General features: G+C 33.6%; 9 protein-coding genes and 2 long non-coding RNA genes across 16 annotated transcripts; 5 read left to right on the top strand and 6 right to left on the bottom strand.

Moving 5' to 3' along the window:
- Positions 1–30,011: 30,011 nt before the first annotated feature.
- Positions 30,012–45,172, bottom strand: LOC118194277 (uncharacterized). The gene is made up of 2 exons (XM_035365501.2): positions 44,783–45,172; positions 30,012–37,195 (listed from the first exon to the last, which is right to left on the bottom strand). Exons 1-2 carry the CDS (start codon positions 45,126–45,128, stop codon positions 36,279–36,281), a joined length of 1,263 nt encoding a protein of 420 aa, XP_035221392.1. The 5' UTR covers positions 45,129–45,172; the 3' UTR covers positions 30,012–36,278.
- An 8,291-nt stretch (positions 45,173–53,463) lies between these two features.
- Positions 53,464–124,337, bottom strand: TAF1B (TATA box-binding protein-associated factor RNA polymerase I subunit B). 2 transcript variants are annotated; one of them, XM_035365518.2, is made up of 14 exons: positions 124,300–124,337; positions 112,816–112,930; positions 109,896–110,090; positions 96,993–97,105; positions 93,190–93,301; positions 81,671–81,811; positions 76,979–77,121; positions 76,764–76,860; positions 70,992–71,124; positions 70,677–70,860; positions 66,107–66,150; positions 63,839–63,926; positions 56,206–56,291; positions 53,464–54,022 (listed from the first exon to the last, which is right to left on the bottom strand). In XM_035365518.2, the coding sequence occupies exons 2-14, from the start codon at positions 112,897–112,899 to the stop codon at positions 53,496–53,498; spliced, it is 1,947 nt and encodes a 648-aa protein (XP_035221409.1). In that variant the 5' UTR covers positions 112,900–112,930; positions 124,300–124,337; the 3' UTR covers positions 53,464–53,495. The 2 variants fall into 2 exon arrangements, with proteins under 2 accessions (XP_035221409.1, XP_035221406.1); XM_035365515.2 differs by lacking the exon at positions 124,300–124,337 and adding an exon at positions 124,104–124,253.
- Positions 124,338–124,504: 167 nt separating this feature from the next.
- CSN6 (COP9 signalosome subunit 6) lies at positions 124,505–192,144 on the top strand. Its single transcript, XM_085826821.1, has 10 exons — positions 124,505–124,624; positions 150,303–150,469; positions 158,184–158,315; positions 165,374–165,462; positions 165,580–165,642; positions 168,474–168,521; positions 170,923–171,037; positions 185,923–186,116; positions 191,760–191,828; positions 191,975–192,144. The coding sequence occupies exons 2-10, from the start codon at positions 150,319–150,321 to the stop codon at positions 192,044–192,046; spliced, it is 933 nt and encodes a 310-aa protein (XP_085682947.1). The 5' UTR covers positions 124,505–124,624; positions 150,303–150,318; the 3' UTR covers positions 192,047–192,144.
- Positions 192,145–288,215: 96,071 nt separating this feature from the next.
- brp (ELKS/RAB6-interacting/CAST family member bruchpilot) lies at positions 288,216–691,448 on the top strand. Its single transcript, XM_085826816.1, has 14 exons — positions 288,216–289,883; positions 520,513–520,734; positions 557,585–557,834; positions 570,609–570,758; positions 574,569–574,665; positions 583,673–583,806; positions 603,296–603,463; positions 621,906–622,073; positions 623,234–626,665; positions 628,296–628,469; positions 634,464–634,663; positions 642,896–643,028; positions 647,222–647,784; positions 676,892–691,448. The coding sequence occupies exons 1-13, from the start codon at positions 289,393–289,395 to the stop codon at positions 647,258–647,260; spliced, it is 5,658 nt and encodes a 1,885-aa protein (XP_085682942.1). The 5' UTR covers positions 288,216–289,392; the 3' UTR covers positions 647,261–647,784; positions 676,892–691,448.
- Positions 691,449–704,391: 12,943 nt separating this feature from the next.
- Positions 704,392–778,581, bottom strand: LOC118197159 (uncharacterized). 4 transcript variants are annotated; one of them, XM_085826804.1, is made up of 7 exons: positions 760,268–760,613; positions 741,991–742,052; positions 735,047–735,145; positions 729,128–729,166; positions 710,458–710,496; positions 708,378–708,488; positions 704,392–704,544 (listed from the first exon to the last, which is right to left on the bottom strand). In XM_085826804.1, the coding sequence occupies exons 1-6, from the start codon at positions 760,392–760,394 to the stop codon at positions 708,414–708,416; spliced, it is 441 nt and encodes a 146-aa protein (XP_085682930.1). In that variant the 5' UTR covers positions 760,395–760,613; the 3' UTR covers positions 704,392–704,544; positions 708,378–708,413. The 4 variants fall into 4 exon arrangements, with proteins under 4 accessions (XP_085682930.1, XP_035224552.1, XP_035224554.1 ...); XM_035368661.2 differs by lacking the exons at positions 704,392–704,544; positions 760,268–760,613 and adding an exon at positions 778,446–778,581 and having other exon boundaries at positions 708,167–708,488; XM_035368663.2 differs by lacking the exons at positions 704,392–704,544; positions 760,268–760,613 and adding an exon at positions 778,446–778,576 and having other exon boundaries at positions 708,167–708,488; positions 741,991–742,049.
- A 118,110-nt stretch (positions 778,582–896,691) lies between these two features.
- On the bottom strand, positions 896,692–948,476 carry LOC118197157 (histone-lysine N-methyltransferase SETMAR). 2 transcript variants are annotated; one of them, XM_085826781.1, is made up of 2 exons: positions 948,169–948,476; positions 896,692–897,513 (listed from the first exon to the last, which is right to left on the bottom strand). In XM_085826781.1, the coding sequence occupies exons 1-2, from the start codon at positions 948,265–948,267 to the stop codon at positions 896,755–896,757; spliced, it is 858 nt and encodes a 285-aa protein (XP_085682907.1). In that variant the 5' UTR covers positions 948,268–948,476; the 3' UTR covers positions 896,692–896,754. The 2 variants fall into 2 exon arrangements, 1 of the variants encoding a protein (XP_085682907.1); XR_015043991.1 differs by lacking the exon at positions 948,169–948,476 and adding an exon at positions 947,644–947,982 and having other exon boundaries at positions 897,376–897,513.
- A 5,448-nt stretch (positions 948,477–953,924) lies between these two features.
- Positions 953,925–959,993, top strand: LOC146999520 (uncharacterized). Its single transcript, XR_015043976.1, has 4 exons — positions 953,925–954,055; positions 955,137–955,246; positions 957,399–957,441; positions 959,565–959,993. It is a non-coding gene; the product is annotated as an uncharacterized LOC146999520 (long non-coding RNA).
- A 2,801-nt stretch (positions 959,994–962,794) lies between these two features.
- Positions 962,795–973,547, top strand: LOC118197562 (dnaJ homolog subfamily B member 9-like). The gene is given in 4 exon segments (XM_035369088.2): positions 962,795–962,816; positions 962,819–962,968; positions 970,272–970,655; positions 973,204–973,547. Coding segments are annotated over 4 exon segments (615 nt in total). The 5' UTR covers positions 962,795–962,809; the 3' UTR covers positions 973,278–973,547.
- Positions 973,548–975,093: 1,546 nt separating this feature from the next.
- On the bottom strand, positions 975,094–1,057,013 carry LOC118197563 (retinitis pigmentosa 9 protein-like). The gene is made up of 5 exons (XM_085826794.1): positions 1,056,820–1,057,013; positions 1,025,085–1,025,245; positions 984,199–984,290; positions 981,653–981,714; positions 975,094–975,389 (listed from the first exon to the last, which is right to left on the bottom strand). The coding sequence occupies exons 1-5, from the start codon at positions 1,056,912–1,056,914 to the stop codon at positions 975,233–975,235; spliced, it is 567 nt and encodes a 188-aa protein (XP_085682920.1). The 5' UTR covers positions 1,056,915–1,057,013; the 3' UTR covers positions 975,094–975,232.
- Positions 1,057,014–1,057,376: 363 nt separating this feature from the next.
- Mettl3 (methyltransferase like 3) lies at positions 1,057,377–1,064,067 on the top strand. The gene is made up of 2 exons (XM_035353895.2): positions 1,057,377–1,057,506; positions 1,062,310–1,064,067. The coding sequence occupies exon 2, from the start codon at positions 1,062,311–1,062,313 to the stop codon at positions 1,063,964–1,063,966; it is 1,656 nt and encodes a 551-aa protein (XP_035209786.1). The 5' UTR covers positions 1,057,377–1,057,506; position 1,062,310; the 3' UTR covers positions 1,063,967–1,064,067.
- Positions 1,064,068–1,144,510: 80,443 nt separating this feature from the next.
- On the bottom strand, positions 1,144,511–1,150,364 carry LOC146999519 (uncharacterized). Its single transcript, XR_015043972.1, has 3 exons — positions 1,150,287–1,150,364; positions 1,147,653–1,147,742; positions 1,144,511–1,144,648 (listed from the first exon to the last, which is right to left on the bottom strand). It is a non-coding gene; the product is annotated as an uncharacterized LOC146999519 (long non-coding RNA).
- Positions 1,150,365–1,153,433: the final 3,069 nt, after the last annotated feature.

The following is a 1,153,433-nucleotide window of genomic DNA, read 5'->3' as shown; positions in this document are numbered from 1 at the left end:
CTCATGCGGGTTCTGAAGCATTGACAGTCTTACTCTAAATGCCAGCTGCTGCGTCTCGATTGCTGTACCCCCTGATGGCTGCCATGTTAATTTTTAACTTTTATTTTGTAAACTGGTCAACAGAAAGTTTCCTTTTCAGAGAGACATGTACTAAGCTGAATAATTTTTAAACACATTGGACATAATGGCATGGGACACATGGATATCGATTATATGTGCATATGAATATCCGCATTTGCATTTCCAGAGTGCTTTTATTATAATTTTTAAACGTGAAAATAGTTAAATTCAACTTTTTTCATAGTACTTCTTTCCAGCGCTTCTTAAAATTATGAAACAGAACTCAAGATCTTTGCCTATCGTTAAACTATTTTAGTTGTCCATAATATATGCTACATTTAGCTGTTGTGATTTAAGACGAAGAACAAAAGTATGCCTCAACAAAAGTAAATATCTCCAGTTTGCTTATTTTTAATATTTTACATTATTCATGATTTGAAAAAAATTAAACCTTGACCTTAAATTCAAATAAAATATCTCTTTGAAAGCAAACCTTTTTAAGAAGGAAGAAGATTGCATTTTCGTAAATAACAAAAGGCTCAAGATTTTGCTCAGGGTATGTAATAGTGCATTTTTTCTGAGATGTGATAAAAGTAGAGCAATATAAAGTATTAAATTATTACATATACTTCTGATGACACATCGTTCTATTGCAAATGTTCTCAGGAAAGTCCTTTGAGAAATAAGAAAGTAATTTTATTGTCAAATTTCGGTCTAATTCTAGCCATTTTTATATTTTTTTTCTCAAACGGACTACAACTAATTATTTGATTTTTTTCCTAAGGAGCGTCAAGTACGCATTTAATGAAAGAGAGGGGAAATTTATTCCGTTCACTAGTTTTATTTTTCAACAAAGACTATGTAATTAAAATAAAATAGTTTAATTTTTAAAAAATTTTTAAAATATATATCTTCAATAAAATGTAAAAAAATAAATTATACTTTGTTTATCCTCACATGAAACATACTTTTAGTTCAAGTAAAGTAAACCCATGGAATTAATTTTAAATTGCTTAAAAATTACTTACTTCCATGCCTTAAAAATATATAATCTGAGTTTTATTGTACCATAAATAAATTAACTTTTATTTCTAATTTAAGCAAAACAAAAAGAATAACTCGTTTTCTTTCAAGTGAAATTGTTTTTATACATGGAAAAAAGCCACTTTTGATGATTAAGGAATGATTCATAAAATAAATAAACTACAGTAAGCCTGTATACAGCATGTAAATCCTTTCCCACCAGTGTTCATACGTTGCACATTTGCCGATCACTGGAGTCTAATCTAATACATCGCATTCATTCTAAAAATAAATAAATAAATAAAATAAAATAAAAAACTTGCATGTGCATTATTATACATTACCTTTTATAGTATAATGTAAACAAAACAATTAAAAGCAGGTATTCAAATTCAAGCAAGCTTTACTTTTTTCGGCCTAACAAGAACGAAATATACAGATCTTTAGAGTTACGGATTCAGAAATCCAAATATTTGGAACTCTGTTACATTTCAAAATAAAAATGAAATATAATTTTTGTGATATAAAACAGTATTTCTTGGTTTTATATATCAAGATATAAAGGCAATGTATGAATTTATATTTATTAGCAACAACATAATATTAATAATAAAATTATATTAAAATTTAATACTATATATCTCGCGTACTGTAAACCGAGCATCGTTTTAAAATTCTTCAAATGTCAATTACTCCTAATTGCTGAGGGTCACGGTTGCAGACTTAAACCCTGATAAGCAACCATTTAAAAGAGTAAATAATAATAAAAATCCCGGGAAGTGAAGCTCGTGATGATGTTACCTTGGCTGGTCATGTGACTTCTTTCTCTACAGCCAAGGTGATATCCCCCTCCCCTTCCTTCGTATATTAAGAGACTGACTGCTTCTTACGAATATTAAAGAAAGAAGTAAAACTCGTCTACGTTCTTTCATATCACGTGCAATAAGTTTCTTGATCAACTTGAGCCTTTTGATGGCGTCAGATAAATGTCGTGATTTATAATAAATAACTTATCTCCTATAATTTTTGGAATATTCTGGATAAATACATCATTAACGATTCTTCCATAAAACCTTGACTGCGAAGATGCTCGATACTTACGACTGATAGATAACAATTTTCACAAATCGTTCATTAGAATTCACTAAGTCATTACTATGAATTTTTAGTCCAAAGGGGCAATTTACCCAGAAGAGCTATTAATTTGGTTTTGGCATTTTGCGTTGATTTGTAATAAACGTTGATTCACTTTTCAAATCGTTGCCACCAAATACTATCGCCGTGTATTATATTTAAAGAAATTTAATAATGAAGAATCTGCATAAATGTATGTATGTTTCTCGCATTGTTATAAAACAACGGTACCTACAGCCATCAAATTTTGAATAACGTACGTTTTCACCCGAATAAGGGCATCTGGAAGCCCAAAATTTGGAATTTGTTTTATTATGTATTTTATATTTTCTGAAACTTTAATGAATTTTTGATTAAGAAACTCAACGATTTCAAAGCGAGCAGTGGCAACACTACGAAAAAAAAATTATCTTCAGCGTGGAAAGACTGTGTATCAGAGATTCTAAAGATAAGCTCATTTTAAAATTATTTTGCGATATTGCTGTTGAACTGAATTGTATGGTTTAAGTGCGAAAAGCATGATATTTAATAAATGAAGGTAACACACAAAATCGTTAAAAAAATGCCCCTTTCGGCGTAATAAAATCTGAAAGTTTAAAAATTTCTTTTCCAGAACTTTATGAAAAATTTAAGAAACTTCCTTGATGGACAAATATGAATTTTTGCCTGCATATATCGGGCTTTTAGTTATACTTGTGAGATTATAAAAAATTAACAAAGCCTAACATGGATATATGATCATTTTAAAATCATAATTAAAAACTGCATTATTATGCGAAATCGTTCCCATTTCGAAACGCGGTATACTTTATAGTTAAGGGTACTGTTCTCTTATCAGGATCGGATCCAGAAATTTGTGTATGTATGCATGTATTTACGGGTATATGTATTCATGAACGCATATATGTAATCACGAATGTATGCGTGTATACACATACTATATGCACATGCATACATAACAAGTGCATACATTTCTGAATCCGGTCCTGATGACAGAACAGTACCAAGCTAAGTTGCATATTGTTGCGTTCTACGGGTTTGTGGATTTCAGTGATTGACGACAAAACTTGATAAAGAATCAAAACAACAATTTATTCACCAGCATTTCACACGAAAGTTCCAAAGACGCGTTGCAGTTGTCAAAAAACTACGATAAACACGCCGAAACAATCAGTAACATAGTCTTCAGGCTATAACGGTAAAGACAGCTTCACGCTAAGCACCAAAGTACAGCTCCCAACTCCGTCGATCGCTGTCAAGCTAATCTCAAAGCACTACTACTTAACCCAACACACTTAACACTCTTCAAGCTAAAACTCACGATACACTCTGCTACTCCGCGTACAGGCATGGTATTTATAACTTTTGACTTGCCTTCGAGAACATTCTAGGAAAGACCAGTATGAATTCGTTCTAGTATGTTCTCGCTCCTTCTACGGCATATCGCCGATTTAGTGGCCAAATGGGCGATTTCGCGCCAAATCTGGCAACCCTGCCTTGCGATTTTATGGCAATCTAAACCCGCTTTGCGGGAAAGCTATCTTACCACATCTGGGCGTTTCATAACAGTATGTAATTATCAGCTTAGATCAGCGTTGCCTTCCCTAAGTTTAATCTTGATTCACTAAGTTAATCCATTCTTGCTTGTTACATTCTTACACGGCTTCAATAATCAATCCATTAGACATGAATTCCTTTCATCACCATAAGACTTCCATCTCTTCCAATTGTATACCAATATTTACGGACACCCATCAGATTGGCAGGTACAGGAAACCACCTATTTTCTTTAAAAAAGATTATTTTAATTTAAAAACACTTACAATCTTAACACTAGAACTACCGATAACCTTCAATTTGACGAATTTATAGTTGTTTTTATCAGTGTAAGAAAACTTACAGCAGTTTTAGTGTTAACAGACTTACCAGAGCTTGTACCAGAGCAATATTTGCTGATACTAACTATTCTCTGTAGCAATTCAGTACATCTTCTTGAATGACTCATAACGGCTAAAGAAGAGTGTTTCGTCAAAATAAAGTAAACCTTCTTTCCTCTAATTCTGTAACGATATTGCTAAAATACTCATAGTAATCTTATATTTTCTTCTCAATCGTCTCTTCTCGCACTATCTGAAACTTTTTCTAAAGCAACTGACACATTGATTGGAACTCTACGACTGTAGATCGTTCTTTAGCCTTGACCTAACGCATTATGTTTATGCTTTAGGCACGTACGAGTGACAGATAATCACACGTGATATATCCCTTGCTCTTGCGAACCGCGGTGCGCGGGATTTGGAGCTATCGAAAGATATTTCCGTTGAATTATAATTTTTATTCAGTATGTATGTTCTAACTATGAGAAGATGATGTTCGTTTGTATATTATCTTCTCACAGTTAGAGAATACTCTCGTCATGATCTTCTCATAGTCATGAGTAAGTATGTTGCAACTATGAGAACGACTTTTACATTTGTCACTAGTAGTTTATTACTATTAACTATGAAACGAGCTTAGCTGTCATTTTGACGGATATTTGGGGAGATGGATATCCATCATACGGTACTTTGAAATTAAAGGACTGAAGAGAAAATAAATCTGGATATGTACTCGTTTCATTACATCGATTATTATCAGCATGAAGTAGGAAACTATTAAAATAATAGCTTTTGTAAATTTTGCTCATGAAATCCAAAATCCGCTAAAATGACCAGTGGCGTAAATCTAGCGTTAAGTAGAGCAAGATAGCAATGAATCATCTCTTTGTAATATTCGCTGATGCTAACTATCAAGTCTCCCAAGTCATAGCAATGAATCTTATTTTTAAGTCTCGAATAAATTCAAGACGTAATGATCCAATTATTAGTCAAAAGTCTAATGGTGTTTTGTTGCGCAATTTCGTGTAAACTTCTTGATCTTTTGTTCTGATTACAGTTAAAAAACATTATAGAAAGAGGAACTAGCACTTCTATTCACAAGTTCAGACATGTATGTGTTTGCTCAATGAATCGTGATTACGTTGAGTATTTTACAGAAATGGAGCAGAAAAATTGCTGTTTATATTTGAATGTTTATCATATTAACGAGAGGAAAGTTCAGGTAAATGAATTCCAAAACTAAGCTCTTTGAGATATGTTAGATTTTATTTCAAATGTTGATGGACTGCTAACAAAACATCTTGTACATTTTCCATTAAACTGCACGATTACCCAATTTTTAATTCAAATTATGAAGTTTAATGTCAACAAAATCTATATTTCAAGAAAAGTTCTAGCATGCAATGACAACAAGAAAAAACAGATTCAATGATGGTAAGCGTAAACACGTCTCTTCCTCTCTACATTTTCTGTATCCATTTCTTAGTTAAACAATTAAACCTTTCAAAATGCCACAAAAAACTAAAAATATAAATACATTATGCTGCTTTATATTAATAAATTAATTTGCATCACTAAGTCTCTGTTACTGCAACATATCTGCATTAAAATACGTTCAGTAATATCTAAAGTTTTAAATGCTTTAGTTTTACAGTGAAATTGAAAACATTGACAGGAGGCTGTCTGTTCCAAACGACCGCTTGGGTTTAATGTAAATTATCACACATTCAACACATTTCAGAAGAACAACTCTTTAAAATATTTTTTCTAAAATTTTTTTCATTAATTTTTACTTTTTTTAATTTTTACTTTTTTTTTATTAACGATAAAAAAAGAGCCAATCACCACGGATCTTTTGGAGGTTATTATGTAAAAGAGAAACTAGTTCTCCAATATATGTGATAGTTGATGACGAATGATACCTTGCTGATAATTGATTGGTTATTGAAAACGAACAAACAACAGCTTTTTTGCGGAAGAAGAAAGAAAATCATCCGTCTTTCTTTCAATGGTAAAGCAGGTAGAAAAACTGTCTAAAGCAGCTGTTTGCAGCAGAGATAAATGGGTATGTGATACCAACCAGCTTTACTGTTTCGTTTGTAATTCGAAGTTCGACAAATTTTTATGAATGGCAATCAAGGCGATATCAAGCGTTCACTTATGCATCAAGCTGCAGCAAATTTGAACGATATATGCCGGACCCATGACTTTGCGATAAACCTTGATTTTTTTATTGTACAACTATCGCTTGCAAGAAATACAAAGTTGGAACCCTCGTACATCTTCGTCTGGAAACTCCTCGCGCAGCACAGCAGTGAATTTATCATTCTTACTCACGGCGGTCAAATCTTTCGTAAACCATAGCAACATATCCGGACATGACAAACATATCTGAACTCAATGCCCGCAAAATATTTTGTAAATTATTTTGTACATTCTTCTTCTAAATACTTCCATCGTTATTTGCAAAAATATTTTCCTGTGTGATCAATGCTGAGGTGTACCTAAACCTGATGTTAATGTAATGGATGAATTTGAAGCTCCTTTATTTATTTGAAAAACTCTCTGTGAGGGTGAATTTTTTTTTTTTTTTTTTTTTTTTTTTTCTCATAGTAGAATTTTGCTTATTCTGTGTGCAATTTATTTGCGCGCTCTTTCTTTTCTTCTTTCTTTATCCGAACAGATGCTCGCTGTCTTCTCAGTTTAAAAATTTTTTTCATTTACTCGTTTTAAAATTTTAGTAATTTCAGTAAAACAAAATTCACAAACTGTACAACCATTCACGACCACATTCAACAAGCAACTGAGCCGGAGTCGAGAACCGGAGGAACCAGCGAGAGCGAGGGCATGCACGGTGAATGGCCGTCATCAAAACTCCCGTGATTTTCGCTAAATTTGTCACTCAACGTTGGCTGAATCATAAAATGTCAAAATTGTTTTTGTATTTTATAGCCTACATTTTCGTCTATGAAATGAAATATAAGCCAACTCTCTATCTTTTGCAGTTGCGGAGATTTAAGCGATTCAGCAACCCTCAAACACATCATAATTTTTTCTTTCCGCAGACCACTATATAGGAACGTAACTCTGTGTTAAAAGTACGTATTTAATTGCATTAACCAATTATTTAGATAATATTAATTTGCCTTTAGAAGTGAAGTGATAGAATATCTGCATTTCTAAATTAGAAATCCTATTTATTAATATTTGTTTTAAAAGATTATTGAATAGATATTTTCGTTAAAAATAGTTTTTTTTTTTGTTTTTACGCTAAAATATTAACATATAAAAGTAAATAGTAATGTTAACTAATGCATCAATAATTTTTTATATCAGTATCTGAAATCTTAAAAAATTTGCTGCTCAGCCCTTTTAGCTCAGTTTTTTATCCATTTTTGAACTTGATTTGAGCTCATTTGTTTTTAAAATACCGAATCTTCCAAAATCTTACAGCGGCATCAGCTAAATCCAGTTTATTACGTTGCTATGTTATTTTCATGCAAGTCTGCAGAACTTCCATGGTAAGTACAGGGCAGAAAACTATTAAAAATAAATGGCTAATTTTTCAAACCAATTAAAAATTGTATTTTAACCTAGAATTTTTTCCCTGGCCATCTAGAATCAATTAGTGATGGCTTAAATGCATTTTTGCCTGGAAATTTCTGTCACTTAGATGCCCATAAGCATAAAGAACACGTACACACAACAAGAAAGATAATTTTTCTCCTAAAGGGAAGACGTGTAAGACCCATCTCTATTCTTCCACATAAACTAAATTAGATCCTACAATGAACCTGGTGAACTCTCGTACAGACGTGAATTAAATACCAGCACAGAAGAAGGGTGCAAAATAACCCTTTATTAAATCAAACTAAATTAACAGAAAGGCATGGACTTCGTGCGTTACAAAAATACCGTTCACTTGCGGCGGTAACTAAACGTAGACTATAATACAAATCAAATCTGAAAAATAAAGAGTGCAAGAACGCATTTCAATTTACGCCTAACAGGTGGACTCACAGAAATCTAACCGGCGTGATACTAAACTGATAAGGGCAAGAGGCTTACTAGCGTGACCGCGAAATAACAACGAAACGTGTGCTAAGCTAGCGAAACACGTTCTGAATAAACTGAGATAATCACACGTTTAAATAGCACTTCACTTAACTCTAAATTTACATCCTGGCGAGAGAATGTAAGGGAAAGTTGAGAAGTTGAGAACAGGAAAACTTAAAATAAATTTGTTATGCAAAATAAGGAAAACCCTACAGACGGATTTATGTCTGATCGTCGCTTGAAATCGATACACTTCTATTTAAAATTTTACCAATCTAAGGCTGCTTATAGCCTAATTTTAAATATTTTCTGGTGTTTTTTAACTAGTTCTAGTTTTAAATATTTCTAGTGTTTAAGATAACTAGTTTAAATTCAGGTATGCTATTATCACTTCCTACCCAGATGCTTCACCTTGATAATTTTGATAAAACATTTTGCAAGATTTTATCCTTAGAGTATTTTATGCTTGTTAATGTCGTGACTTCGACCTTATTGACAGAAGCTTCAGTTCCTTCATAGCTCCTCATTTAATGCAATTCTTAAATCTATTCAATGCCGTTTTGACTTATTTTTTATGGATAAAATTTTGAAGCCACAACGAGTAAACAAATAGATTGGTCCGTATTGTGCATCCTCTATAATTTTCATCGTTGGGGGAAGGCTTCTCCTTTAGCTCATTCCCTCTCTTCGAGTATTGTGAAATGCGAAAACGGTTTGCTATACAACAGGCTAAAATTATTTAATTTTCAAATATCTGGTTTTATCCAAGAAATTGTGCTTGCAGACAAAATTCTCGGCTTCATGTATATTCAATAATCTCATACTTAACGACATGCTGCACAACTGTCGAGAATCGAAAGTTTTTTTGAACATCTTCCTTTACTCTATATTTCAACTTTTGAAAAATTCATCTAGCAGTTAGAATCACAAGAATGCATATGAGGAATGTAATTAATCTCTCTTGTGAACTTATAATTTCTGTAGCTTTAAATAAATAAACATAATGTTCGGTTTAAAGATTGCACACAGAGAATTATTTTGTAGGGGAGTTACACCCTTAATAACTATTTAACTATTAAGGCAAAACATTAGCCAAATTAAGATCAAATAAAACTGTCCACTACTGATGGGTTACAAACCGAAATGCTCACACAAACTAAAACGACTGATTTATCGGTTATACAATATCACAAGATAAGATTATTTGGTTTGTTTGGTTCATTTTTTATGGCAAAGCACTCGAGAACTAGCTACCTAATTATGCCTTTATGGAGGACTTTCTAAGGGAAACTTGTTCGTATAAATAGAGAAAACCAAGAAAACGCCCATGCAGTCAGCCCGTTTACCGGGATTCGAACCCCAGACCGAACTACCACTGTTCAGCGACTTTATCACTCCGCCGCTTGGAGTGATCAAGTTGATATCGATTGACTAGATGAGTATCGATTGAATCAACCATCCAGTTTACTTTTAAAATTAAATCAGACAATTTATTTATCCTTGATATTCTAGTTAATCGTGATGAATTTGATTTCAACACTACTTTTACCATAAATTATTTTCTGTCTGTCTCCTAAAGTTAAATTATACCACCATGCTAATTAAAGAAGGCTTCCTTTTAATCTTGTCTATATCTCACTTTCAAAATTTATTCTTCAGAATCGGTTGCTATTGACAGGAAATTTTCTTCCGCACTTATTGATAACGCCTTCAAAAAATTGTCGTCTCGCCAGCAAAAAAGAAATTCCGTTATTAGAATAAATTGTATTTCATTCTTCAGAAGTTCTACTTTCAGGTCATCTTCTCACCTGTCTGTTAAAGGTTGCTTCTCGATGCTTTAAGAGCCTCCATTCTCTCATTTTAATTCTTGGAGAATTCATAACACTTCTTGTCAGCGATTTTTGTTACACATCGGTCAGAAAAATGTTTTATGAACTTGAACCTTATGTTCTATGAACTTGAACTTTATGTTCGAAAAAGAGAAACAAACAAATTGAAGATAATTAATCGCAGTTGCGCAGTAGACTTTTAAAAGTTAAGGATTTATTCATAAAGTCTTTAAAAACAGTTATATTCATAAAGCTACTTTAGTTAATGAAATGGATTTCCGGAAAAAAATTATGATGAATGAGTTTCTCAAAACATTTATAGTAATAAACATGCATAACGTGCACCACATATTCTCGCCACAATACTTCAATGTTACATATTAAAAGGCTTGGTTTATTTGATTGAGGCAGAGCACTCAAGGGTTAACTGCCTAAGAGGAAGGTTCCCTTCGTTGAGAACTTTCTAAGGAAAACTGGCTCGTATACACTCTACATATGGGGAAAACGACGAAAACACTCATGCAGCTAGCCCGTTCGTTGAGTTTCAAACCCTAGCCTAACTACCAGTGTTCAGTGACTTAACCGCTCGGCTACTGATGAACCTTATATACTGAAAGAAACATGTTATTTAGGCGAATTGGATATAACTGCAAATACGGATTTATGCTTATGGTTTTAAAACTTCAGAATGATAATGTATAAGTTCCGATCCCTTGGAAAAGAAAAAGGAAAATACATATCAGTTGTGTCTCTCCCCCCAGAGGTTGATTCAGAGAACTCTGTGAAGCTACTGGCTAAGATCTGTACCGAGGAAGTCTCGGCCTGGGGGTATAAAATCATTGAGCTTGGCGGTTTCCCGTAACTTGTGGTAGTTCGCAGGTAAAACCGTCCTCGTTTATTCGGGTGGCTCACAGGGTGAAAAGGTGGTGTAAGCCCCGTGTTATACCCGGTACAATGGCTTCGGGCATCCTGTGTAGTATTGGCAGTTAGAACCTCTAACAGCTAGTCTGATTTCCATGGGTGCATGTTCCCCACCACTATGAAACCTGAGAACCGAGACTGGTGACCCAGTGGGCCCAGGAGGTAAAACATAGGTTATCGAGAAACCTTAAAGTCGGAGACCGGAGTAGTAGCAGAATTAGCGTACATTTACCCTCTTGGGGAACTATGGCTGGCAACCCAACCCCTTGCCTAATATGGGGTAGTCTCAGCTAAGGCCAGTTCATGTAGTGTCTTAAGGGCCTTTCCACTGGGGTTTATCTGAGCTAACGGAGTCAGTTCCATGTCGACTAGCTCCGCTGTGCCTGCAGTTCAGATTTTTCAACTTGCTGCCCTATGGGAAAAAACTGGTTTTGGGGATGAGTCGGCTACGTCAGTTGTGTTTGTTAGCTCAGATAAACCCCAGTAGAAACGACCCTTTAGAGACGGAGATCGTGTTCTGACATTAATTAATACAATTTTTGTAAATATACATGACTTTGTAAATGTTTGTATTATCAAGTGAATATTTAAATATTTGTTTAAAAAATGTTTAAACAGTCAAATTTTCCAAACATATTCTTAATCTCTACTTGCTTATCAATGATTCTTTTTTCGGCCGTTGGTGTAGTAACGTTTTTTTTAGAGCTTGTTCTTTACTTGTTAGATAAAACTGCTGGAAACTAGAGGTAAAGTATCTATACTACGTTTTGTTAGTATTAAATATATTATATTGATTATTTCTCTTTTCTATGCTCTTTTATCTGCTTTCGGGTTAATAGTAATTTTGACGTAACTGTGGACATCATATCCAGTACTATCCCGATCAGTCAAAAGGAGAGCGTTTCGGAGTAAAAATTTCGGATTCGAAAAGTAAACAGCTATTAGTTAGAATTCTAATCCAATTTGTTTATACAGCATTTCGAGCGAAGATCCCAAATATGATGATGTTTCACTAAAATAAATAAATAAATAAAAATAAACATGATTATTTCAGTTTCAATTGTATTTGGATTCAGGACCGACCCAGAGCTGGTGCAGTCTGTGGTCCCTCCCCGATTGGCAGATTTTCGGAGTGGCAAAATTCTGGTAGGTACCAAGTAGAGGAGAGAAAACGGTTACACCGAGTTTAGTAAAATGCTTTGTGCCGGACCTACTTGGATTACTAGTTTTTATCTCGTATCGGCACTAGTACCGCACTGCAGAATCTTAAAATTTTTTAGGCTCTTAAAATTAAAAATAAATAAATAAATAAAATGTAATTTTGATTTTTCTTAATTGTTGGAAAGAGCTTAAGTGTTTAATTTTCAGTGTTTATCCATGCTAATGTTCAGGGATTACCTATGCTTGAAGTAATCGTACTTTGTCCTGTATTGCTTAGATTTTAAAAGGATCTGCAAAACTCGCAAAACGTTTGAACTGTTGCTCATTGCTTTTTTCAAATTATTTTGAGAATAAGATTATCAAGTTTCGCGAATAACTTTAATTACACCGTATCATTTACTGAAACTCACTTATCTACTCTTAATAAATATAGAGCATCTTTGAAAATGATATTCTCAAATTTGTTTTTAATTGAGCGCAAGTTTAAAAATTTTCTTTAATTAAAAACTTTTAATATTAAGTTGAACACCTTTTTCATTCAGATTTTTAGATGAAGGATTCGAAAACTTGGACAAGTTCTTAAGATTTGGTTTTGAGAAAATTTTTGCACCATTTCATCCCTAATAAATACATATTAATTACACAGTTTTAATTTTCAAATTTTTTTAGTTACAAACTTTTGATTAGCGGCTGATACGAGGGCAATTAAAAGCACATTAAAGAGGAATAAGAGTATATTTAACAGAAAATAAATACATCATATTATATTTAACAGAAAAATTCTACTAACGATTTTTAACCTTTATTTTTAATTTAATAATATTATTTTAATTTAATAATAATTTGTTAATTTAATAATAACCTGTTTAATTATAACCTGTATTTAACAGTTTAAATTAAAGAATAAGTTCCTTTCATTACGTAAAGTTCGGAGGGGAAAAAACACTGCAAAAGATCATGTTGTAAATTACTGTATATAACATAAAAATAATTCTCACTAGAAACGAAGAAACGCAATTACAATTTTTCTGTGAATAATATTTACAGTTTTACGCATTTTCTTTTCTTTTTTCCATTTTTACTTCATAGTTTTGTTTTATGTTGATAATTTGTGGCAGTATTTTTCCATCGTTCCTCAATAAACAAATTTAGCTTTTTTTATAATCCCACTTATTCTGAAGTTGACTCAATTCGGTACTATTCCGTTTTCAGGACCGTAAAAAATCGCCTAACTATTGTTGATGCCAATGCTGCCAAAAATAAATCCGGCAACCCTAACGCAAGAAAGGAAGTATAAAAGTAAATAACTAAGATTATTGTTTTAATTTAGATGAAAGGTTAATTTCATGTAATACTTTTTTATTATTATAATTTATATAAAAAAAGTTAAACATAACTGAATGGAAGCATAAGAGTAAATAACAGTTTCAGATCATTATTATAATTTATATAAAGAAAAGGCTAAACATAATGGAATTGATCCCTGCATCGCTTTTTCGCTAACGAGTTATCGCTAAAGCAAATTTCATCTCGTTGGTTGTTCAAACATAATTTTCTATAATGAATGATGCCTTTTCTTTGAAAAATTTCTATTGCAGACTTTTCGTCCTGGACAGTTTCCAAATTAAATCCATAGGATATCAAAAAAAGGATTTTAAATCAAAAAAAAAAAAAAAAAAAAAAAAAAGGATTTAAAAATTCAACTAGTATTTCAGTGGCGTCTTAAGAAATATAGAACTTTCTAAACTTACGCAATTTGAAATCAGCTCGTACGCTAGATTTGGCGCGCTGTTAAATGGGTTCGTTTGCTAAATTTGGCTCTTTTGCGCATACAATTTCGCTGCAATTTTTTTTACGGTCCTCAAAACGGAATAGTACCCTAAATTCTAATTAATTGTATTCATTATTAAGATTCCATTTTGAAATAATGTTCTGTAATTAACTCTGAGTTTTCGAGATCGCTTCGCTTAAAGCACTACTTTCATTTCAAAGTCAAATGAGGAAAGGGAAAAGAAAATAATCAAAGAATATTAAAACTTGATTTGATTTATGAGCTATCTTTTTTTATTATTTCAGCCTTGAATATTGATCCTAAAGTAGGATTTCTTTTACTAATGCTTTCGCTTTTAAGGAAAACTGCTGTAATTATAAGTCTGTTTCGTGATTTTTACTAACTGCTTTCTCAGCACGCTCAAGTCATTAATATCTGTTGATGAGTAAATGAAGGTATTTATCTGTAAACAAAATAATCAAGTATGAAGGTTACTTACCATTTCAATGTTTGCAAAATGACCGTGGCATGTTAAAAATTATCAGAAATACTTAAATACGAGGTGTGCATAATTTCGTCTACCTACGTTACAAAATTTAATAGAGAAAAATGTATCTGCTATTTTATCATCTAGAGCAGTGTTTTCCAACGTGGGAACCATGCCTCACAGGTGGGCAGTTCGATTGTTACGTGCGAGGGGGCTATTCAAAAATGGACTCGTTCAGAATTTAAGGGAACAAAGGCCGTTCGATTTTCCAAATTTTCTTCAAGAAGTCGAATTTTTTTTTAAGTTTCATTTTTTATTCCCAAAAGTAAAGAATAATATAAGTGATGTATACGTAAAAATGTTTTGAAATTGCGGTGCATTTTAAATATTTTATAAAGAATTTTCGTTGTAGACATGGATACTTGAATGCTTAGAAATTTCTTTCTTAAACCTATCATTCAAGTTTCTTTCATAAGAATTTCAATTTTTGAATATTAACAATTATGTGTGTGCTAGGGAAAGAAAAAAAAAGTTGAGATACACTGATCTAGAATATGCCATGTCTCGTGAGAAATATTCATATAAGTACTATTGTAGGCAAATCAAGCAATTTATAAGCGGTCTGCTCTTGAATGTTAATCCGCTATTTTATCATCCAGAATGGATTATCTATTGAGAGATATTCAAATGGTTGGTATATATATCAGCGGTTCTCAACCGTTTGACTAACACGTACCATCTAAAAAAAATTGAAAAACTTTAGTACCATCACTACACTTTACAATGATCATTTTTCAATTTCTCAATAAAAATATAAAATATATATATATATGTACTACACTGCCATTTGCTCAACCTATTGGTTATTTGTATTAAATATGGATACATAAAAATTATTAGATTAAAAATTGGTTACCAATTTAATTATCAAAATTTAAATTATAATACTTAATTCTAAAATTTAAAGTTAAATTTGGGCCTGTTTCAGAGTGATCAATTTCCTTATGTCTGGTACTATTTCACTTAGTTTTAACCGTAAATTAGGACACACATTCAATTTTGTTCTTTATTTATTTTTCAAATGTAACGTGGAAGAAAATCCTTGTTTACATAAATATGCTGTGCAAAAAGGCAATAAAAATTTAATAACTTCCTTTAAAATACCTTTAAATTCTTTTTTTCGGTTCAGCCAAAAATTAACAGGTGTGTTATTTTTGAAAATTTCCGTTAGAGTTCGATCACAGGAAATTATCAATTTTTATTTTTCTTCACGAGATTTTTTAATTTAGTAATTAAAAATACTTTGTTTCTTGTGTACAACCGATCATTCTCTTGCGTACCACCTGTTGAGAATCGCTGGTTTATATGATTATGAAAAATCTCGAAGGCTATCTGCTTAAGTGGTGAGATGCCTTCGTGGAAAACCTCCTCTTATACACGTTACACATGGGAAAAACCACGAAAACACCCACATACCAGCCCCGTTTGCGGAATTCGAACCTCGGACCGAACTACCAGTGTTCAGCGACTTTACCGCTCGGCCGCTGGTGTGCCCGAAAAATATTCAAATACCTGCTATTGTGAAATAAAATAAGTTGATAAGAAGGCTACTGCTGAATATTAATCTGCTATTTTATCACTCAGATTAAATCCTGTCTGTTGAAATATATTCAAATAACTGCTACTTTTGTTAACTCAGATAGTTTAATAAACTTTACTGCTGAATGAAAAATGCTAAATGCTTCCATTAAAAATTTTTAAGGGCGTATATGTAACCTCTTATTCCAAAAGAAAGAATAAATAAAATTCAGAGGCATCAAGAAAACGTAATATTATCATTTAAAATAAAATTAAACAATATTCCAAGAACATTCTATTGTAACATATTTACTAATAAAAGAAGCATTTAATACTGATAAGCTGAAATTCTACATAAGCTTAAGACGTGCTTATGTACGTATGTGCTCAGCAGAGCTGTAGCTAGGATTTTTAGAACCCGGGAAAAACTGAAGATTTCGGTCTCCTCCTGTTTTCCAAGAGTGGAAAACATTTCATTTTAAAAATTCGTTGCATCAGTTTTGTACCCCATTGGATGCTGCGCCCAGGAACAAATATCCCTACTTGCCCCCCTAGCTTCGCCCCTGTCTTTCAGTCCTAGGCAGTCAGTTGTATAAAATAATGATAGTCCCACAGAAGGATAATTCTACAGATATTAATGGCTATTCTATAGAAAACTAAAATGTAATTTCGTAAATTAATGTAATAATTTAATAGTTCTTTTAATAAAGTGAAAATGAAATAAATTTCTTAAAATAAATTATTTGTAGCATATAAATATCTTATTAAATTTTTTTTTTCAAAGCACATATTTATGTACTTGTCAAATGGTACATAGCAATGACTGAAAAGAACAGCATTATAAGCATTGCATTAAAAATTTTAAAGAACTGTATTTATATTAATCGCACCTATTGTTTTTGGTAAATCTATAAAATCAGATGTATTAACTTCTAGATTTAATATTCTATGCTACAATTAACCAGAGTCGATGGCAAATTTCAAACTTCTCTATATGTCCATGAGAATATAGCACAGGATAATAAGATATTTTATGTGAAATTTCTTTCAAAAATTTACAACTAAAAACAGAACGAAATTCTCCATAATTTTAAAGCTTTTATATGGATTTCAGCGCTGATGTCCAAATGGGAAATTTAATGCTTAAAATTTGGAACATTCTTGAATCTATCTGAAGTATAAATGCATAATAATACGGATAGACCGATAAAAGTGGATTTGCTTCTGCAGTCTCATGACTGGATGAAAGGCGTTTTATAAAAATTGATATTCCAAAGTCTACTAAACGGGAAAGAGTAGTCTATGCAACTAAACACTATTACATAGAAAAATTACAATTTAATTTTAAGATACGCTATATTAAATTCTATGATCTATAGCAGCGGTTCTCAACCTTTTGACTAACGCGTACCATCTAACCAAAAACTGAAAACATTTAGTACCACCACTACAAAGTACTACTGCCACTAGCATACTTGAACAAAGCTCAGATCGCATAAATTCACGAGTGTTAAGAGAAAACACTCAATCAGGATGTTGGGGTTTCAATTTTTGAATTTAATAGTTAAAAATACTTTGCTTCTTTGAGTACCACCTATTTTTCTCTTGCGTACCACCGATTGAGAACCCTTGTATTCAAAAGAAAGATAACTTGGAAAATTTAGAAATGGTAAACTTTGTCTTGTTTAAACGTATCTAATAAAAATAGGAAATTCTGAAAAATAACGTGGGGAAAATACACCGAGGAAATATATGGAACTTCGAACCTCTTTTGTATGGAAGATATACCTCGTAAAACATCGAAATTATAAACCCGCTGAAAGTCTTATTTGATTATCGATCATCATTTCTACATTTTCCGCTTATTTTTTAATCCGAAAAATTAGATTATGTAAAAGTAAGCGGAGAATCCGACTGAGTCATGGTAAGTTAGGGACAATGCTATTTAATGACTTTTCAGGGGGTAAACTAATCTGATTCACACATTGGCTGCAGAATGTTTAATTTATGTCAAGAACGCTTTTAGGAGAAAGATTTGAGAAGATTATTGAATTTTGTTAAATTCTGAATGAAAGATAGAGTCTAATAATTATAAACAACATCTTGAAAATTTCAGCTCAAATAGATCAGCGTTTCTCGAATCATTTATTATGGAGGACTGCTTGTAATTATTTTTTCAGATTACAAGCAGTGGCCGATTTTCGTTCGTACACCACTATACAGACTATTCAAGTTTCAGCCAGAATTCGAATTATGAATCTTCTTATTACCAGGTGGTACTAATCACTTATACCAAAAAAGCACGCTCAGGGAATATGATAATTCTTTACACACTATTTTAATCAATATACACATTTAAATATATTACACACGACCTACATAACTATACTGCATTACAAATTTAACTATCCAGCAGTTATTTATTTTGAGAAAACAATTAGTTTTTTCGTTGTGGATGTCTTTTTCTTCCACGTATTAGCCTATGTCTGTTTTATGCATCTTCTTTTATCTCAAAGGATCTTTCTGTTTTTCATTCATTCATTTTGAATTAATTGAGTAAAGGGATAACCGAGTTTGAGATAAGTATTAGATCCTGTTTAGTTGTTCAACTCAGAAAATAAACCAGACTTCACAATGCAATATTATGATCACTCGACTTAAACGATTTGATACATAGAAAGGTTTCAAAATTTCATTTGCTGCAGCATACTTTGCATATTTAAAACAGTTCATGTGATTCAGAAACATTTTAACAAATTATTAAAGATAGTTCTGCAATATGATATTATAATTTTAAAAAAAAAATTTCGTTTAAAAAAGGAGGAGTGGAACCCGTAAACGAAGTCCCGTTAGCCTTAAAACATAGTTGTTGCATTCTGATTTGCTAATACTTATTATTATTTCATTTAAAATCTTGTTTCAAAACTTAGTTACTTCGTTGTTTGGAACTATACTTAGTTTATGAATAACATCCAATTAATAAATTTAAACTATTTTTAAATTTCAATTTACCTTATCAGATGATGTAGTAAAGTTCACTTAATTTTTAAAGAGCCTCTATGACAACTAAATTAAATGCGTAACAAGCGAAAACTAAAATTTCTGAAATCTAATAACGGAAAAGTAAAGTGCATAAACTTGAACTTACCTTGAAATTTTACATAAGAAACAGTAAAGAAATGGGTAAAACAGACGCAAAGAAAGATATATTGTTTCTCATTTGTTTATCCGTACCTGCGACGGCCTACAATACGCGTTAACACAGACAGTAATTAACCTTTGAAAATGAATAAGCAAACTAACAAAACTAATACGTTTAAAGTGTCGTTTCCCTTGTTAGGCTCTCGACTAAATCCAGTTTGCCTTTAACAACTTATCTGTTGAAATATACAGGGTGTTAGAAAATTCTGTTTCCTTAAATGGAGCATTTCCATCTGAATAAGACGCCATTTTTTTTCGAGGTAAACGTTAACTAAAAACTAAGAGCGTCTTCGAATTTCAGATATTTTGTATTACTAATTTTTCAAAAGTAATTAATTTTCTAAGCTACCAATTTAAAGAGATATATTGTTGAATTCCCACCCCAATTATTAAAGAATACCTGATAGATGTATTTAGCATTTTATTCCCTTTATTTTCATTTTTACAATTAAAGTTTTTTTAGGGGTATTGAAATTAAGGAAGACCAAGAAAGGAAGTCAAAGAAATATGGTCAACTATGAATTTAAAAACAAATGCCGTTTTGTTCGAAATAAAGCCGTTAAAGAAAGGGGTCCGCTGTATTGTGCAATACTGAAGAATAGATTTTATGGCTTACTGTCATCCGATTTCGTTGTTATAAAATAAACACCTAAAACACTTACAATCAAGTCGTTCCATTATTATGAATAAGACTGAATTGTTTATAATATAATTCCACATTTCTTTAAGATTATGGCGGTGAAAACGTGCTTTAGCCCCAAAGTCGCCAGTAAAATCTCAGAATATATTGCATAAACAAAGTTGCGAAGGAGGAGCTCAGTGATGTCCATAAATGGGTGGGACTAAGTTTGTGACGTCACAATGTATTCTCTACAGATATAGAAATATGTATAATAAATTGTTGATATATGAAATTAAATCATATGTGTTAAATCTATAATATAAAGGCTCAATAACTTTCAAGTCTTACCCCTTTGATGATTTTCTTGATGCTGGATTATATTCCGGATAGTAGCTAGAAAAAACTAATGTCTTCTTTTGTGAATCATTCATAACATAAAATTACCCATACACATGACTTTGCTTTTTCTTAGTTTTATATTGACATAATATTATTTACATTTTTAGTTTAAGAGGATAATCCTATTTAAACAACAATATCCGATTACAGCCAATTCAAAAACTATCAAAAATGAAGTCCTAAAAGAAATGTTAGTTCTACGGCTTTCGTCTGGTTTCTCTCTGTTGCCAAAGCGCTCGAATCAATAATTAATTTCCTCTTCTTTTTCTTTTACCAGAGTAGTTGCCAACAAATTTAAATTCATATTATCGAACATTTTAATTTTATCATTTTTACAAATTACTTCTAAAAATGTTCCTTGTTGCTACGTAACGACACAATCCCTTAGGTACTAGTAAGTAGACAATCTTCATTATTTTCTAAAAATTTTAAGCTAAAATAAAAAAATAAAAATATTTTTTATTGCATATCAACATCATACACAGCTTTCATATCACTGTTTCTTAAATTCTTAAATCACGTCATATTCTCTGTAGTCATACTAGAATTCTACACATTCTACAAATAAAAAATATTTAATTTCTCACTATGAAAGAAAATAAACACTACAAATTTGGAACACTAAGCAATGCTTCAAACGCACACACATATTATCAATGAACTCATATTATCAAGTACAATTGCGATAGCAAATATTACGTATTAAAATAACAAAGTAAAAGTTATTTATAGGGTCAAAGTTGGTTTTGCTACTATTGAGTAGATCGTCGGATTATCGATATTTTTCGGAAAGCATCAACATATCAAAACCAAACAATTAAACAACCAAACAACAATATCAACATATCAAAACCAAACAATTAAAAATACAATTTAAATACAAAAAAAGTGTCTGAAGTATAACTTGCAATTAAAACAACAATACAAATTTAAAATATACAAACGATACATTAAACATTGCATATAAATTACGTTACATTACTGCTCGGCATAGCATATAGCCTCGCTTTGCCCATGTGCACAACTATCTGTATTCGCTCAAAAAACGTCAAAGAATTGCAAAAACTTGGTGTCCATGTACACATCGATCTATTTTCACTCAAAAAAAAAAAAAAATCAGAGAATTGCACAAATTCGGCGATGCGCACTGCCTTGGTTTCGTTCATCTGCACCTCGATCTATTTTTACTTAGAAAACGTTAGAGAACTACACAAAATCGGCATCACGCACAACCTCGGCAATCCGTGCTTTATTGGCTTTTCCTACACGCATATCGATCTATTTTCACTTAAAAAAATCAGAGAATTGCACGAACTCGGCATGGCGCACAATTTCGGCATTGCACACTGCATTGGCTTTGCCCATGTACACATCGATCTATTTTCACTTCAAAAAATATCAGAGAATTGTACAAACTGGGCATCGCACACAGCCTCGGTATTGCGCACTGCATTGGCTTTTCCCATGTGCACATTGATCTATTTTCACTTCAAAAAATCAGAGAATTGCACAAACTCGGCATAGCTCGCTACCTCGGCATTGCGCACTGCATCGGCTTTGCCCATGTACATATCAATTTATTTTCACTTAAAAAGACATCAGAGAATTGCACAAACTCTGCATTGGCTTTGCCCATATTCACATCGATCTATTTTCACTTAAAAAAAAATTTGAGAATTGCACAACCTCAGCTTTTCCCATCTTCTAGGATTGAGCCAAAAAGATAACAAAATAAGCAAATAAATAAGAAGCAGCTTTAAAACGAAGCATACAAGACATTTTTTTTTTTCATTTACACTTTTCAGGAAAAATGTAAAGTCTGAGGGGTTTTATATATGTATATGTATATAAATATATATATTGAATTTATCTCAGGAAGGAAACCCTTTTGTACCACACACCCCTAATCTTTAAGAAAATTTACTAACGTTTTATCCGCCTTTTTCGTAATATATGCAGAAAAATGGCAAAAATCCTCAGAGGAAAAAAAAAAAAAAAAAAAAAAAAACACTCGATTAAGAACCACCACATAGAACATTCAAACCGCAATTGAATTAACTGCTCAAATTAACAAGTAAAAATTTCAAAAAAAAATTCTTTCATATTTTACATTACACACAAAGGGACTTTTTTTAATGTTTTGTGTGTTACCTTTATTTATCAAATATCATGTTCTTCGCACTTAAACCATAAAATTCTGTTCAACAGTAATATCGCAAAATAATTTTAAATTCAGCATATCTTTAGAATTTCCGATACACAGTTTCGCGCTCTGGGGATAAAAAGTTTTTTTTTTTTTTTTCCCGTACTGTATTGCCATTGCTCGCTTTGAAATCTTTGAGTTTGTTAATCAAAAATTTGTTAAAGTTTTACAAAATGTGAAACAGATAATAAAACAAATTCCAAATTCGGGCTTCTAGATGCCCATATTCACGGGAGGATTACGTTACTCTAAATTTGATAACTTTTTTTTTTTTTTCTTTCCCAATGGCAAATTGTGAATAGTTACAGTGTAGTCCATTAATCTATACAAGATAACCACTATACCGTCTAGTATAGTGGTTAGGGAAGGTTTGATGGCTCTAGTTACCCTTATTTTATCACAGTGACAGAAACATACAAACGTTTATGCAGATTCTTCATTATTTAGTTTCTTTAAATATAATACAGGGCGATACTATTTGGTGGCAACAATTTGAAAAGTGAAACAACGCTTGTAGTGAATCAACATAAAATGCCAAAACGAAATTAACAGTCCTTCTGTGCAAATTGCCCCTTTGGACTAAAAACATAAAATAACAATACTTAATTTATATCCAATAGAAGTTGAAGAAACTTCCACATTGTCTCTGTTTTTAGAAAACTATACAACGATATACACTTTATCACAATGCGAGAAACATTTATGCAGATTTTTCAATATGTTATTTTTTTAAATATAATACAGGGCGATAACATTTAGTGACAACAGAATAACAGCACAGCTTCAAAATATCGGGTTGACCATGCGTGCGCGTTTATTGCTCATTCCAAAAAAAAAAACGCTCAGCAGGGGGCTAAACATAATTTCACCCACTATTTGGCCTCACCAGAGGCAGTGGTGGTGGTGGTGTATTTAATTACGGCAAAGCACACTAGGGCTATCTGCCAAAGGGGAGGGATGCCTTTCGTGGAGGACTTTCTAAGGGAAACTGGCTCCTATACACGTTACACATGGGGAAAACCACGAAAACACCCATGCAGCCAGCCCGTTCGCGGGATTCGAACCTCAGACCGAACTACCAGTGTTCAGCGACTTTACCGCTCGGCCGCTGGTGGGCTCTCACCAGAGGCAGAGATAATGATTAAGACCAATGAGTACTGATAGTTTGACGTTGGTTCGAACCCAACCGAACGGTCTCTCTTGCATGGGTGCTTTTCTAGGTTTTCCCATGTGTAAAGCGAATAACAGCCATTTCCCTTAGAGAGGCCTCCACGAAGACATTCTCCCTCCTAGGCAGATAGCCCTGTTGTGCTTAGACTTGTGCTCCAAAAAACTAATCTTCAAATTTATGAAAAAGTAATTTTTTAAGGAGAAGACTTATCTGAATTTTATGACAAAAAGGAGAAATTATAATTTCTAAATATCTATAGATATTTTAATTTAAAACTTCTATGATGTTATTTTCACTGTTATCTATTTATTAATCTCATTGATAACATTCAATAATGCAGAAAACTACTATTTTAATAACATACACCTTTATAAGATATAAAAATTCACGACCACATAAATAAAATGCAAGAACATTATATGATGTTGTCACCGGGGGCTACGACGCAAAGAAATAATTGAGAATGATGTAAGGTTAGTTACATCTTTGAATCTCATGTATTAAGTGATTAAAGCAAAATGCATATAAATTATGTATTTAAATGAGGGATGGAACTTTTTAAGGAAAGCTGGCTCATATTTACATTACATTTTGGAAAATCCCCCAAGCAGCCAACCGTTTTGTTGGGATGGTCTTAGGCAAAATTCTCAGTCTTCATGAGTTGCAGAGGGAATATTCGCTGCATCACTGGAATTGGTATTTTATTGATTTACTCAATTTTATCGCTAGTTTGCGGCCTTCGGTTAAATATTAATGTGCGTACAGTTCCATGTTTCCAGCAGTAATCTTCAAAAGCCTCTGGCATGTAAAAGATTCCTCTTCAGTTTATTTATTATAAATTGTACCGGAGCATTAATATCATTAGAAAATTAATCGAGGTGTTTTAACAGATCAACTACTGCATGAACACAAATGCATAAACTATTTGTGTTTAACAATGTTTAATAAATTGTTTGTTGTACTTTGAAGAATTTGCTAGTGCGTCTATAAAATTTATATTAATTATTTCAAATGGTCATTTGCTGGGTAGTAAGGATTAAATTTTTCTCTAGGTTATTTTTATAACGTATTTTATTTATTAAACTATATTGAAAAGAAATTTAAACGAATTTCTAATGATGACCTCTGAAACATATCATACGAAACAAAATTAATATTACAAGGAGCAAATTTTATTGTTCCGTGTATGTGTATTACTTCTATGAGTTGAAATTATTTTGTATATCTTAAGTGAGAACGAAACAATTAATTTTAATAGATACATTAATTTAAATAAATCACACCTGTCGTGTAAGCTACATTACGTTGTGTATTTAATGTTGTAAATATGTTATGTCGTTATGCAATGACTATATTCTATTCTATGTCACGTCGAAATGCTATGCCATGTCATGTCTATGCTGAGCTATGTTATTTCGCCATGCAATGTCCACCTGTCGTGTAGGTAATGCAACGCTAGGTATTTTATGTTGTAAACATGTTATACTCTAGATGGAGCGGGTCCCGGACTATACCAACGCCACCTAGACTACACTACACTACACTACCTACTTGTAGTCTAGGTGGCGTTGACTATACCCGATTAGTCTTTGAAAGGCGTCCGGGTGTCCAACCCTGCTGTCAACTGTCGTTCCGAAAAAAAAAAAAAGAAGAAAAAGAAAAAAACACTGTTCTATAAATCTTTAATATTTTTTATATAAAAATAACAGACTTTTTTTTGCTAATGAACACTTCAATTTCAGTATGACGCCAGTTTAATTCTGGCTTGATTAGAATAACGTCTAAGGTCACGGGAAAATGTCCGTTTATATTTTTTTGTGAGTACTATGATTTACTTAAAAAATGAGTCATTTCATTCAAGCAAATCAACGCGCAGTTTGTGAAATCTTTCCAACCTTGTGCCCTAAAACGACGCATGTTATAAAAGTATCGATCTGTCCAAATATGCAATTATAATCCCGTGACACTGAAACATTTTAAGGGAAAAAAAAAAAAAAAAAAAAAAAAAAACGGAAGCATGGAAGGTATGTCAAGGTTAGAATTAGGGCGGAAAGTGTCAACTAAGACTGTCGTTTTCTTTTTGAATGCATAATGTATTTTGTGCAACTTAACAGTATTGTATGCGACTTAACAGTAAACAGTAACATACATGAAATCCGCGCTTAATGCAATTAATTAATCCATCAATAAAGTGAAACCTCATAAAGCGAAAAGAGTATGCAATGGATATGATTTATAATATATCCTCAGAATATATTTGATGTTATATAAGCTAAATTTTATCTTGTATCTAGATATAAATAGAGAGATATAAATGTATGCAGACAGAAAAATTAAATTTGTTTTAGAAAATGTAATTTTTTTTCAGTCTACTTTACAGATTTTCTTTACTATTACATTCTTCATGCTCTGATACTCTTAAGATTCTTGCCGTTGGAAATCCTAACATACACAGGCTCACTAGCGGCCAGCACGTAAGATTACTGAACACAGGCTTGTTTGCCGTGGATACAGTCTTCTGCAGCTAAATCGACTGAGTGCGTGGGAGTTTCGTCGGTTTTCCGGTGTGCATGGTGAATACAGTATGTCAACCTGCTTTAGAAGTTCTCCACTAAAAGCATTTTCTCTAAGTCAATTAAACCTGGAAAAATTTTCTAGTAGCAATGAATCTAAACTTACATAATCTAAGCCACAACAATCGAGCAGTTCTCATATTTAAAATTTTACTAGTATTTTATGAGTCCTAAAAAGTCTGTATGACTTGACTAGTTACGATTCGCATAGTTTATAAGAAATCAATCATTGATCCATACTACCACAATCATAAATCAGGAAGTCCTTTTAATTTTCCTTTATTACCGCGAGGCACTAATCAGCGGCTAAAAAATCGCAACTAACTATTAAGTTATTGATGTCAACTGAAAACTTTTCGAGGCCACAGTACGAATGTATCGAAAGAAGGACTTACTGTTGACTGTGAGATCTGTTTAATCTTGTTATTCCATTTATGACCCAGAAATACTTCTTCATTAGGGAAGAAGATAAATTGTGAACTGTTCTGTCAAAACAAATTTACATATCTAGATGCCATTAATGTCCAGAAAATGTCGTATTTCTTATCGAGTTATTTATCAGGTTCGGAAGCAATACCTTCTGAAGAAATAATTTATACGCTAATTCATTTAAATTTATAGAAAATGAATGAATAAATTAGTGCTTCAGAAATCCTTTTCCGCGATCCTATACTTCGAGTCCTCTTTCTTTCTCTTCACTGCCTCCTCTTCATTTCATTAGTACTAATTCCTCCCCTTTCCAAATCGTTTCAATTGGTATGCCGTGACACAGGATATATTTGTGACATTTTGTTATAATTTTCATCCTAGTCATTTTCCGTTTTTACCGCATCCTATTTATTACTGTTTACTTCAACGATTATAAGATTTTGAACTCACTCGTCATTATAACTTACTTCTGCTGCTTGGAATGCACTGTCGTTAAATCCACAGTATTCTGAGCTTGCGGATACCTTCATTCACCCAAGTTATCTTAAAATTTACAGATACAGAACATTGTAAATCTTCATATTGAATAGTTTCTCGATGAAGTGGCGATAGGTATTGTATGAAATTGTGTATTTCCAACCTAGCCTGCTTCAGATGTCTAATAGACTATTGGCAAGATAGCCAAACAGACGACTGATAAATAGCCTCGGAGCAATAGGTAATTGGCGTTCAAAAGCCGAATCGACAGTCATGAATGGTGACATTTTATAAGTATAGCATACGCTGGTGTCCAAAATTAAAGTTACAAACACATTTCTTGCAATAATTCAATATAGCTATCTCTAGTATTTTAAAAACGGATGTCATGTCTAATTTTAGAAACAATGTTCGCATTCACAGATATAGAGAAAAATCTATTCTATAAAACATTTCTAAAGAAACGCAGATGTAGATTGATCAGTGTTCTCGTGGTTTCTTTGGAATTTGGGCTCTTCTCAGCAATTTGAAAGGGATAAAAGAATTTTTTAAACTTAATTTTTTAAACTTCTATTGTTCTTTTAAACTATTAAACTTGAATAGTTGCCCAAAGTAACCTGATTTTCCAGATGTTAGAATACCTAAGTCAGCTCAGCTTCTACTGCAGTTAGATATATTCTCTCTTCGCCGTGACTTCGAAGCCAACTCAGCTTCTCAAGACCAAATGTACTTTCCCACTCGTGTGAAGCTACGATACTTTTAAAATGCATCACTTCTTTTATTTATTTCATAAAACTCCCCCATAGAGATAAATTCAGGAACAGTGCTGCCATATCGTGCGATTTTTCTGATATTTCTATTTCTGACAAATCGGTGTTACTAAAATTTATATCTATGGGATTCTGCGAATTTTCTACTAGTCCATCACTTCCTTTTTGCTACTTTTAAAATATTTTAATACCTAGCAAATTGCGTATGTGTTAAAATAATGTATCTATGAAAATTAATCTGTAATATAAAGTAAGAATTTATTTAAGCTAAATAAATGTTATTAACTGGAGATTGTAGAGCAAGTGCAGTCAATTTCAGGAGTAATCTCAGAAGTTCAAGTGTTTGATTACTTTGCTTAATATGTTGGAGATATGTATATAGGCTTGCAATTTATTTCAGATTATATCTCTTGTGCTAAATAAAGCGAGAATTTTGATCAAGCTGAAAAATTTCAGCACCACCTTCCAAAATGCTTTGCTTAAAGCACCCATATTTGAAAGCAGACTAGATGGAATGAAAACAGACAAACCCTGACTACAAGCTGTATGAATGTAAATTCAGGGTGCATAAAAATCATTCTTTAAATTGTAAGCAAAATTCTCAATAAATATGGCATTGCAAATGCATTTAAAAACGTGACAGAATAAATCAATTGGAATTTAAATTTTGTGTATTTGTTGTTAACCGTGTATCCATATACGGACTGTTTAACATTTGAAAGAGATTTTAAGTTTACAATGCATAACATTTATAAAAAAAAGTCATTTTATCTGAAACACTATAATTAACTATAATGAATAAATGATCATATTGTCTAACATTGGATGTTTCATGTTGCAAGCATCTATGCTCACATGTACGTTATTATAATAGAAAAGAAAATATTGCATTTGAAGATTCGTTATAGAGACTTAAAAATTAACTTTTCTTCAGGAGGAAAAACATCTTTTTCCCACATCACATACTGTAATGCAAATAATGGTATTTTACGTTTTTTTCTTTGTTTCTCCTGTTTTATTATCGAAGATGATACTGTTAAAAAATAGTGCACTTAAACTTGAGTAAGGGCATGGCATTGTATCGCCATGAGAAATTTTGGCTAAAAGGCAATTTGACATACGTCGAGAGCAACTCAATAGGATTATGCTGAGTAATATAAAACAAAATTCTGTTGCAAAAAGAGGAGAAGTAACGTCATCAGGATTCTTTGTTTTTTAGCCCAAAGTGACGTTAGCCCAGATGGACATATTAGTCTCGAAACGACATTTTGCATCGAATCACTATAAATTATTTGCTGGCACCAAATATTATTGGCCTGTATGATATTTAAAAAAATTAAATAATGAAGAATATGCATTAAGGCATGTTTCCCGCATTGTGAAAAAACAACGATACCTACAGCCATCAAATTTTGAATAGCATAGTCGTCAACTCAAACATAGGTACTTGGGAGCCCAAATCTTGAATTTCGAATTTGTTTTATTATTTATTTCATATATTTTAAACTTTAACGAATTTTTGATTAAGAAACTCGATTATTTCAAAGCGAGCAGTAGCAACACACTGTACAGAATAAAATATTTTATCCCCAGCGCGCCAGAGAGTCTACTGGAAATTCTAAAGATATACCGCTTTTAAATATTTTTAGTCCAAATGGTCTCGAAATACTGCAAGCGAAGAAACGAAGTTAAAACGTTTTACACCCCGCTGCTACAAGAACAAAATTTGCTTTTAAAAAAATTATTTGTATATGGATTACACAGAAAATTATCTGTTTAAGAGAAGAGGAGATTTCATGGAGGACTTCTAAGCAAAACTGGGTAATAATCATATTACATATAGAAAAAACCCCAAAAATACCTATACACCAGATCGTTTGCCAGACTTCGAACCTGGGTCGATCTACCATGTTGGATAGATCAGAAATCCAACAATTTTAGCCAGTCGACTACTAGCGAGTTATTTTAGTTTAGATTATTTTAATACAGAAACAACTATGAGGGCTATCTGCCAAAGAGAAGGAACGTAATGGCGGACTTTTTAAGGACAACTGGCTCGTTCACATTAAACATGGGAAAAACCAAACATGCAGCCAGTCCGCTCTCACGGGTTTAAACCCGCATAAAACTGCCAGTATGCAGTGGCCTTAACCACTCGGCCACAGTAGGGATGGTGTTTTTTTTTTTAGAAAAGAGCTTCTTTAGATCAAATGGTGATTTATGGAATAAACTAAGTACAGTATAAATAATAAGTACAGTACAAAAATAATAAGTACAGTACAGAAAAGAGCTTCTTTAGATCAAATGGTGATTTATGGAATAAACTAAGTACAGTATAAATAATAAGTACAGTACAAAAATAAATAATAAGTACAGTACAGAAAAGAGCTTCTTTAGATCAAATGGTGATTTATGGAATAAACTAAGTACAGTATAAATAATAAGTACAGTACAAAAATAAATAATAAGTACAGTACAGAAAAGAGCTTCTTTAGATCAAATGGTGATTTATGGAATAAACTAAGTACAGTATAAATAATAAGTACAGTACAAAAATAAATAATAAGTACAGTACAGAAAAGAGCTTCTTTAGATCAAATGGTGATTTATGGAATAAACTAAGTACAGTATATTGCTTTCCTGTGAATAATTATAAGATAAATGCATGCCATATGATCTGAAGAGAAATCATTGAAATCTTTCACGTTTTCCACGTTATGTGCTGATGAGTTTTTGAAATAAGAAAGGTTATGAATGCTATATATAATGACTAAATAATTGTTTATTATAGACCAATTTAAGTTTAGACACTCATACAAATCATTTTAATATATTATCAAAATAAATATTTTTCTTCACTGTTTTGTTATTACTGCATTATTTAAATCAATTAAAATTAATTAAGAGCACTTTAATTTTAAACGGCCTCCAAAGAACACGAGTGATCCATATAACTACTGGAGGCCACATGCTATTGCAATATTACTATGTTTATTGCTATGCAATATTCATAAGTAAGACTATATCAGCTGAGAAACGAAATGTATAGAGTCAACACGATTGCTCTTCTTTTTCAAAAGTGTCCAACAGACTAAGAAATTTGCTGCCCAGAAACAGGTTCTAGGAAACTAGTTACAGTAATATCGTTAATAATACTTTGCAGACATGCCAAGTGTTAATAATGATTAAAGCAAACGCCAAGCACCTATATTAAACCATCTACCAATACGTTAGTTGAAAATAAAAGTGATTACAACAATAGCTTTTTTCTTTTAGTGAATTTTTATTCTGATTATTTACGATAGGAGAAAGAATTCAGACCTGATATATTTTGCGCTGCTGCCATCTATTATCGAAAAACAGCATTAAAATTACAGAACTACTAGATTTTTACGAAAACTTCGGAGCGGAATGGCGCAGAATTATTCGGTATAAGTTAAATTTTATTTTTACTAATTTATTTCTATTATTGCAGAATTAGAGGAAAATTTAGTGATCATGAGGGGGAGAATTATTATATAATTTATTTAGCATACTGGTAATCGAACCAACTACTAAACTTTGCACTTTTTCATTGACGCGTCAGTGTCGAAGCTAGGCTTTATCAACGATTCCTAAACTCTACTGCCCAGCGACTCCCTAAATTTTACAAATTTTACTGTTCCTACATTCTGCGCCTGGTGCGGCTGCACCTGTTGTCCTCGCTTTGGCGTCGGCCCTGGTAATTTGTACTGCACAGTCATAAATCCAATCCTCAGAATACCAATAATGAAATACTTAAATTTTTATCTATTTGTAATGGTTTCTGTATCAGAAAACTGAAAAAAATCAGAAGTACATCAGAATGTCTAGTTAAAATAAATACTTTTTCGACGAAAATAATTTTAAACGTAATTTTTTCTCAAATAGTAATTCAAATAAATGAGTTACCGCCTTAAAACGTTTTAATTTTTATTATCTGCTTCAATTAAGTAGAAAAACTAGCGGTAGGTTTTAAAAGAAGTTTAATGGGTAACAAGCTAAGTGGTAAATTTAAGTAACCCATGTTTTTAGTATAACGGTTTTGAAGGAAAAGAATCAGAGATAAAATGATAGTATTCTCTTTTTTCAGCTCATCGTTCGTTAAACGAGGTATTAAAATTGCTAGAAATTAATAGCAAAATTTTAAGGAAGAATTTAAACTGCATTTAAACTTATCAGATTCAGTAATTAAAATTTTAATCAATTTATGTTTGTTGCTGTACCATTAATTGAAATTATTTAATTGAGAAGATGATTCTTAATTGGCAGTCTTAATTCTCAAAGTTTCTAGCGCTTTAATTAGTGGCTCCTATAATTTGACTTACTTCCTGTTTCTAAATGGTCAGGTATTTGCTTGCAAAGTTCACGGATGTATGAAAATTTTGAATTTACTTTTAAATGTTTTTTCATAGGAATGTTATCCTTCCCAGAAGCAATAGGATTATACAGAGTGCTTAGGAAGTCCCATACTCGAACATTTAAGTACTACATGGATTTATTTTACAGGCAGCAATATCGAATGGATCTCCAAGCCAGGCGCCTAACTTTCTTAATGAAGAAATGCAAGGCCTGTAGACTGGGAGTAGTTCTATATCTCCATACCAAGGAAAAGGCTGCCATGAAGCCTGGACTTTTCAACACCACACAACACATTGCGAGGAATAGTTAAATTACGCATCTCTCGTCGCCGGTGCAGGACAGATGAATTGTGTGAAAGCGTAGAGGAAACCTTTCGAGAGATAACCTCTCAGATGACCCGCAACATCTCGAAGAAACCGTAGACATACATATGTGGGCACAATACACAGCAGAGAGGTAATAGATTCATAATTCGTACACTTAAGTATTCAACCATAAGTATACACTAAATAAACTAAATTACACTGATATTGCTCTTTCTGATATTCAAACTTAGAAGTATGGAGGCACTGTCTTTCACTCAGCAGTCTTAAAATCCGTTCTGTAAAAAGTAGGGACACGTGCTTTTCTTGGCGGAAAACAAAAAATGGTATATCAACTTTTGTGCAACAACCTGCATACATACTTTCCCCAGCATTTTCAAAATCTCACATTGCGTTGTGCTTATCTCATAGTCATATTATGTTCTTACTGCATATTTGTAACTTAAATTTCTTTTAAGTTTCTACGAATGTGAAAATACGAGGAAAGCCATGAAAATATCGAAACAGTCAGTCCGTTCGTTAGCATTTAATCCCAGGGCCAACAATCAGTTATTCAGCAATCGTACAGCTCGGCCACTCATGAGCTGCTTAACTGCGGAAGGAGACGAGAGAATTTGTTTAATTGGATGTGGTTTGGTTGGCTATGGGCAAAGCACACTACAGCTATCTACCTAAGACGAAGGATGCCTTCGTGGAAGACTTTCTAATGGAAACTGGCTCGTATACAAACATTACACATGGGGGAAAACCACGAAAACGCGCATGTAGCCAGTCCGTTCGCCTGGAATCGAACCCAGGTTGGAACTACCGTAGTGTTCAGCGATTTTATCGTTCGGCCGCTGATAGGCCTTTAATAAGATATAAGAAATTAGACAAAGGCTATGTGTCTAAGGGAAGAAATGATCTCATAAAGACCTTTTTAACAGAAAGTGGTTTGTATTCGCATTACACACAAGTAAAACACTCAGGCAACCAAACGCTCGCCGAGAATCCAACTGGGAGAGAATAACGAGTTCAGCAGTCTTATCTCGTCTACTACAAAGATCAACATTTCAAGTTTGTTTATTGCGGTTAAAGTTTGTTTATTAAGCTTTTAAAAAGCAATCTGCCTTAGGAGGCTGGCTTTCTTAGCAAGCCTACGGCAAATTTATTTGAATTAAACACGGGATAAGCCACTTTTCGTATGCGTTCAGCTTGTTCAATCTCCGGGATTAAATCCCGGGAGTAAGTGTAGTCATGTGGTAATCTTATTCACTCCGCCACTGTGAGCAGTTATGCTTCAAAGGACAAAAATATGTCACAGACTTGCTACTAGTTCTATTAATCTACACAGGCGAGTACTTAATTTTTATGCAACACATTACTTAAATAGCAACACCTTAAAATTGGGAATGTTCAGAAAAGGAAACCTACGCATTAAATAATTGAAAACCATTTGGTTTCGGTTAATTTTGATTATGGCAAAACCCTCGAGGGCTATCTAGCTGGAGAGATGCCTTCTAAGGGAAACTGGCTTTTAAACACACTTCACATGGGGAAAAACGCCCATGCAAGCCAGCTCTTCCGTGAGGATTCGAGTCCCGCGTCGAACTACCAGTGGTCGGCCGCTAATGGGCTATAAACAGTATAGACAATTTGCGCTTTCAACATTTATAGAATTACAGCAAACAGCTATTTGAAAGACGACTATTAAATGGTTTAGTACTAAAATAATAGCCACTAAAATTTCCACCAATTTAATAAGACACTTCTAAATGATAAAATGCATGCAAGTGTATAATATAATGAATATGCATAAAAATATACTTAATTCTCTTAGCGCGTAATGTCCAAATGTAACCAGAGTGACTTTAAAGTTTGTATTATGAAAGTGTGCAGCCGAGGCACCTGATGAATGTTTCCGCGAAGTGTTCAAAACAGCTCAAGTAAGAAGCATTTAATTTTGTTTCCAAAGAAAGTAATATTCATATTTTAATTAGCTTTGATTAAAAATGGTTACTCTGAACCATTTTTCTCAAAACAAAATGCGCGCTTTAAGGGTACGTGCAAGAGTACGTTTCGGTTACGTATTTAATTCCAGAATTACACCGATAATGTGTACAGTGATTCTTTCTACGCAACTTGAATAATCGTGATGGAGGATTACCTAGAAGTAGATGATTATAGCGGAGCATTCGAGGACTATTCATTTTAACAGATACATCTTCGCTGTTTTCTAAAGAACATAGGCTTCTATTCTCTCACTACGTGTGGGAAAATCAGATTATCCTATTACTAGCTAACACTGGTTGAAATCAGACTGCACTAGTGAGGATGAAATCTGGTTTTCCACAAACATCCAACAAAGGTACAATTATTAAAAAGTCGAATATGCCGCCGGAATGCCTTTTACCATACAGCACTTAAATTGAAAAATGTAAGTAAAGTCCTAAACGGTAATGAATTTTGTTGAAATTTCTAGCACTGCATGCGGAAAACTGCACATTGCTCTTTTAAAATGCTTAACCAAATTTCTTCATCTCCTTTTGATTTAGCCCGTCCTTCTCTAGCAGTGTCTAAATCTTTTCGAAAGATTTGACTTAATGAAAAGTATTGATCAGTGGATTAGCAGACATATAATATTTAACTTAATAACTTGAATATAATAAAACTATAAACGGCAAAATGACCAATTAAATACTATTTTTCAATAAAATCAAAGCTATAATAATATTGCAAATATTTTAATTTAATAAGGGTCTACGGTGAAATGTATTAAGCAAAGCAGACAGTCCAAATAATGAGCACCTGACTCTTCGATGTGTAAAGCATTTCTGTGCATCTATTAAAAAATATTGGGCAAAGAAATTTCGATAACCCCTTTCTTTCTGCCTCCCCCCTCTCTCTACAAGAAAACATACCGGATGACAATCTGAATTTTTTCTTTCGATGTTTCAGTACATGAATTTAGAATAGATATAAAATTTGAACATAGCCGACGGGCTATGATTTCTTCCCTTTAGCAGCTACGCAGTTAATGAAAAAGTACATGTTCTGTAAGCTGTATCTGGTACGTTTTCTTGTACAGCTTACAGAATTTGCTGTGGTAGGAACCAGAACAAGGCTAACATTTGAGGCGGTGCTTCTTTGTCAAATTAATAATTGTGCTTGGTCATCAGAAGTAGCAGAGTTAATCTTTCAATCTGTAATGTGAAAATTTCAAATGTCGTCAAAGGGTTATACGGACTCCACTTTAACAAGAATCAAACTTAGAAGTTAGAACTGTCTTAACAGTTTAGTGGGTTTCACAGAATGGCACTGGAAACGTGCTGTTGCTAAAAAAATTATTCCCATGAAAATGTAAGCCGGGATAACAGGTACCGTTAAATATTATGCGCATTTATAAACCACACATCAGATACAATTATTAAGGGACTAGTCTTATAATAAGTAAACTAAATAAACTTGTTGGTTTGGCAAATTTAATTTTCATTTTATAAAGAAACAAATTAAGCACTGATTATCACTGTCTTATTCAGAGGTGCGCTTCTTCAAAAGTATTTTTAGAGAAAGCATTAAAAATTGGCTTACATAAAATTGATAAAAGTAACTTTTATTACACATTATACTTTTTGAATGCTAAAATATCTGAAACGGCATTAGCTGCATTTGCTCTCTAACGAAAATATAACGCCAATAAAGAGCATAAACATTGAGAATCAGTTATCAGTATAAAATATAATTCTGAATTATTTTCAGATTTAAAAACTATGCTAAAAACTTTGGCTTTGTTCAAACTCCGTGCAAAAATTATGTCCACTGGATTATATTAGAAATATTTACGATTTTTATACTTAAATTTCAATGCAAGTTTTTGAACACCTGATTTTGCAACAAATTCGAGATCCGTGGCAGTGGCTGCTCTGTGCGCATGTGTCTTGAGCAAGAAACCAGAAAAAGCAAATGCCAGGTGGTGGACATTCTGGAACCACTAATGTTTCGGAGATGTTTTCAGCGAGAGTTGGACGTATTGTCATAACATTAACTTCTTTAGTAAATAAGTCTTCTGTTGCATTCTTTTCTTTTTGCATTTTTTGAGAATTTCTTGTGGCAGACTCCGAGAAAGGTTCAAGTTCATCGAGATATTCCAAGTTATTTTCCGCGACTTTAATATCTCCGGAAGAGATCAGTTTTTCCTCTGACAAATTACGATTAGATTGAAGAACACGTTCTCCAGGAATAAATACTTCGTCTATTAAAGGATTGTAATTTTCTTCCATCATTGCATGATTAGTGGACAATTCATCCGTAAAATTCGATATGTGCATTAGTGCATTAGCACTTTTGTTTATCTCAATTTGTGTTATATATTCAGAGCCAGTATCTGAAACCTCTTCTAGGAAGCTTTCATTTTCCATATCTTGTGTTATCACCTTATCATCTTCGTTACTTCCCGAGACTGTCAATTCAAGAACTAGATTCTCAGCAGATGAAAAATTGCTTGTAACACTAGGTGCAGGCGGATTTGAAAATAATGGATTAATATCAAGCGAAGTATTATGGATTTCCGAAACAAGAACTGGAAGAGTTTCTGACTTTATAGCACTTTCAGATACATCTAAATCGAATGCCGCTTCAGTAGAATTTTCATTAATGTTCAGGCTCAGATTTCCAGTGTCAGAGTCTTTCAATAACCTTTCTGATAAACTGAAAGAAATAGATGTAAAATTTGATAAATGTTCACCAGCAAGATTGGAGAAACCATTCATATCTGAAAAAAAAAAAAAAAAAAAAAAAAAAAAAAAAAAAAAATACAGTTTAGAAACTGGCAATAAATGTGAAGCAACAAATTAGCTTACAAATGGAAAAAGCAAGAAACTAAAACGCTATTTTCGCTTAGATAATAATTTCCCAGATTAATAATTATTTAGAGAACACAAAAGTATGCTACGGCTATCTGCTTAAGGGTGGATTCTTTGGCAGAGAACATTTCAAGGATACTAAATTGGTTCGTATTCGCGTTACACAGAGGAAAACCACGAAAACCTCCTTGGGTTGATCTATCAAATTTTCCTCGTTCGGCCGTTGGTGGCTCTTACAAGCTTTTATTTCGTTTATTTGCGATGTTTCATTATGTCTGAATATTGTCATCGATATTTATCCTACTTCCTGGGAAGCTATCGATTTCAAATTACACACTGTTTGTTGATGACAATGCAATGTGGTGAAGTTTTTTTTTAAATTCAATTCACGCATATCTTCGTTTAGGATATACGCTAAAAAAATATCAGAATTTTACTGTTTGCACCATCAGATACAGCAGAAACAAATCTTTAAAAGGAAACTTATTTCTTAATTGAAATTTAATTCCTAAACTTTTGGCAAGTTTTCGAAAATTGCTCAATTTGTTTTACTATTTGATGTCCATTATTTTAAAATTTCATAGGATATAAAATTTTGATTTTTTACGTATTATAAAACAAATACTTCGCCTTCTTTTCAAACAGTTATAAATATTAATTGAGTGATTGTAAAGTAATTACGAGATTCGTTAGATTAAGAGTCATTATAGGCTTTTATTCAATGAACCATTATTTAAAATGGCTATGATAATGAACTCAAAACAGAAAAAAATTACCATACAGTTTTATGGGAAAGGAGTAACAATTCATTTTACAAAATTCATCTGCAATTTTGCATCACGAAACAATCATGTGGCGCACTTGATAACAATGCACAAATAATTACTTAAGAATTTATTCCAGAATTGATTTCTTATTATCGAGTGTGCCCATGCTTTATTATCCGCGGTATGAAATCGTAGATGGATTTTGTGAAAAAAAATTGTTTAATTTCCTTTTCCTATAAAGCTGTATATGTTTTTTATTTGAGCTCGTTAATTATCATATCTATTTTAAATAAAAGCGTATTGTATAAACAACTTTTTAAAATTTTATTAGAATTTATCCAATTCATACGTAATTAACTTTTTAATCATGGCATTTAAATTATTTATTTTTAAAAGTTTTCATAGTAATTTTTTTAGTCACTAAATGAAGGATTCACAATTTTATATAATATTTTTCAACAGGAAAATATATTTATTGTATTAGTGTACATTTTTGTTAAATTTCTTGTTGTAAAATATTAGAAATGCGTATAAAATCAAAGTTATAGAAGCTCAATTTCAAAATACGAATATATATGTTTGGCACAAATAAATTCATTTGTAGGCTCATCAACAGTAGAGCGGTAAAGTCGCTGAATGCTAGTAGTTCGTTCCGGATCGAAATCCTGGGTTGCTGTGTGCAAGGTTTCGTGGATTCGCTTATGTATAACTTGATTATAAACCCGTTTTCCTTAGAAAATACTCTCCGAATACATCTTTGCTCTCAAGCAAATAGCCCTCGAGTGCTTTGTGGTAGTCTAAATAATTCTGTCTTTGGTGAAAGTGTTTTTTGCCAAAAATTAACATAAAAAATAAACAGATTTCCTTATAATGGTTAAGTTTTATTACTAACAGAACTATAACAAATATAACAAAATGAAATGTACAAAAAATTAATACAATTTCAAATATTTCAAACTTAAAAATCACTAGCCCCCAAAAACGTTTTAAAGTGATTCTGCGCAGAAAAACAATTGTTTTGCTTTAAGGTATAATAATGAAGGCCTTGCTTGTTTAATAATGATAGAAATTAACTGTAACAAAGCGTGTAAAGCTATCTTCCCAAAAGGTGTTATAATGTTATCGTAATTGAGTTTTCTAAGTCAAACTGGCTCGTATTTATGCTGCATACGCTCTAACAAACTAGTCGGAAGAACAGATTCCAACCCAACTGAGACTACTAGTGTTGGAGCGATGTTATCCACTCTGCCACTGATATTCATTAAGACAATGTTAAAACCTTAGTTTATTTTAATACACTAATCTAAATTTATCAATATACTTTTTATTTCAACAACCAGTTTGTTCAGCTGTAAAGCATGCAGTTTTATTTGTACGAATACTTACCTTCATACTCTCCCTAACATACAAAATGCCGTATTAAGAAGGAATACTTAAAAAGCAGACCAAGCATAGACAGCCAAACAGCTGCAGAACAAATTATTTAAGCTACACACACTAACAATTCCCAGTGGTCTGTATTACGCGGTGATCAGTTAGTGGGACGCTCGAATTTGAACGATACATTCATAAATAAGTTTTCATTCTGAAAATAATTTGCGTTGATGAAAACTTTTGTTAAATGTTACGCGTTTTTTCAAATTGCAAAATATGCTATCTTAAAACTTTCGCATGTTAATGAAAAAAAACTTAATAGTAACTGTAGAATTTTGAAATGATCTTTTCATTATTCTAGATAGCAATGGCACTGCTTTCTCATTTTTAATATTTAAGTTCACACATTTTGTTTTGAAAAAAGATCTGAAAATCATTCGAAAAGCCAAAATTTGCTATGAACTCTTTGCATAATAAAATCCTCAGACTAATGACCATCATTTTAAAAATAACCATTAATTACAAGGGAAAAGTAAACAAAAAGTTAATCGATTTTTTTCACGATGCCTTACTAAACTGGATATAAACAATTTCAGATACTTACAAATGAAAAATGTTTGAGAAACTTAGTATTATCTTCTGAAAAATTTTAAACTGGCTAGAGAAAACTGAAAGGTAAATTAACCTTAAAAAAGAGTAGAGTTTTCTTTAAATTTTCTATGAGGAGGTATACAAAAGTATTATATGAAATTCTGAACCATGCGTTCAAGCATCTATTTGCTTTACTCCTTGAAAGTTTGTATCAAGAATTAAAATGTAGATTCAAATTGTTTTTTCCCCTTCAGTAAGCCGGACAAGACCATCATAGTTATAAGATAAGACATTAGAACCTGGTAATTTTTTCATATAATCTTAATCATTCCAATGAAAAACACTATCCATTTTTTATATAACTGACCCACCAGTGACCGGGTAGTAAAGTTAAATAACACTGGTAGTTCAGTCTAGGGTTCGAATCCCGGCAAACGGGCTAGCTGCATGGACGGTTTTGTGGTTTTCCACATGTGTAACGCGTATACGAGAGCCAGTTTCTTTTAGAAACGTATCAAATTTTCATGTGAGCACCGAGAGGTGAGAGTTAGCCTTAAAATAATTCGTAGTTAGAATTAACCTTGCAGTTGTTACGATGTCTTGTAATTCGATTTTGAGATTACAGATTATTTCATGCAATATTATGTAGACAAACATAGTTATCGATATCTTTAAATAAATTATTATAAAATTATATTTTCGATGCTTTTAAACCTATTTTTATTTAAACCTATTTTATTTAATTTTAATTTTTGGTCTCAGTATCGCCAATTTTTAAAATTCTTAGTGTGAAAAACACGGAATCCCTAAATGACTGTCTTAAAATTATTTATGGCCCACCAGCGGCCGAGCGCTAGAGTCGCTGAGCACTGGTAGTTCGGTCCGAGGTTCGAATCCCGCGAACGGCTGGCTGCATGGGCGTTTTCGCGGTTTTCCCCTTGTGTAACGTACATACGAGCCAGTTTCCCTTAGAATGTCCTCCACGAAGGCATCCCTCCCCTTAGGTAGATAGCCCTCGAGGCTTTGCCATAACGACACACACATAAAATTATTTATACCCAGGTTACGGGCCCAACAACGGACAGATGGCAAAGTCGGTGAACACTGGTAGCTCGTCCAAGGTTCGAATCCCATGAACGTGCTGGCTGCATGGGCACTTTCGTGGTTTTTCCCATGTGTAACGTGTATACAAACCAGTTTCCTTAGAAAGTCCTCCACGAAGGCATTCCTTCCCTTAGGCAAATAGCAATTGAGTGCTTTGTCATAATCAGATAAACTAAACCAATCATATATAATAATTTCGTAATACAGGTGTTAAACCGTTAATAAAACTTATCTAGTATTTTAGCCCTTCAAGATCATTATTTTAAAGTTTGATGCTCGTATCAGCCGGTAATTTGAGAAAAAAATTGCAGTTTACTTGCGCTTAGTCCATAAGTGCAGATAACCATAGGATGTTAAACAAATCTAATTCACTGAAACATAAATTATATTTTCCATTTACAAATTTTAGGCCATTTGCCAGAAGAGCAGCAAAGGCAAACTATTATAAAATAGCAACATAACATTTTCATATTTGAAAGTGAAGCACAAAAAATTTCGAGGCATTCTTTTCCAAGTTTGAAGACTAAGTTTATTTACAATATTTATTGAAGTAGATTTTATTTGTAACATAGTTAAGAGCATGAGTTTACGAAACTATTCATATGTCAGAGTAAGACAAAAATTCCATATTCACTTTCTCTCTAGACATTCTCTTTTTTCATGTCATAAATGCTAGAAAAGTGTTGCTTTTTTGACCTTAGGAATTTAAAAAGTTTTAACAGTTCTTTAAGAAATTGATACTTTTATTGCATTGTTAATTTTAGTATTTTATAATTTCGCATTGTTGATTTTCGGCAAATAAAAACTGTCGTCAAACAGCGAGATTTAGCTCCAATAATGCATACGCGTAACATTAACACGCTTACAAGATAATGCGCTTTGATAACTCATAAGTTTACACGCTTTGGTTTTAAGCAACTGTCAGTATGCGAAATTAGTTTTTGTCAAAGTAAAAATGAAAATTTCTCTTGCATTTTAAAAAATGAAAATTTGGGATCTACCTTATACGGAACAACATACAGGCATAAGTAAGCGGGACACCATAATTTCAATATATATTTTACAGTGCAACACCGGCTTAATACTGTGCAACACCGGCTTAATATTGAATAAGTACACCCCAAAGGCGATCTGAGGATCTCCCACCACTCTTTCCCTACCACAACCACACGAAAGGGTTTTCGGTTAGCCATGTATTTTGAGTGCTCCCTTGCCACACAGACAATGTCCGCTTACAAAAATCCACGCCTTCTCCGAGATTCGAACCCAGACCCACCGGTACGGCAATCAGTGTCGGTAACCACTATAGCAAGATATTTTCGAAGTTACCAGTTTGGTTATACTGGGGTACATGCTCGAGGCATTAAAGACTCTGGAACTTGGAAAAATGGCACAGTAAAAGCACCACTGAAAACCGTAACACTTAGATTCCTATTTAAGTAAATATGTGTGGTGATGAGTTCACAAGTGAAGTGACCGTTTTGTTAATATTTTAAATCCCATTCAGATTTATAGCCGTCTGAACGATTTGCGTTACTTTTAGTAAAGTTTTACATGAAAGGAATACATGTGGCATAATATTATAGTGAAAATATGACAACACAGGTAAAATTACATTTGTCAGATGATCTCAAAGTTTGAGTTCATATTTATTAAGCATTTTATATGCTGTATCCGTAACTACCATCTGTTACCGAATTGAATGCAGATTAAACGAGGATTGAGATTACCTAATGATATAAAAATTCCACCAGAAAGGCCCGCCAGCGGCACAGCGGTAAAATCACTGAACACTGGTAGCTCCGTCCGAAGTTGGCGAGCACGAGCTGGCTTCATGAGCATTTTTATGCCTTTTCTCATGTATGAGGTGTATACGAGCCAGTTACTCGTAGAAAGTCCTCCACGAAAGCATCCTCACCTTAGGCAAATAGCCCTCGAATATTACCAAAATTATACCTTTCACCAGAATGGTTGGCGCAAGTTCACCCTTATTGGCGCCAGCTTTCATGGTCGACCGCAAAATACGGATTTATACGCATAATATGCTATTACATTTATTTAATTAAAGAAATAAAATAATGTAATCCTAAGTAAAATATCAATTAGTACATGTGGCGTAATATATAATGAAAATGTGACAACACAATTTTGCTCAAAAAACTAATTTGGTTGATCTTTAAATTATGGTAACTTAACGATTTTTTGGCGAAAATTTGGCGACCAACTTTTCTACAGCAACCCTCTATTTTTTTTTTTCCCGCCGCCATTTTGTCTTCACGAAGTAAAGACATGTTTCTTTTTATCTACTGAACACTTCTTCCAACAATCTACTAGCCGAATTACACTTATGCTAGAAATTTTATCTAACAAAACTGCTTAATCATGACAAATATTCACTGCAAAATTGGGAAAAGTGCACAATACCATACTCCTTACGCATTTTTCAAAATAACACATACACATAAACCATGTACACGTCGACTTATTTTTACTTAAAAAAACATCCCAGAATTACACAGAAATGGCATTGCGCACACTCTTCACTATATCCATGTACACTGCTTTTTTCTCATAAATTAGAAAAATTTCACGAAAATGCATGACAATTTTCTGAATCTTTAAACCCGTTAAAAAGAACATATATGAAATTACCTAATAACGAAAAAGTATATACCCTTTCCAAATATGAACATTTCCACGTATAAAATAAAATATCCAAAAACTTTTACCTCTAAATTATCTATTATATTATAAACGTCACCAACGAATTCATACCGCAAACATTACAAATACTTAGTGTCAAATATTTAAATTATTTCCATGCACGTTTACTTCAACTAAAACGTATACCAAATTCCTACAAACATAAAATTCACAAAATAACTATCATTTAATTAAAATATAATTAAATTCAAAAACACTACTTAAAATATAAATAAGCACATACATTAAATTAATAAAAAATAGCTTACAATCCTAGTTACTTTAAACTAAATCATTGCTAATAACAGTTTTCCTAATAATACCAAATTACTTTACTTCCACCTTACATTTAGAACAATGCATAAAAATAATATCCTCAAATAATTAAAAATACTAATTTACCTAATCTTCAGAATCTTCAGTACGTGGCACGCACACTTCCACTATTTCACACAACACACAATGAAGCTTAATACAAAATAATATAGTACTACAGTTTCCCAAATTTCCCCCTTTTCCGATTAAAGAACCGTAATTCGTCCATTAATATCACATGACATATCCCATGATCTCTCATTTCCCTCACACAAAATAATGCGTAATCGAAACTGAGTACTGCTCACATTATTACCAAAGTCCCAGGTAACCTTTATCGCCTCCAAAATGTCGCCAAACTACCAGTTACCATATTATAAAAATCAGCCATTTTTATTTCTGAAGCATGAAATAATGAGCATAATGAAAAAAATAATTTACATTTCACATCTCTTTTAGACTATTGCAAAAGGGCTTAAAACGCTTTATATTCTCTCCTTTCATGCAGTTTTCAGAGTTTTCTGTATAAATTGCATTAATTATAATAAATGAAAAATAATTGGAACATTACTTCGCAATGCGCAAGCCTTTAAAAAAAAAAAAAAATGACTGGAGGTATGAAACAATTCTTAAACGACTTACCAGAGATTAAGATTGCCGTCTTTAGAACTTTTTCTTCCCCTTCAATAAACACGTCTTCAGAAATATTATTCAAACCCGTTGATAACACTTCTGTGTTGTCATTCTCTTCTACAGCGTCGGTCTTGAAATCTTCATCAAGAAGTTTAGCTAAATTTGACAGCAGAATGTTTTCATTCGCATCAGGATTACTAACTGTCTGTTTTTCACAATCTAAATTTTGGAACTTATCTTGAGGAACATTTTTTTTAGGACATCTGAATTCTCGCAACACAATGGCTTCGATGATATATAAACTATAAAAGTAAATGAAAACTAACGCGCTCACATTCATTCTGCATGCCAGCATGTTCTCTCGATGGATGATGTACAACAGTAGCTGGAAGGTCCACTGAGGAAATCTCCAGTTACATTTCACGCTATAAGATAGGGGTACTAAATCGATGTAAAACTGATAAATAATCGATAATATTAATTTAAAATTTAAATCACATTATGAAAGACAAATACAGGTGGCTTTAAATTGGTAAGTACATTTTCAGTAATTTATTACGCAAAAAAGGAAGATATAAATCAGTTACAGCCATACCGAGAGTAATGCAAACTACAAAAGTATTTTGTAGTACTCGTATTTTTATGTAAATTACAAAAGTATTTGTAATGTAAACTACAAAAATATTTTACTTCACACTCCTCCAGCATATTCTGGATATGCTGGAGGAACAAACACATGTTTTCTAAATTGTTTCTATGACCTTTTGTTTCAAATCTGCATGACTTCTTTTCTCGTAGGACTGCATCAAAATTATTCTCACTATTATTCCTCTTTATCTAATATTTTTATCTTCTCGTATTTTCTATACTTGCAGGGTGAAGTCCGGTTATGAGGTTATTGAGTTAAGGTAAAGCACATGAAATCTATCTGCTTAAGAGAAAGGATGCCTTCGAGGAGGACTTTCAAAAGGAAATTGACTCATGTTAACATTACACAGATGGAAAAGCATGAAACTCCCACATAGCCAACCCTTTCATCAGGATTTGAAGATTGATTCATTTTTTGAATAATAAAAATATTGAAATATTCACTTCACAACCAGTATAATAAGTAATTTTCTTTTAAAGATTTCGTGATAATATTCCTGTGATAAAATATGTACTATTTCCTGCTTACATTATCTTCAAAATGATTCTATATTTTCTGTATGAGCTTTCAAGGCAGGCCCAACATACACCAACAGCATTGATTCGTATATGAATATATATTTGGAAATGCCAACTAGAGGTTCTAGAAATAAACGAATAGGAAAAATTAAAAGAGCACAAAAAAAAAAAAAAAAAAAAAAAAAAAAAAAAAAAAGATTTTGCACTATTTTTATTAACCATATGTTTACAACAAGAGAATAAGGTTAGGGGACCCAATCGCCAAATCCTGGTGGTGAAGCATCATCATACATTACCTAGTAGCTCGGGCGCCACTGTAGAGTCATTTGATTATTTTGAAGCAGAATACATGAAAACTGAGCAGTGCTTTCGCCGGGATTCAAACATAGACCTCTAGAATACGGGCCGAATGCGCTACCGTTACACCACGAAGGTATGCTAGAAGGAGGGAGAAAATACCTTATACTCCAACTTTTAAAAGGCGACTGGGGATTAAGGGACCCAATCGCCAAATCCTCGTGGTAAAGAATCATCATCCACCACCTCGGACGCCACCACTGTAGAGATATTAGTTTTTTTTTTTTTTTTTTTTTTTAAAGCAGAAAAAGTGAAAATGAGCAATGCTCTCGTCCTGACTCGAACCTGGACCTCTCGAAATACGCGCCGAGTGTGCTACCGTTACACCATGAAGGCAAGCAGAAAGGATAAAGAAAAGTTAATTTTTTCCATAATCTTCAGAACGAAGAAACGGCAATATTTAATGATTTATCACTTGCGTTCTGCTCACAGAAAAGTTCTTACGTTTTTGCGACATTAACACATCCGTACATAGGACGGCCTAACTAGTAATTTAGCTTTAAAAAAATGTTCCAAAAATTCTCGGCTTGTAGACGGAAATATACGGCATATTTTACTAAAATAATAAGAGTATAAATTGAATGTAATTTAGACAAAACAAATTAGTGCCAAAAATAATGTATGCCAAAATAATTAGTATTTACTATTTTATCAAAAAAAAAAAAAAAGAAAAGAAAAAGAAAAAAGAAATATTAAAGAGATTGTAGAGTGATTAGGTTTTTGACTCTAACCTGGACCTCTCGAATACGCGCCGAGTGTGCTACCGTTATACCATGAAGGCATACTGGTAGGAGGGTGAAAATACCTTAATAATACTGCCCCTTTTAAAGGGCGACTGAGGATTAGAGGACCCAGTCGTCAAATCCTGGTGATGACGATCTACCATCTTTTAGTTCGGGGGCCACTGTAGAGTCATTAGGTTTTTTTGAAGCAGGAGGCATGAAAAATGAGCAATGCCCTCGCCGGGACTCGAAGCTGGGCGTCGCGCCGCGTGTGCTACCGTTACATAATGAAGGCATGCTGGAAGGAGGGACAAAATCCCTTATAAAATTAAAAATCAGTTTTTAAAAGTGTTCTAGTTTTTACGGCATTAATATTTGTTTTCAAATATCATTTAATATTTTCAACATGGATTCAGAAAGATTTTTTATTTCTAGACATACTTCGTTGCATTTACCTGGTAATAGTGATTCCAACTATTCTTTTGGAAAAGATATCTTGTTTCTTAATTTTACATTCCAATTATTGTAAAATTTGTTTGACAAGTATTATATTTAAACATGGAAAAAATGTTTGGATTATGTTAAAATTTGTTACAATTAAAATTAGAATAAAATCATACATTCATAACAATGTGCTTAAGAGCATCATATTGGAAGAATATGAAATTATATTATAAATTTTTATGCTGATATTTCTAAATTTCATATTAAGATATGAATATATCTCTAAAGATTCACATTACTTTAAGTTTTCCATGGACCACATACATCCCTAAATTATAATTCCTATTTCAACATATTCAACTATTGAAGCAAAATTTTACTTTTCAAACTTTTTGTTAGGGCTTTATGATTTTATCCCAATTATAAATAATATTCCTCATAGATTATGAAAAAACATCTAATTTAACATTTTTGGAAAGGGGGGGGGAAGGACTAATGTAGAATTTTATCTCTTGTAACTCAGGTCTCATATTCAGTAGTCTAAATTGTTATTCTAAATGTCTCTGAATTATCATAATACTCCACATGATACATAAAATTTTGCTACAAGTTTCAAAGCACTAAGTGTTTAATGATTTTGGAATTTACAACTATAATTAATTGTAATTCCAAAAAGTAACTTCTAAACCATCTTTAATTCTGAATTCTGTATCAAAAATTGCTGCATCAAAAAATTGTTTAAATTAACCATTTTAGCAATTTTTCTAACAGACATTTTTTTTCCCTTGGTCGATAACCAAAAACTACATTAAGAATTTCTATATTAGGTAATATTTTTTAAGCAGCCATGATAACAAAATACTGAAAGAACCCAAATTCTAACTTTGTCAAAGAATTTAAGAACCAGAAGTAACATTTTCATGCAAAATATATGTATAACAAACTGGGTTTGCTTGCCTTTTTTATGCTTTTAATTCTGCATGCTGAAATAAGTAAATATACTATACTTTTGAAAAGTAAAATAATGGTAGATATTTCAGATCTGTTTTACTGAAATTATTCTGAGCTTTTACTAATATTGCACTAGTGTTGCATTTCAAACTGTTTCTTTTATTAATCAAAGAAAATTAAGTTACCTTGAATACTGCTATATTGAAAAAATGCTAAGTATTTAGAATTTTTTCAAAATGAAACAATTAGTACTAATAAATTAGTACAATATTCAAAAATGGAGGTAGAAGATAGAGAGTTTTAAATGGAACTCCAGTATAGAATTTTAAAGGGAATGAAAGCCCATATGTGAAATTCTTGTTGAGGATCTTGCAATTTCTAAAACTGGCTTTGATAATATGCCATATTATTATTAAGAAGTGAATACTTATATTTTTGCAATGTCATGAGGTAATGAAATCAAATTTCACCAGCACTTCTATAGTTTTTTAATAAATTTCATTATCTCTTTTTTCATATAGTTTATTGTTCTTATTTCCGAAAGCCACATTTTTTAATGGCTTGCAAATAAATATTCTAGTTTCTAAGTACAGTTGCTGTTCTCTGTTAATTGTGCAATTGTTATCAAGTAGAATGTTTCTAACTTTTACCATATATTTCTTACAATTTTACATATGCTTTACATTAATTTTATGCTGAGGCAGATGCTGTTCTCCAACCTGAAAACACCTGCATTTACTTTACACAAGGCATTTGAAACAAATGAAAATATATTATTGGATAATTAAAACACAATAACACGCTGAACAAATACTAATTCAGAAGTCAAACAACAAAAATCAGCGTTATATTTTCAAATTTTCACAGGACTAGTTTCGATGGTTTAACAGAAACATCATTCTCAGCTGCAAAAGCGCAAATGAATGAGATAGGATATAATGATTAGATAAGATAAGAAAGCCTGTACAGGAGATAAGCCACTGGCACCATCTGTTGGTGAAACCAGAACTAAAACATAATTTCTTTAAAGGCTGAAGGCAAAGATGGATTGGAATTAGGGTCGTTAACTAGAACAGAAAGATTTTTTTTTTTTTTTTTTTTAATGTGAAATGCCTCTAGAAAATCCAAACTCAGAAGACTTCTGTTGCCCATCATTGTTGGTCCGAAAATCACACTTTCAATTTTTCTGCTGCCAAATTTATTCAAAAAACATCTTCCATTGGTGCACTGGAGTTTCTAGAGGCATTTCACATTCAAAAAAATCTTTCTGTTCTAGTAAACGACCCTAATTTCAATCCATCGTTGCCTTCAGCCTTTAAAGAAATTATGTTTTAGTTCTTGTCTCATCATTATATCCTATCTCATTCATTTGCACTTTTGCAGCTGAGGATGATGCTTTGGTTAAACCATCGAAACTAGTCCTGTGAAAATTTGAAAATATAGCACTGATTTCTGTTGTATGACTTCTGAATTAATATTACTGGATGCTTAATCATAATAGTAACTAAGTGCTTCAATGTAAATGTTGGTAAGGCAATGCAATTTTACAGTTACGATTTTAATGTGGATTTTAGATATAATTTCTACATATAATAAAACAAAGAGTCTGTCTGTGTGTGTGTGTGTCTTTCGTTCGCGCTGCGCATAATCTAATAGATCCACGGCTACGAAATTTGGTACATAGGTGCATCTACACAAGAGCCAGTGCACCTCGAAGCGTATTTTTTTTTTTTTTCGAAATTCGAATTCGAATTTTTTTAATTTTATGTTTTGTGATGAAATTGCATCATTTTGAGACATAATGGGCTATAGGAAAGCGAGATTTTACTCTACACACTCCATTTTTACATCGTCATGAAACGTAGGCACTTAGCTATTTTATGAACTTAAAATTAATTTCGTGTTTCAATAAATCGATTCAATATGAATTTATTTAACAAAGAGAGCTTAACACCTTTTCAGGGGGATATTTTCTAAAAATGTTTATTTTTAAAAATGTACAGTTTATTTTTCTTTGATTTTTGGACATGTTAAACTTTTATCCTTGCGACTGCTTTTACAAAAAGAATTTTGGAAAAATAATAATATTTTGTATTTTTAAAGAATTTTTTAAATGAAGCTTCCGAGTATACTTCTTACATCTCACATCTTTAAAAATGTGATTTTGGCAACAGTCTTATTGTTGTTGATAGATTTTTGATGAAAACGCATCATTTTGAATAGTTTCATTCTTTTAGAAATATGGGTTTGGCAACAATTTTTCATCGTATTTCTTATGTCACTCTTTTTAAGAGATTGGCATATTTCATTGTCATTTTTTTATATTGATTTTTTTTTGATAAAGTTGTTCTGCAGAGTGAAATTCTGAGAGGCATTTTATGTTTTTTGAGTTGCTTTCATGTTATTTTTTGCTTATTTCACTGTTTGTAAGATATTGAAAAGCTTTGCATGATTTTTTTTTCTTCAACGGAAAATTGGTTAATTTTTTAATTAGGATAATTAATATTTGTATTAATAGATATAGCTTATTTCATTGTAATTTTTTTCTCTTGAAAATATAAGATAAAATATAATTAATTATACTTTGCTTTTCAGAAGTTTTTGTTTTTTGTATTCTTTTATGTTATTTATTGCTCATTTCACTGTTTTTAAGATATCGAAAAGTTTTGAGTGATTTTTTAAGGAAGCAAAGTTCTTAACAACCTTTATACCATTTGAGTTTTTAAGATTTTGCAAAGGGAAGTTGGTTAATTTATTTATTAGAATAATTAATATTTGTATTAAGGGATATTGCTTATTTCATTGTAATTTTGTTATACGTAATAGCTTTTTTTATGAAGTTGTTCTGCAGATTAAAATTCTACGCAGTTTTTAAATTTAACGTTTGGTGTTTCCTTCAGCCATTTTTCCTGTATATTTAAAAGCCAGACGAAGGCTGGCAGCGAAGCTGCTAGTTACATTATAAAACAATTGTTGAAGAATACAGTAATGTTTATGAAATATGTGCCATGTTATTTGTTTTATAACAGTGTTGCTCTGGATGCTGGAATGATGAAACCAAGACTACAGGTTCCACTCTGAAATAAGACTTGAAGATTTATATGTGCCCTCCCTCCCTTTCTAGCCAGTGTAACTTTAATCTACCTCTGATGATGTACTTCTAGGACTTGGTCATTAATGAGGAATGTTTGAGAAGTAAGTGATTGGTCATACGACAAAAAATATTACTCTAACATTGAATTACATTTTAGCTTTAGCCCTTAGAAGGTACTTTTGACTGTATGTGTGCATGCATGCGAAAAGTAGTAAAACCAGCCCTGCTATAGTTACATATTCTAGCCATTTTCTACCTTGGCCTAAAGGGGAAAATTATTTTAAATTATTATTGGGCTGCAAGAAACCTACTTCCTATTCTTCTTTAATTATGAAAATATATTTTTGATTTTTATTTTTATTTTATATATTTTGTACCATTATGTGCTTTTGCATATTATTCTTTGAGCCTAAGGACACTCACTGTCCACTAAGAACATTACATAGAAACATATGAAATTAAAATTATACTACCTTAATGTTCCTGAAAAATGCAACACCATGAAGGAATTGTCGGAAATTTATTATTCCACCTATTACTGATATTGATGCAAACAAATGGTCAAATTTACAAGACAAAAATCAAAATGAATATCAGAAATCAGTACTTTGTGTGTCTGCCACACTAAGCGATGAGAGCCTGTACATGCTGTGCCATTCCATATGGCTTCGACTTGATGCTAAAGTTCAGTTTTAGTCTGAGCCCCACCAACTGTATGAGCGAGTCGCCAACCAATGAAATCTCAAACATGCTCAATGGGCAAATTTGGGGAATACGCAAGCCATGGAAGAAGCAAAACATGCCATGCCCTAAAGAAGGCTTGTGCAATCTGAAAAACATGTGCACATGCATTATCCTGCGGAAATACAGTGCCCAGAATGTGTTGAAGAATGGGGAGGACCTCTCGCTTCACAACTTTCCTTATATAACAATTATTGTTGAGGTTGCCTGCAATCTGCACTAGTTGGGATGCACAATTATACCCAGTAGTCCCCCACACCATGATTACCAGGCGTTTGTGCAGTATGACAGTGAATAACTCACTGTGGAAGCAGATGTTCCTTTCTGTAATGTCTGATGCATACTCTTCCATCACTGTACTTCAGATTGTAGCAAGATTCATTAAAGAAAACAACTTGTTGCTGCAGAGAATGCCGCATACTGTGTCGCCATGCCCACTGAAATTGGAGGTGTCTATGATTTAGCAACTTGGAGTGATTAGCAACTTGTCTGTGATTTAGGAACTGAAGTTGGAAGTGTCTGTGATTTTTAGAAATCCTGCATAGAGGAACCCCTGCATGAAGTTCATGCTACATCAGAAGGTGACAAATTGTGGAGCTAGACAACACAATGTTGTGTTAACACATGAGAGGACGCTGTAGGATCCACCACAGGCATGCAGATGAGGTGTCTGCTATCCCATGCCGTTGTGCTACTGCATTGCTCACTGCAAGAATTTCAATTCGTTTGGTTCTCCTCTGTCCATTTATTTCAAACATATACCTTGGGCATGGTATTATGTTGTGTGCGGGCTGCGACTAATCAATACAAAAGTCGACCCTTTTGCATACTGATAATGCAGGCTCGTTTGAACTCCGTTAGTTGTTGGTATGGCTTTTTATGCTGTCAATGAAGCATGCTGACCACTAATTAGACATTCACCACAGACAGAAGATGATAAACAGGTTTTAACACAACTTTACAATCTTTTATATACATGGAACAAGTGGTTGGTTCTCATTCCATGCAGGTGCAATCACTTTGTAATTCTAATAATTTGCATGTCTTACCTCAAATCATATTATTTCCTGTACATTTGGTTCAATTTGCATAATTCCTTCATGGTACTGCAATTTTCAGAAGCATTAGTGTATATACTAACAGCACTTTGAATTGTTTTACAAACAACAACAACAACAACAACAACTTAAAAAAAAAAAAAAAAAAAAAACCACTTTTAGATAAGAAAATATTAATTTATTATATTTTATTTCATATACAATTTTTTTTCTATATGCATGATTTCACAGTACAGCTGAGCAATATTTGCCTGGATATAATTGCTTAAAAAAATTAAAAGCCACTTGAAAGAACTGGGCAGTTTATCCAACCACTCTGATTTTGATGACATTAATAATCTGTGAGTGAATTTTTTAATCCAATATTTTGAAGAAGTCCTGATAATATTGTTCGCAGTTGGTGCCGAATGGTCCAAAATGAAGATTTTTACTGATTTATAAAGTGTCGACAGTAATAAGCGAAGCAATTCATTTTCTTCAGCATCATCCCGAGATGGTTTAGGTAAAATCAAATGAGACGAAAAATCTTCTTTCAAAATACTGAAATCAATTTCTCTTGTTTCATTAAATGCATAAAAGGTTTTCCATTCTTCCATAAAGCTCCTAACTTGAGATTTTAGTGGGAAGGATGTTGGCTCATAGATACTTCTCTGTTGAATATTTACAATATCAGACAGCACATCTTTAAATCCACTGCCTGAATTTAATTGATACACTACAACAGAAAAAAAAAAAAAGGAATAAACAATTTTATAAATGCAAAATAAACATCTGAAATAATATAAAAAGCAGAAAAATCTTTAAAATTACCATTCACATTTTACTATTACATGCAACTCAAATTATTCTGTTCTGTCAATTCATTTCACACAATGTGAACAATGTAAAAAATAAGTGTTAGAAACATAAGAAACAAAATATTTAATTTCCTGATCTTCAGTTTTAGAATTTAGTTTCCATACATAAATACAGACATTTCTTTCCTCCTGAATATTTGGGGGGGGGGGCATTACTCTAAAATGAAAAACTAAAAGCTGATTTAAAAGGCCAGAGAGCACTAAGGTTGAACTGGATGGTTTTCATTTGCTAAATCCTTTGTTAAAACAATCAGTTTAAAATGTTTCACACATATAAAAATATCCCACAGGGCAAAGGAGAAGCATGCAAAGAAGCAGAAAATTAGGCAAAGGCATAGCAGAAAAGTGAGGTTGACCAATGATAACTGATGCTGCAAATCTGTTTTTAATCAGTATGGTTAGAGGCATTATGGTTAGAGGATCTGCTGCCACATCATTGGGCCCAACTTCAAACCCTGCAAAAAATGTGGGTGTTTGCAGTTGGGTAATGAAAAGACTAACCAGTAAATATGGCCACATGATGAATGCTGAACAAACAAGTGCCTTGCACTAGCTAAGAAAAATTTAGTGAGGGTAGACCTACTCTATGTTTGAACATGTCTTTTTAATTTTACAGATAGACATATTTTCTTATTCAGCCACAAAGTTTCACTGTCCAAGTCCTGTAACTGCTGTGTCAAGATTTCCCACTAAATTGTCAATTGAAATTTTTTCACTCTCAGCAACCTCTCTGTTACTTTCCTCACTATCGTTAGTGGTATTTTCTGGAATTAGGACCATACTGCATCTGTTAGTTGACTGATTGGGCACTGTCATCACAAAGGAAAACTTCTATTATATAATTTTCATTTCTTCACATTTCTTCCCAAATTCCATTAACTAGAAAATTTACTTTTTTTTTGGTGATAGCCAAAAATCTTTGAATTCCTAGTTATCATTATAAAGCTTATCTAACATCCACTATACAACACTGACAATTTATTATGAGACTGGTGACTTGAGACAAGTTATTCTGCTAAATTTTGTCTTGCTTCTATTATTCATTGAGAAAGGTTAAGCTTGAATTATGTTAGTTTTGTTATTTATTATATTTATGTCTATTGATCATAAGTATAGCTTATCTGAGTGCTAAATAAATAAATTTCCACACATATTTAAGGCCTTTATCTGGGCAAGAGATCAGCTATTTTTAATTCAAACAGTGCTCAATTTAATTTTCAGTTTATGAATAACGTTAAAAAAATCAATTTTTTGCATATGGTAAACATTTAGAATACTTAAATGCATACAACACAGCATACACATATTTAAATATAAAAGATGGTAAAATTAAATTTAAAAAATGGAATACTAATTGAAGCTAAATTATCATACATGTGGTACAATATGATAATTTTGAGTGTTAAAAAAATTTAATGTATAAACATTGCATCATGTATATAACGAAAATAAATAGTCTTTAAGTTTTATCATGTAATTTCTATGAACATAACAGTAAACAACTCGTAAATTCAGAGAAATATTTATTCACTTTTTTTAAGGTGATAACTAAAGGGAAATGCAGCGGAAAGAAAAACATACCAATGTAAAAATAAAACTGGGAGGAGGGGAGGCGGGTTCGGCAATCACTTAAACAGGCATAGATTTTAAATAAAAGTCTATAAATTTTGAGGAAATCTGTTCCTTTTAAAAAGAAATCTATTCTTAGAATAAAAATTGAGGGTTGTTATATAATTAATTAAAATTTTACATTTAATTTTGATTTCTTCAATTTAAGTAGTTTTTTCTTATTTTAGCTGATTCTACCTGGAAAATATTTAAGTGTGTTAAATAACATTTAATAATGCAGTCATAAAATATTAACAGCCACAGTATGTATAAAAAGAAAAATGAGTTTTTCTTTTTATACATACTGTGTTAATATTTTATGACTGGTTGTATGGTGTATTAATTTTACAGGGCTTAAAATCACTAAAATAATTTTTCTCATTATATTGCTTATTGATAATAAAATTATGAAAAATATAAGACATTTACTAACCAGTTTTATTATCATCAAGAACACACAATGGCTCAATTGGATAATTAGCCAAAATTCTTTCAACACTTAGAGTATCAATACGATGGCTGAAAATATAAATAAAGAATTCAGTTATGAACCGTATAATCAAATAACTATCATTTATTTAAAAATAGAAAAAGGGTACATATGTAAGTCGATATTATTTTGAGAGCTAAATAAGCTAACTATTACAATTGAAGCAAATTCATTACAGCAAAAAGGAGCAAATTCTTTTCAGAAATGATATTTTGAACTTTTTTTCCTATTTACAAATGGTATAAAATATCAAGTTCAGAACATATATACTTTTACACTCACAGTGCACCACAGATTTTGTTTCTAAGGTTTATTTTCCTTTATTATTTAAAACCACCTAAAATTAGCCCAATATAGTTTTATTTATAATTTAGAAAGTTATTATAAACATAAAACCTTTTCTTATTTTGTGAATCTATCTAAACACACATCAAAACTTCAAGTTGAAAATTCTATAGAAGGTTCCCTTTTGTTTGTTACTTATATATCTACACAGATATATGAAGAAACAATTAATTAATTTTCCTATATTTTATAAATAAAAATTAAAGAAAAGAAAAACTGTACTTTAAAAAAATTAGTTTTTGAAAAAGATGTTTGAATTATATAATGAATCTTAAATGCTAAAAGGAAAGAAAAACATACAAAAATTATGCAGTTAGAGAATGAAACAATATTAAATTATATTAATCCAAAAAAAAAAATCTGGACACCATGACTTCCTTATATTAAATATTTAATTACATGCATTTTTTGCTGCATTTCATTTAAACTTATTTACTCGAATTTCATTAGATACATTTCTTATTCAATTAAATTCAGTTCTCACTTTGTGACAACGTAAAAATACATAAAATCTCAAAACATCTTCATTAAAAGTTGAAAAATTTAGAAAAATATAAAGCACCAAATACAATTAAAACAATTAAAAAATAATTTTTGCAATTAAAATTATAGTTCCCCCACAAAAACAAGCAATTTGACCAGAAGGCAAGAAAGCAAATTTTTTGGTGCACAAAACTGAAAGTTTACTTTTGGTCCTACTCAGCAAAAAGACACTGAAGGTGCAGATACTGATTTAATTCACTATTCAGCTGAGTTTCAAATGTAAACCAATATAGCTGCTATGGTAAAAAAATGAGGCTTAGCCACACTTAAACAACTTTTAAATTGTTGATAATTCTGCAAATCAACTAAAGGTATAAAAACCTTAACCGGGAAATAAGGACAACATAATTCAATCATTTTAAAAGCAAAAAATGCACAATTTACCAACATATAAGAATAAAAAAAACTGAGCTAATGGAGTTGAGTAACAGAGTGGGTATATATTTATATATATAACGAGTGTCCATAATTAAACTGACAGTGCTTACAGTGTTCTGTAGCGCGATCTATTTGCGAGAATGATGCCACATTTTGTAGGAAGATTAAACAAGACGGGGGACAAAGGATTCTGCGAAAAAACAAATTAGTTCCAAAAATCACGCTAGAGGAATATTTGTCGCTGTGTAATAGAAAATAGAGTGTTAATAAATGCAAATCAGTACGGAAATTAGCTTTTATTTTGCATTCAAATGAGGTTCAATGTAGCTGCCATTGTTGTGGACCACATATTGCATTCTGTGCACAATATACACAACAGCAGAAAGTAACATGTCTGCAGGAATCTCTTGTACAGTCCGTGATATGTTATCTTTCAACGCAGCCAGGTCCTGGACCACTCCTTGATAGACTTTGGACTTAAGGTAACCCCATAGCCAAGAAGTTGCATGGGGTAAGATCAGGCGACCGAGGTGGCCATGCAGTTGGAAAGTAGCGGGTAATGACTCTTTCTGTTGTGAATTTCTGTCGTAGCATCTGTTGCATCCGTACAACAGATGCTACGACACAGCAATGTGTGGAGGGGCTCCATCTCTCATGAAAATGATTTCCCCCAGGCATTGTCTTAGCTGAAGTGCCGGAATGACAAAGCTGTTCAACATGTGGCGATATTTCTCTCTGGTAACAGAACAGGTTTCTGGTCCTGTTGGGGTAATTTTCTCATAGAAGAATGGACCTACGATAAATTCCGCTGTGAACCCACACCAAACAGTTACCTTTGGTGAATTTAAGGGAATTGCTGTGACTGCATGTGGTGATTTGTCATCCCAAATTTAGCAGTTCTGGGTATTCACAGTTCCATTCAGGTAAAAGTGGGCCTCATCTCCCCATAAGATTTTCTACAGCCAAGCATCATCCACCTCCATTCTGGCATTAAAGGTGAGAGCAAAAGTCAATCGCTTATCATGGTCGGGGTACAGTAACTCCTGTGCACGGCTGATCTTGTACGGATAGAAGTTGATAATCTTTCGTAAGATTTTCCATACCGTACTGTAAGGCATATCCATATTCCGAGCAACTCCACGAGCGCTAGAGATGGCAGCAATATTGTCTGGTCCTCTGTTGACAATCGCTGTGGCAACTGCTTCGATTGTATCCTGTGGTACAGGTTTTCGTCCTCTGCCTGACTGAACCTTCAGAGAACCTGTTTTCTCAAACGTTGCAACCATTGCTTTTAGCCCATTAACTGACACAGGACCGTTACCTTTACGCATGTTTTTGTGCATTCTAAAAGCACGAAGAGCGGCTGATGCGGTGCACTGGTTGAGGTAAAAGAATTTGACCAGTAACTCACGCTCGACTAAAGAAGGACACATTGCACATAAACTTTCAATCCGATTGATTCGAAATGTAACACATTGCCTTTTAAAACCCAAGCAGCTGGCACTGTGCAAATGGATGTAACGTGAAATTTGAATAAAGAACTTCTTCTGCTCAGCGTACGTGATATTACAGATCATGAGACTTTATTGGTGTTTATGTAGATTTTACGCTTTTTTAAAAGTGTTCCCATATTGCACTTGAACTAAATCAGAAAATGTGCATAATAAAAGGTAATTTTATTCTGTATTAATTTGCATTTGTTAACACTCTATTTTCTATTACACAGCGCCAAATATTCTCCTAGCGGTGACTTTTGGAACTAATTGATTTTTCGCGGAATTCTTCGTCCCCCGTCTTGTTTAATCTTCCTACAAAATGTTCGCATTCTCGTAATAGATCACGCTACAGAACACTGTGAGCACTGTCAGTTTAATTATGGCCACCCGGAATAATAAAACTGTTTCATTAAATGTAAAAAAAAAAAATGCATCATTATTGTGATAAAACTGTATTATTAGATGAAATAAGATGACTTGGTGAGAGTTGCAATGGACTGGCTTGGAGAGTACTGCGACTTAACTTGAAGGACTTTGTTGCGTAGTTAGCAAAATGACATTTGAAGAACACACATAACGGTTAATTCCACACGTAATTTTATTTCTTCAATAATGCATATTATCACTGCGGGTACGCTATGCACCTCACAATTTTGCTCATCTTACATCTTAAGCAATGCACAAATTTAGGAACGGAGACTTTGCAGAGCTAGGGGCACAACGGAAACAGTGCAAGAGACGAGCAAAGAGAAGAAGAAGGAGATGCGACATAATTAAGCATTTTATATACCGAATTCAACTTCAGATCATGTCACACTTTAATGTACAGGATTTTGGGTTCAGATTTCATCGCCAAGTGCACATCAGAACTGCAGGCAGTAAAATTTATTGCTGTTTTTTGTAGAATGAAACAGAAGTTAAAGGGCTATTAAATTTTTACTTGAGAGCTAGATTTTATATTTTACATCTACATATACTTTTGGTGCGGCCGATTGCAACCAAAAAGGCAGGTGAACAATTACATGGTATAGCTGTCCTATATACGAAATTTCAACATTCTGAGGCTATTCATTTTTTAATTATCTGAGATACATAACTGTACACACATCATGAAAAAAATCTCTTCTGAATTAATTTTAAATCTTATTTTGCAAGACGTTTTGGGAAAAAGTGACCTTTATTCTGTTCTTATGCACAGATGTCACACAAAAATATCATTAAATTGCATTCAATAGCTGTCAAAATGGGTATTTTTGTTGAAAGATGACGCCCGAAAATTTTTGCAATTGCAATACTTCCTTTTTATTTCGTACAAGAAAGTAAAAAGAGAAAAGAAAAGGATAAAAGACTTCTATTAGTGAAGATATCCCTGATATTTATTTATAAAGGAAGAGGAAATTTTAAAGATATAATATTTAAACTAAAAAATGATAAACTAACATGAATGCTGACAAGAAGCATTATACATTGTAGATGAATTCTTGTAAATTAAATTACAAAATAATATATACTTATTTAGTGAATTACTATTTTAATTCACTTTAATCACAAAATGACAGCAGTAAAAGTTTTTTACTTTCTTGTATGAAATAAAGGAAGTATTGCAATAGCAAAAAATTTCAAGTACCAAATTTCAATGGAAATATTCATTTTGAACATTTCCGAATCCTTTCAGATGATTTTCTGCATGACATCTGTATGTACAAACAGAATAAAAGACTCTTTTCTCAAAACATATGCATCTATCTTGATGAACTCAAGAACGATCACCCGTAGAAATGTTGAAATTTTGCAAATAGGACCACTATAACATCTATTTGTGCACCTCCCTTTTTTACTGCAATTGGCAGTACAAAACGTACATATATATAAATATCCACCTCCTCCCCATCTTAAAAGTCCTTATCTGGTTTCTGTTTTCACAATCGGTCGTTGTAGTCATATACTTTCAATCACAGATGTGTTCTAACTGTCGAAAATATTTATGTTTTGGCAATGTCAAATAAAATAATAATAATAATTTTCAATAAATTTATCCAACTTTCCATGTGTTCTGCTGGTTTCTATACTTATAATTTCTGAAAATAACATTTTATGAAGTTTTACCCTGCACAAGACAAAAACTGACAGGGATATGTAATTTCAAATTTAGCAATTTTTGATGTGATTTTCCACCTGTATTGATGGATTACTTAAGTTAAAATAATTTGAGGAAATAAGTTTGAATGAGGTGTAGCAAAAAGTGTGTGTAATTTAATAGGCTGTACAAGGAAGTTGTGATATCCAGATCACTTTTGTTATTTATGATTCCATACTAAGAAACAAATAAAACATAATTTTAATCTCGACAATTTTCGCTTCAGTAACACACAAAACTTAATTTTCCTTTATAAGTCCGATGGAAAAAATAGCAAGCAAACAAGAATATCAGAAATGGAGAAAAATGTTTTCCTTGAATTAGTTAACAAAATCGTATAAAAATAACTAAGAAGCTAAATTGATCAAAATTATTCACTTGAAATTTTTTAAAACTATACACAAATATTTCTAAAATCAGCTACACATGTTTCCAAGTGCAAATTTTAACATCAGAAAAACATAAATTTGAAAAATTGATTTCAACTTTACATTTATAGGAAACAAATCCCTTAAGAAAAGTTTTTGCCCTTCTTTATAACAAAAGTAAAAATGTTTCAAGTCATGTACTTTTCATATTTATCCCCTGAGCATTTTGTACTTCTTCCCAGTTATTTATTTATTTATTTATTATTATTATTATTTTGAAAAACAATCTTTGATAGGATAGAAAGCACCTTTCAAATTGGAATTTTTTTTCTAGATAACCTAGGTAAAATTTTAGACTTTGTTCACTTTCACTAAAATATATTATGCAACCAAAATTCAGCAACTTGGAAGATTACCTTTTTTGATTCATTTCTTTAGTGAGAATCAACCATTCAACAAGAATGTGAAAGTTAGCATCAGACCTTTAATATTTTGCTACATAGTCCTCTGTTAAGAAGTTTACAGAAAAGTCACAGTATAACAGGCAAAAATTTTAATTTGGTTATGAGAGGTCATTAGAGAACCATCTGTAGACTGGTTTGGTTTAGTTATTAGACTATGACAAAGCACAGGGAGGGATGCCTTCATGGAAGACTCCATAATGAGAACTGGCTAATACAGTCAAAAGTCGTTAATTCGGACACCCATAATCCAGATATCAAAGCTACAAACTTTCTGCGTATGCGCCGCATTGACGCACTTTTACGGCTGCAAATACGCGCGTGCGCAAAATACATTTACGAATGCGCGTTTAATGTATAACGGACGGTATAAGCTAAGCTAAAATTATCTAATTCAGTTATGGTTGCAGATTGCGTAGTTCCTTAATCTTTGAATTGGATTCGGCATATTATTTTTTGCAGACTGTTAGAGCAACTTTCGATTATGTCAAATAGAACTTCTGATATATATTTACTAATATGTAAAGGATCTACAAAGCGAAAGTATGTTTCGAAGTCCATTAAACTAAAAGTTGAATTGCTGCAAAAAAATGGATAAAGGCATATCCTTTGTTTATCTAAACTTTAACGTTTGTTTATCTTTAATGCCACGGCGTGCAATGAATTAGAAGTTGATCTGTCAGCACTATCCTTATCTTCAGGGCAGATGTTTTTATTTTATTTGGCTTATAACTCCTTACTAAATGTAGTATTTCATCTCGATGGACACCATCTTTGATATGATTTAAATCAAATTCCTCGTCATTATAATTCGCTTCCGATAGCGAAGAAAGTGACAGAGGTTATTGAAAACGAAAAAATTTCATTTGACAAATTAGTCGGTATTCTCGACACAGCAATTATAGGACTTGAACAGCGAAACTTTGTAACTGAACAAAAAATTATGTCTGTTTATAGAATTAAAGAGAATGTATTATCACATAAAAAATGAAGCAACTTAAACAACTTACACTGAAAGAAATGTTTAATAAAGTAAACAAATAAATATTATGCCTTTTTTTTTGTAAATTTTGATACCCTTTAGATTATAATTGTTCTTTATTTCATAAATTACGGTTTCATTTTTTAATTTTATAATTTCTGCATGCCATCTTACCAGATTTAAACTGATGATCTATAATCCGGAATCGCCGAAGTCGAGTCCGGATTAATGACTTTTGACTGTATTCAAGTTACACATAAGGAAAATCATGAAAACCATCATGTATCTAGCTCATTCACATGAGTCTGAAGCCAGGATGAAATACCAGTATTCAGCAATATTTAACCACTCGGCCAATGATGAGGCCCTCTCTGAAGAAGACATATATGAATTGATACTACTTGGGACAGGACAGATTATGTTGCAGAGCAAACACATTTAAAGCATCTTTCGACAATTCGGCATGATGTAGCATTTTAAATAAAAGGTGTTTGAGAAAGGAAACTCAGAGTTTCTTTGATTGGAAATAGGTCTATTTTATGACACAAATATTTGATTTATCAAATTTCTCAACCTCTGACATCCTGTTCTCTCCTAACAAGATAATTCCACAGTTAAAATGCTTTCAGACAATTCAGTTTTAACTAACAGTAACTAGTCTATGACAGATACCAAAAGAGGAATTCTCTTAATGTTCACAGGAAGGGTTCTTAAGTTGACTAAGGAATGATTTTTAAGATTTGAAACAGTAATTATTGCGAAGGATTTTTTTTTTAAATCACAGACGTATACTTATGTATGCTTAAGAATTTAGTAGTTGATCTGTAGCAATCCTTAAAATAAAAGATAATGAAACAATAACTTACAAGTTAGGAAACAATTCGCTTGGCATAAATAAATATTCTTTGAGTTGAGTGTGCAGCTTCCATTCACTCCATATAAAGAGTTTCACATCTACAAAATTTAAATTATTGATCACATTTATATATATTCTTATTAAAGACAATTTTATACATTTATACTATGTACATTTTTTATGAACATACAACAACAAAAATATTTCAAAGCAGCACCTAACTTATTTGGCTGAATATTATAAGACAATATTTTTTCCACCCTAAATAAGTAATACTGAAAATCACACCTGTCTTATATGTACAACTTAAATGACCATTTTACATGTCAGAATAACTTGTATTTGGGCAAACACAGGACCTATTTTCATCATTTGAAAAATTCTCATTCAAATTAAATTAAAGGAATACTTACTTGAAGTGGAAATAAATATAATACTTCTAATTTACCTTATTAAATAACATAGAAAAATAATTGAAATTTTTCAATTAATTTTAATTTATAAATTTAGTACTCTATTTTGAAGTTTTTTACATTAAGTGTTTTTCAGCATAAATTAAATGTGGAAATGAATGCTTAATTTGTTATTAAAATTGTTGTAAATGACTTGGATAATGCAAAATTATTTAAAAGTACGATTGATTAAAAATAATAAAACTAGCAATAATTTAAAGCACACTTTTCACTTTTTTCCACACAAACTATAAGTGATCATTTTTGCTTTTTTAAGCCCAGAGAACTAAAATTTACCCCTGAATAAATTTTTCCTCTTTCTTTTTAATATTTAGTAACATAAAATCAATGATTTAATAATGCTTTCACTTACAGATTTATAACTGTAAAATATTTAGCACACAACTGATTAGATAGCTGACTGATAGCAAAACAGTGCTTTTGTAAGACAATTTGTAGACTAAAAAGGCACAAACTAGAAAAACAATTACCATTAATTTATCTGTGTGTGTGGGGAAATCTGAACAAGTTCGGATTTTAATGATACCCAAATGGGCTCTTTTACAGTTTAATATAACCTATCAGTAGAGATTATCAAAAGAATTAGAAGGCCCAGGAGGAATAGCAAAACATTTTATAGGATATTTTATTAATATTCATTTAGACTAACATGGGAATGCTATATATCTTCTGCATATTTAAAATGTGAAAAAATATGAAATGTAATTCCAAAAAAATATTTAATGTTTTAATTAGATATATCATGAATTAAAAGCATTTTTATTTAAAAAGAAATTCCTAAGAACTACATTTATTGCTTTTATACAGTTTAGTTGCTAATTAATAACAAGCTAATTAATAAATAAAGTTGCTAATCAATAAATATGAAAGAATATCATTTAACAGTTTTCTGAATGGCAACAAACATGAATGAAAAGTGAAGCAACGCATTAAGGTGACATAATGCTTCAAAACTAATAACTCTTTTGGGCTTAAAAAAATATTTTTTACTAAATAATGCATAAAATTTGAGGCAAGTAAAAGTAATATGATGTTATGCAGGAGACAAGGATATAAGGAAGAGGATTATTCATTATATCCATCAAATTACTATATTTATGATTTTCTCTACATGAAAGACCTACACGTATCAGAAGTTTGTCTTTAAATTTGGCTCACATGAAAGGACTGAAATATGTATGCTCCCTCCAAGTAACAAGAGCCTTATAAAACTGTCTTATATTCATGTGCTTTACTGCAATTAAAATTATAAATTTTTTGTTGAATCAACAAAACAAATGATGAATGATATTTTTACTTTTTACATAAAAAATTCTCACTGCATTCTAGCACAGAGAATCAACCAAACATATCCTTCATTTTAATTAAAGAATAGTGAAATGCATTTCAGACAGTCAGTCTATTATGAAAGCAACCCATAAATTCCTTAACCTGACAATTATCTAAGAACATTTCATAGGACACTATTTTTATTATTTATTATTATTAATTATAATTGAATTGTTTCACATTTTGTATACATGAACATTTACTTTCAGTTTTATATACATGAACAAACATTTTAAATTTTAAATAAAATAAAACTGATGAAAGATTTAAAACAATAATAGAAAACACTAAGAATCTTAAGATAATATACCTAATTTTAAATTCAATGCAAATTTACAATGAGAGTAAGAAATTCAGTAAATTAATTCACACATTAAAAATAGTCATGCAAGTGTAGTAATATTTGTAAGAAGTTTAACCAATTTTTAGGGTAAAATAAACAACAACAACAACAACAAAATTCAATAAAAATATACCTTTTTGAAGAATGTTAATTTTTTTCATAATTTCACAATGCTCACTGAAAAAAATACAGAAGCAAAACAATAATTAGTTTTTGAAACATTAAATCTGTAAATAAATTTCCTGTAAAGACTTTATAGGACTGTTAAAATATATACATTGGATATTTACAAATATCTAACCACTCTAAAAATGGCACCAGCTATAGTTTGTTCAGTTGCTGGCTCAAATCCTCCACTTATGTTCTTTGTGTGTGTGTGCATATTTTAAATACACTTGAAAAAGAAATGACCTTATCTTTAAATAGTAGGAAATCTTCAGACCCTAATAATGCAGCACAAGCAGCTTTCAGAATTTTTGATTCAGTATTTGATATATTTCCAATTCAGAATTCTGCTTCAACATTTCCTGTAACTAAGGCTATGAGCATTTTTGTGTGGGCTTTACTCTATGAAGACAGCCATTCATCATAAATTTCAGGTGTTCCAATTATGCATTTGTGCAAATGGAGGACGCATAATGGATATTGTTCTCAAGCGACATACTGAAGTGCGAATACTATAAATACATTACAATGTATAAAAGCATTTAGTATAATTTATATCATGTTTCAGGGATTATTGTTATATGAAGGTAAGTTTTTTGCTTCAAATTTTACACTTAAATTGAAAATTGTTTAGTTTTGTTTAAAGTTGTTTAATTAAATTTGGCTTATTGTATACATATTTATTCTTATTTCTGGGCTCATTTGAGAATTCTGCCTGATAATTCATTAAACCTGTAATATTAAATGGAACATCTTTTCTTTTTAGCCCAAAGGGGTGTTAGACCCAAAGGGCTATTAGTTTTAAAACAGCATTTTGTGTCGTTTCACTTTCTGCGGTGGTTCACTTTTCAAAGTATTGCCACCAAATATTATCGCCATACATTCTATTTAAAGAAACTAATTAATAAAGAATCTGTGTGAATGCATGAATGTTTCTCACACTGTGAAAAAACACTGGTACCTAGAGCCATCAAATTTTGAATAATGCAGTCTTCCAATTGAGCATGGGTACTTAGAAGCCCTTATTTGGAATTAATTTTATTATTTACTTCAAATTTTGTAAAACTTTAACGAATTTTTGATTACCAAACACAATGATTTTAAAGCAAGCTAGGCAACACTGTACAGAAAAAAAATTATCTCCAGTATGTAAGACCGTGTATCGGAAAATCTAAAAATATGCTGTTTTTAAATATCTTGTGATATTTCTGTTGAATTCAATTTTATGTCATTTAAGTGCAAAGAACAGGATATTTAATAAATTAAAATAACACACAGAATGTTAAAATAATGCCCCTTTAGGCATAATATAAAATCTGAAAACTTTCAGAATTTTTTTAAAAGAAATTTGAAGCGTAACTAAAGATGAAACAGAGTAATTTTTAAAGGACTTAATTCAACCCATATTTCAATTGTGATCGTGCTCTGAAAAATAAAAAAATTATTTCCAAATGATAAAACTTAACAGGTATGTGCTGTAAATATAAAGGTAAAAATACGAAAAAATAGGCAACTTTTGAATACACATAATTCTAACTTACATTCATAAACACATTTTTTTTTTTTTTTAATTTTATGTTCAGCAGCATACTTTATACGAAAACTCAAGATAACCCCTGTTCAAGCATCATATGGCATGTGGTCAGGTAAATATCCATTTATGTGACATGGATCTTTAATTGATCTTCTACATGGGCTGCCAAATTACAGGTTCTCAGATGTTTCACTTGATTAGAACCTTTAATTTATCTTTCAAATAACAATTATGCATTCTTTAACAAACTCATATTGTTTTTATGATTTAATATGCAACTTAAAAATTTTTAAAAAAATTAAAAGCTTTCAGGTTTTATATTACATCCAAAGGGATGTTTTTTTCATTTACACATACATACACATTTTGAGAGTATTTAGGCTAAAAATATATAAAAGCTGCCTATCTTTAGAATTTCCAACAGACAGTCTCCTGGGGTGGAGATAAAAATTTATTTGTATGAATAATGTTCAATAAAAATGACAGCAGTAAATAGTAAAATTCAGATATAATTTTGAACGCCATTGCCAAATAATACCTACTGACAATCAAAAAAACTTGTTTCATTAATTCTGCCGTAGAAAATATATTTCAATACCTAAAGGCGGCAACAGTCTGTTGGCAGTGCATTGATATGTAGATAAGTATCTTCTCATTTTTATAACAAAATTTCATTAGTTAAAAAATTAATTAATTTTTATGAAATTTAAAAGTTCATATTAATTTTACAATAATTTCACAAATACAAATATTTATGTAATCATTTATTTTACACTGCTGGCCACCGTAACTGCAACACCCTGAAGGAAGCATGCAAATAACATGAAATTTACAACATGCATTAGCGGAGGTGAGATATGAAAATGATAAGAATTTAAGCGCAGACGCACATCACGCGCGCCTGTGGCGCCATTTCAAAGCTCTATTTAAGGCTTGGAGTTTTTGACGTTTTTAAGTTCGGCAATTGTTTTTCTTGTTTTTTTTTTTAAATAACGATCAATTATGCCTCATAGTAAACAGCAATCATTGTTTGATCAAGTATCCGAGTTTGAAAGAGGAAGGATAGTGGCCTACTGAGAGTGTGGATTATCTTTCAGGAAAATTGGTAGTTGTGTTAGATGAAATCAAACAACTGTAATGCAGATATGTGACCGATGGATGCAGGAGGTGATGCACCGACGTGTTAGATCACATCCACCTCAGTGCACCACTTCACCTGATGACAGGAATATTGTGCGCATGGCAGTGACGGATCATTCAGTCACATCACGAACCACAGCACAGCACAGCACATTCAGTCTGTAACGCATCATCCAATGTCTGCGCGTACTATTCGACGTCATTTACAGCAGACTGGTCTGCCCGCAAGACATCCATTGCTTCATCTAACCTTGATGCAGAACCACAGATGTCTCCGCCGTCAATGATGTGAAGAAAGAAGGATGTGGACAGCAGAATGGAATGAAATTGTCTCTATTGATAAGTCATGCTTCTGTCTGCAACACCACAATGGTCGGATTCGAGTCTGGAGACACCGTGGAGATGCTGAAGAGCTGCGTTATGCACCGCCACTCTGGTCCTGCACCGGATATTATGGTGCAGGACCGGATATTATGATATATTGGATATCACTCTCACACTCCTCTAATATGCATTGCCGGTACTTTAAACAGTGAGCGCTACATCTCGGAGGTGTTGGAGCCAGTTGTCCTTCCTTACCTTCAGGGCTTGCCCACAGCCTTATTTCAACAGAATAATGCGCGACCACATGTGGCACGCATTGTCCAAGGGTTCTTTGTCAATTGCCAGATTAAATTGCTTCATTGGCCATATCTTTTGCCTATAGAAAACATGCGGTCCATGGTTGCTGAACGATTGACCCAGATTACATCCCAAGCACCCACACCAGATCAGCTTTGGCAACGTGTGGAAGCTGCTTGGTCTGCTGTACCCCAAGAACACATCCAAAGTCTCTGAATCAATGCCGAGGCATGTGACAGCAGTGATCTCCAACAATGGCGGCTACTCTGCTACTGATTCTGGAAGGAACCATACTTCACAGAAGTCTATAAATTTAATCATTTGATACTTGATCAACATGTTATCTACTAAATAAATTTTGTTGTGATATCTCTTGTCTTTCTTGGTTTTGCAATTTGAGTGGCCAGCAGTGTATAATATAATAAGCTTTTCTGCATTTTCATTATATTTTCATAAATATCAGTTTTATACAATTATTTGTTTTATAAAGTAACAAGCATATCTGAACTTTTCATTAATCTTCATAAATATTAGTTGTTCCAAATTAAAAAGTTCAATATACTACCTAGAAGAATTACAAAATAATTTGTATTAGTTCTTTAAGTGGTGTATGGTGTATTGAGAATACGGCAAAGCACACTAGGGCTATCTGCCTAAGGGGAGGGATGCCTTCGTGGAGGACTTTCTAAAGGGAACTGGCTCATATACACGTTACACATGGGGAAAACCACGAAAACGTCCATGCAGCCAGCCTGCTCGCGGGATTCGAACCTTGGACCGAACTACCAGTGTTCAGCGATTTTACCGCTCGGCCGCTGGTGGGCAATATTAGTTCTTTAAAAACAAAATTTAATATTTTAACAGCCAAAAATAAATAAATAAATAAATAAATAAAATACATAGCATTTAAAATATTTATATAAAGATTAACAATCATGACACAATGAATAAAATGTTACATTATATTCAAATTTTTATATCTTGAGGCTTTTTATTGTATTTACACATTGATTACAAAACTGAAGTAATTACCTGTTTTTTCAGGTAATGGCAAAATATTTACAATTAAACATTGTTTGGTTTTGAATGGCTATTTTATTTTCTTTAAAATATAATATACAAAAAGCTGTAATTAAAAATTTGAAACTGGAATGTAGAGAGCTAATTTAAGATTACTTTATTCAAATATGCAAAATTAAACAAGTTAAAACAAAGTAATAATAAAATAAATATGAAAACTTACATCTCAAATTCTCCATCTAAAACAAAAAGCATCTTTAATGCGACTATGATAAAAGTTAGTGCTTTAACTTCATATAATGGAATTGGAATATAAGATGATTTTGTGCGCTTTTTTAATTCATACCACTCACTTTCTTGTTTTTCAGTTTTATGAACTAAAACTTTGACAACTGAGACCAGATCATCTGAAAGTTACAATAATTATGCACACATTAGTCATTAATTCATGTTTAATAAATTTTATGTTCCCACCTTAGTTATATGAGTTAAAAACAACTGACTGTTCTTATCCAAGACATTATTTTTCTAAACTTACCTGGCAAATTAAGATCCTTGATGAAACGAGAAATTACAGGTAACAATGGTCGATGCTTAAATCTTGGAAGATCGAGAAATTCAATCAATTTAGCACACCACAGTGAAATTTTATGCATATCTGGTACAGTATTCTAAGGAGGAAAAAAATTAATGCATGTGGCAGTAAGCACAATTAAATCATATAAAAAAATTAACATTTTTTAAAAGCACTAAAATCTATATTTCATAGATTGATATTGTTTTTAACCCTCTAAGCGTTACGGGTTTAGCCCTGAAATTTCAAATTTCCTCAAAATGTCATGAATAAGTGATATTTTCTTGATTTTAATTAAAAAATGACTCTTTCATTTTGTACCTTGATTCCTTTTCTTCCAATATACATCCAAACTGAAATCAGATACATTAAAAGCTAGCAGAAATTTTCATGTATAATGAATGTGGAAGGCAACGTACTGTATGGAATTTTTCGGCCATAACGCTGAGAGGGTTAACATGTTTTTAAGCAGAAGCAGGAAAACACAACAATGTAAGTACACAGAGTACATTCTTAATGCAGTAAAATTAAATAACTGAATGCTTCCAGTTTTAGTGTAATTCATTCCATTTATTTATAATTAGGCATACAGTCAGCTCGTGATTAACTGAGCCCTCTCTAAAAACAGTTAAGGCTGCTTATTGCAGAGCGATGAAATATTACTATCACAAACAATAAAACAAAACAAGTCTATAGAAAATTCAAAAAAGGAAAAGAAAAGTGTATAGGATAACAGCAGTGATAGCAGATGAATACATGAACAGCACAGAATAAAAACAAAAAGTTCTGATTTCTTATTGCAGTTTGAACTTGATCACACAGTTCAAGTTCTCATGTAAATATTTTTCTTTAATAGTATCTTTCAGTTAGTTTTTTTTATGCATAATAATATATAGTCTTTCATTATTTGCAGTGTGTTCCTCCAGTTTAAATACTGTTTAATGTACATAACCAAATGAACTCATTCTTCAAATTAAACTGCTTGAAAATACAGGTAAATTAAAATAATATTTTTATGTTAATTATAATATGGCTTATTACACTTCTTGTGCACTTTTATATGCTTCCAGAGTAATCATGATTTTATGCTGACCAGGTAGATTGTACCCGTTATTGTCATGGCTGATTGGGAGTTGAAAAACTTCATAATTTATAAATGTTTTCTAATAGTAGAACCTAAAATTATGAACATTTCACATCCTAAACAAGTTATTTAAATCAGTGGTCTCAAACTGCATGCGGGTGAAATGCATGATCTGAAAACTGCTGTCAGAAGAGATTTTTATTTATTTATTTATTTTCTAACAAAATGGAAAAAAAAAATATTAACAAAATTTAAAATTATTAACATAAATTTTAGATTTCACTTGCTAAATATTTATTAAAACATGCATAAACAATAATAACAATATTGCAAATGGGGGAAACAAATTTATATTTATTTTCTATGTGAAGTCTAATGATTGGTACCTGCAAGATTTTTTCCCAGTTAAACTTTGTGATTCAAATATTCTAATTACTAAATATTAAATTCTTAGACTGCTATTTTTTCAAATAATACAAACAAGTTTAATTAATAAACTTAACTAAAACTTTAACTTAAACTATAACTAAATTATGAAAACTTCATAAGTTTTCAGAGGTAATTTAATAAGTAGGACGAAACTTGGACATGTCCCCATAGTTTCTTTCTTTTATTGATTAAATTTTTGTTTGATAAATAAATAACAATACACATGCATATACATAAATAATTACAAACTTATTACAAACACTTGATGGTGTTTCGATTCTGATAAAATTTGTAGCCTTGGACAGAAATTACTAGAAATTATTTTCTATCTTATCTAAGGATTATAGGTGCTTTTTGGTCAATTGGGTTCTTTCATTATTAATTTTCAACTGTGAACAGAAAACTATTCTAAACCACAAAGAAAGGCATTCACATATAAAAGTATTCCCAAGTAAAGTGATTACTTAGTGAAAAAATTCCCTAACTGTCAAGTAAAGCTTCTTTCTGGAAACCCATATATTTTCTGAAAGCTTAGATCACAATTAGAAAAACTGTGAAGTCTTATTAGCAGAGAGATAAGCGTTTAGGAGCTATAGAACCCACAAAGTATCATTGAAGTATGTACAGATGGACATATTTCCATAATGATGTCTCTATATCTTGTATGTTCATGCATTGTCTGCTTTCGAAGTACCTGATGGTAAAGTCCTACAAAAGGAACTGGTACTTGAAGGATTTACGGGAAAGCTCCAGCTTCTGGATATTCATTTTTGCAGACACTACAGATCTTTTGTTTGTTACATAATGAACACAATCATGATAGAAACACAGGGGCACATTTGGCATTGCAATAGTTTTCTGGCCCTGCAGTCCTTTTCATTATATGAATTCAGCACTGCTCATTTTAAGAACTTGATTAAGCATGTTTTTTATATGAACAGATACTTGGACGATGAACCTGAAATGTGGATTGTGCCAATGGATTACTGCTCAGTTTCACTAACAAATGATGAGTGTGCAAAATGTGAGGCTATCCCTTTTGTAAAATGTGCCCATTGTGAACTGTTTTTCTGCCTGTCTTACTGTTTATTTGATGAATTGCACATTGATTGTCTCTTGTAATAGATTTTGTTTTAAGTCAATAAAAAGTCACATTTTCAACATCCCAGTGTATATTGTTTCTTTCCAATGAGTGGCTTCTTCCTTTATATTGAGATCCCCACCTTCTTACTATATTATTAGTTCATATAAATGTAAGAAAAAGAATATGTAAAAGATTAAATTAGCAGCGTAAATTAATTTTCCTTCTCTATTTTAAAAATAGTAACCTCTTTCTGCACTGCGTCATTTCAAGACTATTCTATGTCATATGATTCTTACGTAATTATGATGATGTAAATGGAAGCAAAACTCAACCAGCCAATAGTAATTTTACAGCAATATTAACTGTCCAATCAGAATGCTTTGAGAATGAAAACTAACTCAGTTTGACTTCAGATTTCATCCTGAATATTACGCACTTGCTTTCCACGCTTTGGCCTAGCTACACTGCTGTCTGTCTGCTACTTGTGTGTAACCACAACATGTTGCTAAAAATAAAACTGAAGATTTAATCTGCTTTCGCCTCTAAGTTCCTTATCATTATGGATCAACACTACTAAGCCATCAAAATTCCTCCTCCTGCTCTTCAATTACTTCTAACTTTGTTTTTATTACATAAATATATGAAACAAGCATTTTAGCGACTTTTGAAATCATGTTTCCAACACTTTTCTGATACTTTGTGGGCCCTACAGCTCCTAAACATGTGTCCTCTGCCCCTAACACTTCACAGTGTTTCTACTTATGACATAAGCTTTCAGAAAATATAAGGGTTTCCAGGAAACCCATATCAAAGGAGAGAAGGTTTACTCATGAGTGTATTTATTTTATGACACGTACGAATAATGTTTAATCAAATCTGTATTATTAAATCTTTGAGCAAGATTTATAACACACTATACATTAATTAGGTGCATTTATAGATTTTCTGCAGCATTATTCATTCTCGTTTTTAATAGAAATGAAAATAAGATAAACTCCTACTTCAAATTAACTGCAATTTTGAAATCTTTGCAGCAATGTATTTATAACAAATAAATAATTGAAATGCCTTTGTGGTCCACATAAAATTGCTTTGGGGGCCACCGGTTTGAGACCACTTATCTAAATAAAAAATGCCCAAGATGGCAAACAGAGTTATGAATACTTAAGCTAGCAACAAATGATTTTCAAAGCAGTTTTGAGACAACAGAAATAGCATTCAAAAATTTCCTGATACACCATTTTAATATTTTCCATTCTTAACTCTCATTATTACAGCCTGGAAGCAAATGATTTAAAAGAGCATGAATTCAGGCTTGAGAAAATTATAGCCAGATTATATTGAAGGCAGAGACTATGAGGGTTTTGGCACTTTTTTTCCCTCCTGTAATTTAAGGTATTATGTCTCTAAGCCTGAGATTGGAAGTTGCTCGTGAAGTAGTTACTACGCGGAGTTAGAACTAGAGTAGTTACAAGAATAAGTGGAGTAGTTACTACTATGAATTATGAACATCTGGGAGTTCACTATGAATGTCACTATGAACTACTTCACATCCATATGAACATGAATTACTATGAATATTTATAGCAGTTACTAGAGGATCATAAAAAACGAATTTAATAGGAAAGATCTGTGATAACTTCTGAAAGAGCAACAAAAGATAATTCTGAAGGAAATTCTTTCAGAGGAAGGAAGGAAAGATGATTCTAGTTCTGCAAATTATGGGCAAAATCAGGTAAGTTTTCATGCAACAATATCCCCTTAATAAAACAGTGGTAGGCTACAACACAAGCATTTTCAGTGATAATAACCATTGCACATTTTATTAGCATTTAAGATGTAAAAAGCAACAAATTATATGAGACAAATTTTTAAGGAAACTGAGGCCAGTGAATCTCAGCTTCAGTCATGTGACACTAAGAAAATAAAGAAAAATGAAAAATGGCCCAGGAAGACAATTATCTGATATTTCTATTGGAAGGAAACTTGCCACTTGTTAATCTGCTCATGTTCTGCTACTGCACTTTCTTTCATTTACAATAAAAGCATTGTTTTGTCATAGATATAAAAAGAATTATTCCATTGACCATGACTGTAAATATCTCCATCTTCTCGTCAAAACTATTACATTCGACATGACATGGCATGAAAAATGTAATTTGAAATGATAGTGAATGAATGTCATAATTATGTTATGAATATTTGAATATAAAAAATAGAGTATACTGTAAGAAATAGAGCATATTGTACTGGTTCAGAATCAAAGTGTATTTTTTAATCTGAATACTTGTTTCTCTTATCCTTTTGTACAAGAAAAGGTGAAAGCTACTATTTTTAAGAATTAGAGAAATATATTTATAGAATTCTTATTATTCTTCTGTTATTTATAAATTATTATTATGAATGTTTTATTGAAATTTTGAAAGGCCAGCTTACTTAAGGGTGTTTATTATAAGGTCTTTTCAAGGAAGTTCTCAAACACCCTTTAACTACTGACACAACAACATATCAGTTTAGGAGGATATGCACAATTTTTATATGAAAGGTTATTTTTAGAGAATTATGGAGCCTTTAGTTTGCATAAAATAAAGAATCAAAGTGAAATATAACTAAGAATGAAATCATAATTTCAGTAACATATTTATGATGTTAACAGCAAATTATAAAATGAAAATTATAATGTAGCTTATTTTTGAGATTTATTACTGTTTTTGTCAACAAATAAAAGAATTTTTCTACAGGCTTCAGCAACTGTTATACATCAATATTTAAATCATTACATATATAGAGTGATTAGTAAAAAAATTCTAGATATTTTAGATCTCGCTATGAAAACTGATTGTAGCACTAGCATGTATTTGTTTTTAATTGCAAAATTCATTTAAATTTAATCACTGTTAAATTTCTTCTATAAAAAATCAATAGGAAAAACAATTAATATTATGATGCTTTTCATGAAAATTAAGTGATCCTTACGGGTTAATGACTGAAACTGATGTCATACTTTCATACACTTAATATTTCATATGCTTAATTATTTGTAATTATTCTTTTGAATTAATCATAATAGTTCTTTCTGCTAGGCCCAAAAGCAAAAAATGAGTCCATTCAAATTTTCAGTAACAATGAAAATACATACTTTTCTAAAATAAGCTTTGTCTACATTTTGCAGTTTCATTGAAGGAGGTAGACAGGTAAATGCCTTTCTGAAAGGTATTCTATCTTCTTTAACAAATCTATGAGGCAAACAGAAAATGTTTTAAAACATGATAAAATACATTATGTATAAATGTCACACAAAATCATAACTGTGAAACACTTTTTTTTAATTGGAAAGAAGCAATAAATTGTTACCTTAGCAAATCTGACAGTAGTAACTGATCTCCTGTATAAAGAAGGCCTAAATAACAAAAACACAGTGTCTTTGAAAGTGTCATATGATGAACACAATTTTCTCGAACATGGAGAGCTGCCGATTTCAGTGAGCCAAATCTCCTCTAAATATCAAAATTCTGTGCATTAAAAATCAATGAACTATAATTTATGATAAATTATCAGTTCCCAGGAATTGACTTATAATATACTAAACACATCATGAAAATTATAACAGTATATTTCACAAAGTGCTTTCTAAATGAACTTTCTAAAGCATTATTTTCTCAGCATTTATATATGTATAAAAATTATGCCAAATTCATAATTAATCTTTTGATATTCATATTGAACATTTTGAATGTATTCCCTTAAAAATTACAAAATAAGGAAATCTAACTACTATTAAATTTCTTCACATTTATATGGAGTTCCAATGAACCTTCATAATAAAAAAATACAATTTTTTTGCTGATGAAGACATTATTTATGCACTTTTAACATCTATTTCCCCCCCTCTCAAATTCCTTCAGAATGATATTTTGCTTAAATAAATATTTGTTCTATTTTCAAAATTAGTTGTATATTAACTTTTACTGTATTATGACAGTTGTCTCAAAACACACATTGTTTAATTAATAAAATATCTTTTACCTACAGCTCAAACTAAACTGCAGAACAAAAAAAAAAAAAAAAAAAAAAAAAAAAAAGAAGCTTAAGAAGGATAATACAATATCATTCAGATTTATAAATAGCTGTGATTAGATATTTATGTCATTTTGAAAGAATAAAACGATTTTTAAAAGAAATTAAAGTGTTTCAGTAATTTAAAAATTGTAGTGCATTTTATAATTAATAGGATTATTAAAGGATAAATACATATAAATAATTTTTATTCTTGCAATATATTTAGGAAAATAAGCTGCTAAGAGACATATATTTTAATCTGTGTGATGTAATGAACATTCTTTTTTCAAATAGAAAACCAAGGTTTTTTCTTCTGATTATAGGCATTTTTTAACTAACATTCAGATTACACTTGTTAACTGATTTTGATAGGATTGAATTAAAAAAAAGAAACAAGACATGAAAAATAACATACTAATTTGAAAAACACATTTTTTCTATATGTAACAAGTGAGATGGGACCCTTTATGGTGAAGATGTAATTCAACATATGATTCAATATAAAAATTATTTAAAATATTCTGTCAATTAAACAAGATTTTTAATTAACAAAGTTTAGTTTTCCTATACAACTGATGTGAGAACCAGTATAAGGAGATAAAAGCAATTCTTAAATTCTATTATATTAAAATCTGTGTGCCTCTGTTTGGTGTTTGTTTGTAACATTATCTTCTTGGGAATGGCTGGGTCCAGGGCTTAGCGGAGCACAACGAAGGATTCGTCGCGTCCGTGGCTCACCGTATTGACCATTGGCGTGTTTGTGCGACTTTAATTAGCCAAGATATTAATTTAAAACTAATTTTGCCCCTACTTTCCCTATATTTGTACTTTCTTTCTCAGGTTTTCCTTATGTTAGGGATTTGGCTGTGTGCCAAATTCTTTTCTCTCGAATATCTTGGGAACGGCGCGGAGTTGGAATTTGAAACGCATGTCCCCGGATTCTAAAAAATTCTATGAATCCATCGATATCTGTCTCATCTTCGCACGACAATAATCGGCGGAGATATTAATTAAAAACTGCGAAAGCATCTATTTCCGTGCTCATTCTTCCGAGAGGCAACAGTCTCGGTAATTGCTGATAATAAAAATACTATTTCCAAAGCAACCGGGGGTGAACAGCTGACTTCTACTCCAGCCTTGTGTTGGCGAAAGGTCACATGTCAATTTCTTTTTTTTTTTTTTTCAAATATCTATGGAACAGCGCTGAGTTGGAATTCGAGACAGGTATTCCCGGATTCCAAAAAATTCTCGGAATCTATTGATACCATTCTCATCTTCGTACGACTTTAATCAGCTGAGATATTAATTAGAAACTGTGAAAATGCCAATTTTTGCTCTCATTTTTTCGATTGCAACAGTTTCTTGAATAAAGCATGCGATTGCATGTTACCACACCGTATTTTGGAAATATTTCGTTAATGTAGGCATTTTAAATAAACAGCTGCTTTTTGCAATTTTTTTAATTTCAGGTTAGGATAATTGCCACGTAATTCTTACGTCCACTTAATTTACATACCCTTTTTGAATTTAAATGATATTGTAAATTAGTTCGCAGCAATAATAATAATTTTTATTTTCTTTTTAGAATTAAAATTTAATTGAATATTAGCTTTATACAAAGAAAGAATATTTGTGAAACTCAAATTTCATTCCTTGCAGCAATGGCGCAAGAGAATTTACTTAAACTTAACTATATTCTTGTGAAACAATTTTGTTGTAATTTTAAGCGGATTCTGTTGAAGTTTTAAAAAAGGAATTTTAATAACGAATCTACTGTTGCAATAATAAACCCGAAAATGTTCGTGATTATATTTCATACAACGGCCCATTAGCGGCTGAGCGGTAAAGTCGCTGAACACTGGTATATCAGTCCAACTGCCCGAATCCCGGCAAGCGGGCTGACTGCATGGGTGATTTTGTCATTTTCCACATTTCTACCGTTTATGATGTATCCTGTGGATGCATACGTGAATAAAGCGGGCACAGAACACTGGTAGTTCGGTCCAAATTTCGAATCCAGGCGTACGGGCTGGCTCCATGGGTGTTTTCGTGATTTTCCGCATGTGTATTGTGTAAGCAGTAATTTCAGGATGCATGGTCACGTGCCAATTTCTTTTTTTTCCCAAATATCTATGGAACAGCGCTGAGTTGGAATTCGAGACAGGTATCCCCGGATTCCAAAAATTTCTCGGAATTCATTGATACCATTCTCATCTTCGTACGACTTTAATCAGCTGAGATATTAATTAAAAACTGAAAACGCTAATTTTCGCACTCATTTTTCCGATTGCAACAGTTTCTTGAATCGCCGGAGATAAAAATCAAGGTTATATTCTGAAGTTAAATAAAGCACGCAATTGCATGTTACCTCACTGTATTTTGAAAATATGTTGTTAATGTAGGTATTTTAAATAAACAGCTGCTTTTTGCATTTTTTTTTTTATTTCAGGTTAGGATATGTTATTGCCACATTAATTCTTTTATTGATACTGAGTAAAAGTTGTTATATTACATTAAATTTAGATGTTCTTGAAGTTGTACAACTTTAATTAGCTGAGATATTAATTAAATAAACCTGAAAGTGCCATTTTTTAAATATGCTATTATTTTTTGGAATAATAAATTAATTTTTTCCAATAATATATTTTTTCATGGTTTTAGATACGTCCACTTAATTTACATATCCTTTTTGAATTTAAATGATATTGTAAATTAGTTGGCAGCAATAATAATAATTATTACTTTTTTACAAATAAAATTTCTTAAATAAAATTTAATTGAATATTAGCTTTATACAAATAAAGAATATTTGTTAAACTAAAATGTCACTCCTTCCAGCAATGACACAAGAGAATTATTTAAATTTAATTTAACTATATTCTTGTGAAACAATTTTGTTTAATTTTGTGCGGATTCTGTTGTAGTTTAAAAAAAGGAATTTAATAACGAATCTACTGTTGGAATAATAAACCCGAAACTGTTCGAGATTATTTGGTACAATGGCCCATTATCGGCTGAGCGGTAAAGTCGCTGAACACTGGTAGTTTGGTCCAACTTTCGAATCCCGGCAAACGTTCTCATGGGTGTTTTCATGATTTTCCGCATGTGTAACGTGTATGCAGTATCTTTTGGGCGAATTTTATTTGAAACGAATCAAAATTTTGAAATGTAAAAGGAAAATTCAAATAAGTTTAATGAAAAAAAGAGATACTAATAAATATATATAACATATTCAATTAACATGGAGGAGCTAAAATGTTCAGTGCTTATTTTTTAAAAATTACTCATGCTATTTTTACAAAACTTGGCACTTTGGCATAATTTGAGTCATAAAATTGAAATATGTAAAAAGAAAAAATTTCTAAGATATTTCAGAAAAAGCCCAATTTTGTGTTGAAAACCTATGCTATACATAAATCTAATATATATCCTAAGTCCTAAACAATGCTATACATAAATCTAATATATATCCTAAGTCGCACTTTCGGGACATGGAAAACACAAGTTAAATTTCGACAACTGGTCCAGTAGAACGGGAGATATAGAACTATGCCCCCCTTTTTTTTGTATGTGTGCAATGTGTACATCAGCATAGCATGTTGCTAATATATTTGTCTTTTCTGGTGTTCCCAATGGTCCTTATTTCCAATGGTTCTAAAAATAGTATCCCCATGGTTGCAAGTTACAGAAATAGCACACAGTTTTAAACTGTTCAAATTTACTGTGCATATATTATTATTTATTAAATGAAAACTATTGCTGGTTTGAAAAGTGTACCATAAGACTTTTGAGCAGAAATTAGATTTCAAAAATGAAACTTATTTACTAGATGCAAGCTGAATTTTAGGGGCCAAAGAGCCATACCTGTAAAAGCAGTTAAAAATAAAAATTGAGAATAAAGTAAATATTTGCCAAGAATCATATTTTTCAAATCAATGATTAACATGTATTATTATCAGAAATAGCAAAACATAAAAACAAACTCACATGGAACTTTCGTGCAGGAGAAGAATAAATGTGTCTTGCTTTCTGACGATTTGATGAGGAATTATAACTAGATGCATCAGATACATCTGTGTTGCATGTCACCTCTGAAGACAAACTGGCAACATCATCAGAACTTTCAGGCTAAAAATCATGTGTCAGTTTAAAAAAATATACACACAAATTAATCAAAAAATTAAAATGTATATATTTAAATAAGCTTAAAGTCAAAATCTTAAAACTTTACAGGAAGGGTAATTATCACAGCATTGATATAATTTTCTTTCCAAATGAAGCACACTATTCAAAAAAAAATTTAAGAAATTTCATACATATGTTACAGTCAAGAATAAAAGAGTCTTTACAAATTATATTATTCATTATAATATAAAATAACCCCAATATGTATACAATATAATATATTATGACAAAAAAAAAAAAGGATTTTATCATAAAAATTACACTTTAAAATTTTAATACACAGATCTTAAAAAGGAAGTTAAGTAAATTGATATTTTCTGGTCAATGAAATACCACTTGGCACAAAATGAAAATGATGTCGCAAAATCTAATTAAAGATAAGAATAGCAACAGTCTCTCTCTCTATATATATACACATACAACGTTGAAAAAAAATGTTTATTTTATTAAACAAAAATAAGTTTTTTCAAAAACAGTAATGGTTCCATTCAACAACCGAACCATTGGTAGATTTTCTGGCGCCTGAAAGTTTATGATGCATGACACCTACTATGAATTCAAAGCATTTTATTCCAAAATACAATAAAATTGAAAAAATAATATTTTGCTAATAATTTACTCATGTTATATAATAAAAATATGAACCAGAACAAAGCTATAAAATCAATTGGGATAGTACTGAATACTAGTCATGCTGTGATAAATACATGCTTGAAATTTACAACACAAATTTAAATATAAAGTTAGGTAATATTTCAATATACAGTAAAAAGTCCGTAATCCGGACATCCATTATCCGGACCTCAAAGCCACAAACTTATGCATGCGGGTTTGATGCGCGCATCCGCTACGCATGTGTGTAAAGCCAGCGTTTACACATGCGCGCTTCCGATAGTGAAGAAAGTGACAGAGAGGTTATTGAAAATGAAAAAAATTCGATTGACAAGTTACTCAGTATTCTCGACACAGCAATTACAGGATTTGAACAGTGGAACTTTGTAACTGAACAAGAAATTATGCCTGTTTATAGAAGAGAGAATTAAAGAGAAAGTATTAGCATAAAAAACGAAGCAACTTAAACAAGTTACATTGAAAGAAATGTTTAATAAAGTAAACAAATAAATATTAACCTTTTTTTTTTGTGTAAATTTTGATACCTTTTAAATCATAATTGCTCTTTATTTCATAAATTACGGTTTCATATTTTTAATTGCATAATTTCTGCATGCCATCTTATTAGATTTAAATTGATGATCTATAATCTGGAAAAACTCCTAATCCGGAATTGCCGAAATCCCAACGAGTCCGGATTACGGACTTTGTACTGTATGAAATATGTTAAAATACATTCAACTACTTCAAAACTTGCATAACAAAAACCAGTTTCTCTTAATTACTGGTTCAAACTAGTGCCTTTTATGATTAAAAATCCAGAGAAATTATTAAAATAATTCACACAAAAACTGTCAAACTATAGGCATTTTATTAAAATGCAATACGCTGACCAAAACGGCATAATGATTTTTGCTGCTTGGTGCAAGCTTTGCAAATTCTAAATTCTGTTTTTTCAAATTATACATTCTGTTACCCAATTTCTCTCTAAATTCTAAAAGTTTTGTCCCCTAAATTCTGCTGCCTGATGTGAATGCAATGGTTATGTTGCTCATTCACCAGCCCTTATGCTGACAGAGCACCATTACAATCAGAACACAGAACTTCATTCTCGGCTTTTAAAATGCTAAACTCTCTAAAATGTGTAACCCAGTCACTCCTTCTAATGTGAGTTAAAAGTTTAAAATGATTCTAATATCAGTTAAGGCAATGCTATAAAAATATGACAGTTATAAAGCCTACAGAACTGATAGGTGTCTGGATTTCACCCTTTTACTGAAACAGTGATTAAGAGACAACTGTTCATGTCTCAACACTCAAGTAAAGGTTCAAAACAGTAGACCTACAGACTCCTTACAGAAGATGTACTGAAGGCTCCAGAAAAAGCCTCACAGCCTGATGGTGAAACACAGCTAGTTTTAGTAAAACTGAAGACCATGCCAATCCATAAACAACTAAGCCATAGTCCATTTTAGAACAGATGAGTGCTCTGCAGAAGCAAAGCAATGAACCATTATCCGTAGGAGGTGTTTAGCAGGATTATAAATACAGTAAACTCTCGCTACAACGATACCCGATACAACAATAACTCCCTCTACTACAAGAATGTTTTGTGGTCCCGGTGATTTTGCATATAAACTAATGTTAATCTCCCCTCAATACTGCTATATTCTCTAGAACAATAAACCTCTGTAAAACGATTTTTTCAATCTAAATTTCAGTATTATTTTCTCCCTTTATAATAATATTTTGATTTTTAAATGCTTTTTTTTCCATTTTCTTTGTTATTTTTTCCGTCCATTAAGACTCATTGTGGATATTCAACTTATCCCTGAATAAATAGCTATTGTTCAGATTTCAAAACAGATGAAGACCACCCTTTTGGGAATTGGAGTGGGTGAGGGGGGTGAAGTGTAAATGTATGCCTAGTCTCATTTCCCAGTAAGCTTTGGAATTCTGATAAGGTTTAAGGACATCTAGACCTGTCTGGTCACCTTGTCACAGAACAAGTGCCCTTTGTTAGAGGAACAGGGGGAGATGGAGGCGGGGTGTTGTTAAGTGACGTACTGAAAAGTGAGTTCAAAGGTTGTTTTATAGTCTTTAACGATTTTGAGTTTACGCGAAACATTTGGTTTAAACTTTTCTTTCTTTCACGCGATATTGTTCCCTAAGATGGCAGGGCGAAAGCAACTATCTTTTCGAGATAAACTGAACGTTATCAATGATATTGATGAGGGAATGAAGCAGATTGATGCGGCTAAGAAACATGGATTATCGCAATCTACAGTTGCAACGTTCCTAAAGAAGAGAAAGCAAATCGAGGATACTGTAACTTCAAATGAAATTAACCCAGAGCGAAAATGACTGAAAGTTGCGACAAATGAAAACATTGATGCTGCTGTTTTAAAATGGTTTCAAGAGATGAGATCAACAAATGTCTCAATAAATGGACCTTTATTATGTGCAAAAGCAAGGAAATTTGCAGCAATGCTAGGGAACGAAACTTTCAAAGCTAGCAATGGTTGGTTAATGTGTTTTCGAGATCGTCATGGAATAACTTTCCAAGAAGTTCACGGAGAGAAAAAGTCAGCCCCGATAAACGACGCAAATGAATGGCGGCAAAACAAGATGAAAGAAATCTTAGAAAAGTATGCTCCAGAAGACATTTATAATGCAGATGAAGCTGGGCTGTTTTTCCAACTCCTACCCGATCGAACATTGGCATTCAAGGGTGAAAAGTGTTATAGAGGGAAGAAATCAAAGCAGAGACTGACTGTTTTTCTGTGTACAAATAGCACAGGAATGCATAGAATACAACCTCTCGTCATTGGTAAATCATTGAAGCCAAGGATCGGACAAATCTCGGACCGAACATCAAAATTAATTATCTCTGCAATATATCGCAAACATTATTGAGCAATAAGTGCGCTGTAATTCTTCCCTACATGATATTATGCAATCGAATTCAACAGCTGCCGGTATAGGGAGAATAAAGAACTAAATAAAGGAAACGAAAGAGACTTACCAATCTGGGGTGTTTTTCATTCTAATTTTCAACAGACTGCATTAAATTTCCAGAATAGAATCATTCTTCTCTTGGGTTGGTAGACCGCAGAACTTTTAGTCCTATTCAATCCAGATTGGAAAATGACAAACAAACAAACAAACAAACAAAAAAAAAAAAAAAAAAAAAAAAGTCCATTGCTTGTTTTGCAGTGAACTGTAACAGTTTTAATATTCAAGATTTTGCAGAGAAAGGGGAGAATTTTTCAACCTTCCTACTGTATAATGTATTGGCCAAAAAAATTAAATTATTTTGACTATTTGATTACTTTCCCTTTATTTAAGCCATTCCGAATATTATTAATTAGAAAGCTAATCTGTGTTAAAACACAACCATTTTTGGAAGTTTACTATACTTCAGCAATTACTGCAACTATGTTGTTATAAACATTCATACATATGCTCATAATATAAGCATAACGATCATAATAAACATGGCCACCTGTCTGTACTCTCCGCGCACACCAAAGGTTATGTTAATACAGAGAAAGGGGGAAAAGCTATTTCCAAGAGTATGATTCTCCATCTGACATTCCATATTAGGAAGAAAAGTTTATTTAGTTTCGGCTTTGGTACAGGAAAAAATTGTGCGTTCATTTAAAAAAAAAAGCACTGAAAGCAAAAAAATAAGCACTAAAAAAAAAAAAAAAAAAAAAAGGGTCTTTAAAGAAAAAGTAAGCACCTATAAGGGCCTTTATATTTTATTTTCAAATATAAGGACTTATAAGCACTTATAAGGACCGCTATGAACCCTTATTAACCACTCTGGATAAACCAAACATTTATGCTGAATATTTTAACAGATCACCTGTTAGAAAATTTGAGATAGGACAACAAATATTGTAACTTATTCCATATTTTAACAATAAAATATATCAAGATTGATCGGACCTGATGAGATAGTATAACACACTTCACTGCATTCCTATAAAGTTATGTTACCTGAAGGGAAAATTCTAAATGTACATATAAATAAAATTCAAAAGTACACTGCTAGAGTTCAAGCAGTGGATATAGTATTTGAAAATGAAAATGAATTCAGAGAAATTCATCCATTTCCATCTAGTAAGGCACATTCAAATGACAAAATTAAAGGAACAGCATACATTTGATTAGATCACCTAAAGCAGGGGGCCAGCTTTTCTATATACACTGCTGGAAAATTAAAGGCCAACACCAATAAGGAGGTGTACCAGATACACAAAATCTGGGATGCATGGCTGCATTTCTGAAATATGGCACATATTCAGATTTTACACTAAACAGATAACTGCAGTTAGTATTATGACAGTTAGAATATATTTAATGTTTGGCAATGCTACTTTTTTCATATTTTGTAAAACTTACAAATTTTTTAATGACAAACCCTATGATTTGAAAGGGATCTGTGGCAAAACTTTTTGAAAAAAAAAAAAAAAAGCAGACTTTTAATTTCAGTGTGAGAGACAGTTGCCACTTGGAAGAATGAGGGCAAAAATAGCATTTTCAGAGTTTTTAATTAATATCTCAGCTGATTAAAGTCATACGAAGATGAGAATGGTTGAAACGGCTTCCCATGAATTTTTTAAATCCGGAGGTAACTCTTGAAATTCAACTCGCCACCGCTCTGGAGGAGATGATGCCACAAACAAACAGACAGACACATGCACACAGATTTTTATAATAGATGGTTCTTAATTAGTTTTTCATTCTGTCTTTCATTCTTAGTTTCTTACTCCTCCAGAGAGGCCAAAGAAAATTTAAGTCTTATACTAAGATGAAAAATTTAGGCAGATGCTCCATACAGTCATCTAGCTCTAACTGATTAAAATAATTAAGTATGGAGAAAATTATGCGAATATTTAAAAAATTTTCTGAACCTATCGCTGAAAAACTAGGGGGAAAATAAGTGAAGAAATATGGCATTCGTTTTTCTTGTAAATGAATTATATGGATTGTGGAGTTTGTCAGCTGATAAAAAAAAAAAAAAAAAAAAAAAAAAAAGCATTTCTGTAAAAATATGGAGTTTTTCCCATGGCCGACTCTATCATGGCTTTAAGCGAAACCAGTTTCAGAAGGTCACGTGATCAAAATAGTCGATCTTTTTCTCTTCACTATAATCGCAAAGTCTAACTTGTCAAAAATAGTAGTTTACTCTTAAAATAACTATAAGTAGGTCACATGACTCCATTAAATTTTTCATAGTGTAATATTTTCACAGGCGGTAAAATGCATATCTTCAATAATTTTTAAAACAATTATACTTTGTTTATGTAACTAAAAATATCATTGAGAATCACCACATACTAACTTTATTTCTGCAATTTTAATAAAAATGGAATCCATTTATGTAATCTAAATCAAATTTGTTCCCAAAATAATATAAAATCCACAAAACGGGAATAATTCAATAGATTTATGGATGTAAATTTTATATAGGTTTTTGTTACTACTAGAATAAATATTACGGGCAGAATATTTTGTAAAAATCCATGCTGCTACTATCGTATCAGCTACATAAATTTTTAGAAGGCAAATATCCATAGTCATCTCTCATTATTTCATTCACTAATAAAACACGGAAATGAATTAAAAATTTCTTAAATGCTAGAAAATTTGTGTACAAAAATAAACTTACATGCATGTTATCCTATAAATAAATCTTTCAAGAAAATTTTGAAAAATTAAATGCTAATTACATTCATAAAAAAGGACAGCCTTCTATTTGTGCCAGCTCCAATTTCATGTTGTACCACTTTTTCCAAACCACTTAAGAGGTAAGTGATTAGGCTCGTTTTTTTTTTTTTTTTTTTTTTTTAAGTGGTGCCCCAAATTACAGGCCTATTCCACTATCAAAAATGTATTCATAAAACTTGAATGTACCATATACACGCATCCTACACATTACATAATTTATGCAGAAGCATACATAAAAAAAATCTGATGTGTACACCACATGACTTTCTTGTACACATACTTGCCAACCTATGACACTCAAAAATCAGGAGATTTTTTTAAGAAATCAGGAGATTTTTCACAATGTTAAAAAGACTTTTTAAATGATAAAAATATAGTTTTTAATAATGAATTAACTTTAAATAGTAACTAATTCTTAAATCCAAGCAACACAAAAATACCTTACACAGAAAAAACATTTTTATTACTTGCACCGTTTAAAGAAAAAAAAAAAAAAAAAAAAAAAGACACTTTAATCAGTTTTCGTACAAATGTTATAAACAGTGGCAGATTTTGCTTTCTTTAAGAAAGTACTTCATAATTTTGTTCACAGCAATTGCCAGGTAGGCCTGCTTTCGCTAATAAAAGTTTTTCTAATGCTGCTGCTATGCAGCTGTTGGAATTGTTTCAATTTTCCCTTCCTTTTAGAACTTTCAAGATAATAATAAATATCAACAATGTGTTCATCCACATTTATTGGTAAAGAAGCTGCCCCTTTTACAGCTGCTAAATTTAAGAGGTGACAGGTGCACCTCATAATCTCCAAATCTGAATTTTCCTTTCTCAAGATGCCTGCAACATCAGTCTTCAAGCCTACGAATACTGGTGCATTATCGACACCAAGTTCTAAGAAATTATCCAGAGGGCCTGCATTTTCTTTTAAAGTTTTAATAATTAGCTATGCTATATTAAAGCCTGTCAAATGTCCTTCTAAAGTGGGAACAGAAAGTAAACTACACTCAATTTCTGAAGACTCTGGATTAAAAAAAGAACAACAATTGGATACAGTTTTGAATCGGTATTATTGCTTCCATCCGTAGAGAGGCAGAAAGGAGCTGTTTTAATGCAATCAATAACTGAAGATTTATTTTCAAACGCATTTCTTTAACAATTGCACCTGTTTTGATTCTTGCACTTGAGTATTTCTTAGAGATTTCACTATTGGGAAACATTTTTCTAAATAAAGCTGCAGCGTGAACCGATGCATTCAGTGGCAGGTTGTGCTTCAGTAAAAAGGCAGGTTGTGCTTCAGTAAAAAGGCAGAGAACAAACATTCTGAATTAATTACTTTTTGGTTTTTAAAAACAACTCATGTTATCCTTGTGTTTTTGTGTACGCACATGTTTGAGAACATCCGCCCTTCCACCATGTGAAATCGAAAAATCGCAACGGCAGGCGGTACACATCGCAAATTTATTACATTTCCTTGAGGAAATAATGGAAGGAAAGTCAACTGTGTACGATTTTTCAAATGTACACGAGTATTTCACCTTTCTCGCAGACGTAACAAAAGATGACAATTTCTAAAACTATTTCCCTAAGGCGTGTACTCACACAACTCGGCAAAATGAACGAAATAACTAAAGAACATCCAAATAACAACTTGATTTGTCCTCATTGGCTAATATAAGCCAGCTGACACGCAGTGGAGCTCAATGCCCATTGGAGAACTGGACAATGACATTTCTGGATACGTATAATGCTCTGACTCACAAAGCAGAACTTATCTGATTCGCAAGGTTTTGTTTTAGATATAATGTAGAGAAAATTCAATTGCTTTCAGACGTCCAAAAGCACTTTTTTTTTATTCATATAACAAAGTATTAAGCCAAGTTGCATAAAAATCGTGAGAAATTTTAAGAATAAGAAAAAGTCGGGAGAAATATATTGTAAATCGGGTTGGCGGGAGAGCAGTCGAAAATCGGGAGAGTTGGCAACTCTGCTTGTACGGAATATTAAATTATATGCATTTTTCTTGCATTTCATTTAAACTTATTGGATTGAATTAAATCTACTTCGTTGACAGCACATAAACCACAATAGAATAAATGCACTCTTTAAAACTCACTATATTTGTTTACCATAGCGACACTCTGCCGCTAGGTTCACTTAATATTTCGTTCATATTATAACTCAGAATGCACAAAATTTATATCATTTAAAGAATTATCTTATCATAACCACATGTTCTATTCAAATACTATAATAAAGCTAGAATGATGTATAAAAGAAATTAAGCAAACAAACAAACAAACAAACAAAAAAAAAAAAAAAAAAAACAGCTTTCCACAGACGATTTAGTATTTCTCATTCAATTAATTCAGTTCTCACTTAATTCAATTAATTCAGTTCGCGACAAGGCAAAAATACATAAAAACTCAAAATATCTGTATTAAAAATTACAAAGTAAATCTTAAACACTTATTTTGTCGAAAAAATTCCAGAAAGGATAGAACAACATAATTCAATCATTTCTAAAGCAAAAAAACATACAATTTACAAACATATAATAGTAAAGAAACTGAGATCACTGTGCTGAGTGACAGAGTGGATATATATGTTTCCTTTGCTCTTATTATGACATATATATATAAATATATTTATATACAATTGGTGCGGCCAATTGCAACCAAAATACGAGGTGCACATCTACATGTTATAGCAGTCCTATACACAAAATTTCAACATTCTTAGGCTACTCGTTTTTTAGTTATGCGAGATACGTACGTACATACGTTCGCACAGATGACATGAAAATTTCTCTTTTAAAGCAGTTTTATAATTTTTTTGGAGGAAAAGAGTCTTTTATTCTGTCGTTATGTACAGATGTCGCACAAAAACATTGTAAAATTGCATTCGATAGTGGTCAAAATGGATATTTTCGTTGAAATATGCTGCCTGAAACTTTTCGTGATTACAATACTTCCTTTTTACTTCATACAAGGAAGTAATAAACAGTTGTGACTTATTAACTGAAATTAATTGGTAAAAATTTTAACTTTTTTATATGAACATTTTATATTAATTTTGTCATTTTTATATTTTGTATAGTTATTTAACATTATTTTACAAGTTATCAAACAGATATTTTCTAACCGGGTTTAAAAAGTCATTCCACAAGTGCAAGAATCTGTTAAATTAAAGTTAATTTGACCTAACTGTATGCAAGATAACTTATAAAAAATACCCAATTGCTTTCCTGATATAAGAAATGTATCTTCCATGATTTCAGAATTTCACCAAATAAGAAATGTACAATTGAAGGTGTTAGTAAAGCATCTTCAGATGGTAAAGTTAATTTCCCCCTATCTAATTCTTTAAGAAAACCAAAAATATCATCTGCTATATCTACTGAATGAACACTTTGCAACCAGTCCTGGCAAATACTGCATTTTACCACCCTTAATTCTTTCATGGAAGCATAACCTGAAATATAAACTAGCACTGGTAAAATATCAGAAGGAACATTTTCTATAGAAAAATCATTAATTAGTAAATTTGAATAATCATCAATATTCATAAAGGTAAAGATAGAATCCTTATCATAATCTGGTAAAAAAGATGTTAAAAGGACATTGTATTTGAAATTATAATATTGCTTTTAAAACGAAGCTTTTTCTCACTTTCTAATAATTATCAGCGATTCATCAAAATGCTTTATACAAATTACGGGTTTTTTAAATTTACTTAAATCTCACGGAATTTTCCTTAACCATTCAGCTTTTCTTTTAGGTGATTTAGGTAAAGAGTAAGTAGTGACATTCTCATTTTTGTCATAATTGGATTTGCAACCAAATACACTGCAGTGTCGAGGCATTCTGTTTTCAAATATGTTATTAGAAAGACATAATCGAAATAAAGAATTCCTAATGTAGTATACCAAACAAATATTCCAATTAATACTATGCAAAATGTTCAAACTAGAGTAAATGTATTCGATGCTAAAACAAAACACTTAGATAGGCTTGAGAACAGCTACAATTTTCCCCAAACAAATCTAAAAATTAAAATAATATAAACCGAAATATAGATAAAACTATTATTTACCATTGCATAAAGCTATTTAAAATCACTTAGAATAGCAAAATAATCCACTTTACATAACACTATTAGCATAATATATATCCAAAAAATTCCCGACCACGGGTTCAAAATCACACACTACCACAAAAACACATCGACCATCTGGATCACGTGATTTTTGTGCTTCAAGGTCATTATAGAGTTGGCTGTGGTTTTTCCAAACAATAACAGAATACAAAAATGCCCATTCTGTAAAGTCATAGTTTTTAAATAGTAAATTTTATGGAAATACAATATCAAAAACTGCAAACAAAATGTTAGAATGCAGGTTGGAAATCACCTCAAACATAACTGTACCTCATCTACAACTGAAAAATTAATTGCCAGTGATTTCACAAAAGCTCTGCACTAGGGGTCCCCAATCTTTTTGTCCCTAAGAGCATATTCTAGAATATCTATTGGACAGCAGGCACCATTTACTTTTTTAAAGTAAATTTATACTGTGATAGAGTTAATAATACATGCATAAAGAAAGAGATCAGTCGCATTCTGCTTTGTGCTGGTATCTGTGTTGGATGCAATTTCTATTTCATTAAAAATGACAAAACTATCACATAGAATTTTATTAAAAGCTAAAATATTTTTATTGTGATCGCAAAGCAATGCACATATGTTAAACGATCAGCAAGTGCCATAGTGCCCACGGGCATAGGGGTTGGGGATTCCTGCTCTACACAGTCATCAATGAATTGATGACGTTTTGAATGCAGGTAATCAAAAAGTACACAATTTTAAGCTGGCATCGCATTAACTTAAAAGTATGAATAAATTTTATATTCACTTTCACTATTACATTTGTTTAAAACAAAACAACTTGAGTAATATCCATATTAGGAATCATTTAATACCTCACTTCCAGCATTCTTCTTTACTTCAGTAAGCTTCTTTCTGATTCGTTTACCTTTATAATATTTCTTCTTCTTTGTTGCAATTTTATCACCATGTAATAATTTAAAATCTCTGTAACGACACAAACATTTGAAATGAAGTGAATATTTTTAAAAAAATGAAACACATAATATGACTCTTCAGATTAATTTTACAGAGAAAAGCATTTTAATTTTTAGTAATTTCTTATGTTTTACCATATAATAACTGATCTACATATATTCTTGATCAGCATGCTATTTTACATTTATGCTGCATTTTCAAATTACCCTTTATAAGCAGGTATTTTTATCAGTGACCTTCCCAAAATTGTAAATTTTTTTTTAAAAGGGTGTAAGTGCAAATGCATGCTAATTCTTGCTACATTAGTATGCCTTTGCACTATACTGAAATTATTAACGCTTCATATCTCTGAAACAAAATACCCCACAAATTTAACAAAATATACAATTTCAAACACAGAAGAATAAAACTAATACCAACTGGTCTTGAAAATTATGAGACCAAGAATTCACCTGTTGCATGAAAGTAATAATACCTATTGTAAAATTAATATAACTACTTATACACAATTCTGCAGAATCCACCACAAGTTAATCTGCAGATACATAAATAAGTTTTTTAATGTAACCAAACAAAATCTCAAGTTTCAGAAAATTCAGCATAGCAAATTTAATGCCAGTTTTCTGTTTATATGCATATGGAAATCCACAATTGACAAAAATGTGTTATTAGCACATAGCATATTTTGATTACAGTAAATTAATTTTATTACGGAAATTATTTGGCACTTTCTCCTCCTGTGCGAGGTTTTTCATGATAAAAAATGTTTCTGAATTTCAGTATTTTTTTTGTTTTGTTTTAGACAAATACCTTCTTCCCCTTTGCTATTCCTTTATCTTCTAATATTAATTTTAAATCTATACGCTTATTTAATTTAAAAAAAAGTTATGGGTCAAGAATTTGTGTACAGCCTTTCCGCATATCATATTCAAACTAGCATACACATCATAACTGGTTTGTTTACATTCCACGCATTGAGCAAGCACATCTACATCATAGTAAATAAGGATAAAATCTTTAAAAAAAAAAACCGCTTATAAAATCTTCTTTAGCACTACAAACATAAAACATGGTAAACAAAAAGAAGCTAAAAGAAAAAGAGTTTTTTTTTTATAAATCCGAAATTTCAATGCTAGCACTATTTTTAGTAATATTAATAGAACTGCACACACAAAGATTGCAACTCCTAGAATTAATACAGGACTTCAATTTAGGGAAATCACTGCTGTTGGCATTTTCATAAACATTGTACAGGTGGTCCTCAACTTTTATATGCTACACATTCACACAGTTTTAAAAATTCAGTTTTTTTAAATTTTTGTTGATACTACAAATCTGACAGTGCAGTCACTTCCACGTATGTTGATAAGAATGGTGAATCTCTAGAGTTCTCGGATTCAAAACCCAACCTCTACTATTCTGTATTAGTCTGTGAAAAGACATCAGCACTTAATGTTAATGGGCATATTAATGATGCATAGCCGTATGAAATTTAAAATGTTATGATTTCTCTAAGCACTTTCTCTAAGCCTCCAGAAAAAAGGAAAGACAAGCTGTCAAATGGTTACTGCATTAATATTTACTCACTTTTTATTTCATACTTTCAGCTAAGCAATATTGCAAAGATAAAAAATTTATAATTTAAAGCATTATTAATCTAAAACAACGCTTCATGACACCCAAAATCTCTGCAGAATTTATACTAGGAAATCAATGTCATAATCCTTTCTCCTAATACTACCTTATACAGCTGTGGATCAAACAGTGACAGCTATGTTTAAATGGAATTTATGAGCATAAATAATGAATCAGGCCATAAAGACAAACTGGCAGGGAAAGAGGGTCTATATTAAGCAATTTTTGGAAGACTGTAATCTATGGAACACAATAAATAATACTGAAAACTCATGAGCTGAAATAAAAAAAAAAAAATCAACAATAAAAGATTCTTAGAATCAATCATGTCCTCAAATGATGAGTAATTTTTTTTACGACTAAAACTATAACAGATGAAATAGTTAGCCTAATGATGAACTAAACCTAGGCATCAACAACGAAGACATTAATGCGCTGACTGAATCTCATTCAGTACTTCTGCCAAATGAAAGCTTAACTGAGCAACAAGTATTAAGTAAAATACACTATAAAAGTGAAGAAGAAATAGCTGATGTGTGATATTAAGCTAAGTCTTAAAATGTTTATAGAGAAAGCACCTAGGGCCACTTGTATTTATTTTTCTTTTGTTTAAGAGTATAATTATTACCTTGAAAGAAATTTCATTTTTGATATACAGTATTTTATATAAAGTTTTGTCCACTTTTATGAAAACAGCTCTTTACTTGAACCAAATTTCATGTCTCTACTGTTTACTGGCATAATTTTCTTTGTATATAATTTTATTTAAATAATATAAGTTTTATATTCTATAAATATTGATAAAATATTTCTTAAGAATAATAACAAGGTATAAAAGTATTTTAGTTATCCATGTGTAAACAATACAGATTTAGTGTAAAGGTTAGGAAGTGGAAAATGTGTTAAAACTCAGTCCTATAATCCACAAAATATACAGATCTTCATATCCCTTCTCTTGACATTTTAGGATTATTGGAATTCTATTGTACTTAAGGAATTATATAATGCTGGCTGCCAAAGCATCCACAGATTCTGAAAGATAATATTTTTTCAATGCCAACATACCATGAATAGAAAATTTTCAAAACAGTGACAGCCTACACATGAAGAAGAATGGCAAACCATGTAAGATATAGACTGATACAGATAAAGCAGCATTAAAATAAAATGTATACTAAATAAAACAGTTGGTGCCAAATGTAAATGTTTTGCACGAAATCTCATTAGTAACTTTACAGACACAGATAGTTTTACTAAAAGAATAGTTGCTTTATTAAGTCTTAAATAAATGCAAAAAATCAAGATAAAAATTCATAAGTATGAATGCGTATAAGTATTTTAATCAATAGTCATACAGTGTTTTGTTCTCAACTGCTGCTGAGTGAATTCTGTCAGCGTGAAATAAATAAAGCAGTAGTAAATAAACCAAAAAGTTTTCAGAAAAGTGATATGCAAAACTTTAAACAGGTTTCTGATTTTTAAACTTCTCTTCTCATGACATGATCTTTCATTAAAGCACTATTTCAATGTTTCGGCAGTAGCAAAATACAGTTACATTTTAGGGTTTTCTAAATGAAGTTTTAAATTATGGTAAAAAAAACTTTGTCTTGGATGAATTTAATCGTGACCATATCTTATTTGGCAATTGCCTAATCAAGTAATCCCTATAGCTTTTCTTCCTTTTCCTTTTTAAGCACTTTAATAAAAAAGGCAACTGAAAATCTTGGAAAGAAAATTATCAGATTGTTGTTCCTACCAGCTAATTTATGATAACTCATTGGCTACACATGGGGTGAAATAAAAAGATTATTACACTTAATGATTTGGTCCACAATTTTTGACTGGCATTCCATTACCCATAAAGTACTACAGCATCTTGTCTGCATTCAATCTATATATAAACTTCAGTATCATGAATATTATTAGGGTAAACTTCTCACTTTCTGCATTTCATAATTCATGAACTGTTACTCATTACACAAAAAAGTATGCTAAAAACATGCTTATGAACATTTTAAATAAGGAATTACCCATTACACAGAAAAGTATTAAAATAAAAAGGTACCTTTTTGTGGGAAAAACATCTAAATGAAATACTTTATTAGAAGTGCTATCAGAATTCCAGAAAGCCATCTCACATTTCTGAAGAAATCTTGACCACATATAAAGAACGACATCCTATAATAAAATTATTTAATAAACTAAATAAAATGAAAAATTTAATAAGAATAAATTTTTAAAAGTGGCAATACTTTTCAGCTTTGTTTTTGCTTTGTATAAATAATCACTAATTATACATAAAAGTATTTATGTGTACCTACTTCCATACTGATTTTTGTACATTATTTTAAACATGAAGAGGCAAATTTAAAAAGTCTAGATTGCTATTATAATACTTGAACATTTAAGTAATCATTTAGATAAATAATAAATTTGATTGTAGAGTCAAAATGCTTAACAACATAATATACTTTTTTTTATCTTTCTTTTTTGAATAATGAAAAATATGACAAGATGTGAAAGTGATTTCAGCCTATTTAAAGAAGGGGGGAATTAGATGATTAAACTAAATGGAAATTTCTTTAAAAAGTAGAATAAAATATTACAATTTCATTGTTCTTCAAAAATCTGAATATAGATATATGAAAATAAAAATTAGTTAACCCTTTTTTTTCTTTTTTTTTTTTTCTGAACATAAAAAAAGGTACACCAAAATTAAATGTCCAGCTTTATTTTAAAAGGAGGGTTGGGTGAGATTTCTTTACTTAGCATTATCATCCCTCCCACACAATCCTACTACTTTTTTGACAACATTACTGTTTAAAAATGTTCTGAACTTTTGTACTTTTATCACTTTTTAAAATAAATGAAACATTTTATTCCAAACAGGACCAAAGGATGAAATACAGATATATCTACATGAAGAAAATTTTGTGAGTCTATTCCCTAAATTTCCACATAAGTACTGCATAAATAATTTTAAATTTCTTATTTTAACTCCTACTAATGACCAATGGCTACAAGAACTGAATGCTAGTGGTTTGACCTAAGTGCTGATCGCAGAACATATTGATAGCAAAAAAGTTTCATGATTTTCTAACATGTGAAAGTATGTACAAGTTTTCTTTAAAAGTCTTCTGTGAAGAAATTTCTCTATAATAGAGAGTTTTTTAAGTTTTACTGGAATAAATCATTTATGCCTATTTGGTTTTTACATAATCTTGATTAAATAATTTTTTTCACAAATTATTTTATCCTCAAACAGTTTTGGGTATAAAACAGCTATGTAATTGCATCATATATTGATGATGCAGATATATATTCGAAAAGTACTCCCATTTAAGAGGCTTTTTCAGAAAAATTTAACCTAAACTTAATGCTAATGAAGACTTTTTCAGTCACAACAGCTCAAAAAAGCCCTTTTTAAAGAATAAAACTATCTTTTCCAATTGTGATTCTCATTCTCACATCCAGACTAAATGAAACCTGTCTGAATCTATTTGCTTTTCTTCTAATAAACTTCTACAGGTCTTTCTAAGGTTCTTATTCTTGTTTCTAAGGTAACTTGTATGTTGTCCAGCAAGTAATCCATCCATTTATGCATAGCATTTGCAACAGTTTAGCACTATGCAAGTGCTCATTTTACCACCAGCAGTTAGACATGCAGTTGAGAATCAGTTTTTAGCCTACCATTCCTTTTCACAGTTACCTACAGTTTCAACTATTCATTTTTTTAATACAAACTATATATAACTTCTCAAAACCCATTACTGACTTGCTGCAGTTTATACCAAAGGTATCACAAATAAACTTAATAAAAAGCAACATTACTTATTTTATTGTTTACTTGCTGAATTTAGAAGCATTTTACAGTCATGTATAGCCATGTTTCCATTTGGGTATATCTATTTCTAGATTAGACATGTTCTAACTTTGATGAATTTATCTGGTTGTAATGAAAGATTTCTGCCAAAAAACATTTTTAATAAAGTTAGGGGGGAAAACATGAAATCAGTAACTTTAGCGCAGGTAGTAGTCACCACCCAAATCTATGATTTTATGCCAACATTTTGGTAGTTTTTTAAACCCTTCAGCCCAGAAACTTAGTGGCCATGAGTAGAAAAACAGACCAACCTCATTTGGATGTCCTGTGCAGAATCAAAGATAGCATAAGCAAGATGTAGCTGCAGCTGTGAAAAAATGTAGAAGTCTGAAGGTATAATGCCGGGGCTATATGGTGGGCATGGCAAAAGATCTCATTCAAGTCCGTGCAGAGTCCAGACAGTGAATGCAGACACATGTGGTCTTGCATTATCTTGATGGAGCATTACCTTATCCTGACAGAGTGCTATAACTCAGTTTGACATTTTCCATTGATAACAGTGTCAACACAGACAAGCATCTCACCATACTGTCAAAGATTTTATGTTTTTCTAGATACTCTTTGTGGATAATACCACGGCAATCAAACCATATATCTTTTTGTTAGTCAAATCATGCTTTGCGATGCTGCCAATGAGCTCACCAAATGCAGACCAACCCCCTTCATGGCCTGTGTTGTTGAAGTAAATCCGCTTTTCATCACAAGTGACGATCCAGTCCAGAACTTTTACCTTCTGATATTTGAGCGGATTAGTCCACGCCTGAACATGTTTGTCCTTAGCTGCTTGAGTCAGCTAATGCGGCACCCAGTGATTGAACTTGTACGTCAAGTTTATGCGATGCATAGTGCAACTAATAGACGACATTAACGTTTAACTCCTTAGCAAGTTCTTGAGTGGTTGTATACTTATCTTCTTCCATAAGTTTTAACAGGCGGGCTTCATCAACATCAGTAAGCTGGCCATAGCGCTTTGCTTCTATCATAGTCTTTGTTTTTGAACTTTTGGTAACAACTTTCACACTGTCGTTATTACATACATAGTACATACAACATTAGTACCTAAAAGCTGTACACATGATTCTGTAGTAGACTTTTTGCAACAGAACTGGAAGTAAATGATGGTTCTAATCTAGTACATGATAATTCCATTTCAGATACCTTTCACAACACAGTGTTCTAAAGTAAGTCTTTCTTTCAAATGCCAAAAAAAAAAAAATCGTTTGACAAAATGCAATTAAACACGACAACATGAACTGTTTGCATAGATGCTATTTGCGGTGGTGGAAACTTCATTAAAATCTGATACATATACTGCACATTCATAAATCTAATCTATAAGCACATCATTTAGTAAGAATTGAGTAATTATTTCGTTTTAATCTATTTATTTGAAAACATACCAGATAGCTTCATAGTTTTAAAAAATACAGAGAAATGGAATTTTAAAATTCCCTATCATAGCAATCTTAATCACTAACAAGAATTTGCACATTTCAGCATTGGCAAGACAGACAGACAGTTACTGATACACACAAGCATTTTACTCAAAGCCTACAGTACACAGTTTATTTAATATGCATGTATGGAATAAATTTAATTAAATTTATACTTATTATTTTAATTAATATAATTTTATAAGCAATTTATTAAAAATGTACAAAAGTGTATTTAAAATTTATATTAAACAGGCACTTTCTGGCAACCATAGTTCAGTAATTGTTGCTAATAATGCAGCTAACACATCATCACAGCTGATACAATTTTTCTCTTGTTGGAAGATTGAAACTAGTAAGCATATAAGTATTTAGCAATGAAAAAGCAGAAAATTTTCACTAGCTGTAAAAACATACATCAAGAGCATATGTGAAAAACAAACTACATTTACTAAGTTGTTTTCACAAGTGAAATTAATGAAAAGCATAGTTTGCTATAAATTACATGTTTAATTTATATGAGGCATCAAGTACACTGATTGCCTACAACTATTTTGATGTATGACCCCTCATTTTGCATAAAATACTTCTGTGGCCCATTAGTAAACAGTAGATGCTATTCCAAACATCAGCATAGCAAAAGTTACACAAAACACATAATTTTCTTTAATAATGATTTTATTTACGCAAACATAGTCATATAATAACAATAGTAAATATTTAAAAATTTCTTTTATGAAAACATTTAAATATGTCTTTAATGAAATATTTTAAAAAAACAATACAAGAATTCATTGTGAGTGTGCATTTAATTCAACGTATTCACTTGCAAAGAGCTCATATTTCTGTTGAAAGTCACGACTGAGTCTAATCAAAATTGATATTTTATTTTAATGGCTATTAATTTTGATAAACCGGCTTTATGTAATTTGATGCAAATTGAATCAACATATTGATCGGCTTCATTAAATGAACTTGCCAATCTATGTTCCTTTTCTTTGAAAAACATTTCTCAAATTGAAGGTATGTTGCAGTAATTTGCCACGTGACAGCCAACTGACTGAATTAAACTGAATTGAAGGTATGTTGCAGTAATTTGCCACGTATGTAATAATAATGTCTCATGCATAGAACTCGTCTCATTATAGAGTATTGAAAACAGATAACTGTTTAGGATTGTACTTTTAATGTAATTAATTGCAGCAATAATATCATGAAAGTGCAAGTTGACAAAAAAAAGCTGAAGAATGTGCGGACACAAAATTACACAAAAAATAAATGACCTAAAAAAAGCACATTTTAATAACATATCAATCTTTTAATATAAAAAGTATTAAACATATACACATAATTAAACTAAAATAATACTTGTACTTACTATTTTGCTATTAATTTTATCTTCCACTTGTTAAAAAAAAAAAAAAAAAAAAAAAAAAAAAAACAGTAAATCACCAAAAGACTGTAATGAAATAACCTTCTTTAAGATGCTCTTTATGTAACTTAATTTAACAGTTGATACATGAATACTGTACACAACATTACAACACACTAATATACATATTTATGTTATATATTATCAGGTTCAATGTTCCTTCTAACCTTCTTCGGGAACATACAAGGACCTGACTAGGAACAGAGAGCTTACTAAAGCTAGGTTCACTAATTGTAGTAAGTAGACAGGATACAGACGAAGGGTATACAAAACCCTTTATTTTTCTCTATATACAATAACTTCCATACTTCGGAATACAATGACCCGCCACTCGGGGTCTAACGTAAAATTAAAAAAAATAAAACTAAACTCTAATTTAACTTTAGAATAATACACGTGGAAGATTGGCCTTATAATAACAGGAATCGTATGTAGCACAGAGACTGTGAACACTACAATACGTTTAATTTATCAAGAGGATTAAAACCTCTGGCCTGGAAGGCAAATAGCAACTGCGTAACTTCTAAGGTAAGCGGCCTGCTTCGAACTCACTGCTTCCTCTCTCTCTTGCTTGGCAAAAAGCCACAACTTAAGTACTTGGCGTTCGCCAGACAAACTTTGCATAAAATCCTTCACGCTTATAATTCTGGCCGGAAGTAGAAAATAAGAAGTGATAGTAAAGATTTAAAATAAAATAAACGTTAGTAAAACTTAAGATCCTTACATACTTCCCGCCAGAGTTAATTAGTTTGAAACTGAGGTCTAAAACGACCTTGTTGAAAACTTTTAGCTCTAGAATCTAACGCGAGGCCAACCTTTTACAAACACAACTTAGCTAGAAACTAGAAATTTAAAAGAAAGAAATTTGTTACAATAGCAGCTCCCAAGATATACAACAATCTTTTTTTTTCATCTGTACTGCATCTAACCAGGAGCTTTTATTCAATTCTGGTTCCTTCCAGAGATCTGGAAGGAAAACTAGTTTAATGAAATGTTACACAATGACCTGGCAAGTAACATATAGAATTATACTGCTCTTAACATTCTTATTTCATTCATGACTATTTTAATTATCTCTCCCCGTGCTCTCTGACATGTGTTGTAAAAGAACACCAAACACGAATGTGTTTCTGTCTACGTGTGCCACACTTCCTCCTACAATCAAAACACTAACGTGTTAAAATTCAACATAACGAGACCTCTTAACACACCCTACTTTCAACTCTAAACCCTGAGGTACTATTCTAAAAGTGGCTAACTCTAAAGTGTAGCGTCAGAGAGCCTAACTACATCATTCAACCTTTACCACATATTCGCCATGATTTAATCTTTACAGTCACACAAATAACAAATTTTTAACATTACTTTCACTTTTACCATATCACGGTATTTCTTAACATTTAAAATAACAGTTCACATGTATATAAGAACATATCAACATGCCGTTAATTTTACACATTTGAAAACATACATTAGTAGTACATTGTTAACTTCTATTCTTTTCAAACCAAGTGCCAATTCTTTCTACATTGAAATAATACTACATTTCAAAAAGTCTTTCAGACTAAAACTTCTTTCTTGCTAGAATGTTTTAAATAAAATTTATACAATAACTTTTTACAATATTTAAGTCTTTACACAACGCTATTATACATCAACTTTAGTTTTACGCACGAGTAATTTAAAAACATAATACGAAAATCGGTCACATTTCATTTCTCGCCCTTTTTGCTATAAAGGTAGACCTCGCATGAGGTAAAACTTCTTCAAATCTGCCACTTGCAGTAAGAATGAAAGATTAACTTAAGTTTGCAAAGTAACATAAAATTTTACTTATCTTTGTAATATTCGGACATCCTTTTCTGGGCCCAGTCTTTAAAGGTACTGCAGATAGTAGCTTGGTTTATCCTCCTTCTTGTACGGGCTCGCCCTTCAGTGCTTTCCTCTGGAAGCTTCCTTTTTTCACCAGTACGGCCACCCTTGAATACTTTCCTTTTCTCCTCTGCTTGTGGTCTTTGCCATTTGATGGCAGCTGGTCTTGGCGGAACCGGGAAACTTCTGTCGTGATCCTGCTTGGACCTCGTTGTTGGCTGTTCAAATTTTTCTTGTACTTTTTCCTCCGCCGCTGATGGCCCTTCCACAGTTCGGCGACTTTTGCTGCGGAGAGTTCTGTCGGATGAGTAGATCTTCCGTTTTTAAGCTTTGCATAAAATCCTTTGCATAAAAATAGTTGCCGTCATTTCTCCTGGTCCTCTTCACATACGTCGTCCTTCTCCCTTCTTCATTCTGGGGGTGTTCGTGAACTCTGTTTTCTGGACGGTGGAACGGCTTCTTTTTCTTGTTACCTTTCATTTTTCTGCGGGGCAATTTTCTTTTCACTTGCTTCTGTCTCTCATTGGCTTGCCCTTGTACTTGTCGTTTTTTCACCTCTGGAACTTGTACCTGCGGTGTCTGCCGTGCCGGATCCTGCAAAAGATCTGAAAAGATTTGCATTTTATTACGATCGAAGTAGGGCTTGATTTGATCAATGTTTGCGGAACAGGTTTCACCATTTCTGGCTTTTAACACTACAACAGCGTGAGTTATTTTTTCTATAACATATGGTCCTTCAAATCGTGGAAAAAATTTGGCAGTTTTATCTTCTGGCGCTGAAGAAAGTGAATGCTTAATTTTTAAAACTTCATCCCCTACTTTATAAGTTACTCCCCGTCCTTTCAAATCATAATATAATTTCTGTTTTCTTTGTGCTACTTCCGTATTCTTTTTTGCTTCTTTTATTAGTTTTTCTATATCACCCATTTTAAATTCTGGGGCTCTTTGTTGCACATAAAATAGTTTATCTAACGGTGTTATAATCTTTCTGCCTAGAAATAACTCAGCAGGAGTTTTGCCCGTTGTATCATGTTTTGCGGTCCTAAGGGCGAAAGCAAATTCATTGACATAGTTATCCCAGCTTTTATGAAAATTTTTAACATAACTACGGATAATTTTCACTATATTTCTGTTGACCCGTTCCGCTATATTTGATTGCGGCCGATACGGGACCATTTTTAAATGACGTATGCCCAGTTTTTGGCACATGTCTTCAAATATATTACTTACAAATTGAGGACCATTATCCGATATAACTTTTAGGGGCGCCCCGTATTTTAAAATATATTTATTTAAAATAGAATCGGTAACCAATTTCGCGGAGGCTCGTTTTAAGGGAACAATTTCGGTCCATTTACTAAAATGATCAACCATAACAAGGAGATAGCGACTTTTATTTAACTGACTTTTTGGGAAAGGGCCCAATAAATCGATGCCAATTATTTCATTTGGAAATTCGGATTTAATACTATTTAGAAACCCGGCCGGGCGGAAATTAATATAATTAACGGCTTGACATGTTGGGCAGGACTGGACATACGCCCTTGTTAACTTTTCCAGTTCAGGAAAGTAGACTGCCTCGCGTACGCGTTGGATAGTTTTTCGAATACCAGCATGAGAAGCTAAAGGGCTGTCATGGAGCTCATGCAGGATATTTAATCTAAGACTAGCTGGGATAACAGGTCGAAATTCATTGTTGGAATTCGTAGCTTTTGTGTAGAATAATAGACCATCTATTAGTTCGTAATGGGCCGCCCTATTTCTTATCGCCACAATATCTTGGTGGCTAAAATTTTCAGGATCCTTCAAATACTCATAAATACTTCCAAACTCAGGATCTTTACCCAGTTCTGTTATTACAGTGTCTCGGGAATTTATTGTACATGCTGTAAGCATTGCAACTTTTACGGTATTACCCTGTTCGCCTAATTTAATTCGTGATAGGGCATCTGCTACGATATTTTCCTTTCCGGGGGTATGCTTGATTACCAGATTATATTCTAATATCCTGAGTGCCCATCTTATTAACCTTGGGGATAAGTTTTTCCCTGAGTACAATCTAGTTACCGCCGCATGATCAGAGTATACTGTTATCGGCGCCTTTCCAAAATAGACACGGAACTTTTGCACTGCTAACAGAACTGCAAGTGCCTCTCTCTCGGTCGCGGAATAGTTTCTTTGTGTTTGATTTAAAGTTCGGCTAAAAAATGCCACGGGCTGCTGATTTTGCGAAAGTACTGCTCCTACCGCATAATCCGAAGCATCCGCTGAAATTTCTAAATTTTCATCCTTTTCAGGAAATTTTAACACAGGGGCTTGCGTTAATGCTTGTTTTAATTTTTCGAAAGCACTATTGGCTTCGGCCGTCCACGAGAATCTCGCCTTTTTCCTTTTTAATTTTAACAATGGCTCAGCGATAGCCGCAAAATCTTTTATAAAGGACCTATAATATGAACAAAGTCCTAGAAAAGAAGAGAGCTTCTTTGCCGTGTTTGCAGTCGGATACTTTTGTACAGCGATTATTTTTGATTCATCTGTCTCGATCCCTTTTTGAGATATTTTGTAACCTAAATATTTTAATTCAGGGGCTGCAAATTTGCACTTTTCGACATTAACTTTTAGACCGGCCTCATTTAATAAAGAAAACACCTGTCTTAAATCCTGTACATGTTGGTCGAGATTATCACTAGTAATAATGATATCGTCTAAATAGATAAATGTGGACTTTCCAAGAAGAGGTCTTAACACAATGTCCATCCATCGCTGAAATGTTGCTGGGGCCCCTGAAAGGCCAAACGGCATACGCAAAAATGCGTAAGTGCCAGACTTGGTTATAAAAGCAGTCTTAGGCACGTCCTCAGGCCTAACCCCTATTTGAAAATAACCAGTCGTTAAGTCTAAAGTCGTCATAAATTTGGTTGATTTTATGTTCCTTAAAATTTCTTCTATGATCGGCAACGGATATACCGGATATTTCGTTATGGAATTTAATTTACGGTAATTTTTCCTTTCCGTGCTTTCCTTCTTTTTCCCCTGGCCTTGAGACTTTTTTCCTGGGTTGCTATTGAACTGTCGACATTCGCCGGCTGTTTTTGAATGCTCGGGTTTCCTTGCCCACTGATTCGCTTTTTCTCCATAGCCATGTGCTTGAGTTTGCTGTAGTCTTGGCGTACCAAATTGGTTTCGCTGTTGATATTGGCGTCTTCTTTCGACGTCTGCCGTTCTTCTACTTTCAAACTGGATTGCTAGCTCAAATAACTTTTCCAGTGTAGTCGGATTTCTTAATTCAATAAAGTCTTGCACTTGGGGCAGTAACCTCGGCAAAATCACTTGAATTATTTCAGGATCCGGACGGTTTCCATACAAGAGCTTGAAAACGTTTCTTAAAATAAAGCTCGAGAGGTTTTCGATTCTTTGTTGATATATATTAAAAAGTTCCGTTTCTAATTTCACACGATCCCTTACAACAGGGAAGGCTTTTAGTAGGGCAGTCTTGAAATTTTCGTAAGTATAGGTGGGACTTCCTGCTTGACCCAAGAGACTTTTGCCGATACATTTGAACCAGTTAAGCGCTTGGCCCCTTAAAGCGCTGGTAGCTAAGGTAACTTTTTGAAACTCGTGCACGGGGTAGAGCATGAAGTGGTCATCCAATTTTTCCAAAAAACTGGTTACCGGTGAGTTTTCGTTAAACGTTGCTTCTGGTTTCATCGAAGCGCGCATGGTCTGGACGATGTAACCGAATCCTTCCAGGGCGACAGCTGGCATTTCTGGATTCTGAGCCGTTTCTGCAGGCAGCACAGGTTCTTCTTGAAACTCGGCCATGGTTATTCTTCTTCGTTGGGCGCCACTATCAGGTTCAATGTTCCTTCTAACCTTCTTCGGGAACATACAAGGACCTGACTAGGAACAGAGAGCTTACTAAAGCTATGTTCACTAATTGTAGTAAGTAGACAGGATACAGACGAAGGGTATACAAAACCCTTTATTTTTCTCTATATACAATAACTTCCGTACTTCGAAATACACTGACCCGCCACTCGGGGTCTAACGTAAAAGTAAAAAAAATAAAACTAAACTCTAATTTAACTTTAGAATAATACACGTGGAAGATTGGCCTTATAATAACAGGAAGCGTATGTAGCACAGAGACTGTGAACACTACAATACGTTTAATTTATCAAGAGGATTAAAACCTCTGGCCTGGAAGGCAAATAGCAACTGCGTAACTTCTAAGGTAAGCGGCCTGCTTCGAACTCACTGCTTCCTCTCTCTCTTGCTTGGCAAAAAGCCACAACTTAAGTACTTGGCGTTCGCCAGACAAACTTTGCATAAAATCCTTCACGCTTATAATTCTGGCCGGAAGTAGAAAATAAGAAGTGATAGTAAAGATTTAAAATAAAATAAACGTTAGTAAAACTTAAGATCCTTACAATATTACTGCCCATTTTCAGGCAATAACAAGTTTTAGAGATTAAAATATATATAACTGTTACTATAGCTTTCAATTATCCTTCACTTTTAGTTCAATAAACAGTACTTTATATAACACCAGAAAAAGTAGTCATGTGAGATAACATAGTTACAAAATAACATATAGTTAAAGGAGAAATATAAAAAATAACTATTTTGTCTCAGTCTCACTCGATCCTGATTAAACATTTTTAGGGAAAAAGCTTTTTCTTTTTTGCTACTTTTGTAGCCAACTTTTCTAATTTCTGTTTGCGATATAGTCTCAATTTCTTTTCGGCAGCTTTTATACAATCCATTGATACTTTTTTATTTTCTTCTTTATTTTCTGCAATGTTTAATTGCTTTTTTTTAGATTCTCGCTCCTCTTTTTTTATCTCTAGCTCTTCTTTGTACAGTTTATGAGCATTCCTTAAATTTTTATATAGAGTTTTGTGTACTGGAAAATGCAAGTGGTCATCCCTTTTAAAAAATTCCAGAGCTGACTTATTGCAACTCAAAAATGTGTATTTTACTGTTTGTATAGCAGACAATGTGTCTATACTCGTGCGGCCACACTCCTTGTCTAACACACTGCTCATAGCACTAAAAGCACTCTCAACTTGTGGCCCATGGAAACGGAACCACCGGAGAGCCCCCAACTCTGTAGGAAAAGATAAAGGTTCTGGGAGGCAGGAAAGAAGAGGATGCTCAATGATGGACCGGAAGACCAACACCAACAAAAGCTTAGGATCTGGAAAATAGAGGCTATACCAGCTGGGAACAGTTCATCAAAAAACAGACGGACAAACTTCAAAGATTAGAAAGATAAGTTCAAATTTATTTTCATCTTTGTAGTTTTATTTTATATCTAGAAAAACTAGTTGCTAAAAGTTTTACTTCAAGTGAGGTTACAAAATGGCTTGTAAGTAAAATTGTAATTTTCTGTGTTAATGTAATCATGAAATGCGAATGCAATTTTAGTCTAAGAGACTGATATCAGGAAATGCGAACACAGATGTTAAGAAATTCAAAGCAACTCATAAATCTCGATGAAAAATGCAATCTGAATTCTATTGTAAAAACTTATTCAATGTATTTTATTTTGTTGTGAAAAATATTTTCAAATATATGTTTTGTTTAAAAAGACTTGCCTAGTTATAAGAATTTAATTATACTGCATAAATGAATTGTGATTGCAAACCTTCAAATGAGAAAACTAAGTTAAAAGTAAATTTAGTTGTGTGCAGGAGTAAGTTAGGCTCTCCAGCCAATGCTTAAAGTTAAATCCCATTCTGCCAGTTTACTACAAACCAGAGCTTTTCCTGTGCTTTTAAATATTCTGTGAACCGTTAGGCTAATCTACTACACCTTGAAATTACTATTTGTTGTGTATTTCTGTTAAGTCAGAAGTGCTTGGCTTAGTGTAAACTAAGTTGGGTCATTTGTTCATTTTATATTTGAATAAAAGGGTTTTATACACCCTTCATATGATTTCTGTGTTGTTTCACAAGGCTAGAAGATAATTCTTTAATAGTCCTTTCAAAAGTCTATGTTCTCAGAGAGACATAGACTTTACACTGTTTAATTTAAATTTCCTGGAAAATGTTAAAAAACAACCAGAATTCTCTTGCCTTATATTTTTATTGCCAAATAAATTTCTTTGAATTTAGTGATCCCCCCCCCAAAAAAAAATTGCTCGCAAAAACAATCACAGTTTGCACACCACTGGCCTGATAGTAATATACTATTATAGTAAGCTTCAAAAATACAAACCTAACAGCAACACTGAAATTTTTAATTCAAACTGGAGTGGCAGAACTATATTTTTGCTTACTTATCGAAGCTGATTCATATTACTATTCATATTTTACAAATATAAGCAAGAAATATCATTATTACCTTTAGTTTTGCAGAAGCACCAAGTCTGATTAAGGCTGAAACCTGTTTGTAAAGTATAATATTATATGCCTCCGGAGTCAACCAAGAAGAATACAATTTTGGTTTGTGTTTAGCATGTTCCTTTGTAGCTTTTTGCGAACTAACAAGATTCCGATTAATTAAAACTTCATCATTTCCAGTTTGTTCTTCTGTTTGCTGAAACATACAAATTATTTTAATCAATTAGAAATTAAAATACTTTAACATATTGATGTGATAAAAATAAAATATATTTTATTAGCATATATATTAGGTATATTTAAAACACATTTCCAAGTTTTTATGTGAAATCATTCTCACAATCACCAATAATACACTCTTGTCAGAATTCTTATTCCTCAACTAAACAGTCTAGCTATCCCTTCATTATAACTTTCTTTTGTACATTTTATTTATTTTTCTTATTGAATAAACAAACTCTACAACAATTTGTCATTTCTGTATCTAATCTAACAAGAAAAAAGAATTGATGTAAACATAAATGTCTATACTAAGTGAAGAATGCCTTTTCTTACACCTTATCTTTTCTGAAAGAATGTAAGATCATTCAATTCCTAATAAAGAAACAGTTATCAAAAGATTAACTCATTCTTTAAGAGCACTTAGTTGGCTTCAAGATACATCTTAATCTTCCCAGAAACACTAGGCACTGCTTTTCCAAAACAGCTAAGCAAGTGATCACATAATAACACTGCAGGGTTTATATAAAAGAAAATCCTACAATCATAATATCATTTCTTCCTACTGCTTAAAAAAGCTTAGAATTTACAATCCTTTTTCTTGTAAACTACAACAATGAGAAAAAGAGGGGAGAAGAACGCTAAAACTGAAACTAAATTAGCACTAAAACTGGAATAATATAAATTTTACATAAATACATAAATAAATGAAAAAAAAAAAAAAAACTAAAAATTGCTAATTAAAAAAAAAACTTTTACATATTTATTTTATTTATTTATTTATTGGAATATAAAAATTAAAATTCAAGTTCAGAAAAATTCAGTACTTAAACTTTTAATAATTACTGAAGTAGAAAACAACTTTCTAGAATATTAAGCAGTTAATAACATTAGTTAAATACACCGCATACTGGATATTCCTCACACTTCGACGAAAACTATCCACGTCTGTTTTCAGAAAAAAATCAAAATTAAAAAATAGCTATAAAATAAGATCTAGGATTAAAAAATCAGATGATAAAATACAGTTATTTTAAGAATATCTGCAATTAAAACAAAAGTATACAAATCATGCTCAAAACTAACTTAGTGGCTTGAAATGTCTGGGAATACAAGCTATCTTATATCTAGTTTAAAAGAGTTAAAAGAAAATGTTTTTGGTTCTGCCAGCTGTTATCAGACTGATAAATTATTCTAGAACTACCAAGCACATACATTAAAAAATCTATCTATATAAAGCTATATAAATTTCAAGGTGCTTTACTTTTTTCAAACATTTGCATTTAGAGACTAAATGGGTAAATTCTGAATTTTAACAAAACACTAAGCTAAAAGAAAATTCTTTAAAATAAATATACAGAATTATTTACACCATGTAACTATGATACATACTCAAATTATTTCGGCTAAGATAACATATACGGCTACAGGATACATGGGGTCACCAAATGTGGCGATATTTTGTGCTGGATGGTTTAGTTGAGATTTTGTTTGTATGGCAACCCTTTTTACATGGAAACTTTTGTGAGGAATATGGCTGTATTTTGTTGTGGTGGTTGTTTGGTTACATGTGTAATAATGGCATATAAGTTCCATTAAAGAAGTTGTGGAGAGATATCAGCCACATATTTTAGAGTATTCAAGCTAGATTTAGTTCGAGAAAATATGTTGTTGGAGTTATTAATGAAGCATTTCCTCATGGTTGTCATCATGCTGACAGAAGTGTATTTTTGCGGGATAGGATTTTTAAAGCCGAACTTGACATGTGAGAAGTGCAGGTCTGATATGAAGATTCAGAAAAAAAAAAAAAAAAAAATGTGTTTCTGACAAATTTGTGTGGATTTGCAGAAAATTTGCTGAGGGTAAAGAATTTGGTTCTCAACAAAGTTTGAGGTTTGGGTCCTGATTTTCCGGTGTTTCTTTATTTATTTTTTAATTTTGGTTTCGTTTCTGTTTGAAATTAATATTTTGATTTTTGGGAACTATTTTGAATGGTAAGTAAATTTACTTTTCTATTGTATTAATTTTGCAGACAGTTATTTTAATTGTTGCATTGCTTTAATTTTGTGCTGCTTTTTTTTTAAATTTTTTTTCTTTTGAAATTGTTTGGATTCTATTGTTGTTATTGTAGTTTAAATTTGTCATGAAACATTTTTGACAAAAAACTTCACGCTTTTACTAATTTAAATTTTTTGTTTTTATTTCGGACTTTTAGTGTAAATCATATGCGAAAACATGGTTTTTGCATGTGCGAAAACTGCACGTTTGCAGACATTTTATGTTCGAAATGTAAACAAAAAATTTAGATAAGTTTTTCCCCAGCCCGTTTAATATATGACAGTAGTTCCAATATTTTTTCCAATAAAGAGAGAGGAAGAACAGATTATCCTATGAAATCCACATTTTTTTTAATCTCAAATATTTTATATTTGCATTAGATTACCCCTGAAAAAACTAAATTCATTTTAAATTTCATATACAGCAAAGCACGAATTTTAGATTAATTATGATATAAAACTATTTAGAATTTTGAAAACTAACAAAGGTAATTTAGTATTATTTTCCAATCATAAATAATAGAACCAATGTCAGGTTAAATATTAACTAATTTTACTAATTCACACTTTCAAGTTTCTCTTATGCATTTTACGGTTAAGCCATTCAAATCTTTATACAAATACTCATGAAAAACACCATTTTACCTTATTTGCTTCACCACACTCATTACAATAATAAGCTCCAGCATCTATGAAAAAATCAGAACCACCACATATTTGACATTTCATTGTGTCCAGAAATGATATAAAGAATTCAAACCTGTTTAAGAATAAAAAAATTAACACTTTTAAACATATCACACAAAAACTACTTTCACATACATTAATGAATACATAATTATTGTCATGAATTTGTTGAACTAATAGGACAATAAGAGGAGCAAGCAAGTATTTTAGCAGCACATAACTAGATATCGAGTTAGAAATACTTATACAGTCAAAAGTCGTTAATTCGGACACCCATAATCTGGAATGATCTATAATCCGGACCTCAAAGCTAAAAACCTTCTGCGCATGCGCATAGGCGTTTACGCATGCGCATAAGACCTTTACAACTGCACATATGGGTGTGCACAAGCGCAGGATACGTTTTCGTGTGCGCGTTTAATGTATAACGGACTAAAAAAAGCTAAAATTATCTAATTATCTATTTCAGTTAATGTTGATGATTGCGTTGTTCCTTTATCTTCGAATTGGATCCGGCTTATTATTTTTTGCAGACTGTAAGAGCAATTTTATAAAAGTAAGCTTGAACTTTCGATTATGTCAAATAGAATTTCCGATGCTGGAGCTCACAAAGGATCTACTAAATGAAAGTATGTTTCGATGTCCATCAAACAAAAAGTGGAATTGCTGCAAAAAATGGATAATAAAGCATATCCTTTGTTTATCTAACCGTTCCGAAATCTGTTCATCGATTTCACGCTGCTCTGCAGGGAGGGGGGGGGGCATCGCGGCGCGCAATGAACTGAAAGTTGATCTGTCAACACTATCGTTATCTTCAGGGCAGATGTTTTTATTTTATTCGGCTTATAATTCCTTACTAAATGTAGTATTTCATCTCGATGTACTACTTCTTTGATATGATTTAAATCAAATTCCTCGTCATTATAAATATCACAAATACAAATCAAATAGTTTTCTGGTTGCAATTTTCTAATTTCAGCTATGCGAAATGTATGCTTTACGCATGCGTGCATTGAAAGAAATGTTTAATACAGTAAACAAATAAATATTAAGCTTTTTTTTTTTTTGTAAATTTTGATACCCTTTAAATCATAATTGCTCATTATTTTATAAATTATGGTTTCATATTTTTAATTTTATAATTTCTGCATGCCATCTTACCAGATTTAAACTGATGATCTATAATCCGGAAAAATCGATAATCCGGAATCGCCGAAGTCCCGACGAGTCCAGATTAAAGACTTTTGACTGTATATAATAAAATACAATATATATGTATATATACAGTACAAAGTCCGTAATCCAAGACTCATCGGCAATTCCGAATTAGGGGTTTTTCCAGATTATAGATCATCAATTTAAATCTGGTAAGATGGCATAAAATATGAAACCATAATTTATGAAATAAAGAGCAATTATGATCTAAAGGGTATGAAATTTTACAAAAAAGAAGCTTAATATTTATTTGTTTACTTTACATTTCTTTCAACGTGTACATGTGCAAAGCATACATTACGCGCACGTGCATGCGTAAAGTTTGTGGCTTTGAGGTTTGGATTATAGATTATTCAAGATAATGGACGTCTGGATTACAGACTTTGTACTGCATGTGGTATCCGTAAGTGCAACACAGCCACCAGAGGCCCTCACCGGTGCGCCAGTAGCAAGAGCGAGGTGAAAGAGGAGGATTACATATAGACACACAGTCGTCTATCCCACGCAAAGGTGGTAAGACGTAGGTCTACATGTGAAGGTGTTAAATATAGAGCTGTATGTTTCCACGAGGAGGTGGTAACTTGACTGCATATACGGCAGCTAGTGCGAGTAGGCGCTAAGCCACTATTTAAATTCTAAAAGTGATAAAGAACATTGTTTATATCTAACAAGCATGAGAAGGCGCAACAGCACTCGTATTTAATTCAATTTATACCTTTTCTGTTATTTTCATTAAATGTCGTTTGTGGTGTGGAAAATGTTGGAATTGTTTATTGACCCTAGCAAAGCAACTTCAACTCCCCTACCATACACACACCCACACATATACAGTCAAAAGTCGTTAATCCGGACTCGTCGGGACTTCGGCGATTCCGGATTATCGATTTTTCCGGATTATAGATAATCAGTTTAAATCTGGTAAGATGGCATGCAGAAATTACAAAATTAAAAATATGAAACCGTAATTTATGAAATAAAGAACAATTATGATCTAAAGGATATCAAAATTTACAAAAAGAAAAAGCTCAATATTTATTTGTTTACTTTATTAAACATTTCTTTCAATGTAAGTTGTTTAAGTTGCTTCATTTCATGTGATAATACTTTCTATTTAATTCTATTAAACAGACATAATTTCTTGTTTAGTTACAAAGTTCCGCTGTTCAAGTCCTATAATTGCTGTGTCGAGAATACCGACTAATTTGTCAATCGAAATGTTTTCGTTTTCAATAACCTCTCTGTCACTTTCTTCACTATCGGAAGTGAATTATAATGATGAGGAACTTGATTTAAATCATATCAAAGATGGTGTACATCCAGATGAAATACTACATTCAGTAAGGTTTTATAAGCCAAATAAAATAAAAACATCTGCCCTGAAGATAAGGATAGTGCTCACAGATCAACTTCCAATTCATTGCGCACCGCCACGTTTCTGCCCCCCACCCCTGCCGCAGAGCAGCGTGAAATTGATAAACAGATTTCGGATTTCAAAACATACTTTCGCTTTGTAGATCTTTTACACATTAGTAAATATATATCGGAAATTCTATTTGACATAATCGAAAGTTCAAGCTTACTTTTATAAAATTGCTCTAACAAAAAATAATAAGCCGGATCCAATTTAAAGATTAAGGAACAACGTAATCTGCAACATTAACTGAATTAGATAATTTTAGCTTAGTTTATACCGTCCGTTATACATTAAACGCGCATGCGTAAACGTATTATGCACTTGCGCACACCCAAATTTGCAGCCGTAAAGGTCTTACGCACAGGCGTAAACGCCTATGCGACGCATGCGCAGAAAGTTTGTAGCTTTGAAGTCCGGCTTATAGATCATTCCGGATTATGGGTGTCCGAATTAACGACTTTTGACTGTATATATATATATAAGAGTGTGTGTTACCTGGCATGCATTGTAGTGCTACTTAAGGGAAATAAAGTGTTTGCGTTTTAATTCTGTTCATTGAAATGCTTTTGGATACACAATATTTTTTTCCCACCTGGTGTAGGCAATTTCACTTTTCTAACTCTATAGCAACATTTCTGGTGCTTCATTCTTAAATTTGAGGGCTTTGCAATACATTATAATTTATCCATCTTTCCAACACCCACACCTGGCTGAAGACCGTAATCATAATTAGCATCGTAATGGAATGCATCAAGATTTAAATCAGTGCCCAGTGTCCGTCTAAATCGAACAGTGTGTACTAGAATATTTTCAAATTTTGCTTCCCGTTGCTCGTTTGTTTCATATGTATAGGCTTCAGCAGCATGCACTTCAACATTTTCCAGTCTTGCTTACCATTGCCAGTTTGTTTCTGAAGCTCATGATGCCCCTTTTATGATGCCCGACTATTATAAATTCATTTTCAAAAGCAAACAAAATGTGTGCGATGCAATTGCACGCATGTTATTGCATGAAAAATTAAATATTTTACACTTTGCTGAATGATAACACACTTTGAAATATCTTAATTTCGGCAGTACAGCCCATTTCTCTTAAATAGCTGAGTTTTTTTTATTAAATTAGAAAAAAATTAATATAACTGTGTTTTCCCTAGTCAAAACACTACTTTTTTATATTGCAGAGTATTCTGATTAAATTTGAAACATATATACATTATGCTTTGCAGAGTGGATATGCAAAGCTTTCAGATCGCTGAGTTTCTAATCAGAAGTTTGCTAAATTCATATAAAATATACAGGGTGTATCAGTACAGCCATGAAAAGAAATCTATACTAGTCTACTAAATCTGCCTAAATTCTTCCCTGCTATGCTCATGATTATGAACTTTAGTAAATGGAAAACCTACCTAAAATGCACCATTTTTCAAAACTACATTAAATTTCAAAATCAACTTTTTAAACAAGTCAGAGGATTTCCAAAGAGTGCACATTTCAGTACTTCCATCTGTAATCTCTTTTCATTTATCAAAGAATTTACCTTCCAAAAAAATTTACAACAGCAAGAATTAAATTACTACAAGCACACAAGCACACTTACCGATATATACATGATCTTATTACATTTAATAAGATTGAATACTTATTACATTTAATAGATTTATCCAGAATGCCTTACACTTAATAAAACTAATCATTCGCAAAATAACATCAACTATCTTGATCTTCAAATAATTAACTACAAAAACATTTTACTGTTTGACAAAACAAGAAACTTCAATTTCAATACTAACAAATTAATAAACTGGACTTCCAACATCTCCAAAAAAGTTATTAGTAATACTATCTTAAATCAAATACAACCTATTAAAAATATTTGCACAGATACGATAGATCTACAATGCGAAGTTTTGCTCCTTATTAAAATTCTTAAAAATAATCTAATACCTAATCAATTTATTAACCATCGTCTTAAAAGGGCAGGTGTTAAATACTCACTCTAAATCATTTAACTGATAGGCAGAGCTTAATTTTTAAGATTAGAAGTGCCGGAGCCCTATGGAAGACCGTCAGCAAACAGGAACAAGAGTAAATAAATAAATAAAATGACTATTAAGCTCATTAATAATTAAAAAGCTAATTATTATCAAATTAATTAATAGTTATTCAATTAATGTTATAAACTGTTATTTAATTGATAAATATTATATAATTAATTAATTATAATTTAATTGCTAATTATTAGATAATTAGTTATTATTTATTGAAATAATTAAAGATTGAATTAATTAAATAATTAAAATTAAATAAAATGTAAAGAAATAAATTAAAATTTAATAAGCGATTTTTAATATAATTTTATTGTTAAAATAAAATTTTCGAGATAAAATTTCTTCTGAAATTGTTATTTAGTTACATAAAAAATGTGCCGCAAGCCTTCTTATTCAAGGCTCCGGTGCGTTCCGGCTAGAATTATGATTTATTACAAAAACTAAGAAGCACCGGAGCCGAAATCCGGTGGGCTCCGGCCCAATTTAAGCTCTGATTATAGGAGGGGGTTCTCTTATCATCACAAAAATTAAATATACTTAAAGTATAGCTGATGAAAATTCCAGGGTGAAACAGAATGAGGGTATGAATGGGTAGGAACAAAAAAATGAGGGGAATCTTGGTGAGAAAGAACTTTCTATTTGACCGCAGCTCTCTGCTGATATAATTATAGCCATCAAGCAGATGTGTGTCAGGGGTAAAATGAGTCCTGAATCTGAATCCTAAGGATGAATGTAAAGGATTGCTGTAAAATTGCTGGTTACGCTTCCACCCCCAATTTGTGGATACCATCCGAAAGACGATGTATAGGATATGCTTGAGCAGTTTATCTGAGTAAACACTCTTATTGTACTCACTGTCACTTAAGGCACATTTAAGAACACAAATTTTCCCTCCTGCGAGGGTAACTAACTGCAAGCATCGATAACAATACACTTGATAAGATGACACTGGTGAGAAATTTACGCATTCCTAAACAAACTCTCCCAAATTTATTGCCCTTCTTAAAAGGAAAGGTTTCTGCATGTGAGTGAGGGGACTTTATTTGAACATCTCATGTTCTCATGAGTTCGTATTTCTAAAGGTCTGCATATTGTTAAACTAAAATGTTAGGAATTCTAAATTTTTTCCCCTTTAAAATGTGGTTCAGTTTTATAAAAAGAAGTACCGGAGCTCCTCTTATTTAGCGCTTCGGCTAGAATTGTAATTTATCTTAAAAATTGAGAAGTACCGGAGCCGGGCTCCGACGCAATTTAAGCACTGTTGATAGGGATATGATAATTTGTTCCTAAACCTGAGAAGGTGGTATAAGTTGGATGACTATCAGTTGGAGGATTTGTACATAGAGTAATTACAAAATTGCATATAACGTTAAAAAAAAAAAAAAAAAATGTTTTTAGACTTTTCTTATACTGTTAATAAAAAAATGAGCCTATTTCATACTCTATAGTCTGTCAAATAGCTCTTCGACAGTGAAAATTACTGGCAAAAGTATAGTTGAGGGTACCCCTTGGTGAAACTTGGCGACTTTTGGCGGTACATGGAAACCGATTTTGTGCAATTATTTGACTCGTTATTTTGGCTTGCGAAGGGGCGATTTTTGCTCCAAAACTCACCGCTACACAAAGCCAACATAACAAGACAAACAATTGCACAAACTCGATATCCATGTACACGTCGACTTATTTTCACTTTAAAAAAAATCCCTGAATTGCACAAAAATGGCCTTGCATACTTCTTTGACTTTATCCATGTACATGTCGACCTATTTTCACTTAAAAAAATATCCCCAAATTGCACAAAGATGGCACTATGCACTCTTTTAACTTTATCCATGTACACGTACACCTATTTTCACTTAAAAAAAAATCCCAGAATTGCACAAACTTGCATAGCACACTCCCTTTACTTTGTCCATGTACACATCAATATATTTTCACTTAAAAAGTCAAAGGAACACCAAATTCTACAAAACAAAAAATATATAATCTCACTAAAATACATTTTAAACCAAACAATAAAATAACATAAAAAAGGAAAAACATGTTATACTTTTAAGCACTACCGAAAGCAAATATTCACTTACCGTGATTTTCGAGCTCGCTTCGTACACCTAGAGCCACGTAAAAATCAAAATATCAATCATATTCAAATGACTTTTTTCAAACCAGGTACTCTTTTTGATCGAACGCTTCACATAGTGACCATCTGAACCTTTCTTCCTACAAACCCATTCAAATCCATCTAAACGCTTTTTACATTCGACTAGACGCATATCCTTCCTACATACAGGACACTTATAATGGCTACTAAGTAAACCTTCATTTACACACCAGTCAATTAAAGCTCTTTTCCCTTTCGCTCCAAATCGTACAGAAACTTCAAATTAAACTTACTACATTCGCCATTCTACCGTGTAAAGAATCAAACCAACACACACCACAAAAACGCTTACAAAACATCCCATGATTCAAAATTTCCCAGAATCATTCACCCGAATACGTCACAATAGTGTTTTCATAACATTCAACTACTCAGGCTACCATAAATGAAACAACAACTTGGCGATAAATCAAACAACTTCGCCATAATACAAGGGGTACCTTAAAGTCTACTCTACCCAAATTACTTTTTTCTTTTGCTCCTCATTCCGACATGACAATGAGTCAGAAATTAATTAATTCCTATTCATTAGTTAGTATATTAAAAAATTTTAACAGACGTTTTCACTCACATAAGAACTCCACAATAAACCTCCGTCAAACATTTTTAGTCCCTCCCATGTACCAAGAATAGCTTCTCAAAAGTTTCACCGCCTGTAATATTTCAAAGTATCCCCACTGACGATAACGAAATTTCGGACACACCCCCCTTATGAGTAAGACACAGATGAAAACACTTTACCAACATCCCACTAGAATGTAAGTTAATTAATGCATTTTCTGGCCTTTTAAATTTTCATATACATTTCACATTTTACATTTCATTATTTCTTATTATATATATTTCAATTTTTTAACTTTTATTTCATTTGTTTCTCATGTTTATTTCAATTACTTTGAGTTCTATTTCATAATTACAGTTAAGATTACTGCTGTTTATAACGTTTATTTATATAAAAATAGTCTTAAATTAACATGAATAAAAGTGAAGGTGTCGGGGGACATTTACTCAAGTATCTTGTAAATTTTACTACATAAATTGGTTTTTCACTCAAAATTTCTAAAGAATCTTATATTAGGGAAAATGCTTCTTTCAGAATGAGTTCTTCGATACTCTACTTTGGCTATAAATTCCATCGCTTCATGAAACTAAAATTTTGGCCTAACTTAATTTGCCAGTTTGGCATAATGATTCTTACATGAGTAAAAGATGAAACACCTTCATTTATTAATTATTGTTCATTGAACGAGAGTTGGTTTGTTCCCCTTGAAAAGTCAACTAATTTCCGATCAATAGCGATTACTTGTTTTTTTATTTTTTATTTCTTTTCCAAAGTTTGAAATTTTGTTATTCACGACTTAAATTCAAGTTCCCTTAAAACGTTTTTTTCATGATTACATTCAAGTTCCTTTAAAACACAATTTTCGGAATTAAACTTCCTACATATGGGTTCCCTCTTTTTGATACATTCTACTAAATTTATATTAGAAGATAATATAATCAATATTTCTTTAGTAAATAAATTAGTATGCTTTCATTTTAATACCCTTACATATATATATTAATAATAAATAAAAAGTAAGAAATTTAGAACCAAATTTGCAAAGACATGTAAGAAATGAAATTCAATGCCAGTAAAATTCAAAACTGCACAGAAATAATATTAGGATAATTTTGTTTTAAATTTTTTAAAAAGTTATGATACTGTAATATCAAGGAAGCAGCTATAAGTGCTTTTACTATAAAATAGTTCAGCAAAACCTGGGGTTTACATATTTATTATATATACACAGAGACAGATAATAACCTCAGAAGCATCTCTTGAAAAAAAAAAAATTCACAATCCGAGAAAGTAAAAAAAAAATTAACAAACATTTTTCACTTAATTCAAATTAATATGATTAAGGGTGATAAAAAAATGCTTGTTGTTATAACTTTTCGTATGCTTTATCTTGGTATTTGATTATAACCCAAAGCAATAACTACATTTATTTTAAAATTTATTAAACTACTAAGCATGAATTTTACACTAATTATGACATAAAATAGCTAAAGATTTTGAAGATTTTAACAAACATAAGTCGTTCAGTACCATATTCTGATGAATAATGGAAGGTAAATGGTGATAAACACTTATAGGTAGATAAGGATGACAGCAATTACATATTTTATATTTAATTCACTAGAAATTATAATTTTTTGTATTTCAGTACTTTCATCTGGAAAGATCTTAACTTTAACAAAGACATATCAAAGTCAAAATTATAAAAATTTTAAGGATAAGCTGATTTGAAATAAAGACAACAATAACAAAAAATGTTCTCTTCCATGATTTAAATAAAAAAAAAAAAAAAAAAAAAAAAAAAAAAGAGGCAGAAGCAAATTACACCCAATTATGAATCCCTTCTTTCAGTATAAGTATGCTATTGGCATATATTGCTGACAACTGTTTTAACCCCTTCTTGGTTGGCGTCGCATCTCACCTGTTTAGGTTTTTGTGCCACCGTAAGGTCAGTGTTGCATGCCATGTGATGCAGTGAAAAATTCCAACGTTGAAACTGAATTCATCACTTTAAATTCTGCAATTATTTACATATTTCCAAATATTGCTCAGAGACAACGTGACTAGTCCTAATTTTGGTTAGAGTTGACTTTAAGGTACCCCTTGTATTATCACGAAATTGTTGTTTCATTTATGGTAACATGAGTACTTGAATGTTATGGAAACCCTATTATGACATAATCGTTTGCATTATCTCAGAAAATTTTGAATCATGGGATGTTTTGTAAGGGCTTTTGTGGCGTGTGTTGTTAGGAAGTACATTGCTTGTTTCTTTATTTAGACGGTAGAATGTCTGAATGTAGTAAGACTAATTTGAAGTTTCTGTACAATTTGGAATGAAAGGGGAAAAGTGCATTAATTGAATGTCGCATAAATAAAGGTTTACTTAGTAACCATTTTCTGGACAGTCCGGAACTACGTATGATATTTTTTACTCTTATTTTTGCGAATTTATGTGACGACGCCAATATACGGATTCGAGTTCAGATAATTTTAGGAAGTTTTTTGATGCTGTTAAGGAATTTTGTGTGCCACAGACTGAAGACGAAGGAATTTCTAAATAAGGTAAGTGCATATTTGCTTTGTGTAGTGCTTATATGCATAACGGGTTTTTCTTTATATATTTTTTGGTTTGCCTCTACTGTAGAATTGGGTGCTCCTTTGACTTTGCAGTGAAAGTGAAAATACATCGACGTGTACATGGACAAACTCAAGTTTGTGCCCAATGCCATTTTTGTGGAATTCTGGGATTTTTTTTAAAGTGAAAACAGGTCGATGTGTACATGGATAAAGGGAGTGCGCAATGTCATTTTTGTGCAATTCTGGGATATTTTTTTAAGTGAAAATAGGTCGATGTGTACATGTATACCGAGTTTGTGCAATTCTTGTCTTGTTATTTTGGCTTTGCGTAGACCAAAAATTGCCGCTATGCAAGCCAAAATAACAAGTCAAAGAATTGCACAAACTCTGATTCCATGTGCCGCAAAAAATACTTTAATCGTCTTAAATATACTTATAAAAATTGCCTTAAATATACTTTTGCCCTAGTTTCTTCCCAATTTTCGCAGTGAGATTTCCCGCCCTGAATATCTGCATGACATGTGTTAGAATTTCAACTTAAAAAAAAAAAAAAAAATTCAAGAAACTTTTGAAATTCATAGCCAATTTTTTTTGATAAAGTAAGTAAAAAAATTTTTTCTTTGGATTAAATATATGATTTTGGTTTTGTGATAAATTTGGTTTTTATGCTCTGATGTCCAAGGCAGGTTGTAAAGCTGTTTTAACAGTAAGGTTGGAAAGCCATTTTCTAAAGCATTTTTTATGTAATTTTAATCATTATTTTTATGTAGATATTTATATTAAACAAATCAAAACAATAGAGTTAATAAATATGTATAGTATCACATTGTATTTTTTAAATTTTAAACCTTGGTGCATTTCATGGCAAACTGGTGATCGGCGAACGGGATATCACATATTTGACCACCCATAGATCCATCAAAAACTGCTTACTGTCAAAAATATTTTGCATTTTCGAATTAAGGATAGAACACATATTAATTTTCAGCAATTAAAAAAAATGCTTTTTGAAGGTCAGAAATTCGAAAAAGTATTCGAACAAGAAGGGGTTAACACAACATTATAGCAAGAGATACTGCTTATTGGTTAACATGTACCTACTTTTTCAACTTATAAGACACAAAAAATTCTCATATAAAATTGTTAGTTTCGCACCGTTTCTTCTAGTCATTTAATTTAATAATTCAAGTCATTTAATTATTTTTAAAATCAGTAATTAAAATTAATGCATTTGTTAAATATTATCTTAGAACTAATACTAGTTTACCTAGTTTCTAAAACTAAGGCAGTATCACCGATTATAGATAATAAAAGAATTGATTAAGTAACAAATTCTTTTAAACTAAAAATAATTCGCTTTCAAAAAACTTAATACGCATAAAATTTTTCTTCAAATGGGAAACATGATCAAAACTCCATTGGAAATAAACATTTTAAATAAAAATACAGCTCGGCAAACTTACAGTCACATGTAGTAGATAAATATGTTTTGATTAACTGTGAAAATATTTCTGTTGCCACAAATGAAGGACAAATAGTCCTTCATTTTTTTAACCTAAATAATTTGGAATTTATGGTTTACGGAGATGTGTTTTAAAACTTAAATTCATAAATATTTTATTTTTGGTAAACTTTACTAGCTAATCTCCTTTAATTTTTTTATTCTTGTTTGCCTATTAGTGATGTAAAATGGTATAGCTTCACAAAAATAGTGCCGCTGTCTGACCGTAATTGTGGGCCATAAGCCATCTGAGTTTGAAGTTTGAGAGAGTGGGTTTTATTCTACCAGTGAGTTATTATTATTTTGCATTCTATAATTATCGTTTAGAAGGATCATAGTATTTGTAATTATATTTTTATTTTGTTAGTTTTTAAGAAACAGGAAATCATGTAACATTTTTATTTACTTGCTCTCATATGCACATCAGAATCTCCCGTATAAGAAAATTTGAAAATGGAATTTAAGAAAAGAACTAGCTGATCTTCATCCAGCTGAAATCCTACATTTTTTACACATAGTTTATAGTTTTACTATACAGTTTCTAGTTTCTTACCTAACTGTAATTTTTTTTTTTTTTTTTTTTTTTTTGGTGCAAAATTTTGGTTTTAATGTGTTTTCTAAGTTTCCGGTTTTGATTTTGCACAGCATGCCTGCATTTTAGTGTGTTCCGGAGAAACTATTATGTATAATATTATGTATTTTTTTAAATGATATAATTATTATGATTCTTGATTTATGTCACTGTAACAGATTAGGGGTAAAAATCAACATTTTTATTGTAAATTTGTTCATTAATTAAATGTATGTTTAATAGCTTTGTTGACAAATGAATATGAATTCATGTTATTCTATTTTTTTTGTAAGATAAGCCTCTTTTAATTGAATCATAAAGATATGTGCTTAGTACCTATATGTTTGAAATAATAAATTAGCCCCCATGTTTAATATTATTTAGATATTTTTTAATACATAACTTATTTGAACTGTGTGTCCTTTCATAAATTTCCATATTCATTGCAAATTGATTTTCATTCCAATGATTATGCATTCTCTCAAAAGAATTTAATTTTTTTTTATTAAAACTAATTTTTGTGCTAGATATTGTAATTTTAAAATGCCATATTTCACCTATCTATCTATAAAGTATACAAACATATATTTGATAGGTACATAAGTTTCACGGTACTCTTCGGCTCAGGCAAACTCGATGAGTTTATCGCACAGGACCCGGATTCAGAAATATATGTATTGATGGATTGGTGTGTTCATATATAGATGAATTGATGTGTTCATATATACATGTTTATGTGTACATGCATATGTATGTGTGTGCACTTGCAACACGTTTTTACATTTCTAAATCCAATCCCAAGAACAGAAGATTACTAAAAATCATTGTTATTTTTAGATTTTTTTTTAATTTGGAATTTTCAAAAGGAATGCCTTTCATATAAATAGCATCAATTATGATGAATTTTTCACCAAATCAGACAGTTTTGGATAAATGTTTGTAAATGTTTTACTATGTTAGCAAAAAATTGGATATTTTGGGGGCCTTGTTAGATTGAATAATTATTTTTAATAATACCATAGATGTGTAATCAGGATAGCTATTAGTTATGCTCTATGAATAAATGTATTATTTTTTTATCACAGTTTTTTTTTTTTTTTTTTTTTTTTTTTTTTTTTTTTTTTTGATGCAGTAGTCATTGTATAATTTTATGTAGTACATTAAGCATTTGGTCATACAAATCTGCAATATTTACATTTATTGACTAGAAGAATTATGAAAGTGTTGTGCTACTAAATACTTGTGTAGTTAATCAAGTCTATTGAGCATTACGTACTTTTACCCTTGAGGTTATGAGTTTTTCATAGCATGCTGTCTTCTTTTTAGTTATGTTAATATTTAAAAAAAATAGTTTTATATATATTGAAAGGTTATTTCTAATTTTTAGCGTATTTAATTTGAAGGATATAATTTAATTTTTTTAACAGGGCATTCATGAAATTTGTTAATGAACAGGGAAAAAACAAATGAATTTTATCTTCAGATAAATTATCACATTAAAAATTCATATCGCCTAATATTAAATTCTTTTTAATTGATAAAGAAATAATTTACAGTATTTAAATCCTCAAATTCATAGTGAAATATACGAGGATAATTGTGGTCTGAATATACCCGAAATTCTAGATTTTACAGTTTTGAAAATAATCTCTCACTCGTGACTGTGGCTACAAGTAATGATAAACACAATACAAATAAATTGCGTACTTCTGAATAAGTACTTGACATGTCATAATATTTTACCACTGCTAATTTAACTAAATCATTAATGGATTTCTGATCTGAAAGTATTTATAAATCACAGCAGTTAACTTCCAGGGCATTAGTAAAGTCTCCTTTATGTGTTTTCTATATTTTAAAAATATTATTAATAATTTTCACATTTGTTTATGATGACAGATTTTTAGGTCCAAAAAAGGAAATCATTGCAATTTTTGTCATTCCAGTCATTCTATATGTTAACTGAGTATTTAAGATAGCGACAGCAGCATATAAAAAACATTTATTTTAAAATATATTTTGGAATTTTTAAACCTGTTATCCTCACATTGAACCATAAAAAAAAGTTTTTTTTTGTCTCTTTTCTTTCTTTTTCTTTTTTTTTTTCCTTTTCTTTTTTTTTTTTTTTTTTTTTTAATTTTTAAATTTAGTTCCTCTGCTCCATTTATTTGCAATAAACTCAGCTGCTTTTATAATATATTCAGACTTGTTTCTGATATTTTGCATACTGATAGAAACATCTTTTAGATATTGATAAGATTGATTTTTCTTTGTAATACTTGAGACGCTGCATTAGTAAAAGATAAAACGTTTTTCATAAAAATTGTTAAGAATAAAAATTTAAAAGACTCCATTTGTTTTTAACCTATTTGCAATGTTTTATCTTTGTGCTTTCTTTGACGTTAATATAACTTATTTAATGTTTTTAAGATGTCAAAGTATCTTAGTTTAATTGCTGTCAAAAATGATAATCGTCCAGCCCACCTTGTAGGATTTAGAATTTTGAGAGTAGTATCAGAGTCTCCCGAAGAAAGTAAACTCTATCTTTTTAAACTTTCTCCGAAATGCACCTAAATGTTTTGAAGAATTTCGAAATATTTACGTAGCTGTCTTGCATCTTGGATGCATCTTGCACATACCTGCCTCAAGAAATTTAGGCTATTGTTCTCACAATAGACGAGCAACAGCCTGGCCTCAGTTATTACTAATAACTTGAAAGATGTCCTCTAGAGGGGAATCAAAATGAAAGCATACACCCTTTTTGTTTTCCTTCAGTTGAAATTTGGGTGTCTGTAACACTGAATTTAGCTGTTTCATCTGCTTCCAAGGTCCCCCTATTTGCGTTGTATATTAGGGGGCCCTTAGAAACTTAAAAGAAAAAATATTTTATTATGTGTGTGTTCATAGATAATAGAATCCGTGTTTTAAGTTTAAGCATGTAAATGTAGTTCAGTAGGACACTTAAGGGCCTCCTAAACCTTTGGACCCCAATGCAATGGCATTCCTTGCATACCTTTACTTACGCCACTGGTGATAGTTGCAGATTTTAGTTAAATGTGGTAAATGTTGACAAGGAAAACTAATAAAAAAATTTCCATATTTAAAAATAGATTGTGTTAATGACACTTATAGGCCAAAAGATTACATTTAGAGCTATTTGAATTACAAATAATTTGTTATTCACATATACACAATACCGGCACCAGAGCTTGTATGGCTGCACTGAGCAGAAGAATTTAGGGAAGACAAAATTTTTGAAATTTAGAGAGGTACCGACTAACAAAATTAAGAGATGATAAAATTTTTAGAATTTAAGGAAATAACTGGGACAAAATTAAAGGGCGGCAAAAATTTAGAACGTAGAGAGGCGCTTGATGGCAGAATTTAGGACCCGAAGAGACGGCATCAGGCGGCAAAATGTCTAGCGACGGCCCTCAGTAAGCTTAAGTATGTGTGAGAATTCATTTATTCAGGACTCGGATAAGCATGTGCATGTAGAAGAATTAGGCGTAAGTATGATAAATAACTAAATTAATACAATTCAGGCTTAATTGTGTCAGTGCGCGGTAGAAGCATGACAAAATTTAACGGAACATTTTGTCTTTTGTTGCCAGTCACATGCTACATAGCCAAAAATGTATAGCAGACGTTGCTAAGCTAGGCTAAAATTATACTTTACTGATTCCAAAGAATCTAGCAGATTGTGCTGTTCTCAGGGCTGTGGAGTCGGTAGGAAAAATGTCAGACTCCTGGAATTTTAGACTCTGACTCCGACTCCCTCATATATATATATATATGTAAACATATATACATGGATTACAGCTTATTTTTTAATATAGAAGAAGAAATAGATGCTACAGGGGAAAAATTGATGGCACAGCGAATTATTTATATTAATTAGCATTTATTATGAAATGGAAAAACTGGCATTAGTTATTTCTAAGAAAAAGTATAACTTCAGCAAGGCCTTCTTTGTTGGAGGGCCATAGATCCGATTTGATAAACTTCAGAGCTGAGAAGAGTCTTTCCACACTAACTTGAGTAGGAGGAAGAGCTGTTACTGTTAGGGCTACTTCTTTTAACTTTTCATAATAGATTTTTAATAAGTTCTAAAAGAAGTGTCTGCAAACGCAATCATATTTCTCTAGTTCTTCAAAGGCTGTCTAGAAATCTTGTTTGTATTTTTTCATTTTTATATCTAAAGGCTCTTGGTCTTTATTTTCATTCGCTTTGCCTTAGCCTTTTCAATATTATCCAAAAACATTTCTTAAAATCTAATTCATCTTTGGACAGGATGATAGAGACTCAGTTGTAATGTTTGCAGTTTGACTGTCCTGATTCGAATTCTCCAATTGTTCTGAGAATAATTTCATTCTTAATGAAAGTTGACACATGGCTCTCTTTGCCTTTTTAATTTGTTCATCATCCAAGAAAATTCAGTGGTTCGGATCTACATATATTGACCCAGCAAGATCTCATTGTCTAGCAAACTAGTTTCTCTTTTCTTCATTGAAGAAATGATTCGTTTTGCAATAAACCCTCCATTTCAGAAAGAGGAAACATCACATTCTTCCATTCTCGCCTTCTGTCAAATCTTCAGATTGCAACTTTTTTGTTTCTATGTACGGTGTAGAAAGAAGAGTTTCTAATTCTGCAAGTTTATTGAACAGTCTATCTATTAGTGAAACATCAGGGTTATCTACATCTTCTAAAAACTTTCTTAATTCTAACAACCTCTTTATCATCAAATATGTACTCCCTTATTGCATTGCCTGATCAATAATTGCTCCTTTTCCTGCTCAATTCCTAAGAATGGCATCAATTTTGGGAGTTCTTGCTTCTTTTGCTACTTACCTAAATTTACCAGGGAGTTTTGTAACTAAATGAATCAGTTTAATCACTAATGACAAATATGACTTCTATCCTTCTTCCTTATATTTAATTATTAATATGACAATAAAATAGAAACTAACTATTTATTAATGTATATAGTTCATAAATTAAAATAATAACTCAGCTTGTTATTAATTATTTTTTTTTTCAATTCATTTCAAATTCAAACTGTCCAACAAAAACTGGAGTCGGTGTCAACCTGTTTTTAGCGACTCCAGTTCCGACTCCTTTTACAACAAAATCTGCTCGACTCCACAGTCCTGGTTGTTCCTTAACTTTCTGATTTGATCCAGCTTATGCAGGATGTTAGAATTACAGCAGTTGTTTAAAAACTAAGGTCTGAACTTTCGATTATGTTGAAAAGAGTTTCTAATTCTGGAACTCCAACAGGATCTACAAAGCGGAAGCATGTTTCGATGTCCATTAAACAAAAAATGAAATTGTTGCAAAAAATGGATATAGGTAAATCCTGCCAAAATTATGTGAGGAGTATGGCACTGGAAAGTCCACTGTATATGACCAAACAGAAAAAGGAACATTATGAATTTTTTGTGGATTCCGACACTCTACTCTCAATGAATGTCAGAAAAAATATCACTATGCTAAACGTGATGATCATGACAATGTGACAACTGAATGTTCAGACAGAGATGCAGTGTGAGCATGCCATTGACGGGTCCAATGCTAATGGCCCTAGCCAAAATATTTCACGAAGAAATGTACTTAAAAACTGAGTGCTCAATAGCTGCACTATAATACAATTAAAAATTTCAGATGAAAAACCTTCAGCTGATGCTGAAGCTGCTGAACTATTTGCAGATGAATTCATTGAACTTATTAGTAGTGAAACTTTATCTCCAGTACAAATTTACAACGCTGATGAAACTAGTCTTTTCTGGCAATATGTACCATGAAATACCTTGGCAACATCTACAGAAAATGTTCCAACTGGTGTCAAAGATTCCAAAGCTAGACTAACAATTTTAAGATGCCCAAATGCTGCAGGGACACACAATTATTTATTAATGTATAAACTTTTCGAAATGGGAAAAACACACAACCTCGAGCATTTAAAGGGGTAAAGATTTTCAGTTATATATCCTGCATATAAAAGAGCATGGATGACACAAGCATCAATGTATGACTGGTTTGAAAATCATGTCATACCCGAAGCTCGGCAAAATTTGAATTCAGTTGGTTAACCTGATGATGCAAAAATTGTCCTGATTGTAGATAACTGTTTGGCTCATATTTCACTTGAAAGATTTAATGAAAGATAATGTACCCGTATTATTCTTTCCTCCAAACTGTATGTCCATCCTTTCAGCTTATGGCTATTGGAATAGTGTGCACGCTGATATGCAAATATAAAGTATCATTTTAAAAATCAATGTTAAATTTCTTGAATAATGGCACAACTATTCAAGATTTAAAAAAATATTTTAGCATAAAATCTGCTATTGGAGCATCGCAAGATTGCGGGAGGATATGCCACCAAATGCTTGGCATAATTTCTGGCCAGCTACCATATTTCTTTGTGAGGATGATAGCCGCGAATATAAAGGCTTTTGGATATTGCAAAACCACAGGTGAAATTTTCCAATTAATGGATTTTGTAAAGAAATGTGGAGAAGCGATAGTAAATGAAGATGATATAACAGATTTTTCATTGCTATGACAATGCTCCAATCATCAATCAATTAATGGACTGCAAAATCTGTAGTATGGTTCTAGATCCAGGAAATACCACTCCCGATAGTCAAGAAAGTGACAGAGAGGTTATTGAAAATGAAAAAATTTCGATTGACAAGTTACTCGGTATTCTCGACACAGCAATTACAGGACTTGAACAGTGCAACTTAGTAACTGAACAAGAAATTATGTCTGTCAATAATGAAAATGAAAATGAAGCAACTTAAAGAATTTACATTCAAAGAAATGTTTAATAAAGTAAACAAATTAAATATTAAGCTTTTTTTTTTTTTTTTTTTTTTTTGTAAATTTTGATATCCTTTAGATTAGGGATGCACAACCTATGGTTCGTGAGCAGTCAACTTGTGGCCCACTGAGACCTTTTCAAACCTTTATTGCGATTTGGCACATCGGGTGTCTTTAGAAGGGGTTGCGAGCAAAAAAAAAATTTACCACTTCCCCCTTCATTATTCATTCTACTCTGTCCCCTGGAAGTAAAATTTGGCGCTGAGCCAAGTTCCCGGTGTCAAACAAACGGAAATTGCTCCTAGCCTGTAAGACCAACACCTGTAGAAGATTGAGAAAGAGTCTGTGGTATGACGTAGCACGAGTGTGTTTGCACGCATACGCTAGTAAAGTGTAAGAGAAAAATATTTTCTCGGGTACAAAATGGTGCATTCATTTGCTTGGCTTCGTGACTATACATTGTTTTATCACATGTGTGTTTATCTTTCATTTTGAGACCATAAAAAAAAGATTCATGTTTCGATTTTTTTTTCTTCGTTTAAATATTATTTTGAAAGTGGAATCAATGTAGAAATTTTGCAATTTTTTTTCCATGTGGTTTTGATAGTTGCCATGATGAATGGATGCAAAGCGAAAAGAAAGTTAGTGGACGCTAACAGAAAATTTTCGGAGGCCTGGACTTCGAAATACTTTTTTGTGGTGCAAAATAATAGAATTACATGCTTAATATAAAATTTTACGATTATAGTTTGCAAGGAGTATAACATTAAGTAACACTACGACATGAAACACTCAACATTTTCAGAGATGATCTAAATCGTAAAATCGAATCTCTTTCCCGTTCTCGTTTGTCAAAGGAATCTATTTAAAAAGGTATCTTCACAGTTAGATAACTGTGTTGAAGTTAGTTTGGGAATTGAAGCCTTAATTGCTAAAAGTGGCCGCCCATTTACTGATGGTGATTTTGCAAAAGAATGTATATTGTTGTCTTCCGAGAAAGTATGCCCTGAAGTTACGTAAAAATTTTAAAATGCGAGTCTCAGCAGAATGACAATTCAAAGAAGAATTGAAAATTTATCTGATGATGTTACTGAACTAGTACAGAATGCTGCCACCAAATTTAAGTACGTTTCTCTAGCAGCTGATGAGTCAACAGATATTACTTTAACTATTCAGCTTCTTTTATTTGTCAGAGGAATTTCTGAAAATTTTGAGGTAACTTAAGAACTTGTTTTAATGAGTTCAGTGAAGGGGCAAGCAACTGGAACTGATATTTTATCCTCAGTTTTCAATTTGTGTTCTGCACATAATTTTGATATTAACAAAGTTGATAGTATCACTACTGATGGAGCTCCAGCCATGACTGGAATTCAGAATGGCATGGTGATTCTACTGAGAAACCATTTGGATGATAGATGAAAAGATTTGCTAGGGTATCATTGTATCGTACACCAAGAACAGCTATGTGTGAAAGAACTATGATTTTACTGTCTAATGAAAGTAGTGAGCGATACAATCAATTTTATTTGCTCACATGGTTTAAACCACAGGCAATTTAAGGAAATTCTAGAACACACAGATGCACCACATAGTGATCTCGTATATTACTCTGAAGTACAATGGTTGAGCTGTGAAGAGGCTTTGAAAAGGTCTGCTAAATTTGATCGATGAAATTATACCATTCCTTGAAGGAAATGGCAAACAAACTAGGATGTTAAAGGAACCATCTTTCAAGTGGGACTTAGCACTTTTAGTTGATGTGACAGCTCATCTGAATGACCTAAACAAATGTGTTGGGGAAAAAACAATTCATTAATCACCTGGCCAATGCAGTATCTGCTTTCAAATTAAAACTTCAGCTGTACTCAAAGCAGCTGGGCTATCAAAATTTTGTCAGTTTTCCTTACCTGAAGAAACTCAAAGAAAATTTTCCTGATAAACAACAGGATTATTCAGATCAAATAAAGAGGCTGCTTATTTCTTTTGAAAAGCGATTTGCAGACTTAAGAGATGCACAAGATTAAATTTAAACTGTTCGGGGATCCATTTTCTGTTGTAATTGAAGAAGCTCCAGAAGATGTTCAAATAGAACTTATCGATTTACAAACGTATGACTTATGCAAATCCAGATTCCATGATTTAGATATTCTAGACTTTTATAGAACTTTACCTGCCGAATTTCTGTGCTTAAAAAATAATGCAAGCAGATGTGCTACCATGTTTGGTAGTACTTATATATGTGAACAAACTTTTTCTCTTATGAATCTAAATAAGTCAAAATTAAGAAATAAATTGACAGATCAACACTTGCAATCTGTCTTAAGAATATCAACAACTAACTTTCAACCAAATATATAAAAAATTATTGATAAAATTCATTCTCATCCATCACACTAATGTATTTAACTATAGCAGACTTGTACACACGTTTATTAAAATATTTGTATACAAGTATTAAATTATCATGCACAAGCATAAACTGTATTTTTTTTCAAACTGAACTGGGTGTTTTGGCCCCAGTAGCACATGCAAGGAAAAAGGGAAACCTCATCCCTCTTTGCTTGCATACGTACATAATTGTCTCCAAATCAATTTAAATTTGATATGGCAGAATATGTCTGGATTGCAAATTAAACAACTTATTGCATTGATTCCCCCCTACAAATGTTTTCCATATGCTATTGGTCGTCAACAACCAAGTCATTTCTGTTAGTGGCCCTTCTGCTAAAAAGATTATGCATCCCTAAAAAATAGTAAATGCTTTATTTTTCATAAATCATAATTTTCTATTTTTAATTTTATAATTTCTGCATGCCATCTTACTAGATTTGTACTGATGATCTAATATTCGGAAAAATCCCAAATCCGGAATCATCAAAGTCCTGATGAGTCTGGATATCGGACTTTGTACTTCTATTCTGGACGTCCATTATCTGGAATGATCTATAATCCGCACCTCAAAGCCACAAACTTACGCATGCGTGTTTGATGCGTGCATCCGCTACGCATGCGTCTAAAGCCAGTAAAGCTTTTACCCATGCACGCTTCCGATATTGAAGAAAGTAACAGAGAACGTTATTGAAAATGAAAAAATTTTGATTGACAAGTTATTCGGTATTCACGACACAGCAATTACAATACTTTAACAGTGGAACTTTGTAACTAAACAAGAAATTATGTCTGCTTATAGAATTAAGGAGAAAGTATTAGCACAAAACACGAAGCAACTTAAACAACTTACATTGATAGAAATGTTTACTAAAGTAAACAAATAAATATTAAGCTTTTTTTTTTTTGCAAATTTTGATACCCTTTAAATCATAATTGCTCTTTATTTCATAAATTACGGTTTCATATTTTTAATTGCATAATTTCTGCATGCCATCTTACCAGATTTAAATTGATGATCTATAATCCAGAAAAAACCATAATCTGCAATCAACAAAATCCCGACGAGTCCAAATTACGGACTTTGTACTGTATAATGTATTTGAAATCTCATGTACTGTGTCATCTGATGGACAGGTAATCTTAAAGATTAGTGTCTGTAATTTTTACTATGCAGAGGCTTTAAAAATCATTAGGAATTCCAGACAGGCTAATCCATTAAAAAAAGAGTTAAAATGTATTTTTGAAAGAGGCATATATAGAATGTGTTAATTGTATGGAGGGGGGAACTTTTATAAAAAGCGCTTGTTTTCATCAGATTTAGTGGTATGTTCTACATCGTAAAGCAACTGATTTCAGTGCTTTGATAAAATTAGCAGATGATTTCCAAATGCTGTTTCAGAAGATGAAAGCATTTCTGTACCAAGAAGTCAGAAAATCACTTGTCTTATATAGGGAGAAGAAAACTTTCAGTTATTAGCAATGAAAAATTGGTTATCGAGACCAGAATCAGAAATGTATGTGTGTGTGTGTGTGTATACACAAATATATATACATACATAGGTGCATAGATACACACATACATTTTTAAATCCGGTCCCGTATATATTTGAATCCAGTATATGTTTAAATAGGGTCGCAGTGACTTCCGAATATATCATTTCAGTGTGTTTTGATAAGTTTATATGTTTATCATTTTTTAAGTTATGATATTCCTTGGTAATGTAATTTATTAATTTTTTCTTTAAATTAGAATAGCTTTAAAAACATCCTATTATTACATCTGCTTGTTAATATATGCTGAGGAGCCAAAACATTATGATCACCTACTCAATAATGCATTGTGATACTTTTGGCCTGCAAAGCAGCTGCAACTTGCCTAGGTGTGGATGCCACAAATTCTTGGTAGATAATTGGAGACAGGCCATACAAATGTCTAAGCAGCGGTCTTGCAAAATCTAGATATTCCTACATGGTGGTGTTTGAGCTGTGAGCTGCTTGTCCATGACATCTGAAATGTGCTTTATTGTATGAAGATCTGTTGAGTTAGTGTGGCCAGGACATTAATTAGAATTCATATACTCCCTGACTGCTCCAACACATTTCAAGCTTGTGACATAGGACGTTGTCCTGCTAGAAGTTTCTAGTTTGAATTCTAGTTTCATTTCTAGTTGAGAAAACAGACCCATGTAAGGGTGCAAATGATCCACAGTTAGATAGTCCTCAGCTTTTATGGTCTCTTCTACAACAATTAAGGGTCCCAGAGCCACCCATGAGAATGTCCCCCAAAGCGTAATGCCACAAACAGCAGCCTGTGTATGGAAGGTGAGTAATCATTTGCCTGGAAAACAGCATACCATCAAATTGATGAATGAGAAATCGTGATTTATCCGACCAGGCAAATGGCACTTATCCATGGTTCAGTCTCGATGTTCCTGGGCTCATTGTAGGTGTAGTTGCCAATGAAGCTTGGTCAACAGAGGCACATGAGTAGGACATCTCTGGTGCAGTCCCATATCCAACAGTGTCTGCTGAGCTGTGTGTTCTGAAATATTTGCACTTGGACTTGCATTTTATTGGGCTGTCAGCTGAGCCACTGTCTGGCACTGATTTTGCTACACCAAATAGGACAGTCTTTGATGTCCAAACACCTAGTTGTCTACTGCTGATTTCACTGTCATTTATCTACTTTGCATAAATACTAACAATGGCAGATCATGAATATCCTACTAGTCGTGCAGTTTTGGAAATATTCGTTGCAAGTTTTGGGGCCATTACAATCTGCCCTCTGTCTAATTCACTTAGATCAGCAGCAGTTAATACCATTCTCACTTAATCACATGTCCTCCACGTCATCCAGATGAGTTCATTGAAAAATGTGGTGTTGGTCATAATGTTTTGGCTCATCAGTGTATAAATGTGTATGTGTGTGCTTGTACACTGCACACACACACACAAAATGAAACAGTTCTATATCTTCCGTTCTACTGGGCCGATTGACGAAATTCAAATTGCGTTTTTCATGTCTCGAAAGCACGACTTAGAATATATAGAATCATTCTAACATAGGTATTTTGACACAAAATCAGACTTTTTCTGAAATGACATACCATTTTTTCCATATTTCAATTCTGTGGCTCAAACTATGCCAGACTACCAAGTTTTAAAAATCGCACGAGTAGTTTTTATTAGCTCTCAAAATTTTAGCTCCTCAATGTTAATTGAATTTGGTATATATTTATTAATATCTCATTTTTTATTTAACCTTTTTGATTCATTCTTTCACATTTCGAAATTTAGGTTCATTCCAAATAAAATTCACCCATTTTTTATAATTTATTTTTAAAATTTGTATTTTAAAATAATTTTTATACATTTTTCGAAAAAAGCTTTTGAATTATAACCTATAAAATTTTTTATTATCATCTTAAAGTAGGTGTATTTCTAAGCATACCTGCAAAAAATTAGACTTTTTTATTCCAAATTTTCTAAGGTATACAGGAATTGACATATTTGCGCGGTTTGAAATTTGGCATCTTTTTTTGAGCGATAATAACGCCAAATGTGGTTTATGAGTTTTGTTAAGTTGAATTGCCTCAGCTATTTTTTAACCTTAAATTTCAAATAAATTTTTATGAAGAATTAATTATATGATATTTTTTCTCTCAATGATGCATAATAAATATTTATTAATACTATATGAAAGCTACTTTTTAAAATTATAGATGATATTATTCAAATTTTTAATATTTATTTAAAATTTCTTTCTTTCTTCTTTTCTTTTTAAATGTTTGTAAGAGTAAATTTTTACCTTCGCTGTGTTATCGCCTGCTACTTTACTTTATCTGCATTTAAATTGAATTACCTAAAACTGAGAACATTCGTTTGATGTTTATTTTCACAATCTTTTTAAACAACCAGAAAGTTGACAGTTTGGGTCATGTCCCAGATTTGAAAAATATATATATAAATTTTTACATTAATCATCTTAGAAAGAATGTTTTAAGTAGTAATTTTCTCTCATGTTGTAGATTATATAAAAAACATGTTCTTTAATATAGAAGTTTTTAGGCTTAAAAAATTTAAATAATATGATTAAGATTTTTTGCACCCGATATAAGAATTCGGTCACTCGGTGGTACAGGAAAAGCGCTGCTGAAGTCGTTTATTTCTTCCTCATTTAACAAAAATCTTTTAATTAAAATATTTATCCTTTGGACTTTGCTTTAAACTTTATTTATAGTTAAAATGTCTAGAAAATGAAAAGCTATCTTCAACTGAAAAGCATTTGATGCAACGGATATTTTTAAAAATTGACAAGAATACAAAATTTATGGAAGTGTAACAATCGAAAAGTCTTAATTTTCTTGTGTCAGCACTGAAAACATAAGTAGAAGTAAAGAAGGAAATTGGGGGGAAGCAAAAATTTAAAGGGGAATATTCTCTTTGAACATCCAACTTCATTAGGTGTTCAAAGAGAAAACACTTAGACATGCACACCAGCAAATAGCAGCAATTGAGTTAGTAACTAACGGAAAAGGCAAAAACCATATCGTTGCAGTTTAAGTTGAAGAGCGACTGGTTTTTAGACTATATGGTTGTATAAATTTAAATTACGTCATAGAACATCATATCATATCATAAGCGGAATATCCCATGATTTCTATGTCGAATTATTTGACGATTCAGGAATTTATCCAGTAACTTTAAAAGGTATTACTCACGCCTTCTTAGCGTGCCTTTGTGGTGTGGTGGTCTGCACGCTCGGCGCATGTTCAAGAGGTCTGTAGTTCAATTCCTGGCTATGCAGTTGCTCATTTTTCAAATTTCTTGCTTCCAAAAAATCCCAATGTTTGTAAAATGAATATAGATATCATCTAAAGGATATCACCTAAATAACCTTCTTGATGAAACCAGTCTTTCCTTTCATCTCATGCAATCAAAATCTTAGCCTTTAAAGACTGATAAAGACTCTGACCAAATACTGATGAAATGGAATGACTTGGATTATTAAGTTACGGCAAAGCAGGGCTATCTGCCTTAAAGGAAGGATGCCTTCATGAAGAACTTTCTAAGGGATACCAGCTGGCATACACGTTACACATGAGAAAAAACACGAAAATGCCCATGCAACCAGCCTGTTTGCCAGGATTCGAACCCCGGAGCAAACTACCAGTGTTCAGTGACTTAACCGCTCGGCCGTTTGTGAGCCATTTTAAAATGGAAGGTGATAAATTTATTTAAAATTAATGTCAGAAATACCAATATGTTTAAAAAAGTTGAATGCTTTTTAATATACTTACACAAAGCCTAAAAAAAGAAGAGCAAGCCATTAGCCACTAGCTGTCTTGGGTGGAATGACTGCTATGCAATGTAATGCAGTAAGGGAATGCAATGAAACTAGGTAGATGACATGAAGGATTTCTTTGGCTCAAATCAATTAAAAGCGTTTTGAATCAGTATCTTCATGTTTTAGGGCTGAATTCTGGCTTCAAAAATTACAAATTAGCGATCTGTAAGAAAACGATTTTGAGATTGTACGCACTTGTGATCTCATATTTTCTAATTGCTAATTTATGGTTTTCACGAACAAATTTCTCCCTTACACAGATGGCGCACTCGACTTTAACGTCTTTAAATGCTAATTTGCTTACTTCAAAGTTTCTTAAGGGTATACTTCATATTAAGCCCATGTAACAAAAGGTTAAGTTAGATTTCGACCCATATTTCGTTTAACAATGTTGCAGCGCCATTTCCCTCCTGGTGGTGAGGTTTCGAACTTACTTTTTTTCACGGAAAATAAATTCCCATGACCTTCTTTACACGGTTACCAAGTTTGATAACAGTTGATCCAGTAGTTTTCCTTTTATGACCATTTCAAAGTGGACTTTTAATTATAACCACCCTGTATATTATTAAATCTTAATTTGAAGCTATATGTATACCATGCGTAAGATTTTCGCTTTTATGGAAAAAATAAGTAATCGAAGCAAATATACTTAGGATTATGGACCAAAACTGGAAAAAGTCCCCTCCTCCAAAAGTAAAATATTTAAGCTTCGACCTTGAATTTATTGGATTATCGAAATATTCAATTTAATTTATCTTCTAAGTCCTAGTTCCGACAACAATTCCGTCAAAAATTTCGAATTACTGAAGCTGAAGTAAAAGGTTTAGTATATATTTACTGTATGTTAATAAAGTAATCAGAGTCTAATAAAAATAGATCATAGAATTTACGCTAATGCAACTCTTTGTCTGAATGCACAACATATAGTGGAAGAGAAGGTTTGTAGATATCTGTTTTTGACATGCCTCTAAAATTAGATGTCATACTTCTTTTATCTCTTCAGTGTCAAAAAACTTTCCTTTGAAAGGCAACTTTAGTTTTGGGGAAAGAAAAAAATCACAAGAAGACAAATTTGAAGAACGTGCAGGACGATTCAGTACACAATCAGTTTTTCGATTGGTTATTGAATAATGAAAAGATGCATTGTCATGCAATACAAAACATTTGGAATACGTTTTGTGACTGAATAACGCAAGATTAAAAGTCATCTGCTTAATTCACAGTCATTTACAAGTCAATACTCGGGCAATTGCAGAATCGTTTTGATACCTGAGCTTTGTAAGACAAACCTAATATTACTGGATTTAAACACTTCTTTAATCTTCCGAGAACATTCCTTCTTTAGCTCATATTCCAAGAATATTCAGTGAATACAATTATTGCAAAAGAAATTGAATATTCATTTGCACTACGGCTTGGTAGTTTACTAACGAGTTAAATTGTGTTTTTTGTGTCTAAGAATACAATAATATTTTAAATATTTACAAATAAAATACTAAATTGGAGATTTAATTGGAGCCTCACCAGTTGCCTAGCATTTGAAGATTGTTAAGTACTAATTGTTTGTTTCGAAGTTTAACCAGGCTGCATGGTTGGTTTTCGTAGTTTTCTAGGTTCTCTATACAAAGGTCCTCTTTCAAAGCATCTTAACCAAATCTCCCATGTTCTTTTTATGTTCAAATTACCAACTAACCTAGTTTAACGCGATTTCCAACTGAAGTTACTAGCAAAACCCGAATACTCATTAAAAATCATGTAGCTTGCCAATCGGGAGTAACGTGAAGGATACAGCGCCAATAATTGAATTGCTGTTACGGTACGCTGTTTCTAAACTTGGATTGTCATTCCTTAATTAAATATAATATATTTGTAACTTCTGTTAGAGCTGATGGTAAGAATTGAAGTGCAAATAAATAATATCTTGTGCAATCTTGATTAATATAAAATTAGAAATATTTGCACAGAAAAATATTTTCATTCAGACAGAAAGTTATTTGAAATATTTGCAATTACTTTATAAGAAGGATTTATTAATAACCGTAATAACTACTTATTATATTAGATTATGAATAGAATTCAGTTCTTGACAATTACATTCTAAATTAGAATTTTAAGGATATAATGAAAATACGCTATGCGGAAAAATACATTTTAGGATAAAAAATGAGTCGATTTTTTTATGTTTAAAAACTTTTTAAATTCTTAAATTCATTAAATTTTCCTCTTTGGTAATTGAATCCAGAATGTTGGGTGTCGTTTATATAATTATTCTTACTTGTCCACAGAACCTGCTGACATATCTAGCCATTACGTAGCTGCAGATCATTTCTACATAACCATTGAACTTCCATTAATTCGGTCTCTAGAGGGTTGTATGTTTATATCATAATTTGACTTTTATAAAAATGATTATTCTAAATTTTATGTTTCTATAAAAATATGGATGATAGTATCAGCCGCTCTTTCAGCCACTATTTTATTTATATAAAATAAGCAACAGCTTATTTTATATAAATAAAAGTTGTAAATAGGCAGTGAATGTCATAAAATATATCCGTAAAATTCAAATAAACATCAAACGAAATTTCTCAGTTTTAGACAATTCGATTTTAACGAAGTAAAGTAGCAGACGATAAAATGCCGAAGATAAAAATTTACTCTTACAGGTAGTTTTTTTTTTTTAAAAGGAAAAAAGAAAGAAATTTTTTTTTAAAAAGTTAACAATTTGAATAATATCTATAATTTAAAAAATAATAATTTTTCACATAGTATTAATAAACATTTATTACGCATCATTGAAAGAAAAATTTTATTTGAAATTTAAGGTTAAAAATAGCTGTGGCAATTCACTGTAACAAAAATCCATAAACCACATTTGGCATTATTATCGCTCAAAAAAAAAAAAAAGATGCCAAATTTCAAAATGTGAAAAGATGTAAATTCGTGTATATCTTAGAAAATTTGGAATAAAAAAGTCTAATTTTTTGCAGGTATGCTTAGAAATACACATACTTTAAGATGATGGTAAAAATTTTATAGGTCATGATTTTTTTTTAAAATAGAAATTTAAAAAATAAAACACAAAAAATGGGTAATTTTATTTGGAATGAACGTAAATTTCGAAATGTGAAAGGAAAAATCAAAAAAGTTTAATAAAAAAAGATATATAATTAAATATTTGCCAAATTCAATTAACATTGAGGAGCTAAAATTTTGAGAGCTAATATTTTAAAAACTATTTGTACGATTTTTACAAAACTTGGCATTCTGGCATAATTTGAGTCGTAGAATCGAAATACGGGAAAAAAATTGTTATTTCAGAAAAAGTCCGATTTTGTGTCAAAATATCTATGTTAAAATGGTTCTATATATAAATCTAATATATATCCTAAGTCGTGCTTTCGAGACATGAAAAACGCAATTTGAATTTTGTCAAACGACCCAGTAGAATCGAAGATATTGAACTGTCCCTCTTTTTTTTTTTTTTTTTCTTTTTGAGCAGTGTACATATTGATCCATATTCACTTAAAAAGTCAAATAGCAGCCAACAAAAAATATATAATTTCAATAAACTACATTTTAAATCAAACAATGAAATAACATAAAGGAAATTCTTCTTCGCTACACGAAGGAAATATCCACTTACCTTTTTTATGAATTTCCGAGTCTTCAGTCAAACAAAATTCCTTAGCAGCATCCAAAAATTTACTAAATTATCTGGTACTATTTGGTTTTGAGGGCCGTAAAAAAATCGCCAAACTATTGTTGATGCCAGTGCTGCCAAAAATAATTGCGGCAACCCTAACTCAAGAAAGGAAGTATAATAGTAAATAACTAAGATTGATGTTTTAATTTAGATGAAAGGTTTATTTCATATAATACTTTTTTATTATTACAATTTATATAAAAAAGGCTAAACATGACTGAATGGATGCATAAGTGTAAATAACTATTTCAGATCATTATTATAATTGATATGAAAATTGCTAATCATAATTGAATGCATCGCAATTTCGCTACCGAGTTATCACTAAAGCATATTTTCATCTCGTTGGTTGTTCAAACATAATTTTCTAAAAGGAATCATGCCTTTTCTTTGAAAAAATTCTTGGTAAAGTGCAGAATCGCCCACTTATTTGTTTGCCGCTTTTTACAAGGGTAAAAACAATTGGATTTTTGTCAGTTTTCTTTTTCTTTGATGTGTACATAGGTCTGCAAGGCGAGCTTAAGTCAAGGGTGTGCGCAGTGCCATTTTTGTGCAATTCTGGGATTTTTTTTTTTTTTTTGAAGTGAAAAAAGGTTGATGTGTACTTGGATACCGAGTATGTGCAATTCTTAAAAACGAGTCAGGCCAGGGGGGATTCTGCACTTTACCCAAAATTCTATTGCAAACTTTTCGTCATGGGCGATTTCCAAATTGTTAAATCCATAGGATATCAAAAAAGGATTTAAAATCAAAAAAGGATTTTAAAATTAAACTAGTATTTCAATGGCGTCTTAAGAAATATAAAACTATATAAACTTACGCAATCTGAAATCAGCGCATACGCTAGATTTGGCACAATGTTAAATGGGCATGTTTGCTACATTTGGCGCTTTTGCACATACATTTTCGCTGCAGTTTTTTTATGGTCTCCAAAGCGGAATAGTACCAATTATCTAAACTGGAATGCATATACTATAGTTGCCACATAAATTCACCAAAATAGAGTAAAAAATATCCTCCATAGTGCCGGTATCGTCCGACATTCAACTATACGCATTTCCTTCCTACGAACAGACACTACTTGTCATGTTTACAAAGTAAAGTTTCATTTACATACCAATCAATTAATGCTTTTTTCCCTTTTGTTTTAAGTCATACATAAACTTCAAATTAATCTTACCACTTTCAGCTATTTTACCGTGTAAAACCACAAAATAACAACGTACTTCTTATCCAAAATCCGATACACACAAGACTTTCCAAATCTTTTCTCGAGATTCAAATTAACTGCAGTCACGCAACTAATTATGTCATAATAGGGTTTCCATAACATTCAACTACTCAGGCTGCCATAAATGAAACAACAGCTTAGTTATAATCCAATCTACTCTGGGCACCCTTAAATCTACTCTAACCTTAGTTAGTTTAGCCTTTCAAATTTCTATATATATATAAGCGGTTAAAGTGTGTGTCGTTTATTGTTGCCACTCAGAAAAATGAGCACTGAAATTAACATTTACGTAGTTTTTAATTAATATCTCGGCCGATTAAAGTCGTATGAAGATGAGAACGGAATCGATAGATTCGGAGAATTTTTTGAATCCGAGGATACGCGTCTCGAATTTCAATTCGCCGCCGTTCCATAGATATTCGAGAAAAAAGAATTTGGCATGTAGCCAAATCCCTTTAAGAGGGAAATCCCAAGAAAGAAAGTGGAGAATATAGGGAAAACATAGGGCAAAATTAGTTTTTAATTTATATCTCGGCTAATTAAAATCCTATGAAGACGCAAATGATCAAGATGGCATGCCACGAACCTGCAGAATCCAATGGTGTGCTTCGCTAAGCCCGGGATTCAGCCATTTCGAAGAAGATAGTGTTACTTCACCCCATACATATATGCGGCTTAAGTGTCTGTTTGTCTCCGATAGTTTATTGGCTGCTTGCGTAACTGTACTAGCCAATGGGGGGAAGTTTCCATGGCACAGGGTTGCCGTTTCAACTGAGACATAGACAATTTCCTGTAAAACTTGCCTTTGCTATGACCGTCCATGGCCAAATGCTTAAGTGTGTTAGCATTTTTTTACCTGAGCCTGCATTTGAACACGGTCAACTTTATATTGCCTGTTCAAGAGTTCGTGAAAAAATTGACGTAAAATTAAAAATAATGGATGGTCCTCTGCAAGGCGAGCTTAAAAATGATGGCAAGATCTACACAAGAAATGTTGTGTACAAAGAGATCTTTGACATGTGAATTAACATTTAATTATTTAAATAACCATTGTTGATTGAGCTAGTGGTGGCTCTTAAGAAATGTACCACCAGTGATTTCCTTCATTGCGCTCTACTTTAAGCAATTAAGCAAGTAGAAGGGGTAAATCCTGTGGGGCAGTAAGCAAAGGGGCGTTCTCGCCGCCTGCCCTGGGTAATTCAGTTTAAATTAGCAGACACCTTTGCATAAATCATTTTAATTACAATGAATAATATCTAGAACAGCAGTCATTTCGTATGACTGCCGGGCATTCTAGTTATGTATATTCATCTTGCACCATGTGCTGTGTTTTTTCAATGGCTGAGTCAGTAAAGCCAATAAATATTGGTAATTTAACACAAGTTTAGATTTTACTTAGTTGTATAACAAACTTTTCCTTAAAAAAGTCAGTATCCTTTAAAAAGTTCTATATTTCATCTAGGCAGATAACCCTCATATATTTTGCCATAATCAATTAACCCTCTAACCGCCAAGGCCCCATATATATGTATATATATATATACAGTCTAGAATATTTTTTGTGATATCTGTAAGAATGTATATATATGTGCATATTAAAATATGTTAAAGAAATTAAGGCAATATATTAAAAGTCCTCAAATCCAGGTATAAAATATCAGAATTTTTACATTAAAATCAAGAAAATAATTTTTTCTCATAGTAATTTTGGGAAATTTGCACTTTCTTAGTGAAAACACTGGCTGGTCAGAGGGTTAACATAAATTTAGCTTAGCAAAATGTTTGTGTTTGAATTCAGAAGCCTTTGCTTACTTAAAAAATTTCTAACTATATTGTGTTTCTCTTGAAGCCATTGGTTTCTCCATATGAGAAAAGCATCACAATCATAACAACAGTAAAAACCATATCATACTGTGGCACAGTCCTACATAGGCTAGTGGTATTAAAAGTTAATAACATATTTCAATAATTGCATTCTCTAGAGAAACTAATTAAATGCTATATCCAGTTCTGCTGCATAGTCAGCTGCATGGTTATACACTGAATACTTAACTCCATAATAATTAGTAAGAGAATTAGATTTGATGAAAAGGTATTTCATTAGCCTCAACTTTTGCAGCTTCAAATCAGCTGAGGAAACAGATTTTCTTAACTCTGGAAAACAAGGCAGGGATATTTGAACCTGTGGTTATCTGTTATGTTGAACTTGCCAAAAGGATTTTTAAATGTATATTATGAACCTAGAGCTGAGTGCAGATCATAAACACTCAGGTAACAGCCCCCAGTTTGTGCAGGGTTGCCACGCTACCTGGAAAACCGGAAAAAGTCAGGGAATTCGGAAATTGACCAAAAAAGTCAGGGAATTTAAGTGTTTTAGTCAAAATCTGGAAAAGTCAGGGAATTTTATACAACGATCCCGCCAAAAAAGGCGAGTTTTGCGCCGACGTCGGAAGAGATCACTTTTTTGGCGAATTGTGTATCACGTGAGTGTCATTTGGGCAGCTGGCATAGAGCCAATTTTCGCAGCTCCAATTTGATTGTCTTTTTAGAAAGGCAAAGCAAGTTTCCCGCAACTTTTGGTTTCCAGTAACTTCGAGAATCGCATGTGCAGTGCATGAACTAAAGAAAGTACCTGTTCTCGTATAAAACAAAAAATGGGTTTAATCCTAGTATACGGTACCATGAAGGTTAGAATTAAAAAATGTGTTGTAAAGAAGGAAAACCTCTCTGCAACAGACGTGGCTCGGTTCCATCATAGCGGGAAACAGCTGTGCATGTACAATGTATCTGTCGCCAAAGCTCGAAACCGGTGTCGAAGTTCGAAGGTCACATTATCAAGATTTCCTAAAATGAATATCGTTTAAAATGTCTTTAAACTCTAAAGGAAAAGAAAATATTTTTTGGCGCAAGTAAATTAATTCATGGATTACTTATTTTGAGGAGGGGGGAAATATCTACGAAAATCCGTTTTTAAAATTATTGCGAAAAATCCAAGAAAAAACGTTCTTTGATAAAACGTTTCTTCTTGGATTTTTCGCAATAATTTAAAAACGGATTTTCGTAGTTTTCTTTTTTGTCAAAGAAAGTTTCTTCTTAATACGTGTTTCTCAATTTCCTGTACGCATCGCGGAGATGGAAATTCTGGCCGTTCCGTCGTCAAATCCCTTGGCAAATTTTCCCTCCGCTTTTTACATAGACTTTCTTTCGTCAGAATAATCTCCATGTATGGTACAGTGGGATTTGGCGACATGATGATGAGCAGTAAACGGGTCATTGGCGACAATTTTCAAAATCATGCGAAGGCCGTATCATATACTAGGATTTTACCGCAAAAAAAAAATTTTTTTTTTTCTTTTTAATAAATACCTTGTCATTTTGCAGTAAAATAAAAAAATAGTAATCATTCATTTAGGATAACCATGTAATATAACTATATTCGCTAAAATATTGTTGATTATTCTAATTAAATTTTTAAGTAATTATCTTTATTTTTATGTTATTCATATCATGTAATGTTGCTTCTTTCCTCTAAATTTATGTATCATTAGTAAATAATATTTCCAAATTTCAGGAAATTTTCTCTGGCATAATCCTGAAATTAATTCTAGCAGTATGATGACATCACGAAATTTAATGCACATATTTTTTCCTTATGTATGCTGCGAAATAAATATGAAATACCTCAATTTAGTAAAAAAATATCATTAAATAGATTTCTTTCTTTCGTTTAGCTGCAGAATGTCTGCAAAAAAAGCCTTATTTTATTCCAGATTGGGCAGATTCTAATCTCAATCTTCAGTGGAGAAAATAACTCCTATTATAATTATATTTGTGTTTTCAAGTGTTAAGGTGTCTTTTAAGAATACACCTCACACAAATTAAATTTACCTAAAATCTAACCTAACTTTTAGCATTGCGTTGTGATTTATAAGAACTGGATTAGCCTCGTGTTGAACTGGGGATGATCATGAGTAATAATTAGATAAAACGTACAGTTGTTATCCAATGTATATATCTTAAATTTTATTAAGTTTTTTAAGCGGAAAAGTAAACAAAATTATCAAAGTGTACCAAGAATAATTAAGAATAAATGTCCTCTGGGATTTATTGAATAATTAAGTGAATTTGCTACACAGTACAAGTTAATACCATAATTAATTTACCTCTTAGCACAGCCAACGTACATTACGCGGATAGACTGAAATTTTCTCGAAACATACCTGGAAAAGTCGGGGAATTTCATTCTCCTGTTTGAGTGGCAACCCTGTTGTGCCATCTAGTGGGGAGAGAGGATTTCATTTTTCCCCTTCTAGTTTTTGTATTCTTTCCTTTTTCTGATTCCTGTTTTCATCCAGTAAATGTATAATAAAATCATCAAGTTAGAAGAAGAAAATATTTAATCTGATGATGTTTCTGCATAAAAAAGAAAATGGCCAATCACTGTAGAAAGATGAAAGCAAGATTTTAAAAAAAGTATCGGAAAATTTATTTTGTATATACAGTGGAGTACTGTTTATACATTTCTCGTTTATACCTCATTTTATCTTGGTCCCGATTCAGTCCTATTTATTTTAAGAGCAAACTATTTCTTTCATACATTGCATAACTTTAGTTATAAGTCACTTTTGCTCAACTTGTTGTAGTAGATATACATTTTTAGTCATTATTATTCAAGTATTTTCCCCAGAAATGGATAGAAGAAAACAAAGGGCATGAGACATCATAGTCGGGTGAAACCCAGTTCATGAATAGTAGAGGAGATACTTGGAAGAAAAAATGATATGGTTTTTTCCTTTTGAACGGGACACAGTGTTAAGTAAATTAAATGGAGCAGAAATAATAAATACAAAATGTCATGAAAGTAAAAGGCACTCTAGTTAAAAGATAAAATTCAAATCTTAAAAAGAATTTGATGAGAATACTGGTTTGACAAAATTTGAGTTTGCAGAGAAACTGTATATTCCTGCAATAATGCTAAAAATAGTTATTTATGGGGAAAAAAAAAAAAAAAAGTTGAAGGAAGAGCAAAAACTGCTTCAGAGAAATTATGTATTCAAGATGGTATGTTTCCTAAGGGTAGAGGCCATTTTGCTAAAATGATGTATATGATTAATTTGGAAGAAAAGCTTATTTTATTGTGCGAGAGAAAGGAAATGCTAAGAATACTATTAGAGAAAGATGTAAAACTAAAATAAGAATTTTTAGGAAAAGATAGTAAATTTAAAGAAATGTCAGTATACTGGGGTAAAGCACTGTGACACATTTTCAATATCCTAAATTTTTGCAAACATAAATAGTGCAATTTAGAACTATGCATTATGTGGTTGCATGTCATTATAAATAACTATATTAATTAAATGTTCAGTCAAGTATAATAATGTATTTTTAGAAGCTTTGTTATAATACTCAACACCCCTCCCCTTACTTGATCTTTTTATTTCTTGTTTTGATTAATTTGAATATATATATTTCGTACATCTGTATGTTTTTGCATGTGAATAAAATTTTTGAGTTAATGTACTTTATTTAAATACCATTTCATCAGCTTTGGTTAGACTGTAGAGACATTAGGTTATTTGGAAGCAGGAGACTTGAAAAATGAGCAGTGCCTTCGCTGGGACTCGGACCTCTCTAATAAGTGCCAAGTGTGCTTACACCACGAAGGCATGATAAGCAGGTGGGAAGGTCATTTATTTAATTTGTTCAGGGAAAACAAAAGCTGAATTTCAGGGGGAACTTTGATAAATTATTGCATGTTTGTAAATAGAGTTTGAGCTCCTGTTGGATAGAAAAAGATAATTCTAAAATGTATGTTAACTATAGGTGAAGTTGTATATTTAGAAATTAAATGTAATTGTTATTCTTTTTTTTTATAATTGAATCCTTAGCACCAAAATAACTGCAATGTCGATGGAAATTGATGAAGCACCCAGAAATGTTTTGGCTGCATCTGGAACCACTGGTAGTGTTTCTGTGTCCTTGCATCCCCTAGTTATAATGAATGTATCTGAACACTGGACTCGTGTGAGAGCCCAAGAAGGAACAGCCCAACAAGGTTAGTAAATTAGTATTCATAAGCTGTTGTATGAAAATATTCACTTTTTTATTTTAAATAAACACATTTTTAAAAACAAAAAATTAGTGCTTTAGAATGGGAGGTGAGATTTTGAGGATTATTGGGGAATGATTAAAAAGTTGCTGTACCTTACATATTTGAAAAGAATAATTTATATTATTTTTTAATCAATAGTTTGCCATGGCTTTCACAAAATGAAGTATGTGAAAATGATAATCTTCTGTAATATGACCATCCATGATCAATTGGAAGGGCTTTAGAGAAGTTAAAATCAATACTAGTATTTATTTATGTTCTTAAAAATATTGATCACTTTCATTAGTGATCACATTAGGGAAATGATTGTCATGATGGGATTTATTGGATTTTGAACATAAAGATTAATGAATTTTAATATTTTTTGAAAAGTATATGAACATTTTTTAAGAGCAGAATCAAAATTACCATGCCATAATTAGAGTGTTTTTTAATCTTGTTGATAGCATAATAATTAAATAGTTAATTTTAAAAATTATCTCAAAAAAAGCACAACATCAACAAAAATTACATCATAGTTCATGACGTTAATCATTTTGAAATTGTATTAGTATTCCACTTTGTAATGATGAGTATAATGTTTCGTGTTTACACAGATGAGAACATATAGAACTGGTCTTCCTTTTATAATTATTTTTTGTATCTTTTGAAATATATCACCCCAAAAAACATGGTAGAAAACCTGTCAAGACTGTAGGGTTATGATACAGTAAAAAGTCTTTAATCTGGACTTGTCAGGACTTCGGCAATTCCTGATTAGGGGTTTTTCTGGGTTATAGATCATTAATTTAAATCTGGTAAGATTGCATGCAGAAATTATAAAATTAAAAATATGAAACTGTAATTTATGAAATAAAGAGCAATTATGATCTAAAAGATATCAAAATTTACAAAAAAAAGTTTAATATTTATTTGTTTACTTTATTAAACATTTCTTTCAATGTAAGTTGTTTAAGTTGCTTCATATTTTGTGCTAATACTTTCTCTTTAATTCTATAACCAGACATAATTTCTTGTTCAGTTCCACTGTTCAAATCCTGTAATTGCTCTGTCGAGAATACCGATTAACATGTCAATCGAAATTTTTTCGTTTTCAAGTCACTTTCTTCACTATCGGAATCAGTACATCGAAACATGCTTTCGCTTTGTAGATCCTTTGGCAGCTCCAGAATCGGAAATTCTTTTTGACGTAATTGAAAGTTCAAGCTTACTTTTTATAAAATTGCTCTAACAGTCTGCAAAAAATAATAACCCGGATCCAATTAGAAGATTAAGGAACAACACAATCTGCAACTTTAACTGAATTAAATAATTACATAATTTTAGCCTAGCTTATACCGTCCATTATACATTAAACGCATGTGCAGAAAGTTTGTAGCTTTGAGGTCCGGATTAATGACTTTGTACTGTACTGATAGCTAATCGGTGTAGTGCCATAAAACAGCTTCAGAATTTGCTTGTGCATGCTTCAGAATGATCTCTCATATAAGATTTAACTTTTTGTACCTAGATTAAACTTTGAAAAACTGTATGACTATATTGTGCTTAAGTCTTTTATGTGTTATAAAAAATGCTTTCATAAAGATAAACTATGATGTAACACTAAAAGTTTATTTTGCTTTTAATTGTCATAAGAAAATTTTAAACATATTACTGCCTGCCATCAGTAGTTAATTGTGTGGCTAAGACAGTTGTGAGAACTGGTGAAAGGTCGATTTTCCTTCCTTCCATAGTTCTTCTCTTCTCAGGACTTAGAAAAGTGTTAATGCCTACAAATTTAAGGAACTTGTTTAGTTCTGTAGGCTATTGACAGCTTGCCACTGGCTTTCATTATTTTGGTAATTAAATATTTTTAATAGTATATTGTCTTTTTTATATCGTCCTTTTATGTGGATACTATTTACACATTTTTATGATAGTATTGATGTTAAAACAGTAAAATCTAAAGACTTTGAAAAGAATTATTGAGTGTAGTCATCTCATGCAATGATATCGAAGCTGACAATTTCTGATTGTCAGTTCAGTAAGACTGATTGGTTGGTTCCTTCACTGTGAGAAAGAACACAGGGGCTGTTTCCCTTAGGACAAAGGTGGTGAATTATTGCTCCTTTAAAATATGAATTAGCCAGCCCTTGCTTTTAATAATCTCTTCAAATAAAGTATTGTTCCACTAATCAAGCTTGGCATGAGCTGTAAACTAATCATTTTGAACATAAATATTTTTTTTTATTTTATTTTAAAGCTTGCACATATAAAGAAGTTTTTCAATGAAAGCCATTTTTCTTTTTTTGAAAAGAATTCTTCTTTTTTCGTAGGTCTAAAAATATTGTGGAATTGTTAGTTATCATTTTAAACTATAAAATAAATATCATTTACAGTTAAAATATAAATAGTCCATTGCATCATTACCAAAATGAAAAATTAATAGTGAAACTTTTGCCTGACTAACAAAAAATTACCTCATCTAATTCTTCCAAACTACTTTTCCTTTCTATGAACAGTACATGCAGTTCACTTAATTCACCTGTATCTTTCTTTGCTAAACTGTCCTCTTAATCCATGCAATGGAAATTTCTACCTGACTTTGTATGCATAAAATAGTACAAAATCAGCCGCTTAAGCGTACATCTTTTGTTACAATGTATATTCTCATATAGTAAATGTATGACTATGTAGCAGTCAGTTTAAGCTGCAAACACTACATATGAAACATGGACTTCTAATGCAGATTATAGTTCTATCCTTTCTAGCAGCTTTGATTTAGAAATTAAAGAAGGAAATATAAATATTGTTGAAATAAAAAGACATCAGAAAAGGGAACTTAGTGATAGAACACCCTGCAAATTGCCAATAACCCAATTCTACTCTCTCTCTGTCTCGAAGGAAAGTAATAAAATAATCAATAACCTCTGTTCTGAAGAATGGGAAATTGTCATGAGGCTCAAATCGGCTCGAGCATCATCATGCAGCTTTGGTCTCAAAAAAAGCTTTGACTGATTAAACTCACTAAATGAAAAATATGAAATTAAATGCATAGAATGCCATTTTAAGTTGTTATTCTTTAAAAAAAATAATCAAGTACTAATGGGAAGGATCTCCCTCCATCATGTTCTGGCAGACAGGAGCTCCGCAAAAGGTTCAGTACCCTGACTGCAGGATGCACTAAAAAAATGCTCTTGTCTAAAAGTATTTGCCTATCCTTGTTGTAAAGTATTTTTTCTTACTTATCCCATGGTAGTTTCACCCTCCATACCTTCATAGTGTAATTAGAAAGCTCATCTGGTTAGCAATCAGAAGGTTTGGAGTTTTAATCCTGGCAATTGCATTGCAGATTTCTTTGGTTTTCTTTCTTTGAAGAAATTCTGTGTAGTAGCATCCAAATGTTAAAAAAAAAAAAAAAAAAAAAAAAAAAAAAAAAAAAGATGGATCATAATTGATCACCACTAGGATTTGGCCATTGGCTGTCCTTCCTAGATGCCCTTTAAGAGGGGGGAATAGTATGTAACATGCCTTCATGGTGTAAATTGAAAGCACATTCGGCTAGCAATCAGAATGTCCAGAGTTTGAATCCTGACAAGGGCATTATATGTTTATGTCTCATTCTTCAAAATAAAAACTTAATGACTTTGCAGGCTGATTGCCCCATGTATCCATGCTTTCAAAATTTGACATCCGCTAGAGGACTAACTTTTGTGGATTATTCATTGAGCATAAAAGTTGGTAGGGATCCTGCTAAAAGTGGCCATGAGTTTGACAAAGAATTAATGACGGAATCTGAATCTGCAGGAATTAATGACTCTATTTAATAAACAATCAGTTTTTGATCTACTTTGTTTTTGTGTTTCATCATTTGTTTCTGCTATTTCATAGGGCCCTTCGATTTTACAGGAAGCTTATGAGTACAAACTTCCTACAGGTAAATTGTTCTAATCTATTACTGTTTTGCTAGCTGTATTCACCTGACCATCACCATAATCCTCAACGAAGTCTTCCCCACAGACAACGTGGAGGAAGATACGCCAGCACAGAAATGTTCGCATGAATACCAACATCCCACCAACTCCACATGATATACCATTTAGTGACAAGGAAGTCAAGCAAATTTTTCGACACCTACCCCTGAAAAAGACCTCGGTCCGGATGGCCTGGACTATAGCATCATCAAAGTTGCCTACAAAGCACGCCGCTCCTTCTTCGACAAATTCTTTAACCAACTATTTGACAACCAAATATTCCCGCAGGCATTCAAGAAAGAACAAGTTGTCCTATTCCTCAAAAAGAACAAAAGCCCGCAAGATCCATGCTCTATTCGCCTGATATGCCTTTTGCCAACCCTGGGCAAAATTTACGAGAAATTAATTGTTAACAGACTAAAATATCATCTCCAAAGCAACAATCATCTCAGCCCCAGGCAGTATGGCTTTCTCACTGGTCTGTCCACTATGCATGCCCTCTGCAAAATTCGTGAAACAATTCAACACAATAGCACCACAGGTTTCCATACAGCTTTCCTATCCATTGACCTCCAGAGTGCATTTGACACACTCCGGTGGCCAGCGATAAGACAGGCCCTCCGAGACGCAAAGTGTCCATCCAACCTCTTCAGTGTTTTTAGTAGTTATCTAGAGAATCGTAGTCTTCTCATAGCCACCAACAATGACACTACCTTCAAAGTGCAAGAAAGGGGATGTCCCCCAAGGCTCTTGTGCTAGACCGATTCTCTGGAATTTAACATTCAACCCTCTACTGGATGCAAACTGGCCACGACATACAAGTGTCATCGCCTACGCAGACGACGCAGCTCCTCTTGTCAAAGGTCACACTTGTGCGGAGCTCGAGAAAAACGGCACCGAAGTCTGCTCCCTCCTTGCCAATATCTGCAGCAACTTAAAGCTTATAGTCTCTACGGCAAAGTCATCAGCAATAATAATACCCAAACCTGGCACAAATCCAACGCGCTGCCCCTGCATCAAACTACAAGGAGCCAACATAAAAATTGTCCAAAAGCTAAAATACCTAGGTGTAATCTGTGATAAAAAACTAACCTGGATCCCTCACATCCGAGAACTAAAGAACAAAACATCAGCTATAGCCAGAAAGGCACGTGCCTTCCAAGGTAGAAACTGGGGTCAGAATCATCATATTCAGAAGATCCTCTAACATGCGGTAGCTGAAAAAATAGTCTTGTATGGTGCTGCCGTATTTGCCCAACCGATGGGAGGATGAAAGATCAAACATCTTACATCTCTTCACCGACCATTCGTCCTGAATCTGTGTAAAGCGTACCGCACTACGGCCACCAGCTCAACGACAGTCCTTTCAGGGCTCATTCCACTCCACATACGGGCAGAACAAGAGGCAGTCTACACCACCCTCATATACCTCCGCAAAGATGCAACATTTGGCAACATAACATACAGCCCTCTGCAATTTCAAAGCCCAGGTAACACTTTTCACACTCATCCCACACGTAAAGGCACAGGAATAAGCATTTACATCTCATGGATACAGCCACTGTCAATGACGCGAGTTTCAAGGGATACGCAAATATACACCAACGGCTCTAAGCAGGAAGACGGAGTAGGCAGCGCCTTTGCACACTATGACAAAGGGAGAATCATCCATGTATGGAAAGGACACCTTGACTTAAACAACAGTGTGTTTCAGGCGGAGGTTCAGGCAATTATAACGGCAGTAGATTACATTTTCAATAATAATATAGAACGGGCGAAAATTTTCACAGACAGTATGTCAACACTTCTAGCACTAGATAATCACAACCACACCTTGCCCTCGATCATCAAATTATAACAACTTTTACAGCGCAACCCGCAGAAACATCGCTCCTTAACATGGATCAAGGCACATGCAGAAAATGAGGGGAATGAAGCAGCTGATAGCCTGATCAGCCACTGATCCACTGATTCAGAAGCTGAAAAAATCACAATCCCAGCCCCTCCTTCCTACCTCAAAGGGCTATTATGGGGTCAAGGCCTAAATCTTTGGCAGGAAGACTGGACATACTGCACAACTGGAAGACGTACATACAGCTACCTCCCGAAAGTCGGCACTGAATGCAACATTGCAATAGCTCCTCTTACGGCTTATATTATGGGACATGGCCCATTCCCGACCTAATTCAATAGACATGGCATAACAACTACAGACATATGCACCTGCGGAGGGAAAGGCGTCCCAGACCACTGTGTTTTTGAATGCCATCTGACAGCAGGAAATCACCTCCCACTTCCCATCAACAATAGAGAAGCTTATCACCGCTTCCTTATAAAGCACAAACCGGCAGTAAATACAATCTGCAAAGTTGTTAACAAGCTCAAGAGAATGGGCCAAGATTTGTGCTCTCCTCATTAACCAAAACTCTCAAGGCATGATACACTAACTAAGTCAGCATGCAGTTCCACATTCTCAGACACATAAATCTACCCCTAAAACTTACATTAGTCCCTATTACAGACACTTATCAAATAACTAACAGTCAAATGTATTTAACATTTCCTCTTCTGTATATGCATAATACTTATTTTTTTTTAACCTGTAAGCTTGTATTTTAATCCTATTATTTTGTAACTGTATTTTTGTATCTGTATATTTAATTTGTATTTTTATTTGAATTTTATTATGAATATGCAAAATTACCATAGCAAATTGACATAACAAATGTCAAAACGGAAAAACGAATGCAATCTGCCCTTGTATGGCCATGTAAATGCTCTTGTTAACATCCTAAAAGCTCTTAAGGCGGCCTCTTGAGGCTTCAGGGAGTTGTTCCTGGTTAGTGGAGGGCGCGGGACACATGCCTGTTTACCTCTGTTAGACATCAGGCATCCCTGTCCTCCATTACCAACCAACCTGACCATCACCTGTCCATTAATACACACATTTTTAATGGTAGGATCCCATAACTTTGAAAATAATTCAGTGCTTGCTGTCTTGTAGGAAGCAAGCCCCAAATTGTAATTTTTTTTTTTTTTTTTTTTTTTCTGAAAGGGAAGGGAAAAATACAATAATAAAACACTTAATTTAAATCCTGATTCATAAAAACAAAAGTTGATTTATTGAGAATCAATTGAATTACATCAGTTGAACATGCAAATATTGTGAGAGTACTGTTACACCATACTTATCCATAATTGGTGCTAAATCACACTGCTTGTTGAAAGTTTTATGGTTGAGAGAGCATTACATAAGTACCATTATATGTTTCTGTTAGTAGCCACTTTTTGTTTTGTTAAAATCTTTTTCATTCAAATACCAAAAAATTTATAAATGTTGTATATTGGGACATTAAAAATAGGTGAAGAGAAAAATATAACTGATCTCTATAAAATAAAAGATAAAAAAAAATATCTTCAATAACCTAGATAAAAATTCCTATTACTTTCTTTTTAAATCTTTTTGATTCCCAAATTTGCATATATATTCTTCTAATTATAAAGGATGCAAAAAAGCATATCTGATACATACTAAATATCTAGATTTTTGTTGCATTTAAAAAAAAATAAAGAAGAAATGTATTAATTTATTTTGTTTTCTGTACATTTTGTGTAACATTGAAATGCGTAAATGCATATAAATACATAATTTTCATATAATGGTGAGTTGATTTCAATTATATTATTTCCCCCCCCCCTTATAGTGGTTGGAGCTTTAATTGGAAAACAGAAAGGACGGAATATAGAAATTATGAACTCTTTTGAATTGATGTTTGATAGAATTGAAGGACACATTGTAATTGACAAAGATTATTATACTTCCAAGGAACAGCAATGTAATAACTTTCTCTATTTCTTATTATTTGATTTTAAAATGTTTTCTGTATGATAAATTAATTCATATGTTGTTTTTACCTAGTTCCTTTATTTATTTAATTGTAATTTTTGCCTGTTTCTGAAATGAAACTCATGATATTAAAGATTATTTCTTTTATTTCCACTGTTTTCTTTAATCATTTGCCAGAAAACCTCTCTCATCTATAATACTGAGTGCATGTATCCATGTAATGAAACCTCATACTATTTTTATGATTATTTGTTGAGCCGTATGTTGAAGTATTCTATTGTGTTTGCATTTCATAATTACACATATTTCAGTGATTTCTAAATTGTGCACCATGGCACCCCCAGCATGGGACTTAATTGGGCACCATAGCATCCAGAGGCACCATTATTAAATTATTGCAGGATATTGATTTTACTGAAATGAACTTTTAGCCTTTATGTTTTTTTCAATTAATCTGTCAATCTGTTAATGGGCTGATAGGAATGCAGCTTATTTACACTGTAAAAAGGCCCTAATTGTTTTGCTCTTTTAGAGGAGAGAGAAGGCTGTTTCACAGCCTTGATGTTGAACTCGAGTATTAGTATTATAAAATGAATTCTGGAAAGATATACAGTCAAAAGTCTTTAATCCGAACTTGGCGGGACTTCGCGATTCCGGATTATAGATCATCAATTTAAATCTGATAAGATGGCATGCAGAAATTATAAAATTAAAAATATGAAACCATAATTTATGAAATAAAGAGCAATTATGATCTAAAGGGTATCAAAATTAACAAAAAAAAAAAGCTTAATGTTTATTTGTTTACTTTATTAAACATTTCTTTCAACGCGCGCATGTGTAAAGCATACATTACGCATAGTCCAAATGAGAAAATTGCAACCAAAAAACTATTTGATGTGTATTTGTGATATTTATAATGATGAGGAAATTGATTTAACTTATATCGGAGTAAATCGATATGAAACACTACATTTAGTGAGGAATTATAAGCCGAATAAAATAAAAACATCTGCCCTGAAGATGAGGATAGTGCTGACAGATCAACTTCCAGTTCATTGCGCTTCGCGATATCCCCCCCCCTTCTGCAGAGCAGCGTGAAATTGATAAACAGATTTCATAATGGTTAGAGAAACAAATCATCTCTCTGTCACTTTCTTCATGTCTTTATCCATTTTTTGTTTAATGGACATCAAAACATGCTTCCGCTTTGCAGATCCTTTGGTAGCTCCAGCATCAGAAATTCTATTTGACATAATCGAAAGTTCAAGCTTACTTTTATAAAATTGCTCTTACAGTCTGCAAAAAATAATAAGCCGGATCCAATTCGAAGATTAAGGAACAACGCAATCTGCAACATTAACTGAAATATATATTTTAGCTTAGCTTATACCAGCCGTTATACATTAAACGCGCATGTGTAAACGTATTTTGCGCATGCGTAAATGCCTATGTGCAGAAAGTTTGTAGCTTTGAGGTCCGGATTATAGATCATTCCAGATTATGGGTGTCTGGATTAACAACTTTTGACTGTATTTGCTTTCCTAAAGATCGGGCAAAGTCTTTGTTGAAAGACGTTGTAGGTGTGAAAGTAAAAATGATACACTACAAAGTTGATGTGGAATAATAAAACAGGCTTACATCTAACTAACTGCTGTCAGTTTATTTAGTCATATGGTTATCACAATTGTACTCATTTAATTCTTTTTACACTCCCAGTTTTGTTTTTAAGCTAACCTATATAATTGTACCATCTGTAAATCTAATGTTCTAAATTTAGACATCACGTAAAAACCACACTATCCTGAGTTTTTCATGGAAAAATTTCTACACCTAGGGCATTTGTGGAGAAATTGGTGTATGCCTAGGTGCCATAAATAAAAGTTTTGAAAATGTTATTTTGACCTTTTATCTATGATAGTATTAATTTATAAGTCATTTTTTTATGTTTCTAAGTAAGTTTGAAATTTCAGTACAATTAACATAATTTGTTCATAAAAAAGTCATTTTTAGTTTAGCAGAGATTTTGAATAAAACTGTGAATTTCAAAAATTTCCCAAAATATTGTTGCCAATTTTTTTTATTTTTTTTTCCCCTGAAGTAGAACCTGTGTTGACCACTATCAAAACAATAGAATTTTATTGAAAATCTCCTACAAAGTTGCTATTTTGCCTGATTTTGCAGTTATGTGTTCAGTCAGCTGGTGTTCAACTTGTATGTTGCACTTATGTGTAATTTTGCATCTCTTTCAATTTGTCTAATGATTATATGAATTAAATAAGAAATACCAATGCTGGTGAATATTTGCAGTTAAGGAGAGAAAGAAAAGAAATATATATAGAGAGGGAATGTTTACACATTTTTGTAACAATCTTGATTTTCTCCATTAATTTAAATATTAATTCTAAAATACAAATGTGACTGGCATCAAGTTGGAATAAGGTTTAATTATCATCTGCAGCATTAAAAATATTCTTTTCTTTAAAATGTCGCTGAAAAAGAAACAATGGATCTAAGGCTATATTTTTGTGCTGTCCGAAGAAAAATACTCTTATTCAATTATTAAAAAAAAGTTGTGAAAAGCATGGTTTTCAAAACGTAAAATAAGTGACCTACTCAATATGAAAGGAAAGAAACATCAACGTTAACATCTGGCTGGAAAAAGTGCAAAAAATGCATACCCAACAAAGGTATGTACATTTGTTATTAAATCTAAAGCCGCATTTCACGTTTTAAAGGAAAATCCAGCCTCCCAAAGAGTTATTACAAAATCTTTAAATATCTCTGTAGGAACTGTGAACAAAATTATGAAATCTGATTTAAAGCTAATAAAAACAAAACAAAAAATTTTTTTCATCTCCAAACACTGAAACATGTTTCTCAGCATAAGACTATGTGCAGATTGCTGTATGAAAATTATTTGGCTGGTGAAAAATGGAAATGTATAGTTACAGTTGATGAGGCTTGGATATATTTACCTGATTTCAATAGAAAAAGTTTGATTTACCACCAAAAAAGAGGAGAAAATTACTTAATATGTTCGTTCGGAGAAAACGAGGGAAGTTTTTCTAAAGGTTTTATGATTATTACTGGATTCTCTCATAATGGAAAACTTAACCCTTTGAGGGGCACATTGAAAGTCTTCCAGCTTTTAATGAAATTAATTGATAACTACTACCTTTGAGCTTCGTAAATGTGAAATGTATCAATAAAAAAATTGTTGCACACCTTGGAAAGGTAGGTGGTGTTGGTTTAGGAGTGAAACCACTGCCCATGTAGAGCATGAAATCTGCAAACTTTTTAGCATTGATTTTTACAGCAAAATAATACATATAAGTATAATTAGTTATAGTTCTTTTGTTAAATATTAATAAAAATATAATTTCTGAAAATTAACTCAATAATTTAAAAATATAGTACATATAATATATTTATTCTGATCTTATTTCAGGTGGAAATTTCATATGATGTTATTCTAAATGTATAAATATACTAAGTAAAGGTTAAAAATGTCAAATTATTAATGTTCTATCTTTGTATTTTCAACAAAACTAATATATAGAAGTTATCTATATATGTTACTACTCACATATTCACACAGCTTTACAAATTATGAAACTTATGAAAGCATGTGATGCTTTTCTGATAATTACATAATGGTAAGACACACCTATCGACAGAAATAAAAAGACACACCTATCGACAGAAAAAATAGGCTAAAAGAATGAAAAGTCCCTGCTCAATCTTTTACTTATTTTTCTATTCTGATAGAAAAGCGCAATACCTTCTCACCAAGCTTATAGCACACTCTCCGCTGATGCCTAACAGACAGATTACATTACACCCTAGAAATCAAAAAATAGACAGGAAAGTTTTAGGTCTAAGATCATATTACACATCACATTACACCCTAGCAATCAAGAAATCCACAGGAATGTTTTAGCCCTAATATCACATTACACTTTAGCAAACAGAAAATACATAGGATGTTTTAGCTCTAAGAGAGCGATAGTTTCATTTTACCTCTCAGAGGGCAGTGGTTTTGATAGAAAACCACATGCTGAACTGAAAATGCAAAATTTATTGCTGTTTTCTCTCAAGATTAGTGTTTTTACAAATAAAATAGTATGTAATTAAAAAATAAATAAGTTAGGCAACTAGATGCATTTTTTATGACGTTAGCAAGAAAAATTGAAATTTTTTATCTTCTTCAACATAATCAAGACAGAAAAAAGGCTCTGTTTTGTTCTGCCATGTGTTGGTTCTTTTGAGTGTTAAAAGCATATTAATACAGTAAAATCACTGCACAACTGAGAAAAACATTTCTTAACAGGTGGTTTCAAGCATTGACGCTGCACCGCAAATGGTTAAAATAAGGAAAGTAGGAAAAAAAAAAAAATTGTCAAAATTAATACAGATTACTATCAGAAATATATTTTAATATCTATTTCTAAAAACGAAATTCCATGTCTTTGTCCAAACAATCTTCGTTATGTTAAGTTCCAGGATAAGGCTCCAAGCCATAACTCTAAATCTACTGTTCTATTTTTTTTTAAAAAAATGAGAAATGAAACTGGAATTGAAGCTATTTCGTTTAAATGCTTCCCACCTGAAGTCCTCTGATTTGTCTCGTAGGGATTACTGTGCATTTGGACTTTTAAAACTAGCTCTTTATAAGCAGCATCCCAAAACATTGGATGAACTCTGGAAAACTGTGAATAAGGAGTGGAATAAAATCAACCTTGATGTTTTAAGAAAAGGCCTTTTATCTTGGAAATCAGGATGTAATATACTTCAACAAAAGGGCTATCAGACTGAACATATGAGAAAATAAAGTTCTAAGGTTTGTTTATATATAAATTTTTGCAAAATTGATACAAAAGTGTGTGAACACCCTCTGTATATCATCATACTTTAAGTGCTAATATATTTTGCAAATACTTGATCAATAAGAACTTGAAGCTTGTTGAATTTGTTACTTTCCATAGCAGCTAACAATTGTAAGCAGGTCTCAACTAATAGCTTTGTCCAATATTGTAATCAAAGCCTGATAATTTCATTTTATTATTTATTTTTTCCTGTCTCCCTTTATCAGTTGGAGCAGAATGTGTTATGCGCTACTGTTATTCCAGCAATAGTAAATATCGTATCTATCAGAAAACATTAGTTTAGCATCTGCTTTAAGAATTTTTTTTTCCAGCTGAAAATAAAGATGCAAGCGGTTGTATGTTATACCAAGCTAATCATAAATATTTCTAGTTATTACTGTAAACTGCTAGGTTCACTGCCTAGCAAATAATTGTGTAAATTTCTTTATAATCTGGTGAGTAGAAATTCAATCTTTATGTTAAGTGCAATTACAGTGTACATGAATAATTATGTTTCTTGTTTACTTTTTGTAATGCAAATGAGATTTATTTTTAATTTATCCCTCTAAGTGGCATATGATTTGATCTCAAAACTCCAAAATTAATTAAAAAGCCACGAAAAAGAGTTTTTTTTGGTGGAGTAGCATGATTCTGCAAAATACATTGATTTCATCAAAACTGACAAATGTTTTGAAATTGTCTGAGCAGTTGATATTCAGTAACAGATAATTATTTCTTTATTCTAAAATGTCTACAGAAATTTATTCATTTTTTAATTTTGCAAAGAAGGGTATTCGTGTAGTCAACTTTTCTTTTACTTTCTGTAATGTCTCAAAATATTATGTTTTCATATTAATATTATGTTGCCTCAAAATAAGTCAGTTATAAATATAAATCCGAAACAAAAGAGCATGCTGTTGCCAATTGATGATTCATAGCCATTTTATATACATTCTGTGTTTTAAAAGTGTGTTGCCCATCATCAAAAAAGTTATTTGGTCTTTATTTACTACCATACTGCAGAAAATATTATAACTTAAATATGATAAATGAAGCAAATGTGTGTATAATATCCTGTAATATCAACTACAAAATTTCTAACTGCAACATTGTTTTTGTATTAGAAACTGTATTATTCCGGATTTCCCCCTCCCCCCCAAAAAAAAATCAAATGATATTGTAGTAACATATAGATTGCAATAATCTCTGTATAAATTTCCTTTTTTATTTTGTTTGAATAGTAACATGTATTTGTTATGTTTTAATATTTTTATATTGTACCATTTTATGTTTAAGGAGGAAAAAAGTGTAGAAACAAATATTTAACTTTCGGAATGTTTTTTTTTTTTTTTTTTTTTTTTTTTTAAGTATTAATGTTAGTAGTAAAAATTTATTTTTATGAGCTGGGAACAGTAAGTATTTTGATTTAAAAAAAGGAGTAAAATATTTGAATGATTTTCATTATATTTCTTAATTTTTTAAAAATGGTTAATAGTAAATCTTCCTTGAAACCTTAAATTGTAATCTGTTCAATACATAAAGTTTTTAAAATTTTTATTACTAATTAATAAATTAATTTTTTCTATAACATCATGTAAGAACTATCTATTACTTGCATCATAAAATCCAAAATAAATCTTCAGACTCTACTATGTTACTGCACTGAAATTTATCATCATTTTCAATTTTAATATTGTTCTCTTTATCCACATGTTTAAAAAAAAACTAATTTTACAATAATTTCATCAAAAATATTATTCATATTATTTTATACACCTAGGTAACTGAGCAAAAGTTAAAAATATAAAGTTTTTTGTCTCGTACAAAAGAAATGTCACATAGGGGATAGTGTCCACAAAGGATGCATTAAGCTGCACTTTAGAGGGAATATGCATTGCTTTATATTGTATTTGAAGCATATTAGCTATATGACTAGTAAATTGGCTGTATTTTTGTATTTTTCCTCTCCTTATTTGCTAACTTGAGTTGATTGTATTTTTCCTTTCCTAATTTGCTAACTTGAATTGAAGATAAGTTTTTGTGTTGTTAAAGTTAGTAAAATCTGTTATTTGGAATTATACACAATTTGAACCTTTAAATGAATATTAAATTAATAGCATGTTACCTTGCTTTTGTTTATTTAATCGTTTGTATATTTATTTTTCTTTTCTCCCTTCAGTCAAGCAAGTTTTTAGTGAATTGGACTTCCTTGGTTGGTATACTACTGGTGATAATGTAAATGAATCTGATATCAAAATTCACAAACAGGTTAGATTGACTACTTGTTTTTTATTTAATTATATTATTGGATTATCTTTATACATATGTATTTTTTTTAATTATATGTCTTTTTTTTTTTTTTTTTTTTTTGTTGTTGTTGTATAGATTTGTGAAATAAATGAAAGCCCATTATTCTTAAAACTTAATCCAGTTGGAAGGCATACGGAAGTATGTTATTTTGAATTTTTTTAAATAAATTTAGGTCATTGTTACATGTACTTTATTTGATCTTTTTGGCAGTTTTAAATGTGGGGAAAGAAGGATGCTTTTCTGTTATTGGCACAGATTCAGAAATGTAGGTGTTGTGTGTATATATACACACATAGATATATATGTGCATTTCCTGAATCTGGTCCTGATAACAGTACCAAAAAATGTTCAGAAGCTTGTAGTACAACTTGCCAAATACCCAGATACATTGTATTGTGACTGCCAAATATGTTATATTTTTATTACCATATAATTAATTGGATGTGTATAAATTTTTGTATATGATGTTCTTTCTGTGCAAACTTAAAAATTCAATTTTCCATTTTTATTTCTCATTCAGCATCATCTCTAAAATCTTAATTATAGCTCATAGTTATCTAATTATTTGTGATATTTTCTGAAAGCTTTGTTTGTTGATAATTTTTATAAAACATTATCTTTATGACTAAGTATAGTTAGTGCAATCATCTTAGAAAAAAAAAATATTATAAACATCTATTTGCCATTGGATAGAAAATCTTTAGCTAGTTTGTTAGCTATAATTGAACTGAAAATAATATAATAGTTTAATATAATCTCAAAAAATGTCTTAAGTCTTACATTTGTTGATAATTTCTATGAAAATTTATGTTTGTTACCAAGCAAAGTTAGCATTTTATCTTAGCCATATTAAAGAAAAACAAACAAATAGCCACTCAATCAGCCATAATCAGCAAATCAGTGATTCGCCATCTAATCCATCTTAAAAAGGGAAAAAAATATTTATTATAAGCATGTGCTTCCCTACTAAATTGAAAATATTTAGGGATTTGCTAGACATCATAAAAAATTTGTGTTCATACTTAACTCTTAGAATGTGTTTAGATATCACAGCATAGTCATGATTTATGGCTATGTTTTTGGATATTTTCTGTAATACTGTAGAAATGCTTTATGAGAAAGAGAGAAAAATTAATATTCATAGTGAAATCCTTGTATTAGATTCAGTTCTGAAATGGTTCCACATATAAATTTCATTTTAATTAGAATGTTATTTATTATTGTATTGAATATTTTCTGCACTTCTACTATTTTGTCTTATTTTATCAGAAAATGCAAATTACGTAAGTTTAAATAATTATAATATAGAGAGGAAAGAGAGCTTTAGCAGCATGGCTATTCTGATCATACTGCCAGAGTGCTATGCTGATTGTTAGTGAGTTCTTTGCAGTTGTGAGAATATTTGTTGGCAATAGAAAACACGTTCTTAATTTTTAATTTCTGATTTGTAAATATATGAACTACGATTATATTTGCAGGTTGCAAGGAGTAGATCATATATTGTTATTGTTACTTTATATAATTATTGTTACTTCATTTTGTAACTTCAACCCAAAATATCTATAATTATTTTAGTTGCTTTTATACATTTCTTATCAGTTTTTGTTATAGGGTTCTAAGTTAAGACTAGACAAAAGTTCATTTGTCAATCTAGTAAGGTCTCTGTTTAAGCATAATTAGAGTCTAAAATGTTTCCTTGAATGTTGTATTAGATGTATCAGGTAAATATGAAAAAAAAAAAAAAAAAAAAAAAAAAAGTAATTTCACTGGTAATTTCTAATCAGTGAGAAATTAATAAAATAGACCTTCAAAAATAAAAATTGCTGTGTGGTTTTTGGTGCTGTCAAGAGTAATACATAGTAGAAAATGTAAATGCCAAAGCGCATACTTGATGTTAGTGAAACATAAGTTTTAATTGTATTTTCCTTTAGCTTACCAGAATTAATGAACAGGATGGTCAGCCCATGACATCAGAAAACACATAAGATAGATAACAAGTGATTAACTTGATTGGTACTGCATTTTGGCAGATCCTTGTCTGCAGTTCCAAGCGATACTTCATACCAATGAGGTTTGTGACACTCTGCTAGATTCCTATTCCTAATCTAGTTTTTGACAGCTATATTTCATGCATCAGATCCCACACTGTGCTGGAGAGAATGATGGCTACTACCCACATCAGTAACCAGGATGGCACACATACCAGAGAAGCACATCATAACGATACAGTCTTCACACATTTCTTGGCTTCTACCCTAAGATTATATACTTTATCCTTTTCAGCACAGCTCGGATGCTAGGGGGGTGCAAATTTTCCTTGAAAATATTACATTCATGTAGCTAATTGCAACATCTACTTTATAGCAACATGAGATACAATTAAAGTCTGGTAGAATGTCTTTTGTTGCTAATGTCATGTCCGAGCTATAGACAGCTTATTTATTGATCAGAGTTGTGCCTGTCGTTGGTCATTTCCATACCATTGATAATACTGATCTTGTTCATATAAACAGGAAATAAATTTTGTTCAGCCAGTTTTGATTGAGAAGAGAGAGCAATATAATCTGAGGGTTTCATATATTTCTTCTCCTACCTAAGCCTGTTGGAAAGACTCTCTAATCAGCAAATTCAGCAATCTCTAATCAACAAGTCCTGTTCAATGCACTAGTGGCCAACTTTTCTTACCTACTACCTAGAGCCATCAAATTTTGAATAATGTAATACTCCTGTGAATATGGCAAGATTGCCATGCTACCTGGAAAACCGGAAAAAGTCAGAGAATTCAAAAATTGACCAGAAAAGTCAGGGAATTTTATGAGCATGTTATTGTTTTTAACATAGAAATTAAAAATAAGATTTAAAGTTTTTATTAAATTAAAGTTGAAAATTTATGTTGTGTATATGCACATATGTATGTTAATTATATGTGCAAGGTATTTTTCATCTAATTTTCTGTTTTGCCATTTCAGCTTCCAGTCTTGATGTATGAATCTGTAATTGATTTAGTTAGTGGCGAGGTAAGTTTTGCTTAATAAGAATTTTTAGTTTTATGGAGTATAGAGTTTCTAGTTTTATGTTTTTCTAGTTGTTTTCAAATTGACCGCTAAAATATAATTATCTCTCTAGTTGTAAATAAAAGCTAGAAATAACTGTTGTGTATTATATTCAATAAATGCCTCAGCATAAATTTCTTTAATTTTGGACTTGACCAATTCATTAATTAAATACGCTATCCAGTTTTATTATTCTTGTTAGGCAAACATTGATTAAATAACATAATTGCAGTTGTTAAAAGGTTGTATCACCCAGATGCTTTTATATATAGTTTATATGCTTTAACCTTTTTGTTCTCACTATATCATGTAATAATCATCAGTTTCACTTCAGACATCTGCTATATCAAATGTTATATGAGACTGAACTGTCAATGACAGACTGCTATATTATATTCGGTTTCCCAAAATGAATATTTTGCATGAAGTTTTAAACGCTGAGAAGCGGCATTAGAATGCTATGAAGGTTAATTAAATGGAATATATTTAATATTAACCCTGATGTTATGAATATTATATATTGTTTTATTCCAGAAATGTAAAATATGCGAAGTCTGTCTGTGTCTGGAGCAATGTTTAGAAATCGACTACACAGAAAAAATGCTTTCATTTTTATGCATAAATGTTCTTCTAGTGCATGATACATATCAAGTTTTGAACATTTAAATTTTCTGCTCTGTTAATGTACAGAAATAATTTTAATATATTTATATACCAGTGGCCTAATAGTCAAAAGCACTGAATACTGATAGCTAAGTCTGGATTAGAAAAATAGGAATGTCTAATAGCAGCAATGTCTAATATTAATAGACGCCAATTTCCCTTTGAAGTCCTTCCCAGAAATTATGCTTCCCTTAAGCAGTTAACTCTTGCATTTTTCACCATATTTAACCCCTTAAGGACCAGCATTGGGAGAACAAAGCGCAGTCATGGGACCGGACCCGCTGAAATGGATTGTCGCCACCGGCCTGTCCATTTTCAGCAGTTAAGCCTAATTTTACAAAAAAAAAAAAAAAAAAAAAAAAAATCGTATAAAACATTCATTTTGATGTTATGACTTCAATTTTTTAAGTTGCGTATTTAATGTACTTGTTTTTAATGTGTATTAATATAAAGAATGTCACATTAATAGAAATAAATTAAACAGGAGAAATTTAAAAAAAAAACTAAACTAAACAAGAATTACCTGTAGATAATTAAATTCCAATTTAAAAATTCTGCTGTGTGTGAAATAATTCAAAACAGGATCGACACGCAGTCCTACATTGCATATTTTGCACTCAAAATACGTTGTTTGCTTTCGCTTTTCCTTGATTTTAGCGCACACAACGCATCTTCTCCTACTCTTACTACTTTTTTTGGAAACTGTCTTCCAATTAGACAGGAAGGTGGAGTATCCGGTGATTTTGGACAAATTTTTAAGTTTTTAAGTATGAAACTGAATATAACGGAATATGAACAGAATGAAACTGAATATAACCCCCAACACATGTCCCAAAACTTCTTCAAAAGGCACTCAGAAATATTTCATCCTCAAACCCTGTGTGATATCAGGTTTATATAACAAAACTTCCTGTTTTTCAAAATTGAAAACAGAGTCCACAATGACCAGAAAGTGATCAAGGAAAGACCCCCACTGGTAGGATATTCATTACTGATCGCGTCAATCTATACATTATATGTACAGGGCATTATATATAATGACCTATTAAATCGAGTAAGGAAAACAAAAATGCTGGCTCTTTCCTGAGAAATGTGAGCAAGACGCATTACGCGTCAAGAAAGCTAATAGTCTCTCCCCGTCTGTAACAATGTTGTAATGTTAGTTTTTACTTAACCAAGGAAGCTTATGTTGAGTTTCAAAATAAATAGGAAAAAAAAAAAAAAAGTCCTAACGAAATAAACAGAAACGCCTGTGCCCCTTTAATTCACAGGTGCACTTATATAGAGCCGTGATTTGTAGTTTGTTTATTTCAATAAATCTCTCAAAACCGGAAGCACAAAACAGAAACTAATGCCAATACATGGTGAAACTTCCTTTTTCTCATAACAAGAGTTAAAAGCTGAAAAGAAGAATTTTATGTAGTCTTAATATAAAAATCATTATTTGGGTAAGTGCTTTTATAGAGGAGGGAAATAGCAGTAACTGGAAAAATGAAATAAAATTTTGTTGAAAAATATATATTAAAAACTTCTGTGAATTATTTTGGAATATATTTTTATGTAGCTTCTTGTGCTTTCTAAAGAATTAAAAAATTTTCTTGTGTATGCATTTAGAGTTTACTTTATTCCATTTTTATTGTAAAGATTTTAAATTTGTGTTAAAGTATGTCATGTAATTTTTTTTTTTTCATCTTTTTTTAAGGCCACAATGTTGTTTGTTGAATTGTCATATACACTTGCTACTGAAGAAGCTGAAAGAATTGGGTTAGATCATATGGCAAGAATGTCAGCAAATGAAGCTGGGGAAAGTTCTTTAGGTAAAACAATAATTGCTTGCTTGGAAGGATGTCTGTTTTTTATAAGATTTAACTGGGCATTAACTTGCACTGACTCAGATGAAAGGAGTGCTTGAATGGTTTGAAAGGGAAAGTATTGTGAAGTGTCGTTAGTGAAATGTAAAATGAGAGGTGTATAGGTAAGGCAGTTTTAATTTCATAACTTTATCAAGTCTTTGATGAATCAAATACATAGGTCCTAAAAATCAAAGCTTAAAATGCTGGATACTAATAAATGATGATCAGCATATTAAGAAGTTGCTTTTGACAGAACCATTTGCGTCTGAGTAGGAGTCAGACCCAAACTTATATGAATAGGCATGCTAAAAAAGAAAAGAAAAAAAACTTATATTCGTACAATCATAAGCTGGAAAATAGTCACTTGAAATAGGCTTGTACAGGTTTCTTGTGGAACTGTCATATCACTAAAAAAAGGGGGAGGATAGTGATAACACAGGATAAAAATTTTATTAAAGGAATTTATTGATTAAAATTCATTCAAGGAAATTAAATTCCATAAGCATAATTGCTAGGAATATGTCTAAAATTGGAAAATTTATTTGGCAAATCTACATTATAAAAGCTAATACAGTACAAAGTCTGTAATCCGGATGTACATTATCCGGAATGATTTATAATGTGGACCTCAAAGCCACAAACCTTTTTTTTTTTTTTTTTTTTTTTGGTATGCTTTATGCATGCATGTTTAATGTATAACGGACGGTATAAGCTAGGTTAAAATTATCTTTACTGATTCTAAGGTCTTTCAGTTAATGTTGCAGATTGTGCTGTTCCTTAATCTTCTAATTGGATCCGGCTTATTATTTTTTGCAGACTGTTAGAACAATTTTATAAAAATTAAGCTTGAACTTTCGATTGTGTCAAAAAGAGTTTCCAATTCTGGAGCTTCCAAAGGATCTACAAAGCAAAAGCATATTTCGATGTCCATCAGACAAAAAGTGGAATTGCTGCAAAAAAAGGATAAAGGCATATCCGTCTCAAAATTATGGGAGGAGTATGACATTGGAAAGTCAACTGTATAATGACATTAGCAAAAAGAAAAAGGAACTCTTTGAATTTTTTGTGGATTCCAACACCCTACTTGCAATGAATAACAGAAAAAGGGTTCGTTATGCTAAAAGTGATGATTGAATAGGTCAGACAGCATCTCAGCGAGGGCGTGCCATTGACGGGTCCAATGCAAATGGCTCAAGCCGAAATATTTCATGAAGAAATGAACTTAAACACTGAGTGCACATATTCGACAGGTTGGTTAACCAAATTTAAAAATCACCATGGTATAAGACAATTAAAAATTTCAGGTGAAAAAGCTTAAGCTGATACTGAAGCTGCTGAACAATTTGCAGATGAATTCATTGAACTCATTACTAGTGAACAATTATTTCCAGAACAAATTTACAACGCTGATGAAACTGGTCTTTTCTGACAATATGTACCATGAAATACTTTGGCAGCCTCTATAGAAAAGGCTCCAACTGGTGTCAAAGATTTCAAAGCGAGTAACAATTTTAGCATGCGCAAATGCTGCAGGATTGCAGAAATGCTATCGGAAAACATGCACAACCTCGATCATTTAAAGGATTAACGATTATCCCTGTTATATATCGTGCAAATAAAAGTGCATGGATGACACAAACGTTGATGAATGATTGGTTTGAAAATCATTAAATACCCGAGGCTCGGCGACATTTGAATCCAGTTGGTTGACCTGATGACTCAAAAATAGTCCTTATTGTTGACAACTTTTCAACGCATACTTCACTTAAAGTTTTAGTGAAAGATAATGTATCTGTATTATTCTTCCCTACAAATTGTACGTCTATCATTCAGCCCATGGATATGGGAATAGTGCATGCATTGAAATGTAAATATAAAGTAGCATTTTTAAAATCTATGTTAAATTTCTTGAATAATGGCAAGACTATTCAAAACTTTTTTGAAATTTTTTAGCATAAAATCTGCTGTGTGGAGCATCGCAAGATCGTGGGAGGATGTGTCTCCAGATACGTTAAAAAATGCTTGGCATAATTTATGGCCAACTACCATATTTCATGGTGAGGACGATGTAGATGATAGCCGTGAATTTGAAGGTTTTCCGACATCGCAAACTAAAGGTGAAATTTTCAAGTTATTGGATTTTGTAAAGAAATGTGGAGAAGCGGTAATAAATGAAGATGATATAACAGAAGTTTTTCATTGCGACGACAATGCCCCAATCATCAATCAATTAACGGACGGCGAAATCTGTAGTATGATTCTAAATCCAGAAAATACTGCTTCCGATAGTCAAGAAAGTGACAGAGAGGTTATTGAAAATGAAAAAATTTCGATTGACAAGTTAGTCGATATTCTCGACACAGCAATTACAGGACTTGAGCAGTGGAACTGAACAAGAAATTATGTCTGTTTATAGAATTAAAGAGAAAGTATTAGCACAAAAAACGAAGCAACTTAAACAACTTATATTGAAAGAAATGTTTAATAAAGTAAACAAATGAATATTAAACTTTTTTTTGTGTAAATTTTGATACCTTTTAGATCATAATTGCTCTTTATTTCTTAAATTAAGGTTTCAAATTTTTGATTGTATAATCTCTGCATGCCATCTTACCAGATTTAAATCGATGATCTATAATCCGGAAAAACCCCTAATCTGGAATCGCCAAAGTCCCAACGAGTCTGGATTACAGACTTTGTACTGCATATGTTATTCAATCTTAATAATGCACTTTATATTACATATAGAACCATTTGTTTGTGACAATATTTCTAAATATTAGGCAAGGCATAAAGTGATGTTGCTGTTATGTGACTGGACCACAGGTTTCCATGTTCAAGGTTGGTGGCATGAGGGCCTTGTGAACGTCAATTTAACTCTATTTAAATTGCATTTTAGAATAAAAGATCAGAATATCCTTTTGATCCAATCAAAATTTGACATGTGTGATGTAAATAAAAGATAAATTAATCATTATAATTGAAAATGTAAATCATATTATATATTATTTCATCTCTCTCATTAATTAATAAGACACTTAGCTCCCTTTAATAACAGTGTGTGCAGACATGATGCTGCTGCTTTGCATGCCGTGCACCTGCAACTGCTGCTTCAGATTACTTCAATCAAGGTAATGCATTAGATAATGAAAAATGTTTCAAATACTTTAAGTTGCCAAATGAGGATATCAATAAGTGGGGGCATTCCTGAAAAATGTAAGCTGAGTATGATCAGGCATTGTGTTGCTTGAAAATATTCCTTGGACGCACCATGAATGGCAAAGTAATAGGTTGTAAGATCCACCAGTCATATATCTGTACTTCTTACATCAATATTAGAGCATTCTGACTTTTGTATCAGATGGCTGCCCATATTATTAAAATGGGAAATACTGTAGCAAGCCTCTTCACAGGATACTATCAAAGGAAATTAGTCAGATCTGTATGAAAAACAATTATAACAATAATGTCTTCCAAGTTAAAATCAAGTTTCATCGATGAAGATGATGTGGTGCATTTCTTTGCCTGTCCATGACTTGTAGCTTTAATATTTTGGTGTTCTCTCAGAGACTCCTTTTGGAGGCATTCCATTTCATCTAAGATGTCTGAATGTATCACAGAGTCACCCTGAGATATAATTTATAATAATTTACTTTGGACAATAAATAAGTATTCCTAGCTAGCCTCTGATATCTCTTAAAAAAATCTCCTTATGTACATTTCTTACCATTCTTCTATCACCCAAACTTTAATCATTTATATATCTGCTGCAGAGTAATTTACTCTCATGTCCATAAATTAAGGATAATGCAAAATCAGACAAAGGAAGAGTTAGAAGCAAAACAAATTTGACTTATTTGTAAAGGTTATTTATTAAACAAAAGGTAAAGAGCAAAAAAAGATGCTATATGTTTGATATTATTAAAAAAATTAGCAATTTTTTCTCCCTGGAGCAAATTACAAATATATATATATATATAGAAAAAAACAATATTACATGGTTGGTATGATTTTTAATACATTGTATGTCTCACAGACGATGCAACACAGTCCATACAACGCCTAGGCATGCTGAGTATCAAATTATTGATCTGATCTTGGGGGATATTACACCACTCAAAAAGCAATGTTTTCCGAAGTTCCGGTAGACATGTAGGAGGAGGTTGACAGGCTGCGACTCATTGGCCAAGCATGTCCCACACATGCTCTACTGGATTCAAGTACGGTAAGAATGCTGGCCAGTCCATACGGGTGATATCCTCTGATTGAAGGCATTCGCTTACGATGTTTGCACGGTGAGGACGGGTGTTATCATCCATAAACACAAATTGTACGCCCATGGCGTCCCGAAACAAACGTACATGTTGTTCCAGAATGACGTCCCGATAGATTTGTCTTATCATGGTTCCAATTTGAATATGCAGGTCAGTTCTGAAACCCAGAATAATTCCACCCCAAACGAGCTTTCCTGCACCACCGTAATGGTGTCGTTTAGTGATGTTTTCTTGGTGGTAACGGGTACCTGGAGCTCTCCATATGAAAGTCCGGTGAGAATCAGACTGTAAGCTAAACCTGGACTCGTCAGAAAACATCACACGAGCCCACTGTTGCGGTGTCTACAATGCATGCTCTCTACTCCAGGCTAACCGCAGGCGACAGTGAGTTGCAGTAAGTGGAATGCATCTGACAGGTCTACGGGCATGTAGACCAATCTGCCCTAAGCGTCCGTGTACAGTCTGCCTTGAAATTGTCGTACCAGTGGCTGAAGAGAGCTGACGAGACAGGTCTGAGGCTGTGCTCCGCCTGTTTCTTTTGTCAGTAACTGCCAAATACCAGTCCTCATTCAGCGTTGTTACTCCGGGGCGACCTGTGCTGTAACGTGTACTCGCATTACCATCATCTTGGAATCGTTGCCAAAGCCTGGAGATGACACTCTGGGCAATTCCAAGTTCGTCTGATACTTCTAGTTGGGTACGCCCACATTCCAGACGGCCGATAATTCCACCACGTAAAAAATCATCCAAATGCGTTCTTTGTGTCATAACTATTCGGTTATTGCACTGAAATGCTTATAAAGTGCCTGCGAACAATTTTACTTCTTTGCCTGTATTCCTCATATATCACTCTCTTACACTCTCGTCATTGTGACAACCATCGGTGTCATCTGGTTACTTCCTAAAATTTGCATATGATTCTTGAAGATGTGTGTAGTGATTTTACAGGTGATATACAGTCAAAAGTCTTTAATCCGGACTCGTCGGGACTTCGGCTATTCCGGATTATCGATTTTTCCGGATTATAGATCATCAGTTTAAATCTGGTAAGATGGCATGCAGAAATTATAAAATTAAAAATATGAAATCGTAATTTATAAAATAATGAGCAATTATGATCTAAAGGGTATCAAAATTTACAAAAAAAGAAACTTAATATTTATTTGTTTACTTTATTAAACATTTCTTTCAACGCGCGCATGCGTACCTTACGCATAGCCGAAATTAGAAAATTGCAACCAGAATACTATTTGATTTGTATTCGTGATATTTATAATGACGAGCAATTTGATTTAAATCATATCAAAGACGGAGTACATCGAGATTAAATACTTACTACATTTAGTAAGGAATTATAAGCCGAATAAAATAAAAACACCTGCCCTGAAGATAACGATAGTGGTGACAGATGAACTTCCAGTTCATTGCGCGCCGCGACGTCCTTCCCCCGCGCAGAGCAGCATGAAATTGATAAACAGATTTCGGAACGGTTAGATAAACAAAGGATATACCTTTATCCATTTTTTGTAGCAATTCGTTTTTTGTTTGATGGACATTGAATCATACTTTCGTTTTCTAGATCCTTTGGGAGCTCCAGCATCGGAAATTCTATTTGACATAATCGAAAGTTCAAGCTTACTTTTATAAAAATTGCTCTTACAGTCTGCAAAAAATAATAAGCCGGATCCAATTCGAAGATTAAGGAACAACGCAACCATCAACATTAACCGAAATAGGTAATTAGATAAATTTAGCTTATACCGTCCGTTATAAATTAAACGCGCACACGAAAACGTATTCTGCGCTTGCGCAGACGCATATGCACCGTCGTAACTGTCTTGCGCGCACGCGTAAAATGCCTATGAGCATGCGTCAACGCGGCGCATGCGCAGAAAGATTTTAGCTTTGAGTTCCGGATTATGGGTGTCCGAATTAACGACTTTTGACTGTATTTATTTTAGAGTTCGATTTCCACGTGACTCCGAATTATCCTTAATTTATGGACATGAGTGTATATGCTGAATTCCATTCTGATGAGGCAATGCCTTTTTTCAGTGTTATTACTAAAACAAGGACTAAATTTAAGTCCAATATTAGTAATGACACATTAAAAAAAGTTTATTAACAAAAACAGGCCTGATTGGCAATTGCTGTAAGTAAAATTGTGAAGCTTCTTTCTTCTTAGTGTAAGTAAAATCTGCCACTATTATTTGCATAAGCACAAAACGGATTAAAATATGATTTTTCTATTAAAAGGTGCAAATAATAAAAATATTATTTTACACATAAATATTTTTGTATTATTTGCATTTCAAATTAGTATATGAACTTTCAGATATTAATTAGTTGCTACTTAAAGTTAATTCATTATTAAAAGAATATTCTTTAATATATAATTCTTTCTATATATTTTTATAATTTAAAAAAATCGTTTTGTTGAAAAAAAATTCTGATTTTTGAGTGTCATAAGATGGGTGGCAGCTCATATGTTATTTAAGCATTTAAAAGTTTCTTTTTTCTGTCATATTATGATAAAAAAATAAGCATATTTTTGATAAACATTTTTATGAAGAAATTCATTATATAAACCCAAATCAGCAGTCAGAACTATTACAAGTGTTGAATTTATTGATTTATACTTTTCATTGTAAAAAGCACATTTTTCCTTAAAATTGCCTTTTTTCGAACAAGTAAGCAAACTGGAAAGAACACTTTACAAAAATAGATGTCAGAATTTAAAACGTTTTATTGTTATTACGTATCTGTTCAATTCCAAAGAAGAATTATTAATATCAAGTTCACAAAAGTTCCGAATTTGCGTTAGATTACCTATACTTTCCGTTTCTTCATCACTAGAGAAGTCAGGCAACAAACCATATTTACTTCCAGAATCATTTGGTAAAATTTCAGATTCAATATCTGAGTCAATATCAGAGTTATCTTCAGTTATAAGCTGCTCATTATCATTCATTTCTCATTTTATTTTAGCTCCAAATTTAAAAGAAATGATATTCGCAGTAGCCGGAGCACCGAGCTAGTGAAAAGAAATTTCGTGCCTTTAGTTGCGTAAAAGAATTCAGTAAAACCTAACCTTGAAACCAGTTGTTTCGCAATTCTAATTTTACTAGATTATTAGCGCCATCTGTTAGAAACATTACGCACTAAACAAGCAAAAAATTTGGGAAAAATCATATTAGACTAGGAAAAAATGTTGCCCGGTTGCCTCTCGGGAAAATCATAAAAGTGACATTTCCAAGTACTCGAACAGTGTTCGGGCAAAACTGAGAAGTGGTTAAATGATGGTTCACAAAACAAATTTCAAAAATTAAATATGCAGATATGATGTAACTTACAAGTTAAATTACATTGTGTTTTTATGAGTTAAAGGAAACAATGCAACTAAAAGAAAACAAGTTCTTGTTGGCAAAAAAGCATTTGATCTGATAATGCTAAATAGTCCCAAAACCCTAACAGATGTAAAGTGAATTATCACCTGAAACAATGGCAAAGTCGTGAAAAGGTTAAAATAACCTTTTTTATTTAAACAGAATTTTAGAGCACAAATGTACTCTCTTGTGCTGCAATAAAAGTCACAATTCATGATGATGTAACTAAATGGAACAGTCAAATTTAAATCAAACAACTAAACAGTAGTTAAGGCCTAGATAATTAAATACTGTTAGAAACTGGCTCACTTCTCTGCTGTTGGCAGAGGTAGAATTGAAGCCAAAAAATTACAACTGTCAGAATTGACAGGAAACTAACACGTAGTATACACACAAAGCCAAAAACACACTCTGCCTTAGAATGCAGAAATTTCAGTTTAAATGCTGGTGCATTCCAGTGCAATGCACCCGGAATGCAGTTGCATTCCAGTGAGGAATATGGGTAGGAGGAATTGTAGTAAAGGCTGAAATTATAAATAACTCGTTAATTAAAGTCTTTGCATGTTGATTATAAAATAATTAAGTGCATTTTATTGTAAATTAATCCACTCGTCTGCTCCCCCCCCTTTTTTAGGCAAATAAATCAGTAGCATTTTCAATGAATTTAGGTATGTAGTTTATCGCGCTTTTTCCATTCAAAAGCATGGCTAGAGCCCTTAGTCTGGCCCCGATCATAGTTCTTTTTTGAAATGCCTTAACTCGTTTAGAGTTGGGAAGCATCTCTCAGCTTCAGCAGTGGTCACTGAAAAGTAACAATAATTAGCAACAGTTTGTTGGTCACCAAAAACATAGTCAATGAGTTGTTTTCTGTAATAAATTGTAGAAGACTAATGGCACCAGTCATATTTCTGAAATCTGATCTTCTGTAAATTTCCTAGTTCAGTTTTCAGACGATCCTTCAATAATGGAATAAACATCAGTTGTTTGGTCAAGAATCTGAGTTGGAAACGTTTTCTCATACTCCTATTTAGAATTTTGCAGCTTCGAGTAGAGAAACAGTAGAGAAGTGAGAAATACAATGAAATGTCTTTTTTACTTGTTTTGTGATAACATCACATATATCTTTAGCTACTACAGTTTTGTGATAACATCACATATATCTTTAGCTACTACAGTTTTGTGATAACATCACATATATCTTTAGCTGCTACAGTTCTGATTACATGAATATTTTCTCTCTCCCTTTCTTTCTCTAATGACTGCTAAAGAATGTTTATTTGCTTTCTAAGTAGTGCTGCATCAGTTAGTGTTTTCTGAAGATGGCTGTATAACATGCATGGACATGTGGCATAAAGTGGCAAAACACTGTAAGCCAAAACACATTCCGAGTATTCTAATATATGGCAAATAACTACTGCTCGACTTATTGCTACAGCTTGTTTAGATATCGACTGTATTTTCCATGCATTCAATCAACTGTTCCCTATATTCATACACTCTGTTGATGGTTTGACTCTCTATCTAGTAGCTAAACCATGAAGTATGCTTTCCCTAACAGTTTCATCTAAAATAGCAATTATCTGTGGGGAGTTGTTGAAAAACTTAATAATATTATTCAGGTTGGATAAAAACACTCTGACTGATTGCTTGCCCAGAAATCAAATTGAGCTGATGTGCATAACAATGCACAATCTGTGTATTCTTGTAGGTACATTTAATAAAAGCTTGAACACCACTGTGGTAATTACTCATCATGCTCGTCATGCACCTTCATAGCTCTGTGATATTAATTTTTTGAGTTTGTCTACACTTGTTCCAAACTTCCATGGATATATTCAGCTATAAATTTTGCATCATGTCCAGGTGGATTTGTGAATTCTGATAATCTCTCAACTGGCTGCCTTTTATTTAAAACATCGAAAAACAACAACCAGTATGAATGACCGATCAGTAGTTTCATCTGCTATTGCTGAAACAAAATTTGCTCTTATTTTTATCTGGTTCTGACAAATAATGAACATGTAGTGTAATAAATCGTTTTGAATTTCTTTTGATGCTGCTTTAAAAACATGGTACTAGTGAGATGGTTTTCAAAGGATGAATCAATTTCTGATGAGACGTTGATAAAATATCTGAAAACTCCTAGATTTAATGAATCCTTACTTTCATCATGTTCTCATACTGCAAGCTGAAATGCACTGCAGAACAGAATAAAATCAATAATATTTGAATTTTTTTTTATTTCAAGCTTTTAAAGGCACACCACTCGAAAGCTGCACTCTTTCTGCACTTCTACAAACTTTTTATAATGGCAGAAATGCATGCTTCTTTATCGCCACATACATAACATTTCTTGAGTTTTAACGTGCTACATTGCCATTTTCATATGAATTCTTTTTGTTGTATTTCACGTTCCAACGGTTGTTATAAATATTGATATCTATTTTTTGTTGTAAGCTTAATTTTAAAATGTACACTTGTGTAATTTATCAGCAGGGGACCTAATTGCAGAAAATACATTTTGCTGATTCCGAATTGTAGATTGTCGAGTTAATAGAATTACATGTAGAAATGAATATAAAAGCTGTTTATGAAATAATGAAGCATTTATAATTTCAAAGGAACCAAAATTTTAAAAATAAATAAATGAAGTTAAAAAACTCAATGTTATATATATATATTGTTTTGTTTCACTAAAAAAATTGTCCAGTATAAATTATTTAACCCTTTGCGACACGCATATTTAAAATATATTTTAATCTTTAAAAAAATGCCTTAGAATAAGTGAGATGGACTTACTTAAGTGCCTTTAAGGCTTGAAAAAAATTCTGCGCTTTTATTTTTTACGGTGGAAGGTGGGATACCGTTTGTCCCACCATGCAACTAGCACATGTCTTATAGCATATTGGTGTATAGCAGGAAAAAAAATCATATGTGGAATGAATAAACAAAATAAAGCATGCATTCTAAAATATTCATAATAAACACACTAAAATGCATTTTGTACTTTTTGCATATATGCATGACTTGTAAAATTTTGCATATGCACATTTTGCATATAGTATATATTTAATATTTTTAAATTTTAGGAACAAAAGAAAATATTTTCTTGAATATTATTTTAAGATTAAAATTTGATACTCGTACATATGATACTAAATAAAATATTAAAATTGGCACTTGATTCAAAAACATTTATATATGATTAAAATTGAAAAAAAAATCATTTTTCATGAAACTTTGAAAAACATGTTGTTTCATTCTTTTGTAAGCATAGAGGCACTTCACATGTTTCACAGATCCAAAATGTTCGTCGTTCTTATTTCGATATGCTGCAATATGCACATCTTCTCCTGCTCGTTCTCTTTGGCGTTTTACTTACATTTTTTAGTCTTTTTTCTGGTTGTACGAATGGGATTTTAGTTTTTATTTGAACTGGGGATTTCAGTTTTCTTTTCAGCTCTTTCTTGCCTGCAAGTGCCATTAGACCTTCTATAACTGAGGGAAGAAAATCTTTCATTGTTTTTACATCATGATCAGGTTCGTGAACAAACTTGACTAAATGTGTTTACTATACTCGCGTCTAAAAAGTAAAAAAAAAAAATCATGTGCCACCATTTCTTGCTTTTGCTGTCTATTTCATATAGTCTGTCAGTTGATCAAACAAACTTGACTAAATGTGTTTACTATACTTGCATCTAAAAAGTAAAAAAAAATCATGTGCCACCATTTCTTGCTTTTGCGGTCTATTTCATATAGTCTGTCAGTTGATCAATCAGTCGACATATCCCATATTCTTATTGTATGGAATAATGCTGTTTGGGCACAGTACTTTTTTTTTTTTTTTTGTCTTTCCATCTCGCTCTTTTCTATTAATTTCTTTCATTTCAGTTGCCTTTTCCAAGCAAGACAGGATAGAAACGGATCTTTTATCCTTCCATTTTATGCAATAAATTGAATCATCGCTAACTGAAAAGTCTATATATTCTCTTGACATAAATTTGTCTTTTAAAATTTGGGTAGATACTTCCAATCCATATTTACAGTGCCACATGCATAGATGGGTCTGTGTCTTTAAAAAGCGAAACAAATTATAACTACTTCCCTTTCTTCTTCAGCAATAACTTCAACCTCAGTTATTCTCTCCTGGATTTCAATTTCATCTAAATCAGAACTGACATCTGAAGCATTTGAGTCGCAATCGGATGGCAATTCAGCAAAAAGATCCAAAGCTTCCTGAGTTGTTAATTTTTTTGTAGACTTAGCACATCAGAGCATACAACGGATGTAAAAGCGCGCACAATCACGAAAAAAGTAGATGCGAAAAAGAAAAGAAAAAATAATCGTGAGTGCTGCCATCTATTGAGCGGAAATTCAAGTGTGTGGTGGGACAAATTTTAACCCACTTATTTCAACTGCAAAATTAATGTTATAAAATATTGAATCCAATTAAGATTTTTGAAAATAAAATACCTTTGAATATTAAAAAGAATCATACATATCATAAATTGTATACCAAAATTTTTAAAATATGGAAAAATGCGAGATACATGGATATCACTCTTGTGATCCTATTTTGAATATTTTTTGCTTATAAACTTAAGCCCTGGTATAGTAGTAACATATACTGAGAAAAATAATAACTAAAATAGATTATTTTTAAAAGATTAGAAAATTTCTAACGGAAATTGCTAAGTGAGAAAATAAATATTAATTAGGTGGGACATATATTGACCCACCATGCCGCAAAGGGTTAAACAGTTTCATTTTATGCTTTGTGAAGACAGAAATTGTTTAGTTACAAAATTTCGTTGTTTAATTAATTTAATAACTGCCATTTTGAAAATCATATTAAGTAATCAGTTGAAATATTTTCATTCTCAATAACCTGTTTGTCACTTCCTTCACATTTTATGGTGATATTTTCCAGATTTAAAACCATACTGTATGTTTTGCCATCTGTCACCTGATTCTTCATAGCATTCTTCCCACTACAGCAGTGAAAGGAAACCAGAATGTGTAACGTTCCACTCTGAACAAACTTTGGTCATTGTATTATGTGCAGGGCTACATAAGATAATAAAATGTTACCTCCTTCCACGTACATACACCAATGAAAAGCCAAAAATGAAAATTTGATTTGTTGTTAACTAGTGAGGAGTTTAAATAAAAAATCATTCAAGTCAGCATTTATGATATTTTATGCAGGATGATTTAATATTATCCCAGATGATGACTTTTTTTTAAAGGGGGGGGGACTCAGCTAATTGAAACAAAAATTGAGTTTTGGTGCACTAGCTTTTATGGAGTCTTACATTATCCATTTCTGCATTGTGTGATGAAAAGGAAAGATTTTTTTTTAAATGTTGTATGGGAAGCTCGAATAACAGATCATTCTGGTTTTGGGATGTTGAAATTTTGGATTTTGTACTGTAGTTTGCCCTCGGAATCACTGAAGAGAACAACTGCTTTGACTTTACCTTTTAAAACATTAACCACAAAATTTACATCAGAGCAAGAGAGGGGGTGAACACTGGTAAATTAGCTTATTGACAGGTTTTTGGGTAAATGCCTAATTAAAATGTAAAATATGTCAGTAATGTTGCTTCAGTTATAAGTCATCATTCTTTTTCTTTTATAAAAAATCATCAAACTCTGCCAAGGTGGTTATGCTAATACACTTGCATTGGTATTTAGATGTGGTAGCACGTAACATATTGATAATCATGGTATTAGTATAGATTTATTGATTCACTTTTATAATTTGGGCCTACCAGTGGTCGAGCAGTACAGTTGCTGAACACTGGTAGTTCGGTCCGAGATTCGAACCCCGTGACGGGCAGGCTGCATGGGCGTTTTCGTGGTTTTCCCCATGTGTAACGTGTATACGAGCCAATTTTCCTTAGAGAGTCCTCCGTGAAGGCATTCCTCCCATTAGGCAGTTAGCCCTCAAGGCTTTGCCATAGTCACACACACACGCACTTTTATAATTCATGTAATTCCAAATGATAATATCGGCTCAGAGAACAGGGATGGCTAAAAAATTTGGCATTTCAAATAAATGACAAGATAATGAGGATTGTTCCCATGACCAAGAGAAACAGACAATGAATGTGTTTTCAGTACTTCAATTTATGAAAAGTGTTTCTTGTAAATTCTATGTGCAGCAAGTGATTTGTTAAATAAAAACAAATAGTTAGAACAAGGTGCCCGGAAATTTAAATATACATGTGATAAAAACAAAGAAGTGAATTACCAGCAGGAATTTTGATGGCGTAGAAGTGTTTATCCATAATAGGAAATTGGAGGCAAAGGCAGATTAAATCGTCATCTTTTATTTCAGCAAACATGTTGCGGCAACAATCAAATTGGCACATTAATTGTGCCTATTCCAAAAAGCTTACATTTTTGATAGATGTGCAGTAAAAAAGAAGGAGCAGACAGGCTGCAGTCCAGCTAAGCCAAAGCGTAGGAAGCAAGTATCTTATGTTCAGGGTGAAATTTTAATTCAGACTGAGTTAGCTTGGGAATATTACTGAATTAATATTGGCTGCTTCAGTTTTAGCTCTATTTACATCACCAGAATTATATAAGAGTCCTATGACATAGTTTAGTTTCAAAATGACGCAGTCCAAATAGATTTTTAGAATTGAGAAGGGAAATTTATGTTGCTAATTTAATCTTTTATATAATATCCTTCTGTATTTCAGTAATTATTTTTATATATATATATGTGTGTGTGTGTGATTTGCAGGGGGGTGGGAATTATAATGTGTCAAGCAGGTATCAGTGACACTGACCTCACTAAATGCAGCAAAATCTGAGCAACTCATGAAATTTAAATACTGCTGGTCTTCTTTATATGAAATTTGAACACTGCAGTCAGGCAGAAAAGATTTAATACAGGCATATCTTGCTAAGACAGCAGCATTAATTTTGTAAAAAAATTAATGAAAACCTGTGCTGTTTGTATTCTGCATTATAGATCATTTTAATGAATGAATAAGATTGTTTCACTTTTGTTCTAAATTGCATTATTCTTTTCATTTTTATGGTTTCTTTTTATGTTTTCCCATGGTTTTTATACAAATTGATAAATAAATTTGTGTATCTTGTTTTAAGTATTTCCTACCAATGTAATTTTGTATAGTTTCTTACATTTAAATGCATTTATGCATTTTTTTTATAGTTGCAGAGCAGTTGCAAGCTCAACATAGTGCCATTAAAATGCTTCATAGTCGAGTTCGTCTAATATTAGATTATATTCGAGCTGTAAAAGAAGGAAAGGTTCCTGCAAACCATGAAATTTTGAGAGAAGCATATAGTTTATGTCACAGATTACCTGTTATTTCTACAGATTTTTTCAAAGAAGAGTACTTTAATGTAAGTTGTTATATTTAATTGTATCTTCTGCTGTATTTCAGTAATTAAGTCATTCCTTGCTAGGTACAGAAATGTTTGAAGAAGTTATGTAAAACTTTTTGCAGTTATATCGTTTTAAATTTAATTTAAGTTTTGCTTAAAAAGTTTCATTTAATTGTACATATTTTTTTAAAATCATAACTGCAGCATTTTCATAACTTTCATAAAATGTAGTAAGAAAATATTAGTTCTTAAAATAGAAGGAAACCTAACCCCCCCCCCCAATTTTCTTATTTTCCCAAAGAAAAACAATTCTGGCTACGAAATTGGAGATACTTTTTATTTAGCAATTTGATACGTGATATAATTTTGCAAAATTTGTCATGTTCATCAAGTTTTGTAATATTGGTAGTCCATTTTAATATGGTTTTCATAGAACGTGAATCCCATGTATCTCTTTTTAAAGAGTATTATTTGCTGAGTAACTTTTTGCTTGATTAGTGAAATAAAAATATTTTTCAAATTAAGGCATAAACCTGTAACATTGTTGTGGGTTTTAGTCACAGATTCATGAATTAATTTTTCTGTTTATTGAAATTTTTCACATTTATGGGAATAGTATCATATTCAGGATTATCCTCTCATTTAAATTTCAAGCAAGCTTTCATAGTTTGCCTCATTAGATTTTTGTCTTATTTTGCATTCCTCCTCATAAATTTCGTCATATTCATTTATGTGAAATTCAATGTAAGCTTTTTATCATTTGGTATGTTATTAATTGATGCAGTAACTGATCAGTCAGTCCTCTTTTCTTTTTGACTTGACAAATTCTGCTGGAAGAAGCAGAACAAAAGATTAAACTTCACCTTTAAAAAAAAAAAAAAAATCAGGCAAGAACATTTGTAGTTAAATACTTTTCCTTGAATTATTTCAGTTGCAACTACTTTTTAATGTCATGAACGTTAAAACCTCCACTAAAATAGTAAAAACATATTTATCTGTATCATACAATATATATATACATACATACATGTAAGAAAATAATCTATCAGTACACTAATTATATATTATTTAATAGTACAGATAATACATAAATAAATGTTATTTCTTCTATTAAATAATGAAGAATTTTTATGTATGTATGTTTATATGTTTCTCACATTGTTACTAAACACCGGCATATAAAGCCATTAAATTTTGAATATACTTAATCTTTCCAGACATGTGCACAATGAAGCTCATATTGTGAATTTTTTTTTTTTAGCAAAACCTTTCACAATTAATAAATAAACTTAGTTATTTAAAAGGAATGTGCTGTCATTGCCTGATATAAAATCCTTTATCTTCTATGCACCAGCATGTTTCAATAAAGCATTAGATATTTAACTTTCAAATTTAATCTGTGTGTTATGGAGTAACAAATCAGGCAATTTAAAAACAATAAATACATATCTTAAGAATATTTTTTCTACTTTTTAACCTGATTGATTTAAATAAAAATGCTTTTAAATCATGAGGTTCTATTTAGAAATAATGAATATTTTTATGAAATTCCACAACCTGGACTCATTAACTACTTAAATATTTCATTTTCCTGCCATTTTGTAACCAGAAATAAGCATATTTTTAATAAAAAATTTTGTATCTTAATCATTTCGTAAATTCAAAGCAGTCGAAACTGTTACAACTATTGCATTTATTAATTTAAGATAATTTTTAGTTACAGTGAAAGTAAGGCATTTTTTACTTAAAGTTGGCTTTTTCTGGCGAAACTGGAAGAAACACTTTACAGGAGATAAATGTGAAAAAAGTGGATTCACTGTGAAAGGAAATCGTGCCAGTGGTGGAAGAGGATTACTAGTATCCATTTCGCAAAAGTTCTAAACCTAAATTAGATCATATGAACTTTCTGTTTCCTCATCATCACTAGAGAATTTAGATATAAAGAACTTTCAGGACTACCAGAATGTTTTATAGAAAATTCAAATTCACTACCTGATCTAATATAAGAATTATATTTTGTTATGAGGGATGTTTACTGTCATCCATCATTCTTTTATTTCATGGCAAAAATTGGGAAAAAATACTATTCACAAAGCCTAATACACTGAACACATGCAAGTAAACTTGTTGAATTTCTCCACCTAATGAAAAGTGGTAAAACCTATCTTTGAATATATAATATGATTGTAAAACCATATAACTGGTTTTATAATCCAATCTCTCCTGGACTACTAGAGGCATCTATTAGAAACACTTCAAAGTGAAAAAACCAGGAAGGTCAGTGGATTGGTGTAGGAAAATCATTGCCCGAGTGGTGTACGGACAAAACAGTTAATACTATTTTAGGTGGCTGACCATGCCATCTAAAATAGGTACAAAAAGTTATTAGTTTTTTAAATAAAATAAATGTTCTTATTTCATAGTATTGATTTAAGCTACATTTATAATTCATACATCCAGCTCAGTGTACTGTTTAGCAATATAGTTGTACAAGAAAAATATATGTGAATGTAATGCAAGAAATTATGTGCTTGCTTTTTATTTTCATAGTACTTTATAGTCAAATCTAAGAATGCAGTAGATTCCATTATCCTTTAAAAGCAAAGAAAATTGAATTATGTTTGAATAAGATATGGCACAATGATCAAAAGCAATAAGGCAGCTACCATTTCTTCCAGTAAACTAGCACATTCTAGATTTTTCGCAACTCCTGGTTTTTAATTTGTCTAAATTTAGATTATCTCTTTGGAATAAGTTTTGATTTTTAATTATAAAATAATAATAATCTTCATGAGACATATTCTTAGTAAAAAGAAAGACCAACACTAGCCCTGTGTCACTTCTTAATGACTTTGAGTGTAATTCTACTGATTAATTTCTTTCTATCCAAATTTTTTATCTATTACAAAAACTTGTAAAGGGTTCTAACCCTCATCTACTGCATGTTTCAGTAGTATAAATTGATGCTAAACTATTTTATACTAATATAGTGAATTTTAATGTAATATATTTTACATCTATTTAAATGTATGACTTTGTAACATTACTAGTCACTTGTGCAGACAACTGCACATCTTAAATCGGCATATTTGTTAATTAAATTTGAAAGAAAACTATATTACATTTTGCTGAGTGGCAGCATATTTCTTTTAAATCCTTGAGCTTTCTGTGAAATATCATAACCAAGTGGCTCACATTGCCGAATTTATTAATAAAAATTGCTTTAATTTCATATAGAATATGAAGTAACTGGGAAAAAAAAAATTTATTAAAAGTTTTGGCTTCAAAGTACATGCATTCAGATGGTGGATTACGTGTGTTCAATATTTAATGTCTCTAGGTGATGCAGTTTTCCCATAATGCCAAGGAACATACTTTTATAGATACCGGTTCTTCATTATTTAATAATAAAGAAGATGAGACTAGTTTTTCAGTTTGATAGCTGGTAGCTGTGCAGTCATAGAAGACATAGTGAAGTATATATATCCCATAGTAATTACAAAAAAGCTATCATTCAGATGTAAGAGTATAAATTTTATAACATAAGCAATAATTTGTGTAACATCTGTGTTAAAAACTAAGTAAAATATCAAATTTTAGAATTCAGAGTTTACACATTCAAACACTACTAAATTAAAAAAGATAGCTTCAGAGGTTTTTTTTTTTTTAACTATGTATAATTATGTTAGATATCAAACACAGTTTTGTTGAATAATAGGTTGAAATACCTATGGCTAAATTTTATGTCAGTATAAGTTTTATAAAGTATATATTAATTTCATATTGGAAATATAAGTCTAATAGTGGAAAATTTTTGTTGTTTTGTGTATCAATAATTTATTTGAAAAGCTATCAATAATTGCTTAGATGCATTTCTTTTCTTTCCCCCTTTTCTTTTTAGTCTGCGTGCTTTTTGAGAGCCTAACTGTGTATTTATTTTTCATGCTTTAAAAAAAAAAGGTGTTTTTAGTACTGCAAGTTCAAATGCATCCATTATTTTGCTGATAAGCATGGTACATGAATTTGAATGAAATAAGATGGTATGTTCTGATTGGACTTTGTTTATTGAGTATGCAATGATCCTAGTGATTTCTGACCAGTTGTAAATGCAGTTATTTTTCCTACCTTTGGTGAAGTATTTTGAATTTGGGATGCTTAATACTAGATGCACAGTCAGAATACTTGATGTTATGTTAATGATACATTGTTATGTTTCTATGTTATTAAAGATTAGTACTGAAATTCCAACTATTAATATTGTTAGAATTTCCAATTATTTTATTTTGCTTTATAAAAAAATTTTTTTCTTCATTGTTGCATTTAACTATTTTAGAAATTTTAATTTTTTAATCCTGCTTTTAAAAGTTTTACCGTATCATAGCTTCCAACTCTCCCAATTTTACCAAAAGACTCCTGGTTTTTCATCACATTTCTTAGTTTTTAATTTTTAGCCTTTTCACTGCTACCAAAGCTTCTTCGTCTTTTCACCCATCAAACTACGAAATAAAATTGAATGGCCAATATGACCACATGAGACATTAAGTGAAAAAGAGTACAAAAATGGGTTTTTTATATTGGAATCTGCATACATAAAAGTTGAAATGAAGCAAAGAAATTTATTTATTTTTGGCTGCATTCGTCTGTACATGCTCCAGAGTGTTAAATTTGCAGTTAGTTTTTAAACTAGTTAATTTTATTATTTAGCATTAGCTATTAATTTATTTTCATTATATTTGAAAGTTCTTTGATAAATAACAACTTTTCTTCCATCCTGAATATTTTGTCAGCATAAAACTTTAAGAATATTACAAAACAAAGTAAAATTAATAAAAAAAAACATAAAATTTAGAATATTTAATTAAATATTATCTTTTTTATATCAGCATCACATTATAAATATTTTAGTAATCTAAATCATGCATCATAAAGTGAGCTGAAATCAGTATGACATTTTCTTGAAATCGTTCTGTTGCGCTGTGTAAAAAATCTTTTTTTTTTTTTTTTTTTTTTTTTTTTTCAGATTTTAAAGTTGGCAGCTATGCCATATTTTATGTACTTTCAGTGTGTAAATGTCCCAAACTTCAAATTAAGGAACTTATGTAGTTTGGACAAAAGTTTTTGCTAACTGTGGTTGATGATTGTAATGATGGATCAGAATACATAATTCAAGCAGTCAGCTATTCCTAATGTGTTCAAATCCTTGTGATGATTTACTGATTAATTATAGCAAGCATATATTAGCTATCCAACCTTTATAATATATTTTGCATTAATAACTGATTAATGACCCAAATTATGTATTTCTTTTTAAATCAGATTTGCCAGTTTAGTGTCTTTGCAAGCCTTGTTGTCACATGACAAAATAATTCCTTGATTTATCATATTTTGAAAGTTGAGAGCTATACATACACATGTCAGGTTGAAATCTTTTGAAATCAAAGTTTAAAATAAGCAAATTTAATCCAAAATAAAATATGTTGAGTTCTCATTGATCAGTACTGTGATATATTAAATTTAATGTCTTCATCTCACATAAAACATAAACGTAATATTAATTCTTCCCCCCCTCCACAGAAATATTTTTTGCATTTAATGGAGACATTGTTATGTTATAATTAATATTGCTGTTATTAATTGCTGAAAATTTGTCTTTTCATTCAGCAATGTAATGATGTTGGACTTATGACTTACCTTGGAACTCTCACTAAAGGCTGTAATACAATAAATCAGGTAATTGCTTTTTTTGTTATTAATTTCTTCACTGCCTTTTTTCCTTCCAAATTTTATATGTATATATTATCCTTTTTCCAATAATTTTTATCATGTAGTAAAGGATTTTTTTTTTTTTTTTTTTTTTTTTACTTTTTCTATTTTAGTTTGTAAACAAGTTCAACATTCTGTATGATAGACAAGGAATGGGAAGACGAATGAAAGGATTTTTCTTCTAGTAGCATTTTAACAATTCTAACTTTATCATGTACAACTGTAAATTCATTTTCATATAAAGATTTTTTGTTTGTAAATAAATTTATTCTGGTTAAACTACTGCACTAGCTATTTTTAATTTTATTTTTAAAAAAGATAACTATCATTGCGGTGTTTACCTTATTTTTAGCTGTTATGTAAGAAAATTGGTCCATTTCAATGTTTTTATATGCATTATAAAGAAACTGCTATGATTTTTAACTCAGTTGAACCACAACAAATAAATTACTTTTAGGTGATATTCTCCGCAATTCTAAATTCATTCTAAATTTCCAATAGCTTGGCACACTGTAATCTCAGTTATCATCATGGTTAAAAAAAATTGGTATTTATCGTAGTTCTCCCCCTCCTTTAGTAATAATTTTTTGGCAACAAAATACAGCCACTGAAATTTGCTTAAGCTTTTTCTCATCTTTAGGTTTTTTTGGGGGGAGGGGGGTTAAAAAATTAAAAAAGGAACATCATCAGCAACAGTCGTTTGCACTTTTCTGTGATCTTTTAGTATATCAATGTCAGTTGCTCTTTTTTTCTTTACTCTACTTTTTTCTTGAGCATTTAATTAATACAATACAAAATCTGAAACCCAGACTGGTCGGGACTTCGGTGATTCCGGATTTGGGATTTTTCTGGATAATAGATCATCAACTTAAATATGGCACATGCAGAAATTATACAATTAAAAATATGAAATCATAATTTATGTAGAATTTGACTTAATTCACAGCATGAGAGCATGAAGTAATATTTAAATGGTTTATTTAATAGAAAGAAATAAAAGTAAATAAGAAAAAGTAAATAAAGATGAAGTTAAAGGTATGCAGGATTAACATAAATGATGTAGTCCTTTTACACCTAAAGGCATAACATCAAAAGCACAATCTAAGTTCATAAACTCTTGAAAGCGCGTGAGCCGTCTGCTCACGTCTGCCCTCCGCTCTCGACCAGGTCTCAGCGCTGTCTGGGATGATTCTTACTGCGCTGAGTGATGCTATATTGATGATGTCATAACGGGCAATTCTAATTCAGCATTGGACGTTATGATTTCCCACAGCTTCGGCCAGCCTGAAGAGGCATCGTCCTCGATGTCTGTTGAATGGACATCACCATAATGTACCTGCAAAGAGAATAAAAAAAAAAAGAAAGAAAGAAAGAAAAAGAGAGTATCAGGTCCTTAGGTTTTGGGCTGATACAAGCATTAAATCAATTTGACCATGGCTTCATATGGTCAGACGCAGTAGATGTCAAATTCGGTCCTTCATGGTATCCTACTTTTTCGACTTCATATCTGTCATTTATTTGATCGAACAGCTATGATTTTATACGGTCCATGAAACTTAGGTTGTAGTTTCAAACCAGTCCCATATTGAGTTCTCTGAATGGCTACCAAGTCGCCAATCTTGTATAGTTTTGGTTTCTTACGTTTCTTGTTGAATTGCTTTCGATTCTCTTCTTGAATCTTCAAAATGTTGTTTTTAGCATCTTCTCTCATTTCATCACGTTCTTGTATCAATTGTTTTAGATATTCTTCATTCAATATCTCACTAATTCTCAAATCTTCTTTGTTCTTCATTTTCGTGCCTATGAGAAGCTCAAACGGTGAATATTTCGTACTTCTCGTAGTCGTACTGTTGATGATTCTCTGAACATCTGGAACATACTTAAACCATTTCGTTGAATCTTCATGTGATAATTTTCACAAAATAGGAATCAAATTTCTATGGATTCGCTCAATTAGTCCGTTACCTCTTGGAATACCGGTAGTAATTTTGACATGTTCTATACCTTCTTCAGTACAATACGCTGAAAATTCTTTCGATGTAAAGGCACTACCTCGATCTGAAATGATTCTGGCTGGATTTCCAAATACAGTCTGTTGTTGCTTCAATTTTGAAATAACTTCTTGCGTAGTTGGTGATTTCACTGGATAGAACCAAGTAAATTTCGTAAAAGCATCTACAACAGTTAGAATGTGTTGGTATCTCTTGTTCGTCGATGGAAGAGGTCCAATAAAGTCGATATGATACGTACTCAAGGGAACGTTTTCTTTCAGTACAGGATGAAGAAATCCTTCTGCTTTTCCTTGCTTCTTGTTGTACAGTATACATTCTATACAGTTAGCAATTACTTTTTCAACTTTACATTTCAGTCTGGGAATATAGAATTCTTGCTCTACGGCATTCACAGTTTTATCTATAGCAAAGTGACCTTTTTTATGTACCTTCTGTATGATTTCGTTCTGTAAGGATTCTGGCACTACTAGAAGATCTTTACCATTTTCAAATTTGTACAAAATATCATTTCTCACGAAGAATCCATTTTCTTCTCCCTTCTCAACTATATTCTTGATTAACTTCACATGTTCATCTTCATTCTGTTGTTGTACTAACCGAATCTTCTCAGTTACATCGGATGTGTATGATGTTAAAATTAGAGCATTTCTACTTAGAGCATCAGCATGTTTCATTTGGCTTCCTGAATGATGTACAATTTCGTAATCGAATTTTTCAATAAACATTGCCCATCTTGCAATTTTAGGAGTTAAATCTTTCTTATCTAAAGTTTTCTGAAAAGCACTACAATGAGTTACAATTTTGAATTTAGTCCCTAACAAATAGTTTCGAAATTTCTTCAGAGCTTCTATTACTGCAAGGGCTTCTAATTCGTAACTACAGAGTTTCTCTTGCTGCGGTGAAGTCTTCTTACTTATATACTGGATTGGGTGATAATTACCATCATCAGACAATTGGAGTAATACCGCACCAAAGCCTTGACTACTAGCATCAGTATGGAGTTCTAATGGATATCCTTGCCTAAATATGTGTAGAACAGGTGCCTGAGAGAGAATTTCTTTTAATCTGCAAAACGCTTCCTGTTGTTCGGAATCGAACTTAAAACCAATACCTTTTCTAAGTAAGTCACTAAGAGGTTTAGCTATTTTAGCATACTGAGGAATGAATTTACGAAAATATCCCGTTAGTCCTAAAAAGCTTTGTAGTTGTTTACAGTTACGCGGTTGTGGAAAGTTTCGAACAGCAACAGTTTTGGAAGGTGATGGTCGAATAGTTCCGTTTTCAATTACATGTCCCAAAAATTCAATTTTACGTTTTAAGAATTGGCACTTTTTGAAATTTATTTGTAATCCATACTCCGAAGCAGTTCTGAATACTCTTTCTAATTTGTCTAAACATTCAACTTCATCATTAGTCAGTATGACTATATCATCCATATAAATAATTAATACACCTTCATTTAACAAGTCACGAATAATTGAATAAATATATCTTTGAAAAACATTTGGACTAATACATAAACCAAAAGAAGCTTTAAGAAATTCGTAAATACCATTATGTGTTAGAAAAGCGGTATATTTGGTGCAATTTTCATCTATGTCTACATGGAAAAAGCCATTTTTCAAATCTAGTGTCGTGAAAATTTTTGACTGTTCTAAGCGATCAAGTACGTCCGGAATAAAAGGCAGTGGAAATTTGTCTTTAATAATCTTCTTATTCAATTTCCGATAGTCCATGCATAAACGTTTCGAATTATCACGCTTGTTACACAAAACAATACGCGCCGAATAATTAGAATTGCTAGGCTTTATTATGCCCTCTTTTAACCATTCCTTAATTTGATCGTCAACAACTTTTTGTTCCGCAAAAGACATGTATCTTCTATTTTGACAGACAGGAATATCATCGCATAAATTTATTTGCATCTTGAAGTCAGATTGTCTATTTTTCCAAGGCTGGTACGAATTAATTAAATTACACAGTCTTTCTTTATGTTCTGCATTTGAAATATGCGATAAATCAATTTCGTTGACAGAAATAGCATTCACCAGATGTGAAAGGTAATTAAACGTTGAGCTACTTCCGCTTTCGGGGCTTTTGTTTACATTAACAGAGACATCAGACGACTGAGAAAGATCATAAACATTCTTCAATGAGACAGCAATATTCAAATTTCCCATAACGCAACGAACATTAGAATTTCGAGATGACTCAGCAGTTATCAAGTTTACATTACTTTTATTCCGATGTGAAATTATTTGAAGGCCATTCTCGGTAAAAGAGAAGTTAAACTGATTCAATACATCTAAACCTAATACAATTTGATTACATAACGACTTAACAACATAAATTTTCGTACGAAGTAAAAAACCATCAATTGAAATGAAAAAGCTGATGGGGTACGTTTGCTTTGATTCAATTCCGTTTAATGTGATATCGCTACAATTTAAATTAGGAGAACCAATCTGCTTGTGTAACTCTACGCTGCATATCGTTACATCTGAACCAGTGTCAACTAAACTATCAACTAAATGATATTTCTACAGTCTTCATAATTCTATCCTTGTCACAAATTCGTTGTAATAAAGCTGCTTGTTTCTCGGGGGTCTGATCTGGACAGTCGGTTGAATAATGCCCATACTTTTTACATTTTATACATTTTACACCCTTTGATTTGTTTACACAATGTTTTGAATAATGCCCAAATTCCTGGCAATTAAAACATTTGACCTTATTAATTAACGTTAGATTGATTTTGGTGTGATGACGAAAGCTTACTTTTATCTTTAACTTGAGTGTCTACTTTCGGTTTCGGATTTTTAAACTTATCATTGTCCGATCTCATTTTATCATAAATTTTAAGCCTTTGTTTAAATTCAGCTATTGTTTCACAACCATTCAGTATAGTTTTCCTAACCACAGAATCGGGAATACCATCAATAACATATTTAATTAATGAAGCATCTTCAATGTTACCTCGCGAACACATTTCTTTCATTTTCAAAAAATACTCATCTAAAGATTCATTAGGCATTAATTTACGTTGTTTACATAACATTTCATGCAACTCAGCAGAATTAAAAGCTTTACCATATTCAGATTTCAAAAGCTTTTTTAACTTACACCAATCATTAACTTTAGGTTCACTCTGAATAAATAGTTTCGCTTTACCTTTTAATGATCTTTTAGCAAAAACTAATTTATGCAAATCACTTAATTTCAAAGAATTTATAACATCTTCAAATTCATCAATCCATTTATCAACATTTTCATATGCATTACCAGAAAAAGGATTAACAATACTTTCAATATCCGAAAAACTAAGATGAGGTTTAAAATGATCTTGAATTGGAAGCTGCATACTGTTATTTACTTGAGACTCGTTAAAACCAGGATTGTCTCTTTGATTATCATCAAGCATTACTTCAGAAATTTTATTAATAGTTTCATCTTCAATATCACTAGTTTCTTCATGCAAAATATTTTCAAATAATACAGATAAATCACATAGGTAAGAGACAATTCGGGTTACGACTTCCGTTTTTGAACCTTCTGAATTTATGCACAATACATTGCAAACTTTAATTAACTCATTCAGAGTAAAACTATTCTGCACTGTATCTATTTTCTTATTAAATTCTTCAGAATCTGGTTTAAATATAAAGCCAGAAAATTCACGTAATCTTTTCCATTTATTTCGGTCTCCATCAGTATTAAAAATAAGCTTATGCAAACTTTTGATTTCAGAACTTTTACTGTTCTTTAAAGCTGCTTCCAATTCTGGAATTTCTACTAATTTCATATTGGAAAGAAAGTTTTGTACTCACCTGACAGATGATCGTCGTCAATTGGGTAATCCACACTTTATACGAGTAATCCAATAAATCGGTAGTTCAATGCGCAGTTCAGAACACAGTTCATAATGTCACTCACACATTTTCCAAGTTCTAGCCACACGGTTGGTCGCCATATTTTTTGGAGAATTTGACTTAATTCACAGCATGAGAGCACGAAGTAATATTTAAATGGTTTATTTAATAGAAAGAAATAAAAGTAAATAAAGATGAAGTTAACGGTATGCAGGATTAACATAATGATGTTAACGGTATGCAGGATTAACATAATAATGAACACCTAAAGGCATAACATCAAAAGCACAATCTAAGTTCATAAACTCTTGAAAGCGTGTGAGCCGTCTGCTCACATCTGCCCTCCGCTCTCGACCAGGTCTCAGCGCTGTCTGGGATGATTCTTACTGCGCTGGGTGATGCTATACTGATGATGTCATAACGGGCAATTCTAATTCAGCATTGGACGTTATGATTTCCCACATTTATGATATCAAAGATATCAACATTTTTTAAAAAAAGAGCTTAATATTTATTTGTTTACTTTATTAAACAGTTCTTTCAATGTAAGTTGTTTAAGATGCTTCCATCATTGCGGATAATGGGCAACCGAATTTCGGACTGTAGTAACAAGCAAGTGTAAATTTCAAAATTTGCTACTGCCAGATTCAAAGCTATAGATAAACAATTAAGTGTTACCAAAGTATCACTGGTAATATTTTGTCACCAAAATATTATTTCCAAGAAAAAGTGAGCCTGTTTCTTTTTTCTGATAAATACCCAATATCTCAAGCTTTTGGCTTAAAATACGATCATGTAACAATTGCAAGTGTGCAGTAGATTGAAAAATGTAGGTGCAATTTAAGTTTCTCTCAAATTTAAAAAAAAATAAATTGTTAACATTTCTGAAGCATTTGAGGAAAGATTTAATACCTTGTCTTTCATTGTATTAAATAGATAATTTTAATAAAAGTGCACAGTTTAAAACAGCTGCCATTTCCTCAAAATACAATTAAGTAATAAATAAAATGACCAAACAGTATCATTACTGCAATATATTTCCAGATACTTTTATGGTTTTTACTTCCAGGTGCTTTTAGTAAACTCTCTTCAGCAACGATTTTGCACAGAAAAAGTAAGGTCTGTTTTCTATGTATTTGTATACGCGTTTTCTTCAAAATAAATAGAAAAACAAAACAAAAAATGTCTGTGCCCCTTTAATTCACAGGTGCACTTATAAAGAGCTGTGATTCCCAGTTTGTTTATTTCAATAAATCTATCAAAAACAGAAACTAATGCCGGTACGTGAAGGTCAAATGCCGCATGAATCAGCCCATGTGAAAACAGTTACGACTTAGCTCCATCTACTGGCTTTAAAAAATTCAAATAAATTGTTCTGTTTTAATGTTATGTATACATGACACTGGGCTGGTAAAAGCTGAATCGTTGTGTCGCGTATATGGCATGCTAAGCTGGTAGAAGTGGAATTGTTGCATCACGTATATGGCATGCTGGGCTGGTAGAAGTGGAATTGTTGCGTCGCGTATACGTGACACTGGTCCTGAACGGGTTAATCGAGAAGCTCCATTATTGAAATATTGTGTGTAAGGATACCTTACACATTTAATCAGTTTGCTCATTATAAATCACTGTTTGGAATATTCTTGATATATTTTAATTTATAATGTTCAGCTTTCAGTTTAAAAAAGTAATATTCAAATTATCTAAGGTAACAGAAAATAAATATTCCTGACATTTACAAAACATTTTAAGCAGAGTGCTCAATGTTCCATATTTTAAATTAAAATACTGAAATATATTTGAAAAATGGAGCATTCTATATATTTATTATGTAGAAAACTTTGAAATTCACTGAATTTCTTTATTCAAGCATAAACAAAGATTGTGTTGAATGCTGTAAATACAAGGTTTTTAACAGTCACTGCAGAGAAATAAAATCTTTTTTTTTTTTTTTTTTTTTTTTTTTTTTTAATGGGTGTATATAAACAAAAATATCTTGCGTTTCATTGTACCTTGACCAGACAATTATAATTACTTCAACACTCCAAATACTATTTAAATGGTTTATTTAATAGAAAGAAATAAAAGTAAATAAAGATGAAGTTAACGGTATGCAGGATTAACATAATGATGTAGTCCTTTTACCTTGGCCAAACAGGCAAGGCCAATGTTTTAACTGTCTTTCTATTAGTTGTTTGACAAAACTGTTCATAAATATTAATCTTGTTGTTGAGATGCTATTTTTATTTGTCTGATATAATATGTTTAGAAATGACAGTGTTCTAATTCCTTTTTGCAATTACTATAGCCTACATCCTAAAATTTGCATAATTTCGAAACATTTCATATAACTGAGGACAAGTAGCCATAATGTTAACACCAAACAATTTTGTAAACTTAAAAACAATGAAACTGAGAGTAAGCAGTGGACAGAAAGTATAAAATGAGAGACATAATCCCCATCATTTGTTCCTCCATATGTTAAATAAACTGAACATAGTTGAGCCTTGCAGTAAATACCGAATGTTCAAACTTTGGGATAAAATGGAACTAGAAGCTGTTATAAGATATAACAGTAGAAATTCTCAAAAGAAATAATGGAACATACAGTTAGGGATATCATGAATTTGGTAAATTTCCTAAGGTGTCAGTAGCCATTAAATCTGCCTTGTCTTCTGATATCAATGGTTTAAAAGTATGAAATGTTAATCGTAATTGCAAAATTCATGCAGCAAAAAGCAGTTGAACTCGTTAGAAGAGAAAAATATGTTACACAAAAGAAATAAATAAATTCAGTTCCAAAGATAAGCCAATGGTTAAAAAATTAAACTCGTTATCTTAACACATTTGTTCTTAATTTGTTGCAAGTTCATAACTGATGGATCTAATTATTTACTGCATTGCATAAAAGCAGGCAACTTTCATTTTCCTCTGCCCCAATATTTTATAATGTTGCATGTCAGTGATTGCTCACGTAGATCTCTGCATAGATATCCCAGCAGCTAGATGAAAGTTACATTCTTTATGGTATAAAAACTGAAGGGTGCCGGGCACCTGTTCAATCTTGGCAAACAATGAATACCTTTCAAAAGATTGCCAACACCTTTATTCATGCTGACAACTGCTGATTTAGATCTTCACATTGGCAACCTGATGAATGCTCTGTTTTTCATAGCTGCAATTTATCCCCATTTTACTAGGACATGCCTGGTTTTTAATTTGTACTCTTTACTAAGGAAAATGTTTTCCAACAATTAATGAAACTTAAATTAGGCAAATTCCGTTCTCCTATCTCTAGTGATTTTCGTAAAAATTTTTATTTAATTTTAATTGTAATTTTTTAGCCCAGAAGGGCTATTAATTTTGTTTTGGCATTTTGCATTGATTCACTTTTCAAACTGTTGCCACTAACTATTACAGCCCTGTATTATATTCAAGGAAATTAAATAATGAAGAATCTACATAAATGTATGTATGTTTCTTGCATTGTGATAAAACAATGGTACCTAGAGCCATCAAATTTTGAAAAACGTAATCCTCCAGTGAATATGGGCTCTGGATGCTCTAATTCGGAATTTGTTTTATTTTCTATTTCATATTTTGCAAAACTTTTAACGACTTTTTTGGTTAATAAACTCAATGATTTCAAAGCAAAAAACGGCAACACTGTATGGGGAAAACAACATTTTATCTCCAACTCGCTGTGTATTGGAAATTCCAAAAATATGCTCATTTAAAAATTATTTTGAATTATTGCTGTTGAACTGAATTTTATGGCTTAAGTGTGGAGAACATGATATTTAATAAATAAAGGTAACACACAAAGTGTTGATAAAACGCTCCTTTGGGCATAATGTAAAATCTAAAAGCTTTCAGAATTTTTCTTAGCCTTTATTTCTTATTATATTTACTTGATATTTGTTTTATAACATTTCTTTTGATCTGTGTGATTTTAATATAGTGCAGACATTTGTAGATTTTTATATGAAGATTCAAGCAATGTATGATCAGTTAATATTTGAGTCGGCACATGCATCAGCTTTGCTAGGGTTACTAGAAGTGAGTTGCAAAACATATTTTTCAAAATGTGTGATCAATTAATAATATTATGCTCATATTGCACAAGGGCAGGCTGGCTCCTGTCACATCAGACGCTACAGATATTGAGCGAAGCCGATTATGGCAATTCACACGTTGATATTTGCATGATAGTAACATAGAACCAGATGTTCCATCATGGGTTCTTGCTGATAAAGCAGTTTTTTCAAGGGATGGTGTCCTGAACTCGCATATATTAGCACATAACAGTCTAAAAGTGCACATGCTTGCACAAACCAACAGCACTTCATTGGTATTATTGGTGACTTTTTAATTTGTCCTTGTATACTACCTAAATGGGCATACTTATTGCAATTTTTTTAGAAGAGATGTTACCAAATTTGCCTCACAAGGATGACTCTTAAAAAAGTTATATGTAGAATAAAAATTTCAACATATCTTTCAGAACCTTTTTATACTGAGAAGGGATTAAGATGGGGAGACTCACTATCTTGCCTGTTGTTTAACATAGCTCTAGGAAAGGCTATAAAAGACTCTGGAATAAACACACGTAGAATCCTCTTGCACAGAACCATTCAACTACTGGCTTTTGCCGATGATATCGATATCATTGGGCAGGCAAAACGAACTGTGGTCGAGCCACTTGTCTCGCTTGAAAATGCAGCAAGAATGATGGGCCTAATCATTAATGAAGACAAAACTAAATTTATGATTGGATCAAATAAAACTGTTGATTTATCTCCCTTGAAGATAAACAGTTATACCTTTGAAACTGTAAAACAATTTAAGTATCTGGGCACACTGATCACAAGTTGCAACGATATAAAAATTGAAATAAAAAATAGAATATTTATGGCTAATAGATATTACTTAAAACACAACTTAAATTCAAACTAATCAATATAAGAACTAAATTAAATTTATATAAAACTTTAATAAGGCCTGTTGCCCTTTATGGAAGTGAATGCTGGATACTTAACAGAGCAGAGGAAGATCTGATATCAAAATCATAAGAAAGATCTTTGGACCAGTAAAACAAAATGGCATGTGAGAGGATTCTCTATAATCATGAACTACAAGGTGTGACACACACACACACACACACACAAAAAAAAAAAAAAAAAAAAAAAAAAAAAAAAAACGAGACTAAGTGTGTAGCTTGGAAAGCAGAGTGGAGTTGGCAAGAACTGTTTTGGTGATGTCATGCCACATACCTCCTCTATTCATGCGGCCAGTTTCGACTTAACTGACCACGCCAATGAAATGGGGGAGTATTGCGTCATTGAGTGAACAGATGCAACTGCATTGTGCTTTCAGGGGGAAGGAACAGTGTGGAAGATATTATGGTTGAATGGTTTCCCAGTGGTCAGACTGTTAATCAGTACTATTACATTGAGGTATTAAAAAGACTTCGTGAAAAAAAAGGCCACAGTTATGAAGTGGTGATGAATGGCTGTTGCACCAGGACAATGCACCCACTCACACGGCCCTATCTGTCAAGCAGTTTCTGACCAGCAAAAACATTACTTTGAGGGGGCATCCTCCTTATTCACCTGATTTGGCTCCATGTGACTTTTTTTTTATTTCCTAAAGTTAAATCTTATTTAGAGGGAACGCATAGCACTGAATGCTGAAGGGAACTACTTTGAAAGTGATAATTTCACAGAGAACCGATTCTGTAAACACAAGGATTTATTCGACCAGTCTCGTTTTTTTTTTTTTTTTTTTTTTTTTTTTTTCTGTGTGTGTGTGTGTGTGTCACATCTTGTATACAGGAAATAGGGTGAAACTGATATTGTGAGAATCGTAAAGGCATCTTGTATCAGATGGTTGGGCTGGGCCATGTGTTTAGATATGATAATTCATTTCCAACCAAACAAATAACCTTTTCGAGAATTGAGGGAGTAAAACAAAAAGGAAGCCCACCCACTATATGGATAGATGATGTCAAGGAAGACTAGAGGTTAATTGGAGTTAACTGATAGAGGGTTATTGTGCCGAATGGGGTCATGTGGAGGAAGCTTGGAGAGACAGCCTTGGCCTGCATCAGGCTGTGGAGCTTATGAAGAGTTTACTAAATATGACGTATGTCTATTCCAGCAGCTTCACACCATTACATCTGGTTTCAGCATGATGGAGCACTTGCACATTTCAACATATCAGCGTGCGAAGCTACTTCAATTGAATCTACCTCATTGCTGGACTGGTAGAGGCGTACCAGTCGCATGCCCACTGTGATCCCCTGACCTCATCTCCATGGATTTCTTTTTGCGGAGATTCATGATGTCCCTAGTATCTAAAACACCCATAAAATTTGACATTGACCTGGTCATGGAAGTGGCAGCACATGTTCCTGAATCCATGCATCGATGTTGTGAAGCATCGGTGCCGTGGATGAAAAGAATTTTGAACTTTTTCTGTAACCATGATTATTACCTTCATCTGCATCGTAGTTTTTTTTTTTTTTTTTTTTAATAGTCATGTTAATGCTGCTATAGATTTCCTTTCTTTGCGTGTCGATCACTTTGCCGTAGCACCACCTGATTTGATTTAAGCGTACAACTTCATAGTCACAGGCCATTAGGACACCTTAATTACACTAGTTAATTCTACACATTCACCTGATTTGATTTTCGCACACAACTTACTATATAATACTATTTTATCATAGTCACAGACCAGTACATAAAGTTTGTAAACTTTTAGGACACCTTGTAGTTAATTCTACCCTTTCTGCATAGGTGTTATTTGCTTTATAATGTGTTTGACTCCTCATTTGAAGGAGCAAAGGCATTTTAATTTATTGAACATTAATATACGAAAAGATAACTAAAATTAAATTAAAGGAAAACGTTTTCTTATTTCCCAAAACATTTATGCGAGCCTTTTTTAGTTCTTAGTCTGTTAGCGGTTCGGATCGATAATGTGCTTAAATGTTTTATTTATTTCACTAAAATTTAACTTTTATTCTTCAGTTTTTTAAAAAGGATTTGTTACTTAAGTGTGTAAAGTTTAGATATATTCTTGGCAATCATAAACTGTAACTAAAGCCGTGCCTACATATTTTTGCACCTGAGGCAAAGTAGTAAATCTGCTCCCCTGTATACAATGCAAGATTATTTATTTATTTACCTATTTGTGGGAGAGGGAGAATAAATAAGCAATACTAAATGATGGTTGAAAACATAACATTATACAGACATGCCCAATATATAAAGATATATATATATATATATACTATATACATACAATATATATATATATATACTATATGTGTAATATTTTGGCAGTCAGGCACATGAGTGAAGCTTGGCAATCTAGTCACTTCTAAATTCCGGACATCAATGTGGCTGAGTGTAAGGCGGCATCCAATGACGGCACAGAAGGATTTAAATTTGTAGCTCCATATCTTTATTCAATTCAAATGGCAAATCATTATTCTTTTAGATTAAATTCTCCAAAATTACATATTCAGTAGTGATTTACTAAATAAGTAACTTTAAATTTACTGCGTCATACTATTCGAACAAAGGGAGACCAATGGGAAGAGCGGCAGCAAATATCTGTTCGCAGCAGCAGAAAACAGTCTCTGACGCAAAATGGTGCGAATTCTTCATTTTCAGCAGCGGTTACGTAATGTGCTCGAATGTTCTCGAAAATACTGGTCTAGGGGGAAGATCCTGAAATTGCGGAAAGTTAATTAGAGGTTGCCTGTTCACGTAGAGCACAGCCATCGTATTTTTTATATTTTACATCTCCCCCCCCCCTCAAAACGAGAGGTCGGACGAGCAAAGCATTAGTACATTAGTGAAGCAAGAAAAATTTTAGAGGAAAGACATGAAGAAAAATATCCAGGACAGGCTTTAACTATGCCCTATCATAACTCATGATCTTTCTGATATAATTAGAAAATGCTTAATTATATACTTTTCACAATGGAACTTATGATTTATAAATAAAAATATAATTTATAAATAAACAAGCAATTTAAAATTATAAGATAATAATATGTGTAATAGTACTAAATAGTAAATTAGAATCATGAAAGTCCTCAATTTACCTCAAAATGTCCATCGAAAAGTGAGCTTTTTGTTTTAAAGTCCTTGCACAAAAATAGTTGAAGCTGAATGAAAATACTTGTTCAAATCTCTTGATGCCAATAAGTCCACAAGATAAAAATAAGTCCACAAATGGCATGCGCTTTTTCAATGAATACGGTTCCATAGTAAGCTTTGAATAGATGTTTAAAATTTTTGTGGGGAACATCTTTTCATATAAAACTTAGAAGATATATAATTTATGCATAATGTATTACTTGCATTCATTCTTTTCATCGTAGGTAAACAACAAGAGAGTTAAACAACAACACATTGACATATTTTAAAGAAATATAATAATTCAATAGAAAATATTATGATAAAGTACCTTAAGAAAACAATTCAACATAAATGTCTAATAATATAATGCAATATTTGATAAGAGAATAAAACCTTGAATAAATCTTTGGCATGTCCTCTACAACAAATGAGCGTGACTAATTTGCTGATGTTTTGGGGGGGGTGCTTAAATATAAAATATCAAAAAACATCCGTTGCCTAATAAAAGATAACTGGTTTTTGGCATGGCATTGTACATTTTATCAAAGTGTTTTGTAAAAATACAAAATCCTACTAAATTAAAAATCTAAGACAAATAATTTGTGTGATCAAGTTATTGTAATATTCATTTTGTTGTAGCTCTCACACACAGCGAAGATAAGTCTGGCAACAGTTGCAGGAAAAAAACTTGGCAGTGCTGGAATGGCAACAGCGGATGATATTCTATAGATGTTTAATTTTGATTTTGAGTCGATGTTTTTTTGCGTCTTTTGCGATACTATTGCGTTACAAAATTTTGAGCTTTGGGTAAATGAAATGGAATCCGCTGCCCCGCTGTGGATATTAGTAAAATATATTTAGAAAAATTAGCTGCGTTGAAAGAATGAAACCCTTGTGTTTGAATTTGCGGTATTTTACCTCCTGAAGTTGCATCGAGTTCAGAAATTATGCCAGGCTTATTCACGCTGGTGTAGATAAGTTCAAATTTTTGTTATTGTGTTTATAGTGTATAACTTGCAAATATATGAATATAATTCTATAAAATAAACATTTAAAATTCTGGAATGTTGTTTAAAATTTTAGATGTAGAGTATTCACATTGCTATGTCGGAGCCAGTGGCAGTCAGGTGTAAAGTAAAATTGTTTTTGCTCCGCGACATAAAAAAATGGCGAGCCAGCCAGGATTGGGATCCTGATTCGAATGTGTTGGGATTATTATATTAATATACTAGTTGAGAAAGTATTGTGTTTGCTATATTATATTATTGTAGAAGTATATATTAATTTAAATGTTATTTGGAAACGTAATGCATTTTATCGTCTGCAATGTTGAATTTCGTATTTTGTATTCGAATTAGTTTCAATTTTCAATCGAAATGCTATGCGTTAAATCGTCTGCAGTGTAAACGTAGAAAAAGTTATGCGTTAAGTCTTCTGCTGTGATATTCAAAATAATTTTGTTTTGCTGTATTATGAAGGTTATGACATATTGTTATTCGTTTTTATTATATTGAGTTATATTTTTGGAATTGCTGAGTAAAGACGTTTTTGAGGATTTGTCTGATTGATGATAACATTACATATTTTGAGTTTTAAGTGGGTCTGCATTTAAAGATAAAATGGATGTTGATATGTTGAAGAAAAAGGGTACAACGGCACGCAGTGCCTTTACTAGGACGGCTAAGATTCTAAAAACCGAACTTTGTAAAGTCGTTCAAGTGGATAGAGATGTATTGAAAGACAAAATTTTGAAGTTGCATATGATAATTGCTGAGTTGAGATCTTGCGATTCAGAAATACTAGATTCAATGATTAAGGTAAAAGCCGCTGAAGATGATCTGGAAACAGAGGTCATAGGCTGAGAAGAATATTCAGATGAGTTTATCACGCTTAATCGTCGGGTGAAAGAGAATATAGATAATGCGGTTGATCGTAGTGTCAATACGAGTTCTAACACGGATAGTAGCATAAGTGCTTCTAATGAAAAACGGTACAAGTTGCCGAAAATTCATATTAAAACATTCAATGGACAATTATTAAGTTACCTTACCTTTTGGGGTCAATTTAAAAAGATCCATGAGGATAAGGAGCTTAATGACGTTGACAAATTCCGTTATTTAGCTCAATCAATGTTACTCGGAACTCGGGCTAGTGAGTTGATAGATAGTTATCCTTTAACGGCTGAAAATTACCCGAAAGCCATTTCTGCGTTTGAGGAGCGTTTTGGAAACAAGGAAATTTTAACTGAGATATATGTGAGGGAATTGTTAAAATTAATTATCCAAAATGTACGCTCACAAGGGAAGGATCGGTTGCCGCTAGTATTACTGTTTGACAAAATTAAATCCCATCTCAGATCTCTAGAGTCTTTAGGCTTAGCCCTGGATACTAATGTTTTCTGGTTATATCTTATGGTCGAGTCTTGTCTGTGCTGAGATGCTTCGAGTATGGCATAGAAGCGTTTTGTTCAGTAAAGAAGGATCACATCTCACAAATCTCCTGGAATTTTTGCGTAAAGAGGTCGAAGGAGAACAGAGAGTTAAACTAGCCAGGTCTGGATTTGAAATTTCTTCTACTTCGTGCAATGAACATTTTAAAGATATAAAAGTTAAGACCAAAAAACCAATCACTAGCGCAGCAAGTCTAGTTGCTGTCAAAGAACAAAAATGTGTTTTTTTGCGGAAAATCTCACGAAAGCAAAGAATGTTTTACAGCTCGATCGATGAGCTTAAAGAAAAGATTAGACAAATTAAGAGAATTAAAATGCTGCCTTCGCTGTCTTAAACCAGGGCATTTTGCCAAGTGTCCACAGTTTATTCAATGCTATTTGTGTAGGCGATCTCATTCTATAATTTTATGCCCGGAGATATCAGAAAACAATGCTGACAATAAGGAAAAACGAAACGAGTCAGTAATGGTACGAAGTACAATGTCCTCTCCCTTATGTATGAATGAAGTCACTCTTATGAAGTTAATGGTTGAAATAGTTGTAGGCACTGTAAAGAAGGTGGTCAGGTGCCTGTTGGATTGTGGATCCCAACGATCTTACGTTTTACAATCCACAGTTGAAGCCTTAAATCTAAAAAGCACTTCCTCTGAGACTTTAACTCACGCGTTATTTGGCGGAACAAGGACCGAGTCAAAAATTCACAAGAGATATTCTATAGGTCTAAGCCCGGTTGGGAAAAACAAAGTGTACCAATTTAGTTTTCTGGATCAAAATACCATTTGTGGAGGCATACCACGCATACCTAAAGCACCGTTATTGAAAGAATTAAAAAGAAACAGAATTTGGATTTCAGATGTCGGTGAAAGTCACCCGGAAATAGAAATCCTCATAGGGAGTGATATTTATGGGCAAATACTTACTGGTGAAGTAATTCAGCTTGAGGGTGGTTTGACAGTCATAAATACTAAACTGGGATGGACGCTGTGCGGGGAATCGAAAAGAACGATTATCCAAAGTTTTGAGGGTACCCCATCTATGTTAATAAATAATCTTCTTATTCAAGACATGGAACCTTCCTTTATGTGGAAGTTAGAAACTATCGGTATTGCAGATGATGCGCAATGCATTTCAGGGTCACAGAAGATGAAGCAGCGAAAGAGCAGTTTCTTAGGGGCCTTCGCAGAACCGGAGATGGTAGATATTGCGTGAGTTTACCTTGGGCTCTAAAATTCCCTCCTGATATTTCCTCTAACTGGCATATTGCAGAAAAGAGGCTCTTTGCTACTACGAGAAAGTTAAATAAATTTGATAAGTATAGTACAGTATTTAACGAATGGCTAGCGGAAGATGTCGTAGAAATTGTCCCAAAATTAGTAAAGAATGATGGAGGGCATTATTTAGCACACCATCCAGTAATAAAAGTTAGCCTCACTACCAAGATTAGGCCTGTATTCGATGCGTCGAGCAAAGTCGTTGGTTCGCTTTCGCTAAATGATTGCTTGATAAAAGATCCAAACTTTGTAGAAGAAATCTCAACCATTCTAATGCGGTTTAGGGAAAAGGCAGTTGGTGTAACATCCGATATTAGGCGAGCCTTTTTACAGATTGAGGTAGAGCGTGAAAATTACTTAAAGTTTTTGTGGTGGGTAAATAATGGAATTGAAGTGTTTCATCACAAATGGGTTGTTTTGGGGTTACCTAGTAGCCCCTATTTATTGGCAGCTGTGATTTCATTTCATTTGTCCCACGTTTCACCTGAATTCAAAGCTGTTGCGAATAAACTTGCCAAATCATTTTATGTTGACAATTATGTCACGTCAGTCGATGATAACGAAGAGCTAAAGGTTTTTATGAGCCAGTCGATTACTATTATGGCAGAAGCCAAAATGGATTTTCGAATGTGGACTTTTAATCAATATGATGATCAAGAGCTAGCAGCTGAAGATAGTGATCCAGTCTCCGCAGTTCTAGGCTTGCAGTGGGACCGACGAGATGACAGCCTTACAATATCCGTCCAAAGAGAAATCGTTAAAAGAGACTTATCAAAAAGGAAATTATTGTCTCTAATCCATGCTGTTTTTGACTCGCTAGGTTTCTTTGTGCCCGTCATATTACCTGCGAAATTAATTCTTCAAGAGGCTTGGGCAACAAAATCGAACTGGGATAAGCCATTACCAGATGAACTTCAAACAAGATTTGAGAGATGGTACGAAAGGTTGCCTAGTCGTTCCCGCCTTAAAGTTATGCAACGAGGTACCCATGCAACGAGGTATCGTTGCATGGGTCATGGAATTAAGGATTTAAGGATTCATGGACTCTACACTTCTTTTGCGATGCCAGTCAAGCCGCTTATGCAACTGTCATTTACTTACGAAGTAAGGAAAAAGACAAAGTTTTCGTGAAATTCGTTATAGCAAAATCACGCGTATCGCCCTTAAAGGAAGTAACTATTCCGCGTTTGGAGTTTCTAGCCTGTTCTGGGTGAACGCTTGGCAAGGTATACTGTTGAAACCCTGTGCTTAGTCGATGTCCCGATATATTACTGGACAGACGCTACTGTGGCTCTTAACTGGATACAACGAGAGGAAATCTGGGGAGTATTTGTGAATAATAGAGTAAAGGAGATTTGGAAACTCTCGAAGGAGGAATGTTGGAGACATATGCCTGGAAATTGAATCCGGCAGATGTGGCATCTCGTGGCTGTACGCCTGAACATTTCCGACAATGCAGTTGGTGGGAGGGCCCCGAATTTCTGAAAAGCTCTCCGAAAGAATGGCCAGACTTTGAGTTTACTCCAGACGAAAATTCTGCTACAGCAGAAATTAAGAAGGGAGTAATTGTTAATTTGAGTATAAAATTAGAAGATTCTGAGTGGTAAAACGTTTTTCGAGTTTTTCTAAAATAGTTCGAGTATTCTGCTGTGTTCTACGCTTTACTAATAAACTCCTAAAGAAGCCCTCGTATTCTTCGGATACCTTAACAGTAGAAAAAAAAACTAACGCCGAAACATTTTTGTGGAGTTTAGAGCAAAGGAAGCACTTTCAAGAGAAAGGAGATTCCGTCCATGGATTGTTGGTAGTGAGAGACAACGACAGAGTTCTCAGAGTTAAAACTAAAATCATTGAACGTGATGATGAATTCTGCTTCCTTTATCCCCTGTTGCTTCCGTCCAAACATTATTTAACTAAATACCTCATAAAAGAGTATCATGAAAAGAACTGTCATGCGGGAGTGCAGATATTAGCTGCTAAATAAGAGAGCGATACTGGATCATTTCGTCGAAACGTAATATAAGATCTTGCGTAAGTCGATGTGTAGTATGTAGGAGATTTACCGCTAAGGCTTTATCTACCCGTCCGATCCAGTTATTCCTTGACAGAATAAGAGATTCGGCAGTCTTTGAAACAACTGGAGTCGATCTTTGTGGACCTTTACTTCTGAGACCAAAGAGTGAAGCTTGGATCGTCTTGTTCACCTGCGCCGTATACCGGGCAATTCATCTGGAGCCTATCACCTCTCTGAGTACCGAAACGTTTCTACAGGCTCTGAGACGTTTCATTGCCAGACGAGGCCGTCCTGCGACAGTGTATTCAGATAACGGAACCAATTTTACCGGAGCAGACAATGCTCTGAGATGCCTGGATTGGAAAAAAATCACAGAAAACGAGTGTTTTCCACTAAAATGGAAATTCACCCCCCCTACGGCTGCTTGGTGGGGGGATGGTGGGAGCGCCTAGTTCGTTCCACCAAGACTCTTCTCGTGCGAATTCTATGGAGATCGGTGAATTTCGAGGAGTTACTGACCGTCCTGTGTGATGTTGAATCCACATTAAACAACCGTCCTTTAACGTACATCTATGATGATTCAGAAGAGCTCGTACCTCTGACACCTTCCCTGTTTTTGCAAGACATAAAACAAGTGGGGGTACCAGATCTGGATTACATTGATTCCAAGAAACTGAATGTGCGTGTAAATTACTGCAATACGTTGAGACAAGTACTGAGAAATCGCTTCCGTAAGGAATATCTGGCTCAGCTGGTGCAGAAGGCAAGCGCTTCATGTCAAAACCTAAAGGTGGGGGTCGTAGTCCTCATAGAGCTAGACAATAATAAACGTCTAATGTGGCCAAAGGACAAAATTGTAAAAATATTCAGTAGTAGAGATGGGGCTACCAGAGTGGTACAGGTAAAAACAGGCAGTGGATATTTGGTAAGACCAATCAAAAAACTGTATCCACTAGAAGTTTCAACTACCAGTGATCCTGTGCTAACTCTGGCAACTGAAAACAGATCTAGATACGGTAGTCTCTTAAAACCAAGGAACATGCTCTTAGACATAATGTACAATATAGGCGTTTTGGACTTATATCCTCTTTTCTTTAGCAATGACTTTAATTAAAAGTTTATTCTTTATTGATCTCATTTTAGAATCATCTGTCATATATATTGTATGTTAACCGAGTTTCTTTTATGTGTTTTCTAAACTAATACATAGTACTGTTTTGTTTTATTCGTAATGTTAGAAAATTTTGTGCAATGTCTGATTTTGAGAAAATCAGGGTGGGAGGATGTTGTACCTCTCACATACAGCGAGGATAAGTCTGGCAACAGCCGCAGGAAAAAAACTTGACAGTGCTGGAATGGCAACAGCGGATGATATTCTATAGATTTTTAATTTTGATTTTGAGTCGATGTTTTTTGCGTCTTTTGCGATACTATTGCGTTACAAAATTTGAGTTTTGGGTGAATGAAATGGAATCCGCTGCCCGGCTTCGGATATTAGTAAAATATATTTAGAAAATTAGCTGCGTTGAAAAGGATGAAACTCTTGTGTTTGAATTTGCGGTATTTTACCTTCTGAAGTTGCGTCGAGTTCAGAAATTATGCCAGGCTTATTCACGCTGGTGCAGATAAGTTCAAATTTTTGTTATTGTGTTTATAGTGTATAGCTTGCAAATATATGAATATAATTCTATAAAATAAACATTTAAAATTCTGGAATGGTGTTTAAAATTTTAGATGTAGAGTATTCACATTGCTATGTCGGAGCCAGTGACAGTGAGGTGTAAAGTAAAATCGTTTTTGCTCCGCGAAATTTCTTCTTGTCTCACAAGGGATGCTATTAAATGCGCACTTTGGCGTTCTTCTCTGGAGAATTCTCTTATTAAATTTTTCTTGGATGTCTTGAATTTTATCCAGACTCATGAAGTTTCCTGACTTCCTCCTGATTTTCACAGAAGACTGTTATGCCTCCCCGTTGAATTTCAGTGATTTTCTTTAATTTCAATTCCGAGTCAGAAGAGTTTCTCTAACTCTTTTTGACATTTTGGAGGCGTATCTAGACAAAAATTTTCTCAATTACATTTTTTGTGATCAGGGGCTTGTTCTTCTTCTTTGTATTTTGGACACTAACGCACTTTTTAAAGATGGAATTGATGTAATCTTTATTTTCTTCTATTGAAGGGCGATCCGTACTACTATCATTGCATTGGCATGGAGTTGCAGATTGCAGTTCTTTTGGCATAATGGTTCAGCCGTAATATTAGGACCGTTATCTGGGGGGGGGATGCTTCTAGAACGTCAACTGAGTATACAGATTTTGCTTTAGAAAATCACTGAAATATCGATTACGTAGTAGAAGATGCCGGGAACCTTTGAAGAATTACAAAATTCTCTTGATAATCCAAGCATATTTTTTATTATTTCTTGATTATTTTATGGCATACTTCATCACAATGGAGACAATCTGCAGCTCATAATTTTATAATATATTACATTTTAACAATCAACAGAAGTAGTCAAACAAGAGAAGTCCTTTAGTTAGCAAACGTAGGCAACAAAAGAGGACTCGTAGTTAGTTGCAACACTATTTTTATAAGCTTAGAAATTTTTTGTTTTAGTCCTGGATAGCGAATGGGCAAAAGCAATGCAGATACTGCAGGATTCCTAGAAGGCGTTATGCTTTAATTAAAAATTATTAATTTAAACCTCTATTGTCAATTTTTTTAATTAAGTTTTCATTCAATTTTCGTCATATTTTCTATATCTTATTAAATATGTGATGTTGTAGATTTGCGGAAGAGGAAATCAATTCACTCCTTAGTCATAGTCCGGAAAAACTGCCACGTACATGACTCGAGGGTAGATCCCAACTGGCTTGATCGTTAAAACATGCCATTTTTATTTTGAACAGCGAAAATTTTCAGAAATGCATTTTTGATTAAATTAGTATCACACTAGAGATGCTAAAAGTGCCCCACAATTTCCATATACGCAGTTTACATTTTAGACAATAGAAAACGAAGCTTACAGCAAAGAGACGTAACTTTCCTACGCAGAGCAAGCAGGCAAAAATGTGATGCATACTAACTGCAGTCGTATCTATAGCTCGGAAATGTTTTGTTTTAATCCTGAACAGCGACTGGTCTAAAAATTTTGCAGCGCAAAGAAATTACTGGAAAAAGTGACGCAATATGCTGCAGAGTGACCAAAACGGTGCAAAGAATATTCTTGAAGCAGAGATGTTTTCAATTAAAATTTATGAATTTAAAGATCTATTGCCAGTTGGTTCAAATTAAGTTTAATTTTAAATTTTACACACACACATATATATTGGGGGGGGGTTCAAACCTGTTATCTTACAGCTAAATGTGTAGAAACCTCGTGAGCAGGTAAGCGAATATTCGCTTTAGTTCAGAAATAAATACGTAAAATTGAAGTAGGGTTAATTACCCTTTATTTCTCAAAATAAGATTTGAATACTCGGCTCCTTTTTGAGAGCGTACACCAAAGCCTCCACTTGGGAAATCAAAGAAATAAAACTTAACTAATGCTTAGCTAAAAAGATATAGCCGAAGCTATCAAAATTTTAAGTAGTTGGTCCCTAAATATCAAATAGACTGGCGAAGCTATCAAGAGCCTGAAATGCGGCCGAGCGTAATAATAGCTTAGAAAGTGTGTAGCCAAAAGGCAAACGCGCGCTAGTCAGAATCTCTGGCTGTCTAACGAATTCAATGGAAGTTCGACTTAAATACCGCTCTTACTCATTTGCATGAACCGCGATTCTAAAAACACGTTCTGGTAGGAAATTGAGGGCTTAAGAAGGATAGAAAAGTAGCTTTAGCTCAAGATAACTGTTAAAAACTTAGGATAAAGCTTACAATATATATATATATATGTGTGTGTGTAAGATAAAAAATATGAAAGCAAACTTCTGATTTTAATTGGCTATAACCTATTTTATTTTTATTTAATTTGGGGACTTCCTCTCGCTATCTTAAAAATAGCGCTATAAGTCTAAACTGCGTCATTCAAATTAATCATGCGATCCTACGTAGCTCTTAATGCGGATACCCCTTGTCCAGTCACTAAATAATTGTAAACTAAAACGTTTTTAACTGGAACTGAAACTTTTTGACTCCCTCCCTTCTTCCTCTGAATTGCTGCGACACTTTCGCTTAAGCTTTCCTCTTGGCAAGACGCTTTGCGGCTACTTTCTTTGTTCACTGTTTATGTGCTGATCTAACAAAAATGTAGGGCGCATAAAACGCCCGTCCGTATGTGAACTAAATATTGCGAATCCAGAATTGCTTTCCCTATTAATAAAATTATCTTGAATCCGGCCATATCTGTCTTGCTAAGTTTGTTCCCTAGGCATTTCTTACATTACCACCAAGTACCAAATTATTCATATCATGACATATATATATATGGAATTGATAATAATAATACATATATTTGATAATATTAATACATATATTTGATATATTAATATATATATTTGATAATACTAATACATATATTTATGTGTATTATTATTGTCATTTAAATTATACTTAAAAATCTGGCTAATGTTCGCAAGCAACTGATGTACATTCGTTTTTTACTTACGCAGCTTAAAAATATTTTCCTTTACTCGTCCTGTTACATTCCCATATGAAGAGCTTTTAGATGTGTTTTCAGAAATGTCCGATGATATAACGTGTATCAGTCGCTGACGGTAGACTTTTCTAGTAATTGCTGTAGGCGGAGTTTTATATCAGTCTGAATTTCCTTCTTTAACCTGCTTCTTATCACGTAATAAACGCATCAGTCATTCTAGTTCATTAGAAACTGTACTTTTATGTCTGGCTACATATAAGCTGTCTTTAATATTAAAGTGATAATTACAGATTATTTCTGCACTCTTATTATTATTATTCCTCTAAGATTGGAAAGACGTAGCATGTAGTAATGTTTTTTAAAACATGCAAAAAGGGTTAAGAGTGTTGAATAACGGAATTTTGCTAACAAAACTAATAATTAAAGGAAATGTAAAAGACTATGGAGTTAGCCAATAAATTGTTCATCAGATTAGAAACTATCACTTTAACATAACTTGAATGAAATGCGAAATTTGTGCAGAATTCTTTGGATTTGCGTGATTAATTTCATGAATCATAATAAATAACTCAACAATTAATTCTGCGAGAGTAAGCCTGAACGTCTTTCAGCACGCATCGTAAATTTAATGATCTGCGATTCCGTTGAGATAAGTCCGTAATCGCCTTTGAAAATAAATAGCTGGTCACGCTCACTCCAACGACTAGTTGCGTATCATTATCGAACGTTTCGTAAATCTTGCGTACTTACAGCGATGAAGTATCAGGAGTTATCCTCAAGCTTAATAGTTGTGACTATAAGATGTTAACCTGTTAAACAGTTCGCTATATTTTCTTTAACCTCCTTCAAATAACCTCCCTCGTATTGCATATTAAAACTATTTTGACTTCATTATAAGACGACAAAGAAATGTTTTACCCCCCCCACTGAAAAAAAAGAAGGAAGTGAAGTAGGCGCATGCGCATACATATGCTCTTTATATATTGAAGGTATTATGCAAGAAAGACAATTAAGTAATCTGAATAGCACACCATGAGCTAAATCCGAAATCTTTCTCCTTTCACATGACTTAAATTAGTGTAACACTGTTCAGATTGAACGGTTTTAAAAATATTCATTTGAATTTAGTTCCAAGAGGACCTTTTACTCTTCAAAGAAATTAATTTGTAATAAAGGATGGCACACATTATCAAATTTTTTGAAGCAGTTTATTTCCAGAGCTGCATAATTCGCGTCTCAGAATACTTAAAATAAAAAATATATTAACATAACTAAATTAAATTTCCTCTATTTAAATCTGTACACTCATTTATCGGAGTAGGAAACAAAAATCAGCGATGCATTCCCCGGAATTCGAATCCCGGACCTCCTGATTGTTAACTGGACGTGCTTTTAACACTACCAGGGCATGCGGTATGAAAAGAGAAAATTTCTTACATCCTTCCCCATTTAAATGGTGATTGGTGAGAAAGGAACACTACGAAGGCACGAGAAATAGGAGGAAAAAATTCTTTACAAAACTGCAAAATCCACACATTTATTCCTGTATATAATCAAAAATTTGTTCTAATATTTTTGCTTAAACTGCATTTTGTATAATCAATTAAAACTGATGGTGAATAAAAACAATTAAATTAATTAAATCTGATAATGAATAAAACAATTAAAGTGTCTAACAATAAAAAATAAAGTGCCTACCATATGTTTTGAAGGACTGCATAACACCTATTTCAGTCGGAGTAAAAGGGCGGGAAGTGGCAACGATTAAAATCTAGTTAATTAGCTTGTATTCGAGGTACGATTTTTGTCCAACCTTTGTCCTAAGTCAGCGGAACATTTTTGGTTCATGAAGACTAGTTCATATATGTGCATATGTACTTGGGCCGTTCAGTAATGATTTTTACTAAGACGAGTAAAGTGAGAAGACATACTTTAATGTCGGTATACATACATTAGTATTCCAGATAAACCCATTGAACTCCAAGCAACGTTCCTATTTCCAAAGAAGTGTTCAGATGACTCTAACAAACCATTTTTTTAGGGATATGTCGGGTCGACTCATGGACAGATTGTTGCAGGTTATCTTTGCTGCTGAATCTTGAGCTATCTATGCAGGTTCTTTTTCATTTTATCAAAAAGTACAGAATCGGATTCAACAATTCCTCTCATATTATCAGGTTCAATGCTCCGCCTTACTTTCTTTGAGAACATGCAAGGACCTGACTCGGAGCAGGGAGCTTTCTAAAGCTATGTTCAATAACTGTGGGAAGTAGACAAGATACACAGGAAGGCTATACAAAACCCTTTATTTTTCACTCTTTACAATAATTTCCGTAATTCGGAATACAGAGACCCACTACTTGTGGTCTGAACGTAAGAATATAAAAATATTTAACTAAACTCTAACTTAAATTTGGAATAATCAACAAGGGCCTACGTGTAAGATTGGCCGGATATTAACAGGAAGCCGTATGTAGTACAGAGAACTGTTAACACTACAGTACGTTTAAAATTATCAAGAGGATTAAACCTCTGGCCTGGAAGGCAACCAGCAACCGAGTAAAACTTCTAAGGCAAGCGGCCTGCTTCGACTAACTCCTTCCTCTCTCTCGCTTGGCAAAAAGCCACAACTTAAGTACTTGGCGTTCGCCAGACAAATTTTGCATAAATAAGTTAACGCTTTTAATTCTGGCCGGAAGTAGAAAATAAGAAGTGATAGTAAAGATTTAAAATAAAATAAACGTTAGTAAAACTTAAGATCCTTACATACTTCCCGCCAGAGTTAATTAGTTTGAAACTGAGGTCTAAAACGACCTTGTTGAAAACTTTTAGCTCTAGAATCTAACGCGAGGCCAATCTTTCACAAACATTTCTCACTAGAAACTAGAAATTTAAAAAAAAAAATTGTTTTTACAATAGCAGCTCTATGGACAACCAATTTTTCATCTGTACTGCATCTAAACAGGAGCTTTTATTCAAATCTGGTTCCTTCCAGAGATCTGGAAGGAAAAATAGTTTAATGAAATGTTACACAATGAAATGGCAAGTAACATAAATATTTACGTTTCTCTTAACATTCTTATTTCATTCATGACTTTAAATTATCTCTCCCCGTGCTCTCTGACATGTGTTGTAAAAGAACACCAAACACGAATATGTTTATGTATCCGTGTTCAACACTGCCTCCTACAATCAAAACACTAACGTGTTAAAATTCAACATAACAAGACCTCGTAACACACCCTATCTTCAACTTTAAACCCTGAGGTACTATTCTGAAAGTGGCTAACTCTGAAGTGTAGCGTCAGAGAGCCTAACTACATTCATTCAACCTTTAACACATATTCACCATAAGTTGGTCTTTTTCAGTCACACGAATAAGTTTTAAAATTTTTTTTGCATTACTTTCACTTTTACCATATCATAGTATTTCTTAACATTTAAAATAACAGTTCACATTGTATATAAGAACATATTAACATGCCGTTAATTTTACGCATTTTAAAACATACATTAGTAGTACATTGTTAACTTCTATTCTTTTCCAAGCAAGTGCCAATTCTTCTACATTGAAATACTACATTTCAAAAAGTCTTTCAGACTAAAACTTCTTTCTTGCCAGAATGTTTTAAATAAAATTTATACAATAACTTTTACAATATTTAAGTATTTACACATTCCTATTATATATCAACTTTACTCGAGAGTAATTGAAAAACATAATACCAAAATCGGTAACAACTCATTTCTTGCCTTTTTGGTGATAAAGGTAGACCTCACATGAGGTAAAACGTCTTGAAATATGCCACTTGCAGTAAGAATGAAAGATTAACTTAAGTTTGCAAAGTAACATAAAATTTTACTTGTCTTTGTGATATTCGGACATTCTTTTCTGAGCCCAGTCCTGGAAGGTAGCGAAGATTCTCGTTTGATTTATCCTCCTTCTTGTACGGGCTCGCCCTTCAGTGCCTTCCTCTAGAAGCTTTCTTTTTCCTCCAGTTCGGTCACCCTTGAATACCTTCTTTTTCGCCTCTGCCTGTGGTCTTGGCCGTTTGATGGCAGCTGGTCTTTGCGGAACCGGGACACTTCTTTCGCGTTCCTACTTGGACCTCGTTGCTGGCCGGTCAAATTTTCCTTGTACCTTTTCCTCCGCCGCTGGTGGCCCTTCCGCAGTTCGGCGACATTTGCTGCGGAGAGTCCTGTCCGATGAGTAGATCTTCCGTTTGGGAGCCGGGTTATAGTTGCCGTTATTTCTCCTGGCTTTCTTTGCATTCGTCGTACTTCTCCCTTCTTCATTCTGGGAGTGTTCGTGAGCTCTCTTTTCTGGACGGTGGAACGGCTTCTTTTTCTTGTTACCTTCAATTTTCCAACGGGGAAACTTTCTTTTCAATTGCCCCTGCCTCCTAATGGCTTGTCCTTGTGCTTGACGTTGTTCCACCTCTGGAGCTTGTGCCTGCCGTGTCTGCCGTGCCGGATCCTGCAAAAGATCTGTAAATATTTGCATTTTATTACGGTCATAGTATGGTTTGATTTGATCAATGTTTGCGGAGCATGTTTCACCATTCCTGGCTTTTAACACCACTACAGCGTGAGTTATTTTTTCTATCACATATGGTCCTTCAAATCGTGGAAAAAATTTGGCAGTTTTATCTTCTGGTGCTGAAAAAAGTGAATGCTTAATTTTTAACACTTCATCCCCTACTTTATAAGTTACTCCCCGTCGTTTCATATCATAATAAAGCTTCTGCTTTCTCTGTGCTACTTCAGTATTCTTTTTTGCTTCTTTAATTAATTTTTCTATATCACCCATTTTAAATTCTGGGGCTCTTCGTTGCACATAAAATAATTTATCTAACGGCGTTATAATCTTTCTGCCTAAAAATAACTCAGCAGGAGTTTTGCTAGTTGTATCATGTTTTGCGGTCCTAAGGGCGAAAGCAAATTCATTGACATAGTTATCCCAGCTTTTATGAAAATTTTTAACATAACTACGGATAATTTTCACTATATTTCTATTGACCCGTTCCGCTATATTTGATTGCGGCCGATACGGGACCATTTTTAAATGACGTATGCCCAGTTTTTGGCACATGTCTTCAAATACATTACTTACAAATTGAGGAACATTATCCGATATAACTTTTAGGGGCGCCCGTATTTTAAAATATATTTATTTAAAATAGAATCAGTAACTAATTTCGCGGAGGCTCGTTTTAAGGGAACAATTTGGGTCCACTTACTAAAATGATCAACCATAACAAGGAGATAGCGACTTTTATTTAACTGACTTTTTGGGAAAGGGCCCAATAAATCGATGCCAATTATTTCATTTGGAAATTCCGATTTAATGCTATTTAGAAACCCGGCCGGGCGGAAATTAATATAATTAACTGCTTGACATGTTGGGCAGGACTGGACATACGCCCTGGTTAACTTTTGCAGTTCAGGAAAATAGACTGCCTCGCGTACGCGTTGTATAGTTTTTCGAATACCAGCATGAGAAGCTAAAGGGCTGTCATGCAACTCCTGCAGGATATTTAATCTAAGACTATCTGGGATAACAGGTCGAAATTCGTTGTTGGAATTTGTAGTTTTTGTATAAAATAATAGACCATCTATTAGTTCGTAATGGGCCGCCCTATTTCTTATCGCCACAATATCTTGGTGGCTAAAATTTTCAGGATCCTTTAAATACTCATAAATGCTTCCAAACTCAGGATCCTTACCCAGTTCGGTTATTACAGTTTCTCGGGAATTTATTGTACATGCTGTGAGCATTGCCACCTTTACAGTATTACCTTCTTCATCTATTTTAATTCTGGATAGGGCATCTGCTACGATATTTTCCTTTCCGGGGGTATGCTTGATTACCAGATTATATTCTAATATCCTGAGTGCCCATCTTATTAACCTTGGGGATAAGTTTTTCCCTGAGTACAATCTAGTTACCGCCGCATGATCAGTGTACACTGTTATTGGCGCCTTTCCAAAATAGACTCGGAACTTTTGCACTGCTAACAGAACTGCAAGTGCCTCTCTCTCGGTCGCGGAATGGTTTCTTTGTGTTTGATTTAAAGTTCGGCTAAAAAATGCCACGGGCTGCTGATTTTGCGAAAGTACCGCTCCTACCGCATAATCCGAAGCATCCGCTGAAATTTCTAAATTCTCATCCTTTTCAGGAAATTTCAACACAGGGGCTTGCGTTAATGCTTGTTTTAATTTTTCGAAAGCACTATTGGCTTCGGCCGTCCACGAGAATCTTGCCTTTTTCCTTCTTAATTTTAACAATGGTTCAGCAATAGCTGCAAAATCTTTTATAAAGGACCTATAATATGAACAAAGTCCTAGAAAAGAAGAGAGCTTCTTCGCCGTGTTTGGAGTCGGATACTTTTGTACAGCGATTATTTTTGATTCGTCTGTCTCGATTCCTTTATGAGATATTTTTAACCTAAATATTTTAATTCAGGGGCTGCAAATTTGCACTTTTCGACATTAACTTTTAGACCGGCCTCATTTAATAAAGAAAACACCTGTCTTAAATCCTGTACATGTTGGTCGAGATTATCACTAGTAATAATGATATCGTCTAAATAGATAAATGTGGACTTTCCAAGAACAGGCCTTAACACAATGTCCATACATCGCTGAAATGTTGCCGGTGCCCCTGAAAGGCCAAACGGCATACGCAGGAATGCATAAGTGCCAGACTTGGTTATAAAAGCAGTCTTAGGCACGTCCTCAGGCCTAATCCCTATTTGAAAATAACCAGTCGTTAAGTCTAAAGTCGTCATATATTTGGACGACGTTATGTTCCTTAGAATTTCTTCAATAATAGGTAACGGATATACCGGATATTTAGTTATGGAGTTTAATTTACGGTAGTCAATCGCGAATCACCACCTTTTTGGATGTGTCAATGGATAGTCATTATTTTTCTTACATAAAACCACCGGGCTAGCATAACTACTTGAGATGGGCGTTATGATCTTTTTACGTAGCATATCGGTGATATGACATTCTATAATTTTTTCCTTATTCTTATCATACCGGTATGCTTTGTGGCGAACTGGCATTGAATCTCCGGTGTCAATACTATGGTTAGTAACCTGAGTAAATCCTGGAATATCACTAAATAACGAAGCAAATTCACTTACCACTTGTCGGATTCTTCGTTGCTCTTCATTAGGCAGGTGGTCAAGATTTAACCTTCGCGGTTCAACCTTTTCTACACGCACTGGTTTCATTGTCAGCTTAAGGGACGCTTCATTAAAATCCAGTGTAGCTTGTGCGCCTGAAAGAAAGTCTATTCCTAAGATCAAATGTGCTTGCAGATTCTTTACTATAAAAAACATCACCTTTACTTGTTCGTCCTTGATACGGATACACAAAGGTACTTTACCTACGCACTTACATTTTTCTCCTTGCGCCGCTAATACTGTCGTATTATCCGCATTATATATGCGGTATTTGCGAAAATACTTTCTAACAAAATCTTCTGCCACACAGGAACACTGCGCGCCTGTATCCAGGAGTGCGGTGGCTGGGATATTATTCACCAACACTTCAATCTTCGGAAGAGTCAAATTTTTCATCATTACTGTATTTAACTTGAAGGAAGAGGGGTTTTCTTGGCCTTCGGATTTCCGCACCCTCCCCTCAGCAGAAATCCGTTTTAGTTTAAATCATTTTTCATTTCCATGCTTTCCTTCTTTTTCCACTGGCCTTGAGACTTTTTTCCTGGATTGCTATTGAACTGCCGACGTTCGCCTGCTGTTTTTGAATGCTCGGGTTTCCTTGCCCACTGATTCGCTTTGCTTCCGTAGCCGTGTGCTTGACTTTGCTGTGGTCTTGGCGCACCAAATTGGTTTCGTTGTTGATATTGGCGTCTTCTTTCAATGTCCGCCGTTCTTCTACTTTCAAACTGGATTGCTAGCTCAAATAACTTTTCCAGTGTAGTCGGATTTCTTAATTCAATAAAGTCTTACACTTGGGGAAGTAACCTCGGGAAAATCACTTGAATTATCTCAGGATCCGGACGGTTTCCATACAAGAGTTTGAAGACGTGAATTTTTCTTAAAATAAAGCTTGAGAGATTTTCGATTCTTTGCTGATATATGCTGAAAAGTTCCGTTTCTAATTTCGCACGATCCCTTACGACAGAGGGGCTTTTACTAGGGCAGTCTTGAAATTTTCGTAAGTATAGGTGGGACTTCCTGCTTGACCCAAGAGACTTCTGCCTATACATTTGAACCAGTTAAGCGCTTGGCCACTCAAAGCGCTGGTAGCTAAGGTAACTTTTTGAAACTCGTGCACGGGGTAGAGCATGAAGTGGTCATCCAATTTTTCCAAAAAACTGGTTACCGGTGAGTTTCCATTAAATGTTGCTTCTGGTTTCATCGAAGCGCGCATGGTCTGGACGATGTAACCAAATCCTTCCAGGGCGGCAGCTGGCATTTCTGGATTCTGAGCCGCTTCTGCAGGCAGCACAGGTTCTTCTTGAAACTCGGCCATGGTTATTCTTCTTCCTTGGGCGCCACTATCAGGTTCAATGTTCCGCCTTACTTTCTTTGGGAACATGCAAGGACCTGACTCGGAACAGGGAGCTTACTAAAGCTATGTTCAATAACTGTGGGAAGTAGACAAGATACACAGGAAGGGTATACAAAACCCTTTATTTTTCACTCTTTACAATAATTTCCGTACTTCGGAATACAGAGACCCACTACTTGTGGTCTGAACGTAAGAATATAAAAATATTTAACTAAACTCTAACTTAAATTTGGAATAATCAACAAGGGCCTACGTGTAAGATTGGCCGGATATTAACAGGAAGCCGTATGTAGTACAGAGAACTGTTAACACTACAATACGTTTAAAATTATTAAGAGGATTAGACCTCTGGCCTGGAAGGCAACCAGCAACCGAGTAAAACTTCTAAGGCAAGCGGCCTGCTTCGACTAACTCCTTCCTGTCTCTCGCTTGGCAAAAAGCCACAACTTAAGTACTTGGCGTTCGCCAGACAAATTTTGCATAAATAAGTTAACGCTTTTAATTCTGGCCGGAAGTAGAAAATAAGAAGTGATAGTAAAGATTTAAAATAAAATAAACGTTAGTAAAACTTAAGATCCTTACAATATTATCGCACGTTGTTCTGCAGCTCAAAGAGCCTATGGAACACCGACTGAGCACAAATTTTACAAATTTTCAAATCTTCATGCAGTATCAGGAGTAGAGTTCCTCTGCTCATACCCGTTTCACGTTGTACCTCATCAAAGATACTGTTTTAATTTGTTAGTATCAAACTCGACATCTGTTGTATTGCGGCTGATGAACGTCTTACTACTGATCTATCATAGCTCATTCCTTGCACTACATTTTCATTTCCCATGTTGAAGTTCCTAATCCAATAAAGTACGGAGCTTCGTAAAAGAGTTTTCTTAACACTAACAATCAGTAGTCACCCGTTAACTCCTGCTACCGGCTATTTTTCTTCAACAGAAACTATGCAATCCAAGTTTAACTATGTTCATCATGCTCCTTTGCACTACGTACGCACTTGTCCACGGTCTCCTACACCGTTGTTTACGTTATGACTCTTTACTGTTTTCGTTCTGAGACTAGGTGAGTTATCTGATGGCGAAATGTTGAACGAGCTTTACCAATTGAACGAGCTCTACCAAGTTCTTCCATCAGTACGACGTTCTGTTGTTTTTTATACTGGAATAGTAGCCAGGGCTTGATTTCTAAAATTAGAAATACCAGAGACTTGCGAAGAACAAAGGTAAAAAATAAAATATAAATTAATTAATTAATAAAACATAAATAATGACAAATAAAATTGCTTTAAATAAAAATTAATAAAAAGATTGATAATAAGTAATTAAAATTAAATCTAAATAAGTAAACAAAAATATTAATAAATTAAGTTATAAATGTTCTGATAATATTGCGAATCAGTTTTACAACAAAATATTAGAGTTCATTTTATTTGAATTATAGTTTCGCTCATCAGCTGGAATTATAGTTTAACTCATCAGGCTTCGGCTTAATTTAATGGTCTATATACTATGCAGAATAATGTAATAGTTTAAAGTATGGAAGGAAATAAATCATTTTTTTAAAAGCACAGAAAGGAAAATCGAATGTGATTAAAGCTTCATTCACGAGAATAGGTTAGGTTTTTGGAATATGACAAAGCATGCGAGGGCTATTTACTTAAGAGGAAGAATGCCTTTCTGTAGGACTCTGTAAGAGAAATTAACTTATGTTCACACTACACGTATGATAAACTACGAAACTGCAACAACACAGCTAGCCTGTTTGCCTGGAATCGAATCCGGGTCGAACTCCCAGTTGTCAGCGATCTTTACCAATCGACACTGGTGTAACCTGAGGAGAATAGGAAGAATAATAGAAGATATATTAAAGTATGGAGAAAAATTGTAAATTAATAAAATGAAAATAAAGAAATCTGTTGGAAAAACATAAATACGAAAGCAAATAGAAGAAAGTTAAATACTCTCTGACCTCAGAGCGTGTTCTGATTAAGTGGTCGTACATCGAGATAGCAGTTATTTTCTTACGTTTCTTGCTCCGAAAAACCTGGTGTACATATAACTTAATCATGCAAATTTACATATTTTTGTCTAAAAATGAGCAGATATTAGTAAACAATATTTTCATGAGATCAGTTGCAATATAATAAAGAGTGTTATATTTTTGTATACGGTATCTTTGATCTCCTAAAAAAGCACTTTTCTTTCATTGTTGCTCCCTAAGTATGGAGGAAAGGAAAACTTGAAATTTTCATCGGTAATTAACATTGATAAATGATAAGTCATGAAATTTGCTCTGTAATATAACTAAGAATTTTGCACGTATTGATGCGAAATTTCCTGTGATTAATAATCACATGCGCATAATGATCATTTTACCGGCTGGAAGTTTTCTTCAAAAGGACCATAAGATTTTACATTTAAAGAACTCCTTTTTCAACAGTGTTAAAACTATTTTCATAATATTAAGTAAGTTAACTTCAAAAACATTTAATCGAAAGTTCTAGGACAAAGATTTGTGGAAATGAATACTATACAAATCTGTTTACGCAAAATGCTAAGCAATGTGTGAGAATACAGATATAACTAATTAATTTAACTCGTTTTAGTTACGTTCAGCTTTGCGTAACTGCATCTTATATAAAATATTTTGGTTTGTTAACCCTTTCAATAAATGAAGATATTTAAAACTATTTTGCTTTCGATTTGTGAAATAGTAATTTGAAAGGCTGAAATTAATCAGAAATTATTTCCACTGTTGAATTAATATTTGCAATAATTTGCGTTTGAAATCATCAGCACTCATTCATGACGAATGCTGAAATATAAATAAGCATTTTTAAAGAAGTCCCCATCTCTTATTAAGTCACGTTCAAAAAATCGATCAGAAATATTACCCAGTGACGTTTAAGAGGATCTTTGCTTGATCGCTAAGTTCTTCGTTTCCTAGCAAAAGATTAAAGGAAAATACGACCTGTAAATTGAACAATAACAATAACTCAGAAAAATTCAACACATTATGAAATTGTTATTGTTATTTCAATTGACGGCTTTTATCTCCCTTTAATCTTCTTTTTACGTTTTTGGCTTCAACAAATACTCAAGGGTAAAAGATTGAATTACTTTAGTGCATATGAAACCACAAACATGTTAATTAAATTTTTTCTTTAAGTAATTTGAATACTGCGAGAAGTTTTAATGTTTCAATTTATTTGCAGCTTGGAAGTATTAATTAATAATACTTGCAGGGCATAATCACCGCCTAGTTTTCCGGGCTTTTAAGGGACTTTAGAAGCATTATTTGCTGTATCATAATCCTATTTCTTTTTCTAAAAACATAAGTAGATACTGGATGCCTCTGAGAGAATATTTGCGTCTATGGGCTCTGATTAGATTAGTCATGCTTTTATTTCTTATTATGTCTGTAGTTATTGTATTTTAGTGAGTACGAGCTGAAGTCCCCGGCGTTGTCCGGGCTTTTCGCAGAATTAAGAAGATTCATTTAGGGGAGGGGTGGCCAAATACTTTTAACTGCGAGCCAAAAAATGATTTTCGTGCATCATGTGGGCCTTGTCGTCGTAAGGTGCTATGATGCTTGATACGTGGCAATCTTTTGCAATGCCCTTATGGTTTCCCAGGACGCGATTAAATTACAACCCTTCCTAGCAGTTATTAAAAAAAATACATTTTAAAAAAGCAGTTTATGCACTTAATTTCAATTAGCCCCAGACGGTGAACACGGGGTTACGATGGTCCCACATGAAAGTCAACCAATGAGATACAAAATGGTCACCTAAATTTCAAGGAATGTGATGATTCAAAGAATTAATTACTTTATTGCTCTTCTTTAAGAAGGAAAAGGATTGATTCGGCTATTGAGAATTTGCAGTTTCTCTAAATGTGCCAAGCACGAAATCTAATCTTATTGATCAACAAATAATTAACATACAAACTATTTAATTTTTTAAAAAAATTTAAGAATGAAATGTTCTTTCCTTAAGATATCTTTTCTTATCAGTCTTTCCATTGTAACAGTATTCATATTTCATTGTTTAATTTCTAATTAAAGCAACTAGAAAAAATATAACTATATTCTGCAGTAAATGCACATTATTTTGAGCACATTTACTGTTCTCAGCTTAGATTGACCACTAGTATAGTCATGGGTTTACATGCGCAATAGGTACTGTAGCAAAAGATGCTTTCGTATACTACTGATTTAGGGTAGTTTGCCTAAAATATCGGATAGGAAAAAGATGAAAATGTCGTTGCATAGGATTTCATAGCCGGTTGGATTATTATAGAACCAAATTCAGCCCATCGGCGGGCTTTAACACACCCTTACTTAGGAGGATGAGGGAGGTTTTTGGAAATCTTAAGTAGCCAGTGATTTTCCACTTACTTTTGTTTAAAGTGAATTCCCCAAATTTTACGTAGCTGGAATAAAACGCTACATTTTGTTTAGATGGAAAACAAATATTGTTTTTATTGCACCTTTTATCTCTACGCTTAACGGTATACAATTTCTTTCGTTTGTCCACAGCGTAAACAAACAATTTGGAGTGGCAGTTCCTGAGCTAGCCACATTCGGCCATGTGAAACACACAGCGTTTCCAAGTTAATAACTGTCACTCGAAGTGATTGCCTGGTGCATTGTTGATACAGCGAACACAAGCCGGATGGAAAATAGCAGTCGCTTGGAAAGTACATAGTAAATCACTGGTTTATCAACGGAACGCGAGAAATGAATGCTTCTTCACCTGTGCTATTCACCGTGATGATGGTGGCTTCTATTACGTTCAGCAGTAGATTCTTCACGGTGAGCCTTGTTCCGGTACACAGTTTTGGCGATTCGATGTTACCTAAGAGTATGATAGGAGATCCTTTTATTAAAATGAGCTTGTAGGCGGTATTTCGGGGGACTCAAGAGCATTTAAAAATTCTGTCATGTAATGCGCAGCTTGGTCATTATCCATCACTGAATCAATGGGCTAAAGATGAGCGATTTGCAGGGAAGCATTTCTGAAAAGGCTTGTTTACATATTTAACGCTGTCATCTTTGGGCTCTAAAATGATACCTTCTCACAACTATCGATGCGAGTTGTAATTTTTCCTATATCCGGAAACACTTTAGGTATTAGTTAGTCGAGTGACTTTCTCATACTGCAGAAATTTGAGGGGAACAAAGTTTCATTTCTCTTCATAAGTATACTCTCATATTCGTCTTGAGATGCATTTTGTACATCTGCCTGCATAAGGTAGATGACTTAAAGCATACTCTAAAACCATCCCTGGCCTAAAGCAGGGAATCACAGCAGGATTTGCCAAAATTTTCCTGTCAAGATAACAACAGTACTACCAATGAGCTGCTGATTTTTGAGTATATCTTGCAAGCTGTAATCAAGCGCTTCTAATGCCCTTCTAATGCCTTCTTTGTGGGCTATAGTGCATTTATCACAAACTGTACGTTTGCACTGCTTGAGCATTTCTGCATGACCGGAGCCTTAACTTATGTTGTAAATTGGCATTTCTGAGACCTTCAGATTCAGCGATAATTTTAAAGTTGAATGGGCTTTTCGATCGTCAACCAACAAAGTCGATGCAATTCTGTATAGTCAGTGAAATGTCCCTTCTCTGGCAAATCTCAGCCAGCAAAATATTTAACAAAAGTGTTTTTCTAGTTCCTCCGAGAGCGTCAAGGAAACAAAGATCACAATTTCTAGCCTGAATTATACTTAAAACAGTGTCACAGTTTTGTCTCTGATCTGTGATCAATCGGGGTCTATTATTTCCAACACATGTTTCAAGAGCATTAATGTCGTAGTCCCTTTACCTCCATATATCCCTTTCTAGGACATCTTGGCCATTTCGAAATTTGATAAGTGTTTGTTTGTGGTCCCGCTAACCCAAGTTACAAAAGATATTTAATGGTGATATATTTATAATAATGATATGATGATAATTTTATAGTTAGATAATGATACATTTATCTTCAAGAAGTATAAGCGTTTGGTTAAAAATTTTACTATAGCCCGAGTTAAGAACTGGGATTTAAATGTTCTTTAAATTTATTCGAAAGGCTTTGTAGATTTGAGCACACGTCATGATTATAATGGCAAAAGATTCCTGAGTTGATTTGGAAGACAAATGCTAGATGCCTCTCCCAATGTTGACCATTTTCAAACAATCCGTGTTTCTGTCATGCTTCTCCATAGTTTTTACACAGTTGTTCCTCGGAGGGTTTTTAGATCATTAAATGACATTATCTACCCACAAAGTGGAGCAACGTTTTCAGATAGTAGCACTCTGCACTGGGTGGAATGAACAATGACGTCAGCTTCGAGTACGTTGATATGATCCAGAATTTGTGTTCTCTGGTTCATCCTGCAAAAGACTGTTCGTGACAGGCTCTGTGTGTAGTATTTTGGTATTTAGAATTAGATTAAGGTCTTGGCAAATGGATACTGTAAGTACAACTGAAAAAATTCTGCTATGTTTTTCTTGGAAAGTTGTATTTTTTTTTTTTCTTTTTTATAATTGTATTGGGAAGGAGTTCGACTCTTTCTTGAGCATTGTCTTCCGAAAAGTATACTTTATACGTTTTCTAAGAAAACGCATAGTTGGCAACGGTTGGTTATCGTTAGTGGAGAGGAAAGTTTAAGAGGGGCCGAGTAGTCTCATTACAGCTACTACATCTCATCAATTGGTACCGAGTCCCTTCATCTTCGCATTGTGATCGGCTATTCAGAAAACGACCGTGCCTCTGTCTTTTGATAACTATTTTCAAATATACTTAATGGATTTAAACGGTATTCGATAATGCGTAACAGTACTCGTCTCTGAAGCACTCATGAAAAGTTTTTGAAAGGAGACAGCAACAAAGCACAAGCCATCAGTTATCAGTTTCGATGCCTTTATTTTAGTTATTAATTTTAACTGTAACACTTGCTGTGAAACCTCCATTTTCAGGTGTATGCCTTCTGTATTACGGATAACCTGTGCATCATCTAGGAACTACCGTGGACCGTTCTTAGTGCGTTTGCCATCTTTCATTCAAAGGCGCCTCCGGTTTAAAAATCCGTATACGGCCTCATGAATCTTGGTCTTTAACACTGCTTATAATAGCAAAAGACCTTTTTGAAGATCAACAACTCTGCAGAAATCTATTTCAGTTGGTCAGAACTTTTTCTTAAAGCGTACCAATACGCGTGCATGTGAAAGACCTTGCTGTCGTTCATCATTTTATGTCAGCTACTTTCATACGAATACACCCAACAACGGATCTCTCCAAATATGTAGCTTTTTTAATAATATCAATAAATTTGATACATGTTTGCTCTTGCGGTTAATCTGCGAGGATCAATCGATGGCTGACCTTCCATAAGCTCAACTGTAATCTCTAGCCATTTATGGTTTCACGTAAAGGTTTCAGAAAGATCCAGACGGTCATTGTTGCGGACATAGGACATACGTCTTTAGTATTTATGTGCCTGGGGTGCCTCGGGCTGTCCGTGATCGCAATTGCTAATGTGATCCTTCCTCCTATATCAGCAACATCCCTCTTATCGACCACAGCCTGAAGTAAGTGAACAATATCATCTACATATAGTTTTTAAACTTTATTATAAATTCGGCAATTCACCGCGAGTTCAAAATACCTGGATTTCAAGTGTACATAGCTAAGCTAGCTAGGGATTTCTTTGACAATATTCACGCAGTTCAGAACCCCTCAATACCTATTCTGTATTATGACTACAGAAGCAATGTAAACAGAAAAAGATCCTTAGTGGTGCTTAGGCATCTTCCCTAGCTCTTAGCCAACTTTTATATATTTTTACTGTATGTCGTATGTGTCTATTTAAAAAAAATATTACTTAATTAATATTAATAATAACTTTCCTCTTATTGTCTATGTAATAAATTAGTTTATGTAAATTGTACTTTTTGCATTTCCACTATCTGCTTGTTTGTATGCATATTGATTGCATGAAAGAGTTGTTGACGATAAAAGACATTTCTTTGTATGCGCACTTACCCTTCCTCGGAGGTCGCCTTGAGGCGGCAAGACAGGTATAGCTAAAGGACGCGATCGGCCAAAATTTCTCTTCGTTTGTGTATCCCACATTGCTACAAACTTTCATGTGTCACCCTTAGGAACTTGATTTGATAATGCTGTACCTTTAGAATTACGAACTTTCTCATTATTAGACAGACATGCGTTCGAAAATCGGCCTTCAAGATTATATAGGGATCTGTAGGTACTGTAGCGCGGGAACCCGAACTCCAAACGACTGTTTTGACTGAGCCGAAGTAAATGAATAAAATTATCAACATGCAGTTTTTCCTGATTTTAGCCTTGAATAAAGAAATCACTAACTTTCGATTTTCCCATGATCCACGATATATTAATGAAACAGCCGGCGATATAGCAAGATACGGTTTGATAACCCTTTTCTCAGCATGATGCGGGTGCTCAACCTTCCAAAAGATCCGAGATACTACAGAGCGTTCTATAGAGGACGAGTTTCTGGAATCTTCAGAAATTTTTTATTTCGTCTTTAATAATTATGTCACGGTAATCGTATTGTTCCTAAGCAACAACTACTGTGACTACATCCTTAATGGTAGGAGCGGTAAAACGCCGTTCATTTTCACCGGCTAGCTTCTGTCTGCCGATATGATTATTTTATACTCGTGTGTAGGCACCCTTTCTAATGATGCTTTAAAATTTTTGTGAATGTTTTTGCGTCTCTGTATATTTAAAATTATGTCTTCTCACACGCCATTTGTATTAGCACATCGTTGGTCAACCGCTAAAGTTTCATCGCTCATGAAGTAAACCTGTAGGAATTTTGGAGTTTCATTGGAAGGTGGAAGAAGTGATCTAGCTTTGTGGTAAATTTGCTCCTGTACATTCAATGTATGCATGAAATCACCTTCTTGCTCTACAAAAAATGTGCCAAATGATGTCATCTGAAAACTTGAATTGTATGCCTTTATATTGTTTAGAAAACTCTTTGAATCTGCTGTGCTACCAGAGAAGCTAGCAGTGGTTCTGAAGGCTCATTAAGTGGCAACAGCTTCACTTTTCTATTGGAGAAACATATTCCTGGTTCCAACATATTCAATATATTTTTCACCTGTGCCTGTACTCCCATTTTCAGAAATTTCAGAAAATCCATTTTTTCCCATTTTCAGAAAACACGAACCCTTCCCTAAATCTGATGAAATTTAGTTTTTACGCAGCTCCTAATGCAAAGAATTTGATCTCTCTTTCATTGGATAAAAATGTTTTTAAATCTCGCAGTCCTACAATCCCTTCTAAGAGTCAGTTTTGCATGTTATATAGGCATTTTTCTAATAGGTGTAGAGTAGTGATAAATAATATTTAATTTTTATTAGAAGATGTTACGACAACAAAGCTATCGCAGTCTAAAAGTCTGTTTTATTTGATGCATTTATTTATTGGAACTATAGATGTACGACCAGTCGTTCTGAAGATATTTAATTGAGCATTCTTTTAAATATCTTGTTTATCGGTTATGTTTCTTTTGCGGATATGAAATGAATGTGAATGTAATGATATTTCAAATTTTTGGTTACTAATATTTTGCCTATGCTAAAAATCTACCGATTGATAGTTCATATTGCAGTTTCTTGAAGAATATCTACTCTAAAACGTTTACCACATCTATAAATTTCACAAACATTTCAAAGCATTCTTTAAACTCTTGATCAAAACATTTTGAGAAACAGGTCATGATAATGATAATTGGTCAAATTTTCAGTTGTCAACACTTTTTCACTAGCCAGTATTTTAATCATAAAAGTTTCTTATAAGATATTTCTGATAAATATGAACTTTGAAAACTTAGTCGGAACTGTAATTATACAAAAACTTGGAAGCATTTCTCGAAATCTCTAACAGAAGACTTCGAGAAAGGAGCCCGGATATAATAAATAATAAACAATTTTTTTATATACTTCATCGATTGCAATCGTAAAAGCATTACTTTCCATAATTTATGGATAATCACACATATGAAAAAACAGTATCTGTCATTTACTATCCGACGATCGTGACATTTAAAGGAAACTATTAGAATTTACCAAAATAAGTTAGTCTACGCATGGTGCTTTTCCCACTCGCAAGTAAGAAAATCTTTCGCCCACTTTATTTTTTGTCAGCTGCCTGCTCAAAGCGTTTTTTAAGGAACAGTCAGGGAAAATTAGCAAACAATACAATAATAATAATTAATATTTTGCGCACTATCTTCTTATATTCTTATCCAAAGTTTTTTTATATTCGCTGTAATGTTCGAAGCCTTTCTCGAAAGCTCTCACAGAGACTTCTTTAACTTCGAGAAAGCATCCCTGAATATAATAAATAAGAAACAATTTTTTATATACTTCATAGATTGTAATCGTAAAAGCATTACATTCCCTAATTTATGGATAATCACACTTACGAAAAATAGGTATCTATCATTTACTATCCGATGGTCGAGACATTTAAACAAAGCTATTACAAACTTGTAAAAATAAATAAACCTACGCATGGGCTCTTCCCACTCGCAAGTAGAAAATCTCTCGCCCACTTTATGTCTTGTCAGCTGCCTGCTCAAAGCTTTTCTTAAGGAACAGTCTTAGAGAAAATTAGAAAATAATATAAAAATAATAATTAATAATATGCGCACTATCTCTTTATATTTTAAGCGAGAGTCTTTGATAATCACTGTTTGCACTTAAACACTTTTTCATTTGGATTTCATTTCATTTATCTGAATTCCTTTCAGCAGTTATAAACATTGTAGAATCTTTCAGTTTCCTTTTATCGCCTCTTTTAGTATTTTTTTCTTTATCTCCTTTAATCCTCTTTTAATGTGCTCTCTCTTTTATTCAACCTCCCAATTCAGCTATAGTTCACTTGAAAGTACAATTAATTCAAATATGTGAGAGATACCCAAAGTGCTCAAATTATGGAAAGTGTTCCGCAGAGTCATCTTTAAAATTACATACCAAGGAAAAAGAAAGAAATTTAAACTAAGAAAATAGAAACTGAAAATTATTTACATCTCATTTGTAAATTGTTGTATTACAAGTAATTATCGCCTTTCCCCATGCGTCCTCGTGATGTTAGTGTATACGTACGTCCAGCTAGGAACTGGCTGATATTTGGTTTGAATTCTGGAGAGGACACAATTGATTATTTATGTTTCCTACTTACAGAAACATAGTAATCTTGGCAGTGGCCACCAAATTAAAAGTATGGAAAAACATATTTCATTACCACTTGGATTTGGTCGATTGGCTCTCGTGTCCCTACGCAGCTGCCTTCTAAGTCGGAAAACACATATGTAAGGAATTATCGCATTCTATCGTGCATGCTGTAAGCGGTTAACATGTTTAGATGACAAATGGAAGATCAGAGGCTCGAATCCCGGTGCGGGCATAGCTGGTTTTTCTTCTTTCCGGCTACAAAAAAAACCTAATTAATTATCTCCACAATATAAATACTGGGTACACAAAAAAGAATGGTTCAATTTTGAAAGTTAATAACAAACCTATTTCTCACTTTATACAGACACAGCCGCTGCATATGTCAAGGTTTCTCCTCTATTGCCAGCGCTTTGCTTTTCATGCTAATGCGCAGAGAGTTTCCAGTAGTTGATATCGCTTAAGAGAAGTTTTTGTGTGCGTTTGCTTTGAATTTGTGATTACAGTATTAAGTGGACATCAGACACGATTTAAAAAAGACGTAAGAATGTAGTTGTCTAAAAGTAAGCTCTTTCTTATCCTACTAGAAAAGTTTTCCTTTTTCTTTCCTGAAACAACTGTGAAGACTGATGGTAACAAGAAATTTCTTGCCATACAGAAGTCTTGTTAGTACTTTCAAATGTTGTCAGTTGCGGAGATAATATACTACAAATTATCAAATTTTGCTCCATTTTTGCAAGAGTTTGTGAATTCGTAATAGCGCTAGATCGGGCATATGGCAGATGGATATAACGACCTTCTTCCTTGGTCAACCTGTTTGCCAGATTTTACCCTATAGAATCCTTACTTTGCGAATTTGTTAAAGATAGTTTTTTCAATATAAAGTTCTTTCAAATCTTTTAATAATTAAAACGTCTATTAATTAATTCAAGAGCTTTCTCTAATTAATTTTGTAAAGATATATCTAATGTTGACTGTTTCTTTTCTTCCAATAAACTACTAATAATAACAATCAAACTGTTTTGGAACATCTTAAAAAGTTCTCTAGAAACGTTTTCTTGAATTTTTACGTATGGGTGAATACTTTTAAATCAATTTTATAGTCATTCCGAGTTTAATTTCAAAGATTCAACATCTTCAAAATTTTGTAGTTCTTCATTTTCATTTTCACTTTCAAATAAGTTTTTATTATCTTATTAAAATATTTCTTCCACAGATAAAATTTTACATGATATAATGCATTTTACTCACATTTATCACACCAGGAAAAGTTGAGATGAAATTAATTTCATTTTGCAGTGTTTTCAACTCATTTTCTTCATTGTCAAAGATCGAAAATTCTGCGTTATTGAAGCAGTTTGCAATGGCGTTATGTGTAATCAATTCTCATACTCTCATTATTGCTTTCATTACATTAAACTTCATTACATTATCTTCGCAAGTTGCTACTTTTTTGCAAAAGCTTGTCATTTTTGAAAACGCTTCTTAAACAAACTGATAATTCCTTGATTCATCAATTGTAACATAGAAATAAAGTTTTAAGGGTTACTCTTGTAACTAAAGCTAAACTGAAGATCCTACTGGTGAGGTAGCGAGTTATTACTATATCTTAAATGCTCATTAGGTACTAAAGAAGGTTCAAAATAATCTTTATATTTTAGGCTAAATTGAGCATAAAGGTGCAACTTGCGCTACAGGTAAAACCACCAATGAGGGCAATTTAAATTAAGCAGTAACAGATAATTACACTCAAACGCTGATAATGTAGTAACTAAGACTACGCACGCAACAGGATAAGTTCGCTCAAATTATTATCCGGCGCGTAATTTAATTTACGGCTAGCCAGAATGCTTAAGCCGGAATATCACTGTTAAGCAGAGCTGGCGAAAATTGTTAACAACAGACGTGATTGCCAGAAACTCTCTTTAAAAATTCAGAACCGTCAGCTTAAACACACCCAACGCTAATTAGCATTCTGATGAGGAATACGGAAAGGGGAAGTTATAGTAAAAATCAAAATCATAATTAACTGGTTAATTACTAGAGGATACTTTATATGCTCTTCGGTAGTAAAATTATTTTTACGTTTTGAAAAGATCAACAGCTTCCGAATCCGCAGAAAGTAAAATCATTCCACGCATCTTTACTCTTATTGAAATCAATCGCTTTTGTTTTGAAGTTACCAGGTCAGTGCATCTTTATAAAAAATTTTCAAACTCTTTCTGATGATTGTAATATTCATCCCCTTTAGCCATTTTCTTTGGAAGACTACATCCACAGAAGATCAGAATCGTCTGGAATCATCGAATGGTTCTTTTAGAGATGGTTCACAGTGCATCTTTAAAATTTCAGGACTAATCATTTTATCAAAATCCAATATTTCTGCTAAACGATCACTGGCATCTTTAATTATTATAACACCTTGACTTTCCTAAAATATCGTCTGTATAAGGAAAATATTTTCTGTCAATTAATTGTTTACATTGATCTATTTACTTGTAGAATAAACCTGCCGTTATGGATTTGAAAGTACTGCAATAATGTTTTATCATAAAATGGAGAAAAACAGCAATTTTTTCAAATTAATTATAATTCTAGCTGAAATTTGTTATTTTGCTTATGATCTTGAGATAAACGGCAATCGCCTGCTTGGCCTGAAGAAGATTTACGCCGGAGACTTCATTTTCAGAAATATCAAGTAAAGACTATGTTATTGAGCCTTTTTGATTGAGAAAGGTAGTTCAAGATATTTATTTTGGAGGTTCAGTTTATAAAGGACAAATTTCTGAAGAAATTTCAGTATGCTAGGCCTGAAAAAGCTCAAGAGAATAACTATTTTCTGAGATAAGACAATAGTCTATCACACAATTCCGTAGTTGTCAAGCAATTTATAACAAACAAAGGTATAGCAATTTCAAGCCTTCCCCCGTTATTCACCAGAACTGTCATTTATTTCTTCCCCTAAAGTGAAATCTTACCTTTAAAGTCATTATTTTAGTAATACTTAATAGATTCAGAAAACATTATTCCAAAATACCATTTCTATGAAGAAATCGAGAAGGGACGTGCTAAGCGGTACTAAACGTTAACTGCAAAACGATATATGGAGTTTAAAATGATGGTATGAGCCTCCCATCTTTAAATGAGAATGGAACCTTATCTGATTAGTTTAATAAATATTTTAATGAAATATTTCCTTCTCTGCAACTTCAAGCTTAGGATCTTATTGCCAGAGATAGCCAAGAGTTCCCTCCCCCCTCCCAGATGCTTAACAGGTGTTTAGTACAGAAGCTGTTCGCACATTTTTTATACGTCTTTGCTTTGCTATAAAAAATAGCCTGCTTACAAAAAAGTTATTTAACTGCAGCTATATTTTTGAAAGAATAAATTATCGTCTGCTATTTGATGGCGCTTTTAAAGAAATAATGGACGGAAGACTATGTTTGTGCTCTTTCGGAAGAAAATTATTCTTATGTAGTTATTAAAAAATGCTATGACACCATGAGTTTTCGGTATCTAAAACAATGATAGATACTATTGCCAGTGAGAAAGGAGAAAAAGTCAAAGTTTGGCTTCAAGGAGAAAAATTGATCAAAATATATATCCAAAGAACGTCGCAAAGGTGAGAATTTTAATGTTAAAAAGAAAATCTTCGAACTCAAAGGACAGTTGCAAAATCATTAAAATGCTCAGTGTCATCTGTAAATAAAACGATTAATGCTGATTTGAATCTTAAAACGGCTAGAAAGCGAAATTTGTATCGTCTTTCTCGACGACATATTGCCGAAAGCAGAACGCGCTACAGAATTCTCTACGAGAAAAATCGGACAAAAATGGAAAAATGTTGTCAGAATCTTGGGTATATTTAAATGGTCGCAATAAAAAAAGATTCCTTTACTATCATCAAAGAAAAGAAAACAAATCATAGAACATGTTTCAAAGAATCTAAAGAAAATTTGTATGATTGTTGCCGATTTTTCATATAACGGCAAATTTAAAATAAAGAGAGTATAGGAAAGTTTGAAGATCGACTCCACGTATTATCAGAAACATATATGATACCCAGTTTTTAAATTTGAAATACCTTCTCTTTGCCCACAGTTCCGTCAATCATTAGATTTGCATCAAGACAAACAAGCAGTAGCACATCAAAATTCACTGTTCATTTCCTGGAGAAATTGGAAAAAGAAATAGGTATTAAGCCCATACGCTTCACTTCTACCCCTACTAAAACGCCTGATGTATCATCCACGGATTTTTGCGCTTTTGGACTTTTAAAAAGAGTATTGTCCAGATGTCGACCTACAGCCCTCCTCTCAGACTGCGAAAAGTTGTTCAATAGGAATGTGATAAAATACATCTTCCGCTACTAAATAAAGCCTTCTTGGCTTGGAGTTTACAGTGTAGTGATGAATAAGGATTATGAAGTGGAGCATTTAAAACACAAAAATTTTAGGTAAAATATTTTTGTAAATAAAATGAAAATCGTCTAAAAATGTGCGAACAACCTCCGTAATTGTTGAAAAATTTTCGTTTATTGTAGAGAAATTTAAAATTATAAGCACAGGAAGATATTATTAATAAAGATTAATTTCTATTTTATATATGTTTAGGATTAAATTTATTTGCGATTAAAAAAAAGTGCGCGGGTTTTTCCCTGAACAATCCGAAAATTGAGCAAGCATGATGTTTCAACACATGACGAAGCACTAATTTAGTACTATGCTATAATGATGCACATTTCTGTTCTGTATTACATTATTCTTTGCTTGCACTATAAAGATTCATATAAGAACTACTTGATTCGCATGAAATATTAGTAAGGTTAATTTTAATTAATTCGCTATTTTCATGTTCAGTCTATCTTGTACTTTTGTTTCTTCCATCAGTTCGTCCAGAAATGTAAATTGAGTGGATTTCAAATATCGGTCGAAAGCGCAAATTAAGCAGACAGAGTTCAGCATCTCAACCAGCGGAACTGGGGTCTGCTTAATTCACCCATATGTGATTATGGTTAAGTTCCAGAACTTACCCGTATGGTTAAGTTCGGTGAGTTTTCTGGCTTTTGCCAGGATTAATGCTTAACTTTCTCAAACAAACAGAAGAACGTTGCTTGGTATTCAAGTTTAACTTATATTTTCGGAAACTGCCAGGGGCAGTAATTAGACTGTTAAGTTTTGCTTTATATCTATCCGTCGCAGCACAAATTAACTTTTAATTTCACCTTCCTTTTATTGAATTTATGGACTTAAGGCGAGTCGTCTGTTATCTAGGAATTGTAAATGGCCAGGGTGACTTCTTATAATACTTTCTTCCTAATTTTAGTTAGTAATCTTTTAAAAGTTTCAGTGCTTTGCAAGCTTAGTATCAGACCTAATATCTTTTTTCTCCGAAAAATATTTCAGTTAACGAAAGAGAGATAAGTTTATGAACTTCTTGAATGCAGCAGAAGATGATTTTTAACAAATTAACTGTTTTAACTTTTAATTATGCTAATCTTTAAGGCCCATTTTTCCCTTAATATTTATTTTCACATATCTTAATGAATAAAATAAAAATAAAAATTTTTGTAGAGAATCAACTATATCAAAGATAGTAAGGACACCGAAAAAGTCAATAATTTGATCGTTTTGAAATAACTTATTTGAACTAAAACTTGTTGCAGGAAAATAAATGTTTTCTGATTTAGAAATATTAATTAAAGTTGTTTCGCGTCTCCTTTATTCGTCAGTAACAACTAGAAAAATACTTGTAACAACTATAATTAATAAGAATAAAATAAGAAATCATTTAGGAACTTCCTAAAGAAGTAATCCTTTTGACAAAAAATTGAAGCTTTCATTAGCGAGAAATTTTATTATTCTTTAAAAATATATTAATTCAAGACAATCTGCTAAAAAATAATGATTAAATATTTCTTATATATTTATTATGTGTAACGATATATGCAATTAGCCTAATGAGTGAAATATCTAATGCAAATTGCATATGAAATAGCTAATATGTCTACATAGAAAAAATGGAAAACTTTAAGCAACTATATGTAATTTTCATAGATAGATGACTGTAAAGGAGTTAATCATGATGTTTTTCTTCTTATAGTTGTCTAACATATTTTAATTTACGGCCTTTAGGTTGAGTTTATTTTTGAAAGTAAGGAGTAAAATTGTCAAATACCGTAAAGCGTATGAAAAAACCTGAGAAAAGAGTAGCAAATATAAATTTACTACTCTTTTCTCAGGTTTGGTACCTCATTCTTGTATAAGTTAGTAAGAGGTGTTTTTTGCTGGATGAGTTACCTTGTAAACGACTGATCAATGTGACTAAGTGCAACTCTACATTTCTTACCAGTTTGTAATAAAGTTATATTTCTTACAATACAAGAATTTTCTTTTCTCTGCATCTCAATGTTCTCAATAAGTTAATAATTCTAATAGCAGAAGCATAATAAAATGAGACTTTTGAAAACATTTGACATATTTTGTTAATTTTTTAAATTTCATATACGTAGAAATATTAATAGTTGAGATTCTCTTGTATCAGAATGATTCAACAGTTTTATACTTTGTACAATATCCCTTATGAGTATCTTTCATTCTTGAGAAAAATAGCTGTTTTTCGTTTATGCTAATAAATACTCAAAAAGGTGCTCTCTTCCTGTCAATGCCAAAAACGTAGGGATTCTGGAAATAAGCACGATTAAAAAAGTGAGTTGTGGTCACAAATGGCAAATGAAATAAAAATGAATATTTAAGCTGCCAAGATTGCTATTCTTTATGGATCAATATTTGTGCAAATAATTTTTTCTCTTTTTTTCCTATAACATATGCGGCCAATTCAAAATTTCCACATTATTACACACGCATATCTTCTTTTCTTTCTTTATATATATAAGCGGATAAAGTGTGTGTCGACGATACTTTATTGTTGCCAGTCGGAAAAATGAGCACGGAAATTAACGTTTCCGCAGTTTTTAATTAATATCTCAACCGACTAAAGTTGTACGAAAATGAGAACGGTATCGATGGATTCGGAGAATATTTTGGAACCGAAGATACGCACCTCGAATTTCAACTCGGCGCCGTTCCGTAGATATTCGAGAAAAAAGGATTTGGCACGTAGTCAAATTCCTCTAATAGAGAAAACCCAAGAAAGAAAGTGAAAAACGTAGGGAAAACGTAGGGAAAAATTAGTTTTTAATTAATATCTCGGCTAATTAAAGTCCTAAGAAGACGCGAATGGTCGAAATGGCGTGCCCTGGACCAGCGGAATCCAACGGTGTGCTTCGCTAAGCCTGGGAGCCAGCCGTTTCGGAGGAGATGATGATACTTCACCCTATATATATCCTGCTTATGTGTCTGTTTATCGCCGATAGTTTATTGGTTGCTTGCGTAACTGTACTAGCCAATGGGATGAAGTTGCAACGGCACAGGGTTGCCGTTTCAATTGAGATGTAGACAATTTCCTGTAAAACTTGCTTTTGCTATGACCATCAATAAGTCTCAGGGTCAAACGCTTAAGCGCGTTGGCATTTTTTTTACCTGAGCCTGCATTTGGACACGGTCAACTTTATGTTGCTTGTTCAAGAGTTCGTGAAAGAACGGACGTAAAATTAAAAATATTGGATGGTCCTCTGCAAGGCGACCTTAAAAATGATGGCAAGATCTACACAAGAAATGTTGTGTACAAAGAGATCTTTGACATGTGAATTATCATTTCATTATTTAAATCCTTTTTATTGATTGAGCTAGCGGTGGACTCTTAAGAAATGTACCGCCAGTGGTTTCCTTCATTGTACTCTACTTTAAACAATTAAGCATGTAGAAGGGGGAAACCCCGTGGGGCAGTAATCACAGGGGCGTCCTCGCCGCTTGCCCTGGGTAATTCAGTTTGAATTAGCAGAGACCTTTGCACAAATCATTTTAATTACAATTTATAATATCTAGAACAGCGGTCATTTCGTATGACCGCAGGGTTTTCTAGTTATATATACAAGCGGCTAACGTGTGTGTCGCCGATAGTTTATTGTTGCCACTCGGAAAAATGAGCGCGGAAATTAAAGTTTCAGCAGTTTTTAATTAATATCTCGGCCGATTAAAGTCGTACGAAGATGAGAAATCTATCGTCGGATTCGGAGAATTTTTTGGAGTCCGAAGATACACGTCTCGAATTTTATCTCGGCGCCGTTCCGTAGATATTCGAGAAAAAAGATTCTGGCACATAGCCAAATCCCTGTAATAGGGAAAATCCAAGAAAGAAAGTGGAAAATGTAGGGAAAACGTAAGAGAAAATTACTTTTAATTAATATCTCGACTATTTAAAGTCCCAAGAAGACGCGAATGGTAAAAATGGCGTGCCACGGACCTGCGGAATCCAACGGTGTGCTTCGCTGAGCCCGAGAGCCAGCCATTTCGGAGGAGATGATGTTACTTCACCCCATATATATATGCGGCTTAAGTGTCTGTTTGTAGCCGATAGTTTATTGGTTGCTTGCGTAACTGTACTAGCCAATGGGGTGAAGTTGCCTCGGCACATGGTTGCCATTTCAATTGAGACGTAGAAAATCTCCTGTAAAACTTGCCTTTGCTATGACCATCCATAAGTCTCAGGGCCAAACGCTTAAGCGTGTTGGCATTTTTTTTTTACCTGACTCTGCATTTGGACACAGTCAACTTTATGTTTTCTGCTCAAGAGTTCGTGAAAAAAAATCTAAACTAAACGTAAACTAACGTAAAATGAAAAATAATTTCTGTTCCTCTGCAAGGCGAGCTTAGAAATGATGGAAAGATCTACACAAGAAATGCTGTGTACAAAGAGATCTTTGACATGTGAACTAAAATTTTATTATTTAAATCACCTTTATTTATTCAGTTAGCAGTGTCTCTTAAGAAACGTACCGCCAGTGGTTTCCTTCATTGTACTCTACTTTAAACAATTAAGCAAGTAGAAGGGGGAAACCTCGTGGGGCAATATGCAAAGTGGCTTCTTGGCCGCCTATCCTGGGTTTGCATACAACAATTACATACCCAGGGTTTACATACAATAATTAATACAGTTTAAATTAGCAGACACCTTTGCACAAATCATTTTAATTACAATTTGTAATATCTAGAAAAGCGGTCATTTTGTATGACCGCCGGGTTTTCTAGTATATATATATACACTCTTTTGAGACTGGCTGTAATCTTAATTATCATAAAGGTACTTTTTTTAAAAGAGTTTTAAATCTCAAACGGTCCAGAGGAACGAAATATGTATTCGGAACTCATTAATCGCCTAGTTTAGTTTCAAACACTCTCACCTTGATAAATTCTATTTGAAGCTATAAACAAGAGAGATTACTATTGTGTCTTTCATATTTTTTCACCTTTTTTGCAATGCTTCATGTGTACTTTATACTATTACTTTGATGACCTTTCATTTGAATTGCAATTTCACCTTTAGGTTTTTAGTTATGATTAGTTTCCAGTACAATAAGGCTTATTACATTTACTACACCTTTTCCTTAGATAGGATAATCAAGATTCCCTTTTTCCTTACCTCGAACATTATATATATATGTGCTTTCAGAAGTGGCCGTTAATTTCAACCAGGGCCGGGACGAGGGTGAGGCAGGTGAGGCACTTGCCTCAGAAGAGGGGCCAAATTAGCTATTCGATCAAAAATTCAGAAATTTATTTTTAAAACTTATAATTTTTAACTTTTAATTTCGGAATACATTAGTGAATATTTAAATAATTTTGTGTTATAAACAATCTAGCTAAAAAAATTAAAATAAAACTAATAGCATTAATTTATTATCAAAAAGACATGAGATTTCTCAGTAGTGTATATAATATTTTCTAACATTAAAATTTGTTTTTGAAAGTAGCTTTAAGGAACTAATTACATGTTGTGTAATGAATTGTATACGCCAATATTTTATAAACTGTGGGTCGTGACTCTCAAGGGGGTCGTGTGACCTGCAGCAGGGGGTCGCCAAAAATTTTAGCAGTTTTGATATTTCTTTAACTTATTATAATAATTTTACAATTACCAAATATTTTTACACAATGTATCTGAAAATAGATAAAGATAATACAGAAAAAAGAAAAAACAAAAACGTTTCGACGCATTCTTTTTATAATATAAACGTTCCTTTTCCTTGCTTTGCACGTGAGGCTGTCATTTCGTCTGTTATTTATTTAAAATTTTCACAATGTTCTATGTCTTAAAATTAGAAATCAAAATTAATGACCTAAAACTGCAATAGTATATTACAGTACAAGTGAAAAAATTGACAGTTTCATTCACGCATGTGTCGGATTTGCGCAATACTTATGGGGTCCCACAAAATTTTGGTAAGTATTATGGGGTCCTGGGGTTCGCGGAATAATCTCAGTGATAAAAAGGGGTAGCGGGTCGCGACTGAAAAAAGTTTAAAAATCCCTGGCATAGACTAAACTTTCATAGAAAATATTATGCTGTCGACATTAGTTGTTTTTTGCTGTCTCTCATTAATTTGACTTCAGCTATTTACTTAAGCTAGTCATAACAAACTTGCCAAAGTTGACTAACTGAACATAGATGGCGACATAACTGCTGAGTTTTGAAATTTCATAAACGCATTCTGGAATAGCATCCGAAGAATAAACAAGGGTGACTGAAAATGAAATGTACCATATTTTCAGTTATTTCAATTTTTTTTGAGTCCAAAGGGATTTGAAGCCCGAAGGACTATTACTTTCGTTTTGGCATTTTGGTAGGACTCCTATAAATGTCGGTTCTCTTTTCAAACTGTTGCCACAAAAAGCTAGAGTCCTGTATTATATTTGAAGAAATTAAATAATGAAAAATCTGCATAAATGTATGTATATTTCTCGCATTGTGATAAAACAATGGTACATAGAGCCATCGAATTTTGAATGACGTAATCCTCCTACGAATATGGGCCTGTGGAAGACCAAATTTGAAATTTGGAATTTGTTTTATTATCGATTTCATATTTTGTAAAACTTTAACGAATTTTTGATTAAAAACCTCAATGATTTAAAAGCGAACAATGGCAACACTCTACGGGGAAAAAAAAAACTTTTTTATCTGCAGCGTTCGGAACTGTGTATCCGAAATTCTAAAGATATGCTCATTTTAAAATTATTTTGCGACATTGCTACTGAACTGAATTTTATGGTTTGAGTGCAAAGAACATGATGTTTAATAAAAAAAAAAGGTAACGCACAAAACGTTAACAAAAAGCCCTTTTTTGACTTAATCTGAAACCTTGTAGGGTTTATATTTATTTTAACTAACATTTATTTTAAGCTATCTTTCCTGTCAAGCCTTTACTTTCCCCTAGAATTGCCAATGCCAGAGTATGTAAATTGTAGTAGAACGCGCAGTATATTCAAATTTTAGCAGAAGTAAGTTGAGTTTAAATAGAAGGGAAACGAGATTGTATGTGTGCTTCTTGAATCGTGAACGTGAAGGTTGCTAGGTAGAAATTTAAGAACTGCGCGATTCGGCCTGTGTGCCTATCTCGGCAGTTCGTTGAATCTTTCAACTTCTTAATCAGTAAGCTTGCTGAATCTCAGCTGCATTTTAGAACGCGGTTAAGTTAGTTACGATTTTAGAGCCTCGTAGGTAGTGATCTAGTTGCTTATTCAGCCTATCATTAATTTTTAGTTTCACATTTCTGTTTTGTTAAACCGCCGGGTCGGCGTAGTTTGTGAGCGTCAAGTGAACGCAGCTGTTATTTCTAAAGTGGAATAAAAGGGGATTTAAACCCTCCCTACGTGTTTGTGCAACTTTACAGTTCATAGCCGTCACTACCACAGTTGCTCACAAGTTGGGGCCACGCAACACTATAACCTTTCAGATTTTTTTATAATTTATTGCTGAATTCTTTTCGCTTATTTATTAGTTTAAATTCTTTCAGACGAGCTTTCTTTTTAAATTTTCATATACTTCAGCATTATTACTTACATATAAAAGAACCAATGATTATAAAATCTTTCTTTCTTCTGTTCTACCAGGGTAATTCGTCAACATCTGAAGCTCTTGTATGTTTCATTCCTCTTGCGCGGGAACTGTGAGGATTGTTTCATTTAAAATTATTTCTGAAGCAGATGCTGAAGGATTAAATAAATTGGTTCATTCTTTGTAAAGATATAAGGTAAGATAAATGCTTTTTAATAATTCTATTGCTTATATTGAAGCAATAAAATAAATTTTTCAGTTTTAGAGAACTTAAAACGGTTTAAAATTTTGAGTACTTTGTAAAAGATTTAAGACAAACTGTTTAGGTTAATTCTAGTGTAATTAATTGATTTTGAAGTAACAAATATCTTTTAAAAATTTAGTTTAGTTCCGTTGACTAACGGAATGGATATAAAATATATCTAAAAGATATGCTTCTTTCTAAAAGAATGCAAGAAATACTGTTTGCTGTGAATAAAAATTAATGATAAACCACCTATCATAATCGCGAAATTTAACACATAGAAGTTAAATACACATAGTTCATTGATTAGGCGCAATAAAAGTAAAGATAAAATATGAAGTATTATTAAATCTTGTTAATTTTAAAATTATACTTTAATTGTCGAGATATCATGAGATTGTTAGGATATTTAAAGTAGATGGAATATAAAATTCTGCTCAAATGCTTTAGATGCGATGCTTTCGTGGAGGATCTTCTGGTAGAATGATATTCAAGGTACAGAAGACTAAACGCAGTCAGTCAGATCACTGCAATAAACTATTTGAACAAATTGCCTATATTACCCCTCTGCCACTTCTGGATCTGGATGCGAACATTAATGGAAAGACCACAGATGTAGAAATTATTACTTCGCAGTTGTTAAGAAGACTTTCCGCGATCAAAAATATCTCTTTCCGTGCTTAAAATGAAAGTCGCAATTTTACTTTACATGCCGAAGAGGATTATTTGTGGAACTGCGTTAAAGGTTTAAAAAAAGTGAAATGAAAGAACTGTAAAATTCATTACACATAAGAGAATTTCAACCAGCGACGGAAAATGTTTGTATAATTTTAGAAATGCGAAATCGTTTCAGTATAATAACCATACTCAGGTTTCATTAATATTGCAATGTAGAGGGGATTAGTAATTTAAATTAAGAATTGTAATGGATTTTGATGCAGTAATAACATAACTGTGGTAAAACAACATTTCAAACTTTATATAACGAAACCATTTGTCGTATTAAAGTATGTGATATTTTTCGTTTCGTAACAACCCGAACATCACAATTTTCTACAGAGTAACACTGCCTAGTAAACACTGTTAAATTCTTATCTCTTAAGACTATATATATTATTGTTTTGAAAGTAAATATTGTGAATAATTTTTAAAGTATGTTAATCAGTTGCTCACCGTTTACTGAGACCATTAACCCTAAAGGCCAATTTTACTGCGGTTGAAAAGAACTGATTATCAAAGTATGTTTTTCTCACTGAAAATATCAAGTTGGCAAATATAACTAACTTTATGGAGAAAATTGTTTGGCGCATCTTCTCTTATAACGGAAAAGATTCAAAATCTGCGAGGAAGGAAAATGGAACGCTATAATTAGCTAAATAAAGCGTTTATAAATGTGTTTCAAAAGAGAATCTTATTCACAGTCAAACAGAAATATCAAGAGCTACGTCGAAAGAAGTTTATGGCTTGATAATATTTTTTAAATATTTTATAAATAATATTTGTTTTATATTTTTCCAATTTTAACATTACGTAAATTTCATTTAACAATAAATTTTTATTAACTTTCTTATGACAAAAAGTAAAATTCACATAATTTCTTAATCAAAATCACTCAAAACTCGAATTTTTCACAGATAGCATCAAAAAAAAAAAAAAAAAAAAAAAAAAAAGATAAAAACAGTAGTGGTGTTGAATACAAAAGAAGGAAAAAATTAAGAAATTACATTCATCAAAGCTGCACTTTACAGTTACAAGGCTGACTGGCGAAATGCGGAAATTCAAATGAAATAAGTAATTCATCAAAAACAAAATAATAACAGATATCTCAGAGGAAAATATGGTTGAAGCTGGAGAATACATAAACTTTGATTCAAATAAAATCAAACAAGTAATTGAAATTTCTGAAAACGATGCAGATATTCAAATGAAATAAGTAATTCATCAAAAAAAATAATAATAAAGATATCTCAGAAGAAAATGTGGTTGAAGTTGGAGAATATATCAACTTTGATTCAAATAAAAGCAAACAAGTAATTGAAATTTCTGGAAACGAGAAGAATAAAGTAAACATTAAGCTGATTAACTTCAATGATCCTCCATCATGGCTAACAATTTCAGACAAAGTAAAATTTTTCTTAATAGAACATGGACCAGATCAAGGACAAGATGCTGATTTCCATTGGAAAAATTTAAACCGAATTTCCGATCGCGAAAATTCTGTTTATCTTCAATGGAATATGTTCAATGGAATCTTATCTTCAATGCTTATCTTCAATGGAAATACTTTAAAAAAAAATTTAAAAAATTTGGTTTCATAGATCATTCCCTGCATAAAGCAGTAGAATCAGAAAAAGAAAAGTTGCGACATATCTTACGTGTTATATTAGACATCATGTTGCTTTGTGCAAAACACAATTTATCTCTTAGAGGTGCGCATGAAATTATTGAGAGTTCAAGTACAGGAATATTCCTAAATTTAATTGAATTAATAAGTTATAATGATAGAAATATTGCCTATCATATAGATAATCACAGAAAGGGACCCGTTTCTTATCTGTGTAATTAAGTACAAGATGAATTTATATTCGACGAATATAAATTCCGAAAAAAAAAAGAATCATATTTTTCTTTGATATTTTGATTGTACACCAGATGTTTCGCATCATGAGCAACTGTGTCAGATTATTAGATACGTATACATAAAAGACGAATCCATATTTATTGAAGATAGCTTTATAGATTTTATAGAAACAAAAGAGAAAACTGGTAGTGGTGTAACAAGTAAAAATATTGATAAGTTAGAAAAGGATGGTTTCGACATTCAAAATGTTCGAGGATAAGGTTATGATAACGGGCCCAATACGGCTGAATTGTGCAAAGGCGTACAATCCATTATTTGTCAAAGAAATGATCAAGCTGCATATGTTACTTGTTCGGCTCATAGTTTAAATTTAGTATGCAAAAATGCCGCCTCAAAAAATTCAAGTATGTTAATACTTTTTGGCACTGTACAGAAGATTTATATATATATATATATATTGTATCTTCAACGAGTAGATGGGATACACGTATGTCCGTTTGGAAAACAACACTAAAGGGTCATACGGATACACGATGGTCATCAAGAGCAAATGCTGTTAAAGAATTATATCTACAAATAACAGAAGTATATAAATTATTGAAAGATATGGCATTAAATCACAAATCTTTGCATTGGACTGAAAATAGCAGCATTTGGAAGAAAATCAATTTTAAATGTTTAAATCAATTTTTATGTTTGTTATCTGCGTGAAATTTAATACTGCAAGAAATAGAAAAAGAAAATAAAGCCTTGCAATCAAAAGCTATAACTGTCTACAAAGCCGCACGCTGAAGAGAGGGACTATGTCTTTCATTTTAGAGGAAATGAGAGAAATGTTTCTCATTGCATTTTTGAAAATGTAAAACTTTAGCATCAAAATTTGAAGAGAAACAAAAAAAGTCGAATTTTGAGGAGTCAATTGATATAAATCGTATTTTTCAGAAAAATATATTGTTATAGAAATTAAAGAGTTGTTCGACGTTTTAATCTCACAATTGAAATGACGATAAGAAAAGTTAAATGAAATCTCTTCTCATTTTCATTTTCTAATTTTTGAACAAAATTTTCATTTTCTAATTCTCATTTTCATTTTTTAATTTCATTCTCATTTTCATTTTCTAATTAATGTCATCAGATTTAAGTAATTTAAAGGCAGCAGCTTATAACTTAGTACTTAAATATCCGAATGATATCAAAGCTGAAGAAATTCAGTCAGAAATATCTACTTTTAAAAACCACATTATTTCAATGATTCCGGACACAAAAGCAGCTACATGCTTAGAACTTTTAAAAATAATTCACGATTATAATTTAGTTCAGTCCTATCCGAATTTGGAAGCAGTGTTAAAAATTTTTTAACGTTGCCAGTTACTGTAGCTAGTGGCGAAATAAGCTTTAGCAAAGTTAAAATAATAATGAACTATATGACATCTTCACTAAGACAAGAAAAAATTTTTAAGCATGGCCATTCTCTCTATAGAACATAAGTAATCAAATAGATTTTGAAAAAAATATTGATTCTGCTTCTTGAAAAGCAAGAAAAATTAAATTATAAATATGCTTGAAAATTTATGCCATAAAATTTTGATCAAATGTTTTATTTATACTACTTAATATTATTTGCCATTTTTCAAAGAGCATATTTTTAATGTTTTCCATTTCAAAATTGTTAATCATTATATTTTTTTCACTTTGTGGAATTAAATATTACTGTGAGACGTATTGTATTTTTACTTGAAATATTTACTTTTAATGTGGGTAAAGTATATATAAGTATAGTTAATTTGTTCTATATGTAGGATTATATGTATATATATATATATATATGCAATAATGCATATATATATGTGTGTATATATTGCGCGTGTTTGTATAATGTTATGTTTTCAAACATCATTTAGTATTTTCAAACATCATTTAGTATTAGTAAATTTATTTATTCTCCCCTCACCGCCACAAATAGGTAAATAAATAATCTTGCATTCTATACACCGGGCGCACATTTACCGCTTTGTTTCAGGTGAAAAAATATGTAGGCACGGATCGGATTTCAACACATAATTTTATTTCATAACAGAGCAAGCCTTCATCCGCATAAATCAATTCACACATCATCATTTTACAGATGCGCTATGCACCCCATAGTTTTTTAACCTTACGCAGATTTTCGAAACAATAGATAATAGCTAGCAGGGGCTAAGTGATACGACAGCAGCAAGGAGAAATAGGAAAAGGCAACTGCGTATTACTAGCAGCAATATTTAAAAATTATGTTTAAATTCTGTGCCTGCGGTTGGTTACGAGCTGCCGCAATGCAAAAGTGTTATATAAGGAAGCATGAAACGTACAGCTGCAAATCCAAAAAAATGTAAAATGATCATAAACTATTTAGGACAGAGAGGGAAGGTAAACAAATTAAAATGAGGAATTGCGGAACTATTGCTAATTTAAAGTATATAATTTTCTTTCATATTCTATATCTGATATATTTACAAGTATTACACACACATATAATATATATATTACACCCACACAAACACACACACCATGATATATATATATATATATATATATATATATTAAACACACACACACACATATATATATATATATTGAAAAAGAAAATGTAAATCGAACTGGTAATTATACATAAGACCTATCTGGTCTCAAAAACGTTTGCGCATAATGCTGCAAAAAGATTTGAAAGAATAGTAGTTGGTAGGAACATTGCAGCAACCTTGCTAAAAAGTTACCAGGAGCTGTAGCTCCACGAAATGTTGTAACATAGTACTACATAAACAATAAGAAACTTGTCTGGTAAAACTGGGAAAACTGTATAAGCGCGATAAAACTGCCAAATTTTAGTGCTGGAAGACTTGCTAATGCACGAAAAAAGTTAATTAATCTGACCGTTGTATAATGTGAAAAGTTAACTCACATGAAAAATAGATGGACGGAATATATATATATATATATTAAACACACACACACATTATATATATATATGTGTGTGTGTAAAGGTGCAAAAAGCGCTCCATTCTAAACTATTTATTTTAGTACAATGGTACTTCTTTATTTTTCTAATGTATTTGAAAAGGTACAGAATCAAGCAGCATACCTGCAGGCTAGAAAAGCTGAGAAGTAAAGCATTTATTATTTTTCGAATGTTAGGGTAAGAGTGGTTCAGTTTGGTTTGACTTACTTGAGAATTAAAGATTCATTGGATAAATTTTAACATTATCATTAGTTTAAGTATTAATTATTATTGGTAAATACCTGCGTTATTAGCGTTTTAGATGAATAAGGTTGAGATGATCAGTTTTGAAAGGATGCTATTTAGAGAAATGTTTGTATAACCATATTGCTATTTTAAGATAGAAAGGGGAAATAACGAAATCTAAAAGGAAGTTTAAAGAGTTGTTGCAATGTAAATGAAAGATTTTGCTTTTCGCTTTTTAAACTGCATATAAAGCTTCAGTCGAAGCTATCCATAAATTCTGTTATATCCGATATTCACATATTTTGAGTTTCGCTGCACTTATCTCATATAATATTAAGCGTATAAAAATTGAATGAGATCCGAAAGTTTATTCATTATGTCTGGGAGTTTATTACAAATTGATTTCTCAAAGCAGTTTTAATTACATCTTTTACAAAGTGGCATTACAGACGGATTTTTGAATATTCGCATTAATAAAATAATGTTAATATTATAAAAACTTGATGTCTCTTAAAATATTATAAAAAAAACTCTCAGAAATATCATGCATCATGTTGCTTTATCCTCCTTCCCCTTTTTTTAAAGCAGCTGATAGTGTAACTTTGTAACTTTTCCAATTAAGCAAAATTAGTAACATATTCCATATTATATCATAGTCTTGTATTTTAGAAACTAGTAATAAGATTTGGATCTTATACTATAAAGCTGAAAAAAATTTAAAGCCAAATCTAAATTTTTCTCCATCTTTACTTTTTATCATCTTTTTCTCCATCTTTCTCTTTTATGTGCACAATTCTTTACAACCGTAAAGAGAACTCAAGTGAAGAAAAGAAGTTTAAGTAACATAGGAAAAATTAGCCCTTATTTAAAAATTCACAGGAAAGATTATCACAATTTGATTTAGAAGTTAATGCACTATAAGAATGCATACTCTGTTATTTTTATCATTAATGTAACATAGAGTTTTGTAATATAACAAAACAGAGAATACTCTTGCAAGCTTCGTCAAAATCTCCTTAATAATTACGCTAAATAAACAGGACCAAACTGACAAATTATTGAAAGAAATAAGTGCTGGTACAATAAATTAAACGCAGAGAATATCCCAAATCCCTAAAATTACTCGCAAAGCAAAGCCTAAAGCATTAATCAACAAGTATAACCCAAAGCATCAGTAATATATTAAGAATAAATTTGCATAATTAAAGAACAATATGAAAAATATTCCACTATTTCGCTTGATTTCATTAGAAAATACTTTATTCATTATAACTGGTTTATTGCTTGAATATTTATAAGGCAATATTATTTTATCTGACAACATGAGTGACATAAAACTAAAAGCGTAGACATGTCTGGTACGGTTGAAATTAAAAATTCCTTTTTCTAAAATTTAGCAAAATATATTTTTTGCAAATGCTTCTGTTGATATTAATTCACAGCTTACATGAGATTCTGTCACTTCTCGTTCTTGTCAGAAGTGTTAAAAATAGAATTTTAAATTTCCATACAAGTTACAGGAAAAAAAACGTAAATGCAGAATTCTCTAAGAAAGTAAATGGTTTCAAACTATAGCAGCACATAAAACCTCCACCCGTTTAAGGAAACTAGCAAACTTTTGCAGTCTGTCGGCTGCAGATATTGGTAGCACTCATTTTAGTTCCTACACATAATGTACAAAATTTAAATCTGGAATTTTATGAATTTAATTCCATCTCTATAGCATTTCTTTTTCTTTAAAAGAAGAAGGAATTTTAAGTTTTCTGCTATATTAAGTGCAAGAAAACGTTAACTAATACGCAGTAAAACTTTTCACAGTTCTTTCAATTCTAAGAAATGTCGAAAATGAACGAACTTGGAATCATTTCTCAAAAACGATTAACCCATTAAAAAATCACCCTTTAATTTTAAAAATGATAATGAACAGACTTTTTATGAGAAAAAATAAAAAGCTTAGAAAGGTTATAAACGATATATATTTTATGTGGGAACTGTAACTTTACCGACTAAGATTATTTTAATGCGCCACCTATGAGCCGCGGCTAGACGACAGATGAACGATATTGAGGATATGCGTATGAAAATGTTTTGACGATTATTCTATGTTTTCTTTTCTTTTCATTCTAATGTATATAAATAAATCCTGGTTTAACAGTAACTTGTAGTGGTGATTATAGTGATGCTTATTTATCATGTCTTCTCTACATAATTTGGTGTTGGAAGTAATTTTCAGTTTAAACATTAAGTACAACAGTACTTAATGTTCAGTACAGTTCAGTTTAACATTAGGTACGTACAAGGTGAAAACGAAAGGATTTCATTTGGAAGTATAAATGCTTAATAAATTGAAGTAAATAATGAGCATTAAAGACTATCGATTCTTACGTATATGTAAAATTTTACTACGCAATCTATTAATATTAAATTAGTATCTTAGTAAAAGTACATATCTATGGATATCTATAGTGTAAAGGTTATTTATGCACTATAGATATGTATCTGATACATATTTATAGAGTAAAAGTTGATATCTTTAAAGTAATTAATAAGGTTATGGAATTAGAAGCAATAACCAAAAATGAATATATTCTTATTTATTAACAAAACCGCTTCTTTAATAAACTTAGATCTTGTTAAAAATTCTTTTACCTCTACAGAAATAATTAAAATATCCAGCTATTTTTGCCTTTATTTGGAAGCTTAACTATTCACGGCGTTAAGAACTAGTTGCATCATTGCATTCTGGTAATCAATGTATTCTTTTAATAAATACTAGAGTTGTAAAAATGAAAAAATATATAATGATTTTAATAAATCAAGCTAGTAAAGTTTCATAAAAATATTTAATATTTTAAATTAAATATCTCATAAAATAAATGAAATGAAATCAATAATTTTAAAATGTTAAAACAGTTACTTTTAATGACTTTGATTGAGATTTTAAAGTTAAACATGTTACTCTTTGCCCTATTTAAAAGTTAAACATGTTACTTAAGTCAAAACACTTGTGCAAGGAAGACAAAAATGTTTTATTTCGAGCAGTGACAACATATAGCTTTTATTACTGTGTTTATTATTAACAAATTTATTAAATTCGCAAAAAAGTATGAAATAAATGAAAAAAATTAAATTGAATATTCGGGTTTCGAAATTCATATGCCCGGATGAAGAACTAAATGTGTTCAAAACATGGTGTCTTTCGGTGCCGCCTTTTATCCGCAATGCGATGAGCATAGATACGTACGTTCATTTATCCATCCATCCATTCATACAGATTCTCCAGTATTTAATAATAGAGATAGACCAGTTTTTCCCACCATTCTCGAAGAGGACTCTTCCTTTGAAAATTCAAGAATAAACTCAGATCAGGCTAAACCACAATTCCTCTAATTTAGGTCCAGTTGATCTGTGACGCTTTTCCAAGAAGATAAATATTTCTATGCATATAAATATTCCTGTGAAAATCTACATGGACTTAAATTTCATCAGAAGAACAATTTAGGAACAATTAAATATCTAAGGACGCTTTTCTTTAATCTTATAAACATATAATGTCCCTCACTACTTTGGGTATGATAAAATGTCGAGGAACCTAGTGAACTAAGTAGTGATTTATCTCCGAATTTAAGTAGGCAAGTAGGCAGCGCAGACTCGAGATGGGTTAAAATACCCTTTTATTCACTCAATGAAAATAATAACAATGGTCCCTTCTCAGGCTTAAAGGAAAGCCTCCACTCGGGTTTTTAAATCAGGTTAAGAAAATAAGAAACTAATCTAATACTTAGCCGAACTAAAATAGACTTAGCCGAAGCTAGGCACAACTATCTAACGTAGTTGGCCCTTAATTTAAAGAAGCTGGCGATTATCAACAGGCACGTACAATACGGCCGAATGTAATACATTCAAGAATGAAATAAACAAAAGGCAAACACGAGCCACTAAGGACCCCTAAACACTCTCTTTTTCGAAACATGAACTAAGTAAACATTCTTTTTCGAAGTAAGTAGAACTTCCTTTAAATACTACTTCTAACTCATTTGCATTCAACGTGATTCTAAAAACTCATTCTGGTAGAAAGTTGGTAAGTAGGAAACAAGAATTGAAAGGAAAGGGGTTCAGAATTAAAATAACTATTATAAAATTAAAATACACCTTACAAACAATGGATCCATCTACCTGAAGAGATGCATTAACACTAACAGCAGTTATTTTGAACAATAATGGATAAATAAGCTTTCAGAAGGAACATGAATTAACTGGATATCTAAATTGTCGTTTTGAAATTAGATGGAATTTTGTATCTCCCATGGATATACTATGATATATGTAATGTAATCTCATTTTGATTAATGTTGGAAATAAAATAACTCTCGAAATAATGCAGATGAAGTTTTGGGGTATCTAAGATCTTGCATGATTTAAAATGCTTTAGACGTTCGATTATCCATGATTATTAATACTTGGATAAGTAAAGATAAACCGAAAATGCGTGGATACTATTAGTCTTCGCGAAGCAGAAAACAGAAAAAATCGAATATATCCTAGAATACTTGCTTATACAGAAATGCTTTCTTCAGAATAATTCTTTAGGTGTTAAGTTTAGGTTAGGTTAGGTTATTTAATTCCGGAAAAGCCTCTAGGGCTATCTGCCTAAAGGGAGGGGTGCCTTCGTGGAGGACTTTCTAAGGGAAACTGGCTCTTATACACGTTACACATGGGGAAAACCACGAAAACACCCATGCAGCCAGCCCGTTCGCGGGATTCGAACCTCGGACTGGACTAAAAGTGTTCAGTGACTTTACCGCTCAGCCGCTGGTGGGCCTTTAGGTATTAAGAAAAAGCTGCATAGGATTATGTTCGCAAATATGAATGATATTGTATATCCTGTGTTGTTACACTACTGAACTCAATTCCTTGTATCAGCAAGGTGAATTAGAGCATCAAAAGGAAAGTCATTGCGCGCATGCATGCATGTTTGTGCATATTATAGCTCCTTTTTTGCAGAGAAGGTGGAGATGATTATTTCAAAAAACACTGATGTCATTCTACGTTAACAGTGTGATGTTGAGTAATCGCATGATATAAAATCACACCTAGGAAACATGCTAGAGTTCAACAATATTTTGAGATTATCAGGTTAGTGTAAAAACCTTAGTATTTTTTGGCTTTAGAGATATTAGGTGTTACTTTTCATTAAACAATATTTTCATCTGTGATCAAGCACTGAATTAAATTACTTGAATATAGCAAAGCATACAAGATCTATCTGCTTAGTGGCAGGAATGACTTCGTGAAGGAATCACCGAGGAAAACTGCCTCGTTTTCACTTCACTCCATATAAACTCATTTGTAACTAGCCCAATGCTCTGGTTGCTCCAGGATTGAAATCTCTACGAATGGGCTGGCTGCATGGACGTTTCCGTGTTTTTTTCCGCGTGTACCGTATATATATACGAGCCAGTTTGCCTTAGAAAGTCCTTCACGAAGTCAACTTTCCCCTTAGGCAGAGAGCCCTTGAGTGCTTTGCCATAATCAAATAAACCAAACCAACCATTCACCTGGATTTTAACCTGAGTCGAACTACTAGTTCTCAGTGGATGGCTTTAGGTTTAGCGTGTAATGACAACTCCCCCACCCCCCCAAAAAATTGAGAACATACTGGCAAAGTCTTTCGGCTATGTTGTAGAGACATTAGGATCTTTCGAGGCCGGAGAGATGAAAAATTAGTAACGCCTTCGCCGGAAATCGAAGTACGGACATCTAGAATACAGGCCCAGCGTGCAGAACCACTGCACCACGAAGGCACGCTAAGAAGGCTGGAGATACCTTTTAATATATTATAATATTCTAAATGAGAGGGGATTACACTGAATGCACGTAAAACTATGTTTTATAAATTAATATTATGTATTGCATATCAACATATCGCCGCTATTTTATGTCTAACAATTGAAAGTTAATTCTATTCAATAGATATAAGGGAAGTACAATATGAAAAACTCAAATTTTTCCTTTAAAGGTTTAAATCTTTGAAAACTCGAAATGCTTTCAGTGTAAGTAGGTATAATATGGGGGTTCTGCGCCACAGGGCGCTGGGGCGCTCGGAGAGGGGGATCTACCGAGGAGCCCGTGTGGGTTGGTACGTCATCAACCACATGGCTCAAGCAGGGACGCGCTGCATCCTGTTCGTGACGTCATCACGCATTGTCACCGTCTTGCTATTGCTACGTTAGCCACATGTTTCATCCTGTTTGTGTTGTAATTCGGTTTCATGCCCGTGCTTATCTATTAACCCACCGGGCGGCTCGCATTCAAATCTATTTACGTCTCGAAAACTGCAGTAAAAATTAACCATGTTTACAATTTTTTTTTCATTTAGTGTGAACCAAAATTGTCCTGAAAACGGCCTTTGTTAGATTTTTTTCCCCCCTTCTTGTAGGGCGATCAACAAGTCGTTTCACTTAAGTGATGGTTTCCTACTGTCCTTTGATTACCGCCTAGAGGCCACTAAGCAGATGGGCTGCTTTTGCCCTTACGGAGGAAGGAACACGTTTTGTGTCCATGCTTTGGTTAGACGAAAAAAGATATTTTTTTCTGGAAATCCAAAACAGAAAAGGAAGTTTTGTATTGCCTTGTTACTAATTTTGTGCATATTTCTAATCTTAATTGCTTATGAGAGCCGTGCCAAGATAATTTTTCACCTGAGGCAGAAAGGTCAATGCGCGTCCATATAAATATAAAAATAGCTACACTTGTATTAAGCAAAAGTAATTGTATTAAATCAAAATGTCATAACTCTTATAGCATAATTATACCATAATTCTTAAAGTATTTTTTAATCGTAGTTTTATAAATTCAGAGAAATAATGTAGCCAATTATTTATAATTTTCAAATGAAAACGTTAAAAAATTCGTTTTTGAAATAAGAAGTAACACTGAAATGCATATTGCATTAATTTCCAGGTTTTCTTGCAATTTTTTGGTTTGTTTTATTGATTTAAGTTTGACGAAGCCTATTTCCTCTAATAATTAAAGTAATTTTCGAATTCGTATATCCAATTTGGTGCCTCTTCTAGTGATTCACTTTGTTGCTTTTTAAGTATAAATGTTATTAATTTTTATTGCGTCTCGGTATTTTAATGTACGTTTGTAAAATGTTAATTTGTTTTTATATGCATATTTCAGTAATGTAATCTTACGACTAGTAAGACAGTGTAGTTTAACTAATTTTCTGCTTTTGATTCATGTTATCGAGCTTTAACGCTAAGAAAAAATTTATAAGAGGCTTAAAATACCTAATTCCTATTGAAAGCTACATGTAATTGATAATTAAATTACTATTAAAATAACAAACACATGCTCAGTGTCAGTCATTTCGACATAATTCATTTTACCACAAATTTATTTCGTTTATCTTGTTTCATATTTATAAAAGGGGAGTTTACCTTTATCGCATTTATTGGTTGATAGAAGTTATGAAATATTGAATATGTTGAAACAAATTTCAGTCATAATAACCTTATTAAAAATTTTCTACATATAGACAAGATGTCACAGATACCTCTCAGTTTCCGAACTAAATTACATGGTACTGAAATTCGGTGCATTTTCATATGATTATTTTTGACAGAAAGAGTTGCCTTACGTAAATCACAAAAGAACATTGTTTTAATTCTTAATTAAATATAGCACTTGTATTAAATTGCTAAAATTCATTGTTAGGAAAATCTCGCTCTAACAAATTAGATACTTTTACCTTTCAAAGTGGAATTTTTGTGGTTTTCTCTGTGGATAATGTGGGCGCGAGTAAGTTTTTCTTAGAATGTCCTCCACGGAGGCATTCCTCCCTTTAGGCAGATAGCTCTCGCGTGCTTTGAAGGAAAAATAAAGCAAACCAAAACAAAAGCTTCAAAATTGGTGTTTAACATTTTTTTGGGTTCAAATACGCAAATTACTTAGAGATCTCAATTCACGTTATCAAATGTTATTATTTAAATAAATAAAAGCAAGCTGAGGATTTCCATTTAAATTGTTTGTTTTAAAATAAAAAATAAGAACAGTAAGTTTTGAATAAATCTTGTCAACATCAAGCAGGGACAGGAACATGCCAATGTAAAATTTAATATTAGGCCAAAAAGAAACGCTTTGACGTAGATTTTGTATAAAACTTAATCAAATTCGCAGGTAGTCAGAGACAGGCCTTTCTTCAGTAGAGAGAAAAAAATGTTTCTGAAGTATTTGTGTATTTATTACATAAATGTTTTAATGCTTCCATAGCACTGCTAATCGATAAAATTTATTTGATGAAAAGTAGGAAGTTTGCTTTTCAAATTCCGATTTTTCAACTTTTTCAGTGACATATGTGGCATCGAAAAACACGTCTGGCCAGGAGGCAGATTAATGGCTGAAAAATTCTTAGAATTTAAAGAGGCATCGAACAAGAAAATTTAGGGATGGCAAAATTCTAAGAATTTGGCACTTGACAACGGCAAAAGTTTTAGAATGTAGAGAGCTACAGAATTTAGGCAGGGCAAAATATTTTAAATTTATAGAACATCGGTCAGTAGAATTAAGATCCCACAGCGATTGCACTGAGAAACAAATCGACCTGCTCCTCGATTATGCGGATGGGCACAGATTAACTTCTGAAAGCTCAGCGAAGCAAGAGCTATACATAATGCAGTTATTTACGATTTCTGCTATAATAAACTGAAATTTAATATAATAATTTAACACTATATATCAGTTTACGAAAACATGATGATACTTTTGAGAAATTTTCTTTAATTCCCCAGTACACTAAAAAAAAAAGAAAAAAAAAAAAAAAAAAAGTACAATAGATTATATAATGGTATTACTAACAAAATGATGTCGATGACGCATTTAATTTTAATCTTTTTATTAATCTAAATAAATATGTCATTGAGTTTTCCATAACTTATAGTTTTGCAAATTAAAAATGTTCAATAATATAATATGTGATTATGGTATTATTGGTATGGTGCTATTCAAGGCAAAGCACACGAGGGTTATCTGCCTAAATGGAGAGATGCTTTCGTGGAGGACTTTCTAAGGGAAACTGGCTCTTATACACGTTACACATGGGCAAAAACCACGAAAACGACCATGCAGCCAGCCCGTTCGCGGGATTCGAACCTCGGACCGAACTACCAGTGTTCAGCGTCTTTACCGCTCGGCCGCTGATGGGTAATATATGATTATGAAAGCTGTGTAAAAGAAGAAAAATTCTTGCACATTCGTCAGGCAGCATACGATGGGCACCTGCTTGAGGAAAAGGATGCGTTTGTAGATGAGTTTTTCAGGGAAACTGGTTTGATATATTCAACCTAAAATTCACCAAAATACCAAGCAACGAACGCATTCGCCGGAATTCAAACTTAGGCAAAACTACCAGTGTTCAGTTGCAAAAGAGAGTTAACAACATAAACAGGCAACATGTCTGAAATTAGTATTTATTACATCCATCAGTGATATGATTTTCTGATATAATTTAATGGAATATCACTGTAAAAAATGGGAATCTTTTTTTTTTTTTTTCCTTTCGTAAGGAGATTTTTTTCCGCTTTGTTTTCAACATTTGGTTGAAATGCAAATTAGCTAAATATTTACAAATGCAGAATTTTGGATAGTTATTGATGATTTCGAGATTCAGTTTCTGAAATCCATTTCATGTGTCATTTCCTTAAAAAGGTGATACTGAAACCAACTTTCGAGGAGTAAAATGATTACTAGAAAAGAGTTTCCGATTTCTTTTATTCTTTTATTCCCATTATAAATTTGTTCCGTAGTTCTTAGAACATTCTTCTATCCGTAAGTGATGATTTGCTTTCCGAGAAAATTTTCTGAAAGGAATAAATTACTTAGTCTTCAAACCATGGGAAAATCTTGCCATCGCCGGTACTTAATTCCCTTCATTTACTGAGATAACCTGCTTTGTTATAAGTATGGTACTTGTTTTCTGATTTTTACTGAATTTGCATGCTCAAAGCTATCTAAATAAAGAAACGCTATTGTGAATATCAGGGTATGAGTACATATATGAAAGTGTTATATATTTTTCAGAATTCCCCTATGAGCTGTTTATTCTTAGGGCAGAAAGAGGAAAAAGCTTGCATACATCGCCATTCCCGGAAACTAGACAGTACCGAAAACATTACTAGACAGTCCGGTTTACCAGACAATAGAGTTTATCTGATTCTTAGTTGTAAAAGCTGACAGTTATAAATTGTTATGTTCATGGCGACCTTCAGAAGGCATGGAATTACTTCAAAAGTTCCGCTGCTATAAATTTTCAGATTGCAATTTTGTTCCTTTAAAGTTTCGAAAATACCTATTTTTTAAGTATTTTTCGGTACTTATATTAATATTGATACAAATAATATAGAAAGCACCAAACGTAGCTATGATGTATTTCAATTTGTCCTTAGTATTTTCTCACATATAGTATTAACACTTTGTCTACACGTTTCTAATGTTTCACCATAGTAAGCCTTCTCTTTCCGAATGTATTCAGTTCCTTTTCGCTTTCGTTTTCTGCTTCTTCTTTTTTTAAAATTTTATTTATTTATTTATTTAATGTTACCATATCCTGAGTTTTACTCTAGCTATTAACTAGAGTAGCTACTAGGTAGCATTCATTATAGTACATTCATTATATTCATATAGCTACTAGCTAGCATTCATTATAGTACAAAAACTAATATAGCTTGTCAATATCAACACATTTTTATCTTCAATAAAATCCACTAATTCGATTGATGCTGTAAAAATTACAATTTAATACTTTAGCCAATTATTGTGAATATAGTGATTTAAATTCGATTTTAGGCAACATATGCATTCTTTCAGAAAACGCGATATATTGAGCACCGCTGTTACAAGTAAATGCTGTACATTCAACCGTTTCATAATATGTAAATGTAGCATAACTTCTTTTCGAGTGCTTGCACTGAGAGTCTCCTTCAAGTAAACTTTAATGGAACTTTATTTCATGAAAATTTAGAAGTATTATAAAAGCCTCAGAATTATTTCCATTGCAAACATTTATGAATTATGCAGAAAAATATATAAGAAAAACATCAATGAGAAACTATTATCGAATATACATTTCATGACAGTAGTAAAACATTTTTTCAGTACCGACGGTATTAAAAAGCTCAATATTGTAATAAGCTAAATAAAATAAAACGGCATTAAAAGTTTAATATTGTGATAAGTAAAAGTATACTAATCTATAACACTCATTTGATATTTTTGCCATTAGAACTATAATGTAATTCTAACCGTTAAAGTAACATTGTATTTGTATTAACTAAAATTATAATTGTAATTTCAATTAAATTTATCAGTACTTGTTGTTTCCTGCACCTTGAGGAGACGCATTATTATTATTTTCTTTCTATTGTATAAAATACTGTCCTCAGAAAAAAATGTCTCTAGACATGATTCTGCTCCAAAATTAATGGATGAGGTGAACAGAAATAATCTTGGAACAGCCTTTGGGCAAGTGCTGCGAGTATGCGAAATGTGACTGTAATTAAACTTCGACCATCCTGGAGACTACACTTTCTTAGAATATTGATATTCGACAAATTATAAAACCTTCCATTTATCTTTAAAGTTTAAGCTATCTGTTATTGACTGAGAAAAGCTGGTAATTCATTGTAGTTAAAACTACAACTAATGCAGTTATAATCGTAATTGTGCCGCCCAGATGGTATAGTGTTTAGGGAAGCCTGACTGCGATACCGAAGGGCCTGGGTTCGAATCCCGGAGAAGGCATGGCTTTAACTGTTCGTCCTTTCATAGGAGGCGATGGTGGCCCACATATTAGATGCCTCCATAATAAAGTGACTGCAACTTCTGGCCTTGTATAGACTAATGGACTGTGTTGCACTGTAACTGTTCACAATCTGCCATTGGGGAAAAATAATAATAATTGTAATACAATGATTGTTCGAATTACAATATAACTTCAAAAGCAATTAGATTTTTCGCTCAGCAGAGTAATAAGTCGTCTTTTGAATACTACTAGTTCAAATCGGATGCCCATTTTGGCAAACAATCTAAATGTTTAGATAGCTCCGTGGATTTCCTTATGTGTAACATGAATGCAAATAATTTTATTTTAGAAAGTTCTCTATGAGTACATCATTCTTTTTAAACGTTTCGTTGCATTCAATTAAATAAAGATCTTTTTCGGCTTTTATTAACGGGTGATGTGAACATGAGCCAGTTTCCCTTAGAAAGTCCTCCACAGTAGCATCTTTGCAGTCTTTACCGTAATCCAAATAATATGACAATCACAGGTGCATAAGAAAATTGTACTTTTATTTGTTCTTACGTGAAACAATGATGGAAAATAGTTCATGCAAGTACTTTCACTTGTAACTGAATAATGCATTTTAACTATTTATGGAAAATGTGTGTTATGTTGAATAAAAGACCAATTCGTAAATTTTTTTTTTCCAATGGCAGGTAGTAGCCGTTTATAGACATTGATCACTACTAAGGCCGGTCATGTTATTAAGGAGGGAACTAATACATGGACCACCGTTGCCACCTATGAAGAGGACGAAGAAATTACATTCATGCCCTATCCGGGATTCGAACCCAGGCTCTTCGGTACGGCAACCAGAGTCACGAACCGCTTTACTGTCTGGGCGGTAATTCATAATAAATGGATTTAGTAAAATTTCTAATACACACAGCAATTAAGCATACTGATTGCTGATCAGAATCCTTTTTTACCAGCTAAAGCAATAGGTTGGATAAAATTATGAGGCTTAGTTTAGTCCTTGATGATCTCCTTTCTGAAAAGAGGCCCACCAGCGGCCGAGCGGTAAAGTCGCTGAACACTGGTAGTTCGGTCCGAGGTTCGAATCTCGCGAACGGGTTGGCTGCATGGGTGTTTTCTTTGTTTTCCCCATGTGTAACGTGTATACGAGCCAGTTTCCCTTAGAAAGTCCTCCACGAATGCATCCCTCCTCATAGGCAGATAGCCCTAGTGTGCTTTGCCATAATTAAATAAGCCAAACCAAACCTTTCTGAAAAGAAAAGGATAAATGTAATTTTTATGATTTATTTCTTGTGTAATGTAAACAAGACAAGCGTCCCGTAACAAATCCTTTGCGAAAACATCCCTTTGCACTGGCATAAACTCTTTGCTTGCTTTCCCTTAATCTTGTAGTTTAAGTCCACATGTATATCGAAGATCATAAACATACATATTTGCTTACTAACGTTATGTGCATTTCGGTCTATATAAAATATTTCCTTTAAATGAACTCCTATTTATGCTGGTACCACAAACTACAATATATGTAAGATGATTCAGAAGACATGACAGAAAATATTAATATTTTTCTTATAGGTGATTATCCCGTTGTATTATTTAAAAACTCATTATCCAAAATGCAGAAACATTTCGAATATAATATTATTGACTGTAATTTTCAAAAATTATCACGATTTCCTTAGCCTATGTCACTGAAATTATAAGGGGCAGTTGTTTTTCTGATTAAATAGTTACAATCATCTGCTGCGCAATTTTAATTAAGAGGTCATTACAATTGCATTGTAATTTTTATTAGATTATATAATTACAGTTATACTGTTTATTCAATTAGATTTCACAATTAAAATGCAATTATAATTAAAATGCATATGAGTAAATTGTATATGTAATTAAAAATTGTTACATTGTAATTACAAGATAATTGCATAATATTATTCCAATTACTATGTGTTTTCAATTGCATTCTGCAATTACATTTGCAATTAAGATCATGATTTTTTGGGCTACGTAACTGCTTTTATCAGAAACAATTGCTATCCTAATTACATTATTATAATTACTTACTGGAGTTACAATGACAGTCTAATTGTAATTAGATTATATGATTGCAGTTGCATTGAATATGAAATTGGATTTCACAAATATAGAGTAATTGTAATTTAAATGAAATTACGTAAATTGTAATTGTAATTAAAAAACAGCTACTTTTTAACTATAACTGCTTAGTAATTGGATAATTTTATTACAATTGCATACTACACTTAGAATTACAATTATGATCATAATTTCACTATGTTAAGTAATTCTAATTATCAGAAACAATTACTTTCCTAATTACGTAGTTATAATTACCTACTGCAATTGCAGTTAAAATTACGATGTAATTAGCTAATATTACCGTAGTTGTGATTAGATGCAATAAAATTTTTAATTGTAATTAGATTATATAATTATAATGTTTGTGATTATCATTGCATTGTAATTGTAAGACTTAAGAATTAAAATGCAATTACATACATTATTGTTGCATTTAAAAAGTACTTACTTTCTAATTGTAATTGCGAAGCTAATTACAATTGCAATATAATTGAAATCACATATTTCAAAATATTGTTGCAGTTTTTTGCAATTTTAATTTTAATTCCAATTACATTTTGCCAAACTGCATCTAAAATTTGGAGAATAATTAGGCTGGAAAATGAAAATTCTCTTTACATTTATATATAAACATTTAAGTTTACTATAGCTGGTATAAGCACAGAACAGCTGGAACAGCTGGAAGTTTTGAACGAGCTATTTATTTCGAACTGTTATTCAAAACCTAACGATAAAACCCATTTGCCTCTAGCAAATAGATAGTTTCCTCTCCTCAATTACCTCCCGCAGAGAAAAATTATCACCTGTCAGTTTACATTAAGAGCAGTGAGGGGAGGGCATTCTGAGACAAGCCGTATATATGCTGCTTTGGCGTTTCGTGCCAAAATTTAGGTTTATGTATATATGCTGCCTTGCCGCCATGAGGACCAAAACATTTGGACGCATATATGCTGCCTTGCCGCTATGAGAGCCATTATTTTCGAACGCATATATACGGCCTTGCCGCCTGGAGGGTAACGAAAATCCGCCACGTGATTGCAACATGATAGAGTTTCTAGTGCATTCTTTTTAGTTCAGCAACGACTGCTAGAGGGCAGTAGTCTTACCCATAGGGCTTTCTGATTGGTTCTCGCGGCTCCTGACGAAGTTATTAACCATTATTTTTAATTGATTATACTATTTGACTTAATATAGTAGTATTTAATGAAAAAGGTTCATGTATTTATATGTAAATTTCATGTATTTGTCCATTTATGGCATGGGAAACGTGGACGATAACACAAAGCCGTACTTTTTTTAATCCTATTATTCGATTATTATTTGATCGTATCTATCCTCTTTGTTCATCTGACTGTGCAGTGGAAACCAGCATGAGGCTGATAGATTGCACATAACCATTCTGTTCCAACTTGCTCACACCTTTGTACATCCTCGATAATGAATGAATTCCTAACTTTAAATTTATTTTGTTTCTATTTTGGGTTAAGATATTTTAAATTTCTCATTTCTTCATCTTACAAACATAATTTACGCAATTTTCTTTTCTTCTCGCCGTTAAATTAAATGTACTAATTTTCACACCATATTTTTTATATATAAACATAAGATTTTCTTTTTTTCCACATTTTGTGAGTTTTAAATTCTTTTCCTCTACGTTTAACTTGCAAAAGTAATAGATTTTATAAAAGTAATACGTTTTCAAAATTTTAATTTTTTTTTCTTTCTCTTTTTATTTAACAAAAGGTTTTTTTTTTTTTTTTTCCTTCAGTATAATCTTTCCTTTCCATGTTTTTACATTTTTTACTTTATTTGTTTTACGAAAGCTGTACTTATTTTCATACGATTTTTTCTTTCCATTTTACGAACTTGGTCTTTTTTCCTATATTTTACTTCAAGAAGTAATTTTTAAATTTTCTTTTATATAAAAGTATATATATATTTTTTTATTCTTTGAAGAATTTTCTTCTCTCGTTTCTTTTTTCTTTCTTTTATTTTCCTCTTAAGTTTTTCTTAATGTTTGAAATACTAATTGATGTTACACCCCCATTTCTTGAAGCGTAAAGTTACATATATATTTTTCTGTCTATGAAATTTAAGCTGGAACTTACACGCATATAATTTCCCCTCTAGAGGCTTTCATGGATAATATTTTCTGTACATTTAAACCAGTAAGTACGATGTTGCTTCCATATAGCTTACTTAGCATATTATATTTCTTATTAGTTTTTTTACGCTACTAATACTAAAGATATACAAAACTTTCTCTCCTAATGTATTATACTATACTACTAACACTTAAAGGGTGATACTTCGAACTTTCTCTTTTAACGTATTATACTAACTTTTTGAAACACTATACAAAAACGTCGCGGATTCTTTTTTACACATCTCATTTTTGTTCAAAGGATTCATGAATTGTGTCAAACAAATGTAAATTTTTAACTTTCTATTTTACATTTAGACATTTTGCCTTACATTTAACCTTTATCATGTTTTTAAAACATATCCCTGTTAATATTTCTGATTCTTTTTTTCCTAAAAATAAATAGTCTTATACGGATTTTTTAAAGATCTACTGACTTTGAATTAAACCTTCTAATTCAGAAAAAATAAATTTTCACAACATAAAATCTACTTGAACTAATATATGGACATCTCTAGCCAGTTTAGTTCAAATACATACGAAACAATATGAAATTTCTTATTATTGTCTATTTAATACGTACCAACAGCATTTCATTTCCTATTATTTTACATTACAGACATGAATATATTCAGAAAACTCCTTTTACTTGAGCAGGAGGTTTCAGATATATTACTAACACAGATTGACTCTTTGAAATATTTTACAAAAAACATCTTGGATTTTCTTGTACACATTGTATTTAAATCACCGAACATACGTTAAATTTTGATTTGTATCATGGGAAAACTTCACCCGGATTCTTAATGTGATCCCACCATTTACCGCAGACCTTCATAAACACTGCTATATTTGAACTTAACACAGATATTATTTTTTAACAAGCTACCGAATTTTTAACTACAGAGAAGAATATCCACATTGTAATGTAATATTCTAAATTCACTATAGAGCCATATTTGTGTAAAACATCTAAAAAGAAAGGATGTCTGGACATGGAATTCACGTTAAGTCACGGAAGTGAAACTTTGTCATCTTTTTCCCAACTTAGAATATAAAAATTTCTCAGCTAGGAATATATATATATATATAGCAAGGTAGCAGCAATGTTCCTACCTACTACTATTCTTTCAAATCTTTTTGCAGCATTATGCGCAAAAGGTTTTGAGACCAGATAGGTCTTACGTCTAATTACCAGTTAGCTTTACATTTTATTTTTCAATTATATATATATATATATATATATATTCGATCATTATTTTTACAAGTGTCAAAGCTTCTTAATATATTCCTTCTAACTTAAGATATGCGTTTCATATTGACAAACACTGAACTCTTACAGCTTTTTGAGAATTATTTATGTTATGATACATGGCAAATAAAATCCTACATAACAGGGAATATTGACATGAATTTCCAAATACTAATACAACGTAACTTCAATATATTCAATTTAACTGAAGATACGCATTTCAAACTGACATTACTTTACTTAGAGTTTTTACAGCTCTTTGAGTACATCTGATATTTAATTTTTCACAGATGTGAGAAACATTTTTGCATAAGTATCATACAAAACATATAATATTGATATGAACTCCATATCATGGTCCAACGTTGGTAACTTAAATGAACCTTTAATACATTTTAGTATGAATTAATTTTAAAAAGAAAAATTCAAATGCAAGTATTCAAACAGAAATGCTTCACAAATTTACATATTAAGCAAACATTCAAGAGAATACTATATATCTAGAACTATTATTTACACTAGTTCGTAATGTAATTTATGAGAACAGCCAGGAGAGGTATGCAATATCCATGAAAGAACTTCCTACCAAGCCAAAGAGCGATAGTGAAATATAACATATAAGAAGGGAAAAAAAATGTCTGAGTATGGAAATCATGAACAAGAAATGAATATTTTTTCTGAAAATGTGCCGAATGGTATAAGTCAGGAGTAAGAACCTTAACCAGTTTCAGGAATAGGGCCTGAAATATAATGAAGTATTTTTAATTTTGTTTTTTGTCTATAATGCATTTATTTATACTAAAAAATTCTGTTTGAAGACTATATTCTACACTTAGAAGGAATTAATAAAACAGAATGATTTCGTTTTCTGAAGATTCAGGTTCAGAAATATTACAACTCAAAAGAAAAAAGGTTAGAGCGAGAATGAAGTATACCGTAACCAATATTTTTTTTTTCTTCCTAAAAAAATTAAAGTGAAACTTTTTCCACCAAAAAAAAAAAAAAAAAAAAAAAAAAAAAAACAATTTAAATGAATTTTTTTCGACTTTTCAAAATCAAAGTAGAGATTTTTTCCCTAAAAAAATTAAAGTGAAATTTTTTCGACCTAAAAAAATCCAAATGAATTTTTTTTGTCTTTATAAAAACGAAGTGTAAATTTTTTCGACCTAAGAAAATCCAAATGAATTTTTTTTTGACTTTATAAAAACAAAGTGTAAATTTTTCCCCTTACATTTTAAAATTAACATGAGTTTTCCCATAGACAAAATAAAAGTGGAGATTTTTCTCACCAAAAAAATTAAAGTGAAATTTTTTCGAACTAAAAATATCTAAATGAATTTTTTTCGACTTTATAAAAACAAAGTGTAAATTTTTCCCCGTACATTTTAAAATTAACATGAGTTTTTCCATAGACAAAATAAAAGTGGAGATTTTTCGTCTTAAATTATTAAAGAGAAAATTTTTCCAATATATTTTTCTGCTTTTCATGCCATTACATTTCCAATGAAATTTGATTCATAGCCAGATAGTTAAATGTTTGTTATTTTTTTTCACATCCGAATGCATTTCGTGTCTCACATATGCTTATTACAACCAAGTTAGAAGTTAAGTGAATTCTTCGTGAAATACTGTACATTTCATTACGGAAAGTATCTTCATTTTGAATCCTCTAATGTTTCTTTTTTCCTGCGTTCCAAGTAAATTTTCTGCATAAAGTTTTCAGTTTCGATGGAAGTTATTTTCGGATGACTATGATGTTATCGTGTTTCCATAAACCTTTTGAAAACTTTGAGTATTACTTTGAGTATTTGAGTAATGTTACGGCCACTGCAAATCATTGAATTTTCAAATATTTTCTTATTTATCTTTTACATTGCCATGTAAAGATCTGGGAATAAATTTTCATTACAGAGATATATTGTTTAATAACGTTTGGAAGATTTTACTTCAATAGCACTACCACGCTGAATCAGAAAATTAAGAAAAGAAATGGAATTTTTTTATCTTAGCATACTATGAAAATAGAGACTGTTAACCCAGCTCATAAAGAATATTTCCTTGAAGTTACCAAGAATCACTGACTTGCATTATCATAGATTTTTCTCATGAAGTCTATTTCTTTCTTAAAAGAAGTTTATATACTAATTTCATTAGAAACATGTCTAAGAAAATATCTGATATTCATGAGAAACATCAGCACCTTGATTTAAATTACTAGGAAACTAAGAATCATTGTTTTGTAAATGTGTTTCTCGTTGACTCAAAAGTTTCTTCTTTATCATATTCTAAATGAACAAGTAACCGTACATAAGTAGTATATCGTATTGATGAACCAGCGTTATATTTTAACTTATTGTATTACATATTAAAAGACTAAAGAGAAGAAAGTCATGTTTTTCCCTAAATGCTCAATTTCCAAGTAGAATTTTATTATCCGACACATGTGTTTATTGCACTTTTTGATAAAATCTCAAAGGCTGAAATGAGTGTTTCATTACCAAATTTGTACTTTCCGACTTCATTCTACTGAAACGGAAACATTCATAAGTTTTTGCGAAGAAATATTTGTACGTGTTGTACTTTTTGATTAATTTTCATACCACTTGATTATCTTTGAAAATTTGCTTCCCAGTTCAGTGCTAATACTATATTGCTAATTTTCGCTTTTTCAGTGCCTTTCTTATGTGACATAAACTCAGTTTTACAACCTTTTCTTACTTAACACCTTGCATTGCATTGCTGAACCGGGGCCATGCTTTCATTTTTATTACATATCATGCGAATATTATAAAAAAAGGCACATTTTTTCCTTTACTAATTTTGAAGATTCTGGATATATCCTACTTAAACGTTCATAACTGGTTAGCAAAATAGTTTATACATGTACTCCGTTGTACTCTTGTTTAATTTTAAATTGGTTAATTTCATCTATAACACTTAATTTCTAATGAAGTATAGAAATGATTATTAACTATCTGCTTTTAGCAAAGAATTTCGTAGATACATGTGTTCAATACAGAAAAATTTTCTAACTCATCAGTATTATTACCAAAATGGAATGCAAAATTTCCCTAAAAATGTATACATTTATTTCTTTAAAAACACGTACAGAATACCCACATTTAATATTTATTAGATTTATTAATTTATTAGAGTATTTTTCTATATCAGAACGAAAAGTTTTAAATAATGTCATGTTCCATAAAATTTATGAATTTGTGATGTCGTTGGCTTTTTGCAAACTCTTTAAGAGACTGTGCTCTCAGTACTCTTTTAAACACTTCGAAACTGTTTTCTCTTTACTATTGGAAATTATTTTATCTTTGCTATTGACATATGCCAATGAATTATCGATACTTTTTCTCTTGGTTTATCTTCAGCTTATGAATAATTTAAATACTTAAAAATATATTTGTAGATCATTTATGTTGACACTTGTGGTAGATTTTCTGGATGTGTTTTTAGAAAATGTATTTTTTCCCGTGAATGAAACTAATCTTTTCGTAAAATTTTATTATTCAGAGTATTACTCAATTATGACAGAATGTCGGATTTGTTCCCAGTATTCAACATTCATATGAACTTCACATAAATCTCTCACATAACTTTATAATTTTTCCTATCAATAATAAGAAGACGAATGGAATAAATGCATATTATGCAGACATAAGGTAAAAATCTGGATATAAAAGAAATTCTTCAGATCTAGGCAGTTCAGTAGAATGTGCAAATAATCATCCTATTCGAAGCTTATTTTTTGGAATTACACAGCATAAAAATGTAAATTTACTGAAAAGAGATGTAATGAAGATAAAGTACTCTGCAAAAATCTGGGCGATAATTATACAAAACTAGTTATACGGAAGATTTCCATAAAGTGGTTCGAGCGAAAGAAACACGCCAGCAGTCTCCTAAAACTTTAAGTGAGCACCTGATCTTTGCTCTTACAAAAGTTAAGTAGAATTGAAGATTCTACGTAAGAGCGAAGATCAAAGGCCCACTTAGAGTTTCAGGAGACTGCTGGCATGTTTTCTTCGCTGGAACTACTCTTACATATAACTAGATTTGTATAATTACCGTCCAGATTTTTGCAGAGTATTTGATCTTCATTACATCTCTTTTCAGTAAATTTACATTTTTATGCTGTGTAATTCCAAAAAATAAGCTTCGAATAGGATGAATATTTGCGCATTCTACTGAACTGCCTAGATCTGAAGAATTTCTTTTACGTCCAGATTTTTACCTTATGTCTGCATAATCTGCATTTATTCCATTCGTCTTCTTATTATTGATAGGAAAAATTATAAAGTTATGTGAGAGATTTATGTGAAGTTCATATGAATGTTGAATACTGGGAACAAATCCGACATTCTGTCATAATTGAGTAATACTCTGAATAATAAAATTTTACGAAAAGATTAGTTTCATTCACGGGAAAAAATACATTTTCTAAAAACACATCCAGAAAATCTATCACAAGTGTCAACATAAATGATCTACAAATATATTTTTAAATATTTAAATTATTCATAAGCTGAAGATAAACCAAGAGAAAAAGTATCGATAATTCATTGGCATATGTCAATAGCAAAGATAAAATAATTTCCAATAGTAAAGAGAAAACAGTTTCGAAGTGTTTAAAAGAGTACCGAGAGCACAGTCTCTTAAAGAGTTTGCAAAAAGCCAACGACATCACAAATTCATAAATTTTATGGAACATGACATTATTTAAAACTTTTCGTTCTGATATAGAAAAATACTCATTAAATTATTAAATGTGGGTATTCTGTACGTGCTTTTAAAGAAATAAATGTATACATTTTTAGGGAAATTTTGCATTCTATTTTGGTAATAATACTGATAAGTTAGAAAATTTTTCTGTATTGAACACATGTATCTACGAAATTCTTTGCAAAAAGCAGATAGTTAATAATCATTTCTATACTTCATTAGAAATTAAGTGTTATAGATGAAATTAACCAAGAGATGTTATAGATGAAAGTAACCAATTTAAAATTAAACAAGAGTACAACGGAGTACATGTATAAACTATTTTGCTAACCAGTTATGAACGATTAAGTAGGATATATCCAGAATCTTCAAAATTAGTAAAGGAAAAAATGTGCCTTTTTTATAATATTCGCGTGATATGTAATAAAAATGAAAGCATGGCCCCGGTTCAGCAATGCAGTGCAAGGTGATAAGTAAGAAAAGGTTGCAAAACTGAGTTTATGTCACATACAAAAGGCACTGAAAAAGCGAAAATTAGCAATATAGTATTAGCACTGAACTAGGATGCAAATTTTCAAAGATAATCAAGTGGTATGAAAATTAATCAAAAAGTACAAACACGTACAAATATTTCTTCGCAAAAACTTATGAATGTTTCCGTTTCAGTAGAATGAAGTCGGAAAGTACAAATTTGGTAATGAAACACTCATTTCAGCCTTTGAGATTTTATCAAAAAGTGCAATAAACACATGTGTGTGATAATAAAATTCTACTTGGAAAATGAGCATTTAGGGAAAAACATGACTTTCTTCTCTTTAGTATTTTAATATGTAATACAATAAGTTAAAATATAACGCTGGTTCATCAATACAATATACTACTTATATACGGTTAGTTGTTCATTTAGAATATGATAAAGAAGAAACTTTTGAGTCAACGAGAAACATATTTACAAAACAATGATTCTTAGTTTTCTAGTAATTTAAATCAAGGTGCTGATGTTTCTCATGAATGTCAGATATTTTCTTAGACATGTTTCTAATAAAATTAGTATATAAACTTCTTTTAAGAAAGAAATATACTTCATGAGAAAAATCTATGATAGTGCAAGTCAGTGATTCTTGGTAACTTCAAGAAAATATTCTTTATGAGCTGGGTTAACAGTCTCTATTTTCATAGTATGCTAAGATAAAAAAATTCCATTTCTTTTCTTAATTTTCTGATTCAGCATGGTAGTGCTATTGAAGTAAAATCTTCCAAACGTTATTAAACAATATATCTCTGTAATGAAAATTTATTCCCAGATCTTTACATGGCAATGTAAAAGATAAATAAGAAAATATTTGAAAATTCCATGATTTGCAGTGGCCGTAACATTAAAAATTGGTAATACTCAAAGTTTTCAAAAGGTTTATGGAAACACGATAACATCATAGTCATCCGCAAATAACTTCCATCGAAACTGAAAACTTTATGCAGAAAATTTACTTGGAATGCAAGAAAAAAGAAACATTAGAGGATTCAAAATAAAGATACTTTCCGTAATGAAATGTACAGTATTTCACGAAGAATTCACTTAACTTGGTTGTAATGAGCATATGTGAGACACGAAATGCATTCGGATGTGAAAAAAAATAACAAACATTTAACTATCTGGCAATGAATCAAATTTCATTGGAAATCTAATGGCATGAAAAGCAGAAAAATATATTGGAAAAATTTTCTCTTTAAGAATTTAAGACTAAAAATCTCCACTTTTATTTTGTCTATGGGAAAACTCATGTTAATTTTAAAATGTAAGAGGAAAAATTTACACTTTGTTTTTATAAAGTCGAAAAAAATTCATTTGGATTTTCTTAGGTCGAAAAATTTCACTTTAATTTTTTTAGGGAGAAAATCTCCACTTTCATTTTGTCTATGGGAAAACCCATGTTAAATTCAAAATGTAAGGGGAAAAATTTACACTTTGATTTTGAAAAGTCAAAAAAAATTCATTTAGATTGTTTTTTTTTTGGTGGAAAAAGTTTCACTTTAATTTTTTTAGGAAGAAAAAAAAATATTGGTTACGGTATACTTCATTCTCGCTCTAACCTTTTTTCTTTTGAGTTGTAATATTTCTGAACCTGAATCTTCAGAAAACGAAATCATTCTGTTTTATTAATTCCTTTTAAGTGTAGAATATAGTCTTCAAACAGAATATTTTAGTATAAATAAATGCATTATAGACAAAAAATAAGATTAAAAATACTTCATTATTTTTCAGGCCCTATTCCTGAAACTGGTTAAGGTTCTTACTCCTGACTTATACCATTCGGCACATTTTCAGAAAAAATATTCATTTCCTGTTCATGTTTTCCATACTCAGACATTTTTTTCCCTTTTTATATGTTATATATCACTAACGCTCTTTGGCTTGGTAGGAAGTTTTTTCATGGATATTGCATACCTCTCCTGGCTGTTCTCATAAATTACATTACGAACTAGTGTAAATAATAGCTCTAGATATATAGTATTCTCTTGAATGTTTGCTTAATATGTAAATTTGTGAAGCATTTCTGTTTGAATACTTGCATTTGAATTTTTCTTTTTAAAATTAATTCATACAAAAATGTATTAAAGGTTCATTTAAGTTACCAACGTTGGACCATGATATGGAGTTCATGTCAATATTATATGTTTTGTATGATACTTATGCAAAAATGTTTCTCACATCTGTGAAAAATTAAATATCAGATGTCTCAAAGAGCTGTAAAAACTCTAAGTAAAGTAATGTCAGTTTGAAATGCGTATCTTCAGTTAAATTGAATATATTGAAGTTACGTTGTATTATTATTTGGAAATTCATGTCAATATTCCCTGTTATGTAGGATTTTATTTGCTATGTATCATAACTTAAATCATTCTCAAAAAGCTATAAGAGTTCAGTGTTTGTCAATATGAAACGCATATCTTAAGTTAGAAGGAATATATTAAGAAGCTTTGACACTTGTAAAAATAATGATCGAAAATATATATATATATATAATTGAAAAATAAAATGTAAAGCTAACTGGTAATTAGACGTAAGACCTATCTGATCTCAAAAACTTTTGCGCATAATGCTGCAAAAAGATTTGAAAGAATAGTAGTAGGTAGGAACATTGCAGCAACCTTGCTATATATATATATATATTCCTAGCTGAGAAATTTTTATATTCTAAGTTGGGAAAAAGATGACAAAGTTTCACTTCCGTGACTTAACGTGAATTCCATGTCCAGACATCCTTTCTTTTTAGATGTTTTACACAAATATGGCTCTATAGTGAATTTAGAATATTACATTACAATGTGGATATTCTTCTCTGTAGTTAAAAATTCGGTAGCTTGTTAAAAAATAATATCTGTGTTAAGTTCAAATATAGCAGTGTTTATGAAGGTCTGCGGTAAATGGTGGGATCACATTAAGAATCCGGGTGAAGTTTTCCCATGATACAAATCAAAATTTAACGTATGTTCGGTGATTTAAATACAATGTGTACAAGAAAATCCAAGATGTTTTTTGTAAAATATTTCAAAGAGTCAATCTGTGTTAGTAATATATCTGAAACCTCCTGCTCAAGTAAAAGGAGTTTTCTGAATATATTCATGTCTGTAATGTAAAATAATAGGAAATGAAATGCTGTTGGTACGTATTAAATAGACAATAATAAGAAATTTCATATTGTTTCGTATGTATTTGAACTAAACTGGCTAGAGATGTCCATATATTAGTTCAAGTAGATTTTATGTTGTGAAAATTTATTTTTTCTGAATTAGAAGGTTTAATTCAAAGTCAGTAGATCTTTAAAAAATCCGTATAAGACTATTTATTTTTAGGAAAAAAAGAATCAGAAATATTAACAGGGATATGTTTTAAAAACATGATAAAGGTTAAATGTAAGGCAAAATGTCTAAATGTAAAATAGAAAGTTAAAAATTTACATTTGTTTGACACAATTCATGAATCCTTTGAACAAAAATGAGATGTGTAAAAAAGAATCCGCGACGTTTTTGTATAGTGTTTCAAAAAGTTAGTATAATACGTTAAAAGAGAAAGTTCGAAGTATCACCCTTTAAGTGTTAGTAGTATAGTATAATACATTAGGAGAGAAAGTTTTGTATATCTTTAGTATTAGTAGCGTAAAAAAACTAATAAGAAATATAATATGCTAAGTAAGCTATATGGAAGCAACATCGTACTTACTGGTTTAAATGTACAGAAAATATTATCCATGAAAGCCTCTAGAGGGGAAATTATATGCGTGTAAGTTCCAGCTTAAATTTCATAGACAGAAAAATATATATGTAACTTTACGCTTCAAGAAATGGGGGTGTAACATCAATTAGTATTTCAAACATTAAGAAAAACTTAAGAGGAAAATAAAAGAAAGAAAAAAGAAACGAGAGAAGAAAATTCTTCAAAGAATAAAAAAATATATATATACTTTTATATAAAAGAAAATTTAAAAATTACTTCTTGAAGTAAAATATAGGAAAAAGGACCAAGTTCGTAAAATGGAAAGAAAAAATCGTATGAAAATAAGTACAGCTTTTGTAAAACAAATAAAGTAAAAAATGTAAAAACATGGAAAGGAAAGATTATACTGAAGGAAAAAAAAAAAAAAAACCTTTTGTTAAATAAAAAGAGAAAGAAAAAAAAAAATTAAAATTTTGAAAACGTATTACTTTTATAAAATCTATTACTTTTGCAAGTTAAACGTAGAGGAAAAGAATTTAAAACTCACAAAATGTGGAAAAAAAGAAAATCTTATGTTTATATATAAAAAATATGGTGTGAAAATTAGTACATTTAATTTAACGGCGAGAAGAAAAGAAAATTGCGTAAATTATGTTTGTAAGATGAAGAAATGAGAAATTTAAAATATCTTAACCCAAAATAGAAACAAAATAAATTTAAAGTTAGGAATTCATTCATTATCGAGGATGTACAAAGGTGTGAGCAAGTTGGAACAGAATGGTTATGTGCAATCTATCAGCCTCATGCTGGTTTCCACTGCACAGTCAGATGAACAAAGAGGATAGATACGATCAAATAATAATCGAATAATAGGATTAAAAAAAGTACGGCTTTGTTTTATCGTCCACGTTTCCCATGCCATAAATGGACAAATACATGAAATTTACATATAAATACATGAACCTTTTTCATTAAATACTACTATATTAAGTCAAATAGTATAATCAATTAAAAATAATGGTTAATAACTTCGTCAGGAGCCACGAGAACCAATCAGAAAGCCCTAATGGTAAGACTACTGCCCTCTAGCGGTCGTTGCTGAACTAAAAAGAATGCACAAGAAACTTCTATCATGTTGCAATCACGTGGCGGATTTTCGTTAATAGATAAGCGCGGACATGAAACCGGATTACAACACAAACAGGATGAAACATGTGGCTAACGTAGCAATAGCAAGACGGTGACAATGCGTGATGACGTCACGAACAGCATGAAACATGTGTCTAACGTAGCAATAGCAAGACGGTGACAATGCGTGATGACGTCACGAACAGGATGCAGGGCGTCCCTGCTTGAGCCATGTGTTTAATGACGTACCAACCCACACGGGCTACTCGGTAGATCCCCCTCTCCGAGCGCCCCAGCGCCCTGTGGCGCAGAACCCCCATATTATACCTACTAGTGTATACTTTTCATAAGGAATCGCTCTTGGATTTCTGCTTAATATAAAGCAATTTTTTTTTTAAAAATGCTCTTAGTTTTTTACTTCCTTGTATGAAGTAAAAAGGAAGTATTGTAATCGCGAAAAGTTTCAGGCAGCATATTTCCAGGAAAATATCCATTTTGACCGCTATCGAATGCAATTTAAGGATGTTTTTGCGTGATATCTGTACGTAAGGACAGAATAAAATACTCTTTTCCTTCAAATAAATTATAAAACTGCTTTAAAATTAATTCTGAAGAGAATTTTTCGTGGCGTCTGTACGAACGTACAGTACGTACGTGCGTACGTACGTATCTCGCATAACTCAAAAACGAGTAGCCTCAGAACGTTGAAATTTTGTATATAGGACTGCTATAACATGTAGATGTGCACCTCGTATTTTGGTTGCAATCGGCCGCACCAAACGTATATAAATATATTTATATATATATCCACTCTGTTACCCGGCTCAGTGATCTCAGTATATTTACTCTTATATGTCTGTAAATTGTACATTTTTTGCTTGAAAAATGATTGTATTATGTTGTTTTTATCTTCCGGTTAAGGTTTTTATGCCTTTAGTAAATCTGCATGCAATATTTTTAGAATTATCAACAATTTTAAAGTTGTCTAAGTGCCGCTAAGCCTTTTTTTATGGCGGCCATTGATGTTTACATTTGAAACAGGAGACTATTGGATTTGTTGCCAATCTAGAGAAACTTAGCTTCGTAACAACAAAGATAACGCATTCATTTATTATTGCCAATTAAATCATGCTTAATTCCTTCTGGAATTTTTTCGAGGAAATAAGTGTTTAAGATTTACTTCGTAATTTTTAATATAGATATTTTGAGTTTTTATGTATTTTTGCCTTCTCGCGAAGTGAGAACTGAATTAATTAAATGAGAAATACTCAATCGTATGTGAAAAACTGTTTCTTTTTTTGTTTTGTTTGCTTAATTTCTTTTATACATCCTTCTAGCTTTAGTATTTGAATAGAACATGTCGCAACGATTAGATTATTCTATTCTTTAAATGATATAAATTTTATGCATTATGAGTTATAATACGAATGAAATATATAAGTTAACTGTTATATAATTATTAATACTGTAAAATGAATCTAGCGCCAGAGTATCGCTATGGTAAACAGATACTAGAGTGTGAATTTTAAAGAATGCATTTGTTCTATTGTGGTTTATGCGCTATTGGCGAAGTAGATATAATTCAATCCGATAAGTTTAAATGAAATGCAAGAAAAAATGCGTATAATTTAATATTCCGTACAAAGAAGTCATGTGGTGTACACATCAGATTTTTTTTACTTATGTCTCACAAATATACGCTAATAACATGCGTAGACAAATTTCTCCTTTTGCCTCAAAGTTATTTTCAGCTGCTTGCAATTTTCTCTTTAAATGATTACTTTCTCGAAGGAAATATCTGAATTTTCATCCATCATAAAAGCTGATAAATTGATTCAAATTCGATAAAAAGAGATAAAGGCTGCTGAAATCTTTGTCTTAATGTTTGCCGCTCAGTTGGCGTAATGGTAGGTAAGACAGCCGCCACAGCCTAGGCTGGAAGTGTTTGGTTTCGTGATTTTTCCATGTGTAACGTGAATGGGAGCCATTTTCATTTACAAAATCCTCCACGATCTTTTTCTTTAGCAGATGTTCTTTGTGTGCTTTGTCGTAATCTATTAACCTGAACTGATTCAGATAAGGCATGTATATTAGTGTGTTTTCAATGTGAGTGTGTGTGTTTGTGTGATTATGGCAATGCCTCGAGGGCTATCTGCCTAAGGGGAGGGATGCCTTCGTGGAGGACTTTCTAAGGGAAACTGGCTCTTATACACGCTACACATGGGGTAAAACCAGTTTCCAGTGTGAGAACACTTAAAATATTGTGAAGCCAAAAGACACTGTAGGATCTGTTCCCCGAGGTGCTCTTCGTAAAAAGTGGGACGGAGGATAAAATTCGGTTGTAAAATTCGATCTCGGTAATCAGATAGGTAAATGAGTGAAAGGTCTGACCATTCCCGAAAAATGTATTAAGTTCCTTTCAACTGTCAACAACAACGACAACTTCATCTTAAGATTACTTGCTATATATTCGTATAAAACCTTAAACCTCTTTCCGTAAAAGAAGACAATCTATGCCTGAGTGGCCTGCATAAAAGATTAATACAAACTGGAAACGAATAGTTCAATATCACTATTTTCATCAAATAAAACACGAGTGGGATATTTTTTGCTTTCTCTTTCACCATTTTTACTTTTTCACGTTAATGTTGAGCATTATTTTTTCCTTTGGTTACTTTGAAAACTAGAAATATTGTTACTTGCCATCTGCTACTGTAACTTCGAAAATATTTGAAACTGTCAAATTTTGAAATGGTTGTAGTGATATTTTCTGAATTATGATTGATGATCCTATCAGTGCAGTATTTTATGTTTATGGCTTAAGGATATTAGAGAATTGTTTTATTTTCTTTTCTTCAGGTAACGTATAATTTTAATGCAATATACCTCTTTTATTTATTTATTCATTATAAAATGAAACAGAATTTAATATTTTAGGAAGATATTATTTATCACAAAAAGGAAACAGTAGAGTTATTTTTACCTTCAGCTAACATATATATATAAAATACATGGTTACAATTATTATATTATAGAGGAATTGCCTTGATTTTATTCCAGTTTAATAATAAATTTAGATGCTTTAAGTTTATTCTACATCAATTCTGCAGCTAATAGCGCAGGACGGGTTTAAAAAAATTTTTAATTCTAATTTTTAGTCTATTTATATATATATATATATATATACAGAGCGATTCGCTACCAGACCGACAAACTTGCAGGTAAAGGTTCACCTAAAACAAAAACTGCAAGTACAATACAATATTCGCAGATTCCGCAACTTATCGAATACTGTATCACGTACATAAAATATGTGGTACAGAATCGGTAAGTTGTCATTACATGATAAAACATGAGTAATGAAAATTTATTACCATAACAAAACAAGAATTACAGATTTGTCATATTCGCCTCAGCTCAAATATATGAACCATCGTAAAGGGACAATGATTGTTGCAGATGTCAAAAGAATTTATGATAGCAATTTTTTTGAGATAAACAGCTGTTAGAAGATAACAGTTTCAGACACTAGTTCTTTAATGATAAATAATTCAGATAACTAATTTCTTTTATAATAGATAATTTTCTTTTGATAAATAGTAATTTTAGGTAGCTAACTACAATGTTAAAAATAATTTTTTTTTCTTTGGTTATTTGCTAATAAATACTTTAACATTTTGTATTGAGTTGTATTTTTTGAAAATAACTGGTTCTTTTAGTTTCATTTTATTCTTTTGGTGTAGCTACTACTTTGAATTTGAGATAATTTATTTGCATAGGTGCAGGAGAAACTGAACTTCGATAATTAGAAAATTCAACTTTTTAATTTCTGTAAAATTCCGGAAGCAGTGTACTAAAAGGGTGAAGTTACCCTCCGTCTTCAGAACAAAAATAGCCTCACTTATAATTTTATATAGTAGTGTATGACAATAAATATCTATGCTTGTTAATCAAACAAAAATGTTTAAGAAACGTTTGAATAACTTTAGTTAACTACATAAATTTCATATTCCTGAAAAGAATTTCGTTTCAAAGAAACAAATTTTCTTTTCTTGTGTCTGTTAGCTAGTACTTCATATTTTCATCTACGAAATATTTGGCTTGCCACTGCAGTTGCGGTTCTAAAAGAACTGAAGTCTCTGTGTTGCTGAAGAAGGAGCTGTTGGCATCACAATCATATCTGAGCAGCAAGGCTTTTTCACCTCTAATTTGGCACCGAAGAATTAAGAATTATCTTTCCGTTAAGTTTTTCGGAACAAAATTCAACATCTTCAAGAATGCATTGTTCTCGATTTCGAATTTTCAGCTCTCATTGCAGATCGCATGCCATCTAGAAAAGTCAGCTGTTTTTGGAAAGTGTGATGAATGATAATTATTTTACACTTTCGCCGTAACTTCGTGTATTTCACTATTGACTGTATTACTATACAATGCGCGTTCATTGAAATAGGTTGTTTTAAACAACCTGAAGGAGAAAATTTCATTTTCTACAAAATTTCTGTTACTGATTAGCATTTGGAATGCTAAAATACCTAAGTCATCGGTATTCAGGTTCGTGATTTTCGTTCTTGTTTCAGGTTTGTTGTTGTGCTTTCGTTGTTGTTTCATCATTGTCTCAGGTTCGTGTATGTATTGAGCGCGATTAGGACACAATGCTTTTGTGGTTCTCCTTGTGTCACGTAAATGCGAATTAGCTTGTAAGTTTAAACCTAATTAACTGTTAAGCTACTGCTTGTTAAACGTTCTTGTGCTTTCGATGAATTCTCGTTTTCTCACTTAACTAGAAGTTTAAACTCCAAGAACATAGAAAAGAGGCAAAACTTAACTAACAGTTTAATGGAAGCTACGATTTTTATTGCAACTCAAATTTAGAAAACTTAGTTACCTCTACTTGCAGAGTTATAGAAATACAAATATTTAAATACTTACAGTACCGAAGGAAACGTTCAATACTTTAAATTGACCCGACTTCAACTAGCGAAACTTCTAACCCTGCGTTTTAACAAACACTCATCAAAACCATATCAACATACAAGTGGACGATTCGGGAAATAAAGAACTTACTAGAGAAATATAGTAGTTCTCTCTCTGAACGACAAATCTTCTAGATGTTTAAATAAATACTGGCTGCCTTATCATTGCGCTAGAGCTCGAATTCCGTAAAAGGGTAGAAGTTTGTAAGTTTGCATACTTTTGCAATTTGTGCTGCAAGGAAGCACTTAAACTACTGGCGAGCCGAAAGTTGTCTTGACTGGTTTGGTGTCAGGGCAAGAGTGGGAGACCATCGGATTCGTCCTTTGGAGTGTGCTCCATTAAAACTGGAACGGAATTATATAGTTAGTGCAATGGGATTATAAGAACTCTTGTAAGATCAGGAAGGAAATTCTGGTGTTTAGTTCACATCCACTTGTACCTGTATACGACAACGTATCAATACAGAATTCTTTCTTGGCAAAGATTTTCCAACAAAGAAAAGTATCACAGCTTTTAACTACTGCCTTACCTACCAGATTTGGTACTTGCAAGCTACTTCTCTTCACTCAAAAACTTTGTAAAACGCAAATTCTGAGAGAATGTTAACAGAAATTTTTCGCCATATTCACCTGTTTTTTTTTTTTCTTTTTTCCCGACAATATCTTACTGATTTGCTGATTATACTTAATTAAATAACCTAAAATATTAAATTATTACATAAAATTTGAAGGCTGAATAGTTCGAAATTTTCTAGATTCAGAAATTTAGAATTAAAATAAAAGGAAGAAGAGAAACGAAAGCAAATTTTGAGAGTTTGCTCATTTTTATTTATTTATGGATAGATGGAATTTTAAAGATGCAAGCATAAACACTTTCAATGTAACTTTATAAAAGCGTGTTTCTGGTAATTTTTCAAATAAGCTATTATATTGAATTGTTCATCAGTTTTTTCCTACATAATTAACATTTTCAATTTAAAATTGAAATTAAGGACTAGCTATGCATTTTATATTAAAAGCATACTGCAGTCATATTTATCAGTTTTTATGCTTTGAAATTCATTTGAAATTTCTCAAATAAGAGAGCGTTAGAATGTATGTGTTAATTTTAAAATTAAAGAGCATTTCTCTTTTTCCCAAAGGAAATCTCACTTTCCTTAAATTTTTAGAAAATAAATCTTTGTAAACGATAACTTATATAATTTTGATTGAAAAATATGAAATAAAAATTTTACTTTTAAAATTATGTTTAGAAGCTGATCACGAAATGGAATTCAGTTTCAAAATCTGCAATGAATATTTCGCAAATAATAGAAAATTTTGCTCAAATTATTTAAGTTCTATTTGCATGAAAGTTTCATATTATTTGAAAATAAGGTTAGAAAATTATGAATGGAATTTTTGAATCTGATTTTGATTCGACTAAAGTTAAATTTTTCATTCCTTTGGGTTTAAAAAACTCATTTTCATGATTCAGAAATTCACCTTTTGCTATTCTGGAGGAGTGCTTTTTGGAAACAAAAGTTGTAAACTTTTGGATGAAAATAGAAAGCGAAGAAGTAAATATGGAACGTGCATCATCAAATTTCTATTTCATGAAGTTTACTGTCCGTCGTAATTTTACGGATTTTATGTCCCGTTTTGCTATGCGCATGTTCTTGGAGCCTCTTAACAAAAAAATAACTACATGTCTCTGACGTCAGAGTTTTCCCGCCTTCGAAAATCGTACTCCGCCGGCACCGTCGATCACAGCGTTCGATCGGTCGATTCGGAGCATTTTAGCACACTAACACGCACGGGAAAGAAGGGGGCCTACATCTCAACTTTTCCGAAATTCGTCTTTTTCATCCCCATTTCAAAACAATTGTTAATCTTTTAATTCCCCCTTTTCATAAATTCTTTTGCAGATTCTGGGAGGAAGAGGGCCTTCAACGACCGGATTATCGCAGTTCAATTTGGGAACCTACGCGCTCCAAAATTACGCAACGATACAAAATCGATGGTCCGCGCCTGCGCGGTGCCTGTCCGCCGCACCTACTTTCCCAGCGATGGTAGTACCCCTTACTATAGAGTTCGAATTTCATTAAAGTGTCCTAGAGCCAGTGTGACATGGGTAGTTCGATGGGAGTGAGCGCTGAACTCAAGCGGCCGAAAAAATGCAGTGTATAATAATTTCCTCTATGAAGTTGTGCTTTTCAGCATCTGAAGTTTAGACGGTAGAAGTGCCATGGGAAACAGTCAAGAATTGTGCACAGCGTTATGCTCACTGGTGTGGCTTGAATGCTTTAGTGAAAATCATACTCATTGATCGAATCGTACGCTCATTTTTGAGCAATTAGTGACCGTAAATTGTGATTGTGCAGCTAGCTACCTGGAAAGAAATTCAGTTTACTTAAGCAAACATAGATGTCTTTCCTTTTAATTTTTTGATTTTCACCTTCCATCCGCTAATCGTGTGATGTGATTTGCATGTTTATATATGTCGTAATAACTAGAAATAGAATCAAGTAAAATTCATTGAAATCCTAGAAAAATAAATAATTTTTAACACTAGATACGGCATGTGCTAAAAAAGTATCGTCTAATTTATTAGTATTATTTATTATTTATTCAGTTTTAGAATCATTCTGTAGATAAACCGTGACGTGACGTGATTGCATGTTGAATGTTAAGATATTATGACTTGTAGCAGGTGCTATTTTAAGTTCAATTTTATGTATTAGGAATTTGCAGGAGCGTTGTACAAAAATAAAATGAGAACTAGCTTGGCTAAAACGATAGCATTCAGTATAGACTGCTCAGAAAATTCAAAATTATTGATTCCAATAATTCAGGAGAAAGAGAGTTAGCGTTTGCACAAATTATCTTCAAATTTCCACTACACCCATTCCAGTAATATACTGAACAGAGGCAGTTTAATGATGGTTTTAAATATAAAATGGACATAAAGGGAGCTTGCTTAATCTTCAGGATAGATGCAAGCATCGTACGGACGGTATAATTTCACTGATTATCTCCAGACTTTCTTCCAGTGATGTCTACTAGGGATTTGTATGGTACAGGAGTGACTGGCGGGCAACCGATTCCTCGCTCGGCCAAACCGTCGCGCCGTTTAGATATGCCCGGTGGTTATGGCATGTCTCAGAGTAGTCCACCGGTGACAACAAAGATCTACCCATCTGCTTCCATATCTCAACCTCCGTCTGCCCGAGCCAGCCCTGTATCGGGCCGCCCCTCCACATCACCCCAGTCCCGGAAGGGGAGGCACTTCGGAATCAGCAGGTCGAGCAACAGCAGTCCCCTGACCCTGCCGACCCTGGGCGATCCCGGGGGCAACTTGCCACATTCGTGCAGTATCGGAGGTTTCGGGGGTGAAGATTACTTCGTCATTGGTGAGGATCCAATGATGGACGGAAGGGGTATGGTGCACAGAAGTCGTTCAGCGACTCGCACACCTCTCCGAGGAACTTACCAGATACTTGACAGAGATCCGGAAAGAGATATAGTAGGCATGGGAAGGGACAGGTAAGTGTCAGATCTTTGAGAAATTAAATTGGCATTTGAGAACTGCTTGCAATGAGACTGTAATGCTTTTTATGTAAATTCATACAGAATTGGGTTTAAAAATAAATTCAAGTAATTATCTCTAATATTATTACTCATGCATTTATTCGTATTTCAATGCAATATCAAGATATGATTTGTTGCAATCTAAATGCTTGTCAGTTCTAGCAAATTGGATCTTGTAAAAATGGGAGTACAAAATGAAAGTTCCAGCGGGCGCTAGAAAAGTTGTGCAATCGGAGTCATTTGAAGCAATTCTATGAGATATCCTTATGAAGAAATATCCTTCAGATATCCTTATGAAGAAAGATATAAGTGATGGATTTGCTATAACTTAATTTGAATTACTTTTAAATGTAATTTGAAAGCAACTGCTATAACAATTTCTTTGGTTTCTTTCTTTTTTTTTTTTTTTTTTTATCTGGCACAAAATGATTAATAGAATACTAAATTTGAGAATACATTTGAAGATGCTCAGAATGTAAAGAACAATTTTAAATGCTTCTGCTTTCTAGCAGTTTGTCAGATGCAAAATTGCAAAAGTGGATTTAAGAGGATTGCAGTAAAATGAAAGCTAGTGAGTGAAATTACAATTTTGTACATATTAAATTCTACAAACTTCGGACATGTATGTTCGGAGATTGATTTAAGTGACAGATGCACTAGAATCTTAAATAAATGCAACAATAATGAAAATTTATATTTTAAATGATTCGATGATTGTTGATATATTTTGCATTTGGTAATCAAAGTAGTGTAATTGGGATTAGCAGATCTGTTTACTCTGGTGCCTATAAGATATAAAGGTTTTATAGACAAAAACATAATGTAAAAGACACAGTTGCTTCCAAATTAAAAGTTTTTATTGAAAATGATTTGCCTAGGAAACTGCCAATAAACTACAAAATCGATTGTTTTTGCTCAGATTTAATCAATTTGAAATAATTAAAAGTGTAATTCTGTACCCACCAGTAAAAAGATTATCGGAAATCAATATTTTGTTTGCTTAATTTAATGTAAAAAAAAAAAAAAATCAGCGGTTTTCTTTTTTCATGCAATTTTTTAATATTAAAATTAATTTAAAAACGAATGTTTTAAGACGTGAAATTTTACAAAAGCATGAAAAGTGCATTCTGAAATATTCTAGAAGTGTAAGACGTCCTTTTAAAGAGGTATAAATGTTGTCATATGTAGTATTTGTATAAAATTGCTAATAAGGTTTATCAAGTGTTCCTAATATCGAAGAGCTGGTACAAGAATTTGGTTTTGAAGCAATATCTTCAGTACTAGGGATTGCTAATTTATTAATTTTTCCAATTATTAAATTTGGTAAAATTGTCAACTGAAATCGGTTAATGAGTAATTTACCCGCATGTTTTCTTTCAAAAATATTTATTGAAAATCTAAGAGACATAAAAAGTAGAAGTTTTATTCAAAACATGTCAGACATTTAATAAAATTGTGTAACAATAAAATAAGTTCTGAACATAAAACATAAAATGATGTAACATAAACAACTGAAAACAAGTTGGGATATGTTAATAAGTTATCAATATTTTATATATACATATATGGATATTTGTGTTGGTGAGGAATATTAACAAACTTAAATAATCATCTGCAATAAATGGCAATACTATTTATTTTTAAAGAATTCTTCCTATAAATTGCCAACGGCAAATGTTAGAATTCTAAAGATGTAACGGTCAGTTGTGTTTACATTCTTTTGTGCGTTGGAACAAAGTAAGTTATTTGTGTAAATTTAAGCGTCTATTTGTTCTACTGAAATATATCTTTATCATTAGTTTAAGTAAAATTCAAACATAGTTTAAGCCCTTACCAAGAAACCATTGAAAAAAATCTTCACTGGCATATATAATTCATTATTTTTTATTTATCACTTCTTTTCCTTCATTATAGGTACGCAAAAAGCATAATTTGTTTAAACTATTATCTACAAACTAGAAATCTAATTTTTGTATAAAGTAAAGAGCAGATATTTTATCTAAATTATCATATATAAAGATGGTTGTACTAATTAAAATTTTCAACTATATTCTTAATTGTCAAAGATATTATTTATACTATTAATGTTCCTTGTGAACAGTCAGCGGAAACACACAAAGGTAATCTTAACGTCTTACTTGGCAAAAAGTAAGTTTCAAGAGAAAGAAATGTAAATTAACTTTTGAATGTTGTGTTCCCTCAGAAATCACAGAAAGGTTGTAATCATCAGACGGTATTAGACATTATATTTCATTTCATTAAATATATTCAGAGCTTTAATTTCCATCTATTGAAAACGCTCTCTTTTATAGTTTTTATTACGTGGAGGTTTTCATTAGGAAAACTATAGGATCTTTTCTAATACAAGATGATATGCGCTAAACAATTTGCTCTAGAAAAAATATATGCACAATTTTGATATTACCAACAACAACAAAACATATTTTTATCGTCTGCTCTTTGTGACAGCGGTAGAGGTTTTCTAAACATAAGAAATCTATTTCTTAGGTTAGTTATTTTAGTTAACAAAGCACTAGATAAAGTATCATATTTTAAAAACTTTTTATTAACGATATTTTCTTTGTAGACAAGAACACTGCTTAAGAAATACGAATAACACAATTTACTGGTAGCGCATTTACCTGTTTGGAGAAAGTTATTTTATGGTATATTGTACTAGAATAGAAAAGATCCGAATTATTTTACTGCATTTTATAAAAAATAATGCAATTGATAACATTGGTTTATACCCATATTTTCAAAATTATTTTTCGAATTAAGAGAAAAGGAAGAAAATATCCAAGCATTGGTAAATACTCGATATTTGTATGTTCAGTTTTTAAACTTTTTTATGGAAACAATATTATGTTTGAGGAGAAATATTCGCTATACAATATTTTGATGACTCAAAAGTTAAAGCACCGTTTTAAAAGGCTTTTGCAAGATTTTGTTAAAAATTTATTAAATTCGAGCATTTCAGATGAAATGTACTTCAGCATTGAAATTTTCTCTCTTTCTCTTTTTTTAAAATTTCGAATAAATAATTATAAATATCTGCATTATAATTTTTGCTGTATTTTCTCTGGAAAATTTATAAAATGCATTATAAAAATTACGTTCCTCATTACTTTCTATGGACTAAGTTTCATTGAAGATCGAAGGATAAAAAATGTGAAGTTCGGTAATATTGTTATGCTGCTTATGTAAATTGTGTTGGGCAAAAGTATTTTAGTTCATACGAAAGGAAACAAAATTACTTTCTTTGGTTGGAAATTCGGTTTTTTGTTAACTAAGATTTATTTCGAATTTCTTTCCCCCAAATTAACTAGTAATTATTAGAGTTAAATTATTTGTTAGAGTTCATTAAATAAATCTTATTTAATAAGCCCTCCTATCATTTTGTACCCGTCACAAAAAGAACATACATATACCCCTCGTTATAATTATTATATCCATTTACGTATACTTTCATTTTACGAAAATCTGTCCACTTTACATTTCCTTTTGTTATAAATGCATAGTATGTCATATCTTATTCACAAACTTTAGCAATTGTTTTCTCATTGAACAGAGACCACGTGTAACGTGTGCTAAAGTACGATCATTCTGTTCCAAGTTTCCCGCATATAAGTGAGATGCGAATCATTTTACATGCTGTGTGTTTGAAGCTTTGAATTCTCTATTTTGATCGAAATACATTTTTACTGTATAATTTTTAGAAGTTTAGTAGCAATTTGGAAAAGTTTTGTGATAATGTGACCGCGATTATATATTTTTCTATAGAAACACATATTAGGCTGCAAGTAAATAAACTAGATTTCGGGTTTACACTGGGTATTTAATTAAAATCTGGAATTCATACATATATGATTCAAATCGTAATAACAAAATATAACGTGTTATTCTTCATTTGCAATGCAATTTTGAAACGTTTATGGTTTCCTTTATATAATATTTAAGTGTTATAATTAAGTATATTTCTTTATATATTATTTAAATATTAAACATTTAATATTAAGATTGAATCGCATAAAATATCTTGAACTTATAGTATGAGATATTTATTTATTGTAATAGAATTCAAAAGCTTTACAATATAACCATGTGTATCGCAAATATTATTATCTATATCTCTTAGCATTATAACTTGTTTTAGTAAGAAATCTAGCAGTTTGCTATAGTGTATATTCACATATTTCATACACTATCTTAAAATCTTTCACCTAAAAGAAAAATGATATTGAAATAGCAATCTTGATGTCTACGGCATATATTGCTTGGGATAATTTTGAATGCCATATTAAGAAGTAAATCATCATATTAATTAAAATTAATGCTATTATTATAAGCAGCAAATATTATAGGATTGAATTTTTTATCTCATTAGAATTTAAAACTGTTAATTAATTAAAAAAATTTTGAAAAGTTTAAAAATGCTTTAAATTTGTATTATTTTTTAAAATAATATCTGCTGTGATATACTAGGCTGCCTTAATGAAGATAAGAACCCATTCTCTTTGAGATACACTTTTGTATCCAATTTAAAATCATTTTGTATCCCATTTGCAAATAACCAATTATTGTTTAGGCAAGGAAGAAGTTCTGCTTGTTCTTATATTTGGAATGATCATTATTTGCTCATTATGCCTCCTTATTAGGTAGGAATCGGAAGAAAGGATACCATTTAAGGGTATCATTCCTTTGCCACGTTAATAGTAGTACAACAGCTAATTTAGGATATAATATAGTAATGCATCGAAAACGAGAGCTATTGGCTCCAATTTTTCTCTTCTCTTTTTTTCGTTTGAGCAATATAAATGGGACATAAAATAATTTTGCCTTGGCTCAAATTTATTTTTTGTGACGTTATCGAGCTATTTTAAATGGAATTGGCGGTGATATGACAAATTTAATGAAATTCATGGCCATTCAAGACCTGATCAAAGTGTCATCTGCATGTTTTTGACTTGAGTTTTGTTCCTTTAAAAATACAGTTTGAAAAAGTAAAGTAAAAATTAAAAGTTAAGTAAAACTGTATTATTTAAAAAGTATAAAATAAAGACTTATCATTCATCACTTATAGTTAGTATAAAGAGCATTGTTCTTTTATCTACTTTTTTTTTTATTCTGCATTAAGAGAGAATTTATTTTAGTCTGCATTAAGAGAGAATGAGATAATGCAGATTTCATTTGTAAGACTTAAGCATTGATGTGAAAAATAGAATTTAATTAAATTTGTATTGATAAAAGGAACAATGAAGGGTATTGTTGAACAAAATAACAGTCAGTGATATAATAAATTGCATCTATATGGGTTGGGAAAAATAAGAAACATAAGAAATGAAATTTATAACCTTGTAAGATTCTGTACTGTGTACTTTAAAGTTACAGTTGAGTGTGAAGAATCTTAAGAACTTAGATGGTATTTCTCCCGCCTTCCTAGCGTGCCTTCGTCGTGTAGTGGTTCTGCACACTGGGCCGGTCTTCCAGAGGTCCGTGGTTCGATTCCCGTTGAAGGCGTTTGCTAATTTTTCATCTCTCCGGTTTCCGAAAAATACCTAATGTCTCTACAGTAGCACACAAACTAAAAAAGGGTGTTGGATGAGGATTCTCCTCACCCAGGATTTGGTGGTTGGATCCCCCCCAAAACCCCAGTCGCCTTTTAAGGGGACTCATACACCTTAAAACCCATAAGATCTTCGAATAGGTGACTGTTGCAAGAATTGGGATAAATTATTTATTTTAAAAGCAATTACTTCCAACTTTTTACAGCTGACTACATAATGTAGCTGCTTTCGGAAATAGTCATCAGAAAGTTTGTGTTGCCACAAATATTTTTATAATTTAATCTGCTTTGTGACACCATTTTTCGTCATGTTTCCACCTTGCACGCACAGTTTAAAACATTCTGTTGCATAATTTAATTCCATATTTAATATATAGCTTTTATAACATTTGGAAACTACTGTGACCCTAAAATTCTGAAAATTTCATGTTAAATTTGTATTTTATTTTTAATTGAGTTTATAAAATGTATTTTATTAAAAAATTTTTTAATGTTTTCGTGCATAAAATTTTTCAATATTAAAATATTCATCAGATTTTTGGTTCAATTAGAAAATAGTGTCCATATAAAGAATTCTATTAAATTTAAAGTATGTACTATTAGCCATTTTTAAAACATCATGCGCGCAAGGTGGAAACATGGCGAAATATTTTGTCACAAAGAGGATTAAATTACAAAAATATTTGTGGCAACACAAAATTTCAGGTTACTAGTTTCCAAAGCAGCTATATTATGCAGTCAGCTGTAAAAGGTTGAAAGTAATTGCTTTTAAAATAAATAAAACATCCCAATTCTTGCAACAGTCACATATTCGAAAATCATGAGGGGTTTAAGGTGTATGAGCCCCCTTAAAAGGGGGAGTATATAAGGTATTTCTCCAGCCTTCCAAGAGTGTCTTCGTGGTGTAGTAGTTCTGCACACTGGGCCGGTATTGCAGAGGTCCGTGGTTTGATTCCCGGCGAAGGCGTTTGCTAATTTTTCATCGCTCCAGCTTCCAAAAAATACCTAATGTCTCTACAAACTGTTAAGTGATTAAGTGAATAATCGCTTGAGTTCGTGAGACAGTAACCAAAACTTGAAAATGGTTAAAGACCCTTTAATATTCATATAAGGTTTAACAGAACTCCGTATTGGAGTTGTACAATAAAGCCGACATTCGAGCTTGAACTTTAGAGACTAAGAGCTAAACTAAACTAATCTTAACTAAAAAGATATAGTCGAAGCTATCAAACTTCTAACGGAGTTGGCCCCTTAACGCTAATAAACTGCGAAGATATCAAGGGCCTAAAGTACGGCCGAGCGTAATAATAGCTTAAGAGAGAGTAGCTTAAAAAGGCGGACGTGTGCTAGCCAGAATCTGTAGTTCTCTCTGACTAAGAAAGTAGCACTTATCGGTTAAATACCGCTTTTCCTCATTTGCATTCAAACATGATTATAAAACTACGTTCTGAGCGGAAGTTGTAATTTGAAATTCAGAAATGATAGGACAGGAAGTTTAACTGGGCACAAAAGGTAACATAAGATTAAGAGCATGAATATTAGTGTATTGTTAAATGCTTGTGATGATTTCCTTTTGTTTGAAGATGTAATGTTGATAAGAAATTCTATGATCTGGTGGTAGCTAGATGTCGGGGACAGTTTCTCAGATAATGTTTGGGAGTTCCTGTGCTACCGCAGATGCATTGTGATGTATAGACACTCGATTCGATATGTTTTAATGAATTGAGTTTTTCAATCAATAATTTACAGTATTCATTCATGACGATTATTTCCTTTTCTGAATCGAGTAGCTACTATCCTATAGTCTACGGATTCGAAAGTTTCGCTTGATCCTGAAACTCAAATATAGCGCCTTTTAAGAATTGCTATTAATTACTATCTAAAAAATTTGATGATCTAAATTTTTTACAAATCGATTATATGCACCGATAGTTTAAGAGTCGAAAGGTAAGAAATTTATAATTTGAGCACTAGCATGAACCTGAGATGTGCTCATAGAAAGCAATCTACAAGCGCAGAAAACAGAATACGTATTTGTATGGAATGAAATCGATTGCCCAAATGCAAACAAATTTTCTTCCATGTTTTCATAAGTCATAAAATGATCTGACTCTTTTCTTTCTTTTTCCCATATGCTTCTAATAGTTCAAATATTTATTCAGGTACTGATAGACCAGAAAAGTGACTTACATATTTTCAAGGTTGGAGATCTTAATAGAGTAATGGTATTGAATTTCTTTGATGTAATATTATCTGTTTATTTTAGAGGTCAATCATATTTACTGAAAATATCATAGCCACAGACATTTTTTATGGTAAATCGTAGCTATGGCACTGAAGCACAATTTCTCGACTTTATTTTCATGAAGCTTAGAAGATATTTTAAGATTTTGGATTTTGTGAACATCATTATCTCTTCTAATATTGAATAAATTTTCGAATTTCAATATTTTTTGCTTATCATTTTTTTAAATTTAAATTTCTTATATTTAGATTCTTGATTATTGAATTGTTTTTATATTTAAATAACTTTTATACTACCTTCCATTAGAATTGATAGTTATCTTACTATTCGTTAGATAGTAACATTAGTAGTCATATTCCAAACTCCAAACAGGACGAGTGGATTACCCCAAGTTTTGCTGAACTTATGGAATACGAGAAATGGCATTTCTCAAATTATATAAAGTCAACCATCATAGCCTGTCAGCGCCGACTAACAATATTGATGCCAAACAGTCGTTTTTCAAAAACGTGTTATTTAATGAAAACAAACCTATGTATTCATAGTTTATAATGCATAAAAATGCCCCACAATTAAATGATAATTTTGATCTAAAAGAACGGTGTTAAACTGTTTTCAGAAATTATTTGGTTTATAAATGTAAATTTTAATTTAAAAAATGCAAACGGGTTAGCTTCATAGGCATTTTACTGAATTTTTCTGCGTGTATTATGTATACGAACCAGTTTGCTTTAAAAGGTAAACCAAGAAGACATCCATCCTCCTCTGTGTACTCAAAGACGAGCTCAGAAAGTACCCAGTGCAAGCCAAATAGTTAACTATCATTACAATGGTGATAGCAGGCAGTGTATTAAAAAACATCATCTCAAGCAGAAATATGAAAATTCTTGGGAAATTAAAACGTGGGCCGAATTCACTGTGGATTATAATTTTTTCCCCTTGAGTTATATTAAACTTTCATTTTTCGCGTGCTATCACTATAGTATATTTATATTTCTAGGAAGCATGTCGTACGACAGAAGTTACTCTACAAATGCATGTGCGTCTTTCGCTTATCCGACAAGATATGAACAACTGCATTAAAAAAGTGAAAATCGTCAAAATTCACCTCCAGTCTTTTTAAGTTGCAGTTGCATTTTGATTGCATAAAAACGTACGTACCATATGAAAACTTGAGGTATTTAATTACTAAGAATGCTTGATGCCTCAGCGAAAAGCGTGCGACAATCAATTAGTATGTAACATTAAATACATTTTGGCTTAAAAAAATCGAGCATATTAAAATTTAACAAATTGTGAAAATTTCAAAATGGATATAAATGTTATGTTGTTTCACTGAACAACACCCGTATCCTAGTGAAAATAATATATCACTTAAAATGTCAGTTGCAGTTAATGCTATTAGCTTTAAAAATAATTTCTATGGTACAGGAAGGAGAAATTTTTTTCCCTTAGTAAAACAAGTTTTTAAGACTGAGCAATACTTCTCGCGCATTCTTACGGAAAACTTGTTGAAATGTTCAAAGAGACCTAATCAGGAATAAAATACTGCAGTCACCAACATAGGGTATGAGGAAACTGGCATCGGAACCTTTCTCGAAATCAGATTACTAAGTGGACAGTTTTCATTTTTTTTTATTCACGAACATTGCTTTAGATGCTTCAACATCCTTCCTATAAGGTTTGGTTTGGTTTGGTTTATGTAAGTATGGCAAAGCACGCTAGAGCTATCTGCCTAAGGGGAGGGATGCCTTCGTGGAGGACTTTCTAATCTTTTCCATAAGACTGCACAAAATAATGCTCAATTATAAAAAATTCGTTCTGCTAAGAGGAAAAAAAATCATTTCTATATTGCGCCAAGTAAATGGTTTCTAAAGATAACAGGGTAAACGCCATTTAAATTTTGAGCGATACAATTACTTTTAAGAGTATAAGAGCAAACTGAAACAATTTGTTATTGATATCCATTATGTAAATTTCAAACTTTTTAAAAGTTTGATGTGCGCAACGTTTTGATTAATAATTTCATAAATAACCTAACATTCTACACTGCTGGACGAGTTCTTGTGCCGTCTTAAATATCAAAACCTTGTAAACTGTGAACCTTATATCCAAAAACACACACACTAAGTAAATACAAAAAGTAAATAAATAAAAGTACACAATTAAAATTTTACTTGACTGCTGCCCAAAGTAGAACTAAACTAACTAATAAAAACTAAGAATTACACCTAAACTAATAAAAATTTACTTCCGCTTCATTCAAAATTGTATCGTTTTCAAATACTGAAGACAGTTTTTAGCCGTTTTTTTAGCATGAAAAGTCGTTTTCGAGCTATTGCAATTAATGTGTTTTAAAGTGAATGTATTAATAGTATTATTTTCTATTCCAAATTGCGAATTTAAATTTGAAATTTACTTTAATATATGAAATATGTAATGTTGCTGTAATAATATAATTTCTACAGTAAGTTAACTTTATTTATTTACTTTGCTGAAAAAGATTTTTTTTTTTTTTTTAATACTCGGTCAACATATTTTATCTCTTCCGTCTAAGTAAACATGATCATAGGAAACAAGCATTTCTAAGAACAAGTTCCATGTTATGGTGAATAATTACTTTTGTTTTGTACGAAAAATTTTTCATGAAATGAATATTATATAATGATACAGGGTTTAGTGGAAATGAAGCACAACTGGCGGAATTCTAATTTAAATGAACATAAATGATACAATTTTAAAGGAATGATTGAACTTGAAAGACATTTTTATTGTAAAATTATTAACGGAAAGAAAAGCTATTCATTGTGTATCAGAGAATTAAATATTGAGCTAGTTAATGTAATAGATCAATTAAATGATTACTATGAAAAAGAACCACCACGCTAGTCTCTGTTTCTTTGTATCGCTTTCAGATGAATGTATGAGCTAGACAACATGCTTTATTCGTTTCATTTATTCTTTTACACCAAGTTGGTGCAAAGCTGTAGTCGGAAGAGTGCACTACAAAAAAGTGCACTCTTCTGTACATCTTTAAATAGTTGGTAATAGATTGATATAACTCTCCTTTTTAAAAGGAATCAAACTGAGCAGGTGTACAAGCAACAACAATGTTGCTCGTATTATCGTTTTAGTAAAAATATAGGCAATGTTTTAATCTTTATTAGGACATCTGCAACGAAAGTTCTGATTGGTAATTTCTTTACCCTCCTAAAAATTAGTTAGGAAAAAAAACTGACTCTTAATATTCAAAATTACCACTCACAAAAAAATAGGCAAAAACGTATGACTTGCATCACTTTTACCCGATAAAAGGAAGAGGTGGATAGCGTTAATTTAAGGTAATATAAAAATTGAAACCACTTTTACCCGCTAAAACGGACTGATGAAAAATGTAAATTTAGGTATTATATAAAAACGGATTTTATTAAAACTTAAACCACTTTTACGCAATAAAACAGAAGAGGTGAAATGTGCTAATTTAACATTGTTGTAAATAATGAATTTCGTTAAAAGTTAAATAATTGTTACCTGATAAGAAGAAAAGGTGAAAAAAGGTTAATGTTGTGTCATATAAAAATAGTCCTTCTCATTTGGCTATTTCATTGCAACGAAACCATGGCTTTAGCAACAAAGTGTTTAAGATGCATTTGCTTAAGTAATCTGTTTGAAATGTGTGAATGTATATAAAAATAGTCAAAAGTAATTGGAAAACCATTACGAAAGAATTCGAGGTAGAAAAACTATGCATCAAATAACGTTGTGATAGAAAAAAATTTCGAACAAGAGTATGTTCAAAAAGTTGGAAATGTCTTTATGTTATCGTTCTTAAGAAAGAACTTGAGAACTTTATCGGAAGAAATCTATATTTCAGTTAACACCTTTGGCATCAGCCAACTAGCTTTTATTCACATCTTTAGCTGTTAAATAAATAGGCTTCCTAGATTAAATATGAAGGTAAAAGACATTTATGCCTGGGTGGATATGCTAACACAATCGATAAGCTTACATGAAAAGGGTATGACGTATGATGACGTAAGCAGTTTCATCTTTCCGCCTGTTTTCCTACGCTTGAAAAGAGCATTGAATTAATATATTCCTTCTCTCCTTTTGCAGCAAAGCCTATTTAGAAATGTTGTCTGTCCCTCACTTGCGTGTCCGTTCAAATATTCAAAAACTATTCTATCTTTAGCAAAACTTCTGTATACATTGTTTCGGTATACTGCGAATAAATTCAAGTTGTTGCAAAGAAAGGAAATCACGCAATATCTGCGTCAATACGATGTGCATCGATGCAGCTGATAATTAGAGTAAAGCAGATGAAAACTTAATGAAAGAAGTGGAAAAAAATTAATAATAAATGGAGAGATTTATGCTAGCAATAAACCTAGAATTCTTTTGTTAGACATATTTATATTTTGCGCTGTTGTTACTAAAATATGTAGGATTCATCTGTTAGACGTTAGTTATAGTTTGACACTGTTATTATTAAAATATTTATGTAATATTGATAATATTATACAGGTTTGTAAACATCTTCTCAATAACTACACCGTATGAATAGAAAGAATAGAACACTTTTATTAAAATAAATAATAGCTTATACAGCGAGGTAAACATAAATGAATAACCCTAAGAGAAAGACAGAGGTAAAGCAAACTGTCTGAGGTGTATCGCAGATCACCATAATCACTCAGAGAACGAAGTTTAGAACAGAAATCACAGCATAAGACCTGAATTCGGTCGCGGGACTCTGAACTAAATAATTGAACTGACTGACTGAATATATAGCTGCTCTAGCGCAACCCATACATATATAAGAGCTGCTTAAATTCTGAAAGCTTTGAGGAAAATCTCTTCCAGCGGTTCGAAAATGAGCTTTTCGAAACTTTCCAGAATGTTTCCAAACAAAAATCTCCATATGTTGCCAAAGCCAGTTAGAAGAATTTCTGTTCATACAGGTTCTAACTCGGATATCTTTACAATTTTAGAAAGATTAATTCAGAATTACAATGCAGAATACGAAATAATGAGGACAGACTCTGTAAAACAAAAATATATATTAACATTATTGCAAAGAATGCATCAAAAATAAATAAAAGATACATAACTGTACAAAAATACGTAGACCAAAATGTAATCAAATAAAAAAGATATTTGTATAAATTTTACAGCGTTTCTATCATATGGCTAATTTTTTAAAAAATTTCTGCGAATCTAATGCTTAAAACAAAACAACCTCTTAAAATTTAGAAGGAGCAAATATTAGATTAGTATCATTCAGATGTGAAAACCATTGCTATTGCAAATTATACTATTTTAGTTCTAAATGGTGTAATCTTGGGTCTATCTAAAAAAAAAAAGAAAAAGAAACGAAAAATAATGCAAGCTGTTTGCACAATAAAACTAATTGTAACATCAGTAAAATCCCTTCCGAGTCTTAATGAATTCGGAAGCTGTAAAAATAAAAAAGCTTTAAAAGAATGAAATAAAACTCTCTCGTCATTCGTGATTTACAAGTAAATAAACTAAAACTTCTTTACCGTTAGTTTTATATAAGATAAAAAGTTTTTAAGACACTTGTTTGAAGGTAATTCATCCGGTTTTTTTTTCCTCCCCAGGGAAACGATTTTGATTCTTCACCCCTTTCTAAGTGATCGATCCTTGTATGTCAGGCAGGGCGATGTTTATTTTGAAAACACGTTAATCAAAGCCGGTGTCCCCCAGAGAAGTATCCTTGGGCCTATTTTCTATCTTATATATATTATATATATTAAGGACTTCCCTATGATTGAAAATACAAACTGTATCACCGCCTGCTACGCGAATGATACCGCCATTCTTTCTAGTTCACTTAATCCACGGCATGCCATGATCAGAATACAAAACCACATACACGAGATAGAGGAATGGTGTCGCAAATGGAGGACGTCCATTAATGCCACAAAATAATCCAGATTATTACTGATAGGACGGCACAGAAGATAAAACATTGATGCAGATCTGATTCTCTTTAATGAAACAGTACCTAAAGTCAGAGAGGCTACTAGAGTTCGTTTTAACGGCTCGCTTACATGGGGCCCTCACATTTCCATGACCATCGAGAAAGCCATAGGAGTCTCTAGGAAGCTCCGAAACTTTCTTGACTCCTCCTCACCACTGGATCTTGCTCGCAAGAAGCACATTTACACATCAATATTAAGATCCATCCTTACATATGCCTCCCTGCATGGTGCTCTGTTCCCACCTCCGTATTAAGTAAATTGCAGGTTTTCCAAAACAACTACTTACGAAAAATCACAGGAGCCCCCTGATTCGTTTGCAATGAACAGCTACACAGGGACCTTAAACTCCAAAGTCTGGCGTTATCTATACATATAATAAAAGAAAGAGTCTGTCTGTGTGTATGTGTCTTTCGTTTACGCTGCGCGTAAGCTAATAGACCTACGGCTACGAAATTTGGTACATAGGTGCATCTAGACAAGAGCCAGTGCACCTCGAAGTGTTTTTTCGAAATTCGAATTAGAATTTTTTTTATTTTATGTTTTGTGACGAAATCGCATCATTTTGAGACATAATGGGCTACAGAAAAGCGAGATTTTACTCTACACACTCCATTTTCAGATCGTTATGAAATGTAGGCACTTAGCTATTTTACGAACTTAAAATAAATTTCGTGTTTCAATAAATCGATTAAATACGAATTTATTTAACAAAGGCAGCTTAACACCTTTTCAACGGGATTTTTTCTATAAAAGTTTATTTTTAAAAATATATAGTTTATTTTTCTTTGATTTTTGGACACGTTAAACTTTCATCCTTGCGACTGCTTTTACAAAAAGAATTTTGGAAAAATGATAATATTTTGTATTTTCAAAGAATTTTTTAAATAAAGCTTCCGAGTACACTTCTCACATCTTTAAAAATGTGATTTTGGCAACAATTTTCCTGTCTTATTGTTGTTGATAGATTTTTGATGAAATCGCCTCATTTCGAATAGTTTCATTCTTTTAGAAATATGGTTTTGGCAACAATTTTTCATCGTATTTCTTATGTCACTGTTTTTAAGAGATTGACATATTTCATTGTCATTTTTGTATATATATATAATACATATTTATTTATTTATTTATTTTTGTTATTTATTTATTTATTATTTTTTTTTGATAAAGTTGTTCTGCAGAGTAAAATTCTTCGCAGAATTTTATGTTTTTTTGAGTCGCTTTCATGTTTTTTTTTTTTTCCTTATTTCACTATTTGTAAGGTATTGAAAAGTTTTGCGAGATTTTTTTTTTCTTGAACGGAAAGTTGGTTAATTTTTTATTAGGATAGTTAGTATTTGTATTAAGGAATATAGTTTATTTCATTGTAATTTTTTTCTCTTGAAAATATAAGATAAAGTATCATTAATTATACTTTGCTTTTCAGGATTATTATTTTTTAAAATTCTTTTATGTTATTTATTGCTCATTTCACTGTTTTTAAGATACTGAAAATTTTGAGTAATTTTTTTTAGGAAACAAAGTTCTTAACCTCCTTTATACCATTTGAGTTCTTAAGATGTTGCAAAGGGAAGTTGGTTAATTTATTTATTAGGATAAATAATATTTGTATTAAGGGATATTGTTTTTTTCATTGTAATTTTGTTATACGTAATAACTTTTTTTTATGAATTTGTTCTGCAGACTAAAATTCTACGCAGTTTTTAAATTTAACTTTTGGTGTTCCGGTACATTTAAAAGCCAGACGAAGGCTGGCAGAGAAGCTGCTAGTTCATCAATAAATTAAACAATAATTTTTTCAACAAAGCCATTACCAACGCGGAAGTAAATTATTGAGACAATTTTAAGTACGAGCTCCTAGAAATTGATGTCAATTTAAGGCCCTGTGCAACCCACATTTATAGGAATCCCCCATAAATAATCTTAACTTCTTCCAGCCAATTTCAAAGTATCAAAGTAGGACATTTTCATTTAAACTGGCCTGAGCCACTTCTACACAATCTTCCTGAAATTCCTTGTCAAGGTATTCCTGCGAAGCACTCTATGTTATGTCTCCCCTAACCGGGGTTATTTGAAGTGCCTGTAATAGCGGGATATAATTTCTGCTGAAACAGGCATATCAAAAGTATCAAAGTAATTCATCAGAAATAGCTGAAACCATCGGTCATATCACCATTCAAAACTTTGCACATTGTGCAGTATAAAGGATAGACCGATATTACACACCCGAGACTTGGGGACGGACACATACCGACAATAAAGCCTTACCTAGGTGTCGAACCTACCTTTGGCTTTGGGTCACCAGTTAGCCTCCTCTAACCATTGCACCGTCCTGGGAGACATGATATCATTATCAATGTCTGAAAACCATAACCGTGTATTTTGTAAATATTGCTCATAACTTTGTTAATGTTAATCTTGCAAATTTATAATGGAATCATTTATGATCAAATCTAACGAAATCAATACCTAACACAGTAGAAAATTTGATCTGAACTTTGTTTGACACGTCCTCCACATAACGGCGATATGCAACTGAGTGAATGACTAAAATATCACGTTTTCAGATACCATCTTAAAATTTATTCTAAACTGTTTCTAAACAAGCACAGCTGAATAAGCAAAGTTAATCAATTTTGCCTTGAAATATGCTTTAAGTTACGCATTTTTAGTCAACAATGAATTGGAAATTAAAAAAAGCTGTTTTAATTGAAATCTTTAGAACTATTAAAACTCGTTTGGTCAATACGACATCCATTAAATATCGCTTATATTTTCTACAAAATTTCTTTTTATGTTAACTTTTCACTGTAATAAATTATCTGTGATTTTAATTCTTAGGGAATTTATAACATATCTATGCATATTGTCAGAGACATACAGTTTTGATATATATAAGTCCAAACTAAAAGATAATTAAAATTTAGCTTAAAAAACCATGAATCCTATGCTCAAAAAGGAGAAATAAAAATTATTCGACTTCCAATCGTAGTTGGGCACTTAAGCACCAATTTTGACTGTGGTTGTGGAGCGAAAATTGTATAGAAGGCTTGTTTAGTTGGTGAAATTCTGTACTTCAGTTCCTCGGAAGCCTTTCATATTCAGAGAAAATTGTCTTCATTAGTTTATGACAGGTACACAACGGAGCAAGGCTGGCACCTGTGCAGTCCCCCAAGGTCATGCTAGATATCGTCGAGCCTTGCTAACTGTGAAGTTCCGTCCAATTCTTTGGAGAACAGCATCACGAGGAGGTCCAAGGGTCTATTACTCTTCTTTCCCTATATTAATCACTCAAGAAGACTTTCGACTTGCTGTGTATTTGGAAAACCTTCATGCCGCATAGACACTATACACTTTACAAACATCCATGACTTATCCGGGATTCTAGTCCAGGCCTATCGGTACAGCAATCAGCGTCACTAACCACTATACCGACTGGGCGGTTGAAGTTTATGTTATTAATTCCAATTTATTTCTCACTGATACTTTCAAAATTCTAATAGCTTAGAATATAATGTTTAATTACAATTTCTTTCGAAAGATGGCACCGCGATGTTTTTGCATTGCTTTGCCCATTGATTTCTGCATAAAACGGTTATCGCTTCTCGCTCCTTTACAAAGTTTTTTTGCTGTTAAAGAAATGAAACGTAAGTCTGATTGCCCTCGAGATCAATGTAGCTTATTTAACAAATATCTACTATCTACAGATTCGAAATATTTGACTCTGAATAGTTTCTTACATTTTATGAAAAAAAATAAAAAACATTTTATCGTCTTTAAAAGTAATTTTACCTATCCTTAAATTAAGCACTAAATTAATTTTGCTTTAAGATTTTCCACTTTGCTTTTGTTGAGTGAATTTATAGTATTCTGCTTTGATTTCTTTCTAAACAGCAACATAACTGAGAAGAAATAAAAAATTCTTGATTAAGTCGTCTTTATGTCGTTTGTTTCCTATTTAGTATCATTTTCAGAAGTTTCAAGTTCAGAAGACCCTATTTTCTCGCTTTTTGTGCTTGGTGTAAATACAGAAGACTCGATCGTTAAATGTCTGAGAGAAATCAATTTTTTTTATTATCTATAATAAATAAGGTATTCTTTCCAAGCTCTAGCAATTCTTCATTTATATTTCTACTAAACTAGTATCACCTTTGTATGTGTTTCCGAATGATGTCTTGTGTTTTCGTGCTTTTCCCCATGTGTAAAGTGTATACGAGCCAGTTTCCCTTAGAAAGTCCTCCACAAAGGCATCCCTCCCCTTAGGCAGATAGCCCTAGTGTGCTTTGCCATAATTAAATACATCACCATACACCACCGAATGCTGTCTTATAATACGAAAAAAAACTTTTTTTCTTATTGTAACAGATATATTCAAATTCCAAAACACAACGAATTTTATCACTGCTTCTTGCATTTAATCGACGAGACATTTTTATATTAATTCAGAAGTCAAACAACAAAAATCAGCGTTATATTTTCAAAATTTTCACAGGACTAGTTTCGATGGTTTTACCGAACTACCATCCTCAGCTGCAAAACCACAAATGAACAAGATGGGAAATAATGATTAGATAAGATAAGAAAGCCTGGACAAGAATAAGCAAGTGGCGCCATCTGTTGGTGAAACCAGAACTAAAACATAATTTCTTTAAAGGCTGAAGGCAACGATGGATTGGAATTAGGATCGTTAACTAGAACAGAAAGATTTTTTTTGAATGTGAAATGCCTCTAGAAAATCCAGTTCTCCAATGGAAGATGTTTTTTGAATAATTTTTGCAGCAGAAAAATTGAAAGTGTGATTTTCGGACCAACAATGTTGAGCAACAGAAGACTTCTGTGTTTCCCTTTTTCTAACATATGCCTCATGTTCCTTGACGCGAAATTTTAAGGCTCTCCTAGTTTGGCCAATGCTAATTTTAAAATTATTTTGCGATAATGCTGTTGAATTGAATTTTATGATTTAAGTGCAATGAACATGATATTTAATAAATAAAGGTAACACACAAAACGTGAAAAAAAAACACCCCGTTGGGCGTAATATCAAATCTCAAAGCTTTCAGATTTTTCATTATTATTATTTTTTTATGGCGTACACTAGCCATTTTCAAGCTTTCGGCACTACTAAAGCCGGAAGCTGTGGTCATTTTACAATATTACGGAGGCACCTAATAGGCAGCCGCCATTACCTTCTATGAAGGGACAGACAATTTACATCCATGCCTCTTCCGAAATTTGAATCCCGGCCCTTTGGTACCGCAGTAGGCTCCTCTAACCACTGTATCGTCTGGGCGGCTCTTTCTGAGACTAGTTCTTGCTAAATCCAGTGAAGACGAAAGTTAGACAGGCCAAACAGCAGCTGAGCAATAAAATCGCTATACACTGGTAGTACGACTTGGACTAGGCTAACGGCCTGGCTGCATAGGTGTTTTCGTTCTGTCCCCCAATGTGCAGCATAGAATGAGCCAGTTTTCCTAAAAAAGAACTCTGTAAGCAAACCTTTCCCCTAGCAGATGGCCCTCGCGTGCTTTACCGTAATGAAACAAACGAAGTTAGATAAAGAATTGCCCCTGTAGGTAAGTTTGTTTTTTATGTACCCTGTAGGTAAGTTTGTTTTTTAGCTGTAGCGTAAGCCGATCAAGTGTTCAGCTATGAATTAGAACTTTAGTTAATAAATATTTGAAACTTAGCCACTGGGCAGAACAGGTTCTGTGTTACTTTTAGTATGACAAAACATCGTTTGAGTGTATGCTATAATATCAGTTTTTAGTGCAAGCCATCATAAGAGGCTAAAAAATTTTTATGTGGATTTTACTTTATCGCTTTGTATATGTTTACAGTGAAATACATAAAGTTGTTATGGGTGATAACTCGCTAATAGGTTAAGATAGCTCTACCTGTTAGCCTTTAATTTGTGTGTTCATTTAAGATTCACAACACAGAATTATAATATACGAATTATTCTGTTCTTTAAAAGAAAATATCGTTATATTATTATTGGCTATCTCATGTACGAGAGATACAGGCAGCCTTATGAGGCAGCCTAATCATAGTTTGTTAAAGAAAGTGTGCATATATCACATCAGCACTAATGATGACTAGTTGACTTTATAATTGCACCTTGGTGCTGACTGAGACCGTGTTCAATACAGTATCAACTGGATAGCTGACATACTTTTCGAGATATTTCTAAGTTCAGCCAACAGAAAGGATCTACAGATTTGATACTAATGATATGTAAGTACGCAACTGCCTGAAGGGTAAGATGCCTTTGAGGAGGACCTTTTAACGGAAACTGCCTCATATTCACATTACACATTAGGAAAAACATGGAAACTGTCTTGCAATCTTTAGAATTTGAATCCGGGTCGAACTCCCACTGCTCAGTTCTCTTACGGTCAGCAGCTGGTAAGGTCCGAAGGGTTTGGAAGACAACCCAGGCAGCATTATTCTTTATTATTATTATTATTATTTATTTTTGTTTTAATGGCGGGCCGAGCACTAGCCATTTTTAGGCTTTCGCCACTACTAAGGCCAGAAGTGCTAGTCATTTTATTATAAAGGCACCTAACAGGAGGCCACCGTTACCTCCTATGAGGGGGACAGACAATTTACTTCCATGCCCTTTCCGGGATTCGAACCCAGACCCTTTGGTATCGCAGTCTGCTCCCCTAAACATTATAACGTCTAGGTTGCAGCGGCAGTATTGTAAAAATAATACGCTTGGTTAATCTACAGCCCGATTAATCTGACCGTGGTTAATCGAGAGTGACCGTATTATGAAACGAAATTTTACTTTCGTAAATAATTTTACACGTTTATTAAGTTTTTAGCAATACTTTATGACATAAAAATATGTCTTTTTTTAAATAATTTTTTATTTTAAGTTCCTTTTCTAAATTAAACTCTCTAAAGTTTCATTTTTATAAAAAGTATGTTCGTTTTATGCTAATTCACCATTAGTTTGCTTCTAATAATCAGAAAAGAAGGATAAGCTTATTCTTTCTTGTTTTGCTGCATTTTTTCGCTGTACAAATTCCTTACATTTCTAATATGAGTAAAAAAGGGATGTTTCATCGTCATAGTTCCTTATATTAATCCTATTTCCTTTTATGAAAAAGGTATTAAACTTATTTAACGATAGCTTATTACATAAGTATCTCTTTCCTAATATGTTTTGATTGTAAAAGAAGAGTTTAGCTTTATTCTAACATTCTGCTGATTAAACAAATTCTTATCCTTACGTCTAAGTCTCTTTTTCCTTAAAGACGAAACGACTTTTGCTTTATTATTTTCTTAATTATGTAATTTAAATAAAACTATTTTTTCCTTCGTCACTCTTATTACATTTCTATCCCTGCTATTTTCTATACAAAAGAAGTAATCAATTTCTTTAATACCCATTCCTCATTCTAAACTCTAATTCTCTTCTTAATTTATTACCTTTTACACTTTTCTTTAAATTTCATCCTTCCGTAACGGAACAGCTTTATTCTTGTCTCATTATTTACAGCAGAAATTTTTACATTATTTAAAATTTTTTCAAGAGTGGAGGGGTTTGAGTGATGGAGCTTTACTCTCTTAAAATTCTGTTAGGCGATACAAAGTATTTGGAAAAGCTTACCTTTAATTAAAACGAGATTGTGTAAACAAATTTTTGCAAGACGCTTTTGTAGTTATGCTTTGGGCTATGTCTTTTTAATGTGCCTGCTTCCATTTGATTTCAATATATCTACTTTTCATCTTTGGCAAAGTAATTTGCTTCTTGATTCTATTTATTGAAAGCCTTGAATGTAAAAGTGTTCGCATTTTGAGTGTGCTAATGAACCTAAAGATCTAACTACAAACCTAATTTATTTAAGTGCATTAAATTTATTGTTATGTTAACTATAACATAAAAGCATTACGTATTATGTATAATAATTCATTTTATAGTACAGCCTATTCATATATATCGGGATACATTGGATTATTTCTATGAACTCTATTCACTGTTCTTTTCATGCCATAATCAACATTAAATCTCTTTCCAAGAAAGTCGCATTTTAGTTTAAAAAATAGCTAATAATTACTTGAAGCTAAATTTGAGCTGTCAAACTGCGTAAACCTATATTTCTATATAGTATTGACACGTTTCTAGTTTTAAACTTTTTTAGACAGATTCAGCCTTGCTGTTGTCTCGTTAACTTTTAACCTTCTATCATTCTAAATTACATTCTGCACACACGCAATATTTTTACCTCCTTGTATGAAGTAAAGGAAGTATTGTAATCACGAAGAATTCCGGGTACCATATTTGAACAAAAATATTCATTTTGACCACTATCGAATGCAATTTAACGATGTATTTGCGTGACATTTGTACGTAAGGGCAGAATAAAGAACTCTTTTTTTCGGAAACGAATTATAAAACTGAATTAATTGGATTCAGAACAGATTTTTTTGATGACATCTTTTGTACGTACATACGTACGTATGTATGTACTTCGCATAACTCAAAAATGAGAAGTCTCAGGAAGTTGAAATTTTGTATATAAGACTGCTATAACATGTAGCTCTGCACCTTCTATTTTGGTTGAAATCGGCCTCACCAAAAGTATATAAATATATATATATAAAGTAAGAAATTAAGAACCAAGTTTTCACAAAGACCAAAAACTGAAATTCATAAGTAATAAATTTTAAATAATCCTATAAATGCAAAAAAGAATTTAATAAATGTTTAAACCAAAAAACTTCAAACAATCAATACGCCAATTCAAAAAATCAATAAAATTTGAAGGAAAAAGAACATAATAAAAAGGAATTCAATCAACTTCAATACCACTTCGTCAGGAGGAGCAACATTTAAATCAATTAAAATCTCTCCTCCGCAAAAGTCCTTGCTTTTCTGTATTCAGAATTAGCCGATGAACCATTTAAACGTATTTTAATTATAATAATTGACCCGAAAGTTCTGGGGCCCTCCCCAAAACAAGGGAATAACAAATTAAATTCCAATTAAAATCTCGTAACTTAAATAAAGAGAACTCCATTCAAAGAATTGAAAACGTAAGTGAAATAATAAAATAGTACTTTAGTGAAAAATTCAAATCAAAATTTACCTTTAAACAAAGAGAACATTATCCAAAGAATTGAAAACGTAAGAGAAATTAAACAACTTTAGTAAAAAGACTTATTCTGAAAGGAATTGAAATCAATAAGTCTGTACTGATAAATTTTCAGCAGCTTAATTCAAATAGGCATGATTATATTATGTTTTCTAGAAAAATTGTTTTGTAATTATAAATATATATGTATATACCCACTCTGTCATCCGACTCAGTGATCTCAGTTTGTTTATTCTTGTATGTTGGTAAATTGTGCATTTTTTGCTTTATGTTATTCTTATCTTCCGGTTAAAGTTTCTATGCCTTTATTTAATCTGCAAGCAATAGTTGTAGATTATCACCAATTTAAAAGTTGTTTAAGTGCGACTAAGCCTAATTTGTTTCACCATAGCAACAATGTTTGTTTACGTTCAAAACTTAACAGGATAGCGAATTAAGTCTTTCTGCACCTTCAGTGTCTTTTTGCCAAGTGGTACCAAAAGGAAACTTTTAGTTTTGTGCACTGAAAAATCTGTCTTCTTTCTTGCCTGCTGGTCGAATTACTTGTTTCTGCGTAGAAACTGTAATTTTAACTATATTTTTTAAAAATATTTTTACTGTATTTAGTGTTTTATGTTTTTCTATATCTTTCACTTTTTAATGAAGATATTTTGAGGTTTTATGTATTTTTGCTTTACCGCGAAGTGAGAACTGAGTTCATTGAATGAGAAATATATCTCTAATGAAATTCGAAGAAATAAGTTTAAATGAAATGCAGGAAAAAATGCGTATAATTTAATATTCCGTACAAGGAAGTTATGTGCTGTACACATCAGATATTTATATATCAGTGCTACCAATGATCGACATTCTCTATGCTCATAGTGGAATACATCTACTAAATATATTAAGTAATGCTGTAGCACACATTATGGGGTTGAAAACATTATTTACGTAATTTTATTTCGGTAACTATTGATCTTTGTCACTTTCATTTGCAAAGTTTCTTTAAATAATATGCAAAGTTTTATAAAAACAGGATCGAGACTGTCAATGGCAAAAGCTTTCTAAAATTTATGTGCGAAAATCTCGAAAAAATTCAATAAAAGGTTTATCCTGTCTAAAAGTATGCGTGCTATATCTTGACTTAATTCAAGACTTTTCAGACAGTCATTACAGTGCTTCCTTTACTTCGCTTATACTTTCCATAATGTAAGAAATAAAAATAATTCTGGTAATTAATAATTTCGTATTGAGTATTATTTCGGAAATTCTGCTTGTAATTATGTGAACAATATTCCTCAATAGATGATGTATAGCTAGCTACCTTCTTTATTTTTGGTGATGAAGTTTATTAAATGTTATTCCGAAAAATATGCATGTAAATATGTGAATATTATTTGTTAATTAATATACAGCTACATTTTTACTTCCTTATGCGAAGTAAAGGAAGCACTGTAATCGCGAAAAATTTCGGGTATCGTATTTAAACGAAAATATTCACTTCAACTGCTCTCGAAACAATTTGAACAATGTTTTTCCGTGGCATCTGTATTTACGGACTTACTCTATGTATATTTATTTGTCATGTATTTCAGATGTGTGTGCTTAAACTGCATGTATTATTCACCATTAAGATGCCAATTCGTATGTCTACCAAGTATCGATTGTACACTTAAGACGCCGCTGTTTGGCCACGTGAACAAACTCGTTTTAATATCTCAATAAACTCCCGGGGCGGGCCTCTTGCGGCTCCAGGGAGTTGTTGCCTCTAGGTAGGGAAGGGCGTGGGACACATGCCTGTTTACCTCTGTTAACATCAGGCGTCCCCGTCCTCCGTCACCTGTCACCTGTATTTACGGATAGAACAAAGAACTGTTTTTGCCATAAAGGGTTGTTAAAATGGATTCAGAAAAGATTTTTTTCTTGACGTTTCTAAATACGAATGTCTCTATGTCGCATGACCAAAGAATGAGTAGCCGTAGAACAGCTATAACATGTCGTTTTGCATCTCCCTTTTTTCTTGCAATCGCCTGCACCAATCGTATATATATATTCCCATTCTGTTACCTTATAAGATATTCCTCCCGCCTTCTTAGCATGCTTTTGTAGTGCAGTGGTCAGCACGCTCTACGCTTATTCAAGTGGTCCGTGGTTCGAGTCCCGACGAGAGTATTGCTCATTTTTCATCTTTCCTGCTTTGAAATAACAATGGCGCCCGAAATAAAAAAAAAAAGTGGTGGATAATGATTCTCCACCACTAGGATTTGGCGACTGGTTTCCCTAATATTCAATCGCCCTAAAAGGAAGAGTATATAAGGTATTTCTTCCGCCTTAGTGTCTTCCACTTAGGTGTAGCGGTCAGCACGCTCGACGCGTATTCGAGAGGTCCATGTTTCGAGTCCCGGCTAGGGCATTGCTCATTTTTCATCTCTCCTGCTTCCAAAAAATACCTAATGTCTCTACGGTGGCGCCCGAACTTAAAAGGTGATGAATGACGATTCTTCAACATCACAATTTGGCAACTGGGTCTCCTAAATCTTCAGTCGCCCTTTAAAAGTGGGTTCTTAGCATACCTTCGTAGTGTAGTGGTCAACACGCTCGACGCGTATTCGAGAGGTCCGTGATTCGAGTCCCGGCGAGGGTATTGCTCATTTTTCACATCTCCTGCTTCGAAATAACCTAATGTCTCAACAACCTGACTCAGTGAGCTCAGTTTTTTATTCTTATATGTTGGTAAATTGCGCAATTTTTAAGTTATTGAATTAGGTGTTTTTTATGTTCCGGTTAACGTTTTTATGCCTTTAGTTAATGTGCATGTAATAGATGTAGAAGTATCAACAATTTAAAAGTTTAAATGTCGAGTTAAACCTAACGAACCGCCATTTGTTTACATTTGAAATTCAATGGAATGGTGAATTAATCGGTTTCTGCACCTTCAGTGTCTTTTTTCCGAGTGGGTCGAAACATTAACTTTCAGTTTTCTGCACCGAAAATTAAAGTTTTATCCTGAAAATTTTGCTTTCTTGTCCTGGCCAAATTGCTTGTTTTTGCGTAGAAATTCTTAATTTTAATTGTTAAAACAATTTTTTAACTGCTTCAATTGTATTTAGTGTTTTATGTTTCTCTGTATTTTACTTTTTTTAATGAAGTAATTTTTTGAGTTAATTAATTTTTTGAGTTTTTATGTATTTTTGCTTTGCCGCGAAGTGAGAACTGAATTCATTGAATGAGAAATATATGTCTAACGAAATTCGAGGAAATATGCTTAAATGAAATGCAGAAAAAATTTTGTGTAATTTAATAGGCCATACAAGGAAGTCATGTGGTGTCCACATCAGAATTGTTTTATTGGTGGAAAAGTTTACAGAATGTTAATCCACGAATTCTGTATTATTCGTCAATAGATATATAGCTGCTTCTTTACCTTTGGCTTCAAGGTTTTGAGGGTTATTCCGAGAAATTCACTTGTAAATATGCAATAGTATTCATCAATAAATGTATAGCTACTTCCTTTATTTTAGGTAGAATTATTGAATGGTATTCCCCGAATGTTGCATGTAAATAAGTAATTTTGTTAAGTAATTTGAACATAAGGAATGCTTTACTAATTACAATTTGGACCACGTAAAATAACGGATAATTAGTACTTTTATAGCAGAATAAGCATTTTTAAACATAAATTAATCCACAGTTTTCATAAAATTGTGCATCTGGATTGAAAAATATCTAGCTGGAAATATTTGACTAAAAAACAAATGTGCAACAATTTTGTTTTCGAACATACTGTATCAATATGTTTATTTATCTATCTCTCTAGGAATAAATAGATACAAAAATAAATATTAAGAAGCTTTTTACGTTGATCTCTATTTTCTATTTTTAAAGAACCATTAGTTGCTTGAGTTGAAGATTAATTAATTTAAATTCAAAGAAACTTTCCAGTAGTTAAATACTATTAATTTCAAATAAGAATTGCTTCATTAATGTTTTGCTCTTTATAATAAACTAGAAATTTCTGTTCAGTTACAAAGCATCGGCATAGCAGAATCTCTGATGTGTAAATAAGCAAAATTCTCGAAATTTATTTCAATCTGGCTTCAAATAGAAAAGAAAGAATAGCTGGAGAAAAGTTCTTTTTCGCTATGGGCGCACCTTTCTATAATCTACAAGGTTTAACAAGTTGAAACATTTTATGCTCTGGCAACTCACCTGAAGTGTCCGGGGCTTTTAGCAGCAAGATGTTTAAGAACTTCCTGTTCCAAAAGCATTTCCCCACCGGCTTGTTTGGCATAATGCCAAATGTCAATATGAGGAGAAAGCCGAGTAAAAAAAATACCCAATGTATTCCAATAAGTCATTTGGGAAAGTACGCTTTTAATGATTTGCATTTTTGACACGCCATCTTTATTAGACTGAACAGTTTAATATCATACGGGGTAAGAAAGACATCTTAAAGGCAGATCAGACAGCATTCGTATTTTGACATTTTTTTCTTTGATATGCATATTTAATCGATGGTTACGAATAGAATTAAGTCGATGAAATACATCTCTCTTTTCTAAAGGGGAAAAATACAAATAATTTGGAGCTATATTCGAAATATTTTATTTACATATACAATTAGTTAAAATTACCTAAAACACATTTTTCTACCAATGAGAGTTTGTAATAGTAAGGTACTTTCATGAGGCTAATCTGGAATTTAATAAATGGCTAAATTAAGATTTTTTTAAAAATTAGTTTCTTTTTAAGGCGTTATTGTATTCTTTTGGAATTAACAGCGGGTATGAAAATGAACACAGTTAGAACTATATCATCATAACGAACAAAATGGCACATTCTGGCTAACTTCAGCTCTATAACTGTTAGGTAATGGCTTGCTTATTTCCAATGAATAAATAATGATTGGATTTATTTTTCACCTTATGATTATGCAATGAAATGTGCAAAGGATAACCTGGTTCTTCGTTTAATTCATTAGAGCAAACATTCAAGGGCTATCTAAAGTGTGAGTTGATAAAAGAAACTGTCAAATGTGCTTGCTTGTTTAACTGCATACAGCAGACAACACGAGGGCTATCTAAAGCATAAGGTGATTAAAAAGACTGCTTGTGAAATGTTATCAATTGTATAAGTGAATAAAACTAAGCACACGGGGACTATATAATGTAAAAAGTGATAAGAGAGACTGCTTGTCAAAGGTTTTTGTTTGTTTAACTGAATAAACCAAAGTACTTGAGGGCTATCTAATATGTAAGGTGATAAGAGAGATTGCTTGCCGAAGGTGCGTATTTGTGTAATTGAATAAATAAAACCCACGTGGGCTATCTAAAATGTAAGGTAATAAGAGAAACTGCTTTTTGAAGGTAATTGTTTGTTTAATTGAATAACACAAAGCACATGGGGACTATCTGAAATGTGAAATGACTGTCCAAAGTTATGAAATGATGATTGTACATGAAATCGTGAAATAAAGTTGGCAGATTTTTTATAAAGATTGAACTCTTAAAAAAAATCTGTTTCATTTGTAGAAGTCGTTTACTTTTTGGATAATTCTCGAAGGTAGGATTTTGAAAATGACTGATATCGATAGCGGTTAGAAAAGCAAGTTCTATCAATGTTTCGCTTCCGGTATAAATTTATGTTCTTTAACGCAAAATTTAAGAATGATTTTTATTTGGATTGAAGAAATCATTTTCAGGGCACTGACACTCAAATAATCTTATTCTAGATTCAAGAAACAGAAAATAATTACATCTGTTACTATGATTCGTGCCACAGCCCCAAACAGATACTATTAATGACCATCGCGACATTTTAAAGAGTCTATTAGGTTTTCAGGAACGAAAAACGTGACATCAAATGTTGCAAGTATGCAAACCACGCATCTTCCGCTTGCTAAGTGAATGTATTAACCATTAATACACATAGTACAAGAGGACGTACTGGGAAATGCGGTAATTCTTTATTAGGTATAACTAGCAGCTATACTGCCAGCCCTCGTCCGGCTTTTAAATGTACCGAAAAATGCCTGAAGAGAACATTAAACGTTAAATTTAAAAACTGCGCAGGATTTTACTCCGCAGAACAGCTTCATTAAAAAAAAAAAAAAAGAAAAGAAAAATATAATTACATATAGCAAAATTTCTATGAAATAAGTAATATCCTTTCATACAAGTATTAATTATCCTAATAAATAAATTAACCAACTTCCTGTTACCTTCTCTCAACAAACGTCCAGTATCCAAGGGAACATTAAATTTAAAAACTGCACAGAATTATCGACCTCCTTTTTCCAAGTGGCAAAAGTGCTGATTTTCAACAATCATCACTGTTGATTGTTGAAATGCAGTTGTATGAAACACTATGCAATTAAATGAGAACTGTTGCCAAAACCACATTTCTAAAAGAATGAAACTATCCAAAATGATGCGATAAAATCGAAAAGATAAAATTAAAAAAAAAAAAAAAATCTTATTCGAATTTTGAAAAATTCGCTTCGAGGTGCACTTGCTATTGTCTAGATGCACCTATATACCAAATTTCGTAGCCCTGGGTCTATTAGCTTACGCGCAGCACGAACGAAAGACACTCGGACTCTTTCTGTTATTATATTGTTACGAATTTGGTATTTAAAAAGCTAACGTTAGTTCAATTATAAATTAAATGGTTTTATTTCTCGCGCAGTGCAGCGCGTGACGAATATTAAAAGAAAGCTAAACCGGAAAATTGAAAATACAAGAGCGCGTGCATTAAATAAATAAATATCTCTTTTTGATTTCGAGAAAGTACTGGAAAATTCTAGCGCGTGATTTTAAAATCTCATAAAAGGAGGAAAACATCTCAGTTCGTAGTAGTTGCTTAGTTTGTTGTTGTTTAGAAAACTGCTCTTGTTGATTGTAGTGAATTCGCGGATTAGCGTTCTTTAGCTGTTTTGAATTACGTTCTATTGGACATTTGAGTAGTTAAAAGATAACTACTGTGAGATATTGTAATACTGCATGATAATTTGAGAAAATTTAAGCATTTTTGTTGTGATAATAATAAATTTTTGTTCATTTTTCATCGGACTTGTGCATTCATTTCATAACGAACCCGTACGCACGCAACAATTTTTGGTGTCAGGAGTGGGGTTTGAATGCCAATAACAAGAGCGATGGAAGAGCGATTAAGGCAGTTAATATCAGCCTTTGCCTCATTTAAAGAAGAAATTAAAGAGGAAATGAAATTGGGCCAGGAATCCGTTAAGGACGAAATGAAAGCCGTTCAAGCTGGTCAAGAAAAGATTGAAGCATGTCAAGAAGAAATGAAAAGAGAAATTACCTGCATAATAGAAAATAAATTTGAAGCTATGGAAGGCAGAATTCACACAGTTGAAAATAAAGTTGGACAAATTGAAGAAAAAGTTTCTTTCGTAAAAGATAAAATTGAAGAAAGAGTTTCTTCGGTGAAAGAAGAAATAGAAAAAAGAGTTTCTTCTGTAAAAGAACATATAGAAGGGAGAGTTTCGGCTGTGGAGGAACGAATTGAAGGAACAGTTTGTGCCGTCCAACACCAAATCGAACAACAAATTGATGAGAGAGTTTCTGCAGTTGCCAAAGAAATGGAAACTTTAAAGAAATTCGTAGCGACGGCAGGGAACAAGAGTGATGATTTTAAATTCTTACCGATGCCTGTTCGTCCATCTCTGAAGCTATCCACATATGATGGGAAGACATCCTGGCAAGTGTACAAGACCCAGTTTTCTATCGTTGCGGATGCGAATGGATGGGATTCCCAAGCTAAGGCCCGTCATCTCGCCGCTTCTTTAAGAGCCGACGCAGCGGATATCCTTCAGACTCTTCCCGAAAGCAAAAGGTTAGATTTCGAAGCTCTGTCCGGCGCCTTGGAGCTGCGCTTTGGGGAGAAGTGTTTAAAAGACTACAGCAGGCTCCAATTAAAATCTCGTCAACAGAAGCCTACCGAAACACTTCAGGAGCTCGCCACGGATGTTGAAAGGCTGTCCCATCTCGCCTTTTCGGAATGTCCGAAAGAAACAAGGGAAATCCTGTCCTTGCAATACTTTATCGACGGCATCCGGGATACTGAAATACAGAAAGCTCTACGAATGGCGGATGTAAAAGATTTAAAAAACGCTCTAGTGTACGCCATGAAATTCGAGGCAGCCCAGCAAGCCACTCGTGGAGACCGCCACCCAGTCAGAGCTGCTCAAGTCCAGGAGCCAGGGGATGAAGTCACCGCTCGTCTAGACGATTTAACTAGACAACTGAACGTCTTGAGACGGAATATTGGTGAGAAGAAACCGACCGTTAAAAGCTGGAACTGCGGTGCTGAAGGACACATACGACGAAACTGCGGAATACCCCAGGGTACGGATGTTAAGACCGCTGCTAACAAGCAGCAGAGAAACTAATTAGTGGCCATCTCGCGGGACGGAGGTTGCCAGATAATGAAAAGCCCCAGTTTAAAGCGCTTCAGATTTCGGCAGTGAGAGGCGGCAGTAATGGACTTTTCATAATAGGACATATTAATGGAGTTCCCTGCAATATGACGATAGACATAGGAGCCAACGTTACCATCATCCGAAAAGATTTGGCTCAACAACTGGAAAGCAAACTTATCTGGACGCCACCCTGCGTTACCCTACAGGCTGTGTCCGGTGAGAAGATCGACATCAATGGAAAAGTAAATGTTAACATCACGTTTGGAAGTGCCACTTACCATCACACAGCATATGTAGCAGAGATCACTGATTCTTGCATACTCGGATTGGACTTTCTAAGGAAATACAATTTTTCCTTGGACTTTAAAAATAACGAATTGCATTCTGCGTCTGAGGACATAACGTTATTTGGAATTAATAATGAAGAAGTTAAATCTGTCCACAGAATCATAGCACAAGACAATATCACAGTACCGGCAAGAACAGAAATTTTACTCCCTGGATCTATAGCCGAAAACAGAGATTTCCGCTACGGCATCATAGAATATCCCAATAACTGTAATAGCTCGAAAGGAGTACTAGTAGCCTCAACACTCGTCGACCTATCGAGAATGGTTATCCCGGTGAGAGTTTCCAATGTAACTGAGAAGGCGAAAGTTATTAAGAAAGGCGACGTGGTTGCAGCATGTACTCCAGTAACCAGCGTTGAAAGAAAGAGCAATATCCCAGAATCCGTGTCCTCATCAGAGAGCATTACATCGGAGTTATTGCAGAATGCGCAATTGAACGATGAAGAGAAGAATGCTGCCGATCGCGTCATTAAAGATCTTCAAGTTGTTTTCTCCCGCTCGTCTTCTGACGTGGGTCGAACTAGTTTGACACAACATAGAATAGATACCGGCGATAATCCCCCGATCAAGCAACATCCAAGACGTCTACCGTTTGCTAAACAGGAAGAGGTGCGAACACTGTTAAAAGATATGGAAGAAGGCGATGTCATCGAGCCTTCAGCGGGTCCATGGGCATCTCCCATCGTTCTCGTCAGAAAGAAAGACGGCTCAACAAGATTTTGCGTTGACTATAGACGGTTGAATAAGGTTACGAAGAAAGACAGTTACCCTCTTCCTAGAATTGATGACATCCTAGACACTCTTTCTGGAAGCAAGTGGTTCTCAACACTTGATTTAAAGAGTGGGTATTGGCAGGTAGAAATCCATCCTGATCTATCCGAGAAAAGACGGTATTTACTACGGGACAAGGACTTTGGCATTTCAAAGTGATGCCGTTTGGACTGTGTAATGCGCCGGCAACATTCGAACGTCTTATGGAGACTGTTTTGAAAGGCCTTTCCTACGAAGCCTGCCTGATATACCTGGACGACATCATCATCGTCGGAAAGAGTTTTGAAGAACATTTAAAAAATCTTAGGAAGGTGCTTCAGAAATTGAAAGAAGCCAATCTGAAGCTGAGTCCCGCTAAATGCAAATTGTTCCGAAAGGAAGTGACTTACCTGGGACATGTCATCTCCGCAGAAGGTGTACGCACGGATCCTGAAAAGGTATCAGCGGTTAAATCTTGGAAACGTCCCGAAAATGTCCATCAGCTGAGAAGCTTCCTAGGGCTTTGCACTTACTATAGGAGATTCGTGAAGGACTTTTCTTCCATCGCAAGACCCCTTCACAAGCTGACAGAGAGCAAGCAAACGTTCTTGGGGACAAAAGAATGCGAGGATGCATTTAACAACTTATAGGAAGCTTTAACATCTGCTCCAATCCTGACCTATCCTCAGCTCGACAGACCATTTATTCTCGACACGGACGCGAGCAATGAAAGTGTCGGTTCGGTTTTGTCCCAAGAAATAGACGGCCAAGAACCTGTAGTAGCGTACTGGAGCAAATGCCTGTCTAAACCGGAGAGGAATTACTGTGTCACCAGGAAAGAGTTGCTCGCCATAGTCAAAGCTGTAGAACATTTCCATCATTATCTATACGGCAGGAAATTCCTCCTCCGCACGGACCATGCCTCATTGGCCTGGCTTTTAAATTTCAAGAATCCTGAGGGTCAAATAGCCAGGTGGATACAGAGACTCCAAGAATATGACATTACTATCCGTCATCGTAAGGGATCATCACACGGGAACGCCGACGCTCTGTCTAGACGACCTTGCCCAGAAAGCTGCCGATATTGTTCCAGGGTGGAAGCGAAATACGAGCTGCTGACTCGGGTTGCAAGACAAATTACAACATCATCATCGGCTGATCGAGACCCGTGGAGTGATGATGAAGTCAGGAAAGACCAGTTGGAAGACCGCGACATTAAACCCATAATTGATTTAATGGAGTCATCAAACAGAAAACCTACTTGGCAGGACATTTCTATCTGTAGTCCTACCACAAAACAATACTGGGCACTCTGGGATTCACTTCACATTCGAAACGGCGTCTTATACCGGAAATTCGAATCGGATGATGGGAAAACGTTCCGATGGCAACTTATACTTCCAAGATCCCGGATTCCTGATGTCCTTAAAGAACTACATAACAGCCATACAGGAGGTCACTTTGGAATTATGAAGACCTTACAGAGAGTTCGTGAGCGCTTTTACTGGAATAATGCAAAGGATGACGTGCAAAAGTGGTGCCGGTCTTGCGATGCCTGTGCAGATCGTAAAGGACCGAGAAAACACAGCCGAGGCAAGCTGCAACGTTACAACGTAGGGGCGCCTTTTGAACGTATCGCCTTTGACATCCTGGGACCTCTGCCGCGAACAACTGCTGATGGCAACAAATACATACTCGTTGCCATTGATTACTTCACCAAGTGGCTTGAAGCTTATCTTATTACTGATCAAGATGCTGTCACAGTAGCTGAGGTAATGATACAGCACTGGATTTCCAGGTTCGGAGTGCCTCTTCAGTTACATTCCGATCAGGGAAGGAATTTTGCCTCGGCAGTAATCAAAGAACTATGCAAACTACTCGGCATTGACAAAACTCAAACTATGCCATTGCATCCCCAGTCGGAAGGCATGGTAGAGAGGTTCAATCGAACCATCCTTCATAACCTCTCATTAGTGGTTTCCAGAAACCAACAGGACTGGGTCAAGAAATTACCACTCTTTTTACTGGCTTACCGCAGTGCTGTCCATGAGACTACCGGCTATTCTCCATCACAGATGCTCTTCGGTCGTGACCTTCGTCTGCCTTATGATCTATTGTTTGGCCGCCCTCCGGATGCTTCTTCATCGTCTGAGGAATATATTCAAGATGTCCAGGCTCGGTTTGAAGTGATGCACAACTTTGCACGAGAGCGAGTCAACTTGGCGACGGAGAAGATGAAGACCCGATACGACATAAGAGCTACTGAACATCAATTCCACGAAGGAGACAAGGTGTGGTTGCGGAATCCGACTCGACGGAAAGGACTTTGTCCGAAATTACAGTCACCTTGGAATGGTCCGTTCACGGTCCTAAACAGACTGAATGACGTCGTGGTTCGGATCCGTAAGTCTTCGAACTCTAAACCTAAAGTCGTTCATTACGACAGGTTAGCTCATTACTATGGCCATAGTGCATAATGTAAATAATTGTAAATAGTATAAGACCATGGTCCTTTTGGTTCTTAAATGTGTATTTGATTTGATTTGTATTTAGTATTTGATATGCATTTAGCATTTGATTTGTTTAAGTTAGTTATTGCATTTATCGTTCATGTTGTTTGATATTGTAATGTAATGTTTATGCCTCAGTTGCATTTATGCCACAGTTGTAAGTTTAGCTTCCTGTCCAGAGATTGTACTGCCCGGGACGTGCAGTCCTTGGGAAGGGGGCAGTGTTACGAATTTGGTATTTAAAAAGCTAATGTTAGTTCAATTATAAATTAAATGGTTTTATTTCTCGCGCAGTGCAGCGCGTGACGAATATTAAAAGAAAGCTAAGCCGGAATGAAAATACAAGAGCGCGTGCATTAAATAAATAAATATCTCTTTTTGATTTCGAGAAAGTACTGGAAAATTCTAGCGCGTGATTTTAAAATCTTATAAAAGGAGAAAAACATTTCAGTTCGTAGTAGTTGCTTAGTTTGTTGTTGTTTAGAAAACTGCTCTTGTTGATTGTAGTGAATTCGCGGATTAGCGTTCTTTAGCTGTTTTGAATTACGTTCTATTGAACATTTGAGTAGTGAAAAGATAACTACTGTGAGATATTGTAATACTGCATGATAATTTGAGAAAATTTAAGCATTTTTGTTGCGATAATAATACATTTTTGTTCAGTTTTCATCGGACTTGTGCATTCATTTCATAAAGAACCCGTACGCACAATATGTAGAGATGTAGTGCATTTGTTAAAACATATAACAAACGAAGAGTCTTTAAATGTTTATAGGGCAATTTACACATTTTTAATTAGGAAAGAAAGTTTTTCTGTCTTTTAATAGTTGAGCGTCTCCGTTTGTAGAACTATCAGGATTTTCGAAACTGGATACGTGAGAAATCAACTATGCCCTTACAGGGATTCGAACTCTGGATTTCTGATTTGCTAACCGAATATATCACCAATTATACCACAAAAACACGCAAAAAGAAAGGCGAAAATTCCTGATGAGTTGTCTATGTTACTTTACTGGTCGGCATTCTGGATAAGTATGTACAGTAAAACAAGACAAGAATTATTGATAAGAAATACATTCCTTACGAATTCAGGATTTATTCAAAGACCTGGCACATTTTGATTATTCCTTTCTTTCGCCATTCTTTATATTGTTGCTAGAAATAAATTGAGTAAAATTGGAATTAAAATTGAGCGTCTAGTGAATCTAGACCGTTCAAGACGATGTAAGAAATGTTTAGCGCTGTTTGTTTAGTAAACAACAACAACAAATATATACATATATAAATAAATTGGAAAATAAAATACGGCTAGAAAGAATTCGAACGTGAATCGCTAAGTAAAATTTACAATAACTCACAAATTTATCAGGTTTCTTATAAATGTGGAAGATTTTAAGGAATCATTGTAAATGTAAGGTTCATTGTAAATATAAATATTTTAAATATGAAAATATTTTGAAAAACTTTAAGAGGCTAAAATTAAAGAATGTTCGAGAGGAGTAAAAGATTGACGATGCAAAGTTTTTTTTATTTCCGACATTAATTCAGTTACAAATATATATTCCTAATTCCAGATATTCAAAGATTAACTTTCTTAGTGCAAGATGCAGACAGAATCTTGGTTCACGTTTCAATTCATAGTGTTTACTTTCGATTAATGTGTTCAGGAACTGAAATGAAAACCTGTCCATTAAAATATATTGTGTCACGTTTGTGAATATAATGAATGGAAGATGAGCTAATTTTCCAATTATTATGCTCTTTCCGTATCATCAGAATGCTAAAATTGTTGTGAATGTCTAAAGAGCGAAAAATCAAATTGTTTAGAAATGTGATTAAATTATTAATAGAATTGATTATATTAATAGATTTAAATCTCACATTATTCTTTCACAACAGAATTACAAAATCATTGTATAACGAAAGACATTCATTGATGACTGAAAATAAAATTCTTGTTTTTATTATTTGATTCACGCTGCATATTCTGTCACTATTAAGCCTAACTTGTTAAAGTCAGATGTACTGGGGCAGGCTAAGAAGTTTTTAAATGAAGCATGATTTCTTATCTCTTTGAAGGATGAAGAAGGCCTAAGAGTTATAAACTTTTTACTGGTGTTTATATAATCAGCATTTGGGCGTGTGTAATTCTATGAATATTTAAAATTAACCAAAACAGCAAACTTATTTTGGCATATATTCTTAATAAAACTTTATCGACTACCAGGCAATAAGACACAGGTCCCTCTGCTTCAAGAGTAAAAAAAAATCTCGCAGTGATGGAAGTATCAACATTCATTTTACATTAACATGTGTTTCTTCCAGTTTGATCTCGAAAATTAACTTGCGTAATAATTTATGGTGTTATGAACGATCTACTGATCCTGAAATGAAATTTAAAATAATGAAACCTACAAATAAATTCGGAGTAAGTAATAAATGATTTCATATGTAAGAAAAATTTAAAAACAAATCAGCTTCATAATCTTCATTTAAATAAAATATAAAGAATGGGAAAATGAAATTATATTCCTTTTAGCCTCTTAAAGTCAGAAAATACGTATTTGGCATACAGTAAAATAGCAGCCCGATTATCTGAAATTTGCTGTAAAATTAAAGCACTCTGTGAGCTTCTTAAACCCACACCTACCAGCGGCTGAGTGGTGAAGTGGCTGAACACTGGTAGTTCGATCCAGGGTTCGAGTCTTGGCGAACGGGCTGGCTGTATGGTCTTTATAAGGGCTTTCCTCCATGTGTAACTTATATACGAGCCGGGTTCTCTTAGAGCGTCCTCCACGAAGACATCTCTTTCCTTAGGCAGATAGCTGCCGTATGCTTTGCTGTTATCAACTAAACCAAACCTTAACAAACTCACTCGTAGCATGTAAAATTAGACGAAATTCGTCTTTAGATTGGGAGTAAGTTTACAATACATCTTTATACAAGTTTAAAAGGTTCTTCTTTTTCTGCAAGCAGAAAAAAAAAAAAAAAAAAAAAAAAAAAAAAAAAAAAAAAAAAACGTTTAGATCTTTTGAGCAGAAGTTTAGATATACAAGGCAAAATGTTTAAATATTTTGTGCAAAATTGTATTGGAAATAAAACTACTAATTTGAGAAATTTTGAAAAATAAGAAAAGCCTAATAAAAAGTCTTAATTCATTTGCTTCTGTTTTTTTCAAAAAACGGCAGTACAGTCGTTACTTCCTTTTATTTACTTATTTATTTTTATTGATATATTTTAGTGTTGTATTTCTGTCTAAATTGCTAAAAACGCGTAAAGTTTACTCCTTGAAGAAAATGGAACCATGCCAGATTTACTCGAAATACATTTTTCTATCAAACTAAAGTCAGGAGTACAATTTTGTTCATTCTAAATTTCAAAGTGATTTTTTTCCTTTCATACATCGAATAGTACATATCAAAGAACTGTAAATTTTTCTAATCTAAAATTTTAATTTAAAGAAAGTAAAGTGATAGGTATTAGTCTCAATTATGCCTTCAGCATTAAGATGCATACCAAATTAAATCAAAGAAAATAATTTACCCATCAATTATCATGATTTTTTTCAGATTATCTTAGGTATTTGGAAAAAAGATGGATTTGATTAAAGCAGACTCAACATCTCAAAGCATCTTATGAGACTTGTAGATGCTTGTGAAAATTAGAGTATTATTGGAATTCATTTTTTATTTCTTGCTTATTTTCTTTTTTGTACCGAAATTTTTCATAAAATTTAAGATATGTCGCGTATAAATGGAAGTTTATGAATAATTGTTTCTTAATTATGAAATGTAAAAGGTGCGAATGCATTACTGTCAAGTTTTATTCTTATTGTTATTCAAAATAAAAGAAAATAAATTACGAAAAGATGATTAGAAAGAAAGACATAATATATTAGAATAAATTATTCGAAACTATAGGTGGATAATAAGAGATAGAAATTCTTCTGTGTTTCATCTTAAAAATATAGTATAAAAATCTTCATCAATTTCAAATTAATTTTTTTGCAGGTTATTGAAAGAAAATAATTAAACAACATTATTAGTTGAAGGTTTGCGCTGAAGTATTAATTCAAAATATAAAACATCAAATCTTGGATATTGAAATTAGTTTTGAAAAGATCTGAATTTGAATTAAAAAGGAAATTTTAATGTATTTAGTGGAAAACTGGAATTTTAATTGAGTTTGGAAGATAAGAAAACTCATCAGTTCTTTTCGCACTAAACTAAATTTTGAATTAAATAAATGAAACAAACTAGTTTCAAAAATGTTAAATAATTAAAATAAACAAAAATTATTAAAATGTTACTTAAAATAATTAAATTAATTTACAATAATAAATTCAACTGTAATTTTTCTTCAGTTTGTTATTAATTAGTTTATATAAACTAATTTAATAATTTAAATACATCAGTTTTTTAATTAATTTTTTAATCATTAGTGATTGATGAATTTTAAGTAAGTAAATTTTACCATAACGAATGATATCACATTACAGAGATCATCGAACTGGCTTTTGTTTTAGACCATATCTTATAAAAGTGAGCATCTGCGATAAAACTTTGCAAGCTAAAACTGCGTAAAATAAAATTCTAAAAATAATTTATTATAGTTTTCCAAATTTCTTATTGAATTTGTTTATTCTGTTTTTATCCTAAAATAGTTACATGCTTATAATAAATCTCTCTTAACTGCGCCATTTCAAAATGAATCCTTGCCACATGATTCTTATGTAACATTAATGACGCGAGCACTTCCACAACTCTTCAGCTAATAATAATGTTAAAATTTGTAAATTAAAACCTAAATTAACGAATAGTAATAAAAAATTAGAATTTTAACCAAAAATATTATTATTTGTAGCAGAGCATTCACATTTTTTCTGCGCTTCTCTGTCATACCAGCTTGCTTTCACCACTTTTCTTCTGCTTCATGTTATACAGACGTGAAAAAAGTGCAAATTTAGTTAGTTATTGAAGAACACAGTTCCGATCTGTTTATACGAAGCTTGTTTTAGGAAGAATAAAAAAGTGTTAAACCGGGCCACAGTTGCTGCTGCATCTTTATGCACAACTCTGTTGTCGTGCATCAACGTTATCATCAATAGTATTTTTGCATTTCATCTATATCTTACAAAATATTAACGAAATGAAACATCAGGGCACTATAATCTACAACAAAAACAGTGGGTTAAAATTTTTTAATGAGATCAGAATATCTCTTATAAATTAAGGTTGTATTTAATAATACTGTATCAAATGTCTGGTTTTAAAATAGAGACGGAAGAAAAGTGAGTTTGAAAAGAGAATTGTGTAATATTTCTTAGTAATGAATTAAGAGATAATATTTCATACAATTAAATTACAAAAACTATTTCTTTATAAAGGAATAAATAATCAGCAATATGGGAAGCCGATTACGGATCTCTGATATTCATCTTGAATCAGCCGATTCATGGAATTTCTGATTTTTTCATTGTGTAGGATATATGGAAGATACTGATTGCTCGCGTTAAGCTTCTGCGCAAGGGCGAAAAAAACCTGATCCATTTGCAGAAAAAAAAAGGTAGTCTGTTTTGCAGAGAAATGTTGGCATATTTCATGTTCAAGATCTTGTACTTTCTCGTTTATTAAATACAATGTGGCAAACAAGCAACCAAAGAGCACACACACACATATATATATATATACACATACACACACACAAAAAGAAAATAAAAATGTCTTTAGTAAATATTTGAAAGAAAAAAACATGTCAGTTGAAAAAAGGGAGGATGGATCTTTCTTCCCTAAAATGGGGATCGAGAACTTTCCTGGCACGCTTTTAACAAGAAATTTGCAATCAATCGGTGGACAGTAACTTAAACAGGTGGACAGTAAACTTAAAAATCCTCTATACAGGCATCCTTTCTGTTAAGCACATGAGTCCTTGCCTAAGCATATTTACCAACCATTCAAACTAACCATGCTCCAATCCTTTTAAATAATCATCTGAAAGTTTGACTAATTTTATTTATCTTTGCATAATCAGACATGTTCACGCTTTTTGCTTTCTTGAAAGCAAAGAAATTGTGTGCTGTGATTTCGTCTCTTTAATATGGTCTATTTATCATTTTACAACTTTTAATATGGTCTATTTATCATTTGGCACAGTCTGGCAAATACTTAAACAGCATTGCATTAGTAAATGAGAAAATCCTGCACCCATCTTACATTGCAGTGCTATATATATGTATACATCTTGAATTTATTTTAAGACTGAGGATTGTTTTTGTAAATTATGTATAGAAATATATATATACTGTGAAATATTATTTAAGATGATAATTATTTCAATGCTAAAAAATATCGCCTGCTCTTTCAGTGTTATAAAACTTCAAATAAAAATGTGAACTCATCATCAGTACTATTTTTCATTCTTTATTAGACAGTGGGAGACTATAAAAAGAGGTTTCGAAGCTAATTACAAATGACTTATGTTTTATACTGTATTTCTCCAGAAATATAAAATATTTCCCGTAACATATTTGATTTCTGGAAATGCCTTATTAACTTGTGCTAAATTTCTGGTCTATCATTAAATTTAGAAAAATGGATTTAGAAATTTTCCAATTAAAAAAATTCTATGAATCTGCATTTAAAAAAATCCTATACTTCCGAATTCCTTTGCTACTCCGAATCACAACAGACTGCAATGAAAAGTGAAACGACGTAAAATGGGTTTTCGAGACTAAAAGCCCTTTTGGGATAACATATAAATGAACGCAGGTTGTTCTTCATATTCACAATTGAAATTCAGTTCAAAGATTTTAAATTTATCAGATTAAGTAATCATTGAAAGCAGTTAAGTTTCGAGCCAAAACTCTTCGCTAGGTATTCTTAAACGCCAGAGTTAATTTACTCACGACGTCTTGGCTATTCAGTGGTATGCACTTTTTGATTAGGCTAACATACATAGTGCGCGTACAACATTTTATAAACAAGTTTGTAGAAAATCTTAGGTTGAAGAAAACAACATTATTAATTCTTAGCCTTCAATACACACTTGAATCCCGATATTTTAATACAAGGTATCCACAAATTTCATTGCATCTTGTCTTTGTGCATTTGAACGTCCGCTGTAGCCTTATAAAGTAACATTAAATTAGTAGGAAATTGGACAAAACCAAAACGTTCGTTTCTTACATCCGGGAGTTCGTTATAAGCTGAGCTCGCTTTAGCGGGTTTTGACTGTATAGTCATTATAAGTTGACACGCTCATACAATTGCTGTACAACTTTTGAAAAATTCATCTTCTATTTAAGCCCTTTTCACGGTTTTATAAGTCTTTTCACTGTTCTGATATTTGAGGTGAAACTCAACTTAGGTTCGGGTTTGATCGAGAGAAAGACAACATTGTTTTCCATGCGCTAAGGGAAGTAGTCTGCAGACCCAAACTAATAGGAGGAGAGGTTTGGTTTGTTTGGTTTTTTTTATTATGACAAAGCATTCGAGGGAGATTTGCCTAAGGGAGGAAAAATCACGAAAACTCCCATGCAACCAGACCATTCGTCGGAATTCGCACTCCGGAGCGAAGTAGCAGAAAAGACCGAAACCTTTGCAGTTGGGGTGCTGGTGGGCAAGGTCGGAAGGGAAGAGAACTGCAGCATATTTCTTTGGTAGAAACTGCTTGACGACAACGGAATTCTGTGAAGACTCATTTACGAGTTTTACAACGAAACCTGATATTTCATTAAAAATTTTGAAACCTAAAGCTCTGAATTATCTTTAAAAACTCTCCATTCCGTCTGTATAAAATATGGAGGGCATTGTATGCTTTTCAGGATTCTTGTGAATTATCCCTTTCCAATCCAAAATATGTCTTCAGCATGATATTCATTCGAGATTTTTAAAAATGGAGTTTTTGTGATTGTGGTGTACCTTCTCCAAGCAGATGATGAACTTTTTCTCCAAACAAAACTAGATTTTTATCTCCAGTCGCAAGTTGTTTAAAGAAATCAGGATGATTGTATGCTATTTGAGTCAAGTCATGACAGGCAGAAAACTGATCTTTTTTTCTCCTTTTTTCTCCTTTTCTCGAAATTGCAAAGCGCGAACAGTCCTGAGTTCAACATCAGTTTTTTCGTGTCCTTTACGAAATATCCGTACTGGCTAACAAAACCAGAGAATTTTAATGCTTGAACCTCGTATGCTTTACACAGCATTTCGTATGTATCCACTGCTGTTTTTTCCACTTTACAGCAAGACATTCTTTCTATTAGTTGCTGAGCTTCCGAATCCGTAACAGCATACCCTTAAGAAATTGATTAACTGCTTAAAAATTCTGTCAGTAAAATGAAAACAGAATACAACTTAGGAAAACCAAGTTAAAATGTCGGAGTAATGCATTATCGTTTGTGACATTTTATGGAACTTATTAAAAACTCTGTTATTTGCTCTGAATTCTGCAGACGCAATATATACACAAAGGGGAATGATAATTAGGTATTTAGAGACATGGCATCCACACTTCATTAGGAATCTATCATAAAAGTTGTGACGTTTTGCCTGTACCACTGGATTTTTAAAATATGATAAATTCCTCTTCAGTGGCATGCATCTTGGGACAGAATAATGCATTATATCCTTCCACCGGGATTTGTAGCATTTCTCACTTTTAGTGGCCAGGGAGCAATTATTATATTCTTATCTCTGGTTTGGAATTTATTGCATTTCTTTAAAACACAGATATCAGAAACTCCTTAACATTTTGCATGTCTTCGTGTACAAAGTGAAGGTTTATGCCATTGCTATGTATGAATACGTATTTTAAAAAGCATAAAATGTTTGGGAATTTAAGCGTTTGAAAGAAACAAATGCTTGTTACAATTTATGACCGAAACATTCGATGCAAATTCGTACAGTGAGGAATTTTAATATCGTTTTCGTCTTTTTTATAAGAAAACGTCTTGTTTCATCTTTCGAAGTTTATAATGTATTTAAAAATTAAGCAAAAATGCAGCCTGAGCTTGGCCCAGATTTTGAAGAAATGTAATGATTTCAATAAAATTAATAGGATAAAAGTTTGAAAATTAAAAAAAAAAATTTGAATAAAAATTTGCGGTTTATTCAAAATCTGCTCCTATTTCAATGTTGCTTTTCCCATACTTACATTCCTTAAAAATGGGCTCTCTATCATTTAATAGATTCTCATGTATTTCTGTATTTTATACTTTTTCACATTGTCGTTATTTTTTTTAATTAGATTATTTTATCCTTGACTAAATTATCCGAGAATTAATCTAACTAAACTATCTTTGAATTTTCCATTTATACCTTCATTTTCTTTCCATTGCCATTGCAAAGTTTTTTGAGAAACATGAACTATACAAATTTAGGCATCTGTTTTGGTGCGTTCGAAAAATGATGAGAGCGTGTTTCTTTTCATTAAGAGAGTAACTGTAATACATAGATTACGTTACGCGTAGCACATTTTTTCTAGTATTAATGTTTTTGGTTTGATTCATTTGACTAGGCAAAGTGTTCAAGAGCTATTTGCCTAAGGGAAGGGATGCCTTCATGGAGGAATAATTTTGAAGGTAAACTAGTCGTATTCATTTTGGTACTTGTGTATAGCTGATACTGGTCATGCATCACTAAAAATATTCCTCTATGACTAATTTATTTGAATGCTCGACAGTTCCAAAAGCCAGGTTCTTCTGACAATTTTTATAACTACTACTTCAATGTCTACTTCAGAACAATTAGAGCAAGCTGTTATTTACGTGACGTCATTTATTAATAATCCTTTTTCCGTGGAAAGTTCTCAAAAGAACGTTTGTTTGGCTCGGTTTAATTTTTTGCCACATTTTGCGTCGTGCATTTATTAGATTTGCCAAAACAATGAAGCAATCCATTATTTCCACGTTAATAGCATTTTGTCAAAGAATGCTATTGTTCCAATTCTCATGCATTCAAATTATGCATGATGGAAGATATATGATGGAAATGTAATTTCAACAGCAGATAAAAAAGTGTTAGAATAAAAATTGGGAATGGGTTTATGAAAAGTCACCTTCTTATTTAGCATAGTTTGCTGCGGAAAATAACAGTCCGATATGATTTTGAACGCGAATGCCCAACAAAAGAACCTGTTTCATGGATTTATAGATATCGAAAATACTTTCTTCATCAAAAGACGGTAATTGATTATTGGCGGTGTGTCGGGGAGCTCCGCCTAATACAGAAGTACTTTCTTTTTTTATCCTAATGTTCCGGTTCGATCTTTCTATCTACTTCGAGAAGTGTTAAAATCCCTTTCTCGACATGGCATTAGAGATAATCATTACAGCTTTATTCTTCGCGTTAGGAAACTGAAAAAAAAAAAACTATTGTACACGAAATCACTATTTTCACTTAAGAATATAAATGAAAATAACATTTCTTAAGGTGAGTTGAAATCACATAACAATCCCAAGATAAGTAACTGAACAAAAACTGGGAACAAAAACTAAATGCTTCTTTTTACAAGATACGAATGTTAAAAGGGGAATTTAAACATACATTTTACGTATGAGATATAGGTTGCATCGCCGAATGCAAATTAGCAACCAAAATTACCATAAAACGCAATCCCGCAATCACAGCACAACCGCCTTAAAAAGGTTCATGCCAGACTTATGAGTCAATTCACAACTAGCAACAGTTCCGTATAATCCGAGATAGCCAAAGCAGAAACCATGAGCCGAAGACACTATTTGCTCGATGAAATGCGTTGTAGGGCTATCGCGACGTTTCAATCTGGTGCAAGACAATCTGCTGTTGCGAGAGAGCTGAGTGTGCACCGTAGTAATATCAATAGTCTGTGGAATCGTTGCCAAAGGCTCAAAACATCCACTAGAACACGTGGGTCTGGATGTCATGGATTATCCCAATGGCAGACGATCGCTTCATGTTGCTATGTTCAAGACAACGTATCAGGTTCAATGTTTCTTCTAACCTTCTTCGGAAACATACAATGACCTGACTAGGAACAGAGAGCTTACTAAAGCTATGTTCACTAATTGTAGTAAGTAGACAGGATACAGACGAAGGGTATACAAGACCCTTTATTTTTCTTTATATACAATGACTTCCGTACTTCGGAATACAATGACCCTCACTCGGGGTCTAACGTAAAAGGTATAAAAATAAAACTAAACTCTAATTTAACTTTAGAATAAGATTGGCCTTATAATAACAGGAAGCGTGTGTAGCACAGAGACTGTGAACACTACAATACGTTTAATTTATCAAGAGGATTAAAACCTCTGGCCTGGAAGGCAAATAGCAACTGCGTAACTTCTAAGGTAAGCGGCCTGCTTCGAACTCACTGCTTCCTCTCTCCTGCTTGGCAAAAAGGCCACACTTAAATACTTGGCGTTCGCCAGACAACTTTGCATAAAATCCTTCACGCTTATAATTCTGGCCGGAAGTAGAAAATAAGAAGTGATAGTAAAGATTTAAAATAAAATAAACGTTAGTAAAACTTAAGATCCTTACATACTTCCCGCCAGAGTTAATTTGTTTGAAACTGAGGTCTAAAACGACCTTGTTGAAAACTTTTAGCTCTAAAAACTAACGCGAGGCCAACCTTTTACAATCATAACTTAGCTAGAAACTAGAAAATTTAAAAGAAAGAAATTTGTTACAATAGTAGCTCCCGGGATATACAATAATCTTTTTTTTTTTTTTCATCTGTACTGCATCTAAACAGGAGCTTTATTCAATTCTGGTTCCTTCCAGAGATCTGGAAGGAAAACTAGTTTAATGAAATGTTACAGAATGACATTGCAATTAACATATAGAATATACTTCTCTTAACATTCTTATTTCATTCATGACTATTTTAATTATCTCTCCCCGTGCTCTCTGACATGTGTTGTAAAAGAACACCAAACACGTATGTGTTTCTGTCTACGTGTGCCACACTTCCTCCTACAATCAAAACACTAACGTGTTAAAATTCAACATACGAGACCTCTTAACACACCCTACTTTCAACTCTAAACCCTGAGGTACTATTCTGAAAGTGGCTAACTCTGAAGTGTAGCGTCAGAGAGCCTAACTACATCATTCAACCTTTAACACATATTCACCATGATTTAATCTTTACAGTCACACGAATAACAAATTTTTAACATTACTTTCACTTTTACCATATCACGGTATTTCTTAACATTCAAAATAACAGTTCACATGTATACAAGAACATATCAACATGCCGTTAATTTTACACATTTGAAAACATACATTAGTAGTACATTGTTAACTTCTATTCTTTTCAAAGCAAGTGCCAATTCTTTCTACATTGAAATAATACTACATTTCAAAAAGTCTTTCAGACTAAAAACTTCTAGACTTCTTGCTAGAATGTTTTAAATAAAATTTATACAATAACTTTTTACAATATTTAAGTCTTTACACAACGCTATTATACATCAACTTTAGTTTTACGCGCGAGTAATTGAAAAACATAATAAGAAAATCGGTCACAACTCATTTCTCGCCCTTTTGGCGATAAAGGTAGACCTCGCATGAGGTAAAACTTCTTGAAATCTGCCACTTGCAGTAAGAATGAAAGATTAACTTAAGTTTGTAAAGTAACATAAAATTTTACTTATCTTTGTAATATTCAGACATCCTTTTCTGGGCCCAGTCTTTAAAGGTATAGCTGATAGTAGCTTGGTTGATCCTCCTTCTTGTACGGGCTCGCCCTTCAGTGCTTTCCTCTGGAAGCTTCCGTTTTTCACCAGTACGGCCACCCTTGAACACCTTCCTTTTGTGCTCTGCTTGTGGTCTTGGCCATTTGAAGGCAGCTGGTCTTGGTGGAACTGGGAAACTTCTGTCGTGATCCTGCTTCGACCTCGTTGTTGGCCGTTCAAATTTTTCTTGTACTTTTTCCTCCGCCGCTGATGGCCCTTCCGCAGTTCGGCGACTTTTGCTGCGGAGAGTTCTGTCGGATGAGTCAATCTTCCGTTTCACAGCCGGGTTATAGTTGCCGTCCTTTCTACATACGTCGTCCTTCTCCCTTCTTCATTCTGGGGGTGTTCGTGCACTCTGTTTTCTGGACGGTGGAACGGCTTCTTTTTCTTTTTACCTTCAGTTTTTCCGCGGGGCAATTTTCTTTTCACTTGCTTCTGTCTCTCATTGGCTTGCCCTTGTACTTGTCGTTTTCCCACCTCTGGAACTTGTACCTGCGGTGTCTGCCGTACCGGATCCTGCAAAAGATCTGAAAAGATTTTCATTTTATTACGATCGAAGTAGGGTTTAATTTGATCAATATTTGCGGAACAGGTTTCACCATTTCTTGCCTTTAACACTACAACAGCGTGAGTTATTTTTTCTATAACATATGGTCCTTCAAAGCGTGGAAAAAATTTGGCAGTTTTATCTTCTGGTGCTGAAGAAAGTGAATGCTTGATTTTTAAAACTTCATCCCCTACTTTATAAGTTACTCCCCGTCGTTTCAGATCATAGTATAACTTCTGTTTTCTTTGTGCTACTTCCGTATTCTTTTTTGCTTCTTTTATTAGTTTTTCTATATCACCCATTTTAAATTCTGGGGCTCTTTGTTGCACATAAAATAGTTTATCTAACGGTGTTATAACCTTTCTGCCTAGAAATAACTCAGCAGGAGTTTTGCCCGTTGTATCATGTTTTGCGGTCCTAAGGGCGAAAGCAAATTCATTGACATAGTTATCCCAGCTTTTATGAAAATTTTTAACATAACTACGGATAATTTTCACTATATTTCTGTTGACCCGTTCCGCTATATTTGATTGCGGCCGATACGGGACCATTTTTAAATGACGTATGCCCAGTTTTTGGCACATGTCTTCAAATATATTACTTACAAATTGAGGACCATTATCCGATATAACTTTTAGGGGCGCCCCGTATTTTAAAATATATTTATTTAAAATAGAATCAGTAACTAATTTCGCGTAGGCTCGTTTTAAGGGAACAATTTCGGTCCATTTACTAAAATGATCAACCATAACAAGGAGATAGCGACTTTTGTTTAACTGACTTTTTGGGAAAGGGCCCAATAAATCGATGCCGATTATTTCATTTGGAAATTCGGATTTAATACTATTTAGAAACCCGGCCGGGCGGAAATTAATATAATTAACGGCTTGACATGTTGGGCAGGACTGGACATACGCCCTTGTTAACTTTTGCAGTTCAGGAAAGTAGACTGCCTCGCGTACGCGTTGGATAGTTTTTCGAATACCAGCATGAGAAGCTAAAGGGCTGTCATGGAGCTCTTGCAGGATATTTAATCTAAGACTAGCTGGGATAACAGGTCGAAATTCGTTGTTGGAATTCTTAGTTTTTGTGTAGAATAATAGACCATCTATTAGTTCGTAATGGGCCGCCCTATTTCTTATCGCCACAATATCTTGGTGGCTAAAATTTTCAGGATCCTTCAAATACTCATAAATACTTCCAAACTCAGGATCCTTACCCAGTTCGGTTATTACAGTTTCTCGGGAATTTATTGTACACGCTGTCAGCATTGCAACTTTTACGGTATTACCCTGTTCGTCTAATTTAATTCGAGATAGGGCATCTGCTACGATATTTTCCTTTTCGGGGGTATGCTTGATTACCAGATTATATTCTTGCAGCTTGAGTGCCCATCTTATTAACCTTGGGGATAAATTTTTCCCTGAGTACAATCTAGTTACCGCCGCATGATCAGAATATACTGTTATCGGCGCCTTTCCAAAATAGACTCGGAACTTTTGCACTGCTAACAGAACTGCAAGTGCCTCTCTCTCGGTCGCGGAATAGTTTCTTTGTGTTTGATTTAAAGTTCGGCTAAAAATGCCACGGGCTGCTGATTTTGCGAAAGTACCGCTCCTACCGCATAATCCGAAGCATCCGCTGAAATTTCTAAATTTTCATCCTTTTCAGGAAATTTCAACACAGGGGCTTGCGTTAATGCTTGTTTTAATTTTTCGAAAGCACTATTGGCTTCAGCCGTCCACGAGAATCTTGCCTTTTTCCTTTTTAATTTTAACAATGGCTCAGCGATAGCCGCAAAATCTTTTATAAAGGACCTATAATATGAACAAAGTCCTAGAAAAGAAGAGAGCTTCTTTGCCGTGTTTGGAGTCGGATACTTTTGTACAGCGATTATTTTTGATTCATCTGTCTCTATCCCTTTTTGCGATATTTTGTAACCTAAATATTTTAATTCAGGGGCTGGAAATTTGCACTTTTCGACATTAACTTTTAGACCGGCCTCATTTAATAAAGAAAACACCTGTCTTAAATCCTGTATATGTTGGTCGAGATTATCACTAGTAATAATGATATCGTCTAAATAGATAAATGTGGACTTTCCAAGAACAGGTCTTAACACAATGTCCATGCATCGCTGAAATGTTGCTGGGGCGCCTGAAAGGCCAAATGGCATACGCAAAAATGCATAAGTGCCAGACTTGGTTATAAAAGCAGTCTTAGGCACGTCCTCAGGACTGACCCCTATTTGAAAATAACCATTCGTTAAGTCTAAAGTCGTCATAAATTTGGTTGATTTTATGTTCCTTAAAATTTCTTCTATGATCGGTAACGGATATACCGGATATTTCGTTATGGAATTTAATTTACGGTAATCAATAGCGAATCTCCACCTTTTTGGATGCTCCAAAGGATAATCATTATTTTTCTTACATAAAACCACCGGACTAGCATAACTACTTGAGATAGGCGTTATGATCTTTTTACGTAGCATATCGGTAATATGCCATTCTATAATTTTTTCCTTATTCTTATCATACCGGTATGGTTTTTGACGAACCGGCAATGCATCTCCGGTGTCAATACTATGGTTAGTAACCTGAGTAAATCCTGGAATATCACTAAATAAGGAAGCAAATTCACTTACCACTTGTCGGATTCTATCTTGCTCGTCATTAGGCAGGTGGTCAAGATTTAACCTTGGCGGTTCAACCTTTTCTACACGCACTGGTTTCATCGTCAGCTTAAGGGACGCTGCATTAAAATCCAGTGTAGCTTGTGCGTCTGAAAGAAAGTCTATTCCTAGGATTAAATTTGCTTGCAAATTCTTTACTATAAAAAACATCACCTTTACTTGTTCGTCCTTGATACGGATGTACAAAGGTACTTTACCTACGCACTTACATTGTTCTCCTTGCGCCGCTAATACTGTTGTATTATCCGCATTATATATGCGGTATTTGCGAAAATACTTTCTAAAAAAGACTTCTGCCACACAGGAACACTGCGCGCCGGTATCCAGGAGTGCGGTGGCCGGGATATTATTTACCAAGACTTCAATCTTCAGAAGAGTTAAATTTTTCACCATTACTGTATTTAACTTGTAGGAAGAGGGGTTTTCGTGGCCTTCGGATTTCCGCACCCTCTCGTCAGCAGAAATCCGTTTTAGTTTAAATTATTTTTCCTTTCGGTGCTTTCCTTCTTTCTCCACTGGCCTTGAGACTTTTTTCCTGGGTTGCTATTGAACTGTCGACGTTCGCCGGCTGTTTTTGAATGGTCGGGTTTCCTTGCCCACTGATTCGCTTTATCTCCGTAGCCATGTGCTTGAGTTTGCTGTAGTCTTGGCGTACCAAATTGGTTTCGCTGTTGATATTGGCGTCTTCTTTCGACGTCCGCCGTTCTTCTACTTTCAAACTGCATTGCTAGCTCAAATAACGTTTCCAGTGTAGTCGGATTTCGTAATTCAATAAAGTCTTGCACTTGGGGTAGTAACCTCGGCAAAATCACTTGAATTATTTCAGGATCCGGACGGTTTCCATACAAGAGCTTGAAAACGTGAATTTTTCTTAAAATAAAGCTCGAGAGGTTTTCCAGTCTTTCTTGATATATACTGAAAAGTTCTGTTTCTAATTTCGCACGATCCCTTACAACAGGGAAGGCTTTTAGTAGGGCAGTCTTGAAATTTTCGTAAGTATAGGTGGGACTTCCTGCTTGACCCAAGAGACTTCTGCCGATACATTTGAACCAGTTAAGCGCTTGGCCCCTCAAAGCGCTGGTAGCTAAGGTAACTTTTTGAAACTCGTGCACGGGGTAGAGCATGAAGTGGTCATCCAATTTTTCCAAAAAACTGGTTACCTGTGAGTTTCCATTAAACGTTGCTTCTGGTTTCATCGAAGCGCGCATGGTCTGGACGATGTACCCAAATCCTTCCAGAGCGGCAGCTGGCATTTCTGGATTCTGAGCCGTTTCTGCAGGCAGCACAGGTTCTTCTTGAAATTCGGCCATGGTTATTCTTCGTCGGGCGCCACTATCAGGTTCAATGTTTCTTCTAACCTTCTTCGGAAACATACAATGACCTGACTAGGAACAGAGAGCTTACTAAAGCTATGTTCACTAATTGTAGTAAGTAGACAGGATACAGACGAAGGGTATACAAGACCCTTTATTTTTCTTTATATACAATGACTTCCGTACTTCGGAATACAATGACCCTCCACTCGGGGTCTAACGTAAAAGGTATAAAAATAAAACTAAACTCTAATTTAACTTTAGAATAAGATTGGCCTTATAATAACAGGAAGCGTGTGTAGCACAGAGACTGTGAACACTACAATACGTTTAATTTATCAAGAGGATTAAAACCTCTGGCCTGGAAGGCAAATAGCAACTGCGTAACTTCTAAGGTAAGCGGCCTGCTTCGAACTCACTGCTTCCTCTCTCCTGCTTGGCAAAAAGGCCACACTTAAATACTTGGCGTTCGCCAGACAACTTTGCATAAAATCCTTCACGCTTATAATTCTGGCCGGAAGTAGAAAATAAGAAGTGATAGTAAAGATTTAAAATAAAATAAACGTTAGTAAAACTTAAGATCCTTACAAACGTAGGTCACTAACAGCACGACAGCTCGCATCTCATCTCTCTGCAGGACTGCCCACATCCCACCAAACTAGATCGCGTCAACTGCGTGAAAGTGAACTGTACGCCCGACAACCTGTGATTTGTGTTTCCATAGCATGTCAAAGAGCGGTTGAATTGTAGCACATGAGCATCGCATTTGGGTACCACAGCAGCGGGACCACGTAGTATTTACATACATAAGGGCAATCATATGGCAAGAACCAGGGACACGCTGTCGGGCGTCAAACATCGTCGAAAGAGACACCATTACTGAGGAGAAAGCTTACTTGTATGGGCTGGGATAGCAACGAACGGCCGAACCGACCTCTATGTGATTCCTGGTGGTTCCGCAACAGAAGTCCGATATTGCGACGATATTCTACACCCTCTTATGCGTCCTTTTATTACTGCAATGGGTACCGAGGAAATATTTATGCTCGATAACGTCCGCCCGCATAGAGCTCGAGTGGTACGGAGTTATATCGAGAGTGAAACCATTCCACACCTGTCGTGGTCTGCTAGATCACCGGACCCGAATCCCATAGAGTATGTGTGGGACATGTTGGGACGACGGATGGTAGGTTTCAGTGCGCCGCTAGGTACTCTTCCCAACCTGAGACAAGTATTACAACAGGAATGGGTGCTACGGCCACAGCAAGTGATTAACGATACCATTACCACCTTGCCCCAGCTTTGTCAAGCATTCATTTCAGTTTGAGGGTATCATACCGTTATTAGCGTGATATATCCTTTGCACACCGTTATTAGCGTGATATATCCGTTGCACACCGTTATTAGCGTGATATATCCGAAACACCAGATGAGTCGCACATTCTTCCGACTCATCTGGTGTTTCGCAATGTGATGGTCATAATACATGTGTTTTTGTATGGTTTAGTTTATTGAAATTATGGCAAATCACACTAGGGCTATCTGCCTAAGGGGAGGGATGCCTTCTTGCAGGGCTTCCTAAAGAAAACTGGCTGTTATACACGTTACACATGGGGGAAACCACAAAAACGCCCATGCAGTCACATATATATGGTTTTTGTTTTATCCCATTTGCGGGATTTAAACCTCAGATCAAACTACCACTGTTCAGCGACTTAACCGCTCGACTGCTGGTGGGCCGTATTTTTGCATGTCTTTGCATTATTGTTTACTGTATGATCTAGTAAATGGCACACCAACCTCTTGGATCAATTTCAATCATATCCTTTGCGTAGTTTTTGTTTTTGTAACAAATTAATTATTTATTTGTTACAAAATATTTGCATATAATATCCGTTATATTTCTTTTATGCAAGGATTTGTTAATGTAAAAACAAAGAATTATTATATAAAATTTCTTAAAATTTTCTTTTTATGCTATTAAAAGTTCTTTGCTATACACAGGTTTTCTTTTTTGTTTACTTAATTGAAACTTTATTTGTATTGAAATTCTTTTGTTAAAATTTCATTTATGTAAAGCTCGAGATTGCAATGTAAAGTTACTTTGTAGCTTTCCTTTATGCAAAATTTCGTTATATAAAATTCTTTTGTGCAAGTTATGGATTTCTTATAATATCACACATTGTTTAAAAGTGCAGAATCGTTAGACTATTGACGTTCTTGTGAATATATGATATAGTTTTTTGTTTAATTCGGTGCACATATTTTCTCTCCTCTACTTCAGAGGGAGTACATAATCTTCTCTATTTCGTATTAAATTGTTTGGTTTTTATTGCATAATTGATATATTGAGCATTCTGTTGTCACTACATCTGCTTATGACAATTATTTTATGCTGTAAAGAATTATGATTCTCTATTATGCATGCTTTGAGATTGTAAGTGGTTTGCATATTCAGCTAATAGTTGAAAGATTCGTGGTCCAAATCCTAGGGAGGACGTTTTTTATTTTTATTTTTCAAATTCATCAATGTTTTTTACAGTGGCTAAAATAAAAAAATCACAATTTATCACAGTCAAGATTGAGACGATTGGGTCTCATGCCTCTCTCCAATTATCCTTTAAGTGAGGGAAGATCTAAGGTATCATCGCATTTTTCCTTACATGCTCTCGGGAATGTAAGTAACTACACGTTCAGCTGGCAATTCAGAGAGAAGTAGTTCGAACTCTGGCGAAAGCATCGTTGATTTTTCACATTACTCACCTCGAAAAGAGTTAAATGGTGTGCATAATGCCATTAACAGTCAACTTTGAGATCTTTCATACGCCTATGTCCTCTTTGTCAGACGTTTATGCGAATCGTAGCTACGCGAAAAAATAGTAAATATACGAGGATTTCCTAACTGAAATTTATATTGAATCATGGAGGGATTAGTTATTGCTGAAGAAAGCCTCATTACAGTTGGGAACGTGTTCCGATTTTGCTAGTCTGTCGTGATTCTGACAACTTTCCGCGGGCAGGATCAGCAGCTTTGATTATTAGCAGCATTTATTATAAAACTTTACTATATTTCGCCAGTATTAATAATTTTTTCACGTACGCCAGATTAAGCCAAGATTCACATTTCGGAACCTAAACTGTTTCCAGAAATTTTTCCAAGAGTCTACCTATTGATCAGACTTTTCTAAAACTAACTTTTGATCTTAGGATCAAAATAAAATTTAAGGAAGAATTTATTTCTGGAACAATCAATGGCTGAAGTATTTTTAAAAATGGAGCTAAACCAACAAGACTTCTGTGAAGAGCCAACTCTTCAGCTTCTAGCTACAAATAGATTTTGAGAGCTGTCTATATGAACTGGTATCGATTTTGTTTCTTCTTCGATCCACCGTTTCAGCAGCAATTCAGGAAGAGGTCATACAAAATCGATGCACTCCTTAAAGTACAGTTAAGAGATAATTTATTTTCCTGAAAGATCATAAATAATAAATATTATGACCTTCTTTTTAACTAATAAATGCTGCGTCCGCCTTAATGTTTATTTATCTTAAAACAATCCATGAAGGTCAAAGACAATTTCATTAGGCTTTAGTTTCATTATGTTTCAAAACTTAAAAGAATTTTCAAAAATCTTTTAAAACCAACTTACACTTCAGATTTATCCGTTCTGTATATTAGACGAAATGTTTGTCAGATTCACGAATAAGCTTAAGGCCGAAATATAAAAGACAAAAAAGATAAGAGAGGAAAACAGTTAGACCGAAAATATCAAAATATGAAATGGCCCAACAGCGGCCGAGCGGTAAAGTCGCTGAACACTGGTAGTTCGGTCCGAGGTTCGAATCCCGCGAACGGGCTGGCTGCATGGGCGTTTTCGTGGTTTTCCCCATGTGTAACGTGTATACGAGCCAGTTTCCCTTAGAAAGTCCTCCACGAAGGCATCCCTCCTCTTAGGCAGATAGCCCTCGAGGCTTTGCCATAATCACACACACACACACACAAAATATGAAATGTTAGATATGCCATAAATTTCTCGTGAGGTGTAGAACTGATAAGAATGAAATGAATAATATTAAAAATAATACTTACATTGACATATACTTAAGTAAATTATGCAAAATAATAATTTGCTTTTACATATTTTCATCTAACAGATTCCCATTTTATCATATAGGCTTTATCTGAAGATTTTATACAATTTAACTAGAAGTGCAAAATTATTCCTTACTAATAAGGAAGTTAACCACGTATAAAGATTACGAAAAAAAAGTTTCATTTAGGGAAATTTTAAAAAACCGTAAGAAAAAAGTATTTTAAATTTAACTTCATCTTTAAGCAATTAAATATAAATTATCTCTTCATATTTTTAAGTAACTAATGATTAACATTTTTATTTGTTTTTCTTAATTTATGAAAAAACTTGCAAAGTAAAAAATTAATTAAACAACATACATTTTAATTAATGAATGATGGCGTATCACAATCTGATCTTTTTTCATAAATCATCTTTTTCTTCCTGTAAAAGTTTAAATAAAGATTGATGACATTTTATCAGCTAGTCTTCTTTGCTTATCTAAATTAAAATCTGAAAAAAAAGTAATTAAACCGGATTACCATGCTAGTTATACCAAACCGCATTATACATTACGAAGTAACAAAAATATAATTACTTACTGGTTTAATGAATTCCCTTCAGATGTTTTTCGATTTAACAGAGGTTTCCAAAAACGTATTGCAATATATTTCAATTTTTTTTTTAAAGTATGGGAATTTGTAATTAAGTACTTTGACAGCTATGCTGAACCATTTAAACAAAGAAGAAATAAAAGAGCAAATGTTTGTTAAGGTCAACTGGTTTCAACATGGTGATCACGATCATAAACCCTAAAATGCTTGGGTTATCTGGACTGACACATTTATTATTCTGAATGGATGAATGTACTTGAGAAAAGCAATTTTTAATGATCAAACTTTCATTTTTAATTCATTAACAACAGACGTCATTCGGTTACAACTTTTTAAACTCTAGCATTAACAAAACCATAAGAATCACCGCATAATCTAATCCCGTTGTAACAAATTTTAAGGGACCGGAAGTTTAGTTAGCTTCATGCTGTAGTTCTCCGTATAAAGAAATTAAAATATCTGATTCGATATCCGATCTGATAAGAAATAAATATATCTTCTCTCAAAATAATGGAAAAAATTGTTTGATTAATCTATTAAGGCTGATCAGCATTATTACATCTTCCCCCAAAATTGAATAACATTAATTAAAAATAATATTGAGGGTTAGTTAGAGTTATTATAAGTGCAGTTTTAAACACGGAAGGTATCCTCAGTGCACAGTGAAAAGAATTGTATAAAGGTATGTATGAAGTTTCGACCTTCTAGAAAATATGATAAGTAATGATAATTTCATCATTAATCTGTCCTATAAAATGTTTAAGGAGAATGCATTCATTTATCCAAATTTCTATAAAATGCAATAACTTTTATAAAGGAATTCCTATTCAAAGTATGCAACCTCTGTTTTTCCCATTCAGATTCAGACAGCATGATTCTTTTGGACTTAGCTTATATTTTTGATTTATAAGTAAGCTTTTTTTAAGATTAAAAAGAGTTATTGCGCATAAATTGAATTTTCTGTACTAAATAAATCACCGTAAATGATACTGCAATGTTTTTTAACTAAAGAACACATAGATTCACTTCTCTAACATTTGGAAAACAGATGGTTATGGAACAGCTGGCTGACTGGGTTCAGTAAACGGTACCATTAACTCTGAAGCTGACTATCATGTGTTTGATCGCGAGTTTGTGACAGCGTAGGGTAATGAGGACGAAATAGCCAAATTCATCATTCAACAAAAGTACATGTCAATTGACCTCTAATCTAATTGAATTAGCACTACATATTAAATGAAATTTACTTTTAAATTACCGTACCTTTCTTAATCGAGAAAAAAAAAATATTACTGAAATTTGGGAATTAGCTTATATACGAGTTGAAAATGGATTATAAAAAATTCATCTCTAAAATGATATTCTTGGTTAAATAATGAAAAACGAAATTATTTTTATTTTATTTAATACTAATATATATTAATAAAATATCTTAATATAGCATCCGACTCAAAATTTCTGGAAATTATACAAAGTTTTTGCTTGAGAAAAGTTTGGGTGAATGATATCGCCCTTCATTTAATCACTAACATCATTGTTTTCAGGCTTTTAAATAATATTTTCTGGAGCTCCCCCATAAAATTGCTCAATAAAAGTGATACCTGTTAATTTAAAACAGAGTTTCTTAAACTGTGGGTCGCTACGCCAGTTGGGGTCGCAGGACCTGCAGCAGGGGTCGCCAAAAATTTTAGCAATTTTGTTTTTTCTTTTAACTTTTTATAATAATTTTACAATTACGAAATGTTTTTTCATAATGTATCTGAAAATAAAGATAAGAGAATACAGACAAAAAAGAAATGAAAACGTTTCGGCGCACTTTCTAAAAATAAAAACGCTCATTTTATTTGCTTTGCACGTGACGCTGAGTTCGTCAAAGGCCCTGCATATGCAAGATTCGAGTGTTTTGGTAACACATGCGCGCTGGGCCGTCTTTGACTTCAGCTGTCGCGTTCAGGCGTCTCGCCAGTCAGTGTCAGACAGTTAGCCGTTCTACGCAGATTGTTTTCACACGTTTGAGCGCCCCTTCGTTCTATATACGGTGCTAATCTCCCGATAAAGCAAGCACTTAGTCGCTTTTGCCATTGTTGTTTCATTTGTTTCATCAGCAAGTACATAACTTACTTTTATTAGTTATTAACAATAATTATTATCAAATACTTTTACGAATCATGAATAAGTGGTTGAATTTAGGTAAACGAGATAAAAAGAAACTGAAAACAATGAAAAGTCATTTCCGGTACCTAGCACGAGCGTAGTTAAAATACCAAGAAAACGAGAATATGGTCGCTCAGACGGTATAGTGGTTAGGGAAGCGTATGATGCGGTATCGAGGGCCCCAGGTTCGAATTCCGGAGAAGATATGGATGTTTGTAACTGTATAGTGCGGCGTGGCGGCAGTCTAACATATGCGTTAAGCCGAAAGTCCTCTCGTATGGTTGCTGGAAGGGGAGAGAGGTGGGTATATATATAATTTTGGTGGGGCCGATTGCAAGCAGAATTGGAGTTGCACCACTACATGTTATAGCAGACCTATAAACGAAATTTGAATGTTTTGAGGCTACTCCTTTTTCAGTTATGCGAAATACATATATACGTACATACAGACATACATACAGACGGCACGAAAAATATCTTTTTTGAATCCATTTTAAATCGGTTTTGTAATTTGTTTAGAAGAAAAAAAAAAGAGTTCTTTATTTCGTCCTTATGTACTGATGTCACGCAAAAAAGTCGTTAAATTGCATTCGACATCGGTAAAAATGGCTTTGATGGCACGGTAAAAATGGCTTTTTTGTTGAAATATGATACCCGGAATTTTTCGTGATTGCAATACTTCCTTTACTTCGCACAAGGAAGTAAAAAGGCTTATACAGTTGCAGAAAATCTAAATTTTCTGGCCACTATTAAGATGTCCAAAATAGTTCATGGCAAAAAGCACGCGTGTAAAATTCCATTATCCAACGATGCTGTTTCAAAGAGAATTTCGGAAAATAAAGTTTAACATCAGCAGCAATTAAGGAGGCTCAAAATGAATCCTAAGTTTGAAATCCAGCTGGATGAATCAACTGATTCTACTAGCTTGGCTCAATTATTAGTGTATGTCATATATATTTTTGAAGGATGTAGTCATGAGAAATTTTTGTTTAGTCTCTCTTTGGATAAATATGCAAGAGGAGAGGACATTTTTGTAAAAGTTAATGAATTTTTCGGTGAAGAAAGTTTTCAATGAAACATTTGTGTACAGATGTGCTAAACCGATGGTGGATGACAAAACTGTATTTCTACTCAAAGTTAAGGAAAGTGGCAACAAACATACAACATTTATTCATTGCATGATACATCGAGAGGCCCTGGTGGTTAAAAAAATATCAACGGAGTTAGATGTGCTTCGAGATGGTGTTCATGTGGTCAACTTTATTAAAAGTCATGCTCTGAACACTCGTTTGTTTTCAAATCTTTGTAAAGACATGGGTTCTGAATACAAAAGCTTATTATTACACGCAGAGGTAAGCTGGCTTTCAAAAGATCACAATTTAAAACGTTTATTAAATTTGAAAGATGAAGTTCTTTTAACCGAATAGAAATGTGATTTTGCGAATTTATTCCATAATAAGTTGTGGATACAAAAGCTATGTTATTTGAGTGACATGCTTGGAAAACTAAATGAACTAAATTTATCTCTTCACAGAAAAAGTTTGAACATATTCATATTCAAATCAAAATTTGATGCTTATCAATTATCAAATGGAGAACAAGGTAGAAAAGGGTTCGTTAGAAATGTTTGTTGCAACAAGTAAATTTTTAAACGAAAATGATGAAACAGATCATTAAAAAGATGAGTTCTTAAAAGGGATAAATGAACATTTTGGGTGTCTTGAGAAAAATTTGAGCAATATTTCCTCTCAACATTTTAGTGCCGAAGAACTAATATGGATTGTGAAACCATTCGGAATTAATCCGGAAAATATTACTCATTTGCCATTGAAAACACAAGAATTTGCCGAGTTATGAAATGGTTCGGGGTTTAAAACTGATTTTAATACGCTGTTCTTTGATTAGGAATCGCAAAGAATTTCCAACGATTTCTGAAACTGCCATAAACTTTCTTTTATTTTTTTCTATGACATTTGTCTGAGAGGACATTTTCGTCTTTAACCACCATAAAATCAAAGTGTCGATCTAATGTAAAAAATACTGAAGAATTGCTTCGTCCTGGGGTATCGACTATTCTGCCAAGATTTGATAATATAATTAATTGACACTTAATCCTCGCATATGTGTTGTCTGAAGTAAGTTGGTTTTTTTAGCAGTGACTTTCCAAGTGGCTACACTTAATGGACAGGTAGTTAATGTTTGAATTTATCCAAGTAACTGAACACATTTTTATTACTGTATTGTATTTTTAAGTTTGTTAATTATTTAAGATTTTCACGTTGGTCTATGTCTTAAAATTAAAAATTAAAATTAATGACCTAAAACTAGCATATTACAGTACAAGTGAAGAAGCTGACAGTTTTATTCACGCGTGTGTAGGATTTGTGCAATGCTTATTGGGTCCCACAAAATTTCGTAAATACTATGAGGTCCCCACACGAAAACGTTTAAGAAACCATGGTTTAAAATTAGCAGAGTGCTCAGTCCGTACTTGTCCGGGCATTTTTGAATATGCAGCAAAAATAAAGAATCTTATTTACATTTACTTTCAGCTCGTGTGATAAGTCTTACCGAGTCAAACTATCAGTCATTCTCCCTTTTGAGGTTATACGTATAAATAGCTGGGTTTACAGGGCAAAAATTTCAAATTTTTTAATTTTGGCTGAAATGCAAAATGAAGTTATCCGTCATTTTATACTAGAATTAGCTTATGTTTACAAGTAATAAAGTAACTTATACAAAGCTTACTCCAAGATTAAGAAGAACATAGCTCACAAGCCTCTGAAATCTCTACTAAATAAGCCACTGTAGTTGATCTAAGATCTGAAAAGTAATACGGTTTTGATCCTGTAACATAAGGGGATGTTATGCTTGTATGGAGCAGCTGGTTTAATGGCTTCTACCGACTGTACCCACAATGATAGATGTGAATGCCACACGTTGGATTAAAGGTCCATGGCAAATCAAATTAACGGGGACGAACTAGCGGCTTCTTAATTTCCACTAGCTGCAGGTGTGATGGGTTATTATTACTAATAAATGAAAATTATGGATGTAATGCAGTTTGAAAAATTAAGGCACCTGACTCAGTGAAATTTCGTAATGACCCCACCTCCTTTAACTGAATTAAACATTTGAAAATACCTTTGGGCGATGAATTAACAATTCACCAATCATTTCTGTGAATGCTGGAGGAAAAGGTAGTTGCTTAGCTGTTTGATCCAATAGTTCGGTCAAATTATACTTGATTAAATAAGTATTGCTCAGTGTACATTGCCACGTAGATGCACAAAACAATTGAAAACTTTATTATAGTACTGAGAGTGCTTTACATTTCATTGAAAGTTTAAAGTTTTGTTTATTTATTGGGTTGATAAGTTTCTGTATTACTTTTGTTGACATATGATTTTCTTCTTGTTCATGGCGATGTATACAGAATTCTATGTGTTATAATGTTGTTAATGAGAAAATATTTTTCTACTCTTTTACTTCCCGAAAGTATCTAAGTTTCAACACATCACTAATTTAAAACTTAATACACTGTTCATCAACAAAGTTTTCAGACAAGACTTTTATTAAATTTCAGCAAACCCGCCAAATGATAATAGACAGCTTTGATTACTGCAATATCTCAATTTGCTTTCTATAAAATATCATATTCTATGCAGTTAATTGTGTGCTTTGCCCACTGTGAACAATCGTAATTTTTTCCAAACAAATTGATTGAAGATGAAATTTATTGCTTGGCGTATGGTTCTGAAGCAAAATGGTAATCATTTGCAAAGGTCAGAGAAGATTCATTGTGTCCACAGTAACTTCAATTTCAGAAATCTCAAGTAAACACAATATTAGCGACTCTTTTGATTGGAAAGGGATAATGCGCAAGAAATTTTATTCCTGAGGGATGGACAACAAACCACGTGTTCTGTAAAGATATAAGCCTGTTAAAAATGTCCCTTACATATCACTAAAAAATTGTACAGTGATTTGGCCAACAGGTATCCGTAGAAAAATCCTATACAGGTGCCCGTCGGCCAGATCCCCATAAAAACAATAGAAAAAACCCGTAAACCCATAAGGGTACCCGAGGTTAATCCCCATAAAATTCAGTTAATTTTTTACTAATGTAAGAAAATAACATTTAAATATTAGTGGAACTTGCTGAAATAGTGCCACTTACAAAAGTCCTGATTAGAAAAAGCTTTGGCTTCAAGAGTCTCGTAAATCCTTTCAGTTACTTTTGCAAAATCCGATAAAGATTACTATACATAAATTAATTAAGTTTACAGTGAAACTTTCCTAATACGATTAACCATAATTCGATATGATGCCAATTTTTCGTCACTTTACCGAACTATCAAGGATTTCATGTGTTGTTATTGAGTTACGTTTCTGACAGATGTGTCATTGTCAGAGATAGTCACCTTAAGGATATAACCACTATATGAGATTTCACTTTAAGTAATTTTTTTCTGAATAAAGTATTAGTATTTCTATGTTACACGTCCAAGTTTATAACTTTCAGTATTACATAAACGCTATAAATATTCACAACTGTATTTCAAAACAGATTTATGAAATAACCATTATAAATTTTATTCATCAAACTTTAATAATGACGAAAATTAAAATACGCCAACAAGTGATTGATTATATATGTTTTAATAAACAGCACAATATATTTAATCTAGCAATGTGACTCAAGTCTCATATTGGTACAGAAAAATGGGTAAAAAAGAAAAGCATTACAAACTGTGTAATTAAAAGTCTTACTATATTTAAATGCCTTTATGGTCATCTAAATTTTCACAAAACATTTTAGGATGAATAAAAAAGATTCCTTAGTTTAATATTCTATCTTGTATAAATCATTCAATAAGTAACGCACATGTTAATATTTCATTGTTTACTTCATTAAAAAATAAAATTTATCTTTTTCTCAGACAAACATAATTAGCACATTTTTAACAGCCATAAAACAATATTCTTTCTATACAATTACATCACACTAGGATCATTCGAAAAATTCAATACAGAACCATGTAGGAATTTTCTGATTTTAATTAAAGATGCTGAAATTTATTAATACATGATAACTAAATGATAAAACACCTGTAGAGACATTAGGTATTTTAGAAGTAGGAGAGATGAAAAATGAGTAATGCCCTCCCCGGTACTCGAACCACGGACCTCTCGAATACGCTGCGAGAGTGCTGACCATTACTATACGAGGGCATTCTAAGAAGGCGGGAGAAATACCTTATATACTCCCTCTTTTAAAGGGCAACTGAGGTTTCAGGAGACTCAGTCGCCAAATCCTGGTGGTGAAACATCATCATTAACCACCTTTTAGTTCGGGTGCCCTTGTAGAGACATTACGTATTTTGAAAGTCGGAGAGATGAAAAATGAGCTATGCCCTCGCAGGGATTCGAACCACGGACCTCTTGAATACGCGTCTAGCGTACTGACCACTACACTACGAAGGCATGCTAAGAATACGGGAGAAATACTTTTACACCTACATCAAGAAAGTTTTCAAAAGAATTTCTGAAGTCTTTCTAAACTATAATTGGAAATCAAGTTTTCAAAACCACAGCTTGAATAACGTAGTAAAGATATATTTTCGCATCTACCCTAAGCTCATTGATTCAAATTATCAGTCTGAAAGTATCCTTTCTCAGTCTCTATTGGTTTCTTCTTACCCGAGAAACTCCATTTCAGAACTATTCAATTGTCAGCAAAACATATTAATTATTGTTTACCAGAATATTCCCGAAGTATCGAAGTTCATTCAAATATTAGAATCTCTCATACGTGCATGGCTATATTAACATTTTCGTGCAAATTATTTAAATTATTTCGCATTCACATTTAACGACGGCTATTTGATTTGCTTTATCAACAAACAGTTATTTCTTTTCTTAAACACGGAATTTGTTTCCTTTTATTAACCTCTTGAACATACTAAAAGTATTATTTATTCCATTCTTGTAGATATCATCCATCAAGACCATAACGTAGACTTCTAATAACAAAGCTTGTAAGTACCGCGCAATGTTGTGTACTGGCAACTTCTATTTCTGAAAAAAAGGGAAGTAAATTTGTTCGCACTTTTGCACTAGCGCGCGAAACAAGGTTTCGCTTTCAGAAAAATTTCCATTTCGGTGATAAAATTGAAATTGTCATATTAGTTAACAGTCTGAAAAAAAAAAAAAAAAAAAAAAAAAAAAAAGAGTTCAAAAAGGAATGAAAGAAAAGATGGTGTCAATCCACCGCGATAAAAAACAGCAAGAACTGTTATAGAAAGTATTTATTCCGAATTCTTTTGGTTTGTCTATTTTTATGAATTGTGTCTTGAGCCCCCGTCTGCCTACCTCATCTGAAAATAACCAGTATTTCTGAGAACGTAAGCAAATATAAATATTGAGCATTAGCTTATTAAGACGACCACATCCACAAGTGACCAAAAGCGTCTGGAGTCATAGGCGGTCGTCTTAGAAAGTATTCACTATTCATGCAGCCAACTTCATCGTTGCAATCGGCTTTCTAAGATGACTACATTTAACGCAGACTCGTATTTGTGAGAATATAAACACTGGTCTTGAATATAAATCTCTCTGAGTCGATCATTCTCAAAGACCAAAATCGTAGACAATTCTGATTTTCTGTGAAAGTGGTCACCTTAGAGATGTGGTATTCAATATCCCTGTTTGTTTGTGTGCTGTTAGAAACGTTGATACTATATATATATACATACATGTTTATACATAAGAAATATTTTGTGATATTATATATATATATTTTCCGATGACGGGTCCTCAGCCGACAGCTAAGGCCAGAAGTGGTGGTCACTTTATTATGGAGGCTCCTAACAGGAGTGGCCAACTTTGCCTCCTATGAAAAGACAGACAGTTACAAACATCCCTTCTTCGGGATACGAGCCCGGGGCCTTTAGTATAGCAGTCGGCTCTCCTAACCACTATACCGTCTGAGCGGCATATGTAAAGAGAATTCAGCGCATTAGGCGTGCTTTCGTAAGGACAGCAAACTAACTGATACTGCTGGATGCCAATATACAATTAATTTCTTGTCAAGTAGGTTCTACCAAAGAATAGTCTCATAATTCTCAACCATTCCCCTTAATTACCAGATTAGATCCCTGAAGACTACTTTATCTTCCCTGAAAAAGAGTCTCATCTCCAGGATCATTATTTTAACGGAACTGAAGAGATTCATGAAACTGTAACCAAAGACTTAACAGTATTAAAAAATAGTTCTATAATGTAATCAAACAACTACATGAACGAGCCAAACGTTGGTTAGAAAAGAGGTTTTTTTTTCTGAAATAAGAATTTTTTTCAGCTTTCAATTTTGTGTGAACTTAACTCTTTAACTATGTAGATGCCATTGGGTATATTTCTAAAGTTTTTTCTTTTGTAGAAGAATAATCTGAATTATACTTACAGCAGTAGAGTGCCGCATATCCAGTCTTCGATGTTTCCAGTTTTCCGGTTTATCCGCCATACCATGAAACACAGAGTTTACTAGCCGCTATTCTTATTATTCTAGTATTTACATTACATTGGTATTTACCTTACATTTTACCACTTCTTTTTGCGAATATTTTGTCTTATTCAATTTTACGCAGAGTAGTTTATGCAGTATTGGACCTAATTTTATTTTTTAATGAAATAATTTTTCTAATTTAGGTACGAAAAAGATAATAAAATTAAGTAGCGGTTTCAGAGTGCAAGTACATCTATGTCTTATTCCACTAAATTTATAACATATTATAATTATTAAATTTATAACATATTAACAAATTTATAATTATTTTTAATACAGATGAGTTAGGATAAATTGTTTATTATTTATTTTATTCATTTATTAGTGCAAAGGGCGTTAACCCAGAAGGGCTATTAATTTCGTTTTGGCATTTTGTACCGATTCACTTTCTGCGCTGATTCACTTTTAAAACTGTTTTCATAAAATATTACAGCCCTGCATTATATTTAAAGAAATTAAATAATGAAGAATCTGTGTAAATGTATATTTCTCGCATTGTGATAAAACAACGGTACCTAGAGCCATCAAACTTTGAATAACATAATCCTCCACCAAATATGGGCATCTATAGAATCCCGAATTTGGAATTGTTTTATTATCTATTTTATAGTTCGTCAGACATTAAAGAATTATTGATTTAACAAACTCAACGAGTTCAAAGCCAGGAATGGCAACACTGTACCAAGAAAAAAAAAAAAAAACTTTTATCTCCAGCGTGGCGAGACGGTGTATAAGAAATTCTAAAGATATGCCCATTTTAAAATTATTTTATACTATTGCTGTTAAATTGAATTTTATGGTTTAAGTGCGAAGAACATGATATTTAATAAATAAAGGTAACACACAAAAAACGTTAAAAAACGCTTCTTTGGGCGTAATGTAAAATCTGAAAGCTTTTGGATTTTTTTATTATTATTATTTTAGAGTTGTTGAAACTACATGGTAAAAAATTTAAAACTCCTTTCGCTTCTCACCACCAATTCATTTCCTGGTTTTCTAAACGGATTCTTTTTAAACGCTTTTCTTACGTTTCCAAAGAAAAGTGATATGTACTACTTAATAGCCTGTGATGAAAAATAAATTGTGGATAAATTCTGTGAATGTATTACTTAATTTTTTTATTAAATTCTATAACCGAAAGCAACAAATAAATTTAAAATGATAAAGAATTTCATTGTATAATTTAATTTTTTTATGTTTGTTTCATTTTTATTTGCCTTTTCTTTTGACTCGACTCTAATAGTTATTACTTAAATGTTTTAAAAGACTTCAATTGAGTAACTAATTTAGCGAATTAAAAATCTGAGACAAGTAGAAATTCTTCTCTGCGATATAATTCAATCAGAATGTATTTTTTAAATATCTCATTCAAATGTATAAATGGAACTTATTCAATTAAAATTAGTAATTGCAAAAAAGAGACTGTATTAAGATAACAACGAAAAAAAATTCATGATAAAAATGAATTAATTCGTTTTTTTATTTTGTAATAAATTACTTTCAATTAATTAAGTTATGAACGTTTTTACTGAAAAACGTAATTCAAGAAGTGTCAAGGAATTCATAGAAACACTGAAAGAAATTTCCTTATCTGTTTTAATTATTCAATTTCATCTATACATAAACGTTTAACATTTTATCTTGTAAGAGACCTATCTAAAATTAATTCATTAAATATAAAATCTGAATAGACTCGGTTTGTGATGTTGAGAAAATATTTGTTTTTGAAAAGTTTTGAATCCCGATCCTTATGTAAAGTTTCCTTTTAAATGTAATTTTAATAATAATATTAGGAATTAGGAAAAAAGAATAAAAAATAAAATCCGAAAGCTTTCAGATTTTATATTACGCCCAAAGAGACTTTTTTACGTTTTGCTTGTTACCTTTATTTATTAAAAATCATGTTTTTCTCACTTAAACCACATAAAATTCAATTCAACACCTGAATCACGATATTTAAAAACAGCATATGCTTAAAATTTCCGACAGACAGTTCCGCGCGCTGGAAGTAAAAATGTTTTCTCCGTACAAGGGATGCTCGGTTTGAAATCGTTGAGTTTGTTAATACAAAATTCGTTAAAATTTTACAAAATATGAAATAGATAAAACAAATTCGAAATTCAAAATTCGAGTTTCCACGTGCCCGTGTTCGGGTGGAGGGTAAGTTATTCAAAATTTGATGGCTCTAGGTACCGTCGTTTTTTCAGAATGCTAGAAACATGCATGCATTCATCAGATTCTTCATTCTTTAAATACAATATAGGGCTTTAAAATTTTAAACTATATTTACAGGCTTTTATTTATTGTTTGGTAGCTGCTGGGCCGTTGGCTAGCCTTGTTTGTGGAAAGACGGGACCCCTTCCTTTAGCCTATAGAGACACTCGTGTTCAGGTGGGCTGAAGGGAGCCTCCAATTCTTACAGTTCTTACGCGGCGACAATATCTGGTGACAACAATTTGAAACGTGATTAGCCATTTATAATGAAACTCATAGAATGCTGTTTTGACTCTAATAGCCCTTCTGTGCTACCGCCCCTTTGGACTACTGATCGTAAGTATTGATCGCGCAATCTTAAACATTTTGTCCAAGTCGTAATTGTCGTATTTAGTCATAAGTGTTAATTTCGTATACATATTATATCGTATGCAATATTACAGATTTCCGTTTCCAGTTCAGACAGAGATATCTAGTATTAAATATTGCCACATTTTCAATGCTTTATTTTTATTATTATAAGAAAGATTATGTGAAACGTTCATTGCTGTATAGTTGTAGATGATTGAGATTTTAATCAGAACTGTGCTGAGGATATGTTTTAAATATTTGCTTCAGTTAAAAATTGGAAAAAAAGGGAGCTTTTGGAAAAAGGGAATTTAAATAAAATAAATATGAATATGAAAATTATCAAAAAATAATTAGGAGGCACAGTTTAGAGATTTACTTCAGGTAACGCGTTCTGAAAGTTTCTTATTTTTATCATGATACGTGATTTGGAATTCAAAGCAATAAAAAAACAGAACATAACACAGTGCGTCTACGAAGTTTTAACAGCAATCTGTTTTACAGCTTCAAGTAAACATTGACTAACAGCATTTATTATTATGCCATCTAAACTTATTTCTCCTAAAATATATCTGCTTACAAAAAGAACTTTTAAGGAGTTAATGATGCAGTTATGCAGTTTCAAACAGCTTCTTTATATAGTTTACTTGCAGTTAATTCATAGAGTTACAATGACTATCTGCTTTCATGTATTCGAAAGCTGAGCAAAGAATTTCAGTGAAATGTTTTGTAAACCTGGAAAATCAGCAACATTTCCTAAGCAAATTGTGACTGGTTTTAGTGATGAAATTTGATGCTTTGCTTATGCTCATTATCTATTTGAATTGGCTCACCACAGACATAAAAACTTTTGGGTTCAGAAATCAGGAAGTAAGACCACATTGGTCATCTTTTTTGAATGGAAAAGGATAATTACTAGAGAATTTGTTTCTGAGTGAGAGAAGATGAATTTCGTGTTTCATAAAGATGTAGTGAACAGAATTATGAAGAGCATTTAGCTCGTTATGTCTGATAAAGTGAAGTCGAAGAATTAGTTTCTGTTTTCTGGGCTGTCAATGTGGTTTCATTCTGGTCAAGCAGTTTTTAACACAGAAAAGTGTCATAACTCTCAGCAGTACCCATTATTCGCCAAGTGTGGCAGACTACTTTCCCGCTGAAGTGAAATCTCACTTCAGAAGTCAGTATTTCATTATTTATGGATATGGGTATGGAGAAGTGTGGTGGTCACCCATTCTTTAACTATTGGCAATGTGGGTGTTGTCCAGCCACACTATTTATCCACATTATTACACCCCACAGGACTTACAGGAGACCCTGCCAGGCGTTGTTTGCAATGCTTTGTATTTTACCACACCGCGGGCAGTGCCTTTCTTTTTCCCTTAAATATACATTGATATTTTCACAGTTGGTGCCTTTCGCACTTACACGCTATGGAGGACAGCTCCAAATCTGCTTACATACAATGTTTTAAGTAATAGCTTTGTCATATTATTGTAGGCTGTGTTGCATAGCTCAGTGCTTCTTGTGGACAGGAAGTTCATTATAATTATGATTTTTTTTCCTGAGATGGTTTTTCTTGGTAGCGTATCTAATAAAAGGAGTCACTTCACTTTCTGAATTCGGGGGTTTTGATGATGTTCAGCTGTGAGGGGGCATTTGAATAAATAAGGTTCGGGACTGCCTCTTCCTCCACATGCACACTGATCTGATGCAGCTAAGTTCCTTGCATAAAAGTATGTGGGAAAAAGGCCATGCCCTGATAAGAACCACGTTATTTCTCCTTGTTATTAAACTGGGTGCTGTGCCTACGTCTTGGGAACAACTGATAAGTCTTTCTTCCTTGTTCGGCGTTCTCCCACCAGTTCTACCATTCATCTTTAGATTTGTTGCTTTAAGGTGCGAGCCAGGCCATGGTGCTGATAAATTTTGTGCATTTTAACTCATAGCTGCTTCTCTGGCTAGGATTTCAGCACCCTCGTTTCCTTTTTTCCCTGCATGTGCCTTCAGCTAAGTGACAAAGATGTGTTGATTTTATGATGCTGAAGTTCTTTCTGTAATCTCCTACATTAATTTTGATCGGTTGTGCGGGTTTGCGATGGCATGCATCGCTGAAAAACTGTAAAGATATGTGCTGTTTTTAGGGAGTTTGTGATGCTGTATTTTATTGTTTGAAGGAGCGCTACTGATTCCGCTTGGAATATACTATTTTGTTGATCTAGGTGGAACTTCTGTTCTGTTTTCGAATTAAGACCTAGATAGATTTTGATTGCGCTGACTTTACCTTCTTCTAAGCCGGAACCGTCTGTATAGAGTTAGGGGAATTTCGTTTCGCTTACTTCTTTTTTCATGCTTAATGTTACAGTATTTTTCTTTCCTGGGTGGTGCTCATATGGGTGTGCCGGTGTCTCGTAATACTCTGCTAAATGTTCTAATGATTTGTAATGGTTCTCCTTTCGTAGTCGTAGTGCTGTTGTTAAGAAGGAAGGGTCGCTGGAATGTATGCAGCTTTTTTTGCTTTCTTTTTGTCATTGGTTCTGCCCATATGGCTGCCCCGTACAGGGCAATCTTCTCGATTACTGTATGGTATGAAGTTTTGGATTGGTCTGCTCATTCCCCATCCTATTCCGTTCATTCCGTGCTATTTTGGAGGTCTTGCTTTTAACATTATCAAGATGGTCTATAAAGTTAACTTTTTTATCAATGATGACACGCAGGTATTTTAGGAAGTTAAAATTTTTTATTTTAATTCCTTCTATTTCGAATCTTAGAAATCTTGCTATCTTTTGTGAGGGTTTGTGGATAATTAAGGCACGTGATTTTTCTTGAGAAATGATTAGTTTTTGTTGTTTACAAAGAGAGTTAAAAATTTCTAATGTGCTGTTTACATTTCTTTGTAATTCATCTCTGGAGCTACCACTCACAGCAGAAGCTATATCGTCCGCAAAAGCGGTGCATTTTGAGTGTTTGGGGCCATTTGTGTTTTATGACTTTGTCAAACGTCAGGTTCCAAAAACCTGACTCCTGACTTGCACTTTTTCAACTGTACGGTTGTTACTTATAATGACGCTGCATCTGTTGGTGAAGTAATCTTGAAAACTTTTGGAAGGACAGTTCATATCTTTAAGTGTGCCTAGAACCTCCGGCCACCAGAGGGAATCAAAGGCTTTTTGGAGGTCTAAACACAGTATAGCCGAATGCAGATTCTTTACTTTATTTCCTTTTACCTGCTCTAGAACATCTTTGATTGCAGGTATAGTGCTCATATTCGGGAAGAATCCGAACTGGTACGGGCTTGTTGCGTTGGACTTCCTTATGTGATGCTCTAGGCGGTTCGATAGGGCTCTCTCAAGTACTTTCCTTATTGCAGAAAGAAGGTTTATTGGTCGGTAAGAACCTCGGTTTGATGCATTCGGTCCATTTTTATTAAAAAGAACTATATGGCTGATTTTGAAACTTGTTGGAAAGAGGCCTGTTTCTAGACATTTATTCATTAGGTTGGGAAGTAGATAGGGAAAGTTTTTGTGCAGGATCTTGATGAGTTGGTACTTAATCCCGGCCGGCCCAGGTGCTTTTTTGTTTGGAAGAATCTTAATTATTTTTGAAATTTCAAAGGAAGAGAATGGAATTTCGTCACTTGTTTCTGGGGGGTTAGCTGTTGTTACTTCTGATACTCTGGAGCGCTGAGTCTTCGTTTGGGGAATCATCAAGGAATACAACATTCATTATTTTCTTGATGCTTTGGGTTGTTGCATCTTCCTGTGAATTGTTTTCGTTGTTGGAGTTTGAGATAACAATTTGACACGGATGAAAGACATTGTTGGTACATATTTTGTACACTGGTCCGTACAAGTTTTTGTTGTTAGTTAAATATTTTCTCCAGCACTTAATCTTTGTATTAAAAATCGCTGTTTTGTGCATAGCTCTTTATTTTGCATACAAGTCGTGAGCTCTCTTCCTTTCTTCCTCAGTTCTCGCCTTTTTCATCTTCCTTTTTAACGCCCTAGTTTTGTTTCTCTCACACGTGAGTGCGCTGGTCCACCAATTGACACGTTTGATGTCACTTGAGCATTTCATCTTGAACGAGCTTTCACAGGGCTTTTGAATTGTGTTTTGCAGTTTTGTAACGGTTGTAAGACTTTCACTGTGTAAATCTCAGTTACTGTAGAAAGTGACGAGTCTTAAGAACTAGATAGCGAATAATCGCTTAAGTTCGGGTGACAAGAAACAACAAGATAGAAGGGTAACTAACCCTTTGTTATTCCAATAAGATTTAACAAAACTCCGCCTGGGAGTGTACAAAAAAAGCCGAAACTTGGGTTTGAACTTAAGAAACTGATAATTAAGCTAAAACTAAGATTAACTAAAGAAATATAGCCGAAGCTATCAAGATTCAAATCGAGTTGGCCCCTTAACTTATTTGACTACGAAAGGGCCAGAGTACGGCGGAGCGTAATAAGAGCTTTGAGAGAGAGAGAGAGTTGCCAAAAAGGCAGACGCGCGTAAATCAGAAACTCTGATTCTCTCTCTCTCAGTAAGTTGCTTCGTGGTTTAAATATCGCTCCTCCTCATTAAATATTCAGCAAGATTCCAAAACTACGTTCTGGCCGGAAGTAGTAAGTTGAAGTTAAGAATTTGACAGGAAGGGAACATTAACTTAAAATTTAACTGTTAATAAAATTAACATAATACTTACACGGTGTTATCTAGATGCGCTTTGTTTTCTGAGCAATTTATTTCATTGTCGGATTTTTGGATAGCACGTGTAATCGACTAGATGAATTTTCGTGCTCTCGATTGGGTCATTTGGAATTTTTTGCTAGTCTTCGTGTCGAATTGAGAGGAGGTTTCGTATTAAATCAGTCTATGTCTGAGATATCCTCTTCGACATGGACTGTCCAATTCTGGATACAATGAGCTATCGGTTGGTTTGTGAGCGTTAAATTCGGCCTTCCAGATCCATTGATAGTATGGAATTTTGGTTCAGATGGATTATTATTAATCACTGTGAGGTTCTCACTGTTAATTAAATCTTCTACCTCTTCACCTCTTGCATTCATGCGTGGGCAACCCCATATGGGATTATGCACATTAAAATCTCCCCCAATCACATGAGGAGATTTTGGAAATCTTTGTATGATGTTTGTGAGGATGTTCAAGTTATTTGTTATTTCTTCAGATGGAGAGGAATAGAATGATGTAAATAGTATTTATTCATTTTCTAAATTGAGGGCTATTGTTACAATGTCCCTGGATGAGATGAATAAATTATTGCTGGAGACCAGTTTTTTTTGACAGATTATTGCTGCTCTTACCGAGGTTTGATCTTTGTCTTGGTGCTGAAGGATATTCCAGCTAATTGGCAGTGCTACTACTCTCCCTTTTACGCAATACAGTTCTTGGATCAGGAAGGAAACTTTCTAATTTAGAATTCGTTGCTTGCGCTCTTTGGAGGTTTATTTGGACAATTAGGATGAGCTCTTGTTGTTTATTGAACTTCTATACTATTGATTGGTTTTTGATGGCTTGGGTTGCTTTAAAATTACTCATATTTTGTTCTTGCTTTAATTTTGATTAACTCTTTCAGATGACTGGAAGCTGGCTTGGGAGTATGCTGGGTGGTCGATTTCGAAGCGGGTCTTGTTTATACTGTTGTTTAATTCATAGTTGATGCAGGATGGGAATTATGCTTTACACTCTCTGGTGGGATACTTTGCGCTACAAAAAGCACAGTAATTGTTAGTAGGGCAATGTTTTTGCTGGTGTGAAAAGTCTCGGCAAATGAAGCATCTGCGGATTCCAGTGAATTCTTTGATTGTACGGGAGCTCCAACTTATGAGGAAGGATTTTGTTTGAATACATTTGTGAAATGCATTTGTAGTGCTGACAGGACTTGTATGTCTTTTAACTTGCTTCGGAAACATAACGTATCCTAAATAAGAACAGAGAACTTACTAAAGCTACGTTCCAGATTGTGTGGAATAGACGAGACAAGCAGGAAGAGTATACCGAATCCTTTATTCTCTATTACTTTACAGATGCTCCCGTACTTCGAGAAACAGAGACCAACCACTTGTGGTCTGAACGTAAAAATATAAAACTACTAACTATAACTAAAAGATAACTTTGAATTAGTATACAAATGCCTAACACTAAGACTGGCCTTTTTAAAAGGGTACGTATGTAGTACGCCAAACTACTGAAACTACAATACATTTTCAAATATCAAGAGAACTAGACCTCTGGCCTTAAAGGCAAGCAGAAAGTGATTGAAATCTCGTAAGAGTGCAGTGGCAAGCGGCTCGCTTTCTCTCTCTCTCTCTCTCTCTAACTCTTGGCAAAAAGCCACAACCTAAATACTTGGGCGTTAGCAAGCACAAATTTGCATAAACAAGTTAAAACATTTAATTCTGGCCGGAAGTGGAAAAATAAGAAAGATAGAAAAGTTTTAAAATAAAATAAACGTGAGTAAAACTTAGGATCCTTACAGTGCATTCGAAAACCCACCTAACACAATTAAGGGTTCTATCACTATTTCGGAATTTGGAGGTTATGTCTTCTGGATCCAGTTTTAGGATGGAGCTGATTTCTTGGGTGATCCTGGATTCCGAAATATGTTCCGGGATTTTGCAATGATAATCTTCTGGGGCCTCAACGACGGGCGTTTTACATCAATATTGCTAATTACTGGTTCAGATGCTTGCAGTGTTCGTGAAAGTTCGTTAATGTCTTGTTCTGACTCGCAGGTCACTGCTATTCCTCCTTTTTTGTAAAATGTTTTTGATTTTCGATGAAATTTTGTGAATGGGTAGGATCTTTACCAAATTTTCAGAAAGTGGTCTCTCAAGATTTTTCTTGGGGAAAATAAGGAGAGTCGGTGCGTCTTCTTTCTTTTTTAGAGCCTGTACATAGGTGATCAGGTTTGCTGGTGGGCATTTGGTATTCTTGTAGCAGCGATTCGCATCTCGTCTTTTTTGGTGTACTTCCGCGGAAAAATTGCACTGATGGTTTGATGGATTTGTATGGCTGGAATCTTTTTGTTGTTGGGAAGTAGTGTTTCTTTTTAGTACCTGCTTAACAGGGTGCTGCTGAGAATCTGATATATTTTGCGATAAGTACTGTATTGAAAACCTAAGTATCGGATAAATTACTTCTCTGAGGTTCTCTTAGAGCCTCGGGGATGATATACCGGTGTCCTCTTCTTGTGTTAGTTCTAGTGTTAATTAGTCCAATAAATTTTGAGTGCAATGAATGGAAGTCAGCAGGTTGAAGGTCTTGAAAGTTTGGAACAGATTCTTCAATGACTGTGATATTGTCCTGTGATGAAAGACACTTATCAAAGACTCCTGAAGGGAGTTACATTTTAAGAGATTAAGTGTTGTAGGCGTCTGGGAAAGGTCATCCATTGTTGACTCGTGAGAAATTTCTTACTGATGCCATTCTGGAGATTATGCAATAATTGGGGGAAAGAATTCTGAAAACAGGCAGTTATTGGCCAAGGGGCTGGATACATTTGAAGTTATTAAAGAAGATCGTGACGTCAGGTTTTTGTTGCCTTTTTGGGGGTTGCGGAAAAAGGTTTTCTATTTTAGCTAAAATTGGACTGCATTGAGTCATTGTGAATAGTAAATAATGACAACTTAGTAAAATTCTGTCAGCAACTACAAGCAAGTTATGTGCTCTCGCTGTATGTTGTTACTTATTTTGATTCACTAGAGGCACTGAGTTGATCGCACAGGGAACTTTTGTTAGCATGCACTAGACTTTAAGCTGTAGTCTTTGTTCAGAATACCGAGATCTGTTGCAGTTTAGGAGAACAGCTAGCACACTGGATAATTAATTGAATAAAAATCTAAAAATAAATCATTAGTAGAATACCTTAAGGTACTGTGACTTAATTATACTGAAAGAAAAACTTAATTAGCATTCGCAGATACAATCAAAATAATTGGGATATGCATAACATAGTAATCAGTGAAACAAATAACATAACAGAACTACCAGTGTGTAGCCTGATATTACGAGTGCACAGTATGCTGTATTAAGATGCTAAATTAATTAGGAAAAAATCTTGCAGTTGAACTAACGGATGCACAGAATAATGTTAAACATACTGATATGAAATACACATAGGGATCTAGCTTACATGTAAGCACGATACGTAGACTGTGATGCACATCAATGACTTTATGGCTAAATGGTAAAATAAAAATGCAACTGAAATACAGTAATAATGCTGCTGAATTAGAAGTTCAACTGAAGTAAATTATCCTTCTAATAGTTAATAATAATACTGAATATTAAACATACAACTGTTAATTAATAATGCAATTGCTAATAATTAATAATTTAACTGATAATGAAGAGTATAATTGCAGGAAAAAAAAAAAGGTTGAGAACCATTATCAGAATAAAATTACAAAGTTGATATTGGAAGATTAATAGGTGAACAATTAACTTAATTAATTAATCAATTATTGGAAATTTACTGTAGCTGGTGCCATTATATTAGCTTGTGTTATTAAAGTTCCAGATTTGTAATTGAGAGTACGTTAAAAAAATTTAGTGAATTATGGAATAATCCTACCTTGCATTATTTCATTCGTGCTTCTTCTGTGAGCTTGAGATTTAAATAGTAATCCAATTCGCGTGCACTTAGTAATATTGAAATACTTAATTAATACACTTGCACTTCTTTAAACATTTAATTGTTATTCCCACAGATATTCACTTAGCAGGAACACACTTATACTGTTGAAGTTAATCGTACGTGACTTGCTGAAGTTCAAAAAATCCTGCTTAAAGCTCAGGAAAAATGAAAAGAAGAAAAAAAAAACCTAACTTGTAAGTTAATGGGCCTATTTTCTTGAAATTTTGAGATTGATGTTCCTGAGTTTCTGCTAATTAATAAGGTCTTTGTTGCTAAGCTTTACTTGAAGAACTTGTGAAGATCTTAGCCTTTAATGGAATTCCCAGTGCTTATTGTTCACCTCCCTTTCCGCAAGTCCTTTTATTGTAAACGACTCGTCGTGGTAGTAAAATGCGCTTGACCGAAAGGGGGGAATTAATCCACGTCCCTGCGCTCGCCTACCGCTAAAAGTAATTTATGGGCGATAACTCAACTTCTAATTATTGGAATCGCTCAAAAAATGCATCAAAATGCTCCTTGTGAATTTGCGCTTCCAATGGTATAAAACAAGAGGTCAAGAAAGTATGGCTCTGCTAAATGGTTGAAAGCTTGGAGAACAATGGAAGGAAGCGAAGCACAATACTGAAGTTCTAATTATTGGAATCGCTCAAAAAATGCATCAAAATGCTCCTTGTGAATTTGCGCTTCCAATGGTATAAAACAAGAGGTCAAGAAAGTATGGCTCTGCTAAATGGTTGAAAGCTTGGAGAACAATGGAAGGAAGCGAAGCACAATACTGAAGTTATTAAAAAGTCAATAACATTTTCCACCTTGAATGTAGCGGCACAAATCATATATCAGAACGTGTACAAATGTGTGCTTTATTCGATTGTATCACTTTCGATGATGTGAAAATGAAATTTACGTATTTACACGGCGAAAGCACGGAGCGCTGCAGACTCGTGCTACTCCGGTCGAATCTTCCCTCCAACGGCATTTCATTATTTAACAGCACCAAAGAGATTCAGACCAAAGTATAACCAGAAATCTTAGGAGGTTCTGGGACTAGGGGCGATGTGGTTGGTTTAACAGACGCTGCCAAATGCATAAAGGTGCCAGCACCTTTCTTTAAGTTGGCCTCTTTCATTAAGACACAAAGATGCAGTTCCATTTATGAAGCCCCTCCGAAGCTAGCAGCCTCATCAAGGTTGCCTCATCTAGGTTCCTAAGTCTTAATCTTGGCGAAGTTGAGTCTTCCATTAAAATCTTGTTTCTTTATATAATTTTATGAAATCATCTGGGCGGCGGAATATGAAAATTCCTTGCCTTAATACACTAGAGTAAGAAATTAGATCCGACAATTATGAATGTGAAACAAAGCGACATGGTTAAGACGTTGAGTTTAACACGTTTACCATTAGTTTATAATAATTTTTTTATGATTTTCAGTTTTTTTGCTGCATGAATTCTACAGTTATGATTAATATTTCATCTTTTTAAGACATCAGCCTCAGGTAACAAAGCAGCATCACAGGCTAGGAAATTTAACAATTCACGATAGCACAAAGTACTATTGTGTCTGGGACCCAAAAATCTCGAAACAAAATCACTATTTTATATTTTTCGTGTAAACCACGCTTCATATTCTTTAGAATCAAACAAGACAAAGTGCATGTATATACAGCAATTACAACAACTGGGAGTATGGTCGTTGGACTATTATTTAAGGAAATAAAGTGGACTATTATCTTTTTTAACATTCTCGACGTACATGACATGAATCATCTGAAATATCGAATATTATGTTTATTATTTCAGTTTCTTTTATCCACCTTACGTAACGTGTAAACATCCGTATGTAGCATGCAATATTTTATGACTCAGCTACTAAACGCGAAATGTCACTTAGGAAATAGCAACAAGCATTGCGAAAAAGTAACATCTCTACTAGAGTTGTTTTATTTGCAAATAGAAGTCATTCAACATATATGGTAGGCGACAACCAGCGGAAAGTGTGGGATCAAGAAAAAAAATGAAGATTTGTTGAAGTAAAGGATTTAAGTGCTAAAAGCAATAAAAATGAATTACCTACTCTGAGATAAAATGGGAATATTTCGGCGCAAGAGATAGTGGTTCAAGTGGCGATGCAAAATGTTTTGCTCAAAAGAATTTCACTAAAAGCAATATACTTCATTGAAATTTTGAATAAATATAAATATAAATAAAAATATATATTTATTAAGTAGAATTAAACTGTCGTGCTTTGATAAAATACTTTTTTTGTTTACAATGATTTCCCAACAGTCAAATTTTAGTTTTATATTTTCCTGTTCAATGAAGAGGAAAACATTTATTAGTTTTAATACATTCCTAAAATGTTTGTTTAGAATTAAATTGTTGTACTTTCGAAAAATATGGTTTTGTATTTGTGACAATAATGTAAGCTTCCTCAAGTTAAATTTTAGTTTTACATTACCTTGTTCAAATGAAAAAAATACATTTATTAGCTCTACATTCTCTCTAAAATGTCCGTTTAGAATTAAATTACTATATTTTCATAAAATAGTTGTCCGTTTGCTCACGTTAATTCCCTTAATGTTAATTCTTAGCTTTACATTTTCCTCGTCTTAATTTTCTCAAAGATAGTTTATCTTCATCATTTATAAATCTTAATTATGTGAGAATAAATATAAATACTGTAGCTTATGCTTTAAACTTTAGATTAACTCCAGCTGTGCTAGTTGCTATAGTAATTACTCTTTAGCTGCGTAGAGACAGCAAAAGTGTATTTTTCTACCGAGGTACACCAAGATTTAGTAAATTATATAGATTATTCTAATTAACAAGTCTTATTCTTATGTTAGATCTTTTCTATACTTCTTTTTTCTATCATCTTCACCAGAACTGCAAATTAAATTAGTTTAAATAACAAGCGAGAATGTTAAGGAAGAGATTGTCAACTTAGTCCAAAAGCACTTTATTTTAGCTTCTGTTGGATTGTTGATGAGAGATTACACTTTAGTTACGTTATATTGCACATTAACATAGAAACCAGCTTCTCATCCTTTAAATTCACATTTCTTTTGAATTACTGTTGTATTTTCAGGCAATAAGAAGCGGGTATTTTTTTAAAACATTTTAGAGTTTGTAATTTCAAAACTGAATAGGAATAAATATTGCAATGTGTTTATCCGTTCTTGTAACCACCTTGTGCTGTTAGATTTTAAGTTAAGGAGAATCCGTCTCTCGGTTGAGCATAGTTAGCCAAAGATTAGATTAAATGCAACTAGAAAGTAAACTTAAGACACAAACACACGCCGAATAAGTACTAATTCACAAGTCAAACAACAAAAATCAGCGTTAATTTTCAAAATTTTCACAGGACTAGTTTCGATGGTTTTACCGAACCACCATCCTCAGCTGCAAAACACGTTAATCGTTTCACTAAACTACGCCTGAAACGGCACAAATTCCTGAATCATCTTGACTTTTTACTTAAATGTAAATGTAAAAAATTGATCCCCAATTTTATTCAAATTAAATCTAATCAAAAACCTTCCAGTCGCGTTTCAAGAATTTTGTTAAATTGCAAGCTTGCCTTACTTCGGTCCATCATAAGGGATACACGCCAACAGTTGTCCAAAATTGAACATGAACTCTATAAGCTTCATCCGGAACTCTCTAATTCATATCCAAAATTCACTGCCCTTGAACAAAAGTCTTGTTCTAGAACGAAGAATGCAGTTAACCGTCATAAAAACACCCTTGCAGTTAAATTCGAAAAACTTCTTTTACAGTCTTCCAGTTCAAGTAGTTCAAAAAATCTTCCCATTGTAAACATCAAGCCAATATTTAATATTTCTAATATTAGTCTTTCAGGAGAACAAGAGAGAATTCTAAAATATAATTTTAACTTCTCACAAATCTGTAAACCCTCGATTCCAAAGATTTTGGCTCCTATTTAAAAAGCTTTCAAGTTCAGTAAATTTCAGATTCACAGAAAGAAATGATTAGGCATCTTATCGCTCAAAATGTGAAATTCAATAATAAACCTTTGAAACCAAATCTAACTGCCAGAGAAAGAGCTACAATGCGCGAAATTCATTCTAACCTGGATATCATCATTTCAGAGGCCGACAAAGGTGGCCAGATAGTCGTCATGGATAAGAACACTTACATCGATGGTGTCACTATTAAACGAAGGACCATATAATCTGATCCCTAAAGATCCTTCACCTTCGGACTTGTCAAAAATAAAAACTGCGATCAAATCTTCAAAAATCATTTCAAGCAACTTAAAACATTCGCTTATCCCATCTGTTGCGAATTGTGCTAGATTATATGCTCTTCCCAAAATTCATAAAAGTGGTATTCCTTTTCGCCCTATTGTATCAAATTTAGGTACTGCTTCGTATCCCTTAGCTAAATATTTAGTTTCTAGATTTTCAACTCTATTAGACAATAACATTTACACCATAAAAAAATTCAATAGAGTTTGTAAAAAAGGTTAAAAACATTTCTCCTAGAAATTTACTCATGGTTTCTTTTGATTTAAAATCATTATTCACCCATGTTCCAGTGGAGGGTGCATTAAGATGTCTAGAAACCAGACTTCGCGAATTTCATTTCTCTTGTATCGAAATTGATGAAGTAATTTCTCTTACTCAACTCTGTTTGAAACAAACACATTTTGTTTTCCAAAATAAATATTACAAGCAAACTGAAGGATTAGCCATGGGAAGCCCCCTCAGTTCCATCCTAGCTGATTTCTACATGCATTATTATGAATCAAAATTGTTTGAAACTTTAAACTTCCCGGCATGGTTCCGCTACGTAGACGATACGTTTACCCTGTTTGAAAGTAATAAAGATGATTTAAATAAAGTTCTTTCAACAATGAATTCTACTGATCCTGCTATTCAGTTCCCTTTTGAACTTGAGACTTGCAATTCTCTTCCGTTTCTCGACATTCTGGTCACACGTAACACATCCAGCTTCAGTACTACGGTTTACCGTAAACCTTCATTGGTTTGCCTTCCACCACACTTTAAATCATGTCATCCGACTAAACAAAAGTTAGCTTCATTTTATTCCTATGTTTTCCGTGCTCTTCAAGTTTGCTCCTACAAACTAGCCCTTGATGAAGAACTAAATTATTTAAAAGCAATAGCTATTGACAGGGGCTTTTGCACATATTTTGCAGAAATTTAACTTTCGGGTTGTTTATTCTCCTATCAATAAAATTCCGAGTTCCATACTCAAGGACCCCATTCCGGATATGAATTCTTGGGGTATTTATAGGATTCCTTGCCAGTGTGGTTTAATTTACACTAGCCAAAATTTCGCGTCAAGGAACATGAGGCATATGTTAGACAAAAGGAAACACAGAAGTCTTCTCTTGCTCAACATTGTTGGTCCGAAAATCACACTTTCAATTTTTCTGCTGCCAAAATTATTCAAAAAACATCTTCCATTGGAGAACTGGATTTTCTAGAGGCATTTCACGTTCAAAAAAATCTTTCTGTTCTTGTTAAGGATCCTAATTCCAATCCATCTTTGCCTTTGGCCTTTAAAGAAATTATGTTTTAGTTCTGGTTTCACCAACAGATGGCTCCACTTGCTTATTCTTGTCCAGGCTTTCTTATCTTATCTAATCATTATTTCCTATCTTGTTCATTTGCGGTTTTGCAGCTGAGGATGGTGGTTCGGTAAAACCATCGAAACTAGTCCTGTGAAAATTTTGAAAATTAACGCTGATTTTTGTTGTTTGACTTGTGAATTAGAAAGTCAACTTATTCAGTGAAGCTGAAATTAGTAACTCTACAGTTAGATTTACTAGTTAGATTGCCACCTATTTAGATATTTAAGTATTAAAAAATGTCATTTGTTTTCAGCATGACGGTGTTCAGTGTTTTGTTTTCCGAATTATGTTAAGTTGCGCAACAAGTTTACACAGTAAATGAATAAAGCAGTTAATTATTTATTTATGAAATCCAACCCTAGATGGCTAAAACTTACGCGTTGTATATGCTAAGCTGCAGAAATTCGTTGCTTTGAATTAAATGTTTGGCAGTATTGAACTGAAATATGAAAGTTTTAAAATATGGCTGTTCTGTTATTTGCTAATGGCACTAATCTCCTGAAGAGATGTTATGAGATATGCTAAGCCTTCATTTTATATTTTTTAATTCTTTTGTTTATTTAATTATCTTAAAATTTATAACATGGAGTTATTTATTGCTTTCTGACTTTTCATTTTTAATTGGAAATATTAAGTTCTTCTGAAAATATTATTAATTATTTTTTTTTCTTTTCTGATAGTTTTCTTGATAAACATAACTCTGCATTCAGAGCGTTATTTGTTTCATGGATTCGTTGGTCTGAACTTATTTTCATTATTAGTTCTTTTAGCATATGTCACTATACATTTGTAAAAGACTCTCACTTACAATATTAAAACTGTTCTCTCAAAATGCAGATTAATGCAGAACTTATGAAACTTCCTAGTTGAAAATACATGTCTCGGATTAATGCTAGATTTTAATACGCTATATGCAACAATAAAACGTTAAGTTTTTCTTCTCGTTAAAAAGACGAAAATGTGCTTTTGATATTAAAATACTCTTTCATATTAAGAAAAGAGACTTTCTGAATTGTTGGTTTTAAAGGAGCAGTCTGAAAATTTGAAATTTATTCTCTTTCGAAACGACGTCTCAAAAGGTTTGCTATATAAAAACAAGAAAATTCCAGAAAATATCCAGCTCACAGACTGCTTCTGTAATATTTAACTTACTTTTTAATTTGCTAAAAGAAATTTAAAAAAAAAATGTTTTTAGAGAATTTACTTAGACTCCTAAATCTCTTTTGCAAATACGTCTCAAGTGTTTTAATGTACTTTCTGAGAAAAGCTTTTCGGAATATATTTAAAAAATTACTGGAAGTATATTTGTAAAACTATTTATGCACTGCAATGCTTAAAAAATACTTATCTTTATGTTTCATTTACGTAGTATTCTCCAAACACAAAAAAAGAACACTTTGACTTAATTCCAAATCTGCGAACTATGTAAGATAAGATCTAAATATTCCAGGGCATTTTTAAAGATATTATGCATTTCTTAAGAGGCAAAACTCCAAATCTGTGAAATTCAGATATCTGGATATCGATGCAAATAATGGGTTAACAGGAAAAATAGTCATAATCCTAAGGGCTGAGAGAAAAGGCGAAAGTAACCATTCTCGCAATACAGTGCGTAGCATAATGGGAACATGGAAACTCTGTGCATAGGCATTATGTATTTCGAACAGGAAGCATGAAGCCTGTTATGATATCCTCGCCAAGATTAAAACGACAGACCTCTCAACTGTTAGCTAGAGGAGGTTATAGCACAAAGATACGCGGTAAGGGAGCAGAAAATTCTTTATAACAGTAAACACACACACACACAAAAAAAAAAAAAAAAAAAAAAAAAAAAAAAAAAAAAAAAAGAACAACGGAAATTTGTTTTAATTACAGGCATTTACAAGAGTTGCTCAACGACCGCCAAAACCCATGAATTTTGACAAATGTATTACAGCAACGACCAACTGTAATACATTCGTCAAAACAACAACTGAGTGTCCTGTGCATCCTACTAGAACTTTACAATAAATCAAAGTAAATTTGCTTTCAGCAAGTCCTGCCTGATTTACCGTAGGTTGTTCCAGTTAATGTCTTTACGCAAGTGTGGGTGTAGAATGACACCCTTTGAAAACCTTGTTGCTAGAATTAGCATCATTGCTGTAGAAGTACATGTCATGGCGGGTGTCTTCCAAAGTTATCGTCAATCAATCCATAATTTCATTGCGATGCTTATACTGCAGTTGATATCATTATTTCTGGTAAATATATGGGATTAAAACTATCCTTCGCTTTGGCATTTCCGAAACTTCAACGTGCGTCTGCGGAGCAGAAGACTCCCCAGACCACTACGTCTATCAATGCCCTCTCACCGACGACACTCACCTATGTCCGTGTTTCAGTAATGTGGGCATTCATAGGCGCTTTATTATACAAAATCATCTGACTGTGGATAATGTCAGACTATCATAACGATTGCAGCCCTGGGACAGGACATCTGCCATGTCATATAAGACTTTCTTTCGCTAAGCTGCCCCGCCATTAACCAACAAAACAGTATATTTTCTGCAATGCAGAGCTGCAGCGATTGCGTGTGCAATCTGAACACTTAGCGCAACATAGTATGATCATTCGTATAATAATGTACGGCGAATCACGAACTTAAACGTAGTTATTGCATTCCTGTTTGTGCCTAAACTCTCGAACGATGCTCCCACGAGCTCCAGGGAGTTGTTGCTTCCAGACAGAGGAGCACGTGGGACGTATATCTACTTACCTTTGTTTTAGATCAGGCGTCGCCGCCTTCCACACGTGTCTTCTAAATTTACTTTTATACTATACTACCTTTTCATCGCATTACTTACTTAATATTGTACTACTTTTTCATTGCACTATTTATTTATTTTATTACGTATTTACTATTTACGTACCTTTATATTGAATGACTTATTTATTGTATAACTTATAGAGATATTAGGTCATTTTGAAGTAGGAGATGTGAAAAATGTCCAATGTCCTCGCCAGGATTCTAACCTGGACCTCTCGAATACGCGCCGAGTGTGCTAACCGTTACACCACAAAGGCATGCTGGAAGGAGAGAGAAAATTTACCTTTTATGTTCTTTGTTTTATAGTCTGGCATTGCAATATGTTTTCTGCACTCTCGTGTTCCCAATCTGTAGCCATTGTACAAACATATAGTCCCCGTGAAGTCATACTTCTCATCTAAATCCTTAAATTCTTCAATAAGCGCTGGATGGTAAAGGACGAGGAGCATACACCTGCTTACTTCTGGTAGATGCCAGGTGCCGCCTTTCTTCATCACCTGCCACCTGTGATTAAAGCGTTGCTTCTTTTCCATGTGCTTCGTACTTGCAGTGTTTCGGCGGTCACATTCCACCAGGCACTGTATTATAAAATTAGATACTTTCGCCGTTTTCTGTTATTCCATGAAGTTCTGATGATCGTTCGCGTTACAGTCTGTATGGGGTTGTTATAATCTGTATTTCGTAGAATTCGTCTTATTAACTACGCCACATATGCAGGAAGAAATTGCCAAAGAAAGATAACCAGGAAGAAACTGAAATAAGTTCGAGCCCTTTCAATGTAAACCGTTATAAATATCGCAAAGAAAAAAATCAGATATAGGAAAATATTACCCTTAACATGTGAGGAATATCACCAAAATCGCTTGCAGAGCAAGAGTGGATGTTAGAGCAGTTATCACTGAGCTCAGTAGTGTTGGAGGACTCTGATTGAATAATATATTGGCTAATTTACAATTCTAATGTATCTGGCATATATAGAATTGCACAAATACTTCTGGAAGCTCAGCAAAAAACTTGCTCTTACAGCTCTGAAAATGCGTTTCGCAGAAGCTTCCGGAATGGTTACGAAAACCAGAATATAGCCAAGTTCTTGAGAAATCGCCATGTATCGTTAATATCTATTAAGAGAGCTTCAATTTCTATCTCAGATCGTATCTGAGCTATCTATACAATTTAAATGCCGGTCAATTCAGACTTAGAGGATCCATAATAAGGTACACGAAATAAATACTGAAAATACAATAAGATGTTACAAATTATATATGTACAGCGAGAGAGAGAAAGAGGGATAAATCTGTATTCATCATATCATTTTAACGACGATGATTCAGTAACATATATAGGATTTATTATTTTATTTTTAATGATAATTTTTAATTAAATAAGAATATGACTATTTTGCACTGTTTAATAATACGCTGAGTTTTAATGACAGATGTGTTTCGCTTACATCCTGTTCGCAAAAGCAAAATAATATTATGCATCCCGATATCAGGAACTATAATTACCCAAATAACTATATATTCATCATCTGCTAAATAAAATTAGTGTTATTTTAAACTTATTTTTGAGATTTCTTGATTTCATTGATTGATTTAAATAGTATGAAAATATAACCTAATACAACCGTGTTCAGTATTTAGATGAAAGTTTACGACGTGCAGCTTAAAAGGTAATTTTCAAAAGCTATATAGACTTTAAATATAGGAAATTTTCCCGATCTGCATGTATTGATATTTTACTCTTTGAATCATATTGGCCGTATTGCTTAGTCATTACAACTCTGAGGACTAGGTCTCTTTTTCTTCAAATAGATATAACAAAAACGCAAAAGCCTTATGTAATCTTATGTATATCTTTAGCCTCAATGTAAACAAAAGTGTAATTATTTTTTATCATAGTTTAGTTTTATCCAACAGAAAAACAGCAAATGAAGTTATATATAATTTTTTCTTGTCTTTCTTCGACCAAAAACAAAAAATGTTTTCCTTTAATTTTTTTCGGAAAAAATGAATTCTTCCTTTTATTTCGCTTTTGAAAACAAGAAATGTTTTTTGAATTTTAGTATTTCAAAGTAAAATACAGATAAACATAAAAAGGAAAGACCCTTTTCCTTTACAGTGAATACATATTTGGTCTACAGAAAAAGAATATAGAATTATCTGAAATTTTGGAATAAACTGAACGGGCTGCTTTCCCAGTTAAGTCAGCGTGTGTGGAGATATACTAATCTTCCACTGAGGTTACACTGATGGCTTTTATCAGTGTAACCTCAGTGGCGATTATTAGTGATATTTGGTCATTATTGGTGGCCAGCTTCCTCTTTCTATAACGAAACAAACTATCATTTTATATATGTCGCAAATAAGTATTTTGCCTAAAGTTCCAAACCATGCTATCATCTGAATATTAAATCTACTCCATCAAATAAAACCGTAGTCTTGTATTTAAAAGAAGGTAACAGTAAAGTAATAAAGATGAAAAGGATTTATCTTCCATTAATATTTTGAGAATTTGTCTTTGGTCAGTTTGATGATAACGAAGATAATTATTATTATTAATTTATTTATAATAATTATTATTAATTTCCGATAATTACTTATATTTGTTTAAAGACACATATTGGATTTACAGAAGTTCACGATAAAATTCATAGATAATAAAAGTTAAATCTAAAGTTATATTCTAAAGCTATATTCTAAAGTAATCTAAAGTTATTCTAAAGTTAAATGAAACAATGTTATTAAATCAATATTAAATCTTCGAAAATCTATGCAATGTTTGGTATATTCATATAGCTATTGTATTATTTCCTATTAATCATCTTTAGTATGTCTCTGGTTACATTTTATGAATATCCTCAGTGTTATTAAAATAATGATCGTTGAGGTAAGACATCACTTTAGGGAAGAGATAATATATGCAGGTTTGCAAATATGATAAATATTTTGCAAGAAATGAAGTGTATACGGGCGTATTGTTGTGCAGCAGAAACCAGTTATCCTACTGAATATTTTCAAGTCTAATGCGTTGAATTCTGTTTCGCTGTCTGTGCAATTCCGTCTGTACAGAAACCAGTTTTTGCTTCAGGAATTAATTCTTTGTGATTATTTCTCTCGAAATCAAAAAAGGTCACCAATATAGTGTTTTCTCGAGATTTTTGAAACCGAGGTTTTTCTAAGTCCTCATCAAACTTCTGCAACCCAAGAAAATGATTGCCATTTTATATTAGTAATCATAAACAAAGCATAAATTTCCATCTCCAATCACAATTTATTCAAACAAACTGACGATTAACATATGTAATTTAGATTTAAAAATGACAAGTAAAAATTTAATCTTTTTTTTCTGTTCTGTAATTAATTCTTGAAGGTCAAAACGAGGGAAAAAACTTGAGGTCCACGACAGTTTGGTGAATTAGTAGTGTAATTTTTTTTCTTCCTCTTTACCTTGTGCTTTCGTGATGTTAAAGGAAAGCATGCCCAGATAGCAGTCGAAAGTTCTGGAGTTCGATTCCCAAGGAAGGTGCCACACAATTTTCACGTTTCCTACTTCCACAAAACTAATGTCTCTACAGTGACGTCTGAAATAAAATGTGCTGGACGATAATACGTCACCACCAGGGTTTGGCGTTTGGGTCCTGACCTTCCGATTCGCCTTTTAATTGAGCGAGAATATAAGGTTTTCTTCCCTCTCTCTATCCACGTGCCTTCATGGTTATTGGAAAGCATAATTTGGCTAGCCATTGGAAGGTCCGGAGTTCATGTTCTTTCTAGGTCATTGCACATCTTTTATGTCTCCGGTTTCAATAAACCTAATGACTCTACAGTATCTTTTTTGGTGATCATACGCTTTCATTCCAAGAGATAGTCAACGAATTTTCAACATAAATTATCAAAAGTTTTCGATATGTTCAGCTTTAGATATTGCGAAGAACGACAAATCCTAGATTCGTCAATAACGTCTTTGCATCCGTCGCGAAACCATCTATACCATTAAAAACACTGGATCGTGTTTGTGCTTTATCCCTGAAACATTTCAAAGCATCATTTAAGTATCGTTTCAAATGCCTCCGTTATTGTTTTTTCCGTTTACAGCAGAACTTCATTATTATTCTTTGCTCAGCTTTCGAATCTATCATAGCTGATAGTCATTGGAAAGATAACGATTAACAACGTAAAAAATTCCATTTGTAAGTAAAGGATATTATAAGAAAAGAAAACTGAGATGTCAAATTAATAAATGCTGTTAATCATTGTTTGATAGGTTTGTTGAAATTCGTTAAATTACGTATTTGACTTAACATTTTGTAGACGTACTGGGCATTTCGATTTAACAACTATAAATAATAATGAAAATATAACCACAGTAATGCCTTAATCTATTTTCTGACAACCACTTCGAATTTCTCGAAAAAGTTATTGTCTAATAATCACTTAGCAATTCTTGGGTGGGAACGTTAATGTGACCTATAATCACGTACCTTTCTCAAATATTTATTCCCTTCCATGATGACCCGAATTGTTTCATTCCTGAGGAAACCTGGAACGTGAGATTCCTTCGTCCAAGTTCCCGTGCATAAGTTTTGTTATGCATTGACCTGTCACCGACCTCGCCTTTTTGAGTACAAAGTCGGAGGCGAATAATTCTCATAGAAATTTTCCTAGGTTGTCAACATCATACCCGTAAACAATCAAAGAAAGTTGTCCCGACACGTCCAGAAAATCTTAAACAAAATTAAAGAACGCAGCTCCAAAGAGTAAGAGTTTAGAGAGTTAGTGAATTTGTTTGATTTTATGGGAAGAAAGAAACCTTTCTTGTGTTTTTAGTTCTGTCAAGTGCAATGTTTTGTTCGCGCTGCCAAAAGATTTTTATCGGCAGTTTGCGTTACACAGGAACAGCCCTGCACCAAAAAAAAAAGTATCTCCATGAGAATTTAACGTCTAAGTAACAGATAGGAACTTTGTGCATCATCTGTTGTTTCGTTTTATATATTTTTCTTCTTTTTCGATGGTAATATTATATTGTAAATTATTTGCATATTGCCCAGAATTAGAATCTGCAATAAATTAAACACGCTATCTTCTTGCTTGTGTCAACTCGCTGCACCATCAATATAGTAAGATATGCAAATTTTAATGGGATCAAACATAAAAGATAACTTTATTTGCAATGTAATGCAATTTTGAATTGAATTAAAAATGCGATTTTACCATAGATTTAAAACAATGCAATTTTATCACCATATTTTAAAATTGTTATTTTTGTCGTATAATTTCATTCTTCTTTTGGATCATTCTGTAATGTATTGTCTGTCTGAATTCTGTAATTTGCTTTCTGTAAATGTGTTAATTGATTCTTTTTTCTACAGGTACTTTTATATCTAGATCTAGATCATTGAATAGCTATTTCAACTCAAATAACTTAAGTCTTCAATAAAGAGATATCTGTTTTTTCAGATGGTCTGAACAAATATTTCATTTTCAAATGGCTTAGAAAATGCTCTTCAACGCAGCTAAATGGATTGTATCGCAAAGACTACGAAGTTAAAATTAAATTAGTGGACCCCCGGCTGAAACTTCGTTTAATACTTGTCAGTCGAAAGGCATTGTAATGAATTAACTTCATTAACCAAATGCATGTCCATAATGTGAAACTATAAATGCACTACATCCAATGCAATAAAATGGATTGAAAATGTTGAACATAAAAAACTTGCAAGAATAAGTAAAAATATTTCCTTCACTCTCTGAAGACATTGAAAATAGTAACTAAATGTGCAAAATTGTGTTATAAATTCTTTTCTTCATAAAAGAACTCAGTAATCTTTAATGAATTTCCTGCCATGGTTCTATAAACTAAAGTATTTATTGAACTCTCACAGCAGTTTTAAGGGAGTATTTTTGTCTCTGCATTAAACTCAGTTACATTTCAGCGATTTATTCTGCATTCCTAAGAAAACTTGATAATTCTACTTAAAGCATAAGAACTCACATATCTATATCACAGAAATATATAACAGTTTACCTTAAAAGTTTTAGTTATACCTATATGTAATACCCTAAAACGTTTAGTTGTATTTTTCACAAATAGGAACGTATTTATCAAATTTAGTATTTTATTTTCGATTTATTATTGCATAACTTATCAGGACTTGTATTCCTCTTTACTTGCTTTGGAAACATGAACTGTCCTGACTCGGAACAGGGAGCTTACTCAAGCTATGTTCAATAAATTGTGACGTAGACAATACACACAGGAAGGGTATACGAAACCCTTTATTTTTCTATCTGTACAGAGATTTCCGGAACTTCGGAATACAGAGACCAACCACTTTTGGTCTGAACGTAAGAATATAAAACTACTAACTAAAACTCTAACTAAAACTAACTTTGGATTAATATACAAGTGCCTAACTTTAAGATTGGCCGTTATTTAACAAAATCCGTATGTAGTACAGAGAGCTGCTAAAACAACGATACGTTTGAAATTATCAAGAGGACTAAACCTCTGGCCTTGAAGGCAACCAGCAACCGAGTAAAACTACTATGGCAAGCGGCCTGCTTCTAATAACTCCATCCTCTCTCTTGCTTGGCAAAAAGCCACAACTTAAGTACTTGGCGTTAGCAAGACAAATTTGCATAAATAAGTTAAAGCTTTTAATTCTGGCCGGAAGTAGAAAATAAGAAGTGATAGTAAAGATTTAATATAAAATAAACGTTAGTAAACTTAGGATCCTTACATACTTCTCGCCAGAGTTTATTAGTTTGAAACTGAGGTCTAAAGCGACCTTGTTGAAAACTTTTAGTTCTAGAATCTAACGCGAGGCTAATCTTTTACAAACATTTCTCACTAGAAACTAGAAATTAAAAAGTCGTTTTTACATTATCAACTCCATGGACAAGTAATTTTCATCTGTACTGCATCTATAAACAGGAGTTTATTAGTTGAAATCTGGTTCCATCCAGAGATCTGGAAGGAAAACTAGTTTAATGAAATGTTACACAATCAAATGGCATGTAACATGAATATTTATATTTCTCTTTTAAAATTCTTATTTCATTCATGACGTTATTTAATTATCTCCCCGTGCTCTCTGACATGTGTTGTAAAGAAAAACACCAAACACGAGCGTGTCTATGTACAAGTGTTCAACACTACCGCCTGCAATCAAAACACTAACGTGTTAAAATTCAACATAACAACACACCTTATATTCATCTCTAAACCCTGAGGCACTATTCTGAAAAGTGGCTAACTCTGAAGTGTAGCGTCAGAGAGCCCAACTACATTCATTCAACTGTTATAGTGAAATCGTTATGGCACCAATAAGGTTTCCTAAAGGTCTGGTACCTAAAGGTTTCCTACTCTGTTGACATAACACTTAAGATTTTTTTTTTAACAGTAATATACTAACATCCATAAGCCCTGTACATTTGCGTTGTGTTTTCGGATTAACCCTGAAATCAATTTGAGAATGAGACGGGTGAAAATCATTGAGCACACACACAAAACGAAATAAATAAACATTGACTGATCTAGAAAAGTGAGCCTATTTATTAAAATTTTTAAGAGTTACTTAGTCCAGTAATTTGTAAGCAACTAATATTCAATCAGTACTGTTAACATATTGATTTTTACACAGTGCAGAATTAACTTAGTAAGCAAATCATATTCAAGCTGAACTGTAAAATATTGCTTTCTACAAAATGCATACCTCTACAGAGTAATATTACTTCTATCTTAGACTCAATAATATCACACTATTATTCCTATTACATTCAGATAAATATGATTAGATAAAACTTTGGATAAATTAACAATACCCTCCCCGGGGAGAAAAAAAAAGAATAATTAACAAGTTATACATTCCAAAAAAAAAAAAAAAAACATTTCACACAGAGTAATCAATACCAATGTAATTCTGGTTATTGCACATAGTAACTTTCTATTTTCAAAAGAACGATTTAACCGGGTAATATGTTAATTAAATCAGCTATTACATCCTACAAGCAATTTAATTCAGAATAATCAATACCAATGTAATTCAGGTTATTGCACCTAGTAACTTTCTATTTTCAAAAGAATGATTTAACCGGGTAATATGTTAATTAAATCAGGCTATTACATCCTACAAGCAATTTAATCCCTAAGAGGAGCAAAGAAGCTCAACTAATGACACCTTTACCAATCAACCTTCACCAAGGAAGAAATTCACAAGTTCAATTAAATAATTTAATGAAGAATAAATTTCCTTAACCAATCTGACTAATTTACATTCACAGTTTCAATTAACTAATTTAAATAATGATATATTTCCTTGGCCAATCTAATAATTTACTTTATGGACAACAAAATGATTTCATTAGAATTAGGTTAGTTTACTCAACTACAAAATTTTTAATTCAACTAATTAAGTTATTTCAATCACTATTAACTATTTTAGTTGTAAGAATTACTTATTAGAAATGTCTAGTAAACTTTACTATAAGAATTGCCTATTATAATTTTTTTTCTTTTTTTTTTTTTTAAATATCCGACCAACAAATAAAAGAAAACAAATAAAAGGAACTTATCTTATGAAATACAAGCTGCAGATGAACAGGAGGAGGAGAAATGCCCTCATATTTAAAAATTATCAAGATGCCAAGGAGGACGGCTGCTGAGCGTAGTAGAAAATGAGAAGAGTTCGTGGGTGGATAGTTTTCAAAAAAGTCCGGCCATTTCCATTGATTTAAGAAGCATTACGGAGGTTCTCTTTGATGTCCAATCCAATATTGAAGTTAGCATTTTTGTCGTGGGACACCGGAGCTAGCGATGCAGAAGACTCTTGATGGCGGCAATTAATTCTTAAAGATTTGGATTATCGATGTAGATGATACTCTATTCATGGAGGAGAGACTGAAATTTCTTCTTAACGGCACTAGAACTAGGCATCACTCTTCTTCGCATTTTCCTATTTTAATTATCTTTGAGTAACTTACATATTAAGGCACGGCAATGAGGAGCCTATAATTTAGTCGAGATCATAATTCGTGCAACTAAGTCCCTCGTTCAAAACTCCAGGGCAAGAGGCCCGTAGATCCAAAGGCGGAAAAATGCATTTTCCGAGATGAAATTCTGCTGCCAACGAGACAGCGTCAGATGGTAAGTAGAAAGTGCAAAAAAGTGTAAAAAGTGAGCTCGTCCCCTAAAACAACCCGTTAAAAGGGAGAGCGCCGGACTGCCAAGTTGGCGCAACCCATTTTTCGCCGAAAGTTGAAATAGTTGCAACCACAGCATACCCTCATGTTATCAAACTCGCCAAAACCACTACCTGCGACCGGGGGAGATTAGGAATTTCAACAACCTTGCAAGGGTCCCAACGAAAGAACGCTGAAAACTCGCAAAAAGTGACTTTTCAACCGGAAAGAAGGCATTTCATCCCCCTTTAACTAAATCACAAGCGAAACGAAGAAAAATCTACTCATTAAAGCTCATAACTGAAATGCAATTAAAGTTAGAAAAATGAAAGTTATGCCAAATTAAAGAGCTAATTTTTCTGCAACTAATGATATTAAATACTAAGAAATCAAATTAATTTTTGACATGAAAAACTGAGTTTATTACGTAGAAACAAAAATACTTATCCATTGTTTGCGTGTACAAGATTGAAGACGCAGTTCGCGTAAACTCGGAAAGCCAAAATATATTACACTAGAATTAATAGGCCCAAAAAGAATATAACCAAACTTGTGTAGCTCAAATTTTGAATAATTACAACTTAAAATTTTGATTTTTATGAATCACTTAATGAAATTAAATTCGCTACACAACACAACCTTTAACACATATTCACAATAATTTGCTCTTTTTACAGTCACACCAATAAGTTAAAATTTTTTGGCATTACTCTAATATTTTCACTTTTAACATATCACAGTATTTCTTAACTTTTAAGATAACAGTTCACATTGTATATAAGGACATATTAACATGCCGTTAATTGTACGCATTTTAAAACGTACATTAGTAGTACATTGTTAACTTCTATTCTTTTCCAAGCAAGTGCCAATTCTTCTACATTGAAATACTACATTTCAAAAGTCTTTCAGACTAAAACTTCTTTCTTGCTAGAATCTTTTAAATAAAATTTTATACAATAATTTTTACAATTTTCTTAAGGTACATTTCTCAAAGATTATCAATGCTTTTACAGTATTGAAGTATTTACACATTCCTATTATACATTAATTTTAGTTTTACTCGCGAGTAATTGAAAAACAATACCAAAATAGGTAACAACTCATTTCTCGCCTTTTTGGCGATAAAGGTAGGCCTCACATGAGGTAAAACGTCTTGAATTCTGCCACTTGCAGTAAGAATGAAAAATTAACTTAAGGTTTCAAAGTAACATAAAGTTTTACTTATCTTTGTGATATTCAGACATCCTTTTTTCTGCCCAGTCCTGGAAAGTGGCGAAGACTACAGTCTGGTTGATCTTCCGTCTTGTGCGGGTTCGCCCTTCGGTTCCTTCCTCCATGAGCTTTCTTTTTCTTCCAGTTCGGTCACCCTTGAAGACCTTCTTTTTAGCATCTGCTTGTGGTCTCGGCCGTTTGATGGCAGCTGATCTTGGCGGAAACGGGACAACTCTCTCTAGTTGTTGCCTGGATCTCGTTGCTGGCTGTTCAAATTTTTCTTGCTTCTTTGCATCTGCAGCTGGTCTTCCTTCATCAATTCGTCGACATTTGCTGCGTAGACTCCTATCCGATGGGTAGATCTTCCGTTTTGGAGCCGTGTTATAGTTGCTGCCATTTCTCCTGGCTCTCTTTGCATTAGTCGTACTTCTCCCTTCTTCATTCTGGGGGTGGTCGTGCCCTCTCTTTTCTGGTCGGTGGAACGGCTTCTTTTTCTTGTTACCTTCAGTTTTCCAACGGGGGAACTTTCTTTTCAATTGCTCCTGTCTACTAATGGCTTGGCCTTGTGATTGTCGTTGTTCCACCTCTGGAGCTTGTGCCTGCCGTGCCGGATCCTGCAAAAGATCTTGAAATATTGGCCTTTTATTACGATTATAAAATGGTTTTATCTGGTCAACGTTTGCGGTGCAGGTTTCACCATTCCTGGCTTTTAACACCACTACAGCCTGAGTTACTTTTTCTATGACATATGGTCCTTCAAATCGTGGATAAAATTTGGCAGTTTTATCTTCTGGTGCTGAAGAAAGTGAATGCTTAATTTTTAACACTTCATCCCCTACTTTATAAGTTACTCCCCGTCGTTTCATATCATAATAGAGCTTCTGTTTTCGTTGTGCTACTTCAGTGTTCTTTTTTGTTTCTTTAATTAATTTTTCTATATCGCCCATTTTAAATTCTGGGGCTCTTTGTTGAACATAAAATAATTTATCTAACGGCTTTATAATCTTTCTGCCTAAAAATAACTCAGCAGGAGTTTTGCCCGTCGTATCATGTTTTGTGGTCCTAAGGGCGAAAGCTAATTCATTGACATAGTTATCCCAGCTTTTATGAAAATTTTTAACATAACTACGGATAATTTTCACTATATTTCTATTGACCCGTTCCGCTATATTTGATTGCGGCCGATACGGGACCATTTTTAACCCGGGAGCACACGCGGCGGGTATGTCATACCCATGTGCATTTTTCTTTTTGTATATTTTTCGCCCATTATTTCATAAAAGGACGAAACTTGGTGTAGCTGTGTTCAAGGTCACATACGTAAAGGGGGGAAATTCCTGAGGTGGCAAGTGCAACGGTTTTTTAGGACCAGCATTGTTCATGCATGTCATACCCGCGCGTGTACTCGTGTTTCTCAGTGAGTCACTTCGCATTTCTCGTTTTCAAGCTTTTAGTATAAGTTTTTCTTGAGCTGTAAGCATGGCGTCGTATATTCCTTACGATGAAGAGATGAAAAGATTGATAAATCTCCTTGAAACAGTTTCTTCTGATGAGGATTCATTTAGTGAAGAAGAGGAAGATGTTGATGACAAAGAATATAATTAGTAATCATGATTCATCCATATAGAGTAGTGATTCAGATACAGAAACAGAAAATGAAATTCTGGAATGTAGCAATGAGTTTTATGTTGGAAAAAATTGAGTAAAACGGAACAAAAATAAATTCCGGAATAATGCTAGAATTGGCGCCAAAAATATTATAACTAAACTCCCTGGAAATACAAAGTATTCTAAAGACGTCTCAACACCTTTAGAGTCCTTGTTATTGCTTATAAAGATGTATGTTAAAACATGTAGTTGATAATACAAATATTTATATTGATTCAATACGAGAAAATTTCACTCGTGAACGGGATGAGTACTTTTCTCAAAGCCTTAGGAATGCAGCTAATAGAAAATGTTCATTGACCACCGATGAACATGTTAACAATGAACTGTCCCCGAAAAACCTAAAATGACTTACAAGAGGTGTACAGAGTGCCCCAAGAAAAAAGATAGAAAGACTAGATTCATTTGTGAAAATTGTAGCAAAAGTATATGTATGGAACGTATGACCTCATTTTGTAAACAATGTTCAAAAAATTGTAAGTAAATAATTTTTCCTGTCCTTATTGTTTCCTATTTGGTCTAAAATGAAGTATTAACTTGGTTTTACATTTAATTTCTTTTAAAAAAACGATTAATTTTTTTTTAAAAATTTTTAATTACAATTTTTTTATTCGGGTATGACATACCCGGCGCGTGTTCTCGTGTTCGTCGGATCGGTGCGTGTGCTCGCGGGTTAAATGACGTATGCCCAGTTTTTGGCACATGTCTTCAAATATATTACTTACAAATTGAGGACCATTATCCGATATAACTTTTAGGGGCGTCCCGTATTTTAAAATATATTTATTTAAAATAGAATCAGTAACTAATTTCGCGGAGGCTCGTTTTAAGGGAACAATTTCGGTCCACTTACTAAAATGATCAACCATAACAAGGAGATACCGACTTTTATTTAACTGACTTTTTGGGAAAGGGCCCAATAAATCGATGCCGATTATTTCATTTGGAAATTCCGATTTAATGCTATTTAGAAACCCGGCCGGGCGGAAATTAATATAATTAACTGCTTGACATGTTGGGCAGGACTGGACATACGCCCTTGTTAACTTTTGCAGCTCAGGAAAATAAACTGCTTCGCGTACGCGTTGGATGGTTTTTCGAATACCAGCATGAAAAGCTAAAGGGGAGTCGTGTAACTCTTGCAGTATATTTAATCTAAGACTAGCTGGGATAACAGGTCGAAATTCGTTGTTGGAATTCGTTGTTTTTGTATAAAATAATAGACCATCTATTAGTTCGTAATGGGCCGCCCTATTTCTTATCGCCACAGTACCTTGGTGGCTAAAATTTTCAGGATCCTTTAAATAATCATAAATATTTTTAAATTCAGGATCCTTACCCAGTTCGGTTATTACAGTTTCTCGGGAATGTATCGTACATGCTGTGAGCATTGCCACCTTTACAGTATTACCTTCTTCATCTATTTTTATTCTAGATAGGGCATCTGCTACGATATTTTCCTTTCCAGGGTTGTGCTTAATTACCAGATTATACTTTTGTAACTTGAGTGCCCATCTTATTAACCTTGGAGATAAGTTTTTCCCTGAGTACAATCTAGTTACCGCCGCATGATCAGAATACACTGTTATTGGCTCCCTTCCAAAATAGACTCGGAACTTTTGCACTGCTAACAGAACTTCAAGTGCCTCTCTCTCAGTCGCGGAATAATTTCTTTGTGTTTGATTTAGAGTTCGACTAAAAAATGCCACGGGCTGCTGATTTTGCGAAAGTACAGCTCCTACCGCATAATCCGAAGCATCCGCTGAAATTTCTAAATTCTCATCGTTTTCAAAAAATTTCAAAACAGGGGCTTGCGTTAATGCTTGCTTTAATTTTTCGAAAGCACTATTGGCTTCGGCCGTCCACGAGAATCTTGCCTTTTCGTCTCGATTCCTTTCTGAGATATTTTGTAACCTAAGTATTTTAATTCAGGGGCTGCAAATTTGCACTTTTCGACATTAACTTTTAGACAGGCCTCATTTATTAATGAAAACATCTGTCTTAAATCCTGTACATGTTGGTCCAGATTATCACTAGTAATAATGATATCGTCTAAATAGATAAATGTGGTCTTTCCTAGAACAGACCTTAGCACAATGTCCATACATCGCTGAAATGTTGCCGGTGCCCCTGAATGGCCAAACGGCATACGCAAGAATGCATAAGTGCCAGACTTGGTTATAAAAGCAGTCTTAGGCACATCTTCTGGTTTAACACCTATTTGAAAATAACCAGTCGTTAAGTCTAACGTAGTCATATATTTCGTAGAAGTTATGTTCCTTAAAATTTCTTCAATAATAGGTAACGGATATACAGGATATTTAGTCATGGAGTTTAATTTACGATAGTCAATTGCAAAACGCCACCTTTTCGGATGTGTTACTGGATAGTCATTATTTTTCTTACATAACACAACCGGACTAGCATAACTACTTGAGAAGGGCGTTATGATCTTTTTACGTAACATATCTCGAATGCGCCACTCTATAATTTTTTCTTTATTCTTATCATATCGATACGGTTTGTAGCGAACTGGCAGTGAATCTCCTGTGTGGATACTATGGTTAGTAACTTGAGTAAATCCGGGAATATCACTAAATAACGAAGCAAATTCACTTACCACTTGTCGAATTTTTTTTGCTCTCCCTTAGGCAGGTGGTTGAGGTTTAATGTGGGTGGTTCTCTTTTTTCTTCCCGAACTGGTTGCATGGTCAGCTTAAGGGACGCTTGGTTGAAATCCAGCGTTGCTTCTGCCTCTGAAAGAAAATCTATCCCTAAAATGACATGTGCTTGTAAATTTTTTACGATAAAAAATATGATCTTTACTTGCTCGTCCTTAATGCGAATATATAATGGTATTTTACCTATGCATTTGCATCTTTCTCCCTGCGCAGCTAACACTGTCGTATTATCCGAATTATATATTCGGTATCTACGGAAATACTTCCTAAAAAAGTCTTCTGCCACACAGGAACACTGCGCGCCTGTATCCAGGAGTGCGGTGGCTGGGATGTTGTTCACCAAAACTTAAATCTTTGGAAGAGTCAAATTTTTCACAATAACTGTATTTAACTTGAAAGAAGAGGGATTTTCTTGGCCTTCGGTTTTCCGCACCCTCCCGTCAGCAGAAATCCGTTTTAGTTTAAATTTTCTTTCTTCCTTTCCATGCCTTCCTTCTTTTTCCGCTGGCCTTCAGACTTCTTTTCTGGCTTACTATTGAACTGTCGACGTTCGTCGGTTGTTTTTGGATACTCAGGTTTCCTTGCCCACTGATTCGATTTGCTTCCGTAGCCGTGTTCTTGCCTTTGCTGTGGTCTTGGCGCACCAAATTGGTTTCGTTGCTCATACTGGCGTCTTCTTTCAATGTCCGCCGTTGTTCTACTTTTAAACTGGATTGCTAGCTCAAATAACTTTTCCAGTGTAGTCGGATTCCTTAGTTCAATAAAGTCTTGTACTTGGGGAAGTAACCTCGGCAAAATCACTTGAATTATCTCAGGATCCGGACGGTTTCCATACAAGAGTTTGAAGACGTGAATTTTTCTTAAAATAAAGGTGGAAAGATTTTCGATTCGTTGCTGATATATGCTGAAAAGTTCCGTTTCTAATTTTGCACGTTCTCTTACGACAGGGAAGGCTTTTACTAAGGCAGTCTTGAAATTTTCGTAAGTATATGTGGGACTTCTCGCTTGACCCAAAAGGCTTCTGCCTATACATTTGAACCAATTAAGCGCTTGAACCCTCAAAGCGCTGGTAGCTAAGGTGACTTTCTGGAATTCATGGACTGGATACAGAATGAAATGGTCTTGAATGTTGCTTCTGATTTCATCGATGCGCGCATGGTCTGGACGATGTACCCAAATCCTTCCAGGGTGGCAGCTGGCATTTTTGGATTCTGAGCCGCTTCTGCAGGCACCACAGGTTCTTCTTGAAACTCGGCCATGGTTATTCTTCTTCGTCGGGCGCCACTATCAGGACTTTTATTTCTCTTTACTTGCTTTGGAAACATGAACTGACCTGACTCGGAACAGGGAGCTTACTCAAGTTATGTTCAATAAATTGTGAAGTAGACAATACACACAGGAAGGGTATACGAAACCCTTTATTTTTCTATCTTTACAGAGATTTCCGGAACTTTCCGGAATACAGAGACCAACCACTTGTGGTCTGAACGTAAGAATATAAAACTACTAACTAAAACTCTAACTAAAACTAACTTTGAATTAATATAGAAGTGCCTAACTTTAAGATTGTCCGTTATTTAACAAAATCCGTATGTAGTACAGAGAGCTGCTAAAACTACGATACGTTTGAAATTATCAAGAGGACTAAACGTCTGGCCTTGAAGGCAACCAGCAACCGAGTAAAACTACTATGGCAAGCGGCCTGCTTCTAATAACTCCTTCCTTTCTCTTGCTTGGCAAAAAGCCACAACTTAAGTACTTGGCGTTAGAAGACAAATTTGCATAAATAAGTTAAAGCTTTTAATTCTGGCCGGAAGTAGAAAATAAGAATTGATAGTAAAGATTTAAAATAAAATAAACGTTAGTAAAACTTAGGATCCTTACAAACTGAGATATTAAATTCCATCTATAGCTTATGACCATTTTGCGTTTTGATTTTATAAGTGAAACATTAAAGTTACTAATATGCATAGTTAAGAATATTTTTAGAAAATTTATTAAAATGTTTATTTTTTTTAATTTCATGTAACATTTCATTTATTATTTAGTGTGCGTATCTTATTTATGCCCCTTGATACAATATCCCTTCATTAATTAATAACTGCAAGCAGATAAACATTGAGCCAGTCTTGATTGTTTTTTAAAAAATTTTATATGCAAGCCTAGAAAGCATTTTAAATCCAAATAAAAATCGAAACTGCTGGGTAAATACTCAATTACTATATTAAAAAACATTTTGCAGTCAATGTACAGTGCAAATTATAAAGTGAAAAGATATGTGAGCTGGATGTAAGCGTTCTTGAATGAGACTATAGAATAAAAGTAGTTTTTAAATATAAAATTAACTCTCTCAAAGCGACCACCTCCCTTAAACAACCATGTTTAAAAGTAAAAGGTTTTTCTAAAAGTATAATAAAATTCGATGCTGAACACAACCTTGAAACATGATAAAAGTTTCTGAAATCATAGTAGATTATTTTAGAGAGAATTCATTGAATTTTTCCTTATGTATCACTAAAATCATCGTGGTTACGTATGGATCATTAAAAAAATATACAATATACACAAATTTAATCCTAACTGAAATCGGCAAGTAAGCTCAAATACATTCTTATACTTCGTTATACCTGTCGAAATATTTACTTGAATATATCCTTATTTTTTACACAAAGACTATGTATTCATGCTCAAAATGTAAACAGAAACAGATATATTGCTTAGGAATAAACTTAAGCGTGTAAACATAGTTTTTTAAATATTTGAACAACTGCGTTCGTTTAACAGAAGGTAAAGGTACATCTTCTTCAGCTCTAAAAATTGCTATTTTTGTTGAAGTGGATTTACTTTTTATTAAACGGCGATAGGGTTTTTGCTGAAGTGAAAACAGAATATTTTTTAAATTTACTCATATATATATATATATAAGACTAAATTTAAGGTTCTAAATTTAGTCGAATATGAATGTTAAATATATATATTTTGCGTATTGGTAACTTGGGGAAACTATGTCTCTGCCAAATACAGGTGAAAAAACTCACTATGGGACTTCAGAAAAAGCGGAGAATTTAATGTGCGGTATTTGAATTTTAAATTCAGATGCATTTTATTCAATTAAAAAGTCGTTTTAAAATAAATATTCAAAATTTTCTCAAACTGATTGATTTTACACTACTATAGAGTTATCTGAGTAAAATTATTTGAGTTCGCGTTTTTGTAACAAAATAATTGCCAACCGTTTAGTTTGGATTTAATATTTAATTTATGACTGATTATGATTCAATATAAAGGGGAAGAAGATTCAAACATGTAAGAAGTGTCGAGTAATTTTTTTTGAAAGAGTAAACTCATTCTTTTATTTTGTTCTTTTTTATTTATGCCTAAAATTTAAGGACTGGATTATGGAACTATTATTGAGCTATACTATGTCATAAAAATACAAAAGATTTTACACCGATGTGCGTTATATTTATTACTTAGAGACAGAAAACATGTTTAATCAATTACAATAATGCAACTAATGTTCATATAAGTTATCAATTTGATATGTTATAAGCTAAACGTGTTTTAAATCGTGTTAAATAGATACATCATTAGAAATAAAACAAAGATTTAAATAATTAAGACACAATAACACGCCGAAAATTCAGAAGTCAAACAACAAAAATCAGCGTTATATTTACAAAATTTTCACTGGACTAGCTCTTGTTTATTTGCGGTTTTGCAGCTGAGGATGGTGGTTCGGTAAAACCATCGAAACTAGTCCTGTGAAAATTTTGTAAATATAACGCTGATTTTTGTTGTTTGACTTCTGAATTAAAGATTTAAATATTAGATAAGCGCGTTTTTCTTTTAAATCGCTAGTTAAACAGTTAAAGTTAATTGCATTTGAAAGATGAATTAAATCTATTATCACTTGTCAAATGGTAACACTTTTAATGCATTATCGCTTCCCTCTGTAATTTCTGTTATACTATAAGTGGATAGCACGTCCAGCTAGCGCATGAAACATCCGTGGTTCGAATACCGGCAAGGCACAGTTGATTCTTCATAATCCTTGGTTTTAAAAATTGCAGTTTGCCTCTGTAGTAGCCCTCGAACTAAATGTGGTGAAGGTTAATTTGTCAGCACTTGGATTTGATCCACTCATTCTTATGCTTTTCTCCGTTTGCCTTTAAGTGGGGAAGAATGTGAGGAATTAGAAGATCCATTTTTCGAATTCTGGTGAGGCCATGGTTTAATTTTCAATTTCCCCTTTTTAAATAGCCTAATAAACTACACACTCACTACTACTGGCGGGGCCGCTTAAAGACAAATGAAAGGTACGATGTTTCTTGCAATGATAGGATTTGCTTAAAAGCGTAACATAACATAGTGATAAGTAATATAACATAATGTAATGTAACTTTGTAGAGCCATTAGGTTATTTGTAAAGTAGGAGTGATGAAAAATGAGCAATGCCGTCGCCGGAAAGCGAACCACGGACCACTGGAATACGCGCCCAGCTTGCTGACCACTACACTACGAAGGCATGCTAAGAAGGCGGGAGAAATACCTTATATACTCCCGCTTTTAAAGGGCGACTTGGGTTTAGGGGACGAAATCGCCAAATCCTGGGTGTGGATAATCATCATCCACCACCCTTTTAGTTCGGGCGCCACTGTAACGTCATTAGGTTATTTTTAAAGAAGGTGAAAGAAAAATGAGCAATTCTGTCGCCGGGAATTCAACCACGGGCATCTGGAATACGCACCCAGCGTGCTGACCACTACACTACTAAGGCCTGCTAAGAAGGCGGGAGAAATACCTTATAACTTAACGGTCCAAAACTTCTGAACAGACTTCATTACGTTTGAAACTATCGTCATAAAATAATTATAAAACGAAGTGCAAAGCAAATAATAGTAAACAGATAAAAAAATCTGAATTTCTTTTATAAAATGCATAATAATTCAGATTTTTTAAAACACGTATGTGCAATAAAATAAAACTAAAAAGCGTATGTGCAATAAAATAAAAAGAAGAACAATATGTATATTTGTAACGAGTATTTATTGTACATTTGTAACGCTCTTAAAATAATTAATTACTTTTTCTAACCAGTTGATAATGGTGCAGAAAGTAATAGCAATAAAAGAATTTAATTTTCCCGTCACATTCCATTTATATAGCCTCATAAAACGTTTGTCGTTAAACGGCCAAGCATTTCATGGTTATCTGTCTGAGGGTTAGAACTACCTTTGTGAAAGACTTTCGGAGAGAAATTGATTTGTATTAACGTTACACATGAGAAAAAGTATGAAATATATTTTGTTGCTAGTCCGTTTGCTATAATTTTCACTATGTTCGAAATACCAATGTTAAGCAATTTTGTGACATAACCGCTGATGAGCACAAATTAAAAAGTGAAAAAAATTAAAAACATTAAATTATTAAGCAAACATATTGTTGCGTGCGTACGGGTTCGTTATGAAATGAATGCACAAGTCCGATGAAAAATGAACAAAAATTTATTATTATCACAACAAAAATGCTTAAATTTTCTCAAATTATCATGCAGTATTACAATATCTCACAGTAGTTATCTTTTAACTACTCAAATGTCCAATAGAACGTAATTCAAAACAGCTAAGGAACGCTAATCCGCGAATTCGCTACAATCAACAACAGTAGTTTTCTAAACAACAACAAACTAAGCAACTGCTACAAACTGAGATGTTTTCCTCCTTTTATAAGATTTTAAAATCACGCGCTAGAATTTTCCAGCACTTTCTCGAAATCAAAAAGAGATATTTATTTATTTAACGCACGCGCTCTTGTATTTTTAATTTTTCCGGCTTAGCTTTCTTTTAATATTCGTCACGCGCTGCACTGCGCGAGAAATAAAACCATTTAATTTATAATTGAACTAACATTAGCTTTTTAAATACCAAATTCGTAACACTGCCCCCTTCCCAAGGACTGCACGTCCCGGGCAGTACAATCCCTGGACAGGAAGCTAAACTTACAACTGTGGCATAAATGCAACTGAGGCATAAACATTACATTACAATATCAAACAATATAAACAATAAATGCAATAACTAACTTAAACAAATCAAATGCTATCAAATACTAAATACAAAACAAATACTAAATACAAATCAAATACTAAATACAAATCAAATACTAAATACAAATCAAATCAAATACACATTTATAAACAAAAAGGACCATGGTCTGATACTATTTACAATTATTTACATTACGTACTATGGCCATAGTAATGAGCTAACCTGTCGTAATGAACGACTTTAGGTTTAGAGTTCGGAAGACTTACGAATCCGAACCACGACGTCATTCAGTCTTTTTAGGACTGTATACGGGCCATCCCAAGGTGACTGTAATTTCGGACAAAGTCCTTTCCGTCGAGTCGGATTCCACAACCACACCTTGTCTCCTTCGTGGAACTGATGTTCAGTAGCTCTTGTGTCGTAGCGGGTCTTCATCTTCTCCGTCGCCAAGTTGACTCGCTCTCGTGCAAAGTTGTGCATTACTTCAAACCGGGCCTGGAGATCTTGAATATATTCCTCAGACGTTGAAGGAGCATCCGGAGGGCGGCCAAACAATAGATCACAAGGCAGACGAAGGTCACGACCGAAGAGCATCTGTGATGGAGAATAGCCGGTAGTCTCGTGGACAGCACTGCGGTAAGCCAGTAAAAAGAGTGGTAATTTCTTGTCCCAGTCCTGTTGGTTTCTGGAAACCACTAATGAGAGGTTATTAAGGATGGTTCGATTGTACCTCTCTACCATGCCGTCCGACTGGGGATGCAATGGCGTCGTTTGAGTTTTGTCAATGCCGAGTAGTTTGCATAGTTCTTTGATTACTGCCGAGGCAAAATTCCTTCCCTGATCGGAATGTAACTGAAGAGGCACTCCGAACCTGGAAATCCAGTGCTGTATCATTACCTCAGTTACTGTGACAGCCTCTTGATCAGGAATAGGATAAGCTTCAGGCCACTTGGTGAAGTAATCAATGACAACGAGTATGTATTTGTTGCCATCAGCAGTTCGTGGCAGAGGTCCCAGGATGTCAAAGGCGATACGTTCAAAAGGCGCCCCTACGTTGTAACGTTGCAGCTTGCCTCGGCTGCGTCTCCTCGGTCCTATCCGACCTGCACAGGCATCGCAAGACCGGCACCACTTTTGCACGTCATCCTTTGCATTATTCCAGTAAAAGCGCTCACGAACTCTCTGCAAGGTCTTCATTATTCCAAAGTGACCTCCAGTAGGGGTGCTATGTAACTCTTTAAGGACATCAGGAATGCGGGATCTTGGAAGTATAAGTTGCCATCGGAACGTCTTCCCATCATCCGATTCGAATTTCCGGTATAAGACGCCGTTTCGAATGTGAAGTGAATCCCAGAGTGCCCAATATTGTTTGGTTGTAGGACTACAGATAGAAATGTCCTGCCAGGTAGGTTTTCTGTTTGATGACTCCATTAAATCAATTATGGGTTTAATGTCGCGGTCTTCCAGCTGGTCTTTCCTGACTTCATCATCACTCCACGGTTCTCGATCAGCCGATGTTGATGCTGTAATTTGTCTTGCGACCGGAGTCAGCAGGTCGTATTTCGCTTCCACCCTGGAACAATATCGGCAGCTTTCTTGGCAAGGTCTTCTAGACAGGGCGTCGGCGTTTCCGTGTGATGATCCCTTACGATGACGGATAGTGATGTCATATTCTTGGAGTCTCTGTATCCACCTGGCTATTTGACCCTCAGGATTCTTGAAATTTAAAAGCCATGTCAATGATGCATGATCGGTGCGGAGCAGGAATTTTCTGCCGTATAGATAGTGATGGAACTGTTCTACAGCTTTGACTATGGCGAGCAACTCTTTCCTGGTGACACAATAATTCCTCTCCGGTTTAGACAGGCACTTGCTCCAGTATGCCACTACACGTTCTTGGCCTTCTATTTCTTGGGACAAAACAGCACCAACACTTTCATTACTCGCGTCGGTGTCGAGAATAAATGGTCGGTCAAGCTGAGGATACGTCAGGATTGGAGCAGATGTTAAAGCCTCCTTTAAGTTGTTAAATGCATCCTCGCATTCTTTTGTCCACAAGAACTTCTGGTTGCTCTCTGTCAGCTTGTGTAGGGGTCTTGCAATGGAAGAAAAGTCCTTCACGAATTTCCTATAGTAGGTGCAAAGCCCTAGGAAGCTTCTCAGCTGATGGACATTTTCGGGACGTTTCCAGGATTTAACGGCTGATACCTTTTCAGGATCCGTGCGCACACCTTCTGCAGAGATGACATGTCCCAGGTAAGTCACTTCCTTTCGGAACAATTTGCATTTAGCGGGACTCAGCTTCAGACTGGCTTCTTTCAGTTTCTGAAGCACCTTCCTAAGATTTTCTAAATGTTCTTCAAAACTCTTTCCGACGATGATGATGTCGTCCAGGTGTATGAGGCAGGCTTCGTAGGAAAGGCCTTTCAAAACAGTTTCCATAAGACGTTCGAATGTTGCCGGCGCATTACACAGTCCAAACGGCATCACCTTGAATTGCCAAAGTCCTTGTCCCGTAGTAAATGCCGTCTTTTCTCGGTCTTCAGGCTGTATTTCTACCTGCCAATACCCACTCTTTAAATCAAGTGTTGAGAACCACTTGCTTCCAGAAAGAGTGTCTAGAATGTCGTCAATTCTAGGAAGAGGGTAACTGTCTTTCTTCGTAACCTCATTCAACCGGCGATAGTCGACGCAAAATCTTGTTGAGCCGTCTTTCTTTCTAACTAGGACGATGGGAGATGCCCATGGACCCGCTGAAGGCTCGATGACATCGCCTTCTTCCATATCTTTTAACAGTGTTCGCACCTCTTCCTGTTTAGCAAACGGTAGACGTCTTGGATGTTGCTTGATCGGGGGATTATCGCCGGTATCTATTCTATGTTGTGTCAAACTAGTTCGACCCACGTCAGAAGACGAGCGGGAGAAAACAACTTGAAGATCTTTAATGACGCGATCGGCAGCATTCTTCTCTTCATCGTTCAATTGCGCATTCTGCAATAACTCCGATGTAATGCTCTCTGATGAGGACACGGATTCTGGGATATTGCTCTTTCTTTCAACGCTGGTTACTGGAGTACATGCTGCAACCACGTCGCCTTTCTTAATAACTTTCGCCTTCTCAGTTACATTGGAAACTCTCACCGGGATAACCATTCTCGATAGGTCGACGAGTGTTGAGGCTACTAGTACTCCTTTCGAGCTATTACAGTTATTGGGATATTCTATGATGCCGTAGCGGAAATCTCTGTTTTCGGCTATAGATCCAGGGAGTAAAATTTCTGTTCTTGCCGGTACTGTGATATTGTCTTGTGCTATGATTCTGTGGACAGATTTAACTTCTTCATTATTAATTCCAAATAACGTTATGTCCTCAGACGCAGAATGCAATTCGTTATTTTTAAAGTCCAAGGAAAAATTGTATTTCCTTAGAAAGTCCAATCCGAGTATGCAAGAATCAGTGATCTCTGCTACATATGCTGTGTGATGGTAAGTGGCACTTCCAAACGTGATGTTAACATTTACTTTTCCATTGATGTCGATCTTCTCACCGGACACAGCCTGTAGGGTAACGCAGGGTGGCGTCCAGATAAGTTTGCTTTCCAGTTGTTGAGCCAAATCTTTTCGGATGATGGTAACGTTGGCTCCTATGTCTATCGTCATATTGCAGGGAACTCCATTAATATGTCCTATTATGAAAAGTCCATTACTGCCGCCTCTCACTGCCGAAATCTGAAGCGCTTTAAACTGGGGCTTTTCATTATCTGGCAACCTCCGTCCCGCGAGATGGCCACTAATTAGTTTCTCTGCTGCTTGTTAGCAGCGGTCTTAACATCCGTACCCTGGGGTATTCCGCAGTTTCGTCGTATGTGTCCTTCAGCACCGCAGTTCCAGCTTTTAACGGTCGGTTTCTTCTCACCAATATTCCGTCTCAAGACGTTCAGTTGTCTAGTTAAATCGTCTAGACGAGCGGTGACTTCATCCCCTGGCTCCTGGACTTGAGCAGCTCTGACTGGGTGGCGGTCTCCACGAGTGGCTTGCTGGGCTGCCTCGAATTTCATGGCGTACACTAGAGCGTTTTTTAAATCTTTTACATCCGCCATTCGTAGAGCTTTCTGTATTTCAGTATCCCGGATGCCGTCGATAAAGTATTGCAAGGACAGGATTTCCCTTGTTTCTTTCGGACATTCCGAAAAGGCGAGATGGGACAGCCTTTCAACATCCGTGGCGAGCTCCTGAAGTGTTTCGGTAGGCTTCTGTTGACGAGATTTTAATTGGAGCCTGCTGTAGTCTTTTAAACACTTCTCCCCAAAGCGCAGCTCCAAGGCGCCGGACAGAGCTTCGAAATCTAACCTTTTGCTTTCGGGAAGAGTCTGAAGGATATCCGCTGCGTCGGCTCTTAAAGAAGCGGCGAGATGACGGGCCTTAGCTTGGGAATCCCATCCATTCGCATCCGCAACGATAGAAAACTGGGTCTTGTACACTTGCCAGGATGTCTTCCCATCATATGTGGATAGCTTCAGAGATGGACGAACAGGCATCGGTAAGAATTTAAAATCATCACTCTTGTTCCCTGCCGTCGCTACGAATTTCTTTAAAGTTTCCATTTCTTTGGCAACTGCAGAAACTCTCTCATCAATTTGTTGTTCGATTTGGTGTTGGACGGCACAAACTGTTCCTTCAATTCGTTCCTCCACAGCCGAAACTCTCCCTTCTATATGTTCTTTTACAGAAGAAACTCTTTTTTCTATTTCTTCTTTCACCGAAGAAACTCTTTCTTCAATTTTATCTTTTACGAAAGAAACTTTTTCTTCAATTTGTCCAACTTTATTTTCAACTGTGTGAATTCTGCCTTCCATAGCTTCAAATTTATTTTCTATTATGCAGGTAATTTCTCTTTTCATTTCTTCTTGACATGCTTCAATCTTTTCTTGACCAGCTTGAACGGCTTTCATTTCGTCCTTAACGGATTCCTGGCCCAATTTCATTTCCTCTTTAATTTCTTCTTTAAATGAGGCAAAGGCTGATATTAACTGCCTTAATCGCTCTTCCATCGCTCTTGTTATTGGCATTCAAACCCCACTCCTGACACCAAAAATTGTTGCGTGCGTACGGGTTCGTTATGAAATGAATGCACAAGTCCGATGAAAAATGAACAAAAATTTATTATTATCACAACAAAAATGCTTAAATTTTCTCAAATTATCATGCAGTATTACAATATCTCACAGTAGTTATCTTTTAACTACTCAAATGTCCAATAGAACGTAATTCAAAACAGCTAAAGAACGCTAATCCGCGAATTCACTACAATCAACAAGAGCAGTTTTCTAAACAACAACAAACTAAGCAACTACTACGAACTGAGATGTTTTCCTCCTTTTATGAGATTTTAAAATCACGCGCTAGAATTTTCCAGTACTTTCTCGAAATCAAAAAGAGATATTTATTTATTTAATGCACGCGCTCTTGTATTTTCAATTTTCCGGTTTAGCTTTCTTTTAATATTCGTCAGAAGACGAGCGGGAGAAAACAACTTGAAGATCTTTAACGACGCGATCGGCAGCATTCTTCTCTTCATCGTTTAATTGCGCATTCTGAAGTAACTCTGATGTAATGCTTTCTGAAGACACGGATTCTTGGATGTTACTCTTTCTTTCAACGGTGGTTACTGGAGTACATGTTGCAACCACTTCACCTTTCTTTATAACTCTCGCCTTCTTAGTTACATTGGCGACTCTCACCGGGATAACCGTTCTGGATAGGTCGACGAGTGTTGAAGCTACTAGTACTCCTTTTGGGCTATTACAGTTATTGGGATATTCTATGATGCCGTAGCGGAAATTTCTGTTTTCGGCTATGGATCCAGGAAGTAAAATTTCTGTTCTTGCCGGTATTGTGATATTGTCTTGTGCTATGATTTTATGGACAGATTTAACTTCATCATTGACTCCAAATAACGCTATGTCCTCAGATGTAGAATGCAATTTGTTATTTTTAAAGTCCAAGGAAAAATTGTATTTCCTTAGAAAGTCCACTCCGAGTATGCAAGAATCAGTGATCTCTGCTACATATGCCGTGTGATGGTAAGCGGCACTTCCAAACGTGATGTTAGCATTTACTTTTCCATCGATGTTGATCTTCTCACAGGACACAGTCTGTAGGGTAACGCAGGGCGGCGTCCAGATAAGTTTGCTTCCCAGTTGTTGAGCCAAATCTTTTCGGATGATGGTAACGTTGGCTCCTGTATCTATCGTCATATTGCAGGGAACTCCATCAATACGTCCTATTATGAAAAGTCCATTACTGCCGCCTCTCACTGCAGAAATCTGAAGCGCTTTAAACTGGGGCTTTTCATGATCTGGCAACCTCCGCCCCGCGAGATGGCCACTAATTAATTTCCCTGCTGTTTGTTAGGAGCGGTCTTAGCATCCGTGCCCTGGGGTGTTCTGCAGTTTCGTCGTATGTGTCCTTCAGCACCGCAGTTCCAGCACTTTACGGTCGGTTTCTTGTCACCAATATTCTGTCTCAAGGCGTTCAGTTGTCTAGTTAAATCGTCTAGACGAGCAGTGACTTGATCCCCTGGCTCCTGGACTTGAGCAGCTCTGACTGGATGGCGGTCTCGACGGGTGGCTTGCTGGGCTGCCTCAAATTTCATGGCATACACTAAAGCGCTTTTCAGATCTTTAACATCCGCCATTCGCAGTGCTTTCTGTATTTCAGGGTCCCGGATGCCATCGATGAAATATTGCAGGGACAGGATTTCCCTTGTTTCTGTCGGGCACTCCGAAAAGGCGTGATGTGACAGCCTTTCAACATCCGTGGCGAGCTCCTGAAGCGTTTCGGTGAGCTTCTGTTGACGAGATTTTAATTGGAGCCTGCTGTTGTCTTTTAAACATTTCTCGCCGAAGCGCAGCTCCAAAGCGCGGGATAGAGCTTCGAAATCTAGCCTTTGATTTTCGGGAAGCGTCTGCAGGATATCCGCTGCGTCTGCTCTCAGAGAAGCGGCGAGATGACAGGCCTTAGCGTGGGAATCCCATCCATTCGCATCCGCAACGATAGAAAATTGTGTCCTATACACCTGCCAGGAGGTCTTCCCATCATATGTAGATAGTTTCAGAACGGAACGAGCAGGCATCGATAAAAATTTGAAACCTTCAGAATTGTTTCCTACCGTCGCTATGCACTTCTTTAGGCTGTCAACTTCTTTGGCGACGGCAGCAGAAACCCTATCATCAATTTGTTGTTCGACGGCAGAAACTCTTTCTTCAATTTGTTGTTGGAAGGCCGAAACTCTTCCTTCGACTCGTTGCTCCACAGCCGACACTCTATCTTCTATTTCATCTTTGACAGAAGAAACCTTTTCTTCAATTTGCCCGACTTTATTTTCGATAGCTCCTATTCTGTCTTCCATAGCCTCAAATTTACTTTCTATTACGCAGGTTATTTCTCTTTTCATTTCGACTTGACCTGCTTCAATCTTTTCTTGTATAGCTTTGATGTCTTCTTTAGAAGTTACTTGACCAGCTTCCAACTTTTCGTGAACGGCTTCCATTTCCTTTTTAACGGATCTCATCTCTCCTTTAACGGAATCTTGGCCCAATTTCATATCTTCCTTAACGGATTCCTGGCCCAATTTCATTTCTTCCTTAACGGATTCCTGGCCCAATTTCATTTCTTCCTTAACGGAGTTGACGGCCCCTTCCATCTTTTCTTGGAAAGCAGCAAATGCAGTCATCATTTGCCTGAATTGTTCTTTCATCGCTCTTGTTATTGGCATTCAAATCCCACTTCTGACACCAAAATTGTTGCGTGCGTACGGGTTCGTTATGAAATGAATTCACAAGTCCGATGAAAAATGAACAAAAATTTATTATTATCACAACAAAAATGCTTAAATTTTCTCAAATTATCATGCAGTATTACAATATCTCACAGTAGTTATCTTTTAACTACTCAAATGTCCAATAGAACGTAATTCAAAACAGCTAAGGAACGCTAATCCGCGAATTCGCTACAATCAACAACAGTAGTTTTCTAAACAACAACAAACTAAGCAACTGCTACAAACTGAGATGTTTCCCTCCTTTTATAAGATTTTAAAATCACGCGCTAGAATTTTCCAGCACTTTCTCGAAATCAAAAAGAGATATTTATTTATTTAACGCACGCGCTCTTGTATTTTTAATTTTTCCGGCTTAGCTTTCTTTTAATATTCGTCACGCGCTGCACTGCGCGAGAAATAAAACCATTTAATTTATAATTGAACTAACATTAGCTTTTTAAATACCAAATTCGTAACAATATTACTTCTTGTTTTAGATATAACTAGTATTTTCAATTATCAGCTCATATTGTTGCTCAAAATTAATTCATCAAAGCTCAGTCTTTTTTTCCCCCAAAATTTCTTTTTTTTAAATCTTAAAATATATAAAAATAAAATTATCAAAATTTAAAGACTTATATTACCATCAAGCAAAATTAAAAGTACAATATATTTAGAAAGAGAAGCTTGGAATCTGTATGTTACTATAAAACTTGATCATGTCCTAGATTCAAACAATCGGCCAGTTATGGGATGGCAATGTATTTAATGCTACCGCTAAATTGAGAAAGTCCTTAATGTGTACATTACCTAGCTAATCTGCAGATTAACTGACTTGTTCCATTAATGTGCGGAATCGAGCGTTTTCCGCATTTTACCTAGGTAATGTGCACAGTAACGGCTTCTGTATTGTCAAAGTTCAGAAGTTTGTTTCTTTCATTTCCTTTCCCACTCTCTCCATTTTGCACATTACCTACTAGGCACTCGCTAATCTGCACATTACTAGGCGCTCGTTAAACTGAAAGTAAGTTCAGCTGGAACAACAGCAACGTTTCTGTACATTTATTAAATTAACATAATGCTACTTATTTATTTTTCAATATCTAAAAATTCAAGTTAATACAATCAAAAAATCAACAAATTAGTTGATAGAATCATTCATCAATCAATTAAAAAACTATAATACAAAGAAATAAACGGTTTAAAGTATTATTACAGTTAACTGAATTTGCAAAATATATGATAAAATTATGCTCACTTATTAGACGCAGTCTAAAAATTGGTGATACTTTGAATTAAATAGCAACTGGATTTTATAATGGGTATACTTATTTGTGGTACATTTAGATTTGCAGTAACATTTTCTGAAACCCTGTCCGATGAACAATTTAAAAGCGCAAGTGGCGGCTGTTTTAAGCGTACAAGAAACGTTGCTGTTGTTCCAGCAAAGATCTTATTTTCACTTTAACAAGTACCTAGTAAGTAATGTGCAAATTATCTACGTAATTTTCAGATTACTTAGGTAATTTGAGGAATGAAACAATTTTCGCATTTTAACGGATCACTCTAGTTAATTCTGCAGATTAGCTAGATAATCTGAAAAATAACTGATTTCTGCACTTTAGCGGTAACATATACAGTGATACTTTACGACAACACATTGTTAAGAAGTGCAATAAACCAATTACAAAATGTTAATTCATTTATTAAACTCATTATTGCTGTTTGAAGTGGGTAGGCATATGCAACTTAACGGATTAATTGGAAAAAGCGATTATCAGTCAGATATTTAGCCGTCTCATCACTGAGAAAGTTGTTCATGGTGCATCACAGGAGAACACCAAATTACATCTCTGAGAAGTGGGACATTCTGTCCCAAATTTGATGGTAAACATCTCGAGATATGGATCTGAGAGCGTTCTTCCCCTCTTTCTCTACCATCAAACTTCTCTAGAGGACTTTCGAATATTTTCATGCTGCACAGACACTATATGCTTATAGATTTCCAAGTCTTTTCCGGGATTCGAACCTAGGTTTCACGATACGGCGGCTAGAATTACATACTATTACACCGATTAGGGCGGACAGGCATCATGGTATAGAACAAAATATTTTGTATATTAGTAAGAAGCCCAAGAAAATTTACTTTTCAAATGATAAACTTAAATTCTAAAGAGCACTGCGATTTTATATCTGAGATAAATGAAAAATCGTATCCATCATTTATTGGAAACTACTTATTTATTGAGATAGTAGATGTAAAAATAATAAAGAACATATTTTTTTCGGATGCCTTATATGAAATACATTTTTAACTAAATCGAAAGGAAAATAATTAGATTTTCTTTTAAATAACCTTAAATTTTTTATATTCCCATATACTTATAAAATCATTTCTATTCAATATAAGAATCATTTCTATTCAATATATTCAATATAAGAAATTCTAAATGTGACGTTTACCCTCTAAAACTAACTTAGTGCAGCACACCTGCCTAAAATGTACTGAAATCAAAGATGAAAGAAATAAAAATAAATAGAAAAAAATGATGCAGTTAAAACATGAACATGATGAAAAACGGATTTTGTATTCGTCTGTTAACTCTTTAGGACTACACAGTCACGGAACCAGACACATCGATTTGGACTGAAAACAATTTATTTCTCTTAGGAAATGGATTTCACTTTCTATTTGAGATAGATCCAAATGCAGCCAGGCGATCTCTATCGATTTTTTTATTCACCATGTTGAACAAATGTTATAAAACTGATAAGGGAAAGGAATATAATGTAATTTATATACATCGAATTCTTTTCTTATTTATTGTGAAGTCTTTTCTATTTCTTTTAAGGCAAAGAATACCAATTTCAAAAGCAAAATTAAATATTCATGCTGTTTTACAAATACGTTTCATTTAAAAAAAAATAATAAATTTCGCCACGGTATATTTCAAAAAGTGTTTGCGTATCTCAGATTTGAGTTGCCTTTATAATTCAAACGTAGGATTACAAAATTCACAACATAATACACGAAATAAATATTTACAAATGCAAAAAATGATCATTAATCAGATTTAGTAAAAATGGCGCCCCGGAATCGTGTGCATTAAATAAATCTATATATAAATAAAACAATACATAGCACATAAATTTCAATGAACTCAAAGCACAATCAAACAAATGGAAATTTTTACCTACATTTTGAACAATAATTTGGAAAGAATATTTTTTAATTTATGATATTTATTACTTTCTTTACTGCAGTTTAAATAACATAGAAAAATGGCCAAAATGGTTTAGCTCAAGGATGGGCAAACTCCGGCCCCGAGGATAGAATTTTAATTTGCCAGACCGAGGCAAATTAAAAGAAATATATATTTATATATTATAATTATATCCATCTCTTTTTCTACTTTGTTTAATAGTTCTTTTTTTCTTCCTTTTTTTCAAAGTACTAATTACAGATTTGAATCGGTAAAGTGTTAAAAGCGGAAGTTCTATGTTAGTTCTAACTGTAGATTGTCACCAACAAGTGTTATCGTTTTCTTTTGAAGCAGACATATGGGAATCCAATATAGGTGAATTAGACCTCACATGGGGCAGACTGCGCATTTTAAGCTCCAGCCAGCGGCTTTTTCTTTTTGCGCGAGTTCTAATATTATTGATAGTGTGTGGAAAGATTGCGGACATATAGCATCATTGTGAATAGAGGTGAAATTATTAAACGTATTGCGTGGCTAGTGCTTGTTTGGGTCGTAAAGTTGATTCGGATAGCCATGCTTTTAATGATGAATGGACTTGGAAATATATTTTTCCAGTTGTGAAAGATAAACCAGTGTGTCTCATTTGCAATGAAGCTGTAGCAGTCTTCAAAGAAAAAAAACATTTCCCGTTATTTCACATCTAAGCATAAGAATTCCAATTACAAAGCAATGTCCGAATATGAAAGAAACCAAAATGCAGAAAGTCTTTGTAAAAAGTTATCAGGCTGACAAAATTGTTTCAAGAAGGTAAACAGTATCCAAGAAGCAGCTACACATGTAAGTTACATTGTAACATACAGTATTGCTAAAAATAAATAAATCTCTCAGTGATGGGGAGTTCGTTAAACAATGCTCCAGGTTTGTGATGTTTTATGTCCAGACAAGAAAAGTAATTTTGAGACTATAAGCTTATCTCGAAAAACGGTGATTTCTAGAATCGAAGACATCGATAAATTTCACATCACAATTAGAGTCAAAGATTGGCCAATTTGAATTTTGCTCCATAGCTATGGATGAAAGCACTGATATAAATGATACTATTCAATTAGTATTATTTATAAGAGGCGTTGATGAGAACTTTGAAATTACCGAGGAACTGGCGTGCATGCGTTCTTTAAAGGGAACTATACGAAATGTGATATTTTTCGTGAATTCCAAGAAAGTCTTTTAACTTTGAAAGTGCCTATGACAAATATACGACCAATGGAGCACAAAATATGACAGGAAAAAAATCTGGATTTCTTGGACTCTTTAATGAAAACTATCCCGGGAACAGTGTTGTTTTTCTACATTGTGTTATACGTCAAGATGCTCTCTATAAATCTGCATTGAATAGGAAACCCGTGCTTGATGTAGTCGTGAAGCTTGTAAATACTATTCGATTTCGTGGGCTTACTCACAGGCAATTTCGAGATTTTCTTCAGTCTGTGCAATCTGAATAATTTAATGTACTGTATTACACGAAAGTAAGGTGTCTTAATGCAGGATGTGTTTTCGATCGAGTTTGGCAGCTGAAGGGCGACATTGTGTCGTTTATTCATGAGAAACAGTATTCTGCGGAGTGCGAAATGTTAGAAGATACAGAATGGCTTTCGAACTTTGCACTTTTCACAAATCTTCTTTGTCACATCAGCAACTTGAATGTCAAGATGCAAGGGTAAAATCAATTTATCAACGATATCTGGGCTCATCTCAAAGCTTTTAAACTAAAATTTAATTTGTTTGTCAACTAGCTAAGAACGACTTGTCTTGTTTCCCGAGGTTGAATTAAAGGAAGAGAAGCTTAAGAATTATGAAGATGGCTTGAAAAAACTGCATTTTGAGTTCGAACGCAGATTTCAAGATTTCAGTGCCATTCAGCAGAATTGGATATTTTTACCATTCCTTTCAACTTAAATTGTGAAGCAGTGCGATCAGATATGCAGGTTGAATTAATAGAGTTGCAATGTAACAATCATCTCAAGCAGTTGTTTCTAAATATGCTAAAGTTAGAGTTTTACCAATCATTATCGCAAGCAAGTTTCCCAAATTTAATATCTCACATCCAGGAAATCAGTGCTATGTATGCTTCCTCTTATATATATGAACAAGTGTTTTCAACTATGAACCTTAGAAATAATTATTTTAGAAGTAGACTGACAGATGAGCACATTTAGCGTCGTTCCTTAGAATCAGTACATCTCACTTCGAACCTCAATATAAGGAACTTTTAAAAATGAAATCGCGATTTCATTCATCTCATTAACATATTTAAATTGCAATACTTGTATATTGTTTTTAAAATTTTAGAAAAATTTATCTTGGCCGCCAGACTTTTTTTTCCCGATTTTGGCCCGCGACAGAAAAAGTTTGCCCATCCCTGGTTTAGCTATATGAATAAAAGAACGGTAACTAAATTAGCAATGATGTAGTAGTGATGTAAAGATTGAATCAATTTCTTAGGTTCTTCCCTCCCTTCATTCTGAATGTTGATTAAAAGCTTATCAGAAACCCTTCTTTCTAGTTATATTCTTTTCCATATGGCGTCTGCTTTTCATTCAGCTACCAGATGCCAAAACCCATAAAACATTTTCCATCAATTATTTTTTGACAGCGCGATAAATTTGTTATCTTACTTGAACACTTTTAGCAATAACGGTTGCTTAATTTTTTTACGCAAAGTAGTCATTCACTTTATAACTAACTAAGGAACTGGATACATATTTTAAAAATTTCTCATTGAATGGAAACTGTGTAAGCAAATTTGCTATTTTAATTTGAGATCAATAGCATATTATTCTAGCAAATCATTCTGTGATTATGGTGTAGAGAAATTAGTTTATTTTGAGGCCAGAGAGATGAAAAATTAGCAAAGCCTTCGCCGGGAATTGACCACGGACCTCTGAAATACTGGCTCAGTGTGCTGACCACTAAACTACGAAGGCATGGTAGGAAGGCGAGAGAAATACCTCACAATGGATGATTTAGAATTTGAATTTCTAGACTTTTCGTATTTGGGAAATTAATTCTTGAATTAAAAAAGTAACGGGCACACAAATATTCTTTAATTGCAAAAAGAATTTGTCTATTATAAACATTATATATTATTGCGAAATTCGCAGCTACGGTGAGATAGCTTCCCCGCAAAGCGGTATTAGGGTTGTCAGAAAGAGACAGGAAAAGCAGGCTTACCAGATTTGGCGTGAAATCGCCCATTTGGCGATATTTGGCGACAAAATTGACGATGTGCCATAAACGGAGCGAGAACATTCTAGAACGCATTCTTAGCGGATATGATAAAAATAGCTTTATAATAAGAAATTCATAGCAAAGTTACATCAATAATTTATAATAAGGAACTCATAACATCAATAACGTTTTATCAGTTACATCAATAATACTTTCCAATGTGTTTTTTGTACCATAAATCTTCATATTAAATTAAATAATATGATTTAATTCCGTATAGTTTTCCTTATTAGAAACTTTTGCCAGCAATTAATTATAAATTGAAAAACAAAATATCTTATGAATTTCTTTTAAGAGTTTACTTACCAGTTTACTACGTTCGGTATTTCTTATTCTACTATAACTTTCGTATTTTAGCAAAATTCCTCTTCTTTAGCATAGTTAATAGCATATTATAAAAGCTTGAATGGCGTATAAAAATATTTGGCATGTTATAAAGTAAGTGTATGAATTAAAGGTTAATATGGAGATAAGTTCAAACTTCTTGTGTCTCCAAAATCTTATAGTAGTTATGTTTGAGTAATACCAGCTACAACTCAACTTTGTTTAAGTTTTATGTTTTGAAAATAAGCTCCATCGTCTTTGTAAGAATAACTGCTTCTAAATTTTTTTAAATATCTGCAATTAAAGTGTTTTTTCGTATTAAATCCATAGTTATTTTCGAATCCTTTAAAATACTGGCGTCCGTGGCACAGAACTATGGATAATTTAAAACGGGAAAGAACACAATTACGGCGATATTTCACAACTTCTTTGAAAGAACTGGACACTGTTCTAAAAGATGAAGCAGTAAGTAAGAATGATTTGATATCTGTATTTAATATATTTGGCTAAATCGCAGAATAGGCTGCATCAGTCGATGCTGTGCTTAGTTCTCTTATACTTGGACACGCCTTTTTATGACGTAATATTGGTTACGCCTTTTCTTAAAAACAAGTTATAACTATGCTATAGTTTCGTATTTAAAGAAAATTTAAATTATATTTTAACTGAGTTGAAATGGTAGGTTTATAATGTTCTGCGCGAGATTTTTTTAAATTATAAATCTACTTTTGTGTGTTGTGTGGTAGTGTTAGCATTTAACGCAACGAATTATCTCTCACAAATGTATTATTAAGATACCAAACGATTGAAAACGATCATTAGCAAACGATTGAAAATATTGAATGCATGAATTAAAAATTATAACCGTGACTTCTGAAAATACAGAAAAGATTTCTTTTGCTTAAAGAATGTCTTGATTATTGATGAAGTGGGTCAAAATCGGTGCTTACTGCAGAATGGATGAGTATCTGAATCTGGTTTATTTTTTATCAGTTGGAGCGAAGAGGTAAAATGAGCGTTATTGAGTGGTGTATGGAGAAAAGTTGGATTGCAATATCGTATAAGTGCCCAATTTGTGGAACAAATCTGCAACTAGTAGAGCGAAAAAACCGTATAGGCGGTTTTGAGTGGATGTGTAGAGTTACTGGAGGCGAATGTAGGCATCGAATTTCAAGGTCTGTTCGAAAGAACTCCTGGTTTGTGAAGAGTAAATTCGATAACTCAAATCAATGGAGTTGGTTACGCGAGAGTTTCTGCAATTCTCTGATTTCTTTTTAAGTGAAAGCAGATTTCTGAGTTTATGAGCAATGGATAAATTATTCAATGCCTGTTTTTTTAAGTAAAAATAGATCGATGTGCACATGGGCAAAGTCAATGTGGTGCGCAATGCCGAGGTGGTCATAATAGTCATAATACAGGGAAGACCCAATCCTCCTAGACACACTGGACCATATGACCATAAAGGGTCGACCCCCCTCAAGACCACAAAAGGAAAGAAGAGAGAAAAAGAAGCTAATTAACTAAAAAAAAACTGGGGGTTAATGCCGAGGTGGTGCGCGATGCCGAGTTTTTGCAATTCTGGGATTTTTTTTAAGTGAAAATAGATCGAAGTGCACATGGGCAAAGTCAATGTGGTGCGCAATGCCGAGTTTGAGCAATTCTCTGATTTTTCTTTAAGTGAAAATAGATAGATGAGCACATGGACACCGAGTTTGTGGAATTCTTTGATGTTTTTAGAGCGAATACTGATCGTTGTGTAAAAGGGAAAACAAGGTTGTGTATGATGCCGAGCAGTAATGTAACTTTATTTATGTGCAATGTTTAACATAGCGTTTGTGTATTTTAAATTTGTATTGTTGTTTTAATTGTGAATTATATTTAAGACATCATTTTTAATTTAAATTGTATTTTTAATTTGTTGGTTTTGATATGTTTATAACGCTTTCCGACTTACGATATATATCGATACCCCGACGATCTACTCAACAGTAGAAAAACTGTAAACTTTAAACCTTTAAGTAACGTTTACCTCATATTTTAATATGTAGTGTTTGGTATCGTAATTGCACTTGATAATATGAGTTCATTGATAATATGTGTGTGCGTGCGTATGTGAAGTATTGCTTAGTGTTCCAAGTTTTTGTAGTATTTATTGTATTATATTATTTTCTTTCATTTTGAGAAATTAGATTTTTTTATTTATTAATTCGTAGAATTCTAGTAGTCCTACACAGAATATGGCGTGATTTAAGAATTTAGAAACTGATATGAAAGCTGTGTAATGATGTTCATATGCAATAAAAATATTCTTTTTTTTTATTAATGTAAAGTTTAAAATTTTTAGAAAATAATAAAAATTGTCTAATTATTGGTATGTCAGAAATTATGTCGTTACGTAGCAAGAAGGTAATTTGTAAAAATGATAAAATTGTAATGTTCCACAATATGAATTTAAGTTAAAAAAAATTATATGTATAAATGCTTTAATAAAAAACTTTGAAAATATTGAAGCTCTACAAGTATTAGGGACTGCGACGTTGTTTATCGTTTTAATAATTGGTAGAATTCGCTCACTGTATCATGGTAATTTTAAATATGAACAATTTATTATACTTACGCAACGCCTAAGCTTAAATGTTAAAAATTGTAAATTGAAAGTAAAGAATTTGATATTTTTTTACAATAATAAACAATTTATTATTGTTATTTTTAAGAGAAAATAGAAAGTACGCGTAGTGTAAATACGAGACTACATTGTGACGTCATAAGCTTAGTCCCACCCATTTATGGACGCCACACAGCTCCAGCTTCTGAACTTTGTTGATGCAGCCTATTCTGCGCTTTTACCATATATTTAATGATAAAGCTGACGGATTATTTCAGTTAGATGAAAAAGTTAAAGTAAAATGGCTAGAAATGGAAAATTTTAATGAAGATAAATTTTCTAATGATATGGATTTAACGGAAAGCTATCGAAATCAGTGGGTTGCTATGAAAACGAAAGTTGATTTAATGTTATCAACCACTGAAAGAAAGGGTGATATTTCCAGAGTAGTAAATGAAACTAAGCGAAATTTCCGTTTTCCTAAGTTAGAATTGAAGCGTTTGGATGGTAATATTAAAAACTGGCTAGGATTCTGGGGACAATTTAAAAAGATTCATGATGATGATGATTCATGATCATTGATGCAGATGACAAATTTCAGTATCGGTGAAAATGTGCTTTAGCTCCCTTCTTGGCGATTTTTTGAAAATCGCCAGTAAAATCTCAGAATACGTTGCATAAACAAAGTTGCGAAGGCGGAGCTATGTGACGTTCATAAATGGGTGGGACTAAGATTGTGACGTCACAATGTATTCTCTATAGATGTAGAAATAAGTATACTAAATTTTTTGTATTTCAAACTACTATAATACGGTAAGTGAATTGTAACATTTATTAAAACTGTAAACAACATCGCAGTCTCTCATACAGGGTGAATATTTTTAAGCTTTAGTATTTATAGAAATAAAAACAGATTTTTTTAAATTTTAATTTCATATTGCGGAACATTTTAACTTTATCATCTTTACAAAATTACCTTATTGCTACGTAACGACGCCATCTCTTACATACTAGTAAGTAAACAATCTTCATTATTTTCTAAAACTTTTTAAGCTTTACATTAATAAAAAAAAGAAAAATATTTATTATTGAATATCAACATCATACACAGCTTTCATTTTCTTGTTTCTTAAATTCCTAAACCTCGTTCTATACTCTCGTATTAGAATTCTACACATTAATAAATTTAAAAAATCTAATTTCTCACAATGAAAGAAAATAAGAAAATATTAAAAATAAGCAATTTTAAAAAGAAAAAAATATTTTCACTTACCCTTTTCAGGAAAATAAAAAGACTTTTTGAGGTGAATTTTTTTTTAAATTTATGTCGGAGGAAAACCTCCCTAAACCCCGTCTTTAAGAAAATTTATTCCGTTTTATCGGCCGTTTCCGGCGGATAAATCTTTATGATTGCCGCTAAAAAGGCACAATAATGTTCATCACTTAGTGAGTGGTTGTGCCATTTTCGCCGCATATATTCCGCTAAATATGAATCAAATTCCCCATCTACGTGGTTTGTATTTCGTCGTAAATGACGTTTGAGTCCAGACCAAGTACCCTCTATGGAATTAGTGTGTGCACCCGACTCGGGATCACGGAAGTACAGACTGTGGTTGACAGTCAGATGGCCATAAACTAAATTTTTTAGTCCACCATATGCCTTCCAGCAGTCTGAAACCACGGTTGATCCCGGCAACACCCATTCAACTATCACTCTCTCCAAACTCTCCTTTGATCTATTCTCAACCTCTCTAAATAAACATCTGTTCGTTCCTCTTTCTATAACACCAATTACCCAATGACCATCCACAGCTTTCCTGTTCCATACTTCATTTTCCCGAATTTGCTCTCATCCACTTCAACTATCACTCCTTCACCACCAATTGGAACACTATCATTTATCACAGTCGTCATACACACTTCTCTGCAAAACATAAACCAATCAACAACAGCATGTTCATGCACTTTCACTTTTATGAATCACAGATTCATTTCCCATTTTCAAAAACCAACACCTCTTAATTCTCAAAATATCACATATACTCAAATGGCTATGACTAAACCATTAACCTTTCCTTATACTCCTACAAACAACATGCGCATTCACTTTTCCTTGCTTTCTACATCGCCATTCAAATCCATCTATACTTTCCTTTCTCTCACAAAAACGCATATTTTCACCACATTTCGAACAAACAAAAAAAGTAGCAATCAAACCAACTTTCATACACCATTCAATGACGGCACGTTTCCCTTGCACTTCCAATAAAGTAATAAATTTACATGTACATTCACTCAACTCTCTCAGCATCACAGATAAATCCATAGCGACTGTTTATTTAACGAAATATATGCAGAAAAATGGCAAAAACACACAGGTAAAACCACTCGATTGATAACTACCACATAAGAACATTCAAACGGCAACTGAATTAACTGCTCAAATTACGAAGTAAAAATTCCAAAAGAAATCGTCTGCTTGGAAATTCTTTTTAACTGCAAGTACAGTGTCTCACAAAAGTGATGGGACACTTGTGCTTTACAAAAGGAAACTAACAAAATTAATTAAAAAAACATGTAAAAATTTTTTGTGGGTGTGATTCATACTTAAATTTAGTAACAATTTTGACATAACATACATTTTCTCAAAATATTAAAATAATAATTTAATAAAAATACAATTGTTTAGAACGGAGCAAAAAATGGCTCACATAAGTGATGGGACACCATTAGATACTACTACGTACTACAATAAAAATATTTTTTGGGGTTTTTATTTTTACTCAAAAGCAATTAGCAATAATTTATAAAATCATCTGCAGTCTTTCTCTCCAGTTTGTTTTGGAATTTTTGTGTTTTTTAGCTCTGTGCAGCCATGAATGCTAAACGAAAAGAAACTTTGCCTGAAATTCGAAAATTAGTTATTAATTTGCATATTGAATGTGGAAAATCTATTAGAGAAACTGCTGAAACAGTTAACATGAGTCATTCAACAGTTTTCAATATCATTAAACGATATAAAAAGAATCATATGATTCAGGATAAAAGAAGACCTGGCCGACCATCAAAGCTATCCGATGGAATAAAGCGAATTATTGTTCAAAATATTAAAAAAAATCCAAGAATGAGTGCTCCTAAAGTTGCTGCTGATTTACAAGCATTATATGGAGTAATTGTTAATGCTGAGACTATTAGAAGAGTAATTCGATCTGCTGGATATCACGGTAGAGTAGCCAGGAAAAAATTCTTCGTAAGTGAAAAGAATAGAAAACTCAGACTGGCTTTCGCAAAATCCAACATAAATAAGAACTCTGATTACTGGAATGAAGTTATAGTTGCTGATGAGAGTAAATTTAATATACTTGGTTCTGACGGTAGAATCTTGGTGTAGAGAAAACCCAGGAAAGAATTTCGCAAACAGAACTTGGTGCCAACAGTAAAACATGATGGAGGAGGAGTTATGGTATGGGGTGTATGTCGTCCACTAGAGTTGGTAATCTTGTTTTTATTGACAGTATAATGCATCAGTACAAGTATATTGACATTTTAAATCAAAATTTGAAATCATCAGTACGAAAATTGACCCTTAATAACGATTTTAAGTTCTACCAGGACAATGACCCCAAGCACACTGCTTTGAACGTTAGACTCTGGCTGCTGTATAACTGTCCTGAAATAATAAAAACACCACCACAATCTCCAGACTTAAATCCCATAGAGAATATTTGGCAAGAATTGGAATCAAGAATTCGCAAACACATCATTTCTTCAAAACAACAATTAAAATCATTGCTTCAAGAAGAGTGGGGTAAAATCACTCCAGAAATCACAAAAAAATTAGTCGAATCCATTCCAAGAAGATTAAATCACGTTTTAAAAGTAAAAGGAAATCCAGCAAAATATTAAAACATTTTAAGAAGTAAAATTTTTGGATAAATATTTGATGGAAAAGTAAGTGTCCCATCACTTATGTGAACCATTTTTTGCTCCGTACTAAACAATTGTATTTTTATTAAATTACTATTTTAATATTTTGAGAAAATGTATGTTATGTAATAATTGTTACTAAATTTAAGTATGAAATACACCCACAAAAAATTTTTACATGTTTTTTTAATTTACTTTACTACAGTTTCCTTTCGTAAAGCACAAGTGTCCCATCACTTTTGTGAGACACTGTATATTTTTGAAAGCATAAATTATCGTCTGCTACTTGACAATTTGTCTTCGGACATTTGTGCTCTCTCCGAAGAAATTTATTTGTATATAGTTATTAAAAAACGCTGTGAAAGCCATGGCTTTTCGATATCTAAAGCTACGATAGGTAATATTGTCAACGATAGGGAATCTAAAAAAAGGCAACAAATATAATGAAATTAAAAAACAAAATAAAATCTGAAATTTAATATTTTACATTACACCCCAAAAGTGCGTTTTTAACACTTTGCGCGTTACCTTTATTAATTAAATATCATGTTCTACTCACTTAAACCGTAAAATTCAGTTCAACAGCAATATCACAAAATAATTTTAAAATAAGCATATCTTTAGATTTTCCGATACACAGTCTCGCGCGCTGGAGATATAAATGTATTTTTCTGTAGAGCATTATCATTGCTTGCTTTGAAATTCCTCAGTATGCTAATAAAAAATTCGTTAAAGTTTTACAAAATATGAAAACGATAATAAAACCAATTCCAAATTTCAAATTTGGTCTTCCAGATAGATGCCCATCTTCGCAGGAGGATTACTCTATTCAAAATTTGATGTTTCTAGGTACCGCTGTTTTATCAAAATGCGGGAAACATGCATACATTTATGAATATTTTTAATCGTTTAATTCTTTAAATACAATACAGGGCGATAATATTTGTTGGCCACAATTTGAAAAGTGAAACAACGCTTATAGTGAATCATCGCAAAATACCGAAACGAAATTAATAGTCTTTCCGGGCAAATTTCCCCTTTGGACTAATAATTTAAAACTCAATTTAGGTAAGTTTAAAACACAAAATACCATTAGTTTCGCTTAAAAGCTACGTGTAATTCACAACAAATGCGAGAGGTTTAAACTCGTAGAAATTTACAACATTTTCATTCAAACATGGAAGTTTATTTCTCGCAAAATGCATGATTCATGCAAAGGATTCATTTGTTAAAGTTTATCTGCGTGCATACATATTTTCTTAAAGAGATATCAGTCACTATGCATACCAGAAACAGGGTGTAGAAAAGCCTGCTATACAATTTGAAGTCAATTAAACAAGATTAAAAAAATCAGAGAATTAAACAAACTTGGCATTGCGCACTGCCTTGGTTTTGTCCATGTGCAAGTCGATCTATTTTTACTTAGAAAACATTAGAGAATTGCACAAACTCGGCATTGCGCGTTACATTGGCTTTTTCCATGTACACATCGATCTATTTTCACTCAAAAAAACATCCCAGAATTGCACAAACTCGGCATCGCGCACAACCTCGCCATTGCGCACCACATTGGTTTTGCCCATGTGCACATCGATCTATTTTCACTTAAAAACGTCCCAGAATTGCACAAACTCGGCATTGCGTAACACATTGGCTTTGCCCATATGCACATCGATATATTTTCACTTAAAAAAACATCCCAGAATTGCACAAACTCGGCATCGCGCACAACCGCGGCACTGCGCACCACTTTGGCTTTGCCCATGTGCACATCGATCTACTTTCACTTAACAAAACATCCCAGAATTGCACAAACTCGGCATTGCGCACCACATTGGCTTTGCCCATGTGCACATCGATCTATTTTCACTTAAAAAAATCCCAGAATTGCACAAACTCGGCATCGCGCTCAACGTCGGCATTGCGCACTGCATTGGGTTTGCACATGTACATATAGATCTATTTTCATTAAAAAAAATCAGAGAATTGCACAACGTCAGCTTTTCCAATCTTTTAGGATTGAGCCAAAAAGAAATACAAAATATTAAAAATAAGGAACTTTAAAACGAACCATACAAGAAAAATATTTTCACTTACCCTTTTCAAGAAAAATGTAAAGCCTTTTTGAGGGGTTTTATATATGAATTTATCTCAGGGGGAAACCCTTTTGTATCCTCCCTCATCTTTAAATAAATTTACTAACGTTTTATACGCCGTTTCCGTAATATACGCAGAAAAAAGGCTAAAACCCACAGGGGGAAAAACACTCGATAAAAAAAAGAACCACCACATAAGAACATTCAAACCGCAACAGAATTAACAAGTAAAAAAAATTAAAAAAAAACGAAAGCTTTTAAATTTTACATTTCGCCCAAAGGGGCGTTTTTTTAACGTTTTGTGTGTTACCTTCCTTTATCAAATATAATGTTCTTTACACTTAAACCATAAAATTAAGTTCAACAGCAATATCGCAAAATAATTTTAAAATGAGCATATCTTTAGAATTTCCGATACACAGTTTTGCACTCTGCACGTAATACACAGTTTTGCAATCTGCACGTAAAAATGTTTTTTTTTTATTTTTTTTTTCCCGTAATGTGTTGCCGTTGCTCGCTTTGAAATCTTTGAGTTTGCTAATCAAAAATTCGTTCAAGTTTTACAAAATATCAATCAGATAATAAAAAAATTCCAAGTTTGGGCTTCCAGATGCCTATATTAGGTTAAACGTATGTTATTCAAAATTTTATGGTTCTAGGTACCGTTGTTTTAGCAAAATGCGAGAAACATTTATGCAGATTTTTCAATATTTAATTTATTTAAATATAACACAGGGCGATAACATTTAGTGGCAACAGAATAACAACACAGTTTCAAAACATCGAGTTAGCCATGTTGGCGCGTTTATTGCCCATTGATAAACAATCGCCAAGCAGTGTGCTAAACCGCATTTTAATCTCAGTATCTTTTATAAGCAACTGAAGAAGGTTCATCGGCCAGAGATTTAGTTGCAAGTTTTTCACCATTTGGCGAAAACTATTATAATGCTACTGAACAGCTGAAATCTCGTTTTGCTAAAGGTGAACTATTAATTCAAATTTATGTTCGTGAACTTTTAAATCTAGTTTTAACGCAAGCGAAAAGTGGCGAAATTTTTATTTTCGGATTCTTTATGATAAATTGGAGACTCAGCTGCGAGCATTAGAGACTTTAGGGGTAATGTCTGAAAAATATGAAGCAATGTTATATCCTTTAGTAGAACATGCTCTGCCAGATGTTCTTATCAAGGAGTGGGAACGCACACATAACCGTGTAGAAAATAAAGACAAGATGAACATGTTAGGAAATTTATTAGAATTTCTTCGTTTCGAAGTCGAAAGTGAAGAGCGGTTACAACTTGCTCGATCAGGGTTTGCGAATGATCAATTTAAAAAATTGAAAACGAAAGAAAAAATTCCCACTGCAGCTTGTATTTTATCTAATGAAAAGCAAAGAGTTGAGAAAAATGGGAAACATTGCATATTTTGTAATAAGTCGTTTCATAATATCTCAGAATGTTTTAAAGCTGCCGAGATGTCATTGGAGGCGAAAAGGGAAACATTGAAGAAAAGGGGAGCTTGTTTCGTCTGTTTGAAACCAGAACACAATTCTAAGATCTGCAAAGCTTATTTAAAGTGTATTATATGCAAGAAAAAACACCATAGCATTATGTGCCCAAATATAAATCAATCAAAACAAGACAAACAATCTGAATCGGATGCACAGGTTCTTTTGTCACCAAAAAATTCTCCAACGTTATTGTTAACTGCATTGGTGAAAATCATCAGTGGTGACAAGTCCGGAATCGTTCATGGATTATTTGATACTGGTGCTCAGAGATCTTTCATACGAAAAGATATTGCGGAGAAATTAGGATTGAAACCTGTAGATCAAGAAATGGTGAGTCATGAACTTTTGGGGGGGGCAGTGAAACTAAACAAGATTCCCATAATGTCTACAATATTACATTACAAAGCTTGTGTTCAAATTTCAAGTACACTATTTCAGTTTTGGACGAAAAGAAGATATGTGGTGCGATTCCACGTGTAGAGGATCCTGATATTTATCCAATTTTGAAAAAGAAAAATATACGCTTAAGTGATACAGGAGAATATGTGCCTGAAATAGGTTTATTAATAGGAACTGATTATCTTGGCACATTATTGACTGGGAGAATTGAGCCCACTGATAAGAATTTGGTAATTATTAAAACAAATTGTGGATGGACGCTTCAAGGTAAACAAAGAAACTACTCAAAATCTATGGAGAGTATTGTATATGCTAATAATTTAGATTTGACGGAATTAATGAGCCTAGATGTGATCGGTATAAGATGTCCTGCAGATGTAAAGTCAAGGCAGGTAACCGATGAAGAAACGGTAGATTTTTTTCCGTAAAACTATTAAAAGAAACGAAGACAAAAGATATGAAGTATGTTTGCCATGGAAATGTGGACGTCCAGAATTAGAAACGAATAAAGAATTAGCCACTAAACTGTTAATGTCAACTACCAAAAATCTCATACGATCTGGACATTTAAGAGAATACGATGATGTGTTTAATGAGTGGGTTCGTGATGGAATTATTGAAATTGTAGATAAAGACGAGAAAAGGGACACTATTTACCACATCATCCTGTGATAAAAACTGGTGTAACTACAACAAAAATTCGTCCGGCTTTTGATGCGTCGACGAAAGATTCCAAAGGAAATTTCTTGAATTGTTTACAAAAAGGGCGAAATTTATTGGAATTGGTACCCAAATTGATAATGCAGTTTCGGAAAAACACAATTGGCGTAACATCAGACATCAAAAAATCATTATTACAGAAGTTACTCTAGCTTACCCTCTAGAGAACGCTCCGGATGAAAGGAAGCAAACAGCTTGTCGACTCAAAGAGTCTTTTTATGTGGACAACTGTATTACAGAAGTTTTTATTACGGCTTTAAGAAGATCTTTTGCTCGAAGAGGTAGAGTAAATATAATCTACACTGACAACGGTACAAACTTCATTGGTTCTAGCAATGCTGTAGGAAATTTAGATTGGGAGAAAATCGTGTCGTTTTCCACAATCAAGAAAATCAAATGGAATTTTAACCCTCCAACAGCCGCCTGGTGGGGAGGATAGTGGAAGCGCATGGTTAGAATGTTGAAAGAGATGCTAAGAAGAATTTTGGGCAGAAAAAGTCTTGACTATGAAGAGTTGAAAACTATATGTGACTGCGAAGCTACAATAAACTCTAGGCCACTTACATATATTGAAGACAATTCTGAAAGTGTGAAGCCATTAACTCCCGTTTGTTTCTTAGAAAGTATTCCTAGCAGTGAAACAACTGATTTAGACGAAATCGACAGTAAAAGTCTAAATATAAGATTGCATTTTGTACAAAAATTAAGGCAGGATTTAAGAATGAGATTTCGGAATGTGTATTTAGCAATGTTGATTCATCAAGGTAAGAGCCGGAAAGAATCTTTAAGAGTTGGAGAGGTCGTTCTTTTAGAAACTGATGGCAAGCGTATCAACTGGCCGTTAGGAATCGTCACTGAAGTCTTTTCTGGAGCAGATGTGCACTCAAGAGTAGCCAGAGTGAGAAAAGCTGATGAAGAGAAGTTGAGACCATTCCAAAGACTTTATCCGTTAGAAATCAACATTTCGGAAAAGTTACCATTCATTACCCAAGATGCTCGAAGGAATGAAAGTGTCTCTCCGAATATGCCTCTACGCTCTGCAGCTAATAATTCAGATTCCAGTGAAGATGATGATTCATCACCCAAAGTCCCAGATTTTGTTATTAGAGCTGGTCGACGTGTTAAAATTCCCAATAGACTTGATTTATAACTTTTGTTGCAATTTGTAGGTATCCTACAAATTGCAAGGTGGGAGGTTGTTTGAGTAATACCAGCTACAACTCAACATTGTTTAAGTTTTATGTTTTGAAAATAAGCTCTATCGTTTTTGTAAGAATAACTGCTTCTAAAGTTTTGTATATATCTGCAATTAAAGTGTTTTTTCATATTAAATCCATTCTTTCGAATCCTTTAAAAAGTTAGTTTCTGAAAATCAGGCACAATAGAATGTATAAAAGAAACTGCAAACTCCTTTCAAATAATACGAAATTTTCTAATGAAAAATTCTTTGCGATAATGATTGGTAAAAGCTATTGAACTTTATTGTTAAGTTTCAAAACATTGTACCTCTTATTTTAACATTCGCTATAGGTGAAGCTGTCTTATGCCAGATGTTTATTATTAAATATGTATTTTATTTTTGTTTTGTTTTTTGTGGCAATAGAAGTGAAACAAAACGATGGACGAACTTAGCATTCAGTGAAATTGTAAGCATGTAAAAATTCTACTAGTGCATATAGAAGCCTAAATCTTACATCTTTTGTGTCCTTATTTATCATGTCAGAAGTCTGGTGTTTTCAAGTAAATAAAGTGTATAGAAATTCAAGGCAAACTATTTAATAATTATTAATTATTGAACTTAGCATCATACATTTATATTTCAGTATTCTGAATCTAAAATAATCTAAATGACGCAATAAAGTGTTGCGAGAAAATATAAAAAGCATGTGAAATAATATTAAATTCTGTGTATATGTTAAATAAATATTTGAGAAGATCTTACGTGCCACGTACTGCTTAAAGCATTATTATGTGCAAACTTCAGTAATTTAATTCGAACTAAAAATTCTATTAACTGAAAATATTAGCTTCTCTAGATAATGTTATGCCAATGATATTAATGCTGTAAATATATACCTTAATTATTCCACTGTAGGTATAATACAAACTCGATTTATTTACAGCTTATGTCATTACAGAATTTGCGTTTAGTTACATTCTTCTCACTTTAATAAAATTGATTGTGAAATTGTTTTGACGGCCGAAAGATGAATGCTGTTGAGAAGATATATTTACAGGCAATGCCCTCTTGGAAGCGTTACCTATTTGTTCTCAGTTTGACGGTAACATTAATATGAAGTTGAATCATTGCTACACAAAGCAACCGAAGATGTTGTCATTACGATAATAAATTACTAGAGTTGTAAAATTAGTTTAAGACATAAATTTAAACTGGATAGAACTTATAAATGTCAGAACTACATTTAAGTTATTCATGCTTTGATGAATCTAAATATGAGGTATACGAGCTTACATAAGTAATACCGGAGCGGCGTAGAAAGGGCACTATACAAGATTGATACTGTATTCTGTAGACACGAATAAAGGATCGACATCAGCTAAGGATATACACTAATTTGGTAAACATAGAATAAAAATAAATTTTGATACCTGTAATGAATAACAGGATTATTTTCCTAACTGCACAAAATTCTCATAGGTATAGAATCTACATTGCATCGGATTGACACTGGTATAGCAATGTCACACAGCAGGACCGACTCCTGTATGCAGTCTGCATTTTAATAGTAAATGCGCTTATACTGTGTTTTCATGTGAAAAATATTTTTTTTCTTTTTCATTTAATCGTCAACTTTATTGCAGCTATCTACTAAATAAACATGTGTTTAATGCTTGCCTTCTTTCTCTTCGGGCAAAGAGCAAATAAATTTGACCTATGTAATCTCATTATATCTTCCGTTCCGAAGATAGCGTAACATACTAACATGCTAACATGTTTTGTAACCCTTTGCGGCACCTAAGGATTTGAAGGTTACTATAGGTTACTCTGAACCTTCTTTATTTATAGCAGATGGCAGCTCAACACAAACCAGTCCATATATTTTAGCCATGTTTAGTTTTTTAAGACCCTCATTTTTCAAATAAATCTTCCATTATTTTTTTTTTTTTTTTTTTTTTTTTTTTAGGGTATAAAAGAATTGTGTGAAAGGAAATTTCTATGTTATTTTTTAGCTGTTTCTATGTTATTTTTTCCATGTCATTTTTTGATAATATCCTTATTCTATATTAGTTTTAAATTTTTACCTTGAAATCTTGCCTAAAATCGAACGGCGAACCGAGGTGTTTCCAGACTGAGCTCTCTGCAAGTCTAGGTCACTGAGAGGCAGCTGTATCTTTGTTTCTCTGCAGCTCATTGGTCAGATCATTAACATAGAAAGGTGGGTCCACATCTTTGTTTCATTTCCTGTTTTTATCTTTCTTCTTTTAATTTTTTCGGGGGGGGGAGGGGAGGTTTGGTTATCAACTAAAAAATTGTTGGGGTGATTTTCTGAAGGTCAGCGATAAGTTTATCAGTTAATTGTTTGGTTTTTCCCGAGAGCAGGTCTCTTTTTGTCTTTCGCTTTGATTCAAAGAAGTTTTCGTAGCGCTACGTTTAATAGTTTTGAGTTGTGGATATTTATATTTTTATTTTATAGTTTATAATTTCAAATTGTAGATATAATATTAGTTTATTTTTTCGGATTTTTAATTATTTCCCAAACGGATCGGAGAGAGCTGACCAGTTCTAAAGCACTGAAAGTGCTACACGAATTGCTTTCAGATAGTGAATCTGATACAGATCGCAGCACATGCGCAAAACATGTAATATTGGGTTGTGCTTTTTTAAAGGTGGTGTCCTTTTCTTCGAAAAGTACCACGATGAAAAAAAAATATACTAGAGTGTAAGTATGAAATGTAAATATCATATACCCAAATTACTTTTTTTCCATTCATAAGCATGTAATCATCATATAACGAAAAATGAGCTTTTTAGAGGGGTGTAGAGTAGCAGATCTCCCTGTGGCACGCCCTGGGTAATGCTAAATCTGCTATGGTATTCAGAATCTAGTGTTTTTTTAATCGTAGGCAAAATCTCTTACAATTTTACGCGCTTTCCAGCAATGCTTGTTTCAGCACTCTTTCCGAAGCTCTATTCAGTCAGTGTGCCCGCTTCGGGCACACCCACAGAATTTAAACGATAAGTGCTATCTTTACAAAATTTTACTTGTGTACTCCTTCAGGCCTAATTAAACTGCCTAACTTTTTTTATCGAAATTCCAACTTTAAAAGGTAGCGTGCCGGAAACGGTTTGTAAGCGACGTTGTAAGAAATTATTGCATTCCGGGGTGCGTGTTTCTTCTGGTTTAAGTGGTTAGCATAGGAAGATCCGTTTTTCGAATTCTGGAGAGAACAAAACTGAATTTTTACGCTTCCTGGTTTTGAAAGGTTTCACTTTACAGTGAAGCTAAATAAATTTAGACGAACAGATTTTGTGATTTTCTTCAAACGCCTTACTAGTACGAAGAGAATAAATATAAGGGAATATCGTATTCTTTTTAGTCTGCTAACGTCGTATAAGAAGTTACCACATTCTGTTCGAAAATAAAAGATCTGTGGTTTACATTCCGGCAAGGATTTATCGTGTACCTTTGTTTGCAAAAGAATAACTCTCTCCAGAGAGGCATCCAAAGTAAACTGGTTGACTTGACTTGACTATGGAGAGGTACAGCAGACCACGGATTTGGTCTGCTGTGCCTCTCCAGAATCATCTTTTAAAGGGGAAAGAATGTAGAAAATTATCTTATTTTCCCATGCTTGCTTTCATAATGTAAGTAGTTAGCCCATTCACCTGGCCAAGTGGAAGAATCTTAATTAGAATTTCCCAGAGACATTGTTAATTTATGGCATTTCAAGCTCCGAAAAATCTAATAATCTCTAAAGTGGCGCCGGAACTAAAATATGACCGATGATAATTTGTTATCACTTGCATGTAGTTGAGTGAGTCATGTGCCTTTCTTAACTGCCCTCTAGGTTATTGAGAATCTGAGGAATTATCATTTTTAGTATAAGATTGTGGAATCCCTTAGAGGTATAAGTAATTAAGATACAATAACACGCTGAATAAATTAATATTAGTTTAGAAGTAAAACAACAAAAATCAGTTTTAGTTCTGGTTTCATCAACAGAAAATGCTATTAGCATATCTCTTGTTCAGGCTTTCTTGTCTTATCTTATCATTATATCTTATCTCGTTCATTTGCGCTTTTGCAGTTGAGGATGATGGTTCGATAAAACCATCGAAACTAGTCCTGTGAAAATATGAAAATATAACGCTGATTTCTGTTGTTTAATTCTAAATTAATTGGTATAAGTAAGTTAGGACATCCAACTAGCTTTGAAAATCTGTATCTCAAATCTGGGCAAAAGTAAATTTGATATCTCGCATTTCTTTGCTTCTTAAAAACCAGTATATCTTTAAAGTGGTATTACCTTTCAATGAGCTTTACAGAGGTTATATTATGAATGCAGAATATACAAGTATTATAGCGTCACTGCCTAATGATTCAATATTTTTGTTATGGCAAAGTAAATTATTAGGTTTTCGCGAAGATTCGATTTTGCGGTGACATTCAAACGTACGCTTGGTCAAAGATAATGTTGATGTTATTACACATTTCTACGATCTGAAGGGCATTCCCACGTTTAATAAGTCGAATCTGATTTTGTGGTTTGCGGTCAGATTACAATCAAAAAGACTTTTGTTGGTGCAGCTACTATATTTCTGTCACTATCTCAGTAGGATAATTAAGTCTCAATGTAATTAGATTACATGCCCGGAATAGTAATATTATCAAACACATTTGGGTATGTAAAAATTTAGGTATGTGATTTGATACTAAAATAATAGCAGTATCTAATAAAAGGATTTCTTCTAGATATTAATTTTTTATTTCTCACTGATGCTAATTCTTCACAGTTTCTCAAGAAATTGTCTCGTTAACTATGCAAAATTTGAACACTAATCAAATATATGTAAATTCACGATTCTTGTTTAGCTATCTATTTTTATTTTTTTATGCTTAAATAAAATTCCTGTAATCAAATATCAGCGTTTTACTAAATGTAACGCATTATACTAATTTTTTATAGAAATCAAAAAAGAACCTAAAAGTATTATAAGCAGAAAGCATTTGATGTCTGAATACATGAATGCCCACTTGTAAGAATTTACCTTTTTTTAAGATAATCTTTAAATTTCTCGAAGATAACCTAAACATAAAATTAAATTTAAATTAAAAATGGGTAAGTGAAGAAATAAAATTATCAAAAACAAAGAGAAAAAATATCCAGATTTTCTAATCACTACAATATATCTTTATTAGGAATTAATAAATCTTAATTTGACTTATTTAATCTTAATTTTACTTTTATTTAACATTATGGTAAGATTTGGATTTAGTGCAATATTTTGATTTAATTTAAAATAATCATCATAAATTATCGATAAAGTTTTTGAGTTAATCTTGCATTTCTTAAAAATTTTTTTGTATATTTTAATGTTTCAAGCAACATCTAAATTTCGCTTTATATGCTTCATGAAATATCTTGAAGTCAAAGAAAGTGTTACTGAGGCCAATTTAGTGACATCTAATTTCTTAACCGCTCGTAGGTGCTTAAAAACATCACTAAATTTAGTTGGGAAATAGTATTGTATTTTATTCTAGGATACGTTGCAATGATCTGAAACTCCTCATGTCAGATTCAACATGAATTTGGGGAAAAAACTTGAACATGTAGGAAAAAATCGAATGAGGTAAATTCTATAACATAATAAATAATTTTCTGTAAATTCTGCTGAAGTTAGTCTTTCGGAAGGTTCTTCTGAATTCCAAGTATTGTTGTATTATGAAAGGTGGAAAAGAATAACAAGCCAAGCAAAATTGACTCTGAAAAAAATTCACAGCATTCCTTGCTAGTGTATTTTGATATACTGTATAATCCAGACGAGGTATATAATTTCGCATCAAGGATTATGAACCTTGTATTCGAATGACAAAAACTAATAATTCATTTATTGCTTAAGACTTCTGGGTGGCAAATCATAAATTCTGTTTCATTCCTACCAAAATCAACTAAAACGTTTTTTAAGTGGGTGAACTGAATTTCGTGAAGCATTTCTTTTCTTTATTTTCCTTTCACGTTCATTACAGAGGTGCTATGATTAACTATTAGCATATTTACGACAATTTGTTAATTCTCTTCTTTTGTTTGTGCAATAGGTCTTCCATTTCACACACTTTCATTTACGTGTCACTGAAGAAGGCAAGCTGTATGTAAACTGCCGAAGCAAAATTTACGCCGTTATTGTCTGCGTGAATAGCGTAAGAGTAAATAAGGGAGAAAAAAACTGAATATTAATTTAAAGATCTAGAATTGGCTCTGTGGTAAAAGTGTTGGTTGTGCATTAGCACTGAAGGCGTAATGAGTACGTTTCCTCAAGCACAGTTTTCATTAAAGAAACATAAGTCAAAAAGTTAACTATGAAATCTTTATTTAATAAAAAAGGATAATTTTAACTTGAGCATAAAAAAGTAATAATCTTCTCAGACATTAAAACACTGAAGCATTGAAAAGAATAACTTACATAGCATCTTAATCAGTCCTAAATATCAGACTTACCTATTTTAGGCAATAAGAAAAAAAGAAACAGGAACATACTTCATACATAGTACCTGAAAGAGAAGAAAGTACTAACTGCATTAGACCTTTGGCCAGGTACAAGAAGCTAAGGTGAGAATCGAATATACTGCATTGTTCACGAACTTTACTTTCTCTCGCCAATATATATCTTGGCGCACGTTCGTTCCCTATGCCTTTCGAGTTTCATTATGCAAAATACCTACATTTATGCTAACATTGCCCCTGTTTTGCTAATGAAACTCATATCAATTGCAATTAATTTCTGCAAAACTGAAATTTATTTCTAGGAATTGGTTTAGTCATAATATCAGCAACCATTTGCTCTGTCGAAAGATAAGCAAGTTTTACTATTCCTTTGTTATTCAAGTCGCGTATATGATGAACTTTTGTATCAATATGTTTTGTGCGCGAACTGAATTTTTCAGATTCTACAAGTCTTATAGTAGACTGATTATCTTCAAATACCTTTGTCGGTAGAGTTTGGGGTAGATTGAAATCTTCTGTTAATTTTAATAGCCATAATAGTTCTTGCGTAGCTTGCGATAGTGCAACATATTCAGCTTCTGCTGAGGATAAAGAAACACAAGTTTGTTTTCTTGAAAACCACGAAATACAGTTTTTTCTAATAAAATAACACTTCCTGATGTAGATTCTCTATCTTCAATATCTTGTCCCCAATCAGCATCTGAATAAACTGTAATATTAGGTTCTTCACTCGACGAAATTTGTAAGGATAGATTCTTTGTCGTGTTTAAGTATCTAATGGTTCTTTTAACAGCATTCCAGTCCTTTTGACGTGGATTATTACACCTTCTGCTGAGTATGTGAGTTGAAGATGTGATATCTGGTCTTGTGATAGACGATATATACAAAAGACTTCCAATAGCTTGGCGAAATTTATCATTTGAAGTTAGGAGATTTTCTTCCTTGTTTAGGTTATAATTGTTTGTTTCCATTGGTGTGCTAGCGGGTTTCGCTTCTTCAAGTTGAAATTGCTTGACAAGTTGATTTATTTTGATTTTCTGTGATAATAGATAACTTCCATCTTCCTTGCGATTTATTTACCGTGCCTAGGAAATATTTAGCTTCACCAAGATGCGTCATTTGGTAACGTTTTTTTAAATCATTAATTGTTTGAAGAATTAGTCCTTCTTCTGTAGAACTTATTAGGATGTCATCAACATACACTATTAAATTAATTATTTTATCACGAACCACTTTTGTGAAAAGACACGGATCTGCTTTGCTTTGACTGAACCCAAGATTCTTCAATGTATTTTCAATTTCTGCATTCCAGCACCCAGCTGCTTGTTTGAGACCATAAATCGACTTTTGTAATTTACAAACTTTATGTCTTTCTTTCGGAACCACGAATCCTTCTGGTGTTTCCATATATATTTCTTCATTTAAGTTGCCATACAAAAAAGCTGTTTTAACATCTAGTTGATGTACCTTGGCATTATTATACGCTGCTCATGCTAAGAAAACTCGTATTGTAGTGTGTTTCACTACTGGTGAAAATGTTTCATCATAATCACTGCCGTATTTTTGAGTAAATCCTTTGACTACTAAGCGTGCTTTGTATTTTATATTTTTACCAGTTTCATCATATTTTGTCTTAAACACCCATTTGCTGCCTACTGCATGTTTTCCTGGTGGTAATTCTGTAAGTGTATAGGTTTCATTTTCTTTTAGAGAATGTATTTCTTCTTGCATAGCCTTGATCAAAGCTTCGTGTTCACGTTTTGGTAAGTTTAGAATTTCTTCAAAGCTTTCTGAACCTTTATTTTTAGGTAAGATTGATTCTTCCTCTTCTGTTTTATAAGAGAATCTCTCCGGTTGGACCCCTTTGGTTGATCTGCTAGAAACCCTTCTTTCTACATTTTCTTCACATTTAATTAACTCTTCAGAACTTTTTGAATCGTCTGTAAAATCATCGCCAAGAGATGTTTCTTCATTATTTCTTCATCTTCTTGAGAGTTACTGAAGTGAATTAATTCTAAATCTTCAGCATTATTTTCTGCATGCTTATCAGATAAAGACGCGTTTTCTGAAAATTTAACAGTTCTGCTTACTATTATTTTCCTTCCACCTACATAAAATCCTGTATCCCTTACTTCGTAAATCGTATACTCCGAATGTTCCTTCTTCGGCTCTATTCTCGAATTTACGCCGTTTTTGTTTGTTTACATAATAAAATGCTTTTCAGCCAAATACTCGTAAGTGACTTAAGTTTGGTTTTCTACCATTCCACAAATCATATGGTGTTCTATCTGTGGCTTTAGTTGGTAACCTATTTTGAAGATATGCAGCAGTAGCTGCTGCTTCAGCCCAGAATCCTTTCGGTAATTTAGATTTTATTAGCATAGCTTTTGTCATTTCTATTAAAGAGCGATTTTTCCTTTCTGAGACGCCGTTCTGTGCCGGACAAGAAGGAACTGAAGTTTGATGAAAAATCCCAAGTTTCTTTAAATAATTTTCAGTAGTTTTGTTACAGTATTCTGAACCGTTGTCGGACCTGAGAACCTTTATTTTCTTTCTAAGTTTATTTGTTGTCGATGCAACATACTTTATAAGTTTGTCGAATACTTCATCTTTTGAAGTAATAAAATAAATTTGAGTATAACGCGAATAGTCATCAATGAAAGTTACGAAATATCTTTTCCCTCCTAAGCTGTTGACTTCAATTGGCCCACACACATCTGTGTGCACTAAATCCAGTGGAATTTTAGATCTAAAACTAGTTTTGAGATAAGGTTTTTCAGTTAGTTTCGCTTTTACACAAGTAGAACATTCCACACTATGAGTGCATTTGCCAAGTTTAATGCCGTCTGCCAAATCATTTTTCTCAAGTGTTTTTATGGTATCTATATTTCTGTGGCCTAATCGTTGATGCCCTTTTAGTATACAGTTCGTATTAGAACATAAAACATCATTAGCTAAGTATGCTTTCTCGTCAGTTGAGTTTACCGTCAATTTATATAAACCTTGCTGAGCGTTGCCGTCGGCTACGAGTATATTGTTACGCTTTATGTAACACTTATTACTATCAAATGTAACAATGCAACCTTTATTCGTAACAGATTGAACAGAAAGTAAATTACTATCTAAACTTGGTACATGCAATACATTTTCTAATTTTATTTATGTAACCTGACCCTTTAAGTTTTGAACTTTAAAATAGCCTTTACCAATACCATAAGAATTTAATTTAGCACCATTGGCTACAGTTATTATTTGTTTATTAGAGTCATTTAACTGAGAGAAAAAAATCTTATCACTCGTCATATGAGGCTCCTGAGTCGATAACCCATTCCTGCGTTTGCGTGTTTTCATGTTCATTTTCCACTTTTAGAACTTGATTAAACTGAATCTGGGAATTTTCAGTTTCAACACTTTTAAGATATTTATTTTCTTTAAGTTTTGTTATGTTTTCTACAGTTTGCGTATTTTCTATTTGGCATGCATTACCTTTATAATTTTGAGAATAATTTCTTACTTTACGATTATTTACATCTGTTTTCGGGGAAGTTTTAGCGTTGCGTTTTAAATGAAAACAGTCATTTATCGTATGGTTATTTCTCTTACAATAATTACAATATTGTGTAACATATTTTGATTTATTTTCGCTTTTACTTTTTAAAGCAACTGAATCGTAGTTTTGAACTTTCTTAGTTTCCACACGTCTACAATACTCATCTATTAGTTTGTTTTTAACATATTCTAGCGACAATTCAGCTTCCGATTTACTTTCTATTGCAGTTATTAAGGAGTTGTATGAATTTGATAAAGAACATAGTAATATTGCTATTAAGTTATTTTCTTTAATTTCTTCACCTATACTACGCAGCTTTTCAGCCACTTCTAGTACTCCTTTGATATGTTCCTGCATTTTAGAACTTTCATTATATCTAATGGAATATAGTTTTCTAAGAAGAAATAACTTGTTTGTTAAATTTACATGTTCATGGACACATTTTAACTTCTACCAAACTTCTTTTGCAGATTTACTATGAAAAACATGGATAAATTGCGAATCCGAAATGTTTAAGCATATTAAAGCTTTAGCTTTACGATCATTCTTTAACCAAATATCAGTAACAGTTTCCGGTTTTTCTTCGAATACAACATCATCTAAACCTTCTTTTATTAGAAGTTGTTCTATTTTAAATTTCCACACTGAATAATTTTCATCTGTTAATTTTTCTATACAAATTGATTCTTTTAGAATAGACATAATTATTCGTTACAATTATTCTTATATACTTTGTAACTAGTGTTTTAAACAATGAGTTTTAACACTTTATGGCCCTGGAATCTTACAACATTACAAAATTTCAATTTTAGATAGAAGCATTTTCACAAAGCAAATACCCTAATCAGTCTCATAATCTTTTGTTGGTTGTGCATTAGCACTGAGGGCGTAATGAGTACGTTTCCTCAAGCACAGTTTTTATTAAAGAAACATAAGTCAAAAAGTTAACTATGAAATCTTCATTTAATAAAATAGGATAATTTTGCTTAACTTGAGCATAACAAAGAGTAATAATCTTCTCAGACATTAAAACACTGAAGTATTGAAAAGGATAAATTACATAGAATCTTCATCAGTCCTAAATATCAGGCTTACCTATTTTAGGCAATAAGAAAAAGGAAACAGGAACGTACTTCGACATAGTACCTGAAAGAGAAGAAAGTACTAACTGCATTAGACCTTTGGCCAGGTACAAGAAGCTAAGGTGAGAATCGAATATACTGCATTGTTCACGAACTTTACTTTCTCTCGCCAATATATATCTTGGCGCACTGCTTAATTATACTGCACGTTCGTTTCGTATGCCTTTCGAGTTTCATTATGCAAAATACCTAAATTTATGCTAACAAAAAGAAAGAACAATATAAATGGACAATGTCACTCCCTAGTAAGTAAAGCAACTACGTCTTTGTATGATTAAAATTACTTTATGGCTAAACAAAATCAAGTTGAATCAAAAAAGTGTTTCTAGAGTTTTATGGAAGAAATTATACTGTGGAATTACGAAAAGCAAAATATTGCCCTGACGTTAAAGATCTAATTTTTGCTAAACATTATCTAAATTTCTTAACTTTTACCATTTATTAAATGAGAAGTTTCCGCAAATTTTTCATTAAACTGTAGTGAGAAATATTACAGTATTTCTTTTATAGAACATACTTGCAGCTTAATATAATCCATTTAGAAAAAGATATTATATCCTGTTACTGAACTTAAAAATATATCAATATTTTTCTAAGAATGCATTGTCTTTACATAGAAAATTTTCAAATATAAACATTATTATCCATTTTCAGTAACAATATACATTTTTGCATGTTTTTACATAAATAATTTACAACTGTTTGGTATATAAAAATATAGGAGAAATTACTATTAAAATTTACGCAGTTTTACCGATGACAGGTAACTATGAAACAGGCTGTTTGTATTGTAAACTTTGAATGCAATACGATACTTAAAAAGGACGTTTTCTGATATTTTAGTTTCAAACCTCTGGCGCAAAACAGTCTTGCCATCACATTTCATTCAGAGCTTAATAATGATAAGAAAGGATTCCAGATATGCACTGTAAATTGGAAAACTGCTTTTGACATGCCGTGGTCTGTTTTTATCTGATTCATGACAAAGCACCTAGGCGGCGGCTTTTAGCTGTCTGACGCTGAAAGGCTAAGCATAGTTAAAATTTTATTTGCCGTTTTTATTTGTGCCTGAATAAGGACGTTAGAAAGCGCATAATGAAAATATGGCGTACCATAGTTATTGCTTTGCATTATGTAAACTCGTTTAATAAATAAGATGGCATAAGATAGTGGACACATTAAAATTGCTTTCAGTCATCCTATGTTTTGCATCGTATGTCTTTCAGTCATGGTATTTCCATGAAATATTTCATGCTATTGCAAACTTTCAATAACATGCAGCATCTTGACAGGTGGCAAATTCCTTCTGTTCCTTCTCAAAGTCTATCATATTCCTCCTATTCCTTCCCAAAGCTACCATTGAGATTAAAATTAATATAATTAAACAAAATTGCCTGTTTCGGGAGAACGAAAAGCAAGAAAACTTTCGTCAAACTGAAGCCGTGGGGAAAAAGCATTATTAGATTTTACAGAATATTATCTTGTTGTTGTTACGCTTTAAATTTTAACATCGTTGAGCTTATTTTATTGTCCAAGAAGTTTTTAAACCTTTTACCACTTTTTTCTTATTTTTTACGATTTTTATTTTTTTCCTGTCTGGTGTGGTTGGATTACGTACTCAGGATGATATCACGAGGTAAACAGGTCACGTGAGTTGGGCTCTTTTTTTTTTCTCTGTGATTTTTCTGTTTCTCCAAATTCTTCTCTGATATTTAAAATATGTGAAACTTTAATGATTTGTTTTCAATTCTAAATTCTAGGTTTTAAGCATATAAAATTATAAATAAAAACAATGTTTTAAACTTTAAATATTTTAGTTTCTTACGTCTTTCTTAAAAATTTAGATATTGGCCCATTGTTTTCTCTGTCATTAGTGATTGATATCTTCTAAAAAAGGCTCAACTTAGAAATTAATGCTATAACCAGAATGTCGTAAATCTAAGTGTCGTTAGCTTCTTAAATATTTTACTCTTCTTTATTAAAACTAGAATTGCACTGAAAGTATTGCTAAAATATTAAAAAACTATATTAGAAACTTATATTAGAAAACTTTATTGCTAAAATGCATTCATATTTTATTATTCATATTATGAAAAGAAAGAATTGCCCATCCGTATAAGACAAAACCAGAAGACAATATATTCGCAGAACTCTTATCCCGTTCTGATCCTAGTATACGGTATACACGGGATTTGGCGACAGGTGACGTATCATAAAATGGGTAAACTCACATGCATAATAACACATAATAGGTTGAGTCCATGCAAATAAAACATATTCAAGGTTAAAGTATATCTTTTATTTATTAATAATATTAAATAGAAAAGGGAAATTTATAAAACTATTTCATGAAACATTTTATGTCATTCGCATCAGTAACATCTATTCCAATGAAAAGACTTAGAGATGTACGTACCTTCATAAGAGACTTTGTCCTGGGTTTCTATATTCGTAGACCAGGGCCTGAACGTTCCTCAAAAACTAGATAATTTAGGCTGATAGCTGAATCGCCACGCACTAAAAACCTTCAGTCTAAAAGAATTGAGACATGCATAATCATAAGCTACATATGATAGAAATTTTCTGCTCTACACATAGATTGTTAAAAAGGGATTTAACTTGAATGTTACTTTATTATTTTAGCTTCCTTTACTTTGAGTAATTTAATCTAACATGATAATTTTTGTTTATCTAAAGGTAATTTATATTTTATATATCTGAAGTATTTCACTTTTAAGCTTACAAAACACAATAAATATGTAATGATAAGAACAAACAAGAGAAACGGGAACTGTAAAATGACATTCGTAAAAGCATTAATACGTAGTTTCAAATGCAACCCGTGCTGTATGAAATATTTAAACAAGAAAATTAGTTACGCTTGTTTGTTTGGAAAAGGCCTCAACAGGAAAGAAAAGGATGGGTAAATTGAAACAAAGAACTGCTCATTTTTTTCCCAACTGCATAATGAGAAAAAGCATTTGCTCAGTTTGCCCTTCAATTAAACATCTCTTAGTTTAGTCTCGTTATTTTTGTAATTAGTTAAAATTTGAAAATGCAAACTACAACAGTAGGTTACTCAAATTAAGGAAGCATTCGATAATCATGCTTATGTAAACATGTTTATTCAACAAAATATTTTCTATATTTGGGAAGATCATTCATCGTGTTAAACAGAAACTGTTTAATATTGTTTTTAAAGAAATCATTTACACTAAACTTCAATTATCTAGATCTCTGATTATCAAAATCGTTTTATGTTATTTCTAAATCAAGTAAAATTAAGTTTAGTTTGTTTAAACATGTAAAAGAAATGAAGTACAGTACAATATGCTGCTGACATCTACTCCATCCTATAATGTTCTGTAAAGTATGACTCTATAAAAATGTTTATAAAAACAATTGCATACTCCTTGTAGATTTATTAAATAACACGAAGAATATAAAGTAATTTCTTCCTTCTTTTCGCATGCCATCGCCTTATAAGTGGAAGCACGCTTGACGCGTATTTGGAAAGTTCGAAGTTCGAATCCGGGCGAAAGCAACTGCACATTTCTTCAGTTCCTGACTTCGAAAAAAATTTTAAGTGACTGTGCAAGGAGACTCTTTAAAGCGTTAATTTCTTTCAGTTTGGTGATTTGGTTTGCATAATTAAATCGGTTATTTGTAAATTAAACACATAAGTCTCTAGCTGGTGATAAGTTAACGACGAAAAACATCATAGAAAGTTTTCTGAGTATTCGGCATTGCTGTTTTTCACAGCCCATTTAAAAAGTATGATTTTATATTCGCTGTCATAATTATATCCTGTTACTGGGAAATTAGTTTTAAGCATAAGCATTCATCTCATAAGAATATTTAACTGCAGTTTTCAAAACTTTCAATTTCTATATTTTTTAAAAGTCCTTCTAGATTATACTAATGCAGAAGTTATCTATGGAATTGGAATTGACCCCTTCGGATTGATGAAATTTTAAAGGAGGTCAAGGGTTCGATTAGGGGTCGAAAATTGAATATGCACCTGCAGTTATTTGATATGATCAATGACTTATTTTTTAATAAAACTGATAATTAATTGTTTTTCAATATAAAGCTATATTACGTAAGAAGGAAGAAATTACATAAAATAAATATAATTGAAAAAAAAAATTAGTGTACACATTAAAGTTATATACTGAAATTATTTTAATGTTATTTTAGTGTATTTTAAATATATAAGTTTTAAGCAATTTAAAGTAAAGCCATTTTAAAGCAATTTTTATTTAGCAAACGCAATATAAAAATTTAAAACAGAAGAACACAGAAAAATATAATAAATAAACCTACGAAATCTGCAAACCTAGAATGAAGCAGACTAAATGCGTTTGAACGAGATGTTTTAAGAATTAAATTAAGCAGTTTTATGTCAAACATTATACAAATTTTATCCATACATGAAGCGCAGGTATCACATAATTTAAAATCAAACTTTTGTTTAAATAGAATCTGTGATTTTATTTCTGTAAACATGTTTACATTTGTAAATAGAATTACAATAATACAAAAACTAATAAAACGTAAATCCAATAAACCATTTTTGCTACTTTTGTTCATATTCTTAATTTAATTATTATATATAAATTATTTCAGTGCAGTCATTTGCGTTATGATTATTATAGTCTCTTATTCAATTTGCGTATTCCTTTTAGTCCACGAAAGAGGAAGTTACTTTAGAACTTTTTCACGAACATTAAATTCATTCTCCCCGTAAAAGATGTAAGTATATATAATTATTATTTACAAAATTTACCAAGGTGCTATAATTATTACCAAAGTGCACTTCTTCTGCACTGTGCAGCAATGGCATACATTCGTTTAAGTGTGCGCTTGGGCTATCATGCGGTTTTTTTCTCCACCGTCCAAGCCCTAACTGAAACATTACCTGCGGCAATTAATTGCCAGTGGGAGGTACTAACATTTTCAATTGATATTCAGTAAATAAATATGGCTTAGCGAAAAATTCAATATATATCTGTTGTAAATGATGACAGTAGTCTTTTTAATCTTACTCCAAATACTTAAATTACTGTAATACAGTAATTTAAGCTGCTTAAGTTTACTATATATACATGCAATTTTCTGTTAGGACACTAAGAAATAATGTCATCTTTTTCCATTGTAAACAAATACCAGCCTATTTGATTTTGAAAAGAGGATTAAATTTAGTTAATTTTGTTAATTGTTTTAGTTCTGCAGCTTCGACATAAAGCTAAATTCTTTAGTAAATTTATACTGTTATATTTACTTAGTGTTCTGCCACCAACAGATAATTAATGAATGACGGTTACCTCACAGGCTAGAAGCTAGAATAATACTTAGGTACTGTATTTAATTCAGTTTCTTAGATGGATGTGCTAACCTCTTACAAGCAGACGAGCAGAGCAGGATTGGGGCACCGGGTGGTCGGACGAACGCCCGAGGGGCCGGTTCTCCAGCGGACCATGAAGGCCGGTGCTTCGGGAGGGCCTTAACAGCAACATGTGCTAGGAGGCATATCTATACTGTATGTTTGAACAATGGTTTCGTTAACTAGACTATCTATATACTGATTAAAATTGTAATGAACTTTATATTACGTTTTTAAAATTATATATATTGAGACAACTGGTGCGTAACGGAATGGTACGGAATATATGTGCAAAACTCATAACAATATTGTCGGCAAAACAAGATGGGGTCTTTTTTAAAAAAAATTCGATAATTCTGAGGTATGTTTGAAATTATGTCAGGCTTTACACGAAATTGGAAATTCCAATGATTTCAGTGCGAATATGTACTATAAAGTACGTACTTATATGAATGATTTCCTTAAGTAGGAAACTAATATTTTAACTGCATCTTTGTTTCAAAAGATATTCAGGCTAACCTTATCTATTGCAAAATATCTTCAAAGCACTGGCTTAAATTTTGTCAAGCATACCTAATGGTTAAAGACTCTATTTCGTCTCTGAGAGAAATTTCAAGAAGTTTTAATAGGGCTGTAGAACAAAAATAATTTTGTAAGTCAAATAAATGTAATGTCAAATAAATAATTCAATGAAAAAGATATCCCAATTCAGATTGAAACAGAAACACCGATTTTGAAAGAATGAACGGATAAAACTTTTCGTAAGAAAAGCACTGAAGAACTTGACGTGGCTCCCATCTCTTATGAAAACAAATTCAAAATGTAACGCTCTATGAATCTCTCTTTATTATCAATGTCATAAAGTCAAGATTCGCACATCACAATGAACTGCACAGTTATTTCGAATATTTCCATCCGGAAAACTTCTCTACGTTACAGACAAAATTATCGTCTGTAGTTCTTCAAAACGTGCGTGATAAATTACAAACTTTTTATCCGGAAGTTGAAATATAAGTTCTAAAAGCGAACTCTTAGACTTCGCGAGGATATGGTTTATCCTTGGAACTGCCAAATAATAAAGAATATGATGAAGACATAACTACAGTTAATGTTGACAGCAATGAAGACGAGAATATAATTCACATGGGAAATTAACATGCAGAAGCTGTATTTTCTATTGCTTGCAATTTGTATGCGTATGCTTACTCCTATCTAGAGAAAAACGTATAGATATTTATTAACTCCATCCATCTCTTAAGTTGCATACCAGTGTTTTCGAAGCTGAAATTTATTTTGAACAGATCAAGGAATTTGTTATCTCAAGAACATATGGAGACATTTATTTTGATAAATTCTGTGCAACATATTCTAGTATCAGTTGCAAATGACGACATTTTATTTGACATAGCAAATAACAGGAATGTCTTGCGCGATTAGCTCTTGAAGTAGTTATTTTAAAATATATTTAATTACGTTTCTTTGTCTTATTGGAACCTTTATTATTTTGTTCCTTTCTCGTCCTACTTGAAGGTGAGTTGGAGGCCGGTCTCGTCGAATTGCCCGGGTCATTTGTACGGTCCTCTCTAGTCCTGCATGATAACAATATTACGATCACGCAATAGAGAAGCCAGAATTCTATACAAAATAGGACAACTTTAGGTGGAATTCCAAAAATAGTAAGGACTAATTCTTCAAGTCAAAGAAGTAAATTTAATTCCTCTAAATTCACCCTTTATGTTAGAATTACTCGCTAAATCGCATTTATGCTAATTAGTTTAAATACAGGGAAGGTTAGTTTAAGCTAATTCATTTAAACTGCGTGTGAAAGTCTATGAAAATCTTTCGAGTGAAAATATATTAGGAATTCTAATATTTTCTGAAAAGGAACAGAATGAAAATATAAGTGCAAAATATTATAGTAAGCGACGTTTCTTCAGTAAAAATAAATAGGAGATGCAGGTAAAGTAACATTGAAATGACTCATATACTTTGAGAAAGGTGACGTATTGTGAAAACAAAACATGAGATGCTTCAACTTATTTGATTTATTTTCATGTTTTGGGTAAGATTTGACTAAAAAGTCAGAAGAAGTAAAAATAATTAATCAGCTTGTTAGTTAACTGAAATTTTAAGAACTCTGGTTTTATTTTAAGAAATAAACTGCGTATAATGATTTAAAAAGTGGCCATTTCCAATTTCGGTGAAAATGCATAAGGAAAGAAAAAAATTGCGGAAAAACCTGACGGAATATGTATCAAGCATACTTCAAAATGCGTAGTAAAATGATACATCCAATTCATATGCTAATATTTTAACAGCAAAAAGATGGGTTATACATCCATAATTCATGAAGTGATGTAGCTCTTTAAAGGCCACCAGCAGCATAAACAGAAATCATGTCTGATGTCCATCTCCAAATATCCCGGCAGCAGACGCTGCTGCGGTCTTTGGACACGATTAACAACGCCCCATGATCGGAAAGATGATTCAATTCTGGCATGGTGCCAATCTCGCTGTCTCGCAGACGGTCGTTTTTAGATGCAGTTGGCTCCTGATGATTTTTAGGTTCTTCATAATTTTTTATTCTTAACGAGCTAACCAGAAACCTCCATTCTAATGGACGGGAGCCAATAAGATTCTTCTACACTAAAGAAACAATTAGCAGTTTTTGAACTTTTGATAGATGATAATTAATAACGGATAAATACTTAGAAGAAATTTCTTTTACCGTAGACTCTGAATAAATTTACTAATTAGCCAAAAGTCCATTGTCATAATGTGTGCGATTATCTGTAAAAAGTGTCTGAGAAGTGAAGTGTTTCACGCTACTACGATGATGTTGCATCAAACTGAGGAAGTAAATTCTCTAAAAAACCAAAATTATGCTATGCATACTATTAGATCAAAAACCACTTGGCAATTTCATAGAAAAATTATACTTACGAGGACTGTATAATGTGTTGTTCGGTTTGCTAACATAAACTAAGCTCAATGTTAGAAGGCTAGAATTTTCCGTAAGTATGACAAAGTCAGAAGAAGGGTGTGAAAAAACCTTTAATAACTCAAATTTAAAGTTCAGAGATGGCACCAACTCATGCTTACAAAAGCCAAGATTTTTAACTCAACTCAAAAGGTAATGACTAACTTAAAATTAAATGAAAATCAAGTTTAGCCCAAAGGCTTCATAGGCTAACTATGGCGCATGCTGGCTCTGACTCGAAAGTCGGCATAAACAAGCTTAATGGCAACGAAAAGCTCAACGGCACAGAAATCTAATAGCTAGTGAAGCAAGATAGCAACATGGTCTTTAGGCAGGCAGAACACGCGCTGAATTCACCTTCCAAAAACCTTCTCTTAAATATTAACTTCTTTCTATCACATTTGATATAGATATTTACATTTTGGCAAGAAAGTGTGAGCTGAAAGCAAAAGAGATAGAAAAGTTATTTCAACATAAAATAACTCTTCAGTAAAATTAGAAAAATCCTCACAACTGTTTTATTGCATAAACTCTTGTTCCTCACAAATATCTATTTAATAATGCAGAGAGGATCTCCATATATTTATGGGCTTACATTCAGATGATCAACATTCTGAGCAGCGATACTGTATAGCGTCAACCTAGTATATAATCGACATCGAAATATAATAGCCAGTGCATAGAATCGTACATGCTGTTAAACATCGGCATAGAATTGACACGGCACAGGGTGGACGCTAGGATACAGTCGATAGAATAAGAAAGATTTTGTCAAGAAATTTTTATAATTCATCTAATTCCGCCTACAGTCGTGACAGGCATAATATAGAGATTTAAAAGGGGGAGGCACTGGCATTGCGTTGACATGGCATAGAACCAATCGAAGCATTAGATAATACCGTAGATAAGGTTTATAATAATTAGAAAATGCTGATAACTAATAGCATACAATTTAATTAAACTATTGCTTTTAGGGTCGACAGTGACGTAGGATTGATATCAACATAAAACTGAAACCAGTTTTCAGACTTAGGGACGGTCGTGGTACATTTAGCTTTTAGCTCTGAGAAGCGTTTACCAACGATTATCATATTTTGGCCTAAGACGGTGGGTGGCATTAAATTATTTAAATGAGAAGTACTATTTTGGATTCGCCCCGATGTGGCTAAAAAGAAGTAGTTGACTTCTTTGAGAAGTAGCGTTGTTGTTGTGACTTATCTCACGTGTCTGAGAGTAACATCAGGACAAGCCTCCTAAATTCATCATGGAAAGAAGTGCAAAATTGTGCCTATCGTTGGCAAGAGCCTTGCGCATACAGGTGACAGTTCGACTTTGTTCAGTAAGGCTTCCAATTTTGATAGACAGTATCGCGGGCAAAAAGGATCTGAGGATCTCTCCTACCACCAAGCTCTCGAGAAGACTTTAGGGTCGCCACGTAATTAGAGTGTCCCCATGCCGAACAGACTCTATACATTTATAAACATCCGTGCCTTAGAGATTCAAACCCGGGTCTTTCGGTGCGGTTGTCAGCATCGCTAACCACAATCGTGGTTGGACGACTGACTTTTAGCGTTGAGAAGCTTTTACTAACGATCATGCGAATTTTCCGTAAGACGGTGGCTTTAAGTTATTTAAACGAGAAGTACTGTTTCAGCACTAGCGCCGATGTGGCGACAAAGAAGTCATCACGTTCTGTCATCTAGCGACAGAGGCTTGCATTCGGTATGTGAATTTCTTGTATGGTCGGGGTAGAACTTTCCAATCTTCTGATCTACAGCCTCGATCCGTACCTTTTCGCTTTTCCTGCGTATGCGACTTGCAGAGGCAAATGAAGTTAATTCTTTAAACTGATGAATTAATTCTGCAATTAATATTTGCGAGACATGAATATATAAATTCTATATAATTTTCGGTCGCGGGATTAATCTTGGCTGCTGGAGAAGTTTTCTGTTCCTTTCAAAAGCGCCGTCAGGATATCTGTTGAAGATTTAGCTTTTCTCATTTCTTTTAATATAGGAATAACGTCACACTGATCCGTAGGACAAATTAATTTGTTTTCTGTTTCTTCATTTCCTTCATCTTTCGCATAGAATAGAATTTTGGAGGTCATCGCTGTATTTTATTTTAGGTTCATTTCCTTCTGATTGATTATTTTGGCTTCTTACAAGGCTAGGAAAATTATCTTCAGCGAGTTCAGTATTTTTAGTATTCTTAGAATTTTGGATGTTATTTTGATACTTCTTTATGGATTATTCAGGATATCCTCGATATCTGCTAAACGAGTAAGCCACTGCAAAATATACAAGTTGGTGCTTCATCTTTAGAGATAGTGCATTCTCTACTTCTGTGATTTTTATAGCATTTGACACATATGGTAAGATTAAAGCACAAATGCTGCGTGTGTCCAAAGCGCTGGCATTCATTATATTGTTAATTTGGAAAATTGCAAGTTCATCTTCATTTTTATTAAGTTCCAAAAATAAATTGTTAGTTTTTCTATTTTATCTTCTATTTTCTTTGTGAATTATTCTGATAACAGGGAATTTACATTTCGGGAGGTCTTCTAATATTTCAGTTTCATGGACGGTGCGGCATAGGTTTTTCAAAACTGGTTTTACGATTTTTTTTATTTTGCTTCTGGAAGGTGTGAAGTATTGTCTGTAATGTTGAGGAATTCCTGTTTTTTTAAAAAAATCATATGAATTAGAGACTTAAATAAAAAGTTATTGTTCATTTCAGCTTCGAATTCTTCTTTACAAACATTAAATAATGCTTTCCTTAGATTATCCCCCTTTCGGTAATAACAATGGGAGGGCATTTTTTCTTAGTATTTATAATAAATACTAAGAAATATACTTCTTCATAATTTTCTATGTTAATTTGCTCTTCGTTTAATGGTGTAAATCTGTTTTACTGCGCTGTTGCAAAATTAATTACAAGCGTCGCAGGTTTTGCAAGGATGTTTTGAAACTTGCCAGAAGTTTTTTCTGCTTCAAGGTCTTGGTCCATTGTTTCTGTAATAATTTCAGTTTTATTTAAATATTTTGCGGTAAGGTCATTTTTTAATTTTTCTACCTGGGTAGGATTAAGTTACTATGTTCCTCAAGATTTGTGATTTGATGGGCCAGCAGTTCTACATAACTTGCGTTATGAGTTTATGCTAGGAGCTTCCGTAGCCTATTATACGTACTGCTGGAGCTGCTCTTGGTAGATTTACGGTAGGAAATTCTGCTATCTGCTTTCCTCCGTTTTTGTTTTTTTAAATATTTCTGGGCATTGTAGAGATAACCTTTTTCTTATTTCATCTTTTAATATTCATAGCACTCGAAGAATATGATTTTACAAAACTTTCAATTTAAAATTTACTGGTATTTTGTGGAGCGACAATGTATTAATCGTCATCAGATTCATCCAGAAGTTTTAAAGTCATTCAGCCCTCTAAACAGAGCCATCGTAGCGTTAAAACTATCACGAAATAGTCCTAAATGACACCAACCGAAAGAGGAAAAATACACTGACCTTCATGTACGGTGCCCCAGCTCAAAGTTGACCGGTTTTTAGATGCTGTGTTAATTTTATTTTGAAAAAGAGGATGTCGATCCTATTCAGTGTCAACCTTGAACTGCATTCCCTTTTCAGATATTTTTTTAACAGCAGGACAATTGCTGGACAGCCTTCGTCGGAAATAATCTCATTACCAAAAATTTGTCCAGACGGCACCACTGGGAATAAGCTTATGCCTCTCCCGCGATGCGTGTATTCATAGATGTATGAGATGTATCATAGATGATACTTAGATCTATGTCAAACTTAGACACGCATCTAAGTTTTCATTATCCTTTCAGGTTTCAAACCCATTATTCTTATTTTTGACTTGGCCCTTTGCTAACTAACATATCATCTAGGACGGCTTATTTTACGGTACTGTGCACATTCATTTAGTACATCTGGTAACAAAATTTTTGTAATACTATATCGTAATTCTCCCCCTTGGGAATAGACATCTATCGGCGTTACCGGTCCGAGTAAAGGCGTGCTGAGAAGGTAGTGCACAATAGCAACTTGGAAAATTCGGTTTGTTTAACACTTTCGAGGCAAATACTTAAAAATTCAATTGATTGCACAAATGTTAAAGTCATGTGATTTTACAAAAATCACACAAAATTTGGAAACAATGATCTGTCGATATTTTTTACGAGTTGGTTCAAGTCAGAAGTACTAGTTCAGATTTCTATTCTAAGGGACTGAAACTTACAAATCGTTAGTCTATTAATCTAACCCGTGTCAAGTACTCCATATCCAGTATTTCAAAGCATCATGTTCTTCAACGTTGCTTGGCATAGTAGGAAATATGTGCATTTTTTACAGGTTTGTTACTGCAAATGCTTACAGAAAGATTTAATTGTCAGTATTTTATTTCAGTATTGCATGATGAACATTAATTAATAGTTTGATGCAGGGCAAGTGAAATATATCTAAAAATGTTTATCCGTTTCAGGCAGAGGCCACATACTGCTTCAAAAGACATTTAATATATCACTGTTACAAGAGTAGGATCGAAGCATAACAAACCTTAAAAAAGAATCAGTGAGCCTAGGGAGTTTGGGAAAGCATGCTGTACAAGAACCAAAAGAAACTTATGAGCTGAATACTCTAAAAATTAATTCTAAATTCCGCATGGTTCTGAATCAGCGATCATCGATGGCAATCCGATGTACTTATTTCTACACCATAAGAGCACATTACCATTAATATCTTACATCTCCCCTCCCACATATAAAGTTTAAATTAGGGTAGGTAACACTATAGTCAATTCTACAAAGTTAGCTAGATGCAGAATTATAGTCTATAATTTAGTCTAGATGCCAGATGAAGTGGGCAAGAGAAGTTTAAAAGCAGAAAATCTATAGAATAAATTGTATACTTCTACTGAAGTTTAAAATAAAATCTTGAAATAAGCGGTTCGATACACTTAACGAGTTTAATTCCTAAACGGTTTTCCTAATTTAATTTCTGTCCTACCCTTTCTGCCACTGCACCACAAACTGAATTTTTGCATAAGATGCAGTGATCATTTTGACTCTTTATATGCTAACCGTTGCACCAAAACACGGGGAACGTCAACTCTGTACTACACTTACTTTGTTAAATTTCAGTTGCACTTAACAAACGTAGTTTTAAATAAAGCTTTTATAATTAAATCTCAAAGAACCGTAGTGATACAGGAGACGACATCCACGATTAACTCAAAATAACAGGTAACTAGATGGCAACTAAAAAAAAATCTCATGTGTACACCACATGACTTCCTTGTACGGAATATTAAATTATATGCATTTTTTCTGGCATTTCATTTAAACTTATTGGATTGAATTAAATCTACTTCGCCGACAGCGCATAAACCACAATAGAATAAATGCATTCTTTAAAATTCACTCTAGTATTTGTTTACCATAGCGACACTCTGGCGCTAGATTCACTTAACAGTATTATATTTCGTTCATATTATAACTCATAATGCACAAAATTTATATCATTTAAAGAATAGAATTATCTAATCGATGCCACATGTTCTATTCAAATACTATAATAAAGCTAGAACGATGTATAAAAGAAATTAAGCAAACAAAACAAAAAAAGAAACAGTTTTTCACAGACGATTGAGTATTTCTCATTCAATTAATTCAGTTCTCACTTCGCGAGAAGGCAAAATACATAAAAACTCAAAATATCTATATTAAAAATTACGAAGTAAATCTTAAACACTTATTTCCTCGAAAAAATTACAGAAAGTGTTAAGCATGATTTAATTGGCAATAATAAATGAAGGCGTTATCTTTGTTGTTGCGAAGCTACATTTCTCTAGATTGGCAATAAATCCACTAGTCTGCTATTTCAAATGTAAACAAACAATGGCCGCCATCAAGAAAAGGATTAGGCTTAGCGGCACTTAAACAACTTTAAAATTGTTGATAATTCTAAAAATATTGCATAGAGATTTACAAAAGGCATAAAAACCTTAACCAGAAGATAAAAACAACATAATTCAATCATTTTTAAAGCAAAAAATGTACAATTTACAAACATATATGAGTAAAGAAACTGAGATCACTGAGCCGGGTAACAGATTGGATATATATATAAATATATTTATATACGTTTGGTGCGGCCGATTGCAACCGAAATACGAGGTGCACATCTACATGTTATAGCAGTGCTATATACAAAATTTCAACGTTCTGTGGCTACTCGTTTTTGAGTTATGCGAGATACGTACGTACGCACGTACGTACTGTACGTTCGTACAGACGCCACGAAAAATTCTCTTCAGAATTCATTTTAAAGCAGTTTTATAATTTTTTCGGAGGAAAATAGTCTTTTATTCTGTCCTTACGTACATATATCACGCAAAAAACATCGTTAAATTTCATTCGATAGCGGTCAAAATGGATATTTTTGTTGAAATATACTGCCTGAAACTTTTCGCGATTTCAATACTTCCTTTTTACTTCATACAAGGAAGTAAAAAGATGAAAGCGAAGTAATCCGTGTTATAATTAATAGAAAAATAATGCTAAAATTTAGCACTATTTTCAGTTAGTTTAAACTGGAAAGTTGGTTTCCAGTAACTAGTTGGTAAACTTTTACTGTTAGTTACGTGAATTAAATCAGTTCTCAAATAATAATAAAAGGAACACATTGTAAATAACAGAGAGAAAAATTCGTTCTGAATGGCACTATAGAACAATATGTACAGGAGAACTTAAACAGTGGCATAATGTTAGAAGTCGCATAAAAAATTTCGATTAGAATTTGTTTCTACCAACTTCATCTGGCAAACAATACCTACAGTCACTGCGGTTATCCTAAGAAGTTTTCATTTTCTTTCTACATTTTCTATTGACAATCTTATTTTATGCTTTCGTTTATAACCTAGCTTTCTCAGATGTTCTACAATTAACTGAGACCGGTAAATGTTTGTAGACAGGTTGCGGTTAATCCAACCTCGGTATGTGTTTTGCCTCTTTTTTTTTTTTTTTTTTTTTTGTTTTTTTGTTCTTAGGCTTCTAGACGTTTGGTAAAATGCTGAGAAAAGAAGTCGCTGGAAGCAGAGAAATGTTAACCAGAATATAGTTTATTAATTAATTTTAACTTCACATAGTCATTTTTACTTGTTAGTCTATACAGCTCGGTTTTCTCTCTAAAGTTGGCGATTCTAGTAAAATAATTTTGTTAAGACTATATATTTTTTGGACGTCATTTTTCTTAATTGTATTAATCACAGTTTGTGTGAGAATAGGTTATTTTTACTTTTAAAGCATCAAATGAAGACAAAATGCTGTTGTTTTTTATTTAATCTCATATTTTTAATTTATTAAAAGTCACTCAAATCGTTCTTTAACTGCCATGAATACTTATTTTCATGTTAAAAGTCTGCTTCGGTTAAAGTCATTTTATTTCTTTCATTTGAGCAGCAGCTGCGAAAGAGCTTTAAAAAATTCTTAACCTTCGCTCAAGCATAAAAAATCAGTTTCTGGTCTTGGTTGTAAACTTTTTTAATTCAAAGCCACTTGTTGTGAGGAATTTGAAAGAGGCGTGAGATAAAAATTCTGAAACCAACGTAATTAATATCCCGAAACTTTCGAGTTTAAAAAACTGATATGTCGACCAGCAGTGAAAAAGAACTTAGGATGTGTTTTTCAACTGAAATATTAAACATCTTGTATGCAAGCTTTCCGAGTTTTTTTTTTTTTTGTTGTTGTTTTCTGTTCGCGGCATTCGTGTCCTGTCAAAACAGAAAGAACTGCTCTTTGAGGGAGGTATATATCTTGAAAGCATTACGCACAAGCGATCCTGTAAGTTCGAGTTACAGCTTCGTCTTAAATTCAGTGTTTCAATAATTAAATTGCTTTTTTTACGAAATAAATGAATATATCTCTACATGGCATTAATTACGTTGAATTACTATCAGAGCAAATATTCTTTCCTGCAGTTTGCCTTTGCTAGAGCAGATCATTTGTAATATCATATTTTATTTTATATACCTTTAATTTCTGGGAAAAGATTTTAAATTATTAGCTATATTTCTGTTTCTCTGCCTTCCTTCTGATTGATTAAACTTCAAGTAATTTGATATTGGGAACAAGATTTTAGTTCTTCAAGTAATTTGATATTGGGAACAAGATTTTAGTTCTTCAAGTAAAATATTTCGCAAAGTAACTAGTTCTTCGGTTTTGATCAATGTGGTTTTTGTGAAAGATTGCCGTTTGAAAGTACACAAAAGCACTCATTGGATGTGTAAGTACTGGAACGTTAAACACAACGCAGTGCAAAGTACATCTAAAAAGCGAAGATCTCACGGAGATCTCAACACTTTGAAGTCAGCTCTGAGCTAACAACTGAGAACTGATGCTCTCTCTGGGTTTATATAGTTTTCCCTCGGCCACCGAAAAATCTGTAGTACCATCCATTTCTCTAAAATACTGGAAGCCATATACGGACAAAGTTATATATAAGGACCGGATACGGTTACTGCTATTCAATTTTAGTACCATTTAGAACCAGTCCAAAATGTCGCTAAATTGGTCGAAGCCGCATTTTATCAAATATTCTTGTTAAAGAACAATAATGTATTTATCTAAGATAAAAAATAGAATAATCAGCAGCGCCTTCGGGAAAATCTAACTCCTACCTTCCGATGCTAGCCAGACGTGCTTGCAATAACATCATGACGGCGCGGGTGGAAATCCCTTTTCCTTGCACTGTTGATTCGGTGTTTCATCAATAATTTAAATACGACATCTCATATTTGTATCTCTTTTAGACTTAAAATTGCATGACAAAATCATGGTTATATAAAGGTCTTAAGATTGGTTATATAAAGGTCTTAAGATATTCCAAATGCAGCGTGAAACAGTACAAATATAGCAGGAAATTTCTAATATGAATATGTATTTAAAAATTTCCCTTCAGTTTTCAACGTCATATTATAAGGTATTTTCTCCCTCCTTCCAGCATGCCTTCGTGGTGTAACGGTAGCACACTCGGCGCATATTCTAGAGGTCCAGGTTCGAGTCCCAGCCAGGGCTTTCCACATCTTTCACGTCTCCTGCTTCAAAGCAACCTAATGTCTCTACAATATTTCCTAAAATCAGTATTTTCTATAAAAAAATCTGAAATCTAACCTGAGAAATACGTTGGTGTTTCTTAATACTTTTTGATTTGTATACTGATTTTTCCGCCACACTAAGTCTTGATAAACATTGAAACATCTAAGTAAAGTTGCTAATGAATAGCTGAATTTTTACATGATAATAAGTTCTCACCATTATTCCCTTTCGGCTAGCGTATTATGACCAATGTAATATATGCAGTAAGACTCTGCTTAAGCCAGTTTCATTATTTGGAAACGGTTTTACCGAATATATCCCTTAACTGAAACAGAGGCGGAAAATTATATTTAATTAGGGAGTCCAAAGTTTTAACTGAGAATGTATTTATAATTTGGTAGTAAAGGTTATACTTATCTTCTCAATACTTTATTATTTAAGATACATACATATGTTTAAGCATGTAAGCAATTTCAGTGTAACGTAGGGGCAAGAGGAATAAATATGAAATCTATACCCAGAAAGTGGCTTTCCACGGTGCATCTATAAAGGGTTACAAGTGAATTCATAAAGCATCGAGATATCATAAAACACGTTCAGGTTACATAGCTATTTACATGTATTTCTTATTCTACCCGGCTCTTAAGACTTTTATACAGCTACTGAATTCTTTGTGAAAGTCTTCTGAGAACACCTTTTCATCCTGCCTTTGCAGTTTTCTAGATTTCTTAAATGTTCTCAAAATTACGGTGAAACATTTCTTTAGATAACTAAAAGTAGGTAATCTTAAGAGCAATCTTTAAAATGATAGTTTTTTAAAGAACACAAAGTATGTAGCTTTCAGAGTATTCTTTAAGATGAAATATTCTCTTAAAAAAGAAAGTATTTCAATGTTTACAAACCTGACAAGAGAGCAAATTTTAAGATGACATTTTTTTTTGGAGAAAAGAAAGTAGCTCGAGGATTGAAAAGCTGGCAACTAAAGGGGATGATTAAGGTACAGCTACAATTTTGTTTGCTATAAGCAGCTTGACAACAGTTTCACTTCATGAAGGAAGCGACATTCTTGCTTCTTGTTGTTAACTCATTAAATCCAGAGCAGTATCATGAAATTAAACAAAGAATTTCAAACAAACTTCTTTATAAAATCCGAATAAGTTTTAATGGAAGTATTAAAAGTTATAGGCATTACTTATTATTTAGCATTTTCACTGGGATTAGTTGAAAACAATTATTTCTAAAATTCTACTCTGTCCAAAAGTTAAAAAATAAAATAAAAACAGCCGATTGAAGTAAGTACTTATTAGAATTCTTTAAACTTTCACAAATCCAAGAGTATAAATCCAAGACTTTAACGTGAACAAATGCTAAGAAATTGACTTAATGAATAATTAGTCATGATGGTAAGCAATCGAAATAATTCTTCGGCGGAGGTCTGTCGGTAATGAATGAGATGCTCTGTGCGGGGAACTCATCCTAACAACGTTGGTTTATGTAATTTATAAGACCATCGATGGTGATAAGAAGTATCTCTGAATGTTCACGGAGCAGGTATATTCTTGGGCAGTTTCTGAGAAGAATCATGGGGAGAACTTAAACGTCTTCCAAACATATTCCGTATATATTGGATGATTTCGATTATCATATTTTACAAAGCAATGTTTCCGATTTTATGTAGTGATTAGCAACGCGAACATTACGAACCCGGGCTTTGTCGTCCATAAGAAAGGCATCAAGACCCATGGTTCCAAGAAATGGGCGAAGATCTTGAGCAAGGATGTGATATCCATATCACTCTGTATACTGCAACGGAAGATGTGGAAATCAATGCGGCAGCTGACCGTAATTTTTAATTAAACCATGCACGCGCTTCATGGATGTTGCTGGTGTAACAGCTAGTTTCAGACATTTTTCAAACCAGTGAACGCCAGAAATCAGTCTGTAGAGCAAACCATGACACATTTTCTTAAATTGCACCTTACCTTATAAGGTATTTCTCCCACTCCCCTAGCGTGCTTTCGTGGTTTAACGGTAGCACGCTGAGCCGGTATTCCAGAGGTCCGTGGCTCGATTCCCGGTGAAGGCATTTGCTAATTTTCATCACTTCTGCTTCCAATTAACTTAATGGCTCTACAAGTGGCGCCCGAACTAAAAGGGTTGTAGATGATGGTTCTCCGCACCCAGGATTTGGCGACTAGGTCCCTTAAAACCCTAGTCGCTCTTTAAAAAAGGGAGTATATAAGGTGTTTCTCCCACTTCCCTAGCGTGCTTTCGTAGTGTAACGGTAGCACGCTGGGCCGGTATTCCATAGGTCCGTGGTTCGATTCACGGCGAAGGTGTTTGCTAATTTTTCATCACTCCTGCTTCCAATTAACCTAATGACTCTGCAACCTCACTGTTGTAGAGGGAACCGCTGGATAATTTTTAGAGGTTCTTTTTATATGAGAATTTTAGCGGGATGCAAACTGCTAGTCGTCTTGCATACAACTGAAATGTATACAGTCATCTTTAAACAATTTACAATGATATACCATTTCTTGCCGAAGTTGCAAGATGGGAAGCAACCTGATGTGATGCGAACAAAGTGGCCTTCTTCTAAAGGGTCCTGCTTGCAAACGGCGTGAAAAGTGATTGTGAAAAATGAAAATAGGGAGGAGAAGCAATTATCCTGAGCAGTTTGGATTTATGGATTCAGATGCCTCTTTACTGATTATCGTGACGCAGCTAATGAGCGTTTTCTATATTTGGTTGACATACAAGTAAGGACGTCTTTTTAGGGCATACGACTGCATGCGGCGCATTCCTATAAATTTGAAGTGGTGTAAAAGGAATTATTATTTTTTAACTCAGTTCTGTAATATAACCATTACTAACTACTTAAAATATTCAGCTTTGCATTGAATTTTTAATTTTATTTATAATCAGAAATTTAAAACAAAACGAATCGTGCGTTTTCATTTATTCTCTAATTCTGCCTTTGCCGCGCTATCGAAATACCAGCATCAACGAAACACTAACACTACCAACATCAATAACGAAGTAATGTGTTTCATGCGGAAAAGAGAAAATCTTATCCCTCCTTTTCTGCCGCAAAGTCGTAATAAGTTAGCCAAATTTTCCCCATCCGTATCGCCTCCAAGGTGGAAGAAGAGAGTTTTCCTTGCTCAACATTTCAACTAAAGCAATTTACTATTATGTTTTAGGCATTATTATTACGAAAAAATGAATTTTGTGCTTCGAAGTTTCCATTTAAATTTATTTAGTTTTGTTTAAAGTTGACTTATTTTAAAGATGTTTATTTCTTATTTCAAAATTCCGCATGATATTGCATTAAGCCTGTATTATTAAGAAGTATTGTTTTTCAGAAATTTGAAACATAACTAAAAAGGAAAGAGAAAAGCTTTAAATTTAACCGATATTCCGATTTTGATTGAAATCTAAAAAATAAAAATTACTTAAAAGTGATAAAGTTTAACGAGCATATGCAATAAATAAGAAGGTAAAAACACGAGACATGCTCAATCTACATAAATGCAAGAAAATTCCCGTGTAAGTCTTGGTTATTTGTGCATTCTTACGCATTCTCGTAAGCGCAATATCACATCAGCTCTAGTAAATTACTCTATGCAACGTTTACAGTGATAAGGTATCTAAATGACTAATCGTATCGCCTATTTCCGACAAATATTGAGAAGTAAGGTCTCCGGCCATTTGGGGAAAAAAAGAAAGAAATGGAAAAATATCTACCTTTGTTCCTTTTATCATGTCTTGTTATTATAAACTTACTTAACTTTGATTTTTTCAATGATATCACTTAATGTTAATTTATTATTAATTTACTCCTTTTTATTTGATTTTTTATGATATTTTAATTCATTATTTGCTTAATTGTTATTAACTTAATTTATTCCTATTTTTATCTTTTTTATATTTTGTTTAATTGTTCAATATTTATTACTTTAGCTATATTTTTATTTATTTTTGTTCCCGTTTTTGACAACATTCTATAGAGTTCCAGCGCTTCTAATTTTAGAAATTAATTCTTGGCTGTAGTATTAGAACACCCTATCGAGAATTCTAAAGATATACTTTTTTAAAAATTATATGATTGTTAAACCATTCAATTATGAATCCGAAACATCATATGTCCAGAGGATATGACGGTCAATGCGATATTTTTAAATCAAAACGTGAGATCGGACGTGTATTCGAGTACGTGTTATTTATATTCTGTATTTACAGTAATTGCATTATTATCTTACGATGGAGCGGGATACCATTATAATTTTGTATTTATTCTCTTGCAATTGTTACATTCAGACGCAGAATTAATACCTGTTATTTCAGCGAGGCTTAAAATCACGTACTGTGCACATTAAGCTACAAAAAGGCTGCTCACTATAATACACACTACCATTTCTATCCAATCACAGGGTGCTGAACGTGATAGGAAAACCAGAGCTGGATCGATTTTACTGGGTTGCAAGACCGGAGAATCGAGTTTCATCTATTTCTTTTTTTTTTTTAATAGGACAAGACAGAGCACTTTCAAAGCTATGAGTTTAAAAGAAAATGTATTCCAACAAAAAAATTAACTTTGCATGAAATTGTTGTCCATCTTTTAAAAAAGAAAGTCCAAATTTATTGGCATGATCCTAAAATACAAAAACGGCACAAAATTTAAGAGTTCTTATAATCTTTTCTGCAAATAAGAAAACGTAACTCTATGATCATTACAAAACTTCAGTACGTTCATATTTTATGCACTTTTCGTTTCTTCAATAAATTAGTTTTTCATTAAATGCAGTTTTCAAATTGTGCTTTAACTAAAAACTTTAATATTGCACAAAAGTTTTAAGTAAAAGCTTTTTTTCGTTTTTTCTTCTTCTCCTTTGTATTCTTATTTAAAAATTTTCAAAACCTTTCAGGATCTGGATTCGAGAAAATTTGCACTCTTAGATTTTCTTGAATCCTGAGCAAAAGACATGTCGTTTTCCCGTGGAGAAGAAATAGCTAAGACGCTACAACGATTCCTTAGTCAGCTTACAGAAAGCTGTGCTTAGCGCCATTAGCTAAATGGAAAGTGATGAATTATTATTGAATTAAAAGTCTGAAATGTGGGTGACATATTTAACTACTGACAGAAAATGATTTTCTACTATGATAAGCATATTATACTATGTGTACTAAAAATTAGTAAACATTCATCTAAATTAATTGAAGAACTCTTAACAATACCTGTCGTCTTATTCTTTGCATTATTTAAATCACCGATAATTAGAAACCCGTAAATAAATTATGTACAAATAAATTCAATTGCGCAACAGCCCTTAGTGAGGCCTAACCTACAATGCCCTGATATCCGCTTTTTTGACTGTAGGCCCGCAGTGCACTAGCATATACGATGGACAAATGATCAGCTTGTCGCAGGCCCCCGCCCTCCGGTGTTTATTCCCTAAGTGAACTTGGTACTCATTTTATCAACCCACTCAAGGGATGAAAGGCTGAGTCAACCTTGCCCAACCCGGGGATTGAACCCTGGATCTGTGGTGGTGCTGCTCGACGGGCTAGCCATTTCACCATTGGACCTGAAATAAATTATCAGCAAGATTAATTTTAAGTAGCTCTGAAAGATAAACGAATCCGGACAATTCCATTTGCGGATGATTAGAGTCCATATAACTATAGTTCTTTTTTAATGTGCATGTATAAAAATATTAAAAAAAATATAAAATAAAATCTTATATACAATTTTAAAATCAGTTCGATTACATACTGCTTTTTTTACATAAAACTTTGCCGTCAGAGTAATCATCATATCCTAACTATTCTAATATTTCGAACTTTTATGCATAGTTTTGATAATGATACTGGTTAGAAAACTTTAAGTAAACGTTTTCTAGAATGGCAAAAGGAGGTTTCTTCTTCAGTTATTTTCTTTTACTGCTTTGATCCCGCCTGAATTTTATATTTTACTTCAGAGGGGAGAAAGCAGCTATTAGAATGTGTCGATGCTGTTGGATTTCAGTGTCCCATTTCAGAAAGTCTCCCGGACTTGAAATACCATCACCTAAATCCTTGGCGACGATAACTGCGTTGTTTGCAAAATTCTTCCCGAAAACTCCATGATAGACTAGTTACTTAGTGACAGATTTTATGACAAAATTTCAAACAGGTTTCACAGAAATGTAATCTTCCATTATCAGGCTGGGTTACTTTCCCTGTTCGTTATCGATCTAAAAATGTATGTGCATTTAAATGAAAATAATTTTGTGTCCCCGAGAATTTATTCTAAACAGCTATACTTTGAAATAAATTACGTTTTATGCATTGTTAAAAATTTTGCAAATATCATTTAATCATGGAGAATCACATCATAACCTTTCATTTAAATCAAAATTAAATGGATAGAAATGATTGAAAATTTCTGGATGCTTACTTTATCCCATTAGCATTTTCATTTAAAGAAACGTAAAACAATAAACTGCACTTTCATCGTGATTCGAGACGTGAATCTTCGAGTTTCCAACTAGATGTGCTACTCTATTATACCACGAAAACACAAACGGAGGAATGTGGTAATTTCTTACATTCTCTTTCACTCAGAAGTGACTGTGAAGAGGTACCAGTTGACCAAATGCAAGTTCCACAATTTAGTTGTTCACCACTGTATGGACCAGGGATGGCCAAGCCACTGTACGCGTGCCACAGTGTGGCACCGCAGTGTTTTAACAGTGGCACGGGAAAACTTATTTAATTTAAAGATTTGAAAAAATAATAACATCGTCTATATCAACTCCGTCGATAGATACACATGTAAAAACAATAGAAAAAATATAACAATTCTATTTCTTTGCAAGGTGTTAATTGTTACCCAGCTGAAATCCAAATCGATAATATTGACCTACAGCAGCATATTACACTAAAACGTAAATATAGCGAAATTATTTCAACTGCAAGTGATCCAAATTATATTGTATTTTAGAAATGTGTACCAACAAACAATTTTCCAAATCTACACGATTTGGCTGTAAGATATTGTTGTTAGGTTTGGGTCAATATATGTTTGTGAACAAATGTTTTCTATTATAAACATATTAAAATTAAAGTATCGTTCAAGATTAACTGATATGCACCTAAAACATCTAATTTTGTTAGCATCTTCAAGAACTAATCCTAGTATTAAATTTGGTAAAAAAACTACACATTCGAAAACCACATTAATTAAGTACTGACTGTTTAATAGTTATTTAGAACTTAAGTTTCAAATTATTCATTTTTATTTTTCTCATAACCTAACTGATTGAACCTTTAAAAAATTTTATTAACAACAAAATCCTAGTTTGTACGTTTGTTTTATCTATCATATCATTTTTAATATCCTCTACTCAGACTTATACAAAACTCATAATCAGTCTATAAATAACGTTTTTTCACCTTTTTATATTTTTAATATGTTGGAAAAGTCGAAAGTGTCACGCGTAATTTTTTAGATAGTGACACTCTTACCAAAAAGGATGGCCACCCCTGTCATAGACTATAATGATTTTAAATTCAGAAAACGCGAAAATTCCACTAGGTTGTCGAGGAAATTCTAAGCACAAAATTTTCCAGTTGCTAGTAGACTGTGCGCTAACCACTTCATGACAACAGCATTACAGGTAAATGTGATAATTCTTGATACATAAGCTCATGTTAAATAAGCCTTCATTATATCCATATTTGACATAAAATTGAAAGCTTTTCTTTCCTAATGATCCTAAAATGAAAATCTCCTTCTCAAACTCCAACTTGAAAAGATTTACACCATGGTGTTTACAACAGAACTTTCAAGAAATTTGAGTTTCCAACCCAATATATAGAATACATTAACTTACTGACTGAAATTTCTAGCAATTTATTAAGTAACAAAATTTTTATACTGTTTGATGGGCTTATTGTAATAATAAACTAGGTCGGGTATCTGCCATCTAAAATAATTTGCAAATCGCAGCTTCCATTCACGATACTTATTGGAATTAATTTACATATCGATGCTATTCTACATATACATTTGCAGTTCTGTATATGTGAGCAACGAATATCAATTGAGCTTAGATACATAAGAGAAACTTTTATATAAAATAAGGAATAATAGTTTAAGGACTAAAAAAAATGCAAAATTTTTGTTTTCTTTTTGAAAGTTCTTTTAAAGTCTTTTGAAACTTATTAAAAATAATTTTGTAATAAAGTTATTCCAAAGAACTTTATATAAAAATACATGATTATGGAGGAAGGGGAATATATGGTTTCAGATACGCATGTAATTTTGAAATTCTCTTAAACTTTTTATTTAAACATTTACTTTAGAATTCGTATCTATTAGAAATATGGAAATTAAGAATATTTACAACTGCTTTTATTGGAATATATGATAGCCTTGTTTGGAGACATCTTAAAAGAAAGTAAATAAAATTTCTAACTTTTTGATTCAATAGTATGAAGTGTATTTTCATGTTTAATAAAGAGGAAAATAAATGACTATATTAGTCAGTGTCACAATTCTTTTACACAGGATGAATCTGAACAATGGGACAAAATTTTATAGGGTTATAGGCCGCAGCCATACAAGCAATAGTCGTCATACAAAGTCTGGGTGGAACGCAAACGGCGAGCTTCTAGATGTCATTGTAAATGGTATGAAAAGGGTCGGCCCTCGCACACAACGGATTTTTCGACCGTAGATTGCCGAGTCGATAGCTGATCATACGAACCACAAAACTTCCAGGGCGATGTATTAGTCAAGGTGGTCAAATAGCTTGGCCACCAAGATCACCAGATATCTCGTATTTCGACGTTTTCCTGTGGGGCTATATGAAAAGACTAATCTACGAATGCCCGTTGAAACGAATATGGAGTTAGTCGTCAGGTTTGCCGTAGTTTACGCAGATACTTGGGAAATGCCTAGAATCTTACAATAGCGCGCCATTCTCTATCGCATGAGTGTGAAGCCTACATTACAGCTAGAAGAAGGCCTTTTGAGCAATTTCTTTGAACATTTAGATCAATTACATTCCTGTTAATAAAATGTTTTCTGAATTATCTCCTCTCATTCTTGTATTAATTCGTTAAATGTTTCAGTAAAAAACTGCCCTTTAATTTCTCACCAGAAGTCCGTGGTTCGATTCCCGGCGAAGGCGATTGCGAATTTTTCAACTTTCCTGCTTCCCCCCTCCCGAAAAAAAATTCTAATGTCTCTACAGCATAACGTTTACTTAGTTCACGCATGATACAATTTTATCAGTTCGCAGAACACGTTTCCATTTGTTACTGAACTGTAGTTCGCTGTACTCTTTCGAAATATTAGTGTTTCACTACTTTTGTTTTTATAAATATGATTGTGCTTCAAAAATAATTGATGTAGCTAAGAAGTCATTCTGCTATGTGGTTGTGCATTGCAATTAGTAGCTATATTAATGAAATGCATTTTGGAGTCCAGTCTAGCACTTAACACCGCACTATTATTTTGAAATACTACAAGAGTAATATTTATGATGGAACGAAGTACTCTTACAAATTTCTTTCACAGAGTGAACAAGTCCCCTTCCTCCAAAATTGTTATATTTTTAATAAACACCCTCTACGTTATTTAATATTTTAGATACATATTTCTTATATATATATGTGTATATATTTCGTTCATTTGTTTTAGATTTATCATAAATAAGATGAAATGAATTTTTACAATCCTGTTAATTAACTTTATATTTTGTAGTAAATGTATATAATTCGGTAAATCCTAATTATTTTATAAAGAGTTCATCACGTTTCGTCAAATCAGAAAATGTCAGGGAATAAAAAATTTAATTACAGTGAGAATTCTGATTTGTCCTTTTAAGTAAAACTACAAAAGATAATGTATTCCTGGCTACAGCATTTCTACCTAAGATTACTAGGCAAGTGAAAGCAAACTTCTCAAAAATACTTTTCAAAATAAATTTGCATGTTTATGAATACTGGGAAGACATTTTCCGGTTTACAGATAAACTGAATTCTGATTCTCTGTTTAATATCAGTTTATTACTATCATTGATGACATTTTTTGACAAGCAGGAAACAAAGCAGGTGCACAAAGGTGATGCTTGGGAATCTTTCTCTATATTTCCTTTGAGTAACTGCCTCGTTTTAGCCGTAGTCTCCTAGATAAAATACAAGTCGACAAGCTCCGCGTGCGTGTTGCAGGGCATATCACTCCAAAACGCACGAGGAAAGTACGCTTTTACGTACCGTTAAAAAACAACTTGTATCGTCTCAACCAAATGTTTCAACACGTAGTTCTATCTTAAAATACTCTTATTTCGGAGTTCTATCTTGAAATATCGTAGTTCTATCTTAAAATACTTTTATTATTTATTTATACTTCCTCTACCTGCTTTTATATTATTGCAAGGTATTTTTAATCACCTTATACTATACCGTTTATTAAGTATGTATTTACAATAACTGCAAATGTGAAACTGGGATATTTTAACCAACTACAATGTTGAGTTTGCAAACCAAATCTTTAAATAACCAGGAGAGTTAAAATGAACTATGAGTTAGTTATTCTTGATCTACCGTACACATCATAATTTTCGTATTCTTTCCACGCTTCTTTCTGCTGCTGAAATACCATCCTGCCGCTTCTCTTTTCTATCATTTGTTCAACACCTGAAATCTGTCTATATAATTATTCAACAGCTCGCAGAGCTTCCACCGTTTTATAGTTTTATATTATTAAATATACTTAAATTATCTCTTTGCAAGTTCAAATGTTCAAATTCAAGAAAACGTAGCGATCATCTATTTCAGCTACGGTAAATATTCAAAATAATTATTCATTATATATACATACGATATGAATAATTTTTTATGTTCTTATTTGTTTTTATTCTATTTTTTATTGGAGAGTATTAAACAATTTTAATTATTAATAAAAAATATGCAAATCAAAATTATAATTGAAATCAGTAATAGCTCCAATAGCCCTTTAATTCTTCATTTTAAGTTAGATATTTTCGCCTGTCTGTTCTAAAAATAATAATTGCTTATTATATTTTTTTCTGAACGGAGTCATTTCTAGATTAATCCATAAAGTATGGCTTTTGTACAACACTGGTGATATAAATGGAACTAAAGCTGAAACATCCAATAATAATTTTACAGCATTATTATTAATTAATTATCCATTCAAATTGTGTTGAAACTGAAACTAACCCACTCTGCATTAAAATTTCGACCTGGATACAACACACTTTGCTTCTGCGCTTTGTCATAGATCGCTGTTTGCTTCTCTCTTCTTATTGCAACCATATCAAAATTGTAAATTTTACGTTCTGGAAAGTGCACAATTAGTTTGCCAATTGTGGCCACAAATAACAGTAAAAATAAAATTAATATTTAAGATCTACTACGACTTTCAGTTTTATTCTTCATTATGAATCTTCTGTGTGTGCTTCAATATCTATGTATGCAATAAACATTCCCAAATCATTCATATATGTATATATATGCGTCTGTGTGTGTAACTGAGACTTTATATTAACCAATAAAGTTAAGACTAATAACCCAGACTAATTTATTCTGAATCTAAACTAAAACCAGACTAAATCTAAACTTTCATCTTGAATAAGACGCTTTCTTGTTTTCATTTTCTGGTCTGTCAACAAGTCTCCATTTATCTTTCTCTATTAATTGTATTGTCATAACGATGTAAAAAGCACAGATCTGACCAAGAATGGGTTCACAGATTGCGCTCATTACGTTGTGTAATTGAAGATAAAAATATATTTCTCAATTGAAGAAATAAAATGCGTTCAATCGGCTACGATTTCTTTATATTTCATGCCATCAACTTGTAAATCGTCCTCATCACATAGATATAGATGGATAGATATCGGTATAAATAATAAAACGAGGTATTTCATATGTCCTAGTATCTTTTCAAGGAGCTGGTGCTATGAGGTAGTGTAATGGGACAGGCAACGCTTCTGACAATGTGACCAATAACAAAGTTTAAAAATTAATTGAACAATTACTTACAGTTTAAATAACAGGAAGTAACTAAATTTTTTCATTAATGTAAACAAATCCATGTTTGGCTTGAAAAATATAGTTTAGCTGGAACCAAAAATGCAAGCAAAATGATCGATCTTCCAGCACGTGGCGTAAGTACGACCATAAATGCCAGACAAATTAATATAGTTTAATTAATAAAATATATCCGAATGAAAAACAAGTGAATTATATTAATTAAGTTCAGTCAACAAAAAAAGCAGAAATTTTTTAAATCCTGAGTATAATTCCAGAATCATTATGTTATATCGATGCAGAAACATCGAAAATGTGCAATGTACTCGCAGGGATTCGAACACCGGACCTCCCCAATACACGTTTAGCATGTTTCTAGTTACACCATAAAGGCATACAGAAAGAAGGGTATAAAATACTTTATATAACAACCAATTCAAATCAGACTGGTAAAATTTTGGAAACTGTAAAATGATTTTGGAACTAATACATATTTAGGTAACCACTGAAATAAACAATAAAAAATATTAAACAAATCGTAGTTCAAATATAGGTAAGTAATTTTGAATAAACTGTTTCGAAAATGACCATGTTGACATGCGGGATTAAAGTTTTAACATTTACTATATATAATGTATTTCTAACGTTTATGTTTCTGTATTTCTTAATATTTCCTCCTGTAGCAGTCATTTTTGCATAAAAATAATAAAATCAAAAAATAATAAAATTATATTTGTAGTTGAGAAAAGGTTAGTGGTTGTTAGGGTGGTTTCTGATTAGGTTGGATATCATCTAACTACATGAATACATGGTGACATTCATCAGCGGTATCTCTTCTATTTTCTTGGAAATGATATTCCAACGGACCACATGCACCATGTCAATTGCTTCCGACCGGAACGTTATAGTGAGAAAGAATTGGGGCGTTACGCAACAGTTTCTCAAAGCCAGTTTGGCTTGTTGCCCAGAAAACAGGACTCGATTTCTTGCAGAGAACTTCATTATTCTTTTTTCCATTGTTTGGCTAAACTATTTTGTTTCATTTTGTTACGCTGTTATATTTATTTTTTTTTATTTGAAAACATACAATCTTCCTGTGCACCACTGATGTACAACACTGCTCTGCAGATGCTTCTGATGGCTTGCAGAAGTAAGTTAACTAAAAGATTAAAAGTTACATGCATAAATAAAACGAACAAAAGCAAAGAACAGCAGTCTGAAATTCACGAAAACAGATGAGTTCACTGGCCAAGGCACTCCGAACATTATCAAATCGTTCTGCAAACATAATCTTGTATTTATTTAAACATTGCAAAATGATCACATTTCTTCAGAATAAACTCCCCGTCAATGCAAGGCATAAATACTTCACTTTCACCTGAGACACCAAATAATACATTTGATAATTTCCTTTATAGCTATATTTATATCATTATATAAAATGTTAATTTTAAATATTGGTAAATTTATATGAGCAATCGATGCTAATTAAAAAACAGGAAGATGTTAAACAACTTTATGATTTAAGTAGCAAGTGATAATGAAATTTATTAAATTAAGTAATCCACTAGGTTACTGCAATCATTATGTTGTATAGAATGTTGTTATTGTTGTTTCTCGGAGCAGTAAAAGTGGAAATCCTCTGTTTCCTCACCGAGATTCGAACCATGTGTCTTCCACTTGCCAAGCGGATGTGCTAACTACTTACTCTGTAAGAGCAAAAGCGGGAGAATGTTTTAATTCTTTAGAGTTTCATTCAGTAAGAGACTGAAGTGAGAACGTTAGGAATGCATTTTATTCTCAGCCAGTTAATGAGAGACTTAAGGAACAATTTTGTTTTTCCTAAAGAAAACATTTTGACCTGAAGAAGAGGGATCTACTCCTAATCGTTTTTGAAATCCACAGTTTTATTCAAACTTCACATGGATTTAAGGGGATATTTTGTATAATTTTGCAGTGCTACGATTTTCACAGTATTAAACTTCTACCTAATATAAAAGCAATCTTGTCTTTTCTAATATCCTACGCTTATGTTCATTCTTACAACATACACCTGTTCTCTTGAAAAATACTTGTTTTTTAAGATACTCAATATTAATGCTGTTTAAATTCTGGAAAAGAAAACTATATCATCTCGATTTTAGATTGAAATGCTTTGTACCAAGTGCTGAATACAGGAGACAGGACACCACTGGGGGAGCAGCTGTGACACCATGAAAACGTTTAGCTCACTCATTACGACCATGTTTATTTAAAATTTTTTAATATTACAATAAAAATTTTATTTTGATGTATACATAATTTTGACATATACTTGACATACATTGATAGAATTTCATATAAATATTAACAGAAATTTTGATGATACGTACATAGAATATAGAACGCATCATGTAGAATACAATGAACAATTAAATACAAAATTTTGGTTATATGAATACAAAAACTTCAAATACTGAATAAGGCTGAATACAAAAATTTGAACCTAGATTGAAATGCTTTATACTAAGTACTGAATAGAAAAATTTTAAATAAAATATTTTCGAAATATTTTCCCTCACCGAGAAAGAAGAGCACTGAAATTTTGTGAAGAGGAAGAAGTAAATTTGCTCTAATGCTCTAATTTTCTAATGCTCTAATTTTCTAATTTCTTTTTTTCATCCCGTGGATCAAATTAACGAGTCGAAATTTTGTGAAAAGAAGAAAGAAAAGAGAAGGTGGAAGTAAGAATTTTATGTTATAGCATGAGGATTACAAAAGTCTTTCTTTGAAGCTTGTCTGATTGCGTACGTCTACATTTTAAATTTACTCCGATAGCATAATCTAATTTCACTTCTTCATGCATGTCATTAAATTAACCAGTCCAAAGTTTGTGAAAAGAAGAGAGAATTTTGTGTTAAAGCATGAGGCTTACAAAATTTGTTTTTGAGTCTGGTCTGATTGCATACGTCTGCTATTTTAATTTACTCTGATAGCACAATCTAATTTCGCTTCTTCATTTCATGCATTAAATTAAGTAGTCAAAATTTTGTGAAACGAAGAAAGAAGAGAGAAAGCGGAAGGAAAAAATTTGTATTATAGGCATGTGGCTCACAAAATTCTTTCTTTGAATCTGGTCATTATCTCTCCTTATTTCTTTTACTCTTTCTCCTGCTAATACAGTTTACGTACTTCTTTAAATAATGCAAAGTTATTAAACAGCGAAATTTCATTAATTTATCCCTATAAAGCCATTTCTCAAAAGAGTTTTAGTTTTGGCGCTGTAATAATTATGAAGAAATTTCCTTTGAAAGACATTAAATATTTTCAGACAGTTTTATGTTTGAAAATTATGAATTTATTTTCAGCGTATTTATAAATATTTGAACATTACTATGAACTATTACTATAGCACGAATCTCAGTATTAATTCATTAAGAGGAACTATAATTAGGTATTAATTTAATAGCTATTTTTGAAAGCGATAGGAAACCGAGCACTTTCCCTAGAAATACGACAGATTGTTAAAAAGAACTGAAACATTGTTAAAACTTTAACAGAAAAAATACATTACTTAAAGTATCTTTACAGAGTATTAAGTTTAAGAGACTATATACTTTCGTATACTTAAGAAAGACTCTTTTATACTTATAATACTCTTTTATACTTATAATACTCTTTTATACTTATAATACTCTTTTATACTTAAGAAATAAGTATAAGACTTATTTCTTAAGGGAGTATTAAATAAGATAGATTAGGTTAACTTAAAAGTTATCTGCCATATGAACGAGAGAAATTTTTACGATAAATATTCACCTTAGTCTCATACGGCCAACCTTTGTCAGTCATAGAGAAACAAATCCGGGACCTGACGTAATGAATAAAAACGGGCATACATTTCAGGCTCCTGTTTTCAGAGATGCCAACAAATCATTCTGTAATATTTAAAAAAAAACATAAAATTTTAAATAATTTATTTCAAATCTAGGATTTTTAAAAATGCAAAAATAGAAGTAGTAACGAAATTTAAAATTTCAATTTATTTTTTCATGTGTTTCTTCAAAGATCAGGCACAAGACAAATGTTTTGCACTCGAACTGAACTGGCATTTAATATCATTTGATGAGACAATGATCTGTAAATTAACGTTAACTGATGCAGCGAATCTTTGTTATTGGGAGTCTACCACATTTGAAGCACAGACCTTTATAAGAAATTTTTTTCTGTTGTTAAACAGCAGTACATAATTTTACATACAGAGAGTTAGTCAATGGTAAAAATTATCATTTTTGTATGTCTTCCTATTTCTACCAAACATATATAATACTAAATACTAAAATAATTTTTAAAGCAGCCAGAAGCATGTCAATTCTGAAATGTATTACGAATATAATGTGTAGAATTAGGTAACTCACGTTATCACGCCATCAGTGACATTTTTATCCAAACAAAGCATCTAGATATCTTTGATATTGTCATCTAGATATTATCTTTCATCTATTTATGAACGCAACAATGAAGTATATGTGTAGAATACGTATGAACGTTCGTTAGTTGAATATGAGATAGGTGCCTGTAAAAAATAATTTAAGTTGACAAACAGCAACATTAAGCTGTGTAGAAGTTAATATAAAATATTCAGCGAAATTAAAAATCAGTATTTTTTATTATTTAAATCTGTAATAATTATAAAAATACAAGTCATATAAAATTATACTCTAAGAGAGCAGCCGACAACATGGAGAAATCCTAGAAAGATTTAAATAACTTAATTAAAAGATACGGTGTTCGTTTACTGAGTTAGTACGATTGGCTTTTGATACATTTGAATAGATCGAAAATCAGTTCAACCTACATCGTATTTTATGTGGAAGAGAAACCAAAATAGATACCCCGCACATAAAAAGTGAAGGATATTTCAGAGAACAAAATAAGAAAGACGCGATCTTGCATTATGCGACTAAACGATTGCTGGCTCTTTGTTTTTCTGTAAATATTATTTCTTTAAACGTTCTTTTGTATGTTTTTGTGTAGTGTGTATTTTCAAATTTTCTAGGAAATGAATGCAGGCCTATTGCGATCCATAGTTAAAGACTGATTTACAAGATCGTGGCAAAATCTCTCATGAAGGACTCTTGTCCTCTCATTCTTTTTAGTATTTTCATTATTTAACCTAAGAAGTTACTATTTTTCACCGATTTTGTTACAAACCTTAACTGAATTACGTATCAAGATGAGATCAAAGTAATTCAGATAAATTATTAATAAATTTAATTATCAAATGTATAATCACATCTATGCTAATTAAAAGATCTTCAAATTCATATAATCACATAGCCGATGTGACTGCCACATTAAAAGTTCACATAATATCGTGAATTCTGAGGAGGCGATCGCCAGTAATTCTGTGATAGTTGCAAAATAGACGAAATCAATACCCAATGCTTGTGCGAGAGAGCGATCCGAAATCTGATCTTTGAAGAAAGTCGCACACAAAATAATAATAAAATATGAAGTTTGAAATGCTGTTTCTATTTCTAAATTTATACTTTCAGCCTACAGCTGGAAAATATTAAAAATTTCCTTATTTAAGAAATTGTATAAGAGTATGGAGGTCTACATAAGAGTAGAGCCCCAAGGCACATTCCCTTTTATTCTTCTGTAAATCAGCTGCTGTACACAGTCGGATAATTGCATTGACTTCTATGTAGGCTTAATACATATTTACTCTGAAATAGCTGAGGAAATCTTATTTTGTCATTCATCGCATTTTATTTTAACGAATATTTTACAGAAAGAAGAATAAAATATTTTAAATTTCGTAGTATAAAATTAGAAACACACCTTTTTCGAAATACTGGGCAATGAAATTATTTTAATGTACGTAAACAAGATCAATGTTTCCAGTTTAAATAAACAATCACACAGGTTCCTATTCTTCAGGAGCAAAGGTTTTACTTCCTTGTACGAAGTAAAAAGGAAGTATTGTAATCGCGAAAAGTTTCATGCAGCATATTTCAACGAAAATATACATTTTGACCGCTTTTGAATGCAATTTAACGATATATTTGCGTGATATCTGTACGTAAGGACAGAATAAAAGACTCTTTTCCTCCCACAAAATTACAAAACTGCTTTAAAATGAATTTCTGAAGAGAATGTTTTGTGGCGTCTGTACGAACGTATGTACATACGTATCTCGCATAACTCAAAAACGAGTAGCATCAGAACGTTGAAAGTTTTCATATAGGACTATTATAACATGTAGATGTGCACCTCGTATTTTGGTTGCAATCGGCCGCGCCAAACGTTTATAAATATATTTATATATATATATCCACTCTGTTACCCGGCTCAGTGATCTCAGTTTCTTTACTCTTATATGTTTGTCAATTGTACATTTTTGCTTTAAAAGGGATTTAATTATGTTGTTCTTATTTTCAGGTTAAGGTTTTTATGCCTTTAATAAATCTGTAAGCAATATTTTTAGAATTATCAACAATTTTAAAGTTGTTTAAGTGCCGCTAAGCCTAATAATGTTTTTGATGGCGGCCATTGATTGTTTACATTTGAAACAGCAGAGTAGTGGATTTGTTGCCAATCTAGAGAAACGTAGCTTCGCAACAACAAAGATAACGCCTTTATTTATTATTGCGAATTAAATCATGCTTAATCCTTTCTGTAATTTTTTCGAGGAAATAAGTGTTTAAGATTTACTTCGTAATTTTTAATACAGATATTTTGAGTTTTTATGTATTTTTGTCTTGTCGCGAAGTGAGAACTGAATTAATTGAATGATAAATACTAAATCGTCTGTTAAAAACTGTTTCTTTTTTGTTTTGTTAGCTTAATTTCTTTTATACATCGTTCTAGCTTTATTATAATATTTGAATTGAACATGTGGCACCGATTAGATAATTCTTTAAATCATATAAATTTTGTGCATTCTGAGTTATAATATGAACGAAATATAATACTGTTAAGTGAACCTAGCACCAGAGTGTGGCTATGGTAAAAAAAATAGAGTGAATTTTAAAGAATGCATTTATTTTATTGTGTTTTATGCGCTGTCGGCGAAGTAGGTTTAATTCAATCCAATAAGTTTAAACGAAATGCAAGAGAAAATGCGTATAATTTAATACGCCGTACAAGGAAATCATGTGGTGTACACATCAGATTTTTTTTTCTTTTTTTTGGGGGGGGGGGTCCTTCAGGAGAAGAACTGTGCCTGATCGCGTTCGAAATCAATAGGCCAAACAAATTTGCTTTTTTGCTTAGCTTTAAATTTTAAACTGATGTGTTTCTCATCTATTTGAATGAAATTATTTTTAATTTACATATACTGGTATTTAATACGGCATTTTATTCTTATTTTTCCCTTTTTTATTTTGATTGGCAGATGTCTAAACGCACAATCATGATCTTATTTTTGCTTTCTTATTTTTACTGGCCCGCAACTAAACACATAATCTTAGTCCTATTTATGCGCTACTTACTTTAATTGATTCATAACTAAATGCATATTCTTGATTTTATTTCTATTGGATCAATTCTTACCGACCTGTAACAAAATACGTAAGCTTATTCTTATTCTTACTGGCCCATAACTAAATACATAACTTTACTTGTTCATACTTTATAATAACTACATCTTATTTTTACTTTTAAGCATATAATCTATAAGATTTTATTTCTTATTTAAATGTTATTTTGACCCTATTAGACCGAGAAGATGTAAGTAAGCCACCTTAAATGTAATACCATTTTCCATTCTAGTTGTAATGTACCCTGTAAATCTAATTTTAAATCTTTAACTCTCTATTTAGACTGACAAGCAAGTTGTCGCTTATCCAGCGGAAAGTACTGCTAAGTACTATGAAGATTTTAAATAACCTTTTATTAAAACTTAAACTTAACAAAAGCACAACTTGTGCGTATAAAACAAACTCTGCCACGTCCAAAATGTATGGGCAACTTAGGGTTACACAAAATTGGCTTAACTAAGCGATGGCTCAAAGCTTTTAATGGAGCGATTTAACTTCAGCTAGCAGAATGAACTGGTGTCGAATACTATCTTAGCAGACCTGGGTAAGAGGAAGTTTAGCTGCGAGCATCGTTACCAGAATCTCTATATCTAATACGTAACTCTCATACTTTGGTTTATGCCTGTGTCAGCAAGAAATTCATCTCGTTATTACATACACTTAAAATAATTCCGATTTGGGAAGACCTTGTGTACTTTACATCGCAAGACAGACCTTTTATGAGAGATTACCGGTAAGAAGAGACAAGCTGGGCCAGTCCAGTGTGTAATAATTATGTGCATCGGGAAACACACGTAACAAATATATTGTTTAGTAATAGTGATGACTTTTATTGTAAAATTAATAAGAAAATGTAGCTATTTTTTGTCCGATCATCCCTGACTATCCAACAGAAATAAAGTATTGTATTTTAGTCGTAAAAGCGAGAGCGCAATTGAGGGGAGGGGAAAAATCTTGCGATTGCTTGAGAATGGTTGTAAACTGTGAATTAAATTAAAATTCGTCGCGCTGATGCCAAAATTTTAAATACGCAATCCCAACAGCTTTGAAAATGGCGAGAAAAAATATATGGCACCACAGTGCTGCTTCATTCTGCAAACCTGTCTCTCATATTTTTCGAATAGAAGCTGGAATTCAATTGGTACTTACCTTTAGCTCGTCTGATAATTCTAGATAAGCTAGACGACCAATTGTTCGTACTTTTGGTGAGATATATAGCTGGATTAATAGGACAGTTTTATATTTGATTTATACGCGGGGCTTAGCTAAAATAAAGGGCTAATCTTTAGAATATGGTAACAGGTAGTTTGGCGACATTTTGGTAAGGCGATAAAGGTTACTAGCTAGGACTTTGGCAATAATATGAGAAGTACACAGTTGAATCACAGATTATTTTGTCTCAGAGAAATGAGAGATCATGAGACATGTAATGTGACATTTTCCGAAGAATTCCCATCATGATTTTAGCTAATAAGCACTTGGAAACAATTTCGCTGCTAAAGTGCAGGATCGCCCACTTATTTGTTTGGCGCTTTTTACAAGAGTAAGAAGAATGGGATTTTTGTCAATTTTCTTTGACTTTTTAAGTGAAAATAGGTCGATATGTACATAGATAAAGTCAAGAGTGTGCGCAATGCCATTTTTGAGCAATTCTGAGATTTTTTTTTTAAGTGAAAATAGGTCGACGTGTACATGGATACCGTGTATGTTCAATTCTTAAAAACGCGGGAAGCAGTTTGCGATTTTGCACATTCTCCCAATTTCGCACCTAATCTTCGTCATGATTAAGCATTTTTGTTCCATAAAAGTTCTAGTATAAGCGTAATTCGGCTAGCAGATTGTTAGGAAATATGTTGAGTAAAAAAAAAAAAAAAAAAAAAAAAAAAAAAAAAAAAAAAAAAAAAAAAAAACATGCCTTTACTTCGTGAAAACAAAATGGCGTCCAAAACAAAACTAGCAGGTTGCTGTAGCAGGGTTGGTCACCAAGTTTTCGCCAAAAAATCGCCAAGGTACCATAATGTAAAGATTCACCAAATAAAGTTTCTTTCTCTGCTTATATACGAATTAGCTTAGATTCGGAAACATACGGTCGTCTATTTATTTTATGTCAGTTTTCCATAGTTTCAAAATCAAACTGTTATTCACCTGAGTAAACAGCTCGATCTTTAGATCTGAATCAAATCATCTAAGTGTAGATTCTGTAATGAGACCAGCCAAAAGTTGAGTGATTTAAGCTGGTAAAAACACGGTTATGCTTGTTGGCTTTCATGTCTATTCAATAATTAGCTTTCGAGTTGTGAATATTTGGTTTGGTTTGTTTTATTTGATTACGGCAAAGCTTCGAGGGCTACCCGCCTAAGGTGAGGGATACTTTTCTGGAGGACTTTTTAAGAGAAAATGGCTCGTATACACGTTTACACATAGGGAAAACTACGAAAACGCCCATACAGCCAGCCCGTTCATGGTATTCGAACCTGAGACCGAAGGTTGGTTTGGTTTATGTGATTACTGCAATGCCCCGAGGGAAGGGGTGCCTTTTGGAGGATTTTCTTAGGGAAAATGTCTCGTGTTACGTTACACATGGGGGAAAAACACGAAAACGGCATGCAGCTGAAACACGAAAACGGTCTGAAGCTCGAATTCGAACTTCAGACCGAACTACCAACGTTCAGCGACTTTACCAATAGGCCGCTGGTGGACCTACGAGTTGTGAAGGAAAACTATCACTAACAGATACGAAGTTTGAAACATGCAGAGTATGTTACTATGTCATCAAACCGAAACACAAACACTTCGCGAAAGTTTAATTAATACATAAATACACGAATTTGACTATATTTATATATTTAGATTTTATTTATTTTAATATTTACTTTTTTCCCTAATGTCAATTACTGGTAAACTACTGCCAACGATAATATGTTACAAACATTAAACTGAAATCTGCACCAAATCACTCATTCCTATTGCTCCAGAAATATCAATACAGATTTTAAAGATTTCAGTTTTCAAAGAACTATACAGAAATTCACAAAAGAATATTCCAACGTATTCCTTTGAATTTCATGAAAAAAACATTTTCCGTTCCCCGTTTACTTTCCAAAAAATTAATCATTCTCCTTCGTCAATTTTTCAGTTCCAAGTACTTTACGAGCACGAACTGGAACAGAAAATGCAAATACGTTGACATTTAAATCCGTTCTTTAAACTAAAATGAAGACAGATTTATTTCTGAATGTGTCGTTCTGCAATAATAGAGCTTCTATAATTTTAAATCATTGCAGTAACTCAACGAATAATATTTGAAGAGATTCACTCAAACTGAAATCAAAATTTAAAACAAGATAGGAATTTGATATATTTTTCTGTTTCTTTTCCCTATATTTTGTATGCATAGATTATTTCACCGAATAATTGAATCTTTAAAATTAGGCAAAAACCAACCTTAGATTGGAGGATATTTTTCAATATAACTCGATTTCGATGGCAATCAGACAGGCCCATCTTTTTCAGGAGCAAAAGTAATTTTTGAAAAAGTGGGAGGAAAGACAACTGTTTTATACTAAATAAATGGACAAAGCAAAGCGGAATAAAACGTTGCACCATCTCTTGAGAAAAAATAAAACCAGCGGAAATTAAAGTATTAATATTTTGAAAGCGCTGAGAACATTACAATTAATGACATTATCTACAAAGTAATTTTTTTAACATCAACGTATCAAGTTAATACAATTCGTCAATAAAAATGCTTCTCCTTTAGCTTTGAATCAAAAGTTTAATCTTCGGTTCATTCTCTTTCTTCTTGTCCCCCTCCCTTTCGTGAAAGATAAAGACTTTTAAGCTGCATGTTGAAGATTATCAGGCAGTGCACTGCTCTGAAAAGCACTGATGTGTATACTCTTCTTACTCTTACTGTACACTGAAGTACATCTGATGTCTACTCTCCTTGAATCTGTTACTTTAAAACAGAAACTTCAAGGTCATTTTATACTGACTTGCCTCTTAAATATGGGAACGACAGCTGCAGCAAATGATTCGAGTCGCTTCTTTTTATTCCTTTACTTTGTTTACATTTTGCCTGTTTCGCTTCATGAAAAGCGCGTGAATGAAGGCTGACTTGAGCTACAGTCTCAAATGAAGTGGAGAAAATAAGTGCTGTCCGAGGAGGATGGCGACACGTATTAGGATCGCAAACGGTAGGGGACAGCCTTGAAGTGCTTAATTTAAAGAAAAAGGCTATATTTGTTTAGCTGGATGCACAGCTGCGCAATGCATATGCTAAAGAGATTGAGACAAACCTAATGTACGGCTTATGCAACATGATTATTTATACTTGTTGCTAGATCTACTATATTACTTCAATACCCTATCGTCCGATATCTTTTACAAAACTTTTGAGTATTGCTTATATGCTGTTTGTGGGACAATTTACACATGTTCACGTTAATTTCATTAAAAATAATCTCCTTCCCCTCCCAGCTGATTTCAGATCGTGCATTTGGCCTCTATGTAATTTGAGTTTAAGACTGCAGCTTTAAAAGCGTGCTTACATGGGTAACAAGGAAACTTATGGCCACATGCAGCTTGAGTATTCCGCCGCTGTAGTTTCATACTTTCGAGTATTCCTACTGATCACTATTACTTCAGAGATTAAAAAGTGTTACATACTGAGCCGCTGATGCACTCCTTCAGTTTGTTATAAACCTTTAGATTATCACTGCTGTTGAATATAGATACTCTTTTTATGAATATAGCTATTCTGCTGTAGTTTAAATATAGCTCTTCTTTATGTATTCTTGAAATATACTTTCACACTATCATACTTATGTGCCCTTATACTATTTTTAATACCCCATATACCGTTTTTATAAGTAAGCCGTTGATGCGTTTGAACTGTATTTAACTCACTGTTTGCGTTTTACATCTAAATAATGAAACGTTTCGTACCTAAATTGGGTTTTAAAAGAGCTGCCTTACCCAACTTCCTAGCCTAAGAACTATCGAAAATTTTGTATGCAGTTTTCAATTTCCACTTGTCAATAGAGAATTTTCCTCAACAGACGAAATCATTTGCTTTCAAAATCGCATTTTTACCACATTGTCTGAGTAAAAATAAATTTTTAATGACATTTTTCAATAAAGTTATTATTAGCTAACCGACTGTAATAGATTGGAATTTGAAATTAACGGTCAATTGCACTCCCCCCAAAACACTTGAGAAGAATGCCTAATTTCCTTACATTCTCCAAACTATAATCATGATTGAATTCAACCCTCTCAGTCGCCCGATTCTATGTTGATGACAAATCATAGTCCACCAGTTTTCAGCTCAAGTATGGAATGCGGGAATGTGGTGAATCTGGAAACAAGATTTCAATAAAGATTTACTGTGATTCAGAATTGAATTGGTGGTACTATCAAATGGATGAGTAAGGGATTACCGTATCCCTTCTTACGTGGCATCGTGATGTAAATGTTTAGCACATCTGGCTGGAAATTTCAAGATCCATGGTCCGAACCTCTGTGAAAATGCATATTTTATTTTTCATATGAATTGCTTCTCAAAATTTATTGTCTTTATTGTGTAACCCGAATTAAAAATGTGGTAGAGGATAACACATCACCATTTAAATCTGGTCAACTGGGTCTCGCTTCTTTTCTCAATCGCCTTTAAGCGGAAAAGAATGCAAGGAACTATCATTTCCTTTCTACGTCTTCACGTAGTTTAAATGATTAACCTATCTAGCCAGCAACTAGGAAATCTGTGGTTTGAATCCCGGCGAAGGCAAAACTGATTATTCATATTTCCAGCTTCAAAAACTCTTACAGTCTCTTCCGACGGACATCCGTTGCAGCAGAAAAAAATATGTGACGAAGACATGTGTCTTTTCATTTTCTCAGTCTAAAAATGTCATTAGAAAAAGACTGATTGCTAAAGTAGAAGAGTCCGGGTCTTGTTATGGATTATGTAAACCATTTTATTTCGGATGCCGCATGAGAAAACAAAATAAGTATGAAGTATCTTAGAAAAGTTGGCCATGCATTTGCCTGAATTTAAAATCTCGAATTTCCAAATCATCAGAAAGTTTACATTGATCGACACTTCTAAAGTTTACGGAAAGCATGCCTTTAGTTTGTTTTGATGTTATACATAAAATGGCGATAAAAGAAAATGTCTGAATATAATTATTTAAATTATGGCAAAGTACATGAGAGCTATTTGCCTAAATAAAGAGAGGCATTCGTGGAGGATTTTTTAAGAAAACATGTTCAATTCACGTTACACGTGGGGAACTATAAAAACTTCTATTCAGTCAATTTCTTCACCGGTATTTCGAAGAGGATTGAATTACTAGTGCTTAGTTGTTTTTCCGTTCGATAATGCTGGCTGGGGTAAATATTTATGTAGAAATAAATGCGGAAAGGAAAAAAAACAAATTGAATCTAAAAATTTCAGATTACAGTGTAATACTCAAAGGGAATTTTAGTATTAAATATTCGGTATAATTATTACTTTTTATAAAGTAAAAAAAATGAAATTAAAATTCCAAAATAAAATCGAAAGTTTTCTACTGAGGTACCTGATATATGACATACGTAATTAAATTACTATAACGATGATGTTTGTAATAGATCGTTTGGGTTGTTGTAAATTAAATGAACTTTAAGCTACATCAATTAGATGCATTATTTAAAACAAAATAATCATTTATATTATCTCAGAAGTCCTTTTGTTATTCTTAATCGCACAGTTAGGTAAGTAATTTAGATACAATAACGATAAACACAAACTTATATGCCACGTCGATTGTAATACTCTGGAAGTCGGCTATTTGCCAAACCGCGTGGAAAACAAATGAAGATTATAATAGCAGCATTTACCAGGTCTTTTGGATGATATACTGTGATTATGGTTATTGTGTGTTGGATGATTATTATTATGTGTCACATAACGTAACTGCCTAGAAATTTTGAAAGAATTCAGCTACAGACGTTTCTAATGCTAAAAATAAAACAAGAAAGCACTGCGCAGAAAATAGTTCCTTGAGTATTAAAGAACAGTAAGTACTAATATAAAAAACAAATGTGCATGGGCTATTGCGTGAAGCAGAGCCCATAAAAGAGGCCTCTGCGGTAAATAGTGTAAAAATGGCGTCTTAAATAAGTAGATAGGGCATGATATATAACGTAAAGAGATTGGATACGAGATCCAGGCGATTAGCGTTGTGGTCATGAAGGAATCCTTGCTTTATCGATCCAAACGATTTAAGCTATGCTTTCGGCTCTTTCAGGCGTTCGATATCTGTATTCTCCAATATTGAAAATCGTGGATGGAATCTCTCATTTTCCCTGCACAAACTGAGTTTATGAACTCTCGTTTAAGATTAGTGCGAATAAAAATAATCATAGAATACAGCCTAAATTTATGAACTCTTAATTTATTTTCTTGCTCAGTTTGAATCTACAGTTTATAAATTCCAGTACACTTAAATAATTTTCGTGATTTCAAATTGCATTTCATAATTAATGCAGAAATTTTTTAAACTAGAAAATTAGGACATAAATAAGAATTTTATGTTCGCAAACTTTTGGAACAAAAGTATTATAAGAACCTCAAAATAACTTTAATGTCGAAAATATATTTTCATATAAATATATGTTTCAATAATAAATTTTGCTAACTAAAGTACAAACTTTTTTTAATCTGAAAAAGGCGAATTTTAAAATAATTACTTTATACAGAAAGAGAAGATGGAAAAATAAATATTGGCTCATAATAAAAACCTGCTTATTTGAAAATTAAGAAAAATTCAAATCTAAGCTAATATTTGTTTCAAAAGAAATATTCAATGTATTTAGAGAGAAAATGACGCACCTCTTTCTTCAGTTCTTCTTCAAAATGCAAAATTATTCTGCTTTGCTTAAATAGATGAAACGTAAAGAAATAAAACTATATTCATCACTTAGTTAAAAGGAATCATAAACAAAGGCACGAGGAAAAAATAATAAACAAAGAAAACGGCTTCTGGTAAATGTTAACACAGGCAAATACATAATGAAAGGAAACTAAAAAGTTAATACCGTACGTTTTTAAGAAAAAGAAAAAGGGTAAAGAATTTCAAGTAAACTATTTCTGTACCATTATTTGGGGAAGACGTAGAACTAAAATCACCAATAAGATTGGGAAAAAAGCCTGTGGGAAGTATTAACTAAAAGGGAAATATACAGGTATCACTACGCTTTGAAGGAAACAAAAAGAGAAATGAATCACAAGTAAGTCTGTCTTCGTAAACTTAAGATCATCAAACAAATTAGGAATTAAAAAGCTCGTGACAAATCCATGCACATAATTAAAGGAAAATATACATTTAACAAGTGCAACAAAAATGAATAAAAAAAAGCTGTTTAATAAGTAGGAAATAAAGATTGAACTAAGACTATCAGCGAAATTTCAAAAAGCGAAATGATGAATAATAAGAGAGTCATATATATTATAAAAAGAAAATAAACAACTAATGCTATGCTGAAGAAGAAAATAGAAATGAATCCGAACTAAGATGTCTAGTACCATTATGGGAGCAGGCAGAATTGAAATCATCAACCAAATTCGAAACCAGAAAACTTCTAATACAGTCAAATACACAGCGTCATCGCATTGCTATAATCCTCCTTAATGACTGATTTGAAAATTCATATTCAAATATTGCTTAGAACTTCAATATCTGAGCTTTAAAATTCTCCAAATTCTCGAATACGATGAAGTTCTCACAGCAATGCATCCAAATGCAGAGATTTTATTCCTTCCACCCAACACCAGTTTCTTACTAAAACCAATGAATCAAGGAATCTTAAAAAACATTCAAAGCCTATTATGTCAAACAAACCGTCCAGCTCACGAATGGTAAAAGCCTTAAACACTATTTATTAGTTCTGTCTGTAGTTTGAGTCTTGGAAAACGGGCTGGCTGCATTTGCGTTTTCTTAGTTTTCTTCATGTATATCGTGGATACAAGCCTTTAAAAAGTCCTCCATAAGGCATCTATCCTTTCCATGTAGTGCCTAATAGCGCATCACGTAATAAATTAAAGATTATATCAGGCGTATATATAACTCTTCAAGTAAAGCGCTATTTATAGAAAAGCATAACATACTAATAGCATTTTGGAAGCAATTCGCTATAGGACACTGCACAGAAATGATTAAATTCGCATGAGAACGAGTGAATTCATCAACAGTGAATGTTTGTTGACATTAGCTCTGGCAATAAACTGTAAACCATCAATTGAAAATGAAGCCAAGGAAAAGGTACAGATTGTAAAAACAATATACGATGTAGGAGTTTTCATATACGAAGAAGGATAAATCAAAGAATTAATCAAGAATGACGATTGTGAAATGACAAATGAAGAATCGGATGATTTTATAACATCAATCAACGGTGAAAGCAGTGATATTGAAGACTGTAAAGAGTATTTAGCGTAGAGGAAGTTAAACGAATGTTAAAGAAAGGAACAGGAACTGACTGATTTACTGACGCAGATTGAACCAGATAAAGGAGAAGACACTGTGAAGGATATCCAAAAAACTTTTGCACATCTTTCCGCGAAAGTTTAATGAGTTGGATCAAATCACCAGCTATAAAAAGAAAACTAACTGTATCATGTACATACTTATTAAGCAATAGCAGGAATTTTTATAATTAATATTTGTTTCAATTTTCCCTTTTAATTACACTAATATTTAGGTCAGGGACAGGGAAAAGTGGACAGAGCACCAGAACTTCGTCAGTGACTTTTACAGGTGTTGCTCCGCCGCACTACTGTACCCCACTGGGCGTTTGGTTGGCCCGCATCGGATGCTTACCTACCAAGACATTTATATAGTAAATTTACATTAATACTAGACTTACGTATTGAATATACAATTACAAAGACACAGTATGCAATTATTAAAAAGAAATTGACCTATTAACAAAAGTTGGATTATGGCAGATTAATATAACATAATTACTTCGAACATACATCATACAAACTTTCATTGTATATCGAACTTTGTACATTGTACTTTATACAAACAATATATTTACATTAGTATATCTAATTACATCGAATTACAAAAAACATCTTTTTAAGGAATTAATTGGGGAAGATTTTTTGGGCATCTCATTATACTTAGTTGTATTCCTAAGGCGAATTAACTTATTAATATATTTCCTTTCATTTTTTAACTTGTTACACACAACTGCATCAGCACTGAAGTCTTACATTATTATTTTTGTAAATTAATGTATCATAAACACAGAAAATATACATTAGAAAATCACATAATACTTACATTTACACTAATATATCTAATAGAGTCGTATATTATTTTTTAATTAATGATTTAATTATTACAAGATTTTTTTTCCACTCATCTCCTAATACAGTCCAAATTCTTAATGTAATTATTTTGTGAAAACTATTCATACTATATTTAGCCTGTTTCAGAAATATGTAATATTTCTGAAATCTTGCATTATTTTTGCAAGTTATGGAATAAGAGGTATTTATATAGATGTGATAACATCTTGACATATGTCTTCTCTTTTATATGAGAAAAGTTTCTTCATAATCAAAGAAACCTTTTGTTGTAATTGAGGAATCGTTAGCATGCATTTAATGTATTCAGGCGTAACTTGTGACCTTCCTTTGCAGTGTAGCTCTTTTGTGAGCTAGCACTTGAAAATATAGTGCTCTGGGTCTCCCTTTTCCACACATACGCACTTGTCTCAATCGCTCAAATTTCGTGCAAAGTAGTACGTGGGGAAAGGACCAGTCCAGATAAGAAGATATTGATGAAGAAGTTATAAGAGATTGGATCATATGTGGGTTTCTTGTAGAAGTTAAAAAGCCTTCTACCTACTTCTGCATTTTCCCATTCAGCTTGCCATTTCTTTAATGTAATTTTTTTCAACATATGTTTCGCATACGATTTAGGGAATGGGACATTGATTGGAGGTAGAGATGGGTCTTGAGCTGCATTCTTAGCAAGCGCATCTGCCCTTTCATTTTGGGCTTGTCCAGCATGCGCTTTTACCCACTATATTTTTATAGACGTTCTGTTGTGCTGTGATATTAAATCGTAGATATCTTGTACTATTGATGATTTGTTTCTTGCATCATCGACAGCTTTAATTGCCGCTTGGCTATCACTGTAGATGGTAAAATATGTTAGATGCTTTTGATGAGACCATAGAATAGCGTGTTTTATGGCTGAAAGCTCAGCTTGGAAAACGCTTGTTGTTGTTTCTTAGGTGTCCTTTCCATTCTGCTGTTTCTTGTTCTGAGAGGAGTGCAAAGAACGCTCATCCTACTTCTTCCTTTAACTTTGACCTATCTGTGTAGACGCCTGGAAATGAAGGTACACTGAGGGTGTCTTCTATTGTAGATATTCTGAGTTTTGCGTGTACTGCAGGGTGTCTTAGGTAAGGATTTCGTGGCTGTTCAAAATCAAGGGGGCACAGGTTTTGATCTTCTAACTCTATGTATTCCTTGAGGTGGAATAACGTGGTCTACATCTTCTTTTGCTTTCAGATGGAGGGGTGGGATTCCTGTTAATACACAGAGAGCTGACGTTGAGGTAGTTCTGTATGTTTTTGCTATTTGTAAGAGGAAGGGGCGTTGGATCGAAGCTAAGAGTCTTTTCTTTTTCACTGTCATAGGGTGAGCCCATGGTCATGCCCCGTATAGGATTATTTTTTCGATCACGGTATTATAAAGAAGGTTTTGCATCCTCGACTTGAGGCCCCACGTTGTGCCTTGCATCCTTGCGAGGGCTCTAGAAATAGTTTGGGCCTTCTTCCGAATGTCCATGAGTAATATTTAGGTCAATATTAATTATACATCCTTCTTTAATCTAAACTATACATAACTCTTTCTCACTTCCTTGTACAAAGTAAAGAAAGCATTGTAATCGCGAAAAATTTCTTGTATCATATTTCAAAGGAAATATAGACACTTGGAAGTTTTTTTTTCGGGGGTAGGTTCACGTCTGCACTTGCTGACACGAAGGCATGAAACAAAAGATTCTTTTTTCCAAAACGGATTGTAAAATGGACACAAAAGTGATTTTTTTCGTGACGCTGTAGAGAAATTATGTTATTTGGAAGCAAGAAACATGAAAAATGAGCAATGCCCTCGCCGGTACTCGAACCACGGACCTCTTGAATACGCGTCGAGCGTACTGACCACTACACCACGAAGGCATACTAAAAAGGCGGGAGAAATACCTTACATACTCTCCCTTTTAAAAGGCGACTGGGGATTAGGGGAACCCAATCGCAAAATCCTGGTGGTGAAGAATCATCATCCACCCTTTTAGTTAAAGCGCCACTTTAGAATCATTTAGATTTTTTTCGATGTCAGAAACTGAAGAAATGAGCAACGGAACTCTCGAATACGCGTCGAACATGCTGACCACTACACCACAAAGGCATGCTAAGAAGGCGGGAGAAATGCCTTATAACGCCTCTGCGTACATAAGTACGTTCGTATGTATGTATTTATCTCGCATAACTCAAAAATGATTAGCCGTAGAATGTTGAAATTTTGTATCTACGATTGCTATAACATCTACATGCGCACCTTCCTTTATTATTGTACTTGACAATATCAAAGGTATGTTTATATATATATATAATATTTTAGAAAGTTTTTGAAACAAAATGATCAAAATGAAAAATTTTGATCAAAATGAAAAAACATCGATCAAAATGAAAAATTATTTCTGCTCAAAATGCTGCAGAAAAATTAATTAATTATAGACTAAAAAATAATTAACTGATCTAACTGTTCATAGGCATAAAAGAAATTAAATTTTAAATTAGTGCTATATTGAAATCTAATTTTGAAAACAATATAAGTATATTAAAATATATAAGCAATGGAAAAGGAATATGATTAAAATACAATTCAACGTTATCAAGAGGAGGTAGATTAGACCTCAGCTGAACTCTGTTTCCTAAGAAAACTACTGTGTTTCTGTTCATCCAAAATTAGCTGATGAACCATATAAAACTATTTAATTATTATAGTTCATTCGAAAATTTCGAATACCTCCTTATAACTTTATTACTTTATTATTTTATTTACTAACTTTATTTTACAGTATTTTAGTTTTGCATTCTTTCATATGAAAGGAAAGCAGATGTACGGGCACTTGAAATTTTCGGGTGAACTATAATAATTACATAATCTTAAATGGTTCATCACCTAATTTTGGATGAACAGAAACTCGGTGGTTTTCCTAGGAAATGAAGTTCAAGTGATGTCTGATCTATCTCCTTTTGATAATTTTGAATTAGATTTTAATTACATTCATTTCCCTTTTTAATATCTTTTAATGTTTATATTGTTTTCAAAATTTCTTCTAATTTAAAAACACTTAATTTTAAAATTTATTTTTCATTTACAAAAACTGACATTTTTATTAAAATAGTCCAAAATAGCACTAGTTTTTAAACTTCTTTCTTTCATGTCTGTTTCTTTCATGTCTTTCATGTTTCATGTTTCATGTTTAATTTAGAATTTCCTTTAATTCAGAATTTCCTTTATTTTCGCAATCGTTGGTCGTAGTCATATACTTCCAATTACAAAAGAGTTTTAAATGACGAAAACATTCATGTTTTGACAACGTCAAATCTGAATATATATATATATATATATGTGTGTGTAAGATATAACAAAATATGATAGCTGTTTCAAAAAAATAATTGACGACCTCAAATTTGGTGATCTGCCCCTAAATTCATCTCTTCTCACAGGTTCCAGAGTTTTCTATCTTACGTAAACGTTTCTATGATACTCTCCCCTTTTCCGCATAACCTCTCCTGCCGGCAAGATGCTTTTTATGTATGCTGCTGCCGCTTACTTGCTTAAAACGACGTCGTACTTCAAAATGCAACTTACTGTACTCAAGTATAATTAGGAAACATCTTGTCTGGGAAAGGATGATTTGATATGCGTAAAAAAAATAAAGATTGTGATTTTTCAAGATACGTTGTGCTAAATTGCGTCATCATACTTTCTACTCTGCCACACCACAGTCTTCTCGGTCATCTACGCTGTATCTAAGCTGTTAGAAGTTCCACTGTTTTCATTTACACATTTGGAATCATTACGTATATATATATTTTACGACAAATACTGAAATCTAACTTTTAATGCCGTCTGCCGGTTCCTGTACTTATATATGATAAAGTTTTATACTGATTGTGAAAAAAAATAAAATTACAAGAAGTTTTACTCCCGGAGAACAAAAATTAACCGGGAATTTAATTTAAAATTTTCAATTTTTGATGTCATTTTCTACCTGTCATGAGGAATCGGTTAATTAAGTTAGAATAATTCGAGAATATAAGTTTAAATGAAGTACTGCAAAAAATGTGTATAATTTATTAGAGCCGTAGAAGGAAGCGATGTGCTGTCTACATCAGATTCCACATCAGAATTTTTTTCCGCAGAACGTTAACTTCGAGGAACGTGATATTGCCGTCCGGGCAATGTATTAATGACGTAATCCCCGCTGTCGGCAAGGGTTTACTGTAATATGTTTCAATACTATTATGGAGGGAAAGAAACTAAAATTAAATTAATAAGCGAACTGTGTTAAAGATATAATAAATGTTAGCAGAGTGTAATACATTATAAAAAGAAAATAAATTATTGCCATTTATTGGAAAAAACGAAAAATAGAAACAAACAATAAATAAGCTGTATCATTACGGGGAAAGAAGGTGGAACTAAAATCATCAACAAAACTGAGAAAAAAATTATGATAAATGCTAATACAGTTAAATAGGTAATAAATATAAAATATACAGTTGTGAAGGAAAGACAGCGTTAAAATCATCACAGCCATACAGAAAATAGTTTTTTGGTAATACTGTGAAATACATTATAAAAACGAAAATAAGAAGTTAATGCTACATGTTGAAGAAAAGAAAAAGAGAACTGATTCACAAGCTGTTTGAATACCCTTACGTGAGGAATAGATAAAAGGCGAAACTAAAATCTTTAACCCAATTCCGTTAACTTGCATGAGTATGCAAAACTACAATGAAATCTATTATTTCGCAAATTAATAGTATTTATTACATATTTTCGCTGGGGAAAAATTAAAATCACGATCATACTCACAAAGCTGGTTAATACATGATTTTGAGTTTTGTTTCTGAAATATAATTTTGGTATTCTTCAAATAATGCGAAATTTGAAAACTGCTCGTATTGATAGTTGTACAATGCACCACAATGGCAAGACATGTTACAACATCAAGAATCAGGTCTTTAATCATGACAACATAAGGACCTTATTTAAGATAAATGTAGCTAATAAACCACTCTATGCTTAGAGCTTCACAAAGAGGGAGTAATTTATCAGTAGTCGTTTTGGAGTGTAGGGGATATAAATAAGCCACAATTCCCTTTTTACTTCCTCTCCGTCTTTTCTTACATACAAAAACTGGAATGTGATTTACAAAGTGCAGACTCAAGGAATCAGTAGCTGAATCTACTGATGGGTTAGATAGTAAGCAAGTTATATATTATACTTTTTAATTATCGTTCACCTTTACTGCGTGTTTTTATTTATCACTATATTATCATAGTGACACATGATGTTCTCCCATTATTTAGATTAATAGTGAGACAAAAAAATGGGGCTCATCACTAAGACCGTCAATTGCCAACGAACGGGTTGGCTGCAAGGACGCTATAGCTTAGCGGTTTTATTCTTTTTAAGTATGAAAACAAGCCAGTTTTCTTTTCGAAATTCTCCATTATACATCCTTTCACGAATACAAATTACCTTACCGTGCTTTATCATAATTTTCATTACCTAAATCAGAACTAAAAATACAGCTTCATGTTTGATCGCATCACATGATATTTCGGGAATGTATGATAATGCCACTGGAAAGTCAAGTTTCCAAACTGAAAAATAATACACAATTCACCAGTCAAACTCACTTTGGTTTTTCAAATTACTTTCATTTTGAACGTTTCCTTACCAATGTTTTTTCATCAGTGTTAATGGGAATCACTTCAAGCAGTTTTCTTTCCTCGATAGTTTCATGTCGCAAACAGTCGTTTTCTCCTGTTTCCCACAGTCTAGGTAACGACGCTGCGTTAAAATCATGTCTGTCCAGTCTTTCGTCCTTGCTGTCATTCTAGTATGCAATAACCCATCCTGCAAATGTAATTGAGATTTATGTCCAGCGCCATTTTGGATAATTTTATAATCTCCGACACTCGAATCTTATTTGAAATGAAGAAATGAAGCTTCAGTGTACCATTCACTATTTCCCTTCATAATAATCATTTTATAATCTCCGACACTCGAATCTTATTTGAAATGAAGAAATGAAGCTTCAGTATACCATTCACTATTTCCCTTCATAACGCTTCATAACGCAGTAACACACTTTTACTTCAAGCGTGTAACCAATATTTTGACTCACCCTATACTTGCAAAAATTGCATAGATGAGTGAAACTGACAAAACGCTTGATATTATTCAACTCATTAATTCCATCAACAGAGTAGTAGTAATATGCTCGTAAGTGGATAAGGAAGTCTTTAATTGACTCCTATTCAAAATAGAGTTATTCAGTGCAGGCTCGTATTGCAGCCCAGACGTCAGACTACAATACAAAAAAAACTGATTTTATACAATCTGAAATAGGAGTCATGGTCTTGTCACCACTAGAATTATGTGCGTAAGAAAAATTCTATATGGAGATTACCGAAGTTAAGATTTCGCTCTACAAGACTTCACCATAACCCAGCCAACTTTCATCCATAATGTAAGAAGAGCTTAGAGCTATTGAAAAGCGAAATTTTTCCATTAATAAAGCGAGTAGAATAGGGATCAGAATTGAAGACAGAATTTACGATTGAATGCCCCAACTGTTTTATACTTGAATAGAGCCTCGTAATGCCCAAGAGTGCCTGTGCATCTGTGTTTCCCATGATAAGATAGCTTAAATTTAACTTTGGTGTATCCCCTGAAATCAAGCAGATTGGTTTCTTTGATTCAGATTTGTTATCAAAACTATGACCTGGTTAAAAAAATTAACTGAAATTTTCAACTTGATGAGGTTTAGAACTATGATGGACTTAGAATGCTTAAAATAAAATTTAAAAGGATGGTTATTTACCTATTCACAAATGAAACATTATTTTCATGATTTTTGAAATGTCAAAACCCTGAAGTGTACAAAAGAATTTTTTCTGTATGCCCCATAAATTGACCTGACAATACCTTACTGTTTTTTAAAGTTAAAGTTATTTTTTGTGATATTCCATACTGAATTTAAAATGTATCTTTTCATTTCTACTTTGCGCTTCAATGTGCTTTTACTTTCTTTCCTTTATTTCTTTACGCATATAAGTAATGACTGTAAAAGAAGTTGGAAAACTGTAGTCTAATCACGTTAATTTGCTCAAATATAAGATAGTATCTTTATTTAAAATATACCATTAATATCATGCATTCCTGCATTCCCGTGGTATACCTTTCAAATTACCCCTGAATAGTTTAATAACCATTATGCTAACATTGAACGTTTTAGCATAATTGTTCCCAAATTGATTAAATCGCTGTTCAACGGCCGTACCTCGGCCGACGAGCGAACTGCAAGATAGTTTCTGCGCTTTTTCTGATATAAAAAGTAAATACCTAATTATAAATTTCTGATATAAAAAGTCCTCCCCGAAGGCATTCTCCTTAGAAAATAACCATCGTCTTCTTTCATGTATTTAAATAACTTAATCTGACGTATCTTAACATAATTATTTATTACGTTATCGCTTAATTTTTATTTTAAAACCAAATATATTACAGTTGTATTTCTAATTTTCTTGCAAAATATCTATCTCTTCGAATACGCTTTTCTTTTCTTTGTTAAACACCTTCAGACATGCAAGTCGTCTTACATGTGAGACTACCTGATTTTGGAAATAATATAATAATAAATAAAGAATCTTGGCCAGATATAATTATTATGTATATAAATACATGTATAAATTTCACTATATTTTGTTTATACATTCTACCCCTATTTATGTACTTCTTTTCTTGAATGCACCTGTGCATATAAATTTTCCAGAAGTGCCGCCCAGACGGTATAGGTATTAGGGAAGCCTGACTGCGATACCAAAGGGCCCGGGTTCGAATCCCGGAAAAGATAGGAAAGTAATTGTATGTCCCTTCATAGGATGCAAAGGTGGCTCACCTATTGGATGCCTCTATAATAAAGAGACCACCACATATGGCCTTAGGAGTGGCCGATGCCGGCAAAGGCAAGTGCTCGCCACTGAAAAAAAAAATTCGGGAAGTTGTTAAAAAACATCATCTTATAGAAACATTAGGATTTTTTATGCTGGAGACATGAAAAATGAGCAATGCCCTTGCCGAGACTCGAACCTCGGACCACTCTAATACGCGCTGAGTGTGCTGACCATTACACCACAAAAGGCATGCTAAGATGGCGGAAGAAATACCATATAATCTTCCCAATTGTACAAGCCAGTGTGAATCTGAGGTTTCAATAATATCAGATCTTATTTTCTAAACATACGCACCTCATATGAATATGATATCGTTTTTATTCCATCACATGTTTTACACAATTTCCGGTGTTATAGTAACTTATTTAGCTTAATAGCAACGGAATATATTATAATGTCTATTATTATTAAAATTTAAAATTAATATCCGAATGAAATGGTGGAATTTTCAGTAGGCAGCAGAATTTTCTACTTTTAATTCGAAACATAATGCCGTGGATTGCAGTGCTAATTTCAATAACAGCGCGACTCAATTATATTTGTAAAAACACCTTTTTCTGCAAGGCCATTTGTACAATTAGTTGATTGATTTTTGTATTGGTTTTTATTAATACATTATCGCGTCAAAAAGCTTTGTTTATAATTGAATTCACTTAGTCATTCGGCAGCGCAGTGTAAGATCTTTTCGTATGTGTCATACATGCTTCGATATGAAACATGAAAGACCAGGGCAAGAAATAGGAACCACTTAAAACTTATTAAGTACGTGTAAGGCATTTGAAGAAATGGACGCGACGTTAAGATTATTTCCCTTTCGTTCTCTATTCGCTATGGTGGGCTATGACTCGAAATATTATTTTTTGTTAACCGCAATATAAAGTTATAAAACGAACACGGATATGAACGATGATATTATAATAGAAATTAGATTATATTTCATTGCTATGAATTTCTGAGTACTGTGCACCAGACTTCTGCGATGAATATTGTACCATAATATATATCAGGGCCTTCGTCATAAACTTTGTCATCAAATTCTCATCAGAACTTAATGCAGGATCGAAAAACTTCATTCTTCAGATCTAGTGCTTTCAGAAAAGTAATTTTACTACGTTTGTATATTAGCCGCTCAGATGGTAGAGTGGTTAGAGAAGCCTACTACGGTATCGAGGGGTCCAGGTTCGATTTCTGAGGAAGTCATTGTTGTAATTGTCCGTCTCTCCATAAAAGGGAACGGTGACAACCTATTAGGTACACTGCTCAAAAAAAAAAAAGAAAAAAAAAAAAGGGGGGGAACAGTGCTATATCTTCGAGGCGATTCACGAAATTCAAATTGCGTTCTTCATGTCTCGAAAGCGCGACGTAGGATATATATTAGATTTATATATAGCACTATTCTAACATAGGTATTTTGACACAAAATCGGACTTTTTCTGAAAAAATATACCAATTTTTTTACATATTTCGATTCTACGACTGAAATTATGCCAGAATACCAAGTTTTGTAAAAAATCGTACGAGTAGTTTTCGAAATATTAGCTCTCAAAATTTTAGCTCCTCAATGTTAATTGAATTTGGCAAATATTTATTTATATCTCTTTTTTTATTAAACATTTTTGATTTTTTCTCTCACATTTCGAAATTTAGGTTCATTCCAAATAAAATTAACCCATTTTTTGTGTTTTATTTTTTAAATTTCTATTTTTAAATAATTTTTATAAATTTTTCGAAAAACATTTTGTATTATAACCTATAAAATTTTTACCATCATCTTAAAGTAAGTGTATTTTTAAGCATATCTGCAAAAAATTAGACTTTTTATTCAAAATTTTCTAAGATATACACAAATTTACATATTTTTCGCGTTTTGAAATTTGGCATCTTTTTTTTGAGCGATAATAACGCCAAATGTGGTCTATGGATTTTTGTTACACTGTATTGCCACAGCTATTTTTAACCTTAAATTTCAAGTAAAATTTTACGGAGAATTAATTATATGAGATTTTTTCCCTCAATGATGCGTAATAAATATTTATTAATACTATATGAAAAGCTATTTAAAAAAATATAGATGATATTATTCAAATTTTTAACTATTTTTCTAAATTTCTCTCTTTCTTCCTTATTTAAAAAAAAAAAATAAGAGTAAATTTTTACCTTCGGCGTTTTATCGTCTGCTACTTTACTTCGTTTAAATCGAATTGTCTAAAACTGAGAATATTCGTTTGATGTTTATTTGAATTTTATGACATTAACTGCACAATTTATTTCTAAACAAACTGATGCTTTTGAAGTGGCTGAACGAGCGGCTGGTACTATCATCCATATTTTTAAAGCACAGTATGGTTTTATAGAAACATAAGATTTAGAATAATCATTTTTATAAAAGTCAAATTATGATATAAATATACAACCCTCTAGAGACTGAATTAATGGAAGTTCAATGGTTATGTAGAAATGATCGCTGGATAAGTCAGCTGATTCCGTGGACAAGTAAGAATAATTATATAAACGACACCCAACATTCTGAATTCAATTAACAACGAGGATACGATGTTTATTAAATGAATTCAAGAAGTTTTAAAACATAAAAAATGAACTCATTTTTTATCCTAAAATGTATTTTTGTGCATAGCGTATTTTCATTATTCTAATTTAAAATTCTAATAATTCTTAAAATTCTAATTTAGAATGTAATTGTCAAGAACGGATTCCTAATCATCAGTAATATAATAAGTAATTATTACGGTTATTAATAAATCTTTCTTATAAAGTAATTGCAAATATTTCAAAAAACATTCTGTCTGAATGCAAATATTTTAAATTTATAATTATCAAGATTGCACACGATATTATTTATTTGCACTTCAATTCTTAACGTCAGTTCTAGTAGAAGTTACAAATCAATTATATTTAATTAAGGATTGGATTGGATTGGATTATTTAATCATGGCAAAGCACACGAGAGCTATCTGCCTAAAGGGAGGGATGCCTTCGTGAAGGACTTTCTAAGGTAAACTGGCTCGTATACACGTTACACATCGGGAAAACCACGAAAATACCCATGCAACCAGCCCGTTCGCTGGATTCGAACCCCGGACCGAACTACCAGTGATCAGCGTCTTTACCGCTCGGCCGTTTGTGGGTCTTTATGAAATGGAAGGCGATAACTTTATTTAAAATGATTGTCAGAAATACCAAAATATTTCGAAAAGTTGGATACTTTTTAATATACTTTCAGAATGCTTAAAGAAAAAGAGAAGAAAAATAAATTTTTTCGTAAAATTTAGTATTTGTATTTTTTTAAATTTAAAACTTTTCAATGTTATGATATTTGATTCTTGCGATTTCAAAAATAAAATATTTGACTAAAATATGAATTTTAAGAAATCAAATGTAGGATAAAATTGTGTAAAGCAATGGGCACAATGATAAAACTGTTTAAAGCAGTTTATGCAAGTCATCCTAAGTTAAAATGTCGGTTATACATCTCTCTTATTTATATATATCTTTTCTGAACGGAACATTGAAAGGCGTGTAAAACTGTGCTTTACTGTATTTTCTCTTTTAATATAGTATGCAGTTTTCAAACTCATCGTAGTCTGGGTTACAAAGTATTCTTCCGAAAGAAACGCAATTCAAATAAATAAAATCAAATTCTGGAAAATTGATATTAATAAATATAGTTAAAATGCTCATTTCGAAGGAATAAATAAAAAATTTTAAAGCAATTATCTGAAGAGACAATGCAACACAAACAATTAAAATAAAAGTATAAAAATTTAAAAATTACCTAAAATAATAACTATGACGAAAAATATATATAAAGAAAACTATTTGAAAAAAAAAATAAACGCTGCACCTTTATTTACGCAGTTCGAATAGGTAAATAGAAAATTTTAAAACAGTTATTCGAAATAAAAAAAACGTGCAACTTAAACAATTAAAATGAAATTCGAAAAAGAAAAAATTACTTAAAATAATAAGTTATAATTAAAAATATAATATAAAGAATATTATTTGGAAAAAAGGAACGATGGTGACTTTTTTTCCTCTCACGGGAAAGGAAACTAGGTTGCCGTATATTAAGAAGTTCGCCAAGTGAAGTATTCTTGACGCAAACTGACAAAAAAGTGCCAACATAAATTTGTGAATTTCTCCGTAAATTTCGCTCCAAACTTTTCAAAATTTTATATTAGGCGTAATTTGAGTCGTAGAATCGAAATATGTAAAAAAATTGGTATGTTATTTGAGAAAAAATCCGATTTTGTGTCAAAATACCTATGTTAAAATAGTTCTATATATAAATCTAATATATACCCTAAGTCGCGCTTTCGAGACATGAAGAACGCAATTTGAATTTTGTCAATCGGCCCAGTAGATCGGGAGATATAGGACTGTCCCACTTTTTTTTTTTTTTTTTTTTTGAGCAGTGTACCTATCTGCTATATCATATGTTTTTTAATCAGATTCAGATTCTGATTAGATTTATTAGAAGTTAAATCCAGGAGGAATGAACGTTTTTCTAGAAACTAGTTAACCCCTTTAAAAAAGACCATTTAGTGTCCTCTTTTTAATATATTAATTTAGGCTTGATGAAATAATATATTACGGATTGGACAGTACAGAAATGATGAATGTTTTTAGAACTCGATAATTACTTTTCTATATTTATTAGAAGCAAAGGTCAAAGAAGTTTTACCTTTGCTTCTATTAAATATAGAAAAGTAATTATTAGGGACTCATATATAAGGCGGTTAAAGGATAACACAAAATGTTAGATAATAATGAGTGCAAAATAAAGATTAATTAATTTTAAACGCATCATTCAGAAATTAAGGATATTAGCTTCAGCCGTCGTCAAAACCATGCTAAAGATACAAATAATTATCAGATTCCCTATGCGTGCTTTTTTCGTGTAAGTAGCAGTGCGTTCATCTAGCAATTGGGATAGCCGAATCTCGTAGAGCGTGATGTTAATTTTTTGTGTTCCAAAAAACCAAAGCGTTACAGCAGTGCCTAAGCTAAAATGTGTTGGACGATAATTCTTCGCCATATGAATTCGATCGACTGAATCTCGTGTTTCTCGCCGGTATCTTTTCAATAGGTACGGAATGTAACGAATTATTGGAATCTCCTACGCGTATTGTCATGGTATAATTAGTGACCATCCAGATACCAAGTGGAAAATCCGTGGTATCTTGACAAGAATAGAGTTAATTTTTCCTGTATCTTACTCTGAAAACTCTTAATATCTCTAATCAGAAATTGAAAAGTCTGGGTTGACGTTAAAATCTACTTTTCTCATTTTCACTTTGATTAATTTCCAAAGTCATATTAGTGAATTAAGCAAAAGCTGAAGGTAGATACTTAAACGAAGATATGTAAATACAGAAAAGATGTCAAGGATTACGCCTTTATGACAGATTACTGGAGAATTATTTTTTTACATTTTTATTTTATCAATTGATAGTGAATTATTTGAATTTGAATGACATAAATATTTCTCATATAAAAAATTATCAGTTAATTTGATGGTTATGGATTATATAGCTTCTTACATGAGAGTAAAGAGATAAGGACTTTATTTAAGAATTTTTCTATATTGTAAATCATCCTGACTTAAGACAAAAGGCTTGATATTACTTTTAATAGGAAGCAAATCAATTTTGTCCAAACCAAGTAAATTTATGTAGATCCTTCTTAAAAATTAAAATTTTGTAGGCCTGTCTTTCTTCCTTTGTAAGTTATTACAAAAGGAGTCTAATAATTAAATATAGATATATATTACGAATACTTATTTATTATAACTTATACACTCTTAAACAAAAAAAAGCAAATTGGACACAAATTGATATGCATGCAGGTTTCGACGGTAAATGCAAAATTTTACATTCTGGCTGTCAATGAATGAATGGTTGTCACTACAGCGCATCTGATCTGCGCAACTGGCAGGATATTTAAAAGGAGAAATTACGATTCCAGGTTATCCCTATTTTAGATATTACTTTTACTGTTTTATCAGTAACTTTGTTAATTGCTCATATATTGCAATGCACTCATTTATTGTTCACGTTGTGGATGTCTTTTGTAATCACCTATCCATAACTCTGTAAATATGTAACTGAACTTGTTCTTCTCACAATGCACCCTTCTTCCATCACTGCACTATCGTCTCGTCCAGCATTTGTTTGCACTGCCCCCAGCACTCGTCTTGAGCACAATATGTATATATGTGTGTTATGTTGATCAAGTTATTTCCGTCAGCGGGAATACCTAGCCGATATGCTAACTACCCAGTGGACCGCCTGCCTCGCTGTCGGTGGAAAGAAAGAACGTAACTATGCCTCGAAAACAGGTGCGCGAACGATATGCGCAGATGTCAGAATTTGAGGGAGGTCGTGTAGTCAAAGAAGCCGGTTGGTCTTATCCGAGAATAGCTGAACATTTGAGCAGGAGCGATGCCACTATTAGACGATGTTGGCAGGAATGGGTGAACCATGGCCGCACACAGTCAAGAAGGAAGCGGTAGGCCTAGAGAAACGACAGAACGTGAAGACCGAGCAATCCTCAGAGCGGCACTCACAGTCGCAGATGCATCATTATCTTCGATTGTACGTGCAACTAGTGCTTCAGTGACCGCAAGGACCATTCATAGACGGCTCACAGAAAGGGGGGCTGAGGGCACCGACTACCATTGACCTCCTGTACAACGTCAAGCCCGTTTGCAGTGGTGTCGAGATCATTCGCACTGGAATGTCACTGACTGGAGTAGAATAGTCTTCAATGATGAGTCTCGCTTTGAACTGAGCCCCGATGACCAGCAAAAGCGAGTCTGGGGACGCCCCGGACAGCGGTGCGATACCAGCTTGACTGTCTTCCGGGAGACAGGCCGACAACCAGGAGTGATGGTCTGGGGTGTCATTTCATTTCATAGTATGCCCCCTTTAGTTGTCATCCATCGCAACCTTCCAGCAAAGCAGTACGTTGACGAAGTTCTAAGGCCCGTTGTGTTGCCCTTCATGTTACGCAACCCTGGGCTTACATTTCAGCAAGATAATGCCCGCCCCCTGCACAAGTTTCTACTACTTGCTTTGTACTTGCCGAACATTACCTTGTCCAGCAAGGTCAGTACAAAAGGGCTCAGTACAAAAGGGCAATTGCAGCCGCAAAACTTGCCAGCTGGAGGGAGTTCTGTACTAAGAATGTAGAAGCCTATGGTGCTCTCCACAAGATAGCTTCGAACAAAGTTTACGGACCACCGGAGCTAAGAGCCTTTGCAGGGCAGCAGCAGGCTGGACACATAACAGAAATCACGCTCAGGACAATTCTTGACGCCGTACTTCCGGAAGAGGATATTACAGATCCGTCCGACCACCAGGCTTATACGCTGCACACATCTGTCCCAGATGATATACCATTTACGGAGAAGGAAGTCTCCGCAACGATCAAAATTCTCCCGAAAAGTAAAGCCCCTGGTCCGGACTCAATAGACTATCCAATCTTGAGAGCAATACATAAAGCAAGATCCCGCTTTCTCACGCGTTATTTTAACAAACTGCTAGCACTGCAAAGCTTTCCGGAACCTTACAAAACGGGGCAGATTGTGCTCTTTAAGAAAGAAGGGAAGGATCCAAACAGCCCATCCTCGTTTAGGCCGATTTGTCTTCTCCCGGTAATAGGGAAACTCTATGAGAAGCTCCTAGTCCAGCGGCTTAAATTTCATATGACGCAGAGTGGGGCAATCTCTGACGCACAATATGGATTCAGAGAGCTACGCTCAACGATTGCTGCCCTATCAAAGATAAGAGACTATATCAGCCACTTGCATGAAAGGAAACAGCATGCAGCGGTCCTAAGTCTGGACCTGCAAAGCGCATTTGACTCTCTGTGGTGGCCCTCAATTTTAGAGGCACTGCACCAGGCAAGGATCCCTAATAACCTCTTGCAGGTTTTCAAGCAATACCTGTCCAATAGAAAGTTCATAGTAACACACACTGGCGGTGTCATAACCAGAAGCCAGACAAAAGGCTGTCCACAGGGATCGTGCGCGGGTCCAGACTTGTGGAATGCAACTTTCGATTCCATCCTACGATACGAATGGCCGTCCCATACCCAGATAGTAGCCTTTGCGGATGACGCGACCTTTGTGGTGGGCGGCAAGAGTAGAGATGAACTGCAGCAAAACTGCAATGATGTAATTGATACCTTCTCTCGGCTATGTCAAGAGAAAAAGCTAATAATTTCTGAGGCAAAATCGAAATATATAATTTATCATAAGCCAGGCCAAACTTTAATAAGAAACCCAACCATCCAGCTTAATGGGAAGACCATCAAAAGGGTCAGAGAACTAAAACTCCTGGGTATTATATTGGATGAAAAGTTCACCTGGCTGCCTCACCTTAAAGCCCAAAGAGAAAAGGCTCGCCGAATCGCAAACAATCTGCAAAAATGCAAGGCCCGCACTGGGGCCTTCGGCCCAATATCTACAAGATACTTTACTCCACTGTCGCGGAGAGGGTCCTAACCTACGGAGCAGCCATCTGGGCAGCCCCGATGACAGTCAGAAAGGCAAAATTGCTAAGTAGTGCACAGCGACCATTTGTCCTGGCCATAACGAAGACCTACAGGACAACGTCGACTGCGGCCGCTTCGGTATTAGCAGGGCTTATGCCGCTCCCAATCAAAGCGCAGCAAGAAGCCTCAATTGCAAAGGTGACGCAACTCCAACAGCCATGCACATATGGGGATACATGCTATCTGCCAGAAGTCTACGAAACACGCAGGTCCAAACTAAGCACACATCCGTCGGAATATGGACTGGGCATAAGGACTTTCCACTCACCAGCGTTAACCCCGCGCTTAGACGGACCAGGGGCCGTGCTTTATACAGACGGGTCAAAAATTGATAACGCTGTAGGCAGTGCCTATATAGCCTATATAAATGGAAACATAGCAAAGGAATGGAAGAGCCGTCTGGGAGCACAGAACTCAGTGTTCCAAGCGGAAGTAGTTGCCCTCACAAAGGCAGTGAAATGGGCAATTGACACACGGCAGACTCGAGCTACGATATTTACTGACAGCCTGTCAAGCATTTATGCTATCAACAACCCTCTCCAGCGCTCCGCACTAATCTCGCACCTGCAAGAAGTCCTCCGTCTACAAGAAAAGTCAATGAGAATCCAAATTTCCTGGGTGAAGGCGCACCCCGGAATCCAGGGAAATGAAGCAGCAGACGCTCTTGCCAAGAAGGCTGCCCAAAATGAGGAAACGGAGCAGATTCAGGTGCCCCTGCCCCGGTCATGCCTAAAGAGGCAAATAGAGGAGTCCGCCATTGGAAACTGGCAGAATGAATGGGACCAAATCCCACAAGGCCGCAGAGCATATGAGTTCCTGCCCAAGGTAGAGGTGGACCGGCTCATCTCATCGCCCTACCTCACGCGATATATAACAGGCCACGGCCCCTTTCCGACGTACTTTGCAGAAAGGGGTCTAGCAACAACTGATATGTGTGTTTGTGGCAACGTGGGCTCACCAGACCATTATGTCACGGAGTGCCCCTTAACAGCAGAATAGCACATAAAATTCCCAACTACCAATGTTCTGCCTTTCAAACGCCTTCTCATAAAACATCGAGGCACGCGGCAAAAGCTTAAATGCATAATGGCCAAACTAGAGAAAATGGGCATAGACCTCTGCAGGCCGGAATATGGCACCTGCAATAAACATAAAAGCATCTTACAACTGTGAAGACTCAAGATGGTTGCAGGGCCAGGGTAATACCCGAGTAGTCATAGAAAGCCGTCCGGGTGCCCTATCCTGCTGTCACCTGTCCAGCAAGGTCGCCGGATCTCTCTCCTATTGAGCACGTTTTGAGCATTATGGGCAGGGCCCTACAACCATCTCGGGATGCTGACGATCAAACGCGCCCGTTGGACAGAATTTGGCACGATATCCCTCAGGAGGATATCCGCAACATCTATCAATCGATGCCAAGCCGAATAACTGCTTGCATAAGGGCTAGAGGTGGGCTAACGAGTTGTGAAGCTCTATCACTTCAATTAGATCATTCAATTTTTCTCAAACTGTAATAATTTGTTTTTCTGTACATATACGTCACTTCTACCGATTTTCGTCCCATTCGGATAACTCATTCTTGGTGCGTCGTTTTTCTTTTCCTAAGAGTGTATAATATGCCTAATTCTCTAAAATAAATTTGAATCAGAAACACTATTAATTTTCAGTCAAAGACGTGTAAAATTCCAAATGCGATGATAAATTAATTCCGTTTGCTCAGCAGGTAATCCAAACAGTTCTAGAATAATTTATGGCGCAATTTCAGTTACTTATTTTTCGATAAAAGAGAATCGTTAGCAAAATATCTATAGTTTTTAATCTTTTTAACACCACAAGCATTAAAGTATAAAAACCAAAATTCATTTTGTAGCACTAATGATTATGAATGTATTCTGAATATTAATGAGAATTCTAGAAATTTTTCTTTCGCGAAGTACTTTTTCCTGGACATTTGTCAAACTAACACAAATAAAATTAAGGGCTCTGTTAAGAAATTTTTGGAGGAAGCGGACAAAAGTTATTGTTTGAGACGTAAATTTAATCCAACGTAATTACAGTGTTATAAATCATTAAAGTTTCTGTAGTCGAAATATCAGTAAAAGCGGATAGGGAAGGGAGTTGAAATTTAATGTTTAATAACGGAACAGTTTAATTTGTAAGAAATTATGCCATTCCCTTGCACATTCTGTTGTGACATATTTGGTTAGCATGCTTTATCCTGTAACTGAAAGATCCAGGGTTCTAATCCCGAGAAATGCGTGACTGATTTTTTTACCTTCAATATTCTCTGCTCCGATAAGAAACCTATCCGTTTCTGAAAATTTAAAATGGGGAGTTGTCAATCAAAGATTTTGAATATAGTTTTCGATGGACGAGCATTAGAAGTAAATGTAAAAAGTTGCTCACAAGGTTCATGAATCATTCTAAAATTCGTAATTGATAAATTACTTAACGGATATCAAATTTTATTATACCTTTGTGAATAACCGTTAGAAGTTATTCACAGACGCTCAATGCGTTTACCATTAATGATATATCAGGCATTTACACACCTCTGGAAATATATATGCATCGAGTGACATATTGAAAAGCTGTATGATGCCATAGTTGAATGAAAGCTGGGAGGAAATCTCTTTATCTAAATCAGAATTTTCCACAGATCATTTCCGAAAGCATATCAGTCAAAATTTGCCATAATTGCTTTTAGGAAGCAGAAAAAAAGAAGAAGAAGGTTTAATACGCCAAACTTTATACATCCTCATATTTTATCTCCTGCGACATGGTTATCATAGGAGTTTGTCAGCGGTAATCTTTAAGCCTCTGTGTCCTGCTAAGTTCCACATTCATCGCAATCATATCACCGATGTGCATGAACTCAATACTATATTGGCACATTTGTGAGACGAAGCCTATTATTACATTGATTTATTTGATTATGGCAAAGCACTCGAGGGCTATCTGCCTAACGAGAAGGCTGCCTTGGAGAACTTTCTAAGGGAAATCACGTATACATGCTACACACGAGGAACACCACGAAAACGCCCATGCAGCCAGCTCGTTCATCGGGATTCGAATCCCGGAACTATAAGTGTTCAGCGACTTTACTGCTCGGCACGGAAACGTCTACATGTCAGCAAAAGCAAATACACCCATGTCCATAAATTAAGGATAATTCGGAGTCACGCGGAAATCGAACTCTAAAATAAATATATCACCTGTAAAATCACCACACACATCTTCAAGAATCATATGCAAATTTCAGGAAGTAACCAGATGACACCGAGGCAGATGACACAGATGACTCGTCACAATGACGAGAGTGTAAGAGAGTGATATTATAAGGCATACAGGCAAAGAAGTAAAATTGTTCGTAGGCGCTTTATAAGCATTTCAGTGCAATAACCGAATAGTTATGACACAAAGGAGGCATTTGGATGATTTTTTACGTGGTAGAATTATCGGCCGTCTGGAATGTGGGCGTACTCAACTGGAAGTATCAGACGAATTTGGAATTGCCCAGAGTGTCATCTCCAGGCTTTGACAACGATTCCACGATGATGGCAATGTGAGTAGACGTTACAGCACAGGTCGCCCCAGAGTTACAACGCCGAATGAGGACCGGTATTTGGCAGTTACTGCCAAAAGAAACAGGCGGAGCACAATCTCAGACCTGTCTCGTCAGCTCTCTTCAGCCACTGGTACGACAATTTCAAGGCAGACCGTGTACAGACGCTTAGGGCAGATTGGTCTACATGTTCGTAGACCTGTCAGATTTGTTCCACTTACTGCAACTCACTGTCGCCTGCGGTTAGCCTGGAGTAGAGAGCATGTATTGTGGATACCGCAATTGTGGGCTTGTGTGATGTTTTCCGACGAGTCCAGGTTTATCTTGCAGTCTGATTCTCGCCGGACTTTCATATGGAGAGCTCCAGGTAGCCGTTACCACCAAGAAAACCTCATTGAACGACAACGTTACGGTGGTGCAGGAGTGCTCCTTTAGGGTGGAATTATTCTGGGTTCCAGAACTGACCTGTATGTTCGAATTGGAACCATGACAAGCCAAATCTATCGGGACGTCATTCTGGGACAACATGTACGTTTGTTTCGGGACGCCATGGGCTCACAATTTGTGTTTATGGATGACAACGCCCGTCCTCACCGTGCAAACATCGTAAGCAAATGCCTTCAATCGGAGGATATCACCCGTATGGACTGGCCAGCATTCTCACCGGACTTGAATCCAGTAGAGAACGTGTGGGACATGCTTGGGCCGACGAGCTGCAGCTCGTCAACCTCCTCCTAAATGTCTACCGGAACTTCGGAGAGCATTGCTTTTTGAGTGGTGTAATATACCCCAAGATCAGATCGATAATTTGATACTCAGCATGCCTAGGCGTTGTACGGACTGTATAGCATCGTCTGGGAGACATACAATGTATTAACAATCATACCAACCATGTAAATTTGGTTTTTTGTAAATAGGTTATTTTTGTAATTTGCTGCAGGGAGAAAAAATCGCTAATTTTTTTAATAATATCAAACATATAGCATCTTCTTTTGCTCTTTACCTTTTGTTTAATAAATAAGCTTTACAGATAAGTCAAATTTGTTTTGCTTCTAACTCTTTCTTTGCCTGATTTTGCATTATCCTTAATTTATGGACATGAGTGTAAAATACTCAATGAGCGCATGGTGAAAATATATATTTAAGAGTGCTCATACACCTTAAATCCCTTATGATCTTCAAATATGTGACTGTTGCAAGAATTAGGATATTTTGTTTATTTTAAAAGCAATTACTTCCAACTTTTTATAGCTGACTACATAATATAGCTGCTTTGGAAACTAGTAACCAGAAGGTTTTTGTTGCCACAAATATTTATGCAATTTAATCCGCTTTGTGACAAAACTTTTAGTCATGTTTCCACCTTGCGCGCATGATACGTATTTTAAAAATGACTAACGGTACTTACTTGAAATTTGATGGAATTCTTCATATGCGCACTATTTTCTAGCTAAACCCAAAATCTGATGAATATTTTAATATTAAAAATTATTTTGCAAGAAAACATTACAGATTTTTTTAATAAATGTTTTTTAATAAATATATTTAACTCAAATCCAAATAAATAACAGTTTAACACGAAATTCTTAGAATTTTTGGTTCATAGTAATTTCCAAATGCTGTAAAATCTATATATTAAATACGGAATTAAATTATTCAATAGAATGTTTTCAACTGTGCGCACAAGGTGGAAACATGACGAAAGCTTTGTCTCAAAGTGGATTAAATTATAAAAATATTTGTGACAACACAATCTTTCTGATTACTATTTCAGAAAGCAGTTATATTATGTAGTCAGCTGTAAAACGTTTGAAGTAATTTCTCTTAAAATAAATAAGTTATCTCAATTCATCCAGCAGTCACATATTCGAAGATCTTATGGGTTTTAAGGTGTATGAGTCCCCTTAAAACAATGATGAGTTTATTTCTCAGAATACTGAAATCTGATAATGATTTTATATTTTACCTGCTATACATTCTTAAATGTGTCACGCAGTTTGAATAATCCTGAATTATTCTTTCAGTTTTTCAAGAATTAAAACTTAAAATTATCTTGAGAGAAGGAGGTGTATAAAACTTACTTTTCCTGTGATGGAATGACGTAGACAGCCTTTGAATTAAATTCTTCCAGTTCATACCACACTGGTGATTATAAGAAGTATCTTATGTATGTTTAGTGCACTGTGTCAATTATGTCTTAAATGAAAGTTTATATTCGTTGAGCTACAAAATACTGTTATGAATTTTGTATATATGTAAATAATTTTTATGAAATTATATATAAATTGTAGTATCTTTTGTATATTGTAACTTAAAAGGCCTTGAGATGCTAAGAATCGCTGGAAAAATATGAATACAGGGGTAAGTCTATGTAATCTTGAGGTAAATGGCTATCTCCCCAGATTGGCGATTTTACAGATTCGCGAGTTAATGCAAAACAGGCGATAATTTAGCGACTAATTTGCTTCGAAATATTTTGTGAGAAATCCTAAGAACTCGCTAAGCTGGGCTACCATTTGGTGGCATTTTGATCAGTTTCTTATAATTGTAACTGTAGATGCCTTCCAGAAATTTCCAGGTACTAAACCTCCTGGAAATTTCCCTGGCGGACGTGGGAAAACTATATAAGTCTAAGAAGAGTATCAATTTTCAGTATAGCTCAGAGTATTGATAGTTCGAATATTGAGATATCATCATGCGAGCTTACGTATTTGAGGTTTCTTGCTTTGTCTTGAGTTCAACGTTCTTAATAGTTTTATAAAGCATTTTCTCCTTCCTTTCAGCATGCCTTCATAACGTTCTTAATAGTTTATAAAGCATTTTGTCCCTCCTTTCAGCAAGCCTTCATGGTATAACGGTAGCACACTCGGAGCGTATTCAAGAGGTCCGGGTTCGAGTCCCGACGAGAGCATTGTTCATTTTCCACGTTTTCTGCTTTCAAAATCTCCTAATGACTCTACGGCGGAGCTCGAACAGGGATACATGGCGCGTACTCGAGAGGTCAAGGTTCGAGTTCCAGCGAGGGCATTGCTCATTTCTCGTGTATTCTTGCTTGAAAATAATCTAATGAGTGTACCATTTGAAGTAGTAAATACTGATTATGCTTGATCATATTGAGAACAGGTATATGAATACTTATTTGTAAAAATTTTCAGAATTGTAAATATTTTTTTTCGAGAAATAAATTTCATGAAGACTTCATTGCTTTTGTGTGCATTTAATTCATTACGAGCGCGTATGCACAATTTTCGTGTCAGGATTCGGGTTGAATGCCGCTGGTGAGAGCGATGGAAGAGCAATTAAGACAGATGGGGACAGCCTTTGCCTCAATCCCAGAAATGATGAAAAATGCCATCAAGTCTGTTAAACAAGAGAGGAAATCGGGCCAAGAAAATATGGAAGGGGCCATCAAGTCAGTTCAAGAAAAGATGGATGTAGGCCGAAAGAAGTTTGAAGTAGGTCAAGAGGAAATGAAAAACTAAATTACTGCCATAATATAATATAAAGTCGAGCCTGTGGAAGGAAGATTATACAGGGTTGGAACAGTTGAAGAAATTAAAAGAAAGAGTTTCTACCTTCGAACAACAAACCGAAGAAAGGACTTATGCTCTAGAACAACAAATCAAACAAAGAGTTTCTAATATCAAACAGTAAATCTATTGCAAAGTTTCTGTTATCCCCGAGAAAGTTACCAGCCTGCTCTGCAATCGCCAAGAAAGTTAACAGCCTGAAACAACCCATAGTGACAGCTAGAAACAATTCTGAGGCTTTAAATTCCTACCTAGGTCTTCTTGACTCTGTAAATCTATCTACGTATTACAGAAAGACCTTCTGGCAAATATACAAGCCTCAGTTCTCTATAGTGGCAAACGCAAAAGGATAAGATTTCGAAACTAAGACTCTCCATCTCGCCACTTCTGTGACAGCAGACGCAGCGGATATCCTTCAGACTGGCCAGAAGTGTTAAAAAGACTATTGCAAGCTTCATTTAAAATCTGAAGACACAGTCCCACGGAAACACTCCAGGAACTTGACCCGGACGCTGAAAGGCTGTCTCATCTCGCCGTTTCTATCTGCCCAGCAGAAACAAAGGAAATCCTATCCCTATAGTGCTTTGTCGATGGCATCTGTGATCCTGAGACACAGGAAGCCATGTTAATGGCGAATGTCAAGGGTCTAAAAAGCACTTATCTCACGCCATGAAGTTCGAGGCAGTTCAGCATGTAACCTGTAGAAACCGTCACCCAATCAAAGCTTCTCATGTCCAGGAGGCAGTGAATCAAGTGACTGCTCGTTTAAACGATTTAAAGATAGTACTAAAAGTTTTATTTTCCATCATTTAACTAGAATCTTCCATAATATTTCTCTTTGTTCTTGTGCCTGAACATAGTCCTTTTTCATCATTTGCACTACCGCAGCTGAGGAAAAGGTTCTATTTTTAACTTCTGAAATTATAACTCTGAAACTTTACTCATGTGTTTCTGTTCTTGGTGCTTTAATAATAAAGAAACTGATAGTTTTAGTACTAAAATAATTAAAAATTTCACACAAAATCATTCTACTCAATTTGTAATGTTTAAAATAAAGAATTCACGTATTTTAACAAAGCCATTAAAGAACTTTCAACAGCCATTAAAGAAATAATCAACCATTGAAGAATTTTCATATGCATGGACTTTTATTGATATGAAGACTGAAATTTTAAATTGGCATAAATATGATTTTAATAATAACAGAATTCATAATCTTATACTTAATCGCTCTCAATTTGTGTAAATCTCAAAATCGTGATAAGGCAAAGTATATGTGTATTATATGCTGTAATTAATAAAACTTGGTTATTTGAAAAATTTAGATACTATTTTCGTAATTTACAGAATATGTCAAAATATGCAAGTTAAAGCAAGAACAACAACAAAAAGAGAGATTTTCATTCTTTATATTATTCTCCACAGAACTTTTGTATTGGCTTCTTCATTGTTACTGATGAGGGTAAAACTAATAAGTTTTACTTCAGCACTGCATATAGGCATTTGCATACTTAATTTTGAAATGCATTCTTAAAGTTCAGAATTATTGGATATTCAAGAATATGAATGAGTAAAACTCGTTTTTATTCAGAAAATAATGAAAAAATATTCTCTCGGCTTTTGTGGCAGCTGAGAGAGATGTTTTTTCTTCCGCACTATAAATAGCGCTGTTCCTCTTCGTTAAGATAGCGAAAAGTGCTTTAGCTTTTTCTCTTTAAATTGGAGACTGGAAAATGAGATTATTTGTGTGCGCTGTGTGTTTACTGGCGTATTGTTATACTATATTTTTAAAGTGGAAAAGGAAAATAATAAAATTTACAATCCTGTATGTATTTGTATAATGTCCGCAACACAGAATTATTGTCCGCTTATTGACTTTCTATGAGGAATATAAAGAAAAAATTGTCGACTTCTGTTGTTGTTAACCAGCACAAGTATTATGTTTTGCAGTTTCTAAATTTAGTGTGCTCTTTATTGTGCTCTAAATTTAGTGTGCTCTTTATTGTGCTCTAAATTTAGTGTGCTCTTTATTGTGCTCTAAATTTAGTGTGCTCTTTATTGTGCTCTAAATTTAGTGTGCTGCTGAGGTGTTTAGACAAATTTCTCTAAACGCATCAGCAGCACAAGAATGTTTCTTGAATTCGTTTAGAAGAACATGTGGAGATACTTAATCTTTCAAAGTTTTAGTACTCCATACTTCAAACTTCGAAGAGAAAAACCTGTTTAGTCCAAATTAAAGCGATTCATATTAGTATTGGATACGTAATATAATTAGTTACAACCAGGCGTATTAAATACTATTAGCATCGTCAGTGACATCTAGGAAAAAATAGCATATACTTATTCATCAATCTAACATCTTCAAAATTATTTTTAGGCGTTTAGCTTTATTCGCTTTCTTTTGGAAGTTTTTCTTTAAACTTGTGTTTTCCTTAAATGCCATTAATAATATTTTCTTGAAAATAATATTCAAATTCCATTACAAGTATTATTACTTGTTAGACTTAACTTACTAGTGAGAAACACTTCTTCAAAATTTTGAATTCTGGTAACAACAGAAATTTATTTGAACTTACAAGTAATTTGCCCAATTTACCCAAAACTTTCATAAACAAAATTTGAAAACAACATATGTTAAACTGCGTTTTAACTGAATTAAATTTTATAAATTACTTTAATCAAAATCATTATTACTAATATTAGTTTTATTTAAATATAAACTGAATTTACTAATATTTTAAAATTAAGAAATTTTGATTTTTAACTCAAATTGTGGCATTTTAGAATGGGTTCTGACATGCTATTTTGTGTACAACTGCTCTAACCACCATAACGTCAGAGACGTCTGTCTCTTTCAGCGGACTGATTAAATATTGCTGTTACCATATTGAATCCATTATAAGGCGTAATATTTACAACACTGAATCTTTGTGGAAAGGAGATCTGAAATTAGAGCAAAACGTGAACTGTAGATCCGGAAGCTCAATTAACCGACTAATGGGAGAAGACGATGGTTACGAAATCCTTTAATTATTTCTTTCGTGGTTTACTGAAACTAAACCGAGATGCAGGTAGTCAGACAGCTTTCTAATAAGTACGCTTTGCCGTGAATCAAGTAACAAAATCTACTCCGATTAGTTATGAGATTCTTATATTTTTCTAATATGAGTAATAGTTGGAAAGTATTTAACAATCTATTTATTTCGCTGAAAATAAAAAAAAAATATTTTAAAATTTATTGTTTTATTGAATGTTACTGTCGGTTAAATGTTAAAAAATAGAGGGGAAATATTTGGTACGGTTTAGTTTGATAAATACATCATTATTTACATTGAATATTTCGATATTTCTATTGATTCATGTACTCCACAAGAAAAGGCAAATTAAGTTAGTTTAAACAGCAGGCAAGAATCTAAATTTAAGAGATAGAGCTGGCAACTACTGTATTCAAAATTGTTTTTAGCTGTTTCCTTTTAGAGTTGTGTTATGAACTGGTTTGTTTGTCTTTGGTCGAAGTTATGTAAAAAAACACTTCGGTGTAGGGCACCTAATCGTTAAGCTTTAAATTTAAATTTTGACTTCTAAGTAATATGAATCATTGTTGTGTGTCCAGTCTTCAAGAAGCGGAAAACGCTATTTAAAATTGTTTAGCTCAAAGCGGCGATTAGCGTCAAAACACGATTTTGCGTTGTTTCACTTGTAATTCGAGTCTGTTACCATTCGGAAAAATGCAAGTTATTTTTTCATATTTAATGTCTGTTATTAACTATGAAACTAAACTATTGAAAAGCAATAGATGCAGTTAAGACTATTAATCTTTGACTTTTTAATCTGATTGATATAAATAAAAATGATTTAATCCGTGATATATCCAATTAAAAACATATAAAATACTTTTGTAGAGTTACATTATATATTTTTTTACTTACATAATGTATATTAACAGTCTGTTAGTCTAAATGCATATTCATCTAACATCCCATAAAATTATAAAATGTTTCGATACTCGACCTGGGCGATTTATGTCGATAATCGATAACCTCTATTTGAAAATCATTTTAAACTTCATAACTTCATAGCCCTTTTGAGTAACCGTTAAAATCTAAAGCTTTTTTTTTTCTGTGTCACGTACTGTCAAGTAATTTTAGCAGCTTCAAAATTTGATTGATGTAAAATATTTTTCCATGTATTCAGTTATATTTAATTCAATACATTATATAATGTACTAGTTTTTAAACCGCGTAAAACTTAAACTGGGAATTGAAAGATTTTTAATTAACTTGTCATCATTTAAGAAGTAGCATTTAAGTAGTAATTAAGAAGTGTAAATAAATTTTGTGGTTACATTGTCATATAGTACTTACAGTAAACGTCCAATAACCAGGCATTCAGTGATTCGGCACATTCGTTAATCCAGCACAACTTTTACCGACATTTCTGCTATATTAACGGCCGTTATTAACATTTCAGTCGACAGTTTTCGATAAGGCCCTGCAGTTACTTCAGATCTTTTTGCCATTTTCAGTAAGTCTTTTATTTTAAATTTCCTGTCTAGATATCGGTTACTCTTTTTATTTCTTTACAATACTTTGAAAGTTTAATAAAATATTGATAACGAATGATATGAAACCATGCCACCTTAAGAATTTGTCAAACGTTCGACCAGTTAACCGGACTAAATTAGCTGTTAAAATAATTAAAATAATTTTAATAACTTGGCCTTACCTGCAGCTCTAAGCTTTTTATGGCATCTGAAATTATATTGGAAATCGTTACTATATCATTCACCTATCTTTTTAATAATCTGTAAAGCAGTAGATAAATCGTTCATTTGAAAATAAATACATTCATAGTTCAATTGAAAAAAAAAAAAGACTTTAAATAACAGTAATGATGATTTCAAAGCGAGAAGTTATTAAGTTTATTTAAGTAGAGTTAAATTGTAAATAAATTATTATTAGGATTTAAGAGTTAATGTTTATAACTTAAATTTAAATATTAATAAGTTTTACTTAGTTAATATAATTTAAGAGTTAATTATAACATTTTTTTAAATTTAAGTTTCGCCCTCATTGTAGAGTCATGAGGTTTTTTTTAGCCCAAAGGGCGTTAGCCCAGAAGAGCTATTAATTTCGTTTTGGCATTTTGCGTTGGTTCACGATAAATGTCGGTTCACTTTTCAGACTGTTGCCACCAAATATTACAGCCCTCTATTATATTTAAAGAAATTAAATAATGAAGAAGCTACATAAGTATGTTTCTCGCATTGTGATAAAACAACAGTGCCTAAAGGCATCAAATTTTGAATAACATACTTTTCCACCCGAATATGAGCAACTGGAAGGCTATTTTATAAAACTTTAACGAATTTTTGATTAACAAACTCAACGATTTCAACGCGAGCAATGGCAACAAAGGAAAACAAAGCATTTTTATCTCCAACGTGCTAGACTGTGTATCGGAAATTCTAAAGATATGCTCATTTTAAAATTATTTTGCGATATTGCTGTTGGACTGAATATTATGGTTTAAGTGCAAAGAACATGATATTTAATAAATAAAGGTAACACACAAAACGTTAAAAAACGCTCATTTTGGGCGGTATGTAAATCTGAAAGCATTCAGTTTTTTTTTTTTTCTTTCTTTTTAAAGCAGGATACGGGAAAAATGAGCAGTGCTCTCGCCGGGACTCGAACCATGGATCTCTCGAATACGCGATGAACGTTACGTGCTACCGTTACGCCTCGAAGGCATGCAGAAAGGGGGGAGAAAATACATTATATACTTCCCCTTTTAAAGGGCGACTGGGGATTAGGGGACCCAATCGCCAAATCCTGTGATGACGAATTATCGTGCTCAACCTTTTTTAGTTCGGGTTCCACTATCGTGCCCCACCTTTTTTAGTTCGGGCTCCACTGCAGAGCCCAAACGTAAAAAAAGTAGGACACCATTTTTTCGGGGGGGGGGAAGCGGCAGGTGGGAAAAATGAACAGTGCTCTTGCTGGGACTCGAAGCCTGGACTTTTCCAATACGCACTCGGTGTGCTACTGTATCACCTGGAAGGCATGCTAAAAGAAGGGAGAAAGTAACTTATAAAATATGTTTACATAATTATTATGTGCATAACAAAACTGAATAACTTATTCAATAACACGTTAAAAGATTAGCTGATTGTACGATTTTAGCACGATAAATATTCAACTACGCTCAAGTTCCATTCGTGTCAGATTATCAGACGTTTGTTATATAGTTCACTCACCCATGATGGGGCCTTTGCTAGAAGTGTGGCATGGAAATCCGATTCTCATCTTAAGGGAGAAAAATTTTTCTGAAATTCCCCCTCCCATGTAAACTCTAAGGTTCTTTCTCTATTATTCACAATAAGCGTTTTATTTTTTTCGGCTTGTTGCTTTTGTGTTATGTAGTATTTAAAAATAAGATCTTACCAAATAGGAAAAAATCGATGCATTTCGGAAAACTGACCCCTTAGTTTGCAAACTGATCGAAATTTGTTACTCATACACATCATCATTGCGGGGATTATTAAAGTGGATAGATGATACTTAGTGTTTTGAGATTTAAAGGTAAAGACGGGACGTTGATTGGTTCAGCAGTCTACGAAGCTTTCGCTAAATCAAACCAAATAAAGTCTAGCATTGATACTATTATGAATAAGTAATTTAACATAGGCTATATAAAATATAGGGAATCAATTCTGCGTATTCGTATTGTAAGGATCCTAAGTTTTACTAACGTTTATTTTATTTTAAAACTGTACTATCACTTCTTATTTTCTACTTCCGGCCAGAATTAAATGCTTTAACTTGTTTATGCAAATTGTCTTGCTAACGCCAAGTACTTTAAGTTGTGGCTTTTTGCCAAGAAAGAGAGAAGGAGTTTCAGGAAGCACGCCGCTTGCCACTATAGTTTTATGAGTTTTCACTCTGTTGCTGGTTGCTTTTGAGGCCATAGGTTTAGCCCGCTTGTTATTTGCAAACGTATTGTAGTTTAAGCAGCTCGGCGTACTACATATGTACCTTTCTTTAAATAAAGGCCAATCTTAGTTCTAGGCATTTGTATATTAATTCAAAGTTAGTTTTCAGTTAGAGTTTTAGTTAGTAGTTTTTATATTCTTACGTTCAGACCACAAGTGGTTGGTCTTTGTATTCCGAAGCTCAGAAGACCCTGTAAAGTATTGAAAATAAAGGGTTTCGTATACCCTTCCTGCTTGTGTTGTCTACTTCACACCTTCCTGAACATAGCTTGAGTAAGCTCCCTGTTCCTATTCAGGACCATTCATGTTTCCAAAGCAACTCAAGAGAAATACAAGTTCTGACAATATAATAAAATCATATTTATTTATTATTTCATTAAATAGAACTCGCCCGCTTGCAATTTATTTACTAATGATTTATTTTAAAATTGATCGAGCAAACTTTCATAGAAATTCAATTGTAAGACTTTTCTTTAGTATTTTAGTTTCTTTGATATTTTACTTTTCTTTTATATTTTAGTTCTTCATGCAAAATCCTTAAATATATTTGCGAAAGCTTCAGTTCGTAGTTCCTATGCAATATTCAGATTCTTTTACCTTTAGAGCAGGAAACAACAACCGAAAACGTTATTCCTTATGAGAAAAATAAACTAATTTATATTCCCATGCAGCAAGATAAGACAAAAAAAATAAATAAAAATAATAAGTGAATATAAAAACTTCCATGCTCTAGTATACGTTGGAGGTATGGAGAACTTCTCTGTAGTGATCTTAAATATTTTTCTTCTTATTCTGTAGCAAAAAGCATTCTGGGACTCCTTTCAGCTTTCGTCAGTAAATTTCTCCTTTGCTTAGTACTCCGTACTTTTCGGAACAATTTCTTTTCAAAATGCGCACTATCATTTTTTATTATTTTTATTCATCGCGAGAGAAGTGCGCATTTCTATAGATCTATTCATCTATCTCTTCTGCCAAAAATCTCCACAGGAAAATGAACTAGCTCTCCTAAGAATTATAATTCTATTTTAAGTATTGTAATTTTTTTCTTCGATGAATAATAATATTGCACTAGCTGCTAGCGTTAGAGAAGATGCTTTTAGTTAGTAATCGTATTAGATAAATAATTCTTAGAACAATATCGTTGATCGCCACATGCTCGTAACGATTTTCTGAGTAACTACGCAACATAAATAGGAAGAAATTGACTCTTTATTAAAATAGATAGCAGCTGATACGGCAACGTAAATAACTGTAAATAGCCACACGGACAAAATTAATTACTCTTAACTCGCGAGGAATATCGTAGATCACCAAAATTACTCAGCTGTGAGTGCGGTGGTGTGACATAGGTAGTAGTGTAGTCCTTAACGTAGAAATTGTAAAGTTTAATTGAAAGAAAGGGAATGGGATTGGAACAGGTTTTCTTTTTTGCCACCAATAGGTACGGAGAGTAAATTGCTTCATTAATCCGACTGCTCTGCAGAAAACTTCAGAAGCTTCTAAAAAGTTCAAATTGAGCCAAAAAGTATTGAGTTCAAATTGAGCCAAAAAGTATTGAGTTCAAATTGAGCCAAAAGTATTGAAGTTGATTGTAATAAATATTGTTCAAATTGAGCAATATTTATTACAATCAACTTCATCCTTTTTTCTATTAAACCGCATAAATTCATTTTCCTCAAATAAACTGACTGCTTGCTAAAATGCAACCGTTGTGTATAGGGCTTTGAAAATACTTTTACAGAAATACTTTTAAAGCATTGGCAAGTTGGCGAGACCTTGCCAAATGCTGCCAGTTTGACGACAAAAAGTTTTGTTAAGACGCAGCAGGTTTTTCTTTTCATATTTCTGGTTTGAAGTAAACTATAAAATTTCGAACGCCCAGTCGATTCAGAATAATAAAATTTACTGCATAATACATGAAATAAACAGTTACTAACATATTAAGAAGCTACAAATTAAATTAAAAATATGCTATAAAATTATTATGTAAAAGTGTACTAATTAGTATATTACTAAAATAAAAATAATACGTTACAATATAAAAATATGTAAAAATCAAATTTAAATCAAACAAACCCAAATATATACATAAATTTATAACATAATTCTGAAATCTGTCTTTTTTAATTGAAATAAAGCTTACTTTATCTTAATCTTATGAAGTATTCAGAAAAAAACTTATGTTGTATGTGCGAGGGCGACAAGTTGTATAATGTACTGGAACAAATATAAGAAATCTTATGAAGATGTTATAACAAAGAAAAGCAAGACTTCATGTAAAAATAAAGCACCATTAAAATAATTTTGATTAAAATTTAAAAATAAAGTATCATTTAAAAATAATTTTGATATGTTAAATACATTTCACTGGTGTGAAGCAAGAAATATAACTAATTACTTTGTGGCTTTTCAGACCTGTTACACTAAATACATCAGTCTAGTTTTTCACTTTCAGCACCACACTCAGACCATGATTCAACCTACAAAAGAAGATTTGTAAAAAACAGACCAGCTTTTAAGAAAGGCTTAATCCGTTTTTGTCAGCTTAATCGTCTCACGTGAGCTATAAGAATGAATACTGCAAGGAATTATCAATTTTCAGAGCTTGTGCTTTCTGTTTCCAGTTTTTAAAATATTAGCCTAAATTATGTAATCTTTAAGAGCCTACCAGCGGCCGAGCGGTAAAGTCGCTGAATACTGGTAATTCAGTCCAGGATTTGAATCCCAGGAAACGGAGGGTTCTCCTCATGTGTAGTGTACATACGAGCCAGTTTTTCTTAGAAAGTCCTCTACAGAGGCATCCCTCCCATTTAGTCTGAAATACTTAAATAAACAGAACCAAACATGTACGCTTTAAGGAAAAGAAAACCATTATTAAGTCATATACATATTATTTTCACATAAATGCTTTCATCGATTGAACGTTACGACTTTTAGCTGAAGTAACTGTTGCAGCTGAAAATGACAACAGTGTGCAAATGCTGAAAACATTTCTCTTAAAGTAAAATCTATGCCATTATGGCTTGCGTTCACTCAGTTTTACTTAATGTGTCATCGCTGATTCGTGTGTAAGCTTTGTTTAATAGATTACAGGACTTTGCTTTTTTTATTTATGATTATCATTGATGGCATTAATTATAGGCCGTTGGGTACTCACATAATAAATCGCAGATTATCAAAACATTGACTACATTAATTGTTACAACCACTTATTATGCTGGACATTATATGTCCTTACAATGAGCACACATATACATGCAGTATTAAGTCGATATGAGAAAATGTTCGTAGATGGTATTATACTCAAAAATACTACATATGTACTGTGCCTTTCTCGCAGGAAATGATACAAGTTTTCTTTTTCAAGAATCGTTTAGCGAAGAACAGCGAATTTCTTGATGTTTAAAATAAATTATTATTGTTGTATCTGAATACATGACGCTTCTTTCTGAATTTTATTACTCTCTGAATCTTTGAAGTTTGAGAATTAGTTTACAATCAGTAGCAAAAATCATTTATATTTCTGCTACTGACTGTAAACTAAATATATATGATTCTACGATATTATATTGAATATCTGGGCAATAAAAATGAGAGCTACTAAGAAATATATTAATAGAGTCATTAGTAAATTTTATATAGATCAAGAAATTCAAAATGATTTTTAACAAGCAACGCAAGCTTCACAATATTTTTTACTAAGAAGAAATGTTTATTTTATATTTTATAGCAAGAGAACATGCTTTACAAAAGTTTTTAACAAGAGAAAATGCTTCACAATTTATTAACAAGAGAAAATTATTACAGTTTTAACTCTTCAAATTAAGATTGTAATGAAATCCTAATATCGTATTGCAGTACGTGAAGTAGTATTTCTTAGTAAAATAATAAAACTTCCGATGATAATAATGTTTCAGACTATGTTTCTTAAGCTTATTTATTAACTGAAAACTAAAACTAAGATAATTTTTTCTTGGCCGTTAAATTAAATATAACTCATCTTTATGTTGTAAGGATTATGTTAATTTTATTAACAGTTAAGTGTTAAGTTAAAGTTCCTTTCCTGTCAAATTCTTAACTTCAACTTACTACTTCCGAACAGAACGTAGTTTTGGAATCTTGCTGAATATTTAATGAGGAGCGGTATTTAAACCACGAAGCAACTTACTGAGAGAGAGAGAATCAGAGTTTCTGATTTACGCGCGTCTGCTTTTTTGGCCACTCTCTCTCTCAAAGCTGTTATTACGCTCGGCCGTAACCAGGCCCTTGCTAAGCTTCGTAGTCAAAAAAGTTAAGAGGCCAACTCAATTTGAACCTTGATAGCTTCGGCTATACTTCTTTAATTAATCTTAGTTTTAGTTTAATTCTTAGTCTTTTAAGTTCAAGTCCAAGTGCGGGGTTTGCTTGTACACTCCCAGGCGGAGTTTTGTTAAATCTTATTGGAATAATAAAGGGTTAGTTACCCTTCTATCTTGTTGTTTCTTGTCACCGAACTCAAGCGATTATTCGCTTATCAGTTCTTAGATTCTTCACTTCCAACATTAAATTAGAATTCCGAAGTGAGGAACTCTACATTGTGATAAAAAAGAAGCTAGAATACGTTTATTTAAAAGCTGCATTACTGAAAAGCTGACTGGAAATTTAAATAACGTGAATTCTGGATAAAGAATGACTTAGGCAAGAATATAGACTCGACATATTTTCAAAATTTTAAATAATATGGCAGTTAGCCTAGTTGCAAGATAAACGTAAAACACTTAAAAAAGGAAATCTTGGTATAGTAGTAATGATTTGACTGCGTACGGATTGTCAAAATGATGAAAGTATGGAAAACTGAAAGCACAGTTTCAAACACCAAATATGTTCATTGAAATATTGATTCTATTAAACGATTTCGTCATCTTTGAGTTGTTAATATTTTAGTCATTACATATCTTTAATGATTGTCTAATTTAAAACTGTTTCAAATTCATTAACCATTCATTTTCCTTTTGGTGCATAATCAATGTACGTTATAGAAGTCATCTTTAAATATGAAACAACCATTATTATGATCCTTTACATGCTATTAAGTTAATTTTAATGCATTAAACTGCTTTCTGATTAAGCGTAAATCTTTAATTTTTGCAATTAAGCTCTTTTTAATGCATTTAATTGTGAAGGAATGCGTATATTTCAATCATACTCTTCCAATTATTAATAATTACTTTCCTCACTGAAACAGACACAGTATTCCTTTTGGAAGAATGTTTTAGCAAAGTTCTTGTTGTTTAAAATAAGTATTCTATATTGTAATATTTTATGATTTATTAATGTTCTTTTTGAATATTGAGTTCCTTTCTGAAATTTATTACCGTTATTCGATCTGAATTTTTTAAGTCAGACTTAGTTTGCAAACAGTAGAAAACTCATTTGTATCAGATATACTCTTGAGAGGTAATTCTGCTCCACATCTAAAATTAGATTGATGTATAAAATTAAAAGAACCACCATGTAAATAGGATTAGCAAAACAGTATGTGAAACATTGACTGAAATTGCTTTGAACGAAAGGGGAAATAGCCGAAGAAAAGAAAAGGCAGAGCTTCAGATAAATTCAGGGCCGTAGTTCAGCTTCTAATTCATGAGTGCAGAAGAAAATTATTCAGCTTTTAAGTCATCATTTCACTCTTCATATCTCCATTGTATTTCTTCGTCTCTTTCACCTTTCCATATTGCATTAGGTACTTCATAATGATAACTGTGATACAAATCTGTGGCAAAATATATGGTGTACTTGTTTTCGTAATATCTTTGTTGTGTAGATCTACATAAAAATGTGGTTGCTTTTGGTATAAATTTTATTAAACAGTTCTGTGATATAAAAATTGTTGAACCTGCCTTTAAAAACTTTAATCATTTTATCACTGAAGTTAGAATTGTGTCTTGTTATATTCATGAATAGCTGCAATCACGTGTTCATCCGTACAAAGGATATAACACTAATCGAAAATTAAGACGTTAACTGAAGTTTAAAGTTTAAATTAGACCCATACTAAGTCCAGAAGCAATATGTTAGGTTACGTGATGAATCCATCATATTGTATCGTACATTGATGGTGCCAGTGTAATACAGAAAAAAAGCTGGCAACGTCTGCTTGTCTTGGTTTAATAAATTTTCATACGCGAACTCAAAGGAAAGGCAGACTAATAACATGAGAAATCGTAAGGTAAGGTAATTCTACTTCATTCTTCAACTGTACGTAATATCTTCCATGAAGTGTATCACATATAATTATTATTATATAAAGATTGCTTGAAGATGAGTCCTATTCTCATCTCCGAAGATGATGACTTGTGCTAGTTTCCTAGCATCTTGACCTAAGACTGAGATAGATATAAAACGCCTAGTTGCTGGGGAATGGGGTGATTTAATCTTTGATAGCTTATAGAGATACATCGCAATTACTTGTGTAACCTGTTTTAATGATAAACAAGATAACAGAAAATAAATAATTTTTTGAAACTGTTGAGAAGACAGCTTTGTAGGGTTTCGTCAAAAATATTCATAACGAGTAGTGTCACACCATATTCAACCAAGACTTTCATTATTATTAACCACTGGATACTGTTTAATATGGTCACTGTTTTCTTGACCACCCAGGCTTTTAAACCTTAGGTTTTATTATTATTGGTTATCACATTATGTCAGAGAAAATCAGAACGAGTACCTAAGCGTGTATGCACAGCAGCCCATTTCCAAATAATTAGGAAATTAGCTGGAAATATAACCAGAATAGAAATAAACTGATACTGGTAAATGGGAAAAAAACCGCACTTGCACATGAATCTCTTTGCACCAGTACTCACTTAAATGCCTCAGTCGCATTCTTCATTAATTCTTATTTCATAAGTACACCTGCATAAAATTTGGGAAAGTATTCAGAAAAGATCATTGCGAAATAAATCTTATAGTTAAGCAACTTTAAATGAAGCGTACTCTAACATTGAATGTAAAGACGAGTATCACTTTAGCAGCTAAACATATTATTCTTTATCTTCAAACCTATTTTTTCCACAAATTATATATTTGAAAACTCCTCCATGCCATGTCGGTACGACAGTTCTTTTGTCACAGAATTCATGTATTGGTGTCTGTCTAAGCTATAACTGTTGCGCGCAGGCACTTGTGAGATTATAGCCTGATGGTATGTTTCAGGTCATTGGAAAGAGTGGACATTGCTGCTTCCAGGCATACAGGAAGGACAAGGGACCGAGCTTTAGAGACGTCTTCCTTTTATGGTCTTCGTAATCGGGATGATGTTCCTATGCCGGACCCTTACAGAGGCTCAGCCAGAGAGACTATCCTCGATGGCTTGCCGGACACTTACAGAGGACTTTCTCATCTTACAAGGGGAACGAACCATATGATGGATAACAGGCACGTTTATTAGCCTTCTGTAAATGTTTTTATTTTGGGAGTCATAGCTGCTCTGAGATGAAATATTATTAAATAGTTTTTATTAGTTTTTTGCTCATCGAATGTAATCTGCATTTAACTATAATAATAGTTTGATTTATTAATGAAGTTTTGTAATTAATTTACTAAATTTACTAACGGAGTTATTACATTTTTAGATGAAATAACAAATTAAGGGCTTAAATTAATGAATTTAATCATTCTAGAAAGAAGCGCAAATTAAAACTTATTTTATAAGAAAAGAGAAAGAATACGAGTATGAGATCAAGCAGATTGTCTGCCATTCTGCTTCTATAGAACATTTCTACTCTTTTGAGAAAGAGGCTTTCATGTCGTCTCCATTGAAAAAAGCAGCCTAAAGTTACAATTGCCTTGATTTTTAAACACGTAATTACTTCAAATTTTCTATATTTTCCCCAAAAAATATTAACATATTAACTCGTAAACCCCTCTCATTTGATTAAAGTTTAATACTCTTTAGAATGCATATATTGAATTAAAACGTAATCTCTTTAGACTGAAATATTTTAAATGCTCAATAAAAATTTTGTTTGTTTTCAACAAATTAAAAATAATGTCTGCGAGAATATAAAGGTATTATTTTCAATGATTTTAAATAGGTATCCCTTATTTAAAATCAATTTAACTATTAAGGAATGTAGAACATTTTTAAATATAAAACTCTCCAGTTTATTGCGCAAGATTTAAAATTAATTTCTGAAATTGCCTTTTAGTTTTTTCTTGGATTAAAAAAATATCTTCTCAAATTTAAAATCTGATGTAAGGATAGGGTAAATAAACAAATGAAAATGCTTGTGGTTTTCTTCGGCACTGCTGAAAAGGCTGCTTCTCTATTAAAATTTCAGTAAATTTTGTTTAATGTTGAAGAGTTTAAAGCATGCAAATTCAGCAGCTAAGTGAAGGCTTTGATTAATTTCTTGAAGAACAGGATTAATTTCTTGGTTCCACGCTATCAATATTTTACATTCACGGTTCTATCACCTTAATTTAATTACCAGTTCATTGCCATGGCAGACATTTCTTTCTTTTGATTCGTGGTTTATGCTTTCTTAAGAAGTTTTCTCTTACCAAAATTCGTGACAGATGTCCATTAAAAGCAACAATAAAAATTTTATAATCATTATTTCTTTCATTTCATTTAGTTTCGTAATAATGTGAATTCCTTGTAGGCTCAACTTTGATTTTTGTTTTTTACATTTGCTAATAAATTCCCACTTGTTTTTCTATTCCTGCACTGCTATCCTTTAAAATTTATATAATTCTTGTCTGTCTGTATATCAAATAGAGGTTTTAAACTTTAGGCTTAACTACATGAAATGTGCGCCAGAAAAGTGAAATTAATAGCTTTTCTCTTGCTAATTACTGTTGATCTCGAAATCTTTTTCCAAATTTCCTGTTCTCCAAGAAATTAATCAAAGCCTTCTCTTAGCTGTTGAATTTGCATGCTTCAAATTCTTCATTAAACAAAATCCACTGAAATTATTTTATTCAAATATAAATCCCTATTATTATACTTACGAATCTTGCATCTTGAATTCTTTTTTCTATTACCCCTGGAAATTATAATCTGAGTGCAGTTAGTGAAACACAGATAAAGGAGGAATAATCCATATCCTAACTAACAGAATATTAACTTGCCTGCTAGTTAGAATTAATTTTTAGTTTCAAGCAGCTCAGTCTGGAGAATAAGTTTATTTGTTTATGTAAACTAAACTGTTCGAAACATAAATAGCGCATTGTAAGTAATGCAAGAATAAATATATTTACAACTGAAAAAAAATTAGTTTTAAATGATATCAAAGAACATTTGCTACAAAACTTGATTACTACACTCATGTCCATAAATTAAGGATAATTCGGAGTCTCGCGGAAATCGAACTCTAAAATAAATATATCACCTGTAAAATCACTACACACATCTCCAAGAATCATATGCAAATTTCAGGAAGTAACCAAATGACACCGATGGTACGTCACAATGACGACAGTGTAAGAGAGTGATTTATAAGGAATACAGGCAAAGAAGTAAAATTCTTCGCAGGCGCTTTATAAGCATTTCAGTGCAATAATCGAATAGTTATGACACAAAGGACGCATTTAAATGATTTTTTACGTGGTAGAATTATCGGCCGTCTGGAATGTGGGCGTTCTCAACTGGAAGTATCAGACGAACTTGGGATTGCCCAGAGTGTCATCTCCAGGCTTTGGCAACGATTCCAAGATGATGGTAATGTGAGTAGACGTTACAGTATAGGTTGCCCCAGAGTTACAACGCCGAATGAGGACCGGTATTTGGCAGTTACTGCCAAGAGAAACAGGCAGAGCACAGCCTCAGACCTGTCTCGTCAGCTCTCTTCAGCCACTGGTAAGACAATTTCAAGACAGGGCAGATTGGTCTATATGCTCGTAGACCTATCAGATGCGTTCCACTTACTGAAACTCATTGTCGCCTGCGGTTAGCCTGGAGTAGACAGCATGCATTGTGGACACTGCAACAGTGGGCTTGTGTGATGTTTTCCGAAGAGTCTAGGTTTAGCTTGCAGTCTGATTCTCGCCGGACTTTCATATGGAGAGCTCCAGGTAGCCGTTACCACCAAAAAAACATCATTGAGCGACACTGTTACGGTGGTGCAGGAGTGCTCGTTTGGGGTGGAATTATTCTGGGTTCCAGAGCTGACTTGCATGTTCAAATTGGAACCATGACAAGCCAAATCTGTCGGGACGTTATTCTGGAACAACATGTACGTTTGGTTCGGGGCGCCATGGGCGCACAATTTGTGTTTAGGGATTACAACGCCCGTCCTCACCGTGCAAACATCGTAAGCGAATGCCTTCAATCGGAGGATGTCACCCGTATGGAATGGCCAGCATTCTCGCCGGTCTTGAATCCAGTAGAGCACGTGTGGGACATGCTTGGCTGACGAGTTGCAGCCCGTCAACCTCCTCCTACATGTGTACCGGAACTTCGGAGAGCATTGCTTTTTGAGTGGTGTAATATCCCCCAAGATCAGATCGATAATTTGATACTGAGCATGCCTAGGCGTTGTACGGACTGTATGGCATCGTCTGGGAGACATACAGTGTATTAACAATCATACCAACCATGTAATATTGTTTTTTTTTTTTTTTGTAAATAGGTTTTTTTTTTCTTTTTTTTTTTTCTTTTTTTTCTTTTTTGTTATTTGTAATTTTTTTTTTTTTTAATTTGTCCAGGGAGTAAAAATCGCTAATTTTTTTAATAATATCAAACATATAGCATCTTTTTTTGCTCTTCACCTTTTGTTTAATAAATAAGCTTTACAAATATGTCAAATTTGTTTTGTTTTTAACTCTTTCTTTGCCTGATTTTGCATTATCCTTAATTTATGGACATGAGTGTATTATCGGTTTCAATCTCTCGTAAAAGTGTCGATCAGAAAATCTGATTTTAGGTAGAATCCATCTAGCAAACATACTATGCTATCACTGTTGTTATGCCGTGACTTTTCTCGTATTTTTTGCATTTTCTATAGAACCTTATAAGGTTCCTAACTAGAATTTACAGCTAAGCGTGTGGAACCTTGAGAACTGGTAAGCGAATAATCGCTTTAGCTCAGAGAACAAAAACTGCAGTAATAAGCAATAAAGGGTAATTAACCCTTTATTGCAATAAAGGGTAATTAACCCTTTAATAAGCAATAAAGGGTAATTAACCCTTTATTGCTTATTTTGAGCAATAAAGGGTTAATTACCCTTTATTGCTCAAAATAAAGTTTACAGATGGTCCTTTCTCAGGACATACAGAACAGCCTCCACTTGGGCTTTAACTCAAGAATACTAAGAACTAAAACTTAACTAATGTTTAACTAAAATGATATAGCTGAAGCTATCAATATTCTACAGAAGTTGTCTCCTTAAACGCTAACTAAACGGCGAAGCTATGAAAAGCCTGAAATACGGCCGAAAGTAGTAATAGCTTAGAGAGAGTGTAGCCAAAAGGCAAACGCGCTCTAGTCAGAATCTCTGGCTCTCTAACGAAGTGGTACTTCGACTTTAAGTACTGCTCTTCCTTCATTTGCATTTAACCGCGTTTCTGAAAATGCATTCTGGTAGGAAATTGTGAGCCGAAATTAGGAGCGACAAGAAAGTGGCTTTAACTAAAAATAGCTGTTAAAACGTAGGATAAACTTTGCATCCTTTTATGTTATACTGCTTGTATGTAATAGTTAATTTTTAACTGTTACACAATAAACATGTGACAATCGTATGGAGCTATTTCTACTTATCAACTATTTTAGGTTATATTTTCAGCCCTCATCTGTTACTTAAAAACTAATAGGTTATCACTGCTAGCTTAACTAAATGGTCAAATCACACAGATACAAATATTTAACTTATGTTTACTGTACCTTACGTTTCTCAGAGATAAAGTAAAATACTTGTATTTCAAAACAAAATTATCAGTCACCTTGTGAAGCAAAATGTCCTTAATGGTCGTTCACGTTACAAAGCGAGGCTACAAGCTTTGGACAGACAATTAAAGACAGCTCAAATTACGAAGCAAGCTAACTACTAGTTAACCAAGCTAACTACTAGTTAACCAAGCTAACTTACCAAACCAAGCGAAATTGCCTTGATATTCTACTTCTTATCAAGCAATGCCTTTCACTAGGAGGCAAGCAAGATGGGCATCAAACAAATGGTGATTTAAATCCTCATACCTTACGAGCTATTTTCCTAATCTTATAGCAAGCTGTTTATCACTCAAGTCAACGTTAGTCTCTGGAACGAACGAGACAGCGATGAAATTAGGCATATAGGAATGATTAAAATAAATTGTAACTAGTTCTTGAAACTCAAGTATAGTGCTACAAATAAACCTAACTTCTTTTCAGACAAGGCCCAACTAATCCACAATCCGCTTAATCAAAAGCTGACTCTACTTAAAAACTTGGATTTTGTGTTTGTAGAACTCTTCTGTTTACAATGTCGAAATAACTTTTATAAAATTTTCTACTTCATTTTGTGAAACCTTTCAGTTGGAAGTACATATCCAAAATTAACATTTAAGAAAATACAGTCTGTATCCAGTCTTATATGTCAATGGTGTAGTTGCTTACCTTGCATACCTGATGCATGCATTCATTACGCCCAACATGAAGAGTGGAATGCCTACATTTTGCATTACTGTAATTATTAATGAACAAGAGACAGAGAGACTTTAAATTACAGTGAATTTAAATTGTGAATCTCTTGCGGTATATTTTGCTTTGATTTCAGATCCCGTTACCGAATTTCTCTATTGCCATTGTTTCTGAGTAACTGTCATTTCTTTCAGAGTAAATCTTTATTTTTTACATAGAAGTATCAGTCATTTATTCATCGTTGAAGATTATTAATTTCTTAGCAAAATCAAGAGCGAATTCCAAGAACTAATTTTAAACGACCTCATTAATTTAAGTGCTTTATACTTTTTTCGTTCACTAATGGTAAAGTTCACTAACGGTTACTTTAGTTCTCTGCCGTTCCTTTATATATGAAGTTCGTTGCCGCATTATGAGAGAACGCCATGTATAAGACTCAATTTATATAGATTCAAATTCAGGATTGCTCACTAGTTCTTTGACTGGAGGACCAATAAGAAGTGCATTATTTAGTTTTCACTTCGCTAATTTTTTAGGGAAAGAGTATTCAATGCATTTTTGGGGGAAACTCTAGTGGCTAAGAAATTATAATATCTATAGTTAATTTCTGCTTTCGGACAAGAACTTCTCAATATAATATTTTACTCTCTCCCTACCATTCAGCGTACACAAAAGAGACATAATGAAAGTATTATTTCCAAATGATCACAGTAACTTTACTCATATACTACAGAGACTAAGTCACAAGTCAAACAACAAAAATCTGCGTTAATTTTCAAAATTTTCACAGGACTCAGCTGTTTTGCAGCTGAGGATGGTGGTTCGGTAAATTCTTGTCCAGGCTTTCTTATCTTATCTAATCATTATTTCCTATCTTGTTCATTTGCGGTTTTGTAGCTGAGGATGGTGGTTCGGTAAAACCATCGAAACTAGTCCTGTGAAAATTTTGAAAATTAACGCTGATTTTTTTTTTTTGTTTGCTTGACTTGCGAATTAGTACTTATTCGGCATGTGTTTGTGTCTTAATTATAGAAGCTCCAAACAGGCTTATTTTTTGTAAGTGGTGTGGCCGCCATTTTGTGATTGCATGGGTTTCGGTAAGTACTTTTTTGCAATTTTGAAGTTCTGTTTATTTTTCGTATATTTGGATATTTTGCTTTGCTTTTCTGATTTCATGTACTTTAGTTACAAACGTTTTGTTTCTTATTCATTACAGTGAGGGATTTTTCTGCTGTTTTGTGTGTGCTTTATTATTGCTCAGTTAATTTAGTTTCATTTTCTGCATTCTTTATAAAGCCTTCATCCGTTAATCGTTTCACTAAATTACGCCTGAAACGGCAAAAATTCCTGAATCATCTTGACTTTTTACTTAAATGTAAATGTAAAAAATTGATCCCCAATTTTATTCAAATCAAATCTAATCAAAAACCTTCGAGTCGCGTTTCAAGCATTCTGTTAAATTGCAAGCTTGCCTTACTTCGGTCCGTCATAAGGGATACACGTCAACAATTGTCCAAAATTGAACGTGAACTCTATAAGCTTCATCTGGAACTCGCTAAATCATATCCAAAATTCACTGCCCTTGAACAAAAGTCTTGGTGTAGAACGGAGAATGCAGTTAACCGTCATAAAAACACCCTTGCAGTTAAATTCGAAAAACGTCTTTTACAATCTTCCAGTTCAAGTAGTTCAAAAAATCTTCCCATTGTAAACATCAAGCCAATAGTTAATATTTCTAATGTTAGTCTTTCAGAAGAACAAGAGAGAGTTCTAAAATATAATTTTAACTTCTCACAAACCTGTAAACCCTCGATTTCAAAGGTTTTGGCTCCTATCGAAAAAGCTTTCAAGTTCAGTAAAGTTTCAGATTCACAGAAAGAAATGATTAGGCATCTTATCGCTCATAATGTGAAGTTCAATAATAAACCTTTGAAACCAAATCTAACTGCCAGAGAAAGAGCTACAATGCGCGAAATTCATTCTAACCCGGATAATATCATTTCAAAGGCCGACAAAGGTGGCCAGATAGTCGTCATGGATAAGAACACTTACATCGATGGTGTCACTAAACTCTTAAAGGAAGGACCATATAATCCGATCCCTAAAGATCCTTCACCTTCGGACTTGTCAAAAATAAAAACTGCGATCAAATCTTCACAAATCATTTCAAGCAACTTAAAACATTCGCTTAACCCAACTGCTGCGAATTGTGCCAGATTATATGCTCTTCCCAAAATTCATAAAAGTGGTATTCCTTTTCGCCCTATTGTATCAAATTTAGGTACTGCCTCGTATCCCTTAGCTAAATATTTAGTTTCTAGATTTTCAACTCCATTAGACAATAACATTTACACCATAAAAAATTCAACAGAGTTTGTAAAAAAGGTTAAAAACATTATTTCTCCTAGAAGTTTACTCATGGTTTCTTTTGATGTAAAATCATTATTCACTAATGTTCCAGTGGAGGGTGAATTAAGATGTCTAGAAACCAGACTCCGCGAATTTCATTTCTCTTGTATCGAAATTGATGAGCTAATTTCTCTCACTCAACTCTGTTTGTAACAAACATATTTTGTTTCCCAAAATAAATATTACAAGCAAACTGAGGGATTAGCCATGGGAAGCCCCCTCAGTCCCATCCTGGCTGATATTTGCATGCATTATTATGAATCAAAATTGTTTGAAACTTACAAATTGTTCCTGGCATGGTTCCGCTACGTAGACGATACGTTTACCCTGTTTGAAGGTAATAAAGATGATTTAAATAAAGTTCTTTCAACAATGAATTCTATTGATCCTGCTATTCAGTTCACTTTTGAACTTTGGACTTGCAATTCTCTTCCGTTTCTCGACATTCTAGTCACACGTAACACATCCAACTTCAGTACTACGGTTTAACTTAAGCCTTCATCGGTTTGCCTTCCACCCCACTTTAAATCATGTCATCCGACTAAACAAAAGTTAGCTTCATTTTATTCCTATGTTTTCCGTGCTCTTCAAGTTTGCTCCTCCATACTAGTCCTTGATGAAGAACTAAATTATTTAAAAGCAATAGCTATTGACAGGGGTTTTTCACCCAACATTATTAATCAAGCAGTTAAAAAATTCTCATCTCAACACACTAAAAGGCACATTCTTGTTTTAGGAGATTATAAAAATTCTACTGTCATTTCCTTCTTTCCATCAATTAGCTATAAAGCTGCACATATTTTGCAGAAATTTAACTTCCGGGTTGTTTATTCTCCCATCAATAAAATTCAGAGTTCCATACTCAAGGACCACATTCCGAATATGAATTCTTGGGGTATTTATAGGATTCCTTACCAGTGTGGTTTAATTTACATTGGCCAAACTAAGAGAGCCTTAAAATTTCGCGTCAAGGAACATGAGGCATATGTTAGAAAAAAGGAAACACAGAAGTCTTCTGTTGCTCAACATTGTTGGTCCGAAAATCACACTTTCAATTTTTCTGCTGCCAAAATTATTCAAAAAACATCTTGCATTGGAGAACTGGATTTTCTAGAGGCATTTCACATTCAAAAAAATCTTTCTGTTCTTGTTAACGATCCTAATTCCAATCGATCTTTGCTTTTGGCCTTTAAAGAATTTATGTTTTAGTACTGGTTTCACCAACAGATGGCCCCACTTGCTTATTCTTGTCCAGGCTTTCTTATCTTATCTAATCATTATTTCCTATCTTGTTCATTTGCGGTTTTGCAGCTGAGGATTGTATGTGGTTCGGTAAAAACCATCGAAACTAGTCCTGTGAAAATTTTGAAAATTAACGCTGATTTTTGTTGTTTGACTTGTGAATTAGTACTTATTCGGCGTGTGTTTGTGTCTTAATTACTAGAGAGATCGTTTCATGCTTTCAGAACATTAGCTTACATAAGTGTAATAAGTGACACTTAACGAATAATTATTTCTGTTATGAGGTACGAAAATGTTCTTGCTTATTTCGAAAAAAAAACTTTGAAGAGTCCCTATTTTTCAAAAGGATGATATTTCCAAACTTCAAATAATAAATGTAGATCACTGCAGTACATAAAGAGTGATTACTTCGGACTTTTGCAAGGACTGGGCCTCGTGATCTATCCATTTTGAGTCTCCAGAATCGTCTTTAATTTTTCGTAATCCTATTTTTATTTTATGAAGAAGGAAAAACCGAGAAAATGGGCGTTGCAGATTTCTGAATAATGTTGTACGTTGGGCTTTAATTTGTCTTAATTGGCAATATAAAAAATCAAATGTTTTGTAAATTTTTAAAAATTAATTTCTGCTGCTGGTATTGAAAATATGTATCAGTCTGTGCGATTTTTTAAAACATTCCATATTTTAATGAAAATATCTCAGTCTATTTTCTTGAAGTATTGACTTCGCAAACAAGATCATTTAGGCCAGACTGACTGGAGACAGTATGTATCGGGATTGAGAAAAACAGATAAACTGACATTTGGCCTAGAAAAACAGAATCAATAGTGAGCCCTGTTCCGAAAAGAACGACTCGGATGGAGCAGTTCTGACTTTATGACTGAAAACGTCTTTAATGAAGTGCACAAGAAAAACATTTTCTGTTAAAAATCTCTTGTTAAAATATTTGAGTGTGTGTGTGTGTGTGTGATTATGGCAAAGCCTCGAGGGCTATCTGCCTAAGGGGAGGGGTGCCTTCGTGGAGGACTTTCTAAGGGAAACTGACTCGTATACACGTTACACATGGGGAAAACCACGAAAACGCCCATGCAGCCAGCCCGTTCGCGGGATTCGAACCTCAGACCGAACTACCAGTGTTCAGCGACATTACCGCTCGGCCGCTGGTGGGCCTAAAATATTTGAGAAAAACAACTCTGCGAAGTTTAATAGCAAATAATAAATTATTGTTTACTTGAGCTAAATTTAACGTTGGAATTTTTCAGTTATTTGCCGTTAAAGCATTATTGAGCAATGCAGTTTGCAAAGTTTTTTTTTTTAATTATGCTTAAGTTGCATAAGCTAAAATTATTAGACTGAATATACTCGGAAATATTTTTATAACGAAATAATTTTATTTAAAATCTAAATGAAAGCTTTTAAATTTTTATTTTAAACTGTATTAAAATACACAAGAGGTACAAAAAAAGTTGAAACTTTTCTTTAAATTTTTTTTTAAGTGCCTACACTACAAATTTAAGAAAATGAGTCATCTCAAAATCGAAATTAATCATTTCTGTCCTATACATATTTTTGAACGTTTTTAAGGCATCTTTTAAACAACAACAGCCTTTAAAGTTATAAAATTAATCCCTGGAAATGTTGAACACGATTTAATTTTATCGTGCATAAACAAAATATCAATGATATGTTGATGCTATTAGTTTAGAGGCTTAACTTAGTCATATTAGTCATTTATTAGTTTAGAGTCATATTAAATTATACACTTTTGATTATTAACCCTTCACTTTAAACCATTTTGCGCGATAATGAATTTAAAATGAAAGGCAAACTATTATTGACGCTTAAAAAACAGAAAAATGAAATCGAAGCCTAAGAGTTTATGGACTTGCGTATTGTCAAACATAATGCTTTTATTTTCTCTCTCAAAAACCCAATTATTAGGATAAGAGTACTTATTCTATTATAAACCATAATTTAATATCTTATATCCCACTCATGATATGGGAGAATGGTTTGTATCAGAATATTTTTGCATAAATTTGAAATAGCGTTATGGCAATTCATTGTAACTTTCTGATACATTTCTTCAAGAAACATTATGAATCAGGATTATATAATTATGTACGATAAAGAAGGAACTTAGATGAGGAACACTGGTTGACAGATTTGGATTTTAAGGACTAGGCTTAGCTTCTTAAAGCCTCTGCAACTCTGAAACACGCAAAAAGATAATAATTACGTTGACAATATTTTGATTTCCCGTTGTAAAAATTAATAAGTTTCATAGAACAAAAGAGAATTTTGACATTGTGGTAATACGCAATTCCTTAATTGTGCAGCCTAAAACCATCTGAGGGTCACAGGTAAGATTACATGTAGCTTAAAACCAATTTTTCAAGCTTGGAAATTTCAATCTAATATTTACCTTCACAAAACATCGTAACCCATTAAACTTCTTTTATTCGACTGTATGAAATCATGCAAGAGAATCCAAGATATGGTCAAATATATCGGTATTTTGTTAAAAAGGAAAGATTTCAAAGGTGAGGAACTGATGTTGTTTGAATAAGATAATGTCCAACTCAATGGCTTTGTGAGCTGTTTGTATCTTCTTTTAATGTACTCATTTCATGAAACTATTTTGGTCATGGTAAGTGATGCTGAGTGAGAAAGAAAAACAATTTGCCCTAATATTTCATTTTTATAAACAGAACAGTATTTGACTACTGCTCAGTCATACAGCAAATAGTATACTACTACTGTTATAAAACTGCTGTTAAAACCATTCTTACCAGTTTGTCTACTTAATGCTGTTGCAGACATACGTCTGAAGAAATATGATGAGTCGTTTGCTTTTTTCAAAACTATTACCATCGCTACTTTAAGTAGAGCGTTTTTTTTTTTTTTTTTTTTTGGTAAGTACGTATTATTGCCTTGAACAATTTATAAGCTGTATACCTAGAGAAATTAAAAATAAGTAACATGTTTATTTAGTCAAACAGCTAATTTAGTTAAACAATTGTACAACATAAATAGTCGGTAACGTATCGTCGACAAGCAACAAAACTGAAGGATGTTTTTTAAAGATTACAGATTTCTAAGAATAACTTCTTTCAAGCAGAGCAGCTAGTAATTTGCTGTTAACTAAGCCCTTAAAAATCACTTACCAGCTCGCGCGGCATACATAAATTCTACTGCTTTCGACAAATTACTAACTGGTGCTAAGCTTCTCCGAGACAACAAGCGGATTTCACTTCGTTAAAGCATATTTAGCTTTAAATTCTCTTTCTCGTAAATCAAAAACTAATCTTAGAACTTAAACATTGATATCAAAGCCTGAAGCAGAAAAAAGCCCTTTTAATCTGTTTGTCATAACATTAAATACTTTCATCGGCGAATATTTGGGTAAAAGTCATTTTGTAATTGTTAGTTATATAATAAAGAATATCTCTTTCATTAATTAGTATTCATATAAAACTAACTGCATAACATTAACTCAAAGTTCTTCAGACCGTAGTAGACTGACAGTCGAGTTATAGCTCCATTTAATGTAAATATAACAATGTTTTGTTATGGTTTTTAAATAATATTTTTGTTTAGCTTGAATTTAAACAAAAGGTGCCCCTTGTGAGGACAAACAAAACTCCGCAAACTGTAGATAGTAAATTTGCAAATTTTAAATTTTAAATTATAACGTATCTGAATCGGACACCACAAAACTTTCATCCACTAAGCTGGTTTAAAACTTTTATGGCACATTTTAATGCTAGCAGGAAAATGGCTCAAGCCGGCATATTAACCAACAGAGTTGGGTAGAAGTAAATAAGGTGCAAACACCGCTGCCAAAAGATATATATCTAAAAACCTTCAAAACTCTTAATACTCTATAAGGTATTTTAATTAAGCAGATATTATGACTTAAATCTTTACTATAACTTCTCCTTTCCGTATTCCTCACCAGAATGCAAATTAGGTTTGAGTGCATTAGTGTAAAGGTGTTTGAATTTTCAGATTATAGCTTCTGGAAGCCGCGTCTTATTGTTGTTATTTAATTTTGCCAGCTCTGCATAAATTTATATTTCGGTTTTAGCACATTCCGATGCTTTCAAATACGCTCCGGTAATTATGGGAAGCCAGCGTAAGTAAGTTATTTTATGTGTAGTCTTAGACTACGTTATCCACATTTGAATCATATAACTTTTGTTAATTTAAATATGCACAAGTAGTTGAAGTAGCACAAGTTGTGCCTGTTTGGTTCAATTTAACATTAAATAAAAAAAAAAAAATATTTTTACTCTTTTCATAACATGCAGACAGTCTAGTAGGGTCTGCAGGAGCTCTTTACAAGCTACCAATTGGATGTAAAACCCTGCAATTCTTCAATCTAATTTTTTGGTAAGGGCTAACAGAAAGGAGAATTTATAGTAAAGGTTTAAATCATTAAAATTGGTTAATTAACATAAAATACCTTACACTTGCCCTACCAGAAATTAAACAGTTCGAAAGACAAAGGTCTGAATGAACTTTAATAAGAATTTAAATTCTTAAATTTAAAAACTTGAGACGATATTTTACAAAATTATGAGTTATTTATAATACCAATTTATATTTACGCATTTCTTAAAATAGCATTTTCCACACAAGCCATTTTCTTCAGACTCCCTCCCACCTCCTTTCAGATTCCTAAAGGAAAAAGTACTTTAGTAGTGATATACTTCGAATTAGACACTCTGTAACCGTGTACGTACACGAATAACCTTTTATAATTAAGGTTCATAAGCACATTTTACAGTTCGCTTTCTATTCTTTTAAACTCTCTTTTTCGTTTTGCTCTTCAGTTTTATGCTGGGTGAACAAAGTTTAATTATTAAGAACAGAGGATGTTTACACGATTTTAGAATGATTTCCGAACCGTTTAATTAATGTTTCAAATGATAGTCTTTTTTCTGGACTCATAATGTTTGCAGCGTGATTTCCGTGATAGATCTTCTACTACTTTCCAGAGTCCATCAATCGTAGTAGTTTTGCGCTTAAAACAAATTCTTTTCAAAACACAAGAGGCACAATAGCTCATAGGCGAAACATCAGGGGAATTCTCAGGAATGCGTTGAAACGGTTGGAAATGCAGTATAAGTTTTATTTTTTCGAGGAATGTAGTGGTACTTTTCGAAGTGCGACTTGTTGTTTTGTTTTGATGAAGTTTCACTCTGCGAAAGTCATTGGGATAAAGAAATGGAATTTCTTCTGTAAATATCGGAAGTAAAATTTTCTTTTGGTAGTACGCTGAGTTAAATTTTAACATTTTCCCCACTGTAAGGGAATCCTGCGACAATCATAAACTCCTTGCTGAAACTTTCTTTGCATTGACGGAACCACGTCTGTGCATTTTTTTAATAAATTGGGTTCCTTTTTGTTGCAGCCATTTAGCTAAACCCACACTTTCTCAAGAATCACAATATATTTCCATTTCTCTCCTGCTAACTAATTTCCATACAGTGTTCTACAAACTGTTTTGTGTTGAACCACATTCCTCGGAAAAAGTTGATGAACATTATATTTTTAGTCTTCTTAAGTTGTAAATCTTTGATTTATTGTTTTATTTATTGTTCCTACATATGTATTTAAAGTATTTTCAATTTATTTATGCGTCAGCGGATTTTCTCTTTCTGTCAATGATTTAGCGTAAAAGGCATTAGAAACCAGTACGTACTTTTTTCTACCCCCTCCCCAACAGCGGGCTGTAGCCACTTATAATCGTTGATCTATTCGTTTAGAGTTTTTTTCCACGTAGAAGTAATGATTAATGGTTTTTTCCCTTTCCGATTAATAGTGTGGCTTATGTTGCCTTTAAGAATCTTCAAGCATTTCACAATATTTTGAATTATGAATTCGGCATATTTCTCTTTGGAAAGCTCAAAAACATATCCTTTAATCTATAGCTTATTTACATGCGATATTTTAAAAGAAGAATTAATTTAAAAATGGCAGATGATATTCCTCATTTCAAACAGTAAGCTGCTACTAGAAAGGTTTTATTCAAAAATATTTCTTTTCTTTTAATTCTTTATCGATATCTTTCTAAAAATGTGTAAATACCCTCTGTATTTTAGCCGAAAAACTTTTAATGACTAAACATTATCTTCCTGTTCAACTATTACTATTGAGTTGTAGTAACGTTTACTACAACTCAATAGTTATAGTTATTACTTCGCAAAGTAATTTCATTCTTTTTTAAGGGGGGAGAAATTTCTTATACTATATAAATATTTATTGAATAATTTATATATAATTTGAAATGTTTATTGAATATTTATACATTTCTTATAATATATAGATATTTATTGCTTTTCATGCTGTTTAATGTGAATATTATAAGATGCTGTGAGTTTTTTAATAACCTTTTTATTTATTTGGATTAAAACAAAAGGCATCACTTGTGACATCATCTGAAGCTCCAAATAGGCAGATTTTGTTGAAATGTGTGAAGTTAGGATAATATATTCTAAAATTTTCATCGTCACTGTTTTCTACCTTTTTCCAGTTTTGAATACTGTATCATCCTTTTGAAATAACTTGTTCGTAAGTCAGCAGTTACATTTGCACAATCCTGCAATTGCTGTATAATGTTCTCTGCTTTTTCTGAGTGTACTCACCTGACCTTCAGTATCCCTTGGATACATAAAAAAGACCTATTATATTGGTAACAGTCCACTGTGGAATTTTATTTTCTAGAACTGAAATAATTTGTTATCTCTGAAATTCCTTCCATGTATTTATGGTGCATAATTTTCAGTATCTCTAATAGCGCTAAAATTTTAAACTTCACTCTTTGCTGTTGTTGATGAAGTACTAAAGTTTTCAGGATTTCCTAACCGAAAGCGTGTACGCTGGTTTATAGTTTACACCTGTAATTCGGAAAGCATTTCGGTTTCGTAGTTCAACCCCTCTATTTAGCTGTGTATGCGATAAAATGAAAACTATAAGCTAGCACCCAATGAAAGTTCAGGACGTTAATGCGGAATACGACCTAAACCGAAACATGCTTAAATTATGGCTCATTGTGTTAAATACGTTCTAGTTTATTATGTATGTCTATACTTTTTAAAATTTTTAGTGTTAAAAGTGTTTTTTCGTTATTTCATAATAATGCAAGATTAATACAAAGAACTTTCAAAATTTCTAATGGATTCTGTTAAATCAGGGGTTCCCAACATTTTTATCCTTCCACTATTTTATAATATCTGTTGAACGGCAGGCACCTCTTACTTTTTCAAGGTAAATTTATAGTTGAATGGAGATAATAAATACATGCACATAAAAGAAGAGATCGGTCACAATTTACTTTGTACTGGTATCTGTGTTGGACGCAATTTTTATTTCATTAAAAATGAGAAGACTTTCACATAGAAATTTATTGAAAACTAAAACAATTTTATTGCGATCGCACAGCAACGGGCACACATTAAATATGTCATGGTGCCCGTGAGCATACGGTTGGGAACCCCTGTATTAGATGATGAAATCATTTTTTAGTTGTAATTTTCCAAACTGATGTTTGCTTGATAATACAAAAACACCTAATGAATCATTTTCGTAAATTTAGTGGGAATATTGATTCAAAAATCTTTTCCTTATTTCGTGACTATTAATGTATTAAACACATATACTTGGACAAATGTAATTTGGATCATTGCAATGGCATGAGAAATGCTATTAATCCCAAATCAGTCAAAACCGGATTGGTTCATACACTTGCAATGTTATACTTGGCCTAGAATTACTGTTTTATTCCTATAACTCTTATAACAGACATATAGAGAATCACCGTTATGTTTGAGATTACACGACAATATCTTAGGAAAGTTATTTTATTTAAATAGAATTTTGAACATACTTTGGGCTTTGGATAACCACAGCTCGTAGTAAAAGTAGTAGTAAGTAGTATAAATAGTAATAAATAAGAACAGTCACATTAACACTGAGCCGTAGTCTAAACAATTAAATACTGAGCTATAAGCTGGCTCAAGTTATAAGCTGACCGACGCGTCACTTTAAAGTATGAGGGACAAGAGTACGCAAAGCCGAGATAGATTAAGATTGCTAGTAAATATAATTAATTGAAGCGAAAAATTATCATTTGTAGACAAAGTCCCGAAAGGATTTATGCACTCTTTTACACGTAAACGAAATTATAAAATTTCATAAAGCTACATTTTTCCATATTAATTTTTATTTATTCAGAAGTTAGAATAGTGTACAAGCATTTTCTCGTCAGATAAACATTTAAGGATAGAAGACAAATCGGTCTACTAAATCATTGGGGGTACTAAAAATCTTACCTTATTCTTAATCTTACTGCATAATTCGGTTAGAGGACTACATATGTGGTTTTAAAGGAAGATGAGAGCATTCAGGGAATATATTAACAGCTAACGTTGATGTATAACACAAATTTGTACATTTTTGACAGAAGATGCAAATTTTCTCACTTTTAACCTTAAAACTTTATAACGTTATCTTAAACATGCAGCTACAGTGTTGCTTTGTCATTTTCCCTTAATATTATTATAAGTAGTAAGAAGCTAGCATAAATAATGAAATTGTATTCTAAGGGGGAAAGCTTTGTTGTTAAACACTGGGGATCTCTTAGTAACGTAAAGGCAGCACAGCTTATCTGAACCAAAAATAAGAAGTATTTGCATGATATTTACTAAAATGTACTCTTCAGCCGAAAGTGGAATTTCTTAACAAGTAATAGATGCAAGTAAAAACACGAAAGTGCCAGGAGATATGTCAATAATATATTTTATATGTCGAATTAACTTGCTGATATTCAAAATGGAAAAAATAAAAGAAATGGATGTCTAGAAGAAATGGTATATGTTTGCATACGTACATAATGCATAAAAGTAAAGTACTCTTTTATAATCTAGAAGACCAATAACAATAATAATAATCTGTTGGGTTGATGCAATAGTTCGCGACGTTCTATTTTAGGTGTTATCTATATTTTAGCCATCATAGGAAAATGACCCACAATTGGTGCGTAATACCGTGCCAGTTTGCACTTTCTTAAGGGGACTCATACACCTTAAACTCCTCATGATCTTCGAATATGTGACTGTTGCGAGAATTGGGATATTTTACTTATTTTAAAAGCAATTACTTCCAACTTTTTACAGCTGACTACATGATATAGCTGCTTTGGAAACTAGTAACCAGAAATTTTGTGTTGCCAAAAATATTTTTGTAATTTAATCCTCTTTGTGACAAAATATTTCGCCATGTTTCCACATTGCGCGCATGATATTTTAAAAATGGCTAATAGTACATACTTGAAATTGGATGGAATTCTTTATATGGGCACAATTTTCGAACTAAACCAACAATCTGATAAATATTTTAATATTGAAAAATTTTATGAACGAAAACATTACAAATTTTGTTAATAAAATACATTTTATAAACTGAACTCAAAATAAAATAAAAATTGAACATGAAATTTTTAGAATTTTAGGTTCACAGTAGTTTCCAAATGTTATAAAAGCTATATATTAAATATGGAATTAAATTATGAAACAGAATGTTTAAAACTGTGCGCGCAAGTTGGAAACATGACGAAAAATGTTGTCACAAAGCGGATTAAATTATAAAAATATTTGTGGCATAACAAACTTTCTAATTACTATTTCAGAAAGCAGCTATATTATGTATTTAGCTGTAAAAAGTTGGTAGTAATTGCTTTTAAAATAAATAAGTTATTCCAATTCTAGCAACACTCACATATTCGAACATTTTATGGGTTTTAAGGTGTATGAGTCCCCTTAACATCAGGAAACTTAGCATATTTAAAATTAGCGTATATTGTTCTTATGCATGAACAGTTGACAGTAAGAATATTGTAATGAGGTAATTTAACTCCTTGTTGCTGAAATATCTTTTGATGCATTAATTTAAACATTTATAAACCAAATTTCAATGTTACCCTTTTCAGTGTGGGCTTTTATTTAAGAGGATATAACGTTGCGCGCCTCCAACTTGCACGCAACCAAGAGGTGACTGTGAAAACTTGTATAAAAGATAGAGCCTTGTGAAGGGGTTAAGTCCCTTTTTATTCAACGTAATAAAATTACAATTGCATGCTCTTGACGCTCACAGACTGTGCCAACTTGGCAGTCAAATAAAAATAATAACCTGAAAAGAAAGTAAAGACAAGATTCTAACTACGAGGCTCTCTAAAATAACTAACTCACCGCGTTTTACAATACCGCTGCTAATTCAGCAGACTTGAAGCTCACTGGAACGATTAACACTACTTCCCGCCAAGCACATAGGCCGAAACGCGGGGTCCTTCAAATTCTCGCTATCTACCTCCGCGCTCGCTAAGTAAGAATATCACACCGAACTCGTTTCCTTCTATTTAAATCATAATACTTCCGCTGATAATTTGAATCCTTGCGCGTTCTACTAAAATTTACATATTCTGGCATTGGCAGTTCCAGGGGAAAGTAAGGCTTGACAGGAAAGATAGTTTAAACTTAAAATAAATGTTAGTTAAAATAAATATAAACCCTACATTTGCCGCTGCCAGAATTTGGAAAACTTGGAAGCAGGTCCTACAAACGACCTGTTGTAAGTTTATCTAATTCTGAACTAACTGGCGAGAACCTCGTTTACACAAAAAAATCTTATGTAACAATTATATACTAAAATTCTGTTGCTCGTTATAACTTTCTTCTTACAGCAACTTTTCCTGGACTTCATCAATCAATCTTGGTCTTTCCTTCCAGCATCTGGAAGGAATAAGTATCAGTATCTTTCTACATACATTATAATTTACACTTTCTTGACACAATAAATTTTTGTTTTTAAACGATTCGTTTTTCTTAGTTATTGCTTACTTCACATTCATTCAATTTTTCAAGCATTAATTTAACTTTACCCTGGCTCTCCACCGTGTGTGGTGTCAAACGGGAATATTCGTGTTTTAGTCTTACAACACTTCCCCTAACCACCATGATTTGTTAGAATTCAACAACCAAATAGACACACCTTACTCGACATTCTACAACTCAATGAGCTACTTTAATATTCTTAAAAATTCAAATGTAGGTGGAGAACCCTACAAAACACATTCATTCTAACTTCCCCCTCATTCATCTTTAAACATGCAGGCTTTCGCTCTAAAGCATGACTTTACAGTTTAATACTTAAATTTTGACTTCATTGCTTTTAAGCATTCACTTTTAGCATCTACAATTTTATGCTTCTAGACTAAATTCTACTTTTACATAACCTTCAAGGATTTACGTACATTTACAAAATTTTAATACATATGCTTTTTACAATTTACCATAAAATGAATAAGAGAAAATAAATTTTTACTTTACTCATTCTTCGCCAAGCTGGCGGCACTGAAACTAAAATTCTTATTAATACAAGAATACGAAGTTATTTTTATCTTCGGCCAAATTTTGGCTTTAACATAACAGAATTAGTCTTTCGACCAACAGAAAATGCTTGTTTTTAGCTTTTACACTTAAAGAAAATAATACTTTTGCCTTAGCTAAATAAAGTAAAACAAAACTCAGTCTCAACCGAGACATATTGACTTTCGTCAAAACATAGAACTTCGTACTTATGCATAACATTTCGGAACAAAAGAGAGAAAAAAAAATTTATAGAAGGTTTTAACTTATCTTTGAGTTTTCGATGCTTGAAACTCCGTCATCCGTTTTTGGCAAAATTGATCCCAAGTTAGAGATTTCATGGATGTCAATCTTCTCCTTATTGATCTCCGAGTGTCGTCCACGTTGCTTTTTCTTTTGCGTCCTCTACATGCTGGCCTCTTGACGGAGTAATCGTCTGGTTGTTGGCCTTTCCGTTTCTGCCTGGGACGGCTGGTCTTGACGTCCTCCAGTCTGGAGTCCTTCTTGAATTTCTTCTGTTCCTCGTATTTTTGTGCCTCCTGCTGGCGTTTCAGTTTCCGGAACGGCGGCCTTGCTGGCACCTGACTCTGTGGCCGTGTGCGCGTTCTCCTTGATGTGTAATTTCTCCTGCTATCCTTTGTAGGTGGTGTTTTTCTCTTTACCACGGTTTCTTTACCCGGTGCATCTGTATTTTTGTTTTTCTTAAACGCTGGAGTTTGAAAATTATTTTTTCTTTTTGATACCGACGTCCGGGTTGTAGAAGTGCTAGGTCTCTCTTCAGTTCTCTGTTTCTTGGGTGGTGGAATAGTTGTTGTAGACTCTGGACCTTCTATTTCGTTTAGACTTGAGTCCTGCAAGAAACTTTTAAGGATTTCAAAATCATTTGGATTATAGTATTTTTTCACCTGGTCGGGACTTGCTTTACAGATTTCCCCTCTCTCGTTCTTAAGATATAAGACTACTTCTTTGATTTCCTGAATTACATAGGGGCCTTCAAACTTTGGAGCTAGCTTTGCCATAAAATTGTCTGGGCCACTTGATAAAGAAAATTTCCGCTTCAATACTTTATCCCCAACTTTAAAATCTGCTTCACGGCGTTTTCTATCGTAATATAGTTTCTGCCTATTTCTTGCCGTATCCGAGGTTTTAAGCGCCTGATCAATCAACTTTTGCACATCTTTTTGTTTAAACTCTTGCTCTCTTTGTTGCACAAAGAATAATTTATCTAAAGGCGTAATTAATTTTCGGCCTAAGAATAATTCTGCTGGAGTTTTTCCCGTAGTATCATGATGTGCCGTTCTTAAAGCATAAGCTAATTCATTTATGTAGCCATCCCAGCGCTTGTGATGTGTGCTCACGTAACTGCGAATTATTTTTACTATGTTTTTATTAACTCTTTCTGCTATGTTAGCCTGTGGTCTATACGGAACCATTTTGATATGGCGTATGCCAAGTCCATTGCATATGTTTTCAAATATTTGACTAATGAATTGTTTTCCGTTATCGCTAATAACTTTTATCGGTGCACCGTATTTTAAAATGTATCTGTGTAAGAATGCATCTGCGACTGTTTTGGCTGACGCGCGTTTAAGTGGAACAATTTCTATCCATTTTGAAAAATGATCTACTATTACTAAAAGAAAACGATTTTTATTTAACTCGCTCTGGGGGAAGGGACCAAGGAGATCTATGCCTAAAATTTCATTCGGAAATGTAGCGCGAATGCTATTTAAGTACCCGGCCGGGCTGTAATTAATATCATTTATTAACTGACATTGATTGCAGGACCTGACATACGCCGTTACTATTTTGTATAATTGCGGGAAATATACCGCCTCGCGTACCCTTTTTATAGTCTTTCTGACCCCTAGGTGGCCCGCTGTTTTTTCTTCGTGCAACTCCTTCAAAATGCTTAATCGAAGCGAGGCTGGGATGACTGGCTTATACTCAAGATTTTCGTTTGGTGTTTTCGTATAGAATAATAAATTATCTATTATTTCATAGTTTTTTGCTCTATTTCTTATCGCATCGATATCTGTATGCTCAAAGCTTTCGGGGTCTTTCAAATAAGCATAGATATTTCCAAATTCAGGATCAGCTTTCAGTTCAGTAATAACCGTATCTAGTGAATCTAAAATTTTTGAAGTCAACACAGCGCATTTAAGTTCATTTCCTTCATCGTCCAGTTTTATACGAGAAAGTGCGTCAGCTACATTGTTTTCCTTACCCGGTTTATATTTTATTGTGATATTATATTCTTGGAGTTTTAAAGCCCATCTTATTAACCTGGGCGTTAGGTTTTTCCCGAGTAAAGTCTACCAACAGCCGCATGATCCGAAAAGACTGTTACTGGCGATTTGCCGAAATAAACTCGAAATTTGTGTACAGCCATTAATACGGCTAATGTTTCTCTTTCTGTAGCTGTATAATTCCTTTGTGTCTGATTCAATGTTTTACTAAAAAATGCCAGCGGATGGTTATTTTGCATAAGAACCGCACCCACCGCATAGTCTGACGCATCTGCTGCAATTTCCAGGTTTTCGTCCCCCTCAGGGAATTTTAAAACAGGGGCATTAATAAGCGCTTCTTTTAATCTTTCAAAAGCTGTGTTAGCTTCCGCTGTCCACGTAAACTTACTCTTTTTTCTTTTGATTACTAAGAGTGGTTCAACAATATTAGCGAAATCTGTTATGAAAGATCGATAGTAAGAACATAATCCAAGGAAAGAAGAAAGTTTCTTGGCGGTGTTGGGCGGTGGGAAATTCTTAATAGCTTTTATTTTTTAATCTTGCGTTTCTATACCCTTTTGCGAAATTTTATAACCGAGATATTTAAGTTCTTTAGTTGCGAACTTGCATTTTGAGGCGTTAATTGTAAGACCGGCCTCTTTTAATAATTTAAAAACTTGTTCGAGGTCATTAATGTGTTGTTCCAACGTACTACTCGTTATAATTATATCATCTAGATAAATTAAAGTTGATTTTCCTAGGACAGGCTTTAGAACAATGTCCATAGCTCTCTGGAATGTTGATGGGGCCCCACACAACCCAAAGGGCATGCGTAAAAATGCATAAGTGCCCGATTTTGTTATAAACGCGGTTTTATGTATATCTTCGGGTCTCATAGCTATTTGATAGTAGCCAGACGTTAAGTCCAAAGTAGACATATATCTTGTCGATTTGATCTGTCTAATGATCTCGTCTATAACCGGCAAAGGGTAAACTGGAAATTTAGTAATACTATTTAGTTTTCTGTAATCGATAGCAAACCTCCAAGCCCTTTTATCCGAAGGAGGAAACTCGTTCTTTTTCCTACATAGTACGACTGGACTCGCGTACTCACTATTTATGGGCGTTATTATTTTATTCTTTAACATCTCCTGAATATGTTCTTCGATGATTAGGTCTTTTTGTTTAACATAACGATACGGTTTAGTCCTACAAGGTTTTTCGGCATTTAATTGAATCTTGTGAGTTACTATCTGGCAGTTTCCTGGTTTTTCTGAAAACAAATGAGAAAAATTACTCACCACTTGCTGTATTGCTTTACTTTCATGGTCATTCAGATGGCTAAGGTCCACTTCAGGTGTCTCCACAGGTTCCACCACCCTCTGGTCCATCTCCAACACCACGGAACTATCTTGAAAATTTAATTTGGCCCTCGCGGCCCTTAAAAAGTCCATACCTAAAATAAGAGAGTGTTGTAGGTCTTTCACCACAAAAATTAATACTTTGAGATTTTCCTCTTTTACCTGTAAGTTTAATGATAATTTCCCGATGCAGTGACATGTTTTTCCTTGCGCCGCTATAATTTCCGTATTTCTGGTTTTAAATAGTCGTATCCTATAAAAATTCTTTTTGAAGAACTTTTCACTCATAAAATTTCCTTCTGCTCCTGTATCGATGAGGGCTTCTACTGGTACATCGCCAACCAGGACTTGTATAATTGGTAGCTGTGAGGTTTTTACGATGACCGTGTTTAAATGTCTATTTGAGGGTTTTTTTTAAACTTCCGGGGTCTGGACCCTCCCTTTCACAGGCCCCTCTAGTCGTTTAAAGCTTTCCTTTCAATCTGTGTCTTCTGGGTACGCGGATGTTTATTTTCAAATTTTCTTTTTGGGCCTTGACCTTCGAGTTTCGATGCGTTAGCTTGATAGTTCTTTCCCCCATACGAGCGATTTCCATTTCTGGTTTCCTCCTTCCTTCGGGTACTTTGAGAATATGTTTCCCCTCTCGCTCTTTCCGCTATTCTGCGATTTTGAAACTTCACCGCCAATTCGAAAAGTTCCTGCAATGTGCTTGGGTTTCTAATTTCAAAGTAGTCTTGGACAGTGGGTAACAATCTTGGTAATATTGTTTCAATTATCTCCGCATCGGGTTTTTTTCCATACAGCATATCCGTTAGCTTGATTTTTCGTAAAATAAAGTCCGTCAATTGTGCTGTATCCCGTTGATAGAAACTATATAGTTCGGCTTCCAGCCGTGCGCGATCTTTCACTATGGGGAAGGCCTTTACTAACGATTTTTTGAAATTTTCAAATGTATACGTCGGGCTTCCAAATTCCCCTAATAGAAATTTGCCTATGTTCTTCCACCATAGCGCGGCCTGTCCTCTTAGTGCTGATGTGGCGATGGCAACTTTTTGTCTTTCAGGCACCGGGTAGAGCTGAAAGTGGTTTTCTAGACCTTCGAGAAATACCGACACCGAATTTTTTCCGTCGAAATAGACGTTTGGCTTGATTGACGCTCTCAAAGTCTGGACCAGGTATCCAAATCCTTCTAACTGACTTGTCATTTCTTGGTGTTGTCCATCGGCATCCATCCAGTTTTCGGCCATTTCAGTTCGATAAGTGTTCGGGCGCCAATATAACGTTGCGCGCCTCCAACCTGCACGCAACCAAGAGGTGACTGTGAAAACTTGTATAAAAGATAGAGCCTTGTGAAGGGGTTAAGTCCCTTTTTATTCAACGTAATAAAATTACAATTGCGTGCTCTTGACGCTCACAGACTGTGCCAACTTGGCAGTCAAATAAAAATAATAACCTGAAAAGAAAGTAAGGACAAGATTCTAACTACGAGGCTCTCTAAAATAACTAACTCACCGCGTTTTACAATACCGCTGCTAATTCAGCAGACTTGAAGCTCACTGGAACGATTAACACTACTTCCCGCCAAGCACATAGGCCGAAACGCGGGGTCCTTCAAATTCTCGCTATCTACCTCCGCGCTCGCTAAGTAAGAATATCACACCGAACTTGTTTCCTTCTATTTAAATCATAATACTTCCGCTGATAATTTGAATCCTTGCGCGTTCTACTAAAATTTACATATTCTGGCATTGGCAGTTCCAGGGGAAAGTAAGGCTTGACAGGAAAGATAGTTTAAACTTAAAATAAATGTTAGTTAAAATAAATATAAACCCTACAAGGAAAACGTAGAAGCAATATTCTGGTTGTAAGGCTCTTTGTAATCAACTCATTATGTTTTATATTAATTCTGTCCTCGGCTTCTATTGATTATAGCGATCCATGAGGTTGCTGTGATATGAATTTCCACAAAAAAGTTTAAGGATTTAAAATCATATAGTATGAAACAATCAATTAGATTATTATTATTTTCCTAATAGATTATTAATATTTGTGGATAAGTATTTATATATCAGCTGTATTTAAGTATGTATGTGAGTATTATCCTGCATTTTCTTTTTAGCAAATCTTGTGTGTCCCATCCTTGCTATTCAGTTTTCTTTTATTTCAATCCAGTAATAATGTATTGTTCAGCTTTTATGTATATTTTAGTAGGACAAATTTGATTATAGACTATAGTAACACGGCTTTTCCAATTTAATTATTATTGTTGTCTGTGTATATTAAAACTGCATAAGCACTTATGTTCTAACTGAACTGGTCTTTCATAACTCATGAAAATACATGCATCCTCGTCTCCGCTCACAGCAGAGTTGTAATTTTGTTAAAAGATATGTCCCTGGTCTCAATTCATTTAAATTCATTAATAACTCGGTTGAATGGCTCAACACTGAATAGATTTATCATCTTTGTATTTTTGTTAAGAAAGAGACCCAGGGAGGGTGACAAACTTAATGCAGCTGAAGTTAATAAATAGTTCCTACAATGGTGTTTAATATCCGATATGCTAACTCAACTCAGTGGATGGCTGCTCCATTATCAGTTAAAATATGCCAAGGTATGAACGACTGGTAAAGACTATTAATCAAAATACGATGATATTCATATTTACTAACTGCATGAATAGTAAACTTCTAATAAACATGAATGGAAAACAAAATATTAAATTTAAGAGCTTCACTTATCAAATGTTGTTTGAAAGAAGCAAAACTCTCTGGGCACCTTCCAAGCAAACAAACATCTGATCTCCTGAACCCTGGAAGGTCCAGTTGGCCTTTCTCAAGTAGCACCTAAAGTATATAAATAGTGAAGGTCCAGAGCTCTTTCTGTTGATGAAAGCAAACTTAATTTGCTTTCATCGGATCACATGAAAAGTGTATACTGTCCAGAAAAAAAGTGAACGAAATAATTCATAGATTTTATCTCCATTGTAAACCAAAGTAAGAAATGAAATGATATAGAAATGTTTTTCAGCCGAGGCGTCAAATCTTTTCTTATAAATGAAACAATGGATAGATTTATGTGGGAGAGTAATTCGAAAATAAACTGATATCGTTTTCTCAAAACGAATATGCCCAAAATGCTTTCATGAATAAAATAATGACATAAGCACTACTCAAAAACTATGAAGGAGTATTTGGTACGGAAACAAAATTGGAAGTTTTACAGCAGCCAAGTTCAGACTTAAGTTTAGTGGTGAAATTTAGCCTAAATAAGAGAAAAGCTTCAAAGCAGAAGTTTAGGGCATCTGAAAGAGTGAGAAGCCATTCCATTAAACAAAGTTCCAAGTTACCTGAATTGATGCCTAGATGCAATGCTATTAGAGCAAGAGGATATCGAGCCTGTTACTGAAAAATTTTTTGCATTCATCTCTTATATCTTTTAAATATGCTTTCATTGTGTGAGAAGGTACTCAGCACGAATGATATTTTATTTTTATTTTATTTACTGAATTTTCGCTCTCGTTTAAAGCTTATGTTCAGATTACTTCTGTAATTTTACATTTTTATATGTTTGCTACATTTGATTTGGCAGTCTAAAACATTTAATGAAACAGCGTGTGGCTCTTATAATAAACGATTTTTTTCATCGAGAGATTTTCCAGCACTTGCATTATACGCTAGATGAAAAAGATGGATCATATCTAGTTCAATGAAAGGCTTTCTGGATTCCTGTTAGTATTTCCTACGCTCAATACTCGCCATGATCTCATGACCAAGGTTATTTATGAAACGATCAGTGAAGAGCAGAGGGACTCATGAGAAGCAAAGGCTGTAACGAACGCAACGTTTATCGTATTACTTTGCTACGATCTTGAAACTCATGATGTGTTCTTTATCTGCTTTTAAGATTCTTGCTGAACTGTTTTGTTTCATATAGGTGTTTGAATAGAACATCTAGAAAAGATAAGAATAGTCTCCATTTTAGCATATTTAGCTGAGAAATAAAAAACACTTTTATGATTTAGAGTATTTACAGTGGCGACGCCCAAACTGGTTAATGGTTAGTCACTTTAACTGCCATAGCGGCCCGAGTTCGAATCCGAAGGAAGATATGGAAGTTTATCAACGTATATTTTTTGTGCGGCAAGTGAGCATGCGAAATACACGGCGACCAAAATCCTCTGGAGAGGCTGAGGGTAGAGGGAAGAGAGTGTGAAACCTTCAGACCGACCTCCGGGGTGTTTTCTCACGGAATTACATTTAGGGTGGAAGCTTAGCAGTTTCCAAGGCCGATTGCCTAACATGCCTACATGATGCACAGTTGCCAGCCTTGCTTCAGCTTTTTGCCTGAACCTATAGTCTTATATTATTAACTATGCACCTTCTTCCCAAATTTGTGGCTCCTCCGTTCCAATCACCAATGTTAAACACAGATGACTGATATTGTTTTTCTTAAGAATTGCTACTCTCAGTATCGGACTTCTGTCTTAGCGCCTGCATCACGTGATTAACTCACGTAAGTCATCTACAAGATATTCTGCATCAACACTGAAGAGGGTTTTTTACATGGTAGTGTGATGGAACTATACCCGCGACACCGATGGTGAAATTTTGGTGACCCACCCTACTTCTGCCTGTACCTTAGGAACGGTGCAAAGGATTTTCGAGTCCTCTTTCCCTACCCCCAAACTTCTCAAACAGAACTTCTAGCTCGCCGCGTATTTTAAGTGCACCTGTGCCGCAAAGTTACTATACGCTTAAAACATTTAAGACTTCTCGGGACTTTGAATGCAGTCCCAAAGATACGCCCACCTTCACAGATAACCATAATGCCAAGCGAGAAGACTTAAATATACTTATTAGTTGTGAAAATTATTCTTATGTTTTATTAAATGTTAAACTCTGTCATATACTTCTTGGCTCATAACATAGTATTCTCTCAAGGCGGAAAATTCATACAAATGTATTGGCGAACAGCATAGTCACCGTGTGTAACGGAACCTTGTTTCCAGCTATGTTCAGTTCTCCCTTGACGTTGATTTTCCTTTTGAAGTTTTGTTGTTTAGCTTTTTCTCTTCTTTTCAGCTTTTCATATTGATGGTAATGTCAGCAAGGTTGTTGTTATCTTTACTTCATTCTTTTTTCTGCGATCGTGCTGGACATTCTTTTGTTTCTTATTATGTTCGGAAATCGTTTCATATGTATTACATAGGAGAAGCATCGACTTTATCTTAATGAATGTTGGTTATTGATGATACTGGTCGGTTTTATCAGTGTGTCAGTTCATGGAACGTAATTGCTACTGAGAGGGTGAATAACAGGTACTCTTTGTTGTCAAACCATTAGGCACTGTGTAGCGGTCAATTGCTGTTTTCAGGTAGGTATGCTTTTATACCAGATATTTATTACAAATATTGCTTAAATAAAGATCATATTTGGTATATGTTGGCAAATTTAAATTAAGTGTTGACTCTTCAATACAGCTACATGATATATTTCGTTAAAACAATGCAATAGACGTTCCGTAATCAGGATTTCTTTTTAGTCACACGTTTTTAGATTTTACTAAAGCTAATCTTATTCTAAGTACAAGACTTAAATATTTGTGTACCATCTGTTTGCAGAAAAGTATTCTGATTAGTAAAGCAGTTTTTTATTTTATTTTTCTTATTTTAAACAGCTGCTTCCAGCTATGAATTTGGGATAAGACACTACTTGTCGGTTTCACCGCCGACCAAAGCTCCAAGAAAAGAATGTTGCAGGTTTAAGCGCCATCTCAAAAAAAATAAGAAAGGGCTTTTAAAAAGTGCAATTTTAATACGATTGAGAAAGAGGGGAGAAACTCACTTTAATTTATTTCCTAAAATACAAATTTCTACTCAGATTTTTCAGGTGTCTAAAAATTAAAAACCGGCAACAGCAGCTTATGCTGTCAGGAATGTGATTTTTGAAGCAGTAAACAGCTGCCGACACGAAGTCTTTTCTTTGTCCGTTCAAAAAAAAAAAAAAAAAAAAAAAAAAGGAAAATTCGCTGGAAAGCTAAAATATCTCTTTCTTGGAAGACTGCAATAGCTTTACTTTCCCTTAATGGTGAACCAAAAAATGCTTATTCCTTTTGAATCTGAAGGGGGAGAAGGGAAATATTCTACAATTCTTATTGGGTGGATTTGGGTTTGCTATATCGTTTGACGATGAACGCCGAGAATCTAGGCGATGAATCGTTGATCATCACTAAAACCGACAAGTACCGATAAGATATAAAACTTAATTTCGAGTTCTAGAATGAAAATTACTACATTAAAAAAAAGAATTTTTTCTAAGTTACAGTTTACGTATTATCTTCAAACATTATTTTGAGAAATATTTCAGCGATAATATGCATTAATAAGAAAAACAGATATCTGCGAATACACAATTGAAAGTTCACTGAAATTTATTTATCTGAAATTAAGTTAAGTGCATTTAAACTGTAAGTTTAATTTAGTTGTTTTTTAAACCTGAAATGGGTTACAACTTGAAAGATACTTAGTTGTGTAAAAATTCCGAAACATAATGCATTAGTATTAAAATAGTTATATACCCTCTATTTATGCAGTTTAAGTTTAATGTAATATAACCAGATTTATACCATATCACATTTACTAGCTTTTGAAACATTATATTATTTACCCAGCGCCATAGCAACAGACATACTCATATATTATGTGAATCAGATTACGAACCTAGTTTTATACTGCACGCTACGTTTCGTACTGAAGTTTTTGGACATAGCGATAACAGCTTCTAAATACCTCATCTTAGTTGAGAAAATTCATATTTTTTATTTCATTATAAAAACGTAAATATTACCCATAAATAGAACTACTAATATCTATGTATTTAAGTATATAAAATAAATTGTTTAAAATTCATATTTTTGCTACAAATGCTATGTACGCTAAATACATTATTTAAAAATCATGTACTTTATAGCATTTTTATTTCCTTGCATGTGTGAGAAAAGTGAGAAAACAGTTATTCACTGTTACCTGGGTTTCACGAAAAACGTTTGTTCTTCCAACTTCTTTTACTGAGATAATATTTTAACTTTTGTCACAGAAATTTGTACAATTTTCGAAAATTATAGAAAAACTATAGTAACTTTTGAAATGAAAGTCACTTTTTATTATGTTTAATTTTTTCTTTTATTTCCTTACCTAAAATATTGTTTTACATTAAAACGATATATATTGCATTTATTTTAATATATTTCAGTTACTGAATTATTTGGATTATAAAAAAGTATTCGACGACTCTCTGCCTACGAGGAAAGATACCTCCGTGACGGACTTTTGTAAATAAAATAGAAACTGGTTCTTATTCACTTTACACATCAGTAAAAACTCGGAAACATCCATACAGGGTGCTCATTTTCCGGGATTTCAGACTAGGACGAATTTAAGAGGATTTAGCTATTCTAACTTGTGATTGATAAATTTGGAGGTTCGTTAAAACATTATCAGCATTAATAAATAATAATAAAATACCACATTGTCACTTCATATATTGTATTGTTAATACAATAACGCAAAAATCTACTCTCCAAAATTTTGCTTTCTCTCTAATGGATAGGACATCGCAGTTTTTCTCAAATTTGAAAGCACTTGTAGCAACCGCGAAGGTAAGAAGACGACTATAAGACGACTTTTGAATGACAGAGGTGCGCAACTAATGGTGGAGGTCCGGAGTTCAAATCTGGCGAAGGGCAATTGCAGATTTCTCCTATTTCCTAACATTAGAAAAACCTCACGCAACATGAATGTCTAAATTGCTTTAAGCGAAAGACTCAAACTCTTTCTTTACAGATTATATGAGCTCACATACATTCATTTTTGTAGACTTAATTTATCCGAAATACCATAGTTAGAAAAATGATGGTTGACATCCTGTTCATTCTCACCATTCCTATGGTATTTTAATATTATTTTTATATCACTGTTAAGAAGAAAAGGCATTGTTCTTTTATCCATTATGAGATACCTCCTCGTTAAGTATTTGTCGACAACTGCCAAAACCACTAGTCATCTAATCACGGAGAACTGTGCTCATAGTGCATCAGAAAAAGATAGACCAATATTACATACAAATACACTATTATAAACATCCGTATCATCTGCAGGTTTCAAAGTTAATGGTAGCCGGTTCGGCTACCTTTTATACTAAACCGTGCGGAAAAAATAAATTGTGAAAATGACACGTAAGTAAAACTAATTTAATTGTTTTGTCTCTAATTCTCGTCAACTCAGCCAGATCATGTTTAAGAATCTACTGTCTTTGCGATATGGGGGCATTTAAAATGACGCCGAGTAAAATGCTTCCTGTAGGGATTTTTTGAAGGAAACCTTGAATCCCTGTTTATTCTCCATCAGATAGATTTTTGACTAAACGTTTCCACTCATATCAAAAGACAATATGATTTAGATGGTTTTTTTTTTTTTTTATTGTGAACTGCATTCCACTCATGGAGTAGTATAGTTTCATTCGAAGAAGGTATAATCATAAGTAAATATGATATGTAAAACTGCGCAGAAGTTAGATCTTTATTGCATGTTAAAAGTGCACAAAATCTGATCTCAGATTAGTTTCATATTAAGGAGATATTCTCTATGTGTTCGATAGAATCAGGAATTTGGTACTTCAGAAAAGAGGTCTAGTCTGATGTTTTCGAAACGCACAAGCGTTTGTTCTTAAAACGAATGGCAGCCTAAGTTTGGAATTTTTCCAATTTTAAATATTGTACTGGTGTATAACATTTAACACTAGAACTATTAGTTTTTACAGTTATTATTATTTTAACTAACATTTATTACTTACTAGCCGAACGCGGCCAGCCTTCGTCTTGCTTTTAAACGTACCAGGAAAATGGCTAAAGGAAACATCAAACATTAAACTTAAAAACTGCACAGAATTTAACTCTGCAGAACAACTTTACAAAAAAAATGAATAAATAAATAAATACAAAAAGTGATAAAAAGACAAATTTCAATAAAAATGTATTACATATAAAAAATTGTATGAAATAAGCAATATCCCTTAATACAAATATTAATTATCCTAATAAATAAATTAACCAACTCCGCGTTGCCTTTTATCGACAAACGTTCAGTATCTAACATAAATATTAGTATATAACAAAAATATATTGAATTTAAAAACTGAACAGAATAATCGCTTTCATTTTTCCAAGCGGCAACAGTGCTGATATGAGCAACGATGGCAACAGTGATATATCAGCAACAATGGCTGCGTGCCATTGTTGATTATATAATGAGGGTTAATTATCAATTTGATGCTATTTCATCGAAAAACATAAAATTAAAAAATTAAAAAACTCATTCGAAGTTTGAAAAAAATCGCTTCGAGGTGCACTGGCTCTTGTCTAGATGCACCTATGTAACAAAATTTCGTAGTCCTGGGTCTATTAGTTTACGCGCAAGCTCGAACGAAAGACACACACACACTCTTCCTTTTATATATATAGATAGAAGATAGATTATTCTCATATATCTGTCATTTATTGAACATTTAAGAGGAAGGGATGTGTTTAGGAAATTTCATTTGGCAATAGGATAGCTAATTTTGGTAATACAAGGGTAGCATGCTCATCTGCAGGGAAGACTGAGTTCGAGATCCAGTTGAAGAAGCTCACATTATAATATATCTGGCCTCTTGAAATGAAAATTCAGCGGTTATTACAAATAAATATATTATTTTATCTTTATTTTTAGCAGAAAATGTACTATAGATTAATTGGTATAATAATGAAATTACTGTATTCTGTATTACATCATATTCTCCAGACAGTCTGGGTTTTCAAAAGATAAACCTAAGCAAATAAAATATATATAAGCAAATAAAAATTAAAATTAAAAATATTTCTTCTCCAATATTTGAACTCATGGATTTCTGATTTGTTAGCTAAATGTATTATACGAAGAAAGCACTCAAGTAGGAATGCGATAATTCTTTACATTCTCTCCTACTTTCAAGGCCGATTGAAAAGAGATACGAGACCCACTCGACTAAATTCAAGTGGTGAAAAACTATCTCCAAACATATTTCAGTTCATTTGCTGTTATTGAAACCTAATGGAATTTTTGAAACAGGAAACGTGAGGAATCAATTGTAGGCTTAGCCGAAATTCTAACTACGGATCTATCAGCTGTTAGTTAAAGGCATTAATCACTTGCATGTTTTAACATGCACAGGAGAATAAGATTTCTTACAATTTAAGTTTGGAGAGAATTAATTTCGATAAGCGATAAGCGACGGAGGACGTGGGTACTGTCCCTTTACCATTTGGGTTAATCAGTACAGCACTACGTCCACCTTTATCTTACATTTCGTATTACATTATATATTACGATACATGATTTAAACATTGCATTATATACTACATATCAAATTAATGCTTTTCCCTAACATTACATTAACTTCACATCAACTTATTACATTAAAATTCTTATCTAATAAACCCTATATTGGTACATTATAAAAGGGTTATTTCGCACAGGATTTGCATTAGACACAGGATACGCATTATATTATGATTATACACTGGGTACGCATTACATTATATACGGAGAAATTAATGATACATAGGAACATTATACGCAATAGGGGGTTATAAGCACGATACGGGTTAAATTATTCACAGGAAATTAGTTATACACAAGTATTGCATTATACAGGATAAATTATACACATGATAGGCTTTATACACTGGATGCATATTGAATTGTCATCTGGACCATGCCAATTGTACCCGTTACTCGATACACTGCCTACATCGTTATGCATAATACTATTATAAAGTTTGCATTCACATTATTTCAGTTGGGCTTTGCATTGTGTGTCATGTTGCTTATTAATCAGTGCATACTACATTACATATTACATTACATATTATGATACATATGACACTATTACGACTACATTACATATTACATTATATATTATGATACATATAACACTATTACGACTACATTACATATTACATTATATGTTATAATACATATAACACTATTACGACTACATTACATATCACATTATATATTATGATACATATGACACTATTACGATTACATTACATATTGCATTATTTATTGTGATACATATGACACTATTACGATTGCATTACATATTACATTATATATTATGATACATATGACACTATTACGATTACATTACATATTACGATACTTGGCTTCCGTATTAGATAATGTACTACATATCAAATTAACAAGATAGTTTATCAGTACCTACTACACTACATATTATATATTGCGATACATGGTTTACACACCACATTACATTCTACACATCAGATTGACAAGACGAAATAACGCCTTACCTTAACATTACATTAACTTCCCAATACTTATTACATTTATTTTCTTTCCTAATATACCGTATACTAGTAACAGATACATTATCATCAGATTGTAATTATGTTGTTTTTCATTGGCTTCGCATTAAATTATACACAGGGAAATTAGTGATACATAGGAAAAGCATTATGCACAGAAGGGGGTATATACATGATGCGTGTTATGTTATACGCAAGGAAATTTGTTATGCACAGGTGAAACATTATGCAGGATAAATTATACTGACTAACTTATACGAATGTGCATATTACATTACTGCTTATAATTAAACTGGTAAGTTTTACAATGTTATTCTGTACCGAAGTTCTTTACACTTATAATACATTGCTTAATCATTACATTAATATATTTACCATGTACAAAAACATATAATGGACTACATTGGCATTTATAATACACATAGATTACTTTTGCATTTACAGTTAGCAAATTATTGCAGGATTTTGCATCTGCGCATTTCTCCATTATTTTCATTTCGCACTTTAGAATGGGTCTCGTTATATGCATGTGTTGTATTAGTACACGTAGTACATGAACTGTCCTGCATTGCGTAATTTGCCAGTATTGACACATTGCTGTTCTGTTGAAGGCAGTTATACGCGCTGCAAAGTGCTTAGTTATATGCGCGATAACTGACCTCAGTGCGTAATGTTCATTACTGACTCAGTTCATTTGCAATATTTACAGTTTTAGTTTGTGAGCTGCTCGTAGCACATCATGCCGATAGTTATATATACATGGATTTTGTATGACATGGTTTTTAATTTACACGATACGTGGCACATGGTAAATGACGTTGCACACTCCACCTTGCATCTGCATATCATATCTTAGCACGTTTGCTTTAGATTAGACGTCTAACTCTAGACTCTAGTAAGTCTGTGCCCAAGTTCATGAGTTTATCAACTATCTTCGATGCAGGAAACAAGCAAAATCAGCAATATTCTCACCATGATTCGAGCTCCAGCCTTCCCGATTGCTATCCAGAATTACTACAGGAAGGCACGCGGTAAAGAAGGAGAAAATTCGTTACTTTCTCTCCGACTTCAAGGGCTAATGTGAAGGAGAGGATTAGGTCGCCGAATTCGGGTGGTAGCGAATTATCAACAACCACATTTTAGTTCGGGTTCCACTACAGAGCTATTTAGAATTTTTTTGAAACAGAGGAACATGAAATAAGAATTATAACGCTCAGTGAGATTCGAACTCCAGACCTTCTGATTGCTATCCGGGTATGCTTTCAATTACATTAGAATGGCACATAGTCAGGAGGCAGAAAATTCTTTGCAGCTTCGCCATTTTCAGTATAATGGTTTAATAGTTATATTGCATATATTGACTACATGAATTATGTTCTGATTATTCCTTGCAACGTTAATTTAATGACGTAGACACAGACAAATATGAAAAAATATGCGTTTTGTTTAATTTTATGTATTTTTATTGATTTCTACTATCATTAACGCTTTTTCTTAATTTCTTTTAATTCAATCCCTTAGTCTTCTTGCTCTTTATGCAATAATATGTTTATGAACTAATAAAGTAATGAGATTCTATGTTATTAAAATAGACTTAACTACGGAGGCAACCGAGATAACTTCTTGGCGGAACTGCAGGCTAGGCTGAACGAGCTTCAAAACCAATACGGGAATGTGAAGCGAGAGCTGGACGTGACAGCGACGAAGTTGGGTTCTAGTATGCATAGCATCAAGACATTCTGGAGCCCAGAGCTGAAGAAAGAACGTGCCTTGAGGAAGGAGGAAGCAGCGAAGCATGCTCTTATCAATGACCAACTTAAGATGCTCAGATCAGAAAATCAGGTATTTAAATTTCTTGTGTCACCAATCATATCGAAAAATTAAAACATTTCTTGTTACTAAACATTATAACTAGATCTGCTAGTTCCTATTTTACGCATAGTTGTGGGAAATGTAATCGAAATTACAAGATTATTGATTTCGAATTGATTTATAATTTTAATTTAGTTACACAACTGCAATGTAATTACTTTGTGCAACTCCAACGCAACTGCAATTGCTGAGTAACTCTAGTTAAACTATTAATAACAGCATACATGTATGTAGTTGCATTGTAATCACAATTACAGTATAACTACATTTCTGAAATTATAATTAAATAATTGGGTTAGTTGCAGTGAGTGTAACAGCAGACTAGTAGACAGCGAGATCAGCAAGAGCGTAAAAAACCTTAATAAATCTTCTTGGGCGACCGTTAAAACGTGAAATCTTTCAGATAATAATTATTATTATTTTGAAAAGGGATTTTTTATGTGAGAAGTAACAATGTATAAGGTGGTTACAAAATTCCAAAAGAGTTTCAGCAATGAATGATCCAAAACGAGCATGCGTACTTGTATTACGCATCAAATTACAGAGTAATTCAAGCTTCGTTTTGGTATAACTGTTAAATTGTAAAGCATTTTAATAGGATTTCGTTTAGCGTAATATAAAATATTCTTGTCAGTGTTTCAACCTGTCACCCCATTAACACTCGAATTCAGTTTCCAGCAACGGATCAAAATAAAAACTTCTATCAGTAATCAAATGATATTTTAGGCGAAGCAAATTCAGATGTTTTAGTAATCAACTATCATTTGAAGATTTACAGGAATTTGTTAAAAAAATTCATCCTAAAAATATAGACTTTTTTTACCACTGGACGTTAATTTTTTATAGAGTCAAGCGAAAGCCATAAAAGACCCTTTTCATGGTCTAATAATACTCTTAAGCTGTTAAAATGTTGACTGTTTTGTATTTTAAATCTTGTTTCGAAATATTAAACGTGCTTCACAGACCCTTAAAGTTGCATCACCTGAAGAAATGCCGCTTTCTATTATTACCACTTTTAAACTAATAGAGAAAAGAAATTCGAAAAAAAATTTCTTTTTCTTGAGCTAAGTTTTTTTGTTCTTCGTCAAGTCTACCTAATTCTCTTGTTATGATGAAATTGCATGCAGCTAACCCATTTGTGCATTTAATATTTTTTTCATCATAAAATAGCTTGAAGTTAAAAAATTATCTCTTATTTTGAATGACATAATACTGCTGCATTTTAATGCATTTTTTTCGAGCAGCTATGAATACTGTAATGATACGATTGGGAAAAAATAAGTAATTTAACTTCTATTACTCGCATATTATCTAATGGAATAAAATCCATTTTATAGGGGTTTGAAGAGCTTTGAGAGCTTTAATTAAGCCTTTTTAATGCTTTCTTACTTAAGATTACTTCCGATTTGTTTCGAGTTCGGTAAGTATAAAATGCATTTGAAGAGTTTGATGAAGATTTCAATAATTTCGTACTTCAACTTTCTTTCCTCAAATTCTCAATAGCAGTAAATTTAAATAAATTTTATTAGGAAATTTATTTAAGAATTATCTGTTTTTTATCGCTGTAACCACTTTGTCATACACAGTATGTACACTGTTTGAGTTTCGCTGTGCACTGTAACTGCATTATATTTTACCTTTGCAGGCAGTTAAGTTCCTTCAAATCTCGTTTTTTTGTTCTTGTTTTATCTAGATCATTTTTGATTTTGTTTAATTTAAAGTGATTTTAATCAGTCGCGTAATCATTTCAGTAAATAGTGAGTTTAAAACCAATTTCTACGGTTTGGCACAAATTTTAACTTTCTTTGATGGTCTTTCTCCCCCACCACGTTCTTTCATTACCTTGCTGACATTTTTTCTCTCAAAATATTCTGCAATTCATATCTTTAGCATTAGCTTAAAAAATTAATTTTAAATTATGTTATATTAATAACATAAAACTATTTGTTCCGCCCTTACGAGTTGTTAGAGATCTGTATAACGACAGAAGAAGAAGAAACATTGTTATTTATATCAGAAGAAGAAGAAACATTGTTATTTATATCAGAAGAAGAAGAAACATTGTTATTTATATCAGAAGAAGAAAGAGATATTTTCTGGCTAAAGTGCAGAATCGCCCACTTGTTTGTTTGGCGCTTTTTACAAGAGTAAGAAGAATTGTATTTTTGTCAATTTTTTTTTACTTTTAAAGTGAAAAATAGGTCGATGTGTGCATGGATCAAGGGAGTGTGCAATGCCATTTTTGTGCAATTCTGGGATGCTTTTTAAGTGAAAATAGGTCTACATGTGCATGGATACCGAATATGTGCAATTCTTAAAAACGCGCGAAGCAGTGGGCGATTTTGCACTTTCCCCTATTTTCTTAAAATAAATCACAGCTAGTATAACAAAGCAAATAAGAATTACAAAAAACTCAGCTGAAACAGCAGAGAAAAGCCCAATTCTCTTTAACGCGCAAAGAAATATCGTTATATCAGAAAATCATTCACAAAGAAAAGTCTAGGAGAGTTATTACTGAGCATAAACTCAATGCAGACGTGTGAACTAACTATCGGTTCTTAATCAGTCATACTGATAGAACTGTCCAGGTACTTCAGGCAGCTTCGAAAAACATCTCTTCTAGGACCTTGTAATTGCGTTTTAAGAAACTTCCAGAATGTCGTTAAGATGAAGAGAAATCACCAAATGTCACGAAAACTTCTGAGGAGAGATTCTAAACAGACTTCATTTCTAACTGAGCCATCTTTTTAATTCAAACACTGAATTAGTACACGAAATAAAAACTTACAAATGTAAGTGGCCACAAATTCGATTAAACAAAAATACGCAGACAAATTATGGCTTAAAATGTAACAAATAAATAAGTGATTGCATAAAAACAATACAGAATACTATAAAGATACGTAAAAATATAAATACAGTCAAATAAACACATATTTACCTAAATTTACAATAGAATTATGGTGAAAGCGATATGGAGCACGCCTTGCACCCACGTTACCGCCAATAAATACGGCAACTCTAAGCAGAAGTTTTTGTAGAAGCGCAGAATGAATAGAGACCGTCTGTCGAGTTGGTGCGTGTTTGATATCTTGGTGTATGGTGTATGGTGTACTGAGAATACGGCAAAGCACACGAGGGCTATCTGCCTAAGGAGAGGGATGCCTTTGTGGAGGACTTTCTAAGGGAAACTGGCTCGTATACACGTTACACATGGGGAACGCCCAGGCAGCACGTTTGCGGGATTCGAACCTCGGATCGAAATACCAGTGTTCAGCGATTTTACCGCTTGGCCGCTAGTGGGCCCGTTTGAAATCTTGAAATTTAGAATAGTTTTTACTGTGTATTATGTCTTATTAAAGAGCTTCAGAAAGGCAGTGAGAGATTTAATGTGATGTTCTCAACTATCAACAGAACCATTTCACAGTATTGAGTTATTAAATTATATACTGGAATGTTAGATTATATACCAGAGTATTAGGTTATTGATCATTATCCGGATCTAGAAGAGACACGTAAATGATTCACTGAGAAAGTTCTCCAAACAATGATTCTTATCGCGAAATTAGTTCAGATGTTTCTAGCCAAGCAAGAAAATTTTATGAAAAAGTAGATCTGCTACCTCTACCATTTTAATTTTTTACAGCCAATCCTTCTGGTATTTTTACTCCTGCTATTTATTTTACCAAGGAATTTCGTCTTTATGATACATTTATTGATGATTATTTGTTTAGTATTATCATTGTGAAAACAGAAAGCGATTCTGAACAAAACATTTTGGTTTGAGGTTATTCAAGAAGTAGGAAAGAACCAAACTGATGAACAATGAACTCAGAACCCAAGAGCTCTATACCAAGATTAAGTGATACCGAGCAAATCGGATCACTGTACATCCCCGTAGTACGAGGCATTTTTACACCAATCCCTGTATTTATTACCCCTCTTAGCATATTCTTGAAATCCCCAAAACCAAATCCCAGTAAGGAAATTGTATTTTATCATTTTATATACCTAGTTATAATTAGGTATCTTATTTTATTTAACATGTAATTTAATTCTTTAAGCTACTACTTCCAGATTTATGTAAAATTTATCTGACGAATTATCTGTATTATGTGAATAATAGGCATGTTCAGTAACCCAAGTAATACTTATCAAGTTATGTAATCAAGAACCAAAATAAGTATTTAATCAGTTATGCAACCGTAGCTTGTGAAATGAGCATAACTGTATATATTTTCAACCTAAGCAATAGTTTGAATGTTACATCACAAAGCTTGATTAATGCTTCTGCAAGATTTACCCCTTAATGCCAATGGAGGCTCTTCTGTAAATCGCAGTGTACTCTGAGTAATAATCAAATATAATAGTCTTCCGTCCCATAAAAATAATGGACGTGCGGAACGCGTCCCGATAAATCACCAGTTTAAACAGCTAATACCTCAAGATCTCAATTTTCACTCAACAGGCGCTCGCGAGAACCCTGGAAGTGTCTTTCTTCTAGAGTCTAGACCCGTGTTTCCCAACGTGGGGACCACGCCCCGCAAGGAGGCAATGCGACTGTTAAGGGGGACAATTCGAAAATGAACTCATGCAGAGTTTAAGGGGACAAAAGACTTTTTAAATATGTTTCACGAAGTCAACATTTTTCGAAATTTCAATTTTTATTCCTCAAAAAAAAAAAAAGAAAAAAAAAAAAAGAAAAAAAGAAAAATGTAAGTGATGTATACGTTAAAGAGTTTTTAAATTGCGGTGCATTTTAAATATTGTATAAAGAATTCTCGCTGTAGACATGGACATTTAAATGCTTTCCAGACGTTTCTCGCACATTACAGCCAACAAATTTACTTTATTTTTTACTCTAGGAATGGCAACCGGTATATTATTCTTTCCTTGAATGGCAACAGTAGCTGCTTTCAGCTTTGTTTATATTGATCTTATATTTATTTCTTTCAGCCCTTAGTGAAATGAGGGGTGCAAGCAAGAAAAACCGTTCGTCAGTATTCGGAGGCATATTTAAAATTTGGTTTCATACCCGGTCCATAAACGGTCAACTTTTGTCCTTTTATGCCAATAATGCCTGACCAACAAATCAATGAAACTAGGTCGCTTGAGGCACATTTGCAGGCGAAATATAATGCTGATATTAATTCAGATTTCAATTATTTTCACACCTTAAGGAAAATTTTTGAAAAAAGAGTAATATTAAAGTGTCTATTTACTGCTCATAATGTAACTGTTAATCGTGCTCTTGAGGCTATTTATCAAATTTCATTACTCATCGCTTAATCTGGGAAGAGCCGTACTATAGGGGAGAATTTAATCAAGCCATCAATATCAGCATTTAAAACTGTTCTAGAAAAAGATGACAAAGACGTTAAAGCTATGCCACTAAATAACAATACTGTTTGCAGAAGAAAGATTAAATGAGGATATTGAAATACAACTTGTTGAAAAGTTGAAAACAAGAAAAGTTTCGGTGCAAATGGATGAACCAACTTTGAGAGACAGTGAAGCCGTACTTGTAACTTGTGTAAGATACATTCATAAAGGGGATTTTGCCGAATAAATGTTCTTCTGTAAATCATTAGAAAGCACCACTACCTCGAAAGATATTTATAGTAAGCTAAAAAAATATAATACATCTTGTACTGCTAATATGATAGTTAGTACTGCTAATATGATGGTGCTCCTAATATGATAGTTGAAAAATAAATTAAAGCACGCAATAAGAAAAGGGTTCCTTAAAATTGATAAAAGATGAGAATCCAGAAAGGCTTCTTGTGCATTGTGTTATTCGTAGAGAAAACCTGGTAGCTAAAAACAATTCGCCTGTTCTAAATGAAGTACTAAATTTAGTTATAAAGTGTATCAATGCTATTAAAGCTAGGGCCAAATGTGAACGTCTTTTCAAGTTATTTTATGAAGAACAAAATGAAGACTATATGAGACTTGTACTTCACACTGGAGTAAGAAGGCTGTCGAAAGGGAACTGCTTGGAAAGTTTTATGGAACTATTTGATACTCTTAGTTATTTTTTAAGCGACAAACCTGAAATGAAAAATCCGTTAACGGATGATAACAAGGCACTTGTGAGTTATTTAGCTGATATCTTTGAAAATTAAATATATTAAATAAACAACTTCAAGGAGCAAATAAATCTTATGATGCAAAAGGAAGATATTGGGTTTCATTATCCTTGTTGAATTATGTCAGGTATATACTATTTACCACAAAAAGTTTGAAAAGTCTCGCTGGCTTCACAAATGTGACGCGACTACCGCTATACTTGTTATTGTCGATCATCTGAAAATTTTATCGGCTGATTTAAAAGATTTTGTAACTTAAAACAAATTGATTTTCCAACTTAGATTATGCAGCCAATGCTAGTGGATTTGGCTGGCATTTCAAATATGCAGTAAAAAGAAGAACTCGCAGAAATGCAAAATGATGAGTCAATTAAAACTTTATTTAATATAAAAGGAGCGATGACATAGCTTTGTGAGGAAGCCAGAATCAGATATCCAAATGCAACAAAATTTGCAAGAGAACTATTGTTACCGTTTCCATCTTCATATTTTACTGAATGCGGATTTAGTGCCATAAATGATTTCCTACTAAAAAAAAAAAAAAAAAAAAAAAAAAAAAAACGGTTGAATATAATGAAACCGGGAGACTTGAGACTCAAGTTATCTAAATTGGAATCTGACATTAAAAATTACTAATAATTAAAATAAAAAAACTTTCACTAAAATGAGTTTCTTCTTCTTTTGAAAGTTCACTTACTGTGTTTGCTCATAAAATTTCGTAGTCATTTCTTCTTAAAAGCTATCATTCAAGTTTCTTTGGTGAAAATTTCAGTTTTAAATATTAAAAATTATGTATATGCTAGGGGGAGCTTAAAAGTTTTAGAGAGGATTATGTGGGGCATAGCACAAAAAAGGTTGGGAAACACTGGTCTAGACAATTCTTGTGATGGCACAATATCTGTAAACTTTTATAAAGTTCTGGTGGCCCCCGCATTTTAACCTGTCACCTATACTTTTGGTATGATTGTGGTTGTGATTGGCGGGCGTCTAAAGATAGGGTTGCGAGCGGAAATCGGATTTTTTTTTAAAAATAACATACCTTTTTTTTTTTTCATATTTCGATTCTACGACTCAAATTATGCCAAAGTGCCAAGTTTTGTAAAAATCGCACGAGTAGTTTTTAAAAAATTAGCACTCAAAATTTTAGCTCCTCCATGTTAATTGAATTTGGTATATATTTGTTAATATCTGTTTTTTTATTACACGTACTTTATTCCTTCTTTCTCAGTTCTAAATTTAGGTTCATTTCAAATAAAATTCACCCATTTTTTATGATTTATTTTTAAAATTTGTATTTTTAAATAATTCTTTTAAATTTTTCAAAACGAATTTTAAATTATAACCTATAAATGTTTACCATCATCTTAAAGTAGATGTATTTCTAAGCATAGCTCCAAAAACTTATGACCTTTTTCTGCTCTTGTACAATGAAAATAAGGAAAGGAAAAAAGGTTGCGATAAATTAAGAAGTTCGCGAAGCGAATTATTCTTGGCGCAAACTGAAAAAATACGCCAAGATAAATTTTAAAATTTCTCTATAAATTTATCATCAAAAATTATAAAATTTAATATCTAGGCATAATTTGAGTCGTAGAATCGAATTATGGAAAAACATTGGTATGTTATTTCAGAAAATAACAGACTTTGTACCGAAATACCTATCTTAGATTAATGCTATATATAAATCTTACATATATTCTAAGTCGGACTTTCGAGACATGGAAAACTCAAGTTTAATCTCGACAATCGGTCCAATAGAACAGGAGACATAGAACTGTTTTTTTTTTTTTCAAGGAAGGGCATAGTATTATAGTATACAGCTTTAGATGCGTTACTTATTATCATTTTATCTGACTTTAAATATGTCTCGGAAAATGTAAACGTTTAAAAATTCTGTATTTTTACTCATCAGCTGCAAAACAGTCTCAACCCAAACAAAACTGACACATAGTAATGTTACGTAGATTTTAAACCTTGCTTTTCTTGTCTTGTTTTATAAAAAGATATTTTTAATGTATGGGAGAGTGAAACATGAAGGAGAAGAAAGAAGAGTCTACTACCATCCTTCCTCGTCTAGAGTGTTTTTGTTGTCAAATAACAATTCACTTCTAAAAAGTAAATAAATGAATAACAGAGTCGATGGAAAATCGATGCGTAAATACAGGCCTTCACTGTCAATGATTTTGAAACAAAGTTTTGTCATCTTACGACGTAGAGTGCTTGCAAGGTGAATCTGAAGGTCAAGACGAATTGGTGGTTTTTAAGCCTTTTACTTATCATTCAAGTCTTTTGTTTAAAATATCAGAAAATAGGATTACCTGTTCAACAAATAATTCTGGAAAGAATTTCTTTTGTGAATTTTATAATGCAATATGGACAGAATTTTCAGTGGATAAAAACAGCTTTGAATTTATATAAATTTAAAAATCTTGTCATTCATTTGTACCGGTAATTCTAAACGGTTTTTCAAGTAAAAATGACTACATTTATTTATTGTTTATACATATTTCCACTATGTTTCTGAGATATAAAGTGTATAAAATTATGTCATGTATTTTATTACAGTAGAATATTAAATATATCTCTGATACGTTGGAAACATAATATGAAGATGCTCACTATTTGCACTCAAGCGTTGCATACAGTAGTGGATCAAAACGTCTTCTTTTGAGGGCTTCATGATCATATAGCTTCGCCGTGTTTAGAAGAAATTAAAGCAATTATCCCGTTGATGAGCACGTCGAAACTGCTTGTGACGCTATATTTCCAAGGATTTTCCTTGAAAAGCGTCCAACGTTTGCTTTAAGGCTTCGACGATAGAGAACCAGAATAATCCATCAATACGATATACTCTTCATAGAGGTTGTCAAGATTTTTTCCTTAATAACATATTGCGAATAAAGATAAACATCCACCAGTTGAAGTTCTACCGCATTTCCCCGTCACACACACACAAAAAAAAAAAAAAAAAAAAAAAAAAAAAAAAAAAAAAAACTGGAATATCGTTGCGTTTTGAGCTTATTTGTTAATTAACGAAGCTGCCAATGGATAGAATTTCCCAGGAAATGTCGCATATTTTTTTCATTTATTTATGAATTAAATATTATTAAATGAATGCATAGTAAACTCACTGAATATGGAAAGTGAGTTTAATGCATATTTTGTTCAATGTTCCACCATTTTGCTTCACTATGTCAAGAAAGAACTGCTATCATTTTCAAGCATTTGAACCCTTAATGGGCGACATCGGTTTTTTTTTTCAGCACAGAGCTAGTGGCTTCAAGTCTACACAAATGGTCTATTTGCAAGAATCCCATCTTGTACCAAATTGTGAACGGAAAATTCTTCGTATCGCCCACAAACTCCTTTTCTCAAACACTATTACAACTTTTTCTTTCTGTTTAACACTTAACCGGAATTTATCAGCCATCTTGCAAACTGCTATTTCGGGAAAGTGAAGTTCGGCGAATATTGGTGAAATTCTGGTGTTCTGTCCAATTCTACTTATACTTGTACCTGCGCAAAACACTTGAATTTTAAACTTTCAATACAACGTGGCGTTTTTAAAATTAAATATATAGGATTCAAATTTTTATTGGGTTCCTGGAATTCATGACATTTCATGAGCCACCTGTTTATACAACATGCTCCACACAAATATATGATTGCATCAAATACTTACCATTCTCATTGCTGGATCGCATCTTAGATATCAATGTCGACTCATTCCCGCTACTTCAGCACGGTCAAACGGCAATGTTTTGACCATCATTTAAAGTGTTGCCTTGTAAATAAATACTAAAATTCGCCATATAGAACAACTGACTAATTAAATCTGGTATATCATATAGAAACAGTTTCATTGATTTGTTATAAAAATAATATACTAACAAAAATTTATTCTTAAATTTTTCTGAGCTGCCCAACCGGGATAGTAGTTAGCGACACTGACTGCCGTACCGAAAGGGCCGGTTTGGAATCCTGGAGAAAGTCTTCTGGAGAGGCTGGTGGTATGGGAAGAGGGTAGAACACCCTCGGACCCGTGCCCTGGGGTTTTTTTCCATCAAACGTTGGGAGGCAGAACTGAGGAAAGTCGTACTGTTTACCTATATGATGCTCGAGGCTCTTGCCAAGGACAGGCGCAGTCTTGCAGTACTTCCCATGAAAATTCCATGGCCTTGTTCTGATGTTGCAGTTAGACAAGTGAGATAAATAACAACAAATTTTTCTTAAACTTTCTAAAACGTTACTAAGAAAATAACAAAAAAGGGTAAATATTACGGTGATCTCTCCATTAATCTGCATTGACTTAAAAATAATATTAGCAAAATTTTATTAGAAATTTTGTTAGAATTTTGTAGAATGATTAAAGCTGAAGCAAGCATTTATTCAGTACACTGTAATTGTTCTGGCCGTTTCTTAGAAACTAAGTTAATGAATGATCTTCATACGAATAATTTTCTGTACCATAATGAGAGCTTTCATAGGCATGAACAGTGTTTTCTGAAAGTTGCAAAAGGTCATGGTCATATATAAGACTACTGAAACAAACGGACTCCTGATCATTTGTTTAAAGGTGTTTCTGTGGCTTCCCATACCTATTATCAAAACTTGCCATTAAGAAACTACAATTATTTAATTTAAGACTTTAAATTATTTTTTCAGTATATTTTGTTATTTAATATTATTTATTTACTATGATTATTATTTTTTTATTGTTTGGTATGATTCAAATTACTTGTTCAGGTTTTAGTTTCAGATCAGAACACTGACTTAGCCGCCAACAAAGTCTAAATTAATGAAGTCAAGCACTAGCATCAAAAATATATTTTTTGGAGAAATTGTACAAAAGTGATAATTCATACATAATAGCTTTACATCACAATAAATGTGGAGTTCTTAAAAGATAGTATGGCCTCTCATATTCTCTAACTTTTCTCTAATTTATTTCGAGTTTATCTTGCGTGTCAGGCTGTTTATCTATACCACCAACCCTCTTAACTAAAAACGGGGAAACAACCTCTTTCAAACTCACTCATATAAGCTGCACTGTCTTCCGTGGGGCTTCGAGGGATTTAATTTTCTAACGCAAGTAGAACTGCCATGAACCTATTTAAGCAGACCAATTGCGCACACAAAAGGCCGAGCAATGTAATCATTCATTTAATTTTAGTTAAAATATGTAAAATTATAGTATCTTATGCATAATGTAACATAAATTGCCTCAAGAGACGAAGCTCTGCGGAAAAAAATAAGATTACAGAGGCAAGTGTATTTAACACTGGTGAATGACTATCTCGCTAAATTGGCGACATATTGCCAACCTGGGGATGGCTTTGACGACTAATTTTTGTCGCCAAATTTGGCAAGAAATCTTTAAAAATTGCCAGATTTGGCAAACATATGGCGTTATTTGGTCTGGTTCAGGGATAATTATAATTGAATAACTGTAATTGATTCCTATGTGTATCTTTAGCAGTATATGCCTTCTAGTACTTTTGAGTAATGGAAGGTATTAGATATTTCCTGGCGGCCGGTAAAACTATGTAAGGCCGGAGAGAACATCAGTGCTCAGTGTTTAGTTCAGAGCTGACTTCGGAGTACTGAGAGATCTTCATGCTAGCTTCGCTGTTTAGATGCGCTTTGCATTGCGTTGTGTAAATGGTTTTAGTAGTTTGAAGCGGTAACAACTGATTCTAATGAGAAGAGCTGTTGGAGTACTTTTGGGAAAGCTCCAGAACTGCAAATTCCTTTTGGGAAAATTAATTTTATCAAGTTATCATTGATTCCAGTACATTCACTCCATTACGAACCCGTACACACGCAACAATATATTTTATAGTGTAAATATACATTCATTTTCAGTGCGCCTTGTACCTTTTCTGTGAATGCATTAGTTGTGATACTTATTATCACTTATACCTGCGTAAAAGTTCTTACATTTCATACTTGTTATACACTCTTGCATGTTAAACGATTTTTCTAGGTTAGCAAATTCTTTGCAACTCGTCGGACATGTATTGCTTTCAGCTTATGAATAAAATTCGGTCCTGAAAAAATAAAATATAAAGATATTACTATGCTTCAGAAACTAACGGATGAGAAGGACTCTCATAACTGACAGATGAGAGAAAAATAAGACATTCAGATTATCCTTCCCGTGCAGCTCTTGTGCATGTCTGATTCTGAGTGCGTTATCATACTGCAAACCATAAGATCTTTAATTTATTTTTCAAATTTAGTCAATGTGTTTCTGATTGAAAATCTGGGAGAATTAAACGCTATAAACAGCCTTCTTGATAATTTAAATAATTATTAATTTTTTAATAACGGGCCTAACTGGTTGTGATTAAATTATAAGTATATTATATTAAAGCTAATTGCTAATTTTTATGAAAATTTCCAATTTTGTTTTTTCTTAAGGTAGTAGATTTTCACAGAGTATCAAAAGATTCCCCAACTTAAATTAATATAGCCTTGTCAATTTCTGAATTTATTATACCTTGCATCATTATTGTATTATTTATTTGTAACAATAAAGGCCTTTATATAAAAACATACAAAATATAAAAGAAATAAAAATATTATACACTAAACGTAGCTATTATATAACTGAAAATTAACTAATGTCTTGAAAATTAATTGTTCCGTTTAGAAACAAGCTGCCTTAATTCAGCAATTGGAAGAAGAACTGAGGATGGCCCATCTAAGGAATCCTGACGCTGACATACAGCATCTAGAAGCTTTGTACGCAGAAAAAGAACATATGACGAAAGAGATTTACCTTCTCAGGGAAACCATTAAGGTAGGGCGATGGCTTCATGTTGTAAAAAATGGGAAACTTTAATAGTAGACAGTTTAAGAGCTTTTTAGTACCTAGCTAATGAATAGACTCTAAAAGACATGTTGCGTCCCTTGATTTTACTTAGCTTTCAAACATCATGTTCCGTGCTTTAGTTCCCTGCCTTCTACCTCAGTTTACTTTTACCTATATGTTCTGTAAGTCAGAAAACTTTTATAAACACTAATGAAAAATGTTTGTCCCTTTTGAAGACGGATTCAATTGCTGATCGAATTTTTTATCCAGAAATCATTTTCATGTTTGTGATTTCTTGTAAATACTAAATAATAGTCATCTATTAAACTTGAAACAATTAATTTCGATTTTACCGTCTACTTTGCGTGTAAAGTCCCTAGTGCAGCCACCACAGCCCGACTGGATTTATCTCTTTATAAAAAATATTATAAGGCCAAACTTACGAAGTATATACGTATTAGATAAGTATATACGTATAATAAATATATTACTTCAGGAGCCGTAAGTTCTCTGCTGGCAAAATTAACCTTTCTTGTTTTGACAATATTTTTAGGGCGATGTTTCTTCCTGTTTGTGCTGTTCAGCTTGTAAAAGGGCGAGTATTATATGCATCTCAGTTTAATATCCGAGAAGAATTATATATAGATTATCTTAAACTTTCTCTTTTGTTTTAATTTGGCAATCTGTAAAAGAATTCTCTAAATTTCACAAGTTTCTTTCAACCAGCAGTGTTTCGCTTTCTAACTGTTAACTCGACACAAATGTAGAACAAAAATTTAGCAGATTAACACAATTTCTGGGTGCACCTTTTTCTTTAAAAACAGCAGTAGTACGATAAATTAAAAAAAAATACTCGTACTGGACTATTCGATATTACCAGTATATATACGAGTACTTTAAGAACATACTGGTATATATATTTGTGTATACAATACCAGTATATTTACGAGTATGTTTTTAAAGTACTCGTGTATATATATATGCATATACCAGTAAACCTCTGATTCTTAAAAGAATCGAATAATGCTTTAAATTAAAATGGCCAACCAACGTACCTGTGCTTTTCCCAGTGTTCAACCATTGTTTAAAATTCTCAATAATGTGACTCGAATTGTTTTTAAGATGTTAATATTGATGGTAACTCGACCAGCGCACTGAGAGAACTAAATTTGTTTGACTGCTCAGTGTTGACGCATACTCGTCGACTCGTCGAGCACACATAAATAACTTACATTTTTTGACTGCTCATTCAGATTGTTTTTGATCACTCTAACTTTCGAAAACATTACTAAGGTTAGATTTAAATTATTTAGGTTTAAATGTAAACAATTATCAGCAAAAAAAAAAAAAAAGTGCGTCCAAGCCACACACATTTTTTTTTTTTCTTCTCTCTTCTTCCTTCCTTGCTATTTCTTTTTCTTGGCCTCTATTAATCATAATAACCAAGATGCTGATGTCACTGCTAGCGCTGAAAATAATAACGGAAGGAACCAAAAATAATAATTAAAGAAGGTAACTTATGCCTTATAGCTCCTTTTATAACATCTGACCTGTTTTCGAAAATAAAAGTCTTAAAACTTAGGATTTCATGTTACATTGTTTTAAGAATCGTTGCCGCCCTCAACATGAAAACAAAGAATAATTAAATTAAATATTTTGATATTTTCCATTGCTTCAAGTACTGAGTTAGTATTTTTATGTATTAATTGTTATATAAACTTTGTGAATAAACATACCAGAAGAGCAAAAAATTTACCAAAAATTTGGAAAATTTGGAAATTTGGAACATGTAGTAACAATTTGTAAATTGATGAAGATATTCGGAGAATTTGCTTCTGATAACTTCATAAATTTACATCCCAAATATAAATAGTATAGTGAACATAAAAAAAAGTATGGCAACACTTGAAACTCTGTAAATGTGAAGATTGATCAGCTGAGTGCGTTCACGGCATATACATTTTTCCCCTTCGCCTTTTCTAATATAAGATATAAGCCAATATCAAATAAAAATTAAATACTTACAGTAATGATTCATTAAAAGTGCGCCTTCTGCTGCTACGATTAATATAAGTAATATAAGGAATGTGATAAATTCACGACCTTATGAACAGCAAATACGAATAAAAGAAATTTTTACCTGGCAGCTAATCAAAAACAAAAAACTCTTAATAACTCAAATATAATGAGCAGAGAACGAAAACCGTGAATGTTGATATTATTTTATAGTTGTCATCCAAGAGTAGCCTTAGACATATTCAAAAATTAAAACCTGCGTCTGCTCCTAAACCAGGATGAAATTGTTTAATAATCACTGTTAAAATAAGAATTAAGTTAATTCGGAAAAACATCTTAATTGCATCCAAAATTCGAACTGCTTGAAAACGATCATCAAGAGATGTATATATTTATATAGTAACTTTTATGAAGTATAATAATGTTCTTTGCTCCCTTTTACGCTGATTCCTTCATTAATATGAAACCTCTCTACCTGGACACTAAGACTGCAAATAAAAAAATTTGCAAGGATACGTATTAATATTTTCATTAAAATAGAAAGAGGTTTGGGAAATAAATGGAATTCTATAGAATCTTACCATGTAAGCTTATTCTACATGTAATGCTTTATATGTATTTATTATTTATTGTAATATTCTATAATCTATATTAAGTTTATACTTGAAAATTAGATTACTTATTATGACAGTTATCTGAAAATTATGAGTCGGAAAACTTATCTAAAAATAAAAATTATTTTTTTCATGTGTTTCGAAATCACTAATTAAGGAATGCTCATTACGCTTTAATTAATTAAAAACGTAAAACTTATATGTCGTTAAGCCTAAATTTACGAAAATACTCTTAAAAATGATTTTAATAAGATAAGAAGCTAGCTACAAATTAATTTATGAACGCATTTTTTTAAAATAGAACTACTCGTGACAAAAATCAATAAGTTACTGCCTAAATTTGTTTCAGAATTCTTGAATTTAAATCCTCAGGACTGTAAAGAATAAAAGAGGGAAATGTGTAAAATCTAATGTACCCTGGCCGAGATTGAAACCATTCACTAACTTATTAAACACTTATACTTTGGCAGCACGCTTAACGAAAGCATTAAGTCTTTATATTCTATCTCACTTAAAACATTCGGAAAAGGCACGAGATCCAATCCACCAAATCCAAATAGTAACGAATTTATCAACCACTTCGTTTTACTTGAGGCATTATTACAGAGATTATGAGGCTTTTGGAGGTAATAACATAAAAATTCAACTTTGCCCTCGCATAAATTTAAGCCACAAATCTTCTATTTGCGAGCTGGATATGCTGACCACTTGCATCCCGAGATCACGCACGGGGATAATAATTCCTTATAAATGTTCTTTTCGAATACATAATAAAATTAAAAGCACGAAGTTTTTTCTAACTAATTAAAGCGTAATATTTCACTAATCAAAATTTTTACTACGCGGGGTTCATACAAAAATTTGGAATTTTCTTTTAAACTTTTTATTTAAAAAACCTTGTTTGATACGCTTGTACAGTTACTTAGTGTAGACGACATTTGTTAATTAGTGAATATTAGTTTATACGTATCCTTGTATACTCCATGATGTATTTGCATGAAACGTTTTATAAAAATGAGAGGTGATTGATGGTTCCCATTTTTTTAATGTGAACTACTATTTTGTCTTTTATTATTGAAGCTGTGTTGCCAAATTCTTATGCAGAAACTAAAATGTGATATAATTCTCTCTCTGTGATGCTATGTATAGTTGTGATAATCCTTTTAAGGAACTAGAAATGCGAATCGAGACGCAGAAGCAAACGTTGGCAGCCCGAGAGGAAAGCATCAAAAAGTTAATGGAAATGCTGCAAACGAAAGGAATGGGTAAGTATAAAATCTGATACTTGTAAATTAAGACTATATTCAGGTTGCAGTGTACTTGCATTACAGTTTGCAGTTTCAGACATTGTCCTGCAAAGATGAGAGTAATTTATCATAAGTTAGATACGATTTTACCCAACACTATATATCGCTTTTATTAAAGGTAACTATATAATCAGGGGGCTAATTAAAAGATGTAAATTTTGTATTTTTTACAAAATTGATTATGTTCGTTCAGTAATGCCACAGCATGTTTCTTTTCCTTATTTAATGAATTCATGTAATTTGTAGTATGAGTCTACAACGAATAGTTGCGAAAATAAAGTTCGCGTAATGACTTTTATGAACAGGCTGTATATTTTAATCCAGTTATTTATATCAAATCAGTATCTGTGATCATGTTTAGTGCTGCATGATGGAATGGGATAGAATTATACATTTTGTTATTAATTCATCATCATTCTTTTCACGCCAGGTTAGCTCATAAGCAGTCAGTCTTATAGTTTATCCCCTGGAGTGTAATGCTGTTTCCGCACTTTGTCTCTAAGCCCATACCATTCAGCTTTGCTCATCTCATCTTCCGATTTCCTTTTAGTTGCTGTCAGCCTTATGGCTACGCGTCCTAATATCCTTTCTCTTGAGGACACATGTCTGTGTTGGTCTGGACTGGTATTCTTAATATATGTTCTTTTTTCCCGTATATATTTGGTGTTAGATATGGTCTTTATGTCCAAGCAATCTTTAATATTGTACGGAGAAATATCTTATAGAAATAATTCTCATTTTGTTTTTAAATTTGCTTCAGCTTCTAAGCTTTTGATTCATATAACAAAACCGAGTTTATAATTAAGTTTAAAATTAACAAATTCATTTTCAAGATAATATTTAATGGATTATAATATTTAAAGCACACGGTTCTTCATATAACATTCTGGTAGAAGCTTGAATCCTGTCAATTCTTTGGTGCTTTATTTACATTAGGTCCACTTAATTTTGGAAGGTTTCTGAACGAGGCCTAATTTTTAAAAATTTTGTAAAATTTGGAGTGAAATTTACGGAGAAATTCACAAATTTATGTTGGAAATTTTTTTTTCAGTTTGCGCCAAGAATAGTTCACTTGGCGAACTTCTTAATATATGGCAACCTAGTTTCCTTTCCCGTGAGAGGAAAAAAAGTCACCATCGTTCCTTTTTTCCAAATAATATTCTTTATATTATATTTTTAATTATAACTTATTATTTTAAGTATTTTTTTCTTTTTCGAATTTATTTTAATTGTTCAAGTTGCATGTTTTTTTTTTTTTTTTTTTTTTTTTTTTTTTTTCGAATAACTGTTTTAAAAATTACTATTTACCTATTCGAACTGCGTAAATAAAGGTGCAGCGTTTATTTTTTCAAATAGTTTTCTTTACATATATTTTTTGTCATAGTTATTATTTTAGGTAATTTTTAAATTTTTATACTTTTATTTTAATTGTTTATGTTGCATTGTCTCTTCAGATAATTGTTTTAAAATTTTCTATTTATTCCTTTGAACTGAGCATTTTTAATATAAATTTTTCAAACTTTGATTTAATTTATTTGAATTGCGTTTCATTCGGAAGAATACTTTGTAACCCAGACAACGATGCATTTGAAAACTGCATATATTAAAAGAGAAAATACAGTAAAGCACAGTTAACACGTCTTTCAATGTTCCGTTCAGAAAAGAGCCCACCAGCGGCCGAGCGGTAAAGTCGCTGAACACTGGTAGTTCGGTCCGAGGTTCGAATCCCGCGAACGGGCTGGCTGCATGGGCGTTTTCGTGGTTTTCCCCATGTGTAACGTGTATACGAGCCAGTTTCCCTTAGAAAGTCCTCCACGAAAGGCATCCCTCCCTTTAGGCAGATAGCCCTCGAGGCTTTGCCATAATCACACACACACAAAAAAATTCCCGTTCAGAAAAGATATATATAAATAAGAGAGATGTATAACCGACATTTTAACTTAGGATGACTTGCATAAACTGCTTTAAACAGTTTTATCATTGTGCCCATTGCTTTACACAATTTTATCCTACATTTGGTTTCTTAAAATGTTATTCATATTTTAGTCAAATATTTTATTTCTGAAATCGCAAGAATCAAATATCATAAGATTAAAAGGTTTTAAATTTTAAAAAAATACTAATACTAAATTCGCAAAAATTTATTTTTTCTTCTCTTTTTCTTCAGGCATTCTACTTTACTCTTGGTCTTTTTCTTTAGGCATTCTACAAGTATATTAAAAAGCATCCAACGTTTCGAAATATCTTGATATTTCTAACAATAATTTTGAATAAAGTTATCGCCTTTCATTTCATAAAGGCCCATAAACGGCCGAGCGGTAAAGTCGCTGAACACTGGTAATTCACTCCAGGGTTCGAATCCCGGTAAATGGGCTGGTTGCATGGGCGTTTCCGTGGTTTTCCCCATGTGTAACGTGTATACGAGCCAGTTTACCTTAGAAAGTCCTTCACGAAGGCATCCCTCCCTTTAGGCAGATAGCTCTCGTGTGCTTTGCCATGATTAAATAATCCAATCCAATCCAATCCTTAATTAAATATAATTGATTTGTAACTTCTACAAGAGCTGACGGTAAGAATTGAAGTGTAAATAAATAATGTCGTGTGCAATCTTGATTAATATAAAATTAAAAATATTTGCATAGAAAAATATTTTCATTCAGACAGAAAGTTTTTTTAAAATATTTGCAATTACTTTATAAGAAGGATTTATTAATAACCGTAATAATTACTTATATTACTGATGATTAGGATTCAGTTCTTAACAATTACATTCTAAATTAGAATTTTAAGGATATAATGAAAATACGCTACGCACAAAAATACATTTTAGGATAAAAAATTAGTTGATATTTTATGTTTTAAAACTTCTTAAATTCATTTAATAAACATCGTATCCTCGTTGTTAATTGAATCCGGAATGTTGGGTGACGTTTATATAATTATTCTTACTTGTCCACAGAACATGCTGACTTATCTAGCCATTAAGTAGCTGCAGATCATTTCTATATAACCATTGAACGTCCATTAATTCAGTCTCTAGAGGGTTGTATGTTTATATCATAATTTGACTTTTATAAAAATGATTATTCTAAATCTTATGTTTCTATAAAAATATACTGTGCTTTAAAAATGTGGATGAAAATATCAGCCGCTCTTTCAGCCACTTCAAAAGCAACAGTTTGTTTAGAAATAAATTATGCAGTTAATGTCATAAAATTCAAATAAATATCAAACGAAAATTCTCAGTTTTAGACAATTCGATTTAAACGAAGTAAAGTAGCAGACGATAAAACGCCGAAGGTAAATATTTACTCTTACAAAAATTTACTCTTATTTTTTTTTAAAGGAAGATAGAGAGAAATTAAAAAAAAAAAAAAAAGTTAAAAATTTGAATAATATCATCTGTATTTTTTTTAAATAGCTTCTCATATAGTATTTATAAATATTTATTACGCATCATTGAGGGAAAAAATCTCATATAATTAATTCTCCGTAAAATTTTACTTGAAATTTAAGGTTAAAAATAGCTGTGGCAAGTTCACTGTAACAAAAATCCATAGACCACATTTGGCGTTATTATCGCTCAAAAAAAAAAAAAAAAAAGATGCCAAATTTCAAAACTCGAAAATATGTAAATTCGTGTATATCTTAGAAAATTTTGAATAAAAAAGTCTAATTTTTTGCAGGTATTTTATGCTTAGAAATACATCTACTTTAAGATGATGGTAAAAATTTGATAGGTTATAATTCAAAATTTTTTTCGAAAAATTTATAAAAATTATTTAAAAATAGAAATTTAAAAAATAAAACACAAAAAAGGGTGAATTTTATTTGGAATGAACCTAAATTTCGAAATGTGAGAGAAAAAATCAAAAAAGTTTAATCTAAAAAGAGATATTAATAAATATTTGCCAAATTCAATTAACATTGAGGAGCTAAAATTTTGAGAGCTAATATTTTAAAAACTACTCGTACGATTTTTTACAAAACTTAGTATTTTGGGATAATTTGAGTCATAGAATCGAAATATGGAAAACAAATGGTGTTATTTCAGAAAAAGTCCGATTTTGTGTCAAAATACCTATGTTAGAATAGTGCTATATATAAATCTAATATATATCCTAAGTCGCGCTTTCGAGACATGAAAAACGAGGTTTGAATTTTGTCAATCGGCCCAGTAGAACGGGAGATACAGCACTGTCCCCCCTTTTTTTTTTTTGAGCAGTGTACAATCTCTTCTGTCGATGCCATGTAATTTTGAACGAATTCTCTGAATTTATATTTAATTATCTCTAGCCATTTAAGTTATATTTATTATGTCTGAAGAAAATCAAGAAAAAGAGGCACGGTTATTTGTAACTGTTTAGTACGAAATATGAAAAATTACGTAGCAGACTTCTAGAAAGCTTAGAATTTAATTTCACTGGAGAATAATAAAATTCTAACTCCATTTGATTTAGATAACATTTAACGTATATGGGAAAATTCCGCTTTAAAGCGGATATTCTGTGAATAAAAGGAATTTATGCTGTCAAGCGCTTTGTTCTTCCTTTTTTTAAGCACATACATTTCCTTGATTTCAGAAAAGATTCGACTGTATTTTATTGTTTTAATAGCTCTCTGTGGTTCTTTTTGCTCTACTTTCACATAACAACTTTTATCTCGTTGTTTCCGCAATAATGTTTTATCGTCTGCAATCTAATTTATAGAATTTCCGTTCCATTTCATTTTCATTTTTTGTTCTTTAGCAAACTGCGAATGGAGTGAACATTTCTCTGTGACTACGTGCAAATAGTTATTCAGAACAGGCTTGGATTAAATGAAAATTTTTGTTTTTAATTACTGTACAGACATGCAATCAGTTTTGTGTTTCTATAAAACCGTTTTATTGGCTTTCGAATATTTGAAACAAATGTTTTTGTATGAAACATATTATTTCTCAAAGAATACGTTCTTTATAATAACGATATTTTAATTACTCACATTGAACGTTTTAGATTTGATCAAGCTATTATGATTATGATTATATTTTAATATTAAAAAATGCGTAAACCTATTTCTATAAAACCGTTTTATTGGCCTTCGAATATTTGAAACAAATGTTTTTGTATGAAACATATTATTTCTCAAAGAATACGTTCTTTATAATAACGATATTTTAATTACTCACATTGAACGTTTTAGATTTGATCAAGCTATTATGATTATGATTATATTTTAATATTAAAAAATGCGTAAACCTATAAAGTATTATATACTAGAAGCTTCACTGCCAGCCTTCGTCTGGCTTTTAAATGTACCGGAAAAATGGCTGAAGGGAAAACCAAGCGTTAAATTTAAAAGCTGCGTAGAATTTTACTCTGCATAACAACTTCATAAAATATAGTTATTACGTATAACAAAATTACAATGAAATAAGCAATATCCCTTAATACAAATATTAATTATCCTAACAAATAAATTAACCAACTTCCCTTTGCAAAATCTTAAGAACTCAAATGGTATAAAAGAGTTTAAGAACTTTGTTTCCTAAAAAAATCACTCAAAACTTTTAAATATCTTAAAAACAGTGAAATGAGCAATAAATAACATAAAAGAATGCAAAAAACAAAAAATTCTGAAAATCAAAGTATAATTAATGATGTTTTATCTTATATTTTCAAGAGAAGAAAATTACAATGAAATAAGCTATATTCCTTAATACAAATATTAATTATCCTAATAAAAAAATTAGCCAACTTTCTGTTGAAGAAAAAAAAAAGTCATGCAAAACTTTTCAATATCTTACAAACAGTGAAATAAGCAAAAAATAACATGAAAGCAACTCAAAAAAGATAAAATTCAGCGCAGAATTTTACTCTACAGAACAAGTTTATTAAAAAAATCAATAAAAATGTATTATGTATACATATAAATGACAGTGAAATATGCCAATCTCTTAAAAACAGTGACATAAGAAATACGAGGAAAACTTGTTGACAAACCCATATTTATAAAAGAATGAAACTATTCAAAATGATGCGATTTCATCAAAAATCTATCAACAACAAGACAGGATAATTGTTGCCAAAATCACATTTCTAAAGATGTGAGAAGTGTACTCAGAAGCTTCATTTAAAAATTTTTTTAAAAATACAAAATATTATCATTTTTCCAAAATTCTTTTTGTAAAAGCAGTCGCAAGGATCAAAGTTTAACATGTCCAAAAATCAAAGAAAAATAAACTGTACCTTTTAAAAAATAAACTTTTTTAGAAAAAATACCGTTTAAAAGGTGTTAAGCTGCCTTTGTTAAATAAATTCGTATTTAATCGATTTATTGAAACACTAAATTTATTTTAAGTTCGTAAAATAGCTAAGTGCCTACGTTTCATGACGATGTGAAAATGGAGTGTGTAGAGTAAAATCTCGCTTTCCGATAGCCCACTATGTCTCAAAATTTCGTCACAAAACATAAGATAAAAAAAAAAAATTCGAATTCGAATTTCGAAAAAATCGGTTCGAGGTGCACTGGCTCTTGTCTAGATGCACCTCTGTACCAAATTTCGTAGCCGTGGGTCTATTAGCAGCGCTAACGAAAGACACACACACACACACACACACAAGACAGACTCTTTCTTTTATTATATGTAGAGACTATCATAAATCCAAAGCAGAGGAATTAAGGAGTATGTCTTGGGCTGTCTTAATTAATATTAATTAGTATTACGTAATTGGTAATTATTATCTTGGATTGTATTAACTTTCCCATCTTTTCCATTACTGAACACTTCCTTTGTATTTCAACTGTCAAAAACAAAAATGAACATTTGCATCAGTTAAAGAGGAAGTAACAAATATTAATTACATAATTGTATTTCTTCATGAATGTGTAGGAATATGGTTTATCTGAATATAAATAGCTAAGCAGCTTTATTTAACATTAATTTTATCTTAACAGAACTGCTTTCAGTTCTACTAAATTCATCCAAAACACTTTTTCAGTCGGTGAATTGGATTTACTTCATGCTTTCCATACTTCATGCTTTCTGTAAAAGTCAATGATATGAATTTTAATCCGTATTCTCCACCTATTTATAAATCCAACAACTTTTAATCGAATTAATTTTCTATATTTAGATGGAGTCATCTTATTTGTTTTATTTCAGTATTTTTCTATTTTCCTTCATTAACGAAGGCGTTATTATTTAGTACTAATAAGTTCTCAGAAACTCATTTGTGTTTCTGTTTGTGGTACTTTTCTTTAATTTAATTGCAGCTGAAGAAGTTAGTAATGTGCATTCGCTGAACTGATTCTTCTAAAATAAAATGGACGATAAAGAACGTTGTTTCGTCTATTTCGTCAGTGTTAGCTAGCAGGTAATTCCTTTCCTTAGTCTCTTTTAGTCTGTTTGAGTCTAACAACTTATTACAAATAACAGAAGACAATTGAAAACCTCTTATGCATTCCTTCGCTCCAAAAGAGGCATATAAATACAAAACAGTGGCTAAGCAGCGACTAAAAATCATATTTTATAACTCAAGACAAGAGTGCTTATCGCCTTCAGTATAGCTCACCAACTTTTGCGGTCTTCTGTCCATCTTTTCCGAAGTATATTTCTCATTGTATCATGAAGTTGTGATACTTTTCACTTCCTATCATTCATCTTCAAATCAATTTGATTTTACTTCTTACTTTCTGTAGTCCTATGTTGCTATTCAAGTTTGTCTCCTGTCATTCCACTCAGTTTTGCTTTCATTTCTCCGACCACTAACTGCCGTGCGATAAAGTGGCTGAACACTGGTACTTCGATTTGAGTTCGATTTCGGGCAAACTGACTGCAAGGGCGTTTTCATAGTTTTCTCACGTGTTAAGCTTGTCCAAGCCAATTTCCTTTAAAACGTCCTTCACAAAAGCCTCGCTCCTCTTAGGTAAATAGCCCTAGAGTGCTTTGCCATTACCAAATAATAATATTCCTTGATAATGCACCTCATCACTATGGGTGCGCTATGCACCCCACAATTTTATACAGCCTTCATTTCTTAAAGAATGGACGAAAATTGGGAAAGTAAACTCTGTGTGGCTAAACAACAAAGCTATACAGCAAAATGAAGCTGAAGAAAGAAGAGAGGAGGCGTTGCGACGCAATTAGCTTTTATATCGAATTCCATTTCAGATCACATGACAGATTACGGTCCAGATGTTGAGTTCAAATTTCATAGATAAGTGCGCAACACAGATTAGATGACGGATCTTTTTAGTTTAGTTAGAACAATTATTTCTCTGTTATTTTTAGAATGAAGACAGGAGTTAAAGAGCTATTATTAGTTTTTTATTTGAAAGATAGAAGTTTTATATTTTATATTGATATATGGATAATCTAAAATAGAATAATAAAAGTTATATTGTTTAGTGAAGTTAAAAACAATAATTGGGTCTAAAAAAGGTTTTTTTAAAAAAAAAAAGGTTTTTTGGACTCAATTATTGCTTTTTATTATTCTATTTTAGATTATGCATGTATCAGAATAATTCATATTAATGCAATAACTCATGTTTTGAAGCAAGGAATCTAATTTCCAGCAGTAAACTTTATTTTAAGGTGCCATTTCAGGGCAAAATTCGTTTTCATTTTTAGATAAAATGTAATTGGAAACGCAAAGTACTACATTAAAGCTACTTTTTTATTTAAAAGTTCAGTTTTAATTAGATCAAGTATTACATTTAACTGGAAACACATTTTACATTAAAATAGATAACACACAATTTCCATTATTCGTTCCCACCTCTAAAATATATGCAGGAATTCAATGTGTATTCCTAAAAAAATTATGAAACTAATAATCTCATATCTAATAATAAATATATTTAGTTTACGCGATTAAATTTCAGTGAAGTTCAAATTTCACTCTTAATTTTATAGTAAATCACACTGGCTGTATTTTTGCTTAAATTCTTAACCAACTGAATAACTGTTTTTGTATCACAGGTAACAAGATGATAGAAGAAGAACGAAAAGAAATAGAAAGACTTAAAACGAAGTTATTCGAAAGCGAAGCCAGAGCAAAACATTTAGAAAATATATTAGAAGCTAAGGATAAAGATCTTGGGCGTTTAAGAGAAGTAAGTTATTCTGTTTCAAACTTAATGTCTCTTCTAAATACGCGTCGAATTTCTTTCTTTGTATCTGATATCATTATGTATAACATATCTTTATAAAGAATGGAATATTGCATTAAAATAAGCTGAAATTTACATCTTATGATATAGTTCATGTTATCAATAGCCTTATATTTTAAGGTATTTAAAAGGGAAGGGCATTCGAATCCGTGAACTGTATAAATTTTAAAAAGGACTCCAGGTTCAAAATCCTTGCATTTTCGAAAACTTAATATTTTTTCGACTTTGTTTAAACATTTTAAAACGAACTTTTAAAAAATTAATCTTTTACTCAAAATTTTGTAATGAATAGTTTTTGAAATTGCTATAAATGCTCTTAAAAAAACGAATACAATTTTTGCAATATTCCTTACACTTTGGTTCTTTTAGGTACTCGTAAACGCAACAGTGCAAATTTGCTTTCACGAACTATTAAAAAGAAAATTTTTTTAAATATTTTTTCTGCTGGTGTTTCTGCTGTTATAATTTAAAAAAGAAAATTGTGAAGAATTGGGCTATTATTCAAATATTTTTAAAGCATGTTCATAAAATGTATCACAAGATTAAACTTTTAATTATGTATTTCATTTATTAAATTCTGTTTGTATCTTAAAAGATACAAATTACTAATTAAAAGTAAGTGTAATATTTTTTAAACTTTATTCTTCAATAAACGCCCATTTCAAATTTTGCTCTAGTTAAATTTCTAACTTGTTCTTAATATCAAATAAAGATTTCTTTTCCTTATTCTTATATGAAAGATTCAAGAAATTCAAGAATCTTCTAGCATTCGGAGTCGGATTCGAGAAATTTTATTACAAGTCATTTTACATTTCAAATTTCAATATTCTTGAATTGAGACGTTATGTATCCTGCATTGTAAAAAAGGGAAATTTTATGTGTAGTGATTTACCTTATAAGAAATTATTATTGTGTAAAAATATTTAATTTTTAGTAAAGTGGCTTGAACATTATTTAAATACAGGGTGTTTCATAGATCATGGGACAGATCTGGAGGGGTGGTGGAGCGTACTAAAACATGCACTTTTTTGTATAGGAATGTAGGGTCTAAAGTGACGGGTTAAGGCAGAAACGCAAAAAAACGACACGAGAGGAAAATGTGTTTATGTTCAAAATCAACGCAAAGGGCTTCTTTGCAGCAATACAGTATTCACAATAAATGTTCAAAAAAGGGAACATTAACAGTAATAAGAACTACAGCTGTGATTGGCTGGCAATGCAGTGGTAGAGGGCGGTAGTTGGCCGGACAAACCACGATCCAATGCATCAGAGGATCATTCGCAACTCAGATGTCGAGCGTGATGGGTGAGTTTACGCACAGGGAAGGCTGACATGCATCTCGTGTATGATGCTGCTAATGGGAATGGCAGAGCAGCGCTACGGTTGTTCCTGGAACGGTTTCCGAACAGGCGTATGCCGAAGCACACAATGTTCGAGAGGTTGCATCGGTCTCTGTGTGAAAACGGGTCATTTGAAACCACCTCTGACACTAGGAGTGGAAGAAACAATGCACGACAACCTCGCATTGAAGAATCTATCTTGAACATTGTGCATGAATCACTGACCTCAGACAAGTACAAGAGCTATTGCACGTCGTCTGCAGCTGAGTCAGTCCACCTTTTGGAAGTATTTCACCTTTGGAGTATTTCATGAAAATGGTTTGCTCCCATACGATTTGCAGAGAGTTCAAGCCTTGCAAGAGACAGATTACCTTCTTCGAGTTCATTTCTGTCATTAGTTCTTGCAGCTGTGTGCGGCGCAGGCAGATTTCCCATCGGATGTGATATTCACGGACGAGGCAACTTTCTCACAGGACGGCATCTTCAATAGCCACAACATTCACATGTGGGCAACTCATAATCCACACGGCACACGTCCACATGCATTCCAAACCCGCTTCTTCGTGAATGTGTGGGCGGGTATTGTTAACGACTACCCCATAGGCTCATACCTCTTACCTGCACGTACAACTGGCTTATGTTATCATATTTTTCTGCAAGAGGTGCTACCGGAATTGCTGCAGGATGTTCCGGCTGTCGTTCGTGATCGCATGTGTTTCCAGCATGATGGTGCACCAGGCCATAACCACGTGCGGGTCCGCAATTACTTGGATGGGACATTTTCGGGCCGATGGATTGGCCGTGGTGGACCCGTTCGATGGCTACCCCGTTCGCCAGATTTATCCAGCTTGGATTTTTTTATGGAGGCCATCTGAAGAGCATCATTTACGAGACTCCAGTTGACTCAATGGAGGACCTCGTTGCACGACTATCCATTGCGGCTGCAAGCTTGCGCGAAATGCCTGTCGTTTTCCAAATGTTCGTCAGTCCCTTGTGCGACGTTACCAAGCATGTATTAGTGCTGGTGGTCGCAATTTTTGAATATTTATTGTGAATACTGTATTGCTACAAAGAAGCACTATATATTGATTTTGTACATAAACACGTTTTCCTTTCGAGTCGTTTTTTTGCGTTCCTGCCTTAACCCGTCACTTTAGACCCTACATTCCTATAAAAAAATGCATGTTTTAGTACGCTCCACCACCCCTCCAAGTTTGTCCCATGATCTATGAAACACCCTGATTATATTATACAGCTATGTTTCCTAAATGTGTATTTTATAAAAGAAAGTGTTTATTTCAAAATTTTATGTAAGCTTAAATGTTATAAATATGAATAATTGGTGTTTAAGTTGTTCAGGAAATTATATTTAATCGATGTTATACAGTGTGATGATGATCGATGTGAAATAAGGCCTGTGAAATTTGATTTTGACATAAACCTATAAGTACAGAATTATAACTTTACATGAAAATCGAATGAATATGAAATGGTAATCAATGGCTGTGACCATAATGTAAAAACATTTGTTTACCTCTTTGTTACGAACGACTGAACGATTAAAAATCGAATAAACCGCAGTAAATTAATTGACTATGTAAGATAAAAAATAAAATTTAGCATAGCCAAACATCAGATTTATTTCACTATAAATTTGTTTCAAAATGTAACCCTTTATTTATTAGAATATTTGATGGATATTTACACATAAACAATATATACAAAATATCTGGAGGAAGATTTTTGAATTTATTTAATGTGATAATACAAATGCGGAAAAAAAATGGTAAAAATTATTTTGTTGAATATCATTTTAAATAAGGATATTATAGTTGAATTCCTATCAAAAAGTTTAGGTTAAAGATGTATTGAAATTTAAGTTATTTAGTTGTAATTCCTGCCTATTCGTAAAGCATAATTGTCTAACATTCTCTGACGATTTCATCCTGTCGCTCAAAACCATATCCGCTGTTTTAAAATTATAAGCCAAAGCATTGCTGCCCAAACTCTTGATGTCAGGCCATTGACAAACTCACGGCAAAGAATGAGAAAGACTGGAGGAGTTTAAATAGCTAGCAAATGTACAGTTTATATATACTATATATGCGTTTTGGCAGTGCGTAAGAATGCAGGTTATTTCGTTTTGCTAGTTGTCCATCTGCTTACCGATCTGATTTTTGATGAGTGATTTCCTGCATTTGTGACGCTGAGATTTAGAAGTTATTAATAAATGAAGCCAGATTATTTAGGCACCAAAGCTATTTGTTAAGATACACATATTGGAGTTCTAAAACCCCATAAACAAAGGTAGATAAATTTTGTTAAAATTAATTATATCTATAAAATATGGTTTATGTTCTATCTGAGTTCATGAAAATTAGAATTCTAGGTAAGCATGCATCAGGCTACAATTCGTTAGAAGCAAAGGGATATTATTGCAGTTAAAAGGCAGTTAGGTTAAACCTTACATGCTCAAGCCCATTTTGCTCCACAAATGAACACACGGTATTCATACATTAGACCACTAAGTGCACTTAAGTCATACTATTCTTAATGAGGATCACAGAACAAGATATTTTCCCCAAATGTTTCAATATTCTCTAAATCACTACTCTCTATACTCTGAGCCTTAACAAACCTCTAACGGCAAATTTTACTTTAGCTATAAACTCTTTAACCTATAGAAAAAATACGTAGCGTATATTTCCAAACTAATCTGTGTGTAAATCGAGGCGTAATAGTTTGTTTGCAAAACTTCGTCCAAACTTGAACCAAAATTCAAATCCATACATAAACCGAATTTAAAACTGTCTAATAAATCCAAACATATGTGTCGTCCAAAGGGCTAATTTATTGTGTAATCTATCTAGACCTATCCGATAAGCTGATTCTAAATGCCAATTCACCATCGGTTTCCATTCGAAATATAAAACATTGAAAGAAAGGGGACTTTTGGTCTGAATAGCTTCTCTTTCTCAGTTGTTCCAGAATTTTGGTAATAGCGGTTTGGTAATCGTCAACACTTTTGGTAGCAGCGTGATGAATTTTACTTTGGTTCTCAGTTGCCCCAATCTCAAGCAATCACAGGATTCCCCCCCCCCTTCAGTTACGCTTTCGCATTTGCGAGTAAAGTACGATTCTTCTTTTCTGATACGGGAAGGATACCCACGAAAACAACGTCATTATCTTTGAGACAAATGATATCGATGGTAATGAAGAAATGGAGGATGATAACATTTGAATTCGTATTATAAGGCCAATCAAAAACTTCAGCAGTAAGCACTTTGCGAAAAATCCCTTCGCTTATACTATATGGAAATATACGGTAATTGAAAAATGTATAATCTTCGAATTTGCTCAAATTTTTTTTTAATGAAGTGCCTTTTGCTTTCGGGTTTCATCACCTCTTTCAATATACTTGGTGTAAGATTGCTTAAGGACTTAATCTTTCCCTGAGCAACGAATTCTCTGAAAATGATATGCAAACACTATCCAGAAAACTATACCCAGAGGTTTATAAAAAATTTTAAGTCAAGTGGCGTATTTTCAATTTAAGAGACAACCGCAATCTATGAATCTAAATACAGTTTTGGCCACTGTGCTGTTGCTTATTTTAAAAGCCGTTTATCTGAGTAAAAGTTTTGAATGCCTGACGTTGGTCAGGCTTGGTAAGTATAAAAAATTAGTAATGAATTTTCGTTAGATACAGACATTGTTGTAGCTTGGCGTAGAATTTGTTGAAAGTTTAAGTTAACCAGTATATTTTAAATTTACAGTGACAGTGAGTTGCCATAAATCTACCATTTGAACTGATTGTTCTGTGTTATTTCAGTTACGGTCCTGCAAGTTGTCAGTAATAAAGTTTTACGTTAATATTTACTTTCTTAGTTGTATCCTGTCACCATTAAGAAAAGCAAAAATTCGGCAAGAAATTGAGCTAACTTCTAACTTTGGTTAGCCGTCAGACGCAAGCATATGTTCATTATTTCAATTTAAGTAATTAGATACTTTTAGAGGATACAGAGTAAATTATTATATACATTAACACTGTTAGGAGTATTATTACTCAAGTAGGTCTGCAGTTTGTATGAGAGCATGCACAATAATGTACAGTATAACCCAAACTTTCAGGCAAAGTACATATCTGTTCTAGCTAAATTATTCAGAAGTAAAACAAAGTGTGATGAAAAGTGTTTATAGTTCCGATATTCTCTTTTGCCTCACTTTCCACCTGGTCTTACGCTTCATCAACCCTTTCTTCTCTTCATAATTATTATGCCCAAAATTCTAGGATTTCGTAAACAACAGCTAATTTTAACCAGATACAGGGAACGTTTGATAAGTTAAAAAACATGAAGGGAATAGTGAAAATTTTGAAAAGTGAAATCAAGAATTAAACTTCAAAAAAAAATGTTAGAGCTAATTTTTAATTCTAAATTCCGAGGTACTGTACCAGGTGACAAGGCACCCGGACGGCTTTCTATGACTACTCGGGTATTACCCTGGCCCTGCAACCATCTTGAGTCTTCACAGTTGTAAGATGCTTTTATGTTTATTGCAGGTGCCCTATTCCGGCCTGCAGAGGTCTATGCCCATTTTTTCTAGTTTGGCCATTATGCATTTAAGCTTTTGCCGCGTGCCTCGATGTTTTATGAGAAGGCGTTTGAAAGGTAGAACATTGGTAGTTGGGAATTTTATGTGCCATTCTGCTGTTAAGGGGCACTCAGTGACATAATGGTCTGGTGAGCCCACGTTGCCACAAACACACAAATCAGTTGTTGCTAGACCCCTTTCTGCAAAGTACGTCGGAAAGGGGCCGTGAACTGTTATATATCGCGTGAGGTAGGGCGATGAGATGAGCCGGTCCACCTCTACCTTGGGCAGGAACTCATATGCTCTGCGGCCTTGCGGGATTTGGTCCCATTCATTCTGCCAGTTTCCAATGGCGGACTCCTCTATTTGCCTCTTTAGGCATGACCGGGGCAGGGGCACCTGAATCTGCTCCGTTTCCTCATTTTGGGCAGCCTTCTTGGCAAGAGCGTCTGCTGCTTCATTTCCCTGGATTCCGGCGTGCGCCTTCACCCAGGAAATTTGGATTCTCATTGACTTTTCTTGTAGACGGAGGACTTCTTGCAGGTGCGAGATTAGTGCGGAGCGCTGGAGAGGGTTGTTGATAGCATAAATGCTTGACAGGCTGTCAGTAAATATCGTAGCTCGACTCTGCCGTGTGTCAATTGCCCATTTCACTGCCTTTGTGAGGGCAACTACTTCCGCTTGGTACACTGAGTTCTGTGCTCCCAGACGGCCCTTCCATTCCTTTGCTATGTTTCCTTTTATATAGGCTATATAGGCACTGCCTACAGCGTTATCAATTTTTGACCCGTCTGTATAAAGCACGGCCCCTGGTCCGTCTAAGCGCGGGGTTAACGCTGGTGAGTGGAAAGTCCTTATGCCCAGTCCATATTCCGACGGATGTGTGCTTAGTTTGGACCTGCGTGTTTCGTAGACTTCTGGCAGATAGCATGTATCCCCATATGTGCATGGCTGTTGGAGTTGCGTCACGTTTGCAATTGAGGCTTCTTGCTGCGCTTTGATTGGGAGCGGCATAAGCCCTGCTAATACCGAAGCGGCCGCAGTCGACGTTGTCCTGTAGGTCTTCGTTATGGCCAGGACAAATGGTCGCTGTGCACTACTTAGCAATTTTGCCTTTCTGACTGTCATCGGGGCGGCCCAGATGGCTGCTCCGTAGGTTAGGACCCTCTCCGCGACAGTGGAGTAAAGTATCTTGTAGATATTGGGCCGAAGGCCCCAGTGCGGGCCTTGCATTTTTTGCAGATTGTTTGCGATTCGGCGAGCCTTTTCTCTTTGGGCTTTAAGGTGAGGCAGCCAGGTGAACTTTTCATCCAATATAATACCCAGGAGTTTTAGTTCTCTGACCCTTTTGATGGTCTTCCCATTAAGCTGGATGGTTGGGTTTCTTATTAAAGTTTGGCCTGGCTTATGATAAATTATATATTTCGATTTTGCCTCAGAAATTATTAGCTTTTTCTCCTGACATAGCCGAGAGAAGGTATCAATTACATCATTGCAGTTTTGCTGCAGTTCATCTCTACTCTTGCCGCCCACCACAAAGGTCGCGTCATCCGCAAAGGCTACTATCTGGGTATGGGACGGCCATTCGTATCGTAGGATGGAATCGAAAGTTGCATTCCACAAATCTGGACCCGCGCACGATCCCTGTGGACAGCCTTTTGTCTGGCTTCTGGTTATGACACCGCCAGTGTGTGTTACTATGAATTTTCTATTGGACAGGTATTGCTTGAAAACCTGCAAGAGGTTATCAGGGATCCTTGCCTGGTGCAGAGCCTCTAAAATTGAGGGCTACCACAGAGAGTCAAATGCGCGATGCAGGTCCAGACTTAGGACCGCTGCATGCTGTTTCCTTTCATGCAAGTGGCTGATATAGTCTCTTATCTTTGATAGGGCAGCAATCGTTGAGCGTAGCTCTCTGAATCCATATTGTGCGTCAGAGATTGCCCCACTCTGCGTCATATGAAATTTAAGCCGCTGGACTAAGAGCTTCTCATAGAGTTTCCCTATTACCGGGAGAAGACAAATCGGCCTAAACGAGGATGGGCTGTTTGGATCCTTCCCTTCTTTCTTAAAGAGCACAATCTGCCCCGTTTTGTAAGGTTCCGGAAAGCTTTGCAGTGCTAGCAGTTTGTTAAAATAACGCGTGAGAAAGCCGGATCTTGCTTTATGTATTGCTCTCAAGATTGGATAGTCTATTGAGTCCGGACCAGGGGCTTTACTTTTCGGGAGAATTTTGATCGTTGCGGAGACTTCCTTCTCCGTAAATGGTATATCATCTGGGACAGATGTGTGCAGCGTATAAGCCTGGTGGTCGGACGGATCTGTAATATCCTCTTCCGGAAGTACGGTGTCAAGAATTGTCCTGAGCGTGATTTCTGTTATGTGTCCAGCCTGCTGCCCTGCAAAGGCTCTTAGCTCCGGTGGTCTGTAAACTTTGTTCGAAGCTATCTTGTGGAGAGCACCATAGACTTCTACATTCTTAGTACAGAACTCCCTCCAGCTGGCAAGTTTTGCGGCTGCAATTGCCCTTTTGTACTGAGCTTGCTCTTTATTATAAAGAACACTAAGGGCTTGCCTCCTGTCTGGGTCTCTTTCGCTCTTCATCTTACGCCTAAGTGGCCTGGTGCGACTGCGCTGTGCACGGAGCTCTTTCGTCCACCAGTTTGCCACTCTTAAAACTTTTGGTGATTTCAGGCCTAGGGTGGCATCACAGATAGATTGAATATCTCGTATCATACTGGTGGTTAAGTCGTCAGCATCCTTTATGTTCTGACATTTCATAAGTGCCTCGTCCACCTGCTCTAGTACTGGTCCTAGCCTGCTTACAAGTTGTTTTAATTTTCTGCCATTGGTTCTATAACGCTTGTTCATAAACTGCGCATGTGGCTGACCTATCTGGAACGTTATATAGCGATGGTCCGAGTTTGAGGGAGTGTCACTTACGGTCCAGTGCTGTATTTTCTGAGCCAGACGCGCTGTTGACAGAGTGATGTCGGGCCATCCTTTTCCCATTTGGGTCTCGAAGGTCGGCAGACTGTCCGGCACGTTATGAAGAATGAGTCCGTTGCATGCAATGAAGTCCACAACTTCTCTACCTCTTGGGTCTGTGGTCGGATATCCGAAGTCCTCCGCATAAGAGTTAAAATCTCCTGCCAATACATGGTGTGCAGGCGGGTAGGACGTAAGGATATTCTGCAAGGCATCTAATGTGGGAGAAACGTCTACTGTAGGTGGAATGTAAACATTCGTGACCAGGACACTCAGTCCCATAGCCTCGACTGCAATTGTGACCATGTCTCTTGACTTTGCTAGCACAACTGGCAACCATCTGCTGTGGCAACAAACTACTGCCGCTCTTGTTCCCTCACTTCCTGAATCCTGGATGACGGTCCATTGGAGGGGAAATTCTGCTGCTTGCCCTGCATAAAGAAAAGGTTCTTGAATTAAAAGGAAGTCCGCCTCTTCCTCCATAGCATATTGCACTAGCTGTGCAGTAGCCGCGCGCGCTCTTTGGAGGTTGATTTGGACAAATTGAGCACATTGCTTTCCTCTGTTCTTGAATTCACTTCCATTACTTTTGTAAATTAATTGACTTTTAAGGTAAAATTACTAACTGTGAAAATACTTGACTTGCTTCCTAGAGAGTTGCGCTTGTTATTAAGTGAACTGGCTGTTGTAGTAGGTAGACGATGCCTTGCTTGCTGGGCTATTAAATTAGTTGTCCTCGCCGTAGTCAGTACGTGCTTTAATCTTCTGGATGTGCGCATGGAATGTTGGGCAGTTTGCTGCGTACGCTGCATGGTGTGTATCCACTTTAACCTTTGAATCTCTGTTTGCTATGATGCAGTTAATGCATACAGGCAGTCCGCCTTACATTCGTTAATGTCATGACAGCCTCCGCAGTAAGCGCAGTAAGGCCTGTGGCAGCAGTCTTTCGACGTATGTTCCAGGTCCTGACAGCGGAAACAGCGCTTGGCTCCTGTAAACTCGTAGATACTATGTTCCCTCCATCCTTGGAGCAATCTTCGTTTGGACATGAGGACATGAAAGGCACCAGGGGTACATTCAATCACCCACTTTGTGGCTCTATTCCTTCTGTCCGGGCGCTTGAAGAGGACTCTACACTCTTCATTCCCAAGATTGCAAGACTTTTGTAGCATTTCTTGTACTTCCACCTCCGAGGTGCCGTACGGTACATTGTCGATTGTGCATTTCGGTGTTCTCTTCCGTGGCGTGCGTACTGTATCCTTTAGGTTATCGTGCTGAGCTAGGAACTGACTTATCTTCTGTACTTCATCCTTGTTGTTGCATCGCACCGCCACACCTCCACTAAGTTCCACCGCCACACCTCCACCAAGTTCGTAATGCCCCGAAGGTTGACACACAGATCTTCAATTTGGACATGCTTTTCTAGTACCCCGCGTATATCCGCACTCTTTTCATCACGTTTAGGGAGGATCAGCAGTGTCGGCATGTTCGTGACTTTCCTTTTCCATCTCCGCTTTACCGCTTGCGCGTACGTAGGTTGGCCATCTTTGCCCTCTATAACCGGGTGCTCATCCTGCTGTATAGTATCTTTGCTTGCATGGAGCTGCTTCACCTGTCTTTTTGCATTTTGCTGAATCGAGTGAGCAAGTTCACAACAAAGAACCGTCGACGTGTTTACTCCTATGTCTGCTAGGGTTGGACTCTCTGCAAGGTGTGGGCCTCTCAAGGCTAGCGTTTCCAGAGCGTCCAGAGCACATAGCAGTCGCTCACGAAGATCTTGAGGTAGGAGGAATTTGCTCCTTCTATGAGTGCTGACTGTCTTTCTTATAAATTCGTAGAGCAGGTGAACTTTGCCTTGATGGTCTTGGTCACTGTCGAGTATCTCTTGCGGATCGAAATCCGACCTTTGCATCTGAGGCTCTCCTTCCGACTGTGCAGATGAGTTACGTGTCATTCTTGAATCACCGATACACGTTGAGCACTTTTCACTTAATAACACATTTATATCACTTTCACGTTAACACTTGTGTCACCTTAATCACTTTAAATCAGTGTTGATGGAATTCACCACGTAATATCACTTTCACGTAAACACTTTGGATCACTTTTAAATACGTTAAAACACTTTAAATCACACTATAAATCACCGTTGACAGAACGTAAAATTTTAAATCACTTTTCGCGTAAATCACTTAACACTTGAAAACAGTTTCACCATACAATATCAACACTTAATAACACTTTAAATCACTTTTCACCTGTGCCACGTACATAACTTTCACGTTAATTTGACACAATAACACACTTTTCCACTTTAAGAACACCACATAAATGCCTTGTATATTATTAGAAAGTTCTGGAATTATTGCTGGGTTGGATGTAACAGGTACATTTTAATACATAAATATTGAGTGCTATAATCAATAGTGACCAGCAAGTAAATTGAAGACACGTTAACACTTTGGATCACTTTTAATCACGTTAAATTACACTACAAATCACCGTTGACGGAATGTAAACACTTTAAATCACTTTTTGCGTAAATCACTTAACACTTGAAAATACGTACACCATGCAATATCGAAACTTAATAACACTTTCACGTTAACACTTTAAATCACTTTTTGCATAAATCACTTAACACTTGAAAATACGTACACCGTGCAATATCGAAACTTAATAACACTTTCACGTTAACACTTTAAATCACTTTTCACCTGTGCCACGTACATAACTTTCACTTTAATTTGACACAAAAATATACTTCCACTTTAAGAACACCACATAAATGTCATGTATATTATTAGGAGATACTGGTAATATTGCTGGGTTGAATGTAACAGGTACATTTTAATACATAAATTTCAGTGCTATAATCTATAGTGACGAGCACGCAAATTGCAGACACGTTAACACTTTGGATCACTTTTAATCACGTTAAATCACTTTAAATCACACTATAAATCACCATAAACACCTTAAATCACTTTTCGCGTAAATCACTTAACACTTGAAAACACTTTCACCATGCAATATCAACACTTGATAACACTTTCACGTTAACACTTTAAATCACTTTTCATCTGTACCACGTACATAACTTGAGGTACTGTACCAAAGGACCCAGTTTCGAATCCCGGAGAAGGAATGGATGTTTGTAAATGTATAATGTCTGTGCAGAATAGGGCACTCTAAATATGCGGCGAGCCAAAAGTACTCTCGAGAGCTTGGTGGTAGGATAAGAGGGATAGGAGACCCTTGGACCCGTCCCTCTCCGGCTGCTCTCCTTCAGAATTAGGATCTTAACAGAGCTAAATTGTTAAGATACAATAACATGCCGAATAAATACTAATTCAGAAGTCAAACAACAAAAATCAGCGTTAATTTACAAAATTTTCACAGGACTAGTTTCGATGGTTTTACCGAACCATCATCTTCAGCTGCAAAACCGCAAATGAACAAGATAGGAAATAATGAACATTATCTAATTTAATCTAACTTATCTAAACATTATTTCCTATCTTGTTCATTTGCGGTTTTGCAGCTGAAGATGATGGTTCGGTAAAACCATCGAAACTAGTCCTGTGAAAATTTTGTAAATTAACGCTGATTTTTGTTGTTTGACTTCTGAATTAGAGCTAAATTGTATTGTCACCTGTATGGTGCTAAAGGCTTGTGCCAACGACAGGCGCAGTCTTGCACTCCTTCCCACGATGATTTTCGTGGGTTTGTTCTAATGTTGCTGTCAGGGTTGTGAGATAAGTCACAACAACACAAATCAATCTCTCAGGCGTTTACAGAAACATCCATCAATTATTTCAGTTACTGAGAAATGCGGAGTTTCGTAGGTATTTGTATGCGAAAAGAAACTAAGATAATAAGATTATAAGGCTAAACACCAAAGTTTTTCTTGCTTTGAATGTTACCAAGCTGTTGTTAGTTAAAAGTTAAAAAGCTGGAAGTTTCATTAATGTAATTTTCTGGACTGCCGGAAGAATTATCGTCTCGTTTTGCTTATCAGTACCTAGTACGCTGAGAAAATACGACAAAGTAACAAAATTGAAAGGATTTACAGCTGGAGGTTACAGAACTTTAAAAAAATGCAAAATTAACTTCTACTTCTTTCTTCTGAACAAAAAACAATGATTCAGACTTTTAGAAATCAAAAAGTTAAATTGAAAGACTAACAGCCTGATTCTGTGATTTTCGCACAAACCTTTTATTTCAATCAAATTCATTCACCAGTTCGTACACCTATTAAAATGAACTTTACAAAGTGCTTTTTAATAAAATTTTTACATTTTGGAATTACTTGAAGCAGCAGAAAAAAAAAAAAAAAAAAAAAAACAGGAAAAAATTAATGTATGTGACTTCATCAAAGTAATGCAAAACGATCTAATTCTTAAACTATAACTACCTCGAATAGTTAGTTTACATTCGGTGCATCTACTGTATTGTTTTGTTTCACACTTTCAAGCATTCTGTTATATTAAATTGGAGAAGCATTGCATTATTTATCAATAACAGTGTAAAGCTTATTTTAATTAACGTGTTACTTCTTATGTTAATGTCTTTCCTTCACTTCAACAGTTTCGTCTACTTCATCAGAATATGTAAATGAAATAATTTATAAAGAAGAGAATATGAATCTAAGTTTAACAGTAAGTTGTAGGCAATCTCAGCCAGGCTTGGTGAAACTCCTCTGTTATTGTCATGTTTTAGTGCTACTGCTATAAGTTTGTGAGAGTCTGAATGAATTCAAGTTAGAAGTCTTCCAATAGCAAAGCCAGGTTATTAGGCTTTGAGTTTAAACTTCGATTTGCAAACACTTTGAATCTTTTGTACCAATCCAACCGTGAGCAACGGAAATTAATTTTGTTAATTGTTTTAGTTATTTAACTTCTAGTTGAAGTTTAAGTCCTTTTAGTTGTTTTAAGTTGCTGCAGTTACTTAGTGCTCTAATATTACTAAAAGGTAAAAAGAGGTTTAGAATTTATCCGGCAGTCTAAAAGATTAGATTACTGTTTAAATGTTCAGTCTTTAACCTTACTTTTACTGCTGGTACCCTTACTGCTAGTAAGCTCAAATAACTTTATAACCTGATAACAGTTTAAAATGAGTTCCGTTTCCACCATTATTAAGAATTTTTTGAAGTCTTGAGAAACACTGTATATCCAATAATGTTTCAGGATTCTCCCACAGTAATCGCAGTTAAAACAATTTCTGTATTGAAATTAGTATCTCTACTTGTTAAAAAACTGAGTTTCTGTGGCTATCAAAAAGCCATTATACCATTCAAACGTAATTTAAATATGCGTTTAATATTTCGAGTTGATGTAAACGTAACCATTGTTTCATTAATTAGATTAAAATCAGACTTACTGGCCTGTGATACAACAGTCAGATAATTATCCGTCTTGTTAGAGTAACAGGATTTTAGAAACAGTAATTAAAACGTGACATCCAATTAACTGTTGTGTGAGTAGGCATAGTTAGTTACCTATACTTTAAACTACTGACGCTAAACTATATATAATCAGCTAACTAAACGTTCGGATGCAGTTTTAATTATTTCATAAAATTCTGAAACAAAACGATTAGATTAAATTATTCGCTAAAGCGCAACTCCCTTTATAGGTTAATTTATCATTTGTTAGATAAAATTTTCCTTTTATGGATTTATGCGTTTTTTGTTATTAGTCTAAATTACCAGGCTGCGAAATAATAATTCTAGATTTAACATAGAATGTATATTATATGTAATAAAATTCAAATAAATAAATATATTTTAGATAATTTTGATTCACATTAGGTTATTTATTTCGAATATTAAATAATTTGAATTTTTCGTTAAAAACCGGGCGGTACCTGAATATGAACGTCCATGCAGATGAAAATAAATTCTAGCTTCCCAGAAAAGATGCTAATGGCAACAATTTCATTACTATATAGACCATCAGTCACTATGCACGCTGCATTTATACCAGATGATCCAAAAGAAACAAAAAATTAAAAATTCCATGCTTCGAAAAGTATAGAAGAAGCTCAGTGGCACGTCAGAACAGCTATCACAGAAATGCATCGAAAGATATGTGATTTTTTTTTCATAATGAAAGATATTATTACCAGATCATTTACATTATCCACCGACAGGTGATGCTTTAATTGTGTCAAACGTTCGTACAGTTGCGCGGCACAGTTTATTACGTAGTTAGGGTTATAAGTATTTTTCAGAATGGTTGTCAAGACATGGCACTACGCTCTCCACAGCTTCTAAGAGGATTCAACTGTAATTCCTGTAACATGACAGCGAAAAACTTCCTTCAGTATGGCCAATAACGTCAGCTATATCTGTGACAACAAATAGACTTATAAGGTATTTCTCTCGCCTTCTTAACATGCCTTTGTGGTGTAATGATCATCATGCTCGGCGCGTATCGAGACACTCGATACGGCCAGCGTAGTGCGAGGTTTGAGTTCCGGCGAGAGCATTGCTCATTTTTCATCTCTCCTGCTTTCACAAAATATCCAACGTCTCTACAGTGGCGCCCAAGCTACAAAAAAGGTGGATGATGATTCTCTGCCAGCAGGATTTGGCGACTGGCTCCGCTTATTCCCAGTCGCCCTTTAAAAGGGGGAGTATATAAGGTATTTCTCCCGCCTTCTTAGCATGACTTCGTGGTGTAGTGGTCAGCAGATTCGGCGCGTATTCGAGACGTCAGTGGTTCGAGTCCTGGCGAGGGCATTGCTAATTTTTTTAGGTCACCTGCTTCGAAATAACCTAATGTATCTGCAGACTTACAACCAAAACTCAAAGTCTAGAGACCCGAGTAAGACATTCTAGCGGGAAAGAGAGGTATACACTTATTAACATGTGGGGTTTCACCCTTTTATCTAACAACTAAATGTGTAAGAACCTCGTTAAAAGTTAAGCGAATAATAGCTTTAGTTGAGAAACGAAACCTCAAAAAGAGTTAATTACTCTTTCCTCATAAAAAATAAGAATTAAAACAGTTGGCTCCTTTCTCAAAGCGTACAGCAAAACTTCCACTTGGGCCTTGAACTCAAGGTATTCAGGAATAAAACTTAACTAATGCTTAACTAAAAAGATATAGCCGGAGCTATCAAAGTTTTAAGCAGTTGGCCCTCTAAATATCGAATAAGCTAGGGAGGCTATTAAGGGCCTAAAATACGGCCGAGTGTAGTAACAGCTTAGAGAGAGAGGTACCAAAAGGCGAACGCGCGCTAGCCAGAAAATCTGAGGCTGTCTCTCTAAGTCAGTGGAACTTCGACTTAAATACCACTCATTTGCATTAAACGCGATTCTAAAAACACATTCTGGTAGGAAATTGTAAGCTGAAATTAGGAAGGACAGGAAAGTAGCTGTTATTAAAATTAACTGTTAAAAGCTTAGGACAAACCTTACAAAGCCTCAGTTGTGATAGAAATAGTTCAAAATGTACTGTTACGGACTTCCTCAAAAAAACGAGGCCTATACTGATTGACACAGTGAACTCACAAAATGATGTCAGCTTTGCATAGAAGTTTCTATAATCGAATCTGGGCTCACTGTCACTCAAATGAGGCAGTTGTGTGCATTAACACTTCCTTTAAATAAACATGAGCCCCGTCAATCAGCAGGACATTTGACAGCCGGGAAAAACCCAGTTTGCAAATTTCTGGGGTCGGTCGAATCTGGTTGTTTTCAGTTCCATTTCGTATTCGTTTACTATGCATAGTCTTGGGAATGATCCCCAGTGACTGCCATACTACATCGTACGAAACTCAAAATTTACGGACGGCCTACAGAGCGCACCGTCGTTGAAAAATGTAATTATCTTGGAAATTAAAGTTTCCGTTATGTAAAATAAAAACCTGTCTTTGTGTGCATTTCTGTAAAGGGCGCCTCATGCTACTGACTATTACTTTTAGAATTATTGACTTTTCATTTTTTTCTACTTTTAGATCATCCGATATACATTCCGAATGTGTGCAATATGTATTTATTGCGTTTGCATGTGTGTATGATTAAAAATAGAAAAAGACATTGCAGCAAAGTTGTTTGGCGTAGAACGTAAATCCATACGGAAGAGGAAAAATTCTGATTACCCATAATGCTAATCCTGAATGAATAGGAAGCTTGGCAGTGAACGCAGATTAAATTCCATTTAAATTCACATTTGAGGCCGCAATTCACTTGGCACTCTAATCGCGCCTATTTTCAGAACGTTTGCATTTTTAATACTATTGCGATAGTAACAGAGGCCAGCAAAATGACTTCCAAGCAGCAACAGAAATACAAGCAAAGTACCTTTATCCGATATGGCAGCTCACCAAAGAAAGAAGGTTTTGGCTTACGTTAGAAAGTTTTCAGTTCTTCAGGGTTTAGGTTTCGAAATAACTACGTCATCAGCATTACGCAGGCTCTGACATAGATTAATCTAGAAATCATGCAGTCCAGAAATGTTGTTATTATTAGAATAAATAGGAAATACCCAGATTAAAAGTAAGGAATTAAGAGACTATTATTAAATTAAATTAGAAAGCTGATTTGCAAATTTTTTATCTTACATACATATATATTATCAGACACTATTACCTTATAGAAACATACTCTGAAAATTATATATATTATAGGTTCTGTCTCTGAAATTAGTGACAGAACAAAATAACTGTGCTAGTAAATAAAAGAAAATCTTCAACATAAAAATTAATACAAGTTAACGATATTTTTATGCCTTATTGACCCACCATATTCTCGTGTGCATAATCTTAATTTTTGCCTGTAATTTAAAACCTAATTCTCAAAAGCCGAGAATAGAATAGCCTGTCTACTATCCACAATAGTTTTTTTCGTTCAGAAGGTGTGAAAGCAGCTAAAATAAAAAGAGTACTTATTACACATCGTGACAAAATTTTTATTATTGGTCAAAAAGAAATCTTTCTGTATTTAGCACCCCTTATTCACTGTCACAAGAGTAGTTGCCTGCACTATCAGTATTGCTATCACTGGGTAGCAGTATCCAACAGCATCCTTTTTTCAAGCGTCGCACGTTGGACTGATCCACGTTCAAATGACCTGCTACAGTTTGGTTTCTGTTTCCCTTAGAGAAATGGATAACTTGCAGTTTAAAATACGTATTGTAGCTAAATCGTTTGGCCGACACTTTTTTTTCAAATAACCTGCAACCGCAACTAAACCTGTACAATCATATGTAATGTTCATACAATAACAATGAATCTTGTACTCAATCGTTAATTACGCGCTGCTGTGTTGTACCCACTGCTCTGTAGTATGATACTGTATGTAAGAATATGCTAAGGCTTAGAACTTTTTTAATTTGTTTAATTTAAAAATTACTTGCCTCTTCAAATAAATTAATTGGGCTAGAAAGATAGGCATCTTATTAGACAAAGAAAGAGACAAATTAGCTCCAAATATTGCTATTGCATTTCGCATTTAAATAACAGAATATTGTTGTCAAATTCAGCACAAAACAGTTACAATACTTCACTATATTCTCATTAGAGAGTCCTCTCGCAAAAGATCCAAATAAACTCGAATTCAAACAACAGCTAATTTCAAACAGATCGTCTTCATAGGCTAGAACAGGATAATTTTACTTTCCAGTTAGATGTTTTATTATTTAATAAGAGGAATTTTTATAAAACAAGCGTTTTACAGTAAGTTTAATTAGATAAATTTACCTTATTAATTCTCTCATCCTAGCAATGCGGTTACACGTAGCTATACCATTTCATAGCGTAGTACTTAAACTGAGGAAAATGGCATATTAAGGAATACACAAAAATAGATAAACTATTATTACTGTATGATGTACTTCGAAAGCAGTTAGTTAAAGTATTTCGTTAAATTTGATACATTTTATTCCTGTATCTGATTCTTTCTTTGCTAATAAGCGGCAGTTTACTTAAACGTTTGACTGGAGGCTTTGTCCATATGCAGCTAAACTTTACTGATGCACTATCTATATAAGGTTAAACTTTCTTCATCAAAAATTGTTTGAAAAATTGTTTTGCTGATAATACAGTGAATTAACTTTAGTCTTCGTTGATACTGAGTTTTAATTTGCCATTGTTACAAAATCCTGCAACTATCGTGAATGCGATTGGGAACACTTTTGTACATTGGCAGAGCCATTTCGTACCGTTATTTTCGTCAGTTGAAAACTGATTTATTTTTTTTTAATTACAGTTACCTAACTCATCGAGTGTTACCACAAATTTTAATTTATCAGCAGCTAAGGGTTTTTCATGTAATTTTCTACAATTACTACAGTGTGCTTTCCTATGCATGTATTTTACATTGTTACTATTAATTTGAAGTTTTAAATCATATGCTGAAAGCTATGCTAGGCAGTATATGTTACGAAACAAAAAACATTCGAGTGAAGCAGAATATTTTGTAGCCTTAAAATTTTCAACTAATATACAGAAGAACATAGAATATAATGATTTTCAGAACCTTTTGAACAGGCATTTTATTTTAGGTGGATGAACTTCGCATAGAGTTAAATAAAAGGGACCAAGAAATTCTCGCCATGAATGCCAAAATGAAAACACTGGAAGAGCAGCATCAGGACTATCAGCGCCACATAGCAGTTCTCAAGGAGTCATTGTGCGCAAAAGAAGAACACTATAGTATGCTACAAGCTGACGTAAGTAAAACATTTCTCAGGTAAAATAACGGTAACTATAGTTTTCTTTTGTTCTTTAATATTTAATATCTTTTGCAGTGGCTTAGAAAATGAAATTTATGAATACCAATATTGCTTTAAGAGAGCATTTTAAAACATCCATTAAATATTCTTATATAACAGAATGCAATGGTTAAATTTGTAACTGTTCATTTATTCAAACTCCTATAATGTATGAAGAGAACTATTACAATATAACGTTTTATTAACTCAGCCATAATCGTTGTAATTCAGTTGTAAGCATTTCTCATTTGTTATTTGCCATTTCTTATCGTTTTCCTAATGTTACACTAGGATTACGCAGATCTAACGCAGTTAGATTACATTAGTTAGTTTTACATTTCGATACAACCGAAACATTAACACGATTTTCAGATATAGACAATGACAATAACAGTGTAAACCAAAATGCTTTATCTAAATTTTTAGTTCAATTTAAGCCAACACAACTGCTGTTAAAAATTCGAACACTTTTATGCATTTAAATCTACAACTTATAAGTAAAGGTTCGAGATAAAAAAAAATTAATTCAAATATAACTGTTGCTTTCATCAGTATAAAACATCTATTATAAATACCATCTATATTGATACATTTCCGGACGTTTTATAAATCAAAGTAATTAACGTTAACACTTCCGAACGAAACGATCAATTGCGACCATAGTTGCTCCAAGTGATCAAATTGAATTAATAAGTCTGGTGTGGAATTTTGAAAAATAGTTGTATAAATCGTCGTTTATACACACACAGACGTTTAAACGTGTCTCCTATATTTTTATAATAGATTTTCCAGTCCTGTTAAGACTATAAGAAGAGAAACTTATTTTTTATGTTAATAAGATGGTTATTGGGTTTTATATATTAGTAAGAATGCACTCGTATATATTTTGCCTAGAATTGATGGCAGCTTCCAGCGGAACAATGCGACGTGTCACACAGCTCGAAATGTACGTGAATGGTTCGAAAATCACGAGGAAAACTTGTTGTACTTCCCAGGACCTCGAATTTTCCACATCTGAAACAAACCCATCTGAAAATTTATAGGTCCACTTAATGAATCTTTCGCCACGCATCTTCTAGCAGTTATCAACTGCGCTGCAATCAGCATGGTTTCATATCCCTGCAAACTCTTTTCAGCGCTTTTTAAGCCCCTTTCATCTTACCTAACCTCTGTTCGTGCTGCGCGCGGCAATTATTCTGGATATTAAATGATGGTCACATTAATGTGACTCGGCTGTGTATTTCATTTTTCATTTTTACTTCAGCCAGTTGACCATCAGGTGCCTGAAAAAAATAGGCCATTAATTTGCCGTCACGATTGCGCTAGCTGGATGAGAGTTGCTGCAATGACTCTTGTCTTGTATTAAATCCTGCTAATTACATGTATAACATGAGTCAGTGTTTCTTAAGATGTCCCCCGCAAACAAAAAGCTTGCCTTCTCTTAGGCAGATAGCCTACTGTGCTTTGAGGTAATCCAAATAATCCATTCTAATCCGATCCTGTTATTTGCTTTTTACGAATACTACTAGTACGAATTTTTACGAATACTATAGTCCATTCGATAACACTCATACAAAATGCATGCCCTTATCCCATGTAAGCGACACATTTAAATGAAATTCAATATAAATAAAATGTATTTTTTAACATATTTAATTTTAAATTTTCTTTTTCGTGGTCCAGCTTCCTCAATATAAAATCTGAGAGTTTCAAAGTTTAAATATAAAATAATCCTTCCAAGTTCATTTTATTCTGAGAGAGTTCTGAGCATGTTTAAAGTAGGCTATTCTATGTATTCCATAGTGCTGATTAGATCTGTTTGCTGGATGCTTTACTGGATAAGTATTACTGGATGCAGCTTCATGGCGAGTTGAAGAAACATCTGTGTTGTCAAACTATACTAGAATTCTGTAAAATTTGTTTCGAGACTTATAAAAGAACTTGGAAGAAGTGAAACTTTCCATGAAGAGAATGAAAGCTGATTACTAACATACTAAAGCTGTTTTCCTTTCCACTTTTTCCCACAATACTTTAAATTCCTCTCAAGTTTTCGCCGAGAGTTGCTTGGTCAGATACATTTGTCGAGAACCTATTTTTATCCCTTTCAGGTAAATATTCTGCTTTGCTACGCCGCAATACGATGTCTGTTTCCTCTAAAATCCAGTACACAATCTACCAGGTAAAGTATGCATTAAAGAAATGAAAGTTCTATGAAATATATTCAGAGGCTCTCTCATCATTTTTTTCCACTTTTTTCATAGTTCCTACAATCATGTATATTTGAGTTTCATGACAGGTTTTTCCAATACCTTAGGATAGTTGATTCGATATATCGAATGTTCCAGATTCTTCTATTCTATTCTGAAAATCTGAATCTTTTGACAAGAACACACTTTTGTGTATGAAACAGCAGCTTTTTTAGTTCATTCATTTTCTTCATTCATTTATTTTCTTAGTTTCATTTTAATTCATTCATTTACTTTCTTAGTGTGTCAGAATATTTTTATTGAAATTTTCTCTTTAAAGAAATGCAGATTACAACAAAATAGCTATAATGTATGTAACTGTTGCTCATCTGCTATATGGTAATTATACTAAAGAATTTATTAAATTTAACAAATAAGAAATATTACAGAATTTATTTTAGGAGTATGTGGGATGTGAAATATTATAAACATATTTTACAAATAAGACGAAACCTAAATTTTCTCAAATCCGATTCCTAAACTGTTCTTGCATTTTTCGAATCTAAAATTTCTGGAATGTTTCATGTAAGAATAGTAAAAAGAAGAAAATCGTAACATTAAAACTTATCAATTAAAGCAAAATTTGAGATATGCATGTAAGGAAAAATATATTTAAGAATACAATTTCTAAATTAAAATATTACATACGAAATTTAGTATAAAAAATAAATAAAACTCTTAACTATTAAATAAAAAAGAAAGAAAGTTTGACCCAAAAAAGTTGAATAACTATAAAAATTCTTTACATTTTTTAGACTAATGAAATAAGTGCTATGATTCAAATTTTTAATTCCCAAAACTTTTTCAAGATTCGTGAAATTCAAAAACTAAAATATTCAAATGTCTCTTTTACTTACTTAATACTTAAATCAGTATTACGAAACGCATTTTAAAATTTGTTGAGAAATGTGTACAGTAATTCCGAGCGCGAATTGTGAAACGCTAATTCGCATATGCACATTATCTTACATGTTTCCAACGCCAGAATTTCATTCAAATGAGGTTCAATGTTCGTTCATCAACACTGAATGCTTGCTGGCATTTGTTCTAGCCAGAAGCTTGTCAAAAATTTTTAAGGATTTCCATTTACTGAAAAATGAAGCTAAAAGCAAAAGCACAAAGGGGGCGGGGAGTTTCTGGCTAAGGATTTTCAGATGGAAGAAAATGTTAAAGAATTAATCCAGAATGGCGATCAAAAAGTAATAAATGAAGAACTAGATGATCTACCGCCAGGCGAGAGTGAAATTCAGTGATAATGAAAAAAATAAAGTGTCTCTATCTCACGAAAATTAAATGAATTCTTAAAAAGGGCAAAGGAATTTATTTTGCAATGGAAATTGCCATAAATGAAGGTCGGAAAGAACACTTTATGAGAGGCATAATACCTCTGGGCTTCTTACAGTGAACATTTTAAAAAGTTGTGTCTTTCATTCTCGCAAATAAAAATCATCACTTCAAGACTAATAGCTGTGCAGGCAAACCTCCACATTTATTCAACATCAAGTCTGTTCACTGCGACAGCTCAATGACAGAGCGAGATTGACTACTACAACCGGTTTTCTGTTTCCTTCTGCTCCTGGACTCCGAACGAGGGGTAGGACGTGCTTCTGTCTGTTCTCACCGTAGATGACGCGTGTCTACAATCTGCTCTTTTTCGTGCCTTTCTGACAACCATCTCTAATAGTTTCAAGAGAATGCATTTTGTCAAAAAAAATAATAGTAAGTGATATGAAGATTCAACTAAAATTGATCTAGATGCTGATTTCTGCGGTAAATGAATGATGTTTTACGACTTGAGACGTTCTCGAAAGGAATTCCGTGCACGTGTTGCGTCTTGTTGTGTTTCCACAAAAATATACTGGAATAATAATAAAAGTTAAAAGCTAATACTGGAATAAAATAAGTTAAAAGAAAATATGAAACTCATAAAATTTCTTGAGGCTCTTAGAGCTGATATCAGGATTGAAGTTAAAATGTTAGGTCCATCTTCATTTGAAAGTCCTTCGCTATAAAAATTGAATTTTGTTATCATGTAACTTTGTGTAACGAAGATGAACTGAGATTTTTTAGATTTGAACTTTACATATTTTATGCACGAAAGGTTAGAACTCAAAATGGTAAGGCTGATTCTTACTGCTGCAGTAGTTTGCCGTCTATTGTCTTCTGTCTGGATATGTTTTCTTGATTTATACTAGTATTAATTTAATACTAGTATAAATCAAGAAAACATATTTTCTTACATAATTTTTCTTACATAATTTCAAACATAATTTCTTAGAGCTGATATCAGGATTGAAGTTAAAATGTTAGGTCCATCTTCATTTGAAAGTCCTTCGCTATAAAAATTGAATTTTGTTATCATGTAACTTTGTGTAACGAAGATGAACTGAGATTTTTTAGATTTGAACTTTACATATTTTATGCACGAAAGGTTAGAACTCAAAATGGTAAGGCTGATTCTTACTGCTGCAGTAGTTTGCCGTCTATTGTCTTCTGTCTGGATATGTTTTCTTGATTTATACTAGTATTAATTTAAAATTCCACGATTTCAAGATATAATAAATTTCTCGTAATTCACATTATTTGAAGTGTCATCATTTGGGGGTAAGTTACTTTAATTCCACATTTTTTTCCAGAACACACACTTCTATCATCACATGTGGCACCCATTTATTATTACATTCGGTGCCGTTCCAAAAATTTAAAAAAAAAAAAAAAATTAAGGTTGAGCACCTGGATATTTCAGATAATTAAAGAAACACATTTTTTTTTTTTTTTTTTTTTTTTTTTTTTTTTTCAATTTGCTTTGTGAACTTGAGATAAAGTATGTGATCTAATATTATTTGCTACACATGTGACTTAAATTAATGTATGATATTTAAATAATTTAAGATATATGTGATATATTTAAATCAGAAGTAACGTTCAGTAATCTAACATTGGATTGTCGTGTATTTGATACGTATAATGTGATGCTAAATATCTAAATGATATGATAATTGATTAAGAAATTATAAAAAATTTGTTATCCCTACAGTGATTATTGCTATAATTATGCATGTTGATAAGTAAATTTTTGTATGTTACAAAATTTAGCATTAAGTATTTATGTCAAAAATTTATGTGTATCTTAATGTGTTGAAAGTGAATGTTGTAATGTAAAAAAAAAAAATAAGTAACACTATAGTTCATCTATGCCAAAATCAAAATTTAAGTCAACTACCATAATGACTACGTCCTTAGCATCTGCTCTACCCACATTTAGTGGTAATGTTTCGGAAAATGTGAACTTCTTTTTAGATCAGATAAATAGTGTGGCAAAACTTGAAAAATGGTCCAATGAGAAAAGGATGATTATTTTAAAAATTAACTGTAGGGATAAAGCTCTAGAATTCTGTGTCAATGACCCACGGGCAGCCAGGGAAAATTATTTTGAAAATTTAGGGAAATTGCTAAGAGAGAAATTTGCTAAAGTTGAATCTTTTCAGGTTATTCAGCAAAAATTTTCAAACATATCTCAAAAATGTAATCAGTCTGTCAGAGAATTAGCTGAAGAGATAAATACTGCAGCCATAAAGTACATTAATGAAGATTCGATTGAAAATCCTAGCTTACAGAAGTTAAAAGAAAATATGAAACTCACAAAATTTCTTGAGGCTCTTAGAGCTGATATCAGGATTGAAGTTAAAATGTTATATCCATCTTCATTTGACAAGGCTGTAGAACTGGCTAGTAATATAGAGAATGCTTTGAATGACCAAAAAACCTATCTTAACAGTATTAATGCTGAGCAAAATTTAGAAATTAACACTCTGCTGAAAGAAAAATTTGAATAAAATAAAATCATTCAGGAGTTAAAAGATAAAATAAATGAATTGTCTCAAAATATACAAATGAATAGCTATCAATCAAAATTTAATCAGAGTGCTTCTACATCTCAAATTACAAACAGATTTGATAATGTATCTTGTCATATATGTAGCAAAAGACACTTAACACCACAGATTGTTGGTATTTTCCTAAGCAAGATAGACATGATTATTCTAGTAGAACTTTCATATGTCATAGAGACTTTCGTAATAACTGGCGTAGGACTTATCATCCTTATAGAGGTAATAGTCAGTACAAAAGATAGCATAACAATCATTTAAACTAATTAAGGGTTCTTGCCAGTGATATGACTCTAAATTTAGACCCCTTGCAAGGATCCGTAAAGACTGAGGGCATAAAAAATATTTCAACAGACAAAATACATATAAAAAATTATTGAAGGAAATAGCAATCAACTCCAAAATAAATTATTAGAAAATAAGAATAATGAAAATAAAAATGTTACCAAATTGTTAATGTCTTGTAGCTCTGAAAATTCTAATTATCTACCAATAATTAAAGTTAAAATTGGTTCGCAGACTTATGAAGCTCTTCTTCATACAAGTGCTAATTTATCTTTGGTTCAACCAAATGTAATTGAGGAAATTAAACAGTTTTCTAAAGCCGAAATTGTTTCTCATATGATTAGAATAAAGACAATTGAAGACTCATCTATTCCTTACATGTCTGCAGTTAACTTAAAATTCAAAATAAATGGTTTACTAATTTATTTTATATTACTCAAAACAATTGGAATTCCACGTATCAGATGATTCTAGGGTATGACTTTATTCAATGTAACAGAATTTTGTTAGATTCCGTAAATAAGAAACTCATAATTGATAACATCCATCTGGACTTTGAGGAAAATTCTCCTAATAAAACAGTAACCAATTCAGTTAACAATACAAAAAAGAACAATTGCAGTTTATATGCAGTAAGGATGGTTTCTAATATTACTGTCATGCCAGGTCAATCTCAGATCATTTCCTTAGCTGTACCTGAGGTTTTAAAACAATCTAAAGAAATTTTACTTTGTCCAAAAGCATCAAAAAAAAAAAAACAAATTTCATATCAATGAATCTTTGCATACAGTTGGTCGTTACAACCACAATCAAACTATAATTGAAAATAACACGAATGAAAAATTAGTTCTAAGAAAGAATTCTGTCATGGGAACTGCTGTGCCATTCCATTTTGAAGATATTGTCAATCCAAAAAATCATAAAACATTACAAATAAATACAACAACAACATGAAACATTACAAATAAATACACTAAAATCCGCAAGAAGTAATTAAGCTCAAAAAAGAAGAATTAAATGTATCAGATTTTAAACTAGATCATCTAAATGAAAAAGCAAAAAGTGAAATGATAGAATTATTAATGAATAACTATGCTGTATTTTCAAAGTCATATAACACTTTAAGAGCCACTGATAAAGTTGTGCCAGAATTTAAACTTCATTATTTTCCTATTCAGAACGAGACCTTATCCCATTCCTAAAATTGCTAAACGTATGCACAACAAGAAATTCCAAAATTATTAGACGCTGGCATAATAGAACCATCTTCTTCCAGTTAAAGCTTTCCTGCTATATTTGTCAGAGAAAGGAATTTATCTGGTGAGGATAAAAACACACCAAAATTTCGTATTGTTGTAGACTATTATCTATTAAACAGCATCACAGAATCTTACAAAATCTGTTTACCAAAAATTTCTGAAATTTTACACAACATTGCTGGTAGGAATTTATATTGTGTACTCGACTTGAAATGAGCTTTTTTCCAAATTAAGTTACAAGAGTCTGATAAAGAAAAGTTGGCTTTTTACACCGAGCTTGGCAATTTTCATCCTTGTAGGCTTCTCTTTGGTTCACGCAATAGTACTTCTTATTTCCACACATTAATTTCAAAATGTTTAAATGATATCAAAGGTAGTAATGTTCAATTTTTTCTGGGTGATATTATTGTTGCTGCTGACAGTGTATCTGAATTGAAGGCAATTCTTCAAAAGGTTTTTGATAGGCTAAGAGTATTCAATTTGACTTTGGATCCAGCTAAAGTGCAGTTATGCAAATCTGATATAACTTATTTAGCTTTAACATTGCTAAAGCAGGTTTTTCTCCTTCTGAAGATAATATAGCAAAGATTTCAAAATTCCCTATTCCAAAAGATGTTAAACAAGTTCAAGCTTTCCTTGGTATGATGAATTATTTTATACACTTAATCCATAATTTTGCTGAGATCACTCAGCCAATAGTACACTTGACCAAAAGAAATGTACCTTTTGTCTGGAATCAAGACTGTCAGGATGCTTTTGATCTGTTACAATCAATAATGTTAGAAAACTATAAAACTACGATAAAAAACATTGATGATAATCATGAAATTTTTTTAATTACTGATGCTTCTAAAGTAGCTATTTGTGGTATACTTTTGCAAAAAATTGATGACAAATTCTTTCCTGTAGAATTTTATTCGAAACTTCTGACTCCTGCTGAGTCTAGGTTTCCATCTATTAGACATGAGCTGTATGCTATATTTTCATCTGTGAAACATTTTCATGAACATTTGTATGGAAAAAAATTTACTATCTTAACTGATGCTAAACCTCTCACTTTTCATATGCAATTGGATAAGCAGCCTGATATTGTGGCCAAATGGTTATTGTATTTACAAGATTTTGATTACACTTTAAATCACATACCTGGTTTTTCTAATCCTGCTGATTTTCTTTCTAGAGTTCCTGAAGAATCTCATAATGTAAACAATATTAACTTATTTCAAGCAAAAAAATAATCATTTAAACATCCAAAATATAGTTAATCACCAAAAAGATGATAAAATCATTAACGACATCATAAACAAAATTAACAATAACAATTCTGAGATTTGTAGCAAATACTTTATTGATCAGAAAAATGGTATAGTAATGACTAAGTTAAGACCTACAGCACATCATTTAAAGACAAAGCATTTAGAAAACAAAATTCTGCTTCCAAATTCTTTAGTGAAACCTTGTTTAGAGATTGCTCATGCTCCACATTTTGGTACCAACAAGATTTATGAATTCATAAAAAAGAAATATTTCTGGAAGGGCATGTTTTTAGACACAAAAAACTTTCATGAAAATTATCAACTATGTTTGGAAAATAAACTCAAATCTTCTAGAACAGTCACAAGTAATATAAAAAAATCTGGTTTAGCCCCTGGAGAGATGTTAGCTATTGACACTGTAGGTAAATTACCCAGGTCACACGATGGTAAATGTTTCATTTTAACAATTATTGATCATTATTCAAGATATTTAGAGGTTATTCTTTTAACCAATATCACTTCTGCAACAATCATAAGATGTATGAATCTGTATTTTTCAAAATTCGGTATTCCAAAGATAATATTATCTGACAACGGGTCAAACTTTTGTTCTGCTGAATTTGAGAATTTTTTAACAGATTTAAATATTGAACACAGAAAAAGTTCCATTTATTACCCACAATCTAATGGGATCATAGAACGAGTTCACAGAACTATGAAAGAAAGCATAGCTTCATTATCTAATCAGGTCTTTGAATGGTCTGATACAAAACTGTATTGCAATAATTCAAAACGCATAGTAACTGGTTTCATTCCTGCTCAGTTATTTTTTGGGAGAGAACTCAATACACCTTTAGACTTAAACAATGAACCACATGCAGTAGACAATCCTTCATAATGCTTGTTGCGTCAAAAGGAACACATTAAAGCCACTAGAGAATTAGTGAAACAAAATGAAGAAAAGTATTTTCAAACTCAAGATAAAGTTGTGAAAGGCAGAGAAAGCCCTAAATTTAACATTGGAGACGAAGTATTTTTAAAGGATTTACAACCACCTCATGCCTTACAGCCAAAATACATTGGTCCTTTCAAAATCGTAAAAGATTTTCGAAATGAAAATTATTTAATTCAAAATATCACTGACAACAATACTCAAAAAATTCATTGCAATAAATTGTTTAAAAGAGTTCCTCTGAGGTCAAATTTAACTAATTAATAGCATTGTTTTCATCGAGCTTGTTTTTTCTTGTTCACTAAGTAAAAAAAAGTAGTAATAATAATAAGCATTAAAGAAAGAAAGAAAAAATTCACACAAGTTTAGTGTTTGATTATGAATGTGGTTAGTGGATTAGTTCCAATTAATTTTTTTAGAGTTTCTTGGTTAGTATGGGTGTAGGTTGGCCACCTTCATTTATACGTTTGGTCAATTGCAGGCTGGTCCGGGTTGACTAAGGTCATGGAATTTTAAAAAAAAATAGTTCTAGAGCACTTAGTGGTTATTACAAGTATCCAGCTAGTAATGAAAATGTGCTATTTTAACAATTTGAGAATTTGTAATTACTAAGTTGTAAAAGAAAATTGTAGAGTAACCATTCTTACACATTTACAAATTATTAGAAAAAATTTATGCTATTTAAAAGAGTTGATAAAATGATATGATTTGAAAATTGTTAAGTAAGAGATATAGTAATCAAGAGTTGTTAACAACAGTGAAAGATTGTATGAAATATGAGATGTATTCAGTTACAAATATGTCTACAGATTGTAGTGAAATCTATGCTACTGTATGTGAATCATGTACTGTATGTATTAGTTCTTAGTTTTAATTTTTAACTTGCCTCACATGTGTAGCAGCTTATCCCCAATTTTTGTTTTTATTTATTCATGCCAGACAATGAGATCTTGATAATTTAATATTTGATCATAATTTGGATTATGGAAAACAGATATATTTGATTAAATTAACATGTGCTAATTTCAAATGGACAACAGATCCTAGAATTCTAATTTACGTGGCTGCAAATACATCAAGTCTCCTCTGCAAATTAGTGTTGTGCTTCATCAAAATATTGTGATATGATTTTGTGAACTTGTGCTACTTTTTTTTTTTTTTCGGGGGGGGGCCGGAGGAAATGGGCAGGAAAGCCTCCACATTTATTCAGACGAAAGATGATGCAGAACTTAACACAGATGAAAAACCGCCACCCATAGTTTTTCAACAGGAAAAGGTCGAATGGATGAGTATCGAAGAAGATTTAAGAAAAATATGCGAGGAAGAATTCGATGCGCAAATGAAATCAAAAGCGATCTTGTTTACGTAAAGACATCTAACGATTTCAGGAAAACTACAGAATTATTGAAGAAAAGAGGAATCCCATTTCACACATATCTGATGCAACACGAAAAACCTTTAAAGGTAATATTAAAAGATTTACCATGTAAAATAACTGAAGAAGCGATTCTTAAGGATCTAGAGAGACGAAAATATCCGATTCTGAAAGTGAAACAATTCCATAGAAGTTCAAAGAACAATTTTGAAAAACTGCCCATCTGGCTACTGGAACTTAAGAAAAATGCAAGCGGCTACGCAATTTATGCTCAGAACAACATGTTCAGCTTTAACATAAAAATTGAAAAATATAACCCGAAAAAGAGACCCACACAGTGCTTTAGATGCCAGGAGTGGGGACACTCGCAACATCTATGCACTAATAAAGAACGATGCTGCAAATGTGGAGAAGAACACCGGAGCAATTTATGCACATTAAAAAGAGAAGAAAATCCAACCTGTCTGTTTTGTAAAGAGAAACACGTAAGTAGTTACCGTGGATGTATAGAATATAAAAAGAAATTCGAGAAGACAGAAAGGAAAAATATTCACCCTAAACCTAAAGATTATAAAGAACGCGCTGATGACTTTCTAAAGCTAACGACAGAAAGTAAAAAAGAAAATAGAAGGATCGAAACACCGCTGTATAGCGAAAAAGTTAAAGGTAAAATTAAGAAAATACCGAAAGAAATAAACGAAGCAATGCAATGGTTACAAGATGGAAATATCCAAGACTTTATCAGTAACATCATAAAACATATGGAAAATATAAGGAAAGCAAAAAACACAAGCGAAAAACTTGCCGCCGGTTTCCGTGCTGCGATGTATATTATGAAGATTGCCGAAGAGGAAAATTAGTTGAAAACATTTTTAAAAAAGAAGGAAAAATGGACTTTAATCTCAATTTGCTTAACTAGGCAAATTTTCTCTTTTCAAGCACCAATCGAGGTCAGCACTTGGGAGGGTGACCCCCCACGTGATGGGCCTCGACGAATCACGTTTTAGACTTCTAGTGAGGAGAAGCCTAATTGCTGATGAAAATACAGCTTGACTGAGGCTTTCGCCACCTTCGTCTTCGGACGCGGTGCATTAAGATGCACCTTTGAACTTTAAAAACCCGTGAATGGCCTAATGGCAACTACTCGTAGATCTATTGGTAAAAACTCGTAGTAGTTGAGACCATAAGTGAAATTCAAGATTCAAGATTCATTCACTGCGACCGCTCAGTCGCAGAGCGAGATTGACCACTACAACCGGTTTTCTGTTTCTTCTGCTGCTAGACTTCGAAGGGGTAGGACGTGCTTCTGTCCGTTCTCACCGTAGATGACGCGTGTCTACAATTTGTTCTTTTTCGTGCCTTTCTGACGACCATCTCAGATAGTTTAAAGAGAATGCATTTTGTCAAAAAAAAAATAATTATAATAATAATAGTAAGTGATATGAAGATTCAACTAAAATTGATCTAGATGCTGACTTCTGCGGTAAATGAATGATGTTTTACGACTTGAGACGTTCTCGAAAGGAATTCCCGTGCACGTGTTGCGTCTTGTTGTGTTTCCACAAAAATATACTGGAATAATAATTCAAGTCAAAGTCCTTCGCTATAAAAATTGAATTTTGTTATCATGTAACTTTGTGTAACTAAGATGAACTGAGATTTTTTAGATTGGAACTTTACGCATTTTGTACACGAAAGGTTAGGACTTAAAATGGTAGGATTAATTCTTGCTCCTGCAGTAGTTTGCCGTCCATTGTCTTATGTCTGGATATGTTTTCTTGATTTATACTAGTATTAATTTAAAATTCCACGATTTCAAGATATAATAAATTTCTCGTAATTCGCATTATTTGAAGTGTCATCATTTGAGGGTAAGTTACTTTAATTCCACATTTTTTTCCAGATCACACACTTCTATCATCGCATGTGGATCATCACATGTGGCACCCATTTATTATTACAATAGCACGGATTTATTAAGCAGTAATTAGAATCCTTTCAATCAAAATTTGCTGAATTTTTTTCTTTTTCATTTAAATAATATTTAGATTTGTTTAAATTTCGCATACTTGTTTATCTGAATTATACCTAGTCAACTGATAATCTAATCTGAATCAATTAATAATCTTAGTCTGAATCATGTTTAAACAATTAAGGTAATCCACCTCGGTCAAACGGCCGATTTTGGCTAAAATTGTCAATTTTTTTTTTATTTAACATTTTTAAAAGTCAGATTCTTAGCTATCAAAAGCAACTTTTCTTTGGTTGATATGTTGATTAGAAGTGGAGATATACCAGTTTTTCTGATAGACGAACAAACCGGAAGTTATTGTCCGCAACACCGAAGTCAGTGTTTAAAGGGCTTAATTTGGCATACAGAGTTTGTACATTATTACGTATGATATAGAGTAGGAGTTAAAGAATTAGCCTTATTGAATTTAAATTATGTTATTTTTCCTTCATTCAGTGTATGATTTTTTTAAAACCTTTTTTGAGTGTTTAACATATTCGACCTATATTAGTAATGAATCAATATTTCCCAGTTATTCTACTTCACTGTATGTTTATATGGTCGGCACATATTACATAAAGTCAAAAATACATTTTTATCATCATTATTTTCTTATCAGTGATGACTAATGTTTTTGTTAGTTTGGATCTAAAATTTTCCGTTTTTTGCATAAATTTCACAAAATAATGAATTTTTTATCGCTTTTGTATTGATTGTATTTAAGTGCGAGCGCACTTCAGTAAAAATCTTCATAAATTCAGAAATATAACAAACATTTTGAAAAAAGCCCATCGAACGAGGTCGGTTACCTTAAAATTAATCTGAATTATGCTTAAATTTAATTTGAATTATGCCCAACACATTTCTTCCGTAAAAGGTAAGCGATTTTGCCGTACGCGTGACGTATTAATTACGTAAACTCCGCATTCGACAGGGGTTTACTGTATTGCATTTTTCCGTGAAGTAAAGAAATACCCATTTTGAAACACAGCTGGAAAGTTTTGCAAAAAGTTTCGCTATCAATTATAGCTCACTATCCAAAATAAATGCGGTGCTGACTGATTTTTATGACAAGTCGAATACTGAAGTTATTAGTAGAAAACGATTTTATGCTTTTTGTTAATGCTTATTTATGATGATGGATAACAATTTATTTTCTTAAACCGTTGTGAGCATTAGCTGGATAAATCATTAGGCCTCTGCACAGATGTTCCTGCGAGTTCATTTTTAATGCTTTCTGCCCTAAACATTAACGATTCTGCTACACTTAAATGCAGCTAAAACTATGAGACAAAAAGATTGCTTGCCTTACTTTTCTTTTCCACCGACATTCATTGGGCCCTTCACTGGGTTTAGTCAGCTTTTCGGCCAAAAGCTCTTTTATGGGAACTGTTTAATAAGGCTTGTCCTTGCGATGCAAACCAAATATCCGCACCTGTTTAAGACACATAAAACTGTTGATGCATTAAATAGATAAGAAGGAAATTTATGTAATAAGAAATTTAGCAGGACAGGCAATATGTTCAGACAACTCAATTCTGTGCATCACATTATGTGCATGTACGCAAAGAAACAAAATAGTTAATGCATAAATATAGGTACCCTTATTATAAAGATACTAAGACTATTATAAAGGCACAAACTGTAGCATTAGCACTGATGAAATGCAGACATGATAATATTTAAATTAATATTTCCGTATGAATACATTTAAAGATAAAGCATACACACACTACTATAAAGATAGCAAAACTATTTTAAAGCATTCATTGTATAAGCTGTATTATAAAGATACAAATTGTAGCAGAATACAAAGGTGATAAAAACTGGACGTGGTAGTACTTACATATACATTTTCATATGAATACAGTTAAAAGAAAGGAATAAAATTACCTATAAATTAATAAATTTGAGTAGCAGAACAATGCATTAGTATAACATTAACATCAGAAGTTTATTTGGAGAGATAAATCCTACAACAAAGCTATACGTTATTTTTGTAACTGCAGAAATGTTAATAATTTATGCAATAAGTAATACAGGGATAAAAGAATACAGTATAATAACACCACATGAACAGAAAGAAATACATCATAAAATACAAATCTATATTAGTGACTCTCTTTTTTGGGGAGGGGGGAGGGAAGCAGCAACGAATAACTCCAGGCTGTGAACTATATTCTTAGCAATGGCTGTACAATATCATTTGCTAACTAAGCGCTTATTTTTTTTTTTTTTTTTTTTTTTTTTTTTTTTTTTTGTTCGTGTTCCTCAGCCATGCTTGTTGGTGAATCATGAAGGATCTTCTCAAATGATAATGTCTGGTATACATGTAGATTACATATAGTATAACAAATAGTTATTCAGCATCGCCGATGCTACCGTGGATGCAAAGATGAAGGCAAATTTCTGAAGGTGAAACGAATGTTTTCTTATCAGCCAAATTTCCATATTAATTTCTAGCATATCATCATGTCATCATGGCAGATTATTATATTTTCTCCTGAAACCAGAGAAAGTAACTATGTCCTTACCGGGATTCGAAACTCGAGCCTCTCGGTTGATAACCACCTACACATGAAAGAACGGAAGACATCCGTTGACGGACATTCTGAGGGTATTTATTCTCAATTTTTCTAATGATCTTGCTTTTCCGAAATTCACATAAGAAAGTATGCATATTCTTTAATTTTAATTATGTTCTGCATTTTTAAGAGTTATTTATTGAACGATATTTAGGAATAATATTGGTATCAGGGTTAGATTGGCAGTTCCTTTATTACTTCTACCTGATCTGTTCTCATACTTTTGTTAATTTTCTTTCAGGTACTATCTAGAGAAAATATTTATACCTAGGGGGAATATATCTATTTATATGAGAAAATATTTATACCTAGGGGGAATAATCTATTTATATCTAGAGAAGACAATTTTAAAGAATTAACTATACCTAAAATATCTTGTAAATTCTAAACAACACGTATTTTATATAAATAGATGTTAAATTATTTACATAATTATTAATAAACTCAAAATTTTTCAACGATTACAGATCTAAAATTTTTCTAGAATTAATTTCTTTTCGTGCTTATAATAATATTCCTTGAAATCGAAGAAGAAACATTAAGATTTTAATTCAAAAAGGAAAACAAATTCCATTTCGTTCAACTAACAAGCATTCACTGTCATACTTGCGAACATACGACACTTTTTTAGATAAAGCTGGTCTAGTATACGAAGGCTACAAGCTTTTTTGTGTTTTCAGGAAATTCAAGAGCCACGCCAGCGCCAAAAGTACGTCAAACCTGGGCTGTTAACGTAAGTCACACCTGTTGTCAGAAAATATCATTGCTGTTCTTTAACAGCAAAGTGAAGAAAACAGATATTTAGGATTATAACGCAGCTGAAGAAACCTGTCGGAAAGAAAGGTACTTCCGGAAATGATGACACACTTGGAAAGGGCAGCTGACACTTCAATTATGGAAATAATGATGTTGTGCTGACTTCGGAATTTCATTGCGTGAAAGAGTTCAGCAGTCACATACAAAAACAAAACAAAAAAGTATTTTTCGGGGTTTCACTGCATCAAAATTATTTTATGACATTTTTGGATCTAACAGATCCCTCAGGATTCGAAGTCGATAGTTTATAACTATTTATCTAAAAATGAAATTTAATGGAAATTTCGAAGTTTAACGTTAAATTTTCGTATTCATGGCATTATTCCCTGTGACATCTAAAACGAAATTCGAAGAAAATAAATAATTGTTACATAGGGGTGTGTCATTAATAGCTTCTTGATTTAAATAATGATTAACCTTTCGCTCGTATTGTAAGTTTTCATTTCCCATAATTGTACAGCCAACGTTAAGTTGATAGAAAGGTTCAAGCGTAGGACAAAATGTTTTCCAATTTTACTTTGAAAATCGCCATAATTTTGGCATAAAGAATAAATAATTACTTAAATGTTGGAAACGCGCTTAAATTTGCTGGAATTTACCAATTGGTTTAACATTTTCAGAGTCAATCAATAGTTGTCTGCAGGAAAGTTTTCGCCAATCGCGAAATTTCCCGATTTTTTAATTTTCACTTATAGAGTCATTAGGATTTTTTGAAAGCAGGATATGTAAAAAATGAGAAACGCCCTCGTCGGGAATCGAACCACGGACCTCTGAAATACGCGCCCAGCGTTCAGAACACTACACTACGAAGGCATGCAAGAAAACGGGAGAAATACCTTATATACTCCCACTTTTAAAGGGCGACTGGGGTTTTTAAGGGACCCAATCGCCAAATCCTGGGTGTGGAGAATCATCATCCACGTCCCTTTTAGTTCGGGTGCCACTGTAGAGACATTAGGTATTTTTTGGAAGGAGTCATGAAAAATGAGCAAAGCCCTCGCCGAGAATCGAACCACGGACCTTTGGAATACGCTCCCAGCGTGCAGACGACTACACTACGAAGGCATGCTAAGAAGACGAGAGAAATACCTTATAAATTGAACATTACGATAGTGAGGTTTGCTGTTTATAGATTTGTTTTTCCCTGAAGCTTTTTAAAATTTATACAAATAACACAAGAGTTTCAAGTTAAAATTTGGCGAGCAGTTCAAGAATAAGGACCTGATATTCTAATATAGAATATCAGTTATACAGAATTCCCAAGACAAAGCTTGTTAAACAGAGGTTAATGCTGGCCGCCATTTACCAAATAGTTTTTTTAAATAATAATGCAAATATGTTTCCATAACTTGTATATTTAATGTTAAGAATGGAAACAAAATAATAATATATAAAGAAAAAAATTTTATCCGTTATTTAAATTAATTAAACAGCAATGCGCAACGTATAGAACGTAATTTTTTTTAATTCGTCAGTTCTTGGTAATTGTTATTTATTAGTTCGATTTCAAAATTTTAGGATGAAATAAGCTTTATGCCTCCATTTCTTCCTTTTTTTATCTTCTGCTAACCATGTAAATGTTTTTATCAGCTTATTCTGAAAATAAATTTTTGAGAAGAAAGAAAGGCTAGAAGGATAATTTTTCGCTCTGTCCACTTTACACTTATTTGAGTTTTGAAGCTGTTATGTTATTCAAAGGATTTTAAGAGCAATTTTCTACTGCAGGTGGAAGAACTTCGCCAAAGGCTGGAAGAAAAAAACAAAATGATCGAGAAGAAAACGCAACAAACAATGGCCGCCACCCAAGATAGAAACCGTCTTTCGCAGGAAATGCAAGAATTGAGAGACCACATGGACATCAAAGACAGAAAAATCAATGTTCTGCAACGAAAGGTTCTATTACATAACTTTTTCTCTTCTCATTTTCATCATCCCTTTTTCCTTATACCCCGTTTATTTCATTATTTCCAAATAATTTTCTTGCCTATGCCTTATGCTGTATATGTTATAATTCAATGAAATGTATGACAAACAAATTACATGTAATATGCTACTCTTTTAAATTCTAAAATAATTTGTTTAGTAATAATGGAACCAACAAAATATCTTAAAAAATTGTTATTTCAATCTGTGCAACTGTATTATAGGGTGAGATGTTAACCCGTTAATTGCCAGTGTAAAGTTTTAACGGTTGATTATCTGCAATAACTTTTCTTTATATTAATAAAAAGCAGTTTGCAAAAAATTTTGCAATAATTAATACGTGATTTAATTTGCGTAAATAGTTCCAAAGGTTTTTGAGAGTTTAAAGCGTGGCACGTTTGCTACATTATTTCAAAATTGTTATATTTTGTATTTTTTTAAAGTTTACCATTTCTCTGGAAAACTTCTAATCTTTTTAGTAGTATCAATATTTTATAAATCGAGTTCCTCTGCAGTTAATTCTGCTCTTTGGGCTACATTTTTCTAAATTTCAATTGGAGACCATGAAAAACTGTTAAACATTTTAAAAGTTACATTTTTATTGTCCAAGCTATATATTAAATGTTATTACTTTTTTACTGAAAACCAGTAAAGTCTATTTTTGTTTTGACTTTTATCTGGCTACAAGCTACTTAAAATCTCTAAATATTTATTTATGTATTAATTATCAATATTCAACAAAAAAGTACTGGCATGCATTAACTATAATAGAAGCTAAAATATTTTGCTCTTCGAAATAAATAACGAGTAAACTAAACCATTTGTTTTGTTAAAATTTCAGCGATTAATCAACTTGTTACTTTAATTTTTATTATCGTTATGAGCTGACAACCAACTGTTTAATGAAAAATAAATTCCTAAGTTCTCAGGTGAAGAGTAATTATATCGACTCAAATAAATAAAATAAAGTTATAAAATAAAAAAACTGAAATACACTAAGTAGACCATAAACTAAAAAATTATGCGTCATAAAGAATGGCTAAAATAGGCTAAATGTTCTAATAAACGTCTTTTATTGAATCAGAAATCAAGGAAATTTCAGCATATTCTTACTTTTTTTCTGACTGTAGATTGAAAACCTCGAGGACTTGTTGAAGGAGAAAGATAATCAAGTTGATATGGCTAGGGCTCGCCTCACCGCCATGCAGGCTCACCACTCCTCCTCTGAAGGTGCTCTGTCAAGTCTCGAGGAAGCCATTACAGACAAAGACAAGCAGATCCAGCAACTGCGAGAACAGAGAGATAGAGCTGAGCAAGAACGCAACGAAGAACGGGAACTGCATGAGCGTGAGATCGCGGAATTCAAAATGAAAATGCACACCTTAGAAAGTGAAATGGAAAAGCTCCAGGTACGCTTGGAGAAAGCGGCAGCCGAAAAAGACAGAGTGGAAGCAAAATTGGAAAACTCCCAATCAGAACTTGGGCAAGCGAGAGCAGAGCTAGAGAAGATATTAGGAGAACAAAACAAATTCCAAAGCGAATGGGACAGACAGAGAAATGAAACTTCCTGGCATTCTATGGAGAATGAAAGACTGAGAGAACAACTTGAACGTATGAAATTGGAACTCGAAAAATCACAGAGCACAATTGGCAAATCCCATTTGTATCAGTCGGAAGAAGTGGTAAGGCTCCAAGAAAGGTATGAGAAGGCGCAGTCAGAGCTGAGAAGGGCTCAAGCTGAACTGAGGATGAATCAAGCAGAACAAGAACGGTCTAGAGGAGAACTCGAACAAATTCAAGAAAAGCTGGAGCGATCACAAGGTGAAATTTACCGTCTGAAAGCTAAATTAGAGAATGCTCAAGTGGAGAAAGAAAGTCTACAAGAAGAATATGATCGGGTGCAAGCTGCGGTTTCGCGTTGCCATTCTGAGAGAGATGCAGCACTCACTGAAGCAGAAAAGTTAAGGACTGAGCTCGAGCGAGTCCAAACGAATCTGAGCAAAGCTCAGCTGCAGCATGAGAAGACACAAGCTCTCTTGGATAAGGCGCAACTGGATGCAGATCGCATTCAAGAAAAGTTGGATAAATCCAACGCCGAAATCCGACGCATGCAATCAGAGAGAGAACGCGCCCAATGCGAGATCGAGAGTCTTCAAATGCAGCTGAATCAGGTTCAGAATCAGTACCAGCGACTCCAAAAAGACAAGGAAACATCGCATATTGAGATGGAGAAGTCACGAGAGAAGTGTGACCGTGCCCAGAGTCAGCTGCAACGCCTTCAAAAAGAAAAAGAAGTCTTCCATTCTGAATTAGAAAAATTACAAGAAAAAATCGACGTCCTACAAACGCAGCTGAACAAAGCACAGAAGGAGAAAGAAAATTCTCAAGCAGAATTCGAAGTTATACGGGAAAGGCTTGAAAAAACTCAAAATCAATTGGAAAAATACCATGTGGATTACGATACTTCACAAGCAGAGTTACGTGTTCTCCGTGAGAAACAAGAAAAAATGCAGCTGCAGCTTCAAAAGGCAGCTGAAGACAGAGAACTGTCGAGAGCAGAATACGAAAAACTTGTTGAAAAATTAGAAAGATCTCAAAGTGAGCATTACAAACTTCAAACTAAATATGAACAAGTACAAGCAGAGCTCGACAGAGTTACATTGGAAGTTGAAAAATCTCACATAATAGCCAATAAAACAAAAGAAGATGCCCGGAAATCATTGGAAGAGTTTGATACATTAAAAGAAATGTACGCCAGAAATTATTCCCAATTAACTAAAACAAAAGAGTCTGAAGAAAAAATGAGAGTTGAATTAGATCGCTGCCAAATGGAATTGGAAGTCATGAGAGACAGACACGAGAAAGCCCAGATTGAACTGAGAAGACTGCAGTCAGAGAGAGACAAATTACAAGCAGATGTTGACCACATGTCATTAGAAATGGAAAGAGTTCAAAATCAAGTTGGTAAAACACAAACTAGTCATGAGAAATCTCAGGAAGAGCTAGCTAGAATGCAAGTTGAACTGGAAAAAGTATACGAAAAATTAGATAAATCTCAAACAGAATTAAGACGAGCCCAGACAGAGAAAGACAGACTCCAATCTGAAAAAGAAAATGTTCAGTCAGAATTAGAACGATATCAGTCTCAAATGTCCAAATACCATTCGTCCCAAGAAAAATCTCAGGTTGAATTTGAACGACTGAGAATAGATCTCGAAAAAATAAAAGATAAGTATGAGAAGGCAATGGTAGAATTGGAAAAGACTAATCAACAGAAAGACATCTTAAACGGAGAACTACAGAAACTACGCGTTGAAATGGAGCAATTACGAATGGAGAAAGGTGTCACTATCCAGGAACGAGAGAAGCACAACGCAGAAGTAGAGAGGCTCCACATCGAAGTTGAAAAAGCTAAAGACAAATATGAAACGGCTATAGCCGAATTAAAGAAGTTACAAGAACTCAAACTGAAACAACAAGCTGATCCTGAAATTTTACGAAAGGAAGCCGAAGCTGCTCAGGCAAGAGTAGAAAAATTAACTGGTATGGAAGAGAAAACTAAGCAGGAAATAGAAAGAGAGGCTAAAGACATTGAACGGATGCGAGATAGATTAGAGCGTGTACAAGTAGAATTGCTAAAAACACGAGACGAGAGGGATGCTCTCCAAAAAGAGGTTCAAACACTACAAGTCTCGTTGGAGGAATATCGAAGTAAAGCTGAAGCTCAGATGTTTACGCAGAAGGAGATAGAATTCGCTCAAAGTGAAACAGCTCGTCTGAAGCAGCTGTTGAGCAAATCGGAAGCAGAAGTGCAACGAACATTGTCCGAAAACAGCCGCTTGCAGATGGAAGTCGAACGCTTGAAGCAAGACATGGAAGATTCGGAAACGTACGCGACGAAAATGCGCGATAGTCAAGAAAAGATGCAAGCAGAATACGACAGGATGAGAGGAGAGGTTAAAAAAATGCAAGAGAAGTTAGATCAGGCTCAGAAAGAGCTTCGAAAGATATCAGAGGAAAAGGATAACCTCCAACGGCAGCTAAAGGAATACGAAGCCGAGATAGAACGCACAAAATCAGCAGTGGGCCACGAATTACAAGAAGCTTCGAGATCGGAGATCGAGAAGTATAAAAAAGAGATTAGTAGACTCCAAAATGATCTGCAACGCATTGATGGACAGTTGCAAGAAACGGTAAATGAGAACCAAGATCTTAGAACAGAACTGGAAAGGTCTTTGGATGCCTTGGCCACCATACATAAACAGCTGGAAGACACTAACGCTGATCTGGCAAAAGCAAGGGAGCAAAACAAGCAGCTAAAGGCTGAACAATTAAAATCACAAAAATTATCTGGGAAAGCAACAGCAAGTGAAAAGGAAATTGAATCCCTGAGAAACGATCTTGAAAAACAAAAGTCCGAAACTCAGAAATTGCAACAAGAAAACCAGCAGCTGAAGAAACAACTGGAGAAAGCTCAGGAGGAAGTAAAGAACTTCGGTGTCGAACGAGAAAGATTCCAAGCTCAATTAGAAATGCTCGTTCAAGAGTTGGAAAAAAGAGAGGTAAGTAACACTAATGTGAATTTAATAAAATTTTAAAAGTCAAAATTATTAATTAGCTTTAATCTATTACTAAATGATTAAGCAAATTAATTAGTAGTTCTCTAAACTATTAGTATATGACTAAGCAAATTAATTTAGCAGCATATGATTTCTATTATCCTTTTTACTAATAACCAACTCCAACAAGAAAATAAACACATTGCAATTAATGTTATGGGAAATTAACTGATTTATTCCTTCAATAGTAGATGTATAATGTTGAAAGAATTCTTTTCTTGCTTTTTTGTGAATGTCTCGAGCGCAGACAAGGGTATATTTTTTTAATCAGTCAAATTTGTTATTATTTACAGTAACACTTGAAGTAAAGACTGTCAGCAACAGCTGAGGTAATAACATTATCGCATTTAAGTGTACGATCATCGTTGCCCTATCCAAATGTAAATTCACGGCCATTTCAGACAGTAATACTTTCTTTCATGAAAACATCACGGAAAGAGTAGAAGATTATGAATAGCGACAGCAGTTAATTTAACTGAACGACAGTAGTAAGATTTCGCAACAACATAGCTATGACGGAGAAAGAGCGTTAAGTCGCGTGATGCCGAAACGGCTTTATTGTTTGCTAAACTTTACTTACATACTTCAAACAAGAAACCTTTGAATGAAACATGGACATGAAGTTACGAATTAACAGAAGTATACAAAAATTTGGAATTAAGGGGCTAAAAATAAATATTAGTTAAAAATTAAATAATCATTAAATAAATTGGATTGAAATATTAGATTACTAAATTAGATGGTAGATAGATTTTATAAAATAATCACGACTGAGGTGTAGCAGAAGGCGTTAAATGAGATGGCACAATAAAGCCCTAGATCTACAAATGATATTACTGTCATAGAGCAAAACAACAAGCTTTCCACTATTGACGTTTTCTATGTTTCGAAATATTTTGCAACACGTTTGACCATAAACGCATGTATAACTTTGACGCTGAATTCTTTGTGTACATAATGGTTCCCAATGGTTCCATCAACAATAAACTATTTTCCGAGAATGATAGTTTGAACGAAATGGAGTTTCTCAATGTTTGCTTGAACAGTATAGCCTCAGACAAGGAAAGCATAAATAATAATAGGTGCTCTTATCGATGAGTTGTTTATTATTTATACGTCGAATGGAATTCAAGTAATTGAGAGATTACATATAGTTTTACTATAAATTTAAAGATACTATAAATTTAAAACCATCCATGCCTTCTCCTAGATTCGAACCCGGGCCCATCGGTAACGCAATAGGCAACCCTAACCCCTGTACCGTCTGGGAAGGTCTTCAAGGAATTATATGTAATTTTAAAGAATACTATGCAATTCATGTTTCATTGATGTCTTGAGATTGTAAACTTACTCACATCCTGTAGATTTCCAGTCTGATAATGCAGGACTTTAAATTAATGATTAGTATTTTACTTCTAAACAAGGAGTCTGAAGTTGACGTGTCTTGAAGAATTGAGATTAAAGTCGCAGTAATAAATTTTCATCCTCTTAGAAAATAGGAGGGCTATCTCATTTGCGTTTAATTTTGTTGCTCAAGCTTGATAATATAAACATATCTTTTCTGTTTTTTTAGGCTGACATCCATAATCTTCAAGGTCAAAAGGGTAAAATTGAAGCTCAACAAGATGCAGAAGTTGCAGCTTTGCGCAAGCAGCTGGACGAGAAGCAGAAAGCCCTTGAAGATATGGAGAGAAAACTTAAAAAGAGAAAAGAACGGTTAGACCAAATGGAGCAGCAACTGAAACAGGCAAGGCAGTAAAAAAGTCTTTTAGGATTTTATTAGTATAAAACATTTGTTTTTTAGTATTATTTACGGATGAGTATATATATATATATATAGTAATATATATATATATATATATATAGTATATATATTTAAATTTAACAAATATTCTCTATTCGCACAAAGCAAATAAAATTTAATCAAGAAATTTTAATTGCAAAAAAAAATTAAAATAATTATTATTGCTGCGAATTAATTTAAAATGTTATTTAAATTCTAAGAGCATATGTAAATTAATCGCACATATCTAAAACCATGAAAAAATATATAATTCCGAAAAATTAAATTTATTATTCCAAAAATTGCATAAGTGAATAATTGTTGAACATGCAGGAGACAGACTTATAAAGGGGTAGTTGCCCGAAAACCTAGCTCTTCAATTACTCAATTCATCTTTCGTCATCCATATAGGCAAGAGTAAAAGTGAAATTCGAAACCAAAAGTAAAACCAAATGTTGTGAATTACTAAAAAATAAATTTAAATAGTGGAATTTTTAGAAAATAGAAAGTAAATGACTAGAGTTAAAATTAATTAAAAGTCGATTAAGAGTAAGAAACTAAATCTTTTTAGAAAACCAAAGTAATTAAGAAACTCTTGTCTATTGGAAACTTCCCCAACACGAATTATGCATTATTATATTATTAAAATAAACTATATATCACTATCAAAATATAATAATAATAATAATAATAATATATGTATGTAGATATATATATATATATATATAGATTATGAAATAAATTCCTTCCCATCATCCATCAACATAGCCTCTAGAACTGTTTTTGTTAGCAGAATGGGAATCAAATGCTGGGCAAAGATGTGAAAGTTTGCCGTATTACTTGCCGTCTAGAGTAGTGCTATATCTAAAATTTTAAAAAAATACTATCTTTCAGACCCTACTAGACTGACAAGCAAGTTATTATTTTAATCTGGCCTAAGATTGCAAAGTTCTAGACAAGTTAAAATAAACTTTTTATTGACCTCATGAAACTAATTAAATGCACTACTTGAATATAACTACGCTATTTTTGGGTATTTAAAATAACATAAGCTGAAATTTAAGTCAAGTAACGTAGTCGGAGACTATATGAAAATAGTTTACTGTTCCCTGCAGATAGTCCCTCTACTCCATTGCAGATAACAAGAATCAAGTCTAACAGTCAGCAGTGGAATATCCGTCAAGACCATATAATTTTTTGTTCATGAAGACAGCAAGATGCCACTTTAAAATTATGCTAATTATTACAAAAAAAAAAGGAATATTAGCTGGGTATGCGTGATTTTCTTGGAATCATACAAAATTTTTGAAAACAGAATTAGATTCCCGATGAAGTTTTAAATGTTGCGCCACATTTTTTAGCCTAGAAGGTTATTATTTTATAACCTCACTTTAGCGTCGAATTACTTTTTTTGACAGTTTCGCTTTCCAAATAACTAGCTTCTGGCACGGCTAGCCACGTTAAATAGATATTACAAGAAAAGAAATATGTATATAATGGTTTAATAAATTCAGCTAATAATTAATGAAATAGATAAATAACTATGTTTTATTACTTTTAAATCGTTTAGCTTATTAATCAGTAACAGGCAAATTAAATGCGTGGGTGGAAAGAAGGTTTCACAGTGTGAGGTACAGTGTTCCGTGGTGACAACCAATGTCTGGAACGCCTGGGTGTGTCATACTGGATCGTCACCATCGAGATAGATAAGACCTGCGCTCTGAAACGAAACTGGCTTGTGACGTCACGGTTAAGGGACCCTCAGCAAACATTTTGTTGGCTTTTATAAGTTGTAATTTTTTATTCATTATGTTTTAAGAATTGAATTTATGTTTACTTTTGACATCTGAAGCATCATCCCTTGTAATAATTACTAACACTAGTAATATAAAAATTGTCAGCAAAATTTATGATTATTTATTTTAATTGGAAACTAATTTTATATGAAATAACTGTCCTAAGAGGTTAAAAGCATAGCACTTATTTCATTACATAATATGTAGAATATCAAATGCAGAGTAAATTTGATTCTTGACAGAGTACTGTGTTCTTAAATTTAAATATCAATGTTTTTTGCAAATCATTAAATATCATTTTATCATGATGAAACTTAAATGCATATGTTTAGCTAATATAGCTTCTGTTCACTTTTATATATGTTATTATCATGCAATCAGTTTGTTTAAAATTTGTTATGCAATATAAATCTTTCTGAAAATGATAGAAAAGTTTCGTATGTAAGATTCATATTAAAGTAATTAAATTGCGAAACTGCAAAATGAAATTTTAAAAATGTACAGTTATTGAAGAAGCAGTAGTAATTGAATTCATATGTAGACATACTTGTTTTCATTGTATTTCAATTCAATGCAATTTAAAAAAATTTTTTTTAATTATCTTTTAAATTACAATCTTTAATTTGAGTACGTGGCACCACCAAAAGCTATGTAAGTTAAGTTAAAAATGTTGCTTACATTATACAGAAAAGTTTTGAACATGATGTTAGGATTTATATTTTCTTTTCATGTGGATATTAATAGAAAAAATATTTTCAGAACAGAGGTAACGCTTATAGTTAAATAGGTATGATATAAATATTTGCAAGGAATTTCAGTTTTTAAAAGTTTTTTAAGCATTTCGCATATTTTTAAAATATTTTCAAAAAAAATTGTGTATAATTTTATTTAAAAAACTTTTTTCCTGTCTTATTTGGAATTTTAATATGGATAGTCTTCAGAGCTATGTAATAAACATTATCTCAATTTAACTACAGATTCTGTCGAATAATTATGTAGCATTAAGAGGAAAACATTAACTGTAATACAGATTAACATACAATATGTAAGTAAGAAATAATTTTAAGACTAGACTATTTAGTAATTTATTACATTCAGAAAAAATTTCTGACTGATATAAGGCATTTAAATGTTAGTCTAAATATTAAGTAGTCTCTTGCATTCGTTTGATGTTTTATAATCCTGCTACATTAATATGATAGATATAAAAAATATGCAATAATTATAGAATGAGTGATAACATGTGTTCCCACTGGCAAACATTTTGTTAAAGTAGTGGGTGAAACAAAAAAATTTGATGCGGTGATGAGAATCAACGAGAGACACAAAGACAGTGCAGAAAAATCAAAGTAAAAATTTTAGCTACTTGAATTTTAAAACCAATTTTTCTTCAAAGAAATGATTTGCTTTTAAAAGCACCACACCATTCTCAAATAATTTTGTTTTGAAAATAAATACTAACAAAAGAAAATGAAAATATTTCATATTCGTATAAGCTTTGTAAAACATTATATTGCCGCTTGTAATTTTGTTTTAGACTGATTTTGTAGTATGAGATACCAATTTCATAGAATAGGTTTCGAAAAACGGGTGTTTAGCAAGGAAGCTAAACTGCGCGAAGATCGGTCCCCTAGCAGTGACGTAGTAACTCAGCGCGCAGGCCTTATCTATCTCGATGGTGACGACTGGACCCACTTTTCATCGCTGATGAGTACTCGATCAAATATGGATGCATTGTGGTGCCGAGTAAGCTATGACAAACGGCAGCTGTTGCTTGTTTACATCGGACAATGAGTGGGGTACCCACTTGCTCAGCTTGTATGCCTTTCCTATACGGTGCAAATGGAGTCTGATCATTTTCATTAGATACTGGAAGTGTGCAGCAAGCTCAACACATGTTTGGCTACTGAGACTCTCTGTGGTTACTCTCAAGGCCTCATCGTCCAGGCTTGTGGCCGACCGCTGCGTGGTGCTTCCCTAAGACCTATCCTCTGACCTAAACTTTTGGAACTACTGCCTAGCGGTTTGTTCGTTAATGGCATCATTCTCAAAGGACTGGCAAATTCCGCGACTTGCTTCTGCTGCTGACAGGCCCACTTTAAAATATGGATGCATTGTGGTGTCGAGTAAGCAATGACAAACAGGCAGCGTTTTGTCTTTCGGATGAAAGCAATAACACTCAACAATTCATTTTATAATCTATTAACTGTCAAAACATAATGCATATTAATTACTTCTGAAAATCAATTAATTTACGATTAGAAATTATTAGAAAACTAAAAAAAATATATCCGGCAAATATTCACCTTAAAAACTGCTGTCTTCCACAATATTACTGATAGCAATTAGCTTTAAACATAACAGACAGATAATGGACAGTATTATAACTCGATTGAACATTCTGTTTTTAAAACAAAATGGCGTAGTTGTTTCAAAGTTTAAATGCTCTTTTTCAAATCATCCGGCTGTAGATTTTTATATAAAAAACGTGAATAAATTTCTAAAGAATAAAGGCCTGCTACTTTAGAAAAAATAGAATAGCAATAGAAGAAAAAAATATAGATAAACTTTCAGTTTCTAAAAGAGAGTTTGCATTATATTTTCTCTGGAAAAAATAAATACCTCTATTACTCTTAGAAAGAAAGTGTTTTATCCTGATAGGAATATTGCAAAGAGAATCCCAAGGAAGTGATAGCGGAAGAAAAACGAAGTCGGAATGTGAAACGAAGAAATAGGGAAACGAAAGCATATTTAAAATGACTTTTTGCTTCCATAAGCCAGCAGAGTATTACGATGTATAGGAAGAAAACTGATGTGAATAAACTTACACAAAAAGTTTTAAAAATAAAATTAAATTCACATTGCGCTATAAAATAGAGAAATACTCTAGAATGTATTGCAAAAAGTTTAAATATCCTTAAAACAGTTAATTGAAAGAAGCAGTTGTCTTGGTTATTTATCAAAATTGCAGAAATATTACGCAAAACTTTAAATTCCACGAAATTTTCAAAAACTAAGAAATATTTTAAAAAGCACTTCCGCTTCTCTATATCATACTGCGTGTGCTAAGTTAGTATTATAATAAAAGGTGTGTTTCGTATGCGAATGGTTTTAATAATTAATTAGCTAGTAGTTTTGTTCAACTTTTGCTGTTGCTATTATTTACGATGTTCCGTTTTATGTTAGAATTTGAAACGAAAATGAAATTTGTTCCTTTCGCTAAGCTGCTTATTTGTTGACTATAGTTACATTTACAATTTATTAATAATTTTGTATTCTGTTATACTCCGATTAAAGAAACAACACTATTTTCTAGCCGGAATTCGCTCTTTTTGGAAAATCGGGAAATGGGAGTTGCACTTTTCCTGACATCTCCTCAAAAGCGTTTTATCTATTTGAATTAATATAAAAAATTTTATATAGTATAGTAAATATATAATTTATATAGTATAGTAAATTTACCATTAAAGTTTCAAAAAACTAAAAGAAAATGTTTTAAAAATAAAACACATAAACATCATAAGATTAAAAAGAAATTGCAATTTGATTTTTGTATGTAGATATCAGTTTATCATCTGACACCATTTCAAGCAATGTTGCGATAGACCTACTAATATAAGAAATAGTCCTTAAAAATTAAAGATTAAAACATAACATTTTCCATTTGAGAAAGTTGCTCAAAATGGAAAAGTCAAATGGTAGGGAAAACTTTTGCTGTGTAAATTAACGCCACATTAGAGTTGGACAATAAAACTTAATTATTTAAGATACTGCTTCGTATTTCTTTCACTGGAGCACCACGTTTGCAACCAATCTCCTTCAAATAGTAAAACCTTTATTTTGCAAGATTAGATCATGAAATCCTTTTACTTATTGCCTTTTGTACCTACTTTATTAGTAAATCGCATAGCTTCGAAAATATACCTATATTATTTGTGAAAAAAAAAAAAAAAAAAAAAAAAAAAAAAAAAAAACCGCTACTCAAAAATATATGTATATGTTTTACCTTTGCTGCCTTTGTGCTCTGCTTCGACTACAGAATTTTCTAAATTTCTAACCTAAATTTTAACGCTATAACGTATAATCATTGAAAATGTTCTTGATATTAGTATATTGTTAATACTGAAAACTTGTAAGGTAGTTTCTACTATTTTTTATGTAGGCTGAAGCTATGAAAGGGCATGCACCTCCTCAGCAAGTAGCAGAACTTCAGCGGAAGAATGCGGAAATGCAGAAGGAGTTGACAACACTGAAGGAAGAATCCAGCAGATCCCAGACAGAGCTCGCCAGATTACTTCAAATCATGTCCACCTCGGAAGAGGAAAAATTTGCCTTGAATCAACAAATCAGTAACTTGCAGCAGTATGTACCCATTCAACCTTTTTGTCTCCATTTCAGTTATATTCAGTTTATATTGATAACATTTTCTTTATTCAGCTGTACTTTACATTGTTAATGATAATTATGCATAATAAATTTTTATGAATTAACATTTATAAACCTAATATGTTTAAATATAACCTTTAACAAACAAAAATCGGAGCATCGCGAAAGGTAATGTGATTAAAATTCAACTTCATGTGCAGTTATTTTATTACTGACAGCTACGTTTAACGCATTTAAGTTGTACGGAATTTTCTCCGTCCTTACCGCGTGCTTTTGTGGTGTAAGTGGAAGCACGTTTGGCAGATAATCGGAAGGCTCGGGATTCAGAACCCGAGGAAGACATCGCAGACTTTTTCTGTTTCTTACTTCGATAAACCTAATAACTCTATAGAGTTTCGCAGCCCATTTCACACAAACTGAGAAGTTCACGGTAAAATGTATCATAGGGCGGAAATATACTAGTTGATCAAATGTTTGCACAGGTCACTATTTAAATCAGGTTTTCGCTGCTAGTGGACGATGTTGGTGAGCATGTTGGTGAGCTTGTGCCATTGACTTGTGCCGAATGGCACAAGCAACGCAAATAAGGCAGCGAACATCCTAGAAAAGCGACAGAACAGGAAAGTAAAAAAAAAAAATAATAATAATAAGAGAGACTCCCGTATGAAATGTGTCGCATCAGCTATCCAGTAAGGATCCTGATTGCTATTAGATGACAAGGGAAGCGAGAACAATGCTTCCAATGCTAATTTTTCTGACTCTGTTTTGTCCAGTCAATAACGTGAACAGCGACTGTAGAGATGGCAAATCCGATCAATGCAGATTTGTGCCTAATGAGGACAAACTGCCTTTCAAGATGAATAATTTAAAACACTGGTCTCTGAATATTGTCATGCAAGTATTTAGAGACAGGCCACTCAGCACATAGGTGTCGTCTTTGATGCTGACTTCAGACTTCTCTTTTACAAGCCATCTGGGATATCGCTTCTTTTGATCGCTAGTGCTCTGTCATAGCTATTTTTAACGTTTTCATGACATAAAACAATATCAACATAATTCTAAGAGCTGCTGTGTTGGCGTTTCCATCACAACATTAAAAGTATATCTTCTAACAGCAAAATACCAGGATATGCGTATACCAGGGATACGTATGATTTTCTTAAGATTCTCTTTGTATTGACGAGATACTTCCTAACCATATAGGCTTATCTCACTCCTGTACCATATAGGCTTATCTCACTCCTGTACTATATAGACCAACCATATAGGCCTATCATAGTTTTGTACAATAGATATCTAAGATATCTAATGGGGCATCATCTGGATTATGTTCCGTAATATGAAGAAATTAACCCACCGATTAAACAGCATCTACCCTGCAATCCTGCATGATACTTATCCAAGGTACTTTTCCATTGATGCTACCCCATTACAGTTTAAATAGAGGCTAGACGTCCCTCTGTTAGTTGTTCATCATGCTTAGTTTTCTTTCTTGAATAAATAATCTTTTTATTTTAAAATGTTAAGATCTTTTTTTTTTCGCATTTCTATGCACTTACGTGTTTCTGTATCCGTTGATAAATCCTTTTAGATGCTTTGATTCTTTTTTTTATTTTCGTTTGTTATAAAGAGTTTCGTTTGTATTAAAGAGTGTATTTTTACAAATACACAAATTTTAACACAATGACGTTTTTTTCACGACAGTGATTCACGTCCGTTGATAAATCCTTTTAGATGTATCGATTCTTTTTTTTTTTATTTTCGTTTGTTATAAAGAGTTTCGTTTGTATTAAAGAGTGTATTTTTACAAATTCACAAATTTTAATACAATGACGTTTTTTACACGACAGTGATTCACGGTCTAGTCACTTTATGAACAGAGATTGTTGAACGTATATGCTTATTTACAAACCTATCTTATATCTATATCTGAATATTTTCTATCTTATAACTGAATAATAAATTTTGAAATGTTTACATTATAAGAAACATTTACTTTTTTAAGAAACCCGCTTTTGCAGTTTAGAGTCAAATATAAGCAATGCAAGATTTGCTGCAAACTATGGTTGCTTAGTTGCTTGCCATCTTCCCTTGATGTTATTTCATTGCTGTACTTGCTGAGCCACTGTGACATTGAAAACGTTTTAAGTAGCTGCATCTGAAATAATTTTTAAACAGTGGAAAATAGCTGAAAAAAATAGCTAAAAATTGTTGAAATAGTTTAAAAGTTGCTGTTGAAATGGAAGTTGACCCCTGGTAAATATTGAATTAATAATTCAGTTACTGATTACATTTCGAAGTTAGATTAGCTGGCTTTCTACAATAACAAGTATCAAACTTCGGTTTTGAGCATAGAAACAAACATATATGTAGAACAATCATAGAAATAAATGACTTCATCATCGTGGTAAATTGAATGAAGAATTCAACGTAAATAGGTAATTTTCTTCAAGCCTGTAATTGCTTCTTGGCATTACGTCATTCCTACCCATAAGTTTCACAGAAACACTTTACGTTCTGACAACCGAAGAAACTTAACAACCAACATTATGCCTGTTTATTATTAAAAAAATATTACAGTCAGTCTACAAAGAAGTAAATATAGTACGTATAGAGAAAAAATCTCCTTATACGATTTCGCAAGTTCGTGGGCTAATTATATTGAATGTGTTGCACAAGCCGCTCCTTTGTCATAACAATATGACCTAAGTTTTCGCAAACACTTTCGACTTTTAGGTACTAAATTTTGAATATTTAATGGCTTCTTTTCTTCATTACTACTAACATTTTTCTGTTTTGTTTTTCTATAAGCTCTAGAATAACATTACAAATTTTTATAAGGTCCGATCACTCTCAAGCTAATCCTCCAAGACATGTTAAATACGCGACGGCTTACAGAATATCAGACTGCACTATTAGCAGGATAAGATCCCGTGTGTCTTCTGTAGCAGAAACCATATACAATCACATACAAGAAACACCCAGTCTATCTTCAGACATCGGAAGAAACAAGTAATACTAGTTTTTTAGCATTAACTTAAACGACAATGCTATTCAAGGAATTCCTTTCGCGAGAAATCTAACAATAAAGTTAGTAAAATATTCGAAGTAAACTCCTTACAGAAAAACTGAAAGAAGCAGTTTATTTAATCAAAGCAAAGGAGTTAAGTGCTATATGCCTAAGTGAAGGGGTCCCTTCTGTGGAGGACCTTCCTAAGGAAACTGGTTCGTATACACCTTACATGGGGAAAACCGCGAAATCTCCCATGGAGCCAACCTGTCCGCCGCGAAGCGAACCCTGGACTGAGCTACCAATATTCAGCAACTTTACCGCTCGGCCCCTAGTGGGCCAAAACAACTGATGGATTAACAAGAAATCCGAAATGAACATTTTTGAACAAATCTTGAAACATAAAATTAGGCAAAGCAACAACCTTCTGTTTGGCGTACATTTTAACCAAGACTATCGATTTTGAGGGCAACAGGTGCAGATCCCTCAGCATCAAGAGAAAAGATATTTTACAAAGAAGACACATTTCCTTTCTCCTGATGATGAGAGACCTGAACATGTTGCCCTCGAAATATTGGTTAAAATGTATGCTAAACAGAGTGTTGTTGCTTTGCCTAATTTTATGCTTAACTTTGTGTGCATTCGTCTCGGTTAAATTTTGAAAGTTTCGGAAAATTTAAAATCGCAAAAATCTTCTACAGAATGTAAAAATGCTGTATGAAAACCATTGATTGATGTTGATAAAGTTGCGTGAGGAAACTACAGCCTATTTTGTAAATTTCGGCACTTTGAATGTCAGTTTGTATCCTTAGATCGAATGGTGTAATATTGAACCAAAAATACTCCGTTTGAAATAATAGTGCATTATTGCATATAACGGGCAGTACAATTTTAAATAATGTAGTTAAGAATGATTATTGAACTTGGAATAATCCTGAATTCAACTGTGAGATTGCTTGCATATTAAGTGTGGCAGTTTCTTTCCAGACATTCTTCTCTAATCTAAAGAAAACTTTATTAAATATCTAATTAAACGCTGATTTAAAGAGTCACTATGCCATAATGCACATTTTTTTCTGTTATACTTAGTGAAAACGAATTTATAAAAGTTTAAATCGAATTGGTATTTTCTAGTTTTGCGAACCGCAGTATAAACATGAATGATTTCCGCAACGATTTCTTAATATTCAAACATACTCTTTCCTTTAAAGTGAAAAATTATCAGATGCATAATAAAAGTGATGAATTGCGCAGATTTCGGTGAAGATCCAGTAGGACAACATGTCGCCTTATGAAGCATCTATCGTACAAATGATAGTTTGAGACCGTTACGCGTTTTATTCACCAATGATCACTTGTTAGCACGGATGCTTGCAAATGTTTTAGAAGCATTACATGGTTCCCTGCTTTTCGTAATGAACCTTGGGTAGCTTTGCCCTTCCAAAAATCTTTGAATTATAATACATTCAGTATTATACAGGGTTTTTCAAGAAGATGAAAGGTTAAAGATCACTTGAATTGTTGGGTATAGATCGATGACTTGAATTTAAGAAATAATTCAACCAAGATAAATCAGAAGATCATGATGATTTTAATCACTTGACCCTATAATAAAATTATTAGAAATCTAAAATTTTATACCCTAATTAAAATAAACTGTTTCGTTTTAACCGTAATTTAAAATATCTGATATCCAAGTAAATTAGAAAATAAAAGAATTTGATTTAAGTCTCTATGCGCATTATAATAAAATAATGCTGCTTGAGTTATATGTTCTAATGCATACTCTAGTGAAATATCGATAAATTGTAAAACACATTAGTAGAAGAAATTGCAAGATTGCTCTGAAAGAATCCACAGCTCGAATTACTTGTCACTAGGAAACGCTTTAAACCTGAAATCCCATAAGACAACAATGAAGTGCCTTGTAACTCTGAGACTTTGTTTAGATATTACGAAAGATATATAAATGGACACTGAACATCTTAGATAAAATTGCATTTAAAATTTGAAACAATCACGTTTAAACTAGGGGTTAATCATTTTAAAAAAAGTTAAATGCAAGTAAAAAAATTTATAATCTAAAAATAAACTATGTTCCTCGTGCGGCATTTCATGTTACTCGATTTCTAAATAGGGTAATAAGCTCATCCAGAAAGTCAATATCGTTTGGGTATTCCAAAAACGATTAGCCATTTGTTTTCATTTGTATTTTATTACAGAAAATTCTACATCCCTTAAACTATTTTTCGACATATTCACCATCCTAATTAAGGCATGTATCATATCTTGGTACTGATTGCAACATATTCGCTTTGTAGAATTCGACCGCCTGCGACCTGAGCCAGTTCTAAATGTTTACCTTGATCTCATCATCACTTGCAAAGGGCTGGCAGACAGAGAAATTTCTTGACATGAGAAAACAAATGGAAATCGGATGGAGCTAGGCCTGGCCTATAAGGGTGGTGACAAAATTGTTTCCAGCGAAATGAACCAAGAAGCGTCGTCGTTACGCGTGCGGTATGTGGTCGCGCATTCTCATGAACAAACACAATGCTCGAAGATAGTATTCTACGTCTTTTGTTCTGTATCGCGCGCCGTATCTTCTTTAATATCACACTGTAAGCTGTAGCGTTGATTGTAGTGCCTCTTTCCATCCAGCCCACTCACAAAATTCCTTGATAGTCCCAAAAGATGAAGCACATGATTTTTCTTGGAAAAAAAAGAGGTGAATTTGCTTTTTTGGATTTCAGAGAACCAATATACCGCCACTCTAATGACTTTCGTTTTGTTTCAGGAGTTTCGGAAAAAATCCATGTTTCATCACATGTGACAATCATTTTAAAAAAATCATTTCCTTCCGTCGCATAACGCTACAAAAACTCCAAGGCTGCTGCCATGCTTTTCCGTTCCGTTTCCGTTAGTATTTTCGGTACCCATCACGAACCTAATTTTTTTGTAGTGCAAATATTCAGTCATAACTTCGTGTAATAAAGACCGTGAAATGTTTTGAAAATGCATTGACAAATCCGAAATCATGAATCGCCTATTGAAATGAATTTTTTTGTCGATGCACGGTACCATTTCTTCGGTGATCAGCGATTAAACATCCTAACCCATTTTCGCATCCGTAAGTTTCTCTTATCTGACGATAAATTTCACACGATCGAACATTTCTCTCATTCTAAAACTCGATAACGGTTCTCATTTTACAGCTGGCGGGCCGATCGATTGTTTTAAACATGATCATCTACAAACAATTCCTTTAAACGTTAACGTAAACAAACAAATGGGTAAGCTAATTCGTTCTCGAGTTGAACGATGTAACTATGCTGCTGCACGACCTTCGTGCTGTCAGATGCACGAGAGATTTGCGCAAACGGTATTTATTTTCTGGATCAGTATATTTATTTTACGCAACAATAAATTCAACTGAAACACGCTTAACTATAGTTGAAACACGATATAAATCAGTATCTTCGAAAACATAATATCTTCGAGATGTTATCCATGAAAATGAGGGAAATTGATGCCGTCTCCTGATTATCCTTTTCCATGATGGGATGCAATGTCCTGCATAAAATTCACAATCTTCTGGCGTTGCTATACTTCTAAGACTGTATAAGATTTTTTATTGTGGTATTTGAAAACTCAAGTTTTCGTTCAAGATGTACGTGCCATTAATTGCCTAAAAATTACAGTTCATGAGAGGCTGAAAATATTATTCATTATATGCTACATCGCATTTCGGTGGATGACCGAATCACTCAACATCCATTCGAACAGCAAGACTGTGAGTATAGGGTTACCTATGCTGTTAGTATGCCACAGAAAACTTGACAATGGATAATTTCTTTTCCTTTGTTTTCTCAAATGGGTCATGTTTTAGAGTCGGCGGGTTTGACGAATCAACAAACATTAAATATTCATTGCCCTCACAGGGTTTCAAATTTTGGACCTCTCGATACTAGCCTTATATGCTTCCAGTTACACCATGAATGTACGTGGTAAAGGGAGGTACAGTATCTCACATTCTTTTTCACTTTAAGGACGGCTTGGGAGGAGGAGACCCACTCACCAAATCCTGTTGGTAACAAATTGTCAGTTGACCACATTTTAGTTTGGGCATCAGTTTAAAATGATTTTAGAATTTTTGGATCCAGAAAAATGAGACAGCTTGCAGTGTCTTAGACAGTATTCCAACTTCGGACCTTCTGACTGCTAGGAAAAAGTGCATCCAATTACAGCACAAGCTACGTGGTTAAAAAAGATAAAATACCTTAAAACATTCTTTGTAAACCATTGTAAAAGCCGCTACAGTTGCTGAATAAGTAATTCTAAAAACCCAGATGCTTCACATGAACGCATCTAAGATATTGCCAATGCCAAGTCAGTGTTTATTGCAGCCTAATAAGTGGCAAGATCCGTGGCTCCTTTTTCTTTGTCAAGCTGTGTCAACTTTAATATGTATCTGTTCATGCTACGAATCTTTTTGTTTCTTCAGATCGAGCTAATGGAAATAGAAGACGTTCGGTTGCAATTTTTTTATGAAGATGGAGCAACACCCAATATGAAAATCAAGTGCCCGACGATCTAAATCGAAGATTTCCAGAGCTTGTATGGACAGAATGAACCTATCTCATGGCCTGCAAGAAGTCTTGATCTTACCACACTAGACTTCTTTCTCAAGAAAGAAGTTTATGATGAAATAATTGATAGCTTTAACCAGCTCAAGAATAGAATACTCAAGGAATAGCTATGCTAGACGCTAGACGTTCTCGTCAGAGTATAGAATTGAAATTGAATATCATCATGACGTCTGTCATGATGATATTAAAATTAATTTATTAATTTTGTTTGTGATCGTTTTGAGTGACTTATTTAAATACAGGGCATTTCATTGCATTTTATGAGGTCACGTATTCACAGAGCCGTCAGAAAATCCCCCCTTTCTTCTTCAGAGATCCGTTATTATATAGTCAGTATTATGAATATATATCTTGTCTGTATTATTTAAGCATGTCTACTGATTTCTCCATAATGTAATCTTTATCTAATGTATACGTATTAAAATCTAGTTCATATCTTTGATTTTTTTCCTATAATGTAGAGCAAATTGCCAAATTTCGGCAGGTATCGCTTGGATTCTGGCTGCTATCCTTTTAATTAAAGTAACTGTGTTATTTCTACTATTTTAGAGCTTTGAAAGAGAAAGAGAGTCAGTTGAATAACTTGCGGAGAGGGCAGCAAGGAGGAGGAGGATCTCAGACATTGCCAATGCCAATTCGTAGGCCAGAACCTGATAGCAAAGATCCATCAAAACAACCACAAGTAATTATTCAATTTTTCATATATTTCCATTCCCTAATTTTAATTAAATTAACGGTACTTTCTTTGTTAAAGCGGCCACACTCTATGAGCTGATGGACACATTTAAATTTTAGTCGATGTGGATTGGGCAATTTATATTTGGCAATTTAGGCGACGAAACGCTGTGGCCGTTTTAACGAGAAATTGCCAAACTGATTCTTAAAAAATGTAAGTACATTATAAATTACAAAGAAAAATGTATGAAATGCCCTATGACCATTTTAACTCCTCCCTTCCCCAATGAGGGATTCTAGCCGTTTGTAGGCATTGGCCACTACTGCGGCCGGAAGCGGTGGTCTCTTTATTATGGAGACACCCTATAGGTGAGCCACCGTTGCCTCCTAAGAAGAGACGGACAAATTATTTTCATTCCTATCTGGGCGGCTTTTAACGTTCGTTAGGGATAAAATGAGTTTCTTTCTGTTATGTAATATTAACACTGATCAAATTATACCTAACTTAATTTCAAAAACTAGGAAAAACATTTCGATCAGGAAATTTTAGATTACAGTCTAACATCTTGAAAAGTTTAACGTCAAAGTTTCGAACGGTTAACAAAATATTTTGCAATTTTAAAAGTATAAAAATCATAAAGTTAGAAAACAAATTGCCGCCCAGACGGTACAGGGGCTAGGGAAGCCTGAATGCGATATTGAAGAGCCTGTGTTCTAATCCCAGAGATGGCATGGTTGTAACTGTCCGTCCCTTGATAGGAGGCGATGGTGGCCCACCTATTAGGTGCCTCCATAATAAAGTGACCATCACATCTGGCCTTGTATAGATTAATGGACTGTGTTGCACTGGAACTGTTCACAATCTGCTATTGGAAAAAAATGCAATCTAATCTCCAGTATTATGATTCTAATTTAACGGTTAAAATAATTTCAAGCTGAGCAGTGTAAGTATTCATCCCAAAGAACTCAAGACATGGATTATAAAATCATACATGTAAAGAGAGCTGTTAAAAGTGACAATGACAAATGTAGGATTAAAAGCTTGATATGACATTATTTCAACACAAATTGTCATCACATTGAGACTTATGTGCTTATTTAATAAAGAAAAGGTTTAATAATTTCTAACAATTCTTCAATTTTCTTTCCATTTTCTTCTACTTTGCAAAAATACGAAATTCTAGAACTAAAAATAATTAACTCATCATGAAGTCTTCCTTTGAGGTGTTAATAAATCCTCACACTTTTTAACTCGGAAATAATTTTATATATTATTGCTGTTAAATAACACCTAGAGCTGTGGTTTGAAACTGGCGGCCCACTAAGCACTTTTATACGGCACGCGAAGACGTTTCAGTTATGTATTGGTTGCAAAGAGGGAGTTTGTTTCGTAGATTTCAAGATTTTAAATACTTGAAGTCAGAATTTGCATCATTTTAATTTCCATTAAAAACGAGCATGAAAAACGCATTAGAAAATCTATAAGTGGAGCTTATTAATTTATAATGTGATGTAAATTTTATTCAAAGATTTGAAGATATAGATTTCATTACCTTCTATTCGTACTTGTAAAAATATAAATAATTTCAGTTATTAATTTTTGTGCTAAGAATAATCGCTCTGTTTGGGAATACACTTATATGTGAACAGACTTTTTCACAATTGAAAGTTAATAAAAAAAATGTAATAAGAAAAGAAGTCTATAATCATTCACATTCAAATATACGTATTTTTTATGAGTCGAAAACGAATTTCGAAAATAAAAGAAAGACTAGCTGGCCATTATTTATTCTGAAGTTTTGTTTCACTTGGCAAATTTTCTCTTAAAACTTAGAAAGTTTTATATATATATTTTTTTTAGTTTAAATGAAAATAATCAATTAAAAATATAAGTATTATTTGAAAGAAATGTCAGTCTAAGCATTTAATATTTAGCTGCCAATGTATTTGAATTAGAAAGTGTAACCAACAAAAATATCTTGCAGGTGCCAAATATAAAACAAATATAAACCTGGTTTCTTTTTTCCTTGTGCTATATTATTAGTATTGTTTATGTATGTTTTGATAAATATTTAATAAGTTTAATAAACAGTTAAAATTTCTTTAAACTATTGTTTATTTTGATACCAATTTTTTTCATTTTGTTAAAAAAAACTGCCCGCCACCTGTTTTCAGGTCTTGCATACAACCCACGTGCAATTTAAGTGTGAGACCATTGACCTAAAGTACACTAAAATGGAAAGCATGCATTTTAAAAGCCTTTATTATTTTCTAACATTTGCTTGCTACTCCGCGTACGTTTATATCATGTATTATCATGTGACCGCTAAAGTTATCATTTAATTTCAAGGTTACCTGAAATTACCATTTACGATTTTAAAGCAATATTATATGTAAAACTCAGAAACAATTTTTCAAATTTAATTTATATTGGATTAAATACAGATCTAGAACAAACTACGTTTAAGGATTATATTTTTTCAAAATTTCTGCTATTCTTCTACATTTGTAAATTTGCAGTTGCATTAATGAATTTCTTTTACTTTTTATGCAGAGTTTATTAACTTTAACATTGTTTCTAGTTATTGGTTTCTGTCGAAAGTAACATGGGTTTTTGTCTGCTTTTACGGCAAGCAAACATTCCTCGTAATGAAAACGATCGGAATCTATTCCTTGCTTTTTTCAGAATATTTTCTTCACGTTTGATTCCCATTAAAAGCTTACCGAAGGTACTGTCAAAGAAGTGCAATGATTGTCGTTCAACAGTCAAATCTTACTTCGAAAGTTCTTTGGGATTAATGTATACAATGTAAGCTAAAAGGACGAAATCAGAAATAAGGCAACACAAGATATATAAGAGATATATGCCATTGGTTGCATCCTCAAAATCTATCATGTAAGGAACTGGTGATAGCATTATATCTTTGAATGAAATTGGCTGAAAATCTTAAAGAAAATAGTGACATTTTAAAATTGATTCACAAAGCTCAAGGAGTCAAGAAGCTTTTAAAAATTCAAAAGTTAAAACGTTGTTATGTAAGCCCGTTTTACCATTCACAGATTGCAGGGTGATATATCGAGATTGGAATAGAGTAAGTATGCGAAAAATTACTCAGTTTCAAAATCTCAGAACTCGACAATCTGTGTAACTCCGGACTAGTAAGTAGACACCCTAAATTACCGTCTCCTATGGAAGTCATTACTTGCATCAAAGTGATTATGGAAGTAATCATTTTGCTAAAAACAGAAAAATTACCAATACGTTATGACATAATGAATGAGATGAGTAGCTGAACGATGTTTCGAGGAACAAATCATGCCTTCTTTAGCAGCTAGTAAAAGAACCAGTCGGCGAAGAAGTGTCTCACAAAACAGGTTCAGCTTCTCTTCTCATCGATTATATCATAATAGTGAACAATCTTATCTCATTTTATCGATTTAAAAAATAATCAATCTCATCTAATCGATTATAATAATAATTAATTCCATCTCATCAATTTAGATAATAATCAATCTCATCTAATCGATTAGGATAAAATAAAGCACTTTTCACCGATTGTGATACAGACGATGATATCTCATCGATTATATCATAATCATAACCGATGATGTAAACATTTTACCAAACTGTTTATTTAAGTTTACCTTAATTGCGACTTTTGTAGTCTAATAAGCCTACTGTATTCTCGTTGCTTAAAGATGTACTAAAACATGACACATATCGAAAGACAAAGAACATGGCTAATTAACTCAGACGGTAGATTTAATAGAAAATACTTTTGCCTAAGAAATTAGCACAGTTATCTATGTATATATTATTATTTGTTTAAAAATGGCTTTTATATACTTGCTTAACATCAGTAAGAATTTTAAGCAAGCAAAGAATTTATTTAAAATTTCCTGAAAAGGATTTTAAGAAACAAGTTTTAAAACTTAAGCTGAAACTGTAAGAGTGAAATTAAGATACGTTCACTGGATTTAAAACATTTCTTCAGATGTGATTAAAAGTTTATTTTCTAGATAAATTGCCTTTGCTTAAACAGATTGTAAGTGGAAAAAAGTAAAAACAGCAAATATTGATTAATTTTAAATCAGCATAAATTTTAATCATATCATTGATGGTAATTTAAGTGAATCCTAAGAAATCATATCGTGGTTGTATATACGATTGGCAGTAACTGTTTTCTTGATTTATTACAGGGTGCAGGACCGGCCAGTTTCTTCTCAAGCTTCTTCTGATATGTCTTGAGTTGCTCTTTGCACAATGGACCATACTTAGTTCCAGCAGACATTATTTTTCATTACCTACGGTACTGCCATGTGAACAGTAGCGAATATCACTTTACGCCCCTGTTCTATGTTTTTACTTCTTTGTTATAATATATATATATATCACAGCAAATAAAAAAATGCCGCATGTTGGTTGTCAAATCATCGGTGCCTTCTATATTAATGATATCTTTGACGATGGCTCGAGTCCTGGAGAGCATATACTTCCTCCTTCAAGAAACTTCCTCTTACGTTTCAAAGACACAGTCCTCTTGTATCCATCTATGGCTCTTGTTGCTTCCTTTTTTTCCGTACTCAGTGTTTCTATGTCTGGTACCAATGTCGTCTCCGGACCATCCTGTAAATGTGTGCCAATTTTTCTCTGTCACACTCTGTCCAGCTGCACACGAAGCCAGCTGTCGTTCCTAACATCCGTTTTCTGAAGAATGTAAAGATCATGTGTTACCCAAAGAAATGGGAAGTGTCTTCTTTAGGTAAGTGCAAAGCTAATTTAAATCGAATACGCTGTTAATAAACTTGTAATTGGATTATAGGTGAATCATCTATGAATGAAGAATAATAAAGATACTAGAAAATGTTTCTGTTTAAGAAAATTGTATGAATGAACGACAAGTATAATAATTAAAGAAATAATAGAATCTTTAACCTCGAAACATATCATTACAACAAGTGTTTTAAATATCGTTTAATGCTTTTTTTTAAATTTTTATCATTAGTCTCTGATATGGAGTACTTAGTAGTCAAGATTTAAAGTTACATATTTCTCAAGATTACTGCAAGTTAAAAATGTGGGTACATCATAAAAATAAATATCTTATTTATTTTTATACCAAACTCAAGTTTACAAATCTGTTTAGCCCAGATATGACGTCAATGAACGTTGGCAGAATGCCAAAATTGAATTGTCGTGGACGCGTGGTAGTTTTGGCTTTACGCCAATTTTCCTTTTTCCTCTCTTCGTAGACAGCAGGATGACTTTCGATTAGTTATCTTCAGGTCTGAATGTATTTCACCTAAAATATGACTGTGAAAGTTGTACATTTTCCCAGTTTACATATTACGACTGATTTGTTATTAAAGTCCGCTGCTTAATTTTACAAGGATATTTTCACATGCGAGTTCATTTAACAGTTTTTAAATGCTATTTTCACTCTTCGGTATTTTCTCCAGAATATATCTCGAAGAAGAGACCAAATGCTTTATTTACTGTTTCATCCCCCAAAATAGTTAAAGTTAGACTAATGGTTCGAAAAATAGTATGCGCTTATAGTATACTTGTAAATAAAAACTAACCCCATAGTATGTTTATTTTATAGAATTCTATTCATATATTTGCAAGTTATACACTATAAACACAATAACAAAATTTTAAACTTATCTCCACCAGCGTGAATAAGCCTGGCATAATATTCTGAACTCGACGCAACTTTAGGAGGAAAACTACCGCAAATTCAAACACAAAGGTTTTCTCCTTTTCAACGCAGCTAATTTTCTAAATATATTTTACTAATATCCGCAGAGGGGGTAGCGGATTCCATTTCATTCACCCAAAACTCAATTTTTGTAACGCAATAGTATCGCAAAAGACGCAAAAAAATATCGACTCAAAATAAATCTATAGAATATCATCCGCTGTTGCCATTCCAGCACTGCCAAGTGTTTTTTCCTGCAGCTGTTGCCAGACTTATCTTCGCTTATGTGAGAGGTACAACATCCTCCCACCCTAATTTTCTCAAAATCAGACATTGCACAAAATTTTCTAACATTACTAATAAAACAAAACAATACTATGTATTAGTTTAGAAAACAACGTCTATATTGTACATTATGTCTAAGAGCATGTCCTTGGTTTTAAGAGTCTACCGTATCTAGATCTGTTTTCAGTTGCTAGAGTTAGCACAGGATCACTGGTAGTTGAAACTTCTAGTGGATACAGTTTTTTGATTGTTCTTACCAAATATCCACTGCTTGTTTTTACCTCTAATATTCTGGTAGCCTCATCTCTACTACTGAATATTTTTACAGATATGCCCATTGGCCACATTACACGTTTTTATGGTCTAGTTCTATGAGGACTACGTCCCCCACCTTTAGGTTTTGACATGAAGCGCTTGCCTTCTGCACCAGTTGAGCCAGGTATTCCTTGCGGCAGCGACTTCTCAGTTCTTGTCTCAACGTATTGCAGTAATTTACACGCACATTCAGTTTCTGGTAATCGATGTAATCCAGGTCTGGTACCCCCCACTTGTTTAATGTGGATTCAACATCACACAGGGCGGTCGGTACCTCTTCGAAATTCACCGACGATCTCCCTAGAATTCGCAAGAGAAGAGTCTTGGTGGAACGAACTAAGTGCTCCCACCCTCCCCCCACCACCACGCAGCCGTAGGGGGATGAATTTCCATTTTATTGGAAAACACTCGTTTTCTGTGATTTTTCTCCAATACAGGCATCTCAGAGCATTGACTGCTCCGGTGAAATTGGTTCCGTTATCTGAATACACTGTCGCAGGACGGCCTCGTTTGGCAATGAACCGTCTCAGAGCCGGTAGAAACGTTTCGGTACTCAGAGAGGTGATAGGCTCCAGGTAAATTGCCCGGTATACGGCGTAGGTGAACAAGATCCAAGCTTTACTCTTTGGTCTCAGAAGTAAAGGTCCACAAAGATCGACTCCAGCTGTTTCAAAGACTGCCGAATCTCTTATTCTGTCAAGGGGTAACTGGATCGGAGGGGTAGATAAAGCCTTAGCGGTAAATCCCCTACATACTACACATCGACTTACGCAAGATCTTATATTACGTTTCGACGAAATGATCCAGTATCGTTCTCTTAATTTAGCAGCTAATATCTGCACTCCCGTATGACAGTCCTTTTCATGATACTCTCTTATGAGGCATTCAGTTAAATAATGCTTGGACGGAAGCAACAGGGGATAAAGGAAGCAGAATTCATCATCACGTTCAATGATTTTAGTTTTAACTCTGAAGACTCCGTCGTTGTCTCTCACTACCAACAATCCATGGACGGAATCTCCTTTCTCTTGAAAGTGCTTCCTTTGCTCTAAACTCCACAAAAATATTTCGGCGTTAGTTTTTTTCTTCTACTGTTAAGGTATCCGAAGAATACGACGGCTTCTTTAGGAATTTATTAGTAAAGCGTAGAACCCAGCAGAATACTTGAACTATTTTAGAAAAACTCGAAATACGTTTGTATCACTCAGAATCTTCTAATTTTATACTTAAATTGACAATTAATCCCTTCTTAATTTCTGCTGCAACAGAATTTTAGTCTGGAGTAAACTCAAAGTCTGGCCATTCTTTCGGAGAGCTTTTCAGAAATTCGGGGCCCTTCCACCAATTGCATTGCCGAAAATGTTCAGGAATACAGCCACGAGATGCCACATCTGCCGGATTCAATTTCCCAGGGATATGTCTCCAACATTCCTGCTTCAGGAGTTTCCGAATCTCCTTTACTCTATTATTCACAAATACTCCCCAGTTTTCCTCTCGTTGTATCCAGCTAACAGCCACAGTAGCGTCTGTCCAGTAATATATCGGGACATCGACTAAGCACAGGGTTTCAACAGTATACCTTGCAAGCGTGCACCTAGAACACAGGCTAGAACCTCCAAACGCGGAATAGTTATTTTCTTTAGGCGATACGCGTGATTTTGCTATGACGAATTTCACGAAAACTTTGTCTTCTTCCTTACTTCGTAAGTAAATGAGAGTTGCATAAGCAGCTTGACTGGCATCCCAAAAGACGTGTAGAGACCATGAATCCTTAATTTCATGACCCATGCGACGAGGTAATTTAAGGCTGGAAAGACTAGGCAACCTTTCGTACCATCTTTCAAATCTTGTTTGAAGTTCATCTGGTAATGGCTTATCCCAGGTCGATTCTGTTATCCAAGCCTCTTGAAGAATTAATTTCGCAGGTAATATGACGGGCACAAAGAAACCTAGCGGGTCAAAAACAGCCTGGATTAGAGACAATAGTCTCCTTTTTGATAAGTCTCTGTTAACGATTTCTCTTTGGACGGATATTGTAAGGCTGTCATCTCGTCGGTCCCACTGCAAGCCTAGAACTGCTGAGACTGGATCACTACCTTCAGCTGCTAGCTCTTGATCACCATATTGATTAAAAGTCCACATTCGAAGATCCATTTTAGCTTCTACCATAATAGTAATCGACTGGCTCATAAAAACCTTTAGCTCTTCGTTATCATCGACTGACGTGACACAATTGTCAACATAAAATGATTTGGCAAGTTTATTCGCAACAGCTTTGAATTCAGGTGAAACGTGGTACGAATGAAATAACATCACAGCTGCCAATAAACAGGAGCTACTAGTTAACCCAAAAACAACCCTCTTGTGATGAAACACTTCAATTCTATTATTTACCCACCACATAAACTTTAAGTAATTTTGATCCTCACGCTCTACCTCAATCTGTAAAAAGGCCCGCCTAATATCGGATGTTACACCAATTGCCTTGTCCCTAAACCGCATTAGAATGGCTGAGCTTCCTTCTACAAGGTTTGGACCTTTTATCAAATAATCATTTAGCGAAAGCGAACCAACGACTTTGCTCGACGCATCGAATACAGGCCTAATCTTGGTAGTGAGGCTACCTAATTTTATTACTGGATCGTGTGGTAAATAATGCCCTCCGTCATTCTTTACTGATTTTGGGACAATTTCTATGACATCTTCCGCTAGCCATTCGTTAAATACTGTACTATACTCACCAAATTTATTTAATTTTCTCAATTTTCTCGTAGTAGCAAAGACCCTCTTTTCTGCAATATGCCAGTTAGAGGGAATCGACCAATTAGAGGGAGTTAGAGGGAAGAATATCAGGAGGGAATTTTAGAGCCCAAGGTAAACTCACGCAATATCTACCATCTCCGGTTCTGCGAAGGCCCCCTAAGAAACTGCTCCTTCGCTGCTTGATCTTCTGTGACCCTGGAAATGCTTTGCGCATCATCTGCAATGCCGATAGATTCTAACTTCCACATAAAGGAAGATTCCATGTCTTGAATAAGATGATTAGTTACTAACATAGATGGAGTACCCTCAAAACTTTGGATAATCGTTCTTTTCGATTCCCCGCACAGCGTCCATCCCATTTTAGTATTTATAGCTGTCAAACCACCCTCAAGCTGAATTTCTTCACCAGTAAGTATTTGCCCATAAATATCACTTCCTATGAGGATTTCTATTTCCGGGTGACCCTCACCGACATCTGAAATCCGAATTCTGTGTCTCTTTAATTCCTCCAAAAACGGTCCTTTAGGTATGCGTGGTAGGCCTCCACAAATGGTATTTTGATCCTGAAAACTAAATTGGTACACTTTGTTTTTCCCAACCGGGCTTAGACCTATAGAATATCTCTTGTGAATTTTTGACTCAGTCCTTGTTCCGCCAAATAACGCATGAGTTAAAGTCTCAGAGGAAGTGCTTTTCAGATTTAAAGCTTCAACTGTGGATTGTAAAACGTAAGATCGTTGGGATCTACAATCCAAGAGGCACCTGACCACCTTCTTTTCAGTGCCTACAACTATTTCAACCATTAACGTCATAAGAGTGACTTCATTTATACATAAGGGAGAGGACATTGTACTTTGTACCATTACTGACTCGTTTCGTTTTTTCTTATTGTCAGCATTGTTTTCTGATACCTCCGGGCATAAAATTATAGGTGAGATCGCCTACACAAATAGCATTGAATAAACTGTGGACACTTCTTCGCAAAATGCTCTGGTTTTAAGACAGCGGAGGCAGCATTTTAATTCTCTTAATTTGTCTAATCTTTCCTTTAAGCTCATCGGTCGAGCTGTAAAACCTTCTTTGCTTTCGTGAGATTTTCCGCAAAAAAACACATTTTTGCTCTTTAACAGCAACTAGACTTGCTGCGCCAGCGATTGGTTCTTTGGTCTTAACTTTTACATCTTTAGAATGTTCATTGCGCGAAGTAGAAGAAATTTCAAATCCAGACCTGGCTAGTTTAACTCTCTCCTCACCTTCGACCTCTTTACGCAAAATTTCAGGAGATTTGTGAGACGTGATCCTTCTTTACTGAACAAAACGCTTCTCTGCCATACTCGAAGCATCTCAGCAGACAGACAATACTCGACCATGGGATATAACCAGGAAACATTAGTATCCAGGGCTAAGCCTAAAGACTCTAGAGATCTGAGATGGGATTTAATTTTGTCAAACAGTAACACTAGCGGCAACCGATCCTTCCCTTGTGAGCGTACATTTTGGATAATTAATTTTAACAATTCCCTCACATATATCTCAGTTAAAATTTCCTTGTTTCCAAAACGCTCCTCAAACGCAGAAATGGCTTTCGGGTAATTTTCAACCGTTAAAGGATAACTATCTATCAACTCACTAGCCCGAGTTCCGGGTAACATTGATTGAGCGAAATAATGGAATTTGTCAACGTCATCAAGCTCCTTATCCTCATGGATCTTTTTAAATTGACCCTAAAATGTAAGGTAACTTAAAAATTGTCCATCGAATTTTTTAATTTGAATTTTCGGCAACTTGTACCGTTTTTCATTAGAAGCACTTATGCTACTATCCGTGTTAGAACTCTTATTGACACTACGGTCAACCGCATTATTCTCTTTCACCCGACGATTAAGTGTGATAAACTCATCTGAATATTCTTCTCAGCCTATGACCTCTTTTTCCAGATCATCTTCAGCGGCTTTCCCCTTAATCATTGAATCTAGTATTACTGAATCGCAAGATCTCAACTCAGCAATTATCATCTGCAACTTCAAAATTTTGTCTTTCAATACATCTCTATCCGCTTGAACATCTTTACAAAGTTCGGTTTTTAGAACCTTAGTCGTCCTAGTAAAGGCACTGCGTGCCGTTGTACGCCTTTTCTTCAACATAATCAACATCCATTTTATCTTTAAATGCAGACCCACTTAAAACTCAAAATCTGTAATGTTATCATCAATCCAACAAATCCTCAAAAACGTCTTTACTCAGCAATTCCAAAAATATAACTCGATATAATAAAAATGAATAACAATATGTCATAACATTCATAATACATCAAAACAAAATTATTTTGAATATTACCGCAGAAGATTTAACACGCATAACCTTTTCTACGTTTACACTGCAGACGATTTAACGCATAGCATTTCGATTGAAAATTGAAACTAATTCGAATACAAAAACAAAATTCAACATTGCAGACGATAAAACGCATTACGTTTCCAAATAACACTTAAATTAATATTTACTTCTACAATAATATAATATAGCAAGCACAATACTTTCTCAACTATATTAATATAATAATCCCAACACATTCGAATCAGGATCGCAATCCTGGCTGGCTCGCCATTTTGTTATGTCGTGGAGCAAAAACAATTTTACTTTTCACCTGACTGACACTGGCTCCGACATAGCAATGTGAATACTCTACATCTAAAATTTTAAAACACCATTCCATAATTTGAAATGTTTATCTTATAGAATTCTATTCATATATTTGCAAGTTATACACTATAAACACAATAAACAAAATTTGAACTTATCTGCACCAGCGTGAATAAGCCTGGCATAATATTCTGAACTCGACGCAACTTTAAGAGGAAAATTACAGCAAATTCAAACACAAGGTTTCGTCCTTTCCAAGGCAGCTAATTTTCTAAATATATTTTACTAATATCCGCAGCGGGACAGCGAATTCCATTTCATTCACCCAAGACTCAAATGTTATAACGCAATAGTATCGCAAAAGACGCAAAAAAAATCGACTCAAAAATCAAAATTAAAATCTATAGAATATGATCCGCTGTTGCCATTCCAGCACTGCCACGTTTTTCTTCCTGCAGCTGTTGCCAGACTTATCCTCGCTGTATGTGAGAGGTACAACACCCATAGTAAAAAGAGAATAAGATACCTATATATAACATATTCCCTCTGTTTTATTCTGAAAAGTTTATAAATATTAATTCTTACGTTAATTAATCAGAACCATACATTATTTTTTTAGCTTAAACGCATTTAGAGTAACAAATTTAAACTAAAATGAAAGCACACCAATATAACGTTTTTAATTAGGCAATCTTATTTGGCATAGATTTTGAATAAATCGTTGCAGATTTCGAGCATGATCAGACACGGTTCCCTCTTCTTCCGGAAGAAAAAAAATTGGGGGAGGGGAAAAGATAAGAGAATCAATAACCATTTTATATTTAAAAAAGGGCCCAGAGCCATGGATGTAGGGAAACGAGGAGAGACCCAAAGTGGTTTTTCCCATGCAAGTGTAAATGAAGCAATGACGCATGCCTTTCCAAACGTTCAGTGACCAAAACATTCAGGAACTTGCCATTAATAGCTTTGACAAAATCGGGGGTAAGCATTTTGTAATTACGTCGTCAATATAAGTATAAATGTGTATATTTTCTTTTTCTACAGTATTTCAGAGTCCTAAATATGTGAAATAATACATTTTAAAACATTTTGTAAGTTCTCAATCAAAATTCTAAAAGCAAAAAGAAAGCTTTTACATTTTCTATCTTCCGGGTGGCCGAGATTACTCCATTCTGTTCTGAAAGAAATCCTAATTCAAACACCGGTCAAATAAATTCACACTGCCACTGCTAGTAAATATAAAGAAAGAATATATTACATTTAAATACAATTATTAGATTACGTTTATATGAACATTGCGCAGTTTCCCTTCATACAATCTTTCTAGTTCTTGTTCTCGTTCTACTTGGATGCAAATCAGAGTTCTATTTACATTTTCGTTAAGATTATTTTTGAGTTTAGAGGTAATGGCGCTGATAGTCCAGAGTTTAGATGTAATGTATTTCATTCTGAATGGAATGAAAAGCTATACTTTTCCGAGAACAGTTTTAAATTGAAAGAAATGTTTTCACCAATTTTCGCTCACTACATTAGAAAGAAAATTTTAAGGTAATTTGATTTTATTCGGTTAACGATTACAAAAATTAAAGTTTATTGCATTATTGACGTTAAAAGCACGAATTTCTTTTCTGTTTTCAGAGCTTCTTTATGAAATACTTTCTCGAGCATCAGATGATTTTCAGCTTATGATGCATCTTTTTAATCAAAAATCATAGTTACTCTACAATTAATGCTTTGTTTGATTCATTTCAAATTAGAGCACCTTTTATTTTAATAATGAAATAAGTTAAATATTGCTGCTGATTCTTGATTTCTATGTACTTAACTATCTATGAGTATTTCTGAAAGGGATGAAAAATGATAAGCTGTTAATATTATTTAACACTTGTAACCGAATTTTTATAACATGTCGTGAAATAATTCTTTTAATGCTTAATAAAAAAATTTTACACATTCTAAAAATTCTACTTTACTACTTGCTTATGAAAGCATCTCATGGACTATGCTTTACAACATCTTTTAACAGCTTGTTTTCTAATACGAATACTTCTTGCGTAAATAGTTTTTTTAGATATATTCGTCTACAGAATTTCAATTTATGTTTGCAATTAAAAATTAAGGTCATTATATAATTAGATAATATTTATAATCATTATAAATTTATATGTATTTAATAACTAGATTTCTTCACAGCAACATTCCCAGGAGTTTAATGAATGAATAAATCCCTAATTCCTAAATAGATTTGTAAATAATGCAATAAATATTTACATATTTAATTAAAAACAAGTGCATGCATTTTACAAGGATATGCATAAATACTCATATATATTTAATATTTTTCATTTTCAGCATGTGCAAATATTTAATTCCTGTGCATTCCACTAAAGTAATTTATAATAACATATATCAAAAATTTTTACATAAGAAATATATATAAATATAAATTTAATGCAAATTACATTATTTTTAATATGCGCCTCAAAATTCAATTTTTCTTCGAAAGTTCTATACGAAGGCATCTATCCCCTTACGCAGATAGTTCTCGCATGTTTTACCCTACTTAAAAAACTTACCTGACCTATGTAACCTGATTATAAATATTTTAAGAGGCATAATTTTACATTAATATTTAACTATCAGGTTTCAAACCTTTGACTTAAAACACGCTTTCGGATACATTTATTATTAAATTCAAATTTTCTAGTAAATATATTTTGGCAGATCATTCAATATCTCTCTTAGGAATTTAACCCAATTTCTCTTAGCATTAACCTCTTAGTAATTTTACCTGTTTCTTTTTAATTATGATACTGTGAACAAATATCGTAATGTACTCTAGGAAACCATTATGGACTGAAGCCAAGGGAGGTTAGGAACCAAGCATTAAACTTCCGGGTAAAGAAAGACCTGCGCGGGAAACATTTAATACTCTGGAATGAATAAGAGGACAGTATTGCACATTGCAGTATTCGCAATATGACCTCCTAACGCAGTCATACACAAAGGTTTTCACCTCCGTGGAGACTCTTAATTTTAAATTCTTAATAAGCTGTTATGATGACGTGGTTTGTTCACATGCTAACATCTCCTTGACTGCAAATGGCACTTCCGCCGGATTCTCAGATGGTTTTGTATACAGTGTTACACAAATATATGGTTACAAAGGAAGGAAAAGTTGACTTATTAGCATGCATGTCTATATATTTATTTATTTTAACAAGGATTACAGGATTTTAAAGTAATTTCATTGCTTCGGTTTAAAAGATATAATTCGGTTTAAAAGATATAAAGATTATTTTTCAGATGTATAAAAATAAAATGTGAGTTCAAAATGAGCGTCTATTATGCACCTTACCTAAACTTTTTTAAAAACTACATATACAGTATTATGTGGATGATAACAAATGTATTTCATTTAATATATTTGATATTTGGAACACAAAATAAAACATTTTGATATTTTATTTGGAACTTTAAATAAAAATAGCAAATACACTATCAACGACATCGAAAGAAGTATGCAGATTTTCACACTTATACTAGTGAAATTATAAGGAAATTGAGCTTTAAAGTATGTTATATTTTTGCAATATTTTAACATTTTAAAGGTACCTTAAGGTATTTAACATTCTATAAGACATAACATAAACGTTTTGCTAAATTCTGCATTGTTGTATTGGAGTAGGTTAGACCAGTATTTCCCAAGCTTTTTTTTTTGTTATTGCCCCACCTAATCCTCTCTAAAATTCTTATGCTCCACCTAGAATATACATAATTTTTAACATTCAAAAATTAAAATGTTCACGAGCGAAACTTGAATGATAAGTTTTTGGAAGAAATGACTAGGAAATTTTGTAAACAAACACAGTAAGCAAACTTTAAAAAAATGCAAGAGAACTGAAATTCAAGTACGAAATAATTTTACTGAAAGTTTTTTCTATATTTAAGTTTTAGTAATTATTTATTATTTAAATTTAGTGAGATGCGTTTGATGCTTGCTGCAAAGAGATTTTATGTCAGGTTCCAATATAGCTAAATTCAGTCTCAAGTCTCCCCGTTTTTATATATTCAGTTGATTTCTTTTTTTAACAGCAAATCATTTATGACACTAAATGCGCATTCAGCTAAATATGAAGATGGAAATGGTAACAATAGTTCTCTTCCCCATTTGGTCGCATTTGAATATTTAATTTTTTCTTCGCAAAGCCCATTCTTTTATATCAAATAAAACTTTGACTTATCATTTTGCATTCCTTGCGGGTTCTTGATACTGCATATTTGAAATTGAACCCAAATTCAATAACATTGGCTGCATCATCCAAGTTGAGAAATCAATTTGTATCAGAAAAAATCTTCTTTTTAAATCAGCCGATAAAATTTTCAAATGATTGACAATAACATGCATAGCGATTATCAGTCACTTCACACTTTTGAAGCCAAAGGAAGTTTTCAAAATCTTTGTCGTTAATGCATTCCTGACATAATTCAATAAAGGTAATGCAACCAAATATCTTCGCTTTTACATCGGCAAGACTTTTATTTGCTCTCTGAAGTTCTTTATTTAATATATTTAATTTTTCAAAGATATCGGTTAAATAACTCATAAGTGCCTTACCATCATCCATTAACAGATTTTTGATTTCAGGTTTGGGGCTTAAAAAGTAGCTAAGAGTATCAGATAGTTCCATAAGTTTTTTCAAGCAGTTCCCTTTCGACAGCCATCTTACTTTAGGGTGAAGTCTGATATAGTTTAATTTTGTTCTCAAAATAACTTGAAGAGACGTTCACATTTGGCACTAGCTGATAGCATTGATACACATTATAACTAAATTCAGTCCTTTATTTAGAAGAGGCGAAATATTTTTAGCTACCAAGTTTTTCCTATGAATAACACAATGCACAAGAAGCATTTCTGGATTCTCACCTTTCATCAGTTTGAGGCAACCCTTTTTCTTCTCCATCATATTAGCAGTACCATCTGTAGCATGATACTTTCCATTGGTATATTTTGGCATCTAATAAATTTTTTAACTTACCATAAATATCTTTGGAGGTAGCTGTGCTTTCTAATGATTTATGGTGGTTATTGTCTTTCAAAGTTGATTCAGCTATTTGCACCAAAAACTTTCTTTTTTAGCTTTTCAACAAGTTGTTTCTCAATATTCTCACTCATTTCATCTATTCTTCTGCTAACAATATTGTTACTTAGTGGCATAGCTTTAACGTCTTTGTCACCATTTTCTAAAACCTTTTAAGAAATGCTGGTATTGACGGTTTGATTAAATTCTCCCCTATAGTATGACTTTTCCGAGATTTAGCGATGAATAATGAAATTTAATAACTAGCCTCAAGAGTGCGATTAAAAGTTAAATTATTAGAAGTAAATAGAGACTTTAATGTTACTCCTTTTCAAATTTTTCTTTAAATTTTAAAGATAATTCTAATCTGAATTAATATGTATATTATGTTTCGCCTTCAAATGTGCCTCAAAAACGACCTCGTTTTATTGATTCGTTGGTCAGGCATTGCTGGCATAAAAGACAAAATGGTGACCGTTCATCGTGTAGAGCGTGTATGAAACCAAGTTTTAAATATTCATTCCGAATACTGGCGAACTTTTTTTTTTTTTGCTTGCACCACTCCTTACACTATGGGCTTAAAGAAATAAATATAAGATCAATTAAAAACTTTGACAAAGCTAAATATAAACAAGCCTGAAGGCATTTGCTGTTACCATTCAAAAGCAGAAAAATACACCTTTTTCCATTTCTACAGTAAAAAATAAAATGAATCCGTTGGCTGACATTTTCGAAAAACGTCTGGAAAGCGTAATGTGTCAGCTGTTTCAGTGCCCTTTAAAAGCATTTAAATGTCCATGTCTGCAGCCAGAAATCTTTGTAAAATATTTATAATTCACCTCAATTTAAACCTTTTTTACGTATGCATCACTTAGATTATTCTTCATGTTGGGAATAAAAAATTAAATTTTGATTTCTTAAAGAAAATTTGGAAATTTCAACGCTCCTTGTTCGCTTAAACTCTGGACGAGTCCATTTTCGAATTCCCCTTTTACAATCAAACTGCTCCCCTGTGGGGTGTCGTGCCCACGTTGGGAAACACTGGATTAGATAAACACAAAACAAATTCATAATCAAAATCGCTATTGCAATTTATCTAAAGATAACCAAGATGTGATTTGTGCAGAAATGCTACTAAATTATACAAATTGCTATTACCTATCCATCAATGAATGTTTCTTTTATAGTGCCACCAAACCCCTGCCAACATGCTTTGGATGTAAACAAAACACATCCCTCTGGCTACCAAAGCTCGGCTGTATTGCGTGTTATGCAGTAGCGGGGAAGAGGCGTCTTCTTTTATTTTTACCTCCATTTCCTGAGCAAAACAAAACGAATCTTCTTTAGTTAATTCTAATCCAGTTTTTCCTAATGGTTTCAGAATTCTGGTATCTCAGCCTTTCATGTCTCGTGCTATTTTCCGCGACACTTGGGGTTATGTTTACTTTCGCTTTTCTTCATCCATTTCTTTCGATATACAATTGTTGTCGCTCTTCCCATTTTAGCAAAAAAATGAAAAAGCGGAACCCTTGTCTGATCGTTCTCGTAATCGATAGAGTTTATTGAAAATCCATACAAAATTAAAGTTGCTTTTCTGCCTAATTTTATACATATTTAACTTAATCGTAAAGTAAAACCTGAAGCAAAATCAGTTTACCATGGAAAATCATTTGAAGTCATTCGCTTAATTCAAAGTTGTCACCAACACGTAAATGATGATATAGAAGTAGAAGGAATGAAGAGAACCTTTGTTGAAATTACGTTTTTAAAAGAATAATTTAAATCGTTGCAAATTATTATTAATGTTAATTATATAATTCTAACTGATATGGTTTCTTTCTTGTACACACTCTTCGTAATAAACAAATGAAAAACACAGCCGTTCTTCGACTAGGATTTGCCCTAGATGTTCAGGTTGCGATAGAATAGTAAAATATTGCAAAAGGGACAATTGCTCACGCCTTAGATAAAGTGATGGTTCGTTAGAATCAACATACAGGCTCTGGACAGGAGAGGTCCTGAAACCTCCTGAACAAATCCGCAGATGATGGTGAACAAGATCTAGTTTTATCAATACTGATGACCGGGCGGATCCGTAAACAACTGAGCCGTAGTGCAGTCTAGAGCGGACAAGCGCTCAGTAAATGCGAAGCACAGAGCAACGGTTTGCACCCCAGGAGGTGTTCGCCAACACTTCCTGGGTGTTTCCTGCCAACTTCATCCTAAAATATTTAGCGTTTTTACACACTTCCTTTTCAGGTTTAAAACATGAGAAAGGGAAAATTGAGAAAAGTCAATTTTCGGTCGAACGTCACTCCTACTATTCAGGTATAACTCAGGCTCAGGATGGAGACATCGCTTCCTACAAAAGTGCATGCACAAAGTTTTCTGTTTCGAAAATGTAAATCCTTGTTTGTCTGACCATTCTTGGACCTTATTCAGAGCCATCTGCAATTGCCTCTCTACGTATCTCATGTCTGCCCCTCGACAGCTAATCTGTAGATCATCAACATAAAGAGATCCCAAGATGGTGGGAGGAAGTTCTTTTAATACAGAGTTTATTTTTAAACTGAACAGGGTTACGCTAAGCACACAGCCTTGAGGCACACCCTCTTCCTGTTCGAAAACATCCGACAAAACAGAGCCAATCCTTACTTGAAAAGTTCTAGTGTTCAAGAAATTCTGAATGAAAATTGGTAGTTTGCCGCGCAATCCACTCTTGCGAAGATCCCGAAGTATACCGTATCTCCATGCCTTATCATAAGCTTTCTCAATCTCAAAGAATACCAAGACAAGGTGACTTCTTCTTACAAAAGCTTTTCGAATGGATGTCTCTAAGAGAAGCATGTTATCTACGGTTGTTCTCCCCTTTCGAAAACCGCTTTGATAAGGCGATATAATATTATTCTTTTCCAAGAAGTAGACTAGGCGGCTGTTTACCATTTTTTCAAACAACGCAACTCGTAAGGGCAATAGGGCGATAGTTGGGGAGATTCCTTGGATCTTTCCCTGGCTTCGCAATAGGAATTACAACAGCTCTCCTCCACGCACTGGGAAACGTACGCTCCTTCCACATTCTATTGTAAAGCGTGAGAAGGGCATTCAGTGACTTAGAGAAAGTGCTTTTCATTATCACTTCAGCACTAATTCAGTGCTTTAGAATTTCGTAATTAACTCCATCCAGACCCGGAGAAGACCTATGTGTCTGCAACAAAGCTCTCCTTAATTCAAGCATAGTAAAGTCTCTATTGTAAGGCTCAGATTTGAAAGAGTTGAATGCGATGGGATTTATTTCAAAGAGCTGCTTGAGAGAGAGAAATGCACGTGAATAGTTTCTGCTGGAAGAAACGGCAGCAAATGTCTCACCAATAGTATTTGCAATTTCTTCTATGGAGCTAATCACTCGGCCATCTTTTTCCAAAAAGGAAAGCGAGTGGTCTTTATATATTCCGCATATTTTTCGAACTCTTTCCCAAACCCTCTTACTAGGCGTAGAGGATGTTATTGACGGCACATATGAAATCCAAGAAATCCTTTGGCTCTGCCTTCTTATTTTTCGTGCATTTGCTTCGGCTCTTTTAAATGCTATGAGGTTTCGCAGAGTAGGATATCTACGAAAAATTCCCCATGCTTTTCTCTGTTTTTTCAGTGCTTCATGACAGTCGCGATTCCACCACGGTTTCGAATATTATATTATATTTCCTGACGTTCTAGGAATAGAAAGCATAGCTGCCTGAGTAATAGAATTAGTAACAGCTTCAACAGCGTGATCGATATGCACATCTTCTACGATTTCATCTGTGAGCTCTGCAACGGAAGAGAAGAGTTCCCAGTCTGCCCTAGTGAGTAGGAAGCGAGGGGATCCTGACATGGGGTTTGCTCCGCTTCGTGCAAGAGCTACTAAAATGGGATAGTGCTCGCTGTTGTAAAGATCATTTCCCACACTAAAAGTGCAAAATGGCAACAGAGATGGTGAACAGATGGCAAGATCGATAGCGTGGAATGTCCTTGAAGGCTCATGGAAGTAAGTATCCTGTCCATTATTTAGGAGACAAAGGCTGTGATCTTTAATCATTCGCTCAGTTTGCCTTCCTCGGGAATTTGTGTCTTTACTTCTCCAAAGCGGACTATGGCCGTTAAAATCCCCTATTAAGGTAAAGGGATTAGGCAGCTGCTGTATGAGATCACTTAATTGCTTTAGATCAACGTGCTCATTTGGAGGCAAGTAAAGAAAAAACGACTGAAACCACAGTATGAAAATGTACCCGTATAGCGACAACTTGGAGAGATGTTGTCAAAGGAAGTATATCTGATGGATAGTCAAGTGAAAAGAGGAAACCGACACCTCCACTAGCACGTTCACATGCAAGATTGTCTTTCCTGACAAACGAAAACCTCCGAAGTTTTGCTTCTTGTTCCGATTCCAAGTTTGTTTTCTGTATCACCAAGCACACAGGAGGATGAGCATTGACTACATTTTTGATGTCAAGAAAATTTCGGCGGAATCCGCGACAGTTCCGTGAGACCAGGGTGACCATTATGATTTATGTTCTTTTTTCTGTGCTGCTTTTTTGTTTTTCGTGGAAGTAGATGCTTGAAAACATCTAATCCCTCCTTTACTTCCATACTATCTGAATCTAAAGATTCAGATACCATATCTTCAAATGAACTATTACTATTGCTTCTATTTTGGTTACTATTTTTGGAGGCACATTTTTGGGTTTGCTCGGGTTCGCTATTTCTTTTTTTTTTTTTTTCTTGTACGACATGAGTCGGAGTTTACTTTTTCTGGCTTGCAGGCTGCTGTGTTTTATTTGGTGGAGTCTGTGCATTTATCAAAATTTGAGTGGCAACGGTACGTGTTGCTTTAACGGCACTAGCATATGATCTATTTGGTTGAAGCTGTGTGCTTTGAACCAGCCTTCCTGTGTTATGGCTTCTGCATAGGATATGTTTCTAGTGACTTTTGCCGTCTGTAATTCCTTTTCTGTTTTCCATTTTGGACAGGAACGAGAAAATGCTGGATGATCGCCCTTGCAATTTACACACAATGCCGCAGCGGTGCAATTATCACTATCGTGACCAACCGACGAGCATCGAGAACACGTCAGGTTGCCACGACAGGATATTTTAGAGTGACCAAACTGCTGGCATTGGAAGCATCGCATTGGGTTGGGAATATATGGTCTTACGGGACAGTTCAGATACCCAGCCTTTATATTCTTTGTCAGATAAGGCGATTTGAAGGTCAGGATCACGTGTTTTGTGTCAATCAACTGACCTTCCTTACTCATCTTCATCCGCTTAGCAGCACAAACCTTTTGGTCAGCTAACTCCGAAACGAACTCTTCTTCTGAAATCAACATAAGGTCGATTTCCGAGATCACACCTTTACAGAAGTTGAGTGTTTCGTGCGCTGACACAGTTATAGGTACTTGTCCATGTTTGGTTTGACGCAAAAGGGAAGCAGACTGGTATCAATAAACAGGTCTCCAGAACGGAAATGCTTTATGTTCCCTGGCTCACCTATGCGTGAATGAATGTGTTTGCTTAACAGAAAAGGAGACATCTTTTGCAATTCTCCAGAGGCATTCGAAACAACGACAAAGCGTGAACAATCAGTAGTTTCTTTGGCATTTGTATCGGTTCGAATTTTCTTGCTAATAGATTTCTCAATAATTTCTTTATCGTGGTTGGTTTAATTTGAGTCAGGTTTTTTTAAGATGAAAAGTGAAGCCATATTTGAAAGAGAAAAATCCGAGTCCGACGGCCCCGCCTACCATAGAGCCCAACTAGGGAACACAGATTCCTGTGTTAGGGCTAGCCGGACCTATACGCAAACTGAAGCCCCACAGTCGGCTTTCCCGAAAGCAGGTACTCCCGAGAGCTTATCCCCAAGCCACTGACACAAGAGCTAGTGACCAACCGATGGACACCCGTGAGGACGACTAAGGTGCCTCCCGTTTAGCTGAAGCAGAGGCCAAAGCAGTGTGTTGGGGACAGTACCTCGCCCCTCAAATACCAGGACCATCCTTTCCAGCGATACGGGTCTCCACGCACGGTAAACACGTGGACAGTTTTCTCGCCACTCGGAAAACTAGAGACAAGGGCTGTTTCAGTCTCTCGTAACGAATCCCAAACTCCAAAGAGAGAAACCACAAGGTAGAAGGGAAGGGAAAAAGTTACAGCCAAGAGAAGAGGAGACGGAAAAGAGGATAGATCACTGGAGCTCCAGGATCGTAACACCCGTCTCACCAAGATGATCGCGTGGAGGGCTAGGGTACCTCGGGATTGCCACACCCGTACTCACAAAAGTGAGCCCCTGAGGGCCATTAAATTTTGTTAGTGGATATATGAATAAATATAGATTGTTCTAAATGAATGCATAAAAATTGTTGTGTATAACATGATTGTCGTATACGGAAATATTTATAAGGCAAAACGTAAGACAACCCTGAAGGTAAGTCCTAATGCGTTTTTTGGAAAAGAGAAACATGGTATTGACCTGCATCTCAAAGTAGGCACGATCTCTAAGCACAAATACCAACAAATTTCGTAACCAGTGAAGAAACAGGAAAGCAATACTAGTAACGTTATCAGAATCTCTCAATATTCTTAATCTTTTTAACAATCTCTCAATATTTAAAACCCAACTTATTGACATTTTGGTGGAACTTATTGACATTTTGGTGGAACTGGTTTCCTATGCTGTAAAGAAACAGAAGTATAAGATAGGCTGAACATAAAGATTATATGTTATTTAAAATGAACCTTGCACGTAATAAAATCGAAATTTTACTTTAATGGGGTAAAAAAGGAATAATTTAGACATTCCGTGTGCTGTTGGCGATCTGAAAGCAGTTTTGGCTTGACATTGTGTTTTCATCACTTTTCCTTTATTACTTACCATACTTCCATGAAACTGAAAGAATTCGTCTCTGCCAAGAAAAGTGAATAGCAAGGCTCACATTTTCTAAGACCAGCAATTTAATAATAAAATGCTCTACATTTACATCAATTCACATAAACTTAAATTGATTGTTTTTGCTAATCTGCAGACTAAAATTACAGATATGATACATTTCCTGAAATATTTTAATGCATGTAAAAATTTCTCTTCCGGAATCAAAGTAAGATATATCTTTTTAATAGTTCCTGCAAGCATTTAGAGCATAAGAAACTTCTAAATCGAGAAATGTGTGACATAAGCTATGACCTCCCTGAGGTTCAGGACATAAGCTATTACTCCTTCAATTCACGGATCTCATTATGCTTATTATCAACTTATTTACATAATGCTTAATAACTATATACAGCTAACCACGAGATCACTCATGAGGAGGATGAAGCTATCCATTACATTCTTAACTGCATTCAATTAAAAATTTTAATTATTTTTATGACGATAATGCCTAATGAATATAAGAGATGCACAACAACACCGAGTAGTAATAATCAGCATATTTTCACGTGTATCTTTCGAGGATTCCAAAGGAAACTTGAATGTATATTAAGAGACAAGGAATTTAGTTCTCCAAAACAAATTATTGCTTTTCGCAGTAAATATTTATCTCGATGCCAAAACGTAAATTTTGATACTAAAAATTCGAAAGAAACGCATTATGGTAGAGGAAATGTTGTTACGAATTTTAAAGAAGCCCTAGACAAATTCCGTATAATAGTTGAATTTCCTTTAATTTAGAACATTCCTTAATCTTTACATATTTATATCTTATTGCTAACTGCAGAGAAGAAATTCAGCTTTATAGGATGACGGAAGTATTTATTTGGATATGTATTATAGATGCGATATTGCTGTGTCTGAAAACAACTACTCATTTTTGTGTAAAACCATGGACCTTATAAGAAATATACTAACCCAAACGGGTTTTCTTCCTTGTCTGATGCGTTGCCTGCTGTCACCTTGATCACATCCGGAGGAGTAGGGACGACTTGCAGAAATTTAACATTGGTTGCCTATTGCAGCGAGTATAATTGTCAAGAAAAAGCTGGTTGTAGCGCCTCATTTCACAAATTAGAATTTCTCCATATTTTTGTTTTTGAAATTGAGATTGAGTTTTAAAAATTTAGCATATTTATCAAGTATAATTAACATCCCAAATAATTATAAAGCTATTGCAAGCTTTCAGGACTGGATATGTTTTTAGCTTTTCCTATGCTGTAAGGAAATTTGTAACTACTTCTTTTAGAAAATAATATTTTAAATCTGAACTAATAGAAAATTTCAAACAAGCAATTTTTCTCTTCCAATTTTTATGCTTTTTATTGGTGTAAATAAGTAAAAAATACTAAAATATTTAAAAACGAATTTTTGAAAGTTTTGTTTAAAATCCTAAATTGTGCTGCTTTTTTAAAATTATAGATGAGTATTATAGCACAATTTCTATAAAGGAATTTTATTTCAATTATATTTCATAATACATCATAGTGATAAACACTTTTGACTCCTTAAAAATTTTTATACATTTAATTCTAATATTAAAATTGTATTTAACCGTAATACTTGTAATTAATTTTGCTTGTATTTTATAGTGATTATTTTTTAAATTTATTTTTAGTTCTGTATAAGATATTTTTTTATTTACTGTTAATTTAATTTATTAGCCCAAAGGGGCGGTAGCCTAGAAAAGCTGCTAGTTTCGAAGCGGCATTTTGCGCTGTTTTACTATAAATGTCCGTGTTCCCTTGCAAATTGTTGTTAGCAAATATTATCGCCTTGTATTATATGTAAAGAAATTAAATAATGAAAAATCTGCATGAATACATGTATGTTTCTCTCACTGTGACAAAAATGACAGTATCTAGAGCCATCAAATTTTGAATAATGTAATCCTCCACCCGAACATAGGCATCTGGACGGCCGAATTTCGAATTTGTTTTAATCTATTTCATGTTTTGTAAAACTTTAACGAATTTTTGATCTACAAACTCAACGATTTCAGAGCGAGCACTGTACAGAAAATAACTGTTTTATCTCCAGTGCGGAAATTCTAAAGATATGCTGTTTTCAAATGTATGTGGTTTATGGGCGAAGAACATGATATTCAATAAATATAGGTAACACACAAAGCTTTAAAAAAGAGTGCTTCTAGATTTTATTTTATCTTTTTTTTTTTTTTCCTTCATTACGCTCAGAAAATTTTATGCTCCGAATTTTATGAATTATTAAAATAACTAATCCACTTTAATGTTAATAATTTAATTATCATATAATCAAATAAATATAATCGTTTTGTAATGTTATTATAGCTTAGAAAATCACTGCCTGAAAATGTTCATTAAATTTTAAAACAAAATTATCAGATCTTGTTTAATTTTACCTTATTTATTTCAAAGCATCGCGTACTATCAACCTTATTTAATTTTACTTTATTTTTACGCAAAATTAAGTTCATAAATTTTGTGCTTAGATTTTTTACCGTTTTACCAAAGTAAAGATGTTTGTACAAGAATTACGCGTAAAAAAAATGCGCGAAATGCAGCAAAAAGTGCTTTAATGAGATATATTAAATCCTATTTGGAAAAAACTGTGACTTTCATAATCTCAGCTTTATACAATGTATCACATTTAATAATTAAAAATAGTTATGTGATACAAGCGCCATAGGTTTCAGTGGTAAAGTAAACCAGATCGTCCCTACTCTTTCTTGCCGACATGTCGGTGACGCACGCACCGCCCACTGGGTTACATCCTTATAAGGTCCATGTGTAAAACTTGATGACAAATAACAGTTTTAGCATATAAATATGCAAGAGAAAATATCTTTTCTTTTTTTACTTTTATTTTACATATTCTTTTATTAAGATACTTATCAACCCGTACGACTGCAAGCTTTACTCACGTTAATAATTACTTTCGTTATTTACCACTGGCAAAAATTACGAGATATGTTTTGACATTTTTATACTGAAACATAAATTTTCAAGACAAGTTTTAACACTCCTGTCATCCCGAAGTTTACTATCGCTGATTAACTACAGTTGTAAGAAATTCAGTATTTAAATTCTGCCAGAAACTTTATCAGCTATTGTAAAAAAGGAAAACAAAATAATGAATGGTTATGTAAAAGGACATTTACCGATTTAAGCGTCCTAGAAAATGACTGCTCTATGGAAATGAGCTCCTGTAAAGCATTCCACGAGGTAAAAAAGATATAAACTAACTAAAAGCATAAAATAAACCATTTTCCGCTTTAGCTGTACAGGTATTTGTATTTCTGCAGCGGTCTTGGCGAGAAGTTAATTTGGCGCGTTTCTGCATTGGCGAGAAACAAACGTGTATGGTTACCGATCTGCGCATATGATTTCCTCCTAGGGTCGCTTTTAAAATATAACGATTTTTTGTTCGTGCTCGTAGTTCATGCTTCTTCAGCTAGTAAAAATTTTCGCATTAAAAATATAGCGATTTTTCAATGGTTACCGATCTGCTCATATGCATTACGTTCAGTGTTACAATTTAATGTTTTTTCTGAGTGCTCGTAGTTCGGCTCCTGAAAATTTTCACTTTTAAGTTATTGTGGTTTTTCATTGCAGATATTTATCACGCTTTCTATTCTCAATTTACTGTCAACTGAAAAGGAAGCTACAGTTTTACAAGAAAACGGTATTTTACCAAAAGAAAGAATTTGTGGAAAAGGGCATAATATATAATTATATGTTCAAAAAGAAACTATTTGGCGATGCAGTGTCAGCAGCTATAAAGAAAATAAAAGTCTTCGTGTTGAAAACTTTTATGGCACTACGGAGATCAATGAAATAGTGAAACAAAAGATACAGAGATACGGCTCATCATCACTTCTAAACCTATTTAGCAGAGTTCATGTTCAGGCACCAAGTCGTCCGTGATATTCTGTTTGAGGCATAATTAGGAGCAATTGCTGAACTGTGGCCACTAGAAGGAATTTCTAAGAACTGAATTTTCCAGTATGTATGTTATATTTTTAATAAAGTGCTAACGAAATTGTACATTATTATAAAGTAAATACTTCAAAATTTATGATTTCATTCGAAAATAATAAGCATAGTGAATATTTTACAATAAAAAAGGTAATCATTTGTTTCTCACCAATGCAGAAACGCTCCAATAAACGTTTTCGCTATGGGTGCTGCAGAAGACAAGTACCGTTTTAGATGGGCAATTCTTGTTTAAAAGCCACCCACGTGGTATAGTGGTTAGAGAGCCTGCCTAGTACTGCCTACTACTGCAGTACCGAAGGGCCTGCGTTCTAATTCCGGAGTAGTCATGGTTGTAACTGTCTATCCCTTCATAGGGGATAACGGTGGCCGTCTATTAGGCGCCTCTACAATAAAATAACCACCAATTCTGGCCTTGGGTGTGTCCAATACTGAGCAGGCAAGAGCCCGCCATTAAATTTTTAAAAAAATATTATTTAAAGTATGTCAATTTGGCTTTAGTATAGAAAAGGGTGTCCTTTGATTTGGCACCAAATAGTGAGTCTGGCACAGATTTTCTGGTAACCGACATAGACGCTTTACTGACTGTACTGTTTCTCTTGTTTATTTTAGTCCTCAGTTCACTGCAGCCTCGTGAGGGATGAAAACTGCCGGTAGAACTAGAAGCAACTAGAAGGACAATCAGAATCCTCACCTCAAGTCACAGTCACTGATTACAATAGTGACATGTGCGACAGTACCATGAGTTCCTCCAAAACTCAAGGTGGGAGGATGTCACTGCTGAGCCAGCTACTCGGCAGTTTTCATCCCTCAAGAACTGAAGTGAACTGAGGACTAAAATAAATTAAAGAGACAGCAGGGTCAGTAACGAACGGAAGCAGAAATGAACGCTGCTTACCGTATTTGTTATCAATCTCTTTTTGTCATTTAAATGCTTTGTAAATAGTAATAAAATTTGCTGTGTTAAAAGGAAGCCTCACCTGGATTTATGAGTTCATATTTCAGAATCCTTTTGTCAGCCGTGCACCGCAAAGAAGAAAAAAAGTTGAGTTTACCCTTTGACATATTTTTATTGATCTTCTATAAACTACAAATGACGTATTTTGAATTATTGTAATTTTAATTGCCGTTAATTTACCTTTGGTTTTCGTTAGCTGGCTGGTTTTATTTAATCGTTGCCCTTCACTTTCACAAAGAAGTATGCTTTTAAGCTAAAAACTCTTTTTTTTTTTCTTTCTTTTTCTTCTGATTTAGAGCGAAAGAGTAAGAAAGCTGTAACTGATTGGAATATGAATGAAGTTTTAATTAGGGCTCTAGTGTATAAAAATGTGCCCTTTGATTTGGCGCCAAATGCCGACGCTAGTACCGTTTTCTAGTAACCAAGAATTGACTCTTATTTCCCCAATGTTATGGCAGCCATCTCATTTTGTAACTTATTTTCGCTTAATGTAAAAGAATGCAAAATATCCTCTTGTGGTGTTGCGTGTAAATCACTATCTAACTAGATACTTACAAGTATCAAATCAAAGTTACATGTGCCCAATATTTACTGGCCTGAAAAAATGTATGCGTACATTGCGTTCTAACCCTAAAATAGAGAATAATAAAATTACTTCACTTACCCACAAACACATATACATGAATTGATGTTGCTTTATATACGCTTAGATTATTCTTTTTTTACACACAATCTTCTGGTCAGCACAAGGTAAAGACCACAAGGAGACGAGCCGATGACAATAGCAGCAATTTCTTGATGCGAAACACACATTAACAAGTTATTTCAAGACGGATTAAATTTTACCATAATTATTTCATAGCTGGATTAATTTTCAATATAATCTTTCAGGATAATTTGTGCAATTCTCATGCTGCTTCGCTTCTTCTTCTCCATCAAAAAGACATCATTCCATGAGTGTGAGATATGCAAGGGCCGCAGCCCCGCATAGTTGTTCGAGACATAGTCAGCAAAAAGAGGGAAACCTGTTTGGCGGGTATTTATATGCACGTGTAGTTCTGCGATTGCGATTGCGATTGCGTAGTATCTGCCTAGATTAGTATCTTCTGCACCTTGTATCATATATCTTGTAACATCCTGCAATACGTAACCTATGTTGTAAAACGTAACCCTGTATGTTTAACAAATATCTCGTATCATACTGTAATATGTTTCATATATCTCGTATCATCCTTTAATGTGTATTATGTTTCATGCATCTTGGTATCTGCTTATATTAGTATCTTCTGCACCTTGTATCATATATCTTGCAACATCCTGCAATACGTAACCTATGTTGTAAAATGTAACCCTCTACGTTTTAACAAATATCTTGTATCATTGTGTAATATATATCATATTTCTCGTATCTTCCTGTAATAATTATCATATATCTCGTATCATCCTTTAATATGTAACCTATTTTGAACCTTCTTTTCTTAAGTATGTGTATGTCACCTTATGCATGTCCTTATATTTGTCACCTTATGTATCTACCGCACCTTATGTTCTACGTATCATGCATCCTGGCATCTGCCAATATTTGTATCTTCTGCATATTGTAACATATATCTCGCATAACCCTGTATCATGCAACTTATTTCGCACCTTCTACAATGTATCTACCACTTATATCACTCTGCACCTCGTATTATGTATCTTGGCATCTGCATATATCCACAGCATCTTGCATCATATATCTCGCAACATCCTGTAACATGTAACTGATTCTGCTCCTATATATCTTATATTCATAAGTATGTGTATGTCACCCAAAGTGTGTCACCTTAGATATGTTCTTATGAATGTTCCCTTATACATATCATGCACCCCTTGTTCCTACGTAAGATGTATCTAGGCATCTGAATATATATGTATCTTCTGCACAGTCTATCTGTAGCCACCGTATGTTCTTATGTATCATGTATCTAGGCAATAGATAAAGGTGGACGTGGCGCTATACCGATTAACCATATTGGTAGAGGGATGGTGTCCACGTCCTCCGTCGCATGTCGCATGCGATTGCGATTAATGTTACAATAGTGTCCATGATGATGAACTGCGTGGTGTGAGAAATTTCTATTCTCACACCTCTCTGCGCTGCTTCACAATGTATCTGAAGTTCTATTTCGTCATAATTTCGTAAAGAATTTCAAATTGTAATCATGTGAATCCGTTACGAAATCTGCTGTTGCAAACATTTTTTATGGTGCTCGGTTAATTGCATGGTACTTATAACTAAAAATTAATGAACCTGTTCTAAAGTTGAAAATGAGATACATAATAAAGAGGTGGAAACCTTTTATAAGAATCTAACGAGTTATTTAATGTTTGGATGCATTATTAAAATGTCACAGTTTTGATTCAAATTTGACTAAAAACATATAAGATAATAGTATTAGTCATAGCACATTGCTTTTATAAAAGGTAATATTATTCATAATATGATTAATTATTGTGACAAAAAAAGCTGAAATTGAGAAGTAGTTTTCTTTTTTTCTCCGACGTCAAATGAGCAATGCCATTTTAATACGTTGATAAGTTCCCAAATAAAGTATTAGAAAACTGACTGCCAGCTGTACGGAATGTCTCATTGGAATTCAATCAGCTAACTATGCCCAGCAATTAAGTTAATCATTGCATGAATTTATAAGAAAAGCTATAAAACAGTTCTGTTTTGTTGAATCATAGTAAAACCCAACATTAAATTTTCTGATATAACATGAACTTCACTTTCTTTGCACAAACCATCAAGCATTTAAATTTGGGAACTGAACTAGTAAGAAACACGAACAATCGTTTATTATGAATTTATTACAGTACAATATCTGTATGTATCATGGGAACAAACAATTCCTGAAAGTAGAGGTTTTCTTCCTGCAGACATTTGGCAATCAGACCTACCATTACAAACGTATAAATAAGCTACTTTGGCTAATGCCATCAAAAACAAAAATTATTCTAACATTTTCGAAGGATTTTAATTCATCACGTAACTGAAATCCGCAAAACAGGGAAGCTTTTAACCGAGACATGAATTATCGTCTACTTCAATCAAAATTTTTATCAATTAAAATTGTATTAATTAAGTGCTAAACCTCTCATGTAAATCAATTTTGGACCGAAAGCTATGTTGTTTTCACGTTTCAAGTAAAACTGTTCGCATTTTCCAATGTGAAAATCATATAGGAATCTTGGACTTTTGAAATCTAAGATCTCAAAAAAATATTATAAAACAACAAAGAAAACTATTAACAATGACTGCTTTCTGTCAGAAATAGAATGCCAAATGTTTATTCAGAAAACATATGTACTTCGAAGGCCATTTCAAAAAGTGTATACATGTATATGGCTATAAAAGAGAATTCACACACCTGCTGCCTAATACTTTTTCAGTAGTTGGACTATAGATGAATTTTTTTTGGGGGGGCAGGGGGTGTACTGACCTTTCTTATTGCTTCGAAGAAGCTTTTTATGGACAGGTCTATCAAATTTTAGGGGTTTTAAGCCAGGCGTTGGCAACCTCTTTTCGGTTGCCGGTCAAAATCACCCAAAATGTGTTTATTAAGAAGATGTAACGTATTAGCGGTATTTTCATTTTAGAACAGCCTTTCTTTGTGAATAATGAGATAATTTTTTTTTCCTAAATACAAAGATAAAGATACGCTTTAAACATAAAAATTGAAATTCTAATTATTATTATAATAACAAACGTAACAAATAAATTGATTTTTCTCTTCGATATCAGTGACTCCTCTGATGCTGAATTTGCGAAGTCAATTTAGTCAAGTGTGACTTATAGTAAATCGTCTGAAGACGAATACAAGCTTGTGAATTTTCAATAGTTTAAGCTTCTCTTGTTCTTAAAATAAATTTTGTGAGTAAAAATGTTTTCTCGCACTTATAAGTTTAACCGAGTGCGGACAAAATGGCAGAGCCGAATTTTTTAAATTATGGATAATGTATTAGCGTTACCAAACTTATGGATTTCTTTTTTAAATTATGTTATAAATTTTAGTTTTTAAAAGTAAACATGCATATTCGTTACTGCAACTTTGTAATCAAACAAAAATAGTATTGTTATTATTTATTTTCAGTTTATTTCTAATGTAATCTTCAAGTGTTTGTTTCATATTTAGGTTTTATAATTTATTTTTATGTATTATACTTTATTTTCGGTGCTCAAGTGGATCTCTTAAAATTATAAAATGGGTCACGCTGTGACCCGCGGACCATAGGTTATCGAGGGCTGCTCTAAACACTTAAAAAGATTTTGGTTCTCAGTATATATTTACACCTGTTTTTCCCTTTTAATCTCTCTCGGTTTTGATTTTCGATTCAGATGCACCGTATATTCCGAAGTGAAACCGGCAGTGGAAACTTTTTTGGGATCCCCTTTCCTTTTAAGGACCTAAGCACTTTTTTTTTATTCTCCCTGGCCTTTCTGCCCTAAGCACATGCTTATTTTGCTTCATGGTTAACTAACCAAACTCTGAACCCAGATTTTTATAGAACTGAAGATAATTTTTTTTAATGGTGGACACTTGCCTATTCGACAATGGCCACGCCTAAGGCCAGACGTGGTGACCATTTTATTGTAGAGGTGACCGCTGCTGCCTCCTATGTGAAGGAGCGGATAGTTACAACCATGCCTTCTGCGGGATTCGAACCCGAGCGCTTTGGATCGCAGTCGGCTCTCATAACCATTATACCATCTGGGCATTACTGCTGAATATATAGTACATCTATAAATCTTCCCGTAAAATAAAAATCTAGCTACTTCAAAAGAACATCACCATCACAATTAATGGCACCACTTTAGACATTCACAGAAACCCTGAACCTCTGATTGTTAGGCTTATTCAGGAAAGAACTGGCCTCATCCAACAAATTTACCGTAAAATAAAACCTTAACTATTTTTTTTTCAATATATATATATATATATATATTGCAACAGTCACCTCTTTTGTATAACTGCAATGAATACCTCTGGATCTCTACAAGTAAAACATCCTGTATTGTGACTAATGTTCATTACAATGTCCAACGTTTTTCAAAAAATGGTCCTTGAATTAAAATCTTGTTGTAAAGATTATAACATTGAAACTGCTTTTCTAAATAGTAATGCAATCTCGTATTCTCTTTCAGCGCAAAAGACCCTGACTGGAGATGTCTCTTGCCAAAAAAGCATCATCAAATTTGGAGAAGTATTGCAAACATTTTTAGGACTTGGTGGTCAAGAGCATTGAATATCCCCGTGCCTGGATAAATTTCGTGTGTGATTTTTGATTTTTGAATCTCTTGACTGTAATTAAAAAATCATATGCTGGTGAATGGAACCATGTATTAGCGGTTCTTTCAGCGACTAGATTCCAGAAGTTTTATCTGGCATAATTATCATTGTGGTGCTCTGGTCTACTCAAAGTGTGTACCTTGTAAACGTTTAGTTTCTGAACGCAAACGTTGGCTTCAGTATACCGCAATGTAAATTTACTTAAAGTAGGTTGTTGATTAATTTATATGCCTTATTTCTATAGCAAATGGAATTGAAAGTAGTTGCAACATTCAACTTTATTTTCGAGCATTTCTATAAATTTTGGAACATTTAGGCTGTTAGATTCTTCTAAGATAATTTTATTGACACTCGCAAAAAAAGGCATGATTTTTTCAAAATTCAAAAATGCAAAATTGTTGATTGTAAATATTTCATTTTGTTCACTAGAGTTATAACTATTTAGTTTAACGGAATATTTCTTTGATATCCGTGAAGACGCTTCCAAATGTGCCATATAAATAAATTAGCAAATCATCAGTAACAAAACTGATCGCAAAAATAATTTTCACTGTCGTTCCCAAATGCATAAGCTTTTTCTAATAGAAAAAATGTTTTCATTAGGAAAAGAATTTTAACAGTTCTGAAATCAGAATTTGTGATTGTTATAAGTTGACCTGAAAAAGTACTCATTAATTACAATTAAAAATTTCAGAATTACTAACTTCTTGATTGCTAATAAAAGTATTAATGAAAAATCAATGTAGATTCATAACGATTAGTTCTTATAAATGCAGATGATATATGTTACACCTTCTGTTGCACTTATTAAGTATAATTGTCACAAAATTCAAAACATTAACGTATAAGTACACTTGATGCATTTGTATAGTAAACATAATTATTTGCCCTAACAGTTTATTACGGGTTTTAAAATCTAGTTTGCACTGAATTAAAACCACATAGTTGCTTTATTGCGTCAAATATGTTAAGAATTAAAATTCTTAATCTTACCTTATATACTGTTAAATTTAAGTGATGTTACAAGTTAAGCTAACAGCAGTTTTATATTTGTACATACATTGTCAGATATTAACATTTGCTTGACTATTTTCCAGAAAGCAAGCTAGTATGTTTTGAGGTTTCTTTGACTTTGTGAGGTATGTATTAAATGTTATGCCAAAGACGCTGGTCGCAAGCATAAATGACATTAATTTTATGCGTCATTTTTTGTATTTTTCTTTGATGTATGTGACAGTCGGCTGAATCTGGGACCATAACCTCTACCTGACTGTTTGAAGCGTGTTTGTTTTAATATCTGAGCAATTTTGTTGTATAACGTTTGTCGATTTCAACGTGTATAAATGTAAATCATACAAAAAGTAATCTGTGAAGAGTAAATTAACAGCAATGTGAACCAAAACAGAGAATAGTCATTTTTCAGTCTATTTCTAGTTCTTCCAGAAATATAAAACGTAATCTGCAATAATGTAGCGTCATTAAAAAACAAAATTTAATTAATTTCAAATCAGGAAATAATTTCAAAAATCAAAACTTCAGAATTAAAGGTTTCAATGTGACTTAAAAATTCACTTTCATTTCCCTTAAATAGAAATTAGTAGACTTTAAAGTAATATACAGCGAAAAAATAATGCGTTATTCTCAGAGCTCATTCAAAATTTCTGTAAAAATTAATGTAAAATATTTATCTCGATGATAACTCCATACATATAACCAACAGTAAATTAAAAATTCCTTTGTTTTATAGATTGTAAAAAATAAATAAATAAATAAAGAGAGAGAAAAGAGAAAGAAAGGAGGAGCTGAAATTTTCTAAATTTTACGTCTTTAATTAGGAAATAACTCATGACAAAAAAAATGGAAGAAGGAAAAAACTCCGAAAACAAATGATGAAGTAAAAAATTATACAAATCAATAGCTGCTCCTGATTTCTTTTTAATTATACAACGTGCATTATTTATTACATTATTATGGTATGCAAGTTTCCAGTAATAAAATATAACATTTTGTATAGTATTTTTAGAGGCATACGCAAAAATATAGAATTGTGTAATGGCAATTGGTATCTTAAATTTTGTTTGAGAAACTGAACTCAAAATGCATAAATGTTTTATACATTGATTACATCAGATCTAATTTAATAAAAAAGTAAAATTTTTATTTTGTAGTAGAATAATTTTATTTATAGTTTGTTGAGCATTCAGAAGCATAAAATCGGCTGCAAACTTTATTACAGAGTTGATCCCCGTTATAACGAACTAGAACCGAAAATTCGGTTACCTATATTCGATCTAATAAGAAAATTGATCATCTCACAAAATAATGTATAAAAGTATTGATATATCATACAGAAAGAGTCATTAGCATTGTCACATATCCCAAAGTTGTTAATAGTAACTTTAGTGTAGAAAAAGAATATATAAATTCAATTGCAATTATTATTACGTACAGTTACAAATTTTATTTTTTATTTTTCAGTTTCACCATACGTCCTTATTTAATACAAAATATTACTTAGCATAAAAGTCATGATTTAGAACCATTCCTCCAGTTAGACATTTCCTTCTAAAATACAAATTTACAATATGAATAAGCATCAGCCTTGAGCAAAGTGCTATCTGACTGCTCAATCAAAGAACTGCAATGGCATCAAAGAACGATTTAAGCCCTTTGTCTTAATGAATCAATGGTTCTTTGGCTCAGTACGGGGCACTGTAGGATCCCCTAAGGTATACTTTTTGTGTGCCCTGGTTTTCCAAAGGTTGAGAGCTACACCTGATTTGCATAGCATTTTGCTTAGAACACAGAGAAAGATGGGAATGAAGATAAAATAACAGCAACCTGAAGGAGTTTTTCGTTTTTCCAGTACTTTAAACAGGACGAATTTAAAGGCTAGTAATTTTTCAGCTAAAAACTGCAGAAATTCTGGGAAAAATTTTAAAACATACAGATTATTTTCAGCCCAAGATATTCATGAAGTTCGTTTTACCAGATTTTCATGCAGCTGGAAGTTCGTTATAGCCGTATAAAATAACATTAAGTTATAAGAAATTGGTTTGTTGTTCGTTTCAAAAAGTTATAAAAAGTTCGTTTATTATATTTATTCTCTATAGCGGAATTTGACTGTATTTTCATATGAAGCTGTGTATTAAGTTTGAAAAATACAATTAATACATCAGTGCATTATTGAATAATTTTAATAACCAGGGGTTAATTTAATAACCATCGCTGATGTTGTTCATTAAACATAATTAAAAGTAATATTAAGAAAAAAATAAATAAGACATGAATATTAAGGTATTACTTTTTGTAACATTCCTTCATTGCTCAAATCGTACAACATAGAGTAATTAAGTATGGTTTATTGGTTAACTGATTAAATGTAACATAATGTATGAGATTATAAGGTGTTTTAAGTAATGCTATTACTGAATATAACTGCTAAAATATATTTTGCAAAAATTTAAATTTATAAACACTATTATTAATATATTTTATTTTTATTACTACTATATAAAGCAGAGTTAAAATTGTACTCATGACGATCTTATGATAATTATTCTAAATTTTTAAATTGTAATGATGATCAAATGCTCATTTCTCGGAGGGCTAAAATTGATTGAATGATACAAAATATTAGTTTTTGGCGTGCAATATAAATAAATACCGAAGTTCGGGTGTAATAAAAATGAAAATTCTACAGAGTTTTAAGATCTTGCGAAAGAATTCTAATTTACAGCAAAAAATGAAGCAGAGCTGTTAAGAATGAAAATCATAAATATATTACTTAGGTTATGAGTGCATTGTTTAGTCTGGACATTGCTTAGATCCTTGGTGTCAATCTAAATAAGTAGAAATTGATGTATCATGATGTTACGTGTTTAGAAAATATTTCAAATCTATATAAACAGAAAATATTAACATTAATAGATGCTTAAAAGCGAGTTAAGTTTGGAATATGCTTAGAAACCATGTGTCTAGTCAACATAACGTCAAAACATAATGTCTAGTCAACCATCATAATAGGTAAATAATCATTAAATTAAAAAGCAAATCGTTTTATTAATTACATAAAAAAATTTCTAATAACAAGTATAAAATTTTAAAATCCATTTGCCTTTTTCTTAACCTTCCTAATTTTTTGGTTTAGATAGATTTTTATATAATTTTAATCATTTCTGATTATATAGATTATAATTTTATAGATTTCAAAGATCTGAGTGTACATACATTTATCGTCACATATTATACAGTTGTCATTTGTTAGTTATTTATTTATTCATCATATTTTGAAAAAAAAAATTCCCAACTATGACCAACAACAGGAGACAAATTATAAGCGAATACATTAAATTGGATATATAGTTGTTCATTAACATTTTTGTAGCGAACGCCGTTGTTTTAAATATTACTGTGTGAATCATTTTCTACTATATATTGTGTAAAGTTGCGCGCTTCCAACCTGCACGCAACAAAGTGGCGACTGCAGAAAACTGGAAATTAGACAGAGTCTTGAGAAGGGTTTAAGTCCCTTTTTATTCAACTTTAGAAATTACAATTGCGTGCTCTTGACGCTCACAAACTACGCCGACCCGGCGGTAAAATAAAAATAAGAAACTAAAGAGATAATAACAAGTGACTAACTACGAGGCTCTCTAAACGTAACTAACCTCACCGCGTTCTAAAATACCGCTGATAATTCAGCAAACTCTGAATACCACGTTGAAAGATTAACAATTTGCCGAGGCAAGCACACAGGCCGAAACGCGTGGTTCTTCAATTTCTGACTAACTACCTCCGCGCTCGTGAAGTAAGAAAAGCACACTTCGAACTCGTTTCCTTTCTATTTAACTCAGAATACTTCCGCTGATAATTTGAATCCTTGCGCGTTCTACTAAAATTTACATACTCTGGCATTGGCAGTTCCAGGGGAAAGTAAGGCTTGACAGGAAAGATAGTTTAAACTTAAAATAAATGTTAGTTAAAATAAATATAAACCCTACATTTGTTATTTGAGATTCACACTAAATGTGTTATCCAATTTTTATAAATTTTATTTAAAAAAATTAAAGTATCTTTTTCGAGATTCAGATTTGTGAATCTGGCCTATATTTTCTAGTTGAAAATTATCCGATCTAAGATTTTATAAAAATTAAAAAGATAATTAAAAAACGTACAGTAACGAAACGTACGGTAGAGCTCATTTTGTCGCTGACAAAGTTATATAAAAGTTAACACCATAGAAATTACATTCAGATACGAGCACCAGCCTTCGCAAGCTTATGTTCTTATAATGAGAGGATTGTCTACAGGATGTATAAAATAAAAGGGGGAAATAGTCAAAAGGCATGCGAAAGCAATGAGAATCAGCAATAAGGGAAAGCAAACGGACTAATAGTAAATGAAAGCAAAACGACCAACAATAAATGGAAGCAAAGAAGCTAACAATGGATGAAACTAAAAAGAGCAGTAATACAAAAATGGCAAAGACCTACAAGAAGCAAACATAATAGATAAAAGAAAAGAGACTGACAATAAACGAATGCAAAAATGTCCAGTCGTAGGCGAAAGCAACAAAAAAAATGATGATGATATATGATCAACGAACAATCCGTGATTTCTGTCTAATGAATGAAGAGACCCAAGATTTTAATGTTAAGCCCTGCCTTAACAAAAGTTTAGGTCATGGTTTTAATTACTATAATGTTCTCTTAAAAACGCTGAAAAGTCTTCTATCAAACTTTTGTTTTCGAAATAAAGTAATCTAGTTTAAATTCACTTGAAATTAATGCAAGATTTCCCTAAAGTTAGCTCCGAAGTAAGAATGAATTGCGCCTAATTCTAAAACTGGCGCCTCTGTAAACTACATCTGATGTCGAAGGAAAAACACATATAAAATGTCAAAACGTTTAAACTTAAGTAGGTCCTGAAAGAGGATTAAGGTATCTTGATGCACCTCAAATACTAATAAAAGAAGTTTTATAGATAACCTTGCTTTATTTTTGGTTACTTTATTAAATACGAATATGAAATAAATCTGAAAAATATATACGTCGAATAAAAAATCATAAAAATCTTTTATTGATTTATATTGCGTAAACGAGCCTTTCGAGGACGAAATTGAGAACAGATTCGTTGTTATTGGAACATAACATTATGAAACCACATGTGCACCATTGTGTTCGATGACTTTTTGCTATTTCTGTGGTTTCTGATAAGAAAACACTGTGAAGAGTGGTTTTCGCAAGCCTCTTTAAAACTAACTTAACACTATCCAGGGAGTTTTGTAGAAACCGAAACAAATGATAGTCTGAGGTGCTAGGCCCGGCTTTACGGTACCCTCCCAGGCACGTTTTCTCAACTTCTGACGAGTCTCAAAATGTATGCGGTCTGCCGTTGCCAGAGTGGTGAGCGATATCCTTTCTCAATACAAGTTCCAGCAGTTTCTTCTGAGTTGCTAAGTACAATCCCTCTGATTTCGACAGTACAGATTCGAGTCTATCATTCTGTCTGCAGCAAGGAGCATCTTGGAACATCTGGATATCTTGGAGCATTTTAAGCAACATGAAGCGATCATCTTGAATTTCAAAGGAATATTTGCAAGAAGCATCTTGAACGTTCAAACTGCCGGAACGAAAGCGACTGAATCATCTTTTGGCTGTTGCTATTTATAACTTAACTTGCCCATAAACAGCACAAATTTCTTCATGGGCATGCACAGCATTTCGATTTTTACCAAAACCAAATTCTAAAATGTAGCGCATTTTTACGAAAAGTTCATTCATCTTTACGGCCCAATACCTTATATCTGAGTGCAAGAATTCCAACATCTTTTGCGCATTTTCTAGCTGCAAATGTTCGATTTCAAATGACGTCAATCTAACGCTCTGAAAGGCATATATTCTGAGATTTAGGACACTAACGCTATCTCGTGGATAAAAGGCCCAATACATTTTAGACTACCCATGTTTCTTTTATTTCGTACTTTGAAAGACAATAACATTTTTGTTACTTAAATACAATTTTCATTGTTTTGGTATTTTTAACAATGTTCATATTTCTTCATTTGTAAATTTTTATGCACTGTAATTTTAAATGAAATTTTCTGGCATCAGGTTATATTTTCAGATGGGCTCAAGTCAAGGATATTTTTGTAGATGAAAGGCTAGGCAATGTTTTAGATCATAGATTATGAATTGTTGTAGGTCAATGACTGCGATTCGTTGTAGATCGAAGACTGGAAAGTGATGTGAATTAAAAATTTTAATATTTATAGATCAAAGATTGGTAATCATTAAAGAGACAAAAATTAGGAATCGTTGTAGGTCATAGATTGGGAATCATTGCAGATCAAAGATTGAAAAATCGGTGTACTACTTTTAAAAACTGTGTTTACATTAATGGAGACACATTCCTATGTGTTTTACTATGTAATCAATTTATTCGTCAACCATGTTTATGATATGCATTAGTATTATTTTCTCTAGCACTTTTAACAATACTATATTAAATGAAATCCAGTATTTTAAAAAATAACGAAGCATAAAATTATTTACATTATTATATTTTCATTCCTTAATAAATTATATTTTATTGGTGTTTATACAGATTTATGTACACTAAAATAAAACTTTATTTTTGTATGAAGTGAAAGAATATGAATTTTGCCTTAATTGTTAGGGTGCGCTGAACTGTAATAATACAAAATGAGCATTGCCTAATTTTTAAACATAGCAAGAACTCTGTTTTATCACGCTGCAGTAGTTTGTTTCGATTAGATACATGAATATCTTCAAATTAAAATTATATCTGATTTCATTAAAAGTTTTAAGCTATTATAAATTCTATATACGTAATTGGCTCTTCTATTAGCTCTAAAGTTGTCTGTTGGTAAGTCCAACTATCTTTTCAGAGCATCTCTCAGTAATAGAAAGAGCATCCTTCTGACTCATATTTCGTATGAGATATGAAAATGAAGTTTGCTTTTATTCGGAGATACTAAACTCTTCTTTCTTGATGCGTAATTACAATGAAACGTTTTCGTGTTTACATAAAGTACACATATAATTCCCACGTTTTATGTAAATTTTATTATTTAAATCGTAGTTTCCCAATGTGGGCATTATCGCCACTGTGAGAAGATCTTAAGGACGCCTTACTGATCGCTTGGGCTGAACGAAGAGGTCGAGATACAAGTGAGCAATAATAACACGCTTTGGAAATTTTGATTACTTAAAAACAATTTTTAAACCTTCACATGATTCACACGAATATTGCAATCACGCATCTTTACAAGAATAATACCAAATCATCTCAATCAATCCTTTACACAAAATGGTCCATGCTTCAAAAAGCCTTATTTTTCTGGTCCAAGACATCGGATTTTACTAGTGTATTGTTGGCTATTTTCAAAACACCATGACCCAAATCCGTACTTGCAGTGATTTCCGGGCACGTCCAAGTAGTATGCGCTTTATATAGTATTCTGCTGTTATACTGCTGCGCATACTGTACCAAGAACCTGTGCATGTTTTACTGTTCTTTACCATAAACGTTCTGAAAAAATTCTTTAATTGCTATCATTCTTTTTGCGTATTGCGTGACTGATTAATAATTTGATTTAGTGCAAGTGCAGTAAATACCTAAAACTTGTATGCATATTCAGTCAATGCCTACAGACCAGATTCAAACTACAACTAATATATCGTTGCTGCAGGAGTAGGGAACACCGAACGAAATAAAACTCGAAACAGAGCAAGGAACAAAAAAAACAACAGTTTGGGAAACTATGATTTAAGCAATGGATATCATAGCTTTGAGTCATATCCATGTATGAGGTTTGCATAAGCCTTGTATGAGACTCTTATACGAATTTCGCCAGTTTTCTTTATCTGAGAAGTAGTTTCTGAATTCACTCCTCTTTATGTGGCATTATGTAGCCCTAAAATAGTTTATTAAGTGTTAATAAAAGAAATAAATGTTGAAGTTAAATATGCCATTAAGTTTCCCTAGTTTGGGTAATTAACAAAAAATATCTTAGGTTTCTAGTATTTTATATAAGTTAAATAGTTATCTTATTATTTTGTCTGTACTTTTTCTTCTCTTTCCGTTAGTTCCTCAAAGGATGCAGATTATTTAATGTATTTGAGCACAAAGTTATTGAGTTCGAGAAACAGGCTTTGGCAGCTATCCCTGATCTTTACTCTATTATATCTCCCTGCGAATGAATTACTTAAATCGACTTAAGTTTTGCTAGCCGTAATTGTTTCGTGAAAAACTGAGACTTGGGCCAAAGCTTAGCAAGCGCATTTTACTTTGTATTTAATATTTTGACTTGAATATTTGTCCTCAATTTCCCTCAGGCTGCGGAATTTTTTGTTGTTGTTGTTGTTACTAGGTAGTGTAATCGTCAGGCTGATGAGTAAATAAAAAGCTTTGTTTCAAACCTACATCTGAGTTTGAGTTTTCTACTCAGTAGTTACGATACAGCATAAATTGTCTGAGTGTCTTTACATTTCAAGGAGTTACCAATTAGTATAGTATGGATAATTTTTTTTATGATTTTATTAAATTCGTTTGAAAGCTATGCAAAAATCAAAACAGGTGCGGTCAAAAAAGGTTAGTAGGATTTGAAGACTTTTTTAAAAATGCTTTTTCATTTTTAGCGTGAAAATGAATGAGATTTTGAAAAAGTATTTTTCATGTTACATAGCTAGTTATGACCTCCAGAATATCAATGGAGAAAATAATATTTCTCTTAGTAACATTAATTTGAATATTATTTGTTATGGTAATGAATACGAACTTATTGCATATGATAAAAAATAGTATCAATGTAGCCTGTTTAAAACTCACCTTAATGTTTTTTAATTCATACTAAATTAAATTTTCATGTTTCATTTCATTAGGTTTTTCACTGTTGTTTCTCCCACAGTTTGTTTAATATAAAAAAAATTCCAAAATATACTTATCTTTAGTTTCCTAATTTTTAAGACATATTTGGCTATATTTCAAATTTTACCTCTTGAAGAATAGAAACTTAATTTGGCCCTTGTATGTAATAGTTTTGTGTGAAAAATATGATGAATTGAAATACTTTCCAAAGATTCTCTAAAAAGAAACTTCGGTATTCCAGAGCGTAATGCTTTCAATTTAAATTAAATTCCTTCCTAGTATATAAAGTCTTTTTATAATTCCGTGTGTTCGTTCTTATACTATTTCTATGTTTTCGATTTTTAATCTTGGAACTTCATGTCATCGCCCTATTTGAGCTTTCAGCTTAGATACAAGAGATTTTTATTTAAAAGGAATGAGTAAAGTAAACATGATATCAATTTGGATATTGATATGCTCCACAGAACTATTTACAATTACTTTTATTTTAAAGATTTACATTTACTTCTATTTTTTACACATTCAAAACAATTTTACTTATAAATTAAATGTAAATATTCATGTATCAATATGTTTCGGTTAATTATCTATATTTTTGTTTATAAATTACATTTACGTCTACAATTACTTTTATGAGTAATACTTTACGTCTGCATTTGCTTTTTATAAATATTTAAAATAATTTTATTTATAAAGTATAAGTAATTATTTTTAAGCAAATTTGGGTTCTGTGAATCGTTTGCATTTACTTTTATTTTATAAATAGCATTTACATCTGCATTTACTTTTATTTCATGAATATCTAAAATATTTTTATTTAAAAATTATATGTAAATATTAATTTGTCAATATGCTTCGTAGATTATCTAAATTTATTTTATAAATTAATACTAGTTTTCAACATTCCTTTTTCAAATATGAATTTCTTTATTAGTTGATTTCTTCACAAAAGTGTTTTTAAAACAATGCCACATTAAATACTTATAAAAATATTTTTTTGTGTATATGTGTGGATACAACAGAAAGTATTCACATTGGGTCACTTCTTTTATATTTAAGTAGTATATTTTATCTATTTCTTTCGATTCTAATTAACATTCGAAAGTACATCTATTGGTTGCGGTCAACTTTTAGAGCGAACAGCCGAATAATTTATTCTAAATATGGTCCGAAATTTATTGTTTTTTTCTTAAAGAATATTCTTAATTTTACTGTTGACTAGAAAGACTGCATTCTGGGATTTATTCATTTTCCATTTGTTCGTGAAAAATCGGCTGTTCGCTCAATTTCCTTTTTGCAGCTTGAAATTTAATTAATAGTAACTTTCCCTTTATTTTCATACTTTCATTATAATCTGCTTTTATCTGAGTATTATGTTTAGCTATTCACATTTTGCGGACTATTTAAATACATTATTAATTCATTGAGGGCAATACTACTACTGTGGATGCATGTAGGTGTGCACATTCCAGATGTATGCATGTAATATTTATTCTACCAAAAGCAATAGTACATATAATGCAAACCTCATACAAATATATCTTATGAGGTTATATCCATACGCGAATATAAATGTATTTCAATTTGAAATGATAACATAAATATTTATTAAATGACCATTTTCAAAAGAACTTTTTGTATTTTGAAAAGATGCATTGTTTGATATTGCTGATTTTTAACTAACAAACCGCTTAAATTAGGTTTATATTTATTTACTATTTAATACTTTAAGAATATAGCTTGTTTTGTTCATAACTACATGTTTTAAGCTTTTAATAAATTTATATAAATTGAATTATTGAGTAACATTTTATCAGAAGATCATCTGACTGAGAAACGTAATTCTACTAATTGAAGTTTCTTTCAGAAACTGTATTTGTGGTATCTAATGTATTATAAATGCGTTATGTCACTATTAATCTGTTCCTCATATATAATATGTACTCAGTTAATTTTTAAGTGAAATCAACGAGTTTATATAACAGATAAGAATTTTCTTTTTAAAAATAAAGAATTTTTTAATAATTTTACTATGAGAACCAGGGAAATCATATTTGGAATAAAATGCTGCGTTTTTGATGTAGAGAAGTTATTTATACGAAGCATACTTTATAATTGATCAGAAACTGTTACTTAATAGAACTCTAACCATAAGACGACATAGAACGAAATTTTGTGGTTCTTAATTACGGAGACGAAATTTATTTAGTACAAAATAAGGTCAGCACTAAACAATAGATTAAAAATTAAATAAAATTGTAGTTAATTTTTAAAATTATCATCTCGCTAGATCAGTTTTTCGAAAATTGACATTTTATTGTGTTATATATTTAATAAAAGTATTTTAAGTACTCAAAATGTTTGCTGATAAAGAAAAAAACTGTTTAGTCAAGCTATGAGAGTAGCTTAAGAAATTATTCTATAATTTATTTTATAGAAATTTTTAATGCATTCAGGTTTTTTGAGGTCAATTAATTCTGACTTAAAAATCAAAAACAAGTATAGAACAAATGCAGTGAAAACTCAACGTTCATAGCATTATTATAATTAAGGTTAAAAAATGCTCTTAAAATAATTTACATAATTCTTACTTCTGTCTTTTCTACTAAAATGAAAATCTTAAAAGTTGGTATAGTTTCTAAACTTCTTACTTTTCTAGGTAAATATATCGAGTAACAGTTTTAAAGAAGTTTAACTGCCAATTTTATTTCTTTATGCTCATATAGTCTCATGGTATGCTATAGAATATTTTGATAAATGAGTCCATTGGTTGTACGGTTGGATACCTCTTATCTGAAATACTTATAAAAAACAGAAGTTTGGATCATAGATGTGCACAAATGTAGCCAAAATACTAAAAATATTAATTTTTTTCTTAGTTTCCAGTGACTGATGATTGCATTTGCTCCATGGTATTTATTTTTAGTTAAACGTCAAATATCAAATAATTCAATATATTACTTATATCGCAACAAACATAAATATTGCTATCCTGAAGGATGAATTTTAAAACCAGCAGTTAGGAATAGCATGTTTAAAATCGTAGGGCATTTTATGCTGAAGGATTCTAGTTTAAAATGATGAACAGCAGCCTTCAGGGAAGGAAATTATTCCGCGCAAAATGAAAAACAAATAACACTAGTTTTACCTTTCTTATCTCGAGGTGAGGATCATTGATTAAATTAAACATTTTGCTTAAAATATGTATAGTCTGAGCTGTGATATAATTACAGTAAGTAATCCAACATCAAAACCCTTTTATATATACCATTTGGTATTGGTATGAATTTTAATGCTCTTTTGCTGTCTAAGAACAACAATGTAACAAAATGCCCTCTTATTGTTGCAGCAGTGCTGTTAGTTGCATTATATGGTATTGCTGTAATAATATAAAAAGTAATAAGTAATGAAATAAAGTTTTGATTTTCCAGGAATCTTTAAATTTATATTGAAAAGTTAATTTGTTTTCAGCATTTTAAATTTATGCGAAACATTTGATTTCGAATATTTTAAATTTACTTTAAAGCTTAAAATTACAAAAAAAAAACACTTCGAATTGAAATTATAGTTCTAAAGTAACTACCGTAGTTCCAGAAATAATGCATTTGTTAATGTTATATTTTTTAGGATCGCTTGTGTTAATTGACGCGCTTATATATCGATGCGTTTATATTTCTTACGAGTAAGAACATTTTCTTGACATTTCATTATTAATTAAGATTACTGATAGTAATCTTAATATTATAATACATAATCTTATTCTTGTAAGCAAGGATTTCTTTCCTTGACCATTTTTATGGTGGAATTGTGGAAGTATTTTTGACAATTTTTCTTGTACAAAGTATAAAGAAAAAATATAGCAAACCGTAAATGAAGTTTACCGCCATTGGAAACAAATATTATTACTCATCATTATTAATCCACTCATCTAGCTATTTTCTCATCTAAAAGCTTACAGAAATTTTTATTCTCAATTTGAAATCAAAGTATTTCGGAAAAATATTTGAGTCAAAGTATTTGGAATTCAAAGTATTTTGGAAAATTTCTAACATAATATCATATCAAAATTCCGATTATTTTCACTGTACTTTAAAAAAGTGTAAAATTTCGAATATTAGAATTTCGAATAACAGGTATCCAGCTTCAAATTTTATGGCATTTTATTATTTATAATCAATTTTAAAAAAAAAGTTTTTCAAAATTTTCTTTTGTAAGTAATAATGACCCCTAGCACACGGAAAAGTGTAAAAATCCATCAGCAGTTGGTACTTTGACTGTGTAATATAACTTTAAATGAAGTTTCCAGATTTAAATGTAGTGGACGTAATATTCCTCTAAAATCTGGTGTTTCTAGGAATGATGTGAACTGGCCTGTTATTTCGTCATATCATGTTTTGTAGTTCTTATTAAAATTTCACTGTGAAACAAATCATTCATTGTCAATGAAACAAAAAACAAATCTTGTTCAGCATCATTCTGTGTAATAAATATGGAAATAAAAAAAATTCTCTGAAATAATCTTTGCTTTCATTTTCTTTGGTCTCCTTTTGTCATACTAAATAATTCATAATGGAAATCATGGGGTTTCCAAAGGATAATTTTTAAATGCAAGTTAAACCACATTTCTTCACCATAATAACAAAACTTGTCGCCCAGACGTTATAATGGTTAGGGGAGCCTACTACGACACCGAAAGGCGGGGGCTCGAATCTCGGAGAAGACATGGATGCTTGTAAGTTATAGTGTCGGTGCGGAATGGCGGTACTCTAAATATGCGGCGAGCCGAAAGTCCTCTCGTAGGGATTGGTGGAAGGGGAGAGGGCTGGGAGGTCAATCATATAAAATCTCTAAATATTTTTCACTGTGATTATCAGAGGATAATTTTGTAGATGCAAGTTATGTTACATACCCTCATATAATAACAAATATTAAACATTATCCATTTAATCCATATAAATTCTTTTTAACTTATACAAGATTATTTGTAATCCAGTATAATGTTTAAAAAATAACAAAAGAACTTTACACTTTACTGAAACTGAATTTTATTGCACTAAAATAGAGGTTACCTTAAACTTTATTATATTATAAAAATGAATTTTTACTTCCTTGTACGAAGTAAAAAGGAAGCATTGTAATCGCAAAAAGATTCAAGCAGCATATTTCAACGAAAATATCCATTTTGGCCGCTATCGAATGCAATTTAACGATTTTTTTGCGTGCTATCTGTACGTAAGGACAGAATAAAAGACTCGTTTAAAAGGAGGAAAACATCTCAGTTTGTAGTAGTTGCTTAGTTTGTTGTTGTTTAGAAAACTGCTCTTGTTGATTGTAGCGAATTCGCAGATTAGCGTTCTTTACCTGTTTTGAATTACGTTCTATTGGATATTTGAGTAGTTAAAAGATAACTACTGTGAGATATTGTAATACTGCATGATAATTTGAGAAAATTTAAGCATTTTTGTTGTGATAATAATAAATTTTTGTTCATTTTTCATCGGACTTGTGCATTCATTTCATAACGAACCCGTACGCACGCAACAATTTTTGGTGTCAGGAGTGGGGTTTGAATGCCAATCACAAGAGCGATGGAAGAACAATTGAGACAGCTCATTATGCTTTTGCTGCATTCCAAGAAAAGATGGAAGCTGGCCAAGCATCATTTAAAGAAGATATGAAAGACTCTGTTAAAGCAGAGATAAGATCCGTTAAAAAGGAAATGAAAGCCGTTCACGAAAAGTTGGAAGCTGGTCAAGTAACTTTTAAAGAAGACATAAAAGCTGTACAAGAAAAGATTGAAGCAGGTCAAGACGAAATGAAAAGAGAAATAACCTGCGTAATAGAAAGTAAATTTGAGACTATGGAAGACAGAATAGGAGCTGTCGAAAATAAAGTCGGGCAAATTGAAGAAAAGGTTTCTTCTGTCAAAGATGAAATAGAAGATAGAGTGTCGGCTGTGGAGCAACGAGTCGAAGGAAGAGTTTCGGCCTTCCAACAACAAATTGAAGAAAGAGTTTCTGCCGTCGAACAACAAATTGATGATAGGGTTTCTGCTGCCGTCGCCAAAGAAGTTGACAGCCTAAAGAAGTGCATCGCGACGGTAGGAAACAATTCTGAAGGTTTCAAATTTTTATCGATGCCTGCTCGTTCCGTTCTGAAACTATCTACATATGATGGGAAGACCTCCTGGCAGGTGTATAGGACACAATTTTCTATCGTTGCGGATGCGAATGGATGGGATTCCCAAGCTAAGGCCTGTCATCTCGCCGCTTCTCTGAGAGCAGACGCAGCGGATATCCTGCAGACGCTTCCCGAAAATCAAAGGCTAGATTTCGAAGCTCTATCCCGCGCTTTGGAGCTGCGCTTCGGCGAGAAATGTTTAAAAGACTACAGCAGGCTCCAATTAAAATCTCGTCAACAGAAGCTCACCGAAACGCTTCAGGAGCTCGCCACGGATGTTGAAAGGCTGTCACATCACGCCTTTTCGGAGTGCCCGACAGAAACAAGGGAAATCCTGTCCCTGCAATATTTCATCGATGGCATCCGGAACCCTGAAATACAGAAAGCACTGCGAATGGCGGATGTTAAAGATCAGAAAAGCGCTTTAGTGTAAGCCATGAAATTTGAGGCAGCCCAGCAAGCCACCCGTCGAGACCGCCATCCAGTCAGAGCTGCTCAAGTCCAGGAGCCAGGGGATCAAGTCACTGCTCGTCTAGACGATTTAACTAGACAACTGAACGCCTTGAGATATGAATATTGGTGACAAGAAACCGACCGTAAAGTGCTGGAACTGCGGTGCTGAAGGACACATACGACGAAACTGCAGAACACCCCAGGGCACGGATGCTAAGACCGCTCCTAACAAACAGCAGGGAAACTAATTAGTGGCCATCTCGCGGGGCGGAGGTTGCCAGATCATGAAAAGCCCCAGTTTAAAGCGCTTCAGATTTCTGCAGTGAGAGGCGGCAGTAATGGACTTTTCATAATAGGACATATTAATGGAGTTCCCTGCAATATGACGATAGATACAGGAGCCAACGTTACCATCATCCGAAAAGATTTGGCTCAACAACTGGGAAGCAAACTTATCTGGACGCCGCCCTGCGTTACCCTACAGACTGTGTCCGGTGAGAAGATCAACATCGATGGAAACGTAAATGCTAACATCAAGTTTAGAAGTGCCGCTTACCATCACACGGCATATGTAGCAGAGATCACTGATTCTTGCATACTCGGATTGGACTTTCTAAGGAAATACAATTTTTCCTTGGACTTTAAAAATAACGAATTGCATTCTACATCTGAGGACATAGCGTTATTTGGAGTCAATGATGAAGTTAAATCTGTCCATAAAATCATAGCACAAGACAATATCACAATACCGGCAAGAACAGAAATTTTACTTCCTGGATCCATAGCCGAAAACAGAAATTTCCGCTACGGCATCATAGAATATCCCAATAACTGTAATAGCCCAAAAGGAGTACTAGTAGCCTCAACACTCGTCGACCTATCCAGAACGGTTATCCCGGTGAGAGCCACCAATGTAACTGAGAAGGGGAGAATTATTAAGAAAGGTGAAGTGGTTGCAGCATGTACTCCAGTTACCACCGTTGAAAGAAAGAGTAACATCCAAGAATCCGTGTCCTCAGAGAGAATTACATCGGAGTTATTGCAGAATGCGCAATTAAACGATAAAGAGAGGAATGCTGCCGATCGCGTCATTAAAGATCTTCAAGTTGTTTTCTCCCGCTCGTCTTCTGACGTGGGTCGAACTAGTTTGACACAACATAGAATAGATACCGGCGATCATCCCCCGATCAAGTAACATCCAAGACGTCTACCGTTTGCTAAACAGGAAGAGGTGCGAACACTGTTAAAAGATATGGAAGAAAGCGATGTCATCGAGCCTTCAGTAAGTCCATGGGCATCTCCCATCGTCCTAGTCAGAAAGAAAGACGGCTCAACAAGATTTTGCGTCGACTATCGCCGGTTGAATGAGGTTACGAAGAAAGACAGTTACCCTCTTCCTAGAATTGACGACATTCTAGACACTCTTTCTGGAAGCAAGTGGTTCTCAACACTTGATTTAAAGAGTGGGTATTGGCAGGTAGAAATACAGCCTGAAGACCGAGAAAAGACGGCATTTACTACGGGACAAGGGCTTTGGCAATTCAAGGTGATGCCGTTTGGACTGTGTAATGCGCCGGCAACATTCGAACGTCTTATGGAAACTGTTTTGAAAGGCCTTTCCTACGAAGCCTGCCTGATATACCTGGACGACATCATCATCGTCGGAAAGAGTTTTGAAGAACATTTAGAAAATCTTAGGAAGGTGCTTCAGAAACTGAAAGAAGCCAATCTGAAGCTGAGTCCCGCTAAATGCAAATTGTTCCGAAAGGAAGTGACTTACCTGGGACATGTCATCTCTGCAGAAGGTGTGCGCACGGATCCTGAAAAGGTATCAGCCGTTAAATCCTGGAAACGTCCCGAAAATGTCCATCAGCTGAGAAGCTTCCTAGGGCTTTGCACCTACTATAGGAAATTCGTGAAGGACTTTTCTTCCATCGCAAGACCCCTACACAAGCTGACACAGAGCAACCAGAAGTTCTTGTGGACAAAAGAATGCGAGGATGCATTTAACAACTTAAAGGAGGCTTTAACATCTGCTCCAATCCTGACGTATCCTCAGCTTGACCGACCATTTATTCTCGACACCGACGCGAGTAATGAAAGTGTTGGTGCTGTTTTGTCCCAAGAAATAGACGGCCAAGAACGTGTAGTGGCATACTGGAGCAAGTGCCTGTCTAAACCGGAGAGGAATTATTGTGTCACCAGGAAAGAGTTGCTCGCCATAGTCAAAGCTGTAGAACAGTTCCATCTTTATCTATACGGCAGAAAATTCCTGCTCCGCACCGATCATGCATCATTGACCTGGCTTTTAAATTTCAAGAATCCTGAGGGTCAAATAGCCAGGTGGATACAGAGACTCCAAGAATATGACATCACTATCCGTCATCGTAAGGGATCATCACACGGAAACGCCGACGCCCTGTCTAGAAGACCTTTCCAAGAAAGCTGCCGATATTGTTCCAGGGTGGAAGCGAAATACGAGCTGCTGACTCCGGTCGCAAGACAAATTACAACATCAACATCGGCTGATCGAGAACGGTGGAGTGATGATGAAGTCAGAAAAGACCAGCTGGAAGACCGCGACATTAAACCCGTAATTGATTTAATGGAGTCATCAAACAGAAAACCTACCTGGCAGGACATTTCTATCTGTAGTCCTACAACCAAACAATATTGGGCACTCAGGGATTCACTTCACATTCGAAACGGCGTCTTATACCGGAAATTCGAATCGGATGATGGGCAGACGTTCCGATGGCAACTTATACTTCCAAGATCCCGCATTCCTGATGTCCTTAAAGAGTTACATAGCACCCCTACTGGAGGTCACTTTGGAATAATGAAGACCTTGCAGAGAGTTCGTGAGCGCTTTTACTGGAATAATGCAAAGGATGACGTGCAAAAGTGGTGCCGATCTTGCGATGCCTGTGCAGGTCGGAAAGGACCGAGGAGACGCAGCCGAGGCAAGCTGCAACGTTACAACGTAGGGACGCCTTTTGAACGTATCGCCTTTGACATCCTGTTACCTCTGCCACGAACTGCTGATGGCAACAAATACATACTCGTTGTCATTGATTACTTCACCAAGTGGCCTGAAGCTTATCCTATTCCTGATCAAGAGGCTGTCACAGTAACTGAGGTAATGATACAGCACTGGATTTCCAGGTTCGGAGTGCCTCTTCAGTTACATTCCGATCAGGGAAGGAATTTTGCCTCGGCAGTAATCAAAAAACTATGCAAACTACTCGGCATTGACAAAACTCAAACGACGCCATTGCATCCCCAGTCGGACGGCATGGTAGAGAGGTTCAATCGAACCATCCTTAATAACCTCTCATTAGTGGTTTCCAGAAACCAACAGGACTGGGACAAGAAATTACCACTCTTTTTACTGGCTTACCGCAGTGCTGTCCACGAGACTACCGGCTATTCTCCATCACAGAAGCTCTTCGGTCGTGACCTTCGTCTGCCTTGTGATCTATTGTTTGGCCGCCCTCCGGATGCTCCTTCATCGTCTGAGGAATATATTCAAGATCTCCAGGCCCGGTTTGAAGTGATGCACAATTTTGCACGAGAGCGAGTCAACTTGGCGACGGAGAAGATGAAGACCCGATACGACACAAGAGCTACTGAACATCAATTCCACGAAAGAGACAAGGTTGTGGTTGTGGAATCCGACTCGACGAAAGGACTTTTTCCGAAATTACAGTCACCTCGGATGGGCCGTACACAGTCCTAAACAGGCTGAATGACGTCGTGGTTCTGATTCGTAAGTCTTCGAACTCTAAACCTAAAGTCGTTCATTACGACAGGTTAGCTCATTACTATGGCCATAGTACGTAATGTAAATAATTGTAAATAGTATCAGACCATGGTCCTTTTTGTTTATAAATGTGTATTTCATTTGATTTGTATTTAGTATTTGATTTGTATTTAGTATTTGTTTTGTATTTAGTATTTGATAGCATTTGATTTGTTTAAGTTAGTTATTGCATTTATAGTTTATATTGTTTGATATTGTAATGTAATGTTTATGCCTCAGTTGCATTTATGCCACAGTTGTAAGTTTAGCTTCCTGTCCAGGGATTGTACTGCCCGGGACGTGCAGTCCTTGGGAAGGGGGCAGTGTTACGAATTTGGTATTTAAAAAGCTAATGTTAGTTCAATTATAAATTAAATGGTTTTATTTCTCGCGCAGTGCAGCGCGTGACGAATATTAAAAGAAAGCTAAGCAGGAAAATTGAAAATACAAGAGCGCGTGAATTAAATAAATAAATATCTTTTTTTGATTTCGAGAAAGTACTGGAAAATTCTAGCGCATGATTTTAAAATCTTATAAAAGGAGGAAAACATCTCAGTTTGTAGTAGTTGCTTAGTTTGTTGTTGTTTAGAAAACTGCTCTTGTTGATTGTAGCGAATTCGCAGATTAGCGTTCTTTAGCTGTTTTGAATTATTTATATTCATTTTATTTTATTTTATTTTTATTATTTTTAGCTATTGTATATTTGAGTAATTAAAAGATAACTACTGTGAGATATTGTAATACTGCATGATAATTTGAGAAAATTTAAGCATTTTTGTTGTGATAATAATAAATTTTTGTTCATTTTTCATCGGACTTGTGCATTCATTTCATAATGAACCCGTACGCACGCAACAATATTATAAAAATGAATTTTTACTTCCTTGTACGAAGTAAAAAGGAAGCATTGTAATCGCAAAAAGATTCAAGCAGCATATTTCAACGAAAATATCCATTTTTACCGCTATCGAATGCAATTTAACGATGTTTTTGCGTGCTATCTGTACGTAAGGACAGAATAAAAGACTCGTTTCCTGCAAAAAAATTTCCTTAAAATTAATTCTGAAGAGAATTTTTCGTGGTGTCTGTACGAACGTATGTAAGTACGTATCTCGCATAACTCAAACACGAGTAGCTTCAGAACGTTGAAATTTTGTATATAGGACCGCTATAACATGTAGATGTGCACCTCGTATTTTGGTTGCAATCGGCCGCACCAAACATATATAAATATATTTATATATATATCCACTCTGTTACCCGGCTTAGTGATCTCAATTTCTTTACTCGTAGTATATGTTTGTAAATTGTACATTTTTTGCTTTAAAAATGATTGAATTATGTTGTTTATACCTTCCGGTTTAGGTTTTTATGCCTTTAGTTAATCTGTATGCAATATTTTTATAATTATCAACAATTTTAAAGTTGTTTAAGTGCCGCTAAGCCTTTTTTTTATGGCGGCCATTGATTGTTTACATTTGAACCAGCAGACTAGTAGATTTGTTGCCAATCTAGAGAGACTATGCTTCGCAACAACGAAGATAACGCCTTCATTTATTATTGCGAATTATATCATGCTTAATCCTTTCTGGAATTTTTTTGAGGAAATAAGTATTTAAGATTTACTTCGTGATTTTTAATACAAATATTTTGAGTTTTTATGTATTTCTGCCTTGTCGCGAAGTGAGAACTGAATTAATTGAATGAGAAATACTAAATCGTCTGTGAAAAACTGTTGCTTTTTTGTTTTATTTGCTTAATTTCTTTTATATATCGTTCTAGCTTTATTATAGTATTTGAATAGAACATGTGGCAACGATAAGATAATTCTTCAAATGATATAAAGTTTGTGCATTCTGAGTTTATAATATGAACGAAATATTAAGTGAACCTAGTTCCAGAGTGTCGTTATGGTAAACAAATATAGTGAATTTTAAAGAATGCTTTTATTCTACTGTGGTTATGCACTGTGGCGAAGTAGGTTTAATTCAATCCAATAAGTTTAAATGAAATGCAAGAAAAAATGCATAATTTAATACTCCGTACAAGGAAGTCATGTGGTGTACATATCAGATTTTTTTATTATTATTTTGTTACAATAAAGTATTTTATTACGCTAAAACAGAGTTTATGTTTGTGTAAATTTTATTAAACTTTTAACAAATTTTATTGCATCAAAATAGAGTGTAACTTAAATGCATCGAATATCTTTTATATATTTCACAAATTTTCAACCTGTTAGCTTTATCTGATATGACGTATATCTCTGCATCACTGGATGGATTTGGTTGAACACATTGGAAGGACTCTTATAATTGTATGAAAGCAATGATTTCTTTTTTTCATGAAAGCAGTTGTTATACTCACAGCATAAGTATCAATAGCAAAATCCTTTTTGACACGATGGATAAAATTTGCTAGAATATTTTCATCAAAATATGCTACGAAGGTGGAGAGGACATACAGGACCCATCTCAGCTTTATTTTTAATTACATATGACTTTTTATTTTGGCGTTTTTCAAGAGTACTGTGTTATCTTCACAACTGACTGATCTCTAGAATCCTGGCAGCCGTATCACCCATATTGCGGCTGTAGTTGACTATGGCCTGCGCGTGCGCAGGATGACATGAACAATTGCATACATGTCTGCCGTATCATTAAAGCTGGGCACATCAAGCATTTGTGAAAAACGTAGAAAAATTACGTGGTGAGACTCTATTTCAATGTAAAAGAAATATTTTATCGGTTGTGTAGTTTAACCTTTATAAATTTTTAAAATGCTTCATGGAATTATGAATGGCCATGTTGTACCATAGCATAAAATGGTGTCTAAAGGAGCATTTACACTGTGGCATATCGCAAATACTAAAACTAGAAAATAGCTACTAAACAATGATTAATCGTTAATCCACAGTCGAAATCTATAATCAGTGGCACTGGAATTGAAAAATTAAATTTTTTTATCTTTACGCCATTAATTTCTAGTGGAAAAAAAAACGAACCACGGGTGAAGTAAATGTTGTCTCCACCGAATAGAACATGATCCAAGAAAATAGTTTCACGTTGATCCACAGCATAAATCTCAAAAACAATATGTAATTTTTACTTCCTTGTACGAAGTAAAAAGGAAGTATTGTAGTCGCGAAAAGCTTCAGGCAGCGTAATTCAACGAAAATATCCATTTTGACCGCTATAGAATGCAATTTAACGATGTTTTTGCGTGACATCTGTATGCAAGGACAGAATAAAAGGTACTACTTTGGTAGACGGTTGCACGGATTTTTGGCGATTTACGTTGGCGCAATTGTTGGTGCGGTTTTTACAGTCGTCAGCCATCTTGAAAAACGCCGTTTTTACGTATTTCACGCATAGTAAAGTATTCGAAACTAAAAAAAAAAAAATAAATATCGGTAAAAATAATGGATTCATTTTTTGTTGAAAACGTTGTTTTTTAAGATGGCTGGCAAATGCAAATAAATACATTTACTAAGAGTATAAAATGCTAAAGTAAGGTTAAATTATTACTTTCATATAATAGAATAAAAACACCGCTATAAAAACATTGCGCCAACATTTAATTGGAATAAAATATTATTTATATTGATTATTGAATTAAAAATATCATACCAAAGTTTAAAAGAATTAAAATTTTTCAATTAATTAAATTCAAATCCTTTAAAAATAAGTTTTATAGGATATAATTATTTAACATTAAAACATATGTGGCAATAAATATCTCAGGAATTTTTTAAAACAGTGTATTAATTTTTTAATAAAAATTCAAGTATACAGTTATAAAGTAAAAGAAAAATATGTACTTACATTTTTTAAAGTATTTTACCTGTTGTATATTGATAAGTACCAGAAAAAAAAAACGACCTCCGTCTGTGATATATCGCACTTCATCGAAGAAGCAATTAGCGAGGTTTCCTCCAAAAATTTAAAATAAATTTCCTCTGACCCTTGTAAGAATAAATAAATCTTTGATTAGGAAAGCAAGGTTGGCCAAAATAAGGTCTCAAACGGCAATTTTTTTATTCCGATACCAATAATTCTTGGTAATTACCAATAACAACATTCATATTCGAAACGGACACATCCGTTCGCTTTGAAATCTGAGAAATTCGAAGAGATGAATAATAAAATTTTAAAATGGCGCGGCAATGCACAAATATTCAGTAACCAATCGGGGAGCTAATTACATCACACACAGAATTAAAATTATTTAAATATTCATTCATAATAAAATCATATTTAAGAAAATGCAAAATTAAATTGTATTTTAATATTTAACAGCCATAAATAATGTTTAAAACATTAGATTAAATTTATAGATATTAAAACCTATTACTTTTAAAATAATGTGACGTCATTCATTGCATCATTCACAACATAAAATTCCATAAAATATCATAAACAATAAAATTTTTATTTCAAATAAAAATGCAAAATTTAATTCATTTTTATTATTTTGAAGTCCTAAATAATATTTAAAACACGGAATTTATGCATAATTAAACGTATTATTTTAAAAATAAAATGACAACAAAGTATCGGTTACCATAAATAACTTGTCCAGCAATTGGTTTACCATAAGTCGTATCGCTCGCCAAAAAAAATTCGCCAAAATCCGTGCAACCGTCTACCAAAGTAGTACCGAATAAAAGACGCTTTTCCTCCAAAAAAATTTATAAAACTGCTTTAAAATGAATTCTGAAGAGAATTTTTCGTGGCGTCTGTACGAACGTATGTACTAGTCTCAGAACGTTGAAATTTTATATGGAGGACTGCTAATACATTTAGATGCGCACCTCGTATTTTGGTTGCAATCGGCCGCACCAAACGTATATAAATATATTTACATATATATTCACTCTGTTACCCGGCTCAGTGATCTCAGTTTCTTTACTCTTATATGTTTGTAAATTGTACACCTTTTACTTTAAAAATGATTGAATTGTGTTTTTCTTATCTTCCGGTTAAGGTTTTTATGCCTTTCGTAAATCTGGAAGCAATATTTGTACAATTATGAACAATTTTAAAGCTGTTAAAGTGCGGTTAGGTTTTGAATAACATGGCGGACATATTTGTTTACATTTAAAACAGCAGAATAGTAGATTTGTTGCCAATCTAGAGAGACTAAGCTTTGCAACAACAAAGATAACGCCTCCATTTATTATTGCGAATTATATCATGCTTAATCCTTTCTGGAATTTTTTCGAGGAAAAAAGTGTTTAAGATTTACTTCGTAATTTTTAATACAGATATTTTGAGTTTTTATGTATTTTTGCCTTGTCGCGAGGTGAGAACTGAATTAATTGAATGAGAAATACTAAATCGTCTGCGAAAAACTGTTTCTTTTTTGTTTTGTTTTCTTAGTTTCTTTTATACATCGTTCTAGCTTTATTATAGTATTTGAATAGAACATGTGGCAACGATGATAAGATAATGCTTCAAATGATATAAAGTTTGTGCATTCTGAGTTATAATATGAACGTAATATTAAGTGAACCTAGCGCCAGAGTGGCGTTATGGTCAACAAATATAGTGAATTTTAAAGAGTGCATTTATTCTATTGTGGTTTATGCGCTGTCGACGAAGTAGATTTAATTCAATCCAATAAGTTTAAATGAAATGCAAGAAAAATGCCTATAATTTAATAATCCGTACAAGGAAGTCATATGGTGTACATATCAGATTTTTTAGTAAAGGACCTTTAATTTTTTTATATTTTATTTATATTGTATAAAATATGGGTCTGTTAAATGCTTCACAAAAAATTTTTGCTCATTGAAAGCTGACGTTGGAAGTAAATAATGGAATTTTAAGAATCGCGAGAGGCAGATATAGAGCATTGTTTCAAAATTTGGCTGAATCTTATCTTAATCTTATTTGGCTGAGCTTATTAAGTTTTTGTTGCGAATTTTAGACTATATATGTAACTTTCTCAAAAACCAGTTGCACATTAGTGTGCCTTAAAGTTTTTTATATGCATCTACAAGATCAGTGAATTTTCACCATTTGACAAAATATATTGCTCTGCTTAAAGTTTACAATTTTTGCCACGATAACTTCATATTCTAAGGGTAATTGCTAATGTGCTGCTTACTTCTTAATTCTTTCTATACCACGTTACTTTTAACATAAGATGCTCTTCCTTTCGCACGGCTCATACCTGCCAACTTTTACGAATTTTTCGTAATTTTTACGAAAATGCGTTTGTCTTTACGATTTTACGATCGTAATCCATATTTTACGATTTTTTCCTTTTTCAAGTGTTTTTAGTGATTTTTGGTCGAAATTTTAGAATTTTTCGCAATTCAGCGATTTTCGCCAATTGCATCGTGTTTTACCGCCAACTACCGACTACTTCGAATCCAGTAGCCAGCGGTTTCTCCCAACTCGCCGCTTAACCAGCCAATACAATGCGCTGAACTTGTTTCTCCCACACTTTTCTTTGTGGGGCGCCAGATTATTTTTTTCGCGTTCGCTTCAGCAGCAAGGGAATTACTCAGCTCGGACTGAGCGAGCGTAGATTGTCAAATTCTGTTTTTTTTTTTTTTTTTTTTTTTTTTTTTTTTTGTTGTTGCTTGCACGTGTTACGAATTTTCTTAATACGTCGTTGTTACGAAATGAGTTTAAAAAATCCGTATTCTAAATAGTTTCGGCCTGCCTACAAAGCCGAATTTCCAACAATTAAAGAATCCTTCAAAGGAAATAACTATGCATTTTTGCAACGCGTGCGCCTTCATAATAAGTCACGGTGGAAGAAGCGACATTGTGAAGCATGTTAAGTCTAAAACTCATGAAGTTAATGCTTCGGCTTTGACAACGCCAAAGAAAGTGGATGATTTGTTTTCAAATTCGGCTACGAATTCGGATGCCGATGTCATTTTGGCAGAGTGTTTGTTTACTGCATTCCTCATTGAACATGCCGCTAAGCGCTGCTGATCATGCCGGTCAACTTTTCAAATGGATGTTTCATCTTTTGACAAATTGAAAATTCATCTTTTGAAAAGATTCGTTTTTTTATTGATAAATTTCCATTTTTGTTAACAATTAAAGAAAATGAATGCCATAATGATGCTTTAGATGAATTACAGAACCAATTTTCTGCTGCACAGTTTGAAGACTTTGCCAGTTCTGGAGAAGATAGACTTGATGTCCTCGTTGGTGCCTTAAAAAGAATAAAAAGAGTTCATGGAACACCAAAATATGATAGACTAGCAAGAGTTTTTATGTGCTATTCTCGTAATTCCACACAGTAATGCTGAGTGCGAGAGAGTCTTCAGTGTTGTAAAGAAAAACAAAACTATGTTTCGTTCTTCAATTTCACCAAAAACTCTAGAAAACATTTTAATTGCTAAATGTTATGAGGAAACTAATTGTTATGACAGGAATTTTCCAAAGAATTTTTGGCTAAAGCCAAAAAATGCACTCTAAATTCATTGCAATAATTTTCTTGTGTAACATTAAGTTCTTGTTTTATGTTTCCTAATAAATTTTTTAGTTACTACTTAACTGAAATTTACTAATGTAATTATAATTTTCTTTTTTCTATTTGTATAAATTGTTAATTTTTCAATATCAAAGCATGATATTAATTCTTCGTGTTCTTCTGAATTTTGGAGAAATCTTCTGAATTTGGGGGAGAAATCTTCTGAATTTTTATTTTTAGAGGTTGGCAGGTATGGTACGGCTTGAATTTAATGAGCAAGAATTGTGGTAGTGATTTATTTTATTTACTTTATTAATCTTTACTTGGCAAAAATTTTAAAGTGAATAAAAAATTTATGAATAAGTTTTATACACTAGTTCGTATTCATTTTGTTTCTTTCAAATAAAGAATTTCTGGGCAAAATTTTCAGCGATAGACAAAGAGGAAGACATATGAGCAAAAATGAGATTCAATACAAAATATAATTACAGGATATAAAATACAGAAGCAAATATAAAAAGTCGAAAGTTCATCAAGCAATCTCACTCTTCCCAATACTAGAAGTTAGCAGTACGATTATGGTAAAGTTATTACGAGGCAATAGAATCCGCTTTCGCACATAAGGGGCATGATGGGCTAGAAGCAAATGCGAATGAAAAACAATTGGGCCAAAGAGCAGTCATGGGAATTAACCCTTTCGCGCCAACTGTAAGGTATACGTGCCAGCAAGAAACGCGCTCATTTCCTCGGCCGACACGCTGGCGTGCCAGAGCGTTTTCTCGTTCACCCCCGGCCGTCACACATTTGTGCCATTGTCCTGGAACGTCTTAAAAACTATAACGTTTGGCACAAGATGGCATTATATGTCCATATGGTTTCAAATACATGTAGATTTGACCTTCTACTCAAAATGAGAGTAGCATAACTCACATATACGTGGTTTTTGATTATATAAACATAAGAGGAAAGGAATGTTTCCGAATGGCGTGCCTTATGACGGCTGTTTAAGCTATCATATATGTTAAAACTAGCGTTTAAATATCTTTTTCCTTTACTTTACATGAAAATGTATTTTTAAAAAAATTGCTCACTTTGAGAAATAATTTTCGAAAACGCTATTCAAATTATTCCAAAGTTTTAATTGATGAAATAGATTGATACATTTTTAAATTAATAAAACAAAATACAAGAAAATCTGTCTACAAAATGTAAAACCTTGCACGTAAACTGGAAGATAGACACTCAGTGAGCTCAGTCTCTGACAAAATGTCCATATAAGAATCACTAGAAATACCGCTTTCTAACTCTTTAGGAAATGAATCATTACTCTCATTTATATCCCTTATCGGCTCGTTTATCATTCGTCTCGTAAAAAATGCTTGCTCGCCATAATAAACTGAAGTCGTATAAGATATATAAGTAAATTGAAGGCTTTCCGAAATAAAAGGAATGCAAAACGCAATAGAACCTCACATAGTAACCCTAAACGACTCTACGTGATAGCAAAAAAAAATACACAAAGGGATATAGAAACGCGAATGTTTATATCAGGAAAAAAACGCTCAGCGTGCCGGCAGGGAAATGAGTGCATTTCTTGCTTTTTCATGGATGTTCGTTGGTAAGTTCAATAATTAATAATTATTAAATAGCTTACCTTGAATTTTCATCGACTTATAGTTACCTCAAAATACTTGAATTTTACACAGTAAAAAGACTTAAAGAACTGAATAAAATTTTGAATTTATCAGCTATTAGAATTGTTTACATGAGTTCATTCTTTATTGGCATCGAATACTAGTCGTTTGGTTTTATTTAATCTGTTGCCATAAACGCACGGCAAAATTTAAAATACATTACGAATTAAAAATCTGACGCGAAGGCAGCGCCATCTATAGAAAAGGATAAAATAAGTCATAAACATTTAAAAAAAACTGAACAATGGATTTAGGCTTAATAGCAAAAAAAAAAAAAAAAAAAAAAAACTTCCTGCCCGTGACAGGCACTCGCGAAAGAAACTGCCGGCTTCAGCAATAAGCGCGCGTTTGCACTTCCCGTCGCGAAAGGTTTAATCAAAGGAAAGGCAGATCCTGCATGATCTTAATTTTAAACCGACATAGTTAACTAACAAAGGCCTTTAATAAATAATTTTTTATAAAGTTTTTACTGGTAATTTTTCAAGTTGCATTTAATTTTCTATGCTTAAGTTTCCTTCTTTTTCAGCAAAAATTTATTAGTTAATAAAAAAAGTGAAAGTAAAAATTATCCTTCTTAACATCTTGCGCTCATAAATCATTATGGGAATATCCATTTACAGTTATTAAAGCATGTTTTCGAAAAGCGTGTATGAAAAAAGCATGCCTGCGATGTTATCGTCATGCGATGATTTGTAGATACTTTATTTTTTACCACGATATTTTCGACGACGATGTTTTTAAACTGCAAAGTTTTTGAACCGCTTTATTTTCGACGACGATGTTTCGTACCACGATGTTTTAGAATTGCGATGTCTTCTCCCATGCTGTTTCGTAGCATGACGTTTCCGCCTTGCGTTGTTTTCTCCGCGACGTTTTCGTGCGCTATGTTTTTTCCGCGATGTTATCGGCGGACGCCTTCCTAACCTCAGGCGTTCTCGCAGCAATGGCCCGAATGGCTATCTATAATAGAAAAATCTGAAAATATGAAGTTAATTTCTTTTAGAATTTTAAAGAAATCGGCTGATAAAGTTGCAACGGTGACATGTGTAAAGCATACGGGATTAACCATTAATAAGATCCAGTGCTTTTCCTTTCGCACAGACGATTTCGTGATAGACGCGAAGATGCTAATGATGCTTACGTGTTTCGAATTACGTACAGATTTTAGATAAAAACTACTTCCAAAATACTGACATCATTCTCTGTCACAGCTGTTAATCCAGGTACTCTTCTTCAGCTCTTCATATTTGCTATAGACAGTTTTGTTTTAGGTAGATTTTTGTGGTAAGTTTCCCAGCGTTCCATTATAAACAATATAACTTTTTTATAATGGGGCTAGTTTACCCTGAACCCAATTAATCTGGCTCCAGTTGACTTTAGCGCATATTGACACTGTTATGTTACAAACGAAAACGTAAGATAAGCAGAAAATTGCAGCTAAAATGCGCTGCATTGAAGTTGAGATAGAGCTCTTCTGCAAATAGTATGTTCTAAAGAGATTTAAAGCAAGTGAACCTTATTAAGAGTATGAAAGTGGAAATACTTCTAGTGCTTTTTAAAAAAGAGCGTTTTTTCATTTGTTCCCTTTCACAAGCTGATGATAAGTGCGCACTTCTGTTAAAACAACCTTTATTCTGTAGATTATTTAAATATCTTCAAAACATAGACATTTAAGCATGAAGTTAAAAAACGCAAATATCTAGAGCTTTATTTACAATGAATTTATTTATACAGTTAACATAAAATCAACGAATTTGGCTCCACAATGCTTAAAATATTAACAGAATTTTTATAAAACAGATTGTTCTAATTTATGGCATGTCCTTCTTAAGTAGTTAGAAATGAAACTTCATTTTGATGCTGCATATCGAAACTCACTTTTGATTCATTACCAGTGACAAATGACAAATGTCCTTAAGTGCCCAATAAAAATGGCATTTCAATAAAATCTTGATCTTGGAATTCACTGATAAGAACGTTTACACAAGTCTGAAACGCAAAAAAAATTAATTAATTTTACGAAATACCTTATGACTATGGTATTAAACAATGCATTACGATAAATAAATATTTAAGAATGAAACTGACTCAAAATTTATTCTTAAAAATGCCAATATTTCATAATTGTTATATTTTGATATTATTTATACAAGTATGAATAAGATATAATATTAACACAAATACATCATTTTTGTTTCTTATATTTACAGAAGGAGAAAGGTAAGGAATCGCAATAAATTCAAGTTCATATTTCAGCTAAAAGTTATAAGAGTTTTAGATTTTGAAAGAATATTATGCTTATCGATTTAAAATTCTTGTTTAAAAGGTCTGTTTTTTAATTTGTCAAAATCTTATTTGAACACTTTAAAATTCAAGTTTATTATTCCTAAGAAGCTGTTTTACAAAATGATCATAAAAATGTAATAATAAAACCCTTAGTAATTTTTTTGCATAAAAGGCTTTAAGAGATTTTTACAATTCATTTTAACTTTTTCTTTTTCTTCTTCACTTTTTTCGGTTTTATTTTTTTCTGCTTCTTAAATTTTTAACCCTACTAAATCGAAACGAGGGATTAATTTTCTAAAATGTCCTTTCCAAAGACAAATAAATATTTTTTATCATTTTCTCTTAGAAAATCAGTCTGAGTATAGTTCTTATAGCACTTAAATTTAACCGTTTTTTCGGCACAAAAATGGTCAGGTCTTAAGTTTTTTATATTCAAAGGAAAGTGTTTTACCTTAACTCAATCGCTAAAAATTCAAGTTAATGAAAAACGTTAAAAGACCGGAAAAAGAAATCTAATCAGGCTTTATAGTAAAACTAGAAATAATTATAATAGTGATAATTAGCTTTTTTATCCTTCTTAAACCATGTTTGTTAACCGACTGAAAGAAAACAATGACGCTTTGAGTAGATTTTATTTTTGCAGACTAGCTTGCAGTGATTCAGAACTATCCCTAATTCAGCTGCTATTAAATAAAATACAATTACGTATATAGTGAAAAAATTTGAAGAACTTGCTGTTAGTTAACAATAATGCTCTCTGTAGGCAAGGGGAAGAAAAAGTAAAAGGAAACAAAGAAAGTGGTGCTCTCTAGGTATGGAAAATGGAATCGTAAATTATCCGTTTCTAGATGATAGGGGAAAATATATTAAATTCGACTCATTGACTATTGTATACATTTAGAATTCAAACAACAAAAACCAAATTTTCACAGGACTGAGTCGTGTGAAATAGGACTGAGTCGTGTTGCAAATATAACGCTGATTTTTGTTGTTTGAATTCTAAATTAATATGTGTTCAGCGTGTTATTTTATCTTAATTATTTTATAGATTTTTGTGAACAGAGAAGACCTCAAGGAAAGTAATTCATCAACTAAGGAAAGGTTTGGACCGAATTTGGAAAAAAATCAAAACTCGAAATGTGCTTTGCAGGCCACCAATTCTGAGCAATACGAGATTTATTCTTTTTTCCCCTCCTCTCCCCGAAGATAAGATTCGAGTTCCTTGAATCTTATGCTTCAATAATTATGAGCTTAACTCACCAATTCACAGTTTAAAAATTTACAAATTCCAATTATTAATTTCCACAATGGTACACATTTACCATCTAAATTTCCCTTCACATTTCATAGGAAATCATTTTCATATATATATATATATATATATATATCTGTATTTATTTATTAATAAGAAAAATAATAAATTATCTTCAAGTAAAAGAAAGAAAATTTTTAATCTTAAAATGTTAGTGAAGTATTTTTTTAATATTATTTTTTTAATAATTTTATAATTTGCTAAATTCATGAATGAAGGAAAAGACTTATGAAAAAGGTAAAAATAAATTTAAACTATGCAGTTCAGCTCAAGTTTTAATACATATATGCAATTTATCGTTTTGAATTAGTTACTTAATGATAACTTCCGTGCTAAAATAAATAGTTAAATAGTTCTTACCCTGTACGCCGCACCAGGTGCTAGCTCGACTTCGGGATTCTAGATAGGAAAATATAAGTTAATTAAGACATAAAACAATTATTAAAGGCGAAAGATAACAGCTTTATAATTTTTTAATGAAACGAAGATCATGTTACTTCTTACATGTTCTTATTTACGAATGACAACAAAACAATTCATAAGAAATTATAAAACTTCTTTGTTTTGAAGCATGGTTCATGAACAAATAAATTCATATAGTTATATAACCTTGTTTGGATATTTTGGAAGGTAGGAATCGTGAGAAAATAACTGCGCTCTGGCCGGAATTCGAAGCTAGAATAGTTCACTTGCTAACTGAACGAATTAACCATTTGCATTACTGGACCATTCAGAAAGAAATGTATAATTCCTTATATTCTCACCGACTTACTTTACGCGCGACTGCAGAGAAGTCAATACTACGTAGTCGACTAAATCTGAGTTGTGACAAATTATCCAATACCATTTGTAAATCAGCCACCATTGTGGAGAATTTTTTAAAAGCCGGAAAAACATAAAAAAATTTGTTATTTCCCGATACATAAATCAAGAAACCATTTGGCAAAGATTTTATCTATTATTTAAATACTTTGTATTTCAAAGAGAAAACAATAATATAGATTACAAGTAATGCTAATAACACTCAGGAATAATCCACTGTAATCCTATATATATTTTTTATTTCCTTTAATTTCTTAAAACAAAAAAATTCTTAAGTAAGTTCACCATTAAACGTTAAACTTTTAATTCTTAAACTTAACTTTAACTTTTACAAGATAAAGTTATCTCTGACTTGTAAGAGATAAATAAATTCCCTTGTTTCTTACAGAAACGTAAGTAAAATTGAACTTATTTTACAATTTATAGTTTTTAATAAACAATTTTATTTATTTATATGAAAACTATAGCTATTCTGAGATTCAAGCAGAGTATGAATTCAACATGGATTAAAATATTATTGCAGCTTTTTACAACTGTGAAGCAATTTACAGAATTCCTTATTCAGTTCTTCGCCTGTTAAAAAATAATTCCGCAATTTAACCGCCACAATCCGAAAACTTTCGAAAGAAAAAAGGTTCATTGGTAGTTTCAATTTAGATCTAAGTTTATCGAGTTTAATTTAGACTTCAGCAATAATCCAAAAAGACACCAGTTTGAGCAATGCGTATTATAAGTACAGAAACATTTGTTATAAACACATTCATACTTCGTCTAAAATATGCTCCAGTATGAAGATCTGAATGAATCTATTAAAAGTTTTTTAAAATGCGCACACATACACACACACACACACACATATATATACACGCACACATACACGCACACACACACACATACATACATATATATATATATATATATATATATATATATATATATATATATATATATATATAAAGTGCAAAGTAAAAAGCAGTTAAAAACCTAAGCCAGTCGCGCCTTGAAACCAGCAAGAAGTGGTGGTAATAAAGCAAAAAAAAATTCAAATAAATAATTCTTCTAAAATTTATCCCATATTCAATTCGGAATAAACCATATGCAAAAAATCAAACAACCTGAAGCACAGCGGCAGACTGTAAGAAAAATTGACAAAACATGCCAAAACTGAAAATGAAATAAGAAATTTACACCTTTCTCAGCATCGTCATCATGTTATTGACGGAATAAGACTGTTTTTGAACCAATAAAGACAAAAACGTAGAGTTTAAAAGCTTAAAATAATCTTCGAAAAATAAAGTAATCTGTGTCTTTATCAGTCCAACCTCTACAGGAAAAAACAAGCAGTGTAAAAAATTACGAAATTATAGCATCGAAAACATGAACCAATATACATATGCCTATTTGTTCTTCATTAAAATAGCGTACGCTAGCGTAACTCATGTTGCAGCATAATAGTACGTTAGCTTATAATATAGAGGCAATTCCAGAATGTTATTCTACAATAAACGGAGGCATTTACAGTAGACCTTATCCGAATACTTTCCGCAATCTAAGCTAAATTAATAGCTTTCTCAAGATTTGGTGAAGACACTCAATTAGTAGAACAAAAGCTTTCATTCGTGGGCAATTTATGTTCTCATGCGAAAGCTTTTACACACATCCAAGACACATTTGCTAAGAAGTAACACAATGAGTTTGCAAAAATAAAAGCCACAACGGCTAGATCTAGATCATAAGCCAGCGTATGATGGAATGCTGAGCATATTACTGAGAGTGAGGATAGTTTCAACAAACTGAAACGAAAGCGAACACGGAAATGTATTTCTCTATTAATTTAAAACTGTTGCGAAAAACACTGAAGAAAGAAGAGTATGAAATAAGAGTTTGTGTTTTAATATAATCCATTCATACAAGCATTCTCAAACTATTCCTTAAACTCCTAAACAAACTATTCTTTAAACTACTAAGCTATTCCTTAAACTCCTTAATTAATTATTAACACCTTCTTGCTGCCTACGTATTTATGTCTTCGCACATAATCAAAAGTCTAAAACTCCAAAAAGTATTCAAGAGGTAGAACTTAACTAAAATAATTTAAACTGTATCTTGCTGATACAATTAAAATCTAAAGAAACTTATTCATCACTACTTGAAGCGGCTTAGAAAAAAAAAATACTTAACATGTACACTGCTCAAAAAAAAAAAAAAAAAAAAAAAAGGGACAGTTCTATATCTCCCGTTCTACTGGGCCGATTGACAAAATTCAAATTGCGTTCTTCATGTCTCGAAAGCGCGATTTAGAATATATATTAGATTTATATATAGCACTATTCTAACATAGATATTTTGACACAAAATTGAGCTTTTTCTGAAATAACATACCAATTTTTTTATATATTTCGATTCTACAACTCAAATTAAGCCTAAATATGAAATTTTGTAAAATTTGGAGCGACATTTACGGAGAAATTCACAAATTTATGTTGGCACATTTTTTTCAGTTTGCGCCAAGAATAGTTCACTTGGCGAAATTCTTAATATATGGCAATCTAGATCCTTTCCCGTGAGAGGAAAAAAAGTCACCATCGTTCTTTTTTTCCAAATAATATTCTTTATATTATATTTTTAATTATAACTTATTATTTTAAGTAATTGTTTCTTTTTCGAATTTAATTTTAATTGTTTAAGTTTCATTTTTTTTTTTTTTTTTTTTTTTTTTTTTTTTTGAATAACTGTTTTAAAAATTTCTGTTTACCTATTCGAACTGCGTAAATAAAGGTGCATCGTTTTTTGTTTTTTGTTTTTTTTCAAATAGTTTTCTTTATATATATTTTTCGTCATAGTTATTATTTTAGGTCATTTTTAAATTTTTATACTTTTATTTTAATTGTTTGTGTTGCATTGTCTCTTCAGATAATTGTTTTAAAATTTTCTATTTATTCCTTCGAACTGAGCATTTTAAATATATTTATTAATATCAATTTTCCAAAATTTGATTTTATTTATTTGAATTGCGTTTCTTTCGGAAGAATACTTTGCAACCCAGACTACGATGCGTTTGAAAACTGCATATATTAAAAAAGAAAACACAGTAAACCACAGTTAACACGCCTTTCAATGTTCCGTACAAAGAAAAGATATATATAAATAAGAGAGATGTATAACCGACGCTTTAACTTAGGATGACTTGCATACACTGCTTTAAACAGTTTTATCATTGTGCCCATTGCTTTACACAATTTTATCCTACATTTGATTTCTTAAAATGTTATTTATATTTTAGTCAAATATTTTATTTTTGAAATCCCAAGAATCAAATATCATAAGATTAAGAGGTTTTAAATTAAAAAAAAAAAAATACAAATACTAAATTTTACGCAAAAATTTATTTTTTCTTCTCTTTTTCTTCAGGCATTCTACTTTATTCTTGCTCTTTTTCTTTAGGCATTCTTCAAGTATATTAAAAAGCATCCAACTTTTCGAAATAATCTTGGTATTTCTGACAATCATTTTAAATAAAGTTATCGCCTTCCATTTCATAAAGGGCCACAAACGGCCGAGCGGTAAAGTCGCTGAACACTGGTAGTTCAGTCTGGGTTCGAATCCCAGTAAACGGGCTGTCTGCATGGGCGTTTTCGTCGATTTTCTCATGTGTACCGTGTATGCCAACTGGTTTCCCTTAGAAAGTTCTTCACGAAGTATTTTGTCAGAGCCTTTATTAGTCTTTAGAAGCTAAACATTTTGAAGGTATGAGATGAAAGGAAAGACTGGTTTCCTCAAGAGGTTTTGCTTTATTTAATTATGACAAAGCACACTAAGGCTATCTGCCTAAGGGTAGGGATGCCTTCGTGGATGACTTTTTAAGGTAAACTGGCTCGCATACACGTTACACATGGGGAAAACCACGAAAACGCCCATGCAGCTAGCCCGTTCGCAGGATTCAATCCTCGGACCGAACTACCAGTGTTCAGCAACTTTATCGCTCGGCCGCTATTTCATCCGGAGGAAAAAAAAAATATCTTTACTTGACATACATCACTGGATAAACTCCTGAATCTTCAAATAATTCGACTGAGAAAATCATGGGATTCTCCATTTATGATACGATATGATGTTCTATAACGTAATTTAAATTTATACAACCATGTAGTCTAAAACCAGTCGCTCTTCACTTTAATCTGCAATGATATCATTTTTGTCTTTTCTTATAACACAAGCTCAATTGATGGTATTTGCTGGTGTACACGTCCAAGTGTTTTCTCTTTGAACACCTAAATTCTTTAAAGTATCCTGAAAGTATATTCAAAAGCGTCCAACTTTTTTAAACATCTTGGTATGTCTAACAGCCAAATTTCCCTACAAATTTCTGCTTACTTTTCTCCCTAATTTTCTTCTTTCCTTCTACAGTTATTTTCAGTGCTCACAAAAGAAAATTAAGATTTTTCGATTGCTAGACTTCAATAAATTTTGCATTCTTGTCAATTTTTTAAAATGTCAATTAAATGAATTGCGTTTCAGCTTAAGACAGCTTTTCATTTTCTAGTTATTTTAACTATAAATAAAGCGAAGTCCAAAGGATAAATATTTTAATTAAAAGATTTTTGCTAAATGACAAAAAAAAAAACAGTCCAGCAGGGTTTATTCTGTACCACCGAGTGACCCGATTCTTATATCGGCTGAAACAATCTAAATCATATTAAAGATCATATTTTTTATACAATCTTTAATTAAAAGAGAGAGATTATCAATCTATAATTAAAAGAGATCTATAATTAAAAGCGAGAGAAAAATTATCTTCTTAAAACATTCCTTCTACGAGGATTAATGTAAAAGATTATATATATATATTTAAAGCTGGGACTTGAACCAAATTGTCAAACTTTTAAAGTTTAATTTACATGGTGGTTATAATTAAAGTTCCAATTTGAAATGGTCATAAAAGGAAAAATACCGGACCAAATGTTATCAAACTTGGGAATCGTGTTAAGGAGGTTATGGGAATTTATTTTCCGCAGGAAAAAAAAGAGTTTAAAACTCACGACCAGGGGAAAAATGGCGCTGTATACAATATTTTTAAATGAAATAAGACATGAAAACATCTATTTAAAATGTGTTTAATAGTTTCCGAAACGTGTTACAAAGCATGTTCAATGTAGCTTACAGCATTTTCCGAAAGCAAGTTAAATCCTGTTACTGCATCCTCAACAGCAGCTCTTAGCACATCAGGAGGAATGTTACGGACATGTCAGTGTATCACATTTTTCATTTCTGCCAAATTGTTTAGATTATCACCATAAACAGTGGTTTTGAGATAACCCCATAGCTAAAAGTCACAGAGGTTGAGGTCTGGTGGGAAGAGGGGAAGTGTCGGCCTATAAGACGTTCATTCGTGAAATGTTTGCCTAACTAACTGTGCGACACACGTGAGGTGGGGCCCAGCCCTGCATAAAAATCGTAGTATCTAAAATGCAACCTTACTGCAGTTCATGTATCACGAAACATTTTAACATTGACTCTAAGTGAGCTGCAATCACAGTGGTCCAGCTGTCGACTCCTCTTCAGAGAAAAATGGTTCAGTTATAAAACTAGCTGTCATTCAACACTAAACGGTGTGGAATGACTGCTATGCAATCGAATGCAGTAGGAGAATACAATGGAACTAGATAGATAACATGAGAGATTTCTTTGGCCCAAATCGATTCAAAGCGTCTTGAATTAGTATCTTCATGTTTTAGGGCCGAACTCAGGCTTAAAAAATTACAAATTAGCGATCTATAAGAAAACGATTTTCAGATTGTACGCACTTGTGCGAGTTATTTGCGATCTCACATTTCCTAATCGCTAATTCGTGGTTTTCACGGACAAATTACTCACTTACACGAATAGCGCACTCGACTTTTATCGAATTTAACGCCTTTAAATGGTAATTTGCTTACTTCAAAGTTTCTTAAGGGTATACAACATATTAAACCCGTGTAACAAAAGGTTAAGTTAGATTCCGACCCATATTTCGTTTAACAATATTGCATACAGCGCCATTTCTCCCCTGGTGGTGAGGTTTCGAACTTCCTTTTTTTTCCGGAAAATAAATTCCTGAGACCTCCTTTACACGATTACCAAGCTTGATAACATTTGATCCAGTAGTTTTCCTTTTATGACGTTGCAATGTGGAACTTTAATTATAACCACTCTGTATATTATTAAATTTTAATTTGAAGCTATGCGTTATATGTATACCATGTGTAAATTTTTCGCTTTTATGGAAAAATAAAGAATCGAAGCAAATATACTTAGGTTAATGGACCAAAACTGAAAAATTTCTCCTCCCTCCGAATATCAAATATTGAAACTTCGACTTTGAATTTATTGGGTTATCGAAATATTTAATTTGACTTATCTCCCAAGTCTTAGTTCCGACAACAATTCCAAATTACTTAAATTGAAGTAAAAAATTTAGTATATAATCACTGTATGTTAATAAAGTAATCAGAGTGTAATAAAAATAGATTATAGAATTTACGTTGATGCAACTTTTTGTCTGACTGCACAACATGTAATGGAAGAGAAGACTTGTAGAGATCTTTTTTGACATGCCTCTAAAAGTAGATGTCATACTCCTTTTGTCTCTCAATGTCAAAAAACTTTCCTTTGAGAAGCAACTTTAGTTTTTGGGAAAGAAAAAAATCACAAGAAGACAAATTTGAAGAACATGCAGGACGATTGGATACATATACTTATTTTCGGAACACAAGCGGTTCTCCGACTGGTTATTGAATAATGAAAACATTTGGAATACGTTTTTTGACTGAAAACGTAAGATTAAAAGTCATCTGCTTAATTCACAGCCATTTACAAGTCAACTGCTCGGGCAATTGCAGAATCGTTTTGATCCTGAGCTTGTAAGACAAACCTAATATCACTGGATTTAAACACTTCTTTAATCTTCCGAGAACATTCCTTCTTTAGCTCCTATTCCAAGAATATTAAGTGAATACAATTATTGCAAAAGAAATTGAATATTCATTTGCACTACGGCTTGGTAGTTTACTAACGAGTTAACAAAACTTAAATTCTGATTTTTGTGTCTAAGAATACAACAATATTTTAAATATTTACAAATAAAATATTAAATTGGAGATTTAATTAGAGCCTCACCAGATACCTAGCATTTGAAGATTGTTAAATACTAATTGTTTGTTGCGAAGTCTAACCCAGACTGCATGGTTGGTTTTCGTAGATTTCTAGGTTCTCTTTACAAAGGTTCTCTATGAAAGCATCTTAATCAAATAGCTCCCATGTTCTTTCTATGTTCAAATAACCAACTAACCTAGTTTAAGCGCGATTTCCAAGTGAAGTTACTAGCAAAACCCGAATACTCATTAAAAATCATGTTTCTTGCCAATCTGGAGTAACATAAAAGATACGGGGCTACTAATTGAATTGCTGTTACGGTACGCTGTTTCTAAACTTAGATGGTCATTCCTTAATTAAATAGCCCACTAGCGGCCGAGCGGTAAAGACGCTGAACACTGGTAGTTCGGTCTGAATTTCGAATCCCGCGAACGGGCTGGCTGCATGGGCGTTTTCGTGTTTTTCCCCATGTGTAACGTGTATACGAGCCAGTTTACCTTAGAAAGTCCTCCACGAAGGAATCCCTCCCTTTAGGCAAATAACCCTCGTGTGCTTTGCCATAATTAAATAATCCAATCCAATCCAATCCTTAATTAAATATAATTGATTTGTAACTTCTACAAGAGCTGACGGTAAGAATTGAAGTATAAATAAATAATGTCGTGTGCAATCTTGATTAATATAAAATTAAAAATGTTTGCATAGAAAAATATTTTCATTCAGACAGAAAGTTTTTTTTAAATATTTGCAATTACTTTATAAGAAGGATTTATTAATAACCGTAATAATTACTTATTATATTACTGATGATTAGGATTCAGTTCTTAACAATTACATTCTAAATTAGAATGTTAAGGATATAATGAAAATTCGCTACGCACAAAAATACATTTTAGGATCAAAAATTAGTTGATTTTTTATGTTTTAAACTTCTTAAATTCATTTAATAAACAGCGTATCCTCGTTGTTAATTTCATCTAGAATGTTGGGTGTCGTTTATATAATTATTCTTACTTGTCCACAGAACAGGCTGACTTATCTAGCCATTAAGTAGCTGCAGATCATTTCTACATAACCATTGAACTTCCATTAATTCAGTCTCTAGAGGGTTGTATATTTATATCATAATTTGACTTTCATAAAAATGATTATTCTAAATCTTATGCTTCTATAAAAATATACTGTGCTTTAAAAATATGGATGATAGTACCAGCCGCTCTTTCAGCCACTTCAAAAGCATCAGTTTGTTTAGAAATAAATTGTGCAGTTAATGTCATAAAATTCAAATAAACATCAAACGAAAGTTCTCAGTTTTAGACAATTCGATTTAAACGAAGTAAAGTAGCAGACGATAAAACGCCGAAGGTAAAAATTTACTCTTATTTTTTTTTTTTTTAAAGGAAGAAAGAAATTTAGAAAAATAGTTAAAAATTTGAATAATATCATCTATATTTTTTAAATAGCTTTTCATGTAGTATTAATAAATATTTATTACGCATCATTGAGGGAAAATATTTCATATAATATTAATTCTTCGTAAAATTTTACTTGAAATTTAAGGTTAAAAATAGATGTGGAAATTCGCTGTACCAAAAATCCATACACCACATTTGGCGTTATTATCGCTCAAAAAAAAGATGCCAAATTTCAAAACGCGAAAATATGTAAATTCGTGTATATCTTAGAAAATTTTGAATAAAAAGTATAATTTTTTGCAGATATGCTTAAAAATACACCTACTTTAAAATGATGGTAAAACTTTTATAGGTTATAATATAAAATTTTTTTCGAAAAATTTATAAAAATTATTTAAAAATAGAAATTTAAAAAATAAAACAAAAAATGGGTAAATTTTATTTGGAATGAACCTAAATTTCGAAATGTGAAAAGCAAAATAATAAAAGTTTAATAAAAAAAGAGATATTAATAAATATTTACCAAATTCAATTAACATTGAGGAGCTAAAATTTTGAGAGCTAATATTTTAAAAACTACTCGTATGATTTTTACAAAACTTGGTATTCTGGCATAATTTGAGTCGTAGAATCGAAATATGGAAAAATATTGATATGTTATTTCAGAAAAATTCCGATTTTGTGTGAAAATATTTATGTTAGAATAGTGCTATATATAAATCTAATATATATCCTAAGTCGTGCTTTCGAGACATGAAAAACGCAGTTTGAATTTTGTCAATCGGCACAGTAGAAATGAAGATACAGCACTGTCCTTTTTTTTTTTTTTTTTTTTTTTTTTTAGCAGTGTACAACAAACCTAGAATTCCAAATCAAGCCGGCTACAGCTATCGGGACTTCTAACCCTATATTCTAGGAAATTCAAAAAACAACAATCACAAATACTAAAGAGACTGAAGAGACTCAATAAAACTGTTTTCTGGAGCGTGGCCCCAACTCTCACTCTGTAACTATAAATGAGCTCTCTGTTTAAAATTAGTCTGATTGGCAGTCTGGTGAAGGCTGATGCAAGAAATAGAAGCTACGGAAAAGCAACAACATAAAAATGATAGGTTATTAAAATAAACCTTATAAACGGAGAAGTATTGTTTAAAGTTGATTTCAAATATTACATACTAAAGGTCCATGCCTTATACAACAAGATCTATGTCCTTACTCAGATTCAGAATTAGCCCGAAGTTAGATTATTAGTCTTAAGGTTCAAACTAATTGAGAAGTAAGCCTAATCTAACCAATCATAAATGCAGTTTTAAGGAAATTGATGTAATACCCATTTCAAAGGTTTAACTAGTTATCTTAGTAAAACAGTGTGCGCGAAAAAAAATGTGCAGTCTTTTGTAGACTACCGTTGCTTTGCTTGATAGTATTAAGGATAAATAGTACTATATCTAGAAGAATATAACAGGTTTATTTAGAAGATTGATAAAGAAAATAGGCACAATTTGAATTAAATATTAAAAATAAATTACAATAAGAAATATCACTTTATTATACTCATCACGCATCTACTTTAATTCTATTTAAACGTAATGAAATGATTTCCCTTTCTATTATTTTAATGATACAAAAGTCATAAAAGATATATCGGAGAAACAACGGCCCAGTCAAACCTGAAAAATAGAAACACTTCTTCTAATTAAGGAGTTACGTGTACTATAAATACATTTGAGGTTAAATAAAGCTTTTAAATGACATTTTCTGGAGAAAATCCTAAAAGGATCGGAATTGCAATCTGTACTCATTTATCCGCTAAAAGAAAAGTTTTGTCATGTTGTTCTTACACTGTCAGAAACATCACTTTATGCAATGCATTTCAATTTGCAGCTTTCTTTACAAAGAGGAAATTCTCCAAAATACAAGTCTGCCTTTTCTCGTTTCTTGGAATGCAGTTTTCTTCTTATTTTAGTTATTCGTTTGCATAAGCAAAGAAATGCTTTTCAACAGCTCAAATGAAAAAGAAATATATCAGAAGCAGATGTTCTGAAAATTTTATATGAATGCAAGTCGATCTAAGTCATATTTTTCGCCTAAATAAAGAAATATATCAATTCTTATATTTAAATTTGCTTGTCTTACACGTAACTGTTTTACGCACATTAAGTAACAAATTTGCGGCATTTTTTATTTAATTTTAAATTATATCCTATTTACTTGCATATCCCCAATCTAGTAATTTTTCTCATAGCTTCTTCAGCATACAGTTTAGAAGCTTCTGGTTTATGATAATAATTCAAAATGCTTAAACATGACTAGAAAACACATTGACTAGAAATAAAATAATATTGAAATATCTTTTGTAACTGACTACTTAAAAATATACGTAACAGCAATATTAGTACGTCTACGTATTCATGTGGGATTCTTAAGGGCTGTTGCACATGTGGGATTCTTAAGGGCTGTTGCAACCCAAAAATCTTCAAAAAACGGTGATTTCGGATTTTAGCATTTTCAAATTCTCTACACTTTTATCTTTCTAAAAATACTATTCTTTAATCTCTACGAAAATTAGAACTGTAAAAAATCTAGTTTTAATTTGTCATCGAATGCTTTGATAAATGAGGATTTTTACATAAAAACGCGTTTTTCTCCAAACGTGATTTTTTTGTACTCGATGTACCTTTACTCAGGAACCACTGCTCACAGGTATCTAACCTTTTATGGCATATATGGTTTCCTAATATTTACTGAAATGAGTTTTTTGTGATAAACTAAGAAAAAAAATTTTTTTAATTTTTTTTTTTTTTTTTTTTTTTTTTTTGTGTGTGTGTGTGTGTGTGTGTGTGAGAAAAGTGGTAAATTTTACTATGCCTAACAAAATATTCTGCAATTTACTCCAAAATTCAAAATGTTTCAAAAGCTCATTTCAGTATAATTAGATAGGTATACTTTAATTACACAAAAAAATTTTAAGCGTGCATCTAGAGTAGATTTTGAGAAAAGGTACATCGAAAATGGCCAATTTAACATTTTCGGTATAGGGGATGCTGATATATATTCTCTATTTGAACTTTCCTATTAAAAATGGTATACACCACGTAATTATAATCTCTCGATTTTCTAAAGTTATAATTGGTAAAAAAACGCGAGTAAATACCGTATTCCTAAGTTTTTTTATAAAAGATATTCTTGGGGATATTAAAGGGAATTGAAATTGCATTTGAAGGGACTTCTTTACTCTCTAAATTTATTGCAACTGACAATTATAATTTCATATATCATTACTTTTTATAATGACATTTATATTATATTTACATATCAGTTTTTGAATTCTTTAAACCTTTTGTTTAGGCTAGAATGTGACATTTCTCAGCACATTTTCACTTTAAAAAATTACTTCAATTCACAACTGATTTTGTTTCTTTCATGCTTATTTTTATATATTAGTTTATTTCATTTCGAATGTCAGAATAAGATTGCTAGATTGAAGATTCTGTGCTTTAATTTTTCATCATAATTTATATGTATATGTAATATCATGATTTGGAAATAGCTGCAATGGATTGCCGATGGTTTGTTGCGTTTTAGTAACTTGGAGATTATTTACTGCATAGGTGAAGAGATGAAACCTGAAGACAGACGTTGGGGAGCAGATTCGCCACATAAATTTTATTTCTTGATAAAGCAATTCTTTAGATGCAATGCCTGATTCTCATCACTATAGATACAATATGCACCCCTAGCCCATGTTTTCAGGCAATGGACGACACAGAGATTCGAGTGTCGTATATTAGCAAGAGCGAAGGCAAAAGCGAAAGAAGGAGCTTTGCATTCAAAAGAAGCGTAAGCTGTAGAAAATTTCAGTTATCGAAGACGTGATAGAGCGTAACATATCTGCATACCTGTGTATTATGTAAGATGGCAGGAAAATGATTAACTTTGAAACTACGCAGTCCAGGAAAAGTTAATATAAAGAATTGCTATTTTTAGAATAGAAAGAGGAAATACCCAATTCAAATTAAGAATTAGGGGGACTATTGTTAATGTAAGTTATAATTTTCATTTAAATATTTTTTATCTTACACATATGTAAATTATAAAATATTTACTTTTCTAATAATAAATTAACAATAGCCCTTTAACTCCTCTTTTCAATTTCAGCATGCTCCCCTCTTCACTCTAAAAATAGTAAAGCGATAACTTCTAATACAATCTTTACTTCCTACAATTCTGAAAAGTGATCCCTCATCTGATCTGTATTGCGCAATTATTCCTGAAATACGATAAAATCTTAACGGAGCATCCGAATATTATGCCTACTGCTTTCAAAAAAATATATTTTTCAAGTTTATCGGATGCAAAAAAATTCTTTCAGAACAAGGCTCTGTATCACCAATTTGATTTGTGTTGGGTTAAATTAAAATGTATGCCAACGATGAATAAAAATGAAACTATTGAATTCGGCTATGCTATAAAATTTCTGGTTTATGAATCCATCTACCACACCAAGTTATTACAATGAGCTTCTTCCAATTTCATTCCATATATATATATGGGAGAGACCCGCAAGTTCCACAGCCATCAGAGGGCATCACCTGCTCGCCGACAGCGAAAGCGAGGTGAAAGAGAAGGATGTCAGAGAGATTCCACGCGAAGATGGTAAAAAAAGAACTTCACAATGATAGCGAACGCGAGTAGGCGCCGAGTGGCTATTTAAAATACAAAAAGTGATGCAGAATTTTATTTGTATCTACAAGCGCAAGAAGACGTAACGGCACTGTTATTCAGTTCAATCTGTAGCTTTTTTTATGTATCAATAAATGTGTGTCTGTGGTGTAGAAGACGTACGGAAGTGTTATTTACTGAAGGATATCATCTTTATCTCCCCCCCCCCATATATATATATAATGGTTTTGAAAATAAAACGAATCTAGTTTCAGTTGTGGCAAGGTAAGCAACTCTTTTATTACTGAATCACATTTTCATTTGATAATTTAGATTCTGAAGCATACAACTGGCATTATATCTGCTACCTGCCCTCAACAGTGCGTCGAATGAACTAGTTCCTCGAATTTTAATTTTCGTGATATCTGATTGGTTGGCTTACGCGAGTACATAGTACAAGCTGGGGATACGCAGTTAGTTATCCAAAAGGTTCAAGAGTTCGAGGATTACATAGCTTTAACCAATCTGACGCTGCATATCACCATAATGGCAGAGGCTGGCCAGATTTTATGATCACCATACAACAGGCCAGCAACTTTGTTCCATTCTGGGCAGTGGATGAAGAACGGAATCCCCTCCCCAATAACTCCATCATCAACTTTACAATAAATCAGGCCACTTCTGCAACCAGAGTTCAGCGCTACAATCTCCCAGGTTAACATTAACATCTTCAACAATCGCATTCGACAAAAGCTTTCCATAATCATGTCAGATTACAGAAAGCACTACAAGTGAAGCCGTAAACGTATTCACAGTGCAACTGCTAAGGATGTTTCGCAACGTATGTGAGGAAATACTCCCAAGCAGACAAGTAAAAACACTATATACTCTTAATTGGCAAACCAAAGATCTCCGCTCGCAGCAAAACAAATGCAGAGCACTAAGCCGCAGACTTGAAAACAGAGAAATGATTGAATATTCCAACTACTACTTAAGAATCGTTTAGAAAGGAAAGCGCAGTCTACAAAAGAATAATCATCAGTACTAAAATTCAAAGCTGGAACGAGTTTTGCACTAAACAATTAGTCACGTAAGGCATTTTTCACAAGACTGCTATTAACAAGGTCTACAATCCTTAGCAATTCCGTCTTCAAGAATCTGCGAATACAAATAATACCAGAAATGACAGATACACTCAACAATGTCCTAGATGCTGTCTTCCCAGCAGACTACTTCAGAAGACACAATGAAGCAACAGCGCATTCGTGCAAACAATACAACAGTCATAAATGATAAAAAATTCACAAAAGAAGAAATACAACAGATCTTCAAGAAATCGCCTGCCCCAGACGTATAAATTACGTAATATTAATTATAAAATTATATATAAAAGTTTTCCAGCACTTTCTTAACATTCTTTAACACGCTTCTGCATGCCGGACTCTTCTTCACTGATTTCAAAGTTGGACAAGTAATATTCATCTTTAAACACAACAAATATCCTAGTAGCCCTGACTCCTACCATCCAATATGTCATATGTATGCTTTCAGAGCTAGGAAAAGTATATGAAAACTTCTAGTTAACCCTTGAAGTATCACCTACACAAAGGCAACAGAATCAGCAACAACCAATACACGTTTAGAGAAGGGAAAGTTTTCACACATACACTCATGATTATGGAAGCAGCGTCATAGAGGATAGGCAGATTGGCCACACAGCCATCCTCAGCCTCGATCTTAAGAGTGCATTCGATATTTGTAATGGCCAGGTATTAGACATGAACTCAAACAAGCAAGATGCCTAGCAAACATATATCAAGCCTTCGGCAGTTACCTCGCGAACTGCGAGCAGATCGTTATGCATGACAATGGCATCCTACAACGCAAACACACACCACGAGGATGCTCGCAAAGATCATGTGTCAGTCCAGTCTTATAGAATTTGACCTTCAGTAGCATATTAACTGCTACACCTGCTACCAGCACATGCAGGTAATAGCTTACGCAGATGATTTTGCCTTCATAGTCGGGGGGAAATCTAAAAACGAGCTGAAGATACATGGAACTCAGACTCTCTCAGCAGTCATATGATTTCTGCAATGCAAATTGACCATCTCAGAAGACAAATCCAAGGTCTTTATAATTCCAAATAAAGGGAGTTAAGAGCAGTATTATTCTAGGAATTATAGTCAGCAGCAGCAGAATTAAAACTGTGAAAGAATTAAAATATTTGGGCCTTACGTGGGATCGAAGACTGACTTAGATCCACTCACATTAAGGAACTCAAGCAATGTATTAGTCACACTAACCCAAAAACTTCGCACTAAATTCACACATTCAAAAGATTGCCTTCTCAACTATCATAGAAAGAATAGAAATGGTTATATAGAAGTTACATATGCTGCTCCAGTCTGGGCCCTCCCGCGAACGGGCTAGTTGCATGGATGTTTTCGTGGTTTTCCCCATGTGTAACGTGTATACGTGCCAGTTTCCTTTAAAAAGTCCTCCACGAAGGCATCCCTCCCTTTAGGCAGATAGCCCTCGTGTGCTTTGCCATAATTAAATTAAATAATCCAATAATCCAGTCTGTGCCCAGCCGACGCAAGGGATGAAACTAAAACATCTTCTCAGTGTCCAGCGCCCATTTGAGCTAAATGTCACAAGAGCATTTCGAACAACAGCAACTGCATTGATTAATATCCTAGAAGGTCTAACACCACTGCATATTCGTATTGAGCAAAAGGCAATCATTCAATCAGTATTTCATCTTCGCACTCCCACCAGCTACTTCGATGAATGACATTATCCAAACAATTATGAAATGTTAGTGAATGACATGCTCATCCAGCACTTAAAAGGGCAAGCAAGGTATACGCATACATCTGCAACATCATAACATCCCCAGCAACAACACTAAGGATACGTGGATGGCTCATGTATGTAAGATATCTCAGAACTTTACTAAAAGCGATTCTGTTGTACTGTATAAAGATTATAAGGCGTAATGTTAGGTTAGTGAAAAGTAAAAAGAAAACTTGGGAAGGAAAATTTCGGTTCTAAAACGAATTTAGTATGTTGTTATTAATATTTTAAATAAGAATATTTTAGAATAAGTAGCTTTAAAAGCGATAAATAGTATGTACAGTCTTAAATGAAATATGTGCAATCTAACTCCATTTACAATACGGCTCAGACGGGAAAGTGGTTAGTGACTTTATCTGCCATACCGAAGGTCCCGGCCTCGGATACCAGAGAATGCATGACTATAAATTGCCTGTGCCTTCAATAGAAGGTTATGGTGGCCATCTGTTAGGTGCCTCTATAATAAAACGACCACCGCTTCTGGCCTTACTGGTGGCTGGCTAGTACCCGCCATAAAAAAGCACTTTATTTTCAATAACGAAACAAATTTTTCATAGTATTTCATTGCGAATGAAAAAATCATTTGTCCTTTGAAAGCCGCTCACATCTTTTGTAGGAAATCAAGCCTAAAATTTTGTCACTGTGAAATTTATAAGTTTCAAAAACATTACTTACTACCGTAAGTTTTATCAATAAAAGAACAAAATAATGCAACTAAAATAGGTTTGATTTCAATTTTCTTTTTAAATCTTCTTGCATAATGAAACATAAATGTTAACTATACATTTTACATGACTCATGCATATTCCCTTATATAGATCATAAGTTAGATTAATGAAAGGCTAAAAATACTTGAAAAAAGTAAGTGTGCGTTTAATTGAAGCATTGCTAGCCTTCGTTATTTTACTGTTAAGATCGGGCTCTCACAAAATTATTTCCAATCCTTCATTTAACAAACTAAAACATGCACCTGTTCGGATTTTGTGCTGTGGATTTATCTCGAGAAATTGGTAACGAGTGGCATATCCTAGATTTTCTATTGAGATCCAAAAATGAAACATCAGAACCATAAGTAGCATGGAAGAAACTCACCACGTCTTAAGAAAGCAAGGATGAATAATTTTAAATCATATCACTGCTGATTGCTGATTTGCTTTGTCGACTGTCAGGGGACGTTTTACCAGAAAGTTATGCCCAAGGATAAACGGAGTCAATACTCAAAATTTCGAAAAGGTTCCGAAAATATATGGTTTGGTTTGGTTTGGTTTGGTTTATGTGATTACTGCAATGCCTCGAGGGCTATATGCCTAAGGTGAGTAATGCCTCGTGGAGGAATTTTTAAGGGAAACTGGCTCGTATACACGTTCCGAAAATAGAATTAATTTTTGTGTGACGGAAACTTCTATAGGTACTTTCATGTTGCACTTCTGTAATCACCCTGCTATATAGTGCTCTGCATTTCTGAATTTTGTATTCAAAATGACATTTCAGCAGTTCGGCATGATGAGATATTTTACTATTTTCCAGATTGAAAATTCATATGAATGGGCACCGTCTTGGCTCTGTAGACAGTATCTAAAAAGCTATTAAACAATTACCAAACTGACGAATTTCCTCAAACATCATCTAATGCAAGTTTTCGATGAGCTTTTGATTCTGAGAATTTTATATACGTAGTTAGATTATGATGTTAGTTCCCGTAATTCTGTCTTCTGTCTGATTGGTTGGCCTATGCAAGGAATAATATCGAACGACAGTTATTTTCGAGTCAGTTGTAAACGGTTGCGAATTGGGGCCTAGTCTGATTGCAGTTTGAACTAGGCGAACAAATTTCTAGGAGAAATTGCTATTACGTTTCGAGTTCTTATGTCTGATATAAGCTTAAACGACCAACTGAATGTGATTCCGTTTCAAACGCTCCAGCAGCAGTGCTGCAAAACGAATGTCTGTGTCAGCATATAACTTCCTAAGTGAAGAACATACTACTGATTTGTAATTTATGAATACAATATTATGTTTCATACTCTTCATTTTTCTGTAGCACCTTTTATAATGATTTATCGATATAAATTTTAGATCAAGATGCACATTGCTTGATTAAAATAACTTTTAGTTTTAAAATCTTATAAGCTTCTTACCTGCAAGCTAATCAACTGATCATTTAAACAGCTCATCATCTGAAAAAAAAATTTTGAAACGGTTATTTTCTAAAATGAAAGACTATATAAATCATGTCATCTATATATCTGATTATTTTAACACGTGGAAAATGGGAAAAGAAAAATAATTTGATTCGATTTTTTATAAATCGAATGGAAAATTTCGTTTTAAAACGAATTTAGTATGTTGTTATTAATATTTTAAATAAGAATATTTTAGAATAAGTAGCTTTAAAAGCGATAAATAGTATGTACAGTCTTAAATGAAATATGTGCAATCTAACTCCATTTACAATACGGCTCAGACGGGAAAGTGGTTAGTGACTTTATCTGCCATACCGAAGGTCCCGGCCTCGGATACCAGAGAATGCATGACTATAAATTGCCTGTGCCTTCAATAGAAGGTTATGGTGGCCATCTGTTAGGTGCCTCTATAATAAAACGACCACCGCTTCTGGCCTTACTGGTGGCTGGCTAGTACCCGCCATAAAAAAGCACTTTATTTTCAATAACGAAACAAATTTTTCATAGTATTTCATTGCGAATGAAAAAATCATTTGTCCTTTGAAAGCCGCTCACATCTTTTGTAGGAAATCAAGCCTAAAATTTTGTCACTGTGAAATTTATAAGTTTCAAAAACATTACTTACTACCGTAAGTTTTATCAATAAAAGAACAAAATAATGCAACTAAAATGGGTTTGATTTCAATTTTCTTTTTAAATCTTCTTGCATAATGAAACATAAATGTTAACTATACATTTTACATGACTCATGCATATTCCCTTATATAGATCATAAGTTAGATTAATGAAAGGCTAAAAATACTTGAAAAAAGTAAGTGTGCGTTTAATTGAAGCATTGCTAGCCTTCGTTATTTTACTGTTAAGATCGGACTCTCACAGAATTATTTCCAATCCTTCATTTAACAAACTAAAACATGCATCTGCTCGGATTTTCTCATGTTTATTTATTGAAATTACTTTCTTAATCATTCTTAATAATACTACGATTTCATTTGCAGAGCTATTTTAGTTCAACGTTTAGCTAAACATACTTATATTTACTTCACAATTTCTCTTGATTTATATATAAATACATGTTAAACACCTACCGAACGTGTTTTATAATAAAATAAACTATTGCTTAATCTTAAGTCTTAATCAAGAAATTCTATTTTTGTACCGAATGGACTGCTAAATAACACTATAATTAACACGCAGCATTAATGCTTGCCTTCAGTCTCAATATGCTAATAACTTTTACGTAAATTTACCCAAAAATAACCCCAATATTTTAGTTATGCAACCCTGTTACCTCAGGCAAAAAATTAATGACTAGTCAACTCTATAACTTTAAAAAACTAAGCATTAATACTCAGTAAATTTATTTTAGATGTTTATGTTAAAATTCCCTAAATATATATAGTTTAAAGCAAGTCACATAACTATTTATAGTCTTTTATTTGATTCAAATAAATTCGCATAGCTAATTCTTTGCTTAGTTACTGTGTTACTTTTGAAGGAGACTTAAAATGTAAAATAGTATAGTTTCTATTTTAAATTGTTTAAATTTCATTACAAACGACCCTTTAGACAATTTTATTTTCCAGGATTCGAAGTATTCATATTTGTATTTAACAACACAAAATATTAAGCCTGTAAGCTTAAAATTACAAAATATTAAGCTAAAATAGAGTTCCTTGAAGGCCAGAATATTGAAGAACTATGTAACGACTATTCGCTTGTGAGTAAGTAACAACTCCGGAGAAGGAATTAAATTACCCAACTCAAAATATATTTACAGAAGGTCCCTCTCTAGCTTACAGGAAGCCGCCACTTGGCCATCAATAAAAATAGAAAATATAAAACTAATCTAATGCTAAATTAATGATGAACGATGAATAATGATAAAAACTAAGCAGCCGAAGATGCACAGAATGAAACTCGACGAGTTGGCCCCTAATTAAGGATAACCGGTGTAGGTTAGCAGGCACGTATTAAGTACGGCCGTAGAATAGCACGCTTAAACTAATAACAAGAACGTGACCGAATAGCAGAACACTTTCTCATACTAAAGTATCCCAGACTTCAACTTAAATATTCGTTTCTACCTTATTTGCATAAATTGTAAGCCCAGAAGCTCATTCTGGCAGGGAAACGTAGGTATGAAACTAGAAGGTAAAGGGAAAATTTCTTCCAAAATAAAAATAAACTATTAGAAAATTAAATTAAAACCTTACAAGCTTGAAAAAATAAATGAAGGCTTTGAGTTCGAAACGATGAAGTGCAAAATGTGAAGTAAACTGGTTAGCAATAAATCAAATTCAAATGCTGTTATCACCGCTTGAAAATACCTAATGATTTTCCTAATTTAATCCTACATAATTTTTCTAAGTACTAATACCCTGAACTTATAATCTTAATTTTTCTACAAATCTGCTAACAATAACCGACAACGTTTATCATTATGGGATTTCAACTTGCATTTTCTAAAATATTTTCTGCCTACGGACAGAGTGTTCTAAGAAGTTAATCGTTTGCTTTGATCCAGTGAACATCTGTTGTCATGAACGGATAGCTGAGGTAATATTAGCTCTGATTTTATTTATTTATTTATTTATTTATTTTTTTTAATTTTTTTTTTTACTTATTTTGCTCTGAAGAGCAGAAAGAGCAACGGAGACGTATGAAATATTAGGGATCAAACATTAACATGGTTGAATATTTTTCCTTGATATGGATGATTTCACGACTAATGCAAAGTTGTTGACGAAGAACTCGGGAATGTTGCCCTTCGCGGGTTCGGCCCTACCCGGGAATGTTCTCGAGCGAATGAGAACATCGAAAGCTTTCAGCAACTGTTGCTGAAAAATTGAAAAAAGCTAGAGATAATTTATCACGTTCACAGAAACTTTGGTTTCATTTCGAGTGAATATCAAGTTGGTGATCGATTTTAGTTGGAAAGGAATGATTCACAATGATTTACTAGCAACTGCTCTTGAGGAACAGATAATGAACTCCATATTTTAAAAAGACGTAATGAAAAGACTTTTAAAAAAGAATTCACTACGTTAGGACTGAAAACCATCAATCTAAAAACCGATTTATGCTGCTTGAAAACGCACCAACACACGATTTCATTCCCATCAAGGAGGTTTTAGTGAACAAGTGTATCACAATTCGCATCAGGCCCATCGAAAGACAGCTTAACATCAGTTGAACACACTGTAAGGTTTCACTTTATTCTAATCAGTTACTTTTAGTTTGACTTTCCTCTTCCTTCTGATTTCAGTTTCCTGTGGAATGTAAATTTGTATGGCGTAGATGTAAATTTTAAACGTGTTTCAGAAGCAATATTTAAGCTGCGTTTCAAGAGTTCAAGAGAGTAGTAGCGGATTTAGTTCCAATGTTTATGCTGCGAGTTAAGATTAGCTCTCTAGTTCGGTGTTTGACACCTTTCAGTTTATATTGATATTTTTATCGGCTCGGCTTTGCAGTGTGCAGTTTATTTAGCGTTAGTTTAAGCTAATGAACCAGTCATTATATTATCTTAATTTACTATTGAAGTTACATTCTTATTTTCTGTTACATAGCCACAAGTGGTGATGATTTGGGAGTACGAAGTGCGTGCACCTGTTTTAATTTAGTTTAAATAAAAAGGTTATTTAAAACTTTCAGATGAAAGGTAATCTGCGGTATTTATTCTTAAAAACATAGCGATAATTCGCTACTTAGTCTTCCACATAGGGTTTAAGAGTGTATGATCACAAACAGTACACAAAAACTCTATAACACTGCTGTCTTGGAAGATCATGAAAACTTGTTCTCGCTTGACTCTCACGCGTCACAGAATCACACATTGATCACAGAACTGAAAAAGCATCGAATTCCTTCATGTTAGGATCTGAATCGAATACTAGATATAATTCCAGTAAGCTAGAGATAATTTATCACGTTCACAGAAACTTTGGTTTCATTTCGAGTGAATATCAAGTTGGTGATCGATTTTAGTTGGAAAGGAATGATTCACAATGATTTACTAGCAACTGCTCTTGAGGAACAGATAATGAACTCCATATTTTAAAAAGACGTAATGAAAAGACTTTTAAAAAAGAATTCACTACGTTAGGACTGAAAACCATCAATCTAAAAACCGATTTATGCTGCTTGAAAACGCACCAACACACGATTTCATTCCCATCAAGGAGGTTTTAGTGAACAAGTGTATCACAATTCGCATCAGGCCCATCGAAAGACAGCTTAACATCAGTTGAACACACTGTAAGGTTTCACTTTATTCTAATCAGTTACTTTTAGTTTGACTTTCCTCTTCCTTCTGATTTCAGTTTCCTGTGGAATGTAAATTTGTATGGCGTAGATGTAAATTTTAAACGTGTTTCAGAAGCAATATTTAAGCTGCGTTTCAAGAGTTCAAGAGAGTAGTAGCGGATTTAGTTCCAATGTTTATGCTGCGAGTTAAGATTAGCTCTCTAGTTCGGTGTTTGACACCTTTCAGTTTATATTGATATTTTTATCGGCTCGGCTTTGCAGTGTGCAGTTTATTTAGCGTTAGTTTAAGCTAATGAACCAGTCATTATATTATCTTAATTTACTATTGAAGTTACATTCTTATTTTCTGTTACATAGCCACAAGTGGTGATGATTTGGGAGTACGAAGTGCGTGCACCTGTTTTAATTTAGTTTAAATAAAAAGGTTATTTAAAACTTTCAGATGAAAGGTAATCTGCGGTATTTATTCTTAAAAACATAGCGATAATTCGCTACTTAGTCTTCCACATAGGGTTTAAGAGTGTATGATCACAAACAGTACACAAAAACTCTATAACACTGCTGTCTTGGAAGATCATGAAAACTTGTTCTCGCTTGACTCTCACGCGTCACAGAATCACACATTGATCACAGAACTGAAAAAGCATCGAATTCCTTCATGTTAGGATCTGAATCGAATACTAGATATAATTCCAGTAAGCTAGAGATAATTTATCACGTTCACAGAAACTTTGGTTTCATTTCGAGTGAATATCAAGTTGGTGATCGATTTTAGTTGGAAAGGAATGATTCACAATGATTTACTAGCAACTGCTCTTGAGGAACAGATAATGAACTCCATATTTTAAAAAGACGTAATGAAAAGACTTTTAAAAAAGAATTCACTACGTTAGGACTGAAAACCATCAATCTAAAAACCGATTTATGCTGCTTGAAAACGCACCAACACACGATTTCATTCCCATCAAGGAGGTTTTAGTGAACAAGTGTATCACAATTCGCATCAGGCCCCCTTATTCCTGAAATGTAGCACCTTCATATTACTTTCTTTACCCTAAATTGAAGTCTCATTTCAAAGGTCATGGTTTAATAGCACTGAAGAGATTCAGAAAACCTAAAAAACTGCAGGCTAAGAAATATACGTTTGCCACAACTTTTCGAATTTTTAGATGTATTATTTGTTCCATTCTTAGCAGACCAGATGCTCCCAGTTAAATTTCCTCTCGTTTAATGAAGAAATAGCGATCTTCTGTTCTTCAGAAGTAAGGAAGTATTACGAAATTTTGGTTGGAATAAACTAGAAAACTTTGATTTTGCTATCTTCCATAAAGCTGCATATAAACAAGCAACTTCTCGTCATATGTAACTGCAGAGTTCAATGAGCTTTTTTCTCTTGATGTTAATATTAAACAAAGAATAAATTTCGTCATTAAAATATTAATAAATATTCAATTTGACATGAAATTCTGAATGAAAAGAGGGAAAGAAATTTCTAAATTTAACATACATACGTACAATTCTTTACACCTAAAAATAAGATGTACATTTTTATGCACGAATTTTCTAACATTTTAAAAATTTGAACAGAAGTGTTACAAAACATTTTACCTTTGCCCAAAGAGGGGGATCGGAACATACTTTCAGCCTCGTTTGTTGTGATTCGGTTTCATCATTTATTGGAATACATTCTTGCAAAGCAGTCAGAAACTGTAATAGAAGGTATGTTTTATGTTTAGTTTAGAACTTTAGATGAAAATTTCTTAAACATCATGCTATTGTTTAATTGAAACAGAAAAGTACGTGACTGCATTAACCACTATTTTAGTCCCCGTGATTGTTGTCTTCTTCTTCTTTTTTTTTTTTTTTTTTTTTTTTTTAACTTCATAATAAATTATTCAATACTTTATTTCAGTGTAGCATAGCTTATAAAGTATTACATCAGCAATAAATTTTTCCAATAAATAAAAAATTTTATTTATAGTAAACACTGTTTAGAAGAACTAATAAACTACACTGATATTCAAATTTGAATTTCGGAAAGAATTTTTTGTTAAAGTTTGCATAAGAGTGTAGAACCTTACGAAGTATACGAATACATAAGAGCAACGAGCATTATTTACAAACGAAAACTGAGCACATACTATACATCCAGGATCGTTCTTCCTAACTAGAGGTAGAATATTTTACGCTTTAAACCCAGTTTAGCCAACTGAAATGCTTTCTCTAAGCCCTAAGCTTGGTTAATCGGAATCTGAATCTATCTAGAACCTCTTTGCTGTAGCACGCTGGATTGCTATTTTTGACATGAAGAGAGATTTGCGGTCCCTTAATGTTACAGGAGCTAGAGTGGTAAAACATATGGGTTTATAGAGTGAAATCCCATATGTTTTACCACTCTAGAATTCTCGAATTCTAGTGAAACTGTCAAGTAAAGTATCATCTCATCTACGGAAACAACAATTACTAAATAATAATAATAATAATAATCCTCCACGAAGGCATCCCACCCTTTAGGCAGATAGCCCTCGTGTGCTTTGCCATAATTGAATAATCCAATCCAATCAATAGACAATATTTTAAATAAAAAGCAAACATTTTACTTAAAATTTTAAATGCAACAAATGCATAGCTTGTGCTTGCAAATATTAAAGTACTTCGCTACTTTCAGGGACTTCAAATAACAGAAATGTGAATATAAAATTTAAAAGTAATTTAATGCTGGAGATTATATTATAACAGCAGAACACGATTCAAATTCATACTAATGCGCGAATAATTCGGCTAGCAAAAGGCTAGCCGATTATTCACGCATTATTGGAGTGGCGATGGTCACGTCGTTGCAAAAATGCTCTCTCTCTATTTCCAACAGCTCTGTTCTTGAATACCTTTATCTCATTAACATCCCGGAAACATCTAACACAAATTAGAAGTGATAATACAATTTAAATAAAATATAATGAGTTAATTAACATACGATACTTTACAAATACTGCTGTCAAATCATCACTGTAGAACTTTTCATGGGTTCCTTCGAAATGAGATCATGTTATCACATTAAATGTAATGTTAATGAGAATCAATTTATAAATTTCTGACAATTATTATCAAGTTTCTCTAACGGTTATATTTTGAAATAAATCTTTTCCTATCTTTGATGGGCAAAATCATAATTATCACTCAGACAAGAAATTTACTTAATGTAAAGAAATTTAAAGGCACGCGGAATAATCTTCTTTATATATATATAAGCAGCTAAAGTGTGTGTCACCGATAGTTTATTGTTGCCACTCGGAAAAATGAGCGCGGAAATTAACGTTTCCGCAGTTTTTAATTAATATCTCGGCGGAATAAAGTCCTACGAAGATGAGAACGGTATCGATAGATTAGGAGAAGTTTTTGGAATCCGAAGATACGCGTCTCGAATTTCAACACGGCGCCGTTCCGTAGATATTCGAGAAAACAAAAGAATTTTGCACGTAGCCAAATCCCTGTAATAGGGAAAACCCAAAAAAGAAAGTGGAAAATGTAGGGAAAACGAAGGGGAAAATTAGTTTTTAATTAATATCCCGGCTAATTAAAGTCCCAAGAAGACGCGAATGGTCAAAATGGCGTGCCACGGAGCTACGGAATCCAACGGTGTGCTTCGCTAAGCCCGGGAGCCAGCCGTTTCGGAGGAGATGATGTTACTTCACTCCATATATATATGCGGCTTAAATGTCTGTTTGTCGCCGATAGTTTATTGGTTGTTTGCGTAACTGTACTAGCCAATGGGGTGAAGCTGCCACGGCACAGGGTTGCCATTTCAATTGAGACGTAGACAATTTCCTGTAAAACTTGCCTTTGCTATGACCATCCATATCTCAGGGCCAAATGCTTAGGCGTGTTGGCATTTTGTTACCTGAGCTTGCATTTGGACACGGTCAACTTTATATTGCCTGTTCAAGAGTTCGTGAAAGAACGGACGTAAAATTAAAAATAATAGATGGTCCTCTGCAAGGCAAGCTTAAAAATAATGGAAAGATCTACACAAGAAATGTTGTGTACAAAGAGATCTTTGACATATGAATTAACATTTCATTATTTAAATCCCCTTTATTGATTGAGCAAGCGGTGGTTCTTAGGAGATGTACCGCCAGTGGTTTCCTTTATTGCACTCTACTTTAAGCAATTAAGCAAGTAAAAGGGAGAAACCCCGTGGGGCAGTAAGCAAAGGGGCGTCCTCTCCGCCTGCCCTGGGTAATTCAGTTTAAATTAGCAGACACCTTTGCACAAATCATTTTAATTACAATTTATAATATCTAGAACAGCCGTCATTTCGTACAACCGCAGGGCTTTCTAGTATAAAAATAGGAGTTGAACCTAACTTTGAAGTGTTCAAATCAATTTCAAGTTTGCCGTATCACTGCTGTCTTAACAAGAACTATTTTTTAATGTAATCATGAAAAGCCAGAAAATAGATTGTAATTGCGAGTGAATGATTTAACTATAGTGTTGGAGTAGGAACATAACTTAATGTTTTTACATAACTATTAAGATTTTTTGAGTGGCAACACGATTTAATGCCTTTGCATAGTTATTAAGATTTGCTGTATTGGATTTAGTGTATTTAATTCTAATGCTAGCTTACGCCAGGGGTTCCCAACTTTTTTCCCTAAGGGCACATTCTATATATTATATATATTTGTTGGACGGCGGCACCATTTACTTTGTCAAGGCGAATTTATTGTTGGATAGAGTTAATAATGCGTGCAAATAAAAAATGAGAACGGTCCCATTTCACTTTGTGATGTTATCTGTGTTGAACACAATTTCTATTTCGTTCAAAAGTGGCAAGTGACGGAGGATGCGAGCATCACCCCTCTACCATACCGGTTAACTGGTATAGCGCCGCGTCCCCTTGTCTAGAACATCCCAAGATGGTATGGGGAAGGGTGAGGGGCCACACGAACCCCTAACAGCAGTAGCTGATTTAAAATACAGTGCCATACAAGGACTTTGGCAAATATTACATTGCCATAATACTTTGGTTCATGCAGCATGTTACATATTACATAATATTACATATAACTGTATATTACAAATAAGTTACATAGTACATAATCTTACATTTACAAAGACATGTACAATTAAAATATACATATTACATTACATTTATAATAAAGTAATTTTGATTACGTGCATGAGAATATTTTAGATATAAAAATTATATCAAGATTTACATGTGATCCAAGGGCAATATCATGTTACATTAGTTTGTATTACTTATAACAGAACTTATTACACATTGGTTAGATTTAACAATTTTGATTATATACATTGTACTAAATAAATAAGCATGGCCTTGTATGGTAATATAGTATTACAGTGCTTTGTAACTTATTCCAGCAGGTTTGTAACTTATTATAATTGCAACATATATTAAGCATTTAAAGTAATAATTTTGTTATATACATGAAATTAACAATAAAGAGGATGATAGCTATTTTGTGCTGCTTTAGTGAACTGTCCGTGAATACTGTAGCTGCATTTATTTCTGATGTGGGGGGAGAGTATATTGAAGTGAGAATAATCGTCAGATTATGTGTTTCTAATAGAACAGCAGTATGGTCTCTTTACAATGGTGACCATTCTGTCTGACTTGGTGCAAATTAAGTTGGCTCGAGGAGGGAAATCTTTGTTCTCCTTCTGAAACACATTCCATTTGAGTGGGAAGCCTATGGCTTTGCCATTCCGCGTATATGAATCTTGAATAAATATGAAATATATCTCTTATTCTGTGACGTAGTGTATTGCATGCGCAGTTGTAGCTTTCGCTTTCCGTAAATTTATATATAGGTAGTTTATTGCCCGAGAACGATGTCGTTGACTTTCATTAATATTAGTATTTTAACTGACTTGATGTTACCGCTGGAACGAGAGATTTGACGTTTGGAAATGGTGACTAGTATTCAATGATACTGCGGACATAGCGCACTCTCCGCTGGTATTCGGGACATTCGGTTGTTGTCAGCAGGATGCTTGAAATCGTACTTTGCTCCGTATCGGTAGTTTGTATCACCGCAGTTAATACATTTTGCCCGATCGCTTTGACATTCTCGGATGCTGTGATGCCCTGCGCAATAGGCACAAAATGGCTTTGTGCTCTGACATTTATTCTGCGTGTGTCCAAATTGTTGACATATATAGCATCTCTTGATGCCAGTATATTCTGTGACGGCATAAGCTTGCCATCCAAGGAATAGTCTTCGTGGTCTGATTGCTGTTGCGAAGCTGGTTGGCTCGCATTCAACGACCCATTGGACATGTTTTGCTCTTCGCTGCTTAAGTCTGAAGAGTACAGTGAAGTTGATTTTGGGTAAGTTTGTGATTGCGCACAGTTCCTCCAGGAGTTCGTTTGAGTCAGTGGACTCAGAGACGTTGTGGATTGAACACCTCCTCTACGACTGTTGATAACTTTTTCAACACCATCCTGTAGTTTTGTAATTGGAATCTTGACTTGAGGTTCATCTCGCAAGGAAACAATTGTATGATTACCTTTCGGTTGTATAATAGTACTTTGGCTTCTTTGGAATCGGACTACATCAGCAAATGTTTTAGTGAATGCTTTTGGCAAGAGGCTAACTTGAGGACGTTCTGATTGCTGTTTCGCTTCTAAAGCGGTATTTATTGCAACGCCTGAAGTACTAGTTTGCTGTGTATTTATTGACAGCTCTCTTGTTTTCGTATGTTGTGTGTTTGTCTCCGCTCCTTTGTATTCTTGAGTGTTATTCTCTGTTTCTTGTGTTGTTGTCGATAACTGTTTGACGGAGACCTGATGCAGTCAATGTTTCGATGGCAGCCAATGCATGGAAATGCTCTCTTTCGCTTGTTGACAGAAGGAATCTATTTTATTTAGTTGATTTCCTCTGCTTGGCAATAGAAACACAATCCTTTATGATTGTGTTTAATTTCTCTTCGTAGATGAGTAAGTTTGAGGATGGAAGTTTTGTATGATTGCAGCACTTGAAAAAGGTTCGGTAAAAGTCTTCTTATTCTATATAATGATAATATTATCCAATTTATTATAATATTTAGTATTCAAGAAATAAACCTTGTCTAACTTATCTAAAAATCAGTCTGTAATAAATACATATAGTGTGACCACTCTATGGTATCGTTATTATATGCAGAATAATATGCTGAAAGTATATCGTTGAAAAAGAAAAACTTTAATATAGAGTTTTATTGAAAACTAAAACATTTTTACTGTGATCGCACAGCGGCGGGCACATGTTAAACGATCGGTGGGCGCCATGGTGCCCGAAAGCGTAGGATTGGGAACCCCTGTGGCTTACGCTATATTATTCAACTACCAGAATCTCTTAAATTGTAACACAGTTACTAGTGGGGGAATAATGTATTGGGAACATAATTTAATATTCTTATATAATTATTAATGTTTTCTGAGCAGTAATATGATTTAATGTTTTTGCACAGTTACTAAGATTTGTTGTATGGCAACAATGAGTAAAAAGTTGTTACGTTTAGTGTTCGATGATTATTTTTGCGTAAGCCTTATTTTGTGCCTATTATTCCTTAAAAAGCTATGTTATATTGTAAAGACCTTACTTTATTCTAATCAATTATATTTAGTTTGACTTTCCTTTCCCTCCTGATTTCAGTTTCTTGTAGGAATGTAAATTTTAATGACGTAGTATGCAAAGTCTAAATGTGTTCAGAAGCAGTATTTAAGCTGCGGTTTCAAGAACTCGTGAGGAGTAGTAGCGGAGTTAGTTCCGGGTTTATGCTGCGTATTTTGAAATAGCTCTCTATTTGGTGTTAGCCTACCTCTTCAGTTTATATTGATATTCTGGGCTACGTATATGCACTTCAAAGACATAGCAAAAATTCGCTACTTCGTCTTCAGTAGGATCTACAATTTATGCTCCATATAAACGACATAGACTCTACAATATTTTTATGTTAAAGATATGTAATATGTAGCAAATAAGTATGAAAGCTATATAAATATGAATATGCTGTTTTAAAGACTAAGAAGAAGCATTTCTTTCAATTATAAAACGCTCTGGATGTTTCGATTTTAATCTTCGTTCAACTGCTGCAGTGTAAACAGATCAGATTCTCATGCTTGAACCAGTACATTGTTTATAAGGATTTGAACTTTAGCGATATTGCAACCAGGCCAGCTTTAAATTGGAGTATTGTTAAGAGCGAGAACTCCCCAATAGGTTAAGATAACTCTTGCGATTGTAGTTGTTAGGCTGAATATTCCCTTTAAGTTAAATTTACGCCCTAAAGTTATAAATCGAACGCCAAAGATAAAATAATATGGTATTATTATTCAAATAATATGTTAATGATATTTGTTAAACCTTGCATTGAAAACTGTCGTTACACTATTCGAATAATTTATATATAAATTTAAACATTAATCCAAGCATTAATGAACTACAAATTACAAGATTTGTACAATGAATACTATTATGACGTTATTTATGAAAACAATTTGTTAAGTTCAGAAAACAGAGAATTTTTTTAAAAAAAAAGCTTACCTCTCTATTTAAAACTACAGTGCATTCTCTGAAGTTTTTCCAAAACAGTTCTCCATTTTCTGCTAAAAGAATCGTAGTTTGAAATTCATTACAAAAAAAATTCATTACAATCTTTGAATATTTTGATACTTTGAAAAGAATGTACAGTAAAACTTCGATTATCATAAAGAATGTGTACCGATGTTTTCTTAAATAACTGAAAACTCAAAAACCGATAGAAGGCTTCAGCCATTTCAAATTATGATATATCATTTTAAACTGTTTTTCATGACTAAGTAAACTTAGGTAAAAATAAAGGAAAATATATGTCCAAGATTATGTTGTTGCGAGATTCATCATTTAATATAAAGCTAATGTGCTCAAAAGTGCAATAGTTGTTAAAATTAAAAATGTGGATTTTTACATTTTAACAATATAAATAGTTTTACTCACACTGAAATTAAAAATAAAATTTTAAAAAGTAACAGAAGCAAATAATTTTATAATATTTTTTTTTCTTTTTAAACTTAAAAACATGCTTTTATTTTTTGCTGGTCCTTCCTTTTTTCCGCTTTAATATTACCCATTAGTCTCACTGTCAGAAATGCCGACGTACTGTTCCAGAAAACATTGAATTCTATCTTTATGGCATTTAAAGTATCTGTCTTATATGGATTGTTTATGCCCTCAAAGTATAGTATGCAAAGTAGAGATTTTAAGACATTTATAAGAAGCAGTCTACTTAGAAAGATCTAAAAATCCGGCAAAACTTCATAATTAACCGTCACTTTAACCTGAGATCCCAAATTATTCCAAATATACGAGAAATCAGGATAATAGTCCCCCGTCTATAAGCTAGCAACATGTTTGCTATAGCGTATAAAGCTAGCTACATATTTGCCATAGCACGTGCTTGCTGTAGTGCAAAAGGAATTCTTGTTTTCTTATCGTATTCCACTTCTCGTGGGCTATATAAAAATGGAAAAATTGTTTTTATTCTTGTACAAAAATTAGCATTACATATTATAACAGCGGTATATAAATTCGAAAATTTTTAATCTGAAAACACATGTCTGTGATATTATTATTATAATACGACATTTTATAGGTGCTTTATTTTTCGCATGATATCTTAAAACAGCTATGATTTGTAGCTGCTTTATTTCCAAGCAGTATACTTCGCACGTACGTGTTTTAAAATTGCGCTGTATATTCCTTCTTTTCGTTTCTAATGGAATGATTTGCGTGACGATGTCTTTTCACAACGCTGTTGCGGGCCCCACCAGTGCCCGAACGGTTAAGACCGCTAAATTCAGTCCAACATCTATTCGATCCCAGCGGATGGGCTGGCTGCATGGTTCGTTTTTGTGGTTTTCTTCCTATGTAACAGGTCCACCAGCGGCCGAGCGGTAAAGTCGCTGAACACTGGTAGTTCGGTCCGAGGTTCGAATCCCGTGAACGGGCTAACTGCATGGGTGTTTTCGTGGTCACACCCATGTGTAAAGTGTATACGAGCCAGTTTCCCTTAGAAAAACCTCCACGAAGGCATCCCTCCCTTTAGGCAGATAGCCCTCGAGGCTTGCCATAATTACATGCACACATTTCCCACGTAACATGAATACGAGCCAGTTTTTCTTAGAAAGTCCTCCACAAAAGGATTCCTTCCCTAAAGCAGATAGCCCGCATATGTTTTGCCATATTAAAATAACCCTTCATCAGGTTGTTCTCTCAGAAACATTTTCGCTCACGAAATTTTTAGCTGCAGTGTTTTCACTGGTAATGTATTTAAGATACAAATATTTTCATAACATCTAGGTAAAACTTATCTAACTATAAAAATTTTTGTACTTTCGAAGATCTATCTAATTAATATAATAAATAAGTAATTATTATCGGTATCTGTTTAGTGAAATCGAAACAATTTTCCTGGAAGTCATTTTAAGCATATATGAATGCCCGTTATCCAAAGCAGTTTTGCTCATAAACTCATTATTCAAATGCTTTTATTATTGATATAAGATTTTCCTTCCTATTCCTTGATGATATTCTGCCTACAAAAACAATTAAAATATCTAGCCTCTTCTTTTAAATAAATCATCTTATTGCGCAGATTCTGTAAAAAATTAATGACAAGATTCTTTTCCCTCCGCTGCTCCGATAACATTCATTGTTATCTGAGCAATAGACAGGCAAGAGACTTTTTTATCGGTCGCGGACACTTAGCCGACAACCACTTAGCCGACAGGACACTTAACCGACACCAGTTAGCCAACAAGACATTTAGCCGACAGGGACACTTAGCCTACAGGACATTTAACCGACACGGACACTTAGTCGACACGGACACTTAACCGACAGGTCATTTAGCCGACACGGACAGTTAGCGACAAGACACTTAGCCGACACGGTCAGTTAGCCGACAGGACATTTAGCTGACAGGACATTTTGCCGACACAGAGAGTTAAACGTCAGTACATTTAGCTACGGGACACTTAACTATCAACACATTTAGTCAACAGGACACTAAGCCGACAGTGACGTTTAGCTAACACGTACCCAATAATTCTTCAAACTTACTATCAATTACAAAATTTCTCCACTTCTCCATAAGTTCATTATTTAAGTTATTTTTTCACTATCAGTAAAATTCATTTTTCGATTCTCAAAGATCTCGTGGATTGTTTGATATGTATTGTGCTATTTGGTGTATATTGGACAAATTGAAAAAGCGCTGAAATTTCTCGTTGGGGAATATGAATGAAATTTCGAAAGGAAAAAAGAATTTTTTTAGCTGAGTACGGAGGTCACTTAATTACATTTTAATGTAGGATCTTCAAAAATTATCCATAAAGCTTCTTCATTTAATCAACTGTGTTTTTTGAACACTTTAACATCATTAATAATTCTTCTTGTTTAATTAATGATATTAATTTTCCAATCTCGCTCTTCCAAATACTTTCGAATTTGTAATACCTTTACGTTTCATTACTATTTTACTGTTCACATCATGTTACATTCTTTCCCTTACAAAATTGTTTGGTTCCTCCCACTAATAAAATTTCCTTTCCCTGTCATGAAAAATCTAAATAATGCAATAAAAATTGTTATTCTTGAATTATATTTTTTATGGAAACATATGGTGGTGAAGGATTAGTTTCGAAAATATATTTTATTTTGTTATTAAGAACAATTTTAAAAAGTGAATTTTTAAGACAAGCAAAAATATAAATTATTTGTGGCCTCTTTGCAGTTCATGCCACCATTCTTGAGATAAAATTTCTGTAACATTTTATTGACCACGCCTCTCGCTTAAAATACTTACTTAGGTTAATGTTTATAGCCCTAAACTAATGCATAATGTTTAATTTAGAAGTAAAATATGCTTTAAGGTTTTGTTTTATTCATAACTGAAACTGCAGAAGGAGGGGTCCACAAACCAAGTAGGGCGAACCAAAGCATCACATTGTAAAAGTCACCGTAATATGGTTCCATCTATCGATGCTAGATTTAACTAGATCAGTCATGTAAATAGAAAATATTATGTAGTATGTTTTGAAAGTCGCGATGTGTAATTTTCAATATAATATGTTATATTGATGTTTCCTTATAAAATATAACTTTTCGTAATATCTGTTAAAAATGTATAAGTTTTCATTTCATTTTTCATTAATTTTTTCCCCTCTTTCATCCTTCTCTTTCGCGTTTTTGATTTAGCTTTGTGGATAATTTTTGAAGATCATATTAAAATGTAATTAAGTGACCGCCGTACTTAGCAAAAAAATTCTTTTTTCCTTTCGAAATTTAATTCATATTCCCTGACGAGAAATTTCAGCACTTTTTCAATTTGACCAATGTACACCAAACAGCACGATACATATCAAACAATGCTAAATTAACACGATAATTAATAGCACATATGAGATCTTTCAGAATCGAAAAATCAATTTTACTGATAGGTGAAAAAACGTATGGAGTAGTCGAGAAATTTTGTAACTGATAGATTAAAAAAATTTTGAGTACGTGTAAGTTAAACGTCACTGTCGGCTTAGTAACCTGTTTACTAAATGTCTTGACAGTTAAGTGTCCCGTAGCTAAATGTCCTGACGGCTAACTCTCTGTGTCGGCCAAATGTCCTGTCGGCTAAGTGTCCTTGTCGGCTAAATGTCTTGTCGGTTAAGTGTCCGTGTCGGCTAAGTATCCGTGTCGGTTAAATGTCCTGTCGGCTAAGTGTTAGTGTCGGCTAAATGTCCTGTCGACTACGTGTCCGTGTCGGCTAACTGATGTCGGTTAAGTGTCCGTCGGTTAAGTGTCCCGTCGGCTAAGTGGTTTTCGGCTAAGTGTCACGGACTCCTTTTTTATACATCAGTTTTGGAGATATTTATAATACATTTGAGGTGACATAACATGCATTAAAATTCCGCAATAAATAAAATGAATTTTCTCTCTTCGAAGTACTTCTTTTAAGAAATCGTCCAACGCTAATTCTTATTGGCCAATTTGGCATACATTTGATTCAATTCAGCTAGAAATACTCGAAATAAATAGATTTTCCAGTAAGTTAATTAAACTCCTTTGAAGCCATTCTTATGTATAAAACTTTAGATAATACTTGTATACATGTATCAAACTTTAGTTAATACATGTATAACTTTAGTTAATACATATATTAAACTTTAGTTAATATATGTATAACTTTAGTTAATACTTTTAAATTCAAACTACATTTCCTAAATCTAATTTTTCCAATCGAGTCCCGGTTTTTCAGACAAGGCATACTTGCGTTTAGGGCTCAAAATTTTGAGTGCATTTAGCAGGCACGTTAGCTTATAATGGAGAAAATTAGTAGGGTAATTAAGCTACAGTTTTGATTTTGGCTTATTTGATTTTCTTTCACGCGAAAAAACTGTACTTTGATTGGCAAGCAAAAACTGAGCTTCGGTTTAGAAAATTCATGTTATTTTTATATCAGTACCTGTATGAAAAAGTCCAAAGGCTTATCTCTGCGATTTATTCTTAGGCTATGTATTTAGTTATCCACGATGGCTTTCTCTATCTGCTTAGAAACGGCGTAATACTTACTACTCTATGAAAAAATTTTAGACGATCTGGAATGGAGAAAAGAAAGTTTCGGTTTTAATTGGTCAAATGATATAAAGCGCGTAATACATAAAAGGTAGAGATACACATGCAAAGATTAGGTTACGTTACCTGAATTAGTCAAAGCACACAAGGGCTATCTGCCTAAGGAAAGGCATGCCTTCATGAATGGTTTTGTATGAAAAATTGACTCGTATTTACGTTACACATGGCAAAAAGCACGAAACTCTTCTGTATAGCCAGCCAGATTTTGAACTTAGGTCAAACTACCAGTATTTAGCGATCTTTAACCACTTGGCCCCTGGCGATCAAAATTATTAAATGGTTAGTCTGCTGATTGTAAGAAGAGCAATGTTATTTATTTCTTGTTAATTTTAAAGATTTTTATTGTAAGAAATCGGCATTGCTTTACTTTCAACTTTGTTCTCAATTTTACTTGCCATGTAATTTTAGTTTTACTTGCCCAATATTTTCCTGGTTCTTTCATTTTGGATTGGTGGTGGCTTAATGCTACTGGAATTTTTGCAGAAAACTTTTCCCGATCATATTCAAGAAACAAAAGGTAGAAGCAAAAAAACAAAACCAGGAAACGTGCAGAATTTATTCCCGCTCAAGCAAAGATAGGGCTAAAGTGTGGGTGCCAAAAAACAAAACTGAAGTTTTTTTCAAGTGATTTAACGGACCCCCACAGGCGGTCTAGCGATAAATTCGCAAAATACTTACAATTCAGTCCCGTAACAAGACTGAACTAAAGGAATGCTGTAAATGGACGTGAAGGATAGTCCATTTGTAATTAATTGTACTAAGATTATTGCAAATTAAAATCCTCCATGTCTAATAGTAGCACATTTGTACTATGCTCTGTACAATACATTGTATAATGTATTTGCAACTGAGAGTGCCTAGTAATATGTCAGTAATTGTATTATGTATTGGTAATTGTATTTTGAAAATTATGCATTAATATTGACATTTGTAAAGTCAATTCGAAAATGGACTGGTCCAGAGTTTAAGGGGGAAAAGGACATTCTAAATATGTTCCATGAAGTCAAAATTTTTCGAAATTTAATTTTTTATTCCCCAAAATAAAGAAAAATTTAAGTGATGTATACGTAAAAATGTTTTTAAACTGCGCTGCATTTTAAGTATTTTATAAAGAATTCTCACTGTAGACATGGACTTTTAAAGGCATTTAAATAACTGACACATTATGCTTTCCAGACGTTTCTCGCACATTTTAGCTAACGAATTTATTTTGTTTTTTACTGTAGGAATGGCAAACGGTATGTTATTCTTTCTTGAATGGCAACAGCAGCTGCTTTCAGCTTGGTTTATATTGATCTTATATTTATTTCTTTCATCCCTTAGTGAAATGAGGGGTGCAAGCAAGAAAGAAACGTTCGTCGGTATTCGGAGGCATATTTAAAATTTGGTTTCATACCCGGTCCATTAGGCGGTCAACTTTTGTCTTTTATGCCAATAATGCCTGACCAACGAATCAATAAAATTAGGTCGTCTTGAGGCACATTTGAAGGCGAAACATAATGCTGATATTAATTCAGATTCGAATTATTTTCACACTTTAAGCAAAGTTTTTGAAAAACGAGTAATATTAAAGTCTCTATTTACTGCTCATAATGCAACTGTTAATCGTGCTTTTGAGGCTATTTATCAAATTTCATTACTCATCGCTTAATTTGGCAAAAGCCGTAATATAGGAGAAAATTGAATCAAACCATCAATATCAACATTTAAAATTGTTCTAGAAAATGATGGCAAAGACGTTAAAGCTATGCCACTAAATAACAATACTATTTGCAGAAGAAAGATTAAATGAGGATATTGAAATACAACTTGTTGAAAAGCTGTAAACAAGACAATTTTCGGTGCAAATGGATGAACCAACTTTGAGAGACAGTGAAGCCGTACTTGTAACTTATGTAAGATATATTCATAAAGAGGATTTTGCCGAAGAAATATTCTTCTGTAAATCATTAGAAAGCACCACTACCTACAAATTTATAGTAAGCTAAAAAATATACCAATAAAAATATAATACATCTTGTACTGCAGATGATGCTCCTAATATGATGGTTGAAAAATAAAATAAAGCACGGAATAAGAAAAAGGGTTGCTTAAAATTGATAAAAGATTAGAATCCAGAAATGCTTCTAGTGCATTGTGTTATTCATAGAGAAAACCTGGTAGCTAAAAACAATTCGCCTGTTCTAAATGAAGTACTAAATTCAGTTATAAAGTGCGTCAATGCTATTAACGCTAGGGCCAAATGTGAACGTCTTTTCAAGTGATTTTATGAAGAGCAAAATGAAGACTATATGAGACTTGTACTTCACACTGAAGTAAGAAGGCTATCGAAAGGGAACTGCTTGGAAAGATTTATGGAACTATTTGATACTCTTAGTTATTTTATAGGCGACAAACCTGAAATGAAAAATCCGTTAACGAATCATAACAAGGCAATTGTGGGTTATTTAGCCCATATCTTTGAAAATTAAATATATTAAATAAACAACTTCAAGGAGCAAGTAAAACTTATGTCGATGCAAAAGGAAGATATTTGGTTTCATTATCTTTTGTTGAATTATGTCAGGCATATACTAAGGCGGAGGCTGAATCCCAGCGAATAGGGTGGCTCCATGGGCATTTTAGTGGTTCCTCCATGTATAACGCGTATATGAGCCAATTTCCCCTAAAACTTCTCCACAAAGGCATACTTCCCCTTAGGCAACTAACCCTAAAGTAGTGCTTTGCCATAATCAAATAAACCAAATCAATAAAGTGTTTTGCCTAATAAGTGTTTGGCAAAGTTTGAAAGTGTATTGTCCATATCTTCAATAGTTTTATCTTTTTGCTAAAAACAGTATTTTAAATTCATTGTTCATTTTTTTCATAATTTCTATTTTTCGTTTGTTTGTGAAAGCTAAAAGTTATGAAAAAAATATTGTCTCCTGAAGTATGAACCTTTTCTCATTTTTTATAAGGGCTTTTATAATACGTCATTAAAGAGTTAAAAAATTTCATATTCCAAATTTATTAATATACATGGAAATCAATGCATCAGGCAGGGAAGAAAATGTAGTGTGGCGTATAAATCTTACAGTTAAGTGCTTAGTTGACTGATACATCAAATTTCAAGGTTGAAAAATATAATTAATATTTTATTCCCTGTCTCTAAAAGTTCTTTTAAATTAAGTATTCATGTCAATACTGCAAGAATAAAATATTATTTTGGTACACATACAAACATTCATTTCTGTACCAGTAGAAAATGTTTTTCAGCCCCAAATTCTAAAATTCTAAATTAATCCCTTTAATTTTCAAATTATTAGTGACTGTTTGAAAGGTCCTTAAGTATCTCATATTATTCTATCATCATGGAAACCATAAAAATATAAACAATCTGTAAAATGTGTGATTGAAACACAGTAATCGGTAGTTTCAAGCAATATTAAGTAGTATGGCTATTGTTTTGTTATTGGTATGTTTTGAATAAACATTACATGATTTAATATATGTAAGAGAAGAATGGCAATCTGTTATTAAAAACCAAAAATCAACTTTCAGAATTAATTTTAGAAGCATAGAGAATACTATGGGGAGGGAAAAAATGCGGCTCTAAAAACTGTGGTTGGCGTCGTAACAATCAACAGTTTTATTTTTTTAAAAAACGTTTCAACTTGAAACAGAAATCATGCTCCGAGACTTTTTTTACCACTCAGCAGTTTCCTTTTTCAGTTATACACATAGCAATTTTAAACAGTTTCAAACTGTTCGTCATTTTCGTGACTTATTATCGGCGGCAATACTATTTTTATAACATACAACAGCTATCAGGACACTCAAAAAGACAAATCTAATAGCAGCATGATGATATACATCAAATCTTACTGAATGCTAAAAAAATGCTTAGCTGAAACGTTCACTGAAAAAAATCTAAATATACTTGATGAATGAGTTTGTATTTAATATTTAATGAACTAATTGAATGACTTAGGAATAGCTTCTTTTTCTCTGTATGTTGATCTTAAAGTTGGTTGTATCGGAAAGCTACGTAAGCTGTTATTTCTATATAAAAATTCTGCTAAGGTGGAAGCTTATGTTGCTAAGGTGGCTAACAGTTTTCCATATCGAATTCAATTTTTCCGTAGCACATATTGTCTTGTCTCACATTTTTTACATCTAAGAGTAATAAACATCAGTACGTTCTATATTTCAAATCATTGCATTATTTTTCCACCCGACCGAAAAGCTTTTTATATTATTATACAGAACGCTATGTTCCCTTTCTTTTCCATTTTACTTCCATTAAAACTAGTTAAGAATTATAATGAGAAAAAAATTTTGAAATTTTGAAAAAAAAAAATACTTGGTTTTCTACCTTAAAAAAAGAAATTCCGTGCATTATACGAAAGTTTTAATTTGTATTTCATCTGAACATACCTTCCTAAATATACAGCAACAAATTTTTTATATATATTCAAGCTAAATTACCACATTAATATTAAAACGAAATATCATTTTTAATTTCCTTAAAACATTGCCTTTCTCATCAAAAGCAGTTTTACTACCTTTGCACATCTGATTGCGACTTATGTCAAAGCTACGGTTTTTCAGATTTCTGGAATGATAGTATTACTAATGTTAATTTAAATCATACTATCAATCATACAATAATACAAAATTACTATTACTAATAGTAATTACTAATTCAATTCAAATTAATATTACGAATTCAAATCATACAATAATACAAAATTACTATTACTAATACAAAATTTGTCCACTGTCCAAACGGGATAGTGGTTAATGACGCTGACTGCCGCACCAAAGAAGGCATGAATCTTTGTAAATGTATAGTGCCTATGTGGCTACGCGACACTCTAAATATGCGGCTAGCCGAAAGTCCTCTCGAGAGGTTTATAGTAGGAGAAGAGGGCTGGGAGACCCTCGCATCCATCTCCATCAAAATTGGGGGCAGAACAGAAAAACAAAGTAATATTGTCCCCTGTATGGCGCTTAAGGCTCTTCCCAACAACAGGCGCAATCTCGCTCTCCTTGCCACAATGAATTTCGTGGCCTTTTTCGGATGCTATTGTCAGACAAATGAGATAAGACACAACAACAACAAAATTTGTCCAATCCTAGAATTTTCCATGCTTGCCTTTGAGAAGATCCTTAATCTGATTATTTACGTAAATTTTAGAGCATTTTCAATTAGATGGAGAGCGAAATTGCAGATTTTCAAATATTATTAAATTAATCGATTTGAAACTTGCGAAAATCAACTAAATCACATTAGCCTAGCTCTGCGTAGATTTTGAAGTGCATTTGAAGCAAGAATCTAATTTACGCTTATCAAATGTGCTTCTGTCACATGGCTAAACAAAAGTGCTTTAAGTTAAGGAAATATAATTTACTAATCTTCAATTTAGTTATCCTAAAACCATTAAATAAAATAATTTTATTTTGTTAATTTTCCTACAAAACAAGATTAACTTTGCTGTTCATATTATTAATTCTAAATAAGTATAGGGAAAGATTAAAAATAACTCTAGCAAGGACATAAAATTCTTGAACTTAATGTCGACCAATTAAAAATACCACTTTCGAAAATTCAATTACTTCATCCCATTTCAAAGAAAATAATTAAGTTTACAGAAGAAAAGTGATTAAACTCCATAATGTCTCATAAAACTAATAACTATTGGTGAAGATTATCAAAAATTTTACTTTTCGCAATAAGCAACTGCGTGAAATGTGTTATCCTCTTTAGTAGAATTTATCCTGAAGAAAAAAAGCAAAAATGCTATGAGTTGCGAGGAAAAAAAAATTCTTTGCCGAGCCATTCTAGCAATTCTCGTTGGGAAAAATTGCTGAGATATTTTTCTTTATTTTTTAACGAAAAATTATTTTCGAAGAAAATTAATTTGGATGAGTATTTTTGATCAAGCTTTGGAAGAAAATGTGCAGTCATTAAAAAATTCTCTTTATCAGGAGCAATATAAATTTTTAGCAAGTAAAAACCTAAATTCCTTAAATTCTTTAAATAAAAGGTCCCTCAACTACTTAACAAGTTTCTAATAAATGTGAAGTGTAATTTAAATTATTTCAGATTAATCTTATTGAACTTCGGAGATTTTGAGCACTGAATACGTCAAGTTTTATAAAAATAACACTAATACTAATTAAAGTTTTAAAAATTAGGTGAAATTCAAACTTAAACTGATGCTAGTATATGTATTTCATGAGACTAGACTAAACCGAATTTTTCGATTATGGCAGTATTATCTAAGAGTTTTGGCTATGAACACACCTGGAAAGAGAATCTGGGGTTTACATAAACATTAACCCTAAACAAAAAACTACAGACAAAAACTTTTTTAAATCGTCAGAAATTTCTCCAACGTCTCGAGACGAATTCCAGGTTGGCGAATTTTAAGTGCTCTATTTGGCAAAGACATTACAATTTGAAATACTTAGCAAATTCGAAATTCCTGGTCACCAGGATGCTAGTCTTCAGTATCCATCATACTAAAAAAAAAAAAAAAAAACTTAAGCTCAATTAGGCAGAATTTGACATGGTTCTCGTTTCTTCAAAAAGAAAAAAGATAACTGTATCAGGTTTCCTAGAAATGCAATAAAACTACCGTTAAGCTAGGATTGAATATCCTTTCTTTTGAAAAAGAAGCTGTGTCATATTTCTTAATAAGCTATGTCATTTAACTCAAACTTTTCAATAAAACCAATACCAATTTGAGAACATTTTCGTGGTTTTCCCCATGTGTAACGTGTATACGAGCCAGTTTCCCTTAGACAGTACTCCACGAAGGCATCCCTCCCTTTAGGCAGATAGCCCTCGAGGCTTTGCCAGAATCACACACACAATTTGAGAACTGAAGCTCAATAATTTTAAAGTTTAAACTGCCATCCTTTTGCTTTATATACTTTACCTTCAGTCAAATGCATATCCCGAAATTTTTAGAAGACAAAAGTGAAGAATTGCATCAGTGTTTAATTAAATCCTTGCTAATTTTTAAATGACATTTAATAATTTAGCTTTTTATAATTCAGCTTATTTATTTAGCTTTAAATAATAAAAACTTGTATCTTAAAATTTTTTTTATAAACTATCTGAATAAGATACTAGATATTCTTTCCAGAAAGTATGTGTATGTTTTTTGTATAATATTTTTATTTGCTTGTGAACATCACTAAATAGATCTTAATTATTTTATTTAAGGTTTATTCTATTCAAATTTAGAGTGATTATCCATAACTTAATAAATATTTAAATTTCGGGTTATCCTACTAAACTTGATATTTTGTTAACATTCCTAATGTTAAAGAAATTAAGAAAGAACATACATATGATTCTTTATTTTGATGCTATTTTTCATAGCATAAAAAGCATCAAAATGCGAAGCATCGCCAGAAAAAAAAGGTTATAATCTCGCCAATTATTATAATACCTTGCCAATTATGGGCGTAAATGGCTATCTCGCCAAATGTGTCAATGTGCATCAGGTGTTAATATGGATTTTCCCCAAAAAATGAATATGGTATTCAAAGAAAGTTGTGGGGTCTTTCAAATTTCTACAAAATAAATAAATTAGAAATACCTTACTAATGATACATTGCATAATTTCAATAAAACTGTTTCAAATGATGTTAAATGGGATGAAAGTTAGTTACATTATAAAATTTTGAAATTTGTTTATGATTATGTACAATAATTAACGGATGCATTCAAAATTTTTATATTTGTGATATTGTGTGAAAACATTTTAAAAGCCTTGCCTAGACAGATATGATTATGAAGCTTATATATTTAATTGTGGCGAATTACTTCGAAATTTGATTTTTTTCCCAATCTGGCCTTTTTTTAATCTAAATTTGTATATACGTATATTATTGTTGTAGGGTATGTAAAATTTCTTTTTATTTACTGAATTTACAAGACCTGCTTGGGTATACAAATTATTCGTTTTAATTTCAATTTTAATTTTTGTATATTTTTTTTATTTCAGTTACGTAAGACGGAGAATTTTATGACCATAAGTCATTAATAAAAATTTGATATCTTCATGCAGCCCTAAAATCTGCCCATCTTCCGTCAAAGTTTACTTTATTATTATATTATTTTGTATTTTGTCTTTACAATGTATTAATTTGAAAAGTTGATTTTACAATGCTTTATAATAAAATGTGGTTTTCTCTTATAAAGAGTGAATAAGTATTAATTTTAATAGAATTTCATAAATATGTATGACAGTACTTGACAGTTTCTTCCTGAATTTTAATTAGCAATTTGAATAACTTAACTCATCTTACTAAAAAGCTTTTTTACCATAGTTCTTGAAAAAAAGACTTTCGCATTTATTAATTATTGTTAATTAATCAGAATTTAACTTTTCCCCCTTGAAAAGTCAACTAATTTCTGGTCAATGACGATAATTGCATAAATTGTTGGTTGCGGTTTCACTACCTTTTAATGTTTCTATTTTAAATATGTTCAAGATTACATTTTAAATATGCTTATGAGTTACTTCATTTCAATAGAATTCTAACTACTTTTTACGAAGAAGATAATATATTAAATATTCTACTCGAAAATAAATTATATATATATATATAATACTACTCAATATATTATACTTGAAACATTGCAAATTAATGCATTCGTCAGGAATGTGCAATATCCATCGGTCATTTAGCCGTTTTATCAGCGAAAACGTTACCATCTGAAACACCCAGGGCGACCAATTTCACACTTGTGGGAACAGGGAATCTACATTCACTTTCATGGGGAACATCCCGGGGCCACGAGTATTTCCCCCAAAACACTTCTCAAGAGATCTTTCGACTCACCAGCATTTTGAGTGCTTCCATACCACACAGACATATATACACATATTAGTATCCAAGCCTTCTCTGGGATTCGAACTCGGGCTCAACACCACAGCAGCCAACAGCCCTAACCAGTGTACCGATCAGGCCGGAGTTCCCTAATTTTTCATTTTAATCATTTTATCAGAAGAAGTTTTTCTTAAAATAATTTATATGTCCTACTAGAAACTTAACTATAAATATTATATTAAATAAATGAGAAATTTTTTATGAAGAAAAAATATTGGCTATCTGAATTTCGTTTATAATTTCTTTACAATTAATCCCAAATTTTATTAACTTAGCGCAGCATCATTTTATGATATAGTTCGTAAGAAAGCGAGATCAAATAATATGTATATTTTGTTGAAAACCTTGGAAGTTTTAATTATTCTATAATATTTAATCAGGTTATGTTGCTCTAAAAATGCTGTAATTAATTTTGTTTTCCATATTATCGTGTTGTGATAGTCATTTCAAATTATTAATGTTTCCTTATGTAATGAAAACTCATAAATTTAAATTTGAATACCCAGATACATTTGTGCATATAGTTAAAAGAAAATATTGTTTTAAATGAAATATAATGTAATTTAAATAAAAATGCACTTTGCATGAATATTAGACATTCATAAGACGAGAAATATTTTTGATTCGCAAGTGTAATTTATAAATATCAAAAAAAGGAATGTTCTTACAAATAATAAATTCAAAATGTAAACAAAGCTGAAGCTTGAAAAATCTAATGTGGACAGTAAAATATCATATGTTTACGGATCAATAGGAATTAAACTTTGTATGAATATGATGAAACTGCGAGAAAATCATAACAAAAATACTTCCTGGCGGAGAAGGAGTTAATCTGAGTAAATATAAGAACCTGGAAATGTAAAAACCAGAAAGTACCATATTACAACTAAATATAAAAGTTGTAAATATAAAAGTTACAATATAAAAGTTGTAAATGTTAATGAATTCATTAAAATAAATATTAAACAATGGCATGGTTAACTTATTTCGTCACCGAAGTAGAACTTAAGACATGCAATTACGACACCTACGAAACTTGTGAGATTGAGTTTTCATATTTTACTCAGCTTTCGAAATAACCATACAGTTACCTAGCTTCATGTCGTTTACAGCCTTTTTGTAGTGCAATTTTGATTTTCTAATTTTATATTAGATCAGGGAGACATTATTTTTTTTTAATTATAACTTTCTTTCCCAAATGGAAGGAAATTTTTTGGTTGTTATGTCTTTTTTATATATTTTATTACCACAAAAGGGACATTAATCTCGAATAGGATATTAATCTCAAAACGGCATTTCGCGTCGAAACACTTAAATTCTTTGTATCACTTTTCAGAATATTGCTACCAAATGTTATCGCTCTGTATTATATTTAGTGAAATTTAATAATGAGGAATCTGCATGAATGTATGTACATTTCTCTCATTGTGAAAAAACAACGGTACCTAGAACCATTAAATTTTGTATAATATAGTCTTACACCCGAATAAGACCTACCAGAGGTTCGACATCTCCCCTTAGGCAGATTGCCGTCGAGTCCTTTGCCATTACAAAATAAACCAAACCAAACCAAACCTCTACCCGAACATGGGCACCTGGAGCCCGAATTTTGAATTTCGAATTTCTTTTATTATCCCTTTCATATTAACAAACTATGCTTTCAGAGCAAAGAGTGGCAATACTCTACGGAATAAAACATTTTTATCTCCAATGTAGATTGTCCATAATAAATTCTAAAGATATGCTGCTTTTAAATATTTTGTGATTTTGCAATTAAATCGAATTTTAGATGGCGTGAACGCCAAGAACATGATATTTAATATATAAAGTAAGCACACAAAACATTAATAATAAAAAAGACTAAAAAACGTTTTGTAAAGCCATCTTAGTAAAAATATTGAACATTGATATGATAAACTGAGAAAATACTGAAAAAAAAACAGAATAATGTATGCCAACACTTAACCCTGCATCAGAAATTCTAAACATATGCAGCTTTTAACTTTTTTTAATTTTGCTGTGAAACTATATATGACGTTAGTGAGAAGATAATGATGCTTAATAACAAAACTAAAGACAAAAAAGGGGGTTAGTAGGAGTGGGTATAACAGCAGACTGATAAGACTGAGAGTTTAGGAAGAGCGTGAAAAATCTAAACAAATCCTTTTGTTCGACCGTTAAAATCTGAAATCTTTCACGTTTTTATTTTTTTTTTTTTTTCATATTTTATTCAATTCACTGTCGGACGATCTATAAAGCCATCTCATTTTGAATCGCTTCACCTTTAATCAATCATTTGATTTTTAATCTTCTCACCATCTTATATTTTTTGCTTTATTTCACCTTTCACTCTCAAACTGCACTTCTCTGCGCAATTAACATTGGTATGTTCATGGTCTTTTCTCAATCATTTTCCTATATTAATTAGATAATTTATTTCACATAATGGTATGCTTAGAGACATAAATAAATAAGTAGACCTACATAGGAGTGTATATGAACGCATAATTTCTAATGGGGTGTTTTCAAGCTTTTCAGTCTGGCGACCCATGTGGTTGTAATTGCTCTAAAAAGAATACGGGGCAAAGGGAATCTTCTGTAATAATGAAATAATTGTAAATAAACATATATAAATGTTAATGAATAGTTTATAATTACGAATTAGTTCCCAGTTTTACTTAAATACGATATATGATTCTAAAAAAGTGTTTTCGCGACCGACTAAAAATTATTCACATTCGACTGCGAGGAGTGCGATTGACACTTTAGGAAAAACGAAACCATTATTCTGTGTATGTGTGGTGCGTTTTTTCAATTGAAACACAGTCATAAAAAATTTAATGTGGACACCACATGACTTCCTTGTACGTTATACAGTTTATAAGTTATACAGTTTTTTTGCTGCACTTTATTTAAACTTATTTTCTCAAATTATTCTAACTTAATTAAGCGATCCTCAAGGCAAGTTAAAATGACATCAAAAACTGAAACTTTTGAAAGAAAATATCCTGGCCAGTTTTTATCGTACGGGAGTGTAATTTCTTATAATTTTATTTTTTCATAGGGAGTATAAAACTTTACCAGATATAACTATAGGAAGAGGAAGACCGCATTAAAAGCTAGATTTCGTTATTTGCCGAATTTTGTTTTAGTTTGACATCACCCAAACATGAATATTTTTGTCATTTAAAACATGAATATTTTCATCATTTAAACTTAATTGGAAGTATATGAGTATGACCAACGATTGCGAAAATAAAGGCCTGGTAAGAACTTTAAACCGGGTAAGGGTGCGGGTATATATGTATACTATACATTTGGTACTTCCGGGGGGAGATTGCAATAAAAAGGGAAGGTACGTACGTACATCACGAAAAAATCCCTTTTGAATCCATTTTAAAACCATTATTATAAATCCATGGATTATAAATCCATTTTTGTATGTATATCTTGCAATTCGTATTTTGTAAAAAAGACTGATAGACTGAGAGTTTAGCAAGAGCGTGAAAAATCTGAACAAATCCTTTTGGTTTGTTAAGATTTTTTTGTTAACTGTGATAATTCTGTGCGTACGTAACGGGAAGGGGTTGTTTAGTATCTCCGTTCCCCTCATATTTTTACCCGACCTACAATCTGAAAACAAGAAATAAGAAAATTCTATATTTTTAAAAATTATTTCTTCATAATAAAATGATAAAAAACATACAGTAATAATTAAGAATTACTTACATTTTATAAGGGAAAATATAATAAATTTAAATAATAAATTTATAATAATTTAAATATAATAAATTTTCCAAGCTATTCATATCAGAATACTCACTCAGTATAATGAATTACTGTTATATTAATAAACGTATGTAATCGCATTATATTTCTTATAGCATAAAGTTTTACTATTATTTTATTTCAGAAAGTTTCAATTGCTGAAATATTATATTATATAATATTTTATACAATATATATTATTATTTCATATATTCATATTTATCATATATTATTATTATGTTAAAAAGTAGTTTACTGATTATATTTTCTCATATTTAAGAAACAGGTTTAAGAACTCATATTTAAGAAACAAAATAATATAGTGATTCCATAAAATCCATATATCCATGAAAGTATGTGTTCATTTATTTTTTGTAAGTATGTGTATAGAATGAGTAACGGAGTGCATGTTTTAATGATTTCGATTACGTGAATCAACAGAAAAGTTTTAAAAGTACAAAACAATAAAAACAGCAGTAAAGAAACATTTACTTACAGCACATAATCTTAAGTATCGGATCCTCGTCTTCAAAGCTTCCTAAAATGCACGGCACGATAAAAAATGAAATCAAAATAATAAAGATTGCAGCTTCTTTCTTCATTGTCCATAAGCCCGTACGCATCTTCTTAAATTTTTAAACTTCCACTGCAGTTGGAACTACAGAAAAATAATTCCCATATTACATTTCATCATGCAGCGGCACACATCAGTTTTAATAATGAGACCTTCGTTTACGTCGGTTAAGTTCACTCACTATCTTCCCACACACCGAGATAAAGCAGAGCAGCCACAAATTCGTTTATTTTTCTGCAGATGTGATCGGTCTTACAGACTTCGTTTTCGTATTCGTTATGGATGTGTGTATATTTATTTGTTTAAACGTAACGTCTCTATGCATCAACTGTGACGTGACAAGATGTTGCGTTGGGTTGTGGGTGTTGAATAGCAGGTGAAAGAATACAAGAGGACACTGAAAATGTTTTTATGATCTTTGTATGCTTCGCCGAAATTAAATGTCAGGCTAGTATTGCATCATTGAATGGGCAGAAAGCGGAAAACCTTATCGATGGCTTTCTAAATGCTGTGCGTTATCTGAGCTTAGAATACAAGACGCGCTTGATCAGAAGTGAATTTGACTACAAGCCATTTGTTTACTTAAAGATCCTGCCATAACGAAGAATCTTTTTTCAAAACAATCTTTAGAAACAAAACTATCATTAAATCTTGATCGCTGATAAATATCCGGATTATAAAATAGCTGATCTATTACAGTTTCAAAGCAGTATAGACCTTGAGTCGGAAACGTGTCAGCCTAGAAAATTATCAAAATTTGTTTCTGTCAAAAAAATCTCGTTTCAAGTTTTTTGAAAATGTGTGTATATTTTATTCAAAGATCGAAGTTTTATGCAGTAAATACTCATAGCAAATTTCGAACTTTAAAAGGTAAGCCATATTTATAATTTAAAATTCTCTACGGAATTTTGAATTCATCAACAGTTATCATTTCTTATAAATTTCCACATTATTAAATAATTGTTTTCAAGCCAGTCTAAACAAATAAGAGATTTTACTGTCATTGACATTTACTGAAATTACATTAGGTCTTTATGAGCTAGTATGAGCCAGGGGGGGTTAGAGCTGGGATTCCCAACCCTTTTTGAACAAACGTTTAGGGGGGCAAGTTTATTAAGCTTATGTTTTATTTGTTTGTATTCTTCTCGAGTTTTAATCTTTTATCATTAAATATGTCCTTCTGAACGCAAGCAATGCTTTCTAATACGGATGCCATAATAATACTTTCACAAGAATCGTCTTCTACCGGTTCTTAGTTCATGCGGCATTGTTATCCATTTCTTCAGTGCAGAATCACCGAGCAAATGTGAACTATTTGCTGGACATGATCTAAGCGCTGTTTCATTTCTTTGGTATTAAGATGTTCTTTAGTCAACAGTTTAATTACAAAATGATCCTGACTTCTAAACATTTTAGAAAAACTACTATATTACTTCATTCAATAAGCAGTGAAAAAAGAACGCAGATAATTTCACTTAAAAGTTTGTAGAAAAATTAGGTATTTTGGAAGCAGTAGAAGAGGAAAATGGGCAACGCCTTCGCCGGGAATTGAAACACGGACCTCTGGAATAAGCGTCCAGCATGCAGACCACTTTACCACGAAGGCACGCTAAGACGACGAGAGAAATACTATATAAACTTTCAAATTTATTATTTTAATACTGTCATTATATGTCTGCTAGAGGCATTTATTGCTGAGCGATTGGTTATTTTTCTCGTTTAAGCCGTATTCCATTAACAAAGCTCAAATAAACAAGATCAGTAATTATCTTTTTCAAAAGCTTTGCCCTACAAGTGCTACAAATTTACTAAGTGTTTGCTATAAAATGTTTGATTCGTTTAATTACTGCAGGTTAGATTAAGGAAAATTTAACATTGTTTCTTTCTTACTATGTAAGAAATTATTGCATTCCTTCGTGCGTGAGTTAAATTTCAGGACGCCATTCCATGAGCAGAGTTTATAGTGAAAATTTCACTTTGTGGTTTTGCTTCAAATACTTGAGTCTCTGAAATTCCGCAAATAGCGCTGTTTAATATTTGTTAATCTATGATTATACTGCAAGGCGTAAATTTTAATAATTTTTTTTGCTAAATTTTGCCTTTTCTCTGTGTTACTGAAGACTTCATGAGAAAATGAAAAATTCTTCAGAGCGAAGAAAAGCCAAACAGGTGCAAACAGTTAGCTAATTATGTTAAACCTCAAAATTCGAACTCATAAGTGCATGATTACATTGTTTTATAGTATCATCCTTCAGTGCATAACGCATCATTTTATATGGTACGCAAATAAGAAAATACTTAGAGCTACATGGAGGGTATTTCTTAAGTAAATATACGTGTTTTGTTAATAAATAAAAGGTGAAAATAGCAAATTTTGAAAATGTTTAACATAGTGACTTTTTCGCATCTAAAGCAAATTGACCAAATTGTGTAGGTAAAGTATAACTAACAACACATAGAATGAAATAAAAAATAGAAAAATTTGAAGAAATGTGAAAAGACACGTTTTTTTTTTCATGGTAATGTAATTAAAATAAATAAAAATGGATAGATTATATATTATTGTTCAATCTAGAAAAACATCTAATGCGACTTCAAAGTTTTTAAAAATAACTAAATTAATTAAATGAATAATGGGCTACCAATATTTTATACTCTTTTAACTGTACTTCTTCAAATTTTGGGTAATTCCTAGAACTAATAGTCGAAATGTTTTAAGTATTTACAAACGAAGTATATGTAATTAAAGTAATAAATAATAGTGCCACGGTAATTTAGAATAATAAAGTAGGTCAAAAATTAGCATCCAGTGGCGGGCACTAGCCATTATAGGCGACGAATACTATAGGACCGGTAGCTGTAGTCATTTTATTATGGAGTCACCTAATAGGAGGGCCTCCGTTACCTTCTATGAAATGACAGACGGTTTAGCCATGCATTCCTTGGGATTAGAACCCGCGCCCTTCAGTACGACAATAATTACTTTCCTGAGTCACTAATTACTTTCCCGTCTGGGAGAAGGTATGATGAATATTGTAGTAAGTAAAATATAATTTCAAATAAAAGAAGGGAGGAAAAATTCGAATTCTTTAAATTTTTTTGTAAATTTTCAATATTTAACTTCAAGGACATTTAAAAAACAATGACATAGAGATTACTGTTCAGTTTCTAATATATAAGCTTTTCTAACTAGTTAGCTATGTTGGATATAGCTCAATTTTAAATTTATCTTCCAAGTTTTGCAGCGCCAGATTTCTAAATATCACTCCATTAAAAACACTTCTCACTTGAATTTAAACAAAGAGCATGAATTTAAACCAGTAAAAAGAAACAGAAATTGATAACAAAGCAGATAATTTTGGAACAAAGCTTTTATGAAGTCAGGAAGAACGTATCGCCACTTACCTTTCATTCAGCAAACAAAGTTAAAAATCGTGAAACATTTCGGATTTGTTTAAATGTGAAGCAGACCTTAAATTTCAAATTCTAAGAAAGTAAAAGTGTATCTGAAACAAGTTATTCACAGCCATGCAGAATGACACAAAAAATCTCTATTCTTTTTCTTTTTTTTTAATGAAAGTGATTTGCAGCTTTAAGCGCAAGAATCAAAATTCTCGTAAAAAATTTCGCCATAATGGAAAGAGGAAACTGAAGACGCCTTGTAAATAACTGAAAAGTTGCGTCATGTGTATAATCTCACTTAAGTTCTGAATAAAAATTTTTGTAGATGTCACTTTACATGTTTGTGGAATTTAAATTCTTAGAAAAGTAAAGCAAATTGCGAAAGAATAATGTAGGAATGCCCTCTAAAAGCACGATTTAAGTTTCAAATGAGACCGTGCGTATTTCTAATTTAAAATATATGTATATTTGCTGACGCGCTTTAACAGCATATATAATAAGTGAATTGCAAAGAATTTTTATGGAATTTACTTTAAATACTTTTATTTTTAAGCTTTCTAGAGTAAAAAAGTACATTTCTAATCAATGAACATATAGGACTCCAAAATTATCAAACTCACTGAAATTATACAAGTGATGAAATGCGGAGAAAACATATAAGCTTTACTATTATGCTAGTAAAAGACGTGAATGAGTTTCCAAGCATGAGTGAGGAAGAGTAAATGAATGTGTGAATGAGAGAACCATGAATGAGGAAGAAAGACCAATCAATTGACCTGCCGAAAGCTCAATTCGCCTACAGAACCTTTAATAGGTTCCTGTACATTTCCCATGCATTTCTTGAAAAAATATACCAAGAACATTACAATTAGAAAATGCGTAAAAGATTCGTATTACCTATTATTTATGGTGAATGATCATAGCAAGCACCTTATACGTAACTTCAACATCCTACATCAATTCAGCGAACTTGACATGTTCGATTACAATTTCGAATCTGCCACGCAACAAATGGAGCAAATATCGAAATCACCTAAGATAATGTGGAAACATCAAATGTTTTTAATTTTAATAACTGAATCTTTCAGTCATATTGAATAATTTTTAAGTAATCCTAACAATCATTATCAATTATGTTGTGTTTAAGAAATCATTCAAACAATGACTGGTTTCAAATAAAGTGACTCTATTTTTGAGATTACGGTAGATACTTAAAAGAAACATTTAATATGGTGGAAAAGTGAGCATCTTTAAACAATTATTTATTTATTTATTTATTCAAAAATAGCATTTACCTGTAAAATAAAATTCTAACTTTAATGTGTAGTAATCTTTAAAAATACAAAAGGTGTGTAAAGTAAAGTTAGCTTTTTTTAACTATTTTTGCAAACCTTTGAACCTCACCACTTTCTAAACTATTTTTCTTGAGATAAAACGGCTTGGTTTGGTTTGTTTGATAACGGCGAAACACTCGACGGCTATTTGCTTAAGGGGAGGAATGCCTTCGTAGAGGACCTCCTAAGGGAAACTGGATCCTAAACACATTAAACATGGAGAAAACTTCAGAAATGCCCATGCAGCCTGCCGTTCAGCAAAATTCGAACCCCGGACCGAACTACCAGTGTTCAGCGACTTTACTTCTTTGCCGCTGGTGGGTCTTGAGATTAATAAGAAAAAAATCTGAAAGCTTTCAGATTTTATATTACGCCCAAAGGGGCGTTTATTTAACGTCTTATGTGTGACCTTTATTTATTCAATATCTATTTCTTCGCACTTAACCCATAAAATTCACTTCAACAGCAATATCGGAAAATATTTCAAAGAGCATATCTTTAGAATTTCCGATGCACAGTCTCGCGCGATTTTTTTTTACAGTGTTGCCATTGCTCGCTTTGAAATCTTCGAGTTTCTTAATCAAAAACTCATAAATGCTATACAAAATATGAAATAGTTAAGAAAACAAGTTCCAAATTCGGGTGGAGACGTACGTTATTTAAAATTTGATGGCTGTAGGTACCCGTTGTTTTATCACAATGCGAGAAAACATACATATATGTATGCAGATTCTTCATTATCTAATTTCTTTAAATACCTCTAATATTTGATGGCCAACAATTAAAAAAGTGATTCACCGTTTATAGTGAATCAACGCAAAATGCCAAAACAAAATTAAAAGCCGTTTTCGCTAATAAACCCTTTGAGCTAATAAACTTAGTGAAGTAATTTCTCTACTCTGCAGGTGATATTCACTAGTTACAGGACATTTAAGCACTTAATCTCCTGCGCTATCCTTATCCTCTGCATAAGTAGAATTCTCTTTGTATAATACAAAAAGAATTTAAAACGTTGCAAAATACTCACTAATGAAAAATAAGTAAAACTGAACAATTATTATATCTTTCCGAAGTTTCAATAAAATTGTTTAGACCATACATGGAAACTATTTCAAGGGCAATCAAAACACTGAAATTTCTGCTCAAAAGCTGCTAAAACTTCATCGGGGGATAAAAACTGCAACAATGCAAAATCTTCTTATTTAAGTCAAACGAATACTATACTATTTTATTGCTGAAATTCCGCAGATTTTATAGCTTGGGCTTGAGTGCATTGTTATGAAGTAATTGCAGTCCTCAAAGACCAGATTATGCGCCTCATTTCGGGTCATTTTCAAACACTGGGAGTAAGTGTACTTTATGACTTCAGATTCACAAATAAAAACTAGTCATTTAAAAAAATGCGAATATTGTTTTAAAGGTGCGTTGTTTATTTATTTATTTATTGTTCCCATTAGAAATATTTTACTAACTAACCGTCGATTAATCCTTCAGTAATGGTTCAATCATTCATATTACCCTTTCTTCAGCATAACGACGTTTCGACGTTTGCCATAATTTCACTTTTTAATAAAAATTTGCTCCAGGACATCGGATCTTTTTTCTCGTGGGAAGAGTCGTGGAGAAGAAACGACATCTATCTCGAAAATAATTTTTTAAAACCAAGGTGATCGTAAAGAATGGAACTTATGCTCCCAGATCTACTCTATTTGTCCTCAGTATGCATATATAATAATTTCCGATCATAAGATTATTTACAGTAGCAGCATTTTGTACTGCAATTGAGGTTAATAACAATTCGTCTAAATATTGAGACGAATTAAAAAGCCTTATATCACAAAATATATTAAATTTTTCTGTCATTTCCCTGAATTAAACTTTTTTTTTTTAAATCATGTTACAGCAAGGACCGGAAATATTTCCTGTTCAGCGATGTGAATTTCACGAGCATTCAGTTTAAATAGCCCTCGAAGTGATAAATTACGAAATATTGTAAAATTAAGTCTCTATAATCTTAATAAATTACAATTACCTCAAATTCTTTCCGATTTTCTGCACCGTTATTTCTGATCTATGTTTATGTGTTTGTTCAATTGATTATGGTAAAGTACACCAAAGCCATCTACCTAAAGAGAAGATTGCCGTCGTGAAAAACTTTCAAAGAAAAAATGGTATAATGTTGGGCAAAAACTAGGAAAATGGGGAAAACCAGGAAAATAAAAAACAAACTGCCCACCAAAAGGGAAGAAGACCGTATCGTTGGCGAGGCTAACGTGAAAAGCAGAGTTCCATGCGAAGTGGTCTTTGGAAGACGTGAATAAGAATGGGTGGCAGTCGAGAATCGCCGATAATTTCGCATCGTCAGTGTTCGATCATTCCAATGTGTAAGTATTGCCGCTCTTTTGGCATGGGGCTTGGGAAGCGTCTACCATAGTCTTTACCAAGTTCAGGTAAATTCAAGTTAGTTACAGTTCCGGAGAAGACATAAACTTTTGTAAATGTACAGCGTCGTTGCAGCATGGGGACACTTAAAAGACTTTTCGAACCAAGAGTCCTCTTGACAGGCTGATGAGAGAATAAGTGTAAGAGACTCTCGGATCCATTCCCCTAAAAGGCGGAGTTTGTTAACGTTAAGACGGAACTGGATAAAACTCGTACTGCCATAGATAAAGGGCCAGTTACTAACTTTTGGCCATGATGAGTTCACGACTCCCATAATGAATGGCCATGACAAAATAATGAATTTTTACACATATAAAATGCTTAAACAAATACACGAAGGATATTTTCTGAAATTTACTTTCCTGTCGTATTTTCTTGATTAATTTGCTTTATTTATCTCGCTGAATGTAAAAACGCGCAACTGTTTAAGAGAAAGGATGCCTTCTTGGAAGATTTCCTGGGAGAAACCTTTTATTTATGACAAAAGTCGCAAAAATACTCATTTATAATGCTTCAAACTTGAGTCGAACTACCAGTGTTCAGCTGTCTTGTCTACTCAACCACTAGTGGAATGCAGCGACTTTTGAACTTTTCCATCTCAAGGAAAACCGAACTATAAGTCTCAATCCTCAGAAGAGTAAACGTTAAGAAAACATTGAAAATATATTCATGATGATTTCATTTTATAAGATTGGATTAGGTTAGAATTTTCTAAGGCAATTTGGCTTATACCTGTATTCATGTTACATATGGAGAAAATCACGAAAACCAACCATGTAATCAGCCTTTTTGCCTAGGATGGAACCCCGGTCAAACTCCCAGTATTCAGCCTGTCTTAAATTTAACATTGGTAAGGTGCATTTTATAAGGAAATCTATATTATATGTAATTACGTATTACTACGTTATATTTTTATCCATAAAGACAAATCTTCGAGCTATTTATAGGTAACAATAACAAAGATCAAAGGACTTTATTTTTAAATGCAATAACCCCTCGTTAAACACAAATCCCAAGGGACCGAAAAATCAAAAGCTCGTGTTAAAAAATTTTTCATGCTAACTGAGAATTTGTATTTTATTTTTGGAATAGTTTCTTCAACACATTTAATCATTTATAGTGCACAGGTACACTGCGCAAATATATATATATATATGAAAATCGGAAATGTTTCAAGATTTTAAATTACGTCCAAAGGGGCGTTTTTTTAACATTTTGTGCGTTTCATTTATTTATTAAATATCACGTTCTTCGCATGTAAACCATAAAATTCAGTTCAACAGCAAAATTAAGCATATCCTTTAGAATTTCCAATACAGAGACTCACGCGCTGGAGATAAAAATGTTTTTCCTGTACAACGTTGCATTTGCTCGCTTTGAAATCCTTGAGTTTGTTAATCAAAAATTCGTTAAAGTTTTACAAAATAGGAAATCGATAATAAAACACCAATTCCAGATTACAAATTTGGTCTTCCACATGCCCACATTTGTAGGAGGATTACGTCCTTCAAAATTCGATGGCTTTATGTACCGTTGTTTTATCACAATGCGAGAAATATACATACATTTATGCAGATTTTTCATTATTTAAATTCTTTAATTAATTCACGAGGCGATAATACTTTGAGTTTTGAAAAAGTGATTTTAAAAAAAAAGTTTAAAAAGTGATTCGCCGTTTGTAGTGAATAGACGCAAAATAGCAAAATGAAAACAATAGCCCTTCAGGGACAAAGCCCCTTTGGACTAAAAAAAATTGGACAATTCTGTATCTGCCGTTCTACTGGGCTGATTGACGAAATTCAACTTGCGTTTTTCATGTCTCGAAAGCGCCACTTAGGATATATGTTAGATTTATATATATAGCAATTGGTTTAATATTGGTATTTCGACATAAAATCGGACTTTTCCTGAAATGACATGCCATTTTCTTTTTCAGATTTCTATTCTGCGACTCTAATTATGTCTAAATGTTAAATTTTGTAAAATTTAATGCAAAATTTACGGAGAAATTAAAAAATTTATTTTGGGGCATTTTCTTAAGTTTGAGCCAAGAATAATTCAATTGGCGAACTTCTCAATTTATAGCAACCTATTTTCCCCTTTTATTTATTTTTTTTTTTTTTTTTTTTTTTTCATTGTAGACGAGGGGGAAAATGTCATCGTTCATACTTTCAAATAATTTTAACAAAGTGCGTAAACTACATTTGGCGTTATTATCGCTTAATAATAAATACGCCAAACTTCGAAACGCGCCGATATGTAAATTCATGTATATCTTAGAAAATTTTGAATAAAAAACTAATTTTTTGCAGGTGTGCCTAGAAATACTGATTTTAAAAATTTTATAGTTATAATTCAAATTTATTTTTCGAAATTTATTTTTTTAATTATTTTTAAATAAATCATAAAAATGGGCGAATTTTATTTGGAATGAACCTAAATTTCGAAATGTGAAAGGAAGAATCAAATAATAAAAAAAGAGATATTAACAAATATATATCAAATAAAGTTAACATTGAGAAGCTAAAATTTTGAGATCTAATTTTTTAAAAACTTGCGCTCGCAGTTTTTACAAAACTTGGCAGTTTGGCATAATTTGAATCGTAGAATCAAAATATGGAAAAAAAATTGCCATGTCATTTCAGAAGAAGTCCGATTTTGGGTCAAAATACCTACATTAGAACAATACTATAAACCAAATTCTAAGTCTATAATAATATAAATCGAATTCTAAGTCGCGCTTTCGTGACATGAAAAGCGCAACTTGAATTTCGTCAATCAGCCCAGTAGAGCGAAAGATATAGAACTGTCCTATTATTTTTTTCGCAGTGTACATACGTACTACAGCATATCATGTATGTCGTCATAGAAAACACTATAGTGCTATATTAAATACTGTGCTTAACTTGAAAAAAATGTACTCACAAATCATTTCCTGGTGAAAAATTCTTGTTATTGCGCTACCGCAAATGGGAACAAAACTGCCTGATAACTTTACGGTCAACTGTACTCATGGTTTCCGTAAAACTAGCGGTTAGTTCTGACGTTGCAGCAAAATGTTCTAAAGTGTCCATTGAGTGCAAGATTTCCTAGCTGGTGGAAGGTAGGATATTGCCCTTCTCACTTTTACCTGACTGTACTTCTTGCACTTGCAACTAATTGTGCATCAGTTCCCACTGGAGCAAATACGGCGACATCGTCATCTGCACTAACAAACTTCTCAAAACTAAATACCAGAGTTCGCATCTTCTTGTAGAAGCAGCTTGCCATCGCGATTGTCGAGCAATGTGTCTCCTGCTGGCTATTTTCAAAGAATACAGTGTATTATGTGAGGTTTTCAATTAAACGGGATGAAACATTTCTGAACGCAGGCCTAACGGAGAAAGAACATTGGAAAAAATGCGAAAATCCTCTGAAAGTTCGTGTTAAATGAAAAAATATCTAATGACGGAGCTCACTAAAAAGCAGTTCGTAATTCGTGTTAATCTATAAACCTTCCTATAAGCTAGAGTGCATTGCTGACGGAACCGAAATTTTGTTCATATTAACCGAGTGTTCGGCTTAAGCGAGTTCTTATCAACGGGGATTACTGTACGCAGTTTTGAGATTAACGAGTTAGTGAAAATTCTTTTAAAATTTGATTTGAATTTGCAGAACAGGTAGCGGAAATGCATGGAAGCTCAAGGTTCTGCAAAACACAGACTGAAGACCACTTACCTGGATCTATCAATTTTGTACCTCGATAATTATCACGTAATTTAATAATAAAATGCATTTTCAGATTTTTCTATTACAGAAAATTTCTGTAATTCGTACACATTTAAAAGAAAACAAAATTTTTCGTTAACTATAAATGCGCGTTTTAACTTTTCATCGAGACAGATGTTTGCGCAACATTCACAATTTTAAAAAATGTACCTTAATTCTTTTTAAACCTTATGAATTTTACTGTTTTTTAACCTGCCATCTACCCGGTAAAGGCACAGAATACAAGAATTTTATTTTGTGGTAAGAACAGATTCCAAATTTTGTAAATCATAATGGCAAAAAAATCTTCCTTTCAAACACTGTTTCCAACATATATATGTATATAATTATCTACCTTTGACTATTCATAGATGTCAGTCCATTATTCAGTAAAATCTGGCTAGTCATACGAAAAATCTTTTAAAGCTTTCATCTTAAGTGAAAGCAATATTTTATCTTGTCTTTGAAATGATAAATTTCCACTGTTTGTTGTTTAATCAATTAGCCTGAAACACATTAGAATTATTTGCCTAAGGTAATGGATGCCTTTCTTGAGGACTTTCTAAAGGAAATTGACTCATATTTGTGATACATATAAGAAACCCATTAAAATCTCAAGTGTTGGAAACTTGAGATTTAAACTTAGTTATCCAATAGCTGTTATCTCATCCTGCTTCTCAAATGTCATTTGAATGTCAAGTTTGAAATTATCTTACTGGCTTAGATCTACAGAAAACATAGCCATTTTAGTTAAACACAGTTTATTTCCCAGAGGCTAAACAGAATTTTAAAAACATAATTGACATCACTTAGTACTCAAGCTTCTAGACAGCATTCTGTCTGTCTAGCCCTGCACGAGTTACTACTTGCTTACGATCCGTTCCTGTTCTAGGCCCACCAGCGGTCAAGTAGTAAAGTAGCTGAACACTGATATTTCGGTCCTGGGTTCGAATTCTAGAAAACGGGCTGGCTGCATAATCGTTTTCCTAATTTTCCCCTAGTGTAACGGGGCCCATCAGCGGCCGAGCGGTAAAGTCGCTGAACACTGGTAGTTCGGTCCGAGGTTCGAAACCCGCGAACGGGCTGGCCCCATGTGTAACGTGTATACGAGCCAGTTTCCCTTAGAAAGTACTCCACGAAGGCATCCCTCCCCTTAGCCAGATAGCCCTAGTGTGCTTTGCCATAAATAAATACACAAACCCTTGTGTAACGTATATATGAGCTAGTTACTCACAGTAAGTCCTCCACGAAGGTATCCTTCCGCTTAGGCAGATAGCCCTCGTGTGCTTTGCATAATTAAATAAACCTAAATCTTTCCTGCTCCACGGTGCCATAGCTGGAAACACAAACTCTTGTACCAGTGGTGTCTGCCCCTTATTAATGAGAATCCAAAATCCGCCAAATCTTCGACCAATATTTGATATCCTGTCATTTAAGTTCATGATGAAATGCTTTATCAAACTAGAGTCTTTGAAATAACCATGTAATCCTGTCATTTAAGTTAATTTTAAAAAGGTTAACTTACATAACAAATAACCAACTACCGGTACAACATGAAAGGACAAAACAACGTTGCCTACTCTAATACGCTAATCTGCCTGGTGGAATTACTGTCTTACCAGATCAAGTTACTGTCCTATCTCTCAACTGATGTACACTGCACCAGTTACTTTAGAATTTTGAAATAAGTCCTCTTGCCTTGTCTCAGTTTGATGGCGGAATGGTTTTCTGTAATCTGGCAAAGGATAAAGACTGAAACTGCTCTCAGAACTTCATTCTGAATCTATACCTTTGCAAAGCTATTAATACAACTAGTAGCTGAACGTAATTCTGTTACATGATGAAAAGGCCAAAAAAAGTCTACTTATCGTTGCTATCGATTAAAACAATATCACCAATTTAACAATTATTTTCTTATTTTGTTTGAGCGAAATCCCTACGATTCTTAATTACACTCAACAAAATCTCTTATAAGTCTACCATACACTTTAACTATTTTAATGCTTTCGCTGTAAATTATGTGGTAGATTGGTGTTTTTAATCTCTTTCATAAAATTAGTAGGGGTCTCTTTCATAAAAGTCTTGAAATCGGGTTTTGAAAGAATTACTGTAAAAGGTCGGTCATTTGAACCAGCTTCGCAATCGCACAATACTGTGCACATTTTCTCACATTACCAACAGGTTTGCTGAAGAACTTTCTTCAGGGCTTGCTGCCTTATTTTAATAAGACATTCTCTTCAATCAATCAATCTACCATTTAGCAGCAGGGGGAAAGGGAAGAACTTCCAAGTTATACTCTCATCAGTTACCCGTCTATTAAACTTTTCAAAATCCATTAATTTGAATACATTATAAACTCCAAAAAATCTGCCCATTATCAGATACGTAATTGTCGGATTAATGTTTTGAGATATAAAAACTTTAAAAAATATTTCTGTCAACAAAACTAACGCTAAATGAACTGCTCTATAAATGGTACACATGAAGAAAGAAATCTATGCCTTTTCTCCATTTCCTCGCTCTATTGGCGATGGTGCTAATAACTGAACAATAAGAATAAGAGAATGTCTTGCAAAAATGCAATTTTGAGTAACAATTTTTCAGCTACATTAGCTACCTAAATTTTTGAAGGTGTTTAATACATATATTCCTGAAAGTGCTTTCTTCCATAATTAAATTTCTAATCATTGGATGTTTACCAGGTAATATTACACGTGTTCTAAATTCTAAAGTGTCATTTCTTTGGAATACGCCAATTTTGGTTTTTAAAATTCAACCATAAAATGGATTAAGAGTGTGCAAACGCGTATCTTCCGTGCCCTGAAACGATTCCAACTCAACTAAGCGTATCGCAGCCTCTTCCGCAAGGATCAAGTTCAACAACAAGTTCACCAGTTAATGAAAAATCTGTTGCATTCAGCAAACAACTTTCACCACCTTTATGTGATTGGAAAAACGAGCCTTAATAGATACCAAAAAATTAAATACCAATATATTCTTCTCTGTCTATTCTTTCTTCGTCGGCTGTGCACCTAAGCAATTTTCTGGTGATTCAAAAGCCAGTTTGGAACTTTACACCATTTTAAACTGGGAAGTTTGGTGCGCTGAACACTTTTTACTCTGAAGATTTGCAGGATTGAGAGATCCATGTCTCCAGTCTTTTCATACGTGTTAAAAGCCGCATTTCCTGTGCTCATTTTTGTGCGAATGTCATTCGTGTTTCTTCCCTCCTTATTCAAACAAAAAAAAGAGTTTAATCAGTCCAGTAAATATTCTTTCAGCCTTAAATTCTTTTAGAGCTACTGCAGCGAGACAAGAAGCAATTGTAGCTACTAACAACTCGAATCTGACTATAGTTATTCAGTTTTTACTAGAAGAGGAAAGTCTAGAGTTCACATGAAGTAATTAACTAGCTCTTTCGATCTGAAACGAATGAAAACTTCTGTCGCATATTTTATTCGGCTAAGGTCACAATTAAATGTATAATCACAGATTTGATTTATATTTTACACATCTTGGAAAGCTAATGTTTTCCAAAAAAGACAGTATTTTTACCCATTTCACAGATTTAATCTTAAGATCCACTTCTTAATTCTAGTTTTCTACTTTCTTAATTTTTCTCCATGTTAGCTGCAACAAAACCTTGAAAATACACGAAAAGAACATGACACTTATAGGATAAAATATCTTATAGGCCGTTGCCAAAATGAGCCTCTCGGCGCCTTTTTTAAAACGGTATTTTTCAAACTTGTAACGTATGTAAATCCCCACACTTAATTCGAATTTCCGCCTTACAATATTACAACTCGTACGTCACTTCTGTTTAAAAAATTATCTACATGAAGACAGTTGATTAGCTTGATAACTTCAGAAAAGTGTTCTCAATTTTTACCATTCTTTTAAATAGATTGCGAATACTGAATTATTGCTCCAAACGAAAAAGGACTGCTTGTTATATCAATAATCGTATCAAAAGACATAATATATAATATACTTTTCCCACTATTTTACTTCTCTCTTTTATAAAAAATTTAGAACTCGGGATGTTTAGCTTTCGTAGTTTTCTAAATATAGTATTAACACTTCGGCGATTAAGAGAATAATCAGGATTAATTAAGATAATAATTATTTCTTCTATGTCTCTCAGGTGTAGATTTGCAATGAGAGCTGGTTCGTTTGCTTTCCCTGTGGTGCGTATTGGAATGCCAGCTGAGCTCGTTCATGACCATCAAAATTTTAAACATTTAAACTCTAATCTATAAAATACTTTTAGTGCTAATCCAAGGAAAAGTTCCTATCACTCAGAAATAAGCCATTTTGTAGGAAAGCCTTAGGAATATCAGAAGTTGCCCTTACTTTCTTTTAACGAAATTCATTTAACATAGGAGAATTTCTAGATGCCGTTCCAAGTAATCAGTTAGATAAATTCTACATTAAAATTTTTGGAGTTACGCTTCTTGGCAAATGAGACTGTTATACAGACTATACTATTAAAAATAACCGATTCAATGTGTCAAAATTATACCTGTATGAATCAAATATATTTAATAATCAGGTTTTATAAACTTAATGTTCACAAATGCCTGTTTTTGTCTCGATAAATAATCTACGACCGAGATACGCTGATCCCATATACCTGTAACCCATCTTATACGAAAGGTTAGACTTTGCGGTGCAAAATCTCGCATTTAAAATTAAAGATCTTTGAGAACAAGTATCAATATAAGCACGAGTCAAAACGTTTTTCCTGCTACCATTATTAGTCTTATAATTTGGAAAATTAACTTTAGGGGATGTGGAAGTATAGCAAGAATTGCATTCCGACTTGATAATGACCTGCCTTTGCCTCATTTAATTATAAGTTTTGAACAAGAAAAATAAAATTTCTCCCAAAATATGAAACTATACAACGGCAACATCATGTCATAAAATAGTTTGAATTCTCCTTTCCGACTATTTTATCCAATCCTCTTCATATCAAGTATTCACCGAACAGAATGATTAAATTTACAAACACCTGTATAAACTGTAATATTAAACATAAAAACGGTGAAAGAATTTATAGTTCTGGATGATTATCTTACAAAGGAGGAAATATTCAGTATCCGTATTTTATTTACTTTGCCAAGCATGTTGGTGGCTTTTAAATGTAATCATTGTGAAAGGACTGCGTATAATATTTTTCAGATTTAGAAATTATAAGGATTTCATTTATTTAATCTACTTTTGAGTAAGAAACCTGCTTTTAGATAATGATGAAACCAGTTCATTTCTGAACATACAGGACTAAAACGTTCGTTAAAAAATCAAGAGCAAAATCAATTAATTACAAGTAAGCTTCTTTAAGAATATATAGTTTTAAAACGTTGATTTAATTTATATGCATTTAAAAGAAATCTTCAATAAACATTAAAATCCTCTTCGTAAAATGTTGCGTAAATTAAGTTTGTGTTGTTTCAAACGTAATTTACGTGAACTCGATACAAAAAATGTAATGAATATTTTTTAATAAAATCCAAGACAGTTATGTTAAATGATCTAAAAGAATGGCTTGTGTACCCAACTGCACCTAGATAGTCAATAAATAAACATAAACATTTTAGAAATGAGTTAAAGTAAAATTTTGCAGGCTTTTTTTTTTTATTTAGACTGACGCAAGGTTAAGCGTTTAACATTCATACTTTCGATAGGCATTCATTTTAAGCCATGGATATTGTAAAAGCTGTCTACGAAATTGATAAATGTAACGGAATTCCATTTAAAATAGTCTTTTGAAAATTAAACTAAAATTTAAATTGGTTTCACAGCACTTTAGAAAAATAAGATTGAATTCCGTGCTCTTCTTCATGGCCACAAATACATTATTTTAGCAATCTACCCAGTGCCGTATTTTTAATTAAAGTCCGTAAACTAATTATTTTATTCGCTTCAATGCTTCAAGAATTTTTAAGATGCTTAACAATCTACTTTCGACTTTCTTTTAACAGAATCTAGGTAAACTTTCGCGATTAGGTTCTGGGAAGTAAACAGTCGCTAACAGTTCTCTACGGATGTGTACTTACAAGGACTTCAGCATTTTAACGTGTCCAATATGTTTAATATATTCACTTCTAAACAATTCTTAAAATTCCCATAAATTAGATTCGTAGAATATATAAGTAACTGGTAAACAGACAAATATATGCAACAAACATTAGAAATTTTATTAAAATCTCAATATCAGATATACAAAAATATTTTCGTTTTTAATCAGCTTAACCTTAAATGAGTCAATTTCTTTTCCATTTTGATTCCACTCTCATTTAAAATCAAAATACAAGACTAAAGTAGGACTTGATACAAAAAGCACAACACAAAAATTTCGAAAATTATTAATGTGAATGAAATTGGAACTAAATCTTTAATACATTAAAACTATTGCTCTCAGTTTATATGAAAAAATATCTTCGTGGATCCATAGAGTTTATTTTAACACAGCAGATAGATAATTTATCTATGGAAGGATGCCTTTAGGGCAGACTTTAAGGAAAACTGGTTTATACTTTGGTTATACACAAAATACAATATGAAGACCATTAATAAATACAGTAACATAATTCGGAACAAAGTATGCGTTTACAAACTTCAGAAAATTCACAAAGGCATCCTTCCTTCGATACGTTCATTTTAGATGGTTTTACACTTCAGTTACTTCACATACCCAGTGTAATAGGTATACAAGGTAAGTCTGCTTACAGATTTAAGGCACTTAGTTATCTAGGATTTCCATAAAGAGCATAGTAAATCGTTTATATGAGTAAAATAGAGTTACGTCTACAATGGATTAATTAAAAGCAAGAAGTTGATAAAATTTAGATGTATTAAAAACTAAAGTTTTACAAAAGAGTTATTACGGTTTCTTCCAGATTAATAATATTACACAAGCAATAAATTAGGAATAAGTATATTTACCCTTAATAAAACTAAGGTTGCTGCACTAAGAAAAGATGAGAATTCTTCAAAATTTACACACATAAATATTTAAATAGGACTTGAACATTCTTAAGAACTTACTTCATTTACTATCTTAAAAAAGTACACATAGTAAAAATACATCCATTTATTTGCTAAAGTTCTCAATCCATCACAATTCTAATACAGAAAATGTTACATCAATATCTCGGGAAATTACTTACTGTGCATTATTATCCATTGAAAAATATCTAATTCTTTTTCGAGGCTCCGATATATCACATCACGCAAGATATTGAAACTTTAATTGATGACAACTTTTGAGACTCTTACAAACCACAGTAACGCAGTGGCACTATATAGATACTGGTGTAACATGTTCACTGAATATTGCATCGAAAGCTAGTCCTCCGCGGTTATTTCAACCCTACTGGAAGATTCCCGAGCACTGGGCGATTCCCGAGCACTGGGCGATTCCCGAGCACTGGGCGATTCCCGAGCACTGGGCGATTCCCGAGCACTGGGCGATTCCCGAGCACTGGGCGATTCCCGAGCACTGGGCGATTCCCGAGCACTGGGCGATTCCCGAGCACTGGGCGATTCCCGAGCACTGGGCGATTCCCGAGCACTGGGCGATTCCCGAGCACTGGGCGATTCCCGAGCACTGGGCGATTCCCGAGCACTGGGCGATTCCCGAGCACTGGGCGATTCCCGAGCACTGGGCGATTCCCGAGGTTTACGACGTAAGAATTTCTGGATTCCTGCCTTATAGCCTGGTAAATACAAGTTTTTAAAATAACGTAACTCTTCTCGGTATTGAGGAGAACAATTAACGTAGAAACGAATATTGTCTAGATTATCATTCACGAACACGTGATTCCATACTTCTCCTTTTATACGTAATTTCGCCCAGCCTTGCTCAGCATCAAAGGTCTCATACAAGTGAATTTGGAAATAATTTGACCACCATTTGGGTGTTCTCTGTAAATACTGAAAATAGTCTTCGTTACCTATGTTACGCTGATACAATGTAAATTCAGCGTAAATCATAATCGAAGCTACTGTTCTATCAATAATATCGCCAGCTGGTACGAGAGCAACAATACATTCGTTCACAAATTTATTGAAACCGTCTTCTCCCATTCTCTGAGATTCGTGATTCTGGAAAATAAGCTCAAATTCGTCTCTGAAAATTATCTGCGTACCAACAATAGCTCTTCCAATTTCTTCGGTGAACAAAGATTGTTTTGGATCCTCCCTGTCATACATCTCCTCATCTGGTACTTTGAATTGACACCATATGAAATGAAATAAATCACGTGCAAAAGGGAAAATCGTCTCAGGACCCATTCTTTGCTGTTAACTGCCGTCGCTTGAAGAAAACAGTGATCAAAAGCAGAGAAACCGTATAACGCGAGGTTTGTAAAGTATCTTATAAAGGTTTGCACGTTTCATGCAAATTAGCAGTCATTGCTTGCTGTCTGTGACGTAAACCTGATGTACTGTATTTAATCTGTATTTAATGATGTTTCCGGGTGTCTGCATTTGCATTTATTTTCTCAATTTAATGTTCATGGAACGCTATCTTTGAACAGATCTATATGCTACTGAAACGAAACAATATTTATTCTGTTGTTATACCTGTACTCTTAAGTTTAAATATTTCAATAAATATCTGAAATAAGTTTTGTTTATGTCCTGAATGTAATATCTTTTAGCATATATCAGATGTTATAAAATTTTGTATTTTTATTAATGGTATAGAATTATAAAATGCTGCACTTGTGTATATTAAATATTGTGCTTTTTTAGTTAATAATAAGAAAGTATAAGAGCTATACTGAATGGTACTTATCTTAAGTATTTACTTCACTGTAAGATGTAAAATGTTAATTTTCCAAGAGATAATTTACTTTTAAATTTAATGAAATGCCAGTGGAATTTCTGTTATTAAAACAAACAAGATTTATAGAATAAATATATTTGTATTATTCAAAGGAATTCCAATATGAATTCGCTTAACATATTTTTGAATACTTAGACTGAATAATAAATTGTTTTGAAATAATATGGGCTTTTTCTGATGTAACAGAGCATTACGTTTTCATATCTTGAACACAGTAAAGACATAACTACAAATATATACAAAGATAGAAAACATGGAAGAAGATAATATCATTCATACATTAACAAGACGATTCATAAATATTTAGAATATACAGGTGATATATAAAGCGCAGCTTATTTCTATTCATGGTTTCAAAACTTTCAAATTCATTGATCAAATCTATGAAGCATCATATAGAGGCGATTATCTAGAAACAGTTATGAACGCTTCTCTGCGCGAAAGCTTAAGCTTATCATTTCTTTACGAACGTGCGCCATGTTCTAGTAGAGTCTGTTACTTTATAATAGGCAATCATTTTATTCCCCTTTTGCCTTGTAACCATGGTTGACGACTGCTGAAGGCAGTCACATCTTTTAATTTGCTAAAATCTCCTAATCGCCTTTACACTTTGTGATCGTAGGTAGGGTCGTTAGAACCTTGAAGTGCCTATTGTAAAGTAAAAGACTATAGCATGGATTTTTATTTTATTATTTAGTGTTCTGCCTGCATTATTTTATCGGCATGTGCATATATTCCATAGAAGATGAAGAGTAAAACTGATAATCAGTATAATTTATAAGCCTGCCAATAGCACGAGCTAAACTGACTACTACGTGGAAGATTCTCCATATAGTTATATTTAAGTAGAACTTCATTTACTCCGCAAGGCCAAAGCTTGTAGAAAATTTAAATACATACACTTCGAAGATCTGGTCCCCCTGCAACACTCCTGCAACCTTTTTTAGCCATGCTATTATTGTAAGGGCATTCGTTAACATATTACTATTCACGCGTCACCAGTCTGGGCAAGTGCGAAAGAAAATGAATTGAAGAAGTTGCAAGTCATGCAAAACAAGTTCTGAAGGATTATCATTGGTGCTCCTTAATTCATATGAAATGAAAATTTGCATCATGATTTGAAACTTGACACGATCTTTATTGTGTACTTAAATAAATTTAATATGAAATTTTGCAACAAGGCAGCAGGTAATACCACTGGAAATGTTGTTGCATTTGTAAATTATGAAACCTTAGTGGATGACTTTTTTCATTCGTCCATATGCTGCACATCTACGGCAAAAAGGATTTGTCACATGATATGCTGTTTCACCCCTCACCTACGTACAGCCTGTCTGTCACCTACATACAGCCTAACTGTCTGTCAGGCTTCATGATGTAAATTCTTAAATACTGTGCATTTTCCTTTCTCGTCTCTTGCCTGGATTGGACACCGTTACCTGGAAGTTGACGCTACTCTCATAGTCAGGAACACTCATCTTACCCGCCGCTTACCTGAACTTTCTCCTAGTGTTATAGTGCTATAGACGCATGTCAACTCGATCTGTTACAAAGGCAAAGGCCTTCTTCTCTTCTTTCACTATCTAAGACCTCCTACGAGGGCACATTTCATATACTATTCATTCTAGGACTCTGTGAGAAACTCTATAATTGTTCTGGAAAGTACTGCTAAGAGCCCCAGAATAACACTGTATTGCAGTATTGTAATACAGTAATACTGCAATACAGTAATAATAACAGTAATAGTAATACAGTAATATTGCAATAAAGTAATATTGCAATACTGTGTTATTCTGGGGCCATTACTGCAGTATTACTGTTCATGAGCATGGCAACAACAAAATAATTTTTCATCTTATGGTATTAAAGGAAATGCTTTCAAAATTGTGATAGTAACCGAAAACTGATATTCAATAAGTTGGATACAGTGGAAACAAGTTATCAGCTACAGATTCAGTAAATTTGTCGAACATATTTACGAACGGAAGAAGGCGGGTTTCTAAAATGATGAAAAACAGGAGAAAATTGTCATCTACATCAAGTTCTAGATAATCCTGTGTATAAACCAGAAGGTCGAAAAACTTGCTGTTTACACATTAACATGAATTAAGACGATAGAAAAATCAGGTAAATAAGAACGATAGAAAAATCAGGTACTTATGTAAGTACCTTTTACTATTGTAAAAGAAGTCCAGTCTGCTAGAGATCCTGCTTAAAATTGCGACTATCCATTGCAGTGTTCTTTAGCATTTAACTTTATCATTGCAAGTAACTGTATATGCCTTTGCAAATTTCGACAGGATTGCAATGTCGCAGAGGACACTAAATTTTCGAATTCAGTGTTTAATGCCATTTCGGATGAATTGCCAAAACCTATCTATTTAGATAATGTGCAGGCAAGCCTCCACATTTATTCAATATCAAGTCTGTTCACTGCAACCGTTCAATGACAGAGCGAATTTGACGACTACAACCGGTTTTACTTCCTTCTGCTGCTGGACTCCGAAGGTGTAAGACGCTTCTTGTCGTTCTCACCACGGACGACGCGTGTCTGCAATATTTGTTCTTTTCCATTCCTTTCTGACGGCCATCTCCATATAGTTTGAAGAGAATGCATTTCGCCTAGAAAATAGAAATTGGTACTGAAGATTCAACTAAATTTATCTAGATGCTGACTTCTGCAGTAAATTAATGATGTTCTACGACTTGAAATATCGTCGAAAGCACTTCATGTGCACGTACCTGATGGTACAGAAATTCGCCTTGTGTTTCTTCAAATATATATTGGAATAACCAGTCAACTCAATTTCCTCCGTTATAAAATTTTTGTTATCGTGAAACTTTGCTTAACGAAGATAAACTGAGATTTACTTTGAATGAAATATTACGCATTTCTTGTACGAAAGGTTAGAATTCAAAATGGTAGGACTGATACTTACTGCAGCTATATGATCACGGTTTATTATCTTCTGTCTGGCGATCTTTTCTTGATTTATGCTGGTGTTAATTTAAAATTTCCCGATGTCAAGATATAATAAATTTCTCTTAATTCAGATTATTTGAAGTGTCATCCTTTGGGGGTAAGTTACTTTTAATTTGATATTGCTTTCAGATCACACATTTCATCTTGCACGTTTATCAAGTATTGCGGCTTATTGCGCACATCACCCATATTTCATTACAGATAACTCCAATGAAAGAAATTCATAGGAGCCAAAATGGGGGAAGGAGTAGTTACTATTCCACAAAACCTCCCTATCTCAAAATCTTGTTTCGAAAGCTTTTTCTAAGAAATTATGGAATAAAGCGTCCTATGCGAAGGAGTACTGTTCTTCTGAAACTCCGTTCAGGCAAGAAGCTTCGGAGAATATCATCCATAATTACAATATTAGATAACACAAAAAAATCAAACTATATCTCTGTATTTAATATGCTTTCCATCTTCAGTCATCTGTAGTTAATATGCTTTCCATCTTCGTCACTTCTTAAGCGCCAAAGATTTTCTGAATCAACAATGCATATTTGCTTTCTTACCCGCTTGTTTGGCGTACTGGTAAGGAAAGCCAGTTGCTATAGCGTTGGGCTCGAGTTTGAATCCTGGATAAGACATGAAAGTGTGCATCCGTCTACCTCTTCTTCTTGTGGATGTAAAACCAGGTGCCCCCTGTGGTGCACCTTGGCCAACGTTCTCAGCTATGAGATGGCTAAATGATAGATAGGTTGGGCTATTCTCGTCAAATGCTCAAACTAGCCCGCGTCCAGCCGGTGAAATTTAAAAAAAATTGTTTTTCTTTTGTATGATGTTGCTTCTCAAACGCTAGAGCAATTTAGTCGAAAGTTAAGAGGACGCATCAGTACTTAAGAAAGAACCCTATTTAGGAGTAAAATACTGTGAAAATAAACTACATGATTTCTACAAGAATTAAAAAGCATTATATGTTCGTTGAACTAACAAGTTCAAATAGTAGGCAGCTGTGTTGATTTCCCTATGCCAGTATAATAGGTGGGCCAACATTAGCTAGCACAAAGATTAAATAGTCCGCCTCTTCAGGAAATTGATTAGTTTTTGATAGATGGTGATAATGGGAGTCCAGAAGTAACTAACGTTAAGAAGCAACGGGAAACAAGAATTAATAGTTTAAATTTGTAGAGCAGGATATTATAAGAAGTAATCTAGACTTTCTTCAATTCCATACAAATTAGAAAGTTTAATCTAAATAAGTAACAGGAAGAAAAGGTGGGAATCATTAAATTGATTAAAATATCAAGTTAGGGACAAATAAAGACACTTTGAAGGTGTAAATAAAGAAATAAAAATTGGATTAATACAACAGGGGCTAGCGTAAAAGGAGTACCGAGAAATGAAGCACGTGGCAGTTCTCGTGTATCAGTTTCTTAAGAACTAAAACCATATTCTTGACTCTTTGAGTTTGGCGAAAGGATAAGTCTGATTTCTGCCTCTGAGCTAGTGTTGTGTCAGAGAAACTTTCAAAGTAACGGATTATAATTAAAACCCGCTATAGCGAACCCAGTTTAAAGCAAACCCCCGGGTACAACGAACAAGCGTTTTTGTCCGTCCAATTTCCTAGCCTTGATGCTATTCCTTCTTTTTCTGATGTTACGTTTTCGTTCCTTTATGTTATTTTATACGGTATAACGGACTTCTTAATGCATAAAAGTCGAATATAACGAACTTTGTGGATATCTTGGACTGAAAATACTTTTTGATCTTCAAACTTTTAACCAGAATTTTTCAGCTTTCAAGTGAAAAATTACTAACACTTAAATTCATCCTATTTAGGGTACGAATGGTAAGAACTGGAGGCTCCCTTCAGCCCACCTGGGCACGAGTGTCCGCATAGCTCAAATGATGGGACCCCGTCTTTCCACAAACGAGGGCAGCCACCGCAAACAATAAACAAAGAAACTAAATTAAAAATTAATTATCACATCTAACACAAAATTACAAACAAAAACCACAAACATAAAATGACAACATGGAACACCACAGATATATAAAACCCATATAAATACAGAATTCAATTTTAATAGAAGATTCCTACAATCGCCCTGGTTTCATTAATAAACTTCATCACATCAATGGAATATGATTTAAAAGCTTTATAATTAATGTTACTTACATTAAAATTAGTAATGTTAAAAATCTATCTAGTAGGGGCTCTTAAACCACAATCAACAACAAAATGCTTAGCATCACCATCAACCTGACAACTATTACATAGTTTACTTCTCTGCAGATTAAATCGGTTGAAATAGGACGGAAACCTACATTCCTATTTAGGGTATCAGAATAATGAAAATGACTGTTGTTTTATCTTCAACTCCACCTTTCTCTGCGTTCCAAATAAAGGCTATGCGAGGCAGGTGTAACCTTCAATTTTTGGGAAAAAACCAGGACACACAACTAGGCGATCCTATTGTGTCATGCATGAGCCAAAGAATCGTTGATTCGTTTAGACAAAGAGCTTCAATAGGTTCTTTGATTCCGTTTGAGTTCTGTCAGAAATGAATTTTCGAGGCTGAATATTATTCGTGATTGTAAATGCGTATTTTAGATGGAAATATGTAAGTGAAGGGACGGCTCTAAAGCAGGACTCATATGCTAAAATATTTTCATGTAAAATCATTAACGTATGGTGAAACGGAAAAACAACGAAAACGAAATTTAGTAATTGCAGTAATAATAATATTAATTATTCTTTTAATATATTTTTTACTAGTTACTAGTATCATCTTTTCGAAAACGTAATAATGCTAAACAATCTTTTCTGTCTAATTCATCAATCAAATTTTAAATTATTTTATGAGATAATTCACACTTTCTTAACCAAATTTTTGGTCCCCTGAAGTTCATTATAATGGGGTTGAACTGTAATTTAATTATTATTTTGCTGATAAAAATTTTTCAGCAATCAACGCTTCAAATATGCGTTCACTTTACTTGAGTTGCATTTTTGAAATGGTGTAAATTATTTTTTATAAGGAGGTTAATAAGAAAAGCTGATGGTTTTCGAAGATACATTCCTGCCCAAAAAATAAGCAACAAAGGCAAAACACGTAATAAAAAAACACTGTTTAATAGATATGCATGAAATTGATCCAGGAGATTGATGCGGCGTTATTCTACCCCATAGCAAACATTAAGCCAACATTAAGAGAACAGCTACAAGAAAAAGCCCCCATAGGGCAGCTGAAAGTACGGTGGGAAGAATTTTCGACAACAGAAAAGAACGCTGCGAAGTCTTCTGCAAGACACAGCAAGACATCCGACGACTCTCAGACCACTGCGCAGGACAGTGATTGATGCGGTCTACCAGCGACCCACTAAGCGCAAGCGCATTGTAATCCGAAACAATGCAGTCTCCAACAAGCCGGAAGAGCTGCTCGACCAAATTGGTACGGTCACGGAAGCCCCAGATCCACTTTCAAGCCTCTGTTCAGGCTTAAAGAACGCAAAGCCAATCAAGTCAAGTGCGTTATCGAATGTGAACCCAGCAGTTTCCCAAAGGCCCTCAACATCCGCCCAATACACACAGGATGGAGCTGTCACAATATCCGAGAATATTTGGGGAATAAACGGTTTTTCAAATGCCAGCAGTTTGAACACCTCCAGGACCCCCTGCTCCAGCCTGCGCAGTATGCGCAATAGACATAATCTGTTGTGCATACTGCGCAGGTAATCACTACGTCCGACAGTGCCATGCCAGAACACCATCCTGTATTAATTGCGGACACGCAAACTTTTAACACGGCACCAGATACAACTATGAGCACCCGGCATATCACTCAGACTGTCCGGAGTTCCAAAGTCTATGGAGGACCATCAGAAATTTCACAGAATACTAGTAGAAGTGTCCCACCTGCGGAAAACATGCAAAATATGACAGAAAAAGTTGCGCGCGTCAATTCCACCAGATTCCCAGGTTCCAATGGCCAATTCCTGGCAACACAGGACACAATAACGCCAGAATGGCAGTCTCCACACACTGGCAATATCAACGAGACGCAACTCCACCGGACTCAGGCCATCAGATGTATGCAGATCAACTTAACAGAGAGCGAAAGCGGCTACATCACACTCCACAGACTTTGCCATGGAGATCAAGATAGATCTGCAATCTTCATTAGCAGCAACACAGGTTGAGCACATACAATACTTAGTTTAGAACGCGACCACGCTGCATTGTTTCTGGAGTTACAGAATTTCAATTCTCAAAAGCAAATAAATAAAATCGTATTTACTTTTCGTATATTTTCAGATATGTTGATGACATTTTAACAATTAATAATATTGATGAAATTGAAAAAATAACATTGGTCCCATTTGCCTAAAGCTTAACAAGACTAATCAACAAGAAGAAAATATTACATTCTTAGAATTGCATATTTTAGGCTACAAAAAAATCAGAATCTATGACAAAAGATAGTTTAATTTAAATATTATTAAATTCATTAACTGGCATCTTACACATAAAAAATAATTTTAAGTACTATCCGCACGCAACTGCTAAGAATTAAAAATGTTTGTAATGACATTAATTTTTTCAAGAAGTTCGTCTTTTAATAAATCCATCTACTTATTGAAAATGATATGTCCAAAATTACGACTAACCAAATACTAAAAAAGCATACATTAACTAGAATTTGTAAATAGCATTTTTACATCGATATGATAAATTTACTCTAAACGGAGAGGCGGGAAGGAAGATGGCTTACATTAACGCATGGAATTTCATATAAATATGTCATTAATCTCTCTGTAAAATACTATGACGGCTATTTTTAGCGTCAATCTACTCAGCTCCCAACTTCTGAAATCCAACTAGCAACTTTTTTTATGTACAACCTACTTCGTAATTACAGAATAGCAAATATGATATTCACAAGGGACTTCAATTCTCACAACACTAGTTGGGGCTACACCCACACCGATGACAAAGGACGCATACTAGAACACTTTTTTCTTCCAACAATTTTGTATTACACAACACGGTCAAGGCTCCTACATTCAACAGGTTGCATGCTATTGGATAGCCTGACCTCACTATCACCACAGCGTGGGCACCCACATTAGTACAGGATTGAACAGAGGTTGAAGACCCAGTTTATCCGACCACAATTACATTACCTAGGAAGTAATTTCAGTACCTAGTATTTCACCTAGGAAGTAATACTTCCACAACAATAATCAAGAGGTACAACCTGCCAGGGCGCAAACAAAGGGCATTTGCCAAAGCAACACAAACGCAACTTGCCTCGTTCTACGGAAGCATATAACAAGCACAAACAACATGGAAAAAATCACAGAGGAATTAATGACATCAGTACAAAGCGAGTGCGAAAGAGTCCTTCCAGCAAAAAACTCCAATCGTCCACTCGAGATTCACTGGTGAAATAACGCATTGAGAATACAACGGAAAACATGTAGAGTCCTAAGGCGAAGACTCAACAAGAACGTCGCAATGATATTCAGTCAAACACCCTCATGAGTTTTCAACGAGAAAGAGTGCGGTACAAGAAGGTAATCATACAAGCCAAGATTAACTCTTGGCGTGCCTTCTGAAAACTCCAACCTGTATGGCATCCATCACAAAAGAGTCAATGGCCGACTATTCAAACTCTCACAGTTCCATCTGCTTATCACCTCTGCCACAGGTGACAGCTATACAACAGATACATTCAACAAGGTCACGGGCGAGGTCCACAAGGTCTTCTACCATGACACCACTTCTACCGACAGTTTACTACATAATGGCTTAAAAAGCCCCCATTAGAAATTACCACAGCAGATGATGTAAACTTCATTAGAAAACATTTGGAGACAAAGCACATCCTAGGTCATCAAAGCGATTATCCAGGCCAACTCTACACTCTTCTGGACTCTTTTCAACAAGCTGATGGCCACGGACACCTTCCCGTAATGTTTCAAATCGGACACGTCGTCTTCTTCTTGAAGAAGAACTGAAACCTAGCACGTAACAGTTCCTATCGACCCATTTGCCCACTTTGGGCACTTGACAAGATATGCGAAAAACTGGCTGATAAACAAGCTTCGCCATCAACCAAATTAAGGAAAAGTTCCTAAGCGAGAACTAATACGGCTTTAGAACCGGGAAGTCCACAGCACACGCGCTTACGGACATCAGGGATACAATTTTTGAAAACAGGATCCACAGCACACGCGCCTTCGAACATCAGGGATACAGTTCATTAAAACAGGACCCACCTCCACCACACAGCGTTTATCAGTGTCGATCTGAAAAGTGCGTTCGATACGCTGTGGTAGCCAGCGATTCTCCAGGCATTAGGGGAGGCAAACTGCCCAAAAGACTTATTCAACACTCTGCGCTACTATTTAACAGATCGTTCCTTCATCGTAATTCATAACAAATGCAGCCTGCTCAGAACACAGACTCGGGGATGTCCGGTTTTGTGCGAAATCGCACCTATGGAATCTTACGTTCAGTAAAGTCATTAAGAATCCGTGACCGGATAATATAAAAGTCTTTGTATATGCTGAAAATGCGAGTACGGTGTGTACTCCAATTCTTCCCACCTCCAACGTCGGAGTAGCTGCAACACTGCTTTATGTGGTCATGCATTGTCGTGCAGAATTATTGCACTGTCCAGAAGATCCGGACGTTTATCCCGAACGCCACGTCGTACCTGTTGCACCAGGAAGTCCCTGTATACTGTGCGGTCCCTGCTCTGCCATTAGAAACAAAGTGGCAAACAATGACACCCCTGACGTCATACGCGACGATCACCATCAGTTTGAGTGGGGAAGGATTCTGACGCTAGCTCATTACGCAATATCCTGTGGACGGTGCGTTTCTCGATGCTACTTGCCCTCTCTAACTCCAGTAATGTCCATCGTCTGTCTTCATCCGTGAGGTACTCGATGACGGCAAGTGCCAATTCGGTCCGCATACTCACCGGTCGTCCCGAACGTTGCTCATCACTGGTTGACACGCGTCCTTGCTGAAACTTTCCTACCCACCGTGCTACTGTACGATAAGGTAGGGCTTTATTCCCAAGGGTTTCTACTACACTCATGTCCATAAATTAAGGATAATTCGGAGTGTGCGGAAATCGAACTCTAAAATAAATATATCACCTGTAAAATCACTATACACATCTTCAAGAATCGTATGCAAATTTCAGGAAGTAAGCAGATGACACCGATGGTACGTCACAATGACGACAGTGTAAGAGAGTGATATATAAGTAATACAGGCAAAGAAGTAAAATTGTTCGCAGGCGCTTTATAAGCATTTCAGTTCAATAACCGAATAGTTATGACACAAAGGACGCATTTGGATGATTTCTTACGTGGTAGAATTATCGGCCGTCTGGAACGTGGGCGTACCCAACTGGAAGTATCAGACGAACTTGGAATTGCCCAGAGTATCATCTCCAGGCTTTGGCAACGATTCTAAGATGGTGGTAATGTGAGTAGACGCTACAGCACAGGTCGCCCCAGAGTTACAACGCCGAATGAGGACCGGTATTTGGCAGTTACTGCCAAACGAAACAGGCGGAGCACAGCCTCAGACCTGTCTCGTCAGCTCTCTTCAGCCACTGGTACGACAATTTCAAGGCAGACCGTGATTCTCGCCGAACGTTCATATGGAGAGCTCCAGGTACCCGTTACTACTAAGAAAACATCATTGAACGACACCGTTACGGTGGTGCAGAAGTGCTCGTTTGGGTTGGAATTATTCTGGGTTCCAGAACTGACCTGCATGTTCAAATTGGAACCATGACAAGCCAAATCTATCGGGACGTCATTCTGGAACAACATGTACGTTTGTTTCGGGGCGCCATGGACGCACACTTTGTGTTTATGGATGACAACGCCCATCCTCACCGTGCAAACATCGTAAGCGAATGCCTTCAATCGGAGGATATCACCTCCGATTATATGGACTGACCAGCATTCTCACCGAACTTGAATCCAGTAGAGCACGTGTGGGACATACTTGGCCGACGAGTTGCAGCCGGTTAACCTCCTCCTACATGTTTACCGGAACTTCAGAGAGCATTTCTTTTTGAGTGGTGTAATATCCCCCAAGATCAGATCGATAATTTGATACTCAGCATGCCTAGACGTTGTACGGACTGTATTGCATCGTCTGGGAGACATAACAATGTATTAACAATCATACAAACCATGTAATATTGGTTTTTTTCTAAATAGGTTTTTTTTTCTTTTTTTTTTTTTTTTAATTTGCTGCAGGGAGAAAAAACCGCTATTTTTTTAATAATATGAGACATATAGTATCTTTCTTTGCTCTTTATCTTTTGTTTAATAAATAAGCTTTACAAATAAGTCAAATTTGTTTTCCTTCTAACTCTTCCTTTGCCTGATTTTTCATTATCCTTAATTTATGGACATGACTCTCCCTTTGCCTGATTTTTCGTTATTCTTAATTTATGGACATGAGTGTAATTCACTGTGACATTCCATAGCATTTCTCCCTCGGAGAATGGCTATTTTGATGTAAGCGCGCTGCTCAACACAGGTTACTTCCATCTCGCACGGCACTCACCAACTGACTGATTTCAGAGCCCTCGCTACCACAGAGCCAGGTTGTTCTGCATACACATTATGCCTGCAGAACTTCCACACGAAACATATACGTTTTGTGATCCATTCACATATCTACAAGAAAAAAATATTTGCCATGACTTTTGCCCCAACCCTCGTATATATTTTTTTTAATTTGTTTTTTTTTATTTGTATTTGAAGTATCTGAGTTGAATATAAGTTTAACAGAATGGTAAAATATGTACTAAAATATCACAAATACTGTGGTGTATAGTTCTCATGTAACTAATTGGTACTCTTGGTTTAAATTGCAACAACAGTATTCAAGTATTGATAGGTTAAAGAAGTTAATAGTAATGATTAGTAGGAACTTTGCTTATGGTATGCTGTAAATCTAACATAATTCTACTATCTTACGGTAAGATGCATTTAGAGGTTTTTAGAAGTAAAACTCTACGTCCTATATAGCTATTTAGGAAATTCTTTTTGAAAAAAAAAAAAAAAAAAAGATTTGACTTAAAATTGACTGGTGTACCAATGTTTTCATTGTATCCCTAAGACTCTAATGTTAAATTGTATATAATTGTCTAAATAAGAAATGTCTTATAATTGTATATCTAAGATGTATGTTTATGCAGACTATTTATTTTTCTGAAAACAGTAATTGTAAGCCTGGTCACAGGAATATTTATAGAACTGTGTAAAATTGCATGTCTGAAATCAGTATTAATGGCTGAAGTATGTCGCAAAGAACTGATTGTAAATAAGCTGTGATAAATGTATGACGTATATATTAGAAGAAAAAAATGTAAATCCAGACTATGTATTGAACTATGCACTGGCCTTGTTTGCCCATGTATCTCTTTATTTTAAGACTCAGTAATTGCCGTCTGACCTGCCACCCACCCCGGTTGTGGTGAAACGGGTAGTAAGCTTCCGGAGGCAGAGGCTTTAATCCGTGTAAGGCAGTCTGCTAGACTAGACTGCAACGCAACGGAGCCCCTGTTCTCTGGTGTATAATAATAATAGTTTCGATACTAAAGCTATTTAAGTTCTTTCTTCATTTCATCAAGAAAAATTTTCACACACGGCCTTTTTTCTCTGCTGATATAAATAAGACGATCAAGTAGATTTTGGAAAACTATTCACGATTTTTCTTCATTAAAAACAAAAACAAAAAAAAATTAGAAGGGAAAAAAAAAAAACTTGGAAAGTAGTGCATCGTTTTCAACATTAATTGTGTTGCTAATTTCCCATTTAAAAATTATAAATTATTTTTATGTGTCATTTTTCTGAATACATACGATATAAATTGTGATATCTCGTATAAATTATGATTAAAGAGTTATAGCGTTATGATATGAAATTACTATCTTTATTAATATAAAAAGGTACAGATAGAATTAACTTGTATTTCCCTCTCGCTGTGTGCATATATACAGAGAGAAAGAGAGACAAAGAGTTCCCCCTTGTTATATATTTTCACTATATATAGCAGCGCAAATCTACCTCTCGGCCTCAGGTGGAAAAATATGTAGGCACCACGAAGTACATGGTGGACACTGTCTGCCTACAACTAAATTTGTACAATCCTATGTAAAGAATACGGTATTAAATTTCTTCACTCCCGCTTAATATATTTTCATGGAATCATATGGCACTAATCATAAGTTTTAATTAACTGCAATCTTTTAATAAACATGATTAATATGGATAATGCGAAAATTTGCAACTGTATTGAATTCGTATGCATTCGGTCGTGCCTGATGTGGTTTAATGTAGTTAATATCAAACAAGCTGTATCTTTGGAAAATCTTAAAAATATTGTAAACATTATTAAAGAGCCTTGAACATGCCTTTACTTTATTTAAAAATGTACTTGAAATTACAGTCTGATTTTTGTACTCTCGAACAGAAAATATAAATAGTTTGTCATATAAATTTAATATCACAGCTTTGTGCAGAATTAAGCGGTTTTTCGCAGCCGGGAAGCATGAGAAATCAATTGTTATCTCTCGTGAATATGAATTACGGGTCTTCTAGTTGCTAATCACTTAAACTACAACAATACCCACGGTTGAATGCGATAATTTCGCACAATTTTAACCAATATCCTAATTTTAACTTAAACATAATCAAAATAACTTTATTACAAACTACTTATATTCTGGAATTAGGTTCTTGTTGATGCATTTTAAAATTTGAACAATGAAACATAATATAGTCTAAATAGCAAAGATTGCGGTATTTTTAAGAAAATTTCAACGGTCTGCATGCTATGAAATAACATAAATTAATAACATGTACGGCAAAAACAATATAGCAAGTACTTTTCTGCTTTTGAAATTCTCTTTGCATTTTTTCAGTATTTTTAATTAAAAATTTATCTCCTGTACATTCTCACAGTAATGAAATTTGCTTCCTTCCGAGCTCTGTGACAAAATTCTCCAATAAAACGAAAAATAATATTCGGTCCTTTCCTATTAAAGAAATCATAAATATTTCTTAGAAAAACTGTTTCTATCTACGAGTATTAGAGCAGAATAAACTTCGACAAAATCAAGTGTTTCTGTTCCCGGTAATTACCCAGAAAGTAACTAGAAAATTTCAACAATTTTTTCTTATTTAGTCATTGGCTGTTGGACTGTAAAGTAAGTGAACCGAGCAAGAAATGTATAAAAATATTCAGTTTTAATTTCTGTACATTCAAAATTTGCACAAGTTTGTCAATGTTGAATGCAAATGCTGAAGTGGGAGAAAGCAAATGTGGAGGAATAAAAAGTACTTTTGCAGAAATGAAAGTGAGACGATGCAAATTTTAATAACTTAGAAATTTTTGCAATTTATGATGACTTACAATTGCAATCATAAATTGTAAAAACCTCCTAATTTCTTAAAATTTGCTTCAACTTTCACAACCACATCAGTTACACAGCTTTCACAGACGCAGCTTCAGCTTCAGTTACACAGCTTCAGCTTTCACAACCACACAGTATACTCTGAATTATCCAAAAAGTTAAAGAAAATGGAAAGAAAGTAAAAAAGGGGGTTGAGAATTTACAATGCACGCATTTCATAAAATTTATATATTCAAACATTTTGTTTACGATGCTTGTGGCATTTGTGTGTGTGTGTGTGTGAGTGCGAAATGTCCAAGCGCGATAAGTTAGCTTCCCCGCGAAGCTGGTTTAGGGTTGCCATAAAACGGCAAGCGTAGGAAGGGTTGCCACGTTTGGCGAGAAATTGCCCATTTGGCGACAAAATTGGCGATATGCCATTATGGACGGATGGAGAACCTTCTGTAACGAATTTTTACCAGTTTAGCACAGAATGTTTTCGAACACAAGCCAAAAGCTATATAAACCCTGCTGGTACGCGGAGTATCAAGCCAGTTAGTTAGTTTGTGCGAAGTCTATTGAGTTCATAGAGAGTCAGTGTGTTATGTTGGGAGGCTCCAACTTGTCAGCAATAGTAGTAGTGACTGCTATGAACTGGAAACTACACAGACTCTTAAGAAGGGTATAACTCCCTTTTTATTTCACTTTAGAAATCACAGTTGCGTACACTTGACGCTCACAAACTACGCCGACCCGGCGGTTAAACAAAAGTACAACTAAAAATAAATGATAGGATGCATAAATAACAAAGTCACTATCTACGAGGCTCTATAATTGTAACTATCTTAACCGCGTTCTAAGATACAGCTGAGATTCAGCAAACTTTCTGATTAAGAATTTGAAATATTCATCGAACTGTCGAAATAGGCACACAGGCCGAAACGGGCGGTTCTTAAACTTTCTACCAAGCAACCTTCACGCTCGTGATTCAAGAAGCACACCTACAATCTCGTTTCCCTTCTATTTAACCTCAATTACTTCTGCTAAAAATTTGAATACTCTGCGCGTTCTACTACGATTTACATACTCTGGCATTGGCAATTCTAGGGGAAAGTAAAGGCTTGACAGGAAAGATAGTTTAAACTTAAAATAAATATTAGTTAAAATAAATATAAACCCTACATTTGCCGCTGCCAGAATTTGGTAAACTTGGAAGCGGGTCCTAGAAACGACCTGTTGAAAATGTTTCCGCATTCTGATCTAAAACTCAAGAGGCCCGTTTACATAAAACAAACTGTTTTCTCAAAAATTAGAATCATTTCTGTAGATACATAAAATTACCATCTCTTACAGGATCCTTTCTGGTCTTCAGCAATCAATCTTTTCTCTTCCTTCCAGCATCTGGAAGGAATAAGTATCAGTATCTTCTAAATACATTATGATTTACACTTTCTTAACACTGGATAAAGTTTTCGTTTTCGATCCTTTTATTTTCCTTAATTAACTGCTTACATTCACATTCATTCAAGTATTCAAACATGAATTTAACTTTACCCTGGTTCTCCACCATGTGTGGTGTCAAACGGGAATATTCGTGTTTTTGTATTACAACACATCCCCTAACCACAATGATTTGTCAAAATTCAACGACCAAATAGCACACCTTAATCGACATACTGAAACTCGATGAGCTATGTTTAACATTCTTAAAATTCAAGTGTAGGTGGAGAACCGTACAAAACACATTCATTCTAATTCCCCCTCATTCATCTTTAGACATGCAGGCTTTCGCTCTAAAGCATGATTTTATCTGCTATTAAATACTTAAATTTGAATTCATTTCTTTCGAGCATTTAATTTTAGCATCTAAAATTTTACGCTTCTAGACTAAATTCTACTTTTACATAACTTTCATGTATGTACCTATATTTACAAGATTTTAATACATATGGTTTTTACAATTTACCATAAAATGAATAAGATAAAAAAAAAAGTTTTACTTCACGCTTTCTTCGCCAAGCTGGCGGCACTGAAACTAAATTTTTCATTAATACAAGAATACAAAGTTATTTTACTTTCGGCCAAATTCTGGCTTAACATAACAGAACCAGTCACTCGACCAACAGGAACTGCTTGCTGCTAGATTTTATACTTAAAGAAAATAATACTTTTGCCTTAGCTAAATAAAGTAAAACAAAACTAAGTCTCAACCGAGACAAATTGACTTCCGTCAAAATATAGAACTTCGTATTTACGCATAACATTTCAGAACAAAAGAAAAAAATTTATAGGAGATTTTAACTTATCTTTGACTTTTCGATGCTTGGAACTCCGACATCCTCTTCTCTCAAAATTGATCCCAGGTTACAGAGGTCATGGAAGTTAATCTCCGCTTTTGGTTTCTTCGAGTTCCCTGGTCGGGACTTGCTTTACAGATTTCCCCTCTCTCGTTCTTAAGGTACAATACGACTCCCTTGATTTCCTGAATTACATAGGGGCCTTCAAATTTTGGAGCAACTTTTGCAGTGAAATTGTCTGGGGCACTTGATAAAGAAAATTTCCGCTTTAACACTTTATCCCTAACTTTAAAATCTGCTTCACGGCGTTTTCGATCATAATACATTTTCTGTCTATTTCTTGCGGTATCCGAACTTTTAACCGCCTGATCAATGAGTTTTTGTATACCTTTTTGTTTGAATTCTTCCTCTCTTTTGTTGCACAATAGAATAATTTATCTTGTGGCGTAATTAACTTCCATCCTAAAAATAATTCTGCTGGAGTTTTTCCCGTAGTATCATGATTTGCTGTTCTTAAAGCATAAGCTAACTCATTTATGTAGCCATCCCAGCGCATGTGTTGTGTGCTAACATAACTTCGAATTATTTTTACAATATTTTTATTAACTCTTTCTGCGATGTTTGCCTATGGTCTATACGGAACCATTTTGATATGGCGTATGCCAAGTCCAGTGCAAATGTTTTCAAAAATTTGGCTAACAAATTGTTTACCGTTATGGCTAATGACTTTTATCGGTGCACCGTATTTTAAAATGTATCTGTGTAAGAATGCATCTGCGACTGTTTTGGCTGACGCGCGTTTAAGTGGAACAATTTCTTTGCACTTTGAAAAATGATCTACAATTACTAAAAGAAAACGATTTTTAACTCACTCTGGGGGAAAGGACCAAGAAGATCTATGCCTAAAATTTCATTCGGAAACGTAGGGCGAATGCTATTTAAGTACCCGGCCGGCTGTAATTAATATCATTTATTAATTGACATTCATTGCAGGACCTGACATACGCAGTTACTATTTTGTATAAATTCGGGAAATATACCTCCTCGCGTACTCTTTTTTAAAGTCTTTCTGACCCCTAAATGACCCGCTGTTTTCGCGTCGTGTAATTCCTTCAAAATGCATAATCGAAGCGAGGCTGGGATGACTGGTTTATATTCGAAATTTTCGTTTGTTGTTTCCGTATAAAACAATAAATTACCTATTATTTCATAGTTTTCTGCTCTACTTCTTATTGCATCGATATCTGTGTGTTTAAAGCTTTCGGGGTCTTTAAAATACGCATAGATACTTCCAAATTCAGGATCAGCTTTCAATTCAGCAATAACTGTTTCTCTAGAATCTAAAATTTTTGAAGTCAACACAGAGCATTTGAGTTCATTGCCTTCCTCATCCAGTTTTATACGAGCTAGTGCGTCAGCACCATTGTTTTCCTTACCCGGTTTATATTTAATTATGAGGTTATACTCTTGAAGTTTTAAAGCCCATTTTATTAACCTGGGCGTTAGGTTTTTCTCCGAGTAAAGTCTACCAACAGCCGCATGATCCGAAAACACTGTTACTGGCGCTTTGCCGAAATAAACTCGAAATTTGTGTACAGCCATTAATACGACTAATGTTTCTCTCTCTCTAGCTGTATAATTCCTTTGCGTAGAGTTTAAAGTTTTGCTAAAAAGTGCCAAAGGATGACCATTTTCCACAGAACCGCACCTACGGCATAGTCCGACGCATCTGCTGCAATTTCCAGGTTTTCGTCCCCTTCCGGGAATTTCAAAACAGGGGCATTGATGAGTGCTTCTTTTAACCTTTCAAATGCAGTATTTGCCTCTGCTGTCCACGTAAACTTACTTTTCTTTCTTTTAATTACTAACAACGGTTCAAAAGTGCTCGCAAAATCTTTTATGAACTACCGATAATAAGAACATAACCCAAGGAAAGAAGAAAGTTTCTTGGCGGTGTTGGGAGGTGGGAAATTCTTGATGGCTTTTATTTTTGAATCCTGAGTTTCTATACCCTTTTGCGAAATTTTATAACCCAGATATTTACGTTCTTTAGTCGCGAACTTTTATTTTGATGCGTTAATTGTAAGACTGGCCTCTTTTAATAATTTAAAAACCTCTTCTAAATCTTTAATATGTTGTTCCAACGTACTACTCGTTATAATTATATCATCTAGATAGATTAAAGTCGATTTTCCTAGGACAGGCTTTAGAACAATGTCCATAGCTCTCTGGAATGTTTACGGTGTCCCACACAACCCAAAGGGCATGCGTAAAAATGCATAAGTTCCCGATTATGTGATAAACGCGGATTTATGTATGTCTTCGGGTCTCATAGCTATTTGATAGTAGCCAGACGTTACATCCAACGTAGTGATGTATCTCGTAGACTTAATCTTTCTAATAATTTCCTCTTGAAGAGGCAAAAAGTAAACTGGGAACTTAGTAACACCATTAAGCTTTCTGTAATCGATAGCAAACCTCCGAGCCCTTTTATCCGAAGGAGGGAAATCATTCATTTTCCTACATAGTACGACTGGACTCGCGTACTCCCTATTGATGGGCGTTATTATCTGGTTCTTCAACATTTCCTGAATGTGTTCTTCAATTATTTGTTCTTTCTGTTTATCATACCGGTAAGGTTTAGTCCTACAGGGTTTGTCGGCAGTTAATTGTATATCATGCGTAACAATTTACAATTACCAGGCCGTTCTGAAAACAAGTTCGAAAAAGTACTCACCACTTGCTGGATGGCTTGGCTTTCATGGTCATTCAAATGGCTAAGGTCCACTTGCGGTTGTTTCACTGGCTCCACCACCCTCCGATCCATTTCCAGCATAATCGAATTTTCCTGAAAATTCAGTTTGGCCTTCGCGGCCTTTAAAAACTCCATGCCTAAAATGACTGGACTCTGCAAATTTTTACAACAAAAATTAATACTTTGAGGCTTTTATCTTTTACCTGTATTTGTAAAGATAATTTCCCAATGCATTGACAGGTTTTTCCCTGCGCCGCTATAATTTCTGTGTTTTTATTTCTAAATAATCGTAACCTATTAAAATTCTTCTTAAAAAATGTATCACTCATAAAATTACCTTCTGCCCCTGTATCGATGAGGGCTTCTACTGGTACATCGCCAACCAAGACTTGTATAATTGGTAATTGTGAGTTCTTTACCACGACCGTATTTAGGTATCTTCTTGAGGGATTTTTCGAAACTTCCGGGGTCTGGACGCTCGCTTTTACAGGCCCCTCTACTCGTTTAAAGCTTTCCTTTCAACTTCTGTCTTCTGGGTACGCGGACGGTTGTTTTCAAATTTCATTTTTGGGCCTTGACCTTCGAGCTTCGATGAGTTGGCTTGATAGCTCTTTCCCCCATAAGAGTGATTTGTGTTTCCGGTCTGTTGATTTAAGGATTGCCTTCGGAGACCTTGAAAATACGATGCCCCTCTAGCTTTTTCCGCTATTTTGCGATTTTGGAACTTGACCGCCAACTCAAAGAGTTCCTGCAAGGTGCTAGAGTTTCGGATTTCTAAGTAATCTTGGACAGCAGGTAGTAATCTAGGTAAGATTATTTCAATAATCTCTGCGTCGGGTTTCTTCCCATACAGCATGGTTATCAGCTTAAGTTTTCGCAGAATGAAGTCCGTCAAATCTTCTATATTACGTTGATAAAAACTATACAAGTGACAAATGACGGAGAACGTGACCACCACCCCTTGACTATTAAATTAATTAGCATAGTGTCACGCCCGCCCTTATCTTGAGTATGACCCGTGATGCCTCATGGGTGGCTCGCACCGCGCGCCCAAACCCAACGTCTGGACCGTCCGGTTGGCAGTTCTACGAATCTAATGCCACCGGGTTGACGCTCATTCTTACTGCCTAGGTCCAGTATTTATTGAATAACCAAATAGTTAAGTACATGGCCGAACTGGGCTGAAATATATTTGCTTGTAACATAGAATTTCCGAATTGGTGCATGTTTGTGTACAGATATTACAAATTACATACCTGTGTGTGTACACCTTACATTTTTGTACATAATACATTTCGATGCTTGTTAACAGTCACATGCTTATGAGAGTACAAAATACATAATACATTTAGATACTTGTAGCTGACACATGAGTATGATATTACAAATTACAATTAAATACATGACACGTTGGTATGCTTGTTACAGACAAATGGGCATGAGAAATGCCTTTTTTGGCTGTCAGTGTGCTAGCATGTGCATAGTTTTACCTGGAATTATGCTGCTGAATATCTGAGATTATTACTTAACTTTTTTTTTCGGTGATTGATACCTTGAGGTATCGCTCTCAGTGTAGGCGAATATTGTCTTTGCTGGGTGCGTTTTGCACAGACCATTTCATGTTAGATATTCATTAATGGGTTACATCCTGCATATTTCAGTGCCCATGTCCATTAGCTTTTTTATGGTCTTTACTATAGCCTTGCTGTGATAGTTGTGCTTAATTAGGAACCTTCTAAAGGCCTGCTCGTTGTTCTGCGGGTACGGAAAGTGCATTCCTTCTGTAAGCGGGCACTGATACAAATAGTGTTCTGCTGTGCCCAATTCACCACAGCTGCATTTTTCTGAGTTTGATATTCCAAATCTCGCAAAGTAAGCGGGAAAGGGCCCATGCCCTGTAATATAGTATACCATTTGCGGCCGTGTCATTATGAATTCAGAGTCTACTTTGGTCAGCAGTGCATGGGCTCGGCGGCCGGTGTCCGCATTGTCCCACGCCGTCTGCCATAGTAAGTGAGCTTCATCTCTCAATTTCCGTTGAGGTAGGACACTGGCTGCGGTATTTCAATCTGTGCGGCCTCCATGTTCTGGGCGGCTTTCTTTGCTAATCTATCAGCTGTCTCATTGCCGGAGTTTCCGACATGAGCTCTCGTCCATTCCAATGTTATTCTCATTTCTTGGTTTCGACGTAAGTTTTCCTGTATACCCTCTATGATTGGGGAGCTGTGGGCGGGATTGAGGACAGCATGCAGGGTTGACTGACTGTCCGTAATGACACGACTGCAGGGGCGTTCCCGATGTATAATATCTTGCATTGCGTTACTAATGGCAGTGGCCTCGCTTTGGAATACGCTGTTCTGCGCTGTTAGGTGCCCCTTCCATAGATTGACAATATTATCGCCTTGGAATGCCACATATACGCAGCTGACTCTTTCATCGATCTTGGAGCCGTCTGTATAGTAAGTATATGCGGCTTTAGTGGATCTTAGATTCTGCCGAAAGTTGACGTGTACTCCAGTGCCATGCTGCGCGGGATGCGTGTCAAGGCGATAAAAACTATACATGCGACATTCGACGGAGGACGTGAGCACCGTCCCTCTACCATTAGGGTTAATTGGTATAGCGCCACGTCCACCTGTGTCTAGTGAAACTTGCCAAGGTCACTGAGGCCACAAAAACGCCTCGCACCGACCACCGAAACCCAGCGTCTGATGCAGGCCACATTGCATCAGCTATACCCTTGCGGCCACTGGGAAATTATTTTACAAATATTGTAGAAAATGACATGGCTAAACAAGGGTCATCACTGCTGCTGCAGGCTGAATTATCAGACATTAGTATGCACAAGTTGCTGAATTATATACCAGATTACTAAATTATATATTGGAGTACAATATGGTATAGAATCATGTAATGCATAGTAAGATTATGCTAATGCTCAAAATACATATTGAAACAGGAAGTATTATACATATTGAATTATGACACTTACTGTATCTGAACATACTAAGATATGATATACATGATGAGGTTATACAGATATTTCTGAGACTTAAAAGACATGGTGAAACATTAAATACTGTACATACTGAACATGAGCATACTATGACTGAGCATACTGAAACATGAAATACATAGTGAGATAATACTGATTACGCTAATTACACGAAATACCTGATGAAACATGAAATACTGTAGGTACTGAGACAGAAAACATACTATAACAGAGCATGCCGGAACGTGAAATGTATGGTAAGATTATACTGATATAAGATACTGAATTATATACAGGATTGCTGCATTATAAACAAGAGAGATATTCGTATGACAAACATAGAATGCATAGTGAGATTGTACTGAGACTTGAAAAACATGTTGGAACAGGAAATAATGCTGAACATACTGAAACATACAACATACTATAATTGTACATGAAACATACTATAATACAACATACTATAATTGTACATACGTGAAATACATAATGTACTGCTACAAAGTACTGAGTTATATACGGAATACTTAATTATATCCAGGAGAGATATACATATGTCAATATTGAGCTGTATAGAAAGGTTATACTGGTGCTTGAGGTACATAGTAAAGCACATTGTAACTGAGCATTCTGAAACACGAGGGTAACATAATGAGGATATACTGAAACAAGATACTGATACTAATACTTATGTTATACTGATATTTGAAAGACAGAGAAACATGGGAAACTGAACATACTGAAACATGAAACATGCTGTTACTGAATAAAATGTGACATGAAGTACCTTGTGAGTTTATACTGATGCAAGATGCTAAATTAGATACCAGATTACTGAGTTATTCAAGGAGGATATATGAATTACAGATTTGAAATACATAGTAAGGTAATTGATACATAGAAAGGGTGACATTATGCTGATATAAGATAATAAATTATATACAGGATTACTGAATTAAATATGGGAGAGAAATACGTATTATAATGTTAAATACGTAGCAAGATATTCAGACAGACGCTACAAGAATACATAAACAAAACAGTTCACTTGATGGCAGGATATAGGAGTGTGTAATAATGGCGTATATAAATTACAGACTTGAGATGCATAGTGCGGTGATATTGAAACATAGAGAGGGTGAGATTATACTGATACGAGATAGTGAGTTATATACATGATTACTGAATTAAATACCGGGGAAAAATACGCATTACAAATTTAATACGTATAGTGAAATTGCAGACAGGCGTTACAAAAATACGAAAATAACAGTGCATTGGTGGCAGAATATAGGAGTACATAAAGCATACATTTGGTATTTCATGTGTACATATGATGCTGCTGACTGTGATTACAGATGCTGCCATTACTGCGTTTTATGATGACAAAGTACTTGTATACTACTGCTGCATACATAATAAGTTAGAGCCATTCATATGTGCAGTTACAATTATATAATGCTGCCAGTGAGCTCCCTTTAGCTGGTATGGGAATGTTGCATGATGCACTAAGTACTCTTAAATGGTTTACACTTGGCATATTCTGTTCCTAAGCCCATAAGCTTGTCAACAATTTTTGTAATGCTGCGTTTGAGATGTCGCTGCTTAATTATGAACCTGCTGAAGGCTAATCTGTTTGTCTCTGGGAACGGGATGTGTAGATCCTCTGTTAGTGAGCATTTTTCGACATAGTGTTCTGGCGTTCCCAGTTCACCGCAGCAACATAAGAAGGTAGTCGTCTTGCCGAATCTTTCAAAGTAGACTGGGAACGGGCCATGCCCGGTAATATAGTAGACCAGTTGTGGATTTACTACAAGACGTTTTGGATCAACCTTTGGCAGATGCGCATACGCACGTCGTCCTGTCTCATCGTTGTTCCATGCCTCTTGCCACAGTGTGAAAGCGCCCTGTTTCAAGCTCTTTTTTAGATATGAGGTGGGCCATGAAATTTGCAGTGTCTCTGCATCATTATTTTGGGCTGCTTCTTTTGCGAACCGATCTCCGGCCTCATTCCCAAGGTTGCCAATATGCGCTTTTAACCATTCTAGGTTGATTTTTAAGGCTAGAAGAGAAACACGCTAATGTGACAATCAAAATCGTAAAAAACAACCTTATATTTAGCGTAGGTATAATGAAACACTCAATCGATTTCAAGGGCAGCTAAAGGTCCCTCCTCATCAGGAGAAAGAAATACATAGAAAGAAGAAAATAGGAGAAGGAGTCACAGAAACACGTAGTGCTTATCAGCACTGCACCTGGTTATAACTAGATTTTTAATCAGAGTTGCACTGGCCGCCTACTTTTACTCAGCCAGGCTGTCTGATCAAGCATAAAGAAATATTAGCGAAGTTAAAATAGGGAGCGAGGGGTAAATGCACCTTACGCTCAAAATCTGAACTTCAAATAATGGAAAGCAACCACTGAACGGATTTTTATACCCTCTGGTAATACCAAGCGCGAGGAGGTAACGCCATCTATCGGCAAAAATAATTGAATTAAGATAGTAGAATTTTAAAGGCATTAAGAAGGACTGGATTGGACTTAAAATCATTAACTAAACTTCCTAAATCTTTGTGAATGTGAAAAGCCTCAAGAAAATCCAATTCGCCTATGGAAGAAGCCTTTTGGATGATTTTTGCAGACCCAAAATCAAAATTATGGTTAAAAGTCCAGCTATGATACGCTATTGAAGACTTGTTAATTTCGCCTTTTTTGACATAAGATTCATGTTCCTTGATACGAAACTTCAACGCTCTTTTTGTTTGGCCAATATATCTTAAACCACACTGACATGATATACTATAAATTCCCCAAGAATTCAAGACAGAAACGCAATCTTTTAGAATCGAAGGGTGAATTTTATTAATAGGGGAGAAACCGACTTGAAAATTGAATTTCTGGAGAATCCGTGCAATTTTATAGCTAACAGAAGGATAAAATGGAAGCACGACAAGGTCATTAATATTATTTCTAACAGTGGAATGTCTTCTTTGGTGGGAATCTGAAAATTTTTCGACGGCTTTATCAATAATCACGGGAGAAAATCCACGGTCAATCGCAACTGCTCTCAAATAATTAAGTTCATTGGTAAGCAAAGATTCAGAGGATTAAACTTTTAGCGCGCGGAAAACATAATAGTAAAAAGAAGCCGTTTTTTGCTTAACAGGGTGGCATGACTTGGCATGGGGTGGTAAACAAACTGCAAATGGTTTACGGTACACTGTGGTGCTAAAATCGGTTTCATTGCGGATTATAAGAATATCGAGGAAGGGGAGGGAATTGTTGGATTCAATTTCAAGAGTGAATTGGATGGCTGGATCAATTGAATTCATAATAGATAGAATCTCGGATAAATCCTCTTTATAACCGTCAAAAAGTGCGAAAGTGTCCTCAACATACCGAATCCAAAGACGAAAAGATAATTTATCAAATAATTTCATCTCAAAATAGTGCATATAAATGTCAGCAAGTACCGGACTGAGAGGATTACCCATAGCCAATCCTTCAACTTGACGAAAATATGCATTTTGGAAAACAAAGTGGGTTTGACTTAGAGAAACTTTAGTAAGCGAAACCAACTCATTAATTTCAGTATGTGTGAAGTTAAATTCCCGAAGCCTAGTTTCAAGACAATTTAGTGCTCCTTCGACCGGAACATTAGTAAACAATGATTTGACATCAAATGAAACCATAATGGAACGAAGTGGGGAAATATTTTTAAGTTTATCAATGACTTCAACAGAATTTTTTACAGTGTGAATATTGTTAGTAAGTAGAGGAGAAAATCTGGAAACTAAATATTTGGCCAAAGGATATGAAGCAGTACCTATGTTGGAAACAATTGGTCGAAAAGGAATACCGGTTTTGTGGACTTTTGGAAGAGCATAAAGTCTAGCGCAATTAGTAATAGGCGGAATAAGTGATTTCTTCAACTGAGTTGGCAGAATGTGAGAAGATTTAATAGCACTTTTTACTTTCATGAGGTCCGAAGTTGAAGGATCTTTAGGGATCGAGCAGTATGGGCCTTCATTTATCAATTTAGAGACTCCAGTAATATATGTGTGTTTGTCCATAACAACGATCTGTCCGCCCTTATCAGCTTTAGAGATAATGATATTAGTATCAGAATGAATTTCACGTAAGATCTCATTTTCCTTTTTGCTAAAATTAGAACCCAAAGATTTATTGTTAAAATTAACGTTATGAGTAATTAGGTGGCGGATTGTATCCTTCTGCGTTTCCGAAATTTTGGAGAATTTAAAGGCTTTCTCTATAAGGGCGATGATTTGAGGAATTGAAGGTTTAGATGTCTTTGAAAAGTTGAAATTATATTTTAATACTTTTAACTGATCCTCCGAAAGATTCCTATTGGAGATATTAACGATGGATTTAACGTTTACAGTGGGAAGATCAGCTAGATAATTGGGACTATCCGACTGGTGTGTGAGTTTTAGGAATTTAGAAATGAGCACATTTTTATGCCGTTGACAAACGGTATCGGTTCCAGACCAGGATGTATGTTCAAATGAGGAAAAATTTTCAGTGGAATTAGCAATTTTTAAATGGAGGTAATATAATTCAAATTCAATTTTAGATAAACGTTTGCGTGTGTCCCTTATAATGTGACGAAGAAGTGCCAATTTGAATTTATGCAAAATTTTTGAAACGTGAACGGAAGCTTGAAGGCTACATTTCACATGTATAAATTTGGGAATGAAATTTTGATGTTTGCATTTAAGTAGAAACTGTAGATGATTCAAGAATTTCGTACGCTTAAGGCGTAACTTACAAAATCGGTTCCTGTCAGTGGACATATTGTGAAAAGGGCACAAGCAAGAAACAAGTGAACAAAAGAAATGTAATTCCGAAAGTCCAAACAAGTAATTACTTATAACATGAAAAAACACCAATAAATAATGAACACAATTTTCATCAACAAATGACAAAAACATTCCAAAAGGAGAGAAACATCCAATACTCCAATAGCCACGTGGAAAGAAGTCAAAATCGTGCACGTGGTAAACCGAAAAAAATAGAATTACCTCGAAAATGCCGGTTGATAGCATAAATCAAATCCGAAAAAATGATGGCCACGTGGAAAGAAGTAAATAAAATGGTGCACGTGGTAAAACAATAAACAGTAAAATATTCTCGAAAATGCCGGTTGATAGCACAAACTAGACTAGAAGAGAAATTATCTTTTCGTCTTTGGATTCGGTATGTTGAGGACACTTTCGCACTTTTTGACGGTTATAAAGAGGATTTATCCGAGATTATATCTATTATGAATTCAATTGATCAAGCCATCCAGTTCACTCTTGAAATTGAATCCAACAATTCCCTCCCCTTCCTCGATATTCTTATAATCCGCAATGAAACCGATTTTAGCACCACTGTGTACCGTAAATCATTTGCAGTTTGTTTACCACCCCATGCCAAGTCATGCCACCCTGTTAAGCAAAAAATGGCTTCTTTTTACTATTATGTTTTCCGCGCGCTAAAAGTTTGTTCCTCTGAATCTTTGCTTACCAATGAACTTAATTATTTGAGAGCAGTTGCGATTGACCGTGGATTTTCTCCCGTGATTATTGATAAAGCCGTCAAAAATTTTCAGATTCCCACCAAAGAAGACATTCCACTGTTAGAAATAATATTAATGACCTTGTCGTGCTTCCATTTTATCCTTCTGTTAGCTATAAAATTGCACGGATTCTCCAGAAATTCAATTTTCAAGTCGGTTTCTCCCCTATTAATAAAATTCACCCTTCGATTCTAAAAGATTGCGTTTCTGTCTTGAATTCTTGGGGAATTTATAGTATATCATGTCAGTGTGGTTTAAGATATATTGGCCAAACAAAAAGAGCGTTGAAGTTTCGTATCAAGGAACATGAATCTTATGTCAAAAAAGGCGAAATTAACAAGTCTTCAATAGCGTATCATAGCTGGACTTTTAACCATAATTTTGATTTTGGGTCTGCAAAAATCATCCAAAAGGCTTCTTCCATAGGCGAATTGGATTTTCTTGAGGCTTTTCACATTCACAAAGATTTAGGAAGTTTAGTTAATGATTTGAAGTCCAATCCAGTCCTTCCTAATGCCTTTAAAATTCTACTATCTTAATTCAATTATTTTTGCCGATAGATGACGTTACCTCCTCGCGCTTGGTATTACCAGAGGGTATAAAAATCCGTTCAGTGGTTGCTTTCCATTATTTGAAGTTCAGATTTTGAGCGTAAGGTTTACCCCTCGCTCCCTATTTTAACTTCGCTAATATTTCTTTATGCTTGATCAGACAGCCTGGCTCAGTAAAAGTAGGCGGCCAGTGCAACTCTGATTAAAAATCTAGTTATAACCAGGTGCAGTGCTGATAAGCACTACGTGTTTCTGTGACTCCTTCTCCTATTTTCTTCTTTCTATGTATTTCTTTCTCCTGATGAGGAGGGACCTTTAGCTGCCCTCGAAATCGATTGAGTGTTTCATTATACCTACGCTAAATATAAGGTTGTTTTTTACGATTTTGATTGATTTTTAAGGTCTTGTGAAAAGAGAATTGTTCTTGAATTGCTGCAATTATGGGGAGCCGTGCATAGGATTTAATATAGCATATAATGTTGACAGACTGTCTGTTATTATAAAACTGTTTTGATGTCGATATTGGGTAATAGTGTTTATTGCGTGATAAATGGCTGTGGCTTCGCTTTTTTGTATAATGTAACATGAAACACTTGAAAGACACAAAGTCCTGCCGGAAAAATGAGATTACAGGGCAAGTCTGTTTAACATTGAGGTAAATAGCTATCTTGGAAAACTAGCGAGACATCTCCAAGCCGGCGACGGTTTGGGAGACTAAATTCTGTCGCCAAATTTGGTAAGAAATCGCCAAACGTCGCCAAAATTGGTGACATTTCAGTCAGGTCCCTGTATAAATGTAATTGATATTAAGATTGAATAAATTGCTTATTTGATTCCTATAGAAAAGTGTGACCGCATCTGACCCTCATAAGCCTTCCAGTAATTTCAAGAAATGGAAGGTACTAGAAATTTCTTGGCAGTCGGGGGGAAACTATATAATACCATAGAAAGCATTAGTTTCTCAGGTGTTTAATTCAGCGTGAGGTTGGAATACTGAGAGATCTCCGCAGGAGCTTTGCCTTTTTAGATTCGCTTTGCATTGTGCTATGTTTAACATTCTCAGTAGTTTGAGGTGTAACTACTGATTGAGCTCTGTGATACTGAGAATAGCTGTACGAATGCTTTTGTGGAAAGTTCCGCAATCTTAAAGTGTCTCTTTGATAAAAATAAATTTTATCAAGCTCTTACCGGTTCTATGTGCATTTAACTTATTACGAACCCATACGCACGCAGCAATTTTTGTTGTTAGAAGTGGGATTGAGTGCCGGTCAAAAACGTAATAGGAAAGCAACGAAGACAGGTCATGGAAGTACTTGCTGCATTTAAAGAACTTATGAAAGCAGAGCAAGAATCCTTTAAAGAGGATATGAAAGCAGACCAAGTGATAAATGTGGCCCCAAAAAAGATGGAAGGAGCCTCCAAATTCGTTAAATAAGATATGCAAACGGCTCAAGTATATATTAAGGAAGAGATGAAAGCCGTTCAAAAAAAGATGGAAGGGGCCGTCAAATCACTTCATGCAAAGATTGAAGCAGGTCAAGAGGACAGGGAAAATTGAAGCAGGTCAATAGGAAAAACGAAAATAAAAATTATCTCCATAATTGAAAACACATTCGAGTTACTGAAGGCATAGACACGGTTGAAAATAAAGTTGGAGAAATTGAAGAGTTTCTGCTGCCGAACAAAAAATCGGAGAAAGAGTTACTGTTGTCGAAACACAAATCGCAGAAGACGTTTCTTCTGTCAAACAACAAGTTGAAGAGAGGGTTTCTACTGTTGAACAACAAATCGATCGCAGACTGTCGCCAAAGCAGTTAATACCTTAAAGAAATTCATACCGAGAACAGGAAACAATTCTGACGGCTTTAAAATGTTGCTTATACTTTCTCGACCCTCTCATTAAGCTGTCCACGAAAGACCTCCTTGAAAGCATATAATACTCACTTCTCTACAGAGACGGACACAAATGGATGGGACTCCCAAGCTAAGACCTGCTATCTCGCTCCTTTTCTGAGAGCAGACGCAGAGAATATTCTTTATACTACCCGAAAATCAGACCTGATGGGATCGATAATAATATCATCAAGGTTACCAACAGCAAGTTCCCAAACATTCTTACAGCCTTTCTCACAGTGTTGGAAGCTCTGCTGCTTCCCTGCCGGCACAAAGATAGCTGAGATAGCCCTCTTTCTCAAGCATGGGAAAGATCCTATCAATCCATCCTCGTATAGACCCATCTCCCCACTTCCTGCCCTTGGGAAACTTTTGGAGAGAATAATTCTGCGCCGACTGTAGTTCCATCTCGAACAGAATAACCTAATTCATGTAGCACAGTATGGTTTTCGTCCTGGATACTCAACCGAACATGCGCTACAGCAGTTAGTCGACACAGTCCATAAAAATAGAGTCGAAGATTGTCACATAGCAGTTGTAGCTCTTGACACTAAGGGAGCCTTCGACTCGCTGTCGTGGCCAGATATCATTGAGGCTCTGGAATAGCTTCACTGTGACCTTACCATTAGACATCTGCTTAGAAGCTTATAGTGTTGCGTGGCCCCAACTTGTCAGCAAATATGGTAGTGACTGCTATGAACTGTAAATTACACAAACTCGTAAGAAGGTTTAAATCCCTGTTTATTCCACTTTAGAAATAACAGCTGCATTCACTTGACGCTCATAAACTACGCCGACCCGGCGGTTTAACAAAAACAGAACTACGAAACTAAATTTAATGGCAGGATGAATAAACAACTAGATCACTACCTACGAGGCTCTAAAATCGTAACTAATGTAACCGCGTTCTAAAATACAGCTGAGATTCAGCAAGCTTACTGATTAAGAAGTTGAAAGATTCAACGAACTGCCGAGATAGGCACACAGGCCGAAACGCGCGGTTCTTAAATTTCTACCTAGCAACCTTCACGTTAGCGATTCGAGAAGCACACAATACAATCTCGTTTCCCTTCTATTTAAACTCAACTTACTTCTGCTAAAATTTGAATATACTGCGCGTCCTAACAATTTACATACTCTGGCATTGACAATTCTAAGGGAAAATAAAGGCTTGACAGGAAAAATAGCTTAAACTTAAAATAAATGTTAATTAAAATCAATATAAACCCTACATTCGCCGCTGCCAGAATTTGGTAAACTTGGAAGCAGGTCCTAGAAACGACCTGTGGTAAAGTTTCCATATTCTGACCTAAGACTCATGAGCTCCGTTTACATAAAACAAACTTTTGTCTAAAACAATTACAAGGGTTTCTGTAGATGATTAAAATAGCATATCTTCTTACAGGATCCTTTCTGGTATTTGGTCTTCATCAATCAATCTTTTTCTCTTCCTTCCAGCATCTGGAAGGAATAAGTATCAGTATATTCTAAATACATTATGATTTACACTTTCTTAACACTCGATAAAGTTCTCGTTTTCGATCATTTTCTTTTCCTTCATTAACTGCTTACATTCACATTCATTCAAATATTCAAACATGAATTTAACTTCAAACATGAACTTAACTAAATTAACTGGTTCTCCACCATGTGTGGTGTCAAACGGGAATCTTCGTGTTTTTGTATTACAACACTTCCCCTAACCACAATGATTTGTTAGAATTCAAACGACCAAATATGACACACCTTAATCCAACATACTGAAACTCAATGAACTATGTTTAACATTCTTAAAATTCAAGTGTAGGTGGAGAACCCTACAAAACACATTCATTCTAAATTCCCCCTCATTCATCTTTAGACATGCAGGCTTTCGCTCTAAAGCATGATTTTATCCACTGTTTAATACTTAGATTTGAACTCGTTTCTTTTGAGCATTTACGTTTAACATCTAACATTTTATGCTTCTAGACTAAATTCTACTTTTACGTAACTTTCAAGTATTTACCTATATTTACAAAATTCTAATATATATGATTTTTACAATTTACCATAAAATGAAAAGAGAAAATAAAAATTTACTTCACGCTTTCTTCGCCAAGCTTGCGGCACTGAAACTAAATTTCACATTAATACAAGAATACGAAGTTATTTTACTTTCGGCCAAATTTTGGCTTTAACATAACAGAACCAGTCTTTCGACCAACTCGAACTGCTTGCTCTTAGATTTTACACTTAAAGAAAATAATGCTTTTGCCTTAGCTAAATAAAGTAAAACAAAACTAAGTCTCAACCGAGACTAATTGACTTCCATCAAAATATAGAACTTCGTATTTACGCATAACATTTCAGAACAAAAGAAAAAAATTTATAGGAGATTTTAACTTATCTTTGACTTTTCGATGCTTGGAACTCCGACATCCTCTTCTCGCAAAATTGATCCCAGGTTACAGAGGTCATGGAAGTTAATCTCCGCTTTTGGTTTCTTCGAGTTTCTTCCATGGTGGCGTTCCTTTTTCGCCCTCTGTACGCCGGCCTCTTGGGGTGGTAGTCTTCGTGTTCCTGTCCTTTCCGTTTGGGCCCTGGACGGCTGGTCTTGGCGGCCTCCGGTCTGGATTCTTGCTTGAATTTTTTCTGCTGGTGCCAATATTTTCTTTCCTCTTGCTGTCTTTTTCTTCTCGTGAACGTCGGACTTGTTTGCTCCTGACTATCTGGCCCTGTAAGTGGTTTCCTCGACGCAGATTTTCGACTGTGGGAAGTTGTAAATGGTCTTCTCCTGTTTACCGAAGATTCTTTACGAGGCGGCGTTGATTCCCTGCACTTCTTGAATGCTGGAGTGTGACCATTTTCCTTCCTTCTTTTCAGGACCCTAGAATGACTTGTAGAAGGGCTAGGTTCCTCTTCAGTTCTCTGCTTCTTGGGTGGTGGAGCTGGTGGCGTTAATTCTGGAATTTCCACTTCTTTTGCGCTTGAGTCCTGCAAGAAACTTTTAAGGATTTCAAAATCATTTTGATTATAATATTTTTTCACCTGGTCCGGACTTGCTTTACAGATTTCCCCTCTCTCGTTCTTAAGGTACAATACGACTCCTTGATTTTCTGTATTACATAGGGGGCCTTCAAACTTTGGAGCCAATTTTGCAGTGAAATTATCTGGGTCACTTGATAAAGAAAATTTCCGCTTTAACACTTTATCCCCTACTCTAAAATCTGCTTCACGGCTTTTTCGATCATAGTAAAGTTTCTGTCTATTTCTTGCCTTATCCGAACTTTTAACCGCCTGATCAATAAGTTTCTTTATATCTTTTAGTTTAAATTCTTCTTCCCTTTTTTGCACAAAGAATAATTTATCTAGTGGCGTAATTAACTTCCGTCCTAAAAATAATTCTGCTGGAGTTTTCCCCGTAGTATCATGATTTGCTGTTCTTAAAGCATAAGCTAACTCATTTATGTAGCCATCCCAGCGCTTGTGATGTGTGCTAACATAACTTCGAATTATTTTTACAATATTTTTAAACTCTTTCTGCGATGTTTGCCTGTGGTCTATACGGAACTATTTTGATATGGCGTATGCCAAGTCCAGTGCAAATGTTTTCAAAAATTTGGCTAAAGAATTGTTTACCGTTATGGCTAATGACTTTTATCGGTGCACCGTATTTTAAAATGTACCTGTGTAAGAATGCAACTGTTTTGGCTGACGCGCGTTTAAGTGCAACAATTTCTGTCCACTTTGAAAAATGATCTACAATTACTAAAAGAAAATGATTTTTATTTAACTCACTCTGGGGAAAAGAAACAAGAAGATCTATGCCTAAAATTTCATTCGGAAATGTAGCGCGAATGCTATTTAAGTACCCGGCCGGGCTGTAATTAATATCATTTATTAACTGACATTGATTGCAGGACCTGACATACGCAGTTACTATTTTGTATAATTGCAGGAAATATACAGCCTCGTGTACCCTTTTTATAGTCTTTCTAACGCCTAAATGACCCGATTTTGGCGCGTCTTGTCATTCCTTCAAAATTCTCAATCGAAAAGAGGCTGGGATGATTGGTCTATACTCAAAATTTTCGTTTGTGTATTTCGTATAAAACAATAAATTATCTATTATTTCATAGTTTTCTACTCTACTTCTTATTGCGGCGACATCTGTATGTTCAAAGATTTCGGGGTCTTTTAAATAGGCATAAATACTTCCAAATTCAGGATCAACTTTTAATTCAGCTATAATTGTTTCTCTAGAATCTAAAATTTTAGAAGTCAACACAGCGTATTTGAGTTTATTCCCTTCATCGTCCAGTTTTATTCGGATAGTGCGTCAGCTACATTATTTTCTTTCCCTGGTTTATATTTAATTATTAGATTATAATCTTGAAGTTTTAAAGTCCATCTTGTTAACCTGGGCGTTAGATGTTTTCCCCGAGTAAAGTCTACCAACAGCCGCATGATCCAAAAAGACTGTTACTGGCGCTTTGCCGAAATAAACTCGAAATTTGTGTACAGCCATTGATACGGCTAATGTTTCTCTTTCTCTAGCTGTATAATTCCTTTGCGTAGAGTTGAAAGTTTTGCTAAAAAATGCCAAAGGATGACCATTTTCCACAGAACCGCACCTACGGCATAGTCCGACGCATCTGCTGCAATTTCCAGGTTTTCGTCCCCTTCCGGGAATTTCAAAACAGGGGCATTGATGAGTGCTTCTTTTAACCTTTCAAATACAGTATTTGCCTCTGCTGTCCACGTAAACTTACTTTTTTTTTCTTTTAATAGCTAACAACGGTTCAACAATGTTCGCGAAATCTTTTTTGAACGACCGATAATAACAACATAACCCAAGGAAAGAAGAAAGTTTCTTGGCAGTGTTGGGAGGTGGGAAATTCTTGATGGCTTTTATTTTTGAATCCTGAGTTTCTATACCCTTTTGCGAAATTTTATAACCCAGATATTTAAGTTCTTTAGTTGCGAACTTGCATTTTGATGCGTTAATTGTAAGACAGGCCTCTTTTAATAATTTAAAAACCTCTTGCAAGTCTTTAATGTGTTGTTCCAACGTACTACTCGTTATAATTATATCATCTAGATATATTAAAGTCGATTTTCCTAGAACATGCTTTAGAACAATGTCCATAGCTCTCTGGAATGTTTACGGTGCCCCACACAACCCAAAGGGCATGCGTAAAAACGCATTAGTGCCCGATTTTGTGATAAACGCGGTTTTATGTATATCTTCAGGTCTCATAGCTATTTGATAGTAGCCAGACGTAAAGTCCAACGTAGTCATGTATCTCGTAGACGTAATCTTTCTAATAATTTCCTCTATTACCGGCAAAGGGTAAACCGGGAACTTAGTAATACTATTAAGCTTTCTGTAATCGATAGCAAAGCTCCAATCCCTTTTATCCGAAGGAGGGAAATCGTTCTTTTTCCTACATAGTACGACTGGACTCGCGTACTCACTATTTATGGGCGTTATTATCTGGTTCTGCAGCTTTTCCTGAATGTGTTCCTCAATAATTTCCTCTTTCTGTTTATCATACCGGTAGGGTTTAGTCCTACAGGGTTTATCGGCAGTTAGTTGTATATCATGCGTAACAATCTGACAGTTACCAGGCCGTTCTGAAAACAAGTTTGAAAAAGTACTCACCACTTGCTGGATGGCTTGGCTTTCATGGACACTCAAATGGCTAAGGTCTACCTGCGATTGTTTCACTGGCTCCACCACCCTCCGGTCCATCTCCAGCATGATCGAATTTTCCTGAAAATTTAGCTTGGCTTTTGCGGCTTTTAAGGACTCCATGCCTAAGATGACTGGACTCTGTAAATTTTTCACCACAAAAATTAATACTTTAAGGCTCTCCTCTTTTATCTGTATTTTTAATGATAATTTCCCGATACATTGACAGATTTTTCCTTGGGCCGCTATAATATGTGTGTTTTCATTTTTAAATAACCGCAACCTATTAAAATTCTTCCTAAAAAATTTATCACTCATAAAATTACCTTCTGCCCCTGTATCAATGATTGCTTCCACTGGTACATCGCCAACCAGGACTTGTATAATTGGTAATTGGGAATTCTTTACCACGACCGTGTTTAAGTATCTTCTTGAGGGTTTTTTTCGAAACTTCCGGGGTCTGGACCCTCGCTTTTACAGGCCCCTCTACTCGTTTAAAGCTTTCCTTTCAACTTCAGTCTTTTGGGTTCGCGGACGGTTGTTTTCAATTTTCCTTTTTGGGCCTTGACCTTAGAGGTTCGATGAGTTGGCTTGATAGCTCTTTCGCCCATAAGAGCGATTTGTGTTTCCAATCTGTTGATTTGAGAATTGCCTTCGGGGACCTTGAGAATACGATGCCCCTCTAGATTTTTCCGCTATTCTTCGGTTTTGGAACTTGACCACCAACTCGAAGCGTTCCTGCAAGGTGCTTGGATTTCGGATTTCGAAGTAATCTTGGACGGCAGGTAGCAATCTTGCTCAGATTTTTTTATCTCCGTGTCGGGTTTCTTTCCATACAGCATGTCCGTCAGCTTAACTTTTCGCAGAATAAAGTCCGTCAAATCTTCCATATTACGTTGATACAAACTATACATGGCTATTGGAAAGGGATGGACTCTGACCTAAGGTGAGCTATAGCTACCAAACAGAGTAACCCATCCCTTCCAAAATAAAAAAAAATCCACTATCCGCTAGCCAAAGCCAGGGACAGTATGGCAGAACCAAACGGCATTTATATAATCAAAAAGTAAAAAATTACATAGACAATAAGTGTAAAAGATACAATAGGATATATAAAACAAAATATTAAACAAAGTGATAAATATAATATGCAACTTCCACGACGATTGTTCAATAGCACAGTTATTACATATAAATTCTATATGCCCAATTGTGTACAGGTTCGTCTCCATAATCAGGATAAAAATGTTCTCACAGTCATCAAGTGTGCAGAGCACGCTACTGTTGATCTTATTAGGCATATAGTCCAAAAGTCGCTCGTCCAAAGACAAGCCTATATAAAACGTGTTGAGTTGTTGTGAAAGAAGTAAGCGTGATGTCAATAAAATTGCAAAGGAGGAATGCAATTATAAATTGTTTGATGTCCACACTCTCCTCCACAACTGTACCAAAGTTGGATGGCACGGCATTTCTAAACTGGAATTCCAGTCCACACATGAGGGGACAAAGTCTGTTTTGGTGATTGAGCCAGTAATACAGTGTTCAAAATGTAAATTGAAATTCTTTTCCCTTTAGTTCACTTCTTCACTCACCCAACCATCAGCAAAACGTGCAATTATACGGAGAGAATAAAACAACAACTTGTCAGAATGGATAATCAACGTATTTTGTGAGTTGTTACATAGTAAGCATGATGTCAATAAAATTGCAAAGGAGGAATGCAATTATAAATTGTTTGATGTCCACACTCTCCTCCACAACTGTACAAAGTTGGATGGCACGGCATTTCTAAACTGGAATACCAGGTCCACACATGAGGCGACAAAGTCTGTTTTGGTGATTGAGCCAGTAATACAGTGTTCAAAATGTAAATTGAAATTCTTTTCCCTTTAGTTCACTTCTTCACTCACCCAACCATCAGCAAAACGTGCAATTATACGGAGAGAATAAAACAACAACTTGTCAGAATGGATAATCAACGTATTTTGTGAGTTGTTACATAGTAAGCATGATGTCAATAAAATTGCAAAGGAGGAGTGCAATTATAAATTGTTTGATGTCTACACTCTCCTCCACAACTGTACAAAGTTGGATGGCACGGCATTTCTAAACTGGAATACCAGGTCCACACATGAGGCGACAAAGTCTGTTTTGGTGATTGAGCCAGTAATACAGTGTTCAAAATGTAAATTGAAATTCTTTTCCCTTTAGTTCACTTCTTTACTCACCCAACCATCAACAAAACGTGCAATTATACGTTATCACCACCATTGCTTAGAAAAACATGAGAAAAACATTCTGAATATGACATATAATATGATGCTGAATTGTATTAAAAGGTTACTAATACAAAACTTTAATAAAACGTATGGCAGAAGTGCACACGGTAAATGAAAATTCGAAGTAGAACTGATATTCATGTCTGTCAAGTCCACGTTTTCACCCGCGCAATCATCTCCGGCAAGACGTGCTTATATTCATTAACACTACCATAATTTAAAATTACAGGAGTAAAACTTACTAAGAATGTCACTTTAAATGTTGCTAAATCATGCTAGAGTACTATCTGTCGCGAAACTGAAAAAAAGCAAAGCTGAAGTACATCATGTGGAAGATTCATGTGGTACATCATGTGGAAGACTTCTAGCTTTGCTCGGTCTTTCACTATGGGGAAGATCTTTAATAATGATATTTTAAAATTTTCAAACGTATATGTTCCGAATTCTCCTAATAAAAATTTCCCTATACTCTTCCACCGTAGCGAGGCCTGTCCTCTTAGTGCAGACGTGGCAATGGAAACTTTTTGTCTTTCAGGCACAGGGTATAACCGGAAGTGATTTTCGAGGCCTTCTAAGAATATCGCCACCGAATTTTTTCGGTCGAAATTGACGTTTGGCTTGATAGATGCTCTCATCGTTTGGACCAGATATCCAAATCCGTCTAACTGGTTCGCCATTTCTTGCTGTTGGAGTTGTACAGGAGCCTCCATGCAGTTATCGGCCATCTAAGTTCGTAAGATGTACGGGCGCCAATATAGTGTTGCGTAGCCCCAACTTGTCAGCAACTATGGTAGTGACTGCTATGAACTGTAAATTACACAAACTCGTAAGAAAGTTTAAATCCCTGTTTATTCCACTTTAGAAATAACAGCTGCGTTCACTTGACGCTCACAAACTACGCCGACCCGGCGGTTTAACAAAAACAGAACTGTGAAACTAAAAATTAATGGCAGGATGAATAAACAACTAGATCACTACCTACGAGGCTCTAAAATCGTAACTAATGTAACCGCGTTCTAAAATACAGCTGAGATTCAGCAAGCTTACTGATTAAGAAGTTGAAAGATTCAACGAACTGCCGAGATAGGCACACAGGCCGAATCGCGCAGTTCTTAAATTTCTACCTAGCAACCTTCACGTTCACGATTCAAGAAGCACACATACAATCTCGTTTCCCTTCTATTTAAACTCAACTTACTTCTGCTAAAATTTGAATATACTGCGCGTCCTAACAATTTACATACTCTGGCATTGACAATTCTAGGGGAAAATAAAGGCTTGACAGGAAAAATAGCTTAAACTTAAAATAAATGTTAATTAAAATCAATATAAACCCTACATTCGCCGCTGCCAGAATTTGGTAAACTTGGAAGCAGGTCCTAGAAACGACCTGTGGTAAAGTTTCCATATTCTGACCTAAGACTCATGAGCTCCGTTTACATAAAACAAACTTTTGTCTAAAACAATTACAAGGGTTTCTGTAGATGATTAAAATAGCATATCTTCTTACAGGATCCTTTCTGGTATTTGGTCTTCATCAATCAATCTTTTTCTCTTCCTTCCAGCATCTGGAAGGAATAAGTATCAGTATATTCTAAATACATTATGATTTACACTTTCTTAACACTCGATAAAGTTCTCGTTTTCGATCATTTTCTTTTCCTTCATTAACTGCTTACATTCACATTCATTCAAATATTCAAACATGAATTTAACTTCAAACATGAACTTAACTAAATTAACTGGTTCTCCACCATGTGTGGTGTCAAACGGGAATCTTCGTGTTTTTGTATTACAACACTTCCCCTAACCACAATGATTTGTTAGAATTCAAACGACCAAATATGACACACCTTAATCCAACATACTGAAACTCAATGAACTATGTTTAACATTCTTAAAATTCAAGTGTAGGTGGAGAACCCTACAAAACACATTCATTCTAAATTCCCCCTCATTCATCTTTAGACATGCAGGCTTTCGCTCTAAAGCATGATTTTATCCACTGTTTAATACTTAGATTTGAACTCGTTTCTTTTGAGCATTTACGTTTAACATCTAACATTTTATGCTTCTAGACTAAATTCTACTTTTACGTAACTTTCAAGTATTTACCTATATTTACAAAATTCTAATATATATGATTTTTACAATTTACCATAAAATGAAAAGAGAAAATAAAAATTTACTTCACGCTTTCTTCGCCAAGCTTGCGGCACTGAAACTAAATTTCACATTAATACAAGAATACGAAGTTATTTTACTTTCGGCCAAATTTTGGCTTTAACATAACAGAACCAGTCTTTCGACCAACTCGAACTGCTTGCTCTTAGATTTTACACTTAAAGAAAATAATGCTTTTGCCTTAGCTAAATAAAGTAAAACAAAACTAAGTCTCAACCGAGACTAATTGACTTCCATCAAAATATAGAACTTCGTATTTACGCATAACATTTCAGAACAAAAGAAAAAAATTTATAGGAGATTTTAACTTATCTTTGACTTTTCGATGCTTGGAACTCCGACATCCTCTTCTCGCAAAATTGATCCCAGGTTACAGAGGTCATGGAAGTTAATCTCCGCTTTTGGTTTCTTCGAGTTTCTTCCATGGTGGCGTTCCTTTTTCGCCCTCTGTACGCCGGCCTCTTGGGGTGGTAGTCTTCGTGTTCCTGTCCTTTCCGTTTGGGCCCTGGACGGCTGGTCTTGGCGGCCTCCGGTCTGGATTCTTGCTTGAATTTTTTCTGCTGGTGCCAATATTTTCTTTCCTCTTGCTGTCTTTTTCTTCTCGTGAACGTCGGACTTGTTTGCTCCTGACTATCTGGCCCTGTAAGTGGTTTCCTCGACGCAGATTTTCGACTGTGGGAAGTTGTAAATGGTCTTCTCCTGTTTACCGAAGATTCTTTACGAGGCGGCGTTGATTCCCTGCACTTCTTGAATGCTGGAGTGTGACCATTTTCCTTCCTTCTTTTCAGGACCCTAGAATGACTTGTAGAAGGGCTAGGTTCCTCTTCAGTTCTCTGCTTCTTGGGTGGTGGAGCGGGTGGCGTTAATTCTGGAATTTCCACTTCTTTTGCGCTTGAGTCCTGCAAGAAACTTTTAAGGATTTCAAAATCATTTTGATTATAATATTTTTTCACCTGGTCCGGACTTGCTTTACAGATTTCCCCTCTCTCGTTCTTAAGGTACAATACGACTCCTTGATTTTCTGTATTACATAGGGGGCCTTCAAACTTTGGAGCCAATTTTGCAGTGAAATTATCTGGGTCACTTGATAAAGAAAATTTCCGCTTTAACACTTTATCCCCTACTCTAAAATCTGCTTCACGGCTTTTTCGATCATAGTAAAGTTTCTGTCTATTTCTTGCCTTATCCGAACTTTTAACCGCCTGATCAATAAGTTTCTTTATATCTTTTAGTTTAAATTCTTCTTCCCTTTTTTGCACAAAGAATAATTTATCTAGTGGCGTAATTAACTTCCGTCCTAAAAATAATTCTGCTGGAGTTTTCCCCGTAGTATCATGATTTGCTGTTCTTAAAGCATAAGCTAACTCATTTATGTAGCCATCCCAGCGCTTGTGATGTGTGCTAACATAACTTCGAATTATTTTTACAATATTTTTAAACTCTTTCTGCGATGTTTGCCTGTGGTCTATACGGAACTATTTTGATATGGCGTATGCCAAGTCCAGTGCAAATGTTTTCAAAAATTTGGCTAAAGAATTGTTTACCGTTATGGCTAATGACTTTTATCGGTGCACCGTATTTTAAAATGTACCTGTGTAAGAATGCAACTGTTTTGGCTGACGCGCGTTTAAGTGCAACAATTTCTGTCCACTTTGAAAAATGATCTACAATTACTAAAAGAAAATGATTTTTATTTAACTCACTCTGGGGAAAAGAAACAAGAAGATCTATGCCTAAAATTTCATTCGGAAATGTAGCGCGAATGCTATTCAAGTACCCGGCCGGGCTGTAATTAATATCATTTATTAACTGACATTGATTGCAGGACCTGACATACGCAGTTACTATTTTGTATAATTGCAGGAAATATACCGCCTCGTGTACCCTTTTTATAGTCTTTCTAACGCCTAAATGACCCGATTTTGGCGCGTCTTGTCATTCCTTCAAAATTCTCAATCGAAAAGAGGCTGGGATGATTGGTCTATACTCAAAATTTTCGTTTGTGTATTTCGTATAAAACAATAAATTATCTATTATTTCATAGTTTTCTACTCTACTTCTTATTGCGGCGACATCTGTATGTTCAAAGATTTCGGGGTCTTTTAAATAGGCATAAATACTTCCAAATTCAGGATCAACTTTTAATTCAGCTATAATTGTTTCTCTAGAATCTAAAATTTTAGAAGTCAACACAGCGTATTTGAGTTTATTCCCTTCATCGTCCAGTTTTATTCGGATAGTGCGTCAGCTACATTATTTTCTTTCCCTGGTTTATATTTAATTATTAGATTATAATCTTGAAGTTTTAAAGTCCATCTTGTTAACCTGGGCGTTAGATGTTTTCCCCGAGTAAAGTCTACCAACAGCCGCATGATCCAAAAAGACTGTTACTGGCGCTTTGCCGAAATAAACTCGAAATTTGTGTACAGCCATTGATACGGCTAATGTTTCTCTTTCTCTAGCTGTATAATTCCTTTGCGTAGAGTTGAAAGTTTTGCTAAAAAATGCCAAAGGATGACCATTTTCCACAGAACCGCACCTACGGCATAGTCCGACGCATCTGCTGCAATTTCCAGGTTTTCGTCCCCTTCCGGGAATTTCAAAACAGGGGCATTGATGAGTGCTTCTTTTAACCTTTCAAATACAGTATTTGCCTCTGCTGTCCACGTAAACTTACTTTTTTTTTCTTTTAATAGCTAACAACGGTTCAACAATGTTCGCGAAATCTTTTTTGAACGACCGATAATAACAACATAACCCAAGGAAAGAAGAAAGTTTCTTGGCAGTGTTGGGAGGTGGGAAATTCTTGATGGCTTTTATTTTTGAATCCTGAGTTTCTATACCCTTTTGCGAAATTTTATAACCCAGATATTTAAGTTCTTTAGTTGCGAACTTGCATTTTGATGCGTTAATTGTAAGACAGGCCTCTTTTAATAATTTAAAAACCTCTTGCAAGTCTTTAATGTGTTGTTCCAACGTACTACTCGTTATAATTATATCATCTAGATATATTAAAGTCGATTTTCATAGAACATGCTTTAGAACAATGTCCATAGCTCTCTGGAATGTTTACGGTGCCCCACACAACCCAAAGGGCATGCGTAAAAACGCATTAGTGCCCGATTTTGTGATAAACGCAGTTTTATGTATATCTTCAGGTCTCATAGCTATTTGATAGTAGCCAGACGTAAAGTCCAACGTAGTCATGTATCTCGTAGACGTAATCTTTCTAATAATTTCCTCTATTACCGGCAAAGGGTAAACCGGGAACTTAGTAATACTATTAAGCTTTCTGTAATCGATAGCAAAGCTCCAATCCCTTTTATCCGAAGGAGGGAAATCGTTCTTTTTCCTACATAGTACGACTGGACTCGCGTACTCACTATTTATGGGCGTTATTATCTGGTTCTGCAGCTTTTCCTGAATGTGTTCCTCAATAATTTCCTCTTTCTGTTTATCATACCGGTAGGGTTTAGTCCTACAGGATTTATCGGCAGTTAGTTGTATATCATGCGTAACAATCTGACAGTTACCAGGCCGTTCTGAAAACAAGTTTGAAAAAGTACTCACCACTTGCTGGATGGCTTGGCTTTCATGAACACTCAAATGGCTAAGGTCTACCTGCGATTGTTTCACTGGCTCCACCACCCTCCGGTCCATCTCCAGCATGATCGAATTTTCCTGAAAATTTAGCTTGGCTTTTGCGGCTTTTAAGGACTCCATGCCTAAGATGACTGGACTCTGTAAATTTTTCACCACAAAAATTAATACTTTAAGGCTCTCCTCTTTTATCTGTATTTTTAATGATAATTTCCCGATACATTGACAGATTTTTCCTTGGGCCGCTATAATATGTGTGTTTTCATTTTTAAATAACCGCAACCTATTAAAATTCTTCCTAAAAAATTTATCACTCATAAAATTACCTTCTGCCCCTGTATCAATGATTGCTTCCACTGGTACATCGCCAACCAGGACTTGTATAATTGGTAATTGGGAATTCTTTACCACGACCGTGTTTAAGTATCTTCTTGAGGGTTTTTTTCGAAACTTCCGGGGTCTGGACCCTCGCTTTTACAGGCCCCTCTACTCGTTTAAAGCTTTCCTTTCAACTTCAGTCTTTTGGGTTCGCGGACGGTTGTTTTCAATTTTCCTTTTTGGGCCTTGACCTTAGAGGTTCGATGAGTTGGCTTGATAGCTCTTTCCCCCATAAGAGCGATTTGTGTTTCCAATCTGTTGATTTGAGAATTGCCTTCGGGGACCTTGAGAATACGATGCCCCTCTAGATTTTTCCGCTATTCTTCGGTTTTGGAACTTGACCACCAACTCGAAGCGTTCCTGCAAGGTGCTTGGATTTCGGATTTCGAAGTAATCTTGGACGGCAGGTAGCAATCTTGCTCAGATTTTTTTATCTCCGTGTCGGGTTTCTTTCCATACAGCATGTCCGTCAGCTTAACTTTTCGCAGAATAAAGTCCGTCAAATCTTCCATATTACGTTGATACAAACTATACATGGCTATTGGAAAGGGATGGACTCTGACCTAAGGTGAGCTATAGCTACCAAACAGAGTAACCCATCCCTTCCAAAATAAAAAAAAATCCACTATCCGCTAGCCAAAGCCAGGGACAGTATGGCAGAACCAAACGGCATTTATTTAATCAAAAAGTAAAAAATTACATAGACAATAAGTGTAAAAGATACAATAGGATATATAAAACAAAATATTAAACAAAGTGATAAATATAATATGCAACTTCCACGACGATTGTTCAATAGCACAGTTATTACATATAAATTCTATATGCCCAATTGTGTACAGGTTCGTCTCCATAATCAGGATAAAAATGTTCTCACAGTCATCAAGTGTGCAGAGCACGCTACTGTTGATCTTATTAGGCATATAGTCCAAAAGTCGCTCGTCCAAAGACAAGTCTATATAAAACGTGTTGAGTTGTTGTGAAAGAAGTAAGCGTGATGTCAATAAAACTGCAAAGGAGGAATGCAATTATAAATTGTTTGATGTCCACACTCTCCTCCCCAACTGTACCAAAGTTGGATGGCACGGCATTTCTAAACTGGAATTCCAGTCCACACATGAGGGGACAAAGTCTGTTTTGGTGATTGAGCCAGTAATACAGTGTTCAAAATGTAAATTGAAATTCTTTTCCCTTTAGTTCACTTCTTCACTCACCCAACCATCAGCAAAACGTGCAATTATACGGAGAGAATAAAACAACAACTTGTCAGAATGGATAATCAACGTATTTTGTGAGTTGTTACATAGTAAGCATGATGTCAATAAAATTGCAAAGGAGGAGTGCAATTATAAATTGTTTGATGTCCACACTCTCCTCCACAACTGTACAAAGTTGGATGGCACGGCATTTCTAAACTGGAATACCAGGTCCACACATGAGGCGACAAAGTCTGTTTTGGTGATTGAGCCAGTAATACAGTGTTCAAAATGTAAATTGAAATTCTTTTCCCTTTAGTTCACTTCTTCACTCACCCAACCATCAGCAAAACGTGCAATTATACGGAGAGAATAAAACAACAACTTGTCAGAATGGATAATCAACGTATTTTGTGAGTTGTTACATAGTAAGCATGATGTCAATAAAATTGCAAAGGAGGAGTGCAATTATAAATTGTTTGATGTCCACACTCTCCTCCACAACTGTACAAAGTTGGATGGCACGGCATTTCTAAACTGGAATACCAGGTCCACACATGAGGCGACAAAGCCTGTTTTGGGTATTGAGCCAGTAATACAGTGTTCAAAATGTAAATTGAAATTCTTTTCCCTTTAGTTCACTTCTTTACTCACCCAACCATCAACAAAACGTGCAATTATACGTTATCACCACCATTGCTTAGAAAAACATGAGAAAAACATTCTGAATATGACATATAATATGATGCTGAATTGTATTAAAAGGTTACTAATACAAAACTTTAATAAAACGTATGGCAGAAGTGCACACGGTAAATGAAAATTCGAAGTAGAACTGATATTCATGTCTGTCAAGTCCACGTTTTCACCCGCGCAATCATCTCCGGCAAGACGTGCTTATATTCATTAACACTACCATAATTTAAAATTACAGGAGTAAAACTTACTAAGAATGTCACTTTAAATGTTGCTAAATCATGCTAGAGTACTATCTGTCGCGAAACTGAAAAAAAGCAAAGCTGAAGTACATCATGTGGAAGATTCATGTGGTACATCATGTGGAAGACTTCTAGCTTTGCTCGGTCTTTCACTATGGGGAAGATCTTTAATAATGATATTTTAAAATTTTCAAACGTATATGTTCCGAATTCTCCTAATAAAAATTTCCCTATACTCTTCCACCGTAGCGAGGCCTGTCCTCTTAGTGCAGACGTGGCAATGGAAACTTTTTGTCTTTCAGGCACAGGGTATAACCGGAAGTGATTTTCGAGGCCTTCTAAGAATATCGCCACCGAATTTTTTCGGTCGAAATTGACGTTTGGCTTGATAGATGCTCTCATCGTTTGGACCAGATATCCAAATCCGTCTAACTGGTTCGCCATTTCTTGCTGTTGGAGTTGTACAGGAGCCTCCATGCAGTTATCGGCCATCTAAGTTCGTAAGATGTTCGGGCGCCAATATAGTGTTGCGTAGCCCCAACTTGTCAGCAACTATGGTAGTGACTGCTATGAACTGTAAATTACACAAACTCGTAAGAAAGTTTAAATCCCTGTTTATTCCACTTTAGAAATAACAGCTGCGTTCACTTGACGCTCACAAACTACGCCGACCCGGCGGTTTAACAAAAACAGAACTGTGAAACTAAAAATTAATGGCAGGATGAATAAACAACTAGATCACTACCTACGAGGCTCTAAAATCGTAACTAATGTAACCGCGTTCTAAAATACAGCTGAGATTCAGCAAGCTTACTGATTAAGAAGTTGAAAGATTCAACGAACTGCCGAGATAGGCACACAGGCCGAATCGCGCAGTTCTTAAATTTCTACCTAGCAACCTTCACGTTCACGATTCAAGAAGCACACATACAATCTCGTTTCCCTTCTATTTAAACTCAACTTACTTCTGCTAAAATTTGAATATACTGCGCGTCCTAACAATTTACATACTCTGGCATTGACAATTCTAGGGGAAAATAAAGGCTTGACAGGAAAAATAGCTTAAACTTAAAATAAATGTTAATTAAAATCAATATAAACCCTACATTCGCCGCTGCCAGAATTTGGTAAACTTGGAAGCAGGTCCTAGAAACGACCTGTGGTAAAGTTTCCATATTCTGACCTAAGACTCATGAGCTCCGTTTACATAAAACAAACTTTTGTCTAAAACAATTACAAGGGTTTCTGTAGATGATTAAAATAGCATATCTTCTTACAGGATCCTTTCTGGTATTTGGTCTTCATCAATCAATCTTTTTCTCTTCCTTCCAGCATCTGGAAGGAATAAGTATCAGTATATTCTAAATACATTATGATTTACACTTTCTTAACACTCGATAAAGTTCTCGTTTTCGATCATTTTCTTTTCCTTCATTAACTGCTTACATTCACATTCATTCAAATATTCAAACATGAATTTAACTTCAAACATGAACTTAACTAAATTAACTGGTTCTCCACCATGTGTGGTGTCAAACGGGAATCTTCGTGTTTTTGTATTACAACACTTCCCCTAACCACAATGATTTGTTAGAATTCAAACGACCAAATATGACACACCTTAATCCAACATACTGAAACTCAATGAACTATGTTTAACATTCTTAAAATTCAAGTGTAGGTGGAGAACCCTACAAAACACATTCATTCTAAATTCCCCCTCATTCATCTTTAGACATGCAGGCTTTCGCTCTAAAGCATGATTTTATCCACTGTTTAATACTTAGATTTGGACTCGTTTCTTTTGAGCATTTACGTTTAACATCTAACATTTTATGCTTCTAGACTAAATTCTACTTTTACGTAACTTTCAAGTATTTACCTATATTTACAAAATTCTAATATATATGATTTTTACAATTTACCATAAAATGAAAAGAGAAAATAAAAATTTACTTCACGCTTTCTTCGCCAAGCTTGCGGCACTGAAACTAAATTTCACATTAATACAAGAATACGAAGTTATTTTACTTTCGGCCAAATTTTGGCTTTAACATAACAGAACCAGTCTTTCGACCAACTCGAACTGCTTGCTCTTAGATTTTACACTTAAAGAAAATAATGCTTTTGCCTTAGCTAAATAAAGTAAAACAAAACTAAGTCTCAACCGAGACTAATTGACTTCCATCAAAATATAGAACTTCGTATTTACGCATAACATTTCAGAACAAAAGAAAAAAATTTATAGGAGATTTTAACTTATCTTTGACTTTTCGATGCTTGGAACTCCGACATCCTCTTCTCGCAAAATTGATCCCAGGTTACAGAGGTCATGGATGTTAATCTCCGCTTTTGGTTTCTTCGAGTTTCTTCCATGGTGGCGTTCCTTTTTCGCCCTCTGTACGCCGGCCTCTTGGGGTGGTAGTCTTCGTGTTCCTGTCCTTTCCGTTTGGGCCCTGGACGGCTGGTCTTGGCGGCCTCCGGTCTGGATTCTTGCTTGAATTTTTTCTGCTGGTGCCAATATTTTCTTTCCTCTTGCTGTCTTTTTCTTCTCGTGAACGTCGGACTTGTTTGCTCCTGACTATCTGGCCCTGTAAGTGGTTTCCTCGACGCAGATTTTCGACTGTGGGAAGTTGTAAATGGTCTTCTCCTGTTTACCGAAGATTCTTTACGAGGCGGCGTTGATTCCCTGCACTTCTTGAATGCTGGAGTGTGACCATTTTCCTTCCTTCTTTTCAGGACCCTAGAATGACTTGTAGAAGGGCTAGGTTCCTCTTCAGTTCTCTGCTTCTTGGGTGGTGGAGCGGGTGGCGTTAATTCTGGAATTTCCACTTCTTTTGCGCTTGAGTCCTGCAAGAAACTTTTAAGGATTTCAAAATCATTTTGATTATAATATTTTTTCACCTGGTCCGGACTTGCTTTACAGATTTCCCCTCTCTCGTTCTTAAGGTACAATACGACTCCTTGATTTTCTGTATTACATAGGGGGCCTTCAAACTTTGGAGCCAATTTTGCAGTGAAATTATCTGGGTCACTTGATAAAGAAAATTTCCGCTTTAACACTTTATCCCCTACTCTAAAATCTGCTTCACGGCTTTTTCGATCATAGTAAAGTTTCTGTCTATTTCTTGCCTTATCCGAACTTTTAACCGCCTGATCAATAAGTTTCTTTATATCTTTTAGTTTAAATTCTTCTTCCCTTTTTTGCACAAAGAATAATTTATCTAGTGGCGTAATTAACTTCCGTCCTAAAAATAATTCTGCTGGAGTTTTCCCCGTAGTATCATGATTTGCTGTTCTTAAAGCATAAGCTAACTCATTTATGTAGCCATCCCAGCGCTTGTGATGTGTGCTAACATAACTTCGAATTATTTTTACAATATTTTTAAACTCTTTCTGCGATGTTTGCCTGTGGTCTATACGGAACTATTTTGATATGGCGTATGCCAAGTCCAGTGCAAATGTTTTCAAAAATTTGGCTAAAGAATTGTTTACCGTTATGGCTAATGACTTTTATCGGTGCACCGTATTTTAAAATGTACCTGTGTAAGAATGCAACTGTTTTGGCTGACGCGCGTTTAAGTGCAACAATTTCTGTCCACTTTGAAAAATGATCTACAATTACTAAAAGAAAATGATTTTTATTTAACTCACTCTGGGGAAAAGAAACAAGAAGATCTATGCCTAAAATTTCATTCGGAAATGTAGCGCGAATGCTATTTAAGTACCCGGCCGGGCTGTAATTAATATCATTTATTAACTGACATTGATTGCAGGACCTGACATACGCAGTTACTATTTTGTATAATTGCAGGAAATATACCGCCTCGTGTACCCTTTTTATAGTCTTTCTAACGCCTAAATGACCCGATTTTGGCGCGTCTTGTCATTCCTTCAAAATTCTCAATCGAAAAGAGGCTGGGATGATTGGTCTATACTCAAAATTTTCGTTTGTGTATTTCGTATAAAACAATAAATTATCTATTATTTCATAGTTTTCTACTCTACTTCTTATTGCGGCGACATCTGTATGTTCAAAGATTTCGGGGTCTTTTAAATAGGCATAAATACTTCCAAATTCAGGATCAACTTTTAATTCAGCTATAATTGTTTCTCTAGAATCTAAAATTTTAGAAGTCAACACAGCGTATTTGAGTTTATTCCCTTCATCGTCCAGTTTTATTCGGATAGTGCGTCAGCTACATTATTTTCTTTCCCTGGTTTATATTTAATTATTAGATTATAATCTTGAAGTTTTAAAGTCCATCTTGTTAACCTGGGCGTTAGATGTTTTCCCCGAGTAAAGTCTACCAACAGCCGCATGATCCAAAAAGACTGTTACTGGCGCTTTGCCGAAATAAACTCGAAATTTGTGTACAGCCATTGATACGGCTAATGTTTCTCTTTCTCTAGCTGTATAATTCCTTTGCGTAGAGTTGAAAGTTTTGCTAAAAAATGCCAAAGGATGACCATTTTCCACAGAACCGCACCTACGGCATAGTCCGACGCATCTGCTGCAATTTCCAGGTTTTCGTCCCCTTCCGGGAATTTCAAAACAGGGGCATTGATGAGTGCTTCTTTTAACCTTTCAAATACAGTATTTGCCTCTGCTGTCCACGTAAACTTACTTTTTTTTTCTTTTAATAGCTAACAACGGTTCAACAATGTTCGCGAAATCTTTTTTGAACGACCGATAATAAGAACATAACCCAAGGAAAGAAGAAAGTTTCTTGGCAGTGTTGGGAGGTGGGAAATTCTTGATGGCTTTTATTTTTGAATCCTGAGTTTCTATACCCTTTTGCGAAATTTTATAACCCAGATATTTAAGTTCTTTAGTTGCGAACTTGCATTTTGATGCGTTAATTGTAAGACAGGCCTCTTTTAATAATTTAAAAACCTCTTGCAAGTCTTTAATGTGTTGTTCCAACGTACTACTCGTTATAATTATATCATCTAGATATATTAAAGTCGATTTTCATAGAACATGCTTTAGAACAATGTCCATAGCTCTCTGGAATGTTTACGGTGCCCCACACAACCCAAAGGGCATGCGTAAAAACGCATTAGTGCCCGATTTTGTGATAAACGCGGTTTTATGTATATCTTCAGGTCTCATAGCTATTTGATAGTAGCCAGACGTAAAGTCCAACGTAGTCATGTATCTCGTAGACGTAATCTTTCTAATAATTTCCTCTATTACCGGCAAAGGGTAAACCGGGAACTTAGTAATACTATTAAGCTTTCTGTAATCGATAGCAAAGCTCCAATCCCTTTTATCCGAAGGAGGGAAATCGTTCTTTTTCCTACATAGTACGACTGGACTCGCGTACTCACTATTTATGGGCGTTATTATCTGGTTCTGCAGCTTTTCCTGAATGTGTTCCTCAATAATTTCCTCTTTCTGTTTATCATACCGGTAGGGTTTAGTCCTACAGGGTTTATCGGCAGTTAGTTGTATATCATGCGTAACAATCTGACAGTTACCAGGCCGTTCTGAAAACAAGTTTGAAAAAGTACTCACCACTTGCTGGATGGCTTGGCTTTCATGGACACTCAAATGGCTAAGGTCTACCTGCGATTGTTTCACTGGCTCCACCACCCTCCGGTCCATCTCCAGCATGATCGAATTTTCCTGAAAATTTAGCTTGGCTTTTGCGGCTTTTAAGGACTCCATGCCTAAGATGACTGGACTCTGTAAATTTTTCACCACAAAAATTAATACTTTAAGGCTCTCCTCTTTTATCTGTATTTTTAATGATAATTTCCCGATACATTGACAGATTTTTCCTTGGGCCGCTATAATATGTGTGTTTTCATTTTTAAATAACCGCAACCTATTAAAATTCTTCCTAAAAAATTTATCACTCATAAAATTACCTTCTGCCCCTGTATCAATGATTGCTTCCACTGGTACATCGCCAACCAGGACTTGTATAATTGGTAATTGGGAATTCTTTACCACGACCGTGTTTAAGTATCTTCTTGAGGGTTTTTTTCGAAACTTCCGGGGTCTGGACCCTCGCTTTTACAGGCCCCTCTACTCGTTTAAAGCTTTCCTTTCAACTTCAGTCTTTTGGGTTCGCGGACGGTTGTTTTCAATTTTCCTTTTTGGGCCTTGACCTTAGAGGTTCGATGAGTTGGCTTGATAGCTCTTTCCCCCATAAGAGCGATTTGTGTTTCCAATCTGTTGATTTGAGAATTGCCTTCGGGGACCTTGAGAATACGATGCCCCTCTAGATTTTTCCGCTATTCTTCGGTTTTGGAACTTGACCACCAACTCGAAGCGTTCCTGCAAGGTGCTTGGATTTCGGATTTCGAAGTAATCTTGGACGGCAGGTAGCAATCTTGCTCAGATTTTTTTATCTCCGTGTCGGGTTTCTTTCCATACAGCATGTCCGTCAGCTTAACTTTTCGCAGAATAAAGTCCGTCAAATCTTCCATATTACGTTGATACAAACTATACATGGCTATTGGAAAGGGATGGACTCTGACCTAAGGTGAGCTATAGCTACCAAACAGAGTAACCCATCCCTTCCAAAATAAAAAAAATCCACTATCCGCTAGCCAAAGCCAGGGACAGTATGGCAGAACCAAACGGCATTTATTTAATCAAAAAGTAAAAAATTACATAGACAATAAGTGTAAAAGATACAATAGGATATATAAAACAAAATATTAAACAAAGTGATAAATATAATATGCAACTTCCACGACGATTGTTCAATAGCACAGTTATTACATATAAATTCTATATGCCCAATTGTGTACAGGTTCGTCTCCATAATCAGGATAAAAATGTTCTCACAGTCATCAAGTGTGCAGAGCACGCTACTGTTGATCTTATTAGGCATATAGTCCAAAAGTCGCTCCTCCAAAGACAAGTCTATATAAAACGTGTTGAGTTGTTGTGAAAGAAGTAAGCGTGATGTCAATAAAATTGCAAAGGAGGAATGCAATTATAAATTGTTTGATGTCCACACTCTCCTCCACAACTGTACCAAAGTTGGATGGCACGGCATTTCTAAACTGGAATTCCAGTCCACACATCAGGGGACAAAGTCTGTTTTGGTGATTGAGCCAGTAATACAGTGTTCAAAATGTAAATTGAAATTCTTTTCCCTTTAGTTCACTTCTTCACTCACCCAACCATCAGCAAAACGTGCAATTATACGGAGAGAATAAAACAACAACTTGTCAGAATGGATAATCAACGTATTTTGTGAGTTGTTACATAGTAAGCATGATGTCAATAAAATTGCAAAGGAGGAGTGCAATTATAAATTGTTTGATGTCCACACTCTCCTCCACAACTGTACAAAGTTGGATGGCACGGCATTTCTAAACTGGAATACCAGGTCCACACATGAGGCGACAAAGTCTGTTTTGGTGATTGAGCCAGTAATACAGTGTTCAAAATGTAAATTGAAATTCTTTTCCCTTTAGTTCACTTCTTCACTCACCCAACCATCAGCAAAACGTGCAATTATACGGAGAGAATAAAACAACAACTTGTCAGAATGGATAATCAACGTATTTTGTGAGTTGTTACATAGTAAGCATGATGTCAATAAAATTGCAAAGGAGGAGTGCAATTATAAATTGTTTGATGTCCACACTCTCCTCCACAACTGTACAAAGTTGGATGGCACGGCATTTCTAAACTGGAATACCAGGTCCACACATGAGGCGACAAAGTCTGTTTTGGTGATTGAGCCAGTAATACAGTGTTCAAAATGTAAATTGAAATTCTTTTCCCTTTAGTTCTCTTCTTTACTCACCCAACCATCAACAAAACGTGCAATTATACGTTATCACCACCATTGCTTAGAAAAACATGAGAAAAACATTCTGAATATGACATATAATATGATGCTGAATTGTATTAAAAGGTTACTAATACAAAACTTTAATAAAACGTATGGCAGAAGTGCACACGGTAAATGAAAATTCGAAGTAGAACTGATATTCATGTCTGTCAAGTCCACGTTTTCACCCGCGCAATCATCTCCGGCAAGACGTGCTTATATTCATTAACACTACCATAATTTAAAATTACAGGAGTAAAACTTACTAAGAATGTCACTTTAAATGTTGCTAAATCATGCTAGAGTACTATCTGTCGCAAAACTGAGAAAAAGCAAAGCTGAAGTACATCATGTGGAAGATTCATGTGGTACATCATGTGGAAGACTTCTAGCTTTGCTCGGTCTTTCACTATGGGGAAGATCTTTAATAATGATATTTTAAAATTTTCAAACGTATATGTTCCGAATTCTCCTAATAAAAATTTCCCTATACTCTTCCACCGTAGCGAGGCCTGTCCTCTTAGTGCAGACGTGGCAATGGAAACTTTTTGTCTTTCAGGCACAGGGTATAACCGGAAGTGATTTTCGAGGCCTTCTAAGAATATCGCCACCGAATTTTTTCGGTCGAAATTGACGTTTGGCTTGATAGATGCTCTCATCGTTTGGACCAGATATCCAAATCCGTCTAACTGGTTCGCCATTTCTTGCTGTTGGAGTTGTACAGGAGCCTCCATGCAGTTATCGGCCATCTAAGTTCGTAAGATGTTCGGGCGCCAATATAGTGTTGCGTAGCCCCAACTTGTCAGCAACTATGGTAGTGACTGCTATGAACTGTAAATTACACAAACTCGTAAGAAAGTTTAAATCCCTGTTTATTCCACTTTAGAAATAACAGCTGCGTTCACTTGACGCTCACAAACTACGCCGACCCGGCGGTTTAACAAAAACAGAACTGTGAAACTAAAAATTAATGGCAGGATGAATAAACAACTAGATCACTACCTACGAGGCTCTAAAATCGTAACTAATGTAACCGCGTTCTAAAATACAGCTGAGATTCAGCAAGCTTACTGATTAAGAAGTTGAAAGATTCAACGAACTGCCGAGATAGGCACACAGGCCGAATCGCGCAGTTCTTAAATTTCTACCTAGCAACCTTCACGTTCACGATTCAAGAAGCACACATACAATCTCGTTTCCCTTCTATTTAAACTCAACTTACTTCTGCTAAAATTTGAATATACTGCGCGTCCTAACAATTTACATACTCTGGCATTGACAATTCTAGGGGAAAATAAAGGCTTGACAGGAAAAATAGCTTAAACTTAAAATAAATGTTAATTAAAATCAATATAAACCCTACATTCGCCGCTGCCAGAATTTGGTAAACTTGGAAGCAGGTCCTAGAAACGACCTGTGGTAAAGTTTCCATATTCTGACCTAAGACTCATGAGCTCCGTTTACATAAAACAAACTTTTGTCTAAAACAATTACAAGGGTTTCTGTAGATGATTAAAATAGCATATCTTCTTACAGGATCCTTTCTGGTATTTGGTCTTCATCAATCAATCTTTTTCTCTTCCTTCCAGCATCTGGAAGGAATAAGTATCAGTATATTCTAAATACATTATGATTTACACTTTCTTAACACTCGATAAAGTTCTCGTTTTCGATCATTTTCTTTTCCTTCATTAACTGCTTACATTCACATTCATTCAAATATTCAAACATGAATTTAACTTCAAACATGAACTTAACTAAATTAACTGGTTCTCCACCATGTGTGGTGTCAAACGGGAATCTTCGTGTTTTTGTATTACAACACTTCCCCTAACCACAATGATTTGTTAGAATTCAAACGACCAAATATGACACACCTTAATCCAACATACTGAAACTCAATGAACTATGTTTAACATTCTTAAAATTCAAGTGTAGGTGGAGAACCCTACAAAACACATTCATTCTAAATTCCCCCTCATTCATCTTTAGACATGCAGGCTTTCGCTCTAAAGCATGATTTTATCCACTGTTTAATACTTAGATTTGGACTCGTTTCTTTTGAGCATTTACGTTTAACATCTAACATTTTATGCTTCTAGACTAAATTCTACTTTTACGTAACTTTCAAGTATTTACCTATATTTACAAAATTCTAATATATATGATTTTTACAATTTACCATAAAATGAAAAGAGAAAATAAAAATTTACTTCACGCTTTCTTCGCCAAGCTTGCGGCACTGAAACTAAATTTCACATTAATACAAGAATACGAAGTTATTTTACTTTCGGCCAAATTTTGGCTTTAACATAACAGAACCAGTCTTTCGACCAACTCGAACTGCTTGCTCTTAGATTTTACACTTAAAGAAAATAATGCTTTTGCCTTAGCTAAATAAAGTAAAACAAAACTAAGTCTCAACCGAGACTAATTGACTTCCATCAAAATATAGAACTTCGTATTTACGCATAACATTTCAGAACAAAAGAAAAAAATTTATAGGAGATTTTAACTTATCTTTGACTTTTCGATGCTTGGAACTCCGACATCCTCTTCTCGCAAAATTGATCCCAGGTTACAGAGGTCATGGATGTTAATCTCCGCTTTTGGTTTCTTCGAGTTTCTTCCATGGTGGCGTTCCTTTTTCGCCCTCTGTACGCCGGCCTCTTGGGGTGGTAGTCTTCGTGTTCCTGTCCTTTCCGTTTGGGCCCTGGACGGCTGGTCTTGGCGGCCTCCGGTCTGGATTCTTGCTTGAATTTTTTCTGCTGGTGCCAATATTTTCTTTCCTCTTGCTGTCTTTTTCTTCTCGTGAACGTCGGACTTGTTTGCTCCTGACTATCTGGCCCTGTAAGTGGTTTCCTCGACGCAGATTTTCGACTGTGGGAAGTTGTAAATGGTCTTCTCCTGTTTACCGAAGATTCTTTACGAGGCGGCGTTGATTCCCTGCACTTCTTGAATGCTGGAGTGTGACCATTTTCCTTCCTTCTTTTCAGGACCCTAGAATGACTTGTAGAAGGGCTAGGTTCCTCTTCAGTTCTCTGCTTCTTGGGTGGTGGAGCGGGTGGCGTTAATTCTGGAATTTCCACTTCTTTTGCGCTTGAGTCCTGCAAGAAACTTTTAAGGATTTCAAAATCATTTTGATTATAATATTTTTTCACCTGGTCCGGACTTGCTTTACAGATTTCCCCTCTCTCGTTCTTAAGGTACAATACGACTCCTTGATTTTCTGTATTACATAGGGGGCCTTCAAACTTTGGAGCCAATTTTGCAGTGAAATTATCTGGGTCACTTGATAAAGAAAATTTCCGCTTTAACACTTTATCCCCTACTCTAAAATCTGCTTCACGGCTTTTTCGATCATAGTAAAGTTTCTGTCTATTTCTTGCCTTATCCGAACTTTTAACCGCCTGATCAATAAGTTTCTTTATATCTTTTAGTTTAAATTCTTCTTCCCTTTTTTGCACAAAGAATAATTTATCTAGTGGCGTAATTAACTTCCGTCCTAAAAATAATTCTGCTGGAGTTTTCCCCGTAGTATCATGATTTGCTGTTCTTAAAGCATAAGCTAACTCATTTATGTAGCCATCCCAGCGCTTGTGATGTGTGCTAACATAACTTCGAATTATTTTTACAATATTTTTAAACTCTTTCTGCGATGTTTGCCTGTGGTCTATACGGAACTATTTTGATATGGCGTATGCCAAGTCCAGTGCAAATGTTTTCAAAAATTTGGCTAAAGAATTGTTTACCGTTATGGCTAATGACTTTTATCGGTGCACCGTATTTTAAAATGTACCTGTGTAAGAATGCAACTGTTTTGGCTGACGCGCGTTTAAGTGCAACAATTTCTGTCCACTTTGAAAAATGATCTACAATTACTAAAAGAAAATGATTTTTATTTAACTCACTCTGGGGAAAAGAAACAAGAAGATCTATGCCTAAAATTTCATTCGGAAATGTAGCGCGAATGCTATTTAAGTACCCGGCCGGGCTGTAATTAATATCATTTATTAACTGACATTGATTGCAGGACCTGACATACGCAGTTACTATTTTGTATAATTGCAGGAAATATACCGCCTCGTGTACCCTTTTTATAGTCTTTCTAACGCCTAAATGACCCGATTTTGGCGCGTCTTGTCATTCCTTCAAAATTCTCAATCGAAAAGAGGCTGGGATGATTGGTCTATACTCAAAATTTTCGTTTGTGTATTTCGTATAAAACAATAAATTATCTATTATTTCATAGTTTTCTACTCTACTTCTTATTGCGGCGACATCTGTATGTTCAAAGATTTCGGGGTCTTTTAAATAGGCATAAATACTTCCAAATTCAGGATCAACTTTTAATTCAGCTATAATTGTTTCTCTAGAATCTAAAATTTTAGAAGTCAACACAGCGTATTTGAGTTTATTCCCTTCATCGTCCAGTTTTATTCGGATAGTGCGTCAGCTACATTATTTTCTTTCCCTGGTTTATATTTAATTATTAGATTATAATCTTGAAGTTTTAAAGTCCATCTTGTTAACCTGGGCGTTAGATGTTTTCCCCGAGTAAAGTCTACCAACAGCCGCATGATCCAAAAAGACTGTTACTGGCGCTTTGCCGAAATAAACTCGAAATTTGTGTACAGCCATTGATACGGCTAATGTTTCTCTTTCTCTAGCTGTATAATTCCTTTGCGTAGAGTTGAAAGTTTTGCTAAAAAATGCCAAAGGATGACCATTTTCCACAGAACCGCACCTACGGCATAGTCCGACGCATCTGCTGCAATTTCCAGGTTTTCGTCCCCTTCCGGGAATTTCAAAACAGGGGCATTGATGAGTGCTTCTTTTAACCTTTCAAATACAGTATTTGCCTCTGCTGTCCACGTAAACTTACTTTTTTTTTCTTTTAATAGCTAACAACGGTTCAACAATGTTCGCGAAATCTTTTTTGAACGACCGATAATAAGAACATAACCCAAGGAAAGAAGAAAGTTTCTTGGCAGTGTTGGGAGGTGGGAAATTCTTGATGGCTTTTATTTTTGAATCCTGAGTTTCTATACCCTTTTGCGAAATTTTATAACCCAGATATTTAAGTTCTTTAGTTGCGAACTTGCATTTTGATGCGTTAATTGTAAGACAGGCCTCTTTTAATAATTTAAAAACCTCTTGCAAGTCTTTAATGTGTTGTTCCAACGTACTACTCGTTATAATTATATCATCTAGATATATTAAAGTCGATTTTCATAGAACATGCTTTAGAACAATGTCCATAGCTCTCTGGAATGTTTACGGTGCCCCACACAACCCAAAGGGCATGCGTAAAAACGCATTAGTGCCCGATTTTGTGATAAACGCGGTTTTATGTATATCTTCAGGTCTCATAGCTATTTGATAGTAGCCAGACGTAAAGTCCAACGTAGTCATGTATCTCGTAGACGTAATCTTTCTAATAATTTCCTCTATTACCGGCAAAGGGTAAACCGGGAACTTAGTAATACTATTAAGCTTTCTGTAATCGATAGCAAAGCTCCAATCCCTTTTATCCGAAGGAGGGAAATCGTTCTTTTTCCTACATAGTACGACTGGACTCGCGTACTCACTATTTATGGGCGTTATTATCTGGTTCTGCAGCTTTTCCTGAATGTGTTCCTCAATAATTTCCTCTTTCTGTTTATCATACCGGTAGGGTTTAGTCCTACAGGGTTTATCGGCAGTTAGTTGTATATCATGCGTAACAATCTGACAGTTACCAGGCCGTTCTGAAAACAAGTTTGAAAAAGTACTCACCACTTGCTGGATGGCTTGGCTTTCATGGACACTCAAATGGCTAAGGTCTACCTGCGATTGTTTCACTGGCTCCACCACCCTCCGGTCCATCTCCAGCATGATCGAATTTTCCTGAAAATTTAGCTTGGCTTTTGCGGCTTTTAAGGACTCCATGCCTAAGATGACTGGACTCTGTAAATTTTTCACCACAAAAATTAATACTTTAAGGCTCTCCTCTTTTATCTGTATTTTTAATGATAATTTCCCGATACATTGACAGATTTTTCCTTGGGCCGCTATAATATGTGTGTTTTCATTTTTAAATAACCGCAACCTATTAAAATTCTTCCTAAAAAATTTATCACTCATAAAATTACCTTCTGCCCCTGTATCAATGATTGCTTCCACTGGTACATCGCCAACCAGGACTTGTATAATTGGTAATTGGGAATTCTTTACCACGACCGTGTTTAAGTATCTTCTTGAGGGTTTTTTTCGAAACTTCCGGGGTCTGGACCCTCGCTTTTACAGGCCCCTCTACTCGTTTAAAGCTTTCCTTTCAACTTCAGTCTTTTGGGTTCGCGGACGGTTGTTTTCAATTTTCCTTTTTGGGCCTTGACCTTAGAGGTTCGATGAGTTGGCTTGATAGCTCTTTCCCCCATAAGAGCGATTTGTGTTTCCAATCTGTTGATTTGAGAATTGCCTTCGGGGACCTTGAGAATACGATGCCCCTCTAGATTTTTCCGCTATTCTTCGGTTTTGGAACTTGACCACCAACTCGAAGCGTTCCTGCAAGGTGCTTGGATTTCGGATTTCGAAGTAATCTTGGACGGCAGGTAGCAATCTTGCTCAGATTTTTTTATCTCCGTGTCGGGTTTCTTTCCATACAGCATGTCCGTCAGCTTAACTTTTCGCAGAATAAAGTCCGTCAAATCTTCCATATTACGTTGATACAAACTATACATGGCTATTGGAAAGGGATGGACTCTGACCTAAGGTGAGCTATAGCTACCAAACAGAGTAACCCATCCCTTCCAAAATAAAAAAAATCCACTATCCGCTAGCCAAAGCCAGGGACAGTATGGCAGAACCAAACGGCATTTATTTAATCAAAAAGTAAAAAATTACATAGACAATAAGTGTAAAAGATACAATAGGATATATAAAACAAAATATTAAACAAAGTGATAAATATAATATGCAACTTCCACGACGATTGTTCAATAGCACAGTTATTACATATAAATTCTATATGCCCAATTGTGTACAGGTTCGTCTCCATAATCAGGATAAAAATGTTCTCACAGTCATCAAGTGTGCAGAGCACGCTACTGTTGATCTTATTAGGCATATAGTCCAAAAGTCGCTCCTCCAAAGACAAGTCTATATAAAACGTGTTGAGTTGTTGTGAAAGAAGTAAGCGTGATGTCAATAAAATTGCAAAGGAGGAATGCAATTATAAATTGTTTGATGTCCACACTCTCCTCCACAACTGTACCAAAGTTGGATGGCACGGCATTTCTAAACTGGAATTCCAGTCCACACATCAGGGGACAAAGTCTGTTTTGGTGATTGAGCCAGTAATACAGTGTTCAAAATGTAAATTGAAATTCTTTTCCCTTTAGTTCACTTCTTCACTCACCCAACCATCAGCAAAACGTGCAATTATACGGAGAGAATAAAACAACAACTTGTCAGAATGGATAATCAACGTATTTTGTGAGTTGTTACATAGTAAGCATGATGTCAATAAAATTGCAAAGGAGGAGTGCAATTATAAATTGTTTGATGTCCACACTCTCCTCCACAACTGTACAAAGTTGGATGGCACGGCATTTCTAAACTGGAATACCAGGTCCACACATGAGGCGACAAAGTCTGTTTTGGTGATTGAGCCAGTAATACAGTGTTCAAAATGTAAATTGAAATTCTTTTCCCTTTAGTTCACTTCTTCACTCACCCAACCATCAGCAAAACGTGCAATTATACGGAGAGAATAAAACAACAACTTGTCAGAATGGATAATCAACGTATTTTGTGAGTTGTTACATAGTAAGCATGATGTCAATAAAATTGCAAAGGAGGAGTGCAATTATAAATTGTTTGATGTCCACACTCTCCTCCACAACTGTACAAAGTTGGATGGCACGGCATTTCTAAACTGGAATACCAGGTCCACACATGAGGCGACAAAGTCTGTTTTGGTGATTGAGCCAGTAATACAGTGTTCAAAATGTAAATTGAAATTCTTTTCCCTTTAGTTCACTTCTTTACTCACCCAACCATCAACAAAACGTGCAATTATACGTTATCACCACCATTGCTTAGAAAAACATGAGAAAAACATTCTGAATATGACATATAATATGATGCTGAATTGTATTAAAAGGTTACTAATACAAAACTTTAATAAAACGTATGGCAGAAGTGCACACGGTAAATGAAAATTCGAAGTAGAACTGATATTCATGTCTGTCAAGTCCACGTTTTCACCCGCGCAATCATCTCCGGCAAGACGTGCTTATATTCATTAACACTACCATAATTTAAAATTACAGGAGTAAAACTTACTAAGAATGTCACTTTAAATGTTGCTAAATCATGCTAGAGTACTATCTGTCGCAAAACTGAGAAAAAGCAAAGCTGAAGTACATCATGTGGAAGATTCATGTGGTACATCATGTGGAAGACTTCTAGCTTTGCTCGGTCTTTCACTATGGGGAAGATCTTTAATAATGATATTTTAAAATTTTCAAACGTATATGTTCCGAATTCTCCTAATAAAAATTTCCCTATACTCTTCCACCGTAGCGAGGCCTGTCCTCTTAGTGCAGACGTGGCAATGGAAACTTTTTGTCTTTCAGGCACAGGGTATAACCGGAAGTGATTTTCGAGGCCTTCTAAGAATATCGCCACCGAATTTTTTCGGTCGAAATTGACGTTTGGCTTGATAGATGCTCTCATCGTTTGGACCAGATATCCAAATCCGTCTAACTGGTTCGCCATTTCTTGCTGTTGGAGTTGTACAGGAGCCTCCATGCAGTTATCGGCCATCTAAGTTCGTAAGATGTTCGGGCGCCAATATAGTGTTGCGTAGCCCCAACTTGTCAGCAACTATGGTAGTGACTGCTATGAACTGTAAATTACACAAACTCGTAAGAAAGTTTAAATCCCTGTTTATTCCACTTTAGAAATAACAGCTGCGTTCACTTGACGCTCACAAACTACGCCGACCCGGCGGTTTAACAAAAACAGAACTGTGAAACTAAAAATTAATGGCAGGATGAATAAACAACTAGATCACTACCTACGAGGCTCTAAAATCGTAACTAATGTAACCGCGTTCTAAAATACAGCTGAGATTCAGCAAGCTTACTGATTAAGAAGTTGAAAGATTCAACGAACTGCCGAGATAGGCACACAGGCCGAATCGCGCAGTTCTTAAATTTCTACCTAGCAACCTTCACGTTCACGATTCAAGAAGCACACATACAATCTCGTTTCCCTTCTATTTAAACTCAACTTACTTCTGCTAAAATTTGAATATACTGCGCGTCCTAACAATTTACATACTCTGGCATTGACAATTCTAGGGGAAAATAAAGGCTTGACAGGAAAAATAGCTTAAACTTAAAATAAATGTTAATTAAAATCAATATAAACCCTACATTCGCCGCTGCCAGAATTTGGTAAACTTGGAAGCAGGTCCTAGAAACGACCTGTGGTAAAGTTTCCATATTCTGACCTAAGACTCATGAGCTCCGTTTACATAAAACAAACTTTTGTCTAAAACAATTACAAGGGTTTCTGTAGATGATTAAAATAGCATATCTTCTTACAGGATCCTTTCTGGTATTTGGTCTTCATCAATCAATCTTTTTCTCTTCCTTCCAGCATCTGGAAGGAATAAGTATCAGTATATTCTAAATACATTATGATTTACACTTTCTTAACACTCGATAAAGTTCTCGTTTTCGATCATTTTCTTTTCCTTCATTAACTGCTTACATTCACATTCATTCAAATATTCAAACATGAATTTAACTTCAAACATGAACTTAACTAAATTAACTGGTTCTCCACCATGTGTGGTGTCAAACGGGAATCTTCGTGTTTTTGTATTACAACACTTCCCCTAACCACAATGATTTGTTAGAATTCAAACGACCAAATATGACACACCTTAATCCAACATACTGAAACTCAATGAACTATGTTTAACATTCTTAAAATTCAAGTGTAGGTGGAGAACCCTACAAAACACATTCATTCTAAATTCCCCCTCATTCATCTTTAGACATGCAGGCTTTCGCTCTAAAGCATGATTTTATCCACTGTTTAATACTTAGATTTGAACTCGTTTCTTTTGAGCATTTACGTTTAACATCTAACATTTTATGCTTCTAGACTAAATTCTACTTTTACGTAACTTTCAAGTATTTACCTATATTTACAAAATTCTAATATATATGATTTTTACAATTTACCATAAAATGAAAAGAGAAAATAAAAATTTACTTCACGCTTTCTTCGCCAAGCTTGCGGCACTGAAACTAAATTTCACATTAATACAAGAATACGAAGTTATTTTACTTTCGGCCAAATTTTGGCTTTAACATAACAGAACCAGTCTTTCGACCAACTCGAACTGCTTGCTCTTAGATTTTACACTTAAAGAAAATAATGCTTTTGCCTTAGCTAAATAAAGTAAAACAAAACTAAGTCTCAACCGAGACTAATTGACTTCCATCAAAATATAGAACTTCGTATTTACGCATAACATTTCAGAACAAAAGAAAAAAATTTATAGGAGATTTTAACTTATCTTTGACTTTTCGATGCTTGGAACTCCGACATCCTCTTCTCGCAAAATTGATCCCAGGTTACAGAGGTCATGGAAGTTAATCTCCGCTTTTGGTTTCTTCGAGTTTCTTCCATGGTGGCGTTCCTTTTTCGCCCTCTGTACGCCGGCCTCTTGGGGTGGTAGTCTTCGTGTTCCTGTCCTTTCCGTTTGGGCCCTGGACGGCTGGTCTTGGCGGCCTCCGGTCTGGATTCTTGCTTGAATTTTTTCTGCTGGTGCCAATATTTTCTTTCCTCTTGCTGTCTTTTTCTTCTCGTGAACGTCGGACTTGTTTGCTCCTGACTATCTGGCCCTGTAAGTGGTTTCCTCGACGCAGATTTTCGACTGTGGGAAGTTGTAAATGGTCTTCTCCTGTTTACCGAAGATTCTTTACGAGGCGGCGTTGATTCCCTGCACTTCTTGAATGCTGGAGTGTGACCATTTTCCTTCCTTCTTTTCAGGACCCTAGAATGACTTGTAGAAGGGCTAGGTTCCTCTTCAGTTCTCTGCTTCTTGGGTGGTGGAGCGGGTGGCGTTAATTCTGGAATTTCCACTTCTTTTGCGCTTGAGTCCTGCAAGAAACTTTTAAGGATTTCAAAATCATTTTGATTATAATATTTTTTCACCTGGTCCGGACTTGCTTTACAGATTTCCCCTCTCTCGTTCTTAAGGTACAATACGACTCCTTGATTTTCTGTATTACATAGGGGGCCTTCAAACTTTGGAGCCAATTTTGCAGTGAAATTATCTGGGTCACTTGATAAAGAAAATTTCCGCTTTAACACTTTATCCCCTACTCTAAAATCTGCTTCACGGCTTTTTCGATCATAGTAAAGTTTCTGTCTATTTCTTGCCTTATCCGAACTTTTAACCGCCTGATCAATAAGTTTCTTTATATCTTTTAGTTTAAATTCTTCTTCCCTTTTTTGCACAAAGAATAATTTATCTAGTGGCGTAATTAACTTCCGTCCTAAAAATAATTCTGCTGGAGTTTTCCCCGTAGTATCATGATTTGCTGTTCTTAAAGCATAAGCTAACTCATTTATGTAGCCATCCCAGCGCTTGTGATGTGTGCTAACATAACTTCGAATTATTTTTACAATATTTTTAAACTCTTTCTGCGATGTTTGCCTGTGGTCTATACGGAACTATTTTGATATGGCGTATGCCAAGTCCAGTGCAAATGTTTTCAAAAATTTGGCTAAAGAATTGTTTACCGTTATGGCTAATGACTTTTATCGGTGCACCGTATTTTAAAATGTACCTGTGTAAGAATGCAACTGTTTTGGCTGACGCGCGTTTAAGTGCAACAATTTCTGTCCACTTTGAAAAATGATCTACAATTACTAAAAGAAAATGATTTTTATTTAACTCACTCTGGGGAAAAGAAACAAGAAGATCTATGCCTAAAATTTCATTCGGAAATGTAGCGCGAATGCTATTTAAGTACCCGGCCGGGCTGTAATTAATATCATTTATTAACTGACATTGATTGCAGGACCTGACATACGCAGTTACTATTTTGTATAATTGCAGGAAATATACCGCCTCGTGTACCCTTTTTATAGTCTTTCTAACGCCTAAATGACCCGATTTTGGCGCGTCTTGTCATTCCTTCAAAATTCTCAATCGAAAAGAGGCTGGGATGATTGGTCTATACTCAAAATTTTCGTTTGTGTATTTCGTATAAAACAATAAATTATCTATTATTTCATAGTTTTCTACTCTACTTCTTATTGCGGCGACATCTGTATGTTCAAAGATTTCGGGGTCTTTTAAATAGGCATAAATACTTCCAAATTCAGGATCAACTTTTAATTCAGCTATAATTGTTTCTCTAGAATCTAAAATTTTAGAAGTCAACACAGCGTATTTGAGTTTATTCCCTTCATCGTCCAGTTTTATTCGGATAGTGCGTCAGCTACATTATTTTCTTTCCCTGGTTTATATTTAATTATTAGATTATAATCTTGAAGTTTTAAAGTCCATCTTGTTAACCTGGGCGTTAGATGTTTTCCCCGAGTAAAGTCTACCAACAGCCGCATGATCCAAAAAGACTGTTACTGGCGCTTTGCCGAAATAAACTCGAAATTTGTGTACAGCCATTGATACGGCTAATGTTTCTCTTTCTCTAGCTGTATAATTCCTTTGCGTAGAGTTGAAAGTTTTGCTAAAAAATGCCAAAGGATGACCATTTTCCACAGAACCGCACCTACGGCATAGTCCGACGCATCTGCTGCAATTTCCAGGTTTTCGTCCCCTTCCGGGAATTTCAAAACAGGGGCATTGATGAGTGCTTCTTTTAACCTTTCAAATACAGTATTTGCCTCTGCTGTCCACGTAAACTTACTTTTTTTTTCTTTTAATAGCTAACAACGGTTCAACAATGTTCGCGAAATCTTTTTTGAACGACCGATAATAAGAACATAACCCAAGGAAAGAAGAAAGTTTCTTGGCAGTGTTGGGAGGTGGGAAATTCTTGATGGCTTTTATTTTTGAATCCTGAGTTTCTATACCCTTTTGCGAAATTTTATAACCCAGATATTTAAGTTCTTTAGTTGCGAACTTGCATTTTGATGCGTTAATTGTAAGACAGGCCTCTTTTAATAATTTAAAAACCTCTTGCAAGTCTTTAATGTGTTGTTCCAACGTACTACTCGTTATAATTATATCATCTAGATATATTAAAGTCGATTTTCATAGAACATGCTTTAGAACAATGTCCATAGCTCTCTGGAATGTTTACGGTGCCCCACACAACCCAAAGGGCATGCGTAAAAACGCATTAGTGCCCGATTTTGTGATAAACGCGGTTTTATGTATATCTTCAGGTCTCATAGCTATTTGATAGTAGCCAGACGTAAAGTCCAACGTAGTCATGTATCTCGTAGACGTAATCTTTCTAATAATTTCCTCTATTACCGGCAAAGGGTAAACCGGGAACTTAGTAATACTATTAAGCTTTCTGTAATCGATAGCAAAGCTCCAATCCCTTTTATCCGAAGGAGGGAAATCGTTCTTTTTCCTACATAGTACGACTGGACTCGCGTACTCACTATTTATGGGCGTTATTATCTGGTTCTGCAGCTTTTCCTGAATGTGTTCCTCAATAATTTCCTCTTTCTGTTTATCATACCGGTAGGGTTTAGTCCTACAGGGTTTATCGGCAGTTAGTTGTATATCATGCGTAACAATCTGACAGTTACCAGGCCGTTCTGAAAACAAGTTTGAAAAAGTACTCACCACTTGCTGGATGGCTTGGCTTTCATGGACACTCAAATGGCTAAGGTCTACCTGCGATTGTTTCACTGGCTCCACCACCCTCCGGTCCATCTCCAGCATGATCGAATTTTCCTGAAAATTTAGCTTGGCTTTTGCGGCTTTTAAGGACTCCATGCCTAAGATGACTGGACTCTGTAAATTTTTCACCACAAAAATTAATACTTTAAGGCTCTCCTCTTTTATCTGTATTTTTAATGATAATTTCCCGATACATTGACAGATTTTTCCTTGGGCCGCTATAATATGTGTGTTTTCATTTTTAAATAACCGCAACCTATTAAAATTCTTCCTAAAAAATTTATCACTCATAAAATTACCTTCTGCCCCTGTATCAATGATTGCTTCCACTGGTACATCGCCAACCAGGACTTGTATAATTGGTAATTGGGAATTCTTTACCACGACCGTGTTTAAGTATCTTCTTGAGGGTTTTTTTCGAAACTTCCGGGGTCTGGACCCTCGCTTTTACAGGCCCCTCTACTCGTTTAAAGCTTTCCTTTCAACTTCAGTCTTTTGGGTTCGCGGACGGTTGTTTTCAATTTTCCTTTTTGGGCCTTGACCTTAGAGGTTCGATGAGTTGGCTTGATAGCTCTTTCGCCCATAAGAGCGATTTGTGTTTCCAATCTGTTGATTTGAGAATTGCCTTCGGGGACCTTGAGAATACGATGCCCCTCTAGATTTTTCCGCTATTCTTCGGTTTTGGAACTTGACCACCAACTCGAAGCGTTCCTGCAAGGTGCTTGGATTTCGGATTTCGAAGTAATCTTGGACGGCAGGTAGCAATCTTGCTCAGATTTTTTTATCTCCGTGTCGGGTTTCTTTCCATACAGCATGTCCGTCAGCTTAACTTTTCGCAGAATAAAGTCCGTCAAATCTTCCATATTACGTTGATACAAACTATACATGGCTATTGGAAAGGGATGGACTCTGACCTAAGGTGAGCTATAGCTACCAAACAGAGTAACCCATCCCTTCCAAAATAAAAAAAATCCACTATCCGCTAGCCAAAGCCAGGGACAGTATGGCAGAACCAAACGGCATTTATTTAATCAAAAAGTAAAAAATTACATAGACAATAAGTGTAAAAGATACAATAGGATATATAAAACAAAATATTAAACAAAGTGATAAATATAATATGCAACTTCCACGACGATTGTTCAATAGCACAGTTATTACATATAAATTCTATATGCCCAATTGTGTACAGGTTCGTCTCCATAATCAGGATAAAAATGTTCTCACAGTCATCAAGTGTGCAGAGCACGCTACTGTTGATCTTATTAGGCATATAGTCCAAAAGTCGCTCCTCCAAAGACAAGTCTATATAAAACGTGTTGAGTTGTTGTGAAAGAAGTAAGCGTGATGTCAATAAAATTGCAAAGGAGGAATGCAATTATAAATTGTTTGATGTCCACACTCTCCTCCACAACTGTACCAAAGTTGGATGGCACGGCATTTCTAAACTGGAATTCCAGTCCACACATCAGGGGACAAAGTCTGTTTTGGTGATTGAGCCAGTAATACAGTGTTCAAAATGTAAATTGAAATTCTTTTCCCTTTAGTTCACTTCTTCACTCACCCAACCATCAGCAAAACGTGCAATTATACGGAGAGAATAAAACAACAACTTGTCAGAATGGATAATCAACGTATTTTGTGAGTTGTTACATAGTAAGCATGATGTCAATAAAATTGCAAAGGAGGAGTGCAATTATAAATTGTTTGATGTCCACACTCTCCTCCACAACTGTACAAAGTTGGATGGCACGGCATTTCTAAACTGGAATACCAGGTCCACACATGAGGCGACAAAGTCTGTTTTGGTGATTGAGCCAGTAATACAGTGTTCAAAATGTAAATTGAAATTCTTTTCCCTTTAGTTCACTTCTTCACTCACCCAACCATCAGCAAAACGTGCAATTATACGGAGAGAATAAAACAACAACTTGTCAGAATGGATAATCAACGTATTTTGTGAGTTGTTACATAGTAAGCATGATGTCAATAAAATTGCAAAGGAGGAGTGCAATTATAAATTGTTTGATGTCCACACTCTCCTCCACAACTGTACAAAGTTGGATGGCACGGCATTTCTAAACTGGAATACCAGGTCCACACATGAGGCGACAAAGTCTGTTTTGGTGATTGAGCCAGTAATACAGTGTTCAAAATGTAAATTGAAATTCTTTTCCCTTTAGTTCACTTCTTTACTCACCCAACCATCAACAAAACGTGCAATTATACGTTATCACCACCATTGCTTAGAAAAACATGAGAAAAACATTCTGAATATGACATATAATATGATGCTGAATTGTATTAAAAGGTTACTAATACAAAACTTTAATAAAACGTATGGCAGAAGTGCACACGGTAAATGAAAATTCGAAGTAGAACTGATATTCATGTCTGTCAAGTCCACGTTTTCACCCGCGCAATCATCTCCGGCAAGACGTGCTTATATTCATTAACACTACCATAATTTAAAATTACAGGAGTAAAACTTACTAAGAATGTCACTTTAAATGTTGCTAAATCATGCTAGAGTACTATCTGTCGCGAAACTGAAAAAAAGCAAAGCTGAAGTACATCATGTGGAAGATTCATGTGGTACATCATGTGGAAGACTTCTAGCTTTGCTCGGTCTTTCACTATGGGGAAGATCTTTAATAATGATATTTTAAAATTTTCAAACGTATATGTTCCGAATTCTCCTAATAAAAATTTCCCTATACTCTTCCACCGTAGCGAGGCCTGTCCTCTTAGTGCAGACGTGGCAATGGAAACTTTTTGTCTTTCAGGCACAGGGTATAACCGGAAGTGATTTTCGAGGCCTTCTAAGAATATCGCCACCGAATTTTTTCGGTCGAAATTGACGTTTGGCTTGATAGATGCTCTCATCGTTTGGACCAGATATCCAAATCCGTCTAACTGGTTCGCCATTTCTTGCTGTTGGAGTTGTACAGGAGCCTCCATGCAGTTATCGGCCATCTAAGTTCGTAAGATGTTCGGGCGCCAATATAGTGTTGCGTAGCCCCAACTTGTCAGCAACTATGGTAGTGACTGCTATGAACTGTAAATTACACAAACTCGTAAGAAAGTTTAAATCCCTGTTTATTCCACTTTAGAAATAACAGCTGCGTTCACTTGACGCTCACAAACTACGCCGACCCGGCGGTTTAACAAAAACAGAACTGTGAAACTAAAAATTAATGGCAGGATGAATAAACAACTAGATCACTACCTACGAGGCTCTAAAATCGTAACTAATGTAACCGCGTTCTAAAATACAGCTGAGATTCAGCAAGCTTACTGATTAAGAAGTTGAAAGATTCAACGAACTGCCGAGATAGGCACACAGGCCGAATCGCGCAGTTCTTAAATTTCTACCTAGCAACCTTCACGTTCACGATTCAAGAAGCACACATACAATCTCGTTTCCCTTCTATTTAAACTCAACTTACTTCTGCTAAAATTTGAATATACTGCGCGTCCTAACAATTTACATACTCTGGCATTGACAATTCTAGGGGAAAATAAAGGCTTGACAGGAAAAATAGCTTAAACTTAAAATAAATGTTAATTAAAATCAATATAAACCCTACATTCGCCGCTGCCAGAATTTGGTAAACTTGGAAGCAGGTCCTAGAAACGACCTGTGGTAAAGTTTCCATATTCTGACCTAAGACTCATGAGCTCCGTTTACATAAAACAAACTTTTGTCTAAAACAATTACAAGGGTTTCTGTAGATGATTAAAATAGCATATCTTCTTACAGGATCCTTTCTGGTATTTGGTCTTCATCAATCAATCTTTTTCTCTTCCTTCCAGCATCTGGAAGGAATAAGTATCAGTATATTCTAAATACATTATGATTTACACTTTCTTAACACTCGATAAAGTTCTCGTTTTCGATCATTTTCTTTTCCTTCATTAACTGCTTACATTCACATTCATTCAAATATTCAAACATGAATTTAACTTCAAACATGAACTTAACTAAATTAACTGGTTCTCCACCATGTGTGGTGTCAAACGGGAATCTTCGTGTTTTTGTATTACAACACTTCCCCTAACCACAATGATTTGTTAGAATTCAAACGACCAAATATGACACACCTTAATCCAACATACTGAAACTCAATGAACTATGTTTAACATTCTTAAAATTCAAGTGTAGGTGGAGAACCCTACAAAACACATTCATTCTAAATTCCCCCTCATTCATCTTTAGACATGCAGGCTTTCGCTCTAAAGCATGATTTTATCCACTGTTTAATACTTAGATTTGAACTCGTTTCTTTTGAGCATTTACGTTTAACATCTAACATTTTATGCTTCTAGACTAAATTCTACTTTTACGTAACTTTCAAGTATTTACCTATATTTACAAAATTCTAATATATATGATTTTTACAATTTACCATAAAATGAAAAGAGAAAATAAAAATTTACTTCACGCTTTCTTCGCCAAGCTTGCGGCACTGAAACTAAATTTCACATTAATACAAGAATACGAAGTTATTTTACTTTCGGCCAAATTTTGGCTTTAACATAACAGAACCAGTCTTTCGACCAACTCGAACTGCTTGCTCTTAGATTTTACACTTAAAGAAAATAATGCTTTTGCCTTAGCTAAATAAAGTAAAACAAAACTAAGTCTCAACCGAGACTAATTGACTTCATTCAAAATATAGAACTTCGTATTTACGCATAACATTTCAGAACAAAAGAAAAAAATTTATAGGAGATTTTAACTTATCTTTGACTTTTCGATGCTTGGAACTCCGACATCCTCTTCTCGCAAAATTGATCCCAGGTTACAGAGGTCATGGAAGTTAATCTCCGCTTTTGGTTTCTTCGAGTTTCTTCCATGGTGGCGTTCCTTTTTCGCCCTCTGTACGCCGGCCTCTTGGGGTGGTAGTCTTCGTGTTCCTGTCCTTTCCGTTTGGGCCCTGGACGGCTGGTCTTGGCGGCCTCCGGTCTGGATTCTTGCTTGAATTTTTTCTGCTGGTGCCAATATTTTCTTTCCTCTTGCTGTCTTTTTCTTCTCGTGAACGTCGGACTTGTTTGCTCCTGACTATCTGGCCCTGTAAGTGGTTTCCTCGACGCAGATTTTCGACTGTGGGAAGTTGTAAATGGTCTTCTCCTGTTTACCGAAGATTCTTTACGAGGCGGCGTTGATTCCCTGCACTTCTTGAATGCTGGAGTGTGACCATTTTCCTTCCTTCTTTTCAGGACCCTAGAATGACTTGTAGAAGGGCTAGGTTCCTCTTCAGTTCTCTGCTTCTTGGGTGGTGGAGCGGGTGGCGTTAATTCTGGAATTTCCACTTCTTTTGCGCTTGAGTCCTGCAAGAAACTTTTAAGGATTTCAAAATCATTTTGATTATAATATTTTTTCACCTGGTCCGGACTTGCTTTACAGATTTCCCCTCTCTCGTTCTTAAGGTACAATACGACTCCTTGATTTTCTGTATTACATAGGGGGCCTTCAAACTTTGGAGCCAATTTTGCAGTGAAATTATCTGGGTCACTTGATAAAGAAAATTTCCGCTTTAACACTTTATCCCCTACTCTAAAATCTGCTTCACGGCTTTTTCGATCATAGTAAAGTTTCTGTCTATTTCTTGCCTTATCCGAACTTTTAACCGCCTGATCAATAAGTTTCTTTATATCTTTTAGTTTAAATTCTTCTTCCCTTTTTTGCACAAAGAATAATTTATCTAGTGGCGTAATTAACTTCCGTCCTAAAAATAATTCTGCTGGAGTTTTCCCCGTAGTATCATGATTTGCTGTTCTTAAAGCATAAGCTAACTCATTTATGTAGCCATCCCAGCGCTTGTGATGTGTGCTAACATAACTTCGAATTATTTTTACAATATTTTTAAACTCTTTCTGCGATGTTTGCCTGTGGTCTATACGGAACTATTTTGATATGGCGTATGCCAAGTCCAGTGCAAATGTTTTCAAAAATTTGGCTAAAGAATTGTTTACCGTTATGGCTAATGACTTTTATCGGTGCACCGTATTTTAAAATGTACCTGTGTAAGAATGCAACTGTTTTGGCTGACGCGCGTTTAAGTGCAACAATTTCTGTCCACTTTGAAAAATGATCTACAATTACTAAAAGAAAATGATTTTTATTTAACTCACTCTGGGGAAAAGAAACAAGAAGATCTATGCCTAAAATTTCATTCGGAAATGTAGCGCGAATGCTATTTAAGTACCCGGCCGGGCTGTAATTAATATCATTTATTAACTGACATTGATTGCAGGACCTGACATACGCAGTTACTATTTTGTATAATTGCAGGAAATATACCGCCTCGTGTACCCTTTTTATAGTCTTTCTAACGCCTAAATGACCCGATTTTGGCGCGTCTTGTCATTCCTTCAAAATTCTCAATCGAAAAGAGGCTGGGATGATTGGTCTATACTCAAAATTTTCGTTTGTGTATTTCGTATAAAACAATAATTATCTATTATTTCATAGTTTTCTACTCTACTTCTTATTGCGGCGACATCTGTATGTTCAAAGATTTCGGGGTCTTTTAAATAGGCATAAATACTTCCAAATTCAGGATCAACTTTTAATTCAGCTATAATTGTTTCTCTAGAATCTAAAATTTTAGAAGTCAACACAGCGTATTTGAGTTTATTCCCTTCATCGTCCAGTTTTATTCGGATAGTGCGTCAGCTACATTATTTTCTTTCCCTGGTTTATATTTAATTATTAGATTATAATCTTGAAGTTTTAAAGTCCATCTTGTTAACCTGGGCGTTAGATGTTTTCCCCGAGTAAAGTCTACCAACAGCCGCATGATCCAAAAAGACTGTTACTGGCGCTTTGCCGAAATAAACTCGAAATTTGTGTACAGCCATTGATACGGCTAATGTTTCTCTTTCTCTAGCTGTATAATTCCTTGCGTAGAGTTGAAAGTTTTGCTAAAAAATGCCAAAGGATGACCATTTTCCACAGAACCGCACCTACGGCATAGTCCGACGCATCTGCTGCAATTTCCAGGTTTTCGTCCCCTTCGGGAATTTCAAAACAGGGGCATTGATGAGTGCTTCTTTTAACCTTTCAAATACAGTATTTGCCTCTGCTGTCCACGTAAACTTACTTTTTTTTTCTTTTAATAGCTAACAACGGTTCAACAATGTTCGCGAAATCTTTTTTGAACGACCGATAATAAGAACATAACCCAAGGAAAGAAGAAAGTTTCTTGGCAGTGTTGGGAGGTGGGAAATTCTTGATGGCTTTTATTTTTGAATCCTGAGTTTCTATACTACCCTTTTGCGAAATTTTATAACCCAGATATTTAAGTTCTTTAGTTGCGAACTTGCATTTTGATGCGTTAATTGTAAGACAGGCCTCTTTTAATAATTTAAAAACCTCTTGCAAGTCTTTAATGTGTTGTTCCAACGTACTACTCGTTATAATTATATCATCTAGATATATTAAAGTCGATTTTCATAGAACATGCTTTAGAACAATGTCCATAGCTCTCTGGAATGTTTACGGTGCCCCACACAACCCAAAGGGCATGCGTAAAAACGCATTAGTGCCCGATTTTGTGATAAACGCGGTTTTATGTATATCTTCAGGTCTCATAGCTATTTGATAGTAGCCAGACGTAAAGTCCAACGTAGTCATGTATCTCGTAGACGTAATCTTTCTAATAATTTCCTCTATTACCGGCAAAGGGTAAACCGGGAACTTAGTAATACTATTAAGCTTTCTGTAATCGATAGCAAAGCTCCAATCCCTTTTATCCGAAGGAGGGAAATCGTTCTTTTTCCTACATAGTACGACTGGACTCGCGTACTCACTATTTATGGGCGTTATTATCTGGTTCTGCAGCTTTTCCTGAATGTGTTCCTCAATAATTTCCTCTTTCTGTTTATCATACCGGTAGGGTTTAGTCCTACAGGGTTTATCGGCAGTTAGTTGTATATCATGCGTAACAATCTGACAGTTACCAGGCCGTTCTGAAAACAAGTTTGAAAAAGTACTCACCACTTGCTGGATGGCTTGGCTTTCATGGACACTCAAATGGCTAAGGTCTACCTGCGATTGTTTCACTGGCTCCACCACCCTCCGGTCCATCTCCAGCATGATCGAATTTTCCTGAAAATTTAGCTTGGCTTTTGCGGCTTTTAAGGACTCCATGCCTAAGATGACTGGACTCTGTAAATTTTTCACCACAAAAATTAATACTTTAAGGCTCTCCTCTTTTATCTGTATTTTTAATGATAATTTCCCGATACATTGACAGATTTTTCCTTGGGCCGCTATAATATGTGTGTTTTCATTTTTAAATAACCGCAACCTATTAAAATTCTTCCTAAAAAATTTATCACTCATAAAATTACCTTCTGCCCCTGTATCAATGATTGCTTCCACTGGTACATCGCCAACCAGGACTTGTATAATTGGTAATTGGGAATTCTTTACCACGACCGTGTTTAAGTATCTTCTTGAGGGTTTTTTTCGAAACTTCCGGGGTCTGGACCCTCGCTTTTACAGGCCCCTCTACTCGTTTAAAGCTTTCCTTTCAACTTCAGTCTTTTGGGTTCGCGGACGGTTGTTTTCAATTTTCCTTTTTGGGCCTTGACCTTAGAGGTTCGATGAGTTGGCTTGATAGCTCTTTCCCCCATAAGAGCGATTTGTGTTTCCAATCTGTTGATTTGAGAATTGCCTTCGGGGACCTTGAGAATACGATGCCCCTCTAGATTTTTCCGCTATTCTTCGGTTTTGGAACTTGACCACCAACTCGAAGCGTTCCTGCAAGGTGCTTGGATTTCGGATTTCGAAGTAATCTTGGACGGCAGGTAGCAATCTTGCTCAGATTTTTTTATCTCCGTGTCGGGTTTCTTTCCATACAGCATGTCCGTCAGCTTAACTTTTCGCAGAATAAAGTCCGTCAAATCTTCCATATTACGTTGATACAAACTATACATGGCTATTGGAAAGGGATGGACTCTGACCTAAGGTGAGCTATAGCTACCAAACAGAGTAACCCATCCCTTCCAAAATAAAAAAAATCCACTATCCGCTAGCCAAAGCCAGGGACAGTATGGCAGAACCAAACGGCATTTATTTAATCAAAAAGTAAAAAATTACATAGACAATAAGTGTAAAAGATACAATAGGATATATAAAACAAAATATTAAACAAAGTGATAAATATAATATGCAACTTCCACGACGATTGTTCAATAGCACAGTTATTACATATAAATTCTATATGCCCAATTGTGTACAGGTTCGTCTCCATAATCAGGATAAAAATGTTCTCACAGTCATCAAGTGTGCAGAGCACGCTACTGTTGATCTTATTAGGCATATAGTCCAAAAGTCGCTCCTCCAAAGACAAGTCTATATAAAACGTGTTGAGTTGTTGTGAAAGAAGTAAGCGTGATGTCAATAAAATTGCAAAGGAGGAATGCAATTATAAATTGTTTGATGTCCACACTCTCCTCCACAACTGTACCAAAGTTGGATGGCACGGCATTTCTAAACTGGAATTCCAGTCCACACATCAGGGGACAAAGTCTGTTTTGGTGATTGAGCCAGTAATACAGTGTTCAAAATGTAAATTGAAATTCTTTTCCCTTTAGTTCACTTCTTCACTCACCCAACCATCAGCAAAACGTGCAATTATACGGAGAGAATAAAACAACAACTTGTCAGAATGGATAATCAACGTATTTTGTGAGTTGTTACATAGTAAGCATGATGTCAATAAAATTGCAAAGGAGGAGTGCAATTATAAATTGTTTGATGTCCACACTCTCCTCCACAACTGTACAAAGTTGGATGGCACGGCATTTCTAAACTGGAATACCAGGTCCACACATGAGGCGACAAAGTCTGTTTTGGTGATTGAGCCAGTAATACAGTGTTCAAAATGTAAATTGAAATTCTTTTCCCTTTAGTTCACTTCTTCACTCACCCAACCATCAGCAAAACGTGCAATTATACGGAGAGAATAAAACAACAACTTGTCAGAATGGATAATCAACGTATTTTGTGAGTTGTTACATAGTAAGCATGATGTCAATAAAATTGCAAAGGAGGAGTGCAATTATAAATTGTTTGATGTCCACACTCTCCTCCACAACTGTACAAAGTTGGATGGCACGGCATTTCTAAACTGGAATACCAGGTCCACACATGAGGCGACAAAGTCTGTTTTGGTGATTGAGCCAGTAATACAGTGTTCAAAATGTAAATTGAAATTCTTTTCCCTTTAGTTCACTTCTTTACTCACCCAACCATCAACAAAACGTGCAATTATACGTTATCACCACCATTGCTTAGAAAAACATGAGAAAAACATTCTGAATATGACATATAATATGATGCTGAATTGTATTAAAAGGTTACTAATACAAAACTTTAATAAAACGTATGGCAGAAGTGCACACGGTAAATGAAAATTCGAAGTAGAACTGATATTCATGTCTGTCAAGTCCACGTTTTCACCCGCGCAATCATCTCCGGCAAGACGTGCTTATATTCATTAACACTACCATAATTTAAAATTACAGGAGTAAAACTTACTAAGAATGTCACTTTAAATGTTGCTAAATCATGCTAGAGTACTATCTGTCGCAAAACTGAGAAAAAGCAAAGCTGAAGTACATCATGTGGAAGATTCATGTGGTACATCATGTGGAAGACTTCTAGCTTTGCTCGGTCTTTCACTATGGGGAAGATCTTTAATAATGATATTTTAAAATTTTCAAACGTATATGTTCCGAATTCTCCTAATAAAAATTTCCCTATACTCTTCCACCGTAGCGAGGCCTGTCCTCTTAGTGCAGACGTGGCAATGGAAACTTTTTGTCTTTCAGGCACAGGGTATAACCGGAAGTGATTTTCGAGGCCTTCTAAGAATATCGCCACCGAATTTTTTCGGTCGAAATTGACGTTTGGCTTGATAGATGCTCTCATCGTTTGGACCAGATATCCAAATCCGTCTAACTGGTTCGCCATTTCTTGCTGTTGGAGTTGTACAGGAGCCTCCATGCAGTTATCGGCCATCTAAGTTCGTAAGATGTTCGGGCGCCAATATAGTGTTGCGTAGCCCCAACTTGTCAGCAACTATGGTAGTGACTGCTATGAACTGTAAATTACACAAACTCGTAAGAAAGTTTAAATCCCTGTTTATTCCACTTTAGAAATAACAGCTGCGTTCACTTGACGCTCACAAACTACGCCGACCCGGCGGTTTAACAAAAACAGAACTGTGAAACTAAAAATTAATGGCAGGATGAATAAACAACTAGATCACTACCTACGAGGCTCTAAAATCGTAACTAATGTAACCGCGTTCTAAAATACAGCTGAGATTCAGCAAGCTTACTGATTAAGAAGTTGAAAGATTCAACGAACTGCCGAGATAGGCACACAGGCCGAATCGCGCAGTTCTTAAATTTCTACCTAGCAACCTTCACGTTCACGATTCAAGAAGCACACATACAATCTCGTTTCCCTTCTATTTAAACTCAACTTACTTCTGCTAAAATTTGAATATACTGCGCGTCCTAACAATTTACATACTCTGGCATTGACAATTCTAGGGGAAAATAAAGGCTTGACAGGAAAAATAGCTTAAACTTAAAATAAATGTTAATTAAAATCAATATAAACCCTACATTCGCCGCTGCCAGAATTTGGTAAACTTGGAAGCAGGTCCTAGAAACGACCTGTGGTAAAGTTTCCATATTCTGACCTAAGACTCATGAGCTCCGTTTACATAAAACAAACTTTTGTCTAAAACAATTACAAGGGTTTCTGTAGATGATTAAAATAGCATATCTTCTTACAGGATCCTTTCTGGTATTTGGTCTTCATCAATCAATCTTTTTCTCTTCCTTCCAGCATCTGGAAGGAATAAGTATCAGTATATTCTAAATACATTATGATTTACACTTTCTTAACACTCGATAAAGTTCTCGTTTTCGATCATTTTCTTTTCCTTCATTAACTGCTTTCATTCACATTCATTCAAATATTCAAACATGAATTTAACTTCAAACATGAACTTAACTAAATTAACTGGTTCTCCACCATGTGTGGTGTCAAACGGGAATCTTCGTGTTTTTGTATTACAACACTTCCCCTAACCACAATGATTTGTTAGAATTCAAACGACCAAATATGACACACCTTAATCCAACATACTGAAACTCAATGAACTATGTTTAACATTCTTAAAATTCAAGTGTAGGTGGAGAACCCTACAAAACACATTCATTCTAAATTCCCCCTCATTCATCTTTAGACATGCAGGCTTTCGCTCTAAAGCATGATTTTATCCACTGTTTAATACTTAGATTTGAACTCGTTTCTTTTGAGCATTTACGTTTAACATCTAACATTTTATGCTTCTAGACTAAATTCTACTTTTACGTAACTTTCAAGTATTTACCTATATTTACAAAATTCTAATATATATGATTTTTACAATTTACCATAAAATGAAAAGAGAAAATAAAAATTTACTTCACGCTTTCTTCGCCAAGCTTGCGGCACTGAAACTAAATTTCACATTAATACAAGAATACGAAGTTATTTTACTTTCGGCCAAATTTTGGCTTTAACATAACAGAACCAGTCTTTCGACCAACTCGAACTGCTTGCTCTTAGATTTTACACTTAAAGAAAATAATGCTTTTGCCTTAGCTAAATAAAGTAAAACAAAACTAAGTCTCAACCGAGACTAATTGACTTCCATCAAAATATAGAACTTCGTATTTACGCATAACATTTCAGAACAAAAGAAAAAAATTTATAGGAGATTTTAACTTATCTTTGACTTTTCGATGCTTGGAACTCCGACATCCTCTTCTCGCAAAATTGATCCCAGGTTACAGAGGTCATGGAAGTTAATCTCCGCTTTTGGTTTCTTCGAGTTTCTTCCATGGTGGCGTTCCTTTTTCGCCCTCTGTACGCCGGCCTCTTGGGGTGGTAGTCTTCGTGTTCCTGTCCTTTCCGTTTGGGCCCTGGACGGCTGGTCTTGGCGGCCTCCGGTCTGGATTCTTGCTTGAATTTTTTCTGCTGGTGCCAATATTTTCTTTCCTCTTGCTGTCTTTTTCTTCTCGTGAACGTCGGACTTGTTTGCTCCTGACTATCTGGCCCTGTAAGTGGTTTCCTCGACGCAGATTTTCGACTGTGGGAAGTTGTAAATGGTCTTCTCCTGTTTACCGAAGATTCTTTACGAGGCGGCGTTGATTCCCTGCACTTCTTGAATGCTGGAGTGTGACCATTTTCCTTCCTTCTTTTCAGGACCCTAGAATGACTTGTAGAAGGGCTAGGTTCCTCTTCAGTTCTCTGCTTCTTGGGTGGTGGAGCGGGTGGCGTTAATTCTGGAATTTCCACTTCTTTTGCGCTTGAGTCCTGCAAGAAACTTTTAAGGATTTCAAAATCATTTTGATTATAATATTTTTTCACCTGGTCCGGACTTGCTTTACAGATTTCCCCTCTCTCGTTCTTAAGGTACAATACGACTCCTTGATTTTCTGTATTACATAGGGGGCCTTCAAACTTTGGAGCCAATTTTGCAGTGAAATTATCTGGGTCACTTGATAAAGAAAATTTCCGCTTTAACACTTTATCCCCTACTCTAAAATCTGCTTCACGGCTTTTTCGATCATAGTAAAGTTTCTGTCTATTTCTTGCCTTATCCGAACTTTTAACCGCCTGATCAATAAGTTTCTTTATATCTTTTAGTTTAAATTCTTCTTCCCTTTTTTGCACAAAGAATAATTTATCTAGTGGCGTAATTAACTTCCGTCCTAAAAATAATTCTGCTGGAGTTTTCCCCGTAGTATCATGATTTGCTGTTCTTAAAGCATAAGCTAACTCATTTATGTAGCCATCCCAGCGCTTGTGATGTGTGCTAACATAACTTCGAATTATTTTTACAATATTTTTAAACTCTTTCTGCGATGTTTGCCTGTGGTCTATACGGAACTATTTTGATATGGCGTATGCCAAGTCCAGTGCAAATGTTTTCAAAAATTTGGCTAAAGAATTGTTTACCGTTATGGCTAATGACTTTTATCGGTGCACCGTATTTTAAAATGTACCTGTGTAAGAATGCAACTGTTTTGGCTGACGCGCGTTTAAGTGCAACAATTTCTGTCCACTTTGAAAAATGATCTACAATTACTAAAAGAAAATGATTTTTATTTAACTCACTCTGGGGAAAAGAAACAAGAAGATCTATGCCTAAAATTTCATTCGGAAATGTAGCGCGAATGCTATTTAAGTACCCGGCCGGGCTGTAATTAATATCATTTATTAACTGACATTGATTGCAGGACCTGACATACGCAGTTACTATTTTGTATAATTGCAGGAAATATACAGCCTCGTGTACCCTTTTTATAGTCTTTCTAACGCCTAAATGACCCGATTTTGGCGCGTCTTGTCATTCCTTCAAAATTCTCAATCGAAAAGAGGCTGGGATGATTGGTCTATACTCAAAATTTTCGTTTGTGTATTTCGTATAAAACAATAAATTATCTATTATTTCATAGTTTTCTACTCTACTTCTTATTGCGGCGACATCTGTATGTTCAAAGATTTCGGGGTCTTTTAAATAGGCATAAATACTTCCAAATTCAGGATCAACTTTTAATTCAGCTATAATTGTTTCTCTAGAATCTAAAATTTTAGAAGTCAACACAGCGTATTTGAGTTTATTCCCTTCATCGTCCAGTTTTATTCGGATAGTGCGTCAGCTACATTATTTTCTTTCCCTGGTTTATATTTAATTATTAGATTATAATCTTGAAGTTTTAAAGTCCATCTTGTTAACCTGGGCGTTAGATGTTTTCCCCGAGTAAAGTCTACCAACAGCCGCATGATCCAAAAAGACTGTTACTGGCGCTTTGCCGAAATAAACTCGAAATTTGTGTACAGCCATTGATACGGCTAATGTTTCTCTTTCTCTAGCTGTATAATTCCTTTGCGTAGAGTTGAAAGTTTTGCTAAAAAATGCCAAAGGATGACCATTTTCCACAGAACCGCACCTACGGCATAGTCCGACGCATCTGCTGCAATTTCCAGGTTTTCGTCCCCTTCCGGGAATTTCAAAACAGGGGCATTGATGAGTGCTTCTTTTAACCTTTCAAATACAGTATTTGCCTCTGCTGTCCACGTAAACTTACTTTTTTTTTCTTTTAATAGCTAACAACGGTTCAACAATGTTCGCGAAATCTTTTTTGAACGACCGATAATAAGAACATAACCCAAGGAAAGAAGAAAGTTTCTTGGCAGTGTTGGGAGGTGGGAAATTCTTGATGGCTTTTATTTTTGAATCCTGAGTTTCTATACCCTTTTGCGAAATTTTATAACCCAGATATTTAAGTTCTTTAGTTGCGAACTTGCATTTTGATGCGTTAATTGTAAGACAGGCCTCTTTTAATAATTTAAAAACCTCTTGCAAGTCTTTAATGTGTTGTTCCAACGTACTACTCGTTATAATTATATCATCTAGATATATTAAAGTCGATTTTCCTAGAACATGCTTTAGAACAATGTCCATAGCTCTCTGGAATGTTTACGGTGCCCCACACAACCCAAAGGGCATGCGTAAAAACGCATTAGTGCCCGATTTTGTGATAAACGTGGTTTTATGTATATCTTCAGGTCTCATAGCTATTTGATAGTAGCCAGACGTAAAGTCCAACGTAGTCATGTATCTCGTAGACGTAATCTTTCTAATAATTTCCTCTATTACCGGCAAAGGGTAAACCGGGAACTTAGTAATACTATTAAGCTTTCTGTAATCGATAGCAAAGCTCCAATCCCTTTTATCCGAAGGAGGGAAATCGTTCTTTTTCCTACATAGTACGACTGGACTCGCGTACTCACTATTTATGGGCGTTATTATCTGGTTCTGCAGCTTTTCCTGAATGTGTTCCTCAATAATTTCCTCTTTCTGTTTATCATACCGGTAGGGTTTAGTCCTACAGGATTTATCGGCAGTTAGTTGTATATCATGCGTAACAATCTGACAGTTACCAGGCCGTTCTGAAAACAAGTTTGAAAAAGTACTCACCACTTGCTGGATGGCTTGGCTTTCATGAACACTCAAATGGCTAAGGTCTACCTGCGATTGTTTCACTGGCTCCACCACCCTCCGGTCCATCTCCAGCATGATCGAATTTTCCTGAAAATTTAGCTTGGCTTTTGCGGCTTTTAAGGACTCCATGCCTAAGATGACTGGACTCTGTAAATTTTTCACCACAAAAATTAATACTTTAAGGCTCTCCTCTTTTATCTGTATTTTTAATGATAATTTCCCGATACATTGACAGATTTTTCCTTGGGCCGCTATAATATGTGTGTTTTCATTTTTAAATAACCGCAACCTATTAAAATTCTTCCTAAAAAATTTATCACTCATAAAATTACCTTCTGCCCCTGTATCAATGATTGCTTCCACTGGTACATCGCCAACCAGGACTTGTATAATTGGTAATTGGGAATTCTTTACCACGACCGTGTTTAAGTATCTTCTTGAGGGTTTTTTTCGAAACTTCCGGGGTCTGGACCCTCGCTTTTACAGGCCCCTCTACTCGTTTAAAGCTTTCCTTTCAACTTCAGTCTTTTGGGTTCGCGGACGGTTGTTTTCAATTTTCCTTTTTGGGCCTTGACCTTAGAGGTTCGATGAGTTGGCTTGATAGCTCTTTCCCCCATAAGAGCGATTTGTGTTTCCAATCTGTTGATTTGAGAATTGCCTTCGGGGACCTTGAGAATACGATGCCCCTCTAGATTTTTCCGCTATTCTTCGGTTTTGGAACTTGACCACCAACTCGAAGCGTTCCTGCAAGGTGCTTGGATTTCGGATTTCGAAGTAATCTTGGACGGCAGGTAGCAATCTTGCTCAGATTTTTTTATCTCCGTGTCGGGTTTCTTTCCATACAGCATGTCCGTCAGCTTAACTTTTCGCAGAATAAAGTCGTCAAATCTTCCATATTACGTTGATACAAACTATACATGGCTATTGGAAAGGGATGGACTCTGACCTAAGGTGAGCTATAGCTACCAAACAGAGTAACCCATCCCTTCCAAAATAAAAAAAAATCCACTATCCGCTAGCCAAAGCCAGGGACAGTATGGCAGAACCAAACGGCATTTATTTAATCAAAAAGTAAAAAATTACATAGACAATAAGTGTAAAAGATACAATAGGATATATAAAACAAAATATTAAACAAAGTGATAAATATAATATGCAACTTCCACGACGATTGTTCAATAGCACAGTTATTACATATAAATTCTATATGCCCAATTGTGTACAGGTTCGTCTCCATAATCAGGATAAAAATGTTCTCACAGTCATCAAGTGTGCAGAGCACGCTACTGTTGATCTTATTAGGCATATAGTCCAAAAGTCGCTCGTCCAAAGACAAGTCTATATAAAACGTGTTGAGTTGTTGTGAAAGAAGTAAGCGTGATGTCAATAAAATTGCAAAGGAGGAATGCAATTATAAATTGTTTGATGTCCACACTCTCCTCCACAACTGTACCAAAGTTGGATGGCACGGCATTTCTAAACTGGAATTCCAGTCCACACATGAGGGGACAAAGTCTGTTTTGGTGATTGAGCCAGTAATACAGTGTTCAAAATGTAAATTGAAATTCTTTTCCCTTTAGTTCACTTCTTCACTCACCCAACCATCAGCAAAACGTGCAATTATACGGAGAGAATAAAACAACAACTTGTCAGAATGGATAATCAACGTATTTTGTGAGTTGTTACATAGTAAGCATGATGTCAATAAAATTGCAAAGGAGGAGTGCAATTATAAATTGTTTGATGTCCACACTCTCCTCCACAACTGTACAAAGTTGGATGGCACGGCATTTTTAAACTGGAATACCAGGTCCACACATGAGGCGACAAAGTCTGTTTTGGTGATTGAGCCAGTAATACAGTGTTCAAAATGTAAATTGAAATTCTTTTCCCTTTAGTTCACTTCTTTACTCACCCAACCATCAACAAAACGTGCAATTATACGTTATCACCACCATTGCTTAGAAAAACATGAGAAAAACATTCTGAATATGACATATAATATGATGCTGAATTGTATTAAAAGGTTACTAATACAAAACTTTAATAAAACGTATGGCAGAAGTGCACACGGTAAATGAAAATTCGAAGTAGAACTGATATTCATGTCTGTCAAGTCCACGTTTTCACCCGCGCAATCATCTCCGGCAAGACGTGCTTATATTCATTAACACTACCATAATTTAAAATTACAGGAGTAAAACTTACTAAGAATGTCACTTTAAATGTTGCTAAATCACGCTAGAGTACTATCTGTCGCAAAACTGAGAAAAAGCAAAGCTGAAGTACATCATGTGGAAGATTCATGTGGTACATCATGTGGAAGACTTCTAGCTTTGCTCGGTCTTTCACTATGGGGAAGATCTTTAATAATGATATTTTAAAATTTTCAAACGTATATGTTCCGAATTCTCCTAATAAAAATTTCCCTATACTCTTCCACCGTAGCGAGGCCTGTCCTCTTAGTGCAGACGTGGCAATGGAAACTTTTTGTCTTTCAGGCACAGGGTATAACCGGAAGTGATTTTCGAGGCCTTCTAAGAATATCGCCACCGAATTTTTTCGGTCGAAATTGACGTTTGGCTTGATAGATGCTCTCATCGTTTGGACCAGATATCCAAATCCGTCTAACTGGTTCGCCATTTCTTGCTGTTGGAGTTGTACAGGAGCCTCCATGCAGTTAGCGGCCATCTAAGTTCGTAAGATGTTCGGGCGCCAATATAGTGTTGCGTAGCCCCAACTTGTCAGCAACTATGGTAGTGACTGCTATGAACTGTAAATTACACAAACTCGTAAGAAAGTTTAAATCCCTGTTTATTCCACTTTAGAAATAACAGCTGCGTTCACTTGACGCTCACAAACTACGCCGACCCGGCGGTTTAACAAAAACAGAACTGTGAAACTAAAAATTAATGGCAGGATGAATAAACAACTAGATCACTACCTACGAGGCTCTAAAATCGTAACTAACTTAACCGCGTTCTAAAATACAGCTGAGATTCAGCAAGCTTACTGATTAAGAAGTTGAAAGATTCAACGAACTGCCGAGATAGGCACACAGGCCGAAACGCGCGGTTCTTAAATTTCTACCTAGCAACCTTCACGTTAGCGATTCGAGAAGCACACAATACAATCTCGTTTCCCTTCTATTTAAACTCAACTTTACTTCTGCTAAAATTTGAATATACTGCGCGTTGTACTACAATTTACATACTCTGGCATTGGCAATTCTAGGGTAAAATGAAGGCTTGACAGGAAAGATAGCTTAAAATAAATGTTAATAAAAATAAATATAAACCCTACAAGCTACCTAGACAATATACAAGTTCAGGTCACACTGGACAGAGCAACGGTGACCAAATCCCTACAGAGAGGCTGCTCACAAGTGTACTGCCTCGGGCCGACCTTGTGGAACCTAGTTGCAAACACCGTTTTTGCTCTGTTTGAAAACCAAGGAGTCAAACTGATAGCCTAGCTGATGACTTTCTCTTAACAGTGGCAGGTCGCTTAAACCTGAGCAACAGAACACAAGATTGCCTGAACGTTATTGCACAGTGGGCCAGAGAACATAAACTTGAACTCTCCTTCGAAAAAACGCAAGCTCGAGGCTGCGACGAAACCCCAGCCTCTTGAGCCTCTTGAGCCCCAGCCAACTTGAGGCTGCGACGAAACCCCAGCCTCAAGTTACTTGGAAATAGAATTAAATATGTTACTGATGTTAAGTATGTTGGAGTAATCATAGATTAGAGATTTTCCTGGCTCCCGCACATCACGATGCTAAAGCAACGCATCAATCTCCTTACCAATGCTATGCGGGGAATGATAGCTATAAGATGCTGGCTGTCTCCCAAAATTCTGCGCATTTGGTATAAAACGGTTACTGAGAAGATTATGCATCAGTATGGGGTACACGTCTTAACACCAACTTTCGACATATACTGAATACTATACAGCGGCAACAACTGCTAATGATTTGCAAAGCTTATAAAACTTCCCCCACAGCAGCCGTACAAGTACTAGTGGGTACGCCACCCTTCGATTTGGTCATAGAGCGTGAGGGTGCAATAGGAAATGTCACAAGACTGCGACGACAACATACGCTATGGGGTGAGACTTACAACCATGAGGAATATGAAGAGCATAGGCCAGTTATTCCCCGTCATCCGGCGGAAAACAACATTGACACATATATCTCCATTTCGAGAGCAGTTCGAGACATACAGCCTACGGGTCTTTTTACCGATGGTTCTAAGACATCGGCAGGAACTGGCAACGCATTCTGTCCCATCTCAGACGGGAAAGTGATGCATGTATGGAAAAGAAGACTGGCACACTACAACTCCGTATATCAGGCTGAACTGCTGGCCATCAGTGCTGCTCTGAAGTATAGCGCAGAAGTTGAAGGAGCTCCCACACAGATCTACTCTGACTCGGCCTCCAGTCTGGCGGCCATAGTTAACGAGAGATCACGTAGCTCGCTAGTTCAAGAAATTAGGCGGTAGCTGTTACAATCAACCAGGAGCACGCGCCAAGTCTCAGTTGGGTGCCGGCTCATACAGGTCAACGAGCTGGCTGATGCTGCGGCAAAGGAGGCAGCCAGCTCCACTGACGTCAATGAGGAAGGCACATTAAAGCCGATCTCTTTCATCAAAAGACAGATGTAAGAACAATTACTGTCTCAGTGGTAACAGAGATGGGCTCAGAGCACCACGGGTCGTAGGGTCTTTAAGTTTATCCCAAAAGTCAAGACCGATACACAATCTCACACTTATTTTATGACGCAGTTTTTAACGGGACACGACCCATTCCTCACGTACAAATTTCGCTTTGGATTCGTAGATCCTGCGAATCCTGCGGACACCTGCGAATGTGGTGAGGTATGTTAGCCTGACCATCTCTTCTTTTCATGCACCCTCAGAGCCCAGTACAGGCTCAAAAAGCCTAATGATAATTACTGGCCCCAATGGTTCCAAACTACAGAAAGACTAAGACAAAACTAGCTAAAAATCAAGGCTGTAATAGATGAATGCGTAATAATGTACAAGGCAGAGCTCAGAAACAGGAGTGCAAATTTGCAGTAACGATCATAGTGGTCCATTTGAAAGCCCTTACGCCTCAGTGTTTACACACCGGTACACATTTGCTGGCTGGACATATAGTATCTCTGTGACTATGGCCAACATTGACTTATCAAACCTTACTAATTAGAGACATCAGCTAGCGCATGGCTACCTACTTCTGATTGTCAACTGGTAGTTACACTGTAATGCATCACCTTCATATGGAGGTGTGCACTCGCACATGAACTACAACATACAGTACATAACTCATGTATACTCGTAAAGCTCCTACACTGTTCTGTCTGTACCCTATTGATGGTAACCACTAGCATTTCTCTATGTATTGTTAAATTTCTATATATATAATTGTACCAATACCATATGAATGTCTATTATTAACTTTGTAACTCTATGTAAATCTACGCACTTGTATCTCTTAATCATATGTAATGCAACAACAGTGCAAGTATTTTCGTATTCAGTTCTAATCCCCTATTACTTGATTTATGCAGTATGACAATAGAACGTAAGCAACTCTTCAAGAGCCCCTTAACCGGCCCATGTTGTGAGCCCCCTTTGTTTTTTCAGAAATAGAACATTAAATTTGCCGTCTCCACGGAGTTGTGTCACCGTGGGGTGGTCCTCTCTGGCATCTTCCTGCTGGGCTGGCACTCAATTCCGTATGGGTATGCCCAGATATATCCGGGGCGGAAGCCAGCTCTGCGGTTTAAACTCGAAATTTAGAGCCTAGATTTCGAAGTTCTAATCCGGCGCGATGGAGCTGCGCTTTGGTAGAACGTTTTTGAGAGATTGAAAAATCAGGCTTCTGCTTAAATTTTGGCAACAAAAGCCCAAGGAAACAGTCCAGGAACGCTTCATAGATGTCGAAAGGCTGTCTCATCTTGCGTCTTCAGACTTCCCAACAGAAGCAAGGGAAATACTGTCCCCGCAGTACTTCGTCGATGGCATCCGAGTTCGTGAGATACGGAAAGCCCTGCGAACAGCGGATGTCAATGATTTAAAAGCGCTTTAGTGTACGCCGTAAAATTCGAGGCAACCCAGCAGAGACTGTCATTAAATCAGAGCGTCTCCTATCCAGGAGCCAGTGGGTCAACATGACTGCTCGTCTAGACGATTTAACCAAGCAAATTCATGACTTGATGCGGAATAGGAGTGGCAGCCAACCGCCCCTAAACTCTTGGAATAGCGGCGGTGAAAGCCACGTACGAAGATTCTGCACTCCGAACAAAAACCAAGGCTCCAAGGCACGGAAAATAATGTCGCTCCGCAGCAAGAACGCAGGAATCAAATTAGTGGCCATCGCGCGGATTGGACTTTGACAGATATTGACAAACCCCATTTTAAAGCACTTCATAACTCTGCAATGAGTGGCGGCAGTAATGGACTTTCTATCATGGAACATATCAATGTAGTTCCTTGCAATATGAAACATCGATTCTGCAGCCAATGTTACTATCATCCGAAAAGATTTAGCTCAACAGTTGGAAGGTTGAACTCATCTATACGCCGCTATGTGTTACCTTTCTATACCTTCCCTAACGTTACATTCCTAGTATCAGGTAATAGAATCGGAATTGAGTGAAAGTTAAACATTAATATCACATTTGGGAGTGCCGCTTACCATCACACGGCATATGTAGCAGACATTACTTGCTGTGCTAGCAAGCCGGCATCTACCTTCAGACTATCGCTTCAAGAATCGTCATCGTATCGTCCAAGCCTTTGGTGGCAGTTGTTGGACCGGTTTTTTTCCTCTTCGCTACTGGGAGTTCAAGGGTGAAGGACGGGCTTCGGCCTGTCTCTTCACGGAATGTATTTTCACCTACACCCATGTCTTGAGGCACGTTTAACTTCCCTGAAAAGTCCGATAACTGTAATTTTTTATTGAATATCTTCATTCTATATGCAGCTGCTGAAAATTCATCCTGGGTGGAATGAAGATTTAAAACAAGAATTTTAACGATCTCATTGTGCAATTTGAGACTCGTCCATTGTCTATCGCCACGTGGTGACTGCTTCAAATTAATTCACTGGTAGAAGCTTCAAAATCAAAAGAAATTTCAAGATAAGTATATTCCGGGTCTACATATTTCTTCGATTCCAGATATTTCGTGATCTATAGAAAGTGATGCAAATGGATAGTGCTCTGTAGTATATCGATAAACGAATGGACGCTCTGTATTTATAGTAGGACTATAGTTATGATCTGATATTTAATTTTCTTGTTTATTTGTGTGAGCTCAGCAATAAAATATTTTGATAGGAAAGATAAATAGTAGATGAATAACTTGTATTTTCTTCTTCAACTATCACGAAGTCTGGGGTAAGTACTTTGTTTTGCTATCCTCTGTGGGTCACATATTTTATCCCAATCATTCGGGTTATTGCGGAAACAACGTGATGTACTCTTAATCATTGTTATAACTTCATCGCTGATAAAATTGATATTCAAAATTTTGGTTATCACTTATACACCTGAATAATTATATTAAATATTTCTCATAGCTTACAGAAATTAACACATTTTTCATTACATAAGAAATTAAAATATATAAGTATTTTTACTGCTAATAATAATTTTTACTACATATGGTGCCGTGACAAAAGAAATAACTTAAAATCATTTAGTTCAGGTTGAGAATTCAAATAAAATGTGTGACCTATAGTATATTTGCTACACATATGATTTATATTGTTGAAAATTTATGATAAATGATGGGTAATATGCCATGAAAGAGTAATTCTATTTTGGATAATTTAAAAATTTAATTTCATATGTATTGTTATATATATGTGCATATTTAAAGAAAGTTTTAAGATATTTGAATCAAAAGCTGATTTTAGTAATTTCATTGGATTGTGGTATGTAATGATAAAATAATATTCAGTACTCTTATATGCATGTTTGGTAAATGTATATGTAAATTATCAGAGAGTGTGTTAAGTGTTTGTGTAAAATAATGTAGATCTCAATAACATTAAAATAGAAATAGCAGATTGTAAGGTAATGCAACATAAGTAACTATATTGCTTCATCCATGTCAAAGCTTAAAGGTAGATCTAACACTGGTATGGCAACTTCCCTAGCTTCTGCTCTGCCCACATTTAGTGGCAACTTATCTGAAAATGTAAATTTCTTTCTTGATCAAATAAATAGTGTTGCTAAATTAGAAAAATGGTCAGATGAAAAGAAAATAATCATTCTGAAAATAAACTGTAGGGATAAAGCTCTAGATTTCCTAATTAATGATCCAAGAGTGGCTAAGAAAAATAAATTTGAAAATTCAGAAAAATTATTAAAGAATAAATTTGCACGAGTTGAATCCTTTCAGGACATTCTACAGCAATTCTCAAACATTTCTCAAAATTGTAACCAATCTGTTAAGGAATTAGCTGACGAGATTACTACAACAGCGACAAAATACATAAATGAAGATTCGGTTGAGGATTCTAGTTTACATAAATTAAAAGAGAAAATGAAGCTCACTAAATTTCTTGAGGCCCTCAGAACAGACATTAGGATTGAAGTTAAGAAATTAGGTCCATCTTCCTTTGATAAGGCTGTAGAATTGGCAAGTAATATAGAAAATGCATTGAACGATGAGAAAACATATTTGAACAGTATAAATGTTGAGCAAAATTTAGAGATTAATAATCTTCTCAAAGAAAGACTTGAACAGAATAAAATTATTCAGGAGCTAACAGATAAAGTAAATCAACTTTCTCAAAATAAGCCTATAAACACATCTTATACAAGAATAAATCACAATGCTTCTACATCTCAAAATTCTAGCAACTTTAATAGTGTATCTTGTCATATATGTAGCAAAAGACACTTAACAACAGATTGTTGGTATTTTCCTAGGCAAGACCAGCATAATTTTAGAAACAACACATTCAGGGGACACAGACAATTTCGAAACACTTGGCGGAGGAACTATCATCCTTACAGAAATAATAGTCAATACAAAAAAGGTCAGAATAAGCATTTAAACTAGCTAAGGATTCTTGCCAGATATATTACAACAAAAATTTTAGACCCCTTGCAAGAATCCGCAGAGACTGGGGTTATAAAGAACACCTGTATAGACATCGTAATCCAAAAAAGATCCAAAGTAGCAGCAATAATGTCCAACACAAGTTTGCAAAAAATAAAAGATGTAATAATAGAAACTCAACCAAATTGTTGATGTCTTGTAACTCAGAAAATTCTAATTATCTGCCAATAATCAAACTTAAAATTGGTTCTCAGACTTATGAAGCTCTTCTTGATACTGGTGCAAATTTATCTTTAGTCCAACCAGATGTTATTGAGAAAATTAAACAATTCACTAAAGTTGAATTTGTTTCTCGGATGGTAAGAATAAAAACTATTGAAGATTCATGCATCCCTTACATGTCTGCAGTTAATTTAAAATTCAAAATTCAAAGTAAATGGTTCACTAATTTATTTTATGTCACCCAAAACAATTGGAATTCTACTTATCAGATAATCCTAGGTTATGACTTCATTCAAAGTAACAAAATTTTGTTAGATTCCATAAATAAGAAACTCATAGTAGATAATACTCATTTGGACTTTGAAGAAAATTATCCCAATAAAAAATTAAGCAACTCAGTTAATGTAAGAAAAAAAAATTGTAATTTAAATTCATTAAGAATGGTTTCTAATATAACTGTCCAGCCAGGTCAATCTCAAATCATTTCTTTAGCTGTTCCTGAAGCTTTAAAACAATTTAAAGAAATTTTGCTTTCTCCAAAGCCATCAAAAAATAAGTTCCATATCAATGAATCTTTACATATAGTTGATTGTCACAACCACATTCAAACTATTGTTGAAAACAACACCAATGAGAAAATAATTTTTAGGAAGAATTCTGTTATTGGAACTGCTGTGCCATTTCACTTTGAAGATATTGTTAGTCCCAAAAATCATGAGACTTTACAAATCAACACACTAAATCTGCAAGAAGTAATTAAACTTAGAAAAGAGGGATTAAATGTATCAGACTTTAAACTAGATCATTTAAATGAACAAGCAAAAAATGAAATGATAGAATTGCTAATGAATAACTATGCTGTGTTTTCAAAATCATATAATACTTTAGGATCTACTGATAAAGTTGTACCAGAATTTAAACTTCTTCACAATTTCCCAATTCAAACTAGACCTTACCCTATACCTAAAATTGCAAAACAGTATGCTCAACAAGAAATTGCAAAATTATTAGAAGCAGGCATAATAGAACCAACCCTCTTCTTCAAGTTATAGTTTTCCTGTAATATTTGTTAGGAAAAAGAATTTACCTGGTGAAGATAAAAATGCACCAAAATTTCGTATGGTTGTAGATTGTCGTCTATTAAACTGTATCACAGAATCATACAAAATTTGTTTACCAAAAATTTCTGAGATTTTGCATAACATTGCTGGTAGGAAATTGTATTGTGTACTGGATTTGAAGGCAGCCTTTTTCCAGATCAATTTGCAGGCCTCTGATAAAGAAAAGTTGGCATTTTGCACCGAACTGGGTAATTTTCATCCTTGTAGACTTCCCTTTGGAGCTCGCAATAGCACTTCTTATTTCCATACATTAATTTCAAAATGTTTAAATGACATTAAAGGTAGTAATGTTCAATTTTTTCTAGACGACATTATTATTGCAGCTGATAGTATGAGTGAGTTAAAAGTAATTCTTCAAAAAGTGTTTGACAGATTAAAATCATTTAATTTAACTCTAGATCCAGCTAAAGTGCAGCTCTGTAAATCTGAAATAACTTATTTGGGTTTCAATATTTCACAAACAGGTTTTTCTCCTTCTGAAGAAAATATTTCAAAGGTTACAAGATTTCCTATTCCAAAGGATGTAAAACAAGTTCAGGCTTTTCTTGGCATGATGAACTATTTTAGACATTTAATCCGTAATTTTGCTGAGATCACTCAGCCAATAGTACACTTAACTAAAAGACATGTTCCCTTTGTTTGGAATCAAGATTGCCAAGATGCTTTTGATAAATTACAATCAATAATGTTGGACAAACCAACTATAAGGAACATTGATGATAATCATGAGATATTTTTGATCACTGATGCATCTAAAGTAGCAATGTGTGGTATTCTGTTACAAAAGATTGATAATAAATTCTTTCCTGTAGAATTTTATTCGAAACTTCTCACTCCTGCTGAGTCTAGATACCCATCGATCAGGCGTGAGCTTTATGCTATTTTTTCTTCTGTCAAGCATTTTTATGAACATTTATATGGCAAAAAATTTACTATTTTAACTGATGCTAGACCACTCACTTTTCATATGCAGCTGGATAAGCAGCCTGACATTGTTGCCAGATGGTTGTTGTATTTACAAGATTTTGATTACTCTCTAAAACATATACCTGGTTTTTCCAATCCTGCAGATTTTCTTTCTAGAGTTCCTGAAGCATCTCATAGTGTAAACAATATCAACTTATTTCATTCAGACAATACTCAGTTAAGCATCCAAAATATAGTTAATCACCAAAGAAATGACAAAAATATTAAAGATATCTTAAGCCAAATTAACAATAATAAAGCTGATATTTGTGGAAAATATTTTATTGATAAAAAAATGGTGTAGTAATGATAAAATTAAGACCTAGAGCGCATCATTTAAAGACAAGGCATTTAGAAAATAAAATTCTACTTCCAAATTCTTTAGTAAAACCTTGTTTAGAGATTGCTCATGCTCCGCATTTTGGTACTAGTAAAACTTATGAATTCATTAAGAAAAAGTATTTCTGGAAGGGCATGTTTTTAGATACAAAATCTATTGTGAAAAATGTCAACAGTGTTTGGAGAATAAACCAAGGTCATGTAAAACAATTACAAGCAATATAAAAAAATCTGATTTAGCACCTGGAGAAATGTTAGCAATTGACATTGTGGGTAAATTGCCGAGATCACATGATGGCAAATTTTTCATTCTAACTATTATTGATCATTATTCAAGATATTTAGAAGCTATTCCTCTGGCAAATATTACATCTGCTACAATAATAAGGTGTATGAATCTTTATTTTTCAAAATTTGGTATTCCAAAAGTAATTTTATCTGATAATGCTTCAAATTTTTGTTCAGCTGAATTTGAAAAATTTCTAAAAGATCTCTGTGATATCTGGCGACTGTTTGGCGATCAACAGAGCATGCTTGGCGCAGGTAGCTCTTCTTCGAGAAGGGTTAATGTATTTATTAGGAGTTGCATGTTAGCCTCGGAAGAGGAAGGTAGTAGATTGTACTATGCGGTAGGAGCGACGTACTGCTCTGAGTAACTATTATATTATTATTTGAATTATATATTTAATAAATGTTTGTTTCGTCTTGCTAAATGGTGCCTTGTTAAACCACGAAGTCATCACAACACGCTCTCTTACGCGAAAACCAGAGAGGTTAGAAGCTTACAGCGTTGAAAACGGAAGAGGCGTAAAGTTAAGCCTAACTAACGAAAGAAGTGTTCATTTGCAAGAGAGTAAAAACGTGAGAATTATTTAATCGAGAGTTTGAAAGGCTTGATTCTAAAGGAAAATAGAAGAAAATGTTCAAAAACGCAAAGAAAGAGGATTTAGTAACAGTTCTATTGGAAATTGGCGAAGAAGCATCCCCAGATTTGAAGCTGGTAGAACTGAAACACAAACTCCAGAATAGCAAGGAATACATCGAAGATGCTGATTTCGTGAAAGAAATTCTGATTACTACAGTGGAGAATAGAAAAAGAAAAGAAGAAATGGAAAGAATGCAAATGGAAGAAGAAAGAATAAGAACAGAAAGAGAACACGAAATAGAACTAGCGAAGATTCGAGCAACTCAAAATGAAGGAAGTAGAAGTCCAACACCTTTAATACAAAACAGAGAACGAGAAACCGAAATTTCCCTGGACAAGCTGATCAAAGGAGTAGAAACACTGACTATACCAGTACCGAAGAGAGCAGAAGAATGGAATATATTTTTCGATTCTATCGAAAGAGCATTTAAGCACAAGAAGGTTCCTGAAGAATACAAATCAGAAATATTATTGAAATTAATTGGAGAAAAAGCTTCAAATGTTCTTGTTTATATAAAGGAGGAAGATTTGCAAAATTACGAAAAAGTGAAAACTCTTGTTCTGAAGGAATATCAACCTACTCCTCAAACCTGTTTAGAAAACTTCAGAAAAACTAAACGTTATTCCGGCGAAACTCATATCCAGTTCGCTTCAAGACTAACAGCTACATGGGACTATTACTGCAAGTCAAGAGAAGTAAAGGATTTCGAAACACTCAAGGAGTTAATTATTTCCGATAAATTATTCCAAGCATTAGATGAAGAAACAGGTGCACACGTCGCAATACGCCAAGGAAATAAATGGCTGAAGCCTCAAGAATTAGCTACAGAATGTGATATTTATTTCACGGCCAAAGGAAAATCTTTCGACGAAGTTCGAAATGGAATTAAGCGATCACCGAGATTCCTGGATACAACATGTGCACACGACAAATATATTCCACCACCCATGAGAAAAGAATATCCAAAACACGAAAGATTTCACGCGAGAAGAAAAGAATGTTATATTTGTGGAAATTATCAACACATCGCGAGAGATTGCCCAGACAAAAGAAGAAAGAACGAAACTGCAGTAAATAAGAAGGGAAAGGATGATTCCAAAACTCAAAAAAATTCAAACAGAACATCAAAAGAAGAAGCCATCGTAGCTAAAGTAGACTCATCCCATCTACGATCTGAATTCGCAGAACGCATCGTTCAACCACTGCAAAAAGTAGATATTTTTATTAACTCTGAGAAAATCGAAGCTATCGTAGACTCTGGAACGCAGATAACGATCGTACATTCATCGCTCATTCCAAATTTAGAGGAGAGAGAAGGAGGTAAAATATTGCTAGCACCTGCTTTCGGACAACCAATTGAAGCAAAAGTTTGCCGTGTACCTATTTACCATAAAGATCATGGAAGCAATATATTTAATTTTGTGGATACATTAATTGCAGTGACTGATAAGCTAAATGTGCCTTGCCTAATAACTCCAGAAATATACGAACTGTTGATTAATCCTGCGGCAGAAGAACCAAACGCAGAAAGAAATAATTACGGAAACGAAAACTTACAAACTTTATTCGCCAATGCACAGTCAAACGACAGCGTCGATTCCCCCCCCCCCGCTAATGCTTATGGAGGAGAAAAACGAAGAGGAGGAAGGGAAGAAGGCGAGTGTTTATGTAAACACAGACTTATCGTCTGCTGAACGCCTACGCGAAGAGCAAGTTAACTGTCCCTCGCTGAGAGAAGCATGGAAGCTAGCAATAGAAAAAAAAGGAAATTATTTATTTATTGATCATCTTTTACATCACCAAGAAAAAATATTAGGACAGAATGTTTTTCAGTTAGTGCTTCCACTTAGTAGAAGAGCACAAGTGTTGGAATTAGCACATAGTTCCATTTTCGGTGCACATCTTGGGATAAGAAAAACAAAGGAGCGAATACGATATTCATTTTATTGGCCTGGATTAGCACAAGATGTTGAAACCTTTTGTAAAACGTGCAAAGATTGTCAGTTGAAAAGTCCAGAAAAGCGATCTGACAAGATTCCCATCACACCGGTCAGAAGGCCAGGATTACCTTTCGAAACAGTTAACATCGACATTATTGGACCTATTGAACCTTCCTCTGCTAGGAAATATAAATATGTGTTATGTCTGGTAGATCAACATTCCCGATGGCCAGAAGCCATTCCACTGAGAAGCTTGACAGCAAAAGCCACTTGCGACGCGCTTTTGGAGATTTTCATGAGAACAGGAATCCCTAATACAATAGCTAGTGACAACGGAAGTAACTTCGTTTCAAAATTAACTAAAGAATTCCAGAAAAGACTAGGTTCTCACCCTAGGTTCTCTACACCTGCTTACAGTGCTTCAAATGGATTAGTAGAAAGATGGAACAAGTCCTTCAAGCAAATGTTATATCATGTCATCAGGACTGATCCTTCGAATTGGGATAAGCACATCCCATACCTGCTCTTTGCATACAGAGAAGTACCAAACTGCACCACGGGTGTCTCACCATTTCAGCTGATGTATGGAAGACAACCAAGAGGTCCTTTAGCAGTACTGAAGTCTTCATGGTCAGGAGAAATACCTATACCACCTAATCTAAGTGAATCAGCAGTGGATTACTTACAACTTTTAAAAATAAGGTTAGAACAAGCAGCCGAACAAGCCAATTTAATTGCAAGTGATAAACAACAAAAATATGCTGAGTACTTTAATCGGAGATCAATACCAAAAAATTTCAAAATCGGAGAACAAGTTTATTTACTCATACCAGATTCAAATAACAAACTCTATGCACGATGGACTGGTCCAGGAGAAATCGTGAATCATTGCCCACCTCATTCCTATAAAGTAAAACTACCTGATGGAAAGATCAAACATGTTCATGCAAATAAAATTAGAAAATTCCAAGCTAGTGTCAATGCAGTTGGAGTGATATTTGAAAATGAAGAAGAATTTGGAGAAATTATAACTTTACCAGGAAAAGATCTCTCGACCCCCCTGGAAGATTTTAAAATAGATGCAAATCTGAATTTAGAAAATTTGAATCCGCAGCAGAGAAGAAAATTGATAGCTCTTATCAACAAACACCGAGCACTATTCACCGGAAAGCTGAAAATAGCTAAAGTTGAAGCTCATAAAATTAGATTAATACCCAATATGGAGAGGAAGAAACCTTACATTTATAGGATTCCTGAAGCATTGAAACCCAAGGTCGATGAAGAAGTAGAAGAATTATTGAAATCGGGACTAATGGAAGAAAGTAATGCAGAAATAGCTCATCCAGTAGTTTGTGTAAGCAAAAAAAAAATGGAGATATCAGATTGTGCTTAGATTATCGAGCTTTGAATGCAGTGACGAAGCCAGATGACTTTCCTATGCAAAATGCCATTGATTTAATGTACAGTATAGGAAGAGCCAACGTCATAACAACTTTAGATTTGCTGAAAGGATATTGGGCAATTCCCATGGAGGAACAAAGTAAAGAGTACACATCGTTCAAAACTCATCGAGGTCAATATCAGTTTAAAGTGCTACCCTTTGGATTAAGAAACGCAGCAGCAACTTTTCAGAGAGTAATGAATAACGCACTGAAAGAATTTCAACAATTTTCAAGAGCCTATATTGATGACATAGCTATATTTTCCACGGATTTCGACACTCATCTCCGACATCTGGATAAAGTTTTTACCAAACTAGAGTCACTTGGATTTACTATCAATTCGAAGAAATGTTCGTTTGCAAAACCTCAAATTAAATATTTAGGACACATCATTGGATCAGGAAAACATCAACCAGATCCCGAGAAAATAGAGGCAATCAAGAAGCTGGAAACGCCGAAAACGAAAAGAGATCTTAAAAGTCTGTTAGGACTATGTAATTATTATCGCGATTATATCCCAGGGTATGCAGAGATCGCATACCCACTCACAGAACTCACGAAAAATAAACAACCGGAAATACTCTAATGGAAAGAAATTCATGAGTCAACATTTCAACAACTGAAGGAACGATTAGCGATGTCAACGGAGCTGATCACCCCAACGCTGCAGGATCCGTTTGTCATTCATTCTGATGCATCCCAAATCGGAATAGGTGCATGTTTGTCACAGCAAAGGGGAGAGAAGCAATTTCCCATCTGCTACGCGAGCAAGAAATTATCGAAACCTCAACAGAGCTGGCCGACTATAGAGCGTGAAGCTTATGCTATAGTATGGGCATTGAAGAAGTTTGAACCTTGGATATTCGGTTCATCGGTGAAAATTGTGACTGATCATAATCCTCTAGCCTTTATAGTGAGAAATGCTCCGCAATCGTCCAAATTACAACGATGGGCTATAGCTTTGCAGAAATATAATCTCGAAATAGAACATTGCCCTGGAAAAAAACTGTCAAACGCGGATGCATTATCCAGACTTCCCACTTGTGAACTTTGAACATTAATTTACTGTTCATCTTCACGAACATTTTGTATAGTTAATAATTAGATAGTTTCTTTGCTTTTCATAATCATTTTACAATTTTGTGCAAATAAGATGTTTATGTAATTTGAAATAGATAGAGAAATTATTGGATAACAAATATTCGAGGTAAGTGGTAAACTTAGATATTTGTCTCCCAAGGATTTAAATTATGCTGCAGCATCATTAATTAAAAGGAATGTTAAGAATATAATTTTATATATATATATAAGAAACTTAATAATTTTACTGTCATCATTGGAATAATACTAGGGTATATTTTAACATGTTTATAAAAGAAAATATCAACTTGGTTTCTTTGAATTAAGAATTGATAAATTGTTACAATAATAATAAGGTTCGGAACAAGTGAAGTTAAAAATGATTTATCTATGTTTATATATAAAAATGTGTTATCTATGTTTATGTAGTAAATTGAGGTATGTCTATAGTAATTGAGATTTGAAAATTAGGAGAGAATGTATAAAAGTATATGTAGTTTTTTTTTTCTTTTTCACGTTGATCGCAAACAGTTGCTAGATTTTACTTTCCAGATTGCTGATTGATTTGTAAATAATATCAACAACAATCTTACGACGGGGGTGTGATATCTGGCGACTGTTTGGCGATCAACAGAGCATGCTTGGCGCAGGTAGCTCTTCTTCGAGAAGGGTTAATGTATTTATTAGGAGTTGCATGTTAGACTCGGAAGAGGAAGGTAGTAGATTGTACTATGCGGTAGGAGCGACGTACTGCTCTGAGTAACTATTATATTATTATTTGAATTATATATTTAATAAATGTTTGTTTCGTCTTGCTAAATGGTGCCTTGTTAAACCACGAAGTCATCACAATCTCAATATTGAACACCGAAAAAGCTCCATTTATTATCCACAGTCTAATGGAATCATAGAAAGAGTTCATCGAACTATGAAAGAAAGCATAGCTTCTTTATCCAATAAGGTAATCGAATGGTCAGATAGATTAGCTTTTTTCAAACTATATTACAACAATTCTAAACACATAGTGACAGGTTTTACTCCCGCACAGTTATTTTTGGGCGAGAACTCAATACACCTCTAGATACAAATAATGAACCGGCAACGGTAGATAATCCTTCACAATACTTGTTACGTCAGAGAGAACACATTAAAGCAACTAGAGAATTAGTGAAACAAAACGAAGAAAAATATTTTCAGTCTCAAAATAAAGTTGTTAAAGGCAGAGAACCACCAAAATTTAATATTGGAGATGAGGTATTTTTAAAGGCTTTACAACCACCTCATGCTTTTCAGCCAAAATTCAATGGACCTTTCAAGATAATAAAAAGTTTTCGAAATAAAAACTACTTAATAATTCAAAACATCGAAGACCACAAAACTACAAAAATTCATTGTAGCAAATTATTTAAAAGAGTTGATCCAAGGTTCAATTTGATTAATTAAGAACATTTATTTCATCGAGCTTGTTTTTCTTGTTCACTAAGTTACAAAAAAAATAAATAAATAGAAGACATACACACATTTGTAAGTGTTAGGAAATTAGTGGATTTATTTCCAACAAAAGAATTTTTTTGAGATTTCTTGATCAGTGTGGGTGTCGGTTGGCCACCTTCACTCACACGTTTGGTTGGCTGCAGGCTGGTCCGGGTTGACTAATGTCATGGAATTAAAAAAAAAAAGTGTGCAGTACACTTAGTGATCATTACAAGTAACGAGCTAGACATGAAAATTGTGCTACTAAAACAAGCTTGAGTAGTAAAATATATATACATATATAACAATAATAAAAAGAGGAAGAAGAAAATTAATGTGTTCAAAAAAAATGAAATTGGAGAGTAATTGGTCTAGATGAATTTAGTAATTTCAAGGGCAAATTGATGTCATCCAGAAGAATTTATAGAATCTGTATAATTAAAAACTTGTCAAAAAAATGATCATTAATGCAGAGTTGTGTTTAACAGTGAAAATGTATGAATGTAAAAATAGGTATTAGCTTACAATTTCCATTTACAAAGAGAAAATTGTAACTTGACTACAGATTATAATGAAAGTGTATGCTGTAACTATATGAGTAACTTGTATATGTATTAGTTATTAAATTTTGATTGTACTTCATATGTGTAGCACTTATCCCAGACAGTGAAATTATGATAAAATAATTTTTAACTATTTTTCATTTGATTTAACTGTTATACCAGATCATACTTGTAATGAGTGTTGTGCATCGGTAAATTTATCGTGCATTGAACTGTGTTTCGGTGAAATTTATCATACAGTGTTCAGCGTCACTGAAGTGCATCTATCATGCAGTGTTCATGCGGTGATCTGTGCTTTTTCTTTGGCCGGAGGGAATGTGCTAGCAAGCCGGCATCTACCTTCAGACTATCGCTTCAAGAATCTTCATCGTATCGTCCAAGCCTTTGGTGGCAGTTGTTGGACCGGTTTTTTTCCTCTTCGCTACTGGGAGTTCAAGGGTGAAGGACGGGCTTCGGCCTGTCTCTTCACGGAATGTATTTTCACCTACAGCCATGTCTTGAGGCACGTTTAACTTCCCTGAAAAGTCCGATAACTGTAATTTTTTTTATTGAATATCTTCATTCTATATGCAGCTGCTGAAAATTCATCCTGGGTGGAATGAAGATTTAAAACAAGAATTTTAACGATCTCATTGTGCAATTTGAGACTCGTCCATTGTCTATCGCCACGTGGTGACTGCTTCAAATTAATTCACTGGTAGAAGCTTCAAAATCAAAAGAAATTTCAAGATAAGTATATTCCGGGTCTACATATTTCTTCGATTCCAGATATTTCGTGATCTATAGAAAGTGATGCAAATGGATAGTGCTCTGTAGTATATCGATAAACGAATGGACGCTCTGTATTTATAGTAGGACTATAGTTATGATCTGATATTTAATTTTCTTGTTTATTTGTGTGAGCTCAGCAATAAAATATTTTGATAGGAAAGATAAATAGTAGATGAATAACTTGTATTTTCTTCTTCAACTATCACGAAGTCTGGGTTAAGTACTTTGTTTTGCTATCCTCTGTGGGTCACATATTTTATCCCAATCATTCGGGTTATTGCGGAAACAACGTGATGTACTCTTAATCATTGTTATAACTTCATCGCTGATAAAATTGATATTGAAAATTTTGGTTATCACTTATACACCTGAATAATTATATTAAATATTTCTCATAGCTTACAGAAATTAACACATTTTTCATTACATAAGAAATTAAAATATATAAGTATTTTTACTGCTAATAATAATTTTTACTACACTTGCATACCCGGTTTAGACGTTCCAGGGAAATAAATTTTTCCTTGAAATTTCAGGGGACTCATACACCTAAAACGCCTTATGATCTTCGAATATGTGACTGTTGCAAGAGTTGGAATATTTTATTTATTTTAAAAGCAATTACTTCCAACTTTTTACAGATGACTACAAAATATAGCTGCTTTGGGAACTAGTAACCAGAAAGTTTGTGTTGCCACAAATATTTTTGTAATTTAATCCGCTTTGTGACAAAATGTTTCGTCATGTTTCCACCTTGCACGCATCATATTTTAAAAATGACCAATGGCACATACTAGAAATTTTTGGAATTCCTTATATGGGCACTATTTTCTAATTGAACCAAAAATCTGATGAATATTTTAATACTAAAAAATTTTATGCACGAAAACATTACAGATTTTTTTAATCAAATATATTTTATAAACTCAACTTCAAATAAAATAAAAATTTAACATTAAAGTTTTAGGATTTTTGGTTCACAGTAGTTTCCAAATGTTATATAAAAGCTATATATTAAATATGGAATTAAATTTTGCAACAGATGTTTTAAACTGTGAGCGCAATGTGGAAACATGACGAAAATTTTTGTCACAAAGCTGGTTAAATTATAAAAATATTTGTGGCAACCCAAACTTTCTTATTACTATTTCAGAAAGCAGCTATATTATGTAGTCAGCAGTAAAAAGTTGGAAGTAATTGCTTTTAAAATAAATAAATTATCCCAATTCTTGCAAGTCACATATTCGAAGATCTTACCGGTTTTAAGGTGTATGAATCCTCTTAAATGCAAGCAGTTTCCGTCTCTTGGTTTAAGAGTGGAGATTGGTAGGTAGAGATGACCGACAAAAAGAGACATTTACTGCCGGACAAGGTCTGTGGGATTGAAGGTGATGCCATTTGGATTACACTGGTGTGCAAAAATTAAGGACGAAGTCGAAAAATTAGCATATCAGCTGAACGAAGAGGCAGAGCGGACAGAAAGACCAATCAGGAGATTAAGTAAGGTGATGTACGGTAGCACATGCGCAGATATTCAGGTAGACGTAATGGGGGAGTGTTTGAGTAGTATATAGCATGTTGTCGGTGAAAGATCAGTATTTCTGGCAAAGAGATTGCACGCCGTATAGCAGTTAAAATCACACCGAGTTGCTGCCTCAGCGAGAAATGGCGAATAATCAATCTGTTAGACGATATCTGGATGCTTTTACCCGAGGTCGAATCATTGGGAAGTTGGAGAAAGGCCGCAGTGTGACAAGTGTGGCTGCAGAGTTCGGAATTGCTCACAGCATCGTTTCACGACTTTGGAGACAATTTCAAACTACAGGAACAGCTATCCGGGGGTTTAGTAGTGGTCGTCCACGAGGAACCACCCGCAGATGACCGGTATACTGCCTTACAGGCCAGAAGAAACAGGCGGCAGACAGCGGGAGAAATCGCTAGACACACGACACAGGCGACTGGACGACCGATATTGCGTTTTACCGTGGCCAGAAGACTGCACGGTGGTGGTCTGTTTGCACGACGCCCTGTACGGTGTGTACCTCTAACGCTTGCCCGTCGGAGAAGGCGTTCTCTGTGGTGCCGGGAACACCGGAATTGGAGAGACAATGAATGGGGACGAGTACTCTTTACAGATGAGAGCAGAATCAGCCTGAGTAGCGATTCTCATCGCATACTCATCTGGAGAGAGCGGGGAAGCCGCAATCATCCCTCGAACATCATTGAAAGGAACAGGTATGGAGGTGGCGGTGTTCTCGTTTAGGAAGGCATCATGCTTGGTAGTCGTACAGACTTTCACATCTTCGACGCAGGTTCAGTCAACGGGACCCGTTATTGTAACGAGATTCTTCTTCCATATGTGCGTCTTTTTAGAGGCGCTATGGGTCCGCAGTTCCTTTTCATGGACGACAATGCACCATGTCATCGCACAGTAGCTGCCGAACAGCTCTTAGAGAGTGAGGATATTGAACGTATGGATCGGCCGGCACGATCTCTGGATCTCAATCCCATCGAGCATGGATGGGATTTTCTAGGCAGATGTTTGGCAGCTCGTACCTTACCACCAGTAACGATTCCGGAGCTTCGATTGGCGCTGCAAGACGAATGGGCAGATATGCCTCAACAACTCATTGACACCCTCATTCTCAGCATGGGCAGACGCTGTGAAACCTGCCTAGCAGTCAGGGAAGATCATATCCCCTATTAAAGACCGGATGTTTCTTGCTGGACAGCCATCACAGAGATGTTTCGGCCTTCAGTCACATTGCGCTCCATGCTACTTTTTCAATAAAGCTTCTTTTTATCCCTCTGATTTCTCTTTTAGTAAGTGTTGCTTACATTACTCATGTCCTTACGTATTGGGGATCTTACGGTATTAAATGTGTTGATTTGGAAAGCTTTTGTACAAAGTTATATTGAAAAAACCGTCTCGTCCTTAATTTTTGCACACCAGTGTATGTAATGTGCCAGCCACATTCAAAAGCCTCACCGAAACCGTCTTGAAAAGTCTTTTCTACGAAGATATCGATATACCTGGATAACGCAATCATCGTCAGGGAAAGTTTTGAATAAAATTTAGTAAATGTTAGGAAGGTGCTTCAAAAATTGAAGGAAGCCAACCCAAAGTTAAGTCCTGCTAAATGTGTACTGTGCGGAGAGGAAGTGATTTACCTCGAATTGTTATCTCTACCGAAGGTATGTGTTCGGATCCAAAAAAAAGTGTCGCCAGTGCAAGATTAGAGATGCCCCGAAAATGTCCATCTTCTGAGAAGTTTCCTGGGGAGGTACCTACTATACGAGATGTGAGGACTTTCCTTCCAATGCAAGACCCCTTCAAAAGCTGACAGACAGCAAGCAAAAGCTCTTGTAAACAAAAGAAGTGAGCATGAATTTGACAGCCTGAAGAAGGATTTAACAGATGTGTAATCCTAGCGTATCCTCACCTCCACAAATGATATATTCCTGACACGGATGATAAACAATGAGAGTGTCGGTGCTATTTTGTCCCAAGAAATACATGGTCAAGGACATGTCATATCATAGTAGAGCAAGTGTCTACCTAAACCGGACAGTAATTACTGTGTCTCCAGAAGAGTTGCTCGCCATAGTTAAAGCCTCGGAACACTTCCACCATTATCTCTACGGCAGAAAATTCCTTCTCCGCACAGATCATGCACCGTAGAACGGGTTATTAAATTTCAAAAATTCCAAAGGTCAGATAGCAGTTTGATACAAAGACTCCAGGACTATGACATCCCTATCCGTCATCGAAAGGGATTATCACATAGAAACGCTGACGCCCTGTCTAGAAGACCCTGTCCAGAAAGATGCCGATATTGTTCTAGGGACGAAGCGAAATGCGAGCTGCTTAAAACAGTCGTATGCCAAATTACGAATTCAACGTCGTCTGCCGCAGACCGATGGAGTGACGAAGAAGTCAACAAAAACCAGTTGGAAAAAGGCGACATTAAACCCATAGCCGACTTAATGGACTCTTCAAATAGGAAACCTGTCTGGCAGGACACTTCGATTTACAATGTTACAACGAAACAGTTTTGGGCTCTCTAGAACTCACTCCATATTCGAAACGGCGTCTTGTACCAGAAGAACGTCCTTATAGAATTGCACAGCAGTCCGGCAGGAGGCCACTTCGGAATAGTGAAGACTTTGCACTGAGTTCGAGAGGGCTTCTGCTGATGTAATGCAAGGGCTGACGTATAAAAGTGGTGCCAATCGTGCGATGTTTGTGTGATTCGGAAAAGACAGAAGAAATGCGACATAGGGTAGCTGCAACGTTATAATGTAAAAGCGCCTTTTTAAGTATCGCCTTTGATATCCTAGGACCTCTGCCATGAACTACTGATGACAAAAAAAAACATTTTCGTTGTCATTGATTATTTCACAAAGTGTCCTGAAGCGTATCCTATCCCTGAACAAGAGAGTGTCAGGCAGCAGAGGTAATGATACAGAATTGGATTTTCAAGTTCGAAATGCCTCTTCAGTTACATTCCGATCAAGGAAGGTATTTTATCTCGGCTATAATTAAAGACTTCTGCAAAATACTCGGCAGGGAGTAAACCCAAATAACACCTTTACACCCGCATTCCAACGGCAAGGTACAGAGGTTTAATCGAACCATCCTTAATAACCTCTCATTGGTGGTTTCCAGAAACGAACAGGACTGGGACTAGAAGTCACTCATGTTCTTACAGGCCCCTCGCAGTGCTGTCCACAATACTGCCAACCATCTCCATCTCAGATGCTCTTCAGTTGTAACCTTCGTCTGCCTGGTGATCTGTTATTTGGTCGCCCACCGGATGCCCCTTCATCGCATGAGGAATACACTCAAGATCTCCAGACAGGGCTTAAAGTGATATACAGTTTTGCTCGAGAGCGAGTTAACTAGGTGACGGAGAAGATGAAGACCCAATACGAAGTGAGAGCTACAGGATATCGATTAAACAAAGGTGACAAGTTGTGGTTATGGAATATATTTAAACGGAAAAGACTCTCTCCTAAACTAGTCACCTTGGGACGGTCCTTAGACAGTTCTAATCAGTCTGAACGACTTCGTAGTTTGGATGTGTTAACTCATCAAATTCTACACCTAAATTCTAAAGCTGTTCATTACGACAGGCTAACGCCTTACTATGTCCACAGTACGTAGTCACCATAGTATACACAAGGACACGATGCTCGTATTTGTACACAAAACTGTAAATTCATGGATTTTATTCACTTATTGTTTGATTTGTTGTAGGTTATTTATTGAAATTATTGCTTTAGTATTGCACTGATTTTCTTCAAGTATGGCTTCCTGTTCAGGGATTGTACTGTCCGGGAAGTGCAGCCCTTGGGAATCTAATCTAAGAAAATAAGCCGTACCTCCAAAATTTGCACAACCGGCAATTTAAAAGAAACAAACTGAAAGATAACGGGATAAACACTACAACACTACCTTGGGAAGGGGACAATGTTACGGATTTTGCATATACGTAAATATATATAAATGTATATGTATATATGTGAAAATATATTGGAATATTTAGTGCAATAATATGCGACATGCAGTATATTTTGTATAATGCAACTTGAAATGCTTGGCTTGAAACCGGAAAAATAAGATACGAACTATTACAAACCCGTAAACGCAGCAATATATAAAAATTTATCAATATATTTTAGGAGAATTCATTAAGTTTAAATCTTTTAATTAAAACATTTATCCAAAAATGGCGATTACTAAAAAATTTTATATATTAATAAATGCCCTCGCAAATAACCAATGAGTTTGAAGAGGTCATTTCAGTTTTAATTGGCCTATGCTCTTAGCATAGTTCCTAGTATCTTTCAATATTTATCAAATCTTTCAAATCTTTCAAATAATCCTATAATCTTTCAAAATTTATCAAGTGTTTTGGATTGATTTTGCCTAGCATACATCCCCCATCAGGATTATTTTTAGTTCTAAGTTTTCGAATTTTAAAATCAAATTAATTTTTTTACTAATTTGATAATGGCTACATAAATCCCGTCAAATTCCACTTCAGACATTTTTCATGACTCTCCTTCAGATACATGGGGCTTTTTAAGCTGCTCCATGTCGGCTTTTTATTATGGGGTAAGTAAGAGGGGCTTCCCTATCATCCTTTCTCTTTAAGAGCTAAGACCTACGCTAAAGCGAAAGTGTGAAAGGATATATGGTTTGGCGGCCAAAGTATACTGAAGGAGGGAAAAAAAAAAATGTTGAAACGGCAAATTTTTTGTGTTTTTCCCTCGAAGATCTGTAAAAGAGAAAAAATTTTCTGAAGTTGCACGATTTTTCTTGCCACCTAACAAAATGCTTGAAATGGCGCATGATTAAATGGGATATCACGTATAAATTCCCGCTGTGTGCAATCTGTACATGATTTTTCCCTTTTGACACTTCCATTTGCCTCTAGAATTTTCATAAGTTTATCACCTGCAGACCCCCTTCACCATTCATTTCAATAAATGTTAAGTATTTGATGATGTAAGGATACTTTGTGCCCACATACTGGGTAAACGCTGATCCTCTGCCTCTTTTACATTGCACTATAACCAGTTGTCACTGATTAACATATCACTTTGAAGACATAACTAGGGTAGCTGTTTACATTTATTTCATATATGAAATTTCCAGTTAGATAAGATTTTAACAATTATTCTGTTACAGTCAAAAATACTAAGACTAAGAGTCTGCTTAAAAAGGTAAGACTACAAAATACACTTTATTCCGAAATAAATATGCATTTTTTTTTTTTCAGTTATCTTGCGCAGCTAAATTTGCTCAGATACCATCATTAAAAGGTCAATTTTAAATAGTACTCATTAAATATATTTTAATAATTTTTAAGTTATGCATATACTGACAAAAATGCACTAGTAAAATCCTTCATCTGTAATGACTTAAATGTTTTCCGACAAATAAACACCTGAATACACAGCTCAGTGTATGTTCCTGAGTTAAATACATTGCATAAAAAGGCATTTATTTGTCATGTTGCTATTATACTTACCTGAATTTCATTTAACTTCACTGCTCATTTCCCACAGATTCAATAATCGAGGTAATTCAGTATTTAGTAGTAATGTAGAATTATATTGTAAATTACTACCCTAAAATTTCTCACAACGACTAGATATATAAGACCTTTGAAAGGACTACCATTTGTGAGAACACAATTAAATAACAGTATTAAATATAAAATTAGGCAAAGCAACTATATTGTGTTTAGTGCAGATTTTAGACAAGACTCTATTGATTTCGAAAAAAACATATACAGGTCCCTCTTCCTCAGCAGCAAAGAAAGGGAAGCCACGGTTGCATTTACACTCAAAAGAAGTAGAGGGAACGAGAAGGTAGCACCATCTGTCGGCAGGAATAAAAACGAAAATTGAAAAATTAAATTAATAGAGAACTTTAAAAGCGTTAGGAAGGACTGCACTGGAATTAAAGTAACTAATAAAACAAGCTAAATCGTTGTGAATGTGAAAACTTCCACAAAACTCAATTCACCAATGTAAGAAGGTTTTTAAATAATTCTCGCAGAACTAAAGTAAAAATTGAAATTAAGTTTCTAGCTACGACTGGCTACAGAGGATTTGTTTAATCTTGATTCGAAATTTTTAAGCTCTTTTTGGCCGATGAATCTCCAAACACACTGAGAAGATATGCTATAAATTCCTCAAGAGTTAAAGTCAGAGATAGAAGCTTTAAAAATCGAATTACGAGTTTCATTGAGAAGGGAGGAAACTACCTAAAAGTTGAACTTCTGGAGAATTCGTACAATTTTATATCTGATAGAAGTACGAAACGGGGACACGACAAGGTTATTAACGTTATTTCTAATAGCGGATTGCCTGACGGAAACATGAAAAATTTTTAAGGGCTTTATCAATGACTTCAGGAAAAAATTCTTGGTCAATGGCAACTGATCTCAAATAATTAAGTTCATTAGCAAGCAAAGATACTTTGAGTGCTCGAAATACAAAAAGGATCCATTTTTTGCTTAGCCGAGCGACATGGCTTAACATGGGGAGTCAAATAAACAGATAAAGGTTTACAGTAAACAGTAGTTCTGAAATCATATTCAGTGTGGATTATAAAAATTATCAACTAAGGTAAGGTTCAGTTTCAGAAATGAACTAGATAACTGGATCAATAGAATTTACAACAGATAAAATCTGAGATAAATCTTAATTATGTCATGTCACCCGGTTAAACAAAAAATTGCTTCTTTTTACTGTTAGGTATTTCGAGCTCTTAAATTTTGTTCTTCAGAATCTTTGCTTGCTAATGAACTCAGTTGCCAATGATCGAGGATTTTCTTCCATAGTGATTGATAAAGCCTTAAAAAAAATTTTCATTTTGCCATCAAAGAAGACATTCCGCTGTTAAAAATAACATTAATGACCTTATCATGCTTCCATTTCATCCTTCTAACAGTTAAAAAATTGCACGGATTCTCCAGAAGTTCCATTTTCAAGCCACTTTCTCGCCTATCAATAAAATCCCATTTCTGGCATTCATTCTCGATGAATTCATAGCATATCTTGTCAGTGTAGTTTCAGATATAGCGGCCAAACTAAAACAGAGTTAAAGTTTCCCATCAAGGGACAAGAGCCTTCTGTCCGAAAAGGCGAAATTTAGAAGCTTTCGATAGCTAATGTTTGAGAATTTATTCACAATTTTGACATTGGGTCTGCAAAAATTACCCAGAAAGCTTCTTCCACTGGTAAATTGGGTTTACTATTTTTATCGAAAGATGGCACTACCTTCTCCGTTCGCTTTACTTTTTTTGAGGGCATAAATTCAACAGTGGCTTTCCCTTGCAGATTACGGACCCGATGAATCCTACCTTTAAAGATACTCTGGAAACCTGTACATTCATGGCTCTATTCTTCCACTGCTCACAATCTCCCCAAGTTTACAACTCCATTGGAGGTTACTAACATCATTTGTTATCTAAATGTTAAAAAGGCTCCTGGAAAAGATCAAATCACCAATCAAATGCTTCGTAATCTCCCAAGAAAAGTGATTAGTGAACTTACTTGCATCTTTAATGCTTGCCTTAATATTAATTAATTTCCTGACTCTTGGAAGCAAGCCAAAATTTTTCTTCTGCCTAAACCAGGCAAAAATGTTTCTAAACTAGATGGATACAGACCAATCAGCTTATTATCGAACCTCGGGAAAATTTATGAACGTCTCATCCTCAAAAGATTAGAACCTTATATGCATCTTCTGCCTAATGATCAATATGGTTTTCGTAAAAATCTCAGCACCACTCGTCAACTGGTCAGGATTGTGAAATTCATCGGTTCTGCTTTTCATAACAAGCAAAGTGTAGCGCTCCTTATGCTGGACGTGGCAAAAGCATTTGACCGCGTCTGGCATGAGGGGCTTGTTTTCAAGATCATCAACCTTGGATTGCCTACAGAATTAATTCTGATTTATTCCTTTTTTGCAACATCGCAAGTTCTTCGTCTCACTAGGCAATGAAACCTCTGAGACCTATAGGATCTAGTGTCCCACAAGGAAGCATCCTCGGACCGGTTTTTTACCTATTTTATATCTCAGACTTTCCTCATTCTGGACTTGACAACTACTCTCTTGTTGCATGCTACGCCGATGATACGGCGATAGCCATCAAGTCTATCAACGCTAATCATGCAATTGATAAAATGCAAGATTTTCTTTACACTGTAGAGAACTGGTGCACCAATTGGAGAGTTAAAATTAACGCCAGTAAGTCTCAGCTTTTAATCCTTCAACAAAAAACGCATTAAGTTTAAAGAACTTTTCCTTTTTCAAGAGCCTGTTCCCTTAGTTACAAAAGCCAAATACCTAGGAGTGATTCTTAACCATAACCTCACTTGGACCAATCATATCAAGAATGTTAAAAATAAAGCAATAGGAATATGTGCAGATTTCTTCCAGTAATTGTAAAATTTTCTAACCTTAGCCTAAGAACCAAGAGACATATTTATACTACTTGTATCCGACCTAGTCTTTGTTATGCATCTCCAGCTGCCTCTCCTAATCAATTACATCAACTTCAAATAGTGCAGAATAAATTTCTTCGTATTATCACTGATGCTGACTTTCTCATCCGAAATTAACTTCTTCATACATATCTTACGCTTGAAACCATCACAGAATTTATTAAAAGAACAAATGAGAAATTCTTCTCTAAAGCTGTCCAATGCGACTATGTGAACTATTCCCAAGTCTTCAACTACGAAATACTCAATGAAGACCGCAGCATAAGACCACTTGCTGCTCACACCTTCATGGGATGAGACTTCCGCTTCTTCTCTTGCTCCTCAATTGCAGGCGGTAATTGCTTTCATTTTATCTGATAAAGGCAGTGGTGTACTCTAAGTTGTTTGGATTGTTAGTGTGATGTTGTCGTTGTGTATTGATTTTCTGTTGTATGGGTTGAATTTGTGTAGTTTTATAGTAGTATTGAACTTTTGTTGTTGTTGTATAGCATTTTGAACCATGTTTTGCATTTGTCGTTTCTCTGAATTGTGAAGGATCCGTTCGGATTTTCTTCATCTTCTCAAGTTCCGTTCACCTGCTAGATGCCTTTGGCCTTTTTCCTTTTGGTACCCCTCTCACTTTTCCTTTCTCCGTTTCTCATCCGAGATGTTTTCCATTTCATGAATTCATTATGTCATGTGCCCTTGGACTTAATTAAAGAAACCGACAACGTTGCACCTGCAATAGCTTGGTAATATAGAATTGTCTAAATGTCTTTCAGATTTCTTTTCAGATTCCCGATGAAGATGTACCTGTTTTGCTCTCGAAATTGATAGTCTTATTGATAAAATCTACGCCAAACACAAGGTTGTTGCTTTGCCTAATTTTCTTTTACTATGGAGTGTTTCTCGTCTAATTCTGTTTTACTTTGACAGCTTTCTCTTCTGTCTTGAACGGTATTAACCCTTTGTTGCATACAAATAAGCTAGAGAAGTTAAGCGAAAATGTTTGTATTTTTTCTACTTAAAATAACCTTATTAATAATAAAAAAATTAATTTTATTCAAACTTCGTTTTAAATAATTGCTAATTTGTTCGCTACAGTGTGTGTGTGTGATTATGGCGAAGCCTCGAGGGCTATCTGCCTAAGGGGGGAATGCCTTAGTGGAGGACTTTCTAAGGGAAACTGGCTCGTATACATGTTATACATGGGGAAAACCACGAAAACGCCCATGCAGCCAGCCCGTTCGCGGGATTCGAACCACGGACCGAACTACCAGTGTTCAGCGACTTTACCGCTCGGCCGCTGGTGGGCCGACGTTCACTACAGTGGACAGCATGCATATACGTACATGCATACAAATCTCTTCCTAACGATTTACGGTCATTGCATTTGAAATCATTTCCTGCCTTGTTTGCAGTGATTATTACCATCTTCTAAATGGTAAATCTACAACTGACATGTACATATAGATCCCCCAAAATATCTTTATTTCGTCGATTGTGATTTAATTCATTTTGCTACGATTTTTTAACCTGTACCTATTGGAGTCAAATGTTCTAGAAATTCCTTGCCAAACATAAACATTTCCAGTGGTGTTTTAGCTTAATAAGCAGTACATTTGGGTTTCAATTCACTCTTTTCGGTAGATCTTTATCTACCTACTCCACAATTTTCTCAAACTGAAATTTAAAATAAAATGTCTAAAATTATTAATTATGAATAAAAAAATGGCAGTATAAGAAAATGTAAGCAATGTTATATAATGTTTACTATGAGAAATTGTACTAACTTGTAAACAGAAATAGCAGCCATTTTCCAAATAGCAATGTTTTACTTAGTGATGCTATACAGCCATCTATGATCGACAGTTGAAAGTTCTAATAATGTAGAATGAATAAGCACAGAAATGGAATCTGTTAAGGCATTTACAGAAGAATAAACAAATTTAAACTTTTCTTCATTAGAGTGGACATGATGCAACAAAGGGTTAAACCGATAGTTTTGTTTTTTAAAACTATCACCTCTACAAAAGATTAAGTCGTCTAGAACGATGGACGTAGTTCATTTCAGGGCAAAATTCACTGTACATTAATCTTCAAAACACTTTTGCCAATAAAATCACTTTATTAAAAATTTCACTTCATACTAGCATACATCATTCTATGTGTCAAGACAACCAGTTGTTATCATATGGTAAGAAACCAGTACAGCTAGGAGAGCAACAATAACACCTTTGTCTAGCATCTGTGGAAGCATTTACCTTAGTAGAACTAAAACTGCTTTCTTTTTCATCAAATTCTCCAGAATAATTATACGTCAGTTCTTGTAGAGGCAAAATATCTCCTTTGGCAAAGAAACAAATTCTAGGAATCATACTATTGGCCCGAATAGGAACAGAAACTAAATTTGGATTACATGAATGGTTCAGATATCTTCCCACATTTCCAACTTCAGTGGGGTCAATTATTGTACATAATCTGGACTCAGATGTATGCTCTTTTAAAACATATATATAATTAGATTCATCACAGAATCTATTGTTCATTCTGTGTTTCATTTCTGAAGAATCAATAATTTCTCCAGCATATTCACAAACATATGACAATTTGGGTATGAATTCTAATGTTCTCACACCAAATCCTTTTGATTTAGTCATGAAAACTTGCAGAGAGAATTTTATTCCTTGTTGAATTATTCGATTTGGACAACTCTGATTGCATGCGCAGAGACTGGAACATTCTATTATTGGCTTAGTTGTGGTCTCAAGGCAATACTCTGGCAGTAAACCATTTGCATAAAATATGTTTGAATCAACGATACATGAACATGTGAGTGGTTGACACTGACATTTGCATTTACAAGGGAAAGGAATACTCTCATAATCCTTTGCAAGTGTTCCACTTGTCAAAATACAGGTTGGAGTATACTGAAATGAAACATAATCATTAAGTAAAATTATTAATCACTAGCATTAAAACATTCATAATAAAATTATTTTATATTTTAATAAATGAGGGGATCAATTTTTATTGACGAGTGTAATAAATAAAACTTCATACATCTCAAACTAAACATATAAAAAATATCTTGAATTCTCAACCAAATTTTTTAAAGGAAGAAATATTGTCCAAAATTATTTATTCAATTTGAAAGTGTAAAATATACCAATGCTGTACTAAGCATAAAACACTGTGTAAACTAATGTGAATAAAATGGCAAATTTGATTCATATCTCAGCTTTATTGTTTAATCTTATTTTTTGCATAACTGATTTTAGAATTGGCATATTTTCGCAACTCAGAAATTATATTCTTGCGTTTCATTTATATAATGGTATCAATAAATACGGTGAATTAATTTCTGGCATGCAGCATGGCTACTGGTTGACGGTCCCGTCAATGAAGCCAGAAGTCCGTCATTCACCTTTCACAAAGCCATGTGGTCGCTTGACGTATAGTTTGTGTGTACGCGCTGTAGAAGTAAGGTGTAGTACAGCCAAGGATTTTACGGGTGAAATTGAGCAACGTAAGAACTTGAAATTCCGTCTCAAACTTAGAAAACCGCCAATTGAATGTCGTGACATGTTGCAGCAGGTATATGGAAACAGTGTTTTATCGAAAAAGTGTGCAAGAGATATAAGCGCTTCAGTGATGGTCCGCCTAGGTAGACACGTGAATCATGCAACGAATGAAAACATCGAGAAAACCCACCAAATCTTGATCGAAGATCGTTCACTGACAGTTTGATTATTGGTGAAGATTACAGGAGTCTCGTACGTGTCTGCTTATTCAAATGTAACCGAAAAGTTATGGAACATGAGCTGTGTGCGCGCTTAGTAGTGTCACACGACTCATCTCCTGATCAAAAGCAAGGCAGGATAAGACTTTATCGACAAAGTTGATAATGGCTTCCCCTTCCCTTAATGGATCGTTAAGAGCGATGACTTGTGGTGTCTAAGGTACGACCCACAATCGAAAAGGCAAAGCATGCAGTGGTGCAGCCCATTACAAAAATCCAAAATGGTTAGGCGTGAGAAGTCGCTTATCAAAGAAATGCTGATTATCTTTTTTGATGCTAGAAGAATCATTCATAAAAAATACCTGACAGAAGGCACGATTTTGAATGCGGCCACTTACGCAAGCATCTTAGATTGCCTCTTGAAGAATAACAGTCGTATGTGCTCTCATATCGAAAACGGATCCTGGTGTCTGATGTCCGATAATGCACATCCTCATACCGCCATAACCGTGCAGCCGCTTCCAATAAATCTTGCTGTACTCCATTACCCCTACTCACCAGATCTGGCCCTTGCCTAATATTTTCTTTTCCCTCGCTTGAAGAAACACTTAAAAGGACAATGGTTTTCGAAATTCTGACATCGAACGCAATGTAAACACTGGACTGAACTGCATTCCACAGGCTGCCTTATTTTAAAAAAAGGATCCCCTACACGTGTTCTTGGAAGTGCATAACCAAGGCAGCAATTATTTTGAAGGACAAGAAACTGCATTCCTGCATACATGTACCACTTTTCCTGCAAATAAATCATGAAAGTAATACTTCACCATAGTTATCGATCAAAGATTGTATATTAAACTGCGCTGTAAATTTCAGCTACTAGTTAAGATTGGTTTATGTGATTATCGCAGAGCACAGGAACGCTACTTGCCCATTGAGCTCACGATTACTGTGGATTTTGACGACAGAAAAAAAAAGCATGAGCCTAGATTTAAATAAATATATACGTGAATACAAGCAAACAGTAACTGTGGATAATTAATACGATTAAAATAATAGCAGTTATCAGTTTTATTCAAGAAAAAAAAAGAGAGACAGACAGAGGTGCAACTACTGAAAATTATGATACAATATTACTTAGTAAAGCTGATTTTTAAAATAGTACATAGAGAATGTAGTGTGAAAACCCTTAGGTCAAAAAATAAAGAAATGAATAGGAATGAAATAACGAATAGTTAAAAACAACTGAAAAAGATGATGCAGTTTTACTTAGACAGACAGTAAAAGCAGTACTTTAAAACTCTTTAGGACAATGCTATAGCATGAAAAATCCCCGAGTCACAAAATAATGCTTATATCTTGAAGAGGAACGGTATGAAGTACATTCTTTGAATTGACTTCATATTTCTTTAGTACAAAGACAAGAAAGAAAGTATCCTCTCAATCAAGTATATTTCTAGAGACTATTAAGTTTCAGGAGCTAGGAAATATGAAAAATCAACTATATCGTCGTCAGAATTCAAAACATAGATCTTCCAATCTAACTGGACGTGCTAACTATTTATCCACTGTATGGAACATTTCGATAATTTTTTACATTTTCCTTCACTTAAAAAGCAACTAGAGAGGAGCACAAACCAAGCTGAGCAAATCCTGGAAGAAAAAAGTTATCGACTTCCACGTTTTACATTGTGGCCATCCAAAATGCAGCACCATGAGGGAAGCACCCAATAGGTTTGAAATTTGCATAAGTTAACAGCATATGCAAATGATTACCAGTGCTGTGCGCATGCGAATCAAGTTCCTCAACAATGCCAGCTGGATGCGCCATAAAAAGAAAAAATAATCGATTGTTTTAAATACTGGAATTGTGTGCTTTCCCATTGTTCTTTTCTATAGAAGCTTTAATACACCTCATTATAAAAATAGGAGTCAATCAAGTTAGTTGAGTTTGAAAACGAAAGAATTGTACCTTATAGAAAATGCATACTCTTTCTGAGAAATCAGTGCTCATACTGGATAAAATCAAGCCACAGTGATGCAAATACAGAAAAGGTTATTTCAAGAGGGATGGACCAACCAGTGGGAATGATTGCACCAGCCTTGTCACACTACCGAATGAGAAGACAGGCATGCTCTGCATATGGCAGTAATGGATCACACAGCAATATTAAGAATAATTAATAATACTGATGTAAGAGTCTATACCACCGTCACCTATATCAGTACATACTCATTCGGCAATTATCTGCACAGAAGAGGAATCTTTGCAAGGCATTCATTACTGAGATTACCGTCGACAATATATGACAAGTGTATGTGACTGCAATAGCGCGTCAAATACCGAACACTGGCAACGAATGACATAACGAACATAGCAGTCGCAGATATCATGACCTTGCATTCCGCATTACCATATCGATCCGTCACCTAGTGTTATGTCTTGAGGGTACCATTTTTAATCTTGCATAGGCCTAATGTATGATATATTGCTCCCACACTTAACAGATTTTTTAAGCTTTAAAACCTGTTGTCCTCCTTTACTTTCAAGGGTTGCAGCGGCCAAATTCCAATGAGACAATACATGACTGCATGTGATACGCAATGTTTAGCTTTTTATTGGTCCCCAGTTCACTCTGCTGTCTCCCGATATGTCACCTTTCGGAACACGTCTGGTCGATAACTGACAAACAATCCGCACAGCCAGCACCATCGGCCGCTACACTTGATGGCAATGTAACGAAATAACATGGCTAGATATATGTCAAGTGCATATCATTTTCTTTAAATGCTGAGGTGTCTATCAGCAGTTATTGCCCACCATTATGCTATTTAAAGTACTGATGTCTTTGTTCCATTAATCGAATGGGAGGTGAAATTTTAATCACATCGCCTTTGTAGGTTGTATTATTTGTCCAGTATGTACGGCTTTTATAGCTTTTATTTTTTCTTTACAAAATATGAAGTAGCTAATAAAACAAATTCCAAAATTTGGCTTCCAGATGCCCATATTCGGGTGGAGATGTGCGTTGTTCAAAATTTGATGGCTCTAGGGACCGTTGTTTTATGACAATGCGAGAAACATACCAACATTTATGCAGATTCTTCATTATTTAGTTTCTTTAAATATAATGTAGGGCGAAAATATTTGGTGGCAACAATTTGAAAAATGAAACGCCACAAAATGCCAAAATGAAATTAATAGGTCTTCTGGGCTTTTTTTTTTAAAAAAAAAAAAAAAAAAAGGAAAGCAGAATTTTTTTAAACAAAAAAAAATTGTTCATTAAATAAAAATCTTTTTACTAAACACTTGTAAAAACATAAGAATAAAAATAACGCAAAGAAAAATATCAAATTTCTATTTATATACTTGCGTTCTTCTATGCCTGAAATCTAAACGTTGGCAGCTACAAGAAAGTTCTGTTGGTCACAGTCTGGAATTTAAACAGTTGTTTGAACAGACAGCTAAACATTAAAATTTTCAGATTGGCGTTTATTCAGCTAATTGTAATATACTGAACTACTAAGTAACTTACTTCTAATTTAAACTAAAAAGAAATATACGAAAGCTTACTCAAAGGGACAAAAACTTGAGAATAAATAATGACAACCTATTTCTCTTTCTTTTATTTATTACACTTTTCTATGACGCAAAACACAAAAAATATGTACTGTAAACATCTTTGTTTTTTCATACACCTTTCAGCTAAACCACCTTATGACTTTCGATTTTCATGAAGTTTGTAATCTTGGAGGAAAATTACTAAAAAGTATCATCACAAATTGTAGATACTCATCGGCAAAATGGTTCTTTTCCTAGACTTACAATTTTTAACTATGAAAAAAAAAAATTCTCATGTAAATGTTCTCAAAGCGAGTATTCTTATTACAAAAATTCGTAACCTAAGATATTTATCTTTTGACAAGTACTAATATAAGTTAATCAAATCTGTATCTTAAAATCTTTCAATAAGATTTATATCACAGCGTAAATTAATTAGCTCTATTTCCAGATTTTCCGAAGAGTTACGTTCGCTTTCTTAATGAATATAACGTAAAAAAAAAAAAAAAAAAAAAAAAAAAAAAATCTGAAATGTTTCAGATTTTAAATTACGTCCAAAGGAGTGTTTTTTTATCGTTTTGAGAGTTACCTTTATTTATTAAATATCATGTTCTTTGCACTTAAACCATAAAATTCAGTTCAAGAGCAATATCGCAAAATAATGTTAAATTAAGCATATCTTTAGAATTTCCGATATACACAGTCTCGCGAGCTGGAGATAAAAGTATTTTTTTTCTATATAACGTTGCCATTTCTCGCTTTTAAAGCATTGAGTTTGTAAATCAAAAATTCGTTAAAGTTTTACAAAATATAAAATCTATAATAAAACAAATTCCAAATTTGGGATTTCAGATGCCCATATTCGCAGTAGGATTTCGTCATTCAAAATTCGATGGCTCTATGTACCATTGTTTTATCACAATGCGAGAAATAGACAATCATTTATGCAGATTTTTCATTATTTAATTTCTTCAAATATAATGCAGGACTCTAACATTTTGTGGCAACAGTTTGAAAAGTGAACCGACGTTTATAGGAGTCCGACGCAAAATCGCAAAACGAAAACAATAGTTCTTCAGGGACAAAGGCCCTTTGGACTTTAAAAAAAAAAAAAAAAAGAAAAAGAAAAATCTGAAAAGTTTCAGATTTTAAATTACGTCCAAAGGGGCGTTTTTTAACATTTTGTGTGTTACCTTTCTTTATTAAATATCATGTTCCTCGCACTTAAACCATAAGATCCAGTGCAACAGCAATATCGCAAAATAGTTTTAAAACGAGCATATCTTTAGAATTTCCGATACAGACTCTCACGCGCTCCCCACACAGAAATGATGCTCCCCACACAGAAATCAAGGCTCGATAAATCCGGTGAGCGCGAGGGCCAGGGAACCGGTCCACCACGCCCAATCCATGGATGCGGGAATGATCTGTTCAAATGGCTACATCTGTTCAAAAACATCCAGTCCAAAATGAGAAGGCGCTCCATCATGTTGAAACCACATGTTCACAAGTTCTCCATTCGTATAGCGATCCATGCTCTTCGTATGGTGCCTACCGTTCGAACGAGGCAATCCTCACTTTCCACTTGCACTCTCCCGTATAACACCCTCTGGCGGCGTACAATGGCGTTCCTGGGCAGGGCTTCCTATGCAATTCTTAATCCTTACAATGTGCTCTACTTCCGCCAGAATTTTGTCGCAACATTTACGGGACACCCTGTATATGATTAAAATTAATTTGGGATGTCCACATTGCTAGTGTTAAACAGGCGAAGTTAGCAGATGCAACATAGTGATGTCAAGACTATTTCCTGTTAACTCTGTCAACAAGGATCGGGTCGGGGAAGAGTCACACAAAGGAATGAGCTTCTCTTTAATTCTGGGCTGTCATGACAACAGAAGTTATTGAGGCACATGTATATGCAGTCCTACATCTCAAGTTTATCATTACTACACTAAATTATACAACGCATCAGAATTAATTCACTAATTTACTTTTCAGCTACTTTTTTTCAAATCATCCACTTTCATAGTCAAATTTATATTCCCACTATTTTTTAATGCTGCAGCTTTTTTAAATTTTTAGCAGAAATTTAATAATATAAAAATAGTGAATAAATTCAGTTTTTTAATTTGTTAAGACTTTTTTCTGTAAATTACTGATTATACAGCTTCACTTACAGCAAAATTAAGTACAAGATAAACACTTAGCAGAACAAATTTTAAATCTGTTAAGAACATAGTATGATATTACTTGATCTGAATAACACTTGATTCAGTTTATCCGTTTCATTTCCTTGTACGAAATAAAAAGGAAGTACTGTGATCGCGAAAAATTTCGAGTATCGTATTTCAACGAAAATACCCATTTTTACCGCTTTCGAATGCAATTTAATAATGTTTTTGCGTTATGGAATAAAGGACAGAATGCACGTAAGGACAGAATAAAGAGCTCTTTTTCCCTAAACGAACTATAAAACTGATTCAGAAGAGATTTTTTCGTGGCGCCTATACGTACGAATGTATCTCGCCTAACTCAAAAACGAATAAACTCAGGACGTTGAAATTTTGTATGTGGGACTGCTTTAACATGCAGATGTACACCTCCCTTTTTGGCTGCAATCGGCCGCACCAAAAGTATTATCCCTAAACAGGTTTCTCCCGTACCCTGCTCTGAAGCACCGGCGATCCCTACGTGGTGACCAAAACATTGGGTCATTTACCATTAAGTTCAATGGGTTTTGACGCGATCGGATGTAAATATTTTGTAATTACGTCGTAAATATACATATAAATGTATATATTTTCTTTTTCTACAACACTTCAGAGTCCTAAGTATATGAAAACAACATATTTTTAAACAACATTTCATTCTGAATGGAATTAAATGCTATACTTTTCGCAGAACAGTTTTCTCAGAATGGTTTAATTTGAATGAAATATTTTCACAAGTTTTTCGTTAATTACATTAGAAAAAAAATTTAAGGTAATTCGATTTTATTCGGTTAAGGTACAAAAATAAAGATCAAAGTTTATTGTATTATTATTATTAAAATTATGCATTATTTCTTTTCTATTTATAGAGCTTCTTCCTAAAATACTTTCTTAAATATGACATGATTTTTTGGCTTCTGAGACATCTTTTAAATCGAAAAATATAAGACAGTTTATAATTAATGCTCTATTCGGTTCATTTTAAATTAGAGAATTATTAGAAATTAGCGAAATACTTTAAATAGTACTTAACTTTCTCTGAACATTTCTGAAAGGGAATAAAATAAGGATTTTTTAAAGTATTATTTAAAACTTGTAACTGAGTTATTATAAAATGGGGAGTAATTCTTTTAATTATACTTACCAGATTTTTTTTACCATTAATTTCAACAATACATATGCCAAAACTCTTTATTACTTTCTCAAGTGCGCATCTCATAGCATTTGCTTTACAATGCCTTTTAGCAGATTGCTTTCCAGTGTGAACAATTCTTGCTTAAATAGTTTTATAACGTACTTGTCAACAGGATTTCAATTTATGTTTACAATTCAATATTAAGGTTATTATATATTTAGATAACATTTATAATCATTATAAATTAGATACATTTAATAATTAGATTTCTTCACAGTTTATAAATGAATAAATTTTTCATTTCAAATACATTTATAAATAATTTAATGAATATTTATGTATTTTGTAAAAGGCAGATACATGCTTTTTGCAAGCACATGCATAAATACCCATACATATTTCATATTTTTCATTTCCGGCATGTGAAAATCTTTAATTTCTGTGCATTCACTATATTTTATTTTTAATTAACCCAAATAAGTAAAACGTGTAAGCCCAAAGGGATTATTTTTCAGATATATAAAATTAAAATGATGAGTTTAAAATGAGCAACAGTAAAGCCTCTCCTCTAAAAAATTTTGAAAGGTACATGTTACGATAATATATGGATGTGAAAAAAAGTATATTTTATTGACAACATTTTGGCGTTTGGAACATAAATTAAAAGTAGCGAATACGCTATCAAGGGTATTGTCAAGCCTCGCGCTCGTTCAAACACGAGGTGGGTTCTTCTGTGTAAACTTACCATAGTGGGAAAATAACACTTGTCCGCTTTGACATTTTCTTCACTAATTTATTACACAAACTGCACTATGAATACACCATACAACGAGTACACTGTAAAATAAACTATATACAATATATATATACAAGGCGCGCAAAAGAAATTAAAACATATTTCTTTTCTCTACGTTCTTACACGGCATGCTCGCCGGTCCAACTCCCAGTGCCCTCTCCGTCCAGTCTTTCTTCCCCCCACCAGCCTGCCTCGACCGGTTTTTTTTTCCGGGGTAAGTCACTTCCGTTCTTCGTCTATCATCAGGGGAAGGAACTTCACACCTCCCCTCTGGTTTGTAAATATTTACGACTGAGTCGAAAAATTTGAAACCCATATTATTTTGGCACTTACCAGGTAGTCCCTCTTTTCCGGGACACAGCACAAGGAATCACAGTAAAATCAGAGAGGAAAAAAAAAAGGGTCATGCTACAGTTATAAACACTAACACAAAAAAGAACACTTAAAACACATAAACATAAAAAATGCACATGTCAAAATTTCTATAGCGATACAAACAAAACTTTGCAATATCAACTCACTAGCACTTCTGTAAGGAATAATTCGTTTACTAATGTACCCTTATAACACAATCTTTTCTAGAGTAACCACAATAATACAAAAAAAATAATAATAATAAATGAAAATTACAATATCTATATACTTTTTGCCATACTAGCATTGAACATTATCCTTTCTAGTGTTACAATAATAAACAAACACACACACAAAAAAAATATATGGTACCAACATTAGTTTCTTTTTTTTTCCAATTTAGTTCAGATTATTGATCACTTATACATTCGTGAGGGATCCTCGACAATGCGTCTGCATCGGAGTTTTTAGCTCCTGGTTTATGCATTACAGTGACTTGGAAGCGGGATAGAGCTAATGCCCATCTCTGTAATCTAGCATTCCGGGGTATCCCTTCGGTTAAGTACTTTAATGGGTTATGGTCTGTATGCAACAAAATTTTATTTCTGTATGTCCAAGTTTCGAACTTGTCGAGAGCCCAAATAATTGCATACGCCTCTCTTTCTATAGCGCTCCATTTAGACTGAGCGCTAGTTAATATCTGGCTAGCAAATGTTATCGGTCTAGCTTTCCCATACTCATCTCGTTGAAGTAAACACGCTCCAATACCTATTAGTGAAGCCTCTGTGTTAATTTCAAAAGGTTTCCGTATATCCGGCGTATATAAAGACGATGCCGCGCACAATGCATCCTTTAATTCTTTGAATGCCTTCTCGGCTTCAGACCCCCAAGGTACTGTCATTAGGTGTAGATTTTCTCGTGAGATCAGTTAACGGCCTAGCTAATTTTGCATAATTCGGAACATACTCTCGATACTACTAATTATATAACCCCAAAACTGATCTTAATGCCTTTTTGGTTCTAGGTGGCTTCAAATTTTTAATGACCTGCAATTTCTCTGGATCTGGGCCATGTCTGCCTGAGCCTACTATGTGACCTAAATACTTTACCTCCGACTTGCCAAAAGAGCATTTCTCTAAATTAGCCGTAAAGTTCAATGTCTGTAAAGTACTGAGTACGGCTCTTAAATGTTTAAGATGTTCTTCCCACGTTGACGAATAGACAATTATATCATCGATGAAACTTTCAGCATAATCACTACTTGGTCTAAGAGCTTGATTCATAACTCTTTGGAAAGTTGCGGCAGCACCTGACAAACTGAACGGCATCACTTTCCACTGATACTGACCCTTCGGAGAAACAAAACTCGTCAGATGTCTACTTTCCTTCTCCATAGGGATTTCCCAATACCCCATAAGAATATCTAGCGTAGACAAATAACGTGCTGCCCCTGCCTTATATCGAAGCTCTTCTGCGTTTTGCATAGGAAATGGGACAATCTGACTTTCCGCCGAATCCGAATAGACAATTATATCATCGATGAAACTTTCAGCATAATCACTACTTGGTCTAAGAGCTTGATTCATAACTCTTTGGAAAGTTGCGGCAGCACCTGACAAACCGAACGGCATCACTTTCCACTGATACTGACCCTTCGGAGAAACAAAACTCGTCAGATGTCTACTTTTCTTCTCCATAGGGATTTCCCAATACCCCATAAGAATATCTAGCGTAGACAAATAACGTGCTGCCCCTGCCTTATATCGAAGCTCTTCTGCGTTTCGCATAGGAAATGGGACAATCTGACTTTCCGCATTAAGCCCTCGATAATCACAACATAAACGTACGCTTCCGTCCCGTTTCGCTACACACACAATAGGGTAAGCAATCTCTGCTGTGGAAGGTTCAATTAAACCTCTTTCTAACAAATCAGCAATCTGCTTTTCCACTTGTGGCTTCAACGCCTCAGGTACCTTATAAACATGAGGTTGCTTTCTTTCAACTCCCGTTTTTAACCTGATACTGTGGGATCCTACCTTCGCACATTTAATCTCCCCGTCAAATACTACATGGAAAGATTTGATTAATCTGCTCAACTGATCCCTTTGTGACCTATCTAAATGTTTCCATTCCTCTGAAACACAGATCCTATCTAAAAGTTTGTCTACTTTAGGGTTTCTTTGAATAGGCCCGTGCTGCACCTCCCCAAATTCTGTGTCAGCCTCATAGATTATCCCTACTGCATTTATAGGCTGTATATATTTCCGTAACTTATTTTGATGCAAATGTCTAACAGATTCATCTGGCAATTTTACCAAATATGAATGTGGAGACTTTTTCGTAACTATTTCTCCAGGTCCTGTCCATTTCGAGCAAAGTTTATTTGTTGACGTTGGTATCAGTACTACTACCTCATCTCCTATCTCGAATTCATTTTCCTTAGACCTCAAATTATGATGATGAACATATTTCTGCTGTTTAGCTTCCGAATTTTCTTTAGCGATTCTCTGCCTCCTGTAACCTATTTCGAAGAGAAATTAAATATTCAGTAACTGATTCCCCAACTCCTTGTGGTAATACCGTCTCATCTACCCAACTTGATTTAAGTATCGCCAGTGGTCCCACTGGCACCCGACCATACATCAGCAAAAATGGTGAGACTCCGGTAGTTGAATTCGGTATCTCCCTATAAGCCCATAACAAATATGGTAACTGCTTATCCCAGTTTCTTCCTTGAGTATTTATCGCGTGATGCAACATTGACTTCATTGTTCCTATCCACCTTTCCACTAGCCCGTTTGACTGCGGATACCTTGGCGTAGAAATTTTGGCGAGGCCCCTAACCTAGTTAAAAATTCTTGTGTTAGCTTAGCCTTAAAGTTCGTTCCGTTATCCATGGCTATCATTCTCGGAACTCCTGTTCGCATGAAAATATCAATGAAAGCGTCACATGTAGCTTTCGCTGTTATCGCCTTTAGTGGAATTGCCTCCGGCCATCTGCTATGTTCATCAACAACACATAACACATACTGGTGCCCTCTTGAAGATTTCGGTTCAATCGGCCCTAAAACGTCCGCATTAACCACTTGAAATGGAAGTTCTGGCCTCCCTACTGCTGTAATTGGAGCCCTATCCTTCACTTTAACTTTCCTTCGTAGCTGGCATTCCTTGCAAGCTTCACACCACTTCCGCACCTCCCTTGACAATCCTTCCCACCAAAACGACATTTTAATCCTTTCCGCCGTCTTCTTTGCTGCGAAGTGCCCCCCTTGTAAGCTTCCGTGAGCCAACTTCACAATTTCTTTCCTGCGGCTTTGAGGAACAACTAACTGACTACATCGCTGCCCACTGACACTTCCCGTATGGTACAAAATTCCTGACTCCAGCCAATACCCATTCTTGTTATTACGTGCATCCATGAACGCGCTTTTCAGAAAAATACATTCCGCTTGCTCCTGTCTAAAACGTTGAGTTTGCGATAAGGGTGGGTTATCAGCTGACACTTGTTCACTGCCTCCCACTTCTACTTCCCCCTCATCTTTCCTTACCAACGGCGTAGTACAAGCTATTTCCGTTTCACCTTCGACCTCGTGACTGGCTTTTTCTGTCGATTCCTTTCCGTCCAAGTTACTCGATACCTGACCAACTCCCAATACTAGTTTTTCTTCCTTATCTTCTCCCCAATAAATATTTCCTTGTTCCCTGAGAAGTCTAAAATCTCGAGGTGTCACCAGCGCTTCCTCGTTCAAATTATGCACTACTGCTGCATGAACGTTTACATAAGGCTGTACCTCCTCTTCTCCTGACCAGATACTGATAGGTACTGTAACTAATTGGGCTTCTACCTGGGGTCCCACGGCGGGTTGTAACCATATCTTCCCTCCAGACTCCAAATATTTCTGTGGAACTACCGATTTCCGGATTACAGTAACTTCTGCTCCGCTATCAATCACTCCTTTGAATCTAGCGTTGCCTATCTGCAGTTCTATCCTAGGTAATGCCCCACTTGCCCTAGTTAACGGAATTTCTTCTGCATAGTTAGCTAACTTCAACCCTACGCATATTTTATTTAATCCCTTTGCTTCCACCTTATCCGTATCCTCTTTTTCGCTTCCTCTCTTGGGTTTCGCTATCAGGTTTATCGCTGGACAAAAACGCTTTATGTGTCCTTCACCCTGACACTGAAAACATTTTAGAACTTTCTTATTTGCCTGCATCATTCCTTGAGGTTCTAAAGTTTTTGCCCCTTTATACTTCTCCTTATCAACCCTGTAATCAGAACTGAAATTCCCCTTACTCTTATTTGGTTGTCCTAATTTTTCCCCTTGTCTTATCGGTTCCTGTTTTGGTCCCACTTTATTTACTTCCTGAGCACTCGTATTGTAATTTCTAGGCATTGCTGCAACGTAATTATCCAAATCATTTGCAAGCTCTGACGGAGATAACCAGTTTTCTACCTCTTTTAACAGTATGTGCGCCTTAACATTTGCGGGTAATTGATCTTTTACTTGATCGACAATCAATAGTTCTCTTAATTTATCAAAAGTCTTAACTTTTCTGGATTCTAAGTAGAAATCAAGTGCTGCCTCAACCCTCGCTATGTGCTGAGTATACGTTTCCTCATATCTTTTCACACATTTTTCTAAATTCTTTTTATGTTGCAATGGGGTAATCTGGAATTCTTTTAATACTGTATCTTTAATCTTAATATAATTATCCAAATCCCTTTCACCCAGAGTTGAAATCAAACTTTTAACTTTAGTTTTTAAACTCTGCAAAATAATTTTCCCCTTATGTTTTTCCCCTTCAGGAATTTTATAGAGATTAAACATCATTTCCGCATGATGGAAAAAGAACGGCCATTCCTCAGCTTTAGATGGCGGGTCAATCATAACTCCTTTCATTATTTTTAAATGTTTCAAGAAATCATGTCCCTTGCTCTCAGCATCTGAAACCCCTTCATCCTCTGAGCCCGATTTATTTCCTCCTTTATCTATTTTCCTACTCTGAATTTCTAATTCTTTAATTTTTATCTCGTGTTCTCCCTCTAATTGTCTTTCCCGAAATTCCATCTCTTTTAATCGGTCTTTAGCCGCATCTGCCTCTAAATTACACCTTTCTAGCTGCAGCTCCATTTCCTTTAACTTAATTTGAGCCTGCATGTTCTTAATAATTTCATCAGATTCTTCTGACACCCTGTTTCTCCTTTTAGGACCCATATTAATTTCTGGTATTTCTTTTTACAGCTTTACCCATACAACACATAAATAACACTTAATTTTACAGGCAAGCATACATATTTCACTACTACTGAATACTACCATTATTCATTTAGCAAACATTATCATTAGTGAACACAATCATGAATACCTTTCTCATATTACTATTAACATATATTACTATTAACATATATTTCACCATATATTGTTAACACATAAATACCAAAAATTATATTAGCTTTTGAATTAGTACAAAAAAATAGTTCTGAATACTTTGGCCTTACGCCGTAATACTTTACATATTCTGGAAATGAAATAAACATTTACTTATTGTTCTTCAACCATTAAACTAATTAATTTTTAATCAACCTATTAACTTTAATGTCTAAAACATTTTGCCAAAACACGGCAACAACAAAAATAGATAATTTCTACCTTAATTAGTAACATGAGCACACAATTAAATGTTTCGAAATTACTGCTGACATATTTTTGAACTATTTTAACATTCATTTAGCATACATTATCTCCTTAATAACAAAATTAATCATAATTCCTTATTTGCATATAAAATATACTTTCTAAGTGTCTACTGGCTTTAACGCCTGGCATTCTCATCATGTTATTAACTGACATTAACACAATTTTAATTTTCTCCGTTACTATAGTAATTATAGGGAGGGAGCTCTCTTCATTTATATATTGTGCTTCCCAAGAAATTAAGAGGGACTTACCTTTGATCCCGATAGTAGAAAATGACGAGTTGTACTCAATTCTGTACAATTTCCTCATCGCGCTGCATAACACTTCACTTAATAATATCACCACGGTAATACTGATGATCACTTTTACCATCCACTGTTTCAACACTGCACGAACATTTCAATTAATAATATCACCACGGTAATACGGATGATCACTTTTACCAGCCACTGTTTCAACACTGCACGAACATTTCAATTAATAATATCATCATTCAATTAATAATATCAATTAATAATAATACTGATGATCACTTTTCACACGACGAGGTTTCATACACCCTTTCGTTTATTTGCACGTGTAGGCTTACGCGTGCCACTTTCCGTCTTTCATGACCATCTTTTGTCATCTTCCTTGCTTTCGTGACTTATTTCCTTCATTTAAACCACGTTCACTCAAATCACTTTTTACGATCTTACTTCCTTCGTATTTTTGGTGATTTCTTTTTTCCCACTATCCTGTCGACTGCGCCATTTGTCAAGCTTCGCGCTCGTTCAAACACGAGGTGGGTTCTTCTGTGTAAACTTACCATAGTGGGAAAATAACACTTGTCCGCTTTGACATTTTCTTCACTAATTTATTACACAAACTGCAATATGAATACACCATACAACGAGTACACTGTAAAATAAACTATATACAATATATACATACAAGGCGCGCAAAAGAAATTAAAACATATTTCTTTTCTCTACATTCTTACACGGCATGCTCGCCGGTTCTATCCTAGGTAATGCCCCAGTGCCCTCTCCGTCCAGTCTCCCAGTGCCCTCTCCGTCCAGTCTTTCTTCCCCCCACCAGCCTGCCTTGACCGGTTTTTTTTTCCGGGGTAAGTCACTTCCGTTCTTCGTCTATCATCAGGGGAAGGAACTTCACAGGTATCGAAAGACGTATACAATTTTAAAGGTACCGTAAGGTATTTTTCATTCTTTAAGCATAACATTTTTGTTAAAATTTATATTTTTGTAGTTCAACAGCTTAGAATTTTATAAAACAAATTCGTAATCAAAATCGCTGTTGTTAGTTATCGAAAAATAACACAAGATATGATTTTTGCGTAAATGTCACTAAACTATACAAATTGCTATTATCTATCACACTATGAATGTTTCTTTTATGTGAAAGTGTACTTTTTCGATTTCTATGGAACTGTCGTGAGTCGAAATACTATCAGAACACTGTCAAGCGAGCTTCTGAATGTAAACAAAGAACACCCCATCTGGTGACCGAAGCTTCGAAGCAGTGCTTCACTTCTAGTGCCGGTTGGCCACTCCTTCCTTTTTTACCTCCATGGTGTATATATATATATATATATATATATATATGGGTTCTTTAGTTTCGAAATCACAATTCATATTCAAACAAAACACATTTAATAAAACATTAATACATCTATAATATAGTTCATCTATTAATACAAAATCTATAACATCGTTTATCTATTAATACAGCATCTATATCATCTTACATCTATAAAACAACATCTCATAAAACAAAGTGGCGAGAGTTCTATCAATTTCACTCGTCAGTCAACAGCTAAAATTTAGACAGCGAGCGAGGAAAAATATTAAGCTATGGATTTAAAATCCCACATTCGGCCTCCCTGCTATGCGTCGACCTCGACGACATTATTATACTCTTGAAAACATAAATCATTGGTCATCTTACATTTTCGTTGTCTTCGGTAAAAGGACCATCATCATCAATAAGTCGAAACCTGAAAAGAAATACGAAGGGAGAGGGGAAGATTGTGTGCTAAGGACAAAATTGAAAGGAAACATCTTAATTGTCCTTCATCTTTGCAACAATAACCTCGTCAACAGTCCCTTCTATTTTTCAGAAATTTCATCTCAATCGAAAAGTATCTTCAATCTTTCACATTTCTGGAAAAGTTCATTTCACCTTAAAATAACATTAACTGAAATAAAAGTCATTATTAGGTGAAACATCACAGTTCGGTGATCAGTTGTATCACTCCTGGTTAAAACCTCATAATCAGTATTATTTTATACATCTTCTGCTTGAGTCCATGGTTTTATGTATTCAGCGCATGCAGTTGTTTTAATGGGTCCTTCATGATCTTCTTTTACAACGTCATAGGAGTCATTATTCTTTATTTTGACAATCTTAGACGAGCCTAAATACTTTGATTTTATCTTAAAGTTTGGTTCAAATTGCGTTCTTTTGATAGCTACTAAATCATTAATTTTATAACATTTTGGAGAACGTTTTCGAAGGTTATATGTTTTATGTGTTCTCCTATTTCGTTCCTCTACCTTAAATATTTGTTTCTTTGTATCTTTTCGAAGCTCTCCTCGGCAAGTTTCAAAACTATTTTGAATTTTTGCATCAATTGTTTCTTTAATGTTTACTTTTCCACACAAGTATAATCAGTATCTGCTTGAAAATTAGAAGCATTCTGTTTGCTTACTCCAGATATAAAATTAACAGCTGATATTGCTTTAGAAAATCTTCCTTTGGGAACAGAAGGTTCTTCAAGGAAAGATTTACGCCTTATATGTAACCTTGACTTAGATTTAGTTGATTTGTAACTTGAAGTCACAGTAGATGGTATTGGAACAGCAGCAGCAACACATAGGTCTCCATTATGTTCCCAATCATCAGCATTAAGAATTTCTCGCAACTGACGAAATTTTTCTTCAGAAATACACTTGTTTCTTTCCAATTCTGCTTGTTTGTCAGATAATCTCTTCTTCATCATTTTTCTCATGCGATCTTCTCCTAAAGCTAGCATTTCTTGCATTTTCATGTTAACATGTTGAACTTCCTTTTTCTTTCTCAGACAGGATTTTATCTTTGATTCTCATCTGAAATTTTGCAGCTTCTACTTCATTCTTTGCTTCTGATAGTTGTTTCTGTAATATTTCTACAGTCTGTTCTGATACGGAAACTTTTCTTTCCAAAGATCTAACTTGTTGTTCAGGAGCATCCAAATCCATTTGCAAAATAGTTTTTTTCCTGCTTTAGTTGTTCTTTGCTTATAATTGGTAAACGTCTGGGTCTCGAAGAAATAGGTTGGTCATCTTTTAAAATAATATGCATTTTACTATTAGTAGATTTTCCTTTGGCTTGTCTTCCTTTAAGTTTTCAAACATACCAGGATCCAGTTCTTTAGCTGGAAGTTTCTCTTGCTGTTTACTCTTTTTTGCTATTGATATTTCTGTTTCACCAGCATTATATTCAACTAATTTCTCATATCCTGAATTCTTTCTTTTTCTAGAACTTTTTGGTCATGAAGTGGGTTTTGGGGAATCATTAATTTTTCTATTACTCTCTTTGATTTCCTGAACTTTCTTAGGTGGATGTTTTCTTCTTCCTTTCCTCTACATTTTGCAAATTACCTTTTCCATGTTTAACATCATTTTTTTCTTCCTGAATTCTCTTCTTCCTTTAATTCATCTAAAGCAGCATCTGTTTCTTCTATAGGGTTTTCAGTTTTATTGGGAATATAGCTTTCATTTAAGTGTTTTACTTTGGACGTACATGCTTTATTAATATCCGAACAATTATCTAATCTCTTTTCTTGATCAACACTTATATACATTAAATTCGATTCAGTTTCATCTTCTACTACTTTCATAGATATTCCGCTCTTGTTTATAATAATTTCCATTTGCGAAAGCAATTCGTTTCCAATAACAGCATTTTCTTTCATTGTTCCTTGAGGCACAACATAAATATTTGATTTAATTTCGTAATCATCAATTCGTATGGAACCTTTAAAATAAACAATGGGTTTTACTTTATTGTTACCAAAGCCTACTAGAATCAAATCGGAAGAATTAGTATTAGGTGAACCAATTACTTTATAAATATTTTTTGATAATATATTTATATCACTTCCTGTATCAATGAGAGCTTTTACATTATCTATCGATATAATTTTATGCATATCATACAACTGCTTCATTGCAAATATATGATTCACTCTGGCAAGGTCTTTTATATTTGTCTTATTTTTTATACATTTTGCGGCTACGTAACCAAATAAATTACAACAAAAGCATTTTTTTCCTTTGCTCTTATTTTTGCAAAAATTCTCCGCGTGACCAAGATCTCCGCAGTTATAGCAACGAATATTTGTTTTTATTTTACTTTCAAAATGGTCGCTTCTGGTTTTAGAATTAGGCTTAACGGATTTATTTTTATCTTTATCTAATTTAATTTTTTCATATACAGTCAAAAGTCGTTAATTCGGACACCCATAATTCGGAATGATCTATAATCCGGACCTCAAAACTAAAAACTTTCTGCGCATGCGCCGCGTTGACACATGCGCATAGGCATTTACGCGTGCGCGTAAGACCTTTTACGACTGCGCATATGAGTGTGCGCAAGTGCAGAATACGTTTTCGCGTGCGCGTTTTATGTATAATGGACGTATAAGCTAAAATTATCTAATTATCTATTTCAGTTAATGTTGGATTGCGTGGTTCCTTAATTTTCGAATTGGATCCGGCTTATTATTTTTTGCAGACTGTAAGAGCAATTTTATAAAAGTAAGCTTAAACTTTCGATTATATCAAATAGAATTTCCGATATATATTTGTTAATATGTAAAGGATCTAAAGCGAAAGTATGTTTTGAAATCCGAAATCTGTTTATCAATTTCACGCTGCTCGGCGGGGGGGGATCGCCGCGGCGGGCGCGTAATGAATTGGAAGTTGATCTGTCAACACTATCCTTATCTTCAGCGCAGATGTTTTTATTTTATTTGGCTTATAATTCCTTACCAAATGTAGTATTTCATCTCGATATGCTCCGTCTTTGATATGATTTAAAACAAGTTCCTCGTCATTATAATTCGCTTTCGATAGCGAAGAAAGTGACAGAGGTTATTGAAAACGAAAAAATTTCGATTGACAAATTAATCGGTGTTCTAGACACAGCAATTATAGGACTTGAACAGCGGAACTTTGTAACTGAACAAGAAATTATGTCTGTTTAATAGAATTAAAGAGAAAGTATTATCACATGAAACGAAGCAAAACTTAAACAACTTACATTGAAAGAAATGTTTCATAAAGTAAACAAATAAATATTAAGCTTTTCTTTTTGCAAATTTTGATACCCTTTAGATCTTAATTGTTCTTTATTTCATAAATTACGTTTTCATATTTTTAATTTTAGAATTTCTGCATGCCATCTTACGAGATTTAAACTGATGATCTATAATCCGGAAAAATGGATAATCCGGAATCGCCGAAGTCCCGACGAGTCCGGATTAACGACTTTTGACTGTATCTTCAGTTTTTCCTGAAATTCTGCCAAAGTTTTACAACCATAAAGAATAGCTTTATTAAATGCAGAATCGTTTATACCTTTACTAACATATTCAAATAAAGCGGCGTTTTCAATATTACCTTTAGAACACATATTTTTAATTACCAAAAAATATTCATATAGGGATTCTTTTTCCTGCATTTTACGTTTTGATAATAAATCATGTAACTGAGCAGAGTTATACTAACCACCATATTCATTTACTAATAAAGCCTTAAGTGCATTCCACGAATTAATTGTCGTTTCACTTTCAATAAATAATTTTGCTTTACCAGTTAAAGATCTTTTGGCGAATATCAGTTTACACTACGTGTACTTTCTATTTTCTCTTAAAAATAATAATAATAAATTGTTTATTATTGTAAATTAATACCAAATTCTTTACTTTTAATTTACATTTATAACATTTAAGCTTAGGCGTTACTGATAATAAGTATAATAAATTGTTTATATTTAAAATTACCTACAGTGAGCGAATTCTACCAATTATTAAAACGATAAACAACGTTGCACTCGCAGTCTCTAATAATTGTAGAGCTTCAATATTTTAAAGATTTTTATTAAATTATTATTATTATTTCTATACACATAAAATAATTTTTTTAATTTAAATTCATATTGTGGAACATTTCAATTTTATCATTTTTACAAATTACCTTCTTGCTACGTAACGACATAATTCCTTCCATACCAATAATTAAACAATTTTCATTATTTCTAAAAATTTTAAACTTTACATTAATAAAAAAAGAAGAATATTTTTTATTGCATATGAACATCATTACACAGCTTTCATATCAGTTTCTAAAATTCCTAAATCAAGCCATATTCTGTGTAGGCATGCTAGAATTCTAAGCATTAATAAATAAAGAAATCTAATTTCTCAGAAAAAAAGAAAATAATATAATAAAATAAAATAAATTGAAAGAAATTTATTGAAAGAAAATAATATAATAAAATAAATACTACAAACTTGGAATACTAAGCAATGCTTCACATACGCACACACACACATATTATCAATGAACTCATATTATCAAGTGCAATTACGATTCCAAACACTACGTATTAAAATATGAGGTAAACGTTACTTCAAGAGTTAAAGTTAACAATTTGCTACTGTTGAGTAGATCGTCGGGCTATCGATATACATGTCGTATGTCGGAAAGCCTTATAAACATATCAAAGCCAAAAAATTAAAAATACAATTTAAATGAAAAATGACGTCTTAAATATAATTAACAATTAAAACAACAATACAAATTTAAAATACACTAACAATATGTTAAACATTGCACATAAATAAAGTTACATTACTGCTCGGCATCACACACAACCTCGTTTTCTCTTCTACACAACGATCACTATTCGCTCGGAAAACATAAAAGAATTCCACAAACACGGTGTCCATGTGCTCATCCGTCTATTTTCACTTAAAAGAAAAATCAGAGAATTGCTGAAACTCGGCATTGCGCACCATATTGACTTTGACCATGTGCACATCGATCTATTTTCACTTAAAAAAAAACATCCCAGAGTGGCACAAACTCGGCAATGCGCACAACCTCGGCATTGCGCCCCACATTCGCTTTGCCCATGTACATATCGATCTATTTTCACCTAAAAAATCCCAGAATTGCACAAACTCGGCATTGCGCACCACACTGGCTTTGCCCATGTGCACATCGATCTATTTTCACTTCATAAAAATCCCAGAATTGCACAAACACGGCATCGCGCACAACCTCGGCATTGCGCACCACATCGGCTTTGCCCATGTACACATCGATCTATTTTCACTTAAAAAATCCCAGAATTCCACAAACTCGGCATTGCGCACCACACTGGCTTTGCGCATGTGCACATCGGTCTATTTTCACTTAAAAAACATCCCAGAATAGCACAAACTAGACATCGTGCACAGCATTGGCTTTGCCCATGTGCACATCGATCTATTTTCACTTAAAAGATTTCAGAATTGCACAATCTCGGCATTGCGCACCACGCTGGCTTTGCCAATGAGCACATCGATCTATTTTCACTTAAAAAACATTCCAGAATTGCACAAACTCGGCATCGCGCACAGCATTGGCTTTGCCCAAGTGCACACCGATCAATTTTCACTTAAAAAAATCCCAGAATTGCACGAACTCGGCATCGTGCACAACCTCAGCATTGTGCACAACACTAGCTTTGCCCATGTGCACATTGATCTATTTTCACTTAAAAAAATCCCAGAATTGCACAAACTCGGCATCGCGCACAACCTCGACATTGCGCACCACATTTGCTTTGCCCATGTAGACATCCATCTATTTTCACTTAAAAAATCCCAGAATTGCACGAACTCGGCATTGCGCACCACACAGGCTTTGCCCATGTGCACAACGATCAATTTTCGCTTAAAAAAAACATCTCAGAGTTGCACGAACTCGGCATTGCGCACCACTCAAAATCGTCTATACGTCTGAAAACCGTCTCTCTACTAGTTTCATATTTGTTCCACAAATTGGGCACTTATACGATACTGCAATCAAACTTTTCTCCATACACCACTCAATAACGCTCTTTTTGCCTCTTCGCTCCAACTGATTAAAAAAATCCAAATTCAGATACTCATGGATTCTGCAGTAAGCACCGATTTTGACACACTCATCAATAATCAAAACATTCTTTAAGCAAAAGAATTATTTTCTGTATTTTCAGAAGTTGCGGTTATAATTTTTAACTCATGCATTCAATATTTTCAATCGTTTGCTATTGATCGTTTTCAATCGTTTGGTATCTCAATAATACATTTGTCAGAGATAATTCGTTGCGTTAAATGCTAACACCACACAAAAGTAGATTTATAATTAAAAAAATCTGGCGCAGAACATTATAAACCTACCATTTCAACTCAGTTAGAACTTCATTTAAATTTTCTTTAAATACGATGCAATAGCATACTTGTTTTTAAGGAGAGGCGTAACCAATATTACGTCATAAAAAGGCGTGACCAAGCATAAGAGAAGTAAACACAGCATCGACTGATGCAGGCTATTCTGCGATTAGCCAAGTTTTCAATAAATTTGTCAGCCGAATTAAGGCCCGTTTCCACTGCTGCGTATGCGTTTCTCCAATCAGCGAGCGAATTCACTTTAATTGACATCTGCAATCCGGTCGGTGTGCGGTGACGGATGACTTACGGATGGAGTTCAAACAATGTTCAACTTCTATCCGTATGTCTGCGGATGCATTGGGGTCACGTGGTAAAAAAGGAGCAATCAGGTGCAGTCACTAAAAATTAATGGCGGCAGAAGTAGCGATGAACGCTCGCTTATAGGGAAAGAATGTTTTGCTAAAAAATACTTATTTCTGAATTAACATTATAGCGAGAAATCTGCGTGTTGAAAAAGACAGCTATCAGCTGAATTTAGTTAAAAAAAAATAAGAAAAACAAGATAATTGCAACTACAGTACTTGTTCGTTCAAGAAATTCAGTTCAAGAAAATCAGCGACAAAAATTATAATTCCAAGTCTATGAAATAGCAAAATTTGTTCTGATAATCATATTTTAGTTCTGCATACTCATTTAGCTTTAATGAAAATGAATGTCTGACTATATCAAACTGCTATAGCAAATTAGATATGATTAAAAGATTTGCTATTTTTTTTCTTTTGAAACAGGTAAAAACTAAAAACGTTATCAAAATTAATTATAAATTAAATTTGATAGCCTTTTAAATACTCCAGTTCATTGAAGAGTATGTTAAATTTGTATTTCCCTTTATAAATATATCTTTTTGGATAACATATATTTGTAAGCACATGAAATATATTTTTAGCAGCCCGTTTAACTTCAATCTGAACGCCACTTTAAAAGATAATGATTTTTGTAAAAAATGTACTAGAAGCTGAAGAACAAACTCTGGTAAATTTTTCAGACAATAGCACACTGAAATAGGACCAAAAAACTTAAGTTTTAAGAATTGCTTTAGTTGATGATGTATATAAGCCAAAATATGCATACGACTCACGTGCAATCATGGCTTAGTGGTAAAGCTGATGGTAAGGATGTTCATTTCTTGGAGTCGTGAGTTCGAATCCCGTACGGTTTTTTCACCCTGTCTGCAACTTTCTTACCTTTTTATTCCAATTTGATCTATATTCGTGTTTTATAATTTATTTCTATTATTATATGCATTAAATATATTGTTTTATTTATGCTCTTATTTATTTAAATTTTTCCCGCAAAAAAGTTTGAAAATTATATAATACTAATTTAAAGCATATCCTGTACATATATATTTAATTTAACAAACATTCTCTATTCATAAAAAGCAAATTTAAAGTTAATTAAATTTAAATGAAATTTAATGCAAACAAAGAAATGATTAATTATTGCTGCGAACTAATCTACAATATCATTTAAATTCTGAGAGCATATGTAAATCAAGTGCAAGTATCAAAATCCATGAATAAATATATAATTCCAAAAATTTATTAATCCTAAAAAATTTATAAAAATGCATAAGTGAATAATGGGATAGATTATTAATCCTAAAAAAATTATAAAAATGCATAAATGAATAATAGGATAGCTTATTAATCCTAAAAAATTTATAAAAATGCCTAAATGAATAATAGGATAGATTTAATCCTAAAAAATTTATGAAAATGCATAAGTGAATAATAGGATAAATAAATTTTTGGAATTATATATTTATTCATGGATTTTGATACTTGCACTTGATTTACATATGCTCTCAGAACTTAAATGATATTGTATATTAGTTCGCAGCAATAATTAATCCTTTATTTGTTTGCATTAAATTTCATTTAAATTTAATTAACTTTTAATTTGCTTTTTACGAATAGAAAATGTTTGTTAAATTCAAATTTCATTCCTTGCAGCAATGGCGCAAGAGAATTATTTAAATTTAATTTATTTTCAAACCCTGCATATATATATATATACTCGTATATTCGTTTCACTTTTATGTGAATGTATATACGTGTGCTCAGACTTTGGGATGTTTACGACTCTAAACTTTCATTCCAATTAACATGAGACAGTATTAATGCCCTAAACATTTTTTTAACAAAAAATTACTATAATAATTGCTCTTAAATTCAGTCCTCCCTCAGGTTTATAATGTTCTGCGCCAGATTTTTTTAATTATAAATCTACTTTTGTGTGGTTCAGAAGCGCAGGAATTAATTAATTAAATATTTCCATTTTCTTTACCTAATGTGTGTATATATAAAGAGAAAAATCTCATTTTTATAACTTCTATAAAAAGAGATATGAATTAAAAATGTTTAAATTAAAAATAATATTTTATGGATTATGCATAAAATATAACTGCCCATAGTGCATTTTAAAACAAACGAGATTTCTAATAAATTATCCAGCTATGACCCTGAAGTCAGCGGTATACAAGCATAGCAAATTTTGCGTAAATATCGTGAACCTTTCTTTACAGTTGCTCTGTACTTTTAAAGTACCAACTATTTTTTAATCCTTTTAACTTTTTTATTTTATTTATTTATTTGTTTACTTTTTCACTAACAGTACATTTTAGTTTTAATAATGTATATATTATTTCATAATATTTAAGGCTTCTAGAAACACATTTTTTTTTTAAATTTACTTAAGCTTCTATGGAATTAGTGATGTTCATAATATGCATTATAACCTACTTACGTAAAAATTGCTAGCGTATTTTACTTTCGCAGTTCATAAGCAGAAATAAAAATTTCCAATAACATGGAATTTAGAAAACAAAACTTTTCTGCGTTTTACGTCAGGATCCATATCAAATCCAAAACAAACAATACTGGCTTAAGCGGGAAAAATTCAGATGTTCAGCGTCTTAACTCGCGAACTGCTTGTTTGGCGCCAAAATATTACAGTGACACCTAGCGGTGGAAAATGAAAATATTTTACGGATACGCAGCAGTGGAAACGCTTGTACGGATGCCGTAGGCGTGTCTTCAATTGTCGCAACGCGTTCGTACGCAGTAGTGGAAACGAGCCTTTATACGGATTACCATCAAATTTAGAAATCAAGCTTTCAATATCATTAAAATTTATGTACGCATTTGAAAACTGTGAAAATGGAAATTGAACTGATGACTTACTAATATTTTGTTTACCTCATGATCTTCACCAAAAACAGCGAAAGAAGACTCGTTGAAAATTCGAGCAGTTGATGCATCGATGTCACTATTAACAGAAATATTCCTTCTGTCATCCAATATTGCTTCATATTCCTCTATTTGTTGCTTGTAATTTGATCGCGATCCTGACACCAATTTTGTGGGTTCTTTAGTTTCGAAATCACAATTCATATTCAAACAAAACACATTTAATAAATCGCAGAATAGACTACATCAGTCAATGCTGTGTTTACTTCTCTTATGCTTGGACACGCCTTTTCATGACGTAATATTGGTTACGCCTCTCCTTAAAAACAAGTTATAAGTATGCTATAGCTTCGTATTTAAAGAAAACTTAAATGAAGTTTTAACTGAGTTGAAATGGTAGGTTTATAATGTTCTGCGCGAGATTTTTTTAATTATAAATCTACTTTTGTGTGGTGTGTGGTGTCAGCATTTAACGCAAAGAATTATCTCTGACAAATGTATTATTAAGATACCAAACGATTGAAAACGATCATTAGCAAACGATTGAAAATATTGAATGCATGATTTAAAAATTATAACCGCAACTTCTGAAAATACAGAAAATAATTCTTTTGCTTAAAGAATGTTTTGATTATTGATGAGTGTGTCAAAATCGGTGCTTACTGCAGAATGGATGAGTATCTGAATTTGGATTTTTTTAATCAGTTGGAGCGAAGAGGCAAAAAGAGCGTTATTGAGTGGTGTATGGAGAAAAGTTTGATTGCAATATCGTATAAGTGCCCAATTTGTGGAACAAATATGAAACTAGTAGAGAGACGGTTTTCAGACGTATAGACGATTTTGAGTGGGGCGCAAGGCCGAGTTTGCGCAACTCTGAGATGTTTTTTTTAAGTGAAAATTGATCGATGTGCACATGGGCAAAGCCTGTGTGGTGCGCAATGCCGAGTTTGTGCAATTCTGGGATTTTTTACGTGAAAATAGATGGATGTGTACATGGGCAAAGTCAATGTGGTGCGCAATGTCGAGGTTGTGCGCGATGCCCAGTTTGTGCAATTCTGGGATTTTTTTAAGTGAAAATAGATCAATGTGCACATGGGCAAAGCCAATGTGGTGCGAAATGCCGAGGTTGTGCGCGATGCCGAGTTTGTGCAATTCTGGGATATTTTTTGAAGTCAAAATAGATCGATGTGCACATGGGCAAGCGAATGTGGTGCGCAATGCCGAGGTTGTGCGCGATGACGAGTTTGTGCAATTCTGGGATTTTTTAAGTGAAAATAGATCGATGTGCGCAATGTCGAGGTTGTGCGCGATGCCGAGTTTGTGCAATTCTTGGATGTTTTTTGAAATGAAAATAGATCGATGTGCACACGGGCAGAGCAGAGCACTACAGACCAGGCTTCCGGCTTCAGGTATAACCAATCGGAATAGTGCCTGACCTGTAGAAATTATCTAATATCTACTTCCGCCACTGCCAGGGCGAGCCCCGCAAACCAGCGGCATTTATTGAGTCTAAGTCAGAAGTTACCGATTCACAGTAATGGTTGTTACAATGGCACCTTTGCAGACGTTGTCTGCTACATGAAAAGATGTAAGTGCTGTTATGAGCTGAGTATTATTCATACGCGCGTGTAATTACAATTGCTCTGATTGTGTAATGTTCCATCGGCAGTAATGGGTTAAGAGCACTGCATGAAATTTAGTACATTGAGTTAGTAGGGTGTCCGGAATTCACTACAAATCGTTATTGGTGAACTTAGCTTAATCTATGGGCAAAGCCAATGTGGTGCGCAATGGCGAGGTTGTGCGCGATGCCGAGTTTGTGCAATTCTGGGATGTTTTTTGAAGTGAAAATAGATCGCTGTGGACATGGGCAAGCCAGTGTGGTGCGCAATGCCAAGGTTGTGCGCGGTGCCGAGTTTCTGCAATTCTGGGATGTTTTTTGAAGTGAAAATAGATCGATGTGGTGCGCAATGCCGAGGTTGTGCGCGATGCCGAGTTTGTGCAATTTTTAAGTGAAAATAGATCGATGTGCACATTGTCAAAGTCAATGTAGTGCGCAATGCCGAGTTTGAGCAATTCTCTGATTTTTCTTTAGTGAAAATAGATGGATGAGCACATGGACACCGAGTTTGTGGAATACTTTGATGTTTTTCGAGCGAAAACTGATCGTTGTGTAGAAGAGAAAACGAGGTTGTGTGTGATGCCGAGCAGTAATATAACTTTATTTATGTGCAATGTTTAACATATCGTTAGTGTATTTTAAATTTGTATTGTTGTTTTAATTGTGAATTATATTTAAGACGTCATTTTTCATTTAAATTTTATTTTTAATTTTTTGGCTTTGATATGTTTTCTACGCTTTCCGACTAACGACATATATCGATAGCCCGACGATCTACTCAACAGTAGCAAAATTGTTAATTTTAACTCTTGAAGTAACGTTTACCTCATATTTTAATACGTAGTGTTTGGTATCGTAATTGCACTTGATAATATGAGTTCATTGATAATATGTGTGTGTTTGTGCGTATGTGAAGCATTGCTTAGTGTTATTATATTATTTTCTTTCATTCTGAAAAATTAGATTTTTTTATTTATTAATGCTTAGAATTCTAGCATGTCTACACAGAATATGGCGTGATTTAGGAATTTTAGAAACTGATATGAAAGCTGTGTAATGATGTTCATATGCAATAAAAAATATTCTTCTTTTTTTATTAATGTAAAGTTTAAAATTTTTAGAAATAATGAAAATTGTCTAATTATTCGTATGTAAGGAATTATGTCGTTACGTAGCAAGAAGGTAATTTGTAAAAATGATAAAATTGAAATGTTCCACAATATGAATTTAAATTTAAAAAAATATTTTATTTGTATAAATAAAAAAATTAATAAAAATAATAATAATAATTTAATAAAAATCTTTGAAAATATTGAAGCTCTACAAGTATCAGAGACTGCGACTTGTTTATCGTTTTAATAATTGGTAGAATTCGCTCACTGTATCATGGTAATTTTAAATATAAACAATTTATTATACTTATTATCAGTAACGCCTAAGTTTAAATGTTATAAGTGTAAATTAAAAGTAAAGAATTTGATATTAATTTACAATAATAAATAATTTATTATTGTTATTTTTAAGAGAAAATAGAAAGTACACGTAGTGTAAATGCGAGACTACATGGTGACGTCATAAGCTTAGTCCCACCCATTTATGGATGTCACACAGCTCCTCCTACTGAACTTTGTTGATGCAGCCTATTCTGCGCTTTTACCAAAACATTAATACATCTATAATATTCGATAATATGTTCTATCAATTTCACTCGTGCAGTCAACAGCTAAAATTTAGACAGCGCGCGAGGAAAAATATTAAGCTATGGATTTAAAATCCCACATATATATATCCACTTTGTTACTCGGCTCAGTGAGCTCAGTTTCTTCATCCTTATATGTTTGTAAATTGCGCATTTTTTGCTTTAAAAATGATTGAATTGTGTTGTTTTTAACTTCCGGTTAAGGTTTTATGTTGTTCTATAGTTAACCTGCATGTTATAATTGTACAATTATCAACAATTTAAAAGTCGTTTATGTGCGGCTAAGCCTAATTTTTTTTACCATAGCAGCCATATTTGTTTACATTTGAAACTTAGCAAAATAGTGGATTTGTTGCCAATCTAGAGAAAATAAGCTTCGCAACAACAAATAACGTCTCCTTTTATTATTGTGAATTATGCTTAATCCATTCTGGAATTATCATTTATTAAATTATCCCATATATTGACTCAGCATCTCGTCCATAGCAAATTAAGTCAGTGTCTACGCCTTCAGTGTCTTTTCGCAGAGTGAAACCAAAAGTAAACTTTTAGTTTTGTGCATCGAAAAATCTACCTTCTTGCCCGCTGGCCGAATTGCTTGTTTTTGCGTAGAAACTGTAATTTTAATTGTACTTTTTTTTAACTGTATTTCGCATTTTATGTTTTTCAATATCGTTTTAACTGTATTTGATGTTTTATGTTTTTCTATATCTTTAATATAGATATTTTAAATTTTTGTGTATTTTTGCCTTGTCCCGAAATGAGAACTGAATTAATTCAATAAGAAATATTACAAAATTTTCACAGGACTAGTTTCGATGGTTTTACCGAACCAACACCCTCAGCTGCAAAACCGCAAATGAACAAGATAGGAAATAGATTAGATAAGATAAGAAAGCCTGGACAAGAATAAGCAAGTGGCGCCATCTGTTGGTGAAAACAGAACTAAAACATAATTTCTTTAAAGGCCGAAGGCAAATTTGGATTGGAATTAGGATCGTTAACTAGAACAGAATGAATATTATGAATGTGAAATGCCTCTAAAAAATCCAGTTCTCCAACGGAAGATGTTTTTTGAATAATTTTGGCAGCAGAAAAATTGAAAGTGTGATTTTCGGACCAACAATGTTGAGCAACAGAAGACTTCTGTGTTTCCTTTTTTCTAACATATGCCTCATGTTCCTTGACGCGAAATTTTAAGGCTCTCTTAGTTTGACCAATGTAAATTAAACCACACTGGCAAGGAATCCTATAAATATCCCAGGAATTCATATCCGGAATGGGGTCCTTGAGTATGGAACTCGGAATTTTATTGATGGGAGAATAAAAAACCCGAAAGTTAAATTTCTGCAAAATATGTGCAACTTTATAGCTAATTGATGGAAAGAAGGGAATGACAACAGAAATTTTATAATCTCCTAAAACAAGAGTGTACCTTTTAGTGTGTTGAGATGAGAATTTTTTAACTGCTTGATTAATAATGTTGGGGGGAAAGCCCCTGTCAACAGTTATTGCTTTTAAATAATTTAGTTCTTCCTCAAGGGCTAGTTTGGAGGAGCAAACTGGAAGAGCACGGAAAACATAGGAATAAAATGAAGCTAACTTTTGTTTAGTCGGATGACATGATTTAAAGTGTGGGGGAAGGCAAACCGATGAAGGTTTACGATAAACCGTAGTACTGAATTTGGATGGGTTACGTGTGACCAGAATGTCGAGAAACGGAAGAGAATTGTAAGTCTCAAATTCAAAAGTGAACTGAATAGCAGGATCAATAGAATTCATTGTTTAAAGAACTTTATTTAAATCATCTTTATTACCTCCAAACAGGGTAAAAGTATCGTCTACGTAGCGGAACCATGCCGGGAAGTTTAAAGTTTCAAACAATTTTGATTCATAATAATGCATGTAGATATCAGCCAGGATGGGACTGAGGGGGCTTCCCATGGCTAATCCTTCAGTTTTCTTGTAATATTTATTTTGGAAAACAAAATGTGTTTGTTTCAAACAGAGTTGAGTGAGAGAAATTAGCTTATCAATTTCGATGCAAGAGAAATGAAATTCGCGAAGTCTGGTTTCTAGACATCTCAATGCACCCTCCACTGGGACATTGGTGAATAATGATTTTACATCGAAAGAAACCATGAGGAAATTACTAGGAGAAATATTTTTAACCTTTTTTACAAACTCTATTGAATTTTTTATGGTGTAAATGTTATTGTCTAATAGAGTTGAAAATCTAGAAACTAAATATTTAGCTAATGGGTACGAGGCAGTACCTAAATTTGATACAATAGGGCGGAAAGGAATACCACTTTTATGAATTTTGGGAAGAGCGTATAATCTGGCACAATTCGCAACAGATGAGATAAGGGAATGTTTTAAGTTGCTTGAAATGATTTGCGAAGATTTGATCGCAGTTTTTATTTTTGACAAGTCCGAAGGTGAAGGATCTTTAGGGATCGGATTATATGGTCCTTCGTTTAAGAGTTTAGTGACACCATCGATGTAAGTGTTTTTATCCATGACAAATATCTGGCCACCTTTGTCGGCCTTTGAAATGATAATATCCGGGTTAGAATGAATTTCGCGCATTGTAGCTCTTTCTCTCGCAGTTAAATTTGGTTTCAAAGGTTTATTATTGAATTTCACATTATGAGCGATAAGATGCCTAATCATTTCTTTCTGTGAATCTGAAACTTTACTTGATTAGATTTGATTTGAATAAAATTGGGGATCAATTTTTTACATTTACATTTAAGTAAAAAGTCAAGATGATTCAGGAATTTTTGTCGTTTCAGGCGTAATTTAGTGAAACGATTAACGGACGAAGGCATGATAAACAATGCAGAAAATCAAACTAAATTAACTAAGCAATAATAAAGCACACACAAAACAGCAGAAAAATCCCTCACTGAAATGAATAGAAAACAAAACGTTTGTAAGCAAAATGCATGAAATCAGACAAGCAAAGCACAATATCCAAATATACAAAACATAAACAGAACTTGAAAATCGCAAAAAAGTACTTACCGAAACCCATGCAATCAGAAAATGGCGGCCACACCACGTGCAAAAAAAGAAAGCAAAAAATAAGCCTGTTTGGGGCTTCTATAATTAAGACACAATAACAATTTTTGTTGTTTGACATCTGAATTACTTTTGAATTACTTTTTTCGGAATCATTTGCGGTTTTGCAGCTGAGGATGGTGGTTCGGTAGAACCATCGAAACTAGTCCTGTGAAAATTTTTTAAATATAACGCTGATTTTTGTTGTTTGACTTCTGAGTTAGTATTTATTCGGCGTGTTATTGTGTCTTAATTATACATTATTGTGTTCATTATTGAAACTGTTGAAAAAGTTTATAATTAGCAGTTAGTAGTAGTTGTTTTTTTTTTCCACTATTTAATTTAAAAATAGTTTAATGCTAAATTAAAGCAGTTATAAATGTTTTCCAACATTATTATTTATGCAAGAACAATAAAATTTTCAGTTAATGAGGTTCTTTCAATACGTTTAAAACTAAGGTTTACATTTACAGACATTTATATAGATGGACAAAGTAAAAAATTAGGTATAATATATCAAACAGCACTGTTTACACACTGAAACTGAAGCTAGTAAAAATTATTTGCGAGCAAAATACAGATTAAAATGAATGCCAATATGTTTAGCACATAGTGAATATCATTCATTACAATGCTTTGTAATAGACTTTGTAAAGAAATGTGGAGAAACTATAGTATAACAAAAGTATTTTATTATGATAAAGACCATTCATCAATCAACTAATGATCAGCGAAATCGGTAGCATGATTCTAAATATAGAAAATGTCACTACCAATATTTATAGTAACCTGAGTAGTTGAATGTTATGGAAACCCAATTAACGTAATTGGTTGCATGATTGCAATGAATTTGAATGATAGGAAAAGATTTGTAAGGTCTTGTGGTGTGTGTTGGTTAGAAAGTTTGCTGCTTGTTTGTGGTTTAGTGACAAAGATGTTGTTCAAAACAAAAATATTTGGATTGACAATTTCTCAACACGACACAGGACTTAAAAACAAGAAATTATATCCCATCTATAGAATTAAAGAAGTAGTATTAGCATTAAAAAAAAAAATTAAACAACTTACATTGAAAGAAATTTTTCATAAAACAAACGTTGAGCTTTTTTTTGTAAACTTTGATTCCTTTGAGGTCATAAATATTTCATTATTTCATAAAACACAATTTCATATTTTTAATTTTATAATTTCTACACGTCATCTTACTAAATTTAAACTGATGATCTAATATCCAGAAAAATTCCAAATCCGGAATCACCAAAGTCCCAACGAGTCCAGATCTCGGACTTTGTACTGTGTGTAATCAGAGTTTAATTTCTAATATCAGAATTCAATCCCTATAGAAAACTATTAGGAATCCTTAAAAAATGAAGAAATAAAATTAAGGTACTTTTCCATCTTCCCGGCACAGGCGATAAAGTCGGCAACAATTGATGCCGAATGGAATAAATATACTCGCTAGTACCCTTTTACGCCTCATTTTCAAAACAAGTCACAGCCATTTCTTATCAGATTTATTGTTTCTTTCAATACTGGCATACAATTACGTAAAATTTTTACCAGATATTTCAATTTTATGCCCTAAGTCCATTCGCGGTAATAAGTCAATTAGGATGCAATCACACCGCTCACCCGAAGGCGAAAATATAGAAAAGGCAAAGTCAAGGTTTAAATTCATCAATTCTAATGAGAATACACTACCAAAGTAAAGCACTGCGGTTTTACATCATTTCTGAGTAAGCTATTTGTACGATTTAAAATAATTCTTTCATTTAAACTTGTATTCCAAATCAAGATTTAACTTGAAATTAATGTAGATGATTACTGAGAGAATTAAATTTTTGTAGCGTAGTTTGCGTGAGATGAGATCACTTGGGGTCACGTGTTATGAACTGGCGAATCAGGATGTTGAACCATAAAAGCATTGTAAATTCTTAAATTAATGTCTTTTTACAAATTTAGGATAAGGTTCGGAGAACAGCCTTAACGCCAAAACGGAGAGAAACAGCTTATTATGGTTGTCATCTGATGACGTATTTCTTCTAGGAGGATAGCGTTATACTTTTTCCCTGTTAAGGGATTATCCGTAGCAGCAGATCGGGATACGTATTGCCTTTTTACAAAATTTTAAACCATATTAAAATGTTTATGCCTTCAAAATAAAAAAACTCTTAAGAACTAACATTTGTCATGTGTATACTGTGTGTTGTCGCCAGTAAAGTCTGCTTGGCGAGAATTGTGCCGGCGAAACGGAAAAGTACCGTAATTAGTAAAAACAAAAAAAAAAAAAAAAAAAAAAAATCGGTTAGATTAGATTTAAGGATTTCCCTTGTATTATCGCGAAGTTGTTGTTTCATTTATAGTAACCTGAGCAGTTGAATGTTATGGAAACCCAATTAACGTAATTGGTTGCATGATTGCAATGAATTTGAATGATAGGAAAAGATTTGTAAGGTCTTGTGGTGTGTGTTGGTTAGAAAGTTTGCTGCTTGTTTGTGGTTTAGACGGTAAAATGGTGAATGTGATAAGATTAATTTGAAGTTCCTGTACGATTTGGAACAAAAGAGGTAAACAGCATTAATTGACAGGTATGTATGTCAATGAAGGTTTACTTAGTAGTCATTATAAGTGTCCTGTTTGTAGGGAGGAAATACATATGGTCGAACGTCGGTCGATATTTTTGACTCTTATCTTTGTGAATTTATGTGGCGACGCCAGTATACAGATTCTAGTTGAGATAATTTTAGAAAGTTTTTGCATGTTTGATTGAAGACGGGGAAATTCTTAAATAAGGTAAGTGGATATTTCCTTTGTGTAGTGCTAAGATGAATTTCCTTTTTTTATATATCGTGCAAATTTTTCTAATTTATGAGAAAAAAGCAGTGTACATGGATAAAGTCAAGAGTGTGCGTAATGCCATTTTTGTGCAATTCTGGGATGTTTTTTTAAGTGAAAATAGGTCGACGTGTACATGGATACCGTGTATGTGCAATTCTTAAGAACGTGGCAAGCAGTGGGCGATTGTGCACTTTCTCCCAATTTCCCACCTAATCTTCGTCATGATTAAGCAATTTTGTTCCATAAAAGTTCTAGCATAAACGTAATTCAGCTAGCAGATTGTTGGAAAAAAATGTTGAGTTAAAAAAAAAAAAAAGCCTTTATTTCGTGAAAACAAAATGGCACTCCCCCCCCCCAAAAAAAAAAAAAAAAAACTAGCAGGTAGCTGTATCAGGGTTGGTGGCCAAATTTTCGCCAAAAAATTGCCAAGTTACCATAATCCAAAGATTAACCGAAACAAATTATAAACAAAAACAGACTGAAATAAACTCTTAGCCATAAGCATAAAAAAAACAAAACTCCTAGAAATGAAACATTACTAAAATCAGCAAAACAGAACATTCACAACAAAATTTCTAAAATTATTGGTTAATTAAAATTATGAATATATTGATTTGAAATTTTGGTACTTTTCTGTTGTGCCCCTGCCCTGCTTTTGGCAACTCTGAAACAGAAGCCAAACTCAAGACTCAATGACAGTGCCATTATAGGTCCAAGTATGTAAGTGTTATTAATTGAACACGTTTAATTGTGTATTTACACACACACAAAAAAAAAAAAAAAGAAAAACACCAAAATGTGTTGCAGAACTAAAGTGGGAAAAGTACTGAAACTTCATATTATGCAAAGTTCAGCCAAAGAATGTCTACAATACATATTCTTTCATTCAGCTTTATACAAATGTGGATTTTACAGTAAAATTCTATGCACATGTAAAATGCTATATCATCTGCCTTTGAAACACTACTTTCTTTCTTTAAAATCTTCAGCATTCTACGGTTGAAATTTACTTAATTTTGAACATATGCAGTTTTTGGTGCTTTTTTATTAAAATGAACACAACAGTCTGTAAGGATCTTAAGTTTTACTAACGTTTATTTTATTTTAAATCTTTACTGTCACTTCTTATTTTCTACTTCCGGCCAGAATTATAAGCGTGAAGGTTTTTATGCAAAGTTTGTCTGGCGAACGCCAAGTATTTAAGTTGTGGCCTTTTGCCAAGCGAGAGAGAGGAAGCAGTGAGTCAACGCAGGCCGCTTACCTTAGAAGTTACGCAGTTGCTATTTGCCTTCCAGGCCAGAGGTTTTAATCCTCTTGATGAATTAAACGTATTGTAGTGTTCACAGTCTCTGTGCTACATACGCTTCCTGTTATTATAAGGCCAATCTTCCACGTGTATTATTCTAAAGTTAAATTAGAGTTTAGTTTTATTTTTATACTTTTACATTAGACCCCAAGTGGCAGGTCAGTGTATTCCGAAGTACGGAAGTTATTGTATATAGAGAAAAATAAAGGGTTTTGTATACCCTTCGTCTGTATCCTGTCTACTTACCACAATTAGTGAACATAGCTTTAGTAAGCTCTCTGTTCCGAGTCAGGTCCTTGTATGTTCCCGAAGAAGGTTAGAAGGAATATTGACCCTGATAAGTCAACTAGCAAAATTAAATGAAAATTTGAATATGCAGCTTTTAAATATTGCCAAAGACCAAGGCTTACTTTAATAAATAGCTATATTTTTAATAAAACAACTTTTACTCTTTTTTTAATTAAATTTTAATATCATATACATATTTCCTTCATTTTTAATACTCAGTATTACTTATTTTCATATGTCTCTTAGAGTTTAGCTATGAATTCTAAAGCATCTGAAAGAAGTTTGGCTAAATGGCTCACTGCATATTGGCAGCTTTAAGTGTTATTGATGCTTTAAGCTGTCAATATAAATGACATGCCAAGAATTTCCCATTTGCAGCACTTGTACAATTTCCTTAAAAATTATATTACGAAAGAGAAAACCGTGCATGAGACAGGTGATTCTGAATTACATGAATATGCATTTTATAAATGAAAGATCTGAAATTGATCATGTTGAATTTTACCTAACAAAATATCCACGATGAAGATATGCGGATATGGAGAATTAATATATTTGCTCAAAAGAGCTTATTTCAACTGCAAATATGTTTCCTTTAATAACACTTGTATGAAAAGCATCAGTTTCTAAAACAGAGAAAGCAGGAATGGAACCTATCCTAACCTATTATTCATTTTTATTAAATACTGTTTAAAAAATCAAAAATTCATTATTTAATAATTTTAATTAGCTTTCAAAAAATAGCAGAGCTTCTGAAACCAGTAATGATTAAATGGGTTACATCTCTTAACAGTTTTCCTCCATACGAGAAGGACAACTAAAAAAAAAAAAAAAAGGCACAGCTTTATTATTAGTCCTTTTTGGCAAGAAAAGTTTTTAGCGACATTAAGGCGCAAGAGATGAAAAAATATGATAACCTTGTTATTTATGGTAATTAAATACGGAGCTGAAAAAAGATACCGCCATTTTTGTCCACATAACTTTAACGAATTTGGTAGGTATCAGCTTTGATGGCGGGAGGGATAAGTTGCATGCTTTTCTTAAAGTTACTTACAAGTTAGGAAAGCACAACTTTAAATATATTTTTAAAAAAGCCAACATTTGATATTTAAAACTAATGCTTTTAATATTACACGAGTCTTGACATATTTTCATATGTCAACTCTGCATATTATAAACTCCACCACCCCCCAAGAAAAAAAGCACATTTTTAGTAGCATGAGGAAAACTCTTGTTTCCTTTGCAAAGGAACTACATGCAAATTTAGACTTCTTGTATGTTTCCTAAAATGGGCAATGATCAAAATCACCATGGTCTAAAAATACTTTTTTGCCTCATTTCTTAAATTAGAACTACTATAGGGTTGTGTAATTGCATGAATTCAGACCAAAATCAGGTTTCATTATAGCTTTTATAACATTTTTATAATTTGTCAGACTATAAAAAAATCTAATGGTGATTAGATTATGGACTATATTGCTTATAATTTACAGTTATCAAATTTTGTAAATTTCACAATGTATATACTATAAGCTGTATATGAATAACTTTCACTGAGTATTATTACTTTTTATTAATAGTATGTTGGCATAACAGTTGACTTTTTATTTTAAATTTTATGCAAATTTTCAACATTACTTAAACATTTAATCTAACAGAAATCAGAATTTTGTGTAATAAAAACTCTATAATAAAAGTAAGAGCACAATTTATATATAAAAATTTGACTATATGGCAAGAACTTAGATACTGATTTCAATATCTTTAAATGTAATTATTATAAAGTTTAGATATATTTTTATTAAGATATACTCTTATTCTGTTATAAAGTTTGGATGTAGAGAACAGTAGGCACAGTTTGTGCTTACGACTCAGTCAACTACTATGGCAAGATAACTTATGATAACAATTAAGTTCAAATATAAAATTTAAATTCAAATAAACTTGTAGCCAAAGGCTACACAAATCAATTTAATGCACAGTTGGTTCAAAACTTAACCAGCATGGAATTCAACTATCAGCAATTATAATACAAGACTGAAGATTAGAAATCTTATCTTTTCTAGCAATCTAGTAACGTATCCTCGAAATGCAAAACGCGGTTTATTTTACAAACTAAAAACTTCTTTTTGATTGTGGTGAGAACACGGATGGGGAAATTAACAGTTAAGATCCCAAACATAAAATAACTCTGGTTACAAAATAAAGAAACATTACATAATACTTTTTTCCCTGATTAATTATTCACTACATGAAATAGTGTAATGCGTTTTTGTTTGCATCATATACAAATTATTTATTTTATTTAAATGCTGTCCAAAACTGAATAGGATTTGGCACAGATTTAGTAGCGTGTACTCCAACTGCGCTAATGAAAATCCCCCCCGGGTCGAGCTATAGTCCAACTGAGCCAATCAAAATTTCTTACCCCTGCTGCCTACAGGGTTACAATTTAACTTTTCGAAGCCAATTGTAGCTAAGAGGAAAATAAAAATAAGTAAACAGAATCATATCACAAGAACAAGTAAAAAGTATCTAACAAGCAGGCTAATTACTTGAATAACAGTAATAAATGCGAGAGCTAACAAAGAAAATAAAAGGTATTGGTAAACATATATATATTAGCATTACAAACATCTTTCATTTATGAAAATAATATCATAAATTAAATAATTATAAAGCATACAAATTATATATTTAATAAATTACATCAATAATAGTCAAGATGTATGAACTAGACTGGAAAATTTAATAGAGTGCAAAAAATTATTCTGTATCAAAGTGTGTAAAAGTGTGCTAGAAATATTTTTCGTTAATTAAAGCAATCATGTAAATGTTTGCAGAAATTAATTAAATTTAAAAAAAAAAGCTTAGCATGAAATCTATTATAACAACATTACTATGCATTTGGATCACTGACGCATAAATTGTAAATAAATTTAAATTATTATGCTAAGAAGTTTTTCTAATATTTATCTAGAAGAAAAGAATTAGATAAACAGTACTGCAAATTAATATAATCATTCAGGCCTCTCAATAAATAAAAGCTTATTTTTTAAACCAAAAACTAAAAATTAGGATGCAAAAGTTTGTGTAATATACTTGGAAATATCTGAACACATACTTAGTTAGAAACATACAATTAAATTAATAACAAGCTAATTAACAGTAACATTAAGCTTAATTTCATTCAATCTAAAATAAGCAATCGATCAGGAGCTCCACATAACTGAAGTTTTAATGCTATTTGACGTAGATTTGCGTATAAAATAAAAGTTGCACTTGTAAAACAAATGAATAATGTACTGATAGTCAACAGGAATTAAAATACAGTGGTTAAAAATATAACTACTTGTCAGAAGGTATGCAAAGTTGCCATGGCTAGAGAAATTGAATGATTATAGAAAACTCATAAAGTTAAGCACTACAGTGTGAAAAGAAAAATCTGGAATAAACATGTTAAGAAAATTAGATAGAGAAATAATCCTTAATTTATTGATATCCATATAAACTCTATGCTTTTGAAAAAATGTTACATATAATTTGCACCGAGGTATCAATCACCGAAACTGAGTTAATTTCTTTCCTTAATTTTTCTTATTAGAGAGATTTGTAAAAAGATATGCTAAGGTAAAGGAGAAAATTTTTGCAATATTTTTAAAGAATACATTTAAAAAGTATTTTTACTTCATGAACTGAAATTTTTATGCTACATTTTTATACAGTAAATAAGTACAAAAAAAGAAAGAGCTGGGGGATCACTGGGACTAGAAACTCAGGTCGAACTACCAATGTTTAGTGACTTTTCCACAAGACCTTTTGAAATTAGGCTGAACAATATATTAAAGAAAATAGAAGATACAGCACACACAAGAACAAAAGTGGGCTGAATCAGAGATTTACATGTTTGGTGAATGAGTTAAACTTACCTGTATGCCTTTATGAAATATTAGGAATGTAGCATAAAAGCATGAGTGAAAACGGCAAAGGCAATCTAAATCTGAATCATTGTAATATAAATGTATATCATTATCAGTATCTGCTATTAATTTCAATACTGCTGAAAAAATTATAAATGAATTATATTATAAATTACATGAACTCGTTGCATTATAAATGACAACAGTTAGAAATATTATTAGCGTGATTTAGCGACCATCTTTGTTAACAAATAATTTCAAGTAATTAATTTTACAAATAATTCAGCCTGAAACTAGGTTGGAAAATAAGCTACATGCTGAAGATTAGGCTTTGCCAAGGCGTTAGAAACATCTTCTGTTAACTAGAGTTGTGATGCAAGAATTTGTAAAAATTATTATTTAAATATAAATTGGCATAAATACAATACAAAGTATATAAATTTTACATACATGAAAACTTGAGTACAGTGCAACAATATGTGAAAAAGGAATGGATTAAAAGGGAACTGAAAAATCCCAGGATATGAATATAAGGGAGTTTATTTTTTATTATTTATTTATTTATTTATTTATTTATTTTTGTTAATTATGAAAATTCTGCTGATGCTCATAATTATTAATTTATTAATTAAATGTGTATTAGAAATTAAATGTATGCCAAAGTACATCAGATGGAAAACAGAATAAATATTTAAACGTTTTTAGTATTAAAATATGGAATTTGTAACAAAGTTAAATAACCTTAAAATAACTTCAATGATTAAAAATGGAAAGCTTAATATGGGAATATATTGCAATAATATTAGTGTGAATTTAGAACGACTTAAGAAGTCCAATTTTTATATTTAATAAAGATAATTTCTATAATTAAATTAGAACTGTTTACCTAAAATGGTAAATTTGAAAGTTAAAACCATTCTGCTATCTAAGAAGATTTGTTAATATTTATCTAGACAAGAAACTTATTTAAGGTGAGCTACAAATCCGATATTTGATACGTTGATTATGTATCAGTTTTGTGTATGTCATTAATCTATCAATTTTACTATTCAAAACTGAAATATATATATATATATATATATATATATATATATCAGCAACTAAAATCTACAACTTGGAAAGTTTTTAATTCTTACAGAGAATAAAAAAAATCTGGCTCATCATTCCTTTAAGCATCATAAAACTTTCAAATGAGTGTAAATGAAATTTATTTTTTAGCACACGCCAGACTTCAAATTAATATTTGTTTTACATGCACAATTTTTACAATATTGATAAACGAAAATAAAGACTTGCAGTCTCAATAGAATGTCCGATTAATGGCGATAAACGACATTTTGTAGCACCCAATCTTCTTGGAAAGAAATGGGGGACAAGAAACATCAAGCAGTTCCTATATTAGAAAAGAGGGGGACGGGGATTTTCGATCAAATTTGGCACAGTTCGTACCCTACCATTTAGTATTAGTCCTTTTTGGCGACATTTGGGCACAATAAATGAAAAATTATGATAACCTTGTTACTTATTGTATCCCTAAATACTGAGCTAACAACATGCTGCCATTTCTGTCCACGAGTTTTTAACGAATTTGGTAGGTATCGGAGCTTTGATGGCGGAAGGGATAAATTGCATGCTTTTCTTGAAGTTACTTGCAAATTAGGAAAGCACAACTTTAAAATATTTTTAAAAAAGCCAAAATTTGATAATTAAAACTGATGCTTTTAATATTGCATCACATGAGTCTTGACATTTTTTCATATGTCAACTCCAACTCCCCCCCTCAAGTAAAAAAAACACATTTTTAGTAGCATGAGGTAAACTCTTGGTGTTTCTTTTGCTAAGGAACCACATGCAAATTTACACTTCTTGCATGTTTCTTAAAATGGGCAATGGTCAAAATTACTATGGTCTAAAAATACTTTTTTGCCTCACTTCTTCAATTAGAACTATAGGGATGTCTAATTGCATGAATTCATAAACCAAAATCAGGTTTCATTATAGCTTTTATAACATTTTTATAATTTGTCTGATTATATAGATTATGGAATATATTGCTTATAATTTACAGTTATCAAATTTTGTAAATCTCACAATGTATATAAGCTATATATGAATAACCTTCACTGAGTATTATTACTTTTTGTTAATAGTAAGTTGACATAACCGTCGACTTTTTATTTTAAATTTTATGCAAATTTTTTACATTACTTAGATATTTAATCTAACAGAAATCTGAATTTTTTGTAATAAAAACTCTATAATAAAAGTATGAATACAATTTATATACTATAAAAATTTGACTATATGGCAACAATATCTTTAAATGTAATTATTATTTTAAAGTTTAGATATATTCTTATTAAGATATGCTCTTATTCTATTATAAAGTTTAGATATACAGAACAGAAGGCACACTTTGTGCTTATAACTCAATCAACCACTGTGACAAGATAACTTATGATAACAATTAAGTTCAAATGTAGAATTTAAATTCAAATAAACTTGTAGCCAATTTAATTCAAAGTTGATTCAAAACTTAACAGACATGGAATTCAACTATCAGCAATAATAATGCAAGCCTGAAGACTACAAATCTTATCTTATCTAGCAACCTAGTAACGTAGCCTCGAAAGGTAAAACACGGTTTGTTTTACAAACTAAAAATTTCATTCCAATTCTGGTGTGAAAACGGATGGTGAAATAGCCAGTAAAGATCCTAAACATAAAATAACTCTGGTTACAAAATAAAGAAATCTTACATTATACTTTGTTTCCTGATTAATTATTCACTACATGAAATAGTGTAATGCATTTTTATTTGCATCATATACAAATTATTTATTTTATTTAAATGCTGTCCAAAACTGAACAGGATTTTGCAACATGTCTTCACTTCAGAAATAAGAAAATAAGAAGAGAGAACAGTATTTATGAATAGAAAATAAATATATACATAGGCTAGCTCGAATCTTTTACAGAAATCATCAGTTATGATAATTGTTGTTGTGTATTATTACCATTGGTAAAAAATTTACTCATTATGATAATTTAATTTTAGCTTTTAAATTATAATCATAAATTATTTGTAATAAATTGAGTGATTAAAAAAAATAGATTTACTTCTTATAATTTAATTTGATTTCCTTCAATTTGAAATATTTTTTTATTTCCTTTTAATAACAGAATCAAAGAAACTAAAGTAACATACAGCTTTAGTATTGGTTCTTTTGGCAATTTTTTGATTTGGCGACAAACTTCTGTCGCCAAGGTAGACCCGGCTTTGAAGATCGGAAAAAAATGGCGGATTGTAAACAAAACCCGATCTAGACTAAATAACAGTCCTAAAAAATAAGCTCTTGATTAGAATAAACAGTCTTTCTCTAATTTTCAACATTTCTAGTAATACTATGATAAATTCTTGAAACACTGCCGTAAATGAATTTATGGTAATAAATGAATTTATTATTGTGTTATGAGTAATGATATTTACGAAAGATTAATATTTCAAATTACAAAATATAATATTAATATTTTAATTAGTTTGTTATATTATATTAGTATTTAGCTAATATTTTAAATTTACAAAAGGTTAATAAGTGCATTTCAAACTAGTATATGTTACATTAGTTTCTTAGATTCTGTTATTAAAAGGAAATAAAAAATATTTCAAATTGAAGGAAATCAAATTAAATTATAACGAGTAAATTTTGTACCAGTGTCAGAAATACTTTTTATGAATTAAATTTTGTAAATTTTAAAAATATTAAGAAGTGTGTATTTTTTAATCACTCAATTTATTACAAGTAAATTATGATTATAATTTAAAAGCTAAAATTAAATTGTCATTAATGAGTAAATTTTTACCAATGGTAATAATACACAACAACAATTATCATAACTGATGGTTTCTGTCAAAGATTCAAACAATCCTTGGAATCCACTAGTGGTGGAGTGATAAGCCACTGAACACTGGTAGTTCAGGCTGGCTATATAGGAGCTTTTGTGGTTTCCCTTACATCAAATGTGAATCTGAGCCAGTTTCACTTAAAAAGTCCTTTATGAAGGCATCCATCCTTCTTCTGCTAATCTACGTATATATTTATTTTCTATTCATAAATACTGTTCTCTCTTATTTTCTTAATTCTAAATCTTATTTCTGAAGTGAAGAAATCTTGCATCTATAGGTAAAAAAATATGGTTAGTATGTTTGCAAAATCCTGTTCAGTTTTGGACAGCATTTAAATAAAATAAATAATTTGTATATGATGCAAACAAAAATGCATTACACTATTTCATGTAGTGAATAATTAATCAGGGAGCAAAGTAAAATTTAATGTTCCTTTATTTTGTAACCAGAGTTATTTTATGTTTAGGATCTTTACTGTTAATTTCCCCATCAGTGTTAACACCGGAATTCAAATGAAGTTTTTAGTTTGTAAAACAAACTATGTTTTGCATTTTGAGGCCACATTACTAGGTTGCTAGATGAGATAAAATTTATAGTCTTGCATTATAATTGCTGATAGTTGAATTCCATGTCGGTTAAGTTTTGAATAAACTTAAATTGATTTAATTATTAAATTGATTAATTAGTCTTTGGTTCTTTAGCATTAAATTGATTTGTGTGGTCTTTGGCTACAAGTTTATTTGAATTTAAATTTTATATTTGAACTTAATTGTTATCATAAGTTATCTTGCCACAGCAGTTGACTGAGTCATAAGCACAAAGTGTGCCTACTGTTCTGTACATCCAAACTTTATAACAGACTAAGAGTATATCTTAAAATATATCTAAACTTTATAATAATTACATTTAAAAATATTGAAATCAGTACCTGAGTTCTTGCCATATAGTCAAATTTTTATACATAAATTGTACTCTTACTTTTATTGTAGAGTTTTTATTACACAAAATTCAGATTTCTATTAGATTAAATGTTTAAGTAATGTACAAAATTTGCATAAAATTTAAAATAAAAAGTCGACTGTTATGTCAACATACTATTAATAAAAAGTAATAATACTCAGTGAAGGTTATTCATATATAGCTTATTCATTGTGAGATTTACAAAATTTGATAACTGTGAATTATAAGCAATATATTCCATAATCTATATAGTCAGAAAAATTATAAAAATGTTATAAAAGCTATAATGAAACCTGATTTTGGTCTATGAATTCATACAATTAAGACATCCCTATAGTTCTAATTTAAGAAATGAGGCAAAAAAGTATTTTTAGACCATGGTGATTTTGATCATTGCCCATTTTAAGAAACATTGAAGAAGTCTGAATTTGCATGTGGTTCCTTTGCAAAGGAAACACCAAGAGTTTTCCTCATGCTACTAAAAATGCGTTTTTTTTTTCCTTGGGGGGGGGGGGGGTGGCGTTTATAATGTGCGGAGTTGACATATGAAAAAATGTCAAGACTCATGTGTAATATAAAAAGCATCAGTTTTAACTATCAAATTTTATCTTTTTTAAAAATATTTTAAAAGTTGTGCTTTCCTAACACGTTTGGTAGATATCCGCCATCAAAGCTCCGATACCTACCGAATTCGTTAAAGTTACGTGGACAAAAATGGCGGTATGTTTTCAGCTCAATATCTAGGGTTACCATAAATAAGAAAGTTATCATACTTTTTCATTTATCGCGCCCAAATGCCGCCAAAAAAAAGTCTTGCCAAAAAGAACTAATACTAAAGCTGTACCCATATACTAGTTTGAAATGCACTTATTAACCTTTAGTAAATTTAAAATATTAGCCAAATATTAATATAATATAAATATTGACTAAAATATAAATATTGACTAACTACTTAGAGTAACCAAGGCTACACCGTATACTACGGTGCAGCCTTGGCGCGATTTTGAAAATTATCGCCAACACCAAAAATGACCCAAAGAACGTCTATGTATACTATATACTTAGTATATACTATGTATAACTATATATATTCTTTGAATGACCCGTTTACTACCCATCGTACATGTCCAGTTTTTACTGTTCATCATAAAGTCGCCAAAAGTAGCCAAATCCCGTGTGCACCGGATATTAGGATTAAACTATAACGGTATAGTTTGCAATTTAAAATATTAACCTTTCGTAAATTTCATTACTCAACATAATCACTTCCATAAACTCATTTACGGCAGTGTTTCAAGAATTTATCATAGCAAGTACTAGAAATGTTGAAAATTAGAGAAAGACTGTTTATTCTGATCAAGAGCTTATTTTTTAGAATTGTTATTTAGTCTAGATCGGGTTCTGTTTACAATCCGCCATTTTTTACCGATCTTCAAAGCCGGTTCTACCTTGGCGACAGAAGTTTGTTGCCAAATCAAAAAATCGCCAAAATAACTAATATTTAATGTAATAATACTAGCTAGAGAACCCGTTGGCGCTTCGGGAAAGAACTAGTTGGCGCCGTTGCATTTTTACACGCCAAGCTCGCGTTTCATCGGCGATGAGCCGAGCCGAAAACGTGATATTTTGTAAACATGATTTTTAGTGCATGTAAATTCAAGTTAGCAGACAAAACAATATATTAAGCATATGGTAGTAAAAATTCACAGATAGGTGCTACTTTGGTAGACGGTTGCACGGGTTTTGGCGATTTTTCTTTTGGCGAGTAATACAACTTATGGTAAGCCCACTGCTGGATAAGTTATTTATGGTAACCGAAACTTTGTTGTCATTTTATTAAAAAAATAATGTGTTTTATTATGCATAACTTCCGTGTTTTAAATATTATTTATGGCTTCTAAATATTAAAAATCAATTTAATTTTACATTTTTATCTGAAATAAAAATTTTGTTGTTTATAATATTTTATATAATTTTATGCTGTTGATGATGTAATCCATGACGTCATCTTACTTAAAAAGTAATTGGTTTTATTAATATCTATAAATTGAATCTAATGTTTTAAACATTATTTACGGCTGTTAAATATTAAAATACAATTTATTTTTGCATTTGTTTTAAAAATGATTTTATTATGAATGTTTATTTAAATAATTTTAATTCTATGCGTGATGTAATCAGCTCCCTGATTGGTTACTAAATATTTGTGCATTACCGCGCCATTTTAAAATTTTATTATTCATCTCTTCGAATTCGTCAGATTTCAAATGGAATGGATATCTTCGTTTCGAGGATGAATGTTGTTATTGGTAATTACCAAGAATTATTGGTATTGGAATAAAAAAATTGCCCTTTGAGACCTTATTTTGGCCAAGCTGTCTTTCCTAATCAAAGATTTATTTATAAATTGTTAATAGCGTCAGAGGAAATTTATTTTAAATTTTTGGAGGAAATGACTACTTCAATGAAGTGCGAGATATGTGGATAACAGATGAAGATGGTTAAAAGAGACGATTCAATTATGATTTCGATTTTTTTTGTGGTACTTATCAATAAACAAGAGGTTAAATTACTCAAAAACATATAAGTACATATTTTTCTTTTATTTTACAATTGTATACTTAAATTTTTGTTAAAAAAATTAATACACTATTTTCAAAAATTGCTGAGATAATTATTGTCACATATGTTTTAATGTTAATTATATTTCATACTAGCTGTACCCGCCCGGCGTTGCCCGTGCATTTAGAAAATGCAGATAAGTGAATAGCGCAGGAATAGTAGTGTAGGACATGTAGACTGTCTCTCTCTCTTCCCCCCCCCCACAAGCTACAAAAAAGAAATGAATTGTAATTAATCGATTTAATGTATCGTCAAAACAGCAAACTAACGCTAGAATAAAGAAATCAATTGTTACAATCGAACGTTATTTGAAAACAAATAATAATATCAGTGAGTCAAAAAAACCGTGATTAATTATTTATAAATAATTTTTTTTAAATTTTTCTAATTCAAAAATCGAAAATCGGGCTTCGAGGTCTGGTGGCCAGCCCCTTTGTGCTTCCGTATAAAAAATTCCAGGTCCCTGCGTGCGATAGATTTGGCTGGAGAGCTCGGTCAGACAGACAGATAATTAATTATAAATAATTTTTTTAAAATTTTTCTAATTCAAAAATCGAAAATCAGGCTTCGAGGTCTGGTGGCCAGTGCTCCCGTATAAAAAATTCCAGGTTCCTGCGTGCGATAGATTTGGCTGGAGAGCTCGGTCAGACAGACAGACAGACAGACACATTACACTTGCTTTTATTATTATAGATAACGTATTTTAAAGTATTTGAATTTAATAATATTCTAATTCTTTTAAAAGTTGGTAGGATGGTTTTTAATTCGATATTCAATTTCAGTAATATTTTAATCTAATTAAACGTTGGCACAATGTTTTTATAGCGGTGTTTTTATTCTTTTTTTTTTCTGCTATATGAAAGTAATAATAGCCTTACTTTAGTATTTTATACTCATAGTAAATGTATTTATTTACACTTGCCTGCCATCTTAAAAAACAACATTTTCAACAAAAAATTAATCCAATTACTTTTAACGATATTTAATTTTTTTAAGTTTCGAATACTTTACTATGCGTAAAAACAGCGTTTTTCAAGATGGCTGAAGATTGCAAAAATCGCGCCAACAATTGCGCCAACGTAAATCGCTAAAAATCCGTGCAACCGTCTAATAAAGTAGCACCCACAGATAATAAGCATGTAGATGTAAAACTAACTAATTAAACGTGATATACTAAGTAAATTTGTATTAAATTCAAGTTAGTACAGAAAAGAATATATTAAGTATAAGACAATATAATATATAAGCATTTATAACGGAAATAAAAATTCATTTGAAAAATATAAATTAGTATTAATGTACTGAAATTAACCGGTTAAACGTGATAAACGAAAAAAATTTGTCTTAAATTCCAGTTAATACAAAAAACAATATATTGCTTACACCAGCAGTGGTTTGCTAATTTTGATGACCATGGTGATGCATCAAACTATTCTGTCATTTTAGATAATCAATAATATTTTTTATTTCAATTTAATCATCTATTTATGTCACACCAGCCATCCTCTGAAAGGTTATTGTTAGAAAAGCATTAACAATATATTATTAAAATTTAAGCCAGAAAATTGATTTATTCTCCTTTAGATGACAATAACCAATAATAAAAATACTTACTTAGTTATTTAAATTTAATTAATTGTTTAATGCATTACTTAGTTATTTAAATTGCTGGTTCTTAGAGCTGTTAATAATTAAGAACACAGCGTGAACAGCCGTGTTACAAATTAGCATTCACCTCTCCCGCCGTATTTTCTTCCTTTCATCCCGAACCGAGAACTGGCATCTATCTACGAAAATATTTCTATCCATTCGTTGTTAAAAAATTCAGAAAAAAATAATAATAAATAAGAGAAGAAGAATATAAATCTGCAAATGCGAACAACAACAGCGATAATTCAACAAAATGAAACCAAGAGGAATGGTTGCAAACTTCGAACAAGCGAATAGGATAAATGCGCTGGGTTACCAGGTTTGACTTTTATCGCAAAAGTTGGTGATGTTTACATTTACCGGGTTCTCTGCGGAAGTGCTTCCAGATTGTTTGATACTTCATATAATTTTCCAAATTGATACGTCAAATCATGTTTTAAAGTCATGATTACATAATATGCCTTAAAAACATTAAACATAAATTCTTACATCAATAAATGACGGTATTCGATTAAAATTTATTTCATTGACGAAAGATATTTTCACATTTTCTTGCCCATTTGTCATATCTTCAACATACACTTTCATAATTAAATATTTACTTTGTTGTTTTCCTACTTCACTTCAGTTCAAAACGAGATTATTGATAGACGCAAAAACCAAAGCTGTATGTAAGAACTTCAAGCAGCTTTGCAAAGGATTTCCTAGAAATTCTCTGATAAAGGCATGATAACTGGATTGCAATGTTAGCTTGCGTCATGTTATGAGTGCAATGTAATCTAATATATGAGTGAGCTGCAACTCTCCTGGTCAACGCCTATTAGTGACTAGGCAGTAAAAGTCCTCGCTTGCTTTACTGTAACGAAATAAACAAAACCAAATCTTACGAACTAACGGAATCTTTATACTGACTCCGGCCTAAAATATGAAAAATATGCTATACAACGTTTTGCTGTAGAAAAATATACAAAATGCAAATTTTTTAAATAAAAGTACTATTTTTTTAATAGTACTCTTTAACGTATGATAAATCATTTGCGTACAGTTTATTTGTTTTTGTTATTTGAAATAGGATTTTAGAATCCTCAGCACACAAGTGTTTGTTTGTGTTAAATTAAAGTTGTTAACATTATTCTTGAAAAAATTTTGTTAGCTTTCCTCCTTCCCTTGTTTCGGTAAATGCTGAAGTGAAGAGCAGCATTTATTCTCAGCCAATCACTGTACAGCAAGTAAGCATAGTGTTTTGATTTCTAGTAATAAAAATACGTCGTCTGATCTGTATTGCGTGTGTGGAGCTTTACTGAATGTCATCAATGTAAAAGTTAGATAGGTACTTAAGTATTGGACTGATGTTCAAAGTTACTCATCTTTGAAATCTAAAACTTCTTTGGATTCCTGGTAGGAGCTCTTTGGAAAACAGTACTTTGTTGTATAGTTATATATCCATTGATTTATCTATCTTGAACTTTTTCAAGTAAGCATTTCACCACCTATTTTTTATATATGTATTAGATTTTCATATTTCTGAAGTCTTTCGCTATAAAATGTGGCAAATGTTGTTGCATGTTAAAGTACATTTTTAAAAGCAGGTTACGATTAAATCGTTCCTAGATGTCATGAACTCTTCAACCTCCTTTCAATTTTCAAACTTTTCGAAATTTCTCTGCTGAATTTAACTGTATCGCGTTACATACACTTAACTATGCATCTCTTTGTTTCCTTTTCCTTATTTTATAAACATATGTTATAGGATTAGAATCTATTTCCATTAAATGTTTGGTGACTGTTAAAGTAAATAAACATTTTGGGAGGATAATGTGGACATAAATATATGTGAAAGTTTTGAATGAACTTCATAGAATTTTGAGTAATCTTATACTTCTAAAACTAAGTTATTAACAGTTTAAAAATGTACAAAGGGATTGTCACATAGGTTAATCAAGTAAATGAATATTTTCATCAACAATCCTGAGAATTTTTGTACTGATGACAGTTAAAATCATTATTCAGTAACCAAAATATGTTGGAAAAAGGTGTATGTGTCATACTTTTATTGTAAATGTATTTTTAGTACTTTAGTTATGTACCTGCAATTTTTTTTGGTGCTTGTGAAAGCCAATAACACACCAAGACCCAATGATAGTGTCATCTGGGCAATCATTCTGTGTGTTTATCTATAAACCATTCTTGTCACTAAAAATTGTGTATAATTTAAAAGACCCACCAAAATACATGGCGGGTGTATAATGGAAAAATACCGTATTTTTACCACAGAATTCGTCATGATGTTCAGATCTGTTGCACTGGCACAATTTTCTAAAATCATATGGGTTTAAATTATTTCAGTTTACTGCTATTCTAAATTGCCATAGGAGTGATCAATAATCTGCAGTTGTGATGGCTAAAATGTCAAACAAGGGGAAAATAATCTAGGAAGTGCTCTGTGCATTTGATTGCCATGTAGAGACAATGGGTATTTTTTGGAAGCAGGCAAGATGAAAAATGAGCAATCGCCTTCAACCGGAATCGAACCACCGACCTCTGGAATACCGGCCCAGCGTGCAGAACCACTATACCACGAAGGCGGGAGAAGTACCTTATATACTCCTCCTTTCAAAGGGCACCTGGGGTTTTTAGGGGACACATTCGCCAAATTGTGGGTGCGGAGAACCATCATCCAACACCCTTTCAGTTCGGGTGCCACTGTAGAGACATTAGGTATTTTTTGGAAGCAGGCAAGATGAAAAATGAGCAATCGCCTTCACCCAGAATCGAACCACGAACCTTTGGAATACCGGCCCAGCGTGCAGAACCACTATACCACGAAGGCAGGAGAAGTACCTTATATACTCCCCCTTTTAAAGGGTGACTGGGGTTTTTAGGGGACACATTCGCCAAATTCTGGGTGCGGAGAATCATCATCTAACACCTTTTTAGTTCGGGCACCACTGTAGAGACATGAAGTATTTTTTGGAAGCAAACAAGATGAAAAATGAGCACGGCTTCGCCGGGAATCGAACCACAGACCTCTGGAATACTGGCCCAGCGTGCAGAACCATTACACCATGAAGGCACGCTAGGAAGGCGGGAGAAATACCTTATAGCCACATAAATAATTTTTGCCGACATGGCATGTTGCCTCGTCAGTACCTTTCTGATAATTATGCAGATAATCATAAAGTATCATTTTCATTAGGTGAAACTGAAATATTTTCATAGGAAATCATTTTGATATATTGTGAGGTATATGCTTAAAGTATGAGTGAGACTTTGTAATCCCATGTGGTTCAGGATGTCACAAGAAAAATAAGTGTTCTAATTTTTGTTACTGAAATCTAAAATTTCTTGGATACTTTGATGTACTTAAATGTTAAAGGTAGTCATCATATAAATTTTTGCTATTAAAATTTTCATATTGCATATTGTGTCATTTTTGATTACTATATGTGATGGCTTCTTTAACAAGGAAGTAATTATCCTTTTTAAATATCTCTGGTCATATTTTCATGATGATAGACAAAACTTCCTTTTGATTTGGGAAAGGGCAGAATTACAAATTCCTAAGATTCACTTGAGGTTCAAATCCCGCAAACGGGCTGGCTGCATGGGTGTTTTCGTGGTTTTCCCCATGTGTAATGTGTATACGAACCAGTCTCCCTTAGAAAGTCCTCCACGAAGGCATCCCTCCCCTTAGGCAGATAGCCCTTGAGGCTTTGCCGTAATTAAATAACCTAACCTAACCTTAAGATTAATTTTTTTTACAGTTTCTTTCAGTGTGTCTTTGCATCTTTCCCAGCCAGATAATCCTTCTATGCTTTACCTTAATCAATTAACATAATCTAACTTTCCAAGAAATATAAGACTCAGGTTTAAAATGTATAGATAAACATGACTCCAGCATTTTTGGTGCTCTAGGCGAAAGAACGATTGGCATCTCCTGTAAATAAAACATAACATAGTTCAAAGCACAATGTATCTTTATTTAATTGTCGCTTGTGAGCACAAAGCAATTGCTTCCATTAAAAAAGTTGCCTATGCCATAAGCGCTTTGTTTTATTGGACGTATAATAAACTTAACCATAAAACCTTTAAAAAAAATGCATGCAGAAAGATTTTTAATAATTCTAAATTTAAAATATTGAATTATTAGGTTATTTCCTTGTAAACTTTGTATAACTGGTATGTGATATCTGTTAAGATGGAAAAAAATTATAGAGCATCTTCTTTCAGAAATACCATATGTGCTTCACGTGATCGTTTTACCCATGGTTATTTTGATAATATTAAATGAGAATAAATATCCTTCAAAACAGCAATGGTATGTAGCTAATTTAATATAACTAGAAACATAAATAGACACTTAAATAAAAAATTATAGGAATTGGAAGTTGAAAGCATTTTAATTGGGAAAATACAAAGTTTGTGTATAAACTGCTCATAATTTTTCTGGAAATTATTTGACTGATGCTCTACCACCAATCTTAATATTCAGAGAGAATCTCCTATTGAAAGAGAACTTGCCAATGTAAAATTTAAAATTAGGCAAAAAAGCAACCTTGGTATTAATTTGTTAGCTGTTTTCATGGAAAAAAAAAAGTTCTTGTACCTAAAGAAGGACTTGCGCCTAATCCCCTCAAAATCGGTTTTTAAATCCCTCGCAAAACTTAGGTTGGTACTCTGCCTAATTTTAAATGGTTCACTAAAATTGAAACCAAGATGTTTGGTTATTTAATCTTTGACTTTGTGATATTTTTTCTGTAACTTGGCAATTTTTGAATACATTTTAAACTTATTTGATGACCTTACCCAGGCAGCACGTCTCCAAAAATATACGTATAATTTTGGTGAAATAAGGGTATGGTATTTTTTGCACGTTACTTTTATGAAATTTATACGAATGAAAAAGGCTGAAGTTACTGTTGACTCTTGATCGTTATTTTCCACACGTTATTTTTACGAAAATTATACGAATCCGAATGTACTGATAAAACTACCGCCATGATGGTATATTTTATTCGTCACTTTTACGCATATTATACGAATTCGAATGTTCTGAAAGAAACTACTGCCTTTATGGTATATTTCATTCGTCACTTTTACGGATATTATACGAAGTCTAAAAAGATTGAAAATGAAGTTTATTAATTCAAAATATTTAGTGTATTTCTGGCATTTCACTTTGTTTTCTTTGTCCACGAACATGAAAAAAGGGGCATTCATATATGAGGCTAAAATTTTTCTATAAATTTTAACATGTGAGCTAAATCTTTACGTGCATTTTTGCAAAAAATTATATTTTCTTAATTCAAACATCTTCAAAATAACTTATTTATTTTCTTATATCAAATTTGTTATTATTATTCATATCAACACTTACATTAATTTACACAATTTAATTTCTTTTATGAAAATCCTATTACCCATTTAACTGGAATAAGCTGTATATTAAATTTGTGTACTTACTGAGTTTGGTACAATACTCGCCTTATTTTATTTAGCAAATGTGGGCAATTAAATTGGAATAAGACTAGCAAATCTTTCATGTCGAAGAAAAGAATAATAAATACAGCAGAAGATGCTCGAAAACGTTTAACTTCTTGAACAATAGTTTAATGTAGACCAAAGGATCATTAATTATAATCAAAGATATACTAATATTTTTATTTAATAATAATAATAATAACTCTACGAAATTGCAAGCTGAATCCTGATATTTTACATATATTTCAGTTCCTTTAATCTTTGTTATAAAAATCATATGAGGCTAATTTTTTTAAATTTTGTTTAATGTACGGAAAAAATGATATAGCGATTTTAATAATTTTTATATGAGGAAAAAATTAAGAAATAATGTAAAAAAATAATTATATTATATTTTATATTTTTCCTGAAACAGTTAAAGACATTCTTAATATGGAGATCTACAGAATAAGTACAAGGGTCCAGTTAAATGAACTCAAAATTTGCATAGTTAATTTTACGCTAACTTATAAAAATTAACCGGATTTACGATTATAGACTGAGCATGCGCTTACACAGACATTTCTATTTTTCTTACAAAAATTTAATTATTACATTAATACAGAGATGCTGTGAATATAAATTTATATAATGCAAAAGTAAGTTTATTTCATATGCTAATTTAGAGGCTTTCTTAATATGTTTAATTATAAAGAAAAAAAAAAGCGTTGCAATTCTTGTTCACTGACCAATGGCAAAGCAGACACTTTCTACTTCCGGTTGTGGCGGGATATTTGTGAAGTCAGCGCTCGGCAATGGCGGTCGAAAAGAACGGTTAAAGTCGCAAAGAATACCGTTTGTTCGTGGATTGGCATTTGTGACTGAATCCATCGAAGTTACTAATTATTTGAAGAAAGTAAGTGAATATTTTATATTTTCAGTGTTTAATACTCGTACTTTCTTCACCTATATAAAATTTTATAAATAGCGTCTGTGTAGTAAATGTGATTTTCCATGTGTTGTTCTTTTGTGTACGTGCCTGATGATTCATTTTCAGGATTTGGTACTGTTAAATTTTGCACTATTCTGTTTCTTACTGTTTGTGTCACTCCTTTTTGTATGTGTCTCACCTTTTTATAGTTATATTATTTTTACTCAAACGTTTTAATATTTATCTTAAAGTTTACTGTAATTATAGATTGGAAATAGCTTTTAATGGAAAAAGAAAGGCAATATTAACATGACTAATTGTTCAGAAATCTGTTATGGAAATGTTATCTACCTTATGCTAAAAAATAAAGCATGTAACTTTCATTTATTTATGAAATTCAAAATTTTTTATTTGCTTAGTGTTTTCCCTAAAAATAATTTAATTTCTTATTTTTGAATTTAGTTTTATAAATTTGCTTTAATATATAATCTTTAACTCAAAGATATTGTGCTATTAAAAAAGGAAATTTTATGCCATAGAAACACAGGTACTTTGTTCCAAATCTGTGTTTATTTTTTTTTATATATATACTGAATTTTTATGCACTTGTAATTACTGAAATATATCCTTTCATGAATAATAAGTAAGTCCTAAGTCCTTTCATGAATGCATTTCTTTTTTGTTTGTTTGATTTTGTTGTTTTAAAAGATCTGCCATAGTTAAAGAAAGAAAATAAAGTAAGAATGCTTTACTTTCAGTTTTGAATAAATTTATTACTATTTACTGCAGCTTCAAGTTTCTCTAAACATAATTTTCGAAGTCAAAACTTGATAGTTATGTTGATTATTAGACTTGCATGAAAAAATTTATTGTAAAATTAGTATTTGATCTAAAATACCTTAAATTATTTGAATTATATTTTACTAAATCATGTATTTTGATATAACTGGATAGTTAAAAAAATTAAAATTGTAAATGTGCAGAAATGCTTATATAAAACCAAGAAATTGTTTATATTTTTGTTGCTTTTTCCCTTGTAAATTAATTGTATATATATATATTACAGTCTGGGGAGTCAGCACCCTGCTGAATTGTAGTAAACGAGATGTCCAATCTACTAGACCATCAAAGATGCAGATTTGGATTTTCTATTTCATAGTTATTGAAATCATAATGGTATGTTTGTTTAAATTAGTACTGTTTATGAATGTGATAAAAATAAATTCTGATAAGCTAAGAAATGATTTATTTTCTATTAATTATGAACTGTAAATAATGTAACCAATTTTCTTCATAGTATTTACTAAACATTTTTTTTTTTTTTAAAAAGGGAGGTAGCCTTATTTATACAATTCTTGCAGAGATACCAAGAAATAAAACATTTCAGGAATTTTCACTCAGTATATCTTGATGTGTAAAATCGTGTTGTTCAATGCCATATTACTTTTTCACAGGAAAGTAATTTTATTGATCTAACATCTGCATAAATCAAACTTTTTTAAGAATGATTACAGTTTCTAACTTAAAATTTTCAGATTTAGAAAATGTACGTTTAATGTAGCATTAGTTTTCCATGGAATAGAAAAGGTTTTCAAAATGTTCAGTTGTTAGAGGGAAATAATATAAATGAGATTGTCCTGATACAGTTTCAGCTGGAAATGAAACTGAATTTTCGGATAGTGAAGATTTCATTTAAGAATTCTAATAAAACTGATTAATGTAAATTCTCTGCATTTAAAAATTCTAATAAAACTGATTAATGTAAATTCTCTGCATTTAAAAATTCTAATAAAACTGATTAATGTAAATCCTCTGTATTTAAGAATTCTAATAAAACTGATTAATGTAAATCCTATGATTCATGTAGGTGTTCTTCTGTTATCAGGACCAGATTCAGAAATGTGTGTTTATATGCATGCATTTTTAAATGTAGGTGCTCATGTGTGCATGTGTATATTCTTTATGTATGTATGTGTATACTTATACACATACATGCATTTACACATGCTTACATATCTACAGTGGAACCCCAAGATACGAGTTTAATTCGTTGCAGCATTCAACTGGTATAGCGAATTTCTCGTATCTAGAAACAAGCTTCCCCCATTGAAAATAATGGAAATTCAGTTAACCCATTCCACACCCCAAAAAATATCAACATTTTAATATCAAGTCAATTTTTCCTAATAAATAACACTGGTAAATAATATAACAATAGTTTAACTTTGTTACCAACATTTTAACTCCTTCTCATTAATCCACACCAACAACAGCTTCTCAACATCTAGAAGTATTTTTATGGTGCTTGGAAGCAACGATAATTCCTTTGGCTACATCAGGTTTCTTAATTTCTTCCTGCTTCTTCAGAATAGTATAGATTTTCGATGTTGAAAGGCCGCAAGTCTTCGACAATTCCGTCACCATGCTTATGTTTATCTATGATTTCTTTCTAGATATCGACGGCTATGGCCTCCTTATTTTTCTTTGCAGCACTATCTGAGGCAACAATCTTCTTGCGAGGCATCTTGAAATAATTATTTTCACGTTAAATGTCAAAACAATTAACTTACAAGTGCACAAACACGTATATAAAAGAACACTGAGTGATCTGACGAGAGGATTCCCAGAGTTGAGCCGGATAGGGAAATGGCGCCACCCATACCAACAGCCTGGCTCATTGCTCGTTACTCGAATTAATGCTCGTATTTCGCTCATACTTTCCTCGTATCTCGAGGTTTCATTGTACATTTCTGAATCCCGTCCTAATAACAGAGGAGTACCTTTGCCAGTATTGCAACAGAGCTAGAATGAATTATTGTGTTAAATATGTGGAAAATGCATGCTTAAAGTACTGTTATTTTCTAAAAATATTCTGTATGTCTATTTTTTTACAAGAAGAAAAAATAGCTAAAAGCTGTTAATTTACTCGTATTTATTAGTCCAAAGGGGCTTTGTCCCTAAAGAACTATTGTTTTTGTTTTGCATTGGTTCACTATAAATATCTGTTTCACTTTTCAAACTGTTCCTACCAAATGTTAGAGTCCCTAGTGTGGGATTAATACTCTCTATCTTAGTGTCCTCTATAACCTATGTTAGGGTTAACCTGTATAACCTACAAGGATTGCCAGTTTAGGCGAGATATCTAGGTAGTCATCATAATACGTATCTTTTTATTATTTTTAAATTAAATTGAAAGTAATAAACTAGTTTTCAAGAATGGAGTTAAACTAGATTTGCATTCAACTCTGGTTTATTGTGTTAATAATGTTTTGCTGTAACAAATATGAATTTTTTGTTTAAGTATAATAATTTAAAATGTTTTTTCTAGAGAATGAAGTACTGCCACTAAGGTAAAGGTGCTAACTTGCAAGGTAATTTTCTATTCTACATTAACTCAATCTTTATGTCCTGTTACAGATATATTGGCAGAAATAATGAAAACCTGACATACAAAAAGAAAAATAATAACGTTGAATGTAGTATATTAGATGGTTAACTGTGGTTTGGCAGCTCATTAATAATCTTATACATATTGAGTACGAATAACAATTACCGGTATTTTCAATAGTATAAAATTAGGCAAGAAAGCAGCTTTAGCTTAGCACCGATTTTAAATACAACTCTCTTACCAATATTGGTTTGACGAAGGTAAAATATAATTGAATTTAATAAGTTGGAAATACTGTCTGTCTTTCCATAAGTTAAAAAATAATTTCAAATAAAATTTCTTTTTTCAGTTTTTCATGTTATTTGTTTAATGTTATTGTAATCTGATTTATCATATTTAGTCACATATTCTATTCCTCTTTGCACTATAGTATATAATTCAAAGGACTTATCAGTTTCAGCAATATTTTTTTTACCAGTATACATTTTTACCATAACTCTGTTTCTAAATCATATCCTGAAAAATTAAGGAGTAAAGTACACAAAGAAGGAAAATATGCAAGTAAATAATGGCATTTAGTGTTGTTTATGTGTCTAATATTTGTACTAGATTGTAAAAGTTATAAAATTCTATTAGCTTTTTTAAATTATTCTTTTTTAAATTGAGATGCTTCTTTGCACCCAAATGGTTAAAGCTCTAGTGGTACTTTGATCTAACTTCTATTCCTAATAAATAATCCAGCTGCATACAGTTTACTCAATTTCTGCCATGTGTAAGGTAAACAATATTAGCTTTTTTTAAATATATCTTTTACAACTATTCCATCAGGTAGATTTCTTTCATATTTGCCTTAATTGAGTCATCCTGCTAATTAAGAATTTATTAAAGTTAATATGTTAAGTTTTTGTGTGTATAATTCATTTTAAGTATGTGCAAGCAAATGCATACATTAACAGTTACGTAGAATTATGTTTTGAGTATCAAATTCAGAAATTTTGGGGCTGTTTTTTAGAAGATTTATTAATGAGTTATACTATATTAATATTGGTAAAAAAATTCTGTGGCTTTTATATGAGAGTATATATTTTAAAATAGCTGCATGATATGGTAGAGGTAAAAAGCTTCATGTGGATCATAAATTAATATTATGTGGCAATTTTTCATTTATTTAATAAAGAAAATATTCAAGCCACAATTAAAATTTTTTCACTGGATTATTTGCATACAAAGTTTGCAGCAAATATTTCCTGCAACAGAAGTGACAATTTTTATTTTGCCAAGACAGGAAATTTAGTTAGTGAAAGCAGTAACCCTATTTTGAGATGTTAAACAGGAAGGCAAATTTTTGAATTTAAATTGATTTTTGAAGGAAGACTTCATTTAGTCTTGCTATCATTCTACGTGACTCTTAACTTTTTTATGGTATTTATAATTTTATTGTTATTCAGCTTTCTGTTTGCTTAGAATGCACATGAATGCAGACTTGAAATATTTTATATTGCAAACTGAGATGCCATTGTTATCATAATTAAAGATTTTTACTCTGATTTTGGAGGAATTTACTGATAATACTTTTGATTGTGTATTGGTTTCTGGTTTATTGAAATGTGTAAAATAGCCTGTTAATGCATATATGTATGTTAATGACATGTATATGTTTATGAAGTATTCTGGTATATGTATATAGCGTTGTGATTAGTTTTCTGCTTACTCTTTATTTAAGAAAAAGTTATCTGTAAGAAAGCGAATATTCTTTACTATATGTAGGAGTAAAATTGAAAAGGCTAATACAATATAATTAATACAAAATTAAGTTTTTTCTCATGTACTTAAATACAAACATAGCCATTGAAGACTTTCTCAACCTTGCAGTTCTAAACAAATCTTAAGTATTTTTTACTTGAAATTATAGGCATTGTGTAAGGTATATAATTGAAGCTTACTGTGTGATATTATGAAATTAAATTTTTAATTACTGAAATGTAAATTTTTAAATATGAAATACTCAGTGCATTTTATATGCATCTTTTAATACTTCAACTATATTTAAAAACTGAAAACATCTGAAGTGTGAAATTATTACAAATTTTTCTTTTTCTTGTTTAGGAGCTGTTCTCAAAACATTGGGTGACAAAGAATTCACTTTTACAAAAATTGAGCAGGATATTAAAGACAGCGAACTATAGAACAAATATGGCGAAGCTGCATGAAGTCTATGTTGAATTTTATTATTGAAAAAAATATGCTCTTCAGATTTAATGTTAGTTTTTATTGTTTAACAGTAATTGCAATTTTCGAATACCTGTAAAATAAACCTAATTCTTAAAGTAATTTCATGTGTATTTCTTTTGCAACTATTACAGTTCATAATACTTCAAACAACTTGAAATTTTATACTTGTTAATTTATGTGGGATATGTTCATAATAATTTTATAATTTAAATAACTCATTGTTATCATATGAGCATAATCTAAAATGCACAGCATTTGACAACAAATTAATAAAAAATTAGCCAACTTCTAATTGCTTTAAAATAATTGGTATGTCCACATCAACATGTACATTTATAATGATGTTATAGAAAGTCACATGAGATAAATATTTAAAAACATCAATATTCCTAAACAAATTAACTTTTTAAAATTTTATCTGGTATATAAGATAAAATAAAGAACATATTTAGGTAATTTTGAATTTGCATAATTTTATGTACTTATTTATGAAATTAACAGTTACATTGTAAAGGGGAACTTTTTAAAAATACCTCAATAAAGCATTTCTTTTGTAGAGGTGAACTTTTAGTACTGATCTAATATATTTATAAGATTTTAAACTGAGAAAGACAACAATAATAGATTACAATACATTGCAAGATTGACTCATAAATGTAAAATTTTTACATATCATAATTATGTGTGTAATTAAAACAGAAGTTACTCGATTAACTTGCATGCAAATTAATATTTTCTTTAACATGTTTGGAATAAACTGAATTTTAATAAATAAATATGTATATATTTGTGTATTATCTAAAGATATGAATGAAATATTTGTGACATTAAACATTCATCTTCAAGGAAAATAACAAAGTCAACTTGGTAAACTATTGGAAAAGGTAAGTTTTCTACAATTTCCTGGTCTGTATTTAACAATTTTAAAATTTAGCACATTCAAATAATCTAAACGTATGATGCTTTCTTTTGTGCTACATTCGTTTACTGAATTTGTTAATTAACTATATTGTACTTTAGATAGAAATTAACGTAGATATTCCCTGTATTTTACGGTACAAAAACTTATATATTTGATAATAATTGACCTAAATCTTCCCTATGTTTTCTTTGCATATATGAATGACTTTGGTAAAAATTTAGTCCGATGTCTTCTTCTCTTTACTGTGTATAAGTGCACATTTTTGGTAAAAAAATTGCATAAATCTCCAATTACCTATTTACTGCATTTTTCGTAAAATGTGCTTATTTTAATCTCTTATTTTTTATATAAATCTATGCAAAAATGTTCTGCATATTATGATTAAAAGATAAAATTAATTTAATATCAAATTTTTACATATCCACCTTTTAGGTATGTACAGCAATATGGAATATATATAACTGGAAAATTTAAATGCAAAAAAATTAATTTCTATTCAAAAATTACATAACACTAAAAGGCTGAAAATCACTTTTAATATTTCATTTCAAAGTGACTACAAAATATGCATTAAATTTTGTGAACCTGAGTTCTATGTTTTAAATCAATTAATGCTATCATTCATTTACATGGCATAAGAAAATGTCCTTCGGAAAAGCAAATAATTTATTTAAAGTGTTATTTAGTAATAATGAATTTAGTAAACAACTGTTTGCTACAGTTTTTTACTAAATTTAAATTTATGAAATGAATTTAGTAAACGAAAATGCAAATGAACGATAGCATTAATTGATTTAAAACACAGAATTGATGTTTATGAAATTTATTGCATATTTTCTAGTCACTTTGAAATGAAATATTAAAAGTAATTTTCAGCCTTTAAGTGTTACGTAATTTTTTAATAGAATTTTTTTTTTTTTTTCATTTACTAGTGCATTTAAATTTTCCAGTTATATATATTCCATATTGCTGTACATAACTAAAAGGCAGATATGTAAGAATTTGATATAAAAATTATTTTACCTTTTAATCATAGCATACAGAAAGTTTTTGCATAGATTTATATAAAAAATATGAGATTAAAATAAGTACATTTTATGAAAAATGCAGTGAAAAGGTAATTGGAGATTTATGCAAATTTTTTACCAAAAAATGTGCATTTATACACAGTAAAATGGAGAATACATCGGATTAAATTTTTACCAGTCATTTGCATATGCAAAGAAAACATAGGGAAGATTTAGGTCAATTACTATCAAATATATACGTTTTTGTACCGTAAAATTCGGGAAATATATATGTTAATTTCTATCAAATATATACGTTTTTGTACCGTAAAATACGGGGAATATCTACCTTAATTTTTACCTAATATATACGTTTATATACAGTAAAAAATCGGGGAAATTTACGTAAATTTTTACTAAATATATACGCATACGTGAAGCAAAAAATTGAGATTTACGTATATGCGATAAATATACGTAAATTTTTACTAAAAATATACGTAAATCCCTGAAATTTACGTATATTATACATAAAAGTTGCGAATGAACAGTAGTCTCTCGCGTAAATATACCTAAATTTTACGTAAAAGTTACGTATAGTATAACGTAAAAATATACGTAAATATTTAGTAATTGCCACTGGACACTTTTTATGATATTTTTACGTTCAACTTGAACATTTTTTATACGAAAGGCCATTCGTAAATTGCACGTACTTTTCTCGTGCAATTTACGAATGCATGCTGCCTGGGTATTTCATTTTAAAACACTTATTCTATAATATTTTTAACAGATTAATGGAAGTCTTGATCACAAATTCTGTGTCATGAGATAGTAAAGTGAGGGACTTCAATTTGATAAGTTTTCAAATGATAACATTAATCATAATTACATTAAGTTGCATCTACTATAAATTTGTTTTTCTAATTAAGCAACCAAACCATTTCTTGTGTAGTGTTATCTTTTTTGAGGCAGAATTAAATGTCACTATGATCTGCAATAAATTTAATGTAATTTTGATATTTTTGGACTTTTTATTGATATATTTAGAATTTTATATTGCTTTTAATATGTGCAGTGTATTTAAAAGTTTTTTTTTTTTTTTTTAAGATTTCCACAAAGCTTGTATACAGGAATGAAACTTAATTTGTTTTTGCCTTGTCTTTCTTGCTTGGTGTGGGCAATCAGTGATGTTAGCTGTGAAAGAGATTATTATGAGGTCTTAGGTGTCAATAAAAAAGCTAGCAACCGGGATATAAAAAGAGCATTTCGAAAGCTAGCCATGCAGTATCATCCAGATAAAAACAAAGATCCCAAAGCAGAAGAGAAATTTCGTGAAATAGCGGAAGGTAAGTTAAGTGTATCTTTTCATTTGAAAAAAACCTACAGTAAAACTTCAGTTTCATCAAACTAAATATTGGCATTATAGCAGAGTCGTAGCTAAGGTTTTCAGCGCCCCCTACTGCTTGCCAAGAATGGAAAACATTTAATTCTAAAATGCCGTAACATCAGTTTGGCGCCCCTTGGATTGCGCGCCCGGGGACAGATGCCCCCCTCTAGCTACGCCCCTACATATATAATCATAAATCAAAGTTTTCAATAATTTAAACTTTCGATTGAATGCATCTTTTTCTTGCCTGTTCTATTTTGGTTTATTTCAGTAGGCTGTATTTTTTTTCCTATCCTAATTCTTTGATTGCTAATTAAAAACATTTTTTAACTTTAGTCATATGTTATGTACAAAATAAATCTTAAATGCCACATTTATTTAAAGCAGGATGCATATGCCTCTAAAAGTACTTAAAAGCCCTTAGATTTTTTGGGGAATGATATTTGGTTCTTGAAATTCCGTTTTTGCCAAAATTGTCAAAAGGTCCTTAATTGTACTCATCTGATATTTCTGTATGTTTTTAATTGACTGACATTTTAGTGTTAATGAACAGTTTTTAACTCTTTCGCATCGAAGTCACCTCAAACGCCCGAGCATTCAGACATTGGCTAGATGCCCGAAACGCCTGAATAATTTCCTACCCAGTGCTTTCCCCCATCACGTTACTGCATTACTCTTAGCTTTCAGGTGTTAAATCATTCTTTTGAAGCTACTATAAGTAGCTTCATTGTTTCCTTTGTTCCTTCCTTTCCTTTGTTTACTGTCAGTGTTTAGCTTTTGATGCCCAAAGTTGCAATCCTGTCCCAAATGGGAACTTCACACAGTGTCACAGCGTCGAAGAAAGAAGTTCTCGCTTTACTTAAGTAAGGCTATTGTTAGCACTGTAGTATTCAACTTGTCATGGGGGAAGGAAAAGCATTCCAGGAGAAATTCTTAGATACGGGTGTTTTCGATGTTTGGGGAATTGAGATTTTGCCCTCTCTCGATGCTAAAGAGTTAAGGATTATTTTTGGGTGATTCATTGATAAATACATTAAATATGAGTTATCATTTGAATTCTTTCCTACTTCTTAATACAAATGGAGCCCACCAGTGGCTGAGTAAGTAATAAAGTCACTGAACACTGGTAGGGGCTGAGTGGTAAAGTCGCTGAACACTAGGGGGAACATTTGGTCAGGGGTTGGAATGCCCGCTAATGGGCTGGCTTCATAAGCATTTTCATGGTTTTCCCTATGTGTGATGTGTATGTGAGCCAGTTTCCCTCAGAAAGTTCTCTGTAAAAGTATCCCTTCTCTAAGGCAAATAATCCTCAAGGGCTTTGCCACAATTAAATAAACCGGAACCTTAATATAAATGCTGGTATTTCCAAAATTTTTAGCATGAGACCTTACCTCTATTACGTTTCAAAATTTCCTTTTTCGAGAAAAAACAGTTCATAAAATGTGACATCAAAACAACTTTTCCTTTATGATATATGATTTCTTTCATTAAGTGGTGCTAAATTTAGGGACTTGTCATTTTAGCTATTTCAAAATCAATTTGTATGCATACCTTTTGATCTGGGGATTTTTTAATTTTTTAAACATAATAAAATTGATAAATATCATTAAAATAATGCTAAGCTCTTAGAATTCTAATTAAGAAATAGCATTAAAATAAAACATTTTTATCTTCCTGTGTCAGATTATAAAATATTACTTTACATTTTCCACATCTTAAAAATATTTTGATTCCGAAAAATATTGAGATAGCAAATGCTATAAAACACATAATAAAAGCAAAAAAGCTACTTAATTATTTAAAAATTGAACTCATTGGTCTTTTATATTTTTTCATAAGAGTTTTTTCCAATGTAGTTGTTTCAGAATATTCAAATGTTTGTTAGTTTACTCTTAAAAATTCACTTTACACTTTTCTGATTTTTTTTTTTTTTTTTTTTTTTTTTTTTCCAAAAGTCTTCTAGCATTTTGCTCTTACAGAGTGGGATACTTTTTAAACCTTGGAAGGTTTAGAAGGATTTGAAAGCAAGATTTACAGAAAATGTTGCAAAATGAAAAATGTCTCCATAGCATTAACACATAATGAATGGGTTTTACAGGAAAATTCTAATGAAGTTTTTATTTTTTGGAGAATGTTTTTAAGAAAATGAAAACAAAGTTATTTGAATTTTCTACTTTTGATTATAAAAAGTCTTTCTCTTAACATGTTTATCTTCACCTTATTTTCTCATCTTTTCATTAGACACAAGGTAAAGAAAGGTTTCTGAAAGTTCTTTGCAAAAGAAAATGGAAAGGGTGAACATCTCAGACGATAGCTCAGTCCCCACAATTCATGAACCAATGGAAGCAAATTCCAGTGAGGATAGCTCTGCCCTCAATACTCATGAGCCAATGGAACCAAATCCTAGTGATAACACCACCACTAATCACGCTGATAACTCTAATACTGTCAAGAATACTAATGAAATAAGACAATTTAGGACTCTAAGGATGAACTCCAAATTATTGAGCAGGATTTTACTAAGAAATTTAAAATTCCATCAATTACTATGAAAGTTAATAACTAGACATGGAATAGTATTCGAAGGGCCCTTAAAGAGAAAAATATTGAAGCGAATGGCAACAGCACTATTAATGGCATTAAAATTTTTACCCAAAGCGTGGATGACTACTGCAGTATTGTTCAAATACTCAGAGATAATAATGTTGAACAGAAATCTTACATACTGCTACAGGATAAAGATCTTAAAGTAGTTGTAAGAGGGTTACTTATTGATTCTGAAGTCACTGAAATACAGGATGAGCTCACAGATAAAAATTCAGGCAAATGACACGGAGACACAATGGTGAGATTACAAAACTGCCATTATTTTTTCTCACTCTTCCAAAAATGCCCAAATCAAAAGAAATACTTAATGAGAGGTACTTAATGTGTTTAAAGTCTGTTTCACTATAAGGGACTGGCTTAAAGCCCCCTCAGCTTGTAATTGCCCGAAACTGGCCATACCTGCAGAAATTCAGGACAACATCAAAAGACTTTGAATTTGCAAAGCCTCGAGCTTTAGCCCTATTAGTAATATTGCTCTCAAGAATTTGCCTTTCAGTACTGTCGTCAAGTTCACTAGCCTCATAAATGCATGTCTGTTTCAAAGTTATTTTCCTACCTGCTGGAAGCACGCTAAAGTGATCCTTCTCCCTAAACCGAGTAAAGATGGTATCAGACCTGATGGGTACCGTCCCATCAATCTTTTATCAGGTCTGGGAAAAATCTACGAAAGAGTGATCCTTGCAACATTAAAGCCATTTGTGGAACTGTTACCGTCAGAGCAATTCAGTTTCAGGAAAAAATTATCCACAACTAAGCAGTTAATACGACTAGTTGAATTCTGCAGTGGTGCTCTCCATAATAAGCAAAGTGTTGCCATTCTCATGCTGGATATGGCGAACGCGTTCGACCGCGTCTGGCGTGAGGGGCTTCTTTACAAGTTAATCAAGTTTCAACTCAACAGAGAATTGATACAGCTAATTCTGTTCTATATTAACAACAGAAAGTTTACGGTTGCCATAGGTGATGACACTTCCAGCACTAGATCCATCAATGCAGGGGTCACAGAGGAATCCATTTTGGGACCCGTCCTTTATCTGTTTTATGTTGCAGATTTTCATAGGGCATACATCAACTCAAATCGCTTCTTAGGATGCTAGATGCTATGTGGACAATACAGTCTTGGCTGTAAAGTCCAGAAATGCAAACCACGCAGTAAAGAAGCTCCAGGATATTATGCCGTGTATTGAGAAATGGTGTACCAGATGGCGTATCCCAATAAATGCGAGCAAGTCTCAACTACTAATTATTCGCAGAAGATGCTCACAGTCTCATCTTAGAAATAAGTTGTATCTCTTTAACAAAGAAATTCATCAGGTCAGTAAGGCTAAGTACCTGGGAATCACGTTTAATGAAAAACTTAGTTGGACTGATCACATCATGAACATTAAAAAGTTTTGGAGTGATCAACAGTCTGCTCCTATTTCTGGGGAAACACTCACACCTTGATCTGCACAAGAAAAGGCATGTACATTATGACAATCCGGCCCATCATCACTTACGCATCTCCGGCCTGGGTGGCAGCCTCCCACAAAGATTTGAAAATATTACAGGTCACCCAGAATAAGTTGTTTCAACAGATTAAAATTGCACACTTCTATGTAAGCAATGCTACACTTCACAGAGACTTAAAGCTGGACATGATCGAAGATCACTTAAGAAAGCTCAATAGGGGATTTTTTGGATAAAACTATCAAATGTGAGCATACGAATTCTTTTAATGTCTTCCTCTACGTGATTTTGGAAGAGGATAGGAATATTTGCCCCTTGGTGGCACACACCTTGTCTGTGACTCTAACTTTCCCACCTGATATTTAGCTTTCACCGATTTCCACGTGTAATTCACTAATTTATTTCTCAGATTTTCACTACTCTCTGTTTTTACTTGGAATTTTCGTAGTACTTACCTATTATATTATGGTTTTACAATGTATTTTCTTGTTTTGATTATTTTCTTAATAGTGCCTTGTTGATTCTCACACCTGCAATGTTTAGGATAGTTTCATGTAATGTGCCATATTGGCAAAGTTTTTCATCCGAGCTGGACACACCACACTTTTTGCGGCATTTTCGGCTATACCCTACCAGTCAGTCAGTTATTGCAGCACTATGTAACATATAGCATGCTATAATTATAAATAAATAGTTTCTAAAAGCTAAAAGTGCACCTGCATTATTTTATAGTGTATAAGCCAAAAGGGGAAAAAAAATTCCTGTAACTTTCAAACATGCTGCCAAGCAGGTAAAATGGGTGGAATATTTTCCAACCAAATCAATGTAAAGTAAAATGCCAAATGGCAATGATAATAGTTTTAAATCTGATAACCCTACCTGAAGCTAGTAGTACATTTATTTCATTCATATGTTGTTTTGCATGTGATTTGTTGTTTCTGTGCTAGTCTTATTTTTTATCTGAAAGATGAGCAGGAAGATAAATTCTTGCATGGGAAATTCCAAACTACAGATGGTCACGTTTATTGAAAATTCTAACAACAGTGTAGCTGCTTGGCATTTTTCCACAAATGAAAAACAAATTCAAGAGTGGAGAAAGCCATGTGCAAATTTTACCAGCTTCAGATCTTTTGTTAAGGCTATAACAAACCAGCATCATAAAAATAATTAATTTTAAATGAACTTTTTTCAGAAAACTTAAGAAATATAAACTAAACAAAGAGTGATTTGGGTTAAAATAACATGGTGAATAATGATTATTCGAGAATTTGAACAACAAGAATCAGCATAATATTTGTGAGTTTTGCAGGATTAGTTTCGATGATTTAACTACAGAACCATCTCCCTCAGCTGCTTAAGTGCAAATGAACGAGATAATATACAGTGGTAAGATTAGAATGGCTGGAAAGCTACTGGTGCCATCTATTGATGAAATAAGAAAACTAAAGCATAATTTCCTTAAAGGCTGATGGTAAGATGTATTGAAATTAGGGTTGTTAACTAGAACAGAAAGATTTTTTCTAATGTGAAAAGCCTTTAGAAAATCTAATTCACCAATGGAAGATATTTTTTGAATAGTTTTGGCTGCAGAAAATGGAAAGTGTGATTTTTCTGACCTACAGTGCTGGGGAACAGAGGATTTCTGTGTTGCCTCATGTTCTTTAATGTGAAATTTCAAGGATCTGTTATTTTCAGAAAGTAGTTTTTAAAGTTTGAGGTTAGTTTGACTTTTAAAGAACTATGTTATTAAATAGAAAGTTTAGTTGACATATGCTATTTTTTGGGGTACTTACGTATTATCGCAACCAGGTTGGCGTGATTTGTAAGTTTGAGTAAAAAAGTATGAATAGAAAGAAAATGTACATTTATTAATTACAGGTAATTTTTAATACAGTTTATATTTTGTTTTAAAATATAAAATAACAATTAAACCCTTCCGGTTTCGAATTTGAATAAGTTGCAGAATTATTTTTTCGGCGGAAATCTTTTGGCTGTTGCTTTTAGCACTGATTGAAAACCATCTTCGCCATTAACACCTTGAGCTTGGCACCATATAAATTCGATAAGGTATGAGTCAAGATGATGACAGGCTGTTCCTCTCTGTTTTTTGTTGCGCCATTTGGCTGAGCCCCACATGCGCTCTACATGTTGTGTGTGAATGCCCGTGTTGGGATCCACAAAGTTATATTTGTGATTAACAGTTCCATGCAGAAATCCAGCATTTTCAAACTCACTTGTATTGTATACTTTCCAACAATCCGAATAAATAATGCTTCCTTCCTTGATATTTTCGCAAATTTTTTCCATGAGGGTAACGGCGCTTCTGTTAGGTACAGTAACCAAAAAAGTCTCTTTTCTCGGCAAATTCCGCCGAAAACCCATTGCTGTGGTAGCACACGCCCAGTGTTATTTTTTCTTTTTACAAATAAACTTTCTATTTTCACACACGTAGGGTTGCCGTAAGTAGGGTCGCCAAATTTGCCGATTTATGCGAATTTTGGCCTGGTTGCGTTAATACGTAAGTACCTTTTTTAAGAGGGAGACATGCTGGGTGCAGCATGAGGTAAATTTATTGTGTGGACATTTGTTGAGCTGCATATGGTTTTCATGTCATGTTTGTTAAGGTAACAGCAAAAAAGGAAACTGCAATCAGAATTTCGCATAAAATCCAACACCTTGAAGAATTTAGCATTGGTTTCCAAAAATCGACAAAATATTTCAGAATGTTTAAATAGTATAAAAATCATAAATTAAAAAAAAAATTAAATCTAATTTTTATATGCTGATTCCAGTACAATACATAAACAGTTTTAAGTTAAAGAATTATAAATCTACTTGTTTAAAATTAGTCCTCAGGAATTCAAGATAATGTATGATATAAAATTGTATTTAAAATGGTAATGCCATATGATAGGGTAAAAAAAAATTCGTTGTAAATTCATTGCCACATGGAAACTTGAGCTTATTTAAATAAAAAGCACTTAAATATTCAAGATGTGCATTTATTTCACTTGTTCATTCACACATGAATGAAATGGAGCTTATAATAATCTTTTTTGAATACCTTGTATATTAAATAAAAGCAATTTTACTGCAGAACCAAATACTAAATTACTGTGTATATTTTATATTAATGGCAATTTTTCTGAAATAATAAAATACTTATGTACTACTTTCATACTGATTTTGTCAAATGTTTATTGCAGCATATGAAGTACTGTCGGATGAAGAAAAAAGAAGAGAATATGACCAATTTGGAAGATCTGTTTTCAGAAATGCTGGTCAAGGAGGAAGTCATCAGGGATTTAATTTCAATTTTAATGATTTTTTTAGAAAATTTGATGAATTTTCATCATTTAAATCTAGATCATCTAGTAGAACTGGAGGTGGATCTGGAGGCTTTAGTTTCAGCTTTGGTGGTGATAATAGCTTTTTTAATTTTGAAGATTTATTCTCAGACTTTGAACCTGAAGAAGAGCAATTTGGATTTCATGACTTTTTTGGTAGTCAAGATAGTTTTTTTGGCACCCACTTCCAACGTGGCGGTAGTAGACAAGTGCACACACACAGCCAAACTTACAGTTCATCAAGTGAGTATTTTAGATTTGTTGGAAAAATTTTATACGAGAGCAATTCGGAATGTTACCTCCAATGCTGCAGTTTAGGCAAAAATACTAAAAACGTTTTCTATATTTAAATATTTATTTGCAGCTGATATCTACATTTTCATTTAATCACCTTCTGGACCAAGATATTTGTTGAAATTGGAAGTTTTCTTCATTGTTAGTAGTATGGAAGTGTTTCAAGGGTGTTTTTTTTTTCCCCCAAGGATGTAGATATTCTTAACCCATTTTTCATTTTTGGAAATTGCAGAGGTCAAAATTTAAGTTATAAAGAAGCTATTAAAACAGATTTTAATAAAAGTTTGAGTTAATGTTTGTGTTCACTCAGCTTTGTATGAGAGCAGTTATCATGAAGAAACACACCTAACAACAACATGTCTTATCTTTCATTCTGAATTACTATTCTGCATATTTTTTCTAAAGTTTACTGTATGCTTGTAATGTTATTAGTGGTTTCAAGTTTCATGAATTTGACTAAGGGTACTTCTTTCCAATGAAAATAAACATTGCTGTTATTAACTTTTTATATGAGAAAGGTTTCCTTAAATTTAAGAAACAGTCAGATTTCGTGTCAAAATACCTATGTTAGAATGATACTATATGTAAGTTTAATATATATCCTAAGTCGTGCTTTCGAGACATGAAAAATGCAATTTGAATTTCTTCAATTGGCCCAGTAGAACAGAAGATATAGAACTGTCCCTCCTCTTTTTTTTTTTTTTTTTTTTTTTTTTTTTTTTTTGTTGTTGTTGTTGTTGTTTGTTTGTTTTGTTTTGTTTGCAGTGTACAAAATCATTGGTCACTGTAAGATATTCACCATGCACTTCTATTCAATCTTCTTGGAGTTTTATGCATCTTTCATGAAATTCCTTCTATAACATTCACCCATTCTTCAATAAATTTTACCTACACTAAGGTCTCAAGCTAGCAAAAAATATACCTGCTCAAATTTCACATTTGGTGAGCTTCAATAATTGTGAATATCTTTTCTATGTTCTAAATAATGATAAGCAGAAGAAATTTACTAATATATAAAACATCACTAAAAGATAATCCATCATGTTTGTTAGGCAAGTATGAGCTCCTATTCTCATTGTATCATTAGTAAAGCAGCAAAGGTTACTTTCCAAATAACCCATGTACAATAAAACTTCAATTATAATTATGAAGGATAATCTTCAAGTAAATCATTTAGTATTATAACACATGTAGCAAGCCAAAACATTATGACCATCCCCACATTTTTCAATGAACTCGTCTGGATGACATGGAAGGCACGTGATTAAGTGGGAATGGTATTTACTGCTGTTGGGAAAAAGGTAAGGAATCATTCTTGCACTTGCTTTTATGAGTGATGAGAAAGAGAATGTGATACAGGACAGATTGTAATGGTCAGAAGACATGGAACAAGTACCTCGGAAACTGCACAATGGTAGGTTCACAATCTGCTATTGTTGGTATTTATGCAAGAAGGATAAATGACGGTGAAACCAATGGTAGCGTCCAAGCTATTGGACATCTTTGTATCATCAAAGAAAAAGGATGTCCGAGACCTTTCGCTTGGTATGGCAAAATCAGTGCAAGGCAGTGGCTCAACTGACAGCCCAGTATAATGCAGGTCCAAGTGCAAGTGTTTTGGAACACACAGTTCAACAAACACTGTTGGATATGGGGACATCTTACTTGTGTGCCTCTGTTGACCAAGCGTCATTGTCAACTATTCTTACAGTGGGCCCAAGAACATCAAGGCTGGACCATGGATAAGTGAAGAAAGTTGCTTGGTCAGATGAATCACGATTTCTCGTTCATTACATCAATGTTCGTTTCTGGGTACATCATCTTCCAGGCAAACAGTTGTCCCTTCCTGTTCAGCAGGTCATACACAGGCTAATGGTGGTTGTATTATGCTTTGGGGAACCTTCTCATGGGCAGCTCTGGGATCCTTAGTTGTGGTAGAACAGACTATGAAAGTTGTGGACTATCTAAACGTAACTGTGGATCAGTTGCACCCTTACGTGATGTCTGTCTTCTCAACTGGAAATGGAATCTTTCTAGCAGGACAATGTCCCATGTCACAAGGCTCAAAATCTGTAGGAACATAAGGATGAATTCCAATTAATGTCCTGGATACCTTATTCGCCAGATCTGAACCACTTGGGATATCATAGAGCTAAGACATCATCACGTCAGAATATATAGACTTTGCATGACTGCTGCTCGGACATTTGGTACATCTACCAAGAACTTGTGGCATCCATGCCAAGGCGAGTTGCAGTTGTTTTGAAGGCCAAAGCTTGCAGAATGCATTATTAAATAGGTTATAATGGTTTGGCTCTTCGGTGTAATTTGTATTAACTTCAGAGATTGGAATAAATGTGTTACTTCAATTATATTTTTTGTGTATTGCAAATTTGTTGTACAAGTTATAAATTAACAAAAAATTGGAATTGAAAATAATTTATATAAAATGAATGAATAAATTTTTCTGTTAATATCTTTTTTTTTTTCTTTTCAGGTCATGGTGGCCGCTGCAAGACAGTTACACAGCGTGTTGGAAACATGGTAACAACATACACACAGTGTTCTTAATGATTAAATTAAGAACTTGTAGATGTATTAATTTTGCAGTTCAAAACATGTAAAAATTATTTATATAAATAAGAGTGCTTGAAAGTGTACAGACATTGTGCCATTGTGTTTAGAACTTTTAAGTACAAATTTGTATAGCTTTACGAGTGGCAGATACAGCCTGTGATTTTTAAAAGATGTTCCCTATGTTGGATGTCATATCAATATGCCTCTGTAATTCTGTGATATGAAAATTATAAATCTCAATATAAAATTAAAACTTTTAGTGTCTTTTTGGTATTTATCTTGTGTTGATATTTAAATATTGCTGTTATCAAAATACCAAAGCATAATAAAAATGAATTTCATATTACAGTACTAAGTCTGAGCATCTGGGGAAAAAAAAATTTTAAGTCTAGGAATGAAGAATATATATTCAAGGGAAAAGAGATGTGCCCCCCTCCCCTCCGAGTAACAGATTCATCAACCATCTGCTGGCCAGGGAAATAGCATGGCAGCTAGTGACAATACACCAACTAATATTAACCGCAAACACACTTTTGGCCTTTGAGTGGTGGCCTTTTTCTGTCTGACCTAAAGAATGAGTGAAATCCCTTCTTTAACCTTTCTGATATGAAGCATCTTATTATTTTGTTCCATCTATCAAAATTAGTTGTAGTAAATGATAATGTTTCCATTTTACTTTTCCCTGAAACTACATCCATCCATTCATCCATCCATCCATTAACTAATGGATATCAAAATTTGCATGCAGTGAAATACAGAATAAAGTATCTTTTCAAAATCTGATGTAGCAAGAAATCTAGAAAAATTTTAATATAAAATCTAATGTATGGGATATTCGAAGTTCATGAAAGGATGTATAGGCAAATATTTTTTAAAATACCTCGTATAATATATACCCAGCTACCATATTTCAGGCTAATGATGGAAGCCATGAATCAGGTTGTTTTCAGATATCACAAATAAAAAGCAAAATTTTCCAACTAATGGATTATAAGAAATGGGAAATGAAGATGATTTAACTGGAGTCTTACACTGTGATGGCAATGCCTTGATTGCAGATATCTTTGTTATGGTTTTAAATCCAGAAAATATCGCCATTTCAGCTTTGATTCTCATTTTAACTTCATGCGGTAGTGATTCAAAATTTTGTTATGCAAAATATCTATTTTTAGACTAATGGTAATGAAGATTATTTTAAATTTTACAATTTGCATACATTACTATATTTACACTGATGACATTAAATCAGAAATGCTTAAGTCCTAATGATTCTGGATCTTGACTTTTTACTGTATTATAGAAAAGATAAAGCAAGAGATAATATTTCCTTTTGTATTCAAAGTATTTCTAAATAAGAATATAAATAATTAAAAATATAAAATAATAAAGAATTATTAATCATTATTTTATATTTATTATAAATTTATTCTTTTATATAGTAATAAAGAATCATTTTATTAATATTCTTTTAATGGTTGTGATGATATTCTGTTTTCAAAGTAATATATATTTGACTAGGTTTATTTTCTGTAATATTAGAAATCTGAATTTTTATTATGTATTGAATAATTCATCAAGAATACTTTTTCTAAATGTGCACAGAATTAATTTCTGTGTATATCGGTTATAAAGCAGTATTTTGAAAAATGTATAAAACGTCTAAAATGTTGATGTATTTTCAGTGCTTTTAATGATGTACTATATTATGCTTATCAATTTTGCCAAATTTCCATACCTCTGTCAAAATTTCACTTTCATTCACATAACAGTAACATCAGCACTGAATTATAAAAAGAAAAAAAAAAAAACATTTAGGAAAAATAACAATATTCTACACTTTATCTTATTCCTCAATACATTAATGAAAAAACATAGAACTTTGAGCAAGCTTGAGTGCACTTTACATAATAGCACCTACAAATAAATATATACATTTTAAGCTATTTTCTTTATTTATGCTTTTTCTTCTTTTTGTGCTTATGATGTGACTTTTTCCTTTTTCTTTTATGCTTCTTTCTTTCATCACTAGAACTTTCAGAACTAGATTCAGAGGATGAACTTGTAGAAGTATCTGAAGATGCTAGAAGAGCTTGTAATTGTTGTACTCTGTAAAAATATTTCACATTGTGTAAATAAAATTCAGTATTTACAGAACTATTAAAATGCTATTTTTGCAGGTTAAAAAATGCTTTATTTATTAAGAGTTATAAATATGTCTATGGCATGTAATTCAATTTTTTTAAGATTTCTCATCTATTCATATAGAAATACACGATAATAAAAAAAAATTGCTGCTAATGTCCTATATAGATAGGCAGTTAAGAATTCCAAAGCTTAAGATTTGGTGATACAGCCAAATTGAAAGTTGAAAAAGTTTTTTGGTGAAAAGTTTTAAAATGCAGGTTTGAAAATTTGGAAAGTTGCCATGCTGATTGATTTAGGAAAAATATAAAGTAATGAATGATGAAATAAAATTCGAAAGAAATATGTTTCAATTTGCATCGCAATAGTGTACAATGGATGCTAGCTAAGCTTTGTGACAATAGTCACGAATTTGAAGGTTTTTGGATATCTCAAACAAAATGAGAAATTTTCCAATTAATGGAATTTGTGGAGAAGTGGTAATATTTGGTTATATAACAGAAGTTTTTATTGTGATGATACAGCCTCAATCATCAATTCACTAATAGACTGCAAAATCTGCAGTATAATTCTAAATATGGAAAATGCCACTACTAATAAAGAAAAAAGGTGGCAAAGAGTTTGTTCAAAACTAAGAAATTTCAATTTACAATTTCTTGATATGATATAGGACTTGAATAATGGAAATTTCTAATTGTACTAGAAATCATGTTGATATGTAGAAAGAGAAAGTAATACCACAAAAAATGAAGCTACTTAAACAATTTACATTGAAAGAAATATTTAATAAAGCAAACATGTTGAGGTTTTTTGTTTTGTTTGTTTGTGTATATACAAGTGTAAATTTTGATTCCCTTAAGGTCATAAATGCTTCATTATATCATAAAACCACTATTCCATATTTTTAATTTTATGAATTCTACATGTTATCTTAGTAGATTTAAAATGATGATCTAATATTTGGGAAAGATTCCAAATTTGGAACTGCCAAAGTGTCAGTGAGACCAGATTTCAGAGTCTACTGCATAATCAATGATGCACACTCTTCTGGAGATTTAACAATTTTTTTTTATTTTTTATTATTTCATCAAAAAGCTCACCATTTACAGTCAAAAAGTGCATTCTCAATGTTTCTTTCCCCTTCTGATTATTGAATATCAACAGGTTTTTTAGCCCAAAGGAGGCTCAAAAGGGCTATTAGTCTTGAAACGGCATTTTGCATTGAATCACTATACGGCTGTATCACTTTTCAAATTGTTGCTACCAAATATTATAGCCCTGTATTATATTTAAAGAAATTGAATAATGAAGAATCTGCATTGAATGTATGTATTTTTCTTGCATTGTTAAAAAAACGATACCTACAGTCACCAAATTTTAAATAATGTTGTCCTCTACCCGAATATGGACATCTAGAAGCCCAAATCTTCAATTTATTTTATTATCTATTTCATATTTTTAAACAAATTTTTAATTAAGAAACTCGACTATCTGAAAGTTGACAGAAGTCAAACAACAAAAATCAGCGTTGCATTTTTAAATTTTCACAGGACTAGTTTCGATGGTTTTACCGAACCATCATCCTCAGCTGCAAAAGCGCAATTGAACGAGATAAGATATAATGATTAGATCAGATAAGAAAGCCTAGAGAGGAGATAAGCTACTGGCGCGATCTGTTGATGAAACCAGAATTAAAACACAATTTCTTTAAAGGCTGAAGACAAAGATGGATTGGAATTAGGGTCATTAACTAGAACAGAAAGATTTTTTTGAATGTGAAATGCCTCTAGAAAATCCAGTTGACCAATGGAAGATGTTTTTTGAATAATTTTGACTGCAGAAAAATTGAAAGTGTGATTTTCGTACCAACCATACTGGGCAACAGAAGACTTCTGTGTTTCCTTTTTTCTAACATATGCCTCAGGTTCTTTAACGTGAAATTTTAAGGCTCTCTTAATTTGACCAATGTAAATTAAACCACACCGGAAAGAAATCCTGTAAATACCCCAGGAATTCATATCCGAAATGGGGTCCTTGAGTATGGAACTCGGAATTTTATTGATGGGAGAATAAACGTCCAGAAAGTTAAATTTCTGTAAAATACTTATCTTATCTAATCATTATATCTTATTTCATTCATTTGCGCTTTTGCAGCTGAGGATGATGGGTCGGTAAAACCATCAAAACTAGTCCCTTATTTTTGTTGTTTGACTTCTAAATTAATATTTGTTCGACATGTTATTGTATCTTAGTTTTGGTTGTTTAATTGAATACACAAAAATAAGCAAGGTTTATCTGTATAAGTAAAGGAAAACCTTTAGAGGATTTTTTAAGCAAAACTGGCACATATTGAAGTTACATGTGAAGAAAATCCAATAAAAATGCATATGCAGCTAATTCATCAACATAACCTAAACTTACATTGAATTACCAGTTTTCGGATATCTGGCCACTGGTTAGGCAATCAACTTTAACAGTTTTGCATTCTTTGGTTCCTAACCTGTCAAATGTTAATTAATAATTTACTACAAAATACTGTTCTGTAGAATTCATAACTTGTTAAAATTAACATTTCTGGCAAAAGCCCAAATGGGACAGGCATAACTTAGGACAAAATGTGGCTAGTTTATAGATTCAAAGATCAGCATGGTCTGATTTTCAAGAAGTTGGTGGAACAAAATGCTGAAGTAAGTATACAGAGTACTGCTGCATGCCTTCAGTATCATCATAAATCTGTCTTCGTTATTGGAGGACTATGAATAGGGATGCAGATCAACTGAGTTGCTCCTCGACATGCTTCCTGATAGAAGGATAGCATGTGGAGAAGAACTTGACCATAATGAAAACAAACATTTTGCTATCCAATATCAGTAACAATGAAAGAATACGAGTTCTCACTGTGATAGGAAAATCCCTGAAATCAAGCTACTTTAAAAATAATGAAAATCAGCCAATTAAAGACAAACACTATGAATGATTGGAGGATTTTTTTTTTTTTTTTTTTTTTTTTTTTTTTTTTTTTTGTTCTTTCTGTTACCACAAATGTAGGTGCAAAATCAATAAATTATTCTTTTTATAGGCATGTACCTTGGACATATATTCTTATGATTGTTTAAATGGTACAGTACTCAAAAGATTCTTTAAGAATGCTCCAATTACTTAAGAATCATTCGGTGGTGGTGTATTTAATTAAGGCAAAGCACACTAGGGCTATCTGCCTATGCCTAAGAGGAGGGATGCCTTCATGGAGAACTTTCTAAGGGAAACTGGCTCGTATACACGTTACACATGGGGAAAACCACGAAAACACCCATGCAGCCAGCCCGTTTGCGGGATTCGAACTTCGGACCGAACTACCAGTGTTCAGTTACTTTACTGCTCAGCCACTGGTGGGCCAGAAGAATCATTCAGTGTTCAATCACATTGTGTAATAATCTTTGCCATATGGACTCGTGAAGAAAGTAAAGAAAGAAGCTAATGTACCCAAGCAATGCACTATGCAGTGGCAGTAAGTGATTTAAGAGCGTTTCTGTAAAAATATGCAATACTACCAGTTGTACAATAATTAAATGTCAAATGATGATAATGATGACTTTGGCCAAACTGGAAAAATCTATGAAGAAATATGATTTCCTAAGCTATTTTTCAGCAGATCACCATGAGGCAATCAAAATTTCAATATACAAGGTGAGACCGAAAAGTAAGGTGACTGATGTTATACTAATAACTATATTATATATTTACATATAAATACAACACTGTCCTTCAAAGTAGTTCCCGCCGTCTACAACACACTTCTGACAATGTTCATGCAAGTTCTGGAAACTTTTTCAAAAGTCCTCATTTGAGACAGTGTTAAGTTGAACACAGTCTCAAAGCAGTCTGAGATGCTTGAAAATCGGTGTGCCTTTACTGCCAATTTCACTCGGAGGGAAAGAGGAAAACGTCTGCTGGCACAAGATCAGGGGAATAAGGAGTGTGAAATAACTCTGTTACCTTTTGCTGCGCAAGGAACCATCTAATAGACATTGCAGTATGAGGGCGTTCATTATCATGCAACAGAAAGCACTTGCCTGATGCAGCAAGATGGGGCTGAACACGACTAATGCGAGCCAGGAGGCACTTCATAACATGGCAATAAAATTCACCATTAACTATTTGACCTTCCAGTACATATTCTTTATGAATAATTCCCTGTGCATCGAAAAAGATAATCAGCATTGTCTTAACCTTTGATTTTTCGAAACGAAACTTTCTTGATTTTGGCGATGAGAGACCGCACCACTCCATGCTTTGGTGTTTCGTATGTGGATCATACGCGAAACACCACATTTCATCTACTGTGACAATTGACTGTAAAAATGTGTCATCTTTACTGCTGCATTGATGAAGTTGACACAGGAGCCCAATCACTGCTGTTTTTGTTCATCGCTTAAGTAATGAGGGACAAACGTCGCACAAAGTTTCCGTTACACAAATCCTGTGTCAATATTGTTCGGAAGATTCAACTTGTTCGCCATTATTTGGACGGACAAACGGCGATCTTGCAGCAATCATTCCCTAAATCTTTCAACATTTGCCATTGTTCTGCTTGTCTATGGTCTTCCACTGCAATGCTCATCCTTCACACTTTCATGACCTTCATGGAAAAGTTTGAAACACTGAAATACTGTCTTGCGAGATAAAGTTTCTTCGCCATACACACTTTGAAGCATTTCCAAAGTTTCCGTAGCAGTTTTACCCATTTTAAAATAGGATTTTGGATTCGTTTTCTGCTCCATTATGCAATGCATCAACACCTTTCACGTTTAAGTGACTGCAGGAACAAACACGAAACAAGAATCTTTGCAAATGACCCTGAACCCTATCATATTTGCATAGATATTGCATACGGAATATCGTAATGTGCATGTGTCAGGTTGTTGGGCTGTTCTCATATTCGAAAGGAGGGGTGAGTCACCTTACTTTTCGGTCTCATCTTGTATATTACTCACTCAGTTTCAAACTATTACTTTCCATTGTATAAGTTCTCAAACTTACAAAAATTCAAAATTTTTCCATTCATAAGAATTTTTAAAATATTTATGTAGAAACATGTTTTATTCTATATGAAAAAAGGACCTGGTTAGGATAATAGAAAATTTAATGTCAGTGTAACATCATCAACTAAATACATTTTAAAATACTTGAAACTATTATTATTCTATTTTTGTTTTAAATGAAAGGCAGAATGTATTCTATGAGAATGAGTAAGGCACGCAGTTTAAGTATTATTTAAGACATGAAGGCATATCTATGTAATCTAAGTCTATCACAATTTTCACTAAGATCACCCTAGGGGATGGAATCTAAGTCATACACCCTTCTTTCCTTGAAATTAGCCTTTTGAGAGGACTATCCAATGAACAAATTTTAAGCATCTCTATTCTGCAAAAACTTTACATTCATAAGCACCGTTACCTTATCCTGATTTAAAAGGCATTCACAATGGTGTGGAAATTAATGTCTTGGTATGCTAATCATCAAGAGCTACAAATTAGTGAGAAATTACAAGAACTGATGGCAGTAATATGCTTTTAAATATTGATGAAAGCAAACAGCTTCATATTTTATATATCAAGAACAGGAGATTCTCCAGTTCACATCTAGATGGTGGTACTCAATATTATATGTTTTATTTAAACTATTATTTTCTATTACTGAGATGCTGTGAATATCAAAGCAACCTATGTAGTAGAAACGAGATTAAAAAATTCTTGTTACATAAGGGGGAGGAGTATTTTATAAAATTAGGATTAGACATACAGCGAAGGAATAAAATATATTTTTAAGATAATCAAATTGGTCTAAAGAGAAGAAAATATTCTGCTGCATAAATAAAAACTTCTAAATTTTTAGTTTAATTTAATATAAAGTTCTAATAATATTTTCTGTCTACTGGCTGTAAATGATAATGTCCATATTTCATATTATTTTATTTCATTTCTCTACATGTTGTGAAATATGTTTCAAATTAGTAAATAACATAATAATTTAAGTTATTAGATGAATATTCACATTTGTCCACTAAATTATGTAGCCATAAGAAATAATTAATAGATAATAAAATGAAGATTTTCTGCTGTGTTAAAAATCACGATTTTTTCAGTATACATTTATATATAAAAATAAATATAATTTTATAATTTATCAATATATAAAAAAAGGATTATCAGAATGTATTATACCTTTCAAGTTTTTCAGCTTTTCTTTTCTCAGAAATAAAATTATGCATTGGATCCTCATGAATCTAAAAAAACATAAAATATATAAACATCAAGAAACAAAATTAATTGATTAATATCATATTTATAATTGATATTGTTGCATAAGTATGGGTTTATAATCGAACAGGGACTGGACCAAAATGCCATAAAGTTTGGCCCACAGAACTGATGATAGCTTGATAAAATTTATTTTACCAAATGAAGCATTTCACAGGTCTGGAATTTCCATAAAAATACTTGTACAGCTCTTCACAGTATCAGAGAAGTTACACTTCAAAACCACTAAGAATGTTAAACATAACCCAATGCAAAGTGCATCTAAAAAGGAGAAGCTGCTATAAAGATCTCTCAATACTCCAAACTCATGTTGAAGTAAACAACTGAGAAACTAAAGGTCTCTATGATCTTATACAGTTTCCCCCAACTGTCAAGAAATCTCTAGTACCTTTCACTTCTTGAAATTACTGGAAAGCACATGAGTGTTCGATATGGTTACACTTACACATAGGGATCAATTACATTTATTCAATCACAATACCAATTACAGTTCTACAGAGACCGGATCAAAATGCCGCGAAGTTTGGAAATTTCGCACCAAATTGGGAGCCAAAAATTAGTCGCCAAAACCCTCGCCAATTTACAAAGACAGCCATTTACCTCAATCTTAGACATCCTCTGCAATGCTATTTTTCTGGTAGAGCATCTTCTCTTTCAAGCTTTTCATGTTACATTATACAAAAAAATACTACAATTTCACAAATAATTTAACAGTTATTTACATATATACAAAATTTGTAACAATATATATTGTTATCTGTCTGATTGATATAATTATTATTAAATATTTAATATGAAATGCATTAACTCATTCATATTGTTAAACTATAAAGTGCATTTCTGTAATTTAATTAGAGACAAAAAAAACTCTTTTAATTGTAATGTTTATAAAGAGTAAGATTAGTTTATCAAATGAAAGAAAAAATCAAACACTGGTCTTTTCTCAACCATTTTTTCTACTAATTTTATTTATTTTTCAATTTTTTTTAGTTTTGTAATAATTTTAAATAATTAATTATTTATAACAACATAATCAAAGCAAAAAGGTAAAAATGATTAAAACAAATTATTTTTCGAATAACCATGATATTCAGTTATATAAATTTTAAGATTATTATCATTTATGAACATTGCACATGCAAAATAAAGAATATTCTGAATTTACTATGAACAGATACAAGGCGTGGCAGAAAGATCTTCCAGACTGGGAGAAATATAGCTACAGTACAGAGATGGAAAGCATATAGTCAAACAGTAACTCATGTGCTGTTTCAAAATAGACCACAGCCTGGTCAGAAGAAAGGTTTGTTGTCATGTCATTATGCCAGCTAGATCAGTGTTTCTCAACTGGATTTACTCCAAGGACTGGTAAAATATTTCGGTACGTTCTCGCGGACTAGTAAGTTTAACAATCCGACCCACTGGCACAATTTTTGGACAGATAACTGGACATTTCGCAGATAGTGCTGGTCTATGGACCGTCAGTTGAGAAACACTGAACTAGATGGTACCAAGAAGAAACATTGTGCTTTTATTATAGAGCAGTTTCTTCACAATGGCAGCTCACCAATAGCAATGTAGTGTCCCTTTCGCATCCACTTCATGCTCATTTGATAGATCCTTTGCATTTCTCGACAATAACCAAAAAAAAAAAAAAAAAAAATCACCAGCAGGTGTCTAACTTTATAAATTCCAAAGGAGGCTATAAAACGGGAAATTGCTGCTATTCTGCTTGAAATGGCTCCTGGACAACTATGCAAAAACCACCACCTAATTGATGTCTTGTTTAAAACAGAAAAATACAATGGTCTAAAATGGCATTATGGTGTACTTTCAACGAATAAAAAGAAAATTTCCATATCTTATTTGGTTTCAATTTTATTAGCTTCCAAAAGCCAGTTCTTCTGCACCCTGTAGAAATTCAATCTTTTTAACTGCTAGAATTCTAAATGCAGAGTCGTAGCTAGGGTTTTCAGCGCCCGAGGACTGTTAAAGACTTCGCGTCCTCTCCTGTTTGCTAAGAATAGAAAATGGTTAATTCTAAAATTTCGTAACACCAGTTTAGCTTTCCATGGATGCTGCGCCCAGGGACAGATGTCCTCCCTTGCCCCCCTCTAGCTACGCCCTTGTCTAAATGCATGGTGCTTTCACAGTAGCCCACAGAACATAAAGATTCTCATGTGCCATATCCAGGTGGCTGTTCTTCAATCTGCTTCACATCAATTCAGAAGCAATAAAAATAGGATTATTTAACTGCAAGCAATAATAAATATGATTATTTTATAGCAAATGTCTTTTCATTATTTTACTGGAAGTTCAACTGGTTTTTAGGCAACAATAAATTAACTTCATATAGTTAAATGTAGCAAGATGGAATGCATTATATTAAAATCTTGGTAGCATTTCAAATGACTTAAACAAAATTTTAGTTTCAAATACTGAGTACTTACATATCGAAATTTTTCAATCTGTGCATTTCCTGTAACAAATAATGGACATTCTCTATCACCAGTTCTATGACCATAAGTTTTACACCGCCAACCTGAAGAGTAGAATCACTTATTTAATAATATCTGAAAACTAACAAACGTGAAACTTTATTTAAATTACTACTATTGTAAAATATTTTGACATTTCTTTGAGAAATGACTGTAAGCTATTTTAATTATTGAACTACTATTGTAAAAGAGATGGTTACTTCATTATCTTAATTTACCGTCAATTAACACATAAGATTATAAGGTATTTCTAATGCCTTCGTGGTGTGGTGGTCTCCACGCTCGGCGCATATTCCAGAGGTCCGTGGCTCGATTCCCGGCTAATTTTTCAATCTCTCTTGCTTCCAAAAAGTCCTAAAATCTCTACAGCGACGCCCGAACGAAAAAAATGGGTGTTGGATGATGATTTTCCAAATCCAGGATTTGGCAATTGGGTCTCCTAAAAACCCAGTCGCCCTTTGAAAAGGGGAGTATATAAGGTATTTCTCCTGCCTTTTTAGCATGGCTTCGTGGTGTGGTGGTCTGCACGCTGGGCGCGTATTCCAGAGGTCTGTGGTTCGATTCCGCTGTGAAGGCGTTTGCTAATTTTTCAATCTCTCTTGCTTTCAAAAAATCCTAATGTCTCTAGAAGATGGCTAATAGACCACACATACAGAGTGCAATTGGATAATCATATACGAGAGATCACAGATACAGAATGTTAATACATGAAACCCATTGGAAATTACCAGTATCCATAGATTTTAGTAAATTAGCAGCTTAAAATATTTAATCGAATGCCACCATTAACTATTTCTGATATTATTTATTAAAAATATTTAATAACTTCTGGTTAACTGGCAGCAGTTAACTAGGCCCTGTTTACGGGGAAAAGAAAAGTACTATTGCAGAATATAACTGTTGATACTAATAAATAAAAAATATTCTTACAGTTTTTCAGTAGTTTCTGAAAGGAATGACAGCCAACAGTAATGTATGCCTAACAGCATTTTGATTGATGTTTATAGGTGTGCCAGTACTTCAAGTAACATAAATTGTCATCAGTATAGAAAAGTGCAAGCCACAAGAAGCCATTTTCATACTTAATGATGTAGCGAGTAAAAAAGTGAGAAAATACATAAAATCTTACCTAACACTGTGGTTCTTAAAAAAAGAAAATAGATGGAATGTAATAAAATGCAGAAAGCAGATGGATATCTATTACTTTTTTCTTAACACCTAAAATTTTTGTTTTGTGCAGCCGATTTTCAGATTTCTGGAGAGACAATGGTCACACCATCAATTTTCTGAACAAAGGTCAGATAAATGTCTGTCTGAATCTCTTTGAGGACTTGTTTCTTTTCATAAGTGTGAAAAGCTTTTCAATTAAATACTACAGAACAAAGAAATGATGTATTGTGAAAATTTGCAGCTTTTGGAGAACTGCACATGCAAGTATTTGAAAAATTCGGAGATGCCCACTTCACTGAATTTTTAATTTAGAGCTGAGTTTCACTGAATTTCTGTTAATCCAATTTGTAAATGGGCTAGTTGAGAAAGTGCGAACCCATTTACAAATGTAATGACACAGCCTCGAGAGTTCTGTTTAGCACTTGTCTGTTTCATTTATATGTAGAAAATTTTTAGACAATATTGGCTTTATTTTAGTTGTTCTTAACAGTAGGATAATTTAGCATATGTGCATGTGTGTGTTTATATACATGTGCAAGATAAAAAAAATATGTAAATGAGCTTTATAATTTAATTTATTAATAGCTTCTTATTCTTCACTTTTAATTTGGGTATTTCTTCTCTGTATTCTCAAAGTAGTAATAACTTCTCCAACTGTGCCATTTCCAGATTAGTCTATGCCACACAGCTTGTGTAACGCCGATGATGTAGCAGAATCTGAACTCAAAATTTTGAGAACTAAAACTTTTCTAACCTAAACCAAAACCTTCCCCTTGGTGAGCTTCTCTGTTGGATAATTGCACACATTAGTTTCTCTCTATGTGCAATTTCGCTGTGTTCTCTTCTTATCGCAACAATATCAAAAATGTACATGTTCTGGAAATAGGCATGATTAGAAGGCCAAATGAATTGTGCCCAAAAGTGTGAATTTAAATAAAAATGGAATATAATCCAGCTCAATTTCTTCCCCTTCAATATGGGTCAATGCTCTAGCCATTAAGTATCTATGCCAAACAACACTGCTATGCTTTTACGTCTCAGTGTTTCTAAATCATTACTTCTAAAATTTACTTTCATTACATTTTTTGTCGATCAGGATGGGGTCATGTGCTACTAGCCTCAATGGAACATATATTCCACAGTTGAATTTCTGGAAAACAGTATCTGCAAAAGTCAAGTATATTCTTTCATCTGCAAGTCTAAAATCCAAAAGTTCGAATGTGTCATGAAAAGGAGTATTGGATTTAGTATTTCAGCCACCTCAACAATATTCAGATGGGAAAAAAAAGTGTTTTAAATTATCATTGACTAACCGCTTAGGAAATTCAGCATTACAGTGGGTTCAAGGTCATTGATCTGTGCGAGAGAAAATTATTTACTCTTCCACTTTAGCACACTGTCAGACGAAAACTCAAAATTGTTATCTTCATGTGAACTTAGGGTTTTTTTTTTTTTTTTTTTTTTTTTTTTTTTTGATGAGACAAAATTATTTAATATGCTGCAAACTCCACATTTTGCATTTAAATTTTGCTTAAAGTTTCTGCAGTTTGATCGCGCTGTTTTACAAAGACATGAAATTATTCTTTAAAAGATTTAACATTATGTGTGACAAAATTAATTTAAAATTTTTAAAGTATTTAAACTATTTTTATGAAGTTTATTTATTATTTTATTTTATAATCACAAAATTATATGGTCCATATTATTGTTGCAGGACGGTGTAGAATTTATATATCTTTAATTTTTGTATATTTGTTTTTCTATTAACTAGTTTGAAGACTTTTATGGCCATAAATTATAAATGCAAACATTGATAAACATACAATACTAGAAGGCAGTTACCTTTTTTAAAGAATGAATGTTTTTAGGTTCTATTGCACTTAAGCATCCCACAGCTATCAGCAAGTTCTCATACTAATTTGCATTGTACAGAACTTGCATATTTTTATCAAAGTTTATTTTGCTAATGTATTGAATTTTGTTACTTTTCTATGTTTATTAAATTCTAAATTCCATTTTACATTGCTTGTGGAGCTAAGAAAATGTGGATTATTTTATAAGTGTCAAATAATTAATTTTAATTCAAATTTCATGAATCTGTATAAGAAAAATTTGGTTTTATATTGACAAAAACAATTTTTACAGAAGATTTTCAAGGCACAGACTGCAAAATGTTATGATTGTGATATTCAAGCAAATATTCTAATAACTGTGAACGGTTATTTATGGTTATTTACTGAAAAAATTAGGGCACTTTTTGCAGCATGTTTACAGAAAAATAGACTTGCAGACTTTCAAAATTTCAATAGCATTTTCAGTTTGCATTTATTGTTAAAAATGATGCAAAAAAGATTTTGTTATTTTAAAACATTTAGACAAAAATTTTATGATTATTTTTTTCAACATTGTATTTCCATTGTTTTGCTACTACTTTAATGCTTTCTTCTAAAAAGGCTTTTCTGTCGCCAAGCCTTTATCTCTTTGAAGGGGGGGGGGAATATGTAAGATAAATAAATATATAAATCAGCCTTATAACTTAATTTATCAATAGCTTCTTAATCCTTCATTTTTAATTTGGGTATTTTCTTCTCTGTATTCTCAAAATAGTAATAACTTCCCCAACTGCACCATTTCTAGATTAATCTATGCCATAAAGCTTGTTAATGCCAATAATGCAGCCGATTCAGAATCTGAACTCAAAATATTTTTAGAACTAAAACTTTTCTAACCTACACCAAAACCTTCCTCTTGATAAGCTTTCCTGTTGGATAATTGCACATATTAGCTTCTCTCTGTGTGCAATTTCGCTGAGCTCTCTTCTTATTCAACAGTATAAAAAATTTAAATGTTCTGGAAATAGGCATGATTAGAGTTCCAAATGAATTGTGACCGCAAATGTGAATTTAAATAAAATGGAATTTAATCCGATTTGACTTCTTCCTCTTCAATTTGGGTCGACGGTCAAAGCATCAAGTATCTCAGCCAAGCAACATTGCTACGCTTTTACGTCTCAGTGTTCCTACATCAGAACTTCTAAATTTTGCTTTCATTACATATATATATATATATATAAACATAAGTGTGCATGTGTGTGTATATACATATGTATGTGTACATACATTTATATAAAGAAACATATATATGTATACATAAATGTGTGTATGTACTTGTATGTTACTGTGAAAGACCGAAATTTGGAGAATGTCGAGATTCATCGGTGAATGTCAACATTCACATAGTCACTTGGTGCGTGTCCAAAATATTTGCCAAATATCCTTATTTCTGACTTACACTGGTAAATGTCTTACACCATGCACTAATGGTGAATGTTGAATACGTAGGAGATTTGCATTTTGTCCTCTTTATTTCAGGCGCCATAAAACTTCAAGGGTGACGTAACATTTTTGCCTGTCTTGCTGAGATGAGTAACCAATCCCTGGTGAGAAGAGTTGTTCGTAACTCTATAGAGATATTTTCACTGCGTGAAATGTATCTTTTGATTCTAACATGAGAAGGGCTACTCGTTATTACTTCACTTCTTAATAATGACAGCAGTCATGCTTGGATAAATGTTAAGCATTTAGTTTTAAATTTAGTCAATAAAGAACTTTTTTTTAATACTTTTGCATTTATTCCGTATATGGCAATGAAAAAGAGCTTAAGTAACAGCACATGTAAATAAACTTTTAAACTTAAACAAAACATTCTAAATGAGAAAAGAAAATAATACAAAAAAAAATTTAATTATGTGATTGAAATCTTATTTACTGCAACTTTTATAACATTTTGAATTACACAAGAGTCCCTTGCTTTTACAACTGCATTTAGTTGTGGAATACTTCCTTTTGCAGTGACAGCATGTATAGCCTTGCCCTCTACTTCTCGAATTAGCTGCAGCTGCTTCTCTCAGCGACATTACTTGAGAAGGAATCTCATCTACAGAAAGTAACTTTTCTTTACAAATTACAAACTGATTACAAGTATAAAGCTGCTTGAAGGTGTCATTCTTATTTGCTAGTTTATAAATGTCGGAATCTTATTCTAACAACTGTTAGCGGCCATCTGTATACGACAACAGCCGACATCAGGGACTTGTATTCGTACAATATCGGCAATTTAAACAGGAGAAAAATTGTTTTGAGGTTTGCAACATTTTCGTTGCTTGCAGTAAAAGATTCTCTTTTGCGGCCGATCTTTTTATAGAAATTAACTCGTGTTGTTCAGTCCAGGCTTGATACGAAGACGTGGTAGGCTGCAGGTCCACCTCAATATTTTTCTTTGGAATATGGTTTTCAGTATGGCCACTGCTCAGATTTTCTTCAAGAGTATTAACAGTTTCTTCAAGTTGTTCTTTGGTTTCAAAAGTATTAGCAATTTCTTGACTTTTTCTTCAGTTTCAATATTTGCGATTTGTTCGCCAGGCAAAAAAGACAATGCTATGCCTCTTCTTGGTTTACTTTTACTTTAAATAACTTTTCTTGGTTTACTTTACTCTTTTACTTTAAAATGCCAAACATAGCTTCATAAGGAGTAATCAATCCCGGTGAGGAGAGATTTGTTTGAAAAATAAAAACAATTGTCTTCTCGTTTACTTGCAATTCATGCATTTAAATTTTCAAGGAAAAGTTCTCTGCAGTATCCAATCAACATAAATTAGGGTATTGGATAAAAAAAAAATTAAGAAAATGTTGCATGTACCATCAAACCTAGCATAAGACTAACAAACAGTGTTCCAGAGTATAACAAATACATGCTACATAACTTCAATCGCAGCAGAGCAAAGGATTTGGTGACAGACAGTTGCCTCTCTGTTGAACTCAACTTCTCTTTTCAACCTCCACCACAGTATATCTGTGACTGTCAACATAGACCGGTGATGGTCCAAATGTACAAGAATATAACCAAATATTCGGTCTTTTACCGACGTATTTGGTATGTGTTGACATTAACCACTGCATGTTGACATTCTCCAATTTTGGTCTTTCACAGTAACATATACATACACACACTTATATATAACAGAATTCTGATAATCAACAAGTGCTTATACAGTGTGTACATTTTTAATGCAGAACCCCAAAACAAAGAATTTTGATAAAATTCAGCATGGCAAATTTAACAGCATTTTCTTCTGACATGCAAAAGTATATAAAATTGCTAGCAAACTGCTTTTATTATTGAAATTATTTAGTATTTCCAAGTTGTGATTCAGCATAATATTTTCATAGTAAATATAGATTGTGAATCTCTGGAAACTTTTCATTTTAACTAAATGTCAACTTTTATGTGTGAAGTCCACTGTCTTTTAAAATTAATTTTCAGTTTATATCATTAACATGTGCACTGAGTTCTAATATGAATCCTCACAGTTCTAACTTTAACCTCATAGTTTGTTTAAATTGCATGAAACAAACAAACTTGCTTTCATCAGTGGTAAGTAGAGACAGATTCTTAAAAACAGAGATTTTTCTCACTTTAAATACAGTAAAAGAGAGGCTGAAGAACAATGAAATTTCCTTTTAATAATCCAAAATTTCAATTCCACCACTTTTTGCTAAGTTATTTAATCCAACTGTACACATGTGCAGCATAATGGAGGAATTAGTATAGAGATTCTATTTTGAGAAATTTATAGCTTTGATGTTTGTAAACAGTTTGTAATTATTTATTTTCTCATTTAAGAGAAAAAAAAATTACTTTCAATGTAATTTTAATCATAGATATACATTAATATAAAACACATGGATACAATTTTTACATGTAAAAGTATAATTTTTTCAATACATCTTGGTTAAATAATTCTTTGTGAACAGGTTTTGGTCAGCTAACTTACATGTTAAAAATCCAAATTTAGTATAAGAATAATAAAGCAGAAACATGATCTATAATCTACAAAATTCATTAATCTCTACAATACTTGGTCCCAAGGTACACAGACTGTCAGAATTCTAAACTACAGCTCAGCCAAATGGAAGTTTCAAGTCACATTCAAGGCTATATATTCAATATGGTCTGGATAAGTCTAGCAATGTTTATCTTTTATTATGAAAAAATACCATATTAAAAATTAGACCTCCTTAAACACAACACTCATTACATTCTAGACTAAGTTTTAAGACATAAAAATATAGGTAATATTTATTTTGTCTAGCAATAATTCTGAAAAAGAAAATATTAATCTCCTCCTCTCTTTTTTTCAGAATTTTCTTGACATAACCGCATCATTAGGACACTTTCAGTGATGAATTGTTACCTATTTATTTTCAAGCATATCAGAGATCATTACAGTACATATTGGCCTAAAGTAATGCTGCTGAGCTAGAAATGGCTGTATTTTATAAATAAATACATAACGGGTGGCCATAATTAAACTGACAGTGCCCACAGTGTTCTGTAGCGAGATCTATTTGCGAGAATGACGCCACATTTTCTAGGAAGATTAAACAAGACGGGGAACGAAGGATTCCGTGAAAAAATAATTAGTTCCAAATGTCACCGCTAGGGGAATATTTGGCGCTGTGTAATAGAAAATAAAGTGTTAACAAATGCAAATCAATATGGAAATTACCTTTTACTTTGCATTCAAATGAGGTTCAATGTGGCTGCCGTTGTTGTGGACCATATATTGCATTCTGTGCACAGTATGCACAACAGCACAAAATGTAACATGTCTGCAGGAATCTCCCGTACAGTCTGTGATATGTTATCCTTCAACGTAGCCAGGTCCTGGACCACTCCTTGATAGACCTTGGACTTAAAGTAACCCCATAGCCAGAAGTCGCATGGGGTACGATCAGGCAACCGAAATGGTCATGCAGTTGGAAAGTAGCGGCTAATGACTCTTTCTGTTGTGAATTTCTATTGTAGCATCTGTTGCACCCGTACAGCAACGTGTGGAGGGGCTCCATCTTGCATGAAAAGGATTTCCCCCAGTCATTATCTTTGCTAAAGTGCCGGAATGAGAAAGCTGTTCAACATGTGGTGATATTTCTCTCCGGTAACAGAACAGGTTTCCGGTCCTGTCGGGGTAATGTTCTCATAGAAGAATGGACCTACGATAAATTTTACTCCGTATTAATTTGCATTTGTTAACACTCTATTTTCTATTACACAACGCCAAATATTCCCCTAGCGGTGACTTTTGGAACTAATTTTTTTTACCATGGAATTCTTCGTCCCCCATCTTGTTTAATCTTCCTACAAAATTTGGTGTCATTCTCACAAATAGATCGCGCTACAGAACACTGTGAGCACTGTCAGTTTAATTATGGCCACTCGGTATATATACAGGGTGCGGCAGCGTTCATAGTAGGATATTAAAAACACACCATAAGGCAGTAACCGTAATTTATTTATGACCTCTTATGTAAATTAATAGTTAAAGGTATGCCATTTACTAATGTGTAAGTCATAACCCATTGCACGAATTACTTTTTGAATATGATGCTCCCTCTGCACAACACATTCATCTAGGCGGTGTTGGAAGCTTGCCATAACTTGGCGTAATGTATTCCCTGGGACACTGCTGATGCGATCCTTCAACTCAGGAATGGTGGCACAATGTGTTCGGAAAACGTCTTGCTCCAGGTGGCCCCAAAGGAAAAAGTCTGCACATGAAAGATCAGGTGAGCGAGGAGGCCAGGAAATGTCACTAAAACAGGAAATTACTCTACCTGGAAATGTCTCTCGCAATGGTATATCCATCTTGAACTTTACCATGACGTCTCAAGTTGAAATGTTGTCGAAATAGACGCTGGGTAGCAATAACAGAGTGGTTATTCTTGAAATAATTTTCAACAGCAAAGGCACAATGTTGTGCATTCCACCAATCCATATCCCTGTCACACTCGAAATGGCAGCTCATTAGTACATGAATGTGGCACGAGCTGGCGTGCATGCATGCAGTACGTCATTGTACTACGGAAGTCAAATTATGCTATAAACGCTGCCACACCCTGTATATATATATACACACATACAATATGCAAAATTAAGATAATTAACAAATTAAGTCTATTTTTGTGAAAAGTATTGAATTAAAAGTACTAATTATGCAAATATTCAGAGCTGCATATATAAGCATACAAGGGCGGCGTGTCTGCAGAACTGTGATCGTGGAGGGGATATAAGCACACAAGAGGTTTTCAGTGATTTGTCTGTTCATACTCCTTCTCAACATTTGCCATGTTTCTCACAAGTATTGAGTAAATTTTATAAGGGATCAGGTAAAATGAGTAGCCACAAACTTATGGATGATGGAATGAGTTTAAGAATTGTTGGTCGATTGGAGGCAAGCCAATCACAAGTGCAGGTGTCTACAGAGATGAATATAACACCCAGTGTCGTCTTCAGTTTGTAAAAAGAGTTCAAGAACACTGGATTCATATACAGAACACATGGACAAGGTTGACCAAGATCCACAATGGCGAATGAGGATTGCTATTTGGCACTTTTGGCATGGCAACACAGGACTGCTACAGCTTCAGAGCTGTCATGTGAACTGTATTCTGCATCTGGAACCCAAGTTTGAGCCCTAAGGCTTTGTGAGATAGTGCTGTATGCCAGAATATCCTGCTGTCTGAATCTCACTCACTGCAGCACATTAGGTGGTCCGAGGTGCATGTTATCTGCTCCATGTAACTTGCATGGAGCAGACAACATGTACCTCGGACCAGACTTTAGTGGAGCACCATGCTTTTGACATATGAGTCAAGATTCAGTCTGGACACTGAATCTTCATATATTTGTATTTGGAGAAAGCCTGGAATTCAATTCCCTCCCTCATCAGGTAAAAGGATCATTACAGTGATGGAGGTATATGGTTTGAGCAGGCACTATGTTGGATAGCCACACACCCCTGCATGTGTTTGACAAAATCTCTGACTGCTATGAAGTATAAAGAGATCTTAGAGTCCTATATTCAACTTTTCAGGGTTGCACTTGGTCCTGGGTTCCTGTTAATGGACAACAGCACTCGACCACATAGGACTCAGTTGGTCAAAGATTACATGGAAAATGAGACTATCCACTTACATAGATTGGACTGGATATATACGGATTGCTAGCCAGATCTCCTTATCTTAGCCCTATACAGCAAGTTTAGGATGCTCTTAGGAGGGCAATTTCATCTGAATATCCCCCTCCGAGAACCATACCAGAGATGAAAACTGCTTTGCAGCAGGAACGGGATTGTCTGTCACACAGACTTCTTAACTGCATTCTGTCCAGTATGCTGTCTTACTGCATGGCATGTCTGGCTCTGAGAGGAGACTATTCCCCCTATTAGACTAATTTTTCAGTTCGATATCACAATATGGATTTTGGACATCCCTGCACAATGAGTTTTATTTATAACCATGCTTATATAAAATGGATTTTGAATGGTACATATCTTTCTCTGTTATAAATGTATATTCATACCATCATTAAAATCTGTTGATTGTTTTTTTTATAAATTCAAAAGTGTGCAAATTCTCTTAATTCTGCATATGAGTATATATGCCATAGCAAATAGTTTTTTCATTACAACAGTACTTTTTCTGAGATGATAATCTCACCATTTAATATATATAGGTATATATACACACACACAAATAATAAATCTTACCATTTAATAAAAGAGATATAATCTTACCATCTAATATATATGTGTGTAAGATATATAATTTGAAGGAAAACTATAATTTGGCAATAGTCCTTTTTTATTTCTCATTTTAATTTGGTTCTCATTCCTTTTTGTTTTAAAGGCAGAAATTGATTACAATATTGTTTACAGTAACTTTTTGGACTGTGTCTTTCCAAATTTATGTGTTTCAAATTTGCTGATGTAATCCTGCTGCAATGCAGATGGCTGTCATCCAATCAGGTTAAAGAAACGTTTTATTACAATTATTTCTGCTACCATTGCATAGTCCTTTTTTCCATTTCACCTTCCTGCTATTCAGATGTGTTGCTTACCTTCTGCTAGCAGTTGTCCATTGTTCTGAAAAAATGTATATAAATTGTTCTGAAAATGTAAGCTGTATAAAACTGTGGGGTGTATCGCACACCAATAAAAATGATGTGTAACAGAAAAAATATGTGTCCTGAGAATTAGTTACCAAGGAATAACATTATGTGTTGAAAGGCCACGAAGTTCATCTGTTTATCTATGCAGTAAAGAATTTCCAAGTTATTCTAATGTAGTAAAAACATTGCCAATCCATTGCAGTTATTCCCAAATCATCTCATTACAATGAGTTAAAGAAGATGGAAGCTGCGATATGTCAATCAGTTTTATTTTCCTGTATGTCTAATATAAAACATCTATCACATTTGAAAAAAAAGAAAAAAAAAAAAAAAAAAAAGAAATTATGCACTTATTTGCAGTGTCCGAAGTGCTTCAAAGACGTGGTTAGCCAGCAGGGCTTCAAAACTTACTCTTTCAAATAATCTTCAAACTGTTTAAAAAGATTTAGCATTACAGCCATTAATTTGTGCTTAAGAGGCATTGAAATGGGAAAATTAACTGAGATCATTAATCATGAGTGCCATTTATTCCATATTTGTTCCCAACAAAAGTGAAACAAAATTCAAATATGTGCAATGGTTTTCAAATTTGTACACACAGTGCTTTTGCTTTAAAACTCTACAGTTCTAATCTTATTATTTAATTTATTCATTAATTAATACAACTAAAATTGTTTTGATAATCACTGAAAAAAATATGAATGATATATAAATTGCTTTGAAATTTAGATATGCAACGTTGTTTTAAATTTATGTTGAAAATTTTGAATTACTGCTAAGAATTTTATAATTATTTTAAGAATGATGTAAATATGAAAAAGAATGAAATAATTTTGAAATACTGGTAGAGAACATGGTAAATAGTATTAAAATTAATGAATAATTATGATAACTTTAAAGGTTCCCACTTTATGAAAAAATAGTAAATTTTTTATATATAATTTTATTTAAATAGTAACTTTTTTATATAAATATTATTTTACGCTACGTTGACAATACTTTTACCCTGTTTGAAGGTAATAAAGATGATTTAAATAAAGTTCTTTCAACAATGAATTCTATTGATCCTGCTATTCAGTTCACTTTTGAACTTAAGGCTTGCAATTCTCTTCCGTTTCTCGACATTCTGGTCACACGTAATACATCTAACTTCAGTACTACGGTTTACCGTAAACCTTCATCGGTTTGCCTTTAATCATGTCATCCGACTAAACAAAAGTTAGCTTCATTTTATTCCTATGTTTTCCGTGCTCTTCAAGTTTGCTCCTCCAAACTAGCCCTTGATGAAGAACTAAATTATTTAAAAGTAATAGCTATTGACAGGGGCTTTTCACCCAACATTATTAATCAAGCAGTTAAAAAATTCTCATCTCAACACACTAAAAGGCACACTCTTGTTTTAGGAGATTATAAAAATTCTGTTGTCATTCCCTTCTTTCCATCAATTAGCTATGAAGTTGCACATATTTTGCAGAAATTTAACTTTCGGGTTGTTTATTCTCCCATCAATAAAATTCCGAGTTCCATACTCAAGGACCCCATTCCGGATATGAATTCCTGGGATATTTATGGGATTCCTTGCCAGTGTGGTTTAATTTACATTGGCCAAACTAAGAGAGCCTTAAAATTTCGCGTCAAGGAACATGAGGCATATGTCAGAAAAAAGGAAACACAGAAGTCTTCTGTTGTTCAACATTGCTGGTCCGAAAATCACACTTTCAATTTTTCTGCTGCCAAAATTATTCAAAAAACATCTTCCGTTGGAGAACTGGATTTTTTTAGAGGCATTTCACATTCATAAAAATCATTCTGTTCTAGTTAACGATCCTAATTCCAATCCAAATTTGTCTTCGGCCTTTAAAGAAATTATGTTTTAGTTCTGATTTCACCAACAGATGGCACCACTTTCTTATTCTTGTCCAGGCTTTCTTATCTTATCTAATCATTATTTCCTATCTTGTTCATTTGCGATTTTGCAGCTGAGGATAGTGGTTCAGTAAAACCATCGAAACTAGTCCTGTGAAAATTTTGTAAATATAACGCTGATTTTTGTTGTTTGACTTCCGAATTAGTAGACATTCACATTGAAGGAAGATCATTCCTCATAACTTTATTTGCGCTTCCCTCAGCAAAGGGTAACAGGACACTTTTATGATCGGATATTTTAAAAGCGCTGGAACTGTTTTAGATCTACAAAATCATTGGTGGTTTTAGCACCATAATCCGTAACAAATGTTTAACTTTTTTTATGATGATTTTAACCCAACCATCGAACGGAATGTACGTCGGAAGTTGACACTGTACTGTTAAGAGAAGGTGAAGGAGTACATCTATCGGCTCGTCAAAGATCACAATTAAATGAATTGTTGAGTCAATATTCAACTATCTTCGAACCAGGGAGAGAAGCAACACCTTTCATGGAACATCGAATTAAAACTAAAAACCATCCTCTAGTAGCTGTACCACCATACAAAATGAACCCTGCCAAAAAAAGAAAGCTTAAAGCAAGAAATGGACAAGCTCTTATCTGAAGAAATAATGGAAGAATGCGAATCCTCTTATGCATCCCCAGTTGTTTTAATATCGAAACCTAATGGAACAGTATGCCTCTGTAAAGATTACCGGAAATTGAACAAGATTGCAGTTCCAGATTCCTACCCACATCCGAGAATAAACGGCCTGTTACACGAGGCAAAACTTACTCCTTTCCTGTCAACCCTTCATCTTCATGCAGGTTATGACCAAATGAAGGTTCATACTGATGATCAAGACAAGACAGCATTTGTGTGTCCCTTTGGAACATATCATTTCTTACGAATGCCCTTCAGAATGCTCCAGCAACATTCCAGAGATTGATACACCATTTTCGCAATGGACTTGAGGACATCCTAACCCTCACTTATCTGAACGACATAATCATGTTGTCAGAATCATTCGCGAAACACCTTTCCAATCTCAAAGCTATTTTCGAAAGGCTTTTGCTCTTCAAACTGCATGCAGATAGAAGTGCCACTTCGCTTCTTCTTGTGTAAAATATTTGGGATTTTGGATCACACAAAAAGGAATCGAAATGATCCAGGAAAAGTTTCCTATATCCAGAGAATTCCACCTCCCAAAAACGTCAAGGAACTCCAATCCTTCCTTCAAACGTGTTCTTGGTTTAGACAATATATACAAAACTTCATGGAAATATCATCTCTTAGTGATTTGACGAAGAAGAAAGTCCAATGGGAATAGGGTTTCAACCAGCAAAAAGCATTTGAAACTCTAAAAAACTGCTTCATAACACCTTCTGTGTTGAAGCAAGCAAATGAAACCGTATATTCTTTGAACAGATGCATGCTATTATGCTCTTGGAGCCGTTTTACTTCAAGGGGAAGGGTCCAAAGAGCACCCTATCGAATATGCCAGCCAACTGCTTTCTCCGACTGAGCAAAATTATTCGACTACTGAACAAAAAGCCCTCGCTGTAGTCTAGGCCCTGAAGAAATTCTGTGGTTACGTCGAAGGATCAGAAGTAACTATAGCATCCAATCATCAACCTTTAAAATGGCTTTTGAACCTCAAGTCTCTAACTTGAAGACTTACTAGATGGGAGCTTGGAATTCAGTCTTTCAACCTGACATTACAATATTCTTGAAAGGCAAAAGTCATCGCTGACATGCTGTCCCGTCCAAGCTCCAAACATGAAGTTTTACTTTACAAGATTTCAAATATATCTGCAGTGGACATGCCCACAAGAAGTCCAAAACACATGTGTGAATCCCAACTTAAAAATGAAAACTTTAAAAAGATTATAGAAAGTTTCGGATCCACTCAGAAAACTGAAAAATGTGCCAAATCGACTGAATGGGGATTCTTAATGAATCAAGGTGTTCTCTATCGATATGTCCCTAACTCTGATTCAGAAGAGGCCCAGTTAGTAATTCCAACTGTTGAGCGTGAATCCATCATGAGAAAGCATCATGATGACCCAAAGGCTGGACATTATGGAGAGGAAGGAACATTCCAACGAATTTCCAGGTGCTATTATTGGACTGGTATGAAAAAGTACATATGTGACTATGTGAAAAGCTGTCCTGAATGCAACCGCTACAAGGCTACCAACCAAAAGCCAACTGGACTGCTAAGACCCCCTGTCTATTTGCAACATTTTTAGATCATATCTATTGATTTGTTTGGACCACTGCCAAAAACTGACTCTGGAAAGCAATGGATCTTCATTATCAAAGACTGTGCTACGTGATGGGTTGAATTATTTCCTCTTGCTCAAGCTACAGCATGTGACTGCGCTATAACCCTCATCGAAGAAGTATTCATGCGGCATGGTATATCACGAAGAATCATCAGTGATAATGGAACACAGTTTATCAGTGCAGTCATGCAACAAGTTTGCTGCACATTAAATATCAATCAAAACTTGATACCAGTTTACTTTTCTCAATCAAATCCTGGAGAATGGGAAAATAGAGACTTAAAAACCTCATCTTGCAATCCTTGTAGGAGATGCGCATAAAAACTGGCACTCGAAACTCCAAGTTATTCGCTTCGCTATGAAAACGGCCGTCTGTGACACTACAGGCCATGCACCAGCATTCCTAATGTTTGGAAAAAAGCTGAGGACTGTCGATGACGTTGTTCACGATTTTAAAGCTGTGGTCGAAAATGATAACTTTGTTCCTGAAATCACCCCTTATCTAAAACGATTCGCAACTAGTACAAAGAACATATGAGAGCATATCGAAATAGAGCAAGATCAATGTAAAAAACAATATGATAAAGGAAGGTGACAAGTGTTTTATTCACCAGGTGATAAAGTATGGGTCAATTTACATCCCGTTAGCAATGCAAAAAAAAAAAAAAAGACTTTGTTCCTGAAACCACCCCTTATCTAAAACGATTCGCAACTATTACAAAGAACATATGAGAGCATATCGAAATAGAGCAAGATCAATGTAAAAAACAATATGATAAAGGAAGGTGACAAGTGTTTTATTCACCACGTGATAAAGTATGGGTCAATTTACATCCCGTTAGCAATGTAAAAAAAAAAAAAAAAAAAAGACTTCAAAGTTCATACCAAAGTGTGACGGTCAATACTTGGTAATGACACAGAAATCACCTACTTCCTATGTCATTTGAAGCCTTCATAAACCATCAGGACCATTAGAAATGTACCATAAATCTGCACTAACAGCTTTCAAAGACTCATCCACTTCTCCCATTCTTCCGCTCAGGAAGAGAGGTACACCGTCAAAAGCTTTCCATTCCCGAAATAATCAAGAACTTGTGGTTCTGGACAGTGCTTCAAAGAGAGGTCCCCTTGGCCAGGAAACCAAAAAATTGAGACTAGAGACAATGCTACAAGGGCTCCAAAATCCTCCAGTTCTGTCTCCTGGCCGGGACATCGACTGAGCCAAAGGGAGAGTTTTTAACCAACCTTTTAACATAAACTGTTGGACTAACTGTGACAACAAAGGTGCCCTCTGGCGAGTAGCCAGAGAAGGACTTTAGTAAAAGCCAAGTGTCTAACCTGATACGTTGTATCAGACCCTTGCTCTGTAATTTACTTAAAGTTAAATGTAATGTTCCATGTGTAACTTAAACCTGTTAATAAATACTTGTTACACTATACAGGGCTCTTCTATGACCCTATCTAAAATGACCCCCCTTCGCAGTTGTATTATTTTTCTAAAATCCATTTTATATTGTTTTATAAATAACAAAATGTGGATTGTTTCATAATGATTACAATAATTAATTTTAATAGAATTTAATGAAGACAATGAAGAACACTTTTGTTTTCATATTGACTACAACAGTTTTTACAAAAGACTTTTTAAAGTGAAAAACTCTAAAAATTACATTAATAATATTTAAGCAGGGATTCCAAGAACTGCAAACTTCTACAAATATTTCTTGTTCAGTCTTTAGAATATTTTCAGAGAAAAATGAACTTGAAAACTACTAAAATTGGACTGAAATTTTCAATAGCACTCTAAAATTTGGATTTATTAAAACTGTTATATACAAAATTTTGTTATTTAAAAATTATTTAGATGAACATTTTAGAATTTTTTCCAAATTATATTTTTTTTTGCTTGCTAACGCTCAAAAGTACTTTCTTCAAAAAAAGCTTGCCCCTTTTTCTCTTTGAGAGGGGGCAATATGTAAGATATAAAGTATAAAAGAAAATTATTAAATTCAATTTGACAATAGTCCTTTTTACTACCCATTTTAATTTGGCTATTTCTCCTTTCTGTTCTAAAAGCAAAAATTGCTTATAATATTGTTTATAATGTTCTGGACAGTGTCTTTCCAAATTAATCTGTTCCTTGTTTGCTTACATAATCCTACTGCAATGTAAATGGTTCTTATCCAATTGGATTAAAGCAACTCTTTATTACAAATATTGTATTACACAGCCTTTTTTTTTTTTTTTTTTTTTTTTTTTTTTTTTCCCACTTCACCTTTCCGCTGCATAGATGTGTCACTTAGCCTTTGCTAGCTATTGTCTACTGTTCTGAAAATGTACGCTGTATAAAATTCTGGTATGCATAGTGCACCTGTAATGTTGTACAATGAAAAAGAATATGTTAGAACTAATTATCAATCTACGAATTAGTTATCAAGGAATGAAATTATATGTTGAATGGCCAGCTTCAAGTACCATCTTTAGATAAACAAGATGCCGTTATGAATTTCAAAATTATTACAGTGGAGTAAAAACCTTGCAAATCCACTGCAGCTATTTCCAAATCATTTCATTACATACATATGTATAATGCAAAATAAATTAAAATAAATAATATGTTTAAAATTCAGTTTACCACTTAAAAATTTCAAAGTCACAAATAACAGTTTGCAACTTAAAATAATCTAAAAAAACAATCAAAGTAATATGTGTCTTTATCAGTCAAACCACTAAGGATCAAAGTAATAAGTGCAAAAAATTGTATAATTTTAGCATCAAAAACATATATAAATTTTAAAAAGTATACAAATATAATTGAGAGTAAATCAAGTCCAAAAAATAAAACATGAAAATATAAACAATCCAATACATGAAAAAATAAAAACATATGCAACTTTAGAAAACATATAGGTCAGGTTAAAATTTTTTTTAAAAAAATGATAGCATTAAAATCATAAACAAGTAAATTAGCTTAACCTAATAATAATAATTTTCACTTAAAGTGGAACAATTCCAAAAAAACACGTAAAACAGAAGGAATCCAACATATAAATAATAACAAATAAAAATTTAATTTAAAAATATAACATTTTTAAAAAATTATAAAAAAAAGAGTTAGTTTCTAAAATCTGTAACATCAGAGCAACTAAAGTTTTGGCATAAAACACTATATTGGATTTGTTTGTTGAGTAGTTAATTCTAAAATGTGCTAAGTAACAAATTTAAATAACTTACTTACTTTAAACTCATTAATATTAATAAAAATAATTAGAAAAAACTTCAATTGTAATATAAATATTGTGCGATAAGAATGAATAAAACGTAAAAGGAATAAATATTGAATTACCTGGATTATGAATCTTGTTGAGTTTTCACGTTATGTATTAGTTTGCTTCAGTTCATCAAATGGAATAAGTTGTAGTGTATATGTTACCAAACTAATTATTTTTTTTTTTTTTAATTTAGCAAATGAGAAAGTTGTAGTGCATAGTGAACAAATATTTTTAAAAAGTTTTTGAAAAAATGTGAAAAATAATTAATTAAATTCTAAGATAATAAATAATTTTATGAAGTTAGAGCAGTGTTTAGTAAACTGTAAGCAAAGTTATGAGCTATCAGACAGGGTTCATAGCCACATTTTAGTTAAAAAAATAAGCAACTATAAGCACTTTTCAAGCACATTTTAAGAAAAAAATAAGCACCTGTATAATTACATTATACGCAACTGCATAACCTTAAAAATTATACTTGTAATTTAAAATATGAGAAATGCAGTATTTAAGAGAGAATAAGCATTATCTCAACCATGGAAAATAATTACTTTTTTTTTTTCTTTTCTTAATTTTAAATAAAAGTTCAATTTATAGAACTAGTTTACAATGAGAGGAAAAAAAACTATGCAGAACTAAACTATATCACAAGATTTAATGATGAAATTTCAGTTCAAAATAGAGAAAATAAATAATAATAAGGCATATTTATTGTATTTGCTTGGAACTTAATAATAAATACAATTTATTTTTCTACTCATATTGATATTTAAATAATTTAAATCTAAATTCTGAACATTTTCTAAATTTTCATTGTACAGTGTCTCACAAAAGTGATGGGACACTTGTGCTTTACGAAAGGAAACTGTAGTAAAATAAATCAAAAAAACATGTAAAAATTTTTTGTGGGTGTATTTCATACTTAAATTTAGTAACAATTATTACATAACATACATTTTCTCAAAATATTAAAATAGTAATTTAATAAAAATACAATTGTTTAGTACGGAGCAAAAAATGGTTCACATAAGTGATGGGACACTTACTTTTCCATCAAATATTTATCCAAAAATTTTACTTCTTAAAATGTTTTAATATTTTGCTGGATTTCCTTTTACTTTTAAAACGTGATTTAATCTTCTTGGAATGGATTCGACTAATTTTTTTGTGATTTCTGGAGTGATTTTACCCCACTCTTCTTGAAGCAATGATTTTAATTGTTGTTTTGAAGAAATGATGTGTTTGCGAATTCTTGATTCCAATTCTTGCCAAATATTCTCTATGGGATTTAAGTCTGGAGATTGTGGTGGTGTTTTTATTATTTCAGGACAGTTATACAGCAGCCAGAGTCTAACGTTCAAAGCAGTGTGCTTGGGGTCATTGTCCTGGTAGAACTTAAAATCGTTATTAAGGGTCAATTTTCGTGCTGATGATTTCAAATTTTGATTTAAAATGTCAATATACTTGTACTGATGCATTATACTGTCAATAAAAACAAGATTACCAACTCTAGTGGACGACATACACCCCATACCATAACTCCTCCTCCATCATGTTTTACTGTTGGCACCAAGTTCTGTTTGCGAAATTCTTTCCTGGGTTTTCTCTACACCAAGATTCTACCGTCAGAACCAAGTATATTAAATTTACTCTCATCAGCAACTATAACTTCATTCCAGTAATCAGAGTTCTTATTTATGTTGGATTTTGCGAAAGCCAGTCTGAGTTTTCTATTCTTTTCACTTACGAAGAATTTTTTCTTGGCTGCTCTACCGTGATATCCAGCAGATCGAATTACTCTTCTAATAGTCTCAGGATTAAAAATTACTCCATATAATGCTTGTAAATCAGCAGCAACTTCAGGAGCACTCATTCTTGGATTTTTTTTAATATTTTGAACAATAATTTGCTTTATTCCATTGGATAGCTTTGATGGTCAGCCAGGTCTTCTTTCATCCTGAATCATATGATTCTTTTTATATCGTTTAATGATATTGAAAACTGTTGAGTGACTCATGTTAACTGTTTCAACAGTTTCTCTAATAGATTTTCCACATTCAATATGCAAATTAATAACTAATTTTCGAATTTCAGGCAAAGTTTCTTTTCATTTAGCATTCATGGCTGCACAGAGCTAAAAAACACAAAAATTCCAAAACAAACTGGAGAGAAAGACTGCAGACGATTTTATAAATTATTGCCAATTGCTTTTGAGTAAAAATAAAAACCCAAAAAAATATTTTTATTGTAGTACATAGTAGTATATAATGGTGTCCCATCACTTATGTGAGCCATTTTTTGCTCCTTTCCAAACAATTGTATTTTTATTAAATTACTATTTTAATATTTTGAGAAAATGTATGTTATGTAATAATTGTTACTAAATTTAAGTATGAAACACACCCACAAAAATTTTTTACATGTTTTTTCATTTATTTTATTACAGTTTCTTTTTGTAAAGCACAAGTGTCCCATCATTTTTGTGAGACACTGTATATCAGTTCCCTTAACAGATATTGCAAGCAAAGTAATTTAAGTAAAAAAGAGGAACATATCTGAAATCAGAAGACAGAAATTTGCTTCATGCAGTCATCCTTTAACAGTAAAAGCTTAACTATCCGCATACTTGAAAATTGGCGAATATTCCGACAGTCGAGTGTAACTTGAAAAAGAGGAGCGGAGGGGGGTAGACAGTCGCCGTTCTTTAGATTTTTCCGTTAAATAAATGCTTTTGACATTTCGATATGTGCATCACATAAAAATAAATTAATGGAACTGAAAAATATTCTGCTTAGCAAGCACAGTAAAACTCTTTTAAGTGTTCATAAACAAATCTCGGACAGAACATAAAAATTAATTATCTCTGCAAAATATCGCGAACGTTATTGCGCAATATGTGTGCCGTAATTCTTCCCTACGTGATATTACGCAATCAGAATCAACAGCTGCCGGTATTGGGAGAATAAATAACTGGGGTGTTTTTCATTCTAATTTTCAACAGGCGGCGTTAAATTTCCGGAATAGAATCATTCTTCGCTTAGGTTGGTAGATCGCAGAACTTTTAGTCCTATTCAATCCAGATTGGAAAATGACAAAAAAAAAAAAAAAAAAAAAAGGTCCGTTGCTTGTTTTGCAAGGAACTGTAACAGTTTCAATATTCGAGATTTTGCGGAGAAAGGGGAGAACCTCCCAATCTTCATACTGTATAATGTATTGGCCAAAAAAATGAAATTATTTTGACTATTCGATTACTTTATTTAAGCCATTCCGAATATTATTCCTTAGAAAGCTAATCTGTGTCAAAACACAACCATTTTTGGAAGTTTACTATACTTCAGCAGTTACTGCAACTATGTTATTATAAACATTCATACATATGCTCATAATATAAGCATAATGATCATAATAAACACGAATATGAACTGACCAAGCGAACGAGAATGCAAATTATTAAGATCTTGATAGAAATTCAAACGTGTGTAGTATTTGGGTGGAAGTAAAAGAATGCCGAACGCAACGGAATTTTCTACTGCTTTCGCAATTCTTTGACCAATAGAACGACGGGCACCTGTCTGTACTCTTCGTGAATACCAAAGGTTATGTTAATGCAGAGAAAGGGGGAAAAGCTATTTCCAGGCCGGGAGTATGATTCACCACCTGACATTTCATATTAGGAAGAAAAGTTGTTTATTTAGTTTGGTACGGGGCTTTGGTAGGGGGAAAAATAGCGCGTTCATTAAAAAAAAAAGCACTAAAAGCAAAAAATAAGCACTAAAAACAAAAAAATAAGGGCTTTAAAAAAAAGTAAGCACCTATAAAGGCCTTTATATTTTATTTTCAAATATAAGGACTTATAAGCACTTGTAAAGACCGCTACGAACCCTGTTAGAGAATGCAAAAAAGGAATTCAGCAAAAAAGTTACAGTACTTCTGTATTATCCCGTCAACTATATAACTGTTGCCAGTAGCAGGATTTAGTGCCCATTATAGATAAGCATGACATAACAGCATACTCATGTGGCGTTTCGACAGATACTTCAACTTCTATTCATGAGATGGTGCCACGTGTAAAATCCAGTTCTTAATCGGAGCAGCAAAGCGACGTCATTACTCACTCAGACTTCTCGCAAGACAACTGTACGCGACGGTAGCATGAACTGTGTTCCGAGCTCAGCGTTGATCTCTGCAATGTAATTTAAATTGTAATTTAGTACTTAATATATTCTTTTGTTATAGGAGATTGTCTACTCTTATTTTCTTTAATTATATCATGCATTAAGCACACGACCACCAAAAGTAGTGACTTTTTGACTGAGCACGCTACTGACAATGGATTTTCAACGACCCTAAGCCACATGCATCCAAGGCATTCTGAAGAACTGACTAAAAATAACAACGAATATGGACATTAAACGTATGCTACAACGTACCCCTTCAATTATTTCTAGAAGTATTGATATATATTGCTTGTGTTTTTTTCAAAGTCGTGCATATCATCGCAAGGAGCTTCAGCAAATCATCAATGTGATCTGTTCCATTCCGCTGACTTCACCAGTCGTGCAATAATTCTTCGATCATTCAACTTTTGTGACAAATGTGATACAATAGTGATTTTTGCTAAATGTGCTACATCAGTAATTTTTCTGCAACGTGCTATGGCAAAATTCTTCCCTCAGTGTTCGAAAGTAGTGAATTTTTTTTCCCATGTGCTACAGGAGTGATTTCCTTTTTCCTTTGAAAGTGCCTTAGCAGTGTGAAGTGGTGATTTTGTGTGTGCGCAATACAAAATGAATGCATCATTTTTTTTCTCAAATAGGGGTTTCTTTTCAAATGCATTTCGGTAAAATATTATTTGTGTGTGTATCGTTATGTAAATTTTTTATGCATGGTTAAAATATTTATTGTTATGGCAAAATATCAATAGTGTATCATCTTGCTACAATATTTGTGCTGTTAAGTGTTTATTAATTAAAGTGAAAATTATCTATCAGTATGCCCAACGATATTCCACCAGAGCCCCAAATCACATGCGCTGCAGTGAAGCCACCGCCTTTCTGGAAAAATAATCCTTCATTGTGGTTCGCTCAGATTGAAGCACAATTTTCTATCGCTCGCATTAGTGAGGATTCTACAAAATTCAACCATGTAGTTGCAGCAATTGAGTCTGATATTCTGAATTCAGTGCATGACTTAATTCTCAAACCACCTGATTGTGATAAATACTCCAAACTGAAACAGCGGCTCATTGAAATCTATTCCGAAAGTGAATCTTCAAAAATACGTACTTTACTACAAGGACTTGAACTTGGAGATCAGCGACCTTCATACTTGCTGTCATGAATGCGTGATCTGGCAGGAAGCCATTTTAGTGACGACTTGTTGAAGTCACTATGGCTTTCGCGTCTCCCTAATAACATACAAATAACTCTTGCTGCTTCCAATGAAGATCTAACCCATTTAGCAGCAATGGCTGACAAAATTAATGAACTTGTTTCTCCAGCTTATGTCAGTGCTGCTAATGCTGCACCTTCCAGTTCATCCCTCGAACAACAAGTGGCTGAATTGACCAAAAAAGTATCTGAACTCTCTACAAGTCTTCATGCTTCATGGAGATACAATCGATCAAATCAGGGCTCACATAATAAATTTCGTGCCCGAAGCAGGAGTCAATCTCGTCACAATACTCGAACGCAGTACAAAGAACCCACAAGTGGCATATGTTTTTATCATATGAATTTTGGCTCTCAAGCTCGCAAGTGTGCCCCTCCATGCACTTTTGAACAAGCGGGAAACTAAATGGGCGGTCTTCTGCTGGCCAACAGAATGTCCGCCACACAGACAGAATAGTACTGGCTGATCGTTCAACTCAGTTACGTTTTCTAGTAGATACTGAAGCTGACATATCAGTGCTCCCGAGAACTAAATCAAATGCTCACCAACTTAATAAACTTGTACTGTATGCAGCCAATGGTACCCAAATTGCAACCTACGGCACCAAACTATTGACACTTGATTTAAACTTGCGCCGGACTTTCAACTGGCCTTTTATTATTGCGGATGTAACTCAAGCAATTATTGGTGTCGACTTCTTGACACATTTCCACCTTCTAGTGGATGTCAAGAATAATTGCTTAATTGATGCTACAACTCAGCTGACATCACAGGGCCAAGCTTCTCACATATCAAACGTACCTACCAACATAAGTGTTTTATCGGGCAGCACACGGTTTCATCGGTTATTAGCAGAATTCCCTGACATTTTAAACCCATCCAAATCAGGGCAGCATACTCATCAGCCAGAAGTGTATCATCACATTGAAACACATGGCCCACCTGTATTTTCCAAGCCTCGTCGTCTTTCTCCAGAGATGCTAAAAGCTGCTCGCAAAGAATTTGAATTCATGCTAGCACAGGGAACCATTCGCCCATCTAAAAGTCCATGGGCCAGTCCACTTCACATGGTTAAAAAGTCTAATGGTGACTGGCGGCCTTGTGGAGAGTATCGTCGACTTAATGCCATCACAGTCCCTGACAGATATCCAGTCCCACATATCCAAGACTGTAGCCATCTTTTTCATGGAACAAACATATTTTCTACCCTCGATCTTGCCAGAGCATATCATCAGATCCCAGTGCATGCTGAAGATGTGCCCAAGACCGCAGTGACTACACCATTTGGTCTGTTTGAGTACTTATAGATGCCATTTGGCCTTCGCAATGCTGGCTAAACATTTCAGCGTTTCATACACCAAGTACTGTCTGGCCTCGATTTCTGCATCCCATATTTTGATGATATCCTGGTTGCATCTACAGATGCGGAAGAACATTTTCAACATCTGCGTCAGATTTTCACTCGTCTTAAAGATCATGGATTAAAACTAAATCCATCCAAATGTGTACTTGGTCAACCCTCAGTTTCCTTTCTTGGATGTCTTATCACCCAGAATGGAGTCAAACCTTTACCGTAAAGAGTCAAAGCAATTAACGACCTACCTCAGCCCAAAACCATCTCTGAACTGAAGCGTTTCCTAGCAATGTTAAATTTCTACCGACACTTTCTGCCAAATGCCGCAAAAACACAAGCCTGCCTACATGAGTTTCTGAAGAATAGCAAAAAAAAACGATCAACGAGCTGTCCCTTGGACTGAATCTGCATCTGCAGCATTCGTGCAATGCAAACACTATCTGGCAAATGCAGCCACACTTTCTTATCACTCACCTAGTGATCAACTCTCTATAATGGTAAATGCATCTGACACGGCCATAGGAGCAGTGCTTCAAGCCCATACCACTAAAGGACTTTCCCCAATGGCATTCTTCTCCAGAAAACTTACTACTGCAGAAAGGAAATACAGCACATATGACAGGGAGCTACTTGCTGTGTACTGTGCTGTTAAATACTTCCGGCACAACTTGGAAGGACACGACTTCATCATTTTCACCGATCATCGACCATTAACCTTCTCTTTTAGGAAAAACTCTGACTCATGTTCTGCTCGTCAGCTTCGACATCTGGATTTCATCACCCAGTTTAGTACAGATATCAGATATGTCTCTAGTACTAATAATTGTGTCGCTGATGCCTTGTCTCGGGTAAACAATATCAACCTCACTACCCCAGATTTCTCTGAAATTGCAAAAGCTCAATTGCATGATGAGGAACTCAAGAACCTAATCTCAAATCCACAAACCTCCCTTCAGTTACAACCGCTGCACATTGATCCAACGCTTAAAATTTACTGTGACATAAAGAACAATAGAATACCTATATTCCTGTCAATTTTAGACGCGAAGTGTTTAATGCCTTGCACAATTTGGCACATCCTGGAATTCGTGCCACCAAAAAGCTGATCGCAGACAGATTTGTCTGGCCAGCAATGAATCAAGATATCACAGAATGGACTCGTTCATGTATTAGATGTCAACAGTGTAAAGTATCCCGTCACACTCACAGCCCAATTCAACAATTTAACCTTCCAGCAAGACGCTTTGATCATGTGCACTTAGACTTGGTTGGCCCATTGCCTCCTTCAAATGGTTACACTTACCTCCTCACTTGTATTGATCGGTACACAAGATGGCCTGAAGCCATTCCTATTGAAAATATATCCGCTGAAACTGTAGCTCGAGCATTCATCTCCCAGTGGCTTTCAAGATTTGGCATGCCTACCACCATCACTACTGACCAAGGCCGACAATTTCAATGTCACTTGTTCGCATCCCTCACCTCTCTTCTTGGCATTCGCCATATTCGCACAACACCATACCATCCATCTGGAAATGGGATAGTGGAACGCTTTCACCGATCTCTCAAACAAGGTCTGAAGTGCCACAGTAGCACACACTGGACAGAAGCCTTACCCCTAGTCTTGCTTGGTCTTCGCACAGCATTCAAAGAAGACATTGGTAGCACTTGTGCTGAAATGTTATATGGTGCAACCCTCCGTCTGCCAGGTGAATTCTTTCACCCAGAATCTACTCCAGTTATCGACCCTCCAACATTCCTTCAACGTTTATATGAGACCATGAGCAATATCTCGCCAACCCCAGCATCTTCGCATAACCAGCCAAGCTATTTTGTACATCCTGCGCTTGAGACATCTTCGCACGTATTCGTGCGCAACGATGAAATTAAGCCAACTTTAACACCTTCATATGATGGTCCATTCAAAGTTGTCAAACGAACACCGAAACATTTCACCATCATCTGCAATGGCAAACAATCAGTGATTGGAATCGATCGTCTTAAACCAGCATTTCTAATGCAAGATCCAACAACTTCCTCATCAACATCACTCCCGGAAGAAAGCTTACATCCCGTTAAAGAGCAACCTAAAACTACCAGGTCTGGAAGAAAGGTTAAATTTAACCCAAAGTACTTATAACGTACCGATGGTACTTGGGGGGGAGTACTGTGGCGTTCCGACAGATACTTCAACTTCTATTCATGAGATGGCGCCACGTGTAAAATCCAGTTCTTAATCGGAGCAGCAAGCGACGTCATTACTCACTCAGACTTCTCGCAAGACAACTGTACGCGACAGTAGCATGAACTGTGTTCCGAGCTCAGCGTTGATCTCTGCAATGTAATTTAAATTGTAATTTAGTACTTAATATATTCTTTTGTTATAGGAGATTGTCTACTCTTATTTTCTTTAATTATATCATGCATTAAGCACACGACCACCAAACTCATGACATCAGTGCTTTTGTTTGATGTAAGCCAGATTGATTCTCAATAAGCCATGTTTTACTTTTATGAATAAAACCAATTAACTGTCTTTGGTAATTTTTTGTTCTCACATTTTGAAAAAAAAAATTATTAAAATTTGGGACCTGCCTTCTATAGAACAGCAAGTAGAAAATTACTTTCAAAGTTATGGGATCTTGTCATAAAAAATATATCGATGTAATGAGCAAGTATGCAGTTAATGAGATCATAGCCAGGTTAGTGAAAATCTTATAAATAGAGGATTAAAATAAAAATACTTATTTAAAAAATTGTCAACTACTAGTAGTTCTTTATTTTTAATACAAAGGTAACATTTTAATTTCTTTAACTAAGTTATTGCTACTGCATGCATTAGTAATGCATACTTGCCAACCTATGACACTCAAAAATCAGGAGATTTTTTTAAGAAATCAGGAGATTTTTCACAATGTTAAAAAGACTTTTTAAATGATAAAAATATAGTTTTTAATAATGAATGAACTTTAAGTAGTAACTAATTCTTAAATGCAAGCAACACAAAATACCTTACACATAAAAAAATTTTTACTATACGCATCGTTTAAGAAAAAAAAAAAAAAAAAAGACTCTTTAATCAGTTTTCGTACAAATGTTATAAACAGTGGCAGATTTTGCTTTCTTTAAGAAAGAAACTTTATCATTGTGTTCACAGCAATTGCCACGTAGGCCTGCTTTCGCTGATAAAAGTTTTTCTAATGTGCCATCTCTAATATTAGACCTAAATTTAGTCCTCGTTTTCACAACAACACTGAGGATCCTCTCACACTCTGCATTACTATAGGGAACTGTCAAGATGACCAACACAATTCTAGACAGTTCACTATACTTTAAAATTCCATCAGCACCTTTCAGTTTTGCAATTAAACTCCAATGGGTGTCAATCGAAGCTGATTTTATAACTTCATCCAAGTTTTCTAATTGTAAACTGCTGTTATGCAGCTGTTGGAACTGTTTTAATTTTTCCTTCCTTTTAGAACTCCTTTCAAGATAATAATAAATATCAACAATGTGTTCATCCACATTTATTGGTAAAGAAGTTGCCCCTTTTTCAGCTGCTAAATTTAAGAGGTGACAGGTGCACCTCATAATCTGAATTTTCCTTTCTTAAGATGCCTGCAACACCAGCCTTCCAAGCCTACCAATACTGGTGCATTATCGGCACCAAGTGCTAAGCAATTATCCAGAGTGCCTGCAGTTTTCTTTTAAAGTTTTAATAATTAGCTGTGCTATATTAAAGCCTGTCAAATGTCCTTATAAAGTGGGAACATAAAGTAAACTGCACTCAATTTCTGAAGACTCTGGATCAAAAAAAGAAACAACAATTGGATACAGTTTTGAATCGGTATTATTGCTTCCATCAGTAGAGAGGCAGACCGGAGCTGTTTTAATGCAATCAATAACTGAAGATTTATTTTTCAAACCCATTTCTTTAACAATTGCACCTGTTTTGATTCTTGCACCTTGAGTATTTCTTGGCGATTTTTCTATCGGGAAACATTTTTCTAAATAAAGCTGCAGCGTGATCCGATGCATTCAGTAGCAGGTTGTGCTCCAGTAAAAAGGCAGAGAACAGACATTCTGCATTAATAACTTTTTGGTCCTTTGTTTCCGAAGAAAAATTTAATTTTTCATTTTTTTCAAAACAACTCATGTTATCCTTGTGTTTTTGTGTACGCACATGTTTGAGAACATCCGCCCTTCCAACATACGAAATCGAAAAATCGCAACGACAGGCGGTACACATCGCAAATTTATTACATTTCCTTGAGGAAATAATGGAAGGAAAGTCAACTGTGTACGATTTTTGAAACGTACACGAGTATTTCACCTTTCTCGCAGACGTAACAAAAGATGATAATTTCTAAAACTATTTTCCTAAGCCACGTGTACTCACACAACTCAGGACAAAATGAACGAAATAACTAAAAAGAACGTCCAAATAACAACTTGCTTTGTCCTCATTGGCTAATATATGCCAGCTGACACGCAGTGGAGCTCGAAGCCTATTGGAGAAATGGAGAATGACGTTTCTGGATATGTATAATGCTCTCACTCACAAAGCAGAAGCTATCTGATTCGCAAGGTTTTGTTTTAGATATAATGTAGAGAAAATTCAATTGCTTTCAGACGTCCAAAAGCACTTTTTTTATTCATATAACAAAGTATTAAGCCAAGTTGCATAAAAATCGTGAGAAATATTAAGAATAAGAAAAAGTCGGGAGAAATATATTGTAAATCGGGTTGGCTGGAGAGCGGTCGAAAATCGGGAGTCTCCCGCCTAAATCGGGAGAGTTGGCAACTCTGGTAATGTTATTAAATAAGTCAGAAGACAAAGCAGTAGCTTTTGTACTTTCTCCACTGCCTTGGCCACTTCTAATGATTTTAGTTCTGAAAACTTGCAAATTTAAAAATTGCTGGTAAGTTTATGCTGTAAATTGAATTGGAACTACTCAACTACTCTCATGTATGCCCTCACTTGGTGACAGATTTCCCGCCAAATATTTTTGGTGAGAAACTCCGCGTTGCAATATTACTACCTAAATTTTTTGCTACATTTCGAACTTTAAGCCTAAAATGTCTCCAAAAAAGCGAATTTCGAAGGTGCAAAAAGCACATTTTGAACACACAATTTAAGCTAAAAATCCAAAATAAAAAAAAAAAAAAAAAAAAAAAAAAATTTAGATAGCAACAATGTAAAGTTTCTAACTAAAAATATTTGACAAGAATCCATGTGCACAGAAATCTGTTTTAACTTTAAAAAAATCACAGAATTGCAAAATCTATGCAGCAAAGGAATCTACGAACTACGCACACCTTGCTTAAATAAATTAACATAACGACAATAAATTTCAAATAATACTATGTACACAGCATTCTGTTTAAACTTGATAAAAAATCTATGAATTGCACAATCTAGGCATTGCACACTAATCAACAAAATAAACTAAAATAAATTACAAACAATTCAAAAAACAACAATAATGACAGAACTTCATACTAAAAAAACAATGAACATAACATTCTACAAAATAAGAACAACAATAAAAGAAAATGCACTTACCACGAATGAATGCTTCTTCGAACAGCAGAAATATCACCAAAACAATTTCACCACAAATTTGTTGAACCTTCTCCCATTTCAGAATAGCAATGGAAAAACATATAAACCAGCAAATAAAACTCAAAATCACATTTCCAATTATAAGCAGGCAACGTAGCTTTAACATGCCGCCATGTAATCTCTATCATATTTATATGACAGCCAGACTCACTATCCACAAAATTGATATTATCATTCAAAAATAAATGTTCAAAAACCTTCTTCTCCTAAATCCTTGTAGAATTTCCAGCCATCCGAAAAATAGTTGTACCAGGCACGTGACTAAAATTTTGCCAGCACATCTTTAATTGCATCATAAACCATTTCAAACCACCGACCACACGAACCAATCAGCAACTAAAACCATTACAGCAAAATCCAAGTTTCTACATAAAAATAACTGCCACAGAAACCAACCTCGTCTCCAAAACCATCACAGAACACGCAATCATTCCAAAAACCAGCGCAGAACACATATCGCCATATTTGGCAACTTGAGGGTGCATATAAGAGTAGTACCATTAAAGTTAATGTTTAGTCCATACAGATAAATTGTTTTGATTTCAGCATATAATAAGTTTAATTTATGACTTTGTTAGTTCAGAAAGAGGCTGATTTATTTACTTCTTTTGTTGCAACAACCCCTGATGACAACATGGCAAAAATGCAAATTTTCTTTTTTCATTTTTGGTTTTGGTATGATTTGACTGTAGCTAAATTGTGCTTTTCTTGCAATTTGGAATTGTACTTATGGCTTTTGGTTTTTGCATACAGTTTATTCCAAAATGAATTTTAAACATATTATTTAATTTAATTTATTTTGCATTATTACCACCACGTGTTGCTGGTTTCAGTGCAGAATTGGATTAGGTTTAGAACTGATTTTTACTTTGTATTGATTAATTTTTATATCTGTATATATATATATATACGTAGCGTATTCGGAAACTAAGTACCGTTTCATTCTAGCGCCGTCGCAGTGCTGTGGTAGGCGTCCCGCGCATGCGCACTAGTCTTTCTTGTTCACTGACTTTCAATTGTCGCCATTTTGGTTGCTCTATGTTGTGTTTTCAGTTTGCTGTGCACATTCAAAATGTTTAAGACAATTAGTTCTCCCGCTGACTGTGAGATTCATGCCGTGATTAAATTTTGAACGCGAGGAATGTTAAACCGGCCGAAATTAATCATCAAGTGACAGAAGTTTACGGTGAATACGCGATAAGTGATGGAATGGTGAGAAAGTGGGTAAGAATATAATATTTAATGCAGGTCGAACAAATGTCCACGCCGAGGCTCGGAGTGGTCGGCCTTCTGTTCATTTCGTAAGGATGATTTCGTAAGGAAAGTTGATGAAGCAATTCATGAGAACATACGCTTCACAATGACAACTCTTTCAGAGGCATTTCCACAAATGTCACGTACTGTTTTGTTCGAAATTGTGTCTGACCGCTTGAATTATCACAAACTGTGTTCCCGATGGGTTCCAAAAATGCTCATTGATGTTCACAAAACAAAGCGACTTGGTAATGCCCTGATATTTCTCACGCGGTACAGTGATGAGGGAGAAAACTTTTTAAACCAAATTGTGACAGGTGATGAAACTTGGGTGTGTCATTTCACACCAGAATCGAAACAACAATCGACGGAGTGGAGACACACTCATTCTCCGAAAAAACAAAAGTTCAAAGTGACAATGTCATCACAAAAAAATCATGTGCATTTGTGATCATGTGCACTGTCTTCGGGGATAGGAAAGGCATTTTGCTTATTGAATTTCTTCCGAGATGTGAAACCATTAATGCGGCACAATATTGTGAGACTTTAACAAAACTAAGGCGTGCCATTCAAACCAAACGAAGAGGAATGCTCAGTAAAGGGATTGTGTTGCTCCATGACAATGCTCGGCCCCATACTGCTGATGTCACTCAATCGTTAATTCAACAGTTTCATTGGGAGCAGTTCAATCACCCGCCGTACAGCCCGGACTTGGCGCCATCCGACTATCACTTGTTGGAAAATATAACGTATTGTAAACCTTTTACTGCATCATCTCTTCCTTGAGATGTTTATTTAGTTTGGTTCTTATTTTAATGTAACATAGTAGTTACTTCTACTTCTTTTTCTTGCTGCCACTGTTTGCATTGAGAACGGACTGTTTCAACCTAATTGAGATGCAAAAACGAAACGTGATGTTACGTCATCTGAAAAGCAGATTCGTGCCGATAGCTGATTGGTTGCCGTGAGATGACGTCATTCCTACTTCTGCTATAAGCATCTCACGTCGCTCTGGCTCAACCTTTCTAGTTCCTGCTTTCCTGGCACTTGAGTGAGCGGTTTCCAGCCCCTTCAGAAGGATGCATGCAGTCCGGTGATTAAAGTTCCTTGGTTCCTGTTTGCGGGATGGCTGTTCCTGAATAAAGTTCCTTGGTGCCTGTCCGCGGGATGATTGTTTCGGAATGAGTTCCTTGGTTCATATCCATAAGATGGTTGTTCCAGAATAAAGTTCCTTGGTTCCAGAGGCTACCATGTGAGTGACTGCCGTGGGCGACATCCATGTTCTTCAATGAAGGCGGCATTTAAAAATATGTGAGCGGCGATTCCTCGTGCAAACGGAATTAGGCCGGTTTTAAGTGCTTTCAAGAACTTCATTTAAATTTTCAGGTGTTTTCTCAACCATTGATCATGGACGTTTTGAATGTGTAGCCAACTTCATTTTTAGGCCACATAATTAATGTTTAGGACATTTTTGTTTGTATTGAATGCCAGTGTTTTGGAGACCAGGTAAAAATATTATTTGATGAATGATGGTTATATTATATTTTTCCTAAGACTCTGATATTGTTGAAATTGATTTTCTGTGTTTTTATTCTTTATTATATTGTTAATAAATTGGTTAAGTTCAAAACCTTTTATCGTCTTCAATGTCTGCAGAACATGATATCTCAGGGAGCTTACATTGCTACTACTGCTAAATGATTAATTTTTTTCAAACTTTAAACTTTGCTTTAGCATCATTTTGGTTATGGGCCACCAGCCCCTGAGTTATTTTTAGTGCAGACTTTTGAAGTTTAAAGTTAATTTAGGACTTAAGAGATTGGGGGGTGGTTTTTGTTAAAATTTAAATATGGCTACTGTTAGTGTCATGCATAACATTGCTAAACTTGAGGCATGTAATTACTTTACATGGTCCAAAGATATGAAATTTATTTTAAATGAAAAAAATGCATGGCTTTTGGTCAAAGGTATTGAAAAATGTCCTGATTTAAATGATGTTAAGGGTATTACAAAAGAAATTATTGCCGACTATCAAAATAGAAGTCGATTGGCATTATCGTTAATTTATATGAACGTAAGCCCTGAATATAGAAACTTGATATGTGAAATTGATGACCCAGTAGTGGCATGGAATACGCTTGCCAAATACTTCTAGCCAGATTATCGGTCAAGACATATGTCCCTGTTTTCAGAGTTCTTAAATTGTAAAATTAAGCCAAATGAAAGTATTAGTTTCTTTTCTTCTAGATTAAAACGCATAACTGAACAATTAGCTAATATTGATCAGGCTGTAAGAGACATATATATATGTTTCCAGTTTCTTAGGTTCCTTCCAGATAAATTTGATCAAGTAGTTCAGAATGCTTTGAGATGGCCAGATGAAAAGTTCATATTTAAAAATGTTGAACTTGAAATACTAGCAGAGGAAACGCGTCTTAACTTCAGAGAGATAGATAAGGAAAATTCTAATAAGACTATAGAAGTCCAAAGTACTAACTGTGAACACAAATTTAAGCAGATTAAAGGGCTCAAGTGTTATAAATGTGGCCGTCTAGGTCATATTCTAAAATACTGTAGAATGAGAGGTAATTTTTCCACATCACCCTCACCTGCTTCTTCTGTTTCCTCAGCTGTATCTAGTAGTAATAAAGCATCTCCTAAGTGTAAGAATAAACCCAAGTTGAGTAAAGGTAAAAATAATTCCCATGCTCAGTCCCATTTTAGCTCAAGCTAATATTAACAATTTGGAGGAAAATGATGATAGTTGGATATTTGATACGGCTGCATCTCATCATTTTTGTAAAAATCGTGAATTGTTTGATACTTTTCCTCCTGTGAAAAATGAGAATATGCTAGTAGCTATTGATGGGGTAACTTTTCCAATTCATGGGAAGGGTACTGTTAAAATGAAATTTGGGGATATGGTTATTTTGCTTAAAGATGTGTTATACTCACCTGAATTGAGACAAAATTTAATATCTGGACCTAGGGTGGATATCAATGGAGCAAGATTTTATGGTAAAAATGGGCAAATTAAAGTTACTGATGATGAAAATGAAACTTTGTACAAAGCTAAGTTGATAGGAAGTAACTATCATGTATTCCCGAAAATAGTCAAAAAGGGGGGCAAATCTGTAAAATTTGAGGCATCCACAGTTCAGCATAATAATAGTGAATTATGGCATGGTCGGTTTGGTCATATAAATTATGGTGCTATTGTCAGGACTAGTAAGAGACATTCAGTTCGAGGTCTTCCTGTGTTAAAGCACTCACCTAATTTGTTTTGTGAACATTGCCAAATCAATAAGCAAAGACGAATCTCCTATAGACCCTTAGAAGGTATTCAAGTAAAGAGGCCGCTTGAAAGGGTTTTTTCTGATGTATGGGGACCTATTAACATTCCAGATAGGAATAGTGAACGTTATTTCGTTTCCTTTATTGACGAATATTCTCGTTACGTGGTAGTGTACCCCATTGTGGAGAAAAGTCAGGTGTTTGAAGTATTTGAAAGGCATATAGCACGTGCGGAAAGATCTTTGAACCTTAGGTTGAGATACTCTAGGACTGACAATGGGCGAGAATATGATAATGATCAATTCAGGTCATATTGTAATAAAAATGGTGTAAAGCACGAATTTACAGATGTATATACTCCAGAACAGAATGGAGTTTGTGAGAGATTTAATCAGACAGCTCTCAACAATGTACGTGCAAGCTTACATGATAGTGGAATGAGTTCCGAATTTTGGTCAGATGCAGTAATGTATTTTGCATATTCATTTAATAGAATTTGTCATAAGGGCCAAGATAAAACCCCATTCGAATTGTACACTAAGCGGAAACCATCAGTACGTCACCTTAAGGCATTTGGAATGATTGCCTATGTGGGAAAAAAATGCATGGCTTTTGGTCAAAGGTATTGAAAAATGTCCTGATTTAAATGATGTTAAGGGTATTACAAAAGAAATTATTGCCGACTATCAAAATAGAAGTCGATTGGCATTATCGTTAATTTATATGAATGTAAGCCCTGAATATAGAAACTTGATATGTGAAATTGATGGCTAAAAGAAATTCTAAGCTTGATCCAAAGGCAACGAAGGGCCGATTTATTGGGTACAGAGTACGAACAAAAGGGTACAAGATTTGGTTGGAAATGAGCAAAAGGTAGTAGAAACCCTAAGAAAGGGTAGATATTTTCCTGAAATAGAGAAAGAACCGATACCAATGTACCTTCTCCTACAATTGGCACTGACCCTCAATCTACATTGAGACAAGTAACTTGGCTTCGTAAACCTGTTCCAAGGCCAGACGGCACTCGTACGGATGTGTATTATTTTGAGAGGGGGTCTAATCAAAGACTACGATCACCAAATGATGTAGAAAGGTATTGCACTGAACATAATGTTCAGTATGATCCTACCTTGTTTGATTTCAAGGGAAGCAACACTTGTAGTGGTGAAATCGACCCAACTGGTACTCCTTCAACGTCATATACCCGAGATAGCTGACTAGAGGTTTCAATTCCAAACACTTATAACCAGGCAATGAAATCCACAGAAAAGCTTAAATGGATAGAGGCAATGGAAGAGGAAATGGCCAACATGCGAAAGCATAAGGTATGGCATCTTGTTCCACTTCCTAAAGACAAGACTCCATTAGGTTGCAGGTAGATTTTCAACATTAAACGTGACGAATTTGGAAACATTGTTTGTTTTAAAGCTCGTTTAGTGGCTCAGGGTTATCGACAAATTAAATACGATACCTATGATGAAACCTACTCGCCTGTAGTCAACTTTTTAGTAATAAGGCTCCTTTTCTCCCTTTTAGTTGCACACCTTGGATGGGCAAATATACAATGCGACGTAAAAAGTGCCTATCTCTACGCTCCTTTATCAGAGGAAATTTATATGTCCCTACCTCAGGGTTTTGTAGAGCGAGATAAAGAAACTTTTGTGTGTCGTTTAGATAGAGCCTTGTATGGTTTGCATCAGAGTGGGCGATTATGGTACTACGAGTTGGATAGAACACTATGTAACCTAGGGTTTATCAAGTTTGAGTGGTGCAATTGTGTCTATCGTTTTAAAGATTTTGTCATTCTATTGGTTTATGTTGATGATATAGTAGTGTTTGGGAAAAGTGAAGTTCAGGCCAAAAGGATATTAAAAGTCCTGAGTTCACATTTTGATTTAAAAATTTTAGGTAAAACAAGAAAGCTTCTGGGTGTGGAGTTTGAATATGAGAACAATAGTGTTTCATCAGCAATTATATATAGAAGACATAGTTGATCGATTTAAGTCTTTTAAAATACAAATTACTTCCCTTCCAATGTTAAAGGTGTGAAATACTCAGTCTCAAAGTCCCAGTACACAAGAAGAAACGACTGAAATGATGAATTATCCTTATAGAAATGTTTTGGGATGTCTCTCGTTTCTTTGCAATCGTACTCGTCCGGATATAGCTTATGCTGTTAATATATTTTCTCAGTTCCAAAGCAATCCTGGTAAGTTTCACTGGAAAGGATTACTTAAACTTTTAGGGTACGTTTCCAATACCAGACAGCACAAACTTAAACTGGTATGCAAGGAACTGAAGCTCAATATATATTCAGATTCAGATTTTGCTTCAAGCAGGGATGATGTGGTGTCTATTGGTGGACAAATAGCTTTGTTGGGAGAATCACCTGTATCTTGGCGTACATTTAAAGAAAGGGGAGTGAGTTTGTCTACTATGGAGGCTGAATTTATCTCCATGACTGAATCAGCAAAAGAATTAGTTTGGTTTAGAAATATTTTGGATGAATGCATTCAGTTTAAGATTGCAAGTAACTATGTTTTGAAACCAATATTGTTTGCTGATAACATGGCTGCTATATGTTTTACAAAATCACCCATTGAAAACTCAAGGACAAAACATATAGATGTGAAGCTATTTTTCATTCATGATCTATTGAACAGGGAAATTTTTTATTTAAAATATGTCCCAAGTAAAGATAATCTGGCTGATCCCATGACAAAACCGCTGACTAAGCATAACCTGATAAGATTTTGTGGAACAATTTTCTTATGAAATTTGTTTTTGTGTGTATTTAAATTAAGAGTTTTGTTTATTTGAAACTAATATGTTATAAGTCATATTATGATGGATATTAGGTAAATGTAAAATTGTATAGTGTATAATGTTGTATGAGTGACCAGGGCCCTGGGTAAAAGTAATGAGTGTGTGATCATATATATGTCTTTATATTGTTTTGTAATATGTTGGACTTTCTTGCTATGGTAAAATTTTTGAATAATGGGATAAGATGTTCCCAAAGGGAAAATTTTTTCTTAAAAATTTTTGAATTGAATGAAACTGTGATATTTATTTATTCTTGTTTTGAATTTTGTAAAGATACTGGCATTCAGTTTTTATTTCAGGTCGGAGATGATGATGTGGGGGGCATTTGTTGGAAAATATAACTTATTGTAAACCTTTTACTGCATCATCTCTCCTCCTTGAGATGTTTATTTAGTTTGGTTCTTATTTTAATGTAACATAGTAGTTACTTCTACTTCTTTTTCTTGCTGCCACTGTTTGCATTGAGAACGGACTGTTTCAACCTAATTGAGATGCAAAAACGAAACGTGATGTTACGTCATCTGAAAAGCTGATTGGTTGCCGTGAGATGACGTCATTCCTACTTCTGCTATAAGCATCTCGCGTCGCTCTGGCTCAACCTTTCTAGTTCCTGCTTTCCTGGCACTTGAGTGAGCGGTTTCCAGCCCCTTCAGAAGGATGCATGCAGTCTGGTGATTAAAGTTCCTTGGTTCCTGTTTGCGGGATGGCTGTTCCTGAATAAAGTTCCTTGGTGCCTGTCCGCAGGATGATTGTTTCGGAATGAGTTCCTTGGTTCATATCCATAAGATGGTTGTTCCAGAATAAAGTTCCTTGGTTCCAGAGGCTACCATGTGAGTGACTGCCGTCGGCGACATCCATGTTCTTCAATGAAGGTGGCATTTAAAAATACGTGAGCGGCGATTCCTCGTGCAAACGGAATTAGGCCGGTTTTAAGTGCTTTCAAGAACTTCATTTAAATTTTCAGGTGTTTTCTCAACCATTGATCATGGACGTTTTGAATGTGTAGCCAACTTCATTTTTAGGCCACATAATTAATGTTTAGGACATTTTTGTTTGTATTGAATGCCAGTGTTTTGGAGACCAGGTAAAAATATTATTTGATGAATGATGGTTATATTATATTTTTCCTAAGACTCTGATATTGTTGAAATTGATTTTCTGTGTTTTTATTCTTTATTATATTGTTAATAAATTGGTTAAGTTCAAAACCTTTTATTGTCTTCAATTGTCTGCACAACATGATATCTCAGGGAGCTTTTATTGCTACTACTGCTAAATGTTTAATTTTTTTTCAAACTTTAAACTTTGCTTTAGCATCAGTTCCTGCACATGAAGCGCAAGCTTGGTGGCATCAAAACGGGGTTATCAAAACTGGCGGGAAGTTTCTTTGACTATGGTATACAAAAACTGGTCATCCGCTATGACAAGTGTTTGATCATTGGCGGAAACTATGTTGAAAAATAGTTTAAGACATGTATTTTCATGTAAAAATAAAATTGGATTCGAAAAAATTATTTTACTATTTTTTTTTTTTTTTTTTTTCAAAACGGTACTTAGTTTCCGAATACGCCTCATATAATAATTACTTACATAGTTTATTTGACACTTATCTATCATTCCATCAAAGGTGAAAATTGGCTATCATCAAACTATGAAAGCTGGCAAAGATGCCACCAAAGAAGTGAAAATCACTCCTGCACATTTTTAAAGGAACTGAAGTCTCTCTATTTAATAATTGATCCATGCCTTATTTTTACACTTCATAAAAAGACTTTTGTGGATTTCTGCTATTCTGCTAGGCTTCCTGATTTTAGATTTTACCAAGAGCTTTGTTAAGTTGGATGTGAGCATAAACTTCCTACAGGTGATTGTTCCAATCTATTACTTTTTCTAAGTCACATTCAGCTGTTCAGCAGATGTTCATTCTCTGGACTAGGTGTAAAGAGCTTCAGTGTAATCACAAACATGATTCTACATCCCTCGAACTTATTTATTTTTCTTTTCAAAATGGAAAGAAGAAATACAGATATAACAAATAATTTATAACCTCTTTTTTTTTTTTTTTTTTTTACAAAAATAAAACATGGCTTATCTAGAATGAATTAGAGTTACGTCAAATAATGGTGCAGATGTTATGACAGTGTTGTGGCATTACGCTTATCCTAATTGCAGCTAAACTAGGCTGCTTAGCAATAGTTTCATGGTTGATGGGATAATATGTAAGTACCATTTATTTAGTGTTTAAACAACATATTTATTCTGTACAGTATGATAATTAAATTTCTCCCTTTTATCAAAAGACCCAATTATAAGATGATACCAAATTTCAAAACAAATATATAGCTGAAAAAGAGGAGGGGATTTCATTGAGTAAATACAATAACAATTTAATTACAGATTCCATAATTAAAACAGAATTTTAAGCCGTAAGAAAAGTAATAACATACATACATTTCATAACTTTCACTTCTTTGCCGAGAGGCATCCATAGTCCTTTTGTAGGTGCTTTGGATAAAAATTCTCGGGCTTCCTTATTTTCAGGCAAATTTGGAATACAGTCCTCAGGATGCTCTTCTTCTTCTTTAATCAGTCCAGGAGGGGCTTGGCCATAGCTGTAAAAATAACATACAGCATGGCAAAATGGTCTCAACTGCTGAATTCATATATTAAAGAAAAAAAAAGGAGAAAACAGATTAAATGTCAGATTTTTATAAAAGTCATGCAAGACGCTGGTAAATAAAATTTTACATTTCTGCTAATCAAATCTTGGGGGTAAGTTTTGAGTAATAAGGAAATAATGAATAGTGAGTTTATACATCTGACATGTTTTTCAATTTAGAATGCAAAAAAGAAGATAATTAGACAGAAAGATATCAAAAGTCATATTTAAAATACAATATTTTAGATTTAGATTTTTAATTTAACACGAAACTGTTTTCTGTTTAATTAATCAAATATTTGATGGCAACAGCTTTTATTTTAAACATTGCAATAATTTGTATTTATTCAAGTACAGTTATATGAAATACATAAAATCTATTACAGAAATTATGTGGCATACGTTTAGTACTTTAGAATAAAAGTAACATATTATTAACAACACAGTACTAACTATAGAACCATAGTTATTTAAGATATGTTCATGGTTACATTGCTCAGCTTGAATCCAGCTTTTAAATTATTTTATACAAATACTATACTTAAATCTGGAGCTTTAATAAGAAAAATAGAGTTCACTAGTAAAACCTTTCAGTATAAAATCTTTTTACATAATTTCTGTCATTGTATCCAATTTCAGCATCACATAAAAATGCACATTATAAATGTGTGTATATTAGTGTATCAAATTTTTTTATTGATCACAGTTATAACATATCAATAAAAACTTGTTATTTCATATTGCCACTTCAAGGAAACAGAAAAGCAGAATTTTCATGAATAAAGGAATTTTAAACCATTTAATTAACTTTTTCAGTTATAAAAGTCTTGAACCCGGCCTTTTCATCAAATCACTTTGAAAATAAACATATGCCATAATGTCAATTAATCCAAGAAGGAAAATGATCTTTCAAATCGATTATACCGATCAAGTTTGCTTGAATCACTTTTCAGAATATTATGCAATTGGAAATTTTGTAACATTTAAAGCAACCAATGAAAATTTTTATTTTTCATCAGATGGGAGGACAGAATAGTAAAAGAAAGAACAGTCAACAGGATTATGTACAAGAACTTGTCTACAAGAACAGATTGATGAAGTCTGATATTAGCAAAAGCATATAAGCTCTTAAAAAAAAAGAGAGAGAGAGAAAGACCCTTTGCATAATGTTAAAATCTGAACCTTTTCATATTTTATTTATTTATTACTTTTTTAATCTGCATAATTAACTTCATCCACATAAGAGAAAGCTCAGTGATTTGCTCAGAAAAAAACTGCAATTCCCATCAAAATATTTTAAAACACACTCATTTTTATAGTTCACAGCAGAATAAACGGGAATGAAGTAAAATCTGTATTTCTGCACATTTTGGAGTATCCATGATATTCAGAAAATATAAAACGATTATGATAGTAAAATGAAACTGTAGACAACAGATCATCAAAATGGTTCTGAAGGCACAGCCATATGTATCAAACAAGATCAGCATCAAAAGAAATAATGCATGGTTTAGAAAAGGCCATTTTAATATGTTTAATAACAGTTAAATATATAGTTATTTTATGGTACATGAGTAATTCTTTGTGTTTCTAATTCAAAAAAAAAAAATATTTAATGTACTGTTTATCATGCCTTATAACTGCACTAATTATGAGTTATTACCTTGTAAAGAACATGACTCTAAAAATAATGAACATGGCTAACTAAATTTCGATTTTATGACAACACATTGAAGAACTATGTGCTTAAGATGAGCAATGCTTTCAAGGCAAACTTTCTCAGGGAAACTGGCCCACAGTCACATTAAACACACGAATATAAATGTACACCAATGGGGCTTGGAATTTCGGTACTTATGTATTATCGCAACCACCTTAGTAGAAATCACCTAAACTTCAGAATACACCAAACCATGCACATAACAATTTTCCAGGAAACCATGCCCATGATGATATTCGGTTTCCAACGTCATGATTTACGCACGTATTCCTTTTGTTGTAATCTAAGTTCCAATAGCTTTTATATGAAATTTGTCACTAATGTTTGTCTTTACATAGATTTAAAAATTTTTGCTAATATGATTTTGTATAATATAAGAAATAGAAAGAGAAGTGAAATTTCTGCAGGAATACATTATTTTGCAGCAAGATCGCTAAAGAAACAATGCTTTGAATTCTTTCTCAAAGCAATCGCTACAAAATTTCTGCTATAACAAAAGCCCATTTGTAACTAGATTTATTGATTGTCTTTTGGAACACATATATAGTTGAAAAGTAGAATTTAACAAATATTCTTTCTCTATTGAAAAGTAGAATATGTAATAATATGCATGTACACAGCACAAAAAAAGGGGGGACAGTTCTATATCTCCTGTTCTACTGGGCCGACCTATGAAATTCAACTTGCGTTTTTAATGTCTCGAAAGTGCGACTTAGGATATGCATTAGATTTATATAGTCAAAAGTCTTTAATCCAGAATGATCTATAATCCGGACCTCAAAGCTACAAATTTTCTGAGCATAATACCTTTACGCATGCACATATGTGTTTACGCATGCGCATAATACGTTTATGCATGCGCGTTTAAAGAACGGACGGTATAAGCTAAGCTAAAATTATCTAATTATCTATTTCAGTTAATGTTGCAGATTGTGTTGTTCCTTAATCTTCTAATTGGATCCGGCTTATTATTTTTTGCAGACTGTTATAGCAGTTTTATAAAAAGGAAGCTTGAACTTTCGATTATATCAAAAAGAATTTCCGATTCTGGAGCTGCCAAACGATCTACAAAGCGAAAGCATGTTTCGATGTCCATCAAACAAAAAGTGGAATTGCTGCAAAAAATGGATAAAGGCATATCCTTTGTTTCTCTAACCATTCCGAAATCTGTTTATCAATTTCACGTTGCTCTGTCAGCACTATTCTTATCTTCAGGGCAGATGTTTTTATTTTATTCGATTTATAATTCCTTACTAAATGTAGTATTTCATCTCGATGTACTCCATCTTTGATACAGTCAAAAGTCTTTAATCCGGATTCGCGGGACTTCGGCGATTCCGGATTATAGATCATCAGTTTAAATCTGGTAAGATGGCATGCAGAAATTATAAAATTAAAAATATGAAACCGTAATTTATGAAATAAAGAGCAATTATGATCTAAAGGGTATCAAAATTTACAAAAAAAAAGTTTAATATTTATTTGTTTACTTTATTAAACATTTCTTTCAATACAAGTTGTTTAAGTTGCTCCGTTTTATGTGATAATACTTTTTCTTTAATTCTATAAACAGACATAATTTCTTCTTCAGTTACAAAGTTCCGCTGTTCAAGTCCTATAATTGCTGTGTCGAGAATACCGAAATAATTTGTCAATCAAAATTTTTTCGTTTTCAATAACCACTGTGTCACTTTCTTCACTATCGGAAGCAAATTATAATGTCGAGGAATATGATTTAAATCATATCAAAGACGGAGTAAATTGAGATGAAATACTACATTTAGTAAGGAATTACAAGCCAAATAAAATAAAAACATCTGCTCTGAAGATAAGGATAGTGCTGACAGATCAACTTCCAATTCATTGCGCGCCGCGCCATCAGAGTATATTTTTACAAATATTCAGGGAGCTACTAGAAGACGTAAAAGAGATTTTGGAATCAAATGATAAAGCTTATGTTGAACTCGGTGGTGACATTTGGTTGATGGATTTAGCTTTTGTTATTGATGTAACAAGCCATCTTAATGAATTGAACAATTGAAAGGAAAAAATCATACAATAGTAGAATTGATTGGATTTGTTAATACTTTCAAAAACAAGGCAAAGCTAATATCTTCCCACTTGATGAAGAATAAACTAGAACCAATTGTTACAGTCATGTGTTACCCATTTGGCAATGTTGATGTGGAAGAAATAACTGAAAATATAAATGATATAGTCTTGTAATCTCTTGAGGAAAACAAAATTTTTCTTCTTTAAAATGACATAATTTTAAAAGCACGTAGTTCAAGACCTAAGAATAATTTTTGGAATCTAATGGATGAAGTAATGTATCTTAATTTGAAAAAAGTTGAATTTCATTTAACATCGTTCTTTGGCTCTACCTACCCATGTGAATCTGCATTTCTAATGATGAATATAATTCAGACAACATATCGCTCCTGTCTTGCAAACAACTCACTTAGAATCCAGTGCAAGATTAGCAGTTAGTAATTATATATTGAGATATTCAAGATTGGCAGATAGTATGCAGACTAAGTCTTCTACAAACTATAACTACAAGAACTAACTTTAGATGAAAATGACTTATTTTTTAATGTATTTTGAACTGTTTGATGAGAAATGCATCATTTGAAAATATTATAGTTGTGGCTATTATTATTATGTTTGTATCTTGCTTTTTGCTTTTAAAAGAGTATATGTTTTTAAGTAGGGTTAGATAGGTAAGTACATACTCCGTGTTTATCATAAAGTTATAATAAATATTTTTTTAACTCACCACACCTACAACACTGGGTGGACTACAACACCTGGAAAAAATTAGAAGTAGCCCGTATCCTGGAAATGTCAGACCACCGCTGTCTTAATCCACATCAAATTTTTTTTATAGATCTTTCACAGTAGTTATAAACAACATTCTTCGGCACAAAGCTTACAAGTAAATAGCAATGTGTTTTGTGACAGGAATAAAACAGATATTAAATATTTAGAAAATTAGTTAAAAATATGCCAAACAAAATTTATTTCCTTCAGTTAAACAAATATGTTGCCATCATCACAGATCCTTTTGATCTGAATAAAAACCAGAAGAAATCTGTAAATTTATCACAGCCCAAGAGGAAGTGTATGTTGTTGGCTAAGGCCCTGGAAATCTTATTGGTGACCATACGAGTTTGCCCAACTTCATTCTAATTTTCATAGAAAGCCTGGAGCATTGGATCCAAAGGTTTTTTTACTTCTCTTCCCTACCACTCTCCCTCTCAAGGGGACTTTCAGTTTAATGGTATTTTAACCCGGGAGGACACGCGCTGTACTATGTAACACGAGAATGCACATGGGGCATCAGCACACCCCAAGTAATTAAATGACATACAAATTAAGCATATAATTACAATTCAGTAAAAGAATGCATTATATATTAATTGCAACATTTAATATATAAAATAGCTTAAAATAATGTTAATTTTAAAATTAAAAACAAATAAAGATTTTTTTTTTTTTTTTCCCCAGATAAGTAAGAATCATTGATGTCTATGAGAAATGTTTTTTTATTTGTGAATGCAATTATAATTCAAATTATGCAGAATTATTACATGAACAACGAGTTACATAATTAATTTTCAAATAAATATGGCTCAAGAATTAGATTAGATATTTTACAGTTTATACACGAAGCATCTATTTCACATTGCTCTTGATATATTGTTTTTACACTTAAGTTACAAGTTACACATATAGTTTTTGATTTTCCGACTTTTTGCCTTGAGCACATGTAACATCTCCAGTATTTTTTATCTTTACTTGTGGTTCATCAAATCATTTTCTGTAAGAAATTGGCCAATTCATAACCGGTATACCAATTGTCTGCGGTAAAGTTTCCTCCAGATTTGTATAATGGAGCTAAGATGCGCTTTGCTATTTCACTAGAACTGTTGACTTTCTTGTATGGCCCATCTGGCTACTGATCTGTGTAAATTTCCATGTTGAAAGTACAGTCAAAAGTCGTTAATTCGGACACCCATAATCCGGAATGATCTATAATCCGGACCTCAAAGCTAAAAACTTTCTGTGCATGCGCCGCGTTGACACATGCGCCTAGGCGTTTACGCGTGCGTGTGAGACCTTTTACCACTGCGCATATGCATGTGCACAAGCGCAGAATACGTTTTCGCATGCGCGTTTTATGTATAACGGACGGCATAATCTAAAATTATCTGATTATCTATTTCAGTTAATGTTGATGATTGCGTTGTTCCTTAATCTTCTAATTGGATCCGGATTATTATTTTTTGCAGACTGTAAGAGCAATTTTATAAAAGTAAACTTGAACTTTCGATTATGTCAAATAGAATTTCCGATTCTGGAGCTCCCAAAGGATCGTACAAAACGAAAGTATGATTCGATGTCCATCAAACAAAAAGTGGAATTGCTGCAAAAAATGGATAAAGACATGAAGAATGTGGCAGAGAGGTTAGTGAAAACGAAAAAATTTCGATTGACAAGTAAGTCGGTATTCTCGGCACAATTAACGGGACTTGAACAGCGGAACTTTATAACTGAACAAGAAATTGTGTCTGTTTATAGAATTAAAGAGAAAGTATTATCACATAAAACGCAGCAACTTAAAACAACTTACATTGAAGGAAATGTTTAATAAAGTAAACAAATAAATATTAGGCTTTTTTTTTTTATGTAAATTTTGATGCCCTTTAGATTATAATTGTTCTTTATTTCATAAATTAAGGTTTCATTATTTTTAATTTTAGAATTTCTGCATGCCATCTTACGAGATTCAAACTGATGATCTATAATCCGGAAAATCGATAATCTGGAATCGCCGAAGTCCCGACGAGTACGGATTAACGACTTTTGACTGTATAAAAGGTTCTAGAATCAACCACAGCAAATATCTTTATCTTGCAGGTTTCTTAGGTATATATTGCCGAAAGGAGCATCGTCCTCGAAAAGGTTCTAGCTTTTCGTTCAAAGTTACGTATTCCCCTACATGATATAATTTCTGTCAGGTCTTGACAAAATTTTCAAATAAATCTCTTATTGGAGCTAATTTTTAATCTTTCTTTTGTTATTCCATATTCCGATATCATCAAATTATAAGGCACGAAGAAAGAAATGAAAATGCTTAAAGTTCATAGTTTTGCGAAAAATATCCAATCCTGTGCCATAAGGAGCCCATAAATCTCTATCATATGCATGGGAAGATTTGTGCAATTCAGCCATTTATAAGAGTCGCCCACCAGCGGCCTAGTGATAAAGAAGCTGAACACTGGTAATTCGGTCTGATGTTCGAATCCCACGAACGGGCTGGCTGCATGGGCATTTTCGCGGTTTTCTCCATGTGTAATGTGTATACGAACCAGTTTCCCTTAGAAAGTCCTCCATGAAGGCATCCCTGCCTTTAGGCAGATAGCCCTCATGTGCTTTGCCATAATTGAATAATCCAATCCAATGTATAAGAGTCATAAAAAAAACAAAGTTTTGCATCTCTTTTTCTTTTAAAATATTTTTTACATAAATATTATAGCATTTCACAGTCATTGTGTCTTCAAATATTAGGTTCCATGCATCTTTAGATATATGTCGATTGTCAGGTTAGTTTTTTATATTATCGGACGCCATGCATGTTTGACCTCGAAAGGGTTTTTTTCCGCCACTGTATTGTTTGATCATAAGGAATGTCTTCTGAAGAGTCGCACTCTTCTTCTGATACAGACATATGTTCACTAAATATATCTTCATTATCTGAATCTCCTAATTCTTCTTCTACAGAATCTTCATCAAACGAAACCTCCTCTAATAATTTTTGAAGTCTTTTCATTTCTTGATCATACGTCGAAGAAGAGACCGAACAGACTGACTTGAATACGCCATGGCTCACACTGAAAAATCGTAACACGAAAACGCACATGTGGTGCCAACGCACCCCAAACTCTTCTTTAAACCACAATAACTGCTCGGAATTTGCCATTTCAACTCGAGACATGTAGAACACGATCTTGGAGGCAGCTACTGATGGACCTAACTATTTCGGATTATGAACGGAGTTAATCAGCGATTTTTTTTAGCGTCTTCCCGCGTTAAATGCCATCATACTAACATCGATGCCTTCTCCAAGATTCAAATGTTCCACCAGTGGCCGAATGGTCAAGATGCTGAATAGTGGCAGTTTGATCTGAGGTCAAACTGAGGCAACTGGCAAGCTGCATGATTTTTCTTATATGTGAAGGACTTTTTGAAAGAAAACTGCCTTATAGTCATTATAAAGCAGTTTTCCTTCGAAAATTCTTTACACATGCTTAGTTTCCCTTAGACAGATAGTCCTCATGTGCTTTGCTATATTCAGATAGCCTAACCAAGATTCAAACACAGACCCAATAATAATGACACAATTACTAATTGTCATATCAACCAAAATAGCTCAAATGAATGTAAAATTATTTATTAGAGCACAATGTATGTATAATATCATATAATGATATAGTTAATTCTTTTTTAAAAAGCAGACTTATAAATTTTATTCAAATGACAGTTTAAACTTTAGAGTTAAGACAAATTCCTAAAATTTCACATATACTCATCAGAACTTCAGTGAAGAATAACTGCTTTTTAAATTTTAAATCATTCAGTACATATTATGGGGATAAAGTGACAATAATTACTTAAAATTTCATATGATATAAATGTGTAGTAGAGAAAACAAAGAAGTCTTCTGTTATCGAGATTGGATGCAGAAATGTATACATGTGTGGCATGTGTTTATGTATACATGTATGTGTGTGCACACATACATATGTACCCTATACATGCATACCTTTCTGAATCTGGTTCTGATAACAGAAGTCCTGCACAATTAAATATGTATTTGTATATAAATCAGAGGTCTAAATCTGATTATTAGCTGTGATTTATGTATTTTCTTAAGGAAATATTATGTGTGGACATTTTTATATAACTTTCATACTTTTATACTTAACATTTTATATCTGGCACATTTTTATGCTTAAACTCATTAAACTAATTTTAAAGTATATAAATGCGAGTACTTTCTAATTTTGACAATTTGGATAGAAACAGACAGGTAACTTTATTTCAACTAATCATCCAGTAGCACCTACTTTCATATGTATATATATATATTATATATATTATATATATTCTTCTTTTACCACAGAACGCATGAACACTTCTTGGGGTTTTTCAGTTGTTTTCTTCATGTAAACAATGACCTATTTTCACCATGTGTACTTTTTATAAAAATACTGAAATTTGCAGAAGCTTAGTACTGCATACTAACCCCAATCACAGTCACCCATTTACAGCTGAAACTTTAATGTACACTCCCACATAATTAAAATAATAGGGAGCAAACTTCACAGTTTCATTATAATTCATTACAAAAAAAAAAAAAAAAATGTTACTCACTGCAAAAGAAAATACAAGTCAGAAAAATCACAGGTGAATTTCAAAAGTTCAAATTCACGTATACTCAAACATATGTGTGTTAAACCGTGGCCTTCGAGAAGCAAGGCCGTCCAGCTCTCTTGTGACGTCACCGTATGGAGTGCGAAGAAACCTTTCTTCTCCACTGAAAGCGAGCGATTCCACACCGCACTTATTTATTAGTAAAAGCTAATTTTATGTTATTCCGATGTAAAGTAAACAGGAAATTATTAAATAAGTGATACTATCTTAGCATTTAATTAAATATCATGCTTTAAGACTTCAGGTATCTGAGCTTATTTTTCTTAACGCTTGATAAAAATTTTCACCTGGGTGATCAATAATTATTTATTTCAATCCCATTTTACTTTCTATAGTTTGGATAAACTTTTCAACACTTAAACGCTATAACGCAAAAATGTTATGCTTTCGAACTGAAAATACTGCACATTATTTTTCATTTATAGATAAAAATGAAAACTATGAATAAAAAGAGCATTTTACAAGAACCCGATTTATCTTTACAGCCTTTTCTAAGTAGTACATAATTTTGTTCAGTATGGCGATAAGATAAAAGAACGAGCATTTTCGGTTATTACATTTATTTTTTTAAAACAAAATCTAGTGTAAAAAAGGTCTTTTACAATAAACTAAATATTAAAAAAGGCATAGTTCATCATTTATTTATTGGTATAAATAATTTAATGTAATTTTTTATGATAATTTTTAATGCCAGCATTATTTTAAAATGGTGTTACTGAAAAAATCCTGTTCATAAAAATAATTATTGAACTTACAGTGAGCAATATTCTTATAGAATAGAATCAAATAGAATTCTTATAGAATCAAAACCAAAAATCTATTTTAAACTTTCACAGAAAATTACTTTAGTTTTGTCGGCTGTCTTTATTAAATAATATTTTGATTAAGATATGAATTCTTACTATTATCTGAATTACTCTTTAGCAAAATCTTGATATATCCACATTAAAATTTATGAAAATAATAATTAATTTTCGAGCTCTCTAGATTGAAAGTTGTGCCTGTAACTATGTGCGAGTTTTGATATAACTTTTTTGAAACAGACACACTACAGAATTATAAATTACATTTTAAATTTGCAAGGTAGTTAGCCGAGGTTCCCACATCTCGTTACCGAAGTGCACGTGGTAGAGCCTATATCATATCAGGGAAAGTGCAATGATAGTATAGGATACCGGACGTCCCTTGCACAAGCACTTCATCCCCTCCAGTATATTTTATCTTTTTAATTATTTATTCTGTTGCATCTATTTGAAACAACATATATTTTATAGCTCTTCCAAAATTTATCATTGCGCTAATGTGGGAAGTTTTCTTTTTTTTTTTTTTTTTTTTTTGTTAGTGGCTCGTTATCTTGAATTTTTGTCATCTTTTTTTTAACGGACTGTTGTTTCAATAAATCATTTCTTTTCTTACAATAGTTATTGAGCATTGCATTTGTTGATGACCAAATTATCATTTTTAGAGCTTTTTCAAACATATGCCCATTTTCACAACAATCTTGTTTTTCTAGAAACTGTTCCTTCATTAGATATTCTGATGTTACATTAAATGCTGCTTTCCGTTGATCTTGAACTTTCCAAAATTCTTTTTCGAAATCTGAACACAGTTTTTGAATTATGATATAATTATAGAAAACAACATTTACTACATACTTTGACGAATAAAAGAGTTTACCACGGTCTAACATTTTACAAAAACTGAAACTTTCATCAAATGCTAATTCTTTTTTTAAAGAAAGATAGTCTTCACAAAATGAGCATTGTAATTTTTTAAGAACACTCCTAACACAGTATCCTCCTAAATATACGGACACAGGCAAATAACTTTCAGCTGCTGCTATGTCTTCATCAGATATAAATATATTTAAAGACATTTCGTTATAATTTTTTTCGTGTTCTATAAAATTTTCTGCAAGACTTAAATCATCAATTTCTACAATTCCAAGTTTTTTACTTTTTAACTTTATTTTCATCAAAGACATAAGTCGAATTTTATTTTCAATCTCAAATATTTGGCGAGTAGATATGTGATATTTTCCACCAGCATATTGTCTATACTGACTAAATCTAGCTTCAAGATTGTCTGTTTGGAACTTCCCAGGAAGAATATATTTCAGTCCGAGTTCGGAAATGCAATATGAAGTGATTTCGATCATTGCATACGCTGTCAAAGCTACTGCTTGATGAGTTTCCTTGGTTAATGTCCCTGTGTCATTCTTCATTAGCTTCCAATCATCTAGCCAATTCAAAAATTTATTTAAGAATACGTATTTGTCATCACTCTCACTGTTCGTGAGGGGTGTTTTAAATTTGTCGTTCAAGCGCTGGCCTTTGTATGGACATTTGACGTTCATGATGCTAAACCATGTGGAAAATATCTCGATATACTCTGCTGTATCTTCTGCGTGTTTTATTTTTTCTTTATTATGGGTTTCTAATAACGCTTTGACAACAAAGTTACTGAAAACCTGAAGAACAAGCTTTACATTTTGTTTTTAAAAAGTAGTTGGCATTAATGCTTTTAGAGATAAATTATGGCCATACTTGAGAACACTGTGCATTTCAAGAGAATGCAGATCCTTTAGAGCATAAAACGAAGCTGACAAGGTTTAAGATGATTTATCATCATGCTTAAATTTCGGACAGTACATACACTTTTCAGCATTTTTTTGTGCAATCCAATTGTTTCGGACACATTTAATGATATGCACTGAATCTATCAGAAAAAATAATGGTCTTTTTTTATCAACAGGATGAGGATAAACTATTTGTATTTTTTTAGAACTAGAAAATAAAGATACAGCTTTGCTGCTTATTGCATTATTATCTGTAATGATTCTTATGACAAAAAAAACCTATCCTCTCGAGTCCTATGATAACCTGTTCTATAAATGAATGCAGAGCACTTGCAGTTAATGTATGCACTGGAAGCATGTGAACAATATCTTTATATGATGATAATATACTTGAAATCATGAATGCATGTACACTTGAAGCAGCTCCTGAAATGTTATAAGTCATTCCCGTTAAATTACCCCCTTTATAATCAAAATAAGATTTTACATGAATTTCATCTATTAGTAAAACTACCTTTTTATCACTTTCATTTAAAAATTTGAATTTCTGTTTTGTGTACAATAAGAAATTACAATCCATTTGTTCTTGTTTAGGATCAACATTGTGCTTTAAATTAATATTACGAATGGTATTTGGATGTGGAAGTAAAATGTATCCACTTTGTCTAAAAAATTTGTACAACTGAGGTGATATATAGAAACATATAGAGGCAAAAATTAGTATATCTGGATTATACCTTTTCGAAGTTTGGAGAAGAATTGAGATTTGTTCAATTATAAATTTAATAACATTTTCTTTTTCATTATCAATGCAGTTAATATCAGAGAGTGTATTTAATGCAGCAAGGAGTTTTAATCTTATGACTTCATCTTCATTACTGCTAGCATGTTTAATTTCATTTAAGACTTCATTTAGCATATTTATGTTAGTAATTTTCATGGGAAATTTTAATTTACCAATACTTTTCAAAGAAGCATTATTAGAAAATGCTTGTACCAACATTTCATGATTAATCTTTATGGAATATTGTATTTGAGGTACAGGTTCATCTTGAATATCAGGACAAAATCTTCAATTTTCAAAAATTTCCAGAAATCCGAAAGCTGTAGCATGTTTTTCTTATTGCATAAATCGTTCAAACTTAGCAGTTCTCTGTCTTCATCATATTTTTGCTTTTCCTTCATGCTTCTTTGAATAGCGGCAGCAAGATTTTTATTTTCTAGCTCTATCTTTTTTGTCACAGGATCTTTACGGATTGCTTTCGAAGTAGTCAAATATGATGGGCAATTAATCATAATCGATGGCACTGCACCTTTTACTAATCTCGGAACCTTCAAGCATACTGATATATCTTTCCCAGTTTTTTCATCGAAAGCCCTTGCCTCACGTATGATGTCAGCTGGCTGAAAATGGAGCTCGCATACCTACATATCCCGAAAATGAAACATTTGAAACACATTTAAGAAGAAATCTTTTTAAACACGTCATTATACAGTGAATTCTAATATCATTTCATTCAAACAGCTCTTTAAGGAGACACAGTACTAAACAACATCGTCAAACTATCGAATTTTTTTATAGGCTAAACTGCAACTTTTTAAAATACATATGGAAAATCTCAAAACTGCACCTCCAATAGTTATTTTTGAAAAATTATTTAAATTAATAAGATTTCCTTTTTTTCTATTTTCTTCTAATCATGACAACAAAATGTTTCATTAAATCTTGTAACAGAAGCATACAGTATTCCAAGCACAGTTTTGTTTACATTTTCAAGGAATACACAAAAAAACGCTATTTAAAGCAAAAATATTAATATAAAAACGTAATAACAAATTTATAAAAATGAAATTTTTTAAAAAATAGTTCTATGTTTTATAAACAACTGGTTTAACAATATTTTTTTCCAAGTTTTTTTATAATTTTTTTTAGATATAATGTTAATTACAATTTTCAGAATAAACTTGAACATGTGACAAAAAAAAAAAAAAAAAGAGTTGAAAGGGTAATGTGTTCCCTTAAAATATTTATAAGCACACAAATTTGAATTTTTAAATGAAAAACATTATTACTTTCATATCTCTAAAACTTACAATGACAAGTGGTTTTAAAATAAAAATCGAGATAAATTAGATATTACAAATGCTATTTTAAGTTCCAGATTTTGTATATTTTCCCGATTATTGCTTTATGTTAAGCACTGAATTTTCTACTGAATATTTAATCTGCAGTATATGAAATAAAATTTATTATACATTAAATAATACTATAGTATTATGAACTTAATTACTCATTAAAATATTCACATGCAATTTATGAAGCAACATGCATTTATTAAAAAATTTATAGAATTCACTTTAAGACAAATTGCAGGAAACAAAAGCTTATTATACTGCTTATTTACATTGGCAATGATTTATTGTATACTTTTATATTTTACACTAGTTATTGTTTACTATTATATTTAACACTAGTTTTTCATTGGAAATGATTTTGGGTTTAAAGACAGACATATTAAACATATTAAATATTTAATTTACTTAATTTTTCTTTGAATATCAATGAAATCATAAGAATAAAAGCTCACCCTGCTATTTTTAGTTGGAATGAAGTCCTTTCGCTTTATTGCACGGATCCACTTTTCTTTCAGATCGGCATCATTAGGAAAAGCGAAAATGTGCACTTTAGGTCCAGATTTGTAATTGCCGTTACATCGCGGCACTAAGCACATGTAAGGCATTATATTGTTTCTGGAACCACTGACAAATTGCCGAAAACCTCAAATTTAATATACCCAACTGCAGAAAAAATCCGGAATGCAGTTAATATCTCAAGATTTTAGGTCAAGAATTTCAGTTCAACCTCTTCTTTCAAAGCAATGGCGACTGACAACCTTTGACCCAGTGTTGCCGTCACCCCACGAAGGGGTGTGCACTCTTCACCCCAAGAAAGGATGCACTCTCTGGAATGACATCACACGCTCAACGTCACTGAGCTGTAGGGCCTTGTTTCTCGAAGGCCATGGTTAAACCCATAACCTGGTTGCCCATAAATATATTCTGCTGACATCATAGATGGCTTACAAATTTTTTTGGAGACAGTGCTTTGCCTCATCAATACTTTTTGTGGTATTTTGATGAGGTGGCAGATAATCAGAAAGTATCTAGATGTACCAATTATAACATACAGCATATAAATGTTATAAAAGTTTAATTCTAATAGCACTTCCAAATGCACAATATGTTTGAATTATTAATGCATTTAATCATTCAAGATGTTTATTCACAGCTAAATTATCAAAGTCATCACCAATACCTTAACATAGAATGGTTGCAAGGAAGACAGATTAAATAAAAGATGAAATTCTAAATTTCCCCTCATCTTAAAATTCTTCTTTTGTCAACAACAGGTTTTTAATAGATGTTTAACAATATTAATAGATTTTCAAAATTATTTTAACTACTATTTTTAATACTTATGAATTTTCCCATCAACCATGAAAGCTGGTTCCCACTAACTGTAAAAAGATCATGGCAAACGCAGGCTAATCATTTTGAAGAAACAGATGACTCTTTATTTAGTTATGTTTCATCAATATGAAGCATATAAAAAAAGCATTAATAAAAAAAGAATTTAGACTTTTTAATTATCTGACAAACATATTCATCAAAACTTGTGCCACTCATTCTGCTAGGTAAAAATTTAACTGACACTTTAACCGTATAAAGTCGCTTCATTATTAATCTAAATCCACTTAAATACAAATCTAATTTGTACCATATTGTTCTTTACTACATCATTTTGAGAGATCAGTGTCTTTTAACGTCAGCCAGAATTTGATGACTTTGAAAATACTCCAATGCTTACTGTTCTGCCGCAAAAGTCAAGCCACAAATTCTGCCGCAAAAGTCAAGCCAATCCACACAATGGATAGTCTATATTTTGTGGTACTCCTAGGATTATTACCGATTTGTTGTTTCATTTAAGGTAACCTAAGTATTTTACAGTGTAGGTTTTGAAAACTCTATCACGACATGATTAGTTGGACCCTAATTGGTTGGTTGCAATGCAAGATCGCACAGATTTTGAATTGTTGGGAGAATATTTCTCCGGGCAGCTTATTTCTGCGTTGGATGTCGGTTAGGAAGTATGTTGCTTATTTTGTGCTATGCGTAAAATTGCTGCCAATGACAAGATTAACCCAAAGTTTCTGAACGATTTAGAACAAATGGGAAAGAAAGGATTTATTGAATGGTATGTTAATGAAGGTTTAATTGGTAATTGGTATAAATGTTCTGTTTATACGAAGGAAATGCATATGGTCAAACGTAAAGATCATTCAGATGGCTTTCAATGGGTTTGTTGTGAGAAAGGTTCAAATGCTCACTATATAAAATGTTCCATTAGACTACGGAGGATATTTTTTGTTCTTACTTTTGCGAATTTATGTAGCAATGGCAGTACACAGATTCTAGTTTAGATTATTTTAAACAGTTTTGGGATGCTGTTAACCCTCAGCCTGTTGAGTGATTTTCTACAAATACCTTTAAAATTGTCACTAATTTTGCACTGAGCTTCCCTTAAAATGTCGGGAAAATAACCCTAAACCTCTGAAAACTGCCAGCTATTGCTATTGTTAGTTCTTTTCCGTCCCAGATTACTTGATCAAGGGTTCTGATAGTAAGTGAGATGGATTACTACCATAAATATTAGTACTCCTAGATGTGAGCTGTCAAGAAAGTTGCAAAAGACTAGTTTCTCCATTATGGCCATCTGAATGCTGCAGGGTTTACACGTGCGAATACTATCTTAAAAGTTTTCTTTCCTAAAAGACTCTTATTTTAAAACAACTTGGTTTTAAAATTTACCGGCTCTTTTTTTAATTATTATTCATGTTTAATCTAAATTACTTAAATCTCTGGGTCATTGATTAGCATATGAATTTCAAGGCAGATTGGTTAAACTGCTATTAATAAAATCCATATTAAAAATTTCTGGTGCAATATTCATTCTTTCTGTGAGATTCCTGAAACAGTTAAAAAGCAATATTTATAGTTGGATTGCATTTGATATTTTTTCTGATTTTCTATGTTTTTGTCATAAATTCACAATCTTTCAAGCTTTCAACATTTTTCTATATTCTTCATTTACATGCAGATAATAATTTTTTTTTAAATTTCTTTTATTTATAGATATTTATTAGTTTTATAGATATTTATAGATAGATATTTATCATAATATTTGTATAATTATTCTGAAAAACATCTGTTTTATTATTTCTGCCAAATTAAATCAATTTAACTTGATGTGACTTTTAAACTTGCTCTTTAAATAAACTCTAGTTAAATATTAAGGAGATTTCAAAATTTTAACTTTTCAGGCATATTTAATGCTGAAATTTACTTAGATTTTAAAACGGATGTTATTTTCTGGAAAGATTTTGTTTTTTTGAATGAACAATATATACTTAAAAATGTATACAAATATGCTTTTTTAAGTAAAGTTAAATATTCAGCAAGATAAAATTTGGTAACTGAATATCTTAATTTCAAGGGCGAAAAAAAGATTTTTATTATTATACGTGGATAGCTGTTTTGAAAAAGGATGGGTTTCAAATGTGACTTATTTTTCATCTGATTTATGAAAATAAAAAATTAAGTGATTTCAGGATATAGCATAAACATTTTTTTTTTTTTAAATAGCTTCTCGATCTCAAAGAAATTAAACGTACCCTTGTTATAAATAAATAATAATAATGCCTTTGTTTCTGCTTTTTCTTAAGCAATAATTTCGAGATTTTTTAATACAAACATTACGGTATTAACTTTTAAATATCTGATCTGTTTTTAAAAGCAATAAACAAAACATTTAGGAGTCATTTAAGGGCTGAAACGGTGATAATATCAATTTAAAATTTACATTTCCCTTTTTTTATATACACTATTCTATTCCGAAAGAGAATTTTAATCCAAAACAGTCTTTATGAATTTTCAGTTGATCATGAACTTATTGACTGAGTTTAAAAATTCTTGCCTTCCTGTTCTTGAAACACTAGTACACTTTGTCTGAAATAGGATTAAAAACATTACCCTATAACAGAAAGCTGAAAAGGAAAAATGACACATAGTTAATAAGAAACAATGCAATGTTGTTATTTATTAGCTTACAATATAGTTGTTCAATATGGCATTTTTGTAAATAAAGGGTATTATTATCGTTTCGGCTTAGGCACATGTCGGATTAAGATATGTGCTTTACGCACACTGCCTTTGTTAAAAATTATAAAAGTATCAGACTTCAATGCTTATTGAGCAAAACAAAATGAGACCATTTTTATTGCTTAGTATTTGTATACATTTTGTAGAAAATAAGGAAACATTATATTTAATAATTATAACAATCATTAATTATTTAAGAAGTCATTATAAGAATATAATTCAAAATTTTTTGTGGAATATATTTTTTTAGGATAATTTCTTTCCTATGAATCCCAGCATTCAATTTTTTGAAGCATTAAGTTCTAAGAAATTGTCTTGCTTCAATGCAGATTTAATTATTCACATGAAATCCCTAACCAAAGAAAATGTCTTAAACAACAGGTTTTATTAGAGTAAATATTTTTATTGTTTTAATACTATTAATATACAAACAAATATTAAAGTTCACTGCAGTTGATTGAATAAGAATGCTGGATGTGTGGTGTTTGTCCTGAATTTGTCGCTGACAACCAAACAGGTTAGCGGCTTGTAATTTTCCTCATGCGTAATGTGAATCAAGCCAATTTCATTTTGAAAAGGAGATATTCTATTAAAACAGGTAATCCATGACTATTTTAACAACTGTAAAAAATAATCTATGAATATTTTTCATTTTACGACAACATGAGCAAAATGATTTTCTCTGAAAAAACAAATGCACCAGCACTGCTTATAGGCCGCCGTTAAGTTAACTGCATCATTCTTATTCTTTAAAGTAGTTTTTTTTTTTTTTTTTTTTTTTTTTTTTAGAAGAATGTTTTGCCAGTAAAATGCACTACTTATAATCTGTCATTTTATTTTATTCTTCTGTTATGTAAATAACCAACTTAAAATACATATTTTGTAAGCTGAGAAAGCCCAGTAACGGTCGAGAAGTAAGATAATTGAGCATATTAAATCCTAGCGGCTGCATGGGAGGTTTTGCGGTTTTTCACAAGTGTATTGTGAATTACCAGCCTGTTTCCCTCAAAAATATCCCTTCTTTTAGGTAAGTAACCCCTGTGTGCTTTACCATAAACCAAAATCTTTGTCGAGAAATCTTTGGCGCATGTTACCTTATTATAAAAAAGGGTTCAAATTGATTTTTAGCATAAACATCATTTTCAGTATTAATCATAACATCAATTGCATCAATAGTATTCTTAATATTAATCTCAGGTTTGTATTCATAAATATAATGTATACAAAATAGGCAACTAGAATAAATTTATATGAAATTTTATATCATAAAAATTTAGATTAGAATTACTCACAGCATTGAGGATTATATGACTAAAAGAGTCGTGTCTCGTAAAGGACGTTTAAAGGGAAAGAATTTGTATTACGTTCACATGAGGAAAAACCACGAAACCTCCCCTGCAATTAACCCACTTGCCTAGATTTGAACTCCTTCAAATTACCAGTCTTTCGGGACCTTACCGAACTTAACACTCAGGGTTCACTCATATTTAAAAAATTGCTTGTGTGTTATAAGAAAAGAGGAACAGAAAAATTTAGGAATCGAAAAATTTAGAAAAATGTAATAAGAGCACAAAAAGAATTTAATTCACTTAAAAGAGCGTCATACTTTTTTTTTTTTTTTTTTTTTTTTTTTTTTTTTGATGTACAGAAGATAGAAACATGTTTTCAGCTGAGTTCATTCATAAGAGAAAAACTTTGCATACAAAGCCGTTTTTTTAAAATGCTCCACTATAAAAGTAATACAAGAAACAGCATAGAAATTTTTTTCTCATATGCCTGAAATGTACGTACTCTTTCCTGGATTTGAAGGACTCACAGAAAGAAAGAGGGAATAGAAATATTGACAACAAATTTTATTGGTGTCTGACTGATTGCTTTGGGAACACGAAGTCTTTGTGAATGGTTCTCAGAAGCTATTCGGGCAAACAGGGCCAACGGGTTTAGTTATACTATTTCAAGGGTTGGCTTTTCATCTGTTTATCTATGTCCATAAAGAAATACCACAGAAACATGTGTTCAAAAGACAGATTTCGTACTTCTAAATTCTTCTGGTCTGACAGCAAGATTTAAAAAATTAAGTTGTTTTCGATATTAAAAAAAAAGTAATAAGCTAATTTTTAAATTGTTTTACACAGAACCAAGTAGGGAGATAAAATTTTATTTTCTTAATATATATATTTTCTCAGAGATTATATTGCGAGTAATTTTTTTCAAGTTACGAAAATCTCACCTACATGCATTTTCAAATCAGTTTTATTTAATGTATATGGATATGCTAAACAAGCACACTTTTGCACGTATAAAATATACATTAATACATACATAAAAATGGTATAAAATTTGAGAAGAATTCCATTTAGGAATTAGTGTATTAAAAATAATTAAAAATTTGTTGTGATCTCATTTCTTACGTTATATGCATTTATTTTAGTTTTGTAATATGCACTTATTTTATTTTATTTCAGTATATGCATTTACTATTCTTTGTTGTTAAATTTTGTCCGATTATTTGAATATGGCAAAGCAAACGAGATCTGTCTGTCTAAAGGATAGACTAGTTGTCGTGGTGGGCTTTCTAAGTAAAACTCACTCATATCCATGTCACACGTGGGAAAACTATGAAACCCAACCATGCAGATAATTTGTTCATTTGGGTTTCAGTGCAAGTGGATCAGCGGTCTTGACCAGGAAGGCCACTGGTTGGGGTCTGATAGATTTGAAAACCTGATAAATTGTATTTAATAAGCATAATACTAATAAACGAATAGCTTTATAACAAAAATTAAATGTTTTTATCGGACGTAACTAAATCTCGATGTAACACAGAATTACACTGATAAAGGGGAGTGTTATAACACTGAATTTATATGCTAAACTATTTATATACATTAATTCTATATATAGAAAAACTTAGCAAATTTCGCTGGGAATGTCTGGCGGCAAAATCCTTATTATATACATCCTTATTTTAAATTCATCGCATACCTCGTGTTTCGACTCTTACCTCAAAACACATATAATCCACAAATAACTTTATTTTTCTACTTAAATTTAATAACTTTATTTCCCTATAGAAATTTCTCAGGATCTTTTCAGTTATAGGATAACATGTGCAAAACAATTTTCTCTATACAAATATATGTGCTAGTAAGAAAATGCACTTTTGACAGCAGCTCATGTCTATGATGGTACAATTTTTCTAAACATAAGAAATTTGTTGCTTAAATTCATTTTTTTTTTCATTAAACAAAAAACCAAATAAAATGACACATTATTAAAAATGTTTTATTATTCACATTCTGAAAACAAGAACATTGTTATAAAAGCAAAGAAAAAAAAAAGGAACAGCATATTTCATTTAACCTTTTGAAGACGGGATGGCCATTACAGTGGCCATAGAGTCCTCTCTTTGAAAAGATGGGGTTGTCCACTTTAGTGGCCATATCTTTTTCCCCCATTTTCCAGGCTGAAAAGTGGGGTGAAATGTCAAATTTGACATCTCTGGGGTTTTAACCACTTATCTCTTTCAAAAGTCTTCCTTTTGCAACATAGATGCACCCCTCTGAGAATCCGTTAAACTACACACAAGGATCTTTATTGCAAATAGGAGGTGGTTTCTTAAAGGGCGGAAAGCATTCGGTTCAAGATTCCCCATCCTATGGTAGCTTTTACTGCTACCAAAGCCCCGGCCTCAAAAATATAATGAGAGCGAACTTCGATGCAAAAATTTTAAACACAAAATATTTTAAGCATGTTATGTAGTAATCGTTTGGTTTATTTGATTGTGGCAAAGCACTCGAGGGTTATTTTGCATAAGGGAAAGGATGCCTTCGTGGAGGACTTTCTAAGGGAAACCGGCTTGTGTACACGTGACACATGAGTAAAACACAGAAGCATCAGTGCAGCTAGCCCTTTTGCCGGGATTCAAACCCCGGATAGAACTAGCAGTGTTCCGTTGTGGGCTAGCTTGGGTAACGGAAAAGAGCAAAATCTCGTAATAGACGCAAAATGATGGCCTGTATAATACAAAATTATTGCCATTTCAATAGCATAAATTGACTTTCGCAAGATTGTATTTTATTTTATTTAGCTCATGATAACTTAACACGAGGGCTATTAATATAATTGTAGTTTGACCCGGTTGAAACCCCTGTGACTGGCTCACCACATGGGCATTTTTGTGAATTTACCTATATGTAACACAAATACAAGATAGTTTTCCTTCGAAAGTCTTTCACAAAACATACTTTCTTTAGACAGATCGCCCTTTGCATGTTTTATCATAATCTAACAAACCAAACTAAAACTAAACCTAATCCCAAGCAAGGACTAGTACTCAGAGGAGATTTCATGAAGGACTTTTTAAATGAGAGTGGCTTATTAGGCAGCAAAAATCCACGAAAACTGCCAGGTAGCCAGCCTATTCACTGCGATTTAAACTCACTTCAAACTGCCAATTTCTACTAGGTCATTGCGGGCTTTTGTTGAATCTTTATCAAAAATCTTTGTAATCGTGAACACACAGTTATTGGTTTTTAATTTGATTTGGTTTTATGTGACTAAGGCAAAGCCTTGAGGGTTATCTGCCTAAGAGGAGGGATGCCTTCATGGAAGACTTTCTAATGGACCCTGGCTCGTATACACGTTACACTTGGCGAAAACCACGAAAACGCCCATGCAGCCAGCTCTTTTATGAGATTCGAACCTCAGACCAAAATACAGCGACTTTACCACTCGGCTGCTGGTGGGCCAAAATTATTGAGTACAAACGGATTAATTAAGTTAGGAACTTAATAACTTTCATTTGTAGTGCTGCTATCAGCATTGACATTTGGAGAAGTTTTTTTTAATGTAGTTAATTTACTTCGTTACCTAATTGTTAATCTTAACTTTTTTTTTTTTTTTTTTTTGTGTGTGTGTGTGTGTGTGTGCAGCATATGTAACCCTTCCATATACTAACTGTTTTACTTAACTTGCACTCCGTTAATTTTATGCAATTTTATACCGGCTGATTTCTTTCCAAAAATCGCGTACTTTTTCCCCTAGATTTTAAAACTATTTTGTATTTCAAATCTTAATAATAAAATTTTTAAAAACAAATATTTCTAGAAATTCTTTCAGCATATGAATTTATTCAATTTAATTGAAGTTTTTGAGTAGAATATCTTCCTTTTGACATCCAAGAAATTTTTATATGTCAGTTTGAATTTATAAGGAACACACAGCCACATATACGAATACAAAAATCAGACATACTGAAAACACAGTTTTAACATTTTAAAATGTAAAAAGGAAAAATATACCATTAAAAACACCCGCACTTGAAATATGAACAAACAAGATAGGTGTTTGCAACATTTTATATTTTATCCTGTTCTTGACGAATCCGAAATTGTACTCAACTTTTAATACATTGTATAATATATAATTTATTAAAAAGTAAGTCTTACATTACAATTGCTACTTTTTCCTGTTTCTTCTAAATTTCGGTAATGTACTATAACAATGAGCGATTCTGTTTGACTTTCATTTGTATAAATAACCACAAGGCAAACTGTTATAAAACAATTAATAAGTTTGCAGTCGTCGGAAAGATAATGCACACCTGCTGTCTGACAGTGATTCTTTACTCTCAGGACCCTTCCGTAAAGTGTTCTTTTCAAACAGACTTCACACCCTCTTAAGACTTTGTGTCAACTGACAGCCGCCTGCAAAAAGGTAGGGGAAGGAAGACCTGATCGCATTGTCTAAACATGTATGAAACAATTTTTGTGAAATTTGGGCTTCGTGTACACACATCTTAAACATTTTTCACACGGTTTGAAATTTGTGTAAACATGTCTTAAACATTTTTCACACGGTTTGAAATTTGTGTAAACACGTCTTAAGCATTTATAAAAGAAACTTCGAAAACGTTTAAACACGTCTTAAGCAGTTAAAGGGTTAAGGAATTCTGAGAGCCACATACTGAAGACAGATATTTCTCAATAAGGTTAAGTCGATATTTCCTTTTTGTACTGTATAGATAGCATGTATTTTCATTTTTAAGTTACTTACTTGTTTTATTTTGATTTAAAATGCAGTTTATTGAGATTATAATTTTTTTATGTTTTATCGAATAATGTTTTGGATGCTATTTTACTTTGGAGGGTGTTGCAGGTATGGTGCCAAAAAAATCAACAATTTTCACCAAGGAGGAACCTGAAATATATTTTTCTCCAAATTTTAATTTCCTCCTCAAATGATGAGCGAAAGCAACTAATATATATCTTTCTACACAAAAACAAAACCTGCTTATTGAGAATGATTCACGGTTACATGAAACCAAAGAGAAAATCTTAAATGTGTGTATTGCATTGTCATGCTGATCCGTCAGTGGCATTATTGCACTTATTTGCCAACACGGTTGATCTTTAACAGACCAATCTGCATGTCTAAATCTTGAATTGGTAATAAGATGTTGACATTATACAGTACAATGTTTGTAATCCGGATGTCCATAATCCGGAATGATCTACAATCCGGACCTCAAAGCTGCAAACTTTCTGCGCATGTGCATAATGTGTTTACACATGCACGTTTAATGTATAACTAACGGTATAAGCTACGTTAAAATTATCTAAGGCATTTCAGTTAATGGTGCAAATTGCACTGTTCCTTAATCTTCTAATTGGATCTGGCTTATTATTTTTTGCAGACTGTCAAAACAATTTTATAAAAATTAAGCTTGAACTTTCGATTATGTCAAAAAGAGTTTCCAATTCTGGAGCTGCCAAAGGATCTACAAAGCGAAAGCATGTTTCAATGTCCATTAAACCAAAAGTGGAATTGCTGCAAAAAATGGATAAAGGCCTATCCGTCTCAAAATTATGTGAGAAGTATGGCATTGGAAAGTCCACTATATATGACACAAGAAAAAAGAACCTTCTGAATTTTTTGTGGAAACATCTTAAACAACTTACATTGAAAGAAATGTTTAATAAAGTGAACAAATAAATATTAAGCTTTTTTTGTTTAATCTTTAGATTATGGTAACTTGGCGATTTTTTGGCGACCAACCCTGCTACAGCAACCTGCTAGTTTTTGTTTGGACACAATTTTGTTTTCACGAAGTAAAGGCTTTTTTTTTTTTTTTTTACTCAACATTTTTTTCCAACAATCTGCTAGCCGAATTACGCTTATACTAGAACTTTTATGGAACAAAAGTGCTTAATCATGACGAAGATTAGGTGCGAAATTGGGAGAAAATGCAGATTCACAAACTGCTTGCACGTTTTTAAGAATTGCACATACACGGTATCTATGTACACGTCGACCTATTTTCACTTAAAAAAACATCCCAGAATTGCACAAAAATGGCATTGCGCACACTCTTGACTTTATCTATGTACACTGCTAATGTACTAGCTCGTAAGCTTTATCGCCTTACCAAAACGTCGCCAAACTACCTGTTACCATATTCCAAAGATTAGCCCTTTTTTTTTTTTAAATGTTGATACTCTTTAGATCATAATTGTTCTTTATTTCATAAATAAGGATTTCATATTTTTAATTGTATAACTTCTGCATGCCATCATACGGGATTTAAATTGATGATCTATAATCCGGAAAAAAGCCTAATCTGGAATCGCCGAAGCCCCGACGAGTCCAGATTACGGACTTTGTAATGTATTTAATAACAGAGCTTTTAACACATCAATTCATAAAAATACATAATCAGTAAAATCTACAGAAAAGTCTCTATTGGATGTAAAGACAGAACCTAAGCAGTAAAGCCTTCTGAGATGTAAAGCCAGAACCTAGCATATTGCATAGTTTCTTGTTATTGTCTTGTCCGTGTAATTTCATAGAAGAATGGCTGCCAGAGCCTCAAAGAGATTGGACTTCAACTTTCCACCCCAATTTTGAGGCACAGCTTCGGGGGTCTCACACCCTCTCCCACCAAACCACACAAAAGGACTTTTGATTCGCCATATATTTAGAGTGCTGCCATGTTGCAAAGATACTACAGTCAAAAGTCGTTAATGCGGACTCGTTGGGACTTCGGCGATTCCGGATTATCGATTTTTCTGGATTATAGATCATCAGTTTAAATCTGGTAAGATGGCATGCAGAAATTACAAAATTAAAAATATGAAACCGTAATTTATGAAATAAAGAACAATTATGATCTAAAGCGTATCAAAATTTACAAAAAGAAAAAGCTTAATATTTATACATTTACTTTATTAAACATTTCTTTCAATGTAAGTTATTTAAGTTGCTTCGTTTCAAGTGATAATACTTTCTCTTTAATTCCATTAAACAGACATAATTTCTTGTTTAGTTACAAAGTTCCGCTGTTCAAGTCCTATAATTGCTGTGTCGAGAATACCAACTAATTTGTCAATCGAAATTTTTTCGTTTTCAATAACCTCTGTGTCACTTTGTTCACTATCAGAAGTGAATTATAATGACGAGGAACTTGATTTAAATCATAGCAAAGACAGAGTACATCGAGATGAAATACTACATTTAGGAAGGAATTATAAGCCAAATAAAATAAAAACATCTGCCCTGAAGATAAGGATAGTGCTGACAGATCAACTTCCAATTCATTGCGCGCCGCGGCGTTTCCTCCCCTCCCCGCCGCAGAGCAGCGTGAAATTGATAAACAGATTTCGGAATGGTTAAGAAATAAATGATATGCCTTTATCCATTTTTTGCAGCAATTCCACTTTTTGTTTAATGGACTTCGAAACATACTTTCGCTTTGTAGATCCTTTACATATTAGTAAATATATATCAGAAATTCTATTTGACATAATCGAAAGTTCAAGCTTACTTTTATAAAATTGCTCTAACAGTCTGCAAAAAATAATAAGCCGGATCTAATTCGAAGATTAAGGAACAACGCAATCTGCAACATTAACTGAATTAATAATTTTAGCTTAGCTTATACCGTCGGTTATACAATAAACGCGCATGCATAAACGTATTATGCACATGCACACACGCATATTCGCAGCCGTGTAGGTCTTACGCGCACGCGTAAATGCCTATGCGACGCATGAGCAGAAAGTTTGTAGCTTTGAGGTCCGGATTATAGATCATTCCGGATTATGGGTGTCCGAATTAACACCTTTTGACTGTTTACATTTAGAAATAATGTTCATGCTTTCTACAGTATTCGAACTATTTCTACAGAATTCGATTGGTACTGAAACAGGCTTCCCTAACCACTGTACCATCTGGATGGTGCAGTTTCTTTGGAAGCACTTCCGCAGAGAACCCGGTAAATGTAAAAATTGCCAACTTTGGCGATAATAGTTCAAACCTGGTAACGCAGCAGATTCATCCTATTTGCTTGTTCGAAGGTTGCAACCATTCCTCTTGCGTTCATTTTGTTGGATTATCACTGTCGTTGTTCGCATTTGCTGATTTATATTCTTCTTCTCTTATTTATTATTTTTTCTGATTTTCCACATTATTTTTTCTGAATTTTTTAACAGCAAATAGATAGAAATATTTTTGTATAATTAAAGAAGTTTTCATAGATAGATGCCGGTTCTCGGTTCAGGATGAAAGAAAGAAAATATAGAGAGATGAATGCTAATTTGTAACACGGCTGTTCACGTTGTGTTCTTAATTATTAACAGCTGCAAGCACGCAGAACCATGAGGTTTCCCACCACTAAAATAATTTGTTTTCGTAGGCCGTAAAAATGTGCATGTGCATTAAGTAATGCTTTTATTGGTTGATCTTTGGATTATGGTAACTTGGCGATTTTTTGGCGAAAATTTGGCAACAAACTCTGCTACAGCAACCCTCTATTTTTTTTTCCGGCGCCATTTTGTTTTCACAAAGTAAAGACGTGTTTCTTTCCTTTTTATTTACTCAACACTTTTTCCAACAATCTACTAGCCAAATTATACTTATGCTAGAAATTTTATCTAACAAAACTGCTTAATCATGACAAATATTCACTGCAAAATTGGGAAAAGTGCACAATAGCAAACTCCTTGCACGTTTTTCAGAATAACACATACACATAAACCATGTACATGTCGACTTCTTTTTACTTTAAAAAAACATCCCAGAATTGCACAAAAATGGCATTGCGCACACTCTTCACTATATCCATGTACACTGCTTTTTTTCTCATAAATTAGAAAAATTTCACGAAAATACATGACAATTTTCTGAATCTTTAAACCCTGTAAAAAGACCATATATGAAATTACCTGATCGCGAAAAAGTATATACCCTTTCCAAATATGAACATTTCCACGTATAAAATAAGTAAAATATCCAAAAACTTTTACCTCTAAATTATCTATTATATTATAAACGTCACCAACGAATTCATACCGCAAACATTACAAATACTTAGTGTCAAATATTTAAATTATTTCCATGCACGTTTACTTCAACTTAAACGTATACCAAATTCCTACAAACATAAAATTCACAAAATAACTATCATTTAATTAAAATATCACTAAACCATGTACACGTCAACTTATTTTTACTTAAAAAAAATCCCAGAATTGCACAAAAATGACATTGGGCACACTCTTCACTATATCCATGTACACTGCTTTTTTCTTATAAATTAGAAAAATTTCACGAAAATGCATGACAATTTTCTGAATCTTTAAACCCTGTAAAAAGACCATATATGAAATTACCTGATCGCGAAAAAGTATATACCCTTTCCAAATATGAACATTTCCACGTATAAAATAAGTAAAATATCCAAAAACTTTTACCTCTAAATTATCTATTATATTATAAACGTCACCAACTAATTCATACCGCAAACATTACAAATGGTTACAAATACTTAGTGTCAAATATTTAAATTATTTCCATGCATGTTTACTTCTACTCTAACATATACCAAATTCTACAAACATATAATTCACAAAATATCTATCATTTAATTAAAATATAATTAAATTCAAAAACACTACTTAAAATATAAATAAGCACATACATTAAATTAATAAAAATTAGCTTACAATCCTAATTACTTTAAACTAAATCACTGCTAATAACAGTTTTCCAAAATACCAAATTACTTTACTTCCACCTTACATTTAGAACAATGCATAAAAATAATATCCTCAAATAATAAAAAATATAAACTTACCTAATCTTCTTCAGAATCTTGCTTACATGGTGGATACACTTTTATTATTGATTCAATAAAATTATTGAACGATTTTTTCTGCGAATTTTTCCTCCACACTTCCTCCGCTAAATAAAAAGCAAAATTCTCTTTATCACAATGCCTCGGAATGGCGCTTTTTATAGCACTCCAAGTGCCCTCTATTGTATTGGTATGTGCACCTGTTTCGGGATCTTTAAAATAATATTAGACAGCATCATACAATATTCAACACTACTTCACACAACACACAATGAAGCTTAATATAAAATAATATACTGCCACAGATATTTTTCCAAATTCCCCCCCCCTTTTCCGATTAAAGAACTGTAATTCGTCCATTAATATCACATGACATATCTCATGATCTCTCATTTCCCTGAATCCAAATGAAGTTTTTAATTTGGAAAACAAACCGTGTTTTGCCTTTTGAGGCCACATTAATAGGTTGCTAGATAAGAAAAGATTTGTAGTCTTCAGCCTTGCATTATAATTGCTGATAGTTGAATTCCATGCCAGTTAAGTTTTTAACCAACTTTGCATTAAATTGATTTGTGCAGCTTTTGGGTTACAAATTTATTTGAATTTAAATTTTACGTTTGAACTTAATTGTTATAAGTTATCTTGCCACAAGTGGTTGACTGAGTCGTAAGCACAAACAATGCCTTCTGTTCTGTACATCTAAACTTTATAATAGAATAAGAGTATATCTTAATAAAAATATATCTAAACTTTATAATAATTACATTTAAAGATATTGAAATCAGTATCTAAGTGCTTGCCATGTAGTCAAATTTTTATATATAAATTGTACTCTTACTTTTATTATACAGTTTTTATTACAAAAAATTCAGATTTCTGTTAGATAAAATGTTTAAGTAATGTAGAAAATTTGCTTTAAATTTAAAATAAAAAGTCGACTGCTATGTCAACATACTATTAATAAAAGTAATAATACTCAGTGAAGGTTATTCATATACAGCTGTTAGGTTGTAAGATTTACAAAATTTGAGAACTCTAAATAATAAGCAATATATTCCATAATCTAAGCAACATTATATTTTTTATAGTCAGACAAATTATGAAAATGTTATAAAAGCAATAATGAAACCTGATTTTGGTCCTGATTTGAACCTATGAATTCATGCAATTACACATCCCTATAGTTCTAATATGAGGTAAATAAGTATTTTTAGACCATGGTAATTTTGATCTCCTTAGCAAAGGAAACACCAAGAGTTTACCTCATGCTACTGAAAATGTGTTTTTTTTTTTTTTTCCCTTAGGGGGTTGGAGTTTATAATAATATGCAGAGTTGACATATGAAAAAATGTCAAGACTCATGTGATGTAATATTAAAAGTCCAGTTTTAACTATCAAAAATTTGGCTTTTTAAAAAATATTTTAAATGTTATGCTTTCCTAACACAAAAGTAACTTTAAGAAAAACACACAATTTATCCCTCCTGCCATCAAAGCTCTGATACCTATCAAATTCGTTAAAGTTACGTGGACAGAAATGGCGGCATGTTTGAAGCTCAGTATTTAGGGTTACCAAGGTTATCATAATGTTTCATTTATCGCTCCAAAATGTCGCCAAACAAATTTCTCGCCAAAAAGGACTAATACTAAAGCTGTGCCAGAATAGTTTGATGCATTCCTATGGTCATCAAAATTAGCAAACCACTGCTGGTGTAAGAAATGTAGTGTTTTCTGTGCTAACTGGAAAGGCAAATTTATTTCCATATATCATGTTTAACCGGTTAGTTTTACATCTACATGCTTCTCATCTGTGGAGTTTTACTACCATATGCTTAATATATTGCTTTGTCTGCTAACTTGAATTTACATACCCTACAAATCACGTTAACAACTCGGCTCATCCAAGCTTGGCGAGTAAAAATGCAACAGCGCCAATGGGTTCTCTGCGGATGAAAACCCGTTTCTTTGATAATTCATTTAAAACTTAACTTTCTAAATTCACCTAAAGCAATTTTTAAAAAATTTCACTTTTATTTGTCAATAAAAAGTTTTTACAGAGGAAATCAGTTTTTATTCCATACTTACTTTCGATTTCCTCTAACATTACATTTTTATATGAATACTTAGTCAGAAAAAGGCTTAGGTTTTCGAATATTATATATGAACTACTGCTAATTACCAACCAATAATGACTTTATATTCAACACTTAACATAAAAATATTTTGAATATTCACATTAAAAAATTATTATGCATACAACAATTAATATTTCTCTGTTTCAAGAAACTACGCTTTGATTCATATAAAAAAATGAAAATTAGATCTTTGTGTACGGGATGAAGAAAATATTAACAAAAATGGTATGCTGAATCCTTACAATGTATCATAATGTTTCAAAACTTGCACACGCTCATCCTCTTTTCCTTTCTTTTTTGATTTTAATCTTTTTCTTTCTCTGCTACTGCTAGCCATTTACGTAACAAGGGCTTTTCCAAATGAATTTAACGACTCATCATAATTTCTTAATAGACAGACAAGTAGACATATGTTTTGCTTTGCACCTGCTAAGTCTTTCTCCCTGGAGGTTGAAAAATTAAGCTTGAATACAAAGGAAAAGGGGCAATTTTTTTTAGAGAAAACCAGATAAAAAAACTGGGCTAAAAAAAATAATAATAATCCTTAGACTATATAGGAAAAAATATTTATGGGCCTAAGTAAGAAGATGAAGGACAAGCGCGAAGTAACCTAATGTGCGAAAAACAATGTACAGTACATACAATGTGTCATGTAGGCTTGTCCTAATATAAATCTCTGATGTTATTAGCTACTTCGTGCATAAATAATGATGTCCTGTTTTTATTTTCCTTCGTTATTATACTGAGAAAAAGAATTACACAGAAATTCATAAAAATTAATGCACAATACAATACAATAAAACTTATCATTAAGCTGAAAAGTAAGAAATGTGCACAGTCCACAGAACAAAAATGAAATTTCATAGTTTGGCAACATGGATTCATTGTCAACAACTTTCAACTGATTAGTTGTTGAAGTAAAGCGGCGAGTATGTTTTGTTTTGTTTTATTTATTTATTTAGATTATTAATTTTTTTGCCTACTTGAAGCATCAGATTGCATTTTCAATAGGATTCAGTTATTAACTTATTTTCTGGGTTTAAATTTTTGTAATATTTCCCCCACGATTAGATATATTCAGTGATGTTTTAAGAAATGTAACTTTGTATTATAACTTAACTCAGTCGCAGGAAATTTTAAAACATTTTATTTGGAATTAAACTAAATTCATTTTATGTTCCCTAAGTAAATTCCTGATTTCTATCTAAACTGTGTTAACTTATTCCATATCATTACAAACATCAGCAAGTTTTATTTTATTCAAGTGGTTTATTAAAAATCGTGTAAATTTAACAAAAGTACTTTGGGTTTTGTTTATTCATGGAGAACGTTTTAGCATTAGCTAACAGCTTCCTTTTGCAATAAATATAACCTAAATCATTATAACTTAGCGAGTATGAAAAACACTACCATGGATGTTACTTGAGCAATAGGTCATAGAGGCCTTAACTTAGATTTATGTTCATAAAAATTAGTTCATAATAGTTATAATAAATAGTCGTTATAAGGAGGTTGAAAAAGAGGTTATAAAGAGTTTGTTGGTTCTTTGTCTTCCAACAAGTTAGGGAATATTGCAGAGTCATAGCTAGGGTTTTCAGCGCCCAGGGACAACTGAAGATTTCGCACCCCCTACTGCTTGCCAAGGATGAAAAACATTTAATTCTAAAATGTCGTAACATCACTTTGGCGCCCCTTGGATTCTGCGCTCGGGGACAGATGCCCCCCTTGCCCCCCTCTAGCTACGCCCCTGGAATATTTTAGCATCCTTTAATTATATGTATCAAGTAGCAAAATAAGGACTGTTATATATTATTTGCATTTATAGAAACATTTGTTTTAATTTGTTACTTTTATTAGAAAGAAAGTACTACTGCAGAGAGATGGCAATAACAGTTAAAAGCCGGTAATCCCATGAATGTGCTTGTTCAGAGATAGCAAGCATTCCTCTCATTTTCTTTCATTCCTGTTTACAATACATACATAGTATTCTAATATTCATCATTCTTCTGTGCCCTGTTTGCATGTGTAATTTATTCCTTACTTATGTATTATTAGTCTTTTCTAAAAATAAAGTTACCAAGAAGTGATCTTCACAGAGAAAATCCAGCAGATTGCTTATTCAAATACTTGTTTGGGCATGAAATTAAACATAATAGCCAAGATCTATTCAGGGGAAATAGTCATTAGTTTTTGCCTAATTCAAACATAGTTACAATGAAAAGAGGCTTATTGTATTTTTAAGGGAGAGGAGGAGATTCTGATTATTAATGCAGAACTTGTTGTCTCGTAAAGTCTGGAAACATTCCAATAGCCCTGGTACATTATTTGTGAAATTCAAGTTTTTAGGAATAAGATTTTACTTTGCAGTTAGCAGTTTTTGTAAACTTCAATTACAGTATTTAAATGCATAGTTTCATTCTGTGTATGGAAGAGTAAATCCTGCTTCATAAAATATTTAATGGGTTATATATCAGCAGCCTCTTAATATATATGCTAATAAACTGTAGAGTTTCTAGATTGCTCTATTTTAGCATGCTGGCTTCATTACTAACTGATTCTAATATTAACAAAATTTAGCAAACAAACCTTCGAATTTCTAGACTCTTATGTTTTAGGATGCTGGCTTCATTTCCTGCTGGTACCAGTATTAAGAAAATTGTTTTTATTACTGTTTTCAGGAAAAAAGAAAAAGTACAGAAATAGTGGTACCTCAGTATATGTCATTAATCCATTCCAGATCATTGGATATATACCAAATGAAGTTTTCCATTAAAAAATGAAGGAAAAATAATTAATCCGTTCTTATAAAAAATCAGATTGTATTATTATTCTGTTTAATACTAAAATACAAATGCAGTGGGTGAAATATATATTGTACATAAATGAATGATATGTTGTGTTGTATTTGGTAAATGTTTCATTCGTTTTATTACAAATTACTAAAAATACGGTTGATCTTTACAATATGGTAACTGGTAGTTTGGCGACATTTTGGAGGCGATAAAGTTTACTACCTGGGACTTTGGTAATAATGTGAGCAGTACTCAGTTCCGATTACGCATTATTTTGCGTGAGGGAAATGAGAGATCATGGGATATGTCATGTGATATTAATGGACGAATTACGGTTCTTTAATCGGAAAAGGGGGGAAATCGGGAAAAAATGTGGAAATTTTGTATTTAGCTTTATTCTGTGTTGTGTGAAACAGTGTTGTTTAATTTTTGGATCCCATGGCCCTAACTAAAGTTAATTCGAAATGGGTATTTAGGCATTGTGATAAAGAGAAGTTTGCTTTTTATTTAGCGGAGGAAGTATGGAGGAAAAATTCGCAGAAAAAATCTTTCAATAATTTTATTGAATGAATTAAAAAAGTGTATCCGCCACATAATCAAGATTCTGAAGAAGATTAGGTAAGTTAGTATTTTTAATTATTTGAGGATATTATTTTTATGCATTGTTCTAAATGTAAGGTAGAAAGGAATTTGGTATTATTGGGAAAATTGTTATTAGCAATGATTTAGTTTAAAGTAATTAGGATTGTAAGGTAATTTTTATTAATTTAATGTATGTGCTCATTTATATTTTAAGTAGTGTTTTTGAATTTAATTATATTTTAATGAAATGATAGTTATTTTGTGAATTTTATGTTTGTAGGAATTTGGTATACGTTTAAGTTGAAATAAACGTGCATGGAAATAATTTAAATATTTGATACTAAGTATTTGGTATGAATTCGTTGGTGACGTGTATAATGTAATAGATGATTTAGAGGTAAAAGTTTTTGGATATTTTATTTATTTTATATGTGGAAATGTTCATATTTGTAAAGGGTAAATACTTTTTCGCGATCAGGTAATTTCATATATGTTCTTTTTACCGGGTTTAAAGATTGAGAAAATTGTCATGTATTTTCGTGAAATTTTTCTAATTTATGAGAAAAAAGCAGTGTACATGGATATAGTGAAGAGTGTGCGCAATGCCATTTTTGTGCAATTCTGGGATTTTTTTTAAGTAAAAATAAGTCGACGTGTACATGGTTTAGTGATATTTTAATTAAATGATAGTTATTTTGTGAATTTTATGTTTGTAGGAATTTGGTATACGTTTAAGTTGAAATAAACGTGCATGGAAATAATTTAAATATTTGATACTAAGTATTTAATGCTTGCGGTATGAATTCGTTGGTGACGTGTATAATGTAATAGATGATTTAGAGGTAAAAGTTTTTGGATATTTTATTTATTTTATATGTGGAAATGTTCATATTTGTAAAGGGTAAATACTTTTTCGCGATCAGGTAATTTCATATATGTTCTTTTTACCGGGTTTAAAGATTGAGAAAATTGTCATGTATTTTCGTGAAATTTTTCTAATTTATGAGAAAAAAGCAGTGTACATGGATATAGTAAAGAGTGTGTGCAATGCCATTTTTGTGCAATTCTGGGATGTTTTTTTAAGTAAAAATAAGATGGTTTATGTGTATGTGTTATTTTGAAAAACGCGTAAGGAGTATGGTATTGTGCACTTTTTCCCAATTTTGCAGTGAATATTTGTCATGATTAAGCAGTTTTGTTTGATAAAATTTCTAGCATAAGTGTAATTCGGCTAGTAGATTGTTGGAAGAAGTGTTCAGTAGATAAAAAGAAAAGAAACATGTCTTTACTTCGTGAAGACAAAATGGCGGCGGGGAAAAAAAAATAGAGGTTTGCTGTAGGAGAGTTGGTTGCCAAATTTTCGCCAAAAAATCGCCAAGTTACCATAATGTAAAGATCAACCAAAAATACTTAACTAACTAAAAATTTTTAAATAGCTTTGCAGTTATATTATTGCCATTTGCATGTTTTAATTTCCATTCATTCCTTATAGAATATACCAGAAAATATCTTCCCTGTAATATTGCTTATTTTAAAATAGACCATGCCAAGATGAAACATTAAGTTATACCCAAAATTTTTAGGTTTGCAATAAAGATAAAATTTTTATTACTATCTGATGTAGTAAAAAGCAAACTTAACAGGTGTGTTTTGTATAAAATAAGCGTACTAATCATGCTTATATGTGTGCAAAAAACCAGCATTATAAGAGTAATTTTTATCTTTCTTTCTATATATACTTTATTTTTGACATCTAAAAAATTCTTCAGGTTGTTGTTCCCCCCCCCCCCATCTAAAAATGCAGTTTTATTTTTTTCAGTTTCTGTAACCCCCCCCAAAAAAAAGTTAATTTTTTAATTGTTTTGTGCAATTTATTGAGTAGAGAAGTGGTTAAGTTGTTGCCTTTACCCTTGATTACAATCATTGGCATATCCATCAAATCTATCATATGTGATCTGTGTGACACTAATGACAGTTGATAGTTGGAAAATCACTGCTTCCTGTTGTGATTATTTACATGGTCACAATTTAAATGTGTCTAATAATTCACCTGTTCAGTTATATTTCATCAGTAATGGCTTTAGTAACTTACTTGAAACTATAGATCTGATCCCCAAACTTTTGGATCGAGTATACTATAGCATATGAAAAATTAATTATTAAGCATAAGTTTTGCAAATCTGATTTCATTATAAGAATGTTGGAAACAGTTTGTATTTTATAAATACTAGACATGCATTAGATTTATGTTGGCATACTCTGAAATATGTGAATAAAGGCATTTGTTTTGTGAAATTTTCAATTCCATTTTTCATTTTAAATTTTATATTTAAAAAAAATATATAATTTTATTTTCAGCATGTCTGACACATGGAGTGATATACAGGCTTTTAAATCAAGACAAAGTAGCCTGCGAGAAAGGTTACAGAGGCGCAAAAAAGAGAGAGAAGGCTTAGTTTTAAGTATAACTAGTGAATTAAGTACTGGCAGTCCCAGAAGTAACAGTCCAGTATTGAATGCTGCTATTAAAGAAGAAAGCAATTCAGTACCTGAAATAAAATCTGATCCTGTTGTTGAATACAAATTACTTTTATGCCTTTGTGATGCCATTAACTTACCAACTGATTCTAGAATTTTAGTTTCTAATATAGTAAAATCTTTAAACAAAGATGTACCACATATTATGGTGGAGAATTTACTGCAGAAGTTTGCAACACAAGAGCTCATAACCATTAATGAAAGTTTTACACCCGAAGGTAAAAGCTGTTTGGTTGTTTCCTCTGCTGAGCATACTAAATTACAAGCTATGGCCAATGATCTCTGCTTAGAAGATCCAACTTTGAGTAAGGTACATGGAGCTCAAAAAAGAAAAGTAGAGGAAACTCTAGAAGAAGAACCTAAAACTAAGATTGTAAATAAGAGCAGAGACATTAATAAAAGTAACAAAAATACTGATACAATTGAAAATCTACTATCTTTACCATCTGCCAGAGAAAAGGAAACAAAGAAACTAGGTGAAGAAATTCTAGAACTTCTTAGTAAACCTACTGCAAAAGAGCGATCATTAGTTGAACAGTTTCGCTCCCAAGGAGGAGCCCAAGTACAAGAATTTTGTCCTCATGGTACAAAAGAAGAATGTACTAAAGTTTCTGATGGTAATCAACCTTGTGATAAATTGCATTTTAAGAAAATAATTCAAAAGCACACAGATGAATCCTTGGGAGACTGTTCTTTTTTGAACACATGCTTTCATATGGATACTTGCAAATATGTTCATTATGAAGTTGATTACTCAACTGTATCTCAGGTTTCAAAATCTCAAAAAAATGAAAAAAGTGATTCCAAGTTATCTCATGATGGTAATAAACCAGTGTTATTTCCTCCACAATGGATACAATCTGATTTACGCTATTTTGATATGACTATTTTGGGAAAATTTGCTGTTGTCATGGCTGACCCTCCCTGGGATATACACATGGAACTACCCTATGGAACAATGTTAGATGATGAAATGCGACATTTAAATATTCCTAGCTTGCAAGATGAGGGTCTCATTTTTTTATGGGTTACTGGTCGTGCTATGGAATTAGGCCGAGAATGCCTGCAATTGTGGGGTTATGAAAGGTGTGATGAAATTATTTGGGTCAAAACAAATCAACTTCAGCGAATCATACGTACTGGACGAACTGGTCACTGGCTGAATCATGGCAAAGAGCATTGTTTAGTTGGTGTTAAAGGTAATCCTAAAGACATAAATAGAGGTCTTGATTGTGATGTTATAGTTGCTGAAGTAAGAGCTACAAGCCATAAACCTGATGAAATATATGGTATTATAGAAAGGCTTTCTCCTGGTACTCGTAAAATTGAACTTTTTGGACGCCCTCATAATGTGCAACCAAACTGGATAACTTTAGGAAATCAAGTTAATGGTGTCCGTTTAATTGACCCAACTCTGATTGAAGTCTTTAGAAAAATGTATCCTGATGGGAACAGTATGAAGAAACCGGAACCATAATTTCTATATCACCAGCAAATTATTATTATTTTCCATTTTATTTTGAGATTTTCATATGACAAATAAAATGCATATTATTATCAACATACAAATTTTAAAAATATTTCTCTTCCAATTCTCAAAATTTTATTATTTAGGAAAAATTTACAATATTACAATATAATGTAATATAAAGTGCATATTATTTTGCATTTAGTGAAACAAACAACTGTAAATTTATATTACCTGCATGTAAAATGTTTAATTAATTGTGTTTTTTATCTTTTTGAGAAACGAGAGTTTTATGCAGCTATAATTCAAGTTCAATACTTTTAAAATTAGCTTGCTAAAATAATAAATTTTGTAGACTAAACATATTATACTATGCTTAAACTAATTTCATTAATTTGATACTTTTTTTCTTTATCCTTTGCAAGTATGCTGTGTAACTTCATGAATATCAGCCATAATAAATTATCAGTAACTGGAAAGTTATTGAGCAATTTACTTTTAATGTCCTAAAGACAATGTTAATTGAGCAATTTATTTTTAAATTTTATGTGTTAAAAAAAAGTTCTACTTACATATTTAACCTGGTAAAAGACGTGCAACCAACACTGACGGTGATTGCGCAGGGTGACTGCGTCATCCCAATCAGTTTCATTAGGAAAATATGTTATATATTTTATAGAAACCATTTGATTATAAACAATAATTGCAATATTTCATTTAGAAACTATACTTATTTACTTAAAAAAAAAAACTTATTTCAATATTTAAGAAAAAATTCTATTCAAAATAAGTACAGTCAATAGTCGTTAATCCGGACTCGTCGGGACTTCGGCGATTTCGGATTATCGATTTTTCCGGATTATAGATCATCAGTTTAAATCTCGTAAGATGGCATGCAGAAATTCTAAAATTAAAAATATGAAAACGTAATTTATGAAATAAAGAACAATTATGATCTAAAGGGTATCAAAATTTGCAAAAAGAAAAAGCTTAATATTTATTTGTTTACTTTATGAAACATTTCTTTCAATGTAAGTTGTTTAAGTTTTGCTTCGTTTCATGTGATAATACTTTCTCTTTAATTCTATTAAACAGACATAATTTCTTGTTCAGTTCCAAAGTTCCGCTGTTCAAGTCCTATAATTGCTGTGTCTAGAACACCGATTAATTTGTCAATCGAAATTTTTTCGTTTTCAATAACCTCTGTCACTTTCTTCGCTATCGAAAGCGAATTATAATGACGAGGAACTTGTTTTAAATCATATCAAAGACGGAGCATATCGAGATGAAATACTACATTTGGTAAGGAATTATAAGCCAAATAAAATAAAAACACCTGCGCTGAAGATAAGGATAGTGTTGACAGATCAACTTCCAATTCATTACGCGCCCGCCGCGGCGATCCCCCCCGCCGAGCAGCGTGAAATTGATAAACAGATTTCGGATTTCAAAACATACTTTCGCTTTAGATGCTTTACGTATTAACAAATATATATCGGAAATTCTATTTGATATAATCGAAAGTTTAAGCTTACTTTTATAAAATTGCTCTTACAGTGTGCAAAAAATAATAAGCCGGATCCAATTCGAAAATTAAGGAACCACGCAATCCAACATTAACTGAAATAGATAATTAGATAATTTTAGCTTATACGTCCATTATACATAAAACGCGCACGCGAAAACGTATTCTGCACTTGCGCACACTCATATGCGCAGTCGTAAAAGGTCTTACGCGCACGCGTAAACGCCTATGCGCATGTGCCAACGCGGCGCATGCGCAGAAAGTTTTTAGTTTTGAGGTCCGGATTATAGATCATTCCGAATTATGGGTGTCCGAATTAACGACTTTTGACTGTATTTACCTAATCAGGGGTCAGAAGCTAGCATACACTTCTGGCAAACATAGGAAGAATGAATTTTACATGAAAAATTATCACATATTTTGCAAGAAATTGTAGTTTTATTGTCTTTGGATCTTGGACACATAGCATGTCGCCCTTTGTCGAGTTTTGTTTTCTTTGATGGGCGTTCTTCTGATACACTAGAAAAGTCACACTATCGATGCTTTCACGAAGCACTTTAGGAAGCATTGACATATTTTTTGTTATCTCTATGTGAGATGCTGTATAAGATATATAGCCAAATTTTTTAGGAATTTTCTACTATTTCAGTATTGTAAGGGACGGGTCTTTGTTGAGAATAAGGCAACTCGGGTATTTATTGCACAGTAAAACCTTGTCGGCTAACTGGTGTCGGTTAAGTGTCCCGTCGGCTAAGTGTCCGCGACCGATACCAGAGAGGTGTAAAAAAACTTTCAATGTGGGTACCTGCTTTATGCTCTTCTTATGTTATGTATTTTGTTATTCTCTGCCATGACCTGCTATAAATAATGTCTTAATCTCTTTATTAATCTTTTTAACAGCAAAACTGCGTCTGGAATTTCCTAAAAGCTACTGTACTATTGCAATTTAGTACAATACAAATTTTGGTTGACAAAATTCATTGTTGGATTATGCGAATCAAAATTCATTTTATGCTAAATGAGTAGTCAATGCTGTTCAAACAAATGGAAATTTTTTATCTTTTGTATAGCTTTTAGTATTGAGGTATTTATTGCATACCTATAATATTTGAGAAAAAAATGGCTGATGTTTACCTATGTAAACATCAGCCATTTATTTTTTCCTAAATATTACATCACTCCAGTTGCAGCTATCGAAATATCAGCAAAATGTAACCCTGGTTTGAAGCTACCGTGAGGTGAAAAATGACATATTGTAGTAAAACATTGCAACTGATTACAGAGTTTGCAACTCAAACCAAAGCTTTTACAGCATTCCTTTAAATGCCAAATGATAAAAGTATGAAACATTTCAGTTCATTAAAGTTAACAAACCTTTATCTGAGTTTCAACAATTATGTATAGGCGAGAATAACTACATATGTATTTAAAGGGAATATTTTATTCATTTTATTATAATACCGAAGGTGCAACAATTAAAAAAAATATTTTGTTGTTTCAAGTCACTTTGCCTATTTATTTCTAAAGGCCCACATCAATAAATTTAATGATGATCCCATGGTTCTGTGGAATAATTGCTTCGTATAGAACGAGTGAAAAAAGTTCAGACTGTTCAGAATTACTTTAAATAAAATATGCAATATGTCCAGGAAAGTCTAAGTACAGTACAAAGTCCGTAATGCGGACTCGTCAGGACTTTGGCGATTCCGGATTATATCGATCATCAATTTAAATCTGGTAAGATGGCATGCAGAAATTATACAATTAAAAATATGAAACCGTAATTTATGAAATAAAGAGCAATTCTGATCTAAAAGGTATCAAAATTTACACAAAAAAAAATAAATAAATAAAAGCTTAATATTTATTTGTTTACTTTATTAAACATCTCTTTCAATGTAAGTTGTTTAAGTTGCTTCGCTTTTTGTGCTTATACTTTCTCTTTAATTCTATAAACAGACAGCCCTCAGGGGCTCACTTTTGTGAGTACGGGTGTGGCAATCCCGAGGTACCCTAGCCCTTCAGGGGATCATCTTCTTGGTGAGACGGGTGTCACGATCCTGGAGCCCCAGTGATCTATCCTCTTTTCCGTCTCCTCTCCTCTTGGCTGGAACTTTTTCCCTTCCCTTCTCCCTTGTGGTTTCTCTCTACGGAGTTTGGGGCTCGTCACGAGAGGCTGGAACAGACCTTGTTTCTAGTTTTCGAGTGGCGAGAAAACTGCCCACGTGTTTGCCGTGCGTGGAGACCCGTGTCGCTGGAAAGGAGGGTCCTGGTAGTTGAGGGGCGAGGTACTGTCCCCAACACACTACTTTGGCCTCTGCTTCAGCTAAACGGGAGGCACCTTAGTCGTCCTCACGGGTGTCAATCGGCTGGTCACTAGTCCTTGTGTCAGTGGCTTGGGGTCAAGTTCTCGGGAGTACCTGCTTTCGGGAAAGCCGACTGTGGGGCTTCAGTTTGCGTATAGGTCCGGCTAGCCCTAACACAGGAATCTGTGTTCCCTTGTAGGGCTCGGTGGTGGGCGGGGCCGTCGGACCCGAATTTTTTCTCTTTTAAACATGGCTTCAATTTTCATACTAAAAAAACCTGACCCAAACGAAATTAAACAAGATATAGAAATAATTGAGAAACCTGTTAGTAAGAAAACCCGTACTGATGTAAATGCAAAGGAAACTACTGAAAATCCGCGCTTCCTAGTTGTCTCTTGTCCTTCTGGTGAACTGCAAAAGATGTCTCCTTTTCTAGTAAGCAAATACATTAACTCATGCATAGGTCAGCCAAAGAATATTAAGCGTCTCCGTTCTGGAGACCTGCTTATAGATACTGTTTCGCCAACACAATCTGCTTCCCTTTTGTCACAAACCAAACTTGGAAATGTAGCTATAACTGTGTCAGCGCATAAAACTCTGAATTTTTGTAGAGGTGTTATCTCGGAAATCGACCTTCTCTCTGTTTCAGAAGAAGAGTTCGTTTCCGAGTTAGCTGACCAAAATGTCTGTGGCGCTAGGCGGATCAAGATGCGTAAGGAAGGTCAGTTGATTGACACCAAACACGTGATCCTGACCTTCAAATCGCCTGATCTGCCTAAGAATATTAAGGCTGGATACCTCAATTGTCCTGTACGTCCATACATTCCAAACCCTATGCGATGTTTCCAGTGCCAGCGTTTTGGCCATTCCAATATGTCCTGTCGTGGGACCCTGACGTGCGCTCGATGTTCGTCGGTTGGCCACGATAGCGAAAATTGCACCGCTGCAGCACTGTGTATAAATTGCAAGGGCAACCATCCAGCATTTTCTCGTTCCTGTCCGAAATGGAAATTAGAAAAGGATGTGCAGACCATAAAAGTTACCAGGAACATTTCGTATTCCGAAGCCAGAAGACAAGTTCAAAGCACACAGCCTATATCGAACAAATCATATGCCAATGCCGTGAAATCAACCCGCACAATAGCCACCCAAACTTCCATAAGTACACAGACTCCACCAAATAAAAACCAGCAGCCTGCAAGCAAGAACAAAGAAAATCCAACACATACCATACAAAATAAAGAAATAGCAATCCCGAGCAAACCCAAAACTGTGCCTCCAATAATAGAAACCAAAAATAGAAGTCCCAGCAATAGTTCTGCAAATAAAATTATTTCTGAATGTGCAGATTCAGACAGTATGGAAGTGGAAGACGGTCTAGAAGTTCCCGATCATCTGCTTCCGCGCAAAACTAAAAAGGAACACAGGAACAACAAACATCAATCATAATGGCCACCCTCGTCTCATGGAACTGTCGCGGTTTCCACCGAAATTTGCTCGACATCAAAGCCATAATCAATGCTTATCATCCTGTATGCTTCGCAATACAGGAAATAAATCTAAAACCAGAACAACAGGCAAAACTTCGGAGGTTTTCTTTCGTCAGGAAAGATAACATTGCAGGTGAACGTGCCAGTGGAGGTGTAGGTCTCCTCACCTCACTGGATTATCCCTCAAATGTGCTTTCTTTGACGACATCCCTCCAAGTTGTCGCTACTCAAACAAATTTTGATATTGTTGTTACAGTCGTTTCTCTGTATTTGCCTCCAAATGAGCATATTGATCAGCAAGATTTAAATGGTCTTTTAGAGCAGCTGCCTGAGCCTTTCATCATAATAGGAGATTTTAACGGCCATAGTCCGCTCTGGGGTAGTAAAGATACAAATTGCCGAGGGAGACAAATTGAGCAGATGATCGAAGATCATAGCCTTTGTCTCCTGAATAATGGGCAGGATACTTACTTCCATGAGCCTACAAAGACATTCCATGCTCTCGACCTTGCCATCTGTTCACCATCTCTGTTGCCATTTTGCACTTTTAGTGTCGGAAATGACCTGTACAACAGCGATCATTATCCTATTTTTGTGTCTCTTGCACGAAGAGAAGCAAATCCCATGACGAGACTCCCTCAGGGGGCTCACTTTTGTGAGTACGGGTGTGGCAATCCCGAGGTACCCTAGCCCTTCAGGGGATCATCTTCTTGGTGAGACGGGTGTCACGATCCTGGAGCCCCAGTGATCTATCCTCTTTTCCGTCTCCTCTCCTCTTGGCTGGATCTTTTTCCCTTCCCTTCTCCCTTGTGGTTTCTCTCTACGGAGTTTGGGGCTCGTCACGAGAGGCTGGAACAGACCTTGTTTCTAGTTTTCAAGTGGGGAGAAAACTGCCCACGTGTTTGCCGTGCGTGGAGACCCGTGTCGCTGGAAAGGAGGGTCCTGGTAGTTGAGGGGCGAGGTACTGTCCCCAACACACTGCTTTGGCCTCTGCTTCAGCTAAACGGGAGGCACCTTAGTCGTCCTCACGGGTGTCAATCGGCTGGTCACTAGTCCTTGTGTCAGTGGCTTGGGGTCAAGCTCTCGGGAGTACCTGCTTTCGGGAAAGCCGACTGTGGGGCTTCAGTTTGCGTATAGGTCCGGCTAGCCCTAACACAGGAATCTGTGTTCCCTTGTTGGGCTCCGTGGTGGGCGGGGCCGTCGGACCCGAATCTTTATTCTTTCACTATGGCTTCTCATATTTACTTAATAAAAGATTTCGAGGTAACTCCAGTCACTCAAGTCAATCCTGTCACTCAAATCACTCCTGTCACTCAACCTAGTTCTGAAACTTCTACTCCTAAACCAGTCACTCAACCTAGTTCTGAAACATCTACTGTTAAACCAGTCATTCAACCTATTTCTGAAACGTCTACTGCTAAACCACTCACTCAACCTACTTCTGAAAAGTCTACTGCAAAAAAATTACGTACAGATAGATACAAATGAAAAAAATCATAACAATATTCCCCGTTTCCTAGTCATCTCTAGTCCTTCTGGCGAAATGCATAAGATGTCTCCTTTCGTAATAAACAAATACATCCAGTCCTGTATTGGTGAGCCGAGAAATATAAAGCGTCTCCGCTCCGGAGACCTGCTTATTGATACAACCTCAGCCACCCAGTCTGCTTCTTTACTTCAGATAACTAAACTTGGGCAAGCGAATGTGACTGTAACACCACATAAGTCACTCAACTATTGTCGGGGTGTAATCTCAGAATTCGACCTTCTGTATGTTTCTGAAGAAGAGATCGCTTCTGAGCTCTCCGAACAAAATGTCTGCGGTGTAAGGCGGATCAAGATGCGTAAGGAAGGTAAGTTGATAGACACGAAACACGTGATCCTTACCTTCAACACGCCTGATCTGCCTAAGAATATTAAGGCCGGATATCTAAATATTCCTGTAAGACCTTATATTCCAAACCCTATGCGATGTTTCCAATGCCAGCGTTTCGGCCATTCTAAGACGTCTTGTCGTGGCAGCCTTACATGCGCCCGATGCTCACAGATTGGCCACGATTCTGAAAATTGTACCGCTGCGCCTCTTTGTATAAATTGCAAGGGTGAGCACCCAGCATTTTCACGCCTCTGCCCAAAATGGAAATTGGAAAAAGAAGTGCAGACTGCAAAGTTTACGAGGAACATCTCATATGCCGAAGCCAGAAGATTAGTCCAGAGCACACAGCTTCGACCAAATACATCATACGCCAGTGCTGTAAAATCATCTCGTACAGTCGCCACCCAAACATCAATAGGCACACAGACCCTAGCAAATAAAACCCATCCGTCTACATCCAACAAGCAAAAAGAAAATGCAACCCATATAGTACAAAAGAAAGAAACAGTTATTCAAAGTAAGCCCAAAACTTCTACACATAAAATATCCAATAAAAATAGAAGTCACAGCAATAGCTCTTTTGATGAGATGATTTCTGAATCTGCGGATTCAGACTTTATGGAAGTAGAAGAGGGTCTAGAAGTTCCCAGGCATCTACTTCCACGAAAAACAAAAGAACAGCACAGAAAAAACAAAAACCATTCATAATGGCCACCCTCATGTCATGGAACTGTCGCGGTTTCCACCGAAATTTCCTTGACATCAAATCTATAATAAATGTGTATCATCCTGTGTGCTTAGCAATACAGGAAACAAATTTGAAACCCGAACACCATGCAAAACTTCGGAGGTTTTCTTTCGTCAGGAAGGATAACATTGCAGGTGAGCGTGCCAGTGGAGGTGTAGGTCTCCTCTCCTCACTGGATTATGCCTCAAATGTACTTCCTTTGACGACATCCCTCCAAGTTGTCGCTACTCAAATAAATTTTGATATTGTTTCATTTGTTTCTTTGTATTTGCCTCCAAATGAGCACATTTATCAGCAAGATTTAAATAATCTAATAGAGCAGCTGCCTGAGCCTTTTATCATAATAGGAGATTTTAACGGCCATAGTCCACTCTGGGGAAGTAAAGATACAAATTGCCGAGGAAGACAAATAGAGCAGATGATCGAAGATCATAGCCTTTGTCTCCTAAATAATAGGCAAGATACGTACTTCCATGAGCCTTCAAGGACATTCCACGCTCTCGATCTTGCCATCTGTTCACCATCTCTGTTGCCATTTTGCACTTTTAGTGTCGGAAATGACCTGTACAACAGCGATCATTATCCTATTTTTGTGTCTCTTGCACGAAGAGGAGCAAACCCCGTGTCGAGAGTCCCTCGTTTTATCCTGGACAGGGCAGACTGGGAACTCTTCTCTTCCGTTGCAGAGCTGACAGAGGAAATGGTAGAAGGTGTGCATATCGATGACGCTGTTGAAGCTGTTACTAATACTATTATTCAGGCAGCTATGCTTTCGATTCCTAGAACATCAGGAAAAACACTAAAATATTCGAAACCATGGTGGAATCGCGACTGTCATGAAGCACTGAAAAAACAGAAAAAAGCATGGGGTATTTTTCGTAGATATCCTACTCTGCGAAACCTCATAGCTTTTAAAAGAGCCAAAGCAAATGCACGGAAAGTAAGAAGGCAGAGCCAGAGGGATTCCTGGATTTCATATGTGTCCTCAATAACATCCTCTACGCCTAGTAAGCGGGTTTGGGAAAGAGTTCGAAAAGCATGCGGAATGTACAAAGACCACTCACTTTCCTTTCTGGAAAAAGATGGCCGAGTGATTAGCTCCATAGAAGAAATTGCAAATACAATTGGTGAGACATTTGCTGCCGTTTCTTCCAGCCGAAATTACTCACCTGCATTTCTTTCTATCAAGCAACGCTCTGAGAAAAATCCCATCGCTTTCAACTCTTCCAACTTTGAGCCGTACAATAGAGACTTTACTATGGTTGAACTAAAGAGAGCTTTGTTGCAGACACATAGGTCTTGTCCGGGTCTGGATGGCGTGTATTATGAAATGCTAAAGCATCTGTCCTGTAAGTCACTGAGTGCCCTTCTCACACTTTACAATAGAGTGTGGAAGGAGCGTACATTTCCCAGTGCATGGAGGAGAGCTATTGTCATTCCTATTGCGAAGCCAGGGAAAGACCCGAGGAATCCCTCGAACTATCGGCCAATTGCCCTTACCAGCTGTGTTTGCAAACTGTTTGAAAAGATGGTAAACAGCCGCCTAGTCTACTTCTTGGAAAAGAATGATATTATATCGCCTTATCAGAGTGGTTTTCGAAAGGGAAGAACAACTGTAGATAACATGCTCCTCTTAGAGACATCTATTCGAAAAGCATTTGTAAGAAGAAGCCACCTTGTCTCGATATTCTTCGACATTGAAAAAGCTTATGATAAGGCATGGAGATACGGTATACTCCGGGATCTTCACGAGAGTGGCTTGCGCGGCAACCTACCAATTTTCATTCAAAATTTCTTGAACACTAGAACTTTTCAAGTAAGAATTGGCTCTGTTTTTTCGGATGTTTTTGAACAGGAAGAGGGTGTGCCTCAAGGCTGTGTGCTCAGTGTAACCCTGTTTAGTTTAAAAATAAATTCTGTACTAAAAGAACTTCCTCCCACCATCTTGGGATCTCTATATGTTGATGATCTGCAGATTAGCTGTCGAGGAGCAGACATGAGATATGTAGAGAGGCAACTGCAGATGGCTCTGATTAAGATCCAAGAATGGTCAGACAAACAGGGATTTACATTTTCGAAACAGAAAACTGTCTGCGTGCACTTTTGTAGGAAGCGAGGTCTCCATCCTGAACCTGAGTTATACTTGAATGGTACAATTATTCCAGTTGCGCCTGAAGTAAAATTTTTAGGAGTGACGTTCGACCGAAAATTGACTTTCCTTTCTCATGTTTTAAACCTGAGAAAGAAGTGTCTAAAAACACTAAATATTTTAAAAGTGTTGGCGAACACCTCCTGGGGTGCAGAGCGTTGCTCCATGCTTCGCATTTACAGAGCGCTTATCCGCTCTAAACTGGACTATGGCTCAGTTGTTTATGGATCCGCTCGCTCATCTGTTTTGTTAAAACTGGATCCTGTTCACCATCAAGGTCTGCGGATTTGTTCAGGAGCTTTCAGGACTTCTCCTGTGCAGAGCCTATATGTTGACTGTAACGAACCATCACTTTATCTGAGGCGTGAGCAATTGTCCCTTTTGCAATATTTTAATACTCTATCTCAACCTGAACATCCCAATAAGCTGTGCTTACTTGATAATGAGTGTAACACATTATTTGAAACACGTCCATCCTGTGTTCCTACTTTCCCTTTAAGAGTTCGCCCTGTCATTGAGGAACTCTCCCTCTCTGATATGCACCCCCAAGCAGTACAGAATTTTGAAATTCCACCTTGGAAAAATTCACGGATCCAGCTTCTTGATGTTTTTAAACATCACGTAAAGGCGAGCACTAACGAGATCGTTTACAGACAACTTTTCGCTGAGCACAGGCACAAATATAGCAGTTATTATCCGATATACACAGATGGATCAAAGTCAAATGATCATGTCGGGATGGCTTTTGTATTTGAAAATTACATAGAGGGCAGATGCCTGCACCATGCTTTCTCTGTCCTAACATCTGAACTAACTGCAATATATTATGCTCTTTTGTACATCCCAAAGCTCTGCCACAAAAAGTTCATAGTTTACACAGACTCGTATAGTGCTCTTAAATCCTTGGAAGCTTTTCCCAACGCTCAGAATCCTGTGGTAGTGGATGTTCTCAAAATTCATAGAAATTTAATGATACGAGGATATGAAATCCTGTACTGCTGGGTTCCCGGGCATACGGGAATAAAGGGAAACGAGCTTGCAGACATCGCGGCAAAATCTGCTGTCGAACTGTCCAGTCGCCTTATCCCTTTTAGAGACATCTGCTGTGTCATCAAGGGAAAGATACGAAAAAAATGGCAGCAAATTTGGGATGTTCAGCATCACAACAAGTTGAGAAACATCAAACCTAGAATTGAGCATTGGGATTTTGCTGGAAATCGTAAAGAGGACGTTCTTTTGACTCGACTCAGAATTGGTCATACCAGAGTCACACATAGCTATCTTCTTAAAGCTGAAAATGAGCCTGTTTGTTTTAATTGTAATGTTTGTTTATCTGTTCGTCATATTTTAATTGAGTGTCAATGTTTTAATAGTCTTCGCCAGAAATATTTTAATAGCTGTGACTTACCTCTCGACCGTTTAATCGGAAGAGAGGTCAATTCTAATTTATTTTATTATTTAAAAGAGATTGGCTTTTATTACCAAATGTAATTTGTTTTGAAGACTGTGTCTTGAATGTTAATATGTGCTTTTAACTTGTTTTTATATGACTTCATCCTCTGGATTTGGTACATTTATCTACTTGCTTTTATTTATTGAATTTTCATGTCATCAATTGTAATCATCTCATCTTTTGTTTGGCGCGTCATAATCATCTCTGGTTTTTGCGCCATAATCACTCACTCACTCACTCACCCCATGACGAGACTCCCTCGTTTTATCCTGGACAGGGCAGACTGGGAACTCTTCTCTTCCATTGCAGAGCTCACACATCAAATGGTAGAAGGTGTGCATATCGATGACGCTGTTGAAGCTGTTACTAATACTATTATTCAGGCAGCTATGCTCTCCATTCCTAGAACATCAGGAAAACTACTAAAATATTCGAAACCGTGGTGGAATCGCGACTGTCATGAAGCACTGAAAAAACAGAAAAAAGCATGGGGTATTTTTCGTAGATATCCTACTCTGCGAAACCTCATAGCTTTTAAAAGAGCCAGAGCAAATGCACGGAAAGTAAGAAGGCAGAGCCAGAGGGATTCCTGGATTTCATATGTGTCCTCAATAACATCCTCTACGCCTAGTAAGCGGGTTTGGGAAAGAGTTCGAAAAGCATGCGGAATGTATAAAGACCACTCACTTTCCTTTCTGGAAAAAGATGGCCGAGTGATTAGCTCCATAGAAGAAATTGCAAATACAATTGGTGAGACATTTGCTGCCGTTTCTTCCAGCCGAAATTACTCACCTGCATTTCTTTCTATCAAGCAACGCTCTGAAAAAAATCCCATCGCTTTCAACTCTTCCAACTTTGAGCCGTACAATAGAGACTTTACTATGGTTGAACTAAAGAGAGCTTTGTTGCAGACACATAGGTCTTGTCCGGGTCTGGATGGCGTGTATTATGAAATGCTAAAGCATCTGTCCTATAAGTCACTGAGTGCCCTTCTCACACTTTACAATAGAGTGTGGAAGGAGCGTACATTTCCCAGTGCATGGAGGAGAGCTATTGTCATTCCTATTGCGAAGCCAGGGAAAGACCCGAGGAATCCCTCGAACTATCGGCCAATTGCCCTTACCAGTTGTGTTTGCAAACTGTTTGAAAAGATGGTAAACAGCCGCCTAGTCTACTTCTTGGAAAAGAATAATATTATATTGCCTTATCAGAGCGGTTTTCGAAAGGGGAGAACGACCGTAGACAATATGCTTCTATTAGAGACATCTATTCGAAAAGCCTTTGTCAGAAGAAGTCACCTTGTCTCAATATTCTTCGACATTGAGAAAGCTTATGATAAGGCATGGAGATACGGTATACTCCGGGATCTTCACGAGAGTGGCTTGCGCGGCAACCTACCAATTTTCATACAGAATTTCTTGAACGCTAGAACTTTTCAAGTAAGGATTGGCTTTGTTTTTTCGGATGTTTTTGAACAGGAAGAGGGTGTGCCTCAAGGCTGTGTGCTTAGTGTAACCCTGTTTAGTTTAAAAATAAACTCTGTATTAAAAGAACTTCCTCCCACCATCTTGGGATCTCTATATGTTGATGATCTGCAGATTAGCTGTCGAGGAGCAGACATGAGATATGTAGAGCGGCAACTGCAGATGGCTCTGAATAAGATCCAAGAATGGTCAGACAAACAGGGATTTACATTTTTCGAAACAGAAAACTGTGTGTGTTCACTTTTGTAGGAAGCGTGGTCTCCATCCTGAACCTGAGTTATATTTGAATGGTACAATTATTCTAGTTACGCCCGAAGTAAAATTTTTAGGAGTGACGTTCGACCGAAAATTGACTTTCCTTTCTCATGTTTTAAACCTGAGAAAGAAGTGTCTAAAAACACTAAATATTTTAAAAGTGTTGGCGAACACCTCCTGGGGTGCAGAGCGTTGCTCCATGCCTCGCATTTACAGAGCCCTTGTTCGCTCTAGACTGGACTATGGCTCAGTTGTTTATGGATCCGCTCGGTCATCAGTTTTGTTAAAACTCGATCCTGTTCACAATCAAGCTCTGCGGATTTGTTCAGGAGCTTTCAGGACTTCTCCTGTCCAGAGCCTGTATGTTGACTCTAACGAACCATCACTTTATCTGAGGCGTGAGCAATTGTCCCTTTTGCAATATTTTAATATTCTATCACAACCTGAACATCCCAATAAGCTATGCTTACTTGATAATGAGTGTAATATATTATTTGAAACACGTCCATCCTGTATTCCTATCTTTCCTTTAAGACTTCGCCCTATCATTGAGGAACATTCCCTCTCTGATATGCCCCCCCCAAGCAGTACAGAACTTTGAAATCCCACCTTGGGAAAATTCACGTATTCAGCTGCTTGATGTTTTCAAACATCACGTGAAGGCAAGCACTAACGAGATCGTTTACAGACAATTCTTTGCTGAGCACAGGCAGAAATATAGCAGTTATTATCCGATATACACAGATGGATCGAAGTCAAATGATCATGTCGGGACGGCTTTTGTATTTGAAGATTACATTGAGGGCAAATGCCTGCATCATGCTTGCTCAGTCATAACATCTGAACTAACTGCAATATATTATGGTCTTTTGTACATATCAAAGCTCTGCCATAGAAAGTTCATAGTTTATACAGACTCGTATAGTGCTCTTAAATCGTTGGAAGCTTTTCCCAACAATCAAAATCCTGTGGTTGTGGATGTTCTAAAAATTCATATAAATTTAACGATTCGAGGTTATGAAGTCCTGTACTGCTGGGTTCCTGGACATGCTGGAATAAAGGGAAATGAGCTTGCAGATATCGCAGCCAAATCTGCTGTTGAACTGTCCAGTCGCCTTATCCCTTTTAGAGATATCTGCAGTGTCATCAGAGGAAAGGTCCGAAAAAAATGGCAGCAAATTTGGGATGTTCAGCATCACAACAAGTTGAAAAACGTCAAGCCTAGAATTGAGCATTGGGATTTTTCTGGAAATCGTAAGGAGGACGTTCTTTTGACTCGCCTCAGAATTGGTCACACTAGAGTCACACATAACTATCTTCTCAAAGCTGAAAATGAGCCTGTTTGTTTTAATTGTAATGTTTGTTTATCTGTTCATCATATTTTAATTGAGTGTCCATGTTTTAATAATCTTCGCCAGAAATATTTTAATAGCTGTGACTTACCTCTCGACCGTTTAATCGGAAGAGAGGTCAATTGTAATTTATTTTACTATTTAAAAGAGATTGGCTTTTATTACCTAATGTAATTTGTTTTGAAGACTGTGTCTTGAATTTTAATATGTGCTTTTAACTTGTTTTTATATGACTTCATCCTGTGGATTTGGTACATTTATCTACTTGTTTTTATTCATTGAATTTTAATGACTTCAATTGTAATCATCCCATCTTGTGTTTGGCGCGTCATAATCATCTCTGGTTTTTGCGCCATAATCACTCACTCACTCACTCTATAAACAGACATAATTTCTTGTTGAGTTACAAAGTTCCACTGTTCAAGTCCTGTAATTGCTGTGTAGAGAATACCGACTAACTTTTCAATCGAAATTTTTTTGTTTTCAATAACCTCTCTGTCACTTTCTTCACTATCGGAAGCAGTATTTTCTGGATCTAGAAACATACTACAGATTTCGCCATCCGTTAATTGATTGATGATTGGGGCATTGTTGTCGCAATGAAAAACTTCTGTTATATCATCTTCATTTATTAGCGCTTCTCTAAATTTCTTTACAAAATCCAATAACTGGAAATCCTTTAGTTTGCGACGTTCGAAAACCTTCAAATTCGCTGCTATCATCTTCATCATCCTGACCGTGAAATATGATAGCTGGCCATAAATTATGCCAAGCATTTTTAACGTATCTGGAGACACATCCTCTCAATGCGCATGCATAAAGCATACAAAAAAAAAAGCTTCTGGCTTTGAGGTTCGGATTACGGACTTTGTATATGGACTTTATTTACAGACTGTTATTCTCAGAAATGTACTTCCAATAACAAAATGCTGTAAATGTAGGTGTTGAGAAATGCCCAATTGTAGTAAGATAGCTTCCCCGCAAAGCGGATTGAGGGTTGCCAGAAAATGGAAAGGCAGAGTTGCCAGATTTGAAGTGAAATCACCCATTTGGCGACACAATTGGTGGTGTGCTGCAGACTGAGTGAAAATATTCTCGAATTCTTACCGGTTTCTCCCCAGAATGTTCTCAAAGGCAGGTCAACAGCTATAAATACCCTCCCTGAATGCGGAGTAGCAGTGTAGCTTGAGAGTATCTTAAGTTCAAAGATTAGCTTGAGAGCGACCGAACTGAGTAGTTTTTCGACGACTATAACGCATCTTTGGAACCGACCTGTGTAATACTGAAGAATAAATTGTGTTTTGATTTTTCATTAAGTGTTGTCATCAATCATCCAAATCCACGAACTCACTGAATGCAACAGGTAGTGTCAGAAGTGCGATTTGCGAGTGACCCGTCTGCAGGAGAAAGCCATGATGGAGGAAATGAATGCTTTGATGGACTTGTTAGTCGATATAAAAGCCGGATAGGATGATATGAAAGCTGGACCAGAGGAAGAAATGAGACGGACAAGAAAAGCTGCAAGAGCAACTCCAACGGATGGACGTGAAGCAAAAGTACATTAGAAGCGACATCGTGGAGTTTAGAGAGAAAATGTGAAAATGATAGTAGTAGCATCTGAAGAATCAAAGAATGGAAAAATGAAGGAAGTAGCTGATGAAGTGTCTGAGAAAGATCAAGAAATCAAGGATGAATTATCTAACGGGATTAAAGAAAAAGAACGAAAACAGGAAGAAATAAAAGACGGAAAAGAAGCTATTGATTCTCAAGTGCCTGAAGTTGAAATGAAGAAAGTGACGATACTGTTTGTAAAGATGGAGAAATAAAAGAAGTGGCCAATAAAGCATCTGAAAAAGCTGAGGAAATGATTCGATTCTCAAGTGACAGTTTGGTAGAAACTGATGGTGAAGTTAAAGTCGCAGTTAGCAAGTATTGAACCACCTGAAAATTCATGTAATGCAGGTATGGGAGAAGCTGATGTACAGCTTAAGCAGAGTGTTCCAGTTTTGCAAGAAAATACACCCACTTCTCAAACTAAGTGTGTGTCTCATAATATAAGTCGGGTAGACACAAACTTGATTCTAAACCAGGACACTTCTGTTTGTAAAGAATCGGATTCTATTCATAACTCTAATGCAAACATCGGAAGTGGTTTTCGGGAAACGGGAAAATAAGCATGTATCAACTGCTAAAAAATGCTGAGGTGACACATGAGGCTAATAAATTACAAAGTGGTGAACAAACTGTTTCAGATCTTCCTGAGGATGAAAAAATCTAAAAGGACTGAATCTTCAGACTGTGATATGCAAAACAGAAATACATCTGAGAACTTCAGTAAAAAAGTAATTAACCTGGGTATAACTAAATAAAAAGCCTGAAACTGAAATTTAATTTAAAATTGTTATGTGGTTGATTTCTGTATGTAGTTTGTATGTAATCACTTATGAATAGTGTAAATATTTGTTTTTCTTAATTTTTTTTACTGTATTTGTTTTGTTACCTTTTGAATTTGTCTTCTAACCAAAGGCGTGCAATCCTTGGGAGGAGGCAGTGTTGCGAAATGCCCAGCTGCGGTAAGATAGCTTTCCCGCAAAGCGGGTTTATTGTTGTCAGGGCGTGAAATCGTCCATTTGATTACAAAATCAGCGATGTGCCATAGACAGAGCTCAAACATTCTAGAACGAGTTCTTAACGGTTTTTCGCAGAATGTTCTCGAAAGCAGGTCAAAAGCTATAAATACCCTGCCTGTACACGGAGTAGCAGTCTGTCAGGAGTTTTCTCGTGAAGAGTATCTTGAATGTTTTGAGTAGTAGTGCTTTTAGATTAACTTGAGAGCGATCGACCGGGTCGGGAGCTGTACTTAAGTGCTTTGCCGTGAAGCTGTCTTTACCTTTGTAGCCTGAAGGCTCTGTTGCTGATTCTTTAAACGTGTTTAATAAATTGTGTTTTGATTTTCTCAAGCGTGGTCACTAATCACTCCAAATCCACGAACCCTTAGAACGGAACACAGGGAATATACATGTTATGGTATTTAAAAAAATAAGTTGTTTTTTTTTTAATTACGAAATCTAGCATTTTGCACAGTCTTCCAGTTCATACAATTATATTCTGCAAAAATTTATAATCATTTTAAAAAACAAAAGTACTGTGCAACAAAACCAGATTAAAATGACAGAGCATGCTTCCAGAAAATTTAGGAGTTTCTATGAAAATTAAAGAGTGAAATATTTAAAGATATGGCTCTAGTGTAGAATTGGATGCCCCTTCGATTAGCGATATTTTTTTTTTTTTTTTAAATTTTGGCGATAAAACCTCATTTATGGTTACCATGATAGTTTTAACTTTGTTTTAGCTTCCTGATTTTTTTAAATGAAAATAGATTGATTTGTACACGGACAAATTTAAGGCAGTGCGTAATGCCTAGTTTGTGCAATTCTGGGATTTTTTTTAAGTGAAAATAGATCGATGTGTGCATGGACACAGAGTTTGTGCAATTCTTTGATTTTTTATTTTGGTTTTATGTAGCGGCCATTTTGAAATTGTGCCTTTCTGGCGCCGATCTTGGCGTCAAAAAAGAATCGCCAAAAAACAAGGGGCACCCAATTGTAATCTTTTACCAAAGATATTTAACTAAAAATGAAATATCAGTTAAGAAATAGTTTTCATGTTAATCGGACAAGTATTGTACAGTACTGTGCAGAGTGTTACGAAAAGTTTTGATCGATTTCAAATTTTTCAGAAAAGAAAGTTCAGTCAAAAAAAGAAAAGAAAGAATTAATATTTTATAAAACTGAGACAGGCTTCTATGTTGACACATAGTAAATTCGTAATATTGTTTGCGTAAACAGTATAAAAAGTAAAATATATTGCGTGCGTAACGGGTTCGTTATGAATTGAATGCACAAGTCCGATGAAAAATGAATAAGATTTATTAAAATACTTAAATTTTCGCAGATATTCGTACAGTATTACAATATCTCACAGTAGTTATTTTTTAATTACTCAAACGTTCAACAGAACTTAATTCAAAACAGCTAAAGAAAGCTAACAGTCAACAAGAGCAGTTTTCTAAACAAAATTAAAGCAACAACTAAATAACGAATTGAGAGGTTTTCATGCCGCTTATATAAGCTTTTTAAATGAGCGAGAATTTTCTGGTATTTTCTCGAAATCAGAAAGAGATATTTATTTATTTATTAAATGTTAAATGAACGTGCTCTTGTATTTTTAATTTTTCCGGCTTAGCTTTCTCATAATATTCGTCACGCGCTGCACTGCACGGGAAATAAAACAATTTAATTTATAATTCTACTAACATTAACTATTTAAATACCAAATACGTAACAATTTTTTTTTTTTTTTCATTCTTTTTTTCCATTACATGGAGTCGCTAGTCAAAGATTCCTCACGTCCTTTTCCTCTAATGTTTAATTGTTACTTTATTAGAAAGTGATTAGGTAGACTGTATGAAGATCACTGTATATCTTGAGTAATTTATTATGAATATCATCAAAGAGTAAAAAAAAAAAAAAAGAGGGTGTCCTGAAAAATGAAACCCTAGTTCAAAGTGCTTGGTTTCTGGTTTTCACATTACTTACAAATACCATGTGAAAAATTTTCAAAATTTGTGAATGTAAAAGAATCTTCAACATTATTTATTTTCAGGTATAAAAAATTAGGAGTAAGTTTTTTTTTTAATCGAGTTTTTATTTTTTTATTACATTTTGTATTTATTCTTCAATTTACAGATTATTTCTTTTGAATGCAAATATGTTTAGTTTAATAAAAAAAGCATTTCAGATTTCGTTGATTTTACCTTATGTAAAATCTCCTTTGCTAAATATATTTGCAAAAAAATAACTGATTTTTTTTTTTTTTTTTTTTTTTTTTTTTTTTTTTTTTTTACGAAATTTAGGAATGGAGACTAGAATATTCCAGAAAGAGGCAGGTGTATCATGAAAGTGCAATTTTTTCCGAACTAAGATTCCTGCCACTTTCAAACACCTGCTGATTAGGGAATCACGGTGGCCAAATACAGCGCATTGATTGACGGTAGTCGTGACACTTTTCGGTCCTTGAGTGGATGTGGAAAAAACGTTAATATTTTCTGTCCGACCTAAATAAATTAAGCCGCAAAACATACTTGTTCGTAGCTAATACTGATTTTCATCATTTGTTAGCATATCAATGAGAAGAGACAAAGATAATTAAATTCGGAATAAATTGTGTTAACATAGAAAATTGCACTGTCCCTTAACTAAGTTGATCCAACCTATTATTCTTATTATCATTATTATTTGCAGGCTGATATTATTACAGCTATCTTTAAAAAAAAAAAATTTGATTATGTCTGAAAGAAATTCTGGAGCTGTAGTAGAATTTGCAGAGCGAAGGTTTATTTTGGTAATTGCCTTTTTTTGGCCATGGTGTCAGTGCAGTTTCAAGTTTAAGAAAGTGCGACTTCAAAATTACCTTATTTGGGCATAGATTTTGAATGCTGTAGAAGGGGAAATTGTCCAGTTAATGGAATTTTTGATGAAAGGCGGAGATGTGATAAGGTGCTTACGTATTATTCTGTCGACCATGAAATTTGGCAGAAATCCAGCCAAAATTCCTCTATTCTTTCCGGAAGTCTGAAGGAGCTAACGCGTCTTTGTTTAATAAACAGTCCGAATTGTTTAAGGGGGGCTGTGCTTCTTAAAAAGGTTTTCGTCAATTCCTGTTTTGTTAAGTCCTCCAGTTTTACACGGTTTCTGTGTGGAACGCTATGAGTACAAACTTCCTGCAGGTAATTTTTATATCTATTATCGTTTTGTTAGCCATATTCAGCTGACCATATTGTGTCCATTAATACACCCTTTTTTCTATAGTTAGATACCATAACTTTTAAAATGAACCACTGATTGCTGCTACGTAGAAGACGGGTACCAAGTTTGAATCTTTTTTCAAAATGCATGGAAAAAATACAGTAATAACACTTAATTTTTATCTTTTCACAAAAACAAAAGGTGGCTTATCAAGTGTTAGCTGGTGATGCGTTCTCCTTTGTATGACTCGTAAAAAATCTCATACCTTTAGATAATTATAACAACTAATTATTTACATATCAGCTCTATGCTGGTAATTTTAACGTTTCCGATTACATTCGTTCGCTCTCTTCTGTCTGGCGTTTCTCAGTTTTGCGCTCTGTAACGGCGGCTTTCTTAGAACACCATCTATCGGCGTTCTTAACAACATTCTGCTATCCTGACGTGAGAATTGTCGCAGTTTCCCACCAGTACAAGATGATAAATTTCTAATTACTACATATTTTTACATTAAATTCGTAATACACATACCTTGACATTAATTAACACAAATACTACCTTGACATTAATCTTGTAATGCACAATACACATTACTGATACATTAAAAATGCACATTATGCTGAAAATTGACACGACAATGTACAACGTTTAATGAATTGCTTTAAATGCAATCAGATAATAATGGAAATGCTCTCTAAGTTATTATTAAATACATAATAAATTTGAAATAACAATGGTTCATTATCAGTCCAAATGCTAAGTCCTAAATAATCACGAGTCAATGCAGTACGCGTTAAATCTTTTTGTTTCAATCTTTCAGTTCTATAACTAAGTTCTTGAATGCCGAAACTACTTTGAGACCTGGTAAGCAATCACATATGTATAGACATAAAAAGGAAAGTTCTTACCTTAATTGTAGCAAAATTTACTATCAGTAATCCTTAACAACAGATCTTGGATTTCGGCAAGTGATCGAGCTGGGTATTCGGTCTAAGTCTTGGTCCTCATCATCATCAAAACTGGGCTCGAAATTCCACGGGTTTAGTTGACTTATAGTGAACTCTATAGTGGGGAAATAGTGATTTCGATCCTTCACTTCAGGTTGTATTATTCTGTAATTTAGTGTCACTGGGGAATACGAGGGCTATCCAGAAAGTAGATTACGTTTCCGTCTGTGTCCGCTAGGGGCGGGGCTAGCGCGGCCATCTTGGGGTCAGAGCGTTGCGCAGCTCAGTCTGCATCTAGCCGTGCTAGTGAGAGGTTCGTGCTGTGCTCCGTTCAGATACTGTGACGGTTTGAAATGTCTGCGTTAATTGAAAATCCCGCGAGCTGCGAGGTGCGCTCAGTAATAAGGTTTCTGACTGCAAAAAACTGTAAACCGATAGAAATCTATCGGCAGCTTCGTGAAGTGTATGGGGACAACATTATCACTGAAGGTGGAGTGCGTCAGTGGGTCATAAGATTTCAAAATGGCCGAACCAATGTTCACGACGAAGATCGAAGTGGGAGACCCAGCATAGTGACCGCCGAACTTCTCGAAAAAGTCGATGCTAAAGTCCGTGAAAATCGAAATTTCACAATGACGGAACTTTCTTTGAGTTTTCCACAAATTTCGCGAAGTTTGTTGCACGAAATCATCAGCGAAAAGCTTGGTTACCACAAGTTTTGTGCAAGATGGATTCCAAGAGATGCAAGAAGAGGTAACGAAGTGGTTGAAGGCGCAGGCGGCCGAATTTTTCGACGAAGGAATTTCCAAGCTCGTACATCGCTACGATAAATGCCTTAATTTGTATGGTGACTATGTAGAAAAGTAGTATTTGAGTGTGGCTTTCATCTGTATATAATAAAATTTGTTTCCTATACTTTGTTTATTTTTTTATTCCAAAACGTAATCTACTTTCTGGATAGCCCTCGTACCTCCGTTACTACACTGCTCGACATTGAAAATGCAACACCAAGAAGGAGTGGTCAGAAATTTATGCAAATTTTAGAGTAGACGCATGTCACTGAGTTATGCGAATGATGTGAAATGCGCAGCTCTCCGATGCACGTGAACTAAGATATAAAGGAAGGAACGTGTAGAATGGGTAATATTCGTGTCGTTATTTCTGCCAGACAAATTATCGAAGAAAGTTGGTTTTTGTCCCGGAGGATACGTTTAATAGGAAGAATGCCAGGCCGCCGTCAACGAAGGCACTTCAGATAGACGATTTTACGAGGGGTATGGTGATCGGACTGAGAAGGGCGGGTTGGTTCTTACGTCAAATCACAGTTGATACCCACATGGATGCGAGCACGGTGCATCGACTATGGCGAACAAGGAAATGTGGGAAGAAGGAGGGGTGCAGGTGCAGCCAGAGTGACGTCAGCACGCATGGATAAATGCATCCGCCGGCAAGCTGTGGCGGTCCCGCAAGTCACTTGTACCGCGATTCTGCAGCAAGTGCAAGATATCCTGGATGTTCCCGTGTCGACCAGAACCGTGGCCTGCACTTACGACGTTCGTTAAGAAAACTGCCATTGACCCCACGGAACAAACGCCAACGTTTAGAATGGTGCCGGATTGGAGCGATGTGGATGACAGAATGGCGAAACGTCGTGTTTTCAGATGAGTCACGCTTCTGTTTATCCATTGACAGTCGCCGCATACATGTGTGGCGTCGACGGGGAGACAGATCTAATCTGGCAGTAAGTGTGGAACGCCCCACCGTGCGACAACGTGGCATAATGGTTTGGGGCGCTATTGCCTACGATTCCAGATCACCTCTAGTTCGTATTCAGGGCACTATGACGGCCCAACGATACTTGGATAATGTACTGCGGCCGTTGGCAATCCCCTACCTTCAAGAGCTGCCTAATGCAGTTTTTCAGCAGGATAACGCCCGACCACACAGTGCTCGCATCTGCCAACGTGCTCTGCAAGGTATACAGATGCTTCCCTGGCAACCGTACTCTCCTGACCTGTCACCAATCGAACATGTGTGGGATGTGATTGAAATACAATAATATGTGCATTAAGCATTCGGAGGAAGAATTTATCGTTCGAGGATATAAAACCGTTCAAGAAGATGGAGCACTGTTAGTAGTTCTTAGAACTTTAACAACTTTAAAAAAAGAATCTCATCCAACGATTTTTCAAAATCATCAAAGAAACTTCCCACAGAAACGAAAAACATCGGAAGAAAAAGAAGATGAAGTTAATACTCCTTATGATAAACTGTTTGAACAGCGAAAAGAGAACCGGTACTCTTCTGTTATCAAAACCGGCTTGAGAAATATATGCATATATGGGTATGGCAATATATGTACATATACACTCTGCACCAAGAAAAGTGGGTTAGCTCTCACGTTCTAATGGGCCCAATCCATGAAATTTAATTTAATATTTTCATATCTCGAAAGCTTGATTTAGAAATAGATTAATTGTTCTAGCGTAGGTAATTCAGAAGTCAAACAACAAAAATCAGCGTTGTATTTTCAAATTTTCACAGGACTAGTTTCGATAGTTTTACCGAACCACCATCCTCAGCTGCAAAAGCGCAAATAAGGTAAACGGAGGTAATTTGACACAAAATCGGACTTTTTTTAAATGATATAACCATTTTGTTTTTCATATTTCAATTCTACTACTCAAATTATGCTTAAATATAATACAAATTTTGTAAATATTTGGTGAGAAATTTAAAAATTTATCTTGGTTCACTTTTTTCAGTTCCCGCCAAGCGTTAACGAAACTCTTTAATTTATAGTAACCTATTTTCCTTTCCCTTTCACTGTGCACGAGTGAGTAAAACTTTCTTTGAGATAATTTTAATAAAGTGCGTAAAACACATTTGGCGTTATTGTCGCTTACTACAAATGTGACAAATTTCTAAACGCGCTAATATACAAATTCATGTATGTCCTAGGAAATTTAAGATTAGAAACTCTTAATGTTTTCTGTCATGCCTAGAAATACATCTACTTTAAGGTGACGGTAAAAACTGTATTGGTTGTAATGCAATTTTGTTTTCGAAAAATTTACAAAAATTACTGAAAAATAAAAATATTTAAAAATAATTTGAGAATATTTGCGAATTTTATTTGGATTGAAACTAAATTTCGAGTTGAGAAAGAAGGAATTACGTAAGTCTAATAAAAAGAGACATTAATAAATATATACATATTCAATTAACACTGAGGAGCTAATATTTTTAAAAAACCACAAATGCGATTTTACAAAACTTGGCATTTTGGCAAAATTTGAGTCGTAGAATCGAAATATGAAAAAAAAATGTGTATGTCATTTCAGAAAAAGTCGGATTTCGCGTCAGAGTACCTATGTTAGAACAATGCCAGATAAATCTAATACATATCCTAGATCACTCTTTCGAGACATGAAAAACCCAAATTAAATTTCGTCAATCGGCCCTGTCTCATTTTTTGTTGTGCAGAGTGTACATAAGCATGCATGTGTGTGTATACACGCACGCATATATGTACATACATATACACATACGCATACATACGTTTCAGAATCCCGTTCTGATAACAGAAGAGTACCAAAGAATCATTATTACCGACTTCGAAAACATAATAAATGGTTTGGGAAATAAAAAAAATCTTGCCTCTTTCATGGATATTCATAATGTTACGAAATGTAGAAGCGCGGTAAGATGGTTTTCCCGCAAAGAAGTTTTAGGGTTGCCATAAAATGCAAGTGAAGGCAGTGTTGCCATATTTGGCAAGAAATCGCCCATTGGGGATAAAATTGGCGACATACCATGGACGGATGGAGAACCTTCTGGAACGAATTCTTACCGGTTTAGCCCAGAATGTTCTCGAGCACAAGCCGAAAGCTATATAAACTCTGCTGGTCCGCAGTCAGTTAGCGTCTCCGAGAATGTGTGCCTCGTCTAGAATGCGAGTTAGCATCGAATTGGTGTCTCATCTAGCGAGTCAATCCCTGCGGAGTCGATCGAGTTGACTGCCGGGCAGCGAGTGCCATGTGGGTCGTCGAGTGCACCGAAGGAGTTTGTAGTGTATCGCCGTTAGTGCATCGTCGAGAGAGCGTGTTGAGCTCCGTGAATGACTGAACCGAAGAGTCGGGAGCTGTGCTCGTGTGTCGTCGAGTGCATCGCGAGTCGTAGCGTGGAGAGTCTCGAGGGTACGTCGAGTTCCGAGAACGACCAAGCAGAGTCGGGAGCTGCACTCCGGAAAGCTCCGGAAAGAGTCGGATGCTTTGCAGGAAGCTTGTCTCCACCGTTATTGCCTGACAGCCGTGTAATTGGGCTTAAAGAAGCTGGTTGGTCTTATCGGTGAATACCTCAACATTTGAGCAGGAGCGATGCCACTATTAGACGATGTTTGCAGGAATGGGTGAACCATGGCCGCACACAGCGTCAAGAAGGAAGCGGTAGGCCTAGAAAAACGACAGAAAGTGCAGACCGAGCAATCGTCAGAGCGGCACTCACAGCCTCAGATGCATCATTATCATCGATTTTACGTGCAACTGTTGCTTCAGTGACCGCAAGGACCATTCATAGACGACTCACAGAAAGGGGGCTGAGGTCACTGCGCCCTTTGCGCCTACTACCATTGACCTCTGTACAACGCCATACCCGTTTGCAGTGGTGTCGGACTCATTAGCACTGGAATGTCACTGACTGGAGTAGAATAGTCTTCAGTGATAAGTCCCGCTTTGAACTGAGCCCCGATGACCAGCAAAGGCGAGTCTGAAGACGCGCCGAATAGCGGTGTGATACCAACCAGACTGTCTTCCGGCAGACAAGCCGACAACCAGGAGTGATGGTCTGGGGTGTCATTTCATTTCATAGTAGGACCCCTTTGGTTGTCATCCGTCGCAACCCTACAGCACAGCGGTTATTCGACAAAGTTCTAAGGCCCGTGGTGTTGCCCTTCATGTCACGCCACCCTGGACTTACATTTCAGCAAGATAATGCCCTCCCCCACACTGCACATGTTTCTACTGCTTGCCTTAGTGCTTGCCGAACATTACCTTGGCCAGCAAGGTCGTCGGATCCCTCTCCTATTGAGCACATTTGGAGCACTATGGGCAGGGCCCTCCAACCAGCTCGGGATGTTGACGATCTAACGCGCCAGTTAAGCCGTTATCACATTAGCTGTTTGTTGCCGGGACAAAACGTTTGTAGCAACAGTTCTGAGAAACGGCCTTTGGCGAAATAGGGTTACCATCTTCACTTGGCAAACAGGCTGAAAGCCAAACAAGAATCAGTTATCGCTCAGATTGGCCAAAGTGACGTTTCCTTTCAAGTGACATTCGCTTCTTCGTGTTGTTTTCAATCGCTCACACGCTTTTCGTTTTAAACTTTATTGTTAGTAATGGAAGATAATAGAAAGGTGATTGCTATCAAGTTAATCACTTTGATCTCCACTCTGGCACTTCATGTAACAGATAAACACACTTCTGGTTATAGCAATCAATTACATCAGTAATAGCCAAATTCTTTATACACTCTAAGAATAGTTTAAAAACATGTGCTGGATAAGTCTATTTATCACACATCGCTTATGTGTATTTTCTGTTGTCAGCATTTCAATGAAAATTTGATGGCTCACTGGAAAATTTGTGACCTGGTGACAGCATTTTCTGACTAACTTTATGGCTCATAATTACTGTTCTGTCCATTCAAATGACAAAAATCTATATGGCTGATATTTACCTCCTCACAGCCAGCAGATACTATTCAGCAAAATGAAGATCAAATAAAGCATATGAATACATGAGCAATCAAACATATGCGAGTTGTTTACTGTCCCATAGTTATAGGTAATATACCTAAAACACATTAATTATACCAACTCTAGAAATTAGGTGTTCACATCATGAGTTTGTTTTATGGTTTGATTTATTGAGATTACAGCAAAGCATCCTAGGGCTATCTGCCTAAGGCAAGGGATGCCTTCGGGGAAGACTTTCTAAGGGAAACTGGCTCGTCTACGCGTTACACATGGGGAAAACCACGAAAGCGACCATGCAGCCAGTCCGTTCGCGGGATTCAAACCTCGGACCGAACTACCAGTGTTCAGCGACTTTACCGCTCGGCCGCTGGTGGGCTCAATTGGTTTTATGGTGTGGTGGTGTATATAATTATGGCAAAGCACACTAGGGCTATCTGCCTAAGGGGAGGGATGCCTTTCGTGGAGGACTTTCTAAGGGAAACTGGCTCGTATACACGTTACACATGGGGAAAACCACGAAAACGCCCATGCAGCCAGCCCGTTCGCGGGATTCGAACCTCGGACCGAACTACCAGTGTTCAGCGACTTTACCGCTCGGCCGCTGGTGGGCCGTTGGTTTTATGTGATTACCGTAAAGCCTCGAGGGATAACAACAGGAGGGATCCCTTTGTAGAAGATTTTTTAAAACTGGCTCGTATACCAGTTACAAATGGGGCAAACCAAGGAAACGTCATGTAGCCAGCCCGTTCGCGGCATTCTAACCTGAGACAGAACTACCAGTGTTCAATGACGCTTCGGCCACTAGTAGGCCCGTGCACTTAATTGGAAAGTGCAATTCATTATGTAAACAGACATGAAGGTGATAATCAGTTGAGCGCTGTTTTAAGTAATCAAATGTTATAAATGCACAGCTGTTACATTTCTTATTATTTGTTAGTGATATTTTTATTACGTAGATCATACGTATGATATAATTATGAATTAACCCAATAACAAAATGTGTACACTCTTTAGTACTCAAATACTCATCAATTATTTTTCAACTGATTATTACATACCCATAATAATTTGCAAAGAACTGATAACTATAGTTGCTGCCAATTACATAATCGTTATCTGAATTAAAAGTAACTTCAAATAAACTTCTTGGCAATGTTCATTTTTTTATTCATACATACATATATATATATATACACATCTAATAAGTCATATATTTACATACAGATAGAGAGATGCGATGTTTTAGAAGTTGTTAATATATATTTATTAGTATTAATGTAATGAATAAGATTTATATTAATGAATGTATATACAAATGTTTTTCATCATGCATAATAATAAATCCATAAATTTTCAATGTTTTAATATGTAGCATTTACAATAAAAGTATAGTTTCTAATGTATTTAAAATCCAAAAAGTATTTCATTAATAACGTGAAAATAATAGACAAATTTAATGAGTATTCTCATTATTACATAAGCTATGCTTTTCTTTTTTATGCATCTTTTATGCTGTTTAAAATGTGTCACTGATTATGCAGTTAACAATTTAAAAGATAAGTAATTAGGAGAAAAGCAGCGCATATACAAACGGATTTTAAAAAATTATTCAACTTAAATTTAAGGAATAAAATTCTATTATATAACAGTGTTATAATACACGATCAGCACGAAATACGACAAATTTGGCGAACTCTTGAGTACGAACAATTTGTAAACAAATCCGAAATGCAAGAACGTAGTAAAATAATGTCAACTCTGAAATTTCCACGATTATATATTTAATGAATATATATACACATTTAAAAAATGACTCAGGCAGTTGAATTACAACAAAACAGCAATAATTAAATCGGCCTCTATTTCCACCGTCCATCACTTCACAGTGAGAGCCATCGCCATATTGAAAGTTACTCGTGATCCTTCAGAAGCTGACCTTTCGTCTGATTGGTTGAACGTTCGAGGAACACGTCTCCAGCCGGAACATTTTGGGAAAAGTTTTAAAATGTTGCTCGTAGCCGAGACACGTTCCTCCTAGCTAGACGAAATATTTCTCGGAAGCCTGCCGCTTAAAGCCGTGCTACTAGAATCTCGTTTCTCGGAATTGTCCCGGGTAAGCGCGCGCTTCTATATATGTGATAACAGCATTAGACAGAATTTGGCACGATATCCCTCAGGAGGACATCCGGAGCCTCTATCAATCGATGCCAAGCCGAATAACTGCTTGCGTGTGTGTGTGTGTGTGTGATTATGGCAGAGCCTCGAGGGCTATCTGCCTAAGAGGAGGGATGCCTTCGTGGAGGACTTTCTAAGGGAAACTGGCTCGTAAACACGTTACACATGGGGAAAACCACGAAAACGCCCATGCAGCCAGCCCGTTCGCGGGATTCGAACCTCGGACCGAACTACCAGTGTTCAGCGACTTTTACCGCTCGGCCGCTGGCGGGCCGAATAACTGCTTGCATAAGGGGCAGAGGTGAACAAACGCGTTACTGACTTTTTCACTTTGTGAAGCTTGAATAAATTGAATAAATCAACCAATTTTTCTCAAACTGTAATTATTTGTTTTTCTGTACATGTACATTACTTCTACCTATTTTCGTCCCATTCAGATAACTCCTTCTTGGTGAGTCTTTTTTTTTTTTTTTTTTTTTTTGTCTAAGAGTGTATATCTACTGTGTTACCCGGCTCAGTGATCTCAGTTTCTTTACTCTTATATGTTTATAAATTGTGCATTTTTTGCTTTAAAAATAATTGAATTATGTTGTTCTTATCTTCCGGTTAAGCTTTTTATGCCTTTATAAAATCTGCATTCAATATTTTTAGAATTATCAACAATTTAAAAGTTGTTTAAGTTCCGCTGATCTTAATTATTTTTGCCGTGGCGGACATGCTTGTTTACATTTGAAACAGCAGAATAGTAGATTTGTTGCCAATCTATAGAGACTAAGCAACAACAAAGATAACGCCTTCATTTATTATTGCAAATTAAATCATGCTTAATCCTTTCTGGAATTTTTTCGAGGAAATAAGTGTTCAAGATTTACTTCGTAATTTTTAATATATATGTTTTAAGCTTTTATGTATTTTTGCCTTGTCGCGAAGTGAGAACTAAATTAATTGAATGAGAAATAATGAATCGACTGTAAAAAAACTGTTTCTTTTTTGTTTTGTTTGTTTAATTTCTTTTATACATCGTTCTAGATTTATTATAGTATTTGAATAGGACATGTGGCAACGATTAGATAATTTTTCAAATTATATAAATTTTGTGCATTCTTAGTCATAATATGCAGATAATTCTTAAAATGATATAAACTTTGTGCATTCTGAGTTATAATATGACATTTCTGAGTTATAATATGGATGCATTCTGAGTTATAAATTCGATTGCGACGCACGAGTCTCAGATTGCGCTTCTTGATTTTTGGTAAATATCATTTTTGCTTGTTCTCCTAGATATGGGTGTACTCCAACTGCGCTAATGAAAATCCCCCCGGGTCGAGCTATAGTCCAACTGCGCCAATCAAAATTTCTTACCCCTGCTGCCTACAGGGTTACAATTTAACTTTTCGAAGCCAATTGTAGCTAAGAGGAAAATAAAAATAAGTAAATAGAATCATATCACAAGAACAAGTAAAAAGTATCTAACAAGCAGGCTAATTACTTGAATAATAGTAATAAATGCGAGTGCTAACAAAGAAAATAAAAGGTATTGGTAAACATATATATTAGCATTACAAGCATTTTTCATTTATGATAATAATATCATAAATTAAATAATTATAAAACATACAAATTATATTTTTAATAAATTACATCAATAATAGTCAAGATGTCTGAACTAGACTGGAAAATTTAATAGAGTGCAAAAAATTATTCCATATCAAAGTGTGTTAAAGTGTGCTAGAAATATTTTTTTTAATTTAAATAATCATGTAAATGTTTGCAGAAATTGAATTCAGTTAAATTTAAAAAAAGCTTAGCATGAAATCTATTATAACAACATTACTATGCATTTGTAACCCTGACGTATAAATTGTAAATAAATTTAAATTATTATGCTAAGAAGTTTTTCTAAAATTTATCTAGAAGAAAGGAATTAGATAAACAATACTGCAAATTAATATAATCATTCAGGCCTCTAAATAAATAAAAGTTTATTTTTTTAACCAAAAATTAAAAATTGGGATGCAAAAGTTTAAGTAATATACTTGAAAATATCTGAACATATAATTAATTAGAAATGTATAATTAAATTAATAACAAGCTAATTAACAGTAACATTAAGCTTAATTTCATTCAATCTAAAACAAGCAATCGATCAGGAGCTCCGCATAACTGAAGTTTGAATGCTATTTTACGTAGATTTGCGTATAAAATAAAAGTTGCACTTGTGAAACAAGTGAATAATGTACTGATAGTCAACAAGAATTAAAATGCAATGGTTAAAAATATAACTTGTTAGAAGGTATGAAAAGTTGTCATGGCTAGAAGAATTGAATGATTATAGAAAACTCATAAAGTTAAGCGCTACAGTGTGAAGAGAAAATTCTGGAATAAACATGTTAAGAAAATTAGATGGAGAAATAATTCTTAATTTATTGATATCCATGTAAACTCTATGCTTTTGGAAAAATGTTACATATAATTTGCACCGAGGTATCAATCACCGAAACCGAGTTAATTTCTTTCCTTATTTTTTCTTATTAGAGGGATTTGTAAAAAGATATGCTAAGGTAAAGGTGAAAATTTTTGCAATATTTTTAAAGAATAAATTTGTAAGGATCTTAAGTTTTACTAACGTTTATTTTATTTTAAATCTTTACTATCACTTCTTATTTTCTACTTCCGGCCAGAATTATAAGCGTGAAGGTTTTTATGCAAAGTTTGTCTGGCGAACGCCAAGTATTTAAGTGTGGCCTTTTTGCCAAGCGAGAGAGAGGAAGCAGTGAGTTCGAAGCAGGCCGCTTACCTTAGAAGTTACACAGTTGCTATTTGCCTTCCAGGCCAGAGGTTTTAATCCTCTTGATAAATTAAACGTATTGTAGTGTTCACAGTCTCTGTGCTACATACGCTTCCTGTTATTATAAGGCCAATCTTCCACGTGTATTATTCTAAAGTTAAATTAGAGTTTAGTTTTATTTTTTTACTTTTACGTTAGACCCCAAGTGGCGGGTCATTGTATTCCGAAGTACGGAAGTTATTGTATATAGAGAAAAATAAAGGGTTTTGTATACCCTTCGTCTGTATCCTGTCTACTTACTACAATTAGTGAACATAGCTTTAGTAAGCTCTCTGTTCCTAGTCAGGTCCTTGTATGTTCCCGAAGAAGGTTAGAAGGAACATTGAACCTGATAAATTTTAAAATGTATTTTTACTTCATGAACTGAAATTTTTATGCTGCATTTTTACACAGTAAATAAGTACAAAAAAAAAAAAAAAAACAAAAAAAAAAAAAGAAAGAGCTGGGGGATCACTGGGACTAGAATCTCGTGTCCAACTACCAATGTTTAGTGACTTTTCCGCTTGATCATAAGACCTTTTGAAATTAGGCTGAACAATATATTAAAGAAAATAGAAGATACAGCACACGTAAGAACAAAAGTGGGCTGAATTAAAGATTTACATGTTTGGTGAATGAGTTAAACTTACCTGTATGCCGTTATGAAATATTAGGAATGTAGCATAAAAGCATGAGTGAAGAAGGCAATTGTAATCTAAATGTATAACATTATAAGTATCTGCTATTAATTTCAATACTGCTGAAAAAATTATAAAGGAATTATATTATAAATCACATGAACTCGTTGCATTATAAATTACAACAGTTAGAAATATTATTAGTGTGATTTAGCGACCATCTTTGTTAACAAATAATTTCAAGTAATTAATTTTACAAATAATTCAGCCTGAAACTAGGTTAGAAAATAAGCTACATGCTGAATATAAAGCTCTGCTAAGTTGTTAGAAACATCTTCTGTTAACTAGAGTTGTGATGCAAGAAATTGTAAAAATTATTATTTAAATATAAATTGGCATAAATACAGTACAAAGCATATAAATTCTACATACATGAAAACTTCAGTACAATGAAAAAGGGATTGATTAAAAGGGAACTGAAAATCCCAGGATATAAATATAAGGGAGTTTGGAATTTTTTTTTTTTTTTTTTTTGTTTTGTTTTGTTTTGTTTTGTTAATTATGAAAATTCTGATGACGCTCATAATTATTAATTTATTAATTAAATGTGTATTAGAAATTAAATGTATGGCAAAGTACATCAGGTGGAAAGCGGAATAAACATTTAAACGTTTCTAGTATTAAAATATGGAATTTGTAACAAAGTTAAATAACCTTAAAATAACTTCAATGACTAAAAATGGAAAGCTTAATACGGGAATATATTGCAATAATATTAATTATTGCAATAATATTAATTTAGAACGACTTAAGAAGTCCAATTTTTAGATTTAATAAAGATATTTTGTATAATTAAATTAGAACTGTTTACCTAAAATGGTAAATTTGAAAGTTAAAACCATTCTGCTATCTAAGAAGATTTGTTAATACACTCACGTTTGTGAAAATTGCAACACCAAGAAGGAATCGTCATAATTGAATGCAATTTAATACACAGTTGAGTGGTAGTGGTACAAATAAATGATTAAATGTTCAAAGCAAACAAACAAGAACAAGAGATCAGAATCAGTATTTTGTGTGGCCACCACGCGCCGCAATAAGTGCTGCTACACGACGTGGCATGGAGTCAAACAAAGTTTGAATGTCTGACTGAGGAAGAGCATTCCATATCGTTTGTACGCGTACCCAAAGTTCGTCTGCAGACGCAACAGGACGAGGATCACGAGCAAGACGCCGACCAATGACATCCCACACATGTTCAATTGGCGACATATCCGGGGAACACGCAGGCCAAGGAAGAAGCTGTACCTGCTGCGCTGCAAAGAAGGATTTAACAATCCGAGCAGTATGAGGGCGGGCATTGTCCTGTTGAAATACAGCGCCTGGCAAGCTTTGAAGGAAGGGAACAGCTTCGGGCTGTAGAACTTCACGGATATACCGGTTGCTGTTCAGATTGCCCACAATTCGTAGCAATTGAGATCGTCTATGATATGCTATGGCGCTCCAGACCATAACTCCGGGTGTTCGTCCACTGTGGCGTCCGATAATGCACTCCGGAAGGTGGCGTTCACCGGCATAGCGTCTGACACGAATGCGGCCATCATGGTACCACAAATTAAAGCGGGATTCGTCAGAAAACACGACATGCTGCCAATCAGCACGCCAGTCTCTACGCTGATTGGCCCATTGTAGCCGCAGGCGGCGATGGTCGTGCGTTAGGGGGATCCTGTATAAAGGAGTCCGTGCGCGCAGTCCACACTGCAGCAGACGTCTACGAATTGATGAAGCACACAATGAAACACCTGTAGCTATTGACCACAGTGCTGCCAATTGTCTAGAGGAAGCTGTACGGTCCATCCGCGCCATGCGGACCAGATGTCTATCATCGCGAGCTGACGTCACATTTCGGGGTCCACTCCCGGATTTCCGAGTTGTCCGACACTCGTCCGCCCACTGCTTCCAAACGCGCATCACTGTGCTGCTGTTACGCTGCACACGAGAGGCTACTGCACGATACGACAATCCAGCTTCACGAAGGCCGATGATTCTCTCTCGTTCAAACTCTGTAAGTTGTTCAAATCTCGCTCTCTTTCGTCGACGAGGCATAAGTACAGATTGAGTTAACGTTTACCACTAGCGGATAACCACCGATAACCATACACGCCTCGCTACAGCCGTCTATTTATTCGGATTCCATCAGCCGTTCAGAGGGCGCTGCTCAGCATACGCATGCGCTACGGATTTGCAATTCTAATCATTTGCATATCATGCGCTACTTTGCATTTCCTGAAAATTTCAGCTCACTTGCGCAAGTCCTTCATGGTGTTGCAATTTTCACAAACGTGAGTGTATTTATCTAGACAAGAAACTTATTTAAGGTGAGCTACAAATCCGATATTTGATAGGTTGATTATGTGAATTTTACTATCCAAAACTGATAGATATATATATATATCAGATCAGCGACTAAAATGTACAACTTGGAAAGTTTTTAATTCTTACAGAGAATAAAAAAGATCTGGCTCATCATTCCTTTAAGCATCATAAAACATTAAAATGAGTGTAAAAGAAATTTATTTTTATTTTAGCACACGCCAGACTTTAAATTAAAATTTGTTTTGCATGCACAATTTTTATAATATTGATAAACAAAAATAAATGCTTACAATCTCAACAGAATGTCCCATTAATGGCGATAAATGACTTTTTGTAGCACCCAATCTTCTTGAGAAAGAAGTAGGGGATAATAAACGTCGCGCAGTTCGTGGATTAGATAAGAGGGGGGGACGGGGATCTTCGATCAAATTTGGCGCAGTTCGTACCCTACCCTACATAAGGCCAGTAATAGCGAACCATCTGATAGGGGCAAAACTCCTTAGCATGCTACTTTCAGCGATTATGGGAACTACTCCTATATGCGCCCTTAAGTCGCCGGATTTCCCACGCCTCCATATTACTACCTAAATTTTTTGTGTACATTACAAATTTTAAGCCTAAAATGTCTCCAAAAACGCGGGTTTCGCATATGCAAAAACCCCGTTTTAAACACACAATTTAAGCTAAAAATCCGAAAAAAAAAAAAAAAAAAAATTAGATAGCAAAAACGTAAAGTTTCTAACCAAAAGTATTTGACAAGAATCCATGTACACAGCGATATGTTATAACTTCAAAAAACATCTAAGAATTGCACATTCTAAGCAGCGAAGGAATCTACTAACTACGCACACCTCGCTTCAATAAATTAACATAACAACAATAAATTTCAAAGAATACCATGTACACAGCATTCTGTTTAAACTTAAAAAAAATCTACGAATTGCACAATCTAGACATTACGCACAAATCAACCAAATAAACTAAACTAAATTACAAACATTTCAAAAAACAACAATAACAGCAAAAATTCATACACTGTAAAAAAAAAATCTGTAACGTTACTAAGAAAAGTCGTGGAAACTGGGATGCCATGAACTATTTGAGTAATCAAATCAGGAATATTCTTAGTAACTTTACAGAGATTATACCTGTAATGGTTACAGATGTTTGACATGTAATGTTACAGGAAGATATTCTGTAGGCATAACAAAGGTTTTGTATGTTGATTACCGAAGCATATGTCTGTAAAGGTTACAGATCTTTCATCTGTAAAGTTACAGGAAATTATCGTGTAAGTATAACATGGTTTTCATACGGGATTTACCAATGTATACATCTGTAAAGATTTTGGGAAATAGTGTAAGTAGATCGTAATTTTTGCATGTGGATTACTAATGCGAATATTTGCAGATTACTAGTGTTCTGCTTGTGAGGTTATTGCAAGTGATTACGTAAGGATAACATGTTTTTTCATGTGAAATATTAAAGGATATATATGTAAAAGTTGCAGATAATTTACTTGAAAATTCTTCCAAATAATTATGCATATAGAACATATTTGTCTTATACAAAATACATAAATGATGTATTCTCGAATAATAAATATATTGATTGTATTATTATTATAAATAATTACACATGTAGAACATATGTTTCATGTGAAATGTCTACTGCTACTGCTTGTAACAAAACATGATGCATTTATTTATTTGTGGTGAAAGGGAAGTTATGTAACTTTAATTATTATTAAGTTGTTTTAAGGAAAAATACCTTAGATTTTGTAAAAGATATACAACATTATCTTTCAAAATATTCCCAATGCTAAAAAGAAGCTCAAATTGTATGTTTTTCTTACATCTGCATTACTTTCCTTTGTTGAATTTTAAGACATCTGAAAGTTACATATGCATCATGAAATAGCTGGGAAAAAAAAAACTGCTGTATTATACTTAATGGTTTTTTGGCAATAAATTAGTAATGTTCTAGAATTCATCCTTTTCCCCCGCTGAACACTGGTAGTTCGGTCCGAGGTTCAAATCCCACGAATGGGCTGGTTGCATGGTCATTTTCGTGGTTTTTCCCATGTGTAACGTGTATATAAGCAAGTTTGCGCTCGAAAGTCCTCCACGAAGGCATCCCTTCCCTTAGGCAGATAGCCCTAGTGTGCATTGCCATACTTAAATAAACTAAACCAAACCATTCTCCTTTTCCCCAACAGTGTAATCTAAAGAGACTGCAATTGGATATGATTACAGTAACAAATATTTTAATGAAATTGTTTCAATAAACAATTCTAAATAAATATTTTTTCAAATTCTAAAAAAAAATACAGATATAACTCAACAATGAACTTAAATTCAGAAGCTATCCAAAATTAATTATTTTCATGCTTAATTGCGTTATTCATTTAAATTACAACATATAATTCTTTTAGGCATAAATGCTTTTCAATTTCTTCTGCTACTGACCATTAATTGAAATAATAGATTAATTAATCGAAGTAATAGATGACAGTTGTGCAGGCATTTTGCTAGATTTAAAACTTAATTATTAATAAATTACATCCTTCTCATTGAATACAAAATTGCAGAATTAGTCCTAAATTTAATTTTTCAAGTATTCCTTCTACTAAAACATTTATTGCTTACTGGCAGCCGAGGTTCGAATCCCGCGAACGGGCTGGCTGCATGGGCGTTTTCGTGGTTTTCCCCATGTGTAACGTGTATACGAGCCAGTTTCCCTTAGAAAGTCCTCCACGAAAGGCATCCCTCCCCCTTAGGCAGATAGCCCTAGTGTGCTTTGCCATAATTAAATACACCTAAATACACACCTTACTGGCAGCCAGACAGTAAGCTGAACACTAGCATTTGGCTCTAGATTCAAATCCTAGAGAATGGGCTGCCTGTGTAAATGTTTGTGTAACATGAAGTTTTCCTTAAAATATTCCTTTCCTTGGACAGATGGCCCTCTCTTGCTTTGTCATATTTCAAATAATCAAGTCAAGCATTTAATGTAGGTATGACTTCACAACTTCGTCCCAAATTCTAACTGAAAAATTGAACAGAATCCCTTGATACTGTGTCTATAATACATGATGAATATAGAATTATCTTAAAAATGTAAGGAAGAAAATATAACTTATTTGGAAATGCCTTGATTCCTATAATTATATTTTGCTCTGCTATGCCTAGAAAATTAAGAAAAGTACACTTGAGAATGTAAAAACTGAAGATAAAGAATTCAAGCATTATTAATTGATATGACAGTATTAATAAACTAACAATTTTTAATGAAAAATTGCTAATGCATAATGGTTCCTTAAAATTTTAATTTTCTATACTACTGTTAATTTACAAACTTAATGGAACTAATTTATCACTATAATCAAAATGACTCGGATTTTCTTCCTTTAACTGATGTTAAAAATACGATGATTATTTCAAAATTCCTGTGGATGATTTAATTGTTCTCAAAATTTACTGTTCATTTATTAAATGCTTCAGATTAATGTTTTTGTTATCATAATTTCAAACTACTTTTTAAATCTTCGGGAAAAATGTTTAAATCTTCATTCAACAGAATTACAGTTTTAGATAGATTTTTATAGAATAAAAAATTCTGTAAGATAATTCACACAAGATATTAACTTAGTATTTGCTTATGACTTTACAAGTATTCGATGAAGCCTTTTAGTGTAACATACAGGTTACACAAGAAAGCATTTCATTTTAATGTAATATTCCATAATCATATATTTTATTTCAAAAAATATTGTATTCTGAAAATAGATGAAAATATTGGATATTGCAATGTATTTCACTCCTAACATAATACAGCTGGCGTGAAGATCTATAATTAACACTCAATATAATTCATAATAATAAATTTCGTTATACATAACTACATATTGCAAGATTAGATTTAGTTGACAAAAACTATTAAAGATAATATAAAAGATCTATTTACTTCCAGCAATTTAATGCAGAAATGAAAATACTTTTAATACCATATATTAGTGGTTCTCAACCATTTTACCATTGCTAGATAACAAAGATAATGCCTCTCCTCCTTATCCAACTTGAAAAATAGATATACACTTATTTTGATTTTATTATATTTTAACGTTTTTATTAATTAAATAAGAAAAAGGTATGGAAAATGTTGATATATACAAAAACAGATCTTATATTTAAAATAAACAGAAAAAAAAAAAAAAAAAAGACTTATCCAAATGTTACAATGAATCTTCTATTGTAGATCTTGAAAATTGTACACTGTGAAAAATGAATGTGACAAACAAAAATTGATTTAATTTTGCACACAATTCTTTTACATGCATATCAGTGAACAACACTAGGGGGAAAAAAATCTTTATTCCAATACCCAGAATATAGAAACAAAAATAGGTTTAATTTTATTTGAAAACTATCCAAAAGGAAAATAAAATAAAAAATAAGTAAAATTTATAGATTATTCTTGTTATTTTTAATAATCATAGCTGTGAAGGAGCAGTCCTCTTCTTCTTAGGATTCAAAACATGGCTAATAAATAGAGAAAAAATCACATTCGTTAGAAGTACATAACATATTCTAAATTTGTTATGTGACATTTTAATTCAGAATCTCTTCATAATAATTACATTTGCAAATGCACTTGCATATATTCGAAATGATTTAAATCTTTTTTAAAATTAAATAATTAAATTGCAAACAAGATTCCTTTTGGTCCTTTCGTGAAATCATAAATTGCATGTATCATCCATTTTTGAAGCAAAAGCAGTACAAATTTAAATAATTCATTTTGCAGAAAATAATTTGAGGTTTATTAGATATTTATTATATTTATTTGTAATATAAAATAAAACTGTAAAGTAGTTTTAATAATGATTAGATTTTTTTTAAGATTAATTTCTCTAGAAATTGAAATGTATTAAGGTAGCATTTCTCAATCTGTGGATCATACAGCTTGCCCTCGTGGTCCTGTTCTGTTTCTGCTTCCTCTTAGGGAGGAAACTAATCCAGAAACAGACAGGTGAAACCGTAACTAACTAAATATCTACTGAGAACTAAACTCTTAAGAGTTAGCTAATTTCCACACTTTTAGTGATCGTATAAGTGAAATTTAACCCTCTGAGCGTTATGACCGGGTTTAGGCGGTCAAGACGGCCTACCTCGAAAGCGTTACGGACGCTTCTAGGCGGTCACTGGAAAAGTGTTCGAAAGCGTTAATGACGGTTCTAGGCGGTCAGTGGTGAAGACCTCGAAAGCGTTATGACCGCCTTAAAGCGGCCGTGCAGATGTCTCCTGCCCCCCTTATTTCTGGAGCCCTGGAGATCTCTAAATGACAGTTCTCAGTAAGAGGCAAAGAGGGTTGCTCTTTTTCGTTTTAGACTGCTATGTTTAATCGCCAAGAAAACGCTTGAACATGTAGTTGTTTATAAACAACAAACAAACGGGGACATTCTTCGCGAAATAAAAAAGTAGCATGTAAGCATGTTTTTTCAATACTCTCTTTAAACAGATAACATTTTCTTAAAATATCCTTTAGTTTGTAAAGTTGCGCGCTTCCAACCTGCACTCAACAAAGTGGTGACTGCAGAAAACTGGAAATTAGACAGAGTCTTGAGAAGGGTTTAAGTCCCTTTTTATTCAACTTTAGAAATTACAATTGCGTGCTCTTGACGCTCACAAACTACGCCGACCCGGCGGTAAAATAAAAATAAGAAACTGAAAAGAGATAATAGCAAATGACTAACTACGAGGCTCTCTAAACGTAACTAACCTCACCGCGTTCTAAAATACCGCTGATAATTCAGCAAACTCTGAATATTACGTTGAAAGATTAACAATTTGCCGAGGCAAGCACACAGGCCGAAACGCGTGGTTCTTCAATTTCTAAATAGCCACTTCCACACTCGTGAAGCAAGAAAGCGCACTTCGAACTCATTTCCTTTCTATTTAACTCAGAATACTTCCGCTGATAATTTGAATCCTTGCGCGTTCTACGAAAATTTACATACTCTGGCATTGGCAGTTCCAGGGGAAAGTAAGGGTTGACAGGAAAGATAGTTTAAACTTAAAATAAATGTTAGTTAAAATAAATATAAACTCTACATTTGCCGCTGCCAGAATTTGGAAAACTTGGAAGCAGGTCCTACAAACGACCTGTTGAAAGGTTTCTACAATTCTAAACTAAATTTTAAGAGCCTCGTTTACATAAAAAAAATCTTATCTCACAAAAGGTATAATAAAATTTCTGTGTCTACTTAATTAAATCTCTCTTCTTACAGCAACTTTTCCTGGACTTCAGCAATCAATCTTGTTCTTTTTCTTCCAGCATCTGGAAGGAATAAGTATCAGTATCTTTCTAAATACATTATAATTTACACTTTCTTGACACTGAATAAATTTTTGTTTTTAAACGATTTATTTTCCTTAGTTACTGCTTAATTCACATTCATTCAAGTATTCAAACATTAATTTAACTTTACCCTGGCTCTCCACCATGTGTGGTGTCAAACGGGAATATTCGTGTTTTAGTATTGCAACACCTACCCTAACTACAATGATTTGTTAGAATTCAACGACCAAATAGACACACCTTACTCGACATTCTACAACTCGATGAGCTACTTTAACATTCTTAAAATTCAAGTGTAGGTGGAGAACCCTACAAAACACATTCATTCTAACTTCCCCCTCATTCATCTTTAGACATGCAGGCTTTCGCTCTAAAGCATGATTTTATCTACAGTTTAATACTTAAATTTGAATTCATTGCTTTTGAGCATTTACTTTTAGCATCTAAAATTTTATGCTTCTAGACTAAATTCTACTTTTACATAACTTTCAAGTATTTACGTATATTTACAAAATTCTAATACATATGATTTTTACAATTTACCATAAAATGAATAAGAGAAAAATAAATTTTTACTTTACTCATTCTTCGCCAAGCTGGCGGCACTGAAACTAAAGTTCTTAATAATACAAGAATACGAAGTTATTTTTATCTTCGGCCAAATTTTGGCTTTAACATAACAGAACTAGTCTTTCGTCCAACAGAAACTGCTTGTTCTTAGATTTTTTACTGAAAGAAAATAATACTTTTGCCTTAGCTAAATAAAGTAAAACAAAACTAAGTCTCAACCGAGACACATTGACTTCCGTCAAAACATAGAACTTCGTATTTACGCATAACATTTCGGAACAAAAGAAAAAAAATTTTATAGAAGATTTTAACTTATCTTTGAGTTTTCGATGATTGGAACTCCGTCATTCTTTTCTGGCAGAACTGTTCCCACGTTATAGGTTTCATGGACGTCAGTCTTCTCCTTAATGACCTCCGAGTGTCGTCCACGTTAACTTTTCTTTTTCGTCCTCTGCATGCTGGCCTCTTGGGGTAGTAGTCGTCGGGTTGCTGTCTTTTTCGTTTTTCCCCTGGACGGCTGGTCTTGGCGTCCTCCGGTCTGGAGTCATTCTTGAATTTCTTCTGTTGGTGCTGGTCTTTTCGTTCCTCCTGCTGTCTTTTTATTTTCGGGAACGGCGGCCTTGTTTGCACCTGACTCTCTGGCCCTGGGAGCGTTCTCCTTGATGTATAATTTCTACTACGATACGTTGTAAGTGGTGTTTTCCTCTTTACCAAGGTTTCTTTACGCGGCGGCCTTGCTTTCTTGTTTTTCTTAAATGCTGAAGTTTGAAAGTTTTCGTTTCTTCTTTTCGGTACCGTCGCATGGGTTGTAGAAGGGCTAGGTTTCTCTTCAGTTCTCTGCTTCTTGGGTGGTGGAACGGGTGACTTTATTTCTGGACCTTCTACTTCTTTTACGCTTGAGTCCTGCAAGAAACTTTTAAGGATTTCAAAATCATTTTGATTATAGTATTTTTTCACCTGGTCGGGACTTGCTTTACAGATTTCCCCTCTCTCGTTCTTAAGGTACAATACGACTCCTTTGATTTCCTGAATTACATAGGGGCCTTCAAATTTTGGAGCTAACTTTGCAGTAAAATTGTCTGGGGCACTTGATAAAGAAAATTTCCGCTTTAATACTTTATCCCCAACTTTAAAATCTGCTTCACGGGGTTTTCTATCGTAATATACTTTTTGCCTATTTCTTGCCGTATCCGAGCTTTTAAGCGCCTGGTCAATAAGTTTTTGCACATCTTTCTGTTTAAATTCTTGCTCTCTTTGTTGCACAAAGAATAATTTATCTAAAGGCGTAATTAACTTTCGGCCTAAAAATAATTCTGCTGGGTTTTTTTCCGTAGTATCGTGATTTGCCGTTCTTAAAGCATAAGCTAACTCATTTATGTAGCCATCCCAGCGCTTGTGATGTGTGCTAACGTAACTGCGAATTATTTTTACAATATTTTTTTAACTCTTTCTGCGATGTTTGCCTGTGGTCTATGCGGAACCATTTTGATATGGCGTATGCCAAGTACAGTGCAAATGTTTTCAAATATTTGGCTATCGAATTGTTTACCGTTATCGCTAATGACTTTAATCGGTGCACCGTATTTTAAAATATATCTGTGTAAGAATGCATCTGCGACTGTTTTGGCTGACGCGCGTTTAAGTGGAACGATTTCTGTCCATTTTGAAAAATGATCTACAATTACTAAAAGAAAACGATTTTTATTTAACTCACTCTGGGGGAAAGGACCAAGAAGATCTATGCCTAAAATTTCATTCGGAAATGTAGCGCTAATGCTATTTAAGTACCCGGGAGGGCTGTAATTAATATCATTTATTAACTGACATTGATTGCAGGACCTGACATACGCAGTTACTATTTTGTATAATTGCGGGAAATATACCGCCTCGCATACCCTTTTTAAAGTCTTTCTGACCCCTAAATGACCCGCTGTTTTCGCGTCGTGTAATTCCTTTAAAATGCTTAATCGAAGCGAGGCTGGCATAACTGGTTTATATTCGAAATTTTCGTTTGTGGTTTTCGTATAAAATAATAAATTATCTATTATTTCATAGTTTTCTGCTCTATTTCTTATTGCATCGACATCTGTGTGTTCAAAGATTTCGGAGTCTTTCAAATACGCATAGATATTTCCAAATTCAGGATCAGCTTTCAATTCAGCAATAATTGTTTCTCTAGAATCTAAAATTTTTGAAGTCAACACAGCGCATTTGAGTTCATTGCCTTCATCGTCCAGTTTTATATGAGATAGTGCGTCAGCAATATTGTTTTCCTTACCCGGTTTATATTTAATTATGAGGTTATACTCTTGAAGTTTTAAAGCCCATCTTATTAACCTGGGCGTTAGGTTTTTCCCCGAGTAAAGTCTACCAACAGCCGCATGATCCAAAAAGACTGTTACTGGTGCTTTGCCGAAATAAACTCGAAATTTGTGTACAGCCATTAATACGGCTAATGTTTCTCTCTCTGTAGCTGTATAATTCCTTTGTGTATGATTCAACGTTTTACTAAAAAATGCCAAAGGATGGCTATTTTGCATAAGAACCGCACCCACAGCACAGTCCGACGCATCTGCTGCAATTTCCAGGTTTTCGTCCCCCTCCGGGAATTTCAAAATAGGGGCAATGTTGAGCGCTTCTTTTAATCTTTCAAATGCGGTATTTGCTTCCGCTGTCTACGTGAATTTACTTTTCTTTCTTTTAATTACTAACAATATTAATATAATAACAGTTCAACAATATTAGCGAAATCTCTTATGAATGACCGATAGTAAGAACATAACCCAAGGAAAGAAGAAAGTTTCTTGGCGGTGTTGGGAGGTGGGAAATTCTTGATTGCTTTTATTTTTGAATCTTGAGTTTCTATACCCTTTTGCGAAATTTTATAACCCGGATATTTAAGTTCTTTAGTTGCGAACTTGCATTTTGAGGCGTTAATTGTAAGACCGGCCTCTTTAATAATTTAAACACTTCTTCTAGATCTTTAATATGTTGTTCCAACGTACTACTCGTTATAATTATATCATCTAGATAGATTAAAGTCGAGTTTCCTAGGACAGGCTTTAGAACAATGTCCGTAGCTCTCTGGAATGTTGATGGGGCCCCACACAACCCAAAGGGCATGCGTAAAAATGCATAAGTGCCCGATTTTGTTATAAACGCGGTTTTGTGTATGTCTTCGGGTCTCATAGCTATTTGATAGTAGCCAGACGTTAAGTCCAAAGTAGTCATGTATCTAGTAGATTTAATCTTTCTAATAATTTCCTCTATAACCGGCAAAGGGTAAACTGGGAATTTAGTAATACTATTCAGTTTTCTGTAATCGATAGCAATCCTCCAAGCCCTTTTATCCGAAGGAGGAAACTCGTTCTTTTTCCTACATAGTACGACTGGACTCGCGTACTCACTATTTATGGGCGTTATTATTTTGTTCTTTAACATTTCCTGAATATGTTCTTCTATAATTAGGTCTTTCTGTTTATCATAGCGATACGGTTTAGTCCTACAAGGTTTGTCGGCAGTTAACTGTATCTGATGCGTAACTATTTGACAGCTACCAGGCCTTTCTGAAAACAAGTTTCAAAAAGTACTCACCACTTGCTGGATGGCTTGACTTTCATGGTCATTCATATGGCTAAGGTCAACTTGCGGTTGTTCCACTGGTTCCACCACCCTCTGGTCCATCTCCAGCACAATAGAACTGTCGTGAAAATTCAATTTGGCCCTCGCGGCCCTTTAAAACTCCATACCTAAAATAAGAGGATTTTGCAAATGTTTTACTACAAAAATTAATACTTTGAGGCTTTCCTCTTTTACCTGTATGTTTAATGATAATTTCCCGATGCAGTGACAGGTTTTTCCTTGCACCGCTATAATTCCTGTGTTTTTGTTTTTAAATAATCGTAACCTATAAAAATTCTTCTTGAAAAATATATCACTCATAAAATTACCTTCTGCTCCTGTATCGATGATGGCTTCTACTGGTACATCGCCAACCAGGACTTGTATAATTGGTAGATGTGAGTTCTTTACGATGACCCTATTTAAGTGTCTTTTTGAGGGTTTTTTTAAAACTTCCGGGGTCTGGACCCTCGCTTTCACAGGCCCCTCTACTCGTTTAAAGCTTTCCTTTCAACTTCTGCCTTCTGGGTACGCGGACGTTTGTTTTCGAATTTCCTTTTTGGGCCTTGACCTTCGAGGTTCGATGAGTTAGCTTGATATATCTTTCCCCCATAAGAGCGGTTTGCATTTCTGGTCTGCTCATTTGAAGATTGCCTTCGGATACTTTGAGAATACGATGCCCCTCTAGCTTTTTCCGCTATTTTGCGATTTTGAAACTTGACCGCCAATTCGAAGAGCTCTTGCAATGTGCTTGGGTTTCTAATTTCGAAGTAGTCTTGAACAGCTGGTAACAATCTTGGTAAGATTATTTCAATAATCTCCGCGTCGGGTTTCTTCCCATACAGCATATCCGTCAGCTTAATTTTTCGCAGAATAAAGTCCGTCAACTCTTCTATATTCCGTTGATAGAAACTATATAGTTCGGCTTCTAGCCTTGCTCGATCTTTCACTATGGGGAAGGCCTTTAATAACGATTTTTTGAAATTTTCAAATGTATATGTCTGGCTTCCGAATTCCCCTAATAAAAATTTGCCTATATTCTTCCACCATAGCGCGGCCTGTCCTCTTAGTGCAGATGTGGCGATGGCAACTTTTTGTCTTTCAGGCACAGGGTAGAGCTGAAAGTGATTGTCGAGGCTTTCTAGAAATATAGCCACCGAATTTTTTCCGTCGAAATTGACGTTTGGCTTGATTGACGCTCTCAACATCTGGACCACGTATCCAAATCCTTCCAATTGTCTTGCCATTTCTTGTTGTTGTCCCGCGGCTTCCATCCGATTTTCGGTCATTTCAGTTCGACAAGTGTTCGGGCGCCAATGTAAAGTTGCGCGCTTCCAACCTGCACGCAACAAAGTGGTGACTGCAGAAAACTGGAAATTAGACAGAGTCTTGAGAAGGGTTTAAGTCCCTTTTTATTCAACTTTAGAAATTACAATTGCGTGCCTTTGACGCTCACAAACTACGCCGACCCGGCGGTAAAATAAAAATAAGAAACTGAAAAGAGATAATAGCAAATGACTAACTACGAGGCTCTCTAAACGTAACTAACCTCACCGCGTTCTAAAATACTGCTGATAATTCAGCAAACTCTGAATATTACGTTGAAAGATTAACAATTTGCCGAGGCAAGCACACAGGCCGAAACGCGTGGTTCTTCAATTTCTAAATAGCCACTTCCACACTCGTGAAGCAAGAAAGCGCACTTCGAACTCGTTTCCTTTCTATTTAACTCAGAATACTTCCTCTGATAACTTGAATCCTTGCGCGTTCTACTAAAATTTACATACTCTGGTATTGGCAGTTCCAGGGTAAAGTAAGGCTTGACAGGAAAGATAGTTTAAACTTAAAATAAATGTTAGTTAAAATAAATATAAACCCTACAAGTTTTTAAATTGAATGTTCAGATATATGCGAAATGCTCGTGAATTCAATTAAAAAATAGCATTAGGAAATATTTAAACAAATTTACTTATGGATATATAGATACATAATTAAAACCGACAAGTTATAAGTTTTAATTATTCGAGCGAAACGAATAGCGCATTTAATTACTGCATTTAATTTAATACTGCATTTAATATGAGTTATATATAATTACATGTAAAGAATAACATAATTAAGCAATAATTCAAATAAAAACTAGCCATCAACAGTAAATTATAATAAGCGTATTTTGAAAGGATTTAGGAAGCATAATCGAATTTGATAGTAAAAATAATAATGGCGAATTATTTATTCATTTTGAAACAATATTCGTCGCTTATACTGGTTTGATGAAGTTCTGTTCAAATTCATTTCAAATATTCCAAATCTGTTTATGTACATTGATTTCAATGCGATTTTTATTAGAAAAAAATTCAATGAGTTTGATTTTCTTACATAATTGTAATTACATTGTTCAACGCAAAATAACTACAAGCAGAAAGGCAAAGGTGTGTTAAAATTTCTGTATTTTGCTATTATTAAAATAACCAACCTACAGCTTAACAACTGAATGTCCGAAATATAACCCGCAACTTTTCTAAAAGTAACAAATTTCAGTTAAAAAAACCGCAGTAAATAAATAAAACGAAATACTATTAAGAAAAGAAGCACGAAAATTTACTTTTTTATGTTTGCTTACTTTATTTTTAGTTCAAAGGGGCAATTTGCCCTGAAGGACTTTTAATTTCGCTTTGGCATTTTTCATTGAAAACTATAAACGGCGAATCACTTTTCAAATTGTTGCCACTAAATATTATCGCTCTGTATTATACTTAAAGAAATTAAATAATGAAGAATCTGCATGAATGTACGTATGTTTCTCGCATTGTAATAAAACAACGGTAGCTAGAGCTATCAAAATTTAAATAAGGTAATCCTCCATACAATATGGGCTTGTGGAAGCCCTAATTTGAATTTGAAATTTGTATTATTATCGATTTCATATCTTATAACACTTCAACGAACTTTTGATTAAAAAACTAAACGATTTCAAAGCGAGTAATGTCAACACCGTACGAAAAAAATCCCATTTTTATCTCCAGCACGAGAGACTCTTAAGATACGCTCATTTTAAAATAATTTTGAGATATTGCCGTTGAACTGAATTTTATGGTTTGAGTACGTAGAACATGATATTTAATGAGGTAACACACAAAACGTTAAAAACGCTCCTTGGGATGTAGTTTAAAATCTGAAACCTTTCATATTTTTATTTATTAGTCCAAAGGTATTTAAAACAAGAGTCCTTGAGAGACTCTTGTTTTAAATACTAATACTGTTTTCTAATACTAATACTGTTTTTGCCATTTTGCGTTGAATCACTATAAACGGCGAATCACTTTTCAGACTGTTGCCACCAAATTTTAGAGTCCCGCATTACATTTGAAGTAATTAAATAATGAAAATCTGCGTAAATGTGTGTATATATCTCGCATTGTGATAAAAAAAAAGGTTTGAAAAAAGGCCGTCCAAGTTTGAATGACGTAATCCTCCTACGAATATGGGCATGTGGAAGATCAAATTTGAAATTTGGAATTTTTTTTATTATCTTTTCATATTTTGTGAAACTTTAACGAAATTTGAGTAACAAACTCAACGATTTCAAAGCAAGCAACAGCAACACTCTACGGGGGTGGAAACCTTTTTATCTCTAGCGCGCGGAATTGTCTACCGGAAATTCTAAATATATGCTCATTTTAAAATTAATTATCGACATTGCTATTGAACTGAATTTTATGGTGTAAGTGCAAAGAACATGATATTTAATAAATAAAGGTACCACACAAAAGGTTAAAGAAATGTCCTTTTGGGCGTAATTTAAAATCTGAAACCTATCTGTGGTAATGACTATTTCGTTGGTTGTGGTGGCAAACGTATATGTCACATGTTATGATAAACAGGAATATAGTGGCAACTTACCCCAGGACAAGATCCAGGTCTATAGCCCGCCGTGACGAGAGAGTGACAAACACGTGAAAACAGATTTAATTCTTGCTTTATTGGATACTAACGAGACTGAAGAGATATTCCTCTTTTTTTTTAATCTGGTATGTCGCATGACGATATGAGGCCTCCTCACTCAGAACAAAAAAAAGGATAGATCAATTCTTCCACACAGCCCCTCGAAGACTTGGTGTATTTCAGCTCAGACACATGCAGGTACTCTTCATCGGGATGCCGGGCGAGAATGCCAAGCCCGGGAAAAAAGGAGGAAACTGCTCCGGTCAAGTACTAGTTAATAATTTTAATGAGATGAGCCGAAAAACCAAGCCGCATGAACTTGTAAATAATCCCGTCATGCCAAGTCCTGTCAAAGGCTTTCGCAACGTCCAGATAGACAATTCCAGTTTTCTCTCGCTTACGAAAGCCTTCATGAATGAATTCCACTACACGGAGTAACTGGTGTACCGTGGAGTGTTTAGGTCGGAAGCCGAATTGTTCCGGGATTAGCAAATTTTGATCCCGACAGAATTCATTCGGGCGATAAGACAAATTCATAGATCTTAGAGAGAGAAGATAACAGACTTATGGGTCTGTAATTGACGGGCAGGTTTAAATTTTGTCCCGCTTTTGGAATGGGGACGACTGCTGCAATTTTCCAGCAGTCGGGGAAATAGCTTCTCCTGAGCATTAAATTTATGAGTACCGTGATCCATACGATAAACATAGGGGGGAAGTTTTTGATCATGCGATTCGAAATAGAATCTATGCCAGGTGCCTTGTTAAGTTTCAATTTATCTATGAAAACCATGACTTCAGTAGGGTCCGTTGGCCTGAGTTCAGTTGTGATAAGTTGTGTTAAAAAATCTTTAACCCGTGCTTGTATGCGCCCCTGTGTAACCGGCCGATTACAGTAGGAGTCGTGGTTTGTTGTGAATTGAGTTGCAAGGCTGTCAGCTATGACATTCGCCTTCTCTGAGTCAGTGTAGGCCATCTGTGCGCCATCGGCCGTTTGAAGGGGCGGAATCTATGTTTTATGTTTGCGTAATCGGGCGGCTGCGCGCCAAATCGATTTGTCTTCAGTCGTTAGGGACTCAATGTATGTTTTCCACTCCGCTTGTTTTAATAAGCGGGTTTCGGTCCTTATCTCGTTCTGTATCTTGCGAAATTGGGCACGGATATTGAGATCTCGTGACCTTTGCCAAATTCTTCGAAAGTAATTTCGCTGCTTAATTTTGAATTTAGTCTCAGGTGGGAGCCTAGCACCTGGGTGTTTGCGTGGTTTTGAAGCCGCAGCTCTCGCTTCTTTCAGTAAAGACTCCAGACTTTTGATATGCCTGTCAAAGTCCGAATTGCTGGAAATTTTGATGGGAGGGAGTGAAGTTTTTTCCAAAATAAATCTAAAGTCGTCCCAATTTGTTGATACTTGCTCCTTTAATTTTGAGTATCGATTTTGAATATCTAGGGATATCAAAACGGGGTAGTGATCAGAGTCCAATTCCTGAATCACTTTTATCTCATGCCGAAAAAATATATTATAAAAGGCAGCCAGATCAAGAACTGCAGGGGACCCTCTAACAGGGTAAAAAGTCGGGAGGGTAGGAGCTATGATCTGTACATGGTTACTCTGGCACCATGAATTTAGACTAATACCATACCTGTTCCTATTAGAAGAAAACCATGCGGTATGGCGTGAATTTAGATCACCAGCAATTATTAGGTGATTTGAAATATTCAAAAGTTTATCAAAATCACTGACAGGAAAAGCTGGCCTTCCACGTGCTCTAGACAGTGGAGGTAGATAAGCTGAGACTATTGTCAGCGGGGAGGAATTTTGAAGGAAAATTTTGATGATTGTCGCTTCCAAAAAATTTAAATCAGGGGACGGTATCATGTGGTGCTTTAACGAACGCTTCACATAGATACAAGTGCCACCACAGGGATTTCTGCCCTATGACACCCTGTCAGTACAATAAATGTCATAATTCCCAATTTTGGGAGTATTCCCTGGGGTGAGTCTCTTGGACTAAAAACATGTCAATATCGTGCTCTACTACAGAATCACGAACTTCGTGAATTTTCGATGTTAATCCATTGGCATTCCACGTGCAAATGGTCAGTTCTCTGGTGGTGTTTGAACTGTTATTCATAAAATTGAATTTTAAGCCGTTATTAAAGGTTCATCACTGAAAAACAGAAGACATGGGTCTAAAAAAGCCAAATTAGGTTGAAAGCTCAACATAGCTTTCATAAATATAAAATGCCCTCATTAAAGCATCTGCTTGCCTGAGTTTAGGCATTGCTTTTTTGAAGGCAAGGAGCAGAATATGCTTGTCTACCGCTGGGTCGCGGGAGATTTCGATTAAGCATTTTAGTGTAGATGCAAAGACATCGTCTGAATCATTGCTACACTCTGCTGTGGCTGACACTGCTGGGGCTGCAGGGGCTTCTGCAACCGGCAGTCTTGGATTCGTGGATTTGAATCCGTGGACCACCGAGCACGTGGATTCGTGGATTTGAATCTGTGCATAAGATGGTGAACTGACGTTGCTTGGGGGAGCAGGCATGGGACGTCTTGTCTCAGCAGTTGCTGGGGGCTTAGAAGAACCCTGCGGGGGGCTGTCTGAGCAGCTGCCTTAGTCTTAGGCGTGGAATTTTTACCGCGAGCCCGTTTGTTACCTGGGTAGCGGGGACAAGATTTATATGAAGCAGGATGATCTCCACCGCAGTTGCAGCAAGTGGCAGGTACATCTAAGCCTTTGGTACACTCACGTGCCCAATGGGGTCCAGAGCATCTGACACAACGGATTGGAAGGGTGCAGAGTTCCGAAGAATGGAAAAAGCCCTGGCACCGAAAGCACTGAGTAGGGCCCTTGCGGACGCGGTAACGCTCATTGCTGATCTCTGTGCCCCACATGTCAGTGACGGCAAATAGATGATCGAGGAAGGGGTGTGGGATGACTTGTAAATAAACAAGTGGCATTGGGTGTCTGGAGCCAGGCTGAGTAAGCCGAACGATGCGATGCACTTTAAATCCCATCGCCTCAACTTCCTGTTTCATATCCCCGACGTCTATTTCAACAGGGAGGCCTCTGATGACAATTTTGACTGGCCGGTCCTGCTTGAGATCAAAAGTTTTGAACTGGATGCCGGCTTGCTTCATCCAGCGGGTGACCTCCCTGAACTCCAGCTCTGTCTGAACAAAAATTTTTAGATAGGGTCCAGTCAGGATGCTCCGTAAATTAGGGGCAATTTCTCTCATGAAAGACACTTGTGTCTTCCAGTCCAATGAAAAAAGGATCAAGGATCAAGGAAGTGCAATTTACGGAGTTCATAGGCAATTACGCCTTTACCTCCACATCTTCAAAGGAACTTAAATCATCCGAAAGAGGGGATTGTCAAATAGGGTAAAAATTTTGATAAGCCGAATGACTTGGAGTAAGTGCCTTCACACTGAGTCAAAAAAAGGCAAAAAACTCAGAAGGTCTTAATTTTGCGCCGAAAAAGGGCCAGAATAATTTAGATAGGGGCAGCCAGAAAAATTTTGACTAGAAAAATAAAAGGTGAAGTTTCCTTGAACCTTGATAATCATTTTCTTTGCATACGTCAGATGAAGAATACGCAGGGGAATTCCGATGCGCGTTCTTCGAGGTGGGAGGGAGGGGGGAACCTGTTTACAGGTCGAAAAAGTAGTTCTGTCAGTGATCAGCTGGGAGGGAGAAGTTTCATTTTTGGCCGCTATTCAATGCGGTTTTTAAAAGCCAAAAGGACGCTGTTAAGCGCCTAAGAAAGTTCCTTTTTAAAGGAAGAGAGAAGCTATAATTTAACAATCTTTTTCAGTTTTATTTCATTTGATAGGTTAAAGTATTTTAAATCAGTCCTATTTGACTGTGATGTTTCTTGTTAAAGAAACGTTAATGGAGGTTCCTCGAGTTAATGCCGTGTGCATTAAAGAACTTTAGAGGCGGGGGGGGGGGTTAAGGAACGAGAGGTAGTTATTCACGTGGCTATCAGTGTGCTCATATCTAGCCCGTTTGAATGGCAGAGCTGAATATTCCCTGTTAAGAACCGCTCTGGGTCTTTTCCGGGAAGAAGCAACAGCAGGATTGTATACGGGTAGCATATGAAGCACAGGATTTGCAACACGTTGAATATTTTTGAAAAATTTTTCCGAAAGTCGCTGTCCAATGAAAAAATCAAGGATCAAGGATCAAGGAAGTGCAATTTACGGAGTTCATAGGCAATTACGCCTTTACCTCCACATCTTCAAAGGAAATTAAATCATCCGAAAGAGGGTATTGTCAAATAGGGTAAAAATTTTGATAAGCCGAATGACTTGGAGTAAGTGCCTTCACACTGAGTCAAAAAAAGGCAAAAAACTCAGAAGGTCTTAATTTTGCGCCGAAAAAGGGCCAGAATAATTTAGATAGGGGCAGCCAGAAAAATTTTGACTAGAAAAATAAAAGGTGAAGTTTCCTTGAACCTTGATAATCATTTTCTTTGCATACGTCAGACGAAGAATACGCAGGGGAATTCCGATGCGCGTTCTTCGAGGTGGGAGGGAGGGGGGAACCTGTTTACAGGTCGAAAAAGTAGTTCTGTCAGTGATCAGCTGGGAGGGAGAAGTTTCATTTTTGACCGCTATTCAATGCGGTTTTTAAAAGCCAAAAGGACGCTGTTAAGCGCCTAAGAAAGTTCCTTTTTAAAGGAAGAGAGAAGTTAAAGTTTAAAGAATCTTTTTCAGTTTAAAAAATCTTTTTCAGTTTTATTGCAGTTGATAGATTAAAGTATGTTAAATCAGTCCTATTTGACTGTGATGTTTCTTATTAAAGAAACGTTAAGGAGGTTCCTCGAGTTAATGCCGTGTGCATTAAAGAACTTTAGAGGTGGGGGGGGTTAAGGAACGAGAGGTAGTTATTCCATGGAGGTAGAAAGTAAGATGGAGTCGCCCTAAACAAGTTTTTCCGTACCCTGCTCTGAAGCACCGGCGATCCCTACGTGGTGACCAAAACATTGGGTCATTTACCATTGAGTTCTATAGGATTTGACGCGTTCGGGTGTAAATATTTTGTAATTACGTCGCAAATATACATATAAATGTATATATTTTCTTTTTCTACAACACTTCAGAGTCCTAAGTATGTGAAAACAACATATTTTTAAACAACATTTCATTCTGAACGGAATTAAATGCTATACTTTTCACAGGACAGTTTTCTCAGAATGGTTTAATTTGAATGAAATATTTTCACAAGTTTTCGTTAATTACATTAGAAAAAAAAATTAAAGTAATTCGATTTTATTCGGTTAAGGTACAAAAATTAAGATCAAAGTTTATTGTATTATTAATAGTAAAATTATGCATTATTTCTTTTCTATTTATAAAGCTTCTTCCTAAAATACTTTCTTAAATATGACATGATTTTTTGGCTTCTTTTAAATCGAAAAATGTAAGTCAATTTATAGTTAATGCTCTATTCGGTTCATTTTAAATTAGACAATTATTAGGAATTAGCGAATTCTGAAAGGAAATAAAATAAGTTTTTTTTTTTTTTTTTTTTTTTTTAAGTATTATTTAAAACTTGTAACTGAGTTATTATAAAATGTAAAGGGAATAATTCTTTTAATTATACTTATCAGATTTTTTTTTTTACCCTTCATTTCAACAATACATATTCCAAAACTCTTTATTACTTTCTTAAGTGCGCATCTCATAGCATTTGCTTTACAATACCTTTTAACAGATTGCTTTCCAATACGAACAATTCTTGCTTAAATAGTTTTATAACGTATTTGTCAACAGAATTTCAATTTATGTTTACAATTCAATATTAATGTTATTATATATTTAGATAACATTTATAATCATTATAAATTAGATACATTTAATCATTAGATTTCTTCACAGTACTTTCACAGTTGTTTATAAGTGAATAAATTCTTCATTTCAAATACATTTGTAAATAATTTAATGAATATTTAAGTATCTTGTCAAAGGCAGATACATGCTTTTTGCAAGCACATGCATAAATACCCATACATATTTCCTATTTATCATTTCGGGCATGTGCAAATCTTTAATTTCTGTGCATTCACTATATTTTTCGTGTAAAGTAATTTACACTAATTTAGCATACACCCAAAAGTTTTACATAAAAAATATATATGAATATAATTTGAATGAAAATTATAAGTATTACTTTTAATACCCACTCAAAGGTCAGTTTTTCTTCAAAATTCCTCCACGATGGCATCTCTCTCTTTAGGCAGATAGCCCTTGCATGCGTTACTCTATTTAATAAAAACTTAATCTGACCTATGTGCCTAATTACAAATATTTTAACATACATGATTTTATATTTACATTTAGCCATCAAGTTTCAAACTTTTCAAATCTTCTAGAAAATAAATTTTGGCAGATCTCTTTTAGCAATTTTCTTAAAATCTATATTTTTGTAGTGCAACAGCTTAGAATTTTATAAAACAAATTCATAATCAAAATCGCTGTTGTTAGTTATCGAAAAATAACCAAGATGTGATTTTTGCGTAAATGTCAGTAAACTATACAAATTGCTATTATCCATCACACTATGAATGTTTCTTTCATGCGAGAGTGTCCCTTTTTCGATTTCTATGGAACTTTTCGTGTGTCGAAATACTATCAGAATCTTGTCAAGCGAGCTTCTGAATGTAAACAAAGAACACCCCTCTGGTGACCCAAGCTTCAAAGCAGTGCTTCACTTCTAGCGCGGAATGGCCCCTCCTCCCTTTCCTACCTCCATGAGTTATTCACGTGGCTATCAGTGTGCTCATATCTAGCCCCTTTGAATGGCAGAGCTGAATATTCCCTGTTAAGAACCGCTCTGGGTCTTTTTCGGGAAGAAGCAACAGCAGGATCGTATACGGTTAGCATATGAAGCACAGGATTTGCAACACGTTGAATATTTTTGAAAAATTTTTCCGAAAGTCGCTGTATATAGCGATTAATGGGCATAATTTTGAGGTCGTTATGAATCTCTTCGTTCCGTACAAACCACGGAGCTTTTAGAATTTGCCGAAGCATTTTAGATTGAAAAATTTGAACATGTTTTCTGTTAGTCAGTGCACATGGGCCCCATACGGGACAAGCATACGTAAGAACCGGCCTAATCATTGATTTGTAGAGCAAAATTTTGTTATCAGTTGACAGGTCGCTATGACTAGCTAAGAGGGGGCGTAGGGCGGTTTTGACAGCTTTCGCACCCGCTATGATTTTGCGGATGTGAGGCTGCCAAGTTAATTTTGAGTCTAGTAAAACACCTAGATATTTGTAAGAGACCCAGGGAATGGGTTCACCGAAGAGCATTAAGTTAGGTAAATTTGGGATGTTTCTTCGGATGAACATAGTGGCAGCACATTTTGCGAAATTAATTTTGATTTTATACAGACCGAGCCAGAGTTCTAAGGTCGAAAGGTAACTCTGCAATTGTGAGATTACCTGGAGGGTGTTGGAGTGTTGTGAAATGATGGCTGTATCGTCTGCGTATAATGCGAGATCGATATTTGGGGCCTTAGGAATATCATTTACATAAAGGTTAAAGATTGCGGGGGCGAGGAGACTTCCTTGAGCCACCCCAGCATAGATTGGGCGGGGAGAGGAGAATTCGTGGTTAACTCGCACGAGGAAACTGCGTCCGGTCAAGTACGAGTTAATAATTTTAATGAGATGAGCCGAAAAACCAAGCCGCATGAACTTGTAAGTAATCCCGTCGTGCCAAGTCCTGTCAAAGGCTTTGGCAACGTCTAGGTAGACAATTCCAGTTTTCTCTCGCTTACGAAAGCCTTCATAAATGAATTCCACTACACGGAGTAACTGGTGTACCGTGGAGTGTTTAGGTCGGAAGCCGAATTGTTCCGGGATTAGTAAATTTTGATCCCGACAGAATTCATTCAGGCGATTAAGTAAGACAAATTCATATATCTTAGAGAGAGAAGATAACAGACTGATGGGTCTGTAATTGACGGGCAGGTTTAAATTTTGTCCCGGTTTTGGAATGGGGACGACTGCTGCAATTTTCCAGCAGTCGGGGAAATAGCTTCTCCTGAGCATTAAATTTATGAGTACCGTGATCCATACGATAAACATAGGGGGGAAGTTTTTGATCCTGCGATTCGAAATAGAATCTATGCCAGGTGCCATGTCAGGTTTCAGTTTGTCTATGAAAACCATGACTTCAGAAGGGTCCGTCGGCCTGTGTTCAGATGTGGTAGGTTCTGTTAAAAAATCTTTAACCCGTGCTTGTATGCGCCCCTGTGTAACCGGGCGGTTACAGTAGGAGTCGTGGTTTGTTGTGAATTGAGTTGCAAGGCGGTCAGCTATGACATTCGCCTTTTCTGAGTCAGTGTAGGCCATCTGCGCGCCATCGGCCGTTTGAAGGGGCAGAAAGTGTATTTTATGTTTGCGTAATCGGGCGGCTGCGCGCCAAATCGATTTGTCTTCAGTCGTTAGGGACTCAATGAATGTTTTCCACTCCGCTTGTTTTAATAAGCGGGTTTCGGTCCTTATCTCGTTCTGTATCTTGCGAAATTGGGCACAGATATTGAGATCTCGTGACCTTTGCCAAATTCTTCGCAAGTAATTTCGCTGCTTAATTTTGAATTTAGTCTCAGGTGGGAGCCTAGCACCTGGATGTTTGCGTGGTTTTGAAGCCGCAGCTCTCGCTTCTTTCAGTAAAGACTCCAGACTTTTGATATGCCTGTCAAAGTCCGAATTGCTGGAAATTTTGATGGGAGGGAGTGAAGTTTTTTCCAAAATAAATCTAAAGTCGTCCCAATTTGTTGATACTTGCTCCTTTAATTTTGAGTATCGATTTTGAATATCTAGGGATATCAAAACGGGGTAGTGATCAGAGTCCAATTCCTGAATCACTTTTATCTCATGCCGAAAAAATATATTACAAAAGGCAGCCAGATCAAGAACTGCAGGGGACCCTCTAACAGGGTAAAAAGTCGGGAGGGTAGGAGCTATGATCTGTACATGGTTACTCTGGCACCATGAATTTAGACTAATACCATACCTGTTCCTATTAGAAGAAAACCATGCGGTATGGCGTGAATTTAGATCACCAGCAATTATTAGGTGATTTGAAATATTCAAAAGTTTATCAAAATCACTGACAGGAAAAGCTGGCCTTCCACGTGCTCTAGACAGTGCAGGTAGATAAGCTGAGACTATTGTCAGCGGGTAGGAATTTTGAAGGAAAATTTTGATGATTGTCGCTTCCAAAAAATTTAAATCAGGGGACGGTATCATGTGGTGCTTTAACGAACGCTTCACATAGATACAAGTGCCACCACAGGGATTTCTGCCCTATGACACCCTGTCAGTACAATAAATGTCATAATTCCCAATTTTGGGAGTATTCCCTGGGGTAAGGTGAGTCTCTTGGACTGAAAACACGTCAATATCGTGCTCTACTACAGAATCACGAACTTCGTGAATTTTTTATGTTAATCCATTGGCATTCCACGTGCAAATGGTCAGTTCTCTGGTGGTATTTGAACTGTTATTCATAAAATTGAATTTTAAGCCGTTATTAAAGGTTCATCACTGAAAAACAGAAGACATGGGTCTAATAAAGCCAGATTAGGTTGAAAGCTCAACATAGCTTTCATAAATGTAAAATGCCCTCATTAAAGCATCTGCTTGCCTGAGTTTAGGCATTGCTTTTTTGAAGGCAAGGAGCAGAATATGCTTGTCTACCGCTGGGTCGAGGGAGATTTCAATTAAGCATTTTAGTGTAGATGCAAAGACATCGTCTGAATCAGTGCTACACTCTGCTGTGGCTGACACTGCTGGGGCTGCAGGGGCTTCTGCAACCGGCAGTCTTGGATTCGTGGATTTGAATCCGTGCTCGGTGGTGTTCTTCACCATCTGTGCATAAGATGGTGAATTGACGTTGCTTGGGGTGAGCAGGCATGGGACGTCTTGTCTCATCAGTTGCTGGGGGCTTAGAAGAACCCTGCGTTGGGGCTGTCTGAGCAGCTGCCCTAGTCCTAGGCGCGGAATTTTTACCGCGAGTCCGTTTATTACCTGGGTATCGGGGACAAGATTTATATGAAGCAGGATGATCTCCACCGCAGTTGCAGCAAGTGGCAGGTACGTCTAAGCCTTTGGTACACTCACGTGCCCAATGGGGCCAATGAAAAAAGATCCAGCGTCAGAAGGCAACCAATCGCAAAATATCTTCAGCTAACCAGGCAAACAGAAGTGAAGACGCTAGTTGTCTGACGCAATACTTTCCTCCGCTTACAACAGTTGTCTGATGAAATCTGTTCCTCACCTTACAACACAAGTTGGCGAAAAAAATGAAATTGTCACCAAAGGAATCTGATGCAAATATCTAAATATTGCCATAACGTAGTAAGTAATTAATTCAATGTGACCTCGTCACACTATTAGATTTTTTTAAAAATTTTTAATTGTTTTTTGAATGTATGTTGTTGTCGAATGACGCAGTATTCGTGTATAATCTGAATCTATAATAATTATTTGTGCTATTTTTTATTTGAAATGCATAGAATTCTCTAAAATAGTAGCATTCTTAGATTGAATATTGTCTAAGCAGGTGCAATGATATTTTAACTTCATTACCATATCAAATACAGTTTCTTTTTAATTTAAAAACTTCGTCAGCGGTCTGAAGCACCTTTTTGAATCATAGGATGAGTTTATCAGGTTCAATGTTTCTTCTAACCTTCTTCGGAAACATACAATGACCTGACTAGAACAGAGAGCTTACTAAAGCTATGTTCACTAATTGTAGTAAGTAGACAGGATACAGACGAAGGGTATACAAAACCCTTTATTTTTTTCTTTATATACAATGATTTCCGTACTTCGGAATACAATGACCCTCCACTCGGGGTCTAACTTAAAAGATATCAAAATAAAACTAAACTCTAATTTAACTTTAGAATAAGATTGGCCTTATAATAACAGAAAGCGTATGTAGCACAGAGACTGTGAACACTACAATACGATTAATTTATCAAGAGGATTAAAACCTCTGGCCTGGAAGGCAAAGTAGCAACTGCGTAACTTCTAAGGTAAGCGGCCTGCTTCGAACTCACGGCTTCCTCTCTTCTGCTTGGCAAAAAGCCACACTTAAATACTTGGCGTTCGCCAGACACTTTGCATAAACTCCTTCACGCTTATAATTCTGGCCGGAAGTAGAAAATAAGAAGTGATAGTAAAGATTTAAAATAAAATAAACGTTAGTAAAACTTAAGATCCTTACATACTTCCCGCCAGAGTTAATTAGTTTGAAACTGAGGTCTAAAACGACCTTGTTGAAAACTTTTAGCTCTAGAAACTAACGCGAGGCCAAACTTTTACAATCATAACTTAGCTAGAAACTAGAAAATTTTAAAAGAAAGAAATTTGTTACAATAGCAGCTCCCGGAATATACAACAATCTTTTTTCTTTTTCATCTGTACTGCATCAAAACAGGAGCTTTATTCAATTCTGGTTCCTTCCAGAGATCTGGAAGGAAAACTAGTTTAATGAAATGTTACAGAATGACATTGCAAATAACATATAGAATATACTTTTTCTTAACATTCTTATTTCATTCATGACTATTTTAATTATCTCTCCCCGTGCTCTCTGACATGTGTTGTAAAAACACCAAACACGAATGTGTTTCTGTCTATGTGTTCAACACTTCCTCCTACAATCAAAACACTAACGTGTTAAAATTCACCATACGAGACCTCTTAACACACCCTAATTTCAACTCTAGACCCTGAGGTACTATTCTGAAAGTGGCTAACTCTAAAGTGTAGCGTCAGAGAGCCTAACTACATCATTCAACCTTTAACACATATTCACCATGATTTAATCTTTACAGTCACACGAATAACAAATTTTTTAACATTACTTTCACTTTTACCATATCACGTTATTTCTAAACATTCAAAATAACAGTTCACATGTATACAAGAACATATCAAGATGCCGTTAATTTTACACATTTGAAAACATACATTAGTAGTACATTGTTAACTTCTATTCTTTTCAAAGCAAGTGCCAATTCTTTCTACATTGAAATAATACTACATTTCAAAAAGTCTTTCAGACTAAAACTTCTTTCTTGTTAGAATGTTTTAAATAAAATTTATACAATAACTTTTTACAATATTTAAGTCTTTATACAACGCTATTATACATCAACTTTAGTTTTACGCGCGAGTAAGTGAAAAACATAATAAGAAAATCGGTCACAACTCATTTCTCGCCCTTTTGGCGATAAAGGTAGACCTCGCATGAGGTAAAACTTCTTGAAATCTGCCACTTGCAGTAAGAATGAAAGATTAACTTAAGTTTGTAAAGTAACATAAAATTTTACTTATCTTTGTAATATTCAGACATCCTTTTCTGGGCCCAGTCTTTAAAGGTGCTGCAGACCGTAGCTTGGTTGATCCTCCTTCTTGTACGGGCTCGCCCTTCAGTGCTTTCCTCTGGAAGCTTCCGTTTTTCACCACTACGGCCACCCTTGAACATCTTCCTTCTGTCCTCTGCTTGTGGTCTTGGCCGTTTGAAGGCAGCTGGTCTTGGTGGAACCGGGAAACTTCTGTCGTGATCCTGCTTGGACCTCGTTGTTGGCCGTTCAAATTTTTCTTGTACTTTTTCCTCCGCCGCTGATGGCCCTTCCGCAGTTCGGCGACTTTTGCTGCGGAGAGTTCTGTCGGATGAGTCAATCTTCCGTTTCACAGCCGGGTTATAGTTGCCGTCCTTTCTCCCGGTCTTTTCCACATACGTCGTCCTTCTCCCTTCTTCATTCTGGGGGTGTTCGTGAACTCTGTTTTTTGGACGGTGGAACGGCTTCTTTTTCTTTGTACCTTCAATTTTTCCGCGGGGCAATTTTCTTTTCACTTGCTTCTGTCTCTCATTGGCTTGCCCTTGTACTTGTCGTTTTCCCACCTCTGGAACTTGTACCTGCGGTGTCTGCCGTACCGGATCCTGCAAAAGATCTGAAAAGATTTGCATTTTATTACGGTCATAGAATGGTTTTATCTGGTCAATGTTTGCGGAACAGGTTTCACCATTTCTTGCCTTTAACACTACAACAGCGTGAGTTATTTTTTCTATAACATATGGTCCTTCAAAGCGTGGAAAAAATTTGGCAGTTTTATCTTCTGGTGCTGAAGAAAGTGAATGCTTAATTTTTAGTACTTCATCCCCTACTTTATAAGTTACTCCCCGTCGTTTCAAGTCATAATACAATTTTTGTTTTCTTTGTGCTACTTCCGTATTCTTTTTTGCTTCTTTTATTAGTTTTTCTATATCACCCATTTTAAATTCTGGGGCTCTTTGTTGCACATAAAATAGTTTATCTAACGGTGTTATAACCTTTCTGCCTAGAAATAACTCAGCAGGAGTTTTGCCCGTTGTATCATGTTTTGCGGTCCTAAGGGCGAAAGCAAATTCATTGACATAGTTATCCCAGCTTTTATGAAAATTTTTAACATAACTACGGATAATTTTCACTATATTTCTGTTGACCCGTTCCGCTATATTTGATTGCGGCCGATACGGGACCATTTTTAAATGACGTATGCCCAGTTTTTGGCACATGTTCTTCAAATATATTACTTACAAATTGAGGACCATTATCCGATATAACTTTTAGGGGCGCCCCGTATTTTAAAATATATTTATTTAAAATAGAATCGGTAACTAATTTCGCGGAGGCTCGTTTTAAGGGAACAATTTCGGTCCATTTACTAAAATGATCAACTATAACAAGGAGATAGCGACTTTTGTTTAACTGACTTTTTGGGAAAGGGCCCAATAAATCGATGCCGATTATTTCATTTGGAAATTCGGATTTAATACTATTTAGAAACCCGGCCGGGCGGAAATTAATATAATTAACGGCTTGACATGTTGGGCAGGACTGGACATACGCCCTTGTTAACTTTTGCAGTTCAGGAAAGTAGACTGCCTCGCGTACGCGTTGAGTAGTTTTTCGAATACCAGCATGAGAAGCTAAAGGGCTGTCATGGAGCTCTTGCAGGATATTTAATCTAAGACTAGCTGGGATAACAGGTCGAAATTCGTTGTTGGAATTCGTAGTTTTTGTATAAAATAATAGACCATCTATTAGTTCGTAATGGGCCGCCCTATTTCTTATCGCCACAATATCTTGGTGGCTAAAATTTTCAGGATCCTTCAAATACTCATAAATACTTCCAAACTCAGGATCCTTACCCAATTCGGTTATTACAGTTTCTCGGGAATTTATTGTACACGCTGTCAGCATTGCAACTTTTACGGTATTACCCTGTTCGTCTAATTTAATTCGTGACAGGGCATCTGCTACGATATTTTCCTTTCCGGGGGTATGCTTGATTACCAGATTATATTCTTGCAGCTTGAGTGCCCATCTTATTAACCTTGGGGATAAATTTTTTCCAGAGTACAATCTAGTTACCGCCGCATGATCAGAATATACTGTTATCGGCGCCTTTCCAAAATAGACTCGGAACTTTTGCACTGCTAACAGAACTGCAAGTGCCTCTCTCTCGGTCGCGGAATAGTTTCTTTGTGTTTGATTTAAAGTTCGGCTAAAAAATGCCACTGGCTGCTGATTTTGCGAAAGTACCGCTCCTACCGCATAATCCGAAGCATCCGCTGAAATTTCTAAATTTTCATCCTTTTCAGGAAATTTCAACACAGGGGCTTGCGTTAATGCTTGTTTTAATTTTTCGAAAGCACTATTGGCTTCGGCCGTCCACGAGAATCTTGCCTTTTTCCTTTTTAATTTTAACAATGGCTCAGCGATAGCCGCAAAATCTTTTATAAAGGACCTATAATATGAACAAAGTCCTAGAAAAGAAGAGAGCTTCTTTGCCGTGTTTGGAGTCGGATACTTTTGTACAGCGATTATTTTTGATTCATCTGTCTCGATCCCTTTTTGCAATATTTTGTAACCTAAATATTTTAATTCAGGGGCTGCAAATTTGCATTTTTCGACATTAACTTTTAGACCGGCCTCATTTAATAAAGAAAACACCTGTCTTAAATCCTGTACATGTTGGTCCAGATTATCACTAGTAATACTGATATCGTCTAAATAGATAAATGTGGACTTTCCGAGAACAGGTCTTAACACAATGTCCATGCATCGCTGAAATGTTGCTGGGGCGCCTGAAAGGCCAAACGGCATTCGCAAAAATGCATAAGTGCCAGACTTGGTTATAAAAGCAGTCTTAGGCACGTCCTCAGGCCTGATCCCTATTTGAAAATAACCATTCGTTAAGTCTAAAGTTGTCATAAATTTGGTTGATTTTATGTTCCTTAAAATTTCTTCTATAATCGGTAACGGATATACCGGATATTTCGTTATGGAATTTAATTTACGGTAATCAATAGCGAATCTCCACCTTTTTGGATTCTCCAAAGGATAATCATTATTTTTCTTACATAAAACCACCGGACTAGCATAACTACTTGAGATAGGCGTTACGATCTTTTTACGTAGCATATCGGTAATATGCCATTCTATAATTTTTTCCTTATTCTTATCATACCGGTATGGTTTTTGACGAACCGGCAATGCATCTCCGGTGTCAATACTATGGTTAGTAACCTGGGTAAATCCTGGAATATCACTAAATAAGGAAGCAAATTCACTTACCACTTGTCGGATTCTATCTTGCTCGTCATTAGGCAGGTGGTCGAGATTTAACCTTGGCGGTTCAACCTTTTCTACACGCACTGGTTTCATCGTCAGCTTAAGAGACGCTTCATTAAAATCCAGTGTAGCTTGTGCGTCTGAAAGAAAGTCTATTCCTAGTATTAAGTGTGCTTGCAAATTCTTTACTATAAAAAACATCACCTTTACTTGTTCGTCCTTGATACGGATGTACAAAGGTACTTTACCTACGCACTTACATTGTTCTCCTTGCGCCGCTAATACTGTTGTATTATCCGCATTATATATGCGGTATTTGCGAAAATACTTTCTAAAAAAGACTTCTGCCACACAGGAACACTGCGCGCCGGTATCCAGGAGTGCGGTGGCCGGGATATTATTTACCAAGACTTCAATCTTCGGAAGAGTTAAATTTTTCACCATTACTGTATTTAACTTGTAGGAAGAGGGGTTTTCGTGGCCTTCGGATTTCCGCACCCTCTCGTCAGCAGAAATCCGTTTTAGTTTAAATTATTTTTTCTTTCGGTGCTTTCCTTCTTTCTCCACTGGCCTTGAGACTTTTTTCCTGGGTTGCTATTGAACTGTCGACGTTCGCCGGCTGTTTTTGAATGCTCGGGTTTTCTTGCCCACTGATTCGCTTTTTCTCCGTAGCCATGTGCTTGAGTTTGCTGTAGTCTTGGCGTACCAAATTGGTTTCGCTGTTGATATTGGCGTCTTCTTTCGACGTCCGCCGTTCTTCTACTTTCAAACTGGATTGCTAGCTCAAATAATTTTTCCAGTGTAGTCGGATTTCTCAATTCAATAAAGTCTTGCACTTGGGGTAGTAACCTCGGCAAAATCACTTGAATTATTTCAGGATCCGGACGGTTTCCATACAAGAGCTTGAAAACGTGAATTTTTCTTAAAATAAAGCTCGAGATGTTTTCCATTCTTTGTTGATATATACTGAAAAGTTCTGTTTCTAATTTCACACGATCCCTTACAACAGGGAAGGCTTTTAGTAGGGCAGTCTTGAAATTTTCGTAGGTATAGGTGGGACTTCCTGCTTGACCCAAGAGACTTCTGCCGATACATTTGAACCAGTTAAGCGCTTGGCCCCTCAAAGCGCTGGTAGCTAAGGTAACTTTTTGAAACTCGTGCACGGGGTAGAGCCTGAAGTGGTCATCCAATTTTTCCAAAAAACTGGTTACCTGTGAGTTTCCATTAAACGTTGCTTCTGGTTTCATCGAAGCGCGCATGGTCTGGACAATATACCCAAATCCTTCCAGGGCGGCAGCTGGCATTTCTGGATTCTGAGCTGTTTCTGCAGGCAGCACAGGTTCTTCTTGAAACTCGGCCATGGTTATTCTTCGTCGGGCGCCACTATCAGGTTCAATGTTTCTTCTAACCTTCTTCGGAAACATACAATGACCTGACTAGAACAGAGAGCTTACTAAAGCTATGTTCACTAATTGTAGTAAGTAGACAGGATACAGACGAAGGGTATACAAAACCCTTTATTTTTTCTTTATATACAATGATTTCCGTACTTCGGAATACAATGACCCTCCACTCGGGGTCTAACTTAAAAGATATCAAAATAAAACTAAACTCTAATTTAACTTTAGAATAAGATTGGCCTTATAATAACAGAAAGCGTATGTAGCACAGAGACTGTGAACACTACAATACGTTTAATTTATCAAGAGGATTAAAACCTCTGGCCTGGAAGGCAAAGTAGCAACTGCGTAACTTCTAAGGTAAGCGGCCTGCTTCGAACTCACGGCTTCCTCTCTTCTGCTTGGCAAAAAGGCCACACTTAAATACTTGGCGTTCGCCAGACACTTTGCATAAACTCCTTCACGCTTATAATTCTGGCCGGAAGTAGAAAATAAGAAGTGATAGTAAAGATTTAAAATAAAATAAACGTTAGTAAAACTTAAGATCCTTACAAGTTTTAATAGAATCTGTAGTAGTCCGAATTTTTATAAGTATTCAGAATTACTGAAATAAAAAAAGCTAAACTTTTTAGAATTTCTTTATCAAAGTATTACATCTTAGGCCAGCAAGACCTGATTTGTAAAATCTGGTAAAGGATCTATGATTGTTTAGTAAGAAGTAAAAAAAAAAAAAAGTACTCTAGGTCTAAGCAGTAAAAAAACGCTTGTCCCTCTATCGAAAATTGTCACGTATGTTAGAAAAGATTTTGCAAGATATTAATATTTTAGCTCAAACATGATTTTTTTTAAATTTAGTCTCTTGTTTTGGAGATAGTGTTCAAGCATTTTACCATAATTTTATTTTCACATGTGCGGAATTTTTATATTTTTTATTGATCGCTGTGTTTGTAACTTCCATAGCATAAATTAAAGAAATACACATAGCAACTTCAGCCATAAACAGATGACTTAAGAGAAATTTGTTTTGACATATTATGCGAAAGACTAAATAAATATTAAATGCTTTTGCGTTTATGTTACATGACAGTAATTAGAAAACAATAACTGTAGATGTGCAAAAAACCTGTACTTATAACCTTCTGTTTTTTTAAAGAAAGTACAAAATAGTTCAGAGTAGCAGATGGCTTTGAGATCATTCAGTAATGTCATCGTAAGTATATTCTCTTCCCGTTTCGGAAGAACTGCAGTAGTTCAGATTTGTCGTAAAAGAGTAATTACACCCCTGGGGATTGGCGGACTTACGGAACGGAAAAACAAGCTTTGAAACATACTCATACAAAAGTCCTACCTTTTCTTCGACAGATAAATGACAGATGTGATAATTTGAACACATGCTTTCAATCAGTTGTTTCCTTCTAACAAAGCGTCTTGCGCGGCTAGCAGGATCCTAGCAAAGTCTTGTAATAGTCTCTTGTGTTGGAAATCAAATTCAAAGACAGGCATTTAAAGATTTTATTAATGCTTTTTTTTTACATTCGACGATTCAATATTTGTTTAAAAAATAAACACATAAATAAACTTGTATAGCAGATCAAAATTATGTTGCTGTGGAATTGTTTCATCAACAGTTATTAGTAGTTATAACAGCATAACTAAATAAGCCCATTTCGAAGTATGGATGATATTTGCATTCATTATTTTTAATCTGAAACAATATCAAGTTGTTATTACTAGATAAAATGGCTTAAAATAAGCTGACACATTATAAGAAAATTTTTTTTAATGAAAATTGGATTCACTTTCTTTCACATAATTTCTGACCAGTTCTTCCAAAATATTTTAAAGCTTACTTTACTACATAATAGAAATGTCTCCACGTTCGTTGTTTTTAGTTAGCAATTTTAATTGGGGCTGTTATATAAGAAAGCTATGTATCGTTGTTGTTGTGTTATAGTACTTATTTTATTGTATAATGCAAATTTTTATCAATTGGTTAATTTTATAATGTATAGAGCAACTTCAAAAAGAACAAAAGTAATTTCCACCGTTATAATATGTCCTTAAATGGTTCCCAATAAAAACATGGTTAACTAAGTAGTATACTACATTATATTAATTAATTTACTAACCAAATAGCAAAAACATTTCAAATTCGAAATCCATCTTTTTATTAAGTACTTTTTGCAAAGTAACAAAAATTCTAATTCCTTTGTTGTTTAAATTAAAGATAAACAATTTTTTTTCCCCCCCCATGAAATGCTAATTTTATGTTATTTGATAAAAACTGGGAAGTTTAAAATCAAAATCCTGGCGAAATACATATACTTATGAATGAACACAGCCCACAAACATTTCTTCACCCTAAGCACGAACACAAATAATATTTAAACAGCTTAAAATGAATCCACTTTCAAAGTATTTAATTTGTGATAGATAATGACAGCTGAAACCATTTTCCAATATTAGAAGATAAAATGAGGTTATTTCTCAGATAGTTTCCCAAATAAACTAACAAAATAAAGAACGCTTTTTTAAATTTTTAATTTGCAATATGTTAGATGATTTATTGAAGAATTTGCAATAATATCATTCTGATTTTCATTTTATCCAAGATTACCATTATGTTTCACTGATGAGCAACTTGCTAATTATTAGTCCAATGTAGAGTCCTCCTTCTGTTTTCTCATAAAATCGCCTTTGTAAATTTAGAGTTTAATTTAGCAAAACGTTTTCAACCTAAGTGGTAAAATGTCTTCGTAAAGGATTCCCTAAAAAATTTGCCTTGTATTTATGTTGCATTTAGGGATATTTTCATAAACACACGCTGCTGATTGTTATTTTTTATAGGTGAACAAAAGAAATATTTTTTTAAGAAAGAATATAACTTAACTGCAAGCTATATCTTATTCCTAGGTAGCGAAGCTTGATTACAAACTCAATTTTTAAAATATATTTAATTATCTTTATGCTTTAAAAAATGCCTTGTCTGGTAACTGTAAATGCATAAATCACTTGTTTTTTAAAACTAAGTGATCCACTCTAAGTTGAATAATTACAAATAGCATAATGTGAATGATTAATGAAGCTAGAACGGCCAGTTTATTCTTATGTAATTAATAAAAATTTCATTGTTTCAGCATCCTAGTATCTTTCTTCTTCCATAATAAAGCTCACATTTAAGCTTTAGAAAATAATCATATTTCTTTCAATTACTATCCCTCAGTCGAAACTGCTGAATAAAAGTTTTTATGCATAACAAAAGTGTTTTACTGGGTATTTGGATGGAAAAAAAAAATTCTCGAAAAATCTGAGTTGTTAATATATTTTTCGATAACATCCTGAGAGGAATTCATTAATAATAGTAATGTGTAAAGCCATGAAACAGGTAAACTCAAAACGCCCTTGGAAGGATCAAAATCACGATTGATTCAGTTATTTAAATAACGCAAAGCTGCGAGGGCTACCTGCCTATGAGTAAGGATGCCTTCGTGGAGGACATTCTGAAGGAAACTAGCATATTATACAGGGGGAAAACCACAAGAACCAACCATGCAGCCGGTCAGTTCGTTTGTGATCGAAACCAAACCAGGTCGAACTGCCAGTATTCAGAGGTGTATCTTAGCCACTGATGAAGCTTGGATCACAGTCATGAATCTTCAAACTTATTCATCTAGACGTGCTGTCAATTTACCTTACAAGGGCACAAAAAAAAAAAAAAAAAAAAAAAAAAAAAAAAAAAAAAAGATCATTCCTTATATTCTCTACTACTTGCACCACCAGAGGTCGCAATTTAAACCAGTAAGTCCTTTATAAATGTACTAACACGACAGCATTATATGAATTGTTGAGCATTTTAACTTCGAAAATTAGATAGAATAGTATTTGAAAAGGAATATTATGTTCAATTATTTTTAAGTTTGTTTGCAAACTGATCGTTGCCTTTCCAATTAAAAAAAATTTCGAATCATATCTAGATGCTAGATATATCATTAAAACATTTACTTGATTTGGCCACCCACTTAACTTACACGTTGACCATTTAAATAGCGCACTACCAAATGGCACATTGAAAATGATCATATTCATCTCAGTGAGATGGATATGATTCGCATCTCTTTCTCGGAAACTAGATCTACCTCTGTAGTAGATTAATGTATAGGTAGCAGACATTCTGTCACTGTCAGCCGAGCGGTAAAGTCGCTGAATAGTCGCAGAATACCGAGTTCTGACTTAAGTTCGATTCTAGGAGAACGGGCTGGCTGCATGGGCGTTTTCATAGTTTTCCGCATATATAACATATATACAAGCAGTTTCTTTAAAAAGTCCTCCGGCCCACCAATGGCCGAGCGGTAAAGTCGCTGAACACTGGTAGTTCGGTCCGAGGTTCGAATCCCGCGAACGGGCTGGCTGCATGGGTGTTTTCGTGTATACGAGCCACTTTCCCTTAGAAAGTCCTCCACGAAGTCATCCCTCCCCTTAGGCAGATAGCCCTCGAGGCTTTGCCGTAATTAAATAACCTAACCTTTAAAAAGTCCTCCACGAAGAGACCCTCCTCTTAGGCAGACAGCTCTAGTACGCTTTGATGTAGTCAAATCAGCCAAAACATTCTGTTGGCGAAAAAGCAAGATTGCATTTATCGTGAATAATTTCTAATGCAAAAGTTATACTTGTTACTAAGGAAAGAATTTATTTTTGTGTAAAATTCAGATTGCTTGAATTTTAATAATTCTCAGAAACGAAACACAAATAACAAGAAACTAGAAAAATATTCATAATTAATTAGGATATATAAACGATGTAATCATTAAGCATATTTTTAGTAAGAAAGAATATTTTGTAATAAATAAATGAAAAATATATTTAATATTAAAGAATCCTCTATATATCTCTACAAAGTATAAAAATTACAAATATTTTTCAAGGTGCATGTGTATATGTACCTGATAAAAATATTTACATTGTTTATTATTCTAGCGATATTTTTAACCAGGTGCATATTTTCCGTGAGGCATTTTCCGGAGTTTTTTCCCCGATGTACATTTTCAGGATATTTTCTTGGCATTCGTTTTACTCAAGTGGTTAGATTAAAGTGTTATTTTGTATGCTGTGAAACCTAACTAGAATTTATTTTCTTTCCATAGTTGCTTCACATAAATTTTCGATTTCATGTAATATTCAGTTTCATAATGGCACTATCATTTTGAGATTTACTATACTTTTCAGTTTTCTTTATTAAATGTCGTCTACAACTACTTTCAATAAAATACTGATATATAATAGGGAAATATAACATACACGCGCATACGTACTCACAAACATACATCACCATATGTATACACAGTGTTTTGTATGTGTGTTTACATATATATATATATATAGTTTACATACAAAACAGTTTTAATAATTCCTACGAAAAATGTGATAAATTTTCACGAAATAAACTGCTTAAATATATATATATTGCGCTTTCCATAGTTTAACATAGATGAAGTTTTTAAAGACTGAATTTAAATAATGATATTGTTAAGACACAAACACACGCCGAATAAATACTAATTCAGAAGTCAAACAACAAAAATCAGCGTTATATTTACAAAATTTTCACAAGACTAGTTTCGATGGTTTTATCGAACCACCATCTTCAGCTGCAAAACCGCAAATGAACCAGATAGGAAATAATGATTAGATAAGATAAGAAAGCCTGGACAAGAAAAAGCAAGTGGCGCCATCTGTTGGTGAAACCAGAACTAAAACATAATTTCTTTAAAGGCCGAAGGCAAATTTGGATTGGAATTAGGATCGTTAACTAGGACAGAAAGATTTTTATGAATGTGAAATGCCTCTAGAAAATCCAGTTCTCCAATGGAAGATGTTTTTTGAATAATTTTGGCAGCAGAAAAATTGAAAGTGTGGTTTTCGGACCAACAATGTTGAGCAACAGAAGACTTCTGTGTTTCCTTTTTTCTAACATATGCCTCATGTTCCTTGACGCGAAATTTTAAGGCTCTCTTAGTTTGGCCAATGTAAATTAAACCACACTGGCAAGGAATCCTATAAATACCCCAGGAAAATTCATATCCGGAATGGGGTCCTTGAGTATGGAACTCGGAATTTTATTGATGGGAGAATAAACAACCCGAAAGTTAAATTTCTGCAAAATATGTGCAACTTTATAGCTAATTGATGGAAAGAAGGGAATGACAACAGAATTTTTATAATCTCCTAAAACAAGAGTGTGCCTTTTAGTGTGTTGAGATGAGAATTTTTTAACTGCTTGATTAATAATGTTGGGTGGAAAGCCCCTGTCAATAGCTACTGCTTTTAAATAATTTAGTTCTTCATCAAGGGCTAGTTTGGAGGAGCAAACTAGAAGAGCACGGAAAACATAGGAATAAAATGAAGCTAACTTTTGTTTAGTCGGATGACATGATTTAAAGTGTGGTGGAAGGCAAACCGATGAAGGTTTACGGTAAACCGTAGTACTGAAGTTGGATGTGTTACGTGTGACCAGAATGTCGAGAAACGGAAGAGAATTGCAAGTCTCAAGTTCAAAAGTGAACTGAATAGCAGGATCAATAGAATTCATTGTTGAAAGAACTTTATTTAAATCATCTTTAATACCTTCAAACAGAGTAAAAGTATCGTCTACGTAGCGGAACCATGCCGGGAAGTTTAAAGTTTCAAACAATTTTGATTCATAATAATGCATGTAGATATCAGCCAGGATGGGACTGAGGGGGCTTCCCATGGCTAATCCCTCAGTTTGCTTGTAATATTTATTTTGGAAAACAAAATGTGTTTGTTTCAAACAGAGTTGAGTGAGAGAAATTAGCTCATCAATTTCGATGCAAGAGAAATGAAATTCGCGAAGTCTGGTTTCTAGACATCTTAATGCACCCTCCACTGGGACATTGGTGAATAATGATTTTACATCAAAAGAAACCATGAGTAAATTACTAGGAGAAATGTTTTTAACTTTTTTTACAAACTCTATTGATTTTTTTATGGTTTAAATGTTATTGTCTAATAGAGTTGAAAATCTAGAAACTAAATATTTAGCTAATGGATACGAGGCAGTACCTAAATTTGATACAATAGGGCGGAAAGGAATACCACTTTTATGAATATGGAATAATTATGAATTTGGGAAGAGCATATAATCTGGCACAATTCGCAACAGATGGGATAAGTGAATGTTTTAAGTTGCCTGAAATGATTTGCAAAGATTTGATCGCAGTTTTTATTTTTTACAAGTCCGAAGGTGAAGGATCTTTAGGGATCGGATTATATGGTCCTTCGTTTAAGAGTTTAGTGACACCATCGATGTAAGTGTTCCTATTCATAACGACTATCTGGCCACCTTTGTCGGCCTTTGAAATGACAATATCCGGGTTAGAATGAATCTCGCGCATTGTAGCTCTTTCTCTCGCAGTTAGATTTGGTTTCAAAGGTTTATTATTGAATTTCACATTATGAGCGATAAGATGCCTAATCATTTCTTTCTGTGAATCTGAAACTTTACTGAACTTGAAAGCTTTTTCGATAGGAGCCAAAACCTTTGAAATCGAGGGTTTACAGGTTTGTGAGAAGTTAAAATTATATTTTAGAACTCTCTCTTGTTCTTCTGAAAGACTAACATTAGAAATATTAACTATTGGCTTGATGTTTACAATGGGAAGATTTTTTGAACTACTTGAACTGGAAGATTGTAAAAGACGTTTTTCGAATTTAACTGCAAGGGTGTTTTTATGACGGTTAACTGCATTCTCCGTTCTACACCAAGACTTTTGTTCAAGGGCAGTGAATTTTGGATATGATTTAGCGAGTTCCAGATGAAGCTTATAGAGTTCACGTTCAATTTTGGACAATTGTTGACGTGTATCCCTTATGACGGACCGAAGTAAGGCAAGCTTGCAATTTAACAGAATGCTTGAAACGCGACTCGAAGGTTTTTGATTAGATTTGATTTGAATAAAATTGGGGATCAATTTTTTACATTTACATTTAAGTAAAAAGTCAAGATGATTCAGGAATTTTTGCCGTTTCAGGCGTAATTTAGTGAAACGATTAACGGATGAAGGCATGATAAACAATACAGAAAATCAAACTAAATTAACTAAACAATAATAAAGCACACACAAAACAGCAGAAAAAACCCTCACTGAAATTAATAGAAAACAAAATGTTTGTAAGCAAAATGCATGAAATCAGACAAGCAAAACACAATATCCAAATATACAAAATATAAACATAACTTGAAAATTGCAAAAAAGTACTTACCGAAACTCACGCAATCACAAAATGGCGGCCACACCACGTGCAAAAAAGAAAGCAAAAAATAAATCTGTTTGGGGCTTCTATAATTAAGACACTATAACACGCCGAATAAATACTAATTCAGAAGTCAAACAACAAAAATCAGCGTTATATTTACAAAATTTTCACAGGACTAGTTTCGATGGTTTTACCGAACCACCATCTTCAGCTGCAAAACCGCAAATGAACCAGATAGGATTCCTCTAGGATATGCTCTTCCCAAAATTCATAAAAGTGGTATTCCTTTCCGCCCTATTGTATCAAATTTAGGTACTGCCTCGTATCCATTAGCTAAATATTTAGTTTCTAGATTTTCAACTCTATTAGACAATAACATTTACACCATAAAAAATTCAATAGAGTTTGTAAAAAAAGTTTAAAACATTTCTCCTAGTAATTTACTCATGGTTTCTTTTGATGTAAAATCATTATTCACCAATGTCCCAGTGGAGGGTGCATTAAGATGTCTAGAAACCAGACTTCGCGAATTTCATTTCTCTTGCATCGAAATTGATGAGCTAATTTCTCTCACTCAACTCTGTTTGAAACAAACACATTTTGTTTTCCAAAATAAATATTACAAGCAAACTGAGGGATTAGCCATGGGAAGTCCTGGCTGGCTGTCCATCCTGTCCATCAGTCCCATCCTGGCTGATATCTGCATGCATTATTATGAATCAAAATTGTTTGAAACTTTAAACTTCCCGGCATGGTTCCGCTACGTAGACGATACTTTTACTCTGTTTGAAGGTAATAAAGATGATTTAAATAAAGTTCTTTCAACAATGAATTCTATTGATCCTGCTATTCAGTTCACTTTTGAACTTGAGACTTGCAATTCTCTTCCGTTTCTCGACGTTCTGGTCACACGTAACACATCCAACTTCAGTACTACGGTTTACCGTAAACCTTCATCGGTTTGCCTTCCACCACACTTTAAATCATGTCATCCGACTAAACAAAAGTTAGCTTCATTTTATTCCTATGTTTTCCGTGCTCTTCAAGTTTGCTCCTCCAAACTAGCCCTTGATGAAGAACTAAATTATTTAAAAGCAGTAGCTATTGACAGGGGCTTTCCACCCAACATTATTAATCAAGCAGTTAAAAAATTCTCATCTCAACACACTAAAAGGCACACTCTTGTTTTAGGAGATTATAAAAATTCTGTTGTCATTCCCTTCTTTCCATCAATTAGCTATGAAGTTGCACATATTTTGCAGAAATTTAACTTTCGGGTTGTTTATTCTCCCATCAATAAAATTCCGAGTTCCATACTCAAGGACCCCATTCCGGATATGAATTTTCCTGGGGTATTTATAGGATTCCTTGCCAGTGTGGTTTAATTTACATTGGCCAAACTAAGAGAGCCTTAAAATTTCGCGTCAAGGAACATGAGGCATATGTTAGAAAAAAGGAAACACAGAAGTCTTCTGTTGCTCAACATTGTTGGTCCGAAAACCACACTTTCAGTTTTTCTGCTGCCAAAATTATTCAAAAAACATCTTCCATTGGAGAACTGGATTTTCTAGAGGCATTTCACATTCATAAAAATTTTTCTGTTCTAGTTAACGATCCTAATTCCAATCCAAATTTGCCTTCGGCCTTTAAAGAAATTATATTTTAGTTCTGGTTTCACCAACAGATGGCGCCACTTGCTTATTCTTGTCCAGGCTTTCTTATCTTATCTAATCATTATTTCCTATCTGGTTCATTTGCGGTTTTGCAGCTGAAGATGGTGGTTCGGTAAAACCATCGAAACTAGTCCTGTGAAAATTTTGTAAATATAACGCTGATTTTTGTTGTTTGACTTCTGAATTAGTAATGATATTGTGTTTATATGTACTGTAATTATGATGAAAGGATGTTTCTGAATTTAAAGCCAGGGTAATTTAAATTAGTAACAGACGGCAAATACACAACTTGAAATCAGAGTCTTTGGAAGAAGCAATAAATTTAGAATTTACGGCAGCTCCATTTCTCGTCATAGTTAACAAAATGAAAGAACTAAGAAAGATCAGAGTTATAGATAGCGGATGCTTTTTTGTCCTTGCACAAAGGTAATGGTCTCCCATATAAAGTAGAAAAATGTACAAAGGTGGTAAGCTTTTAGTTCAGTACCCCCTGGAGGTATATTTACGTTGAAGTCAACTTGGTATTAGTCAACCGCTATTAGGTGTTTTCTTTGAAAAGGGTAATATCTTTTTCAGCACATAACCAGAAATAAGAGTTTATGTTTTCATTACTTAATCTTCAAAGCTGTATAATTTGGAGCATCTGCTCGGAAAACTGTTAACTTATTTTTCATCGTTCATGAAAAGAATACACACCTGCGTAAATGTCTTGGAGAAATAATATCGTTAACAATTTTGCTACAAAGATTTTTTTTTTTTTTTGGTTTCTATTAACATCGCGATAATGCACGTAGTATATAAATACTTGCATTGTAACTCATATATAGCTAATTACAAGGAAATTGCATTGTAACTCGAAAATACATTTATTTTCTCAAGAAGCTCCTTTGACCAAGCTATTTACTTGTTTTCTACCCCCAAAGTGATTTTACTCTATAAAAGCCGAACTGCCTGATCTCATTCATCAGCCACTTCATCTATTCTGCTGTTGAGTTATGCGATATACATGCATACATATGTACGGACATACGTCTCGCTAAAACTATTCATAGGTCCCAAATATAAAATTTCAACATTTTATGTTAAGTTATGTGACATACGTACGTGTAAACGTCATGATGGAACTATTCAAAATGGAAATTTCCTTGGAAATATGAAAATCGAAATGTTTCGCGATTACAATATTTTATTTATTTCTCACAAGTCAAAACGGTGTCATAACCCACATAGCACAAAAACATCCTTGGGATATCCCAAGGATGTTGCTCGCGGGATATGCGCACATCCTCAGGACATCCCGGAATATCCCGCGAACCTCCTAAACACCTCCTCCCGAGTGCTTAATGTCACATCCCGGGATATCCTCAGGACATCCTAACCAAGTCCCATCGACAGCGTGCGGGATGTTATTAGGATATGAACTCCTACTTACTACATCCTCAGGACATCCCATTATATCCTAAAAACATCCTATCTATGTCCCATCGACAGCATATGGGATGTTATTAGGATTTAAAGTCCTACTTACTACATCCTCAGGACATCCCGTAATATCCCAATTTCCTCCTAAACTCATCCTCCTGAGCGCTTAATGTCACATCCCAGTATATCCTTAGGACATCCTATCTACGTCCCACCGACAGCGTATGGGATGTTATCAGGATTTGAAACACTAGTTACAATATCCCTTTAACCTCTTAAATACATACTCTCAACTGCTTAGTGTCACATCCCAGTATATATACAGAGGAAAATTCCAGTGAAAGTATGTGAAGGTGTGATGATCTAAAACCTACTTTTTTTTACACAGATAGTCTCAAATCGTTCTCTTATGGTTACTATGGAAAAATCAGAAATGTTGAAAATATTTATACAACTTATTTTGTTTTTAAATCTGAATTTGTGAATATATTAAAACTGAACAAGGAAATTAAAATGAATTATTAATACAAAATATTAAAACTGAAAATTTTGCTTTTATTTTTAAGATATTAAAAATATTTTGATCATTTTTAAACATCCAATAGCCCCCAAATTGAATTATTCATAATTAAATTATTTTACAAAATCAGTTTCTAATTTCAGTTAATTTGTATTAAAAATTGAATAATAAAATTACCCATTTAATAATCTTTACATAAATGAATCATCTTTCTTTAAAACATGTAAGGAATTTATAGTGTTTTGATGACACTGTTGGGAAATTGTTAAAAGGAATAAATTGTATTTTTAAAACTAAATCAATTCCTAGCCTCAGAATAAATAAATATGTTTTCGTAACATGAGAATGCTGCAGGCTTTTTTATATATTTAATATTTAGTTGTAAAAATTTGACATTATGTTAACAATTCTTTATATCATTCAAAAGGTAACTCAAGAAGCTCTTCTAAAATTCTATCTTTCTGCTCACACAATTAAAAAAAAAAAATCTGAAAGGCCTCAGATTTTAGCAGTCACTCAAAGAGGCTAAAAGTTTATGAATGCATAGATTATCAATACAGATGGGGCAGTGGAAATAGCAAAACATTTTATAAGATACTGACACCAGAAAGTTTATATCTTCTATATATTTGAAAAGTGAAGAAATATATCATGTAATTATGTAGAAATATTAAAATGTTTTCAATTAGATATATCATGAATTAAATGCATTTTAAATCAATCAGATTAAAAATTAAAAAAAGCATTGTTAAGAACTGTGTGTAATGCTTTTAATTAGCTTGGCTTGTTAGTCAATAATATATTAGATTTTAAAGGTAAATATGTTAAATTTTGCCAAATGGCAAGACTTGAATGAAAAGCGAAACAAGTTTACGACTGACGATATGAAGTCACATTTCAAAACTAATAGCCCTTTTAGATTAAAAAAAAAAAGTTCTGAAAATAATTTGCAATGGTTCATTAGTATTATTTTACGCAAAATTCAGTAAAATGAAATTTACCCGTTGAAATCAGCACCAAATTAAACTTTGTAAATTCTAGCGCATGTTAAAGGTTGTCTCATCCAGAATTTTATTACATTCATTTCAGAGCAAAATAAAACAGTATTTGCCATTTATATGACAATCAATATCAAAAATTTAAATCTGCATTTTACGCATCATAGAAAACTTCAAAAGATCTACTGTTTACCATGCAATTAAGGCATTTTATTCTGCTATCAACTTTACCAATTATTAATTCCATTAAGTATATTCTGTTTACTCTTTCTGCTCAATATATGCAATGTAAAATTTTCCATAAATTTATTAATTCATTTTATTTTGAGGTGAGCTTTTATTCAACTCTCAGTGTCAACGAGAATGTTTAATTCATTTTTTATTCGGTCTCAAAAGAGAAATCAAAATACGTGGATTTATGTACGTGTATTTATGAATCAAAATACATGAGAAATCACAGTGAGAAAAGCACTGCTACCTTAAACTGTGATTATATATAACAAATGCAGTGAATTAGTTAAAAAATAGTGAAAATATTTATATTTCTGAACTATTTCATATATAACATTTTCAGTTTCGCATATGTGACAATTTAAGAACTTTTTTACGTATACAAATTTTTTGAAATATCTGCAAATTTTTGTATCTTCAAGGAAAGCTTATTCTTTCACCTTTAGTATATAAGTAATGGTAATTTACCAGATAAAATTACTTAATGGGGAATACAGAAAAATATCTAACCACTTACCTTTCTGACTTCATCTGCAAAGAGACTAAAAAAGTAGTTCAGCTAAATCTGCTATAATAAATATTTATAATAATGCTAAATTATGCAATATCTATTAATATGACAAATTTTTGTAAAGCTATTTATTTGGATGAAAAATAAACACATTCAGAAATTTATGGCACTATATTATGATTAACAGAGGAAAAACACTTTTCAAAATTCAAAATAGTTTTTATTAATCCAATTTATCACATTTTATTTGAATTCATGAAAAACAATCTTATATCCATGTATTCTTATGTATATAAGAACTCTTGATAAATTGGATCTCTGTCATTGCCTTTCACAGAACCTAAAATAAGAAAACACTCACAATTACTATATGTGAATATAATTCATAATTAAATTTAAACAAATGACTATTAGAATGCAAATTAAAGGAAGCATTTAAAATATTTTAACATTTAGTACCTATAAACAGAGTAGCAATTATTTGATTTTTCGATTATAGTAAAATAAACATGGGGGATGCCTTTTAAAATTTTTTATGTCAGAAAATAAACTCAAACCACCAGCTGAACATATGAGCAGTTTTATCAATCAGCCACTGGTAGGTAACCTGGATACTGAATCAACATATAAAGTTGCCAAGATAAAGAGAGAAACAAAATTATGATAATCACATCTTACCTATTCATAAAACTATTTTAAATTTAATGTGTAGGCAAGTCCAAAAAGAGTGAGAATGAATTTATTTTGCAACACAAAGTAAAGTCTTGCAGGAGCAAAAAAAACTTGTCTCATGAGATTGGCAAGTAAAAAATAATTAACTGCATCTGGTAACATTTATCTGACAACACATAAGTAATTGTTAGCTACGTGCAGAAAATAAAATCTGATCAGGGGTGTAGCTAGAGGGGGGGAAGGGGGGCATCTGTCCCCGGGTGCAGAATCCAAGGGGCGCCAAACTGATGTCAGAACATTTTAGAATTAAATGTTTTCCACCCTTGGCTAGCAGTAGGGGGTGCAAAATCTTCAGTTGTCCCTGAGCGCTGAAAACCCTAGCTATGACTCTGAATCTGATCATGTTAATGCAATTTTAAACTTTTGAATTTAACCGCAGAAATTTACCAAAGAAGTACTTGTAACAGTAGTAAATGAAGATGTGGCTAATCTTTACTGTATGGTACACCTTGGTTTCTGTCTGAAAAAAAATCGCAAAGTGGTATTGGTTGTTTGTGAAATGTGGAAGCCCATTGCGTCAAATAAGTTTTTCGGTAACCCTAATGTTGATAATGTTGGCGAAAGTAGCCTTTGGGAAAAAAAAAAAAAACTTTTTTTTGTCAATAAAAAGGAGTTATTTCTGCAAATATTGCCAACGTGCTGTGATAAATTTAGTTTTGGGCTACTTTTTTTAATAGTAAACCTTTTGTACGGTCCCAGGTTTTTGGTTCTTACCATTCTTTTCAATTGCTGTGTTTGGTTGCACGGAAGTGGTATGGTCTTGTATTTTGAACATACTATTTATTATTTTGGTGTGGGTACCATCGTTTGAGTATGTCTGAAGTGACTAAGAGACGAAAAATTTAATTGAATTGCTTACCTGGAGGATGGTGGTGGGAAGCCTAAACATATGCATGTGAAAAAAAAAGGTATGTTAAAAAAATGACGTTTCATTTATTTTTTTGTCTCCGTGTGTTAATTTTTGTTAGAAGATTTGTTGTTTAATGTTTTTATGTTAGGAAATATGTATTTTTGGTAATTTATTCCTCTCTGTTTGTGTATTTTTGGTTGTCTGTGTGTTAAGACAGTGGCGAATTTTTTCTGGTAACTATTATATTTTTAACTTTCTGATTTTCTTAAAGTGAAAATAGATCAATGTGTACATGGACAAAGTTAAGGCAGTGCACAATGCCCAGTTTGTGCAGTTCTCTGTTTTAATAGGTCGATGTGTACATGGACACAGAGTTTGTGTATGTCTTTGACTTCTTATTTTGGTTTTGTGTAGCGGCCACGTTGAAATTGGTGCCGATCCTCTCAGGTGACGATCTTGATATAAAAAAAAGAAACGATTCACCAAGGGTTACAGTAGAGTAAATTTTTACCAAAGATGTTCTACCATAATCACCATTTCAGTGGTTTAAATACTAGTGGAGCAGTATGTAGAGATGAAGATTTGAGTTTTGTTTACACAGCATGATGGTTTAGGCACTCCAGCCATTACAGTGAACAAAATTATAATAAACATAGCCACAATAATTGTCTATAAATATTGATGTATAACACTGCATTAACTAATATATTTCTTATGCTGGTATATACAGAATCCTTAATCGAAGGGCAAATCAGAAGACTGTGCATGCATTTTCCTTTAACTGAAACATGGATTTGACCATACAAATCTCAGTCTTACGGGACATGCCACACTATGCAGATAGACAGTAAAAAGTGCTTGTGTTGTTTTTATTTGTTAGAGGTATGAAATAAATATACTTCTAGATTTTAATTTTTTCTTTTCTTGTTTTACATTTGGATTACCTATCAAAAAGTAAGGAATTCTGATATTATTACAATATCGGAGTTAAAATAACAATTATTGGACATGTTAAAGTAATGAAAATTTTAAATTAGGTTAAAAAGTAACCCTTAATGTGGCATATTTTTGAATTAAACTCTATTGACATTAAAAACAACAAAACGTCCCTCTTTATTAAGGACTTTAATTAACTAATTTTAAATACAGAGCTATGAATGAATTTTTTCCCTTGCATGTTATAATAACTGAAACAAAATTACTCTGATACAGTCAACATTCCTAAATGCAAGTACATAAAATTTACTTTAGCAATTTAAAGAGATGAGACACACTGAACAAATGAATAAATTTCTATCAAAGAATAATTTATTAAATTTGGCCCGTTCCATAGTAAACTTTAACCATTAGATTACATTATTACACCATGTTATCAGTTTGAAAAGCAAGTCATATGCCAGATCTTGGATGTAAAAGAAATGCACAAAATAATATACAGATTATTGAAAAATGATGTATACCAATGTTTATAGATATGATTAAATGTACCAGAAAATTTACTGTCACAACCACATTTTTAAGTGAAATGTATTATTTTAACATTTTACAATATTTAAGGTATGGTATTAAATGCAATTATGTGCCTGGATGTAAATTAGTAAATTAAAAATAATAATAATAATAATCAAAGAATGAATGTCATGAAAAATTTCAAAAACAAGCAGAATTTAATTTAGAAGACCTTTAGACACTTATGATAAATAAATTTGAGAATTCTTCACCCAAAATTAAATTATAATTAACTAAAACCAGTTTGACTGACCTTCTACAAAATCCTTCAGCTGCAATTTTTTCTAGGTTGAAAACCAAATTCTTCTCCACATGGTAATAACATCTTAACCAGTTGAAATTCCTGCAGAAAGTTTGATAACACAGTAATAGAATTAATAGAATAGAAAAATTAACACAAAAGTATAGAACATCATTTAAACTTAACATTATTACAAATTTTGGTGCTTTCTGACTATCTGCAAAGCTGTGAAAATTGGCAAAATGGTTAGTTTATGGTTCATATCTACTGCTCTGTTCACAAGTAGTAATTCAAATAAGCACTTTATAAGAAACAAGAAATTTTAGGATGCACACACACAAAAATATATACATTGGGTCAATAGTCACATATTTTTCATCCAATGGAATACTATTCAGAAATAAAGATTAAATATAAAGCATGTAAATACATGTGTGTGGTATGCATATTCATAGTTTGCTATTATCGTGTGCATACTCTTGCTGTTTTAGCATAAGTTGAAGCTGTGAGGGCAGATGATAAGAAAGTATCAGAATTTTTCATGTATAAGAAAAGATTGCCCTGACAATAGTATCTCAATTGTTTAGCACTGACATTTACATAGCGCATTAGAAATATATAGTAATATATGTATAATAAAAAGATAATTGCATATTATTAATTCATTTTTTTAAATGCCAAACTTTAACAATTCTTTCACATATACTTAAACAGAATTCTTTCACATGAACATCTAAAATCCATTCTTAACTAAAGAATAAATAATAAAACCATGTAAATTTCTTATCAAGCCCATCATTTCCGAAATGTCTACTTCTGAAAGTTCCCAGCATTTCTCAATATATTATTAAATTACTAGACTAAGCATCAATGATCGTCATGTTCGCTAATGTGGCAATATCTTTCACACTTCTTTGTTACCACAAGTAACAAGTAGGCTTCAATAAATCTTTAACTGTTACATGCTACTTTTGTCTAAAATTTGTACAAATAATAAAATTAAATGAGCTCTTTATAATATGCTCAAAGAAATAATTTTGTATGAAAATTTGTATGTTATATATTGGCCTGATTAATGATTCAGGAAATAATTTGGGTTTTCAAAGTGCTTCCAATAATTCAAATTTCAGCTTGTGTCAAAATAAAATCTATAACACAAATCTAAGCAAATTTCCTTATGAACAATGCATTTTAACATTATTCAATCACACAGTACTGATTGCTTCAATAAACATTACTGTAACTGTGTTATTTAAAAGACTGTAATGTTTTAATTATTTCCTTAATTAAAACATTACAGTCTTTTCCTCCTTCTAACACCAAAAGAAAACCCAGATAAGAAATATAAAAATATCAGTAAAAATAAATTATATTATTGAATGACACTTTACATTAATTACACTTATGCATATATTATTTTATTATAAATTATTTCAAAATTAAAGAAGAGAAGGGGGAGAAACTTTAATATTGACATTTCTAAAATGATATAAACATTAATCATTTAGTACAGTTTGTTATTTCAGGCAAAAAGAATTCACTTTTCTGGATAGCATTTATATTTCCATCTCACTTTCAATGAAACATTAAGAGAAATGCATATAATTTAAACACCAGTTTATTTTATTTATCAGACAGATTATGTCAACTCAAAAAAACCTATCGGTAAAATTCGGTAGTAATAATTCTGAATGTTAGGCAACTTGCAAGATTCAACAAAAATTATCAATACTTTTATTATAATGACAATACTACAGTAACATGAACATAAAATTAAACTGCATATAACTATAAAATAAGCCAGCATATAATAATGGTGCATTGGTTTCTAAAACAATGGGCTCGATGAAAAAATACATGTATTATGGTAGCTATTCATATTCTTCAGCTTTACTAATATTCTCATGTTCACTTTACATAACTAAAGTATCTAAAATACAATAAAAATGCAAACAATATTTATGAGAAAATGTTAAAAGCAATCATAAGCATTTGATTGAATGACCATATTTTGTCTTCCTGCAAGTCGAATCTTAAAATGATATGAAGTTTGAAAAATGCTCAATCTTTTTATAAAATATTCAAAAAAGATTAAAAAAAGGTACTGTTCTGTTATCAGGACCGGGTTCAGAATTGTATTTATGTATGCTTGTATATTTGTATGTTTGTGTGTCTACATATACACATCTATGCACATACTTACGAACACAGGTTCATACATTTCCGATTCTGGTCCCAATAACAGAACAGTACCCCCAAAAAAAAACTTGAATTACAAACTAGATTAAGATAATGTTTCAACCATACATATTTTGGACAAAACAATGCAAACTCTTATTTTTATACAATTGTTCAAACTATTTAACATAAATGTATTGCTGCAATAAAATAATAAGCAATCTGATCACACATATTATTTTGAAACTGAATGCATAAACTAGACTAAAAAAAATTCAGTCATAAACATTTGGATAGCAGGGCAAATTAGATATTTGAAAAGACAGCCAGCCATTGAGATACACGTAATTCACGATAGAATGGTAACAATTCATAAAGCTGTGAAACATTTAACTGTCAAAATGACATAAATAACATAAATTCGAAAAGCAAAAAAAGTAAACATACAAGTATTGCAACTGAACTTACCTTTCATGCAACAAAAAATATCCATACAAGTTAACCTCATGGCGCAGCCATTTTGGATTTCGTTTCAAATCAGACAGATGTTTACGGATTTGCGGAAGAATACGAGGAACTAGTAGTTTGCCGGATACAATGTGCAATGACGCGAAAGAATATAGTTCTGTAGAACTTCCTACATTATTCCGTAATAAACAGTACTATTTCCTAATTTTTTCTTTATCTAATTAATTAATTAATAGGGAAATAGTTAAGTAATGCCGAATTCATTTTTAATGAAATGTAAAATTTTGTATGTATGGGACGACCATCTTCCGTCCAATATTTCTGAGAATATAAACAAATTTTGGAATCTGAGAGTATCAGTAAATAAATATATAGAATATCGCCTCTCAAACGACCACTTCTGAAAGTGACCAATAGTTCTGAGATTATAAATAAATATTGATATTAAGCATTATTTCTGTAAGACGACCATCTCTATATAAGACCAAAGTTTCTAGAATCTTGGATAGTCATCAGAGATGTATCTTTACTGCGAAATTATCGCACGACTGTAATTCAATATCACTAACAGATCGCGCGATTGAAAAACATTTTCTGTCCTGTAATTAGAGGAAAAATATTTTCCTTATGAGGTATTTCTCCCGCTTGCCTAGCGTGCCTTCGTGGTGTAATAATTCTGCACGCTGGGCCGGTATTTCAGAGGTCCGTGGTTCGATTCACGGCGAAGGCGGTTGCTAATTTTTCATCTCTACGGCTTCCCAAAAAAATCTTAATGTCTCTACAGTGGCGCCCGAACTAAAAAGGTGTTGGATGAGGTATATCCACACCCAGGATTTAGTGATTGGATCCCCTTAAAAAAAAGTCGGCCTTTAAAATGAGAAGATATATGAGGTATTTCTCCCGCTTTCCTAGCGTGTCTTCGGCCCACCAGCGGCCGAGCGGTAAAGTCGCTGAACCCTGGTAGTGCGATCCGAGGTTCGAATCCCGCGAACGGGCTGGCTGCATGGGTGTTTTCGTGGTTTTCCCCACGTGTAACGTGTATACGAGCCAGTTTCCCTTAGAAAGTCCTCCACGAAGACATCTCTCCCCTTAGTAGTGGTTCTGCACACTGGGCCGGTATTCCAGAGGTCCGTCCTTCGATTCCCGGCGAAGGCAGTTGCTAATTTTTCATGTTTCCTGCTTCCAAAAAAATACCTAATGTCTCTATACCCAAATTTAAAAAAAATTCGTTTCCGTAATTAAATATATCTATATCTAATTTTACCTATATTTGTAGTAGGGTTTGTAATCTGTAAGTAATTATACATGTAATTTATACATTTTTTATAAAAAAAATATATGTTATTTAGAATTTTGCAAATATTCTAGAAAATGCTAATCCATTGAAAAAATCTTTTCTATGACTAAATAAATTTTTAAAAATGTGAGAAAAAATAGCAGTTAAAATTAATAACAAAATAACAAGAATAAATCATCAATCATATCAATATTTTTAATGTACAGCATTTAGAAACAACTTAGTAAAATACATATGAAAAATAAAATAATGTACAAGTTTCAGATGTGCAATGTCAAAAAATTAAAACTGGTAAATTTGAGAACAAATATCCTCAAAATGTTTGACAACGAAAGTCCTCCGGACAATGCAGAATGAATGTCCTCAGGATGTGAAATTGGTGAACTCCTCAGGACATCTGAGAATCAACATCTTCAGGACATCCTGTCATATCCCGGGACATAGCCACTTAAATAAGACATCCTTAGGATGTTAAATTACGATCTCCTCAGGACATCTGAGAATCAACATCCTTAGGACATCCTACGTATATCCCGGGATATTGCGACTTAAATAGGACATCCTGAGGATGTTTTGTGCTATGGGGGAAATAACTAACTACTAATAAATTTATGATGCAATCTAAAGAATTATTTAAATCTAACACTTTAAACTGGAATAAACTTATAATATTTGAAAATTAAATATAAACATAATACTAAAACAAGTTGCGAATAATTTGTATTCGAAAAATTGGAACACGAGAGAAAAAAATGCTCACAAATTCCCTTTGTATAGTAAAAAGTATTTCCTCAGAAAAAAAGGATAAAAAAATGCAAGATTAATTTTTCACCATTTCGTACCGTTTCCGATAGGTATTCCGCATGCCTCCCACGCCGTCACATGTCAGTGCGATGATTCCACCACAAACTTAATTAATACAGAAAAAAATGCCGTCATTATTAGAGGATAATGTTCCTAAAATTTCATATGCTAATGCAGTAGCAAAGGTACCAAGGAAAAGTAACCCAACTATTTTGCTATACCCAAAGCAAGAGCTAAAATGCTATATTACAGAGAACCTAAATCAGATCCTTCCCCTCAAAGAAATAACTGCCAATATTGATTATATAGCAAATATTAAGAATGGAGGCATCGCCATCAGTAGCACTTCAAAGGAAGCACTCAATAAGATTACTAATGCCATAAACGTTTCCGAAGAAGCAAATAACTTAATAGAAATAAAAACACCAAGGGTTAAAAAACCGAAAATCTCAATCAATAATATCCCGAATACATTACCACCAAAATTAGTTCTCGAAGAACTAGTTGACCAACTAAGGATTGATAAAGAGGAGATTTCACCTCTCTTTTACACAAAAGGCAAAAATCCCAACAGCATTAAGTGGGTTCTCGAATGCTCCCCTCGTACTCTATTAAAATGTATTGAACGTAGGAAAATTATAATTAATTGGAGCACTCTCCTAATCGCAGAATTCTACGGAGTGAGGAGATGCTACAGATGCCAAGATTTCTCACATTCTGGTAGTACATGCAAATATAGGACTTATTGCATTTTCTGTGGCGGACCTCACTCCATAAGGAATTGCAAATAAGACGTACCGGATTGTATCAACTGTTCAACTGCACATATGGAACCTACATCAATACTTCACATGCTGCATTCACCCCCAAATGCCCATTATATCAGAGGGAAATCTCAAAAATTAAAGCTGCTGCAGGTTACACATCAAAGCAAAAAGAATAGTTAGCTTACTACCTAGTTTCTTTTAAATTAATTTGAACTTCCCTTTCTGTACATGGATCCATCAAGTACTACCGCCGCCCCTTCAATTCCTCAATTTCAACTG

Source organism: Stegodyphus dumicola, chromosome 1 (assembly GCF_044657685.1).
Source record: "Stegodyphus dumicola isolate Sdum_Otavi_A_Nest chromosome 1, ASM4465768v1".
NCBI lineage: Eukaryota > Metazoa > Arthropoda > Arachnida > Araneae > Eresidae > Stegodyphus > Stegodyphus dumicola.
Note: the sequence above shows the minus strand (reverse complement) of the source record. Positions and strands in the feature narration are given on the sequence as shown.

What these genes read in the sequence shown, in the direction of transcription:
- LOC118194277 (XM_035365501.2), bottom strand. Translation starts at nt 45,128, where the DNA reads ATGCTGGCATGCAGAATGAATGTGAGCGCGTTAGTTTTCATTTACTTT. An exon ending in GACGGCAATCTTAATCTCTG is followed by an intron (nt 37,196 to 44,782) that starts GTAAGTCGTTTA and finishes TTTTTTTTTCAG; the next exon opens with ATATGAATGGTTTCTCCAAT.
- TAF1B (XM_035365518.2), bottom strand. Translation starts at nt 112,899, where the DNA reads ATGAAATGTCAAATATGTGGTGGTTCTGATTTTTTCATAGATGCTGGA. An exon ending in GTGCTTCTGCAAAACTAAAG is followed by an intron (nt 97,106 to 109,895) that starts GTAATAATGATA and finishes ATTTTATTATAG; the next exon opens with GATGTCGTTCTTTATATGTG. An exon ending in TTAGATGGAGAATTTGAGAT is followed by an intron (nt 66,151 to 70,676) that starts GTAAGTTTTCAT and finishes TATTTTTTTCAG; the next exon opens with TGAGCATTGTGAAATTATGA.
- CSN6 (XM_085826821.1), top strand. Translation starts at nt 150,319, where the DNA reads ATGTCGATGGAAATTGATGAAGCACCCAGAAATGTTTTGGCTGCATCT. An exon ending in ATATCAAAATTCACAAACAG is followed by an intron (nt 165,463 to 165,579) that starts GTTAGATTGACT and finishes GTTGTTGTATAG; the next exon opens with ATTTGTGAAATAAATGAAAG. An exon ending in TTGATTTAGTTAGTGGCGAG is followed by an intron (nt 168,522 to 170,922) that starts GTAAGTTTTGCT and finishes TCTTTTTTTAAG; the next exon opens with GCCACAATGTTGTTTGTTGA.
- brp (XM_085826816.1), top strand. Translation starts at nt 289,393, where the DNA reads ATGTCTACTAGGGATTTGTATGGTACAGGAGTGACTGGCGGGCAACCG. An exon ending in ATCTTGGGCGTTTAAGAGAA is followed by an intron (nt 583,807 to 603,295) that starts GTAAGTTATTCT and finishes ATTTTATTTTAG; the next exon opens with GTGGATGAACTTCGCATAGA. An exon ending in ATCCATCAAAACAACCACAA is followed by an intron (nt 643,029 to 647,221) that starts GTAATTATTCAA and finishes GATTTATTACAG; the next exon opens with GGTGCAGGACCGGCCAGTTT.
- LOC118197159 (XM_085826804.1), bottom strand. Translation starts at nt 760,394, where the DNA reads ATGCGTACGGGCTTATGGACAATGAAGAAAGAAGCTGCAATCTTTATT. An exon ending in CTGTAGTTTTAAATAGAGAG is followed by an intron (nt 735,146 to 741,990) that starts GTAAGCTTTTTT and finishes CTTCTATTACAG; the next exon opens with TTTCTGACTGCTTTGCAAGA. An exon ending in ATCCCCCTCTTTGGGCAAAG is followed by an intron (nt 729,167 to 735,046) that starts GTAAAATGTTTT and finishes TTTTTTTTTCAG; the next exon opens with ATGATGAGCTGTTTAAATGA.
- LOC118197157 (XM_085826781.1), bottom strand. Translation starts at nt 948,267, where the DNA reads ATGAAAGTGTATGTTGAAGATATGACAAATGGGCAAGAAAATGTGAAA. An exon ending in GAATACCGTCATTTATTGAT is followed by an intron (nt 897,514 to 948,168) that starts GTAAGAATTTAT and finishes GTTTCATTTCAG; the next exon opens with TATACTCCAACCTGTATTTT.
- LOC118197563 (XM_085826794.1), bottom strand. Translation starts at nt 1,056,914, where the DNA reads ATGGCTAGCAGTAGCAGAGAAAGAAAAAGATTAAAATCAAAAAAGAAA. An exon ending in AGAAGTGAAAGTTATGAAAT is followed by an intron (nt 984,291 to 1,025,084) that starts GTATGTATGTTA and finishes TCTACTCTTCAG; the next exon opens with GTTGGCGGTGTAAAACTTAT. An exon ending in AAAGCTGAAAAACTTGAAAG is followed by an intron (nt 975,390 to 981,652) that starts GTATAATACATT and finishes ATATTTTTACAG; the next exon opens with AGTACAACAATTACAAGCTC.
- Mettl3 (XM_035353895.2), top strand. Translation starts at nt 1,062,311, where the DNA reads ATGTCTGACACATGGAGTGATATACAGGCTTTTAAATCAAGACAAAGT.